The 1,153,433-nt window shown below is 39.3% G+C and overlaps 1 long non-coding RNA gene across 2 annotated transcripts; it reads right to left on the bottom strand.

Moving 5' to 3' along the window:
• Nucleotides 1-637,347: 637,347 nt before the first annotated feature.
• LOC122686122 lies at nt 637,348-1,148,542 on the bottom strand. Of its 2 annotated transcripts, XR_006338626.1 has the most exons (6): nt 1,148,253-1,148,542; nt 1,100,453-1,100,560; nt 840,651-840,780; nt 646,947-647,010; nt 638,490-638,586; nt 637,348-637,709 (listed from the first exon to the last, which is right to left on the bottom strand). It is a non-coding gene; the product is annotated as an uncharacterized LOC122686122 (long non-coding RNA). The 2 variants fall into 2 exon arrangements; XR_006338627.1 differs by lacking the exon at nt 638,490-638,586.
• Nucleotides 1,148,543-1,153,433: the final 4,891 nt, after the last annotated feature.

The following is a 1,153,433-nucleotide window of genomic DNA, read 5'->3' as shown; positions in this document are numbered from 1 at the left end:
TCCTGTGGCCACTGCTGAGTTTTCCAAATTTGCTGACATATTGAGTGCAGCACTTTCACAACATTATCTTTCAGGATTTGAAATAGCTCAACTGCCAATTGCATCACCTCCACTAGCTTTGTTCGTAGTGATGCTTTCTAAAGCCCACTTGACTTCACATTCCAGGATGTCTGGCTCTAGGTGAGTGATCACACCATTGTGATTATCTGGGTAGTGAAGATCTTTTTTCAGTTCTTCTGTATATTCTTGCCATCTCTTCTTAATGTCTTCTGCTTCTGTTAGGTCCATACTAATTTCTGTCCTTTATTGAGCCCATCTTTGCATGAAATGTTCCCTTGGGAGAAAGAATTGCCAAATAAAGTTCTAACTAGTCAATTCAACTGGAAATTTAAATAGTGATAAAAAAATAAATAAATAGTGATAAAAAGGGATGTGTGATTTTGTTTTTTACGTTTTGATTGTCAAGACTTAGGGGACTGGAAAGCCTGTAATTTCTATTATGAACCTTCCCTCATGGCCTTCAATTATGTCCTGTGAAGGACCTGTATTTATTTCACAGTTAGGTTGCATGTAATCAACCCTACTGGTAGCTAACATTTACTAAGTGTTCCAGACATTGTCATATAAATGATCTACCTCTATTTCATCTTCATCTGAAAGGTGAGCCCATGGACTATTGGACAGGTTCCCTAACTTGCATAAACCCACCCAACCTGCTCACTGCAGAGTAATAGTCAAACCCAGGGGATTTCCCTGGTGGTACAGTGGATAGGAATCTGCCTTCCCATATTGGGAACACAGGTTCAATCCCTGGTCCCAGAAGATCCCACATGCCCACATGCCATGGAGGAACTAAAGCCCACGAGCCTCAGTTACTGAGCCCATGTGCTGCAAGTTCAGAAGCCCGTGCACCTAACGCTTGTGCTCCACAACGAGAGAAGCCACCACAATGACAAGTCCACACACCACAACCAGAGAGTAGGCCCTGCTTGCCCAACTACAGAAAAGTCTGCACAGCAACAAAGACCCAGCATAGCCAAAATGAAATAAATTATTGTTTAAAATCTACATTCTAAAAAAAGCTTCAAACCCAAGATTATTTTTGCAGAAGAGTTTTTTGTTTTATATTTGCCATTTTCAAACAATCCTTTTCTAAGTCAGAAAGAAATATGACACTTAGATACATCATTTTGATATAAAATATATTTTGTTTTCAGGGAATAAGTTGTGGTTAATAATACATTTGGTAAATCTTGCTATGCTAGGGGTTTTTCTTTAGGAGAATTTTGATACGAACCAGTGAATCAGCAAATGGTTGCTAAATTTATATTTCCTCCACTGAACAAGATTACATCCTAATTCATTCAAATTATTTTCATGTTCCTATTAATCAAATGACCCAGTTGCTAAGCCCATCTTTTTATTTTTTATCTTTTATTTTTAAATTCTCATTAGAGGAGGTAGTCACTAAAATTCACATTTAAAATAAAGAACTAGGAACCATACTCAAGCAACTATCCACAGCCTATTGTCAAAATACTATCCTGGGAATTTAGAAATAGTTTAAGTTTCAGGCATGATAACATGCAAAAAATCTAATCATAAAGGAAGTTATCATGAATAGCGGATACACACACACACACACACACACACACACACACACATCCCATGAGTATCAACAGTTGATTTCATAGATAATTTCCTGCCTGCTGATGGCTACTCCCAAATCTTTCTTTAATTACAGAGCAAGATTGATAATACCTAATAGTATAGTTTAATTAGCTATGTTTCTTATGTGTAGACCAATGAGCAATGTTCTAATGTACTTATTTTGATTAGATGAAAAATACGTGAAGCAAGAACAAGACACCCTTTGTTTGAGAAGATCCTTGACACATTTTAGGTTGACTGTCTCATAAAGATTCTTTTTTTCTCAGAAAGGTTCACTTGAGATAGATGTCTAATAAAAAAAAAATTTTTTTTCAGAACTGTTTTTGCTAACAACTTAGATTTACAAGGGGTTTGAATGTCAGAAAAATTCAAATTTTCATATCAAAGTCAAAGACAGAAATAAGCCAAATTCAAGTGTTTGTTTTCTGAAGCGCTGCTGAATATATTGTCCGGTTTGTACCACGGAAGGCTGAAAGCAAAACACGGGTGGGTCTGCCAAACAATCCCTGACTCTGTTTATAACAACTGAAGCTGTGCCTTTCATATCAGAGTTCCATCAGAACGGGGAGGGGGAGGAACAGATAAGCTCATCAGTGAAATAGTAGTCTTTAACAACAACCAGTCACTTCCTGCAATCAAAACCATGCTAGCATGTGGCTTGTTCAAATAAAAATTACTGGACTGGAGCCAAACAAGGAAAAGTAATTGATAATGCGGTTTTTCAGAAACCATCCATCCATCAAATGTGTCAGTCCTTCATAATACTTTATTTCCCTTCTGAACAAAGATCTTTAAAATTCATTGTGTGCACTTAAAAACAAAGTGTCCTTGTGCTGGTTTATAAAGATTCTCTTTTAGTTTGGGTTTGTTTTGTTATTTGATTACATTCCCTCCCATCCTGCATTTTTTTTTTTTTTTTTTACAGATAGTTGCTGGAAATTTCTGCCATTCTTAAACAAAGCATCTTTGTGCTGTATCAGCTTGCATTTTCCTTGGATTGTATTTGGATGATGCCTTTTCACTGACTTCAGCACTGGAGTATTGTAGCCACAGCTTTAGTAAGTAGACTGTAACAAACAGATTCACTGGCCCTTTTTGTTTGTTGCAGCCTATAAACCTTCTGGTGGGAAGTGCTACTCAGGGTAAGGCATCGGAGTCATTTCAAGCAGCATTTAAAAACTGATGAGAAAATATTGGTTCATACTTGCAGCTAGTAAAGTCATTAACAGTTAATACTATAAAAAATGTTCCGTCTCCAGTAATCCCTCCAATACAATGCAAATGTCTTTTAACTAAAACCTTCCATTCATTTTTGGATCCGAAAGATCAGTTTGTAAAACTGATCATAGCTTGGCTCACTGTCACTATCCAAAACAAACTTCTATAATGTACATTTCAGCAACACTCACTTGCTTCCACTTTTGATGACTTCTGTATTAAAGTCAAGGGTACTAGAGATTTAGTGTCACACACGTTTGCCCTAAATATGGTAAAAATTACACTTCAAAATGCATATTTAAAGGAATATGATAGTTTCCCTTAAAATCATGTTTTAAATGACAGTCCTGTGATTAAAACACTGTAACTGAAAAAAAGAGAAATAATTAATGAGCTTTTGGTGAACAAAAATTATGAAGGAAAACATCCCTGTGATTCTGTGGTTTTTCACTTCTTTTAGCTGCCTATTTACAAGCAAATGTCATCATATTGTGACCTCTTTTGTGTTCTCGTAGTACTATCAGCTCTTGACCTGACAATTGCTTTAAGTTTATATTTAGATCTTCTGGCAGTGTCTTGGGACAAACTAGCCAGGAGAAAGGCCCTTAGAGATTGTTGTTCCTTGTATAGCCAGCTAAGACCTGGCCAGAGAAACCACTCCTATTATCTCACCAGCCATCTCAATAAAGTTCCTTTTTAAAGAAAGCCAGGAAGAAAAAAGTTTCAGAGGCAGCACAAAACCCCTACATTGTGGCAGATCCTGCCCCTGGAATTTCTCTTTTGGCCTGCTCTGAAATAACACTAAAAAACATCACATTTATACAAGATAATAATAACAGTTTTCACGTGTAACCTCTTTCCCGTCTATGAAATACTAATACTAGAATAGCAAAAAGAAGCAAATATTCATCTTCATCCAAAGATTGCTACATGAAGAAATACAAAATGTGCAGGGCTCAGGGGTTATTTTGGTGGGGGAGATATTATCAATTTGGAAATGGCAAAGAGGTCAACTACTAACTCAACATCCACAGTGGGTCCCTTGAAAAATTTAGTTTTTTTGATGGGAAATTGCCAAGAAAATCAATGATACAAATTTCGCCTTCAGAAGTATTCACAAGAAGGGGCTATGGGAACAAGTAAAATATCTTCATTCTTTGTTTTTCTGCTAGAATTTACTACGTGTTCAGTTTTGCCTGTTGATTCATGCTAGGCCTGTGGTGAGATAAAAATGAAACAGGTTAATTTTTTAATAACAGTTTGATGCACTTGATTTTGTTTGATTGTTCCAGATTTTCTTAAACTGAGCTCCTCCTCATTCTGCCAGGGGCATCCGAAGAGCATGCCTCCTAGAAGTTTAGGGATTTCTATAGAAATGGTTCAGAAAGGGGGAAAAAATCTAATATTTCATTTCTGATATAAAAAAGGATTTTTTTTTTTTTTTTTTTGGTCAAAAGTCAATGTAGTCTCGAGAGCCAAGCCTTGTCAAAACAGAAGACTTTACAGATTCACTGTTTTAATCTCATGGAGAGCTAGGCAGAACTGAGTAGATGAGTTTTGTCCATGGAAAGGGGAACCTAGGTGATGAAGCTTTCTGCCCTGGAGTAACAGAGAGATGCAGGGACAAGAAATAAAAAGCCCGCACCATACTCCTCTCACTGTGGAGGGGTTGTGGAGAAAAGGAGGTGAGGGAGGAAGGTTCGTAGGGGTTAGAAGATGCCTCCGTCTTCATGGGGGCAACGCTCTGGACAGGAACACGTGTTATGCACGAACTATCCACTCATTTCATGTACACAGATTTTCACGTTTTCACCTCTCTTAAATCAGAATGCGTCAGGACGTGTACATGGATCTTCCTAGACACTTACTTTCTTTTTTAAGCAGCGTATAGAAGAGTGGTAGATCTTAAAAGCAATGGCATCTTTGATTCAATAAAATGTGCTAAATTGAGTGAAAAGGTGAAGAGAGGGGATTATGCTCTCCTTTCTACCTGGGGCTCTGTGAGGCTTGAACCTTGCACCCACCCTCAGCAACCAAGAGCAACCATGGCCAAGTAAACTCACAGATCCCCCCAGATGAGGCAGAAGGCGGACCTCCTGAATTGCTGTCTGCTTCTCCATGGCATGAATGAGACCCAGAAGAGCCAAGGGGAGTCTGGAAAATTAAAGGAGAGTCTGACAGGAACTTTCTAGAAGGAAGGCGATAGTTGTGTAGGGGCATCAGTGAGGACTTCGGAGCAGACTGCCTGGGTCAGCTTCCACTGGGAGTCTTCAGCACCAGCAAGGGCAACGTCGGACTAAGTCACCAGGGAAATGACCAGCTCCAGATTCAGATGGAGGAGAATGCTGACCAGCAGTCATGCTAGCTCTGGGCTCCAAGATCAGTTCCCAGCAGAACCTCCCAGAAGGAGAGCCACCAACCCTCTGTGGTCTTCAGTTCCTGGGCAGCCCAGACCAGTTTCTCTGCAGCCAACCTTGTGAGGATCCAGGGTAGACTCTGCTGACCCGAAGACCTGGTTGCCCTAAACCACCACAAAGCCACAGAGCCCCACCGTTCCCCATGTCCTGCCTGCTGAGAGGCCCTCCCAGGGAAAACAGGGAAAGGAAAGCAGAAATCTGAAAGATGGAGTATTTCTTCCAAAATAGAGCATTTAGGTAGAAAGAGTGTAAAAATTAATCAAGAAGATGAAATCTTCTGGGTTGTTAAAAGAAATTGAGCTTTTTCTTTTTCCCTTGCTACCCAGTTAAGCATTTATAAGGGATCACTTAATAGAAAAATGAAAGAAACTGTGCTTTCTATTAACATCTGATTTGTACTATAAGTGAATATGTGACTCTAGAATTCTAGAATGATGAAGTCTAGAATTTAGAGAGTGATAATATGAAAACCTTACAAAATATAACATGGCAGTGGGTTAGTCGCTAAGTCATGTCTGACTCTTGGGACACCATGGACTGGTGCCTGCCAGCCTCCTCTGTCCCATGAGATTTCCCAGACAAGAATACTGGAGTGGGTAGCCACTTCCTTCTTCAGGGGATCTTCCTGACCCTGGGATTGAGCCTGGGTCTCCTGCATTGCAGGCTGATTCTTTACTGACTGAGCCACCTGGGAAGCAAATATAAGGTAGCCATTAACATAAGTTTGTGAGAGAGAGACCATCTTTCAATTATGTGTAAATTGGCAAATTGCAATTCTACGACCTATATTGTCATATTAATGGTGCTTTATTTATTTATTAATTATTAATGATGCTTTAATTGAACCAAGGGATGCTGTCATTAACACTGTTTCTGCATCTTAATAGTATTCCTTGATCCTGGTTAAGAAAGAAGAGGATCCTATGGGTAGATTATGAGCTTTTAATATAATAAACACATGTGAAAACAGAAATCTCAGCATTGGAATAAATTATTGTCGGCTTGTTGAGGGGAACTTTCAAGAAACAGTACAAAATAGTAGAAGGAAAAAAGGTGAGCAGATGCTAGGGACATATGGGCAAGTGGTTTTGGGGGCCTGACAAAAAAGACAAGCGCAGAATGCCTTCATCGGAGAGGAGGGATAGAACTGGTACTATGGTTCCTTTCTGGATGTGTCAGCTCTGTGATCTACCCCTGGCATCTTAAGTCCCACCTGTGTCCTTCCTCATAGCTGTGCTGTAAAGAGAGGAAGACAACGGCTCCTACTCTTGATCGGCTGTCTAATAACCCCATCCTCGGTTGAGTCTCATTGCCTATTGGGAAGTGCTTCCTTGAGTGCTGCTATATATATTTATTCTGCCTTCAGCCCCAGACTCAGGATTCCTATAGCTCTCCTGCCACCCCAATATATGGGAGGACAGAGTAGACACCAAGTAATGGACCATTCTGTCATGAGATGGAGCACAGTGAACATCTCTTTTGATGCAAACAAGTCCCCTTTTTAGAAAGCCGGTCTTATTGACTGAGAACCATTATCACAGTGAGACCAAATGAGAGGAAACAGTTAAGCATGTTTTTCCCCCCTTTTTGTGTTTATAGCTGCCCAGAAATGAACATCAATATTTAAATGTCTGAATTATCTTAGGCTTGTAAAAAACCAATTAGCCGCTCCCTGGGCCCAGTGTCTGGGGCCTCTGCAGGGCATAGTATGGGACTGTTTAGTTCTTGCGGTCAGAGGCACGGAACTCTGGGAGAGGTCAGAGGGGCAAGGGTCATTGCTGGGTTAGTGGGGTTCCCCTGGGACCATCCATGCTGAAGGGACAGGAATCTGCAGCAGCCCTTTAAGGCCTTCAGAGAGGATTCGGCAGGACTATTGGCAGCCCAAAGAACACTTGGCCAGAAGAGCTGCATTATGGAAAACACACCACAGGCTGGAGCCTTCGATGCCGAGCAGTTCGGGGTCATCACTGCTGACAGGTAGAAACCTTGAGACTTAGAAGACCTTGGTCAGCTATAGTAATTCTGGTTCCTCTGAAGAAATAAGTCCTCCTCCCCGGCCAGAGCTTACATGTCTGTGACTGAAAGTAGGGCCCCATCTTTAGACTTAGCACATCCTCTGCAAGGACATTTTGCTTGGCCTGGAGCAGAGAGGTTGGACCATGGGGATGAGGAATCATGTTTGTTAGGAAGGTTTCCCATTTCCTTGGTCCAGATTCACATGGTTTCTAACTCTCGGAGGGCCAGGATTATTATCTCTTTTGTGTTAGATTTTTTTTCCTGGAAGACATCATTTGTTGCTTAACCAATATCTAGTCACCCATGTCTTCCTTACTGACAAAACCCCATATCTGTGGCAACACAGTACCCAGCCCCAGGGGGGATACATGACTTTTTGCCTACCCTGGAAGCTGGGGGTGCTGACAGAGGTGGAAGCAGGAGATGCCAGGAGCATGGTTTGTGGGAAGGATTTCCCTCCCTCATCAAAGAGGACAGATGCAGCCAGCTTGGCTGTCCCTAACTTGATCTCAGACTCATTGTCTGGAGCTGAATTGGGATCAGCACATGGCTGATTAGAGTACAGAAGTCAGAGGTCGTTTTATCCCCTACTTTCACTTATTTAACACATATTTATTGAGCACTTACTACCTTTCAGGCTCAATAAACAAGACACTGACCTGTGTTTGAGGTCCACATTTATTGTTCCTCTCAGGCACTACATCACTCTTGGCTCCTTTTTGCTGTAGAAATGACTGCAATACATACATGAAAATGTAAAATAAAAGAGGACAGGGACTCATAGAAGCTATTAGATATTGAGAGTTTAATGGGAGAGTGGAAAATGTGACTTGGAAGATGGACAGAAGACAAGGAGGCAGGCTGGGAGTCAGGAGCCATGGCCACGGTTACTCTCAAGAACAATCAACTTAGAATGAGGCCATGGCCTCTATCACGGCCTCCTTGAAGGCTGGACCACATCTACTGCTGCTGCTGACTTCCACCCATATTCTAGAGCCAGTATCTCAGAAATAAGCACCAGATTCTGCTGAACTTCCTCATCTGCCTGCATGTTGACAGTCTCAGGAATGAGTGGTGCCTCCACTCTTGTCCAGTTTTGTGTGGATGGAGAGAGCAAGAATCACACTCCTGCCAAGGCCATCTTCACAGCATATGAGAGCTACCCCAAAAGAAAACTAGAACAGTCTAGAAGGCAGTACCAAAGCTAGGTAGCCAAAATTTTAAAGTTCATGAGGGTGAAAATAATTTACAGAGAGTGTCACAATTTTCAAGGCAGAAAACAATAAAAATAACTTTCATACAGTATTTTAAAGTATTCAAAGTATATCTGATCATCACAATACTGGAAGTTCTGAGATGCACGCAGAACAGGTGTTTTATCTGAGCCTCAAAGAGATGAAATTATTTTAATAGAACATGAGGTGTACAGTGATTATCTGACTTTTTATTTAAAAAGAAAGAAATATGTAACCTTTAAGTATGTGACAGTTTCAACTGGGGATGGCATTAGCATATCTGGAGTGCAAATATAATCTTCTGTAGACAGTGTTGATTTATATATGCAAATGAACTAGTTTTCCAAAAAGTGAAGGTATTCTACCTGGAAGTGAAGGTTTTTTCATATGAGCCTATTCTCAAATTTTATCTCAAAGGCTTATCAAATTTTTAAATTCTTATCCTGTAAAGACAAAGGCACATAGCTGACCTGATCTTACACTTAATTGATGTAAAACAAGAAGAGTAAAACATGACATATGTCCTATTACTTGCCTATCTCTTGACCTTCCCAGACATAACTAATTAATTATGGCATTCATTCCTCAGAATCCCTCTGGATGCAGCACTGAAAGCAATCCTACCAATCAATCCTAGTGGGCAACCCTAGAGGAGCAATGTTCAGTATGGAGTTCTGGTAGTCAAGGATTTCTTTTGTTTTCCCAGAATGTTGGAAGTTCTAGGAAAAGCACCCTTCTTCCTCTGAAAAATCTTCCAAGAATGTGGCCTAAATCCTGGCTTGTTAAGCAGATCTGAAGCTATGGGTTAAACTGTAGTTGCAGTCTCTTGGAATTCAAACCCCATCTCCATCAAGACTGAAGTTTTGGAAGATGTTATGGAAAATGTCATGATGGTGGAGTGTGGGGGCTGCCTCTTGCGTACTCTATGGGGCTGCAACAGAAAGATGTGCTTGGCCTCTGTTGAAAGCTGACCAGCAGGAGAGAGAAATGGCTTTGTCAAACCAATTCTTTTCTGTCCTTCTCTAGTTTCCTATATGGCTGAAGGACTGATATCCAGGCATTGGTAAATTGCAAAAATCTATTTCTTAGCCCAAGCTAAAGTGACATACTGGCAAAATGCCAGGGGAATTAGAAAATCTGATGTCCCAGACTCCTCCCAAGCATTAGCCGGGGTTGGAAGAGAGATTAGTTTTGCCTCCCTTCTCCATCTACCCTTCCAAGCACAAGACAGAGGCAGAGATCTAATTCTTTAAACTAAGGCCTAGACAGACAGAGGCTTGGAGAAAAAAGTAAAAGTGATGTTCTGTTTTCTGGACCACATTTCTGGCACTTAAGAAGTTATGGTGTTGCCAGAGAAATCTCAAATCTCAACACAGGGGTTTAAACCCTGAGGAAATCCTTAGACCTTTAGATCTGCACCCATTGTAGGTGAGCTGGATGGTTGAGGTGTTCAAACTTCCCGAAGCCTCTCTCCTTTCTCTCACGGTTGCTGCTGATGGAAATGGAAAAGGAAAATCTCCCAGCTGGCAGAACCAGAGCCACCAGATTGGCCAATTAAAGAACTCAATATACTGCCAGGGAAATGATTCAATACATAGATGCCAATGAGACCTTCTAAAGTCATCATTTATCTTATTATCCCTGACCAGTGGGATTTGTGTGTGTGTGTATGTTGTGTGTGTGTGTATATGGGGGATGCTGGAATCACTCTTCTGCCAAGGCCACCCGTGTAGAATGCCTGAGGGCCACTTTGAAAGGAAATCGAGCATTCCTGAGCAAAGATCAACAGGAAGGCTCAGTGCTAGGGTTAGCATTTTCCCCTACATGTGGCTTCTCCATCTCCCATTTCTAAGTGGCAAGTTTTGATTGTCATTCTCCTAATTTTCTGATACCACTAAATATTAATATCTTAAAAGTCACATCTACACCTAACAGACAAGAACAGACATCACTCTGTGATACTAGACATTCAGCTACTTGCTTCAAGGTGAGCTGAATACCATCTGTGTTTACATGTGGGATTATTGAATTAAACTGGTGGTGATATTGGTTATCTATTTCCACAAAAATTCTGTTAACACACGACCACAAAATCCAGTGGCTTAAGACAACAACCATTTATTTAGTTCCTGAGTTTGTGGGTTGCTTGGGCATCTCTTCAGTCTTGGCTGGGTTTGACTGATCTTGCCTGAGCTTACTCATGAGTCCCAGCTTCAGATGGTGGGATTGTGGGGGGCTTGCCAGGTAAAAAGGCCTCACCTAGAATGATCTGGCTCTGCCTCCAGGCTCTTTTATCCTCCATCAGACTAGCCTGGGTTCATACTAATGTTGGTGGCAGAGTTCTAATAGAAGAGCAGAAGTATGCAGGGGCTTTCTCCAGCCAAGGCTCAGAACTAGCCCACTGTCACTTCTATCCTGTTCAATTGGCTTTAGTAAGTCGCAGGCCAGCCTGGATTCAAAGGATAGGAAAATAGACTATACCTGTTAATGGAAGTAGTTGCAAAAGGCATGGTAGAGGGCAAAGAGGGGAATTAGAGTAATTTTGCAACCAGTCATCTACAGAGGCTGTGGGGGAATTATTTACATAGGAAGAAGTTGGTATATGAGAGAGCTGGTTGACCAAGAGATGGATAGTGGTAGAGATTTATCTCTAAGATGTGCCCATACTCTTCTGTTCTTTTATAAGCAACACTCACCCCGTCTTCTAAGAAATGTTTATTTTAACCACTAGCCTCACTTAAAAGGAATCTGACATGGGGAAAGGAGTAAATCAAAGCTGTATATTGTCACCCTGCTTATTTAACTTATATGGAGAGTACATCATGAGAAATGCTGGGCTGGATGGAGCACAAGCTGGAATCAAGATTGCTTGGAGAAATATCAATAACTTCAGGTATGCAGATGACACCACCCTTATGGCAGACAGTGAAGAAGAACTAAAGAGCCTCTTGATGAAAGTGAAAGAGGAGAGTGAAAAAGTTGGCTTAAAACTCAACATTCAGAAAACTAAGATCATGGCATCCAGTCCCATCACTTCATGGCAAATAGATGGGGAAACAGTGACTGACTTTATTTTCTTGGGCTCCAAAATCACTGCAGATAGTGACTGCAGCCATGAAATTAAAAGACACTTACTCCTTGGAAGAAAAGTTATGACCAACCTAGACAACATATATTAAAAAGCAGAGACATTACTTTGCCAACAAAGGTCTATCTAGTCAAAGCTATGGTTTTTCCAGTAGTCATGTATGGGTGTGAGAGTTGAACTATAAAGAAAGCTGAGCGCCAAAGAATCGATGCTTTTGAACTGTGGTGTTGGAGAAGACTCTTGAGAGTACCTTGGACTGCAAGGAGATCCAACCAGTCCATCCTAAAGGAAATCAGTCCTGAATATCCATTGGAAGGACTGATGTTGAGGCTGAAACTCCAATACTTTGGCCACCTGACGCAAAGAACTGACTCATTTGAAAAGAGCCTGATGCTGGGAAAGATTGAGGGCAGGAGGATAAGGGGACAACAGAGGATGAGATGGTTGGATGGCATCACAGACTCAATGGACATGAGTTTGAGTAAACTCTGGGAGGTGGTGAAGGACAGGGAGGCCTGGCGTGCAGCAGTCCATGGGGTCGCAAAGAGTCAGACACGACTGAGCGACTGAACTGAACTGAACTGACATCTTTCTATTGATTCTGCTTCCTGGGCCATAGTGATCAGTTAGTCAGAGGTTAACCTCCTTGTCCACAGCTAGACAAAGGACAGGACCTAATTAAGGTTACTCAAAATGCTTTTATAGGTGCAAGAGCTAGGAACTTGTGAATCCAGGAGTTGACATCAGCCATGGCAGCATAGACAATCAAGCCTGCAACTATGAAACTGACATTCAGAGTGAAGCAAGAGGAAAGAAAGACGATAGATTGTTAGGGAACCCCAGTTCTTGGTACAGTTATTCCGGAACCATGTCACAGTCATCCTTCCTATGAGCTTGATTTGAAAGGCAACTCATTCTCTGTTTTTGGAAAAAATAACTGCAGTTGGAGCTGGTCCGTTGCAACTGAGGTGGTCTGCTACAGGCGTAATTTGAGACATAGACCTCTGCCCTCAAAATATCCTCTCATCCTCTCACAACTAAGAACTTGGCAGAGAGTTGCCATTTTCTCTACTAGCAATTCAATTTTTGGTTTGGAAAGGTGTATGAATTGGAATGAGCCATGGTTTTTGACACCTCCTTATATGGCCTGGAAAGCCTTTCCACCCCTGACTTTGCAAACCTGTTTTCATGTTTCAACACTCAGCCCAATGTCACCTACACACTGAGGCTTCTTTCACTCTTCTTTTTCTGCTACTTTTGAATTAGGGGATTTCCCTGCTTCATGCTCCCAAATACTTTAGCTATATTTCTAGGCGACTACTCATATATCATATTCTATGCTCGCAGCTCTTATGTACCTCCTTAGTGAAATTATGATTCCTTCCTTTAAGTTAAACATTAAAAATGTATTATTTACCTTTGTATTCTTCAGGCATAGTATTGCATTGCTTTTAATAAAAATGCAAGTTTTTAAAGTTTAGTCTATTAAAACTTTAAGCCATTAATATCCTAGCTTGATTCATTGACAAACGTTATTTAAGAACATACTCATTCAACCATCAGTTCTGAATCTTGACTGCACATTAGAATCATCTAGGGAGCTTTTTAAATATACTGATGCTTGAGCCTCACCTCAGACCAACTAAATCAGAATTTCTGGGATAGGGGCCCAGGCATCAATATTTTTTAATAGATTTCCAAGTGGTTCTAATATGCAGCCAGGATTAAGAACTGCTGCCCTATATGAAGGAAGTTTCTATCTCTTACAGAAAAGCAAGAGCCAAAGGAAAGATTCCATCTAGTTGGAAGGAAGCCGTCATGAAAGTGATGGCTTTTGAATTAAATTTTAATGGAAGGGTAGAATTTCAGGAGGGAAACATAAGGGGAAAAAAATGGAACTTGGAAAAACAGAGAGCACCAGCCATGGATAGGAAATGGCACATCCAGCTTCTCTACAGTGTAGGGGTGTAATGAGAGAGAGGATTTGGAGCACTTCTCCGTGTGAGGCATTTTATACATTTTTCTCCATGAATCGTCACAGTTAACTTCTGAGGGAAGAACTATTTTGTGGATGAGAAGGCTGAGGCATAGACAATTTCAACCCTTGCTTAAGACTGTACTACTCACTCCTGTTGGGTCTGGGACTTCAGCCCAGGTCTGGGTTGTTTTCCAAGCCAAGGCATACAACTCCACCCCGGGGGCTGGAAGGCCTGCTACACCTGTTGGCAGCCACCTTATTTTCCGGCCTCTGCTTCTTCTGGTGGAAGCTACTAAAGGGCTTTGCGGGGCGGAGTCAGAACCATCTGACTTCTTGAGTGACTATCCACAGGGGGAATGCACGTGGAGGCGGCCTGCGTCCGCCTGCCGGGTGAGTCAGGAGAGGCTCAGCATGGTTGCTGTCCAAAGTGAGCTCTGGTCTGCCAGACGGGACCAGTGGACCAAGGGAAGCTCACCGAGCCCCGGAACTGCATGGCTCCTTTTGGAGACTGAGATTTCCCAGAGTTACATCTCCGAAATATTTGTTTCATGTCCTCAGTTGTCCATATCTATTTCACTCCTGATTTTAGAAATGACCACAGGGCACTGTTCCCAGATGCCACAACTCTCCTCTCCCAAGCAGGCTATGGTCTCCTGATCACTTGCATTGAGTCCTATTTGTTCTTCCTCCCAACTAGCCTCATGCTGCTAAGCCACATGCTCGAGCCAGCCAAGGCAAGACCTAGACTGGATCATGCCTGCAGGACTAAGCTCTGAAGAGACATTATTAAATGTTCTTTAACAAGGGAGTGCTAGATCAAGTAATAGGATTTTTCTAGAAGGACTAGAAGATGAGACTAAATATAGTTAGGAGGCATATTATTTAGAACTCTCTTGTTGCATGTGACAGAAACCTCAAGTCAATCTCAAAAAGAAGGATAAAGTAACTAATATCACTGAAAGTGCAGTACTTATTTCTTCAGGCCTATTTTGATCCAGGGGCTCAAACAACATTATCAGGTGTTAGATTCTCCAGTTTTTCTACATTTATGTTCATGGGCTTCATTCTTAAACTCCATACAGGTGCCCCATAACTGTAAGATTATATATTATTATTATATATATTGTATATATTTATAATAATTATATAATAATATATAATGATATATAATAATTATATATTATTATTATAGTGCCAGTCATTCTGGCAGAAAAGACTTTTTGAGGGGTGTACCTTTCCAAGACTCTGAATTAACCATGGTTGGATTAACATGGGTTTATGCCCATATTTCTAAGCCAATCAATGTGCTCAAGAGGGATGGAATTTTGATGTAAGGGCAGGCCCAGTATATGAGTCCACCTCTGAATGAATCAACACAACTAAGGAAATTCACTGCTTTGATAGTCAAAATGTGGGTCATATGCTCCATCTCAACCACATGATCTGAGATTAGACATGGAGTAGCTTCCCAAAGGAAACCTGGGGAAAAAGAGAGCAGATACCAATGTGGCAAAAACTTTACTACACACGTCACCACTACATGAAGCTGTTTCAGAAATGCAGGTCTGGCCCAGATAAAGTCTCCTCTAGCCTGTAGCAATAACAAGAAATATAACAGAATTGTCTTCGGCAGCCTACAATTCACACATCTGCACTAGCACAGACTGGCACACAGCCACGAGGCAAATCTGATCAGTTTGGAGCCAGTGAATTCTTTCTCATCTCTTCTGCTAAATATGACTTAAGCTATGGGGCAGTCAAAGCTTCAGGAAATTTACGGAAACATCTCAGCCTTCCATGCTAATGGATAGCATGGATAATTGAATTCCACTGTTAACCTCAATATGTCATTTTACATAAATATTTTAATTTCATCGTTAACCTTTTTGTCAAAGTTGTTAGCAAGTCATTAAATTGGCTTACTGAGGGGTTCCATTTTTATATCTTTTTCTGGGCTATCATCTGATACAGAAACTGGCCAAGTCATCCAGAGTTGGAGAAGTATCAAGGCTCAATAATGTATAATTGTCTATTTATCCTGGGTATTCCAAAGTAGAGTGAGAATTATGATTTAGTTCTTTATAATATTGTAATATCTGGAGCATTGAAGTCTATGCAGTAACATGGATAATACTTGGCTCTCCATATTTGGTTTGGTGGATCAGTATGTTTTATAAAAGCAGCTTAACATGTTAGTAAAGCTGGTTTACACTGACAGATGCAATATGGCCATATGCACATTGCACAATTCTATCAGATTTCTCAGAATTTCATTGAACAAAGCTGACATGGAATAAGTTTAAGGCCTACAGCAAAACCATTTTATTAGCACATTTCAGGACTTTAATATAGATTCAATGGAATTATCAAACTTAGCTACCAGTGTTCAGAGCAATCATGTAGGGAAGGGGAGGACAAATATTCCAATTTAGATGGAATGGTGCAAAACAGAGAACATCCGTGACTGGCAGGGGATTGCAAGTAGACAGAGATCAATGTAGAACCTTCTTCCTTGGCTGACACTTCACCTGGGTTCACCCTGCCTCTGATGTCTTTTCTTTTGCATTTTATGTGATTAGCTTTCAAGCAAAAGTTTTAGGGAACATTAGTCATCTTTTTCAATATTAAAAAAAAGTGTATAATGCACTATTTTCAGAGAAAGAAGCAAGAGTGTTTAGAATCTTGGGCTCTGAGGATTTCCCTAGTGGACCAGTGGCTAAGACTACGTGTTCCCAATGCAGGGGCCCCAGATTCAACCCCTGGTCAGGAAACTAGATCCCACACGCCGCAACTAAGAGTTCATATGCTGAAACTAAAGATCCTGCATGTTGCAATGAAGACTGAAGATTCTGTGTGCTGCAACTAAGGCCCAAACAGCCAAATAAATAAAAATTCTTGGGCTCTGTAGTCTGATGGCCCCCAAATGCTAGTCATTTATTTCTGGTCATGTGACTTACAAAAAATAAGGAACTACCTTTAGCCTCAGTTCTTCATCCATATGATGCTAAAAAAGAGACAATAATAGTAACTAACCTGCAGGTAATTTGACACATAGTCAACATTCAATAAGGGATAGCTATCATCATCATCACCATTATCATTAATTTACACTTCTAGCAAAAAAAAATTTGTAAAGTATCTTTATGGGGGGTGCTAATTATTAAGTCAGGAGAGTCTCCTGAGGGAATAAAAGTGATTTATTCATTTTCATATTTATACATACACATATGCATGTAGAATCTGCTAGAGCTTCCCTCGTAGCTCAGTCAGTAAAGAATTTGCCTGCAATGCAGGCAAGTGAAGTCGCTCAGTCGTGTCCGACTCTTGCGACCCCATAGACTGTAGGTTACCAGGCTCCTCTGTCCATGGGATTTTCCAGGCAAGGGTACTGGAGTGGATTGCCACTTCCTAGGTTCAATTCCAGGGTTGGGAAGATCCCCTGGAGAAGGAAATGGCAACCCACTCCAGTATTCTTGCCTGGAGAATCCCATGGACTTGCCTGGCAGGATACAGTCCATGGGGTCGCAAGAGTTGGACATGACCTAGTGACTAAACCACCACCAACCTGCTATAAGGGTGTGATCAGGAGTGATTTTTAAGCAAAGGTCAGAGCGAGAGCCTTCTTATTTTAAGATCCATTAGCTCTTGCTACTAATTCAAAGGAGAGTGCAGGATGTCTTAGGACATTTTGTTTCAGCCAAGCAAACACAGCATGGGCACTCTGGCACATGAGGAGAAATAAACATGCTTGTGCAGTGCTCCAGGTTTTCAGAAACGCCTTTAGCCATGTTTTTCTTCATAAGCGTTAGCCTGAAGCACTTAGCATGCGCCCTCACGTGAACACATGTGTAAATGGACAGACCCCATCCGGCCCTGCTGCATAGCGCTTTGTTCTACTTCTCTTTCACTTATCCCTCCAGGTCCACAATCTACCCTTCTTACTCTGGGCCCAGGAAGCCGACCTACACCAACCAGCTCCCTTGTCTTTTGGTTTTGGTTGGGATCTACGGATAGGATGCACCAGCACACGAGAGGGCAGGAGGAGCAGGATGTCAGGTTATCTATTCCTTGGTCCCCCCCGACCTCCCCGGCCAGAACGCCTCCTCCCTTCAGTGATCCTTTCCATTCAGCCACCCGCAGGGGTCCCAGAGACAAGCCCAATGGTGACATTAGTTCCCTGTCTGCTAAACCCCAACCCAAAGAACTGCCTTAAACCCTGTTGCTTCCCCCAAGCCCTGACCAACTGCACCTTTGTAAACAAGTACCTTTGTAAAGTGAACTGAGTTCACTTTAGATGGGCCGTCCATTTTCTGCTGTTTCTTATCTATTCCTTATGTATAGTTTAGTCTTACACAGCACATTGGCAGAAGTTCAATATTTCTCCCCTTGACTGTTAAAAAATTAACAAAACAAATACAGTGTTTTTCCAAGTTCCATTAACATAACTGGTACTGTTTCTACAGATCTATCAGCAAGAGCTGTCTTAACAAGTGAAAAAAAGGGAAAGTGTTAGTCCCTCAGTTCTGTCTGACTGTTTGTCACCTCCATGGACTATAGCCTTCCAAGCTACTCTGTCCATGGAATTCTCCAGGCAAGAATACTGGAGTGGGTTGTCGTTTCCTACTTCAGGGGATCTTCCTGATCCAGGGATCAAACTTTGGTCTCCTGCCTTGGAGGCAAATTCTTTACTCTCTGAGCCACCAGGGAAGCCCATTTCAAATAACATAATGTCTATCAATAGTGAAAATCCAGTGTTAAGAGAAAGAAAAATGAAAGAAAAATTCACTCAAGCTTTAATCACCCCATATACTAAACTGCTTTCATTTTCTTATTGTCTACTCATAGGACCAATGCACTTTCTTTTATTCTTATTTCATGTAATATCATGCATTTTACACAGATCTTTATCATTTAAATTTTTTTAAAATTACTTTTTCCATTGAGAGCATGCAGTGTACCTTCTTTGACATTTTCCCTCTCACTATCATGAAGGTGGCAAATTATTTTTACTTAGAGACTGGGATGAAATTTTATTATAGGACCAAATATGTTACTTTGGAAACAGGTTCAAAGAATTCATTATTGGACTCAGATCTCATAATTGGAAACAAATTCACACATATCAAATTCCTTAATTAGCACATGTCAAACTTTCTCTCGTTTTCGTTGTTGGAAGTAACTTCACTGATGGTTTAAGTTATTTTTGCTCCTATAAGCGCATCTCCTTATAACCTTTCCACCTGATCTCACATGCCTTGCCTTTATATTTTGTTTTTAAAAATCTGTTTAGAGCTGTTAGAGCAGAGTGGGGAAAATGATTCTTGAAACATAGGTCAACAACATTCAAAGCTGAGCTAGGAGAAAACAAAACAAAGAAAGAAATTTTTCTCGGAAAAAAATTTTTGTCATCTTTAATCCAGAGTATGTAGATTAAAATCTGGCCGAATAAATCCCTCCTCCTGGGTTGAATCACAAACTGTTAGCGGCTTTATTGAAGAGCCTGAGCCTGTGTTCGAACTTGTATATTGGAAATAAGCTATACAGTGATGCAGAACCCCACACTGACACACTGTTCTAGTAAGTAAACATGTCCCTAAATTCATCAGGTAATTTTGAGCAATTCTGAAAGCATCCCTAAATTGTCTAATATTGTCCTCAAGTGTGGACCATTTACTTTAAATATATAGTAAAAATTTGCAGTAACATTGCCTTATCTGCCAATTTGCTAATGCCTTAATCATCATGAGTATGACTATTATTTTGTATTGCTAGTTCCTTGCTACTCGAAAATGGTTTGTGGACCAGTGACATTGAGATCTCCTGGGCAATAGAGATCCAGAATATCAGGCACTACACAGATCTTCTGAATAAGAATCTGCAATTTAACAAGATTCCCTGGGATACATTAGAGTTTGAGAAGCACTGATTGTACTTCACATTTGTCTAATACATGAAACAATGTGTTTCTTACTTATTTTCAGACATTTGAATCATAGATGTGCAAAAGGATTTTAGAAATGATCTAGCCCGGCATTCCCCCCGTGTATTCCACGGAACACTCATCTCCTAGAATGTCAATAGAGGTTATGCTGAAAAAATGTAGGAAATACTGCTGGTTAAATAATGCAAATAATTTTCTTTACTACAGGATTTCTCAGAGTCTTTAATAAACTTATGTGCATTGTGACTCTCCAGGGAGGAACGGGGAAAGATTTAAACTGTGTTCAGTTCTGTTGATCAGTCGTGTCCAACTCTTTGCAACCCCATGGACTGCAGCACGCCAGGCCTCCCTGTCCACCACCAATTCCTGGAGTTTACCCAAACTCATGTCCACTGAGTTGGTGATGCTGTCCAACTATCTCATCCTCTGTCGTCCCCTTCTCCTCCCGCCTTAAATCTTTCCCAGCATCAGGCTCTTTTCAAATGAGTCAGTTCTTCGCATCAGGTGGCCAAAGTTTTGGAGTTTCAGCTTCAGCATCAGTCCTTCCAATGGATATTCAGGACTGATCTCCTTCAGGATGGACTGGTTGGATCTCCTTGCAGTCCAAGGGACTCAAGAGTCTTCTCCAACACCACAGTTCAAAAGCATCAGTTCTTCGGCGCTCAACTTTCTTTATGACCAACTCTCACATCCATACATGACCACTGGAAAAACCATAGCCTTGACCAGATGGACGTTGTTGGCAAAGTAATGTCTCTGCTTTTTAATATGCTATCTAGGTTGGTCATAACTTTTCTTCCAAAGAGTAAGCGTCTTTTAATTTCATAGCTGCAATCACCATCTGCAGTGATTTTGGAGCCCAAGAAAATAAAGTCAGTCACTGTTTCCACTGTTTCCCCAATTACTTGCCATGAAGTGATGGGCCTGGATGCCATGATCTGAGTTTTCTGAATGTTGAGTTTTAAGTCAACTTTTTCACTCTCCTCTTTCATTTTCATCAAGAGGCTCTTTAGTTCTCCTTCACTGTCTGCCATAAGGGTGGTGTCATCTGCATATCTGAGGTTATTGATATTTCTCCCATCAATCTTGATTCCAGCTTGTGCTTCCTCCAGCCCAGCATTTCTCATGATGTACTCTGCATATAAGTTAAATAAGCATGGTGACAATAAACAGCCTTGACGTACTCCTCTTCCTATTTGGAACCAGTCTGTTGTTCCATGTCCAGTTCTAACTGTTGCTTCCTGACCTGCATACAGATTTCTCAAGAGGCAGGTCAGGCGGTCTGGTATTCCCATCTCTTTCAGAATTTTCCACAGTTCATTGTGATCCAATCGACACAATCAAAGGCTTTGGCATAGTCAATAAAGCAGAAATGGATGTTTTTCTGGAACTCTCTTGCTTTTTCGATGATCCAGCAGATATTGGCAATTTGATCTCTGGTTCCTCTGCCTTTTCTAAAACCAGCTTGAACATCTGGAAGTTCATGGTTCATGTATTGCTGAAGCTTGGTTGGAGAATTTTGAGCATTAATTTGCTAGTGATTGAGATGAGTGCAATTGTGCGTTAGTGTGAGCATTCTTTGTCATTGCCTTTCTTTGGGATTGCAATGAAAATTGACCTTTTCCAGTCCTGTGGCCACTGCTGAATTTTCCCAATTTGCTGACATATTGAGTGCAGCACTTTCACAGCATCATCTTTTAGGATTTGAAATAGCTCAACTGGAATTCCATCACCTCCACTAGCTTTGTTTGTAGTGGTGCTTCCTAAGGCCCACTTCACTTCACATTCCAGGATGTCTGACTTTAGGTGAGTGATCACACCATCATGATTATCTGAGTCATGAAGATCTTTTTTGTATAGTTCTTCTGTGTATTCTTGCCACCTCTTCTTAATATCTTCTGCTTCTGTTAGGTCCATACCACTTCTGTCCTTTATTGAGCCCATCTTTGCATGAAATATTCCCTTGGTATCTCTAATTTTCTTGAAGAGATCTCTAGTCTTTCCCATTCTATTGTTTTCCTCTATTTCTTTGCACTGATCACTGAGGAAGGCTTTCTTATCTCTCCTTGCTATTCTTTGGAAATCTGCATTCACATGGGTATATCTTTCCTTTTCTCTTTTGCTTTTTGCTTCTCTTCTTTTCACAGCTATTTGTAAGGCCTCCTCAGACAGCCATTTTGCTTTTTTGCATTTCTTTTTCTTGGGGATGGTCTTCATCCCTGTCTCCTGTACAATGTTACGAACCTCTGTTTGTAGTTCATCAGGCACTCTGTCTATCAGATCTAGCCCCTTAAATCTATTTTTCACTTCCACTGTATAATGCTTAGGGATTTGATTTAGGTCATACGTGAATGGTCTAGTGGTTTTCCCTACTTTCTTCAATTTATGTCTGAATTTGGCAATAATGAGTTCATGATCTGAGCCACAGTCAGTTCCTGGTCTTGTTTTTGCTGACTGTATAGAGCTTCTCCATTTTTGGCTTCAAAGAATATAATTAATCTGATTTCAGTATTGACCATCTGGTCATGTCCATGTGTAGAGTCTTCTCTTGTGTTGTTGGAAGAGGATGTTTGCTATGACCAGTGCATTCTCTTGGCAAAACTCTATTAGCCTTTGCCCTGCTTCATTCTGTATTCCAAGGTCAATATTTGCCTACTATTGTCAAGTGTTTCTTGACTTCCTACTTTTGCATTCCAGTCCCCTATAATGAAAAGGACATCTTTTTTGGGTGTTATGTCTAGAAGGTCTTGTAGGTCTTCATAGAATTGTTCAACTTCAGCTTCTTCAGCATTACTGGTTGGGATATAGACTTGGGTTACCATGATATTGAATGGTTTGCCTCGGAAACGAACAGAGATCATTCTGTCATTTTTGAGATTGCATCCAAGTACTACATTTCAGACTCTTTTGTTGACCATGATGGCTACTCCATTTCTTCTAAGGGATTCTTGCTCACAGAAGTAGATATAATGGTCATCTGAGTTAAATTCATCCATTCCAGTCCATTTTAGTTCACTGATTCCTAAAATGTCTACGTTCACTCTTGCCATCTCCTGTTTGACCACTTCCAATTTGCCTTGATTCATGGACCTAACACTCTAGGTTCCTATGCAATATTGCTCGTTACAGCATTGGACCTTGCTCCCATCACCAGTCACATCCACAAGTGGGTATTGTTTTTGCTTTGGCTCCATCCCTTCATTCTTTCTGGAGTTATTTCTCCACTGATCTCCAGTAGCATATTGGGCACCTACCGACCTGGGGAGTTCATCTTTCAGTGTCCTATCTTTTTGCCTTTTCATACTGTTCATGGGGTTCTCAAGGCAAGAATACTGAAGTGGTTTTCCATTCCCTTCTCCAGTGGACCACAAATTGTCACAAATCTCCACCATGACCTGTCTGTCTTGGGTGGCCCTACACGGCATGGCTCACAGTTTCATTGAGCTAGACAAGGCTGTGGTCCATGTGATTAGGTTGTTTAGTTTTCTGTGATTGTGGTTTTCAGACTCTGCCCTCTGGAGAATGATAAGAGGCTTATGGAAGCTTCCTAGTGGGAGAGACTGACTCAGGGAGAAACTGGGTCTTGCTCTGATTGGCAGGGCCATGCTCAATAAATCATTATTCCAATTTTCTGTTGATAGGTGGAGCTGTGTTCCCTCCCTGCTGTTTACCTGGGGCCAGACTATGGTGGAGGTGATGAAGACAATGGTGACCTCGCTCAAAAGATCCCAGGCATGTACTGCTACACTCTGTGCCCTGACCCTGCAGCAGGCCACCACCGACCCAGGCCTCTACCGGAGATTCCCGGACACCCACAGGCAAGTCCGGGGCAGTCTCCTGTGGGGTCACTGCTCCTTTCTCCTGGTCCTGGTGCACAAGGGTCTGTTGTGCCCTCCGAGAGTCTATTTCCCAGTCCTGTGTAAGTTCTGGCAGCTCTATGGTGGGGTTAATGGTGACCTCCTCCAAGAGGGCTTATGCCAAACCCAGGTCTGCTGCGCCCAGAGCCTCTATGCCTGTGGCAGACCACCGTCTGCCCGGACCTCCACAGGAGACGCTCAGACACAGTTCTGTCTCAGTCTCTGTGGCGTCCCTGGGTCCTGGTGCACACGAGGTTTGATTGAGCCCCCTGAGTGTCTTTGGCAGGAATGGGGTTTGATTCTAAATCTTAATTCGCCCCTCTTACCATCTTGCTGGGGCTTCTCCTTTGCCCTTGGATGTGGGGTATCTCCTCACAGTCGCTCCAGTGCCTACTGTCTTATTGGGGTTTCTCTGACCTTGGACCTGGAGTATCTTCACCCCGCCAGTCCAGCGAAGCGCAACCGCCGCTCCTGACCTTGGATGTGGTGTATTCTCCTCTCCGCCGCTTGATGCTCCAGCATGAGCTGGAGGGTATTACAAACTGTGAGCGCATTGCAAACATATTTGGATACAGTGCATTATTTTCACCAAGTTATCTGATAGGACTAGTGTCTACTTGAACACATTTTGAAAATATTTACCTAGTTCAATTCCTCACCTAACAGACTCATATAGTTTATTTTCATCATCTTATTTGACTAAAGATAAGGTGCGTGCTAAGTCACCTCAGTCGTGTCAGACTCTTCGTAACCCCGTGGACTGTAGCCCACCAGGCTCCCCTGTCCATGGGATTCTCCAGGCAAGAATACTGGAGTGGTTTGTTGTGCCCTTCTCTAGGGGATGTTCTCAGCCCAGGGATCAAACCCACATCTCTTGTGTCTACCTGCATTGGCAGGCAGGCTCTTTACCACTTGCACCACCTGGGAATTTATTCTAATTTCTTGTTGATTTTTCAGTAGGAAAGTGACTACTGCTATATTAGTTAAAACTAAAAAAAAAAAAAAAAACAAAACCAAAAAAACAAAAACACACACACACCCAAAATGTAATGGCTTGCTCCCATAAGATATCAGGTTTTTTTCTAAGATAAGTAAGTATCAAAAACTGTGAAAATCTGAGATCCTACTCTATTCACAGTCTCATGAGTTAGCCTGCCACAGATTTCTGGAAGCTGGCAGAAGACACAAAATGTCCAGGTCAGAGACAAATGACTTGATTACTCATGCCACAGAAAGCAGTGAGAGCTTCATGTTTGTGTCATTTTTCCATGTTCTTCAAGTCCCACGGGGCAATGTGAAGTGTCCCAGGTGAACACTGCACACAGAGTGAGTCTGAGTCAAGGAAAGAATCCTTCGGTTTAGGGAAAGTGCATCTTTCATAGTGAGTTGCAAGCAAAGATGCTCTTTGCCCCAGAGGGAGATATTATATTAACTACACTGGACAATAAAGCAACCTGTTCTTTGCTTCTATGGGTGACACTCTCTCCATCTTCTGAGGCTGTTCACTATCTTTACATCTTGGAAAGATAGCCTGAAAAAACGGTGGCCAGTGCGTCTGCTCCCAGGACACGGAGAAACATGAAAGGCCCATGGAGAATTGTCTCCCAACATTTCAGGGTAAGAAAGTGAGTAGATATTCTACTCCACAGGGTTTTTCAGAGCTCAGACTGATGGTGACTCTCTACACATGTGTCTGAGGCACAGTGCGGGGTATGGGTGTCACGATTCCAGACATCAGGAAGGGGAAGGGAGTGGCGGAGCATATGAGGATGGTTTTCTGAACCATGGTTCAAAGTGGTGCACACCACTTCTTAATAGTCTATCCTTCAGATGTGGACACGTGGGCACCTGGCCACGCTACACTGCAGAGGAAGAATGGGAAATGCAGTCACACTTTGTGCCCAGGAATGGGAGAAGAGGTTTGGAGGACACCCAGAAGTCTCTACCACATTGCCAGTTTTGATAGTGATTTAGCTACAAGTTTCTCTGTTTTCATCTCAAGGAAAAAATTAGTAAACCTACTCATAAATGCTTTAGAGATGGGTCTTTTATACTTACAGCATCACAGAATTTTAGAATTGGAAGAGTCTTCAGAATCATATTTCTAGTCTGTCTGCCCTTCAGTTTAGGGGTGAAGAAACTGAAACCAGAGAAGGTAAATGGCTTAGCTGTGTGACTTCCTAAATCTAATTGGTTAGTGCTGAGCTGACATTTCCAGACCTCTGTGCCCCTGCTGCACTTTGACCTGTGCCAAACTTGTAAGCTCATGGGACTTTTTCCTAATGATCTGTTTTTATATTTGGTATTTTGATAATCAGTAATCAGGAGATATATATATGTGTGTGTAATTTTTTTGAAGTATATAATTGATTTACAATGTTGTGTTTATTTCTGCTGTATAGCAAAGTGACTCAGTTATACATATATATTCTTTTTCGTATTCTTTTCCATCATAGTTTATCAGAGGATATTGAATATAGTTTCCTGTGTTATACAGAAGGATCTTGTTGTTTACCCACCCTGTATATAATAGTTTACATCTGCTAATCCCAGTCTCCTGATGATCGGGATTTCTTAAATCACTGAGTGTGTATGTGAATTGTTCATTCATTTATTCATTTAAGAAATATTTATTGAGCCCTGTAATGACAGACACTATTCTAGTTACTGGGAATGCAGCTGTGAGTGGGCCAGGCAAGGTCATACTTCCATAGACCTGATATGGAGGTGATATTCTGTGATATTTAGAGTACAGTTGAGTCTTCAGCATGAGAGACACTATGGCTCATTTATGAGGCAAGTCTTTATGTATGGATTTAAAAAAAAATTTCACTTCTTATTTTCAGCTTAAATCAGGCTACACAGAATTTACAGTGTTTTAAGTTTCATCACAATTAGTTTATAGCAAGATTCCCTTTGTATGTATATAGGAACTAACCTTTAAAAATAAGCCTATGCATTATTTCTATAACAAATATGTTATAATTTTTTGTTGCATTTGTGTGGATGGTTTTTATTATGCTAAAGACAGAGGTCTATTTGAAGTCTCAAAACTGAGTGGAACATTTTTTTTTTAACAGAAATCTCATTCACATGTTTTGATTTATCAGAGCGTTTTATGTTTACTTAAAAAATTTCCTTCTGTTCCCTAGAGAAGTCCATAATGTACTCAGTACAAATTGAACATCAGAAATATAATGTAGTCAAATGACAGAATAAAATTCAGGAGAAACTGTTAAGTCTTGCTCTTTAAAAGAAAAATCTATGTTCTTATATTACATTGTGCATATGTATTATGGAAATATCTGAAAGATACACAGCACACCATGCACAAAACTATTGTTTATGAACGAGTTTATATGATGCAGTTTATTGAAAAAGGGTTCAATTTAAAGTAATAGTGCATAAAATAAGCATAATGTGGCATGCTGCAAGAGGTCTAGATTGTGAGCGTCAAGAATCAGAATCTAATCCTGATGATGTTTAAAACAGACTATACAACATAAGTATTTGTATAGTATTTTATGGTTGACAAAGCTCTTTTAAAAAAAAATTAACAATAGATAATATTCATTGAACACTTACCACATGACAGATGTGGTAATGTCATTCACTTAATTCTTTCAACATCTCAATGAAGTGTTTACTCCCTCTTGAACACCCTACTCTCCAACCTCATTCTCCAGGGGATCTGATCCACAGACTGCTTGGACCCCTCTCATCCCAGACTGGGACACTAGGGAAAGCCTCTGCATCCCTCCGGAGACATAGTTCCCTCCTTTCGGAATTCAACTTTGGTTACATGGTGCTGATTAGCTGATGGTATGGGGGAGGTTACCTGAATACATAACCACATTATTTTTCAATTTCTGTATCTCACCAGGGTCAATGGAAGAAGTAGACAGGCCTATAGTTCTCTAGGGCATTCATGCTTAGACTTACCTATTTACAGACCTCATAAAACCCTCTTCTTACTTTGTTGCCCCTTTAACTTCACTCCTGTGCTGACCCAGAGGTGGTCTCCACCCTTACCCCGCCTGGGTGGTCCTCAGTGTTGCCTACCTCTTTGTGTCCAATGCAGAAATGCACATCTGCCACCTCCCATTGACATGTCATTATAAAACAGGGAGTGGGTTTCAGTTTCTGGCCAAATTATTTGACACCAGTGAATGTCTTCCTCAGAAGTACTCCAATTCTATTTTATGTTTTTTTGTTTACTTCCAAGTGTGTGCAAACTGTCTATGCTTTCTTGCTCCAAATTGTACAAAGACTGAGGTATTTACTTCTCATTATATCTTCATGTTTCCCCACCCCCCCCAATTCTTGTAAGGTTTTTAAATGTCAGCCTAATTTTCTTTACTTATGCCCATTTATTTCTCAGTTACCATTGGATGACCTTTTATATTCTGTATCTTTTCCTTTTGGTAAATTCTATCATATTACATTAATTTTAAGATGTGTATTTTTTCATGTTTTTAACATGTCTGAAACCAGCATGCACATCACAGTGGTTTCTATCTTTCCATTAGCTATAGCACTTTTAAAATTTCTTTATGGAACATAAAGAGTTGCTAGATTTGATGAAATAAAGCTAATATAGTCATAACAAATGAAAAGTTTGCAGTTTGTACAATGAGGTTCCACCTCATACCAGTTAGAATGGCCACCATTAAAATATCTACAAATAACAAATGCTGAAGAGGGTATGGAGAAAAGGGAACCCTCCCACACTGTTGGTGGCTGTAAGTTGGTACAGCCACTATGAAAACAGCTTGGATGTTCCTCAAGAAACTAAAAATAAAGTTGTGTATGATCCAGCCATCCCACTCCTTGGCATATATCCAGACAAAACTATAATTTAAAAAGATAAGCACACCCCTGTGTTCTTAACAACACTCTTTACAACACCCAAGGAAATGACCTAAATGTCCATCTGTGGAAGAATGGATAAAGAAGGTGTGGTACATATATAAGATGGAATACTACTCAGCTATGAAAAGAATGAAATAATGCCATTTACAGCAGCTTGGATGCATAGAGAGATTATCAAGCTGAGTGAAGTAAGTCAGACAGAGAAAGACAAGTACCATATGATATCGCTTATATGTAGAATCTAAAATATGACAAGAACTTATCTACAAAAAAGAAACAGATTCACAGACACAGAGAACAGATTTGTGGTTGCCAACAGATGCAAACTATTATATATAGAATGGGTAAGCGGCAAGATCCTACTGTAGAACGTAGGGAAATATATTCAGCATCCTGAGATATTGGGAAAGAACATGAAAAAGGATGTGTAGGTCACTTAACTGTTTTTGTCTTCAGTTATACCATGAATTTGGCTAGACAAACCTCTAAGTTCTTGGTCACCTCTAATATTAAGGTTTGAAACAGATCTAATTTTTTTTTAAAATGTTTAAATAGCTGAAAAAAATACTGTCCAGGGCAGGTAATATGAGCACGTGGCATAAAATTTAAAAAGTAGCAAAGGAAATATAAAGAAAAGTAATTTTCCATCTATTGCCCCAACCACTCACTTCTGCTCCCTAAGGTAAATACTGCTGCACTTTTGTATGCATATTCCAGTGACAGTCTATGCATATAAAGCCAACATATGTGACATTTTCAAATGATCAACCATGAATTCACACTTGCATCTCCAATACCAATCCTACAATATAGGACTCATTCTAGTTTTCTCCTTTTCAACTTTGTAGCTCCCATCCACAACATCATTCACAGTAGGCATCAATCTTAATAAGCAATCTCTTGGGCCATCTTCCTTCTATTTTAGGAGCATCCTTGTCAACTCACCTGGCTGACACTCTGTTCTAAGCTGTTGTCCCTACTGGTCCTTCCCCCATGTTCATACCCTTCTCATCCCTGATATTTGCGTTCTGACATCTCACACTGGTAGGCTTGGCAGATAAAATAAAGGACATTTAGTTAAATTCAAATTTCAGGTAAACAATTTTTTTAAGTGTGTGTTCCAAATATTGTGGCAAATAAGCTTACACTAAAAATATTAATAATTCATTGATTAACTGAAATTCAAATTTAACTAGCCTTCCATTTTTTTTGCTAAATTTGGCAATGTCACATATGGGGCCACCCATCAAGACCCAGTGTGGAACCTTCCTCACTTCACTGGAGTTTTAACATCCCAAGCTGGGTTACTCTCTCCCCCACTCTATCTGCCTTGCTCAGCCCTACCTGATGAAAAACAAGAGGAAGGGGGAGGCATGAAAAGGGGGAAATAAAAGGAAGAAAGAGGGAAAAGAAAAGGAGACAGTGAGGGGAAGAGGAAGAATACATTAGGTTTTTTAAATTTAGATTTATGAAATTAAATTTTGATGAGTTATTACAAAATACAGAGACAAAAATGCTAGCTAGATTCAAGGAATATTAAACTATGTCAATAAGAACTACACTGAGATATATAATTGAATCACTTTTCTGTACACCCGAGATGAATGCAATATTATAAATCAACTATACTTCCATTTTAAAAGAGAACTATACTGAAGAGATAATTTTGGAAATTCAGGAGGGTTATCAACTCCTGTTTGGGGCAAAATTTATTGTTGGTGCTTATAACAATTCAGGAAAAAAATATAATGCAGAAGAAATATCTCAGGGCAATGAGCCTTCTTTATAAGTACAAGGAAGGAACATATGCATTGTACAAAACACAGAAAGAAGGAATAGTTTTCTTTCTTTCCTAATAGCTCTGGGCAATTGGGACGTCAATGGAAAATCACAGCTGGGAGCTCCCTCTGTCCTGCATAAGGTCTTAGGATGGCTGTGGAGGAAAGGGGAACATGAGCGGGGAAGAAATGTGGGCTTTTCAGCCAAACACAACCTAGCTCCAAAGTTTTGTTTTCTACTTATTACCTAGGGCAGGGGATAGCTTATTTAGTCTTCCCATAACTATTTCTTCTTCTGTTGAAATAATGCAGGTAACAGAGGGGATCAAAAAGAGTAAAACAGAACAGAGCTTCTCAAAGTGTGGCTCTCAGACCACCAGCATCGGCCTCAAATGAGATCTTGTTAGACTTGTAAATGTACTGTGTGCTTAGTCACTCAGTCATGTCTGACTCTTTGTGACCCCGTCAACGGTAGCCCTTCAGGCTTCTCTGTCCTGGAGGAAGACTTGTCTAAGAGTGGGTCACCATGCCCTCCTCTAGGGGATCTTCCCAACCCGGGGATCAAACCCAGATCTCCTGCATTGCAGGTGGATTCTTTACTGTCTGAGCCATGGTTATAAATTACCAGCCGCACCCTAAACCTTCAGAATCTGAACTATGGATTCTTTGGTGTAATGAGTCCTTCAGGTGATTATGGCACAACTAAAAATTTAGAACCACTGAGACAGAATTCCCTATTTGCATGGAGTCCATGTGCAAAGTGGTAACTAGCTTTATAGGCATGCTCCTTCTTTATCTGTTGTCTTTCCTTGTTTCTCGAACTCTGTTTTTTCATTAGGAGTTATGTGTTACCTGCACCTTCTCTGTTAAAAGGAAAGCAGGACTGAGAGGGGAGCTTGGGGAGAGACTGCACTGCTGAGTCTGACTCATGCTTCACGGATCCTGACACCCACCCCCTGATGCTCTGGAAGTCTCCAGCGCTCCTGACACAGGCCACTGACCTGTGCCCATACACCATCCAAACAACTCCTGTCAAACCCGAAGAAGAGGAGAGGGAAGAATTCTTGCAGCAAGAATTGTTCTCAGGGTCCAATCTGCACTTGTGACATCTTTCCATCTCTCCAATCTATCCTCTTCACTGCACCCAGCCATCTTCCTAAATAAAATATCAGATCCTTACCACTGTTCTACTAAAACCCTTTGTAGGCGCCATAAGACTTTACCCTTAAGATTTAGGCAAACTCCTTCACATGTAAGGCAGTTCACAGTCTGACCCCAATGGACCTCTTCATCCTCATGCATCTCTCACTTCCTGTATACCCCACCTCTCCCTATCCCCCCCTCACTTCTCCTCACCCCCTATTGGGACACTGATGGAAAGAAAACAGCTGGGAGCTCCCTCTGTCCTGCATAAGGTTTCAGGATGGATGTGGAGGAAAAGGAGAGGGTGAAGGGGAAAAAGCATGGACTTTATTTTTTTTTTTTTAAAAAGCATGGACTTTAAATAAACCAAACAGAAGCCAGATAACAACACACACAGGCACATGCTGAACTTGGCCAGGTGGAAAAGCCAGTGGCCAGACGACACTTCTGGTGAATGTCACCCTTGAGCTGATCATGAAGAACATAGAAGAGGAACAGACGTGAGACAGTACAGGGAACTATAACATGAACTAATGGGCATCATTTCTGAAGTTTAAGTTACTAGGGGAAGTGTGGAGATAGGTAAAGCTGGAAAAGCGGGCTCAGGGCGGTTCTTTAATGACTTGCTCAATGTCCAACAAAAATCAAGCTGCACATCCAGATGCAAATTTAAGACTAGATACATTAGGTTTCTGTTTAGGTCTTAGAAATGGGCTTCCCTGGCTGCTCAGCTGGTAAAGAATGTGTCTGCAATACAGGAGACCCCGGTTTGATCCCTGGGTTGGGAAGAGGCCCTGGAGGAGGGAATGGCAACCCACCCCAATGTTCTTGCCTGGAGAATTCCTTGGACAGAGGAGCCATGTTATTTTCTCCCTTAAATGGCTGAAGAAACTAGAACTCCTAGAAGGTATATCATTGACCCATGCGATGTTCACACTATAAAATTGTAAAGATACCTTTCCAAGCCAATGCCATGCTCCTAACCACTACATTCTTCTGCAACCAGGGCTTTGACTGTCTTTTAAAAATCAGAGCTTGACTTCAAATTTGGACTACAACTCTGGATCCAACTCAAAACTTTTTCACTGAGGTCCTCAATTTAGAGGAATTACTTTTTTGACCTTAAGAGAATTATTTCCTTGTAATTGGAGGCTTAATTGTTTGTTATTATTTGCTCCTTAACCATGCTGGCTAAGAGTAGTCTGAGATTTGCACAATTATTTATTTTGTGGATCTCCTTGATGAATTCTTGACAGAGGGCCTCCTCTATCTGCACAGCTGGTATCAATATCCATAAAAGGCCATTTATGCAATTTGTCAGCTCTGTGAGTGTCAATTTCCTAGAGTGGTGTCTTTAGTGGCCTCCACTTATGCTTGAAACATTTTTATGAATGTATTTACTTCTGAATTCTTTTCTGAAAAGATGTGGAAAAAACAACCTTGAAAATAATATTTTGTTCTTGAAGAGATGGGCAATTGTTCTCAATCTTTTAGGAGTGGGTTGACAAAACTTACATCTAAGGAAGCACAGTGTAACCTTAAAGTGTAGGAAAAAAATAGAGAAATAGGTGTGTCAAATGTCTAACTGGACTTACTTGAAATGACTTAACAATGTCAATACTAATGAATATGATATTAATAGTAAAATGATGGCTGATAAGTAATTTTAGTTAAGTATCTAAATTTTTTAAAAAGATTTCCTTTCCACATTGGCAAAACTTTTCTATATACCTCAAGGGCAAAAAAGATTACTAATTCTTTTTTTCCTCCACTTAAAAATTATCAATATATAAAGACATATCTTAAATTGGAAAATTTTTTAAATTAATGAAATTTGTCCTGCTAGATCTCTCAAACTTTCATGTTTTTGAAGGCAAAAGATTTGGGTTGTTTCTAGAATTGATATAGAACTTACTCTACAGCAGTGAACCAAAAAATATTTGTTGAAGCAATAAATGAAAGTATTATTAAACCAAATTAACCAGCCAAAAAATACATTTAGCTAATACTTCATCATTTTGCATTGTGCACTATACATATTGGGCTTCCCTGCTGGCTCAGGTGGTAAAGAATCCGCTTGCAATGTGGGAGACCTGAGTTCAACCTCTGGGTTTGGAAGATCCCCTGGAGAAGGGAATGGTTACTCACTCTAGTATTCTTGACTGGAGAAATCCATGGACTGTATAGTCCATGGGGTCGCAAAGAGTCGGACATGACTGAGTGACTTTCACTTCACTATATATATATTGGGGCTTCCTTAGTGGCTCAGATAGTGGTGAAGGATCTGCCTGCCAATGCAGGAAACAGAGGTCGATCCCTAGATTCGGAAGATCCCCTGGATAAGGAAGTGGCAACCCACTTCAGTATTCTTCTCTGGGAAATCCCTTGGACAGAGGAGTCTGGCGAGCTATCGTCCATGGGGTTGCAAAAGAGTCAGACATGACTTAGGAACTAAACAAAAACAATGATATATATCTTATAACATGGCTTCCATTTAAAATAAGTTAATTGCTACTTCTAGATATTTATTTTATAAAGTGGCACATGTGCAAAGCAAAACAGTATTGGTACAGAAATATTCATTGCAGCATAGGATGTAATAGCCTCAGATTGAAGCAACCTGAATGTCTGTCTTTAGAAAACTAGTCCTGTCCCTGTAACAGAATACTGTGTGTGTGTGTGTGTGTGTGTGTGTGCGCGCGCGCTCAGTCGCTTCAGTCATATACAACTCTCTGTGACCCCACAGACTGTGGTCCAGACAGCTCCTCTGTCCGTGGGGTTATCCCAGCAAGAATACTAGAGTGGGTTGCCATTTCTTCCCCCAGGGGAGCTTCCTGACCCACAGGTTGAACAAGCATATCCTGTGGCTCCTGCATTGGCAGGTGGATTCTTTACCATTTGAATCACCTGGGAAGCCCTATAACGTAATACTATGCAGTCATTATAAAGAATAGGCATCTCTATATATCATATATATCATAATTAAGAGGCGTGCTCTTATTTTGAAACAATCTCAAACTTACAGAAAACCTGCAAAGATGATATGAAAACCTTGTTCTTTCCAAACTTTTCAAGAATAAGTTGCAGACATAATGTTCCATCACTTTTAAATACTTTTAGTCCTCCTCCCCCAACAAAAGGGCACTCTCTTGCTATACCACTAATACGAACATCAAAATCAGGAAATTAAAATCAGTTTGTTCCAGCCACCTACTCCCCAGCCTCTTTCCAGTTTTGATAATTATTTTAATAACGTTCTTTACAGCAAAAGGATTCAGTCCAGAATCACACATTGCATTTAGCTGTCACTGAGTTTCAGCCTCTGCTCACTCTGTAACAGTTCCTCTTTGTCTATCCTTAGCTTTCATAACCTTGATATTTTTGATAGTTGCAAGCCAGTCAATGTGTAGAATATCTCTTATTTGGGCTTGTCAGCTATTTCCTCATGATTAGATATAGGTTATACATATTTGGCAAGTTATTCTGCTCATGCATCCTTTCAGGTGACACGGGGTTTCAACTGATCTCATTATTAATGGTGTTAACTTTGGTCCCTTGATTACAGTGATGTCTGTCAGATTCCTCTACTGTAAAGTCAATAATTTTCCCTTTGCAATTAGTACATATTAAGGACAGAGCTAGGATATGCATATATTTATTTGATCTATATTTATTGTGTAGTTTGGGATAGCCTTAATAGAGCATGGATTTTTATTCTGACATACTCTCAATCTAGCCAGGTACAGAACTCCTATTTTCCTCTCATCACAGACAGTAAAAGAAATTAAATTCCCCCCATTTGTTTTCATTTTCTTGTTCTCATACAATTTTACTTTTAATTTTTTAAAATCTATGTTCTTGAAAGAATATATTAAAGTAAGGACACCTAATGAAACAATGAGTGGGTTGTGAGAAGATGTATTAGACCTTCAATAGCTAATAGAAACCTCATACTTCTTAAGATCTAAAATATATAAGCAGTGACTACTAGAGATAGATATTGGCTTTTGCCCACCTAATAATCATTCTTGATCCCTCTTATTTTTTGCTAAAAGAACCCTGCTTTGTTCACACGTGCATGCTTAGTTGTGTCTGACTTTTTGCAACCCTGTGGACTGCAGCCCTCCAGGGTCCTCTGGACATAGCATTTCCCAGGCAAGAACACTGGAGTGGGTTGCCATTTCCTCTTCCAGAGAATCTTCCCAATCTAGGGATCAAACTCATGTCTCTTGCATCTCCTGCACTGGCAGGTGGATTGGTTACCACTGTGCCACCTGGGAAGCCCTTGGGTCAGGAAGAGGTATAACAAAACAAAACAAAAGCCACCCTGGATCTCTGGGAGGTTAGGATCCCACCATCAGCTCCTAGGGTTGATGGGTTTATATGGGCCAAGGCGACATTATTACTCTTGGCTTGTGATTGGTCTAGAAGTGGGCACGTGACTCAGATAGAGCCAATCATTTCTGGGGTATAACGGGAGGCCTGGCAGAGAGTTTCCTTTCTGAAAGCTGCTTGAGAAAGTGGCCTTTTAATCCCAGCCCCTCCAATGTAGATAATGCCCAAAGGTGCAATAGCTTTTTACAATTGCAAAGCAACAGCAAGAGGATAAATGCCAACTTTCAAGAGTGGTAGCATGAAAAAACAAGATCCAGGTCCCTGATTCATTTTTGAGCTACTGACTCGATGCCAACAACCACCTGCCTGGGGAGTTCTTGTTATAAGAGAAAAATAAAACGCCAGTTTGTTGGAGTCTCTGTAAGTCAGGTTTCTGTTGTCTGGAATTAAACTGCAGCCTTTCTAACTGAAACTGTGATTCAAGAACTCTTCCATAGTCCCAATCTCTGCCAAGAAAAGATCACTGCTAGTATTATGTCCTTCACTGCAAGATAGGAACCGGAGAACTTAGGGGAATACCTAAGGGATCTCTTTTAGAATGACCACTAAGTAAAAGAAAATACAGAATGCTGTCCATATGTTGCTTTTGTGTTTAAAAGGGATTGACTAATGTATTCATACTTTCCAGTACTTATGTAAAGAAACACCTAAAGAATACACACACGCGCACACACACACACACACACACACACACACACACACACACCCCTCTGCCACCACCCCTACTTAACTAAGGGCCAAGGCTGGGAGAAATAGGGTGAATTGGAGATGGTGTGGGAATGAGGAATAAAAATTAAACAGGAAATATAAGAGTGATCTTATTACAGAAAATTTGAAAATTGTGTCTACAAAAAAGACTTTTTTTTTTGATGAAGATGTATTTCTCTTTATGACATTTAATGACTGAATGATTTGGGGCAAATCACTCAGGCTCTCAGAATCTGTTTTTCCTACCTGTGAGAAGAGCAGTCAACAGTTTTCTAATTAAACTGTTTAATTTCTAGAACTAGGCATTTCTATAACATATCATCAATTTTACCACAATATACAAAGTTAAATGATTACATTTAATAAGTTAAATGATTCCAGCTAAATTATCCCAACTGGAAATTCCCATGTGGACAACTTCACTATGGGTTGTTGGCAGCACATTTGGAGACAGGCTGGGATTGAGTCAGATTAAACAATTCTAAGTTGTTCCCATTACTAAGTGAGAAAGTGAGCGTTAGTCGCTCAGTTGTGTCCGACTCTCTGCGACCTGATGGATTGTAGCCCATCAGGCTCTTTTGTCCATGGAATTCTCCAAGCAAGAATGCTGGAGTAGGTAGCCCTTCCCTTCTCCAGGGGATCTTCCCAACCCAGGGATCAAACCCCGTTCTCCCACATTGTGGAAGGATTCCTTACCATCTGAGCCACCAGGGAAGCCTTCCCATTAATAAAAATTAAAACTATTCATGCTATTTATTACTGCAATCTCCCCTTGCCTGTGGTTCCTGATTCTTTTTACTCTGCTCTACTTTTTCTATTCTCCATGGCAGTTGTGCCTTCTAACAACCCTAATAATTAACTTATTAATTATGCACTGAGTCAATGATCTCTCTCCCCACACTACAAACTTTGTTCACAGTATGGATCCGCTGCTTGACATAGAGAAAGCACTCAACAAATGTTTGCTGAATGAGTGAAAGAATGAAGTCATGGTAGTGTTCCAGATCTATCTAAATGTCTAAACAAATTTTTACCTATAGTTGGGAAAAAAGCATGAAAGATAGCAAATCATCAGTTACATTTAGATGGTTGGCTGGTTTGTCGGGAAAATGCACAGGCTCATAATTTGCCTGCTTGTTTGTTCCTGGATCGTCTTTATAACAGAAAATTATGAAGTAGAAGCAGGGATCTTAAGAACTAAATAATAGGAAGCAGTCTAATAAAAGAGTCTGCTTAATGTTACTGCTAACTCAAATGTCCTTGGGTGCCAAGAGCTGGGAGTCTGAGAACGAGATTACTCCCAAGGCTGAGAACTCAAGATTTTCTGTCTCTCAAAGAGAGGAACTCGGGCCTTCTGCTTTCTTGGGCATCAGTTCAGGCTCCAAGAAAGGTTTCCTCATGTGAGAAGTGCCAGGCAATGCACCTGCTCCTCAGCTGTTTTTCCTGTGGTTCTGCGCAGCCTGCCTCACTTGGTGGCTGAGTGCGGAGCCGCTCTGATGCCACCTGGCTGCTAATGTTATCTTCTGCTGCCTAGACAGTGAGGCTGACCCATCTCTCCCTCAAAGACAACTGGGCTCCCTGCTCTACCCTCCGTCCTCTGCGAGTGCCTGTCCCCTCTCGTGTCCCCCTCTTCTGTTGCAATGGGCATCGGAGAGGACCACCCAGCAGAACTGCTTGAAATTTAACCTGAATTTCTTTCTTCTTTCAGTTTTGCAATTTAGTTTTCATCTTCCCAAGGCAGAGACACTTTCCTGACTCTTACGTTAGGGTGGATTCCAGGACAGTGTCCTTCTATGTAGAAGCACTGCTGCCTTTTGCTTTCAGCAGTTACTGAGTTTACCCTCATCTATGAATCTCAACCTCCCTCTGTCTGTCTGTCTGTTACACGCACAGACACAAACACAGATACACACACATCCCCCTACAATCTTGCTTCCATAGTCCCCTTTCCTCAGAAGTGTGTCAGACCTATCTACATATATCTGAACTACAACAGTGGACAGGCTTAGCATTCTTAACATTCAACTCCTGGGTTCTTTGAAAAGTCAAGGAAATCTAGCAGCTGAGTGTTGATAGAGGAGGCAAGAACTCCTAATTCAACATGTCAAGGTGAAAGAGACCTACTGACCTGGTTTGCAATCTGGCTCCACATTTTAGGTTCTGTGACCTCTGGCAACTTACCTGTTTCTTCACTTGTAAAGTGGGCATAATGATAATACTTACTTCATAGGATTATTTTAAAGACCAAATATGTCAAGGGCATGTAAGACATTTAAAGGAGGGCCTAAGTAAGTTCTCAAATGTTAGCACTTATAATAGTTAGCATCATTATTTTATCTTCCTTCTCCTTCTTCCTCTTCCATCAACATCATCATCCTCACTATCACCACCATTGTCGTCAGCGTTATCATCATCATCAACTTGAATCTAACTGGGACCTCTGTAACAACAGATTTATACCAACACTCAATGACTTTATCTTCCCAACAGCAAAAACACTATGTAGTTTCTCTTGAGTGAGAAGGTTTTAACTTTCTAAAACACAAGTTCTAATTTAATTGATCAGGAATTTTGAAATTTAGAAGAAAGTGGCACAGAGAAAATACTGCTTTACAGTAGTTTAAAACACCAACAAACTTAAGATTTACCAAGATTCCCTTAAAAACATCATACCCAGAGGAACTTTAATCATGAAACTCAATATCTAGAATTAGAGAAAATCAGAGAGAAAACATGAAATTGGCTGCATTACATTCCTATCTTGTAAAGAAACAGAGGGTGTAGATATTCAGTATCTACTCAATATCTTTTCTGCATAACATTGAAGTTTCTCTACTTTAACTCCAAAATCTAGGGGAGAAAAGAGATCATTTTTAGGCACAATACCTCAAATTAAAGTACTAGGTATTGTTTAGAAATTGTCTAGGAATTTAGAAATCTCTCTATTTTTCTACAGAAGAGGGAAATGATATGTGGTCGTGTAGAGGACATTTATAAAACTGTAGAGGGCTATTTGGAAGGTGGCCTTACTGAGAAATACTAGAAAGGGATGCAATCTGCCAAAATGAATCTTTGAGAGACTAGAAATCAATAAATTGAATTGAGAAAAGTGGATATAAATTTGGAACCCAAATTTTGATATCCATCTCCTGAGAGACAGAACTGGGTGAAATAGACTTTTTTCCTTGTTATATTTTGATAGTTTAATACTATCCTGAATCATTTTTCTAGACTCTCTGGACCATAGCTTCTTGTATTTGTGTGTGCTTATGATCATAAAAGCATGATTTCATGTCCTTTTATTAAAAGGTGGGAGAGAATTGAGTTTTTACCTTAACTTTTAATTTTGAAATAATATTAAACTTACAGAAAAGGTGCAAAAACAGTACAAAAATCTCTGGTGTATCCTTCAATCAGGGTCACAAATACTGACAGTTTAGGACATTTATTTTACCATTCCCACCCTCATACATACACACATAACACATGCACAAAGAGGGTGTGCCTAATATATTATATTTTTCTGAGCCTTTTAAGATAAAGTTTTAGACATGATACCCTATTGCCCCTTAAGATTTCAATATATATTTCCTAGAACACTCTCCCACATAATCATAGTTAAGATTTCAATATATATTTCCTAGAACACTCTCCCACATAATCATAGTCAAATCTTTAAATTTGAGGAATTTACACTGATAAAAATATTATTAAGCTAATCTATACATGAAGTGTTAGTCATTTGGTTGTGTCTGACTCTTTGCAACACTGTGGACTGTAGTCTGCCAGGCTCCTTTCTTCACGGGATTTTCCAGGGAAGAATACTGGAGTGGGTTGCCGTTCCCTTCTACAGGGGATCTTCCCGAGCCAGGGATCAACCCTGGTCTCCTGGATTGCTGCTGCTGCTGAGTCGCGTCAGTCGTGACCGACTCTGTGCGACCCCATAGACGGCAGCCCACAGGCTCCTCTGTCCCTGGGATTCTCCAGGCAAGAACGCTGGAGTGGGTTGCCATTTCCTTCTCCAAGGCATGAAAGTGAAAAGTGAAAGTGAAGTTGCTCAGTCATGTCTGACTCTTCACGACCCCATGGACTGTAGCCTACCGGGTTCCTCCGTCCATGGGATTTTCCAGGCAAGAGTATTGGAGTGGGGTGCCATTGCTTTCTCTTCTGGATTGCAGGTGGACTTTTTACCATCTGAGCCACCAGGGAAGCCAGATCTATTCAAATTTTGCCAGTTGTCCTACTAATTTCCTTTACAAAGTATAAGATCTAATCCAAGGCCATACATTGCATTTAGTTTTCATAATTCTTAATTCTTCCTCAATCTGAAACAATTTGTGAGTCTTCCCTAGTCTTTGTTGACCTCGATATGTTGGACGAGTAAAAACCAATTATCTTGTATAATGTCCCAATAACCTGTCCAGTGTTTTCTGGTGCATTTTTGTCAGAAGTATCATAGAACTGAAGTATGTTCTTCTCGGAGCAACATTTCTGCAGGTACAAGATATCCATATTCTTGGTGCCATTAACTTTTATAACTTACTTTAGATGATATTTTCCAGGTTTATTCATTGTAAATTTAGTTAATATATGTTTTGTTCCTGTTAATTGATGAGTAATAGCAATTTGTGGAGAAACATTTAAGACTATGGAAATATACTGTTTATAATCAAGCTTTGATCTGCCAGTATTAGCATTTTTGATGACTCTTGCCTGAATCAATTATTTCTATAATAGGTGGCAAATGGTGATTTCATAAATTCAGTCATGCCTTTTACGTATATAGCATTCTACTGTAAGGTGGTTTTCCATTCTCTATAGGAGAGCTGTTGTTCCATGTCCAGTTCTAACTGTTGCTTCCTGACCTGCATACAGATTTCTCAGGAGGCAGGTCAGGTGGTCTGGTAATCCCATCACTTTCAGAATTTTCCACAGTTTGTTGTGATCCACACAAAGGCTTTGGCATAGTCAATAAAGCAGAAGTAGATTTTTTCCTGGAGCTCTTGCTTTTTTGATCAAACAGATATCGGCAATTTGATTTCTGGTTCCTCTGCCTTTTCTAAATCCAGCTTGAACATCTGGAAGTTCATGGTTCATGTACTGTTGAAGCCTGGCTTGGAGAATTTTGAGCATTACTTTGCTCAAAAGTAGTGTGTGAGATGAGTGCAATTGTGTAGTACTTTGAACATTTTTGGCATTGCCTTTCTTTGGGATGGGAATGAAAACTGACCTTTTCCAGTCCTGTGGCCACTGCTGAGTTTTCCAAATTTGCTCGCATATTGAGTGCAGCACTTTCACAGAATCATCAATAGCTCACTCGGAATTCCATCACCTTCACTAGCTTTGTTTGTAGTGATGTTTCCTAAGGCCCACTTCACTTCGAATTCCAGAATGTCTGGCTCTAGGTGAGTGATCACACCATGGTGGTTATCTGGGTCATGAAGATCTTTTTGGTATAGTTCTTCTGTGTATTCTTGCCACCTCTTCTTACTATCTTCTGCTTCTGTTAGGTCCATACCATTTCTGTCCTTTATTGAGCCCATCTTTGCATGAAATGTTCCTTTGTTATTTTTAATTTTCTTGAAGAGATCTCTAGTCTTTCCCATTCTATTGTTTTCCTCCATTTCTTTGCATTGATCACTGAGGTAGGCTTTCTTATCTCTCCTTGCTATTCTTTGGAACTCTGCATTCAAATGGGTATATCTTTCCTTTTCTCCTTTGCCTTTCACTTCTGTTCTTTATTCAGCTATTTGTAAGGCTTCTTCAGACAACCATTTTGCCTTTTTGCATTTCTTGGAACAACAGACTGGTTCCAAATCAGGAAAGGAGTACATCAAGGCTGCATGTTGTCACCCTGCTTCTTTAACATATGCAGAGCAAATCATGCAAAATGCTGCACTGGAAGAAGCACAAGGTGGAATCAAGATTGCCAGGAGAAATATCAATAACCTCAGATATGCAGATGACACCACCCTTATGGCAAAGAGTGAAGAACTAAAGAGCCTCTTGATGAAAGTGAAAGAGGAGAGTGAAAAATTTGGCTTAAAACTCATCATTTGGAAAACTAAGATCATGGCATTCTGTTCAATCACTTCATGGCAAATAGATGGGGAAACAATGCAAACAGTGAGAGACTATTTTTTTGGGCTCCAAAATCACTGCAGATGGTGATTGCAGCCATGGAATTAAAAGACGCTTACTCCTTGGAAGAAAAGCTATGACCAACGGAGACAGCATGTTAAAAAGCAGAGACATTACTTTGCCAACAAAGGTCCATTCTAGTCAAAGCTATGGTTTTTCCAGTAGTCATGTATGGATGTGAGAGCTGGACTATATAGAAAGCTGAGTGCTGAAGAACTGATTCTTTTTTTTTTTTTTTAGAATTGATGCTTTTGAACTGTGGTGTTGGAGAAGACTCTTCAGAGTCCTTTGAACTGTAAGTAGATTCAATCAGTCTATCCTAAAGGAAATCAGTCCTGAATATTCATTGGAAGGATTGATGCTGAAGCTGAAATTTCAATTCTTTGGCCACCAGATATGAAGAACTGACTCAATAGAAAAGACCCTGATGCTGGGAAAGATTGACGGTGGGAGGAGAAGGGGATGATAGAGGATGAGATGGTTGGATGGCTTCACCAACTCAATGAACATGAGTTTGAGTAAACATCAGGAGTTGGTGATGGACAGGAAAGCCTGGTATGCTGCAGTCCATGGGGTTGCAAAGAGTCGGACACTACCGAGCGACAGAACTGAACTGATAGGTGAAGCTTGCCATATCTATCTATCTATCTATATATCTGCATACCTACCATCTATACCAGTTTTGACAAGTTTTATAAAACTCTGTTGACAGATTTGTATTCAGCTGTTCATAGTCTTTAAAAACAGAGTCATTTCACTTGATGTAGTTTCATCTTACAGTGTTTTTATGTCTTCTAAACTATTAACAATCTATTTCAGGGAAACACAATGAAGAAGCCACATCTTCATATTCATTGAATATTATTTTTACTAGTCAAGTTTGTTCAAATAAATTGAATCCTCAGAATAGCAATTACAATTATTTTGAGTTTGCTATTCTAATGCCTGCCTTTTCATGTTTTTTCCCCTAAAATTCTGAAAACCCTTTGATTATCTGAATTAGTAAGTCTAGCTCTGGAGAATGTATCAATGCACTCAAAGAAATTCATATAAATAAGTATAAACTAACTATCTTTTTATAGTTTATAATTATAAACTATATCTCTTGATATAAACAATAATTATAGAATTCAAGTGATTATAATGTAATAATTACATATATAATATATAATCAAATTTATATAAAATATATATGAATTATATAGTAGTAAAGTTTTTTCATTTTCTGTCTTAACATCTACAAACTGTTTTTTTTTTAGTATTCAGGTACATAGTGGGATGCATATTGTAGAACTTCACTAATAGATAATATTTCAGGAATAGATTAATTAGTATCCAGGGAAGATTTAGAGACCCTTTAAACAAAGAGTGTTCCTGATTCCAATTGCTTACTTGATGGCATATATACTCCAAAGTTTCAGTCTAGAAATGTTCCATTAGTCAAGAAAAAGGAGACTCTGGATTCAATAAGGCACCCTTTAGGTACTGATGGAAAGAATTAAATGGAAATACTGTCAATAGCCTTTCTTTAAAGAGATCATAGTTTATTTTGATTTCCTTAGTTACAATAATAATCCAAAATATGAGTATATGTCTTTATACTAGAAGGCACTTTTCATATATATTACCTTTTATAAATCTGCATGGGATTATTTACTACAGGAAAAGTTAAACCTAGCAAAAGGTTAAATTCACACAGAAGGGTTCTCAAAGTAATATGATAATTTCTCCTTGCAAATCTGGTGCAAATATGTTTCTTAGAGTATAGTACATTAAACAAGGCTATAAGAATAGCCTCTCCCCAAGTCTGCCAATTAAACACATTGCTATTTCTTTTTTTTTTTTTTTGGTGGGATACTTTATTTTGTTGTTCACTGTTTCTCATTTAGTTTCAGGTACAATGTAAATATGACTTTTACAGAGAGAAATAGATAATTTTTCTTTGGAATGACAGAAGACTGAAAAAAATTTTTTAAATGAATGTTGAAGAAACGTTTCATCCATTACTGATCTTATGGCTCAGTTTCATAGCTGGCTATTTTGTGGCTGTTAGATTCACTAATGGAAGTGAAAATCAGACTCAAATACCATGAAGAGACTGCTCCATGGAGCCCAGGGAGCAGGCAGCGGCATGGAGTGATTGACTATTTCATGGAGTTAGGCTTGATCATCTTGGACAGTGACTTAGCAGTCCTGGTGCAGAGTAATTGGCTGGGAGAAACTTGTAGGCAACATCTCAAGGAAAAGACTCCAGAAATTTAAACTGAGGAGTTGGTTCTATTTTTATTTCCCTTAAGAATGCCTGGTTTCTTATCCCTTGTGCTATGAGCAAGAGGCTACAACATTTCCCAATTAAAATAGAAAATGCTCAGGCTGGATTTACAAGGCACCAAATAACTAGATGAGAACCCTCCTCCCTGTGGAGCCCTGACCACATTTACTCAAATACCCAGAGTCTTTTGTCTGCAGCCTGCTAAACATTGGACTTCTAGGAACACTGGAGATGTTTGAACGCTTGCATTCCCAGGCACATGCTGTCATTTTGTGTTCAGAGTTGGAGAGCTGTAAGGAATCATTTCATATATGTCATCTAAAGTATCTTCATTTCATCTACTGATTTTTTTTTTTTTTTAACTGACGTTTACTCTACCAACTAAACCAGCAGTTCCCAAATGTTTTGGTCTCAGGACCCCTTTACACTAGTTTGAGAACTACTTTATGTGGGTTGATATTTACCATAAGAGAAATTAAACTGGCAAATCCTTAAAGTATTTATTAAACTATTATGAGATAGCAATAATAAACTCATTACATGTTAACATAAAGAATACATATTTTATCAACACATCCATATTGGCTAAAATAAAAATATTCAGTGAGAAAATGGCATTGTTATACATTTTTTGCAAATCTTATTTATATCTGTTTTAGTAAAAGATAGCTTCTTCATTTAATCTATTGTGACATCACATGTCACGTAGCATTTGGAAATCTTCACACTATCACGATGTAATGAGAGTAAAAGAGGCAAGATAACTTTACAATTATGATCTTTTAGTATTATAGCTTTGACTTCTTGGCTCCTTTGAAAGGGAGGAGTCTACTGGTCCCTGGATAACACTTTGAGAACTGATGAGATAGGCAAAATTGAATAGAATAATGATTTGTTTAAGTATCCTGGTTCAGAACTGTGTTAGGGTAAGAATTTTGACTTGTTTCTCAATTCTTCCAAAGTTAGTTTCATTGTCACCACCTGAAAGAGGCTTTCTCTGACAATTCTCACTGAGATAAATATTCCCCACTCTCAATGTTCTGGAGTTTTGTAAGCTTTTTGTTTTTTTTTTTTTTTATGGAGTTGATTTCAACTGTAATTTAAATATTTACCCCTTTTTCCTCCTCTTTATGTTGACTTGGTTGTCTCCTTCACAAGGGAATAAACTTCTTGAATTTTCCTCTCTTGTCTTCTGCTATATCCCTCATGTGTAGCATGTGCCTAGCACAGAGTCAGTATTCAATAATTATTTGCTGACTTAAGCAATGAATAAATTAGTGGTTAGTTTTCTTTTTTGCACTTTTATTTTGGTCTTTAGTTCTTATACTGAGAAGATGAGTAGATATAAGGTCATGTGATCAGATGATGACTATGTGAGATAATGGTAGTACATACATTTTTATTCATATAGTCAAATAAACATGTTTCTAGATTGGCTTTTATATGCTGCTCAAGTTTATAGGACAAAAACTCAGGTAAGTATCTAATCCCAGTCATAGCCTTATATAACGAGTCATACCAAGAGAGGAAACTTAAGCTGAATTGTGAATAGAAAATGAAGTTGCTGTGAGGAGAGAAGCAAGTTGCAGCCGGCAAGATGAGTGAAAACCTGGCATCCTGAACGAACTGCAAGGAAGTCAATATGAATGAGTCACCTAGGTTGCAAGAGGATTGCAGGGGAGAACTAAGGAGAAGAGTGAGATGTGAGGTGAAAGATATGTAGACCCCAGGGCCCCACAGACCTGTGTTAAGGAGTCTGGACTTTATCTTAAAGGCAGAACATTACATGGATTTATTACACCCATCAACAAGAGACAGTTGCAGGTTCACAGACATGGCCACGAAGTACAGAGCCAGCGACTCCCTCCATTCCACATTCTGTTATGCAGATCCATAGCCCAAGAGAGTTCATCAAACTCTCAGCTATATTCACTCATGTTTATGTAAGCCTTTGATTTTTTTTTAATTTTTTTATTTTTTTTATTTTTTTAATTAATTAATTTATTTTTTTCAGTGGGTTTTGTCATACATTGACATGAATCAGCAATAGATTTACACGTATTCCCCATCCCGATCCCCCCTCCCCCCTCCCTCTCCACCCGATTCCTCTGGGTCTTCCCAGTGCACCAGGCCCGAGCACTTGTCTCATGCATCCCACCTGGGCTGGTGACCTGTTTCACCATAGATAATATACATGCTGTTCTTTCGCAACATCCCACCCTCACCTTCTCCCACAGAGTTCAAAAGTCTGTTCTGTACTTCTGTGTCTCTTTTTCTGTTTTGCATATAGGGTTGTCGTTACCATCTTTCTAAATTCCATATATATGTGTTAGTATGCTGTAATGTTCTTTATCTTTCTGGCTTACTTCACTCTGTATAATGGGCTCCAGTTTCATCCATCTCATTAGAACTGGTTCAAATGAATTCTTTTTAACGGCTGAGTAATATTCCATGGTGTATATGTACCACAGCTTCCTTATCCATTCATCTGCTGATGGGCATCTAGGTTGCTTCTATGTCCTGGCTATTATAAACAGTGCTGCGATGAACATTGGGGTGCACGTGTCTCTTTCAGATCTGGTTTCCTCAGTGTGTATGCCCAGGAGTGGTATTGCTGGGTCATATGGCAGTTCTATTTCCAGTTTTTTAAGAAATCTCCACACTGTTCTCCATAGCAAGCCTTTGATTTTTATGAGACATAGCACTGATGCCAGTTTTCTAATTGAAAGAAGTTATTCTGTTTACCAAAACATGGGTAGGAAGTCATGTGATGCTGCTAATTCAGAAGTAGGTACTATTTTGAGCTATCATATGACCCTGCAATCCCATTCTTGGGCATATATATGGAGGGAAACATGACCCAAATGAATATGTGCACCCCAATGTTCATTGCAGCACTGTTTACAATAGCCAAGACACAGAAGCAAAATAAATGTCCATTGACAGAGGAATGGATAAAAAAGATGTAGTTAGTGCTGTGTGTGGTTAGTTGTTCAGTCATGTCTGACTCTTTGCGACCCCATGGACTGTAGCCCTGCCAGGCTCCTCTGTCCATGGGATTCTCAGGCAAGAATACTGGAAGAGGTTGCCATGCCCTCCTCCAGGGAATCTTCCCAACCCAGGGACTGAACCCAGGTCTCCTGCATTATGGGCAGATTCTTTACCCTTTGAGCCACCAGGGAAGCCCAAAGAAGATGTGGTACATATATACAATGGAGTATTACTCAGACATTAAAAAGAATGAAATAATGTCATTCACAGGAACATGGATGGGCCTAAGGAGTACCATACTGAGTGAAGTAAGACAGACAGAGAAAGAGAAATATCATATGATATCCCTTATGTGTAGAATCTAAAAAAAAATGATACAAACGAACTTACTTACAAAACAGAAGACTCACAGACTTAGAAAATGAACTTACAGTTGCCAGAGGGAAGGGATAGTTGCAGAGTTTGGGAAGGTCATGTACTCATTGTTATATTCAAAAGGGATAATCAATGGATATACAAGGGCCTAATGCATAGCACAAAAAAAGAAGTAGGTACTATGTTGCCAGTGTATGTTTCTTATTAATATAGAGGCAAAAATTATAATATTTACAAATTAAATCCAGAAATATATAAAAATAATAGTAGAAAGCAAGTTATAGTTTTTCAGTAATAAAAATTTGGTTTAACATTTGAAATATCGATCAATGAAATTCACTTCTTTTTTAGAATAAAGGAGAAAAGTATATGACCATCTCAATAGATGCATTAATATCATTTGATAAAGTTCAGTATTTACTCATAATAAAAACTCACAGTATACTCAGAATAAATTTCTCCAGTCAGATAATAGTTGTCAAAATATGCAACAAATATGCAAGAAATAATCAGCTCAAGGTTAAACTACTGAAAGTTTTAGCCCTCAGCTTGGGAAGGCATAAAGATATCAGTTATCATCACTTTTATTCAACATTCTATTAGGGGTCTTAGTCAGCAAGAAAAATAGAAAGTAGAAGGACTGAAATGAGAAGGAGCAAATTATCTTATTTGCCGATGACATGACTGTATAACTGTAAAATCTAAAAACAGTCAAAAGAAATTATTGTATATCTATATGTTAGCAATAAATTATTATATATTAAAATGGAAAAAGATACATGTACGATAGTATAAAAAATCAATACTTAGGGATATATTTAACAAAGGATGTACAAGATTTCTGCATAGATAATTTTAAAAGATCACTCAGACAAAATTTATAATATCTAAATAAATGAAGGGCATACCATGTTTGAGAAAGAGAAGGCTCATTATTGCTAAAACGTGAACTCTCCCTAAAACTAAAATATCTCATAAACTTTTTTGTGAAAATTGACAATCTGATTCTAAAATTTATATGGAAGTGCCAATGGCCAAAATTAGCAAAGGTAACCTTAAAGAAGAGGAAAGAAAGTTCTTATATAGATAGTTTATTACGATCACATGAACTAAGAAAGACTTCCTTAGTGATCAATGCAAAGAAATAGAGGAAAACAATAGAACGGGAAAGACTAGAGATCTCTTCAAGAAAATTAGAGATACCAAGGGAACATTTCATGCAAAGATGGGCTCAATAAAGGACAGAAATGGTATGGACCTAACAGAAGCAGAAAATATTAAGAACAGGTGGCAAGAATACACAGAAGAACTGTACAAAAGAGATAATCAACCCAGATAATCACAACCCAGATAATCACAATGGTGTGATCACTCACAGTCACCTAGAGCCAGACATCCTGGAATGTGAAGTCAAATGGGACTTAGGAAGCAACACTCTGAACAAAGCTAGTGGAGATGATGGAATTCCAGTTGAGCTATTTCAAATCCTAAAAGTTGATGCTGTGAAAGTGCTGTACTCAATCTGTCAGCAAATCTGGAAAACTCAGCAGTGGCCATAGGACTGGAAAAGGTCAGTTTTCACTGCAATCCCAAAGAAAGGCAATGCCAAAGAATGCTCAAACTACTGCACAATTGTACTCATCTCACACGCTAGTAAAGTAATGCTCAACATTCTCCAAGCCAGGCTTCAGCAATATGTGAACCATGAACTTCCAGATGTTCAAGCTGAATTTAGAAAATGCAGAGGAACCATAGATCAAATTGCCAACATCCGCTGGATCATCAAAAAGCAAGGAGAGTTTCAGAAAAACATCTATTTCTGCTTTATTGACTATGCCAAAGCCTTTGACTGTGTGGATCACAATAAACTGTGGAAAATTCTGAAGTAGATGGGAATACCAGACCACCTGACCTGCCTCTTGAGAAACCTGTATGCAGGTCAGGAAGCAACAGTCAGAACTGGACATGGAACAACAGATTGGTTCCAAATAGGAAAAGGAGTACATGAAGGCTGTATATTGTCACCCTGCTTATTTAACTTATACACAGAGTACATCATGAAAAACACTGGGCTGGATGAAGCACAAGCTGGAATCAAGATTGCCGGGAGAAGTATCAATAACCTCAGAAATGCAGATGATACCACCTTTATGGCAGAAAATGAAGAACTAAAGAGCCTCTTGATGAAAGTGAAAGAGGAGAGTGAAAACGTTGGCTTAAAGCTCAACAGTCAGAAAACTAAGATCATGGCATCCGGTCCCATCATTTCATGGCAAATAGATGGAGAAACAGTGGAAACAGTGGCAGACTTTATTTTTTTAGGCTCCAAAATCACTGCAGATGGTGACTGCAGCCGTGAAATTAAAAGACACTTGGTCCTTGGAAAGAAAGTTATGACCAACCTAGACAGCATAGTAAAAAGCAGAGACATTACTTCATTAATAAAGGTCCGTCTAGTCAAGGCTATGGTTTTTCCAGTAGTCATGTATAGGTGTGAGAGTTGGACTATGAAGAAAGTTGAGTTCAAAGAATTGATGCTTTTGAACTTTGGTGTTGGAGAAGGCTCTTGAGAGTCCCTTGGACTGCAAGGAGATCCAACCAGTCCATCCTAAAGGAGATCAGTCATGGGTGTTCATTGGAAGGACTGATGCTGAAGTTGAAACTCCAATACTTTGGCCACCTGATGCGAAGAGCTGACTCATTTGAAGAGACCCTGATGCTGGGAAAGATTGAGGGCAGGAGGAGAAGGGGATGAGATGGTTGGATGGCATCACTGACTCAATGGACGTGGGTTTGGATAGACTCCGGGAGTTGGTGATGGACAGGGAGGCCTGGCGTGCTGCGATTCATGGGGTCGCAAAGAGTCGGACATTACTGAGCGATTGAACTGAACTGAAGTGAACTGAACTAAACTAGGATTGATGCAAATACGAATAAACAGATCAATGGAAACAATAGAGTTCAGAAACAAATTCACATAAATATGATTTTACAACAAATCATATTATATTTACATTCAAGGCAATGTAAAACAAGGTTATCTTTTTTTTTAAAGTGGCAGGATACAAAATCAATACACAGAAATCTGTGATGTTTCTTTATACTAACAACAAATTAACAGAAAGAGAAATTAGAGAAACAATATGATTTACCATTGCATCAAGAAGAACAAAATATCTAGGAACAAACCTACCTAAGGGGGCTAAAAGGCCTATACTCAGAAAACTGTAAGACACTGATGAAAGAAACTGAAGACAATAGTTATAAAGATATATTGTGTCTATGGATCAAAAGAATTAATATAGTTAAAATGACCATACTACCCAAGGCAATCTTCAAATTCAGTATAGATCCTATCAAAATACCAAGGGCAGTCTTTGCAGAACTAGAACAAATAATTTTAAAATGTGTATGGAAATATAAAAAAACCTGAAGTAGCCAAAACAATTTTGAGAAAGAAGAACATAGATGGAGGAATCACGTTCCTAACTTCAGAATATTATAAAGCTTCAGTAATCAAAACAGTGTGGTACTGACACAAAAACATACATATAGATCAAATTTACAACAAAGGAGACAAGAATATACAGTGGAGAAAAACAGTCTTTTCAATAAGTGTTACTGGGGATACTGGGCAGTTACATGTTTTAGGACGAAACTAGAACATTTTCTCACACCACATATAAAAATAAGCTCAAAATGGATTCAAGATCTATATCTAAGACCAGAAACCATAAAACCCCTAGAAGAAAACATACAGAGAACACTCTTTGACATAGATTATAGCAGTATTTTTTTTTTCAGATTTGCCTCCTAAAGCAAAAAATAAACAAATTGGACCTAATTAAACATTTCTGCATGGCAAAGGAAAGCATCAACAAAATGAAAAGACAAGCTTCTGAATGGGAGAAAATATTCGCTAATGATATGACTGATAAGAAGTTAATATCCCACATGTATAAACAGTTACTTCAACTTAACACCAACCAATGAAGAACAATCCAATTTAAAAATGGGCAGAAGACCTGAATAGACATTTTCCCAAAAAGGACATACAGATGGCCAACAGTCACGTGAAAATATGCTCAAAATTGTTAATCATCAGAGAAATGCAAATTAAAACCACAATAAGATGTCAGTTCACACCTGTTAGATGGCATCATTGAAAGGACATAAATAACAAATGTTAGCAAGGATGTGGAGGAAAAAGGAATCCTTGTATGCTGCTGATAGGAATATAAATTGGTGCAACCACTGTAGAACACAGTGACTAATTCCCAAAAACTAAAAATAGAGCTACCATATGACCCAATAATTCCCCTCCTGTGTATATACCTAAAAAAGCAGAAGCACTGCTTGAAAAAGATACATGGACCCAATGTTTATAAGCTGCATTATTTGCAACTGCCAACTTATGGGAACAACACAAGTATCCATGGATGGATGAATTGATGAAGAAGATGCCAGAATATATACAATAAAACACTACTCAGCCATAGAAAAGAACAAAATTTTGCCATTTGCAACAATGTGGATGGACTTGGAGCTAAGTGAAATAAGTTTGACAGAGAAAGACAAATAGTGTATGATATGATATTACATGTGCGGAATCTAAAAAATAAAACAAACTTATGAATATAACAAAAAGGGAAACAGATTCACAGCTACAGAAAACAAAGTAGTGGTTACTAGTTGGGAGAGGGAAGGAGAGAGGGGGAAAATAGAGGTAAGGGGTTAAGACGTACATGAACTATTACGTGGGTTTCCCAGGTGACTTAGTGGTAAAGAATCTGCCTGCCAATGCAGGAGATGCAGGAGAAACCGGTTCAATCTTTTGGTTGGGAAGAGCCCCTGGAGGAGGAAATGGCAACCCACTCCAATATTCTTGCTAGGAAAATCCCTTGGACCGAGGAGCCTCGTGGGCTACAGTCCATGAGGTTACAAAGAGTCAGACAAGACTTAGAGACTGAACATGCACACATGTAATTATATATAAAATAAGAAACAATGATATATTGTATAACACAGGGGATATAACTAATATTTGGTAGTAAATATAAATGGACTATAATTTTTAAAAACTGTGAATCACTGTGTTATAAACCCATAGTATATAATATTGTACATCAACTATATCTTAATTTAAAAACATGAAAAAAATTGCATTTAAAAATTATTTAAAAATCCAAACAAAACAAACACCAATGCTAAATCAAGTTGATATCCCTATTAAAGTAATAAGTGAATATTGATCCCTTACTCACACCATACATCAATTCCAGAAACATCACAAAGCTAAATGTACAAGCTGAAATCATACAGCTGCTTGGAAGATGTAGAAGAATTTTTTTAACCTTGAGTTAGACAATTTTCTTACATAGAATACAAGTAAACACTAGCCATAAAAGGAAAGATTGGTTACTTGGGCTGCATTAAAATTCAGAACTAAGGTTCATCATATGACATCTTCAAGTAGTGAAAAGAGAGAGAGTAGTAGAGAGAGACTGGAAGAAGATATTTGCTATATGTGCATCTTCAACAAAAAGCTCCTATCATATATGGTGCTGGTGCTAAGTCATTTCCGTTGTGTCTGACTCTTTGTGACCCCGTGGGTTGTAGACTGCCAGGTTCCTCTGTCCATGGGATTCTCCAAGCAAGAATGCTGGAGTGGGATGCCATGCCCCATTTCAGGGGATCTTCCCGATCCAGGGATTGACCTCGCATATCTTACATCTCCTGGATTGCCAGGCGGATTCTTTACCACTAGCACCACCTATATGTATATATGTAACACATTATATTACATATACAACATATTATGTGTTAATATATATCTTATGTATATCAATAAGAAAAAACAGACAACATAATATAAATGTGCAATAATTTGAACGGTTTATGAAAAAGGATATATAAATGACCAATAGATAAATGAAAAGACATTAAACATCATAAGGTACCTAGGAAATGCAAATAGAGTCATACATCCACAAGAATGACTAAAACAAACCAAAACCAAAAAACTCCAGAATATATCAAAAGTTCCATGTGTGTGGAATTCTCATACAACTTGGGAAACTCTATGGCAATACCTTCTAAAAATTAAAAATTTGCTTGTCCTTGATAATCTTCCTCTTAGATATATACCCAATAGAAATGCTATACATGCAGCACAAAACATGTACAAGAATTTGCACAAGAGGCCCAAATTGGGAAAAATTCAAATGCCTTTTAAAAACGAATGGATACATTTTGATACACTAATACAATGAAATACTATACAGCAATAAGAATGAATGAATTACTGTTACCTGCAACAGCAGTGATGAATCACAGAAAAAAGACTGAGTGAAAGAAATAGACATAGATGAGTCTACACTATATAAACATTTACAAGAAGTAAAAAATAGGCAAACTGATCTTTGGTCATGAACTTCAGAGTTCTTTAAATAATGACTGGAAGGGGATATGTGGGTGTGCTTTGCTGGTAATGACCAGTATCTGGGTTGTGTGATGGCTATTTTTTATGTAGCATTCATTAAAATTTATATTTTAGGTTTGTACACTTTATGACTGAGCTAAAAAAAAGAGTAAAGCAAAAGAAAAGAGTAAAACATATCTGCTGTTTTCTAACTAGAAGGCAGGTGTGTATTTAGGAGTCTCTTCTATGCTACTGATCTGCTTTATTACTCTTTGTCTCTGAAATACTTTTTTTGAAGACAGACATATGTCTTTTATTGAAGACATACTTTTATTGAAGATGTACAAATAATGTTATTTATAGCTAAGTTTCTTATAAAAGGGCGACTGGTACAGAAGAGAGCCTTGGATGCCAGGCCCCTTCCGTGACTCGTAACAGACATGAGCTACTTTGTTCAGTTTAAATGGGGTTTGCTAGTCAGTTTGTTCACTCTTTTGAGTCTCTAAGTCTGCTGTTGCTTCATGTTCAGTTGAACTACTTTGACTCAGAATTGCTAATAATAAGTGTATTTTTGAATAAGCCAGAGGAAGGGAATAATACAAATAAGACTACCAAGTGGGGTTTTCAAATGTGAGGGTGACAGTGGCTTGGGGGTGCCTTCAAGAGACAAGCTCACAGGTGGGGTAACAGGGTGAAAAGATCAACCCACAACCAGGCTGGGTGGAAGCGCTCAGCCAGATAAACATCCCCGCAGACAGGGAAACAGGCTGCAGTGGCGTGGCTAGTACCCAGAAGAAACAGTCTTGAAAGGCATGTGATGACTTCAGGGATGCTGAAGTGAATGGATAAACCATTCATTCATTCAACAAATATTTATTGGGTGTCTGCTCTTGAACAAGGACTATTTTAGGCACTGTCAGTGATTGAACAAATGCCATGTGGGGAACCACATCCTCACAGAGGCTGTGTCATAATAAGAATGGTTGGTACTGATTTACTTAGCATTCCCATTTCTGGGAATGCACTTCCTGTGCTAATGAGGATATGCCTATTTGTAAAAGCCATCTATTGTGACTTGTACAGATGTGGAAGGGAATAAGGGAGTCTTGACTGATTCATCCATATTTTATCTGGTCTCTCTATAGATAATATTATGTATTTGTAAGAAATTTAGACAATAAATAGTGGCCATGAGTTATAGTAAATGCATCATCTTATATGTGACCTGTACCAATGTCAACTGAATGCAGGATTTGCTTATATAGTACACAATGAATTATTCAACAATTTTGTGTTAAATGGCCATTTTTGGAGGCTAGTCTGTATATTTAATGTTTTTGTATTTTAAAACAAGTTTAAATTTAATTTATGCTTATCCTGAAATTATGTGTTGTTCTGATATGCCACCTTTAGCAAAGCATGTATTCTTATGTATGGAAAATATAGTTTTGAATGATAGAATGATTCTTTTAAACATGCACACAAACACCACACTAATTATAAGCAACACAATGGCAGTCCTGTGCAGACTGTATATTCTGAAGTATTTTCATTGTGCTTGAAGATCCAGAGATTTTGCAAATAAAACAGAGGCTGTGGCTGTTTTTTTTTTTCAACACAATACATTAATAAAATAAATATTTGTGCAAGAGATGTGTAGAAGGGACTCCCAACTATAAGAATCAGAAGCTAGCACTATAAAGTGACCACAGGCTGGGCTTGCCATCAGGCAGAGCTGAGAACAATGGGGACTCGGCTGCTCATGAACTGTGTGGTCTCCATCTATTTACTGACATTTTCTCACTTAGGCTCAGAAGGAAGCTTCAGTTGTTTTTTTTTCTATGTAAAGTGGGAATTATTACAGTACTCACTTCGTACGGTTATTATGAAACATAAATGAGATAAAATATACAGAATTCCTATCATACCATATGAACTTTTAAGAAAAGGACTTTAAAATTTTAGGAGAAACTTCTGTGCCAACCATTTATTTCAATACTGTCTACTGGTAAGTGTCTCTCCTTTTCCAGGTATGATAAAATACTTCTAAAATGCTACAGGATAACTTCGCATTTTCCCCAGAAAGTGGAAGTTCCTACAGTCACATCCCTACTCCTAACCTGTAATATCTTGGGTATATCTTCCAGGTATCTTCCAGGTATATCTTCCAGGTATATCTTCCAGGTATATCTTCCAGGTATAAATGAAAGAGAAGTTACTTTATTCGTAATTTATTTAATGGTTAAGTGAACTGATAAAATAGGTTGAAGGGGTAGAGGCATTGTCAACTACAGTTAAAATATTCAGGCCTTTGGATTTCCTTGGTGGTGCATTGGATAAGAATCTGCCTGCCAATGCAGGGGACACAGGTTCAATCCCTGGTCCATGAAGATTCCAGAAGCTGCCGGCTAACTAAGCCTGTGAGCTGCAACTACCGAGCCTGTGAAGCTGCGAGTGCTGAGCCTGTGAGCTGCAACTGCTGAAGGGCACGTGCCTCCAGCCTGTGCTTCACAACAGAAGCCACTGCGATGCTAAGCCTGCGCGCCACAGTGAAGGGTAGATTCTGCTCACCACGACTAGAGAATGCCCACACAAGGCAGCAAAGACCTAGCGCAGCCAAAAATAAGTAAATACAATTATCAAAAAGAAAGCAATTATCTTATTATAAACAGGCTTTGGTAGTCAAGCCCGGAACTTTTTAGGGACCAATGATATATATAAGGATTCCCAAGTGGCTCAGTGATAAAGAATCCTCCTGCCAATGCAGGAGATGCAGGTTCAACCCCTGGGTGGGGAAGATTCCCTAGAGAAGGAAATGGCAACCTACTCTAGTATTCTCGCCTGGGAAATCCCATGGGCAGTGGAGTCCATAGGGTCGCAAAAAGAGTTGGATGTGACTTAACAACTAAACAACAATAATATATATATTAAACAACAATGCATATATATTGTTATAAGTTATTTCTGATTCAGGGTTCACAGGTAAGCATATATGTAAAATTTAAATAGATCTTTTCTTCTAGGGCTGACTTGTGTAGCTCTAATATTGCACCAAAGCCCACGCTTTACATCCATTTCTCATGTATCATTTGAATTATTTTATCTATGATGAATCTTTGGATACCAAATGAAAAGAAGAGTAGAAGTCTATCTTTCAAGCTAATTCTTTTTTCCTGCTATAGGAATTAGACAAAGCTTTCTTTTCCGCAGTGAAGATTATTCTTCATAAAGAGTCCTTAGTGCTCCTTGGCCACTGGTTGAAATTTGGAGGCATTACAGAATCTTTCATCCAATTGAATTAAAAAAAAAATAAAAGGTTTGTGGGGGCAATTTAACAATTCATTTCTGACTTTTCTGAGAGTATTTCTTTGTCAACAAGTGTACTGTCATTAGGAACCGTCTGTCAGGTCATGCTACTATTTCAAAAATACCACTGCCAGCATAGCTTAAATGATGAACATAAATATCTCATCGTTTTGGAGGCTGAGATGTCCAAGATCAAGATGAGGCAGATCTGACGTCTGGTTAGGACCACTTCTTGACTTGTAGATAGCCTCCTTCCTGCAGTATGCTCATAATGGGAGAGAAAGAAGAGGCAGAGAGAAAAAGGGAGGGCAAGAGGAAGAGGATGTGTTTCCTTAAAAGGGTACTAATGTCGTTATGAGGGTTCCACCTTACAACCTAATGATCTCCCTAAGACCCTCATCTCCAAATATTCTACATTAAGGACTTAAGCGTCAAGATATGAATTTGGCAGTTCATAAAGCAAACATTACCACCCTGCCTGCTTTCCTTAAGTTTCCACTTCCTTCTGGTGAAACAACCAAGATTTTAAGCCACTCCCCTGCTTCTCCCCCCGCTCCCCCCAGGTGGCATTAGTGGTAAAGAAACTGCCTGCCCACGCAGGAGATGAGGAATACCACTCATCACATCATCGGACAAAAATTGATAATAGGATTATTAGCAACAGTTGCCTTCTCTCTACTCTTCCACTGAGAGTGGGGAAAGCAGGAGACACAGAGAACTAAATGATGTCTGAAATAAAACTTACTTCCATCTAGCCAAGGTTTATCCAATTTTGTATCTTCTTTCTCCTGCTCTTACTCTCCCAGAGTTGTCTTTGCAGTCTGAAGACACCATCTGAAATGCTCTTTGAGTGATGTCAAGTCAACCTCGAGATCCAAAGTAGCTTTGATGTTGTCAGAAAATATTGGCCTGCTGGAGTTCTAGCACACCATGCTTGCCACAGAATGTGAACAACTTAACTCCAGGTAATCTTTGCAAAAACTTATAAAGAAATTAAATATAAAAGGAAATACCTTTGATAACAGAAGAGAATTGGTATCTTTCTAAAACGTTCATCTGGAAGACTTTCCAATCCTTCTTCCTTAAGGAATATGTAGGCATTAAATTCAGTTCTTATTTCAAAGAGAACATTTATATGTCGATTGCTAGAAAAATGTAGAGGGGGGCAGTTGACTTGGATACCTTATTGAACAATGTGACAAGAATTTCTAAATACACAAACTAACCATGGGATGACCTTTTGAAACTGAAATGCTTAGGTGTGGATGACATTTTCTCATTCAGTTACTTATTTTGAAATCTAAATTAAAGCACACACAGCACCAAATTAAATACCTCCTCCCCAGAGTGAATATCCCCATCATTTATAAATAAGCAACTTAAACACCCAGTAATCAACAAACATTAACATGTAAATACTTTGTTTTAATAAGTTATAAACATTAAGAAGCACGTGGCTGAAATTACTCCTGCTGAAATCATTCGTCTGCAACCTGAAATATCAAATAAGGGCTGGAGAGAAATAAAACTGCTAAATTTCAGTCTGAAAACATTCATGTGAGTTTGCATAAATCCTCTTTATTTTCTAGTGGATTTTTTTTTTCAAGAATTTTTTTCCCTCCCCCTGCTAGGAGTCTTATGAAACTGAAATGTCAAGTGAGGGTTGCTTTATATCATGTTCTGTCAATCAAAGGAAGGGAAGCTTTATGCATCTGTTGCTAGTATATTGGCACTTTTTGAAGTGTTTCGGTGGGAGCGAGAATAAATAAAGATCCTTCAGGCACTTTCTCATTTATGGATGAGGAATCAAAGCAGTCTGAAACTTCATTTTCAGCCTGATACCCTGAAGATTGTTGGCTGATAATTCTGGATGGAACAGCTTATCTTGGAGGATTAGGGAGAACATGGCCTTGCTATTACTTCTGGTTTCAGCCTATTCAGCTGGGTAGACTTTGTCACACAGTATCTGGGCCTTTACATATGTCACTAATCTTATCTATATCTTTTCAGCTCCTTCTGTTGGAGCTGTGGTTTCCTGTGCCTAAACCTCGCGTTTCTTCATTACACTGTCTGTACAGGCATTAGCCCTCACTAACAGCCTTTCTACACCATGTCATTCAGTAATGGCAAATTTCGTAGATGTGATGCTTTCATGAGCTGTCTGGGGTAGGGTTTTATCCCAAATCTTGAGACTCTCAGCATCAGTTATATTAAAAAGCTCCCAGTAGTCCCCAAACAAACTCATTTTTCCTTTTTACCAAATCCGCTTAGCTAAATGAAATAATCTCCACAATATATTATCTTTGCAGCCACTGAAGATAACGTGTGTGTCTCCATGGTGCCCATGCCAGGCCGTCCCTTGTTTCCACCGGTATGAGACAGTCGCTCACCCTGAAACAAACACATGAACTCCCAGTGTATGCAGGACATCGAGAGGCCACAGACATGATTTTAAAATTGACTTGGTCCTCAAGACGTCTACAATTTAGTAGACAGAAATAGCTATGCAGCAAGGTAAAAATCGTGCATGCCCAAGAAAGAAACATAAAGCGCTTGGATAGTTCCTAAGAGGCGGATGTTGTTGTTGTTCAGTCGTTAAGTTGTGTCTGACTCTTTGTGACTCCATGGACTGTAGTCCTCCAGGCCCCTCTGTCCATGGGGATTCTCCAGGCAAGAGTTCTAGAGTGGGTTGCCATTTCCTTCTCCAGGGGCTCCTTCAGACCCGGGGATTGAACCCACATCTCTTGCATTGGCAGGTTGATTCTTTATCGCTGAGCCACCAGGGAAGCCCCTAAGAGGCAGGTAAGCAAGAGGAAAAACCTAAGAAGGCTGGGTGAAGGAGGTGACATTTAAAAACAATGAAAGTAGGACTTCCCTGGTGGTCCAGTGGCTAAGACTCTGTGCTTCCAATGCAGGGGGCTCTAGCTTGATTCCTGGTCAGGGAACTAGATCCCACATGCTGCAACGAAGAGTTCATCTGCCGCAGCTAAAGATCCTGCATGCAGCAACTAAGGCCCAACACAGTCAAACATATATATAAAACAACAAAAGTCTGAATTGTTATGATGGGAAGTCGGGAATTCTTGCAATACCAGCCCAGTTACTTTCGGAATAAGGGATGCAAGTCAGAAGTGGTAATGGAATTAGTGATGGAGGCCAGAAGAGGTCTGTATGATTGTTCCTTGCCTGTCTATTCTCCACTTTCCTTCCAAACTAACTTCACACTTAGCTAGGCACACTTCTCCCTCGAATACAGGCCACATTTTTGCAGCTATGTGTGGCTATATGCCTGTTTGGTGGTCATTGAGATGTAAATGAAGGATCTGTTTTTAAAGGCAGAGGGTGAGCCCTTCTTTTTTTCTGCCCTTCCGGTTCTAGGAATGTAGATATGAGGGCTGTAATATATGGCACAAAATTTCTAAAACTTTGGGGTTTTGATGGGGTTATTTGGGGCCTTGTCCCCAGAGTGCCAGTCCTATGCATTCTTTCTCGTCATCACTGAGGTTCTTTTGTGGACAATTTTGAGATACATCTGAAGAGAGCATTTCTGATGGTGAGAAAGATAAATGACTGCATGCCAATTTAAGCCAGCATGTTACTTTTCTGTCTAATTTATTTTTTTAATCTAATTTTCCAGATTGTAAACTCCTTTAGGTAAGCACAATTCATCTCTCAAAGCACCAAATACCTACCACATGACAGATAGTCCCTCGATGTGAACTAATTTGTGGAAAACAAGTTTTAGCTTCTGTTTAGAAAATCCTGGGTACCAGTGAATGGAGTGGGATGGAGGTGGGAGAAAGTCCTTTCAAACAACCTTAGGTAATATGCCAGGTGAGGACAACACAGTCAATATTAGCAACACTCAGGATGAATTTCAGCAGCAGGGCTTTAACGGCAACCTTGCAAATAGATTCCCCAGATACTCTGACACTTGCAGTTTGAAGTCATTAACCATTGTCCACACTTCCTATTTTCACAGGAAAATTCTAGCCTCTCTGCACCTAGTCAGGAGCAATATTCCCTCTAAGCCGTTAGCCACAGTGCCTGTACCAGCCCTCAATTACCACTGCCTAAGGCCTCTATTTGTAATCTGCTGCCCACTCAGCGCTCCCAGCAACACACATACCTAAAATGAAAATAAGCCTTCAGGCCAGTACAGCATACTGATAAGAAAACAGCTGAGTTTTCAGCTCAGGGGCTGCACAACCGATTCCTCTACGGTGACAGGAGAATCCAAGAGAAGGGTGATGTTCCTAAGAAGGGTGAAAATCCAAAAAAAAGCAACCCTAATGATGAAAAAGTGTAAGACTCTGCATGTGTGTGTGTGTGTGTAGGACTGTTCTCACACATATTGAGGGAACAGTATAGTCACTAGATCATTTTTTTCCCTTAGACCTAGTTTACTTAAGAGCTGTTCCTATAACAATTATTGGCATAGAGAATGGATTTTGCAGACATGAGATGTAGTGCCTGAAAATAGTTCCTTCTGCTCAGATGGTTCTCTCTTTCGTCTTCTTTCTCAAGGCCAACCTTTCTTCAACCTGTCAATTCCTGCTGCCCGTGCTGGCTTTCAGCCCATAATTTGGCCATTGTCTCTCTCTTTCTTAGTGCACGCTGACAGAATGTTCTAGCTGGCCTGGACCACTGCAGCCTCATGTCCCTTGGTCTTTGCTTTCTTAAGTCCTGCAGCCACCGTGACTCTGAGGGCAGAGCCTCCTTAGCTCTGGGGAGGATCAAGCAATACTCTCCAAGAACCGCTGAGGCTAGGACAGGCAAACACTGGTCTCTCTTTATGTCCTATGCTCACAATTTCTTTAAATGGGCTCTACTGGCCACCAGTACAGTTGGAATTGGCACCCTAGGTCAGACTCCTTTGTCATCCCTGTCTGAGGTCATGGGAAATGGGGATGGAGGAAAAAGGTGGGAGGAGGGGATCAAGAGTATGAGGGGTGGATGGATCAAGGGGCTTTAGCCCTGAGGCTAAGAGGGTGCAGCATATAGAAAACCCCAGCTACAAAGGAAGCCTACCTCAGAAATTTGTCTGCGAATGAGCATGCGTGACTTGGTATAAACTGTGCTATGTAAGTACATGTGTCCTTAGATGTGATAGGGAGCAAATTACACAAAATAAACATTGGGGACTTCGCTGATGATCCAGAGGCTAAGACTCTATGCTCCCAATGCAGGGGGCCTGGATTTGATCTAGTCAGGGTACTAAATCCCACATGCGGCAAGTAAGATCCAGTGCAGTCAAATAAATAAATAAATGTATATTTTTTAAAAAAGTAATAAATACTGATGTGGTGGTAGATTTCTTGAACTCTGCCAGCAAGCTCTAACAACAAGTATTCTCAAAGCCTACTAAACTGCAGTCATGTGCCAGATGCCGAGAGCACCATAATGAATGAAGTACGGTCCTGGCCTTCAGCAATCTTACAGTTGATTTAGAAAAATGGAAGTATTTTTTTATACTTTCCATATTACATGATAAGGAGTAAAAGAGAATTTTGTGGGGACACAGAAATTCCATTGTACTTCATATTGTCTTCTAGCTCAATTTCTCACAAGACACTGTTTCTTTCATTGAGGCACGTCCTGTCAGTGGCATATCCAACAGTCAACACTCCACTTCCTCCTTGCTAAAGGAATTCTAGTTTCGTTTGGGCCAAAGCGATAAATGGACTATGGACTGAATGCTTGTCCCCTTCAACCCCCAATTAATATGTTGAAGCTTAAAGTTCCAGTGTGGTGGTATTTGGAGGTGGGGCCTTAAGAAGCTAATTATTTCATGAGAGTAGAGCCCTCATGAATTAGATTAGTGCCCTTACAAAAAGATTCATGAGAGTGATGCTTAACATCCACAAACCAGGAAAAGGGTCCTCACCAGTCAAGTGATCTACTAACACCTTGACCTTGGACTTCCCAGTCTCTCCAGCTGTGAGAAATACATTTTTGCTGTTTAAGCCACCCAGTCTATGGTACTCTGTTATAGGAGCAGGCACATGCTAAGACAAATGATGATTGATACAAGCCAGTCATGACAACTGCATTTTCCTTTCAATTCAAGGATTCGGCCACATGGCCCAATTTTAGCTAAGGGGTATTCTGCTGAAGGAATTCTGGGAAAACATTTACTTTGACAAAAGAGACTGATACAGGGGAAGGTTTGTTGGTGAATCATCTACCCCTTCTTTCACGCTGCAGACAGTATCATGAAGACATGATGCTTAGATCCATGCAGCAATATTAGGAGTAAGAAGCATGAACCATAAACATGGAAAGCCAACATGTTGAGAACAGAGGAGCAAAAGGATGAAAAGAGTTTGGGTCACTGATGACATGATTAAATGTCTGAACAGGCCCTGGAATCTCTACCTTCAGATCTCTTGTTAACCATACTACAAAATTCCTTGTAGTCCAATCTGATGTTAGTCACCTTTTTCGGTTTCTAGCAGCTCAAAGTTAATAGTCTTGTAATCCTCTTCCTAATGAACTTTAGTGACACTGGGCGGCTATCAAACATTATACAGATGAGTCAGCTACTTCATCAGTTTTACTGCTCTGTAGCAAGGATCTGCAAACTATGTCCTATTGGCCCATTGCCTGTTTTTGGGTGCCCTGTGAGGTAGAAATGGCTTTCACATTTTTAATGGTTGAAATAAAATTCAAAATAAGAATAGCATTTTGTGATAAGTGAAAAGTATATAAAAATCAAATGTCAGTGTATGTAAGTAAAGTTTTATGGGAATTTAGTCATTCTTACTTATTTACATATTGTCCGTGGCTGCCTTTATGCAGAGGGGAGGATTTGAGTCAAAGCAAATGGGCCACAAAACATAACATTTACTTTTGGGCTGTTTACAGAAAACATTTGTAGATCCTTGCTCTACCACGTGAAGCCCCACTCAAGTCAGTGTGATTTGACTCTATATTAGGCATGTCAGACTCTGCCTTCCAAGCCCCTGACCATGAGGCTTTTCTCTGTTGGAAATGTCCTTCTCTAGCCTTTCTGAATATATCACTATATTGAGTTTATAAAACACTTTCACAAATATTATTTTACTGGATCCTCACAAAAATTCTTTGGAAGATAAAGCAGAGATGATTATTATTAGAGAGGAAACTGATGCCAGGATGCACGCAGTCCAATAGCAAGGATTTTGGAGCTAGACTGATCAAAGTCAAGTGTTCAAAACTCCACTCAATAGCTTTGTGACTTTGGACAAATCACTTAATTTTTCTGAGCTTCAGATTTTCATCTGTCAAATATAGATAAAATACTTCATGCGCTCTATGTTAAACCTTTACGTGGCTTGCATAGCTTCCCAGAACTAGAAAGAACTAAGGCTAGAAGTTGGAATCCAGTTGATAATCTCAAGCTATGTACAAATTCACAGGTGGTTCTGAGAAACATTAGGAAGATAAATACCTGTTCAAAGATGAAGAGGAAAATATCTCAGAATTTCCATTTCTTAGACTGAAACTGATAAAGGAGTTAGGAAGCTACCTGCTTGCCTAGAAAAATAACATCTCAAGAAAAAGAGAGAAAGTGAGAGAGGAAAGAGATTACCATGTTCTCTTTCAACCAAAGTATACACATATCACATAAATTCATCAGTGGTCTTTAGTGGGTTTCAAAACAGTGAGCATGCAAGACCCACCAAGGCTTTCAACATTTCTTATGTGGTATTCTAGTTAAACATACAGCAAAATAAAAGAGCTAACTTTTTTGCTGAACTTGGCCTTGAAACCTCTTTTCTCTTGCCCAAACTACCTCTCTGTCAGCCTCTGGCTCTCTCCTAACTCCCACAGCATATTTTGAAATTGCATATTTCAATCACCTTTACGTGCTAACTGAAGCTGAGTAATGAGTGTCTGGAAGGTTTGCACAAGGTTATTAAAAGTTTCTTAATCTGCCACCAACTTCTCTTTTAATATTGTTTGTAGATTTCCTAAAGCACAGGAATAAATTCCCTTGACCCTCTTACTCATTAACTTGGAGACTATGGCAGAAAATCAAAGGTACAAGGCTGTTAGGGTATTTGGTCTCTTTTAATAACCTCATGACTGTAGCATTGAAAAGATAAGGCTATCAGGGCTGTTGATCAAAAAGACAAGAGAAGGCAACTACAGTAACAGACACATCGTTATGCAAATAGTGGTTTTAAAACCATTGCCTCTCAATTCATTTCCTAACAGTGTTGTGTTTTTTTTTGTTTTTTTTTTTAATTTAGGGGGGCATTTTAATCGCAAAACTAGGATGGAGAAAATGGCAACTTTAGAATATCTTCATAGTAGGGCCTTGAGGTGACGCTCTAATTGAGGGTTGGCAATGGGTGAATTTATCTTAAAGTTGTGTGTGTAGAGTAAGCACAGGATTTTTACTTAGGTTGCTTCTATTACATGAGGAAAACAGGAAGAAGTGAATTTTATGGCAAAAGAATAGGGTTCATTTTAAAACTCTCCACTTGTCAGCTGTGAGTATTTGGACAGGTCATTTAATTTCTTTGGGATCTGATGTTCTCATTCATAAATTGAAAATAACCCATCGTTAAAATGATGTCCATCTTCCCTTGACTATCTACCCTGTGCTTTAAATAATTTAATCCTTTCAATGTGGTTTTGAACTACTAGCCCCATTTTACAGGTGAGAAAAACGAAGCTCAGAGACTTGAGTTATTGTGTCCAACATTTTACAGGCAGTAAGAGCTGGAATGAAGACAAAAACTTCTGAGCCTGTAAAACAGGGCTGCCAGGAGGGTCTGGTGAAAAAAGAAGTGTGCTTTTCCAAACCGAAATGCCAGTCCATAGACCCTTTTTCAGAAACTCAATTCAGAGAGTTTTGCCTAGAAAGAGACATTGGTTAAGAAGTACATTCTAAACACATTCATGTTTTGGGGAGTGAGAGAAGGGAGGTCTGTGTGTTCTTTTAAATGTGTAAGTAATAGAGAATAAATAGAACATGTCCTTTTGGTTTGTTTAGTTTTCAAATAATTTCAGTGCAATTTGCAGTAAAAACTGCTTTCATTTTTAAGTGATCAAAGCAGTGCATGATCCAATCAGGTCAACAACTGCAACAAGCCAGAACAATGCAAACATGCCTAAGCTCCCTGTTTACTAAAGATGTCCACACAAGATAATAGTGTGCACGTCCCAGGATATTTAAAGAAAAATAAATATATACTGAGGAAACCAGTTCCAAGATGACGCTGAGGCAGGCGAACATCTGAAATGAGTAATTGTCATTTACTGCCTTTGTTGTTTTGAATTAACATTGAGAGGAGTCCTTGAATTTTATTCTTTCTTTTTTTCCTTCCCTCTTCTGGAATTTCTCTTCCTTTTCCCCAAAGGACAGTTTACTGCTGAGGAACCTAATTTTCTTTGAGTCATAGAGGCCTTTAGTGGCCACGGGAGGGAACTTCTGCATATTAACAAAATGCTCTGGCTTCTCACGTGTCCATCGTGGTGTCAACAGGGCAAGAGGACTCAGCCAAAGGTTAAGCAGGCCAGTAAGGGCTCAGCTCTCAGCGTTTGATTTCTTAGTCACGCCACATCTATTGGTTACTGCCCCGGAACCAGGAAAACGGCTGCAGTGTGTCTGCTTGCCAAGTACAAACAGTGCTGCCCTGTGGAGGACAGAAGTAAAAAGTAACTTTTGGGGGGACTGTATTATTTGAAATTTTTACATGTATATTATCTAGGGTGAAACAGATCACCAGCCCAGGCTGGATGCACGAGACAAGTGCTCGGGGCTGGTGCACTGGGAAGACCCAGAGGAATCGGGTGGAGAGGGAGGTGGGAGGGGGGATCGGGATGGGGAATACATGTAAATCCATGGCTGATTCATGTCAATGTATGACAAAAATCACTACAATATCATAAAATTTTTAATCCAACTCTTTCAAGCAGTTGCATTTTCATATTCTCCCATGGCCCTTGCAAAAACATTTTAATTCATAGAAAGCTGGTTATCATGGAAGGTTTAGACCTAAAAGGGCATGAGTGATTGCTTTAGAGTCGATGGGTGTTAAAGGCCAGTGTAATGCCCAGCGCACAGCAGGTCCTCAGTCAGTGGTCACCATTATCAGGAAACTGAGCCTGAGAGAGGTAAGTAGTTGACCTAGCTTATAGACTTTCACCATGGCGGAGCTACTGCAGTCTGTTTCTTTGATGTGGGCATTACATTTTCTGCTATATTTTCCACCTGGACATTTTTTATTTTAAAATTATTCTCTGTAGATGCCGTAAGCAACCACTTATGAATGAATTTCCTGGAAAGCTTGAGTAAAACAGTATATCATTGATTCCCATTCTGGATGGTTTGTGAAACCTTGCCATGAAGTACCCTCTAGTAAGTACTCTTGATAAGTAGGAGACAACAATGGTTAGGGCCACAGGGACTGGAGCTGATATGATTCTCAATGCTGCCACTTTCTGCTAGCTTTGTAACTGCAGGGAAGTTGCTGAGCCTCTTTCTGTCTCTGATTTCTCCTCCATAAAGTAGGACAATTAGGACTACATTACAGGGTTGGTGAAAGCATTAAATGAGATAATACAGAGAGCGCTTAACATAGTATGTGAAAAGCAGTAAAGTGCTAATCAAGGATAGGTGCTATTAATATTAGTTTTTTGTTATTTTAGTCACTATTACAGAAAAGCATTCGGTTAAAGTGTGTTTTCCCAGGGTTTGGTTAGATAAGTGCTAAGACCCTTTCTTTAAGGTGTGTTTCATCTATAATCTCATTCATGGCATCAATTTACTCCTGGTGATCAGGGTATCCAGGGACCAGTAGGAAATATTTTCAAACATGACTGAAGCTGTTGAACAAATGAAATCAAGAGGGGAATCAAGAGTATAATTTGAGAAGACAATGGTCAATGTGTAGGTGTCCAGAATAGGAGGAATTATTTTATTTACAGACAGATTGAGATATTAAGCCCAAAGTTGACGTTTCCATTACTTAAGACTCTCCTTATTGTAAAACTTTTCTGTTTTATTTTTTAGGGCAGTATCTTGGAATTTATTATCTCATGCAAATGAGGAATCCAAGATTTAGGCAGGACTTGATCTTAGTGATCAAAAGACAGCATTAAGTCCTGGATTCTTTCTCTCTAGTTCTTGGTTTATTTTATTCTGTGTCTTGGTTTCCATTTCATGCATCCTGTTTATGGCAGCTCAGGCTAGCATACTCAAAGCCCCAAATCCAGCAGAAATAAAACATGTTTCTCTCCTGTTGGTTCCAGCAAAATCTTGGCATCAGTTTGACTCTGCCTGGGGCAGGTGCCCATTGCCGATCTATTCACTGAGGCCCAAGGGAACTGAGATTGTCATGGGGCAGGCCTGTGTTTCATGCGTATCCCTGTCTCAGGTGTTGGCCTACATGGACCAAGAGTATAAGAAAGATGGTTCTCCAAGGAAAATGTAGCTTTTGTCCCGAAGAGATGTACTCTGGACAGACAAAAATAACACATGTTCACTCTAGCATCCAAGTTGGAGAAAGATATATTACTGGACCTGTCCCAAATGGGTACCATGTCTATATATTTTGCTTCCATTCACAGTCATTCTTTCATCTTTAAATAAAAAAGCTCTTCAATTTCTCTGGCTCTCAGGGCTGCAATCTTCTCAACAGTCATGTCTTTAGCATCACTGCTGTAACCATCACCATAACAATTGCTTATTAATAGAGCTAGGAGGAGGACAGAGCTGTAGCTAGTGGGTAAATCCAGCCGGCCATTAAATATTCATATCACATGCTATCTTCATTATATAATGTTGGAGCTCAAGAGAGCCCCCAAATGGTAACTTTTCATACCCACGTTCAGAAAGAACTAAAAGACTCAGGACTTGAGCAGAGAGAGATTAAAATGTCTCCCTTTTCAACTAGTGAGGTTTAGGGAGTGCGGATATACGGCCCTGCTTTCACTCCCCTGAGGTGAACATACCCTCCAAACTGAAGGTCTCCCTTGTGGGCGGTAGATCCTGCCCCTCTCAACTTACCTCACAGAAGAAATAGTGCCGGCCAATGGAAATGTGTCTTCTCTGTAAGCAGGCCAATCACGAAGAGGAAAAGAAAAGGCAGGAACTGGTTTAGTAGCCCTCAACTATTCCTTGGCTAACAGTATTCTAACTCTCCCTAGGTCAAGAGTTCTCACATTTGATATGACTGACATTTTGGATCAGGTAATTCAGTGAGTAAGGGGCTGTCTTGGGAGCATCCCTGGCCTCTGTCCACCAGGTGCCCGTTACATCCTTCCTGCCCCTGCTTGCGACTCATGTCTCCAGATGTTGCCAAGGCAAGATCACCCCTGGTGACGAACCACCGCTCCAGAGTCAAAGGGAGAGGGCAGAAATGTGTTATTTTGATAGGGCTTCCACATGGAGGGAAACATTGGGGTGGGAATGTTTATAGCAGCTCTCATGAAATGAGTAAAACAAAACAAAACATACAAAAAATAAGCACACAGACTCAATTTGTTTCTGTGTGTAAAAATAATCTCTCCCCCATATCCAACCACTAGTACTGGTATGGAAGTGAAGAAGGGTAAGAAAGCATTCAGCATAGAAATATGCTCATTTATATGCCTGACAGTCTTAACAAGTCTCAGGGTTGTAGTACTTTTAAAAAAAGAAGAAAGAGAGAAACAGAGGAAGAGAGAGAGACAGAAAGAAAAAAAAGAAAGAGAAAAATAATAGGTTCTTGGAATTCTAGGAAAATAAATCAGTTCAATATCTATTCATCGGTGACTTAAGTAAATAAGATAGGTCAGAGGTCATTAACTCCATATGGAAACCAGGAAATTGGATTCATGAAACTGTTCAGAAAAATGTGCCAGCCACTGTCAAGATTACTATAATCTAAATTTTGAAGTTTGAAAGAGAGGTTAATTTGCTATGAAGTTGTGGTCAAGAAATGTGTGACTCTCAACAGAAATTCAGAATCTCTGAATTCACAAATTTGGGAATTCCAAAGGTCTCAGTCTGTATCCTTCATGAATGTCAAGTGTCTACTCTAATTACATATAATTACATGTATTTTCATCAATTTATCAGTTAGGTCTGCAACACTGCTGTTATTTCTCCTTCACCTTTATTCATGTTGCTTTTTAATCAGATTTCAAAGCGTTTCACTAAGATCATGTCTGATTAAAACCTAATAAAACTAGTATCAGGAAAACATCTGGGATAAAAGAGATACCATATAATCCTAGTTGTCAACAATGCATTTTTTAAAGTCAGCAAATTACTCCGAGGTCTGTTCCTCCTAGCAACTTCTGAAGAATCTGGAAACCTCAGCATAAGGGAAGACTTTTGTTCTTTTAGGGGAAATACTGGTGGTGTCTGTAGGTATGCCACTGGAAGGAAAATGAATGCCTAAAGCCTCCATTACTTTTTCTCTTTAGTCTATAAACTCCTAATGCTTCATTCTCCAGACTTTCTCACTGTTTGGGATGGGCACCATAGAGTCAGTAAAAATAATAATTATACCTTATATTTTCAATGCAGTATTAACTTTTCAAAGTGTGTTTTTGTATCTATTTGAGCTTCCAGACACCAGGGAAAGGGTATTATTAACTTTATTTTGATAAGACAAAATGGAATTTCAGAGAAGTCTAAGATTTCCTGAATAGGCCATACAGCCAGCACATGGCTTGTAGCTCCCAGGGCCTGCTGCTCACATCACCTTTTCAATAAGCATTTTCAAGTATCTCAACAACTTCCTGTCAGCCATATTTAAGTTGACGCCAAACTGGATCATCTATTGTTTAGAGCACTGGCTAAGTGGGAAGGCCCTTGATAAGGATGTAACGGGTGAATTAGGGGCTCTCTGAACATAGCTGGTCAAAAGGAAACATTTAGTGGGTATGTGAGTGTAAAGTTCATTATTTAATAATTCCTTCACTTGGCATATATACACTGAGCAGATACCATATGTCTGCAACCTTCTAGGTATCTCAAAAATACAACATAATTAGCCTTTGTAAAATGGCAGAAAAGATCTCAGTCTTTAATCTGAGTCTATGATAGTTAGGACTTCACTTTGCAGCTCACAAAACTGATGTCTCACGGGGCATATCCATCAGGAGGCTAACTGTGCGCACTTAGTGTATGCCGGGCATGTGCTCAATTCCTCGGTCGTGGCCGACTTTTTGCGACCCCATGGACTGTAGCCTGCTAGGCTCTTCTGTCCATGGAATTTTCCAGGCAAGAATATTGGAGCAGGTTGTCATTTCCTACTCCAGGGGATTTTCCTGACCAAGGGATCGAATCCGCATCTCTTGAGTCTCTTGCATTGGCAGACAAATTCTTTACCACTGTACCACCTGGGAAGCCCCAGCACTTAGTATAGTGTGGACATATATTAGCACTTAGAATACTGTGGAAATATATTGCTTATTGTTTATTGACTGGTTTTCTCAGACATACCCAAATCCATAGGATCATAATCAACTCTGTGGATTGATGTTATTATGATAAAAGGATATTTAATACACTGGTGAAGCAACTGGAGAATAAAGTGGCAATACATATCAAAGACTTTAAAAACACTCAAACTTTTTCATTTGTTTTATTTTAACTTCTGGGAATCAATTCTCAGGAAATAATTCTAAATATGAAAAAATCTATATATAAGGTTAAATTCTTTATTCTTTATTATAGTGAAATATTTTTTACAACCTAGCTCTCCAAAAATAAGGAAATGGCTAAATTGTTGTTTTCCAAAGTATGCTCTGGGAATCCTAACATTGTACAACATGGTAGAAATAGTTCTATGTTTAATTAAGTTTGAGAAATGAGCACTCTAATCTCCTCTCCTGGAGCTTCATAGTACAAAATAATGCAGGAGAGATATTAAAGTAACATCTTTAGCTTTTCCCAATGAGGTGAATTCTAATCTATTTACTTTTGGGCTCCAGTTTTTGAAATAACATGCTAATGTTCCATGGACCTAATGCCAGATTAAATAAATTATAATGATTTAGAAATAATATGAAGGCATTTTATTTTTAAAGAATATAACAGCATGAAATGATGAAAATATAATTTTATGAAGAAAAATGAAGAAATATGCATGTATATAAAATCTGTATATATATAAATATATGACACATGGATAGATATATTGCAAGTGATTACAATATAAAATGCAAAGTAAAGGATAACAAAAAATAAGGAGGTTCCTTATAAAACTAAAAATAGTGTTGCCATATAATCCTACAATCCCACTCTTGGGCATATATCCAGAGAAAAACATAATTCAAAAAAATACATGCACCCCAGTGTTCATGACAGCACTCATTTTACAATAGCCAAGACATGGAAACAGTCTAAATGTCCACGGACAGATGAATGGATAAAGAAGATGTGGCATATATGTACAACGGAGTACTACTCAGCCATAAAAGGAATGAAATGATGCCATTTGCCACAACATGGGTAGACCTAGAGATTATCATACTAAGTGAAGTAAGCCAGAGAAAGACAAATACCATATTCTATCAATGATATGTGGAATCTAAAAGAAATACAAATCAATTGATATACAAAATAGAAAGAGACCCACAGACACAGTTGGGATTGACGTATACACACTATTACATATAAAGCAGATAAACAACAAAGACCCACTATATAGCACGGGGAACTATACTCAATATTTCGTAACAACCCGTAAGGGAAAAGAACCTGAAAAAAATAAATGTATATGTATTTATAACTGAATCCCTTTTATACACACCTGAAAATATCACAACATTGTAAATTAACTATATTTCAGTTAGGAAAAAATGCAAAAAGCATATGCCACATTCTTATGGTGGACATGGGGTTATATTTTAGATAATTCTTTTTCTTACTTTCTCTACTTTGCAAACTTTTAGTTACATGGCTAAATTACTTTTATGATAAACATTTCTTTTAGACTCAGGAATAAAGGAAATACACAGCTACAATAAATGCCTTGGTCAAACTCAAGAAAATAATTTTGTGAAGCTAAGCTATTTTACAGTATATGTGAATAATGAACAAACCAGTAGACTAAAACTTACATGCCCATATAGGTATACTACATAATTTTTCCTACTCTAGTTGAAGATCTTTCTGATTTCAACAAGTGAAATTTAGTATGATGGAAGATCCCCTGGACAAGGGCATGGCAACCCACTCCGGGAGTCTTGCCTGGAGAATCTCCTGGACAGAGGAGGCTGGCAGGCTGCAGTCCACAGGGTCACAGAGTTGAACACTGAAGCAACACCACACACGCATCATAAAGCATGGTTGACCAGCTCCAACACTGAAGAGTGTTTTATCCACTCCCACACAAGGGACTGGGTCCTTAAATGTTTACTTTATTCTTTCTCACCCTGTCCCTCCATCTCTTCTTTATCCATCTCTCCTCCACTTCTTTCAGAATCCACAAGCGTGTGTTACTGAATTCCCACACCATGACATTCCCATTAGGATCCACTTGACTGTACTTATCCAGTTCCTTGGAAATGTGCAGTCTTTGTTTTAACTTTGCACATGCTTGGTACTTATAATAGAAAGAGACAGGAACCAAGATGTTTGCTTTTTCTAGTGAGAGAAAATAAAACAAGAAGACAATCCAAAGGAAGCCATAGTGAGATCACCAGTAGATAAACATTTCACAAGAGAAATGATAACCACTATTATGAGAAGCAAATGCATCTTTTTTTTTTTCCTTGGCCATAGAACTTTAAAACAGTCTCTGAAAACATCCCGTTATCCCTCAGCTAGCAGACGCACATCTTCCAATATTTGACAAATACCATCTTGAATCTTTCTTGGTGCAGGTGGTTCTAACTGTCTCATGCTGTTACTCTCTTCTCAGTTAAAGTCGCATTTCTTTTTCAAATTCCTTCTGCACAGCAGAAGAAAACCTTAGCAGATGGATTAGGGTAAAGGAAATGGTACATAATGAATCACATTTGAAACCCCAGCATGCAGATCAATATATAAATATATATAATCCTCCTCCTCTCTGTTCGTTCAGTGAATTTGAGTGTTTCAGAGACTCAGGAGGCCAGAATCCTGCTATGTGCTGAGAAAGCTTCTCATGCAGCTGCGCCTCTCTCCTTCAGACTGACTTATCTCCCCTGCTACTGAGCAAGAAATGTCACAGTATCTTCTAGACCAAGTCTTCTGAACGCTTGGAGATATCAAGGCCAGAATTCTCATCTTCTGCAACTCCAGGGAAATTTTCCGGTGAACATTTGCTATAGACTGAATGTTTGTATCTCTCCCTTCCCCTAAAAATTCATATGTTGAATCTTAATCCCCAAAATGATAGTGTTAGGAGGTGAGGGTCTTTGGGAACTAATAATGAGGGTGGAGTCCTCATGAACGGAATTAGAGTCCATATAAAGAGAGAACCTAGAAACTCCTCATCATTTGTGCTGTGTGAAAAGAAGTACAAGTGTTAGTCACTTAGTCTTGTCTCTTTGTGACCCTATGGAAGCCCACTAGGCTCCTCTGTCCATGGAATACTCCAGGAAAGAATACTGGAGTGGGTCGCTATGCCCTTCTCCATGTACTATGTGAGGAAACAGTAAAAAGATGGCCATTTACGAACTAGGAAGCAGGTAGAAATGTGAAGGAAAAAATCTCTGTTGTTTATAAGTCACTTTAGTATTTTGTCACAAAGTCACATGAGTTATATTGGTATAAAAGCTTGAACAGACTAAGAGGGTATTATTACCCCCATTTCACCAAAGTTAAGACAGTGGGCAAGTTCAAGTGATATTGTCAAAGCTGCGGAACATACCGGCAGTCTAAAGCAAAACTCCAGACTAGAAGTTGCTCATTCAACCAAACTGAATTATACCAAAGCACACTGTTAAATTTTTTTTTCTCCTAAAGTTAAACTGTATATAATAATTGCTTATTTTTTTATTCCAGTTCCATTCCAAGGTAATTTAGCTAGAAGCTTTTCTTAATAAAACAGGAGGGAATACCATGAAAGGTCAAATCTTTTAGGCACCTTACCCTCTATGTTTTTAGCATTCTGTTATGTGATTGGAATTTTGACATTTTGAATTTAAGCACTAAATGAGATTGTCATTACCAAGCCTACATGAAGTCTAATCTTGCATTTTAGTGTTAATATGACTTTTAGGTGAGAGCAGCAGCTAAACGGGTCAGTTTGCATAATCTTAGAGCTTTTTAAGTCAGCCAGCAGACTAGTGTTTTCAAGCAACTCCTGTCTGCAAAATACTTTATTACTCCAATTGCAGAGGAAAATATATACATATACAGGAAAAAGTGCTGTAGTGGATTGTTTTGGGCTGCACTGTGCAACTTGCAGGATCTTAGTACCTGACCAGAAATTGACCCCACACACCCTCGGCAGTCAAAGCATGGAATCCTAACCACTGGACCACCAGGGAATTCACTGTAGTGCATTTTTTTGGTAAGAGAGAATAAAAAGATTCCCAGCAATTGACAATAATTTTGTGATAAATTGTCTTCAGCTTTTTACTTCTAGGTTTCTACAGTTAAATGTATTCCTGTTACCTTTTTTCTTTGATATAACTTTTGCATGGAAGTTTTGTAACTACTTAAAGAGTTTTGCTATTTTTTTTTTTTTTTGCATTTGGGAACAAAGCTTCTTACAAAGTTCAAGTGTGATTTGTATCTAACTGCAACACACCCAACAGTTTCCATTATGATCTATCTATGGGCCTCTTTGAGTCAGGAGTGAGGCAGAAACTTGTCAGTTTCTCTCCATCAGAAGTTACCAAGCAGGTGAAGATGCAGATGAAGGTACACAGGAGGAAAGCATTTGCTGTGAGTGATAGTTTGAAGAAACAATCTTTATGCCATAGTAGATAAACTTGTGAGAAAGCCAGGACTTGCAGGGTCAGTGTAAAGCCGAAGGTAATTCTGGCTGCATATGGTACCAATAATGAACAGAAAGACTGAAACATGTCAGGAGGTCAGGTTTTGGAGTCACCAGTTTAAAAAGCTTTGGGGTGGGGGTGAATTGTGGGTAGAGAAGCTCCACCCACAGAGCATGCATGTAGTTCATCCTCCCTTTCCCACAAAATCTGAACATCAGAAAAAGCTCGTGAGACAGTTGAACACATACACAGAGAAAGAGACTTTGTGCTTCGTTGGTGAGCGTACTCACCAATAATGCTAAGAAAATCTGAAACAGAAATGAGTGGGCCCCATATAATTCTGTCAGACTTGCAGTCTCTGTTTCTCAGCTTCCAGTCTACTCAATTCCTTCATCTAACTTTAGCCAGGTAGTATTTTGTTGAGAAAATACGCCGAGTTTGCCACTGAGAGATTGTTTTTTCCGTGGAAAACAAATGACAAAGAGAGAGGCATAGAGAGAGGACAGGTTCAGGGATTCCAATACCTGATTCTTTCAAAGCCCATTAAACCTGGCACTTGGGCTGGTGCTTCTTTGCAAGTCTGTGTAACTGTCTCCCTTTCCTATTTCTAACAGTGTCATCTTCATGTTGCTTACATATTGAAATCAAATGGGAGCGTTCTGGCTGATGCTAGAAAATAAAGTTGGGAGTAGTAACAGTGAGTCCTAAAGAACAGTTGAAGAAGAACACTGAGAGCTCTGACAATTTATAAATTCTAGTAATCTGGATTTTTTATACACATAAAAACATAGTTATTTCTAGAAAGTAGTTTTCAGTGTTTCCTGGGGTGAGGAGATGGTCTGGAACACAAGCCACAAAGATGTGAAAGTTAAGTGATAGGATTGCCGAAGCTGAATGTGGTCTTTCCTGGGGGTAGATCTGCTTAAATGGAACCTGGCAGTTCTGGAAAGTATGTGTTGGTAAATGTATAAGAACAGGCTCTCTGGAGGAAAAAAAAATACAGACGTAAATGTACTTAAGTGGTACCTTACGCAGGGAGCACAATGAATATTCAAACCAAACACTGGTTAGCACCGCTAGTAGTTTTTATGAGTGAATAGGTATAACAGCAGTGAAAAGTCTCCTAGAAGGGATATACAAGACCCAAGACTTAGGAGAATAAATTTTGAACTCAGAAAACTCCTGCAGTAAAATCCTATGGCCAACTCTCCTGCACTGTTTGTGACAATGTTTATTGGCACAGCCACTATGGAGAACAGTATGAAGGTGCCTTAAAAAACTAAAAATATAGTTGCCATATGACCCAGTCATCCTACTCCTGGGCACACAGCTGGAGAAAGCTCAAATTTAAAAAAATACATGCCCTCTAATGTTCATCGCAGTGCTATCTGCAATAGCCAAGACATGGAAGCAACCTAAATGTTCACTGACAGAGGAATGGATAAAGAAGATGTGGAACATATATAGATGAAATACTGCTCAGCCATAAAAAGGGTGAAATGCCATTTGCAGTAACGTGGATAGATCCAGAGATTATTGTACTAAGTGAAGTAAGTCAGGCAGAGGAAGACAGATACCACATGGTATCACTTATATGTGGAATCTAAAATATGATACAAATGAACTTATTACATAACGGACTCACAGACATAGAAAACAACCTTATGGTTACCAAAGGGGAAAGGTGCGAGAGGAGGGATAAATTAGAAGTTTGGGATTAACAGATACAAACTACTATATATAAAACAGATAAACAATAAGGTCTTACTGTATAGCACAGGGAACCATATTCAGTATCTTATAATAACCTAAATGGAAAAGAATATGAAAGAGAATATATATATATATAATCACTTGGCTGTACACCAGAAATTAACACAACATTGTTAATCAACTATACTTCAATAATAAAGAAAAATCCTATGGCCAAATCATTTAATGAACTTCTCTAGTTGGGAAAATAAAACAGTACTTTGGAAGACACAAAACGATAAATCAAGTCCTGGTTTATAGCGTCTGTGATTTTCACGATATGGCTTCTCCTACCATGGCTGACTGGAGGCTACCAATGAGGTGTCCCCGAGTATAGAGTTGGGAAGAGATGTACGGCAGCACACCATTATGTGGTATTTCCGCCAGATGTACAGATATTCTAGACACAAATAGCCCCAAGAGTACCCCCAATAGTACAATGGAGTAAAATACTTAGGAAATGCTGAGTTTTGAACATTGATCACCTCTTGAAAATAAGATTTATTTAATTAAAAGTTTATAAGCTTTGATTATGAACAATGACTGTGCTTAACAAATAGTTTGTAAAATTTATGAAAACTTGACAATTGTCTCCCATGAGCCTGGGGCAGGCCCTCGCGCTCCAATTGTTCTGGCTAAATGTGAATCTGCTTTCTCGTAGAGGAAGAGGGTGCCGATGGGAGCATCGCTGGACTTGTTAGACACAGAAACTAGACTTGTTAGACCTAGCTCACAAATGTTAATACTTACCCAATTAGCTTCTTCAGTTTAAAACAGCAATCACAGTAATTCCCTCAGGCTATACTTAAAATCTGAGATCTGCCAAACCCTACCCAGATGCCAGCAGCCGATAATTTATGAAGGGATTAGGAGGGAGAGTGAAGAAAGGTTACTTGTTAATTATGATTGTGAAGACCACACACCATGAAAAGAAATATTTTATACAAATGAAAGGATCCCCAGTTAGCCCAACTTGGAGATAAGTCAGCTGGCATTTCCTCTGCTCTCTGGAGCTCCACCTAGGGGCTTCTTATTTGCCTTTTTCTAATCCAAAGTCCGTCAATGGAATGTCTTCACAAAAACCCTGGCAACTAGGAGTCCTCAGGAATCAGCAGTCAACAAAGGCATTACAGTACCATGTCATGCAGGCTGTTAAAGAAATCCAGCCCTGGTGATAATGTGTATATTCATTCTGTGTAAATGATTAAGTTCAAAAAAACCATACAGTGAATCATGGTAGCAAGGCCAGACTTGCTTTGATTAACTACACTGGTATAATGAAACCCAACAGAGCAATCACTGAAACATTTAGCTCCAAGTGTAAATCTTCTTGAACTCTGAAAAAAAAAACCGTGTTAGGCAGTGAAAGGAGGTGTAGAATCCAGCTATGTTTCATATAATGAAAGGAGAGGCAGTTATAAAGAAAAGGGAATGTTAAAAAGTTGTTATGCTGTGTTTGGCAAGAATGAGTCATTTTAAAAGTGTCAATCATGATAATCCAACATATTTTTAATCTAAAGGTCAATAGAAGCAGCTTCTAAGGTGGTACAATAGTTATGCCAAAATGAAAGCAAGCAGTTATGATTTCAAGTGTTAATACTGTACCATAATATGTCTTGGAGAATTAATCTCAGCTCTGAATTGAAGAGCATGGATTGATCAATGTAGAAGAATTTTTATTAAAAATGGACTGAAGTAGCTGGTGACACTGTCATTCCAACACAGAGCTCCGTGGAATTCTTATAATTCAGACGTGGCTCAGTAAAGGCTAGGTGGTGTCTTCTATGATATAATAGTTATTTTTCTCTTGGGGTTGGATATTCATTTGCTAGTGCTGGTGTCTAAAGAATGAAAGCTATTTTCTTACAATACCCTACAAGTCTTTTTTTCTAAAAAAGTAAGAAAAATGTATGTCTAAGAGTCATAGAATCAGAGTTCTATGATGGAATGGCCAGCCCTGTACGAACACACAGAGCTATTAGAATTTCGGCATATCTCCAGCTTTGTCCAACCTTCAAATGTATCTCAAATGTTCTTGGGTCATGTCATACACTTAAGCACTAGAAATATTGCATGGGTGAAAAGTAAAATTATGTTCTTTCTTTTAGGTTTATGGGAACATGTGGTCTTCCTTATAGAGAAAGCAATTGCTACCTTGACAGTACTGGGCTTTCATCTTGTGAATTTCACATGCATACGTTAGACATATGAGAAACTTTATAAGGCTGTAGAAATTGTGTCAGAGAAAACAATCTGTAAGAGGTCTGAGCCATATAAAAACCACTGGACACATTCAGCTTCATGATAAAGCTCTTTCCAAAGTTATTGAATTGCATAATTCAATCTGTGTTATCACAGGGGAACTTGGGACCAACCATTGCTGTAGATTATAGTAAAAATCCTATATACACACACTTGGGTTACAGAAAGGCTCACCTTGAACTGGTTGTAGACTAGCACTAAGATACTTTCTTCTGTTAATCCTTATAAATCTAACTGATAACTTGCTTCTGTCACCACATGAATTAAAACCACTTTCATATTTAAAAATACCTGGGAAGGCATAACTGTATGCATATACACATACACCCACATGCACACTTATATGTCACTCTTTCAGGTAACCTCTTAGGAGCAAATTCTACATAATTTGTCAGTTAACAAACACTTAGTTGTGTTTTCAGAAGGCTTTTGGTAGCTTTATCAAATCGAAGATGAAGGAACCTTTCTTTCACAGTCCGTCCTTTCCCTAAGAGCTTTGCTAATGGGAGAAAATGACTGCATTAAGACTATCATAAATGTGTTAGGAGATAGACATTTGGACCTTTTAGTACTTCTTGTTACTCCTCTCTTCCTTTTACTTCTTTTCTCCCTAGATTTTTAAAGCATGTCAGTTATCTTCAAAGTGTCAGCCTTGCAAACATCATTCAAGTAACTGAAAATGTCAACAGTAGAATGAATCTACCAGTACTTACATTGCGTAGTAAACATGTGGACAGTTTATTCTGTTGATTTTTAGTTTTAATTTTTTCCCTCAACACAAGAGTAACACATGCTAACATTAGAAATAGTGGAAAAATCAGAACAAAGAAGAAAATAAAAATGATATATAATTTTACCTCACTGTTAAAATTTTATTGTATGTTTTTCTGACGTTTTGAATATGCACATGTACATGAAAGTTAAAGTGTTAGTTGCCTAGTTGTGTCAGACTCTTTTATGACCCCATGGACTGTAGCCTGCTAGGCTCCTCTGTCCATGGAATTCTCTAGGCAAGAATACTGGAGTGGGTAGCCATTTCCTTCTCCAGTGGATCGTCTTGACTCAGGTATTGAACCTGGACCTTCTGCAACGCAGGTGGATTCTTTACCATCTGAGCCACACATTGAAAATAAATTTGGGATCATACTGTTCAGGGTGTCTATAAAGTTTGGGAGCTTAGGTGGAAAAAGTTATCATCTATGTTAATGTCATGATGAATATTAATAGATTTGCTGACATTGGCAAAGTTATGCTAATAGTATTCCAAATTATTTTAATTTTCTTAAAGATTGACAACGTCATTGATGGCATTACATGTATTTGGCTATATATCTATAGTTTTATTTACATCCTGTGTATGGACAGTATGTATTTCTTGACAGTTTTTTGTTTTGTTTTTGCATCATTGCAACTTCCTATCCTGGCATGACTATTAAAAGTCTTCAAATGGGCGATGGTCATAAACAAAGAAATATCCATACTTACAGTGCCAGAAAGGGAATATTTCACGAGTATCTTAGATTATTTTTCTAAAAGGCCAACTCACAAACTCTCTGCAGATTTATCCATCTCAGGCTCACTGACTATAATACAGAAATACATTTGGCAAAAATCCAAGGACTGGATACATTTAAAAGTAGCATATTAGCACAAGCCCTTTACTTTTCCCAAACATCACTTATTGTAGAGAACTAGAAGACAGAGGAGAGGAGATAGGAAAAAAGTGTTAACCTCGGCCCTGGCAGTCTGTTATCCAGCAGACATGACCAGGGAGGATGGCCAAAGAGAGAGGTAATGAAACCAATTCCTAGACAGGGGTTCAGTTATACTGACTTTCACAAAACATGCCTGCCCTGTCATGCCAATGAAGTTACTAAAATTGAAATTTAAATGTATTCCAGGTTCTTATAAAACAGCTGCAGGACAAGGTCAGTCTCCACCACCTTCTGGGGAAAACCTTCACTTTGAAAGAAAGAAACTTCACACACTGCATTGATCAGAGCCTCTTTTATAGACTGAAAGCATATGTGTTTCAGAGCTATATCTGCCGTGGTGTTTCTTTTCTAGATACAGTAGTCCTTTCTTATCCATGGGGGACATGTTCCAAGATCCCTAGTGGATGTCTGAAAATGTGCATAGTACTGAACCCTACATAGACTACGTTTTTTATCCCTACACATATATAACTATGATAAAGCTTAATTTGCAAATAAGGGACAGTTAGAGATTAACAATAACTAATAATAAAGTAGAACAATTACACTGTAATAAAAGTTATGTGAATGTGGTCTCTCAATCAAAATAGCTTATTGTACTGTATTCACCCTTCTTCTTGTGATGAAAAAAACCTCCCTGGTGAGATGAAGGGAGGTGAATGATATAGGCACTGTGACATAGCATTAGGCTGCTTCTGTCTTTCTGATGCTTTGTCAGAAGAAGGATCCTCTGTGTTGAGTCATTCTGGATCATAGAGCCATGAGAGGCATATGATGAGGGTGGCTGGGGATCCCGGGTGGGAAGGAGCAGGATGGAGTCAGACAGCATGAGGTTTCATCATGCTACTCAAAAAAACATGTAATTTAAGCCTTATAAATTGTTTATTTCTGGAATTTTCCATTTAATATTTTTGGACTGCAGTTGATTGATGGTAACTGAAACTGTAGAAAGCAAAACTACGGATAAGGAGGGACTACTATACTTCTCTTTCGAATATTTCTATAAATGCTATTGCTCGCTGAGAGGCTTCATTTGAAGTTACAGTATTTGTGCAATGTCTTCATTTGACCTGTATCATAAGCATTACAGACTGGATAGTGGGAAAATCTTTAGCATGAAATGGATTCAAATGTTTGGTGCTATCCTGATTGTGGGAGATTTAAATTTTAAATAACCTTCCCATCATTGCTGAAGAGAAAGATATGTTTCTATTAGTATGAACCACTTTCCATAAATTGTTCAGAAGCCGAAAACCTGACCATGAGAGTAGATGTACTGTGTCCACAGGTTGATTTTCTGAAATGTGAATAAGATGTAAACTGGACCTGGGTACCTCTGCACTGCTGAAAGACTGAAAACTTTTAAAAGTGCTTTGAACTGATTCAAATGTATTCTTTTTTTGAAGTAAGCCAGAAAGAAAAACACCAATACAGTATAGTAATGCATATATATGGAATTTAGAAAGATGGTAACGATAACCCTGTATTCGAGACAGAAAAAGAGACACAGATGTATAGAACAGACTTTTGGACTCTGTGGGAGAAGGCGAGGGTGGGATGATCTGAGAGACTAGCATTGCAACATGTATATTATCAATTGTGAAACAGATCGCCAGTCCAGGTTGGATGCATGAGACAAGTGCTTGGGGCTGGTGCACTAGGATGACCCAGAGGGATGGGATGGGGAGGGAGGTGGGAGGGGGGATCAGGATGGGGAACACATGTAAATCCATGACCAATTCATATCAATGTATGGCAAAAACCACTACAATATCATAATTAACCTCCAACTAATATAAATAAATGAAAAAAAAGTGCTTTGAAGTCACACACATAAAAACTCCTCTGTTGAATTTGCATGGTTTATTTATTTATTTATTTATTTATTGTCATACATTGATATGAATCAGCCATAGATTTACACATATTCCCCATCCTGATCCCCCCTCCCACCTCCCTCTCCACCCGATTCCTCTGGGTCTTCCCAGTGCACCAGGCCGGAGCACTTATCTCATGCATCCCACCTGGGCTGGTGATCTGTTTCACCATAGATAGTATACATTGAATTTGCATGGTTTTGAAATAAATATTTTTGGCTTATTTCTCAATTTCTATTCTTTCGTGGGCAAATCAGCTTCCCTCCCACTACATCTCATGCATATTGTACCTTAGAAAACTGGGGGGACAAAGGTCACTCTGCAATCTGATGATCTGAGAAGAAGAGAGAAGAAAATGAGGCAGTAGGCAGACAGGGTCAAAACAGTGCCAGGCTATCCTGCCTTTAGAGATCTGGATAGCCAGACTGAGAAGCCTGATTTGCCCTTTGAGAGGCAGACACTGGATCAAAAATCAGGGACCTCTGTGGCTGAGCAAAGGAATTCTGCATCAGAAACTAGAGAAGGAGAGAATCTGAGAAAAGAGGAGTGTCCTGGAGGACAAGCCAGCTACCCCAAAGAGCCTGAGTCAAACCAAAGGAGGCTGCTAAAACACTGGATTAGACCGGGTTTTAAACAGTTAAGTTTCCCTCCCCTGACTAACTGCAAAGGTCATAGCTGCTTTAGGGAATAAAAAACTGCATTTCCTCTGTACATCTGTGTTTAGTGTGAATACTCTTGCAACTTCAGGACACTGTTATAGTAAAATATGGGGGCAGATTTCAACTTCCTCCAAAGTTCATCTTCCTTTGTTCTGGTTATTCCTAGGACCTAAGACATCACCCTCCTCCTCCCTCATCTATTATCCAGGTACTGCTCCTCTTATCAATTGAGTCCTATCTGTTAGATTAGTCCTTTATAAAGACTTTCTCTGATCCAAACTCCTAACACTGTTTCAAGCATACAAAATCTTATTTGAGTTCTCTTGAGGCTTTAAACTCCATTTAGTATCCAATTTATCAGTTAGCATTGGAGATATTCATTTAGAGATGAGAATGTAGAGTGATGTTCCTGACAGTAGGGGTCATGACCTGGGAGTCATCTTTCCATCAGCAGAAGGCCAGGCATAAAAGAAGCTCCCAATAAACATAGAAATAATTGACTGATGGATACATGAATGTTAGAGAAGTTATTCATACTTTGCTTCTGATATATTTGAAGCAATATATTTGCTTGGTTCAAATGACCTTCTTATATCACAGAGAAAACAGAAAACACAGTGTAATCAATAGCTTTCAAACCAAGGAATACATGAATAATCTGACACATAATCTGTGCTATTCTTCTGACTCTGAACACCCGTGCTGTGTTCAAAGGAATGTTGCTGTCGTTAAGTCGCTAAGTTGTGTCCGACTGTTTTGCAACCCCATGGACTGTAGGCCACCAGGCTCTCCTGTCCATGGGATTTCCCAGGTAAGAATACTGGAGTGGGTTGCCACTTCCTCCTCCAGAGAATCTTCCTGACCCAGGCATCCCAGGGATGAAACTCGCGTCTTCTCTGGTATTGCAGGTGGATTCTCTACCACTGAGCCTCCAGGAAACAGCCATTCAAAAGAATAGAACACAGTAAATTAAGACCTCAGATACATTCTAATAACCCCAAGCTTCATTTTAGCTGCTTAATCCCTTATCAATTTTTAAAAAAGCATTCATAACCTCCTGTTGATCAAATTGATGAGAAAAATGAGAAGAAGACAAGGAATAAACAGTGATTGAATGATTCAAGAGTATTATAGGACTTTCCTGGGGGCCTAACGGTTAGGAGTCCACCTTCCAGGGCAGGGGACATGGGTTTGATCCCTGGTTCAGGAAGATTCCACGTGCCACAGGGCAACTAAGCTCCTGTGCCACAAGTACTGAGCCCAGGCTCTAGAGCCTGAGCTGGAACTACTGAGCCCACATGCTGCAGCTACTGAGCCTGTGCAACGAGAGAGGACACGGCGATGAGAAGCCCTTGCACCGCAACTAGAGAGTAGCTCCCACTCACCGAAACTGGAGAAAGCCCATGGATAGCAACGAAGACCCAACACAGCTGATAAATAAATAAACAAGAAGATAATAATGTCCTTCATCATTCTTAATCCAAAAAAAGAGTACTGTATACATTATCTTATGTACGCCTGAGGACAGTCCTGAGAAGTAAGAATTGTTCAACTTCTTCTAGAAACTGTGTCTTCCTTTGTTCTGGTTAATATTTCCATGCCTCACAGAACAAAGCAGAATTAGAAAAATCAAGTCACTCACCATCACACAGAGAAGGAAGAGAGGAGCTGGAAGGAAACACTGTTCTCCTAATGCTCAGTTCAATTTTCTTACCACTGGACAGTGTTTCTTAAGACTAGAGGCTTCACAGTAACTGAGACTCAGTTAGGCAACTTTTCAATATAAAGTCCTCATATTCACCTCTAATGTGCTGGGAGATAAAGAGATAGCTTTTCTGAGTTGCAAAGCCACTGACGTCCATCAGACAAAAGTGAGCTGGTAGCAAGAGGAAATGGCAACCCATTCTATCATTCTTGCCTGATAAATCCCATGGATGGAGGAGCCTGGCAGGCTACAGTCCATGGGATCATAAGGACTTGGACGCAACTATATGACTAAGCATTCACCACTCTGCTTTGGAGAACACATTTACACTCCTTCCTTGTCACTTGGGTGACTTTTCATCTCGAACAATTTCACAGGTTTGATCACTTGCTTGAATCGCAGTCTATGGGGCTGACCAGAAAAAAAAACAGAACAAAACAGGGCCTCTGTTATTCCCAAGGATCGTAAATTTGTGCTGGCGAAAGCCCACGGAGGAAAGCTGATGGTCTCTGAGCAGACAGTGTGGTGAGGGTTAGTTTCAGTCTGGAGAAGGAAGGTTGCACGTGGGTTGTATTTTATGCAGGGGCTGTCACGGGGGATGACTCAGCCTGTCACCACCAGGAGAACGAGTGTGCCCTTCTGCCTCACCGGGGGATTTCAACAGGAACTATGTTGTAAAGCTGACAATCTAAACTGGAACACAAGTAAGACCAGTGCCAGACTTCCTAATTTTTGGATGGAAATATGCATTTTGTGAGCAGGCTATGCTTGTCCTGAGAGAGCTGGTGCCCTCCCAAGGGGGATGTAGAGACTTCACTGTAGTGAGTCTAACAGAGACATCTGCTGGCTGAGTCCTCTGCTTCAGAGTCATCTCTGCTGGGCCCTGTAATGGACCAACTCCCTCAACCCTGACAGTTTGTAGGTAAGGAAATGTGATAGTAATCATTATTGTACTTGTTCATACAGAATTACTCATTGTGCATTTGGCATGCCTGCAGAGATTGAAAAGTTCACAGAGGAGGTCTGGGTGAGCAGGGTTGTTAGAGTCAGTCACCTGCACGTTGACTTTTAAAATTTCTTTATCACATCTGTCCAAGGAACGGTTCCCCTATCTTCAGCTTCCCTATCTAAACTAAGAAAATCAGAAGTTCAAACCTGAAAGTGGAGCACCAGGGATAATGATTTTTCCACCTTAGAGCACCCGAAGATTAGAGGAAGAGACGTGTGTGTGTAAAATATGAATTCCAGCAAAATAAATCTTGCAATAAACACTGAAGTGTCCCAGTGGTGGTTTATTTTCATGCATGCGTGCGTGCTAAGTTGCTTCAGTAGTGTCCGACTCTTTGCAACCCTATGGACTATATAGCCTGCCAGTTTCCTCTGTCCATGGGATTCTCCAGGCAAGAATACTGGAGTGGGTTGTCCATGCCCTCCGATAGGGGATCTTCCCGATCCAGGGATTGAACCCAGATCTCTTATGTCTCCTACACTGGCAGGTGAGTTCCTTACCCGTAGTACCATCTGGGAAATCCCTTATTGTCACATTAAGCACCAATTTATGGGGCAAGTTTAAGATGCTTATGGATCTGTATTTGGGGAGGAGAGATAGTTCCCACAAGCAGAGCCAACCTCCAGATAACATTTTCTTCTGGCATCTGTGCTGTGTGAACTCCTCCGTTGCCTCTGGTGAGATCAGGCCAATACCTTCAACCTTAGGATCCTTCCCTATTAGTCAGCGTGAATAAGCTTCTTCATCTTTACTGGGAGGGATCATGTATTAGAGGACTAAATATAGACAAACAAATCCAATAACTAGACCCTCACAACGAAGACAGAAGCAAATAAAAATCCCACTTGTGTTATTATAATGCCTACCAACCTAATTGAGAACACATTCATTTTAAGCTAAATAAATTACTTGCAACAATTATATGACCTTGAGGTCACCTCCTCTAGGAGATGACCAGCACTTGTATTAACTATTTCACACTTTATTCTAAGTGGCCTCAGCCAATCAATGCTAGATAAATGGTGTTAAAACATGCATTTAATTAACTCGCTTTTTCATTTATTTGCTATTTTAGCCTAGGGATGAAGAAGAAAGTGAAGCTAAACTGTGTGTGTTCTCAAACAAGACTTCAGAATGAAGAGTTTTCCTTTCTCAGTCAAAGCACTGTCTCCCTTGTTAATCTGGTAAAGAAAGCATTCCTTAGACTTTAATAGAACGGTACATCCATCTGAAGAGTGGGGCTTTGCTTGTGCCATATATAACCCCATACTCAAAGAAGTAACTCTTTCCATTTTTCTTCGAGAGATGGATTTACCTTCACTGATGGTTTGGTCCCTCTTGGACTGTGAGCAATTATCATAGTAGCCGTCTGAGCATAGGAACACAGGGTACTAAATAACTAATTCATGGCTTTTTACATTACTTCATGGTTTTCAAGAGACAAAGGTGTTTGGGGCTGTGTTTTGGAATTTTCACTCTCTCCCTCCTCCTAACATTATGCAAAATATCCAAAAAGTACTTACTAAGTAATACACAATTCACCACTCTCTTCTTTTGGTTTTGCTACTGCTGTTGTAGGCGCATTATTATTCACTGAATGTTCTCCTGCCTCCCCTGCGTGTCCCAGACGTGCTTGTCAAAACCACATGGCAGGGACTTCCCTGGTGCTCCACTGGTTAACAATCTGCCTTGCAGTGTAGGAGATGTAGGCTTGATCCCCCGTCAGAGAACCGAGATCCCACATGCCACGGTGCAGCTAAGCCTGTGCCGCAACTACTGAGCCTGCCTGCCACAACTGGAGAGTCCATGCATTCACAGTGAGGGATTCCGCGTGACACAGTGGAGATCCTGTGTGCCACAACCAAGACCCGATGCAGCCAAACAGACAAACAAACCCAAATATTTATAGACCCCAAACCATGCGGCATTGGATTATGAATAGAAGTGATATGTGTTACTTAAGGTTTAAGCATTTAAGAGCTGACGTACAACCTTCTCTCTCTCTCTTTTTGTTCCATGATGACCTAGAAGGTTGCAATGATAGAGATACAGAATGGAAGCAGCAAGGTTTGCTGAGTCACTGTAGAGGAGAGAGCTGCTGTGAGGGGGTACTCTGACTTACATCACATTTTGCATGAGCAAGAAAGAAATCTTTGTTTTATTAAACCACTGAGATTCCAAGGTTTATTTATCATAGCATAACCTAGCCTATGCTGACAAATATAATTGGCTTCTATGGTAATAAACAAATCCATAATCTGTAGTACTAAGTAACCATCTAAACTGTAGTCATTTGGATCTGATTTGCATGAGTATTAATTCTTTTAAACAAGAAAGGAAAATGATGATAGTCCACAGACTTGATACCTTTAGAAAAGCCACTTGTTCATTAATTTTTAATGAGTAACATTCATTATTATGAATTCTTTGACGAGACTTTGATTTTGGGGGGTAAATGATGACCATAATTAAGCTCCTCATAATGAACACAGCAATTTTTAAACAGCACAATTTATATAATGCTTCTCCTCTGGGAGGCTTAGTTTTCTTAATAAAAGGGAGCAGTGGATATATGACTAAGTTTTCATAATGCATGAGGGTTTCTGGTCATGATTACATTCATCTCTACTTCCATTCATGCATTCACTGTATTGATGCTTATTCTTTCTGCACTTTTTTGCAGGACTGGGTTTTACTCAGTCCAAGACTGAATTTTAAAAAAAGAATGTATAATTTAAATACACTATAGAATGTTGGGTTACAGGCAATGTAACTTTTTCCCTCAAAAGTCTTTCTTGTTATCATTGGTTTAATGGCTTTATTTATCTATGTAGTTTAAAATTTTTTCAACTGTTATTCATTTATATGCATACAAATGTATAAACATATATGATAAAGTCAATCATCAATTAAACTACTAAACCTATTTTTTAGTAGCATTTGATGTCAAGAAGAAAAAGAATAAAAACAGAAATGTCTCCTGTTTACTCCAATAGAGAAGCCCTGATGGGTTACATGTTACTCTAGATCACAGCAAAAAATGTTTGCTAAATAGTGCTTATCTACACAAAACAACCTTTTTGTAGTTTCCTAGTGAAATTATTCTGGAAATTATTGTATGATTGCATTGTTCATCTAACCTGCAGTAAAAACAAATAGGAACTGACACGTTTGAAGGAAAAGAGGCTCCAACTAGGCAGGATCCAGTTGACATTAACCCATTGCTTTCCCTTTGTCCTACCAAGTCTAATGTTAGATGTCAAACAGCATTTTGAATTGCAATGGATTTTGCAAAGTTATTATTTTCATTCACTGTTTCCTCTAGGTAAAGTTTGATTCCTTTTAAGAACTTTTACTAGTAGCAACCTTCTCTGCTCTAAATTTAATATTAAAATCTTTATTTTATCCATGCTGCCTTGCATTCCTGATGACCTTAAGCCTATTCTATTTTTTCTCATAGCACTTTTCACTTAAAAAAATACTATGTACTCACTATCAGTTCAGTTCAGTCGCTCAGTCGTGTCCAACTCTTTGAGACCCCATGAAGCTCAGCACGCCAGGCCTCCCTGTCCATCACCAACTCCCAGAGTTTACCCAAACTCATGTCCATTGAGTCGGTGATGCCATCCAACCATCTCATCCTCTGTCGTCCCCTTCTCCTCCTGCCCTCAATCTTTCTCAGCACCAGGGTCTTTTCAAATGAGTCAGCTCTTTGCATCAGGTGGCCAAAGTATTGGAGTTTCAGCTTCTGCATCAGTCCCTCCAATGAACACCCAGGACTGATCTCCTTTAGGATGGACTGTTTGGATCTCCTTGCAGTCCAAGGGACTCTCAAGAGTCTTCTCCAACACTACAGTTCAAAAGCATGAATTCTTCAGCACTCAGCTCTCTTTATAGTCCAACTCTCACATCCATACATGACTACTGGAAAAACCATAGCCTTGACTAAATGGACCTTTGTGTACTTACTATATTTGCTATCTATTGTCACTAAAGAATATAAGTTCTATATGGGTAATGGTTTTTCAATAACTTTGATTCATTAATGTAAACATTGGCACATAGAAGATATTCAATAAACATTTTCAAGTGAATGAATGAGTAAATGAATGGATGAAAATTTCCCTGGTTCAATAAAAATAGTGTTCTAAGACTTATTTTCCAAATGTCCCCTACCCCCCTTCCAAATTCCATTTTGCCACTGGCAACTTGTTCTAGAATTCCATTCATTCATCAGCCGACCTTGTCAGATTATTAGATGACTGACTTGCTTCACAAGTGTCAATTTCTTGGACCCTGATCAATGTATTCTTTTTTTGGCATGATGTTTTTGCAGACAGAAGATCTAGGGAATTTTCCATGTGTGTTCCCACGGACAGTCCTGACTAGAAATGATAAGTCTTAGGGGGAGATTTTGGTGAACATTATAAATTTTGTTCAATTGAAATTATTTAAAAACCTATTTAAAAGTTATTTTTAAAAGATTTTGTTGGGAAAGGTAATATATGCAATAGTGTGATTTAGAAAAGAAGAAAATAAAGTCACCCATAGTTCTACTATGAGATGAATCCAGAGTTCATATTTTAAATTACATTATTTGTTGTTTTTTTTCTATAACTGAACTAACCACTTAGGTTAAAACCAGCCAATTACTACATAAAAGCAGAGTTCAAGTGCTCATATTTTTGTAAATGCTTTTGATTGCTTTTCAGTCATATGGACTTGCATGATAACACTTCTACCAAACAAACACTAAGTAATTACTTGAGATGCCTACATGACTTGAGATACTGCTCAGGTAACCAACTTGTCCCAGTTTGCTTGCAAGACCATGACAGAATCAGCTATCGCATCCTTCAAAGCTTACAGGTGAAAACAGATAAAAAATGATGCTGGGAATTAGGAAAAGGAGAGTGTTTTATAAACGAAGGACAGAGTTGCAAAGACTTCTCTGACTCTAAATCATTATTAAACAAGTTGAACTTGTTTGTATACAGAGCTCGTAATGATAAAAAAATAGCTTGGTGTGGAAATGAAAGCAGAGAAAGTTAAGAAAATCTAAATTTAGGCCAAATTCATCAAACTGTTCAGTATTGGTAGGATGACCAACAATTTTGGTTTCCCTGAGACTAAGGAGTTTCTTGAGATGCTGACCTTCCAGTTCTAAAACCAAGACAGTATCAAGCAAACTGGAACGAGTTGGTTACCCTAGCAGTATCTCGTTAGGTAGTTATCTTAAATAGTTGCTTAATGTTTGGTCAATAGAGGTGTTATCATGAAAATCTGTATGATTAAAAAGCAACATAAAACAACTACAACAGATTGGGGATAAAGGAGGACCCATTTCTCAAAAGTAAATCAAAAAGTAAGGTGGCCCCAAGCAGATGTCAAGAGTTCAGAAGTACCTCATGCAACTGTAGGAAAAACCAGTGCTTAGCAATATCTTTTCATCTGCCAGGCCAGTATCAGCAATAAGGGGAGAAAATGTAAAGAAAGTGATCTGCATTAATTGACAAGCTGGAAAAACCCCTTTTTGCAAGACCCTGACAGGGACAGAATGGTCAGCTATAGCATCCAAAGCAAGCTTCAGACTGAGTCAATCTTAAGTCAACTTAAAAAAAAAAAAGAAAAAGGATTGTACATTTTCTACTGTAATTATTTAAGTGACTGTGCTGTCCCTGGCTGATGTATAGTGAGAAAATGTGAAAGTGTTATTCACTCAGTTGTGTCTGACTCTTTGTGAGCCCATGGACTATAGCCTGCCAGTTCCTTCTGTCCATGGAATTCCTCTATCCAGGGATCGAACCTGGGTCTCCTGCATTGCAGGTAGAGTCTTTACCATTGCAGGTAGAGTCTTTACACATCAACCTTGGGAAACCCAAGGTTGATGTGTAATATGAAGGCAAATGGAATGTGACATCTGAGCACTCAGAATACCTCTCTTTTTGCATTTGTTCACTAATTTCCATTAAGTGAGACAATTTCAGAATATTTTATCCATGAAACCAAGTTAGGAAAAATCAAGGAAAAAACTAAAAAGATGGGGGGGAAAAGCCTTCAATTTTTGGAAAAAAAAAAAAGATAAAATTAAAAATTGAAACTAAAATCAGGATTTACCAAAAGTCAAAATTTCAAGGGTTAAGAGGAAAGAAGATTATGGAGTTATAACACTGTCATTACTAAAAGCTTTGTAAAAAGTTTTTTAAATAATCTAAACACTAGTTTTATGTTAGCTGTTAGAAGCGCTAAACAGGTGCCTTTTTTTTTTTTTAAGTAAATGGGTACTTCGTTTTATTAAGTGGTAAAACAAGAATCTCCTCAACAGAGGCACTTTTCTACTACAATAATTCTCTTGAATATCAATTATACTAGTTATACTTAAAATAAAACACAAATAGAGAAAAACACAATATAAATGCCAAAATCCAATAGATTGTCCAACCTGGTTGAGCTCAAAATACTGGTTTCCCCCTTGGTAATTAAAACAACTCATACTTTCAAATTTAGTTTCCTAATGGTTTTGTGACTTGGGTGGTAAAATCATTCCCATCCGACACAGAAGGAAACTAAGGCCATGGGTATCTGTGGTTCAGTCAGACTTTTGTTGCTACTAAGTTCAAGGGTTAGGACTATACTCAGGTCCTTTGCTTTTGGATGTTATCCTATAAACATAAAACAAAGTCTCAATTGAATCTTACTGGCTTTTGACTATTAAGGAGACAGCATCTTTTTCAAGATTATCTCTGCCTTACATTAACAGGCACAGAAAGTTCTGGTCACTCACTTAAGCAGTTGCAGTGGCCAGAGACATATTATTTCCTTCATGCTGAGAAACTCATGAAACCTCAGGGGTTGTGGCTGAAAAATCAATGCCAGATGGCTGTAGGATAGTACTCCTGGAGATTCTGCTACTGTCAAGTCACCCCAACAGAAATGTCCTCAATGCTGATAAAGATGGAGATAACACATGAAGGCCATCTGTCCCAGCCACATGGCTTTTAACAAGGAAAATCTCTTAGGGTAAAATGAATGAAGACTAGATACAGACAAAAAAGCATCTAGGATACATTCCTTTATGTCTGCTGGTCATTGGAAAATTGTGGATGAAGATAATTAGGACAAGTTTCTAAAAGTTGCCCCATTTGGCAGGATTAGCTGCTCTTGCTGAACATTGAGGAACATGTTGAGTGATGAAAAATCAATGCCGTTGACAAATTTGCTTCAAGGAAATCCAAATAAGCATCACCATAATTTTTTTACTGGAATGTATTTCTCCACTTTTTTCCAAATATAGTTGAGGTGGCTTCTGGTAAAAGACATAAGTGGAACGAAAGGCAAAACCTGAACGTGGTGAAAAAAGATCACTGCTGGCAGCCAATGTACTGCAACCAAAAGCTACAGAACTGTGATTGTAACAGGACTTTTAAAACAACTTAGGGGCATTTTATGCATTTGAACCTCTCTTAAAATCAAGAAAAGTCTTAATAATTTAATAGTAGAAAGTCCAGAATCAACTGTTTTATCTTTGATAGTGACAAGTGGAAATCCATACATGACTTCTTTCCATCAGTTTCTACCCGACATTGTAATCACACTTGGAATCCTCAAAACCAGATCTCCAGGAAAATGTGCAAGGTAATGAAAATTCTTACCTAGAGGCAGCTAACTGGAAATGCCTCTCAGTAAGAGATGATAGTTGCAGGTGCCCCACTGTTGTTCTTTAGCTGTTGCATTTTGGCAGGGTCAGAAATGTCAAGGCTAAAAGGAAATTTGTTTAGGGCTCCTGCACTTGGTTCACTTTAAAATAAAATGTGTTTTTAAGTATGTGATTCCAAGAAGCATAGCTGCTGATGGCTGACTCTTCAATATGCTTCAGGACCATCATTTAAACAAAGACTCTAAGTTTCTAGTTGGAAGCCACGTTCAGTCGCTTAGCAGTGGTATTTCTGAGTAGCTTCTCATTCTCTGCCATTGTCCAACATTTTTGGTAATAGGATTCCTCCCTGTCATCATAAGAAGGTGTGCTGGGGCATCAATAACCTAGTATAAAACAAACAGGCTTTTCAAATAGTTCTTTGTGGGGACTCAGACCCCTTCAAATTAGCACAAGATCAACTCTAGGACCTTCTAGAGCAAAAGTTCCCCAACACTGTCAGTTCACAGTGACCTAGAGTCTCAGTAATTTTTTTCATGGTGTCACTGGGCCAAACCCCACCCCACCACTGCCCCCCCAAAACTCAACGGTTGTTTATTAAGTACTTAGGTCCAAACAACTCTATATGCGTTTATGTCCTAACAACTTAGTAACCATCTGAAAAAAAGTAGTACACATATTTTGAAAGATAGCATACTATTTTTTATTTTTTTCTTAGGTAACCAAAGTTACTTACTAATAGGTTGAGTGTATCTGTTGTTCATTGGCCTGCTTCTCAAACTTGGACTCAAACTGAACTCTGTCATCCTCATATCTTGGTCCACATATTTACACAATGCTTGTTTTATAACAGAGCAACTGCTTAATACTCAGCTACACAGAGATGTGACATGATCAAAGGCATTTTGTGTGATCTACTGTTGAAACCATCAGCTCCCTAGAGCCAGTAGTTTGCATGGTCTCCACATTTTCTATGACCAAGTATTGCTATGTTCTCTTAACAACTAAAAATATCCTTTGAGTTGGTTGCAGCACAATTGAGTCACTTCAGTTAAGAGATGGGGAGCTATGGTTTTAAAGAGTTGTAGTGAAATACCTGTGAGCAAAAATAATAACACTATTATCAAGATATTATGCTTAAGAAACTGAGCAAATTAAGAGCAAAAGCCAGGTTAAACATGTTTTTAGAAATCACAACTTGTCTGAATTAGAGAAAGAATGTGGGTGTTATGGACAGCCCTGGCTGTGAACTTTGGGAATTGTTTTTGTCTTCCACAAGGGAAAAAAACCCAATTTTTAAAAAATCTTTAATTTTTAAAAAGGTGTTTGTAGGTGGCCTGGCTTTCTGAAGGGCTAGATGAGGAATGTAGTAAGGAGATATTAGACACTTTGGCATATGAATGCATAATCTAAAGTTTCTAAATAAAGAGGGTGAGGCTCTACTCATGTATGCTTCTTCTCTTTATCTTTTTCTTTATATTTTGTCTCAATATCTTTAGGTAGGTATTTAGTTCAAGTAATTGTAGTTAATCACAAGTCTAAAATTTTGACCTGCTAAATACGCTTATCATATGGGCCTCACCACAGACCAACTTACATTTTTGATGCTCTCTAAACAAATGACTCAGCAGCAGTTGCATTACTGTCAAAGATCAAAACCATGAAGACTGCAGTGCTGAAGTTTAGACATGCAGGGAAGTGTTATGTTGATGATACCTCACCATTTCTATATTTTACTTTGTTCACGTTTGCTCAAGAACCTGTGGGCAAGCAAGCAATTGATGAAAACAAGACGCTGGCAGTGATTAAAACCTAAGTAGGCTTTTCATCTTTTAAAAAATTCATAATAACATGTTTTTCAGGAAAGTTTGCTGGATCACATATGTGTAAGAAAATGGAGCATTGTGATGTGAAAGACTTAAGTTTTGTTCTGGCTGAACTGCCAATTAACTTTGTGTTCGTAGGTCAAAGCCATTTTACTTCTCTTCCCCGCATGTATCTAGATACCAAATACCTGGTAGCTCAGATGGTAAAGAGTCTGCCTGTAATGCAGGAGATCCAGGTTCCAGCCTGGCGTTGTAAAGATCCCCTGGAGAAGTAAATGGCAATCCACTCCAGTATTCTTGGCCTGGGAAATCCCATGGAAATGGAAGAGCCTGGCAGGCCACAGTCCAGAGGGTCTTAAAGAGTCGGACATGACTCACAATTTCCCTGCATGTATAACGAAGGGGGCTGGTTAGCTGTCTCTGAGGCCTTTGGGTTCCAACACCAAATACTCAATGAACTTCCTTGCCAGAGTGGATTTCTGATGACTTCTGAGGAGCATAAATATCGTTGACTCAACCAAATAGTTGAATTAAAGAAGACATTACTGTTGAGTTTTAAAAATCATTTTAAACTGTAATATAAATAAATAAACAAGCATAAATTTAAACATGAGATGTACCACCTTAATTATTTCTAACCCTACAGTTTAATAGTGTTCAGTATATGCACATTGTATAACCTATCTCTAGAACTTTTTTAACTTGCATACTGAAACCTCATACCCATTCAACAATAAGTCTCCCTTCTTTCTGTCTCTATGAATTTGACTACTCTTGACAACTTGCATAAACAGAATCATACCTTATTTGTCTTTTTTGTGACTGGCTAATTTCCCTTCGTGTAACGTTCTCAAGATTCATCCTTGTTGGCACATACTGTAGGATATCCTTTGTTTTTAAGACTGAATAATATTTCATTATATGTATATTCCACATCCTGTTTATCCATTCATCCATAGATGTTTACTGATGGACATTTCTGTTGCTTCTAGCTTTTGGCATGAACAAGGGTGTAACTATTACCGAGGTGTTTTTTGTTATTTTGATTGCCTTGTGTTTTCATTGCTACACACAGGGCTTTCTCCAGTTATAGCAAGTGGGGGCTACTCTTCATCGCAGTGCATGGGTTTCTTATTGCCTTGGCTTCTCTTGCTAAGGAGCACAGCCCCTCGTTGTAAGGGCTTCAGTAGTTGCAGCACTCAGGCTGAGTAGTTGTTGTGCAAAGGCTTCGTTGTCCCTTGGCCTGTGGAATCTTCCCAGACGGGGGGTCGGAACCCATGTCCCCTGAATTGGCAGGCAGACTCCTATCCACTGTACCACCAGGGAAGTCCTACTGCTGAGCTTTAAAGGAGAGAAATGCATATTTATTTTCTGCAAGCCCCAGGGAAATTGCAATGTCAATATTCTTCTGAATTCATCTACAGAATTTCCAGAGGTAAGGGAAGTGGGTCACTGGGGTGCTTAAACTCCATTCTGGAGGACCTAGGGGAGGATTATTTGAAATATCTTTTCCAGATGTGTCTTAGGGCTAAAATGTATTTCCTTCTGTTTTATTACCAGTCATTAAAGGAAACAACAGGGAAAGAGAAAAACAAAGTTATGTCTTCCAAAATGTGAAAGGTCTTAGCCATTGGGACAGTTTTATTGTGAACTTGACTCTCCATAGGCAAGTCTCATTTTTAATTAGTTGCAGATCCAAAATCTTGTGGTAAAAAAAAGGTCTCTCAGGGATTTAAAAATTTTAGAATATTATTACATGTCCCACTTCAAAAGTTTTACACAAAGAGACAATAATATCTGCTTGACTTTCTTTAAGAAAAAGGCTCAAAACAAACTTGTCAAGGAAGTTTTCTTTCTTTTTTTTAAATGAAAGTCAATCTTTAAGCCAGATTAAGACTCCGACTTCTAGGTGTTCAATCACTAATTAAATACACAGAGTGTATTTTTGACTTAGAAGCAGCCAAGTGTTGCCTGACAACTGCAGTCACTTTTGTGCTTCCCATATTTGCATTTTATTTGCTTGTTTTTGTACATTCTGCTACCTCAAGCACTTTCTCTTCTAAGCAGGCTATATAAAGCTCATGTGGAGAGCGTCTAGAAAATCTTTTAATGAAAAAAGGCTTTCAACATCACTGACAATATATATATTTTTTATCATATTCACATAGAAGATTTTTGGAGCAATGTCATCACGGGAATCCATTCCCAATTAGCTGTTTACTTTGAAAAAGGAAAAACAAGTTCTACTAAAATAAGAAAATACATCACTCAGAATCTATAATTTCCATTTTCTTGGACTTGTGATAAATATACAAGTATAGAGGTCTCATACATACATTATGCCAGGTAAGACTCCACATTTAAGGCTTTTAAATCAGCCTTGTCCATAGAAATGCCATATGAGCTATATGTACAATTTAAACTTTTCTAGTAGCCACATTAAAAAGGAAATAGATAAATTTAATTTTAATAGTATATTGAATTAACCCACAATATTAAAAGTATCATTTCAAGATATGATCTGTATAAAAATTGTTAATGAGATATTTTATCTTTTTTGGCATTAAATCTTCCAAAAGATTTTGTGTCTGTTACACTTACAACATCCTGCAATTTAGACTAGCCATAGTGGGTCATGCCTTCCATGCTGGACAGCAATAGTATAGATAATTATTTGCACTCGAATTGCTTTGCCCTTCATGAAAAATTATATTTATATGTAATTTTATTTATATCATTTGAATTTGTATATACATTTCTAAATATTCTAAATTTTGAAAAGCTCAGTGTTCAGACATTGATGTGCATCTATCTACTCATCTTACGAAAAGTTTTCTTACTCCATAAAGCAATTCATCACAGGTTTCTTTGAAGAGTAAGAGCTTCAAGTTTATTCCAAATGATTTAATTTACAGACATGTAATTTTCAAACAACATTTTAAGAGCAACACAAACACTATGTGAACCAAGAAACATCTGTATACCTGTACAATAAAGAATCTAATTATAATTCAAACCTCAGTCCTCCTGGGCAATAGAGAAGAGACGAAAAGTGATTCAGGATAACATAACATCTGGAATACCTATTTACTGTGGTTCTCTCTTTACTGTGAGAGGACAATTGCTTTATCATTATTTAGATATTCAAATGGCACCTGTTCTATTTAGATCAGTGGAGAGATTTTTTTCAATGTCTAAAGTGTGAAGTATCGTATCTTCCCTTTGATTCCAGGGTTAAACCCACACACTCAGAGTAGATTAAAGTTGAACAACATAAATGTAAATTACATGTTACAATTTTTGGCTGTTTGTAGAGAGTGATCAAATGTTAAAACTTGGATCTCCTATATTTTCTATTTCAGCTCCTTTGATTTCACAGATGGAAAAGACCAAGAATTACTGATTAACTTGTAGATGATCACACAGCAATTCAACACCTAGCCTCCAACCCTTCCATTTTAATAAAGACAGTGTTTCCTCTTCTCTGCCTCGTTCTTCTTCCTATCACCTACTTTTCTCTTAATCCTAGCTGTCTTTGGCTGTGACAGTAAATGCCAAGCCTATTGGATAGTTAGTGATCATATCAACCAGGAGGGCTTTAGGCTTGGTGATTTTCTCAAAGTCTCATGAGAGCTCATCATTTATCTAGGCACAACTGGCAAATTTTGATGTCTTCCAAGAGATCCCAAACACATTCTGATTTTTCTACTCTTATTTCTACCAAACATGCTTTAGGGCCATTAAGTAATCAACAAGCTCAAGCAGGGACTTCCCTAATGACTCAGGGGCTAAGACTCCCTGCTCCCAATGCAGGGGGCTGCGTTTGATCCCTGGTCAGGGAACAAGATCCTACATGCTCAACTAGGGGTTCGAATGCCATGTCTGGAGATCCCATGTGCTGCAACTAAGGATCCCACATGCTTCAACTAAAGATCCCACATGCCTTGGCTGGGACCTGGCACAGCCAAATAAATAAATGAATAAGGAGTTAAAAACAAAAATTAAGCTCAAGCAGTGGGACTTTGTTAGGGGTTAAAAAAAAACAAAAAACAAACAAACAGAGGAAAGGAATTCCCAAAAGAGATTAACAAGGAGACATGAAAATGCTGCTTGGAACCCTGAAGGGACAGAGTCCATGCCCATGAGACACTGGCAAAAAGTGGAGATAAAATAACCAGGGAAGGTGCAGAAGAGCCTGTTGGTGAATGGTCCTGACTACTAGATTAACTACCAAGTTTGTTCTGGAGAAGTCGGATGGGAGAGATCTGATCTCTCTGTGTGTGTACATGTGCATGAATGAATACATGTGTGTTTTAAGCAGAATGGTTTTTAGGTTGAGTTCTAGAAAAATAATTGAGTTAACAGTATAGCAGAAGAATTTGAAACAGGAAGGCCAGATGAGAACAGAAGATTCTGTTACTGCAAGAAACCATGCAAGAAAATTTCTGTTATTTTTCCTATTTTACAGTTAGAAATTCAAAGAAGTTAAGTAGCTTATTGAAGGATGTATGATTAGTTCACAGCAGTTGTGTCTCAGCATTCTTTCAAAATCATGTACCAAATATGTAAAAAAGTTTTGTGTATCCTTTCCCAATATAATTATTTTTACTTATACATTTACATTATACTTTTGATGCATCTAATTTGTTTTTTGACTTGTTTTTATAGAAACATTTGTAATGGGTGAGCTTAAAGTTTCTTCTAGAGATAATTAGTTCATCTGACTTACATTCAAATGAGAAAAATAAGGCACAGAGAATAACAAAATAGCTACTCAAGTTAATTGTAGAGCCTGTTAGAGACTGAGGATTAGAACTCAGATCTCCAATGTTCAGTGTCTTTCTTTCAGAGACACAGGCTACTTTGCTGGTGACTTAATATGTTAATTTCTTGAGTGTTCAGATATCATTTTACTGACTTCTTAATGTGACAGATGGGGTATTGAATTATTTAGTAAATTTTACATGAGTATGATAATTATTTAGGGTGTTGATTTTCAACTCTGGTTCCATTAGAATCACTTGCGGGAACTTTTAAAAAATACTAAAGCCCAGGCCCTCAGTTGCAGAAGTTCTTTTTAAATCATTGTGGGATGGGTGAACAGACATCTATATTTTTAAAAATCCACACAGGTGGTTCTAATGTGCAGTCAGGGTCTAGATCTCTGACTAAGACCTATTCTGACTCAATATCTGTTTTTTTTTAGAGCAACTAGGAGACACACATGAGTAAATATTAGGCCTGAAATTGTTACAAAGTTATTCTTGAACCATATCATATAGATAAAAGATAGCTAAGCTACAGAGAATTTGAGAAATATAACTCAAAGGATTGACTTAATAAATAAATATTTAATCTTCTACTGTGTTGTTGGAGAAGACTCTTGAGAGTCCCTTGGACTGCAAGGAGATCCAAACAGTCCATCCTAAAGGAGATCAGTCCTGAATGTTCATTGGAAGGGCTGATGTTGAAGCTGAAACTCCAATACTTTGGCCACCTGATGTGAAGAGCTGACTCATTTGAAAAGACACTGATGCTGGGAAAGATTGAAGGCAGGAGGAGAAGGAGACAACAGAGGATGAGATGGTTGGATAGCATCACCGACTCAATGGATATGAATTTGAGTAAACTCTAGGGTTGGTGATGGACAGGGAGACCTGGTGGTCTATGGGGTCGCAAAGAGTCAGACATGACTGAGCAACTGAACTGAACTGAACTGAATCTTCTACTTTGTAATGGAAGAATACATAGTTTTGAAATGACTATGGAACCTATAAACATTACATGATAGGCTTTCAAAACAATGAAAATATTGGGTTGGCCAAAGAATTTGCCTGCGAATGCAGGAGACATGGGTTCGATCCCTGGGTCAGGAAGATCCCCTGGAGAAGGAAACGACAACCCATTCCAGCATTCTTGCCTAGGAAATCCTATGAACAGAGTTGTCTGGAGGGCTATAGTCTCTGGGGTCACAAAAGAGTTGGACACGACTTAGTGACTGAACAAAACAACAACAACAAGTTCATTGCAGTTTTTCTGTAATGTCTTATGCGAAAAGCTGAATGAATTTTTTAGGCAGCCCAATTTAAACCACTTAGCAAGAAATCCAAAAAGAACAATGTGGAACCATCAATGAAGACAACCAAAGAAACTTTTCTGATGCACATTAAAGAGGAGTCTAATAAGAGGAATATTTCATGTTCCTGGATGGAAATGTTCAATATTTCATAAAACCCTAACTGTCTCTGGTTTATTTTAAGAATGTTATCCCATTAAAAGTTACTTTCTTGGGGGCTGGAAAACTGTCAAAGTTATTTTAAAGTTAATATAGAAGAATAAACAGATAAGAACATCAAGGCAAATTTAGAAATAGGATTGCAGCTGTTAAAAAACACTACATAAAGAAGTCGGTACTGTGCAAGAACAAATAGCTAAATCCCCAGAACTAAATATATATAATAAAACAAATTTATATATAAGAATCGAGTGTATTTAAATGGTACCATTTCAAATTAAGGTAGAAAGGAAGTATATTTAAAACCAATGTTTAAGAAATTGTTTAACAATTTGGGAAAAATTATATCCCTACATCACATATTACACCAAAATAAGTTCCAAACATATTAAAAATTAAACAGAAATAGAGCTACTATACAATTAGAAAAAACAGTAGTGATAATCTGACACTAGTCAGTGCATAGACATCTCTAAGCACAAGAGAAAGGTAGAAAATAATTCTGACTACATAAAATATAAAACTTCTGTGTATCTAAAATATATCATAAAGGCAATTAAGAAACAACATACAAACTATTAAAAAAAAACTTATGCAACCTGATGTCAGAGGGTATATGAAAAGTTTTTGTTTATGGAAAACAGTCTGAAGGTTCCTTAAAAAATTAAAAACAGTGCCATCCCACTCTTGGGAATATATCCAGAGAAAACTATAATTCAAAAACATACATGCACCCCAGTGTTCAATGCAACACTTTTTACAATATCTGAGACCGGGAAGCAACCTAAATATTTATCAACAGATGAATGGGTAAAGAAGATATGGCTTTGTTTTTTAGTCGCTAAGTTGTGTCCAAATCTTTTGAGAACCCATGGATTTGTAAGCCCGCCAGGCTCCTCTGTCCGTGGGATTTCCAAGGCAAGAATACTTCAGTGGTTTTCCATTTCCTTCTTCAAGGGATCCTCCGGACCCTGGGATTGAACCTGTGTCTTCTGTGTTGGCAGGTGGGTTCTTTACCACTGACCCACCAGTGAAGTCCCGTCAAATCATTGTCTGCCTCTAATTCCAAACCCTTCTATTGGAAACAGAAATCAAATCTTTCTTGTCCAGGGCTTTGCTAAAATAAAAAGCCTCCAATATAGAGAGCCTAGAAAATTTTAATACTTGAGAAGATTCTATCAAAGCAATATTCAGATGAAGCCATCACCATTTCATGGGCCATGTCTTCTAACTCTAGGTAGGACATTTTGCACTCCTTCAGAAGTGCACAAGGTTAAAAGCAGCATAATGACAAAATGTAGCATGCAGGCAAGAACAAGGACATACAAACCCCAGTTTCCTGAGGGAAAGGAATCATTCCTCTGAGATGTAAATGGTGAAATCTGGAGGAACTGGGGAGAAGGATGAGAAAGGCAAGTAAGATGGAGCTGCCTCAGCCCAAAGAAAACTTCTAAAGCCTTTTTCAAAAGCGAGAGCATTTCCAATTTCCACATCCTGCTGAAGCCTAAAGACAGACAAGATGCTGCCTGTATTTACACAAAGAGAAGAGACTTATGTGACTTGTAGAAGTCTCTTTCCTCATCAGTGACTCCACCTGTCTCTACCTGGAGAATTTAACCAGGGATGCATGAGCACCATATTTGTGACATCAAAATATTAGCAGCCACTCTTGCCAATGTTATTTTTTTAAATAAGGAAAAATTTAAGAAAAATAAAAGTTAGTTTTAGATTGCTCACTCCCAAGAATATGGGCATATATTAAAGTTAGAAAGGGCACTATTGTAATCCCCTGAGACTGAGAGGATTAACTGGTACAATTCTCATGAAAGGCATTTCAGTAACCCAAATAAGAAATTTAGGATTATTCTTTGATTTAGAAATTCTACCTCTAGAAATTTATGTCAAAGAAACATCAGAGGTGAGTCAAATTTATGTTTTTTTTTTGTTTTTTTTTATAAATAATCATTGTGAAATACACTCACAGGGTTCTCTGTGAGACAGACCTACATTCCTGAGAAAGGACTTTCTCAGAGTTTTATTCTAGCCGGGAGAAGAGATGTCTTCCCACTCTGTACCTTCTAGACTCCAATCCACCTAAGGTAGGCTAACAAAAAAAAGAAAGAAAAGGAAGAAAGCCATCCCACTGCAGAAATATTTGGGAAGGTCATGGACCAGACAAAGAGTTTCACTAAAAAACTGAGATTCAGTCATAAGATTATAGAACACTACCCCTCCCTCTCACCTTACCAGGACACCAACTGGGTTCCAAACTCATAACAGTGGATTACAGCTGAAAAAGTTGCAAGACACATGTGTTCTGAGGAGGAATATTTAGGGACGCCCTAGGTTAAGAGGGGAGACAAAAACAGGATACAGGAAGAATTTAAAGACTCTGGCATCTACAGGCTACAATCTAAAAGCATAAGTTTACCTGAATAATGTCTGAAGAATGTCTGGCTTTCAAGAAAATATTTCAGGGTTTACCAAATAGTAAGAAAAAACAGTCTAAATAGGCAAAGCAAAGCTGAACTTTCCAGGGGGCACTAATGGTAAAGAATCCACCTGCAGGAGACTCAAGAGACGTGGGTTCAATCCCTGGGTTGGGAAGATCCCCTGGAGTAGGAAATGGCAACCCATCCCAGTGTTCTCGTTTGGAAAATTCCATGGACAGAGGAGCCTGGTGGGGTATAGTCCATAGGGCTACAGAGAGTCAGACATGATTGAGTCACTTTACACACATACACGCACAAGCAACAGAACCAAACTTAGTTATGATATGGGTGTTAGGATTATCACATAGGGAATTTATATTTGCTAAAATTAATATGTTTACGGCTCTACTGTAGGAAATAGTAGGCAAAAATGAAAATTAAAATCTGAATAAATTATGGACTTTATTTGATAATGATGTATGAATATTAGTTCATTAATTATAAAAATATACAATACTAATGTAAGATATTAATAAGGGAAACTGAATGTAGGATATTTGAGAACTCTGTATCATGTTCACATTTTTTTTTCTGTAGTCTAAAACTATTTTGAAATAAAAAGCTTATTCAAAAATATTAATAGAAGCTTTCTCTGAGTAATGGTATTAAGGATAATTAAAAATTTTCTCCTTTGTATTTCTGAGTGTTCTAACTTGTGGATAATACAGCTATAATGAACCTGTGTTGCCTCTAAAGCCAGAAAAAATGTTTTCTCGTGTTAAAAAGTATATATTTTGTTTAAAAGAAAACAATTTTCAGATAATTTCTTATTTATTTTCTTCCAGTTATATGGTACACTTCTTGAAGGTCAGATTAATGCAGTAGTCTTTCTTCCTTTTTGTTCTCTTTCTTTCCAGCAAGCCACCCCATCATTATTTATCATAGTGCTATAAGGGAATGGCTACTCACTCCAGTATTCTTGCCTGGAAAATTCCATGGACCGAGGAGCCTGGCAGGCAGTCCATGGGATTGCAAAGTCAGATATAACTGAGCAACTGAAACATACTAGTAGTAGGTCAATACAAACTGTTAACTGACACCAACTAGTTATATCAACTTAAATTGTTGCAGTGAAGTATGATCAGTTTGGTATTTTTGTTCAGTTTCAACGAGATCAAATTTATGGTCAAAATATGCATGAAGAAATGAGTCAGTAAAACACAGAAGAACTCAAGAGGAAGTCAAACATAGTTAATTACTGGATGCCTTAGACCTGGCTTTTGTTTAAGGAGGAGCATCTTAATTGTAAGAAGAATTATATCTATGCCAGTCTCTTTGGTGAAGTCGAGCTATATGGTGAATTATGTCAAAAGCCATAAAGAAAGACCCCAACTAAAACTACTGTCACGTCAGGAGCTAGCTTTACAGTCTTTGAAGAGGCCATTCTTACAGTGAGCACTGAAAGGATTATTTGAGTATAAATCAATTTTTCATTGAGAATAATTTTCAGAAACTTCCCTTTGGGGCCAAGTCCTTTTCTCCCAGTCCAGTGTTAAATTCTTTGTCTGCTTTGTGAGGACAGAAAGTTTCTACAAAAAAATGTTGTACAAAACATTTCTGGCCTCCTTTCTGCTACTTGAGCAGGCCAAACCAAACTTCGGTCACACTTGTCTTTATTTTATGAAGATTTAAAGCCAGTGTTGACCCCATGCCCTTCATCAGTGTCTACAAGAAAGACTGCAGCCAACAGCAGGAGGCCCAGACACAGCCAGGCCACCCAAATTCCGTCTGCTGCTTACCAGTGGTGAGAAGACACTTAAGAAGTCCTTCAAGATTTACTTCACACCCAGAAGCATAATGGGAAATGTCTGCAGGTCCAGAGTCTTGCTTTGTGTGTGGATATGTAAAGTAGCATGCTCAGCCTTTCTGCCCCAGAAACGACCCTTCTGCAACATTCCTTGATTTGTAGAAAGAAAATGCAAACAGAGAAAGCTGGACTATAGACACATGTTTATGAAGCTTGGATAATTGCTCACACCTGCTTGGGAAAGAAATTCTTAAATATTCCCTAGATGTTCTAGAGAATTCCAGGTTTGGTTCTACTGCTACCTTTGCACCACTCCCACCCCTGTCCCCAGCCCACACAAACTTGGCATTTGAAAATAATCATCATCAACAGTTCCAGCATCTTTTTTCTTTTTTGTGAGTGTCTTAGCAAAACTGAAATTCAGTTAGCTGAGATGAAATGTACCGCCAACTGATGAAGGAAAGAAACTGGCCAAACATCTCTATCTTGTAATGCTTTATATATTGATAAAATCAGAGAATAGAAAGTAATTTGCTATAATAAAACAGTATAAAGTAAATGTCTGTGCTATATTCAAATTACTCCTTACACAAAACCTTTCATTGGCTCTCCAGTTTGTTAACTTACTATAATATTCTTCTTGATTGCCATGCAACTCTTCTTACTTCGAGGAGTATGCCTTACTGCTAATTTTCTCCCCCATTCAGCTTTAGAATTAACTTGCTCAATTAATCTCATTTTCATTTATTTTACAGTGTTTCATGTTTGAATGCTGATTTTATGAACATCTGTTTCAATCACAGTTGCAAACCCATTACTTTTATGAGCTATACATATTTTAAAGAGATTTACTGCTGACCTTTGTTGGTGAATTGAATGTTTTTGTTGTCAGTACCATTTCTGTAATTGATGCCATTGTTCCTGCCACCCAGATAGCGATTTCAAATGAGATATATTTGGGGGACTCTTTAGACACTTAAACACATTAAACCAGACAGATATCACTTAACATTGTGTAGCTTGGATAAAAGAAGTGTACTAAATCTTGCAGCATGAAGCATAGGTAAATAACCACTCAATTTTCCTGTACTTTGGAACAGTTTTAAAGTTTTTATATTTGCTAAAAGTGATTTTTTTTCCTCGCCAGTATTTGTCATTTAATAACACAATTGGGGGATAAAACTTACATAACCGGTATTGACTATTGATAAATCCATCAATCAAAGTAAGATGAATTGCTTGTTCAGCTTTCCACCCACTTAGAAAAAAAACTGTTTTTCAGAGTCAGGTAGTAGAGCAAAAACCCACAGAAGTGTTCAACCTCCAGCCTCTGGGGAGACGTTTTAAATTCTCTCTGTGTGAAAGGGATCTAGTAAAAAGTGAGAGAAATTTTGTCTCTCCCAGCAGGCTGACAAAAGTGGCAGGTTGTTCAAAATATCTTCCAATTTAATGAGTATGTAGGCTGAATCTTTCCTTCATTCCAGAGATGGTAATCAGAGTTGAAGTACCTTGGAGGAACAGAGTGGAAAAGCCATCCCCTTAAGATGACAAGTTTATTTTCTAATCCTTCTTAGGGAAAACTTGTCTGTACTTGGTGATGGGCATTCCAGTTCTGTGTACCCCAGTTGGTGTCTTCCCAATTCTGGTACCAGAAGAATTGGGTTTATCTTAAAATTATCTACAATTATGTATCAGGCTGTCTGTGTGAATTGAAAGCAAATATCTAAACTCCTCTGATGGACAGTGCATTTTCTTTTTTTCTGTTTTTCTAAGGTCTTCCGTAAACCTTAGTTAATGAGAAAGTCTTTGATTAGCATATGATATGCTGCTAATTGTCATTTCAAGACCTTACAGTATGAACTAATGTCATTAAAGTTCAAAATGAAAGTCAAACTGTTAGTCGCTTGGTCGTGTCCAAATCTTTTTGACCCCTGTACTCCTCTGTCCTCGGAATTCTCCAGGCGAGAATATTGGAGTGGGTAGCTATTCCCTTCTGCAGGGGATCTTCCTGACCTGTGGATGGAACCTGGGTCTCCTGCGTTGAAGGAGGATTCTTCACTGTCTGAGCCACTAGGGAAGCCCTTAAAGTCCAAAAGTACATGTCACTTATGTAAACTCATCAAATTATATATTTAAATTAATTCTCTTCTTACCAAAGAAATACTGTCTTTTTACACTTCACAATCCAAACAAGAGTAAAAATATTTTCATTCTTCAAGCATAGGAAACATTTGTAAATCTTGTAAATCACAATTATTTTAATATCTGTGTTATGTGCCTTTTACCTATTGCATTATCTGATAAGAGTGCATGGCTTTTGCCTTCTTATGTGACCAAGGTGATTCCCTTTCCCCCACTTCCTCATTATAAAAATAATGAATACTTATTGTAGGAATCTTGGAAGACATAGAAAAGTGAAAGTGAAAGTCACTCACTGTGTCTGTCTCTTTGCCACCCATGGACTATAGCCTGCCAGACTCCTTTGCCCAGGGAATTATCCAGGCAAGAATACTGGAGTGGGTTGCCTTTCCCTTCTCCAGAGGACATTCCCAATCCATAGATGAAACTCAGGTCTCCTGCATTGCAGGCAGATTCTTTACCATCTGAGCCTCTAGGGAAGCCCAAGAATACTGGAGTGCGTAGCTTATCCCTTCTCCAGGGGATCTTCCCGACTCAGGAATCCAACCTGGGTCTTCTGCATTGCAGGTGGATTCTTTACCAGCTGAGTTATATTATCTGATAAGAATGTATTGCTTTTGCCTTCTTATTATGTGACAAAGGTGATCCCCTTTTTGCCACTTCCTCATTATAAAAATAATGAATACTTATTTTAGGAGTCTTGAAAGACATAGAAAAGTATCCTAAATAATTCAAAATTATTGCATAAATACTTCAAACATTCAAAAATATTACCTATTGAAAATTATTTTATATCAGTTTGTCTATTATTTGTCAATTATTTCTATTGATTCCATCTTTACCATGTACATAATTTGAACACAGGCCAAGGTCTTTCTGGAGGCTCTCTATGCTGCTTTATTGACTCTTCTTATTTTTGAATTTTTAATAGTCATGATATTATAATGTAATTCATTATTAAAGCAAGTTGAATAACTTTTCCTTCCCCGTCCTCAAGAATACTGCTCCCAAAGTAGATGACATCACAAAATTGTCCAACATGAAAAATTTCACATTCTTTTGTGAAAAGTTTTCTTTCTTTAGTTAGAAGATGTACTCATTTTGAATTTCACCTCTGAAATTGTGATCTGTCGTGCAGTCAGTGTCAGTAAACAGCTGTCATGAAATAGTTATATGTGCATGCACTAACTTGGTCATGGCTATTTATATTGTTGTCACCTCAATTACATTTTTAATTGCTGATATTACATATGGGGCTTCCCAGGTGGCTCAGTGGTAAAGAATCCACCTGTCAGTGAAGGAGATGTAGGAGATGCACGTTTGATCCTTTGGTTGGGAATATCCTCTGGAGAAGGAATGGCAACAGACTCCAGTATTCTTGCCTGGAAAATTCCATGGTCAGAGGAGTTTGGCAGGCTATAGCCCATAGGGTCACAGAGAGTCAGACAGGACTGAGTGCATGAGCACACACATGTGTTGAATTTATACAGTTTAAGATGTACTCAAGATTATACTCTGTGCATTGAATTACGTTATTGCAAATTCAGATGTGAAGACCAAACAGAAGACACATTTGTTATTGGAAAGGGGATTTATATTCTATATTGTTCAGCAAGAGAAACACTTATGTGCTTCATGTGACCTAAGTAAGAAAGACGCCTCTGAGTAGTAGATGAAACTTTTACATACAAAGGAAGGATTGCATATCATGCATTAAGCAAAGCAACTAAATGCAGGAGAAACTGCCAAATCCTTAGGAATAGATACAAGAAGTTTCAAAGCAACAAGGAACATGTGTGATTGCTTCATACACTATGTAGGACTATTCATAAGGCATTAAATTATCAGAAACAATTTGGTGACTTTGAGCAGAACATGCTTAGCTTCTGGCATCATGGGATTTCATTGAGTAAAAGAGTGTTGGTGTCAAAACTTGCAAAATGGATATAAGTGTCTTGGGAGAAAATACTGGAGAGAGCAATGGATTACTTTTCAAAATTTGGAATTATCAATTCTCTTTCATCACCAGGAATAACATGGTGACAAAATTTCTGCCTCTTAAAGAGAAAAGAAGATAACAATAAAATTTAGTTGCCAGCATTGCTACTACATAAAATAATAGTGCATCTTATGATGAATATATAATATCTGAGATTGGAGGAAAAAAGAGTAATTGGCCTGATTCTCTGTTTCTTTAATGACTTAAATGTACATACAGGATGAACTGCCTTTACCTTACAGGAGTCTATGAACAGATTTGGAGTTCCAACAAATACAGTGTTGCTAAAGTTTTTGAAGGATATAATGGTACTGCAACCTCTTTATAGAAAAACCACTGTCTCAATATTAGTAAGCCTGAGAACTTGGAAGTGGTTCTTTCAAATCTAACTCATCTCTAGGGCTCAACGTTCCAAGTTCATTTCATTTACAGTAATATTGCAGACAGCCCCGAGTCATGTGGGACAATTTTGATATCCATCCATGCTTGACTCCAACCTGTTCTTTCTAATAAGACCTTCAGTATCTTTTCTAATTGAGAAGATACTGAAACCCCACCTTTTCCATGATGTTTTCAGAGAATTGACAGCTTCTACTCTCTCATCCTGAGAAATGTTCGAATTTGAATGTCTATTTCTTTCATTCACACACTTAATTTAGATTCCAAATGCAAATTTTATCTCTGTCCTTCTACCTTTATCTATTTCTCTTGTCAGTGCTCCCAACAGCTTTGGACAATTCTCTCTTGTCTCTGGTGTTGGTGTTCCGTTGTTGCCAGAGACCTCCTCTGTGTGACTGTCTTTCTAGACCTTCCTGGGTTTTCTTTGCTTTCCCTTTCTGTATAATCTGACATCTTCTGGAGCTCTTAAAAATTGTAAAATACCTGTTTCACCTTTTGCCTTTTCCACCCCATCTTCCTTTGAACTAAAATTGCAATCTCTGGAACATGGTCATTACCCAGAATGCCAAACATAGGTCAATTGCTGTTGCTGTGAAAAGTACTGTAAAAAGAGAAGTATAAGCTTCTTTATACTTATTACAGAAAAAATACAAGCTATACAATGGTTTTTTGAGAAAAAGGTGGCTGTTTGATCCAGAAAAGTATTAAGAAAAATAAAAGTGCATTAAATGGTACACATAATGTATCCAACATATTTAAAACATAATTTAAAATAATGCTTTTTTTCCCCTACTGATTGTGATGCCAGCCTTACCATATACAAAATCCTTGTAGTTACCATATTGTCTTCTATTCTGTCTTATAATTCTATCTTTGATGAAATCTTCGACCATGTATACAAGGCACAGAGTCAGGAATTACTTTAGGGTCGGAACACTCTTGCTTCTTTGTATGTTTGATGGTTTAAAATATATCTATAAAACTTTTGACTTATTTATTGTGGAGTCTGATTGTTTTCATCTTGAGTGAGGGTTGACTTAGCGATATGCTTCTAACAGAATATGTCAGAAGTAATGATGTGTGACTTCTCATTGCATCCTCTATCTTGTGCATGCTCTCTCTCTCCATCAGTCTTTCTGGGGGAAAACCAGCTGGCATTTTGAGAGTGTGCTCAAGCCCAGTCCTAAGAAGAGGTCAGGTAGCAATGAACTGAACCTTCCCTCCAACAGCTAGAGGAGAAATGAGTCCTCTTGCCAACAGCCAGGTGCATGACCATATTGGAAGCAAATCTCCTAGGTACTTACCTTCAGATGTTTTAGGCCCCAGCTGACAGCTTATCTGCAACCTCAAGAAGGTCCCTGAGCCAGAATATTTAGATAAGCCTTTCCCAAATTTCTGCTGCACCGAAACTACATCACAATAAATGTCCGTTGCTTTAAAACAGCTAAGTTTAGGGTAACTGTAACTTCGCTACTTCCTGTGCTCCTGACTTTAATGTTGGTCATCTGCTCATGCCTTAAATTTGCCCCTTCCACTGTTTGCACAATTGAATTTCTCTTGGCCACAGACCTTAGCTAACTTTTGCTTATATTTTTCATGTCTTCTCTTGAGTTTGTTGATTAAACACCAATCAGGGACTTCTCCCAGCAGTTAGGCATCTTCCTTGCAATGCAGGGGATGCAGGTTTAGTCTCTGGTTGGAGAACTAAGATCCCACACACTGCAGAGCAACTAAGCCCATGTGCCACAACTAGAGTCCTAGTGTCATGAGGAAAGATCCCACATGATGCAATGAAGACCTGATAGAGCCAAAATAAAAAAAACCCACCAATTAATAGCACCAAGTATTAATTATTAATAATTATCAATTGGCATGATTAATTATTAATACTAAATTACACTAATATAATTATCAATTAATAATTATTCATTGTTATTAATGACCACCAATTGATAACAATGCTTCTCATATGTGCCTTCTCTGTCCATTTTTCTTTTTTATATTTTTCTTCTATAGGAAACTCTTGCCTTCACTTATCATGACCCCTGATTCCATTCTATCTGTCTACTTTAGACATAAATGACTTGTAAACAGAAAACGAGTGAGGCTCTATGGACAATGATGCAAAGTGACACAATTTAAAGAATGGTGTTGTGATGAGTGCAATAAAGAAGAAAGAGATCATTGCTAGTGATACAAAATAAATGATCCCAGTGAAAGTTTGTTAATTTTCAAACATTCTTCTCATACACTTGAACATACTTCATCTGATTTTGGGATGACTCATCACTCAAGTCAGAGAAGGCAATGGCAACCCCCCTCCCGTCCTCTGGCCAGGAAAATCCCATGGACGGAGGAGCCTGGTGGGCTGCAGTCTATGGGGTCTCGAAGAGTCGGACACGACTGAGCACCTTCACTTTCACTTTTCACTTTCATGCTTCGGAGAAGTAAATGGCAACCCACTCCACTGTTCTTTGCCTGGAGTATCCCAGGGACGGGGGAGACTGGTGGGCTGCCGTCTATGGGGTCGCACAGAGTCGGACACGACTGAATCGACTTAGCAGCAGCAGCAGCAGCATCACTCAAGAGACTGTAATTCTTTCTTTACCTGATATTACAATGTTCTGCCAGTAGTTGGACATATTTAGGAGTTTGTGATCCAAACAGTCTTATTTTAAGCACAGATAAAAGAGTAATTCTGCCCATTTGATAATTGTTATTTCAAATAAAAATATTTATTGTGAAAGATAAAAAATTGTTAATGTAAAAAAGCAAGTTCTTAAAAGAAATAAACACATTGAGATCTTCTCTGAGTTATCACAAAGTCTGACCCTGGTTTATCCCTCAGCTTAACTTAACTGTTTCTTCAGCTTGAATTTGTGAAGTTGGATTCAAAGTGTCCTTGGTATATGTACATGGTCAAGGATTTTGGGCTTTGCTGTCTTTCAAATGAAAGCTTTGCCTGTATTCTTTAAATCAAAAGTAAAGCCCTAGTTTTTCTTTACACCCTTGCTACTTAACAAACTGTTACTTTAAAAGGAAAGGCTCTCTGTGTCATTGGTGAGGCAGGAGAAAATAGAGAAGTTACCACCTTTCCCCAACCTCAACAAACCGTCTTGGAAGACAGGAAAAGAAATCTTACTTGCTGTGCAAGTTGTTAGGCATCATTTTGCTCTAAAGAATCTTGGTAAAGGAGGAACAGGGGACTTGAGAGAAATCAGAGAAGTTAAAATGAGCCACGTATTAAAGAGGCTATACCAGAGACAGATCAGGGAGGAGACAAGAGATGCTACATCACCTAGACGGAGAGAGAGTTCCTGAGAGTTGGACTGCTTATGGAGAAGAGCAGGGACTTTGCAGAAGCTGCCACATGTGGAAAATATTGACAGGATAGGAAAGAGAGTATTTCTAATGTTTTTCTGGATACATTCCCTCTTAGGCGTTTTTTATGAATGGCAGCAATCAAAATTTACTTTTTTCCCCCCAATTATTTTGGATGCCGGACTAATGTCTTCACATGAAATTATGCCCACAAGGGGTCATGAGATGGCTGGCTGGGCTTTGTATGAATGACACATTTCATAAACCTTGTTGATTTTTGGTGAGAGGAGAGAACTGATCCCAAACTACTTCTCAATCTTTAAATATCTTAAACTTATTAGTGATGCTTCCCTTAGCAACAAGCTTTATAATACACAATAAGCTCTTCAAATTGGTTCTGGAAGATTGAAACTCAGGAAGTACCCGGTGAAGCATGACACACAGATGTAAGGAGTGGTGAGTTCACTCTTCAGTGGCTCCATTTGACTTTCTATTCTTCCATGTTCTCTGATTAACCCATCCCCATCTGTCTTCAGTGAGTTAGCCCATGACTTTGTGATTTGCTGATGTTGTTCTGTTTTCCCCATTTGTGACATTTCTAGTTACCTCTTCACTCTTCTGAACTTTAGCTTTAGGACTTGTCATTGAGTTCCAGCTCCCTCCCAGCTGATACCAGTTTCATCATTATGTGGTAGGTCTCATGGGCTCCCTTAGAATACAACTCCTTTTTATTTCCAAACACCTTTTGAAAATGTTTATGGTAAAAAAGCAACAGTTTTTTTTTTTTTTTATAATGGAAATGCAATCCCACAAGATTATGCTATCTTAAAGCATTTTACCTGGAAATAACAGTTAAATAGAGTTTCACAGGGCTTAAAATAGAGATGCCCGGTATTGTCAATAAATCACTTATTTTTTTAAAGAAAAATATCAATGAATAAATAATTTGCTATATGTTTGTATGTTAGGTTAAGAGCTAATATTTATCATTTCTTAGAAGGATGAGTTAACTATCAACTCAGGACCAAACCTCTGGTTGCAATCACATAAATATGGCACCTGCACAGTGATTATGGCCAAGTGGCCTCAGTCATGATAAAAAGAACTGGCAAAGTGTTTTATTTTGTTACCATAAGGTACTACTGAGCTAAAATATGTGCTAAATTACTTAAAAATGATATTCAATGATAAGAATTCAGTTGTGAAACTGAATCTCTTACTAGGAGGACAAACGAAATCCTGGTTGAAGTTATCTTAAGAAAATGTATACCAGTAATTGAGGAGGAAGATACCCACATATATTTCATAATTGTTTCTAGTGAATTTCAAAGTCTGTGAGAAATATGATATATGGTTAGATGTATCATGGAAAAAAATATTAGTTACAGATCTCAGAAACTTCAGGGCATTTTGTGTGTGGAACTGGGTAGGAGTGGAGATTGATGATATAAGATATATTCCTAGTTCTTTTTTTTAACTGATGTACAGTTGATGTACAATGTTACATGTTTAATATGTACAACATAGTGATTCACAATTTTGAAGGTTATATTTCTGATATCTTGAATGCATATATAGGAAAGATGATTGTTCAAATCTTATCTCTAATTTCTTTCTTATAAATAACTCACTACTTGATTTTTAAAGATTTTAAGTTGGTGTAATTAACAAAATAATAAAAGAACTCTTGATGAACACACATGTACATAATGTAATTCCTTAAGTCACAAAAATTTGAGTTGAACCAAAATTTTATTGACCACCTTTCTCTGCATCCCTAACTCATTATAATAAAGAACTGTCATCTGATTGCTGGCTAAAGGGAATATTTAGAATATCTCATATTTTTAGTGGAGAAGGCAATGGTAGCCCACTCCAGTATTCTTGCCTGGAAAATCCCGTAGACAGAGGGTCCTGGTGGGCTGCAGTCCATGGAGTCGCGAAGAGTCAGACACGACTGAGCGACTTCACTTTCACTTTTCACTTTCATGCACTGGAGAAGAAAATGGCAACCCACTCCAGTGTTCTTGCCTGGAGAACCCCGGGACGGGGGAGCCTGGTGGGCTGCCGTCTATGGGGTCACACAGAGTCAGACACGACTGAAGCGACTTAGCAGCAGCATATTTTTAGATGAAAGAGATCGTGAAAGGGATAGAGAGAGAGAGTGTGTGTGTGTGTGTGTGTGTGTGTGTGTGTGTGTGTGTGAGAAAGAGAGATAGAATATGAAGGGCCTCAATAGGAGAGGAAAATGAAGTCAGCTCTCAGTTACCTGGGCTAATGGAGTGTGGATAAAACAAAATGGCATACGATCACCCTGAGGGTTTTTTTCCTCACCACCACAAAACTTTATTTCTTTCACAGATAGAAAACTCAAATTAGAGGAGAGGTGGGCCTGGGAAACAGCATGGAGAACAATTTCTAGGACGGTGTTCAGGATTCAGATTTTTCTTTTAATCTGACCCCTTTAAAGATTGCTAAGCAAACTTTCTTCCTTTAGCATCCCGTGTTTCCTCCAACCTTATTCCTGTGACACATTCATACCCGTGGCCATCACCACAAAGTATAGTAAAGAAGGAAGAGGGGAGCCCGCTGATATGCTAGTTTTATCTCCCCCAATAACAACAGATGTGCCAAGTCGCTTCAGTCGTGTCCAACGCTTTGCAACCCTGTGGACTGTAGCCCACCAGGCTCCTCTGTCCATGGAATTTTCCAGGCAAGAATACTGAAGCGGGATGCTGAGCCCTTCTCCAGGGGATCTTCCCAACACAGGGATTAAACCCGTTTCTCTTGAGTCTACCTGCCTTGGCAGATGGCTTCTTTACCACTAGCGCCACCAATATAGTTATCACTATTGTCAGTTTCCTTTACTGCAGGAATATATAGAGAAACACCCAGAAGAGATCATATAATTCTAAAATGTAATTCTAACCTGAATAACCAATAAGAAAGGAAAGGGGGAAACGATTCTAGAAATCAATACAGGGGCATAAAAAACTATCCAGTAGATTCAGCTTTCAATACAAACAATAGATTAAAAACGGAGGGCCAGCCAACCAAAAGAGAAATATAAGAGAACAGAATGCCAATTAGAAAGGTGTCATGAAGGTTGAAGAGTCAAGTACTTTAACCATTTTATTTGGAGAAAAAAAAATCATGTAGAGGACAGTCATTTGTTGTCTTTTTCACATTTATTCCCTACATCTCCTTTCTATAGTACCCTAATTTTCCTTTGTTTAATTCACTTTATGCATAAGGTTTGTGCAGGACTGATCTCATTTTCAGTTCCAGAGATGGATCCTAATTCACTTTATCCCATCACTTTACCCCCTCCTTCTGACTATCAAGTTTTAGTTCAAGGATTGATATTTGGCCCAATTAGAGTAGTGAGAAAGTGTGAATTCCAGGACATATGTAAGAACCATCAGACACTCTCTTTAAGCTGGTGTTGAAACAGTCTTGAATTATTGTGGCCATCTTTCAAAAAATCATTAGTGGGGAGAGTCTTGAAGTTGAATAGAAATCATAAAAGACAGAGGGGTAAGAAAAGAGAAAAAATTGGTTCAGTGAGTTTCTAGATCATTTCTCTCTTAAATCTAGAATTATCTCTGGAATTCTAAGTTATGTGAGATAATAAATAATCTTCATTATCAGTTCAGTCACCCGGTCATGTCCAACTCCTTGTGACCCCATGGGCTGCAGCACACCAGGCACCCCTGTCTATCAGCAACTCCCAGAGCTTGCTCAAACTCATGTCTATTGTGTTGGTGATGCCATCCAACCATCTCATCCTCTGTCGTCCCCTTCTCCTCCTGCCTTCAGTCTCTCCCAGCATCAGGGTCTTTTCCAGTGAGTCAGTTCTTTGCATCAGGTGGCCAGAGTATTGGAGTTTCAGCTTCAACATCAGTCCTTCCAATGAATATTCAGGACTGATTTCCTATAGGTTAGACTGGTGTGATCTCTTTGCAGTTCAAGGGACTCTCAAGAGTCTTCACCAACACCACAGTTCAAAAGGATCAATTCTTCAATGCTAAACTTTCCTTATAGTCCAACTTTCACATCCATACATGACTACTGAAAAAACCATAGCCTTGACTAGATGAACTTTGGTCGGCAAAGTAATGTCTCTGCTTTTTAATATGCTGTCTAGGTTGATCATAGCTTTTCTTAGGGAGCAAGCATCTTTTCATTTCATGGCTACAGTCACCATCTGCAGTGATTTTGGAGCCCCCAAAAGATAAAGTCTGTCACTGTTTCCATTGTTTCTCCATCTATTTGCCATGAAGTAATGGGACCAGTTGCCATGATCTTAGTTTTCTGAATGTTGAGCTTTAAGCCAACTTTTTCACTCTCTGCTTTCACTTTCATCAAGAGTCTCTTTAGTTCTTCTTCACTTTCTGCCATAAGGGTGGTGTCATCCATATATCTGAGGTTATTGATATTTCTCCCAGCAACCTTGATTCCAGCCTGTGCTTCATTCAGCCCAGCATTTCTCATGATGTACTCTGCATATAAGTTAAATAAGCAGGGTGACAGTATACAGCATTGATGTACTCCTTTTCCTATTTGGAACCAGTCTGCTGTTCCATGTCCAGTTCTAACTGTTGCTTCCTGACCTGCATACAGATTTCTCAGGAGACAGCTAAGGTGGTCTGATATTCCAATCTCTTGAAGAATTTCCACAGTTTGTTGTGATCTACACAGTCAAAGGCTTTGGCATAGTCAATAAAGCAGAAATAGATGTTTTTCTGGAACTCTCTTGTTTTTTCTATGATCCAACAGATGTTGGCAATTTGATCTCTGGTTCCTCTTCCTTTTCTAAATCCAGCTTGAACATCCAGAAGTCCGTGGTTTATGTACTTTTGAAGAATGGCTTGGAAAATTTTGAGCATTATTTTGCTAGCATGTGAGATGAATGCAATCGTGTGGTAGTTTGAGCATTCTTTGACATTGCCCTTCTTTGGGATTGGAATGAAAACTGACCTTTTCCAGTCCTGTGGCCACTGCTGCATTTTCCAAATTTGCTGGCATATTGAGTGCAGCACTTTCACAGTAACCTCTTTTAGTATTTGAAACAGCTCAACTGGAATTCCATCAGCTCTACTAGCTTTGTAGTGATGCTTCCTAAAACCCACTTGACTTTGCATTCCAGGATGTCTGGCTCTAGGTGAGTGATCACACCATCATGGTTATCTGGGTCATGAAAATCTTTTTTGTAGAGTTCTTCTGTGTATTCTTGCTACCTCTTCTTAAGATCTTCTGCGTCTGTTATGTCCATACCATTTAATGTCTAATAATCTTCATTATTAAAGGCTGTTTAAGTTGGATTGAGTTTTGCTGTCACTTGCAACCAAAATGTTCTTCACTGATCAGAAAATGGAGAATGTGGTGTGAGTTAGCTGCATACTACATTTTGGGGGGTAATTTTAACTTTCTGAATAGTTGGACATTTTAATCCTCATAGAATCTCCAAGAGTAGACAGCATAGGAATAAACTTCAGCCAACCTAGAGCCTTAATATGAGAGGGGTACCCACTTGAGAAATTGACCTTGAGAGGCAGAACTCCCTTGCATTCATCCTTGCAAGAATACGTTAGGGATGTTACTAGTTACTTGTACCTAGTGGATGGAAGGCATGTAGAAGCTAGAAGAGTCAAAAGAACAGAAAAGACGAGAACAGGGGGAAAAAAGAAAAGAAAAATGAAACTGGGTGGTAATGACTAAGGAAGCTTCTTTAAGAACTTGCAAGTATTGTCACAATGATAGGGAGATATCTTGGTAGTGGGGTGTCTTTATGGGGTTTTGAAGATCAGAGAAGCTTGCCTATCCAAAGGGACTGATGCTATCTCTTCCGATCAGTGAAGTGATCTATGTGAAGTCAACTGTTTTTATTTTTTTATTGGAATATCATTGCTTTACAATGTTGTTAGTTTCTGCTGTATAAAAACATGATACAGCCATATGTATAAATATGTCCCCTCCATCTTAAGCCTCAGCTCCCTACCATTCCACCCCTCTAGGTCATCAAAGAGCACTGAGCTAAGATCCTTGTACTATACAGCCTCTTTCCACTATTTTATACATGGTTGTGTGTATATGTCAATGCTACTTTCCCAATGCTTTAGCAATGTTAAAGGACCTTGACTCCCCTCTCTGGCAGTGTCTTTTTGTTAATTGCAATGTTGTTCCTATGAAACATCATGCTATTGTATATCATTAAGTAAAAACTTGACCTCCATGTCAGAAAGGGCACAGAAGTTGCAAGAGCTCGCACAATGAGTTAAGTCGTTCCAGAGCCTGAAGTTTTTACTGTCTTCAAAGCCCATGTGTTTTTCAAAACATGATCTTGCTTCTGTCTTCCCCTGAGGGAGAATAATTTCCAAACTGAGGAGGATAAATAAAGCATCTCCAAGAGGAAATTAAAGTATTAAACAGAAGAGTAGAGTAAGGAAGCACCTGCACATGCTAACTGAGTTTCAGACTTCAAGTCCAGTTGAAATATATAATATGGAGCAGACAAACTTGTAGATGACTTGAACATTTGAGAATGTGTGGAATGGAGATGGTAAACATTGTTCTCCAAAGAGGGAAAAGGTGGATGCTGAAACTTTTGATTGGTGATTTACAATGTTTAGCCTAGATTGCTTCTCTGAATTTCACAGGTAAATATTCTATAACTGTGACATTAGAATTAAGGGACATTTAGATAAGGTTACGGAGAAGGCAATGGCAACCCACTCCAGTACTCTTGCCTGGAAAATCCCATGGATGGAGGAGCCTGGTGGGCTGCAGTCCATGGGGTCGCAAAGAGTCGGACACAACTGAGCGACTTCACTTTCACTTTTCACTTTAATGCATTGGAGAAGGAAATGGCAACCCACTCCAGTGTTCTTGCCTGGAGAATCCCAGGGACGGCGGAGCCTGGTGGGCTGCCGTCTATGGGGTCGCACAGAGTCAGACATGACTGAAGCAATGCAGCAGCAGCAGCACATAAGGTTAAGCAAAGGTTTCCTAAAAAGTTAGGTTTTGAGTGACCAGTATATGTGCCATGACACATTTTTTATTAAAAAGAAATTTAGTTAGGGCCCTCCAGAGAAACATAAGCAACAGTATATAAATATATATATATGTATATATATATATATTATATCTATAATTTGAAGAATCGGTGCACACAGTTATGAAGTTTAAGTCCCAAGAGGGCTGCTGGTCAGCGAACCAGCCTGAAAACCAGTAGATCAAGACCCAGAAAGAACTGATGTTCCAGCTGAAGTCTGAAGAAAGAAAAATCTCAGCCCATATACCTCCTGCTCCTACACTAATGTAACCTGTGCAACTATCAACATCCTCACCTGAGTAGTACATTTGTTTCAATGGATGACCCTAAACAGACTCATCAGTATCACCCAAAGTCCATAGTTTACATTAGGGTTCACGCCTTTGTTGTACATTCTACTGTTCTGACAAATGTATAGTAACACGTATCCATCATAATAGTATCACACTTGATAGTGTAACTGCCCTAAAAAATCTACGCTCTGCTTATTCCTCTCTTCCTCCCTTCCCAAATTCTTTGTCAACAGTGATCTTTTTATTGTCTTCATAGTTATGTCTTTTCTAGAATGCCATATAATGGGAAACATACAGTATGTGGCCTTTTCAGATTATTTTCTTTTACTTAATGTCTTAGTCTGTTTGCATTGCTGTAACAACAACAACAAAAATACCTTAAGATTGGGGCTTATAAATAACAAATGTTTATTTCTCACAGTTCTGGAGGCTGGGAAGTGCAAGATCAAAGTCTAGAGATTTTATGTCCAGTGAGGACACATTTCTGGGTCTTTTCTGCCCTCTACTCAAGTAGGGGAAGGAGGCCGGGTATTTCTTGGTCTCTTTTATAAGGGCACTAATCCCACCCAGGAAGACTGCACCTTCATGACTTAATTACCTCCAAAGACCCTTACCTCCTAATAACCATCACCTTGGGAGTTGGGATTTCAAATGTGAACTTTAGAGGGATACTTCTATTCAATCTATAACACTGAAATATTAACAGACATTTAAGATTCCTACATATTTCTGGTGTGATAGCTCACTTAGTGCTGAATAACATTCCATTTCTAGATACACCACAGTTTATCCATTCACCTAAAAAAAGGGTATCTTGGTTGTTTTTAGGTTTTGGCAATTACAGATATGGCTTCTGTGAGCATCTATGTGCAGGTTTTTGTGTGGGCATAGTTTTCAACTCATTTAGGTAAATGCAAAGATGCATGATTATTGAATCCTATAGTAAGAGTATGTTTAGTTTTGTAACAAAATGCCAAACTGTCTTCCACAGTGGCTTTACTATCTTGCATTCCCACCAGCAATGAATGAGAATTCTTGTTACTCCCATCCTCACCAGTATTTGGTATTGTCAGTATCTTGGATTTTGAGTATTTTCATAGGTATGTGTATTTGTGCTCAGCCGTGTCCAACTCTTCACAACCCCTTGGACTATAGCTGCTAGGCTCCTCTGTCCATGGAGTTTTCCAGGCAGGGATACTGGAATGGGTTGCCATTTCCTACTCCAGGGGTATCTTCCTGACCCACGGATTGAACCCACGTCTCTTGTGTCTCCTGCTTTGGCAGGCAGATTCTTTACCACTACTCCACCTGGGGAACCCTTTCATAGGGATGTGAAAGTGAAAGTCACTCAGTTGTGTCCGACTCTTTGTGACCCCATGGACTCTACAGTCCGTGGAATCCTCCAGGCCAGAATATGGGAGTGGGTAGCCTTTCCCTTCTCCAGAGGATCTTCCCAACCCAGGGATGGAACCCAGGTCCCCCACATTGCAGGTGGATTCTTTACCAGCTGAGCCACAAGGGAAGCCCAAGAATAACGGAGTAGGTAGCCTATCCCTTCTCCAGCAGATCTTCCAGACCCAGGAATCGAATGGGGTCTCCTGCATTGCAGGTGGATTCTTTACCAACTGAACTAGGAGGGAAGCCTAATACTTCATTGAAATTTAACAATTTCCTAATGACAAATTATGTTATCTTTAAATTTACTTATTTATCATCTATATAGCTTCTTCAGTGAGGCATCTTTTCTGCTTTTTTGCCCGTTTTTAAAATCAGGCTGTTCATTTTATTATTGTTGAATTCTAAGAGTTCTTTGTATGTTTTGAAAACAGTCCTTTCTCAAAAATGCCTTTTGCCAATATTTTCTTTCAGTTTGTGGCTTGTCTTCTCATTCTCTTGAGACTGTCTTTCACAGAGCTCTTTTCTCAAAGATCAGCCAACTCTATCTATGTGGGTCTGTTTCTGCATTATATATCCTGGTCCATGGATCTATTTGTGTGAGTGTGTGCATATATATATACACATATATTTTATATATATATTTAACCAATGCTACACATTTTAATACTGTAGCTTTGTAGTAATTCTTGAAGTCAGGCTGTGTGAGTCCTCTGATTTTGCTCTTCTTCTATATTGAGTTGGCTATTTTGGGCCTTTGCAATATACTTAAACAAGTAATCCAAGTTCACTTTCAGATAACACTATACCACTTCACAGAAGTGCCAGTACCTTATAATATCAAAATATTTTGAATTTCTCCCTTCCATCCCCTGTATCATTACTTTCATTTATTTTACTAATATATAAGCCTACAGAAGTATGCCATAAAAAGCATATATAATTAAATACATACGTTGTCATTATTATTTTGAATAAACTTACTTGTTAGATAATTAAGAATAAGAAAAGTTTTAATTTTACCTGTACTTACCCAGTGCTTTTCATTTCTTTATGTAGATAACAATTTTTGACCCATACTGCCTTCCTTCTCCCTGAAGAACTTCTTGTAACACTTCTTTCAAGGAAGGTGTACTGGTAACAAATTTCTTCAGTTTCTGTTTGTCTGAGAAAGTCTTTAATTCTTCACTTTTGAAGAGTCATTTCACAGGGTACAGAATTCGGATGGGCTTTTCCTCTTAATTTAAATATTTCTTTCCACTCTCATCTTGCTTGCATAGTTTTTAGATATTCTGTTCTCCAGTCTTTTTTTTTTTTTCTCTTTGTTATGTATTTTTAGAAGTTTCTATTGACATGTTCTCAAACTCAGAGATTTTTTTTCTTGGTCATGTCCAGACTACAAATAACCAATCAAAGGCATTTCTCCTGAGGGCAGATTTTGCTAAGAACACAATGTTCTGGTGTGTTTCAAAATGGTCACTTTTCCTCTTCCCTCTGAGAGAAGCCAGAGGGGATTTTTCTCTCGTCTTTACCGTGAGAAACGTAGAACTCCCAGGACTAAAATTTAAGAAAGTGCGAGGTGCACTCTGACTTGGTCCGCCTGGAGTTTTCATCTCCCAGACTTGTTCACACTGAACCTCCAGGAATTTGTCAATCACAGCTATGAATTTTCTACCCTAGTACTGTTTCCTATAGAAGTTTCTGGTGTCTAGGTTTTTGCTCCCACAAGTTACCTGTCTCTTCAATTTTGGGGGCTGTGGTTTGCTCATGTGACTTCTCTGACAGATCTAAGAATTGTTGATTTTTCAGTTAGTTCAGTTTTCTGCTTGTTAGGATGGAGAAGACGTCTAAACTCCTTACACTCCAGACCAGAACCCAGAGCTCTATAATCTACTCTTTTTTTTTTTTTTTCATTTATTTTTATTAGTTGGAGGCTAATTACTTTACAATATTGTAGTGGGTTTTGCCATACATTGACATGAATCAGCCATGGAGTTACATGTATTCCCCATCCCGATCCCCCCTGCTAGAGCGTTTAGCATAGAATTAATATCTTTTGTGGAAAAGACTCACTTATCCAAAGTTTATCAATTCCTTCTGTTTCCACAATAGATTTCTATCTGTTACAATTATCTTAAAAAATGTATTTTAAATGAAAATATGTTTAAACTCAATGAAAACATTCTTTTCCACTTAAATATTCCTTATCTTTTAATTTGTGAATGAAAATGCGGATGAACAATGCATCTATTTCTGGAGGGTGCAATTTTTAGCAATTTCTTGCTTTCTTTTTTTCTATGTTGCTTATTTTTAAAACATATATGTGTATTGACTTTATAAAAACAATAAATGCTTTTAAAAGAAATATCTCAATAGGTTAGATCTGTGGGCCCTTAAGATGAAGAGTAACAAGGACAAATGTAAATTTCTGCTTTTAGTTGTAAAGAATTTTAGAACTAATTCATAAATGGCACTCTCAAAACCACATGAAGGTTTCCATTTCCAAGTTCAGTGTCAGCTTTTCATTAGTAACATCTTACCAGTAAAGGAAGCGTGCAAGGTCCTTGACTAGAGCCCTGAAGCTTCCATAAGGGGGAAACCAATTTATATGCATGATTCTATTCTTTTTCAAAATTACAAGTATTGCAAGTGGTGCTGCTATTGCAATGTTATATTTTTATGCTAAACTTCTACACAAGAATAAAAATAGTACAAAGAATAGCCATGCATTTGCCACTTATAAAATCTTAGCATTTTACCTTCTTTGCGTTAGATCTTTTTTTTTAAAGTTAAATATTATGGATACAATTGCAAACTCTTGCAAACCTCTCTTCTCCTTGAACCCTCCATCTATCCTGCTCTCTAGAACTAGATATTTGTTGTGTCCCAGCCAAATTCTGGTAGAAATCACATCTAAATATTGATTTAGTGATTTTTTTCTACCTTTCTAGGATACAGTGAAATGGTCTGATCCCTTTTCACTCCCCCCCAAATTTTGTCTATTTATCCAATATTGTTGTAGTCTGTGACACATGCAGTATCTGCTGTAAATCCTGAAGATACCAGTGAGATTAATACTTGAGTCCAACCTTGAAAAATTCAACTGTGGATTTTCATTAAAGTTCATAATTCCCCATTAAGAATTAATAACATTAGTTCCTGTTTTGCAGTTTGTACAAAAACAATGAATTTCATTTGAGGAGAAAAGGAATTGGAACCTATTCATAGGTTTCAACAGTTCTGTAAGACTACATTGCTTTTAGTTCTGTCTGTGGAAACCCCACTCATAGAAAAAGCAGATGATAACATCTGTCTTGTTTAATAATATATGAAAAATAAAACTGGGCAGAAATGACAGTCTTAAGGCGCTAAGGCACAAGTGACCTGACCAAGTTAGAAATTTGTCTTCAGTTTAGAAGGGCATGGTCTCAATCCTAATGACTTACCAGTTACTCTCAAACCAATGGAATAGAAAAGATTTAGAGAATCGTGCACTCATGATAGTGCCAAATAATCAATAGTCTCCCCTGCCTTGATTAGAATTCCATTGGTACCTATTAAAGTTGAAAGTTCAAGAGAGTACTCAGGAAGATCAAGCTATCTCTGTGGTCATCCAATCAAAGCACATAGGGTGAGTGAAGGCAATCCATCAGATGATGTAAATGAGTGAGCAGGGAGAGGCTGAGTGAAATTCAGAGCGTCAGACATTTACAGAGGGAGGAAAAAAGAACAAGAGCCTAACTCTTCCTCTAAGAAAGATCAGGAATATTTGGGGATAAAATGCTTAAGTTCTGAGTTATAGGAGGCTGGCTTCTAGATAAATCAGAGAAGAAAGATGAATAATAAGAGCTCTGTAACTTGTATTTATATGCTGCCTTTCTCTGAGAAGTTCATGGTACTTTATGGCTAACATCTAATTAAACTTTACAACATGCCTGGAAGTGAGGAATCAAGTGTTATTGCCCCTGTTTAACAGGAAACCACTTTACTCTGGGCTTCAGCTGACACTGTTAGTGGCACATTGGAAAGGAGGCTTCAAATTTATCTTCTGTATCAATGCTGTAGCCATTGTCCTTTCTTACTGAGACCATCAAGACTTCAAATAGTGTCATAAGATATCAAGGACAGTAAAAGAAAACCTGAATGAATCATTATTTCCATTTACTGAATGTTTCTCCCTAAATGGATGGCTGCTCTTTCCACATGAGAAACACTTTAATTCCAAAAATAAATATGCAATGTTGAAAAAGAATCCCCATTCAGGGAGGGAAAACTGAGGCTCAGAGAATGTGAGCAATCACCCACTTTTACCAAGTATGTGGCAGTGCCAGGATCTAAACCAGCCCTTCTCAACCCTAAAACTCAAGCTGTCTTAATACAATATAGGGTGAGATTTCTACATTCCATATCATAATGTTAAACACTTTGGACGGGGCTGAGATGCATGGATAAACATCCTCTTTAACATCCTTAGAAAGTACCTCATTCTCTGGCCTTTGAGTATCTCTCTAGTCAGGTCTCTGAATATATTCCATACCAACAAAACTGGATTAACCTTCCACTCTCCACTGTAGCCTTCCCACCCTACACCTGAGTCTTCTTTTCTCTCTAACACCCCACTCGCCCTTTTATCTGCTAAGCTGTTCATTATCCCCAGGTCTCAGTTTAGGTGTCACTTCTTGGAAATATTCTTTGACTCCCAAGATTAGACAAGGGACCCTTCTTCTGTTTCTATCAAGTCTTGGATCACCACCATTACAGTACTTTTCACTCTGTATTTGTAATTGCTTTTTACCTGTAAACTCCAACATCAGAGGGACTGTTTCTCTTCTGCAAATAACTGAAGCCTTTAGAACATGGCACAATGGCTGGCAATAGTAGGCATTTAATAACTTCATGTTAAATGGAGAACCCTGAGCCTTCAATTATTTACATTATCCATCCCCCAATATGCCCCAGACTTTCATGTCCTTTACCAGAATCAACCAGGGGCTGCCAGGCCATGGTCAGGCCTATGGCCTTGATTATCTCCTCTCTCTGAGCCTGCAAAGTTTGATAGTCTTAGCTTGTTCCAGCAAATAAAATAAGACATACCAATTAGCTCACCAGCGCTGCCGCACCCTCACAGGACATCTACACTGTCTGTGTCCCTGGTGCTTGCATTTCTTGGATGCCTGGTGAGATCCACACAGTCAAAGGTTTTGGCATAGTCAATACAGCAAAAATAGATGTTTTTCTGGAACTCTCTTGATTTTTCGATAATCCAATGGATGTTGGCAATTTGATCTCTGGTTCCTCTGCCTTTCCTAAGAAGAGCTGATTCTGGAAGTTCACTGTTCACGTACTGCTGAGGCCTGGCTTGGAGAATTTTGAACATTACTAGTGTGTGAGATGAGTGCAATTGTGTGGTAGTTTGAGCATTCTTTGGCACTGCCTTTCTTTGGGATTGGAATGAAAACTGACCTTTTCCAGTCCTGTGGCCACTGCTGAGTTTTCCAAATTTGCTGGCATATTGAGTGCAGCACTTTCACAGCATCATCTTTCAGGATTTGAAATAGCTCAACTGGAATTCCATCACCTCTACTAGCTTTGTTTGTAGTGATGCTTTCCAAGGCCCATTTGACTTTGCATTCCAGAAAGTGTGGCTCTAAGTGAGTGAGCATACCATTGTGATTATCTGGGTCATGAAGATCTTTTTTGTATAGTTCTTCTGTGTATTCTTGCCACCTCTTCTTAATATCATCTGCTTCTGTTAGGTCCATACCATTTCCGTCCTTTATTGAGCCCACCTTTGCATGAAATGTTCCCTTGGTATTTTGAGAAATCTGTATGCAGGTCAGGAAGCAACAGTTAGAACTGGACATGGAACAACAGACTGGTTCCAAATAGGGAAAGGAGTACGTCAAGGCTGTATATTGTCACCCTGCTTATTTAACTTATATGCAGAGCACATCATGAGAAACGCTGGGCTAGATGAAAAATAAGCTGGAAGCAAGATTGCTAGCTGAAGTATCAATAACCTCAGATATGCAGATGACACCACCTTTATGGCAGAAAGCAAAGAAGAACTAAAGAGCCTCTTGATGAAAGTGAAGGAGGAGAGTGAAAAAGTTGGCTTAAAGCTCAACATTCAGAAAACTAAGATCATGGCATCTGATCCCATCACTTCATGGAAAATAGATGGGGTAACAATGGAAACAGTGACAGACTTTAATTTTTGGGGCCCCAGAATCACTGCAGATGGTGACTGCAGCCATGAAATTAAAAGAGGCTTACTCTTTGAAAGAAAAGCTATTACCAACCTAGGGAGCATATTAAAAAGCAGAGACATTACTTTGCCAACAAAGGCGTGTCTAGTCTAGGCTATGTTTTTTCCAGTAGTGAGAGTTGGACAGTGAAGAAGGCTGAGTGCCCAAGAATTGATGCTTTTGAATTGTGGTGTTGGAGAAGACTCTTGAGAGTCCCTTGGACAGCAAGGATATCCAATTAGTCCATCCTAAAGGAAATCAGTCCTGAATATCCTTTGGAAGGACTGATGTTGAAGCTGAAACTCCAATACTCTGGCCACCTGATGCAAAGAACTGACTCATTGGAAAAGATCCTGATGCTGGGAAAGATTGAAGGCGAGAGGAGAAGGGGATGACAGAGGATGAGATGGTTGGATGGCATCACTGACTTGATGGACATGAGTTTGAGTAAACTCCGGGAGTTGGTAACGGACAGGGAGGCCTAGTGTGCTGCAGTCCATGGGGTCACAAAGAGTCGGACACGACTGAGTGACTGAACTGAACTGGTGAGATTACTTGCACTTCCGCCTCTGGACCACTGCTATCCTGAACACTAAATGAGCCTGCCCGGTGCCACCACTCTGGTTGACTGAATGGCTCCTGATCAGTCTAGTTCATATTCTTATTGATTTCTTTTCAGACATTCATTCATATGACTCCTTGGGACTCACATTTACTCTACTCCATCACTCATTATACCCTTCACCCTCATCAGATCCTCTGAATACCTCCACGTCACCCAGACTGCCTGTAATTGATCTCTGATTGTTGCTTTCATACTTCCCTGCACTCTATTCCAGGCTGTGGTTTCTGCCCTAATTTTACTGTTTCTTTCTGGCTGACTTCCTATGAAAGATGCTTTCTATGCAATCTCCTTGTTACTAAAAACCCCAGCTTCCACCAGCCACTCTGCCTTTCTCCTGAATGCACTCCATTTAAGCAGGTTCCTCTCTACTCCTGATAACCCCTAGTGGGGGATCAACCCAACCTCAGTTTGGCAGTGCAGTCTGACAGCACGCTTTATATATAAAAGACTTCCCTGGTGGCCCAGATGGTAAAGTGTCTTCCTGCAATGCAGGAGACCCAGGTTCGATCCCTGGGTTGGAAAGATCCCCTGGAGGAGGAAATGGCAACTCACTCCAGTACTCTTGCCTGGAAAATCCCATGGACAGGAGAGCTTGGTAGGCTACAGTCCATGGGGTCACAAAGAGTTGGACATGACTGAGTGACTTTACTTTATATAAAAAGCCTGAACAGAGACTTCCCTGGTGATCCAGTGGCTAAGAATCCACCTGCCAATGCAGAGGACAGAGGTTTGATCCCTGGTCTCAGAAGATTCCACATGCTGCTGGGCAACTAAGCCAATGAGACACAACTACTGAGTCTGTTTTCTAGAGCCTGTGCTCCACAACAAGAGAAACCACAGCAATGAGAAGCCCGCAAACTGCAATTAGAGAGTAGCCCCCACTCACTGCAACTAGAGAAGTGTCGTGAGCAGCAACAAAGATCCAGTGCAGCAAAAAGTAAATGAATTACACATTTACTAAAAAGGAATAAACCAAACATTAAAAAAAAAAGAAACAGAATGTGCAACAAACAATATTCCCATGGCTGGTTTTAGTTAATTCATTCATCAGGGACTGCAGGGTCAAGAGAACAGGCAGAACAGTGGACCATTGTCCCCTTTTTTGCCTGTTCTTACTGTCATAGAACAACCAATGCTAACTAACATTTTCAATTTGGAGGAAAGAAAGCCCCAAGAAGTCAGCAGCCATGGTCTTAATAAAGTGTATCTAACAACATGGAGCTTCCATATAATGTACTAGCATTATTCATAAGGGAAGCAAGGCTACAAAAGCAGTGGTGAGAGCAAATAAGTATTTTAAAAGAAGCTTTCCCCAACATATAAAGTAAAATCATGAATGTTAAAATATTTTATTGTCTATCCTTTTTTATACATTTTAGAGATGGCATTGTCCCCTTTTAGTATCTGTATTAATCCATTCCTTCAACAGTAATTTACTGAGTCCCTACTAGGTGTTTGGAATATCTTTAATACTATATAAATAGCAAACGCTTAACAAAGTAAGTGAATCCAAATATTTATAAAGTTTTCCTTTGCAGAGTAAAATGCTTATCTTAATTGCCAAATGGATACATGTTACACTGTTTTTCTATTTCTCTCCAACTCATCTGAATATTCTCTACTGCTCAAGTGGCCACATCCTTCATGATCATCTACAACATTCCTTTCCTCTTCTTCCATTTCTTATCACACCACTGCAGGACATTAACATAAGTCACCAAGGATTGGTTTTGATGCCAGAAGTCACTCTTCTGTGAGGTGGGCTGGAGAAGGGATACAAGCATCCTTTCAATGTATGGGGAGAGAGACTTCCTCATAGACAATCCAGAATCCAGATGGAATTCCTACAGAATCCAGATGGAATTCTAAAATACGAAGCTGTTAAAGTGCTGCACTCAATATGCCAGCAAATTTGGAAAATATAGCAGTGGCTGCAGGACTGGAAAAGGTCAGTTTTCATTCCAATCCCAAAGAAAGGCAATGCCAAAGAATGTTCAAACTACCACACAATTGCACTCTTCTCACTCCCTAGCAAAGTAATGCTCAAAATTCTCCAAGCCAGGCTTCAACAATACATGAACCATAAACTTCCAGATGTTTAAACTGGATTTAGAAAAGGCAGAGGAACCAGAGATTAAATTGCCAACATCCATTGGGTCATCAAAAAAGCAAGAGAGTTCCAGAAAAACATCTATTTCTGCTTTATTGACTATGCCAAAGCCTTTGACTGTGTGGAGCACAACAAACTGTGCAAGATTCTGAAAGAGATGGGAACACCAGACCACCTGACCTGCCTCCTGAGAAATCTGTATGCACGTCAGGAAGCAACAGTTAGAACTGGACATGGAACAACAGACTGGTTCCCAATCGGGAAAGGAGTACGTCAAGGCTGTATGTTGTCACCCTGCTTATTTAACTAATATGCAGAGTTTTACATCATACTAAATGCTGGGCTGGATGAAGCACAAGCTGGAATCAAAATTGCCAGGAGAAATATCAGATACGCAGATGACACCACCCTTATGGCAGAAAGCGAAGAACTAAAGAGCCTCTTGATGAAAGTGAAAGAAGAGAGTGCAAGAGTTGGCTTAAAACTCAGCCTTCAGAAAACTAAGATTATGGCATCTGGTCCCATCACTTCATGGCAAATAGATGGAGAAACAATGGAAAGTGACAGACCTTATTTCCTTGGGCTCCAAAATCACTGAAGATGGTGACTGCATCCATGAAATGAAAAGATGCTTGCTCCTTGGAAGAAAAGTTATGACCAACCTAGACAGCATACTGAAAAGCAAAGACATTACTTTGCTGACAAAGGTCCATCTAGTCAAGGCTCTGGTTTTTCTAGTAGTTATGTATGGATGTGAGAGCTGAACTATAAGGAAAGCTGAGCACTGAAGAATAGTTCCTTTTGAGACGTGGTATTGGAGAAGACTCTTCAGAGTCCCTTTGGCTACAAGGAGATCAAACAAGTCCATCCTAAAGGAAATCAGTCCTGAATATTCATTGGAAGGACTGATGCTGAAGCTGAAAGTCCAGTACTTTGGCCACCTGATGGGAAGAACTGACTCATTTGAAAAGACCCTGATGCTGGGAAAGATTGAAGGCAGGAGGAGAAGGGGACAACAGAGGATGAATGGCTGGATGGCATCACCAACTCGATGGACATGAGTCTGAGTAGGCTCCGGGAGTTGGTGACATATAGGGAAGCCTGGTGTTCTGTAGACTATGGAGTCACAAAGAGTAGGACACGACTGAGTGACTGAACGGAGTCCAGAATCCAGGTCCTAATCGAGAACTATTATCAGAACCATGGACAAGCTTCAAAAGTGCCCCATGCAAAACAACTGCACCCTAAAAACAGGAGCAGTAGAGTGTTGTGTTGCAAAGTGCTGAAGCTTTCAGAAAGAACTCAGAATTAGACCAGCTCTGCAGAGCTCAGAGATCAGCAGGATGGCTTTTCCTCTACATTTGATTTGTTAGAAACCAAATCCAAGGAGATTTTATAGCCTTTTAGTACTCATAACTCCTTTCATTCTGTCCCTGTTTTATAGCCCTCCTCACTGAGACCATAATGCACAGGGGAGACCTGCCAAGATGCCTGAGCTTATCCGTTGTGTGTGTCTGTTGACAGGAATCCATTCAGTTGTCAGTTGCCACTTTTGTGGAAGGAGAAGTGGTGACTTTAGGAGATCAGGCAGCCTGAGGTGATGAGAAGAGACAGGCTTCAGAGCCCAGAGACCTAGCACCAAATCTATGTAACCTTTACCTGCCACCTCTTACAGCATTTTTATCGCACTCGATTTGCCCCTTTGCAAAATGAATAGATAATACCATGCATCTCACAGAGGGGCTATGGGAGCCTAATGAGGCAATACATGCTCTTGTCAGACGTGCTCCGCTGGGTTTGTTTCTGTAAAGGGGAGCTAGTAATAGGACCCACTTCAGAGGGTTATTGTGAGCAGTGAGTGAGTTATTATGTAAAGTACTTAGGATAACACCTGGGGTGCACATTATGGGCCCCATAAGTACTGTTTTAATTAAGTAGTATCAGGACATTACCACCATCATACCCCTCCTCTATTTTGGATAAGGGATTCTATTTTCTGAGAGATTTTTTAAAAAATTACATGGCACCTAGTACATTGCAGACCTCCTGTTTTCTCTCCATAAAGTGACCCGACTGATTTAGAAAGGGCAGTGAGTTCTAGTTTGGTCCATGGCACCTGCTGCTCACTAAACCACCCTACCTGAGTCAGAACATTCATTAACCCCCAGACTACTGAAACAGCTCATTTCGCTTTGATTCAGTAGCTGTGGTTTTTGCTATTTATGAGCTGTTTACTGCAGATTGAACTTTCGTGTAAACTATTAATATAAAGACGGTCATCTCCATGGTGGGGCCACAAAGTATTGAAGGTCTAAAAATACCTCCTCAAGCTCTGTCAAAATGTCCCAAATTCTCAGCATTAGAGCCACAGTATTGGGACAATAAGAAAGTATGTTAACTGGAAGAGGACAGAGAGTCAATATTCATAAACGTGTGCGTAACCTAAAATTTCCTTCTTAGAGAAGGTGGCTGTCACTCAGCCCCTAGGGACTGGAACACAGGACAGCCATATTTTGAAAGGAAGTGGCGATCCATGGTTGGCCACAGTCCATGGGGTCACAGAAGAGCTGGGCATGACTTAGCAACTAAGCAACAGAAACAACAATAGGTCTATGGATTGGCCAGGGAGCGGAGAGAAAGAGGGTATTAGTCACTCAGTCGTGTCCAACTCTATGGGATCCCATGGACTGTAGCTCACCAGGATCCTCTGTTCATGGGGTCTCTAGGCAAGAATACTAGGATAGAATACCTATCCTTTCTCCAGGGGATCTTCCTGACCCAAGGATTAAACCCAGGTCTCCTGCATTGCAGGCAGATTGCTTACTATCTGAGCCACAAGGGAAACCCCATGGGAGGCCTGGGTAGAATACCAGGCTGGTGTGGGGAGGAGAGCCTGATGGGGTCCATTGGCAATGGGGACCATCAAAGAGAAGTAGGAAGGTATTACCAAAGCCAACTTTTGAAGCCTCATTGTGCCTCAGTTTGGCCCTAGCTGTAAATCAGTACATTGTACATATAGTCTCTTCAATTTGGACAGGCTGACACACAATTCTGCATTCTAGTTTCCACAAGTGAACACAGAAAACTTAACCACTCTTGACAGACCCAGATCCTCTCTCTCCTGCTTTCACCTCACATGCCTGTCTTCTCTCTCTTCAGTGATGTTTTATAAATCACAGATCTACTCCTCTTAGAAAGAGGCCAGGAAAAGAAAAAGAAAGGAAGAGGGTGAGGCTCCTCAAGTCAGCTTGAATGGCTGGGTCTCATCACCTCCTTCTAGCCCTCTGTCTTGTGAAGAGTTGAGTCTCAATGTGAGAAACCCTGCTTGGGTCAGACTTAAGCAAAGGCAGTGTAGGCAGCTGTCTGATATTCCACTTTGGGGTCCTACCCACATTTACCGGGCTCTGACCATCTGCCAGGTGCTGGCTGATGTGTCCTCACAGACTTCTTTTGTTTCATCCTCATAATAGACCCGAGGCCACAGGAAGTGAACTGCCTCCCTCACGGTCACACAGCTGCTATGTGAAGGTTTCAGGTTGGCCTGACCACAAAGGCTTTGACCTTCCTTAAAAGTGGCAGGTGTGGCATTTTCCGGGTGGTGAGAGTGAATCTCAGGGGGAGGTGAGGGTCTGAAGCATGTGAAAATGGAAAGATTCTTGAGGGAGCTGTAATCCTCTGAAATGAGACATTAAGCAATGAAGGCTTGGTTGAAGATGGATTCGCAAAGTTTCTTGACTTTTCTGTAATTCTTTTGCTCAGTAGTAGAAATGGAGAAAATGGTGAATGACCAAAGACTGACGATTTGTATAGAAATATGAGGTCAAGATGAGATTCATAAGCAAAATAATTGACAAATTTCAAGGAATTAGACTTTTTTTGAGTCTGAGAGAAAGGAGGTGCTGGTTGGAGAAATAGAGAGAATTTTGAGTGAATACTGGACTCCAAATGTGGCTTTATCAGTGAGCAGCTTTAATGGTACAGAGATCAAAGTGACTAGATTTCAGGAAGATGACAAACCGAGAGGTCAGAATGTTGGGGGAATTGCCCATGTATTGATAGATAAACTGAAACTGCTGTGAATTACAAGCAAGGTAGAAAACAAATCAGAAACTAAAGACATTGCTTATATTTCTATCGCATATTTCATTAGCTCTAAGAAATACATATCACTTTCTTCAAGAAAAGCAGGGCACATATAGCAGCTTATTTAATGTTGGAATTCTACATTTCAATTATTTAGGTTTATGTGATAGCTACAAGCACATGTATCCCATTCAATATTTACACAGTGTCCCATGTATCTGAGGTGAACAAAGGATGGTATTGTTTAGGTCATTTGTATCTAAACTTCTTTGTTAGGTAGACCTAATGTCTCTGTTATCTACTATAAGCTGATGACCTAATCCTTACTTATCTATTATGAACTAAAGCTGTTCACACATATCATGTAACTTTTGAGACTTGGAGTTAATGAATGAAGTATTGTCTTTTTCTTTTCTTCTCCTTACTAGAAACTAAGTAGACCTTGTTTCTTTCATCACAATTAAGCTACAGATTTAAAGCCACTCACTAGAATATGCATGCAGATTAGTATTTGTAGTACCATCATAATTATTTTTCAGATCTATATGTAAAGACTAGAAGGAATTATGTAAAAATACTAATAAAGTAGATGAGGATAGTAGACTACATAAGTTTTATTTTTTTTAACAACTTTAAAAAATATTTTCTATAATGGCAGTGTGTTATTTTTATAACATCAAACCAGCAGCATTTATACATGATATATAATAAATGTGTAAATAAGATACTTTTGTTTTCATGCAGATTCATTATGCCTTGCAAAGGATACTATCAAGAATTAAGATGCTGTTCAAGTATGAGATTCCTTAAACAAGTAGGAATAAAACTACCATATGACCCAACAATCCCACTATCAGGCATATACCCTGAGAAACCATAACTGAAAAAGACACATGTACCCCAGTGTTCTTGAGAGTCCCTTGGACTGCAAGGAGATCCAACCAGTCCATCCTAAAGGAGATCAGTCCTGGGTGTTCACTGGACGGACTGATGCTGAAGCTGAAACGCCAATACTTTGGCCACCTGATATGGAGAGTTGACGCTTCGGAGAAGACCCTGATGCTGGGAGGGATTGGGGACAGGAGGAGAAGGGGACGACAGAGGATGAGATGGTTGGATGGCATCACCGACTCGATGGGCATGAGTTTGAGTAAACTCCGGGAGTTGGTGATGGACAGGGAGGCCTGGCGTGCTGCGATTCATGGGGTCGCAAAGAGTCAGACATGATTGAGCCACTGAAGTGAACTGAACTGAACCCCAGTGTTCACTGCAGCACTATTTACAATAGCTAGGATATGTTAGCAGGTTATATGTTCATCGAAAGATAAATGGATTAAGAAGCTGTGGTACATACATACAATGGAATATTATTCAACCATAAAAAGAAACACATTTGAGTTAGTTACAATGAGGTGGACAAACCTAGAGCCTATTATACAGAGTGAAATAAGTCAGAAAGAGAAAAAAATATATTAATGTATATATGTGAAATCTAGAAAGATGGTACTGATGAACCTATTTTCAGGGCAGCAAAGGAGACACTGACATAGAGAACAGACTTGCGGACACAGTGTGAGAAGAAAGGGTGGGATGAGTTGAGAGAGTAGCATGGAAACATGTAAATTACCATATGTAAAATAGATAGCCAGTGGAAATTCACTACATGATGCAGGGAGCTCAAACTGTGCTATCTGCCAACCTAGAGGGGTGGGATGGGGTGGGACATGAGAGAGTTTCAAGAGGGAGGGGATATATGTATACCTATGGCTGGTTCATGTTGGTGTATGGCAAAAATCAACACAGTATTGTAAAGCAATTATCCTAATTAAAAATAAATAAATTAAAAAAGAAGATGTTGTTCATAGAAAAGGAATCAGAACCTATTTAGAGTACTTGCTGGTTTAATAACCACTCCTTCAGGGTGAGACTGCATATGGGAAGAGTAGCCAGTAAATCTTCTCTCACTTGGTATAGGGTGCCTCATTTGGAAACATAAATGTTTGGGGATGACACACCTTTGCAAGCAGATGAATGAGCTGAGACAAACCTCTCATACAACAATGAAGCATCATCTCCCTTAATTAGGCTCTGATGCAATATGTTACCTTAGAGAATTAGAACTATATCCAAAACTATGTTATGGGTTGAACTGTGTTGCCCCAAAAGGTAAACTGATCTAATTCCTAGTACCTGTGACTGTGACCCTATTATCTTTGCAGATGCAATCAAGTCAAGAGGAAGTCTTTTAAATGAGCCCTAGTCCAGTATGACTGGTGTCTTTTTTAGAAGAGGGGAAGACACACAGATATATAGACACAAGAGGAAAGAATACCCTGCGATGGAGGCAGAGATCAAAGCACTGCAGTTACAAGCTAAGGAACCCCCAAGGATTGTTGGCAAATGAGCAGAGGCAAGAGAGGGTTTAGAGAAGATGCTCCCCTATAGGTTTCAGAGGGAGCATGGTCCTGTCAATGCCTTGATTTTGAACTTCTAGACTGCAGAACTGTAGGATAATACATTCTGTTATTTTAAGCTATCCAGACTATGGTACATTGTTAAGTGAGCCCCAGGAAATTAAAACATCATGAAATTACAATGGCTTATTTAGAACTCCAGATATTTATTTGATAAAATTATTTTATATCTCTGCTCAAAACTTTGATGCTTGCAAAGGTGTAGAAAGGAAATGTTTAAATGAACCAGGAGTCTGCTAAAGATATTAATAGTGTTGCAGTGTCTATGTGGATTGAAATATTCAAAATAAAATAGGGTTACAAATTCTAGGCACAAGAGGCAGTTAACCAAGGTATTGAATGGAAGAAAACTCACTAAATTAAAGTCAAGTGATGGGTAAATCATGTTTTATATGGATAGAAAGCATCAAGTTCTGAGCAAAGGGAAACTAACCTGGAGAAACGCCCCAGAGACTAGGTAAGGAAAAGGTTGATCACAGGTAGCTCTCATGGTGTCAAAGAACTTCCAGTGATTACTGGTACCAAGATGGCAGTTTCTATGTCTAGTTCCACCTCCAGCATGATTTCCATCAGTAGTGGGCTACTGCCAGGAGCACTGTGAGGAGCAGGATCCTAAGGCTGACATTAGGGATGGAAAGACAGAGTGCTGAGATTGATTGTTAATATCTGCCATGGATATGGTATGGGGAAATGATGATCAAAGGGCTAAAATATATTTAAGTCTGTTAGGAGTTACTTTTTCAGCTAAATGATCACAGATCATTTCTTATAGATGCACATATAAACACTGTTACATAGACAAGCTTTTGGTAGAAGTGGGAAACCTTCAAGACCAGGGCTTTTTCACAACTATATTATGGTAGGGGAGAGAAATAGGTAAATATAATCTCTTGAGTGAGTTAAAAGAAACGAAAAAAATTTAAGATAATTCCTTAGGGTTACCTTGGTATTTGAGTTTATTTAGATTCTGTTTATTTTTTGAAATGAAAAGTAATAGACTAGGGTTAATAATTGTTGAACTATTATTGAATTGTTGAACTTCTAGAACTAACACCCCCAAAAGATGTCTTTTTCATTGTAGGGGACTGGAATGCAAAAGTAGGAAGTCAAGAAACACCTGGAATAACAGGCAAATTTGGCCTTGGTGTACAGAATGAAGCAGGGGAAAGGCTAATGGAGTTTTGCCAAGAGAATGCACTGGTCAGAGCAAACACCCTCTTCCAACAACACAAGAGAAGACTCTACACATGGACATCACTAGATGGTCAATACCAAAATCAGATTGATTATATTCTTTGAAGCCAAAGATGGAGAAGCTCTATACAGTCAGCAAAAACATAACTGGGAGCTGACTCTGACTCAGGACATGAACTCCTTAGTACCAAATTCAGACTTAAATTGAAGAAAGTCGGGAAAACCACTAGACAATTCAGGTATGACCTAAATCAAATCCCTTACAATTATACAGTGGAAGTGACAAATAGATTTAAGGGACTATATCTGATAGACAGAGTGCCTGGTGAACTATGGATGTAGGTTCATGTCATTGTACAGGAGACAGGGATGAAGACCATCCCCAAGAAAAAGAAATGCAAAAAAGCAAAATGGCTGTCTGAGGAGGCCTTACAAATAGCTGTGAAAAGAAGAGAAGTGAAAAGCAAAGAAGAAAAGGAAAGATATACCCATTTGAACGCAGAGTTCAAAGAATAGCAAGGAGAGATAAGAAAGCTTTCTTCAGTGATCAGTGCAAAGAAATAGAGGAAAACAATAGAATGGGAAAGACTAGAGATCTCTTTGGGAAAATTAGAGATACCAAGGGAACATTTCATGCAAAGATGGGCTCAATAAAGGACAGAAAGGGTACGGACCTAACAGAAGCAGAAGATATTAAGAAGAGGTGTCAAGAATACACAGAAGAACTGTACAAAAAAGATCTTTATGACCCAGATGATCACTATGGTGTGATCACTACCTAGAACCAGACATCCTGCAATGTGAAGTCAAGTGGGCCTTAGGAAGCATCACTACAAACAAAGCTAGTGGAGGTGGTGGAATTCCAATTGAGCTATTTCAAATCCTAAAAGTTGATGCTGTGAAAGTGCTGTACTCAATATGCCAGCAAATTTGGAAAACTCAGCAGTGGCCACAGGACTGGAAAAGGTCAGTTTTCATTCCAATCCCAAAGAAGGGCAATGCCAAAGAAGGGCAATGCTGTACAATTGCATTCATCTCACACAGTAGTAATGTGATGCTCAAAATCCTCCAAACCAGGCTTCAGCAGTACATGAACCGTGAACTACCAGATGTTCAAGCTGGTTTTAGAAAAGCAAAGGAACCAGAGATCAAATTGCCAATATCCCTTGAATCATCAAAAAAGCAAGCGAGTTCCAGAAAAATATCTATTTCTGCTTTATCAACTATGCCAAAGCCTTTGACTGTGTGGATCACCACAAATTGGAAAATTCTGAAAGAGATGGGAATACCAGACCACCTGACCTGCCTCTTGAGAAACCTGTATGCAGGTCGGGAAGCAACAGTTAGAACTGGACATGAAACAACAGACTGGTTCCAAATAGAGAAAGGAGTACGTAAAGTCTATATATTGTCACCCAGCTTATTTAACTTATATGCAGAGTACATCACGAGAAACGCTGGGCTGGATGAAGCACAAGCTGGAATCAAGATTGCTGGGAGAAATATCAACAACCTCAGGTATGCAGATGACACCACCCTTATGGCAGAAAGTGAAGAGGAATTAAAGAGCCTCTTGATGAAAGTGAAAGAGGAGAGTGAAAACTCAACATTCAGAAAACTAAGATGATGGTATCTGGTCCCGTTACTTCATGGCAAATAGATGGGGAAACAGTGGAAACAGTGGCTGACTTTATTTTTTTGGTCTCCAAAATCACTGCAGATGGTGACTGTATCCATGAAATGAAGAGGCTTACTCTTTGGAAGGAAAGTTATGCTCAACATAGACAGCATATAAAAAAGCAGATATTACTTTGCCAACAAATGCCCGTCTAGTCAAGGCTATGGCTTTTCCAGTAGTCGTGTATGGATGTGAGAGTTGGACTATGAACAAAGCTGAGTGCCGAAAAATTGATGCTTTTGAAGTGTGGTGTTGGAGAAGACTCTTGAGAGTCACTTGGACCGCAAGGAAATCCAACCAGCCCACCCTAAAGGGAATCAGTCCTGAATATTCAATGGAAGGACTGATGTTGAAGCTGAAACTCCAATACTTTGGCCACCCGATGTGAAGAACTGACTCATTTGAAGAGATCCTGATGCTGGGAAAGATTGAAGGCAGGAGGAGAAGGGGACGACAGATGATGAGATGGTTGGATTGCATCACCTACTCAATGGACATGAGTTTAAGTAAACTCCGGGAGTTGGTGATGGACAGGGAGGCCTGGTGTGCTGTGGTTTATGGGGTCGCAACAAGTCGGACACGACCGAGCGACTGAACTGAACTGAACTGAATAATTGTTGGCATTTGCTGTTTTAATACCTATGTTCTATTATTTTTTCCTTTTTTTGGGAATAATCACATAAATGGAAGAGCTTGCTAAATTAATTTGGATGTGGCTAACCATGAATAGGGAAGCCAGATTATATGGAATACAAGGCTGGGATTTGTTCATGATGTATACGTGGTAGCAGTGTGTCCAGTTTTTGATTATATTATTGAGAAGGAAAGGAAATATTCTTTTGACTGGTGCCTTGTAAATTGAAGCTCTGACATGGAAGATTGAAGTGAGAATTAATTCCAAAATGTCAACCCAACAGGGGTTAAGGAAGCAGCTTATAGATCTCTCAGCATGAGCAGGCACACAGCCTCCTATTTGTTGGTGTCCTGAGTAAAGGCATGTTTGTGCCAGGGTCTGGTGGAAGCTTGGTGGTTGTGCTCTCAGGGTGAGACCCTTCCCAACTCCCTTCCACTCTACTCTTGTGGAGTAGTTCAAGTGTGAGAGCAGCTTTATCAGTGGGAGATCAGAAAGACTGGATGCTAAACAGACTTAAGGGACAGGTGTTTACAGTAATGAATGGAAAAACCAGTTACGCCATCCGTGGAGACCGTAAGAGATGTGTGAAGTTTCAACATCTCCTATCACAGGGGAGATACCTCTAGTCTTAACTAGTCATTGCCAGGTAAGCCAGAATGCTCATGCGGACAGTTTTGGAGTTACAGAAGATTGTATTTCTGTTAAAAGACTTGGGTCCTTTTCTGCTTAGTTTGTCTTTGTGGGAGGATTATAATTTCTGCTCCATTGGTATGTCGGTTGGCACTGTGACTTGCTTTGACCAAAGGTCCATGTGTGAAAGTGACACGTGACACCTGTGGGTAGAGACTCCAAGAGCATTGTTGGCTTTGCCACCCCTCTTTCTTCTTGGCCTTGAGCTGGCATGTCCCAGATACGGGCTTCTCCTTCAGACCATGTTCCCAGACAAGGATGGCATAGAGTAGGGTTACAGCCAACATATGACATGAGTGAGTGAAAAATGAGCCTTTGTTGAAGTAAGCTGTTGAACTGATGGGTTTATTCCTCCCGCCCAACCTAGCAAAGCAAAAGTGAAAGTGAAAGTCACTCAGTTGAGTCCAACTCTTTGCAACCCCATGGACTATACAGTCCATGGAATTCTCCAGGCCAGAATACTGGAGTGAAGTAGCCTTTCCCTTTTCCAGGGGATTTTCCCAATCCAGGGATTGAACCCAGGTCTCCCATATTGCAGGCAGACTCTTTACCAGCTGAGCCACAAGGGAAGCCCAAGAATACTGGAGTCGGTAGCCTATCCCTCCTCCAGGGAATCTTCCCCACCCAGGAAACAAACCTGGGTCTCCTGCTTTGCAGGTGGATTCTTTACCAACTGAGCTATGAAGGAAGCCCCAGCCTAGCTGACTGCAACACCACTCCACAAAGGCGCAAACCAATTAAGGTAGTTATGGGAATATCTCCCATAGTAGAAGGCAATAGAGGAAACTGAGGCAGAATTAAAGGACTAGATGTCTACAAATAAACTGCGGCTCCAAACTAATGTTTCAAATGATGGATACATTTGAATAGAAATTCTCAAGTAGAAAAGAAGACAAAAAAGCGAAAATTGCATGTAGGAAATAACTGTTAATATTGTTAATAAAGCATCAATACTGGTCTGTCAGAAAAAAAGAGAAAGAGACTGAGAGAGAAAGCAAGAATGCTTGTTTAAGTGGGTTATAAAAGAATTTAAGATGGGTTGGCTTAACAATGGTTTGTTTTACAAACAGACTGGTATTTAAGCATCTAATCACCAAATTAGTTGGTGAATGGGATAATCATTTCATTTAAAGAATGAATTGGGATGCTATAAATAGGAAGTGGGGCAAGAAAGAAATGCAAGAGAAAGAAAATATGAGATGATAACTGATTTACAGGAGAAATGGGGGTTGAGGCAAATATTTGGCTAGTGAGAAATAAGGCAAGATTCAGTCATAGAGGTCAGAATGAAACCCAATCTCTGAGCTACTGAGATTCTGAGGTTAGAGCTGAAATGGGGGTAAACTTCATCAGTAGTACGGCAGTGCACTACCAGCTTTATATTTTCCCTCCAGAAAACTACATGGAGTCTGCAGGGGTCAGAAATGCAGACAGAATGTAGGTAGTTTTATCTGGGTAGGTTATAGGGTGGAATTACTATGCTCTGATGTTTATGATAGAATAAAGGAGCAGGCCAATAATTGTCTCTGTCTTTTAACAGATGTATGTATCACACTAGGCCAAAAAAATTGTTTTCTGTTTCCCTAATTTTAGACTCATTTCCCAAAGCTGAAGCTCCAATACTTTGGCCACCGAATGTGAAGAGTTGTCTTCACTGGAAAAGACCCTGATGCTGGGAAAGTTTGAGGGCAAGAGGAGAAGAGGGTGACAGAGGATGAGATGGTTGGATGGCATCATCAACTCAATGGACGTGAGTTTGAACAAACGCTGGGAGATAGTGAAGCCTGGTGTGCTGCAGAGTTCATGGGGTCATGAAGTCAGACACAACTGAGTGACTGAACATCAACAACAACCCAAAGCTATAGAAATTCTGAATGTAAAATTCAAGATGGCTTGTGGGTAGGATAGCTTTTCCTTTAATTTACAGACTTCTAGAGCCAAATAATGTGGTCTAATGTGCCCCCATCAAATGAATGATCAGAGCTTTTCATAAGACAGAATTGTTTTTTTCTTTGTATTTCAGCATCAGTGGGGTTTTACAACTGGTTAGTCTGAATTAAAGCTACATTTAAACTCTTATTGGAAGGATCAATCACATTTAAAGAAAATGGTGTGGCAGAGACTGATATCTATCTCAATATGCATACTTCCCTTCACCTCATTGTTTAACCAAATTTTTAATTTTAGCTAGGAACATAGCCACCTAGAGCAAAGGCAATATTTCCCTTTCTTAGGGTTTGATGTGGGCACCTGGCTAAATTCTGGACAATAGAATGCGTGAAGATGGGACATCTGTCAGTTCCTAGGGATAAAGGGACATTCCCCTATTTTCCTTTTCCCTTCTGCAATATTTGCTGGCTGGACTGGGACAAGGAATAAGTCAACTTGGACCATGCAGTTGAAGGTGGTGCTTTAGGGTAATGGCAAAGAAACAAGATTGAATAGCTGAATCCATAGCCCAATTAATATCAGTGGCAAATCAATATTTTAGAGAGTCTCTAGAAGGTTGAAATATGCTGCTACATGAGTTAAAAAGTTAGAACTGACTTTGGAGAGAAGGAGACACAACTGAGGATTTTGTCTTCTCAATTAATGAGGAGAGGGCTTCCCAGAATCCCTCTGCTAAGAGGATTCCCAAGAATCCACCTGCCAAGCAGGAGACGTGGGTTTGATCCCTGGGTCAGGAAGATCCCCTGGAGAAGGAAACAGCAACCCACTCCAGTATCCTTGCCTGGGAAATCCCATGGGAATAGGAGTTAAGCAGACTGCAGTCTGTGGGATCGGAAAGTGTCAGGCATGACATAGCGGCTAAACAACAACATCACTGAGGAGTGGACAGAGGAAGCAGGTTGTCCTATTCACTTTTTCCTGCTGCAACCATTCCATCATCACAGAGTTGTATTGTCTTCGTAGGAGGTCTAAACTGAATTTCATTATCAAACTTCCCATTTCTTTAGGTTGATTGGAGCCCGGGGTGTTCACCCAAACTTGTCCACTTCTCTGTTACCACTGCCCTCATAAGGAAGAATTACTGACCCGATATATACATCTCTGCTTCTTTTCCCGCCTCTTCCCCTATTTAATTACTCATCACAAGTTAGTTTAATTTTCCATAAGGAAGCATTCAGTGGTTAAGCCTAGACTCCTGCTATGTGTTCTTAAAGTAAACCCTACTTCTCCTATCATAGCACTAATAAAACTTTAAAATACCTCAATCCTTGAAGAGGTAATACACTCCATGGAGCCCAGATTGGATCTATCTTGCTCTCCACTGAATCTCTAATACCTAGTGTGGTACTTTCCCCAGGTGGCACAGTGGTAGAGAATCTGTTTCCCAGTACAGGAGATGCAAGAGATGCAGGTTTGATCACTGGGTTGGGAAGATCCCCTGGAGTAGGAAATGGCAACCCATTCCAGTATGCTTGCCTGGAGAACTCCATGGACAGAGGAGCCTGGAGGGCTATGGTCCACAGGGTCACAAAGAGTCAGACATGATTGAGCACAAGCACACCAGTGTAGTACTTGCACATTTGTGCACATTATTTGAATGAATGATTGGATAAATCAGATGGCTGGCTATAAAATATGCAATGGCTAAACTCTTCTAGATTCTTCCTGGCAGTCAAAGTTCTTATGATGCATCTTAGCTCCCCCAAGGTAGTTTCATGTCATGCTCTATCCAGGAAAGATCTATTGAAAAATTCTGAGCACAACTTCCCTTCTGCCTTCTTACAGAAAACTTAACCAGTCTACTGTCCCACCCTTTCAAATGCTTAAGTAAGTAAGTGAAGTCGCTCAGTCGTGTCTGACTCTTTGTGACCACATGGACTGTAGCCCACCAGGCTTCTCTGTCCATGGGATTCTCCAGGCAAGAATACTGGAGTGGGTTGCCATTTTCTTCACCAGCAGATCTTCCTGACCCAGGGATCGAACCCCGGTATCCCACGTTGCAGGCAGACGCTTTAAACTCTGAGCCACCAGGAAAGCCCAATTTGTACTAAGGTGCTGAGGATTGTTGTTGTTTAGTTGCTAAGTTGTGTCCAACTCTGCAACCCCATGGACCTTAGTCTGCTAAGTTCCTCTGTCCATAGGATTTTCCAGGCAAGAATACTCAAGTGGATTGCCATTTCCCTCTCCAAGGATGCTGAGGGTTATAAAAGGCAATGTAGGCATTACTAGGCTAATATGGTTATCACTGGATTGTTTTGCCAGTTTTGGATTTTTACTGAATAGCTTGACAGTGAAATGATTTGAAAAAAGTGATCAAGATTTAAAGATATGTCATTTTCATTGGCAGTGGTAAGCTGCACCATCATCCCAAAGATTCTAGAAATATAATTTTCAATATTTTCATTTTAAAAGGCTATTTTCATTCTTCTCAGAAGTACTGAGGACGGAAAGGACTGAAATAATGCTGGAGTCTACTCTTGGGCTCTGATGAACTTTCCTGTTTGTTTGTTTAGCAAGTGGGATGTATAATTTCCTAGCTCGGCTCATAAAGTTTGCCTTGTGTGCTGCTCCAGATTCTTCTCCTTCCGGCCGTCTGGGATGGTAACCCCACTTCCCCAACCCGAGAGTGGCCTTAGAAGCCATGTGTTCAACATGGGAGAGGTGCCACCAATCTGGATTCCCGAATTACACCCACTCGCATGCTCACCTCTGAAATGATGGCAGAACTTCTACATGGGTCTTGTGTTTCTGTAGATTTCTAAGCAGAGGTACTGTCAGTGTTTTTTCCAGACTATATTTTTTAATAAATCCTTTTATTTCAAGGTAATTGAATATTCACATGAAGTTGAAAGAAATGATGCAGAGAGACCCCACACGCTGTTTACTCAGTTTCCCATGTAGAACCCTGGTGCATATCACAGCAAGGATACTGACATTGATACAACTGACCCATCTCATTCATATGTCCCCAGTTTTACTTGTACTCATTTGTGTGTGTGTGTGTGTATTTCATTCTATTCAATTTTACCACATTAATAGGTCATGTAACGACCACCACCCGTCAAGATACAGAAGCAGTTCTATCATCACAAAGATCTATTGTGTTGTCTTTACAACCCCATTCCCTGTCTTCTCTCCTCCAGCCTAAAACCTAGCAATATCTTTTCCATCTCTACACTTATGTTGTTTCAAGGATGTTATATAAACTGTAATTGTACAGTATGTAACATTTGGGGATTGATTATTTTTGATTCAGCAAAATTTTCTTGTGATTTATTCAAGTTACTGCGTATATGAAGGGTTTGTTCCTTTCTTATTGCTGAGTAGTCTTCTAGAGCATGGATACACATCAGTCTGTTTAACCACTCACCCATTAAAGAACATATGAGTTTTTTTCAGTTTTGGCTATTACAAAGAAAGCTGCTACGCACATTCATGTACAGGTATTTGTATAAATGTAAGTTTTCATTTCTCTTGACTGTATGCCAAAGAGTATAACTGCTGACTTGTATGGTTCATTTAGCTTTGAGAAAAATTGTCACATTCACTTTCAAAGTGGTTGAACCACTTTGTATTTCTACCAGCAGTGTATGGATGATCCAGTCTCTGCATTTCTGCCAGCATTTGGTGATACCACTATTTTGTGTGTTAAGCATTCTGCTAGGTATGTGTGATATCTCACTGTGCTTTAAATTTGCATTTCCCCAGTGGCTAATGGTGCTGAACATAGTTTCATATTTATTTGCCATCTGTATATCCTCTTCAGTGAAATTTCAGTTTGTGTCTTTCACTCATTTTCTAATTGGATTTTTTTTTTTTAACCACTGAGTTTTGAGAATTCTTTATATATTCTGGATACTAGTCCTTTGTTGGATATATGATTAGCTAATGTTTTCTCCCAGGCTTTAGCTTGTCTTGTCATCTTTTTGTATCTTGCTTTTTTTACAAAAAAATTCTCATAATTCTCTTTTAATTGAATGAATGACTTTGAAAGAACAGAGATGATTTTAGGACATTTCTGTTCCAAATAAGCCAATTTTAAGGCATACAATGAAAGCAGTATTACTGCAATTGTACACATTATACCCTTCACTTTACTAACTTCATTATAATTTGGAGATATATAATTGGAAATTTTGAATGACTTCCCATTACCTACAGGCTAAACATTCTATCCCCAAACTGAAACAGTAGGTTTTTTTTTTATAGTACTCATTAATCAGATTTTTTTTTCCCCCCACTCTCCTCTCAACACACTGTGGGCATTCTGGACATCTTACCTTTGGTTACTATCATTGCCCTTGCCAAACCTAACTCTCACCTGTGCTTTGGGAAGGAGTGCAATGGCCTGAAGTATGCAGGTGGGTAGGGAGGAGAAGAAGAGACCCACGTGGGTTTCTGGTTAAGAGCTAGATTTGCTGATCCAAAGAGAGACTGCCCCACCTGATCTCAGGAAATAGTTTTAGAGGTGAAATGATGAACCAAAATTCTGGGAGGAGGCCTGATTGACCAAGTGGCTTTGGGCTATGGGAGGTTATCAAGCAATCTCTTAAAAAGAGAAATTAGGACATTGCACTGAGAGAAAAAGTGACACACACAGTTTTTAGCTCTGCTTCCCTCACCGTCTTTCCTTTCTTGGATGCTGAGCAGGCTGTGGAGTCTGCGCTGCGCACTGGCCCATGTGCTCCCCCACCCTCCCCTTCTGAGGATTCCTTAAGTCCCACTGCTCCTGCATCTAGACAGCTGTTCTCGAGCTCTAAGCCAGCTACGAGGAAGGCGCAGAATACTCTCAGCTCATTCATTTTTCTCTCTTCCCCTTTTCCACTCTAGAAGTGGGCAGTATTGCTTTTGCCACTCTCTAGGTCTGTTATAATTAATAGGATGGCCTGAATTGACCTCTTGCTAATAACTTTTGAAAGGTGACAACTCCCTTTAGCCTCAATCGTCTATGCGTAGTGCAGCGCATGGCCTTTAATGCAGCGATAATGGAGCTACAGATCCAAATCATACTATAATCCTAAAGTATCCCGCAGATGACATACTCTCCCAACAACAGTTAATGCAGGGAATTATTACAACAGTTAATGCAAGCCTGATCCTCAGTTCAAATAACCAGGGGTCATACTAGCGTCCGTTGTATGTATGTGTGTGCATTCTCATTCATGTCCGACTGTTTGCAACTCCAAGGATCCCAAGGACCCACCAGGCTCCTCTGTCCATGAAATTTTCCAGGCAAGAATACTGGAGAGAGCTGCCATTTCCTACTCCAGGGGGTCTTCCCAACCCAAGAATCGAACCCACGTCTGTTTTGTTTCCTGCTTTGGCAGGAGGATTCTTTATCACTAATGCCACCTAGCATGAGTTACTGGACAAATGATAGATTTTTATGACGCTTTTAGACAAAAATTTCTCTTTTCTATTTTTTATTGTTTATTTCCTCCCCATCTCCCCCAGTCCTGGCCGACATACCTTTCTCTTTAAACAGAAACATAAGTCTGCCATTTAATAAAATCCTAATAATGATCCTTCTTGAAAGGACAAGGGCTAATAATCACTTCTCGTTTAACATTCCAGTCACATGATAATAAAGGAGAATAAATCAGTTAAACAGCAAGATACAGCACAACTAATTTTCATGTAAAAGGGGGGTGATTGCTTTTTAAAATAAACCATTGTGATTTTTTAAAGCTGTTCAAACCCAAACATCCTTGTCTATCAGTTTATGAATTATTAATAAAAAAAAGAAGAGAAAAGAGGCTTTCTTTCTCTAAATATCATCTGTTAAGCCACCAAGGCCTGAAGAGGCTCACACTGATTTCTGATTTACATAGTCCCAGTTGGAAGTTAATGACGACCGCTGAGCCACCTTTCAACGTGCAGATAAACCTTCATGTATTTAAAAGCAGGGAATCTGCGTTTGTTCCTGGCAAATTATTCATCTAAGATCTGAAGTTTCTGACACCGCCTGCGTCAGATAAACTGTCACCCAAATTGCAAACTAATTAGTGATTCAAACATTTTCGAGCTGATTGATGACAGAATAATTTACGCTTGTTTCTCAGTTTCCAGCTGGCACAGGCTGCTGACTGGAGCCCTAATTAACGCGAGTACATCAGTCATGTTCTGCCAAGGCAGCACGTACAATTAAAAGGCAGTTTAAATGGAATATCACATTAAAAAGGCTGGGAGATGCAAATGTGAGGAAACAGCGCTTTAGGAAGAAATGACAACAAAAACCCACAAACCAAAACAGAATGGAAAAAAGATTTTTTTTTTTTTTAATGGAGAAGTAAATTGTACTCTGCATTGAGAATTTAACAAAAAAATAACTGAGAGGAGCCAGACTGGGCATACTAAATATTTTTGTATTTAAGGAGTTTTATTGAGATGAGTGTTTACTGCTCTTTTTAGTGCCAACAGTTCGGATAATAGCCTTTTGAATTTGTTCTTGGATAAAAGGGGGCTTCCTCCTCCTCCTTCATCCTCAGCCGTGTTTGGATGGGTGGGATTCCCTGTAGACCTCGAATTGAATTGTTCTGGTTCCTGGAGCCATTCCAGTCCTGTTTTTTAGGCTGTGCCCATGCACCTTTGCTACTTTTGCATTGATGGCCCTGGTCTCTGCTGATCTCCTTGCACTTTGGTCTACCCCACACCCTAGACACTTAGGACTGCTTTGCATTGTGAGTATTTTTTAAAAATATACTTTATTTTTAGGGTCACAGAAAAATTGAACAGAAGGTAGAAAATTCCCAGATACCCTCTGCCTCACTGCATGAATAGCCTCCCACACTATCAATACCTCCCATCAGAATGGTACACTTTTTACCACTGATAAACCTATACTGACTGACACATCGTTATCACCCAAAGTCCACTAGGGTTCACTGGATGTTGTACATTCTGTGGGTTTGGACAAATATACAGTGATTTATATCTCCATTGTAGTAGCATACAGAATAGTTTCAGCTGCCCTGAAATTTTTTTGTGCTCTGCCTATTCGTCTTTCCTTCCCTCCTCCCCCCTGGCAATCACTGATCTTTTTATTATCTCCATAGTTTTGCCTTTGCCAAAATGTCATATAATTGGAATCATACAGTATGTAGCATTTTCAGATTGTTTTCTTTCATCTAGTAATACACATTTAAATTTCCTCCATGTCTTTTCATGGCTTGATATTTCATTTAGTTTTAGTGCTGAATAGTATTCCATTGTATGAATGGACCATAGGTTTATTTATCCATTCACCCTTCACAATTCTAAATAAAGATGCTTTAAACATGTGCATGTAGGTTTCCATGTGAACATAAGTTTTCAAGTCATTTACGTAAACACTAAGGAGCACAACTGCTGGATTTGTTCATTTTTAACATTCACACATAGGGATTTCCCTGGAGGTTCTGTGGTTAACAGTCCATGCTTCCTCTGTAGGGGGTGTGGGTTCAATCACTGGTTGGGGAAGTAAGCTCCCCCATGCTAAGATATGTGGGCAAAGAAAAAAAAAATTTTTAAATGCATACACATTATTCTCTCTTTGAGGTTGTAAGCTGCTCAAGGGCAAGGAATATGTGTCATAGCTCTTTGTATCTCTTTGCATTTTCAGCAGAGCATGGTAAGATGTTTTGTACAGAATAATAATACCACATGATTTTATAATTTCTAGTTTATAAGCTTTCCTATTGCTTGTCCATCTCCTCCTTCTTTCTTATATTTTGTGATCATTTTAACAATCCAAGGATACAACTCATACAATCATACTCATAACAATTTGTAGGTGGGTACAATTATTGCTTTTTATTTTTGATAATGGAGAAGGCAATGGCAACCCACTCCAGCACTCTTGCCTGGAAAATCCCATGGGCGGAGGAGCCTGGTGGGCTGCAGTCCATAGGGTCGCTAAGAGTCGGACATGACTGAGTGACTTCACTTTCACTTTTCACTTTCATGCATTGGAGAAGGCAATGGCAACCCACTCCAGTGTTCTTGCCTGGAGAATCCCAGGGACGGGGGAGCCTGGTGGGCTGCCGTCTATGGAGTTGCACAGTTAGCAGCAGCAGCAGCTTTTTTGATAATGAGATAGACTCAGATTAAATAAATTGCCCAAGACCACATAAGGACGAAGTGAGAGATCTGGGCCTCTAAACACTGGCTGCTGCTGCTGCTGCTGCTAAGTCACTTCAGCTAACACTGGCTAGATAGCCTCTTTTGAGGTTGAAGACTTCTCTTTGCACTCCTAACTTTCTGAGGATTTGGGGCTGGTAAGTGGCCAAGCCAGAGTTGGAAATCAGATCTTCAGAGTGCTACTGATCCATTGCATGTTAAGATATTTATGCTGAGCAGACATGGAGAATCTATTTGGTTCATGCAGTGTTTTCGATTCTGGACAGGACTCTTTTCTGCATTTCAGCAGAGAGTTGACTCTCATTCTACCAAAAAATTAGTGAGCACCTGTTCCAGGCACAGAACTTGGCTCCAGGGACACTGTTGTAGACAAGCTGAAGGTCTGCTCTGTGAGCCCACTGTTTAGAGGGAGAGATAGACCTCATGATGCCTTCAAACAGAAGGACTTACACCAGTGGCCCACAGGTTCCTGGGTCTGAAGAAGAACTGAATTATACTATTGCCCTTCTTGGGGCTCCAGCTTGCAGATAGAAGCTTGTGGGGCTTTTTGGCCTCCATAACTGCAGGAGCCAATCCCTATAATGAGTCTTCTCTTTTTTCTTTCTTTCCTATCAATTCTGTTTCTCTAGAAGACCATGAATAAAATACATCAATTATATATCAATGAGTGCTTAATGAATTATGACTGTGACAGGTGTTAATAAGGGGAGAGTGCAGTGACAAGGTAAAATGGGAAAGAGGTGTTTAGTCTGCTTGCATCATGAGAAAGTTACTTTTCAGCACAGACCTGACCAAGGGTGTAGACTGAGGCAGCAGCACACTCCAAGGCTCCGAGTGATGGTCTGTTAGTTACCATGTTCGGAAGGCAATTCATACAATGAGAGAGAAGTAGATGACTAATCATGGATTAAAATTTCAAAAGCTGTGGAAGTTGTAACTTTGCAGAGTTAGTAATTCCTTAAGCAGGGAGTAGGTAAATACCAATTTGAGGTCTGCAGATTACTTTATCTAAAAATCCCAAGGCAAAGACATGTCATGGCAACTGGCTTCTTTAGGTGGACCCAGTCCTGAATGGACAGTCTAGTCAGGATCTCCTGAACATCACGTGCTGCATTCTGCCTGGTATCCTATTGAGTGCAGACAGTAGAGAACCCACTGCAACCATAAAGGGGAGTGACTGGTTATTTTAGCCTTAAAAAAAAGGTCACATAAAAATGTAACAAGCATTAGAAAAAATTTTAAAAACCCATAATAAATAAATATTTACCAGTCAATAAAAGATGTTATAATTTTGCCACATTTACTTTCACTCTTTCTCTGTTTTAAAGAAATAACTATAAGATTTTAGCTAAGGTGCAACATCCCATATATGCCCTTTCCCTCCCTTTTCAGAGGTAACTATCATCTAAACCTGACATCTATGTTTTTCTAACATTTACTTAAACTTAAATTTATAATTTTACTATATAAAAATGTCCTCAAACACTTATACTTCCAGATATTAAACTATTTAAATAAATGGTATGCTACTGGGTATTCTTCTTGCAATTGCTTGTTAATTCATCATCATGTTTTTGAGATGTATCCAAGTAGAAGTGGTTAATTCATTTTAACTCATATAATTTTACATGTATGAATAATCCCTAGTTCTATTATCCAGTTCCCTACTAACAGAGGCTGTTTCCAGTTTTCTCTGTTAAAAACAGGGATTCAGTGGACATCTTTGGACAATCTCCTTATTCTAATATGTGAGAATTCCTGTAGGGTACATTTCTAGAAATGAAATTGCTGGGTTGTAAGATGTGTATGCAAGGAGCCAACCTGCCTTGGAACTACCAAATTATTTTCCAAAGTAGCAATAAAAATTACATGCCCACTAGCAAGAAAGTTCCTGCTTTCCCACATTCTCACCATGATTTGAGATTTTCAGATTTTAAAGTTTTGCCAGTCATTTGGATGTTAAATGAACTAATTATTGCTTTAACTTGCATTTGCCATTTTCATGTGTTTACTGGACATTTAGATTTTGACTTTGGTGAACTGCTTCTGCCTATCCTTTTTCTATATTCTTATTAATATACTTATCTTTTTTAGATTGACTTGTAATTCTGTATCTGTTCTGGACACTAATAGTTGAGGAACAATTATTTTCTTCTAGTATATAATTTGTCTTTTAACTTTATTAAAAGACCTAGGGTATAAGCTACTGAATTTTTACCATCTCAAGGGGCATATATTTTCACAAGTAATATTTTTCAACATCATTTTCTTAGGGGTTTCTATAATTGATCCTATAATGCTTGCACAACTAAAATATTTTGTAATTTTTATTCTGGAGGAGGGTACAGCAACCCACTCCAATATTTTTGCCTGGAGAATCCCTTGGACAGAGGAGACTTGTGGGCTACAGTCCATGTGTTCACAGACTTAGACACGACTGAGCGACTAACATACCCACACATACATTTTGGAACTGCATTCAAAATCAATTAAAAAAGAAAATGAATTTTGTTCTTTTAGAGAAGAGGTCAACAAAATTTTCTATAAAGAGTCAGATAATAAATATTCTAAATTTGCCAACCAAGTGGCAACTACTCACTTCTGCTCCTATACTGTGTGAGAACATCCACAGACCATATGTAAACAGTGAGTGTGGCTGTGCGCCAATAGGGTGGTCAGATTTGCATTAGAGTCACTGCTTTAGAGTCACATATTAATTTTGATTAGTAACTTTACTGCTTAATTTTTAAACAGATTTTTGTAGCTTTATTAAATCTTCAGTTACAAAATTTGGCATCAAATTTCATTTGTTTGTTGCCAATACTCAAATTCACCCTGGACAATAAAAAGCCACCTCAACTGAGAACATGAACTTTAAAAATAAAGTAAGATAGGATCCAAAGGAAATAAAAACAAATAGCTGGAAATATTCAAGCTGCTTCAATGGAATCGTTTTTGGGTCTTTATGACTGACTAAATTCTATGGAAATCTCAGTGAATAACACATTTATTTCTGCCTTTCTTAGCAGCCAGTGCAGATAGAAGGGGCCAGAGGGACGTGCTCTGCTTCATGCAGTCACTTAGGGATCCAATTTCTTTCTCTTCAGAGGCTCAGTCACCTCTTAGATGGTTTGAAGATCTTCAGCAGATTGTCTATGTGTGGTCAATAGTTCAGGAGAAAGGCAATATGGATGATTGTGCAGAGGGTTTATTGGCTGACCTGGTGGGGAATGGTTCCCTTCTGCCCACATTTCATAGGCCAGAGTTCAGGTACATGGCCACACCTAGTTGCAGTGGATGCTGGGAAATGTAGTCTAGTCATAAGCATAGGCAGGAGAAGAAATGGGTTCAGGGTGAACATCTAGCCAGTCTCTGATATATCCTTTACAGGTCTGAGTACAGGACCTTTGAAGGGTAAAAGCTATAGAGAGCATGTGTGTGTGTTTAAATGGATATATTTCTATATAACCACATTGAGAAGGAAATGGCAACCCACTCCAGTACTCTTGCCTGGAAAATCCCATGGGAGGAGCCTGGTAGGCTACAGTCCATGGGGTCACAAAGAGTTGGACATGACTGATCGACTTCACTTCAATTCAAAACTAATAAACGGTCAAGAGTCTAAGTACCAAGGACCAGATTAACATGTACGCCTGAATTTTGTGATGAAAATAAATGCTTCATTGGTTTGGCCTAGTGTGTGCTTAATGTAGGAAAGGAAGTAATATGCTGCTGCCAGATTTTTTACTTCATGTTCTTCTGAAAGGGAATCAGCATTTCTAGATGTTTACCCTGACCAATTTAATCTTAGGCAAGAATGACATAAGGCAAATCTGTAACTGACCAATGTTATTTTATGAAGTTTGCCAGAACTATGCTCAGGGTAAGATGCATGGAAAAGAAAACCAATTTTTCTGGGCAATATGTGACTTTGAAGCTGGATAACCTTATTTTTGGAAGTAGGCAATTCATGTGCACTAGGATAAATATATTTCTACTAAAGATCTCTAGAAGATTCTAAAGTAGAAGAATCAGAGGATTTGGAGTCTTAGTTTTAGTTTCTAGCTTCTATAAAAAGTATCTGTGAGACCCTTGGTAAGTTTTCTTTACTTTCTTTAAGCTTCAGGGTGTTTTTTTTCTTTTTTTGAAAATGGAGATAATATCCACCTTGAAAGGTTATTGTGAAAGTTAAATTAGAAAATGTAAATGGAAGCAGGTATTCTATTATAGGTTCTTTCCCTTCCTCTACTGCTAGCTCAGTCATCGACTAGTTGTTTGAACTTGGGAATCATATTTACCTTTCAGGATTCAGTGTTTTCATCCATAGAATGAAAGCATTGGATTATATAGTGTCTAAATTCTTTTGAGCTCTAAAATTCATGGACAATATATGAGAGTTTCATATACATGACTTTGGTGTAATTGGTATATTTTGGGGTAAAAATAGAATTTTGAGAATAAGGTCACCCCTGAAAAAATGCCTTTTGTGATCTGTCACGTGTATGTATGTGTGTGTGCATGTCTGAGGCAGAATAAAGACAGACAAAGGGCCCAATGTGCACTAACCCTGATTTTCAGTTATTATATAAAGTAGGATGAGGATACAAGATAGATCACAAGCCTCCATCTCCATGCCTTTTATATCTTCCCCTACTTTGAATATTTGCTGAACTTGAACATCTCATATGACACTGATCTTGCTTAATCTGTCCTCAGAATACTTGCACACATCCTATTCCTTTCCTATATTGTACTTTCCTGAAGAGCAGAGTCTGTGTATCATCTGGTTATAGTAATAGATCCTTCCACAGTGACTGGTATAATTGGGTTTGCCAAGCTTTCTCTGTAAGGGGCCAGGTAGTAAATTTTTGGCTTTGCAGGCCAAAACTATTGTCACAGATACTCAACTCTGCTCAAAGCCACAGGCAGTACATAAATGAATGATGATGGCAGTGTTCCAAACAACAACAACACAACAACAAACACCCCTTATTTATGGACAGTGGAATTTGAATTTCATATGGTTCTCACAAAATAGTCTTCTTATTTTGATTTATGACTTTTAAGCTTTGAAAAATGTAAAAAACATTTTTAGCTCTTGGGTTGTGTAAAAACAGGCAGCAGGCTGGATTTGGCCCACAGGTGATAGTTTGCTGACCTCTGTTGCAAGCTATAAATTCTTATTAGTGTTTTCTGCTGAATTCAATTAAGTATGGATTTATGTATAATTTTTTATTTTCAGAAAATGGCATGTAAAATGATATTCTTTCCCTATCCTGTTAGATCCAGGATTTCATACAAGTGACTCAGATATCTACAGATTATTAACCTAAAGATCCAGGATTTCTCACAAGTGACTCAGATATCTACAGATTATTAACCTAAACAGAAATAGAAACAATAGCTTCATATAATTTTTGCAAACAATAAGAGCAATTACCAGTGACTGTAATAAGCTTTTCTCATGAATATAATGAGAGTGGGTGTTGGGTTTAGCTTTTATGTAGCTGATTAAGTGAAAAATATTAATGTTTATGACAAAAGAGAAAGAGTAGATTTTGGTGTCTAGAACAGAATCCTAGTTCTCCTTCTTGCCAGCTGTGTTCTTGGGAAAGCTACTTAACTTTTCTGAGTCCCTGTTTCCTTTTCTGACCTGTGGGGATAATAATACCTTTCTTACAGAATTGGTTTGAATTAGTGCTAATATATGTGTACATCTAACAGTTCCTAAAGCATGATTCATTTTTAACAAATATTAGTTACCATCCTTATTCTCTCTTCTGCTCCTTCTGAAGAGATCCCAATAGTCTGAAACATCTTTGTACAATAAGAACAGGTATCGAGAATTCCCCATGGATATTTGAACCTAGAATGCAAACATGGGAGTGTTTCATGACTGTTTTTATAACTTGCTGCCCTATGCCACTCCATCCAATCAGAGCTTGGCACTGGGGTAAACCGAATAGAAACACTATACCCATGCTATCAACAAGTTAATTTGGAAACAAAAGCAGACTACCTCTGTTATGAACAAAGTCTTGGTTCTCATCTATTGTTAATTATTAGAGAACTTCTTGAGCCCAAGAACTTTCTGCTTTTGCATTTCATGGGGGAAAAAAAAAAGGAAATTAAAGAGAATGCATGATTGAGACAGGAAAATGCACTAAATGAGAAATCTATAGTGACTAGAAAAGGCTATGAAAACTTTGAGGTCAAAGTATACTCCACTGATTGGGGATATAAATCAATTCTTCACACTTAAAATTAACTTATTAAAGGCAAACCTGTCTTGAATTGTGATTCAGCCGCCAAGCATCCACTCCGTTCAGCTTTCTACTTCTCTAACTTGCGAATGTAGTTGCTGAGGGTTTACAGGGTGGGGGTGATTCTGAGAGGAAACAGCTGCTTTAACAGCACGTTGTGGGAAATGCCACCACAGGGGGGTCAACCTAGATGACTCATCTAGGTCAAAACGCAAATCAGAAAAAAAGCCAGCTTGACTTATAGATGGAGTCAATTTACTCATCAGAATGTATAGTCCTGGCTATAGCTTTAAAACATCTGTGGCCAAACATTTTGCTTATTAATCGTCCAGTTACAAAAACATTTTTCCTGAACCCACTCAGAGTATCTGGTGAATGAAATGTTTGCCGCCTACATTTACTGTGCCCTCTTTCAGGCAGGACAAACGTGTTCTGCTTTTTCTGTCTTATAGGTTTGGGTAGAGGTTTGCAATTTCTAGAGCACAATTAATTTCAGCTCAACAGATGTTTATTTAGCATCAATTATGGGTTGAATTATGCCTTTCCAGTTCAAGCCCTAATGCCTAGTACCTATGAAAATGATCTTATTTGGGAATAAGGACTTTTCAGATGATCAAGTTAAGATGAGGTCATTAAGCTGGTTCCTAATCCAAAGAGGAAATTTGGACGCAGATATAGATACGGGCACGGGGAGAACTCCATGTGACCACAAAGGCAGAGGTTGGGGTGAAACATCTACAAACCAAAGAATACCAAAACTTGCCTGCCAGCACACTACCAGAAGATAGACACGAGTTTGAGCAAACTCTGGGAGATAGAGAAGGATAGAGATGCCTAGCATGCTGTAGTCCATGGAGTCACAAAGTGTCAGACATGACTTAGCAAGTGAACAACACCAGACGATAGGTGGGAGCCGTGAACAGATCCTCTTTCACAGCCTTTAGAAGAACCAACCCTCCCAACACCTTGGTCTTGGACTTCTAGCCTCCAGAACTGTGAGACAATAAATTGTTCTTGTTTAAGTCGCCCAGTTGGTGGTACTTTGTCACAGCAGCCCCAGCAAGCTAATAAAGCATCTATGTGATGGTACACAAAATATTCCTGTGTCATCATTGCTCAAATTCTGAAAAAGGTGGTGGAAGAGACTGGATAAACCACTATGAGTTTGGAAGAAAGACAAAATCAAAGATGTGTGCTCTTTAGTCTTCAATAGCCAAGGGGGTTTTAAAGACTATATCCGAATATATACAGAAGAGTATTGAAGCTGAGGATCCAACTGAAATGACAGCATAGCTTCTTAAAAGTTTAAAATTAGGTAAAACAGTGGTAGTGACGAAACCATTGTTTGATCAGGTCACATTCACAAGATGGAGATGAAGGCAATAGTTGTTTTTGACCCCTGCAAAGAGTAAGAGAAAAGCATTTTTTCATAGCTCTAATCATGAAACCTGGTGGCTCAGACGGTAAAGAAGTTGTCTGGAATGCAGGAGACCTGGATTTGATCCTTGGGTCAGGAAGATCCCCTGGAGAAGGGAATGGCAACCCACTCCAATTTTCTTTCCTGGAGAACTCCATGGCCAGAGGAGCCTGGTGGGCTACAGTACATGGGGTTGCAAGGAGTTGGACACGACTGAATCACTAACATACACACAGAGGCACAGTTCATATTATGTGAATCGATTTTTATTCCTCTGAAAGTTGTAGTAAATAGTATTCAGCATATTTTTATAATCAAGGAGATACTAAAAGAACTCACTTGGGACTTCCCTGGTGGCACAGTGGACAAGAACCCACCTGCCGATGCACAGGACAAGGGTTCGATGCCTGGTCCGGGAAGATTCCACATGCTGCTGAGCAGCTAAGCCCATGTGCTATAACTTATGAGTCTGTGCTCTAGAGCCTGGAGCCACAACTACTGAGCCCACATGCCACAATCACTGAAGCCTGCGTGCCTAGAGCCTGTGCTCCACAAGAGAGAAGCCACTGCAATGAGAAGCCCACATACCACAACAAGGCATAGCCCCTGCTCGTTGTAATGAGAGAAAAGCTCGCATGTAGCAATGAAGACCCAGCGCGACTAAAAGTAAAGCAAAAGAACTACTTGAATTAAGACGTGCTTTTCTCCATCATTGTACATCATGCCTTCTGCATGTGTGACTTGATTGACCTTTTCAAAGAGGCAGATTCTTGTTGCATTAACATGGGATCATGCCCCCCCCCCCCCCCCCTTTCTTTCACCAGCGATAGCTTGTATTTCAAATTCCCGATGCATTTCTGTGGAAGCTAAAATTTCTGGAATCAGGAGTTAGGGTCTCAGGTAAAGGTGCAGAAAAATTGACCTCACTAAAATACGGAGCCCTAGTTCACATCATGGAGTTGATGGTCACAAAGGAGATGACAGTCAACATGGATTTCCATGGATTCATAGTCAAGGGTGTCTGGGGACCAGGCGTTCTTTTCTATCACAGCCAAGCTGGTAAAGCACAAGAGGAAACAGGAGGATGACCCCAACTTTCAGTCAACTCCAAATCAACTGTCTTCCCTCTTGAACTCTCACAATTTCACTGACCAGCAAGTCTAACCTGCTTGAGTTTCTGTGTTTTTGTTTCCAGAACTGTTTTTCAGAGTCTACATTGAAACAATGACAGAGTGGGCACCTATTCAGAAGAGAGAAAAAAGATCAGTCATGATTCTCAAGAGGCTTGTTTGTCCAAGTCTACAAGGCTGATGAGGTGTTTGCCTCCGAAACACTCTGCAGTAGCCAAGGGGTGTGAAATGTGACTCATAACAGCACTTGAACTCTGGCTCACCGGTGTGCAACGCCAACATGTTCCCTCTACAAGAGGGAAGCCTGTGGAGCCGCTGCAGCCAGGCTCTCCAATTCCACAGCCCTCTTCTGCTGCATTACAGATGATTCCAGCATTGCTGGCTGCTCCTCTGGGCAACTGCACTTCTACGGAGCATGCTTTAGGAATGGGGCTTTTGTGTGAAGCAAGACGGAAAATCATGTATTTAAAGTTAGAGAAACATGCAAAAAACAGTTGTGAACCAGCCTAACCAGAAAGCAGAAGTTTTTCCTTCTAAAGCCGTGTGCATTAGGGAATCGATCTTAAGAAGGTGAGTTCTTCTTTGGGGCAATCACCTGCCCCCACCTTGTCGTCCTCATTTCTGTTTACAAGCTTTGCCTGTGCTGACTCTTGGCTGCCAGAGGCAATTTTCATAATACTTGGTAAGTCACTTACGTCAAAGCCTTTGCCAATGGCAGCTGATTATCTCCTCTGTATGTATCTATAGTGCCCTGTTAGCATAGCTGGCTGTCCCTCCTTCTGCCACCTCAGTGACAGTCTGTACTCTGTGTTAGGACTCATAAAACTGCTACTCACTGGAGTTTTGATTCTGAAAATTAAACTCACACGATGATGGTACTTGTATGCTAACCATAACCCTATTGTAAGTGTTTTGAAATATGTTTTCTAAATGTTTTACCAATAATAAAAATGCACACCATTTGAAAGTTGCTCTTTAATCAATAGTATTTTCCTGGGCTTCCCTTGTGGCTCAGTTGATAAAGAATCCACCTGCAATGCAGGAGACCTGGGTTTGATCCCTGGGTTGGGAAGATCCCCTGGAGAAGGGAAAGGCTACCCACTCTAGTATTCTGGCCTGGAGACTATACAGCCCGTGGGGTCACAAAGATTTGGACACAATTGAAACACTTTCACTTTGATCCTTTACCACAATAATCAATAGTATTTTCCTGAGATACAATCACTAAAGTTATGGCTTTTCTTTTTGACTTAAGCCATTTTCTCTAACTTTCAATGAACCCTGGGGGGAAAAGTGTATATGAAATGGGCAGATTCCACAAATAATTCTTACGGAATATAACATAACTACCTTTACTTTACAAAGATGGGGTGCTGCATTGAAACCAGAGGTTTTTCATGTTGATGTTTGGTAGAAACCAACACAGCACTGTAAAGCAATTATCTTTCAGTTAAAAAAAAAAGCAAAGCTAGAGGCTTTATCCTTTTGCTGAAATGAAAGATTTGTGTGCATAGAGGGGGAAATACATGAGTGAATGAAGGAAGGAAGGAATGAGTTAATCTAAAAGTGCCAGCTTGACCTTCTATAGAGCTTGGTTTAAGTTCATATTTTTGAAGTTGCTTTCAATCTTTCAAGTAATCCCTAGGAGCCTGGTTGATGGTGTTAAGTACTAAAGTGTTCTGGTGGTACTCAAGCACTGATGTAATTTCCAGAGTCTACTACAAATTGTTGTCAGGATAGGAACTCACATGGAGGAGCAACTTCTATCTTCCTTCCTGTGTGAGCTGAGGTTATGAGCTGATGACACTGAAAACCATATGACCTTGGAGAAGTCCTTAATTCTCATAAATGCACAAGAATGTATCAACAAAGACTGGTTTGAATGTGTAAAAAAAAAGACTGTCTTCAACCATGTTATTTTGCAAATAATTAAATTTAGAAGAATGTGTATTTTTGGAGTGGTTGTTTACAAAATAAATAGTGCTTTTCACTTTGATTTTCCCCTACTAGTGTGTGTTTGTAGACACAACTGAAGTGCCTGCATATGTGGCTCGCTGAGAAGGAGGCAATGGCTGATGGCGAGAGGGCTTTAAGTGTTTATTGCTGTGATGATAGACTAGCACACTTGAAGAAATGGTTTACTAAAGAGACCCTCCTGGCTGGAGAGAGTGGCTGAACACGTTGTGTGGGGCACATCTGATCCATTCACTCTGATCAGGTTCACATGCCATAAAGATTGTGATCTGCCCTAATTGTCTGGGGAGTTTGGTCACCAAACCACTAATTATATCTTAAGGGTTTTGGTGTTCCAAAAAAAAAAAAAAAAATAGTGAAACTAGGTATATTGTTTCGACAAGATCACCAAACTTTATTTTAAACTGTGATAAAAATCCATACGTATAAGGGAACCAAAAAAGATGCTTTCATAACCACAAAGCTGAGGGAATGATAGGAGCTGGTATAAATAACTGAAGACAAATCCTTGGTATGTGCATACACTGAAGCCAGTTTAGAAGCAAGCTAACAAAACTTGTCCGTTCTTTGAGTTCTGGAAAATTCTTAAGATGCAACAGAGTGATGGCAGCCTTGTCAGAAGGAGGTAAAAATGGACAACTGTAGATTCTTTACCAAGTGTCTAAATACAGTGCTCAGATTTCCACCTATCAACCAGAGGAAATGAATAACTGAAATCACATTATCCCTATATTTTCTGAAGTTAAACCTGTCAACATTACTGTCATTGACAATGTTCCGACTGAGCTGGAAAGAGAATTTGGCAGTTCACAATCTGTTAGCTCATATTTCCATACTTTTGGGGAAATGGCCTCAATACTTCAAGACCCAGTATACCTGGATTGTCAGGGAGAAATCAGGGTCAGAAGTAGAGCCACTGATCTAGTTCTTTCAAAGTTCCAGAAGAAAGACATAGCACATGTCACCAGATCTGGTCAAGAAAAAGGCACAGATCTGATTTAGATAAATGTGTAAGTCACGTTGCATGCACAGAGTATGTTTTTTACATGGAGAACTGTTTGATGTTCATTTATTGATGTCTATTTATTAAACACGATTCCATACACTCTTCTAGAGGTTGTAAATATAACAGCGAAGATGCACATACCCTACTCCTTGGGAATTTACACTCATATTTTGTGTGGTGTGAGGACAGGAGGAGCAGAGATGCTATGGACATGCATGCATGCATGCTAAGTTGCTTTAGTCGTGTCTGACTCTGTGTGACCCCATGGACAGCAGCCCACCAGGCTCCGCTGTCCATGGGACTCTCCAGGCAAGAATACTGGAGCGGGTTGCCATTTCCTTCTCCATGGACATGCAACTCACAGGGAAAACATAAACAAGCTATTTCAGATTGTAATAGGTGCAAAAAGGCAGTAACAGGTTTAGCACAGAGAGCGATTAGTGAGATAATAGTTCTTCAGAAAGAAAATAGAAAAGTCCCCTTTGAAGAGGTGGCCTTTGAACTCTGACATAGGTCAGTGTATAAGCACACTGGGCACAGACAATCACACTTGTGTGTCTAAGCCTTTAGGGACCTGATCACAGTGAAGTCAGTCCGTGATAAGCTTGATGTGCCAGGGAGCTGAAGTTGGATATTTTATTTGAGGAACTAAGGGCTGAAGCAGTCATTTCTTTGATCTTACTTTTGGTTTTATGCATCATTTATGTATGTTCCCAGGTAAGTATTTAATGACCATGTTTTAAACACGAACATAGGGAATTTTGTGACTGTGTTTTCTTACATGTAGAGATTATGTTTGTCTTTTTTTTTTTTTTACATGTAGAATTTAGTGACCAAGCTTTATACCTGGACATAAAGACCTCTGCTTTTTAATGTGTGTCTCTACATAATATATAAAACATTCATAAAAGTAAAACTATAGGGTAAACACTCATAGCACAATGCCTAACAATGCCCATGGGATGGTATTACTATTATCTTTGTTTAGTAAAGAGAAAAACATTGGGTTGGCCAAAAAGTTCATTCAGTTTTTTCATGACATCTTACGGGGGAACCCTAACAAATGTCTTGGCCAACTCAGTTCAACACAGATGGGTATGTTAAATCTGCTCCAGATCTGGGAGAGGAGGAATCCAAACCATATGACTTTAAATTTGATTTTCTTCCCACTGACCATGCTACCTTGTTTGGGTACCACTGATCATATTGGGAGAAGAACTCTGTATTCAAATATATTCAGGCTTATATATAAAGAGTTATATGATATAGATATGTAAATTAAGATAACAAGCAAAATCTAAATTTCAGAGGTATTTTGATTTTCATTTGGCAATTACTTTGTAGGGTGATGAGGCTCAAGCTTAGATGAATGATGCCTTCATTTGATAAATGTTAGTGGAATATTGCTGAGATTTTCATTTGTAAAATTTGCAATTTAAATGAATAAACAATCTCCCTGTGTATTAATATTTTGCAAAATATTATTCATTAAATTGCCAACACATTAAAAGTACAATCTAACTTTTTAAATGGGAAAATCTGTCTGTCTAGCTATCTGTCTATCTATCACACTCTTTTCTTTCTCCAAGGACTCAAAATGTTTCAGGAGCTTTCCCTCAGACATTCTCAAAATGATGCACCTTTAAACTGAGATTATGGATAGCACATGTGTTAAAAAATACTGACAAAGACTTAATTTCCAAAACATACAAACAGCTCATGCAACTCAATAACAAAACAAAAGAATGCAATAAAAAATACACAGATCATACAAATGGACATTCCTCCAAAGAAAATATACAGATGGCCAATAGATACATGAAAAGATGCTCAACGTAGCTAACTATTAGAGAAATGCAAGTCAAAACTATTCTAACCCTTGGAAGTATCATCTCCAAGGGTCAGAATGGCCATCATTATAAAGTCTACAAAAAAAAACTAACACGCTGGAGAGGGTGTGTTCCTGATACACTACTGGTGGGAATGTCAATTGGTGCAACCACTAAGGAAAACAGAATGGAGCTTCCTTAAAAAACTAAAAATAAAGTTGCCATATGATCTACCGATTCCATTTCTAGGGATATATCCAGAGAAAACTAATTTGAAAAGATAAATGCACCCCTGTGTTCATAGAAGCATTATTTACAATAGCAAGACATGGAAACAACCTGTGTCCATCGACAGATGAATGGATAAAGAAGATGTCACACACACACACACACACACACACACACACACACTGGAATACTACTCAGCCATGAAAAAGAATGAAATAATGTGATTTGCAGTGACTTGGCTGGACCTAGAGATTATTATACTAAGTGAAGTAAGTTAGACAGAGAAGGAAAAAAAAATCACATATTATCACTTAAGTGTGGAATCTAAAATATTAATACAAATGAACTAATTTACAAAATAGACTTACAGACATAGAAAACAAACTTATTCTCAAAGATGAAAGGGGGGATGGGAAAGGGATAAATTAGGAGTTTGGGATTAGCAGATACAAATTACTTATAAAAACTAGGTAAACAACAAGAACCAACTCTACAGCACAGGGAACTATATTCAATACACTGAATAAACATAATGGAAAAGAACATGAAAAAGAACACATATATGTATAACTGAATCACTTTGATGTATACCAGAAACTGACACAACATTTAAAATCAACTATATTTCAATTAAAAAAATATGCACCATCTGTTGCCTCTAAGTAGGCCTCCTGTGAGATACAGTGATGAAGTGCTCAAAGTCAATGTTTATTGCACCCAGATTCTTGGGTTAAAATTCCTTTTCCTTTGGGTAATTTTTCTCCTTGCACTTTCAGAAATTTAGTGACCTGGTGGTTCCTCACCTCTGCCTGACTTATCCAAACATAATCTCAGGGCAGACCCTGACATTCACTAATTCAAAGATACAAATGAATATGTTCACAGGACAAATGCTGACATTCATTAACCCTAAGGTACAAATGACTGAAAATAGCTTAAAATATTTATTTCCCAATGGACATTTATGTTTTAATAAGGACGATTTTTGGCCCTTGTTTTTACAAACTCAAACAATAGAATTTCAGATATCTTGAAGGGTGGATAATATTAATATGAACCTCTGTGGGTAGTTTTCTAATCTACATTTTTCTGAAGTTAGTTGCTTCTATGCAACTTAAAACATGCTCTCTGTAAAATGCCAGAAAAATGTAACTACCCTTATCTGTTAATAATGAACAAAATAAAATGTATGTCTGCTAGATTTTCTCACAGCACTAGCTCTTTACCTCATGGCCACACAAGTTCTGACATGCACTCAAGTAATTAAATGCCATGAAGCATCCTCAAATTTTCTTTATGCTCAGTCAAACTCATATCTTCTTCCACACCTCTTAGTAGGTGTGGAGCCAGAGCCTGAAGGAAGATTGCACACATTATTCTCTTCAAAAATGATGAGCTAGTCATCATCAAAGTAATGTTCCTTCCTGCATGGGGCAATCTCCACAGTCATAGTCTGTGTGGGGACTTCTCATCATTTTATCCTACTGAGTTTTGGTTGAAACAGACATCAAAGGAAACCTTGAAATAAATGGAGACATAGTAAGAACAATCACCACAGTGTTGAGTATTTTATTCCCCCACATCTCACAGAATGCTCACAGTGAGACTGCGAGGAGGGTGGTGTCATACCTCCACCCAGCTTACACATGAGGAAATAGAGACACTGGGCAGGGATGTCAGATCACATAGGCAGGCAGCAGATACAGGGATTGGGACCCAGGTGAGGCTGACTCCAAAGTCCTTTTCCTCAGCCTCTTCCTATGTGTTGAGGAAGTGAGCATCGGCAGAAGGAAATAATACATGTTTTCAAACATTTTATATTGGAGTGTAGCCAATTAACAATGTTGTGATTGTTTCAGGTGGATGGCAGAGGAACTCAGCCATACACATACATGTATCCATTCTCCCCAAAACTCTTCCCCTCCAGGCTGCCACATGATGTTTATCAGAGTTCCTTGTGCTATACAACAGGACCTTGATGGTTATTCGTTTTAAATACAGCAGTGTGTACATGTTGATCTCAAACTCCTTAACTATCTCTTCCTCCCATTCTAGAAGGTGATAATATTTTTTGCCAGGTGTTTCTAAGTGGGGACTTGCTGTCATGAGTCCAGATATAGCTTTCTGTTTTGGTTGTTTCCTTAAAGTAATTTCTTAATGAAGATCTCCTTAGCATCTTGTTTATATTTTGTGATAGCAGTTGTCAAAACCACTTACCATTGGACTATGAACTTATTAAGAGCAAGGATCAAATTTTTATTTCCTTTCTTCCTTTTCCCCTTCCTTTCTCTTAGTCTTTACCATTACCACTCACCCTTTGTCCTTTCCTCCCATCCTTCTATTCTTCCTTCCACTGGGAAGGCGTGTATGAATCTATGATGGGCACACAACTCCAGAGCCAATGGGTTTTTAGTGATAATCTTGAATCTAAAACTCATTGTTTACATTGTACTTTTTTCTTTTTATTCCTCCAAAAGGTCCCTGTATAATTTCATGATGGTTAATATGACACCTGCTGACCTCTCCTGACTTTTCCCTTAAGAATTTGAGAAATTGATACTATGATTAGAGTATCATTTGATAGAATCAGGATTATTTTATTTTCTTATATTTGATATGTAAGGCCTATTAAATTTAATGAATACCAAGGGTTATTATTATAGAATATGGCTTTCCTGGTGGCTCAGAGCCAGGTTTAATCCCTGGGTTGGAAAGATCCCCTAGAGAAGGAAATGGCAACCCACTCCAGTGTTCTTGCCAGGAGAATCCCATGGACAAAGGATCTTGGTGGGCTATAGTCCATGCGGTTGCAAAGACTTGGACATGACTGAGCAACTAACACACACATTATGGAATAATATGGCTCAGAATATTCCTGGGGGCAAGTTACTGTAAAGGTTTTGACCCCGAAGGGAAGTTTCAGGTGTTGATTGGTTGTGATGCATGCCAATGCATAGGAAGGACCTATAGAGAAGATGAGACCACTAGATGAGTACTATGAGTTTAGACATCCCCAAGTTATCCCTGCAATTAATGGTCCCCATTGCTTATAATGGGAAAGATGTTGTTATGGTGATGGGAGTAATGATATTGCAAAATGAAGGCATCTGACCTATTAAAAACTTCTCTGAAAGCCTACCCCTATGAGATATCTGAGATGTGACTTGGTATCTAGTCTCATGACTCTAGTGAGAATTTTTACCACATTTTCCTGATAACCACAAGGAGGTCAAAAGCACTCAGGGTATAGATATGATGAGGGAAGGGTCCATCTGATTATATAGTCATTCACTTAAAGAAAGTAAGCAGGAAATTACAACACAGGATGATTTGTAATGATAAGTGAAAGGTTGAGCATGCACACATTAAATGGAAGCATAATGTACTTGTGCAGAGTTAAGGAAGGCTTCTGGAAGAGATGACATTAGAGCTAAGTTCCAAGGATAATGTAGGAATTAAGCAGGTGAAGGAAGAGGAATGGGGCTAAGAAAGCTGTACTAGGCTTTGAAAGGGAATAACTGAAAGTTTAAAATAGTCCTGAGAGTCCAGTGATAAAAAATGAAATGAGTCCTCTGGATTTATCAACAAAGAGCTTGTAATTGAAGAAGGAATTCATAGGGCCTGGACTCCATCTCAGGCCTGTCTGTGCTGATCATGCACGGCCACCTCTCCAGTGGACTCTGAACTCTGTGCTTAGCGCCTGTGGGAATGACAATGGAAGGATAAGACCCCCCTCTGGGCAGGGGAATCTTGAAGAACAGACACTAATCACCCCTGCCTCCGGACACTATCTATCAGAATGTAAGCACAGGCTTATCAGTTATTAACTATTTGGAATGTAACTGCGGGCTTATTGATTATTGACTGTTTGAACACATAACACGTGAATGATGGGGTTATTGTAGTTGTATTTACCCTTCCTTTGTTTATGTAAGTCTCAAGGGAATTGGGGTAGTGGGTTTGGACACATGGGGTATAAAAGATTTTCACAAATGCTGGTCGGGGCCCTTGGCTAAGAGGAGACTCTGCCTTGGGCCTGCCAGTGTAATAAACTGCACTCCACTATCTGCATTGTCCTTCTGAGTGAGTCTGTTTCCCGGAAAGTGTGGCTATAACATAATGATCTTGGGAAGGTATTATCATTAGAAATAAGGAAGTAGAAGACATATGATAATGGTTGAAGACTAAATGGCAGATGAAAGAGTGGAGGTGACTCCTGAAAGTTTACCTATGAAATAAATGATAATGTTAAGATGGCAATGTTTTTGAGGGAATTAAAATAGCTTTTTCCAGCACAGTTCTGTTTCATATGTACTGGGAGGACATAGAAGACTGAAGGATTTGGATTATTTGAAAGAGTACCATAGAGGCAATGGACCATGCAGGTTGGGCTAGAAAGAGATGGTAGTGCAGAGAGAGAGAGCAGAGATGGGAGAGAGTGAAGGGTCCAAAGATGACAAATCTCAGTAAGGTCTAAGTATCTGTGATGAGTGAGTGAGAAGGCCGGAGAGATGGGAGGGAGTGGTAGCATGTTTGAAACAGTGACTTCTGTTGTAGAAGAGTCTTGATAAGATTCAAGGTGTGGTCCTGGGTATTGGGAACTGAAGCAGGACTGGATGGGTGTGGTGAAGATGAAGCTTATTGGAATTGAGGAAGTCAAGGGAGAATTACATTATTAGGTTGTTAAAAGGTGGGTTCTCCACTGGGAAAGTGAATACATACTTGGTATTGAGAAGTCAAGGATGGAGAGGAAGACTACCGATAAAATCTTAACTAAACATGGGAAGTGGCTATGAGTTTTGTAAATGACTTTGAAAGAAGAGAAGGTGGGTGTTACAGTCAGATGACAGGAAGTGCAAAGGAACAAGATTTTTAAGTGAGGGTGGAAGAATAACATTTGAGAAGTTGTCTTTCTATGTTTGAGCTTATTTAGCACAATTTCTGGCATATAGTAGATGTCAGTCAAAGCTTGTGGAGGTGAATTAAGAAGGAGTAAAAAGGTAGAAGAAACCTCAAGTGATCTGAGTAGACAAAAGAAAGTCATAATGGAGGAAAGACCAAAATCAGTGGTAGAGTAAATTAGAGAACGATAAAGGGACAATTCATTTGTTAATAATTTCCTCCTGATTCTGGTTTATTGCCTTTTAGTGCTTTTTGAAGAGAGATTAGAGAGTGCAAAGGTATTCCTTTCACATCACGGCAAATCTTGGCAAGGAACACGTCTTATCAGCGTCTTCTAAACCTGGTGCCTAATCTTATTAAGGACACAGCAACTGGCACACACAGCATCAGACACTGTTTGGAGTGCTTTACACTTTTAACCCATTTAAAATCTCCTCAGGAATGCTCTGAAGCTATTCAGCTCAGGAACTGATGTGGCAAAATCCAGGAAAATGCATTTTCCTGTGCATGCCAGGGCTTCGGCTCTTCTCAACCATGACACATGGGATGTTGTTAAGTGAAACACACTCTCAGACTAAAATTGTGATAGAAAGTTCAGACAAATAAAAAAAACCAAACTACATTTCAAGTAACTTCTCACAAAGGTTCCTGCATGGACAGCAGAGGAGAGGTGGGGTGGGGGGATATTTTCAATGACTTCCTGGTGATTTATATGGCCACTTCTTTCAGGTTTACTCCAGAAAGCTGACATGTAAATGAGGAAGATAGACATTACTTTAGGAATGCCTTTGTAGTTTGTCAGATCCATAACAAACAAATGAACTATTTACAAATGTTGGTGCTTTAGCTTTTATTAGAAACGTCATCCTTAAAGCTATTATGAAAGTGAAAGTTGCTCAGTCATGTCCAACTCTTTGTGACCCCACTGGAATTCTCCAGGCCAGAATACTAGAGTGGGTAGCCTTTCCCTTCTCCAGGGCATCATCCCAACCCAGGGATTGAACCCAGGTCTCCCGCATTGCAGGTGGGTTCTTTACCAGCTGAGTCACAAGGGAAGGCCAAGAATACTGGAGTGGGTAGCCTATTCCTTCTCCAGGGATCTTCCCGACTCAGGAATGGAACCGGGGTCTCCTGCATTGCAGGTGGATTCTTTACCAACTATCAGGGAAACCCTGATAAAGCTATTGTATGATCCAGCAATCCCACACCTGGGCATATATCCAGAAAAAGATGGAAACTCTAATTTGAAAAGATACATACACCCCTATGTTCACAGAAGCACCATTTACAATAGTTAAGACATGGAAGCAACTTGAGTATCCACTGACAGATGAATGGATAAAGAAGATGTTGTACCTTATATACAAGGGAATATTATTCAGTCATGCAGCAAAATGGATGGACCTAGAGATCATTGTGGGTTTATCATAATAAATGAAGTAAGTCAGACAGAGAAAGACAAATCTCATATGATATTACTTATGTGTGGGGCCTAAAAATAATAGAAATGAACTTATTTATAAAACAGAAATAGATTCACAGACATAGAAAATAATCTTACGGTTCCTAAAGAAGAAGAGTGGGAAGTGATAAATCAGGAGTTTGGGATTAATATACATACACTACTATATATATATAACATAAATAACCAACAAGGGAACTATATTCAGTATCCTATGAAAACCTAAAATGAAAAAGAATCTGAAAAATGTATCTATATGGTATATAGAACTGAACCACTTTGTTGTACACCTGAAACTAACATGACACTGTAAATCATCTATATGTCAATTAAAGTTTTGTTTTTTTTTTTTTTTAAAAGAAACAACACTCCTGCATAGTTACCTCCTCTCCCCCAACCATCTGCAACTCATCCACGTGTCTGTCACATGTTGGGGTCAAGTTGAGAACACCTGCCTTAAATCATCAATACACAATCCTTCTCTTTGCATGCACCTTTTCTGACCTTTTTTACTCAAATGATAGGAACAAAGCAAGCATATGAAAACACTCTCCTCATGTTTTTTTGAGGCATTCAGCTACAACACTCTCACTCTTGTTCACTCTTCATAAAAATAATTAAATATATGGTAGATGAAGATAATAAGTGGCAGACTTCATGAAAAATTAGACCTTCTTGTTCATTTTCCTGTGAAAATAAACACTTCCAACGGTACCCCTGTCAGACTCCAAAACCTACCCTGTTTTCAGTGTTCTAGCTGCTTCCTCAGACATCTCTGCACTAGCCAGAAGGTCTATCAGTCTCTTTCTTAACGCCAGATTAAGAAATGGTGGGGTTGTACGGGACACAAGTGGTGGGGAGCAGAGTGAGGAATGGAGATTGAGGCATGATGCTCATAAAATGCCTTCCTTACTCTCTGCCCCTGATGGGGACTGTGTGTACAGCTTCTCTTCATGCTATGCCCTCTCCAATCAGGATGCTGGGCAGGCTGATTCTTCCCTCTCCTTTGTCTTAATCAAACAGTGAGTCAAATGGGGATGTTAATGTAAACATGGGTCTTCTTATTTCATTTCAGTACTAGAGGTGTCTCTTGGCAACACAGGGTCCTGGCGCCCTGATGGATTGGAAAAAGCCAATGTTTATAAACCATTTCTTTTCTCTAGACTTGCATAATGGAGTAGAAATTTTCTGTTATCGGTTCAGAAAGTAGACAGCCCTTCTTTAGCCTTTCAAATGATTTGCATTTAGGAATGGAAATTTCCTTCAAGACTAGCACTAGAAACTGAGTTTTTCTCTTTCTTTCTACCTTCATTTTCTTTCTTTTTTTCTCCTTTTTTTTTTTTTTTTGTTTCTTCCTTCCCTCCCTTTTTTCCCCATAGAAGTGTAATCATTTTTTGAAGAAAAATAATATGGGACATATAAATATATTTAGTTGATCCAAACTGGACAGCTCTAATTGAAGTTGAGGTGAGGGGCATGGAAGCAACTCAGTAGCAATGCCGGTCTCTTCCTTTCCCAATTGACACTGATCAATCAAAATTGAACAGCAGCTTGAGCGCTCTCTTTAGGCTATTTTTATAACATGAACAACATTCCAATAACAGCAGAGTTGTCTTGCTAGAGTCCTTTGCCCCCATCTTCCTCTTGGTAGCCCCTAAATATCCCTCCTCACCTTTAAAATGTAAAAGTTGTGCCTAAGAGTACACTTGGGAACAAGATAATTCAGATATCTCATCTACCAAAGTCTGAAAATCATTGAAAATGTATCATCGTTTTAGGGAAATGTGACCCAGCAACTTATGAAGATAATGATCCAGACAAAAGAAATCAATTTTTTTTTGTTTTACATACATATTTATTGCGTCAACTATGTGTTTATCATTGTATCAGAAATTCCTGGTACAATGATAAACATATCAAAACCATATGATCATCTCAATAGATGCAGAAAAAGCTTTTGTTAAAATTTAGCATCTATTTATGATAAAAACTCTCCAGAAAATGGGCATAGAGGGAACATACCTCAACATAATAAAGGCCATGTATGACAAACCCACAACTAATGTTATACTCAATGGTGAAAAGCATTACCTTTAAGGTCAAGAACGAGACAAAGATATCCACTCTTGCCACTTTTATTCAATATAGTTTTGGAAGTCCTAGCCATGACAATCAGAGAAGAAAAAGAAATAAAAGGAATCCAAATTGGAAAAGAGGTAAAACTGTCACTGTTTGCAGATGACTTGATACTATACACAGAAAATCCTAAAGATGCCACCAGAAAACTACTACAGCCCAACAATGAATACAATAAAATCACAGGATACAAAATTAATACACAGAAGTATGTTGCATTTCTATACACTAATGACAAAAGATCAGAAGGAGAAATTAAGGAAGCAATCTCACTTACCATTACATCAAAAAGAATAAAATACCTGGGACTAAACCTACCTAAGGAGGCAAAAGACATGTATATAGCAAACTATAAGACACTCATGAAAGAAACTGAAGATGGCATAAATGGATGAAAGATATGCCATGTTCTTTGGATTGGAAGAATCAATAATGCAAAATGACTATACTACCCAAGGCAATCTACAGATTCAACACAATCCCTATCAAATTACCAATGGCATTTTTTGCATAACTAGAACCAAAATTTTTACAATTTGTTTGGAAACATGAAAGACCTCAAGTAGTCAAGGTAGTCTTGAGAAAGGAAACAGAGCTGGAGGAATCAGGCTTCCTCACTTCAGATACTACAAAGCTACAATCATCAAAACAGTATGGTACTAACACAAAAACAAAAATATTAATCAGTGGAACAGAACAAAAAGCCCAGAGATAAACCTATGCAACTATGGTCATCTAATCTATGACAAAGAAGGCAAGAATATACAATGGAGAAAAGACAATCTCTTCAACAAGTGACGCTTGGAAAACTGGACATTTATAGGTAAAAGAATGATATTAGAACATTCTCTAACACCACACACAAAAATAAAGTCAAAATGGACCGAAATGTAAGACTGGACACTATAAAACTCTTAGAGGAAAACATAAGCAGAACACTCTGTCATAAATCACAGCAATATTATTTTTGATCTGTCTCCTAGAGAATGGAAATAAAAACAAAAAATTTTAAATGAGACCTAATTAAAGGAAATCATACACAAAATGAAAAGATAACCTATGGCATGGGAGAAAATATTTGCAAATGATGCAATCATTAAGAGATTAATATCCAAAATATAGCTGGTTCAAGATGGTGGAATAGAATAGAAGGTGGTGTGCTTATCTCCTGCGAGAGCACCAAAATCACAACTAGCTGTTGAACGACCATCGACAGGAGGATGCTGGAACCTACCAAAAAAATATACCCCATCAAAGAAGTTCTCCCACTGTTGTGAAGGTTCAGGTCCCCACATCACACTTCCTAGCCTGGGGAACTGACAAAGGGACTGGAAATCCCCAGGGAATCTGACCTTGCAGTCCAGTGGAATTTGGTTACAAGACTTCCACAGGCCTGGAGAAAACAGACCCCAGACTTGGAAAGCACAAAAAAAACCTTACCAAGATGCAGAGGAAAAGAGCAATGACTCCACAGGAAACTGAACCAAAACTACCCGCTAGTGTTGGAGGGTCTCTTGTGGAGGCGTGGGTCAGCAGGGGCTCACTGCAGAGATGGGGGGAACTGGCAATAGCTGTTTGGGAAGGTCCCCTTTGTTAACCTGACCATAGAGCTGGGTCATCTCAGGCCAAAAAAACAGCAGACAACTGGATTAAAGCTTTACTGAGCAAGGCCCTGCTCACCTGAGCAAGACCCAGTTTTTCCCACCACTAGTCTCTTCCATCAGAAAGCTTACACAAGCCTTTTAGCCTCCCCCATTAGAGGGCAGACAGAAGAAGCAAGAACCATATTCCTACAGTGACTAAAACAAAACCACATTACAGAAAGTTAATCAGCATGAAAAAGCAGAAAGCTACATCCCAGATGAAGGAACAAGATAAAAACCCAGAAAAACAACTGAAGTGGGGATAGGCAACCTTCCAAAAAAGATTTCAGAATAATGATAATGAATTTGATTCAAGATCTCAGAAAAAGAATGGAGGCAAAGACTGAGAAGAGGTGAAAATATTTACTAAAGACCTACAAGAACTAAAGAACAAACATACAGAGATGAATAATACAGTAAAAGAAATCCATAGCAGAATAACTGAGACAGAAGCATGGGTAAATGACCTGGAGGACAGAATGGTGGAAATCGTTGCCACAGAACAGAATATATAAAATGAATGAAAAGAAGACAGCCTAAGAGACCTCTGGGGCAGCATTAAATGCACCAACATTCCCATTATAAGGGTCCCAGAAGAAGAAGAGAGAAAGGACCTGAGAAAATACTTGAAGAGATAATAGCCAAAAACTCCCTGAACATGGGAAAGGAAACAGTCAACTAAATCCAGGAAGCCCAGAGAGACCCAGGCAGGAAAAACCGAAGGAGGAACACAGCAACACATAGTAATCAAACTGACAAAAATTAAAGACAGAGATAAAATAGTAAAAGGAACAAGGGCAAAAGGACAAACAACATACAAGGAAACTCCCATCAGGCTATCAGCTGATTTTGCAACAGAAACTCCACAAGCCAGAAGGGAATGGCATGACATATTTAAAGTGATTAAAAGGAAGAACCTACAACCAAGAAAACTCTACCTAGCAAGACTCTCCTTCAGATTTGATGGAGAAACCAAAAGCTTTCCAGACAACAAAAGTTAAGAGAATTCAGCATCACCAAACCAGCTTTACAACAAATCCTGAAGGAACTTCTCCAGGCAGAAAACAAGAGAAGGAAAAGCCCTACCTGCAGAAAATAAAACAAAACAATTAAGAAAACAGTAATAGGATCATACATATCAATAATTACCTTAAATGTAAATAGATTAAATGCACCAATCAAAAGACATACACTGGCTGAGCAGATGAAAACATGCACACAATGAAGGAAACTATAAGTAAGGTGAAAAGACAGCCTTCAGAATAGAAAATAATAGCAAATGAAGCAACTGACAAAGAATTAATCTCAAAAATATACAAGCAGCTCATGCAGTTCAACTCCAGAAAAATAAACAACTGAATCTAAAGATGGACCAAAGAACTAAACAGACGTTTCTCCAAAGAAGACATACAGACAGCTAACAAACACATGAAAAGATGCTCAACATCACTCATTATCAGAGAAATGCAAATCAAAACCATAATGAGGTACCATGCCATGCCAGTCAGAATGGCTGCAATCAAAAAATCTACAAACAATAAATGTTGGAGAGGGTGAGGAGAAAAGGGAACCCTTTTATGCTGCTGGTGGGAATGTAAACTAGTACAGCCACTATGGGGACCAATGTGGAGATTCCTTAAAAAACTGGAAATAGACCCTGCCATATGACCCAGCAATCCCATTGCTGGGCATACACACCGAAGAAACCAGAACTGAAAGAGACACGTGTACCCCAATGTTCATCACAGCACTGTTTATAATAGCCAGGACATGGAAGCAACATAGATGTCCACTGGCAGATGAATGGATAAGAAAGCTGTGGTACATATACACCATGGAATATTACTCAGCTATTAAAAGGAATGCATCTGAATCAGTTCTAATGAGGTGGATGAAACTGGAGCCTATTATATAGAGTGAAGTAAGTCAGAAAGAAAACACCAATATAGTATATTAACGCATATATGTAGAATTTAGGAAGATGGTAATGATGACCTTATATGTGAGACAGCAAAAAAGACACAGATGTAAAGAACAGACTTTTGGACTCTGTGGAAGAAGGTGAGGGTGGGATGATTTGAGAGAATAGCATTGAAACATGTATATTACCATATGTGAAATAGATCGCCAGTCCAGGGTTGATGCATGAGACAGGCTCTCAGGGCCGGTGCACTGGGATGACCCTGAGGGATGGGATGGGGAGGGAGGTTGGGATGGGGGGTCAACATGGGGAACACATGTACACCCATGGCTGATTCATGTGAATGTATGGCAAAAACCACTACAATATTGTCAAGTAATTAGCCTCCAATTAAATAAATTTACAAACAAAAAGAAAAGAAAACATGTGCATGTATGCACGTCCACTTACCACATCACTCTGCCTGACCCCCCACATTGTATGTGATTATTTTATATTGTTAGGTTAATCATGTTTCCATTGCTGCTGCTGCTGCTAAGTCTCTTCAGTCGTGTCCGACTCCGTGCAACCCCATAGATGGCAGCCCACCAGGCTCCCCCATCCCTGGGATTCTCCAGGCAAGAACACTGGAGTGGGTTGCCATTGCCTTCTCCAATGCATGCAAGTGAAAAGTGAAAGTGAAGCCGCTCAGTCGTGTCTGACTCTTCGTGACCCCATGGACTGCAGACTACAAGGCTCCTCTGTCCATGAGATTTTCCAGGCAAGAGTACCGGAGTGGGTTGTCATTGCCTTCTCCCATGTTCCCATTATGGATTGCAATTATATTTATCTTTTGTTTTTTTTCTGGTTGGTTATTGATTGTGAAAACTGATAAATATCTTTTACTATTGCTATTATGTAACTGTTACTCACTTAATATCATTGTATCATGATTGGTCAACAGAAAAATAATAGAACTCTATTTCACCAAAACTAGGATCAAACAGAAAAACCTGTAATCACTTTTAAAAATTCAGATGCATATCAGAATTATCTTGGAATTTTTTGAAAAATATAAATATCTAGGTATTGCTTTTTTTTTTTTGACCAGAATTCCAGATATGTTTCTAATGAGCAGCCATTTTTAAAAACAACTGGACTAGATGAGAATCTCTTATTTTTTTTTTTTTTGAGAATCTCTTATTTTTATCTAGTGTGTTTCACTTTTTCTATTTCATATTCAGTATTTCCATTTCATTTAGTTTGTGTTTTCCAATCTCTCCATCTCTTTTTCTTTTGATGTCCTTTATTAAGCCTTTATCAAGTGTAGTAGAAAAGCTTTCCTATATATATATACATATATATAAATAATATGTACAATATATATATTTTAGAAAACTTACAAACTTTTGTCCAACTAAAAAATTTATGACATTTTGATTCCACTTGTTTGACATAGTATAAATAGAATGCTTGATTTCTAATTTAAAAAAATAGATATGTAACAAGCAAGGAAGGTTTACTGTATAGCAAAGGGAACTAGAGTCAATATATTATAATAACCTATAATGAAAAATAATTTCAAAAATAACATAAATATATATGTATGACTGAATCACATACACAGAAAAGAATTCTACTTCCTGAAATTTAGTAATGTTTATCTTTTTGCCAGTTTTTCTAAGTGTCCTATGGACATCTAATAACAACATACAAGATACAAAATTTTAAATATATTTGTGTAGGATATGATTAATATAAACTAAATATAAATCTATTATGTTTAAATTATTAATGACATCATTCAAGATGCTCCTATTCTTATTTTTTCTGCACTTGATAAAATATTCTCAGATAAATGTTAATATGCTTCACTATGATTATATATATATTTTCCCTTATATTTCTTCAGAGTTTTGCAGATTTATATCTTTGTTTCTTTGTTATTCAAGTGACTGATGGCTTATGATGTCTATCTTCTTTGTAAATTAGACCTTTTATCATTAAAAATATTCATCTTTGTTTCATTTTTTGAAAAGAATATGCAACAATAAAAGAGAATAATTACTAAATGCAAAAAAAGTCCAAATATATAAACAGCTCATACAGCTCAATATAGAAAACAAACAAATCAATCAAAGAATGTGCAGAAGATTGAAACAGACATTTCTCCAAAGAAGACCTACAGGTGGCCAAAAGAAAGGCAGAAGAAAAGAGGCTCAACATTACTAATTATTAGAAAAATGTAAATCAAAACTACAGAGGAGGTATCACTTCACATGGGTCAGAATGGCCAGCATCAAAAAAAATCTACAAATAATAAATGTTGGAGAGGGTGTGAGGAAAAGGAACCTTCTTATACTGTCGGTAGGAATGTAAGGGTACAGCCACTATGGACAGCAGTATGAGGGTTCCATAAAAAACTGAAAATAGAGCTCCCATATGACTCAGCAATCCCACTCCTTGGCATATACACAGAAAAGACAAAAACTCTAATTAAAAAAGATACAAGCACCCTAGTGTTCATTGCAGCACTATTTACAATAGCCAAGCCATAGAAGCAACCTAAATATCCATCAGCAGTGCATAAAGTTGAATAGATAAAGAGTTTGAATAGATAAAGAGTTTGAGTAAGCTCCGAGAATTGGTAATGGACCGGGAAGCCTGATGTGCTGCAGTCCATGGGGTCACAAAGAGTCGGACACTACTGGGCCACTGAACTGAACTGAGAAAAAGATACATATAGCCCAGACTTAAAAAAGAAACAATGCCATTTGCAGGAACATGGCTGGACCTAGAGATGATCATACTAAGTGAAGTAAGTCAGAAAAAGATAAATATGATATTGCTTATATGTAGAATCTAACAAAAATGATGCAAATGAACTTATATACGAAATAGAAATCAATCTGCAGACACAAAAAACAAATGTACAATTACTAAAGGGGAAAGGGTCGGGGGAGGGAAAAATTAGCAGTTTGAGATTAACATGAACACATTACTATATATAAAAATAGATAACCAACAAGGACCTACTGTACAGCACAGGGAATTATCCTTGATATTTTGTAATAACCTATCATGGAAAAGAATCTGAAAAAATTGATAAATATGTATATATAACTGAATTGCTTTGTAGTACACCTGAAATTAACACATTGCAAGTCAACTACACTTTAGTTAAAAAAAATTATTTTTGATGAGAACATAAGACAAATCTCTTGTCTCAACAAACCTGTTGTATGATACCAGTGTTGTCAGCTATAGTCACCATGTTATATATTAGCTCTCAGACCTATTAATCTCGTAACTGAAAGTTTGTACTTTTAACCAACCTCTCTCTAGTTCCCCCACCTTCCAGCCCCTGGCAGCTACATTTTTTTTTACTCTCTTTGGAATTTTTAATTTTTTTTTTGGATTCCACATAAAAGTAGTAACACCATGCAGTATTTACTTTGCTGTCTCCCTTATTTCATTTATTTCATTTAGCATAGTGCTTTCTAGGGCTATCCATATTGTCACAATGGCAGGATTTCTTTTCTGTGGCTGGATAATATTCCATTTAATATATATATATACCGCATCTTTATCTATTCACCTGTTGATGAAAACTTAGGTGGTTTCCATATCTTAGCTCTTGTGAATAATGCTGCAGTGAACTTGAGAGTACGGATATCTCTTCCATACTGTTTTCATTTTCTTTGGATACATACTCAGAAGTAGGATAGCTAGATTCTTTGGTCTAACTGCACTGATGATATTAATAAAAGCCTGGGTTTTCCTCACTGAGTGCAAAGCTCAGGGAGTAGGAATGGACTGTATATGTAATTGAATCTCTGCTTCAGAAAGATTTGTTAGAGAGTTTTGCTGCTCATACACATTATATGCAGTTCACAGAAATGTGGTGTGAATTTGTAATATAGCTACAGATGCCCATGAAGCAGAGGTAGATGAAGGTTGTTATTAACATTTGGTTTTTCTCCATTTTCACAGTGGAACTCTAGATTAAAGGATACACATAACCACAACCAGTATAATTGCACTTGACGATTTATTTGGGGTTTATGCATATATAACCACTGTTTTTCTTCCTGCTTCTCCTCCTTCTTTTGGGAGGGATTGTGGGATGGTAGCGATCTATCTGAACATGTAGGTTTGTGCCTAATATTGGCAAAAGGATATCAAATTGTGTCTTGGTCATTACACTTAAGATAGACGTCAGATTTCTTGGCAAGTCTTTTCCCCTGTTCTCAAGGAGAAATAGAAGGCTGACTGACGGTTTCATCTCTACAGAGCACCGGCTGTAAGGCTAATTCTTACCTCTGTTTCTTTTCACTGATCACCACAGGGTATGTGTTTGTCATCAATCCACAAATCACACAAATCCACAAAGTCTCTTTGTGGAATTTTGTCCCCTAACATTTTTTACATAAAGGCCTTCACTGAGGACTTCCCTGGAGGTCCAGTGGTTGAGACTTCACTTTGATTTCAGGGGGCAGGGATTTGATCTCTGGTTGGGGGACTAGGATCTCACACGCCACGCCATGTGGCCAAAGAGAAAAAGGCGTTCATTTCCTCCTTCAACATCTCTCTTCTCTTCTTCATATTTTTCAATAGCAAATTATCAAGCTGCAGTGAACTATTGCCTTTTCAGGTACATATGGAGATCCACATCTATGCAGCATGAAGGGTAATTTAGTTATATTAACATTTCTTCTTATAGCATCCATTATAGACCTTTTTCATCTCTGTACTCTATTGCCAAGATAAAACTTTATTTAATACTCTGGAGCTAGATAAATAATACAACAGACTTTTCAAAAAATCTTCAAAATTCTTTAACACAACACGGATTGGAAAAATTTGGAAAGGCAGAGATAAGAAGTGAGAAACCCCAATAGATAATATTTGTGGCTTTTTCAGATAGAACACATAATTTATAACATCACTCTCTTCACCATAAAAAACTAGATGCTATCATGAGATGAGCTCAAAAATGAACAAACAGGATGAAAGTTCACAAGGAAAATGCGTATGTGAAAATTCATTTATGTGTCAAGAGATAGTTTAATTATGGTGTATCATATTTTATTAAAGCCTTTATCTGGGAATACGAATGTGGAATTTCTTTCCTGAGTTTCTGTTTACTTCAATCGCCTGAGTGGAAAGCATGGAATGTAATCTTTTATGTCTTTGTTCCGTAGCTAGTTGATTTATTCATATGTTTTGCCAACTACTAGTTAAAATAACATTATTGGAATAATAATGTAGGGGCTGCGGCAGCCGTTCTGGGATGTCCATGTCTGGTTCAAGTTAGCCCCTGAAACATTTCTGGGTTGATGGTCAATTTTATCATTACGCATTGAGACCTGCTATGAGCAATAGCTGGAACTGGAGAGCTATCAAGAAATAAGATCAGATTCCTGTCATCAGAAAACCTACAATTAAACATGCAAAACGAATGCAAGTCAAGATGCACCTTAGCTTAGTAATGGAAGCATAAAAGACAGTATAGTGAAAACACTGGGGAGGAAATTAATGAAGATGGGAAAAGCATTTTTTTGGCTTACTTGAAATATCTTAATAATGCTTGATATTTCTCTAATTTCGTAAGCTGCTGAGAGAAACTGGGTTTGTCCTATAGCCTAAAATTATCATATAGATTTTCCCTTAAAGGTGGAAAACACCACTGATTTTGACTTGGAAGGGGAGAAGATAGGCTAGGAAACAGGAATCTTTAGCTAGAGTTCTTTTTGTTGGCTTAAGGACATTTTTGTTGTTCCTCTTTAGGCTTCAGGAAAAAATGATTTTGAGCAGGCTAGCCCAAACCAGGGCTGGCGGGTATAAGACGGGACTGGGTGAATCCCTCCGGCTATGCGTTGCCGGCTACTCCGTCTGCATCTGTCCTGTCAGCAAGAAGCAAGGGCTTGCTTCAGAAGCACAACCAAACTCTCGCATTTCCAGCAGACCACATTCTGTTTCTTCATAGCACAACTAATTTGGAAAATCTGACAATTATTCAAACTGCATTTTCAGTATGGGTTGAGATGGAAACTGTGTATTTATCTTAACAAAACTGCAACTGCATTTCAAATTCTACCTTGTGTGGAGGCTCTTTCAGTACCTACCTAAACAAATAAAGGGATTGGGAGAGTTGAGTTTTCCATTTTTTCCCTTTCCTTTTGATATCCTCTACCAAGGCCTTTTCTTGTTAATTTTGTCAGCGAGTTGCTACTTAAAGCTGACTTCCACAGAGATGTGTGTATTTGCAGGTCGGCTTCATCAAACATTTATTGTTCAATACTGTGACAGCTGGTAGCAGGCATACATACTTTTTCCTTGTTTGGTTTTCTGATAAAGCCTGTCAAGCACTGGTTGACTATAACTGAATTTGTCACCCTCTCAGCAAGGTTATACCTTTTCTGACTATGAAATAAAACAATAAAACAACATTTCTAACCCCTCTCTGCCACCCCCTCCCAATTTGCCAAGCAAATAGATGAAGAGTAGATTTTCACCAGACTAACACCAACAGGGTTCATTGTGGAGGAAAAATTCTCACAGATCTAAAAACCTAAGGATCGCTTTTGTGAGAGCACTTGCTCAGGAGAGGACAGAAGATGTAGCCAAGGTCACAGAACAAGAGTAGCCGGCTTGTGCTCAGTTCAAACTGAGCATCTGAAATCCGTCAATTCAGGCAACATGTCATCTTAACCAGATGCCTGGTGCCCTGCAGGGCCTTCTACATGGAATTTTTCAACTTTTCAAGCTAGTTTATTGGTATGGTAAGGCCATGTGTCCAAAGGAAAGCTGATAAAATTATCTCCTATAGGAGCGCAGCTTCTAAAGACGAGAGCATCCACTGAAGTTGGAGTTTGAGTTTCACTTTTATTTTTAATTAATTTTTAATTGAAGTATAATTGATTTACAATGTTATGGTAGGCAGAAGAAAACCTCAAGTTCTATACTGGCTTCCCTACATGGTGATAATCGCACCCTTCTCCAAAGCTAAAAGCTGAAAAAATGGGAAACTCACCCTATGCAGCTCCCTTCTTTCAAGGGTTGACTTTCTTTAGAATCTGTATTCTTGTTCACTCTTCAGTGCTTTCAGATAGGTGAATTCTATAGTTTGACCAGGGTTGTAGTTTTTATCTGGGAGAGGGGACAGTTGGGTGTCAATTTGGGAAGAGTTTAGTTGTGCTCAAAACAGAACTTGCCACTCTTATTACTCACTTTGACATATTTATTTTACTGAGGGCTTCACAGGTCAACATTCTGTATACTGGAAAGTATTTTACCTGATATTGACCTAAATTGTCAAAATATGTTAACATAGTCATTTTCTTCCAGTTGCTTTTAAATGTCTCCTTTTATTCTGGCTACTCAGTGTTGCCAACAGTGTAATAGAAATGATTGAAAATATAAATAATACTGTATAAATTGTTTCACATGGTCTTTCTCACAAACTGTAATTTTCCCCACATAAAGTATAAGTTTAGAGATTAGATGAGAAAAAAAAAAGTTGAAAACATCTGCCTTCTCTTACAGCAAATTCTTTGTGGTTGTTGAGTCAACAACCATTCTGCATATTGAAGAATTTTGCTCCTTTCATTTTATTTAAATTGCTTACATGTAAAAGTGTATGTTCGGTGGTCCCTTAAAAGAACATATTATTTTTCAATTAAAAATTTTTTTTAGCATTACACAGAGTTTTAGAAGGTACAGTTGTCTTATGGTTTGCTTTTTATTTGTACTTTTTAAATGCTTGAAACATTTATGGTCATAATTAAGTCTAGGTAGACATTAGTTTGTGAACCCCAAAGAATAATAACCATTTGTGAACCACTTTACTGAGTCAGCTTAATGTGGCAACTGGGGCAAGAAGGTTAAGAATTTACAAAAAAAAAAAAAAAAGTGTCAAACACTATAGTGTCCTTTTATTAGGTATCAGTGGAATCATCCTTCTTGGGCTGCTTGCCCTACATGGAGACTGAGTTATTTTAACAACAGTTGATAGCAAACATTGCATATAGAGTTGTCAAGAAGGTACTTTCCTTAATCCTTAAGATGCCTACCTTCTGGTTGTTTTCCCAGATTAGGTAGAAAGTGAATATATCAGAATCAGCTTAATCTCTGTGCCAGTGATCTGATTGGGAGAAAGATATGCATTTCTTTTGTCTTTAGGATGTCTTCAGTTTTCTAGTCCCTTCCCTTCAAACTTCCTAGAGTTATTCTTTAAAAAAAATCTCTCTTCACTTCACTACACACTTGTTCCTCAATATAATGCAAGCTGTCTTCTTCCCTTTAAATGATCTAAGAACCAATAAATTTATCCCATGACTCCTTAAAGTATTTCTAACTACAGTTTTGATCTTCATTACTAGCAGATTCCTTATTTGCAAATTTACATACTTGCTAAAATTTATTTGTAACCCCAGATTACTTTCATGGTCATGAGCAGAGTGGTGAAAAATTCTAGGCACTCAACATGCAGTCTTATAAGACAGTACTCTGCTTTCTTGTTTCAGCTTTTATACTGTAAACAAGTATCCTTTCCATAGCCAATTTAGTACCATATTTTTTGCATTTCTGTGCTTCTTGTTGGTGATTTCAATGTTCAAAATGGCCCCATAGCATAGTTGTTGAAATGCTATGTAACGTTCTAAGAGTGAGAAGACTCTGACATTCATTATGCAGAAAATGCGCTCTGTAAAGCATGAAATGGAGTGCTGTTGATCATGAATTCAATGCTAATGCATCAACAATATATATATTATATAGGATATCTTCTAATAACACTATACATAAACCAAAGTTATGTATTCATTGGCTGATGAAAATGTTGTGACCACAGTAATGTTTCAGGATTCCCTAACTCAATGTTAGTGGTGACTTAACAGACTGTAACAACAGTGAATAACCAAAATCAGTTGTGCTTCATTTTTTTTCTCCTTTGCAGTCATCTCTTCCCTCGTCTACCCTTTTAACGTGCAAGCTTTTTGGTTGGTTTTACATATAATACTTATGGTTTTGAGAAATCCCTCCTCTGCAAATCAATTCTTCATTTGTAATTCTTAAACTTCAAGTGCCTGCAACCAAGGATCTGCTAGATTTTTATATTCAGATATAAATCAACTATCCATCAGATTCACCATTGGTCTCTATCACCAACTTTTCCTTCTTCTGTGTTGTCTATCGTTATTAATGCTACTCCATTGTCCAGGCTAGAAATAGGAACTTTTTCATACTTTCTTTCTTTTATCCTAGCATTGGAACAAGTCTTAACACTATTACATTCCAAGTTTTTCTCATTTTTGCATTTCTATAGCCATTACTGACCATTATCAATACTTACTAGGTCAGAACTGGTAAAATATTTAAAATGATACCTTAAAAATCTATTTTAATAGAAGCTATAAAAATTCATATTAATTATAAATATGAAATTCATATTAATAGTCTTTTAGCATTAGACTATAGGGTCCAGGATTTTCTTATTGTTGTTATCATTTCTTAACTTAATTCTTCTTATTGTTATTATTGTTTTTTAATTTTTTAACAACTGAAGAATGGAATTCCTTGCCATCTTTCTTGCATACATCATATCTATAATGTATTTTTTAAAATTATTTTTTATTGTGGTACAGTTGCTTAACAATGTTGTGTTAGATTCAAATACATCCATAATGTTTTTCTAGGATTTCAGTTTTCTTTCTTCAAAGATAAATCACTACTTCACTACATTTACAAAGCATGACGCCTGCAGCATTTTATTCTAGATCCTTGATTTAGTTGAGTTCTGAGGATCTGTTAATATTCCCTTTCCTGATCTAGGTGTTGACTACACAAGGGGTGTTCACCTTAAATTAACTGAGCTGCATAATTATAGCTTCTGCATTTCTGTGTATGTATGTTTTACTTCAAAATTAAAGAAAAATATAGTTTAAAGTAATTATGTTAAGCTTAGAGGATATAACATTGTGGGTCAAAGCAGAAATCTGGTAATAGAGGATTTGAGAACTGAAGAAGGGAAGTATTTGGAAAGGCAGAGAAGGAGGAAGAGAAGAGATGGCATGAGAGAGGAGCGAGAGGTGGGAATGTACAAGGTATCTGGAGGAGAAAATGAGGGAGAGAATAAGGAGGCAGTGGGCCTGGCTAAAACAGAGTGCATGAGGAGGATCACTAGGAAAGAGGCTTGGAGAGGAAGGAAGAGTTCATATTAATGAACAACTCTGAAGGATATTTTAAACTAAGAAAAAAAGAATCCCAAGAAAATAGAAAAAAATTACTCTCCAGGGAATGTTTCTTATTTCCTGGATCTCACAGAACATATGTAATGGAAAACATTATAATGAATGAGACTATATCAAATTTCTTGCTAATTTTAATTTCCTAAGTACAATTTTAATTTTCCAAGGAACTGGGCATTCATGAAATCTGATGTTTAAACTTATCTATTTATTGTTTGCTCAGTTTTTAAAAATTCTCTTGAAATAAAAATAATTTTTATAACTGTCAAGATAATTTAAATCATGCTATTGATTTAAATAAATAAAAACAAAGCAAAGGCAACAAACACCACTTATTAGTTGACACCAACCCCCGAAAATTCATCTCAGAAGGTTTGTGTTTGTGAATATAGGGGAGGGTTACACTGGAAGTGTTTTTGCCAACTGACTATGGCAGCACTTACTTGTATAAATGCCATATAATATAATGTGTACAGTCTCTGAAGAATTTCAAGCACTCAGAAATGTCTTGCACATTCCAAGCTTTTGTCACATGAGACAGGTGATGTGCTATGAACGCAGCACCATTTTGGTATGAAACTGCCACTTACTGGGAGTATGTTTGTAATAAACAGGGCTTTTCCCTCATGAAAGCACATCTTTAGAGTTTCATTTCTCCCCAAATGTAGATGCACTGGGGGGTCTCATACGCACTCTTCACAGTTGAATTACTCTATATTGTATTTACTCTAGAAAATCCCAGTCGCTCTCTTTCCCCTTCCCTCTCCAATTCCTGATGTAATGTTGCCCTCTGGCAATTGGTTCTGAAACTCTGAACTGTTGCCTGATTTATATACTACAATTATCAAAATAGATGTATCTTCAGAAGGAAAATTCAGGGTCTGATCCCAAGACTAAGATTAACAAAGACCAAAAAGGTGGCTAATTTTCTCTTGGTAAGTCCTTTTTAAAATAAAAGATGTTTTCTGGGTCTGAATTATCTGGATAATGGTATACTTCAAATGACTCCTAAAAAACCATATGTGACTTCATAACTCCTTCCCCACTTCTAGGTCTGTGTCTCCAATTTGCATGCTAGACATCTCTACAAATGTTGGCTGAACATCTATCGTTTGCAGAGTGCTACACTAGAATTTCCCAAAAAGAACACATAATAAATTATGATTCATGTCTGAGAGCATCTTACAACCTATTTTGTAGCATTAAAACAAATGCACAGCAGAATATAAGTGCAATATTGGAGCAGCAACTGATTATTGCTGAAGTTCAGATGATGAATCAATAAAAAATATAATACTTCATGGGCTGAACATGCAATGAAGAAAAATGTGAGTAGGTGGGGGAGCAAAAGTGGTGAGATTGGTGAGATTTTGAGAAGGTAGTCAAGAAAGTTTCCTCTGATAAGATGGTATCTGAGCAAGATTTGTGAGCGGCAGAGAGGACACAATGTAGGAAGTGCATTTCAGACAGAGAACTGGTAGACCAGAAACCCCGGATCAGGAGTGTGTATTATATATGCTGTATACACATGTTTTTATTTTAAAAATTAACTGATACTGATATAGCACTTATTATATGCTACATATTGTCTTAAATGATTTACAAATATTGAGTAATTTAATCATTATGATATAGTCCAAGTTTTTTCAACCAGAGAACCATTGGTATTTTGAGTCAGATCAACTTTTTTTTTGTGGGGGCTATTCTATGCATTATAGGATGTTCAGTGGCATCCCTGGACTCTACCCACCAGATGTTAGTAGAACCTCCCAAGTTCTGACAATCAAAAATGTCTCTAGATGTTGCCAGATGCCTTCTAGGTGAAAAATTGCTCAAGAATCACTAATGCAACCCTATGAATAGGTTCTCTTATCTCTGATTATAGATAAAGAACCACACAGAGAAAGTAAACTGGCCAAGAGCACGCATCTAGCAATCTGTGTTAGAATTCAAACCCAAGATAACAGTCCTGGTGATCGTACTGTTAACTGCCATAGGTGCTTACTTACTAGGAACAAAAGTAAATCCTGAAGTAGTTGGAGGAGGATTAGCAATGAGGATGGGTGGGGTAGTTCAAAGATGGGGCCAGAGAGGAGTAAGGGTTGAGGTGACGTTTTAAGGACTTTGCTACTGAAGGTTTGAGCAGAAGACTAGTAAGATCTGATTTAGATCTTAAAATGACCTCTTTGCAGCCTTATCAAGAGTAGGCTCTGGGTGAGCAACTACAGGAGAGTAGTGGGAAATTTCTGTACCAATCCAGAAGATAGATGACTGTGGCATGACGTAGTGTGGTAGAGATGGAGATGGTTGGAAATAGTCTGATTCTAGAAATGTTTTGAAGGGACACCTGACAGGATTTGCTGATGGAGTTAATGTTCTCTGACTGAAAGAGAGGAGTGAAGAAAGGTACCAAGTATTTTAGCCTGAGTGACAGGAAGAATAGGCTTGCCAATTACTGAGCAGGGAAGACAGGTGGAAGACTCAACCTCAGGTTGGAATCGTCAATTCTATTCAGAAGTAGTAAGTTCAGGATGGTTATCAGACATTCAGATGGAAATATTGAGCAAATAGCTGCTTATATGAGGCTGGTGTTAGGAGATAAACCTTTTGGAGTTATCAACATATAGATGACCTTTAGATCCATAATATATGATGATATCACCAAGGGAATTACCAAAGATTTATAAGAGAAGTTCAAGGACTGAGCCCAGAGACATTAAAATGTTCACAGGTCAGGAAGATGAGGAAAGGAGGAAATAAAGAAAACTAGAATGGGTTTCCCAGTGAGGAAGGAGGAGAACCAGGGAAGAGTGAAACATAGCAAGTCAAGTGAAAAAAGCATTTCAAGGAAAAGAGAGCTGTCAATTGCTTCAAATGCTGTTGCTGTGTCCTATAAGATGAGGAAAAAAGATTGTTCATTAGATTGGACAATGTAAAGATCAACACTGAACTTGACAAAAGCTATCTGTACAGAGGTAGGGATGAAAGACGGATTGATAGTGCTTCAAAAGAATGGGGGAAAAGGAAGTAGGAAAGCTACATATAGAGAGCTCTTTCAAGGAGTCTGGATCTAAAGAGGAGAAGAGAAAAGGAATAATAGTTGAAAGGAAATGTTGGAGCAAGTGGTTTTTTTTTTTTCCCTTTCTTTCTTTTGGATGATTTATAAAATGTTCCATGCTAATGGAGAATGAGTCAGCAGAGAGAAAAAGTGAAGTACAGAAGAGAAAGGATAGAATTGCTGGAGGGCTGATTTGAATAGGAGAGAGGAAATGAGATCAGTGCAGAAGCGGGAGGTTATATATAAAACAGTATGGAGTTTATCTACAGGAATAGGACAATAGATGGCAGAGAAAGTGGGGGCAGATGCAAGAGGACTGGTGGACATAATGGTGGAAACATGCTGAAGTTCTGTTTTTATTTTTTGCAGAAATAGGGAGTAAAACATTAGCTGATTGAAGAAGGAGTAGGGGGTGACCGAAGTTTGAGGAAAGAAGGGAAGCTATGAAATAATGGTCTAAAAGTCTGGGAGAGAGAACAAAATAGAGTAACTAGTAGTGTGGCTGGACAGCAATAAACATACTTTTAATTTAAGGAGAACTCTTTCACCATAGTTGTGGGTTTCTCTCCAGCTCATATTCAACTGTCTGGGCATAGGTCCACAGTAGACAGAGCGAGGCGACCAAGCAAGATTTTAGTTTAGCTAGAAAAGTTCTGAGGAAAGGAGAGATTGTAATGACAGATTAACAACCTAATTTGGGAGTCAGAGGACATGTAGTTAGAGTGGGGGTACAATTTGAATTGTAGGTCTCTCTGTGGCTGAAGAATTATTGGAATTGAGGTATAAGATGGATTGGGTTGGGAAGTTAGGAGGAAGAAGACAGAGGTCATGGACAAGTGCAGCGTAAGGAGTACTCACTGGGGAGAACCCATGATTATGTGCTTACTGAAGTGATAAGGAGCTATGACAAGCATTCTGGAGATAGTGGTAGCCAGTCACGTCCTAGAATGTTCAGAGGCATAAATCAAGAGGATGAAAATGTAGTTGAAATCTGTCTCGGATTTTTACCTTCTAGTGCTATTCGTGGGTGTATGTAGGTACAGATTAACTATTAAAACATACAAAAAGTGACAACCAAAATCAAAGCAGAAAATATCAAAATTTGTTTAAGAACAAATCTAAAAATTAGCGTTTTTTTCCTTTTTGTAATGAAATACAACATTATAGATACAGCTGAATCCCTCTTCCAACTCCCTTTCCTTCCCAAGTCTCTTTCCTCTCTCCCTTCCCTGGAGGTGGCTTTTATCCAAATCTTCAGAAGTTGTCAACAGATACATAATAATAGACTTTATTGACTAAAATAAATAAGATGTTGCATACTGCAAGGGTACCCAACCTTATAATAATACCTATTTTAATATAATTAGATTAATATCAACTGCTGTGTAATAAATTATTAATTGAACATTATATGAGTATGGCTTCCCCGGTGGTTCAGTGGTAAAGAATCCACCTGCCAATGCAGCAGACGCAGGTTTGATCCCTGGGTTGGAAAGATCCTCTGGAGAAGGAAATGGCTTGTCATTCCAGTATTCTTGCCTGGGAAATCCAATGGACAGAGGAGCCTGGTGGGCTATAGTCCATGGGTTGCAAAGAGTCAGACATGACTTAGTGACTAAACAGCAAAAACATATGAGTATAGTAGTTTGTTTATCCATCTCAGTGAGCATTTAGGTAATTCTGCCATTTTGTAATTACCAACGACGCTGCTATGCACTCAGAGCCCATGTCCTTGCTAATGTATGTGAGTGTCTATCTGGTATATACTTAGAATTGGAATTGCTGCATTGTAAGGGATGTAATTTTCACCTTTATTAGATAATGCCAAATTGCTCACTGGAACAGTCTGCTCATGTATAGTCTACCTTGAAGAGTACAGATTTTCCATTTTCACATTGGGAAATGTGACACTTGGCATTTCCAAATCTTTAAATTTTTGTCAATCTGATACATATGATGGGGGAAGAGGCAATACTCAATGAGATATCTGAGAGGTTTTGATAGTAGAGAAAGATATAAATCCCTAGATTTAGTATTCACAATAAAACCTAAGTGTAATTAAGGAAACTATGTGTGTTAAAATTTTAGTGCTGCAGGCTAAGTCACTTCAGCCATGTCCAACCCTTTGTGACGCTATGGACTGTAGCCTGCCAGGCTTCTCTGTCTGTGGGATTCTCCAGGCAAGATTACTGGAATAGGTTGCCATGCCCTCCTCCAGGGGATCTTCCCTACCTAGGGATCTAATTTCAAATAGGGCATCTCTAGTATTGGCAGGCGGGCTCTTTACCACTAGTGCCACCTGGGAAGCCAGTTAAAATTTTAGGGATAACCACTAAAAGAATAAGAAAAGATTATATAAGTCACAACTAGTCTAGGGGGAAAACACTGTAAACGTAAACTTATTTTTACTTTTCAAGGTATTCAATAACAGAACTAAAATAAATTTTCAGCCAATAAGGGTTGACAGTGGAGGGCAGTTGTAACATATTCTGCAATAATTTCCCCTCCCATATGAGTCCATCTTTCTTTTAAACTCCAACATGGGTTTATTATATCTTCTCCATTTTATTAGTGCTTACATATATTTGCCAAAATGCTTATCAATTCCTTTACTTGTCATTGCTTATGTATCATGTTTGTGTCTTCTATTATTATTACCACTATTATATTACTAATATTATTACTTTAAAGAAGTACACTCTAATAATTCTTGGGTGAGGGTCTATGGGCAGTAAACTGTAAATCTTTTTTTTCATTACCATTATTAAACTATGGTTTAGATGCCTATAAAAGTTCAAGTTGATGTTTATCTTTTCTCAGTCTTTTGGAGTCATTTCACTGCTTTCTGCTCATTTGACAACTCTAATCTCTATTAACTTAGGTATAAATCAAGCTTGAGTTTGTTTTTTAATTTTTGAGTTTGTCCTCATCCACTGCCCCTAAAGGATAGAAGTTTCACTGCCATTTCCCTGAGACAGTGGGCACAAATTTTCTTGATTCTTTTCTACGGAAAGCGTGGTTCCTCGAGGTTTTAACCATAGTTATTAGTATCAGTTCCTTGTCTTGCAGGCTGGGGCCATGGTGTCTACTTTAGTATTTATAATCCTAGGCTTCAGCTTCTTGGGTTTGTATCCAAGTTCATTTCCTATATGGGTTAGGCTGGCATCAATTTCTGCTTACTTTTTTGGCTTTTGGTTTTCTAATTCTGATATCCAGAAATTTATTTCTTTTGAACTTATAAATTTACAACAATAGTTTTTAGTGTGTGGTCCATTTTGCTCTTTCCCTCACCCTCTTCCCAATGATGACATGAGGCAGTCACTCTGCTCTCTATGTTCTTTGATATTTTGTATTTTCTTCTTTGTGGGTATAATTATTCTTAATAGAATCATGATAATTATCTCCTCTCTATACTATGAGTTATGATATGGTACAGTATTCATCCCTATTCTCTAGTGCATTGTTAAACACATAGTAAGCACTCAATAAATGTTTATTGATCAATAAATGAAACTCTTCCCCCCCCCCCTTTTTTTAAAATTTAAAACAGAAGGGTATTTTGGGCTACTGTGAGCATACTTTCAGACAAAAGAGAAAATTTGGATCCATCGTGTCTTTATATTTTCTAAGAGCAACAATGGGTTTGCTTATGGTGTAGAATTTGTAGAAAGACCTTTTCTCATATTAATTTAATCTGTTTTGCTTTTATTCTTTACTATAGTGAGATGTGTCATTTCCAGTACACAGTTGTATGTCTCTCAAAAATTTTGACTATTTTAATTTTGTGGCGCATCACACTGAGGAGGTAAAAAAAACTCCAATTGCCAAATGTATATACAATTTCATAAATTAATGAATCTCACTGAAAATTTTGGCTCATCTCTGAATTAGGTGCTATAAATACATATATAAATCTGAAAATTCATATATTTTCAGAATAAAAAAACCTGAGCATTAGAATCAAAATCTCTTTGTCACTTTTAAGTTCTCCCAGTTAAGAGATCATCGAAGACTTTTAGGCACCTCGTATCTATCACAAGTGAACAGTAAAATCAGTTCTGATTTGAACACTGTTACTTGGTTTACATTTATCTATTGCATGATAGTGCCAAGTTATCAGAACTGAGAGGTGAATCACAGCACTGATTGCCAACTTGACAACCTTGAATTTGAGTAGCATTATTTTATCCTTTTCTTCTCAGCAGCATATGTCAGGATTTTTGAGCTGCTACAAGCTTCAAAATTTCCTATCCTTGAACAAGTGATACTGTCCAGCATTTGGTCCCTAGAAGATTCTCCTGGACCCCAAATAGCCCATATGAGCTTTACAAAGAATTTATGATTAGCTTAAATATGGATTTTTTTCCCCATCACAATCACTGCTTCAAGCTATAAGAAAAGGAAATAAATATGTTGTGCGATAGTATAAATTGACACATAGAATTTTTCTATAAGATATTTTATTACAGGTAGTAAAAGAAACAGTACTTGGACTAGGAAGCAGGAAGCCCTGTTCATAGCCCCTAGCTAGATGTGTGGTTGACCTTGGACAAGTCATCCAGATCCTTTGTGTTTGAAAGTCCTCATTACTAAAATTTAAAATTTGGAGTAAATAATTTTTATAGTCTAGCAATATCAAACAAACATTTAGTTTTAAATCAATGCAATATATGCAATATCTATTACAACAAATTAGATCATATAAAATAGTGCCTGAAAGTCACTCTGTTTTTAGATGGTTAATTTGCAGCATGTATGTCTTCGTATTACCCTAGACATGGTCTCACTAGAACTCTTGGGGTCTTGGGTAAATCTCCATCCTCATATGTTTCCAATCGTTCTGTCCATAGTGACATGTGACTCAAAGGATTTAAACATGATATGAGTCCTCTATTTGTAACAGTGGTAGCTACCCAGAATTATAGCTTTAGTGAGTAAGCTGACCTTTTGAGAAACGGTTGTGAAAGAAAAAGGTGGCAGGGAAATTTAACCAAGTTACAAGGAAGTGTCTGGGCCCCAGGCTACCTGTGTTACACAAGTAGTGTCCTTGAACTCTGCATTGGGAATTCACTTTCCATTGGGACTTTACAGAGAAACTAAGCTTACTATGGTGCCTAAAAACCATTTCCATGTGAAACCCACAGTGAGGGTAAATTCACATTAGATAATGTGAGGCGTGCTACGTATTCCCAAGTTTAACAAGAAGAGAACAAAATTCTGAGGTTAGTATCTTGGCTGGTCCATGAACTTCACTGTAAATCCATTGTTGTTCAGATACCCAGTTGTGTCTGACTATTTGCAACCCCATGGACTGCAGCATGCCAGGACTCTGTCCTTCACCATCTCCTGAAGTTATAAATCTATCAGTTCAGTTCAGTTCAGTCTCTCAGCCGTGTCCAACTCTTTGTGACCCCATTAATTGCAGCACCCCAGGTCCATCACCAACTCCCGGAGTTCATTCAAACTCATGTCCATTGAGTTGGTGATGCCATCCAACCATCTCATCCTCTGTCGTCCCTTTCTCCTCCTGCCTTCAATCTTTCCCAGCATCAGGGTCTTTTCCAATAAGTCAGTTCTTTGCATCAGGTGGCCAAAGTATTGGAGTTTCAGCTTCAGCATCAGTCCTTCCAATGAAAATTCAGGACTGATTTTCTTTAGGATGGACTGGTTGGATGTCCTTGCAGTCCAAGGGACGCCCAAGAATCTTCTCCAACACCACAGTTCAAAAGCAATTCTTCGCCGCTCAGCTTTCTTTATAGTTCAGCTCTCACATCCATACATCACTACTGGAAAAACCATAACTTTGACTAGGTGGACCTTTGTTGGCAAAGTAACGTCTCTGCTTTTCGATATGCTGTCTCGGTTGGTCATAACTTTCTTCCAAGGAGAAAGAGTCTTTTAATTTCATGGCTGAAGTCACCATCTGCAGTGATTTTGGAGCCCAAAAAACTCAAGTCTGTCACTGTTTCCACTGTTTCCCCATCTATTTGTCATGAAATGATGGGACCAGATGCCATAACTTAGTTTTCTGAATGTTGACTTCTAAGCCAACTTTTCCACTCTCCTCTTCCACTTTCATCAAGAGGCTCTTTAGTTCCTCTTCTCTTTCTGCTTTAAGTGTGGTGTCATCTGCATATCTGAGGTTATTGCTATTTCTCCCAGCAATCTTAATTCCAGCTTGTGCTTCATCCAGCCCAGCATTTCTCATGATGTACTCTGCATATAAGTTAAATAAGCAGAGTGACAATGTACAGCCTTCACGTACTCCTTTCCCTATTTGGAACCAGTCTGTTGTTCCATGTCCATTTCTAACTGTTGTTTCCTGACCTGCATATAGGTTTCTCAAGGTCAGGTGGTCTGGTATTCCCATCTCTTTCAGAATTTTCCACAGTTTGTTGTGATCCACACAGTCAAAGGCTTTTGGCGTAATCAATAAAGCAAAAGTAACTGTTTTTCTGAAACTGTCTTGCTTTTTTGATGATCCAATAGATGTTGGCAATCTATCTCTGGTTCCTTTGCCTTTTCTAAAACCAGCTCGAACATCTGGTAGTTCACGGTTTATGTACTACTGAAGCCTGGCTTGGAGAATTTTGAGCATCATGTTACTAGCATGTGAGATGAGTATAATTGTCCAGTAGTTTGCTCTTTCTTTGACATTGCCCTTCTTTGGGACTGGAATGAAAACTGACCTTTTCCAGTCCTGTGGCCACTGCTGAGTTTTCCAAATTTGCTGGCATATTGAGTGCAGCACTTTGACAGCACCATCTTTTAGGATTTGAAATAGCTCAACTGGAACTCTATCACCTCCCCTAGCTTTGTTTGTAGTGATGCTTCCTAAGGCCCACTGGACTTTGCTTTCCAGGATGTCTAGCTCTAGGTTGATGATCACACCATCGTGATTATCTGGGTCATGAAGATCTTTTTTGTATGGTTCTTCTGTGTATTCTTGCCACCTCTTCTTAATATCATCTGCTTCTGTTAGGTCCCTACAATTTCTGTCCTTTATTGTGCCCATCTTTGCATGAATTGTAAATCTTTGCTTGAAATGTAAATCTATAGTCAAGCTCAAAAAAAGAAAACCTTACATATCAGAAATAAAGACCTAAAAGCCAAAGATGAATCCAGAAACTGATATCAGAATGGTCCACTGATGATCTGAAGTTCACTAAGAATCCAAAATCTTGGGGATTAGGATTTAAATACAACAAAGATTTTTTTAAATTAAATTCAGTAAATACTGCAGAAATCAATGTTAAGGATTTAGAGCACAGCCCAGATAGTCTCCAAAGAACTCAAAAGATAAAGAACAATGAGATTTAAAAGATGAGGCAGAAATGTCAATTAGGGCTCAGATACTCTGCATAGTAGGAATTTCAGAATGAGAGCAAGTATTGAAGAGAAGAAATATCTTAAGATAGAACAGTAGAAAATTTTCCTAAGCTAAAGAATGCATGAGTTTAAAGTAAAAAGCTATAGTGAATGACAGGCAAAATTAATAACTATGACACACAACTAGATGAATCTTCATGAATTTTTTTGACTGCCAATATTAAAGAAAAAAAATCCTATGAATATCCAAGCAAAAGAAAGAGGTTATCAACAAGAAAAAAAATGAGATTGGCAATAAACTTCCATGTAGCCCATAATGTCAGAAAACAGCATAGAAATATCTTTGGAGTTTCAGAATAAAAGTATCATTATAGAAGAACATTATACAGTGTACTTATCATTCATGTGTAAGGACAACACAGAATTTTTCAGATCTGCAAAAAAGGAAAGAATAGAACACAAGTAACATTCATGAAAAAAGTTGAGAAGTTATAAGCAATTGAAAAATGAAAGATTTATGAAAACATAAGTAACAAAGAAAACTCAGTCCCCTTGGGAGAGGAGGTCTGAGGCAGACTACAGCAGCTCTTTTAAACTAAGCGGGAAGGCTTGATGTTCATTTCCATCTCAGGGCTTGTGTCATCTTATTCTGCTTTATGAAGAACTGTAATAGTCAGCCTTAATAAACAAGTGCTCAAATATCATACCCACTGAAAGTTAGTTGTGGTACCTTGATCATGATTAATTTGAACTCTCATTAATCTGAATATTAACTGGATAAACTGAATAGTAAAGTGTCACTTGAGTTTTGTTTTGCTTTGCTAGTGATTTGAGGTTATTTGTGACCCTATGGCCCACATTATACTTATTAATCTTGAGTTAGTTTAATATCATTTATAAGAGCTCAAAATAAAGTATGTTAGTTTCCCAGGTTACTGTACCACAGATTTACAAGATAGATAACAGAAACTGATTGTCTGTTTTGGAGGTTAGAAGTTCAAAATCAAGATGTCAACAAGGATTGTTCTTTCTTACAGAGTAAGAAAAAAATGTTCCATGTCTCTTGCCCAGCTTCTGTTGGTTTGCTAGAAATCTTTTATGTTCTTTGGCTGGCAGAAGTCTCACCTTAATCTTTGCCTTCATTTTCAGATGGTATTCTTCCTGTGTGCATGTCTGTGTTCAAATTCCCCTTTTCATAAGCAGACTAGTCATGTTAGATAAGGGACCCATCCTGCTCCTTTATAACCTCATCTTAGTTAATTACATCTGTAATAATCCTGTATCTAAATAAGGTTACATTCTGAGATACTGGAAGCTATAACCCTAGATATGCAGGTAATTAAAAAGTTGAATAACATGTAATACTTATACTAATTAAGTAGAAAATACTTTATAAGTGGATTACTTTCCCAGGACACTAATACTTGATAGTTTTAAGAAAAATATTTCTAGGTTTTACAAATAAATATGTATAACAAAATAAAACAAAGTTCTCGTACATTTTAAATACTATAAAAGATAAACTAGAAAGATGTTGGCAAGTCATACATCAATTTCTCTCATTAATTAAGAAGGAAAAGATTTATGAAATATGATAGGCTACCTACAAAAATATGAATAAACAAAAAAATCCAAATTCACTCTAAATAAAGAAATCATGTGATTATCAAACTGGACAAGAACTATTTTTTAAGTTATAACACCCTTTATTGAGGAATACTGAAAATGTATATACACCTGTTGCTCTGTTGGAAGAGCAAATTGGTAAAATTTTCTAAAGAACTATTTGGCTAATCTTTACGCTGTGAACAAAACATTCTTTTTCAAGTAACATATCTCAGCAAAAATGTTTATAGTGAAGCACAAATACAGACTCAAGAGGCTGTTGCAATACGGTTTATAATACTAAAGAACTGGAGGTAGACTAACTTTTCCCAGATTGGAAACTGGCTAAGTAAATTGCAAGAAAATCACAGGAAGAAGGATCCACAGAACACATGAAAAACAACATGAGTTTGAGAATCTGTCGTTAATGAAAAAAAGCAGATTCCAAAAGAACATGTACATTATTACTCATGTATTTCTTGAAAAATAAAATGAAAGATAATAAAGCAGTATACTTGTGTGCATATCATTCAGTTTCGTATAGGATAAAAGTATCACTTTTAGAATAAAAATAAAAAAGAAGTCATGGGTTCCATAAAGATAATAACCTCGAGAAAACTGGGTAAATGAGAGGGATGTACTGGCCTAAAATGTTTGAGCACCACTGAAGGAATGTAGGGTCCCACTTCAGAAGGCTCCATGTTCAAGTTTCAGCTCCAGCCCTTTGGTAGTAAGTGACCTAGAACAGATTATTTAACATTTCTTTGCTTCATTTTCCTACTGTGAATTGGAGACTGAAAGAATATTTACCTCACACAGTGACTGAGGATTAAAGGAGATGAGCACAAAGCATATTTGTTTCATATAACTTTCTCAATATGAGATGATTTAAGAAGGCACCAGGTAAGGAGAAACACAGAGTTCCAAGAAAAGAGACCTTTAGAAACATTGGAAATGTGGGACAGTTTTCTTACAAATTTCTAATCCCAGAAGGAAAAAAAAAACAACAACAAAAAACCATGAATGATGTCTAAAAGGTCATAACTAAAAATGTCAATTGAAGATTTTAGAGGGAAGATCTGCCTACGAATAAGAAAATCTAGCACAGTTCTGGGAAAAGAAGATTTCTTTACCAAGAAGACTCACTGCTTAGGGGGACAGAGTGTTTACTCCTGGTAGAAGTTAATCTTTGGCAGCAATATGCAGTGAGATGCCTGGGGGGAAATGGAAACAACAAAGTCCAAGATGCAGAGGTTATTGTCTGCTGTTTAAAGAAGATAAGAGAAAATATTAAGGACTGAAAGTAACTGACGCTATTGAATCCAGATACTGTATCAGGAGTTTTATTTCTCAGTTGTGGGGATAATAGTTCAGTTCAGTTCAGTCACTCAGTCGTGTCCAACTCTTTGCGACTCCATGAATTGCAGCATGCCAGGCCTCCCTGTCCATCACCAACTCCCGGAGTTTACTCAAACCCATGTCCATTGAGTCGGTGATGCCATCCAACCATCTCATTCTCTGTCATCCCCTTCTCCTCCTGCCCCCAACCCATCCCAGGATCAGGATCTTTTCCAATGAGTCAACTCTTCGCATCAGGTGGCCAAAGTACTGGAGTTTCAGCTTCAGCATCAGTCCTTCCAATGAACAGCCAGGACTGATCTCCTTTAGGATGGACTGGTTGGATCTCCTTGCAGCCCAAATTGACTCTCAAGAGTCTTCTCCAACACCACAGTTCAAAAGCATCAATTCTTCAGCACTCACCTTTCTTCACAGTCCAACTCTCACATCCATACATGACCACTGGAAAAACCATAGCCTTGACCAGATGGACCTTTGTTGGCAAAGTAATGTCTCTGCTTTTTAATATGCTATCTAGGTTGGTCATAACTTTCCTTCCAATGAGTAAGCGTCTTTTAATTTCATGGCTGCAATCACCATCTGCAGTGATTTTGGAGCCCCAAAAATTAAAATCTGCCACTGTTTCTACTGTCTCCCCATTTATTTCCCATGAAGTGATGGGACCAGATGTCATGCTCTTAGTTTTCTAAATGTTAAGCTTTAAGCCAACTTTTTCACTCTCCTCTTTCACTTCCATCAAGAGGCTCTTTAGTTCTTCTTCACTTTCTGCCATAAGGGTGGTGTCATCTGCATATCTGAGGTTATTGATATTTCTCCCAGCAATCTTGATTCCAGCTTGTGCTTCTTCCAGCCCAGCGTTTCTCATGGTGTACTTTGCATGTAAGTTAAATAAGCAGGGTGGCAATATACAGCCTTGACCACTCCTTTTCCTATTTGGAACCAGTCTGTTGTTCCATGTCCAGTTCTAACTGTTGCTTCCTGACCTGCATATAGGTTTCTCAAGAGGCAGGTCAGGTGGTCTGGTATTCCCATCTCTTTCAGAATTTTCCACAGTTTGTTGTGATCCACACAGTTGAAGGCTTTGGCATAGTCAATAAAGCAGGAACAGATGTTTTTCTGGAACTCTCTTGCTTTTTCGATGATCCAGCAGATGTTGGCAATTTGATCTCTGGTTCCTCTGCCTTTTCTAAAACCAGCTTGAACATCTGGAAGTTCAGTAGACAGATATAAACGAATGGGATAGAGGACTTAGGCACTCTTTCCTAAAACTTGGAAAAGTGTGCTAAGAAAGAAAGGCATCAGGCAGTTGCTTAGGGAAGGGGTCCATGAGTGAGGATTAACTTTGCATCCACTATACCAACTATAATTTTAGCAGAAACTAAAATCTAGGAGGCTTGGTACCCAGCGTTGGCATCAGGAAAAAATATTCCCAGAAAAGAACTGACTTTTAAAAATGTTTAGAGGCAATAAAAAAAAAAATAAGTAAAAAAATAAAAAGGTTTAGAGGCAAGAGTAAATAATGAATATCAGTGTTGAAAAAGCAAATGTGTCTATATCTGTGTTTTTGGTGACATTTCTATAGTCTGTGCTATATAACAGAGTCTGATTTTCAGATTTGAAACTGTCATTGATTATTTTGAAAATTGGTTGGCAATGTAAAATGCAAAGTCTGAAAATCTTCCAAGACACAATAGATGCCACTATTCATTATGAAATACATTGTTGAGTAATAGTCACTTAAATTATTTCATATAGATATTGTCTTAAAGACTAATCACATGTTATGGCCCTTTATGTTACCTTTCAACTCATATCAGATATCAGACTAGCTATGTCAAGAGACAACAAAAATCAACCCTCAAAAGATCATTTTACTGGTTATTCAGGCAATGCTTAGAATAAATAACTTTTACATCAGTTTGACTGATGGGCCTGTTTCAGCAGGTGGAAGTTCTAATTTGAGTCTACAGTGGTCAACTTGGGCTAGTAGTTTCATGTTTTTAGCATATTTTACACTAACATACTTGTCTAAATTCATTACTACTTCATTATTACTCATTATCTTTTACCTCACTGGGTCTGCACCATGCTAGAGTAATCAGTCTCTCATTTTTAAGATAATTTTACATGTGTGTGTTCTTTTCTGCATACAGAGTTTGTACTAACAATTATTTACTTCCCCAAGTATCCAGTTTTGATTACCCGCACTAAGAGCCACACCTCAAATTTCTCATTCATTCAATGAATCTTTAGAGAGTGCTTTCTTATTCATTCATTCAACAAATACTTATTGAGTATGACAAATATATTACTGAACATAAGTAGGTCCTGTGCTAGGCTCTGGATGTTTAGCTGTGAATAGAATATCCAAGACAGTTACACTCCCCCCACCCCCAACTCTTTCTTGAGCACACTACCTTAACAGGGACGTTGACCTCTTCTAGATACTCCCCTGTCTTTCTTCCTCACTTAATTCAGTTTCTGTTCAAAAATCATCTCTTCAAAGACACTTTCCCTATCTATACACTTGCTTCACACCCTCTATCTTTGTCTAATTTTTATGTTGCTTTAATTTTTATTTATCATTCTTATTATTGAAATTTTATGACATTTATTTTCTGTCCTCATCTAGTAGAACTTAAGCTCAAGAGTACGCATTCTGTCTGGTTCAATATTATGTCTAGAAGATCACTTGAGAAATATAGGAGACTGAAATACTTGTGGAATGAATAAACGAATGATCAACCACTCTGTTTACATAATGAATTATGGAGGAGGGGACTCCGAAAGACCAGTGATTGCCATGAATGAGATGAGAGATGATGGTGGCCTGGATTAGAGTGATTGCCATGGAAACAGAGAGAAGTTGACTAAGTAGGAATGTGATTTTGAAGTGGAGCCATCAAGATGTGCTGATAGGGGCTTCTCTCCTGGCTCAGTGGTAAAGAATCTGCCTGCCCACGCAGCAGACATGGGTTTGATCCCTGGTCTGGGAAGACCCCCTATATGGTGGAACAACTGAGCCCATGTGTCACGACTACTGAGACTGTGCTCTAGAGCCCAGGAACTGCAACTAGTGAGACCATGAGCCTTGGAGCCTGTGCTCCATAGCAAGAGAAGCCCCACAGTAAGGAAGCCTGCACGCCACAACTGAAGGGCAGCCCCTACTCACTGCAGCTAGGGCAAAAGCCCATACATCTATGGAGACCCAGCACAGCCAAAAATAAATAAATAGATTAAAAAAAAAAACTTGCTGATAGATTGGAGATGAAGATTTGAAGATTGAGGGCAATAGAGGCCACAATGAAGGGGAGTTTTTAGCTTGAATCTCTTTCAGAAGACAATGTCATTTACTAATATGTAACTTTTTTGGGGTCTACATTGGATGGCAATTGTGTTGGCTTATAATGCTTTCCATTTCACATTGGGATTATTTTGTTTTTTGACAATTTGGAACTTTGATCAGTTTCCATTGTCACTTCTAACCTCAACAACTTGAGTTGGTTGTTGATTCAAGAGTGCTGCTTTTCTTCCTCCTGAGGCTTAGTTTTAGATCAAGATACATGCAGTGGGTACTTCCCTGGCAGTTGAGTGGTTAAGACTTTGTGCTCCCACTGAAGGGAGGGTGGGTTTTATCCCTGGTGAGGGAACTAAGAGCCCATATACCCTGTGACATGGTCATATAAAATAAAATGTTGGAGCATTTGCGTGAACAAAGTCCTCCTCTTAAAAAAAATACATGTAATGTATAGAAATGAAAATGGAAAATATATTTTGCTAATTTTTCTCATCTTTGGCATTGCATTATGCTTGATACAGAATGTTGACGTTACTGACCAGACTGATACCTGAAATGAAAGATTAGCTTTAATTTCTCACCTCTTCCAGCCAAACATTGCTATTAGTGATATAGTTTAAATTCACCTTGTCTTCCAGAAATTGGCCAGTATTAGAGCGAATTGTATTATTATATTCGCTAACAGAGGTACAAATTTTAATTAAAATAGTTCCTTAAACAGGGCCTTGAAACCCTATGGATACAAGTTTCGCAGTTGTTAAAATGAAGAAATAGTTTTTCACAAACAGTTGAGTTTTAAGGCTCTCTTTTGTTCTAGAATAAACAGGATTGTCTGGAACTGTTTGTGGCTTTTCATCAGTTTGTCTAGTATTCAATAGCTGTTAGAGAGTGTGCTTTTTGTTGCCCTCTTCATCTAAAAATAATATTATAATAAACCTCTCTTGAGACTGTGTCTTGAGATTTACAAAGGATTATTCTATTTCTCATGTGATTGGCAATATTTATTTTCTTCATAAAACTGTTGCTCAAGAGCAATAGGCTGTTCTAATGACAATTTAATGATAGACCCTCCAATGACAGTTTATATTGTCAAATTATTCATTTTAACACTACCCACATCCCTTAGCTCATTTGCCATGAGTATTTAGTTACCCTTTTGGGTAGTATGTGTAAATTTTTCATCCCTTCCCTAATCTTGGAGGCTAATTAGTTCATTGATCATAATTTCATTTTTAGGAGCAGTAATTCAATTCTACTCTTTCTGGCAAAGGAAGTATTTAATCATTTCTTTCTTTTAAAGTGAGTTCACATATGATGCTTCCATGGCTTGATCAAATGTCATGGTATTTCCTACCTAAAAGGGCATTGTTACTGAGGCTATTGGGTTGAAGCTAAAGATAAATTGATTGTTTCAGAAACCAACTTTGATAAGTTATCTTTCTGGTAAGAAGATGTCACTTGAATGATTCTGTCATTTTTGAAAATGTGCATGACATTTAGTATAACACACCAAGTGTAAATAGGGGATCTTAGGCTATGTCTGTAAATTGGCTATAGAACTGATAGGACTAAAATGACTATACCTAAAGCATCTAGTTGAACCAACCAGTGTTGGGTAGACATAAAGTGAGCCACTCATTCTGTTGCAATAGACTGCAGCTGAATTTTTAAAATCAGAATTAACAGTCAGAATGGGTCCTCCATTTTGAATATATCTTATGAATATTTTGATTAGGCTTATAAATTCCATAACTTAGAGTTTTAAAGTATAAAAATAGCAACAAGTTTACATAGTATATTCATGTTTTAATTTATATTAACAAAAAACATAAGGATAACCATGTATTCAAACTACGTCCTTGCATTTGTGGAAAGCATTGTCAGTATAGCCACTAGCTCAGATCACAAGGTGGATCACATAATTAGTAATCTGTTTAAGATGAAGATAAAACAAAATGCCCTGACAAGATAGAGGAAAAGGAGAAACAGAACAGTGGTAGAGATATTAATGAAGATAAGAAATGGAAAAAATGGTAATGTACAACTGCCTCACTTCCTTATACTTCCTCCATCCCAACTTTGGGGTTAAAAGATTTGTGCAAATTAGAAACCACTCTTAATAAAGAAAAGCTGAGTAGCCCTGGCTCAAATAAACCCACTGGCAGTGCAAGAAAATAAAGCAAGCAGAACAGAAGGTGTGTTCCTCTTGAAAGGATAGGTCACTCCCAGAAGTTGCAGCCTGACTTGGCAGTAAGGTTGAAAATTGGAGCCAGTGTCCCCATATTTAAGCTCTCAAATATCCTACCCCAGTAAATGCATTCATATTAAATCCTCTCAAGGAATATTGGAGAAAAGTTTTTAAACGGATTAATGGATGTAAGAAGTGGTGTAGCAAATTGGAGTAAAATAGAAGTGTACTAGCGAAATGGACATACATTTTGTCTCCACTAAAGCATTCTTAAGCTTTAGTTTTATAATTCTGCACTGCTGGGCGCTAAGATTTTTGTGGGACAGAAAAAATTTTTTATTTCAAATGCTGGTGCTTGCTAGAGTTGGAGATGGCTGAGGGGTACAGTGAGAATTAATTTTACTGTCTGCATTCAGAGTTAATTTAGTGTGCTGCCATCACACTGAAACAGCTGAGCTAAAACCACCAGTAGCAGCAGCAGCAGCCTTTAAAGCTGTCTCTTAAATGGTGTGGGACACATCTGAATGTAAAGGAAGAAATTAAGATGAGGGTTCAGGGCTGTTTAATCCCAGGTTGAATATCTGATAGACTAATATGCTCAAAGGATAATATGATGTGCTCTTTATAAAAAGTCCTTCAAACACAATATCACCAAGCCAGAGAAAAGAAGATTTCTACTTAGAAGAGGAGATCGGATTTGGATAAAATTGGAAACATACCTTTGTATTTAAAATTAGAGAATTTAATTCATTACTTTGTTGTTAAAGAAGCTACATTTGTTACAGACAACATTTGTGAGTAACACCAAAATTAATGCTAATCAACTATTCTTATTGTTTTAGGGCAAAGGTAATTCTTAATTAAGATTTTTGAGACTTAAGCAAGATTTCTAAGTCCAACAAGCAAATTTCCATTAAATTTGCTAAGGTAGCATTATTCTGAGTCAGTAGCTTAATAGTTAGAATCAGTAATGTGTAAATTGAATCTATGAAGATAATTTCAGATTGTAGATTCTCCTTGTCTACATCAAGACAACATTTGGGTATGCTATACAGTTGATGATAACTGTCATTTTATATGATGTCAAATAGAGTAAAATTTTCAAAACAAATAAAAATTTATTTTGAAGTATGTACTTAACTTGGTCCTTTCAATCAGTTTACAATGTCTTGTGCACTCAAGTTAGTCAAGACATATATCAATTTTTTTTTCCTGGCAGAATTCTGGTAACTTTTACATATTGATTGCATTTACTAATAGTAATCACCTTTTGCAGTAGAAGCTTCATTTAGTTAGATCAGAGCTGATCTTTCTGGTCCAAACTCAACTTTGTAGTATGTCTCATAAGTCAAACTACCATAAATGTTTCCCCTACATCCTGTCTATCCATCTATCTTCTCAGTAACTTCAATTCAGTCGCTCAGTCATGTCCGACTCTTTGCCACCTCATGGACTGCTGCACGCCAGGCCTCCCTGTCCATCACAAACTCCTGGATTTTACTATCTTCTCAGAGGGCAATATATTTTTATTTTCAACTAGACATTCTGTTTTCAAACTTGGTGAAAACATCATTGTGACTTCCTGCTTTAAATGCTCACCCACCTCCAATTAAAAGACATACATAAATGAGAAGACAGATATTAAAATACATGATGGAAATCCTGTGGAAAAGAAATGTGGCAGAAGCACATAGGGGCTAACGTCACAGATTGTCAGGTTGTGGGAGCCACACAGACAGAGATGGCCACGGATGGAATCACTGCAGGGCGCGCAGATAAACAGTGTCCTGTGCATAGGGCTGGAGTTGAAAATTGAGCCCACAGTGCACAACTGATAAAGAAGAATGATGAAAGCTGTGACTGCCACCCAGGGATGTTGCTTTTATTCAATTGTCAGAGGGTACAAAGTGATGATGTAATGAGGAAGTATGCCAAGGTGCCTCCTGGCCCAGTGGCTGGATTTTCTGTATGCCCATATAGGACAGAATTCTTGGAATGGCAGTGTAAGACTCAGCTCTATACTGGGGCTCTAGGAACTAGGTAGAGGCATCTTCAAAACTACTAGACAAGAAGGGATAAAGGAGAAGTCTTCAAAATTACTCATAAAATATTTTCAACATACATTAAAAAGTATACCTTGAAAATCTAGCAATAAATGCAATAATTGGAAGAATTCATGCCATAAAAAAAAAACAAATAATAAAGCCATCTGATATTGGCTTTAAAATTTGTACATAAGTTCAGGATTCTCAAAAAGATAAACATAATAATAATAACCCATAAAAAAGACAAAAGAAACTATTCTTAATCCAGAATAGGGAAATACACATTGGAAATCATGGATATAAAAAATACAGTCATTGAAACATTATAGATAGAAATAATAATGGACTTGAAATCAAAGAACTAATTAATAGATTGTTATATAACAGTGGAGAAATCACCCAGAAAAAAATTTCAGAGAGATGAGAGGATAAAAAATATAAAGGGAATTCAAGTGAAAAGGAGGATGAATTAAGAGGTTCCAACATATTTCTGATGGGAGTTCCAGTGACAGAGAACAGGGAGTGGAAGCAAAACCACATTCCAAAAGAAATAAGAATTTTCAACTAATGAAGAAAGATGAGTTTTCAGATTAAAAGTTTATACTAAATACTGAGCTAGATAAAAAACAATAAATCTACATGTAGATATATTAAAAATATAGACATCTAGAATGCAGGTTTGATAAAAGAACTACAATGGAAAATTGTAAATCTTCACATAACTAGAAATCAGAGGTCAATGATTCATGCCTCTAAAAATATTGAACACTCAAAATTCTATACTCAGGTCATCAAGGGTTAAAATGGTCAAATGATACTGTAATAACTGCTTTGTTATATATATATTTCACATAATTATATGCTTTGGAGAATATTTCATATTAGTATACAGAGATCAAATCATCTTTTTAAATGCTTGTATCAGTTCAGTTCAATTCACTCGCTCAGTCGTGATCACTCTTTGTGATCACTCTTTGTGATCTCATGGACTGCAGCACACCAAGCCTTCCTGTCCATCGCCAACTCCCAGAGGTTACTCAAATTCAGGTCCATTGAGTCAGCGATGCCAAACAACCATCCACCATCCAACCATCCTCTGTCATCCCCGTCTCCTCCTACCTTCAATCTTTCCCAGCATCAGGGTCTTTTCCAATGAGTCAGTTCTTCACATCAGGTGGCCAAAGTATTGGAGTTTCAGCTTCAGCATGAGTCATTCCAATGGATATTCAGGACTGATTTCCTTTAATATGGACTAGTTGGCTCTCCTTGCTGTCCAGGAGACTCTCAAGAGTCTTCACCAACACCGCAATTCAAAAGCATCAATTCTTCAGCACTCAGCTTTCTCTATAGTCCAACTCTCACATCCATACATGACTACTGGAAAAACCATAGTTTTGACTAGGCGGACCTTTGTTGGCAAAGTAATGTCTCTGCTTTTTAATATGCTGTCTAGGTTGGTCATAGCTTTTCTTCCAAGGAGAAAGCGTCTTTTAACGTCATGGCTGAAGTCACCATCTGCAGTGATTTTTGGAGCCACAAAAAATAAAGTCTGTCACTATTTCCACTGTTTCCCCATCTATTTGCCATGAAGTGATGGGACCAGATGCCATGATCTTTGTTTTCTGAATGTTGAGTTTTAAGCCAACTTTTTCACTCTCCTCTTTCACTTTCATCAAGAAGTTCTTTAGTTCTTTGCTCTCTGCCGTAAGGGTGGTGTCATCTGCATATCTGAGGTTATTGATATTTCTCCCGGCAATCTTGATTCCAGCTTGTCCTTCATCCAACCCAGCATTTCTTATGATGTACTCTGCATATAAGTTAACTAAGCAGGATGACAACATACAGCCTTGACACTCTCCTTTCCCGATTTGGAACCAGTCTGTTGTTCCATATCCGGTTCTAACTATTGCTTCTTGACCTGCATACAGATTTCTCAGGAGGCAGGTCAGGTGGTCTAGTATTCCCATCTCTTTCAGAATTTTCCACAGTTTGTTGTGATCCACACAGTAAAAGGCTTTGGCAAGGTCAATAAAGCAGAAATAGATGTTTTTCTGGAACTCTCTTGCCTTTTCGAAGATCCAATGGATGTTGGCAATTTGATCTCTGGTCCTTCTGCTTTTTCTAAATCCAGCCTGAACATCTGGAAGTTCACAGTTCACATACTGTTGAAGCCTGGCTTGGAGAATTTTGAGCATTACTTTGCTAGTGTGTGAGAGGAGTGCAATTGTGCGGTAGTTTGAACATTCTTTGGCATTTATTATTAGTTTTTAACCAGCTAAACTATTATTTTAGTTGTTGCATAGTTATTACAATTAGTATATTATAATGTTTTCAGACTCTTCAACGGTAGTTAAATATCATGATTAAAAATGATGTTTGTTTTATTTTGTAATTTATTGACTCCTGATGAGATTAAATTTATTTTCATGTGTTTCTAAGCTATTTGTACATTTTCTTCTGTGAATTGTATGCTCAATTTATTGTTTACATTTATCCTAATTTTTCTATATGTTGATTATTGATTTTTAGGTTTTACAAATTTGTATTCTTCAAGTCCTTCATCTGTGTAGTACAGATGTTTTTTCCACTTTGCCACTTGGATTTTCAACTTTTTTTTTTTTTGTAGTCTCATTGACCCAGGAATCCCAACTAATCTCAACTTTGAGTTAATGACAAGATTTATAATATTGGAAGAGTATCTGATGTAAAACAGTCTTTTGAATGATGGTAGCTGTTTATGTCACCAATGCTAGCAGAACATATACTATTTGGAAAGCACATACTAGAAGCAATATTGCAAAAAAAACCTGGTTTATATGACTGGCATCAAATGTTTCTCAGAAATGCTCAGTGTAATTGATTTAATCATACACATTTTTGAAAATAAAATATTATATGTTTTCAAATATAAATGTGACTTTATTTAACCATTTAGACTTGGTCTTTCATTGAAGGAACTGTCTTTACTCATGCACATTATGAGGTTTATATTTTTAAATGAAACTGGTCATATGATGAATCTAGGTTAACTGATTTTAAACTCAAGTTAGCTATTGTTTGAAACTTTTGGATTGCAAGAAAGAAACTAAATTGGGAACAGCTTAGACCAAAATGGGACTATACTGGTGGCTCATATAGTAACTTTGCAAGAAGGGCAAAGTTGTTTAAGCCTGGGCATAGGGACTTAAATTCTGTCAAAAACACTTAGCTCTTTTCTCTTTGTTTCTACATATGCGTAAACTTTATTTTCTCAGTCTAGATTTTTTCATGTCAGTGGAAACATACTACCAATAAATTTGAGACTTACATCTTCTAGACTACCTGGAACTATAAGATGACTGAAACACATTATCTTCAGCATGAGATTCCCAGTTCCAATCTCTGCGGCCAGTGAAGTTTGAGGTTGATAAAATAATGACAGCCCAGAATGCCTGCAACAGGGGAATTAGTGTGTCCCAGAATCAGAGGTACATTTCTGAAAGGAATTTTTATATAGATGAAACAGCTGATCTCCACTATCATGATCATTATAAAGCTGGAGATATAAATTCATGGAGAGAAAACCCTCAAAAGATTCACTTTAAAAATTATAGGGGAAGGAGTTAAGAAAGTGACTGTTTTTGTTAAGATTCGAATTATGAGTGAAACAAAATTTTACCTCCTAGTTTTTGTTCTTCTAGCTGTTCACTTTTTCTTTTGTTTTTTTTTTTTTTTTTGCATCGTGTATATTCCCCCACTTTAGCAATTCTTGTTTCTTTCAAAATCTCATTCTATTATTGATTTAGATCATATTTAACTTTACCCACTTACATTTCCATCAATAGTATCGAGTAGCTATTGTACCACACCCTCATTTCACTAAAATCTGATACTACCAGTCTTTAAAATCTATGCCAAACTGGATTGCCTGTAAAGTGATGTCTCATTAATTCCCACTTCCACTACTACTTCTGAGGTTGTACATCTTTCTGTATACCAATAGCCATTCCTGTTTCCTAGTCCATGAGTTTTCCATTCATGTCCTTTTAGTCATTTTTCTAATAGAAGGTCTTTTGGCTTCCCCGATGGCTCAGTAGATAAAGAATTCACCTGCAGTGCAAGAGACACAGGCGTCTCGGGTTTGATTCCTGGGTCAGGAAGATCCTCTGGAGGAGGGCATGGCAACCCATTCCCATATTCTTGCCTGGAGAATCCCATGGACTGAGGAGCCTGGTGGGCTACAGTCCAAAGGGTTGCAAAGAGTCAGATGTGACTGAGCAACTAAGAACATATATTCTAGAAATTAATTATTTGCCATATATATGTGCTGCAAACATCTTTCCCAGGGTGGTAAATTTTTAAAAAAGCTTTAAAAAATGGTGTCTTTTGATGAATAACATTTTTTCAGTTTAATGTAATTGATTGTATCACTATTTTCCCACTATGATTTGTGTTTTTATGTTTTATTCAAGGAATCTTTTCCTGGGTTGATGACATACATTTTTTTGTATACTGTTTTTCTAAAAGGTGTAAAGATTTGCTATTCACATTTTTCTCTTATCCATTTGGCATCAATTTTAATGTAAGGAATGAAGAAAGGATTCAATTTCATGTTATGATATTAGATACTGAACTATTCTAGGACCAATTATCAAGTCTTTCCTTACCCACTAGTATTTGATGCTGTGTGTTTTTCTGCTTTAAGAATGTCTTTGTTATTCTTTTCCATTTGTTTTTATACACAAACTTTTAAGTAGGTTTGTCAAATTCCTATTGGAATTTTAATGCAAATTTCACTGCATTCATAAATCACTGTGGGCAAAGCTGACATCTCTACAATAGCGAGTCTTACTATTTATAAACAAAATATATCAATACCTTTATTTAAGTTATCTTTAATGTAATCATTATAATTGTATTATTTTCTCCTTTAAGTCCTTAAAGATATTTTATAAGATTTATTCCTCTCTTTATTAATTTTACTGCTATTACAAATGCTCTTTTCAAATTACCTTTTCTATATATCTATTACTGGAAATGAAATGCTCTTGATATTTGTATATTGATTTCATATTCAAGAATCTTGCTAACCTCTCTTATTTTTTTTTTTTTGCTAACCTCTCTTATTAACTAATAATAATACTTTGTCTTAGATTATTTTCTATTTTCAATGTAACTCTGGGAAAGAAAAACATTTTCTTTTTCTTGACTTATTTTGTTGACTAAATATCCATTTATTTGTCTTCTTCCCCTAAAATATTGTATCTTGAGCTCTTCTAAAATTTACCTTTTTAAAATAACATTTTCAGAGGATATCTTGCACCTCAGCATAAAAGTATACCAGAATGTATTGATCCATTTTCCTGTCAGGGATATCTGATATCTGTATAATTTTTATTTATTTTTTACTAGTATAAAAAAAGGCAGAGATTTGTTTTGTACACAAATCATCGCCCAAATTTCTCAACAATTTCTTATGATACATCTTAAGAGTAAAATTAAAGTACCAAAGAATAGTATCATTTTAAGAGTCTCAATATGTATTGCCAAACAGCTCTTCAGTAAGGTCATCACAGTTTACTGACAACCGGTAGAACATGAAAACATCTGTCTCACCACATCCTCATCAGAATATGGGATTATCCTTAATTTTCTTTGGCTGATTTGATAGACAAAATGGTACCTCATTTTAATTTGCATTTATTTGATTACTAGTGAGGTTGGTCATTTTCATATAGAATTTTTCAAACTTTTGGTGTTTTCTGGCTTTTGACTTTAGCAGGGTCTCATCAATATGTAAGTGTGTGCCATCAATATGGAAAGTTGATAACACATATTAACTTTAAAATAGATTTGTCTTTGTATTGTACTAGATTTTTACTTATGATCTCTTGTTTCAGAACTCAGTGAAGGTTGTTAATCTTATGCTATTAAACATATCAGTAATCCTTGATCAAAATCTTTCATTGTTTATATACATTATTAGAATGTTAGCTCATTTTTTTCTTGAATATTTACAAGATATAGTGCAACTTGCTTGCATTCTAAATTGACATATCATCAGCTTGTACTAACTCAATGCTATAAATGTCTCCTTCAAAAATGAAAATTCTAGATTTTGGATTATGGCATTTATAGTTTGTATCCATAGGATTTGACATAGTTCCTGGTGCATAATAGCTATTCAAGAAATACTTGTACTGAATTTCAAGTTGAAGTGTTTCAACTTAAAATTTTCCTATGATCTTAGTTTTAAATAAAAAAATAGAATAAAGAATCTCCTGATTAATTGATGTGGTAACTTCCAAGTATTGTAGAAAGGTAATACTTGTGATCTCTAGCTATTTTTAATAATTCTAAACTCTTCCTGGGTTTAACCTACCCCATTAACCCTCAAACAGCCCACTGATCTTCAGTGTCCATTAAGTAAGCTTGAGGGTAGGGCCTGTGGTCATAGAATAGCAATTTTCTTTGTGTGAAGTGATATTTCTACATCAGGCACAGAGGCTCTAATTTTCACTCTAATTTTGACCTCTGATCTCCATGCTCTGACAAGGAGAGAACTACTTGACTGAGTGAGTTGAGCTGAACTGATATATTCAGGCTCTTAAGATCATCAATTTCAGCAGGCAAATTTTATCCATATTTTAAAACTTAGCTCAAATATTATACCTTCTTATTTCAGCTCTCCTCCCCCCATGGAATGAGATGCTTCCTTATCTGTGTTCCCATAACTCTTTACACATTAAAACAGCCAATAACAGGGAACATTTGTTGAATGTTTAACATATACTTTCTCACCCTTAGTCTGTAAGACAGGTACTGTTGTCATCTGCAGTGTTTCAGAAGACAAACAAGCTTAACACAGACAACCTGCTCACATTTACACTGCTGGTAAGTATCTGTACAAGGATCTGAAACAGGTTATTTGATCCCCAAACTGAGGCTCCTAACTACCTCTTAAATTACTGCTCTAATAAATTCCCTTTAAGGACTGGAATCACAACCTGTGGAATTTTGCATTTCTGGTACCTGATTCAGTTCCTCGAACTTAATAGGCATTCAACAACAACTTAGTAAATTGGAAAATGGAATACGATTCTCAGAAGGCCCCCTAACAGGGCCTGTTTGGCTATTTATTTGCTCAATTTCTGTGATCTATAGCCCTGAAGTCGTTTGGATGTTTGAAACCTGTCCAAACTAATCACATGTGTACATAGAACCTGTAGTTAATCAGAGACCATTTCATCCAATGCGAGCAGAGTGTAGTAGTAATTTTTTTAGAGATATTCTCCTGACACATACTTCTGGCAAGAGCAGACTAATGGATTCACTATAAGTCATTAAAGACATACCAACAAATTGTGAGTCCTATGATCCAGGTGTTCGTGGCCGGGTATCTTCAGATTCAGTCTGCCTTATGTTTCTTGTTCTCCATTTTGTTGTTGCCTGCATAAGAATCTCTGACAGGCAAACAGAATTAATGTGTCATTTTCTCACTTAGAAATAGGTGGAACCAAAAGGCAGCATTTTCTACCCTTGTTCTTCTTTCAGGGACAAGACTAACACACATATACAATAAAACTACTGAGCTATTTTAATACCTTTCCTGTCATGCATTCAGGACCCTCTAAAGTTGTCATCAACTACTGTTTCATTTAATTCTCTGGCCTTCAGGGTAATGTAGGAAAATTGAAGAGATTAGGAGGTATCTCTTTCCTGTTCAGTGCATTTGTGTTGCTGTAAATTGGCACCAACGTTCAATCTCACGGTCAGGGCTCTCCAGGGTCCTCCCACTGGTGTGACAGCCGTCAGCATGATAAATGGCGCACGCCCTCTGGCAGGACAGACAGCTGCTCTTCCCTTCCTGATTGCCGCACCAGCCAAGAGGCAACAACTTGCCAACTTACAGCACTGAGTGACCACCCCCTTAACACGGATGTGCTTCAAGCTCATTAAAGGATCCAGTTTCCCTGATTAATTATTCTATGTCCACTGACAAAAATGACTTTGACAAGTAGTGAATTAGGATAAAGGAAACCTCCCATCTAGAAAACTGTATTTTAGCATGATATATATATATATTTTCTTTTTCACTTATTCTACTAGTGGAAAATTATCTCATTTGAGGGGAGAGCCAATTCTATTGAGTGAAACTGCAAAAATCCCAACAAGTCAGATGACTCTAAAGAATTTGCAGTTTACAACCTTTTTGCCTGTGTAAACATGCTAGAAAAAGGGAAAAAAAAAAAACCAAACAGTGACATTAATACATAAGCAGAAAAGGAAGAGAGAAATAACTACACACAGATAGAAATAGTCCTTTTAAAATAAAAAGCACATCATTTGTACAAGTTTAGCTCATGAAATCATATTTACATACATATGTGCTTAATCAAAAAGAAAAATTTCTAAATGATTGACCATGGATACAACAAGTAAATGATTTGACCCTGCTCAGAGTCATTTATTATTTTACTGTAAGAGTTGAAGTTCTGAGGGGTGTGAAGATATGTGGCAAGTGTATCCTCAAAAAGGTTTTGATTTTTTTTTAGGAACATCTATTGTAGAGACATCAGTACCAATAAAATTTGAGTGCTGCAGTTTTCCCTGACACCACATATTTTCACCATCTACATGAAAAAGACCAGAATCTCTCAGTAAATGAGCTGGCCACTCCTCCGTCCTTCAACCCTTTCTTATCCCCCATGGATTAAGCTTGGAACATCTGTGATGCTCTGACCATTCCTCACCCACCCCTATGCCCCAGTGCCCCCCATGACTGTGGCTACTACTGAGGAATTCGTGAGCAACACACGCCATCACTCCCACTCCCCACCTACCAGCATGCTGTATTACAAAGTTCTGGCTGCCAAAGAGACTGAAGCTGTAGAAACCACTCTTCAGGACACCTTGGGTAAGAGCATCCCAGGGTGTATCCCACTTAAATGTGGTTTGAACATACTGTCTTTTACCAAGAAATTCTTCTGATTCTCTTCAATAATTAAAGGATAATAGCATTCTCTAGTAATTAAAGAAAACTTTTTAATATGGCATTTGAGACTCTCTACAATATCTTCTTTCCTGATCTTATAAACCTGTTCTGTGTTCTGCTCTCTTTCCCAGAACAATATGCTTTGGCCACACAGCAACCTAAGCTTATCTTTTCAGTTTATCCTGTCCACCTCCTTCAAATTTTTCCCTCCATTCTCACTGATGCTTCTTTATTTACAAATCTGATATTTTGATCAACCTGAATTTTTGGCATTAATTTTGATTTTAAAAAATATTGCACTAAATATTTATTACTTGATTAATGAGCTTTTTACTCAGCCCCTTAAATGTGGGTCTGAGGCATGGGTCTCACTCCCCTCACCCTAGCCCAGGTTCTGCCCTAACATGAAGTCCCAAATTATCTTTCCAGAATTGAGCTTAATTTCTCACTCCTTTGCATTTCTAGTTAACTTAATATCTATTTCCTGGCATTTGTAACAGGATGTAGTTTCTTTCTCATTGGTCTTGAGTTTCAGGTATCCAACAGACCCTTCAGATTTTTCGAACAGGCCATCTCTCAAAAGTGCTCCCAGAGTGGGGCTATGTCAGGGGAACTCCTCTATCATTACAACCCTTCTGTCCCTTATCTAGCCTTGAGAAGAGAGGAGAAAGTGGGCTCTGGGGAGCACAGTTTGGGAAGGGGGTCTCTCCTGCCTGCCTGCCTGCCTGCTAAGTCGCTTCAGTTGTGTCCTACTCTCTGCAACCCTATGAATGGTAGCCCCCCAGGCTTCTCTGTCCATGGGATTCTCCAGGCAAGGATACTGGAGTGGGCTGCCACGCCCTCTTCCAGGGGATCTTCCCGGGCCAGGGATTGAACCCTTGTCTCTTATGTGTCTCTTATGTCTCCTGCATTGACAGGTAGGTTCTTTACCACAAGCGCGACCTGGGAAGCCTCTCTTCTCCCCACCTCTCAATAAATATTTCAAGTGCCTGAGTCTGTTTTTTACCCCTGAGTTGGGGACTAATGATTGTTTATTGCCTGGAAATTGCCAAATTAGTGAATCAGTAGAGTCCCTGATGATTTTGGAACAAGGACAGAGAATCATGTCCTTGTTGGTGCCATGAGAGGGATGCCAGTGGGCCACCAGCACAGCACGTCCTGTGGATCCAGCGTGCAGTGCTGACGTCATCTGGGCAGAAGCTTCTGGTTGGTATGACTTCTGCTTCCCACCCCCACCCCAGCGGGATGCCTGCTGGGCATAGGAATCTCAGCAGCAACAGGGAGCCAGGTGGGCCATGGGTGGAGTTGTGAGAGACACGAGGAACAGGTCCCTCTGAAGCAAAGCCACTTCCGGGGGCTGAGCAGCGAGGGGTCTGCATGGACCCTTCCAAGAATGAGTAAGTGAGCTTCCAAGTTGACCCAGACATCGGACACCTGTCTGAGTGCAAAGTGACAGGCTCAGTAAGATGGAGAGGGGAGTGAGGGAGTGCCCCCTTGCCTGCCTGGGCCTAGGAGATACCTGTGCAGTCTGCCCATGATGGAGGAGGTGGGCAGGACATGAATCCAGTGTTAGATTCAGGTTTTAAGAAGACTGGATCCTGAAGAACCAGCATAAGGTTACTCTAATACTCTAAAGAGATGAAAAGTCTATGGCACTGAACTGAGTTTTCATTAAGAGAACTGATGGCTCAGGCTGGGAGGGGGTTTGAAGGAGCAGAACTGGATGTTAGTTATTGGGAAAAATAAGACTGTTTCAGAGTAGAGGCCCTCAACCATCCAGCCTCAGGCACCCTCATTAGAAGGTGAGAATGGAGATGTGCTCGTCTCTCCACTGGAAATTGCACTAGAGCCAGGCTCTGTGATGAAAAGCAGGTAGGTGGATTAGAACAAACCCTGAACATGAAGTAGGAAGCACTTGGCTGTGGTTTTCTCTTCCTTATGGAAGTTAAATGACCTCATGGGAGATAAATGTAACATATTTATCTTTCCCTTCCCTTACTGCTGGCTTTGATCTTCTATTTTAATGTTATTTTTCAGTAGACCCAATATCTAATTATTTACCCATTTCTTTTTTATTGTAAGGTAAAAAGGGAAGAATACTGTAAATGTATTATAAGATGTTGAAAGATAATTTTCTCTAAATTATTGCAAATCCTTTATAAAATGGAACAGGTTATGTATACTGCAAGCCAAGAACAATAGCAACAACAAAGACAAAATTCAATACTTGTGCCTTTGTACAGGTTACCTAATTCTTTGCACTCTAGTTTTCTGTGCTGTTAAAGATGGGTGATAACTGTATATGAAGTCCAAGGGTTGTTAAGAGGGCTAAGTAAGATGAAGGGAAATTTTTTAAAAAACTGTCAAATACCTTTCAAACATTATTATTATTATAAGTATTTGTTGAGTCACATTGCACAGGGATGGTGAGATGAAGTTAATAAGAACAGAAATCATGTGATATTGCTATGGTGTAAACACACTGGTAAACATTAATGTTGGAGAAATAATTTGGACTTAACACATTGGAATAAAAATCATAGCCAATACCACCAAAGACACTTAGAGTGGGCAGAGATCTTTGAGGGTGTCTGATTGTTTTCAAACCGCATTTTGCAGAGCCTGGTTTTAGGTGTTAACTTATGGCTGGTAAAGGGGGAAAGATGAGGCCAACTGCTCTGAGTCCTGGTCCCTGCCCTACTGCCAAAGCATTCTTCACTAGTGTTAATTATCAGATAGAAGTCCTGGTAAGATTTCATTTGAAATAATGTTCAACCACTCTTCTTTATAACAGGATTCAGAGGGTGCTGAGATTTTCCCATGACCATGAACTTAACCATGAGAAGATCAGACCTTGAGCCAGTTCTCCTGCCCATGGACCACTCTTCACACCATACACCAACTTTCCAAAGGCTCAGATCTAGAGTTCTTGGTTGCAGAGCAACCATTGGCCACAAAAGCTAGGAGCTGAACTGTTTCCCTATGCACCTAGGTAAAAACAGAATACTTTAAGAGGAAGCAGATTATCTTTCTAAGTTAAACAGAACATGGTACAAAAGATGAGTATTCAGAGCAATTCCTGTTGGGAACACATGGGTTCACAAGTGGAATTACATCAGTTTCATACACACAAGGGATTTTCCTGGGACTCAGTTCTAGATAGCTGCCACTCACAAGCAAATGAAACTAGATTTGCCAAAATTGATAGGATGTGTGATTCATGGGGTCGCAGAGTTGGACATGACTGAGCGACTGAACTGAACTGCACATGAATTATTTGATTCAGTCACATTAGCTGCCAAATATTTGTTTGGGATCCTGGGTTAACATGGAAGAGACAAGCTTGTGCAAACGTAAAATGACCAAGAAGTGGCCCTTGTTCATGAGAGGAGTAAAAGGCCTTCAAGAGTTATGTCCAGGAAGTACTCTTACTTATCGGTAAAGATAAACCCACTCAACTTGCCATGAATAAGATCTCTTTTCTGATCTGAGTTCATAATAATCTTCCAGTTAAGGCAAGTCTGATACTGGGATTACCAAGCCTAAAAATTCAATGTGTTCTTCCCCACCCTTTTAGATAACATCAAAATACAGCAGTCAGGTTATAAAGCTCCAAGTTTTGGCACTAGGCTAGCTTCATGGGATCATCTGGTGCTCAACTTTTGCTCTGACATTATGGTCCCAAGGGAACTCAATTTTTAGAGCTTGGAGCACACCATTCTCGCATGCAGTAGGCTTTCTCACACACTGATTCTTTGGCCAGGAAATTTTCTCTCTTGATTGTGCAATTCCTACTCATTTTTCACATCTCAGACAATCAGAAAAAAACTTCTCTGAGGTTATGACTTTTGAGTTGTCCCCATCACTCTCTGCACATCTGCTCTCATGACATGAATATTTTACTGTGGTAACTTATGTGACTGGGAAATTCATTGCCATTTATAACAGTGGATACTTTCCAAGTGGCTGAGTCTTATTCAAATGAGAAGCCTCCTGATCCTGTGAAGTGCCTTGATGGGTGTGGACAATCAAAACTGGGGCTGGAGCTGAGCTACATTTAGGGCCTAGGATGATTTGATTTGTTTTGCATAAAAAACAGAGACAGAAGTTTTTATTTTGCTTATTTTCTGTGACAAATACACTGAGTACTTACTATGCATCAGGCCTGGCCTAAGTGTCTTCCACATATTAAACCACTATTGTTATAGTAGCACTCACGGAGATACTATTTTTATCCCTTGAGGACCTCATGAACAGTATGAAAAAGCAAAAAGATAAGACACTGAAAGATGAACTCTCCAGGTCGGTAGGTGCCCAATATGCTAGTGGAGATCAGTGGAGAAATAACTCCAGAAAGAATGAAGGGAAAATCAACACCCAATTGTGGATATGACTGGTGATATAAGCAAGGTCCGATGCCGTAAAGAGCAATATTGCATAGGAACCTGAAATATTAGGTCCATGAATCAAGGCGAATTGGAAGTGGTCAAAGAAAAGATGGCAAGAGTGAACGTCGACATTCTAGGAATCAACGACGTAAGATGGACTGGAATGGGTGAATATAACTCAGATGAAAATTAAATCTACTACTCTGGGCAAGAATCCCTCAGAAGAAACAGAATAGCCATCATAGTCAACAAAAGAGTCTGAAATGCAGGACTTGGATGCAATCTCAAAAACGACAGAATGATCTCTGTTCGTTTCCAAGGCAAGCTATTCAATATCACGGTGATCCAAGTCTATGCCCCAACCAGTAATGCTGAAGAAGCTGAAGTTGAATGGTTCTATGAAGACCTACAAGACCTTCTAGAACTAACACTCAAAGAAGATGTCCTTTTCATTATAGGGGGCTGGAATGCAAAAGTATGAAGTCAAGAAACACCTGGAGTAACAGGCAAATTTGGCCTTGGAGTACAGAATGAAGCAGGCAAAGGCTAATAGAATTTTGCCAAGAGAACGCACTGGTCATAGCATACACCCTCTTCCAACAACACAAGAGAGGACTCTATATATGGATATCACCACATGGCCAACACTGAAATCAGATTGATTATATTCTTTGCAGACAAAGATGGAGAAGCTCTCTACAGTTCGCAAAAACAAGACCGGGAGCTGACTATGGCTCACATCACAAACTTCTTATTGCCATATTCAGACTTAAATTGAACAAAGTAGGGAAAACCACTAGACCATTCAGTTATGACTTAAATCAAATCCCTTACAATTATACAGTGGAAGTGACAAATAGATTTAAGGGACTAGATCTGATAGACAGAGTCCTTGATGAACTATGGATGGAGGTTCATGACATTGAACAGGAGACAGGGAGCAAAACCATCCCCAAGAAAAAGAAAAGCAAAAAAGCAAAATGGCTGTCTGAGGAAGCCTTACAAATAGCTGTGAAAAGAAGAGAAGTGAAAAGCAAAGGAGAAAAGGAAAGATATTCCCATTTGAATGCAGAGTTCCAAAGAATAGCAAGAAGGGATAAGAAAGCCTTCCTCAGTGATCAGTGCAAGGAAATAAAGGAAAATAGTAGAATGGGAAAGACTAGAGATTTCTTTGGGAAAATTAGAGATAAGGGAAGATTTCATGCAAAGATGGGCTCAATAAAGGACAGAAATGGTATGGACATAACAGAAGCAGAAGACGTGAAGAAGAGGTGGCAAGAATACACAGAAGAACTATACAAAAAAGATCTTCACAATCCAGATAATCACAATGGTGTGATCACTCACCTAGAGCCAGACATCCTGGAATGTGAAGTCCAGAGGGCCTTCGGAAGCATCACTATGAACAAAGCTAGTGGAGGTGATGGAATTCCAGTTGAGATATTTCAATTCCTAAAAGATGAAGCTGTGAAAGTGTTGCACTCAATATGCCAGCAAATTTGGAAAACTCAGCAGTGGCCATGGGACTGGAAAAGGTCAGCTTTAATTCCAATCCCAAAGAAAGGCAATTTCAAAGAATGTTCAAACTACTGCACAATTACATTCATCTCACACGCTAGCAAAGTAATGTTCAAAATTCTCCAAGCCAGGCTTCAGCAATACATGAACTGTGAACTTCCAGATGTTCAGGCTGCTTTTAGAAAAAGCAGAGGAACCAGAGATCAAATTGCCAACTTCCACTGGATCATTGAGAAAGCAAGAGAGTTCCAAAAAAAACATCTATTTCTGCTTTATTGACTATGTCAAAGCCTTGACTGTGTGGATCACAACAAACTGTGGAAAATTCTGAAAGAGATGGGAATACTAGACCACCTGACCTGCCTCCTGAGAAATAAGTATGCAGGTCAAGAAGCAGCAGTTAGAACTGGACATGGAACAACAGACTGGTCCAAAAAGGAAAAGGAGTACGTCAAGGCTGTATATTGTCACTGTGTTTATTTAACTTATATGCAGAGTACATTACAAGAAACACTGGGCTGGATGAAGCACAAGCTGTAATCAAGATTGCCAGGAGAAATGTCAATATCAACCTCAGATATGCAGATGACACCACCCTTATGCCTCTTAATGAAAGTGAAAGAGGAGAGTGAAAAAGTTGGCTTAAAGCTCAATATTCAGAAAACAAAGATCATGGCATCTGGTCCCATCACTTCATGGCAAATAGATGGGGAAACAGTGAGAGACTTTATTTCTGGGCTCCAAAATCATTGTAGATGGTGACTGCAGCCATGAAATTAAAAGATGCTTGCTCCTTGGAAGAAAAGTTATGACCAACCTAGACAGCATATTAAAAAGCAGAGACATTACTTTGCCAACAAAGGTCCATCTAGTCAAGGCTATGGTTTTTCCAGTGGTCATGTATGGATGTGACAGTTGGATTATGAGGAAAGCTGAGAGCCAAAGAATTGATGCTTTTGAACTGTGGTGTTGGAGAAGACTCTTGAGAGTCCCTTGGACTGCAAGGAGATCCAACCAGTCCATCCTAAAGGAGATCAGTCCTGGGTGTTCATTGGTAGGACTGATGTTGAAGCTGAAACTCCAATACTTTGGCCACCTGATGCGAAGAACTGACTCATTGGAAAAGACTCTGATGCTGGGAAATATTGAGGGCAGGAGGAGTTGGACGACAGAGGATGAGATGGTTGGATGGCATCACCGACTCAATAGACATGAGTTTGGGTGAACTCCGGGAGTTGGTGATGGACAGGGAGGCCTGGCCTGCTGCAGTTCATGGGGTCACAAAGAGTCAGACATGACTGAGTGACTGAACAACTACTACTACTATAATAAGGAAACAACATTTTTCCTAACAGTTCATATAAGTACATTATGTGGCTGGAATATGTTCTTGAGTAGGAATTGGCACAAGAGAGATCAAAGTGACCACAGAGACAGAGAGAAAGTAATGCTTGAAAACCATACAACACAGGGGAGGGGGATAGTTAAGAAGATGCTGTTGAGATGCCAAAGGGCTGGATTTCAAGCAGTGGGATTTCTAACTTTTTAACTTTAAGTTTGTTTATTCTTCAACAATTTTTATTGAGCTTCTACTACATGCTAGGCACTCTTCTTGGATCTGCTTTTAAAGGTAGGGGTAGGAAGCTAGTTCCTAAACTGAGAATTAGACAGAAACCTGGAGAAAGCAAGGGAACAAGTCACACAAGCATTTGGGGGAGGGTGAGCCAGCCAGGGGTAAAGGAAGATGCAAAGACCCCAAGGGAGAAGCGTGCTTACTGTTTCTGAGGAAGCTTCTAGAAGCCATTGTGTCTATAGCAGAGCAAAAAGTATAAAAATGTTAGAGATGAGCTCAGAAGGAATTGAGAGTTGTGATCAAGATAAGTCCCAGTAGACATTTATGCTGAATGAGAGGGGAAAGTGTTTGGAGGGTTTTGAGCAGAATGGAACTTGGTCTAATTCATATTCTAAAAGAATCACACTGGGACCTATGTAAAGAATACTCTGGAGGCAAGTAGGAGACCAATTAGGAAGGCTGTTGCAATAATTCAAATGAGAGATGATGTCGACTTAGAGGTGGTGAGAAGTGGTCAGATTCTAAATATATTTGGAAGATGCACTTGTCAGATTCACTGTGATGCATTTCTCCATTTCTTAAAACTTGCATTGTCTTGCTAACTCACTAAAGCAATGCTATAAACGGTGTGCGCATATGTGTGGGTGTGTAACTAAAGAAGAGGGCTGAGTCTCTGGTCTAGTGAGAATATGATACCAATAGTGAAAAGTTTCCTAAACTCAACTACTTCAGCAGAAGGAGATGCTCAGAGTCAGCCATGGAATAAAAAGGTCAACATCTTGGGTGATCTCACACTGTTGGGGCGGATACTAGAGTTTCCAAAATATAGGAATGAGGTTCAAAGAATGCTTAAACAACCCCAATCAAAATCTACCTTTATTTCCACTTGACCCACTAGACCAAGCATCCTAAGGGCTACAGTTGGGTAATGCTTTTATTATTTGTCATCATACACCTAGGACTGATTGGCCTATAGTAGATGCTCAATGATTAGTCCTTGAAGAAAGAAAATGAATAGCTTTCATGTCCAAGGGAGACTAATGCTGTTCCACAGTCCCTGTTCATGCTAGAAGTCCAGAACTTTAGCTGGAACTAAAACTTAAAAAACATGTTCTTCCTTAAAAAGTCAGTATTCAGGTGAGTATTTTTCGGTCATCAGCAGCAGCAGCAAATGCTTCCTTTGTCTATATTATGTGAGAGACATCCATGGGGAAGAGGGATGCCAACAGAGGAACAGAAAGTTCAAAAGTGACAGAGGAGAACCCTAGATCAGGTGTCCCCAACTTCCGGATCTTGGACCAGTACCTCCTGTCAGATCTGCAGCAGCATTAGATAAGAAATAAAATTCACAATAAATATAATACCCTTGGATTATCCTGAAACCCATCCCTTTCCACCCTTGGTCCATGAAAAACTATCTTCCATGAAATCGGTCCCCGGTGCCAAGAATGTTGGAGACCACTGCCTTAGACCATGTCACAGCAAGACATGGTGGGTGATTTCCTAGTTCTTCCACAAACACACTGGTTGTATCTGAGCAAGAATTTTACTCTCCAAGTTGAAGTACTAAAGGGCAGCTGGTGATAAAAATGAGAGCTGTGCGAACATGAAGACCCTAAGAGTTAAGAGAGATTCTGTTTATGAATAGACTTTTAATAAGTTTAAAGCACAATGAATATGCATATTCTAATTGGGCTTACAACATCTTTGGTGAAGATACAGAGACTAGTAAAATGCATGTGATGATGCTAGCTGCTAGCATAAAGGATAAACACTTTGAGAGACGCATAAGAACACTCATTTTTCTACCCCAGGTAGCATAATTGTACTGGTCCTTGTCATCATGCCCCTGTGTTCTTCAATATGTGAGATCTACAGGTAGGTGCCAGGCAGAACCAGAGAATGCACTGTTCATTCTTAGCTTTCCATTTGCTCCTTTCTAGATTTAGGGGCATATTATGGAATTACTGTAAGTCAACGAGTCTCCATCTGCAAATGAGGGATAAAATTTGCCAGCTGTCTCCTAACCTCCCTGGGAGTAACTGGGATTTAATAAGATAATGAACATTATTCTCTCCATATGCACTCCACACCCTTGGCTCCCCTGGCCTTCCAAGGTCTCTCCATAGGCATAAATGCAGATTCTCTAAAATCAAATTCAGATGGTCAAAAGGCAAGCCGCGGAGACTCATGCCAATGACTATTCATCACAAATTAATATTAATATCTTAGTTAATGTTTTCTATTAGTGGTTGTACAATGAATCAGGAACAACATGTCACTAGGCAGTACCAGCTGTAGGTGGGTAATTGGGATGTGGGTGGCTTTCTTTCTGTGACCACTGCATCACCTCTGCAGGTGGGTAATCAGGATGTAGGTGGCTTGCTTTCCGTGACCACCGCATCACCTCTGCTTGTTCTTTCAAAACTCATGATCTCGTCTATTGCTTCTTTCTCTGGTCACCAAATCTCATAAAGAAATTCACATAAAGATATTGGGAAAGCACAGAAATATCTTCTGAGCATAAACAGGACTTGCAGTTTGCAGGAGAACTGCAGGAAGAGAATAATACTTGGAATATATAAAATCAAACAGCAGTGAATAGTGATAATGAAAAGAAAAACCGAAACAATACCAGCTCTCACGCAGTTGGTGCTGAATGTGTAAACATTGCAAAGGATAAAGACTCTCAGAAATAGTCCATGATTTCAAAATCTGACATTTTCCTTGGGTTGAACAGGAGTCAGCCTACAAAAGTAAAATGATGACACAACAAATAAGAAGACAAACTTCAAACCATAGCAGGAGTTTTCACAAGGGTAAGTGCAGACTCCCGGCTTAGACTAGCTGAGTCTGAAAAATAGGTCTGCTCTCTATTAGCCTTGTTATCTTAGCCAAGTGGTGTGGCCTCTGTGTGCCGTAGTTTCCTCACCTGTAAAGTGAAGGGAACAATAATTCCATTCACATAGGGCTGCTGAGGGGATTTTATGAAACACTACATTATTATGAAATAATTCTGCCTCTGGCATATGATAATAATAAATTAGGATGCATTATTAATTGCAAAACCTACTGTGAAACAGGAAGGCAGCTACAGAAGAAGAAGGCAATACCATGGAGAAGGTGGAATCTGAGCTGGGTGTAACCATGAATGACCTTAGAAATGTACACAACATTCTAGATGGGAGTGTGATATGAGTCGGGGAGTAGATACAGTCCTCAGAAACCAAACCAAAAGGGAGGCTTGAGCCCTGGGTGCTTTCAGAAGATTAAGATGGCAGTGCTTTGTGGAGGACTGGAACGAGAAGAGACTGGCGGCAGTAAGTGAAGTTAGAAAATAAACTTTAGGCATCAGTGAGAAAGAAATTTTGGGTCCCAAGGAACCCTTTAAATCTGATTATGCACAAAGAAGTTTCTTTGTAAAAGAGCTAAATGTGAAGGGAAATGCTGACGCCCTCTCTGGAATGCAGAGCCAGTGGGGTGCAGGGTTATAGGGAGAATTAGTAGAAGTGCTGGAAGAATTTCTAAGGGAGGAGCTGCATAGCTGGCGCACACACTCATTGATAGTAAAACTGGGATATGTGTGACTCAAAATCAGAAACGTCCTTCCCGAGCCACAGAAACTCTTTCTTCACGTTAAGCTGTACATTTGCAGCTTGTGAGGACTTGCCCCACTCTCTTCTGAATACTCAGCCATCAACCTTTAGGGTGGAATTAGTAGCACTTTAAATTCCTGATAACACCTAAGATAAGATAAGATAAGATAAGAGTTCTAAGTACTTTATTAACAATGTTCAGGCTCAGTTTCAGTTCAGTCACTCAGTTGTGTCCCACTCTTTGAGACCCCAGTGACTGCAGCATGTCAGGATTCCCTGTCCATCACTACCTCCCAGAGCTTACTCAAATTAGTGTCCACTGATGCCATCCAACCATCTCATCCTCTGTCATCCCCTTCTCCCACCTTCAATCTTTCCCAGGATCAGGGTCTTTTCAAATAAGTCAGTTCCAAGGGACTCTCAAGAGTCTGCTCCAACACCACAGTTCAAAAGCATCAATTCTTTGATGCTCAGTTTTCTTTATACTCCAACTCTCACATCCATACATGATCACTGGAAAAACCATAGCCTTGATTAGATGGACATTTGCTGGCAAAGTAATGTCTCTGCTTTTTAATATGCTGTCTAGGTTGGTCATAGCTTTTCTTCCAAGGAGCAGGTGTCTTTTAATGTCATGGCTGCAGTCACCATCTGCAGTGATTTTTGGAGCCCAAGCAAATAAAATCTCTCACTATTTCCATTGTTTCCCCATCTATTTGCCATGAAGTGATGGGACCAGATGCCATGATCTTAGTTTTCTGAATGTTGAGTTTTAAGCCAACGTTTTCACTCTCCTCTTTCACTTTGATCAAGAGACTCTTTAGTTCTTCACTTTCTGCCTCAAGGGTGGTGTCATCTGCATATCTGAGGTTATTGATATTTCTCCTAGCAATCTTGTTTTCAGCTTGTGCTTCATCCAGCCCAGCATTTCTCATGATGTACTTTGCATATATGTTAAATAAGCACAGTGACAATATACAGCCTTGACACACTCCTTTTCCTATTTGGAACCAGTCTGTTGTTCCATGTCCAGTTCTAACTGTTGCTTCTTGACCTGCATACAGATTTCTCAGGAGGCAGGTCAGGTGGTCTAGTATTCCCATCTCTTTCAGAATTTTCCAGAGTTTGTTGTGATCCACACAGTCAAAGGTTTTGACACTCAATAAAGCAGAAATAGATGTTTTTTTTGGAACTCTCTTGCTTTCTCAATGATCCAGTGGAAGTTGGCAATTTGATCTCTGGTTCCTCTGCCTTTTCTAAATCCAGCTTGAACATCTGGAAGTTCATGGTTCACATACTGCTGAAGCCTGGCTTGGAGAATTTTGAGCATTACTTTGCTAGCATGTGAGATGAGTGCAATTGTGTGGTAGTTTGAGCATTCTCTGGCATTGCCTTTCTTTGGGATTGGAGTGCAAACTGACCTTTTCCAATCCCGGGGCCACTGCTGAGTTTTCCAAATTTGCTGGCATATTGAGTGCAGCACTTTCACAGCATCATCTTTTAGGATTTGAAATAGCTCAACTGGATAATTAATAGAAATTACTTTTCTGGCATGTATTATTGAAGGGTATGTTCCAACATGCCTTTTCATGTTTTCCGATTTACTTGCTTAGAAAACTGGCTGCTGTCTCCACATCCTACCCGAACCTTCTCCTAGTCATCTGTGTATGAGAAATGGGAGGCGAAACCTCTCTGCTCCTGATTGGAGAAGAAAGCCTTTCTCAGCTATCTGACATGTTCTCTTTTGAAATCACATCTTGTTAAAATAAGTTTTGTTGTAGATATGCTTGAAGTTGAACACTTTGGGCCCAAAATTTTATTCCTCCAATGACTTGCTCTTTACACTTTCAGCTTGTGGCTCCATTCCTCAGATCTGAGAAGGACAGCTGGGGCTCAGTCTTGGATTTTTTTTTTCCCCTTCATTATTCTGCCTACAGTTTTTTTGTTTTCCCAAATGGAGAGTCTTAGAGTTTAATATTTCTGATGCAGTTTTTTTTTGTTTGTTTGTTTTTAAAGTGGAATTAGCTCTATTTCTAATCTAGTGGGAAGTAACCAGAGGAAGTAGGAGACCTTGAGAGGGCCCCTGGAGTGGCTTAAAAGCATGGGCTCTGCAGCCAGTCTGTGGAGTTTAAACTCAGATGCTGACACTTCCCCAGGATAGGGCAAGAACCACAGTATTTAGGATCTGTCTCTTCTTTTCCTCATCTGGAAAATGGGCACGGCCATTCCTACTCAGAGTTATCTTGAAGAGTGAAAGAGTTGCTATGTGTGGAGGAAGTAGATCAAAGCTTCAGTTCAGTTCTGTTCAGTCACTCAGTCGTGTCCGACTCTTTGCGACCCCATGAGCTGCAGCACACCAGGCCTCCCTGTCCATCGCCAACTTAGTGCAAAGCAAATACTCCACAGATCCTATCAACATTACTTCTTGGGTATCCCTTTTCCTATCTCCATGCCCAGCTTAGAGGACTTATGTCCCAGTGCTCACACTGAAGCCAGGTCAGAGCCCCTGACCTTTTCCCACTTAATATTCCACTTAAAGCATGTCAAATGTCTGGGAGGACCTGTCAGGCTGTCTGAAGTAGTGGTAAATGGCTCAGCTTTTTCAGAGAGTTGGGCAAGAATTGAGCAAAGAGAAGCCTTCCTGTGTTTTCTGTCCCGCAAGCTTTAGAGATGAGAGACCACACTGTACCATCTTCTGTCTTGTTAATAGGCAACCTAGTTTTCAAAAAAAAAGAAGAGAAGTGAAAGGCAGAGGAGAAAGGGAAAGATATACTCATCTGAATGCAGAGTTCCAAAGAATAGCAAGGAGAGATAAGAAACCCTTCTTAAGTGAACGATGCAAAGAAACAGAGGAAAACAACAGAATAAAAAAGACTAGCAATCTCTTCAAGAAAATTAGAGATACCAAGGGAATATTTCATGCAAAAAATGGGCACAATAAAGGACAGAAATGGCAAGGATCTAACTTAAGCAGAAGATATTAAGAAGAGGTGGCAAGAATACACAGAAGAACTATACATAAAAATGTCTTAAAGAACTGGATAACCACAATGGTGTGGTCACTCACCTAGAGCCAGACATCTTTGAGTGTGAAGCCAAGTGGGCCTTAAGGAGAATCACTACAAACAAAGCTAGTAGAGGTGATGGAATTCCAGTTGAGCTATTTCAAATCCTAAAAGGTGATGCTGTTAAAGTGCTGTACTCAATATGCCAGCAAATTTGAAAAACTCATCAGTGGTCACAGGACTGGAAAATGTCAGTTTCCATTCTAATCATAAATAAGGGCAATGCCAAAGAATGTTCAAACTACTGCACAATTGTGCTTGTTTCACATGCTAGCAAGATAATGCTCAAAATCCTTCAAGACAGGCTTTAACAGTATGTGAACCAAGAACTTCGAGATGTTCAAGCTGGATTTAGAAAAGGCAGAGAAACAAGAGATCAAATTGCCAACATCTATTGGATCATCGAAAAAGCAAGGGAATTAAAAAAAAAAAAAAGAACTACTCTGCTTTGTTAACTATGTCAAAGCCTTTGACTGTATAGATCACAACTATGGAAAATTCTGAAAGAGATGAGAATACCAGACTATCTTACCTGCCTCCTGGGAAACCTGTATGCAGGTCAAGAAGCAACAGTTAGAACCAGACACGGAACAACAGACTGGTTCAAAATTAGGAAAGGAGTAATGTCAATGGTATATATTGTCACCCTGCTTATTCAACTTTTATGCAAAGTACATCATGTGAAATGCAGGGCTGAATGAAGCTCAAGATAGAATTAATATTGTCAGGAGAAATATCAGCAATCTCAGATATACAGATGATACCACACTAATGGCAGAAAGCAAAGAGGAACTAAAGATCCTCTTGATGAAGGTAAAAGAGAAGAGTGAAACAGCTGGTTCAAAACTCAACATTCAAAAAACTAAGATCATGGCATCTGGTACCATCACTTCATGGCAAATAGATGGGAAAAAAGTGGAAACTGAGAGATTTTATTTTCTTGGGCTCCAAAATCACTATGGATGGTGACTGCAGTGAAAAAATTAAAAGATGCTTGCTCCTTGGAAGAAAAACAATGACAAACCTAGACAGTGTATTAAAAAGCAGAGACATCGCTTTGCTGACAAAGGTTGGTATACTCAAAGCTATGATTTTTCCAGTAGTTATGTATGGATGTGAGAACTGAACCATAAAGAAGGCTGAGCACTGAGGAATTAATGCTTTCAAACTCTGGTGCTGAAGAAGAGTCTTGAGAGTATCTTGGACAGCAAGGAGATCCAATCAGTCAATCCTAAAGAAATCAACCCTGAATATTCATTGGAAGGACTGATGCTGAAATTGAAGCTCTAATACTTTGGCCACCTGATGCAAAGAGTCAGTTCATGGGGAAAGATCCTGATGCTGCGAAAAATTGAGGGCAAGAGAAGGAGCCAACAGAGCTTGCGATATTCAGATGACATCATTGACTCAATGGACATGAATTTTGAGCAAACTCAGGGAGATAGTGAAGGACAGGAAAGTCTGGCGTGTTGCAGTCCAGGGGGTCACAAAGAGTCAGACACAACTTAGCGAGCGAACAACAACAACAACAGCTTTCAAAAGTAGTGACCTCAGTCTAGGGAGAGTCTGTACCAGCACAGACTCCACAGCGGTGATAGGTCCACTAAGGTGTTTACTTGCTGGAGCCTTCCTCTTCCCCATCCTCAATCTGGATGCTCAGCAGATTCCCACCCTAGTAACTGGTCCCCCTTCTCCAGTCAAGTGTGTGGTGGTATAAGGGATATTTGCTGCATATCAATTTTTCTCTAATAATTGGCAGAGGCCATCTTCTTTTTATTTTTTTCCCAGAAGAATGTTTTGAATTTCAAGGCCAAGGCTTGGCAGTAACTCCCTGGTATTGTGAGAGTGAAGATGGATTTCTCTCAAGAGACCTGAGGAGGCCATCAGTGCAATTTATTTCCATCTTGGTGCTCAGTAATGGATATGACCTTGTGTCTCAGAGGGTTCTCCTAACACTGGGGCCTTGGATGTGAAGAGTTAAAACATTCCACTCCTCTGTGGAGAGATGTAGCTACCTTGACATTCAGAGGCGCAGTTCCCAACCTAATCCTTTCTAAATCAGATTAGCCCATCCCATCGCTGACAGTTCACTGACGAGTGCATTCCTCAAAGAGTCTCATCTGAGATGCAGAGCACTCGCTGCAGTTTTATAGTATCAGAGTAGTAATTCATGCCCTGAGTAATAAAGAAACTCATTAAATGTAGAAGCTCGGCTCTTGCTTTGTACTTAGACCTCCCAGCAGTTTAACTTATGCATAATGAGTCTAAATACTTTAAGGGATAATATAAAAATTATCTACTATTCTTTCATATCTAAAATTGTGCATTTGTTTCTCTTCACTACACGGCTAACATAACTAGGAAACAATATATTACCCTAATTACATGTTATTTATTAGAAGGGAATCAAGTAAGTCATTTGGAGACAAATCCCTGTAGTTATTCATGGAACTGCTTTAGATGACAAAGATAGAGTAAAGCCAGCAGTCTTTCATTATATTTATTACACACTCTTTGTGCTAATGAACAATCACAGGCTTCACTGAAATAATGGTCTAGGTTCCAAATTGTACAGAATGCTATAAGGGCCATATTTATCAAGTGCAAGTCAGGACTTTGCTTGTTCTTTGTGTCTTTGATTTCCATGAAGAAAGTGGATGGAAGACAAACAAAAGTAGCAAGTGGGATTTTAAAAAATACAATGGGAACTAGTTACCAGAGGTTTTTTTTTTAAGTCTTCCCGCAACGTTCAGCAGCAGTTCATGAAAAAAAAGCATCACATATTATCCCTTATTAATTCTGAGTAGCATCATTCCTTACCTCGAAGAAACAGGAGTATGTACACACAAATACATATACTCAACATTTTGAAATTTTGATAAAACAGTTTCTGAGATTTCCCTAAGATGCTTTAGGCATTTGTTTGCTAATGTCACAAATTCGGGCAAAACAAATGGACTCAAATCTTTGTTTCAGAGTGGGAAAGAAAAAAGTGTTTTAGGAAATCCAACCTGAGAGAAGATAGGGATGTTATTTTAGTTCAACTTTCAAAAATGGTATACACACATGAAACAGATTTTCCCTACACATCTCATATTTTGATCATGGTCTCTGTCATCTCTTGGGGAGAAAAAGTGTTCAGCATGGAGGCAAGGGGCAAACCTTCAGCGGATGCGTGTTTTTAAGCAAGCCATCCAGACTTGGACATTTGGTAGCTGAAAGAAGAAAAACGTTTTTAGTTCCCTTCTTTTGGGATAATTGAGCCAATATGTTAGCATTTAGAAACATTGCCTCATGGATCGCACCAGAACTGTACTTGAGGATTAAACCACAGATAACAAAGGAGCACAGGAAAATCTAGGTGGGAAGGAAGCCAAGAAAGTCAGCTGGGACCATGACTTCTGAATTAGCAGTTACCCTTCAGTTGCTTTTATTCAAACATTTGTCTAGTTCCTCTTCAGAGCTGTTCAGCGTACTCTCTCCTGCATAGGCATATACAGTAGGATTTCCCATTCCAGATCAGACCATTGGTGCGTGTAGCTGGTATGCTAACACTGGCAACCTTCCAATAATGAGGCATCAGCAAGGCAAACCAACAACAAAGCCTCTTGCCAATTATGCCAGGCTGTGAACAGGGTTCCGCTTGAGGGTGGTACAGGCAGAGTAGGGAGGAAAGGAGGCAAGGGGAGATGGGGTGGAATGAACAGTTTACAGCTGAGGTATAAAATTCTGCTGCTGAAGAACTGGCTTACCCATTCCTCTGCTAAATCCCCTCTAAGCTTTTCACGGAGACCAAACAAAGTTAGTTTGCTAAATATGTATTTTGGAAAACCTGTCTCTGGCTATTTCTGTAAATCCTGTTAGAAGGGCAAAGCCTGCTGAATCTTTGCCATGTCTTTCCTTTCTGGCCTCTGGGTAACATGTTTTAGAGTCTTGTGAAGTGAGCTATGTGTAATTAAGGTGACCATACCACATAGCCTGCTTGGAATTCTTGTTCACACCTGCTGTCCTGGAGCATTTTTAATAGCAACACTCATTTGTTCTCAAAACCATCATAGTTTGGACAACAAATCATATGGTCACCCTTAGTTCAGTTCAGTTCAGTTGCCCAGTTGTATCTGACTCTTTGAGACCCCATGGATTGCAGCACACCAGGCCTCCCTGTCCATCACCAACTGCCAGAGGTTATTCAAACTCATGCCCATCGAGGTGGTGATGCCATCCAACCATCTCATCCTCTGTCGTCCCCTTCTCCTCCCGCCTTCAATCTTTCCCAGCATCAGGATCTTTTCAAATGAGTCAGTTCTTCGCAGCAGGTGGCCAAAGTATTAGAGTTTCAGCCTCAACATCATCCTTCCAATGAATGTTCAGGACTTATTTCCTTTAGGATGGACTGGTTGGATATCCTTGCAATCCAAGGGACTCTCAAAAGTCTTCTCCCACATCACAGTTCAAAAGCATCAATTCTTTGGTGCTCAGCTTTCTTTATAGTCCAACTCTCACATCCATACATGACTACTGGAAAAACCATAGCCTTGACTAGACGGACCTTTGTTGCTTTGTTGGCAAAGTAATGACTGTTTTTTAATATGCTGTTTAGGTTGGTCATAACTTTTCTTTCAAGGAGCAAGTGTCTTTTAATGTCATGGCTGCCGTCACCATCTGCAGTGATTTTTGGAGCCCAAGCAAATAAAATCTTTCACTGTTTCCATTGTTTCCCCATCTATTTGCCATGAAGTGATGGGACCAGATGCCATGATCTTAGTTTTCTGAATGCTGAGCTTTAAGCCAACTTTTTCATTCTACTCTTTCACTTTCATCAAGAGGCTCTTTGTTCTTCTCTGCTTTCTGCCATAAGGGTGGTGTCACCCGCATATCTGAGGTTATTCATATTTCTCCCAGCAATCTTGATTCCAGCTTGTGCTTCATCCAGCCCAGCATTTCTCATGACATATTCTGCATATAAGTTAAATAAGCAGGGTGACAATATACAGCCTTGATGCACTCCTTTCCTGAATTGGAAACAGTCTGTTGTTCCATGTCCAGTTCTAACTGTTGCTTACAGATTTCTCAGGAGGCAGGTGGTCTGGTATTCCCATCTCTTTCAGAATTTTCCACAGTTTATTGTGATCCACAATCAAAGGTTTTGACATAGTCAATAAAGCAGAAATAGATGTTTTTCTAGAACTCTCTTGCTTTTTTGATGATCTAATGGATGTTGGTAATTTGATCTCTGGTTCCTCTGAATTTTCTAAATTCAGCTTGAACATCTGGAAGTTCATGGTTCACATACTGTTGAAGCCTAGCTTGGAGAATTTTGAGCATTACTTTGCTAGCATGTGAGATGAGTACAATTATGTGGTAGTTTGAGCATTCTTTGGCATTGCCTTTCTTTGGGATTGGAGTGCAAACTGACCTTTTCCAATCCCGGGGCCACTGCTGAGTTTTCCAAATTTGCTGGCATATTGAGTGCAGCACTTTCACAGCATCATCTTTTAGGATTTGAAATAGCTCAACTGGAATTCCATCACCTCCACTACCTTTGTTCATAGTGATCCTTCCTAAGGCCCACTTGATTTTGCATTCCAGGATGTCTGGCTCTAGGTGAGTGATCACACCACTGTGATCATCTGGGTCATGAAGATCTTTTTTGTATGGTTCTTCTGTGTATTCTTGCCACCTCTTCTTAATATCTTCTGCTTTTGTTAGGTCCATACCATTTCTGTCCTTTATTGCGCCCATCTCTGCATGAAAAGTTCCCTTGGTAGCTCTGAGTTTCTTGAAGAGATCTCTAGTGTTTCCATTCTATTGTTTTCCTCTATTTTTTTGCATTGATCACTAAGGAAGCCTTTCTTATCTCTTCTTGTTATTCTTTGGAACTCTGCATTCAAATGGGTATATCTTTCTTTTTCTCTTTTGCCTTTTGCTTCTCCTCTTTTCATAGCTATTTGTAAGGTCTCCTCAGACAACCATTTTGCCTTTTTGCATTTCTTTTTCTTGGGGATGGTCTGAATCACTGCCTCCTCTACAATGTCATGAACCTCAGTCCATAGTTCTTCAGGCACTCTGTCTATCAGATCTAATCCCTTGAATCTATATCATCTAGATCTTAGCTTCAGGCAGGTGAGCACACAGGGAATTTCTTACTATGCTTCAGGCTCCTAGAAATACCCATCTCTACTCTGTAGCTGTTATGAAATGTTTTGAATAAATATTCCAAGTCTGATATATTCAGATGAATTGCTTGAGGCGGGGTTAGAATTCTGAGAATGCAACTTTCAAAGATATTAGGAACCTGCTACCTTTCAAAGTAACTAGGACAGACCAGAAGACTGGTACATGTGTGATGTATTTGCAGAAATAATTTGATCTTTGTTGCTTTCCCTTTGCTTTATTATCTTTTAAACTTTTGAGCAATGTCAAGGACACCCAATATTGCAGATCCATGGCAGAGCAAACACATGCAACTTCTACTGTGTCTTTTGTTTGTTCTAGAGGTGCATTCAAATTGTGTTGATCTTGACAACTGGTAGAGCAAGGGATCCATCAGCGCAGAGGATCATAGAGTTCTGGGCTTGCTCAAGAGTCTTACTTGTTTTAAGGTTAGCATGAAGGTGGGAAGTTAGAGGGAAATACACACAGGTCTATATCTACTCTGGCTACCATCCAAAATATAGTTGAACACTTTCTTCTTGAACTAAAATTAGGTTACCTGATTATTTCTGTGTTTCGTTTTGTGTTCTGCCTTGAAACCTAGTTGAGATTTCAAAGCCATAAAGCTATCACATAAGATAAACTCAAATTTTTGGCTTATGGAAAAATAATTTCTGGTAGATTTTAATTGGGGTAAATACATCAGTCGGAGGTTAGAGCAGGTGTCTCTTAACCAAATGCCTATGAGGGTCAAGCAGATAATAGAAAAAAGAAAAGAGGGCTAAGTTAAACATACAGCTCTCTTGGCCTGACTTATTTTCTAGTTTCAATTCTTTATTTAATGAAAATAAGAATACAGTAAGACATTTACTTATTGGTTAGGTCTGTTTTAGAAAAGACAACGCATAGCAAGCAGAAGTTAAATGGGATCCCTGTTTCAGGAAGAAGAGAGGATATGGTGGAGACTGTGGAGAAATAGAGACTCTGGGACCCGTCGAAATGGTGCAGCCATATTCAACTTCAGGCTTCTGTTGACTTGCGGAGGAGGGATCCCTTGCAATGAAACTTCTAATTTTTTCCCAAAAGAAATTAAAATCTGAATTTCCATGTGAACAGCCTGTATACCTTTGGGACTGGAGTTGTTTTCTCCACTCCTCAGGGTCTCTTCAGGACCAGCATTCACCAACTTCCTTTACCCTCACTCCCCTTCAGATGTATTCCTTTGAAGCATAAGCCAGAGGGACCATCTTAGGCATTCATTCCTCTGTCATCCCTCTTTCATTCACTGAAGAAAGACATTGGCTCATGGCCATCACACTCATGCAGTGTTTTGGGAAGTCAGCTATTGTAGATGGTTCATCCAGCAGCCTTGCCCTCTGTTCCTTGGACTAGTCAAATACATACATCTTCCACTCCCCTAAAGTCACCTACTTCTCCTACCATTCCCCATACTTTGTCAATGCCAGTCTCTTCAATTTCAAACATCACACTCTCTGGCTACCACTTTCTTTTTTCCAGTTGATTCTCCCTAATAATCAGGTTCCAGGTTATCAGGATTACCAATTCATTGATACAGATCCTTACTAAGCTTAGATATAATGATCCATTATCATTACTCTGCTGAATACAACTTCATCTCTCTAACCTGTTCACTCCATCATACTGCCCTGGTTATTAAAAAAAAAATAGTCAGCCCTGGAAAAATTCAGTTTTACACCTATTCTGCACCTGAACGAAGGAGCTAAATGTGGCTGAAGAAGATTACATAATCATGAAAAAAGGTCTCACTTGAAATTCATGACTTTAAAATGTAAGCGCTCTTAATGTTGTAATTACTCTGTCAGTTCAACCCTTACTATCACAGGAAATCAGTTTGCATCTTCTCCTTTCTTTTCAAGCTTCCAACCCCTCCATCTCCTCCTTCAGTCTCAGGTATCGATCTTGATTTTTATTTTACTGGGTAAATAATCAATAAGAAAGAGCTTCCACATTCTCCACCAAAAATATACCAACTCCTTTGCATCTGTTCCACTGCTCTATTTCTTTTCCTCTTAGACAAGCTAGAATTGCTCCAACCTGATATTTTGGATTCTGTCTTCTCTCAGACATTTGAGGACAGCTTCCTATAATTGATCCTTTTGTTCTGTTCTGCTATCTCATTTTCTGGGCCACTCCTCTGAACATGTAAATATGCTATAATATCCCTCACCTTACGCACCTCCCTCTTCCTTGTCCCAGTATCCTTATAGTAACTGGCCTATTGCTATGCTCCTTCCACTTCCCGTTCCATCTGAACACAACCCAAACAGACTTTTTTCAAGATATATTTATAAGACAAATCTAGTCCTATGACCTATGGTTGCATTTTCTGACTTGAAGAGCATGAGATAGTATACCTTTGTAGTACTTTGTGAATCCTATTTCCTAATCCCATTTGAGTTTAACATTAACCTATGAAGTAAAAAGGGGAGGAGTTCATTTCTCCTTTATGCAAATGAGAAGAATGAAATATGGGGAGATGGAGTCATTTTTTCAGATTGACATATATAGTAAGTGGTGGCTGCAATGCCAGGAATGGGAGCTCTCTCATGCCTTTGGAAAGATGAAATAGAGAAAGCCTAGACTGGTCAAGGTAATTGAGAATTCATAGTATCTAAATGTTTTAAGCTTCAGAGGCCTTTGAAATTTATTATTTCAATGGAATACTAGAGAGGCTTAATAATAAATAACATAGTTATTTAGTGGTAGAACCCAGGCTCAGGATTCCTGACTGATGCTCTGTCCCAGACACTATGCCTCAGATTTGCAAATTCACCACCACCAGCAGCAAACAGTGAGTAAGCAGGCGCTCGGGTACATATGAAGAGAATAACTTTTTAGAATAGCAGTGGCAGCTACAACAACTAGACAGCAACAAAGGCAACTGGGAAAAGCTAATTGCCAGTTCTCAGAGTGAGGTCCAAGGATCTCTTGCATCAGACACTTACCTACCTGTGTTTAATAAAAATATTGATTCTTGGGCCATATACCCTGTGTGCACTATCAGGTTCTCAGGACGTGAGGCCCAGGAACTCACATTTTGAACAGTTTCATCATGTATGATTCTTACAGACCCACCGCAGTATAAACAAGAGTAAATCTATTCAATGAACAAATTTTGATATGTAATTTCCTCCTTACAAGAAAACAGTCATGTGCTTTGACTTTTCATTAATGAAACAAACCAAAAAGGTAAAAAAATCAAGTTCTCTCTCCCTAATAAGCTCTTAGAATGTCATTCACTTTTGCTGTCTTTTGCAGTTGAACAGTGCTTTGGTGTTTGGTACCTTAGGGGTCGTATGCAACTGGGGCATTAGGAGCACAACTTGGTCAGAGAAAGGACTCACATTATGGAAATACTAGGGATGAGGGTGGTCATTTGCCCTGGCCTCTCAGCAAAGGTCATGCCTTTAGGTCAGGGTGAGAACCTCAGTGGAGCAGTCAGCAGACTTGCCTGATGATGAATGGGATGGAGCAGAAGTTACACAAGGATTCATCACTCCAAGTGATTTATATCTGTGGACACATGTAGTGGCTGCTGGCTCTAGAAGTAGGCTGGATGCCTCAACATCCCAGCAAATCTAGTAATGCATGGAGTACTGATGATATGGTATTCTTGAATATCCAACCCTCTTTTTCTTACCTTCCTCTTCTTCTGGCTAAACTTTCAACTTAGAAAGAACCCATGTGCAGGCCCATGTCATAGACTGGTTTCATTGTTTGAGTTCAGGTGTAACTTTGATGTAGAAAAAATATTTAGGGTAATGAAATTTTTCTTATATACCAGAACACGGGTGTAATAAGAACTGTATCTTTTGTAAGGTAAGAGGAAAAGCACTTACCAATAACTAGCAGAATATTCAAACAAATGTCATTCTCATATGTCTTGCCAGTTGGGGAAAATAAATACCTAAGGGATGAAATATCCTACCCTTTCCTGTGCATCAGTGAAAACTCCCTGTTTAGACTGTTAAAATTTTAAGAGCTTTATTCTTTTAAGGCTTTTATATCACCTAGTTCAGAGTCAAATATATCAAGGAACCAAGTAATGAAGATTAATTAATTGGCAAAACTAATTGGTTAAGTTATTGCTTTATTTTCATTATTTAGATCATGTGATCATAATATTTAAAAAAACCCACACCTAGACAAAGTTAAATCAAAGTGATACAATTCAACCCAAATCCATTCTAGCAAGCATTACTTGGATGTCTAGTTTATTAGGGGTTGTTTCCTTCCTTCTGCTTACATGTGCTTTCACCCCAATATTCCCAAAAGTCTTGGAGAAGAAGCCCAGGAACTCAGTAGCGACGTACGGATGCCTGTACTTTCCTGCAGCATTTTCTAAATAGGTTGATGTGTCTCTTTGCAACTCATGCATGGCTCTTCCCAGGGCCGCTGTGAACAAATGGTGGGGCAGACTATACCCTGCACAAGGGTGGCTGAATAAAGGGGGGGTGGGACTGGGCTCCTTTTACCAGGATATGCTTCTTGCTGGGGGCCTGCATTACCCTGGAGCATGGAATATCCATTTCTAATCGGCACAAAGACACAAGAGAATCTAACAGTAAGCCTAATCTTAGAGACTCTATATATTCAGTTTCTGTTTCACTTTTACCAAAGGGTAAACTTGCTGATTTACATTAGTGCACATAACCTCTGCTGGAGGCAAGCCTAGAAGTTTCAGTGGATTGCTCTAGAATCTCATGTTTATGGGTCTGATGAGGTGGAGGTAATATTCTGGCTATACAAATTGAAATGTCCCTTTTTTCATGGGGTTGGATAAACTGAATTAGTTTTAACTTGTATATCAGCCTTATAAGACTCAGAAATAGTCAGATATGGAAAAGACGTAGCTCTTAATTGCACACCACCTTTCTCTGAAAAAGAGGCACAATGACTGGTGAACTTCTTTGGATTCTGGAAGAAACACTTTCAGTGTTTGGGCAAGCTGTTCTGACTCAGTTTCACATGAAACTACCTGTTTTGCATGTGGTCCAGAACAGGAGATAGGATGACGTATGAAGCATCTGTCAACCCCTGATAGGAGAACCACAGCACAGGAGCCATACTGTTTACAGATATGTACTTTCCTTTTCAGAAATATCCTCCGTGTTGCTGTGGGCCTAGGCAGAAAAGTAACTCTTGCCTCGGTAACAGAGTTCTATTGATCCTAAGTTGCCTGTTGTGAACTGGGGTTGTTTGACTGTCCAGACATCAAATGGGGCGTGTGCAGTAGTCTTCCATCAGTGAGTAGAAGATCAATCTTAAGTAGGTCAAGAAGGTTACAAATAAACTTCAAAGGCAAGTGACTCAGACCATCATGGTGCCTCATTATGGGCTCAATTATGTTCCTTCTAAATTCATATGTTGAAACCCTAAACCATAATACCTGAAAATGTGAATGCATTTGGAAATGGGGCCTTCAAAGAGGTGGACCTAATCCAATCTGACTGGTGTCCTTATAAGAAGAGAAAGTTTGGACCCAGACACCAAGGATGTGGAGGTACAGAGGAAAGGCTGTGTAAAGACACAGCGAGAAGGCAACCCTCTGCAAGCCAAGCAGAGAGCCCTCAGGAGAAACCAAACAAGGGGCCGACATTTTGATCTTGGGCTCAAGCCTCTGAAATTGAGACTATATAAAGTTCTGTTGTTAAAGCCACACAGTCTGTGATATTGTTACTGCAGCCCAAGCAAACTAACACCAACCTTGTCTTGCTTCATTGCCTGCACTCCCTTTATCCCAACCTCTGGTCTCATGGGAGTTCCCATCATCAACTGACTGAGGAATTTTAAAAACTACACAAAATAAATCATGATATTCTGGCGCCACATGGAAACGGATGGCTAGATCCATATTTAGGAACTGTATTTGTTTTCTGTTGCTGTCTGACAAATTATCACAAACTTAGCTGGTGGCTCAGACAGTAAAGAATCCATCTGCAATGCAGGAGATCTGGGTTCAATCCCAGGGTTGGAAAGATCCCCTGGAGGAGGGCAAGGCAAGCCACTCCAGTATTCTTGCCTGGAGAATCCCAAGGACAGAGGAGCCTGGTGGGCTACAGTCCATGGGGTCACAGAAAAGAGCTGGACATGACTGAACAAGTAACACTTTAGCACATTAAAATAACACCTATTTATTATCTCACAGTTCTGTAGGTCAGAAGTCCATGTGGATCTGATTGAGTTCTTTGCTTTGGATCTCACAAGGTGAAAATTACTTCATTTACCACCTTGGCTGGGATCTTGTCTGGAGGTTCTAGGAAAGAATCTGCTTGAGAGCTTGTTTAGTTGGTTGGCAAATCCAGTTCTTTGTAGAGTGTCTGAAGTTCCCATGATGGCTCTGGCTGTCAGCTAGAAGGCCTTTCTCTGCTCTGAGAGGCCACTTGTAATCCTTCTCACATGTTCCCTTCATCTTCAAAGCCAGTGGTGGCTCAACAAATCCCTCTAACCTATGGAATCTTTTTGACTTCTGTCTTCCCTCTGGAGAAAATCTGCTTTCTAATTCAGGTCCATTTCAATAATCTCCTCTTTGCCATAGAAGGTAACATAATCATGAGTGATCTCTTCATATTTACAAGTTCTAACCACTCTCAAAGGGGAGGGGATTGTAAGAGTGTGAGAGTCTTTGGATGAAACTCGCTCTTGGAATTCTGCCTACCACAGAAATGACCCTGAAACACATTGGGGAGGGAAATGATCCCAGGGAGCAGTACACCTTACACTTGTTCATTTCATCTGGAAGAAGATATGGCAAAAGATATGGAGATCTTATAAGATCTCCACTGATTTATGGATAAATAGAGTCCAATAGTTTGGCTAGATAGTCAAGGGTTTGGAAGGAAAAAATGTCTGAAGAAAGAAATCCGTGAATGGAAGCACGGGGTTGAGGATTTTGAGTCCCTGTGAATGTTAACAAAGGAAAACCACTAGAGAGGAGACTCAGTCAAGCGGATGAGATGAGGATCAGTCAACCTCTTCTCCAGTCACCCAACCCTTGTTTCGTGGGATCATATGCAAGTTGGCCAGCAGTAGGGATTTCCGTTATGGAAAGGGCTTTGGTTTTTCTGGAACATATGTTGGATTTGCCTTCCTGCCTCTAGACTGCAGCACCACTACTTGGACTTTATTTACAGCCAGGGTGTCTCACACCACACTGTTTCTGAGTGGGGACTCATTTTACAGTGAAGGACTGCAGCAGTCTACCCAATCCACCAGTTTTTCGTACCCTGGGCCATCCAAAGTGGTCAGCCTTGTAACTAATGGAGTGGTCTAATGGGGACTCAGGAATAATGCTGGCTGAGGAAAACCTTTTCATGGGCTGGTACATCACCCTATAAAATACACTATATGCTATGATTCAGGGACTTATGTCATCATCTCTTTCATAACCAACTACTCAGACCAGAGAACCAGGAGGTAGAGATGGGAGTGGCTGCTCTATTATTCCTAATGATACTTTGGCACCATTTTTGCTTCTCTTCATTGCAACTTCGAGCTTTGCTTATTGAGAGGTCTTGTTCCTAAAGAATGAATGCTTTCCCCAGGAGATACATGGGTTCCACTGATCTGGAAGCTGGGACGTCTATCTGTCTGTTTTGAGCTTCTCATGGTTTGAACCAACAGAGAAGGTTGCTGTACTGGTTGGGGTAATTCTTCCTAATAATATATGGGGAATGTAGATTGCTTTCACATAGTAGAAGAATGAATATGTCTGAACCCAGGGAATTCTCTAGGAATTCTGTTATTAATTCCATGTTCAATGCAAAACTGTAGAGCTCAGTATTATCAGGACCATTAATGTTTATCCTCTGGAATGATGGTTCGAGTTACGAGCCAGGTAAAGAATGAAAGCAAATGAATGAGAAAATGTGTAAAGTCAATCCCTCCATGTTGTAGAAATCCGACTCCTTCCTGCATGTGACATTTAGACATACAAGCCCATTAATAGTGCTAGCATCAATCTACATGTTAAGTATTCAGGCAAGAATACTTGTGTGGGTTGCCATTCCCTTCTCCAGGGGATCTTCCCAACCCAGGGACCGAACCCACATCTCCTGCCTTGCAGGTGGATTCTTTATCATCTAGGCCACCAGGGAAGCCCATTGTTAAGTATTAGGAAAGCTTAATTTCTTTCTTAAAAATATAGCTTAATCACTTCTCGGCCTTTTGGCTAAGATCAAGTATAGTATGGGGGCTTCCCAGGTGGCACGGGAGTAAAGAACCCACCTGCCAATGCAGTAGATGTGGGTTCTATCCCTGGGTTGAGAAGATCCACTGGAGCAGGAAATGGCAACCCATTCCAGTATTATTGCCTGGAGAATTCCATGGACAGAGGAACCTGGCAGGCTAGAGTCCATGGGGTTGCAAAGAGTTGGACATGACTGAGCACAGAGTGTAATTTCTTTCTTACCTGTTAAGATCAATATAGATAAAGGGCTCAATATTTTCTTTCTGCCCCTCAGTGGGATATTTTCTATAGCCCCAGGGATGAACATTCCTGACAACTTTGAAGATCACTGACCTAGACTGTGGATGATTTTACTAATTAACTGGATAGAAGAGTGATTTCAGAAATGCCAGAAAGGTCTCCCTGTCCAAAATAATGTCTGACTTTCTGAGTATCTGACCCTGAAATTATATGACTTCAGACCCAGAACTCTGTGAAAATTAAAATCATTAAGCATCATTGGCAGCTCAGAATGGATTTAGTTCATCAGGCTCTTACAGATTTTGTTGAGGGTAGGAGAAAAAGAAGATTGTATATCAAGTGACATGGTGAAAAGGTCTTTAGGGATGGACATGGGATGAACAAATCTATTTGGTGCCTTCCTTATTGTGCTAGGAAATTTAACTTATTTATCTCATTCAATTTTTGGAATAACTCTGTGAGTTGATTAGAAACTGAATTTTAAGAAATTAAGTTGTTTGTCCAAACTCATACCATTTCTAAGTGGAAAAACTGCTTCAAACCCAGAATCCTCAGATCCTAAAACTGATGTGCTCTATGCTACAGTATTTGAAAACAAACTTTGTCTTTGTTTAGATTATGATTATTTTTCTTTGTAGAGGGTCTGTATTCACATAGATAACTTTACAGATAGAAACAGAGTTTTGTTGTTTTATTTTTGTAAGTAGCTTGTTTTTCAATCTCAGAAGAAGCTTTAATTGAATTGTTACAGAAGCTTGGAAAAGGAAGAGTGTGGGGTATTTTTGTCTCAAAGCTGAATCATCCACTGACTCAAGATTTGGGAGAGTCAGTCCTGGCCTTCTACTTCCCTTTGTGAAGTTTTTCTGCTCTGGAAAAGAAGGCAACTTTACCCTTTTCATTCATGCTTATCCTGACCCTGCATCTTCCCTTCCCCCTGCTTTTTTCTGGGAGGGTGGGGAAGGTGGCGATGGCCTGGGGAGGATTCCTCCAAGTAGGAACTTGTCTGGCTCATCTTGCACACCATAGGGTGGTTTGCCCTGTCCAACCCACAACTTGAGTGACCCAAATATTTCGCTAGTAGCCAGGATTCTGAGAATTGGCTGTCACCTGGATCATGGCAGGGCCTGTCACACCCTCAGTTTCCCTTAACTATAAAGCCCAGCTTGGTTAGACACTGTAGCTCTTTGACCCTCTTCCCCTTGGCTCCTCTTTTTCCACAAATTCCTGCCCTTCTAATCATAAATAAAAATGTCAAGATGGAAACACTTCAAACTATCAAAAACTTTTGAAACCGTCAACAATATGGGTTTATCAGGGTGTATCCCCAAATCATTGTACAACTATTTGCAATGCTATAATTTGGAGATGGGTTGAGCCTGGTATTTAATTAAGAATGATACATGTACTGTGCACGGTTGCAGCCTCACTCCATCTGGTGCACATGGGCCTGAATTCAAAAATAAAAAGATGGTGGCGGGGGAGGGGTGGAGGAGGAGGAGAAAGCGAGGAGGGGGATGGAGAGAAGGTGGGGGGAGGAGGGGGAGAAAGAGAGGAGGGGGATGGGGAGAAGGTGGGGGGAGGAGGGGGAGAAGCAAAAGAAAAGTACAAATTTCCTACCCTCCCAACTGTTCTCTAATACACTAAATGTTGGAATGTAGCATATTTGGGGTGTATGGATTTTTATTAGTTTTTTCAGTAGATCAATATAAGAAAACTATCTAATCAAATATTTTTAGAACTCCTGATGCTCTTTTGCACGAGCCTCTTATTTGGTCAATACATTTATAACACTCATGGTGGGATGTTACCAGACAACATGGAACTCTACTACTTGCCAGCTAGGTGACCTTGGACAATTCACTTAATCTTTTGGGACTTTAGTGTCCTTATCTGTAAATCAATTCTAACCAAACCTCCTCATGTTGAGGCTGTAAGATTTTATCAAAATAGCAAAGATACTGTACCAGGCAAACAGTAGACACCCATAAATGTTAGTTCTCTCCTCACCACTAGGAATGTGCATGCAAAAACACTCCGGGGGCCCTCGAGAACTTGCTGCTTCCTCAGAGAGCCCGCTCTTTAAGGGTCTGTTTGAGGGTCTGTTTCTCAGCCCTAAAGAAACAGTGCTATTTTATGTTAATACAGTTGCTTTATATTCATAATAGAGTTGCTTTATATTCAGAGCACAGAACCATTCCCCTTCTACAGGAGAATCACAATACAAGAAATGAGTGGAATCTGGGTGTTTCTGCCCATCCATCCCACAGGTGTTCAACACTTCCCCAGGTACAGAGACTGGTGGGCTAGGCTGGAGCTCCTACTGAAGACAATCCTCTTATGCACCACTGAGCCCCAGGAATCCCCAGATGAGCAAGCTTGGAGGCCTTTGGAGCTCCTAAAGTAGCAGATGAGATTCCGAGTAAGTACTGAATATATCTCAAGTAATTGAGGCTGGAGGAAACAGCTTTCAGAAGCTTTCCACATACCCCCACCTCCCTTTTAAATTCTCCTTTCTCTTTTTTTTCTACGGTGATTTTGTCATTTTGAAAAATATGAGCTACCAGAGGGGCTTTTGCCGTGTAACAAATTACCTTAAAGTTTAGTGGTTTAAAATAATAAACACTGATTTGGTTTGGTTTAATAAGCACTTATTTGGGGGTTGGCAACTTGGGCTGGGCCTACTGCTTATCTCAGCAGGGCTCATTTATGCTCCTGCAGTTAGCTTTTGGGTTAGCCAAGAACTGACCAATCTAGGACAGCCTCAGCTGGGATGTTTCCCCTCTCTTCCACATGGTCGTGCATCACCCAGCAGGCCAGCTTGGGCTTGTTAGGATGGCAGGGCAAGGCATGGCTAAGAGTGAGAGAAAATGGAAGTATTCTTGAGGCCAAGAGTTTGGAAATGTCACTTCATTGTCTTTGCAGCAACCTACTCACTGGCCAAAGCAAGCGCAAGATAAGGCCAGAAGCAAGAGCTGGGGAAAGAGATGCTGCCTTTTCATGGGAGGATTTGACACAGGGAGTGATAAAAGTGTTATGGCCATTTTCACAAATCTACCACACCCTGGGAGTGCGAAATTGCAACCTGCCTGGGGCCTGCTGGAATGATTAATAATGAGAGGCGAGATTCCACCTAAGAAGGCCACTGAGGCTCAATAAAGGCCAAGCATTCTGAAAGCATTTAAAAACATTTTTTTCTCTTTCCTTTAAGGTGACTTTGTCATTACAGAAAGCATCAGAAATTTGTCTGTGCAAGAGGCATTCTGAGGGAGGAACGCTTCCTGGACTGGCGGGACTTGTATGGAGGGTGGCCTGACGACCTCGTTCCTTCCAGCCACCTTAGCCTTCTTTGCTGACTATAACGCGATTCCTGTAGCCACAGCAATCAGGATGGATCACAGAAAAGGGGGGCTCGCTTGGCTGGGGTGCAGCACAGCTGGCCTCAATCACACTTCCTAAACGTTTCCTCTCAAGCTTTTAAGGGTCTCAGAGAGCTGAGTGCACAGGAATCCAAACAAGCCTCAAGACTGCCTTGTTCAAAATTGGCTCAGGATCACTAAGAGAAGAGACAAAAGGCAGGGCGAGGATAATCATCTGCTTGAAACCGCATTTAGGAGACTCCTCCTCTGACATGGCCCAGATGGCTCAGACTTAAAAGGACCTCTTTCTTTGGGTATGGGGACGCTTGTTGGTGAGGCATGGGACTCAGCCTGCTCTGGATGTCTGAGCTGGAAGGCACAGACCATAGCCAGGGACAACTGCTATCCTTAAGAGGAGATTTTCATTAATTTTTAAATCTGTGGTCAATCAAGGAAAGAAAATGCTTTGAATTTTATTCACAGGACCCAAGGAAAGGGGAAGAACACCAGCCTTTCTTAAAAGTTTTCTACTTTCCCTTTTTGACTCAGACTAAGACATCAGTGAGGCTAAAACAAATGTGGCATTTCCTATCCTTCAGCACCTTGCTTCTTCTTCAGCTCCCCTTCCAAAATGGTTTAGATGTGGTAAATCTGGGGATATTTAAGATATGTTCCGGTGCTAAGTGAGGCTAACTGGACTCCCTTGAACCTTTACTGTGTTCCACCTAACAGCAAACAGAGAGGCACAGAGATAAATGGTGAGAAGCATTGCCCTCTGCCTCCTGGGTCCAAGGTGGAGGACTATTACAGCCGGGCCTGGATGATGCTAGAGAGCTTAGAGACATGCCATTGAACTATGCTTAGGCAATCAACTGGGATATTAGGATTTTCAGTTTTCAATACTTGGCTGTTTACAATCTAGATCTATATAGATTTATGTAGCATTGGGGGATGGTCGAAGATGCAGCACATCTGGCTTTGAAGCTGTCAGTCAAAAAATGAGGCCAACCGATGCCTCTGCAGTGCTGGTACCTCTTTGCTGGAGTTCTCCCAGGTAGGTAAAGGCCCATCTGATGTCACGGCTCTAAGATTGGCAGGCAAGACTGGATTTGAGTTCACAGACGCTTGTATGACACTTGCTATGTGCCAGGCACTATGCCCTTCACAGATGTGGACTCATTTAATCTTCATACCATAGATCTTATCCTCCTTATTACACAGACAAGGAGACAGAGCGCAGAGAGGATTAGTAGCTTGCCCAGGATGGCACAGCTTGTAATAATGGTCAAAGCTAGGGTTTGAGTCCTGGCAACCTTGCCCAGAGTTCATGTCCTAGCCCTATGCTTAGTTGCTTGTCACATTAATGAAACTTTTTTTTTTTTTTGGCCTAATCAGATTCTCCATTTTTCACCCCAGGACATTAACTTTTGAGGGAGTGGGAATAAGAAGAGAAGGGAGGAAGAGAGAGCTAACACTTCCATGCTAGATGCTGTGCTGAACCCTTTATAGCCATCTCATTTAACTCCCAGAGCAGTGCTATGAGATATTCTTATCTACAATTTAGATATGACATTCAGAGAGGTTAAGTGACTTGATAGAGGACACACAGCTAGCAAGACAGGGGGCTGGGATGTGTCCTCAGCTTTAGATCCCACTGTCCATGAGAGCTCTCACTCCATTCTGCTGGCTACCTGCCCTAGTTAGCTAAATATTATACCAGCTTTCAAGAGCTAAAAATTTGCTTTCTGTTTTCTGATCTCTCAGTCACTCTCAGTCCTGGATTGTCTTTCTAGTTCATTCTATTCTGTACCCAGGGGGAAAAAAAAGATATGAGGTTTTGAAGCCGTGTGAAATCTAGACCCCGGCAAGTTGCAAATCATCTCAGTTTTCCATCAAAATATGGTCTCAGAGATGCCTGAGTCAGTCTAATGTGCTCTTTCTTCTCAGAATGCCAGAGGAGCTAACTCATGGATTCACCTGTTAGATGGGAGAATTGTCATCTCCAAGTTCTTTCCTATTTACTGATGATAGGAACACTGGAAAGCAGAGATTTTAGTATGGCTCCTCAGTCCAAGTTGTTCCCGCGTATGTCAGAGAGGCTGAGACCAGTCCACCTCTTTCTGTTCTGTGGAACTTCACTTTGCCCTTCGCCCTGGCTGGACATCTTTCAGGTTTTCCTAAGAGAACCTGCTGCGTTTGGTGGACACTCCATCTCTGCTCCCTGAAAGCACGCCCCCAGAGGCCAGCAGCGGTACTGTCGCATGCAAAGGTGAACACAAATTTTGGCAGTCCTCCAACAACCAAGTCCTTCAGTGTGATTTTCTGAACACAGCAGACCTCTTTAAGGACTGCAATTAATGTCTTAAACTGATGTTTAAAAAACCTCATAAAATAAAGCACAATACCAGAAGAAAAACAACAAATGCTTTTTCCCTACTCCAGTTGATGAGTGCTTCCCAGACCTTTTTCTAATTTTGACTCACACAAGGCCAGGCATCATCATCCCATTTTACAGTAGAGGCCCAAGTTCAGAGAGGTTAAGTGACTTGCTCATGATCAGACAGCCAGCAAGACATGGAGCAGAGGCCTGGTCCAGGTTGTCTCACCCTAGATTCAGCCATCTCTGCAAGAGAGCTTAATTTGCTTTTATATGACCTATAAAATAATGATAGCAATAAGGAATTATAGTGAAGTTAGTCTGACTGTTGAATAGCTTTATGTTGTTATAAAACACAGAACAATAATAATTGCTAACTTTTGTGCTCTTACTATGTGCTAAATGCTTCATGCGTATATTTTATGCACGTCTATTAATTTGACCAACACGAGTGCTTACTATGACCTAGATGTTGTGCAGGAAGGCAGGGATCATCTGCTTCATTTCAGAGTTGCCTCATCTGAGACTGAATAGGAAGTAAAACGACATCCCCAGTGACATATTGCCAGTATGCAAAAGAATCAGGCCCCAAACTCTGGTCTCATGACTCCAAAATCCATAATCTAAACCATTTCACAAATATATCAAGCAACTAGAATTACCAACTTTTGTAAAAGGAGGAGACAGTAGCTGGCATTATTTCTGTGTCTATAATGTAACTCTGGTAAAAACCAAGAGAGAAATACACATTGTTCTCCCACATGACTTGCTACTGGTTGGCAGTTGCACATTCTTCTTGTTATTGGTAATAATTTCTAGTACTCTTGGATCTGTTTCAAGAAATAAATTCTAGTAATTGCATTTTTACAATGTTAATTATTTTACAAAACATTTTGTACGTGAGCCCTGTCAGTGCTCAATAAATAATCATAATAGTAATTATCATGACACATTTGACATCTATGGAAATGAGGGGCTGTTAACCCAGCCCAGATCCACACAGGGATTTCACATAGAGACACAATGAGGGAGGTTTACCCACAGGGACACTGTCACTGCCCCTGGGTCTAACACACAGTCTACTTATATCTCTGGCATGTGGAAATTTCCATAGAAAGGTGGAGATGCTGGGAGATCTGGCTGTGGCAGCCTGATGCATAGAAGGGACTCCATACGGCTGCCCACATCCACTTGGATCCACCCACGCCCACCCTGGAACTCTCCTGCAGCTTTTGTGCACAGTCCCCTGTGGCTTCCTACCTCTAGCTCCTGCATCTCACTGCCAGAGACTTCCCTCAGCCAGGGAAAAGCCAGACAGAGAGCCAATTAGAGACCAGAGTTGGTAGAGAAGCTGCCAATTTTCCTAAGTGTCGTATATACAGTCAATTGCCCACAGCAGTACTTATGGATACACCACTCCTTGGCTTTATTCTCGTGCCTATTCCTTGATCGTACCTCACAGCTCATCTATCCCCATCCCACCCCACTCCCCCCACCAAAAAAAAAAAAAAAAGTGCAGGCACATCTTCGCCTCAAGCATGGAGCCAGGTCTCAAAATAAGACTGCCTCCTTAGTTGTGGGCAATTCTGCCTTACTCCCATTATACTCTCAGGGCTCCTGCAGCTTTTGTCCACCCTACATGGGCTCAGTCCTTCTCAAGTGCAAATCTATCGCTGGCATTCCCAGATTCAGAGCTATGCATTGACCTTTACCTGTTCCTAGGAGAGAGTCCCAGTGCTTGGGACTTAGCTCGGGGTCAAGGGTGCTCCACGATCTGTCCCCTGTGTATCTGTAGCCTCCTCACTCAACCCTCCTCTCTTCCTGTCTTGGGCTCCAGCTGTGCTGAATCACCAGCCCTCCTCTTTTCCTTCCAGGCCTTTGTACAGGATGTTCCCTGTGCTTCCTTCCTCTCCCTCTCTGACCCCTCCTCCCCATCTCTGTGATCTAACCTTCACTTGTCCTCCACATCTCCAGTTGGATGTCACTCTCTTGGTGAATGAAGTTTTTTCCAGACCTTCCTAGTCTGGGTGGGGTGTCCTAGGACATTGAGTGGCATCTTGTGCCAACCCATGTCACTGTGCCCATCGCTCTGTTCTACCACAGTCTTAATTTGCTTCCCTCACCGTCAGAGTGCGAGCTCCTTGAGGGCTAGCCCTGCTTTTTCATCTTTGAATTCTCAGGACTGGCAGGTGGCAAGTGCTTATGAAATGTTTGTTGAAAAAGTTGCTGCTGGGATTTATGTGTTCTTAATTACTGCTGTGGTTGAATCCTTTCCCCTGCTTATGTTCCACAAAAACACATATTTAAAAAAAAATTTTTTTTTTTTTCTGTGAATGGTCAGCCAGGCCATTTTATTGCTTCCCCTTTTCCTGTGCTGAGAAGACATTATGCTTTAGGAGTGCTCCCCGGTGGATCCCATGTGTTTCAGTCCTCACTGCTGACTATCTGTTTGTAGCCCTCAAGTAAAAAGCTGCTCACTCGAATCCTTCTCTGTGAACCATGCAGAGTGGAGTACCATTCCTGGGCAGTACCCCCTCAGCCACCAGCCAAAGCAAACCAGGAGAGACTTCTTCCTACACGATACCCCTGACAGGAGCGTTTCAGGTAAAGGAGTTTCACAGTCACTGAATCTCTAACCCCCACTGCCAGTGGCCTGTCCTTGTGTTCCAGCTCTCTGGCTTTGGGTCCTTGCTCTAAAATTCACTACTGGCTCTTGAATGAAGCACCAATACAATGTGCAAGTTTGGCCCAGATGGCCGACTTCGGAGGAGGTGTGAATAGCCATTCTCCTCATCAGGCAAGATTCCCCTGTTCTCAGAGCTTGAAAGTGGGCCTGACTCAGACGTCAGGACTCAGCTCCTGCAGAAGGGCTGCTGGCCGCGCGGCCCCCATGCTCTGACCCTCCCTTCCTGTCACACAAGTGCTCTCTGAAGAGCTCTTACTGGTCTTGGATGCAGAGGCTGAAAGCCTTTCCAGACAGCCTCTACAGAGCAGTCACTCCCCACTTCTCAAGATTTCCAATGTTAGGTTTCAGACACATTCTTTGCGTTTCTTTAGCTTTTCAGGGAACCGGCTGAGGGGGGGCTCCAGGTCATGTTCCGGTCCCTGGCCCTAGCTCTCCTGAGTACTAAATGCCGAAAACATATGTAAAATCTGAGACTCAGTGTGTTCTCCATGAATATTAGTTTCTCTTGCTGCTTTTGTGTTGCCTGATTCAGTGACAAAATCCCTATGCCAAGGGATAATCAATCACTACCTACTAGGTAATTACCAGGTTTGTACCCAGAGAGGTCAAAGAGCGGGGCCTTCGAGGAACTTCTAATTCCCCAGAGTTTCAGTATCACTCAGGAAAGGATAAGTAGGTGAAGGGAATGAAAGTGAAGCTCTGTATTATTAGCACACAGTTTTGATAATAATGCTAGTCACGACAATGATAGCAATTATAAAACTACCTCACTAGATGCATGGAACGTACTGGAAATTTAAACAGCATTATTCTATTCTTCACAACAACTTTTACAAGTTGGTGTATTTCATCCTTATTTCACTGGGGATGAGGAAACTGGATTTCAGAAAAGTTAGTGTCAATTGAATAGCTTGACTGGAAGGTGGTCCAGTCAATAAATAGCTCTGTTTCTCTTCTTCCCACTGCTGCTGTTAACCTCTCTCTGTCAAACTCCACTTTCTCACCTCCTGAGATTATCTCAGCTGATGCTGTAGCTTTTGGGGTCCTTTTCAGATGTTCAAAAAGCCTCCTGTTAGGTTTTTTAATTCCTAATTAAATTTGAACCCAACTTAAATGTTCTCTTCCAAATAAAAGCTTTTCTTTGCCTAAGCTCAGGCTGAACCAAGGCTCTGGAAAGTACAGCAGAGAACGAATGTGGTATGATTTGTTGTTTTTAGTACTTGTGCTCCTGCTTTCTCTAAGTCAAGGCAGGAGAAGGAATGAGGAGTAGACTGTGAATGCATCTTAAAGGGTTGTGTCTGAGATTCTCTCTTGGCTGTTACATGTCCTCTATTAAGGCATATGTCCAAATTCTAACTACATATGGAAGGCTTTGGAGAGTTCTTTATGACCTTCTACATGACATGCCTTAAGTCCTTGGTCTCCCTCCATTTCACTTCCCTTAACCTTCTCCCAGACTTGCCCCATCCTTCCCTTTGGCTCCTGGGACTTCTGACCTTGCGCACTTTGACTTCAGAGATGGATCCTCCCGCTGTCCACCTGTACCTCTCCCTCTGGAGGTACCTCTCCCTCTGGGTCTATGCCTTTGGGGACTGACTCACTCCAGGCAGCCCTTGTAGACAGAATCATTTCTGCCACTTGTAGGCTCTGGGCAGGAGTCCAAACAGAAGACCACAACTTTAAATATTTATTGCATTTAAAAAATTTTAATAAGGCTAGAAATTATTTCATAAAATGTGTCCAATTTTTGGCTTCCCTCATAGCTCAGTTGGTAAAGAATCTGTCTGCAATGCAGGAGACCCCAGTTCCATTCCTGGGTTGGGAAGATCTTCTGGAGAAGGGATAGGCTACCCACTCCAGTATTCTTGGGCCTCCCTTGTGGCTCAGCTGGTAAAGAATATGCCTGCAATGTGGGAGACCCAGGTGCAATCCCTGGGTTGGAACAATCCCCTGGAGAAGGGAAAGGCTACCCACTCCAGTATTCTGGCCTGGAGAATTCCATATATTGTATAGTCCATGTGTGGCAAAGAGTTGGACATGACTGATCTTCCCAAACAACCAGACCTTTATAAAAGCCTGGACAGTCGGGCAGGCTTCCATCTAGAATTCTCAAACTCCTTGGAATTTCATGCTAGAAGCTGGCTCCAAGCCCAAGCCCCCAGCCCACTGTTAACCTCTCTCTCACCTTGGCTATTGCAAGGGGCCTTACAAACAGGCATGTGGGGACCCCCACCTTCTATACTCGCCAGCAGAAAGCTAGTCCTTGAACATCCGGTGGGTTGAGCATCTGCACATGGGGATGGGTCTGCTCTTGAAGCAGGCTTGACCTGGGGCCATTTGGGAATGCAATCCTGCAGTCTCAGTGGTGGTTTATAAGGGGGTATCTTCTCCAGGGAGGGGCATGTCTCTAAAATGGACATGTCTCCTTGGCCTCATGAACTGTTTCTCTAAAGGAGAGGATCATGACTGGAGGAAGGCCAGGGCAGGCATCCTTCTTGCCTGGTCCCACAAGGCTACGGCTCTGAAATACAGACCTTTCAAGACAATTCACACTGATCTAACTTCCATAGAATCCACTCAGCCCATGAAAAAACTCAGACACGATGTCCCTGCAGGTTGCTACTAAGACTTTTGGTTCTGTGTTCTCACATCTCATAGTTACACAGGTAAGACTACAGATGAGATCGCCTCTCCTTTCCCACTGACAACAGGATTCTCTAAGAACATCCTAGAGAGTCCGTCTCCTTGCTGTGAAAGGAAGCAATTGCTCTCCACTGCTATATCTCTGGTGCCTTGAACTGTGCTTGGAACCTAACAGGGATTCAACTCAGATGTGTTAAGCAGTTGAAGAAGTTGATAGCATCCCTTTTCCTCAGCCCCCTGGGGAATTTCCTCCTAGGACACAATATTCTTCAGAGACTCCCTGACATGGATCATATTATCCCCAGACTTATCTTATTCATGGGTGATGGGCTATGAGTCACCGGGCAACTTTAAGCTGTCTCTTGGCCTTGCGTGAATAAGCAGTGGTCGGGGTGGGGGGTGGGGTTGGAGGAGAAGGGTCTTTTCTTTGGAGTTCAGCTGAACTCTAAGACAACAGGAAAGTTACATTTAGCAAGTTGCACACATCGTGCCCAGTTCATACAGCTGCTGGGGCAGAGTCACTTGAACCCAGCACTGACTGTTTCCACAAGACACCCTTTTTGTTATGCCGGAACGTATCCAGGACCTCATTTTAATAAGATGACGTGTGGCTCAGGAGCCTACACCAGCACACTGGCAAAAACACGTGGCCGTGGCGGAGGGCGGCCTGACTTCTGCCTGCCTGGCCTTCAATCACTAAGACACAACTGTTCCCACATCTCGTTTGGCGGCTGCTTTATGCCCATTGTCAGACGCTGGCCTCATGGGGGTTGGGCAAGTGCCCCCAAGCTAGTTTGAAAGTTCAGTCAAATGGCTGCGCAGATTACTGGGGACTGTTCCTGTGAATCAGCTGTGCTGTGATCTGTACAATTAGAACAGCTTTCTCGCCTGAGGCCTTCGAAGAACAATTACAAAAACAAATAGCAGCAGCAGTAGCAGCAGTCCTAGCTGCAGAAAAAAAAAAAAGGAGAGAAAAGTCACCCAAAGAGGCCAAGGCCACTCCCTGCCACCCCCACATCCTTCAGTGGAAGGCAGATGCATTTTTTCATCTGAGGCCTCAGAGAATCAGCCTCATCAAGAAAAATAGCAGTTAGCTTCCCATGTAATTAGTACAACAGAGACTAACCCCTTATTTCATAATTCTGCAGAGATGAATATGCCAGTAAGATTCTTTCCCCGGAAATTTTCCCGATTAATGGCTGGATGACCCACTCAAGCCAGTGATTCTGGGGTGCTGGAAGTCAGGCTGCTGGTCCAGCTGATTGGAATTTGGCATCTGTGTTGCTCTCCTGTGCCCTGCCTTAGCTGCTCAAGGCACGTCCAACATATCTTTCCTAACACTGATACCTTCCATTTCTTTTAGTTTCCAGAGTATGATGCCTTGTTGTCCTACTGCCTGAATGAAGACCATTCCAGGAGAGCTGAGTAATAGGAATACCCCAAACCAGTGGATAAAATGTATAATTTACCTAGCGGGAAATCCTGCCATCCTCATTCTGCAGATGAAAGAGAGGAACGGTCAAGAGGCCAAGAATGAAGCTAACAAATGGCAGAATCAAAATCTGAAATCGTGTTGAAGGCAAACACACACACACAAACAAAGAGAGAGAAGTTGGGAAGCAGCGGGTGGGGGGTGTGGGGACAGAAAGAGAGAGAGGGAGAAAGATTAGGAGAGGAGAGAAATTGTGTTTATGATAGAAAAAAATAGGAACACAGGAATAGAACAAAAACCACCCACAGTCCCAGCAGGCAGTGATAGCCCCTGTTAGTATTTTGATTTATTTGCCTGACACCCTTTGTGTCTACATATACATAATTTGAAAATTGGTGTCATACCACAAATGCTGTTTTTAACTTGCTTTTCACTTCATGCTATTTCACACATATCTTTCTCATGTCCATAAATACAGAAATTTCTGTGATTAACTTTTGATTTACAAAGCTCGAAGAATTAAAGAAAGCTGAGCTTGGGGGCTAAAGCATGTCCACTCTGCCTGCCATAATTAGACAGCACTAGGAGTCACTTTCATGGTGTCCATCAGGTTTGTGAACAAGCACGTTTCTCCACAGGTTTTTAGAAATCAATAACTTCATACTTGAAGAACTGTCTCTAGAATGTTCCCCCATCCCTCTATAGACTATGTTTTACTCCTTTTGACGAGTACGTTGTAGTTTGAGTAGTTCCCTGTCGTTGGATATTTTGTTATCATAAATAGTTCTAGAATGGATACACTTTTAAAAAGTATTGACATATAGTTGATTTACAGTGCAGTGTTAATTTCTGCTGGACAGAAAAGTGACTTACATATATATTCTTTATGTATATTTCTTTTCATACTCTTTTCTGTTACAGTTTATCACAGGATACTGAATATAGTTCCCTGTGCTCTAGAGTAGGACTTTGTTTATCCTCACGTGGATACACTTTTTCACATGCCTTTGTCATTGTGTGACTCTTCAAGGTCAGCCTTGTTGGACGGTAGTTCAGGGTAGGGATCAGAAGCCTTTTATTCTAAAGGTGAGAGGCCAGGGGTAGTGAGTACCCACCCTTAAGCTCTAGCTACTAAGGGTCCTCCAGTCCCTACGAAGCTCTGTCCTTGTTGCCAGTCCTGGTGGTTCCACCACTTGACACACATTCCTTCAGGTTAAACCTTTGTTCTTTGTGAAATGCAATTGCCTCAGGAAGAAAGCATCTCCTGAGAGTAGATTTTGATGCAAGGTTATCCTTTTATGTTGACTCATATTGTTCTTTTTAATTGTTCATGAGTCATAAAGGGAAGCAATGGAGAAAAGTTTTTACAAATGTGGGCTCTGGAGCCAGCTGGTCTGGATGACTACGAATATTACCACTTACCAGTTGGGGCAAACATGGTCAAGTTATTTTTTGCCTCTGTACCTCAGTTTTCTTACCCATATAACGGGTATAATGATCTTGGCTAATGTCATAGACTTGTGAAACTCAAATGAAAAATGCCTAATATAGCACCCTAAACAAAGGTGTTTGCCTGGTAAATGTCACTTATTATTATCATCATTCAGATGAGACTATGATCTTGGAAGTCAGTGATTATATATTAGAGTGGAGGCCTTGGGTGCCCTGCCAGAACCTCTCAGCACCTACTGTTCCCCGACATAGTGGTATCTTTTTAGGGAAAACATGAGCCACTCTCTGGTTAGTGGCTTTCTCTGGTCTCTAGAGTGTACTCAGACCACACACAGAGCAGTCTGGGAAGTTGAATCCCTGGGAGCAGCCCTCACCAAATCACAACAGGGAGTGGTAGATGTATAGACACATACATCTTTCTTGCCCCTCAGGTAGGACAAATCTGAGGCATATTCTACCCCATGTCCCAGAGGGTTCCAGCAGGATGGAACCCTTGTTGTCCTGGTAACCTGCTCATCATACCCCCTGCACTGGCCTCCTCTATTTTCCTTCCCAGCTGGCCTCTTCCTCATGAATGGAAGAACCAGGACATTGCCTCTCGAGGAAGCTTGAGGAATCCAACCTACACCACGTATCAGGATTCTGTGAAGATGCCACAGGAGCAGAGGGCTCCGTACTTCTCATTCCAGAGTTTACCAATAAACATTTGCTTAATAAATTAATTGTCTCCAAGGAAGCGTGACTTGGATGTGTGGCTTTCTTCTCTTTTATGGGACTTCATTAGTGAGTCCCATAAAGAGAAAGATGACCCTTTCTCCCAAAGATGATATCCTTTCTTGGTAACTATACTTTCTCTTTTTTTGATCCAAACATGAGAAGAGATTGTAATTCAGGAATTGCAAATGTGCCTGCTTGTGGGGCTAGGCAGGTCAGCCTAGTGAGGGACATGAGCCAGTTCAAAACTTCAGTAAACTGACACATGGATGTAATAAAAAGTGTGGCCTCTCAGCTCCAGTTACTCGCCCCATGCAGGAGTAAGGCCTCTGCGCCTAGATCTTCGGTCTTTTATTATTTCTCACTGTGTACTTTTGTGTCAAAGAAACTTATTCTGAGTTATTGACAACTAATTCCATTTTTCCATAAGCATTTCATACATGAGCACAAACTCTCCTCATCAGTGGCCTCCAATATGTTATCTCTGCTCCAAGCGATGACCCCAGTTCATCTTAGTCACCACAGGACTACTGGAAATGCTAAAGGAGGCCACAGCACCTGTCCTGGTTTCCATAAGGTTCAGCGAAGCTTCCTTCTAACCAGGAATCAGCCCTCATTTCAAACCTCAATTCTCTCCACATTATGTGTGGCCAAGTTAATTTGCCTCCCCAAGCAGAGGCTGATCTAGAATTATGTGAGGAGGTTTCATTTCCAGATCTCATGTAAAATTAATTTTCATAATTCTCTCAGTTCCTGCCTGTCTATACACATCTTTCTTCATTAACCACTTTATTTCCATCTGAACTCCCTCTTTTCCACGTCTAGGAGGGAAAGATGGCAGACAACTTTTAAGTATGAATTAGTCAAGTCCATCTTGGAAACCTGATTTATCTATCTCAGAGTGTACCTCACTGTGCCCTTTAGAATAATAGTGTACATTGAAATAGCACAACAAAAAAGCATTAGGTTCCATTATGAATAATTAAATCAGACACAATCTTAGAGAATATTGCTCTAATGAGATATGCTTGGGTGTTTGAACCCACAGCACTTCTTTCCCCAAGTTTAGTAAGTTTTTTTGACTGTGTAAAGGGGGCTTTAAATTTGCAGGAAGGGCTTCTCCCAGGCACCTTGCTCCAAAGAGCAAATGTTCTGTGGGACCAGTTCTATTCTGCTATGATTTTGAAACATGCCCTAATTAAGTTGGGGCCCAGCCACCTACAGCTTACATTTGACCAGTTGCTTTCTCCTGAAATTGGCCCGAGGTACCAGCCTACTGAACATTTGTTTTTGTCATTGCTTACACGGGTCAGCTGGAAGGTGCTACAAATGAAACTCATCATTTAGTTGGGGTCTCCGGGGCCATTCCCTATGGGGACTTTTCTTTTCCTGTTCTATGTGTTGGAGAGGGGTTTGTTTTTCCGTTTCTTTTTTAATTAAACTGCAGATCTGGTGCTGCTGCCGTAGGGGTCACACCATGCTATGCCACAAAGCAGGTGATGTGATACTAGGTTATCAGGGAGAGCAGGGCCCTCAGATACCCTCAGTGTGATGGCAGAAGAGTTTGTAAGGAGGATGTGCTTTTGGAGAATTGTTTTCATACTGGAGTGCATTTTTAAATGCCATTTGTTTCTCAGTCACTCAGTTCTGTCCAACTCTTTGTGACCCCATGAACTGCAGCACACCCAGCTTCCCTGTCCTTCACCAACTCCCAGAGCTTGTACAAACTCATGTCCACTGAGTTGGTGATGCCATCCAACCATCTCATCATGTCACCCCCATTCCTCCTGCCTTCAATCTTTCCCAGCATCAGAGTCTTTTCCACTGAATCAGTTCTTCACATCAGGTGGCCAGAGTATTGGAGCTTCAGCTTTAGCATCAGTCCTTCCAATGAATATTCAGGGTTGATTTCCTTTAGGATTGACTGGTTTAATCTCCATGCTGTCCAAGGGACTCTCAAGAGTATTCTCCAACACCACAGTTCGAAATCAGTTCTTCAGTGCTCAGCCTTCTTTATGGTCCAGCTCTCACACCCATACATGACTCCTGGAAGAACGGTAGCTTTGACTGTATGGGCCTTTGTAGACTCAGTAATGTCTCTGCTTTTCAATATGCTGTCTAGGTTTCTCACTGCTTTTCTTCTGAGAAGCAAGCCTCTTTTAATTTCCCAGCTGCAGTCACCGTCCACAGTGATTTTGGAGCCCAAGAAAATAGTCTCTCACTGTTTTCACTTTTTACCCATCTATTTGCCATGAAGTGATGGGACCAGATGCCAAGATCTTAGTTTTTTGAATGTTGAGTTTTAAGCCAGATTTTTCACTCTCCTCTGTCACCTTCATCAAGAGGTTCTTTAATTCCTCTTTGCTTTCTGCCATAAGGGCGGTGTCATCTGCATATCTGAGGTTATTAATGTTTCTCCCAGTAATCTTGATTTCAGCTTGTGAGTCATACAGCCTGGCATTTTGCATAATGTACTCTGCATATAAGTTAAACAAGCAAGGTGACTATATATATATAAAGCCTTGATGTACTCTTTTCCCAGTTTTGAACCAGTCGTTCTTTCATGTCCTATTCTAACTGTTGCTTCTTGACCTGCATAAAGGTTCCTCAGAAGGCGAGTAAGGTGGTCTGGTATTCCCATCTCTTTAAGAATTTTCCAGCTGTGATTTACATAGTCAAACGCTTTAGCTTAGTCAATGAAGCAGAAATAGATGTTTTTTTCTGGAATTCTCTTGCTTTTTCTATGATCCAACAGATGTTGGCAATTTGACCTCTGGTTCCTCTGCCTTTTCTAAATCCAGCTTGAACCTCTGGAAGTTCCCGGTTTGCATCCTGTTGAGGCCTATCTTGAAGGATTTTGAGCATTACTTTGCTAGCAAGTGAAATGAGTGCAATTATGCAGTAGTTTGAACTTTCTTTGGCACTGCCCTTTTTTGGGATGGGAATGAAAACTGACCTTTCTCAGTTCTGTGGCCACTGCTGAGTTTTCCAAATTTGCTGGCATATTGAGTGCAACACTTTCACAGCATCATCTTTCAGGATTTGGAATGACTCAGCTGGAATTCCATCACCTAGCTTTGTTCATAGTGATTCTTCCTAAGGCTCACTTGACATCACACTCTAGGATGTCTGGCTCTAGGTGAGTGATCACACCATCGTTGTTATCTGGGTCATGAAGATCTTTTTTGTATAGTTCTGTGTATTCTTGCCACCTCTTCTTAATATCTTCTACTTCTGTTAGGTCTATACCATTTTCTATCCTTTATCATGCCTATCTTTGCATGAAATGTTCCCTTGGTATCTCTAATTTTCTTGAAGAGATTGCTAGTCTTTCCCATTCAATGGTTTTCCTCTATTTCTTTGCATTGTTCACTTAAAAAGGCTTTCTTATCTCTCCTTGCTAGTCTCTGGAACTCTGAATTCAGATGGGTATATCTTTTCTTTTCTCTTTTGCCTTTCACGTCTCTTCTTTTCTCATCTATTTGTAGGGCCTCCTCTGGCAACCATTTGGACTTTTGATGCTATAGTCTTCATTTTTTTTGAAGCAGTGGAATGCATTTTCAAACAAACCCTTATAGTACAGGAGAGAGCTGCCCCTGTGGAAAAGGTGGAGGAGTAAGAGGGAGAGCTCTCCTCTGATCCTCCTCTAAGCCTCATGGGAAACCTCTCAGAAGCTCTGAGCCTTACCACTCAGGGTATGGCCTCTGGGTCCCCTGGGCTCACCCTGGAGCTTGTAAGAGATGCAGAATCTTAGACTTCACCTCTCGGTGCAGTTTACCAAGATCCCCAGGTGATTCTGAGGCTCATTAAGATTTGAGGAACAGCAGGTTAAAGCTTTGCAAAGCACTGTTAGAAAACTCTGGCCCAGGGCTTACCTTAGTGGTCTAATAAAGACAGTGTCAATCACTAGATTCAAAAGTAATTTAGCTTCTCTAAAACCCATTCCAAATTGTGATACTGATGATGTCTACTTTGAAAATGTAAGTTACTTAAATTTCATTTTTCTTTGTTATAGTTTGATATAATGGGAAATAATATATCCAACCTTACATGTTGGTAGCCTTAACTGGGGATATAGTGATATTATTCACTCTTTCAGAGAAGAGTCTATTTCTAATGGGTCCTGGGACCTCTGGGTTCACATGGTTTTGCTTCCTGGATCACTCTCAAGTGATGGGATTACATAGCTTTTTGGAGAGTTTTTGGTTCCAGAATAACTTTCAGCAAATGGGGCCATTATACCAGACAGGGCCATGCCTTGCTCAAGTGAATACACAGTAAATGAGTAGAAACTCAGATAACGCAACCACCAAGTGGATGAGAGATCATCCAGCCTCTCAGCACCTCCGGTACTGTGTCTGTAACAAGGTGACCAACCTGTCTTTTCTGGTTTTAGCACTGAAATCCCCTCATCCCAGGAAGGTCTGCAGTGCTGGGAACTCTGGAACCCCGAGTCAGAGTAGCCTACAAGTGGGGACAGGCATGTTTAATTATCCAAAACTCTGAGAGTCATGCTGGTGAAACTGGCAAAGCAAACTCTGACTTTCTCCTGTGCTCAAGTATGTGAATTTTTAAAAGTGGCTTAATGATATTGTTTCAACACTTATTTCTTAGATAGCAGTTGCAAATGATCCAAGATTTGAAACAGGTGTTTCTGCATGGTCTACTGGCTAAAATGAAGAAAAATGTTCTCACAGATTACCCTACAGCTGATGGACCCAATGGCTCCTACTTTCAAATGAAAAATACGCTCAATCACGTAGTCGACAGGATTCCATCTGGCCTAGCTATAATATCCAGAGCTGAAATGGAAACCTCTGTGTCATTTCCAGATTCAGACAAAAACCTTGCGATGCTTCATGAAGCAATTAAAACAGGTGTGTGTCATCCATATTTGCTGCTTCTCCAAACAGTCAGCGCCCTGTCGTCACGGTTGGGAAAATTACTTTTTGTGTGGGCCTGTGTGAGAGCAAACAAATGCTTGGACAGGGCATATTTCATGGCCACCAGCATCTCAGTAGGGGATTCATCGTTCCCTTTACAGAACTGTCACTTTTTGTACTGTTAAGGAGAAATTTTCCACCCAAAGACCCTCCGGTTTACCAATTTGGGGTCTGGTTCTCTTTTACTTTTAATACAGTCCTGGGTTCTAGTAACATCACAAGAGTCGAACACTCTTGTTTTATGTAGACCAGGGGACTGCCTCAACGCGAGAGGCCAGGCTTTCAAAGAGTCCAGAAGATTTTTTTTTTTTAAATCATAGAGAATAGACCTGTTGGTGGTCAAAAGGGAGGATGAGTGGGAGAAGGGTAGACTGGGAGTTTGGGATACAAGATGCAAACTTTTATATATAGAATGGATAAACAATGAAGTATTACTGTATAGCACAGGGAACTATATTCAATATCCTGTGATAAACCATAATGGAAAAGAACATGAAAAAGTACACAAAGATATGTGTATGTATAACTGGATCACTGCCGTACAGCAGAAATTAACACACAAAAAGTGACACATCATTTACAATTTTACCTCTAAAAAATGCTCTTAAGGGAAGTTTAAGATCTTTTAGGCTAAGGGATACTAAATTTGCTGAGTACCTGAGAAACACCCAAGACCTTTGCAAAAATATTGATGCCTGGATCCTATGCCACAAACTCTAATTTAATTAATCTGAAGGGAGACCTTGGCATGAAATTTTTAAAAGCTTTCCAGTTGGTTCTAATGTGCATTAGGCTCTTAGATAATAAAATTAGTCTCTTTTATTCCCTAATTCAGTCATATTTATTTGTTCCTCCTTTCTTTTGTTCATTCATATCTGCTTATTGCCTCTCTATAAATTAATTGATTCATTGATCCATTCACTCATTTATCCCTCTTGCTGATTTCAACATTGTACTATACCATATAATCTATAATGAAAGGAGAGAAAACCATGAGTCAAAGGTTTAAAAAAAAATTGGATTTTTTTTTAGATGTAGCTATTGCTTTTATTACGAGCTTGAGTAAACTCTGGGAGTTGGTGATGGACAGGGAGGCCTGGCGTGCTGCGATTCATGGGGTCACAAAGAGTTGGACACGACTGAGTGACTGAACTGAACTGAACTGATTGCCTTTATTTGGCCAATTTGTTGTTGTTGTTAACATTTCTTTTTAATGGCATGTTTCAATTTTACTTTAAAAAATCAAAAAATTGAATAATTAACATTTTCCCATTTAAAACAGCATTTTGAGAGCCTCCAGGGGAAAAAAACAAACAAACTTAGAATTCTTTTAAAATTATCCAATGATCTAATCCACAGATAAATCATAGTCAGAAATTTTCCCTCAGTCCAAGTTTAACTACTGATGAGATATTTCAACCTCAGATGTACCTGAGTGGGGGGTATATGATAAAATTTTTTCAAAATCCATAAGTTGTTTAAAAACCAGTTGGTTGGGGTCAACTTTGACTTCTGAATATAAGTTTGTGTTAATTCTCTACTCATATTTATTAAATGTGCAGTTCAATTACTAACACTCAAGCATGTCATCAAACACAGGGTAATTCCTGCTATTTGTAATCATAAAGATGATTCGCAATGCTGTTGAGAAAATTTATTCCTCATTAACAACTCTCATTTTGAAGTCTCAGAAAATCCTTGGACGTGAAACACTGTACTTAGAGATTTGTGTATAATTTGGGGGGTTGCAATGGAATAAGCACTAGACTAGGGGTCTGGTGTTTCCTACTGAGTCATCTTCCAACAAAATTAATCTGATTAGGTTTTTGTTCGACTTTTGTGGGGCTCAAACCTCAGTTCAAATTTCTAGTATCACTTAGAAGAAGTGTGCAGTCACAGAGTGCTGGGCGCCTCCTAGAATTTCTCGCTCAGTAGGTCATGCGGGATGTGGGGAACATACTCTGAGAACTGCTGCCTTGGGTACACACACCTTTGCAGGCTTCCTGTTTGCCTGTGCCTTTATTCTTAAGGTCAGGGCTGAGGCCTTGAAGCACTGCCATCAACTGGGAACTTGTTAGAGATTCAGATCTTAGTGCCATCCCAGACCTACTGAGTCAGACTCTGATTTTTAACAAGACCCTCGGTGAAAGGGGGAAAGGAGGTGTTGGGAAGAATTGAGAGATTTGGGTCCAACATACATACACGATGGGTATGATGTATAAAATAAATAACTAATGAAAACATACTGCATAATAGGGAACTCTATTCAGTGCTCTTTGTTGACCTAAATGGGAAAGAAATCCAAAAAAGAGCAGATATGAGATTAACTGATTCCCTTTGCTATACAGTAGAAACACAACATTGGAAAGCAACTGTACTCCAATAAAAATTAATAAAAAATAAAGCCTTAAAACAAAACAAGACCCCTTGTAATTTTTATGCTCAGTAAAGTCTGAGGAATAGTAGTCTAAGTCTAAATCTTTAATGCAATAGATGGAATTCTTCAATATCTGAACCCACACCCCTCTTTCTTGAACCATTTTCTGCTAGCCTCCTCATATCTCTAACACACTAGTGGTAGTCCACTCTTCCTTGATTCTTCTTTGCTTCTAAAGTTTCTAGGTTTTATAAATGCTGTTCTTTCTGCCTGGACTGACCTTCCTTCTCCTTTGACTGATAAGATCAATTCATCTTTCAAGTCATGGCTCAGACTTTCTCTTCTGTGAAGTTTATCCTATCTTCTCTAAGCAGACTACTTCTTGCATCCCTGCCTTACCACTTATATCATGGTATTGTACACATTCCTCCCTTTAAACTAAGAGCTCTCAGAGAGTTGGTAATGGGTCTTAATAGCTTCTATATCCACAACTCTGCTCATCAAGCACAGAGTCTGTGCTCAATATTATGTCTTGAATGAATGGGTCAAGTAATTGTGACACTTTGGTTAAGTCACAACTTCTTTGGGACTCTGTTTACTTATCTGTTAAAAGAAGGCAGTGGACTACAGAATCTCTAGCTGCCTTCCTTCCATCATTATTTCCTTCTATATAATTCTAAATTACTTAACATTTTCTAAAATATTTTTCACACAAATACTGAGTAATGGGCATATGACCATAGATAGGACAATGGTTAGTCACCCCGCACTTGTGGGTTCTTCAGTCTAGTGAGAAAGACAGACCGGAAATACCTCCTTAAATAAGAACAACTTATTTTCAATCAGGTAAGTGCTTATTAAAGGGTAGAAAGATGTTATGGCTTATCTAAGAGAGGACGTTGGCTCAGTTGAGGAGCTCAAGCTTTCCTTGTATTATTGCATTCATATACTATTAATCCATTGCAAGGAAGAAAATTCATTAACTTTCTGAATATGGTCCTTAGAATATATCTTGCTAGATCCAGGAAAATAGCAAGCTAAGAAAATCAGCTAAACTGATAGGCTGTGGAGATGGAACAGACTAGAATCTTCTTTGAAATTCTTAACCCTACCATGCCTTTCTAAGTGAAAAGAGCTTTGAAAGCAGCAAACGATTTAACAGCTATACTAAGTCTGGCAATGATAAAGCTAATGTACACAATTCTATGGGGCAGGGATACGGCCTGTCTCCAAGATGGAGTGTGGCTTAGCCAGAGAGGACTCTGAGGTGGTAGGAGCCCCAGGCTCTAGTTCTGAATCTACTACGAAAAACTATGAGGCCTGAGCTCACTTTCCTAAATTGTGGAATAATAAGGATGAATTGATGCTCTGTAAACTCAAATATCTTCCCAGCAACTCAGAAATCTGCTAGCACCTATGTCAGACAGCGGGGATTTTCAGAGAATACAATTGGATGTCTCCTTGGCGGTACAACTATTCACTCTTGAATCATGAGTAAATTAAATTGTCTCTTCATATTCCCTCACAACTGTCCCTTCTGGCTGATGGGATGAGAAAAGTCTGAATATCTAAGATGGGGGTTGAGCCTTGGAGACAGCTACCTAGGGACAGACCATGGCAAAACTGAATAGGAGGGAGCCCTCCTTTCTCCGATATGTTCTTCATTTTCAGTACAAGCTCAGCTAAGCTGCCATTCAGCGGTTGCAGGAAGAGATAGATCAAGAAGAAGCTGAGCCACATATTTGATTTGGATGATTATGCTGCAGGTGCCTCATCAGAACTGCAGTGCCTGGATTACTAATTATTTTTCCCCAACCCAGTGCCTCTTGCGGGGAACACAGACCACGGCAAGAATCATGAGGGATGGCTCTAATAAATGAGGCCTCGACAGTTGATGCCAGGGGCTGGCTGAAAAAGCAGAGACAGAAAAGACAATGCAATCAGTGGGCAGAGAAGAGGGTGGGCCCCGTCACACAGTTAGACTGGGAAAAGTGGTAATAGGAGCTGCCTAGGGCCACCTTGTTTGGCTCCATGGAAAACAAGCATCATTTATAAAGCTGAGCCAGAGATGGCGACTCGAGACCATGAGCTCCTCAGCCTGGCACTCACACGCCCTTCAGAATACTTCCGGGTTCACACACCTTTCAGTGTCCAGTGGCATGAAAGGGCTGACACAGTTTTCTGAGCTGACCAAGTCTACTACAGCAATAATAAAAGTTCACACCTGTCATCATTTTGCAGCATTTAAAGGGCACTCGTGAGCACTATTTGGTTTCAGCCTCCCAACAAAGTGGTAGATACTTCATTATCTTGATTTAGGCAGAGGAAAATTAAAATGGGTTGGTGAGAGCAAGTGATTTCTGCTAGGTCACGAAGGTAGGAATGTTAGGGGCCTTGGCCAGGTCCTCTGAACTCCAGACCAGGCCCTTCGCAGCCCTTCGCCCTCCCTCAGGCTGTATGAGAATACCCTGGCTCCTCTGTTGAGTGTGTGCTACAAGAGAGGTCAGGGGAGGACGCAGTTCTGTGAGAGCCAGTGGGCTTCCAGCCTCTAGGTCCATAGATGACACCCTTTTTTCGAGACCTCTGTCCTTATGAAATGGCTCTGTCACAAGAACAAACCTGTCACTGCTTTGCAAGTAAATGGTTAAATATAATCTGTACACCATACATCACACACAAGTGATGTACAATTTTATATCTTTAGCCCAGATTTCTTTTCTGAGATTCAAATGCGCATATCTAACTAATTCCTGGCCTTGCCTCTTATATAGTCAATAACTCCAAAGCTGCTAGCAATCTTCTACTTCACAGCCCCAGGCTTGTCCTTCTTCTTTTCTCTGTGTTAGTGGGGCTGCCACTCACCAGTCTTCTAAAGGCAGAAAACTGGTATCATCCTTATTTTTTCCTGGTCCTTGGCCCACCTTTTACACCTTACCTGAAGGGCCAGCTTCACGGGCATGTGACGGGTGCAATCACGCAAGACCGTGTGCTCAGAAAGGTCTCCTACTTGGGGGTTCAGTTCAGTTCAGTTCAGTCACTCAGTCGTGTCCGACTCTTTGCAACCCCATGAATCACAGCACGCCTGCCTCCCTGTCCATCAACAACTCCCGGAGTTTACTCAAACTTACGTCCATCAATTGGTGATGCCATCCAGCCATCTCATCCTCTGTCACCCGCTTCTCCTCCTGCCCCCAATCCCTCCCAGCATAAAGGTCTTATCCAATGAGTCAACTCTTCTCATGAGGTGGCCAAAGTATTGGAGTATCTTTCAGCTTCAGCATCAGTCCTTCCAGTGAACACCCAGGACTGATCTCTTTTAGGATGGACTGGTTAGACCTCCTAGCAGTTCAAGAGACTCTCAAGACTCCTCATCAACACCATAGTTCAAAAGCATCAATTTTTTGGCGCTCAGCTTTCTTCACAGTCCAACTCTCACATCCATACATGACCACTGGAAAACCATAGCCGTGACTAGATGGACCTTTGTTGGCAAAGTAATGTCTTTGCTTTTTTTCTTTTTAATTTTATTTTAATTTCATTTTTTTTTTCAGTTTTGAAATTAAACTATTTTATTTTTTATTTATTTTTTTGCTACAGTTTTTTTTTTTCATTTTTAATATGCTATCTCAGTTGGTCATAACTTTCCTTCCAAGGAGTAAGTGTCTTTTCATTTCATGGCTGCAATCACCATCTGCAGTGATTTTGGAGCACAAAAAAATAAAGTCTGACACTGTTTCCACTGTTTCCCATCCATTTGCCATGAAGTGATTGGACCAGATGCCATGATCTTAGTTTTCTGAATGTTGAGCTTTAAGCCAACTTTTTCACTCTCCTCTTTCAGTTTCATCAGGAGGCTTTTTAGTTCCTCTTCAATTTCTGCCATAAGGGTGGTATCATCTGCATATCTGAGGTTATTGATATTTCTCCCGGCAATCTTGATTCCAGCTTGAGCTTCTTCCAGCCACACGTTTCTCATGATGTACTCTGCATATAAGTTAGATAAGCAGGGTGACAATATACAGCCTTGACATACTCCTTTTCCTATTTGGAACCAATCTGTTATTCCATGTCTAGTTCTAACTGTTGCTTCCTGACCTGCACATAAGTTTCTCAAGAGGCAGGTCAGGTGGTCTGGTATTCCCATCTCTTTAAGAATTTTCCACAGTTTATTGTGATCCACACAGTCAAAGGCTTTGGCGTAATCAATAAAGCAGAAATAGATGTTTTTCTGGAACTCTTTTGCTTTTTCGATGATCCAGTGGAAGTTGGCAATTTGATCTCTGGTTCCTCTGCCTTTTCTAAAACCAGCTTGAACATCTGGAAGTTCACAGTTCATATACTGTTGAAGCCTGGCCTGGAGAATCTTGAGCGTTACTTTACTAGCAGGTGAGATGAGTGGAATTGTGCAGTAGTTTGAGCATTCTTTGGCATTACCTTTCTTTGGGATTGGAATGAAAACTGACCTTTTCCAGTCCTATGGCCACTACTGAGGTTTCCAAATTTGTTGGCATATTGAGTGTAGCACTTTCACAGCATCATCTTTCAGGATTTGAAATAGCTCAACTGGAATTCCATCACCTCCACTAGCTTTGTTCATAGTGATTCTTCCTAAGGCCCTCTGGGCTTCACATTCCAGGATTTCTGGTTCTAGGTGAGTGATCACACCATCGTGATTATCTGGGTCATGAACAACTTTTTGTACAGTTCTTCTGTGTATTCTTGACACCTCTTCTTAATATCTTCTGCTTGTTAGGTCCATACCATCTCTGTACTTTATCGAGCCCATCTTTGCATGAAACATTCCCTTGGTATCTCTCATTTTCTTGAAGAGATCTCTAGTCTTTCCCATTCTGTTGTTTTCCTCTATTTCTTTGCACTCATCGCTGAGGAAGGCTTTCTCATCTCCTCTTGCTATTCTGTGGAACTCTGCATTCAAATGGGAATATCTTTCCTTTTCTCCTTTGCTTTTCGCTTCTCTTTTTTTCACAGCCATTTGTAAGGCTTCCTCAGACAGCCATTTTGCTTTTTTGCATTTCTTTTCCATGGGAATGGTTTTGATCCCTGTCTCCTGTACAATGTCACGAACTTCCGTTCATAGTTCATCAGGCACTCTGTCTACCAGATCTAGCCCCTTAAATCTATTTCTCACTTCCACTGTATAATCATAAGGGATTTGATTTAGGTCATACCTGAATGGTCTAGTGGTTTTCCCTACTTTCTTCAATGTAAGTCTGAATTTGGCAATAAGGAGTTCATGATCTGAGCCACAGTCAGCTCCCAGTCTTGTTTTTGCTGACTGTATAGAGCTTCTCCATCTTTAGCTGCAAAGAATATAATCAATCTGATTTTCGTTTTGACCATCTGGTGATGTCCATGTGTAGAGTCTTCTCTTGTGTTGTTGGAAGAGGGTGTATGCTATGACCAGTGTGTTCTCTTGGCAAAACTCTACTAGCCTTTGCCCTGCTTCATTCTGTACTCCAAGGCCAAATTTGCCTGTTACTCCAGGTGTTTCTTGACTTCCTACTTTTGCATTCCAGTTGCCTATAATGAAAAGGACGTATTTTTTGTGTGTTAGTTCTAAAAGGCCTTGTAGGTCTTCATAGAACTGTTCAACTTCAGCTTCTTCAGTGTTACTGGTTGGGGCATAGGCTTGGATTACCATGATATTGAATGGTTTGCCTTGGAAGCGAACAGAGATCATTCTGCTGTCTTTGAGACTGCATCCAAGTACTGTATTTTGGACTCTTTTGTTGACCATGATGGCTACTCCATTTCTTCTAAGGGATTCCTGCCCACAGTAGTAGATGTAATGGTCATCTGAGTTAAATTCACCCATTCCAGTCCATTTTAGTTCACTGATTCCTAAAATGTCGACGTTCACTCTTGCCATCTTTTCTTTGACCACTTCCGATTTGCCTTGACTCAATGACCTAACATTTCAGGTTCCTATGCAATATTGCTCTTTACAGCATCGAACCTTGCTTCTATCACCAGTCACATCCACAACTGGGTGTTGATTTTGCTTTGGCTCCATCCCTTCATTCTTTCTGGAGTTATTTCTCCACTGATCTCCAGTAGCATATTGGGCACCTACCGACCTGGGGAGTTCCTCTTTCTGTGTCCTATCTTTTTGCCTTTTCATACTGTTCATAGGGTTCTCAAGGCAAGAATACTGAAGTGGTTTGCCATTTCCTTCTTCAGTGGACCACATTCTGTTCGACCTCTCCATCATGACCTGTCCCTCCTGAGTGGCCCCACACAGCATGGCTTAGTTTCACTGAGTTAGACAAGACTGTGGTCCTGTGATCAGATTGGCTAGTTTTCTGTGATTATGGTTTTAGTGTGTCTGCCCTCTGATGCCCTCTCGCAACACCTACTGTCTTACTTGGGTTTCTCTTACCTTGGACATGGGACTCTACAATTGCTGTCCTGAAATTCTTAATTTTTTATTTGAATTTGTGTTTTGTAAGAAGGTCTGATAGGATAAACGAAGAGCAGGGGTGGGATTATGGGTGTGGGCATGTGGACCCATCCACTGAGCACTGGGGCCAGGCCTCAGGCCCCTGTGAGCATCACTACCTGCTTCGTGAATATTCCTGCCTCTGAGGGAGACTGCAGAAAAAGGAAAAAGCTTTTCCCTGCTTTTGAAAAAGAAACCTACCATTTTCGTTAAGTACTGGGTCCTACAGATTATGTAGCTGGCTTTGCCAACTAGTTATAAATCTTTCCTCCCTTGAACTGGTGGTGGGAAGATGGGGGTCAGGGATGGGAAGGGAGGGGAGGAATTCAACCTACTGAATATCTTGAATCTTCTTCCTTCCATTCTTGTTGACATTTTTCTAGTTCAGAAAATTACTTCTTTTCACCAAAATTATTATAATAGTTATACTTATTAAAGCAGTAGCCAGAGCTTTCTAGTTTTCTGGTCTTTAGTCTTGGCACCCCTCCTTCAGTGTTCGCTTCCGCTTGGTGTGGCCAGAGCCATCTTCCTAAGCAGCAGCTTTTATTCTGTCAGCACTGTGAGATAACTTCATCCTCATCACAAATAGCCCTCTTTACTGACCTTGCACTCAATATGCCAGCAAATTTGGAAAACTCAGGATTGGAAAAGGTCAGTTTTCATTCCAATCCCAAAGAAAGGTAATGTCAAAGAATGCTCAAACTATCACACAATTGCACTCATCTCACACGCTAGCAAAGTAATGCTCAAAATTCTCCAAGCCAGGTTTCAACAGTACATGAACCATGAACTTCCAGATGTTCAAGCTGGATTTAGAAAAGGCGGATGAACCAGAGATCAAATTGTCAACATCAGGTGGATCATTGAAAAAGCAAGAGAGTTCCAGAAAAACATCTACTTCTTTATTGACTATGCCAAAGCCTTTGACTGTGTGGATGACAAAAAACTGTGGAAAATTCTGAAAGAGACCGGAATACCAGACCACCTGACCTGCCTCTTGAGATACCTATATGCAGGTCAGGAAGCAACAGTTAGAACTGGACATGGAACAACAGACTGGTTCCAAATAGGAAAAGGAGTGGTCAAGGCTGTATATTGTCACCCTGCTTATTTAACTTCTATGCAGAGTACATCATGAGAAACACTGGACTGGATGAAGCACAAGCTGGAATCAAGATTGCTGGGAGAAATATCAGTAACCTCAGATATGCAGATGACACCACCCTTATGGCAGAAAGTGAAGAAGAACTAAAGAACTTCTTGATGAAAGTGAAAGAGGAGAGTGAAAAAGTTGGCTTAAAACTCAACATTCAGAAAACTAAGATCATGGCATCTGGTCCAATCACTTCATGGCAAATGGATGGGGAAACAATGGAAACAGTGACAGACTTCAATTTTTTGTGCTCCAAAATCACTACAGATGGTGACTTCAGCCATGAAATTAAAAGATGCTTGCTCCTTGGAAAAAAAGTTATGACCAACCTAGACAGCATATTAAAAGCTGAGACATTACTTGACCAACAAAGGTCCACCTAGTCAAACTATGGTTTTTCCTGTAGTCATGTATGGATGTGAGAGTTGGACTATAAAGAAAGCTGAGTGCTGAAGAATTGATGCTTTTGAACTGCGGTGTTGGAGAAGACTGTTGAGAGTGCCTTGGACTGAAGGAGATCCAACCAGTCCACCCTAAAGGAGATTTCATCGGAAGGACTGATGTTGAAGCTGAAACTGCAATACTTTGGCCACCTGATGTGAAGAACTGACTCATTTGAAAAGCCCCTGATACTGGGAAAGATTGGAAGTGGGAGGAGAAGGAAACAACAGAGGATGAGATGGTTGGATGGCATCACTGCCTCAATGGCCATGAGTTTGAGTAAGCTCCAGGAGTTGGTGATGGACAAGGAGGCCTGGTGTGCTGCAGTTCATAGGTCGCAAAGAGTCTGACGTGACTGAGTGACTGAACTTAACTGAACTGACTGAAGTGATTGACCTTGGGATAAATGTTAACTCCTAATCAAGGTTTAACATGGTTGTTTATAAGCTGTTTACTACCTCTCATGTTTAATTTATGTGTCAACTTGGCTAGGCCATGATACCTAGACATTTGGTCAAGTGTGAGTCCAGATGTCACTGTAAAGGTATTTGTTATATAAGATTGACATAGAAATCAGTAGATCCCAACTAAGGCAGATAGCACCCTTCAACAGAGTGGGTGGGCCTCATCTTATCAGTTGAAGGTCTTAAAAGGAAAATGCTGCGGTCCCCTGAGGAAGAAGAAAACTTGCCTCCATATTGCCTCTGGACCCAAGCTGCAACATCAACTCTTCCCTGTATTTTAGCTTGCTGGCTAACCCTGCAAATTTGGACTAGGCAGTTGCTACAACCATATAACCTAATTCCTTAAAATTTCTCTTTTTCTCTCAAATTCTTTCAACATACCATGGTTCTCTAACTTCTAGAATCCTGACATTTTTTAATAAACAAAATATTCTTTCCCATTATTCTCCAACTTCTTATTACTAATCTCCAATTTCAGAGTACAAGCCCCTCCTAAATTTCCCAGTCACTGAATATCACCCTCCTCTTACACACTACATTTGACCATTTTATTTACTACCTCCTTCATGAGGTTCTAAGGGATAGGGACCATGTCTATTTTGTTAAGAATTTTATCCCCAGCAGAATAAAATATTTATCTGGTGGATAATTGAACAAGTTGAATACTTGAATCAATTTAAAAGTGTCATGTCTTTGTGTTGTTAGACAGAATGAAAAATTAACCTAACATATGGGTTTCCCTAAAGAAGTAAAGAATTCACCTGCGTGCAAGAGACACAGAAAACTCGGGTTTGATCCCTGAGCCCGGAAGATCCCCTGATAAAGGGCATGGGAAGCCACTCCAATATTCTTGCACAGAAAATTCCATGGATGGAGGAGCCTGGGAGGCTACAGTCTATGGGGTCACAAAGAGTCCGACACAATTGAAGCAACTGAGCACATATGAAGTCAATATGGTCCCCAGACATTAACCTCTCATAGACCCTCTTTACTGGGTTTTATTTTGAAGAGCTATTACAGGCATGATGATGCTAGTTTAAATATCAACCTGATAAAGAAAAAAATAGATAAATGGATGCCACACTAATTGCCCAATCTTTTTTAAGGCCCAAAAGTAGATGAGATGCAACATTAAAGGTTTAAGTTATATTTGATGGCCTGTGAGGGATATCATTAATGATTAAGAATCAAATCTCCAATGTTTTCTTTTTGCCTAGAGTACTCCATTATGGATCAAAGAAAATTCACAAAACACAAACCAATGATCATATTTTCTGGGAAGATAAAGAGGCCCATAAACATAGTAGGAAAAGGCGAGTCCGAAGCACTAGGTTTAATTCTGTTGTTGATCTTTGACAAGTCTGGAACTCAGTCAGCTATTCTCTTATGATAAAAGAATCATCAATGTTAACAAGACCTGTGGTACATAGCAAGCGTCAGCATGCCAACCACGGCTATTTCACAATCACTTGCAGAAGGTGAAGTGGAAGATGGTACCTCAAATTCTCCTGGATCCAAAGAAGGGACTGGCAACTAGGCATTGTTTCTTTTTGTCCTGGAGCCATTTTTCTGAGAATTACTGACACATGGAACCAGGGCATTGATGAACTTTCATAGTCTCTTTAGAAACAGGGTGTCCCTCTAACATCTCTTCTATCAGCCTGAGGAGCTGGGTTCTAGGCCTCTTAGAGGTTGCCCTTGGACTTGCCTCCCAGTGGAGATGCAGTGTGAAGCTATGTGACTGGTGGCTTGTGGGATGCAAGGTTACATTCAGTTCAACAGCGACACCTTTCCGCCTCCTGTCTGCTGCTGTTGTGTGACTGCCCAACTCTCGCTCTAAAATAAATAGGTTTGTACTTCTGCCGATGGAGCCGCAGAAGCAATTGCCCCCTCTCTGAGACCCGAGCCTCCCTCCCCACCCATACTTCACCCCACAGGCTGCCTGGCAGAGGCAGGGGGCAGGATGCACAGTGTAATAAATTCCATCTACTGCTGAGCTGAGGGATAACAGATGGATAGGTTTCCTCATGCAATTTCCACTTCACTTGGTTTGGGTATAAAATAGCAGAAGGGTGGTTTTTTCTTGTGCAATTTTCAAACAGATGAAACCGGAGGGAGGGTTTGCAAGGCTGGGAGAAAACGGAGGGACTTGACTGTCCTTCAGAGAAAGCCAAATGAACAGGATGCCCCCAAAACCCTGTGAAGAATTCAGACTTGTTTTTGCTGCTAGATGGGAGTCAGATTCTTCATCCAAAACTGCCTGCTCATCCCTACCAGGCATGGCAAAGGCAACGATCAGGGGAGGCCAGACAGTCTGTTGCTCATGTTGTTATAGTGTTATGGTGATTGCAGTACAAATTCTCAGGGTGGAAAAAAAGGTATAATGACAGATTGTGTGATTATACCCATACTTATAATTAAGCTGTTACAATACAGACAAGCGCCTGCTCGCTAATGTCACCAACAGAAACCTCTTTGCTTGGAAAGGAGAGTGACTCACTCTGGCAATTAGAAGGAGTTCCCTACAGGACTTCATTTTCAAACCTTATGAGCCCTGCAACAAGAAGATGTGTTGCTTGTTTGAATTACAGGGCAAAGCACAGAGATCCAGGAGCAACCACTCGATTTCCAGGTACAGGCTGGGGCATTGTTAGAGAAGGAGTGATTCCTATCACAAATACCCTTGTTGCAATGCATGGAGAACTTGGCTCCTGCTGCAAAGCTCTTCATCACAGTGTTTCTATCCAACTCTGTGGGGCAAGCTGGATCTCTGGTTTGCTCTTCAGGGCTGAGAGGGGAAAAAGGAGGGAGGAGAGAAGAGGAGAGAGGAGAAAGAGAAGAAAACCAGCAGGCAACAGAGGAAATTGGTGTACAGCTGGGACTCCTGGCCACCTGCCAACACGGCTACTTCCACTGGCTATCACTTGCCTGGTGGTGAAGTGGATGGTTTCTGCCTGAATAGTTCTTGAAACCCCAGATAGGGCTGTGTGGAGATTTTCTGGGAACATTGAAACTTTTTTCACTTCCAAGGGACTTAGAGGAGCTCATTTATATTTCCCCCCTCTTTGCCCACTTCTCTTTGACTACTGGGTCTCATTTTCTTTCCTCTAGCAGCCATCTTTCCCTTCAGACCCTGCTATAAGGTCGACCACCTCTTCTGTACAGATGTGTGCATGGGATTCTGTTCAGGTAATACGTAATGCAGCTGATGGCTGCATTCTTCTGTGGAGTGGGCAACTGTTGTGAGATTTGCACAAAGAGCCCCTCCTTCCCTAGTGTTCTATGAACCTGAGTTTTCTGCTGGAAAGGACTTTGAGGGAGGAATCATAATGAGGCAATTATTTTGAGTTCATTGGCAGATTTCTTGGAAGTTGTGTAACCTCTCTGTGTACTGTTTCCTTATCTGCAACTCCAGGTAATACCTATTCACCTCCAGAGAGGCATCTTGAAGACTAATTAGTTAATGATGTTTGTGAAGTGTCTTGAAGATGCAAGGCACAACACAAGTGGGAAGATTAATAGTATCATATTCACATAAAAATCATTCTTAGGTGCTCAAGGAACTCACCTTAAATTATTTCCACAAACACACAGAACAAATGACTAATACCAAGTATTTCTTGTTGGTATTAAAAAAAGGAAAACCAATCACTTGGTTGAAATATTGAGGGGGACATGATGCAATAATTATACAACAGAGTAGAGAATTGATGGGGAAAATATCAAAGCAAGAGAGAACCAATAGGGGTCTTCATATCGGTCATTCCCATAAGGTCTTGGAGGGAACACTGTTTTTCCTGCCCAGGTATCTGCTTTCTCTTCTGATGATACTTGACCTCCTTCTGGGAACCCACCCTTTCCATTCTCAGTCTGGTTGGATAGAAATGGCTGGTGACCCACATCAGTCAGGAAATTCTGTCTCCTTGGTCCAAGTGATTTGTGCAGGGACTGCTGTGTGACATGGGGCCTATTAGATAGAGACCATGGGGTTTCTATCCGGGGAGACCTCAGCCCTCCTGTGGAAACTGTTGGTAACAGAACATCATGTAAGGTGGGAGGCAAGAGTAGGGAGACTGTGCTACCAGCAAGGGGAGAATTGCACAAGAGTGAGGCCAACCAATGATAAAGGATATCATAAATCACCAAGTCCTTATGCAAACTCATGGGAGCCCTGCGTTCTGTCATGCTCAGACTTTCAATTGCCTGAGTCAACAGTTTTCTTTATCACAAACAAATGTGATGTTTGGGGTTTGGTTGCTCACACCTGAAAGAATATTAACTAATATAACTCTATCAGTCTTTTATGCAGAAGTTCACTACCAAATTAAAAATAGCTGAAGCTGTTTGATCATGAGTTGCCTTTCTCCCACAACTGTACTGGTGTTTTCCCTGTGAAAGCATCATCTCACAAATCACCCAGTCAGGGAGAAAGTCCTCAGTGCTCATTCACTGTGTACAAGGTGCTGGGAGAGATACAAAGATAAAGAAGATGGGGCTGTCACTTTTAAAAAGTTATAGTCTACAAGTCCATTCTCTACATCTGTGCCTTTACACACAGGGATGGGGGGAAGGAGAGAGGGGACGGATTAAGACAGTAACACTGACATATATACACGGCCATGTGTAAAACAGATAGCTGGTGGGAAGCTGCTATATATCACAGGGAGCGCAACCTGGTGTTCTGTGATGACCTAGACAGGTGGGATGCGGGGTTGGAGGGAGGCTCCAGAGGGAGAGAATATTTGTGTACTTACGGTTGATTAACGATATTGTATAGCAGAAGCTAACACAACATTATGAAAGGATTACATTCCAATAAAATATTATAGTCTAATTTTGGGCCTATGACATCTATTCAAGGCATGATCATGCATATAAAAAGGGAACTCAGTCATTTATTTCAGGATGTTCAGAGGTGGGAATGATTACGAACATTTGGGAAGGGGACTATGAGAGCAGTGGAATCTGAGTAGACTTAAACATTTGGGAGGAAAATAGACTGAGATCAAGCAAGAGGGGTTCCAGCTTGAAGGGACAGTATGAGCAAGCAAGGATTGGGGACACCCTAGAAAGGAATGGCAGATGGACTCTAAGTCTCCTGAAGGCCAATAAGGGGAAATATGGTTGGAAAAATCGATTTAGCTTAGATTGTAGAGGGTCTTTGGGCCTGGCCTGGAGGTTTGATTTTATCTTTGAATAACAGGGATCTATGGAATCTTACTGTCAGAGAAGAAGGATGATTGTAGCTGTGCATGGATTGAAAGGGGGTAGAGATGACAGCAATTGAGTTCTCCTTGGAGATTCCTGCATTAGTTCAGGGAGATAATGAGCCTCAGTTGATTACAAGGATGGTGGGTGCCTAGTGATTGAAAAAGAAGCTGAAATGGATAGAAAAGACATTGCGAGAGTAGAATGAACTGGTCTTAACAGCTGATTGGATGCGGAAACAAGGAGACTTCATGAGAACTTCCCCTTAATCTGGATGATGAGAGGATTTCATACCAAGAACAGAATTAGGAAATATGCGAGGAACAGTCTGGGGGTGAGGTAGCTTTGTCTTCTTAATTTTTCTAGAATTACCTGTATGGTTTTGGGTAGGTGTTGGTCATAAGACACATGTCCCATGAGCTCTGGACATGGAGCTGAAGCAGAGTCATCTGTTTTATGTTCTGAAGTTTGGTGCAGGATTCCAGGAACTGTGGCAGCTTATATGTGTCATCACTGATCTGCCAGCTCCTCTTGTTGATGTGGGGGCCACACCTGGATGTCTTCCTCCTGCTGCCTCCGCCCGATATCCTCCTATAGCTTCTTCAAGATCTAGACCAAGTGCAAATGTAGCTCTGTGGAGGAGGACACTGACTTCTGCTGCAAATGGTCCATGGCAGCAGTGAGAGACTGACGTAGGTTCTAGTTCATCCTGATTATCCTTGTTCTCGACCATGTCAGTGTTCTTTTTCAACATCCCATCTGGCTGATGCCTAGGACTTCAGGCTCAACACCAGGCACAGAAACCACAGCACTGCAGACACTCGTCTACAAGTTCCCATGTTTGTGAAAAGTCTACTCATCATACTACACCCTTTATTGTACTCACATTCAAGGTGGTTCTGTGTTTCTGGGTCAAGAGATAGGAATCCATTCTCTTTACACATGTAGAACTTGAGATTAGTGGCATATTCAGGCGAAAACATATTTCTCAGACAGCTGGAATTATAGGTGTGGGTTTTGAGAATGGGTCAGGACTAGAGAGAGAAATCAGACAGCCTTCCACACTGAGGTGATAATCAAAGTTGAACCATGGATGAAGCCATGGAGACAGAGAGTATAGACAGAGAAGAGAAGGTGTCCATGGAAAGAATTTTGGACACTGCCAGAGGCAGGAACAAGAGACAGAGAAGTAAGCTGAAATTAACAGAAGCCAAATGAGATCAAAAGATCACATTTATAGAACCCAGAAGAAAAGGTCTCTAGAGCAAGTGGTTATACAAAATTATAGTACAAAGGACATGCATTCTCTTTTTTCTATGGATGAACTTCACATTATAGAGAAACACTGGATTTTGTTTAGTTGAAGGGTCTCATTGAACAGCAAAAGAACAGAGGCCCACAAGAAAACTTTCTTGAGGTCATGAGCTAGTTTAGGGTGGAGCAAGAAAGAAAATCCAGTTCTCCTGCTTGAGTTTTAATGGTCTTGCTACTATACTATTCTTCTTTCTCTTGTTTATGATGCTGTGAGAATCAATGAGACAACATGGAAAATATTGAGTCTCTGAGAGAACAAATTTAATGATAATGCTGACATAAAAGTCAATGCTACCGTGTCTCGAAGGTACATGAAGCACTTCACATAGATTATTCTTTCTCAAAACAATACCTACCACGGGAGCTGGCCAACAGCTTAATTTTTCTTTTACAGAGAAACTGAGTCATGTTAAAGTAACATTCTTTGTGCTATAACCACAGTGGCCTTTGCAGTGAGGTGCACCTCAGATGCTCTTGACAATAGATTACTGAGCATCACTAATGTTTACATGCTTAACAGTTATTTTTTGAAAGAACAGTTCCCCCGCTGCCTCTCTACAATTACTGCAACAACGGGGTGGCCGGTGGAACTAGTTTCCTTTCCTTGTGCTTTTAGTTCATGAGCAGTGTTCTTACTCTTAAATAATGATACATCCCAGGAGCCTAGTAGGTGTGCAAAATGGGTTTCTGATGTAAGTGTTCTCAGGAGTGTTCCTTCACTTTTGTGATCTACAGAAATGGGGACTAGGAATAAATCCTCAAGATAATTTCTTTACATTTTTGTCCATCAGTATCTCCATCATGTCCCCATGCAAATGCACTGGAATGTTGGCACAGCCGCAATGGATCAGACTGAGTTTTCATCTCCAGGACAGCCATTTGGCTATTTGATTAAAATCTGCTCACTCATCAGTGGTGAGTCAGACGGAGTGAAACAGGCAAAGAGTGAAAATTGGAGATGTGAAGGGGGAGGCTGGAAGTGAAAATGGATGGTGAGGGTTGGGTTACCATATGCACAAGGGTCACACTCATGTGTTCTAATTGGCTTTTCTACTTAGGCTGCCAGAGTTTAGGATAAATAACATTGTTAAAGTTCCTACTGTGTGCCAGGTACTTTGTTGTACTCACCAGGTATGACGTGCAAGACACAGGTTTTCCTTCCTTAGTTTCTCTCCGTAGGCCTATTATCCCATCATCTATCGACTTAGTGTGAACTTATCAAGATAGAAGGTGGTTTACAAAAATGCAAAAGTTTAGTAAGCAATGTATATTGCAGACCCCTCAGAAGGTGAATGTGAGGATGGCAAGGTGTTCCTGTCTTGAGGAGGACTCCCTCTCAGCTCTCAGAACCTGAAAGCCTCCGCAGAGGCAGGCCACCCCGTGGCTGCCGTTATCCATTTCCTTTCTCTCTTGCAGAAGGTTTACTGCTGTTCCCCTCTACACCTAGCAGAGCCGTCCGGCGGGTGTTGCTGGGAGGGGAGGATCGTAATCACCCCTGACGGGTCTCGTCCCTTCCTCTCTCTCTCCATGCTTTGTGTTTGCAGTTCAGACTGCCTTTTGTTATTCTTGCCAGTGGAGTTTTCAAAAGCAAGAATCTTGCTTCCTTTGGCCACTCAGAGCGCGTACAGTATATTTGATGTCTGGAACATCAAACAAATTCTTGTGCTCACAGTGCAGAAATAATCCCAGACAAAAGAAGACCATGGCCATGCGGAGAATACGAAAGAGATGGGGTTGGGAAATTACCAGTGGAGTCAAAGAAGAGGCTGTTTCCCCAACTCTGTTCACTGGAGAGAAATAGGAAGCCGGAGGCAGTGAAGAATCTGCTCAGAGCCCTCTGCCCCCAGCTGCCCTGGGGTGGCGATCATGCCAAGGAAGGTTGCCTCTTCTCCTCAATTTCTCCTACATCCCTGACTGCATCAGCTTAATTCTTTGCAAGCAGGCTCTTGAACAACCTCCTACATTCCGAAACTTGGGCAAGGCTGTGTAATTGTATATATGGGCACAGTCTGCCTGCACATGCATAACTCCCCAGGAAAGAAAGTGATCCTGGTCTAGTTTTCTGCTATAAAAAGCCGGCTGCTCAGCATCTGGGGAACAGAGTTTGGTGTTCTTAGTCTCCTCCTTCCCAAGTACTGCTGGGCTCCCAGAAAAAGCCCAGGAATCGTGGGAATTCCTCTTTAGCATCTGGCTTCTGGCCAACCTCTCCCACCCCCATCTGCTCCTCCTTCCCCCAGCAGCTGGTTCAGTGACACAGCCACAAGAGTTAAGGGGTGAATTAATTGGAGGAGGAGGGCGGAAAAGCCAAGGCCGGGAAAACCAGACAAATCAAAGGGGTTGATCTCCCCGGAGGGCGGACTGTGGGACCGAGGCTTGCTCACAATAGCAGTTCAAGTTCACCTTGTGTGAAGGCAAAGAGGTGTTTTAATGGCTCTGTAGGAAGAGGGGAGACGAGAGAAAGAGGGATAGAAAATCAAAAGAGAGAGAGAAAAAGAGAGAGAGAGGTGCAAATCCAAATGTCGATGTGTAGACAGAGTGAGGAGAGCCTGCTGGCTGACAGGGTGATTTATTGGATTCTTCCAGTTAATCACTGCCGGCCTGTGGCCAAACGGATCTCCAGCAAAGCTGAAAGGCAGCCGAGGGAAACAGGCTTATAAGCATAAAGCCGCATAATGGTGTTCAATGAAGTGTGAGCCTTTTAGTTCAGTCTCGCTGAGCCGGCCGCACCGCCGGAATGTCAAAGAGGGATTGTGGGTGGAAAAATTATGGATTTAAACTGCTAGCTGTAAATGAGGTCAATATGTCTGGTTCATAAACAGTCCGAGCCTATTCCAAGAATGCAGTGAGGGGGAAAATTAGCGTGAAGCCAACACTGTAGACAAACCTCATTGAGATATAATTGCAGCTATAAATACAAGCGAAAAGCTTACCGAGCGCAATAAAATACAGACACGCTTTTTTATTCTCCCTTCTTCTTCCTCCTTTGAATCTCTGCATTTGTTAAGGGCTGTGCATCCCTAATGCTCCCCTTCATCTCTCCCTCCCTCTCAGAGTGACACCCAGTGTTGCAATTAATTGAGTGTTCTTGATCTCCCATTCCATTTTATTTCAGTGAGATTGGAAAAAATCAAAAGAGCACATCTAAAGCATTTTCTTCCCTTTTGCTTTTCTATTTGAATCAGTTTGAAATGTGTGGGGGAAAAAAACAGCGCTTATTTTTTACAAAGGGGGAGAAAATCCAAGTAGAAAGCCCTTTTAAACTAATACATCTGTTAGATCATTTGAATCTCAATTTAATGAAAGAACATCAAAGGTGCCCAAAGGATCCTAGGGTGGGGATTTTTTTCAAGGGCTACCTGGTCTTGGCTCATGAGACATTGACTCAAAATTAATATTTTTTCCTCCTTTTTCTCCCCTTCCTGAAACTCCAAGGATTCTCATTACTGTATTTCATACTGTAGCTCAAAGGACAGAAGATAGACATTAGCAAACTTGCTTCACCCAGTTTAAAAGCCGATACAGTAATAAATTGAAGTCTAATAGCTCTGGTCAGGCTGTCTTTGCCCCTAAACCAATTGATTTAAATGGCAGTAATTTGGCCAGTGAGGCTAGTCCTGTTTAAATTAAACCCATTAATATAATAGCACAAATCCTGAATGAAATCCATCTGCAGAAAAGGCTCCACTGGTCAGTAGTTTCATAACAGCCAGGGGATGTCCTGAAACACCAAAAATCATACAAACAGAAATTAAAGATTACAGTCAGGACCTTGGAAGGCTCCTGACATAAGAGATGATAGGGTGAGAGAGAGAGAGAGACAGAGAAAGAGAGGGGGTAGGATATGAACAAAATAGCATGAACACATATATTCAAAGCCAGTGAAAAACCGATCTGATGTTTTTAAGGGAAATGACCTTAGCTGGTTATTAGTAACAGTGAAAAGTTAATTATATGAATAACAGCTAGCTGGGCTCTGTGGAAAATGCCCTCAACATCCTCTTCTTTTCCCCCCTCCTATCTCACTGAGGAGGCATTTTTCGTCTTTAAACGTTCTGCCTAGACCTCATGGCCCAAAGGACAAAAAACTTTTGAAGGTGTATGTGTGCATGTACGTCAGCACCCGCTCCCAAGACCTGCCACGTCCGCATTTGGTTCAGTCAGTTTCCATCAAGGTGGTCCAGTGAGTGGGGTTTGGGCTGGGGAATCAGGAATGCAGCTGCCGTTTTCATCACTGATTCTGAATCAGTGTTTAAACCTGAGCAAATTGTCTGCCATCTGTTCAAAGGGAGGAGATGCTTCCTAAACAGACCAGAGAGAATCTGAGCTAAGGAGCTATGGAATCGTCAACATTTAAGTGTATCTGAAGGATGGTAGTGTTAAAAAAAAAAAAAAAAAGCCACACATGTTTACAGGTGGCTGATGCAAGAAGTTTAATTACTTTATAGGCACACTCCGAGTCCAACATCTCAGAAGCCAGTAGGAAGGGGCAAGAATCTGACAGCAGGACTAGGAGTTAGGGATCAGGAGCTCCAGGTTCTGATATGTCTCTGTCATTTATCAGTTGTGCAGTCATAGGCAAGGACCTCAATCTGAGTTTGTGTCCTCACTAAAAAGTGGGGAGGGGATACTTGTTCTATATTCCTTACAGACAGTCGCTAGAAGTAAATGAGTGTATAGAAAAGTACTTGGTAATGTAAAAAACATTAAATATGTGAAGATTTAATAGTAGTTGTCATAGGGCCATTATTAGGTCTACCAATAAGACAGGAACTTATAACTATACTAAATCATAAAGGAAGGCTGTATAGATTCATGCACTCTTTACTGGGTGCCTGCCATGTTTGGGACACAGTGATAGGGTCTCTCAAAGGCGCTATCTCATTTACTTCTTATGTGAAGCAAATATTACTATCCTTCATCTTATAGGTGAGGGAATTTAAGTTTAGAAAATTTGGGTAATTGCTCTATGCTGTTAATAATCAACAGTGGAGGAACTTTCCTGGAGGTCCAGTGGTTGAGAGTTCATCTGCCTCTGCAGGGGACAGAGGTTTGAGCCCTGGTCTGGGAGGACTCCACTAGCCCTGGGGCAACTGGGCACGTGCCCTGCAGCTAATGCAGAGTGCATACCCGAGAGCCCATGCTCCGCAACAAGAGAAGCCCCCGCAAGGAGAAGCCCACACACCGCGACTAGAGACAGTCTGCACACAGCGACGAAGACCCAGAGCAGGCGAAAATAAATTCATTAATTGATTACATTTAAAAAATCAGTAGTGGAAACTGAATTTGAATCCAATTCTTCTACATTCAGTTACAGTGTTCTTTGAGGATATATGGTGTTTCCGCCATCAGCGCATGGTCCTATTTCTTTACTCAAATATTTGTGCTTAATGTACAACCCTAAATGTACATGAAAGTCACAAGTATATTTATTTGTTTGTTTTTTAATAGTGCTGTTCAGGGCCCACTCCAGAGTTTCTGATTGTGCATTTGGCCCAGGGTGAGAGTCCTGGTTTAGCCTATCCAGAGAGAGAGAGAGAGAAAGAGAGAGAGAGAAAGAGAGAGAGAGAGAGAATTATAATGAGTATCCCGCTGCTCCTTCCAAACTTTGTGTGTTGTTCTGCATAATTAAGACACACAGGCAGAGTTTACAAAACCGGAAAGTGAAGGTTTCTTTGACTGCTTCCATAACTCAGCCCTTAAACAGCAGAACAGCAGGATGACTCTAGTCTTCCCTACAAATGCCTGCCTTCCTTAGGCACTGCTCAGCGAAGAAGACAATATGGCTTTTCCTCTTAATCTGGATAACATGAGACTCTAGGACAAAGCGTCAGGGGCCACCCTCTGAGTGACAGACCCTCACAGCCACCAAATGCAGATGGTGCTTTGCTAGTGGTGACGGGCGGGGCCCCCAACCCGGGAGAGGCCAGGAGCAAGAGGAGGAGCACACCAATTTCCACATCAAGCTGCCGTGTGGGGACATTTCTTTACTGCCTCTTCTTCCACAGCGTGATACACACAGTTCTTGTCTTACTTGGTCAGCACCACAGATCTCCCAGTGTTATTATGTAGAATCGATCTTTCCCTAAGAAATATCAGTCAAAGGACATGAGGCATCTAAATGGCTGGTCCCTCAGAGGTTCTAGCAGGTGGGTGGAATACATATTTTAAATTCATATTTCACTGGTAATGAAATAGAAGATGATGTGATACCCATTCACAGGGCAAAAATACACCATGGATTACAGATGGGACATGCTCATTACCAAACAAGTATTTATTGAGTGCTTACTATATGCCAGGCAATGTTCTCAGTCTTGGGAAATCCACTCTCTGAACTCACTTTTGTAGGAGAAAGGACAGGTTATAAGGCAACAACTAACAAACATGAAATTAAAAGACCCTTACTCCTTGGAAGGAAAGTGATGACCAACCTAGAGAGCATATTAAAAAGCAGAGACATTACTTTGCCAATAAAGGTCCGTCTGGTCAAGGTCATGGTTTTTCCAGTGGTCATGTATGGATGTGAGAGTTGGACTATGAGGAAAGCTGAGCGCCGAAAAATTGATGCTTTTGAACTGTGGTGTTGGAGAAGACTCTTGAGAGTTCCTTGGACTGCAAGGAGATCCAACCAGTCCATCCTAAAGGAGATCAGTCCTGGGTGTTCATTGGAAGGACTGATGCTGAAGCTGAAACTTCTATACTTTGGCCACCTGATGTGAAGAGTTGACTCATTGGAAAAGACCCTGATGCTGGGAGGGATTGGGGGAAGGAAGAGAAGGGGACGACAGGGGATGAGATGGCTGGATGGCATCACCGACTTGTTGGACATGAGTTTGAGCAAACTCCAGGAGTTGGTGATGGACAGGGAGGCCTGGCGTGCTGCGATTCATGAGGTCGCAAAGAGTCGGACATGACTGAACGACTGAACTGAACTGAACTGAACAAACATATAATGTGAAAATGGTGAAAACTGCTTTGAAGACAACTAAGGCGAGTCTGGAGATAGGAGATGATGATACAGGATGGTTAGGGTGTCCTTTCTGATGGGGTGGCATTTGAACAGACTTGATGGAGTTAGGGAGGTAGCTGAGAGAATAGACTTTTAAGCAGAAGGCTCAGTAAGTACAAAATCTCTGAGGCATGATTGGGCTTGTCTGTTTGGAGGGTTTCAAATTAAGTTTCTTAATCCAAGTCCTGTATTCTTTTAGTTATTCAGTACGGTCAATGTGAATATGTCATACATCCTGGTACATATTTTTTTTCCTGTCATCTCAATCTGTGTCCATAATCCAAGTATGTAAGTGGATCTTCTAAGGGAAGAGACAGAGAAATGCTTCCTTCTCCCTACTCCTGAAGATTCCATGGGAAGGAAAAAAGATGGTGGAAAACAGCTCACATGTCCTGGACTAGCCATGGTTCAGTAGGGAACGGAGCCATTTCACTCCTGCCTGCCTTATTCTCTGCCCCTAGTAACATTCAGCTCATTATAGAGCCAGAAGATTTTGCTTCTTTTTATGAGCTTTTCTCATGGGTAGATTGGTTTGCTATGGAGCCAGGACAGCGGTTCAAAAGCCACTGAGAGCCTTAGTTCACAGCCAAGACTTGGTCACTGCCAAGATTTGGGCTCTGCCATTTGAAGAGTCACAGAAATGTCATCTAAATAGCACTGGAAATATAGAAAGTTTCACAGTGCTTCTGGGACAGTTCCCACTGCCCACAAACTGCCATCTCCATTAGGGAAACCTTCTTATTTTAGGAACCATTGCCCTACTCTCTTTTTTAACTTCCCAACCTCAGCCACCATTTAAGCCAAAATGCTAAACCAAAAGTTTGGAAATGCAGAGCTTGTGGGATGACTAAAAAACTGCAAAGATGTAGTTGGATTATGGGCCAACTTTCCGTTTTCAATTAACAGAACTATAGACATATCTTTATGCCTGCTACTGAGTCTTTTTTAAGAAGTCTGTTATGCTCCACCTTCAACATCTAACATTAGGGTTATAATCAACAGTTATGAACATTTGCTTGGAAAATCAAGCTTACCAGTAAACACGAGCCTACACATGCCTACCAAGAAATGACAGTTTCAGATGCTGTACTCCATTTGCTATTGCTCAGGAGTCATGAAATATAATCTACAGGTTTTTGTCTTGAAGGACATACAGATACGTTGTCCTATCACCCAGGAGATTTTTACTGGCTTGCAAAGGCTTGAGAAATTGTTCCTTTTACAGCATCTGATATTAAAGAACTTATTTGTTTAAGAAAATTCATCCTAAGCAGACCACCTGTAACCTGCTTCACAGATTTTTGGTTGTTTAAAGCTCTGCATCTCCTGGATCTCAGCTTTCCTGAGAAATTGATGAAGAAGAAATTGATCAGGAAAGAGTGTTCCTAGATTTGCAAACCTCTGCCTTCGCCTGTTCTTACACTCCACAACTTTGGCCGCCACTGAAGTCAATAGCCCCATGGCACACAGCCAGACTTCACCTTTTCCCTTCCCTCCGGTTCCTCAGCTGTATATTTGTTTAATTTTACCGCAGGTACAGAAGCTGGCTCCATTTCATTCCCAGTTCACAGCGTATTCTCATGACTTGTACCTGTAGCCTCCTTATTCTCTTCCTTCTGTTCCTCTTACCCACAACCTACACACCTTCTCTTCCCCCTCTCATTAGGCAATTCATCTCTTGGTCATCAGATGAATGCACATGTTGTTTTTTTGTAAGAGATGTACTGTTTTCTGCACATTTTAAAATTTATGTAAATAATGTCTGTTGTATCACAACCTATTGTATTTTTAAACTCAGCACCATGTTTTTAAATTAATATTTTGATAATTATTTTATAATAACTATCTTTTCTAGCACTTTCAGGTCACAGAAAAATTGAGTGGAAAGTAAAGTTCCTCAGTTCCTCTTTGCTCCTGCTCCATCTCCTCCCATGGTGCTTACGGATTCCTCGATTATTAACTCCCATCAGTGTGGTGCACTTTTTATAATTGATAAGTCAGTATCAATACATTATTATTGACTAAAGCCAATAGTTTACACTAAGGTTCACTCTTGGAGTTGTACGTTCTATGGGTTTTGACAAATATATAATAACATATATTCATCATTATTCATAGTTATCATACAGAGCAGTTTCACTGCCCTAAAAGTCTTCTGTGCTCTTCCTGTTATCCCTCCACTCCACATCCCCCTGGCCCGCTGCAAACCACTGATCTTTTTGCTGTCTTCGTAGATTTACCTTTCCAGAATGTCATATCCTTAGAATCACACAGCCTTTTCAGATTGGCTCCTTTAACTGTCATGTGCATTGAAGTTTCCTCCATGTCTTTTGTGGCTTGATGTCTCATTTCTTTTGAACACTGAATAATATTTCATTGTGTGCATGTACCACCATTTGTTTATCCCTTCTCCTATTTGAGGATATCAGGTGCTTTCAAGTTTTGGCAAATATGAATAAAATCCATGTTTTATGTGGAGGATTTTGTGTGGACCTTGCATTTTAAGGTCCCTCCTTGTGGTTTCTGTACAGACACAAATGTAGCTGTCTGATGCTCCCTACTGCTCTCCTGGGCGTGCCCGCCACATTGCATTATCCTCTTTTCCAGGGATGAGCACCCATCTTGCTTCCAAGTCTCTGTCACCATGAATTGCCATGTCTCCTTATGGTTCTGTGTAAGAATTCATTTGGGAGCAGAATGTATACCTGGGTATGCATAGGCTTAATTTAACTAGGTAATATCAGCTTGCTTTCCAGAAGAAAGGACTTTCAAACCCAATTTTCAAGACCTATACAACTTCACCAATACTTGCATTGGTCACCTGGAATGCATCATTCTAATGGGTATAAAGATCAGGAGATAATTCAGAGTCATTTCTCTGATGACTAAGTTTGAACTCATTAACTTTTTGCACTCTCTCTTCCCTAAATGGCACATTATGTCCCATTAAGTTCTATCTTCTCTCTGGACATCGGGTCCTTGTGATCATTAGGTGAGTCCATGCTCTCTGGAATACCTCACACTCTGGGACGGGGTAACAAACTCTCCGCAATTCCTTTTCTCCCACCACACAGTGAAGCCTTTCACATTTTCCCAGTTCCTAACTGTTCCATGGCAAGAAGATGAATGCTAACTGTGCGCTAACATGGCAGACCCAAGTTACTCAAATTCCAGGGTTGTAAAAACACACAGGGACAGTATACAGAGTTTTGTACATTTTAGCATCAATTTTATAGAAAAAGGGCTTATCGTGGTTGGTAAGAGAAAAAATCTGTACTGAATTCTCATTAATTAGAAATGACAAGCTCAGCAAGAGTTGCAAGAAGAATCCAAGTTGCCAATGGATTATGTATAAGTGCCTTTGTTGAATGAAAAACTGAAACCTATTACATTGCACATCATCACGTGTAATATTCATGCCTTGTTTGAGGGGCTTGTTTGCAGAGTAAATACACTTTTAGTTTTACCTAGCTGCTTAGTTATTAATATGGCTGAAGGAAAAAAAAAAGAATTTTGCAGCTGGTTTTTACTACTCACGATTCAGTTAAAAACTATATTAATTTAGTGAGATTATACCTGCCATTCATTGACACTGTGATATTTGTTGTGTGTACTTTTTACTCTAAGGATCTCTTTCCCCTGAAGACTTTCTATTTTGAAAATGGGAATTCAAGTATTCTAAACTTAGCGCTTTAGTCTCCCATTTAATAGTCAATAGCTGCTTGTTTCTTTTCTCCCTAAACTAATGGTTAATTTCTCCAGTGTTTCTGGCATAAACTAATGGAAGGATCACTTCATATTTTTAAAGAGAGGCAAAGGGGAATTTTAAATTTTTTTCTTACATTGAATCATAAGTTTTTACCTGGGAGGAGGAGATGTAGTACTGTGGTATAAAGCAGTCTTTTTGTAGAAAATGATCGTTGAATTGTTTTTGTTTTTGTTTTATAATTTCAGAGAATAAAAGTCTACTCTGTGTAATTGTGATCTCTATTTTAATGTCATTTTAATGTCTCCTAGTTTCTGGTAACTTCCAAACTCCCTACAACTTGTACTATACTCTGAATGTGTTGTTCCCATTCTGCAGAAGTTTCCTCCTGGCCAAAAATTTGACCAAGGGGTGGGGTCACTTAGTAGGAAATCTAAAATGTACATTAAGCAAACAAATGAGTGAATGTGGTAAAAATTTAATGCTTGATTATCTCACCCTAGGAAGATTTGAATTTTAATAGAAATATCTTGAAAAATTAAAACAAACAAACCTTGAAAACCTAAAGCCACTAGCCTTTAAAAAAGGATTTGGGGGTGGCTAGAGGTTAATGGAGATCTTTTGAGCAAGAGGAATTAGTTAGACAGCATCAAATGACACTTCATAGGCAACTATCAAAACTACTCACTCATAATTCAAATTTATTTCTACTCAGAAAAGTCATTAGGGCCCACTATGTCTGGGTTTGGCCTGAGATGGATATGTAAATACCCACTCTCACAGTTTAATAAGGAAAACAGACCACATTGACATAACATGAAATGATTTGACAGGTTTTGTTCTTGAAGGGTATAGTGAAGCCAGAGGTAGAAAATAACTAGACTTAGGAAAAGCCAGGGGCCTTCCTGGAGGAAGTCGTATTTGAATTGCTTTCTGTAGATCTAAGAGAATGAGAAGGCACACAGCAAGTGACTAGTGATAAAGAGGATGGGAGTCTAAAATATCATGGCCTACTCTCAGTATTACGTGTGACCAGTAGAGACAGAAATGACCTGTAACAGTCCTCAAGGCCACATGCTTTGGAACACCTTGCTAAAACAGGTAAAAGATGTGATGGGGACATACCATTCAACCACACTTACTCCTCTTACATTCACGTCACCTTTTTCAAAGGCAGCTTTTCTCTTTTCATCCTTAGGTTGCTTGGGTACATGTCTGTGCTGTGACAATCAAGGTTGATTGTCTTGGATTAGTTATACTGTTGAGCTTAATTTTCCTTTTGAGCTGTTAACTATTCCAAATGTGCTTGAGTCTGTGATTAGTTTTGCTGAGAGTTCTGTGTTTGGGAACGTGGGTAGCTTTTCAACCTTGCTTTTCTGTCAGCATTCTGCAGATTTAATAACTCTGGTTATAGGAAATTTGGAAAGACAAAGAGATGTTAAACCAATATTATGTTAGTATTTATTACCACTGAGCATATTCCGAGCAATGAAGAAGAAATGGCTTCTACCTAAGAGGTCAGAGTTAACAAAGAAATGACCAGATCTGTTTAATTATGAAGCCTGACTTTCCTCCTTCTGCACCCTGCCCCCCTCCCACCTTAATCTTCTCTAAGGCAATAAGGCAGCTGATAGGGAAAAGCTGATCTCTGCCTTCTGTGTCTTATCCGAGATGGCAGTACCAGTCCATCATTCTCTTAAATAAATGAATACTGCATGTAAAATACTTGTTGACATTTCCATAGCAAAGGTGAGGGTTCCAATTACTGGGTTCTAAAAAAGGGATTTGGGCAGGGGCACAATGGATTTCTGTTATTTACTGCAGGATAGGGATGTGCATTTGCAAAGAATCATAAGAAAATACTAAGATAGAGGGGAAGTATTTAAGCATAGTAGCCAGGAAAGGTGGTTCCTAGTCTTGGGTGGAAAAGTGGCTTCTGAGCGTGAACCTCCTAAGACCTCAGTTTTCTTATCTATAAAATGAAAGTGGACCGGATGACTGCTCAGACCCTTCCCCCTTTTTTGAAGCTTCACATGACAGTTTGTTGTGAACTATGTTGTGCAATTCAATTTTTTTGAGAATGTGGGTAGAATTGTCATCAGTGATATTATCATTTACCCAGTGTATCTCCTCTTGCGGTTTGGCTAACAAAAGGCTGATGTTTAGTTTTTGGAAGAGGCTGTGTGGTACAACATTGCAGCTAGCATCAAGAGAAATCATTACTCTTTTCCAACATCTTTTGCACACAGGTTTGGCTGCATGATACAGTTTTGGCCAAAGAAGCCTGAGAAGTTGGGAGCTCTAAGAAAACTTTTGCTTTTCCTGATAAAATTAATGATCATTCTCCTTCTTGATTTGAATAAGGATGGGAACTTCAGTACCCATATTGTGGTTATAAGGTCAAATTATATTGTAGCAGCAATAAATGATACACCAAGTAGCCCATATCTCAAGAACTATTATGTAAATAAACCCCTCCCTATTTGTTTAGGCCACAGTAGAGTTCATTCTATCATTTGCAACACTGTCCTTTTCTTTCAGGCTTTACAAGCCAATGTATGTGATCCTAGTAAGTTGAAATTGGCCTGCCTGTTTAGAATGAAGATGTTCATTTAAAATGTTAAATGTTTAGATTCTCATCCTGCTTGCTGTATGAGCTTTAAAGTAGCTATTCTGTTAAATATATAAATATAAATAAATATATATGAAAAAAGTCAGAATATTTCCAGGCATCTACAACTGGACCCCCATGGATTGTACAGCCAAGGTCAACTTTAAGCACCAGTTGTTATAAAGATGTCAGGGCAAAACATGAATAAAAAAGTTATCTTGACAGAGTTTCAGTTCTCTCTTTCCTACCATTACCCTTTGGAGCTCTTATTTTCCCATAGGAAGATAAGTACTCTAAATCATAACAAAATACTAGATACAGATCTTCCCAACCCAGGAATCGAACTGGGGTCTCCTGCATTACAGGTAGATTCTTTACCAGCTGAGTTACAAGGGAAGCCCTTTCAATAATTACCCTCCAGAAAATGCTTAATCCATAAGAGCATATAGATTAATTGTGGATTCACAGGCATCTGCAAAGGAAGGTATTTCTTTTGTTTGGGTTTTTTTGTTGTTGTTTGTCTGTTGTTTTAATGGCTAAAGAAGAGTTTTAAGATCTTTTAAAATAATGTCTTGGGAGTGAAAACTCACCCTACATCTACATTAGGCCAGCTGGCATCTCTAGTATGAGCTGATAAAGACCTGTTTTATTCTCACTGAGAGTAAAACTTGAGGATGCAGAGCTAGAGATAACCCCAAATCATTTGTACTTGCTTTTTGGAAGCAGTTAAGAATATTCACTCTGAGACTTCCCTGGCAGTCCAGTGGTTAAGAATCCTTCTGCCAATGTAAGAGATATGGGTTCGATCCTTGGGCCAGGAAGACTCCATATGTCGTGAAGCAACTAAGCCCATTTGCCACAACTACTGAGCCCATGAGCCCCAACTTCTGAAGCCCATGTGCCTAGAGACCATGTTCTACACCAAGAAAGGCCACGCAAATGAGAAGCCTGTGTACCGCATCTAGGGAGTAGCTCCTGCTCACTGCGACTAGAGAAAGCCTGCAGACAGCAACAAAGACCCAGTGCAGCCAAAGGTTAATTAATTAATTTTTAAAAAGACATCTCGATACGTATCTACTCACATGGTGTACACACACACACACATTCTACATGAAGTTGCCCATACATTCCTTTTCAGTTTACTTTTAACACAGACACTGCTGTATCGAAGATGGCACGAGGGAGGACCGATAACCACTTCTTCACTATAATAAAAATCCAGCAGGAAATAGTTTCACGTCAAAGAAGTCAGCATACAAGGCTTCACGTGCGTAGGAAGCTATGGTTCATCGCCTCATGTTTCATCACAGCCCCTGCTGGGTTGACAGAAAGCCACACCCGGGGTCTAGTAGTGCAGTGTGAGGAACACACTGCTCCTGCTTCGAAGCACTCCATGGCTGAGATATGCATCTTGGCTCCCCCGTGTACTCAGCCGCTCACATGGAAGCCCCTGATGTATGGGCGATCAGTACTCACTGTGTTTACGGAGAGATCCCCAACTGGGCGCTCCTGCTGGAAGAAATACTGGTTATGGTAGAGCACACAGTACATTTCAATTAAAGCAGAAAGGAGTTGCTACTTCATAGAATGTGATAAGAAGAAGAAGATGTATATTGAATGTAGCATGTGAAGACAAAAGTCTTGGTAATATTATTAGATGGTAGCTTTCTGGGCTTGTAACTTGGAACAGGTCACACTGCGTTCCTCCTCAACATTTTATTCTAAACCTGGGGGAAACCAGGTGAAAATAATTGGCTGCTTTGTCAGGACAAAATAAAGAAGGACAAGGATGGACCTGGAGTCTGTCATACAGAGTGAAGTCAGAGAAAAACAAATATTGTATGTTAATACATATCCATAGAATATAGAAAAACAGTACAGATAAACCTATTCGCAAAACTGAAATAGAGAAACAGACATAGAGAATGGACACATGGATACCAGGGTGGGAAGGAGGGGGCGGGATGAATTGGGAGATAGGGATTGACATTTTAAATAGATATACTACTATGCATAAAATGGATATCCAATGAGAACCTACTGTACAGCCAGGGAACTCTACCTAATGCTCTGTGGTGATCTAGATGGAAAGGAAATCCAAAAAAGAGAGGATATGTGTACACGTATGGCTAGTTCACTTTGCTTTCAGAAGAAAGTAACACAGTACTGTAAAGCAATTTTTGTTGTTTAGTTGCTAAGTCGTGTCTGACTCTTTTGAGATCCCATGGACCATAGCCTGCCAGGCTCCTCTGTCCCAGGGATTTCCCAGACAAGAATACTGGAATGGGTTGTCATTTCCTTTTCCAGGGATCTCTCCAACCCAGCAACTGAACCCACATCTTCTACATTGGCAGTTGAGTTCTTTATCACTGAGCAACCAGGGAAGCCCCCAAAGCAACTATATTTCAATAAAAATTTTGAAAGAAAGAAAGAAATATGGACTTAACTTGAAGAGGTAATGTGTACAGATTAGAGGGGCAAGGTAGAAAGAGAGCAGATCACTTGTTTTGCCTTGGTGATATTCCAAGCAGAGTGGTGGTTGTTATGCATGAATGTTATGGCAATTTTTAAGTGCATAGTTTCTTTTACAAACTAATTCAAAATCACTTCTTGAATTGAACTCAGGAAGGAGACTCTCCAAGTAGGGGATGGGTTAATTAGATGGGTTAATTAGACCCTGGGTTGCAATTGTCCCTCTAGGAGTTTCTAAGGCTGTGTGATTCCTGCCGTCATCATCATGCTCACTGCCAGGGGTCCGTGGCTCCTCTTTCAGATTCTACTCTAGCATAAACTAAACCCTCTTTTTGTTTTCCCTCAACATGGTTAACATTTTCAAGAGAAACTTCACCAAAGGAGACAAAAATAATGGTATAATCAAAGGCTATAGCAACAGAAAAATCCATGTTAAAAAATGTAGACAATACAAGGTGTTTTCCCTTACAAATATAATACTATTGATACATCATGACCTTCGGAAGGGTTGGAATTACTATATTGGCCTTGGTTTCTTGACCACTTGCTTCCTGACCCCCACTGGTTATGTAAATCTTTAGTTTTTACTATTAGAACAGTTCCCTAGACCATTCCAATTATAGAGAAGGGAGGGGGGAAGAGATTCTTGTCCTTTACCCTTATGGGGCTATTTGGCTGGGGCACTGTAAATTAGACTGGCAAAAGGTAGATTAACAAGAGAAAAACAAACACAAGTCTATTAATAAATGCATTGTGCATACACAGGAGGGCACCCAGCAATGAAAAACCAAAAGAGGTGATTGGAACTTGGGCTTATATACTGTCTTAGGTTAAACAAAGAAAAAAAGGTATTTGGGGCTTCTGAGGAGAAAGTTATTCATTGGTAATGGATGAAATGTCTACTTGGTTACACTGATGCATTAATACCAACCGATGGAAAATAAATGACAATGTCTTGACCATATCATATACATACAATCTTGTTAGATTCTTATCTACTGTCTTGAGGCATATTTCATCCAAGAAACTCAGATCATCAAAGAAAATGTAATTTAAAATTAATTCAAGTATTTTCCTTGTCATTTCTTAAAAACAGTGAAGGACATGTGTAGCTCACATTTCAACATTTCTTTTTTTTCGCTCTCTCTCTCTTTTAATAATTTCCTTCTTAGCACTCTTGACTGATTTACTTGCAAACTCCTTGCAAAAAGTCTAGCCCTCCTCCCCACATAAAAGCTTTCATCTAACCCAAGTCAGTGCATCCCTTCTTTTTCTGCCTCTTTCTTTTATTCCTCGCCTCATCTCTCCCTTCTTTTATTCTATTCATCTCCCATCTTTTATTCTGCATTACAAAGGCCTGAATTACTACCCTGGGGATGCTGGCAATGAAGCTTCCTCAGCAAGCTGGTGGAGGTGGGGGGGGAAACTGAGAAAGTGAAGCCAGAATCTTTTTTACTGAGCAGGGGAAAGTTTGCAAACTCTCATGCTAGAATTTTTTGTTCTTCCACACTTGGAATAGAATTATATACTGTTGGACCAGGATATTTATCGTGTTAGGCACCTTTAAAGAGGAAAATGGACAGATCTCCTACTTCAGCCCTTTTCTATTGACTGGCGCTGTTTTTGGGCTTCATAGGGGACTCTGGTGGTAAAGAACCTGCCTACCAGTGAAAGAGACATAAGAGATGCAGGTTCGATCTCTGGGCTGGAAAGATCCCCTGGAGGAGAGCATGACAACCCACTCTAGTATTGTTGCTGGAAGAATCCCGCAGACAGAAGCACTGGTGAGCTACAGTCCATGGGATTGACTGAAGTGACTTAGCACGCGTACATGCACACATCCCTCTTTCTACATGCAGTCCTTCATTTAGAACGTTGGGACTAGGTCCATTTCTGATCATGGGATGATCTATTTTTATTTTTGTGTTTGTAAAGCAAAACTGTGGCTCTGACATTTGGACTTATATCAATCAAAAGCCTTGAAAGTATCAAGAGCAATCTTTATTTTTTTCCAAGTCCATCAAATCTCTTTTTCTCCATTATGAAAGAGAAAACTTCTTGTTGCCAATATTTTTTGAGATGGTATACTTATCCTCCTAGGTATAGTTAACGTTGACCTCAGATATGTGAATTTTACTTTAACGTGGCTTTTAAGAAAATAATATAGAGCTCAAAATAGTAAAAGCACATTTGAAATAGTTGCGGGAATTGAGAAGATATAATATTGGGAAGGTTGGAAGTAAATTCTTCTTTTGAAATTTTCAATATACTTTCTGGATTGTCAGTCCCCCCTCCCCCGCTTGACAAGAAACTATGGTTTGCAGGAACACAGTGGTTTAATAAAATTGGCCTTCTTCCTTCTACTAAAAGTTTACCTGCGAGAGCCCCGAACATAATAAAATCAGATTATGAAGGCAATCATATTTACTTGTAATAAATCAAATCTTGCAGACATCAGTTAAGTCTCCCTACTGCACTGGGACAATATCATGCGTGCATACATCAATACCTGAGGTGTCAGAAATATATTTCATAAGTTCAGAAAAATTGCACATACACTCCCAGCACCATTATGAGCAGTGAATTTGTAATGTGAACATTATGATGTATAAAGTGGCTTTGTTCCTACATTTAATAAGCACCGCATGTCAAGCCCACAAACATAACGGAATTTGCTGGTGATTTCTTACCATTAAATGTAGGTTATTGTTTTCAGAAAAAAAAAAAAAAAAGAACTTTTTCATGCTTTGCTAACATTATCCATTTCTAAGCACACACAGTCTCCTTCAACAAAGTAGCCACCTCTTTAAATCAGTAAATAAAACCAGACCTACCACTGTGACATTAAATTAGGTTAGGCTGAAATAACCATTGGCCAAAATCTTTGTCTAGAATTAGCTGCTGTGAAAATCTATGCTATTCCTTTTCCAAGACATCTTTTAAAATTATAGTAGTCCAAAAAGGCACTGTCTTCTGTAGAAAGGTCCCAATACAATATGGCATTTTCAGGATGGATTCATTGAAACTTTATGACTCTTGCCTCCAACCTAATACTTCAAATTATTTGCTTATCTATAAAGGTTTATAAAATGGAGTTTGAATTTGAAGGGTCACATTGGTGATTTGAGACAAGTAAAAATAAATCTTATAGACTTATTTTGAGTGTACATTCTAAGAAACTGGTGATTAAATTAGTCTTCTTTCTTAAAAATTGTTTCTTTTCCTTCTGAAAAATTAAGTTTATCTTTTCTTTCTTAAAAATATTTCTCATTAAATGATTCTCTTAGTGGAAGGGGCATAGTTTGAAAAGTTTGATGACTAGTAAGGGCAGCAGTAAATTTGATCAGTCTAGGGGAACTGATGCTAGATGCAGGAGACAAAGTGCATTTCAGACCTGATGATGCTGGAAACTTGAGTCCTACTGGGCCACAGTGAAATCTACCAGACAAGTTCATTGCATTATACTTGTCTCAAGCACTAACATCTGGAAAACTTTCACAGATTCCCCATGAACTACCTTTTCATTCTTTTCTACTCTATTCCACATCTTCCCGTCTATTCTGTCCTTTTCCAGTTCTTTCTCTTCCATTCCACTTCATTAGTATTAGAGTAAATCCCACGTGCCTTAATTGCTTCATGCATTTAGTAAGTTGAAATCTTGGATGAAGTCTCTACGGGGTTTATGAGATGAGGAGATGAGACAGGGACAGCACACAAGGGGTTCCTAGTTCATGATCAGAAGAGTGCTGACTGACAGCTGATGGGACTGATGAAAGGAGAGAAAGACAGCCCTGAACTGAGTGCTGGGTTGGAGTGGGGATTGTGAACAGGGGATGGTTTTGAATTTCTGAAGACTACAGAAAGAGGGATGAATGGCCTGGAAACATACTTTCCACTTTCTGGGAGGAAGGAAATTTATTGCTGTTTAATTTTTCTCTTTAAATTCTGCCCAAAGAAATTTAAAGGCTTCTGAAGAGAAAGTTCAGCCTGTTTCCTTATCAAAGAGGATTTTCAATGCAACATTTCCCCCTCTTTGATGCCTTAGAAATAAGCATTTCCATTTACAACTGTTCTCAAAGATGCTACTTGAAAAACCACCCACTCTGGGTCTGAACAGATTGGTATTTAAAGAATCCTATGGCTTAATGTTCATAACGCTTAGATCAGGTACACATAGTAGAAATGCAAAGTTCAGCACTGCAGGGAATTTAAAACACCCATTTTGTTGTTCTCAAAGTTAAGGGGAAAAAAAACAGAATGGAAGGAAGAGGAGAAGCAGACCAAAGAAGAGGAGGAAAATATACAAGTCAACATTGCTTTAACATGTACTGCATGCCTGGCTCTGTGCCAAGTTCCTTTCATACATTTCTTCATTTCAACCACACTGTGACCCTTCGAAGCAACTGTTAAGCTTATCCCTATAGTTATGGACCAGGAATCCAATTGGCAGAGAGATTAAGACATGCTAAGGGGCAGGATTGTGTTTGAAACTTGAGTCCAGCCTGTGGGATTATCCATGTATTTACTTCCTTGCTAATAAGACTATCAAGAAGAGCAATTGACTTTGGTTGTTTGTTTCCAAATTCACCTAATACAACTGAACAAAACCTTAAGAACATCAGCCTTAAGGCTTGAGGGGCTTCAGATCTTTTATTTCTTGCTATGCAGTTGATGGCACAAAAGCAAATTAAACTATTACCAGTTGAAACTTTTAAAGTTATTGATATATATATATTTTTATTCATAGTAAAGATGAAAACCTCATTAGGAGATAAAATGCCTTTCCCATGTCTGAATTAGGGGTGGGGAGGCGTATGGCATACAAGCTTGAGAATAGCTTGTTTTCTTAATTATCTTTATTAGGATAATCAAACATCCAATATTTGTATGTAAAGTCTTCAGTGTGGTGGCTTCCTTATGTGTCAACCTGGCTAAATGAACTACAATTTCCAGAATTCCCTATCTTGTAGGTTTCTGGCCAAGGTAGGCCATCAGAGAGATTCTTGTATGAGATTTGGTGGGCAGAAGCAAAGCCACAGCTATTTTGGAGCTCACACATTCTTGTTTAGTTGAGTAAACCCACTTTATTGGTATGGTGTAGCAGGCAGGTTCTACCAGGTGAGGTTTTGCTCCATGATGAAGCATACCATCTTTTCCTGCAGGATTTCCACACCATCAAAGTCAGAGTCAGTGAGAAATGGCATGGTTTTAGACCAACTCTGTGGGTTCCACCTCATGCTTGTGGATCCCAGTTTGTCCTTGCTTCACCCTACTCTTATGGGTTGAATTGTATGTAACGTCTCCCAAGAAGGAGACGTTAAAGTCCTTCTCCTGAATACCTCTCATTGTGACCCTATTTGGAAAAGGGGTCTTTGCAGAGATAGATAATCAAGTGAAAAGGAAGTGGTTATGGTAAACGCTAACCTAATAGGACTGGTGTCCTTATACAGAGGGGGGATTTGGACACGGAGACATGCTCAGAAGGAAGACTGTGTAGAGACTCACAGGGAGGACACCATGTGAAGGTGGAGGATTGAAGTGATACATCTATTGAGCTGGCCAACAAACTTCTCGGCCAACCCAGTATAAGCCAAGGGATGCCAAAGTTCACTATACCAACTCCCGGAAACCTCTGAAAAGGAATCAAACATGCCAACAGCTTGATTTCAGACTTCTAGCCTCTAGAACCATGGGCTGATAACATTTTTATTTTAAGCCACCTACTTTGTGCTACTTTGTTAAGGCAGCCCTGTAGACCTCAAACTCTGGTATCAGAAGCAAGGACAACTGACTTACAGAGACAGCTTAATCAGTTGCCACAGTCGTGTAAGATCTAGCCCAGGCAACAAATCACTAAGTGGTTCTGCTTCTCTGATTGAACCCTAACTGATAGGCAGAAAAGAAATTAGTTTAAAAAGGACCACAAAGCTCCAAGCACAGTTGCACAGTAGGTAATTTAGAAATAACAAGAAGAGGGATGCCCCTGTGATGTTAACGAACAGAATAAACCTGAATCTTAACCACTGCAAAGTTTACAGCTTATAACAAAAGTTCTTTTCCTCAAACACAGGCTGTGCTATTAAATTTATTAGTTTATTGATGTTACTAAACACATTAGTGACAGTTGCCCATATTTTCACTGTTTAAGAGAAATAATTTTTTATTTTTTCCAAGTCACCAAACAAGCCTTGAAAAATTTATGTTCTTAAAAGAAGTCGAATACAAATTCAGGGAATACTGTCCCACATATTGCTGAATACAACTTAATTATCACTTATTAATATCAGAACTTTCTTTGGGAAAAAACTCAATATTTGGAAGATACTACTTTGTTAAAACCCTACCCATGTGCTTCTGAGTTAAGACATAGCACAATTAATTATCACCACTTTTTTAGCATAATCAGCGTACAGAGCACAGATTTATTGGTCATCCTTTCAACTGCTTTAATCAGGTTATCAGTTCAGCTATAAACTCCTAGAGTAAACCAGCCTATCTCCAAGTAGATTTGTGATTTAATATCTTTTCCAAGGGGAACACAAGAACGAATCTAATCAGCACAAGCTCAAGGTACCTAATGACTTTCAGGTGGTTCTGATGTTGCTTCTTCACTTGATACCATATATCTTGTTTACAATAGAATGAAGAACTTCAATATAGAATGCTCATCATTTTGTCAAATTCTTTATCCTTTTCTCATGCTACAATCAATATAATTACTTAGTACCTCCATTTAAACACATGACAACTCTCTTGTAAAGAGGATCCTATGTAAAAGGTGGCTTTTAAAAATGGCCTGTTATGTTTTAACTGTCTTCTTAAAATATTAGAAATGGGGGAGGGAAGTAATAGAAGTGATATTTCTACCAAAGATCTTTGACAGAGTAGCAATTAGTTATTTGGATTATTTTAACTCCATTATGCAAATCAACTTATTTGCTTAGATAGTCAAAATTGTGAGCTTAAAATTAGCTGCAGGGGGTGACATAATTATGGTTGTTAAAACATTTCATGTTGATGTATGGCAGAAGCCATCACAATATTATAATTATCCTCCAATTAAAAATAAAATAAAATTTTGAAAAAGAGTAAAACATTTCTAGTTTAAAGAATCATAGACATTTTTGCAGAGAAAGTGAGCAGGAAATGATCTTACATCCTTTTGTCGTGTTGTTCTGTCCATGAAAGGAAGACCCGAATACATTAAGCAGAGAGCAGCAGGGAGCAAAGGCAGTTGTTTAGAGGAGAGAAGGGAGAAGAAAAGGAGAAAGAAGGAATAGAAGCAGTCTGAGGTCTTCCCTGACAGTAGAGTGGCTAGAATTCCATGCTTCCACTGCAGGGAACACAGGTTCCATCCCTCATTGGGGAATTATGATCCTGCAAGCCTCATCGTACGATAAGTATGAAAGAGCCAATGCTTTACTTGTATGAATCAGCAAGCTGTAGCATTTGCAACCAAGTAATGAACTATCTTATTTAACAGAGCAGCTCACAGAGTAGACAGATAAAATGGAATGACATAACAAAAAAATAAAAGTTAAAACCCAAATTAGATGTTGCATAGTATTTGAATAGAGTTCCATTTGGGGTGCTCACTTGTAGGGGTTCATAGGTATCTTAATTATGTTCTGCATTATATATTAAGACTTGTTAGACAATGTAGTAATTAACATATCACTTAATAAAATACATTTACTTTAACAGAAAGGAAACTTTGCTAGGATCATTGGTGTAGGAGAAAGCAAATTAGTTAGCTTTTAGGAAGCCGGCTCCTGGTTCTAATTCTTCCAACAGAATTTTTTTTTTTTACTATGGGTAATTGACTACTTACAAGGCCCTTATTTCCATATTTGTAAAATAAAAGATCTGGGGAGGTGAGTACTTTTCAAACTTTATTTCCAGCCTTGCAACAATTTGTTCAAGCAGAACTCTTATCTGGAAACAAATTGAGAGGGGCCCTGCTTGAAGTTAAGGTGGGGATAAGAGCCTTCCCTGCCAGGCCCATACTCTGTTAGACCTGCGTCACAAGTCAAACTTAACACCTCTCCAGAGGCTGCTGTCTGAATGGTCCGACATCATACTTTCCTGGAGTACTTGGTGTGTTTATTTTCCCTTACAAATCAGTCTGAAATTACTAGTTTAAGGTTATCTAATTAGGGCACCTGTCATTTATACTCCTGATTTCCTTTCCCTTTTGTTTCTCACTTTGGTTACGTTTTGAATTTCCTTTTCTCTTGTCATTGCCCCCAGTCATTACTAAAACCATTTTTTATGCCCCATTAACACGTTTGCTCCTCTTGTGTCTACTTCCTTTCTCAGGGAATTCTGAGATTTGGATTACAATTCCGGAGCCAGGAGGAAATCTTCCTTCACCAGTTTAGATCCACCTGTCACTTTGGTATCCTAAAATATTCAGGCTATCCCCCTTCTGAGAATATGCTGATGTTTTACAATGTCAAATGCTTTATACGTAGTTGTGCTAAAGATTTATTTATGAAATGAAATAATTAATGATGAATTCATTTAGTCATAGCGTTTTTGTTTATGCTGCCAACTAGAATAATCTATTTGTGTCTCTTGAGGTTGCCATTATTTTAGTCATTACTACTAGTTAGGGATTAACTAAGAATTATAATAGTATTTTGCAAGTATATGTGAATCAGATTTATGCTTTTCATTTATTTTTTTTGAATGAGAAAATACATGAGCATAGTCTGAAATGTCTGTGACTTTACAAAGGTTCATAACAAAAATAGCACTTTTAACTCCTCTTCACCCTGATTCTTGTCTCTTGCAGGTGACCATTAATCTTTTAGCATTTTTTTAATTGCTTAATGGACTTCCCTGGTGGCTCAGACAGTAAAGTGTCTGCCTACAATGCAGAAAACCCGGGTTCAGTCCCTGGGTCAGGAAGATCTCCTGGAGAAGGAAATGGCAACCTACTCCAGTATTCTTGCTTGGAAAATCCCATAGATGGAGGAGCCTGGTAGGCTACAGTCCATGAGTTCGCAGAGTCAGACACGACTGAGCGACTTCACTTTCACTTTTAATCCCTTAGCATATTTCTAAGTAGTGTTTTAATTTTTAAATTTCATTTCAGATATTACCTATTGACACTGACCAGTTCCCCCACCACACCCACCACCTTGAAAAGAACACATAAATTCCTATCACACTCCTAATGTATTTACATTACAATTTACATAAATAAATAGTCTATGCTAATATGGTTGTGGCTCTATGGATGTTATTTACGGCTGAGCCAAGTAAAGTACAATGAATCTATTTCTAGGTACACTAATTTTTGTTTTTCCTGGAGTTACTGACTTGCTCTTTCATTTTCTCTGTTATCTAAGCACTTGTAATTCATAAATTCTCTTTAGAAATGTAATACTTAATGTAATATATTCCCAAACATCAGATAACCTCTTTTTTTAACATTTTATTACTTTTCCTTGAAATATATCCATATTTTTGCTTCAGTTTGATCCTTTTGCTCTTTTATCCTGGTTCACAGTCAAAGTTGAAGGATTTTACCTTATCGTTTTGTGTTTTGGGTTTTACTTCATTGTCTCAAATTATATGTTTTGTTCCTTGAATGTTTCCTCTTTGATTTATTATCTCATTTTGTTTAGTAAATTTTCCAGTGGGTTACTAATAAATGGTGCATAAGAACAATGCTTCGTAAGAATCTACATATCTGAAAAAATGTAGTTTTTATACCCCTAAATTAGGTTGATAGTTTGACTCCATGAGGATTCTAGGCTAAAAACCACTTTCCCTTAGAATTCAAAGGCATTTAATCACTACATTCTATCTTTCCATTTTACTTTTGAGAAATCCAGTGTCCAACTGATTCTCAATATTTTGTGACATGTTTCAATTTTCTCCTCTTTGGATATATTTAGCCTTTTATCTTTAGTTATTGTATTCTGAAAATTTTAAATGATGCTGACTGAATGGACATTTTCATCTCAGAATTTATGGCTTTTGATTTTGGACTGTTTTAGTATGACTATTATTTTTTTTCTTCTTTATTTCTGTTTCTATTATTTAGATTTTGAAACTTCTGCACATATCCGTTCATTTACTTTTATTTTATGTCTCCTTTCCCATTCCTTTTATTTGGTTGACTTTTTGGTTGAACAAATAGTCTAGTATCTTCCATAGGTTTTGATGAATTTTTAGTTATCCTATAGATATTTAATTTCAATAGTTCCTTTTTATTTTCTGAGCACTCTTTAAAAAAAACAAACAAACAACTAGTACTCTTTTTTATTACCATAATAACTTATTGTATCTCTCTATAGATAGTACCAATATTTTATAATATAATTTTATCTTTTGGTATATTAGTGTTGTGATTCCTCAGAGTTCTGTCTTGCTTTTTGTTATCTTTAATTCTTGTGTTTCTGATAGGGGCTTCCCTGACAGCTCAGTTGGTAAAGAATCCACCTGCAATGCAGGAGACCCTGGTTCAATTCCTGCGTCCGGGAGGTCCACTGGAGAAGGGATAGGCTACCCACTCCAGTATTCTTGGGCTTAGAGGCTTTCCTCAAATCTCTGGTGATCCTCAGCTCTCCTATTTATATTTGAAGCACTAAAGGGTTGATTAGAAGCTCCGTGTCTATGGTCAGGACTTACCAGGTGATCCAACAAGAGCTGTTTATTTAACTGAGAAATTTCAAACTGTTCTCTCAGTTTCCTCTGAGAAGAGTCTAGCAAACGTCTGCTTTGGAGTTTAACCTTGGATGCTGCATTTTCTGCGCCTAGTGGAAGAAGCGAGCTGGTAATATCACTGTTTTCTATGTAACATTTACTAAGTCTTCTGTTTTCGGCTGTGCCCCATGTTCCCAAACAGATCCTCTGGTTCAGGCTTCTGCTGGGGCGGAGGAGGGAGATGTGCTTGGCTGTGTGAGATTAGGGAAGGGGATTTAGACTGTACTGTTACTTAATTTGCAGGACTGATGCAAAATGAAAACGTGAGGTCAATTGTTCAAAAATTATTAAGAATTTCAAGATGGCAACAGAAGAGGATTAAGCTGTTTCTTAATCCTGTGCAAGTGTGGGAACCTGTGCAAGTGCAGAGGTTGCAGATCCAAGAAGCCATCCTGGTTTAGGTGTCTAACTACTTCTGATATCTTTTTCAAACTAATTTCTCTATTTATAGTCTTACCTGCACTCCTATTCTTCCAAGGCACTTAGGGGGTTGATGTCTGAGCTCCCATACTTCTGTGGCACAAACGAGTTTGTTGGTTTTCTGCTCTTTGGCTAAGGCTCCCTCTCCATAGCACCTGATCTTCATGTGGCTTCAGTTATCCTTCTGTCTTTGAGCTTTCAAAATTGTGTTGACATCTTTCATATGCAGTTCTCTCATTTTATTCTATTTGTCCTTATGGGTTTCTGTTTTCTTTTTGCAAATCTATTTTCTCTTGTTAACTACTGTTTTGGGAAAAAAGTTGAAATAAGCACTTGTCATATCTTTAATACTTAATAGGAAATCTGAATTTTCATTTTGCACTTCTCACAAAGTCATATCCCATTTACTCTACTGATTTTTTAAAAATAGACTTACACTTTCTGTGAAGGATCTAAGTCTTTACTAAGTTAATAATTTATTATTAAAAATATTTAAACAAAAAGCCTTAATCTTTATGAGCAGTGATAAAGGGACTTAATAATAACCGTTCACTTGTTTTGATCATTAATCCAAGTTAGTTTTTAGGAGATACTTCCTATATTAAGCTACCTATATTAGTCATTCAACATTCAACAAATATTTATTAAGTACTACCTATGGGACAGGTTCTACTCTGACTGCTTTACTATATAGCAGCTTTAACATGTAACTGTACTATGTAGTCTTGGAATCAGAAAAGATCTGAGAGAAATTGGCTTCAATTTCCTTTTCTTTTTGATAACTTATTTATTTATTTGACATACCATGTGCATGTGGGATCCTAGTTCCCCAATCAGGGATCGGACCTGTACCCCCTGCATTGCAAGTGTGGAGTTGTAATCATTGGATTGCCAAAGTCCCTCCATTTCCTTGTTTTAAATAGGAAGAAAATAAAGTCTAAAGAGATTACTAGATTATGAACTTCTTTAAGAAATTGACGATATATAGATTTGTTTATTAAGTATTCTTAAAAGAATCAAGATTTAAAACATTAAACAACAGATGACATACATCTTTATTTGTTATAAATACTCAAATATGGTAAAACATATGAATATGTACAGAGTTCTCAGACATTTTGAACATTAAATAAGCAAATAATTTTAAGCAATTATAATCTATTCTATGCAAATGAATTCAATAAAGGCTGTTCACCAAAAATCCAAGGATCCTTGCTTTACACCATCTCAGTGTAACTCACTTGGGGTAACACTGATACCCTAAATGTGACCTGGGTCAGGAGGTCTAGGAAAGACTTCAGAAGAAAAAAACCAGGAAGAAGCTAAAGTAAAATCCTACTAATGAAGGGTAGGAGCTTTCAAAGCAACATTACCAGTGTCACAAGAACCTTAATTTGTGATGACCACAGTACCCAAGGGTCAGCTGCAGCGCCTGGTCATGGGGTGGCCTCAGGAGGAAAGCCAGAAATAAATTTCCAGTTTGTCTTCTGTCAGTGCCTATTATTGCTAACAGATAAAATGGTTCTAAAAGGCATAAATTAAGATGCTAAGAGTCTTTTGAAAGCAAACAGGATTAACAATTTTCAGAATTACTTGCCATCTTTTTGTACTTGTTATTCCACTAAACAATAACAATAAAATGGCTAGAATTTATTGAATATCTGTGTTGCACCATGAACTAAACCACATGCTTTTCCTACAGTGTTCTATGTGAATCTCACAGTAAAATGGAGGTGTTTATAGATGGAGAAATTAAGCCTCAAATACATTAAATAACTTGTTCAAAATAAGTGTAAAAAAGAGAGACTTTTTAACTCACTTTTTTCTTACTCCAAAGTCCACATTCCAACCAAACATACAGAGACTGAGCTTAAGATGCAGTGGATTATCCTATTTTGCTCTATATTCATGATTCTCTTTTGCTGGTTCTGTTAATAACTAATTTATTGCCCGATTATGGAGAAGAGTGGGGTGAAGGAATTATATTATCAATAAGGTGGTTTTATCAAGCAGAGCTTCATGAACCCAACTGAGAACTATGAAGACATCCACAGAGTCCTCTAATTCTAGTGGCTTATCTCTGCCTTCTGACAGTAGCTCATCAAATATGATTTGATGAAGCCTTAAGACTGATTTAACATGCAATGAGAACTGTGTCACAGACCACTCTTAATTTCCTCTATTTGCTAGTTGTCCTCCTCAAAGCTAAATTAAACTAATCTCTGGATTCGTACTCCAGGAAGTTATCATTATCTCCAGAAAAGCGTCATATATTCAATAAAATACAACTACTGAAAGAAAACACTGAATATGCATTTTAGGACTGCTCTGTTTATCCAAATGCATATAAAGTTTTTAGAAGATTAAAAATATCTTGCCTCTCAGTAGAAATGTGACAAGAAAACTGTCCTCCATTTTGCAACCAGCACAAATTGCAAAATTTATCACGGCAACTGCTTGACAATAAGAAGGTCACTGATAAGGATTGAACATGAATTAGTCTCCTCTACTGTTTTTAACTCCTCCAAAGAACAGTCTTTTGTTTAGAAAAAATTTAAAGTTGAGCCATGAGCAAACTTAGTTTGTTAGATCTCTGTGTTTATTTGTATAGAATATGTGTACATTTGTGACTTGATTATTTGTTTTTTTTCCACTAACAATAAGAAATAATAACATATGAATTTCATGGAATACTTTTCATGGAAAAGTACATGGAATATAGTTAACATATTAAAATATTCTGAACAGTAATGAATTCCTAGGGAGAGCCAAGATTAGAAATTTGGCAACTTGTCAGCTGGGCCTGCTCAACTGTTCTTTCACATGAGAGTGATGGGCAAGATGATGACCAGAGTAGGAAAGACTTTCCCCTGCCCTGCCTCCAAGTATCTGTCTCATGTGACTTAATAATTAGTAATCCAATTAGTAACAGTATTCTTTCTCCAGAGAAGACACACAGATGGCCAACAGGCACATGAAAAAATGTTCAACATTGCTAACAGAGAAATGCAAATCAAAACTACAATGAGGTATCACCTTACTCCAGTCAGAAAGGCCATCAACAAAAAGTCTACAAAAAATAAATTTTGGAGAAGATGTGATGAAAAAGAAATCATTCTACACTATTGGTGGGCATGTAAATTGGTACAGCCACTAAGGACAACAATATGCTGAGGGTCCTCAAAAAACTAAAAATTGAATTACCATATGATCCTGAAACTCCACTTCTGGGTATGAACTATAACTCAAAAAGATACATGCGCTCCAATGTTTATAGCAGCTCTATTTACAGTAGCCAAAATATGGAAGCAACCTAAATGTCCATCAACAGATGAATGAATAAAGAAGATCTGGTATATATATATAATGGAATATTACTCAGCCAAAAAAAATGATGAAATAATGCCATCTGCAGCAACATGGATAGACCTAGAGATTTTCATACTAAATGAATTAAGTCAGAGAAAGAAATATATGATACCACTTATATGTGGAATTGAAAGAAAAAAAGATACAAATGAATTTATTTATAACATAGAAAGAGATTAACAAACATAGAAAACAAACTTATACTTGCCAAAGAGCAGAAGAGTAGGGAGAAATAAATTAGGAAGTTGGGATTAACATATATACAGTACTGTGTATAAGATAGATTACCAACAATGACCTACTATACAGCACAGGGAAGTATACTCAGTATTTTGTAATAACCTATAAGAGAGAAGATTCCAAAAGTATACACACATACATACATACACACACACAAATATATAAACACATACACATATACGTATATAGGTAACTAAATCATATACATGTATATAGCTTTGAATCACTGTTAGCCACACTGTGTCATGAGACTAACATAACATTGTAAATCAACTATACTTCAATTAAAAATGAAATAAAAATAAAGCATAAAAACCTCAAATTAAACAAATTACTTTGGACTTCAATTTATCTCAAGGTTGACTGAAGTTCACTTCCCTATATTTCAGATATTATATGAATAACGGGGGATTTGATGGGAAGATCCTGAAAGTCTTTTCTGATTGTTATAATATATATAACATATATATGTTATATGATTTCACTTATCAAAGATTATAAAGCCAAATGTCTACAAGGGTGGTGGGCAGATAACCTATGTGAAGTGGACCAAATAGGGACTATGGCAGTGTTTCTCAAACTCAATATCCTTGATATTTGGAGCTGGTAATTCTCTGTTCTTGGAGGCTGTCCTGTACATTGCAGGATGTTTAATGGTATCTTTATCTTCCACTCACTAGCGCCAGTAGCATACCCCACCCCGAGCTGCAACAGTCAAAAAGCCTCAGACATTGCCAGATACCCCCAAGAACAAGACTGAGAGTCACTGACTACCAAAAAACCAGGAGCGCTCAGCTTAAAAGATGCAGGCTTCATTTCCTTCCTGATTATTGTTGCAAGATGGAAATACAAGCCCATTATCAACAAACCATAAACGTATTAAACAGAAGCCGGAAATACGGGTATTTTAAAATCTCAAAAGCACTCAGTTTTAAAATACTGGTATATAAGTGTCTTTCCTCCATTATTTCTAGAATATGACTATAAGGATTGGATATTTGAGAGTTTTCAGGACCTTCTGTGCTGGGTCATCTCCAACATGGAAACACAAGTTTCCATTAAGTGTGCATCTGGGATAGGTCATTTCTGAATACCGGCCAGTAAGGAAAGAGGGGTGGTACTGGACGTTAGAAGGATGCAGGGCAGCTTGAAGTCATGGGGAAAAGCTGTTGCTCAGAGAAGGAATGACATGAGAAACTTGATGATTTTAGATTGATATGTGTGTCCTTTATTAGGAGAAGGCAATGGCAACCCACTCCAGTACTCTTGTCTGGAAAATCCCGTGGATGGAGGAGCCTGGTAGGCTGCAGTCCATGGGGTCGCTAAGAGTCAGACAGGACTGAGTGACTTCACCTTTGCTTTCACTTTCACTTTATTAGTTCTTTCTGGTATTCCTTTTCCTTATCTTGGCTGCTCAAAGCCTGTATCTATAGTAAGTTTGGGGGATCACGACAATGGCATTGCCAGGGACTGTCCCTACCACATCTTGGCTCTCAAGGAGAAAATCTGACTCATAAGAGGAAGATGTATTATCATTTCTCATTCACCAACCATACGCTCCATTTGCTGGTTTATCTACCTGAGAGATTCTGTGCACAATCTGCTGGAAATAAACATCTTTATCAAACCTGCAATTTTCAAAATATTTAATTCATTTGTACTAAGACTTTGCTCTTTCTTATACACTTGGAAATAAATGACTCTGAGTCAATCCTCCAAAAATAATATTTTTCATTAAAAAAACCTTAAATAGTAATATTATGTTTTTGAAAAATAGAATAATATAAAAGCAATTCTTAAGACAATATTTGCCCTTTTTTAACTGAAAAGCATTCTGCTTGTGTCAGATCTCCTAGGAGTATAATAACCAAGAATTAGTTATTTTTATCATGTATTAATAGTATATGAATTGTACTATAATAGTAATTAAGAATAACAGTATTTTTCACTATACAAAAAAAGGATTCATAGTGATTCAAAGAAAACAATGCCATGTTGCAATAAAAAGAACTGGTCAGAGGAAAGCCAACACTTTGGATTTCAGAGACTGATTAAAATTAAACTTTCACCGATCATTCACATCTGGCCATTTATGCCAGAAATCATTTCACTGACTTGAAATCCCTAAAGTCCAGTTTTGACAAGACTCTAAAGTGTGAGAAGATAGTGATAGCAGAGTCTAGCAGTTTAAAAGTTAGATGCTTGGGAAATATTTCAAAGGGTGTTAGACTGAATAAAGAAGTCTACCATCTTTATGATGCCAAAGAATCTAAACTTCACAACATGGTATCTTTGGTTGCCAAAGTATGTACTTTGTAATTCAGTGACCAAAAATGATAAAAGCGTCTGCAAGCTTCACCCTCACAGTTCTCCTCAGACACAGATGGAGTACGAAGCCAAAGTGAGACGAAGAGGAAGTTTTGCTCAGTTTTCCTCAGGCCAGTATTTCTTTTTCTACCCACAGCACTTTTTTGATTATCTCACAATTATTCCCAGGTCTATTCTTAGGAAATGTTCTGATATTTACAATTTAGAGTGTCTTTGTGTCAACATGGCGACATATCAAGTAAACCTTGTCTCTAACCATAGAATAAATGACTATTCCTTGTCATGGAAATGTCAAGTTTCAGCATGAGATAAAAAGATAATCTGTCACGTAAGAAATCCTATCTTTTGGCCCTTGTAGTCACATTATATGGATGGCATGGGAAAGAAACAATAAACAATAGTACCAATTGTACCAATAGTACTATTGAAGAAACAGTGGTACCAATATGTCAAACTCTTATGTAGTCTGGCTCAGCCTAGGAAGCATTCTGGATTTATCAGTAATGTGATTTACTCTGAAACCTTGGATCTCAATGAAAGGAGGTGTATGCATAAAGCCAAGATAGCAATGGAGCACCCCAGAAGGTGTTTTGGCACATGACCAATGACTCATGGAAACTTTGAGTCCTATTAGCTAGCTACTATGCTTCATTCATCCGTCTTCCTCACGCTTATCTAAAGTTCTCAAATACTTCATGGAAAATTTCACCAGCATTAAAAGTCCTTCCAAAACTCTGCAGAAAAAGGGGTGGGGTGTAATCTCCCTGTTAGACTTGGATAAACAGGGCATGTTCTCCTTCCAGAGCTGATGCAGACCTTGCCACGGTGGATGGTAAATGAATCCAAACACTATCACTTTGATTTGAGTAAAGTGTAATCCATATGATGTAATCCTCAAGGAGTCTTTGTTTTTGCTCCTATTGTCTTCCTAACTGCTCTGTGGGATTAGTGATTTTTACTCCTGAATAAAAATTCAGACACTCCCTAACTAGTCACTCTTGGGTAATCCAGCGTTCTCCAGTCTCTTTCTGTTATCAGACACAGTCTCAGTTGAGTAACTGTCTTGTTCTGTTTGAGCTGCTATACTAAAGATACCGTAGATTGGGTAGCTTTAAACAGGACGCATTTAATTCTCACAGTTCTGGAAACTGGGAAGGCCAGGATCAAGATGCCAGCAGATTAGGTGTTTGGTGAAGTCACTCTTCTTGGTTTGCAGAAGGTTATCTCCTTGTATCCTCATATGGCAAAGAGCAGAGGTAAGGATCAAGCTGTCTGCTGTCTCTTCTTCTTAGGGCACTAATTCCATTATGAAGGCTCCACCCTTTCAAAGGCCCATCTCCAAATACTATCACATTGGGAATTAGGATGTCAACATATGAATTTGGGGAGGGCTACAACATTCAGTCCATATTGGTATCATAAAATCCATCTTGATTTAAAGTTAATAGTTCAACCATGACTTGAAATTGAAAACTTTTCTCCCCTCCTCCAATCTTGTCTGTTTATACTAGAAGCTTCTCGTCCACCAAGAATGTGGTCAGCTCCTCTCCTTTCAATCTAGTGTACCAACTTTTCCTTTTCTATGTTGCTAATGAGGATTAGAGCATCAGGTAGGAAAAGATTTAAGAAGTCAGAACTATAACACTATAATGAGGCAGTACTATCGCTTTAACCCTGGGTCAACAATTTCTAAGCTCAACAGATATTAAAATGTGACTCTTGAAAGACACATATCATATGATATCACTTACATGTTTAATCTAAAATATTATGCAAATGAACTTATCTATGAAACAGAATCAGGCTTACAGACATAGAGAACAGGCTTGTGTTTGACAACGGGAGAGGGGCGGGGTGGGGGGCGTTGAAATGGGAGTTTGGGATTAGCAGATGCAAACAAATATATATATAGAATGGATAAACAACAAGATCCTACTGTATAACACAGGGAACTATATTCAGTATCCTGAGATAAACCATAATGGAAAAGAAAATGAAAAAGAATGTATGTATATATAACTGAATCACTCTGTTGTACAGCAGAAATTAATACATTGTAAATTAACTATACTTCAAGGAAATAAATTTAAAAAATAAAATGTGACTTTTGCTCTAATGAAATATGTTGTGAGTTCTTCAGAGACCACCCCCTCATTCCTCTCATTGCTGAGGAGTTCTTATATAAAAGTCACTTGCTGATGACCAATACATCTTGAATTCTGGCTTACTCCTTTCTCAGCTGCTAAGAACAGAGTGATCCCCTAGTCCCCTCTCTGAGGTACAGTGGACCTTTTGGACAGACTCTGAGATGTCCCAATGCCAGTCTAGGGCTAGATCATATTTCCAAGAAGCTATCTGTAAGAAAATTGCCTTTGAGTACAAGGGCAACTTTTCAGGTAACTTAAGGCATTAACAAAATACATTTCAATCTTCATTTTCATTGGTTAGTCCATGAAGAGCATGAATCCTGATGGAGGCTATCATTAAGGCCAGAAGTTAGTTAGAAAGAAGAATCTTCCTTTTATGTAAAATTATGGACACCAAATCGGACAAGGCCACAACTCACATTGTATAGTCAATGTGTATGGTCTTATATGGCATTTCTGTAATGGGTGTTTACATTTTTTGGCAAGAGCAAAAGAAACATTTCTTTACAACAGTCACAAAGAGTATAGTGTGTGTGTGTGCTTGCACATGTATGTTTCGTGTTGATTAGAGGTTCTGAAGAGGCCCAAAAAAGACAGCATCTGGCTACTCACTAGATATAAGCTCCATGATGGCAAGAGTATTTGTCTTTTGTAGTCACTGATGATTCTTAAGGACTTGGACTAATTCCTAGCACATAATAAGCTCTCAACAAATGTTTGTTGAGTGCCTCGTTCTTTCCCATAATAGAGAACCAAAAGTGATACCCCTCAGTTCTCATGTGAGTCCTGAAAATTGTTTATTTTATTCCAACAATTAAAAACACTTTGGAAAAATAAATTTAATGTTTATAATAACTTATGAGACTTATAACATGTGCTAGCTATAGCCCTAGGTGCTTTCACATACATTATTTAATTTGATAAACTTTTAAATCTGCAACAGAGGTACGGTTGAGCATAATTTTACAGATGCTTTTAAAGATTTCCTTGAAACAGATAAGGAGACAATACTGAAGAGTCTTAGTTACTTGTTTAACATAACATATAATAAATAGCTATATAGGGCTCTAAATATAGGTCCCTTGACTTCAAGTCCAGTGGTTTATTCACTCTTCTGAAACATATGTTTTAATTTTTTAAAGAAACACTGGAGTTTTATTATGTTTTACGTATTCAGAATCCACATAAGGTTCCATCTGGAAAAAAGGTTGGAAATACTCACACACTCACACACATTTACACACATGCACACACACACACACTGTTTTAATTTTTATAGTAGGAGTTCGCTTGTTTTATTCAGTGACATGCTCCATCACATTTTACATTTTCTGTGTTGTAGTAAGAGGAACACTTTATACCAGAGGAAAGATGACACTAGAAAACCTTTAGTCTTGGCTCTAAAATTTTCTCCCTAATCCTTCTATTCAATTGGAGTGTATTTGTAGTCTGGACTGATGCTGGTCCAGATCTGCAGTTCCTATGAGTATATGAGAGATGCAGGGCATGGGTGGGTGGTAGAGCGGGACAGGGCTAATGACAGGGGCATTGGTTAACTTATGAGTGCCTGGTTGTCAAAACATCTTTCAGGTCTAGAACTACTTTGAAACAAACCTGTTTAATTACAGCAGGTATTGTAATGAAAGATTCTCTCATGATTAAAAACCTTGAAACTCAGTCTCTACGCTACAACACTTTTCTACTTGGCTTGGCTCCTGGTTGTATTCAAACAACATGACCAACAATGGGGAGTAGACCAATTCTGAGATGGAACGTAGAAAGGCAACACTGATTTTGAAATGATCATCTACATGCTTCCAATTCAAGATGTCAAAGTTTTTTGAGTCATTTGACAAAGTCTAATGGTTTATCCAAAAACACAATTAAAATGGGAAATATTACGCTTTACTTCCAATCATTTATGACAGTTATTAAGATAAAACAGACAAGGACTACTTGGAATTCTTTGATTCTGGCAAAGCTACAAAGTAAATATGAGTGGTGGACCTCAATGCAAATGTTCCTTCCCCGTGAAGGATTTCTTAAAAAACAGAGGCAAACTTAGATGGTTTACCACTCATATTCCCTCTGTATTCCCTTTTATCACTTACTTCTCTGTAATGACTGGTTTATTTCTCTGTCTTCCACCATTAAATGTATGTTTAAGGCATTAATGAATAAGCACAAGGCAATAATGTAGTTGGAATATGTTGCTTTCTTGTAGAACTTTGAGTTAATATTTGCCTAACCCATGCTGTATCAAATAGTCTTTGTCTCATGGTTTAAAAACAAATATTGTCCTTTATGTTTCTTTCCATTTGTAAGTGTTAACAGTGGTGATATTCTTTCCCCAAGCCGAACTCAAGGGTGCAGATTAGACTTTGCAACAATATCAAGTGGAGGATGAGTAACAACTTTTTTCTTCTAGACTAGTGGTACCAAACTTCAGTGTGTATCATCCTTATCTTGAGAGATAAGGAAGAACACAGAGGAGGAGGCTGGTTGAAGGAGGTGGGTCTGAACTTTTAAGTTTTACCAAATAAAAGGTGATTTTAGTCATCAAAGTTGGAGAACAATTTTTCTGGTGGAAATAACTGGATTATCACTTGATTTTTCTCCCCATTTCTGATATACTAAACCAGTAGAGACCCACACAGGAATAAAATGGATAAACACAAAGGAATAAATAGCGCCAATAGATAACTGTGCTCCCTAAGACATGTATCTCGGGTATTTTACAGGTGCTATGTCAACAGTTAATTCAAATCCTTTTGAGTTTAAAATACAAATTGTTTAAAGGGCTTTCATTTTAAGTTCAGTGTGTGTGTGCACGTGCACATGTGTGTAAATATGTGAGAATGTGTGTATTTCCAATTAAATTCAGTGTGTGTGTGTGCATGTGTGTAAATGTGTGTGTATTTCCAATTTTCTTTTTTCCCAGATGAAACCTTATGTGGATTCTGAATATGCAAAACATAATAAAACTCCAGTGCTTCTTTTTGAAATGATTATGGTCAAGGGTAAGCTGCAGCCTGGCCCCTTAACCACTATGCTGCCTTTTTGCCTTTTAGAGTGCCTTTCAAGGACTTTCCATGGAATTCGTGGGTTTGCAGGAACATCGTTTGAAAACCACCAATATAGTTTAACATCTACCGATCATATTCTTTTTGGTATATGAAGCCTATGCTGATGTGATAAATCATGAAAATCCAACTTACACCTGATTCTCACATTTAAGAAAGCCCCTAAAACCCAGGAAACATGCCAGATCTACTGAAAGAAAAGGCAAGATGAAGTTCTTGGCTTATGTTTGACTCTGGACAGAAAGAAAAGCATGGAAAACAACACTGAACGTGCCAGGCAGATGAGTTTTCATCCTGCACTTGCCAGTTTGGCTACCCATTCTTTCTCCTTCTACTTTTTTTTTTTCTCTAAAGGAGAACAGGATGGAAAAAAGGTCTCTTCTGCTATTCCATTTGCTCCCTGACCCTCAGAAAATGATAACTTGACTTTCTAATTAATTGTTGATATCGGCTTATTATTGCTTTCTTTACTGCAGTCATTTTGACCAGAATTTCACTTTTTCTTTATACATGGATATTGAAAAAACTTTTCTTAAAATTTTAATTTAATAATTTAAGTTCCTTACAAACTGACTTGTGACTTTTAGAGGGGCAAGAGAATACCTAATATTAATTATTAATCAAACTACCTTATCTCTGAAGACTGGCAACAGAAGCACATTTCATAGAGCTCCATCTACTTTATTTTAAAAGGAACCTCTCTGAAACAAAAAATGGAGTGATGATTTTTTTTTTTTTAATGTAAAAACCAATATTTGCCCATGTTGCAAAGGAATCTGGATGGGAAGAACAAGCACAAAAACAAAATAGAATGCTTCTTTAGTAAACCTGCCAATACTCCTTTCATATCTGACATGACAATCTCCCTCTTACAATTATCTCATAGGATTAAGTCTCTAGAGGATAAGCTCCTTAAATCTACTTTCCAGAAAACAATTGTTAGAAGGTTCTAAAACTGATTCTGAATTCTTTTACTAGGAAGGCAGCAAGAAATTTTACTTTTCCTTTATCAGAAGAACCTCAGAATACTTCCGGGAGAAAGACATTTGGATGATGTATTAAGATTTTTACTCCAAGCTCTGTACTGTTTTACTGACATTCTAAAAGAAAAATTTGTTCAACTGACTGAATTTAGAGATATTTATGGGAGAAAATTTGCGTTCTTTCCAAGAAGAACAGAGAAAAGGAAAGAGGTAAGTGTCTTATTTGTATTAAAATATGCATCTGCAATAGTAGAGTAAAATTTAGTATTTGTGGGTTTAGAAATTGGTGGGAACAGGCAACAAGATGTACAGTTAGCTCTTCTCTGCGTCTCTCTCTGTATTTATGTACATGGACCGTGTACCTGCATGTCTGTGCTATTTGACATATGCAGTTTATTGTCCATGTGCAGGCACAGATTTTATGCTGGCAAGTATATGTATGAGCCAACATCAAGTTTTCACTTTCAGAGCAGCATCACCGAAAATTTGGTCTTTCAATTCCTAAGTGTCACATACTTTCTGAAATTTTGTCTTTGCTGGTTGCTATACCTAGACTCACACATTTAAAAGGAGCTTAGAACTGAAGTTGATTTTTCCACAAAGTTTGCCTTATTCTGATTTTTGCCTTTAAAAAGGCAGGCACAATATATATATATATATATATATATATATATATATACATACAGAAAGTAATGGGAAAGATATGCAGAGTAAATGCCATTCAGTTCCATATTAGCCCACACTATCTTTAATGTAAAAAGTAAGAGAATAAAAAATGAACTCAACTAAGTAAAAATTTTACTTCCAGCATGAGGATATGGATAAGAAAAAAAGATTTACGGTCAGCATAAAGAAATAAAAATAATCAAATTTTCCTTATCTTTGACACAGTTCTAAGTTTTTAATGATCTGGACATACCTAATGCAAAAGAGATCCTCATGGTTCATTATAGGTTAAATCTAGTCAATCCAGAATGTTAAATATAACTGAGTGTCTTAGCAGTGATGGGGAAAGAGGATCATTCCCTGCTTGAAATTCTACGGATAAGTCCTAAAAAAATCAGTTGAGGAAACTATAAGCCTCATCTATAGTTGTCAGTATTTACTACCTTCTAATAGGGAAGAAAATGAAGCTAACTCTGTTAGAGACTCTGTGTTGGTACCAATTTCTTTTCAAGGTGAGAAAACTAAACTGTTATTTATTGCCCTGTGACAAGATCTTAAGAATCTAAAAATATTTCTGCTTCTACTGAGATAAGTTATAGGAGTTTTCTAAATGCCAACCTCTATTTGATGCAGCATTAGGAGAGAATGCCATATTCAAATGAAAATCACCAATCCCTATGGGAACAGAGAAAGACTTCTTTAGATGGAGCTGACTGGAATCTCCTCAGTTGGAAAAAGAGGTACGTTGGTCCTGGATAGGTCCTTCTTGTAGCTGAGTCGCTTCTGCCATGACAGCTCAGCTCAAATCCCAAATGATGACTATGATTATTCTATTTCCCTCTCTTTCTTTCACTCTCATTCTCTCCTCTCTCTTTTTCTTCTTTCCTCCTAGCAAAGATGACTTTAGAAAAATGTGAAAGTTAATTTTATGTGTCAACTCAAATGGGCCATAGCATGCCCAGGAATTTGGTCGAACATTCTGGATGCTTTTGGATGAGATTAACATTTAAACTGGTGGACTCATCTGAATAAAGAAGCTTGCTCTCTGTGATGTAGGTGGGCCCCGTTCAATGTTTGGAAGGCCTGAGTAGAACAAAAAGAACTAGCCTCCTTTGAGCAAAACAGACTTCTCCAGCAGCCTGCCTCAGACTTCATCTGCAATATCAACTCTTGTAGGTCTCCTGCCCACTGGTCCACTCTGCAGATTTTGGACTTTCCAGCCTTCATGATGACATAAGCCAATTCCCTATGCTGAAGCTCCAATACTTAGGCCACCTGATACAAAGAGTCAACTCATTGGAAAAGGCCCTGATGCTAGGAAAGATTGAGGGCAAAAGAAGAAGAGGCAGCAGAAGATGAGATGGTCATCACCAACTCAATGGACATGAATTTGAGCAAACTCTGGGAGATAGTGCAGGACAGGGAAGCCTGGCGTGCTGCAGTCCATGGGGTCACAAAGAGTCAGACATGACTTAGTGACAGGGCAACAACGACAGACCACTAAATAGGCAGTTATTCAACAGTATAGGACACATATTGTGACAAGTGTGGAATTCTAAGAGAAGACACGAGAAAGGCACCTAATCTGATCTTGCCACCGTGGAGGATGGATGAGCCACAAGCCCTCTCTTCAATATGGTTCTATCTGGTCACAGACTCATCAGGAATCTTCAGTCTCCCCAATATGTCTCCTTTACTTACAAAAATGGTGTTAAAATTATCCTCTGATAGCATTGTCAACAAACTGCTTAGGAAGGCCTCATGATATCTTCGTCTCCTCCTTCACTGACTGCAGTCCACATATTACAATTCTTAAATTATTTCCATTACCTGATCTGCATCAGATGTGTTTAGGTTTTTTGAATTTTAAAGTAAGGCAAGCAAAGTAATAAAAAGACAGTTTAAATCATGAGTCATTTTTGTAAGGAGAGGGCAGGAAAGCTTCCCCAGACTACGCACAAACACAGTCCAAGAACACCAACATTTCCATGGGACAACGCCCCCACACTAAGCTACAGCACTCTGTCAATGGAAACGTGATTTCTCTTTCATTTGTCTCAAAAGAACCAAGTTCTTGCTAAAAGCTTCTTCAGTCAGTGAACACTCAGCACCCCCTTAATATAGAGCTTATGCTAGACATTATTATATCAAACGGCATAACATTGCAGAAGGTATAAGGAACCAGATCAAGGTTGTTGTGATTGCTTAAGATCATTGACCTTTAGATTGGAAGATGTTGCTGAAAAGACCAATAGGGGCTACGGCCATGTTAGACCTCTTCTTTCATTCCAGTCACATTTCCTTCTCAAATTTGTTCCTTTTTCGCTTTTCACTTCCTGGGCTCCTGAAGCCAGCCCTGCTTTCTCAGCCAGCCCATCCAGCTGTAAGCACTGTCTTTTTTTGTCAGGACGGCCAGGGGGTCAGAGGTCAGGGTGGCAATCAAAGTTTTGTGGGTTAGATGAATCATTCCTTGCCATTCAAGACTCACAGATGATAGAAAAAATCAAAAAGCACAGGAAGGATCCTATCCAGAAGAGAACCCAAAATCACAATGAGGAAAAAAAAAAATGTTGGGGTTGCTTAGGATTACTTTTTCATCCTAAAATAAGCATATTTCTCTGTTCTTCTCTTAATATAGAAGTGATGGGAAAAGACAATGCTTTTCTGAGAGTGATTATTTTAGCTCATCAAGAATCAGGTGGTTTCTGATGGTCTGAGGCACTTCTTAGAAGGGATTTGGCAGTTGATTGTGGAAATGCGTCCTTATCACTGAAATGACAGCCAGCTCCTGCCTTTTGCCTTCAACACTAGAAGAAGCTGAGAAAGTTTTGAAAGATTATATCTGCCCATACTGCAGGGGAACATTCTCCAGAAATGAAGAACTATCTCTTTCTGCAAGTCCTATGGACTCCTGCATTTCTTACAAGCCTGCTAACAGGCACCTTGCTGTCTCTTACCCTAGTTGACCACATGAACTAGGCAGATAATAAGTTACGATTACTTTTTTTTTAAGGAAAAGGGGGAAAAAAAACCCGATTTGTTATTGTCCATCTCCCTTGATAGGACAATAAGCTAGAAAATATGCATAAACTGTTTCACTGTAAAATAACATCCCCTCTGAAACCTCCTTTAGGAAAAGCTACATTCATTGATGGCAGAAACTAGCATTATATCACATTGCTTTGTTTTCTTTCAATTTTTTCCTTTGAGGGAAGAAAGGGCTAATTTCTTCTGAACAGGACAAAGAAAGGTGTCTTGTGTCTCCTGCTTGGTGCTTTCCCAAGTATTAATGAAATGCTCATAAGTGAACACTCAGTTAAACCAAGTATTTGAGTCCAGCCTTTACATTAAGATATAGATAAAATATAAAGTGTTAGTTACACAGAAGGGAATGTGCCAGATTTCTCAATAAAAAAGCCCCCATGTCATAAAAATATCCTTTCTCTAATCAAAATATCACCTGAATGAAGTCATCATGTTTAGCCTGATTGCATTTCCCTCATATATGTGCAGCTGCATTTGCCTCTCCATAAATGTCATTTGATTATGAGAAAATAAACAGGAAGGGACTCAAAGGGAGTCAGTACAGGGCCTGCTTGTTTACCTGCGGCAGCTTTCTTAGCTGAAGAACAAATGTCATGCAAATGGTGCACCAGCAATGAGCTGCCAATCACCCTGGCTTGGCATTCATGATGATTTGCTAAATCATTTAAAGAGACATGCTTTACTAAATGAAAAAATATCAGCGGCAAGGGCCTGTGTTTAAACACGGGGCTGAGTTATTATCCCAGTAGGCTGGAATGAAATGAAGATATCTTCCAATTAAAGCTTGCAGATGAATCCAGACAAACCCCCCTTTTTTCATAAAGACAGGCAGATTATGATTGGGGAGGAACAGCGACAGAGGCTTTCATTACACGCTGATTATGGTGATAAAATTCCCAGCGCTGTGTGTCTGCCGGCCCAACTTCACATTTGAAGGTTTTTAATATAATTTCCTTAGGGTGAAATGCTGAAGATTTATTAAACTTTATGAAGGGCTTACAGATCCAATTTAAGAGGACATATCATAGGGCAAAACTGACAGACGATAAAATACATTCCAACTATAAGAGAGAAAAAAAAAGCAAGGAGAAAGTTGAGCCATGAAACTGTTTTTAAACATTTTTTGTTGGTGGTGGTGTTCAAGTGAAATCAATCATTTCTCCCAGTGTTACAGCCTTGTTGCTCCACTGAAGTTTTCTTCGTGCTTTTTACAGGAGGTGGATATGGAGGCCACAGAAGGGAGGCTTGGAAAGCTTACCACATTTTACTTTTTAAAAAATAAAATAACCAAAATAACGATGAGGTCATTGCTCCATAAAAATCCTCAACATTTACATTTTTTTCTGCAGTGAAATCTGCATGGTGTCCTTTTCCCAGCATACCACAATTAAGAGCTGATGTAGATGCAGACTGTTTCCTGGGATCATTTTTGTACAAAGAGACACTTGTCAGAAGGACAAATTTGGCAACTTCTATTAGCTCTCTTTTTATTCAAAAGTTCAAAGCATGTGTGGAGACTACTCCTCTTTAATTTTTGTCATGGCATCATGAGCCTGTACTCACAAATTCAGGTATGATTTTTTATATTGAGAAAAAATAGTACAGGATCTCTCTTCCACTTGCCAAAGAGGAAATGCTTTCTAGGTATCACAAAGGTTAGATAACTCACAAGCTTTGACCATTACTTAAACCAGGCTTCAGGTAAGAAAGCAGCCACAGACAATTGTTGTTCTCTATTGCCTTTCTCTGAGAGGCCCAACTCCCTGATACCTGCCTAAGTTGTTCTATGGATAAGATTTCCATTGCCCAGGTTTTCTTGTTTTGAGTCCTTCTCCCCCTCCCTCCCTCCCTCCCTCCCTCCCTCCCTCCTTCCTTTCAATAGATTTTTAGAGGTATAAATTACATAGCACAAAACTTACCTATTTTAATCATATGATCCAAAATTTTTCAGTAAATTTAGAGTTGTACAACCTTCTTTACAATTCAATTTTTAAACTTCTTTTTATCCTCCATAAGATCCTCCGTGCCTGTTTTCAAAGAGTACCAGCTCCTGCCTCCCAACCTCAGGCAACTTCTAATCTGCTTTACTTCATATAAATTGAATGATACAATATACATAGTTCTGCCCAAATCTTTTAAACATTTCAGGATTAGAACTAGAACTCACACTTGCACTTAGTAGGACTTGATTTATATTCAAATCATCCTGGAAAACAGGTTAAATCAAAGCAGGATCAGCCTTGTGATTTTTTTCATGGTAAAAGACTTTTCTGGATAATCTTGGTGAAAGTAACCTCAGAGGTAAGAATAAATCCCCTCTGATATTTTTGGATTTTTGGTAGAATCAAATAAAATTCATATTACTTATAAAAATCTATTATATTTTATAAATATATGTTGCTTCTCCTTAAGAAAGAAAAGTTTTTTCTTCACTGATTTTTGCACTGCATTGTCACGAAGCTCCTGGAACAGGAGGTAAACCCTAGTTAGCAGGCAAATGAGATAGGAAATGAAACGTGATACATGAGCCTAGCTTGGAAACTGAATCAGGGAAAATAAATACTACAGTGATATATTTAGGGATAAGTGGTGACATTTTAATACAGACAGTCTATAGGAAAAAGTATTATATTGGTTTTGCATTTTATAATTATACTGAGAATGTCTTTGTTCTTAAGAAAAATATGCCAAAATATTTAGGGTAAAGGAGTGTGATGTCTATAATAATATATATACATACACACACACACATATACACACATACACACACACAGTGAGAGAGAGAGATGAAACGCTTGTAACAATTGGTGAATCTGGATGAAGGGTTTATTGGAATATTCTTTGTACTATTCTTAAGACTCTTCTGCAAATTTTACATTATTTCAAGAAAAGAGGGTTAAAGATGTGGTAATAGTGCAGTTGTGGTAGCAGTAGTCATAATTTAAAAAATTTAAGCCTGTTTCTGTGCCTGTGCTTTCTTCAGGATTGTGTTTAGAATTCAGGCCATCAAAAGAGATGACGATGATATTTACTGAGAGCTGGTTGCTGCTGCTGCTGCTAAGTCGCTTCAGTCGTGTCCGACTCTGTGCGACCCCACAGACGGCAGCCCACCAGGCTCCCCCGTCCCTGGGATTCTCCAGGCAAGAACACTGGAGTGGGTTGCCATTTCCTTCTCCAATGCATGAAAGTGAAAAGTGAAAGTGAAGTCGCTCCGTCGTGTCCGACTCTTAGACCCCATGGAGTGCAGCCTACCAGGCTCCTCCTTCCATGGGCTTTTCCAGGCAAGAGTACTGGAGTGGGGTGCCATTGCCTTCTCCATGAGAGCTGGTTACATGTCAGGAATTGCATGTTTTGATTTATTTCCCACCAAAACAAAAGATAAGAAAATGGCCTAACTGTTAAACTGCTAAATTTTGTGTTTAAATACAATGTCAAGAACAAAGAGGCTTCATAGCTTTCATTATGACATCTTGACCACAGTACACACAAACACATCTGCAATAGTGAGAGGTTGAAGGTAGGCCATAGTCCAGTTTTCCAAGGCAGGCTAGGAGGGTGCTGGAGCCCAGCAGTTAACTCTAGACATCCAGAAGGATGCATTGGAACAGTGTGGTTGCATTATTGAAAAACTAAGAATAATTAAGTGCTTCATGATAATAAAAATCTTAACCACATTTAATGAATGCTTACCATGTACCAGCTATTACAAAAAATCTACATACACAGTGGATGCTTGTGTGTGTTTGTATGCATGTTTGTGTGTGTTTATATGCATGTTTATGTGTATAGATGCATATTCTCATTGATCCTCACAACAATCTTTTCAGATAGATATACTAAGTGTATTATCAGGTCCAGGATGAAGAGATCTCATGGTGAGTCAAAGACAATAATGGAAGACTCAAAGCCAGGTCTGTTTGACTTTATGAATGACTCTCCACCTCCTACCTGCAGCGCCTTCATGAACCAATCCAACCAGGTAGGAGAAATAAATGTATCCCCTATTTGCTTTGGAAGGATGGTAAGAGGATTTATGAAGCATATATAATGATATGCTCCATGGAAGAAAGAAAATAAAGTTCCTGTTGCAGAGCAACTGAAGCACAGGGGACATGACTGTATATCAAAGGAAACCCAGATTCTGGTCTGCTTGCTGTGTCCTTCTTATGTACACTAATTGCACATCCCACAGATTAATAACGGGCGAGAGGTATAAAGAAAGGAGATATTACTTGTAACCTACATTATTGCTTAGAGATTTACTTACCAGTGGAACTACTCATGACTCACATTATAATGGATTCCCAAGAGCAGGTTAATTTGACTAATAGTAGTGATGTAACTATGTATTTTATTATATAAAATAAATATTTATAATTATAAGATATAATAATGACTGACAGCAATGGAGATATCTCCTTCAACTATTTTTTATTTTTTATATTTTTTATATCTGGTAAATATTCTATGTGTTTTTTTTTTCCCTTCAGTTTTTTTATTTTCATTTTTTAACCCTAATTTCTGCCATGTATTTTCTCTGGATGAATGTGGCTCAAATCACTGTTGCTCTTATCATTTCCTTACTCACTTCTAATTATATCTGGAATGTGCTTCAAAGAGATTTCCTTGGGAATCAGTATTAACTTTTATGCTCGCTCCACACACTTTGCTTATTCCTCTGTCATCTTCCAGAACTAAAGACTAGGCAAAAGTTGAATTTTGCAATACACAGTTCTTTCAAAATTAAGTTCCATTTAATCATATTCTTGGAACATTACACTGATATACAATCCCTTAAGGTATCTTTGGAACTGGCAACACTGTTATTGCAAAATTGATGAAAATACGAAGCATGCCCCAAAGGCATGCTGGAAATAAGGAGACAGGACAGCATGCCTTCCCTTGAACATCCAGGCAATGGAGTGTCCAAGTTTGCAATTCTGCTATCAGCTAGTATTGATCTCCACTTTTGGCTTGGATCCCTTCCCAGGATGGAGGCTTCACTGGCTAGTGAATCCTGAATTCTCCCTTCCCAAGATTCCAAAGACTTCTAGACTCCTTTATTAGAAGGAAATTAGAAATAAGAAAAAGTAATAGGAACACAAGTGTTAAGTTTGTAATAACTTGGATTCTCAACATATGTAACTTGTCAAATCATTGATTAATGAAAATGAAAGAAATCTTTGAGATCACCTGAACCGATGCCCAATGTTTCTAGAATGATGAGTTCTTTTACTTAGAGCTGTGGGTATAACTGAAGGAAAGAGTGGAAGAGAAGTGAAAGAAAATGTTAAATGGCTGCAAAAGGAGGTGATGCTATAGAGCAAAGGGACAAAAAAGTGGAAGTTCATTTTCTTTAGGAAATTGCAAAATGACATTTAAATACTGAGAGAAATAAAATGGAATAGAAAGATGATGTTGAGAATTAAAGAAGTCCCAAATAGAATCTTTTGCCCTTTATGGAATAACGTGAATGAGTTTAAAGAGACTCAACTCAAACCAATATTTATCGAAACCTAATATGTGCCAGGCATTCTGCCAGGTGCCATAGGTTATACCAAGATGAAACAAACATAATTCCTGAATAAAAAATAATTCAAATGATGGTGAAACAGAGAAATCTCCACCAAAGAAGAGTTCATCTCATTTAAGGGTGCAGAGAAAAATTAGGAAAGATATAATGGAAGATTGTATCTGTTAAACATAATGGATTTGTCTTTGTATAAAAAGACGAGTAAGATTACAATAGCTACAGGTGGCCATCTAGAGGTGTGGCCATCCCAGGTCAACTGAATAGCATGAGTAAAAGGATATGGATAGGAGGGTTTAGAAATCTTTCAAAAGCGGTGAAAAGTCCAGTTAGGCTAGTGTACATTTTTTGTGTCAGCCAATACCGTGAAATAAGGTGGACGTATGTCAGAGGACTTTGTAATATGGTGGGTGGTAATGAACACTGGATAGTGACTTTCAGGGTATCTGCTTTGTTTGTTTTACTCGATACAGTTGAGTGTACATGAAGAAGAGTAAAGTATGGAGTAGGAAGAAAGGGGTAGAAGGAGGGTGAGGAGTCAAAAGAGACTAGAGGCCGAAAGCTACCCCAGGTGAACCAAACTGACAATGGTCAAAGGCAGAGAATGAAAGACTCAAGAAATATTAGAAAAGAAGACTGACCACTGACAAATGATTGAGGAAGAGAAGGGAAGATTAGGAAAATGTTCAGTGTGCAGATTTTCCTGTAGGGCAACATAAATTTGGGAATCAAAATTTCCTTTGATTCACTTAACACCTAGATATTTAGTTTCTATTATGGACCAGACCCTATGCTCACTGCTGTAAATTATATAACTTTGCCTCCTAGGAATGTAGTCAAGGTAAAACAAAACACGAGTGAGTGTCACACAAAATAGAATACAATAGGTTTTGTTACAAAGGTAAAAGTCAAGTTCTATGGAACTTTTTATTATAAAGAGAAGCCATTGGTTTTTAAGTAGGTGGACAGCGCTAAGAACAGACTTAGGAAGAAAGGGGTCTTTGGACAAAGCCAAGGGAAGAAGAAAATAATTTTACTTAATCGGAGGATAATTGCTTTGCAATGTTGTGTTAATTTCTGCTACACAACAACAGGAATCAGCTGTACGTATTCATATATCCTCTGCCTCTTGAGCCTCCCTCCCGCCCACCCCTCATCCCAGACCTCTAGGTCATCACAGAGTACCAGGTTGAGCTTCCTGTTCTATATAGCAACTTCCCACCAGCTATCTATTTTACATAGTAGTGTATATAATCAATGCTACTCTCTGAATGGGTCCCACCTTTTCTTCTTCCCCTTCGTGTCCATGAGTCTGCTCGCTATGTCCACATTTCCACTGCTGCCCTGCAAACAGGTTCATGAGAACCATTTTTCTAGATTCCATGTGCGTGTGCGTGTGCGTGTGTGTGTGTGCTTGTGTGTTAGTCTCTCAGTTTTGTCTAACTCTTTGCTACCCCATGGACTGTAGCCCCCAGAGGCTCCTCTTTCCAAGGAATTCTCCAGATGAGAATACTGGAGTAGGTTGCCATTTCCTCCCCCAGAGAATCTTCCCGACCCAGGGATTGAACCTGCATCTCCCACACTGGCAGGTGGATTCTTTACCATATAAGCCACCAGGGAAGCCGTCTAGATTCCATACATATGCATTAATATATAGTATTTGTTTTTCTCTTTCAGACTTAATTCACTCTGTAAAACAGGCTCTAGGTTAATCACTAAACTGACTCAATTTCATTCTTTTTATGGCTAAGTAAAAATGAAAACAATTTTGACAGACTAAAAACTTGTGTGAGCAGCAAGAGGAAGGATAAAAGAAGGAGATAAAGACCTGGAAAATTTTCAGTAAGGGCTTAGACTGGTAGGAAACACCCCCTCTCCCTCTCACTCTATTTCTTCTTCCTGATTATGACTATGGTTATGTGGTTACAAGCAGAGAGGTCCATTCCCCCTCATCATAATCTTTATCCACATGTCTCATATAGATAGTGTTAGGATTAGCTAAAATATGTAAAGGCCTTCCATAGATTCAGAACAAAAGCACCAGAGAAATATGTATAAAGTATAAATATAAATGAATACAACTGGCTTTCATTATCAACTTACAAATACTTTGAATATAGGCACACAATAGATGGTTCAAGACAGTCACTATCAGAAGGCTTCTCACGCTCCCAAAAGACAGAAGAGACATTTTATTCCAATTTTAAACAACAAAAATTCTATGAACTCATTCAGCTATTGAGATTGCTTTATTATTTGGGATCTCTAGAAAATTTGAGAATCTGGTAGGTAAAAACTGATGCTTAGCCTTCAAAATAAAACAAAATGAAACCTCACAGTGGGCTTTTGTAAATAATGTCTGCTCCTGAGGTCATGAATTGAAAAGCCACAATTTGAAGTTCAAATCAGAACCAGCTCAGGTTTAAGGTCAAGCTTGTGTTATAATGAATCTGAGTCATCTGGAAGACTAAATTATCAAGAAGCTACCTTCAGTCCTGGGCAAAGATTTTAGACTAAATAAAACAATAGCGTGTATATCTTGTAACAGAGTATTATTAGGTTTGTGTGCTGTTTCTGACTTGATTTCTCAGTGACTCAATTCAAAGGGAGGAAAAACACTGGAGTGAGCAGCAAGAGGAAGGAGAAAAGGAGACATAGATCTGGACAATTTTCAGTAAGGGTTTAGACTGGTAGGAAACCCCCCCTCCCTCTCCCTCTATTCCTTCCTCCTGGTTATGACTATGGTTATGTAGTTATAAGCAGAGAGGTCCCTTCCCCTCAGTGATTGAGGAAAAAGGGCTGGAATTAAGCAATGTTTACTTATTCATCTTCAAAGAATGTTGAATGGCTCTTTATGAAGCATGGTGGGAAGACTCAGAAGAAAGAGTGGCATTGATGTTTCTGTGCTGAGAACAACTCAAGCTGCATTCTTGGGGAATGGCCTCCAGAAGGCCAAGTGCTTGGGGTTAAACTGCGTCCTGTGCTCTGGGAAATGTTCTCTTTTTTCTCCAACTGTGAAAAATATTAGCAACTTATGTTTTCCTCTCTCAAGGAATACTACTGGATTCTTTATTAAGTAGTATCTTCATTTGCAATGTAGGTCAAGAAACAGAATATATAGCAATCTTGGTCCCAAGGGCAGAGGTTTGTTAAGAGAACAGTGGCTAGAGAGACTGTCAGCGCTTATCCAAGTCTACTGTTCACTCCCTGACATCAACTGCCCATTGCTCCCCGCACATCAAGCTAGAGAACTCAGTCACTTGCCTGGGTGCCAGGATGTCCTCCCGAGCTATGCTATCTAACAGAGATAGGTGCTATATGCACAGGGAGAGACTCTCATCAGACAGAACCATCAATGTCTTTACTTTCATTCTATTTAAATAGTTGGAGAGGCTTCTTATCATCAGATTAAAATATTTGTGGGACTTCCCTGGTGGTCCAGTGGTTAACAGTCCACCTGAAAATGTAGGGGACATGGGCTCATCCCTGTTCTGGAAAGATTCCACATGCCTTGAAGTAACCAAACCCAAGCACTACAACTACATAGCCTGTGTTCTGCAGCTACTGAAGCCCACCAGCCCTAGAGCCCATGCTCTGTAACAAGAGAAGCCGCTGCAATGAGAAGCCCATGTGCCACAACTAGAGAGTATCCCCTGCTCGCCACAACTAGAGAAAAACCCGTGAGCAAGCAGTTGTGACCCAGTGCAGCCAAAAATAAATTTAAAAATTACAAAAGCTAAAATTAAAAGAAAATTGCATAGTACTCAATCACAGAAGGTAATAGAATAAATTGCTAGGACAATCAGGGTAGTCATTCTTCTCTAATGTATTGTCCAGTACCATCCTGGCATGTATGCAATACACACAGCTTTGACAGTAAACAGTATCAGTCTTGATTCACACAGGTAGTTTCCCGATTAGTAAATTCACTAGGCACTCCTTAGTATATAATTCCTATTAATAGTCCTCATAGTTGCTGCAGGGGGATGCAGGAGAAACGAGATCCAAACAAACCACACAACTTATGTTCATACTCTGCAATGCAGAATTCTTGGCCGTGGCTGGGCCATGTGATGGACCAGCCTGTTTTTACTTAGATATTGAGTATCAGAATGATACTCAGGGCCTAGGGAACAATATGCCAAATGTCTAGTTGACAGCTAGAAGTAGCAGATAAACCTGTAATATTTCAAACCAGAAAAACTAAAAGTCACCATGCTTTATAAATTATTCCACCAGCAGCTATTCCTTAAGGAAGACTTATCGTGATACCACCCCCTAGCCCTCCTTTCTACATTCCCATTTTTCTTTTGGTCTTTAGGCTTGGTCAACAAGTCTGCCATTAGCCCTTGATTGACTGCCCTCTGCACTTTTCATCTTCCATCCTGTGTTAGTGGTATTGATTTTCAGTATTGGATCTGTCCCTCCATGTCCCGTATCAGGCACTACTAAGTCTGTAATATATTCTTTCTGCAATATAACACTTTCAGTTAGTTGAGTGTAAGCAGAAGCACAGAGTCACAGAATCTCAGAGATAAAAGGAATCTTAGAATTCATACAGGTCAACTCCATCATTTTACAAATGATGACACTGAAGCCTAGGGAGGTTAAGAGCTGAGCATAAGATCAAGGTCACTCAAGCACTAAAAGTGAAGGATCAAGAACTTAAACCTCTGGGTTCTGTTTGCAAGTCCAGCCTATATGTCACATCCTAGTGCAATATTTATTTCTCAGAATTCTGAGGTTTCCTAATGAAGTGAACCTGTCACTCTACGGGCTTGGCTGTAACAAAGGGACATACTAGAGAGGCAATCCATAATAGAGTGCTACATATTAGAGGAAAAGAAATCACTTAAGATTTTTGAATGCTGGTAGAATCATAAAAGATTTAAAATATTATTACTATTACCCAAGAGACATCCTTGTGGCACCCTTGGGAGAAGGTAGGGAATTAATGTTGTTTCAAAATTTCAGGTAAGTCAGTTTCCTATGGTTGGCTAATCATTCTCCTACACTTGTCCGATGACTTAGCAAATTCAATTGCTTATTAATTTGTTCTCTTTCACTTGGAAAGCATAGAAGCCTGCAGAAGAGAGTTAGAGAGAGGTATATGGTTGGTTGGATATAGGAGACAGGAGGATATGGACAATTGATTCATATTGTGGCTCATCTGCTGGCCATTTTCCCTTAGCCCATTCTTGTCCACCTGTTTACCCATTCTCTGCACTGTTATCTGCCCAGGCTGGGGAGAAAGGGGAGACTTCTATGATCTCTACTAACTGCACTGGCCAGACTCCCTTGACCTCTGGCTTCCGGTTGCAAGGGGCTCACAGGAAGCTCTGGCAGGACATGAGACAGGACAGGGCACTTTCCCTACAGCTTTTTCTCTGCTTTACTCTGTCGTTCTGACAATGCCTCTGCCCCTCTAGGACAGCTTCTGTGAGGTGGCCCTTCTCCACGGCTCCGCTTTTGCTAGAACCCTCTAGGACCTTCCCCGCCCTTCCTTCCTCTGGTGATGAGATGGTAATAGCTTCTGTCTGCTGCTGGCCTCTGGGTGCCTCAGTGTCCCCTGGAGGTCCCCTTACTGCTGCTCTGAGAAGAGTGCCTTCACACTCCATAAATTGTCTCCTCACACTTTCATCGGAGCAGGCTTTCCTTGCCTGCCCAGGCACTGACGGAAACAGTTCATTTGGGGTTAATCATAGTCTGAAGTCATCATTTATCTTCTTTGCTGCAGCAGCAAAGCCATCACCATAAAGGATAGGATCAATTCTTGTTCATTTTATATCTCACAGATCCGTTAATCCATGAGAAATGCAGCTGAGCTGAGCAGAAGACTGACTCTTACCTCCACTGGCATTTTTCCCTTTGGGGTTTGGTGGACACTAAATGTGAGAAAGATCCTTAGCAGACAGGAGGACACTAGAGAAAAGGTTATATTTGGTTTACGTCCATGTATCCGAACACTTTGTCCTGAATTACGGAGACCAATGTAAGAACTTTGTCCTTTGTTTTTAGGTCAGAAGTAGATTTATTAATGTCCTCGGTAAAGAGGATGATCATGTCCCAGGTCTTGGGTGAGTTCCTGGGACAGGCCACCAAGTGAGGGTCCTTGGTTTCATGAAGGAAAGCAAGAGTGAGTCATTATAACGTGAAAACAGAGATACACATTTCATAGGCAAAATGCGGTCTATTTCCAGAACTTTGTCTTTTTATATAGAACTTGGTAACATCCAGTAGACAAAAACGTGCCTGGTTTTGTTAACTACTACCGGGTGAGCAACTATACCTGGGAAAAAGAAATCTCACTCACTTTCTTTATAAAAGGGCACAATTGCTTGGTAGGTTTGAAACCAGTCCCAATTTTCCTCCATAACAGAGTTATTGATGGGCTTGTTTTAAACTTTTTTACCCCTCTTCCTTCAGTCACTCTGGAACAGATGATTATCGAATATTGATTAATGAGAATTCATTTACTAATGCTTCTAAATATCATCAACTGCTTTTAGGCTGTGTGTCTCAATCCTGATAGTAGAAAAATGTTTCACATTTTTTTCTTTTTTTTTTTTTTCAGGGAGAGGATGCTGTGTGTTTAGTCTTTTCCATAATCTCTGTGAGTTCAAGGAACTCTGTAGAAGGGCACAAACACTGTTTCAATAGACAGGAAATGGGACAAGAGGCAGAACATGGGACTTCTATGTCTGTCCTAGATGTTGATTGGACTTACAGTGTAAGTGGTTTATTCTTTCAGTCCATTAACATTAAGTTAATAGATATTAAGTTCTAATGAAGTGGGAGGGACTTGGGGCAGAAAGACTGATAAGGCATGCTTATGTCACAAGAGGTTCACAATCTAATAGGAAAGGGAATTTCTGGGGAGGTGATTGCCCTTCACTTTTAGGGAGACGGCATCAGCAGCTATGCGCTCTCACTCATCTGTTTAGATTGGTTTAAAAGAGAAACAGACAGGTCCTGCCTCCTTGGTTTCACCATTTTGAGACTGAGCTTTTGGGCAAGCTTCTGGCTTCACTTTGGGGAGCCAAATGTGGCAGAATCTTGAATGGGATGCTCCAATTCCCCACTAAAGAGTTTTCTAAAAGAAATGTTTAATTGCTAAAAGAAAGAAGGAAGGAAGGGAAGGAGGGAGGGAGGAAGAAAGGGAGGAAGGAAGAAAACTCACTGAGTCAGCAAATACTTTCTGGAACGAGCCAGATAAAAACAAGCAACTTTATGGGCCATATGGTATCTGTGACAACTATCCTGATCTGCTCTCTAGCACAAAAGCAGCCAGACAAAAGTAAATGAATGGACATGGTTCTGTTCCAATAAAACTTTAATTACAGAATGCTAACATTTGAATTCCATATAATTTTTCATGAGTCATGAAATATTACTCTTCGTTTGATTTTTTTCAACCATTTAGGAATGTAAAAATCATTCTTAACTTGTGGGCCATACATAAAAAGGCCACAGTGCAGATCTGGCCCTTGAGTCATAGGTTGCTGGCTCCTGGCCTAGAGTAAGAAGCCTAAACAAGCATGAGAGGCATTCTGTCTCATGGATTCTGTGCCGTGGATGTGCTAGAATACCTAACAACAGGGTCTCTAACCCGCTCTGTGGCCATTCAGCACATCTGCTGATGGACACAGGTGGTTATGCGTTGCAGCTTATGTTCCCTGCGACCATGGGCATATCAGCTGGCCTCTGTGAACCTCTCTTTCTTGCCTATAAAACAGACAGCTTTCGCTGGCCTTTTAAAACTCACTTTGATGAGGATAAATGAAATAAAAAAATCCATGAAAAGTACTTGGTGCTTTTAGGAAGAAAAGGGTTCTACAAATCCAATGTATTATTAAAGAAAAAGCAAATCTATCAGAAGGACTGGGAAAGCCCGAGTACAATACAACATGACTGAAAAATGCCACCCAAGACGGAGCTCTTCCCGCCAAGATAAACAATGTGGCTTTCCCGCCCCAGCATGGTCTCCCTGTACTTTCTTATGTGCCCATGAAACGACTTGACTGCCTGTTCTTTTTCTTCTCTTTTTCCCCCTACCTCATGAATACGTCAAGAGAACCAAACTGTTCCTCAAATGGAAATGTTCTGTGGCACTTTGCCGGCTCCTTTATCTGATGAAGCTTATGGGGCCGTACTTATCTGGCTAAGACCTGTGTATGTGTCCCAAGTTTAATAATGATTTAACAGATTACCCCTGTGTATAACACTGTACAAAGGCTTTCTTTATGGAGCCCAGGTAAAATATGCCCATGGTGTTTCTAGAGTCAACTCATTTAGTTATTTAATCAAATTGTTTCTTCAAGGGTGGTAGAATGTGATTATTTTTGTGAATTAGACCTTCCTTAGTCATGGTAAGTGAAGCATTTCTTAGCAGTTTATGTATATTTTTTTCAGCATGAATTCTTCCAGCATCTTCCCCTTTAAAAGCAACTCGAATGGTCTGTGCTTCTCTTATTGTTCTCATTTCCCCCCTAGTAAGACTGGACTAGTTGTATTGGACCATGTTTTGTTCACCAAAGTGTCTGGCTCACACTTATGCCAGAAAGTTTTGAGAGTCTTGTCTTGAAATGTTATGATTTCCAGATTTTGCTCTGTAAAGTACAGCTGTAATTTCTAAGAAAGACCAGAATAAAATTCCATAATATCTTCTTTGTCATGAGAGAATTTCTTCTTTCCAAAGGAAGATGCTTAGGCCTCCAATTCTTGGTATATTTGTCTTGGAAATTATTTATTTCAATTTTCTGCACATTGCCTTTTTAATGTTCCAAAGCTTATTGGTCAGAATACAATTAGGCATGGACACACTCAAGTGGGAGACATTGGAAAGAATTTTGCATAGTGAAATGAAGAGTTAACCATGACTTTGGTTAAGGTTAAATTTTAGTCACTTAGTTTTTAGAGATGGTAGGGCTAAGTGATCTTTTCTGTAATATCATCATTCATCTGACATACCTTTTCTTCCTAACCTTTCAGGTTCTCTTCCTTGTCCTGGTTTATTCCTCTGTGTTCTCGTTCTAATTACACCTACAATATTTTCCTATGTATTGAATATAAGTGAAGTGAATTAGCCCCATATTATTCTGTAGTTCTATTCTTCCCTTTATTTCTTCCAAATCTTCTTTTGTACAATGTGACTGTAATATTCCATAACAACCATCCTCACTGTACGTGGTTTGATGCAAACTTATAATGTTGGTGCTGGCAGAGTAAAAGATATCTTTCTAGAGCCTTGTTTCATGAGACTTAAACCATAATTTATAGCAGATGGAAAAAGGTTGCTCCTAGTAGAGGGGTAGAGAGAACAAAGGCACTTCTTTCCTTTAAAAGGAAGTTTGAGTAGTTTTAATAACAAGCCATTCTTGGCCATTGCTATTGTGTGTAAGAGGTACCAATGTCCCTCACTGCTGCTGTTTGTGCTTAAAACAGTGTCACTTGAATTCAATCTAGTATAGTCCTCTGATTACTTTTATTTCAGGGATAGCTTTTCAAGAGCAACTTCTAATTTGAGGTATTGTAGATGAGGTCCTTCTCATTCCCTGCTCTCCACTGATGTTCTCTGGGCATCAGTGTTACAGTGAATGCAACAATCATCGGCACTTCGTAGATGAAGCAGAAAGCTTGTGTGGGTGGAGGTGAATGAGGGCAGAGGGGAAGATAGGTATCTTTTTGCATGTTTGTGTCTCTGTGTTTAATTTCACAGGACCATTTTTACACATAAGCCACTTTTCAAAATGTATTTTAGTTATTGTAATCCTAGAGACGAGAATACAATCTGAAGCCACTCTAATGATTTAGTATAAAGTGTAATATCTCTTTCTGTTCTTTTGTGTACGAATCTCAGTTCACATTCTCACTGTCCTTGCAATATCTACATCACACACTGCATACTCCTGAATATTGTAAACGTGCACATGACTCTCAACAATTTTCCCTTTCTGCTATCATTGCAAAAACCAGGGCAGATGAGCTGCAGAGGAGTCAGAATGGGTGCCTAGGTTAGGAAGCTTTGAAGTTTAATTCTGAAGTATGCTTACCTCTGAGGTGTGGTGCTCACCTGGATAAATGCAACTATCCTGAATGCAAGTCCTCTCAAGCTAATTTCCTCATCGTTCTGAATTGTCTAGAACTCCAGGTTCTAATTCATTTCGATGCAAAGACCTAAATGTGGACAAGTATTAGTTTCAATACAGGAACACAAGAGACATTGGTTAGAAAGAATATGGGTGTCATAAGTGCTGAAGAGGTAAAGCAAGTGTGGAAAGATTAAGGAATCTGTCATCTTTCTGCTTTAAGAATATGGAGATGTAATTTACATGTCATACTTCAGAGTCTGACAATCGGCCCTGTAAGTCGGTGTGGTTTCCATTACGTCCTTAATTAATCTCCCTGAAGTCAGACGGGTATTTGCAACTCCTCCTGTGAGTCAGGGTCTCAGCCAGAACTAGAGGGCATTTTCCTGAGCATTTCATCAAGTGACCACTTACAAAGAGGTAAGCATGAGTTGAGGGAAACAAATCAGAGATGATGGCCTCCCTCTGGTCTAGCACGGGTGGGATGCTATGACCAAGCACAGCCTGGCGGGTAAGAGCCGCGGGAGGTGGTGAGGGCTGCCGCTGCTGCAGTGGAAATGGAAGGAGTACTGAGACCCAGAAGACAGAACCAGGGAAGAAGCAAACCTTTCCCTATGCTGGTCCTCCGATTCTCTCCAAGTGCCTCCCATTGGATGAAACCAACTATCTGCCGAGGGCGCGGGAGCCTCCAGCAGGTGGTACTCGGAATCCAGCTTCCTTGCCCGAGACCAGGGCAGAGGAGCCTGGAGGTGGGCTAGCGGGCGCCTTCTCCTCACATAACCCTGCTTCTGCATCCTGCTCAAGTTCTTAGCTTGCCTTCTGGATCCTCTCGTTCCGTCCTTATGCTCTCAGTTTCCCCGCTTAGCAGTGTTTCCTCACTCCCTGCTCACTGTCTGTGCCATCCCATCGTGCGATTGGCACCCAGGGCCTCCTCCATCTGCCCGCGCCTGCGTCTCCCACCCGCTTGCACAGCTTCACTTCCACATCCAGCGGGCTCCAAGCTCTTCTCCCCCGCCATCACCCTCACCTGCCGGGGCTCTGCGAGCTGTGTCTCTACCGCCTTCCGGAACTGGAAGTCTTTCCGGCACCAATATTTTGAAGTCACGCCTTGAGGTTGCAAATCTGTCACTTCCATCTCCTTTAACACCGCACCATTTGTATTTTGAGTGTTGCGTAGTAAATCGTAATTGCCACCAACTAAAATAGATATAGCAACTGGGAAGTGTGGGCATTTCCTAGAATTTACCATTCACATCGATTTCTCTCCTCCATGTGATCGCAGTAACAGTTCTGGCATAAAATACTAAGTAGCACGTTCTCAACAGAACAAAACTGCTTATTCTCTTCAAATTGAATTAAACTTCGAGTTTCAGGCCCAGTGGGTTTTCTTTCTGCAGGAATTTTGAAGATGCCCGTTGCTGATAATATGTCTACTTGCCAAAGCCCAGTTGAGTCATTTAAATGATTGGTTGCGTGGTCACTGGAAGTGTACAGATGGGGTAAGAAGGGAATGATATTTACGCTGTGGTCACCCTTGTTATGAGCACCCAGAGGAACAACTGTGCATCTCTCAGCACTGAGAACTGCCCTGCTACTTCTGACACAGCCGGGATCTTGTATCCTCTGGATAGTGTGAATCTTGTGTCTGTGAAACATGCTTTTCTATTATCTTCCGTAGTTAAATGTCTCCGTGAAATCTGAGATTCACCCCAGCAAGAGTTTTGTGTATTGCATCACCTCCATCATTATTTTATTTTTTCACTTTCATTTTCTCACATTCAATCTAGGAAAAAGCTATTGATTCTACCTCCAAAATATATTTGAATCCATCTAGTTCACTTCCAGCTTTAAACACCCAGTGCAATAACCAAGGCAGAGCATCAGCCCTTCTCTCCTGGGTCACCGCAATAACCCTCTGAGTGTTTTGTGCATTTCTGCTCATCCCTTCCCAATTTCCTTCCCACAGAGGACCTTGAATAATTAAAAAAAAAAAACAAACACATGAATCTAATAATTTCTCCAACTTTTAATTTTGAAAGACAAACAAAATTTGTGGGAATAATATAATAAACATCAATGTACCATCACTAAGGACCACATTTTATTCCTGAACTCTTCATCATATATTTCCTAACATAAGGGCATCCTCTGTAACCATGAGACCTCCATCACACTCAGGAAATTTAACATTGATACAATAATATTATCTAATAATCATAGTCAGACTTCCACAACTGTCTCAATAAGGTTCTTTCTAGCTGTTGTTTCTTGTGGTTGTTGCATGTTTTATCCATATTTTCATCTCATTTAGCTGTTTAGCTGCCTTGTCTCTTTACCCTCAATGTGAAGAGTACAGGTCCACAGTATTGAAGTTATGTCTCACAGTTTGGAGCTGGTTGATTGTTTTCTCATGATTAGCTTCAGGTCAGAACTTTTAATGTTTATTTTTTCAAGAACCCCATGGAATTGACGGTGTGTCTTCAGCCTATCATGGCAGGGACACAGACTGCTAATTTACTCCATTGCAGATGAAGTTTGATCACTTGGTCAAGGTATTGCCTAGATATTCTGGAACATTTTCCATTGCATATATTCCCTTTATTATTGGTAACTGTATGTAATCTGCAAAGCAATACATCTAATCATTCTAAAGACATAAATCTTATCTTTAGAAAAATCATATGAGTCTTCACATAAGCTCTTCACATATAAGCTCTTCACTCTTTTCCACATAAAGGCCTTTGTATGTGTTGTTTTCCCTGATGTGTCCATTGTAGAGTTAGCTCCTTCTCACAGTTTGGCTCTAGGATCAAATGTCTGTTGCCAGAGAGGTTTTTTTCTGATTGTCTAATCAAAGCTGGCCTCTCACCAGCCATCAGTGTCACAGAGCTCTGTTGGTTCCCTTGTGATTATTTGCTGGCTACTTATTTATTATACCGCACAATTGCATTCATCTCACATGCCAGTAAAGTAATGCTCAAAATTCTCCAAGCCAGGCTTCAGCAATACGTGAACCATGAACTTCCAGATGTTCAAGCTGGATTTAGAAAAGGCAGAGGAACCAGAGATCAAATTGCCAACATCTGCTGGATCACTGAAAAAGCAAGAGAGTTCTATAAAAACATCTATTTCTGCTTTATTGACTATGCCAACGCCTTTGACTGTGTGGATCACAATAAACTGTGGAAGAGTCTGAAAGAGATGGGAATATCAGACCACCTGACCTGCCTCTTGAGAAACCTGTATGCAGATCAGGAAGCAACAGTTAGAACTGGACATGGAACAACAAACTGGTTCCAAATAGGAAAAGGAGTATGTCAAGGCTGTGTATTGTCACCCTGCTTATTTAACGTATATGCAGAGTACATCATGAGAAACGCTGGGCTGGAATCAAGATTGCCGGGAGAAATATCAATAACCTCAGATATGCAGATGACACCACCCTTATGGCAGAAAGTGAAGAGGAACTAAAAAGTCTCTTGATGAAAGTGAAAGAGGAGAGTGGAAAAGGTCAGCTTAAAACTCAGCATTCAGAAAACTAAGCTCATGGCATCTGGTCCCATCACTTCATGGCAAATAGATGGGGAAACAGTGGCTGACTTTATTTTTTGGGGCTCCAAAATCATCACAGATGGTGATTGTGGCCATGAAATTAAAAGACCCTTACTCCTTGGAAGGAAAGTTATGATCAACCTAGACAGCATATTGAAAAGCAGAGACATCACTTTGTCAACAAAGGTCCATCTAGTCAAGGTTATGGTTTTTCCAGTAGTCATGTATGGATGTGAGAGTTGGACTATAAAGAAAGCTGAGTGCCAAAGAATTGATGCTTTTGAACTGTGGTGTTGGAGAAGACTCTTGAGAGTCCCTTGAACTGCAAGGAGATCCAGCCAGTCCATCCTAAAGGAGATCAGTCCTGGGTGTTCATTGGAAGGACTGTTGTTGAAGCTGAAACTCCAATACTTTGGCCACCTGATGCAAAGAGCTGACTGATTTGAAAAGACCCTGAGGCTGGGAAAGATTGAAGGCAGGAGGAGAAGGGGACAACAGAGAATGAGATGGTAGGATGGCATCACCGACTCAATGGACATGAGTTTGGGTAAACTCCGGGAGTTGGTGATGGACAGGGAGGCCTGGCGTGCTGCAGTTCATGGGGTCACAAAGAGGTGGACACAACTGAGCGACTGAACTGAACTGAACTGAACAATAACAAGACAGTTAACTCTTGAGGCTAGAAATACCAAGAATGTCTTTTTCACTATTGTAACCCCAAGGCTAGAATATATAGGGTCATATACACGGTCATATACAACAAACAAACATTGTTGAATGAGAAAATCAGTGCGTGTATGAACCTATGTTATATCTTGGTAAAATTTGCATATTCATATACCATTTTAAAAGTGGCTTTTACAACAAGAAGGCCATAGCATTGACACCATCATACGTAAAGCAGTTAACTAGTGGGAAGCTGCTATATAATGCAGGGAGCCTAACCTGGTGCTCGGTGATGACCTAGAGGGATGGGATGGGAGGAGGGTGGAGGCTCAAGAGAGGGGAGATATACATATTATCAAGGCTGATTTGCATTGTTTTACAGCAGAAACCAATACAACATTGTAAAGCAATTATCTTCCAATTGAAAAAAAAAGGAAAAAAACAAACAAGAAGGCCAAGGAAATGGAGCAGAGATGTGAGGTTCTATACTAAAATCTGTGCTCCTCCTTCCCTCGTGTGGAACCATCCCTGGGAAGCAGCTGCCCAAGCAGGAACTACATTTCCCAGCATGCCTAGCATCCACACGGCTATGTGACTGATTGTGCCCACCAGTGTCGGAAGTGCTGCGTGTTTCACTCTTGCTCCTCGCTTTATAAAGTGGATGGGATGTCTTCAGAAGCCTCCTGCCAGGTGGAAGTCAAGAACTCCAAGATATTAAGGCTTAGCATAGCCACAGATAGATCCTAGAGCTCACAGTCAGACTGTGAGGAGGACTGGAAAAAATTCTTTTATTGTATGGCCATACAAAATTTGTGATTATTTATAATAGCATATAGCATTACTCTGAATAACACAGAAATGAAAGCTGGAAGAGGAGTAGTCAGAAAATTAAGGGGAAAACAGTGAAATTTGTGATGACTTAAAATTCACTGCATTTTACTTTTTTGGCAGTGTGTATTTGCTAGAGTCCTCTAGACATACAGAGTAGTATTAGGTCTAGAAACACTCAAGCAGGAGACTTTGAAAAGAATTTTACTTAGAGTGAAAACAAGAGCCACCCTTGTTTCTGAAAAAGGTGAAAATGCAGTTGATTAGCTTTAAGAGATGGCATGCTTAAACCTCATCATTTCTGAGATGCTACAACCACTGCCAAACTAATCTGGGGAAATTCCAGTATGATTTAAGGGGCAATCCATCAAACCCTTTCTTTGTTGCCTCCAGTGAATTTTGTTTGCTGTGGGTAACATTCCTAGTAGCTGGAGCAGCCACCTATTTAGTAATTATTACCAAACTAGTGAATAAAAAGATTCACTAAATTTTAGAGATGAAAGAGATCTTAAGCTTATTTTACCACTGGCCCAGCTAATGTTAAGTGCTTGCCTTTTAGAGTATAGTATAGCTGACTCTAGAAACTGGAGCTCCTTACCAGATTAATTAGATACCTATTAGATCCAACGTTCTATGATGCTCAGACCATGGCTCAATAGCTGTGATTTTAAAGTCATTACCTATGTGTGTAAGAGGAAAAGTTGGTAGTGCTTTACAAACATGTATTGTATATTTGTACAATTCTGCCTTAAATTAATATGACTATTTCTAAACAAAAATAACCCAGATGAACTGAAATATGGATGAACCCTTAAAGGTTATGCATTTATTCTAGTGATGGTGTCATCAATCACAGCATTTTAAATATTTATATTTAGAGCTATCTTTATGAGCCCAAGCTATATTTTTTCTCTTCTTTGATTACAAAAGTAATTGTATATACTCAGTAAATTAGAAAAAGAAGGAAACCACTCATAATTTCGTCACTTAGAAGTAACCATTTTAAACACTGTAATTTCTTTTATATAAATGTATGGAGGGGTATGTTTTTGTGTGTGTCATACAATGCTGTATGAATGATTTTGCACTTAAAGTTTTATTATGTATATTTACCTATAAAATTCATTTCTTAATTTTAGCTATCATATTGCATTGAACAGCATATCTAGATTTTTGTTTGATATTCCAGCTATTGCCAATCACTGGATAAAAGTTTAAAAACATTTGATCTTTGCAGTTCAGTTCAGTCGCTCAGTCGTGTCTGACTCTGTGACCCCATGAATCGCAGCACACCAGGCCTCCCTATCCATCACAAACTCCTGGAGTTTACTCAGACTCATGTCCATCGAGTTGGTGATGCCATCCAGCCATCTCATCCTCTGTCATCCCCTTCTCCTCCTGCCCCCAATCCGTCCCAGCATCAGGGTCTTTTCCAATGAGTCCACTCTTCGCGTGAGGTGGCCAAAGCTTTGGAGTTTCAGCTTCAGCATCAGTCCTTCCAATGAACACCCAGGACTTTAAGTGGGTGCATTCTTTTGATTGTCCTTGGTGTTGGTAAACATTCATCCTTGGAGTTGTCATTTGAAAATAAGCAAAAGGCATTGAACTTATGTCTGGTACAAAAAGTAAATGATTAATACAAGGAATGCATTTTGAATCAAACAAAGGGTGGTTAAAATGTAGTGAGACACTCAGACTGTCACAGAAGGCAGATTCAAAAGAGGAGTTTCAAAATACTTTGAGTAATGGAAGCACTCACTAAATAAATACCTATATCGTATAAGGCTATTTTGAAGAAAAATAATCACTTCACTGCTTAAGTTCTTGTGTGGCTGCCAAAAAATCAGACCCTTGACTTCACAGATGTTTTTAGACTTTTGTGCACACCATCACTTCAAAGTGGAGAACAAGGAATCAGAACCTACCATCATATGTGTGTAGAGGAGACAACTGGATGTGGTCATTTCCTGTATCCTGTCCCATTACAAAAGACAGAGAATGAAAGAAGGAAGAGAGGCAGGAAGAACAGGGAAAAAAAATAGAAAAAGAACAAAGAAAAGAAAGAGAGGTGGAGGAAGAAAGAGACTGAGAAGGAAGTAAAGAAGCAAAGGAGTAAGAGGAAAGAAGAAAAATAGGAAGGCAATTGCTGCCCCAATATTCTTGTAAAGTAGTTTATCAAGAGTAATGCTGGCACTGCTTAATAATTTATGAAACTAGACTTCAACTTCATGCAGACTGATGGTTTTCAAATGTTTAGGGATAATGATACTCTTCTGTAATCTTTTCAATAAGCTGGAACTCCAGTGACATCAGAGTGAGATTTAATTGGAAATGATGACACACACATGGAGATATTCATTAGACATTGTCTTCACAATCACATAGGTTGCAGAGAACAACTTTTGAAAACCAGTTTTAAGTTGATGAGATCCTTTAATGTAAGTTAAAGTATATACCCAGGGCTGGGGGGAAAAAAAAATGGGGAGACACTCATGCATTCCAGATAAAGCCAGCTGGGCAAAGTTTTCTGAATGCAAGATCCTTAGAGATGAAGCATCCTGACCAGAAATGGAATGTTAGTGCCTTTATTAACTGAGTATCCTGCTTGTCCTTAAAAAGTGTACCATGGTGCAGGATGCTCCAATTAAAACCCACCACACTCAAGGATAAAATGCCGTCCAGAATCACAGCCTATCTTAATCATATTTTAATATAAAGTTCAAAAGAAAACTTGGCTTTAGAGATGTTTATTTTTTCTCAGATCTGGAAAATCCAGTCATACATTCAATAAATTTAAATTTACTATCACTTGAGTGAATGTCTTAAACTTTATACACACACACATACATACACACACACACAAGTTCAGAAACAAAAATTGCTTTTCTGTTTCCATCTGAATGTATGCTTCTGGAATTAAGTCATAGCATGTGAAATTCTTAGACTAGTGATTGAGTTGTTACATAGAAATAGATCCTACACATGTAACAATTAGAATGTTAGATGTTGGAAGGAATGCTCATCTCTCTGTCTCCATATTATATAGTAAAATACTTTTCTGTGATAGCAAAACATAGAAACAACAGCTTAAAAACTAAAAGAGGAACCACTATAAATCTGCCATTTTCTTAATTATGCCTTTCAATAAAAATTAAGGAAAAGAAGGCAAATAATATAGTTATTAAATAGGATTTGTTTTGTGATATGTCCAGGGTTGAGCAAATTATTTTATAAAATGCCACAATAATCAAGATCTGCTTTCTGGGAGCTTACACTTTGAGAGCACCTAAGCCAGAAACAGACCAACACAAAAGAAGTACAGCAGTTAAACATTATCTATAAACAGAAAAGGGAATAGGGGTTATAAGCAGGAAAGTAGTATCAGCAAGTCATTGATTATTGCATTTTTATTTTTTAAAAAGCATAAGATTATCTACCTTTTAAGATTTCAGTAACTGAAAATATCAGTAAGGATATTAAAGGATATAAAACTAATGAATGAAAAATGGGATTTCAACTCAAAAAGGAGACCTTCAAAAATCAAACTATTAGCTGGGGCAGGGAGCATATTGGCCTCCCAAAGATGTCCATGCCCAGAACTCATGTATGTTACTTTATGTTGCAAAGGGGACATTGCCTAAATGAAGTTTAAGGATCTTGACATGGGGAAATTATACTGTGTTATCTCCTTGGGTGCAGTGTAATCACAAGAGTCCTTATAAGAAGAAAAAAAAGGGGCAGGGGAGGAGGAAGGAGGAGAGTCTGATAAGGAGTTGTGACAACTGAAACAGAAGAGGGAGGGACAAGGCCATGAGCCAAGGAATGTGGGAAGCCTCTGGAAACTGGAAAAGACAAGCAAAGAGATTCCCTCCAGAGCCTCCAGGAGGAATGCAGCCCTGCCAACGCATTATGGACTTCTGACCTCCAAATTTATAATAAATCTGTGTTGTTTCAAGCCACTAAATATGTGCCATTTGCTATGAAAGTGGTAGGAAACAGTACATCGAATCTGGGGTTAGGAGGGAGTTACTTCTTAGAGAAAATTCACAGAATCAGACTCAATTCTCCAGGTAAATGAGTTCTCAGTTCAGAAAAGGTTATTCTAGATGAATCTGTAATTTCATTATTTTTTTCTAATAGCTTTGTGGCCCAGTGCCACCTTCATACTAAGAGAAAGAGGAGAAGAACAATCCTTTCTCATACTTCTACTAGGTACCGGTCAGAATGATATTATTTCTTATTGTTTCAATTAATCCTTATAAAGACTCTAAAATGGAAGTACAGAGTCCTATTTTCAAGTGAGGTAACTGATTCTTAGAGAAAATAAACTCAACACATTTTAAGTCAGTGATAGAAAAATTCACTCATGAGACAGAGATCAGAATGTTGGTAACTTCTATTCTCTTCGGAGAGGAAATAGAGAAGGGACAGGATTAGATAAATAAAAAGATAGATAAATAAAAAAAGCACTGGATCAAATCACACAGAATTTTATAAACAGAAATTAGTGTGGCCAGAAGTTTGCAGAGCGAAGTTTTGTCTAGAAAGTTATTAGGGAAAGAAAAAAAAAGCCTTTTGGACATTTTACCTAACCTCCTGATTTTCTCCTCTATACAGGAAAGATAACAATAGACATCTCTCTCATAAAGAATCCCAAGGAACAGAACTGAATACTGTGACACTGAAGAGCTCTTTAAATGTTGATTCAATACTCTGTGGTCTACTTATGATCCCCAAACCAATTTGTGACTCATTCAACACTAAGAGGTTATCTGTTCTGAAGGAGAAAAAGAGACATTGTAAATCAGGTGGCAATCAGTGATTCCAAACGGAATTGAACATATTCTTTGTCCAAATGAACAGAAGATGTTGGTATGAATTGTGTACTCTCCATGAGAAGTAGATACAGCCAAAGCTGGTTACCAAAGGGTGAGCACAATGCAACAGCCTCTCCCAAGTCATCTTGGACGAGTGTCTCGAGTTAGGTCATCAAGCTGAATGAGGTCACCTACATAGAGTTTAGACAACTGCAAAGCAGAAAAATATGACCCAACACTGGCTTAAGACCTCAACACAGCTACAGAGCCAATGGCAGCTGGAAACTCTTAAGGGCTAAATGCAAAGGCAAGAGTAATTTTGACATCAAAGGCATCAGTTTGACAAATGAAAATCAAATTGGATGAACTTTAATGCAAACAGCTGGGTGTGATGCAACTTAAAGAGGCAGATTTCCTGGAGTCAGCCAAACAGATTTATTAGAATCCTCCATACCTCCCAAGGAGAATGTAAATACAGGGTTTTTAATTTTCAAGTTTTTCCATTCCAAACAATGGAGGGGAGAGCATGGTAAGATAAATAATCTGCACCACTGCATTCCTTGGAATGATTTAGTGGCTATGCTTGCTCTATCTGTGCCAAGACCTTTTCTCTGTTCTGGCCACATTTTCCTCGCTTTCTTTTTCCCATCTTTCCTTCTAATGTGTGGTACATTTTAACTTCAGGTAATGCACTGGAATGTGGGGTGATTGATTCAGAGAGTATTTTTATGCTAAAGGATGCCTGTTATTGGAAGCTCCTCTGAACGAATGGGTCAGGACTCCATGACACTTTGCCTGAGTGAGCGTGATAGATAAATTTGTTTCCCAACATGTGTTTGACAACCAGCCATACTATGAAATACATGAAGTGCAATGTGGATATACATCAGCTGTCGTTTGGACCAAAGTGTAGGTAGCTCACCAGTTGATGGAGAAATTAGACTCATGATTAAGTGGAGGAAAGAGAAAAAGTTTACCATCAGCCAGTGAGGTGTGCTCTAAGGAATGGCATTAAGGACCTCTGTCTGTTCTGAACTAGTGAGCAACCCTTATTCTGTTATTAGTGGTTACTCAATTGAGTCAGAATGCAAATATCAGTACAAAGAGCTCAAGTTGCTGGAAAAGGAAATACTATTGCAAGCCTATTGCTCTAATTTCTCTGATAGAATAGAAGCTCTTGAAGATGGAAACACTTGTCCATGAAGCATAGAAGCTTCTTGATATTGCTCATTATTGTGTCCCCAGAAATTTAGCAAACTATAGGACACCTAGTAAGTGCACAACACATATTTAATATATTAATGAGCAACATAAGCTAGAAATCTGTAAACAGGGCTTGGCATGATTACACTTTATAGGAGGGATGAGACATCTTCTATTTCATTAAGTCATCATTATCCATTTAACTTATGTCACAGGACGTGCAGAGCAAATTCAAAGCCGTAAAATTGAAACTCAGGATTAATATGGGGGTTCAAACAAACAAGACAAGGCAGAAAAAGAATCCTCTATTGTGTGGTACCGTTTAAAAGAGTCTGTTTACCTCATTTCATAACCCATGCAATGATGTCTAAGCAGCATGTAAGAGATTTTAAGCTAATATACCACTTATCGAGCTTTGCTGGTGGATCAGTGAATGATTTCATTGACCTGAAGCTTTGTTCTTGTTCTTGTGCACTCTTAGATTTTACCACTGATGCTCTGAGGAAAGGCACACAGATGAGATGCTAATGGTCTCAGCAGATATTAAGCCTGTTTTCTGTTTACTACCTGCAACTCCTGCTGGTTTCAAGTGTTTGGTTTTTCATCTGAAGATAGGTTTTGTTGACATAATAAGCTATTAAGGGCCAGACCTGAATTGAGGTGACGCTTTCCCTGAAAATTCATGCTTGCAAATCAGCTAAATAGGATGTGGAATAAATGAACAGGTATTTGTGCCGAGAAAGTCTTGTGTGCAATTAGCTGATGAAACGGTAGCAAAGCCTCAGGAAGTGAGACCAAGGTGCATTCTACTAAGCACATTTGGGTTAACGGCCTTCAGATCTTTCTATATTTGATAATCTTCTAAAGAGTATGAGACAAAAAAATATGAATGAAGTGAGATGCTAGAGATATAACTTTTCAAACATGATTTTGCAACCCAGATGATGTATTTACTTTTTAGAACAGTTCAGAAAAGAGCTTTATGTGTATATGGGCATGCAAGTGGTACATGCATACATCAGGTATAAAATGTAGGCCCTGAGTTATGATTTATATTAGCTTACAGCAGCCAACAGGGCTGGTGAAGAACTTGGGAACTGGAGACAAAAATGTAAAACTATATCCTTGGATATCAGATAACTTCAGCATCAGTGAACAGGGTGAGATCAACTTTATCTGGCAAAATAGTCTTGGATTTTTCAAACACACTGGATATCAGTTCATAGTAGCCGTTGATTTTAGCATTAGCTGGGTGAAAGCAACATTCTTCAAATAATAAATGAGCTCACCATGTAATGTTGAGCAAGACTAGATTGGTCTAGATTTAGTTTTAAAGTAGTTTCCAGAATGCTTAGATCCATGAAAAATATTTTCAGTTCATAAAAGCTGTCTTTCTTCCATTTTATGAAAACCTTCTCCCTCTCCCCTTGCCTGTTATTGCTAAGAAAATGGAATAGACAGAAATTCAACAAATGCAACGGCTGTGAACTCACTGCATGTCTAAGATTGATCAAGTTTAGGCAAATCCCGTGTGTTTGGGGTGAACTAGCTCTGTGTCATTCTCAGTACCCAGGGGTACTGCTGTCTCTCAGCCACTTGGCAATGGGTCTGTTCGTGTACACAATGAGGCTGGTTCACCTCAGAACAAAATAGTTTTGAGTCAAAACGTTTTTGAGAATAATACCACACTTTAGACCGTATGGAACAACAACAATAAAAACCTGCAACAGATTAAATTTAAAAAGTGACTTGACAACAACAGGAGAGGAAAAAAAAAATACACAAGAGAAGGAGCTCAAAATCAGCGTCAGTCATTTGCGGGTTGTCCTGACTTTGCGGAAAGGGTTATCTCAGCAGTTAGGAGTTTGCTACTCAGTTCGCGATGGGAGCCAGAGAGGTTAAAACAGCTCATCACTTTATCAGGATTACTGAGGGTATGAGGGAGGCCTTAATGGTCTGGCAGTCCTTTTTGTCACAATTTAATGGCATATCGATCTTGCAGAGTGAACAATCATGACCTTCAACTGTTTACAGATGCTTTGGAGGGAGAAGGCTTAAGGAGCTTATTCCGGGGAAGCTGAGAAGGTTCAGCCCTGACCAGTCAAGTTGGGGAAGTCAAACAGCAATAAAAACATCCCAGTTTGGGGCAAGTTTCCACTGGGGGTGGCACTTACAACTGGGAAGATCACAAGTGATTCAAGAAAAGCCAGCGGTGTTACAGGCAATCAATAAATCAACCAGGAGTGTCATTAACAAAGAGGAGAAGCGTGCTTGTGAGTGTGTGTGTGTGTGTGTGTGTGTGTGTGTGTGTGAAAGAGAAAGAGAGAGAGAAAACAGAGCCCGTTGCCTCAAGCTATGCATTTCTACTGGAACCAGCTTTCAAGAAAAGCTTTCTTTTAGGTGCCAGCAAGGTTTGAAACCTTCACATCAGCAGGGTAGTGACCCTATGAAGAGGTAATCACGCTTCACAAGACAAATATGAGTAAAGAACAATATGAAACAGGGTGTTTTTCCACATAACATAATTAATCTGAGGGTTGTGGAAGGCATTTTCTTGAATTCACATAAAACTGCCTGCTAAGATGCCGAGAACTGCTTTTCGAGAGAAGATAAATGCACTGAAATTAAATTCTCAGAAGGAGCAGGAGTTGGGATGTTTATCTGCACCATCTATTTCAATGAATCCAGTCTCTAATAATGTTGGATCCCAAGACAAGGCTTCCAGCCTTAGTTTTGTTGAGTCTCCACTTTGTGATCCTCAGGGTCCCGGAGGCTACACGCTGCATAAAATGTAACACCTGCCCTCAAAGAGTTTATAAGTCACTTAACCAGTCATGGATTTGCATATGGTTTCTGGCTATAAGGGTCTAACTCTTTGACTTCTGTGGGAAACTGAATGGCGGCCCCCTTGAGAAATATATCTACATTCTACCCTCCAAACCTGTGAATGTGAGTATGACCTGCTTTTGCAAAAGGGTCTTTGCAGATGCAATTAGTTAAAAATCTTCAGATGAGATAATCTTGCATTTACTGGGTGGATCCTAAATCCAATGATAAGAGTCCTTCTACAAGACCCACAGGGAGCAAAAGGTAATGTGAAGACAGAATGCAGTCACAAGCTACGGACCACCAAGCACTGCCCTCAGCCATCAGAAGCAAGGAGGCATGGAAAGAATTCCCTCCTTGAGCCTCCAGGGGGCGTGCTGCCCTGCCAACGTCTTAATTTTGGCTTTGGCTTCCAGGGAAGAAATAATTTCTGTTGTTGGAAGCCACCAGACCGGTGATAATTTCTAGGTGATAACCTAGAAAACCAGCACCTACTCTGACTCTGATTAGCTTTAACCTTGCCTTTCATGTAGCTGACTTTATGAGAATACATGATGCTAGCCAAGACTGTAATATCTATGATACAGTAACTAAACTGCAATAACAAAATGCATCACTACTAATTCATTTTCCCCTCAAATTTGTATATAAGGGATGAAGGAGGGCTGTGCAGTGGAAGAAGGGATTTGCCCTGCACCCTTTTCAGTGGTCAGAGGGAAAGAAGCAAAAAAGCAAGGCAGTCTTTACCTCTCTGGCATCTGCGGGTGGGGAGCAGACCCAGGGGTCATGCTGCACATTGGCACTGGGTGCTCAGAGTACACACTGCCAACAAGTTCATATTTAATTACCATTAAAAATGTGTTAAAATCTCGTGAAACATGTGCCATGTGTGCTAGACACATCTTTACAGCTGTCTCAAATTTTAGTTGCCGAAGGAGCTCAAGGTCAGCTTCAGTCACTTGCGGGTATCCTGACTTTGCAGGAAGAATTATCTGAGCAGTTGGATGTTTTCTATGCAGGCAGCAATGGAGAAAGGAATCGATGTTGGTATGTGCTGTGTGTAATGAGTTTTTCTGGCTGCCCAAGGCCCAGCGCTGCTGACACAATACCATTAAGTCAGGCAGGGCCATGTGGTAGGTACTTACACTGCAGTGGATGCTTTGGGACATGCTCAGAGGGAGCACCTCTGAAGGACACCTCCCCTCCCCTTGTCCAACTGTTACACAGGATGGGACCCAAGCAGTGACCCACCATGCGTTAGCCCCACCTCCAGCCTCCCTCCTCCAACCATCCTTCACTCTGATGAAGACATGTTTCAGATAGATAGATAGACATGAAGACAGATAGATACCTATCTGATCAGTTTCCTTCTACCTAAAACCTGGCTAAAACAATAGTCTGACCATACGAAGCCACTAACTCCATCTCCTGCTTCATATTCTTCTGGGTCTTCCCTCCATGGAACTGCACATCTGCCCTTTTAAGCTATTTACATGATGTCTGCAAAGACGCCCCAATTTTCACGTGTGTTAGTATCTTTCCTAGAATGTTCTGCCTGCTGACTCACTTAGCAAACATGTGTATTCTTCAAAGTCAGGTTCAACTGTCTCCTCTCGTAAGAATCCCCTGAATACTGAAGCAGAGTTCATTACTCTGATCTGGGCTATCATTGGCCTATGTTGTTGTACTCATAGCACTGCACTATTATTTGTTTATATAACCATCTCTCATAATAGACCGCTAGTGCAGAGTGTAGAAACTTGACTTTCTCTGTGAAGGTCAAAGCATATCTACCGTGTCATCATTTCTCTAGCACCTGGCCTAGCAATGGACAAATAATTGATGTTCAATAAATGTTTGATGAATAAATGAAACAACCACCAGTCTTTTCTGTGATTAATAAGTTCTTAATGGTAGGACTGATGTTGAAGCTGAAACTCCAATACTTCGGCCACCTGATGCAAAGAGCTGACTCATTTGAAAAGACCCTGATGCTGGAAAAGATTGAGGGCCAGAGGAGAAGGGGACGACAGAGGATGAGATGGTTGGATGGCATCACCGACTCAATGGACACGGGTTTGGGTGGACTCTGGGAGTTCGTGATGGACAGGGAGGCCTGGCGTGCTGTGGTTCATGGGGTCACAAAGAGTCGGATATGACTGAGCGACTGAACTGAACTGAAAAGCTCTTAAGACATGTATATTTACTCACAAGTCTTTAATGTATAGGAAGCCTGTCTCTGGACTTATAACATCTTTGAGGGAAGAGATAGCTTTTTCTCTTGTTTAAAAATTTAATAAGCTTAATAGTATCTGATAATAAAAGTAATGCAAGTTCCTTGTAAAAAATCTGGAAAATGAGAGTAAATATCTAAAAAGCATTCATCTTTAATTCCGCCACCCAAAGATAAACAAAATTTTTACTTGCATAGAATGAAAGTTTACTTATGAAAATACAGATAACCACATACTAATATTCTCTCTTTCTCTCTCACACACACAAAAAATATAGCCATTATTTACACTAATTAGGTAATGCAAGCTGCTATAAAGCCCAGCTAAAAAGGGTATAATGGCTTAAACACCATTGAAATTTAGGTCTCATTTGTACAATGTCTAAAATAGGTGTTCATGATCAGCAAGATGAAGGATCCAAACTACTTCCATCTTGTGGCTCTGCAGTCTTCCTAGCAACTTCCAAGATGTCTATGTTCCCAAAGAAGAACAAGGACCAGAGTGATTGTATGTGGGAGAATTTAATGGACAGGCCTGGAGGTGGCATGGATTTCTTGCATTAATATTCCATTGGCTAAAACTCAATTCACATGTCCCCACCCAAGTGCAAGGTAGGGGAAAGACTGTTTATCTTGTGTGCCCAGGAAGAAAGAAAGAGAGTATGTTGAATCATTCATTAGTTCTGCCATACACTGGATTATTTTATAACCTGATATTTTTATTTTAAAAAATTTCATTGAATGATGTAATAACGTTACTCTTATAGAATTATTGAAGCAAGTAGTCACCTGTTTAGCTGAACTGTCAACTTTTTAAAATATTTAAAAACAATTGTTTCTTATATTATGATTATATGTAATTCAGTTCTGTTCAGTTCAGTCACTCAGTCATGTCCGACTCTTTGCGACCCCATGAATCGCAGCACTCCAGGCCTCCCTGTCCATCACCAACTCCCGGAGTTTACTCAAACTCATGTCCATCGAGTCGGTGATGCCATCCAGCCATCTCATCCTCTGTCATCCCCTTCTCCTTCAATTGCCACATAGAAATCCATACACTTATATCTTCATTATGGATTTTACTTTTTATTAACATAATATGACTCTACTCATAAATTCCTTTTGTCTTGGGTTCTATTTTGCTTTAAATAAATGCCATCACTCATGCCTCCTTTTTGTTTCTATTTGCCTGGCCATTGTTATAACTTTTCAGAATCACTTTATTTTACTTGTGTCTCTTATAGATTGTATGTAGTTGGATATTTTGACCCTATTCAAGACCCTTTGTCCTTAAATAGAGAACTTGAATCATTTTTCATATATATTTGTTGATTATGCTGTTTAATTGACAAATAAATTTATCAATAATAATTTGCTTTTCTAAGTTATTTTTATCTGGTAAATTGAAAAAGAGTCATTTTGTTTTGAATCCTACAACTATTTGTCTTTTTTAAAAATGATGTTCAGTTTTCCAATGTCCTTCTTTCAATCAATGAATGAACAAATAAAATAAATGAAGAAAATCATTTCTGTCTAAAAATGAGTAGAAGATGTTTATGCTTTTGCTTCCTCCTACTGACTCATACCCACTACTTAATTTTAATGAAAGGAAATTTGTAAAATTTGAGCAACTGGACCCAACTTAATATTAGTAACATTTTCATTATATGTCTTTCTCACTATAAAAAGCAACTTTGCTAGCTATGGAATCATTGGGTCTTAGAACCAACAATACTTGTATTTCTGCAATGACTCCAGTCATCTTTATTTCACTACAGTCAAAACTCCTTCCCAATCCTCAGTGTACTTCAATTCTGAAGTAAGAGGTAATTTATACTGATCATTTCACAACAGAGATAGTTAGATTACCATAGTAATGAAACTTGGACAAATATAATCCACATGGGACTCAGCCATTCATGCAACCTGCTTTTCGTCATACAAGCTGTAATTCATGCCCCACTCCCATTGAGAGCCTCTCCCTTGGAGTCCAACCTCTTTTGTCTCCCCATAATATTCATGGCTTATGTTTGATAATTAAACCACTAATTATAATCACTTACAGTATCAATCATTATTGTTCACATGCTCATCTTATTTCAGCAACCTAATAGTTATTTCTCTGATGGCAGGGACCAAGTTTTGCTTTTTCTGCATAGTGGGTCATTTAGAATGGTTATGAACACTGTGAGCACAGTTTACATATTTCTTGCTTAATCACACTAATAATAAATTTCAGTTGTTAGTTTCAGATTTTTTCTCTCACTTAAGTTTACAAAAGTTAACCAGCAAATAGCAATCTAGTTCAGATTTATCATGTAGTTTTGATCCTCACTCTATGTACCTTATGACGGAAAAAGAGCAGGTACAGGTAGGCAACTAACTGAAATGAGAAAGGAAACAAATTCTTCAAGAGACAGAAATACTTACATTATTTACAATAACATAGCTAGGAAAACAATAACCACGACTTCTAATGAATGCTAAGTGCTCATGTTAATTATATGAGATAATCTTTACCTTAAACCCATTTTTCTTCCTATTTTTAAACAAGAGAAATCGATGAGTATTATGGTTGTGAAATTAAAAGATGCTTGCTCCTTGGAAGAAAAGCTATGACAAACCTAGACAGTGTATTAAAAAGCAGAGACATTATTTTGCCAACAAAGTATAGTCAAAGCTATGACTTTTCCAGTAGTCATGTTTGGATGTGAGAGTTGGACCATAATGAAGGCTGAGCACTGAAGAACTGATGCTTTTGAGCTATGGTGTTGGAGAAGACTCCTGAGAGTCCCTTGGAACTGCAAGATCAAACCAGTCCATCCTAAAGAAAATCAGTCCTGAATATTCATTGGAGGGACTGATGCTGAGGCTGAAGCTCCAGTACTTTGGCCACCTGATGCAAAGAGCCGACTCACTGGAAAAGACCCTGATGCTGGGAAGGATTGAAGGCAGAAGAGAAGGGGATGACAGAGGATGAGATGGTTGGAAGGCATCACCAACTCGATGGACATGAGTTTGAGTAGCTCTGGGAGATGGGAAAGGACAGGGAAGCCTGGCAGGCTGCAGTCCATGGGGTCACAACACAGACACAACTGAGCGACTGAATAACAACGAAATGGTTGTGGGCAAGAAAGACAGGGAGAGAGAAGTTCATTTCTGATTTGTTCTGAGAGCTATAGTACCACACTCACTGGTTACCCATTGTGGAAATACCTAATGACAAATTTTGCTTTTAGATGCAACATCTTATATTGAAAACAGTGTAGCATTTTACACTAAACAGAAATGAGTTAGAATTTTGACTCTTCTGCCTGTTGTCTCTGTGACCTTCTCTGCTTGTTGTCTCTGTAACATTATGTACTATCTTTATCCCCACTTGCATCATCTACAAACAGGGATCATATTTATATTGCAAGGCTCTTAGGACTTCTCTGGTGCCTACAATGTGGGAGACATGGGTTCGATCCCTGGATCAGGAAGATCCTCTGGAAAAGGAAATGGCAACCCACTCCAGTACTGTTGCCTGGAAAATCCCATGGTCAGAGGAGTGTGGTAGGCTACAGTCCATGGGGTTGCAAAGAGTCAGACATGACTGAGTCACTTCATTTTAGAATAATGAATGTTAGTGTGTAGAATCTGTAGTTGAATATGGAAGTTGTTCAACTGGTAGCTATTATTATTGTTAAAATAACTATCACTCATTATCACTCTGAACTCTCCCTATCTCAGGCTATCAAAATCCACTTTTTCTGTCCAAGGCTCATCTTAAATGACATCTCCTTCTTCTCTGATATCCATAATTAGTATGTGACCAATACCTGTTGCCTTTTAATCTTAGTATCTCCTTATTGTGATATATATTTTGCATTTTTTTTCTCTTATCACTTATTTCTGTATTTATTTTCCCTCTTTCTCTTAGTTTGTTACTTTTTTAGGCTGAGAACTGCCTCTTATTTTTCTTCTCACCCTTTGCAGTCTTTTGTGGTGGAGACTCAGAGGAAGTCTCCAACAATATTTGTCAACTCTGATTGGCACAGCACTGTGTATTTGTTAACTTTCACAAAATAATTTAGAAAAAATTCAACTTTTTCTTTTTAACTGACTTTATCTTAACCTTAAGTTAATTACACTGACTTTGACATTTTTTGAGATCATTCCATTGCAGAATTGTGTCTGTAGGTACCTAGTTGAATTAAGTAGGTGAATGGGCAACATTATTTTAATGCTTTTAAAAGGAAAGGTTATGGAGAAGGAAATGGTAACCCACTCCAGTATTCTTACCTGAGAAATCCCACGGACAGAGGAGCCTGGCCTGCTACAGCCTATAGGGTTGCAAAGGAGTCAGACGCGACTGAGCGCACACAACACTTGTGAAATCTAAACCCACCTGTCGGGGTAAAAAGATCATCATAGTCTTTCGTTAAGATAATCTTGAGTTCAAATGTTGTGTGGGCAAATTACTTAACTTCCTTGAGCCTATTTCCTTATCTTATAACGAAGAAAATAATATTGACCAAGGAATATGGCTCATGCATGTAAAACCCGCAGTACATTGTCTGATTAAAATACTAGCTGCTGTTTAAAAAAAAAAAAAAAAAAAGGAAAGGTTAAAATTTTTTTTTATTCTTATACCAGGACTGTGTTTCTCAGTCTTGGTTGATTGGGTTGACACTTGACATGGTTTTTAATAATCACCATTGCTTTGAGTAAAAATGACTTCCAGTGAGCTAAGGAGAACTTTAATAACCTTTACAATATTATATTAACTAAAATAGAGGGAAATCGGCATGGTAAGCCAACACAAAGTATTTTATGAGATGAAAAAAGAAGAAAGACTGTACCAGAATCCTGTAAATAGCCAATAAAAATTCACCTTGTCTATGTATTGTCCTAGGAGACACAATCCCATTTACATTTATTAGAAGTAATGATGTAGTATCCTGCAGATAATTAACACAATAAAATGCTACTAATTTCACAGTGTCATTATAAAATTTGCCAGTTCAAATTAGAAAGTGATTAACCCTTTGAGTGAGGCAATGACATTTCCATTCCCAGTTTGTGAATTAAATTTGAAAGAATGTTTCCTTTAGTTTGAAAGTTCAGCTCTCTCACCATTCCTGTGTCTTCTTTTTTTCTATACCATCTTTACTATGTCTTTCTAAGAATGAAGCCTCTGGATTTAAGCAAGCTAATATACAGCAATTTTGTATTCTAGAGTGTCCAGGTTCTCAGCAAAAACATAAGTTTGTTTTGGAAGAGGAATGAAGCCAATTTCCTTATTTAAAAGAAGGGACGGAAGAAAGAAAGGAAGAAAAAATGGAGGGAGGGAGGGAAGGAAAAACAGTCTCAGAGGAGTATAGTTTCTTTGATTAATGAACTTCTTGTTGGTTCATATAAGTTGGAAAATTCTTCATTAAAAAGTTGCCTTCAGAATGTATGTATTTCATTTAATGGCAGTTACTCTTTAACCTTTGCTCAGATAGTACTCATTTACTGCATAGCTCTCCTCTACAACTGATTTTAATTAGTCCCTCAAAAAAGAATCAATTCATTATGGAGAAAAGATTTATCATGCCTCATTTCAAATATTCCTACTCAACTAAAATCCTCTTAAAGAATATTTAATGAGGGCATGATATTGTAATTGAATGAAACCTTAAGTTAATTACAAAATTGTGCAACCTGTTAAAGACAACTATTAATTGAATAAATCTAATACATACATTTATAAAGCTGCTAAAAATATGGTGCCATGCCCTTTCCCCTTCTTCCACTCCCTTTCTTCCTTTAATGATTTAGGGCAAAAGAACATGTAGCTGAATTAAGTGGGACAGTCTCTCTTAAAAAGTAGAGATTTCTTTCCATAGCAAAAGCCTACTGGTATCATCAAGGAATAAAAACAACGAAAAGAGTTCAGAGAGCTCTTAAAAATGCTATTCTAAGAAAATTTTACTTTGTAATTTCCTCAATCTTTCTGAGTGGCTTTGTTATCATCGTTATCACTGATGAAGCTTCCTTCACACAGCTGTGCAATTTGAACACTTTAAATGACCCAAAGTTTCTGTCCCGGGGTTCTTCAGGTCACAAATGGACCTAACTAAACTAGCTTAAACAAAAAGAGGGGCTCTCTTGGCTAATGACAGTGGATCCAGGGCCTCTGATGATGATATTAAGACTCTCTCCAGATCTGGTAGCTTTTCTTTCCTTTTTTGTGGCTTCATTCTCCTGCAGATTTTCTTCACATGAATACTTCCGCAGCTACAGGCCCCTATCCTCCCAGTAAAACCACAGAGGGAGGGCAAAAAACTCACCCTGGTTGTCTTGGGCAGAGACCGGGTCAAGGAGACTGTGCCAACCACCCACTGGGACATGACGCTAACTGCCAACCCTCAGCCAAAGGATGAGCCCCACCCATGCCAAGCAACAGGGCTTGAGGAGAAGGAGGTTCACCAAGGGGTAGTCGGGTGCTGTTATCAAAAATGACTGATGTTGGGCAGTTAAAATTCACTGACACTCACATGATTGCACAGTGTGAATTCACTTTCTGGAAAAACTGACATCTAAAGAGGTATACTCACATAGCTAGGTAGTGCCAGAAGTCTAGAATCAAGCTGGGATACCAGCATTCTTTTATCATTGATCTGTGCTTTAGAAAACTTACTGGCTAATGTGTAAAACAGCTAGCTAGTGGGAAGCTGAAGGATAGCCCCAGGAGCGCAGCATGGTCTCTGTGATGACCTAGAGGGATGAGCTGGGGGTTGGGGTGAGAGGAAGGCTCAAGAAGGAGGGGATATATGTATACATATAGCGGATTCATGTTGTTGTGCAGCAGAAATGAATGCAACGTTGTAAAGCAACTACACTCCAATTAAAAAACAAAGAACAAAAAGAAAAACTGACTGGCAAAATATATTCAGGTATCCTTTATCACTTTGACATCCCACAACTCTGACTGTTTGGAAGAGGAGGGCTAGTAACTCTGAATGTTTAGCCAAACACCAGAACCCTTAATCTCTGATGTCATTTAAAAGCTGTTTCACTGAGAATTAGCTTTAGCTATCAGCGCTTTAGTTTCCCATAAGAACTCATTAGTATTAATCAACTTCAGACTTTTAGTGGAATACGAACTTTTTCATAAACTAAATTTTAATAACCCTCAAACAAACAGTTCTCAGTTCATGTATATTTAACTAATGTTTGCTTAGATGCTTTCTTGGTACACCCCTCTTCAAAAGAAACTTGTTAGTCAACAAGGAGAAAAAGTATCCTAGTTTGTAACAATAGCACACAATAGGATTGTTAATAGACAATGATGTACATAGTATGTTACCAGGGAATGGCCCCATGAGGCACGTCATCATCACCCAAATGATAATCATCACTCCCATTTGGAACATGAATTTTGTATACTCTCTCTGAAAAATTAGTTGTGTTACTAGGGTGATCACTTGTGCTTTAGATTAAAAATCTGTAATTAATCAGAAAAGTGTCTGTAAGTGGTTCAGAGCAAAAACCCGGTGCTTGAATCTATAAAAGACCTCCTTGGGGACCACAAGGCCCAGATAGGTATATAGGTGAGAAAATAAGGAGCCTGACTGAGGAGTGAGATGGAGCTGTGTGTCATGGGACAGGCAGCATGCTGATTCCTACTTTTATTAACCAGAAATGAGAGCCTCTCACGTGAGTGCTCTAGGACTTGACTGCCTAGAACTGGTGCAATGGAATTATTCCTCATGATGGCCTAGAATACAAATAATGTGAAAGTCAGAGGTGTTTTAAGTCACGTTTGACTTAAAAATGACTGTTTTTTGAAGTCACAAGTGCTTGCCTGCATATCTTTAATTTGTTAGTAAGTCCATCTACAACACAAATCCAGTGTGTGTGTGTGTGTGTGTGTGTGTGTGTGTGTGAGGGTCAACCCGCTAACTCTCTCTGTGAAACATCTGGGCTCTTCAGAATGTGGCTGGAAAATCAGTGAAGTAGATAATCTTTCAACAGCCCTCTAGCTCTAAGTGAGAAACATGATAAAGAGTCAGCTGGTCTGAAGTTCTTATAAGTCTGGTGATAGCCAAGCTAAGGAAAAAACAGTCCTCATTTCTAAATATTTATTTATTTAAAGCATGCATATGCACACATACACACTCACACAGTCTTCTAATAACACTCCTTATCTACAACCTAGAGGCACCATTCTATATTTGCTCTTACTAGTTTCTTCACTTGGCAACTTTGTAAAAAATTAGTTTCTTACTGTAAGGCAGACTGGGGGAAAGTACATATTTTAAATGGATTGGATCACAGTTTCCACAAAAGCCTCATGTGAAGATTATGTCCTGTTGGTATGTCCTACTGCAACAGAAGGTAGCAAATCACATATTTAAAACTGGTCTCTGATTTATGGGTGAAATCTTTAGGGTGGGAGTGCCTTGGAGCAAAGGGTGTAACTGTTGAGTGTGCTGATTGGGAAGATAAGGGAAGACAGAGGATAAACCTCCGGTTACACAATAGTTTTTTAGTGAATTTCAACTGAGAATATTTCATCTGCTGTCAAGGAAACAAATTGCTTAATCTTAATATATGTAATAATTTCTCCCACACATAAATGCCCTTTTACTATTAAGTCAGGCCCCCCCTCCTTTCCTACAAACTTCAGCCAACAGTCTGTTGCATCTCATCTACAGGGCTTTGCCCTCTTTATCACCCTCCCCCTCTATCATGCTTTTCCTCTGATGAACAGAGTTGTCTCTTATTACTGGACATTTATATCTTGAAACTTTGTTCATCATTTGATTTATGGTATAACTACAGTGTAGAATATACATATTTTATTAACTAACAACCTTAAACTATCTTTCAAACTGTGATTACATGGACAAGTCATTCTGGATTGGAGCTAATCTGTGGGGGTAGGAAGCCTACTTCCCTTGATTTCCATTGTATACCAATGAAAATCTAAAGGAAGGAGAGATTAAATGATGTGTGTGCATCTTTACTTTTGTGAATACTCCTTAAAGCCCACATTTGCCTGTTTGTTTCCTCTTAGAGTGAAGACAAAGATGGTAAATCAATCATTACATTATTGGTCTTTTTTTTTTTCTTTTTTGAGTAAAAGATTAAAAATATACTGTGTAAAATGTTAGTGTTTTACAGATGTGTTTTCCTTAATCCTCATAACAATTTCATAAGATAGTTAATTATACATCCATTTTACATGTGGCAAAAGTGAACTTTGAGTTTAAGTAATTTGGCTGAGCAAGAGTGAGACTGTTAGCACTTAAATTGAGTTGGTCTAACTATACTGTCCATTCTTACCCGTGGTATCATGGTGCTTTCAGTGCAAACCAATTTGTTTTTAATATGCCAAATTTATTTGAGAGTTCAGAAAGGGCACTGACTCAAGGAGAGTGAAGCCAACACAAGTATTATTTAAGTGTTGATTGCTATCCACTAATTATGTGACCGCAGACCCATGGTTTCCCTGCTTGGAGCCTTGTTTTTCTGAATAATGAGTTGAATAAGTCTATCTGTAGGATTTCTTTCAGTGCTAACAATTCAAGAATCTGTGCTACTGATTGAACATTTTAGCTTAGACTCTTACAACTCTATGGGGATCAAAAATTGAAAAATGAATTACATAATTCAAATCCCCATGAGTTTATAAAGCAAGTCCACATTAAGAAACAAGAAGACTCCATTTGGAGAAACAAAAGGCAGAAAAAAAGGGTGAGGCTCTGTGTGTATCTTGTATTGCTGCTTCACTACACAATCACTCACTGGAACTCTCCCACCCCCACGGGCAAGTTTGGGGAATGAAGTACAGATAATATCATGGGTGTTACAGTGATATACAGAGCCAATTGAATTTGGCAATAAGGAGCTGATAATCTGAGCCACAGTCAGCTCCTGGTCTTGTTTTTGCTGACTGCATAGAGCTTCTCCATCTTTGGCTGCAAAGAATATAATCAATCTGATTTCAGTATTGACCATCTGGTGATGTTTATGTGTGGAGTCCTCTTGTGTTGTTGGAAGAGGGTGCTTGCTATGACCAGCACATTCTCTTTGTCAAAACTCTATTAGCCTTTGCCCTGCTTCATTCTGTACTCCAAGGCCAAATTTGCCTGTTACTCCAGGTGTTTCTTGACTTCCTACTTTTGCATTCCAGTCCCCTAAAATGAAAAGGACATCTTTTTTGGGTGTTAGTTCTAGAAGGTCTTGTAGGTCTTCATAGAACCATTCAACTTCAGCTTCTTCAGCATTACTGGTCAGGGCATAGGCTTGGATAACCATGATATCGAATGGTTTGCCTTGGAAATGAACAGAGATCATTCTGTCGTTTTTGAGATTGTATCCAAGTACTGCATTTCAGACTCTTTTGTTTGCTATGAAGGCTACTCCATTTCTTCTAAGGGATTCCTGCCCACAGTAGTAGATATAATGGTGATCTGAGTTAAATTCACCCATTCCATCCATCTTAGTTTGCTGATTCCTAGAATGTCGATGTGCACTCTTGCCATCTCCTGTTTGACCACTTCCAATCTGCCTTGATTCATGGACCAAACATTCCAGGTTTCTATGCAATATTGCTCTTTACAACATCAGACCTTGCTTCCAACACCAGTTCCATCCACAACTGGGTGTTGTTTTTGCTTTGACTCCATCTCTTCATTCTTTCTGGAGTTGTTTCTCCACTCATCTCCAGTAGCATATTGGGCACCTACCAACGTGGGGAGTTCCTCTTTCAGTGTCCTATCTTTTTGTCTTTTCATACTGTTCATAGGGTTCTCAAGGCAAGAATACTGAAGTGGTTTGCCATTCCCTTCTCCAGTGGACCTCATTATGTCAGAACTCTCCAGTATGACCCGTCTGTCTTGGGTGACCCCACATTGCATGGCCCACAGTTTCATAGAGTTAGACAAGGCTGTGGTCCATGTGATTAAATTGGTTAGTTTTTGGTGACTGTGTTTTTCAGTCTGTCTGCCCTCTGATGGAGATGGATAAGAGGCTTATGGAAGCCTCCTGATGGGAGACACTGACTGAGGGGGAAACTGGGTCTTGTTCTGATGGGCAGGGCCATGCTCAGTAAATCCTTAGTCTAATTTTCTGCTAATGGGTGGAGCTGTGTTCCCTCCCTGCTGTTTACCTGGAGCCAGACTATGGTGGAGGTGATGAAGACAATGGTGACCTCGCTCAAAAGATCCCAGGCATGTACTGCTACACTCTGTGCCCTGACCCTGCAGCAGGCCACCACCGACCCAGGCCTCCCCAGAGACTCCTGGACACCCACAGGCAAGTCCGGGGCAGTCTCCTGTGGGGTCACTGCTCCTTTCTCCTGGTCCTGGTGCACAAGGGTCTGTTGTGCCCCCCGAGAGTCTATTTCCCAGTCCTGTGTAAGTTCTGGCAGCTCTATGGTGGGGTTAATGGTGACCTCCTCCAAGAGGGCTTATGCCATACTGAAGTCTGCTGAACCCAGAGCCCCTGCCCCTACAGCAGACCACTGCTGACCCGTACCTCCACAGGAGATGCTCAAACACAGTTCTGTCTCAGTCTCTGTAGGGTCCCTGGGTCCTGGTGTACACAAGGTTTGTTTGAGCCCTCTAAGAGTCTCTGGATAGAATGGGGTTTGATTCTAAATGTGAATTCACTGCTCCTACCATCTTGCTGGGGCTTCTCCTTTGCCCTTGAATGTGGGGTGTCTCCTCACAGCCACTCCATCATCTGCCATCTTCCTGCGGTTACTCTGACCTTGGACTTGGGGTATCTCCATACCACCAGTCTAGTGAAGCACAGCTGCCACTCCTGATCTTGGATGTGAAGACAGTAGGGAAAACCACTAGAACATTCAGCTCAGTTCAGTTCAGTTCAGTCGCTCAGTCATGTCTGACTCTTTGCGACCCCATGAATGACAGCACGCCAGGCCACCCTGTCCATCACCAATTCCCGGAGTTTACTCAAACTCATGTCCATCGAGTCGGTGATGCCATCTAGCCATCTCATCCTCTGTCGTCCTCTTCTCTTCCTGCCCCCAATCCCCCCCAGCATCAGGGTCTTTTCCAATGAGTCAACTCTTCACATGAAGTGGCCAAATTATTGGAGTTTCAGCTTTATCATCAGTCCTTCCAATGAACACCCAGGACTGATCTCCTTTAGGATGGACTGGTTGGATCTCCTTGCAGTCCAAGGGACTCTCAAGAGTCTTCTCCAACACCATAGTTCAAAAACATCAATTTTTTGGCGCTCAGCTTTCTTCACAGTTCAACTCTCACATCCATACATGACCACTGGAAAAACCATAGCCTTGACTAGATGGACCTTTGTAGGCAAAATAATGTCTCTGCTTTATAATATGCTATCTAGGTTGGTCATAACTTTCCTTCCAAGGAGTAAGCATCTTTTAATTTCATGGCTGCAATCACTATCTGCAGTGATTTTGGAGTCCCCCAAAATAAAGTCTGATACTGCTTCCACTGTTTCCCCAAGACCATTCAGATATGACCTAAATCAAATCCCTTAAGATTATACGGTGGAAGTGACAAATAGATCAAGGGATTAGATCTGATAGACAGAGTGCCTGAAGAACTATGGACGGAGGTTCGTGACACTGTACAGGAGACAGGGAGCAAGACCATCCCCAAGAAAAAGAAATGCAAAAAAGCAAAATGGCTGTCTGAGGAGGCCTTACAAAAAGCTGTGAAAAGAAGAGAAGCAAAAAGCATAGGAGAAAAGGAAATATATACCCATGTGAATGCAGAGTTCCAAAGAATAGCAAGGAGAGATAAGAAAGCCTTTCTCAGTGATCAGTGCAAAGAAAATAGAGGAAAACAACAGAATGGGAAAGACTAGAGATGTCTTCAAGAAAATTAGAGATACCAAGGGAAAATTTTATGTAAAGATGGGCTCTATAAAGGACAGAAATGGTAGGGACCTAACAGAAGCAGAAGATATTAAGAAGAGGTGGCAAGAATACACAGAAGAACTGTACAAAAAGATCTTCATGACCCAGATAATCACAATGGTGTGATCACTCACCTAGAGCCAGACATCCTGGAATGTGAAGTCAAGTGGGCCTTAGGAAGCATCACTACAAACAAAGCTAGTGGAGGTGATGGCATTGAGTTGAGCTATTTCAAATTCTGAAAGATGATGCTGTGAAAGTGCTACACTCAATATGTCAGCAAATTTGGAAAACTCAGCAGTGGCCACAGGACTGGAAAAGGTCAGTTTTCATTCCAATCCCAAAGAAAGGCAATACCAAAGAATGTTCAAACTACCACAGAATTACACTCATCTCACACGCTAGCAAAGTAATGCTCAAGATTCTCCAAGCCAGGATTCAACAATATGTGAACCGTGAACTTTCAGATATTCCAACTGGTTTTAGAAAGGGCAGAGGAACCATAGATCAAATTGCCAACATCCAATAGATAATTGAAAAAGCAAGAGAGTTCCAGAAAAACATCTATTTCTGCTTTATTAATTATGCCAAAGCCTTTGACTGTGTGGATCACTACAAACTATGGAAAATTCTGAAAGAGATGGGAATATCAGACTACCTCACCTGCCTCTTGAGAAATCTGTATAAAGGTCAGGAAGCAACAGTTAGAATCGGACAGGGAACAACAGACTGGTTCCAAATAGGAAAAGGAGTATGTCAAGGCTGCATATTGTCACCCTGCTTATTTAACTTATATGCAGAGTACATCATGAGAAATGCAGGTTGGATGAAGCACAAGCTGGAATCAAGATTGCTGGGAGAAATATCAATAACCTCAGATATGCAGATGACACCACCCTTATGGCAGAAAGTGAAGAAGAATTAAAGAGCCTCTTGATGAAAGTGAAAGAAGAGAGTGAAAAAGTTGGCTTAAGGATCAACATTCAGAAAACTAAGATCATGGCATCTGGTCCCATCACTTCATGGCAAATAGATCAGATAACAGTGGAAACAGTATCAGACTTTATTTTTGGGGGCTCCAAAATCACTGTAGATGGTGATTGCAGCCATGAAATTAAAGGATGCTTACTCCCTGGAAGAAAAGTTATGACCAACCTAGACAGCATATTGAAAAGCAGAGACATTACTTTGCCAACAAAGGTCCATCTAGTCAAGGCTATAGCTTTTCCAGTAGTCATGTATGGATGTGAGAGTTGGACTATAAAGAAAGCTGAGCACTGAAGAATTGATGCTTTTGACCTGTCGTGTTGGAGAAGACTCTTGAGAGTCCCTTGGACTGCAAGGAGATCCAACCAGTCCATCCTAAAGGAAATCAGTCCTGAATATTCATTGGAAGGACCAATGTTGAAGCTGCAGCTCCAGTACTTTGTCCACCTGCTGTGAAGAGCTGACTCATTTGAAAAGACCCTGATGCTGGGAAAGATTGAAGGTGGGAGGAGAAGGGGACGACAGAGGATGAGATGGCTGGATGGTATCACTGACTCAGTGGTCATGAGTTTGAGTAAACTCAGGAATTGGTGATGGACAGAGAGGCCTGGCATGCTGCAGTCCATGGGGTCGCAAAGAGTTGGACACGACTGAGCGACTGAACTGAACTGAACTGAACTGAACTGAAAGAGCCAAAGATTATTATTAATTTATTACTTCACCTGGAGATGTTTTTGTGCTACCATGGATTTAGCTGTTGTATTTATTTCTGCTGTCTTCCTCTGGATTGCATTAAAGACGAGATAGCATGCATCTCAAACAAATTGAGAACAAGGGCTCTTTAAATAATGTTGTAACCGTTTAACTGGGGAACATGGCTGAGTCAGGGCAATAGCTGCCAAGACTCAGGCGGCTGACATAGCTTCTGCTGCTTGAGCACTTGGCTGGGTGGCTGCTCTCACCAGGTGCTCCTACCTTGATGAGGCGTAGGGAGGTAGATTATATAAAAACACACAAGCTCTGAAAGTTGACATGGACCATGATGAAGAAACAGACTCAATCGATTGAAAACGAGAAAAACAGTTTGAATATCACCCTCCTTAATTTCCTGTGATTAGAACAGGTTTTCTCAGGTGGGGGTGGAATAGAATGCCTTGAGTAAGAGACTGAGTAGGGAAATACAAGGAAATATTTAGGTGGCTACCATAATAAATTCTAGTGAGATGGACAGGATGGAAAACAGGCAATAGCAATGAAAACTGAAAGAAAAATGGGCAGAAAAGTTCTTTCCTTTTTTTAAATTGGACTATAATTAGGGACTTCCCTGGTGGTCCAGTGGCCAAAGGCTCTGATCTCCCTCTGCAGTGGGCCCAGGTGCAATCCATGGTTGAGAAACTAGGTCCCATGTGCTGCAACTAAAAGTTCAAATGCTGCAACTAAGGATCCTGCGTACCACAATGAATACTGAAGATCATGAGCATCTCAACTAAGACACTGCACGGTGAAATGAAATGAATAATAATAATAAAAAAAAAAACTCTAAAAAAATGGAGGATAATTGCTTTAGAATGTTGTGCTAGTTTCTGGTACAATTTAGTGAATCAGCCGTATGTGTACAAATATCCCACTCCTTGGAGAGCCACTGGGAAGAGCAGCAAGCAGGTTTCTTCAAAAGGGAAAAATAGAACTTCCATATGACCCAGCAATCCCACTCCTGGGCATATACCCTGAAGAGTTCTTATTCTTTAAGAAAATCTCTGGATATGGAGGCTAATTTACACAGAGAGGGTGAGAAAGGAAGCAGGCTCAAAGGTGTTTCTGAGGCTCTTGGGTTGGACAACTGGGTAGATGGTGGTGTTAGTGAACGAGACAGGGGACACAGGAGGAGTAGCATGTATAAAAGGAACCCTGAGGTCAGTTTGGGGAATCTGTTAAATACCTGCAGGTTAAAAGGCAAAGGGAGCAAGTGTGAGCGAAGTCTGAACTAGGAATATCAAATTTGGGTGGTATCAATACACAGGACGTAGCGGAAGCTACAGGTATGGGAGATATCCTCCAGGGATATTGAGTATAGCGAGGCAAGAGAAAGGTTTAGGACAGAACCCCAAGGAACACCAGCATGTTAGGGGGGTGAGGGGAAAGAATCTGTGAAAGGGAGTAAGGAACACCTAGGAGATGTGGAAGACAGAGTCAAGAGAGCGTCATGAAAGTGAAGAGCATAACAATAAAGAAAACTCCAGAATAGGAAGCTGAGTCAAATAGGACAATCTTCACCAATTTTGCAACTTTGTCTTTGGCCAGACCTATTCAGACACAGAAGTGATGTGATACATGGAGTAGTAGAAAGATAATTGACCTTTTTCACTTCTATGGCCTTGGGTACACTACCAGGGACCTCATATTCACATCTGTAAAATAGGAGATAAATTAGCATGTTTATGCTTAGAGGACTGATATAAGAATATACAAATGACTATGTAGATATATTTTACGATTTCTTGAACTTGGCAACTTAAAGCAAATGTAAGATAGACATCTTGGTGATTATTGTACAGTGTATGTATGTGCTTCTAACTTCAGGCATTTTCTTTGTGATATGAGTCCTGAAAATGGGGGTTATTTTTTGTGTAACATATGTATGGTCCAATAGGATCTGAATACTTAACAAACCCTTTCCATAATGATAACCATTATTACAATGAACAAGCCAACTCTCCTCTAACGCAAAAGTTTAATTGCCATGCTGTACTAAAGAAAGGTTAAATTTGGCTTTTTACATCCTAAGCAGGTATTTGGCAGCAAACATTCCCATTGGAAAAAAAAAATAATATATACTGTGAAAACTTCTGGAAAAGAAATGCTCTCCCATTTAAAAAGAGTAAAAAATTTTGTAGTAAAATATCTAAAAGAAATATCAAAAAGAGTAAAAATTCTAGTTCATTTAAAACACTGCTCATTTAAGTTGTTCTATTCTAATTCTTGATCAGTGTGAAATGCAGTGATGCCTGGCAACTGTTCATAATAAGCATTAAAAGTAATGAATTTCTTAGATTCCTATTTCTTACCTATAATGAAAATATCACCCACCTCTCTCCTATAAGTAAGATGCTAAACCAGCCATGAAGATCTTAGCAACATTTGCTGAACTGGGTGAAACCAATGTTGAAATCTGCGTCTTCCTAATTATTTTGCATTCTTCATTACAGGTCAGCATTGAAGATACACATATTCTATCTATACCAGTTCTTATACCTAAAGAAGGCACAGCATTTTTTTTAGATTAAATACCTTCACTAACAAAGTCATTAAGTGTAAACTTGGAAAAGGTTAGAGTTATTATTTTCCTACCATCATTTTTTTTTAAACTTAAAGCACTTGGTAAAATTCATAACTGTGTGCCATTGCTCATGCCAAAAGCTGACAAGTAGCTTAAATATTCATAAGTATCAGAGCATGATGTTTGACTTAAGGCCTTATTTCTGATCTCTTGTTAGAGCAACCCTTCCTTGCTAACCTGAGTAGTAAGAGAAATGGTTCCAAGAGGTCATAATAGCTCACAAGAAAGAGCAAAGTGTGAAAGAAATATCTAGCATCTGGGACTCTGAATCCAGAATATGCTTCTAATGTACAGAGAGAAAGAAAAGAGAGAAAGAGACCCAGAGAGAAAGAGAAAAGGAGGAGGGGGAGAAGAAGGAAGAAAGGGAGGAAGGAAGGAAAGAAGGAGAGAAAAAAGCTGAAATTAACCTGCAACTTTGCAAAATCAGTATAACATAGCAATTAACAGACAAAAGGCCACTGATGTGGACTTTGGAGCACTAATGAATGCTCACGGAGACTTTTTAATATGGTGGGGATTAGACCATCATATCCTAAGACTATTTTTAAGGAAATTCAACTTGCTTCTAATCTTTAGAGAAGAGTTACTGAGGAAATCTTCAGGGCTATGTACTATGTCATATGCTGTGGATACAGAAATTAAGTAGACACTTGCCCCTCTCTCTCACCACTTATATAAAGCTGTGGGAAATGCAGCAGGAGACAATGGGTGAACTAGGGATTTGAGAGTCTCTGTAAGGGGCAACCTACAGGGCTCCAGGGAGAGAGGCGTGCCCCGTGCTAGGTTATCAACCATTCATTCATTCATTTCACTGGTGAAAGAGCTCTAAGAACATGATTAGTACTTTTTAAGGTAATATATTGAGTTTTAAGTAAGAAAAGGCAAATTGTTCACCTACATCATTTTATTTTCTGAAAAATCCTGGAAAGAGCATGTCTGCTTCTCCCATTTGCAAATGAGCAAACTGATTGAGGGATTTTAAATAAGTTGTTCAAGTTCCCCCAGTGGTGTTGGTTTTATCAACCATGACTCTTTTGGTTGAGTGAGTGATAGAAACTTGACTTAAAACATATTGAGCAGAAAAAAGACTGTTGGCTCAAACCACAAGAGGTAGGAAATACAGCTAGGCTTCAAGAATGATTGGAATCAAGTTCAAATGCTGCCAGGAGTCTTCCACTTCCCCTGCCTCAGATCCATTGTTTCTGGCTTCATTCTATCACATAGTTCCCTCCTTGGAATTAGAAACATAGCTATTTGGCAAACCCAAGTTTGCAATTTCAAGAAACTCCTAGGTTTCAAGATAAAAGTTCTTAAGGAAATGCAGTGATTGGTTTAACCTGGACTTGGTGCCCATCCTTAGACCAATCAGTGATCCTAGGAGTTGGATTATAATAAGTGGACAATTTAGGTCAGAAAACCAAATATTGAGTCTTTAAGAAAAGATACCCATTCTGGGCTGACAAAGAACAGACATCAATTACATTTTTTTTTTTTTTTTTTAACCACCTATAGTGAGAGTTGGACAGTGAAGAAAGCTGAGCGCCGAAAAATCGATGCTTTTGAAATGTGGTGTTGGAAAAGACTCTTGAGAGTCCCTTGGACTGCAAGGATATCCAAGCAGTCCATCCTAAAGGAGATTAGTCCTGGGTGTTCATTGGAAGGACTGATGCTGAAGCTGAAACTCCAATACTTTGGCCACCTGATGCGAAGAGCTGACTCATTGGAAAAGACCCTGATGCTGGGAGGGATTGGAGGCAGGAGGAGCAGGGGACGACAGAGGATGAGATGGATAGATGACATCACTGACTTGATGGACATGAGTTTGAGTAAACTCCGGGAGTTGGTGATGGACAGGGAGGCCTGGCATGCTGTGATTCATGGGGTCGCAAAGAGGCGGACACGACTGAGCGACTGAACTGAACTGAACTGATAGTTGCTTCCAAAGAAAGCGACAGATCTATGACACTCCAGGGATTTAAAATTTCACTGGGCTAATAAGAAAGAGAACTGCAGGTGTTCAGATCCTGGCTTTCTCACTTCACTGGCTGTGTGACCTTGGCCAAATTACTTACTGCCTCCTATTCCTCATTTGTAAAACTGTAATAATAATGTTATCCACTTCATAGAGATTTTGAAACTCAGCAGCTCCAAAATTGAATTTAGCTTCTTTCCTTGAAACTGACACTTGCTCACAGCTTCTCTTTATCAGTTAATGGCACCTACACTTCGGGAGGCAATGGCAACCCACTCCAGTGCTCTTGCCTGGAAAATTCCATGGGAGGAGCCTGGTAGGCTGCAGTCCATGGGGTCGCTAAGAGTCGGACACGACTGAGCAGCTTCACTTTTGTGCATGGGAGAAGGAAATGGCAACCCACTCCAGTGTTCTTGCCTGGAGAATCCCAGGGACGGGGGAGCCTGGTGGGCTGCCGTCTATGGGGTTGCACAGAGTCGGACACGACTGAAGCGACTTAGCAGCAGCACTTCCTCAAGTTTCCCATTCCGAAATCTTAGAGTTATCTTTGAGACTCCCCTTTCTTCCATGCCTTATTTTCAAACGGTTTCCTAAACTTATTTCTTCTTTCAAAATGTCTTTTATAGCAATCTCCATTTCTCCCTTCCAACTGCCACCATGTCACCTGAGGCCCAATCGGCATTTACCTGGATTGCAGCCGTAACTTCCTAACTGGTCTCCCTCCTTACAAAGTCTAAACTTTTCAACCCATTTTGACAGCACTTCTGAGTGACTTTTTCATTCTCTTTGAAATCAGTCTCCAACTCAATAGTCTGATTAAGAGAAAGACAAAACTATGTTTTCTGCTATCATAAATTATTTGACTTTAGGATTCTTGAAATTCTTAACTTGAAAAAAAAAGGTGAATGCTGGATTAATGAGAAAAAGCATAAATATATATCCAAAAACATTCTACATTCAATAAAAATTGTTAAGTAATATGTGTAACATGTTAAGACATTATTTTATAAATATTCTTATTTGTATATAATCAACAGACTAGATTAAGAGTATTATTTTATAAACTATAGTTTTACATTTATGTATTAATATAAATATTTATAGTATTAATATAGTTTAAATTATTTATTCAAAGGCTGGATTGTTAATTACTTTCCTTTTATTTAGTTGCAGATAATTTCTGATGAATTAAATTGTTTGCATTGGTTAAGTGGGGTTTGAAATACTGGATTAGGGAAGGAGTTATGGGATTTTTAAAGCAGAACAATTGTATCCAATTATGACTGTGCTTGTTGAGAAGAAGCTGATTCTATTTGGACTGGAATGTTTGGATGAGATGCAATATTTGGATAAAGGGAGCAGGTCAGGTGAATCACCAAATAGAAAAAGATCTATGCTATTTTCTCATTGTTGTGCTTTGTTTTTCAAGATTTCTTTGAAACCAGACATGCTAAAACTCTAGTTCTTTTCTTCGTTGTTGAAAAATTAGGGAAAAAAGAAGAAAAGATAATCTTTGAGTTTTGAATTTTGAAGGGCAGTTGAATGGGTAAATTTTTCAAGTGTCATAGAATGGGGAAATTCTTGAGTAACTAAAAAAGAAGAAAGAGTATTATCTTGAGACAGTGGGATTTCAAAATATGCTTATAAACAGAACGTACAGGAATTTAAAAATCCTTAACACTCATCTAGAAAATATGGCATGTGTATTCATTTTCAAAATTATTTCAAGTGGCTTTAGCCTGGGTTTGTTAAGTCCTCGCTACCACTTGATAGTTACCAAAAAACTCACCTATTGTTCCAAGATGTTGTATCTCTTTAAATTTTGTTACAAGTTGTGTAGCATCCTCTTAAATATGTAGGATGTTCAATAAACATTTATGTCTTTTTGTGCTTATTAAAGTTCTCTTTTTCTAGTAAACATGTAATTGAATTTAAGCCTTGTTAATATTAAGTAACGCAGAGCAAATCACATGAAGTACATCAAAGAAGTGCTAAAAAGTATGTCTTTTCTGTAGTGTAGGTCATGGAGCTCGCAGAATGCTCTGTACTCGTGTAGAAGCTGCTAGCTTCTTGAGCATCATTCAGATCTTCATTTCATAAAGTGGTGGCGCCTGGTAGGGCTGCTTGTCGCCTGAGAACCACTTCGTTGGTCTTCCTTCTCATGAACCAGATAGTGAAACCCAAACGGCCTGTTTTGTATGCAGATGCACACACAAACCCACCCACGCAACACACACTACTGCACACCAATGACGTAAATAAAAAATGAACTGAAAAATCACTTGGTGACTTAAAATTTTAAAAAAACTTTTATGCAATGTGTTTTAATTAATTTATTTATTTGGCATGCTGTGCAGCATGTGGGATCTTAGCTCCCTGACCAGGGATCAAACCCATGCCCCCTGCATTGGAAGCGTGGAGTCTTAACCACTGGACATTGGGAAGTCCCCCTTTGGTGACTCTAAATAAAAGATTTTTATGATCACTTTCCTGATCCTTATTTTGAAAATAAGTTTTCATATCATCATGTCCCTTTTCCAATATCAGGTCAGTGTCTAATGCTTAAAAAACACATTTAAGAGAATGTTATGCAACTGACAGCAAAATTTAAAGAGATACAACATCTTGGAACAATGGGTAAGTCTTTTGGTAACTTTTGGGTGCTATCAGATATAGCAGACATATCATTTGATTCTAAAGAGTGTAATATTAAAAGAAGATTGTAATATGTGGAAAAACTACAGGAGGACCATAGCTTTTTATTTGCATGGTTATGTTTTAGTTTGTCCACTGTACAATGAGATGTGAACAGGCTGAATTAAGGGTAAGAAAAAAAAAGAAAAGAAAACAATGGTTGTAGCACATTTGTGTGTTCTTTTCCTTCTATTAATATTGACTTATAAAGGATAGGTATGCTTTCCTTTTTAGGCAATGGCGTTGTGATGTAGAAAGGGTACTGTGTGAGCTTGAACATTTGAAATGCTTCATTTCCTTTTAAAAATTAGGTACTAAATATTAAGATAGACAAAACTGGGTGACGAGTTCCTGAACTTTGTTATATTACATCCTGTCCTATATTCTTTATTATTATATTCCCTATTTGTTTAAAAATTATTTTAAGAAATTAATAGAATTTTCAGCCTTGGCAAATGGTTTCCAGGTGCTTAAAATGTAAGACCCAAGCTTGTTAGCATGGCAAATAAGCTTGTCATCATCTAGTTCCTCCCTGCTGCTTTGCCCTCATTTTCCTTCCTCTGGCGTCTCCAGAATTGCCAAATTACTCACAGTTCCTGAAAGATACAAGGAACTACATTCTATCACTCTATATGCTTGAGAAGTGTTGTTACTGTGCCTGAAATCCCCACCCCATCCTCATTTAGTCAGTTTGTTAAAAAGTCTTTTTGCCATTTTATTCTCTTGTTTAGGCATAACTTTCTCTGGAAAGGCTCTTGTGACTTTTCCAGGCAGAATGGAGCACCCATCTTTTTAACATTATCTTGACACTTTCAGTGAACATGTTATTGCATTTTTCTATGTATCTTTATCTCTTGACAATGAGTTCCTTGAAGGCTAGTGGTATCATATCCACTTCTAGCATTATCTAGCACAATGAGAATTTACAAATTTTTCATTAGTTGTTATTCTCATCTTTAAGGTAAAATACTCCCATTTTAAAAAATCCCAACAATTTAGAAGTGTATAAAAGTCTGTCCTCTTCTCCATTTCCAACTTCTTATTCTTATATCAGTGGTTAACTGTATCTTATTTTTATTTCTATATAGTATACAGAAATAATCTTTGCAAGTACAAGGATATAAGTATACAAACATATGAATATATAAAGTTCATAATCACTTTTACATACAAATAGTACAGTATTACCCAGTGTTCTGCATCTTGACTTTTTAATATAGCAACTTATCGTGCCTTCTAGTCATTTCAGTATATACAGATTCACGTTACTCTTTTTACAAGCTGTACCATATTCCATAATATGTTTATAATTTAGACTAACTTGAGAAGCAATTACCATATAATCTGATCGAAAATGTAAAAAGGATGTAGAGGTTTATTACTTGGGAAGAACATAGGTGGCGTGAACTCAGGGTTGGTTTGAATCAGAGAATCAAGAATGTCATCAAAGACTCAGTTTTCATTGGTTTGCTCAGCATTCTCTGGTATCAGCTTCATCCTTGGATGACTTTATGATGGAAACAAATTGAAATAGTAGATCTAGTTTTCACATCTAAAACCGCACAATCGAGAACAATATGTGAATACATGCTTTTTATCCATTCTCACCAATGCCAGATTTTACCACTAGATCACGGTATATTCTCATTGCACATTGTCATTAAGAACTCTTACATTATATTTAGTTACCTGTGGTATGAGTCAGAGATTACCGTAAAGAATTTAGATTGATGTGTGGATGAGATGATAGTTTTGATAATGGTGGTGGTGGTTTAGTGTGTCCGACTCTTGTGACCCCATGGACTATAGCTTGCCAGGTTCCTCTGTCCATGGGATTCTCCAGGCAAGAATACTGGAGTGGGTTGCCATTTCCTCCTCCAGGGGATCTTTCCCACCCAGGAATTGAACCCGGGTCTCCTGCATTGCAGCAGATTCTTTAGCAACTGAGCTACAAGGGAAAGAAATTGGGCCCAAGGAAAAGTTCTACAGGGAGTTTGAGGTATTTTGTCAATCTGAGTTGAAAGTAGGAGGTTTATATTTTTGTTCATGGGGGCTGATATCCTAGACAGGTGAGGCAAGAAATCTTGGATGAAAAAAAAAATTCTCCTTTCTTGATGGCTGATGCTTAAAACATGACCATAAAGATTTGATCATCCATCATATACCTAATTTTTGCTAAAGTGTTGATGCAATTTGGAAAAATAGCCTGTTGCATCATTGTGAGCCAAGGATAGTCTATTAAGACGAATGAAGCAAGTGACAACAGAGATTGATGCCCTGCAGACACTTGGATATGGGGAGAAGGGAGGGGTAGGCAGAGGTGAGCCTGCCAGGGAAGGAAAGAATTTCAGACACAAAGCTGCTTTCTTTATAGTTTTGTCTAAAGATGCAGTTAGAACATTTAGTCTAGGAAGTCTCCAAGGAAGAATTTAATTTGGTTCTATCCAAAGAGAAAAAGTGTCATTCAGGGTGGTAAATGGGAGAAAGTAACATGGTCTGTGTGCTGGGGAGGTTTAGAGAGGATGGAAACAGCACTCTATGAATGAAAACAGAAAATTCAAAACATTTCATCTCAAGGAAAATTTCACATTAGTTATACACAGACAGATTTAGGCCACCGTACTCAGATTAGTTACACACACACACACACACACACACACACACACACAGAAATGAACTTAAAATTCTAAATCATCATTCTTAGCTAATGATGTTAATAATATAATAATAATAAACAGTCTTCCATTGTAGCTGAGTGACTCCACTCCTGGGAGGTTAAAAGGCACTCTAGGCCTACCATTAAACCAGAACAGATTTCTCTTTCTTAGTATGTATTGGATGTAGTCCTGCTCTGAGGAAGAGAACAAATTCAAGTACCCACCTGTGAGCACAGGTGGAACGCTTTCCTCTATGTTGTGGGTGCGCTTGGAGAATCACTAGGATGGTATCTGTAAGGAATCTGAACTCTTAAAACTGGCCAAAACCCACCTATGCACTATATTATTATCACTTTGTGAATCACTCAACAGAACTATAACCAATCCTACTATGGTGAGATTCTGGAACCTCAACCACCACAACAAGTGAAACTCTTGGGACCGAATTTGGTTGGATCAGGTTAATCTTGCATTATAGCTCTTGTCCATTTTTCCAGAAAGAGTCAGTCAAAAGTAATTGTTTCACCAAAGGGAAACCTTCGCAATCTCTGCTCACCTCCCTCCCTTGTTGGGTCCCAAAGCCGAGAAGAGTTGTGCACAGACAGAGCAAAACCTCCAGTCCTGAAGAAGAGGGAACATTCTGAAGTAACTAATCACAACATAGCAACCAAGTGGCTGGAAACCCCAGGAAAATTGCAGGTGAGCATACAGGACACTGAAGGTCAACTGGTGAATGTGCTTGGAAGACACAGTTTTGCAATCAGCTAAAGAAAAATGCGACTTTCCATTTCAACTAAGAATTTGCTAAGACTCCAACTTCTCTTTCTTACCTAGTGGGACTAGGAGATAGCAAACACCATCCACAAGATTCTTAGGAATCTTACTCTCAAGTCCCCCTAAAAAATGAGGTTCTCTTAAAAATTAAACATATTAAATGAAACATGTTGAATATGGTGAAAATGTGAGACTTCACTATTTATTTATTCATGTATATGTGCTTTTATTTAATCAATAGCACATTATCATGAACTTATTTTATTTCAGACACTGAATTAGATCTTGGGGATACAAAAATGCATATGATTGATTTTACCCTCATGATGTTCTAATAGAGAATATACACATAAGTAAACATAGAAGTACATGCAGAACGGTCACGGCAGTGATGCAGGGCCAGGATTCTATGGGAAGATAAAAGAAGTACATGAAAGTCAGCCTATGGCTGCATGGTGTATATGTAGATGTGTATGTATGTGTGTGTGCATAGGGTAGAGTGGAAATGTGGAGAAGAGCAGTCCAGAGAAGGCTTCAAGAACTGGCAATTCTTCGATTGCATTAGGGGAAATGAATAGGAGTTATCTTATTAAAGAGAGGTCTGAAAAATATACAGGACTGAGGAGCTACGCAGGTCTGTATGTGTGAGAAAGTATCTTCAAGATTCTGTGAGTGGTCCCAAATGACTAAACCATTTAGTGTGTGTGTGGCACTCTGGAAGATAAAAGCTAAGAAGAAAATAAAGACTATAAAGTTTTTTGCAATCAGTGATGAATAGATTGGATTTTATTGTGACTATAATAGAGAACCAGAGAAGGGCTTTTCAATCATTCAAATATCATTTTGGTGACACAAAGACAAATTGGAAGTTGTTGCCCCAGGAAGGAGTAATCAATTAGGAGATTACAATCTTAATTCAGATGAGAAAAGAATGATCCCCAAATTGGAACAGTTGCAGTGTGACTGAAAAGGAGAAGATGAGAAGTATATAGAAAATGATGTAGGTAGACAACCTTAATGGGCTTATGGAAAGGGGGATGTCTAATGACTATTTTAGTTCTGCACTGGATAGCAAATTTATAGTGTTGTCTTTACCTGAGATGTTGAAGATGGCAAAGAATGAAATTTTGGGATGAAAATAACAAAGTAGAAATGAATGCATGGGATCCACAGGAGTAAAGGGGATTTCTGTAGTGTATAGGTGTATTTGGAGATTATCAACATCTAAGTAAACTTAAAACTCTGTGTATAGGTAAGGCCACTGAAGGAAAGTAAATGGAGTGATTAGAGAAAAGGGCTAAGGAGGAGATTATAAAGAATATAAAAATTTAGTAAGTAAGCAGAGATGGAAAAGTATATGATGAACATTAACAGGCAAAGTCAGAGAAGTAGGAGGAAAAGCAGAATAAAACAGTACTCTCGGAAGCCAAGAGAGTTATTTCATGGAGGAAATGGTTAACATTGCCCAATGTTACCAAAGGGTCAAATAAGATTCTCAAAGTATGAGTTGAGATGTCAACTAGAGTACCTACCAGATACCGGTGTAGGGGTAAAGGAGGCAAGTTAATCGTCTCTGCAAGAAGCTCCTAATCTTGCATCCACATATTTGCCACATGTACATATTTTACTGTACATAAAGAGTTAACCATAATGCAAAAGAGAACGAGTTAGGAGCTGCAAACGAGCTCTTTTCACAAGTACTTCAATATTATTCTATTGACTCACAAATTGTCATGAATACGGTAGGAGACCTCCTCTAAGATTGCCCTCAGTGATTCGCCCCTCTGGTCTTCCTGCCCTTGTGTAACTCCCTTTCCTTGAATGTGGCTGCTATTAGTGACTTGCTTCTAGAGAACAGAACACAACAGAGGTGATGGGATGACACTTCTGAGATCAGGTAATAAAAAGACTGGGCTTCTACCTCGGAACTTACCCTCTTTCTCCCAGCTCTTGCCCTGGGGAGTGCAAGCTTTAATATTATGAAGAGACCTTTGGATAAGCCTGCAGGCAAGAAAACGATATCTCTAGGCAGATGCTAGCAAGGACCTGAGGTCTGCTCAGTCATGTGATTGAGGTTGGGCATGGATCTGAGGGTGGCATACAGTCATACGAATGAGCTTGGAAGTTAATCCTTCCCAGTTTGAGCCTTTAGATGATTACAACCTCAGCCAACACCTTCACTGGAGCTTTGTGAGAGATGCTGAATCTGAGACACCTAGTTAAGCTATATCTAGATTCCTGATGCATAGAAACTGTGAGATTTTTTAAAAAGAGTGTTTTTAAGCCACTAAGGTTGAGTGTAATTTGTTGCCCAGCAATATGTAACTAATATATGCCTTTAGCTATAATCTCAATCATAAGCGACAGTACTGTAATACCAGGATTTCTTAAAGGACACAGTTTGCCTCATAATTTTCTAAATACAAAGTAACAACCACCCATCTTAATTAAAAATCAACAGCAGTTATGGAGTTTTAGAATTTCTTAACATTGTAGTCATGTACGAACTCAATTCATAGTGGAAGGTTAGAAGTTCAAGAGAGGTCACCTTAGTGCATTCATTCCCTGCCAGCCAGGAGCAGAACTGGGCCATTATCTCCCTGCTTTCTTGGTGATTAATTCATCACATCTGCTGTTCCCATCCTATACCTTCCTCAGCTGGCATCTTGTGCTTCCTGTTTACTAGACTCAGAAATGCCATGTCTCCTAATCCTCCAATCCTCATGTATAATCCTGTGCTCAACTCAAATGTTTCTTGATTGTATTGGATGTTATCACATCCTATTGACTGCCTGGAGTTTGCTGTTATCTCCAGAGGGTGTTCATCCTTTTGTAATTAACAGCTTATTTGATTCAATGGTAACCGAGGTCAGGCTGTGTGTATTTTACCATTCTGAGTTTGCAGGGGTATTTGCCCTCCCCTTTGATATCTTTATTTTAATTACTTCTGAGATTTGTGTCTATATCCGTAGGATGTGGAGTATGAGTTATTTTAAATATTCCTCTTCTTTTTAATACAGTTTGTGAATACTTTGTTCACTCCCGGAAATGCCATGCCAGGTTCATCAAGCATTTGGCTCCGTTACTTTTTTTTTTTTAAATTTTTTGTTTCAGCTACATTTTCCTCCAACCTTAACAACCAATTTCCAGTGTGCATATTTTGATTCAGACATCACAAAGGGTGAGCTGAACACCTACCAAATGGAAGTTAAAGTATGTACTTGGAGATAAAAACCAAACATTTTTCTGTGCAGTATACATCTTGTTTCTGCATTTTCTAGAACAAAATGTAAGCTGAATAAATACAATTGGCTTTCATAAAGTTTGGCTTTACCAAAACTTTCTGCAAATACTGAAGGAAGCTTGTATACAGAATACACAAAAGGCTTTATTTTAGGTACAAATGATGAAAGTTGTTTGAAATTTTAAAAAAAGATTGAATGGTTCTGTGTCACCTGCTGTTGGTATCAGTCATCTCAGTTTGAGAAGATATCATCAATTAAAGTCTTGCAATAAAGACACTGCAAAATATATAACATGGGAATATTTGCAGCATCCAAAGAACAAAATAAAGATCTTTTTTTTTTTTTCCTCAAGGATAGCAATGTTAAATATGCTTCCAGTTCTTTGCAATAAGCAGTGCTCTATTTTGTATTCAACTAATTTGCATTCGGTTAGGGCCAACTTGGTAATTCAAAGATGGGTATACCAATTTGCAAATAGGCATATTTAATTTTGTAAACAATTCTTGATATTATCCTAGATCATTAAGCAGGAGTTATAAGTTGAATGAGGCATAGTTATTTAAAAGTGATGGGGAAAATCAAGTAATTAAATAGCTTGAAACAGAGAATGAAGACTACATTTCAAAAGCCAAGGAAGGCCATAGTTACGATTCCAAGTATTCAGGGAAATAATGGAAAGCTAGCTATGAAGTCCAGAAGGATGATAAAAATACTGATTGCTGACTTAGTTTCCCTAACATAATTGAGATGAGAACAGTGCAATGAAATTTCCACCATTTTCAACAAGTACCACACTGTTTTCAACAATGATAAGGCAGAAACCTCAAGGCCCTTTGCAAACAAGGAAAGCAGACTTTCATTGGCAAACAGATTTGGGCAAATGTTACATTTCTTTCTCAAAGGGTCAGTGCACATAAAACCTCCCTGAAGTCCTTAATAATGAGGTCTGTTTAACTTTACTTAATGCAGCATTTCCAAAGAATCTCTTTTCCAGATAACATCTATTAACAGTGCAGAGCAGAACATACTTCAGAAAACTGCTTTAGATTCAGGTGAAAGAAAAATAATTGCTCAAAGTAGTCAGACAAGGAAAGAAAGTGGAGGTTAAGATCCTGTTCTTCCCAAACTCCTTGGGTAATTGCCTCCATTCCCCATTTTACACAGTAGTTTTAGGCCTATATTAGGTGTGTTCCCAAGCCTGTCTCCCTAGTAGTTCATAGCTGAGTCACTGAAACCTCTTACCTGCAATCTGGGACCTGCCCAGGTTCTATACTGCGTCTATAAATGACAGGGAGTGTGTCAGCAACTCCAGCCCTCCAGACGTGGCCTGTGGAGTTAGCCACAGTGCTGGAGATCTCACTAAGTCATATGTTGCTAAACTCCCTTCTTATGTTGGCTGAAGTCATTTGAGGGTTTTATCTTCATTTGTTATCTGGTATAAATTTTATGCAAAATCCCAATCCCAGACCACATGTTCAGAAACCTCTTTTTCTAGGACTGCAACTTCCCAGTAGTATTCTTCTCACATTCCTGAACTTTCTTCCAGGCATTGGCTAGGGTATGAATATGCATTAACTAGTAATATTATCATTATTATCCTTACTTCTACCTAGTTGCAAACATGTTCGTCATCCCAAAATGATACCCAAAACCCATGAAAAAGTCACTTCCCATTCCTCCTTCCTTCTAGCCCCTGACAACCACCAATCTGCTTTCTGTTTCTGTGGATTTGCTACTTGGGATTTTTAATACAAATGGAACTATATGTGACTTTTAAAATCTGGTTTCTTTCGTTTAGAACAATCATCCACATCATAGAATATATCATCACTCTATCTTTTTAACGGCTGAACAGTATTCCATCGTGTGGCTATATCAGGTTTTGTTTAGCTATGTATCAACTATGGACATCTGGGTTGTTTCTTTCTTTTGCTGTCTATGAATAACAGATCTATGAACATTTTTGCACCCGTTTTTGTGGGAATATCTGTTTTTGTTTTTTAATACCTTTGTTTATATACTTAGGGGTAAGTTACAGGGTCATATGGTAATTCCACGTTTAATTTTTTGAGGAAGTTTTTGAGGAACTGCCCAACTCTTTTCCAAAGCAGCTGTACCATTTTACATTCCCACCAAGGATGAATGAGGATTTCAGTTTTTCCACATTCTGCATCATGTGTTAATTTCCATTTGGGGTTCTTTTTTCTTATTATTGTAGCTGTCTTAGTGTTAAATGGTATTTCATTGCAGTTTTAACTTTAATTTCCCTAAAGATTAATGACATTGGGCATCATTTCATATGCATGAATATCTTCTTTGGAGAAATGTTAATTCAAGGCCTTTGCCCATTTTTTTAACTGGATTGTCCTTTTGGTTTTGAAATGTAAGAGTTTTAAGGAACCTAGATATTAGACTATTATCAAATGTATGATCTGCAAGTATTTTACAATTATTTAGGTTATTTTTTCACTTTCTTGATAATATCTTTTGATGCATAAAAGTGTTTAATTTGATGACATCTATTTGTTTTTGTTTCTTCCAGGTTTTTAGTGTCATATCTAAGAATCTATTGCCAAATTCAAGGATATGAATATTTACTCTTATGTTTTATTCTGAGAGTTGTATAGTTTTAACTCTTACTTTTATGTCTTTTATCCATTTTGAGTTAATTTTTTAATATAGCGTGAGGTAGAAGACCAAGTTTATTCTTTTACATATGGATATCCAGTTGTTTCAGTACCATTGGTTGAAGACAATGTTGTTTCCCCATTGAAAACTCCTGGCAACCTTGTAGAAATTTCTGAACTCAACTTTGGTTTTGGATTAATAGTCCCAGATCTGCATAAAAGGCTATTGGGCTTTTGATTGGGTTTGCATTGACTCTACAGATTGCTTTGGGCAATAGTATTTCAACAATATTAAATCTTTCAGTCCATGCACATGATATGTTTTTCCATTTATTTATATCTTCTTTTAATTTGTTTCATCAATATTTTGTAGTTTCAATATAAAAGCTTTATACCTGCTTTGTTGATTGTATTCCTAAGGATTTTATTGTTTTTGATATTATTAAAAATATAATTGTTTTCTTAGTTTCTCGTTGCTTGTGTGTAAAATAAAACTTAATTTTAGTTTTGCTTTTATAGTCTAACAACTTTGCTGAGTGCATTTACTCAGCAAAAAAACTATAAATATAGTTTTATTTGTGGATGCTTTAGAAAGTTTCTATATATAATGTCATCTGTAAATAAAAATAATTTCACATTTTCCTTTCCAATTTGTATTCCTATCTTTCTTTTCTTTTTCTTGCTTTATTTCTTGGTTATATTTTCCAATGCAATGTTGAATAAAAGTAGCAAAAGCAGTTATCCTTGTCTTATTCCTGATCTTAAGGGGGAAGCTTTAAGTATTCCCCCATTGAGTATAATGTTAACTGTGGGTTTTTCCCAACCACCCTTTATCATGGTGAGGAAGTTCTTTTTTATCTATAGTTTGTTGGCATATTTTTTAAATTAAGAAATTTTTTACTTTTGTCAAATAAATTTTCTGCATCAACTGATACATCAAGGTATTGCTGACATCATAGAATGAAAAATAAAGTTTTCCCTCCTTTTCTGTCTTTCAGAAGGCTTTGAGAAGCATCAAATTCTTAATTACATCTTAATTACTCTTTAAATGTTTGGGAGAATTCACCAATGAAGGCTTCTGGTCCTGAGGTTTTCTTTCTTGGGAGAATTTCAATTACTAACTCAATATCCTTTCTCATTATTGCTCTGTTCAGATTTTCCACTTCTTCATGATTAAATCATGGTAAGTGGTATGTTTCTAGGAATTTATTCATTTCTATTGTTTTTTTCCAGTAGTCATGACTCTCATGTGAGAGTTGGACTGTAAAGAAAGCTGTGCGCAGAAGAATTGATTGATGCTTTTGAACTGTGGTGTTGGAGAAGACTCTTGAGAGTCCTTGGACTGCAAGGAGATCCAGCCAGTCCATCCTAAAGGAGATCAGTCCTGAGTGTTCACTGGAAGGACTGATGTTGAAGCTGCAACTCCAATACTTTGGCCACCTCATGCGACGAGTTGACTCATTTGAAAAGACCCTGATGCTGGGAAAGATTGAAGGCAGGAGGAGAAGGGGATGACAGAGGATAAGATGGTTGGATGGCATCACCAACTCAATGGACATGAGTTTGGGTAAACTCCGGGAGTTGGTGATGGACAGGGAGGCCTAGCATGCTGCAGTCCATGGGGTCGCAAAGAGTCAGACACGACTGAGCAACTGAACTGAACTGATTCATTTCTTTTAGGTTATTCCATTTGTAGATGTGTAATTGTTCATCGTTGTCTCATAATCTTCTGTATTCCTATGTTATAATGTTTCTTCTTTCATGTCTGCATTTTATTCATTTGAGCCTTCTTTCTTTTTTTCTAGTCTAGCTAACAGTTTGTCTTTGCAAAAAACCAGCTGTTAGTTTCATTAGTCTTTCCTATTGTTTTCTAGTCTCTATCCCATTATTTTTCTCTGATCTTTGACATTTCCTTTCTTCTACTAACTTTTTGTTCTTCTTCTAGTTCCTTGAGTTGTTGTAAAGTTAGGTCATTTATTTGAGGTGTTTCTTTTTTCTTCATGTCACTATAAACTTTTCTCTTAAAACTGCTTTTGCTGTATCCCATGTATTGACATTAATGTCTATGTAGAATATTCAAAAGAATCAGCCAAAACTCTCCTGAAACTGATAAACTATTATAGCAAGGTTGCAAGCTACAAAGTTCGTATACAAAAGGCAATCACTTTCCTGTATACCAAGAATGAGCAATTGAAATTTTGAAATTAAAATTATAATACCATTTAAATAAGCATTCCCCAAAATGAAATACTCTTGTATGAATCTACCTATATAAATATCCTATGAATATATGTGAGGAAAATTACAAAAACTCTAATAAAAGAAATCAAAGAGGAAGTAAATAAACAGAGATATATTCCTTATTTATGGATAGAAAGACTCAGTATTGTTAAGCTGTCAGTTCTTCTCAACTTGGTCTGTATATTTGCAATCCCAGTCAAAATCCCAGCAGGTGATTTTGTGGACACTGAGAAATTTATTTAAAGTTTATATGGAGAGGCAGAAGACCAAGAATATTCAATACAATATTGAAGAAGAACAAAGCCAGAAAATTGATGCTACTTGACATCAAAACTTACTATAAAGATATAATAATCTAGACAGTGTGGTATTGGTAAAAAAAAAAAAAAGAAAAAGAAAAAGGAAATAAAAATAGATCAATGGAACAGAATAAAGAATAGACCCGTTTAAAGATAATCACCTAATTGTCAACTAATCTTTGACAAAGGAACAAAGGCAATATGAAGGAGAGAAGACAGTCTTTCAACAAATGGTGCTGGAAAAACTAGAGGGCTACATGCAAAAAGAAAGAAAGAAAGAAAAAAAGAAAAAAGAATCCAGACAGACTTATGTCCTTCACAAAATTAGCTAAAAATGAACCATATACCTAAATGCAAAGTGCAAAGCTGTAAAACTCTTAGAAGTAATACAGGAGTCTAGATTCAACACCAAAGGCATGATCCATGATAAACATAATTGATATGTTGAACTTGATTAAAAGTAAAAATGTCTGCACTGTGAAAGACATCGTCAGAAGAATGAGAAGACAAGTCACAGACTGGGAGAAAATATTTGCAAAAGACATAAGAGATAAATGGCTGTTATGCAAAGTATACAAAGAAGTATTAAAATGCAATAATAAGAAAATGAACAACTTGATTTAAAAATGGGCTCTAGATCTAAATAGACACCTCACCTAAGAAGATGTACAGATGGCAAATGTGGGGGAAACTTGAATGCAAATTACTAAGTGAAAGAAACCAATCTGAAACTGTGTAAATAATATTAAATTCCTTTGAAACTGGAAAAAAAAAGAAACCAATCTGAAAATGCTACGTACTGTATAATTCCAAGTATATTATATTATAGAAAAGTAAAACCATGAAAACAGTAAAAAGGTAATTGATTGTGAGGAGTTTGGGGGGGCAGGGAGGGTCGAGTAGGCAGAACACAAAGGATTTAAAGGAGTTAAACTGTTCTGTATGATCCTATAATAGTGGATATTTGTCAAAACTTATAGAATGTAATGACAATGTATACAATAGAATGTAATACATAGAATGTAATACAACATCAAGGGTGAACCCTAATGAGAACTATGGACCTTGGGTGATAATGATGTGTCAATGTAGGGTATTGTATTCATAACAAATGTAGCACTCTGGTATTGGGATATTGGTAGTGGAGGAGCCTGTGTGAATGTAGAGTCAGGGAGTATATGGGAACTTCATATACTTTCTGCTCAAATTTGATGTAAATCTAAAATTACTCTTAAGAAAATAAAGTCTGTTTTTAAAAATGTCACTGATTTCTTTCATTGCATTGGACCTTATTCCTTCTTCATTCATTTCTGTTCATTGTTGTATTTATGACTAGGTTCTGAAGCTCTGTAAAAGTTGACTCTGACAGTTTTTGCTAGCTTATTAGTTGCTTTTGTGGAAGGATGGAGACCTGGAGTGCTATAATCCACCACTTTCAGTGAACTATAATGGCCTTTTATTTTGAATGAAGCAGGGAGCCAACGAATATTTCTGAGTAGAGGAGTGATTTGATCTGACATTTTAAAAGGTCCATTCAAACTTCTATGTCAAGGCTAGACAATATGAGGACAAGTGGAGATATAGGGAGACCTGTTAGAAGGATATTACATAATCCAGGAAGAAAGATGTTGATAGCTTGCAGCAGCATGATAGCAACAGAGAGGTGACTGGACTCTACATAAAAATGTGTAGCTAGAGCCTAAAAGCTTGAAGCTAAGATGTGAAAAAAAAGGGAGACATCAAGGAGGACTTCTTCATCTATTTTTTTTTTTTTTTTTGCCACACAACATGTGAGATCTTAGTTTCCTGACCAGGTATTAAACCCACATTCCCTGCACTGGAAGCCAGGGTCTTAACCGCTGGACCATAAGGAGTACTTCTTAATCTATTGTGCCTTCATCACATATTAGAATTTTTTTAGCATAGTATGGTGTGTTAAAAAGTGTAGTAAAAGCTTTGAAACCAGGGGCATCTGAATGCACTAACGCACCTGTTTTGTCTCAATGATCTCATCTAATTGTATAGGAACACAAACTTTCAAAAGTTGTGAGTGTCTAGCATGATAACAAAGCAACGTTTCTAGATTTATGCTTGCATTACAGTAAGAAATGTATAAGAATTAAATTTGTTTTATTTCTCACTCTTCTCTAAACCTTATAACAGTGGGATCATTTTAGAGGTTCTCTGTAATTAAATCAAACCTCCATGGATGGAGTTTTTTGGACTTCCAATTCTGTACACTTTCTTAATTAAAACTTTTAGTCTGCTCTTTTCACAAAAACCAAGAATCCATTTCCCCTAGGATGTGAAGAAGACATCAGGTCTAACTCCTAGAAATGCAGTCTGTTATAAATTTGAATAATTTCATTTCATTCTAACATGAGACAGCCCCACTGGAGATTATATTGTGAAAATTTCTCTCCCTCCCTTTTTTATCAAGAGAACTTAAAAACACATTCACATTATTTTAGATCTTTCCCAATCAATAATGTGAAAGCAAAATTTTGTAAACCGAGGTTCCTGTGCATTGTCACAATGATTCCAAAGATCTGATTGAGAGAAAAACATTATTAAGAAATATGGAAAACATATATTTACCATCAACATAGGTCAAAGACACGAGACATGAGGACATTTCTAAATAAATATGCTATAATTATTTCTAAATAAATATATAACCAAGGAAAACTATAGCAGTCTCAGTGAAAGAGAATGCTTTCTCAGTCATCAAATTTCTACACAGATGAAAAGCTATCCTTGACTCATATAAAGATCACGACATGTCCATCAAAGAATTCTTCCCTACTGTTCCAGGAGCAAGTAGCAGGTGAAACTATAGAAAGTTCCTGTTTCCTGGAATACTGACTAACTCAAGTTCATTGTTCCAAGCGTTTTGCCACACTAGTCAGCCTTGGGCCTAATGTAAGCTCTATGCCTGCTGATCCCCAAAGTAGATAGACTAAATTACATCAATAATCCTAGGATACATTTACTAGGTAAGAAATAGAGAAAGGTCATTGTTCCTTCTTTCTTAATTCTCCTCATTGCTTTCCCGTGGTAGCTCTTCTATCAACATGCATGCATAAGGACAAGAAATCCAGCCATGGGGCCATATCTGAGGTTCTATTTGTTCTATGGGACATCTCCCTGAGGCTGTCACAGCCTTGAATTATCTCGGGCTCATGTACTGTCTAGGTGGGGAGGGCTCCATTGCTGGGAGACAGATAAGCCTAGACCTTGAAAAGGCCGGTAAGAATTTTGCCCACAGGAGAAGTACTGAGCTACTTGGAAATTAACGGGATTAAAGACAGACCTGAAAAGGCAAAGGGAGGCACATTTTCTGGCCCCAAGAGAAAATAAGAACTGTTTAAAATGTGTGGTGCCATCCCTGGAATGGATTTTTAATCAACAACAGTTCTCATTTAGTCTAAGAATGAGCCAATGAATAGACTAATACTACAGACTGACATTATGGCCCATTCATCTGCTTAAGTTGCTTGAAATTTTCAGCTGCCAGCAAAGGATTAATATTGATTTTCAGGCTGTCTTCGTTAAATACCTGCTATAGAGTACCACTCCTTGCCAACTATTCCCCCCATTGTCACTAGCATTAAAATGAAACCTACCTATTATTACATCAATCATGCCTGGCAACACTATTCAAAAAGAAAAGAGCATCCATCATCTTTATCATCAACAGGAAGCCTGAATTTTTTTTTCCCTTTTTGTTGGTCAACATGAAATGAGTGGTACAATTAATTAAAACTTCCTTAAAGAACCAATGTAAAAACTGAATGCAAAGTGTATGTGTGGAAGAACAGTGAATACAAGAGGAAGCAAACTCTAACATTTGGATGGGTGCAGGAGCAAGCCTCCACATAGAGTTGCTACCAGCTCAAACCATGGGGCCAGGCTGACATACTTGAGTCTGGGTTCATCAAATCTGGACCCCACAAACAGCCTGTGTGAACTTGAACATAAAACCCTCAATGAACTTACGATCCTTTTGTGCTTATGTTCTATAGTCTTGCTGGACCCCTTGATAGTTCTCATTGCCACATCTTTCCCCAGGCTGTTCTTTTGCCTAGAATACTGCTGGCCTTGTCAATTCCTGTTCACCCTCCATGATGATTCCTCAATTCCTCTACTGAGAAAATTCCAGACCAACATGGGTAATCTGGGAACCCTTGAAGATGACTTCACTGTCTCTTGTTTAAATCTGTGGCGTAGCCCTCACCAAGTTGAATCACCCCCTGAAAGCCTGTGAACACGCTGAGGACAGGAACTGTCTCTCTTTTCAACTTTGAAATTCTAGGAAGGGATTATTGAAAAACCTCACAGTATAGGTGTATGATAAGTATTTATTGACTGACTGAATGAGTGAGCTTTGAAGTACATGATCCTAACTTGGTTTTCTTGTACAAAATATACATTTTCTGAGTCTATCAGTTCAGTTCAGTTCAGTTGCTCAGTCGTGTCCGACTCTTTGTGACCTCATGAACCGCAGCACACCAGGCCTCCCTGTCCATCACCAAACCCCGGAGTCCTCCCAAACCCATCCATTGAGTTGGTCATGCCATCCAACCATCTCATCCTCTATTGTCCCCTTCTCCTCCTGCCCTCAATCTTTCCCAGCATCAGGGTCTTGTCAAATGAGTCAACTCTTCACATCAGGTGGCCAAAGTATTGGAGTTGCAGCTTCAAAATCAGTCCTACCAATGAACACCCAGGATTGATCTCCTTTAAGATGGACTGGTTGGATCTCCTTGCAGTCCAAGGGACTCTCAAGAGTCTTCTCCAATACCACAGTTCAAAAGCATCAATTCTTCGGCACTTAGCTTTCTTTATAGTCCAATTCACATGTCCATAGGTGACCACTGGAAAAATCATAGCCTTGACTAGACAGACCTTTGTTGACAAAGTAATGTCTCTGCTTTTTAATATGTTGTCTAAGTTGGTCATAACTTTCCTTCCAAGGAGTAAGCGTCTTTTAATTTCATGGCTGCAATCACCATCTGCAGTGATTTTGGAGCCCAGAAAAATAAAGTCAGCCACTGTTTCCACTGTTTCCCCATCTATTTGCCATGAAGTGATGGGACCAGATGCCGTGATCTTAGTTTTCTGAATTTTGAGCTTTAAGCCAACTTTTTCACTCTCTTCTTTCACTTCCATCAAGAGGCTTTTTAGTTCCTCTTCACACTCTGCCATAAGGGTGGTGTCATCTGCATATCTGAGGTTGTTGATATTTCTCCCGGCAATCTTGATTCCAGCTTGTGCTTTATCCAGCCTGGCATTTCTCATGATGTACTCTGCATATGAAAGGCAGTAAATCATAATGATTACTGAGATCTTACTGTAAATCGGGCTTCCCTAGTGGCTCAGATGGTAAATAATCTGCCTGCAATGCAGGAGACCCTGGATCAATTTCTGGGTCAGGAAGATCTCTAGGAGAAGGAAATGGCAACCCGCTCCAGTATTCTTGCCTGGAGATTCTATGGACAGAGGAGCCTGGTGGGCTACAGTCCATGGGGTTGGAAAGAGTTGGACATGACTGAGCAACTAACACTAGGCCATAAATCAAGATCTACCACTTCTAAAAAGTGACATTGGGCAAGTACTAAAGCAATATCTAAACCATTACTCAACCGTACCTCTATTTCCTCATTTGTAAACTGATGCTAATAATAGTACTTAGTAGGGTGGATGTCTGGACCAAACAAGAGAATCCAAGTAAAGCACAGCATAGTGCTTGTATATATTGTGACATTGACACCCAGCCGTTATTTCTACCTGGAAACCTTACAGTAACTTCATTGCATGTTTAAGGAAATTCATTATTCTTGTTACCCTAGAATTTAAAGGAGACTTCCTTGCCAATATTTCTAAAGGAGATATAGTACATGGGATATATGTACTATATGGATATAGTACATATAGATATGTACTATATATGGATATAGTACATAGATATATGTACTATAGTACATATAGTACATAGTTTGCTCTTTATAGCAAAAATATATTCATTTAGAAATTTCCTTTCAATAAATATTCATTAATTACTTACTAAGCAACAGTTAGAATCAGACATGGAACAATAGATTGGTTCAAAATTGGGAAAGGAGTATGAAAAGCCTGTATATTGTCACCCCACTTATTTAACTTATATGTAGAGTACATCATGGGAAATGCTGAGCTGGATAAATCACAAGCTGGAATCAAGTTTCTCAGGATAAATACCAACAACCTCAGCCATGCAGATGATACCACTCTAATGGCAGAAAGTGAACAGGAATTAAAGAGCTTCTTGATGAAGGTGAAAAAGGTGGCTTAACACTCAACATTCAAAAAACTAAGATCATGGCATCCAGTCCCATCTTTATGGCAAATAAAAGAGGAAAAAGGGAAACACTGACAGATTTTATTTCCTTGGGCTCCAAAATCACTGTGGATGGTGACTGTAGCCATGAAATTAAGAGACACTTGCTCCTTGTAAAGAAAGCCATGACAAATCTAGATAGCATATTCAGAAGCAGAGACATCACTTTGCTGACAAATGTCCATATAGTCAAAGCTATGGTTTTCCAAGTAGTCATGTACAGATGTGAGAGTTGGACCATAAAGAAGGCTGAGTGCTGAAGAATTGATGCTTTTGAATTGTGGTGCTGGAGAAGACTTTTGATAGTTCCTTGGATTGCACAGAGATCAAACCAGCCAACCCTAAAGGAAATCATCCCTGAATAGTCATTGGAAGAACTGATGCTAAAGCTGAAGCTCCAATACTTTGGCTACCTGATGCAAAGAGTTGACTCATTTGAAAAGACCCTTATGCTGGGAAAGACTGAAGGCAGGAGGAGAAGGGGGCAACAGGGGATGAGATGGTTGGATGGCATCATCGACTCAATGGACACAAACTTGGGTTAACTCCAAGAGATAGTGAGTGACAGGGAGGCCTGGTGCGCTGCAGTTCATGGGGTCATAAAGAGTTGGACATGACTTAGAGACTGAGCAATAACACAGGCAATGTTTATACGAATTTATACTACATGAGCTTTATACTGAAGTATCAGTAAATAAATACAGGCACACTAATTTAAGACATCTAATCACCACTGAAATGATCCATAACAAATAAAACAGATTCCCCTTATAGTTTAACCATCACGTTCTATGCATCTAAGAAAGTTATGAATTAAGAGATTAGAACAAATACTTCCTATTATTATCTGATTGCTAAAACATGGCATGCCTTATTTAGACTACAGATTTAAAGAATCCAAGGATATTCTAGAGGAAGGTTTACTGAATATGACAAAGACTTAATTAAACATGAATGGAGTTCAATCCGTATTTTTGAAATGTCAGATTTCAAATAGTAACTAAAACAAAACAGGTTTTTATTCTTGCTTTCCCCATTTTGGACTCTATTCTCTGACAATGCACTAACTAACTTAGGATATGTGGATTTTGAGGCATGCTTCTTTACTCCTTTCCCTGATAAGAGAAATCTTAGATGATGGTAAAGAGAAAACAAAGATTGAGGCATACAGTGGCATTTTTCTACCTTGTAGATAGCTGCTCAATAGAAATAGAGTGTATCTCATATATATGGAATTTTAAAAGATGGTAATGATAACCCTATATGCAAAACAGAAAAAGAGACACAGATATATAGAACAGATTTTTGGACTCTGTGGGAGAAGGCGAGGGTGGGATGTTTTGAGAGAACAGCATTGAAACATGTATATTATCTATGGTGAAACAGATCACCAGCCCAGGTTGGATGCATGAGATAAGTGCTCGCGCCTGGTGCACTAGGAAGACCCAGAGGGATCGGGTAGAGAGGGAGGTGGGAGTGGGGATCGGGATGGGGAATACGTGTAACTCCATGGCTGATTCATGTCAATGTATGACGAGACCCACTGCAATATTATAAAGTGATTAGCCTCCAACTAATAAAAATAAATGAAAAAAAAAGAAATAGAGTGTATCTACAAAGAACCTAAGCAAAAGCCATTTACCATTAATTTTCATGATCAAATTAGAGGTGTGTTCTTCTGAGACAAAATCAAGTATACATGTTAAAAAATAATCATACCAGAATTTTGCAAATTTTTAATCACCAGTTACATGTAGAAAGATAATTACTATGCTGACATGGAATTCGTATTTAAACATATCAGTTCAGTTCAGTCACTCAGTCATGTCTGACTCTTTGCAACCCCGTGGATGGCAGCACTCCAGGCTTCCCTGTCCATCATCAACTCCCGGAGCTTGCTCAAACTCATGTCCATTGAGTCAGTGATGCCATCCAACCATCTCATCCTCTGTCGTCCCCTTCTCCTCCTGACTTCAGTCTTTCCCAGCATCAGGGTCTTTTCCAATGAGTCAGTTCTCCGCATCAGGTGGCCAATGTATTGGAGCTTCAGCTTCAGTCCTTCCAATGAATATTCAGGTTTGCCATTGCCTTCTCCAGTAAACATATCACTATGTTGTAGCTAACAATGAGGACAACATTTAATATGGGTTTCGCAGTATAAATTCAGAGTAGCAAGGCAGGTATTAAGCCAGAGAATTGTGGTTATCAACTGGTTTAAAATGAGGCAATCAATATTAGGATATTTTACTCCACTGTGCTTTTAATTTAGCTCATGAAATGAAAATAAAGGTCCAACTGATTAAAGCCTGAAAGGAAATCAGCAGTGTTAGCTTAACCAGATCCAGTATCTGGCTGGAGGCGTCATCTGGCTTTCATATACATCCCCAGTAATAGGATTCCATATAAACCTTCTTGGCTGGCAACCTCTTCAGCTGTCCTTTCTCTTCTTTAGTACTTATTGGAATCTGTTGGCTTTTCGACCCACCTGGAAATTTTTTTACTAAAAAATGAAACAAAATAAAACAAAACAACAACAACAAAAAACCCCAGCTTGGAAGCAGATGCTTAGGGATAGGAAAAATGAAAGCTACACCAAAAGTTTATGCCAGTAAGTCATGACCAGGTGTGTCCCCTCTGAAGTCCCTAAAGGTAAATTTCTCATTTGTCTTCCTATCACACCTGCTATTCTTATAATGATTACTTTTATCACCTAATGGTATTGACTACTATGAGAATAGACATAGAAATCAGAATTCACTCACTCTGTGTTTCAGCCACTCACAAAAAAAAAAGAAAATCACTGAACATCCACTATGGTGGAGACTGAGACGAAAAAATAAAATCTCTAACCTCAAAGAGCTTACAAAATACGAGGAGAAAGAAATCGTATAAATAAACAATTATACTATAAAGCCATACCAAAACATAAACATAATAATTTATCTAATTTAGTTTTCAAAACAAACATTTATTCAAACTATTGTTTTTCCCCACTTAACAGACCAGGAAATTAAAGCTCAGAAATATTAGACAACTTGTTTAAGATCACACAGCAGTGGAACTGGGATTTCAATATATAGTCCAGCTGCAGAATCTGTGCTTGACAATCTGTGCCTGCAAACTGTTTTGTGTTATGTTGGTTTCAAAGGTACAGGGGTCACATTCTCCTTGGAGAGTCAAGAAAGTCATCATGGAAAAGTGACGTATGAATAGGTCCTCAAGAGATGGGCTGCATCTATTTTTCCCTCAGCTTTACTGAGATATAATTTATATATAACACTGTGTAAGTTTAAGTTTACAAAGTGATGATTTGATACACATGCATATTATAAAATGATTATCACAATCATCTTAATTAACAAAACCATCACTTCACATAGTTACCTTTATATATGTATGGTAAGAGCATTTAAGATTTAATCTGTTGCCAGTTTTCAAGTACACAATACAAAATTAGTAACTATAGTCACTATCACTAAGCAAAATAGGACAGAGAGAGAGGAAGAAAAATATTGCATGATCTTACATGTGAAATCTAACAGTCAAACTTATAAAAACAGAGAGCAGAGTGGCTGCCGGGGGCTGGTGGGCTGCATCTTAATGATTTCTAAGAAGATGGAATAGTATGAGCAGAAGACTCAGAGGCCAGTATCCTCACTTAATGCTCCAGAAAGACTGAGTGGTCTGGTCTGGATGGTGTGTAAGATACATGTACAGGGTAGCAGAAATATAATATCAAAAAGGTACATTGGATTCAGATTATTACAGAACTTGACAAACTAACAAATCAGATTATTTCCTTTAGCAGTGAGACACTTATATTTACTTTCTTTTTCACCACTGTCCCCAAAGGCATTCTCTCTGAATTAAAAATTCATGTGCAGTATTTCCCTGGTGGTCCAGTGGTTAAGACTGTGTTTCCAATGCATGGGATGTGGGTTTGATCCTCGGTCAGGGAACTAGGATCCCATGTGCCATGAGATGTGATCAAAAAAAAAAAAAAAAGAACTCATTGTGCAAAGAAGAGGATAAAATAGTTAAAATGAGTGAGTAAAATACCATATGAAAGAGTAGGTAATCTCATCACTGACAGAGTCCACCATCAACTAAAATAATTCATTCGAAATTTTAGCTTTTAAAACAACTTGCTTGGCAGATGCAATCACTTTCATGTTTCCTTTTTATTTTCCTTCCAATCAGTATAGGGACCAGTCACCCAAAGAAAGAGATGAACTTTCATTCTAAATTTACAAGAGAGTAAGCAAAGATATTGAGGATAAATATGGAGGCAATTAGAAAGAATGTTAGGCCTACCATGAAATATTTACATACCAGTTTTTAAATGATCATTTCAATATCCACTTCAATTGAGAAAATGTATTATGTATTGTTCTGCTAAGGGACATAATTCTTTCTGAAACGACTGGAATGATCTGATAAAAATTGCAAAATACTGCTCTATCTGCCATAGAAGATAGCATACTATGGGGTACAACGTTTAGAATCTATTGCAATGGTGACTAGCTTAGAGTGTCAGCTATTCGGCTGTATTAGCTGTGACACAGAAAGTCTAATTGTACCAACAGTCATGGTTGATAATGATCTTACAGCTGTGGGATCATTCCCCTCATTTCTCCAATTTTCTTACTTCAGAATACTTGAGTATAACTACTTATATTAAAATACATCACTTGGCAGACTCGTTTTTCTCCCATTATAGTTCTGACAGAGGTCAAACAAGTGAAACTGCTAAAAGTTGCTTTCCTCTTTTGTATGGCAGGAAATAGAACTATCATGGTAATTTGGAGAAGAGGGAAAGCCTGCCTAGTCTTCACCCTTGCTTTGGAGGCAGGAGTGGACAGGAAAGGAAGAGGAGCGTGATGACTATACCATGACACAGAAGTAACCATAGCAGACAGTTATTCCAGAGCATGACTTGAGGGGCCTCTGGCGCCCAAATATCTCCCTAAGGAGTACTGAAATTGCCACAAGTAGTTTGACTTAGGGGGTTTTAGGAAAATTTCTCTTTACTGTTTCAAGTATTTTATTAACAAGAAGATACAATGTATAATTAAAATGCCAAGAGAAGAGTATCTTATATAAAAAATACACTACCATTCATTGTCATCCATCAGAAACAAGAAACCATAAGAATGAGACTGGGAAAGGAACCAAGAAAAAGAAAGCAATGAGAGGAAAGCATGAGCAATCTAGTAAGTGTGCATGTGTGTGTATGTGTGGTGCAGTGGACAGAATATGAAATGATTAGTACTTGTGATAACGTGTAGTGTGTTAGTTCAGGCCTCCCAAGAAGCAGATATCAAGACAAAACTTGACAAGCAGGAGATTTATCGGGGAAAGCATAAGAGAAGATGGGGAGAGGGAGAAAGAGGAGGCAGGGAGAGCCTTTAGTCAGACCATGATATAGGTCTGACACCTGTGGAAGGAGAAAGGGAAGGAAGAAGGATAGAGTCAGAAGACCTGTAACTGCAGCGATGTTCTAGAAAAGGTTCAGTCAGGCCAGAGGGAAGCCCTTGAGCCAAAGTCACTATATCAGGAGTTCAGCAAATCTCACTGGGACAAGCCTGCCTTATTACCCACTTTGTGCTCAGGCATCGGCTGGGAGTTGCTTGCAAGAAGGGTGGCTTTGGCGCAAATGTGATTGGTGATCCAGAGGGTCAGCAGATGGGGCCCTTAGTCAATGATGCTCTCTGAAATGTGTGGTATATTTTCATAGCCCCTCAAAATTATATTGAATGTTGAATATCACCAGAATATTATATCATATATATTATGCCAGTTATGTTGATATATATATATATAAATTATATCAATCCCTGGTGGCGCTGAGGTTAAAGCATCTGCCTGCAATGCAGGAGACCTGGGTTTGATCCCTGGGTTGGGAAGATCCCCTGGAGAGGGAAATGGCAACCCACTCCAGTATTCTTGCCTGGAGAATCCCATGGACAGAGGAGCCTGGTGGGCTACAGTCCATGGGGTCACAAAGAGTCGGACATGACTGAGCGACTTCACTTCACATGTTGAATATTACCAGAAAAAGCTGGTGATACTTATTACTCATTTCCATTATATAAGAAATTTATTTAGTTTCTGTGTTACCACATACAATTAAGTCTTTTGTAATATAAAAATCAGTCAGATATGTAGTGTTATTTTTTTTCTTCCAACTACTTTGAGGAGCATCACAAAACTCAAGGGCAATTGTTTTCAACATATTCACACTTCAGTCCATTCCTAGGAAAGGAAATCTCCCTTCACTAATAATGATTTCCCTGGAGGTAATTTTCAGTCCTTGTGGTGGAGATACTCCTCAGATATTATAACAGCATTATTTCCAGGCTAAAATGTGGTGGGACAGTTTAAATTCTACTGGTCATTACCATCACCATCAAACCTAATGGAAGAAATGCCAGTTCTATAGTGGTTATACCTGCATTTTTAAGAAATGTCCCGGGGGCGGCGGCGGGGGGGCGGGGGGGGGGGGCGTGTGGGGCGGAGGCTGTTAACATCCCTACTGAAAGTCACTGCTCTAAGACAATGAAATTCAAATTTGAATAGGCATAACAATGGAAGATAATGATGCTCATACAAACAGTTCTGCTTGATAGGTCTTGGGTAGGTACCATTGACTAGCATTTTCAGTCAGCATTCTAGATGATTTCAGTACAATAAGATGGACCACAGAAACATATTCTCAGAAACCCTAAATCAAAGCCATGATGGGATATCCCTAATTTGTAATGAAAAAAGGCTTCTAGACTCAGTGAAGGCTTGTAGCAGAATGGGGCATGGACTGTGTGAAGAGTGAGGGTACCAGTAGATAGAGAAGTAGCAAGATGGTGAAACAGAAGGAATGAGAAAAAACAAGCAAAAGATGGAAAATGCATAGGATCTGTATCTAAGTTAACTGACAGATCTATATATTCTACCATCAACTTCATGAGGAAAATCTATTTCAGTTTAGAGAATGAAAAAATAGCTATTGTTTTACATCTTAGTGTTTACTTCTCTCTGGATTAAAATAATAGAACACATACATATATAATTAACTATATTCTGTATACATAATTTATATGTGTGTGTGTGTATTATATATATATACACACACGAGAGGGCATGCCAACCCACTCCAGTATTCTTGCCTGGAGAATCCCATGGACAGAGGAGCCTAGTGGGCTATAGTCCATTGGGTTGCAAAGTCATGCAAAGAGTCAGACATGACTGAGCTGACTCACACTTTCACTTTTTTCAAAATACAATATATTACAAATCTGGCCATTTGTACTCCTATAGAGTGGAAGGCAAGAGCTATAATTATTATGCAAAATTATTTGCACAATTAAAATATTAGCAAATGTGTAGCTTTATCCTGGCTTTACAGTTTTCAAACTGTAAATCAAATATGAGACCCTGATGAAAAGTTGAGGCTAGCAAGCAGATGATAAACCATTTTTCCAGGGGGCAGAGATTCATTTTTATTTTTTAGCTTCTCTGTTATCCCCAAGCACCTTTTTTGAATACTGGTACAGAAAATAACATGATCTATAGACAGAAGTGTTGATATGTCCATACCCCTTGGCTTGGACCCCTGCTGTCATCAGCCATCTGATGTTACGGTGACATCTGACAGTGCATTGTGACACAGTGACCTGGTGCCTCAAGCAGCCTAGAAGGACAAGTTGATGAAGGCGCATGGTGCATTAGGAAGCAGTGAAGCAGGTCATTACTGTTACAGAGAGAAAGTCTGCTCTAGAGATAAGAATTCTTATCTAAGGCACGATATACCTTTGTGCTCTGCTACTGGTCTACTGTGAAATCTGTAACAGACATTTTTAATTCATTGGTGAGTCAGTTTTTCTGTCTGTGAAATGGAAATGATCCAATGTGTGTGTATATATATATATATATTTTTATATATATATATATATGTTTTTTTTTAGTAGTAGGGCAGTGACTGCATTTCAGCCCATTCTCGGTAAATACAAATTTTGGAAGTGTACACCCTGAGGGACTAAAGTGAATGATGATCACACATGATGGACTTCAGGACTGTCATAGTTTGAGAAAAACTAATTATTGCTCTGAAGTCCTCTCATCTATGCCCTACTTTAAAGGTTTCTCATGATAGTCCAGCCATGAAGTCTTTCTTTGGTCTGCTTAATATTAAACCTTGCCCCTTATATCTTAACAATAGCAAGCTGCATCTCATGCTATGTAGCATTACATATCACACTCAGTTCAAAATTCCATCTAATAGACCTTCTCTGATAAAATGTAGCCTCTTCAACTGTCGTGAAATGAATATCTGTTGGTTCTGACAAGCAGGGTTGGTCCTGGAGATCACATCACAGTCTCAAAAGGAAGAGTCTCCCTCTGAAGCCATGACTTTTCTCAAGTGCTTGTGGGTCCAGCTCATGACCTATTTTGCAGATTCAGACTTTGCATATGGAAAATGAAATCTTGGATCTTCTGAGCTTGAAGTTCAAGCCACCTCAGGTCATTTGACAGCAGGACTATTTTGAAACCCACAGTGCCTTAAGAGGCAAATGCTATCGTGAAGATCAAGCTCAGTCACTAATGGTGGCCATCTATTCTGCAGCCAAGGGAAGAGCTGAGTCTTGGACCTTCCATACCTCAACATTTTCAGAGGCAGGGTAATGAGCCGTGGGAGTCACTGCAGCAGGAATTCTGTAATCAAGCCACAAGGGGGCAGGGAAACATGCTTACTAGCCACCTTTACAAGGGGAACTTGGTGGGAGCTGTATTTTGATAGCTTTGTTTGTTTTCTTAGCTATCCAAAGAGCATGCTAATAAGTGCAGTCACAGAAGAAGGGGAAGATGGGATTAAATACCAAGGAAAGTCATTAAAATGAAAGAATGGGATAAGCCTCACAACTATTTCCAAAGCTTAGCTATTTCCTGTCCAAAGCCAAGTTCCTTTTATTTTGTAAAAGATGAGTAAAACGAAGGCAAAAGCATGCTTATTCCCTGGGTGCCCTGTATTAGCTAACTTCTGCTAACAGCAGAGTTTGATGACATGAATTACAAGAGGCCTCATAACCCTTTTCTCTTTAACATACAAATTTCATCTAAGTTATTTTTAAAGGGGTTCTGTGCCTGTTTCTTAGTGCCTAAAACTCATTACTTCCAACCAAAACAGCCAAGAGAAGAACAGCAGGAAAAAAAATATAGTTAAATCCTTACAGAAAAACATTACAGAGCCATAATCACTCATGAAAGCCTTATCAGGGTGAAGCTTGACTCCTGACATCACATCATCAAACTAACTAGGATATGTCACAAATGCCTTACATTGGTCATGGAAGAAATTTTGTTATTTATGAAACACCCAAGAGCGCCACTAATAGTGTTTATATATTCCAGGATAGAACCATGCTCACTGATTTTTCTTTTGGTATTTTTTTAAAATACAATTTCCTTTTTAATTATAGAATAATTTAGAATACAGAAAACACCAAATATAATGACCTCTCATGAACTCATCACCCTGAATTAACAGATGAATATTAACATTTGCTACCTCTGTTGCTTCAGGGTGCTAATTCTTTTCTTAAAGAAAAAATATATCACAGCTACATGTAAAGCTCCCTATCTGCCTCCTTTTCTCCTCTCTGTCCTCTCCCCAAAGGAAACCACTTTTTAACTAGGTGAGTATCATTCCTATTCAAGGCAATGTTTGTACATTTGCACAGTCAAACCATGCAGACACCCTAACTATCCCTGGACACCAGAATGGACAGACAGACTGGTCTATTCATATAATGTAATGCTATTTAGTAGTTAAATAATGGATGAGTCTTAAAAACCGTAAGTAGGGGGAAAAAGTTGAAAAAAGATCTAAAACTATACTGCTTATGTAAATTTTAAAAGCATATATCAATAATACAATCATTTATGAATACCTCTATATATTGAAATAACACAATGTGAATACATTAATTTTTCAGGGTAATGTTCAATATTATTTGATGTGATTTCTGTGTTTCACATAGCTGTTATATACTGCACGTGACCTCCCCAACGTTGAAGCCTGACTCCCTAATATGTTGTTTTTGGGGCCTTTGATAGTGCTCTGCCCTCATAAGTGGAATTTAGAGTCATTATGAAAGAAATCCCTCACCTCTCTGGCATATGAGGTTACAGCAAAAAGATAGCAGTCTATGAATCAGAAAGTGGGCTCTCACCACGCAAGGAATGTAGCTTGATCTTGGACTTCTCATGCTCTAGAACTGTGAGAAATATATTTATGTTGTTTATAAGCCACTCAATCTGTGGTATTTTGTTACAGTAGTCAAAACAGACATGTCTTCTGATAGGCACTGTGGGGGATAAAACGTGTAATTTAGGATTCCTAGCCTGCAATGCAGGAGAGCTGGGTTTGATTCCTGAGTCAGGAAGTTCCCCTGGAGACGGAAATGGCAACCCACTCCAATATTCTTGTCTGGGAAATCCTATGGACAGAGGAGCCTGGTGGGCTACAGTCCATGGGGTCGCAAGAGTCGGATGAGACTTAGTGACTAAACCACCATCACAGTCCTCTAATATGGGTAGTAAGATTAAATAGAAAGAAACAGTAACAGGAAAGAAAAGAAATTAGCTATCACATCAATAGGGTAGCATCTCACAGTGATTTAAAACAAGTCTCAGCAAGTAATGTGATATTTAATAAATGTTACTGATTATTAGTGCATTTAACAGATAAGAAAACTGAGGCTTGACTGAACTAAGTAATATACCCTAAATCAGTGTGAGCAAAGGGGCAGAGTCAGGATAGAAACCTGTATTTATCTGACTCCAGACCTATTTTTTTAAATATACCTTATTGTACTAATTGAATCTATTTGTTAGCTCTTATGAGAAAAGACCTATTTTTTTTTTAACTTAAATCTTTCAGGACTAAAGACAACATTACAGGGACAGAAAATATATCAGAGATTGCCAGGAACTGGGTGTAGGGTGACTATAAAAGGGGTTCCAGAGAGATTGGGGGTAACCAAAATGTTCTACATGTTGATTGTGGTTTCACTGGTCAAAACTAATAGAACTATATAAAAAGAATGAATTTTATTCCAGGTAACTTACACATCAATAAACCTAACATTAAGCAAACAAAGAAAACTAACCAACAAAATCGCCAAAGTCTCATGGATAAACACCTTGCTCTGGGTGCAGAGGCACTTTTCTCCTGCTAAGTCTTGACCATTTATTCCTGCTAAAAATGTTTGTGGAGAATTTCCGGGAAGAGTCCCAGGTTAGTGCCCACAAAGTCAAATAAAATCTAGTCTGTTTCTACTGTAGCTTCTGTTTGACAAACCAAGAAAGGTGGGCCAGCGTTAAGTTAGTACTTTCCTTTTGTTGAAAGGGGAGGGGAAAGCCCATCTGAGAAGCACTGCAATGTTATCCAGGGAGCCCTTTCTGTTGAACAGACCTCAAGTGTTCAGACAGGCTTGCAGAAGAGAAAGACAGCCTCGGAGGAGAGAGGCTCTCCCCGCCTCAGGAGCCATGGTACATCTGAGCTGTCCTCTTCTGAGTCCTCGTCCGCCTGGTCCCTGCAAATCACACACCGAGAAGCATATGCATCTTGCCGGAGGAAGAAAACCTCTCTAAACTTCAGTTTGAATATCCCACAGAACAGGCTGGCAGCTTAGATTCTCCCCTGATTGCTGCGACAGAGGCAGAAAGACAATGCGGGGCGTGATTTAATCAAGGCAGTCAGAGCTCTCACCATTCACAGTGCGCCTCAGGACTTTTTGGTCTTCCTCCTTGAGGGCTGGATTTCTTTGTAATGCTGGGTTGAAGAGTCTTAGCCATTCTTTAAGTCAGTTGTATAAGCCAGCAGCGTAAGATATTAACAAGGTTAACAAGGTTAAAAGGTATTACATGTCTCCCTGTACCAGAACTGTGGCTTCCCACGTGGCTCAGATGGTAAAGTGTCTGCCTGCAATGCGGTAGACCGGGGTTTGATCCCTGGGTCAGGAAGATCCCCTGGAGAAGGAAATGGCAACCCACTCCAGTACTCTTGCCTGGAAAATCCCATAGACAGAGGAGCCTGGCAGGCTACACTCCATGGGATCCCAAAGAGTCAGACACGACTGAGCAACTTCACTTTCTGTACCAGAACTCTTGCACGACTATGGGGCCTGCATTAATTTCTTGCACTTTCCTGAGGGAATTAGTTAAAATTACCAGTGTGGAAAGTATTTGATTTAGATTAATCCCAATTTTCCAAGCAGGACAGACTCATTACTCTGATTGGCTGACTTAGCCCTGCTGTCCTTCTTGCTTGAGGAAGGAGGAGAAAGTTTTTGGTTCATAGCTCTTGATGGATAAGTGGAATGGGTCATTTTCATCCTTTCATGACACCCATGAAAAGCATAGATCCAGCTGGAAAGCCAAGTCAATGCAACGAATGGCAAACCCACATTTCATAATCTTTGGCAAGACCAGAAATACTAAAAAGGAATATGCAAACTAATGTCCTCTGCACATTAACTCTTTCAGGACTCTGGGTCATGACTGGTAATATTTTAGGTCCAAAAAGACCAGCTGGGGGGAAAAAAGCATCATTAAAGATTTCAAAAGGCTTTATTTTTTTACAAAGGGGAAAAAGACTACAACCACAGAACTTCTTTTAATTCATTCTGAATAAGACTTTGCTAGGCTTTATGAACTGTCTCTAAACTAGAAGCCGGAAGGATGCCTTTTTCAGAGCAAGCAAATTACCAGAGATAAGACCTAAAACGATAGTTCTCAAAGTCAGTGATGCAATCGAATCTCCTGCCAGCTTGTTAACATGTAGATTATGACTTAGTAGATTGAGATTCGGCATATCTAACAAACTCCTAGGTGATGCTATTGATCTGCAGAAACTACAAGAGATCTAACTAAAACACTATTTGCAAACTGAAGGGGCTGAGCCATGCAAATTATTCCAGTTATTCACTGTAACACAGACATTCACTATTAAATTGCATTCCCATTTTTGTTAAAATCTGGTATTAAATTTCTTTTTCTTTTGCTTATCTGGTCATCTACGGACAGCTACAGGCTGCCTGACACAGCAGGAAGAACCTAAAATAATATTGGCCAGTTACTGGCTCCTGACTTACTTTGAGATGCATTTTTTATTTCCTTGTCATGAGGATAAATTCACACTAAATTCACCTTTCTAAATGCCTATGAACATTTGTGAAATCATCACTTCTTTTCCATCCCAAATCAGAATTGCTTCTCTCCAAATCTTCCAAATCTTTGAAATTTTTGCCTCTGAAGAAACCTGTTTTTTAAGAAAGTGCTATAAAAATAATGTGGTCATCTTGCCTGAATCCCTTAGAACACTGTTATATGTGGCCTGCACACAGATGACTCAGATTTTATAAAGACATTGACATAGATGATTTGGAAAAACAAACAAACAAAAATCCATTAATTAACCAGTTCCACAAATCTTTTGCTTATTTGGAAAGCAACAGGCTATGAGAATAGACAGCTCTTAAAATATTTCTTTTAATTGTATAAAATCATTAACAGGTACTATTTCCAGACATAATTACATATTTTAAAACCAAGGAGAAGAGGTGGGTGTTTCTGAAATCTTGAGCAACAACTGGACCCATTTTCAGTGGTTTAGACACACATAATTAGCAGCTTAATTTCCTCTGTGGCTAAGTTAGCCTTAAGATTTCATTTAATAACAAGCACAATTTTACAGCCAGAAGCAAGGTTCTAGCACCAGCTTCAGCTCAGCATTGCCCTCTGCCGGTCCTCAAGCAATTCATGTTGCCCTGCTCCGTGCAAAGGCATCAAATTGCAAATAGCAATTGGGCTGCACAAAAATTAATTGTGAGAGAAATGGAGAAATATAATTCATTTAAAACTGTTTAATGAGACTTTTATTTTTAGCTGAACAACAACAAAAAAGCATGAAAAATTATATTATTAATTGCCTTTTCTCCAGTCTCCCAGACAATACTCATTATCATAGTAGCCTTGAAGCAGGTTTCCCTTTCACACTACTTAGCACAATTATGTCGACTACCTCCACGCAAAGGATGGCCGAAACAGCTGTTGCTCAAAAGAGCAGTTTTTACCCATTAAGTAACCAAGTCAAACATGGGCCATTTTCTGCCTGGTAAGCCCAATTTTGACCTTATATCACAATCTCTTTATGCAATCATTTTGTAAAAGGGGGAGGGGAGTGGTGTAGATAAGGTTTCCTCTCTGCCCATAGGGCCAGTCACACTGTGTTAACCCTGAGCTTGACTGACCACCAAGAGTTGGAGATGTGTCTTGAAGATTCCTGCTGATGAGCTGACAAACGTCAAAGCTGCTCTGTTCAGAGTCTACGCTCCTCAGCTTCACTTTTCATCAGAACTGAAAGATTTGACAATTATATCAGTCTTTCTAATCAAAATTCCAAAAGGGCTATATGCCATGTGCAGAAATGCTATTGCTATGTTATATAAAGTTTTCTTATTTTGTCTGAAATAGGAATCAGAAGCTTTTGCTGGGATTTGGAGACAACAAATGAATATTCCTATCAGAAATGCAGGTAGATGAGAAGTACAAGAAGCGCTAGTGTCCCAAAGCACTGATGCTATATGAGGTTGTACCTTTTTTTTTTTAAGTTTTTTTTTTTGGACATGGACCATTTTATAAAAGTCTTTATTGGATTTGTTACAATATTGTTTCTGTTTCATGTTTTTTGGCCACCAGGCATGCGGGATCTTAGCTCTCCAACCAGGGACAGAACCTGCAACCCCTGCACTGGAAGGGGAAGTCCCGACCACGGGACCGCCAGGGAAATCGCAAAGCCGTATCCTTTTACGTGCACCACCAGCTACCTCAGATAGAATTTGCTGGGCTGAGATTCTGTGGATAAAGAATCCTTGTCAGTAAAACCTATTATTTACCAGAATTTATAAAATTTGGACTTAGTTTAAGACTGGAGCTTATATGTCAGCTCTGGTACTTTAGTAGGAACTATATGGTTTGACCTCAAATGTCTTCCATTTCCTAAGTCTTGATTTGCTTCTATATATATATATATATATATATATATATATATATATAAGTGATGTGATAATATGACTCATGTAACATGGCTGTTAAATTAGACAAATTGTGAAAATATGAGTCAAGCACTCTAAATATTCATGAATTTGGAACTGAAGCTACAAGATTGTTGGGAGAGAGATGGTGTATTAGAGCGGCACAGAAGAGACTGATGTATCTGAGAACAGCTAAAAATCTGGGCTTTCTGATGTCCGGGTCAGGATTTGGATCCTAGCCCTACTACCCTCAATTACTTTGGGAAAGTTACCTTATCTCCCTTAAACCTCAGTGGCCTCATCTGTAACAGATGGATCATGGTAATTCCATCTCATGGTGTTATTGTGAACCATACAAGGGAAGTCACCATTAGGGGGCTATATTTATAGTAAGTGTTCCTACAAGTAGTAGATGTTTGTATGAAACTTGGCTGATTTGGGGACCTTTCTTCAAATTCCAGAGATAACATTTTGATTGGCTTTACGACCTTGCATACTGCAGAGCTAAATGTTGTAACCACATTGCTCTGTTTTAACTTATAATAAGGTTAACTATATTTTATCTAAGGAGTTAAAATGACAAACAAGATAAAGAGTTGTGTAGGGGAAAAGTCTAATCTGTAGATCAAGAATGTCAGCCAGTGTCTGTCCGTAGAGCTGTTAGAAAGAATCTTTACAGGTGGTTCACAGATTTCATTGGATGCACAACAATGACCTTGACTACTATCACTTCATATTTTCCTCCTCTTTTAAAACGCAATGACCCAACTAATTTACAGCTCTGATTCTAGGACACCTGAGAAGGAAGAACATCACAGCATCTTCTGTCTGGCATCTGGTACCAATGCTACTTAAGGAACCATTAAGAAACCTCCTGGGTGGAGAAGGGACTGCCTGCTTTCCCACAATGTCTCCTTCTCATAAGCATATTCCCAGAAGAAAAACAAAAAAATGGAGAGAGAAGGAGATAGATGCATAGACTCGGTGAAGTTTTAGAAGGCCAATAAATGATGTTTTTCTTCCCTGCCTAAGTTTGGAACCAATTAAGAAACAGATAGGCGATAGACAGCTGGAGATGAAAATATTAGCTTTGCGAATGGTAACAGCTGGATTGGAGTAAGTGGCATCGGGTCAGTGTTCATGTGGGCTTCTGGCACTTCAGTTCTGAATTAGACAAATATGCTCACTAGACAGGGGAAGAGCTGGGCCACTGTGGAGCCCTGAATGCATGGCTGAGAGCAGGTAGGGGCACGTAAGCTCTGCACAGAGGCAAGTACAGCAAGAAAGAAGGAGAAAGGCTGGAGTAAACCTTTCCCAGCAGCTTCCACACCTCTCACAACTCAGATGGGCCCCCTCCTTCTGCTGGGAGCACTGACTAAAGGGTGATGAAGACACCCCAGCTTTACCCCTAGGTCAGGAAGTAATACTTTTCATGCCAGGATTCCTTTCAGTGGTCCATTGAAGGAACTTGGATCCTCTCCCTAAGATTATTGTTTAAATATACAAAATAAAATGCATAGACTTGCTAGGGAAATCATTCTATTAAAATGCAGTTATCAAAATATTTTTTAAAATTGGAGATATAATGATATGTGTTTCTTTATTAACATGTTAATGATAAGATCCAGCACAGGCCTAATAATTACTGTATTTCAAAGCAGCAATGAGTGTCAGTGACAGTTTGAGATGTCTGCAACCACTGACATGAGGCATGAAAATACCTCTGATTTCTTTTGGAGATGGAAATAAATGCTAAATACTACTCTGGTTTGTCTCTAATGGAGGGCTAAGTCTCTTCAGTCATGTCCAACTCTTTGCAACTCTATTGGCTGCAGCCCTCCAGGCTCCTCTGTCTATGGGATTTTCCAGGCAAGAAGACTGGAATGGGTTGCATGCCCTTCTCCAGGGGATCTTCCTAACCTAGAGACTGATCTCATGTCCCTTATATCTCTCTCCTGCACTGGCAAGGAGTGCCATTTGGGAAGCCCCCATAATGGAAGGAAATGCCAATTTTGGTTAGAAATTAGTGAAAATAAACACAGAATTCTTCATTCTTTTTTCTCATCCAAGTTCATGGACACTTAGTTAATAACATTTGAAGAACCACTTGAGATCAGTCTTTCTCAAACTTGGAAGTAGATCAGATTTACCTAGAGGGGTTGTGAAAACAGAAATTGCTAGACCCATGCCCTAAGCTTCTGAATCAGTAGATCTGGGTTGGTACCTGAACATTTACATTTCTTCTGAGTCCCAGATGATGGTGCTGCAGCTGATCCAGAAACCTCGCTTTGAGAACATTGCTCTAGATGAAGGTCCTCCATGTAGAAACTCTTACAATGGGGAATGTTTCCCCCCTGAAACTATCAAACCCTAGCATCTCAGGGACTCCTATATGGTTTTCAGAGACAGGAGATAAAATACAAATGGATAGCAGTACCATTACTGCTACACACTTTCTACTTCAAGAGCCAAATCAAATCTCACCTCTTGTCCAGAGCATCTCTAATAACCCCAGGTCAAAGCGACCCTACCCTTCCTGAAACCGCTCTAAACCTGTAACTTTTGTTCTCTACCAAGGCCTTGGGAATATATAGTATTGCCTGGCCCATCTTCCTTTAGTTTATCCCACTGGTTTATTCCTCTTCCCTTTACTAGATTTACTGCTCTCTGGAGAATTAGTCCCTATGTTAATGCTAACACCCTCCGTGTTTCCCCGTGCAGACAGTTTGGGATGTACTTGTTGATTACACTGTCTTGAGAACCTGCAGCTGGGTTCAACCAGTCAACCACACTGTAGGTTAATTTTCTTCGATACAAAAAGTATAGCTAAATCTTGTTGAGATATTTAGGTTATTAGTGACAAAAAAAGTAATCCATACTGACAAATTTAAAATGGAACTTAATGGTCAAGTATATATATGCCTTCTGGTACAACTTGATGCTAAGATTCTTGGTGCCATCAGGCCTGTTTCCCCAAGGTTTACCTTAATGTAGTTTGCCCTTCTTTGTACATTTGATGAGCTCGAATCCCAATACAGAAAGAGAAATGGCCATACTAGTATTCTAAAACTAGTATTCTCGCATCTCAACTCCATGCCATTCAAAGAAAGAATGGCGCCTCTTCTTGTAGCTCTTCCTAAAGTATGTGGAAACTTCTCTTCCAGAATCCCCTAGCAAATGCCTCTTCACACCTCATTTTTCCACAGTGGGTCGCATCCTCACAAGTAAAAATATCAGCCATCATCAAAGGGATCTTTTTGCAATTAAACCCCTCTACTTTGCCTTGAGGGGGAAGGAGGCAATACCCAAATCACGTCACCCTGCTGTTACCAATGAGAATGGGTGGGGGGAGGAATAAATGGGATTTGGAAAATCAAAAATAGCAAACATCCTCTATAATTGCTTTCTGGTTTCTATTTTTATCTTATATTTTAAGCTAGAAAACAATTCATGAACTAAAAGAGCTAGAAGGCCCCAAAGGAAAGTACTTGGATTGAATTCATCACTTCAGACAGATATGAACCTAAACTATATAAAAAAAACTGTAACCCCAGGAATGGAGACTTGACTGCTGAAAGCTAGAAGACCTAGGACTGAGTGTACCTTTACCTACAGGTAGCTATCAGACTCTGCACACAGGAATGCATCACTCTGTACAAGTCTGTCTTTATTTTTTTATTTATTTTTTTTTTCATCTTCAAATTTTTTTTTTTTTTTTTTGGGTTTTGTATACATTGATATGAATCAGCCATAGATTTACACATATTCCCCATCCCGATCCCCCCCTCCCACCTCCCTCTCCACCCGATTCCTCTGGGTCTTCCCAGTGTACCAGGCCCGAGCACTTGTCTCATGCATCCCACCTGGGCTGGTGGTCTGTTTCACCATAGATAATATACATGCTGTTCTTTCGAAACATCCCACCCTCGCCTTCTCCCACAGAGTTCAAAAGTCTGTTCTGTACTTCTGTGTCTCTTTTTCTGTTTTGCATATAGGGTTATCGTTACCATCTTTCTAAATTCCATATATATGTGTTAGTATGCTGTAATGTTCTTTATCTTTCTGGCTTACTTCACTCTGTATAATGGGCTCCAGTTTCATCCATCTCATTAGAACTGGTTCAAATGAATTCTTTTTAACAGCTGAGTAATATTCCATGGTGTATATGTACCACAGCTTCCTTATCCATTCGTCTGCTGATGGGCATCTAGGTTGCTTCCATGTCCTGGCTATTATAAACAGTGCTGCGATGAACATTGGGGTGCACGTGTCTCTTTCAGATCTGGTTTCCTCAGTGTGTATGCCCAGAAGTGGGATTGCTGGGTCATATGGCAGTTCTATTTCCAGTTTTTTAAGAAATCTCCACACTGTTTTCCATAGCGGCTGTACTAGTTTGCATTCCCACCAACAGTGTAAGAGGGTTCCCTTTTCTCCACACCCTCTCCAGCATTTATTGCTTGTAGACTTTTGGATAGCAGCCATCCTGACTGGCGTGTAATGGTACCTCATTGTGGTTTTGATTTGCATTTCTCTAATAATGAGTGATGTTGAGCATCTTTTCATGTGTTTGTTAGCCATCTGTATGTCTCCCTTGGAGAAATGTCTGTTTAGTTCTTTGGCCCATTTTTTGATTGGGTCATTTATTTTTCTGGAATTGAGCTGCAGGAGTTGCTTGTATATTTTTGAGATTAATCCTTTGTCTGTTTCTTCATTTGCTATTATTTTCTCCCAATCTGAGGGCTGTCTTTTCACCTTGCTTATAGTTTCCTTTGTAGTGCAAAAGCTTTTAAGTTTCATTAGGTCCCATTTGTTTAGTTTTGCTTTTATTTCCAATATTCTGGGAGGTGGGTCATAGAGGATCTTGCTGTGATTTATGTCGGAGAGTGTTTTGCCTATGTTCTCCTCTAGGAGTTTTATAGTTTCTGGTCTTACATTTAGATCTTTAATCCATTTTGAGTTTATTCTGTACAAGTCTGTCTTTAAAGTGAGGAAGTGACAATGGGGAATGTTTAAGGTTTAGTTTATGTTAAGGCAACTATAAGTCTAATCTATGTTTGTGTGTGTGTGTTTGTGTGTGATGTGTGGTGTGGTGTGTGTGTTTGAGTGTCTGTGTGTGTGGCAGGGGTGGGCAGGCACCCTCTTGATTTTCCCTACTGCTGGAATTTACACTACTTTCTCTTATTCTATCTTCTATGACGAGCCATTGGTGCTTAGCCAAGACATATGCTTCAGAACTTTGTCTTTGATGTTCTCAATTTCCTGAATTGCATCTTATCTTAACATTTGGAGATGTGCCCTTTCACTCCTAATTGGTCTGCTCTGACCTTTATTATTATACACTTTTTCCCCTCTAGGTTCTGAGGTGATTCTGAAAAATATCCCCACTGAAGTATAAAGAATTAGCCACCAATGGAAATGCCAGCTCTCTCAAGGTATAAGAAAATGACTCTAAAAGTGACTTCTTAATGTGATAAAATGGAGAGAAGGCAGGTTCTGAAGATGAAAAACCCACCTTTGAATATTGGCTCCACTACTGACTGTGTGACTCTGGGTGAGTGACACAGCCTTTCTGAGCCTCCGTTTCTCCATTGCCTGTGGAAGGATGGTGACTTCATGCAGGGTTCTCTAAGTAGTATATGTGATAGGCCATGCATGGTGTTTGACTCATAGAAATGGACCAGCCCATGCCAGTTCCCTTCTCTGAAAAGGATAATGGTAAAAATTCAGGTATCATTCAGTAGTTAGAGCTGGCACTTTCTGGGATGGTAGGTATGGTTAACTCCCTTGGAATCCTTCCAAGCAAATTAATATATGTATACATTGAGCTAATCCTACAGCCACTATCTTTCTCCACTATCCTTCTCCAATGCATGAAAGTGAAAAGTGAAAGTGAAGTCACTCAGTCATGTCCAACTCTCAGACTGCCGGGAGAAATATCAATAACCTCAGATATGCAGATGACACCACCCTTATGGCAGAAAGTGAAGAAGAACAAAAGAGCCTCTTAATGAAAGTGAAAGAGAAGAGTGAAAAAGTTGGCTTAAAGCTCAACATTCAGAAAACTAAGATCATGGCATCTGATCCCATCACTTCATGGCAAATAGATGGGGAAACAGTGGAAACAGTGGCTGTCTTTATTTTTTGGGGCTCCAAAAATCACTGCAGATGGTGATTGCAGCCATGAAATTAAAAGATGCTTACTCCTTGGAAGGAAAGTTATGACCAACCTAGAGAGCATATTAAAAAGCAGAGACATTACTTTGCCAACAAAGGTCTGTCTAGTCAAGGCTATGGTTTTTCCAGTGGTCACCTATGGATGTGAGAGTTGGACTGTAAAGAAAGCTGAGCACCGAAGAATTTATGCTTTTGAACTGTGGTGTTGGAGAAGACTCTTGAGAGTCCCTTGGACTGCAAGGAGATCCAACCAGTCCATCCTAAAGGAGATCAGCCCTGGGTGTTCATTGAAAGGACTGATGTTGAAGCTGCAACTCCAATACTTTGGCCACCTGCTGCGAAGAGTTGACTCATTGGAAAAGACACTGATGCTGGAAAAGATTGAGGGCAGGAGGAGAAGGGGACAACAGAGGACAACATGGTTGGATGGCATCACCGACTCAATGGACATGGGTTTGGGTGAACTCTGGGAGTTGGTGATGGACAGGAGGCCTGGCATGCTGCGGTTATGGGGTTGCAAAGAGTCGGACACAACTGAGCGACTGAACTGGAACTGGAACTCTCTGTCTAGAATGCACATATATTAAGGAGTTTAAGTTATGTCAGTTCTACCTTTTCAGTGTTTTCAAAGTGTTCTCCTTCTTGCCTTTTTCTAGTTTTAATGCCTTAGTTTAGGCCTTAACCATCCATCTTTCCCCTCTATGTTGTATAGTTGATGATCTTTTTCCCACAAAATTTCCCTCAATCTGGTCTATTTTTCACACTTCAGACAAAAAACTAAACTAAATTAAAAAAATGAAATCCCCAAACCAAAAATTAAAACCCAACAAGAACACCAAGAAGTAAATCAAGTTATACCATGACCATGTTGAAAGGTTTCCATTACCCCTCAAAGGGCTTGCTCTGTAAGGTACAAACTTCTTGATATAGCAGAGGTACCCTTCAATATCTAATATTCTCGTTCTATGACCTGCTTGTTGATCATCCTTCATCAGCATTTCAACCCACACACTTGAGTCAGGCCAATTTTTTTCCTGTTCACAAAGATGACAGTACTACAGATAATTACTAAGTTTCTTAAAAATATGGAGGGGAGGGGTTGTTCTGTTTCCTTCTGTTCCTTCAAAATCTTTCCAATATCTGGGGAATAACAGATATCATGATAACTGATCAGAGGATGAATAACCCAAGCTAGATAATTAATATTACCATGCTCAACTCAATGGATATATTCATTCAGTTGTGTAAGGCATATTCAACTAGAATGTTCTCTGTTTTAGATTGGTTTTCTATCTCCCATAACCCTGTGTGATTATTTGATTCTTTTTAACTTGGTAGGACTGAGAGATGGTAGAGAAGGATGGAAAATATAGTTACCTGGGATGAGCAGGAAGGTATAAAATATATTTCACTGGCTGCATAGTTTCAATCTGGGTCCATGGGAGGACTCAGGAGTCACCATTTTGTTCTACAGAAAGTGACATTTAATGAAGAAAAATCTATGTGAGTGAGTTAGAATAGGATTTAAAGGGTTTCATTCATTCTTTAAATTTTTTTTATTGGAATATAGTTGATTTAAAATGCTGTGCTACTTTCAGAAGTACAGCAAGATGAATTAGTCATGCATATATATATATATATATATCTTTGTCTGTGTGTGTGTGTATGTATGTATATCCACTCTTTTTTAGATTCTTTTCCCATAGAGAAATGCAAATCAAAACTACAATGAGGTATCACTTCACATGGGTCAGAATGGCCATCACCAAAAAATCTACACACAATGAAGCCTTCATTCTTTCTGTCTCCCAGTTCAGATGAGGCCGGACAGATCTCCTCGAGTCACAAGAGCCTGAGTGAGTCTAGTTCTGCCACTGTCCGGCTAAGCTCATTCTAGGGGCAGTTTGGTATTCCTTGCTCAGGATACAGAGACATCATGACATGAGTTGACTCTCAGAATTCTCACCGCTGGACAACTCTGGCTTCTACAAACACAGAAATTAGTCAGGCACGTGCATGTCAAAGCTGGTATTAAAGCAGGTCAGCTCCTTTATCTAATGAGTGGGTGACCTTATTTTATATGATCTTGTTTATCCTTCCAGATTCTAATGTGGTTCTGCTTTGGATAGGATAAAGGCAAAGGTTGCTGTGAAGATGATAATAATCCCCTTTTCGGTTGGAAGAAGAGAGCTCTAGAGAATGCTATGGGCCTAGAACAAGGCCGGCTCTTCACTGAACCTCATCATCTTTCATCTCACAGAGGCGCAGTGAGGAGAGATCTTTGCTTTTCTTTTTCATTTATGTGTAAACTGATAACTTAGCAGCAAGGGTGCTGGGAAGAAACTCACAGTAGGGCTGTGAACCCAAAAGGCTGGTTTTGGGCTTCTTTGTCTAGAATTTTGCCTCTTGTTCTGTTCTCCTGAGAGGCAGCACATAATTGCTTTCATTCTCTGTGTGACTCACTGGGTGCTCTTGAAGACTTTTGTTCCACTACCTTCAGCCCTTCCTGACTACCTAATTAACCCTCTTTGGACTTTCCCCATGGGTCTCAGTACAACCCTTTAGTCACTGCAGTTTGTACTTTTCTGGATCCTCTCCAAATATCTCTCAAAGATGGCTCGTAAAACACGGGCTTCCCCCAAGAGTCACAGGCAGCCTGGCAGCTCAGCAAGAGAAAGAAGAGTACAGAGCAGGGCAAACAAAGGCACACAGGCTACCCGTGGGGCCCCAGCCTCCTGTGAGCATCTGACCTCTCGTGGCGCTCCCTTGGTGTGGCTTGGCTATTAGGCCGACTGGGATTCTGTCCAAAGCTCTCTCCAGGTAAAGAAGCAAGCCCTGCTTCAGGCCGAGGAGGTGCCATTAAGTCATTTTCTTAGTGCCTTTCAGATCGGCTTTGAACTATAAATAAACCAAGTGTCCAGGAGTAGCCACAGTGCAGGCTGTAAGGGTATTTGCATCCTTTCTCTCCCTGAATCCCCCTTATGCCAACTATCCCTCTTAGAAACCCCACAAGGTTGGCAGGTCCACCACTCCTGCCGATGTCAGTGCATTAGCACTTAGCTTAAGTGAACACATATGCCAGGCAGGCCCTCGGCTTCCCCCTCCCCTCTTTCCTAATGGAAATACTTCAGATAAAGAATGACACTGTTAATATATTGCATATACTTATTCTATTGATCTTTTTTTAGACTACTAGCCCTTGAAGATGGTAACTACATTACCTAAGATGCTGCAGAGTGACCAGCACAGGCATATAAATGATAGTGGCAACACAGATAATGATGACAAAATAATAATAACCATAGTAGTGGTAGTGATAGTAATAACAACAACTTCATATTTACTGAGTGCCTCCCAGTGTAGATCAGGCATCAGGACTGTGCATTTTGTGTTATACACTGTATGTGCTGTTTCTAATCTTCACAATAATGCCAAAAGCTTTTGTCTTTAACTGGGAAAAGAGAGGCTTAGGGCAGTGAAATTCTTCATCCAAAGGCCCATGCTGGGCAAGGAGGACAGTTTGTCTGACTCCAATATCACCATGGCCTCTCTGTTCTTCACAAGTTACCTCTATGTCTAACTTCATGTGACAAGGAAGTCCAGCAGGGTTTAATTTTTAAATTCATTAAAAAATGTTAAAGTAGTCTCACTTCTCTTCACTTTCATTGGAAAGCCACAGAGACAATGCATTTCAAAACATGAGATGGCATGCTGTAAGCTAAGGCCTTTTAGAAGTCTGAGGTGGGTTTTTTCCACAATCACAGCAGCTAGAAATAGAACTTTTAATAGTCTCTCGGTTCCATTGTCAAAAGTATTTACTCTCTGTTACCTCTTTTCTTGTAAATTATAGAGGTGTCATTGATAACATAAAGAAGGGAGCATTCCTAAGTTTATATGAGTTTAAAATTCTATTTCGTTCTCTTTCACAATTCTTTGTTCACTGTGGAAAGAACTGAATTACTGTCTTAGTTCGTTTCTTTAATTTCATGGATCTGATGGCTGGGTGGGTGTGTGTGTTAAAACCAAAAGAGAAGAAAGAACTTGGAAACATTTAGACGATCTGTGTGAACTTAAAAAAAAATATCATCTACATTTTGACAAAAGACAGGATAAACCTGAATATGACAAGAGCAGACTATGAATCTAGTTATGTATTCAAGATTTCCCAATCAGTCTACTGTCCATGGAGCCATTTTGCATTTTGTCAGTTTGGTTCACCAGTAAAAGGTTAGACTTTCTAATGTCCAGGCCTTGATAAGTTTCCAGTGATGGCAGGGAACCTAACCAGTATATCTATAGAGAAAATATTGGCAGGAAGAGGAGATGCTCTAAATGATGCCTTATAAAAATAAGACTGTTATTTGCAGAGATGTGGATGTACCTAGAACCTGTCATACAGAGTGAAATAAGTCAGAAAGAGAAAAACAAACACTGTATATTAACAAATATATGTGGAATCTAGATAAAGGGTACAGACGAACCTATTTGCAAAGCAGAAATAGAGACACATACATAGAGAACAAATGTATGGACACCGACGGGGGAAGAGGGGATTGCAATAAACTGGGAGATTGGCATTGACACGTGTACACTGCTATGTGCAAAACAGATAACTAATGAGACTCTATTGTGTAGCAGAAGAGGGACAAGAGGTACAATCATTTTGTAGGACATATATTAAGTTAATCTTAAAAATGCATTCCAATATACATTAGGTACAGACAAATACTGTTTGATTCCATGTATGCAAGGTATCTATTATAGAATAATCAAATTCTAGAGACAGAAAGTACACTGGTAGATGCCAGGGGCTGGACGGTGGGGGGTGGGGTGCGGTGGTGAAGTGGGGAAGGAGAATGGGAAGTTAGTGTTTAATGAGGACTGAGTTTCAGGTTAGGAAGGTGAAAAATTCAGGAGATTGATAACAGTGAGAGGTGTACAATAATGTGAATGTACCTAGTGCCACTGAACTATACTGTTAAATATGGTTAACATAGTATGTTTCATATTATGTGACTTTTACCACAATAAAAAAAAAAAAACATTGAAAAAAGACTATTGACCATATCACTCATTTGACTTTGTATTTGGAAAGATCAGTGTTTAATATCCAACTCTGGTTCAGAAAGGGAGGAATTAAGAGTTATTATGCATTTTCATGAACTGCTTACACATGAATCCTTCTAAGTTATTGACATATATTTCTTTCTACTAAATCTTGACTACAACCCTATGAGTAGTTACATCATCATCCCTATTTCATACATAATACCTGAGACAAAGAAGAATTAAATCACTCATTCAAAATTACATCATTTGAGGAAAGGTCATGCTGGCATTTGAAGCCAGGGAATTGGGTTCTGAAGCCTCCCCTTGTAACACTAGTCTATGCTGCAAGGATCCATGGAGTGCATAGAGTGAGCTCAGGCTACCAGAGAGGTCTCAGGTCTAGGGAGTACAGGTACCAAGCTAGGTTCACTTCTTCCTTGTGTGGCAGGAAGGTGTCTGATCACAGAACACCCTCAGTACACAGCTCTAGACCCTGAGCTCTCTGAAAATCCCATCAACATCTTCCACGGGATCATTTGCCTGGCCTGCTGGGCAGAGTCTTTCTAACCCAGCTAGGAATACAGGATGATGGGGTCCGCAGTTTTCTCAAACCTCCTTACTATAGATGTTAGTGAGATTCAAGATCACCCTAGCCTGATAGAGAGGAAACTGAACCTTGAGCATGCAGATGCTGGTACCAGATCTCCCAGGAATACTGAGAAGTTCTTGGAAAAACTGGCCGCCCTCAATGCCCTTCTCCTTTTATGTAATCACATCAGAACTCTGACAAATCCCAGCATATGATGCCACCCCCACCCTCCCACCGAGAGTTACCTGCTCCTTATTCTTAGACACTAGTGTCAACTGTTTCCTAAATAGAATTCCTTTATTTATTTATTTTTGTTTACCAATCAGTAAGGAAGCTTCCGATGGCCTTCAGCAACCGTTAGCCTCTGACAACAATCTTTTTAACATCCTCTGTGAAGTTTTTTGTACTTTTTTTCTTTAAAACCGCTCCCTACCGGGATTGGACCTATCTGCCTTTTAAATGAGGATGACTCAGCCACAACACACTCATACCAAAGTAGGTTGCAATGAGGACCTGCAAAGAAATGACAAGAGGGCCTAACCAGGTCTGTGGTGTGGCCTTGATAGCCATGGATGAAAAGGGCCAGAGAAGCACAGACTATCATGTATAATTTAGCAGCATTATTTTATTATGATCACCTCTGCCTTCCTAGGTTTGTCTCACATCCTCCTTGGCATTTTAAATAAAAAGATGCTTTCCTCCAATTCTCCTTCTGTTTTGCACCAAGTCATGTTATGTCTTGTCATATCAAGTCATGTTTGATCTGACATGACATGGGATGCTCTGTAATTCAACCCAATCAATAGAGGCATTGGGAACAGCCCTGGTGGATCTTTGATGCAAAGCTGGGGTCTAGGGCTGCGACTGCTTTCTGACAGTTCTTTTGGTAACCAACTAGGACAGGGGCAGGAATAGTCTCATAAAATGTGACAGTGTTCTATTTGTTGTTTTCATTTCCCCTGCTCCTGATTATCTAGTTGGGGAAGCTGTGGAGAAGGTATTTTTCAATTGGACATTCTCTAACTAGATAGCTATATATTGTCCTTCTAGGACAGAATTTGTGGGGCCCAGTGAAAATGAAAATGCACAAGCATTTGTTCAAAATTATTAAGAACTGAAAGTTCAAGACAGTGACATCAACACATTTAATCAAGCCTGAAGCCCTTCTAAGCACTGGACCCGTGTGACACCAGGTACATGCCTCATACCCAGAAAGCCCTTGCTCTGGGATCATAGTCAGGGGTCTTCTTGTCTTTAGAAAGTATATCCTTCACGATGGTGCACATTTCGGATGATGGCCTTTCACGCCAGACATGAGAGGGAGAAGAGGAATGTCATTACAGTTGCATTCAGGGATATTTCAATCGGTGCTGATTGCTACTTCTCCTGAAAGCACAGCAATTTGTTGCGCAGATTCTGTAGTGCTGGGAACGGCCTCTGCTGCTATTTCCTGCCTCTGTCTGCCTCCCTCTCCTCCTTGCAATAGTTCCTTTATTCCTTTTCTTCTGTTTTGGTTTGGTTCATAATGCTTTGGGCAAAGATTCCTTCCTTTACATTTTTGCCCTGGAGTTTTTATTCTCAATGAAATCCACCTTGCTTCATTTTGTTTCATTGTTCCTCTGCAAAACGGCAGCAGCATATTGCACAATTAATTGGTGCAATTTATGGACTCAAAGAATTGACTCCTTTGAGCTTGAAGTTGTGCGTGTGTGTTTATATTTACATGTACATTCAAACACATTTTGCAAATTGAAAATGAACTAGAACAGATTCATTTGGTATATTGTCACATGGTTTTGAAGTTTGTTGAAATCTCTAAAAGTGCAGCATGCATAAAACAGGAGAGAAAAAAATAAGAGAAGCAATGGGAACAAAAAAGATCTTTTAAAGTAAATATTTCCTTCTTCAAATATGTTGGCATAATAGATTGAAAGCTCTGTTTTAAAACAAGTGAAGGGAAACTATTTTAAAGACCTCAAAGACTCAGTCCATGAATGAGGTGTTGGGTCTTCTTGCAATGATCAACATTTTAATGCCAGCTGGCAACAGAGGCCATGCTCTGAGGCACCTTTGATGCATGAACCCTGCCTTTGAAGATATAAAAAAAATTACCCAATTAAGATGTAACGGCCCTCCAGCCTTTACAGTCTGTGAGGGAGAAGAGGCATATTTACAGTCATGATGCACCACAAATTTTATCCAGTTGTAACAAATAAGCAGGGTTTCATTAGCCAGCACGGTCCTGGGTAGAGCACCACGTTGGCACAGGCACGCGAGGGTGGCAGGACATGTGCCCAGACTGGCTCAAGCTGCCAGGGGCATTTAGGAAGATGTTCCCTGGACATGGGACTGGGCGGGGGGGGGGACAGGTATGTCATGGTGCTGTGGGGCTTACCCAACATGGTTATTATCTGTCCCCAAAGAGATTTCACTTATCAAAAGCTGAGTGTTCTTTCTCCCCCACCCAAAATCATTATGCAGGCAACATAGGTATTTTTACATACTTTCTAGTAAAATTAACACACACTAAAATTTAAAGGCTTTGAGTGGTTCTAAGCTAACTTGGCTCTAATCCCCTTTAAATTTTACCATGCCTCCCTAGAAAATTTTATTGTTTTCACAACATGAACACTGTTTATGTTTAGGAGGCCTGAAGGACTGCCCCCTAAGAAGCACCTGTGGTTCCTCTGAGGGTCAGGGATGATGTGAGAAGCTGGTCTAATTATTCCTCAGAATTTCTTTTCTCATTCTTCTCTTTCTCTTTTGCCTTAAAGAGATCAGGGAAAAGGTCAGTAAGAGAATTGCAAGCCTGTGAAAAGGAGACTTTCAGTCTTTTGTTTTGGGAGAGCAGCATAGCAGCACAGTTTGGTGAGAATACAGTGCATTCAATCATCCAGGTTGCATCGGCACCTCTCCTTTCCTGTGAAGATGATACAGAGGAGGCCTCACTCGGCCACACAGACAAACACAACAGCATCTGAAAGGGGAAAGAAGCGAACTTTGGCCAGGTGAGTGTGCCCCATGGAGTAAGAGAGAGAGTGCACGTGCAAGACAGAGCAAGCACAAGTGTGTGTGTGTTGAATATGCATCCAGGAAGGGGAAGAAAAATGTGAGAGAAAAGAAAAGGGCACACAGGCAGCAGACATGACTGCTCGAACACACTCTGGAAGGGTTTCAACTTGTCTGTAAGACCACTGATGCCTTACCAGTTTGCGTTTTAAAATTACAATTTTCTAAACCTCTGTTGTTCAGTACAGTAACTACATTTAGCACCCGTGGCTGTGGGGCCCTTGAAATATGACTAGTCCTCATGGAGAATTGCCCTTCAGGGTAAAATACATATGAGATTTCAAAGACTTAGGATGATAAACAGAATGTAAACCATTGCATTAATGTTTACATTAGGAAGTAGGAAAGGAAGTGTTTGGTTGCTCAGTTATGTCCATCTCTTTGTGACTCCATGGACTGTAGCCTGCTAGGCTCCTCTGTCCATGGACTTCTCCAGGCAAGAGTACTGGAGTGGGTTGCCATTTCCTTCTCCAGAGGATCTTCCCAACCCAGGGATCAAACCCAGGTCTCCTGCATTGCAGGCAGATTCCCTACCATCTGAGCCACCAGGGAAGTCCAATGTTTACACTGCTTAATGCTAACATGGTAATAATTTGGATATACTGGGTTGAATATACTCTAAAAATTAATTTCATCTTTTTCTTAATATACTGTTTAATGTAATTCCCAGAAAAAAGTTAAATGGTATATGTGGCTGGCATTATTTTCTATTGGACAGCACTTCTTAAAATATTTCAGTCTCTGACATGTTTATGTGGGTGACTGGGGGGAGAGAGATGAGTGTTGGAGGGAGGGCTGTGAGTTCCCCTCCTCATATGTATAATTCTTTGATCTTAGTGTCATAATCATCCCAAAACTTCTCCCTCAATTACTCCCAGCCCAGGAAGATGACATATTCTAGAAAGGACTATCTACGGTTGTCAGTTTCTCCATGTCCTGTAATCCTGCAAAGGAAATATATTTACAAGGCACTTACGCCTGGCAGCTCTCTTATCTTTCTTAAAATATGGGTGAGGGACTGGTTCTGTGATTGAGCACAAAATGAGAGCTGCTCTTTCATGCCATCTTCCAAGCAGGTGGTATTATGCACTGGGCTATTTATACAGTGAGTCCAGAGCCCAGATAGAAAAAGAAAAAGGGAAAAAAGAGGACAAAACTCTACCAAAAAGATTCCTGATTTCCCCAGAAACATACAGAGAAGAAAAAGACGTTTGGTGTCAGCAGTAGTTCATTATCTAAATCCTTAATAATTACTCTAAAGCTATTGTTAAAGATAAAGGTGATTATAATATTAATAGTATCTTCTTATGTTTGTGTAGCTCTTTATAATTTAAAAAGCGTATCCTCAGCTATCATCTGATCTCTTATGAAGACTCCACGACTTAGATGGCTTTATTCCATTTGCAAATGAGGAGACAGAAGTCACATGAGCTACTAAAGAACTTACAGAATTAGTAGTAAAATTAGTAGAATCCAGTCTCAAAACAGATTCTGATAGAATTTCCCTCTCAGTTTCTCTTACACTTAGGACTTGGTCGGTCTCACTTAAAGGTGCTTTTAGGTGCTCTTCTCCCCAGACTCTCTAAGAGTCCTAAGATAAGAATGACTAAATTCTGGGGTGGGGTGGGAAGGGTCACAGGATCACTAAAGCCACTTGTCATAGCTGTGGCTTTGTGACTTGAAATCAACTGGTTTCACCCATGACTGTAGATATGACATAGCTTTAGTTACCAGAATGGGTTAATTGTGAACAAACTGAGGTTCAGAACAGTGGTTCAAATAGCAAGCATCGTAATTACCTGGAGGACTTGATAAAACCACAGGTCACTGGGTGCCCTCTCCAGAATTCCCAGTCCTGTATAGCTCTGGGGTTATAGATAATCCCTGATCATTTTCATTTCTAACTAACCCCCAAGTGATGCTGATGCTACTGGTCCAGGGACCACACTTAGAGAACCACTGCTTTAGGGTGTTAACTACATGGCACCCATCTACGGAGACAGAGACATATAACTGCAGTCATAGGAAGAAGTCAGTTAAAATGGATGCTCAAAAGATGAGCTGGGTTTTCTCTGATGGCCTTCTGGGACCAGGACAACTTATATCAGTGAATTTCTGGTATATTCAGTAAACTGGATTAAGAGGCAGTGAGAGGTAGACGACAACAGATGAGAGAGAAACAGAGAGAGAGAGATAGACATAAAGAAGGAGAGCCCCAAAGAGGCAGAGACAAAGATACAGAGAGACTGATTGATTCAAAGTAAAGAACCTTTGATAGCCAACTTACCAGCATAGACTAGAAGAGCAAATCAATACCACGGTTTCCTGTTGTACACATATTAAGAATAATCAAACAATAAAAGGTCATTAGTTAGCTATTGAAATGTTTGCAGTATTTCCCCTATGAAGGGAAATGATCATTTATCATCATGGCTGAAGTCACTTAAAAAGTCTAAGCACATTTACCCAAACTATAATAGCTGTGCTGGTAGAGTGTCTTGCCTCTCTAAATTATGATCAAGCAGTAGGACTTCAAAACAGTCTTTTATATAAAATTCTAAAAGGGAATTACCATTCAAGAAATGCAATTAACTGGAGGCCTTTTTCTTAAGACATAAGTGCTAAGTAAAGAAAAGAGATTATCCCCCTGTCCCCCGCTCTCCCCAGGACAGGGCACAGAGATTTTCTTATTCTCTTGAAATGTCCTCACATGCTCATTTGTTTTGTCTATGTAATTCTAAGGTTTTTATTTGTTTGTTTGTTTGTTTGTTTTTAGTTTATACCTGTAGTGGAATGACAAGTATTATGTAGCAATGGTCAAAAATTAAATTACCCAAAGTACATTAACGAAAACGCTTGCTCTAAGAAAATCACTCTCTTATTTCAAATCTGGGACAAATGAAATTTTCAGCCAAATCGTTTTTGAGGCATTAAGTTGTTCACAGTGACAGAGTGAAACAGTTGGATAATTATAAAGCGGTGTGTCACTTCAGAGAGTAATTTTCCATTTAAAAGAGAGCAAGGAGCTGGGTTTTCACAGGAAGTGCGTTCTGATTCAGTGGTTTGGGTCAAGGAAGTGAAGTGGTGTCTGGCTCCTGGCTGTCATGAATCCGTACCTGAAAACACATTGCCCACACTTGCACGGTCTCAGCACAATTTTGGAACCGGCCTACATTTTGCCCTGCTCAGTTAAAAGTTGGAAGGAGTGCAGCTGTAGAAAGCTCTGGCTAGCACATTTTTTTTTATGGGTAAAATTTATAGAGCAATGTATCTACTTTTAGCATGACTATTGTTAAACCTGGAGATCAAGCAAAGTGACAGTGAGTATATTGCTTTATCAATTGGATTCGTTCGAGTGAAAAATGCTGATCAGGCCATGTCTATCCCTTGGGTGCAGAAACCCTACTTCAACTTCTGAATGGTCAATACATAAAAGTCAAATTCATTATAATTTGTAGCTTTTTTTTTTTCCTTGAAGAAGCACACAGTTCTCAGTACATCAATATCAACCCTTAAATCCACATTGGATGGAGAGGGTACAGCACAGTAATTCAATCTCTTTACACTTAATATGGTCAGGAAGGGAGAATGAAAACAGCCTCTTGTAAAATGATGGAAAAAACAGGATGCAATCACTCTGATGGAGTGGTGCAAAGGAGTCATTTTACACCATCTGTTACCAGGGCAACAAAATACAGTGAGCCCTATACATCTAACAGGTGACATTTTAGCTAAGAAATTGCTTCTTTGGTATTTTTTCTGTCTATGAAAAACAATGTTACCAGCGTTTTCACTTGTCATGTACTATAGGGCAACATATTCCTGCTGACAGACCCATAATGGAAAAATCGAGCAGTTAAATAGTATTACGGTCTAACTTTTTGGATACATGTTAATATGCTCTTTAAAGAGATTTCAGACATTTTCAAACACCCTGGAGATTCAAGGGACTGGAAATCTCTGTATACATCTATGGATTCGACTTAGTTTCCAGATAAGGAGAAGGTACTTACTTGTGTTTCCAGAATATGGCATAAAGTACTAGACACTTTCAAGAAAATACTTTCCAGAGAAGTAATTAATATAATTGTCTCATGTCCTGAGGTCCATTACCTTGGCAAAATTAACATTATGTTATGTATGCCCACAGGCCTTTAAAGAAAAAGAAAAGTAAGAAAGTAATATTCTCACAGCAGAATAGTCTTTTCAGTCTACCCTGAAGTTATTTGGTACTGAAAGAGTAGGAAATGAGGAAATTAATTTTTTCAAGAAGACTATGAAGAGTTTTATAGAATGTTGTTTTTTTTTTTTTTAAAGTACCTACAGAAAATGATCAGTTTCCCTCTACCACCCAAATTCATGCAAGGTGATCACTAAAAATGTGTCTTAGTTCTCCCTTGGATTTTGTTTGTTCACCCATCTAAGGATTCTGTTATTGCCCCAAAGCTTCTCTAGTTCTTTCAGACTTAGATTCCAAAGGTAGGTATTCAAATTTGTGGCTGGATCATCATTTTGCTTTCTCATGATGCTGTTTCAGAGCCACTGATGTCTAAGAGCAGAAATTGAGAGCTAGAATAAAGTTTAGAGTACTTAGTCCAAACTTCCCTCTTTACAGCTCAATCAACCAATATCTGAGGAGGGCAGAACATGGTAGAATTGGGACTAGAACAAAGGTCCCTTGTTCTGGGCCAATACTCTTTCTCAAATATTTACTGAGCACCTGCTACCTGCCCAGGCTTCTGGGATATGGATATGGCATTAAATATAGCATAATCCCAGCCTGCCACAATCAAGTGGAAGGAATGGGAGTGACAGGTGGTGCTAGCGGTTAAAAAACCTGCCTGCCAATGCAGGAGACAAAGAGATGTGGGTTCAATCCCTGGGTCAGAAAGATCTCCTTAAGAAGGGCATGGCAATACACTGCAGTACTTTTGCCTGGAGAACCCCATGGACAGAGGAGCCTGGCCAGCTATAGTCCGTAGGTCTGCAAAGAGTCAGACTCAGCTGTAACAGCTGGGCACACACGCATGTGCTCCGGTGAATGTCCAACCACAGCACTGCGGGAGACAAAGGTGGCAGAGCTCCTGTTTAAAGCCAAGACTGTATGCTAATTATGCGGCAATTTGTCAGCTATCACGGCGAAACTGCCCAATAGTTGGGCTCAATAGGAAGTGACATAGAAGCCAGCGTATCTGTGTCAAGGATCAGAAATAAATATATTCTTCTTTTATTGTTTCTTTACTGTGGCCAAAAAACACTTAACACAAAATTTACCATCTGTCTGAGTGCATTCAGGCTGCTCTAACCTAAGATACCATCTGCTCTAACCTAAGATACCAAAGAATGGGTAGCTTATAAACAACAGAAATTGATTTCTCACAGTTTTGGAGGCTGGGAGTCTGAGTTCTGGTGAGGGTCTTCTTTGTGGCTGGAGACAGCCTACTTCTCACTGTGTCCTCAATGAAATGGGGGAGGAGCTCTGGTAATTCCTTTTATAAGGACACTAATACTCATGAGAGTTTCACTTGCATGACCTGATTACCTTTCCAGAGGCCCCATATCTCCTAAAATCAACATATTAGGGGTTTTAATTTAAACATCTGAATTTTGAGGGGACACTTTTAGTCTATAGCATTTTCTTAACCATTTTTAAGTGTATAATTCAGTGGTGTTAAATATATTCATGCTGTTGTGAAACAAATCTCCAGAATTTTTGTATCTAGCAAATTTCAACCTCTATATTCATTAAACAACTCCCTTTTTTCTCCCCTCTCCCTAGTCCCTAGTACCCACCATTCTGCCCTCTGCTTCTATGAATGTGACTACTTTAATACCTCCTATAAGTAGAATCATATAATATTTGTCTTTTTTGACTGGTATGTTTCACTTAGCACAATGTCTTTAAGATTCATCCAACTTATAGCCTGTGACAAGATTTCCTTCCTTTTTAAGACTGAATAATATCTGAATGCATGTATATTACATATTTTGTTCGAAAATTCCATCAGTGAATATTTGACTTGCTTCTACCTCATGGCTATTGTAAATATCTCTATTATAGACACAGGTCTGCATATGGGTTAGAAATATTTTAATAAGGAAAGAGGCCATACATGGTAAGGAGGAGCTCAGCAAAGAGGAGGGAAAAGAGGGAAAAAAGTGTGTGTGCATGAGTGCGTAGGTAGGTGGGAGAAATAAAATGTCAAAGCAATTACCTTAAGAAAATATCTCTGACTTCAATGTGGGATAAAGCAAATCATATAGATTTCACCCATTATGGTCCCACAAATAAAGACAAAAACTGGAAAATTAAGGTGGAAATAATCAGTAAGTTAACAAGTAGTAGGTTGAGAAAAGTAAAAAAAGAAATTTTCTTATGTTAAATACTAAAATATCCCAAGAAACAAGAAGGGCCAAGAAATAGTAAAATGCCTGAGAGAATCCCAAAAGCAGGGAAGTTGTAACCTAATTGAAGGGTACAGGGTAGGGAACAGAGAAAAAAGTAGTACATTTTATTAATAGATAAATCCTCAAATCTATTTTGCTATTTGTGTGCACTGCTGAAGAATCATCAGTCTCTGGTGCCAAACATAATGTGACTAAGGTATTGCTAGTTATGACAGAGGATTAGAAATTAAAATATATATATATGTGTGTGTGTGCTATACATATATACATTTTAAACATATATGTTCTCTATATAACAGAAATAGAATATATTATATATCTTATGTATATACATACATATGTGTGTGTGTGTGTGTGTGTGTGCGCGCGCGTGTGTGTGTAAACAAATAGGACAAGAGAAGTCAGTGGTTTTAATACTGCTTTATGGAGTTAGAATTATTCACAGGAGAGAGAGAGAGATTTACAGGGTCAGGGCTGAAACCCATAAATCCAAGGAACAGTTAGATATGATTACAAATGAGAGCAGATATAATAAGGCTCAACTAGACCAAAATGTAAATGCAAATACCTTTTTAGAATAAGAAATAATTCAGTACCAAAGTAAGAAGGCATCTACACTATTTTTGTGTGGTTTTCCATGTTGTGTTTCTATCACAGTCTAGGATGTCCTTTTCTGTTTCATGTACATATGTTTTAAGCAGCTGAAGTCATGTGAAAACCTCAGTCTTTGCTGTACGGTGAAAAGCACCTGGCTGTCGGACCAGAGATGTCTCGGGGTTCACCACGTCTGAAGGGTTGATTTCTGCTCTCTGGGTTCCAGGGTCTCTCAAGAGGTGTTGTCTCCTGGGTCAGCATCTGTCCTGTTTAGGATCACGCATTGTCACAAGAGACTGATGGACTTAACCAGCACTTGGAGAGATGCCAAAATAATGTGATGAGTTAAAGCAAAGACAAATCATGGCCCAGCAAATAAATGTACAGCAATTTCCCACCAGGCTTATAACCAAGAATCCAGGAGACAAGAATTTGTGTTTCCTAAATTTTAAACCACGTCAGTCATTTATGTTTTCTTTTTAATAACTGATTTAGAAAGTTAAAGTAGTTCCAAAGTTTGAGTTTAAAAACTGAGATGATTTCAAGTTAAAAAGAACAAACAAAAATAACTCAATCTAAAAAAACAAGAAGAAGAAGATTTTGATGAGAGATGTTTCCTTAAATAGGACTTTGAAAAGAAAGATATAAATTCTGAAATGGTTGCTATTGTGGAACAATTATATTTAAAACTTTTTTAAAATTAAAAATATCAGAAGTAATATTACATATCTATACTTATTAGCATATGCAGGTTTTTTAGTCTTTTGTTTTTTAATATCAAAATATATGGCCTTCATGTGTCATTTTGGATTCTTTATAAACATCACTAGTCATGTCTATAATATTCCATTAACTGGGTGAATTATACTGTCTTCAACCCATACTCTATTATTCTCTATTTAGGTTTATTTTTATATTTCTATTAAAAATGATATGTGGGTAGATGTAAGCTTTACTTCTTTATTTTGGGATTTTTTTTTTAATAGCAAATAGAAGGTATTAATTGGTCTTCCCTGGTGGCTCAGATGATAAAGAAATCTGCCTGCAATCCGGGAGACTTGGGTTCAATCCCTTGGTTGGGAAGATCCCCTGGAGGAGGGCATGGAAACCCACTCCAGTATTCTTGCCCGGAGAATCCCCATGGACAGAGGAGCCTGGTGGGCTATGGTCCACAGGGTTGCAGAGTCAGACACAGCTGAGCAACTATGCACAGCATAGCACGGAAGGTATTAATTACACAGTTAAATCTAGCAACACTTTCCTCTGGGATATATCCATTGATTTTGAACTTGGAAAGTTTTCCACGTTTCCAGAATTATAATAAAAAATCACTGCCTTTTCATTTTAATTTCTTTTTAATACTTTGAGTTGTTCTTTTCCTCCTTACACTATCTATAACTTTTTCTGCATCCTGTGAGGTATGTATTTAGATATTCTTTTTTCCTAAATACATAACAAACTTCTCAGTAATTGTTTAATGAATAATCACTTTCCTTTATTGATTTGTGACTTTACCTTCTATACATATTATATACCAGCATACCCTAGAGTCTTTTTCTGAGCAAGACAGCTTCACTTTGGATAGTCATCAATCTATTAAAAAATGTAAGTAAGAAAAAATTCTGAGTGAGATGCTTAGATGTTATTAAATGAGGCTCTTAACTATCACTCTATCATTAGGCTTTAATTTTTTGTATTTTTCTGAGTAAACAGTAATTTTATAAAACTCAATTTGTACATTTGTGAACTCTAGTCATAAGCAGTTCCTTGTCTCTGAGGTTTATTTTTCATTTTTTTGAGGCATAATTCATTCACAATCCTCTCAGGGTTCTTGTGAGCAATTGTAAATAAAATATTCAGCACATATCCTGAATATAAAAGGTGCTATATGGAAATATAATTTATAAAATAGGACCAGTAGAATCTGTCATGAGATGTAGGTAAATCTGACCACAGTTCATGTGAAGACCAGACTGCCAATATTGTATGAAAGTGGGGTACTGTTTAATCTATTATTCTTCAAAGTTTTATAGGTTCTCAAAGGAAGTTGTAAGAGAAGAGAAGCAAAAAGTGCTGCTGGTCAGAAAACCAGATGACGCAAAAAGAAGAGAGTAACTCACAGAATACCTTTCAACTCCTATAAAAGTTTAGTAATTGATTTTCATTGTGGGGAAGGGAAAGGTAGCAATGGGGGAGAAAATGAGAGCAAAAGGTAAGCTACAATCTTTAAATTGTATGTCAGTGAAAATACTTTTCTTCAGTATATCAATAGAAATATTTTTCAGATTGACATTTTAATACTAGAGAAATGTATAAGGATGCATACTTTACTTCAACTTTCATAACAAATTTATAATTATTTTAGTCACATAAATAATTATCAAAAGTTCAGTCACTCAGTCATATCCGACTCTTTGCGAACTCATGGACTGCAGCGCACCAGACTTCCCTGTCCATCACCAACTCCCGGAGCTTGCTCAAACTCATGTCCTTCGAGTCAGTGATGCCATCCAACCATCTCATCCTCTGTCATCCCCTTCTCCTCCTGCCTTCAGTCTTTCCCAGCACCAGGGTCTTTTCCAATGAGTCAACTCTTCGCAGCAGGTGGCTGAAGTATTGGAGTTTCAGCTTCAACATCAGTCCTTCCAATGAATATTCAGGACTGATCTCCTTTAGGATGGACTGGTTGGATCTCCTTGCAGTCCAAGGGACTCTCAAGAGTTGTCTCCAACACCACAGCTCAAAAGCATCAATTCTTCAGCACTCAGCTTTCTTTATAGTTCAACTCTCACATCCACATACGACTACTGGAAAAACCACAGCTTTGACTAGATGGTCCTTTGTTGGCAGTAATATCTTTGCTTTTTAATACGCTGACTAGGTTGGTTATAGCTTTTCTTCCAAGGAGCAAGCATCTTAATTTCATGGCTGCAGTCACCATCTGCAGGGATTTTGGAGCCCCCAAAAATAAAGTCTCTCACTGTTTCCCCATCTGTTTGCCATGAAGTGATGGGACCAGATGCCATGATCTTAGTTTTCTGAATGCCGAGTTTCAAGCCAACTTTTTCACTCTCCTCTTTCACTTTCATCAAGAGGCTCTTTTAGTTCTTCTTTGCTTTCTGCCATTAGGGTGGTGTCATCTGCGTATCTGGGGTTATTGATATTTCTCCCAGAAATCTTGATTCCAGCTTGTGCTTCATCCAGCCCAGCATTTTGCATGATGTATTCTGCATATAAGTTCTCATATATAAAAAGTAAATGATGTTTATTTATAGTTAGACCAGTAATTCCCTCTCTTCTTATACCACTTCTGTCCAGTTTGGACTAATTAAAAAAAATCCCTACCACATTAGAATAAATCTAGAGATCGATTAATCCCTGGTGACTATTTTAATAAGCTTAACACATGCCCCTAATACAATTGCTACTTGCTTCTTTCTAACACATCCTTTCTTCTTCTAAAGGAGTGATCTTTATGATTCAGAAATCAGTTACTATTCCATTTATTTAACAGAATAAAGTCCAAATGCCTTGGGTTTATATATGTATAACCTGAGATTTAGCTATTTTCTCATTTTAAGCTCTAGTTCCTAACAGGCTTATACTTTATTCACTCTGAAAAACTCATGTTCTGTGGACATCTTTCCAAACCCTGTGCCTTTGTATATCTTTCTACCTGTACTGTGTATCTACAACCTGTGCTTCTAGAGAATTGCTAATGGAATGTTAAAAAAAAAAAGTCTTCTAATAGTGCATTAGAAATAGACATAAGCAAAGAAAAATCAGCCTTGCCAAATAAACTGAACCCAAAGTACAAGGACAGTGAAAAAAAAAAAAAGTCAACTCAGCTTAACCCCAACTGGCATTTACAAGATTAACAATATGGTTTGCAGTGTGCTTGGAAGGAAACCAACCAGCTTTAAGATAATTAAGTGCTACCATCAAGAAAGGAGTATGCAGGTGTCAAATAAGGTTGTCTGGGACACCAAAGCCCTCCCTATCTTACAATGTCATACAAATATGAAGAACTTAAAAGAGTGTAGCCCTGACAGTGTTTGTGATATTCTAATTCTGACTGAAGGAAGACTTAGGAATCTAGATGAAGGAAAGAAAGCAAACAAGGGATACATGTTTTATTTTTAAAAATTTTAGGATGCAAGTCCAAGAATTTAATGAATACTTAAGACCTTTTTATTCTCTCTCTGACTTTCAGTGCTTCTTATAGGCAATAAATCCTGTAGCCATCTACCACACTGTCTTAGCTCTTCTGCATAAAAGAGAATATAGACCAGGATGGAAAGAGTTAGCTCTTGTATGAAAAATGAGAGCAAGCATGTTAGCATCCCCTTACCAATCCCCAGGAAGGCTCGGTCCACGGAGCAATGTTAAGTGTAGTAGAATCAACGGCTACTACCTCATCCTTTACAGCCAGCTTGAAAGTCTTTTGTTCTCTGGAGTTTTAAGGGTTGTCCTAGTTTCCTACAGACAGGTGTAATTGCTTCTTACATTTGTATATAGCATTTCATACAAACTTACAAGATAGTATTTGGCATCATATACTTAAAAAAAAATATTTGAATTCTTTAAAGGTAGAGTCTAGAACTTTATCTTTTGTAGTTTCAATGCCTTGAATAGAGTCTGCATTAGAAAAATGTTCTTAAATGGGCTTATCAAATTAAGCTATGAATCTAAAGGTTTCCAAGCCATGTTCAATCCTCTTTATTTTTCAAGTTTATCCCAGTGGTTTTATGAAGTCCTTTTGTACTGCAACCTTTTACCCATGACCCTTTTCCTCTAAACTCCCATTGACTTTATTCGTAGTATCTCATGGCTTAGAGTTTAATTATTTCTCAAATAGTTATTCTCACTTCCTTGGTAGATAATTGGATTCTTAAAGATAGTAACCAAGTTTTATCCTAGGAAATATCTAGCACAAAACTTCCATCTGAGAAATATTCTGTAAATACTTTATTGGTATACTCAGATAACATCCTAGTTTTTATCCAATATATAATATCTAATATATACATTTTAATGGTAATGGTAACAACAAATGATCTGCATACCTAAGTCAGATATTACAATATTTTCTAACTGTTTTCTCTCCTGGCATCATGGATAAGGACAATACTCTGGAATCAAACTGACACTGATGTAAATCATATCTCTGTCCCTTGCTACTTATTTGACCTTTAGTTTAATCTCTTTAAACCTTAGTTTTCTCATATATAAAATGAGGATAATAAAAGTCACCACAGCATAAAGTTGTTACATGGATTAAGTGAGATAATACATATAAAACACATAGGCAAAGCCTAGCACACAATAACTGCTTCAAGGAAGACAGATAATCTTATTCTTCTTCTTATTACAATGATTTTTAAAAAAATCTATCAGTCCAGGGAAGTTTTTGTAGACCTTTAAATTGCTCACAATGTTTTTCACTTAAAATATTATTTTTCCCTCTAGAAAAATACCTGACAATGAATGATGCAAGGCTACTGGAAATAGAGGGAAACAGTTGATCCTTGAACAATGCGGGAGGTAGGGGGAAGCTGAAAATCCACAGATAACTTTATAATCAGTCCTCTGTACCTGCAGTTCCATATCCATGGATTCAACCAACCACAGATCATGTAGTATTGTAGTATCAGTTCAGTTCAGTCGCTCAATCATGTCTGATTGTTTGCAACCCAATGGATGGCAGCACACCAGGCCATGCTGTCCATCACCAACTCCCGGAGTTTACTCCAACTCTTGTCCCATTGAGTTGGTGATGCCACCCAACCATCTCATTCTTTGTCATCCCCTTCTCCTCCTGCCTTCAATCTTTCCCAGCATCAGGGTCTTTTCAAATGAGTCAGTTCTTTGCATCAGTGGCTAAAGTATTGGAGTTTCATCTTCAGTATCAGTTCTTCCAATGAATATTCAGGACTGATTTCCTTTAGGATGGACCGGTTGGATCTCCTTGTAGTCCAAGGGACTCTTAAGAGTCTTCTCCAACACCACAGTTCAAAAGCAGCAATTTTTCGGCACTCAGCTTTCTTTATTGTCCAATTCTCATATCCATACATGACTACTGGAATAACCATAGCTTTGACTAGATGAACCATTTTTGGCAAAGTAATGTCTTTGCTTTTTAATATGCTGTCTAGTTGGTCATAACTTTCCTTCCAAGAAGCAAGCGGCTTTTAATTTCATGGCTGCAGTCACCATCTGCAGTCATTTTGGAGCTCAAAAAAATTAAATTCTGCCACTGTTTCCCCATCTATTTGCCATGAAGGTATGGGACCAGATGCCATGATCTTAGTTTTCTGAATGTTGAGTTTTAAGCCAACCTTTTCCCTCTCCTCTTTCACTTTCATCAAGAGGCTCTTTAGTTCTTCTTCACTTTCTGCCATAAGGGTAGTGTTATCTGCATATCTGAAGTTATTGATATTTCTCCCAGCAAACTTGATTCCAGCTTGTGCTTCCTCCAGCCCAGTATTTCTCATGATGTACTCTGCATACAAGTTAAATAAGCAGGGTGACAATCAAAAAATGGGCCAAAGAACTAAACAGACATTTCTCCAAAGAAGACATACAGATGGCTAACAAACACATGAAAAGATGCTCAACATCACTCATTATCAGAGAAATGCAAATCAAAACCACAATGAGGTACCATTACACGCCAGTCAGGATGGCTGCTATCCAAAAGTCTACAAGCAATAAATGCTGGAGAGGGTGTGGAGAAAAGGGAACCCTCTTACACTGTTGGTGGGAATGCAAACTAGTACAGCCGCTATGGAAAACAGTGTGGAGATTTCTTAAAAAACTGGAAATAGAACTGCCATATGACCCAGCAATCCCACTTCTGGGCATACACACTGAGGAAACCAGATCTGAAAGAGACACGTGCACCCCAATGTTCATCGCAGCACTGTTTATAATAGCCAGGACATGGAAGCAACCTAGATGCCCATCAGCAGACGAATGGATAAGGAAGCTGTGGTACATATACACCATGGAATATTACTCAGCTGTTAAAAAGAATTCATTTGAATCAGTTCTAATGAGATGGATGAAACTGGAGCCCATTATACAGAGTGAAGTAAGCCAGAAAGATAAAGAACATTACAGCATACTAACACATATATATGGAATTTAGAAAGATGGTAACGATAACCCTATATGCAAAACAGAAAAAGAGACACAGAAGTACAGAACAGACTTTTGAACTCTGTGGGAGAAGGCGAGGGTGGGATGTTTCGAAAGAACAGCATGTATATTATCTATAGTGAAACAGACCACCAGCCCAGGTGGGATGCATGAGACAAGTGCTCGGGCCTGGTACACTGGGAAGACCCAGAGGAATCGGGTGGAGAGGGAGGTGGGAGGGGGGGATCGGGATGGGGAATACGTGTAAATCCATGACTGATTCATATCAATGTATGACAAAACCCACTGAAATGTTGTGAAGTAATTAGCCTCCAACTAATAATAAAAAAAAAATAACAGGGTGACAATATACAGCCTTGATGCACTGCCTTCCCAAATCAGAACCAGTCTACTGTTCCGTGTCTAGTTCTAACTGTTGCTTCTTGACCTGCATACAGATTTCTCAGGAGGCAGGTCAGGTGCTCTTGTATTCCCATCTCTTTAAGAATTTTCCACAGTTTGTTGTGATCCACATTGTCCAAGGCTTTGCTGTTGTAGTATATAGTTACTGAAACAATCTGCACATAAATGAACCCATGCAGTACAAAGCTGTATTATTCAAGGGTGAACTAAATTTTTATTTTTAAAAATTATACAAAGGGAATAATATCAAATAAAATAGTGATATAAGGAATTCCAAAAGACTACCTCTTCATAAAATACAAAAACTGACAAAAATTTTAAGAATCAACATTTTGTATCTCTGGAAACTAATTAAAAACTTGCAGCAATCCAGGCAAAGCTGAGTTGAAAAATATGGCTGAGCTCATTAAGAAGAACAAACTTTGTCCCCTTTTACTTACTCTAGTCCTCATTTGCAGCATAAAACTATAACGAAATATTTTAGTGGTTGACTTAATGTATTTTCTGCTTGAAACTCATTTTTATTTTTACCTATCTTATTTAAAAGTTAATTGCAGAAAACATTTACAAACTTATACTGATGGGCATACAATATATAAAGATGTAATTTGTGACCATAATAGCTGAAAGAAGAGGGGGAGAGAAAAGAGCTCTCTAGTATACTGGATACTATCAAAATCATTTTGATATTAAACCAAAATTTGAATCTAAATGTTGTAAGTTTTTAATTGAAATCCATGACAATGATTAAGAAAATAACTCTAAAATATATTAAAAGAAACAATAACTTAACTCACTTCTGCTGTGTCTGACTATTTATGATGCCATGGACTGTAGCCCACCAGGTTTTTCTGTCCATGAGATTCTCCAGGCAGGAATACTGGACTGGGTTGTCATTTCCTCCTCCAAGGGATCATCCCAACCCAGGGAACAAACCTGAGTTTCTTATGCCTCCTGCATTGGCAGGTGGGTTCTTTACCACTAGCACCACCTAGGAAGCCAGTAAGGGAATTAAAAATGCACAGTAGAAAATATCTATTTCACTGGAAAGAATGCTGTAGTGAAGGAATTAGATATAGAAAAAGATATAAGACACATACAGTATAATAACAGAAATAAGTCCTCTCTTATATGTAATTACTTTAAATACAAGTGGATTAAACTCTCCAATCAAAAGGCAGTGATCCAAAGAATGGAATTTTTTTTTTTAAATCATCCATCTGTATGCCTTCCAAAGACATTTACTTTACATCCAATGACATAACAGGTTTTAAGTGAAGGACTATAAAAAATATTTCATGAAACAGTAATCAAATTGAGCTGGAGTGGCTTAATAGCCACAGTTAATAAAACAACTCCACAGTTTTTTTATTAGAGAAAATAAACTTTAAGTCAAGAACTATTACAAGAGACAAAGGACATATATAATAGTAAAAGGGTTACTCTTTCATATAATTATTATAAAAACATATACACCTAACAACAGGGCCCTACAATACATGGAGAAAGACTAACAACTCAAGGGAGAAACAGTTCAACAATAACAGAGATATCAATACCTCACTTTCAGTAATGGATAGAGCAACTAGATAGACCAAGAAGTCTGTAAAAGACTTGAATAATATTATTAATCCAAGAGACCTAATAGACAATTATAAAATACTCCAGTCAACAATAGCAAGTAAACATTCTTCTCAAGTGCACATGGAATATTCTCAATGTAGACCACATGTTAGGTCACATAACAAGTCTCAATACATTTAAAAAGATTGAAATAATGCAAATATGTTCTTTGACGACATGGAATAAAGTTACAGATCCATAACAGAAGGAAATTTTAAAAATTCAGAAATATGTTAAATTAACATATTCTTAAAAAGAAAAAAATTAAAAAGAGATGTAGAAAATATTTGAAATGAGCAAAATGTAAACAAAAATACTAAAACTTATTGAATGTAGTAAAAGCAGTGCTCAGAGAGAAATTTATAACTATAAATGCTTGCATTAAAAAGAGTTAAGGTGTCAAATCAATAACCTAAACCTCCACCTAAAGAAGCTGGAAATAGAAGGGCAAACTAATCTCAACATATGCAGAAAGAACAAAATAATAAAGATTAGAAAAGAACAGAGTATAGGAGATGTATATAGAGAACCAATTAACTCAAAAGTTTGATCTTTGAAAAAAAATTTATATAAAGACAAGCTTTTAGATAGAATCATCAAGAAGAAAAAAAGAGACAGAGAAACACATATCACTACAATCTAGAATGAAAGTGGGGACATTACTACTAAGTTGACAGACATAAAAAAGATTAAAATATATTACTGTGAACAACTGTATGCCAAAAAACTAGATAGCCTTGATGAAATAAACAAATTAATATATATATAAATTACCTAACCTGACTCAAGGGAATTAAAAATTTGAATTGACCTCTAAGGAAAAAAAAAACAAAGATTGAGTCAGTAATTAAAGCATTTCCAACAGAGAAAAACTCAAGATCACATTGCTCTAATGGTAAATCCTACCTAACATTTAGAGAAGTGAGAAATTCAAACTCCTGCAAAAGCCAAAAGAAATGGGAATTTCCTAAGACATTATACAGGCCAGTATTATCCTAGATATCAAAGACAGAAAAAGAAATCAAAAGAGAAAAATCTGGACCAGTATCCCTTATGAATATAGGTGCAAAAATGCTAAAAAAAAATACTAGTGAAACAAATCCAGTAGCACATTAAGCCATATGAACCAGCAATCTCCCTTTTATACATGTACCCATAAGAATTTTAAAACTTAAGTTTACACAAAAATCTGTACCTGGGTAGCATCATTAATTCAATGGCCATGAGTTTGAACAAGCTCCAGGAGATGGTAAAGGACAGTGAAGCCTGGTGTGCTGCAGTCCATGGAGTCATAAAAAGTCAGACATGACTTAGTGATTGAACAAGAACAAAAATGTTTACAGCAATTTTATTCATAACCACCAAAAACTGGAACCAACCAAGATATCCTTCAACTGGTGATGCATTAAGAACAATAGAGGTTGATGGCCAAAGCTGATGCTTGGAGAAATTATTTAGAGAATCAGCATTATAAACTGTTCAGCTGCCCTATACAGTGGGATAGTCCTTATGTATATACGAAATATTACAAATTCACAATAAAAATTATGTATAGGGAAAGAAAGATGTCTTCATATTTTGGAATACTACTTGACATAAAAAAGGAATAAACTATTTATTCAAGCAATAAAATAGATGAATCTTAAATACTTTTTTCTAAGGAAAGGGTCAGTAGCCAAGGTTATATATTACATAATTTCATTTACATGACACTTGGAAAAAGGCAAATTTTGAGGAAAGAAAAGGAGGAGTGTGGAGTGGGAGAGAGGTTGCCTATAAACGAGCTGTCTGAGGAAATTTTGAAGGTGATGAAACTGTTATGTACAGAATAGTGTTATATATCTCACTCTATGCATTCATCAAAATCCATAGAACACACACCTCAAAAAAGTGAATTTTAATATATGAAAATTTTAAAAATCAGCCAGGATACAGAAGAAAGATGGGCTGCAGACTGTGACAAATGCACCTAAATGTGTGCATCAAATTACAAATGAATTTTAGGAATGAAGAAGAAAGGGGATGGAAAATCATATTTTCACTGCAGATGACTAAAACACCCTGTATAAGTACTTTAGTTTTTAAACTTATTTCTCATAGGAATGTGGGTTATGAATTATGAAACCACCTTGTTTGTATATTAGGGCTGAACAAATTAGTAGATATACTGTAAATAATCAGAGCCAGATTTCTCATTGTCAGAGAGAAAAGTTACATATAAAGAGACAAGGCCAGGATGAACCTTGCAGGGCTGGACTGGAAATTCAAAGTATTGATATAGGTCTATGACATGTGTGTGCATGTATGTGTATATGTGTACTGTGTGTGTGACTGGAATACAATCAACCTTCATAGTTTGTGGATTCATGTGCAAATTTGCCTACATATGACCAGGGGCTAGTAGGAACTTAACCCTATGTTTTCCCTAGATACAGAGTCAGCATTCATTAAGTCAGTGTTCACAGTGACTTAAATGGAGCACAACTACTGTGAATAATGAGTCAGCTCTGTATGGGTGTGTGTGTGTGCATGTGCGTGTGTGTGTGTGTGTGTGTGCGTGTGTGTGTGTGTGTGTGTGTGTGTGTGTGTGTGTATTTTCTGTTTCTTTTCATGGTATCCAGGCAATGGTAGCACTGAAATTCAGAACATATCAGTAAAAATACAAATGTTTCAGGCAGGATACCTGTATCAAATCTGTTTTGTTTAGTTTTATTTTACTTTTTGGCTATGAATGTATAGACACTGGTTATATTCTCTGAATTTAAGAACCAATCTTTATAACATTAGGTTATTAGTATACACCTCTTAGAGTTTGTTACAACATCTTATTTAATTCTTAAATGCATTACCAATACAGCATTCATTAAACACTTACTATATATATCTACAAACATATATATATATATATACACACACACACACACACACACACATAGAACTACTGCCTTTTAGGTTACTATGACTATGCAAACTTTAGATTTCATATTACATATATTCCTGAAGGTTCATACAAAATAAAAAAAGCAGTAACAAAAAGAAGAGCATCATTATAATCTACAAGTCAGAGAATTCAATTTGACAAAATCTGGGTGATATTATTATTAATTAATTATAGAGGTAGATCAAGAAATACTATCTAAAATTCAATGCATATACTTTTTTCTCTGATTCATCCATAAAAGCATTAATATCTTCTAGAAATGGGTAAAATCTTTGCTTATTATATATTTATCACCATCCCTAAGATTAAGAGACAGCACCAGGTGCTGCCAAACTCTTCTGCTTTAGCTAGGAGCATCCCCACATCTTTCTTCATATTCTCTTTTATGGATACTGGAAATAATAACACCTGAGACACAGTGTCCTACAAATTGCAGAGAGGCAAGCAGAAGTGTAGTGCTCCTTGAAATGCTTAACCCCTAAAGAAACGTTTTGTAAGCAGGACTAGAGATGGAGAGAGAACTAGGGGCAGATCTTTAATTGATGGGAGTCATTTATTAGGAAATATATATTGAATATCTTTATGTGCCAAGTGTTCTAGGAGCTAAGGATACAAGGGTAAATGTCGTCTTGGTCCTAAATGAGTAGGAGACAGAGAGTAAACAGTAAATCTTATTTAAATATCATTTTACTATTTACAGTCTAATAAGTTTTAGACTGAAGTGCTAAGAAACTAAAAGAGGATGATGTAATTTGAATTATATATTTAAAGTAGAGGTACTCAATCCAAATAAAAAATATCAAATGCATATGTCTCTAGTTACCGAGAACACTAGAAATACGAATGCAATGGTCATTTAATGCTGTTTGCAATGGCCCTGAGAAGGGCAGTCCAGCTTCAGAACTTTGTATTACTGACACTACTCGAGAGGGAGAAAAAAGCTATTAATATTAAAATTAGAAACAATAGCCTCCACATTATTTAAACTTATTTTTAAAAATTTTGACACTGGCATAAAGAAACAGATACAGCTTTTATTGTATCATTATCTGTAGATGATAAAATTATCTATCTAGAAAAGCCAGATCATGGGGGAAAACTATTAGAACAAAATATTTTAATATTTTCAGTTCAGTTCAGTCACTCAGTCATGTCTGATTCTTTGTGACCCCAAGGACTGCAGCACGCCAGGCTTCTCTGTCCATCACCAAATCCCTGAGCTTGCTCAAACTCATGTCTATCGAGTCGGTAATGCCATTCAACCATCTCATTCTCTGTTGTCCCTTTCTCCTCCTGCCTTCAATCTTTCCCAGCATCAGGGTCTTTTCAAATGAAGCAGTTCTTCACATCAGATGGCCAAAGTATTGGAGTTTCAGCTTCAACACCAGTCCTTCCAATGAATATTCAGGACTGATTTCCTTTAGGATGGACTGGTTGTATCTCCTTGCAGTCCAAGGGACTTTCAAGAGTCGTCTCCAACACCACAGCTTAAAAGCATCAATTCTTTGGCACTCAGCTTTCTTTATAGTCCAACTCTCACATCCATACATGACTACTGGAAAAACCATAGCTTTGATTAGATGGACGTTTCTTGGCAAAGTAATATCTCTGCTTTTGAAAATTCTATCTAGGTTGGTCATAGCTTTTCTTCCAAGGAGCAAGCGTCTTAATTTCATGGCTGCAGTCACCATCTGCAGTGATTTTGGAGCCCAGGAAAATAAACCCATTTTAATATGGATTTAATGCAAAATAAATGTACAATAATTACTAATCTTTATACATACAAGTTAAAAAAATCCCATCACTATTAGAAAATATGAGTCAAAATATCCTATCATATTTACAGCGAAAACAAGATAGGAGTTTCATCAACAAGAATGATATGAAGTAACTCTGCAGCTGCTGCTGCTAAGTCACTTAGGTTGTGTCCGACTCTGTGCGACGCCGTAGACGGCAGCCCACCAGGCTCCCCCATCCCTGGGATTCTCCAGGTAAGAACACTGAGGTGGGTTGCCATTTCCTTCTCCAATGCATGAAAGTGAAAAGTGAAAGCGAAGTCGCTCAGTCGTGTCCCACTCTTAGCGACCCCATGGACTGCAGCCTACCAGGCTTCTCAGTCCATGGGATTTTCCAGGCAAGAGTATGTAAGAAATAAGGGAATCATTAAAGATGTTAAGCCCCTGAATAGAAATAGGAGTTCCACTTAATATTTTCAAATTAATTTGTGATCCAATTTGCAATTCTAATTAACATCCCAGAAAATTTTATAGAAGACATTCTGAGGTACATTTAGAAGAATAAACAAGTAGGATCAGGCAACAAATTTTCTGGGAAAAAAATGGGAGGACAGAGGGAATAATGCCTACAAGTGATGAAACTTAAAAGAACAATAATCGAAACAGTATAGTAGTTACCGAGGAATCCACAGAGAGGCAAATCAATCAGAATAAAAAGCCCAAAATGAGAATGATTTTTCTATGCAAAAACTAGATACATGATAGAGGTGGTATCATAACTGATTGATAAAATAAGCCTTCTTTGCCCCCCATGACTTGTTTGTCCTGACAAAATTGGTCAGAATGATAGAAAAAAAAAAAAAAAGAAGGCTAGTTCACTCCTTACAATACACACTAGATAAATTCTGCATGGTTTGAGGAGTCAAGTACAAAAATGAAAACAAGGAAATTATGGGCAAATCTTAAGTAGGTTTACAAGGGAAAAAATAAAGCAATGGAAGAAGCCATGCATTTAAAGAGCTGATATATTATGTCTATATATAAAGTTTAAACTTCTGAATGCAAAATGAAGATCATAAAGAAACTTAAAAGGAAATTTACAACATACCACAAATTTGACAAATTAATTTGGTTGGAGATTCCTGTGATATATTTATACTTAAAAAAGAGTCTTTAAAAATCAGGAAGAAAAGAATACAAAGTACAATAAAAATTGGTCAAAACATGAAAAAGGAAATACAAATTGAAATGATAAACAAAATATGAAATTATTTAATATGGATCCTTTGTTCCAGGAAGGATAAGTATAAAGAATAAAACAGGCTTCTGCCAGAAGCTACCATGAGGACAGGATCATGGGAAATAAACAGACAAGCATAACTTCATCAAGAAGTGATAATTTAATGGCATTGCTGGCTTTCAGCATGGTTTTGCTCTCAGAGGACATCATATAGTGTAGAAACCTATTAACTAGCATGAAAGTCATCACCATGAAGAAATTCAGAGGTAAAAAAGCAAGGCTAGGTCACTAAAACCCCTCCCCATATAACAATGATAGCTATTGAAAGGAATAGACCTATTATGTAAGATAATCTCCAAGGATGGTATAGGTAGAAATCTGGATAAATTAAGGGATGGGAACACATGAAGTAGATGATTTTCTGGTGAATAGAGACACTGCAAGAGTGAACATTGACATTTTAGGAATCTGTGAACTAAAACAGACAGGTATGGGTGAATTTTATATAGATGACCATTATATCTACAACTGTGAGCAAGAATCCCTTAGAAGAAATGGAGTACCCTCATAGTCAACAAAAGAGTCTGAAAAGCAATATTTGGGTGCAATCTCAAAAAATGACAGAATGATCTCAGTTTGTTTCTAAGGCAAACCATTCAACATCAGAGTAATCCAAGTTTATGCCCCAACTGCTAATGCCAAGGAAGCTGAAGCTGAATGGTTCTATGAACACATACAAGATCTTCTAGAACTAATACCAAAAACAGATGTCATTTTCATCACAGGGGATTGGAATGCAAAAGCAGGATACCTGGAGTAACAGGCAAGTTTGGCTTTAGAGAACAAAATGAAACAGGGCAAAGGCTAACAGAGTTTTGTCAAGAGAACACTTTGGTCATAGCAAACACTATCTTACAATAACACAATAGATAACTCTGCACATGGACACCACCAGGTAGTCAGTACTGAAATCAGATTAATTTTATTCTTTGGTCTGTATAGGCAAAACTGTGGTTTTTCCAGTAGTCATGATGGATGTAAGAGTTGCACTGTAAAGAAGGCTGAGCACTGCAGAATTGATTCTTTCAAACCATGGTGCTGGAGAAGACTCCTGAGAGTCCCTTAGACACCTAGGGGGTGAAACCAGTCAACCCTGAAAGAAATAAACCCTGAATATTCTTTGGAAGGACTGATGCTGAAGCTCCAATACTGTGACCACCTGATGCAAACAGCCAACTCATTGGAAAACACCCTGATGCTGGGAAAGATTGATGGAAGGAAGAGAAGGGGGTAACAGATGATGAGATGGTTGGATGGCATCACCAACTCAATGGACATAAGTTTGAACAAACTCTCAGAGATAGTGAAGGATAGGAAAGGCTGGAGTGCTGCAGTCCATGGGGTCACAAAGAGTCGGACATGACTGAAGAACTGAACAAGAACAGCAATAGATATTGGAGGGCTTCCTAGGGGGCACTAGTGGTAAAACACCTTCCTGCCAAATACAGGAAACATAAGAGATGTGGGTTCGATCCGTGAGTCAGGAAGATCCCTTGGAGGAGGGCATGGCAACCCTGGAGAATATTCTTGCCTGGAGAATCCTATGGACAGAGGAGCCTGGTAGGCTACCATCCACAGGGTCGGAAAGAGTCAGACATGGCTGAAGTGACTTAGCATACACACATGCATAGATATGGGAGTCCAAATACACATATTTGGGAACCTGTTATTTCCCATATTTGTCGCATTTCTTGCAGACACTGAGCATATTAAATTATTGTGAAATTGCAGAGCCACTTCACCCCAACACCATATGTGAGAAATGGTGGACAGGGAAGCCATAATAGTAAATTCTCCCAGTGCTCTTTGACCTAGGAGCACAGTCTTACAATTCTCTCTTTGTTCTTACCAGCTTGCACCAGTGGTAAAGAAATCAAGAGTGCAGTGAATTTTCCAAAGACAGGAGCATCAAGCTGACTGTTTCTTGGTTTCTAAAGCAGAAATAATCTTACTTTTATCCTTTGTGCTTTTCTCATTCCTAAACTACACTGTGTGTGTGCATGCTAACCAGCTTTAGTCATGTCAGACTCTGCAACTCCATGAACCATCACCCTCCAGGCTTCTCTGTCCATGGGATTTTCCAGGCAAGAATACTGGAGTGGGTTGCCATTCCCTCCCCTAGGAGATCCTCCAGACCCAGGGACTGAACCCTACTGGTCACCAAAATAATAATTAAGCCAATCATGTGTCACTTTTTCCTATGAAACTGGCAAGATGTTTTTTTAAAAATATACAGACTTGGGAAGTGCACCTCGATGCATGCATTCTTAGTGTATTGCTTGTTATATACTTATGTAAGTTTTATGTTGAATAAATTATATCAAGAACCATACTCAAATCCACAAAACTTCCTAAAGGAAGAATTAATCCAAAGACAATAATGATAGATACAATAAAGATTGATATTAAAGCATTTGTGTTTTTAATAATAAACTACTAAAAAAGAAAATAGAATATATTTAAATATGCCCTACAGAAAAGAAAAAGGCTTGCTATAAAATTCTTTTCATGTTTTCATATATATAAAATATTTTAATTTGAAATTTTTCACTCATATTGCCTTTTCTTTCCCTCTCCAGTGGCAGTTACAGTCGTGGATTTTGAGTTTTATAATTTAATAGATATATAATTCATAATGAGTAATAGGTTTTCCAAGGTGGTGCTAGTGGTAAAGATCCCACCTGCCAACACAGGAGATGTAAGAACCTTGCATTCAATCCCTGGGTTGAGAAGATCCCCTGGAGGAGGGTATGGCAACCCACTCCAGTGTTCTTGCCTGGAGAATCCCATGAAAGAAGAGCCTGGAGGGCTACAGTCCATAGGGACAACTGAAACAACTTAGCATGCACACATACAATGAACAATAACTCACACCAGTCTCATCAGAAAGGGCTTTAAACATTAGGAAGCTGTTAAGAGAGTTCCAGGAAAACATCTATTTCTGCTTTATTGACTATGCCAAAGCCTTTGACTGTGTAGATCATAACAAACTGTGGAAAATTCTTAAAGAGATGAGAATACCAGACTACCTGACGTGCCTCTTGAGAAACCTGCATGCAGATCAGGAAGCAACAGTTAGAACTGGACATGGACCAACAGGCTGGTTCCAAATAGGAAAAGGAGTATGTCAAGGCTGTATATTTGTCATCCTGCTTATTTACCTTATATGCAGAGTACATCATGAAAAACACTGGGCTGGAGGAAGCACAAGCTGGAATCAAGATTTCTGGGAGAAATATGAATAACCTCAGATATGCAGATGACACCAACCTTATGGCAGAAAGTGAAGAAGAACTAAAGAGCCTCTTGATGAAAGAGGAGAGTGAAAAAGTTGGCTTAAAGCTCAACATTCAGAACATTAAGATCATGGCATCCTATCCCATCACTTCATGGGAAATAGATGGGGAAACAGTGGAAATAGTGGCTGACTTTATTTTGGGGGGCTCCAAAATCACTGCAGATGGTGACTGCAGCCATGAAATTAAAAGACGCTTGCTCCTTGGAAGGAAAGTTATGACCAACTTAGACAGCATATTAAAAAGCAGAGACATTACTTTGCCAACAAAGGTCCATCTAGTCTAGGCTATGATTTTTCCAGTAGTCATGTATGGATGTAAGAGTTGGACTATAAAGAAAGCTGAGTGCAGAAGGATTGATACTTTTGAACTGTGGTGTTGGAAAAGACTCTTGAGAGTCCCTTGGACTGCAAGGAGATCCAACCAGTCTACCCTAAAGGAGATCAGTCCTGGGTGTTCATTGGAGGGACTGATGTTGAAGCTGCAACTCCAATACTTTGGTCACCTGTTGCGAAGAGCTGATTCATTTGAAAAGACCCTGATGCTGGGAAAGATTGAGGGTAAGAGGAGAAGGGGACAACAGAGGATGAGCTGGTTGGATGGCATCACCAACACAATGGACATGGGTTTGGGTGGACTCCGGGAGTTGGTGATGGACAGAGAGGCCTGGTGTGCTGGGGTTCATGGGGTCGCAAAGAGTCGGACACAACTGAGTGACTGAAATGAACTAAACTGAAGCTCACAGTAGCTAATATCAGTTTTTCAAAATTCTAATTTTTGCTTAGAAATTTGAATTTTATTGTTGTTACAAATATTATCCATTGTTTGCCTTGAATCAGCAAACTTTCATGGTTGAAATTCATTTCCATGAAAGTGACTGCCAGATACCCTCCTGAACAATTCTAGTTTGTCTGTCAGTTCTTCAAGTAAAAATGGTATTTCATAAATAAAAACAACTATTTCTATTCATAACTCAATCACAAAAGTGTTGTTCTTTGTTGCTCAACATACTGTTGAAATACTTCTTCATGTTTAACTGCAATTTTATCACACAGAATATTAAAAAGATGTGCCCTCAACAGTCAAGATTTAAGAAATTTAATAATTTTCACTGATTTATCAAGGACATTATTTGGCAAAACTAGCTCTTTCTATTTTAACTGCAAGTGCCTGGTGGTAAAGAATACAGAAACCACATTCTGATGTTTCTGTCTGGATTTGTGTTAAAGCATCAGCAGTTTTATCTTTCATTGCATTTATACCACCAAAGCAAACATCTCTACAGACAAAAAAAAAAAAAGAGGTCTTATTAGCTATTATAAAAGTAGTTTTGACTTGCAGATACCCTGAAAGGATCTCAGGGGCTCCCACTGGTCTGTGGACCACACTTAGAACTGTTGCTCTAAGATGTATGTCTAGGAAAGGACTTACTGGGAGAGAGGGAGAAGTTGGTCTGCTTTATTAGATTTGCTAAACTCTTGTCTATGTTTCCAGGAGCCACAGCTGAATATTCCATTTTTCTTTCCATCCTTGATAACAGTTGGCATTATCACATTAATAAAATTTTGCCAAGCTGATAGGGCTATACTGGAGACCCAGTTCAGTTCAGTTCAGTCACTCAGTCATGTCCTACTCTTTGCCACCCCATGGACTGCAGCACGCCAGGCTTCCCTGTCCATCACCAACTCCTGGAGCTTGCTCAAACTCATGTCAATTGAGCCTGTGATGCCATCCAACCATCTCATCCTCTGTCATCCCCTTCTCCTCCCACCTTCAATCTTTCCCAGCATCAGGGTCTTTTCCAATGAGTCAGTTCTTTGCATCAGGTGGCCTAAGTATTGGATCTTCAGCTTCAGCATCAGTCCTTCCAATGAATATTCTGGATTGATTTTCTTTAGGATTGACTGGGTTGATCTCCTTGCAGTCCAAGGAACTCTCAAGAGTCTTCTCCAACACCACACGGGAGACTAGGTTGTTTTAATTTTACTTCAATTGTTTGCCAGCTTTGATAATTTTTATGTATCTATTATCTAATTGGGTATCTGATTTGAATTTTGTATATATAAACCATTTATCCATTTTCCTTTTTTGTTGTCTTTTTCTTAGTTTTCCTTTGATGTTTGGTGTATGCTTTTGTTCCTTCCAGTTCTTTGCATGCTTTACATTTTGCCAATACATTTTTCAGCATTTTCTGCCCTTTACATTTCTATTACATCATGCTTTCCTTTATTTGACAGAAGATTTATATTTTGATTTGATCAAATTATGAGTCTTTTTCATAAAATTTCTAGTTTTTGAAACTCATTTAAAAAACTCTTTATGATTCCAAATTCATAAGCATAATTCTTTTATATATTCTTATAGTAGTTTTAAAAGTTTTATACATTTAACTCTGTAACCAAATAAACACACTTAGCAAATCAGCCTACTAATTATGTTACCCAAACTTAGAACTCTAGCATGACAGACAAATTTTTCAAACTCTTTCTGAGACAGCAATGGGTAGAATATCTCAGTCTTTCTTTTTTTATTGAGAATTCATTCTCTTGATTTCTATGAATTTTCCATTAAAATTTTTCATTTTTATCTACCCAATTCCTCATCTCCTGTCTCTTTCTATACATAATTAAGTGTTGAAGAGCCACATTTTGCTTCACTTCATTGCTTCTAAAACATTATATTTATCTTCAGGCTCTTGTTTCTACTTTGCTTTTGTCCACTGGAAATTATTCCTACTTATGAATTCTACTATGTATTTTAAAAGATGTTTGCTATCTTTATCTGAAATATGAAGTTACTCTATAATTCAGGCTTTTTCATATTATCAGGCTTTTATCATATTATCATGATATAATATTTCATATTTCATATTATCATATTTTTCATATATTCAGGCATTTACATACTAAATATGTAAAACTATTGTAAATTTTAGCCAATAATTAACTAGATTTATATACATTTCTCAAATGTTCACATTGTTTTATGCATTCCATTTCTTTTCTATTGTTCTTTTTTGCAAATGTATATTCCTGAGTGTTCACTGGAAGGACTGGAGCTGAAGCTCCAATACTTTGACCACCTGATGTGAAGAACTGACTTACTAGAAAAGACCCTGATTCTGGGAAAGATTGAAGGCAGGAGGAGAAGGGGATGACAGAGAATGAGATGGTTGGATGGCATCACCAGCTCAACTGACATGAGTTTGAGCAAGCTCTGGGAGTTGGTGATGGACAGGGAAGCCTGGCGTGCTGCTGTCCAGAGGGTTACAAAGAGTTGGACACAACTGAGTGACTGAACTGAACTGATTCATTATTTGAGGATATTTCAGAGTTTATAAGAAATTTTATTCTTTTAAGTATGAAAAACAAATTGTCATTATTTTTCCTGCACTTTTGAATGACAGTTTAGCTGAATATTTGATTCTCTTGACAGTTTATTTTTCCTCAATACTTTAAAGATATTACTTCATTGTTTCCTGGCATCTATTGTTGCTAATAAAAATCTACTGTCATTGTAATTGTCACTCTACTATATAATTCTAAAAGAAATATCAAGATATAAAACTGCGTTCATAATGTAATTCCGAGTTTCTGAAAATATATGTGCAGAATGCTTTGCTATCTAATTCCTAAATTCTCATAGACTGAGTTCAGATAGCAAAGAATATCCATTACCCAAATTCATTCTGTTCCCAAATTCATACTGTAAGCAGTGGATATTTATGAGACTTTCTTAAAGCCAATATAATTATATATCAAGGGACTTTAAAAAGCTTTACCCAAAAATTTCACTTATAAGACAAAGAGATAGGCACTTATTTACAAAATCAGTCATTGCTAGGTTCCATGTCAAAAAATGAAAATATAAAAGAGCAAAATATTTTAGTAGAATATTATGCAGCCTTTAAAGGCATCCTTTTGAAAAACTATTAAATATATAATTAATTAAATATAGAGTCACATATTACATTGTTAAAATGTGATTAAAAGTATCAAACAATTTATGTGATCACACAGAATAAATGTTAAGTAAATATATATTTCTATGCCTGCAACTTGTTAAGAATGACTTTTCCTGAATGCTGATGTTGTATATAGCGTTTATTTTCTTTTTAATTAATTTTTTTCTAAGTATTATATAGTGAAGAATTCCAGTTGAGCTATTTCAAATCCTAAAAGATGATGCCATGAAAATGCTCCACTCAATATGTCAGCAAATTTGGAAAACTCAGCAGTGGCCACAGGACTGGAAAAGGTCAGTTTTCACTCCAATCCCAAAGAAAGGCAATGCCAAGGAATGCTCAAACTACCACACAACTATACTCATCTCACACGCTAGCAAAGTAATACTCAAAATCCTCCAAGTCAGGCTTCAACAGTACGTGAACCGTTAACTTCCATATGTTCAAGCTGGATTTAGAACAGACAGAGGAATCAGAGATCAAATTGCCAACATCTGTTGAATTATTGAAAAAGCAAGAGAGTTCCAGAAAAACATCTGCTTCTTTACTGACTATGCCAAAGCCTTTGACTGTGTGGATCACAATAAACTGGAAAATTCTGAAAGAGATGGGAATACCAGACCACCTGACCTGCCTCCTGAGAAATCTGTATACAGGTCAAGAAGCAACAGTTAGAACTGAACATAGAACAACAGACTGTTTCCAAATAGGGAAAGGAATAAATACATCAATACTATATAGTGTCACCCTGCTTATTTAACTTATATGCAGAGCACATCATGAGAAATGCTGGGCTGGATCAAGCACAAACTGGAATCAAGATTGCCGGGAGAAATATCAATAACCTTACATATGCAGATGATACCATCCGTATGGCAGAAAGTGAAGAAGAACTAAAGAGCCTCTTTGATGAACGTGAAAGAGAAGAGTGAAAAAGCTATCTAAAACCTCAACATTCAGAAAACTAAGATCATGGCATCTGGTCCCATCACCTCATGGGAAATAGATGGAGAAACAATGGAAACAGTGAGAGACTTTATTTTTTTGGGCCCCAAGTTCACTGCAGATGGTGACTACAGCCATGAAATTAAAAGATGCTTGCTCCTTGGAAGAAAAGCTATGATCAACCTAGACAGCATATTAAAAAGCAAAGACATTACTTTGCCTACAAATGTCTGTCTAGTCAAGGCTATGGTTTTTCCAGTGGTCATGTATGGATGTGAGAGTTGGACTGTGAAGAAAGCTGAGCACAGAAGAATTGATGCTTTTGAACTGAGGTGTTGAAGAAGACTCTTGAGAGTCCCTTGGACTGCAAGGAGATCCAACCACTCCATCCTAAAGGAGATCAGTCCTGAGTGTTCACTGGAACGACTGATGCTGAAGCTGAAACTCCAATACTTTGGCCACCTCATGCGAAGAGTTGACTCATTGGAAAAGACCCTGATGCTGGGAAAGATTGAGGGCTGGAGGAGAAGGGGATGACAGAGGATGAGATGGCTGGATGGCATCACCGACTCAATGGACATGAGTTTGGGTAAGCTCCGGGAGTTGGTGATGGACAGAGAGGCCTGGCGTGCTGCAGTCCATGGGGTCACAAAGAGTCGGACACAACTGAGTGACTAAACTGATATAGTAAAGAAGGTACCATTTTTATAATTAAAAATAAGTTAATATATGTACATAATTACCTTTACTACTAAGTACCTTGGACTGTAACATTATAGTATTATTAAATTATGGCAATGGGAATACAGTTTCTTTACAGATATGGAGAATATTTTTTTCTCACACTTAAATGAATGCAGGCTAGCATAGTTCCTTTATGATGTTTCCAACAACGGTAGAAGTACCTGGATTATCACATGCTCCCTTCACAAACATAGGATGCTGACTTCTGGTCCTTAGCACACTGCTTACCTTCTGCCTTCTTTCTTATATGTTCTTTGCCTCCCTCACCTTCGCCCCATTACATAACTGGCATGTCACCTTCTACTTTAAATTCCTCATTGTCTCCATTGTGTTCAAGTTATTGCCCTTCTCAACTAAGACTACCCATATCTACTCGGTTTTCCTTTATCTATATTTCTGGTTCTTCCACAGTTACCTAAGGCAATCCCCCTCCTGGATAATCAGACTGTCTAGATCATTCTTATCATTTTCTTCTCTAATTTTTATCCCTTCTTTTCCACCTATCTATCTTTTCAGCTGCTATCATTATGCAATGAAATATTATGTATAAAACCAAATTATCAAACAAATGGATTTCTTTTAATTAAATACTTTAACAAACTAAAGACAAAATTATTTCATTCATGTTTCTACATTTTTAAAAAGTACTATATCTTACATTTTGAAAGTGCTCTATCTTTAGTGAAATATATAAATGGAGTGCAAGATTTCATTTTTGTTACCATTATGAAACTTCTTGTTTTTCTTTTTGCCAAGGTGAACTGATATAATCCAGGATTTTGTTCTTTTCAAGAGAAGATGAGCAACTTTATAAGAAATCTTAAGGGAGAGGGGGAAAAAAGCCTTGTATAACAAGTACAGCTTGAGTAACTGATATTTTTACATGAGGATTTTTGTCTCAATGTAAGGAAGAGGATATTTTAGCCATAAATAGCAAACCAAAATCCTTCAAACTCAGGACAAATTTGAATATTAGGAATTCTGTATGATTTCTTTTTAAACTAGACAAAATTGAATTTTGATATTTTATTTTTAAAAATTAATCTGTCTTGAGAGAACATGAAATAATCATACCCAAACTGCATATAAATCTGAGTGTTTCAATGTTTCTTATTAAAAACTACATTATTTTGATTAACAATATTAAAAACTAGAGATGTACAAACTGGATTCAGGTTTTGGCTTACTTGTTTTATGTGCTTAATCTTTCAAGGTGCTTCTTTGGAAATGACTATTAATAGCTGTCTTTGTGTTTTCACAGAATTATTGTGAGGGGTGAAAAGTTAGATGATGCACATAAGATGCATTCTAAGCTTTCAAGTACTCTGTTGATTCATGATTGATATCCAGATTGGACACTCTCATTTATGACATTTTATGTAACAAAAATATACCTCCCCCATGTCCAATTAATTCACCTTGGCCGATAAAATTTTTTATGCAGCTGAATTGACTATTCAAATACCAATTTTCTTACCAGAAATATTCCATCACTTTCTATGGGTTAAGAACGTTCCCTTTAGCTGTCACTTCTCTGCTTCCCAGGTAAAAACTTGTAACAGCAATGCCCCAAGGTGCCATGATCACTCTATAATTTGCCTAGTGATGATATTAATGACAATAACCTTCAACTTTTGCTGTGTGCTGTCTGTGCTTTAGACACCACTCTAAGCACTTAAACAGACATTATTTTATTTAATACTCAAATCAACCTATTAAATTGAATTATGAATATTCACTTTCGCAGTGAGGAAACTAGAATTTAGATTCTTTCATTTGTTTATTTAAAAAATGTGTGTTGAGTGCCAAATTTGTACCAGGCACTGAACTAGAAGGAGAGAAAGAGTAATAATAAAGATTGAAAAGGTCCTTGAACCCATGGAATTTACACTATGATGTAGGGAAAGACAAAACAAAAATTGTGTACAGAAAGCTATAAGTACTCTGCCAAACACTGAAACTGAGTGGCTCCTTTCAAGTGGTGGGGGAAGACTTTCCCAAGGAAGTGTCCTGAAAGATACAACTTGAATGACAGGAAGAGTCCAGTCATTTCAAGAAGGTCAGCAGAGTCTTCTGGGCTGGGAAAACAATAAGTAGAAAGATCCCGAGATGGGAGTAAGCATGAGGTGATGATAATGATGAAAAGATGTGGACAAAATGAGGCTATGTTTTGGGATTAGAATTGAAGAATTTTCTCCTGGGAGAAAAATGGAAGTGAGGGAAAGAGATGAATCAAGAGTGAATACTTTACTGGTTGGTCAAGATTAAAGTAGGTTGCTGACATACTCTTTGGGGAAGATGATGAGGAATGAGCTTTTCCCTTTTAAACTTTTTTTTTTTTTTACTGTGGTAAAGCATACAACAGATTTTACCATCTTAGCCATTTTTAGGGTATAGTTCAGTGGTGTTAAGTACATTTTACACTGTTATTTAACCATCACTATCATTCAACTCCAGAACTTCATCTTCCCAAACTTAAAATTCCATCCTCATTAAAATATAACTCCCCATCCCCTTCTCCCTCCAGCTGCCAGAAACTACCATTCTATTTCCTGTCTCTATGAATCTGACTACTGTAGCTACCCTATACAAGTGGACTCACACAATATTTGTCCTTTTGTGACTGGCTTTCTTCATTTAGCCAATGTCTTCAAGATTCATCCATGCATCAAAACTTCCCTCTTCATTCTTTCTTTTCCCCCTCTTTGTTTTAAACAAAGCAAAAAGACCTTTATTTTTGAGAGCAGTTTTAGGTTCATAAAAATGTTGCACAGCAGGTCCTTATATACTTTCTGCCCCAACCATACACACACACACACACACACACACACACACACACACATAGCTTCCCTGCTATCAACATCTCTTCCCAGAATGCTATGTTTTTGTAGTTAATGGATCTATATTCTACAGATTAATAATTCAATAGGTTAAAAGTGATTGGGTCCCAATTGGAGTGTAGGAAGAGCAGGAAGTTAATGAATAATATTTCTGATTGTTTTCTTTTTCTATAACAATTCTGAACTTTATAACAGCCACTAGCCACTTGTAGCTATTAAGTAGTATGAAGACTAACTAGCTATTAAGTTAGTCTGATATACCTTAAGTAAAAATTAAATAACAGATTTTAAATATCTAGATACTTAGTAAGAAAGAAAAGAAATTATGACTTCAATAGTATTTTTATTGGATAATTGGTCTTCCCAGGTAGCTCAACTCGTAAAGAATCCGCCTTGCAATGTAGGAGACCCTGATTCGGTTCCTGGGTTGGGAAGTACCCCTGGAGAAGGATTAGCTTCTCCACTCGTGTTCTTGGGCTTCCTTGGTGGCTCAGATGGTAAAGGCTCTGCCTACAATGCAGGAGACTTTAAAAATATTTTTATTGGATAATTTATTTTCATTTTTTAAAATTGTGAAAAAATATACACAACATAAAATTTACCCTTCTAACCATTTTTAATGCAATAGGTCCATTCACATTGTTGTACAACCGTCACCATCATCGATTATTGCCTGTGGGCACGCTCAGTCACTCAGACGTGTCCGACTCTCTGTGACCCCATGGACTGTAGCCTGCCAGGCTGCTCTGTGTGATTCTCTAGACAAGAATACTGCAGTGGGTGGCCATGCCCTCTTCCAGGGGATCTTCCCAACCCAGGGATCAAATCCATGTCTCTTACGTCTCCTGCCCTGGCAGGTGGGTTCTTTACCACTTTCACCACCTGGGGAGACCCTCATCCATTTATAGGACTCTTTAATTTGTAAAATTGAAACTCTGCATCCATTAAAAGATAACTCCCCATTCCCTTCTTCTGATAAAGCCCTTGGCAACCACAGTTTTACTTTTTCTCTAAATTTGACCAGGTTAAAATGATACTATTTGGGGTTTATTGTGTTAAATAAAACATATTTCTAAAATTTAATTTTGCTTTCTTTTTAGCTTTTTTTTTTTAATGTAGCTATTAGAAAATCAAAAACCTCATGTGTGGCTCACAATATTTTTCTGTGGAACAGCACTATTTGTCTCATATGGCTATTTAAATTTAATTCACATAAAGTAAAATTAAAATTTCAATTCCTCATTTGCAGTAGCCAATTTTCCTGTACACATGTGGCTAGTGGTTACCATATTGAGCAATGTGATATAGAACATTTTTATCATTGTAGTAAGTTCTCTGGGACAGTACTGTTTTAGAAACCCCAACTAAAATGGAAACAACCGTAGAAAAACAAGGAAGTCTGTAACATGGTGAGGGTGGTTGAGCAAATAATTCTTGCAGGAAACAAGGCAAAGTGATAATTAACTGATTATACAAAGATTAAAAAGTATTCTGAAGTTTGCAAGTTCCATTTTTTTACTCTAATACACAGGGTCAACAACAGACAGCTTCAGATGTTTTCCCAGGAAATTTTAGATGTTGCCACCAAATGTATAACACACAACTGTGTCCTGTCATAAGTCAGCTAAAACACGTGTAAACATATGTCATGTCAGCCATTAAAAAGAAGGGTGTAATTATACTTTTAAATGTGGCAAAGCATTTTGAAAGTAGTGTATAATTTTCCAGAGCAGGAACCTTTGTGAACATGTCTTCCCCTGAGTGCTTACACAGCCTGACATCTTCAGGTTTGTTCAAATCAAGAGCCCCACTGTGAAAAAGCCAGCAACAGACAAAAGAAGCAATTTTTTCTTTAGGTGCCCTTTCATTGAGAGAGCCAGAAAGAAGCAGTGAGGTAGGCACAGAGTCACAGACAGAAAAACAAGAGAGGAGGGGATACTACCCGATTACAGCAGCAGCTGAAAACTTGGTAAGAACTGCTCGTATTCAAGGAACAAACATTTAATTATCGTTTATGACTAAGATGCTACACAACCTATACATAGTTTATCCTATATGAGTTGATGTCTTTATTTTTTCACAGCTCTGAAGTATGTCTGATATACAAAAAAATCTGTATACATCTAATACATACAATTTGATGAGTCTGGACATATGCACACACCTGTGACACCATCATCACAATCAAGGCAGTAAATATATCCAGCACCTCGCGGAGTTTTTCTTTGTCCCTTTGCCTTTTTATTGAAAGTGTAGTGAGAACACTCAGCATGGGATCTCTCCTCTTAAGCTGTTTTTAAGTGCCCAGTACAATATTGTCAACTGCAGGCCCCATGTTGTACTGCAGCCCTCTAGAATTTATTTATCTAGTATAACTTTATGCCCATAAAGTTTCAATTTCCCTTTCAGCCCTTGGCAACTGCCATTCTATTTCCTGCTTCTATAAGTTTGACTATTTTTAGATATCTCATATAAATAAAATCATGCAGTAGTTTTCTCTCTGTGACATTTCACTTAGCAATAATGTCTTCTAGGTTCATCCATGTTGTTGCAAATGGTAATATTTCCTCCTTTTTTAAGGCTGAGTAATGTATTACACATAATTTTATTATAAGTAATGATGCACTATATTAAAGTAATGTTATTCTATATTATTAATTTATATAGTGTATATACTAATATATAATTGTATAACATGAATTTTATTATATACAAGTATACAATTATATAATAATATGCAATTATATATTATATATATATATATATATATCACATTTTCTTTATCTCCGATTCCTCTGAGGGTACTAATTATACTCCTTCTAAACTCTCTCCTGGATTAAATTATGAATCATATTTTCTTAACTTTTAGTTCTTCTTCTTATATTTTCCAGTTATTGCTTTTCCTAAAATGTGTGTGATTCTTGATCACATGCCTACGTTTTCATTTAGTACTCTTGGTGTATGTGTATTATTGAGGGTGTCATTCAGCACTCCCTATTTCTTTTATCATTAGGGCAGAAGATCCAAATAGACATTTTCCCAAAGAAGACACACAGGTGGCCAACAAGCATATGAAAAGATGTTCAACATTGCTGGATGCAAATAAAACTACAATGAGATATTACCTCACACCTGTCAAACTGGCCATCATCAAAAAAAAATCTAACAAATGAAGAAGATATGGAGAAAGAACAATCTTCCTCCACTATAAGTGGGAGTGGAAATTGGTGCAGTCACTACAGAAAACATGGAGGTTCCTCAAAACATTAAAAATAGAACTACCATATGATTTAGCAATTTCACTTCTGGGGTATATATCCGGAAAAAATGCAAATACTAATTTAAAAAGATACATGCACTCCAATGCACAGCAGCACCATTTACAATAGCCAAGAATACGTGCAAGTCACCCAAGCGTCCAACAACAGACCAATGGATAAAGAAGAAATTATGTTATAATGGTTATCAAAGACCGTAGATCTGCCAAGTGCTTGGTCTGGCATATATAAGCTGTTTTAACCACATGGTTGCTTTTCATTATGGTACTAACTGCTCTATGCTGCTGCTGCTGCTAAGTCGCTTCAGTCGTGTCCGACTCCGTGCGACCCCATAGACGGCAGCCCACCAGGCTCCCCCGTCCCTGGGATTCTCCAGGCAGGAACACTGGAGGGGGTTGCCATTTCCTTCTCCAATGCATGAAAGTGAAAAGTGAAAGTGAAGTCACTCAGTCATGTTCAACTCTTAGCGACCCCATGGACTGTAGCCTACCAGGCTCCTCCGTCCATGGGATTTTCCAGGCCAGAGTACTGGAGTGGGGTGCCATTGCCTTCTCCAACTGCTCTATAGATCAACATAATTGACTAGAGGAAATCAGATCCTGAGAAATGGGAACACTCATGCAACCAGTTGCCTGCAGATGTTGTCTTGAGTTAGGTATATTTGTAGCTACCCTCTACATCTACTGCTCTTTCTCTCTGTTCCCTGGCATGAGGAAGGAAGATTGCCCCTTTTGGGGTTACTGGGAGAAGAAGAAGGAAGAGAATAAAGAAAAAAGATAAAATTCCACTGTAGAAACCAAAAGTTGCACAATAGTCTTCAATCTATGTGAGTTTAGAAACACCCCTCCCTTCACAGCAATGTTCTCTTAGCCTAATTTATCAGACATTAAGATTTCACTAAGATATAAATCACATCCAAACATTTCAAAATACTACTTCAATATGATGAGTCCTTTTTTTGTTCCAGAACAAATGCTTCTCCTCATCTTGAAGAATGATTTCTATATGTATTCTGGTCAGACACCTGTGAATTTTGTATGTAACTGGTTTCACAGCTTAGATCACAGTTTATCCTTAGGGAAGTGTATTTGAACCCTAGAAGAATAATTTTGTTCCCTCTAATGGCCAAAGTGCCTCCTCAGTTATGCTTGGAGCATCTCCATGGGTGTCAGTTACTGCAATAAAATGCATCACAATAAAGCCTTTATCAGAGATGAGGAACTGGGTTATTTACAACTTAAAGTACACAGGGACTATCTTCTGGAACCCCTCCTTTCTTTTTCCTTACATTGTCCTTGGTTGTTTTGGGGCAGGAGAAGCCTGACCTATTGTCATGGCTATTTAACTGATATTCCCTCAGCTACTGCCACTCTCTGTTTTCTACATCAACCTATTTTTATCATACAAAATCTGCACTCAACAAGCTTCAGTGGTTCATAAAAACCAAACTCTCCTTCTTGTACTGAAGTTGATGCATTAACCCCTGGTCCGTAAAATATATCTCTTCACCAGACACAACTGACGTTCACTTTATTCCTCTAGGTGCCTTAGAGTATTTTCCCTCCTTGCTTTCCTGGTGCAGTTTATTTGAGTGGAATACTTTAATGCATCCTTTCCATCTTTGAAAATTCAACCCACACTTTCAAGCCTATACCTTCTCGCCTAATCACCTAGGCAGTTATGGTCTCCACTAATGCTTTTTAAAATTAACTGAGGTGTAATGGACATATAATTAGTATAAATAGTAATTCAATATTTGTATACATCACAAAATAATCACCACAAGAAGTCTAGTTAATATTTATCACCACTCATACTTACAAAGTCCCTCCCACTCCACTGATCTCTTTTAATATCCTTCCACACAATACTTAATATAAAGACCTTAAAACAATGCTTCTTAATAGAATGCTCAATAACAGTCATATTTTATACTTAGTTTCTACTTTTCTCTCTTTATGGTCATGGGTTCTCAAGGGCAGTGACCATTTCCATCTCATCTTTGAACCAGCACAGTTTGTAACCCACTGTCTACTCATGGTACTTTCTCAATGAAGACTTGTTCAACAACTTAAATAGTGCCATTTGCTATTCACTGGCAATTGCATCTAGATTTTCTCCATTGGAATAAATTGAAAAATATGTACAAGGAAGCTACCTGTTCACTGAATATATAAATATGACATTGCTGTTGTCAACTAAGGTTGTCCTTTGGTACCAGTTCATTATAATGGCTGAGTCATAATAAACTTTTTTTTTTTGCTCTGTTACTTATATCTTATGTAACCTTTGAGATATTTAGTATCATAACTATATCCTCTCCATATTCTCATCTCATTCTTTGTATTTGATGTTACTATTTCTCCCCCCAGCATGGTTCCTCTTAAGTAGACTTTTTGGGGTAAAGCATGTTTTTGTCACATTTCCCTTAGCTCTATATCCTCTCAAATGCCCCAATCCTTGTTTTCTCAATGAACTGGCAAATTTGGGAAATCCTACCTTTCCATCTTTGTCAAAGAGGACTATACCTGCTTTATTTCTTAGACTGTCAGGGAGGGAAGGAATGAGTCAACGTGTAAGATAAGTTACAAACTAAACCAGAGTTATACCACTCCAGAGAGTTATTTTAAAATTATGCTAATTAAACATACTCCTTAATCATTATATCTTCTGTAGCATCTAACACTGTAGGTTATCCTCAAGTAAGAAAAACATTTTTAAAAAATGTAATCTTCCCTTGCATTAAATTCTCTAAACGTTTAGTTTTGTCTCCTTTGTAATGGCCAGACCTAGGCCTTGAACTTGGCATTAGTCAAGGCAGTAATTACAATTACAGACACTGAGGAAAAATGAGTCCCCTTTCTAGTTAGATTAATGGGAGAAAGCTTAAACCTCTGACAGAAAAATTCTGGAAGCGTACGTGAAAATCCCTCTTACTGGGTCACCATTACTCAAAGAGGGTCCTGTTGAAAATAAGAAATTCACAGCTGTCCTGCTGACATGGAGAGAAAGAAAACATCAAAATAAACCTTGAAAAAGTGATTTTTAAAGCAGCAGAGTTGAGGCTTGACCCAGTAATAGATTTTGAAAGGGTGTTTGGTATCTCTGCGGTAAGTCGGGGTGTCCAACAGACAAGGCTCCACACCCAAATACAACCAGGCTGGAGGCACCTTAATAGTGATATTGATTGACTATAAACAAAGACAGGAAAAAGTAACCAGGATAGCAGAGAAAAATGGATTTGGGGGAAAAAGGTTATTATCCTCCTTCAGGATGACTAATACCACAGCCATAGAAATTCATTTTACAACAAATATTTTTTGAGATCCTACAACGTGCCAGCCACTGGATAAGAGACACATTGCTAACCCTCAAGGCATTTTCAGGCTCGTTTATGTGTTTTAGGGAGCTCAGTAGAAGGAGGGAAGAATCCATGGCTTACACACAAAAATCAAACCTGCCACTTTAGCATTATCAGTAACCTACACTCTACTGAATTGCTCTGGAAAAAAGAAAAAAACAAAACTATACCATACAGAATGCCTCTCATTTTGTTTCTGTCACAAAATAGCTGGGTAACTTCAAGCAGTCACTTCGTTTTCCTGGGTCTTAATTTCTTCTTGGCCAAATACAAGGAGCAATAGGGGGAGGAGAAAACAGTAAACAAAAGTTATTTCTTTCCCTCTTTCTAATCCCAGAATGCCAGTTTGGTCCATAGTTGATATGCATCTCAATATTAGAATGTGATCTCTAATGATCTCTGTGAACAGAATACAAACTCTCTTTGTAAAAATCAATCTGGAGCAAACCTGTGGGTGGACTTTTTGAGGACAAGTGGGGGTTTGACCACAGTGCCACTTTCCTTGTCATGAGCACACCTATCTCTGGTTTCAGGGTTCCTGGCTCTGAGATACAGAAGCAATTCAGAATCAATCAGGGGGAAACGTGGTGCTGAGTGAAGCACATTTTCCTTTGCTCCCTTTGAAGGATGGGATATTTTCCAAAGACTAGAATTTAATCGATTACCTTGGAGTCACCCAAAGTAGAATAACTCTGCAGAATAGGATGCTTAATGGTGGCTGGGGTTTCTTTTGATTCGTGTATAGAATTATCTTCCAGCCCTTGCAACGATCTTTGGTCAATCTGCTAAAGCTAGACTATCTTCCAAGCAGTAGACAGGGTGAACCACAGCAATAAAAGTAGAAAAAACCCAAAAAACCTAGTTGGGACAATTGTCTCAAAAAGGCAACCTTGCACAATGCAGATGTTTAGGACTTCGTGGTCACTTAAATTTAAAAATGTTTAAGTAAGTACCTAGTATGAGGCAAGTAGTGTTCTAGGGCTAACGTGGTGGGCATTAAAAATAACCAGACAATTTGATCTTGCAACCTAAAGGGTGAGAGAGGCATCACACACATGCCAAATCCAACAAGAAATAATACTTTTGTAGGAATGTGGATGGGCCTCGAGTCTGTCAGAGTGAAGTAAGTCAGATAGAGAAGAAGAAATATTGTATATTAACACACATATGTAGAATCTAAAAAAATGGTACAGATGAACCTAGTTCAGAGCGGAAATAGAGATACAGACGTTGGACATGTGAACACAGAGCAGGGAGGGGTGGGTGGGATGACCTGAGAGGTTAGATTTGACATGAATATACTACCATGAACCAAATAGCTGGTGAGAACCTGCAGTATAGCGCAGGATGCTCAGCTTGCTTTTCTGTGTTGACCCAGAGGGGTGGGGTGGGGGATGGAGTGGGAGGGGGGTCCAAGAGGGAGGAGATATATGTATACATATCGCTGATTTACCTCATTGTACAGCGGAAACTAATAGAACATTGTAAAGCAATTATATTCCAATGAAACAACCAAAAAACAAACAAAAACTATGATACTGATATGGTTGCGCTGCGCTGTGCAAAGTCGATTCAGTGGTGTTCGACTCTTTGCGACCCCATGGACTATAGCCCTCCAGGCTCCCCTGTCCACGGGGTCCCATGAATACTGGAGTGGGTTGCCATTTCCTTCTCCACTGATACGGTTAGGACTTTGCAAATACCTATTCAGCAAAACAAAACAAAACAACAACTTTGGATAGCAACTATTGCAAATTACAGCTCCACACCTGACTCTAGTCGTGACTGTGGCAATGGCTTCTATGTGAGTTTCAACCACCTTCCTTCACGTGCAGCTTGCTGGTGCCTCTCCTTGGCTCGATGTCTGCCCAAGAGCTTCTCAGCTTGGCTGCCCCAGAAGCCTGCTAACATTCACCCACAGAATTGCTACATTGAGCAGTGGGTGATGGATGATAAATGTGCTTCCAATTTCATCTCCATAGAGTAAAGTCCTGAGCTGCATTTCATTATAGGTACCTCAACAGGTTCCACCAAATTGAAGAAACATTGCCTTATTTTCATTCAGGAAGGAAACTGAAGCTTTCCTTCCCTGTTTCATCCTCCTGTCCCTCACTCTGGCTTCTTGAGATCATTCCCAAACAGACTGCCTTCATAGAAGGTTCTCTCTAGTGTTCTGCTTTACGGTGATAGCCAGGCTACTGCATCATAAAAATACATGTACTTCTCGGCAGCTTTGTCTACTAGTATACTCCTTAGAACATAGTGGAATATATTTGGGGTAGGGACAGTGCAGGGTGGGGAGCTAGGTGGAGGAGAGAAGAGGTGTGGTGAGGGGATTGAAGAAAGAAACTCATGAGGCAAATACGAAACTTCTTTGAAGTCAGGTGGTTTATATTATGGGAGTTTTGCCTTCTTCACAATATTTCCATGTATGTTTCAACATACAAATATTAACTTTATACACACCCACCCACCTTAACTTTGTAACATCGCTATAATAACTAAAGTCCTGCAAGAGCTTATTGGCTGGCCTCACTGTCTCCAGCATTGCCACATCCAAACTGTGCTTCATAACATCCTCAAGTGCAAATCTGATCAAATCATTTATTTTCTTATAACTTTTAAAGGGACAGACCATTTGATGAAGTTCTAATGGAGTTCAAACTCCTTAACATGATTGATAAGGTATTGCATAATTTGGCCCATGCTTCCCTCCCCAGCCATTTGCTGTCTTCTCCTTGACACTTATCATCCAGCCATAATGAATTTCTTTTAATCCCTTCATCTCTCCATGCTCTCTTGTCTCCAGGCATTTGCCTGTCCTGTTCAATCAGTTTATAGTCCTCTCCTCACTGCTCTTCAACCTGCCCTTCCACCAACTCCCCATTCCTCAGCTTTCTCCAAGAAAAAAGAATCACCATCTTTGTTTACGTTAGATGCCCACCATGCACTCCTTTTACATCCTAATCTTCCCCATCACAGCACGTTTCACTCTTATTCTTGCCTATTAGTCTGAATCTGCCACAGAACAGAAGCCTAGAGCAAAGTCACTTCATTTGTCCCTGTTGCCTAGTGCCTTGCACAATCCTGGGAACAAAGCTGATGACTGTCAAGATAAGGTCCTTAGAGTCACTGAGTTCAAATATTGCTTTTCACACCTGCTAGCTATATAACTGGACAGCTCTTATAAGTGCTTCTAGTATTAGTTTCTTCTTCTGTAAATTGTGGAAAATAATAATACCCTGAATATAGCATCATTAAGAATAAATGAGATGATTTATGCAATTTTGTATAATAACTGACCCATAGAAAACAATTAATAAATGACAGCTACTATTATCTTAATAATTATAGTTATTAGGTGTTCAATATATAAATATAAAATGACTCAATGAATGCAAAATAAAAGAAAAATATTTCATACCTTTTTCATTTGTTAATAAACAATTTATTTTTTCTTTGTTTATCCATTTCTTAAAAACACAGCTTAACTGAAGAAACTAATAAAACACGTAAGATTCAGCATCCAGGAAATTTTTCTTCACCACTCCATTGTTACAAATGTACATACCCATGTGGATATTGCTGGCATCAGTCTTTTTCTGTCTTCTTATTACAAGATAATTAGAATAACAGAGGAGGGTCTGGTCAGCTAAATAAGGCTTCTCTCCTCTAAATTTGTCCATGTCCTAATTCCCGGAATCTCTATGCTACTTACATGGTAAAGGGGACTTGACAGATATGATTAAACTAGAAATCTTGAAATGAGGCAATTACTCTGCATTCAATATATAGGTGAGCCCAGTATAATCACAAGGGTCTGCATAAAAGTCAGGCAGGAGGATCAAAGTCACAGAGAGAAGATGATGTGATAATAGAAGCAGGGGGCAAAACAGCCTCAAGAATACGGGGCCAGATGCTAGAAGAAACAAGGAATAGAATTTTCCCTTGGAGTCTCTAGAGGAATCAGCCTAATGACACCTTGATTTTACCTCCATAACTCTGAGGACAAACTTGTATTATTTTAATTTACTAACACTGTGGTGATTTATCACAGTAGCAACTGGAAGTAAAAACAGACTTGAGACATACAGTATGCTGACTACAAACTGATTTGTCACAGTGTTTTTGGATTTCTGAGAACAGAGAAATTGACAAGCATAAATTGATACTGAAGGGACAATCTTTTACGTAAAGAGAACAGAAGACACTCCAAAAATATAATTCCATCTTTTGCTGGCTATGAAAATCAGTGGGAAGTGTTAGCCTATTCTTATTCTAAACTCCAATATACATTTACATACATTTGGATCTGTAACCATGCTGTTTTAAATATTGTGGCTTTACAATATATTTTATTATACGGTAGAATTAGTTTCAACTCATTATTTTTCTTCAAAAAGTTTCCAGCTACTGTATGTTTAGGCTTCCAAGTTAGTTTGGAAATATTCCTCTCATCTTAAAATAATAGTGTTTTAATTTTCTTTTGGTTTTATTTGGCTTTGGAGGATTTGGGGGAAGTATAAGCATCCTAATTTTACTGAGTATTTTATTAATAACTAATGTATATTTACACATTTATCCAATTTTCCTCCCAACCACTAATGTCCTTCCTAGATTTCCTCCTGCTGTTCTTCCTCCATCCAGATTACTATTATTAGTCACATGTAGATATTCTGAAAGCCTACATGTGCCCAAAGTTTTATTAAGGAGCTCCGTAAAGGTCTCAGAAGTATAAATTCTTGATAAACCTAACAAAGGCAGTTGTGAATTTTACTCAATTTCTTATAAGGTTTACAAACTTTTCTTTTAAAATTATGTGGAAACACTGATTCATATTATTTATATCATTACATTGGCATGTGCATGGTATGATAGAAATAACCAGTGAAATCATTAGTAGTGAAATCAGGATTAGGCGATAAATTTTTCTGTATAGCGAGTTGTTTGGAAAGTTGAAATGTTACCTCAATGGTGCTCAACCTTTTTTCTGCACTGAGTGCACACACACACACACCATACTCCCATCAGCCATGTCTTAGTATAGACAGTAACTCTAAACCACACATACTCAAGAGTTTTATTGAGTTGTCTTTTTCTACTTAAAATGGACTTATATTTATTGTATGAAATATTGAAACTAAGAAGGGAGGAAACATGAGAGTCCCACTAATGAATATTTTTTTTCTTCTATGGTCCTCAGTAGTATGCTATCTTTTCTTCAAACTGGGTTTGCATATTTAACATTTGGTTTATTTTCTAGGTATTAATATTTTCCTGTTGTTCTTATCAATGGAAAATTTTCTTCTCCACTCAGTGCTTGCCGTAGACTGAAATGTGTGTATCCTCCTAAAATGCAAATGTTGAAGTGCTAGCTTCCCAGGTGATGATGCCGGGAGGTGGGGCCTTTGGGAGGTGATTCACGAGCTCCAGGCTTCACTGGTGTCTCAGATGGTAAACAATCTGCCTACAATTCAGGAGACCCAGGTTCGATACCTGGGTTGGGAAGATTCCCTGAAGACGGAAATGGTTACCCACTCCAGTATTCTTGCCTGGAGAATCCCACGGACAGAGGAGCCTGGCAGGCTGCAGTCTGTGGGGTCACTAAGAGTACATGACTGACTGACTAACACACACTCATGAGTCATGACTCAGCTCTCATGAAAGAGAGTAGTTCTCTGGAAACAGTGGCTCTGGGGAGCTCTCTTGTCCCTCTCACCGTGTGAAGACATAGTGAGAAGATAGCCACTGCCTATGAATTAGGAAGTAGTTTCTCATCAGATATCAAATCTGCTATTTGGTCTTGGACTTCCCAGCCTCCAGAATTATAAGAAATGAAATATAAGTATTGTTATAAGCCACCTAGTCTATGATATGCTGTTGTAGCTCTCTAAATGGGCTACGTCACATTATCTTTTTCTGAGCTCTCCCAATTTTCTTTTCATCTCGTTTTGTTGTCAAAGGAGCTCATGTATGATCTCTTCCTCTTTTACTCTGGTCTCCTGAAATCTCCTTGCAGAGTCTATTTTCTTTCTTTTCTATGAGAAATGCATTTGTTGCCCATAATTTTCTTTAGCTTTCTGGGATAAATATTCTGTTAGAGTAGATTCTTTATTTTTTCTCTTGTGAACTATATTCCTTTCTTTTTTGTCTTTTTACTTCTAAATTTTGTCTTCAGTGCTTTCTTCCATTAAAAAAATTAGCTTATTCATTGCTGATGGATGTAATCATGCGTATTCTATTTACTCTCTGATGATGGTGGATGGTTTTCCTCTTGACCCCTCCCTGAGGTTTTATTCTTCATTGCTCTCCTTTCTTTAGAATAAAATTAAGAGATGGCCTGGACCTTCCCCTCACCCTCCACCAGATCCCTTGAGAAGAGAAAGGTAGGACAGAATAGCAAATCCTGGCAGCTGCAACTGGTGAAATAGACTCTTTTCCCCCAGGAGAGTAAGTTAGTTTAAAAACACTGTTCTGTGACATTAGATTTTGGAAGGCATGTGGAGGTTTATTTCCATAGTTCCAACTACTGAGGCTATCAATATGGCACACGGTTAGTGGGATCATGTTATAGAAGACCCTTGGTTCCTGACTATTATCACATATCTTTCTATGACAAAGAAATGATGTTTTCAACGTTTATTAAGTATTTGTCTTCTCACCTGGTCTATATTTTTCTCAGAAAGTTGTATTTGTGTTTACCATATTGTACAGAATTGAGTAAAGAACACATTTTTGTCATGTGCACATGCTGTGTGGTAGCTGCTTTCACTAGTAAAGTGACTTTGATACAAACTAACATCTCGGTCTATGCCAATTTAGCTTCCTGCCCCAGAAATAAATGATCAGTTACACTAGATCACAGACCTTGAGTAGTCTGCAAGGATAGCCAAAGTAGTCAGTCTGAGTGCTGAAGTTCTACAATATTCACCATAAAGATCCAGATTTTGAAACTGCATAAGCAGGTAAGATATTTCATGAAAAGCTCTCTAGTGAAGCCAGTTCAGACCGTTTTGCAGATAGAAAAGAGTTATGAAAGCAAGTGTTATCATTTAAGGTAAAAGTTATTAGGTACACAGAGATAGCTATCATACAAATGTAACTTAATCCTTCTGAGAAACTCCTATTCACCAGCCCAGGTGGGATGCATAAGACAAGTGCTCGGGCCTGGTGCACTGGGAAGACCCAGAGGAATCGGGTGGAGAGGGAGGTGGGAGGGGGGATCGGGATGGGGAATACGTGTAAATCTATGGCTGATTCATATCAATGTATGACAAAACCCACTGAAATGTTGTGAAGTAATTAGCCTCCAACTAATAAAAAAAAAAAATAGATCCTTTTCCCCCCATATAATTGTGAAAAAGTATCCAAAAAGAGTCCAAAGATTAAATAGAAATGGACAAAGTCATGATGGGGGAAATTAGAAAAGATTTGAACTATGCAATTTTTTTTTTATGTTGGTACTTAAGTTTTTCCTTTTCACAGGCACAAGGAAATCACTCTATTGTGATGCTTCATCCACTCAGTTTTACACACAGAACCAAAACAGGCCAGCAGAGAATGTAAAGGTCATTGATAAAGCCTCCAGATTTCAGCTTACGGCACAGGACCACCACTTAACTGGTCTCCTGAGTCACTAGCAAGATATGAAATCCCACACCTAAAGGAAATCAAAGGATTCCAAATGGAAGTTTTCCTTTGTTCAACTTGGAAATGACACTCCACTTATTTAAGATCCTCACGAAGTAGGTAATGAGCAAAGTTACTGTGAAGAAATAGTCAATGGGATAGAGCAAGCAGACATTCAGTCATCCTTTAAGACATACAATGAGAAAACAAGTTTAAAGATGACCATTTCTACTTCAGTGAGGCAACCAACTAGTTTTTCAGTCCTATAAATAGGGAGAAGTATACCCCAAATTTTGATGTTATATTTTGTCCTGCATTTACTGTAATCTCTCACTCTTCACATATAACTTCGTTTCCACCATATACTAAAATGAAAACAGATCTAATTTAACACAAATGAAGGCACTCCCTACAAATCTAGAAACTGAGAGTGACAAGCTCTTGAACGTCCATCCCAAGCATCCTGTTACTCTGCACGAAACTTCATGGCAGGAGAAGAAATTACTACATAACACCAAGTGCAATTGTATTTGGGTGGCAATATCCTTGACTAAGTAGATGGTTTTCTGATGTACCAACCTGAAAGCTTTTCTGACCTTTAGTTTTCTCAGTGCAGTCAACAGTAATGCTATTTCTTTGATTCCCAACGTATCCCATGACTGTACTCACCACTGACAGACCTGTATAGATATATGTCTTCCTTCACATCAGAATGAAAAGATAAATCTTGATGGAAAACACTCTTGAGCTGACATTTAAACAAGTAATTTTATTTGGGGGAGAGAAATAATTTTAATTTATTGTCATTTTGAATCTGTATCATCCTAGAGAAAATTGATAACAAAGCAAGATACAACTCTTCAAAAATACATGTGCTTTGTATAGAGGCTATGGATAAGAATGTCCTTGCTTTTAAGGGTATATTATTAAGATGGAACACACATACACACACATATATATGTATATATGCATATGTTATATTTGTGCACCTATAGAATGTATATGTATGAAGAAAAATATGTAATACAATTGTTAAGCTTAAGTACAGTTATGCAAGAGTTACTTGTATATTTATCTTAATTCTTGAATGCTTAACATTTTTATAATTAAAAATTGTTAAATATTAACATTAATATTTAACTCTCAAGGCACAAACAAAATTTACATTAAGATGCATCCCCCTTATGTAAGGCCATGGACTGGAGAATGAAAGATAAGTGTTAAAAATCAGGAAAGCACCCAGCCAAACCAGTTTGCTTCTTGAAAGAGGCTGCAGCATGGCATGGCAAGACTAGGATCTTGAAACAGCAGTCAAGCACACATCCTTCCTTTCTTGCCTCCACGCTTCCTGATTCCGTCTGCTGCCTGCTTCTCTGTAGTCATAGCCAATAACATGCTTGGGATAGAATCGGAACTCTTTTCAACTGGAGTCTCCCATATGTTCATTATAGAAAATGTGTTTGCATTTTCACTGCAACACACCGCATATACTGACGCTGCCTGACTGTGAATTCATAGCTGGGAGAGAAGAGGGACTGGCAGATGAAGCGAAATAAAGTTGGTGAGAAGTGGAATTCCAGCCCAAGAGAGTTTCAGAGTTTCACAGGACTTTGAAGTTCTTCTGCTTGGCATCATTCTCAGTACAGAATGCCTGGGTTGCTGTCATTCCCTCCCAGGGGCCCCTTTCCACTTAGACACAGCTTAATTTCATCAGTTATAGCAACACAAGAACTTTCTGAATATGGGATCCTATGTGCGATAAATGTGTCTAATTTCTTATTGGTTGAAATTTGCCTTGAAAGTGACTTTTTCTCCCTAGCCACTGACAGTATTGATTCTTATTTCATGACTGCCTGTGGATTCAGTGTCCCTGACATATTCTACTTTACCTCTGTATTATGTAGATGAATGGATGGATGGATGCATGGATGCATGGATGGATGGATAGAAAGAGTGAGATCGAGAGAGAGGTAAATATATTTTTGTTTACTTCTGGCTGATCTTAGAGCCTGCTATTAGAGAACACACAAGAAAGGTCTAGCATAAGAAAAAATGAGAAAACTTTGTTTACTAAATCCCCATTTCTGTGCTGCTTCCAAGACAGCTGTTTGGAACTTTGCAGCACCTGTCTTTACTTGTTCAGTTGCTCAGTCATGTTAGGACTCTGTGGACTGCAGCATGCCAGGCTGCCTTGTCCTTCGCCATTTCCTGGAATTTGCTCAAACTCATATCCATTGGGTCAGTGATGCCATCCAACCATCTCATCTTCTGTCATCCTGCTCTCTTCCTTCCTTCAATCTTTACCAGCATCAGGGTATTTTCCAGTGAGTCAGCTCTTCGTATCACCTAGCCAAAGTATTGGAGCTTCAGTATCAGCATCAGTCCTTCCAATGAATATTCAGGACTGATTTCCATTAGGATTGACTGAGTTGATCTCCTTGCAATCCAAGGGACTCTCAAGAGTCTTCTCCAACACCACAGTTCGAAGGCATAAATTCTTCAGTGCTGTCTTTTTTATTGTCCAGTTCTCACGTCTGTTCATGATTACTGGAAAAACTGTAGCTTTGACTATAATAACCTTTGTCCACAAACTAATGTCCCTGCCTTTTAATACACTATTTAGGATTGTCATTGTTTTCTTCCAAGGAGCAAGCATCTTTTAATTCGGCTGCAGTCACCATCCACAGTGAGTTTGGAGCCCCAGATCTTCATAAAGTTCTTGATTTCCAAAGGTTTCTAACTCTTATTTATATTGACTGTCATTGCCATCAGTTCAGTTCAGTTGCTCAGTCGTGTCCAACTCTTTGCAAACCCATGGACTGCAGTGCACCAGGCTTCCCTGTCCTTCACCAACTCCCAGAGCTTGGTCAAATTCATGTCCATCGACTGGTGATACCATCGAACCATCTCATCCTCTGTCGTCCCCTTCTTCTCCTGCCTTCAATCTTTCCCACCATCAGGGTCTTTTCAAATGAGTCAGTTCTTGACAGCAGGTGGACAAAGTGTTGAGCTTCAGCATCAGTCTTTCCAATGAATATGCAGGACTGATTTCCTTTAGGATGGATTGGTTGTGTCTCTTTGCAGTCCAAGAGATTCTCAAGAGTCTTCTCCAACGCCAAAAGCATCAATTCTTCAGTGCTCAGCTTTCCTTATAGTCCAACTCTCACATCCATACATGACTACTGGAAAAACCATAGCTTTGACTAGATGGACCTTTGTTGGCAAAGTAATGTCTCTGATATTTAATATGCTGTCTAGGTTGGTCATAACTTTTCTTCCAAGGAGCAAGTTTCTTTTAATTTCATGACTGCAGTCACCATCTGCAGTGATTTCTTCATTGCCATATTATGACCAAATTTGTTATGAATTACTTGAGATTTTCAGTTGCCTGCTAAGTTAGTTTGCTACAGCTGCAAAAATGTACCAGAAATTTGTGGCTTAAAACAACAGACATGTATTTTTTTCATGGTCCCAAAAATCTGAAATCAAGTTTTCATCAGGGTCAAATTGCCTCTGAAGATTTGAGGGAGGGTTCTTTCCTTGGCTTTTCCCAGTTTCTGGTGATTGCTGGATACTTGAAGTTCCTTGGCTGGTTGATGCATTAGTTCAGTTTCTGCTTTCATCTTTACATGTCCCATCTCCCTTCTGTGAGTCTTCACATGGCTTTCTTATAAGGATACCAGTCATTAGATCTAGGGCCCTCTCTAATCCATTATGAATTTATTTTAACTAATTACAGAACCACAGACCTTATTTCCAAATAATGTCACATTTTGAGTTTCCAGAAGGGGTAAAATTTGTAGAGATACTATTCAACCCCCTATAAACACAAGAAATAAATATATCTTTCTAGTGCATGGGTTTCTGTTTTAAAGAGTTCAGAGTAAATGTCTTTGTATAATATTTTTTTAAAAGATGTTTTCTTCTTTTCAGCTAAGAAAATATTTCCAGGATTTCTTCGTATCTTATCCTTCTACAGATTGAGTCTCTAAATTTCATTTCGGTTGTGAAAGGATATTTCTCAGAATAAGCCCATCAATTTTGATTATTCATTCCTTCAGAAACAAAATGTACAGACTGACATGAGAGCTTAGAATTAAGGGTTCTAATTTCACCTCTACACCCTCCTCTGTGAAGCAGGAAATCAAAGTGCACCAGATCCTGATATTAATATTAGCTGGCTCTACATCTTCATGCCTTTCTGCCCTCCCTATATTGTTCCTTCCATTTGTGATACACCTCCACCAGTATTATTTTCATAATCCTATCCATTCTTCAAAGACTCAACTAAAAGGTCTCTGTTCTCCCTAATTCTTTCTCCCCAAATCAACCTCCCAAAGTCTGAATTGATTGCTCCATCCTCTACTCTGCCTATCAAAGAAGTCAGTCTTCGACCAAAGTTTCATTGGGGCTATCTCCCAGCACCACTCTTCTCTACCTGTGTGACTTCAGAGAATTAGCCTTTCTTGGGCCTTGGTAAACTGAGGATAATAATATCTACTTTTATATAGATTCCTTAAAATAATGCTTGGCATAAAATAAGAGGTCAATGAATGTTAGTTCTCCTTTGTAATCATCTTTGTCCATCTTTCCATCTTTGTCTTGGGATTAATTGTGAACAAACATGCATACACCACTAGGCAGGAAACTATTGGAAGCCAGAGGCTGTGCTTTATCTATCTTAGCATACCATATGCCATCAAGTACATGCTTGCTTATGTAGCTGTGTTCAGTACATTTCTGCAGACTTAGTAGAGAAAGGACCCCTTTTCAGATTCTTTCTGAATTCTTAACTAACATGACAAGTTTTTTCTTGTTCTTTAATGGAGATCTGATGAAAAACTTTTGTTTGCACAGATCATGCATGAAATACATGTGACAAACATTTTGTGTATTTTTCTTTTCTCATGCATACAAGGTAGAAAGCTTTCAAAATAATCATAATGCCAATAAGTTTGTATTTATTAGACATACCATGTACCATGCACAGATAATATGTTATCTCAGCTCATATCCTGACAAGAACCATGCAACATTTTGCCATTATTCTTGATTTACAGAAGATGAACTAGGGTTAAGAAAAACTAAACCAGCTATGGTGCCAAAGGCCATAGTCAGAGCAAGTAACAAGTCTGAGATCTGAACCCGGTTTAAGTTGGCTCTAAAGTTCTTAATCTTTGTCTTATGTTGTATTGTCTTCTTTCTTTCTTTTTTTTCTTTCTTTCCTTTCTTCTTTGCTTTTTAAACTTGTTGTTCCATTGCTAAGTTGTGTACAACTCTTTGCAACCCCACAGACTACAACATGCCAGGCTTCCCTGTCCTTCACTGTCTCCTGGAGTTTGCTCAAATTCACGTCTATTGAGTTGGTGATGCTATCTAACCATCTCATCCTCTGCTGCACACTTCTCCTTTTGCCTTCAATCTTTCTCAGAATCAGGGTCTTTTCTAAAGAGTTGGTTCTTTGCATCAGGTGGCCAAAATATTTGAGCCTCAGCTTCAGCATCAGTCCTACCAATGAATGTTCAGAGTTGATTTTCTTTAGGATTGACTGGTTTGATCTCCCTGCAGTCCAAGTGACTCTCAAGAGTCTTCTCCAGCACCACAATTTGAAAGCATCAATTCTTTGGTGCTCAGCCTTCTTTATGGTCCAATACAACACCAAACAAAACAAAACAAAACTTGAGAACTAGCAGGAATTAGCTATTATTATTTCAATACCTCAACACAATTGCTGTAAACATTTTGCATATGATTTCCTTCTCATCTCCATTCAACTAGCCCCTATCATTGATGTCATAGTACACACATCACTTTGTGTCTTGAATTTTTCAACATCTTTAGGACTTCCCTGGTAGTTCAGATGGTAAAGAATCTGCTTGCAGATGAAGGTAAGCTTCCAAACTCATTCTATGAGGCCACCATCACCCTAATTCCAAAACCTGACAAAGATGCCACAAAAAAAGAAAACTACAGGCCAATATCACTGATGAACATAGATGCAAAAATCCTTAACAAAATTCTAGCAAACAGAATCCAACAACATATTAAAAAAATCATACACCATGACCAAGTGGGCTTTATCCCAGGAATGCAAGGATTCTTTAATATCCGCAAATCAATCAATGTAATACACCACATTAACAAATTGAAAGATAAAAACCATATGATTATCTCAATAGATGCAGAGAAAGCCTTTGACAAAATTCAACACTCATTTATGATTAAAACTCTCCAAAAAGCAGGAATAGAAGGAACATACCTCAACATAACAAAAGCTATATATGACAAACCCACAGCAAGCATCACCCTCAATGGTGAAAAATTGAAGGCATTTCCCCTGAAATCAGGAACAAGACAAGGGTGCCCACTCTCACCACTACTATTCAACATAGTGTTGGAAGTTCTGGCCACAGCAATCAGAGCAGAAAAAGAAGTAAAAGGAATCCAGATAGGAAAAGAAGAAGTAAAACTCTCACTGTTTGCAGATGACATGATCCTCTATATAGAAAACCCTAAAGACTCTACCAGAAAATTACTAGAGCTAATCAACGAATATAGTAAAGTTGCAGGATATAAAATTAACACACAGAAATCCCTTGCATTCCTATATACTAACAATGAAAAAACAGAAAGAGAAATTAAGGAAACAATACCATTCACCATTGCAACAAAAAGAATAAAATACTTAGGAGTATATCTACCTAAAGAAACAAAGGACCTATACATAGAAAACTATAAAACACTGATGAAAGAAATCAAAGAGGACACAAACAGATGGAGAAACATACCGTGTTCATGGATTGGAAGAATCAATATTGTCAAAATGGCTATTCTACCCAAAGCAGTCTATAGATTCAATGCAATCCCTATCAAGCTACCAACGGTATTTTTCACAGAACTAGACCAAAGAATTTCACAATTTGTATGGAAATACAAAAAACCTCGAATAGCCAAAATAATCTTGAGAAAGAAGAATGGAACTGGAGGAATCAACCTGCCTGACTTCAGACTCTACTACAAAGCCACAGTCATCAAGACAGTATGGTACTGGCACAAAGACAGAAATATAGGTCAATGGAACAGAATAGAAAGCCCAGAGATAAATCCACGAACCTATGGACACCTTATCTTTGATAAAGGAGGCAAGGATATACAATGGAAAAAAGACAACCTCTTTAACAAGTGGTGCTGGGAAAACTGGTCAACCACTTGTAAAAGAATGAAACTAGAACACTTTCTAACACCATACACAAAAATAAACTCAAAACGGATTAAAGATCTAAATGTAAGACCAGAAACTATAAAACTCCTAGAGGAGAACATAGGCAAAACACTCTCCGACATAAATCACAGCAAGATCCTCTATGACCCACCTCCCAGAATATTGGAAATAAAAGCAAAACTAAACAAATGGGACCTAATGAAACTTAAAAGCTTTTGCACTACAAAGGAAACTATAAGCAAGGTGAAAAGACAGCCCTCAGATTGGGAGAAAATAATAGCAAATGAAGAAACAGACAAAGGATTAATCTCAAAAATATACAAGCAACTCCTGAAGCTCAATTCCAGAAAAATAAATGACCCAATCAAAAAATGGGCCAAAGAACTAAACAGACATTTCTCCAAAGAAGACATACAGATGGCTAACAAACACATGAAAAGGTGCTCAACATCACTCATTATTAGAGAAATGCAAATCAAAACCACAATGAGGTACCATTACACGCCAGTCAGGATGGCTGCTATCCAAAAGTCTACAAGCAATAAATGCTGGAGAGGGTGTGGAGAAAAGGGAACCCTCTTACACTGTTGGTGGGAATGCAAACTAGTACAGCCGCTATGGAGAACAGTGTGGAGATTCCTTAAAAAACTGGAAATAGAACTGCCATATGACCCAGCAATCCCACTTCTGGGCATACACACTGAGGAAACCAGATCTGAAAGAGACACGTGCACCCCAATGTTCATCGCAGCACTGTTTATAATAGCCAGGACATGGAAGCAACCTAGATGCCCATCAGCAGACGAATGGATAAGGAAGCTGTGGTACATATACACCATGGAATATTACTCAGCTGTTAAAAAGAATTCATTTGAACCAGTCCTAATGAGATGGATGAAGCTGGAGCCCATTATACAGAGTGAAGTAAGCCAGAAAGATAAAGAACATTACAGCATACTAACACATATATATGGAATTTAGAAAGGTGATAACGATAACCCTATATGCAAAACAGAAAAAGAGACACAGAAATACAGAACAGACTTTTGAACTTTGTGGGAGAATGTGAGGGTGGGATATTTCAAAAGAACAGCATGTATACTATCTATGGTGAAACAGATCACCAGCCCAGGTGGGATGCATGAGACAAGTGCTCGGGCCTGGTGCACTGGGAAGACCCAGAGGAATCGGGTGGAGAGGGAGGTGGGAGGGGGGATCGGGATTGGGAATACATGTAAATCCATGGCTGATTCATATCAATGTATGACAAAACCCACTGGAAAAAAAAAAAAAAAGAATCTGCTTGCAATGCAGGAGACCTGGGTTCAATCCCTGGGTTGGGAAGTTCCCCTGGAGAAGGAAATGGCAACCTACTCCAGTATCCTTGCCTGGAGAATCCCATGGGCAGAGGAGCCTGGTGGGCTACAGTCCATAGTGTTACAAAGAGTTGGACATGACTGAAGTGACTTAGCACTAGTGATTTTTAACTACATATTTGTCCTATGCCATGCACCAATTATCACCATTTTTCCTTTCTCTCTGAGTGACAAATTAAACATGTGGTCAATCAAATAAAAACTTTAGTGTGCTGTTCATACTCAGTAATGGGAAGATTTTTTGGAAGATTTTCTTTATTCTTTCAAAGAAGGATAATTCAGAGTGAAATTCAGCAGAGCACAGTCATAGATGGAGATGGCATCTATTCTTAACCCAGAAGGGGTAGTTTCCTATTACTGTCTGAAAAATATTTTCACATCTTAAACAATTCTAGATTTCAGTCTCTCTCAGTTCAGTCAGTTCAGTTCAGTCGCTCAGTCGTGTCTGACTCTTTGCAACCCCATGAATCACAGCACGCCAGGCCTCACTGTCCATCACCAACTCCCGGAGTTCACTCAAACTCATGCCTATCGAGTTGGTGATGCCACCCTGCCATCTCATCCTCTGTCACCCCCTTCTCCTCCTGCCCCCAATCCCTCCCAGCATCAGGGTCTTTTCCAATGAGTCAACTCTTCACATGAGGTGGCCAAAGTACTGGAGCTTCAGCTTCAGCATCAGTCCTTCCATTGAACACTCAGGACTGATCTCCTTTAGGATGGACTGGTTGGATCTCCTTGCAGTCCAAGAGACTCTCAAGAGTCTTCTCCAACACCACAGTTCAAAAGCATCAATTTTTTGGTGCTCAGCTTTCTTCACAGTCCAACTCTCACATCCATCCATGACTACTGGAAAAACCATAGCCTTGACCAGATGGACCTTTGTTGGCAAAGTAATGTCTCTGCTTTTTAATATGCTGTCTAGGTTGGTCATAACTTTCCTTCCAAGGAATAAGCGTCTTTTAATTTCATGGCTGCAATCACCATCCGCAGTGATTTTGGAGCCCAGAAAAATAAAGTCTGATACTGTTTCCACTGTCTCCCCATATATTTCCCATGAGGTGATGGGACCAGATGCCATGATCTCAGTTTTCTGAATGTTGAGCTTTAAGCCAACTTTTTCACTCTCCTCTTTCACTTTCATCAAGAGGCTTTTTAGTTCCTCTTCACTCTCTGCCATAAAGGTGGTGTCATCTGCATATCTGAGGTTATTGATATTTCTCCCGGCAATCTTGATTCCAGCTTGTGCTTCTTCTGGCCCAGCGTTTCTCATGATGTACTCTGTATATAAGTTAAATAAGTAGGGTGACAATATACAGCCTTGAAGTACTCCTTTTCCTATTTGGAACCAGTCTGTTGTTCCATGTCCAGTTCTAACTGTTGCTTCCTGACCTGCATACAGGTTTCTCAAGAGGCAGGTCAGGTGGTCTGGTATTGCCATCTCTTTCAGAATTTTCCACAGTTTATTGTGATCCACACAGTCGAAGGTTTTGGCCTCAGAAAGGGCAAAACAAAATAATCACACAACAGAGAGAGAGAGAAAGTAGGATGGGAGGTTGGGGGAGGGAGATAGGGAAGGGGGGAGGAGAAGGAAAAAGAGGGGAAAGGAGAGGAAGCAGCTTTTCTGGGATAAAAGAGGGAAGAGAAGAGTGATGAAAATCAGTTTATGAGAATAGAAGGGAACAGAGCAGGGAAAGGGAGGTCAAGAGGTGGGATGAAGGAAGGGAGGAGGGAGAAGGTGCTGCCCTTGTAATTTCTATTACTGAAGATCAACTAATATTCTCTTAGTGGGTAAGACACTATCTCATCCACTCCCCTCCTAGGAAATTTTGATTGACACTGTTCTCTGTATGGATAATACACCTTCTCAAAGAGCTGTTGTCATATGCCTGGCACCTGTCCTCTAGAGGTACACCCACCACTGAACTCCTGCTCCTGTTGGGAACACTAGTGAGCTATGGTTTGTCATTCAACATTGCCAACTTTAATTTCTAATCCAAAATTACAAGAAAATCACAATCCAAGGAAATAATGACAGTTACATTCCCACAGCAACTATGCATGCTCATAATAATAAATTTAGATAGAGATCTTTAATATATGCAAGTAAATCAATATAATACATCAAATAAGCAAACTGAAAGATAAAAGCAATATGAAACCTCAGTAGATACAGAAAAAGCTTTCAACAAAATCAACACCCATTTATGATTAAGAAAACTCTCCAAAAAATGGGCATAGAAAATCTACCATAATAAACCAACATTATAAAGGCCATATATGACAAATCTATAGCAAACATTATTCTCAGTGATCAAAAAGTGAAAGCATTTCCTCTAAGATCAGAAATAAGAAAAGGAGGCCACTCTTGCCACTATTATTCAATATGTTTTGAAAGTCCTAGCCACAGTAATCAGAGAATAAAAAGAAATAAAAGGAATCCAGATTGGAAAAGAAGAAGTAAAACTCTCACTGCAAATGACATGATACCAAACATCAAAATCCTAAAGATGCCACCAGAAAATTACTAGCGTTAATCAATGAATTTAGTAAAGCTGCTGGATAAAAAATTAATATACAGAAATCCATTGCATTTCTATACACTAACAACAAAAAATCAGAAAGAGAAATTAAGGAAACAATCCCATTCACCATTGCAACAAAAAGAATAAAATACCTAGGAATAAACCCACCTAAGAAAACAAAAGACCTATATACAGAAAACTATAAGACACTGATGAAAGAATTCAAAGATGACACAGATGGATAGCTATATCATGTTCTTGGATTGGAAGAATCAATATTGTGAAAATGACTACACTATCCAAAGCAATCTATAGATTCAATGCAATCCCTATCAAATTACCAACAGCTTTTTTCACAGAACTAGAAGAAAATTTCACAATTTGTATGGAAACACAAAAGACCCTGACTAACCAAAGCACTCTGGAGAAAGAAGAATGGAGCTGGAGAAATCTTCCTGACTTCAGACTATACTACAAAGCTACAGTAATCAAGATAGTATGGTACTGGCCCAGAAACAGAAATATAGACAATGGAACAAGATAGAAAGCCCAGAGATAAACCCACACACCTATGGGCACCTTATCTTTGACAGAGGAGTCAAGAATATACAATGGAGAAAAGACAGACTCTTCAGTATGTGAAGCTAAGAAAACTGGACTACATGTAAAAGAATGAAATTAGAATACTTCCTAACACTGTACACAAAAATAACCTAGAAATGGATTAAAGACCTAAATGTAAAGGCAGAAACTATAAAACTCTTAGAGGAAAACACAGCCAGAATACTCTTTGACATAAATCATTGCAATATACTCTTTGACCCACCTCCTAGAGTAAGGGAAACAAAAACAAAAATAAACAAGTGGGACCTAATTAAACTTAAAAGTTTTTGCACAGTAAAAGAAACTATAAACAAGATGAAAAGACAACCCTCAGAATAGGAGACAATAACTGCAAATGAAACAACTAACAAAGGATTAATCTCCAAATTATACAAGCAGTTCATGCATCTCAATACCAGAAAACCAAACAATCTTATCAAAAAATGGGCATAAGACCTAAACAGACATTTCTCCAAAGAAGACATACAGGTTGCCAACAAACACAGGAAAAGATACTCAATCACTCATTATTAGAGAGAAGCAAATCAAAATTACATCGAGTTATCACCTTACACTGGTCAGAATGGCCATCAACAAAATATCTACAAATAATAAATGCTGGAGAGGGTGTGGAGGAAAGGCAATGCTCTTGTACTATTTGTGGAAATGTAAATTGATATAGCCACTATGGGAAAGAGTATGGGATTACTTAAAAAATTAGGAATAAAGCTACTACATGACCTAGCAATACCACTACTGGGCATACACCCTGAAAAAGAATAATTGAAAAAGACACATATACCCCGATATTCATTGCAGCACTATTTACAATAGCTAGGACATGGAAGCAACCCAGAAGTCCATTGACAGAGGAATGGATAAAGAAGTTGTGGTACATATATACAATGGAATATTACTCAGCCATAAAAGGAACACATTTGAGTCAATTCTAATCAGGTAAATGAACATAGAGCCTGTTATACAGAGTGAAGTAAGTCAGAAAGAGAAAAACAAATGTCATATATTAACACATATGTATGGGATCTAGAAAATGGTACTGATGAACCTATTTGCAGGGCAGGAACAGAGACACAGACATAGACAGCAGACTATGGACACAGCAGGGGAAGGAAAGGGTGGGATGAATGGAGAGAATGCCATATGTAAAACAGATAGCTAATGGGAGGTTACTGTATAATACAGGAAGCTCAGTGGGTACTCTGAACAACCTAGAGTGGTGGGATTGGGTTGGGGGTGAGGAGAAGGGTCAAGAGAAAGGGGACATGTATACTTATGACATACAACAGCATGTATGGCAGAATCCAACACAATATTGTAAAGCAATTATCCTCCAATTAAAAATAAATTTAAAAAATTTATATAATGAAGAAAATGGCTAAGATTAAAGAAATGTACAAATAACCTGTTTTCTTGGAAATCACTACACTTAAAGCTAAGTGAACATTATTCTCAAGATATGCCCATATAATTCTAGAGAAAGGAAGAGGATAAACAGACATAATTTTTCAAAAAATGATGTCATCCTTTACACAGTATTTTATATACATCAAATATAACATTCTTGAAGGTAACAAGAAAATAACCAAATTAAAAATGAAATAATAGTTACATACTCAAAAATATCTCTTTATCACTACAAATATGAGTTTTCAAAAACATTTTTGTAAGGTGAAGAAAAATGATTATGAAAAACATGAAGGAAAAATTCTGTGAAAATTTCAACCACGTGCTTTCAGACGGTCAAATTACATCTTGCCATGGAAAATGAGGAAATTGGCACACATAATCTACCTCTTACTTCTCTTTTTATTCCTTTATTATTTGGTACCCCTTCAATATTTCTTATTGTCAAGGTTTATTATAATTATTTCCTTCTCTGTAACAATAATATCCATGATTGTTTAGACTTAAATTACTTTTGCAACCATAATTTTTTCTCTGTCCATGTAATTTTATTTTTTCCCCTATAGTTTTACAGAAATATAATTCACATACCATGCAATCCACCTATTTAAAGCATACAATTCAAGGGTGTTAAATATTTTCACAGACTTGTGGAACAACCACCACAATTCAATTTTAGAACACTTTTAGCATTCCCCCAGAAAACTTGTACCTCTTATCAAATCGTGCCCCTCTCCTCCCCTAGCCCTAGGCAACTACTAACACCTTTTCAACGAATTAGTAGGGCAGTGGGAAAGTGAGAAGGGAGAGGAGGTAGTCAATAAAAAGTATATTATCAAGAGAATTCCATCAAACACATCTGGGACTTCATTCCACTACAAAAAGTCTACAATTTGCTTTAAAATACATTCTCAGAGACAGTCTGCCAATGGGCTAAGAAGTTGGGGTATTTAGACATCACTTTTTTCAGTTATCAGTTGAGGCTACTCCTGGGCACTTAACTCTCTGGTATTTTTCCTAGAAATTCACAAGAGTAGATTTATGATTGCATTGATTACTCAGTCATATCAAGATAATTTGCAAGTAAACTTAGACTGTACTAAGTTAAGGAAGTCTTTCTGAAAGTCAAAATATATTTTCTTCTATGTCAACAATGTTCAACAGATATATAATACAAGCCACAAATATGGGTTACATATATAATTTCAATATCCTAGGTAGTCACACTAAAGAAAGAAAGAAAAAAGGTTAAAAGTAAAATATATTATCAAAATTAATAACTCAATATATTTAAAATATAATTTTGACATGTAATCAATGTAAAAATTATTAATTGGATATTTGATTTTTTTCAAGCTCTTTAATATCAAGTGTAGAAGGGTAAACCTATACATCATCTCAATTTAGACTAGTCATCCTTCAATAACTATGTGTGGTTAGTGGTTATTTTATTGGACCACACAACTCTTTGTAATAGATACTTGAATTTTTAATCCTTGAAGTTACAGTAAAGATTATTCTTAATCTAATTATCACATTTTTAAGTGAAACAAAAATTCATCAATTAATGCAAGGATATAAGTGAGAAAACTTAAATCTGAGAGTCTGGGGGTGATTATTACACAATTCTCTTCAACCCTGCAGTAGTAACATATTTGCTTCTCTTTCATGGTAAATGATGCTAACTCTCAACCAAATACCCATTCTCCTCTTCTTTTTAATAACTAAATTATATTCTTGGAAGAGGAGAAACAGTAATATGCTTAGCCAGAAGCCTACATTTCTCACTTCTCTCATTTGGATGACTATTAATGGGCATAGATCTGGCCAGTATGGTAAAAGCAGAAATAGGAAGGCAATTTCAAGGCAAGTTTCACTTTTCTGAAATAATGCTGCATCTCTTGTTCTTTATTGGTTTCTTTTCCTACTTGCCTGGAATGCAGATATGAGACTAGAGGTAAGGCATGACCTGAGATGACCATGGGAATGGAAGCCACACTCTACAGATGATGGATAAGAAAGATCAAGATAAGGAGAGAATCAGTGACATAGAATTGGTGTGCCAGCCATGAACTGTATGCTACCAAACTTTTTATCACTTAAGTAGTGATAATAAGCCCTTGTATAGTAAAGCCACTGTACTTACATGCAGCAGAATGTCATTTGTAACCAATATTTTCACTTCAAACATCAAATTATTTCCAGAGTGACAGACTTTTAAAAAATACTCTTTAAATAGGCTATTTTTAGAGCAGTTTTAGATTCACAGCAAAATTGAACAGAGGTACATAAAATTCCCTACAAGGTAGCCTCTTGTAACTCAACTGCCTCGTGTATAAAGGCAGAGATTAAGGTAGTGGAATCCTGAATTCCTTCTCAGATTTAGCATTCTGTGAAACTTTGAAAGCATTTTTTTTTTCCCAGAAGACAGAATTCACAGTCTAATTTCCCTCCATGTTTGGCCTTTGGGGCTGTGTGAGTTTAAATAGTTAGATCAAATTTTTGGCAGTGGTAACTCTTAACCATCCACCATTTTGCAACTCTGACAGTATTCCTTCTGCTATGAAACCTACCCTTTTAGAAGACTCAACTTATTCAGTATTGCATAAAGCACTTTCATAAAATTGCAAGTGAAAAGGATAAGGAAGTCATATTTAGTACTTATATTCTCGTTCAGTTTCGAGGAAATAATTTTTAGTTAGTAAAGAAAACAGGGAGTATTCATACAATTTAACATACTCTGCAAGTGTGCGTTTAAAAATATTAATCTTGTTTCTTTAGTTCTATTTATAATTAGATATTATTGAAAATTCTACCTCTTTTCATTTGCTCTTAAAAATTCCCCAAAAGTCTTTTTTCCAATTCTGAAAACTCTTGGCTAAATACTGGTGCTATTTTCATCTTAGAGTAACTGGCAATCTCACATTTTGTAAAGTTCAAGAAGAGCAGAAACTCAGCTCCCAAATATGCCACTCTATCAGCCCCTTAGAATGAACAGAAAGTAGACAATGGAAGGCAAATTTCTGGAAGCCAAACAAGGATATGCTGAAGGCTAGAGGGGACCCAGCTCTAACCATTCCTGCAGGTCATCTGTTAGACCTCTCATTAAACCTTGTATCATACATAAAATAGTGTTTAAGTACTACTTGTTTTAATACTATTGTTACTAAAAAGCATCATTCTTCCTCAGCATATGCCTGTAAACCATGGTTTCAAGGAGGTGGTTTTGCCTTACAGCTAAGAATGCCTAATGGCTAAGAATGTCTAATAGTTAAGAATGCAGAAATGGTAGAAACAGACCCATCACACTGAAAAAGCCTCTCTTTACTAAACCTTATTTTTCTGTTTTCCATGGTAAAATGGGGACAATTAGACTTTCTACCTCATATAGAATGATTTTGATGCCTGCACAATACATGTAAAACATTTAGTTATTCTTGGTCATGGTCAGTATTTGATAACTGGTAACTGTATGCTAGAATTAATATCTTTACCATTGGTTGAAGTAGTAATGATATTTTATAGCATCAATATTTCTCAAAATAGTTTTCCTTCCTTGGTGATACCATTAAATACTTTATTTCTGTTATTACATAAACTAGGTGGATTTCTCAAGTCATTTCAATAAACTTAATTTAGATGTTTTTATTGGTTTCCTGAAATAATATGTGCAGGATCCTGGGGACTAACAATAAGGTTGTAGTCATCATTATAAGTTCAGTGTCTAATGCAGAGCTTAATGCATAAATGTTCATTGAACAAATCACTTTTGGGTGACAGGCAACAGAAATGCATTCTGGTGGCAATCACCTGCAATTTTATTCTGGTTCATGAAAAATTTTTTGTTGATTCTAATGTAACAAGATGTTAAATGGGACTCTCTCGTTGTTGTCTTATAACTGAGTCAAACTTTCTAAATGGAGGATAATGGATGCCAAAACTACCTCCTCATTCTAAAGAGAGCAACTAACGATCTTAAAAACATCCTTGCAGTTCTTATAAAAGCAGGAAATCGGGCACTGTGACCATCATTGCCTATCTCCTCCAAGCTTCTTCTCAGAGACACAGAGAATTTGAGAGAATGTTGAAGTCTTGAGTCAAAGAACTAGAGCATGAGTAGTTCCAAGGGAAGGAGGGCTCACCCCTCCAAAATTAGCCAATGATGAGGTCTGAAAGAGAATTATTTGCAGAGATTGATATTTGCAAGAAGGTAAAACAGGCCTCTCATTGCCTGAGGTGTGTGTTAGTCGCTCAGTTGTGCCCAGCTCTGCGATACCATGGACTGCAGCCCACCAGGCTTCTCTATCCACGGGATTTTCCAGGCAAGGATACTGGAGTGGCTTGCCATTTCTGTCTCCAGGGGATCTTCGCTACCCAGGGATGAAAACGGGTCTTCTCCTCTGCAGGCAGACTCTTTTACCAACTGAGCTACCAGGGAAGCCCCCATTTCCTGATAGGTATCTGCTTAAATAGAAGACTTTCTGTGGTTTCTTCTGGTTTTGGAGAGGGAAAGAAAATAGAAATTGGAGATAAGACTGCAGAGTGAAGTGGGAGAGAAGGGGAGGAACAAGACTACTCTCACCTCTGATAAGACGTGGGCGTTTCCCCTACCAAGTGGCCTGGCTTGAGCCACCTTGCTGATGCCCGCCTCAGGAGGGATCTAACAGTACAAACTGAGTGTGGCGAGTTTCTCAGTGACCTGAAACTGAAGAGGGTATCTGGGGAAGTCAGATGGAAAACATATATTCACAACAGGGTCCTGTGAAGTGAGCAACCATTCTGAAGAACTCACACGGCTGCCCAGGGAAGCAAATGTTGGGATGCTTCCCCAGAAAGGGCACCAGGCAGTAAAAGATTTTGGCTCTTTGTTTTAATCTTTCCTGTCTAACCCCTAAGTGGGGGACAGGCAGAAAGAAGGAAGAGGCAGAGTATCCAAAGGGTGTGGAGGAGAAAAGGCTTGGCTTGGATACCAGACAGAAATTTTAAGACTAGGTGGACACTTTTTCATATTTGAGTATTAAAATTATCAAGGTGAGATGGTGGCTATGTCAAGGGTGACTGGTTCTTTCTGGACATGCTTTAGCTGTTATCAAGGGATATGTTATCAAGCATGAAAGCAGTGATGGAAGGAAAAATAAATCCCTTTCCTATGCACCCTATGTAGTCAAGTTCGTTGTACCAATTTCATTCTCAGCTCTAGGCAGCAAGGAGGGAGGCGAGGGAAGCATGAAGGAGCGAGGCGAAAGGGAGGTCAGTCAAGATTGACTATTAATGTATCCCCTGCATGACAAAAGTGAGGATTCTGAAGCCTAACCGACAGTGCCAACCTCTCTTTCCACTGCACATGCCCTACACGATCTCCTGTAATAAGGGCTTCCGCTTATGCTGCTCTTTAAAATTAACAAAGCACTTGGGTGAACCAGTGCCTTGCCAAGAATGTTTAGTCTGAACAAAATTCTGTTTAACGAGGTGTCAAAACAACCATTAAAGATGTTTCTAAGAGCATTATCTTAGCACTGCAGGGAGTCGGCGTGATATAGGGAAAGTACAGGATTGGGAGTTTGAAGCCTCCCTTTCTGGTCACAGCTCAGCGAGGAGCATTGGAAAAGGAGCAGGGCTTTTGGCATCGGACTGAGATCCAAATTCTGGCTCTGCTAGTTAGCAGCTGTGTGACCTAAGGCACAGTTTTTAACCTCTTTAATTCTGTTTCTTCATGCATAAAGTGGGGAAATGGCACCTACTTTATAAGTTTGCTGAGAAGAATAATGAGATAATATAAAGGCCTAGGAAAGTGACTGGGACTGAACCTAATAAAGGTCCAATAAGATATGAGTTTGATCAAATCTTCATCAGTACATTTTCTGCTCTGCTGAGCTAAGAGAACATCTGTGATGATGAAACAGAACAATATATATGAGAAAAAACTCTATAAAGTAAAAGGTATTTGAAAATATTTATTTTTTGTCCTCTTCCTGGGAGGCAGCTCATTCTGAACTTCAAGAGCACAAGTGAAGGTGAGATGGGGAAATTCTTTTTTTTTTTTTTGAAAACAAATTCTAGTACATCAAAACCAGGTTGCTCTATGTTTCTAGGCTATAGTTACTTTTATTAGTATTTTTATATGTATCATTTCTTCTCAATTATGAAATACATACATATTATTTATAAAAAGGGTGGGAAATGTTACAAAGTATTTCCTTTCATTTTTTTCTAGATAAGGGTTTTTTAAGAATGGGCTTTAGATGTTTATACAGGCTTCCCTGGTGGCTCAGATGGTAAAGAATCCACCTGCAACCCGGGAGACCTGGGTTCGAGCACTGGGTCTGGAAGATCCCCTGGAGCAGGGAATGGTAACACACTCTAGTATTCTTGCTTGGAGAATTCCATGGAGAGAGGAGCCTGGTGGGCTACAGCCCATGGGGTCTCAAATAGTTGGACACAACTGAGCAACTTTCACTTAGATGTATGTACAGTTCTGCATCCTGCTTTTTAAAAATGTACTCTATATAACAGGACTTTTTGACTAGGACCATTTGAAAACTGGTTGACTCTCTGAGTCAGTAAACAATAAAAAGAGAAACTGTCATTCATTAGCAAGATATACAGAATGTAAAGATAGTCAATTAAAGGTGTTTGTTATGTGGAATTACACATACTCCCCCAAAAATGTAAAATGTAAGTGTGCAATTTATAGAAATATCAGAAAGCAAACACCTGTGTAACTACACGACAGGATTAAGAATAAATTATCTGTAGTGCTGCAGACTTCCCTGGTGGCTCAGAAGGTCTGTCTACCATGCGGGAGACCCAGGTTCGATCCCTGGGTGGGGAAGATCTCCTGGAGAAAAAAATGGCAACCCACTCCAGTATTCTCGCCTGGACAATCCCATGGACGGAGGAGCCTGGTAGGCTACAGTCCATGGGGTCGTAAAGAGTCTGACAAGACTGAGCGACTTCACTTTCATTTTCACTTTCAGTGCTACAGAAGCCCATTTGAGCATTTTTCTTCCCCTCCACCCTTCTTACACCCCCCAAGAAATAACCTCTATCCTTAAAAGGGAAACTTGAAATGTGTGATAATTCTTATGGCATGTCATTTGTTACGGCCAATAGTCTTTCCTTCCCAGAGGATAGAGGACCAGGATGTGGGCGCTATCTTCCTGACACTTTTCCAGTATACTGTTTCCATGCCTGTTGACACAATAGCCATTCTCCAGCCCATGAATCAAAGAGTAATTTTAACTTTCAAGTCTTACTATTTAAGATATTCATTTCATAAGGCTACAGCTGCCATAGAGAGTGATTGCCCTGATGGATCTGGGCAAAGTCTGTTACAAACCTTCTGGAAATGAGTCACCACTCTAAATGCTATTAAGGACATTCATGATTCATGGGAAGAGGTCTAAATATCAACAGGACTTTGGAAAAAGTTGATTCCAGCCCTCATGGATGACTTCGAGGGGTGCAAGATTTCAGTGGATGAGAAAACTGCGGGTGTGGCAGAATTAGCAAGAGAATTAGAATTAGAAGTGAAGTCTGAAGATGTGACTGAATTGCTTCAATCTCATGATGAAATTTGAGTGGATGAGGAGTTGCTTCTAATGAATGAGTAAAGAAAGCGGTTTCTTGAGATGAAATCCACTGCTGGCGAAGTTGCTGTGAAGATTGTTGGATGACAACAAAGGATTCAGAATATTACATAAACTTAGCTGCTAAAGCAGTAGCAGGGTTTGAGAGGATTCACTACAATTTTGAAAAAGTTCTGCTGTTGCTGTTCAGTTGCTAAGGTGTGTCTGACTCTTCTGCAATCCCATGGACTGTGGCCCTCCTGTCTCCTCTGTCCATGGGATTTCCCAGCAAGAATATTGGATGGGTTGCCATTTCCTTCTCCAGGGGGGATCTTCTCAACCTAGGGATCACACTCACATCTCCTGCATTGGTAGGTAGATTCTTTACCACTGAGCCTCCAGGGAAGCCCAAAAGAAGTGCCACTCCAGGGAAGCCTAAAAGAAGTGGGTAAAAGGCTATCAAACAGAATTTCATGTTACAGAGAAATTGTTGATGAAAAGAAGAGTCAACTGATGTGGCAAACCTCACTGTTGTCTATATCGTCACAGCCACCCCAACCTTCAGCAACCACCATCCTGATCAGTCAGCAGCCATCAATGTTGAGGCAAGACCCTCCACCAGCAAAATGTTACAACTTGCTGAGGGCTCAGATGATAGTTAGCAGTTTTTAGCAATTAATAAATTTTAAATTTATTACATGGTTTTTCAAGACATAATGCTATTGCACACTTAATAGACTACAGACTAGTATAAATATAACTTGTATATGCACTGAGGAAAAAATTCATGTGGCTTATTTTATTATTGTGATATTCACTTTATTGTGGTAGTCTGGAAAGAAACCTGCAATATCTCCAATGTCTGTATTCCTTTCTTCTTTCCAATTTCTCCCTTTTGGAATTGAAATGCCTATCCTGTGTCTATCCCACCACTGTATTTTGGAAGCACATGACTTCTATGGTTTCACAGGTTCACAGCTGGAGAATGATTTGCCTTAGAATGAATCATACCTTGAATCTCACCCATATCTGATTTGAATCATATTTAGATGAGACTTTGGATTTCAGATTTTAGTGTTGATGTTGGAATAAATTAAGACCTTTGGGGTTGTTAGGATGTGATGAATGTATTTTGTATGTGAGAAGGACTTGGGGATCAGAGATGGAATGCTACAGACTAAATGTTTCTTCCTCAATTTCATATATTAAAACCTAATCCCTACTACAATAGTATTAGGAGGTGGAATCTTTGGAAGGTGATTGGGTTATGAGAGGGAAGCCCTCATAAATGAAATTAACATCCTTATAAAAGAGACCTTAGAGAGCTCTCTTGCCTCTTCTGCTATGTGAAAACACAGTGGAAAGACAGCTCCCAATGGAAGAGACAGATCTTCACTAGACACTAATTCTGATGGTACTTGTTCTTGGACTTCTTAGCCTCCAGAAATGTGAAAAATAAATTTCTGATGCTATAAACTACCCAGTCTATGTTGTTATCAAAGCAGCTAATAAGTTAAGACAGTGTTCACGTATCATTTTATCTTTCACATCTGGAAATACAAACTCCCAGAATTGATCACTGAATAAGTAAGTCTAGGATGCAATGTTGGAGGCTCTTTTATAACTATGTATTTCAATGTGCAGACACGGTTCCAAAATCCTGATTTTACAAAGCTTTGTTTGTTTGAGTCCCACCTTGCTTCAAAAGGGTTTTAAGGTGGCTGACCAGAAAACACTAAAATATAGCAAGATCAATTTAAAGTAAGTGTTTAAAAGAAAGAGAAAATTAATACTAAGAAAGTCAAATGCTGGCTGAGACGAAGCTTATACAAAAGTCCACACTAGTGGATTAGCCTCACTGGAGCTCTTGGGGATGTTCCATGGAGTAAATTATGTTTCCCACTCACCCTCTTTCTCTTTCCCACTTGTAGTATCTACATGTGCATGAAATGGCTTATTTATTATCTTTGCCTTATGGATACTGTGCAGAATTTATAGAAGGTTAAATGACAGAATTTAACATACACAAACACACAGACACATGTTTGTGTATGTATACACGTACAAAACAACAAATAATATACAGACAGAAAAAACAATCAGAAATCATATAAAGTAGGGAAAAGAGAAATCTGCGAGATACTTGCTATACAGTTTTGACTGTAACTGATTATTACATTTAGATTTTCATCAACAGGCCAATAAAGTGAAAAGGGAAACATAATAGAGACTGTTCTTCTCTAACAAAAAGAATCTTCAATCTCTTAAGGAAAGAAATTTTTCCCTGCCATTACATTCTAAGAGGAATTTATCAGATAGAACTATCCATGAACAGAACTGACTCACAGTTCTCCAGCCTTTATCAGAAATAGGCTTCGATCTCGCTGGTTTATTGTTGTCCTTAGTTCCTTACATGTGTTTCTCCTTATTTAGATTAAGGGCTCTGTGAGGATCAGAATATGTCTGTTCATCTTCCCAATGCAGCATTTTTCTGGATGTTGTAGGTACTAGTATAAGTTCATCAAATGAATTCATTAATAATAAATGATTAAGTGAACAAACAATACTTTCAGTGTCCAACTAAATGCATCTCTCAGCTCTTACCCAAAGAACAAGGTTTGGGGTAGTTATTTAAAAGTTTCTTTATTTAACAGGTAAATATTGAGCACCTACTATATGCCAGGCACTATTTTTAGTGCTGGGATATGGACAGAAAATACAAGTTAAAAAAAAAATTCCTTCACTCACATTGTTTATATTTTAAAGTGAGCTGAGGAATCAATAATGAATAAAATATTTAATATGTTGATGACAAGAAGTGCTTTGGGGAAAGTAAACTGACAATGAAGAAAAGAGGAACATAAAGAGTTTTGATCTGTGTGTGTGTGTGTGCATGTGTGTGTGTATATAAGAACAAGAGTGCACTTTCACACGAGAGAGACAATAGAACAGGATAGAATATATATTCCAGGAGAAAAGGTATTACTCATATATTCTGGCTTCTTATGGAGACTGATCTAAGTAGGAATAAAAAACACAGTGAGTTTTCTCTAATGGTTTCAAGGCAGGTAATAGTGTTGATGGAAAGAGGTTTACTTACATCCAGAAACACAAAGGAGTATGGGTATTTGCCTCACTTTGCTGCAAAAGAGATTTGAGATATATCCAAACCAAGCTGGCTGAGTGCATATATTCTGGGGAGTGGGCTAGAGAAAGTGGCTGGGGAGAAGGCTAGGAGGAGGAAGAAATTCTTGGGCACAAGGACTCCTTGTAACACTGCAACAGTAATGTTTTTCAGGAAAGAACTTGAGAATCAATTTCCAATTGGAAATCTAAGTGTAATTTAGGTAGGCAAAAAGTAATTTCCTGGGCTGGATTTGAGCCAGGGCAGGGCATTGGTATTAACACCTCATCTCTTGCAAAAATTGCCAGGGGATATTTAATAATCACAAGCAAGCATGGCCTCAGATTTACAGCTCTAGCATAGGCTAGTATCTTCAGAGCGCAGCTCCACTTAGCACTCTGAACAAACTCCAGGTGGTGAATGACACATAAATGTTGCTTATTGATTTACATGTGCTCCATACTTCCATAAGCCCCAGTGTTTTTCCTGAAGAACTCCTGTGCCTAAGGACCACCAAGATTTTGCTCTATCAAATAGTGTACAAGATCAGATCAAGTGACAACACAGGGACTTTGCAGCCAAGAAACCTAAAAAAAGCAGGGGGGTTTCAAAAGATTCTTGCCATGGTAATTGTTATTCTTAAGCAGATAAATACGTCAAAAATGAGTACTGCAAAAATAATACAGATGGTGAACACTGAATGAAGTTTTCATCAATTCTCAAGTCATGTACAATCCAGCAAGTCACTTCACCTCTTGGAACCTCAGCTTCCTTGTCATTATGAGCCTGGAATGAAATTTAAACTACTTGTCCTCCTATGCCTCCTCTCTCCTGTGATCTTAAACACACCAACTTTCTTTCCTTTCTGCAAATGAGTCAGACTTGTCTAGAATCAGAGTTGTGGTACTTGCTTGTCTTTCTACATGAAACCTTCCTCCTGCAGAGCTTTACATGGCTAACTTTTTATCATTTAAATACTATCCTCTTAGAGGCTCTATTTCATCACCCAATCCAATGTAGCTCCTTGCTTGGCTAATTTTTGTTCTTACTGCATCCCATTTTATTAACTTTACTTTTCAAAATTATCTTTTTATGTAATTGTTTGTTTAACGTCCATCCAAAACCCTTCCTTTATAGAATCAGAGTTTCTACAAGGAAAAGAGTCCTGACTATCACTCTCACCAGTTCATTCCCCATATTTAGGACAAAACTAATGGAGGGTAGGCTTTTAACAAATATGGTAAGCAGAAGAGACTGGACTCAGTGACTGCCTTGGGCCATGCCCGCTCTGGTAGTCTGGGTGCCCACGCATCTCAAAGGAGGACAGCTCTCAGCTCCAGGCAGTACCATAAACTAAAGAAGATGTTCTTAGTGTCTTTTTTCACCCATTCCCACTCCCACCTATTCAAGATTAAATCTCTCCCAGGGGCACCGTTCTCAGTTACAATTACATAGCGAGGAAGATTTGGGGGTAAGGGTCGCATGAGATGAAATTAATGGAAACACTTAAAACAGTACCGAGATCATAGTAAGCACTCAGTGATTTCCCCATTTCTCCCTACCTAGCAATGGTGACATTTGATGTAATTACTAAGTAAAAACGTGGAGTGGTTGAATATATTTGAAGAAAATAAGAGTGAAAAATTAAATTATGAGAAACTTTAAAAATACTGAGTAGTTGGTTTTCAAATGCCATACCTTTCTCATGATAGGATGGGAACTACAGGGACTAAGAGGGAATGAATGTGGTTGATACTGCACTTAGGACTTAAGGGCTATAGAGTATTAACTGACCAGAGATGTGAGTGGGGTAAGATCCATGAATCCATGAAATCCAAGGCAAGAATGTGATTGATGATGGTGGTGGGAAGGGTGGCAGAGAGAGAATGGGGATACAGTAAAAAACAGGTGACTGATTCTTGCCAGATGAAGTAATCTGAAAAAGTCCCGAAGAGCCATATTTGTCAACAATTGTGTTTCATGTGATTCACATGGAGTCAGCTGAAAAACAAAAATTGAATCCCTCTAGTCAGGACAAATGATTTTATCAAGATCTTCTTTACCATCTTTTCACTTGACTTCCACTGTTAAACAAGCAAGAAGCAAAAATCTTACAGTTGGGATACTTGAAAAGTCAGGAATGTCAAAGCAGTAAGGCAAGACCAAAACTGGTCTAATACAACATTTTAATTTTTTGCATTTGCATTAATGCGATATTAATGAGCTTTCTGAGTCTTTTTAAGAAGTTGGCTTTGAATACCTAGACTCATCGCTATTTTGTCTAATGTAATGTCTAAAATTTCCTTTTTCCTTCTAAAAAGGTACTAATATCAGATGGGTTCTAACAGATTTCATGTGAAGTCACAAGAGATAGAGAATAGGATAGAAGAAAATTATACCTTTGACTGCACCTAGACAACTTCTTCAGAGAATTTTCACATAGCAGCTTTATGGTCAGCATAGCAGCTTAGATGGTCAGAGACCATCTAAGAAAACAAAGCTTACCATACCAAGTAATTCACTAGTGATCACTTAAGCTGGGTTATTGGTTACTAGAGGTAAGAACTGGTAGGTCAGCTAAGAGAATATGAGGCAACATAGAAATTAGCAACTGCAGGAAGTTGCCACAGGCTTGAGAACTGGAGAGGATTGGACCTGGAGCCCCGGAGCCTGAGCCTCTCTGGACATGGAATCGTGGGAAACCTGTGGGGTAGGCCAGACAGACAAAGGTGTGTGGAGCCACACCTGTTGTCAGATATATGCCTGAAGCAGAGAGAAAAAGGAATAAATCTTTCTGAATTCCAGCCAGTACTTTCCATGGCCCTAAAGGAGCCAGAAACTAGCTGGTAATGGGAGTAGGAAACAGAGTTTGCAGGGGATAAATCCCTATGATACAGGAGAAGAATAGGAAAGGGATCTGAGAGCTACCAGGCCCCACATGGCCCAGAAGAGGGCGGAAACCCTGGCCCCTGTCCACCAAAGCATAGTCTGCCCACAGCTGACTGCTCCATCATACCTCAGGGGCTGCCTGTTTTGTTTACTTGTTTTCATTTATAAGATGTTCTTTATGGGTATGCTGTCAGCACGATATTGCCATCTCACTTTAAAAGTTCCCTTCTCACACAAGTGAAACCATTCAAGGCCATTCTACCTAGATGGGTGGTTTCTTTCCATGCCAATTTAAAATTATTTTCATAAATACATATGTGTTTAAAACCAGGGAAGGAAAGAAAAGGAACAAATCTGAGAAGAGAGTGAAGTGCTAACACAAACCAGAAATCCATTCCAGTGTACTTTGCAAATACTGTAGGTAATTAAAGACTTTTAAGGGCAACTACAGTATTATTTACTTGACAGTGGAACTCTTACAGGCTATTATGTAAATATGCATTGCACACATTTTAAAAGTGCATGCTATTTACTATTCATAAATGTTGTTAATATGTATTTCATTTAACCCTAAGGAGCCATTTCAGTCTCTTGTGTGAATTTACATTTATGAATGTTTTTATGAAAATTCATATTATTTACCCAATAGGCAGCTTGGCTATAAGAAATGCTAGAGCTGATTGCCAATTTAACTTCACATGAGTTTCCAGGCAATTGTTCCTTAGGTCACCCTGCATGGTTGGGCATCCCTAAATAGCCCTTCCTTTCAAAATGCTGCAGTCCTGAGCTGTTCAAATGAAGGAATTTTCTAGTCTTTTTTTGTTGGTTCTGGGGATTTTAGTATCACATAAAAAGAGGTCAGGATATATCTCATCTTAGAAAATAAAATAAAGAGTTCAGCACTGAAGTTGGTAGTCTATAAAGTGTATGTGTGTAATCACCTTGTTTGCCCTGTGTACTGAAGTCAACATCTTCAAAATAAAGATGAACAGGCTCTAAAGCAAGATACTGAAAAAGCGGATTTCCTTTTCTGTTTCCTTCCTCCCTTCCTATCAGGATGGAATCCTTCCTGCCCCAGTAATTTTCACTAAGATACCAATATGATCCACCACCACCCCCAACACACACACACATACCATATGTGGAATTTACAAAGGGAATAAATATTCTCTGCCAATACATACACCATATGCAGAATTTACAAATGTAATCTGTTCCATGACTCCTGTACCCCTCAGCCAGATCAAAGATGTAAACAAGGATCAGAAAAAAAAATTAAAGAGAACAGACTGGTGAAATAATTTCTTTGGAGAGAGACTGTCTAAGCTGGAAGTCCCAGCTACTTCCTTTGGTTGAGGAGTAAGTGAATGAGAGTGCCTAACCCAAAGCTTGAAGAGACACACTGAGAACTTTGAAATGTTTTCACACGGAAGAAACAGAAATTTAATGCTGTTCTTATGACCAATACAGCTAATGTAGATTGAGAACCCAGGTCTGACTCCCACGCAGGAAACTAAGAGGGCAAGGGAAAGCCTGCTGAACTGTTTTAATGGTGTATCTAGGATGTTTCTGTGTTGAGATTGTCCTGCAGTTCTAGAAACTGTCAGGACAAACCTATGGTCCTATTGACCAGATGGAAGATAATGGTACAGAGAGAGAGCAGGAGTCAGCTTGCCTTGGGTTTCATTCAAGAGGTTGAAGGTCTGAAACGGGATGCCTGGGGAGAAAGTGCAAGCAAGTACTCAGACAATAAGTGCATCTTGCAAAGGTCAAGAATAATAGACATCTCTGGGGACAATACCCACTGAAGAAACCATGACGGTGTCCCACTCAAGAGTCAACTTCAGCCCTCTGCCAGGTCCAGCGAACCAGAAGCCACCTAAGCCAAGTCAACACCCATTCCCTTATCTCACTTCTTTCCTCTTTTTTTGATCCTGGCAGAAAGTGAATAGTAGCCAGAGACATGGAGATGGGAGGGCAAAAAAGTATTGAACAGAAGTTCACATTCTTGTGGTAGATTGCAAAATTGGCCACGATCCACCCCCTTGAAAAGTAATATTACAAGTTTGTTTCCTCAAAAGGTGGAGTCTCCACACTTTCCAGATTGATTCACTTTGGCCAAACCGGAACGACGCTGAAATCACTTACACATTGGGGCTTGCCCTCTCTTGCAGGTCTTGGCAATCCTGTGACCACCATCCTGTGAATGAGCCGGGGCCAGCCTATTGGAGGATGAGATATATGTATTGGGGTGTCCTAGCCAGCAAACAGACATGAATGTGAGGTTACTAACCACCAGCTGACTGGTGACTCAAGAAGGAGGTATCAATGAGTTCACCTCAGACCAATAAAAGAACCACATCCCTGAACCTCATCCAAATTTCTGATCTACAGATTTGTGAGCCAATTAATTGTTTCAAGTCATTAGGTTTATTAAGCAGCAGGAAGTCATTGACAGACTCTCTCCCTCAGGCAGATTTTTTTTTAGTCTGAAGCAGGCCTAAATGGGAAAGAAGAGAAGTTCAAAATGTCTGTGGGTGTGAACGTGCAAAGTGAGTCTGAATTGAGACTTATTTATGACTTAATGTGACTAATTAGGAGCATCTAATATCTAAGAATCATTGGCCTGCATTTCATGTATGGACATGGAAATCTCACTCCCGGTGAATAAAGTTTAAAGAGAAGGTAAAATTTTACATTGTCTTTTGATCAAAAGTCACATATTAGTCTTGTTTAGCATGTTGGTTACGTATTAATAAGCATGCCCAGAATAACACATTCAGCATGGCCTCACAACTAAACACGCAACACTGCAGAACTTCCTTAAACTCAATAAATTTGTTATTTGTTTACTGTTTACCATATGGACTCAAACGTGGATTTTTCAAAGATATCAGAAAATTAAGATGAACTATAGAATGCTAGATATTAGGCATTATAGGTTATTTTTTGAGTATTTGGTAACAAGAGAGACGTCTTTATCAATAGCTTTTAGAGTACTATTGAATTAAGTCATGAAATAGCCATTTTTAGAAATCAACAATGTAGTGACATTAGACTTTTTATATGCTTCAATCTAACATAAAACTTTTGATGTATAGATTGGCAAACATGAGAAAGAATAGAAAAGAAAAAAAAATAGATGAAATTTGATAGACGTTGATTTGTTGATCGGTAATCTAACACTCTCCCAATGTTTTTCCACCTCTGCCTTCTGACACTTCCTGGAGTTTGGAAAATAAATTTACCTTTCCAGCCATAGTCAAATATAGCCAATTGACATTTTTATGACATATACAACATAACCTAGGGCTTCAGGAAAGACATTTGTTCTTAATAAAAGGGGTGGCTGAGACTGGTACCATCATGTGCCTTCTCTCTCTTCTTTCTGTCTTGGGTTTGATGTTGTAGCTGTCAGCTGCCTAAAAGGTTAAACATGTTGATCAGGAGGATAGAAAGAAGCTGGGACCATGATCACATCATAGTGCCATTATATCCACTCTAGGTTTTCTACCTCCAGATTTTGTTTATGTGAGAAAAACGAGCTTGAGTTTACTTAAGCCATGTCTGTTGGGTTTTCTGTAACATACAGCTGAAGACAAAACAAAAAATAACCAAATAGTAATGAACACAAACGTAAAAAACAGAAACTAATACAGTAGTAAATATGAATGTGTGCATAGATATACACAGTAAATTATTAGGGTTTGGGTAATAAGATTTTCAGTTAAAAAACCATATCAATGAGATTCAGGAAAAGTACTTTTTGTAGCAACCATTATTAGCTTATATTAACTATGTCACATTTCTCTACATTAGAGAATACAGAAACAAAAATGACTGCTTTGTTTGAGGCTTTCTTTCAGAATTCCTATAGTCAGTAGGATATATAATCACAGATTTCTTTTAATTCATTATAAAATAATAAACAGAAATATATGAAACTATGGAATTGTCAATCTTTATGAGTCTATAAAATATGGATTTTAAATTTTAAATTATTTCTATTTTTAAGATTTTCTTTATTGGATAATTTTATATCTTAAAAGTTGAGCAAAAAAAGAAAAAAAAAAGTTGAGCAGACTCCGGGAGATGGTGAAGGACAGGGAAGCCTGACACACTGGGGTCCATGGGGTCACAAAGAGTCAGACACGACTGAGCAATAAACAAAAATAAATACATTAATGAGTTTGCAACACATTTCCAAAATCTATTAAAAAGCAATTAATTTTTCTGTTAAAAAAAGATGTTTAAAGCCAAGCCTTCTAAGTTTATTAAATGCCAGTAACAGTGAGACCATCTTTGATAAGATTTTTAGTAGAATTGTATTGGTTATTCACTCATTTGTGTCAAAAATAATAAATATTATCAAAGTTTTTTTTTTTTAACAATACACTGAGTTTTGAAAGCTGTCTGGAATGTCAAACATAATGCACTTTGCATTAGTTTTACATAAATTTTCATTGAATTCAAACTTTTAAATCAATCTTCCAATATCTAATGCATTGTATTATCAAAGTACAAAAAAACCATTATATGATTATAAGAACCTCAGAACTCACTGTCTTCAAATCTAATGGACTCCCAGTGCTTTTTTTCCCCCCTGCAAAGACTGTTTTTAAGACATTTCACAGTATTTTATACATTATAAATGGATTCCATTCTTGGCTTAGTAATTCACCTAATGGACAATGGATACAAAAAAGCTGTAACTCCAGGGACATTAAATTGGTTCTAAACTCTGAAAATTACAGCTTTTACAAAAAGAAGAAAATACTAAAAACATGTCTAATGCAACACTGCATCTAATTTTCCACTACCTCCAGATTGTCTAAAAGCTCCTAAACTTCTTAATGACACAATATGTTAAAATTGCGTTCCTGTATATTTAGATCTCAGAAAGATCTCATCCATTTTATAACCCCCAAGGAGGGCTTACCAGCAAGAAGGGAGTATGTGCGTTGGGGGACAGAGGGAGGAACAAGTGTGAGGTGCTACATCGATCCCAGAGATTGAATTCTCCTTCTGGGTTAGGAAACTAGCAACCATGTAAGGCATCCTTTCATGCAACAGGCAATTTACAAAGCCAATTCCCATTTTACGCATTGATCAATGGTATTTCAGTAAAGGAATAGTAAGGGAATTAAAAAAAAATTATTTTCCAGACACACCCCATACTGACTTTAAGCTTTAAGAGCAGCCTCTGATTTGATAATACTATTGTTTAGATCTTCAGCCATTCAGGGGACAAGAGCCAATTCTTTCTGAAGTTAAGCAAGAAATTCAACACTGGGGGTAGAGAAGTCCTGTTGCTCTGTAAAAACAAAATGCCTCACATTTTGTGAATTTGGACGTGACTACAATAAAATATGACCTGCATCTGAGTGCAGAGTCTATGAATTGGTACAGATTTTAAAAATGAATAGCATGGGGTTGGCTTGTTATTGTCTCCTATACACTATTCTAATTTCAAAGAGGGCACCGCCCCACCCCCCTTCTCTCTTCTGAAGAAACAAGTTATGCAGAATATGATCACTGTAACCTAAATCCCTCCATTTCATCGATTTTTCTTTTTCTCTACCTTATTCTGAGATTAGGAAGTTTCTTTTTCCAAGTCATTATGTTTTGGTGAATTTTTTCCACATCATCATATTTAATATAAACACAGTATGCAAAAGATAGCCATCTTAGCTATTCCTCTGATATCCTGGGCATTTTACTTTACTGATTATTTGTGTTTGAGAAAATGTTCTAGTTTTCACTCAGTCCTTTTTAACTGCTAATGAAGCTATGATAAGGTTTGCACATCTTTTAGAGAACCTGTGTTTTAAATTAGCACCAAACCCACCTGAGTAAAAACATCGGTAAAAACTTCTCTTTATCTAACACCTTTTATTACTCTAAATTAGACCTGTTACAACAGAAATTTGCCCAGACTGGGCCTTTTGGCTGCCATCCTCCTTGTAATATGTTAAGAATTTTTTAGCCTTTTTTTACCATGCTGAAGGAAAAAAAAAAAAAAACAGTGTCAAGCTTTAATTCCCAGTTTCTCTCTTAATTTTTATGCATTTTTTCCTTAAAAGTGGCACATCACCCTGCAGTAAAGAGAGCATTGATTTTAATGAGGAATTAAATATTTTTGTGAGAGGCTTTGTTACTCTATTCTTCCTCTTATTTGGTCTGAGAGATTGTCACAAATGAATTCCTCTTCCTTAAAACTGGATCTCTTTCCTCATCAGTCACACACACCATACCTTCATATTATGACAGGTAACTATGGCAAGCATTTCCCATTATTTTTATAAAAAAGTATTTGTGTGAAATAGGTCTTAGTTCCTCTGCATTCTATCCATGCCCTTTGTCCTCATCCTTTGTCACCAATCATCCGTTGTTCTCCTGAATTTAAACATTTAAAATAATTTGACTGTCTCTCACCACCATCTAACAATGCCACAAAAATCCTGTGACTGCTATTCCCTAAATATCTCTAGAATCTGTTCCTTTTGCTCTCTCCCTATTATTTTATTTACCTAAATGATAAATAACATGTATTGCAAAATATAACATCATAAGGCTGTTTTATTCAATCCTACATTATTTTATTTTATTGCATCAAATCCTTCCATCATTACAACAACTCTGTAAAGTAGCTACTGTTACATTTTTATTCTACAGATGAGGAAATTAAGGCATGTATTAAATAGGTGATTGTTGGAGATTCCCAAAACAAGGGAGAAATCAGTGTTTGAACTAACTGGTTCCAGAGCCTATGCAGCACAGCTTTCTTCTTGATTGGTGGTGGTTGTTCAGTCATTCAGTTGTATCTGACTCTTTGCAACCCCATGGACTGCAGCGTACCAGGCTTCCCTGTCCTTCATCATCTCCCAGAGCTTGCTCAAACTCACGTCCATTGAGTCAGTGATGCTATCCAACCTCTTGTCCTCTTTCGTTCCCTTCTCCTCCTGCCTTCAGTCTTTCCCAGCATCAGGGTCTTTTCTAAGTAGTCAGCTCTTCACATCAGGTGGCCAAAGTATTGGAGCTTTAGCATCAGTCCTTTCAATGAATATTCAGAATTGATTTCCTTTAAGATGGACTGGTTGGATCTCCTTGCAGTCCAAGAGACTCTCAAGAGTCTTCACCAACACCACAGTTCAAAAGCATGAATTCTTCGGTGCTCAGCCTTCTTTCTGGTCCAGGTCTCACATCCATACATGATTACTGGAAAAACCATAGCTTTGACTGTACAGACTTTTGTCAGCAAAGTAATGTCTCTGCTTTTTAATACACTGTCTAGGTTTGTTGTAGCTTTTCTTCTAAGGAGCAAGTGTCTTTTAATTTTGTGGCTGCAGTCTTAGTTGGACTATTCTATTAATAAGATACTCCCAAAGCACTCTTCCAAACTCTAGTTTCACTCTCACCAGGTTCATCTTCTACAGACACTAAGCTGACTTTCTGAAACATAATTCTAAACAAACCATCTCTCTGCTTAAAAAGTATTTCAGCAACTTTCCAATGCTCAATCTTTCTGTAATCTAACCTAATCTCTTCTCTAACCCCACTTACCCCATCCTCTTCTACCCCACACCGAGGCTCCAGTCACTGAAAGCATCAACCTTCTACATCTTTCTACCTAGAGTTGCCCTCTGGTAGCAGTTGTCTTAGAACTAACCACCTGGGGCACTCCTGATCATCGTGAGCACTCCTTGTGAATGCCTGGCCATGAACATCACCTCTTCTATGGAGACTTCTTGAAACAGCTTTTCAGAAATCATTCCCTCCACTGGGTTGTCTGAGAATTGCTTTTTAATTCTATTGGAGCACATTTGTGATGTCTTTCCCTTGTTTATGAATACGTCAGGGGACAAGATTACATCTTCATCATTTCTGTCTCTCCAGTGCCTGCTACATTACATGGGCACCCAATAAATATTTGTAAAATAATGCTGCCCATTCCTTCATGTTTTTAATAGCATTATTTTACTCCTTGAATAAAAATCATATGCTTGAAGACATTAACCAGGTATCTTTAATAGAAATAGGAACTTCCATAGACACCCTAAGGGATGCTATTTGATCATTGTTCCCCCGTGGGTCTCTTTAGAGTTTTGTCACTGAATGTTGTAATAACTTTCTCAGTTACCACCCCTGCAGCACACTGCAGTTTTCAGTGAGTTCTGAGGGTGACTGGGGGCCCTTGAGACTCAGAGGTCTGTGTGGTCAAAACTATTTTTATAGTAATACTAGGAACTTATTTATATTTTCACTCTTATTCTCTCATGAGTATCCAGGGGGGTTTTCTAGTCACTACCAGACGTAATATTGTCAATCCATGACTAATGGAATGTGTTTATGTATGCTTGTTTTATAAATTTTATGTTTTGTTTTTGTGTGGCTTCTATTTTTAAAATTTCAGTTTTCATTTCTAATTCAGCCAATATTGGTAGATATGCCCCCATATAAAGAAAATCTCTTTGGACTCATCAATAACTTTTAAGACTACAAAAGGATTCTAAGATGAAAACATTTGAGAACTGCTGCTCTGGCAGTATGCTGGCCTACAGTGAATCCTTGTGTATGATAAAGAATGGCATATAGAAGGGATTCAAAATTCTAAAGGTTACACATACACTCTCACTGTATAGTTTTAGTTTTGTGGTATATCCCCAAATAGTTTTATCATACTTGAACAAAAATACTTGTTGCCAAAAATCTACTTTCTAGAAAGTGATGTTGGTTGTGACCCCAGATATTGTGTTTTTATAGGAAATTACAAACTACCTGAAGATTAGTTCCAGTGTCTGCCTATATCAAAGTTAAATTGTCTTCTGTACAGATTTCTGCCTTATAAAAAATAAGTATGCATGCATGTTTTCTTTATTCAGGTTCTTAAAGAATTCAATAATAATAGACAGTATTTTAAACAAAGAGAAAATTCCTAGTCATTGAAGTATATAGTATCTCTTTGTTTATGCAGTAAGGTAAATGTCATTATTTCCAAGGTTTTCTTTCATTTAGTCTCAATATGCAAAACTTTCTCAAAGTTATACCCATTTCAACCAGCTCCCCTACATTCTACAATTATGTACATTTTAAAGTGAATTTTCTTTTTCTTGTATTCTTATGGCTCTTAAATGTAGTAACTAGAATGAATATTTGAAAAAATGTCTATTCTCGGAAGAAACTTTATGCTTTCTTTCTAATAATCCAGATTTAAAATGTATGATTTTTCTTATGTAATTTCTTCTTTCACTAAGGCATATACACAAAAAGAAGTGCTAAGAAAGATTTCTACTTCTTTCTGCTTTCTAAAAATATCATGCATATATTCATCTTGGCTAATCTTTCTGTATGTGGTTTCAAATAGATTATAACATTTTGACTAGAATAAAAATCCTTTGTGAATTTTTACTGATATTAAACTCATATGGGACATAAAATGCTTATAAAGAAGTGTTTGTTTCTTTTCAAAGTCATGCAGTCTAAAACTTAGTCTACATAACAATATGATGTGACAGAATTCAACAATAACAAAGAATAATTAGAAAACTTAAATATTTTATATCTCCTGGGATTTGGAGGTGCCATCAAAAAAACTATATTGATTCTAGCAGAAAAGCAAGAAAACTATTTTCCTCCCACCACTATCATTCTCATGGAAATTTCTAACTTTTCAAGATGCAGCTAAAATAGTGTAGAGAAAAAAAAATCTAAAACTCTGATCATGAAACCATGTTGAGATAAGTCTTGTCAAGTCTGAGCCTTCCAGGATTACACCTAATTCTCGAGCTCATTGACACGATGTAATCTCTCACACATGGCTGCCCTTTAGGGCTCTGCCCAACCCCATATAGACACCCTGTTGTTTCTCACATTTTCTTGTAATTTGAAGAGATAAATGGTGCCAGCTGGCTCCTGTTTAACTCAAGGCAGGATGATATTCAGCTCTTCAAGAACTTGGTACACACCTCAGAAAACTTGCCAGAAGAAAAGAGGAGTGATGGGTGTGTGTATTCTATCAGGGAGGGGGGACTTCCAGGGGGAGAAATACCTGAATTAAGTTGTAGTAGTAACATTTTGGAGGATTTAATAGCCAGATTAGCAAGAGTGCTCATAAATTGTAAGTGAAGCGTACAGAGATAGACTGGAGTTTGATATACAAATATGAAAAAACCAAATATCTAATATATTTGGGAAAATTTTTATATCAATTTTACTTGATTAAATCACTTGTTTTCTCTGTTGGACAGATCGGTCGGGGAAAGACAGTGGTGAAGTGAAAGTGAAGTGAAGTTGCTCCGTTGTGTCCCACTCTTTGCAACCCCGTGGACTGTAGCCTACCAGGCTCCTCGGTCCATGGGATTCTCCAGGCAAGAACAGAGGGCTATAATTATAGTAAATATTTAAATTACTTTTCTTAGAGGAAAATCTGTATTGAAATAAATAAATGAGAATATTTGTGGCTGAGTATCAACAAATAGCTGATACTGCTCGGGGCCTTAGTATGTGGCAGGCATTCTTTGGAGGGGTCAGTGTGGAGTAACTAGTTTAAATTTCACAAACATCTAATGCCCTAAGTAACTATCATTATCCTCATTTCATAAATGAAGAAATTGAGGCAAAGAAAGCTTTAGTTCTCTCCTGAAGAGCAGAGGAAACTAGTAGTAGTGCTGGGATTTGAACCCAGGAAGTCCTGCTTCAGAGACCGTACCCTTAATTACTTCCTATTGCCTCAAGACCACGTACAGCTCCAACATAAAATTCCTTTTGCAACTCTTAAATGATGTTTTATGTTCTATAATTTCATAAGTTTGAAAGTTTACTACTTTTAAGTATGTGTTACTATTTTTATCACCATCACTCAGATCATCTTCCTTCCTAGGTTGAACAAATCAAGAGAAAAAGACCTGTAACAAATTCCATGGAAAACTCAAGACTAACTTATACATAACTGCAGGTAGGAATCCATTTTTACAGTGAGTAGATCATAGCTTAGCAATCAATATTGTAAAATACACTTTCCATTGTGTCTTCATTCACATGTATTTTTTTAAACACACATTTAAAAAGAAAAGTTGACTTTAATTTTTCTAATGATAAAAATATTACATGTTTATTACAAAACTCATAGAAAATACTGAAGTGGAAGGGAGCAAGCCCTTTCTGAAAGATCAGCCTTTACTATCTTTTTTTCTGTTTCTACAGAAAAATGAATGAAATCAGGACTGGTCAACAGCATGGTAGAGAGGAGTGAGCTCACTGTTACTGGAAGCAGACTTTGAGAAAACAGGGAGATCACTTAGCCCAGTTTGTAGGTTACATAAACAACTGGATTCTGGGAGAAGCTTGGGGATTTCTGATTTGTATTGTTTGCCAGTTTCCGTGGTGTAAATAGACCCACCATGGTTGATTTCAAGCTATCAATATACCACTGACTGTTGAGTTAGATTAGAGGCACATATGAGCTCTGGAAAACAAGTACAAGACTGACCCAGCACAATACTGACAGTGTTCTCTAAGACTCATGCTAACTCTTAACAGTCTAAGACTTCCTTTATTTATTTATTTTTAATTGGAAGATAATTGCTTTACAACGTTGTGTTGGTTTCTGATGTAAAACGATGTGAATCAGCTGTAAGTATACACATAACCCCTCCTTAGGCAAGGTGCTATAGTTCACAGCTCCATGATGAAATTATTTTCCTTCTTTCCTTGCCAGGACCACTGCGTTTACCTCCCAACCGGTTCACCAGTATATCCAATCCTCCTCCTATTTGCCCTTCACAAGGCAGCCAGGGCAACTTTTTAAAGATACAAATTTGAGTATGTCATTTTTTTTTTTCTGTTTAAACAAATGTAGAGCCTTCAATACTTGGCTGAATACTGGCCCTTAATTATATTCTTCTTCCAGTTATCAGAGGCTGTGAATGTTGCCCTACAAGGCAAAACAAACTTTCAAATGAATGCAAATAGTGCATTCAGTAAGGACCTTGAGAATGGTAGATTATCCTGGATTATCTAGGTGAGCTTGATGTAATCACAATGGTTCTTGTAAGAGAAATTCATGAGTGTTCAGGGTCAGAGCAAAAGATGATGTGATGGCAGAAGCAGAGATTTGAGTGAGGCTGGAGAGATGCATTTTGAAGATGAAGAAAGGGACAGAAGACAAGGAATACAGGTGGCCACTGGAACCTAATAATGCAAGGAAAGAGATTCTCCCTGAGAGCCCTAGAAAGAGCCAGATCTGCCAACACTTTAACTTTAGTTTGGGAAAATTGATCTTGAACTTCTGATCTCCAGGACTGTAAGAGAACAAATTTATGTTGTTTTAAGTCACTAAATTTGTGGTAATTTTTTACAGCAGCAATAGGAAACCTACACAGTGCCCTTTCCTATGAGGTAAAGGCAGAATCCCTTCGAAAAGCATCTGTCCCCTATATAATCTCACTTCTACCTATTCTCCCATGTAACTCATCACATGTTCTGGATTTTTTCTGCTCCAGCTCCACTGTTTTTCCTTCTGTCCACTATATAGTCCGTAACGTGGCTGTCACAAGTACTTTTCCCATGCTGTTACTTTATTGAATGTGCTTTCCTTTCATTTCAGGAGTTCTTCCTGACCCAGGGATCCAACCGGGGTCTCCTGCCTTGCTGGCAGATTCTTTACCATCTGAGCCACCAGGGAAGCCCAAGTTAATTCCTAATCTATGTCAATTCAAGTATCACTTCCTCAGAAAGATTTTTTTTCTCTACTAAGTAGATCAAATCTCCATATCAGTTCAGTTCAGTCGCTCAGTCATGTCCGACTCTTAGCGACCCCATGAATCGCAGCACACCAGGCCTCCCTGTCCATCACAAACACCCGGAGTTTACTCAAACTCATGTCCATCGAGTCAGTGATGCCATCCAGCCATCTCATCCTCTGTCGCCCCCTTCTCCTCCTGCCCCCAATCCCTCCCAGCATCAGGGTCTTTTCCAATGAGTCAACTCTTCGCATGAGGTGGCCAAAGTATTGGAGTTTCAGCTTCAGCATCAGTCCTTCCAAAGAACACCCAGGACTGATATCCTTTAGGATGGACTGGTTGGATCTCCTTGCAGTCCAAGGGACTCTCAAGAGTCTTCTCCAACACCACAGTTCAAAAGCATCAATTTTTTGGTGCTCAGCTTTCTTCACAGTCCAACTCTCACATCCATATAGAACCACTGGAAAAACCATAGCCTTGACCAGGCAGACCTTTGTTGGCAAAGTAATGTTTCTGCTTTTTAATATGCTATCTAGGTTGGTCATAACTTTCCTTCCAAGGAATAAGTGCCTTTTAATTTCATGACTGCAGTCGCCATCTGCAGTGATTTTGGAGTCCAAAAAAATAAAGTCTGACATTGTTTCCACTGTCTCCCCATATATTTCCCATGAGGTGATGGGACTAGATGCCATGATCTTAGTTTTCTGAATGTTGAGCTTTAAGCCAACTTTTTCACTCTCCTCTTTCACTTTCATCAAGAGGTTTTTTTAGGTCCTCTTCACTCTCTGCCATAAGGGTGGTGTCATCTGCATATCTGAGGTTATTGATATTTCTCCCAGCAATCTTAATTCCAGCTTGTGCTTCTTCCAGCCCAGCATTTCTCATGATGTACTCTGCATAAAAGTTAAATAAGCAGGGTGACAATATACAGCCTTGACGTACTCCTTTTCCTATTTGGAACCAGTCTGTTATTCCATGTCCAGTTCTAACTGTTGCTCCTGACCCGCATACAGGTTTCTCAAGAGGCAGGTCAGGTGGTCTGGTAGTCCCATCTCTTTCAGAATTTTCCATAGTTTATTGTGATGCACACAGTCAAAGGCTTTGTCGTAGTCAATAAAGCAGAAATAGATTTTTTTCTGGAACTCTCTTGTTTTTTCGATGATCCAGCGGATATTGGCAATTTGATCTCTGGTTCCTCTGCCTTTTCTAAAACCAGCTTAAACATCTGGAAGTTCTCAGTTCACGTATTGCTGAAGCCTGGCTTGGAGAATTTTGAGCATTACTTTACTAGCGTGTGAGATGAGTGCAATTGTGTGGTAGTTTGAGCATTCTTTGGGATTGCCTTTCTTTGGGACTGGAATGAAAATGGACCTTTTCTAGTCCTGTGGACACTGCTGAGTTTTCCAAATTTGCTGGCATATTGAGTGCAGCACTTTCACAGCATCATCTTTCAGGATTTGAAATAGTTCAACTGGAATTCCATCACATCCACTAGCATTGTTCATAGTGATGCTTTCTAAGGCCCACTTGACTTCACATTCCAGGGTGTCTGGATCTAGGTGAGTGATCACACCATTGTGATTATCTGGGTCATGATCTTTTTTGTACAGTTCTTCTGTGTATTCTTGACACCTCTTCTTAATATCTTCTGCTTCTGTTAGGTCCATACCATTTCTGTCCTTTATTGAGCCCATTTTTGCATGAAATGTTCCCTTGGTATCTCTAATTTTCTTGAAGAGCTCTCTAGTCTTTCCCATTCTGTTGTTTTCCTCTATTTCTTTGCATTGATTGCTGAGGAAGGCTTTCTTATCTCTCCTTGCTATTCTTTGGAACTCTGCATTCAAATGGGAATATCTTTCCTTTTCTCCTTTGCTTTTTGCTTCTCTTCTTTTCACAGCTATTTGTAAGCCCTCCTCAGACAACCATTTTGCCTTTTTACATTTCTTTTCCATGGGGATGGTCTTGATCCCTGTCTCCTGTACAATGTCATGAACCTCCGTCCATAGTTCATCAGGCTCTCTGTCTATCAGATCTAGTCCCTTAAATCTATTTCTCACTTCCACTGTATATTCATAAGGGATTTGATTTAGGTCATACCTGAATGGTCTAGTGGTTATCCCATCTCTCTCTCTATATATATATATAGAGAGAGAGAAGTCACTCAGTTGTGTCCAACTCTTTGCAACCCCATGGACTGTAGCCTATCAGGCTCCTCCATCTATGGAATTTTCCAGGCAAGACTACTGGAGTGGGTTGCCATTTCCTTCTCCAGGGGATCTTCCAAACCCAGGGATCAAACTCAGGTCTCCCGCATTGCTGGCAGACGTTTACCATCTGAGCCACCAGGAAAGCTGGTGGCTTTATATATATATATATATATATATGCATGTATTTATATATATATATTTTTATATATATATATATGCATGTGTACTTAGCTGCTCAGTCCAACTTTTTGCGACCCATGGACTGTAGCCTGCTAGACTCCTCTGTCCATGGAATTCTTCATGCAAGAATACGGGAATGGGTTGCCATTCTTTTCTCCAGGGTAACTTCCCAACCCAGGAATCAAACCCGGGTCTCCTGCACTGCAGACAGATTCTTTACCAACTGAGCCAATAGGGAAGCCAGATATATATACCTGCATGTACATATATATTAGACACACACACACACACACAGAATATTTCTCTCTTTCGCTGTATTTGTAGTAACTGGAATCTTACATGTGTTTGTATGATTTTTTTTACTAATTGCCTTCACCTGTACTGGCTATGATCCATGCTAGTTTTTAACTTACCTTTGTATCCTTGGGTCCTGACACACAAGAAACATTTAACAAATATTTAATATATGACTGAATACTTCCCAGCTCATCCCTCTCTAGCAGTTGTGATCAATATACTCTATTCTTCTATTATGTATCCAACAAACGTTTAACAAGAATCAACTTTAAACAAAGTCCTGATCTCTCATATTCATGCAATTTCTCTAAAAATAACAATAATAAAGAAACAGTAATAATTGCTATTTTTTTACTCAGAATTTTACTATGTATCAAGCCCTGTAATAAGTGCTTTAAATATACAAGCTCATCCTACTCTTGTAAGATGAGTGTATTATAATTATCATTTTCAGATCAGAAAAAAAAATAGGCCTTACAGCATTTATGTAACTTCCAATAGACCATATGGCTAGAACCAGATTTAGTATGTAGATCTGGCTGGGTAAACCTTAATTTTTTAGCACAATATTACCGTTTGTACTTTCAAGGACCCATACTTGTTTACAGGAATTATTTACATATTTATGCTTATTTATTAATGCATTCTTTCTTAGCCCATTCTCATTCCCCCTGCCTCTCTCTCTCTCTACTCCACATTCTGTTTTTAAGAATTATCCATGTTTCTGGAATACATATAGTTCATTGACTCTGTTGCCACATTTTACACAACAATTAATTTTTTAAAATGTTTTGAGTGAAGAATATTGATGTGCAATATAAATTTCATATGTACAACAGAGTGTTCACAATTTTTAAAGGCTATACTTCATTTATAGTTACCATGAAATATTTATAGCTATATTCCCTGTGCTATACAAAGTATCCTTATAGTTTATTTTACACATAGTATTTTTTCCTCTTGATACCCTACCATAATCCTGCCCCTCCCCCCTTCCCTCTCTCTACTGGGTAACTGCTAGTTTGCTCCCTATATCTGTGAATCTGATTCTTTTGGGTTATATTCACTAGTTTGTTGCATTTTTTTAGATTCCACATGTAAGGGATATCCTACAGTATTCATCTTTCTCTGTCTGACTTTTTTCACTAAATAATATCATTTGGGTTTATTCATGTGGTTGTAAATGTCAAAATTTTCATTTCTTAAGTGGCTGAATAATATTCCATTGTATACGTACATACCACATCTTCTTAATCCATTTATTTGTTGATGAACACCTAGGTTGCTTCTGTATCTTGGTAATTGTAAATAATGCTGCTATGAACTCTGGGATACATTTATCGTTCTGAATTAGTGTTTTCTTTCTTTCTTTTTGATAAATACCCAGCAGTGGAATTGTTGGGTCATATGGTCATTCTACTTCTAGTTTTTTGAGAAACCTTCAAACTTAAACAATATGTTTTTATCATAATCTTAGTCACAATGCCAGAGAGGGCTCATTCCTCTCCAATATCCATTCCTCCTTCTGCATTTAGTAATAATGAACAGCTGAGAATATTACTGTCCAACTAGAAACCACACTTACCAGAGTTCCTTGAAGTTATGTGGTCAAGGGAACTATGTTCTGAATAATTACATGGGTGTTATTAACGTGTCAAACTTCTGGGTTGTCCATCTACAAAGAAGGGATACCCCTTTCACTCTTCCTTTCTCTCCTTCCCTCTAGCTTAAGCCAGAGCATTGTTTTAGACCACAAGGCAGAAGTATGTGTTGGGAAGGCAGAGGATCTAAATAGAAGGGATGTTTACAACAGACATCATAGACCTGCCATATTAGCCTTGAACTACTGAAACACACATCTCACATGATAGCAAAGTAATGCTCAAAATTCTCCAAGCCAGGCTTCAGTGGTGTGTGATCCGTGAACTTCCAGATGTTCAAGTTGGATTTAGAAAGGGCAGAGGAAACAGAGACCAAATTGCCAACATTTGCCGGATCATTGAAAAAGCAAGAGAGTGCCAGAAAAACATCTACTTTTGCTTTATTGACTACACCAAAGCCTTTGACTGTGTGGATCACAACAAATTGTATAAAATTCTTCAAGAGATGGGAATACCAGACCACCTGACCTGCCTCCTGAAAAATTGGTATGCAGGTCAAGAAGCAACAGTGAGAACTGGACATGAAACAACAGACAAGTTCCAAATCAGGAAAGGAGTGTGTCAAGGCTGTAAACTGTCACCCTGCTTATTTAACTTACATGCAGAATATATCTTGAGAAATGCTGGGCTGGATGAAGCATAAGCTGGAATCAAGATTGCTGGGAGAAATATCAAAGCCTCAAATACGCAGATGACATCACCTTTATGGCAGAAAGCGAAGATGAACTAAAGAGCCTCTTGATGAAAGTGAAAGAAGAGACTGAAAAAGCTGGCTTAAAACTCAAATTCAGAAAACTAAGATCATGGCATCCGATTGAATCACTTCATAGCAAATAGGTGGGGAAACACTGGAAACAGTGAGAGACTTTATTTTGGGGGCTCCAAAATCACTGCAGATGGTAACTGCAGCCATGAAATTAAGAGACACTTGCTCCTTGGAAGAAAATCTCTGACCAACCTAGATAGCATATTAAAAAACAGAGACATTACTTTACCAACAAAGGTCTATCTCGTCAAAGCTATGGTTTTTCCAGTAGTCATGTATCAATGTGAGAATTGGACTATAAAGAAAGCTGAGTGCCAAAGAATTGATGGTTTTCAACTGTAATGTTGGAGAAGACTCTTGAGAGTCCTTCGGACTGCAAGGAGATCCAGCCAGTTCATCCTAGAGGAAATCAGTCCTGAATATTCATTGGAAGTACTGATGCTGAAGCTGAAACTCCAATAGTTTGGCCACTGATGCAAATAACTGACTCATTTGAAAAGACCCTCATGCTGAGAAAGATTGAAGGGGGAGTAGAAGGGGATGACAGAGGATGAGATGGTTGGATGGCATCACCAACATAATGCACATGAATTTACAAAAGCTCAGAGATTGAATGATGGACAGGGAAGCCTGGCATGTTGCAGTCCATGGGGTCGCAAAGAGTCAGACACAACTGAGTGACTGAACTGAACTGAACTGAAACTCAGATGGAGATACATTAATTCTGCCTTATTTAAGCCACCTTGTTTATAATAGTCTCACTCTACTTGGTGCAGTTGTACTGGTGTTCAAATCAATACATTTATCCATTCCTCTGTTGAGAGACATGGAGTTTTCTCTAATTCTCCATTACCACATTAACAATGTTGTATAATGTTTTCACACATTTCCCCTATGAATCTTTATGAGAGGCTAAGTAAGTTGCATACTCAAGAGTAGGATTTATGGGCCATGATTTATAAGAATACCTAATTTGATTAAAAATTGCCACATTGCTTTATAGAATGACATTTTTTTCTTAATCATTTGTCTATATTTTCTTCTTCTGAAACATTCCCTCAATTCAATTTTATTTTGTTACATCTTATAATGAAACAAAATACAATTTTACATTGTTTTTCAATGAATAATTTAATCATTCCAATCCTTACTTGGATTTAAGTTCTATCATTCTCCAGGCAAGAATATTGTAGCTGGTTGCCATGCCCTCCTCTGTGGGAATCTTTCCAACCCAGGGATCAGACTCAGGTCTCCCACATTGCAGGCAGATTCTTTACTATCTGAGCCACAAGGGAAGCCCAAGTTCTATCAGGGGATAACAAGAAAGGATGGAGTAATGTTGGTGGGAACACATGGAGATGTGATACTTTTCTAAATTAATTTGGTCAGCCAGGGAATGTTCTTCAGTAGACTGGACTTCAGGTTTGCATCTTACAATGAAACAATATATAATATGAATATGTTATTTATATGTCAGTTCAGTCCAATTCAGTCGCTCAGTCACGTCCGACTCTTTGTGACCTCATGGACTGCAGTACACCAGGCCTCCCTGTCTATCACCAACTCTCAAAGTTTACTCAGACTCATGTCCATTGAGTTGGTGATGCCACCCAACCATCTCATCCTCTGTCATCCCCTTCTCCTCCTGCCTTCAATCTTTCTCAGCATCACAGTCTTTTCAAATGAGTCAGTTATTTGCATCAGTGGCCAAACTATTGGAGTTTCAGCTTCAGCATCAGTCTTTCCAGTGAATATTCAGGACTGATTTCCTCTAGGATGGGCTGGTTGGATCTCCTTGCAGTCCAAAGGACTCTCAAGAGTCTTCTCCAACATTACAGTTGAAAACCATCAATTCTGCGGTGCTCAGCTTTCTTTATAGTCCAATTCTCACATTGATACATGACTACTGGAAAAACCATAGCTTTGACTAGACGTACCTTTGTTAGCAAAGTAATGTCTTTGAGTTTTAATATGCTGTCTAGGTTGGTCATAGCTTTTCTTCTAAGGAGCAAGTGTCTTTTAATTTCATGGCTGCAGTTACCATCTGCAGTGATTTTGGAGCCCCCCAAAATAAAGTCTCTCACTGTTTCCAGTGTTTCCCCATCTATTTGCCATGAAGTGATGAGACCAGATGCCATGATCTTAGTTTTCTGAATGTTGGGTTTTAAGACAACTGTTTGACTCTCTTCTTTCACTTTCATCAAGAGGCTCTTTAGTTCATCTTCACTTTCTGCCATAAGCGTGGTGTCATCTGCATATTTGAGGTTATTGATATCTCTCCCAGCAATCTTGATTCCAGTTTGTTCTTTATCCAGCCCAGCATTTCTCATGATATACTCTGCATGTAAGTTAAATAAGCAGGGTGACAGTTTACAGCCTTGACGTACTCCTTTCCGATTTGGAACCAGTCTGTTGTTCCATGTCCAGTTCCTACTGTCGCTCTTTGACCTACATACAGGTTTCTCAGGAGGCAGGTCAGGTGGTCTGGCATACCCTTCTCTTGAAGAATTTTACACAATTTGTTGTGATCTACACAGTCAAAGGCTTTGGTGTAGTCAATAAAGCAATGATTGTTTTTCTGGAACTCTCTTGCTTTTTCGATGATCCAATAGATGTTGACAATTTGATCTCTGTTTCCTCTGCCTTTTCTAAATCCAGCTTGAACATCTGAAAGTTCACCATCATGTACTGTTTAAGGCTTGCTTGGGGAGTTTTGAGCATTACTTTGCTAGTGTGTGAGATGAGTGCAATTGTGTGGTAGTTTGAGCATTCTTTGGCATTGCCTTTCTTTGGGATTGGAATGAAAACTGACCTTTTCCAGTCCTGTGGCCACTGCTGAGTTTTCCAAATTTATGTGTCAGAATAGGTAAATTTTATAAACTTTTATAATTTTAAAACCTGAGTATATGCTCCGAAAGTAATATTTTTTTATCTCATGTTGTTAAAAACTGCCTAGTTACCACCGAGAAGAGCTTACTCAAGGAATCATCATAGCACAATGAAGATTTGTGGCTCAGAGGTCATACTGATGAGTATTCCTTCCTCTTTCACCAAGTGAATGAATGCACTTAACCAAGTCCCTTCCCATGATTAGTGTTTATTTCTCTCCCCTGTTCTTGAGAGAGGCAGACCAAAAAGATCTTTAAGCACATTTGCATGCATGCTTCCCAGTAAAAAATAAAGTAAGTATTCGCTAAATCCCAAACATCATGCTTAAGTGGTAGCTATACCAGGATAAATGTGATGCAACCTCTCCCTTCAATTATATTATCATCAGCAGCAGGGATTAATGAAGTAAAACGAACAGGCAGATATTGGAAAGGCAACCATCTTAAAGATCAACATATTTGATTTAAGTTAAATGGGGGTGAGCTATATCAAACTATATAGTTTGATATATTAAACACTTCTTTGTCCTGTCTCCTCACTTTGGACTCACTTCTGCTTCCATCCACAGCTTCACTGAACAGTTCCATGTGAATCTCAATTCACAGCACAATGACAGCATCTTAATATTATTTGATAGGCAGGCATGTGAAACCAATCTCACAGGGCAGAGGGGCTATCTCAATTAACAAGGAGCAGAAGCCAGTGTATACCTGCACTTCCCTTTCAATCCTTAAATGGAAAATCTAAAAGACATACTATAACCTTAGAAAATATAGGCAAAATTGAACTCCAGATGCTCACTGTGGCGATCAATTTAATTCTGCATGCTTATATTGACTTTTTTATCCTTTCCTGTTCTACTCTTTTCAGCCCCTCACTCCAACTTCTTGGGTTCATTGCCAATACACAAGTTCATAGGTTCTTCATTTGGAACCTTCCAAGCTAAGTGATGAGAGTATAAATAATGAAGGGTTCAACAGCTCTTGTCATCATCTTAGTAACTATTTATCACCTGTATGCCACTACTAGAATTGAAGTTTCCTGCAAACATATTTAATGACTATTTCCCTGGTATAGGGAAATACTATACCTAGTATTACCTAGTATAGTGTTCCCATATAAACATAGAAGTTGCCTAAAGCATATTAAGTTAAATGAATGAATGACTTCTCATTATTGCAATAACAACACTTTAGTAAAGAAATACCTCAAAAGTTTGTCAAGCAGATGAAACTTTAGATGATCTGGCATGAAAAAAAAGGTCATGAGTCTTGATCCTTCTAGATGCGGTCACAGAAGTAGCCAGAGTCAGTGCATATTAAGTCCAAATGGCTATTTGGCCAAGGGTTTGCAGAAACATGAACTATATGGAAGATCATTAAAGACCAGATGAGGCAAAAGATACCTGTGGGAACCCCTGTGTGGATTGAACCAGCTGCCCTAATGCCTGGTAAAAAAGTTAGTACTTAGAACTTAGGCCCACATCCACTAGAATTGACTGATTTCTTCGGGAGAAGTGCTCTTCTGCCGCCTCAGTTTTCTCTTCCATTAAATGGGAAGTGAGAAAGGTTAGAGATCAGACCAGCTCTTAGAAAGGTATCTGGAACAAGATAATGGTATGAAAGGGAAACAGAATATATGTCATACATTCAAGTTGGGTCACGTATCAGTCCACATATATTGAATGGCATGTGGACTGATATTTGGTGCATTTTGTATACATTTTTAATAATTTTATTAGGAAATCTAAATTTTATTAGGCACTGCAATGAAAGGACCATTTTAATTAAGTCCTACTTTGCTGCAGTGAAAGGATCATCTTAATTAAGTCCTACTTTCCTTCAGTCTATTGACGCAAATAATTATTACAGTTAAAAAGTTTGCAAAATGGTTAAAAGTAAACTATTAATCTAATTATCTCATTTTCACAACCCACATCACAAACCTACTAGCATTTAGGAAAGAAAGCAGTATTTCTGGTAATATTTTCATTGGGAAGCTAATTGGTTCACACTTAACTTTCTCAGGGGATGTTTCCTCCCCTTCAACGACTCAATGTCTCCAAATTTCCATCAGAGGTGCTAATGCTGGAAGCTAGAGAGAAGAGGATTAACTCCTTACTAGTCTGATCATGAAGCAGGCCTCTGTATCGCATGCCTGAGGTTTCATACACACCGCGCTGCAGTTGCAAATGTGTTCTGATCACTGGGCCATGGGCTGGCAGCTTCTGACTGAGCCTTGCTGGAAGGACAAAGTCATACTGGAAGGAAATTTTCATGTCATTAGTGGCCTCGGTTATGACTTAGATAGGGGCAGCTGAATAGATATTTTTAGGACTCTGGGAGAGCCTCTAACATCGTGACTTCATGCCTAAAGACTCGTTTCCTTCATTTTTTTTTTTTAAACAATAAATATGAATTAACCATAAAGCTTCACACCAGTACTGTCCCAGGGCCATTCAGTGCTTATAGAAAGCTTCTATAGGAAACTCCTATAGGGGATGACAGAGGATGAGATGGTTGGATGGCATCACCGACTCAATGGACATGAGTTTGAGCAAGTTCTGGGAGTTGGTGATAGACAGGGAAGCCTGGCGTGCTGCAGTCCATGGGGTCTCTAAGAGTCAGACACAACTGAGCAATTGAACTGAACTGAACTGATAGGAAACTTCCTGTAATAAAAGTTGTGGAAAGTTCTGATTTTACAAATGAAAAGAGGCAATTCCTGTCTTTGTCTATATGGGAAACTCATCTCCTTTGAGCCCCACTTGGAGGTCCATGATGATTTGCCAGTATCCTCTATACTGAGGCAAATTTCCTACTTTTTGCTGCATATCTTTTGATCACTATTGTCTTGGAATGAATGAACTTTTTTTTTCTCATTATTACCCTTTTATACCCAAATCCTTTATACCTTTGCACCCTGTCTCACAAACCCTGCCTGAGACCATGCTGATCCCCACTGCTCCAGCAATTCTAACCTGCTTGAGAGTTGTCTAACGTTGGCATAGCATAATGTTTCTCCCTTCTGTGCCTTTTCACAAAATGTTCCCTCTTTCTGGAATGTTCTTCCCTCCACTCTCTCCATTTCCCATGCAGAACTCATTCCTATCTATCACTTGGACTCAGGAAGATAGGTCAGTTAGGAAAAGCCCCCCAACTTCTATCTGACTTCTGAAGGTAAGTCTGTGTGTTCATGTCACACAGAACCTTATCATCCAGGAAACACATTAATTCTCTTAGAACAAAAGGGTGAATTCTGCTCCAACTAGAACCTGGCCTCTTAGTAACTGTTTAATTTCGAATGCAATTGTGCAAACCTAAAGAGTTTATAGGTAGATGAGCATTAGCTATTCTAACACACAATTCTAAACACCTAAACAGTTATTATCTTTTCTACTGGTTCCTGAATAGACAAAAAATCAAGGCTGAAACTCAGCAGGTATGCACTGATATGGAACTACCTCATTCCAGTTGGTTAAACCTGCCATCCTGATCCTGATTGTCATCCCCTACCATTGCCTTGGCTGCCATGATACAGCTGCTTTAGATACATCCAAGAATCCTCCTTTAGCTAAAGGGTTATAGCCTGGGCCAGTAGGGGGGCTCCAGCATCCAGCCCCAGGGTTCCTTCTGGTGTCTGTTTCAATTTGCCGGTGTCTTACTTCTTTTTGGGCTTCCCTGACCTCTCAGCTGGTAAAGAATCCACCTGCAATGCAGGAGACTCTGGTTCAATTCCTGGGTCAGGAAGATCCCCTAGAGAAGGGATAGGCCACCCACTCCAGTATTCTTGGGCTTCCTTTGTGGCAAAGAATCTGCCTGCAATGCAGCAGACCTGGATTCAGCCCCTGGGTTGGGAAGATCCCTTGGAGAAGAGAAAGGTTACTCACTCCAGTATTCTGGCCTATAGAATTCCATGGACTGTATAGTACATGGGTCACAAAGAGTTGGACACAACTAAGCTGCTTTCACTTTTACTTTTTGCTATCAGATATTTTAAATATCTGATTGTGCAGATCATCAAACACATCCAAGTTCCAAAGGAACAACTGCCAGAATACTCTGACGGGTATAATGCACAAACATAAGCCTGAATGTGACTAAAAATCAAATTTGCAGTTAGAAAGATATTTAATGTGGCATTGTGTCATGAACCTAAGGGATCGAAGGGTCATGTTCAAACTACCAAGGAAAGGCACGTAGGATTGGGAAAATCAATATTTCAAATTCAACATTTGAAATGATTTAACTGAATTATCAAATAGGATGAATACATTTCATTACCAGAAACTTATTTACTGCAGTAGCAGTCCACATGTGTAGGTGTTAAAGCACATTTTTGTTTAGTATTTTAGTATTTAATAGCTTGTCAAATGCATATTGAGCTTTTGTGAATTTAGATGGGTATATGTAGGAGATAATATTAATAATTACATTTGGAGCAGCCCCAACATGGTACTTAATTGGCTTAATAAAGGATCGCAGTGAAAGTAGAAGTGGAGGCAAGATGAGACACACAAAGTGTGTAAAGATGACATCAAGTCATATAATGTTTCTAATTGATGTCTTGGTATGAATTAATTATGATTCTTATACCGATTGACTCCAGAAGTTCAAATGGTTCGTTAAGAGAAGAAATGGACCTCAGAGCATTGGAGAAAAAAAGAGAGCACACCAAATGGGTCTCGAGATCTAACATAAGAAGACGGTATGTGGGAATAACTGATCAGCTATTACTGGCCATTTTCCAACCAGACACAGGAAGCTGCCTCTGAATCTTTCTGCCCTAGACTCACTGTCACTCACTTGTCAAATAGAAGAATATAATACATCTGTTTTACTTATGCCTAATATTTTATACATATAGATATTGCATAGGGCCTCTATGTGTAAAAAACAATGCTTTTTTAGAAAGGCCTGGAAGCAGACTCTAGATGGACTTTAGGATTCTCCTAAATCAGGCATGTATTCCAATTCCACATTTATCTACATCTTGTTCTCAAATTTACAGGAAACTGATTTCTTCATTTAAGGAAGGAAGGGAAAGAGGGGGGAAAAGGGGAGAGAAGGAGGGAGGAAAGAAGATAATCCCTCATTCAGGATAATATAACACTAAAGATTAGCATTAAACAACCCTCCTCCATCCCACTGTCATGCTCGCCCCCATAATCTCCACACCCACCTGCCCACGCCCCCACAGACACCAACACACACAGTGCTAACAATGCACCTTTAAGGAAATATTATTTTTACAGCTTATGGCAACAGATCATTTAAGAATGCCTTTCCTTTGGAGTCATTTAATATTCTTAGGTTTCTCCCCCCCCCCCCCCACTTTCTGATGGTATTAAAGCAATAGACTGAATTGTAAAATGAACAAAAATGTCAAAACATTTTTAAAAGTTACCATTTCAGACCTTTCCATATTGTATTAATAGACAAGTCAAAGTATGACAAGTCAAAGTACTACTTTGAAATTTGCCAAGAATTTTAAATAAAAATGAATGATTCTTTTTAAAAATGTTATAAATGGAAAAGATAAAACAATTCTTAATTATTATTCTCAATGATTTGTCCTCTTTATCACTCAAAGACAAGCAACTTAAAATATAGCCATAGATTTTGAAACATTTATATTTAATTCAGGAATTTACCTGATACATACCACATTGAATAATTTTTTTAAAGGAATCAATGTACATTATTTTGTTTTTAACCAAATGCATATACTTTAGATTTCTTTACTACAGACACATTTGCTTCCACTTAGATAAATATACCTGTTCTCTTATTGCACCCATACTGTCAAGGACAAGAGGAAAAGGACAAAGAAATGTGAAAACCACTCTTAAGATTCTGTTCCTTTTTTACTTGAAATGTATTACTGGCCTTCCAAGTATAAGCTTAATGCTTAGTATTTTCTTCCAGGCTTAGGCCATCTTCTAGGAAGAAGTTTCTTCTGGTTGCAAACCAAAACAAAACTATCCTTGCTACTTAATCCTATTATTTATTGTTCAGCTCAAAACCTTTTGTCACCGTGAGTCACTTGTGCCTTTTATTTTGAACTTCTAAAGCAATCCAATTTGTGAATACTCTCGGCCCGGTTTGAAAAGTTTGATGGCTGTAAGGCAAGTATGTTAACCAGAGCAGAAGAGAAAGAGGCGAAGGATAAGTATGGATGGTTTTCAAAATCGGGGGGAGCTGACTAAATGACACAATCACCCCTGACTTTAAGAATCTTGGATTAGGAGAACCTCTTAACTTTAGTTTAACTCAATGAATTCAAGGTTTTTTGTTTTTTTTTTTTTGCATAAATTCTGAACAAGGCCATTTTGGGGACTGAATGTATCCTCCCAAAAGTCATATGATGAAGTCCTAATCCCCAAGGGATTAGGAAGTGGAGTCTTTGGGGGATAGGTTTAGATGAAGTCTTAGGATGTGGTCCTTATGATGGAATTAGTGGCCTTATGAGAGGAGACCAGAGAGCGCTCACTTCTCTTCCTCCCTCTCTCCTCTGTGTGAGGATACAAAAGGAGCCAGTTGCCTTTAAGCCTGGAAGAGGATCCTCACCAGAACCTGACCCACGCTGGCACCCTGACCTCAGACTTACCAGCTTCTGGAACAGTGAGAAATAAATATCTCTTATTTAATCTCTCTCTCTTTTTTTTTAATAGCTACCTAAGGTGACCAGATACCACTGACCAAGAACAAAACTTCATTACTTTAACATATAATAGAAGTCTTCATGGTGTACATATAGTGACACCTTTAAAGAAAGGCAATCTAACAGACTTCCTGTCCCCTGCATTCTTTCCTCCAGATTCTCATTGGTGCTAATTCTTTTCTATAAACACACTTTATTCACTTCTACATAATCTAATCTTACCAATTAAGTCCAACCAAAGTATCTTCTCTCAAGAGACTTTCCTTCACTCAGTATACCTAGCCTCTATCGGTGCCTCTCTCAATATACTTATTTGTTCCAAATGTACTTCAGTTCAGTTCAGTTCAGTTCAGTTGCTCTGTCATGTCCGACTCTTTGCAACCCCATGAATCGCAGCACTTACTGAGTGGCAACTGCGGTTTGGTTAGTATCCTCTAAGACAGCTCTCATGATATGATCCTTGCCTCTAGTATAACCCCCTACCCTAAACTTAGGGCTACATCTTGTGGCTTGTTTCTAACAAGCAGAATAAGGTGAGAGTGAGAGGTGTCCTTCATGAGACGAGATTCAAAAAGATGTGGCTTTTATCTTGCACACTCTCCCTGACTCTCTGGTCACGTGCTCCAAGGGGAGCCAGCTGCCCTGAGCTGCTCTTGGAAGCAACCAGGAGTCAAGGAACTCAGTCCAATAACCTGTGAGGAACTGAATCCTGCCAATAACAATGTAAGACACATCTAGACCTCTGCCTCAGAAAACCTGTGAGATAATGAATCTTTGTTCTTTTAAGCTGTTAGATTTTGGGGTAATTTGCTATACAGCAACAGATAACAGATAAAACATACAGCTAAGCAAACTAATAGAAAATCGTCAGGCTTTTTAGTATTGTTATCTCTTTATTCATATGACTTTTAGTTGCTGTTAGGCTGTAGACATCTTGAAAACACAACTCTTCTTTGATGAAATAATAAGTATAAACATGAAAGTGTTTATAATGTTCACAAAAATGCCTTCCTTCACCCAGCCCACCAAAGTAAACCCTGCAGTTGCCAGCTCAGTTTTCTCCCTTTTCACCTCCTCCTCCAACTCACCTTTTTCTACCACCACTACCCCAAAAGTACCTGCTGCTGCTAAGTCGCTTCAGTCATGTCCGACTCTGCGCGACCCCATAGACGGCAGCCCACCAGGCTCCTCCGTCCCTGGGATTCTCCAGGCAAGAATACTGGAGTGGGTTGCCATTTCCTTCTCCAATGCATGCATGCATGCTAAGTCACTTCAGTCGTGTCCGACTCTATGCGACCCTATGGACAGCAGCCCACCAGGCTCCTCTGTCCACAGGATTCTCCAGGCAAGAATACTGGAGTGGGTTGCCATTTCCTTCTCCAGGGCAAAAGTACCTATTTCACTTTTAAAGAGTAAAATGTTTTTTTACTCAAAGATTTTGTAATGCTACACCAAAGAAGGGCAAGTGGCAGGGACCTGTGAGGTTGAAAGAGCAAGGCAAAGGACCTAAGCAAAAACGCTAAAGGTCTGGAGGAAGGAAAGCAAGGCTAGAATGTAAGTCAACTAGCTGAGACCACAGAGGGAGAGTTTTGTTGGTATTTGATAAGGAAGATGTGTTTAAAAAGAAGAACAAAGAGAATACAGTACAACACCAATAATAAGCGCCTGTTCAGACTGTGATCCTACATCTAAACAATGGACCTTGTTCAATATTCTCAGTTCTTATTCCTCCAATCCACAGGTATTTATTCAGTGCACTCTGCTTTCATGGAGCTTACATTATGTTGGGGACACTGAAACCAAATCAATAAAATATTGATTTATGATACAATTATACACACATATCTAACTGATTCTTTTTACCTTTTGCTACAACCAGCATATTTCTTATATATATTAGAAGAGATATATATATATATATAATATATGTATGACAGCTTATGACTATATTTGTATAAATATGAATATGTTAATATTATATCATTCCTTTGACCTGAATATTCACAATTTTCTTCTGATTTTAAAATAACTTTAAACATTTTAAAAGGTCCCTAAAATGTACCATGGGTCCTCATCACTGTGCCTACTGCTTACAAATTGGTCTTGGCTACCTAAAGGAATGGCTTTTGACTTGAATTCTGAAGGATGAATAGTTGCCTAAAGCAGTATTTCTCAATTTGCAAATCACATGGAGTATTGTTAAATTGAAGATTCAGATTCACAATGTCTAGGCTGGAGTCCAAGATTCCGAATAGCTAAAAGTTCCTAGGAGATGCTACCGGTATAGGGACAAAACTTTAAATAGTAAGGAACTAGAGCTATGTTGTCCAATATAATAGCTACCAGACACATGAGGCCATTTAAATTTTTAATTCAATTAATTAAACTAAAATAAAATTAAAATTTCTATTCTCTAGTTGCACTAACCACATTTCAAGTGCTCAATAGTCATGTGCAGTTATTGTCTACCTTATTAAACAGTGAAGATATAGAACATTTCTATAACAACAGAAAGTTCTTTTGGACATATATAGAAAATAAAGTCAGGGGAGGAAATTCAATTTTGGTATAGAAGTACAGGGGGCAACCAAGTAGGATGAGCCATATAAATGAAGGCTATCAAGCCAAATAAAGGAATGTATTTTTGTAAAGTAAAGCAACATCACAGGCTTAAACAAAATAAGGTCATTTCAAGTCAATCTATTTCTCTATTTCTAGTTTAACCACTGCCACAAACATATTTCTTATTATAGTACTTCTAATAAATATTCAGTTTTAGAATAAGGTTGCCCATAGGAATGCTCTCAGCTGACCCCTAGATAGAAGTTTAATCTGACTAAATGATTAGACTTCAAGCTTCTGTTTTAGACAACATGAATTCAGAGCAGAGATAAATGAAACCAATGGCAACTCATATGTATATATGCATGTGTGTGTGTTTAAAGCTTCCTCTTCTTAACTCTGTTTTAAGAAAGCTAATATCCTTTCTGATGGAAGTGAAGTGACTGGTCCGTGTGTCAGCAGTCTTTATGATTCTCTCACTCATTTACCACATTTGTACTACAGATGTGCTATGCTGATCAAGTATTTTTCACTTGATGACTCATTTACTTAATTGCAAACCTTGTTTTTTTTAAAGTTTATAAAGAGAATCAGAACCGAAGAGGACAATGCATTTGATGTGGTCAACATAAGAGGACACATACAGAGCATTTGTCTCCCTAATTGCCCATGCTCTATGTTTTGATCTAAAGCCAGGACCTAACCATATAGAAATTTTGGTCCACAACCCCTGAGAAGCACAATGAACAACAAAACTAACCCTTAAGGTTGCTAGGATCTCAGATTAGCTTAGTTTGAACATCTCCCTGTGCTGCTAATTGTTTTTATGTTAAACATCCCATGATGATGAGGTACTAATTTTATTTTTCTCATATGGCTCATTAAATTCAGCACAAATAATGAAACCCAAAGGCTTTGTGTTTTCATAGTGTCAAGTAAATCTGATCACTTTACAGTCCATCAACTTTAAAGATTTTGGATTGGTCCTGCTGGGAGAAAAAAATATATATTTTTTCTAAATAAAATCCAAAGGAATATGATAGCACACTTTGGCTGCAGGACAGGTGTGAACACAAAGAACTCACTCTCTCCTTCCAGCTTAAAGTGCATCTGGCTGGGAACTACTGCTGAAGCCTCTTCAATTTATCACTAAAATACCTATGAAGAAACAGAACAAGATGAAAATTCACACCTTCCAAAAATGAAGACTCAAAGAAAACCTATTACTTAACTCTGGAATCTGCAACTGCTTCTCAGCTCTAGGTGCTGTATTAAGAAAAATACACTTAGAGCTTTACAAGCAATGTTTTATGAAACAGAAAATAAATAGGGTAAGAAGTCATTTCACCTCTCCTCACTGTGCTCCATGCCAAATAACAAAACCAGGTATACATTCATTTAGTTTTACAGGCAAACAGAAGACTCTACCACCTATCATCAATCGTCCTACATCCATTTCAGTACTGAAATTGTACAAAGTAAAAATATGTGTGTTTGGTTGAGGGAACATTGGATAAGAGAAAAAGCCTCCCTCATCCTCATGCTATTTTACAAGGTGAATACCTCCTAGACATTGATAATTGCAGTGCAAGTTCTATATAGCTATCATTGTTTAAGCCAGTATTAAAAAGGGAATGTGCTTTGGCCAAACCTAGAAACTATGCTGCATAATAGGAACAGATGTAGTTAATAGAAACTGTCTCTGAGAAAGCCCAGACATTGGATACTAGAAAAACACTTTAAAGCAACTGTAACAAATATAAAGGATACTGTGGACAAAGAATAAGAGTAAACCATGAAAATGTGTCTTACTGGATAAGACTATCAATAAAAAGACAGAAATTTTACAAGAAAAATGGAAACTATGTAGTTGATATCTACACTGTCTAAAATAAAAATTTCACTAAAGTTGCTTTACAGTAGAACTGAGACAGTAGAAGGAAGAATCAGTGAACTTGAAGACATGTCTTTGAGATTATATGGTCAGAAGGGCAAAGAGACAAAAAACAAAAAACAAAAAAAAAGAAGAAGGGAAATTAAAAGGCGGGGAAAGGAGAGAATATTTGAAGGCATAATGGCCATAAGCTTCTCAAACTGAATGGAAACCTTTAACCTATACATCCTAGAACCTTCAAAACATCCAAGCAGGATATACTCAAAAAGATTCACACCAAGACACATCATTATTAAGCTGTCAAAAGATGAAGATGAAGAGAGAACCTGGAAGCAACAAGAGAGAAACATACTGTTATATACAAGGGACCAGCAAAAAGACCAGCAACTGCTTTCTCATCAGAAACCATTGAGGACACAAGCCAGTAGGATGGCATATTCAAATACTAACAACAAGCCAAAACAAAATAATCTGTCAACTAAAAATTCTATATCCAGTGAAAATATCTTTAAAAATGAATAACAGATTGATACATTTTCACATAAACAAAAGTTGAGAATTTGTTGCTAGTAGACCTGTCCTACAAGAAATGCTAAAGGGAATCCTTTAGACTTGAAAGGACATAGGCAGCAAGTCAAATATTCAAAATGAAATAAAGAATATTGGTAAAATAATTACACAAATAGATATAAAATCATTATGTATTTTTGGTTATAACTCCTTTTTTCTATGTGATTTAAAAAAACTTCATAAGACAATATTAAATCTATACTAATGAGTTCAGTAGTGTAATTTGTGACTATAACAACATAAAAGGGGTGCTAGGGCCATATTACTAGGGCGAAGTTTATATACACTATCACAATTAAGTTGGTGTTAACATGAGCTGATCGTTATAAATTAACATCCTCATTGTAATCAGCACAATCCTAAAAAATAACAATATATAGCAAAAGAAATTAAAGTGAACTAAAATAATACAAATAACTAACCAAAGAAGGAAATAATGGAAGAACTGAGGAACAAAAAGGATATAAGATACATGGAAAACAAATAGTAAAATGGCAGATATAACTTCTTCCTTATCAGTAGTCACATTAACAATAATGTGATTATCAGTAAATAAATTAACAATAAATATATTAAATTTTCCAATTAACTGGTAGCATATCAGAATTTATTTTTTAAAAAAACACATGATCTAACTAAAATGTCTATAAGAGACTCACTTTTAATACAAGAGATAAAATATTTGAAAGAAAAAGGGCTGAAAAAATATTCCATGAAAACAACAACAAAAAGAATTGAAGTATCTGGACCAATATCAGACAAAACAGGCTTGAAGACAAACATTGATTTGACAGACAAAAATTATGTAAGAGGGTTAATTCATCAAGAAGATACACACATGAACATAACAACAGACTCAAAATATATATAAAGCAAAAACTATTTGAACTGAAGGGAGAAATTGCCAGTTCAAAAATGACAGTCATTTCAATAATCCAGTTTCAATAATGAACAAACTAGACAAAGATTAGCAAAGAAATGTAAGACTTCAACAACATGATATCACCTATACTTGTATCACCTATACCTAACACAGCTAAAACATTTCTCACAACAGCAAGGTACACATTCTTCTTAAGTGCATTCAGTTCAGTCACTCAGTCATGTCTGACTATTTGCAACCCCATGGACTGCAGCATGCCAGGTTTCCCTGTCCATCACCAACTCCTGGACCTTGCTCAAACTCATGTCCATTGAATCAGTGATGTCATCCAACCATCTCATCTTCTGTCATCCCCTTCTCCTCATGCCTTCAATCTTTTCTAGAATCAGTGAAAATCACAGTCGTGTCTGGCTTATTATGACCCCATGGAATAGTCCATGGAATTCTCCAGGCCAGAAAACTGGAGTGGGTAGTCGTTCCCTTCTCTAAGGGATCTTCCCAATTGAGGGATCAAAGCCAGGTCTCCCACATTGCAGGTGGATTCTTTACCAGCTGAGCCCCAGGGAAGCCCTCCCTGCATCAGGGTCTTTCCTAATGAATCAGTTCTTTGCATCAAGTGGCCAAAGTATTGGAGCTTCAGCTTTAGCATCAGTCCTTCCAATGAATATTCAGGATGCATTTCCTTTAGGATTGACTGGTTTGATTTCCTTGCAATCCAAAGGACTCTCAAGAGTCTTCTCCAATACCAAAGTTGAAAAGCATCAATTCTTTGGCACTCAGCTTTCTTTCTGGTCCAACTCTCACATCCATATATGACTACTGGAAAAACCATAGCTTTGACTAGACAGACCTCTGTTGGCAAAGTGATATCTCTACTTTTTAATATGCTGTCTATGCTTGTCATATGCTTTCTTCCAAGGATCAAGCGTCTTTTAATTTCATGGCTGCAGTCACCATCTACAGTGATTTTGGAGCCCAAGAAAATAATGTCTGTCACTATTTCCATTGTTTCCCTTTCTATTTGCCATGAAGTGATGGGACCAGATACTGTGGTCTTTGTTTTTTGAGTGTTGAGTTTTAAGCCAGCTTTTTCACTCTCCTCTTTCACTTTCATCTTCTTTAGTTCCTCTTTGCTTTCTACCATAAGGGTTTTGTCATCTGCATATCTGAGGTTATTGATATTTCTCCTGGCAATATTGATCTCAGCCTGCACTTCATCCAGCCTGGCATTTTTGCATGATGTATTCTGCATGTAAGCTAAATAAGCAGGGTGATAATATACAACTTTGCTGTACTCCTTTCCAAATTTGGAACCAGTCCATTGTTCCACATCCAGTTCTAACTGTTGCTTCTTGACCTGAATACAGATTTCTTAGTAAGCAGGTAAGGTGGTCTGGTAGTCCCATTAAAATATTATCAAAAACAGATAACATTGGGCCACAAAATGAGCCTCATGAATTAAAAAAAAATGCAATCATACAAGTATGTTCTCCAGCTGTGATAGAATAAAATTAGAAATCAATAGCCAAAAAAAAAAAAAAATGGGGGAAATATATATACATAGCATATTAAACAACACAATGGGACAACCTCTCGAATACTCAGTGGGATAAACAGATTGCAAGAAAAACTAGAAATGTTTTGAATGAATGGCAACAAAATAAACCCAAATTTATGAAATGTAGATTAAACAGTGGTCAAAGAGTTTATAGCTCTCAATATCTATGTTTAAAAAGAACAAAAATCTACAGTCAATACTTAGCTTTCCACCTTAAGAAAACTAGAAAAAGAAGAATAAATTTAATCCAAACTAAGGAGAAGGAAGGAAATAGTAAACTGTAGAGCAGGGATAAATAGAGAATCAAAGAAGCAATAGAGAGAGTAAACAAAACCAAAATCAGTTCTTTGAAAAGATCAACAAAATTGACAAACCTTTAGCTAGACTCTCTGAAATAAAAATGAGAAAAGACTAAAGTCATTAGTATCAGGAATTAAAGTAAGGATATTTGTCCTTACAGAAGTTAAAGGATTATAAGGAGCTAGTATTATATGATCAACAAACTAGAGAATCTACAAGAATTGAACAAATTTTTCAAAATCCCAATGAATGTGACTCAAGAAAAAGAAAAAAAGAAAATCTAAATGGACCTGCAAAAAGTGAAGAAATGAATTATTAATCAAAAAACTTCTGATAAAAACTCAAAACAAAATGTCTTCATTGGTGAATTCTACCAAACATTTAAAGAATAATTAATGGTAATTCTCCCCAAACTCTCCCAAAACATACAAGAGGAGGGAATGCCTCCTAACTTATTCTACGGGGTCATTATTACCAAAGAAGACAGAGATAGCACAAGGAAAGAAAAGTACAGGCCACTAATTTTCATGAATATACACAGGAAAATCATCAGCATAACATCAGCAAATCAAATACCTCAGTTTATTAAAAGAATTAAACACCATGACCAAGTAAGATTTACCTCAGCAATGCAAGAGTAGGTCAAATACACTATCAATCAGCATAAGATTGATGAATGATCAATGATTGATGAATTGATGAATAGAATGAAGAGGAAAAAACCCATATGATCATCTCGATAGAGAAATCATTTAACAAAATACAGTACTTCCATGATAAAAACATTGAACAAGCTAGGAAAAAAGAGAACTTTCTCAACTGATAAAGAGCATATATGAAATAAACCTATATCCAATATCATAGTTAACAGTGAAAACCTAAAAGCTTTCCTTTAAGATCAAGACCAAGACAAGGATGTCCACTCTCATCTCTTCAACACTATATTAGAAGTTCACACCAGGGCAGTTAAGCAAGATAAAGAGATAAAAAGTTTGGAAAGAAAGAAGTAAAACTACCTATTATGAATAGGATTATAAATAAAAGATCTACTAGGAATTGTGCAGATGGCATAATCTTTGTATACAGAAAAATCTAAAGAATCTACTTTAAAAACTTTTAGAACTAACACCTTAGTTCAGCAAAACTGCAGAATAAAGGTAAATACAAAAATAATTGTATATCTATATACAAGCAATGAATATTCTGAAAATAAAATTAAGAAAACAATTCCTTTAAAATAGCATCAAAATACAAAAATATTTAGAAGTAAATTTAGCCAATGATGTGTAAGATACGTAGAAAACTTTAAAATATTGTTGGATAGAAACTGAGGAAGACCTAAATATGGAAATAGTATGTTCACTATGTTCCTAATTTACCTTCATAGTCAATGTACTCTCTAACAAAATTAACTTTATTTTTCCAGAAAAGAATAAGTTGATCCTAAAATGGATATACAATTGCAATGGCACATGATATGCAAATAATCTGGAAAATTAAATACAAAGTTGCAGGACTCACAGTTTCCTATTTCAAAACTTAGCTTTTGTAATCAAAATATCATGGTACTAGAATAAAGACAAACATAATAATCAATGGAATACAATCAAGAATCCAGAAATAAACCGATACATCAGTGATCAGATGATTTTCAGCAAGGTTACCAAGACCATTTACCAAGGAAAGAATAGTCTTTTTAATAAATGCTGCTAGAATAAAGAGATATCCATATGCAAAAGAATGAATTTTACCCTAATCTCATACCGTATATAATGGTTAACTCTAAACTGAACAAAGAACTAAATGTAAGCACTATAAAACCCTTATAAGGAAACATCAGGACAGGTCTTTGTGCCCGTGGATTAGTTAATTGCTTCTTAAATATAACACTAAAACCACAAGGAACAAAAGTTAGATATAGTGAACTGTGTCAAAATTTAAAAATCGTGCGCTTCAAAGAACACTATTAAGAAAGTGAAAAGACAATCCATAGAATGGGAGAAAGTCTTTGCAAATCATTTATCTGAGAAAGCTCTATATAAAAAATTCTTTCAATACAACAACAAAATGACAATTAATAAATGGACAAAGAACTTGAATAGACATTTTACCAAAGAATACATATAAATGGCCAATAAGTACATTGAAAAGATCCTGAACACCACTGGTCATTAAAGAAATGCAAATGAAGACCAGAACGAAATATTATTTCACACCCAAAAGGATGATTATATTTTAAACAAACAATTTTTAAAAACCCAGAATTTGTAAGTATTGGTCAGAATATAAATTACATGGCTGGTGAGAATGTAAAGTGGTACATTCACTGTGGAAAACATTCAGGCCTTTCCTCAAAAGTCAGATACAGAGTTACCATAAGACCCAACAATTGCACTGGTCCAAAAAAACAGAAGCACAAAAGATTAGTGACTGCCAGCAGCTGGGGTGAGGTGAAGATGCAGAGTGACTGCCTAATGGATACAGGATTTCTTTTTAGGGTGATGAACATGTTCTGGAATTATGTGGTGGCGATGATTGTACAACATTGTGAATATAATAAAAATTGCTGAACCGTACACTTTAAAATGGGTAAAATTGTGACTTTCATGGTATGTGTATTACCTCAATAAAATAAAGTGTTTCCATGTAAAAGTGAGTAAGAAAAACACATTTAATTCAAAATACAGAAAAAAAAAAAAATCACAGAAACAACCCAGTGAAGAAGTAAGCATCTATTTAGGCATCTTATCTTTTAAGATATAGTGAAGTAAGGGAATCACTGTCAACTCTTCCTTCATACTCACCTAAATTTCTAGTCTGTGCCTCTTCCTACCATCACTGAAATAAAATTTGGAATGGTCTTCCCAAGCAATATACTCAAGACAATTCCTGGGGTTTCTCCAAAACTGTGTCAATACTGAGGGAAGTAGAAACTTTTCCAAAATGTTATACTCTAAACATGCCTTATGCTCATAATTTATAAAAAAATAAATACAGTTGGGAATGTGGAGGATAGAATTAGAGAAGATAAATTGAAAGATATTCCTGGGTGGTTACAACAGCACTGGCAGGAAATGTTGGCGGATCTCACCAGATATACCCTTGCTGGGGTGGAAGGCTGCTGTTGACCCACCTGTGGACCTCAGCTCAGTCATTGGTCCTGGTTGTTCCCTTTCAGACATAACAAATTAATACTCTTTATAGAGGCAAGTTTAAACATGTCACCTACAAATTGTCTTTGACTATATCAAGTGGAATATAGCCTTTAGTTCTACTGAAATCTCCCTAAATGTCATATTTTCCATCATACAGTTGTTCACACAACTGAGCAACTGAACTGACTGACTGAAGATACATTCAGACCTCAAGAAGAACTTAATCCAGGTTGAACACATAAGTCTAACAAAAAGGGAAGATGTTTGCTCAAGAACTTAAGGGCATTAATCACAACAGGAAATGTGCATCTGCCTTTCTATATTTTGACTAGTTGGGAGATACCATGATGCTTAAAAGATGATCTCAAGAAATTGTAAGTACATTGTGGCAGACTGTAGAAAGAAAAGTTAACCATTTAAAAAGATGATTTATGAACATATTTATGAGGAACTGCCATGTTTAAAGACCTGTGTGAAGTATATCTCTGTAAAATAATGGAAAAACTTTCATATATTAGTCTCTTTGGAAAAGAGGTATCAATAATCTGACTGAAACCAACAAAAGCATCTTCTAAGACCCTCAAGCCAAAACACCTTTCACTCCTACACACGCTACCTTTGATTACTCACTGGTATGATTTCATCAACAGTAAAATATTAATTGGTATATGGTGAGAGATGCTGTTTTCCGTTCTTATAAATTGAAGTAGAAGTATTTTCTTTTTCCATCTTGACTTTGCTCTTATCCCTGTACAGTACCCTTAGTGAAAGTCTGATGTCTCTGTCGAGTTCTCTAGCAGATACAATGCTTGAATAGAGACTTGAATTAAATCTTCTGCAGTATCCCAGCATGGATCTTGTCCCAAATCTTTAAAATTTTTTCCTCATTCTTAAACATTCATATTTTCTTAGTTTAGATCCCCCCAAAACAGTCTTGTGGCAAGAACTCAAGTCTGTTTTGCCCTGTTTTGTACCAAGAATACTTAGGCATCTGTTTCATTTTCACTATTAAAAAATGTGCTAAAAATAACAAACAGGGATTTTATAAATTTATATCTCTTTCAGTGTTTAGCAAAGAGTCTTGCACGCAATTGATATCCCAAACACCTTGTTGAGTGAATTTGCTGAATTGAATGTGCCATGAAGTCTAAGTGTCATGTGGGAATAAAATGCCAGTATTTTAGTATGATCTAGCAAAATGCAGATAAGTACATTTGCTGTAAAACTACGTTTTACTCATTGTACCAAATGGAACGAGGATTTATAAAGAAAAAATTGAAATCGCAAACTGATTTGATAGATATCCTTTTTAACCTGATTGTGATAACTTTTCTTTAGCTTTCTCTCAGCTTTTTGTTATCTGGTTTTCCACCTTCAAAGTCCCACTTGTTAAATACATTTTTAGTATTATTTACAAAGTTACTATAAATCCCATATGATTGAAATCGCTACAGTTGAATCTTTCATTATTCTCATAGCAGGTAGTATCTGTTCATCTTTATCATTCTGAAAGTGTCTCTTTTTACTAACATCAATAGATACTTCTCTTGCTCTTCATGCTGTTTTAGTGAACGTGTCAGATGTCATTCTGTTCATTTTTTTTCAACTTTCCTTCCTGCACCATTGTCCTGGACTCTCTCTTGTTTGTAGTCTTGTTTTAGATTTAAAGTGTAATCTGTATATACTTAATTTATTTAAATTATTTAAAATCATAATATGTTAATACATAGATTTTTATTATAGAAAGAAAGGAAAGTTCTTGATAATCAATCATGTTTGGACTGATGGAAAGAGAAAAAGAAAGAAAGTGAAAGTGTAGGAATTTATTAGTTGGTTTTCATTCAATGGTTAAGATTTTTCTTCAAGCACTATTTGAAAGATAGATGCTTTATCCCAGGATTTCATAAAAGTATGATTTATGATTTAGAAAGCATTTCAACTATCTATGTCTGGTCTTGCCTTCGGTTGTCCAGAATTTTTAAATGGCACTTCATGGATGCACATGGACAAATATATCCAGGGATTATTGACTTCTAATTATATCAGTAGATGATGATGACCATGTGAAGGAGTGCTTGAACATGAATGGACTTATGTGTAATAAATAAGGCTATTCTGTGACTTCATAGATGAATTGTATTATTTTCATATGCAAAAACTTGGTTAAATTTACCCTACTACCATAGTTAAGATATATACAAGAAGAATAGCAGTGGTTTAAGTCATTAGTATGGGATAAATTAATATGCACTCATTTTCCTTTTGAGTTAAAACTGAAAACATAATGTTTGTAGTATTTTTTCCTAAATGTATGGATATCACCACCTTTAATCTCTAAAAAGGATGAGATATAGATATGACCCAGAAGGAAGGTAAAATCAGCTGTCACATTTAAAATATTTACTCATCTCTGGCAGGATATTTTATGTAGAACTTTGTATGTTTATTGTATGTCTTTCCACATTGAGAATTATAAAAATAAGATAACATGTATTATTGGTCTATACAAATGTCTCAATAAAGAAAGCTCAGTTTTGAGCCATATAAGTATATGAAGTGGTAATTTCCTTTTAAAACAAACCATTTTCTAAGGAGTTTTGGCTTTATTTCAAAAGATGAGATACAAGTTCTGTGTATTTTTAACACTTACTACCTGTACAATGTTGAGTAAACTACATAAAGTTTCTGAGCTTCACATTTTTTGTTTTGGAAAAGGGTCATGATTAAGTGAGATATTGTATTTGAAAACTTTTTGTAGTATGTTTACTATATTTTGTAATTATTTATACTATTAATGTTTTAGATATGAAAATTAAAATTACCTTGAGAGGAAAGATGGTTCTCTGATTTGACATTTAATCTTTCTTCACAGCTTTTATTGTTTTTGATATTAAAAAAGTGTTTTTCTTTATCTAAGTCCCACTTGTTGCCTGATTATCTCAGGAGGAAACTTAGCATGCAAATTTTACCAGACAAACAAATAAACAAGTATATTACAAGTGCACTAGTTCTCAGCTCAGTTCAGTCACTCAGTCGTATCTGACTCTTTGTGACCCCATGGACTGCAGCAGGCCAGGCCTCCCTGTCTATCACCAACTCCCAGAGTTTACTCAAACTCACGTCCATTGAGTCGTTGATGCCATCCAATCATCTCATCCTCTGTCGTCCCTTCTCCTCCCACCTTCAATCTTTCCCAGCATCAGGGTCTTCTCAAATGAGTCAGTTCTTTGCATCAGGTAGATAAAGTATTGGAGTTTCAGCTTCAACATCAGTCCTTCCAATGAGTATTTAGGACTGATTTCCTTTAGGATGGACTGGTTGGATGTCCTTGCAGTCCGAAGACTCTCAAGAGTCTTCTCCAACACCACATTTCAAATGCATCAGCTCTTCAGCATTCAGCCTTCTTTATAGTCCAGTTCTCACATCCATACATGACTACTGAAAAAGCCATAGCTTTGCCTAGATGGACCTTTGTTGGCAAAGTAACATCTCTGCTTTTTAATAAGGTGTCTAGGTTGGTAATAATTTTCCTGCAGGGAGCAAGTGTCTTTTAATTTCATGGTTGCAGTCACCATGTGCAGTGATTTTGGAGCCCAAACTATAAAGTCTCTTACTGTTTCCACTGTTTCCCCATCTATTTGCCATGAAGTAATGGGACCAGAGGCCATGATCTTAGTTTTCTGAATGTTGAGCTTTAAGACAACTTTTTCACTCTCCTCTTTCACTTTTATCAAGGAGCACTTTAGTTCTTCTTCACTTTCTGCCATAAGGGTGGTGTCATCTGCATATCTGAGGATATTGATATTTCTCCTAGTGATCTTGATTCCAGCTTGTGCTTCATCCAGCCCAGCATTTCTCATGATGTACTCTGCATTGAAGCTAAATAAGTAGGCTGACAATATACAGCCTTGATGTACTCCTTTCCCTATTTGGAACCAGTCTGTTTCATGTCCAGTTCTAACTGTTGCTTCCTGACCTGCATACAGATTTCTCAGGAGGCAGGTCAGGTGGTCTGGTATTCCCATCTCTTGAAGACTTTTCCAGAGTTTGTTGTAATCCACACAGTCAAAGGCTTTGACATAGTCAATAAAGCAGAAGTAGATGTTTTTCTGGAACTCTCTTGCTTTTTCAATGATCCACCTGATGTTGACAATTTGACCTCTGGTTCCTCTGCCTTTTCTAAATCCAGCTTGAACATCTGGAAGTTCATGGTTCATGTACTGTTGAAGCCTGGCTTGGAGGATTTTGAGTATTACTTTGCTAGCATGTGAGATGAGTGCAATTGTGCAGTAGTTTGAGCATTCTTTGGCATTGCCTTTCTTTGGGATTGGAATGAAAACTGACCTTTTCCAGTCCTGTGGCCACTGCTGAGTTTTTCAAATTTGCTGACATATTGAGTGTGACACTCTCACAGCGTCATCTTTTAGGTTTTGAAATAGATCAACTGGAATCCCATCTCCTCCACTAGCTTTGTTTGTAGTGATATATCTTCTGCTTCTATTAGGTCCATACCATTTGTGTCCTTTCTTGAGCCCATCTTTGGATGGAATGTTCCCTTGGTATCTCTAATTTTCTTGAAGAGATCTCTAGTCTTTCTCATTCTTTTGTTTCTCTCTATTTCTTTGCATTGATCACTGAGGAAGGCTTTCTTGTCTCTCCTTGCTATTCTTTGGAACTCTGCATTCAAATGGGTATATCTCTCCTTTTCTCCTTTGCCTTTTGCATCTTCTTTTCTCAGCTATTTGTAAAGCCTCCTCAGACAACCATTTTGCCGTTTTGCATTTCTTTTTCTTAGGGATGGTCTTGATCACTGCCTCCTGTACAATGTCATGAACCTCTGTCCACAGATCTTCAGGCACGCTGTCTATCAGATCTAATCCCTTGAATCTATTTGTCACTTCCACTCTATAATCAAAAGGGATTTGTTTTAGGTCATACCTGAATGGTCTAGTCGTTTTCCCTACTTTCCTCAATTTAAGTCTGAATTTGGCAATAAGGAGTTCATAATCTGAGCCACTGTCAGTTTCTGGTCTTGTTTTTGCTGACTGTACAGAGCATTTCCATCTTTGGCTGCAAAGAATATAATCAATCTGATTTCAGTACTGACCATCTGGTGATGTCTCTGTATAGAGTCTTCTCTTGTGTTGTTGGAAGAGGGTGTTTGCTATGACCAGTGCATTCTCTTGGCAAAACTCTGTTAGCCTTTCCCCTGCTTCATTTTGTACTCCAAGGCCAAATTTGCCTGTTACTCAAGGTATCTTTTGACTTCTTTGCCTTCCAGTCCCCTATGATGAAAAGGACATCTTTTTCAGGTATTAGTTCTAGAAGGTCTTGTATATCTTCATAGAAGCATTCAGCTTCAGCTTCTTCAGCATTACAGGCTGGGGCATAGGCTTGGTTTACTGTGATATTGAATGGTTTGCCTTGGAAATGAACAGAGATCATTCTGTCATTTTTGAGATTGCATCCAAGTACTACATTTTGGACTCTTTTGTTGCCAATGATGGCTACTCCATTTCTTCTAAGGGATTCTTTCCCACAGTAGTAGATATAACGGTCATCTGAGTTAAATTCACCCAGTCCAGTCCATTTTAGTTTGCTAATTCCTTTAGTGTCGATGTTCACTCTTGCCATCTCCTGTTTGACCATTTCCAATTTGCCTTGATTCATTGACTTAACATTTCAGGTTCCTATGCAATATTGCTCTTTATAGCATTGGACTTTACTGCCATCACCAGTCACATCCACAACTGGATGTTGTTTTTGTTTGGCTCTGTCTCTTCATTCTTTCTGGAGTTTTTACTTCCCCACTGATCTCCAGTAGTATATTGGGCACCTACCGACCTGGGGAGTTCATCTTTCAGTGTCCTATCTTTTTGCCTTTTCATACTGTTCATGGGGTTCTCAAGGCAAGAATACTGAAGTGGTTTGCTATTCCCTTCTCCAGTGGACCACATTTTGTCAGAACTCTTCACCACGACCCATCCATCTTGGGTGGCCCTACATGGCATGGCCCATAGTTTCATTGAGTTAGACAAGGCTGTGGTCCATGTGATCAGATTGGTTAGTTTTCTGTGATTGTGGTTTTCTTTCTGTCTTCCCTGTGATGAGGAAGGATAAGAGGCTTATGGAAGCTTCCTGATGGGAGAGATTGACTGAGGGGAAAACTGGGTCTTGTTCTGATGGGCGGGGCCATGCTCAGTAAATCTTTAATCCAATTTTCTGTTGATGGGTGGTGCTTATTCCCTCCCTTTTCTTTGACCAAGGCCAAACTACAGAGGAGGTGACGGAGATAATGGCAACCTCTTTCCAGAGGTCCCATGCACACACTGCTGCACTCAGGGCCCCCAACCCTGCAGCAGGCCACCACCGACTGATGCCTCTAGCAGAGCCTCCTGGACACTCAGGGGAATGTTTGGGTCGGTTTCTTGTGGGGTCACTGCTCCTTTCTTCTGGGTCCTGGCGCACAGCAGCTTTTGTTTGTGCCCTCCAAGAGTCTGTTTGCCCAGTCCTGTGTAAGTTCTGTGGCTCTCTGGTGGGGTTCATGGCGACCTCCTCCAAGAAGTCTTATGTCATATGCAGGTCTACTGTATCCAGAGTCCCTGTCCCTGCAGCAGCCCACTGCTGACCTGTGCCTCCACAGGAGACACTCAACCACAGCTCTGGCTCAGTCTCTGTGGGTTCTCTGGGTCCTGGTGCACACAAGTTTTGTTTGGTTCTTCTGAGCATCTCTAGAGGGTATGGGGTTTGTTTCTAAACACAATTTTGCCCTTCCTACCATCTTGCTGGGGCTTCTCCTTTGCCCTTGGATGTGGAACATCTTTTTTTGGTGGGATCCAACATTCTCCTGCTGATGTTTGTTCAACAGCAAGTTGTAATTTTGGAGTTCTCTCAGGAGAAGATGAGCACAATAATTTATCTTGACATATGTAATAATTTATCTTTTGTAAACACTAATATCATCTATTAGCTCATCATGCATACTCATTAAAGAATACTATCAATAATCAGTAGACATTTTCTAAAATGCACGAGGAGACCATAGATGATGCCTCAGCCCTCAAAGAGGACTGATTTCTTCATGAACCACTTTTCTTATCATTAATTTTTTTAAATTCTGAAATTTCTATCTGAGAATTTTTAAAGTTCTATGAAGAAAATGAAAACAGTGAAAAGTCTAATCTGGATTCATTCTAAATTCTTACAAGAAAAGAATGAAATGAAAGCCTCTCCATCATTGTATTGGAAGTTTCAGGTTTGGGACAGCAAAAGAAACATCTAAGAGTAATGGGCTATAAACTTTTCCAGAGATGCTCATACTTTGGTGTATGGAACACTAGTGTCATTTAGAAAACTGAAATGTGGAAGTTTGACTCAACAGTAATTGCATCTCCAAAAGAATTCTATTATTTTGGATAATGTTATTAAGAGGAAATCAACCCAGGACGCTGTTTCTTTCTGTTTCAAAAGTCTCTGCATTTATCTTCCTGCATTTCAGGCTGCTCTTAAAGTGGGTTAACAAGCAATTTTATATGTTTTTAAACATCTTCTCTCTAGACGTGAATAATATAAAAGAGGTTGTAGTTAGTTATGGTTCTGGGTTGTGACTCTGCAACTCAGTTTCACAGAGGAATTTCAGTTGAATTTATGAATTAAAAACATTTATAAAACAGATTTTTTTGTTTTTCTTTCTGAATTTTATTTTATTACTATGCTTCAGAATCAGTTATGGAAGTAATGGAGGTGATAAATAGAGTATACTTACTTCCATTCTTGTTATTGTGGACTTCATTAAGACCAAACAACAAAAAAACTGTAAACAAAAACATACCATTTTATCCCAGCTCATCTGTTTGAAAAAGAATTGCATGGCCAAAGCCACAGCTCCTGACACCAAACAGATGTGTTCTGTCAGAGTCTGACTTGGTGCTGCAAGTTCAACTTACCCTGAGTTTATTCTCAGGCCATCATAGGAATAAATTGCTACATTTATGATAATTTCTTTCCAGAAGGAAAATGATTTTGAAAGGAATTGAGTAGAAAATTCACCTTCGGGGACTGACAGGATAGTGACAGTATTAGACATCAAAGTCAACCCTTATATAAGGGAAGGCATTTCTTGAACTTAAAAATGAAAGCTAATGTACCTAGGTCCAGTAAACATCCATTCCAACCTCATTTTTAATGTAGAGAAAGCTAAAAGTTACATTTCCCATTGAGTTAATATTAAATGTCTTGGGTGTGTTAATAGTATTGTGGTTATGTACAGAAATGTTCTTGTTCTTAGAGGATATTCATACTAAATCACAGATCTTCCTCAACTTATGATGCGGTTGCATCCTAATCAATCAATTGAAAGCTGAAATATCTTAAGTAAAAAATGCATTGAATACACCTAACCTCCTGAACATCACAGCTTAGCCTAGCCTACCATCAACCTGCTCAAAATACGCACCTTAGCCAACATTAGGCAAAATTATCACCATGAGGTGTGGCCAAATTTTGTTTTAAAAAGGAATTTTAAAAATGCATTGTAGAAATAACAGAATACTTGTTGAATGAGAAGTATAAATCCTCAATCTGCATCTCATTTTTCAGGGTAAAATATGCTGTGGGACTGAAGACAAATTGATTGAGTTCTATTTGGACAATGTTAAGATCAGGCTGATTTAAATACAGGAGTGTGAGATAAATTTTCAAGGCTACTTTTGACATTACATTTTAAAGATTAGCCAGTCATGTTTATCAAATACCCCTGGAATTATCTCTCTAATATTATTTTCCATTGTCCTACCAAACCATCATAACACTCTGATGCCTAATATTCTAACATTTTGGTGTCCTTGATCTCCAGACTGCTCTTCATACCCAAATAAGGCATGGTTATCCTTTGTCTTTCTACCAACCTCAATTTGTGTTTCAGAGAATATAGCTACAAGGCAAAGAATAGGTTAATTTTTCTCAGTGATTGGTAACCATAAATATTAAAAACTAGAGTAAAATATAAAATAAAACTCACACTTAATTACAGATAGGAGTAGATGCTCATTTCTTAATACACAGGAAAAAAAAAAAAAAAAAAAACCAACAACAACAAAGATTTAAAGTACAGTGCAAAATGTACCAAAAAGAATATCAGGGTAAAATAGTCTCAAGTTTAAAATAGTAGCTGATGCTAATTATTAGTGAGGGACATTGCATTAGCATCAATAACACAGCTGTTGACACCTCACAGCACATAACAAGCTGTGCTGTTGCACGGCAATCAGAATGAGTGGGAGCTTCGTAAGTGTTATTCCCCATAATAAATTAGCATCTTACTTTGAATATGCACAAAAATTGACCAACCCAAGCAAAAATATTTTTGCTTTCCCCCATGGAATTTTTCCTGGTGGTAAAATAAATGAAATCATCATTTAAGTCTTCTCACCTGGCACCAGGGTCAGCTGTAGGTAAAATGCTGCTATAGGAAAACCTCTGGCTCACTGCTATTTAGAGCAGCCCCTGCATCACCCTGAGCTTGTGAGAAATGCAGAATCTCAGGCCCACCCAGAACTCTTGAGTCCAAGCCTGCAGTTGAACATGGCCCCCCAGGAAATTGGCTGACACATTAATGTTTGAGAAGCCCTGCTCTAGTTCATCGCGCTTGTGGGTTTTCTCCTTTGATCCACTTCCCTACAGGGCTTTCTTGCCTGGATAAATCATTCTTTGTACCAGGCAAGTAGGCAAGTAGCTATTTTACAGGCAGAACAATATGTTCATAACCTGCCCTTGCTGTTACTTTCTTCTTCTAACATTGTACCCATCAATGCCTTCCCTGAGTCATCAAGCCTGCTGGCCTGATTCAGGGCAAACCGAAAGATTTTCATCTTTCTGTGATGTTTCATCTGCTTTTCACTATAGCACAGAGAAAAGAGAAGGCAATGTTGGCTGCTCTTACTCTTTCTTGCCAACGTCCCTCTCCCCTGCTGCCTTCAGAAATACAGAGCAATTAACACCCAGGGTGAGTTCAGAGTAAGCCCACTAGTATTTTCATCCATTTGCAAAATTATCACAGAACTTTCCCACTTTTAACACAGACAGTAGTAGCTTTAAGCAAGCACACTGCTATCCAGAGTTCTGAATTATTACAGATGTAGGAACTGTTGAATTTCTAGAGCAAAAGGCAACCTAATACCTGTGAAAGCAGATCATCTATCATGAATTGTGCTTGACAACTTCAAGTTCATGTAAAATAATATAGAGCTTAAGTAGCAGTTATTTAATACATTTAGATTTTTTTTCTGAAAATAAAATTAAAACACTCATATTGAAGAGTGAGCTTTTAAGAAACTAATCTTCCCACAAAGAACAATCATTAACCTGGCCAAAATGCAATAAAAATAAAAATAAAAAATCCAAGAAACAAATCCCCCCACCCTTCAAAAAACCCAATGGAAAGATCTGGAGGATTCTGGAGACTAATACGCAGGCATATTTGGAGGGAGAGTCAAAACTTAGAGCAAATGAATAGAGTCAGATAATTGGTAAATGCTAAGGTATGCAGGTCAGGAAGCAACAGTTAGAACTGGACATGGAACAACAGACTGGTTCCAAATAAGAAAAGGAGTACATCAAGGCTGTATATTGTCACCCTGCTTATTCAACTTATATGCAGAGTACATCATGAGAAATGCTGGGCTGAAAGAAATACAAGCTGGAATCAAGATTGCCAGGAGAAATATCAATAACCTCAGATATGCAGATGACACCACCCTTATGGCAGAAAGTGAAGAGGAACTAAAAAGCCTCTTGATAAAACTGAAAGAGGAGAGAGAAAAAGTTGGCTTAAAGCTCAACATTCGGAAAACTAAGATCATGGCATCTGGTCCCATCACCTCATGGGAAATATATGGGGAGACAGTGGAAACAGTATCAGACTTTATTTTTCTGGGCTCCAAAATCACTGTAGATGGTGATTGCAGCCATGAAATTAAAAGACGCTTACTCCTTGGAAGGAAAGTTATGACCAACCTAGTCAGCATATTAAAAAGCAGAGACATTACTTTGCCAACAAAGGTCCATCTAGTCAAGGCTATCGTTTTTCCAGTGGCCATGTATGGATGTGAGAGTTTGACTGTGAAGAAAGCTGAGCACCAAAGAATTGATGCTTTTGAACTGTGGTGTTGGAGAAGACTCTTGAGAGTCCCTTGGACTGCAAGGAGATCCAACCAGTCCATCCTGAAGGAGATAAGTCCTGGGTGTTCATTGGAAGGACTGATACTGAAGCTGAAACTCCAATACTTTGGCCACCTCATGCAAAGTGTTGACTCGTTGGGAAAGACCCTGATACTGGGAGGGATTGGGGGCAGGAGGAGAAGGGGACGACAGAGGATGAGGTGGCTGGATCGCATCACTGACTCGATGGACAAGAGTTTGTGTAAACTCTGGGAGTTGGTGATGGACAGGGAGGCCTGGTGTGCTGTGATTCATGGGGTCACAAAGAATCGGACATGACTGGGCGAATGAACTGAACTGAACTGGACTGAAGGAAGGAAATGGCAACCCATTGCAGTATTCTTAATAGGAAAATCCTAGGGACAGTCGAGCCTGGCGGGTCGCAGTCCATGGGGTTGCAAAGAGCCAGACATGACTGAAGCAAGTGAGCACAAATGCTGATATTATGGAACCAGGTTCATTTTGCCAAACACAGCAAGTCAAACACTGAGATGCCAAGGTTTACAACAAAGAAAGGGTTTATTCACAAGGCAACTAAATGGCTATTAATCATGAAACAATCGTTAAAATGGAGGAATATACAGAGCAGAGAAAATGTATTACTTTCCTATTGCAACTGAAACAAACTTAGTGGTGTAAACATAAGAAATTTATTTCCTAAAAAAAAAAAAAAAAAAAAAAAAAGAAATTTATTTCCTGTAGTTCTGGAGACTAGAAGTCTGAAATGGGTTTCACTGGCCTAAAATCAAAGGGTTGGCAAGGCTGCACTCCCCCCCTAAATCTCTAGGGAATGATTCATTTTCCTGCCTTTTCCAGCTCCCACTGGCTGCCTGTATTCATTGGCTTATGACTCCTTTCTCCATCTTTAAGGCACATTACCTCAATCTCTGTATCTGTCACTACATAGCCTCTCCTTTTGCACTTGGATAATACAGAATAACTTAATCAATCAGCAAAATCATATCTGTCATATAAAGTAAAGTTCATAGATTCCAGGGGTCAGGACCTGGATATCCTAGGAGGGAGGCACTATTCAACTTCCCACAGAAAGGTATATAAGAAGGCACATCCATGACAACCTGGGTAGTTAAGGCCTCTCAAAGGAGAAAGCATTAGTATAAGGCCTGGACAAGATGTGGCTTGTTAAAAGTTAATAATAACAGGGACAAAGTACAAGAGGAATTAGATGGAGTTTGGGATAGAAGAGCTTTTCTAAAGTGAAGAAAGCTAAGGGAAACTTGATGGGAGGCATGGGGAAGAATGTCACATTTGAGGGAAGGACAGGAAGTTCACATTACTGCAGCTTAAGACAAGAAGGACCATGGAATGGCTCACATACAACTCACTATGAGACATAAAACAAAATTTAGATTTTTTTTTTCCTATAGACAAAATGAATTACTGAGAAATTCTAAGCAGGGCAATAACACAATCATATTATAATAGAAAGAGCCTTAGGATGGAGGTCACCAGGCAGCAGAGAGATAAGCGTACAGTACAGGAGTACATGAGGGATAACGAGGACCTCAATAATATCCTCTAAGAATGTCTCTTCCTCTACTGCTATTTTAAAAAAATAATTTTATTTACAACCCTGTGTCTTTTAATGACAGCCTATAAATTGTGGAGTTTTCTTTTTTAAACTCATTGTCTCAGAATTTTAATATGCTGAGGGTCACACACCAGGTCACACCATCTCTGAAGACAGTCAAAGAGCAATAACAGACCAATTCTCAGAAACCTCTGGGAAAATAAAAATAAATTTCAATCTTTGAAAGATTTACATTGCTGAACCTTTGCCCTACATGATGGGAAGTCACCTATGAGAAAGTTTGATTCCAGCCCTGAAAGCCCAAAGTGAGGCATTTTTTATATTATTGCATTTTAAAGTATTGCATTAGTTTGCTTCTCAGGAATATTTTTTTAAAGAAAGAAAGAAAAGAAAATCTACGTTACAACATTCCCATTAACAACATCTAAGAAGTAAAATATGTCTGCATTTGAAAAATCCTCCAGAGGGCTTCTTTTCCTATTTCATTTGTGAGAAAATGAAGGTTAAAAGTCAGAAAACTTGTTCTTTGGCAGATAAATTTTTCCTTCATTCAATGTGATATTAAAAGGGACATTTCTGAGTTTAAAGTACAATCAAGTTCCCTGATCTCTTTTCTTCATCCATAAAGTTGGAGTTGTAGAAATATTCTATATTTTCCACAACTGGCCTAAAATTTTACAATTGGGGAATAGTGAATCATGATTTAACATTCTCAATTGTTTTCCACTGTCACTGGAATGTAGTTTACTATAAATTAGCAATACAGACTTCCTCACAAAACTCCTTCATCCTTCCATTTTTCTCACCCTCCCCCTCTTCCTTCCTTTCTTTACTTTGTGATCTTTTTAATCTCACAAGTAACATTAAATTAAGTATCAGTTATAGAGGAGGCAGTCTGGAATTAAATGTATTTACTATTTCTTCTGATTGTGTAAAATCTATCATTTAGGGGAGAGATCAAGATGGCGGAGTAGGAGGACACAGAGCTCACCTTCCCTCAGGAATACAACAAGGGTGCATCTACATGTGGAATAATTCTAACTGAAGACTAATGAGACTGGGAGAAAGACTATTATTTTATACAATCAAGGTTGTAAGAAAGATACACACAGAATCAAGTAGGAGGGGGCGAGAAGTAGTCAGGCTGGGAGAAGACATGGATTACATGGAGAGATTACACGGAGAGACATATTTCCTGGGCATGAGTGGTTGAGTCACATATTGGACACCCCAGCTCTGAAGTCTGACACCAGGAAGACAGGTCTCTTTAGCTTATTAGAAAATCAGTGGGACTAAAAGGAGACCTGTAAGAAACCTAATCTCTGCTGGTAAAGAGCATGCACACATTCATTAGCTTTCAAAACAAGGTGGAGAAGTCAGATTGAAACTGCCCGGGATTCTGGTCAGTTTCCCTTGATTGCCCCAGCCTGAACTGAGTGCCCACTCCAGCCCCAGGAGCTTCATGACACAGCTTCACACTGGGATGAGATGCAGCTGACAGAGGCTGGAGGGAGAATTCAGCTGTGATGGATGGAACTAGCTCAGATCGGGAATGACATCTGAGAAAGGCAGGAAAAGCTGTTACTGGCACTTTACAGAGGCATCAGAGGCAGTCCAGGACTTTGACTAGGGCTGGAGATACATAGTCTAGACCCAGACTCACACCAAGCACTTTCTCTAGCCCTTCTTACTTCACTGCTATTCCCTTCTGGTTTGAGAGTGCCAGTGTTAAGAGGAAGAGGTTAAAAAAAAAAAAAAAAAAAAAAACAGATCAGACCCAACCTTCACGGCTTCTGCTCCAGCATTCTGGGAAGCAACTTTGATCCCCAAATTGGGCTACACCTCAAAGTTTGGTGTAGCCACTGAACAGAGAAGAACTTTGATGACTATCAATTTAAAACAAGCAGATATAGGGCAATATACATGAACTTCATGGAAACCACAAACCAAAAACCTGTAACAGAGACACAAAAACTAGAGCAACAGGAATATAAGCATAGCAGTAAAGAAAATCATCAAACCTCAAGGGAAGAAACTAAAAGAAGATGAGGAAGAAACTAAAAGAAGACGAAGAAGAAAAAAAAAAAAAACAACAACAACAGATAAGAATTGTACAAACAACTAGAAAATAGGTAACAGACTGGAAAGAAGCACATACTCATCAACAATTACTTCAAATGTTAATGTGGCTAATGCTCCTTTCAAAAGACATAGTGTGGCTGATTGGATTAAAAAACAAGATTCATTTACATGCTGCTTACAAGAGATTTACCAGGGCTAAAGACACAAATAGACTAAAAATGAGAGGATGGAAAAAGATATTTCATGCAAATGAACATGATAAGAATGTGGGGGCAGCATTGTACATATCAGACAAAATAGACTTTAAAACAAAGGCTATAAGAACAGACAAGGAAGGATATAATATAATGATAAAAGGGCCAATACAAGAAGATGATATAACACTCATTAACATATATGCACCTAGTATAGGGGCACCTAAATATATAAAGCACATATTAAAGGACATAAAGGTAGAAACTGACAATAATACAATAATCATAGATCATTTTAACACTCTACTTACATCAATGGACAGATCATTCACATACAAAAATCAATAAGGCAACAGTGATCTTAAATGTCCAAATAGATCAATTGAAATTAATAGGAATCTATGAGACATTTTATTCAGAAAGAGTGGAATACACATTCTTTTAAGTAAACGCATAATGTTCTTGAGGTTAGATCACATGCTAGGCCACAAAACAAATCTCAACAAACTTAAGAGGATAGAAATGACTATATCCAGCCTTTTTTCAGACCACAACAATATGAAACTAGAAATCAATTATAGGAAGAAAAATGGGAAAACAAAAACAGGAAATAAACAACACACTACTAAAAAGCCAATGGCTCAATGAAGGAATTAAAGAAGAAATCAGAAAATATCTTGAAACTAATGAAAATGAAAACACAACTTTGAAAAATCTATGGGATTCAGCCAAAGGAGTTGTAAGAGGGAAGTTTAGAGCAATACAATCCTATACCAAGAAACAAGAAACATCTCAACCAAAATTACTATATAAAGGAATTAGAAAAAGAAGGAAAAACAAAGGTCAAAGTCAGCAGAAGGAGAAAAATAATAAACTAATAAAAGTAAGAGATAAAATAGAGACAAAAAATTTTAAAAAGTCAATGAACCTAAGAGCTGATTTTTTGAAAAGATAAATAAAATTGAGACATTAGTCAGGTTCATCAAGAGAAAAAGAGAGAGGCCTCAAACAAACACAATAATAAATTAAAGAAGAGAAATAACAATTGATATCACAGACATATAAAAATCATAATAGAATAGTATGAACAAACTGGACAACCTAGGAGAAATGGACAAATTTCTAGAAACATACAACATTCCAGGACCAAATCAAGAAGAAAGACAATCTGAATAGACCAATCACTAGTGCTAAAAGTGAATGTATAATAAAGAAAACTCCTAGCAAGGCAAAGTACAGGACTGGACAGCTTCACAGGGGAAATTCCATCAAATATATAAAGAAAAACTAATATTTATTCTTCTCAAACTACTCCAAAAAATCGAAGAGGATGAGAAACTCTCAAACTTGTTCTATGAGGCCACTATCATTCTAATACCAAAGCCAGATAAAAACATTAAAAAAAAGAAAGAAAGAATATTATAGGTCAATATCTCTGAGGAATATAGATGCCAAAAAATCCTAACAAAATATTAGCAAACTGAATTTAACAATATGAAAAAAGAATCATACGTCATGTTCAAGTGGGATTTATTCCAGGAATACAAGTATGGTTCAGTATTCACAAATCAATCATGTGATATACCATATTAACAAAAGAAAGAATAAAAATCATATGATTATCACAATACATGCAGAAAAAGAATTTGACAAAATTCAACATCCATTCATGATAAAATCTCAACAAAGTTGATATGGAGGAAACACATCTCAACATAATAAAGGCCATTTATTACAAACCAACAGCTAATGTTAAACTCAACAGTGAAAAGCTAAAAACTTTTCCTTTAAAATCAAGAATAAGATAAGGATGCCTACTCTTACCACTTACATTCAACCTAGTATTGAAAGTCCTAGCCACGGCAATCAGAAAAGAAAAAAGAAACGAAAGTCATCCAAATTGAAAGGAAAGAAGTAAAACTATCATTTTTGGCAGATGACATGAAACTTTACATGTGCTCTGTCACTTTAGTCATGTCCAACTCTTTGTGAGCCCTTGGACTGTGGCCTGCCAGGCTCCTCTCTCCTTGGGATTCTCCCATCAAGAATACTGGAGTGGGTTACCATGTCCTCCTCCAGGGCATCTTCCTGACCCCGGGATTGAACCCACGTCACCTACATCTCCTGCACTGCAGGCAGATTCTTTTGCTACTGAGCCACTGGGGAAACCTGGTACTCTATATAGAGAATGCTAAAGTCTCTGTCAAAAATGCTAGATTTAATAAATGAGTTCAGTAAAGTTGTAGGATACAAGATTAATATATAGAAATCTGTTGCTCTTCTACACAATAATAACAAACTCAAAGAAAGAGAAAGCAAGAAAATGATCCTGTTTAAAATTGCATTAAAAAGAAGAAAATACCCAGGAATAAACTTAACCAAGGAAGTGAAAGACCTGTACTCTTAGGGAAGTTGGGTGAGTTAGTAACATGCAGAACAATAAGGGAAATTAGGAATAAGTGCTCTGATGAAGGTGCAGATAAAGAACTGGTGCAGGAGGGGTCAGGATACATAACTATGCCTGGATCAGTTCAGTTCAGTTCAGTCACTCAGTCATTTTCAACTCTTTGTGACCCCATGAACTGTAGCACTCCAGGCTTCCCTGTCCATCAGCAACTCCCTGCCTGGATAGAGAGTATTATTTGAGGGAGACTTTAAATGGTTGGTAGGATTTGGAAACACCCAAAGATGGAAATTAGGACTTCACAGACTTCTGAAATGGCTTGTGCAAATCTATGCAGGTTGAAGAGTATAACATATATACAGAGGATAAATTAGTTGACTAAAATGTAAGGGTACTTTGGAGGAATAGAAAATGAAGTCAGACAGTGAGACAAGCAACAGATACCAGGCTGAGGATTTTGAATTGTAGTATTTAGATAACAGAGATCCCCAAAAATATTTGGACAGGAAAGTGATACAAACAAGAGAGGGATCCCATTATCAAGATTACGATCTGCTTTAAAAATGATTTTAAGTAGAGAGATCAGAAAGTAGGCTGATTTTCTAGTAAATAAATTTTCAGTGAGTATCTGCTCCTTATTGTGGTAGACCCAAAGATACAAAGATTCAGAATTGCTAATACTTGCCTTCGGTGAGTCAACATGACTCACTAGTGATGAAGTGATGGACTATCAGATGCTAAACAAGAAGGAAGTATAGGTAGACCATAAAAGGGATATTTGATTACTGAAAGAGTTAAGGGAGAAAAAATTCTCTTGGAGTCCTCCAAATTAAGGCTGCCTCCTCTCCCTCGCTGGTGCCTCAGATGGTAAAGCGTCTGCCTACTATGCGGAAGACCTGGGTTCAATCCCTGGGTCAGGAAGACCCTCTGGAGAAGGAAATGGCTACCCACTCCAGTACTCTTGGCAGGAAAATCCCATGGACAGAGGAGCATGGTAGGCTACAGTCCATGGGGTCACAAAGAGTCGGACACAACTGAGCGACTTCAGTTCAGTTCAGTTCCCCGCCCTCCATCAGATTGAGAGAGTCAATTCCTAGGCAGGTTGATAAGAAGTCCCAGGGTCCCCAAGGAGAGAGAGGTCTGGAGTTCTCAAGGAGGAGGAAAGGAGAAACTTTTTTTTCCCCCTCTACCTTCCTTAGTCTTAGTCACATAAAACGTTTTTATCTTTAAGCCTGGAACATACTCTGTACTTAGGATTATATAACAACAATGTATCCTGCTTGAGGGCAGTTTCTCCTTCCTGAAAACCTTCTGGCTAATCCTGTTATTTTAAAATGTAAATTATAGGGTGGGTCTAGTAATATCTTTACAACCTCCAGACATTCTTTTGATTCATTGTAATAAGGAATTAAAAGGTATATAACTCCATTGCTAACACTAGCAAGGGGGTATTCTTTCTGACCCCTTCTGATGTCTGTGTCAGAAGATTTCTCTATCTCTTTTATACTTTAATAAAACTTTATGACACAAAAGCTCTGAGCAATCAAGCTTCATCTCAGGCCCCGGATTGAATTCTTCTCCTCCAGAGGCCGAGAATCCCGGTGTCTTTTGTGGTTCAGCAACAACCTTTCAAGATCGTATTTTGAGGCTTGATTGCAATGAAACTGAAATCATAAGATAATGAAAATTGAAGTTTAATTATGTCCTAATAGTTACAGTGCTGAATTTAAACCCTCAGTGCATTTAGACTATGTGTGAACTCAATATGTTTTTGGACACAAGGGGAAAAAGAAGTGGGTGGGAGGAATTAAGGGAGTAACACTGACACATATACACTACTGGGTGTGAAACAGTGGGAAGCTGCTGGGCAGTGCAGGGAGCTCAGCTTGGTGCTCTGTGATGACCTAGACAGGTGGGATGGGAGGGTGGTAGGAGGCAGGCTCAACAGGGAGGGGATATAGTATACTTATGGATCATTCACACTGTTGTATAGCAGAAATTAACACAACATTGTAAAGCAATTATCCTCCAATTAAAAAATCTTTCAAGTAATTGATGATTAATTGATACTAAATTTCATTATTTCCACTGAAACTTCAAAAATAAATATTAGTCATGAGTTTCTTAATAAAAATAAATAAAATTGAATAGTTTTTTAATGTATCACTGATGTGAGATAGATGAAGACTCCAATATTAACCTATCTTATTCAAGATTTTAGGTAACAAATGGTAACTACATACTACTACTTAACACAGTGAAATATCACATCTATTAAACACTTACCTTAGTGGCTTTAAACCAAAAAACTTTTGAGTATATATATATATATATATATATATATATGTGTGTGTGTGTGTGTGTGTGTGTGTGTGTGTGTGTGTGTGTGTGTATACCTATAGCATTCAGCTGCCTGAACAGTTTCTAGACTCCATTACTCCTATAGGACTAGATCATAGAACTAAAATGGGTAGCCCTCCGAGGGATATCCCTGTTGCCTACAGTCAAGTCCTCATGGGATAATCAAGAAAATACTGAATGGGAAGCGGTCTTGCTCAATGGAGAATGAAAATATTCATTGTGACTTACAATCATATCTTCTTTCATCTTTTTGATGCCTCTGATAAGAAGGTTTTCCCTTAATTATTTCCAGAAAAAGAAAACAGAATGATCCTACAGGTATACCAAAAAAGCAAACAAGAAAGAGATGGATGACAGGGGACTCACAGACATTACATGTTCTTCTCCCTAATTGCAAATAGAGAGCTTGTCTCTGCAAAGAGTCAGAGATTTTTATATAGGCTGCTTGTGCATAATAATTAAAGTCTTTTCATTTGACCTGCTTCCCATGAGAAGGAAAAATGGAGGTCAGGAGGCTCTCAAGCTCCATGTAAGGGATTTTCTTAAAAGTCTATCTTAATAGGAATTTTACTTAAAAAAAAAAAAAAAACAGTTTCAAGTTAGATAGACTTTTCATCAGCTGATTTCATGTGAAATGCAGGGATATAAAAACATTTATAAGATTTAAGCTCCATTTGCCATAATTTCCATTATTCACAATATGAATGATCAGCTGTTTATAAAATCTACTCACAGTTCATTACTATTAAAATTTCTAGAAATTAAAAAATATTGATTTGTTGTAGTTGGTGACTGGGAAGTTGCCAATTAGCCATATGATTATTGAAGCATTTAAATCTTCTGTATAGTTTTCTTTGTATAACTGGTCAAAGGAAATAAGGTGCTGAGAAGGAAACCTTATTTCCATATGGTAAGATAAATTTCAAACGGGTATTTGATGATGATACATCGGCTGCAGTCAGGTTCTGTCTCATTTAAGAATGAAGTTTTCCCCACTAATGTACTCCACAAGTAGAAATGCCCTTTCTCATAATCACATCCCCCAAGTCTACCTGTGGCTCTGAAAATTAGAATATGATAACTGACACTTAAAATATGATAACTGGCACTCCATATAAAAAGAGCAAGAGTTGTCAAGCTTGGATATTTTGTTGTTGTTATTAAGTTCATTGTAACTGTTATTGATGATGATGATATCACAAATGATGTTGAAGAAAATAAGAACAAAAAATGTAGCTTAAATACTACAGCAAACTCTTCTGAGTGTTCCATCCTCAGATGGAGAGGGTAGGATAAACAACAGGGAAAGTTTCAAAACTGTGAAAGTGGGCAGAAAAGTGGCAAGTGATCTTAGTGCAAAGCAAAGCATTCAAGAAAAAGTTGAACTCTCATCAGAGAAATCTGGGCCCAAAGCTATCAATTGTGATTCATGAATAGGAGCAAAGAATTATCATAAATATCTTCTCAAGATAAAGCTTTATGGAGGGAAAAGACAAAAAAGAAACACACAAATCATCTAATGTTTAGAACCAATGTTTAGGAGCAAAACAAAATGTTATTGTCTTCTATAACATGATGGCCATTTTAATACTGTGCACTTTATGACATTCCGATTGCTTTAACTTTGAGGGATATGTAGAACAGTTGTGGAAACAGCAAGCATCTTTTGTGGTGGGCCAAAATATTTTTGTTTTGTTTATTTGGCATCTCTTTGGAGAAATTACCTATTTTGCATTTTTAAAACATGCAGTTCTCAGAGTACACCAGAATGAATCCCACACCATCCCTAGTGGGAGGATATGTTTATGACATATTCTATCCAATTAGTGTCCAATGTCATAGTGGCTGATCTGGGGGGGGGAGGGGGGGTGGAACATGGGACACAATTCAAGCCAATGAGTCATCTACATGACTTGCGCTTATGCTACAGGGAAAGAAATACAGGGATCACTTACTGGAAATCCCAGGGGAGACTGAAGTTGCCATTGGCTACGTTTGCCATCATGTAGATGTTGTTCACCTGGAAAGAAAGTAACGCATAGATAAGCAGAGCTGAGAGTAACAGGGAAAGTGTGAGATTTCTAATGGCATCATTTGAACTGCCAGACACAGCTTTAGCCAGAATTCCAAGTTCCATGTGTCAGTCAGTTCCTATTATCCACTATTTTAAAGTAATTATTTTTCAATCTTTCAAAAGGATAAAATATGACCAGAAAATCATAAAGAAGCAAAACAATATAAAACTTAACTGGACTTACACAGATTTTAGGAATTGACATTATCCCCAAACTGCCCCCTCCAATTTTGAGATTAATTACATGTTTACAAAGTAAGAAATGAATCTGAATTTCATTACTTAAAGAGTTTATGCTGGCTTAAAAACATCTATATTGTAAAAGCTTTAGTTACATTTACAAATGCTATTTTTACAATGCCTTAACAAGGGAAACTAAAGTTATTTGGGCATATCTTTTTTTTTTTTTTAATGTTAGGTCTATTGTATTGGGCTTTCCTGGTAGCTCAGATGGTAAAGAATCTGCCTTCAATGTGGGAGACCTGGGTTTGATCCTGGGCTGGGAAGATTCTCTGGAGGAGGGCAGGGCAATCCACTTCAGTTTTCTTGCCTGGAAAATCCACATGGACAGAGGAGCCTGGCGGGTTGCAGTCCATGGGGTCACAAAGAGTCAGGCCTGACTGGGCGACTAAGCACACAGGTCTATTTTCAGAGGCAGAACTTGGGACAGCCTCTGTCATACATTAATTAATTAATTCAGTAAATGTTGTTAAGTACCTACTACTGTGCCAGGGAATGTGCTTGGCTCTGAAAGTGAGTGATGGCAGATGCATTTACTGCTTTCAAGGGGCTCTTCTTCTAGGAGAGCAGACAGACACATTTGCAATAAACATAAAAGCGCAAAGATTATTGAGTGAATATAGGAAATGGTGGTAGAATAAAGGAAGAAGAGAAAGAATTCTTTGGGATAAAAGAAGGGAAGTCAGAGGAAGTTTCATAGCAGAAATAATAATGGCCGAGGTCTTGAGAAATGGAAAACTGGTCAGGCAAAGTATAAGGAGTGGAAGTGAAAGTGAAAGTGAAGTCGTGTTCCACTCTTTGAGATCCCATGGACTGTAGCCCCGCAGGCTCCTCGGTCCATGGGATTTTCCAGGCATGAATACTGGAGTGGGTTGCTATTTCCTTCTCCAGGGGATCTTCCCGACCCAGGGATCGAACCCAGGTCTCCCGCATTGTAGTCAGACGCTTTACCGTCTGAGCTAAGGCAACCTCAACTACTCTATGGCTAGAGAGGAGCTCTGGGGGCAGTGGAGTTTGGGGGAGTCTGAGGGGGCTGTTGAGGGCAGAAGAAGCTGGAGAAGTGGCTAAGGGCCAAGGTCGTTCAAAGGCTGAACATGCTTGGCCAAGAGCATGAACCCTATCCTCCACTGGTGGAGCTGCTAAGGAATTTTAATGAGGGGGGCGCTCTGAATCATGGGTTTAACACAACATGACAGTCCTGCTCCTGAGCTATCTGGGTTCTTACTATTTTTCCATCTTCTCAAGAAGCAGGACCATGGGAGTTTTCTGTGGCCCACAGTCCGAGTACCTTCTGCAGATCTTATTTTGGGCTATGTGGTTATATAGAAATGAGGTCTTGATAGCTACTTCTTTGACTAACTGGAGGGCCCAGTTAAAAATGAAAAGCAATTTGTAGTGTCTGATCCACATGATGACGCATATTTTTTTTTTATGTTGTCAGTTAGTAAAACTTGAGCACAAGCTTGACCTTGAGGCCTAAGATTAGTGTTTTCCTCCCAAAGATCATAGTGAGGGCTTAGTCATGGTTTCTCATGAGTTCTGACACCAGGTAGTTAGTTCTGGGAGGCACAGAGAGGGTTGAGGGGGAAGGTGAACCCCAAAATGGGAGGAGAATTTCAACTACATGAGTTATTTTTTTTTTCTTTTTAAAGCCCCTGTTTATGAAAGAGGTGACAGGAAATGCTGTAGTCCTAAACTATTTCCTCCAATAGTTTTCAGTAAGAGAAAACAACCTGAAGAAATTATGAAGTGAAAGGGTTTTAGTATTAGGCATTGTAAGGTGTTCACTGAGGTGCAACTTTTCTACAGAATGTGAGTACTCTGGCTGAGTTAAATAAGAGGCTGGGGTTCAAAAGGCCTTAGTTCTAGGCAAGAAGATTTGTCCCCCAGGCTTTGTTACTGGCTGGGTGAAAATAACTATCTGAAGCAGAGGAAATACTTTGCTTTTGACATTTTGAAGCAATTTACTAGCAATTTCTTTTAATCTCTTTCCCCTACTTTTTTTTTTTTTTTAAAGCACTTACAGGAATTTCCCTGGTGGCCTAGTGGTTAAGAGCCCAGCTTGCAGTGCAAGGGATACAGGTTCAATCCCAAGGAGGGGAACTAAAATCCCAAATGCCATGGAGCAACAAAGCCCATGTATCACAGCCCCCGAGCCTGTGTGCCACAGCAGAAGATCCACATGACACAGTGAAGACTCCACATGCTGCAACTCAGACCCAACACAGCCTAATTAAATAAATTAACACTGAAAACATAAACAAAATGCACTTTCATGTCATCAGTATTTACTTTCCGGGCTTTCATGGGTGCCAATGACCAAGCCGATATAATCATTAGCTCTGTTTCATCTGTAGTTTTTTGTCAGGCTTTCATGCTCTGCTAATAGCTTTTAAATATTCAGACATTCATCCATATTACTCAGAACCAAATTTGAAAATTTACTAACATTTAATCCAATGTCTCAAATTAAATTGCCCAATATTTCTTTTAATCCGATAAGAAAAATATACTTTAGGCCTTTTGGCTAAGATCAAGTGAAGAAAAATATACTTTAGATGGCATGAAGGGATAAAGAAGTATCTTTCCTTGACATGGGAAATAAAGGTTTGGGCAGTTCATCCAAATAAAAACTGTTTCATCCTCTCAGTTTCTACTTCATTCTTAGTTTCAAGTTTGTACAAGATATACCAGAGTAAAGTTCACAGTAGTAGGAAAATCATAATGCCACTTGATGAAAAGGAGCATGCTATCAGGACAGGATACAGTATTTTGAAGTGCAAACAATGGAGTTTTTTCCCCCTCCATTGTGGAGATTATGGCATATAACATGGTAGTATATGTTAATCTAGTTTCTTCTTCTTAATGTTCAGTCACCAAGTCATGTCTGACTATTTGTGACCCCATGGACTGCAGCACACCAGGCTCCTCTGTCCTCCACTATCTCCCAGAGTTTGCTCAAATTCATGTCCATTGAGTTGGTGATGATATCTAACCATCTATCCTCTGCTGCCTTCTTCTCCTTTTGCCTTCAATCTTTCCCAGCATCAGGGTCTTTTCCGATGAGTCATCTCTTCGCATCTGAAAGACGAAGTACTGTAGCTTCTGTTCAGCATCAGTCTTTCCAATACTTTTGCTCTTAAAGTAGGAATTCTCTGCGTCATGCATCCACCTCTTATCCTAGCTGTCTATCAGTTAGTTTAGGTGCAGTAATTGCAATCAGTAATTGCACTAAATTGGGCTGAGATTTGCCATATGTGACCACAACCAAGTTATACATCCCAAATATTGGTGTTCTCTACTTCAGGGGTCCCTTGTGATCTTCTTAGAATACATTACCCACTTACAGACTAGACACACAATAAAACAGTAGCCAGTTTGTACATAAGAATGAAAATCTGACCTGAAATGTTCAGCAATCAGCCTAAGAAGACAACTTACTATCTATAATAATTAGTTCAAGAAGTCTGACTACTATCTCTATGAAGCAGCCAAGGAAGCCAAATAATCACCCCTGAAACTAATGACTCAAAATGGCCAGGACTTGATTAACAATTAAAAGCTTCTCTAATTTTCCTTCTATTTCCAATTTCCGACCAATCAGAGAAAACCAAATATGCATCCCTAACCAATCACTACAGATGGTGACTGCAGCCATGAAATTAAAAGACACTTGCTCCTTGGAAGAAAAGTTATGACCAACCTAGATAGCATATTAAAAAGGAGAGACATTACTTGGCCAACAAAGGTCCATCCAGTGAAAGCCATGGTTTTTCCAGTGGTCATGTATGGATGTGAGAGTTGGACCATAAAGAAAGCTGAGCACCGAAGCATTGATGCTTTTGAACTGTGGTGTTGGAGAAGACTCTTGAGAGTCCCTTAGACAGCAAGGAGGTCCAACCAGTCCATCCTAAAGGAAATCAGTCCTGAATATGCATTGGAAGGATGCTGAAGTTGAAACTCCAATACTTTGGGCCACCTGATGTGAAGAACTGACTCTTTGGAAAAGACCTTGATGCTGGGAAAGATTGGAGGTGGGAGGAGAAGGGGATGACAGAGAATGAGATGGTTGGATGGCATCACCCACTAAACGGACATGAGTTTGAGTAAACTCTGGGAGTTGATGATGGACAGGGAAGCCTGGCATGCTGCAGTCCATGGGGTTGCAAAGAGTCGGACACAACTGAGTGACTGAACTGAACTGAACTGAATTGAACCAATCACATAACATGTCATGCTTCTATTTAGCTGCCTATAGGTTCTGTATGTCAACTTCTCCCAATCAAGAATATCTGAGACCTTCCCTTTCTTTCCACAATAAAGCTTTGTCACTTTTCTGCCTGCCTTTGAATATCAACCAAATGCAATGTGATGGTTGACTTCCTTGTTACAGTAAGTTCTGAATAAAAAGCCTTTGGTTGTTATCATTTGGGTAAGTCTGTTTATTTCCACATCACTGTTTAGTTTCCGATCTCTCCACCATGAACCTGTATAACAATCTCATAAATAATCTTCCTCCCCTCAGTATTACTCCTCCAAGCTGTCTCTCATATTAATGATCCAGTGATGACTATTATGAGAATTTATTTATAGCAATCCCTGTTTTAACACTTCTTTGGTTTTCCATTGACCTTAGAGTAAGGTTTAAATTTTTTTAGCTATACTGATTTGCTTTCTTCCTGCATGTTTACTTTTTTTTTGGCATTCAACCTTGTTTGTGTGATATCAAAATTCTTAGTATTCTCAAAATATGCCATATTCTCTCTCACTTCAAGGCTTCTGCAAGTACAAACCTCTCTACCTGAAATACTATTCTTGATTGTCTTCATGTGGTAAATTTTTATATCTCCTTAAGATTTAGCTTAGCCATCACCTCCTTGGTAAAGTCCTTCCTAATCTTGGTAGTCTGTCCTTCAACCAAACATGTATTTTTATATTTTATGTGATTTGCTTAGATGTCTTCCTGCTCAATTCAATGTTAGTTATTTTATGTGGGTATTAAGTAAATTCTGAAATTATAAACTACATGACTGAAAAAATGAATCTTTACATAAGTGAGCTCCCACATGTACTTATGTCAGACCTACAGAACATAATTATGGTCAGCCTTTCCATGACCACAGGTTCCACAACTGTGGATTAAATTAATCACAGATCAAAATCATTCAGGGAAAAAATCTGGAAATGTCCAAAAGGCAAAACTTTAACTTGTTCTGTGCTAGCTATCATTTATATAGCATTTACACTGTACTGACAACTATTTACACAGCATTTACATCGCATTAGCTATAATATGCTTCCACGTTGGCTCAGATGGTAAAGAATCTGCCTGCAACACAGGAGATACAGGAGATACAGGTTCGATCCCTGGGTCAGGAAGATCCCAAGAGAAGATAATGGCAACCCACTCCAGGATTCTTGCCTGAAGAATCCCATGGACAGAGAAGCCTTGGGGGCTATAGTCTACGGGGTCTCCAAGAGCTGGACATGACTGAATGACTAGCACACACACAGAGCTATAATAAGTAGTTTAGAGATGACTTAAAGTCTGAGAGGATATGTGTATGTTATATGAAATACTGCACCTTTTTATGCAAGGGACTTGAGCATCTGTGGATTTTGGTATTGGGGGTTGTCTTGGGATCAGTCCCCATAGATGTTGAAGAACGTCTATACTTTTCCTTGGTGGCCATTGTAATAGGTATTAAAGCAGTTACGGCATATCAACACCTACAATGGGCCAGGTAGGGCAGTAGTTGTCTTCTGTTCATCTCATCTCCCCTCATCAAAATAATTATGCAAGGTTCAGTATCATTTTCTCTTATCTATAGATGATTAACCTAAATTTCAAAGAGGCTAATCAACTTGTCCAAGGACACATAGTTAATGAGAAGTAAATTTTGAAAGCAGATTAGTTTTAAAATCAACAGAGAGATCTTATGAGGGAAAGAAAATTTAGCTTCTCATATGAAAATCATAGGGATGACAGATAAAGTCTGCTATAAGCAAAATACATGTTTTTGTAAGTCAGGAATCACAATAGGACCAACTCAGAATGAGGCTGCATGTACAGTTAGCTCTCATTATTCATGAATTTCATGTTTGCAAACTTGCCTACTTCCTAAAATTTATTTGTAACCCCAAAATCTGTCCTCACAGCACTTCTGTGGTCATTTGTGGACTTGTGCAGACAGGCAAAAGATTTGCATTGTCTGTCACACACATTCCCAGCTAGAGTTGAACAAGTTGATGTTCTGCCTTCTTGTTTGAGTTCTCATAACTGTGAATGCATCTTTTTAAAAAGTAGGCTTTATTTCAGCATAGTTTCAGGTTACAGAAAATTGGAGAGGAAGGTATAAAAATATCCTATGCACTTCCTGCCCCTTTACATGTATAGCCACCCCCCATTATCAATGTTCCCCACTAGACTGGTACATGTTACAAATGATGAATCTATACTGACGTATCATTATCACTAAGAGTCCACAGCTTACATTAGAGATAACTCTTGGTGTTGTATAGTCTAGGGATTTAGACAAAATTATTATACATATCCATCATTTTAGTATCATATAGAATAGTTTCATTGCCCTAAAAATCTTCTGTGCTTCACCTGTACATCTCTTCCTCTCTAACTCCTGACAACTACCAATTTTTTTTTTTTTTACTAACTCCATGGTTTTTGCCTTTTCCAGAATGTCACAGAATTGGAATTACATAGCATGTAGCCTTTTAAGTCTGACTTCTTTCACTTACTAATATCCGTTAAAATTCTCTCCATATCTTTTAATGGCTTGTTCATTTCTTTCTAGTGTTAAATATGAATCTGTTGTCTGAATGTATCACAGTTTATCCATTCACTTACTGAAAGGCATCTTGGCAATTATGAATAAAGTTGCTATACACATTTGTGTGCAGGTTTTGTGTGGTTGTAAGTTTTCAGCTCCTTTGGGTAAAATACCAAGGGACAAGATTCTGAATCACATGATAAGAGTACATCTAGAAACAGCCAAACTGTCTTCCACAGGGGCTATTCTGTTTGTATTCCCACCAGCAATGAAGAACAAAGAGTTCCTACTGCTCCACATCTTTGTACGCATTTGGTATTATCAGTGTTCTGGATGTTTCCATTTTAACAGATGTGTAGGAGTGTTCTTTTTGCAGTTTATTTAGTGCCATATTTTTCTCATTTTTATGATTTTTATTTTTTTTGGTGATTTTGGGGGTCAAAATTTTATATCTGAAATCATCATCTTATAATCAGAGTGAGTAAGCATCCTTCTACAGTATAAGACATAAAGATAATTCTGAAACTCTTAAAATATCAGAGAACTTCCTCTTGCCCCATAAAGACTAGGCAAAAGTATCCCTCCAATATATCACCATCATGCTATGTACTTTGTCTCAGTGAAGATTTTTTCACTGCAAACTCTCCTTGCCTATTGGTTTATCTCTGTATTACCATTGCTACATCATGAGTTTATTGAGGGCAGGAGTAGTTCTGTGCTTGCTCTTGTGTTTTATTCTAGTGTTGATTGCAAGGAATGGGAACACATTTGAGATAACAAAAATCATTGTTTAAAAACTCTAACTGATGCAAAAGTAAAATGGTGGCCACAAGAATATATTTTAAGGCTTTATTTAAAGATAGGGAGTGAGATGCAGTTGGACTTCCAGGTGAATTAGAATCAAAAATTAGGAATTGAGATCACTCATTTTTGTATCTCTGACCCCACTACATCTCTCGTGTTTTCCACTCATTGAGGAACTGTCTTTCTTGACCACATTCTATTGATTATTTATATTAAATAAACTGAGTTTATCTTAATTCAGCTCCCCACCTCCCCACCCCTCGCCTGATGCAACATGAAATACTGATCAGTTCAATTCAGTTGCTCAGTTGTGTCCGACTCTTTGTGACCCCAAGGACTGCAGCATGCGAGGCCTCCCTATCTTCATCAACTACTGGAGTTTACTCAAACTCATGCCCATTGAGTGGCTGATGCCATCCAACCATCTCATCCTCTGTCATCCCCTTCTCTTCCCACCTTCAATCTTTCCCAGCATCATGGTCTTTTCAAATGTGTCAGTTCTTCACATCAGGTGGCCAAAGTATTGCAGTTTCAGCTTCAGCATCAGTCCTTCCAATGAACATTCAGGACTGATTTCTTTTAAGATGGACTGGTTGGATCGCTTTGCAGTCCAAGAGACTCTTGAGAGTCTTCTCCAATACCACAGTTCAAAAGCATCAATTCTTCTGCACTCAGCTTTCTTTATAGTCCAACTCTCACATCCATACATGACTACTTGAAAAGGCATAGCTTTGACTAGACATACCTTTGTTGGTAAATAATGTCTCTGCTTTTTAATATGTTGTCTAGGTTGGTCATAACTTTTCTTCCAAGCAGCAAGCGTCTTTTAATTTCACAGCTGCAGTCACCATCTGCAGTGATTTTGGAGCCCCCAGAAATAAAGTCTCTCACTGTTTCCACTGTTTCCCTATCTATTTGCCATGAAGTGGTGGGACCAGATGCCATGATCTTAGTTTTCTGAATGTTAAGTTTTAAGCCAACTTTTTCACTCTCCTCTATCACTTTCATCAAGAGGCTCTTTAGTTCTTCTTTGCTTTCTGCCATAAGGGTGGTGTCATCTGCATATCTGAGGTTATTGATATTTCTCCCAGCAATCTTGATTCTAGCTTGTGCTTTATCCAGTCCAGCATTTTTCATAAGTTAAATAAGCAGGGTGACAATACACAGCCTTGACATACTCCTTTCCCAATTTGGAACCAGTCTGTTGTTTCATGTCCAGTTCTAACTGTTATTTCCTGACCTGCACACAGATTTCTCAAGAGACAGGTCAGGTGGTCTGGTATTCCCATCTATTTCAGAACTTTCCACAGTTTGTTGTGATCCACACAGTCAAAGGCTTTGGCATAGTCAATAAAGCAGAAGCAGATGTTTTTCCGGAACTCTCTTGCTTTTCCAATGATCCAAAGGATAAATGTCTTCAATTGCTCACAGAGAACGTCTGGTTTGTCCAGCTTCTCCCTATATGGTACCCTACCATCCGCTTGCACACACTTCCCTTCAGGTTGGTATGAGCGGGGGCAGAGCAGGAACACCCACACAGCATGTTGCTTACCACTTGAGGAGTGTGGGATGAGCAGACTCCCGGATAAAGCAACACAGACAAGGCAGTTCCCTCAAAGCTGTCCCATGCTTAATACCTGATACCTAGGGGCAGCAAAATCATGTGTGAAATGAATGAACAAATGAATGTCGCAGACACTGTAGGTAACAAGCCCAGTAGTTTCCCCCTATTAATCTCTAAAATAATCTCCTTGAGCTCAATATTGGGTGGCATTAGGCTCAGGGAATATGGACCCAACCTGGTGGAGTACTGGAGAAAGCTCACATTGGTTTGAAGGAGCCAGTTATGCACCTTTCTTCCCAACTCGGCCTTAGTGGAGTCATGTTAATAGCTTGAAATCATCAGCCATGATGCGAGTATTTGCACCACAGAAATCAGCCAAAGCTACAATCAGTGCTTGATTTTTCTTTCTCCTCAGAGAGCAGGTTATTCACACATTTATCACCATATCACTGGCACAGCCACAATCATGATGGGTCCCAGTTAATAATGGAAATCCCAAGCTGCATTTTTTCAGAATTGATTAAGAGAAGGGCCTGTGGCCCATTTCTGTCAATGGGATCTGGTTTTCTTGGATTTGCTTCTGAAATAAAAAGAAAGATGCCCAAATTTCCTACCTTTGAATATTGCCTTTTTAAAATGTGGAACTTGTAGCCAATTTGCAATCAAGAGAGGGAAGCTTAAATATGAAAAAGAGGCTTACAATGAATAAAAAGAAATAGGAAGGAAAAAAATGCTGGATTTTTGATGACTCTGCTAACTCACTGGATCAAACATAGAACTGCCCTGCCTCAGGGTATCCTGTTAGTGTCAACAAATGATCTTCATTTCTTAGGGCAATTTTAGCTGAATATTCTACAACTTGCAGCGAAAAGTTGCAATGGGTTGATGGGTGGATGGATAGAAGGATGAATGAATAAATGGATGAATGAATGAGATCATTCATCTAAGTGTGTGCTGGGCAAAAAATTCCCTGGGACAATTCCATGTATGTACAAGTATGTGACACACGTCCTGTCACATGTGCTGAAATTTTACTCTATCCTTTAGCATTGCAATGTATTGTAAACTTTTCTTATTTATAAATATCATGGATAAATAGAGAAATTCTTACTAAAGAAGAAGTATGCACACTACCTGCCCATTTATGCAGCTACATATATGGGTTCAATCCCTGGGTCAGGAAGATCCTCTGGAGAAGAGCATGGCAACCCATTCCAGTGTTCTTGTCTGGAGAATCCCACGGACAGAGGAGCCTGGTGGGTTACACAATCCATAGGGTCACAAAAAGGAGACATGATTGAAGTAACTCAGCATAGCACGTACATTCAGGAACTTTCTCAATGACAGACACTTGTTCTTCTCTGCCACTCAACACACACTGGAAAACACTCTAACGTTTAAATAGAAACATGCGAAACTTCTGGGATCTTTATTTTCTAATACTAGCAATTTAAATTTGAAGGCATAATTTGTATACTTGTGTGCTTATATGAACATCCCACAGCTTTCCAGGTGGCTCAAGTGGTAAAAAAAAAATCTACCTGCAATGAATGAAATGCAGGCAGGAGATGTGGGTTTGATCCTTGGATTGGGAAGTTCCCCTGGAGGAGGAAATTGCAATCCACTCTAGCATTCTTCCCTGGAAAATCCCATGAACAGAGAAGCCTAGCAGGCTTTAGTCCAGGGGTCAAAAAGAGTCAGACATGACTAGGTAACCGAGCACACACATACATGAGCGTGCACGTGGGAACGATGGTGTTTTATTTTATGCTTATTACACAATAAGCTATTGCTCTTATAATGAACAAGATTGAAATACAGTAAAAATTAAAGTCATTACGTGCACTGAGGATGATACACAGCACGATTTTCACTCTGACATTTTTCTTTCTCTATTTTGATTCTGGGAGATGGGTTCAAACACAAGTCCTTGCTGGCTGGTGAGAAAGGTCACTAGTCCCTGTTCTACCTGGTCAGCTGCAACAAACTGCTATTTTTTGCTTCCTCCCACACTTTTGCCAATGCATCCAAGTTCTCCCTAGAAACTTTAATGTATTCTGATTCCAAAGAAGAGGAACAGTATTACAAGGCATACTTGACCATGGATGCTACCTAAGGCAGAGAAAACAATGGCAACCCATTCCAGTACTCTTGCCTAGAAAATCCCATGGACAGAGGAGCCTGGTAGGCTGCAGTCCATGGGGTCGTGAAGAGTCAGACATGATTGAGCGACTTCACTTTCACTTTTCACTTTCATGCATTGGAGAAGGAAATGGCAACTCACTCCAATGTTCTTGCCTGGAGAATCCCAGGGACAGGGGAGCCTGGTGGGCTGCCATCTATGGGGTTGTACAGAGTCAGACATGACTGAAGTGACTTAGCAGCAGCAGCAGCAGCTATCTGAGGGGTAGCTAATAAAAGAAAACATGCCAAAGCCTGACCACTTTATTCTCGTAGGAAAAAAGTCAGGTAGCCAAGGTGAAAGATTTTTTTTTTTCGACAACCATATTTTTTCAGTTACCAGTTACCCTTCTCAGGACTAGCTATATACATAACAATAGCAAAAATGTTATTCTGGATGTTACTTCTTTCAGTTTCTATTAAAACTGTAATAGTGCCTGCCTCCATTGCACATTTCCTTGTATGTTTCAATCAAAATGTCACCTATCCGCTGTTCCTAGAGTGCACTTAATATTTTCATTAAAACCAATAAAACCAAGAAATGACAAGAGTGCAGGTGGGTGCAGGCAATTAAACTCCTCCTGTATGTATTGTTAAATAGCATTTGAGAAAAGAAAGAAGTCCTATTGAACACCTGTCCCTTCTTTACTGAATGGCAGCTAAGAAATCCACTTAGCTAGCTATTGTCTGCTTATTTTCCTGACAGATAATGTGAAGAACAGGCAGTTATGGGGCCAGTAATTCAGAATTAATTTTTCCTTCACAAGAGGGATGTGGACACTGAGTGCAGTAATGGTACCTGATCTGGATTCAGGGGGGTAAACAAGACAATCGGAGATGATGGGCAGGAGATAAAAGCCCTTTATAGGTCTGCTCCACCTGCCAGTTGGAGCTGTGGTTTTTGCTGGCATCTTTTATTATTTTTTAAATCTGTCTCAAATGAAAGTCTGAAGGGTTAATCATTAAAACAGTTACCCTGTGTAGATGTGTGTGTATGTATTGAAAGAAGAGACAAATGAAGAAGACTCTACAACGTTGCTTTCCATCTTTTCCCACCGCATTAAAAATGTTGGTAGCTGCAAAAGACAGCTGTTAAGCCACACATTGAGATTGTTTATGGAGCTTCCTCCTGTGAGCTTATATCTCAATAGAGAAAATTGCTACATTTCCTTAAATAAACCAGGACCTTTTGCTAACCCATCATTATTACTTATTTCATTCTAAGAGGAAACACCTACCCCTAACATGCACATCAAAAATTTGTTCCCACCAGACCAAATTAAAACTCTCTCCTGCTCTTTTTCTTTCCACCTCTCTCCTGCTTCCTCTCCCCTGTTCTTCCTCTCCCCCTTCTTTTTCTCTCTCCGTCTTTCTAAGTCCCTGTTTTTAAGTGCTAGCCACCCAAGCAATTTCACAGACCAACTGAATGAAGACTCTCTGGGGATGAGTTAAAGAAGAGGATTAGATACAACTGTTCTCTGGGCAGCCTTTGAGACCCCTGAGCAGACAAACAGCAGACAGATCTTGTGAATTATCTTCCAGTCACTGACACAAACCACTCAGAATAAATCAGAATTGAATAACTGCTTTATTACTCAGGTAAAATTTATTGATCTGTTATAGAAAGGAAAAAAAAATAAGTGAAAGAGGACAGGCCATGCTAAAATAGAAAGCATAAAACATCCCATAAATCCCCTTATTTCAAATATTTGATATTAAGTGTAGAGTATGTTCTTGGATAAATTAATCTCATACAGTTTATGTTGTCTGAAAGGAAACATATAGAATCCAAGACCTTAAAATCCATCAGTTATTTATTAAAATATACATTGATTAAGTATGGTGACCTCAATTTCCAAGCCTCAAATCAGGAAACATATTTTCACAATAATTTTCTTCCTTCTTAAAAATTAATCTGGTAAAATTTTGGACCATGAAAACATTAAATTTGAATAAGATCACTTAAAGTTATACCTTCCCAAAATATCTAAGTAATAGACTTTTTATCCATAGGAGCCATCTCTATTCAATTCATGAACTTCTTCACACTATTTCTTCATACTCATTTTCATGAGTATCTCACTCACTCATTCTGTTTCCTTACAGAGGAAAGTTGAATTCCAAACCTGGATATAGTATAAATTTCTCATCTACTGTGATCCTTGCAGAGCTATCCATGGTGCTGGACAATAGGTGCTAGATAAATGCTGCTTAACTGAACTTCTCTAGAATTCCTGCTCTACAACTGGAACTTAATTATTTAGTCCCATAAGTATACATCGATCCTCTTCTCCTGTGTCAAAGAGGACTTACTCATATTGGCATTTGAAATAAAAACCATATGGCAGTGTTTAGATGATTATTTTATTTGAATATCGATAGGTGTGCTGCAGTTCATGGGATCACAAAGAGCTGGACGTGACTGAATGAACTGCGACTGAAAGCAGTCCTTGAAAATGTACCCATGTAAATATCATCTATCTCAGATATATTAAAGCTCAAAATTGGCAGGAGCTCTGTACTACAGCTACATGGTACTATGAACAACCATATACTAATTAATGAAGTTCATCATTATTACTATTACTTGATGGTAACTTTATAGATATGTAATAATGAATAGTCTTTGAAATGTCAGAGAGCTGGTCACAATTAGATGAAAGCAGCTTTAATGTTGGAGAGAATGAGAAAGCAGACCATGAGAGTTTGATCCTCAAGCAGGATATATATATAGGAAATCATTATCAGAAGCAATTGTGTAAGCAGCTAATTTTATGTGCTCTCACACTGAGAATATACGTGTACTACGGCAATACTGTATAGTCTGTGGAGTATAACATATGACGGTCATCACACAGACAGAGACTGCACACCATGCCGAGTGGGTAAATACTATTCACCGCTGATTTATAGATCAAAACCCTCACTCAACCCTGCAAGCTTACTGACATATGAATGAAATGATTGAAATTGGAGTGAATTAAAATGTCTCTAAATTAATTGTGGTTACTTGTGATGTTCCTTTCATAGTCATTTTAAGAATCTTAAAATTACATGTAAATGAAATGTGTTATAATTAAATTAGAAGAACTAGTATGGGGAATATCTTGAAAGATAGTATCTGTTCCTCCTCATATTTCTAAGTCAATTAAAAAATACGGGTAGAAGAAAATCCCTAATAAATGCAGGAAAAGGAATTTAGAACTTTTATATGAATTTTATAGTAACATTAGCCGTTCTTATGTAACATTGTCTGCTATTGGTCATGTTTATCAAATCATACTTCAACTGTAGAATAAAAAAAATTATTATAGGTCTTGGAAATTCCTCCTTTCCAGAATTTTATTTAGAAATTGTATATTAGAAAATGTAGATTATGAAATACTTGGTGATAAAGCATATTTTAAGGAAAGCTCTTGAAACAAAATGATATTTTATGTTAGGACTTAGTAATAAAATACTTTCACAGCTTCTCTTCCTAAAAATGATTATCAAAAATCACTGCCTTTTTAAGTACATCCTTCCAAGCATCAATATACAGTTTGGTAAAGAAGAAACTATAAATTATAAATCTATAAAAATAGTTCATCTTAATATGGAAATTAATCTCATCATTAATTTCACCTTTGTTTATAATGCTTGTCTGGTAATGTGATTTACAATAAGAATTATATATTTTGGTCTTATCCACTGGTTCCTGGCTCACAAGTTCCCAAAGCCCTATAATTTCCCAAGTGATTACAGCAATATTGGCAACTTTTATATAATATTTGATTTTTGTCCTCTATTCCTGAAATAGCTTCAAAGCCATAAAAGTGAAGAGGCTGTCTTTTGTTATTCACAACAAGTCCCCTGGAATCATACCTTAGCTTCTGTTAGTGAGGTGAGTTTTAGAAAGCATAAGGACTGATGTTGATTACCAAGAGAGCCAACCACGGGATAGGAAGGCTGAAGCTTTCCGGCCACCATGACCTCAGGGGTGTGAGAGAGAGGCAGATTTTGAGTCAGTCAATGGCCAATGATCTAAGGAAGCATGCCTATCTAATGAAGTCTCCCTACAAACCCGTGAACTAATGGGAGAGCTTCTGGTTTGGTGAACTTGTGGAAATTCAAGGAGACTGGTGTCTCTGAAAATGGCATGGAAACTCTGTGCCCCTTGCCTCACGTCTTGCCCTATGCATTTCTTCCATATAAATTATAATAGCAGCCCTCTCCACCCCACCCCCCACCCCTGCCCCGTCTGTGGTTTCATTTTATGCAGTTTCAGTTCAGTTCAGTTCAGTCGCTCAGTCGTGTCTGACTCTTTGCAACCCCATGGACTGTAGCACGCCAGGCTTCCCTGTCCATCACCAACTCCAGGAGCTTGCTCAAACTCAAGTCCATCATGTCGGTGATGCCATCCAACCATCCCATCCTCTGTTGTTTCAGTTACCTGTGGTCAACCACAGTGTGAAAATATTAAGTGGAAAATTCCAGAAATAAGCAATTGATATGTTTAAAATTGTGCATCATTCTGAGCAGTATGTCCTACGTTGTCCTGCCTGGAGGGTCAATTAACCCTTTGTCTAGCTTATCCCACCCCTGAGTCACTTAGTAGCATCTTATCAGACCGACTGTGTCATTATAGCAGTCTCATGTGAAAGTAGCACTTATTTTACTCAATAATGGTCCAACATTGAAAGAGTAGTGATGCTGGTGATTCAGACATGCCGAAGAGAAACTGCAAAGTGCTTCCTTTAAGGGAAAAGGTGAAACTTCTTGACTTAATAGGAAAAAAAAATTATATGTGGAGGAAGCTAAGATCCACTGTAAGAATGAATCTTCTGTCCATGGAAGTATGAAAAAGGAAAGAGAAATTTGTGTTAATTTTGCTGTTATATCCCCAAATGCAAAAGTTATGGCCACAGTATGTGATAGTACTTAGAAAAAATGGAAAAGGCATTAAATGTGTCCAATAAAATACTTTGAGAAAGACACCATATAAACATAACGTTTATTATAGCATACTGTCATAATTGTTCTATTTTTAGTTATTGTTAATCTACTACCATGTCTAATTTATAAACTGAACTTTGTAATAAGTATGTATGTATAGGAAAAAAATTGTATATATAGAATTCAGTACTATCCACAGTTTCAAGCATCCACTTAAGTGTATATGCCATGGGTTAAGGGGGAACTATTGTATATCCTTTTAAAATAAATGGGAAACTACTAACCTACTAACTAAACTGTTTTCCTCAGTTCTGTGAGCTACTCGAGCAAATTAACGGAATCTGAGGAGGGGGCTGTACAAAACTCTGACTCTCAGATAGTCAAAATCACAGGCAACAGCCTAGACTTGCAATTGAAGTCTGAATTTGGGGAAGGAGAGGACAGGCCTGTGGGACTGAACCCTTAACCTGTGAGATCTGACCCTAACGCCACATAAACAGTGTCAGAATAAAGTTAAATCACACAATGCCCAGCTGGTTTTTCAGCATTGCTTTGTGTATAAAAAAAATCCACATGTCTGGTGTCAGACGTGAAGTAGTTGACAGGAGAGGAGAAACACAGGAAGTGAGTTTTTCCTTAGAACATACATGGAAGGTGAGTTTTCATGGGCAAAATGAAATGATTATTCTATATTGAAATGGCTTTTATTTTTCTTAATGATTAGATGTACTGTCTATGGATATCTAAATCTGTGTTGATCAGAAGAAATAACTTTGCTTCTAGACCTGAGGCCATATATCTGTTTCAAGAGAGAAAGAGATATCCTTAAAATCTTGTGATAAGATTCTATCCACTGAAGCTGGGAAAGAGAAGAGCAGAATCTCAGCCAGAGCTCATTACTCTAAGGACACCTGTGTAAAAGACAATAGCTAGCTTGTTTTGTGTGTGTATGTCTTTAACTTATCTGAGGGCGCCAGGCCTCCAGGCCAGGCCAGTGAGTACAAAAGACAGGGAGAACTTGCAACTGCTGCGTGGCTTCCTGCTCTAATTCACAGAAACTGCCGGGAGGACGACCTCCGCAGTTCATTTCCAGGCTTCCTTCACAGAGTTCACAAAGTCAAACACGCAAATCAAAGCTGGTCCAAAAACACTTGTTGTTATCTCTGCTGCTCAAAAATATGCCAGAGGAGAAAGGCAAAAATGTGCCAAACATTCTTGAGATCTTGCAGACTGACTGTTTTCCCTTTTAACGCTAGTTTGAAGTCTCACCCATGATGATGACATTTTGACCACTGTTTTCTCCTCAAACACTTCAGAACCACCTTCCCATTCCACTTTGTGATGCTCTCAAGAATTGCCTCTTCTCCTTTATCATTTCTAGATCAAGTGTCATTCTGACCAAATTTTTTCCTTCTTGTTGGGGGCATGTTTGTCTAAATCTACTGATTTAATAAGGTTTACTTCTACCAACAAGATATCTTCTATGAACATACAAAATATTCCCACATTAATCATCAAATGCAGAATCTTTTAAAAGAAAGGACATTTCCTACTTTAGCTAAAATTGTTTAGCCAAACAATTTTAACATTTTAATACAATAAGTTTGAGCCAGCTTTATAGACAGTCCTCTCATGTAAAGCCTGTATCTTTCCCTTTATCCTGAGATGAAATTCCTATCCATAAGCCCTATCTGTGTATGAAAACTATAAAACTTTCTGTTATTTCAGTCTCACATTTGAGTGTTAAACCAGTTGTATTATTTAGAGTTGCAAAGGTTTTCAAAAGAAAAAGAAAAACAGCGTATGTTATAGTTTATGGTATGTATTGAACATACAATATCATATTTAATACATAACATCTAATATAATATTCTTAACTATATTATAAAATATGATATGTTATATATGATACTTACTGTCTTAAAAGCAGAAAAAAGGAATGGAGCCTATATGGGAGGTAGTAAAAATAGGTTTAATTGCTCATCTTCTATAATACAATTTAAAAAAATTGTAAATTTATAAAGCAAAGAATAGAGTCAAGTGTGAGCCTACTATTTAAATGGTAATAAGCACCAGATCGGGCTTCCCAGGTGGTACTAGTGGTAAAGAACCCGTCTGCCAATGCAGGAGACATAAGAAACACAGGTTCCATCCCTGGGTTGGAAAGATCCTTAGAGGAGGGCATTGTAACCTACTCCAGTATTCTTGCCTGGAGAATCCCATGGACAGAGGAACCTGGCAGGCTACAGTCCACAGGGTCGCAGAGTTAGACGTGAATGATGTGACTTAGCACACACGCATACAAGCACCAGATTGACTCAAATATAATTAAAATGGCTACAGTTTAGGAACAAGAGTGGGCATTAGAGTGAAGAAGTGGGATCTATGGGGAAAGATAATTTAGTTTCCATTTTACATCCTTTTATACTATTTGGACTCTGTTAAAAAGAGAAAATGTACATATGCCTATTTTATGATTACCAAAAAATTGAATTAACAGTGTAATCACTGTAACTAAACTCCACACTACCTGATTATAGTCAACTTGTCATGTGTCATGCTGACTTCATTGCTGACTTGAAGTCTGACACTGAATTTGATTTCACCCTCATTTGTAAAAGGTCATCAACTCTGACACCCAACACTCAGAAGGAAGATGAACTTCTCCACCTCTTGCTCTTGAATAAACTTCCCTACCTTGCTTTCAGTGAGAATGCAGATGAAGACACAGGCCATTCAGCAGCCGAGGTTTAGTAGAAAAAACACAGGTCCCAGTTCAGCAGTTTTGAAATCAAGTTCTGACTCTACTGTGCCTCACCCAATCCGTCACTTAATTTCTCCTCACTTCATTTCTTTTGTGTAAAGGAGGTGCTGGAGATTTGTTGAAGGGATGAACAGAGATAAAAATAGGAAAGTATTTTGCCTAATTGTGCATAATAAAACAATGCTTAATGTAACAGCAGGTATGCCATGTCATTTGTTTCTTAAGTAACCCACTTCTTGGAAATCCCTGCAGCTGTTTGGTGCCGCTTCTGACCTCTTCCATTTCTAAAACCAGCCTGACAAGGAGCTTTCTCAGCTCAACCACAGCAGTGTTATTCTGTTTCTAGCATAATACAAAGGAAATGACTGCTTTTCTTAGACAGCCCACTTCACTCATGTGTAGAGAGAAAATTTGCTCTTTATCTTGTTATGTTTTCGATCTAAATGATTTACATTACCTAGATGAAACATTGCTTTGAGAGCATGAAAGGTTAATTCCTTCCTCTTTATCCAGAGACTTGGACACTGTTTTGAATTATTGACCAGGGATGGCTTTCAAGGGTCATCTAAACAGTAAGTTGTGAATTGTAGCCTCTTTGTCTGAGCCTAAAGGCTGGCTGTCTTCTTAAAAGTGGTTAAGTGGAAGTTATTGATGAGAGCTGGAGTGAGATTTGACATCAGGCTTTAATTATACCTTGAAAGGCAAGCAAAATGGAAAATTAAGGCTAATTCAATTGAACAGTTGATCACTAAGCAATAATCACAACAGAGAAATGTATTTCTGTTTCACCCAAGTGCTGCTGACATGGAAGATTGGTACCAGTAACTAGATTTATGCTGCTCTTCTTAAGATATTTTATTTAGAAGAGGGCAATGCTTTATTCAGCCTATTTTAAAAGGTGTTTGTATGAATATACAGACCTGGGGTTTCCTTAAAATGAAAAAGGGTGGGACCAGAGCATCTGCATTATTGCAACCCTCCTGAGAACATCAATCTAGAGTTTTTGGTCAGCACTACCTATATCAGAGAGTGCAAAACAGAGAGACACTGCCAATTACTTAGAAATACGTTAAATACTGCCATTAAATAAATACGTTAAATACTAAATACTGCCATATTTAGAAATACGTTACCTAAGACCTGTTCCCAAGCACATTAAAGGTATATGAAAATATACTTAACAATGATCAACATTCATTTTATATGAAAAAAACAGAGTGGCCAGCTTTTGTCTATAGTCTCTGTCATTCTCCTCACAAATGAAGCTACTTATACCACCTACAGAAGAATTGGCTTAACATCCACAAAATTCAAGAAACTCTTGGCAAGACTGCCACAAATTGACTATGTTGACCCATACGATATTGCCAACATCGAACCTTTTTTTACCTACAGATATGGCAATGTCTCATGGGTCTATCTAACAGATACAGGAACATTACGCTTGTTGTTCAGTCCCTAAATCATGTCTGACTCTTTATGACCCCGTGGACCGCAGCACATCAGGCTTCCGTGTCCTCCACTGTTTCCTGGAGTTTGTAACATTATGGTTGCTGCTGCTGCTGCTGCTAAGTCGCTTCAGTCGTGTCTGACTCTGAACATCATGGTTACACTTCTCTAATTCTTACATAATAAGTTATCAGTCATTTTCTCTAGGAACACTGTTTAGGGAAGCACTTCTTGGTTGAAGAAATTCAGGGGCATTTATCTTCGGCTAGTAAAGATGAATATTATAAACCTGTGTTAATTCATATGACTATTCCCCTTTTGCTAAAGCAATTTCAAATGAAAAAGCACTGACATTAAATAAATGCTAACAGTAGTTATCTCTGCAGATACAGGTTAATTTTTCTTCTTTACATGTAACCATATTCTCCAAATTTCTACAATGAACAAGTATTTTCAAATCAGAAACATGCTATTTTTAAAATTAAAGGGAGCTGAATTTTAAATATCATATTAACATCTGAAGAAAGCAAGTTGTATAATAAATAAGTCTATGCCTTCAGACAAAACACCTATGAATAATTCTGAAAAATGACTTGTTTATTACAACCACCGCCCCAATTTCTCCTTCTGTTGACAAGTAGTCAGGGTAGTTGACACTTCCAGTTTCACTTGAGCTGATTTGTGACACTTATTCGTCAACCAATTTAGGAGCACAACGTGCTTTGGTGGTCTAATGTCACCTCTGGTCACATATTAACCTCATTTTGGCTTAAATACTCCATTTAAATGGGAAACCCTATCCAGCTGGCAGGGGAATAGCACTTGCTTTAAATTGGATATTATTCTGAATTACAGTCAACTCTGTAATTCAGTGTGATGTGGCTACTAAAAAGCCAAGGTTCTTAGACTGCATTAATAAAAGTGTAATTTCTGGTTTATGGGAAGTAATCATCTTTCTATATTCTGATCAAGCCATATCTGGAGTATTATGTTCAATTACAAGTCAATGTTTTAAGGACTATGGCGAATTAGAATATGACCAGAAGAGAAAATCAGGTTGGGGAGGGGTCTGAAAGCCACTGTCAGTTTTGAGGAACAAGCGATAGAAAGCAGACTAGATATAAGGGATGACATAATAGCTGTCTTCAAATATTTGAACTGGGTGAATGTAAATGAGAGATAGGATTGTTGTATCTGCACTGTTCAGAAGCAGCAAGAACGGGGTTTTCTATCAACATGAGAGGATATTAAAATGGAGCATCTTTTTATCTCTCCTTTGGCTGAGATCTCAAAAAGCTGGGAACCCACCACCAGGTGATGACTACTTCAGCTCTTCCCCACGGCAGGATTTCAGAGCTTGGGGCAGCCAAGAAGTCGGGGGAATAGAGTAGCATTAATTTCAGAATTTTGACAATTGCTTGAAAACAGACATTACTACTGAAAAGAGACTTTTTTTTATGTGATTAGTAATAACCAGAGGATGTTTGTATTTCTACAAGCCACCAGAAGAAATCCATGAGCTGCCTACAATGTCATCCAAATAGCAAAAGAAAAACTGGCTCCCAAGCAGGGTTGAAAGGCCAGAGGCAGGAAGGAAGAATAAGAATGTGTCATTTACGTTTACATTTCACACAGCAGGTTCTCTCACTCTCTCTCACACACACATTCCAAATAAAAGGCATAGATTTCATATCGACATAAGACATTTCCATATTAGATGGCTTATCAACAAAATGGGCTGCCTTAGAATAGGGACCACTCTCATCAGTGAAGCCTGGGAAGACGAAAGTCAGCAGCAGTAAATCTCTAAGGATGCCATCCTCTCTGACAGTGAGACTCCATGCAGACTAAACAGAGACCAGGAAGAGAGAACCTAGAGAAACTGTGAATCCCCAGGTCAACAATAGTGCTTTGTATTTTTAATAACAGGGAAATTCACAAGGTGCTGGAGTGTTTAGCACTCTCTGCCTATCCTGTGCCCCCTCAGTCTCGATCTGTTCTCCTTGGATTAGGGTGTGGTCAGTCAGTCCAGAGACAAGACCCCAATTAATAAGGCACAACCAAACTTGTGGGTAATTGGAGTGTGACCCTAACTGGTGACAGTTTAATAAATTCAATTGCATGTATGTTTTAAAATAATTAACCTTATTAACTGGCATGCTGGTCAAAATAATTTCAAAATTTGATTAAATCTACATGGTATAGGTTCCTAAGAATTAGACAGAGCCATCTAGGAATTGGATTCATTCACTACTAACCTCATCCATCAGCCTTTAGATTTGCTACATCAGATTCATTTTCTAGGATTGAACTGTGGTAGGTAATAATCATCTAACTCAGAGTCCCTAAACTGGACAGAGGAGGGAAAGAATTTTACAAACGTTTTGTGTGGGTTGCTTGGCGGAGGGTGAAAAAGCAGAGGACTTGATACAGATATGGATGATTAGATGCTGATAAATCTCCCTCCTGCCCAAACTGGGCACATGCATTCAAACATCTTCATGTGTGATCCTATGTAATCTTGCCAAGAGATGTAAAGCTGTCACCTTAATTAGGATGACAAGGATTTTGGCTTGAGCCCTAAGACAAATTAGGCCATGATGAAACAGGAATCCATTTATTCAATTCATTTATTCAACAAATATTCATTGGGTACTTATTCTTTGGCAAGTACTGTGGTAGCTACTGGGGATAAACTCACAAGTGAAACAGGTACAAACCCTTCTATCACAGAACTTAAGAGTCCAAGGGCATCACTCATGATCTCATTGAACCTTTATCACCTCCTCCCAGGCCCTATCTTCAGATATAGCCACAGTGGGGGTTAGGGCTTCAACATATGAATTTTGGGGGAGAGGAGACAATTCACATATTAAAAGAAAAACAAAAATACTCAGCTTAGAATTTTCTGAAAATGAACCCAGATAAGCAAATACTAATCAAAGCTGAAAGAAACAACTTTCATTGGCTTGCTCTGAGATACAGGGTGGGGCCAGGAAGCTGCTCTGCTAATCCATTTGTGGCAACAAAAATAAAAGCCTTGGAGACCAAATTTGAAGTTTATTCAAATGTTCCAGTTTTTCTTAATCATGTCTTTCTGATGGGAGTATGCAGTAGACAGGGGAAGCTGGGCATAACATCTACATGGAAACTCTTTTCCGGTCTCTCCCTGAGGAAGACCTGCCGGTCCTATTGCAAAGGCCTACTGTGCATTGTCCACCCCGCCTCCTGCATTGTTCCTAGTGAATGGTGAGTGACACCACACTTCCTATTTGACAGTAACAGCAGAGGATGAAGACATCTTCTTCTAAGCAAGATCAGTGCGTGACAAAGCACTTCATTTTCCCAGGAGGCTGGAGTCCTTAATGAGAGTAATGAACTGGGCAGCAGGCACAATTTAGAGGAAGATGGTTGGGCATCTCCCTGCAAGAGCTGTAAAGACATTCTGATTTTTGATTGGTAGAAGCTGGTGTGAACTAGACTGGCAATTTACAAAGCAACAGAAAGATATTGATTAATCTGCATGGATACAATGCAGCATTTGGAGGTCAAATCAAGAATCTACCAAGCATGCTTTTTGGAAGGTTTCTTTTGAAGGAAATGATTGACATAAACAATCCTCTTACAGTGATCAAAAGCAGAAAAGAAATTACTTCCAATCTTGTAATTATAACAAATCAATTCAGTATCTCCTACCCTCTCGTTGTCCATTTGAAGAAGGAAATGTCAGATGTCTTAGAGCAGAAAATGGAACAAGTTCTGGCACTGGCGAAGTGAAGGACTTCTGTGCACTGGGAAAGCAAAGAGCTGTGACATTGTATGTGCAGATGGACAGTGGGGCTACTGTAGCTCAGGGGCGTCATGTGGAAGACTGACTTCAACTTCTTTTAAACCTTGAGAAATTACTGTCTGGCAAGCAATTCTGACCTGAGTCACCACAGCGCTCATGACAGTGCTTAAGTACCTACTGGAGTGCCCGCTTTTAGCTCGATGTCCCGAGGTCACCATCAAGCTCCTACGATGCTGAAGGACTTCACCAAGCTTCACTCAGTAGGTGCTGCGCAGCGACAGCAGATGGTGGCAAGAAAAACAACAGAAGCAAAAAAAATGTGATTCTCTTAGACTACTGGTTTGATTTACTGGTTTGATCTTGGGTTTTTTCCCTCTAGCTTTACTGACGTAATAGACAAATACTAACATTGTGTAAGTATAAGGTATACATATGGATGATCTGATACACATATATTGCTAAATGATAGCTACAATAAGGCTAACATCTCCATCTCTTTATATAATTACCATTTTTTTTGTGATGAGAACATTTAAGATTAACCCTCTCAGCAAGTTTCCAGTATATAACACGGTATCATTAACTATAGCCATCATACTGTAAATTAAATCTCCAGAATTTATTCGTCTTATAACTATCTTTTGACCAAAATCTACCCATTTTCCCCACCTCCCCATCCCCTTCCCCTAACAACCACTATTCTACTCTGAGTTCCACTTTTTCAGATTTCACTATTAATGAGATCACACAGTATTTGTTATTCTCTGACCTTTCTCAGTTTGCATAATGCCCTCAAGGTCCACCTACATTGTCACAAATGGCATGACTGCCTTCCTTCTCGCGGCTGAATATTACTCTGTTGTGTGTACAAATGTTGTTTCCGTATCCTAGCTACTGCGAATAATGATGCAATGAATATAGGAGTGCAGATAGCTCTTTGAGTTACTGATTATATTCCCTTTGAAAATATACCCAGAAGTCAGATTGCTGTGAGATGGTAATTTCATTTTTAATTTTTTGAAGAACATACAACTTCCATAGTGGCTGCACCATTTACGTACCCACAAGCCATGTATAAGGGTTCTCTTGTATCCACACCTTGTCAACACTTGTTATCTCTTGTCTTTTTGATAATAGCCATTCTAACAGGTGTGAAGTGATATCTCATTGTAGCTTTAATTTGCATTTCTTTGATGAGCAGTGAGGTTGAACACCTTTTCATGTACCTATTGGAAGTCTATACCTAATGGCATGTTTTTTGTCATTTCAATCATGTACTATGAATTCATTCTTCCCCATTCTTTGGGTAAAATATCAGGTCAAAAGCAGTTTTCAAAAAGTCTTTCTGGTTGTAAGATTTATGTTTTTCTATAATAATTTCCAACCAGTATAAACTCAGAAACCTAGATTCTTGTCCCACTCAAAGCTTTTTCCTTTCCCTGGATTTCGTCTGCCCTAGACCTGCAGTGGAGAAGATGGGTGTGGCTGACTTCTTCCTCTCTCCACCTCCTTCCTCTCCCTGACCGCTGCTCTGACCCCTTTAGGCTGGGGTAAGGGAGGGAAGAAAGAAACGAGCAAAGAAGATATACTTGATCAAAGCAATAATGATCTGGGGTTGGTGTCATCTGTTGGGACACCCTGTGTTACAATGGGTAGAAATCTTATTCTTCCTTTCTTGGAGAACTTAGGTGCATTGCTAAGGGATTCTCTGCTGGAATTTTGACTGAAGTTATATGGTGAGAAAAAGAATTCCCATCCGGCTGACACTTTAGCTCCTTCAAACAGTCCCCAGTCTTCCAAAGAGCCTCCCCTCACTGGGGCTGTGTGTGTGAGTGTGTGTGTGTGTGTGTGTGTGTGTGTGTATTAGTTGCTCAGTCGTGTCTGCTTTTGTGACCCCATGGACTGTAGCCCACCAGGCTCCTCTGTCCATGGGATTCTCAGGCAAGAATACTGGAGTGGGTTGCCATTTCTTTCTCCAGGGGATCTTCCCAACCCAGGGATCAAACCCAGGGCTCCTGCCTTACAGGTAGATCTTTCCCATAAGAGCCACCAGAGCTTGCATTGGGGTTTTGTCAGCATTTTAAGGAGAAGTTCTAAAACAAGATTCTTTTTCGGAGGAACCTAGACCTGCTTCCTTCTTTAGCACCCATATTTGGACCTTGGGGAATATGCAAATTTTCCCTCCTTTTAGCCAATGAAGTCTAGTAGAAGAGGAACTTGCTCCTCATGCATTCCTCCTTTTGTTGTTGTTATTATTACAAGTTCAAGCTAGATTCTCCTTTTTAGATTTCTCCTGAGTAAAGAATGGACCTACACCTTGCGATCTAATCCTATACTCACTTACAAAGTACTGATAGAGAAAATCGCATCTAGCCATGCAGACTGATTCACTAAAGATGCCTTTGTGTATCAGCCAAATGTGAGACAAGAGAACTATAGAATAAGCGCTCTGTGCAAGTTCACAGGAGATTAAAGTGTTAGGATCAATGAAACTTAAATCTGAATCTCATTTCTACCATTTCCTAACTGTGACATTTTATGCAACCTACTCTTCAAGACTAACCTTTAGTTTTCTATTCTTTATTTCCTAAAGAACCTTGTTTGAAATTTTTGAGGTAAATTTAACTACTCATTTTCCTGCATTTTTTTCTTTCTCTCGCTCAGGCAATAATATTTAAGACAATGTCTCCAGCAGCACTACTTACTGCTGCTGCTAAGTCACTTCAGTCGTGTCCAACTCTGTGCGACTACTTACTAGGCATGATAAAAAGATCATATTTATTTTTCATTTTCTCTTTATGTGTCATATCCATTTAATCATATTTTCTATATGTTTTTATTTCAATATTTTCCCAATAAAATATTGATATATCAATTTTACTTCACATTCTAATTTAATGACTTCTGCTTTTATCATATTCTCCTATTTTCTTTAGGTAAGTTTGCTATGTTTCACATAACTTCTTGAAATAAGCATTTTAATCCCTTATATCACTGTTTATTTTCAAACAATGAAAATATTTAAAGCTACTCATTTTTCTTTCTTTGCTAAGTTGGCCACATCTCGTAAGTTTTAATGTTTAGAATTTTAATTTTAATTATTTTCTAAAATTATATATTCCTAAATTTATTTTTGTCCCAATAGTTATTTAAGATCATGTTTGTTTTATTTTAAAAATGTTTGTTACATTTTCAGTGTTTTATTAAACTTCTTTTTGTTTATTTCTAATTTAAAAATTTTAAAACTATCTGTACATATCTTGGTGGCCTATCATATGATCAATTTTGAAATGTTTATAAAATTTTAAGAAAAATATGTAGTTTCAACTAGTTATAAGTATGTTTGTGTGTATGTGTTCAGATATAAAATTGCTACTCAATTTTTTAACCTCATTAAAATCTTCAGCAACAATTATGCTAGAATCAATTACTCTTTGTATTTCTATTTTTGCTTTTGAATTATTGATGCTATGTTGCATGATAAACTACTATTCTAGACAAACTATGAATTGTATTTTTTTATTTTTTACAGTTTTAAAGATACATTGTTTTAGGGCACAAACTCAAGAATTGTCATTTGCATGGTAAGGATTCTTCTGTATTCACTGGTCTTTTCAACCACTGCTACAAAAACTCATAATGGTATCTTTTATTTTAAATTTTACTCTTTAATGTTCTAAACCCCAAATAAAACCTTATCCAATGCAAAGCTAATTAGCAAGTTAAAAATGATTGCCTCCTATATAAAACCAGGCTTCCTTGGTAGTTCAGTTGGTAAAGAATCTGCCTGCAATGCAGGAGACCTGGGATGATCCCTGGGTCAGGCAGATCCCTGGAGAAGGAAATTGCAACCCACTCCTCCAGTATTCTTGCCTGGAAAATCCCATGGACAGAGGAGCCTAGTGGGCTATAGGCTCACAAGAGTTGGACACAGTAACTAAACCACCATCAATTTTTATTTCTATCTATCTACAAACATCCTTTCCATTTTATAACTTGTATTAAAACAAATTTGGAGTTAGAATCAAATCATAGTTTCAAATTACTTCTCCATACATATGTATTATTTTCAGAGTAATTTCAAAATTAAAACTATATTTGTAATTTTTAATCAAATCTAACTAGTTTTACTGCTAACCAGACAAATTTTATGCTAACACCTTTTTCCCCCTCTTGCCTCTGTACAAAAATCTTGGAAATGGTAATGATCCTAGAGATAAGAGTGCACTCTGGCATTATAGAAAGTATTTTTTTGCATTAGAAAGATAGCTGCCATTTTTCTAGATAGTGTGAAGAGAAGATCTTGCCCCCTTTTCAGTCCCAGGAATTGGCAATACATAGTTGATGAAAGATCATCTTATTGCCTTTTAAGGTAGCAACTATGCAGCAGAAGATACCAATGTTTTGTCAGCTCTATTCTGAAGACCTAGTTATAAGCGGGCATCCCTATTTGGAGTCTGTTGATTGTCACTCAGAGTTGTAATAGTGTTGCAAACTTTCTTCTTTTTTTTCCCTATTTTCAAGAGGGTTTCCTTTAGGATTTTAGAGCCATGCACCAGTGATTGTTAGCCTGGGGCTAGTTTTTAAGACACAGTTTTAGCCACCTTTGAATTCAAGTTGTTTAGCAGAGGTACCTGAAAATTCACCTTCCCTACCCCTCTTCAAGCTTGCAGATGACAAGAAAGCACTTAGAGCCCCAGGCCTGAGTCAATTGGGGAGAGCATCCAGCTATTAGATAACTAAAATTAAGAATGCTTACTGGTCAAAACCAGCACCTTTGAGTTGCAGACAAGTTAGGAGCTTGAAAGAATAAAAGTAAACTTTAAAATCATGCGTGACTTTAAATCATGTAGGAACTGCTACATGCTCGAAGGACATTAGAATAAAAAGTGGGTAAGAAAGTAAATTTAATTCAGAGCAGGTTAGAAATAAACAAGTTCTGGGTAGTGCAGAATTATTACCACAGAAGTATTTGGATTGACATCATCTTCACTTTACTAGTCAATAGATACGTGATAAGGAGTATTTTCAGGTGCAGAGTTAGAGAGAAACACATGGCCTATAGTAGTCTTTCATTATCTTAGCTCAAATTTTCAAAAAGCACACCCCGAGGTGAGGGTACCTATGCAAATGATTTATTAAGAAAGTGGTTCCAAGGAGATCAGTGAGAAAGTGGGACAATAGGCCAGGGAAAGAAGCCAAGAAACAATAGAATTTTGGGTAATTTCTAGACCTACCCCACTTTTACAAGAAGATGGAACATAAATGATTTCATAGTTTGCCCTGCCTCAAGCAAGAAGATAGATTTTTAAACCTGCTGTCAGTCAGTCATTTGGCTATAGGCTGTCCTTGAGGGGTTGAAATTGTTGAATGAATGACCAGCAAGAAAAGTTTCAGGATTCCAGGCCGTATGCAGTGTAGTCAAAAGGGAACAGTCAATGTTTAGGAGATTAAAAAAAAAAAGTGGAAAAAAAATATAATGACTAAAAGACAGAAGAGGCACAGAAATAAACCTTATCTTCCTCAAAACTATGCCAGATTATTGACAAACTGCCTTACACCTTCGAAGAAACACTTAATATACTGATTTCTTCCCTAACTCAAAAACCTGTCCTTAATTCCTAGAATTTATTTAAAATAATATTAATGTCCCTGTAAGGGGTTTTTTCAGATCAAATCCATTTACTCTGCAAAATTTCCTTTTTCATGTCTTTTCTTGTAGTCTACTCATATCAAAACATATTCTAAATTGATAGATATATTTTCTCTCTACTTAGGGCTTTATATCACCAAATCATTGCATGTTGGAATAGCTCACGTTATTCATTCATTCACTTATTCAAAAATTCAATGACGAACATTTATTGAATCTCTCTTGTGAGACAAGGACTAGGAATGTAACAGGGAATGAGGCTTGCTCCTTATCTTAAATTGCTTACAGGGACCTCTCTTCAACAAATTTATATCATGAATTTATTCAAAAGTTTATCGAACACATACAAGGTCAAGATTGGGAAATACAAAATCAATTTATCATGGATATTGCTCCTTAAATTGCTATAGATTATTTGGAAGTCTGAGAGTGGTAGCTAAGAGACATTAGACACTTTCAGCTCAATCTCTGACTAACAGATAAATTGATAATAAAAAGACATAGGAGGTAAAGTTAGTATTTTTGACCATCTATTATACACCAGATTGTGCTAAAAAAGACTCCTTTATATATGTTATGTCACTCGATATTAAAAACCTGTTATTGGAGTATTTTTATCTGCATTCAGCAAATTAGGGAACAAAAACTGAAAAGATAAGTCATCTGCCAAATTCATACTATAAGTGGCTAAAATTGTCTTCAAATTGAGATATCTGACCACAGTCTATGTTCTTTCTATACCACCATGTTGTACGTTGGGGACTATCTTAAATAATACCCTCCCAGAGAAATTTTTTAAAATGAATCTTTCTGTTTAAGAGTTCCCTAGAACTTTTGGGCTGCAATTTCAGAATGGAAGCAAGAGAAAAAGTACAGAAAAGGAATTTATAAATGAGATAATTAAGGGATTTTTCTTGAACAAAAAGGCTGGGATAAAGAAAAGCAAATACCACTAAGAAAACAGTTCAGGAATAAGGACAAAAATCTGCAGTGCTTTCCCTTCACTTCTGATGACCATCCCGGCTTGAGCACTTGAAACTCCAACCAAGCACTGAACTTTCTGAAGTTCAACCACTACTAATTAGTCAGACTAATACATATAGGGTCTGGGTTATCACACTTCCACCATGTGTGGAAGAAAAGTCAATAATATCAGCTTCATATTAACTGCTAGCCCTTTGCCTCTCCAACGTAGCCTAAGGGCGAATGTGTTTATGAACTGCGAGACTGGTGAACTTGGTGTTGGTCCAGGGGTCATCAGACTCAAGATATTCCAGAAACACATGCTGTTTATCAGTTTCTACTGAATATACCCTACCCAGGTCATAAAGAAAAGTATGTCAGTAACAGACAATATGGCCACCCTTCATGGAGGAAGAGGTCAGGGCATGTGCCCTTGGAGTTTGGACTGCTTAGTTGTTGAATTTCACATGCACACTTAAGCTCATTAAAATACACTACTGATCATCTAATATACGCTTGGTATGTGTGCTTAATACTCACTAGGTACTGTGGGAGACACCATGATATATCCTTTAGAAGCTTTGAATACAACTGGGAAGATCAGTGTAAATATCAAAATCCCATATTTTTACAATGGAGTCTCATTTTTCATTCATAATATATGAGCACCACAAAAATTACATACATATGTATATATATATATTTATATATATATATATTTATGTGTTTATATATGGGCATGGAAACCCACTCCAGTATTCGGGCCTGTAGAACCCCATGGACTGAGGAGCCTCACTGGTTACAGCCCATAGGGTCACAAGGAATCGGACATGACTTAAGCAACACACGCATGGATGTGTAAATATGTACATATATATATATATATATATATATATATATATATATATATTTATTTATTATGTATTCAAGCTGCACAATGTATGTTAAGTGACAAATAGCCCTACCTGTTAAATACCTCTTGAATCGATCTGTTTCTTGCCATTTCAATTACCAGAATTTACTCCTGGCCATCACCAATTATTTATCTTGGATTTCAGTAACAGACATCCTTTTAAGTCTGGAAAAAGATCTGAGAATGACAGCTTTTGCTGGAAAGACATTCCCCATCATGAGGATAAGTTCAAACTTCACAACATACTTTACAAACCCATCCAAGAGTCCCACCATTGCCTACCTGCTTAGCCTTATCTGGTGGGAACCTCTCTCTCACTCCAGTGTTTCTGAACTCCTCCAGCTCTTTCATCACTGTTCCCTCCGCCACATCTTAGTACATGATGCTCCCTCTTCCTGGAACTTCCACCCTTCCCTCCCCTGTCCCTGACATACATATTTTAGATAACATAGACAGTTTCTAGATAATTTCCACTCATCCATCAGATCTCATCTTGAATGTCATTATTCAAGGAGGCCTTCTCTGTTTCCTATGCTGCATTAAACTACCTACAGTGTGCATCCATAATGTTCACACTTTTTCCTGTCAAAGCCATCATCATATTTTATTATTTGTTAATACTGTCTTCTCCTTGTGGTCTAAGAATCATATCTTACTCAACAATATATTAACAGCACAGAGCCTGGCACATTTTAGGAATTTGTTTATTAAATATGTTGACAAGCGTGGGGTGAAATCAAATTATGAAATGACTAGTTTGCTAAGGGCACTGCTTCTCTGATGCTCGGGAGCATTACAGTTGAAATCAGCCCTGAACATGTGACCTTGAGGAGCTGTGACTACATCACTGCAGTTTAGAGTAGTCAGGCAGGATTTTATGTATAGTGAAAAGTATTTCTGTTATAAGAGGTCTGCATATGAACATGAGTAGTGTGGGCCTTTTTCTCTACGTCATTGGCATGAGCTTGGGAGGGCTGGAGGGGCGTGGAGCATTTGACTGGATTAATGACTATATGCACAATGCTCTGGATGCAGAAGTACTACCTGGAGAGTGACAAGAAGTCTATGCCATGGTGAACTCTTCTGAGGAGTAATAGACACACTTCTTGGAAAGAAGCCGAAGCATCTTTTCCCTCTGTCCTCTGGGTAAGTGTCTGACCAACTGGAACATACCTGCATCCCCCATCCAATCACTTCCTCAGTGTTCATCAATATATACAGGATATCTAGCCAAGCCCTTGACTATTAACTCCCCAAAATTTGAAACCATAATTATATCTAATTTGTTCTGGAATTGAAGCATCTAGTACATTTCACTGAAGTCTTACAGAAATGTGTTTTTCTCTGGGAGTTTCATTGGCTGAAATGACTGTAATATCACCATTGCTTGATGTGGAAGAGGAATGGAACATGAGTCTTCAGGACAGGACACTGAGAAGGAGGAGATGCCAACATTCAAAATGAAAGCTTCCCCCATAATACTTAGTTATCACCTGATGGAGTGAAACGTGTGCATTTTTTTTTTTTAATAAGAGAAATTGACCCAAGACATCAAGTGTGTAAGGGTTAAATAAAGAACTCATTACTAAATTATAAAGTTTACTTGACTGTGAAAATCTATACAACTTTATGACTGAGTATAAACAGAGAAAACAGTCTTGTTTCAGTATTCATACATTATGTCTGTTTGCAGATGCTGAAGTGAACTTGACATAATGGTGAGTAGTTCTAGCGATCTATATTGCTGGGAGCTTTTTCTCACTAGAGATTGACTTTCTAGCACCATCAGGAGCAAGCCTAGAAACAGATTCCTCTTTTGTTTACTGTCCTGTATGCCCGGGATATTGTCATTCATAACATCTTGAAGACATTAAGCAAAATTTTAGATATTTAACTGGAAAATGAATGGATTATTTTGTTCTTCATTATGACATAAGACTCACCATGCTAAATAACTAGTCACTAAGAAAAGTTGGGTTTGAGTAAGAAGGAGAATAATGACTATATGCCTTAAAACTCCCAACATTCAAAAAACTAAGGTCACAGCATCCAGTTCCACCACTTCATGGCAAATAGATGGGGAAAAAATGGAAACAGTGATAGACTTTATTTTCTTGGGTTCCAAAATCACTGCAGATGGTGACTGCGGCCATGAAATTAAAACACACTTGCTCCTTGGAGGAAAAGCTATGACCAACCTAGACAGCATATTAAAAAGCAGAGACATTAGTTTGCCAACAAAGGTCCATCTGGTCAAAGCTACAGTTTTTCCAGTAGTCATGTATGGATGTGAGGGTTGGACCATAAAGAAAGCTGAGCACCAAAGAATTGATGCTTTTGAACTGTGGTGTTGGAGAAGACTCTTGAGAATCCCTTGGACTGCAAGGAGATCAACCCAGTCAATCCTAAAGGAAATCAGTCCTGAATATTAATTGAAAGGACTGATACTGAAGGTGAAGCTCCAATACTTTGGCCACCTGATGTAAAGAACTGACTCATTGGAAAAGACCCTGATGCTGGGAAAGATTGAAGGCAGGAGGAGAAGGGGTTGACAGAGGATGAGATGGTTGGATGGCATCACCGACTTGATGGACATGAGTTTAAGCAAGCTCAGGGTTTGGTGATGGACAGGGAAGCCTGGCGTGCTGCAGTCCATGCGGTTGCAATGGTCTGGACATGATTGAGTGATGGAACTGAACTGAATGAAGATTACTATGCTGTATTTACAACAGGCCACTGAAGAAGATAGTACTTCCTGATAAGAATTTGAGTAGAGGGGTTTTGGTACTGAGGACCTGTTCTCAAGGAGCTAGGAGGCCTGAAGGCCTCACAGCGAGGCAAGTGACAAAACAGCAACAATAGCAGAAAGCTTTTATTATCCTAGGGCTGGGAGACAAAACAAGGTGTGCTTACCTGAATCAATGCATTGGGGCCACTGGATCCATAGCAAGAGCTACACACTCGGAACTGCAATCATGAAGGAGATGACACCCACCCAGAGTAGAGAAAGACGCAAACAAACCCCTGCTCCTTCCTTCCTCCAATATCCCACCTCTGGATACATCAGCTAAATCTCAGTTGGAACAAACGGACCATGGAGCCTAGGAATCTAATTACCATAATCCAGTCCCTTGTAATAAGGAGCAGAGTGAGAAAGAGGTAGGAAATGACTCCTAGAGCAAACAAGAAGATAATCTGAAACTATAGAAGAAGAACACATAAGACAGTGTGATGATGGAAATTCAAGGGTGGGCCCAAGACGGGCTATGACTAAGGGGGGTCTGACCGTAAATCCAAATAAACTTGAAGTCAGACCACTGATAGTACTGTCTCTTTTGGTGGTTCATAGAGATTGGAGAAGGAATGAAAAAAAGAGAGAGAGAGCTGGGAAGAGGAGGAGAGAGATTCCTATCACATAGGCCATGGGCTCCAAAAGTAATTGGATATTGAATGAATACATCTGAATTCATCCAGAAAATCAGGTATATTAAGAGGAGGAACTTGCTCCATTAAAGTCTTTTAATTAGAGAAGTGACATAAACAGGCCTGTGTCTTGGAAAGTTCGATCTGATGGCATCACATCTCTAGGAACCAAGGGACCAGGCTTTGTCCTCTTGAGGACATTTCCCATTCCAGCTACTATGAGAAGAGAACTCAGATCTCTTGGTAGTAGTGGTGAGAAGTTATAGCTTTGGTGTAATTCTTCTTTCCATATATCTGGCCCCAGATTAAGTCCAATTGTAAAACTACCGGATTGGATCTAATGGGCTCCTATTAGTCAATCCCAGAGCCATCACACACTCTGAGGGCAGTTCCACCCGGTAGGAGGCAGTTCTCTACATGCCAGGCTCAGCTTTTTCTGTCCCTTTAGAGAGCCTATAGATCTAGCTCTTATTTTCCTTGGTATCTTAGCATAAGGAAGTAAGAAAGAGCACCACAAAATTCTGCCATCATACCCTAAAATAGAACTCAAATTTATGCCAAAAGTTATGCTGTCTCAGAGTTCAGCTCCTAACTTAGTCCTAAAGTTGGGAGATAGTTACCTTGTTTATATTAGCATAAATTTAAGAAACATGTCTTTCTCCGTAAGGTGTTTGTATAATAAGCTTTATATGTAATTATAGCATGATGAGCTTTATCCTCCAAGGAATTTTCAGGGAAGAAGAAATCTTTTTTGGAGTCCAGGGCTTTTAAAGTATAAGACTAGCTCCTTCTACAATTCCTTGGATGAAATTGCAGACCACTTACTGACTTGAATTAGATATTCTCAACTGACATTATAACAACAACATTATATTCATCCACTAAATTTTCATTCTCCACTTTAAATTTACAATATAAAGAAAAATACAAAAGAATATTCAAAAGAAAATTTTATGTTTTTTTCCCCCTTGAAGACCAATTTTTTTTAATAACCTTGAAAACTTCAAACAATTTGCTCTCAAGGTGTGAAGAACTTTGGTGGAAGCAGCTGATTTTCTGAAAGCTATTGCAGACTTTCATAATGGTTTTGAATTCATTTTAAATAAAATAAAAGGGAGGAAAATTTAAATAATAAATTCAATGATCTTGCATAGTATCCTTAGGTTTTGAGCAAGCATATTGTAAGTTAGAACAGATTGTGCTTTTTAATGAACACCATCCTGAGTAAAGGAATGCACTCATCAGACATACATCTTCATGATGGAAATGTTCTCTTGTGTTATTGGTATATATATGTAGCTTTGGGGTTCTCAATGTGTCTCACATGTACAACTTATCCTCAACTGAATAACTCTCATGATAACACAAAATAAGTTTTGCAAATAATTCCTGGAGTGAAACTGGGAGAAGGAGCTCACACATGTACAGATATAGGCATTATTTGTGATTACTAGTGTGCTACTCTACAAGGAATATAATTTATTTGCTTTGCCTGTAAGAAATCTCGCCATATGGTACTCTACATTTGGACTAACTTAAGATGCTTAAAAACTTTTCTTGTTCCTTCTTCTCTTTTCCTTGCCTCTGTTTCTCCCTTTTCACCCCTTCCTTCTTCTATTATTTTTATTTACACTTGTCCTTGTTCTAATACATACATAAGGTAGATTGAAAAATACCTATCATATTTAATAACATATTATATACCCTTTCAATAATAACATATTGAAATAAATGGATGAGTATTAAGACAAAAGGAAAATAGTAAGAGAGAAGTATTAAAGATAAATATGCAAACCGCACACTGCAAAAAGTCATTTATTTACTAAAAGGTGGTCATGAATTTGACTCTGGAATTTCTAGACATCCATCTGTACAAGAAAGGAATCAAAGCCTATTCTGAATAAACAGGAAAACACAAAAAGAAATTTCTCTCATTGGTGCTGAGTTGTATAGTGAATGAATGATTTTTATGACAAAGAGTGACTAGTCTTACTGAATTGTTTGTGATAACTTCCCTCCATCTAGGCCGGTGACATAATACCGAAGACTTGTCCTGAAAAGCACAACTCTATACGGCTAGATATTTAAATTCTTTACGAGTATTAGCTTTAACTTAAACAGAACAAAAACTTTCCCAGAACTACACCAGTACCTGGCACTGGAAGTTGTTCTGTGAATGGGTATTAAATGGGAAAAAGTAAGAGATGAATGGTTGGAGACAAGGTTAGTTCTTTCTTCAGTTGTCAAGTGTTTTAAATTAAGTCTGCAAAATTTGAACATCTCATAATTACACGTCAATGATTTATATAGCTGGCAAGGGCAAAATTAGTATACCCCAAAGAATATGTGAATCTACAGTGTGTTCATGACCATCATTGGCATTTACTTATAATGCAAAACTTGTCAAAATATTTCTGTCCAGTGAAAGTACTAATATTTAGCTATGACAAAAATGCTACAGGTAATTATAAAATATTCAAACTGATTTTTGTATGTACTTTAAAAAACAAAATTAGCATTATGCTTATTCTAATAATGTTACTACACTTAGAGAATTTTTTCAGAACTAACTAATACACATCTAGTTTACTTTATAACACATTAGTTACTTTTAGTAACATATGATTTTATTTTACCAAAAAAAAATTTGACACAACTTCATTACCCATGCCATTTATTAATCTATTCTTCAAATAATTTATGACTACTTGCAAAAATATAGTCTATGTTCAAATAAATAAAGGTTGGCAATTATCAATACCACTTAAAATAATAGTGTATGTTTCAATCACCAGGTATTTATATGGAATTTGGGATGTGGAAAAGAATCTGCCTGCAATGCAGGAAACTGGGGTTCGATCCCTGGGTTGGGAAGATCCCCTGGAGAAGAGAAAGGCTACCCACTTCAGTATTCTGGCCTGGAGAATTCCACAGACTATATAGTCCATGGGGTCGCAAAGAGTCAGACATGACTGAGCAAATTTCATTTCACTCACTGGGATGTGACAAGTACCATGGGCAGTGCTGGGGATACTGACATTAATAATGAATAATGACTACCTCCCTGGTGGCTCAGTGGTAAAGAATCTCCCCGCTAACTCTGGAGATATGGGTTCGATCCCTGGGTCAAGAAGATCCCCTATAGAAGGAAACGGTAACTCACTATAGTATTCTTGCCTGGGAAATCCCATAGAAAGAGGAGCCTGGCAGGCTACAGTTCACGAGGTCTCAAAACAGTTAGACACAAATTAGAGATTAAAGGAAAAAAATAAACAACAAGGTCATTACATATTACTACCTCCTTGGATTCAAAAACTCTTATTTTACGGGTCTGGGCAGGCCTAAATGATTACTGCATATAGTATAAATAATATAAAAGTAATAAAAGCATGGAAATATGTGGGAGGTTAGTCACCTAAAGTGACTAAAGAACAGATTAGGAAACACTTCCCAAAGATATTTCCAAAGCTGAATTTTGAATAATGCATAGGATTTGGCCAAGTCAAGCCAAGGAAATCAGTTCACTTATTGGACACCACAGGTGCAAAAGGCATGGAGGCAAAAGATAGCTTGACGCTTCTAGGGAATATGAAAGAACTAGGGCACAGAACAGAGTTAGAGATGATGACAGAGATCAAGAGAATGGACGGTTCACAGAGGAACTCAGGTGAGAAGTTTCAGCTTCTGAACCTTACAGGGAGTGAGGCACTGCCCTGAAGTTGTAGGCAGCGGAATGACATAAATAGGCCAGCACTCTAGAGTCACAATTTTGACAGTAGGATGAAAAGAAGAAAAAAAGATGGTGGGGAAATGACTAGAAAATGGGAGATATGTTTGGATGCTATGAAAGCAATCCAGCAAGAAATGATGAGTGATTCTAAAGGCATTTCAGAAAGATCTACAAAGAATGCATTGAGAAATGGCAGCTCTATCAAGGAGCACGTAGAGCCTCCCTGAAGAGTACCTTGAAGAATCTGGAACTCATTTAGAAGAGAGTGCAGGCATTTTTGCATCTGTGGCAAGGTTGACTTTCCAAACAAAAGTCCTTGAATAGAAAATTCACTCCTTGGAATGTGCTTGATACTTATCACCACAGAGATCACTTTCTCTAAACCCTTCAGGAAAGAAGCTACTTCATCCTGAAGATCCCTTTATAAGCTCTTCTGTTTCTTAAGAAGATACATAAAGCTCCAGAGGTCAACAGAGTGGGATATTCTCTTTCTCTCTATCCAGAATTCCACTGAGTGGTACCTGAGATTGACCCGAGTGCAGAAGCAAGAGCTAAAGTCAATTGATGCCTGCCCCACCCCACAGGACCATCCCGGTCAACCTGCTGCACAAACCTACTCTGCAAATATACTCAGTACTGAGATTCCCTGCTTCCCAGAGCCACTGCTCCGTCAGCCTGAAGACTCATTAACATTCACATCTTTCCAGACTCATTATCTCGCCCAGATGTTTCGTGACTGCCCCTTTAAAGCATCTCTGTCTATATTTTATTTACATTTGTTTGGCAATATTGATGCTTAATGAATAAATGCACTAAACTGTCAGTGCTGGAGACTAATTAAATCTATGTATGAGCCTGAGAAGCTGATTGAAAAATTTGCAGTAACTAAACTGGGTTTAAATAAATACTTTAGTGTAGTGCTTTAATTACACTTTAGTTTGTAATGTAATTTTTGGCTGTTTAAACTATGATTTAGGCTGAGCTAATTACAAATGATTTTCTACTCTGTAATTAATAATAACAAATTGTAATTAGACAGCTGCTCCGGATCAGGGCGACAGTTTGTATGTGCTGGCTCACGATGCTCAGTCTGGCAGAGACAGGATGCACTGGGGACTGGGACAGCCTGCACCTTTCCCAGGTTAATTGTTAAAGACCAAGACCAGAGTGTCTTGGTGAATTTCATTATCTCCACTGATGCCCAGGCAAGAGATCTCTAATTTGTCAGATTAAGTGTCCACAGACAGTCTCTGTTCTGAAACTTCACCTCTGAAAAAATCACTCATGATACCACGTCTCCTTTACCTCCTTCTAACTCATTCACCTTTGCTTTTTTTCAGAGATGAAATCAGGTGATATGAGTGTGTTTTCCTAAGCCAGCTCTTATACTAATAATTACTGTCATACCTTAGATCTTCTTATGGCTATATTTGCTGCATAACAAACACTCCCAAACTTTAGGTCATAAAACAATAACAATTTCATTACGGTCAGTGATTCTCTGGGTCAGAATTTGGCCTGGGCCAGAACAAGTGAGCATGACTTGTCTCTGCTCTATGATGTCTGGGACCTTAGCTGAGAAGACTAGAATGTCTGATGGAGGGTAGGATAAGAATCATTGGGGACATCTTCACCCCAAACCTACCCAGGGCCTCTTCCTTGTGATCAGTGTTTCCTTAAAACATGGCAACCTCAGTAAATTGGACTCCCTATGTGGCAGCTCAGGGCTCTCATGAGTGTGTTCTAGAAACAAGGCAGAATCTACATTGCCTGTCATGACCTGGCCATGGAAGTCCTTAGGCATCACATCTACCTACTCTATTGGTTGAAGTAGTCACAACCCAGCTTCAGGGGAGGGGATAGAGATCCCCATCTTTTGGTAGGAGAGTAGAAAGATCACATTGTCACAGATGATGTGGGACAGGAGATGCTACACAGTCATCTTTAGAAAGAGTCATCTGCCACAGTTTTGCAAAGTTTACTATTTTTGAAGTGTATTTGTTACTTAATTGGATATTTAAACTGCATGATCTAGGCAGGACAGTAAATACTACCTTCACTTCACCAACTGAGGCCTGTGAAAGGTAAATGATTAGTATTCAGCCTTCTGGTATGTGGTCTGGGTGGGATAAGAACCAGAATCTGACTATTAACCTAACGTTGGTCTCTAATCACGGACATGAATCTGAGGGATCTGCGCCAATCTGTCTCATCTGATTCACTTCTGCTTCCACGTCTCCATCTAACTCTTTACCTGGCTGCTTCCTGTCCTCCTTTCACATCCCTCTTTTTACATGCTTTACCCCATGACTCCATTAGAGTTATAATCGTGATGGCCTTCTTCAAATGTCAATTGAGCTGACAAAATTAATTTGATGAGTGATTCTGGGCAAGTTTATTTGAGGAATTGGGAGTAATGATAGCCTCATATGTCAAATAAACCAGAACAGAACTTCTAAACCTCTCTGCCTTGCTCCTTCTCCTCCAGTATCTCTATCACACACACACACACACGCACACACACACACAGCCCTCCTTTAAATGAGACCTCAAGTTCTTCAAATGGAGACACAGTTTTTCACAAAATAATGGTGCTCTGTTGGGGGTTATAGAAGAAATCTATCCATTGTCTAATAGGTCTCAGTATTAATATGTATACAATCATGAATAACTGAAGACAATGTATAAGTAAGTATCAAAATGAATGTGGAAAGTGGGTCCATAAATTCAGATAGACACATACCAATGAGAAGAGGAAAACATAGATTTCTTGAAGAATTTTGGTCGGATTTATATCTTATTCTGCCTGAATTGAATATGGGAGACTATAGAGGAAACCACTTTTCATGGGGAAGATACCAACATCAGTAAGAACAAAAAGGAGAAAGCAAGCCTGGCATGCAGAGATGAATGTTTAAACATTGTGTATAACGTCAGGAACTGAAAACAGCCCAACTGTTCAATCATAAGGGATTGTCTAAATTAATTAATGCCTATCTACTTAATAATGTAATAGTCTCTTGGTATTAACATGGTATGCATATTGGTGAGGAAAGACATCCAAGCTATACTATTCAACTAAAAAACAGAATATAATATATATGGAGTATGATTTCCTTATGTAAAAGAAGTACAAAAATAGATATGATTGAAAGCATTAGGGGACACATCAAATATTATATAAAACATAATTTATTATATATGAAATGTTTGACATGAATACTAATATTCATATATGAAATATTATAAATACTAGGATATACATATTAGTAATTAGTAAATAGTAAATATTATAAAACTATATAATATTGGATATGCATATTATAATATACAATATACTGCTTGGTATATGTCATAATATTTATAATAGGATACTTATTCTTTTTTAAACAATTTTTATTTTATTTAAGTAGTTATTTTTGGCTCTGTTGGTTCTTTGTTTCTGCGCAGGCTTGTCTCTAGCTGTGGGAGGCAGGGGCTATTCTGGAGTTGCAGTGCAGAGACTTCTCACTGCAGTGACTTCTCTTGTTGAGAGCATGGGCTCTAGCGCACAAGGGCATTAGTACCCGTGGTATCCAGGCTTTAGAACTCAGGCTCAATAGCTGTGGTGCATGGGCTTAGTTGCTCCACAATATGTGAAGTCTTCATGGACCAGGGATGTAACCTGTGTCTCCTGCACTGGCTGCTGGCTTCTTTACCACTGAGCCACCAGAGAAGCCTAATAGAACAACTTCTACTACATCATTTATTATATGTACATATATCCTAGATGGTAGGTTAGATTAGGTCTCTTCTATATATTCTGATTTTTTGAAATTAGCACTTAATATTTTAATAATTGGGGGAGAAAACAAAAGATGATCCTTCAGAATGGCAGTTTAAATAACATAATTAGAATGGGAGACTTTTTTTAAGAGTACTGTTTTATTTAACTTTTTTTTTTTTGCTATATTGGCCTGTTAACAATGTTGTGATAGTTTTAGGTGGACAGCAAAAAGGGATACAGACATACATATACCCCTATGCATCCTCCCTTAAATTCCCCTCCCATCCAGATGGCCACATAGCACTGAGCAGTGTGCCCTGTGCTATATAGATTGGACCTTGTTGGTTATGCCTTTTATGAATAAATATAGCAGTATGTGGGCTTCCCCGGTAGCACTGGTCGTTAAAGAACCCTCCTGCCAGTGCAGGAGACATAAGAGACACGCGTTTGATCCCTAGGTCTGGAAGATCCCCTGGAGGAGGGCATGGCAACCCACTCTAGTATTCTTGCCTGGAGAATCCCACAGACAGAGGAGGCTGATGGGCTACAGTCCATAAGGTCACAAAGAGTCAGACACGACTGAAGTGACTTAGCACGCACTCACACATAGCACTGTGTGTTGTTGATCCCAAGTTCCTTAACTATTTAAAGAGTGAGTGAAAAGGAAATTGAAACAGTATACATAGCCCCATCATTTGCGTAGTTGAACATAAAAGGAAATGAAGATATGGAACAACAGCATACTCAACTGAAGATTTCATTTCCCAGTTTAAAGAGAACTATGTACGTTCAAAGAAAAGAAACCAGCTTAAAGCAGGAAAGAAGGGCACTGTATAAAAATGAAATAATGGCTAGCTTATGTCATTTAGTGAAGTAAGAAGGAATATGATTGAGGGTATAAACAGAAGAGTGGGATTTGGGGAGAAGAAAATGTTTGGTTTTCCTGAACTGAGAAGGATAAATAAACAGGTATAGAGACTTCAGGGACAAAGGAAAAGGTGGAAGGATGCTCTAATAGTTAACAGAAATAGATGAAAAGGCCTCTGCTTGAGAAGGAACGTCTAGAGGCGCAATACATTTTTAAGAACATCTTTCTCCAAGTTACTTGTATTCATTAGAACACAGGTTTGGCTACTATAACAAAGTCCCAAACACACAAGACTGAAGACTTCTCTTTCATGAAAGTCTTAAGTGTGTAGGTGATTGGCAACCCAAGGATGTAGGGACAACAGGCTCACAGCATCTTAATGCTCTGCCCTCCCACTGTGCCACACTCATGTTCTCCATAGTCCAAGTTTATTTATCACCATGTTCATGTTTCAATCATCAGCTACAGAAAGAAACTGCAGTAAGAGGGTACAATCTAATTTCTCTTTGAAGAAGTTTCATGAATCACTTTTAATTGTACTGCATTGGCCAAAACCTACTTGTATGACCATATCTAGCCATGAGGGAAGCTGGGAAAAGTAGTCTTTAACTGGACATCTATGTAAACAAGATGTAAAGTTATAAAGGGAGAAAAGGCTACTGAGAGACAATAAGGAGTTTCTGCCACAGCAGCACTACCAGATCATTCATTACAAGGAACGACCAAAAATATTCTACAAGCTTAAGCCTCTATCATTAAAACACTCTTTAGAATCACTTTATAATCAGAATCATCTCAGAGTTAAATGTGGGTGAGCCATCTTTAGGTGAAAGAAACACACACACCCGCCATGGATTAATGAATCCCCAAAAGTGCTGGCCCTAAGTTGCATAACAAACTGAGACACATAAATAGTAAATGCAGCACAAGGATTGAATTATAATTATGTAAAGAGCCTGAATGACATACTCAGCTGATGCTTTATGAATAAGATCTCAGTTGAAGCCTATATGCTCTCTCTCCTGAGTGTTTGTATGTTACTTTAGAAGTTTCATATCAATTTCTGAATATAAGTTCTCATTTCCATTCATTTCCTTTATTCCTTCACTCTCAGCTCATAACACCCTTTCAAAAATTTAACATTTATCTTTTCCTCAAACTTCTTATCTTCTTTTGTTATGCACATATTTATTGTCTCTCAGTCAAAGGATGGGTTTCATTTTATTTTCTGTCAACATTATTAATGATATTAGCATATCTCTAGATACAAAGGGGCAGTGTTCTCAGTTATATTTTGACTATCCACCACTCTCTTCACTTACCAAGTTTTGTAATGGAAATATTTTTTTCTTCAACCTGCCTTGCAACTTTGGGATTTTTTTTTTTAATTGACTATCTCATTTGGCTCAAACGTATTTTGTATATCCTACCAAGTGTTTTAAGCTTCTCAGAAATCCATTCCATCTTGCCTGATCCCTTTGCTGCCTCTATACATAATGACTAGTCCTAAAATTGTGACTCCTTTCAAGGCAGTTCACCTAAATCCATCAATGCTCTACTGTCTACATTGAGAAATCAAACTTTTCAACCTTCCAGGCCTTCCATGATTTGTTTGAAGCCAGTCTTTCCCGTTTTACTCTAATTTACCATGTTAAGTACTTGGCCATCACTACTCAAAGTCTGTGCCCTATCCAGCAGCAACCACCTGATCTTAGAGACTTATTAAATCAGAATCTGCTTAGGAACAAGAAACACCCCCTTCCCAGTGATTGATGTTCACTGGGTTTAGCAAGCTCTTCCACAAAATAAGACCTTAGTCAATGTTATTATTACTGATGTCCTTCTGGTCATTTTCCTGTTTCTTTGTTTTGTACCATTACTCTGAGTAGAGTGTTACTCACTCATCTCATCACCCATTTTTTTTTTTCTCTAAAAGCTAGTTCAACTTTTACCACTAGGAAATCTTAATGTGGTAGATATTTGATTGCTAATAAGATTCTTTCCCAGTATAACATTAGCAAAGGAGCATGCCCCAGCTTTGGGCTCTCGTGATCTGAGAGATTTCTCATTTTGTTGGCTCCTGACACCATGGAAACTAGGTTTGTGTCTGAGAAGAACAAGGCAGGCATCATGAACCAACATCCATTTACTTATACTTTTGACTTTTTTATCTGTCATTTCCTTTGCTTGTTTGCATATCTGGCTATATTTCAAAGTAAAAATAATTTTAATTTGTCCAATTTTGTATTCTAATCAATCTATAGTCAGAGCCCACTCAAGATCTTCTTTTTTTTCTTAAAACCTAAACCTGGCACTAGGCATACTCAGTAATTAATAAATAATTAAATTGTTAACATTGAAATCTAGTGTGAAAAAAGAAAGAAAAAGGCATACTCATTTATGATCCTGTATTCAGTAACATTTATACAGTAAGATGTCAGGTAAACAAATAACTATCATTATTGTTACCATTTTTATTGTAATTATAATTTAAGACCAAGATGTCATCAACTAGAACAAATGGGTGAAAGTTGGCTTTCCATCCCACATTGATAAGTCAAGGCCAAGACTGATGATCTATTAATAATAATCTCCATCCCATAGAGAATAAGCTTTTTAGGGAAAGTCCCTGACTCATTTTACTTGAACTATTTTATAAGAGGTATGAGTATGCTATTTCATTATAGCTGTATACTGATAGTCACAGCTTGCTTATAAGAGCAGGTAAAATGTCCTGCCTCTTTTTAAAACAAGCACAAATAGAATTAGGCATGGTTTTACGAGGAATGCTTCGAACTCACAAGTATACAACATACTTAAGTATAGCTTAGCTGTTAAAAACATTAAATGCTATCACTTTTGAGTAAATTCATATGGTAATAACATCAGTCCTCAAATCACACAGTCTCTGGGTCCACTCATTCTCCCCCATGTTCTCCCAAACCCACTCCAATCATGCTTTCATGTGTGGAAACTACTCTAATAAAAGTCTACATGGTACCAAACTCAATCAAAATCATTAATCTTCATCTTATTAAAATTTTAACATCATCTGACCTCTGACATTGTTCCTTCCTTCTTGAGACTCTGTCTTCTGCTGACGTCATGACATTAAGTTATTCTGGTTTTCCTTCTGTTTCACTGGCTTCTCCTTTTTAGGCATCTTTTTTGTCACCTCTTTCTAGCCTTTAAACATTAACGTTCCTTGGATTTAGTCCTCAACTTTTTCCTTCTCTATCTGTCTCTATCAGATGAACCCTTGCTGTCCCATGATTTTAAATACCATTCATACAAACATTGCTGACCATTATATTTACACATGTATTAAACTCTAGACTTTTGTAGTCAATAGACTATCTGACTTTATTTGAATTTCTAACAAACATAAAAAACTTAACACATTGAAAACAAATTGATTTCCCTCCACATCAGTTCTTTTAGCATTTGTCATCTAGTAAAAGGCAACATCAATTACCCAGACACTCAGGCCAAAATCTTATAGTAAATAATCCATGGCTTCTCTCTTTTTCTTATGCCTACATCTCATGCCTGCATAAATCATATTAGTTCTGTATTCAGAATATATCCTAGTCCTATTACTTATCACATCCACCAGTGTGTGCAAGCATGCTAAGTTGCTTCAGTAGTGTCCAACTCTTTGTGACCACATGGACTGTAGCCCTCCAGGCTTCTCTGTCCATGGGAATCTCCAGGCAAGAATACTGGAGTGGGTTGCCATGCCCTCCTCCAGGGGGATCTTCCCAATCCAAATCCACCAGTACCATCTTCTAATTCTCTCTCCAGAACTTTCACAACGACCCTTGAATGGTCATCCTATTTCCATTCTTGCCTTCCTACAGACTGTCCTCCATCTGCAGTGAGAGGGATTCTATTAAAACATAAGTCAGATAAAAAAGTCAGATCTTGTCACACAGTTTAATACTTCCAATGACTTCCTTTCGCACTTCCAATACGAAATAACATCCCTTCCGTACTACCCTGGGGTTATGGGTCAAGCTATTTGCCTGTTTCCTCATTTCCATTGCAATGATGCACTTAGTTAGGTGAGATGGTAGAAGGAGCTCAGTGCTACCTCTGGCTAGAATTTCTGATGGTGGCACTCTTTCCAGGGCAGCCATTAGAAGACGTGCATTAGGGTAGCCTCCTCCTCCCAGTTTGCCTGGATGATCCCGGTTTTAGTACTGAAAGCCTCCTTGTGTTATGGGACACCTCTCAGTCCACGGACAAACTAAGAGAGTTGCTCACCTTACACCATGTTCATAACCAGTGACTAATAAGTCCACTTTCTTAGAGTGGCTCAATTAAGTCACTTTCTCATTTAAATCATGGATTTAAATAGGCTTTGGTGGGCTCTAATCACAATTTTACTATAGACTACAACCAACCAACTACTCTAGATTATAAACAACTGATTTTCAAACTGGTAACATGTATAATAATGTACTTTTTTGAAATGAAGTATAGATTTACAATTTTATATTAGTTTTTAGGTGTACAACATAGAGTTTCAACATTTTTATAAATTACACTCCATTTAAAGTTATAAAAGTTCTGGCTTTATTTCCTATGCTGTACAATATACCTTTAATAAAAGTCTTTAAATAAAATAAATATAAAATACATAAGTATAGAGCTATTATTTTCATTATTTTCTACCCATAATAAGTGCTTTTTGCATTGAAGAAAACCAACAAAGAAATCCTTATGGGGCTGCAATTAAAGATAAAGTTTTATTATCATTTATTTTTGGCAGTTTAACAATTGAACTGAAAAAAAATACACTGATTCCCTATTTTCAAATACATTATATTAAATAAAAACAATGCAAATGAGATGATAATAGATATTTGTTCCCAGCTGATGAAAATATTTATGTATCAGTTGTGTAAAATGCCTATTTGTAAAGCATTTATTATTACAATTACAAGTATAGAAACCATTGTTCATAACACTGCCTTATAGGTCAAATCAAATTATTCATTTTAAAAATGAATGCTTTTTTGTTTTAAATTATTAAAAGCCCAATTCCCTCACATTCGGGTGTTAGACAGTATTTTTTATTTATTTTCTAAGTGTACATATTCTTTTCTCCTTAACTCTTTGCCAGTTTACAATATTTGAAAATTTCTTATTTTTTCTCTTTTTTATTTGTGGGGAGGGGAACAAACATTTTTTGGTTGAAAATGGCACCTTAAAACATTCGTTAAACAAAACATATATGGTCAATCCCTCTTTCCATTTAAATAAGCTGGAAAAAGGTCTAAAGTTGATGATACAATCCATGGTCTTTGCTGATTTTTGCCTTGCTGGCTTATCATCTTTAGCCAGTGAATAATTCTTTCATTTTGAGCTCATCTTGTCCCTGATGACCCAATTATTGCTTCTGGGTAATGACCCAGTCAGATCTTATTTAGAAGGAAACTTACTCCTAAATAGCACATAGTGATGCCTTTTTGACCTCAAAGAAGTCACAAAGGACATCTGCATTATCATACAGAGTAAAATAGGTCCAGCAAAATTAGGTTCCAGCTGAGAAGAAAGCTTCCTGAAGGCATTTGGTGCCACAGCATCATCGTCTAGATCAAATGTTTCATTGGAAATTGTAATTGGTTTCATTCTTCATTCTCCCAGATGTCATTCATTAAAAACCGTTAGGTTGTCATGTTTTCACCACAAGGTAGACTTTTAGCAACCTTGAATCAGCTCTGTTACTTGACTAAACAATGTTCTTTAAATAGTCTCCCTTAGATGTTTTTTCACTTCTTCATCATTACTCTTTGTGTTCTTATTATTCTGTTTGTTTTTCAAATTTTAAGAAGCTAAGACCCAAGCTGGCTATTGCAAAAATTGTTTTCTCAGGGCACTGGAGAGAAATGCTCTTTAGTATAGAAGACACAGAGGAAGCAATACTTAACTATTTTTTAGTTATGAGGAAATCATACCTGGAAAGGCAGATTACACACACACAAAAAAAATTTCGATTTATCTGGCTTTATATTTCAGACAATTCAAGCAAAAAAGCAAGATAAAGTTGAAAAAAACGAGCACCATCTGGTTATTGGAACAGTTGATGTATTTAGGTTGTAAGGAACCTAGCAAAGAAAAGCATGGAAGAAAACTAATGTTGGTAGAAGAGAATGGAGAATAGTGATGAGCTGGGAGGGAGGATCACAGGCCAGGCAAGATCTATATGCAGCAGTAAGACCATGGGTTCCAAAGGGAAACTCAATGCCAATTCCTTGATTCTTAATGCTCCTTATGGTTTTCTGTTTTCCTTTCTGCCTTGATAAGAACTAACCTATATCCCTCCCCTGCTCCCATCTTTCAGCACAACCTACTAAGGGAAAAAGCAATTAATAGTTACATGCCATGACTAAATCATGAATCTTTCTCTGGGAAAAGGTGATTATAACTAATTTAACCTCAGTAATTTTCTTTTCATCTTTTTTGTTTGGGTAAAGGTTCTCTTTTCATCCCTAATTCATGATGAGTAAGTGCAAAGTCTCCTATTCTCTTTGCTGACATATGGCTAATTACCTTGAAAGGACAAAACAAATCATAATTATGGGCAAGGTGAAGACATTTCCTTCCACCTCTGATCAAATTCATTTCTCTTCTTCTTATAACCTCATAACTCCAACTCAAGGTGTATGTTTCAAAAGAAGGTCATGCTCTAAAATACAGCTTTGGGCCCATAGATTTTACTCAATTGTCTCATCATGAGCAAGAACACTACATAAATCCAAGTATTATTGCTGTTATAATTAAATCATTTTGATGGCCTACGGCAACATTTCTCAAAGTGTTGTCACCCAATCAGCACATTAGCATCATCTGAAAACTTGTTAGAGTGCAAATTCTTGACCCCAACCAAGACCTACTGAATTACAAACTCTGAGGGTAAGGCCCAGCAGTTTGTATTTTAACAAGTCTTCCATATGATTCTGATGTACCCTAATGTTCTGACAACCACTGTCTTAAGAAGAAACACATAAAATATTAGACTCAGGCAATGGGGGTCTCCTTTGTCATAAGTCTCACACTTTATATTAGCCAGCTGTCTAAGAAGCAGAAATGCATTAAAAAAGTTCCTCAACTTGTCCATTTTGATGAATGATGCAGCAGAGGTGAGAAAGCCTTCTTTGTTTCTAAAGCATCCCAAAGTAATGTCCTACTCCCAAAGCATCCTGCTATCTGTATAAATGTTTACTCTAAGCTGTTCTCTAGTTTACTCACTCTAGATGGTGCAAAAAGCTTTGAGATCTGTGCTGATTTTATGTCACATAGAGAAGTCTATTCTAAAGGAGAGATTAATTTGTGAGAGTATAATCTTGCTTCATAACCTTCAGTTTCAACTTTAATCCAGCAAACAATAAACCCTAATTTTCAACAAAAATCTTGATAAATATGAGCAAGGTACACAAAGTTTCCTATCTTGGGTAAGACAACTGGATGTTCCTTCTTCATTGTAGGGGCAGGAGAATGGAGAACAGCGGGATTCTGGATACTGCAACAATGAAGAGCAATGTGAGAAGGAGAAAGTAGATAGAATCTCAAGAGGTTAATCACATTGCTGAAAAGTATTTTCCTTTCCCAATAAATAATGAAATGATTTTGTGTGAGGAACCATGAGGTCAAATGGGTTACCAACAACAAGTTTAGCAGAAGCATCAACAGATGCTCTAAGACAAAGATAAGTCTTGCAACCAGGTCAAGTGTAAAGCTATTGCAAGTGATGGATTTTTAATGGTACCAATGAGATTGAGCTAAAATCCCAAGCATTGCCCAATGCACATACACAAATAGACAAAAGGGCCTTTTGCAGGGTAGGAAAAACATTGATGTTTGGGCTTCCTAAGGAGAGGATCTCTTATTGATGATGTGGTCAATTCATAAAGAATTCCTTCAGTATCAGAAAAATCTGACAACCATTACCTGCAATGTCCAGGTGAGCCTAGAAATTCTCTTAACTATCAGTCTATGAGGGGCCTACACTATATTTGATTAATCTTTAGTCCATTCAGAGAGGAAAGCATTTTTCCCTCTTTAGTTAAGTCACACTATAAATAACTAGATTATGTTTTGGCAAATTTGTAATTTATCTTTTGAAACTTTATGTTCTTTTTCTGCTAAGGTTGAGAGCAAGTAAGTGGAATCTTTTTTACAAGCTTTTTGTTCTTTGAACATATCGTCCACATATGATATCAGAAGTGAGTCATAAAGGAAACATAAGTCTTGAATGAAAGGTTGGAAAAATGAGAGGGGGCATCAGTGAGCCCTAGAGCATAACTTTCTAAATATATTGCTGTCTGTCGTGAGTACTCAATGTCCTAGGCTAAGGGCACGCTGAAAAGAGCAGAGCAAAATTCTACTGCGGCGAAATAGGGGGCTTTGGGCAGAATTGATGCTAGGATGGTATTCAGTTTAGGTACTGCTGGGAAGAGAAAGATAATTTTTTTTTAATATTCTGAGACCTTTAATGAATGATATCTTAATCTATTTGGTTTCTTTACTGGCAGGATGAGAGTGTTGCAAGAGCTATTGCAGAGTATGAGATGGTCATTGGATATAAGGGCGAAAACTGTAAGTTTCAGTCTTTGCTTCAGGGACCATTAGGGAAGTTTGTGTAACAGTTTTGTAGGATCTATCTGAACTTTAATAAGTTCTGCTTAATTTATTTTTCCTATGTCAGTGGAATGTTTAGTTCATAGAGTGTCTGGTATGATATCAAGGTCCTTAACTGGGTTTTGTACTAAATACAATGAAAAATACAAAGATATCTGCAGAGCAGACACAACTTGATTCTGAATATTAGAGTCCTCTGGAACCTCAAGAAATTGTTTGTCTGGTGTGCATTTAATATTACAATTCCATTAGCAAAGCAAATCTCTCCCTATTAAATTTTCATGGGTGGTATTACAGAGCAGGAAGTGACACTGTTTAGTCAAAGGTCCAAGAGTTACACTTAAAGGCTAAAGGAGAGAAAAAAAAAAACAGTGAATTATTTAAAATACCTAGAACCCACGTCCTATGTTGACTCCCAGGAAGAAGCTGAGCAGAGATAGAAAAGCTTAATGTAAAACAGTAGTGCCAGGAATATCTACCAGGAATTGATGGGGTTGACCATATATATTTATAGTTAATTCATCTTGAATGTTTTAAGGGTAAGGAAAGATGCTGAATCATTCTCTTTCCTTGGAACATTCTCTTTGATCTGAGTTGAGATATTTGTCTTTGTCTTGGTTTATCTTTTGTAAAATGGAGTAGCTTTTGTTCAAAATGTCCCTACTGTTTAAAGTTTACAAATGTCCTAGTCAACAGGTGGTCTGATGGGAAATGTGCCAACAACAGTTCGATCATCAGGGCTGTAAGTTTATTTTGAGTCTTGTTTTGTTATTCTTCAAAAGCAATATCAAAATGTTCTGGCAGCTGTTACAACACCTATAGTTCAGGAAAAGGGACAGTTCCCATTCTAATTTCACTTTTTCTCCATTTACATAAATGAATAATGGTCCAGCTGATTTTTACTGGAACTGTTTCAACATGGCTTTTCTGATGTTTCCTTACTTTGGGGAGCCTTTTGACCCTCATGTTTACTGCAGAAATGAGGTCTCTTTCTGGATCAGATATTAAGTCTGAGATTAATATCTGAGATTTAACCAATATGTGGACACAGAGCTCTAAGGTCAGGCAGCCTTTGGATCCTATGCGTCCAAAAGAATTCTAGGTTCTCCTATAAATAGTTGCTTGTCTTCTCTGGGTTTAGGAAAACCTTTAATGATAGTTTAAATTAAACTCGGATTTAAGATTTGACTTCTACAGTTGACTAGAGACACGGCCTATAGGAGAGGTATATCATTAAGAGGCAGCTGGCATTCTGAGGTCTTAGGAGAGTCACTGGGAAAAGGAGAGAGAGGGCCTGAACAAGAGGAAGAGAAGGAAGATGTCAGTGGAAGCATGGAAGAAATATTAGAAGACAAAGGGGAAGAGGAGAGCCAAATGGAGGACAAGGAGAAGAAAGATTTATGGGGAAAATGTGTCTAGTTTGTTATTTCCAAAGTTTGTCAAACTGCTTGTTTGATTTGACCAAAGAACTTCTAAGCAAAGCAATTTTTTGAATCAGAATTTTGTTTGTTGGCCCTTATATACCAATAAGTACACTTATTTCCTTTATTTTATAAGATGATTCTCAAGTGATCAATTTTATTTCAGTCAACCTTTCCCTGTATAGGTCCATATAGTCAAAGTTATGGATTTTTCAGTAGTCATGTATGGATGTGAGAGTTGGACCATAAAGAAGGCTGCGTGCCAAAAAATTGATGCTTTTGAACTGTGGTGTAGGAGAAGACTCTTGAGAGTCCCTTGGATTACAAGGAGACCAAACCAGTCAATCCTAAAGGAAATCAATTCTGAATACTCATTGGAACGACTGATGCTGAAGCTCCAATATTTAGGCCATCTGATGTGAAAAGCCAGCTCACGGAAAAGACCCTGTTACTGGGAAAGTTTGAAGACAGAAGGAGAAGGGGATGACAAAGGATGAGACAGTTGGATGGCATTACCAACTCAGTGCACATGCGTTTGAGCAAGCTTCAGGAGATGGTGAAGGACATGGAAGCCTGGCGTGCTGCAGTCCATGAGGTTGCAAAGAGTCAGATGTGATTAACAGACTGAACAACAACAAACTTTCCCCAGAGTAGACACTGAAGGCCCACATCATTCTTGGTGATGTTATGCCATTGAAACAGATAGACACAAGAATTAGGATATAAGGGGAAAACACACAAGGAGCAGGAGTTTTGTCCTTGAGGACAAGAGGATTCAGACTTAGATGATTCTCTGAGAGAATAGTCAGTCTAAGTGATGCCTGTGCTGTTTGTGTTGGAATGGGGAAGCTGCAGGTGAGCTAAGTAGTTATAAAACATCTTATATGATTGGTTTCAGAAGCATATCTGTCTGTCTGTCATTGCTTTCTGATTTGGAAGTAAGGTGAAAAATAGAGAAGTTGATAGTCATTGATTAAGTCCTGACCATTCTGGACTGATTGCTATAGATACTGTGATTTGGCTTCTTGAACAGGTTGCTGCCAAGGTTGTGGGTCAGAGTTCTATTGTTATATATTAACTGACTTATAATTTGTGTCTTTGTTTTACTTATCTTCTTTTGAGGAGAATAGAGAAAATAAAAACAGGAAGTAGGGATAACAAAAGTAATTATTAAATGGCAATAGACTACTAATAGATCATTCATTGACATGCTTTCTTCCTATTGAAATGGCTAGCCACTGACTAAAGGGTGAAGAAAAATGACAAGATTGAGAATTCTAAATTTTTAGCAACTCCAGATTAACTTATATTTTATTCCTTATTTTTATGTTATGGACCTCATTCTATCATATCCCAGAAAATTCTTAGGACATATGTATAGCACAGAGTTGAGAATACATAACAAAGAATGCAACAATCTACTCTTTTCACTATATACTTATTCAGGGAACCTTTCCCCCACTCCTTCATTCCACTCAAGTATGTGTACATGAATATACATGAGGATTTTGAGTCCTTTCACCTTCTGAATCCAGTTCCAAGTCTGTAAATTCTATTTTATCTGGATCTATGGTCTCTTATGCTCCCATGCACTGGAGACAATTTACATCTTGAAGCACCTAGAATTCTTTTCCTAAGTAGCCTCAAGCATGTTTCCAGAGCCTGAATGGGCACTGTTCCCACATCGGTTCCCTCAAGGATGGGGAGGGTTGTAGGTGTGAAGACTAGCCAAAGAGCTATTTACATATACAAATAACAGGGCTTGAAAGGGCCAGTCAGAATACCCTCACATGTGCATACAAGGCTCTTCGGCATTTCATTGTAAATATGTCTTGCTTTTGTCCCTTGCACATATTCAAATCACTGAAAGATTCAGAAAATCAAAGACCTCCCCTTGTTTTACACTGTCTCCTTACAGCATTGTCTAATAATCAGCAGCATCACCTGGGAGCTTGTTAGAAATGGAGAGGCTCAGGCCCTAACCCAGATCTATTTAATTACTTATCATTCAATTCAATAATCATTTTAACAAGACCTACCCATCCCTCTTTCCAAGGGATTCATGTGATCATTAAACTTTAAACACTCCTCCTGAACCTTAGCTTTCTTCCTTCTTATATTTACCTTGGATTGTTGGCCTATCATATGTTCAGGAAAGGTATGTTTTATGCCATCTTACTTTTCTTTGATACTTAGAATTACATGACTCTTAATGTTAACTTTTAACATTAAATGAATTAACAAATTAATATAGAATCTAGACAATGAGTCTATATAAAGTCAATACACTTACACTGACTTTCAACATGCATCTGTTAAGGAATTTAAAAATTACCCATCTGAATGTCACAATGCCAACTTCTGCATTGTAAGTAGCTAAGAAGCTGGCTGACCTTGACTAATGCATGAACTTCTGAATAGTTTTCTTGACAGGGTTTGTTGAAATGAGGTGATCTTTAATTTTCCATGTGCTACCCAAAATAAAATATGCCTATGAACACCTGCCAGTAATCATAACTACTTTCTACCCTAAGAACTTCAGTAGGATACTAATACATAAAAGCAAAATTCATCTGGAAATGATAAGTATGTCTAAGCATTTTTCCCTACCACATAACCAGGTTTATGCAGTTCTTTTGTACTAAATGGGTAATGTAATTTTTTAATATAATAAAAACTATGTCTCTCCTTCAGTCTCACGCAGTATTCTAGATGATAAGATGATTTGTTGTTTCACACTGCTGTTGCTCTATAATCAACTTATTATAAAGCTAATTATCTATTCTTTAACTCTCTAGTTAGCACCTAGGAGGGGATGCTAATTTCTTTAAAGCCCTAAGTTGCTTTAAAAACTAGGCATCTTCAGTCACATGCGTTAATTTCTGTTTTTTTAAGTATTACCCACAGTAAAATGCTGATTTAGGAACAAAATAGGTAACAAACCTAAAGTATGCCTCAGTTTTAGCAAATTTCATTAATCTATCAGTTTATCATGAATTCATTCAGTGAGTATTAACCATAATGCTTTTTATTTACAAAACACTACACCAGTCAATGTGGATGATTCAAAGCAAAATACAATGATCCCCACCCTCAATGGGTCTCCAACTTTTTTCTATAAAATTCTCCTAGGATGATAATAATGTCATTCTTTCATGTTGAAGAATTCCTAAGAGTAATTAAATATATGATGTGTATTACCATTTCATTGTTTTTATGTTGATCATTTATGCATTCATTCAACAAACAGTAATTGTTGGAGACATAGTAAATATTAACAAGATCTGTGCACAGATGAACCAGACCAGCAATATTACTAGCCTCATAAAACTTACAGACTTGAGGTAGAGAGACAGGAATTGAATCAAAAAACTGTAAATAAAGTAAGTACAGCAAGTGACAAATTTCATGAAAAAACCCATCAAGACCATAGAAATGAAAATCACCAGGGGACAAGGGTTCTTTAAGGCAGGGCAGTCATGCTTTATCAGATGAAGTAAAATTTAAGGAGAGATATAAATAATAACAGTAAGCCAGTCATGTATATATCTGGAAGAAAGATGAGCCAGGCAGAAGAAACAGTAAGTATCAGTTCAGTTCAGTCACTCAGTTGTGTCTGACTCTTTGCGACCCCACGGACTGCAGCACGCCAGGCCTCCCTGTCCATCATCAGCTCCCGGAGTTTACTCAAAAACTTGTCCATTGAGTGGGTGATGCCATCGAATCATCTCATCCTCTGTCGTCCCCTTCTCCTCCCGTCTTCAATCTTTCCCAGCATCAGGGTATTTTTAAATGAGTCAGTTGTTTGCATCACTGGCCAAACTATTGAAGCTTCAGCTTCAGCATCAGTCCTTCCAATGGATATTCAGGACTGATTTCCTTTAGGATGGACTGGTTGGATCTCCTTGAAGTCCAAGGGACTCTCAAGAATCTTCTCCAACCCCACAGTTCAAAAGTATCAATTCTTTGGCGCTCAACTTTCTTTATAGTCCAAATCAAGCATAGTCCAACAGCAAGCATAAACACATTAAAATGAAAACAAGCTTAATAGAAAAATATTCAAAACTGCATACCCAGCTAAACTAGTTTCATAGTGAAATATCATAAGGTATTTAAAGAAGAGACTCAAAAAACTATTTAAGTTTGTCTAAAACTATATGTCATGGAGCACATACTATTTTTCTTACCACAATCGATAAATGGAAAACAAAAGGAGGACAAAGTTATAATCAGAACAGAAGATGATGAAGAAAATTTTGACACATACTAACTATCACATTTACTGGCCTACTTGAATTTGTATCTATAAACCATCTCTACTGTTGTTACAAATGGACTGTCTCTGCTACCAGTACCAACTGCTCCACTTATACATAAGTTGGATCTACAGCTTCTTGCTCATTCAAAGATACAGTTTCAGAAACTCTATCTTTCTCTCATATATCATCAATTTTCCATACGCTTCTGGATAATCTCCTTCTGCACATCAAAATGCTATGGTATATGCTCTATCTTTTAAAAAATGTAAAAAAGCTCTTGACTTCAGCCTTGTCTAATTATTTTTTCTATTTATTTTTATAGATAAACTCCTCAAGAGATTTTCTTGGTATAATCCATCTCCCTTTCTTTTCTTTCCTGAACCTGCTCTAATCAGATCTTATATCCACATTACTTCATCAAAATGCCTCTTGTCAAGATTATGAATAATCCTCACATTGTCAAGGCCAATGGCAACTTCTCTGTCCTCTTCTTACTTGACTAATGGGCAGCCATTTAGGCCACAGGAGACTATGTCTTTGTTCTTAGAACCCATATTTTATCTGGGCTCCAGAATAGCACTCACTCATAGGGTTCACTTCTAAATGTATCAGCCTTCCAGCCTTCTTTGCTGGTTCGTATGTATTTGGCAACCTATAAAGTTTGGAGCATCCCAAGGCTCAATCCTTGCATCATTTTTTTTTTTCTCACTCCACTCACCCCTGAAGTGAACTCAAGTCTTATGACTTAAAATACTGTATATATCCCGATACCTCCCAATCTGTATCTCCAGACCAATGAACTCTATACTGATAAACAATAAATTCAGCTGCATTTGAATCTCATAGGTGTTTTTTTAACTTGATATATTAAAAAAGACACCTTGTTTCTCCCCAGTTCAAACTTATTCCTCTGAGGTCCTCATCATCTCAGTATAAATGGAAACTTCATCCTTATCATTGAAAATATGGCTCTCAAAAGATATTTACAGATAGGTGATGATATGTTAGCTAGAAATGTCATAGGATTTTCTGTTTGTGTTTGTTTTGATTTTTGTAACTTATTGAATTATATTGGTTCTTAAAATTTGTAGCTGGTTTTATTGAGTTTTTTCAGGCTGACAATCGTAGTATTCACATAATTCCCATGCTGACTTTTTATTTCTTTGCAATATTAAAACCCATTTATTTTGTTTCCTGAGTTATCATAATAAAAGTTCTAGAATGATGTTAAATGATAAAAATTTTTTAAATTAATTAATTAATTTATTTTTTTTAATTTATTTTTTTTCATTGGGGGCTAGTTACTTTACAATACTGTGGTGGTTTTGCCATGTATTGACATGAGTCAGCCACGGGTGTACATGTGTCCCCCCATCCTGAACCCCCTCCCTCCTCCCTCCCCATCCCATCCCTCTGGGTTGTCCCAATGCACTGACTTTGAGTGCCCAGTTTCATGCATTGAACTTGGACTGGTCATCTATTTCACATATGGCAATATACAAGTTTCAGTGGTGCTCTCCCAAATCATCCAACCCTTGCCTTCTCCCACAGAGTCCAAAAGTCTGTTCTTCACATCTGTGTCTCTTTTGCTATCTTGCATATATGGTCATTGTTACCACCTAAGTTCCATATATATGTGTTAATATACTGTAATGGTGTTTTTCTTTCTGACTTACTTTACTCTACATAATAGGCTCCAGTTTCATCCACTTCATTAGAACTGACTAAAATGCATTCTTTTTTTTATAGCTGAGTAATATTCCATTGTGTATATGTACCACAACTTTCTTATGCATTCATCTGCCAGTGGTCATCTAGGTTGCCTCCATGTCCTAGCTATTGTAAACAGTGTTGCAATGAACATTGGGGTATACATGTCTCTTTAAATTCTGGTTTCCTCAGTGTGTATGCCCAGCAGTGGGACTGCTGGGTCGTATGCCAGTTCCATTTCCAATTTTTTAAGGAATTTCCACACTATTCAACCTCTTGAGAAATCTGTACGCAGGTCAGGAAGCAACAGTTAGAACTGGACATGAAACAACAGACTGGTTCCAAACAGGGAAAGGAGTATGTCAAAGCTGTATATTGTCACCCTACTTTTTTATCTTATATGCAGAGTATATCATGAGAAATGCTGGGCTGGATGAAACACATGCTGGAATCAAGATTGCTGGGAGAAATATCTATTATAATATATAATATCTACAATATAAATGTATAAAAATGCAGATGAAATCACCTTTATGGCAGAAAGTGAAGAACTAAATAGCCTCTAGATGAAAGTGAAAGAGGAGATGAAAAAGTTGGCTTAAAGCTCAACATTCAGAAAACTAAGATCATGGCATCTGGTCCCTTCACTTCACGGCAAATAGGTGGGGAAACAGTGATAGACTTTATTTTCTTGGGCTCCAAAATCACTGCCAATGGTGACTGCAGCCATGAAATTAAAAGATACTTACTTCTTGGAAGGAAAGTTATGACCAACCTAGACAGTATATTAAAAAGCAGAGACATTACTTTGCCAACAAAGGTCCACCTAGTCAAAGCTATGGTTTCTCCAGTAGTCATGTATGGATGTGAGAGCTGGACTATAATGAAAGCTGAGTACCAAAGAATTTATGCGTTTGAACTGTGGTGTTGGAGAAGGCTCTTGAGAATCCCCTGACCGCAAGGAGATCCAACCAGTCCATCCTAAAGGAAATGAGTTCTGGGTGTTCTTTGGAAAGACTGATGTTGAAGCTGAAACTCCAATACTTTGGCCACCTAATGCAAAGAGCTGACTCATTGGAAAAGACCCTGATGCTGGGAAATATGGAGGGCAGGAGGAGAAAGGGACGACAGAGGATGAGATGGTTGGATGGCATCACCGACTCAATGGACATGAGTTTGGGTAAACTCTGGGAGTTGGTGATGGACAGGGAGGCCTGGCGTGCTGCAGTCCATGTGATCGGAAAGAGTCAGACACAACTGAGCAACTGAACCGAACTGAAAAACTACTCTAGAGTTTATTAGTCCACACTCCATTGTTCCATTTATTCTGCATGTGGACAGGTCAGGGTGTATGAGCACCCAGGGACAAAGCATCATTCTCACTGTGTTGCTTATTAATATGCTCCCCAGAATTGTATAACACATCAAAGTTGAGCATAGGAGTATCACTAAGTACAGTGGTGAGATGGACTAAGAAAAGGAAATTTCCCCTCATGTTGCTCTCACAATAGCTCATTTATTCACTTGGAATGCATGTGGCCACTGAACATTTAGTCAAGACATTCGTGTTCAAAACATGGCATGACCATATGCTGAATATTATAAAGCTCATTTACACTGCATGATCTTTCTACTTAGATTTAATGCAGGAATAATGCCTTCCATACAGAGTGTTGTGAAGCTTGGATTCAATTAAAGTTGTGAAGCTAAGTAACTATGTTCAAATACTCAATTAGTATCCACAGAATCTACTGCAGAGTTGAGGCCATATACCCGTTAGAAGACAGGAACATAGGTTAAGCAAAAATGGATATTTTTCCCTTCAGGGTCATTTTCCTTTACAAATTTGCTCTGGGAGAATACAATCCTTCATGAATATATGAAGTATGTAACTAGGCAAATGAAATGGGAAACTATCACTTCTGCATAGTGTCTCTACTCCACAACTCGAGACCTAGTATATCCCAAATATCAATATGCCAGTACTGAGCCAGCTACTTCCAACTTTTTGCATTATGTCTGCATTACTGTCAAAGTATATACATCAATCAGTATATGGCTAAGTGAAAAATACTGTATTCAGAATATGCATCATGTGAAGTCACACGAAAATACATGTGTTGTGTTAACCATTCACACACTCTTAGCCTTCTCAGATTGGAACCTGCTTCCAATCCCTGATTCCATCTTTCTCATCTTAATATGCCTCCAAAACTCAGCACATACACCTTGTGTAAAGTAAGTGCTCGATAAATGTTTGGCTTATTGAAGAGTGACCAAATAAAGCAAAATAAACAAATAACGGTGATAAAATATATATGTATGAGGCATTCTGTCCTTTGAAGGACTTGAAATAAAAACAAAGAATCTAGGGAATTTTAGTAATACAATTGGGGTTGTAACTATGAGAGAGTTGTACACACAGAATCAAATTATAAGGCAAGTGGCAGCAGCAGCCTAGCGGGAAAGAACAGTCCGTGCTGTCCAGATGCAGAACAAATAAGTTTGGGGAAATATGGTAATTGTTATTACTGTGAAATTGACAAGAGAATGGGGAACCACCATGACATTTGATTACTACTTAGTCAATATTCAAGTTCATAACAAAGTGAGCAGATGTTAGCCAAAGCAGACGTGAAAATGTATCTAATAAAATAAAGACTAAAGGGATTTGATTGCTTGCTTGCAACATACATTCATTTGATGAAAAAAAGAAACCTTCAAACTTAACCCAACAAAAGTGGCACATTTGGTTCATTTCCCTCAATTTTGCTCTATTTCCCTCCAACAAAATATATCATTTGTCCAAGATGATGCAATTGACAAAAACTTTCACTACTTGTGCAGCTCACTTGTCCCAAATCATCCTTCTCTTTCTTGTCAGGGCCCAAGTAGGACTTATGTGGGAATTTTTCATTTATAACAGAGAGAAATATCAAATAGGATCAGAGAGCTAAAAACATTAAGAACCTAAAGTCCAGAAGCCAGAGGGTCACAAAGCATCAGCAATTTTTTCCCTAAGAGTACAGGTAATTATAATTTACAGCTAATGCTTGAGAAATACTGGGTTAGAGATAAAAGATTCACGTTCCCAGAAGCTTATAATGGTGACTTGAGACCTGAATCTTCAGCCATCCCTTGGGACCTACCTTGAGGAAAAGGAAATGGCAACAAATATTTCAGTACATCAGTTCCAGTCTAGCAAATTGGATTTCAGATCCAAGCATTGGTCCTACTGAGGACAAAGATGGAAAGGAAGGAGGAGGTGAAGGAGGAGAAGAGAAAGAATAGGAAAGCAAACAAACTTGTGAGACTCATGGCTCCACTGTCTGGAAGGAGCTACATTTTCCAGTTTTCTATTTGGCCACAGCTGAAATAGACACTGGTAACCTTGGGGCAAATATTTTATATTCTGCTTCCTGCTTGTAGGATGTTAGGGACTCATGAGTCATGGTCTCCAACAGTCAAAGACAATATAGCCTAGTTCATGGTTTCTTTGGCAGTAAGACAATCTTAAAAGCTTAGTAGACTTGTTACCTGATTGGTGGTAGTCAGTTCATGAGCCAGAAGCCTCATTCAGTTTTTTCCTTTTTCTTGACAGGCTTCTTAATTTGCTATATTTGTTTTTTTTTTTTTTTTACCCACTTACCTTTAGTTGGTGGTGATTATGTTGGGCTCATTAGCTTCTATAGAAGGGCTGTATGTTCAGTCTCTCTTCTTTTCTAGCTGTTTTTCCAATTGAAATCACTTGCCCCACAGTGAGTGGGCAACTACACTCTCAATTTTATTATTGCAACACACCTCAACTTTAATTGAATTTTATCTCTCAAAGCATTTCTAATTTTAGTTTTACTATTTATTGTTGAAAGTGAGTGCCTTCCAGTTCCACATATTGCAATCTTAAGAACACTATCCAATCCCTTTCATTCATGATTACAAATGAGGAGATTCTTTTCTAAGGTCAACTCTTTGTATAATATTTTATGAAAAGTAGCCAACATCTATCAACATATACTACTAATCAGCTATACTTCAATAGCATACATTAAAAAAAAAAAAAACATACTCTACTAACATTTCATTTTTCAGTGTCTTTCCCTAGGGCCACATATTCATTAGTTACCTGATCTGACTTTTCTATCAAAAACTTTATCACATAACTTGCTATTAACCATGAACTATCATCCTTACAGGTTCTGATTAAAGTCTTGCTGTCCACATCCATTTCTAAGACAGTAATTTTTGTTTGTTTGATTTTAGTTATTGTAGCATTCTACTTTGAGTTACCAGTTAACTACCTTAAATTCAAATGATCAGTGTTTCAAACTGTATGGTTTATTTCTCACTCACAGTTTACATTCACTGCCAGTCAGCCAGGTGCTCTGCTTCATGTGATCTTCACTCTTGATGATAACGCAGTCACTCTCTAGATTCCTGTCAGCTGCTGTGCAAAATTACATCTTCACACACAGAAATCAAATTCTCTAATTTAAATGTCAATCATGTTCATGTTTTTTGCAATATATTGATCAATATTAGCCAAATGGCTCCACCTACAACAGGGCCAGGAAGTGTAATCCTACCACTAGTTGAACAGAACTGCTGAGTACCATGCCCCTACAGTCTAATCTCTGCACTACATGCTAAACTGCTTCAATCATGTCTGTGTCCAGCTCTTTGTGACCCTATGAACACAGGAAGCCTGCTAGGTTCCTCTGTCCATGGGATTCTCCAGGCAAGAACAAAAGAAAGGGCTACTCTTTCTTTCTCTAGGGGCTCTTCCTGACCCAGGGATCCACCCCACATCTCTAATGTCTCTGGCATTGGCAGGCGGGTTCTTTACCACTAGTGTTACCTGGGAAGCCTCAATCTCTGCACTACAGCCAAGGGAATTGATTAAATTGGTCAGACACATCACCACACTGCTCAACTCTCCAAAGGCTTCCCACCAGTCAGTGAAAGAGCCAAAGTTCATACAATGGCCTCCACCCCCACACTCCCCATTATTTGGCCACTTAACACTTCTCTGCCTCAACTTCCTCTCTTTTTTCCTTCTCTCACTCTGCTCCAGTCATACCAGATTCTTTGCTGATTCTTATACATGTCAAGCTTCCAATTGGCTCAGGTTTTACACTTGCTTCTCCTTCTGCCTGGAATATTCTTTCCACATGCATGTCCTCTCTAACATCACCTATCAGAGAAGCCTTTCCTGATAACGCTGCATAAAATGACATCCCACACCACTGCTTCTAATTCTCCAGCTTCCTTATTCTGCTTCATCAGTTTCATTGCTGAGCAATGCCTGACATACTATGCATGTGTTTAATATCTATATTCTCCCAGAAAATATCATATCTTGAAAGAAAGGCTTGTTTGTTTTATTTGCTATAAGATCTTAGGAGCCTAATATAAGCCGACCACCTAGTAGACAATAAATACTTCATGAATAGATAAATGAATGTATCAGTGAACACAGTGCTGGTCCTAGGGCAACAAAGCACCAAGTACATTACAATATATGAAAAGTAGTATCAGATATGGGGAATAAAAGACAGACAAGATGAAAAAGAAGTTATCAAAGACAAATTTTTCTTCTTCCCAATTTCTCCTATAACTCATCTTGGTTTGTAAGAGAAACAAATTTAAAAGAATTTTTTTTATTTAAAAGAAAAATTTTTAATTTTTTGAAGGAATATTTTTATTTAAAAGATTTTTTTTACTTGAAAGAATAATTTTTAAAATTTTTTATCTAAAAGAACTTTTTTCATTTAAAAGAATATAATTTTCCAAGGAAAATATATGGACCTAAATTTCTTCTTCCCTCTCTTCATTCTCTTGCTCTGACTCCTGAACTTCCATTGGCTTTAAAGGATATCATATATACATTATTAATACTAAAATAGAATGCTTGTACAAAATAGAGAAGAGTTGAAAACTAAGGGAAAAAATAGTGAACACATGAAAAATAAAGCAAGGAATGAGGAAATACTTTGTGCCTTGAAAATCCATCATAAAACTTTCGACATGCAGTATAGGGAGATCTAGATGAAAAAGTCATCAATCTCCCTGACATAACAGGTGGTATTTTCCCAAGTCAACAAAATAGGAAACTAAGTCACAGAGCAGTTTAATTAATTGCTTAGAGTCATAGTATTATGAGCAGCAGAAGTAAACCCACTGCTAGACTTTCTTATCCCTGGTTTGCTTGTTCCCTTTCAGTCCCATAGTACACGCATATGAGATATCATTCTAAATTTAGCTAGAGGCAGGAATACGTAATTTGCTCTTGACAGCAGAACTTGTGTTTAAGAAAACCACCATCACGTTCTAAAATAATAGATAAAAATATTTCAAAGAAGTATAAATGTCAAATGCAAATATCCACATAGAAAAGGAATTGGGAGAATGTCTGCAAGTGAATAGTTTTATATCTTGGTTTTTCTAAGACAGCAAAAATGACTACAATTTTGTTTATTGTTCATCTTCCTTTCTCCTTCTTGACAAGAGGCTAATTTTCTACTAGGCCAAAAACTGGCCATAAATATATACCCACATGAAGATTCAGAGACTGTTTGGTCTAGTGTTTCCTGAGTTTTTTAATTCACAACTTCCATTCACATGATCTTTTAAAACATGAACTTTCATAATCATTTCTAATTTTTTGTGGTATTCAAAAAATATGCAAATTTAGGTTAACAATTTACTTTGTATACCATGACCAAGTGTGATTTATTCCAAGTATGTAAGGCTGATTTAATGTTCAGAAATAAATTAGCATATAACATAATTATCACATCAACAGACTAAAAAAGAAAAGCCACAGGGTTGTATGAATAGATACAGAAAAAGTTTTTCATGAAACCCTACATCCAGTGATGATAAAAATCTTAAAATAATAAACTAAGCATAGAGGGGAACTTTCTCAACTTGATAAAGACTATCTACACAATCTTACAGCTAACATCATACTTTATGATGAGAAACTCAAAGCTTTTCTTTCCACTAAAATATGGTAAAGGCAATGATGGCCCCTGCTACAACTCCTTTTCAATATCAAACTGATAGTCCTTGCTAGTACAATAAGGCAAGGCAAGGAAATAAAAGCTATACAGATTGAGAAGGAAGACAGAAAACTGTCTCTGTTCACAAATGATATGATTATCTTTGTAGACAATCTGAATGAATCAACAAATAAACACTCAGAACTAATAAGTGATTACAGCAAGGTTGCAGGACAAAAATCAATTTCTTTCTGATATGTCACAAATGAGTAAGTAGAGCTTCAAATCAAAAACACAATGCCATTCTTGCTATCATACAAAAAATATTTAGTTATGAATCTAACAAAATATATACAAGATCCATAAGAGGAAAGCCACAAAACTCTGATGAATGAAGTCAAAGAACTAAATAAGTGGTGAAATAGTCCATGTTCATGAACAAGAAGACTTAATATTGTCAAGATGTCACTTTTTCCCAACTTGGTCTATCATTTCAGCTCATTTCCAATGAAAATCCTAGAAAGTTAATTCATGAACACCAACAAACTGATTCTAAAGTTTATAGGGAGAAGCAACTCTTCTTCCATCAAGAAGAGTCAACACAATGTCAAAGAAGAACCAAGCTGGAGGACTGATACTACCCAACTTCAAGACTTACTATTCAAATATAGTAACTAAGCAAGTGTGGTATTGGCAAAATAACAAATAGATCAGTGGTAGAAAGATCTTGGAAACAGACTCCTGCAAATAGAGTTAATTGATCTCTGACAAAGAAACAAAGACAATACAATGGAATAGTCATAGTTTCTTCAACAAAAGATATTAGAACTGGATATCTACAGGTTAAAAAAAAAAAATGGGTCCAGATAAAAATCTTACACCCTTCACAAAAATTAACTGAAAATGAATTACAGATGTAAATGTGAAAAACAAAAGTATAAAACTCCTAAAAGATAACAAAGGAGGAAACCTAGATGACCTTGAGTATGGCGTGGTTTTTTTTTATAAAATACCAAAGACATTATCAATGAAAGAAAAATTTGATAAGCTGAACTTCATTCAAATTAAAAGTTTCTGCTCTGTGAAAGACCATATCAAGAGAATAAAAAGAGAGCCCCAGACTAGGAGAAAACATTTGCAAAAGACATATCTGATAAAGGACTGTTACCCAAAATCTACCAAAACTCTTAAAACTCAACAATAAGAAAACAATAACCCATTTTAAAATGAATAAAAGGCCTTAAAAACACTTCAAATAAGATGTATAGATGGCAAATAAACATTTTAAAAGATGCTTCACATCATATATTAACAGGGAAATAAAAATTAAAACAATGAGATGCCACTGCACAGCCATTAGAATGGACAACATTTGGACAAGGACAACCACAAATGCTGGAAAGAAGGTGAAATAACAGAAACTCCTATACACTGCTAGTGGAAATGCAAAATGATATAGCAACTGTGGAAGATACTTTGGCAGTTTCTTATAAGAGTAAATATACTCTATCATATGACCCAGCAATCATGCACTATGGCATTTATTCAAAAGGGTTTAAAATTTATGTCCACACAAAAACCTATACATGGATGTTTATAGCAGCTTTATTCACGATTGTTGAAACTTAGAAGCAACCAAGTAGCATTCAATAAGTAAACAAACAAACCGTGATATAGCCAGACAATGAAATAGTATTTGACACTAAAAGGAAATGAACAATGAAACCAGGAAATGTTATGGAGGAATTTTAAATTCATATTATTAACTGAAAGAAGCCAACATGAAAATGTTTGAACTGTGGTGTTGGAGAAGACTCTTGAGGGTCCCTTGGATTGCAAGGTGATCAAACAAGTCAATTCTAAAGGAAATCAAACCTGAATACTCACTGGAAAGACTGATGATGAAGCTGAAGCTTCAATATTTTGGCCACCTGATGCGAAGAGCCATCTCATTAGAAGATACCCTGATGCCGGGAAAGATTGAATACAGGAGGAGAAGAGGACGACAGAGGATGAGATGGTTGTATGGCATCACCAGCTTGATGGAGATGAGTTTGAGCAAGCTCCAGAAGATTGTGAAGGACAGGGAAGCCTGGCGCGCTGCAGCCCATGGGGTCTCAAAGAGACAGACACGACTGAGTGATTGAACAACAATGTGAAAATACTACATACTGCATGATTTTAACTATAAGATATTCTGGAGAAGGAAAAACTACAGTGACACTTCAAAGATGATCAGTTGCCAGGATGGGGTGAGGTGAAGAGGCACAGCACAGAGTCTCCTTAGGGCATCGAAAATACTCTAGACGATAACATCATGACGGTACATGTTATCATACAGATGTCCAAACCCACAGAATGTACTAAACCAAGCGTGAACTGTAAACTGCGGACTTTGGCTGATTATGATGTGTCATTATAGGTCCATCCTTGGTTTTAAAAAAAGGTACCATTTTGGTGAATGATGTTGATAATGGGGGAGGCTGTCTACGCCTGTGTGGGTACATGGGAAATCTCTATCTTCCTCTCAATTTTGTTGTAACCCACCAACTGCATTAAAAATTGTCCTTAAACATAAAAATGATTCTATAAAAATTCAAGTTGTAGATTAGTAGCAATTTTTTATTAATATATAACATATTACTTGATATTATGAGTAATATAATGGAACCCCAACAACAGGATATACAATCTTTTCAACCATGCCTAGAACATTCTCAAAGATTGGCCATATGTTAGTCTGTATAACAAAAAAGGCTTAACATATATAAAAGATTGAAAGTATACTTCCATGATGGCTCAGGCAGTAAAGACTCTGCCTGCAATGCAGGAGACCTTGGTTTGATTCCCTAGGTCAGGAAGATCCCTTGGAGAAGGGAATGGCAACCAACTCCAGTATTCTTGCCTGGAGAATTCCATGGACAGAGGAGCCTGATGGGTTATAGTCCATGGGGTCACAAAGAGTTGGACAGGACTGGATGACTAACACTTTCACTTTTACAATGAAACTAAATAAGAAATCAATAGCAGAAGAATTTAGGCTATTCACAAAGAAATGGAAATTAAACAATGGACTCCTAACTAACCAAATAGGTCAAGAAATTACAAGGGCAATTAGAAAACATTCTGAGATGAAAGAAAATGACTGCACAATATACCAAAGCTTAAGGGATGTAGATAAAGCACTCCTCACAGGTTACATAGGTAGTGACTAAGGCTTTGAGCCTAATAACAAACTAAGATGTGAGAATACTTCATTGCAACTAACTGCTCTGTGAACACAGACATGGTCAGACTCAACCTGCCCTATTTAAAGGAACCCATTATCAGCCTTAATGACTTGAACCACTTCCATCCTTTGAGCCTTTGCAAACTGTTGGTCTTGTCCAATGAAGTCAATCTGCACATAAAGAATCTGAGGTATAGAGGGAATGACATTTGTCTACTGTCAGTCAGATGAGTAGTGACAGAACCAGTATGCCAAGCCAGGCTCTGAGTGCCCTTTGCATCAAACCATGCTCAAGACAGTCACATTTCACACATACATTGCCACCAACTGATGACTTTGATAATGTTAGTGATGAAATAGAATAGTATTTACTATGTTTATTTCCACAACATAGTTCAGTTCAGTTCAGTCACTCAGTTGTGTCCGACTCTTTGCAACCCCATGAATCACAGCACGCCAGGCCTACCTGTCCATCACCAACTCCCAGAGTTTACTCAAACCCATGTCCATTCAGATGGTGATGTCATCCAGCCATCTCATCCTCTGTCGTCCCCTTCTCTTCCTGCTCCCAATCACTCCCAGCATCAGGGTCTTTTCCAATAAGTCAACTCTTCACATGAGGTGGCCAAAGTATTGGAGTTTCAGCTTCAGCATCAGTCCTTCCAATGAACATCCAGGACTGATCTCCTTTAGGATGGACTGGTTAGATCCCCTTGCAGTCCAAGGGACTCTCAACAGTCTTCTCCAACACCATAATTCAAAAGCATCAATTTATCGGCGCTCAGCTTTCTTCACAGTCCAACTCTCACATCCATACATGACTACTGGAAAAACCAGAGCCTTGACCAGACGGACCTTTGTTGGCAAAGTAATGTCTCTGCTTTTTAATATGCTATCTAGGTTGGTCATAACTTTCCTTCCAAGGAGTAAGCGTCTTTTAATTTCATGGCTGCAATCATCATCTGCAGTGATTTTGGAGCCCCAAAAAATAAAGTCTGACACTGTTTCCACTGTTTCCCCATCTATTTCCCATGAGGTGATGGGACCAGATGCCATGATCTTAGTTTTCTGAATGTTAAGCTTTAAGCCAACTTTTTCATCTCTTCTTTCACTTTCATCAAGAGGCTCTTTAGTTCCTCTTCACTTTCTGCCATAAGGGTGGTGTCATCTGCATATCTGAGGTTATTGATATTTCTCCCAGCAATCTTGATTCCAGCTTGTGCTTCTTCCATCCCAGCATTTCTCATGATGCACTCTGCATATAAGTTAAATAAGCAGGGTGACAATATACTGCCTTGATGTACTCCTTTTCCTATTTGGAACCAGTCTGTTGTTCCATGTCCAGTTCTAACTGTTGCTCCTGACCCGCATACAGGTTTCTCAAGAGGCAGGTCAGGTGGTCTGGTAGTCCGATCTCTTTCAGAATTTTCCACAGTTTATTGTGATCCACACAGTCATAGGCTTTGGCATAGTCAATAAAGCAGAAATAGATGGTTTTTCTGGAACTCTCTTGCTTTTTCAATGATCCAGCAGATATTGGCAATTTGATCTCTGGTTCCTCTGCCTTTTCTAAAACCAGCTTGAACATCTGGAAGTTCCCGGTTCACATATTGTTGAAGCCTGGCTTGGAGAATTTTGAGCATTACTTTACTAGCGTGTGAGATGAGTGCAATTGTGCAGTAGTTTGAGCCTTCTTTGGGATTGCCTTTCTTAGGGATTGGAATGAAAACTGACCTTTTCCAGTCCTGTGGCCACTGTATAGTTAGAAACAAACAAAACTGTGAAGACACTCAGATATAAATCATGTTCAGTCTTGTAAACTTATTAAGTCACAATAAGTCTTCTTCTTGTAGGATGTCTTCCTTTTCTTGGTTTCAGAAATAGTTTTCCTTCAGTTGAACTCCTTGGGATAGATACTTGTTAAGGCCATGATTGTATACAGGGCTATAGATAAAATGTGTCCTGAAATTTGTCCAATTGCACTTCCGTGAAATTATCTTTGAAGTTAATCCTCTAGTATCATGCCTAAATAAAGAATAAAGAATTAAGAATTCATGCCTTAATTAAGAATAAAAATATATGTCTCCTATCTCTAATAATTATAATTGTGTTTTGAGCATGCATGTGAATGTACTCCTAAAGTCTATCTAGTTCTTTGCTCTCTTCTATAGAGTACAGATGCCACTGTCTGCCATACTGAGATTAATCTCTCTTCTTTGAGGAAGGCTCAAAGGATGTATAGTAAATATAGACTAGTTAAATTAGGAAAAAGTTGTTTTTTCACCTACATATAAGAAAAAGGGTAAGCAGAAACTATGTGGAGATTGGGGTCAGTCCTTCTAGAATAAGCCACCATGAGTTTCCTATTGCTGCGTTCTGTGCAAAAGCCATGAATGTCTTCTCTCCAGCATACATAAAAGGTCAAAAATGTATTGACTTCTGCTTCCACCCATGAAAGATAAACAGCTGCAGCAATTTCCCTCCCACAGTAAACAACTAGAAAACTGAATAAATTACATTAAATAACTGTTTTCAGGCATTGGACCTAGCCAACTCAGGACAGCAATCCCTGAAAAAAGGAAGATGAATAAAATGAGCTCAAAGATTATACTGAAGAGTGTTTCTGACCACAGCACAAAGAGTGGAAACCCAAAGGAGCCTAGGGTTCTCAATGAGTTGAGGAAACAGAGGCGGCTAGAATTTGTGAGTCAGTATCTCAGAAAGGAGAAAACTGTACAGATAGCAAGTTCCCCTTGAAGCCTTAGATAATTACTACTGATCTGTGAACAAGGGAGAGAAACTTACCTGATGTCAGAGTAAGAACAATGGGAAAGCAGTAGGAAGAACAATGTCCAGAGCTCATATGAGCTCTAGAAACAGTTCACTCTTGCACCAGCTAGAACTGAAAGACATTTTGATACATGAAGCACTGACAGACTCATCAGCAAAGTATCATCTTAGTTGTAGAGTTAAAAACAGTAGACTAAAGGTCACTATGATCATCCTAACAAAGCCTGAAAACAGTTTTCAAAAACATCTAACTGGTTCAAATTAATTTAGCTATGTACTAAAGCAAAACCCAATAGTCTCTGAAGGAATACAACATAATGCAGCAACCAATGACATAAAATTTATGATATACAAAAATTAACTGCATTTTCCTACCAGCAATGAATAATTAAAAATTTAAATTAACAGGCACATTCATAAATCAAATACTACCATTATAACAAAAGCACAGAATATTTTGAGATATATTTAAAAACACATGTAAGTTTTGTTCACTAAAAACTATAAAATGTTACTGAGAGAAATTAAAGAAAACTAAAATAAATGGAGAGCTATACCATATTCTTAGATCAGAAGTCTTAATATTGTTAAACTGTCTGTTGTCCCCACTGTTGGGATGCAATTCAATCCCAAAGTCCCAGCTGGCTGTATTGTAGAACCTGACACTGTGATTTTAAAATTCTTATATAAATGCAAGGACTCTAGAATAAGCAAAATAATTTTTAAAAGAACTAAATTTGGGAGGTGAGAGAGGTTCAGGAAGGAGAGGACATATGTACACCCATGGCTAATTCATGTTTATGTACGGCAGAAATCAAACCAATATTGTAAAGCAATCATCAATCAAGTAAAAATAAATACAACTAAAAAAAGAACAAAATTGGAGTGCTAACACTGTCTGATTTTAAGACTTACTATAAAAGTATAGTAGTCAAGACAATGTGGTTTTGACACAAAGATATATATATATATATATATATATATATATACACACACACACACATATATGCAGCAATGGAACAAAATAGAGTCAGGAACAGATACACACACATTTGTATATATACATACAAATATTAGTACAAATATTTTTATACTTGTATATATATTATACAAATATATAATATAATATATATATTATATATATATATAACAACTACTATTCAACAGAAGCACCAAAGCAATCCAGTAGTAAAAAGATAACTTCTATCAAAAAAAGACACTGGAACAATCATGCATGTGAAAACAAACACACACAACAACAAAAACAAAGATACTTATTTTGCACAGTATACAAAAATATTAATAATTTAAAATACATCATAGACCTAAATATAAAAGCCAAAATAAAATCTTTAGAACAAAAAGACAAAAGGCTCTGAAAATTTTTTTAATGCAAAGATTTCTTAGATAATATATAAAAAGTATAAACCATGAAAACATTGATAAATTGGCCTTGCTCAAACTATAACCTTATTTTCTTTGAATGTTTTAGGAAACAAAAATCAAGCCAATGACTGGCAGTTAATATTTTCAAAATGTACATATGACAAAGGGCTTGTATGAAGAACATATATGTTTAAAAACCTGTTAAAGATTGGGTCATTTATTTTTCTGGAATTGAGCTTCAGGAGTTGCTTGTATATTTTTGAGATTAATCCTTTGTCTGTTGCTTCATTTGCTATTATTTTCTCCCAATCTGAGGGCTGTCTTTTCACCTTGCTTATAGTTTCCTTTGTTGTGCAAAAGCTTTTAAGTTTCATTAGGGAGGTGGGAGGGGGGATCGGGATGGGGAATACATGTAACTCCATGGCTGATTCATGTCAATGTATGACAAAACCCACTTTAATACTGTAAAGTAATTAGCCTCCAACTAATAAAAATAAATGAAAAAAAAAAACCTGTTAAAGATAATAATAAGAAGACAAACTACACAGCAACAACAAAAGCAGAGGTTTTAACAGACACTTCAACAGCAAAGATATGTGCACATAAGTGAAAAATTGTGCAAGTCCTTTAGTCATTAGGTGATGCAAAATAAAACCACCACAGAACAAAACTATACAACTACCACATTAAGCCCACCGTAACAGGGCAGGTGGTGTGGTAAAGAACCCACCTGCCAGTACAGGAGACGTGGGTTCGATCCCTGATCTGGGAAGATCCCACAGGCTGTGGAGCAACTGAGACCATCGTGAAAGTCACTCAGTTGTGTCCGGCTCTTTGTGACCCTGTGGACTGCAGCATACCAGACTCCCCTGTCCTTCACTATCTCCCAGAGTTTGCGAGTCGGTGATGCTATCTATCCATCTCATCCTCTGCCACCCTCTTCTCCTTTTGCCTTCAACCTTTCCCAGCATCAGGGTCTTTTCTAGTGAGTTGGCTCTTTGCTCCTGGTGGCCAAAGAACTGGAGCTTCAGCTTCAGCATCAGTCCTTCTAATGAATATTCAGGGCTGATTTCCTTCAGAATTGACTGGTTCGATCTCCCTGCTGTCTGAGGGACTCTCGAGAATCTTCTCCACAACAATTTGAAGACACATGAGTTTCTGAATACTGAACTCTAGAATTGAGTGGACATTCCCACCCTGTTCGACAGCAATTCTGGACCTGGGAAGACTATTGATGAAAGGGGCCAAGAAGGGTTCTTGATCTTTATGACCAGATGTGACCACTAGAAATAAAAGGGGGAGCTGGGCCAAGAAAATTTGACTTTTTATTTCAAATTTTATCAATTCGGGAAATCATGATACCTTCCCTAGGGCAGAGGGCATAAAAAGTAGATGAAAGTCAGGAGTGTTACACAGAGAGCTCACTTTCCATGGAAGGTGGCATCAGGAATGAGACACAAGCATCCCATACCAAGAGCATCCACCTCATTATAATCTTTAAGTTATCCTACCCCACATAAGCTCATTTATTAGACCAATTTCATATGTATAAATAATATGTGTGCACAAATATATGTATACATTTCATATGTACAACTCATGTCTTTTAATGTTTACATCCAGACAACTCTGTGATCCACACAGATAACATATTTCTTGACAAGCAATTCACTCAGCCTCCTGGTACACCTACTGCAGGCTCTGATCATCCTTCTGCAGGAAGTCATAGTCAGGAACTTGTGCCACCAATGAGAGCATCTTGGTTCTTTATCACTGTGACTTTGGTGTTTGAAGCCATCTCCTTTTAAAGAGCTGATCAAAACAGGAAGGTAGCTGTTGAGTTGGCCAAAAGGTTTGTTCATTGTTCAATACAGCTCTTGGTGAAAATGAAAAGGGAGTCTCTTATTTTTATTTAAAATGGAATTAACTTTGCGGCCAACCCAATATATCGTGTAGCCTTCAGAGTGCCAAAACAAAGATAAAGGCTAATGGCAGAGTGAGAGCTAAGGCAATTGAGAAATGTCTAGATCTAGATAATGCTAATATCTTTGTCCCAGCCAATGGAGAGGGATGCCATAAATCAAGGACAATCACCATTTAAAGATACATAAAGGTGTGATGAGGCATTTAGGAATGATGACTTATTTTTGAGTTAGCAATTGCAATGCTGGACTTTTCCATCTTGTGGTTCCTTTAAAATTAATACTCTCAAATCTGCTCTCTCTTTTATAACTTCAACTCCTGCTTCCTTATCATTTGGGAATTGTCTCTCAGACTACATACTAGCTTTCAGTTGCTTCCTTTGGTTGTCAGATCACATGTCTAATTTTCCTGAAGTACAAAGAATTCTTTCTCACTTCTCTCTGCCTTGCAGGTTAGTAAACTATCTCTATAACTCCTTAAAAATGATGTTTGAGTTGTAGTTTGGGCCTTTTCTTAAAGAAGGTAGCAACATTTCTACTCTGAATTGATAATAGAAAAATATATTTTTAATTAAATACTTAAGGTTAGAAAAGGATACCATTTGTTTTTCTAGTGTGAGTGATCACAGGGGATAGAATTTCTGTTGGCATTAGCAGAACAGCTTTTCTCTAAATATCTGAGTTATTTGGGTAACTATTGTAAAGAAAATTCATCCATAACTACAAGGAAAAAAATAAAAGTTGTATACCAAGATCTCTGAATGAATAAGATTGTTGAGACTTTAACATTTCTCAATTTAAAAATTCAGCTTTCAATATATTAATAAAGACTTCAATATGACTAAGAAAGCTACATCATGTTCAGTAACTTCTAAAATGAGCACAATTTAGTTTGTACAGTCATAGGCCACTGAAAGTGGAAGATTTTATTGGGCCATTCTAGCCACACTCTGTCTCTGGTGAAGATCTTCACCAATATCCCTGGCAGGCATTAAGCAATTAATTAGAGAGATTACAGTCCACAGCTCCCAATCCTTTGCATTAGAAAAGGTAGATATTTTTATCTTACTATTATTTAATCTTTTCTATTATTTACTAATTTTCCTAATTGTATCTTATGATACTATTCTTTCATTAACATAAGTGGTATCTCATTTCTCTTAAGTCTTGGCTTCTCCAAGTCAAATATTCTGTTTCTTTAACTGCTCAGGAAACTCAAATGATAGAGTCAACATCGACTTGATTTTTTTTTTTGAAAAAAATTAAGTGTTTTCAATTTTATATTCCTGAAAAAAACTTTTTTTCAAAGATCTAATTTCTCTGAATCACTTCAGTTTATCTTATCACTTTCATTCTGTTTCTTCAAGATACCAGGGTTTGACTGATGCGTGAATCTATTTTTCTGGCATTCTTTGCAAACTTTTCTCTTAATTTGGGGATTAATCGTTCCAACTTTTTTTATTTTCCCTTAGAGCTGTTACACTCCCACAGTCTAACTCAGTATCATTATATATATGTGTGTATTTATAAACATATATGGTGGGAGAGATTGATGACAAATATCTTTTATGTATATATATATGTAGATTAACAAATATCCTTTATATGTTGATATTGATGCAAGTTTGATTTCTGGGCACAGAACTAGATTTATCTTACCTCTTCATAGCAACGTTATGTCATTAATATATTATCATTGATTCAAATATGTCCTCTTTTTATGTTTTATTTCATATTCTCCCCATCAAAGTCAGCCATTTGCATGTTTGTACTTGGGATCTACCTTCCACAAACTTTATTTTTTGGGTATATGCATATCAATGTATCATATCTAACAATGTTTAGTGCAATTATTTTTTAAAACTTTTAATTAAAAAAAACTTTTATTTTTATATTGGAGTATAACCATTTAACAATGTTACAATAGTTTCAAGCGCACGCCAGAGCGATGCAGCCAATATATACGTGTATCCACTCTCCCCCAAACTCCCCGCCCATCCAGGCTGCCACATAACATTGAACAGAGTTCCTTATGCTATACGGTAGGGCTGGATAATTTTTATTTATTTACTTAAACAGCATTGAGCTATAAGTCATTCAGTTTATTGTTAATATATTGATCTATTGTGTCAGACATGACAGCGACTGAAGAACAATCACATTAATATATGTACAGTTAGTTTTTGGAATCCTATTGAGGAGACCCTCATAAGAATATTTTACATTTTATACATATTCTTTCTTTTTATTCATTTCTAGTTTGTTTTCATGTCTTTGCTACTTCAAACAATGCTATCGATAACATTCTCCTACCTGGGCACTATGTACCTGGTAACACTATATACCTGAGCAAGATATTTTCTCAAGTACACACTTGACTGCAATTACTGGGCATATGTACAATATGTACATATTCAACTTCTCTCAATATTACCAAATAGTTCTTCAAAATAGCTGCACCACAGAAGTGCATGAAGGTTTCCATTTATCAACATCCTCCTCATCCCTTGGTTTATCTTATCCTGGCATTCTTTATTCCTCGCTGGTCACATATTAGTCATTGAAAACACTCTCATAATTGGGGTTTTGTTTTCTGAGTTGTTGGTCATGACTATGATCATACTTTGTCTCCTCAGAAAGCAATTTTCCCCAATCAGTCTCAGATGGTGACTGACAGCCTGCCTCATTTCTTATTTAATTCCATTTGAAATTTATCACTATCCTTTCAAGGAAGAGAAGAACAACTATATAAATGGTGCAATTTTCTGTGATAGCACTTCCTAAAAACCCATGATAAAAGATCTTTATACTTCTCAAACTCTTGCTAACAGCATTTTTCTCTAAATGATCTTTTATGATTTATCATTTTTTATTGAATGATTCCCTCACACCTCATTTCCTTCATTGTACATAATGCTATTTGACCACGTGTAACATAAATTCCCCTAGCAAAGGAAAAAAAAAGGCAGCAGGAAAAATTAATTTTATTTTTCCAGCAATCACTTTGCCACATCTTATGGAGCAGACGTGTATAAAGTTCACAGGATCTCCAGCCAGTCTGGGGGTCTAGGGCATGGTCCCTTTCTATCTTGGAAGTGAAACAAAGAAAATAGCCCATTTTGTTAAACACTCATTCAGATTCTACTCTCTCTGTGATGGTCTTCCTACAACTGCAGCATAAAGTGCCAACTGAAACCAACCCTGTCATAGAGACTTGTACAAAATATGAACAGTGCTAAATACCTTAAAGTGAATCGATTTCCACTGAAAGTGTTTTAACCTCCTTTTAGGTCAAGAAATAGCAATTTTCTGAGCTTCTCTGTAACCTGAGAAATAATCCTAAGAGGCAGGTATGCACTGCATACGTCACTGATAGCATGAAATACATTGAAAATGCCTTTGCATAGTACAGTCCTTGGAACCACTTTCCCAGCCTTCAGGCTGAGGTGTGGTCTAGGGAAGTAGAGTGACTCTTTGTTGGTATTCTTTCACATCAGAGACTGCTAGCTTGTTACTTTTTTAAAACACAAAATTGGGTTAGACTCAGGGCAACTTAAGATGTAAGCCTACTTTTTATTTGTTAATATAGAATGGGCACTGAGTAAATTTTACAGATGAGTAAAACAGAGGCCCTGAGAGGTTTAAGACTTTAGCAAAGATTCACAGTTGGGGTTACAACGGTGCTAGACCTGGGCACAGGGCATAGTCAAGCAGTGAAGGAGAAAGCACATGGAAAAAGAGGTTTTTAGGGGCAAAAATCTGATGGGCACTAGTAGTCACTTCCAAACTGCCTATGTTCTGTCTGGATGACATCTCTCTGAGCGGGGAGATCCCAAGTATGAGACAGTCACAAGATGATAATTTTTGTCATTAACAATAAGTGAGTGCTTTTTGTGCCAGAAACTATGACTATTCCAGATATTCTATTCATTTATAGAATCCTTACAACAATTCTATGAATTAATATATCCATTTTAATGGCAAAGAAACTCCATGAACTTAAGCAGGTGATCTAGGACGGCATACCAGGCAGCGGAGCTCCGTGCATCATCACAGGCAAGCACCAGTGCTGCACACTTAGCAACTGTACTCGGGGACTTCTCTGGTGGCCCAGCAGCTAAGCGTTCACCTTGCAATGCAAGGGATGTCGGTTCGATCCCTGGTTGGGGAACTAAGGCCCCACGTGCCATGGAGCAACTAAGCATGCACGCCACAACCACTGAGCCCACACACCACAACTAGAGAGGCTGTGCACCCCAAGAAAATATCCCACATGATGCAGCAAAGATCCTGCATGCCACAACTGAGACCTGATGCAGCCAAAGAAATAAATTATTTTTAATGTACTCTCTTGTCTCCACAGCCTAAATAATACCACACATAAACCCCTCTTCACGTTTTCTTGGCAGGAGAGGTATTCCTGTCCAATTACAGACAGTATAAATCACAGTTCCTTAAAACATAGCCACCTGGAAGTTTTGCTTTATGATTCAGAATCAACAGCTCCCCCCCTCACTGCCCCCCCTCCAAGGTCTAGAGCCACTAAAGTGCATGGTTCAGCTTTTCCTTTCTCGACCTATTTAAAAAAAAAAAAAAAGGAAGAGCACTGCATATTTTTCTTTGATTTCACTCTTCATTAAATAATATTAACGAGTCATTACAGAATTCATTCAGGACCTGCACCATGGAACAACACCTTGGCTTATTGCTACACTGAGCTCTGAAATATGTTAACTAATAAAAGTCTCCTAGCACTGACACCAGCAGAGAGTGTGAATCAGCCATGGAATGAGATGTCAGCCATATGTAATCAGTCAGTCCCTTGACCACCCTCCCGCCCCAATTCTCAGATGACTTTTGTTCTCTCTGGTACATTATGTCATTTATTTTTCTTCTGAGTGTGATGCATTTATTGATCACTAATATAATTCTTTGTTCCTGGGTCAAGGGAGACTTTATGCTGACATATTGGTTGGGAGAAGGAATGGGAACAATTATTTATTTAGAAGAATGACTCAAACTCTCACTCATGTTTTCGTTTATTTTTTCCACTGCTCTAGCCAAAGTTCTGAAATGATATCCTAAGAAGGCCATTGGGGCCAACAGACACAGGTTCTCTCTGCTCACTGCTGTCGGTTCTATCTTTCTTCTTTCATTTACTCACCAAAGAATAACTCATTCCTGACCCATATGCAGGAATCCAGCAGAATGAGGCATCTGTGTTGCACCTGGGAAAACAGAATGTGAAAAGTAATGCACTAAGGACGATGAGATGCTTATTCTCCAAAGCAACTAGAGAGAGAAAGCCTTGAAAGTCCAAATAAATAATGATTATTTTCATACAGAGGGTGACAGTTGTGTATAGCATTTTTTTTTTTTTAAGAACAGAACACACCGCCTGTTATCAGCACAGGCCTACAAAGACCTAGAAGTATGTCTCCCTCCACCATGACACAGGTATTGAAAGTCTCTAGAATAATGCTGCCATCACATGTGTAAATCTACCACTCATGCAACTTCTGAGCACTTAAGGTGAAAAATAGGTAGTGCATGGGCCAAATTTGGATAAAACTGGGTTCTGATACAAAGATGCACACTTGGCAATGGCAGTACTTGATGGAACACAGCTGATTCTTTCATCCTTCTGAATTTTTGAAAGAAAACAACACAGTGCTTAAGGTCTCATGCACACATTCCAGAATGCATAGGATCAAATCCTGGCCCCACCTTGCATTAGCTGATTAACCTTGGGAAGCTTAATGAGCCATATTTTCCCTAGGTGTTTTATCTGCAAAATTATAGGATGATAACAGCAGCTGCTTTCTAGGGTTGATGTGGAAACTAAAGTCACCAAAATGAAAAGCTCACTAAATAGCTAGAATTTATTGAATTAGGTAATAATGATGTTTGATGATTTGGAGGGGAATTTTTAAAATTATAGGACCTGACGTTTTCATATAAGGATAAATGGGTAAATATGGATCACAGGCTGTTTCTCCTCAAACTTTTAGCTATGTCATCCATGACTGCAACAAAAACCTCATTAGTGGGGCTTCCCTGCTGGTCCAGTGGTTAAGAAACAAGCTGCCAATGCTGGGGACACAAGTTTGATCCCTAGTCAGGGAAAATCCCACATGCCTTGGAGCAGGTGAGCCCGTGATCCACAACTACTGAAGCCCTTGGGCTGCAGCTACTGAAGCCCATGCACCCTAGAGCCCACACTCCACAACAAGAGAAGTCACTGCAATGGGAAGCATGCATGCCACAGCTAGAGAGGAGCCTCTATTGGCCACAACTAGAGAAAGCCCACATGTAGCAAAGGAGACGGCCCTGCACAGCTAAGAACAAACTAATTAATTAATTAAATCTTTACAAAAAATCATTAGCCACAACTACAAAAAGAGACATTATTTATTCCATACATGGAAAGAAACGGAAGGTTCTAGATTGCTGTAGTGTGTCTCACAATATTCTCACTTCTCCTTTCTACTACACCAAGAAACATTACTGGCAAACAAGAAAACAAGTGACCCAGGAAATGAGAAGTGAACTTAGTAGTACCTATATATTTTCATCATCTAACTCAGGATAGTGTGCTGAATTTCTGGGGTAAAAATCACGAAAATGGAAGAACTGAACAAAGAGGCTGAATTTTGCTCTCGCAATGAGTGTTCTCAGAAGAGACCAGAAATGGAAGGCTTTCCCTCTACATAGAAAAATAGATTGCAGATCCTTGATGAGATATTATAAAACCTGGAATGCAAAATTCAGCAGAACTTCACAAGAGAAAGCAAAGCCCAGATCTTCTACCACCGTCTTCACTCTTCTCAAACGAGCTCCTCTGCTACGCTACAGATGAAGTAAGGAGTGACTTACTTTCAAGAGCTGTTGCAGATTATCCTTTTAAATTGGCTCTATTTCCAGATCTAATTTATACTTTGTGACATCTACTACTTTGAATTAACAATAATTCTTTTTGTTGTAGATTTATTTTTTTCTACAAATTTAAGATGAAAGGGCATTACAAAGGCCATATCCTTCATTCTAGGTGATACTCTAGGAGAAACTCCAGAGAAAAGAAAGTTGCTTTAATTCTGAGTACTTATTTAATCCAGCTTGACTTCTTTGCTTTTGACTTTGTTAACACAGTTGCTCAGGATGGTCTGTGCTTTTATTTTAGTTGCTATAACCAGCTATTGCTCCGAAGTTGGAGACTTTCTGATTTGTACATGTTTGTGACCATGAGGGTAGAGAAGAAAGTCTGATGAAATCAACATGATGCTATTTGTAAGGTCAAGGTACTTGGGAAAGATGGGAAGTCAGAGCGCTGGGGATGAGGTGAGTCATCTGAGAAGTCCAGTGCAGCATGAGGCTCTGTGGTCTGAGAAGTAAACCAGGGTATACTACCAAAACTGCAGTTCTGTTCCTGTCAGCTCTGAACCCCCCACCCCCTGCGCCCAATTCAGAACTGCAAGAGGCTACAGGGAACCTTGCTGCTCACAGAGGACTGAAGTCAAGGACAGGCCACAAGTTTCAATGTGGGGGTTATTTTAGGTCATGGACTACAATGATCTAGCAAGAAATTCAGAAGACACCCTGACAAGTCCAATCTGTTTCTTCATCAACTTTGATATTGGCTGGGTCCCTCAGGCACTAAAGGAAGCGGTCTTTGTTCTCTGCCAGCATTTGCTCTGCCGAAAGCCAAGAGAGGAGATGAAAGTCAGACTTGAGCAGAAACGGCAAGTCCTGAAGCAACATTGGCACTTTCAATCATTCTCACCCTGATTTCTAGCACCCAGCTTCCCTTTCCAGGCCCATTACCACACCCTTCTTCATCAGAGCTGACTTTTGGATGAAAAGTCAGGACTTAGAGATTGCTTTCCACTCTGAGAATAAGATTCTGCTGATTGGAACTCGTTTTCTCTACAGAAAACGCTACAACTCACCTCCTCATCGTTCCCAATGTAGACATCTTTATCTGTATGAAGCCTCCAGGCTTTCCTTCTTCTGTCTACACTTGTATGTCCTTCAAGGTTCTACTCAATTCAGGCCCTGTCTCTGTACTGGAGGCAGTCAGCCATGAGTTCAGATTTGGGATCCATTACTTCCTAGCTGTGAAACCTCGGGCAAGTTACTCCACCTGTCTGAGCCCACTGTTAAGACATAAACCCATCACAGTCACCTCATATGGTTGTTATGAAAATTACACGAGAAAATGTGTATTTAGTGCCTGATGTCCATGACTCTGATTGTTCCAGGCACATTTATGTCTCATCTATTCTTATAGATGAAAGCCACCAGCCAGGGAGGATTTTAGCCCTCTAAATCATTTAAAAGAGGTCAGTTTTGTTTTGCTTTTCTAAGACAAGGATAGACTATGTTCCTTTTTATTTACTATCATCATCATGATAAATAAAATGGCATTAAAAACTACTATCTAATAAACACTTCCATTGTCCTATGTGATTTTTTTCAACAGCTTTGTGATAGGTCTTTTGATTACTTGTTGAAAATATCCCCAAACTTAGCAGCTTAAAGCAGCAAAGAACTTAATACACCTCCTGAGTTTGTGGCCAAGGAATTTGACCAAGGCTTGGCTGGGCAATTCTCCTGCTCCACAGCTGTCCACTGAGGTCACTCAGGGTTTTGAGTTGGTGGTCAGGCCCGTCTGAAGAATCCAACGTGGCTTCATTCCCATGCCAGGTATATTGGGATGGCTGGAGGAATGAGATCTGCGGGGACAGTCCACTGGGATGCTGACAGGTAGCCTCTCCAGCTTGGTAGTTTCAGCACAGTCAGACTTCTTAAATGGCACCTCAGAACTCACACCAAGTCAGGAAGTAGACACTGACCATCTTCTAAAGCCTCTGCTCAGAAACTGGCACATTCTATCATTCTATCATCTGCCATATTCATCAAATGCCATATTCTATCATTCAAAGCAGTCATGGAGCCCACTTAGATTCACAGGCTCATCTCTTGTTGGGAGGAGTGTTAAAGAATGTGTGGTCCTATATACCCAACTGAGCAGTAGTGTTATTCTCATATTAAAAATACAGTCCAAGTTTCATAGTAGCTGTTTGACTTGCCTGAGGTCACACAACTAGAGGTGAAATAACAGTTCAGAAATGTCTAGCCCTCATGCCTACTCTTAAGTCTTAACCAGTCATTTGTGCTCACTTGCTCTCTCTCTCTCTCTAACACACACACACACACACACATATACCCCGGCAGAGCTGGAAATGAATGCTCATTCAAACAGTTCTGTTACCTTCATGGAGGAGTGCCATGGGAATTGTAATGGCACTTGGTTTCCCCACTGCAATTGGAAAGTTGGTTAATGTATTGGCACTAACACAGCGCCTCTTCCCATCATCGCAGAATTGGCTGTTACTGTTATAGTTGGATTATGGCCACTTCTTCCTCCTTTGCAAAATTTAAGTCAGTGATGTTCTCATCAAGGGAAATGATGATGGAGTTACAGCAGACCAATGATTAAATTTGCTCAGCAACAATCCGTAAATAACCTACACATTCCATTTGATGGCTTTGATTTGGTCCCTCACTTATACAAAGGCCTGACTTCCAGGTATTGCGATGGAAAATGAGCTGGGTGTGGGTAGGGGGCAAGAGGGGCTGGGTAGCATGGGGAGGAGGGGGAGAGTCCATGCGGAAGCCAGATTTGTCTTAGAACTTCAAGGGAAAGTGATAAGCAGACAGGCATCTTAAGAAATCTCACCCCCAAATTTAATCAGTTGTCCTCTTTCTTGCCCTTTTCAACTGTCTACCACACATTGCTTCCTGCCTCTGCCCATGCTTTGCCTGTGGCAGGTCGGCTGGGATGGCTGACGTCTCTTCTGCTGGAGTCTGATTGTGGAATCCAGATTCTTCTCTCTCTTACTGCAGGTAGTTTCAATGGATGGAGGAGAGGATGAGAGATGCAGTTATTTCTGGATAAGATTCTAGGAATTTTATTACTGTACTGTACTGAGGATTCTCCTCAATTTTTGTTCTCTCGTTGTTTAGCGGGGGTCTGAAACTCTTTTCCAAAGTATATAAAGAAAATTCATTCCCTTGCTCTAAATGCCACCAAACAGTTACTGAGTGATGAGAAAGAGTGAGAGAACTGAAGAGAGCTAGACTGAGAAAAGGGAATTTATACCATCCAAAAACGTATTGACAGAGAATGTCTGCCAGTTAGCACAGGTTCGATTCTTTCCATAAAATAACAACCATGGGGGGCGGGAAAAACAAGGACTTCACAAAATTCCTCCACCCACAATCTCAAATTTTCTTGGTCTTTCCAATGATGCTGTCCTTTTTGTCTGTTGTTTCAAGAAGAGTTAACTCAGGTGAATATACTTTCTTTTTAAGACATAAGTTTATTGAGATATACTGTTTTGTTTCAAGCCATAAAATTCACCTTTTAAGTGGTACACAAGTTAACAATTGTTAATAAGTTCACAGAGTTGTGCAACCATCACCACAGTCTAATTGCAGAAATGTCTATCACAACACTTGCAGTCACTCTCCATTCACATGTCCAGCCTCAGACAGCAACTAATCTACTTTTTTGTCCTTCCAGATTTGTCTTTTCTGGACATTTGATATAAATGAGATTGTGCAATATGTGATCTCATGTGCCCGGCTGCTCATATAGCATGGTGTTTTTCAGCCTCAACCGACAGGTTCAACTTTATGTTTCAGGACTTCACTCTTATTACTGCAAATAGTATTCCATTGTACAGATATATTACATTTTGCATATCCATTCCCCAATCAATGGACTTGTGAGTTGTTTCCACTTTTTAGTTATTATGAACATTTTATGTGTAAGTCTTTGTGTAGACAAGAATTTCCAATTCCTTGGGTAGAGACCCAGGAGAAAAAAATTGCTGGTGATATAAATGTGTTCAACTTTTTTTTAAACTTGCCAAACTATTTTCCAAAGTGGCTGCACCATTTTACATTCCTAGCAGCAACCTATGGAGGGTTCAAATTTCTCTGAATATCCACCAATGATTGTTATTGCCTGATTTTTTTTTTTTAAGCCACTCGCTGGTATGTAAAGCAGTAGCTCATTATGAGATAAAAATTCTTAAGATTCTCAGATAAATAGTTTAATATTACTGCCATAAATCAAGAAGACGGAAAAATTTTCACATTTTAATGAAAATATCTGTCTGTTTTTTAAGCACTTAGAGACTGAAGGTAGGATTTTACAAACTTTGGGAATTAACTTTAGTTCTCTTAGCAAAGAGGTCAAAGTCTTACGCTTAATGAATAGACTTGGACCTTACTTCTAGTGTTATTAGGACATGTTAAACAAGTAACATTTGCCTAAGGTAGTAAACATATGTCATATATAGGGGAGATATTGCAGTATCTCCTACCACTTCCTACTCAACATGCCCATAACCCCTTGTGTTATTTTGTCACATGTTATAGAACTCTGACTGTAGACAGACTTCTATTCCAGGTAACCAGTGGTCATTCAGAAAATATTTGAGTAGGCTAAATGAATGCTAGAAGGTGATAGAAGCATTATTTATAATAGCCAGGATATAGAAGCAACCTAAATATTCATCAACAGAAGAATGGATAAAGAAGATGTGATGTGTGTGTGTGTGTATACATGCACACATACATATCACATCTGGAATATTACTCAGCTATAAAGGGTGAAAATTTGCCATTTGCAACAGCACGAATAGACCCAGAGGGGAGAGGAATTGGGAGAGAGGCAAGATTGGTAAAGGAGATTAAGACTTACAGACTATTGGATATAAAATAAATAAATTATAAGAATATAAGGTACAGCACAGGAAATGTGCCAATATTTTATAAAAATTTTCTATGGAGTATAATCTATAAACATATTAAATTGCTATGTTATAAATATGAAATTAATATAATACTGTAAGTCAACTATACTTCATTATTTTAAAAGGTAACACCTAAAGGCTTCCCTGGTAGCTCAGTCGGTAAAGAATCTGCCTGCAGTGCAGGAGACCCGGGTTCCATCCCTGGGTTGGGAAGATCCCCTGGAGAAGGAAACAGCAAACCACTCCAGTCTTCCTGCCTGGAAAATCCCATGGACAGAGGAGCCTGGTGGGCTACAGTCCATGGGATTGCAAGAGTCGGACATGACTTAGCGACTAAACCACCACCACCTAAAGGAAAGACCCCCTAATGAATAAAAGGCAGTATCATTATAATATGAAATCATTAATTAGGAAAATGACTAAAAGACAGGTAAAGCTAACCAGCAATGATGGAGATAGGAAGGACTGATTTTAAGCAAACTACTAAACAGAGGCTTACTATAAAATTTGACCTCATGCTGGTAAGATGGAAACAAAAGCACGTTTTTGGTGAATATTCAGCAGGAAAACTAGCAAATGATTTAATAGTATCATCAGCAATACTTATCCATCTAACAAGTATTTGTGTCTTGTTCATTTAGGGTGACCGACTGCCCCAGTTTGCTGGAGCTGAGGGGTTCTCCACAATACAAGATTTACAGTGCTAAAATGAGAGTGTCAGACAGACTGGTTAGTCGCTCTACTTGTCATCAAACAAGGAGGTCTGTGAGGAAAGCATGTGAGAAGTTTGGTGCAAAAGTCTACCCATCTAGGAGTCAAGGTAGCTGAGGTTTTGTGCTTTAAACTATCCTAGTAATTGGCTCAGACTTAAGAGGTGGCTTGGCCCCTCTGATCTAGAGGAGATTAAGTAGGGTAACTCAAAGAACTCTTCTAACTCTGATATTTTATAATCCTGTAGAGGTGTATGATTATAAGTACAACTGTTTTCTTTTGCTGATCCATAATCCACAGTCAGTAGAATCAGGAAAAAAACATATTTAGGTACAGAAATATGACATTCAAAAATTCAGAATTTTTCCACTCTAAAGATATTAAGTAGTAAATCATCTGTTGCACCCTCATACTTACTTTCCTCCTCTTACAACCCCATAAGAGTGAATAACATTATTCTATTAAAATATATGAATTTTTTTCTGATTCTGGAATTTCTCAAAGAACCCAAATTCTAATTCTTAAGAGGTTAAAATTTTTCTCATATGATTCAAAACAGACTCTAGCTTTAGTTTCAGAACTTAGCACAGCACTTTATCACAGTCCCTGGCACATTGAAGGAGCCTTGTAAATATTTGTTGAATTCAAATGAACTAATGAATCTTTGATTTTAAAGTCAATATGCAAGAAGAGCTGGGGATGTTTTTCTTATCTGCCCATCTTTTCATTTTTAGAAAGGTTACAAGAAGAAGTAACTGACGCTGGGTTTATAAGCATTGAATGGGAAAATGTATTTTAAAATATCTTATAAATAGTAATGCAATATACAAATATACCACTTTAATGTCTCCTTACTTCAAAAAGAGAAAGACACTGAGTTTATAGACACTGGAATGTATAGTCATTCAAACTTCAATGATGTATGTGGGTATTCAATGGCACTCTGAATTTTGTATTCTGAGAATCATTAACAGTTTTGAGATTATAAAAATCTCTTATTATTTGAATGTACATCTGTAAAAATAAGATTGAAGAAATAAAATACTGATATAGCTCAATTCCATCTAAACTGAAGGACTAATACCGAAGTTGAAGCTCCAATACTTTGGCCACCTGATGCAAAGAGCTGACGCCTTAGAAAAGACCCTGATGCTGGGAAAGACTGAAGGCAGGAGGAGAAGGAGATGACAGAAGATGAGATGGTTGGATGGCATCACAAGTTGATGGACAAGAGTTTGAGTAAGCTCCAGGAGATGGTGAAGGACAGGGAAGCCTGGCATGCTGCAGTCCATGGGGTCGCAAAGAGTCGGACACTATGAAATGACTGAGCAACAACACCTAAACCCAGAAGTTTAAGATATGAAATGCAGTTCAAAACAATAATAACCACAGTAAAAACAACAAGCAAATACACACAAACACACAAACATACACACACCACCACCACTACCACTCCATCAAGTAATTACTTAGGGAGAAATTTGATCCAAACTTGAAAGTCAACTCAGAAGACTTTTTTTTTTTTAACTTTTTAAGGCAAATGGTACTTATTTTGTTATGTAGCCAGGATTTCTTAGCTTTTGCGCTATTGACCTTTGCCTGGATAGTTCTTTGTTACTGAGGTGTTGCTTGTGCATTGCAGGATATTTAGCAGCATCCACGGCTTTATCCACTCTAGCCACCAACAAACATCGGCAAAGCTCCCTTCTCCCTCCCATGTCGTGATAAACAAGAACCAAAACGTCTCGATACATTGCCAAAGGCCCCATGGTGGGCAAAATCACCCAGGGTGGGAACCCCCGATCTAATCTGAGAGTATCTAAACTGGCTCTAAGAAATATAACAAATAAGATGTTGAGATATTTTTATAAAGACTCTATATCAACTATTCTATAATAGTTCACACACTTACCTACAATTATTACACATCATCAAATAATGACATTTTTGCCCTTAAACAAAATTGATACTTTCTGCCTATCCCACCTTTATCTCATGGAAAAATGTTATTTTTTTTGACCTCTGTTCTCTGCTGTAGTTCAAATGCAACTTTGTTTACCAACGTCACATTTGGAAAGGCAGCCACCTGTAACAAGCAGTCAGTCCTTCTGGTAATGTTTGCTATTTCAAAAGGTTTAGCCTGTCAAGTTTTAAAAACGTCTCTTCTATTGAAACTCCTCATTGTTGGTGAGTTTCGTTCATTTTGCTTGAAACTTCTACTAAAAGAGGAACATGTACTCTCCACAATGAGTGAAAGATAAATATTTTTACTTTCAGTCTGTTTGATACAATATATCACGAGAAACTGAGGCAAGGTAGTTGCAAGAGTTTCTGCAGGGCAACGAAAATTGGTGGAAGCAAACATTTCCTGAAACATTATACAGATCTGTGGCTTTTTCTCCTCCAATAAACCCCCTCATTCCTATGCATAATTGGTTGATGCCCATTTACCAGAAGGAGTTCAATGACGTTATTAAGAAAAGTAAGTGTTAGTCACTCAGTCATGTCCGACTCTTTGCAACCCCATGGACTGTAGCCTGTCAGGCTCCTCTCTCCATGGGGTTCTCCAGGCAAGAATACTGGAGTGGGTTGCCATGACCTCCTCTAGGGGATCTTCCTGACCCAGGGATCGAATCCGCATGTCTTATGTGTCTTTCATTGGCAGGTAGATTCTTTCCCACTAATACCACCTGGGAACCCCTGTTAAGAAAAGATTGTTAAATGTAAGTATTGTCTAAAGCATGATATGGCTTCAACTTCACCTAGCCAATTATATACTAGACAACTTCTCTCAAAAAATTAGTGTCTAAAATTCAACCTAGTCGAAGATGAAGACATTGTCTGTGCCCTCCAAATTTTGCCTATTTTCTGAATTACTCATCTCAGTGAATTCACCCCTTATTCCTTCTCACCCAAGACAGAAGCCTCAGAACTGTATAGACCCAACATATTTCTTATATGTATCTCTCTTTCCATCCATGACTTTAGTCCAGGTTTAGTTTCTGTAATGTTGAAAAAATTAGTAGTGTCCTGTTACGGGCTGGGTTGTGTCCCCTCCAAATTCATATGTTGAAGCCATTAACCCTCAGTGCCTTGGAATGTGACTGCATTTGGAGAGAGGAGCTTTAAAGAGGTAATTAAGTTAAAATGAGATCTCTAGTAATGGCCCTAATTAAACAACTGGTGTCCTTATAAAAAGAGGACATTAGGACACAAAGGGATGCCAGTGACATGTGCTCAGAAGAAAAGGCCATGTGTGGACCCAGAGAGAAGATGGCCATGTGCAAGCCAAGGAGAGATGCCTCTGAAGAAACCAAACCTGCCAACACCTTGATCTTGGACTTCTAGTCTCTGGAACTGCACAAAATAAATTTCTACTGTTTAAGCTCCTCCGTCTGGAGACTGCAGCTGAGGCATGTATGCAATCATCCTCATTCACATCCCAGGCCAGCTTAGAGGCTAAAATACCTCTTAGCTTGGCAGGCCAACAACTCCAGCATCAGACTTACACACCTCTGCCACTCTCCTCAAGGTGTCAGCTCCTGGACACTGAACTCTAACTGTACCCATGGGTCTCTGGAGATATGGGGCTCCATGACTTCACTGTTCAGCTTCTGTTTCACTTCCTGCTAGAAATACACTCTCCGTGTCATTCACCATTTGGATATCTACTTCTATTTCTAAGTCCAAGTTGTGCCTTTTTTTTTTTTTTAAAGAAACATAATTCTTCCCCAATAAGGAAAATCATGCTTACATTTTGCCTCATTTTACTTCAGGTATCCCGACATCAATGACACAGCCTGTACTTTGTCCTGACACAGATGTCTATCCCATTGGACAGTAATCGCCTTAACCTCAGGAGTCATGTTTCATTCATCTCTGCGGTCTCCTGTGCTCACTTAATGTGCTGAAAACACACAGAATTAATGAAGGAATGCAAGAGTATATGAACATAGTAGAGCTTTGGGCAAAGAGAGGGATAAAAGCATTTTGGGTAAATATCTATAGAAAATTATTGTGACACCAAATCAGAAGGGTCTTCACACTTGTAAAATATAAGAAAGGCTATATTAATAAGTGGGTTTAATTCATTGTTAGGGAAAAGGAAACACCAAATTTATAAATGTCACCCCTTGGGCCAGATATCCTCAGGCACACTTTCATTCTTTGATCATAGTGAAATGGAAATTTCAAAACATCAGGAGAAAGTGACCACCAGCCAAAGTGGTTTTTAGTAACCCTTCATTATAGCTCTCTACCAAAGCTGAATTTCTTTTTTTTTTTTTTTTTAATTTTTTTATTAGTTGGAGGCTAATTACTTCACAACATTTCAGTGGGTTTTGTCATACATTGATATGAATCGGCCATAGATTTACACTTATTCCCCATCCCGATCCCCCCTCCCACCTCCCTCTCCACCCGATTCCTCTGGGTCTTCCCAGTGTACCAGGCCCGAGCACTTGTCTCATGCATCCCACCTGGGCTGGTGATCTGTTTCACCATAGATAGTATACATGCTGTTCTTTTGAAACATCCCACCCTCACCTTCTCCCACAGAGTTCAAAAGTCTGTTCTGTATTTCTGTGTCTCTTTTTCTGTTTTGCATATAGGGTTATCGTTACCATCTTTCTAAATTCCATATATATGTGTTAGTATGCTGTAATGTTCTTTATCTTTCTGGCTTACTTCACTCTGTATAAGGGGCTCCAGTTTCATCCATCTCATTAGGACTGGTTCAAATGAATTCTTTTTGACGGCTGAGTAATATTCCATGGTGTATATGTACCACAGCTTCCTTATCCATTCGTCTGCTGATGGGCATCTAGGTTGCTTCCATGTCCTGGCTATTATAAACAGTGCTGCGATGAACATTGGGGTGCACGTGTCTCTTTCAGATCTGGTTTCCTCAGTGTGTATGCCCAGGAGTGGGCTTGCTGGGTCATATGGCAGTTCTATTTCCAGTTTTTTAAGGAATCTCCACACTGTTTTCCATAGTGGCTGTACTAGTTTGCATTCCCACCAACAGTGTAAGAGGGTTCCCTTTTCTCCACAGCCTCTCCAGCATTTATTGCTTGTAGACTTTTGGATAGCAGCCATCCTGACTGGTGTGTAATGGTACCTCATTGTGGTTTTGATTTGCATTTCTCTAATAATGAGTGATGTTGAGCACCTTTTCATGTGTTTGTTAGCCATCTGTATGTCTTCTTTGGAGAAATGTCTGTTTAGTTCTCTGGCCCATTTTTTGATTGGGTCATTTATTTTTCTGGAATTGAGCTTCAGGAGTTGCTTGTATATTTTTGAGATTAATCCTTTGTCTGTTTCTTCATTTGCTATTATTTTCTCCCAATCTGACGGCTGTCTTTTCACCTTACTTATAGTTTCCTTTGTAGTGCAAAAGCTTTTAAGTTTCATTAGATCCCATTTGTTTAGTTTTGCTTTTATTTCCAATATTCTGGGAGGTGGGTCATAGAGGATCTTGCTGTGATTTATGTCGGAGAGTGTTTTGCCTATGTTCTCCTCTAGGAGTTTTATAGTTTCTGGTCTTACATTTAGATCTTTAATCCATTTTGAGTTTATTTTTGTGTATGGTGTTAGAAAGTGTTCTAGTTTCATTCTTTTGCAAGTGGTTGACCAGTTTTCCCAGCACCACTTGTTAAAGAGGTTGTCTTTTTTCCATTGTATATCCTTGCCTCCTTTGTCAAAGATAAGGTGTCCATAGGTTCGTGGATTTATCTCTGGGCTTTCTATTCTGTTCCATTGGTCTATATTTCTGTCTTTGTGCCAGTACCACACTGTCTTGATGACTGTGGCTTTGTAGTAGAGTCTGAAGTCAGGCAGGTTGATTCCTCCAGTTCCATTCTTCTTTCTCAAGATTACTTTGGCTATTCGAGGTTTTTTGTATTTCCATACAAATTGTGAAATTCTTTGGTCTAGTTCTGTGAAAAATACCGTTGGTAGCTTGATAGGGATTGCATTGAATCTATAGACTGCTTTGGGTAGAATAGCCATTTTGACAATATTGATTCTTCCAATCCATGAACACGGTATGTTTCTCCATCTGTTTGTGTCCTCTTTGATTTCTTTCATCAGTGTTTTATAGTTTTCTATGTATAGGTCTTTTGTTTCTTTAGGTAGATATACTCCTAAGTATTTTATTCTTTTTGTTGCAATGGTGAATGGTATTGTTTCCTTAATTTCTCTTTCTGTTTTTTCATTGTTAGTATATAGGAATGCAAGGGATTTCTGTGTGTTAATTTTATATCCTGCAACTTTACTATATTCATTGATTAGTTCTAGTAATTTTCTGGTAGAGTCTTTAGGGTTTTCTATGTAGAGGATCATGTCATCTGCAAACAGTGAGAGTTTCACTTCTTCTTTTCCTATCTGGATTCCTTTTACTTCTTTTTCTGCTCTGATTGCTGTGGCCAAAACTTCCAACACTATGTTGAACAGTAGTGGTGAGAGTGGGCACCCTTGTCTTGTTCCTGATTTCAGGGGAAATGCTTTCAATTTTTCACCATTGAGGGTGATGCTTGCTGTGGGTTTGTCATATATAGCTTTTATTATGTTGAGGTATGTTCCTTCTATTCCTGCTTTTTGGAGAGTTTTAATCATAAATGAGTGTTGAATTTTGTCAAAGGCTTTCTCTGCATCTATTGAGATAATCATATGGTTTTTATCTTTCAATTTGTTAATGTGGTGTATTACATTGATTGATTTGCGGATATTGAAGAATCCTTGCATTCCTGGGATAAAGCCCACTTGATCGTGGTGTATGATTTTTTTAATATGTTGTTGGATTCTGTTTGCTAGAATTTTGCTAAGGATTTTTGCATCTATGTTCATCAGTGATATTGGCCTGTAGTTTTCTTTTTTTGTGGCATCTTTGTCAGGTTTTGGAATTAGGGTGATGGTGGCCTCATAGAATGAGTTTGGAAGTTTACCTTCTGCAATTTTCTGGAAGAGTTTGAGTAAGGTAGGTGTTAGCTCTTCTCTAAATTTTTGGTAGAATTCAGCTGTGAAGCCATCTGGTCCTGGGCTTTTGTTTGCTGGAAGATTTTTGATTACAGTTTCGATTTCCTTGCCTGTGATGGGTCTGTTGCTGAATTTCTTTTAACATCCAAGTACACATGATAATTCAGGCTGACTTAACTGTCTTGATCTTGGGTGTAATGAAAAAAGGGCTTTTTGTTTGTTTGTTTTTAAGGCAGTCTAACTGGGCATAACAGGGAGGCTGCTTCAAAGTGAAGAGGATATTTTAATTTTTTTTTTTTATTCCTACCCTGGAGCATGAACAGTAACATTCTGTACAGGTTACCTCCATGGGAGCACAGGCAAAAAAATAGTTTTTCTTTGTAAAATGGGAATTTCCATGAAATTTTGTAAACGTGTCATGTTCTTTTCTCTTGTCTCATTACTTCCAATTTATCTTCTTGAAAGAGGCCCACACATCTCAGTGAACTTGCTTAACACTCAGCTTGTTATTTTTATATTCTTGAGAAAAATGACAAGTGGTATTGTTACACGGTAAAGTTAAAAGGCCTCCTAGGCAAACAAACCCTCTTGTTTCCTTCAGCTTCACCTCCAGTGTGCACTGAAGTCCCCTGCACGAGATGGGGGAAGTGAGTTGATATAAAACTCTGTGCCCCCAATGCCCTCATCCCCGCATTTCTCTCACTACTCAGAGAACAATAGCAGCTGTCAAGAGGCAGTATACTCTGGGAGGGCAGATATCCACCACAATGAAGAGTTGGTTTATGGATCCAATATAGTTCTCAAAATTACAGCAGATAAAATCTGAAGGGTCCATGTTTTAGATGTGCAAGAATTGGGCTTTACCAAGACAAAAGGAGAAGTTGTAGCTTCTCAGAATTTCCAAAGATGGGTTTTTTAAATATCAATAACCAAGCTTGGAAGGCTGAACAGAGTTCACATGAAAACGCTTAGAGCAAAGAAGAAAGCATGCTCAATGAGACAATCTACCTTCCTCCACCCCAGAAGGAAATAAGTGTTCAACCAGCAGTCAGGAAAAAAAACCAGATGGAGAGACTGGAATCAAGAGGTTGGTGCTTATCTTAGGAGCTCCCCACCAACTCCATTACCAAACTCTTCTTAAACACAAACAAAGATGGCAGACACTTAACATATGGAATCTAAAAAAGCAAAACAAATGAACTTATTTACAAAACAGATTCACAGACTTGGAAAACAAACTTATAGTTACCAAAATGGAAAGCTCCAGGAAGGAAGATAAATCAGGAGATTGGGACTGACGTGTAAACACTGCTGTTTTTAAAATAGATAACAAGCACCTACCGCATAGCACAGGGGACTCGGCTGGATAGTCCATATACAACCTAAACAGAAAAAGAACTTAAAATAGAATAGATTATGTATAACTGAATCACTTTGCTGTACCATCTGAAACTAATACAACATTGTCAATCAACTACAGCCCAATATAGAATGAAATGTTTTTAATAAAATGATAGCGGAGTGAGAGAGACACCCGGGGCAGGGTTGCAGGCATCGCAGAGCAGCAGAGTTAGAGCTGTGCTTCCCAGGGCTGACTCGAGGAAAACTTGACGCCTCTGTGAAAATTATGAGTAGGCGGCTGGGGGCAGCCTAATGCACAGATCCAGTAATGACTCAGAGAAAGTCTCAAGCAGATCAGCTTGAAGGGGAGCTCCACAAAGTCCCTCACACCCTGGAGAGCCTCAGGACATTAGCCGAGAAACCCCAAACTGCCAAAATGCTGATAAGGGGCTCAGGGGACCATAAATTAGGAACATCCTGAGTTTGAACTCAAGATACAGAGCTCATGGGCCCATAAACTGAAGGTGATAGTAGGAACCAGAGTCAGAGCCCAGGCAGATCTAACCACCTCTCTTGAAAGTTATTGGGGTCGAAATAGCCCAAGAAGCTACTCCTAAAATGCCCCCCTGGGGACAGATCATGTCTGAGAAAGGAAGCTGAAGTAGAAGGACAAATTTTCAAATTTAATAGAATAATTATATTAAAGATGCAGGGTTTTAAACTAAAACCATCTGAGTTTCCTTGGAAAGGACAGATAGTTTCCCAATAACAATGTGCATGTTGACCTGAGAGCAAATGAAGACTAGTAAAGAAAATTGCCTTTTGTACACTTATGTTGGTGCTACAAATCTAAATTAACTGTGATATAAAACTCTGTACGTGTACTGGCAGCAAGAGTATGCTCCTTTGATCTGAGCAAATTTCACTAGGCCTGTCCCAGTAGGTGGTCCTCTGATGCTGGTGTGTCCTGGTTAAAGGTCAATGCGAGAAAGCCTAACGGGCAGTCACGGTGCTCCTTGCCCCTAGGATCTCATTTCCTAGCTCAACATAGACATCAGTTTTGCTTCTGCTATCCCTCTGCTCCAAGTCCAGCTATTATTAGGGCTGAAAGGAATCTGGTAACCTAACCAAATGTCATCACTGTGTTCAATGCTTGAATGCTGAGATGGATAAGAAAACAACTCACCCTCAAGAACCTCAAAATTTTCTAGAGCCAAGAGTGGTGAGGATATGAAGCAACCAGAACCCTCATTCACTGTTGGCAGGAGCAGAAGTAGCAATGACTCCAGATATCTGTTTGCCAATATTGATCCAGGATGAACTTATCCATAACCTGTGGTCCAGCAAGTCTAGTCCTGGGTATATACCCAACAGAAATATGTATGTGTGCCCTTTGAAAAGTCCATACAAGAATGTCCAAAGCAGCATGGCTTGTGGGAGCCATAAACAGCCTACACATCCATCAAGAATCATAGTGGGAAAATATACAACAATGCAGATGAATAACCTAAAATGAAATATGGTAATTTTGGGTGGATCTTATAATATTGAGTGTAGGATGCCAAACTAAAAAGAGGATCTGTAGTAAAATTCCGTTTATAGAAAGCACAAACACACAAAATGAACCAAGAAGACAGGAAAGTGGCTACCCTTGAGGAGGAGCCGGAAGGAGGCAAGAGAGAGGTTTCTGGGCTGTTATTTCTTTTTCATAAGGTCTTACATAGGTGTGTGTCCATTCTGTGAAAATGTACAACATGCATACTTTTACATTTATATAATATTTTATATTATATTATATATTTCACTATCATGTTAACACCTATCATATTCCAGCAAAAAGTTTATAAAAATTAAATTTCCAAAATCCCAATATAAAGTAGTAGAGGATTCCAGAACTATTTCCATGACTTATTAATGCAGAAACCAAGTTTGCTTTTTTCTTGAGATTCCCCCAGTTTCCAACTAAAACTGTCAAAGTTTTCTACAGCCAGTTGCATGAATATACAAAGGTTCTTGGAAGCAAAAATGAGTAGAAAATGTCAGAATACTCATATTGTACTTCCTGCCATCCCCTGTTACTGACTTAAAAAAAAAAGTTGAGAACCCCAAACTGAAATTCCCCCTTTCCATCTTCAGTGCTCTAAAATCACAGTCTTAAAAAGCATCATTTCAGAGAGAGACAGGCGCCCCAGCAGGTGCCATTTCTAATTCCTCAGGCTACCGTCTGCACAAAGTGCTGAGGGATAAAAGCAGTGATGAGCGCATTCTTTCCCCAATTTCATATTCATGGAATTTGTTGTTACTTAACTTTTCACAAATCATTAAGCTGAAGTACCTCTCCATTTTCCCCCCAAATAGTGTCATTTGACCTGGTATCCAGCTTAATACAGCCTTTGCTTTTGAATAGATTTCCTCACAAGTGGCAATCTCTAATAAGGTCATGTCGAGAGGCAACCCTCTGCCTGCTACCTAGCACATAGTAACGTGATGAGGGTAATTTCAAATGGCATTCAATCAAAAAAATCTGAAAGTTTTATTATTGAGGTTGGGGACTTTCTCATGTTCAGATGAGGCTCACTGCAGCTTGACTTTGACATTTTTCAACTAAGACTTCCAAGGATGAAATTTTTTAAACTGTGCACGTATTCAATGGTCCACATTGCCTTACAGATCAAATAGTTGTGTGTGTTTTTAGAATACTGAATGCAAATTTCTTTTCTTCTTCCAAAGAAATACAATTGATCACTTGCCACATAGTTATCAAGGTTGAAACTCTAAATATATGAGATAAGTTCAATATTAAACAATGAAGATCAAAACTTGAGTGTTATTGGGGAAAAAATACCATTTCTGGGTTGCTGTTAAAAACATGCACCCAAATTTAATTACTGCATACACTGATATTTCAGGATAGAGCTGCCTGTGTGAGAAATGAGGCCTAGAAGGAATTTAGGAGGCTGGAATGAAGTTGCTTGCCTTTTCCAATCTTTTGGCAGTTAAAAGGATAGAGTCTTGACTTAAAGGGAATATATGCTGAAATTCAGTTCAGTTCAGTCGTTCAGTCGTGTCTGACTCTTTGTGACTCCATGAACTGCAGCACACCAGGCCTCCCTGTCTATCACCAACTCCCAGAGCTTGCTCAAACTCACATCCATCAAGTTGGTGATGCCATTCAACCATCTCATCCTCTGTCATCCCCTTCTCCTCCTGCCTTCAATCTTTCCCAGCATCAGGGTCTTTTCCAATGAGTCAGTTCTTTGCATCAGGAGGCCAAAGTATTGGAGTTTCAGCTTCAGCATCAGTCCTTCCAATGAATATTCAGAACTAATTTTCTTTAGGATGGACTGGTTGATCACCTTGCATTCCAAGGGACTCTCTCAAGAATCTTCTCCAACCACAGTTCAATAGCATCAATTCTTCAGTGCTCAGCTTTCTTTATGGTCCAACTCTCACATCCATACAAGACTACTGGAAAAACCATAACTTTAACTAGACAGACCTACGCTGAAATTAGGTAGTATTACTGTGAAGAAAGCCAGTGGAAGTGATGACATTCCAGTTGAGCTATTTTAAATCCTAAACGATGATGCCATTAAAGTGCTGCACTCAGTATGCAAGCAAATTTGGAAAACTCAGCAGTGGCCACAGGACTGGAAAAGGTCAGGTTTCATTCCAGTCCCAAAGAAGGGTAATGCCAAAGAATGTTCAAGCTACTATGCAATTGTGTTTATTTCACATGCTGTCCAGGTAACATTCAAAATCGTTCAAGCTAGGCTTTAACCTGAACTGAGAACTTCCAGATGTACAAGCTGGATTTAGAAAAGGCAGAGGAACCAGAGATCAAATTGCCAACATCCACTGGATCACAGAAAAAGCAAGCAAATTCCAGAAAAAACATCTACTTCTGCTTCATTGACTATGCTAAAGCCTTTCACTGTGTTGATCACAACAAACTGTGGAAAATTCTTAAAGAGATGGGAATACCAGACCATCTTACCTTCTGAGAAACCTGTATGCAAGACAAGAAGCAACAGTTAGAACTGGACATGGAACAACAGATTGGTTCCAAATTGGGAAAGGAGTATGGCAAGGCTGTATATTGTCACCCTGCTTATTTAACTTATATGCAGAGTACATCATGTGAAATCCCAGGCTGGATGAAGCACGAGCTAGAATCAAGATTGCCAGGAGAAATATCAACAACCTCAGATATGCAGATGATACCACTCTGATGGCAGAAAATGAAGAGGAACTAAAGAGCCTCTTGATTAGGGTTTTGAAAGAGGAAAGTGAAAAAATTGGCTTAAAACTCAATATTCAGAGATCTAAGATCATGGCATCTGGTCCCATCACTTTAAGCCAAATAGATGGGGGAAAGCAGAAACAGTGACAGATTTTATTTTCTTGGGTTTCAAAATCACTCTGGACAGTGAATGCAGCCATGAAATTAAAAGACACTTGCTCTTTGGAAGTAAAGCTATGACCAACCTAGACAGCATATTAAAAAGAAGAGACATCACTTTGCTGACAAAGGTCCTTCTAGTCAAAGTTAGGGTTTTTGCAGTAGTCATGTACTGACGGGAGAGTTGGACCATAAATAAGACTGAGTAGCAAAGAATTAATGATTTTGAACTGTGGTGCTGGAGAAGACTCTTGAGAGTCCCTCAGACTGCAAGGAGATCAAACCAGTCAATTCTAAAGGAAATCAATCCTGAATATTCACAGGAAGGACTGACGCTGAAGCTCCAAAATTTTGGTCACCTGATGCATAGAGTCAATTCATTAGAAAAGACTTTGATGCTAGGAAAGATTAAAGGTAGGAGGAGAAGGGGATGGCAGAGAATGAGATGGTTGGATGGCATCACCAACTCAATGGACATGAGTTTGAGCAAACTCCGGGAGACAGTGAAGGACAGGGAAGCCTGGTTGTAGTTTATGGGTCACAAATAGTTGGACATGACTTAGTGACTGAACTACAACAAAGCACTGAAATAAATAAGCCATAATGCGTTGGTTGAGTTTGGGAAGATGATGATGGCTAGTTGCCTTTTCTGAGTATAAAAATGTTATCACTTTTCAAGAAACCAGTGAATAATCTAGACAAACCACCTCTGCAGTCCTTTCCCTGCAAATGAAATTTAGGAAGCAGGTTGACATCAGAGCAAAGAAGCTTTAACATCAAGATCAAATGGGTTCTAGAGAGCTCTTCCCTCCATTTGCCCTGCCCACCTTGCTCCTTTCCACACAAGAGAATGACACTTTTCATTGATCCACGAATATTCAGTTTTCAGGGTGTTATTTATCCCTGAATTTTGAGTGTATGCTGTTCTGGAATGCCTGATTTCCCCCTTCTTCCTAATCTAGCTCTGCTTTTCCCATGAAGCCCAAAATCATATCACAAATAAAAGATGATGCGAGCAGAAGAGGAAAGGGATAAGGGAAAAGGACATAGGAAGAAGTGATCAACACTGAGAGATTCCAGCCTGGAAACTTTTGTCTTGGGAGAACTTTTCCATGTGTTCAAGAATAAAATTACACTCATTTATTTATCTAGGTCTTATTTTAAAGAAAAGTGAGTGTATATCCTCCAACAACTGGAATGAGCCAGCTCATTTTCTAGTTGCATTTTTTAATTAAAAATTATTATTAGAATCACTTGATTAACTTTTAGTATTCATAACCAACATCATAAAAAAGCTCAGATTTGAACAGTTAATGGAAATAATTAGAGAACAACTTCAGATTTTTTTTTAATTGCTTGCATCCTGTTAAGGAAGCAGCAATATTGTGAAATACTGGTGTCTACCACTGCTGTTTGTTTAAAAACCCATATCACCATTTTGCTTTATTGTTTATGCAGAACATTTCGACTTTCAGAGAGAAGAGATTTTCAGAACTGCTAATAAAAATGCTTTGTGAGGCAAGATTATTTGGAGCTGAAAAACTATAAATGTAGCTTAGAGAGACAGTTAAGTATGCCTTAAAGAAACTAAAATAAGAATTCCATCACCCCAAGCATGGCAACAGTCTCCGGATGATATCTCTCAAAAAGGTGGATTTTAAAATAATTAAGCCTGCATGTGTAATGGAAACCAAGTTCTCAGACATGTGGGATCCAGGGCTTTGTTAGAGCATGGCCTTGTAATGAATAGATGTCATGTGGTTTTCACAGTTTCATACAGAAAGAAAGACTATGATGCCTCTTGAGAGGAGTCCATTAGCCATTAATCCCTGAGTACATGTGTCCCCCTCCCTTTCAAGCACCCACCATAATATTCAAACACATTACATAGCAAATTTCACAATATAGATCACTTCATTCCAAAGCACAAATGCATGCTAACAAATATCCATTTGTATCTTCACATATTTCTACATAATGTTTCCTTCAGTATAAAGATGTGGAATTTCAGAGCACCTAGGAATTTCTTTCCATATTCTTATGTAAAACCAAGAAGTAAATATCATGCCCAACATGATGAAATCTTGAGGTCCACTGACTGTTTCTACACCTCATAGCAAAACCAAGACAGAACTAAATTTGACTCAAGTCCCAGTTTTCTTCTGCCAACTCTTGTGCTACTCATTGGGACCCACAATAAAAGCTTAGGTTATGTAAGTGATGGGTTATAGTTCTCTTATTTATTGACCAGTGATTCCCTCACCACCCTTTACCCATTCTCATGCCTGCAATAAGCGATAACTGACAGTAGCATCTCCCCATTGTGTACCAAGTATTTTTTCATATTTTATCCCACTGAATCTTCAAAACAAATCTGTAAGATAGTAACTTTGTTCTCCATCTTATGGGTGAACTAAAGCTATAGTATAAAATGATTTAATATGATAAAAAAATTATTGGGCAAGAATTCAAATACTGATTTCTGTAATTTGAAAGCCTGTGCTCCTTCATCAGGCTGTGGAAAGAGGTTGAATATCTTCCCTTTTCCAAAGAAGTGTTTGTAACACTTTCAGAATAATTCATGGTAGATATCAAGCTATATGGAAACTTCCTAGCAAGTGGCTCTACAGTTGCTTTTAGGGCTTCAAGCTTGAGGACACATTTATTCTCATTGTAGAGAAAAGGCCTCAGTAGACTGGTGTGAGGGCTTCCCTGGCAACTCAGCTGGTAAAGAATCTGCCTGCAATGCAGGAGACCCTGGTTCGATTCCTGGGTTGGGAGGATCCGCTGGAGAAGGGGTAATCTACTCACTCCAGTATTTTGGTGCTTCCCTGGTGGCTCAGATGGTAAAGAATCTGCCTGCAATGTGGGAGTCCTGGGTTGGGAAGATCGCCTGGAGGAGGGCATGACAACTCACTGCAGTACTCTTGCATGAAGAATCCCCATGGACAGAGCAGCCAGATGAGCTACAGTCCATGGGGTCACAAAGAGTTGGGCATGACTGAGCAACTAAGCAGACACAGAGACTGGTTTTAGGGATTTGAATATGTTAAATGTAGGACTTGTATTCTTCCTCTTCTGAATATTCGAACCTATCTCTAAGAGGATTAAAATATGGTATATATTTCAATATATAGCGTCAACTGTGTTATTCTGTTACATACTTTTCTGGTTATCTCCCCACTGTCTATTCTCCTCTTCCTTCTTCCAAACAGAACCCAGTTTTGTTCAGCTGCCATGTCTCCTTCACACTATCTCAGAAGGATAAATGCTCTCATCCCGTCTAAGGGGTGGCTGCAAATGGTCTAAGAATGATTCTACCCTTGACTAATGATTGGTTAAGGAATGTTCTTGAAACACAAGTAAGGCCATTGAGACTGACCTTTTAAGAGAAATATTTTCAATTTTATGGAGAAAGACAGGAAAATGAGGAAGGCATCAATAACCCCCTGTTGTATACTTCATCAGGGCATTGACAGACATTGGATATGCTCAATATTTTTATATAATTATAATTACATCTTGGGAGAAGCAGGGGGTTGGGAGTGCTTGGATTACTTATCTCAGAGAAAGAGAGCTTTGATTATTTATCAGTTACAGTTAATCACTCTCTAAATGCTTTTCTGCCCAAGACAGTTCCTTTGGAGTCAAGACAGTATGAAGAGATCTCTTGAGAAAAATCACTTGGGTTTGCCAATATTGTAGGCATCAAAGAAATATAGTAAGACTGAAACATACTGTGAAATCAAGGTTCAAGTGCCATTTACTCATTGTGGAATTGGAGTAGATTACTTTTTCTGACCCTGGTGGCTCAGTTGATAAAGAATCTGCCCATGTTCGATCTCTGGGTTGGGAAGATCCCCTGGAGAAGGGAATGGCAACCCACTCCAGTATTCTTTCCTGGAGAATTCCATGGAATTCTCCTCCACCAGAGGAGTCTGGTGGGCTACAGTCCATGGGGCCACAAAGAGTCAGATATGACTGAGCGACTTTCACTTACACTTTTTAATTTTTGCACGTGGTTAACCATCTTCTCTTCAAATTCAGTTTCATCCTCATCCTATTTGTACATCATTGTCCTTGTGCTTAGGATATCTTTAATCAAACTTGTTATCTAGACCAGGACTTCCACAGCTTCCACCCATTGGCTGGCCCTGAGCCTGGGAAGTAAGACACAGCAATAAACAGTACCACAAACAACACTCATGTTCTGCTTTAGTTGACAAAATGCATCACCATACATTCTGAAGTTAGTCATCATAACAGTCCCACAAGACTAATAGTATCAACATTCACTTTACAGATGATGAAAATGAAACTCAGGATGTTAAGAAATTTTCTCAAAACCACTAAGCTAGGAAAAGCAGATCAGGATAAAAGTCTAGTCTGCTTGACAAAAATTCTGTCTTCTTCATGGGAGCCTGGGAGTCAAGACAACCATTGTGGAAGCAGGTTCTGTGGCAGACACTCACTGGTGCCATGTCTAGATTCGCTCCGGGCTGGTTAGCGCAGGCATTCCCGTTGCTTTTGAGAGAGTTAGCTTCAACAGCTAACAAACTTGTCCTGGGGACTGGCCTCTGGCAAAATAAACTGCTTTCCATCAGAACATACCTGTGAAGTTATGCTTTCTTCCCCAGAGGCAACCAACAGCCGTAAAGGACGAACTCTGGGGTTCCAATTTTCACCCCCATGCCTGCAGATGGGACTGCCCCATGGTGTTACTTATGTGCCAGAGCTCCCTGTGCAGTCAGACGGAGGCTACACACGAAGTGAACTCACGTCTTTGCCGGGCTTCTTTCTCCACCCTGCTTGGCGTTCCCTTACAGATTTCCCCTGAGGGCATGCCCTCATAAAACAGTTGCCCACGCAACTTCATCTCAGGATATGCTCAAGAGAACTCAGTCTCAGGCAAGAATGAGCTCTATCTTTACATTACCTGGGTTTATATCCTGGTTCCAAAACTTATTAACTGGGTCACCTTGGGAAAATTATGTAACTGTTGTAAGCTTCAGTTTACCCATTTGACATACAGAGATAACAGTAGGATCTACCTCTTAGGATGACTGACAGTCTAAACTGTAGAAATCAATGAAAAAAACGTCTCTCCATGCCTGGGAAATAGTAAGCACTTAATAAATGTCTATCTGTATTTATCATTATGATTATCAACATCCCCAATCCATGTTAGTCCTTTGGAGATACAACTTCTTAGCCCTACTGAACAGGGATGCTAGTTGTAGGAAAAAATATGCAAAAGAATAGCATATGCAGTGTGGCAGCCAGGGGATTACGACAAAATGGGGACAAACAGAATGATATACTTCAAGAAACATCTAGACATCCTGATTCTGCTCATCCAAATCAATTTAGTAGACATTTATGTAGTGCCATGTGCCAGGAACTATGGTAGTTTCTAGACATCCAAGAAGGGAACCTATTTCTCTCTTGACACTGACACTATAGGAAGGGGAAGGGTTTTCACTGATGTACTAGCAATCCCCTCAAGCACTGCATACATAAATGTATAAATGTTGGCTATTAAGTCATAATGCATTTGAAAGTCTCAGATAATTGCCCAGGAGGTGAAGAAACAGACTTGGGGATAAATCTAGCTGTAATATAATTGTTAGTTATATAAGCTTTTAATGGATTATATTTTTAAGTACTATTACTTGTAAACTTTGGCTTTTAGCAAATTAGGTATCATTTGAACACACTGGCTGATGCCTAATAAGAATCAGAATTATATTTTGCTTGTTATGTAAGTAAATATCTTGTTACATGCCTGTTTAATGCTTGCAAAAACCATTCCAAACAATCTCTTTAGAATAGGAGTCTAATTACACATTTATCATTAAAATTACAGTGAGCTAATTGCCTTGGAGATATCTTTATCTCTCTTGCAGCTTGCTTAATCCTAATGCATGTTTTCAATAATCATTTGTTACTTAATTAACTAATTAACAAACAATACCTGTCCTATGGAAATCCTAAATTAAACACTTGAGGCTCTTTAATTGAATGCTCAGTAACCCAATATAGCCCTTAATATTAGAACTTTTAAATATTGCAAAGATTCTATTGAAACACATAGTAGTTTGCTTCTGTTATCTTTGGGGCTTAATTGGTAGAAAGAGGGCGGTTGATAATACACAAGGGGTAGTCAGCACAGCAAGGCTCTGATGAAATAGAAAATATCCATGAATAACTGCTGAACAACAGCCAAAGTTGGCCAGTCACACCAACCTGTAACAAAGGCAGACCATTCATTTAGATACAAATGTCCTTGCCCCACGAAATTAAGAAGCAGAGTTTGGAAGGTAAGCACATACAAGTCCCAAAGTCAACAGTTTCTGATGCAAAGCAGACACATCTGATATCTTGCCCCCTCTTGCTGCTTCTTCCCTAGATATAGTGATTCTGACAAACCTAGACAGCATATTAAAAAGCAAAGACATCACCTTATCGACAAAAGTCCATATAATCAAAGCTATGGTCTTTCCAGTGGTCATGTATGTATGTGAGAGTTGAACCATAAAGAAGGCCAAAGACCAAAGAACTGATGCTTTCAAGCTGTAGTGCTGGAGAAGACTCTCAAGACTCCTGTGGACAGCAAGGAGATCAAATCAGTCAATTCTAAAAGAAACCAACTTTGAATATTCACTAGAAGGACTGATGCTGAATCTCTGATACTTTGGCCACCTGATGCAGAGGCCCGACTCATTGGAAAAGACCTTGACTCTGGGAAAGATTGAAGGCAAAAGGAGAGGAGGGTGCAGAGGATGAGATGGTTGGATAGCATCATCAATTCAGTGGACATGAACTTGGGCAAACTCCAGGAGATAGAGAGGAACAGGGAAGCCTGGTGTGCTGCAGTCCATGGGGTCACAAGGAGTCAGATATGACTTAGTGACTGAACAACAATATAGTGTTTATAGGTAGCCTCAAGAGTGTTCCTTTGGACTATATTTGCTTACATGGTTTTCTGAGTCTCCAGTCTAGCCCTTCCTTATTTAGCATTGGAAATGCTGCTAGAGGGATTTCCCTGGCAGTCCAGTGGTTAAGACTTCATCTTCTAATGCAGAGGGCGTGGGTTCAAACCCTGGTCAGGCAGCTAAGATCCCACATACCTCATGGCCAAAAAAAGAAAACATAAAACAGAAGCAATTATTATAACAAATTCAATAAAGCTTTTCAAAAGGTTTACATTTTTTTAAAAAAAACTTAATAAAAAGAAAATACTAGAAATCACTTTCTAAGACACAAATCTAATTATTTACCCATGAATGGTTTCCCACCACTTTCTACGGATTGCTTTCTAGCATCTGTGATGTCAGCAGCTTTCTGAATTCTCATCCCTGGTTTCTTATTGATTTCCTGATCTCTCCAGGCACCGCCTCCTGTAGCTTGCTATGCTGTGCTTAGTCGCTCAGTTGTGTCCAACTCTTTGAGACCCCATGGAAGTTAGCCCACCAGGCTCCTCTGTTCATGGGGATTCTCCCAAGAAAGAATACTGCAGTGAGTTGCCATCCCCTCCTGCAGGGGATCTTCCCAACCCAGGGATGGAACCCAGGTCTTCTGCACTGGAGGCAGATTCTTTACCAACTTAGCCACCAGGGAAACCCCAGGAATACTGGAGTGGGTAGCATATCTCTTCTTCTCCAGGGCATCTCCCAACCTAGGAATTGAACTGGAGTCTCCTGCATTGCAGGCAGATTCCTTACCAGCTGAGCTATCAGGGAAGCCCTTCCTGTACCTTTCACTCCGTTGATATTTACTGTATGCCATTACCTTAGGTTCTCATGCTGGTCTACTTTATGCATTATCTGTTCATCTCCCTGGCTGTCCTATTCACTCTCCAGGCTTTCAAAGAATTCCCTGCTCTTGAAACCTGTAGTCAAACTGAAAACCTTCTCTTTCCATGGTTCCTCTATTATCTCCATTATATAGTACGTACCAAACTGTACTGTAATCATTTGTATGCGTATCTCCCAACTTAGACTGTAGAGTAAGATGTGAATAGTGAAAAGCACACATTACATAGCCCAGGAAATACTGGTTCAAATATCTGTTTCATCACTAAGCTTAGAGGGAAAATATTTAACTCCTTCTATCTCAGTTTTCACATGTGTAAAATGGAGAGAAGACTTGTACTTCTCTCAAAAGGTTATTTTAAGGATTAAATGGTAGGTCAGCTGGTGAAGAGTTTGCCTGCAATGCAGGAGACCTTGGTTCAATTCCTGGGTCATGAAGATCCCCTGGAGAAGCATAAGCTACCCAGTAAATGTGGGCTTCCCTGGTGGCTCAGTCAGTGAAGAATCCACCTGAAGCACGGGAAACCTAGGTTTGATGCCTTAGTTGGGAAGATCCCCTGGAGGAGGGCATGGCAACCCACTCCAGTTTTCTTGCCTGAAGAATCCCCAAGGACAGAGGAGCCTGGCAGGTTGTAGTACATGGGGTCACAAAGAGTTGGATATGACTGAGCCATTAAGCATGGCACAGCACAAATGGCATAATGAATATGAAGTGTGAATAATAATGATAAATGATAAGCTACTGTGAGTTCATTTTAATGTTATTGTGTACACTTAATATTGTATTTCTTGTGCCCAGTATAGCTGTGACACATTGTATGTTTATAAACCCTGTAAATGTTGCATGGGTGATTACATGAATAACTAACTATATGAATGCTTGAAGCAGAGAGAGAAACACTTCGAAATAATATGGAAGTTTATGTTTCTTGTTTTTCATTTTAAAATTTATTTTAATTGGGGGAAATTGCTTTAGAATGCTGTGTTCATTTCTGCCATACAGCAACGCAAATCAGCCATAATTATACCTTTATCACCTCCCTCTTGAGCCTCCCTCTCCTCCTTTGTTTTTCATTTTTCTACAATGGTCTAAAGTTGTCTGTTTATTCTTCACGGCCCCAACTGATTATGGAACCTATAGGTTTTATCGCTACTGTGAATGAGATCTTTTCCCCCAAATACGGGGAATAAACTATAAAGCATCATTGGTCTGGTACAACTTTATTTCTATTTCATTTTCAAATCAATTTCCAGATTAAATGGTAATAACATAGACCACTGCAAATGTTCCTCAAAATGTATCTACAAGTTCAATGATTCTGCAATCAAAATCTCAAAAGGGATTGATAAACTAATTTTTGAGTTATAACTGAGTGTATAACTGAGTTATAACAACAAAATGATTTGATGTTTGTATATATTGCAAAAATGATCATAATAAGTCTAACTAACATCCATCACCATATGTAATTACAAAAGTTCTTTCTCTAGTGATGAGAATTTTTAAGACCTACTCGCTTAGCAACTTTCAAGTGTGCAATATAGTATTATTAACTATAGTCACCATGCTCTATTTTATATCTTCATGACTTGTTTATTTTATAACTGGAAGTTGGTGCCTTTTGACCTTCTCCACCCACTTCTCCCATCCCTTACCCCACCACCTCTGGCAAGCATATATACAAGTGTTTATATATATTTGAAATTACATCCTATAGCAAAGGGATCAGTATGTTTCCCTCTGGTCACAGAGGGAGAGCCATGACCATAAAGTAAATCAACAGAGAGGGAGAGAGGATGGAGGTTAAAACTTTCTTTAAAAATTCTAACTTTCCCTTTGTTCAAGCAGATATCAAACAACAAAACTGTCAGAGGACTACAGATGAGGGCCTGGATTCAATTCAGTCAACCAGTTGTGTCCAACTCTTTGAGACCCCATGGACTGTAACATGCCAGGCCTCCCTGTCCATCACCAACTCTCGAAGCTTGCTCAAACTCATGTCCATTGAATCAATGACACCAGTCAACCATCTCATCCTCTGTCATCCCCTTCTCCTCCCGCCTTCAGTCTTTCCCAGCATCAGGGTCTTTTCCACTGAGTCAGTTCTTTGCATCAGGTGGCCAGAGTATTGGAGTTTCAGTTTCAACATCAGTCTTTCCAAAGAATATTCAGGACTGATTTTCTTTAGGATGAGCTGGTTGGATCTCCTTGCAGTCCAAGGGACTCTCGAGAGTCTTCTCCAACACCGCAGTTCAAAAGCATCGATTCTTCAGTGCTCAGCTTTCTTTGTAGCCCAACTCTCATGTCCATACATGACTACTGAAAAACCATAGCTTTGACTAGATAGACCTTTGTTGACAAAATAATGTCTCTGCTTTTTAATATGCTGTCATATTAAAAAGGTTGGTCATAGCTTTTCTTCCAAGAAGCAAGTGTCTTTTACTTTCGTGGCTGCAGTCACCATCTGCAGTGATTTTGAAGCCCAAGAAAATAAAGTCTGTCACTGTTTCCATTGTTTCCCCATCTATTTGCCATGAAGTGATAGGACCAGATGCCATGGTCTTTGTTTTTTGAATGTTGAGTTTTAATCCAGCTTTTTCACTCTCCTCTTTCACTGTCATCAGGAGGCTCTTGAGTTCCTCTTTGCTTTCTGCCATAAGGGTGGTGTCATCTGCATATCTGAGGTTATTGATATTTCTCCCAGAAATCTTGATCAGCTTGTGCTTCATCCAGCCCAGGATTTTGCATGATGTACTCTGCATATAAGTTAAATAAGCAGGATGACAATATTCAGCCTTGACGAACTCCTTTCCCAATTTGGAACCAGTCTGTTGTACCATGTCTGATCCTAACTGTTGCTTCTTGACCTGAATACAGATTTCTCAGGAGGCAGGTAGGCTGGTCTGGTATTCCTATCTCTTTAAGCATTTTCCACATTTTGTGTGTGTGTGTGTGATTCACACAGTCAAAGGCTTTGGTATAGTCAATAAGGCAGAAGTAGATGTTTTTCTGGAGCTATCTTTTATGTGATTATGTGATACCAAATACCCTTATGTCTCTATCATTCTGTGACTCCATTTGAAGTTCCTAGCACCCTATATGTTTTACAAAAGAGCTTGTCTTCACTGTTCTATTGGGTGTAGCATTCATTCATTCATCCCCTATACTGCTCAATGTTCAAAGCTATTAAATCATTGTTAAGATTCCAATGAGCCTCGTTTCAGGCTTTCTGAATGACTCATTTCAGGGAGCAGTAGCCGTAGTGACACTGCAATTAAACTTTGCATTGTCTATAGTTTAAAAAACCTTTGGAAGGAGTCTGAGCTTCTCCACTGTGTAAAGCAGACACAAGAAATGGTGTATATTAAGACCTTGCCTTTGGCCCATCTCTCTCCTTATAAAATATTTTCAGGGTCTATTTTCTAGTTTTGATATTGCTGTTTACATTTAGGGGTTTTTTCTGTTGTTTCAGAAAATGAAGTTCAAAATCTCCCAAGTTTGGCCCAACAATAATTTCACATAACTTTCTAACAAAAATTTAATGGAACTGTTTTGTTTTTTTTTTTTATGGTTAGGCTGAAACATTAGAAAATTAACAGCTTAGAAAACACTATCAGTTGGAAAGTGAGGTACAACAGGAAGTGAAAACCTTCTACCTCACACTGAAAGATTTGGGGAGACAGGGCCCTGAGAAATGGCTGTCCACAACGGGCTCCTCCAGGGAAGCCCCATGTCCTATACCAGACTTCACCACTTTGTAATTAACATCACTATCTATAAGACAAATGCTAAAGTCGTTGCCCTTCAAAGGAAGAAGGAGTAGCCTCCCTCCCTCTTAATAGTTCGACCCTCAATTATAAAAATAAAAGCCCCATAGATAGTCTGAACTTATTTCAAATTAACATTATGCTCCAAAGTTTTGCTGCAAATTGTTCATAATTTACCTGTCAGAGATTGTGAGAGACATCATTATAATCCAAATCAAAGAATTTTCTTTTGCTTGTGTTTAGAATGATATCTCCAAGTTTCAGTAATGTTTTTGCTAAATCACATAGGGTGAGAAATAATAATAGGATATCGCTTAATTGAATATGTCATCATGACAGGAGGTACAATACTCCATTTAAAACACGATGGAGCTTGCTGGCTACCAAGTTGGATTGATTGCCCTCATTATGTACAGAGTCTGCATTTCCCTTTCGCCTGCTCCACCCTCACCAGCAGCCGAGTTCCAATGAGCTGTTGAAATCCTGTATTTCAAATTAGCTGTGAGCTTTCCATTCGTAAGCCTTTCTGCACTCAAATTGTTGGTACAATTTCAAATGCCAAGAGACTGAACAGAATTCTGAAAATGTACATTGAAAGCTATTTTTTAAATAATTTAGCATAAGGATCACAGCCTTTTCACCAAGCTAGCAATTAAGTCATCACTGCTGCTGGCCCTATAAAAATTGATAGGGCCTGTTTTTATCACTCATACCTTCTAAACTGGTCTCTTGTATAATCTGACACCAAAGTCAGAAATCACGCAGTGAAAACTAGTACCAGGAAAAGAGAGAAAAGGTCATTAAATAAAACTGATATTTTTTAATGTGTTCCACTGATATTAACCCTGCAGAAAATGACCAGGCAGGTAATATTTCAGGTACCTGTGTAATTATCATTGCTAAAGACATTTGCCTAATCAAACATATTTTTTTTCCTATTCAACCAGGAAAAATACACTAACTTGTACTTCAGGGACATCTCATTTTTCAGGACAGCTCAGCTGGGAAGACCTTTTCTTGCCTATTTTTAAAAATTCTAAATTTGCTTATGAGCAATATTTATACACACCAGCCTTTCTGACATGTCAAATCTCCTGTCTCCCACCCTTCGTTGCCTCCCCTCTCCTGTGAATGTCTCTGTCCTATTGTATAACAAACTTCCCCTGGAAAACCTGCCCATTATCCTGGCGGGTGTTGAACTCCTGCTATTCCGTGGCAGCAGTTCTCCATTTTGTAAATTCTGTGGCTTTCAGAGAACAGTCAGCAAAGAACATCGGCTGAGGCCTGGAGCCTGGACCTCATGCTTGGGTAACTTCCAGGTTCAGCTTTGCCCTGATATTTACAAACACACAATTCTCTTGCAGCGCTGGTGCATGTGAGAGGAGGGCAGGGTGTTTATAACAGTTAAAGGCTTGCATTTGACCACTGAGAAAGTTAGATGGGCCCACCTTGCTCAAGAATACCTCCAAGAGGAGTAGCTATCACTCAACTGAACACAGACATTTATCTGGAATTGTGGATGCTGCTTTTCTTCTATTTTATCTTGCAGTCCTTATTATAACCCTGTAACATATGTATTGTCAGCTCCATTTTCCAGATTGGAAAACCAAGATTCAGAGATGAAAATTCCCATTCCCCAAAACCGTGAAATAGGAGAAAGTGACTTCTAATCCACCACAGTACAAATCAATGCTTCTCAAAATTGGATGAGCATAGGAATCACCTGAGGATCTTGTTGAAATGCAGCATTTGAAGGTCTGGGATGAGGCCCAAGATTCCGCATTTCTAACAAGTTCCTGTAGATACCAAGCTGCTGGTCCCTGGGCCACACTTTGTTTAGCATGAGTATAGATTATCTGTTTTTTAATGGAGGAAAACTTTTAGTGGTGAATACAAGAAGACCGGTGCAAGGATGCCATGCATTGGCTCTGTGGGCACATTAAAATCTTGAATCTCTGATGCCAAACAAGGTATAGGCAGCTTGTGTGGGGAGTCCGCCAGCATTCATGTCCGACAGGCATTTTGCTCTCTGCCAGCAAGTTCTTTGGCAGTAGTGTGAAATACACATTTCTTTCTGGCCAGAATTTGAGATATTTTCCTCCCTATTTTGTCCCAGTGACTGCTTTACAAGTGCCTTTTCTGCTTACAGATAACTCAGTGTCTTTAAAGGAGTTGTTATATAAAGAAGGTATAACACAGAGAGAGTGAATTCAGAAGACCTAGGTGTCATTCCCATTAATGTCATTTTCTAGCTGTGTGATATGTAAGAACATTAAACCTCTCTCTGATCAGCTTCTTCCTTTGTAAAGTAGGGAAAATAATTTAATACACATTTACTCTCAGACAGTAAAGTGTCTGCTTGCAATGTGGGAGACCCAGGTTCGATCCCTGGGTTGGGAAGATCACCTGGAGCAGGAAATGGCAACCCACTCCAGTACTCTTGCCTGGAAAATCCCATGGATGGAGGAGCCTGGTGGGCTACAGTCCATGGGGTTGCAAAGAGTCGGACATGACTGAGCGACTTCACTTTCTTTTCACTTTACTCTGTGGTGGGTTTGAGGATACTTTTTAAATTATTAAAAATAATTAATTAGTTAAATAAATTAAAGTGGGCTATGCTGGTACAACCACTTTGGAAAAGTTTGGCATATCTTCTAAAGCTAAAACTCAGGCCCCATGCCAGAGAGATGCCCCCACAACTTCACCTCTTTATAGATTATCAAAGGAAAAGAGAGCATGTGGTCCACAGACCCTTTGCTTCTGCTTTACTCACAGTAACCAAAACAACAGAAACAACCCAACATCCACCAGTATCTGAATGGATAAATGAAATGCCACATAATCAAATAAATGGTGCTAGCCAGCAGTAAAATGGAACACAATACCACTGTATCGGAACACTTAGATGAACTTCATGTATATGTGTTTATGTGCTTAGTCACTCAGTTGTGTCTGACTCTTTGCGACCCCATGGACTGTAGCCCACCAGGCTCCTCTGTTCATGGGATTCTTCAGGCAAGAATACTGGAGTGGGTTGCCATTTTCTTCTCCAGGGGATCTTCACAACCTAGGGATTAAACCCAGGTCTACCGCACTGAAGGTAGATTCTTTACTGACTGAGCCACCAGGGAAGCCCGAATTTCATGTATAAACATGAAAAAAAAAAAAGAACTTTGGTCAAAAGAGTATGTACTATGTAATTCCACTTTTATAAAGTTTAAGAACAGGGGGCTTGCCTGTTACCATAGAAATGTTCTGCATCTTGATTTACACGGTGGTTATCGGGGTGTGTACTATAAAAAGTTAATCACATGGTTATGGCTATGACTTGTATATGATAATGGTGCACCAAGGACAGGTCCCAGGTTCGGACAACATGGGATGCATCATCCATAGAGAATTTACAATAGTAACGCTGACTCACTCAGTCATGTCCGACTCGTTGCAACCCCATGGGCCTGTCATGCTCCTCTGTGCACGGGCTTTCCCAGGCAAGAACACTGGAGTGGGTTGCTCTTTCCTCTCCAGGGGATCTTCCCAACCCAGGGATCAAACCCAGGTCTTCTGCATTCCAGGTCGATTCTTTAGCGACTGAGCCAACAGGGAAGTCTGACCAAAAATGAAGTCTTCATTTTTATTAATTCCCATGTCCTTGCAATTCTAAACAATGCCAGTGATAAAATACTTCTTCGTATTGTGGCCAAACAGTTCCCACAAGCTTGCTTTCAATAGGTCACTGGGGCACTTCACTGTAGGCAAGGCAATCTAACAACAAAAAGTTGTTAGATAAAGAAGCCACTGTGTATAGACTGATGAAGGGAGTGTGTCATCACCCTCACTAATTATTGCACATGAAGTACAATAAGAAATAAAATAAATAGCACTGACCTATAGAGTTATGATCATCAGAAAAGACTATGTTTTTAATTTTTTAAATTGAGATATAATTGACATGTAACAGTGTGTAAATTTCAGATGTAGATTGTGTTGATTTCTTACATTTACATATCATAAGAAAATTTAAATTTAAGGTTAGCTACCATGTCACATAATTATCATTTATTTTATGGCGGGAATAATTAAGGTCTTTCTCTTAGAAAATTTGATGTCTATAATATAGCACTGTTGTCTATTATGCTATGCATGAGATGTCCAGGATTTATTTATCCACAGTTGCAAACTGTACTCTGAACAGAATCTCCCCAGTTCTCCACTCCCAGCTCCTGGTAACTACCATTCTACTCTGCTTTGCCAACTTCAGTTTTTTTGTTTTTTTAGATTCCACATATAAGTGATATCCTACAGTATCTGTCTTTCTCTGACTTATCTTACTAAGCGTAATGTCCTCAAGGTCTATCATAGGTGTTTTTTAAACAGTAAAGAATTTACAGATGTTCTAAAAATCAGAGGATTAAAGCTGCACTGACATCTCATGTACCAGATATCTTCCTGTTTGCTTTTGTTTTAACCATGGAAACAAGGAGCATAACTGGGGAGGAGTGCATCAGGAGAAAGCCTCCCCCTGAATGCCCAGCTCCCTCTACACCTGCGGTCTTATTTGAGGAGTAAGTCACAGATCCTCATTCCTAAATACCTTATCTTTTGGGGATTAACAATTCAAACAGATGCCATGGGGACACAAAAGAAAAAGGAGGTAAATGTGTGGGGAGAAGAGGTAGGTGAATGGGTTTCTGGGGTCCTACTAACGTACTAATATTAAAAGACACATATTAAGAGCTTATCTGAGCAAGCATTAACCCAAACTCCTCAATAGCTCTCGGAGGTAAGGACAATTGTTACCTTCATTTTCCTCAGTTGAGGAAACTGAGACAGAGAGGGTAAGTAATGATATTTTTCCTAGAGTCTCTTGACTTTGAAATAGTGAAGGCAGAGTTTGCGGTCAGGTGGTCTGACTCTCGAATCTCTTCTGCTTCGCTACCAGGTAGCTCCAAGGTCTCCAGACAGATGCAACACAAACAGTTGCACAAACCAGCAGAGTTCTTGAACTATTTTTGGTTCAAGGTCTCACAGATCCACCTTATGCCATGATCCCTGGGATCTAAATCCTGTACCTTGGGGAATTTATCTCTGGAAAAAACCAATAGGGGAGGGGAATGGGAGGGAGGGCCAAGGGGAAAAGGATATTAATATAAGTGCACATATAGCTGATTCACTTCATTGTACAGCAGAAAATAATACAACTTTGTAAAGCAACTACACTCCAGTAAAAAAAAAAAAAAAAATAAGGGATGGAGTCAATAACTACCCCCCCAAAAAAGAAATCATTGGAAAGTTTTGACAGAGTGTTCTCAACCATTTTGTATTTGCCAGTCATTAAACACTTCATCAGCAGAGGTGAATGGATTGAAAGACTGAAATAACACTCAGCAGAACCTCAGCAGTTACAACCAATGAGTCTTTTCTAATCGTTCATGTCATCTCCGTTTGTGGTATATCTCACTCATCATTTCCTGTACTGGCTGTAACCACAAAAGACACAATTTAGCAAGAGAATCCAGACTGCAGAAGTAGGTAGGTGTAGGAACTTTGGAGAAAATCTTGGATTCGAATCTGACCTCTTTTACTTGCTTCCTGTACAGGCTGGGGGTGGGGGAAAATGGAGAGAAGCTGTTTAAGGGTACAATTTGCATCTAATAGATAAATAAACCTGGAGATATAGTGTATAATATAGTGATTATAGACAATGATGCTGTGTTTCAGACATCAAACTTGCTAAGAGAACAAGTCTTAATTATTCTCACCACAAAAAGGAAACAATAATTATGTGATGCGATAGAGGTGTTAGCTAACACTACAACAGCATTGTAGAAATAATTTAACCTCTCTGTTCCTCAGTTTCCACACCTGTACAACACACACAACTATGCTTGTTCATGCAGGATATTAGAAGGAATTACTTAATTCATTTATACTTGCAAAACATTTGGATAAATACCTGGCACATTCTAAGCAACATACTTTTTTCATAATAAATGTTACATGTACCATTTTTTTTTTGGTATCAGCTTTTAATTGATGCTATGCATCTTTCCATTACTTTAAAAAATTATACCCCACTCCACACAATCTACATAATCTAATGACAATCCACTCAATGCAACATTTCCATATGATAGCATAAAAATCATAGTAGCAGTATTAAAACTCAGGAAAAATAATGTTATATACTATCAAAATCTCAGGGCATATATCAGAGAAGGCAGAGATGCCCTGCTGAGATGAATACAGACCCACAGGCCTACTTGGAGCATTTAGGGGAGATGCTGGGAATAAGCCTTATTGACACTCTCCCCACCTCCCTTCCCTCTGCATGGTTGCCTGGACTGTAAAACCACCCATTCCTATTTCACAGCCACCCTCTGCTGTGCAATACTATTTCTACTTAACCCAAGACACAGATCCTAGAGGCATTCTCAGGAGCTTCTCATTCCACTGATCCTCCATTGAACACCACCACTGAGCATCCCAGAAATGTCCATCTATTCAGTCTCTGTCCTCCATTGCATTCCTGCTATATTTTTGCATCAGTCCTTCCTGGCTCCCTTTTTCTTGGTCTATTTCACCTAGACTACTTGCCTTTAGCACCTACCCTAAGGTGGACCATCGTACACATTATCCATCAGTTACATTCCTGGCTTTAAAAAAATCTCATTCCAAGATTCTCTCTTAACATCTGGGTTCCTCATTCATTAATTCTTCTGCTCATTAATTAAGAAGATATTTATTGAGCACCTACCATGCGTCACATATTACATGAGGTTTGATGGTTAAAAGGATACAGATATGACCTTGACATCATCTGAGACCTCTTGGAATGTGACCTCTTGGAATCTGCCTCCCTAGTGACATTCCTTAGGATATCCAGGCCACAGCCCAGTGGTCTTTGAACACACGGTGCCACAGGGACTTTGCACACACTCTCTGATGCCAAAAATTCACTTCCATTCCATTTTTACCTGCTAATTTCCTACTCAGCCTTCAGGGACAGTGTTTCTCAGCTACTGAAACAGAATTCAGATTCCTTCTTCCATTGACTCCAGCACCTCTGGCTGTTCTTACTACTTTATTTATTACGATGCATTGTAATTATATGTCTGTGAGTTGGAGGAGTCTATAGTCCAGACACTGTCACCTTTTGGTTTGTTCCTGCCATTCTGCGTGGCACTTCCCAACTAAGATATGAAAAGGAAGAGTAATTACCAAGTTTATATTGTAAGCAATGGAGTACTATGTTAAAATTACAGGTACTTATCTCCTAGGGATTGGAACTTCTGAAGTCAAGTGTCTTTTCTGGGTACAGGAACATATGGCCCCTAATTTTTCAGATTCCTGAGGAACACTTAGGCCAGGTCCCTGGGGAGTATCCTCAAGTCTTCACTTAGAGCAGCCAGTCACTAAGGAGAATGAGGCTGGGAGAGAGGATCCCCTAAATTAGGATGAAGCAGCCTCTCCATCTAATGTCCCATGGTATAAATAGCTCCAGGAAATGGGCAACAAGATGAGGCCATGTCCATTTTCACCAAGCAGGTGGCCACATGTGATACAAGTCATAGAGGCTCCCACTGGCCAAACTGCACAGCAAAAATAGAAGGATCAGTATATTCAAAGAATATAATTAGGTCCTCTGAGTAATAACCAGGTCTCATTTTTATGTGGGAAAAAATGCCATATTAAAGAAAGTAAAAAGACAACTAACTGTAGGCTTCTCTGAAACCATACGTTGTCACTACAAACAGAAATCACATTAACTATCCTGGTTTGGGGCATGTTCCCAGGTCCAGGTGGCTGATACATTTAAAAAGGGAAACTAGTAGGCTCTAGGCTAAGGAGAGAGAGACAGAAGGAGGAGAAGAGAGAGGAAGAGGAGAAGAGAGACGGGGAGGAAGATGCTGGGAGAGGGAGGAGATGTGGGGAGGGATGGGAGGACACAGGAGCGGAGCAGAGAGAAACACTCATTCACAGCCTGTACACCAGTCCGCTGGCTGTCTCCCATCCATCTCTCTGTAGTCTTGGTTACTCCCATCCAGCCTCCTTTCTCCAAAACAACATAACAAAGGGGAAAAAAAAATAATGTCTTAGGTACGAATATAGGTTTGAGGGTGAGAAAAAGAAAAGATTATTTTCCTCGACACAAGTTTAAGTCTGCAAACTCCTGCTAGCAATAAGCAAAATCCTCCAGGGTCACTGGAGCAAAACACAGTGAAGGTCTGTCCTTTCAGCCTATCATGAAAGGATAAGCCTCCAAGCTCTTCCCACATGCCCAAGAGAGAAGGTGGAGACCCACCACCACCCCAGCTCGGCCTAGTTTACCTTGGGGTGTGAAAAAGCAGGCAAGAGAAAGTCATTCTTCCAGGGATAGATCCTCTGGGGGGGGGGTCTCTCTACCCACACTGACACTCCCTTCTCCCCTAATTCCCATACATCCCATCTCTCCCACCTCCCCGGCTCACTCCCCCCATGTATGGTCAAATTTCCCTGACCCTGTGTCTGGGCAGAAGCTGTCCCAGGAGCACCCCTCAGTGTTGAGTGGGCCACGGGGAGGGCTGGGGTGTGAAAGGGCAGCAGGGTTCACAAGTCAAATCATCCCAAATAACTAGGCTGTTCCACCATCTCCTAGCCAGCCAGGGAAGTAGGGTGCCCTTTCAAATCAGGTATCCCAGCTCCAGCAGCTGAAATAACTGGTCACGGAGAGCTGCAAGCAAATTGCTTTGACAAGGCTGTTCCCATCGTAAGGGTTCAAGGGTGCTGGCCACTAGGTCAATGGCTGCCAATCAAGCAGACAGAAAAAGCCGCTCATGGAGCCTGTGATTTCTACCTAGGCCGCAATTATCCCCGACTATTCCTGTACCTCAGCAGCTCCTCTGATTAAACCTGCCTCCCTTTTACATCTCTTTCAGAGTGCGCTTCACACACTAATTAGTTGCCCGCTCTCCACTGAGATGTCAGACCCTCTGTCAATTTATCTCTATTTCAGCCTGCTCAGAGTGACTTCCCCAGTTATCAAAATTTAATCATGCCTTCAAAAATGTTGAAAAGTGGTCATTAGAGGCAAAAGGCCACAGGATACAATATTCATTTTTCTCTATCTTCCAGCCATCCAGCTGGCATCTATAATGGATATCCTGGGGGCTGTGAGAACACGTTGATTTATGCAACCTCAGCCCTGCTCTCACTGTGCTCCACCAGGCTGCTAGGGAGAACAGGTTTTAACAAGGTCTGAGGTGGGAGGACATTAATCACGGAGGCATTGTGTGTGGAAGAGGGTGCCGTGTAGTCAAAGAACCCCCTACAGTAGGGCAGTTAGATTTTTTTTTTACCACCTTCTCAGTGATAAAAGAGAGTTTGACAATTGATTAGACCTTTCTGTAACCTTGCAGCCCTGTGAAATGATGAGAGAGAGAGGAGAGGGAGTGAGTGATTCTCATACCGATGGTTTTAAATGTGCAATAACTTTATGATTCTTGACTGAAACTGGCTATCAAAATCAGTCCCAGCTCAATAGCATCAAAAAAGGAAGATAGTTCTTGGAATAAGAGCCCTTTTGGCCGGATGTGTCAGAGCCAATCAGAGGCCCTGGGGTCCCGCGGTGACTGCTGGCCACCTCATGCAGTGGATTCTGATAAAAATCACCTCTGATAAATTCACCTCTGCCTACTTGCTTGGCTGAAAAGAAGGTTTTAGCCCCAAATCAACAATGATGCACTGAAATCTATCGGCAACTGGGAACTGCTTTCTTTCCATCTCCCTCCATTTTGCTTCCATGCTGCCCACTTCACCATCCTGCTTCTCCTCTCTCCTTTCCACAGTGTTCCCCAGCCTAAGAAAGAGAAAGGTGGATGCTGGGCCCCTCCTCTAGCTGTCTCCCGTCCCCTCTCCCCTGACACGTTATGAGCTTGTGATACCCACAGCCCCACTCCAGGCTTCTCCCACTCCTGCTGCTGGAAGCTAAGTCTGCCATCACCACGTAGCGTGCAAGATAACGTTTCTGCCTTTTTTACTTATGGTAGAAACAACTTACATTAACAATTTTTTGATCCTCATTCATATCTTTGTGGTGGAGGGAAAACCAATCAAATAAAAAGTCTATAGAAAAACCTAAAGAGCACCTGGATAGCATGATAGAGATGGGTCATAAAGATGACCTGCTGGCGAGCCTTTTGCAGCCCTTCTCACATTCTTACCCATGCCCATAATGCTCATGCTCCCAAATCCTAATGCCTCAAATGCCTGACTATTTTGTCTCTGGGAATTCAGTTTAGTTTGGGAACAGAAAGAGGACTGCCATATATACAATACTCTGAGGTGTGTCCTGATCTTGGAGTTAGGCCAAAGAAACAGCATTGCTTGGATGTTGGAGTGTTAGGGAAGGTGGTTCACCTGACGTGATACATGATCATAGAACTGATGCCTCAACCAGATTTCTCCCCACGCCATTCTTTGTCAAAAAGAGGATCAGGCTTATGATCAAATCCAGAAAAAGGCCAGACTAGGAAAGCAGAAGACAAATGGGAAGAAAGCCAGGTGTGATCCCTTGGTCTGATCGCTTAGTCAGCACCCTGTTGGGTGTCCTTTTATGAAATACATTCCGGATACACAAGAAGAACTCAGGCCTGATAACAATGACTAGGAAAACAGAAAATTGATAAGAAAAGATTGCACACATCTGTAATGCTCAAAATTCTCCAAGCCAGGCTTCAGCAATATGTGAACCGTGAACTTCCAGATGTTCAAGCTGGTTTTAGAAAAGGCAGAGGAACCAGAGATCAAATTGCCAACATCCACTGGATCATTGAAAAAGCAAGAGTTCCAGAAAAATATCTATTTCTGCTTTATTAACTATGCCAAAGCCTTTGACTGTGTGGATCACAATACACTGTGGAAAATTCTGAAAGAGATGGGAATACCAGACCACCTGACCTGCCTCTTGAGAAACCTATATGCAGGTCAGGAAGCAACAGTGAGAACTGGACATGGAACAACAGACTGGTTCCAAATAGGAAAAGGAGTACGTTAAGGCTGTATGTTGTCACCCTGCTCATTTAACTTACATGCAGAGTACATCATGAGAAATGCTGGGCTGGAAGAAGCACAAGCTGGAATCAAGATTGCCAGGAGAAATATCAATAACCTCAGATATGCAGATGACACCACCCTTATGGCAGAAAGTGAAGAGGAACTAAAAAGCCTCTTGATGAAAGTGAAAGAGGAGAGTGAAAAAGTTGGCTTAAAGCTTAACATTCAGAAAACTAAGATCATGGCATCTGGTCCCATCACTTCATGGGAAATAGATGGGGAAACAGTGGAAACAGTGTCAGACTTTATTTTGGGGGGGCTCCAAAATCACTGCAGACGGTGATTGCAGCCATGAAATTAAAAAAGATGCTTACTCTTTGAAAGAAAAGTTATGACCAACCTAGACAGCATATTAAAAAGCAGAGACATTACTTTGCCAACAAAGTTCTGTCTAGTCAAGGCTATGGTTTTTCCAGTAGTCAGGTATGGATGTGAGAGTTGGACTGTGAAGAAAGCTGAGTGCTAAAAAATTGATGCTTTTGAACTGTGGTGTTGGAAAAGACTCTTGAGAGTCCCTTGGACTGCAAGGGGATCTAACCAGTCCATCCTAAAGGAGATCAGTCCTGGGTGTTCATTGGAAGGACTGATGCTGAAGCTGAAACTCCAGTACTTTGGCCACCTCATGGAAAGAGATGACTCATTGGAAAAGACCCGGAGGCTGGGAAAGATTGAAGGTGGGAGGAGAAGGGAACGACAGAGGACAAGATGGTTGGATGGCATCACCGATTCAATGGACATGAGTTTGAGTAAACTCCAGGAGTTGGTGATGGACAGGGAGGCCTGGTGTGCTGTGATTCATGGGGTCGCAAAGAGTCCGACACGACTGAGCAACTGAAGTGAACGGAACTGAACCTCAAAATGGGGCTGTTATCCACAATGAATCCTGGCACCATTGTCTTCAGGACCCAATCATGGTGAGCCCTAAATACCCCCAGATGCATTTCTTACCCATCTTGGAGTCTGTCACCAGATTCCTGACATAGAGTTCACTTTTCACCAGACAGCTGCATCCCTCCAGATTCCTTACCAAATCTTTCTTTACAAAATTTTTATTTATTTATTTTGGCTGTGCCAGGTTTTGGTTACAGCAGGTGAGATCTAGTTCCCTGACCAGGGGTTGAACCCAGCCCCCTTGTATTGGGCACATGGAGTCTTAGCCACTGACCAGCAGGGAAATCTCACCATACTTCTTAATCCCCCATTCACCACAATTTCTTTAGAAACATGGGGTATCTATCCTTGCTACTTCTGGTTCTCCTATATCTTGAAAACATAACTTAGCACTGGACAGTGTGGCAAGTATTTACTCTGGGCATAACTCTTACCCTGAGAAAGGGAAAAACATGTGTAAGATTACAAACAAACACCTATATTTCTCTAATTCAATAAACTAGCAGAATGATTGGCTGCATCCTGTAATCTGTTACTATCTGAATGTAGAGAGATTCTCAGGTTTGTGAATCCAGTGATATTTGAATGGAGAGAGCAGCATCATGGAATAAAATGGAAAGATGTTACCATCATATCCAGAATAAAAATGGAGAACATCTTACATAATCTGCAATGTATGCAAAGAAAAGCATAAATTTGTAAATGTGAATGCATATAAATGGAACTTTTTTAGTAACCGTACCTGATTTTACTCTACCAGAAATATATTTCCACTCTGTTTGGATGGTTTTACTGCCTCAGCACATAAGAGGAATGAAAAATAATCTACCATTCTCCAATTTATGAATATTACTTTAGACCAGGAGTACTTAACCAAGTAAGTACGTGAACTGTGAAATTCCAGATTTCAAGCTGGATTTAGAAAAGGCAGAGGAACCAGAGATCAAATTGCCAACATCCATCGGATCATTGAAAAAGCAAGAGAGTTCCAGAAAAACATCTACTTCTGCTTTATTGACTACATCAAAGGCCTTGACTATGTGGATCACAATAAACTGTGGAAAATTCTTAAAGAGAGAGGAACACCAGACCACCTGACCTGCCTCTTGAGAAAAGAAAAAAGCATTGACAGAATCTATGATTGTGTCACCAGTAGAAATCTCAGGTATAATCACGTCACATTACGGTTGTCACAGATATTTCAAATCATCATTTCTGTTTGTTGCTTTCTTTGAAATTATAGCTGTTATTAAACCCACTGTTAGAGCTTATCATTTAATACATTCATAAAGAAGGCATATTCAATATATTACTGTATCACACATTGGTATTTCAATATGGTAATTTATTTCCTTTGAAATTCTCTGCATTCTATTGCATGTACTCACAATACTATTCTGAGAAAGGACTCTGTTGGCTCCCTAGAATATTAAAGTGTCCATGACACAAAAAAATAAATAAATAAAAGGAAAGTTAAAAATCTCTTTTGTAAGTAAATTCTGATATTTTCCAATCTCTGTTTTCATTATTTAGGCAGTAAGAGAGATAGATTCTAGATACTTCTCTATATAAATGTGTTTTACAAACTTCTACTTCCCCATTTCACTTATCAGTCAAGCAAACAAAGTGGGTTTTTTCTTTTCTTTTTTTTGCATCTCATGGTATATATCAATTCTAAAATTATCAGAAGCTCTTAAAGTCTCATTACCTAAATGTTAAGCAATTTTTTATTAAATCTATGGCTGGCAAAAACAAAAACAGAAAACAAACAAAAAGCATAATAACTAGTTGACAACATAAATTATTGTCTAACCAGGATACTTTGTGAGTGACAGAGAGACCATTAATAATTAAGTCAGGACAACAGTTGTAAACTGGAATTGTCCCCCAGTGCACCATGCAGTATAGCCACATTAGCAATAATTTAATTTCACGGAATATTAATAACCCATGTGCCTATTTCCATCTTTGAATCATTTACATAAGCCTACCCATCTTAAAAAATACAATGAGAAGAAGTGAGAAAAGTCCACTGATTAGCCTCATAGAGCTCTCATGTGAGTAAGCCTTAACTATAGAATTCCACATCTGAGGTATGTGAAGTCAAGAAGACAGAGCAGTAACTACGTCTTGGGATTCAGTGACTAAATTTTAATTCAGGCTAGCTGGGAAGTCCAGTGGTGCCCCTCAATTCAGAGGAAGGTATACAGGATATTTTCTTAGCACTTCCCATCAAAGATTCTTTCATATGACCAAGGGACTCTTGAAAGTTCCTTGGACTACAAGGAGATCAAACTAGTCAATTCAAAAGGAAATCAGTCCTGAATACTCACTGGAAGGACTGATATTCACTAGAAGGACTGAAGCTGAAGCTCCAATACTCTGGCCATCTGACGTGAAGAACCAACTCATTGGAAAAGACAGTGATGCTGGGAAAGGTTGAAGGCAGGAGGAAAAGGGGACGACAGAGGATAAGATGGTCTGATGGCATCACTGACTCAATGGACATGAGTTTGAGCAAGCTCTGGGAGATGGTGAAGGACAGGGAAGCCTGGCATGCTGCAGCCCATGGGGTTGCAAAGAGTTGGACACAACTGAGCAACTGAACAACAACAAATAAAAGAGTCTTTCACAGTGGCTTAAGTATAATAATTCTAGTATGCCATTTTTATCACCATCATGTATGCAAATAAATCAGACTACAGAGTCTTCTGGAACATAGCTAAAACAATGCTGAGTGGAAGATGTCTAACAGTAAATGCATGCGTCAGAAAAGAAGGAAAATTTCAAATCAGTAATCTAGCCTCTCTCCTCAATAATCTAGACAAACAAGAAAAAACTAAACCCAAAAGGAACAGGAAAGGAAGTAGTAACTTTAAGAGCAGAAATCAAACAGTTTTAAGATACAAAACCAACAAAGAAAATTAAAGAAACAAACAGCTGGCTCTTGGAAGAATATCATTAACATCTAGCAAGACTGACAAAGACAAAAAGAGAAGACAAATTAACAGTATCAAAAATGAGATGAGGATATCACTATAGATCTTACACACATCAAAAAGGCAATAAAAATGCTATAAATAATTCAACATACATTAATTTGATAATTTAGATGAAATGGATGGATCCTTCACAAAATATAATCTGTTATAACTCACTCAATAGGAAATAAATAATGTGAATGGCATTGTAACTATTAAGAGCTTAATTTAGAATTGTTAAACCCTCCAAAAAATAAATCTTCAAGCCCAGATGATTTATTAGAGAATTCTATCAAAATTTTAAAGAGGAATTAACACTAATTATTATACAATATATTTTCTTTGAATTATAAGAAAACACTTCCCAATTCATTTTATGAAGCTAAAAATATCTTGATATCAAGACAGACAAAGAAATACAAAAAAGAAAACTATAGATCAATATTCCTCATTAATACAGACACAAGAATTCTTAACAAAGTATTAGCAAAAAGAATTTAGCAATACATAAAACGAATTATATACCATGACCAAGTGAGATTCATTCCAGGAATGCAAAGTTGGCTCAATATTCAAAAACCAATCAATGTAATACATCACAAAAACAGATTAACCAAAAAAAAAAATTACAAGATCATAATCATCATTGTAGAGAAAGCACTCGACAAAAATTCAGTAAGAAAAAATCTCTCAGAAAATAAGAATTAAAGATGATTTTCTCAATTTAATAAAAGACCATCTACAAAAGCCTACAGCTAACATTATGCCTAATGCTGAAGGGCTATGTGATTCTTCCTTAAAGTCAAGAACAAGGTTTATTTAACATACCCCTGGAAGTTTTAGCCAGTGATATAAGGTAAAAAGGAAAATAAATGACATGAAGATTGTAAAGTAGCAAAGCTGTGTTTATTTGTAGATAAAATAATTGTCCAGGTAAAAAATTTCAAGAAATCTCAAAAACAAAGAAATAATGAAACTCCTGTAACTGACAAGTGGGTTTAGCAAGGTCACAGAATATAAGCAAAATGTAAATATATCAACAGATTTATATACACTAAAAATGAAAATGAGACAACAAATTAAAAATTCAGTATAATTTATAATCACTTACAAAAATAAAATGCTTAAATGTGAATCTATCAAAACACAAGTGGAATACATATGCTAAAAACTACAGAATGCAGATGAAATAAATTCAAGATTTAAACAAATGGAGAGCACAGCATGTTCATAAATTGGAAGAATCAACATAGTAAAAATAGTCAATTGCATATCATTATATTGTATTAGGTATTACAAGCAATCTAGAAATTAACTTTAAAGTATACAGGAGGATGTGCATACCATATACAAATAATACATAGTTTTATATAAGGGACAAGAGTATCCTTAGATTTTGGTATTTGTGGGAGTCCTGGAGGCAGTCTTCCAGGGACACCAAAGGATGACTTCACTGCTTTAAATAATGCCTAGTAAAACCCCAGCAAGATTCCCTGTATGTGTGCTAATTTAGAACAAAATTATTCTCAAATTTATGTACAAAGAAATTGAAATAAAGTGGGAGGAATTAGTCTACCTGATTGCAAGAATTATTATATTACCATAGTGATCAAGACTGCAGTATTGTCAGAGGTACAGACATATGGATGGATGAAAGAGAACAGAAAACCCAGAAAAAGACCACACAAATATGCTCAACTGACTTTGACAAAGGTGCAGAAACAATGCAATGGAGGAAAGAGTACCTTCTCAGCACATGGTCTGGAGCAATTAGCACAGGCAAAGAACAAACCTAAACAGAAGTCTCACACCTTATAAAAAATTAACTCAAAATGAATTATAGGCTTAAATGCAAACTGAAAATCTTAAAAAAAATAATAGGAGAAAGTGCTCAGGATATACAGCTAGACAAAGAGTTCTAAGACTTTACACCAAACACATAAAAAGAAAATTTAATAAACATACTTTATCACAATTAAAAACTTTCACTCTCTGAAAGACCCTGAGAAGAGGGGGAAAAAAAGACAAATTACAGAATGGGAGAAAGTATCTGGAATAAACACTCTAGGAACTCACTAGTAAAAAAAGAAAAAAGTTAGAAAACAGGCAAAAGCATGAACAAAGGCGATGGAAAATAAGCACATGAAAAGATGTTCCTGTGATTACCCGTTGCATGAATGTTCAGTCAGTCATGTCCAACTCTTTGCAACCTCATGGATTGTAGCCCATCAGGTTCCTCTGTCCATGGAATTTTCCAGGAAAGAATACAGGAGTAGGTTGCCATTTCCTTCTCCAGGGGATCTTACTCACCCAGGGATCAAACACACATCTCTTGTGTCTCTTGCACTGGTAGGCAGATTCTTTACCACTGTACCACCTGGGAAGGCGATTACCCATTCAGTTCAGTCGCTCAGTCGTGTCTGACCCTTTGCGACCCCATGAATCGCAGCACGCCAGTTAGGAAAGCGCAAATTAAAACTAAAATGAGCTACCATGACAAATCTGTTAGAATGGCTAACCTAAAATATTGTGACAGTACCAAATGCTAACAATAGATGAGGAGAAACTGGACCACACAGAAACTGCTAATGGAAATACAGAATCGTACATCTACCCTGGAAAACAGTTTACCGTTTCTTATGAAACTATGCAGCTACCATACAAACCACCAATTGTACTCGTGGGCATTTATCCCAGAGAAATGAAGAGTGAAACTGACATGACATCTTTATACAAGTACTTAGAGCAGTTTTATTCATAATGTGTATGTGCTTAGTTGCTCAGTCGTTTCTGACACTGCGATCCTGTGGACTGTAGCCTGCCAGGCTCCTCTGTCCATGGGATTCTCCAGGCAAGAACACTGGAATGGGTATCCTATCCCTTTCTCCAGGGAACTTTCCCAACCCAGGAATTGAACCAGGGTTTCCTGCATTGCAGATGGATTCTTTATCAGCTGATCTACCAGGGAAGCCTTTCTTATGCCTTTCTATGGATGAATGATTAAACAAATGTGGTATATCCATACTATGTAATCCCACTCAACAATCTAAAGGAACAGACTATTGATATGAACAATACCCTTCATGAATCTCCAGAGAATTGTGCTATGTGAAAAAAAATACAAATGGTTACATGTTTTCTTGAAATGACAACACAGTAGAAATGGAGAAAAGATTAGCAGTTGCCAGAATATTAAGGAGGGGGTGAAGGCAGGAGAGAAATGGGTGTGGCTATAAAATGGCAGCAGGAGGGATTCTTGTTGTGATAGAAATGTTCCTGTCTTAACCCATATTATGTCAATATTTTGACAGCAATATTGTACTATGGTTTTGCAAGATGTTACCATTGGGGATGTTACAATTAAACATCTATTTGAAGGCATCATGGAAGTGCATAGTGTTAGAACTCACAGGATCAGATCCTGTAGAAAGAAGAAATCACTGAGGAAAGTCAAACTTACTGTATGCCACTTTTCTTTTAGGGAGTTTTCTGTTCATTCTGGAGCAGTAAAGATTCTGAGAAGCCAGCTTAGCCTTATGCCATCTCACAGAGCAAAGAGGCAAAAAGTGGAGTTTAGAATTACCAATGTAGGAAGGACCTGACTCACCAAGATCTTGAAAAGAAGGCAGATGCAGAAATGTGAGTTGGACACTGTTTTCCCCTTGAAAATCTGCCAATAGGTTGCACAGAGAAAAAGACTAAGACCCCAGGTAGAAATCAGCTGAAAAAAATGAGTTTAGGACAGCCTTACAGTATTAGTAATACAAAAACGGAAGTCCAAGACCTACTAAAGAGACTAGGACACAGCCTCAGTTGGGGGACCTGGAGAACTATACCAGAGAGGTGAGGATAAACCAGATACAGACACAGCCTTACAAAGACTGGAAAATCAGTCTCAAGTCAGCTCAGTCTCTGCCCGGACTGAGACATTTATCCCTTCCACTACTTATAAGAGGAGAGAATAAATTCTTTGGGGGAAGAAACACTATCCAGACCATTCATATTTTTTCATAATCAATGCCAGGCATTCAATTAAAAATCTTCCTGGCACAAATAGATATAGAATAAGCAAAGGAAAATACAGAAACAGACTTACAAGTAACCCAATATATTGGAATTATAAGATATAGATGTTAAAATAATTGTAATTGTCAACAAAAAAAAGGCAAAATGGAAAATATCACAAGAAAACCAGAATCCATAAGAAAGAATTAAATTTAATTCAATAATTTAAAAATAGAGTAATGAAAATAAGAACACAAAAAATAGCTTGAAAAGCAGATTGGACTCAGCATCAGAGAAAATTAGTTAACTGAAATATTCAAGTAGGAAATATTCAATTAAAGCATTGAGAGTCAAAAGAATGGGAGGTACATAAAAGAGCAGGTGTGTGACACTGTATTAAAAGTCTAATATGTGTATCATCAGAGTTCCAAAAGCAAAGGAGAGAAAGGGTAGGAGAGAAACAAAATCTGATGAGACAAAAAGTATCTTCTAAAACTGATGAAAGATATCAAATTACATGTTTAAGAAATGATAGCTGGATAAATACAAAGAACATCATGTCAGGCTCATCACAAACACCTAGGAATTAAAGACAAAAAAGAAAACCCACAGAATGAATACATTATCATGATAAGAAAAAGGAGCCTAATAGTTGATTTCTTTTTTCAATAAATGCAAAAACAAATCAATAAAATATCTTTACAATGCCAACCTAGGATTCTAAACTCAGTAAAAATATTCTCAAGGATAAAAGAGGAAAAAGTCATTTTCAGGCAAATAGAAACCAGAAGATTGACATAAAGGAAATATAGAAGGAGTTGTTCTAGCGCAAGGGAAATTATCTCAGACTGAAATAGAGATGCAGGAAGAAATAAAGTGCAACATGGTATATATAGATAAGATATAGATGAATCTAAATTCCTATTTTTTACATTAATAATAATTTCTTGCATGGTTAGATAGCATCACTGACTCAATGGACATGAATCTGAGCAAACCCCAGGAGATAGTGAAGGACAGGGAAGCCTGGCATGCTGCCATCCATGGGGTCGCAAAGAGTTGGACACAACTTAGCAACTGAACAACAACAGTGTCTTGAAAAATTTTTAATGTAAAAGAATGACAATTTAAAAAATCAAGTCAGAAAAAATTTTAATGTAAAAGTATGACAACAATAAAAAAATCAAGTTTGAAAACAACACTGGGATGTGTTGTTTTCAAAACATGGTCACAAATACTTTGAAGCTCCTCTATCAAGAACTATGGACTATATTCCATTCCCTTGAGTCTAGGTGAACTTGCTATTGTTTAAGTCAATAAAGTGTAGAAGATACAACAGTATGACTTTCAAGGTTAGATCATAAAAGGCCATGCAACTTCTGTCTTGCTTTCTTGTTCCTTGATCCCTGAGTCACTATATAGAGCCTGACTACTCTTAAACCACCATGCTGGAGAGACTGAATTGGGCCTGTAATTAATAATCACATCTGATTTCACCCTTCAGTTATCTCAACCCAGATACCTCACTATTGAGTGAAGAAGTCATCTATTCAGGTCAACTGGCAATCCAAGTCATCCCACTGATACTCTAGACATCATGGAGTAGAAACAAGCCATCCCCACTGAGTTTTTTCAAAATTCTGACTCAGAGAATCTAAAAGCATAACAAATTGGCTATTGCTTAATGCTACTAAATGTTAGGGTAGTTTTGTTTTCTTTTTTTTTTTTTTTTTTACAATGTTAAGGACAATGATACAGAATTCAAGTTATCTAATGTACTAGAACGCTTGAGAAATAGTAAAAGAACTAATTTATATTGGAATCTGATAGGTAATCTCTAAAAATACAGAGACGTATGTACAATTAAGCTGCATAAGCAAATACTTCTCATTAATTCTTCATAAATTGCACTTTCTACTTAAGTTTTTGTTTTGGTTTTGAAGGTACCCTTGAGAATAGTCATGGGAGACATCATTGCAATATTTTAGGGAAATTGTCAGCATAATTACCTGTGCTACCTGTATATCGGTCACCATCACCCAGCTGCACATACTCTCTCACCATGGAAAGCTGTAACAAGCTTGAATGACATTAGCAGAAAGGAAATCTCCAATGGCCAGTGCTTTTTTTTTTTTTTTAAGATCCTACGGAAATAGAAGATCCTGAAGCAAATATTAGAAAATCTCTTGTCAGTTTTAGCTCCAACAAAGTAGAATGCTCAACATATTACATCTGAGTTCTAGCTCCATCTCTGCCATAATTCAGCTATGTTACCTGGGGCGGGCTGGTGGTGGTAATCACTTAAAATGTAAATTTAGCTTTACAGAATTCAGAATTTTACAATCAAAAAGAGATGAACTTTTCCAAACCCATTATACAATGTAAACCATAAAATCAAGAGGTTATACAAGACCATCTCTAAACCTCTCCAGATTTTAAAATTCAGTAGGAAAACATTTGCCTTTGCAAATAATATAGGTTCTAGTCCATAGACATAAAGCATTGAGAATTATAGTTAGGTACTTAAACAAAAAGGACCTTTTTCCCTTTACTCTCTCTGTTACTCCTCTACATTCTCTCGCCTACCCGACTACTACAAATACATATGAAAGCTATAATTTTCATTAAAAGACTCATGTAGATTCATAGCTGAAGTTATACACATTCCAAAATGAAAGTGCAGACAGACAATTAACCCACAAAATAGAGCTCATACAATATCTGTTTCTAGTTGTATGTCAGCACAGTCTCAATGTGGCAATACTGGGTAACATCAGCTTGAAAGAAGATTGGTACAAGCAAGAAAAAGCATACATTACTACCTCTCACTCTCTGCATCCAAAGCATAGCAAATATACAGATTCAAAATTAACTAGAAAACTTCCAGTGTTGACTAAGCTTAGGTGGAAACTAAGAATACTGAAGAAATAGCACAACCATTTGACTAAATTCTATTCTTTGAAAACGTGCAACTCAACAGAATATTGAAGTGTCTTCCTTACTCATTTTTGTCCAAGGTGTACGCATAGCTTGCCAACAGGAGTTGTGAGGCTGGGGTGAGTAGGGGCTTGGACAGAGAACAGTCTGAGAGACTACTGGATGATTCTTTAACCCCTTGCCCATAATGAGGGTATAAAAACTGTCAGGATCACGTCAAGAGCTTGACTAGTGCTGTGAGAGGCGGACTCAGTAAGTGAATGCTGAATTAGGGAACAATGTGATTTTTAAAGTTTACTGGCAAGGGAGAGGATAAAACCATGGGTCATAGAGAGTCCATGAATGGAATGAAGTTGTGTTGGGCTATTCGTGAATCGGTACAGAAAAGATTGCTTAAAAAGAATCTCAGAAGATGGAAGTCAAAGGATTTCTAAAGGTACCAGGAAGGAACCCAACCCAAGAGAGATAGATCAATAAAACAGCAATAACATACCCCAGAAACTGGAAGGAGCATGTTTTCCATTATACCCATGATAAAAAGTTTTTCATAACTGTCTGAGAAGGCACGGTATACTTGACTGCCTGAGAGTCCTATCAGTCAAGTTATAAGCTTTCTGTTGTTCCCTAAGTCTCCTCCTTTTAGTCACTTAAGAACAAAGGGATCGGAACCCACAGGAAACCAGCTGGGGAAAGAAGAGTAGGGAAAAGACAAAGCCCTAGCTAGGACTGGGGCAAAAGTAACTTTAAAGCAAGTTTGGATTTTTTATTATTATATGGGCTAGATTTTTAACAACTTGCAAGCAATGAGAAAAGTCATAAGACCGCTGGGTTTTCGCCCAGATCAGGATAGGAACTTTCCACACTGAATACAATTTTAAAGAGCGGTGAAAGTAAAAAATTAAGTTGTCTAATGATTAAACCTAAAATTCAGCTTGTTCAGCCTAATGTCATTAATTACACGCATATTCTAAGCCTTTTGCCAAAACTATCCAAATGATTGTCAATTCTGCCTTACTTTACTTGAGACAAACATGAACTAAAGACTTTACTATTTCATTTTTTATTTCTAGAAGATTTTTCATTGTAAGTATTTTAAGTAAGTCATACAAGAATAGTGAATAAAATGTGGAAGAAATTGAGCTTAGAAAGCATGTCTTACCTTTAAGGATTGATGACTTCCTATTTAATATTTTTTATCAATATATGTCAATAAATTGATTGACAGTGCTATGTACATCTACTATTTCCTGAGTATTGCTTTAGGCTTTGAAAAGCAGAAAGATTTTTATTGTGCTCAAAAAGCTGCCCATCTGTTTCTAAAATCATTGTTTAATAATGTGCTGGTCTCGCCACATGAAAAAAAGGCACTGACTACTTGGTGTCATTTCTCCAGTTGCTACAATGGCTTTATGCTTAGACATCGTCTGTGGACCGTCTAGTCCACCTTAGGAAAGAGCAAGATGCACTACACAAAGATGAGATGGAATCCCGGCTACCACCCATAGCCAGGGGTTTGAATAGGAAAGGAACTCTTCACCCATATAGGAGCAACACACTATAGAAAAATCAGGATCCATGAAAGTCTACCTGATTACTACATAGATTTTACTTGAGTTCTCTACTGTATTTTTCCTCAAACCATTGTAATTATCTTAAGAGAAAGGATCATGGGTATTAATGCATCCTTGTGGGCAAACAGAAAGCTTTGACTAAATACATATTGCACTGAAAAACTAAAGTTATTTTGACTACAGAAAAATAAGCCAATCTGAGGGATATCTATCTGTATCTCCTTAATGCTTATAGTAGAATAGTATTTCCCAGTTTGTGCCTTCTATTTTATTATTTCCAAATTTAAAAAACTTGTATCAAAATACCTTCATTTTCATTAAGTAAGTGGGTGAGAATTCCCGGTCAAATCAATGACACCTACTTATGATAACTGCACTTTACATAGATAATGAAAAATGTATCTCATTCATTTTATATTAGTTCAACTGCTTATGTTTCTCAACCTAGTGGCTTGGACTATTTTCCCTCTTCTCTCCACCAGAAGAAATGCATTTCAAAAGAGTACATCAACATAAAATTCCATTGGCATGGAGTGCACATAGTGGGTAGTCATTTAACACTCACTGATCTATGAAGAGCACTGTATTAGTCTACAAACAACACAGTAAAAGTGACTTGCGCACTCCACACAGGAGTGAAAAAATTCATTTTTGATTCTCCATTTGCTTGTGATTCTCCATTTGCTTGTGAAATTACATGTATTTTTATTAAGCTGATTGTTTCCTGAGGTATTTTTTTCCTGATGATGGTTATGAAAGAACATCCTTCATGGAGTTAGCCCACAATCTACTGAGATCATATTTATGCTGTGGATAAACAAACACACACTTTTCTCTATTTTTAAACACCACCCACGAATGGAGTCAGGCCAATTTATAGATGTTGAAGGCTCACTTGAAAGTATCTCACAAAACCGCACCCTTAGTAACAATGTGAGCCCAGTACTTTTCTCCACATATTGATACATGGTGACATTACAATAGAAAATGTGTAACCTGAACTTAGCTGGTATTAAAAAGGATTTATTTGGGTTTGAATTATGATTTTCATCTGAGCAACAGTTCAGCAGACTGAAAATGCCAGGTGTACATTTCAGACACGCCTTGCCTGCCTCCTCCTCCACCAACTCGGAAATTGGGTGAGCTCCTTCTGGGTAAACAAAAACAGAAGGATGCAACTTCAGTGCCTACCCCACTCCCAATTGAGATAAAAGGACACTCGAGTCCTGTCAAGAGAGACAGGATAACAACATCACCTGCAACAAAGGCAACTCTCAAGAAAGAAAGATAAAAGAAGCCACATGTTCTGAAGTAACCCACGTACAGCAAAATTATGGCCCTCCTCTATTTATACACATGGGTACAGTTTTCATACACTATTATGGTCTCATATTATATATCTTTAAATCATCCTGCAAAAGTTTCTGCCTCCGCCTAATGCAGGCTCTAATTTAGGATGAACAACTACTCTCATAAAGAAAAACTGCTGCTGCTGCTGTTTATTAGACTGCAGAAAGGTCTCACTGACTAATGTCCCAGGATTAAATGAATGTGGAATAATAAGAGCTGATTTATTTGTGCTCTGCTAGGATAAAGCTGCCACTGATTTTACAAGAAACTATTCATCTGAGGCCCACTATAGCTAGTAAATTGTGGCTGTTGCTGAAATTAGTCTCCAGGCCTTCGTGTAATCTACAGTGTGAAGTAGCAGTGTGGTAATAAAGCCATTGTGGGCACTTGGTTTATTTAAAAGGTCCCTCTTTTATCCCCATCTTCAGGGATTCTAAAAGTCTACCTTCCAAGATCACTTTCAGAAATTCACCTGTCCCTTGTCCACAAACTGCATTTCTAGCCATGGAATTTAAAGCTGGAATTAAAAGTATATAGCCCACAATAAATAAATACCAAACCAGCCATCTCTCTCACCTCAGATTTTTCTTTCTGGCCCAGAGTCCAAGGACAGCATTTCTTAGGCTCTGGGCATGTACCTGGTGGCAGTCAAAATGTGGCAGTCCCCAGGCAAAACAAATATCATATGTTTGGATCTTCTGCACTCCAAAACTATCCCCCTGATACTTTCCTGATAGCCATTCCGTGCAGGACCTTGGTCTAGGCATCTCTTTTAAATGAAACATTGAAATAAACCAATGGGAAATTACAGCCAACAGAAATCAGCTAAAAAGAAAAAGAAAAAGTATACTTGCTAAAGCCATGACACAATGACTGCTACAGAGAACTTTGGGGAAAGTACTGTGTGCTCAGTCACTCAGTGATGTCTGACTCTGCGACCCCATGGACCATCATCCACCAGGCTCCTCTGTCCATGGCATTTCCCAGACAAGAATGCTGGAGTGGGCTGCCATTTCCTCCTCCATTAACTGCCCTCTCCCTTATAGGATAACAGCTTTTCAAAAACAAAAATGTTTTAGACATTGCTGTCTAATTAACTCTGGCTCACCATAGTTATTCAATTGTTGAACTGAAAAAAAAAAAAAAAACCCACAGAAAAACAGTATATTAGCCTAAGAGCCAACAAAATAAACAACTTCTCCTCTGAAGAACAATTCCTTCATGTTATAATTAATGTTACTATCGGAAAGCATTGGCAAGTTGCTCTTGATTTTATCTACCTTTGCTTGTCAGATTGTTTCTGGAAAGATGATGATCTGGAAGCTTTATCATCAAAATTATGAAAATAATAATAGAAGCAACTATAGTAAGAGCTAATCCAAATTGTACCTACTGAAGGCTTGGCATTGCTTAAAGCACTTTTGTAGTCCTCATTGGCCCTTCATAACAATCTTACTGGGAAAAGGCCATTGCTATTTCCATCTTACAGATAAGTAGACTGGAGTACAAAAAGTCAGGAAATGTGTTCAAGGTTCCTTAGTTTGTAAGTGGAAGAAATAGGATGTAAACCTAGAAGTCCTGGCTCTGAGCTCCTAACCTCTAAGCTACAAAAAAAAAAAAAAAAAAAGGAAAACAAAACTATGGAAAAAATAAATATGTGTAGCTTTTGCAGGATTTCTGGGGACTTATTTATTCCAGCAGGAGCCAGGACATGTGGTCAACTTTATTCAATGCCACTAAAATACAGAGTTTAATACTCACTCTACCAAAGCAAGTACCATTAACCCTAAATTCTAATTTCACTTTCTCTGGTTGCAAAATTGTCATCTGAATTTCTCTCTATACTTTCTTTCTCTCAAGTACTATTTAATGAGAAACAGGATTTTTGCCTATCCTGGTTTCCCTGGCATCTTTCCTAACTCACCTTCTTCTCCCCAAATTGCTCACTTGGTACCACGATCCAGGACCTGGTAGTATGAAAGATTTTTGTATAATTAAATAGGCACTGGCCCAGTCACATGCTGAATGATTTGGCAGAGGAAAAAACAGGGGATGGAAAAACCCCACATCCCAATCCTAGTTTGTGGCTACATCCCCTTAACATACCACGTCTTGACTCAAGTCACCACGTTCCAGGAAAGACAGACCACCTGTGCTCACTCCAGCTACAGAGTTTCACCTTCCTAGCGAAATTAGCAGGGACATAGGGTTCAATGTGATTTTCTCCAAGGCACAGAATAAAGTCACCTCTTACCCTTCATGGTTGAGAGCATCTATTAGTGTTATGGCGGTTCACACTGGTTTGTGTTCAGTGCTATGATTTCATTATCAGCTTTGGAAGGATGGGATCAGGGGAGCAAGTAGAATCCATTTAGCAGTTGCTAAGGAGTTTGGCCTCGAGGTGCAAAGTGTTTGCTGTGCTCTGTGACAGCCCCCCCAACACCAGCTCAGACTTCTGCAGACAACACTTCTCACCCCGCCGCAGAATTTGTCTCTTGGCTTTGGCTAGTGAGACCAGGCTAGAAGTTAATACTTTTGTGTCTATTCTTGTTTTCCGGTTTTTTTCATCAAGTCTGTCTTATTCATAAACGAGGCTATATTCTGAGACCCAGATTTTCTAAAACTTCTCCGTAATTTCAGAATTACAAAATCAGCATTGTATTCTAGATAAGAGCTATTGCCTAGGTCCTTACAACAAATGCCCTTAGACCAGCAGCATTGGCATCAACTGGGAACATGTTTAGAAATATACAATGTAAAGCTCCACCCTATACATACTAAGTCAGTTCAGTTCTGTCGCTCTTTGTGACCCCAGGGACTGCAGCATGCCAAGTTTCCCTGTCCGTCACCAACTCCCAAAGCTTGCTCAAACGCATGTCCATCGAGTCTGTGATGCCATCCAACCATCTCATCCTCTGCTGTCCCTTTCTCCTCCTGCCTTCAATCTTTCCCAGCATCAGGGTCTTTTCAAAGGAGTCAGTTCTTCACATCTGGTGGACAAAGTATTGAAGTTTCAGCTTCAGTATCAGTCCTTCCAATGAGTATCCAGGACTGATCTCCTTTAGAATTTACTGGTTGGATCTCCTTGCTATCCAAGGGACTCTCAAGAGTCATCTCCAACACCACAGTTCAAAAGCATCAGTTCTTTGACACTCAGCTTTCTTTTTAGTCTAACTCTCACATCCATACATGACTTATGGAAAAACTATAGCTTTGACTAGATGGACCTTTGTTGGTAAAGTAATGTCTCTGCTTTTTAATACGCGTCTAGGTTGGTTACAGCTTTTCTTCCAAGGAGCAAGTGTCTTTTAATTTCATGGCTTCAGTGATTTTTGGAATCCCCCAAAATAAAGTCTGTCACTGTTTCCATTGTTTCCCCATCTATTTGCCATGAAGTGATGGGACTGGATGCCTTGATCTTAGTTTTCTGAATGTTGTTTTAAGCCAACTTTTTCACTCTCCTCTTTCACTTTCATCAAGAAGCTCTTTAGTTCTCCTTTGCTTTCTGCTATAAGGGTGGTGTCACCTATATATCTGAGGCTATTGGTATTTCTCCCAGCAATTTTGATTCCAGCTTGTGCTTCATCTAGCCCGGCATTTCGCATGACATACTCTGCATAGAAGTTAAATAAGCAGGGTGACAATATGCAGCATTGATGTACTCCTGTCCCAATTTGGAACCAGTCTGTTGTTCCATGTGCGGTTCTAACTGTTGCTTCTTAATCTGCATACAGATTTCTCAGGAGGCAGGTCAGGTGGTCTGGTATTCCCATCTCTTTCAGAATTTTCCACAGTTTGCTGTGATCCACACAGTCAAAGGCTCTGGTGTAGTCAATAAAGCAGAACTTTTTCTGGAACTCTCTTACTTTGTCAATGATCCAACAGATGTTAGCAATTTGATCTCTGGTTCATATTAAGTCAGAAAGTTCATTTTAACAAGATCTCCCAGTACACAGAGAGCTTAAGAAGCTCTGTGGAGGTGATGGGAGGTTTTAAGTCCCTCCTACAAGACTGAGTATCCCAGTGCTTTAGACAAGCAACAGCATCAGTCCTTTGGTAAAGCTGCCTGTTGATCTGGAAATGCTCAGACTTCTAAATGCTACAGGCAGCACACAAAGCGTTGCCTCTTTCAGAAGTGTTACCACCAAAATTTCAGGTGGTCTTCCACAAAAGTAAAAAGAAAGAAAGGAATTATTATATTCTTTGTAATCTATTCTGAGGATACCAACTCATACATCATCAGTTACTTTTAAAAATCAGCAGCAGAAATAAATTTAATTTTTTTAAAAAGCAAAAAAAAATCAGCAGCAGAACTTCCTCAGACTTTGCCTTTTAATGCAGGGAAAGCAGGTTCGATCCCTGATCAGGGAGCTAATATCCCACGTGCCTCATGGAAAAAGTACCAAACATAAAACAGAAGCCGTATTGTGACAAGGAGGGGGGATCGGGATGGGGAATACGTGTAAATCTATGGCTGATTCATATCAATGTATGACAAAACCCACTGAAATGTTGTGAAGTAATTAGCCTCCAACTAATAAAAAAAATTTTAAAAAAAATGGTCTACATCAAAACATTTTTTAAATAAAAGTCAATGGTGATAATAACTTAAAGGAGCAAGATAACACCTTCATTTTTTCCCTTGCATCACAGCAAATGTGTCACAGCCAAAGCATTCTTAAAAGTCCCCTACATTCTAGGCAGAAAGACCTTGAACTCCCACCAAAGCTGCTCTTGAGGTTAAGGGTTTCCAGGGTACCTGTTACTTCACTGAAACAAAACCCTATGAACACGTTCCTCCCTCTCTCTTTTGAAACGGTCACATGCACAGCACATATTTCTCTTGGTGATACTTTATATTTCTGCTGAGTCTTCATTTATTATCCTTTGATCATCTTTCTAAAAGTCATTTTGAGCTAGTGCCCCTCTCCTAGGTTTCTCATTTAGCTGTGCTGAACTTAGTCGCTCAGTTATGTCCAACTCTTTATAACCCCATGGACTGTAGCCCGCCAGGCTCCTCTGTCCATGGTGATTCTCCAAGCGAGAATACTGCAGTGTGTTGCCAGGCCCTCTTCCAGGGGATCTTCCCAACCCAGGGATGGAACCCAGGCCTCCTGCATTGCAGGTGGTTTCTTCACCATCTGTGCCACCAGAAAAGCCCTCTCATTTAACTATACCAATCTTTTAAGCAAGCTCTTCCTAAGATATTGCACAGAAAAAAATTCTATCATTAAGGAAAGTCATAAAGCTTTCATAGAGTCAAAACTGAGGAAAAGACGAGTGCCTTATTTGAGGTTGGTATTAGGGTCAATCATAGAACGCTATAATATAAAAGTTTGTCTTAAAGCCTCCAAGCCAGAAAATACCTTAGATAAACAAACTTATAATTCAGGATTTCCATAATGCCGCTTGAAAACTAATCCATGTTTAAGACATAATCCTAGTATATTCAATATTCAATTTATTCAAAAAGTTCTACTGAGTGCTACACACAATAATGACTTAATACTTATTTTACTCGTAATAATAAAGCATAGGGGTTACAGTACAATTTTTGCAGTAAGGTAAGACCTAAGATTAAGGTAGACCTTTCATCCTAATCTATCACCTCTATAACCCAGGGCCAGTTATAAGAGAAGCCTGTTTTGCCAGTAAGATTGGGGCTGGGAATTGGTCAGTTAAATTAAAAAAAAAAAACAAACTATGATCAAAGCAGTAAAAATATTTTGGATTATATTTTAAATGTTTTCTTCCACCTTATTTTAAGTAAATAAATGTAAATTCCATTTTCAATCTTTATCATAGAACATGGCTGTTTCTTGCAGCAAGAGTCCATAGATTGGAGCTCCTCATTGATTTTTTTGCATAATTCACATCCCTAATGCATCATATACAATTCTCAATTCCTAAATCTGATAAAGAGCTTAACATCTGGTAATTAAGCTGAATCTAGGAAATTTCTACATTTTTATTTCTCTTCCAAAATTTCAATAAATTTTGCCTACATCTAATATAATTATGTTTTAGCTACTCACATAGAAATTTGAAATTTCCAGCATAGTTTTCATAGAAATAATAATCATGCATTCGCATGCTAACATTTCATTATTCCACATAACATAACTGAACGACAATCCCTCCTCCAGATGCAGGAACAGGGACGCCTGTTCTGAGCCCATGCTTCTGAAATCCACATTTGATCTTGTTCCTGCCAGGCTCCTCTCAATGGAACCAAAGCACCATGTCCGTCCACAGAGCACATCAGCCTTCCCAAACCATATTCCAGGTACAAAGCCTGGAAATTCCCTGGTCAAATAGCATGAAAAAAGTTTGGGTGTGAACAAAGTTTGGAAGCATGGTTTTAAGTTGTTCATAGACTACCTCAGACCCCTTATGGTGTGGGACAGATTTGCAGCTAGAAGAGATGGCAGAAGGCTGCAGGGCAAGCTGGCGAGAGTGGGGCTTCCTTATATCAACATGCTTTGAAACACCAAAGAGATCAAGACTTCCAGATCTTTATGAAGATTTATTTACCAAGTAAAGATAGAACATACTGTCTTTAAGAGTTTCTAGTTTAAATTATACCTTTAAATATTTAGACACAAGGGACAGGGATCTCCCTTTGCACTCTTGAGCGTGACCCCATCAATGTTAGGGTCAGGTTTGATTATAAGAAGGCATATAAATAGTGTGCGAAACACACAGAGACAACTCGTGGGAGGTCCACAACACTGCTGGTGGGAGCAGTTGTGACCAGAGCAGGTACCAGAGCATCCCTGAAGTCACAGACATTCAGAAGTCATGGGCACCCATGTGAGCTCTACAGATGGAATTTGCAGTTCAGGTTAATCTAGAAAAGTACTGAGGAGGAACTCGTTTAAAAGAGCTTATACTACACTTAAACTCATTAAGCCTCAATCTCAGACCTCTGAAATTAAAATAAAGTCTAACACGTTCATTGTGAGAAATACGCAAATCAATCTATAGAGTGCTTAAAATGAGGGTCATATATATAATACATAGTAAGAATCACATTTTTTATTCCTTTCTGTTTTTCCACTAAATTTTTCTGGTTATAATACTAATAGTAATGCCAGATAATTATACATCCATCAGTTTGTGCTTTTGAGGACCCTCTCATTATCCCATTTTAACAGATTAGAATCTTTAGGCATAGAGAAGATAACTTGCCCCACATACACAGGGCTAGTTAAATAGTGGCCAGAACCCAAGCCTGGGTATTTTGGCTTCAGAGTCCCTGTTCTTTGATGAGCCCTTTCTTATGTCTTTTATCTCTCTCTTACTTTGATAATACCCTCTTCTATTTTTTATACCTCCTTGAAGTGGTATTGTACCTTAGATGAGCCTATTAGAAAAACATGCTAGCTACATCAAATGAGTTAGTTAGTTATATGGTACAAGTGCTTCATAAACTTTCAAGTTTCGCAGCATATATGGTGGATATAGACATTTTCTGACCTCTTCCTATACCCTAGCCTTCCCCAGGTCATACAACTTGTAAAAGATGACATTTAACTTTCAAGTCATTATGACTTCAAGGATATTCCCAGCCACTGTTTTTATATCCATCAGTTATTTTATGTTTACATTATAGGTATGTATTTCTCTTTTTATCTCTAGGTGAGCAATTCTTCATCACTGGAACTTTAACTTGTTCCTTTCAGCTAACTTCTCACATTTATTATGGCAAAGCCTGAATTGCTTATGACACCCACCTAAGTCAAGGTTATCAAGGAGCTTCTATAGCACGTTATTCCCAAATATGAGAATTACAAATAAATGGATAAAATTCACTGATTCTAAGGTGCTCTCTAATATATATATATCCCCAAAGTAGGCCTGCATTCAGACAATCAAGAAGATATTTTCACTCCAATGAAAGACAAGTTAAAAAAACATCAGTGTGATTAAATTAATTTTCACTATCAATATCTAATTCAGATATTTCAACTTTGTGGCCCCTGAGTTAAAATAAGTATAACAGCTAACTAACTAGCCTACAGCATTTGAAACCTCTCACCAACTTTTAAAAATCAGCAGATTTCACATAAAAAAACCTGATTTCCAATTTCTCTTGAAGACTATAAAATCTTTTCACTCACCCCAGATTTGCACATGGTGACCATTGGCTGGAGGGGGGCCGCCACAAGAATTCTCCACTGTTCACCACTGTTCCCTACAGTCTTATACCTTCTGGTTCAATTATTCAATTATCTACCTGAATCCAGGAGGCTTTGAGTATGAAACTCCTAATCCTGAAGGCTTGGTAGAGAATAGACAAAATTAAAGTTGATGTTTCAAGAAACTCCTTCATCATCTTTAGATGTAGAAACTAGATGATCAAATTGAAGTTAGATTCAATTATGCCAACCTCACTGCCCTTTATTCATTTTAAGTCATAAGGTCTTCTGTTAGATCATAGCAAGAAGTTATATTAATCTGACAAGATTTATTATTTACATTGCTTGTTTCAATACAACTCATTCCTGTGGAGTTCCCCAGCTCATGTCTCTATTCTTCTCTTTCAGGAAGTTAAGATGATGTGTGATGACTTTTTGAGTTGCCCAGAGCTTCCAGAGTGAGCACATTCTTCCTTCACATAATCCTAGTAATTCAAATGAGTTACTTCCATCATTATTTCAGCATTTGAAGCAGATTTTACACAGGTGAACAAAACTCAAGCAAATTTGTCATGAAGGTAACATGTCATGGCTAAAGTTTATTTGAATTACAAATTATTTAAGTGACTACAAAATCTGAACAAATAGAAGCTGTGACTTTCTAATAGTAATACTGAACAGAAGAGGAAATGTAATATTTTATTCTATGATCATTAATCATATTCATAAATCAATTAAAATGTGTATTCTTAGAATCACTGACTTCTAGCCTCAGCTCTAAAATTATATTTAAGTCCCTTAACAAAACAATATCCCATATGGGAATTTTCTGACAAGAATTTTAGTCTGTGGAGTATACCCCTTTTATTAATATGTGCTATAATTACAGCATTTTATTTTGAGATGCAACATACAATAACTTGCTTGAGTATAAGAATACAAAGAATAGAAATGGGTGAGACACAATTCTACAAAAAATGCATTTTAATATGTTTATCCTTTAAACACAGCCTTCCTTTTCTAATTAAGAAACAATTAAAAACCCAGCATTCTGGTTTTCACTGGATTATGTAGACAGACCGCTTATTATTATCACTAATTCTGCTTGAAGGCTGCTAAAACGCTAAGCAAAACATGCTACCAATAGTATTTTTTTGTCTCCAGGATGCTAAAACAAAGAATGCATTCAGTACTCTGATTCAGTTGGTTTCATCTAAACAGCTGTCAACAAGAAACCAGTCTGACCTTCTGTGGAAAGCAAGGTGACTGGCTGAATTTTCCATCATTTTATCAAGAAAACAAACCTGGGGGAAGGGTTTGGGGAGTGGGGATTATGTCTGTTTAACCCATTAGGAAGTGAGTTTGGCAAGGTAAGGTAGAAAAACAGCTAACTAATTTTTACTCCATTTCAAGATACCAAATAAACCATCAAATGCACAAATGGAAAGGCAAAATCCCAGGCTTGTCCAAAGAATCCTGACTGTCTCTCCACCCTGTCCTAGCTACAGTTGTTAATGTGCAAACCTACCCACCCAACAGGGTACCAGCTCCTTACAAAGAGTCCAGCTGCCTTCAGAATATGAAAATCACATTTTCTAAAAAGGCAGACCTTCACTCCAAGCTCATATTCAACTATGAAGTGGAACCAAATGAAGAAAATAGGGCTGTGCAAAGGCAGATTTGGCTTATTTTCATACCTACACATGCCTCCAGAACTTTTCTCATAATGCACAAGACCATTAAGCCCTGGGAGTCTTTTTACTGCATCCTTGGATGTTGATCACACAGGATTTGGTTTTCTACTAGGTAAAATAACTTGCCTGGATGAATAAAATAGATCTGGTGATACAAGCTAGAATATTGGTTTGGAAGAACAAGTCCTAGACAACCTGAAACTCAAAAACCCTTGTGTTCCCTGTTACCTGATTAGTTTGGGAAGAGAAAAATGTGTGTGCACACATACACACACACACAAACATGCACACAAAGTATAAGAATTGTCCTAAACCTCACAATCAGCAAAGGTCCAATCTCCTGCAAGCTCTCTAATATGAGAGAATATGAAATGGCAAAGAAGAAAGTTAATCAATGTAAATGTGATGCTGAAAATAAAACTTAGCTGGGAAAGAGAAAGCTGTTAGGTATGGTAGAAGCTAAATTTCTGTAACAAGGAGCACAGTGCAGAATACAATGGCTTAATCAACACAGAAGACTTCTTTCTTGCTCAGATACTAGTTCAGAGATTGGCAGGCAATCCAAAGTAGTGAGAGTCATTCTCAACATATGGTTTCTGTCCTTGGGTTCAAAATGACAATTCCAGAAACTGTTTCCCAAACCAGCAAAATAGAAAATAAATCAGCAGTTAAACAGCTTCCTTTTTAACAACATGCCATAGAAGTTTGCCCATTGCTTCTGTCCATCCCACTAAAGCCTAGTACATGGCCATTGTATCAGTAGCTGCAATAGACACTTGGAAAAACTGGTAGTCATTAAATGTTAATTATATTCAAAAAATAACTTTGTGGAGGAGGCCCTGCATCCATCAGGCTAGAAGAGGCTTTAGTTTCTAGCTCTGCCAAGATAGGGTGGTGGGAATTCTCTTATTCAAAGTTAGAAGGGAAAATAGATATCAAAGACAATTAACATTATCTGCTATACCAGTAAATCCTCAGATTCCTTCAGTCTCTTCTTCAAATTGCTAAAGGCACAGGTGCATTAGCATCCATTCAGAGATACAAACCTTTCCTATTTAAGCCACTGACATCTGGGGCTTGCACGTTACCAAGAGAAACCTCACCTTGCCTGACCGATGCAAGCCCTCTCTCACACAGTTACTTTTGGGTTTAATGAATACTTAATACCTACCTGTTATACCCCAAGCACTCTGCTCATTTCATCTACACTAACCCTCTTGTACAAATGAGAAACTGAGGCAAAGCTCCACAGAAAGTGGATGCTGGATGTAAACTCTGAGCTTTTCCTGGCAGTCCAGTGGCTAAGACTAGGTGCTCCCAATTCAAGGAGCCTCAGTCAGTCCCTGGCCAGGGAACTAGATCCTACATGCTGCAACTAAAGTTCTTAAAGGCTGCAACTACGACCAAGTGCAACCAAATAAATAAATACATACGTTTAAACGTTTTTAAAAAAATATCTGCACTCTGAATCTGTGTCTAAAATTCACCCCATCATCCCCACAATGCCACTTATTCAAACATGAAATCCTTTTTAATCAGTCTCAGCTCCCCTCCTCCCATTTAGTCTCCAGAAACATCTATAGTTTTCCAATACTCCTGTGCATTAGAGATATTTCCTTCTCCAAATTGGCACACCCTCACAAACTCTAACCTTTTAAAATCACTCTCCTCAGAAGGCACAGGAAGAGTTCAAAAGTAGGAGTTAAAAGAACAATTTTCCTTTTAGTAATGTCTTTCCTCCCAGACAAGAGCAACAAAGGCAGCAGTCTGAATGATCGGCTCCCCCGGACTCCTTATTAGCTGTCTACGGCGATCTGCGGCCCCGGTTGGCCGCACGCTGCCACCGTCTCCATAGAAGCACTCGTTTCCCCAGTATGTGGCCGAGCAGGTGCCGGATGCAGAGCTGGACGGTGACCCAATTCACCGCGCAGCAACAACAGAACCGCACCCCAGCTGGAGAGAAGACATTTCAGCTTTGCTCTTTTCAAAAATATTTGTATAGATAAATGGAGGGCTTTTTGTGGGCACAAAGAGAATAGATTGTCCTTCTGACGCACATATGTAACTTCGATTCTGCCAGCAATCATCATCATAATAAGTGAGGTTTATAGAAGGTTCTTTATCCAGAAGGATCCCAAAGAGCTTCACAAAAATTTCACAAATTGCAGGCAAAAAGCCGTCTTTCAGATCCACATGGAGAATCTTGTGGTTAATATTCTGCTTTCCCCGTACAAGGCCTTCAGGTGTCAATGAGAGATTACCTACACGTCAGGAGAATGAAATATTGGAGTCAAAACCTGCCATAGAGCCAGGAAGAGGGGACGTTTCCCCTCGATACATATAAAAACTTGGTCTCTGTCCACCTGGGGGATTGGAAATGACAGCTGCTTAACAGTCACCCGCAAGCATGATACACATAGTTCAATGTTAAGAGTGAAACTCAACATTGCTGCAGCCGCTGGAAAATTTCATGGGGAGCTTGGGCAGAAAGAACTGGAATTTGGCCTCTTTCCTCTTGCCAGACATGCCACAGGCTTGCTCATTCCATTTTTAATAATGTGTACAAATTGAGTTGGAATAAAAACCAACAACTCAACTGTGAAATAATTCCTAAAACAAAAACAGCTCTGGTAATGACTGAATTGGGGGAGGCTCTAATTGTTGGTTTATGATTTGGGTTTCATTTCCTACTAGCCTAATATCTATGACTTGAGTTAGAATTTAAATCTTGAAGCTCTGTCTAAAGAATTGAGTCACCTCCTTCTGAGGCACTTTGGGGAAATTCAGACTGAACTGGGTCATGTCTTAATTCAACTCTTCGAGGAAGGTACTACAGTATCCCCATTTTCCAGATGCAGAAACTGAGGCTTTTACTGACACAGCTGATAGATGGCAGGGTCAAGATTCAAACGGGGTTTCCTTTAAGTTGAGCCCAAGATCTTACTGACTTCTAGTATTATGTGGGAAAGTATATATCTTAATACATACTAAATATATAACTTTTATAAAAATATATATAATTGAAAGATTTAACGTGTTTTTAAAACCAGCCAATCCCTTGAGGCCCAACTATACTTCATTGTGCTGTACTAAGTCATTTTAGTCATATCTGACTCTTTTTGACATTATGGACTGTATAGCCCACCAGACTCCTCTGTCCCTGGGATTCTCCAGGCAAGAATTCTGGAGTGGGTTGCCATTGTCTTCTCCAGAGAATCTTCCTGACCCAGGGATCGAACCTGTGCCTCTTACGTCTCTTGTACTGGCAGGCAGGTTCTTCACCACTAATATCACCTGGGAAGCCCCTATACTTCATTAGGCACATGTTAGTACTCACTCTGTGTTTTATTCCATGTTGTGTGAATTTGTGTGTTCAACCAACAAATTAGTATTTCTAAAGACTGACATGGTCTAATTATGACTAAATTGGGCTTCTCAGGTGTCACTAATGGTAAAGAACCCACCTGCCAATGTAGGTGATGCCTGAGATAAGGGTTTGATCCCAGGGTCAGGAAGATCCCCTGGAGGAGAGCAGGGCAGTCTCCACCCCAGTATTCTTGCCTGGAGAATCCCATGGACAGAGGAGACTGGCAGGCTACATACAGTCCATAGGGCCGCAAAGAGTTGGATACGACTGAAGTGATTTAGCACACACACACATGACCAACTCATATCAGTAACTGAGAGTCTTCTAAGGAAGACTAATTTCATATTTTAAGCTTTATATTAGATAGTATAAAAACTAGAAAGTAAAAATCTATATTATAGAGACTATATGAAAAGAATTAAATTGTATAGATAGTAATGAATATATTAATATGCTCAGCTGTTTGGAGAATCAGCCTGGGATGGAAGTGTTGGAATGTAAAACTTAACCTGGACCTTGAAGAATGAATACAAGAGGCAGAGTGACAGTTATCTAGAGCTATTGTTCCCAGGCTGTCTTGGCTCCTGGGCCTGTGCATCTGTGTATCTGTCTGGCTCCCATCTGCCTCCTCCTTCTACCCTCTCATCAGCAACTGCCTGAACCAAAGCCAGAAACCCTGATGTAAGCAGAGGACAATCCTGGGCAATATGAAGGTAGACCAAATTCCTTTTCCTATCAAATCTAATTAAATTTAACTTTTCAGATCTAAAAGAGAAATATCCAAACATTTAAAGTGCTCTGTTGAAACACTGAACTGACTTCTATTTCAAGATGGCCACCTGACAATCCTTACTGAAATGTTTTCCCATCCTCTTATAAATTACCACTGAGATGACTATAGAGATAAAAATAATAGTGATAATGTGCTTCTGCTTTGAAAGTCATCTCAGAAATGTGAACTAAATAAAGGCTTCCTAAGCAAAACATCAATGGCAAATATATATATATGGCTTATATATATATACATGAGGCTTCTCTATATATACAAACATATTATATATATATATATATTAGTAAATGTGACTGCTGTGTATGAAAATAAAAAATCTCTAGATGTAAAACAAAAAACAACTAAATTATGAGCAAGATTGAAGACAAAGAACTAGTAATGTTATTTACAGCACTGGTGACAGAATAACAGAAATACATGGGCTTTTACAAATCAATAAGAAGTTAGCAATACCCCACTATAACAAATGAACAAGGAAATAACTGTATTTTAAAATATTAAGCCTCATCAATAATCAGAGAAATGATTATTAAACAATGATATGCTATTTTCACCTGTCATACTGGTATTGAAAATATGCTCAAGTGTATGATATTGGAATTGGAAGCATAAACTTCTAGAATCTTTGGTCATGGATGTTTGGAAATAATGAATAAACATTTCTTTATGCCATGTGACCTAAAACTTTTATTTGTATGAGTTTATCACGAAAAAATAACCAAGAACACTTGCAAAGATATACTCCAAGAAGGTCCAACAAAGTTCTTTTTATAACAAGGTAAAACAAGTGTCCAGAAATAGGGAACTTAATAAGTAAGTAATAGTAAATCTGTTTAAAACAATACTATAAAGTCTTTTAACCCAGTGCTATATAGTAGTATATTTTCAGAATAAAAAAATACTTACAATGTTCATTTTGTACATATAGCATGATTCCATCTTGTTCTTGAAATATCACACACACAAAATGAAAGAGACCAAGAAAAACATTAATGTCTCTGGATGGTGAGATTACAGATTATTTTCTACAATAAGCATATGTTTTACTCTTGTTATAAGGAGAAAAAAATGCCATTAAGCAAAAACCATCTAAAACTCTTTCAAAAAATTACAGAGGAAGGAACACTTCCAAACTCATTCTATGAGGCCACCATCACCCTGATATCAAAACAAAAAAAAGACAACACAAAGAAAAAAACTACAGGCCAATATCACTGATGAACATAGATGCAAAAATCCTCAACAAAATTTTAGCAAACAGAATTCAGCAACACATCAAAAAGCTCATACCCCAGAGTCAAGTTGTGTTTATTCTGGGAATGCAAGAATTCTTCAGTATACACAAATCAATCAATGTGACACACCATATTGACAAACTGAAATATAAAAACCATATGATAATCTCAATAGAAGCAGAAAAAGCCTTTGACAAAATTCAGCACCCATTTATGGTTAAAATGCTTCAAAAATTGGGCATAGAAGGGGGGCATATTACCTCAACATAGAAAAGGCCATATATGATAAGCCTACAGCAAACATTATTCTTAATGGTGAAAACCTGAAAGCATTCCCCCTAAGATCAGGAGCAAGACAAGGGTGTCCACTTTCACCACTGTTACTCAACATAGTTCTGGAATTCCTAGCTACAGCAATCCGAGAAGAAAAAGAAATAAAAGGAATCCAGATCAGAAAAGAGAGCAGTAAAGCTCTCACTGTTTGCCGGTGACATGATACTGTACATAGAAAACCCTAAAGATAGTTTCAGAAAATTACTAGAGCTAATCAGTGAATTTAGCAAAGTTGCAGGATACAAAACCAACACACAGAAATCACTTGCATTTCTATATACTAACAATGAAAAATCAGAAAGAGAAATTAAGGAATCAATCCTGTTTACCATTGCAACATAAAGAATTAAATATCTAGGAATAAACTTACCTAAGGAGACAAAAGAACTTTACACAGAAAATTATAAGACACTAATGAAAGAAATCAAAGATGATAATAAACAGAGAAATATTCCATGTTCCTGGGTAGGAAGAATCAATATTGTGAAAATGACTAAACTACCAAATGCAATCTATAAACTCAATGAGATTCTTATCAAATTACCAATGGCATTTTTCAAAGAACTAGAACAAAAAATTTCACAGTTCATATGGAAACACAAAAGATCCCTAATAGCCAAAGCAGTCTTGAGAAAGAAGGATAGAGCTGGAGGAATCAACCTTCCTGACTTCAGGTTATACTACAAAGCTACAGTCATCAAGACAGTATGGTACTGGCACAAAAACAGAAACATAGACCAATGGAACAAGATAGAAAGCCCAGAAATAAATCCATGCACCTATGGGTACCTTATTTTTGACAAAGGAGGCAAGAATATACAATGGGGCAAAGACAGTCTCTTCAATAAGTGGTGCTGGGAAAACTGGACAGCTACACGTAAAAGAATATTAGAACACTTCTTAACACCATACACAAAGATAAACTCAAATGGATTAGAGACCTAAATGTAATACCAGAAACTATAAAACTCTTAGAGGAAAACATAGGCAGAACATTCAATGACATAAATCAAAGCAAGATCCTCTGTGACCCACCTCCTGCTGCTACTGCTACTGCTAAGTCACTTCAGTCGTGTCTGACTCTGTGAGACCCCATCCCTGGGATTCTCCAGGCAAGAACACTGGAGTGGGTTGCCATTTCCTTCTCCAATGCATAAAAGTGAAAAGTGAAAGTGAAGTCGCTCAGTCATGTCCAACTCTTCGAGACCCCATGGACTGCAGCCTACCAGGCTCCTCCGTCCATGGGATTTTCCAGGCAAGAGTACTGGAGTGGGGTGCCATTGCTTTCTCCACCCACCTCCTAGAGTAAGGGAAATAAAAACAAAAGTAAATAAGTGGGACCTGATTAAACTTAAAAACTTTTGCACAGCAAGGTAAACTATAAGCAAGGTGAAAAGAGTCCTCAGAATGAGAGAAAATAATAGCAAATGAAACAATTGACAAAGGATTAATTTCCAAAATATACAAGCAACTTATACAACCCAATACCAAAAAAAACAACCCAATCAAAAAGTGGGGAAAAGACCTAAACAGACATTTCTCCAAACACATACAGATGGCTAACAAACACATGTAAAGATGCTCAACATTGCTCATTATTAGTCATTATTAGAGAAATGCAAATCAAAACTACAATGATATATCACCTCACACCAGTCAGAATGACCCTCATCAAAAAGTCTACAAACAATAAACTCCAGATAGGGTGTAAACAAAAGGGAAAGCTCTTGCACTGTTGGTGGTAATATAAATTGATACAGCCACTATGGAAGATAGTATGGGGATTCCTTAAAATACTGGGAATAAAACCACCATATGACCCAGCAATCCCACTCCTAGGCATATACCCTGAGGAAACCAAAACTGAAAAAGACACTTAAACCTCATTGTTTACTGCAGCGACCTCACTTCACTTCACTTCAGTGGAGAAACAGACATAGAGAATATATTTATGGACATGGGGAGAGGGGAGGAGAGGGTGATATGTATGGAAAGAGTAACATGGAAATTTACATAACTGTATGTAAAATAGATAGCCAACGGGAATTTGCTGTACGGCTCAGGAAACTCAAACAGGGGCTCTGTTTCAACCTAGAGGGGTGGGATGGGGAGGAAGATGGAAGGGAGGTTCAAAAGGGAGGGGACATATGTATACCTATGACTGATTCATGTTGAGGGTTGACAGAAAACAATAAAATTCTGTAAAGCAATTACCCTTCAATAAAAAATAAATTAACAAAAAGAAAAAGAAAAAAATAGCCCTGACCTATGTAATTCTGTTAGAAAGAAATGGTCAGCTATAACCCTGCTCCAAAGAAGCACTGAAATTTTTGCCTGACTCTACAAAGGAAACTGTTATTGATAGAAAATCCAAGTCATTATAGGAAATCAGTTTCCAAGAGCAATATTATCTCTAAAGCCAAATCTTTTGGTATGAACCAAGCCCATACTAGAGGGGTTATTCATTCAGTGTTATCTGAGTGTTATTCCTTCAGACTCTCAGCCTCATCCACTGCTCTGAGACAATGTATGCCCAGCACCAGATGAATGTTTAGACATTAAGCGGGACGACAGTATTAAAAGAGTGGTCAGATGGTACAGTGGTAAAATGTCCCCTCTAAGAAGAGGAGGGGCATAAACTTAACATTTCAGGAATAACTTTTTACTCAGTTGCCTCATTTTATTTTCTCAAAAGAAACCTCTCCTTTTAAAACTTCACACAGAAGTAACTTTTGCGATTTTTTCCTATTAGAAAGGACCTGCAGACTTCAGATATTAAACATTAACCTCATCCATAATGAAATCTCTAGACTGGATCTCTAGGAAATGTCTTACATTTATTTCCTTTATTCTTAATGAATAAAATGTTCATTTTTCATGGCCGGATTGTCAACTTCCACTTTAAGAAATTTTTGTATTTCATTGCAATTTTGGTAGACTTCAAAAGAAATAAGCTCAATGGTTGAGTTTAATATTCTATTTACTACAAACCCATGCATACAACAATCACTATTAAAAACTCATTACCTGAAAAAATGAACTAGAAATGAGTGGAGCCCCCTCCGCAGCCAAAACTGCTGATAAGAGACACCTACTGGTGGTTTTTAAAAATTACAACAGCTGGGTCCTGAAAAAATCTTGCCTGTGGATAACTAGTTTGGTGGTGGTGGTATTGGTGATTTAGTCAGTAAGTCATGTCTGACACTTGTGACCCCATAAACTGTAGCCCGTCAGGCTCCTCTGTCCATGAGATTTCCCAAGCAAGAATACTGGAGTGGGTTGCCACTTCCTTCTCCAACTGGTTTGCACTAGGTCAAAAGGCAGAAGCAAGTTTTCATGGAGATGGAGTTTGGACTGATTCTTAGGTTAAGTTAGTTAAGGTAAAATCTTGCACGTTTCTACAAAAATAGAAGTTCACTGTAACAATTACAATTTTTCCCTCATCCAAGGAAAAAGAAAGTAGACATTTAAACATACATTTCATTACTTAGGACTAGCAAAAGTTTGTTCAACAGTGATGTCACTCTTTCTGAAGATCAGCATTTGGGTTAGATTCACTATAACATAAATTCAGAACTTAGAACCAGCTTTACAAATATCCTCACTAGAGCTATTAAAGACTTTCATTTTGCACTTGTGATTTATGAAATATATCCATCCTTTTTGCACCTGATTTCAAATTAGGTTGCACCTCTTCACAGTTCTAATGTCACCAGCACTGGTCATATATGGCACTTTTTTCCAATGCTGATCTCATTTTCCATCCATTCCCAAGTATTCTCCACTTCAGCCTCCTATTAAAACTCTCGCTTTATTGAGTTTATTGGAATATCTGAAACCCCACTCCCCATGCACGTTTCCTCTAAAGAAAACTGAGTAACCCAGTGAAACATGAGGTTCAGACAGAAATGATCTTCAATACCAGAGTGTTTCTTCCCATATTCTTTTCCATTATGGTGTATTATAAATATTGGATGCAGTTCTCTGCTTTATACAGAGAACTTATTTATCTATTTTATATATAGCAGCTTGTATCTGTTAATCCCAATTTATCCCCTCAGTCCTCTCTTTGCTAACCATAAGTTTGTCTTCTATGTCTGTGAGACTGTTTAAGTTTTGTGAATAATTTGTATCATATTTTAGATTCCACATGTAAGTGATATCATACAGTATTTGTCTTTCTCTCTCTGGTGTATTCCACTATTATGCTAACCACTAGTTCCAACTATGTTGCTGCAAATGGCATTATTTCATTCTTTTTATGATTGAGTACTTGAGAGTCCCTTGGACTGCAAGGAGATCCAACCAGTCCATGCTACAGGAGGTCATTCCTGGGTGTTCATTGGAAGGACTGATGTTGAAGCTGAAACTCCAATACTTTGGCCACCTGATGCAAACAGCTGACTCATTAGAAAAGACCCTGATGCTGGGAAAGATTGAGGGCAGGAGGAAAAGGGGATGATAGAGGATGAGATGGTTGGATGGCATCCCCAACTCAATGGACATGGGTTTGGGTGGACTCCAGGAGTTGGTGATGGGCAGGGAGGCCTGGCGTGCTGCGATTCATGGGGTCACAAAGAGTTGGACATGACTGAGTGACTGAACTGAACTGAATATTCTATTGTGTGTGTGTGTGTGTGTCCTGCCTTGCAGGCAGATTCTTTACCATCTGAGTCACCAGGGAAGCCTTATATGTGTATATATACACACATACTACATCTTCTTTATCGATTCATCAGTCTATAGACATTTAATCTGCTTCCATGCCTCAGCTATTGTAAATAGTGCTACCACAAACACTGGGGTGAATGTATCTTTTCAAAGTATGGTTTTCTCCAGATATATGCCCCAAAGTGGATGATATGACAACTATATTTTCAGCTTTTTAAGAAGTCTCCATACAGTTTTCCATAATGGCTGTATCAATTTACATTCCTACCAAGAGTGTACAAGAGTTCTCTTTGCTCCACACCCACTCCAACATTTTTAATGGTGGCCATTCTGACTGGTGTGAGGTGATATCTCATTGTAGTTTTGATTTGCATTTCTCTAACAATTAGTGATGCTGAACATCTTTTCATGGGCCTACTGGCCATCTGTAGGCCTTCTTTGGAGAGATGTGTATTTAGGTCTTCTGCCCATTTTTTATTAGGTTGCTTATTTGCATTTTTTGTTATTGAGCTGTATGAGCTGTTTGTGTACTTTGGAAATTTAGCCCTTATCAATTGTATCATTTACAAACATTTTCTCTCAGTCCGTAGGTTGTCTTTTCATTGTGTTTCTGGTTTGTTTTGCTGTACAAAAGTTTTAAAGTTTGATTAGTTGATTATTTTTGCTTTTATTTCTCTTACCTTGGGAGACTGACCTGAGAAAACATTGCCGCGATTTATGTCAGAGAAGGTTCTCCCTATGTTCTCTTCTACAACTTTATTGTGTCATATCTTATTATGTTTAAGTCTTTAAGCCATTTTGGGTTTATTTCTGTGTATGGTGACAGGAAGTGTTCTAACTTCATTGATTTACATGTGGCTGTCCAGTTTTCCCAACACCACCTGCTCAAGACGCTGTCTTTTCTCCATTGTATATTTTTGCCTCCTTTGTTGAAGATTAATTGTCCACAGGTGTGTGGGTTTCTTTCTGGGCTCTCTGTTCTTTGAACACAAGAGTCTTGACTTCAAGACTTTTAAGTGAGCCCATCTGGACTCAGCTCAAAACAGGGATTGAATAGCATCATCCGGGACTAAAACAGTACAGATTTGAATAGAAGTCTGTGCTTCTGCGCGTGTGTGTATGTAATACAAATAATATGTTTAGGTTAGGTTATTGATGTTAACATCAATCCCTGTTCACAAGGAAATTAGAAAACCACCTTAGGCAGTTCTAATGAGATCCAGATCTTCTAGAAACATCACGCAGGTTCGGTTCCATCTATTGATTCCTTTCTGTGCCAGTATTCTGCACTGGAATAATGGCTTCCTTGCATTAGGGGCTATCCTCCTTCCTAGAGAAATTATCAGTAGTGGTCTTTAATTATCAAAAGTTTAGGATTTCAGTGTAGATGCTTCATCTGCTTTGGTACTACAGTTGAGCCACTAATGTTTGTAAGCTGATAATATACAGTTGTGCATAATATGAAAATTCAATGGATTGCCTTTTTTTCAATACACACTCTATAAAATACTTGCTATGCCTATCTCGTGACTCTGGATAGCTTTTTCCACCACTGGGCACTACACATGTACTGAAGTCAGACCGGAGATCCCTTCTAATACGACTCCATCAACACCTCTAAGTCTCCCTCACTGCGCAGATACCATATTCTTGCTATGTGTTCTCTTATCATTTGAGATGGGATTCTGAGAAAATCATATTCTGAGGAAGGAGATAGTAAGTCATGTGGTAATTTATGGTAATTATGATGTGATTCAGTAATCGTTTCCTTGAGATAGAGAGATTTGCCGAGTGTGATCACAATCTAAAAGAAAGAAAGAAAGCTGGCTAACTGGAAGTTGGGTCTTTGCATTTGCATTCTACTCTGCCTTCCAAAACCCACAAAGGCAACCCCAGCAGAAGCTTCATGTTTTGTGATAGACAGACAAGCGTGCACACAGCTCAGGCCCTGAGGCATCTATAAATTCTGAAAAGCCCTGACAGGAGAACAGCACAGCTGCCGTCAGCTGCATCAGTCTCTCCTAAGGCAAGATGAAGCCACGGCCTGAAGACAGTATCTCCTCTCACCCATCTTACCCCAGGGTTATCACGGCTGTGGCCTTCAGCAGTGCAGTCTGACTCAAGGCAGGGCAACAACAGAAGATGGAAAAAAAAAAAAACAGTGAGGCAATATTACTTTTTTCTGTATCATTTCTCTCCCTGGCTGTAAGGAACTCATTCATTAGCTTCTACCCAAATGCAGGAAGAAGATAGGTAATGCAGTAGCTATATTGCATTTGTGTTACCAATTACATGGACAGGACATGCTTTCTGTGCAGAAAAGTCTGTGTACATGCTTTCCACAATATACGTATTTGCATTAACCTAAAACATAGCCTGTATGAAACATATTTACCAAGATCTGAATTGAAAGGTGAATTTAACCTCATGGGCCAGGTAAAGGGCTATCATGTTCTTTGTTTACCAGTTTCCCATTCTTTCCTCTAGTCCCCATAAAATGTTTTCTCCTAGATTTTTCACACACTACCTTCAAGTTTCTCACAGCTACCAACTAAAAAACTATATAATCAGTAATGATGGTAAAATTAAGACCATCAGCCTGGTGAATCCTATATAACACACAGACCCAAAGGAGACTCCAGGAAAAAAGAACTTTTAACTTCACGCCATCTCAAAGACCACCAATTAAGATTTTCACTGGTTGAACTCACCTGCTTGAGTGACGTTATTCCCTACAAATACAATTAAAAGCTTCAGTTCCTTTTTCCAGTTACTTGTCTCACATTTCATAAATCTCTATACTGCACTATCAGTCTCAAGAAAACATAAAAAATTGGCAATCTGATCTGTTCTATTAATAAGTGGAAATTATGAATTCATGGAAAATATAGCTCTAAAAATATCAAGAATACTATACCATTTGTCCATTTAAGATATTTTATTAGGAGTCTATATCAAGAATACTATATATTAGGGAAGGATTTCTTAAAGAGAACACAAAACTCACAACTCATTAAAAAACTATGAAATCATATGTATATGAAATATGCATTATATGCTTATATGTTTATACTTAAATGTATGTATTTAAATCACATCACAGAAATCTAAACTAAGAAAAGGACAAGGCAAATATCTAGAGATAATTTCATAACATATAACAGGAAAACATTAATGCTCAGAATACATCAGTATACTTTTTGTTTCTTTGATTAGTTACCCTTTCTTTGTGTACTGTATTACTAAGAATTTAAAGCAAGATGAAGTCACATCTGACTTCTAACACAAGTCTTAGGGTTTTACACAAAATTCTGTGTGAGCAGCCAACCGAGATGAATAACTATTTTGAAGGGAATAAAATTATCATTTAGTAACTATAGAGTATGGTTTTCAATCACTAGTATTTGCATGGCAATCAATAAAAGTCTTGAAAATATTTTCATGCTCAGAGAACATAAAGAGTTCCCTTAACAAATTAGAAGATAACCAAAATCTACTGAAATAATAAGGGGTTTCCCCAGTGACTGAGTGGCAAAGAATCTGCCTGCAATGCAGGATACACAGGAGACACAAGTTCAATCCCTAGGTAGGGAAGATTCCCTGGAAGAGGGCATGGCAACCCACTCCAGTTTTCTTGCCAGGACAATCCTATGAAAGGAAGAGCCTAGCAGGCTATTGTCCATGGGGTCACAAAGCTTTGGACATGACTGAAGTGACTGAGCACACAGTGGAATGGCAAACAAAGGAAATAATTGATATAGAGAAAAAGATGCCAAAATAGCCAAGAAAATGTTTTCAAAAGACATTCAACCTCACAAACTAAAAGGAAAATAGAAATTAAAGTAATTTATATTAATACCACAATTTTAGCAATAAATCAAATCGCTGCAACTATCAAGTGCTGATAAGAATGCAGAGATGTGAAAGTCCTTGCACAATGCTAGTGGAATTAATAAAAAGAAGATGAGAGGGAACTTGATGAACAATTTGACCACATTAGTAAAATTTAAAGTATGCATGTTGTTTAAAAAAATGAGTATGCATATCCTATGACCCACTCAATACAGTTTAGAAAAAGTGAGAACTTGCTCAAAAAAGATAAAAAACACTTTTACTGAGGTACTATTTATAATTGCAATAAAACTAAAAACAACCCAAAAGTTCACAGTTATGGGAATTTATACATAAAATATTGTTATATGCTAGACTAATATATGTCAATTAAAATGAGTAATTTTATATGTTTATATCTCAAAAGCATGTTGAGTCAAAAAGGAAATAACAATATAAAGTATAAGGTCATTTATGTAAATATATGAAAACATAAAAACAGAGTCTTGGCCATATAACTGTTCCTGATATTTACTGCTACAGAAAAACACAACCCAAAACTTAGACGGCTTGAAACAATATCATTTATTTTGCTATACTATAGACATAACTGTGTTCCCCTAAAAGCCATATGCTGAAGCTCTAATTCTCAACGTGACTATATTTGGAGTTAGGAAGAAATTAGGACTAAATAAGGCCATAAGGTAGGATCCTAATCAGACAGGAGGATTCCAGAGAGTTTACTGGCTCTCTCTACCATGTGAGCACTCAACAAGGGGGCCATCTACAAGCCAGGAAGAGAGCTCTCACCAGAACCCAATTGTGCTGGCTCCCTGATCCTGGGCTTCCAACCTCCAAAGCTGTGAGAAAATTAATTTCCATTGGTTAAGCCACCCAGTCTGTGGGATTTTGTTATGGCAGCCCTAGCTAACTGACACAGCTCACCAGGTGCAAGTTGGGCAGGCCTTGATGGGGACATCTCATTTCCACCCCACTCAGCATCAGCTGGGAGGCCCCAAGGCTGGAGGCTCCAATCATCTGAAGACTCGGTCACTCACCTGTCTGCCCCCTGCTGCTGGAAGAGCTGGGGCTCCTTGGGGACCTCTCTCTACCTCTATGTGGTCTATAGATGTGAGCTCTCCAACTCAGCCTGGTACCTTTAGCTTTTTGCGGGGGGGAGTGGGGGGAGTTGAACAACACAATTTATTATCTTAGAGTTCTGAATTCCGTAAGTCTGACACAGGTCATATGTCACAACATGCTTCACTTAGAGTAATGGCAAGGATGATTCCTCCTGGAAGCTCTGGGGAAAGATCCATTTTCTTGCCTTTTCTAGCTTCTGAAGGCCACCTACACTTCCTGGCTCATAACACCCCCTCATGTTACTCCAATCTCATATTCATCATCATGTTTCCTCCTTCTTCCTCTGACTTCTGCTGCCTCTCACTTATGAGGACCATTGTGATTACACTGGGCCCACCCAGATTATCAAGGATAATCACATCTGCCAAATCTCTTTAGCCATGTACCATAAAATTCACAAGATTTGGTGAAAAAAAAAAATGATGTATTTGGGGAGTCATTATTCTTTAGCTGAACTTCTTACCCATCAACTCAGAGCTCTCTGTCCCAACAGGGAGAAAGTCAAGTAGAAACTGCATAATCTTTGATGACCTTGCTTGACTTTGAAGTCATGCATTGTCCCTTTGACTCTATTCTAATTGTCAGCAGTGAATACAGCCAGCCTTTATTCAAACGTAAGGGTTGTGAAACATTTTGCTGTTATGTTGCTGTTGTTTAGTCACTCAGGCATGTCCAACTCTTTGTGACCCCATGAACTGCAGCTCACCAGGCTCCTCTATGCATGGGATTCTCCAGACAAGAATACTGGAGTGGGTTGCCATTTCCTACTCCAGGGGATCTTCCTGACCCAGGGATTGAACCTGCATTGCCTGCAAGTCTCCTGCATTGCAAGTGGATTCTTTACCACTGAGCCACTGAGAATAACCCAGTTTAAAAAAAAGAAAAAGACAAAACATTACTTTTTTCTTTTTTTGGGGAATATAGTTGCTTTACAATGCTGTGTTAGTTTCATCTGTCCAGTGAAGTGAATCAACTACATGTATACATATATCCCCTCCCTCTTGGACCTCCTTCCCACTGTATCCTGATAGGAGAAATATAAAAAATTTGCATATATTTTAAAACCATCAGTATCTGTGTGTGCCAGGGAGGAGGTGGCCACATGTGCGTGTTTTGTGTACATGCATAAACAAATGTATCTTTAAAGATGAACTGGGCACACACCAAATTCTTGATAGTGATTGCCCCAGTGGAGGAAATGAACAGAACCTGCAAAATAACCCCAATTTTTTCACATTAATCTTTAATATCTTAATATTTTAGTTGAAAGTTAAGAATTTTAGTGCCACATATTAATAAGTGTCAGTCTGAGGAGGTCTGGAATAATGTATCTGGTGGGTTAATTGCATTGTCAGACCCAATTAAAGGTCTCCCTATATTCACACCTTTTAAACTACTATTTAATACCCATCCCATCAAGAGGCAGAGTCTGTTTCTCCAGTCCTTGAACTGGGCTGGCCTTGTAATTTGGTTTGTTTAATGTGAAACAATGGGTTTAATGTTTTGCTAGTTTTGAGACATGGTTTTAGGAGACCTTGCACACTTCTGCCTTTTTTCAGATGCCTGCATTCAATCACAAGAACAATCCTGAACCAGCTTATTAGGGGGTGACAGGCCATGGAGAGCCTAGGTGAGTCAGCCCAGCTATGGCCATTATAGACCGGACAATCCTTGCCCCTTATCAAGCTGATAAACCAGCTGACCACTGTGAAAACAGGACCACAGACCCAAAATAGAGTTTCATATGCTTAGTTCCATGCCATCAACCAAGACTTAATCACAGCTTCAGTTCTCCCAGGAATGGAAAGGGAAATCAGTCAATCAGGTAATGCCTGATGAGCACTAATTATGCAAATGACCTGAGTGACCTCTGCCATCTCCTAAAAGCCACTAAACTTATAATAACCAACTTGCTTTTCTGTCTTGTAGAACTTCCTTGTTCCTGCTCTCTTCTGCTATTAAGGTCTTTCATTTTGTTCAGCTCCTGAGAGTTCCTTTCTATCTGCTAGACTGCATGCTGCCCCATTCAAATCAATTTTGTTAAAATACACTCTTAAAGTGCTTCAGTTTATCTTTTAACACCATCCATGCATGAATTTCCCATGTAATCCCTGTACTTTTTAGAAATAATAAACGTTGTAAGCAATCAAATTTTGAATTGACATGTTACACAGTAATACAACCTGATATAAAATGCTTACTACTGTTCTCTAAGATTTTCTATATTTTTATATTTATTTATTATTACTTTTCCAAATTAAATCGAAAAAAAGTGGAATAGAAAGAAAATTGAAGATGCATTGATGGAAGGTTCAAAACCTAAAATGGCAACTGGCTTATTTTGACTGCCATGAATAGCAGAATTTCACAGGTACTTATTATGCTTTTTGTATTTAGAAGGAGGCCTTTGGGGGTGATTAAAATACTACTATTGAGCATAGCAAAACAACCAAAGCACATTAATTATAACAAGAAAATTGCACACTAGAAAATGCATACTTGTTGATATGTTACTTTGATCCAAGAAACACAAAATACTTACAGTAATTAATCTTCATTTATTCCCTGGGATGAAATGAGTATTTCATCCAATAATGGACACTTGCTATTTTATTTTGTCTATTAAATAATGGCAGTTTAAAACAAACAAAAAAAAATAGTAATGCAAGATCAATGAAGTAGTGAGTTCCTAAATTTTCTTAGCCCAAACTGCTCACATTTTTTCCAAGGAGGTTCAATAATGGGAATCTTTTTACTCACTGTTATAGATTGAATATTTGTGACCCCTACTCCTGCCCCACATATTCATATGCTGAAGCCCTAATTCCCAACAATGCCAATGTGATGGTATTTGGAGGTGAATATTTGGGAGACGGTTAGGTCATAAGGGTGGTGCTCTCATGAATGGGATTAGTTCCCTTATAAGAAGGGAAAGTAGTCAGAACCTCCCTCTCTCTGCCAGGTGAGGATACAGCAAGAAGACTACCATCCATTAATTAGGAAGAGGTTCCTTCATCAGAATTCAACTATGCTGGCATCTTGATCTCAAACTTTCTAGCATCCAGAATTGTGAGAAATAAACCCCTAGTGTTTAAATGTCCCAGTCAATGGTATTATTATACCATCTGAACTGACTAAGACACTCATCCAGTAACCTCTTTACATACTAATCCATAAAAAACAACAAAACTATGTGGAGAAATTTATATTGTTTATAGTTTGCTGATTTATTAAAAAAAAACTACATGGACATTTTCAATACTGAAAGAGAGATTTTAATTGGTCATTTCTCTATGAATGAGACAGTATGTGTCTATAATTTTGCACAACTACTGCAGTTTCACTTAATTTTATCCTTTTTAATAGAGATACCTTTCTGTTAATAACTAAAAATAATTATATTGTTTGGTGCAACTCTTTCTATCAGGAGACTCAGCAATGAGAAAGAAAATCTCTCATCAGACCAGGTGACCTAACGTTTGGTTTGAAAAAAATATAAGTGTGTATACCTACATGCACGCATTGACCTGGAAGTCATTTTTTCAAGGGCATCTGTGAGGCTCATCACATCAAGCAGATCAAAATTAATTGTCAAGGGAGGCAGCTATTATGGTTCTGTCCTCTTGGACCAATACAAATAAAGACAATGGTTGAAAATCAATAATGTCACTAGGTCAAGGGCACTTGACAATACAGAACCAATAAATGCTCTTCGTCCATATTTACACAGAGCTGATCTTCCAAAAAAAGTGATTTCCAAAGTCATAATCTCTACTCATGTGAAAATCTCAAGGCTTTTGTGGAAGTTACTACCCAGTACATATTTCTGCTGTCAGACTGCTTCTGTCACTGCATTTAAACCATGAAGTGCATTTGCTGCTGATTCGACTATTATGGCAGGAAAATGACCTGTAAAGTTCTTTTGAGGAGCCTGGCATTTTGCATATATTATAAAAATACAAAGAGGAGAAAAATGTGTTAAAAATGAAGTTTATGAAAAGTCATCCAACTAAACTTTACATTTCATAGAATACAGAGACTGCCTGATTTGTCAGACTGAAAAGCGGGGGTGTGGGGGTGGGGGAGAAACCTGTCAAGGCAAAAAAAAAAATCTCCATATTCTCATGTTTTCAAGGGCAGTTGTCAACTTTTTTTTCTATCTACAAAATCTTGATGGTAAGTGACAAAGTAGAAAATGTGTCAAACTATATTATTTGACCTCTTTTTGGTGGTTTGGATGTGCAAAGAACTTAATAGATTGGAACATATGCTTTATTTGGGAGTGGGGGGTGAAGTGATAAATGTGTGTGGACTGAGCTTTGAGAACAATCTGCACTTGAAAGTGATGACAAAAGCCTCAATTTTTTATAAGTTCTCTAAAGGAAGAGACCTTGGTTTCTGGAAAGGAGGTTAGAATTATGACCCTCCAAGGTAGCAGTGAATATCTATGCTTAACTCACAGCAATCAAATAGTTGACTAAGAGACAAAATTTCTGAGTCTGTACCTGGTGCCAGAATATTTATCAACACCAAGTGTCTCTCATCACTGATACCATGAAATGAAAAAAATCACTTGGGGGTTTGAAAGGTGCTGCTATTTTCCACATCGAGACAGTTTGCCAAGAGGATGCACAGGTATAGAGGTCAGGAACAGCCTTGTTCCTATTCTCAGTTATCTAAATTGGGGGATCAGAGGAAGGGAAGGCAATTAACCATTTCACTTTTGATCATTAATAAATGTATCATTAAAGGGGTGTGGGTGTGTGTGCGCATGTGTGTGCACACACGCACACGCACCAGTTGACTGATCAGAAATCAAACCCACGGTCATGTTTCCTGACCCAGAATGGGAATTTCTATTCCTTAATCATATCCCCCTGGCTGCTTCACTGACCAGCTTCAGTGTGAGATTCAAGGCAAGCACATTATTTATAAGAATTAAAGAGCTTGGGGAGTTGGATGGCGGAAGGAGGACATTTTTTTTCACAGCAGCAATCACAAGCATCAATACAGCTAAAAGTCAGTCTGCATTTCCATCAAAACCTCCTGATTTGCAGCCATTTATAACTTGGCTATAAAAATCACTCCTAGGCTGCAATTCGGCAAATAGTGCCTCAGCTGAGGGGAAAATTGTCCCCTCTTGGTAGCTGTTGGCCTGTTTGGATTTACCTTTTGTTTTAGTGATTTGAGGGAAATACACAGTTATTTGAAAGATGCTCTTTAAATGTAACCCTCAGGAGGAGAAAATGTTCACACTTTAAGGCATTCATTTGTATTTCCACCGCTGGCAAAAGGAGTGACTTTGACTATACAGTTTAATCCTGTTGTGGTCCCAATTATTTTTGGCATTTTCAGAAAGCGAAGACAATGGGCAAAGCCTTCCATTCAAAGGCAGTTAGTCAGCAGAAAGGCTTTAAATGCTTGTGAGGTTTGTATTCCCCCAGCCACCTCGAAGGACAGGTTGTTGACTGTTGTCTCAGAAGTAATTTCCTCCTATAAAGACCAAATCTGCTTGATAGCACTGGAGAGCTAGCATTTTTAATTGCCTCAAGGTGCTTATTTGCAGGGAAGGGATAAGCTCAGGGGGATCAAATAAGGAAGGAAAACTTGGCTCAGCCTCCCAGATGAACCCGATCTTTTTCTTCTCTCATCACTTTCACATCTGTGATTTTCCTCCTTCCCCACAACCGACCCCCACCCCACGTGCCAAGAAAGGGACATGCTCTTCTCTACCATTAAGGAGAGATGATGACTAGAGCCCAAGTCAGATGCTCCTGACCTGTTTCTGGAGCCCCGTTTGCCCTTGCTTTTGCATTTAAGAGAAGTCAGGCAGCTGGCAGCATTCTCTGCAACCCCATGCAAAGCCACCTGGCCAGCTGGGGTGCACCTGAATGGAAAAACAGTAAGATTGAAAGTGCATTGGGGAAAAATAAGCCCTCAGTGCTTAAGTCATGGGAGGAAGAATGTGACAGTTGGCACTAGCATCTTGACTCTAAAGAGTATCTGGGTTTCCTGCTGGGAGATCTGTGGAATTCCTCGACCCAGAGGCAGGTGGTCCTGGAACTCAACTTTCTGGGAGTGGAAAGATATTCATGTTATTCCTTCTCATTCATCAACTTGGGGTATACTCCTTCAGACTCTTGAAACTCAACACTTTATCTTTTTTAAATGTCCCTGGGAGAGGAGACTACTTCCATTTTGCCAATGAAGGAAAGCACAGACAGAAAAGCCAGCTGATGTGTCCTCTGAGCCAATGATGGAATTATATCTCCCATGTCCCCATTTGGGACTTGAGCCATTCTGGCCTGGGGAATGGGGAGGGAAGCCAAAATCCTCTTTAAATCATTTGTGAGTTCTCATAAAAAATAAAAGAAGACATTTTAAGTCTTTGCACATGGCGTCCAGCACTCAGAGCATGATACAGGCCCCTGGTCTAGGACTCACACATTTAAGAGCCCATTCTGGAATGCCTCCTATAGTTATGGGCACATGCCCACCCAGAATCTCCGCCCTGCCCCCTTCAAGACCATTAACCCAGTATCTCCCAGCCAAGCAACTTCCAACCACTCTGGACTTTCCCTCATCTGTCTTGCAGCATGAGCGAAGCAAACACATATCTCCTTGGGGCCAAGCTGTGGAGCAGGGATGGCTGTTTGCTGGAGATGTGGATAAAGCTTGGCCACGCAGGACAGGGTGTCCACGCGTGTGTGCACACCCCTCTGCAGAGCAGGACAAGGCAAGATGGGGCGTGAAGAAGGACTGGTGTGTATAGGGCTGTTTCTCTGTCACAGCGCTGTGTTGTACACACAAGTCCAAGAATTCTCAACTCAAAGTTGGTCTTCCAGGGTTTTATGAAAGTATGTGTGCCAAAGTAGAAGAAAGATAAAAGGATATAAAAACATTTTACTTATCAATTTGTGAGTCTAATATAAAACTTTAAATTACTTATATGGACCAATGGTATATGGGCCTCCACTTGGACCCTTACTTTATTTATTTATTTTTTCATTTATTTTTATTAGTTGGAGGCTAATTACTTTACAATATTGTAGTGGTTTTTGTCATACATTGACATGAATCAGCCATGGATTTACATGTGTTCCCCATCCCGATCCCCCCTCCCACCTCCCTCTCTACCCGATCCCTCTGGGTCTTCCCAGTGCACCAGCCCCGAGCACTTGTCTCATGCATCCCACCTGGGCTGGTGATCTGTTTCACCCTAGATAATATACATGTTTCAATGCTGTTCTCTCAAAACATCCCACCCTCACCTTCTCCCACAGAGTCCAAAAGTCTGTTCTGTACATCTGTGTCTCTTTTCCTGTTTTGCATATAGGGTTATCATTACCATCTTTCTGAATTCCATATATTTGTGTTAGTATACTGTAATGGTCTTTATCTTTCTGGCTTACTTCACTCTGTATAATGGGCTCCAGTTTCATCCATCTCATTATAACTGGTTCAAATGAATTCTTTTTAATGGCTGAGTAATATTCCATGGTGTATATGTACCACAGCTTCCTTATCCATTCATCTGCTGATGGGCATCTAGGTTGCTTCCATGTCCTGGCTATTATAAACAGTGCTGCGATGAACATTGGGGTGCACGTGTCTCTTTCAGATCTGGTTTCCTCAGTGTGTATGCCCAGAAGTGGGATTGCTGTGGACCCTTACTTTAGAATCTTTGAAGGTTTAGATGTACCTGAGGCAAAACCACACAAAGGATGAGCTGATCTGTGCCCAGAGTTGCCATGAACATATGTATATTTGAGTCTCATTCTATTTTACTTTTTTTTCCTTCAGTTGAAATCATATGCATATACTCTACAATGATAATTGCCCAGAAGCATACCTGTCATCTTATTTCACTTTTATCACTTTCTAGTTCTTCTGTATCTTTCTTTTCCTGCTCACTCACATTTCTATTTTTCAAAATTTTTTTAAATTACCATCAGAATACTGTAAAGTGATTATCCTTCATTCACATTTCTATTTCTCCCTCCCATACTCTCTCTGGTTCATTCTGAAATTCTAAGATTCTTTAAAATTTTTCCAATGGTATTATTCTATTTCCACAAGTCATAATTAAATTTATGTTGCTTTATGATTATATCAAAATGAAAACTAACCATAAGCATATACACTAACATGCAGCCTTTAAGAGGCTTTTGTTTTTTCACTCTTTTTCCTCTTTGGCCCATTTCCAAATGCAGGGTTTTGCTAAGTTATTTTAGATTCAGACTATTGAGCTTTTAATTATTGTATGTCCTTTCCAATCCAAGAATGCTTACTTACAGAATCGCATCTGGAAGACAAATTCTAGCTTCCTAACCTCTCCACACACAAAATCAGATTCCACTTGAATTAAAGATTAAGCATATTGTGAATCCTGTTTATAATATCCTGACAAAGCTTTTGAAACACTTTGTCAGGTGGAACTATAGACCCTGAGAGAAAGGAAAGAGTCAGAGCAGTGGCTGGAATGAGGGGACACAGGATGGAAGCCAAAAACACACTGGAGGGCAGGGCAAGCAGAGAGCGGGGGCTCAGGGCACACATGGAAGCCAAACACAGCAGCAGGGAGGTGTCCATCCACAGCTGGAGGTCATTCCAAAAGCAGACATAAGAGAAATGCAGCCAAACAAAGCTAGATAAGTGGGAGGACAGCAGAAGCAGCCAGGGGAACCTACACACTTCTATATGGAAGCCAAGAAGAAAGCAGTACCTCAGTTTCTACCAGTGGGACATCCCTGGAACTTCAAATGCAGGGGGCCCAGATGGATCCCAGTCATAGAATCCACATGCTGCAACTAAAAGACCCCACATGCCACAACTAAGACCCAGCACAGTCTAAATAAAATTTTTTCTTTTTAATTTTAGCACAGAGCAAAAGACACTAATTCCTCATATCTCTACAACACTTGACAGGTTACAAAGCACTTTCATGTATAATATGAAGCTTAATCCTCATGCATGATAAGTTATGGATTATTAACCCCATTTACAGATGAAAAAACTAAAGCTTGCAGTTTCCTTGTCTGACACAGTGTAAATCTAGAGGAGGGAGAGGCAGTCCTTGAGGCTGGGTCTTCTGATGCTCAACGCAAATGCATGCTCTTCTATGACACCACAAGGCTTCAGACTCAGCATGCACACCACACATGGGTTATGATGACAGCTCTCAGCTCACACAGTGATGTTCAGACTTCCTGAATGCCCTTTTGTTACTTGCTGCAATTGGGGTGGGAGGAGTGAGAAGAACCTTAATACCCCTTTTGGCTGTCATTTCTCCAACAGCCATTTATGGCAGTTCCATCAGTCTGACCTCTGGCAGAACCCTAGACACATCATGCCAGCATCGAATTTATGACAGTCCTAACTACTGCCATCCAATCTGCTAACCTGTGCAGAGCACAGACATCAGGAAATATGTCTCTCTGTAAATACAATACAGGGGAACTTATTTGTTGTGGCAGCAAGGAGCAGAAAAGGACATTGCTCTCAGGGCCCCAAGGGGAGAAAAAAGATGATGTATGATGTAAGGTAAGGTATTAATCATGTCTGACACCTCTGGATAATCAGCTGGAGTTATCCTTGGGAACAACTGCTTTTCAAGGATGGAATAGGAGAATAATAAATGGGGAGGGACTTATCAAATGAGATAGCCTAACCTGATAAGATACTGAACTCTATAGCTCGGCATCCTTCCTGGAAATCTGGCTGGCAATTAAATTCAAGAGTTGGAGGGTTGTCAAATGGTTGTTAATGTTTTGTTTAACATTCATCTCATCTGCACCAGAGTTATCCCAGTCATCTGAACTCAAAGTCTGAGTTCAGAAGACCTACTCTCAGTCAAAATTATTATCCTCAAGATCTGTAGCTTTGTGAAGCATTTCCTGTGTTTCCTAGAAAAGGCTGGCATCATGGGCACATCTCCAAGCCAGCTCAGGCAGCAGTGAAGCTTATTTCTGCCTGGGTAGAGATTACTGCCAGAGAAGGCAATGGCACCCCACTCCAGTACTCTCACCTGAAAAATCCCATGGATGGAGGAGCCCTCCCATGGATGGAGGGCTGCAGTCCATGGGGTCGCACAGAGTCGGACACGACTGAAGCGACTTAGCAGCAGCAGCAGCAGAGATTACTACACTGAAGAATGCCTGATGAATCATGAAACACAAGCTCCCAGATGGCAACCTGGTGCCACACAAAGGACACAACAAAACGTGATCCGTGAAGAGTCTAGCCAAACTGCAACCACATCTATGATTTAGAATCAATGCCAGAGTCCACCTGTACTCACACATCTGAAAACCTTACTATCTCAAACCTCTTGAACTTGAAAGGATTGAAATATATATAAAGTGGAGTCATGTCTTTCCTGGAATTCTTCATTTCCTCTGCTACAAATCAGTTGTGATTTTTATTTTTAATAAAAAATGATCTAGAACTAGGTAGTCCTCTACATTTCACCAAGAGCTTTTGTCATTTCGATTTTCACAACCCTGCATTTTATTTCAACAAGCACCAACTGATGACCTGCTTTGTGGCAGTCTCTTTTCCAGACACCAGGAAATGCAAAGAGGAGTAAGTTAAGAAAGCTGTCTTGAAATACCCAGAGTTTGAGAAGAAAGACAAATGTATAAATAGTTTATTATGTTATAAGGGCTGTGACAAAGATATGGGCATAATAATATGTGAACACAGATCAGGGTCAAGTAACTGCAAGGTCATACCTTTGAAATGTACCAATATAGATTTCATATGTCCAAATAGGTGTTACTTGGATGAACCATGACTTCTAACTTAAATCTGGGACAATTTCTACTGTACCAAAGCTACCTTCTTATGTCAACCATACTCTTAGCCTTTCATTGAATTTCCTTTCAGGGACTTACAAATCATGATTTATAAAAATTGTTCATTTGCCCTCTTTTGCACCTGTCCCTCAGATTCCTTTCTCCACTTAAATCCATACACTGATTTTATTTCTCAGTCTTAGCCACTAAGTCCCAGTGGCCATGCTTGACTTGTTTTGCCCTTCAGGTTTTAACAAGATTCAGCAGCTTCATTGAATCAAGAAATCCCCTTCTCGCTTGCTCTCTACCTTCTATACACTACATTCTGTTTGGACTCTACCAGGTATGACCCTTCTTGAACAAGCACAGCTCAGCCCCAGGAACATAGAATTCTTTAAGGCAATCACCATAAAGGAGGTTATACATTCATTTTAATGGTGCTGTGATTGTTCATAGTCATATCATATTAGGGACTTTTCTTTTAGAACCACATTTGGCATTTGCAATTCCTTTTGCTTTGAATAGTTGTAATAGTGGCAAAACTTCAGCCCTTTGATGTTGGTTATGATTTTTGCAAAGAGTCAAAGATATAGCTAGTGAAGATAATTCTATTTGTACTCAAAACAAGTTATTACCTTAATTAATTGATATTTGCTCTCAATAGTGGTTCATACATGGACTCAATAAGTAATTCTGATATTTTTTGAGCAACATTACTATGACTGGAACAGAAATATAACCTTCTATGTTGATTTATTTATGGAGGTACATCAGTCCAAGTGAGGCTTCCCAGGTGGCTCAGTGGTAAAGAATCCAACTACCAATGCAGGTGATACAGGAGAGGCGGGTTCAATCCCTGGGTCGGGAAGATCCCCCAGAGTAGGAAATGGCAACCCATTCCACTATTCTTGCCTGTAAAATCCCATGAACAGAGGAGCCTGGCAAGCTACAGTCCATGGGGTCGCAAAGAGTTGGACACAACTAAGCATGCGCACACACACACACACAGAGAGAAATCTAATTATTAATATTTATTGTTAGTATAATTCTCTTCTTACATTTTGGATTGTATTGCTTTCAACTGTAAAAAATATACTGAAAGAAATGTGTAAGTTTCCAAGATAAGTTTTTCAAGTAACACCTATTTGGACATATGAAATCTATACTGGTTGTCAAAGTATGTGTTATTACCTTAGATTAATGTTTTATGTACAACATTTAAGGATTAATATCCTTAAAGTTAATATCCCTAGAAGTCTGAGGGGCGTCTCGGAGCCAAGAATGCTAAAAATTGGGAGATTGCCTCTTAGGAACAAACCCAAGTCTCCACTGCACCCTGCCCACCCTGAAGCTATCAACACAAGATGCTCTGTTTTATCTCTTTTTCACACTGGCATTCTGGTTACATTTTGTTTAAAGATAAAGTTTGCTGCTAAATCAATTTTGAAAGGCACTACTTTGCATATAAACACTGCTGTTTTCACCACCCACGTATCTCATGTAGTTACACTTTTTACTTATTTATTTCATTTTATTTTACTTTGCTAAGTTACTTCCCTGGGGCTAATGCTGATTTAAAAGTGATGAGAATGTTCTGGGTTTCAACTGGATTAAATATGTAAAGATTCAAATGCAAAAATGTCTGTTCTGATACTGAAGAGTGACAGAAATCAGTTTAACACCTCACTGAAGATTAAGAATTTCAATAAAAGGCATTCAGGTTATATGGTAAAGGTATAGCAAAATAGTTTCATGATTAAAAGATGATTCAAGCCCAAACACCAACTAGACTAGCAATGAGGTCCTTAAAGTCTCCTGGATACTACTTACACACCTACTAGATTGGACAAAATTCAGAATTCTGTTAACAACAAATATGGAGCAATAGGAACTCTCATTCTCTGCTGGTAGGAATGCAAAATGGTACATTCATTTTGGAAGACAGTTTGGCGGTTTCTTGTTAAACTAAGCCTGCTTTTACCATACAATCAAGCAAACATGCTTCTTGGCATTTTCCCAAAGTTGAAAACTTACATCCATATGAAAATCTGCACACCAATGTTTATATCAGCTTTACTCAGACTGGCAAAACATGGAAGAAGCCAAGATGTCCTCCAGAAGCTGAATGGATAAAACAACTGTGGTACATCCAAAATGGAATATTATTCACTGTTAAACAAGTTAGCAATCCAGGGAAAGATATGGAGGAAATTAAATGCATACTACTAAGTGAAAGAAGCCAATCTAAAAAGGCTACATACAGTACAATTTCAACTATATGACAATTCTCTAAGAATATGTAAACAGTAAAAATATCAGAGCTTCCCAGGGGTTGGAAGAAGAGAAGAATGAAGATCGAGCATAGATGATTTTCAGGGAAGCCAAAAATAAAAACCTCTGTATGATGTCATAATGATAGATATATGTTACTACACATTTGTCCAAATACATAGAATCTACAATGTGCATACATACTAAGTCACTTCAATCATATTTGACTCTCTGCAACTCTATGGCCTGTAGCCCACTAGGCTCCTCTGTCCGTGGGATTCTCCAGGCAAGAATACGGTGTGATTGCCATGCCCTCCTCCAGAGGATCTTCCTGATCCAAGAATCAGATCTGCTTCTCTTTTGTCTCCTGCATTAGCAGTCAGGTTCTTTACCAATATTGTCACCTGGGAAGTCCAACATCAAGAGGGAATTGTAATGTAAAGTATGATTATGATGTGTCAATATAAGTTCATCAATTCTAACAAATGTTTGTCTCTGGTGGGGGACATTGATAATGAAGAGGTTATGCATCTGAGCAGGCAGGGAGTCTGTGAGAAATTAATGTATCTTCCCCTCAAACTTCCTGTGAACCTAAAAGTGCTCTAAAAAGATAAAGTCTTAAAATAAATCATAGTAGCACCTCCACCTCTGGAGGAATTCAAAATACGTGATAAAATTCAACAGCTCTTCCTGGGGATGAGGAGTGGGGGAAAGAGACCACGTAAACCATTAGGAATAGGAGGAAACATCCTTAATCTGATAAAATGAAACTCCCCAAATCCTCTAGCAAGCTTAATGGTAGAAACATTTGAATTAATTCTTTTCAAAGCACATTTCTATTTAACATCAATTTAACTGGCCAGTTCAGTAACAAAAAGAATAACAAATAAGGAATAACAACTGAAAAGAAATAAATCTGTCATCACTCATTGGTCAAGCTCATTAATCATACTGTTCAGATCCTAGATTTCCTTCCTGAAGCCAATATTAAAAATCATCATCATCTATTTAATCTCAGCAGTGGGTACACAAGACTCCATTATATAAATCTCTGTACTTTATGTTTGGGATCATTTTTTATTTAAAATTTAATATGTTTTAACTTGAAGGAAGTTTAATAAAAATACTTGCATCTTACTTAAGCTAAAATAACTACCAGAGTATATCACTCTTTAACATATCCAAATACAACTAAGGGAGAGAAATAATTTTCAATTAGTAATTCTTCAAATGAACATTTAGTAATAGTAATAAAGATCAACTAAAAGAGCATGTGCCACAGGTTAAAATAATGCCTAAGAACATTCCCAAGAAGAAGATCAATTTCATGTTTCATGAACTGTCCCTTTGGCCTATGGTTTGTGACATAAAAGTCTAGAACAGAGCTGTCCACATTTGAATATGTGGACTCAGGTGGCTTTAAGATACAAAAAGCATGGCTTGTTTTTAGTAAGATTAAAAACAAGTTTTCATTTCTTTGTGGACACTAAAAAATGCAAATAAAGCTAAATCTCTTACAAAGCACTTGGGTCATTAGAATTAAAATATGGAGAAAAGAATAATCTATGAGTTGGCTAACTTTTTTCTTCTTAGCAGTCATATATAAATTCATATATACACATATGGAATATGGAAATGTTTTGCTAATAGACAAAACACCTTACAAATACATTACCATCTCACTGACTTATAGAGCTATGGTTCACAGTCTGAACTGGAGTGGCTCCTCCATGATGTGTGGCAGGTCCTTGAAAGGAAACTTGGCATGCCCCATTCCCACAGCTAATCACATCATCACAGTCTCCAAATCTACAGCTAATCATGTCACCACAGTCTCCAAAGAGAGCATTACCTAAGTGATGCAATCCTGAATGAAGGGAAACATTAACCTTCAGCCTGAGGAAAGGTCAAACCCTCATGTCTAAAACACTATCTAAGTTATCAAATTATTATTGGAAGAAATGCGGCCTTCTGCTGCTTCGAACCAGAGATGATTACAATGGGGTAGACATCTGAGTGAGTGATGCTATAACCTCATTTTACATGACTTGGCTTGCTGCCAATGTTTGTAGTAGTCAGGTTTAATTTTCATGACACTATGAAATGTAGTGTGCTGCATGTAAAATATTAATGCAGCACATAATTGGGCCATCTGAAATATCCAAGTTTATGTACACTGATAAACACTGACTTGGTGAAATGCTCTGTCATTCGTGGACCACCCACCCAAAAAAATTAAATTTTACTATCTATTCTAATTCCAACTTGCTCAAACTTCCTCTGATATTTCTGTTCTGTTGATGCAATTAGAAGGACCCAACCAGTTTATAAGAACAAACACTCTTCTTAGCCATAACAATAGAGCAGATCTAATAATATAGGGCTAGACATATTAGAACACCTTATCAGGAAACAGCAATAAAGCTTTCCCTATACTGTAGTTTCTTTGATCCAAAGGTCATCTATCTAAGGGAGCATACTCTCTTCACCCAGTCTGTGTGGATTTATAACTGACCTGTGAGTTTACACTGGATTTTCTCAAATTTGTGAATAAATAACTACTTCATAAAGCCAAAAGAAAGGGAATGATCATAAATAACAGGGTAGTAACAAGAAACTTTCATCAAGTAAGGAAATTTCCCAACCCTTTCTCACTCTCTGGTCTGAGAATTAAAGCATTCAAGAATCAATTTCACAACCCTAAAATCTATAAAGAAAAAAAGCACAACATTGCGGTAGGGCCTTAACAATTTCTGAGGTTTTCACGTGGATGTTGCTCTTCTTATAGGGTTAACATTTTCTCATTGATCCTTGATTGGCTTAAGATTTATCTTTGCTATTGTTTTGTTTTCTGCTATCCTCTTTTTTTTTTTTTTTAATTTTTTTATTAGTTGGAGGCTAATTACTTCACAACATTTCAGTGGGTTTTGTCATACATTGATATGAATCAGCCATAGATTTACATGTATTCCCCATCCCGATCCCCCCTCCCACCTCCCTCTCCACCCGATTCCTCTGGGTCTTCCCAGTGCACCAGGCCGGAGCACTTGTCTCATGCATCCCACCTGGGCTGGTGATCTGTTTCACCATAGATAGTATACATGCTGTTCTTTTGAAACATCCCACCCTCACCTTCTCCCACAGAGTTCAAAAGTCTGTTCTGTATTTCTGTGTCTCTTTTTCTGTTTTGCATATAGGGTTATCGTTACCATCTTTCTAAATTCCATATATATGTGTTAGTATGCTGTAATGTTCTTTATCTTTCTGGCTTACTTCACTCTGTATAAGGGGCTCCAGTTTCATCCATCTCATTAGGACTGGTTCAAATGAATTCCTTTTGACGGCTGAGTAAAATTCCATGGTGTATATGTACCACAGCTTCCTTATCCATTCATCTGCTGATGGGCATCTAGGTTGCTTCCATGTCCTGGCTATTATAAACAGTGCTGCGATGAACATTGGGGTGCACGTGTCTCTTTCAGATCTGGTTTCCTCAGTGTGTATGCCCAGAAGTGGTATTGCTGGGTCATATGGCAGTTCTATTTCCAGTTTTTTAAGGAATCTCCACACTGTTTTCCATAGTGGCTGTACTAGTTTGCATTCCCACCAACAGTGTAAGAGGGTTCCCTTTTCTCCACAGCCTCTCCAGCATTTATTGCTTGTAGACTTTTGGATAGCAGCCATCCTGACTGGTGTGTAATGGTACCTCATTGTGGTTTTGATTTGCACTTCTCTAATAATGAGTGATGTTGAGCACCTTTTCATGTGTTTGTTAGCCATCTGTATGTCTTCTTTGGAGAAATGTCTGTTTAGTTCTCTGGCCCATTTTTTGATTGGGTCATTTATTTTTCTGGAATTGAGCTGCAGGAGTTGCTTGTATATTTTTGAGATTAATCCTTTGTCTGTTTCTTCATTTGCTATTATTTTCTCCCAATCTGACGGCTGTCTTTTCACCTTAATTATAGTTTCTTTTGTAGTGCAAAAGCTTTTAAGTTTCATTAGATCCCATTTGTTTAGTTTTGCTTTTATTTCCAATATTCTGGGAGGTGGGTCATAGAGGATCTTGCTGTGATTTATGTCGGAGAGTGTTTTGCCTATGTTCTCCTCTAGGAGTTTTATAGTTTCTGTTCTTACATTTAGATCTTTAATCCATTTTGAGTTTATTTTTGTGTATGGTGTTAGAAAGTGTTCTAGTTTCATTCTTTTGCAAGTGGTTGACCAGTTTTCCCAGCACCACTTGTTAAAGAGGTTGTCTTTTTTCTATTGTATATCCTTGCCTCCTTTGTCAAAGATAAGGTGTCCATAGGTTCGTGGATTTATCTCTGGGCTTTCTATTCTGTTCCATTGGTCTATATTTCTGTCTTTGTGCCAGTACCACACTGTCTTGATGACTGTGGCTTTGTAGTAGAGTCTGAAGTCAGGCAGGTTGATTCCTCCAGTTCCATTCTTCTTTCTCAAGATTACTTTGGCTATTCGAGGTTTTTTGTATTTCCATACAAATTGTGAAATTCTTTGGTCTAGTTCTGTGAAAAATACCGTTGGTAGCTTGATAGGGATTGCATTGACTCTATAGATTGCTTTGGGTAGAATAGCCATTTTGACAATATTGATTCTTCCAATCCATGAACACGGTATGTTTCTCCATCTGTTTGTGTCCTCTTTGATTTCTTTCATCAGTGTTTTATAGTTTTCTATGTATAGGTCTTTTGTTTCTTTAGGTAGATATACTCCTAAGTATTTTATTCTTTTTGTTGCAATGGTGAATGGTATTGTTTCCTTAATTTCTCTTTCTGTTTTTTCATTGTTAGTATATAGGAATGCAAGGGATTTCTGTGTGTTAATTTTATATCCTGCAACTTTACTATATTCATTGATTGGTTCTAGTAATTTTCTCGTAGAGTCTTTAGGGTTTTCTATATAAAGGATCATGTCATCTGCAAACAGTGAGAGTTTCACTTCTTCTTTTCCTATCTGGATTCCTTTTACTTCTTTTTCTGCTCTGATTGCTGTGGCCAAAACTTCCAACACTATGTTGAACAGTAGTGGTGAGAGTGGGCACCCTTGTCTTGTTCCTGATTTCAGGGGAAATGCTTTCAATTTTTCACCATTGAGGGTGATGCTTGCTGTGGGTTTGTCATATATAGCTTTTATTATGTTGAGGTATGTTCCTTCTATTCCTGCTTTTTGGAGAGTTTTAATCATAAATGAGTGTTGAATTTTGTCAAAGGCTTTCTCTGCATCTATTGAGATAATCATATGGTTTTTATCTTTCAATTTGTTAATGTGGTGTATTACATTGATTGATTTGCGGATATTGAAGAATCCTTGCATTCCTGGGATAAAGCCCACTTGATCGTGGTGTATGATTTTTTTAATATGTTGTTGGATTCTGTTTGCTAGAATTTTGTTAAGGATTTTTGCATCTATGTTCATCAGTGATATTGGCCTGTAGTTTTCTTTTTTTGTGGCATCTTTGTCAGGTTTTGGAATTAGGGTGATGGTGGCCTCATAGAATGAGTTTGGAAGTTTACCTTCTGCAATTTTCTGGAAGAGTTTGAGTAAGGTAGGTGTTAGCTCTTCTCTAAATTTTTGGTAGAATTCAGCTGTGAAGCCATCTGGTCCTGGGCTTTTGTTTGCTGGAAGATTTCTGATTACAGTTTCGATTTCCTTGCCTGTGATGGGTCTGTTAAGATCTTCTATTTCTTCCTGGTTCAGTTTTGGAAAGTTATACTTTTCTAAGAATTTGTCCATTTCTTCCAAGTTGTCCATTTTATTGGCATAGAGCTGCTGGTAGTAGTCTCTTATGATCCTTTGTATTTCAGTGTTGTCTGTTGTGATCTCTCCATTTTCGTTTCTAATTTTGTTAATTTGGTTCTTCTCTCTTTGTTTCTTAATGAGTCTTGCTAATGGTTTGTCAATTTTGTTTATTTTTTCAAAAAACCAGCTTTTAGCTTTGTTGATTTTTGCTATGGTCTCTTTAGTTTCTATTGCATTTATTTCTGCCTTAATTTTTAAGATTTCTTTCCTTCTGCTAACTCTGGGGTTCTTCATTTCTTCCTTCTCTAATTGCTTTAGGTGTAGAGTTAGGTTATTTATTTGGCTTTTTTCTTGTTTCTTGATGTAAGCCTGTAATGCTATGAACCTTCCCCTTAGCACTGCTTTTACAGTGTCCCATAGGTTTTGGGTTGTTGTGTTTTCATTTTCATTCATTTCTATACATATTTTGATTTCTTTTTTGATTTCTTCTATGATTTGTTGGTTATTCAGAAGCGTGTTCTTTAGCCTCCAGGTGTTTGAATTTTTAACAATTTTTTTCCTGTAATTGAGATCTAATCTTACTGCACTATGGTCAGAAAAGATGACTGGAATGATTTCAATTTTTTTGAATTTTCCAAGACTAGATTTATGGCCCAGGATGTGATCTATTCTGGAGAAGGTTCCGTGTGCACTTGAGAAAAAGGTGAAGTTGCTTGTTTTGGGGTGAAATGTCCTATAGATATCAATTAGGTCTAGCTGGTCCATTGTGTCATTTAAAGTTTGTGTTTCCTTGTTAATTTTCTGTGTAGTTGATCTATCCATAGTTGTGAGTGGGGTATTAAAGTCTCCCACTATTATTGTGTTACTATTAATTTCCTCTTTCATACTCGTTAGTGTTTGCCGTACATATTGCGGTGCTCCTATGTTGGGTGCATATATATTTATAATTGTTATATCTTCTTCTTGGATTGATCCTTTGATCATTATGTAGTGTCCTTCTTTGTCTCTTTTCACAGCTTTTATTTGAAAGTCTATTTTATCTGATATGAGTATTGCGACTCCTGCTTTCTTTTGGTCTCCATTTGCATGAAATATTTTTTTCCAGCCCTTCACTTTTAGTCTGTATGTGTCTCTTGTTTTGAGGTGGGTCTCTTGTAGACAGCATATATGGGGGTCTTGTTTTTGTATCCATTCAGCCAATCTTTGTCTTTTGGTTGGGGCATTCAACCCATTTACATTTAAGGTAATTATTGATAGGTGTGGTCCCGTTGCCATTTACTTTGTTGTTTTGGGTTCACGTTTATACAACCTTTCTGCATTTCCTGTCTAGAGAAGATCCTTTATCATTTGTTGAAGAGCTGGTTTGGTGGTGCTGAATTCTCTCAGCTTTTGCTTATCTGTAAAGCTTTTGAGTTCTCCTTCATATCTGAATGAGATCCTTGCTGGATACAGTAATCTAGGTTGTAGGTTATTCTCTTTCATTACTTTCAGGATGTCCTGCCATTCCCTTCTGGCCTGGAGGGTTTCTATTGATAGGTCAGCTGTTATCCTTATGGGAATCCCTTTGTGTGTTATTTGTTGTTTTTCCCTTGCTGCTTTTAATATTTGTTCTTTGTGTTTGATCTTTGTTAGTTTGATTAATATGTGTCTTGGGGTGTTTCGCCTTGGGTTTATCCTGTTTGGGACTCTCTGGGTTTCTTGGACTTGAGTGGCTATTTCCTTCCCCATTTTAGGGAAGTTTTCAGCTATTATCTCCTCGAGTATTTTCTCATGGCCTTTCTTTTTGTCTTCTTCTTCTGGAACTCTTATGATTCGAATGTTGGGGCGTTTCACAGTGTCCCAGAGGTCCCTGAGGTTGTCCTCATTTCTTTTGATCCTTTTTTCTTTTTTCCTCTCTGCTTCATTTATTTCCACCATTTTATCTTCTACCTCACTTATCCTATCTTCTGCCTCCGTTATTCTACTCTTGGTTCCCTCCAAAGTGTTTTTGATCTCATTCATTGCATTGTTCATTTTTAACTGACTCTTTTTTATTTCTTCTAGGTCTTTATTAAACAATTCTTGTATCTTTTCAATCTTTGTCTCCAGGCTATTTATCTGTAACTCCATTTTGTTTTCAAGATTTTGGATCATTTTTATTATCATTATTCTAAATTCTTTTTCAGGTAGATTCCCTATCTCCTCCTCTTTTGTTTGACTTGGTGGGCATTTTTCATGTTCCTTTACCTGTTGGGTATTTCTTTGCCTTTTCATCTTGTTTAGATTGCTGTGTCTGGAGTGGACTTTCTGTATTCTGGAGGTCTGTGGTTCCTTTTTATTGTGGAGGATTTACCCAGTGGGTGGGGTTAGACGATTGGCTTGTCAAGGTTTCCCGGTTAGGGAAGCTTGCGTCAGTGTTCTGGTGCATGGAACTTGATTTCTTCTTTTTGGAGAGCAATGGAGTGCCCAGTAATGAGTTTTGAGATGGGTCTATGTGTTAGGTGTCACCTTGGGCAGTCTGTATGTTGACATTCGGGGCTATGTTCCTGTGTTGCTGGAGAATTTGCGTGGTATGTCTTGCTCTAAAACTTACTGGCTCTTGGGTGGTGGTTGGTTTCAGTGTAGGTATGGAGGCTTTTGGACGGTCACTTATTGCTTAAAGTTCCATGTAGTCAGGAGTTTTCTGGTGTTCTCAGGTTTTGGGCTTAAGTTTCCTGCCTCTGGATTTCATTTTTATTCTTCCTGTAGTCTCAGGACTTCTCCAGCTATACAGCACTGATAATAAAACTTCTAGGTTAATGGCGAAAAGATTCTCCCCTGTTAGGGACACCCAGAGAGGTTCACAGAGTTACATGAACAGGAGAAAAGGGAGGAGGGAGATAGAGATGAGCAGGAGGAGAAAAAGGGGGACTCAAGAGGAGAGAGACAGATCTACGCAGCTGTCTGTTCCCAGAGTGTTCTCCGTATCTCAGACATCTACAAGGATTCACAGAATTGGATTGGGAAGAGAAGGGGAAAGGAGGAAATAGAGGTGTTCTGAGGTAGAAAACAGAGAGTCAAGATTGGGAGAGAATAATCTTCGGTTTGAAGATAGGGCTTCTCTTTTTTTTTGGTAAGGTTATAGTGTAGTGAAAATGAAAATGAAGAGTAGTAGAGGAGTACTAGAGGACTTTAAAAGAAATAAGAGAAAAAGAAAAATAGAAAATAAAAGAGAAAACGGAAAGAAAAAAAAGAAGAAAAAAGAAAAAAAAGAAAAAGAAAAAAAAGAAAAAAAAACAAAAAAAAAAAAAGAAAGAAAGAAAGAAAAAAAAAAAATTTTTTTTTCCCCTAATTAAAAAAATCGTAAAAATCTATGTAAATGAAAGTTAAGGAGTAATGGGGGAGTAATAGGGAATTTTAAAGGAAAATAAAAGAGAAAAAATAAAAAAGAAAAAATATAAAAAGAAAAAAAAAATTTTTTTTTTCCTTACTTAGAAAAAAAAAGTAAAAATATATCTAGGAGTTTCTCTGGAGCTGCTGCGGTCAGTGTGGGTTCTGCTCAGTTTCAGATAGCTCCTCGTTCCAGCTTACACTTCTCGATATCTACAGGGCCCTTCCAGTGAAGTCGGTGTTTTCTAGAGGGATTTTAATCTGTTGCACCAGTCCCTTCTGAAGCGGTTCCCTTTGTTTATTTGGCTTCTGTTTGCCGGTCTCTTCAGTGCCTAATTTCCGCCCTGACACAGGCGGGCGGAGGTGGACTCATTCAGTCAGCTAGTTCCGTTGCGCTGCTGGGAGGGGCTGACGCTGCTGGGAGGGGCTGACGCTGCGGGGAGGGGCTGGCGCTGCGGGGCGGGGCTGACGCTGCAGGGAGGGGCTGGCATTGTGGGGAGGGGCTGACGCTGCGGGGAGGGGCTGGCACTGCGGGGCGGGGCTGACGCTGCGGGGAAGGGCTGGCCCTGCGGGGGCGGGCTGGCGCTGCCGGGAGGGGCTGACGCTGCTTTCTCCGTCTGCCGCTGCTCAGGCTCCCGGCTGTTCTATATGGAGCGCGCCCCGCGCTGCGCTAGGTTCCAGCCCTCGGGTGTTAGACAAAAGCGCAGAAGGAAAAGCTGCGCCTGCTCTCTGTGCCTTCCCCGTCAGAGCGGTCCAGGCAGCGAGGGGCTTGATGGGCGCACTATCCCCAGGTGTGGCGCACTCACTCCCTTCCGCGGACCCAGTCTCAGTTTCCGCTGGCGCCAGTCGGGTGCGCGCGCCTTCCGCCCTCCGCGTCCCCAGCCCCAGTCCCCGCCCGCGCCGGTCGGGTGCCTGCGCCCTGTGTCTCGCCGCGACCTTCCCCTACCCCCTGCCTCCTGCCTCCGGCGGGGCTGGGCGGGTCCGCAGCCTGCGACCTCTTCTTGGGACTTTCTCCGTCCCTTTGTTCTGCGAACGGCCGGCAGTGTGTTCCGGCCGGTCAACTCTCTCCCCCTTGGTCTCCCACAGTTCAAGTTAGCACCTCACAGAAGCTCCCTCCGATTGTCCTCAGGGCACTCAGGCCCGGACCCTAGCCCAAGCAAGGCCGCCTAAGACTCCCTTCCCGGGACGGGTCTCCGTCCTTAGCTCTTTTGTCTCACTTTTTATCCTTTATATTTTGTCCTACCTCCTTTCGAAGACAATGGTCTGCTTTTCTGGGCGCCTGATGACCTCAGCTAGTGATCAGAAGTTGTTTTGTGAGGTTTGCTCTGCATTCAGTTATTCTTTTGATGAATTTGTAGGAGAGAAAGTGGTCTCCCCGTCCTACTCCTCCGCCATCTTGGCTCCTCCTCTCTGCTATCCTCTTTACACACACTTAGAGCCACATCTTGGTAGGCTTTTTACTTGGTGCTTGGGAAGTCCATCTTGAAATGCTTCCCCATCCAGTCGGTTGTCTTCATAGCACATGGGGACACATGGAATCCCTGCACACAGAGCACATTTTAGACAAGCTTCCATCCCATTGTGCTGAGTTTTTCAATTGTGTCCAACTCTTTGTGACCCCATGGACTGTAGCCCCCCAGACTCCTCTGTCCATGGAATTTTCCAGGCAAGAATACTATAGTGGGTTGCCATTTCCTACTCCAGAAGATCTTCCCAACCCAGGGATCCATCCTGCATCTCTTGAGTCTCCTACATTGGCAGGCAGATTCCTTACTGCTCTGCTACCTGGGAAGCTTCCATTAGCAATACATACGTGCTGTGTAAGAAAATGCCAAAGAATTTTCAAACTACTGCACAATTGCATTCATCTCACATGCTAGCAAAGTAATGCTCAAAATTCTCCAAGCCAGGCTTCAACAGTACGTGAACTGTGAACTTTCAGATGTTCAAGCTGGATTTAGAAAAGGCAGAGGAACCAGAGATCAAATTGCCAACATCTGCTGGATCATAGAAAAAGCAAGAGAATTCCAGAAAAACATCTACTTCATGACTTCGCTTCATTGACTATGCTAAAGCCTTTGACTGTGTGGACCACAGCAAACTGTGTAAAACTCTTAAAGAGATGAGAATACCAGACTACCTTACCTGTCTCCAGAGAAATCTGTGTGCAGGTCAAGAAGCAACAGTTAGAACTGGACATGGAACAACAGACTGGTTCTAAATAGGGAAAGGAGTATATCAAGGATGTATCTTGTCACCCTGCTTATTTAACTTATATGCAGAGTACATCATGAGAAATGCTGGGCTGGATGAAGCACAAGCTGGAATCAAGATTGCTGGGAGAAATATCAATAACCTCAGATATGCAGATGACACCATGCTAATGGCAGAAAGAGAAGAGGAACTAAAGAGCCTCTTGATGAAAGTGAAAGAGGAGAGTTCGTGGCTCCCTCAGGGCCAGGATGCCAGACTCTGCCCAGCTGTCATCGCTGAGGGAGCCAGGCGCCCAACCCAACTGTCCCTCACATGCCTCAGGCCGCCCAAAATAGGGAGACCAGGTCCCACAGACTTCGACACAGGCAGAGTGTCATTGCTATTAGATCTCAAAGACCAGGATGGTGGAGAGGTTCACCACCGCCTCACGGCCTAGGCCAAGGTTAATAGGTAGCCTTGGTGAAGACTCTGAAGCCCTATAGAACACAGCCCTAAACCTGTTCTCTGGGCCCCCCAACTCACCTGCTGGTCCAAGGCTTAGATGAGTTAAAGGGCCTTGGGAAGAAGGCCAGCATCCACCTCTTACCTCTCTCTCCATCTCACGAGCACCTTCAGTGCTGTCTGAATTCCCTCACTAACAGTTGGCTGCCTGTGGGTGGGGCCCACTGCTGTGCTGTCTAATGACTGAACAGGACCACCAATAGTCACTCATGACAGCTGGTTGCCAGGAAGCGGGGCCCACTAAGTGAAAGTCACTCAGTCATGTTCGATGCTTTGCAACCCCATGGACTGTACAGTCCATTGAATTCTCCAGGCCAGAATACTGGAGTGGGTTAGCTGTTCCCTTCTCCAGGAGCTCTTCCCAACCTGATCATCAACCAGGGATGGAACCCAGGTCTCCCACATTGCAGGCAGATTCTTTACCAGCTGAGTCACCAGGGAAGCCCAAGAATACTGGAGTGGGTACCCTATCCCTTCTCCATTGGGCCTTCCTGACCCAGGAATCGAACTGGGGTCTCCTGCATTGCAGGCAGATTCTTCACCAGCTGAGCTCTCAGGGAAGACCAAAGACTGAAAAGGATCCATTTTCTAGTAACAGGGTGCAGAGAAATGATGTAGAGCAATGGCTGCTATGCTAAGGGATTGAGCTCACTGCACTCTCTTTTGCATCCCCTGAGCTCCCATTCCCAGTCCTCAGCCACTCTTCTTCCTTCTACTCTTTTTGGAATATTCAATCATACTTCATATATGTTGAGAACTAACAGATCTTGTGGCAAGCTTGAATTGCTCTCCTGAATACCTAAACTTAATATGCCCACTTGTCCACTGAATAACTCCACCAGGATATTGATATTTGTTTTCATATTTTTTCCCCACTTCAGTCTCCCAACCTGCTCTTCCAATTACTCCTGTCCTCAGTTGGAGCATAGTTAGCTACACCAAGGTCCATACTTAAATCTGCCTACTTTTTTTCACTTGCATTAACTCTTTATTCTTTTAAATTGCCACCAATGCTTGATTGGCTTATTATAACAACCCCTTGTCTCTTGATTTTCACTTCCTTTCAAACCAGGGTTCAGCAAACTACAATGTAGTGGCCAAATCTGACCTCTAATTTTGTAAATACAGTTTTACTGGAATACAGCAACGTCCACATGTTTACTTATGAATATATTGTCTGTTGCTGCTTCTGTGCTACAATAACAGCAGCAAGATATGGACCATGTGATTCACAAAGCCGGAAATATTTAGCTTAGAAAAACTTTGTCATATCTTGCTATAACCCATTCTTCACTGCTTCCAAAATAGAAATAAATAATTCCTCTGTGCAAAATGACTCCCCAGTTCTTAGTAAGCAAAACTCCACATTCTTAGCACATCAATTAATGTGATTCACAATTGTTGTCTGTATGGTGTTAGAAAGTGTTCTAGTTTCATTCTTTTACAAGTGGTTGACCAGTTTTCCCAGCACCACTTGTTAAAGAGGTTGTCTTTCTTCCATTGTATATTCTTGCCTCCTTTGTCGAAGATAAGGTGTCCATAGCTTTGTGGATTTATCTCTGGGCTTTCTATTCTGTTCCATTGATCTATATTTCTGTCCTTGTGCCAGTACCATACTGTCTTGATGACTGTGGCTTTGTAGTAGAGCCTGAAGTCAGGCAGGTTGATTCCTCTGGTTCCATTCTTCTTTCTCAAGATTACTTTAGCTATTCAAGGTTTTTTGTATTTCCATACAAATTGTGAAATTCTTTGGTCTAGTTCTGTGAAAAATACCATTGGTAGCTTGATAGGGATTGCATTGAATCTATAGATTGCTTTGGGTAGTATAGTCATTTTGACAATATTGATTCTTCCAGTCCATGAACACGGTATATTTCTCCATCTGTTTGTGTCCTTTTTGATTTCGTTCATCAGTGTTTTATAGTTTTCTATGTATAGGTCTTTTGTTTCTTTAGGTAGATATACTCCTAAGTATTTTATTCTTTTTGTTGCAATGGTGAATGGTATTATTTCCTTAATTTCTCTTTGTTTTCTCATTGTTAGTGTATAGGAATGCAAGGGATTTCTGTGTGTTAATTTTATATCCTGCAACTTTACTATATTCATTGATTAGCTCTAGTAATTTTCTGGTACAGTCTTCAGGGTTTTCTATGTAGAGAATCATGTCATCTGCAAACAGAGAAAGTTTCACTTCTTCTTTTCCTATCTGGATTCCTTTTACTTCTTTTTCTGCTCTGATTGCTGTGGCCAAAACTTTCAAAACTATGTTGAATAGTAGTGGTGAGAGTGGGCACCCTTGTCTTGTTCCTGATTTTAGGGGAAATGCTTTCAGTTTTTCACCATTGAGGGTGATGCTTGCTGTGGGTTTGTCATATATAGCTTTTATTATGTTGAGGTATGTTCCTTCTAGTCCTGCTTTCTGGAGAGTTTTAATCATAAATGGATGTTGAATCTAAATGTAAGACCAGAAACTATAAATCTCCTAGAGGAGAACATAGGCAAAACACTCTCTGACATAAATCACAGCAGGATCCTCTATGACCCACCTCCCAGAATATTGGAAATAAAAGCAAAAACAGACAAATGGGACCTAACGAAACTTAAAAAGCTTTTGCACAACAAAGGAAACTATAAGCAAGGTGAAAAGACAGCCCTCAGATTGGGAGAAAATAATAGCAAGCGAAGCAACAGACAAAGGATTAATCTCAAAAATATACAAGCAACTCCTGCAGCTCAATTCCAGAAAAATAAATGACCCAATCAAAAAAATGGGCCAAGGAACTAAACAGACATTTCTCCAAAGAAGACATACAGATGGCACACAAACACATGAAAAGTTGCTCAACACCACTCATCAGAGAAATGCAAATCAAAACCACAATGAGGTACCATTACACGCCAGTCAGGATGGCTGCTATCCAAACATCTACAAGCAATAAATGCTGAAGAGGGTGTGGAGAAAAGGGAACCCTCTTACACTGTTGGTGGGAATGCAAACTAGTATAGCCGCTATAGAGAACAGTGTGGAGATTCCTTAAAAAACTGGAAATAGAACTGCCATATGATCCAGCAGTCCCACTTCTGGGCATACACACCGAGGAAATCAGATCTGAAAGAGACACGTGCACCCCAATGTTCATCGCAGCACTGTTTATAATAGCCAGGACGTGGAAGCAACCTAGATGCCCATCAGCAGATGAATGTATAAGGAAGCTGTGGTACATATACACCATGGAATATTACTCAGCCGTTAAAAAGAATTCATTTGAATCAGTTCTAATGAGATGGATGAAACTGGAGCCCATTATACAGAGTGAAGTAAGCCAGAAAGATAAAGAACATTACAGCATACTAACACATATATATGGAATTTAGAAAGATGGTAACGATAACCCTATATGCAAAACAGAAAAAGAGACACAGATGTACAGAACAGACTTTTGGACTCTGTGGGAGAAGGTGAGGGTGGGATGTTTCAAGAGAACAGCATTGAAACATGTATATTATCTAGGGTGAAACAGATCACCAGCCCAGGTTGGATGCATGAGACAAGTGCTCAGGGCTGGTGCACTGGGAAGACCCAGAGGGATCAGGTGGAGAGGGAGGTGGGAGGGGGGATCAGGATGGGGAATACATGTAAATCTATGGCTGATTCATGTCAATGTATGGCAAAAACCACTATAATACTGCAAAGTAATTAGCCTCCAACTAATAAAAATAAATGGAAAAAAAATAAAGTAAAATAGTGGATAACAGCAAAAAAAAAAAAAATTGTTGTCTGAATGTACAAACATATGTACAAAAGTGTACGTTTTCAGATTCATCTCTCACCATCCCCATCAGACCCCATTCTCTCACTTCATGGAAGATGTCATGCTTGCCCTGTGCCTCAAACACTTGCACATGGTGGTCCTTTTCCCTTTAAGTCTAGCCTCACGCCCTCCTCATTTACCTGGCTGTCTCTTATTTTCTTTTTAGTATTTAAATCAGAAGTTACTTCCTCAAGGAAATCCCCCTAATTGCTCTTTTTTTGCTCCCATAATTCCCTGTGCTTCCCTCTCATTCTCATTCTATAATAACTGCCTCTTTCCTTCTTTGTCTTTGTCCCTTAACTACTATTTACTCCTATTTCCTACTTTGTCTTTGCCCCTTAATTACCAGGCTTCCCCGGTGGCTCAAAGGTTAAAATGTCTGCCTGCAATGCGGAAGACCTGGGTTCGATCCCTGGGTTGGGAAGATCCCCCAGAGAAGAAAATGGCAACCCACTCCAGTATCCTTGCCTGGAGAATCCCATGGATGGAGGAGCCTGGTGGGCTACAGTCCACGGGGTCACAAAGAGTCAGACACAACTGAGAAACTTCACTTTCACTTTCTTTCACTCTAACTACTATAGACCGAAACTATAACTTGTGCACCCTTCTATCTCTAGCAACTGTCACAGTGTCTGGCACTTATCACCTCTGAACTTTTTCTCAACTGTGAAATGGAGATCATAAAATCTAATCTATAAGGTTATTTGATGATTAAATAAAATATCACATATACACCCCCAGAGTACACCTATTACTTATCATTACTCAGCACTTAATAAATGCAAGTTTGCTAGCTAGCTATCCCATAAATGAGCCAGAGTTTCTACTGACGTATTAAAATATAAGGATACACAGCCTCTGTGTTCAAGAAACTTAAAAACTGATAGGTGGGGAGAAGTCACCACAGCACAATTTATGATGAGGCCCTGAGACATTCAAATAAAATACTGTGCAGCCAGGTGACTACTTCTAAACAATATATTATAGCTAGCTCATCATGTTTTAAAGTGTATTGGGTTAATACTGAATCACTACCCTCTAGAGTTATAGCAATAAAAATTAAAATGATGGTGAGGTTAATTTACAAACAGTCAGTCAGTCAGTTCAGCCACTCAGTTGTGTCTGACTCTTTGCAACCCCATGAATAGCAGCCAGGCCTCCCTGTCCATCAGCAATTCCCGGAGTTTACTCAAACCCATGTCCATCGGGTCGGTGATGCCATCCAACCATCTCATCCTCTGTCGTCCCCTTCTCCTCCTGCCCCCAATCCATCCCAGCATCAGGGTCTTTTCCAATGAGTACTGGTAGCTTTAAGAGTAACTTTAAGAACTATGTAAATTTAACTTACATCATGAGAAACGCTGGGCTGGAGGAAGCACAAGCTGGAATCAAGATTGCCGGGAGAAATATCAATAACCTCAGATATGCAGATGACGCCACCCTTAAGGCAGAAAGCGAAGAAGAACTAAAGAGCCCCTTGATGAAAGTGAAAGAGAAGAGTGAAAAAGTTGGCTTAAAGCTCAACATTCAGAAAATTAATATTATGGCATCCAGTCCCATCACTTCATGGCAAATAGATGGGTAAACAGTGGAAACAGTGGCTGACTTTATTTTTCTGGGCTCCAAAATCACTGCAGATGGTGATTGCAGCCATGAAATTAAAAGATGCTTACTCCTTGGAAGGAAAGCTATGACTAACCTAGGCAGCGTATTGAAAAGCAGAGTCATTACTTTGTCAACAAAGGTCCATCTAGTCAAGGCTATGGTTTTTCTAGTGGTCATGTGTGGATGTGAGAGTTGGGCTATCAACAAAGCTGAACAACAAAGAATTGATGCTTTTGAACTGTGGTATTGGAGAAGACTCTTGAGAATCCCTTGGACTGCAAGGAGATCCAACCAGTCCATCCTAAAGGAGATCAGTCCTGGGTGTTCACTGGAAGGACTGATGTTGAAGCTGAAACTCCAATACTTTGGCCACCTGATGCAAAGAACTGACTCATTTGAAAGGACCCTGATGCTGGGAAAGACTGAGGGCAGGAGGAGAAGGGGATGACAGAGGATGAGATAGTTGGATGGCATCACTGACTCAATGGACATGGGTTTGGGTGAACTCCGGGAGTTGGTGATGGACAGGGAGACCTGGCGTGCTGCGGTTCATGGGATCACAAAGAGTCAGACATGACTGAGCGACTGAGCTGAACTGAAGAAGATTTTCAGAAGTATTTTTATTGAAATTATGAAAAACAAAATATACAGTGGGCTAAACTATGCCTTTCCAAAAGGCATGAATAGCAAGTACACTAAAAAAGAAATATCAGTGACTTATATGTTAAAAGAAATTTCAAGTTTATGAGTGACAATTCTGAACTCAGATGGAACCAGGCTGGAACCTTTCTTACTGACTTGGACAACTGCTGAACTTCTGAGCTTGAATCTCATCATTTGCAGAAATGAAATAATAATATAATAAGAGCTGGAATGCTTGTAACCTCAAGAAGCAGAAACACTGATCCAAAATAGATTAAACAATTAGAAACACAACATCATATTCAGCTATGTCTAAAGGAAAAGGAAGAAACAGCCTCTTCTTGGGCTTCTTTATTTAGGATCACAGAATCATTTCTAGAAACTCCAAGCTGACTCTCCATGTCTCATTGTCCAGGATTGAGTAACCCTCACATTGCTGAACTAGTTACTACTTGTTGTAATGGAATTATTCTTATATCAATCAAGCCCATCCCTAAAGATAGAGATAGGACAGTTTTCCTGAGATGTAGGTTGCAAAGAAGAAAGGTGGATACTTTTAAAAGCTGAAGTCCTATTAGGAAGTAAGGAAGGGAAATAGAGACTTGATAGATGTTCAGCAGTATCTCCTGTGAAAACTAACTTTGTGCATTTGACACAGAGATGAAATGAAAAAAAATGCACCCAAAGTATTTTGTATAAGACTTAGTATATATCTGTTCAGTTCAGTCACTCAGTCATGTCTGGCTCTTTGCAATCCCATGGATTGCAGCACACCAGGCTTCCCTGTCCATCACCAACTCCCAGAGCTTGCTCAAACTCATGTCCATTGAGTCAGTGATGCCATCCAACCACCTCATCCTCTTATCCCCTTCTCCTCCCGCTTCAGTTTTTCCCAGCATCAGGATCTTTTCCAATGAGTCAGTTCTTCACATCAGGTGGCCAAACTATTGGAGTTTCAGCTTCAGCGTCAGTCCTTCCAATGAATACTCAGGACTGATTTCTTTTAGGTTGGACTGGTTTGATCTCCCTGCAGTCCAAGGGACTCTCAATAGTCTTCTCCAACACCACAGTTCAAAAGCATCAATTTTTTGGTGCTCAGCTTTGTTTATAGTTCAACTCTCACATCCATACATGACTACTGGAAAAACCATAGCTTTGACTGGATAATTGATAAATTATTGATAAATTCTCAGTAAATACTGGCTACCTAAAATTTTTCTTTACTCAAAGACTTGACCTCTGTATCACTCATGAATTAGATTTCCCTCAGGCCTCTTATATCTTAGAAAATAAAAAATAAATGTTAACCATAATAATAATGATAGTAACAGTACTTATGCATAGAGAGAATGTGAAAGTATATATACCAAAATATTAAAAATAGTTTTCTCTCTAAGAGGTCAGATCATAAATGGTTTTAATATACAATTTTATTTTTGCTACCTTGGTTTTAAGCATTCTATACTGAAAATATAGAATGGAATAAAAAATGTTTAATGTTTTTAAGGAAACATAAAACATAATGTTTTAAGGAAACATTAAAAAATGTTTCCTTCCTCACAGATCCTAAGATTGTATGTATAACAACTGGTCAGTTTATCAAAATGTTAATATATGTTTGTCTCCTCCTGATTTTCTTTTCCTATGTTTCAAGCAAATAGCCAGGCATTTAGTATTTCCTTGCTCCAGGGATATTTTTTTATGTAAAGCAAAAGCTGTTTGAAGATAAAACTCTTCCTATCCTTTGTAAAACATAAAATTCTTTTCAGAGATTGTTTATCTTCAGATAAGCCTCTGGAGACAGTGAGGGAAAGACGAATGTCTTTCAGAATTACTAGAAAAGATAAAATAATGTTAATCTCTTGGATTGTAGAAAAAGACAAAAGTGTAAGTCCCATGACAGCAGAGATCCACGATGGTAGCTTCTTGGAAGGTGTCCCAGAAGGAAATGGCTTCATGATGGAAGAAGGACTCTAGACATAGCTCCCAGCTGCAGTATAAAATCTATGCCTTAAGCCTGATACTCTGAAACCACAGGGAACTGTGACTTTACATCCGGAGGCATAGTAGCATCCTGACGTTGGCCAGTATATATAGCCCTATAGCTGATGAACGGAAGATCTGCTGATACTCTGGCCCCACATGCAACACTGAGATATAACCACATTTCTGTGTGGGAAGTGTTAATACCAGTAACGTCTGAGATGGAACTTCGTCTTAGACAAATGAGAGCTCAGAGTCACATTTAAGTTGATTTAAATTAAAAAGATGAAATTAGGTCTTTCATAACAGGTTTTGTGAACTAAAAGAGATCCCTTTCATTTAAAGTTTTGTAACCTGGTTATAGAACTGTGGAGGTGGGAAAAAACTGATCATCAGATATAGAACCCACTTGCCTTATGGATAAGGGTGCTGATTCAGAAGGGGGTAATATCTTACCCATAACTGCACAATTTATTAGTGGCATTGCCAGGGCTGAAGCTCAGGTATCCTGACTCCCATTCCAAAGTACTCAGCATTACATTCAAATGCCTCAGACCGGACAAAGATAAGTTATAACAGAGAATGTGTGCATTCTTTTAATGTGTACATTCGTTTTTGTTTTTTTGTTTTTTGCTAAAAGATTACTCACTACTCAAATAAAGTGCTCAAATTAGATCTATAATTGTCCGTCCTATGCTTTTGATGACAAAAGCATCTTCTCACTGTGTGGATGTGGAGACATCAGAAGATCTCATCACAAAGATGTCATAGGAAGGAAAGGATATCACTGAATGCTTTTCATTCTGTCGCCAGTTCACTTTCCCCTCCTAGCATCAAATGGCCTCTTAGGAGATGTAGCTGCTCACAGGCTGAAACCACAGGAGCCAGACGCCTTTGCCTTCTATTCTGGGATCTGACACATAGACTCCCTCAGTGGCCTTGGTCAATTCCTTCACTTTCCTCCTTGGTTCATCCCGGACTTCACAGTCATACTGGCTGCAAAGGGGTGGTCAAGGGATAAGAGGCATCAAGAAGGGTTGTATACCATCTCCCTTTTGTCCTTTAGGAAAAAACACATTCTTCATTGTTTAAATTAGGATTATCAGACAGGAATATTTGTCCCATTTTCTGGTTTTTGAGTAATCATTTTTTATGCACAACAAGAGTCAAAGACTCTGGTATTGGAAGGCTTTGTATATCTCAACAACCATTCAGATGTGTTCTACTTGATGGCACATCACATTTTTGATTCACATGTTGATTGTATGGGATCTGTTGGATAGCAAACAGTGTACATTTATCTCTGTTGTTTCAGAAGGCAGAGATAAAAGGAAGAGATTCAAGTTATTAAGCAGCAGAATTTCTTCAATATAGGTGTCTGACATTTACAACAATATTTACCATAATATGTTTCACAAAACACTATCCCCTAAGTCTTATTTGGAAAATACCGCATAGCATAGCACTCTTCTAGAAAATCACAATGTTCATGAAAATATGAAGGGCTCTAAGAAGTTGTATATAAGGAAAAAAAAATCCTGTATTAGCTTGTCAAAGCCCATAACTTTGAAAACTTCTTTGACCATAGAACACATTTTTCCTCAAAAGTGAGTGAACCTTATTGATAAACTGGTACTCTAAAAATGCAATTCTGGGTTGAAAAGAACTCTCTCAGAAAGGAAGGAATTTTTGTCAGTAGAGTTTCATGTGAATGATTATATAACCAATTGCCAGGAAGTTTCTCGGGATTTCTACATCGGATAGGATAATGGAATAAGAGGCTTCTAAGATCTCTTTCAATTCCCAAGATTCAATGAATCTCCTCCACTCTCCATCAGTAGCATTATTTAGTATCTTTTGTGCCTCTTGTTCCTCTTGTTAGACACAAAGAGTTGTATCTTTTTTGTCTACTATTAGACACAGATGCAATGAATTGTACTAGAAAGGCTCCTTAGGTTCCCTATTTCATTTTATCTGTGTGATAACTCTGAAAGGAAGGTATTATAATCCCCAATTTATAGATGAAAAAGAAACTGAGTGTCAAAGAGCTTAAATAAATTGCCCAAGTGACAAATCAAGGATTGCAACCAAAGTCCAAGAGTTTTCTACTTACTATGTAGTACCACTTCCCTAAACAATACCCTTCACAAAGGAGACCACGGCAGATATGATTGGACCTGGAGTCCTGATGACTCAAAGATATGAAATGATCCTTTTGGCATTAGCTTTGTACTCATTAGTATTTATGTAAAAACAAGGCACTGCTCATGGTGCTAATTACCTTTCGCTAACACTCATTTGTCATCTCTAGATTTTAGCAAAAAGCAGTTTACTTATTTTGGATACACAGCCTTTGCACTGGATGTTACCTCTTTCTGGGATGTTTTTCAAAGAGCTGGCTTTTGCTCATCCATAGGGTCTCAAATCTCATGATGTCACTTCAGACCAGCTTTTCCTGCTTCCCTGTTTTACTTCTTCCAGGCATATGGAAGGGCTGTCCTTCCTGGGTTCATTAGGATTAGGTACAGCCATGGGCACAGGGCTTGCCCATTGACTGTGGACCGGAGTGACGTGTCACTTTCAGATCGGAGTGTTCAGTTGCAGACCCTCCAGAGTTTCTTGTGTTCCTCATAACAACCAATGATGTTTAAGATAGTAGTAGTTGCTGCAACCTGGACAACAGAAAGACTGGGAGGAGCAGGGTCCCTTGCTGACCCATGATAAGAATGCAACATGAAACTGGGACCTGGAGGTTACTGCATAACCTAGCACAGTGCTTCTCAAAATATAGGTGCATAAAAATCACCTGAAGGTCTCCTTCCCCAGAGATAAAAATTCAAAAGAGCTTGCAACTTTAGGTCAAATTTCTAGTAGATCTTTAGAAATGCAGATTTCTGAAGTTTCTAGATGACGCTGGTGCTCCCAACCACACTTCAAGTAGCTCTGACCTGCCAATTCTGACTCTCATAACCTCTAAAGTTGTTACGTCTCTGCTCTCCAGTCAGGTGGCATTTCATCACCAACTTCATTTGCTCCATGTATTATAGCTGCACACAACTATTATTATCTATTTGTTAGCATACATATTGTCTACCTCCTCCATTATGACATAAACTCCATGCAGATTGAAACTTTGTCTTTTTTTTTTTTTTTTACTGTGTATCCCCCATATGCTAAACAGGGCCTAGAATTGTGAAATGAATAAATGAATCAGTCAATCAAGAAGCGTGCTTTGAATGTCTACTGTGCATTTTAACTTCTGTTCAGGCTCTAACCTCCCAAGTACTTTCTTTTGGTAGTAAGACACAGAAAGGAATAAACATATGAACAGATTGGGCCAAATGAAGCCTCAACTCCATCCATCAACTTACAAAGGCAGAACCAATTTGAAAAGGCCACTAATTTAGGTTGCTTAGACTCTGAGTGTAAAATACCGCTCTCCTTTGCCCCAACTCCAGAGCCATGAGGGTAAGTGTATCCATAGAAGTAAGGACTGCAGGAAAGTTGGATTTCTCTTTTCATATTTTCCTTCCTCAGCTCTCCATGGGGGAGGCAAGCCTGTGAGGACACAATGTTGAGACTCAAAACAAGAGCGCTCCTCAGAAGTGTGTCCCCTGGTAGCCTAATGTGTATTTAAATTACAGGAAACATTCAGGAGCTTGATCGAAGCGACTTCAACCTATTATCATCACATATTCCCTTGTCTGGGAAATAGATTCCTCCTGGGGACTGGGGAAGATGGCAAAGGAGAAACCAGGGTCAAGAAGAGCCAGCATGTGGGCAGTCCTTACCACTTAAGGGTCCACCTACTTCACAAGCAGCACTTCTTGGCAACATCTGGCACAGAGAGAACAACATAAAAAGGCACAGAGGGAGCAACACAATAAAGCCCAGAGCATGCTCACTGCTTACTCCTGGAGGTCTCGGAATCATTTCTTAGAATTAATGAGGAAAAATAATTTCAGTACCTACTACTTATAGGAAATATCTTCTAAAATTGGAATTAGAGATAACTTAAAGTGAGACACAGATTTGCATACAACGATATGTTTAGAGTTTGCTTTAAAATACTGCATTTTTCTTCAATCGCCTCCCCACCAAAAAAAAACCCAAAAAAACCCAAGGGAGCCAAAGAGACAGAACAAACAGGATTGGCCATGAGTTGATAACTGTTGATGCAAAGCAGATACCGAGGGTCAACCATGAAAGTCTTTCTACACTGTGTATGTCTGAACACTTTCCATAACAAAAAGTTATTTGACAAAGAGATTCTTATCCAGTATACCACAAAGAAAAAATCCCAATGTAACCTGCTAGGTGGGAAAACAAGCAGACAGTACATGGCAAAGGCAGCTTTGTGGGGTTCCTAGGATGGAAACACATGGATATGACATGTTTTAACATCATTTACACTCTAAATGATAAGACAGTGTAATGGAGCAAAGTATAGTCTCAACTGTCAGTGTAGGAAGAAATACATTTGTAAGGATTTATTGTCACTGGTGTTTTTTAATGCCTGATATTTTTTAGTTATTTTTAGAGGAAAAGAAAAAAGGGCTTCTTGTGCTGAAGGTATTTTACATGCTCCTCTAGCTAAGTGAGATTTTCTTGTTTCCTCTCCGCAATAAGTTTGGTGGGCAGAGTTTGAACTTGAACTTTGGAAAGATGCATGGCAAGTGTGTTGTTCCTGAATTCTCACCTAAGATAATTAATAATGTAAACATTATTACAAAGATTTAATGCTGCAAATTATATTAGAACTAACTTAAACCTAGATGGTGACTTTACATTTTTAAATTTTAAAAATGTTTAAATTGAAAAAAAAAATCTTGAAAATGTAACAGATAAATAGATTTTGCAATTTAGTTTCATGATACCACATGCTTGCCTACCATGCCTCCAAATTTTCCAGGCTTTACCCCTCAGTGGAAGTAGAGAGTTGCCATAAATTTATAAGCTGCCCTTCATAACTCCTTTGTGCCTGGGGAAGAGAGCCAGAATGGGAAAGAAAGAGGCTGGTGCTAGGACCAGACAGACTCAGATTGGAATTCTAGCTCTATTTCTTCCCGGCTGTGTGACCTTGAATGACTTATTTTACCTCCTTAAATCTCAGCTGTAAAACGGGGAATGATATTACCTCTTCATATCATTGAATCCTGGTAAAGTATTGATCAGAGAAGAATCTATGGTTTGGGAGGAGAGGAGATTATTCAGGAGAAACTTTGCAGGAAAGCCTGTCCTTGGGGGACGGGGGCGAGAAGGAGACAAAATAAGGAAAGAAAAAGGGAAAACAGAGGGATAGTTCGCATTTGCATTCTTTTACCTCCAGAGGAAGAATAGATAAGATCAAAAAGACAAGACCCTGTCAAATTAAAGTTCTTGGTTTAGTCTGTACTGAACATACTCCAACACCCAGGTGCCCTGGCAAGATGCCTCTGATGCACAGTAATTGCATTATAATGAGGCACCCTGTGAAAATAAAATAAGCTATAATTAGAGGTGGCACCAGAGTCTATTTACCTCCACCTGGAAAAGAATCTGGGGAGAAGTTTGTGAATGTTATAAAGACAAACAAAATGAGTTATCTATTAAAATGTTAAAATTAGACTATACATCTAGGAGAGAGCTTTATCTGCCATTTACCTGTAACTACTTCTACTGACAATGTTTAGTCAGCGTTGGAGAATAAATTTATGTTCTAGTGTCAAGTCTGTGCCTCTGGCATTACTTAGAAGAAAATGCCAAAAAAATAAGCAACCAGGAGCTCAAGAAAGAGGTTTCTCTCTCTCCTGGTGCCCTACAAAGTATTCAGAACAATCAAGAGGGCTGCATGAAAACAGGGATAGATCAGGACACCAACAGTTTCAATGCCACAGAGCTGTCATGAAAATTAAATTTAATTAAACTTAATTTTAAAATGTATGTCATGGGATTACAGCCACCATCATCAATGTCACTGGCATCAATGTCACTGGCACAATTGCTACCTTCCCAATCCAGGTAGTCTTTCTCCTGCCCAGGTACTCCATTTTTTTACCTTTGACATTAATGCCAACCTCAGCACCTCCTCACAGGCTGCAAAAGTAATGAAACACATCCAAAACAGTCAGGCACGATGGAGAACTACCAAAGACATGGCAAATGAGAGACGTTCCATCACATTACTGAGAATGAAGTCTGTAGATTCATTCAGACAAATCTGTTTTCCCTGGTCTGGTTTCTTCCACCTATTCAGCTGCCTCCTCCTTTGCCTTTTGCTAAACTGGGTCCAGCCTCCCGGTTTTATCCCATTCCCCAGACGCCTTGGTATTTCTCTTTCCTTCCCTTCTCTTAGGAACCGCCACTGCTTCCCTCCTTTATTATGCAGAGTGAGCCCTCATTTGCCAAACTTCTGAACCTAATTTGCATCTGATTTCTTTGCTATCCAGCAGCAAAGAAAAGGTCTCCAGCAATAAGAGACTCTTCAAACACAATACTTTAAAATAGTATGCTTCTCAATAGCAGCACTATTTACAATAGCCAAGACAGGGAAGCAACTTAAATGTCCACAGACAGATGAATGGATTAAGAAGATGTGGTGTAATATATAATATATGGAATTCCATATATTCCATATACATATATACATGGAATAGTACTCAGCCATAAAAAGAATGTGGTAATGCCACTTGCAGCAACATGGGTGGACCTAGAAATTATCATAATAATTGAAGTCATTACTAAACGCTGCTGCTGTTGCTAAGTCGCTTCAGTCATGTCCGACTCTGTGTGACCCCATACATAGCCGCCCACCAGGCTCCCCCATCCCTGGGATTCTCCAGGCAAGAACACTGGAGTGGGTTGCCATTTCCTTCTCCAATGCATGAAAGTGAAACGTGAAAGGGAAGTCGCTCAGTCATGTCCAGCTCTCAGTGACCCCATGGACTGCAGCCTATCAGACTCCTCCATCCATGGGATTTTCCAGATAAGAGTACTGGAGTGGGTTGCCATTGCCTTCTCCACATTACTAAATGAAGTAATATCATATATCATTTATATGTAGAATCTAAAAAAAGAGATATAAATGAACTTATTTACAAGGTAGAAATAGACTCACAGACATAGAAAACAAACTTGCAGTTACCAGTGGGGAAAAAGAGTAGGGGACAGGGATAAATTGGGAGTTTGGGATTAATAGATACACACTATTGCATATAAAAGAAACAAGGTCTTACTGCATAGCACTAAAAAGGGAACTAGTTTCAATATCTTGTAACAGCCTATAATAGAAAAGAATCTGAAAATTTGAATATATATAAAATATATATAAGAATATGTAACATGCATGTAACTGAATCACTTTGCTCTATACCTAAAACAACATTGTAAATCAACTACACTTCAATAAAAAAAATAATAAATTAAAATAGTATGTCCAGTTTCATCACGTCATCATATTTAATTCTAATCTCATTCCACTAATCACTCAACCTTACAGAGGATTCTTTCACTCCTCTGTCCTCCCCCCGTAACTACTTATTAAGAAAACTTGTATCTCCAATCCTATTCCAAGTGCATTTCTAGGCCTGTTATGGCTTTCTCATGCTGTCTGCGTCAGTCTTCAACCATCAGTCCTGTGGATGAATTTCCCCTCCATGAAGGGTGTCAATTATCCAGTCTGGAGATTCAATCTCTGTCTTTAATTGTGAGAAAAAACCAAGGCAAGAAAACTTGGTAATGGAACTAAGATACTGCCAAACTTGAAACCATGCACCAACTAAAGGCTTACCATTTTCTGTTTCTCAGTGATGATCAATAACTTGGTGGCCTGCAACTAAATTTCCAAATTCCAACGTTCATGTATACCAGTAGACACATTCACTTACATGTGCAAAATAGAAAAGGCAATCATGAGGGCCCAAGTTGAGGTTGAGGAGGGCTGGGTCTTCTCAGTAAATCCATAAATAAGTACTAGCCTGTAATCTATGCTAATGGATCTTAGATATCTAATCTATGCCATTAATAATGGCATTTATTGAGTTTTATTTTATTTATCATCAAAACACTATATTCTTTCTCATGGACTCTCCGTGTCTTCTTTCCTTTCCCACTAAAAAAGATTCAATTCTAAACACAAGAGGAAGAAAAGGAAAAGGAGAACAGACATAACCCAGTCAAAAAAACTTGGATTTATGGAGTTCAACCTTGAAAATAATTTTTTTTTAAACATCAAGCATGTGAATTAAAGCTCCCACCAGGCAGCTATAATTTATACAGTGAGCACTTGGCAGGTAATCCGAGTGCTCTGTGATATGGGTAACAAGGAGATAGTCTCACAGAAAACCAGACTCTCTTTGTGACAGGCCAGGGGGTAAGAAGTATACTTACTTTGCAGCTATAATAGGGACTTTCCTATTTAATGGACCTTCAGGAATAAAAGGAACAAGGAAAACCTAAGAAGAAAATGTGCATCCAACCAGAGTGTAAGCATGAGCCCATGAAAACTAAAAAGCAAAGGGAGTTGGCCCAAAATAGTGACCTCCACCATGGTGACAAAATTACAGGCAAATAAAGTACAAAAGAAAGAAAGTACAATTCAAAAGAAGGCTTTGATTTTTTTCAGGCTAATTATTTTATCCGATTATTCATTTTTCAAACAATTCATTGTTTTTGTCAGAAATAGGATAAATACATTTATCTTCAAAGTAATACTCATATTCTTATTTCTTGTTCGACTCCAAGCAATAAGGGTTCATATTCTGTTTCTGAAGACTGATAACTATATTTCACAGCTAGTCTTGAGTCAAACCACACTGCCTTAAAAAAAAAAAAAAAAAGACTTCACACCTGAGTTTAAGAAAAAAGTTAAAATTCTCATACTTGCTTTATACAGGAGCATAAAACAAGTTTCTCACTCTACCCTCAATGATCAAAAGATAGACACCCAAGTATAGGAACACTGGGGAATCCCTGAAATTGAGGATGAGACTTAAATGATACCAATTGACTTCATGCAGGCAGTGACAATTATAAGCAGCTTCTCTGAACCTGGAGCCTATTTTCTGTTTCTATAATGACCTGGCTTGATAATGAATTCTTGACTAGCATTTCCCCTATTCATAGGCATGGTCTCTAAGAGCATGAAGTCACTCTCTCCTGTTCTGTTCGGTGTTCCTTCACAGGACATGAGTTCTTTGGAGCACTGATGCCATGTAATTCTCCAGGTTTGTGATTTTTCTCTTCCCTTCTGCTCATTGCTTTTCTTGGAGGAAGCCAGCTGAAAGTTCTAAAGAATCAACAGGCAAGAATCAACCATTAAAATAAGGGAAGAGCGCCAAACAAGGAGTCAAAGCTGTAGGTTCTGGGTTACGCTTTAGCCTCGACACAGCTGCATTACATGCAGGGTGCCGATCTGCACCATTGAAGGGGTAAAGGCTCTTCGCCTCAAACGGGAACAAAAGGCAACAGCAGATCATCACAAATCAGATGTCATCAACTGGCAGCCCTCTACTCTTCCCGCTGCAGTGCATTTCGCCAACAAATATGCTAATTTTTTTAATCAGGAGTTTTCAAGTAATATTGCAGATTTACAGATTCTCTTGAAAATTTGCCAGATCAGTAAAAATGCAGATTTACTGAGTCTCTTGAGAATCTGTCAGATCTTATGAAATAAACCTACATTTGTGCTTGTCGAGAATTGTTGTTTGTCAAGAGAGTACAGGCTCTCCAATTTGCCGCATCCTCATCACTCAGAGATGATTCATCTACACTTATCCTAACTCACTTCCCTCCTTAGGTTACCTGCCTGGAAGGTGAATTAAGGCATTTCCGTTGGCTGCCTCTAATCTAGAAGAGTCAAAGGTAGGTAAGAAGGTGCTGCAAGGTAACAAAGAACATGGAGAAACCACAGACACACATCAAAAGTTGACGGCTTGAATGTGTAGGCACATTTACAAACGGATCACAGCTCCCATTAGTTAGGCAGTCTCCCCCTCACTGCTGGATATACAATAGATAAATAAATAGCAAGAATACGTGTGTGATATATATTTAGATTGCACATTAGACTTTAAAATCTGTGCCTAACTGAATGCATTAGCCTGTGTTTTCTGTTTATGTCTCCACAATGCCATGGAAACACAGCCCAGCATCCTAATGGATCTCTCCTGGCAATAAATAAACAAAGTCTTTGTCTGTTCATGTTTCAATTTCTTTTTTTTATGTAATTTACAATTTCAAAAAAGAAAACAGATTGGTGGTTTTTTGTTTTTTTGTTTCCCTTACTGCCCCTTTCAGTTTCCTCTCTTGCAAAGTACATCTGCAAGAAATGCAAAATGCACCTTCTAGTGGTTGCTGAAATCCACACCGGCATCCTCAGCACTCAGAGAATAGGATTCTCCCAGCCAGACTCATCTTTCCTCTTTATCAAATGCCATGATAATTAAACTTTGTAATGAGGTTCTTCAAGCATTTCAGTCTAACCCAAAGAGCACTTAATATAGTTATTTAAGGTTGAAAGCTGATACAAAACAGACATAAAAGCTGGTAGGGTTTGCTCCCCTCCTTCAATCTAAAATGCAATATGCAGTCCATTTTCATGGAGATAGCAACAAATCCGTCACAGCCCTTAAATGGCTCCACTGTGGCAGCCACACGCCGTCGCCTCCCTGGCTCCACAGCTGGCAGGAGCAGACAAGTCCCTCACCCCACCGCCATCTCCTAACGTGCAAGGGCAAGGCGAAACATAAGCTCCAAGGGCCAGGGGTACCATGTCTCACGGGGCAGCTCTCTGCTGTCTGGCACCTGCGGTCCCCTAGCCGGCTGTAACCCAAGACTTCAAAAGGGTGATTATTATCTGCATGGAGAAGTGGGCAGATTTAATTAGGCTGCTCAACTCTGAAGAATCGCCTGAACCCAGGTGCAGTGACCTCAGTCACAGGGGAAGAAGAGGTGGGCAGACCAAGTACTTCTCTGGCAAGCGGGCAGGTGGGTTCCTGCAGGGACCTTTGCTCACTGACTTTAGAGCTTCCCCTTACAGGGTCTGACAATTCAGCTGGCAGTGTTCACTGCCTTGGGATGCTCCAGCTACATCCCAACCACAGACCACGTGTGGTAAACCTCAGGGCCAGGATCTGGCAAGCAATAACTATTTTCATTAGTCATGAAAAGCAGTCCATGGACCAGATTTCAAAGCATTCAGAAAATAGATCTGTCATAGCAGCTGTCCAAGGAGAGACTTTTTTCAGCTAGAATTGCCAGGTGCTGAACTCTTAGTCATAAGGTAAAGTATCCATAGAAATGCCTTCCTTGGGTAGTAATCAAGTGTTTAAAGCCTTTATTTTTCTAAAGTGGCATATAATAACCTATACAACCAAACTATATCTCCTTGTCTTTTGCAAAATAACAATAATATTAAAATATAACATTACTAGGTGCTTATCATGTGCTTCTGAGTAGTTTCTATTATTATCCCCTTATCACCAATGAACTAAAGTTTAAAGAGGTAAGTAACAAGTCCAAGGTCAGAATGCTAACAGCCAAGCTGAGATGAGAACCAGGTCATCTGACTGCAAAGCCTGTATTTCTTCCACCTCCATTTTTGAGTATATACTATGATCTATGCACAGGGCTGGGATGTTTTCTCCCTAGGATCTCAACTTGTAAATACCTGTGATTCATTTAATCCCCAGATGAAGACTCCATCAATACTCATTTTTCCTTTCTATCTTAGGTTCCAAGAGAAAGAGTCAAAGAACTGCCTAGTTTTATTTAGAAGGGCTGCCAGTTTGTTTATGATAATTTTGTGTCACTGTTTTGTATGTGCTGTTTATACTATTTCTATGCTCTGCTACTAGTAGATGATCACTCTTCTCTTAAGCTCTTTTTGCTTTGCATCATGTTTATCTTAGAAGCAACTCCAAGTCCTTTACAAATGAGCAAGTTATAAACACAAGTAGTTTCGCTTCATTGTTATAAATGTATTCTGGAAATAGGTCTCATTCTGTTGCAGAAACCAGTAATCAAGAAACCAAGCACCACACTTGGAGAGTTGGAGAACTCGGCTTATTCTGCCGGCGGGCCCAAAGGAGTTAACACTCCAAGCTCTGAGCCCTGAACAAAGGGGTTATAGAGTTTTTATAGAGACTACAGTGGGCAACACTGGCTGTTAATAGGCTGGTTTAAACTAAGGGGTTTCACACACACGGGAACAGCAGTCAAGATGGGGTGGGGGATGCCTGACCTTTACATGGACAGGCATGATTAAGCAGGTTTGCAGGGGCTGGGCAGTTGCAAAGAGCAAGACAAGAGTGAGTGAGATAAGCTCCAGTTCCTAGTATTATAAGTCCCCACTTTCTGAGCCTATGTGACCTACGTCATCCAGACTTTGCAAGGAGCAAGCTGAGTTACAGAGGAAGAAGGAGCAGGAGGTTATGTAAAATTTTAACTTCTCCTCCTCATCCCCCACTCTTGATGCTCCTATCATTTGTTGTAGAAAGCGTCATCTCATGTTTTGGTAGGACATTCAGAGCTCCCCATTGTTTAGGGGGCTATATTGAGCTATTACCATTTGTAACTTTATGGATTTAATCTGAGAGGTTATGAACTGGAAAATCACATTGAGAACACAAGGTCCAAACAAGAGTGCTGCAAAGGGCATGACGAGAGTACCTGTTAAAGGGAGAAGCCACGATGCCAGCTGCAGACACTGCTCCAATTACCCCAGGGATTAGCTAGATTCTCTCTCCTTTTTATGATTTGTTCCCTTAGCTGTTGGGCCATGTCCCTGACTATTTGTGATTGGTTTACATTAAAGCATTTTTTATTCAAGAAGAGGCAGAGTCCTCTCTTTTCAGCTGTCAGTAGGTCTAGCCCTCTCCTATTCTGTAAAACCACCTCTGCCAGGTGGTCTAGTTGGTCCTGTAATGAAGAGCAGTAATAATACTGATCAGGGATAGAGGCCAGGGTTGACAATGAAAATCCATTGATACTTTGATAGCTGGATCCTCAAGCTTCCGCCATGCGTTGACCAGTCAGCTGCCGCAGTGTGGCTGGAACAAGGCTGAAGAATCCTCAAGCTTCTGCTGTGCGTTGATTAGTCAGCTTCCGGAGTGACTACAGGGCTCAGCGTCCTTCGTGGGTGAGGGCTGTTGTCTTTGGAACCGGACCTTGAGGTTTGTGGGGCCCCGAACTGCTTTCCAGGTGTCATCACAGGAAGTCACTGCCTTCTTGACTCTGGTGTGGTGGATCCAAAGGATGACACCTATAACTTAACAGGAGTAGAGGTTGCCAGGATGACCCTGTGAGGGCCTGTCCAGACTGGCTGAAGTGTTTGTTTTGTTTTTAATCTAACCCATACCTCTTCTCCTGGCTGACAGAGATGAACCCAACTGCCCAAAGGAATGGGTGTCCTTTCTGTTCTTTCTGATATGGCGGAAGACTTTCCCAGGGCCTGGAGGTGTCGGGACATCTCCAAGTCAGCTAGTTGTTGGTGGTCTCCCTTGAGCTTTTCTATCGCTGGGGGTGGCCTCCCATGTAAGATCTCAGAGGGAGAGTAGCCTGAGGACCTCGGGGTGCATTTACGGAGGGAGATGAGTCCACAGAATGGTGAGGCGGCTTGTTTCAGCATTGTCTGGGTGTTGGCCAGGGGATATTTTTATCGTACTACTACTTGGAGAAACAAGCTTAACAAGACAGTTAAAGATAATATGACCCAAAGATGAATAGAAGTAGGAAGGCTGCTGAGGTGCTAGCCAGGAGAACCAGGTCCAGACATTGGTTCTTAACATTAGTGTTTCTCTAGGTATGAGAAGATGCAAGAATTTGGACTCATAAAAATCTTTACCTGAAAACATCTAACTATCTGAAGGCCTGTTTTTCTGGGTTTTTCCCAGAGCACAGAGTGCCTTATTTTTTTTTTTTTTTTTTTTTTTTTGTCTCTACCCTGAACTCCTTTCAAGGAGGTGTTGAAGGTCAGCATCTTCTAGTGGTCATGATCTAATCTTTGTAGAGGCAGCTGGCAAGGGCCAACTTCCAGTCAGCAGGGCCCCTTCATAGCCACATATTTGACCATGTTTTGGGGGCATTTCATGGTCATTGTGTCCCACGGTGCTGGGAAGGCTCATTCCCAGGTCTAACAAAGATTCCATTGACAGGCCACTCAATGTGCTGTCACTAGACCAGGCCTTGTAAGTAGCAAAAGTCTCTGGACCATACCTGTCTTGCCTCCTGGTCCAGGAAAATATTTCCTCTTGTTGCTTCTTCCCATATCTAGAGTTACATTATTACAATTATTGATTTCAAATGGAACTGCATATCAGCATTTTATCACAGGCTCAGTCACACATTTGGTAACTTAAGAAATAATCTGAAGCAAGCTACATTGAAAATAATATAGCTAGCAGTTATTAGTAAGGTCACAAGCAAGAATTTAAGTCGAGAACTTTCATCAGGTGTAGCCTGGTATACCCCAGGTCATCTGACTCAGTTAAATGATTATAGCCAAGTGTTAATCTCCTGGTTGTACATCATGAAGCATCTGACCTTTATCCAAAGACTGGTTACTGAGATAAGCTTTAGAAACAATCTTAAAGTGTCCTTTTTAATAACTTAATTAAACCTTTTAGCAATATAATATAACAAGGAACTATTTCAGAAGTTAGCCTTAGTAAGCACAGACCTTAATTAACAAAACTAGTACTTAATATTCAGTGAAACATAATTTTTTTTTTTTTTTTGAGAACTCATTGTGAGGACCTTAACACTGTAGCCAGGGAAGGCTTTAACCCATCAAATAAAAATGAGGTCTGTCAGGGAACTGCGAAAAGCCAAGTGGCTGTCTTGGATTTCCCATAGCCCTGGCTCTTTGATTTTTAGCTGTTGTTTATCCATCTTTAATTTCCTGATTTAGGGGCAGACTATTGCTGTGTTTTAAGGACGTCAAGATAGCAAAAGTCTAACTGTGAGGGGTTGTATTTTGTAGAAGTAGAATGAGCTTTATCTACATGTACCATAATCTTAAATAATGTATTTATTTTAACAAATTACCAAAAAGATTTATAAAAAAAATAGAAATCATTTAAAAGCAAAGAAATTCATAATCTGTTATCAAAAGCTGTATTCTAAGAAAACTTTGTTCTCTAAGCAGAAAGAAGACCAAATTCCTGTCTGGTACCAGCTTACTGTTAATAACAAAATTTGTTTATCTGCTTAATCTTAGAAAGTCTTTTCCATAAATTTTGAAGAACTAGCAGTGTTCTTCTAAAGGCATGAGAGTCAAACCATAGAAGGCATCTTTAAAATCTGATTCTATTGCAATTGACAAAGAAACCTGGTCATAATACTTTAATATAATAACTAGAATTATAATTGATATATTTTATCAGGACATATCAGGTCTATATGAATTTCCCATAATTCCAAGATATCTATATTAGTAACACCAGCCATACAGTATAACCTGAAAAGATTTATCACCCCTTAAACACTACTTCTCATGTAATTTAACATGTCCAATGAACCCAGATAACTAAATAGCTCTGTGGGATGTCTCAGGGGCCCTCTGATGCATCCCAAAGTTAGCTGGAAGTAAAGTTATTTAGGAAGCTTTGTCAATAAATATCAAAAGGGTTTATAACACTCAGTCAGCCAGGATCATATAAGTTACTGTGAAATAGTTATTTACTTAGCCAAAGTTAACAAAATATTTCAAAGGTAAATATAGAACAGATCAATTAAGAGGTAAAGAAACTTAAATCTATTATTAAAGGCAGTTCAACATCTGAAGAAAGTATGTGCTCGTAACAGAGAGAAAGGCTGAATTCAAGTTTTGTACCAGCTTACTTTAAACTCAGTTAGGTAAACTTAATTAAATTTATTTTAAACTTAGTCAGAAAAAAAAAAAACAACTTAGTCCTAACCATACAAAAACTTTTCTAGGGTCCACTTTCCACAAACCTTTTAATCACTTTCTGTAATAGCCACCTGTAAATCAGACACACTTTCTTTTCCCTTTATAAAATGTAATTTTATTTTTTATATCTTTTTTATTAAAAACATACTTCCTTATTAGGTTAGCAAGCAAACATTAATACTAGATATTTAATATTGAATATTTCTCAGTTTATGTGAATCTGAAATTTATTTAGGTTAATTTTTCTTGTGTTTAGAATTGTTTGATTTGTAAGCACTTTCTTTTCTTTAGGCCAATTAAATTAGAACTCATTTACAATTCAACAATATTATTAGAAAAAAACAAAAGACATACACTGAGACATACATAAATACAGACAGACTGACAGAGATCTTACAGTTTTCTGTCTGAGATTTAAAATATCTCTTTCACCCCTTTTTCCCCCTTTGCTTGAAGTTCTAATTTGCCCATGGCTGAGGTCTCAGACAAAGTTGGCTGTGTATTTCAAGGACATGGAAAGGGTTAACTTCAAACTTTTTCCTAGGCAGGCCTTTTAACAAGCTAGCTGTTATTAATTGCATATGCAAAAAGAATTGGTTTTGCAGTTTCCAAAAAGAAAAAGTTCTCACACTCTGTTCAGTCAGCAATCACGCACTCACAATCATTCAGAGGCTATCACAATGCCTCCCTTCTCCCGAGTCCCCAGGTTTCCTTAACGGTTGCTCCCTTCCTGGGAGCTCCAAGGAGATGATCAATCTCCTCTTCTACCCACTGGGGTAGGACCTGACTGGAGACTGACCCCAGAGCCTTACCTGATCCTGTGACCATCCCTAGTGAGTTGGTCCGTCCTTCCAATGAATACAGTTGGGGCTTGGTTATCTGGAGAGTCAGAACACTGGCCCGAAAGAGAACCCAGAATACCGTTACTGGTGTGCATCCTCATTCATCTCAGGGTTCCTTCGCTCCAGCCCAGCCAAGCCACCAGTCCCATGGCTTAAGGGGCTGGCATGGTTGGAACCTCACTAGGGCCTTACAGAAACCAGTAATCAAGAAATCATGCACCACACTTGGAGAGCTGGGGAACTCGGTTTATTACGCTGGTGGGCCCAGAGGAGTTAACACTCCAAGCTCTGAACCCCAAACAAAGGGGTGATAGAGTTTTTATAAACAGACTATAGTGGGCAACACTGGCTGTTAATAGGCTGGTTTAACCTAAGGGGTTTCACACACACGGGAACAGCAGTCAAGATGGGGAGGGGGATGCCTGACCTTTACATGGACAGGCATGATTAAGCAGGTTTGCAGGGGCTGGGCAGTTGCAAAGAACAAGACAAGGGTGAGTGAGATAAGCTCCAGTTCCTAGTATTATAAGTCCCCACTTTCTGAGCCTATGTGACCTACGTCATCCAGACTTTGCAAGGAGCAAGCTGAGTTACAGAGGAAGAAGGAGCAGGAGGTTATGTAAAATTTTAACTTTTTCTCTTCAACACAATTATGCATTAAACATAATAGGGTTGGGGAGAATAGGACAGGGCCAGATGATTCAAAAGCTCTGAAGTATTGTACCAAATGCCCTATTCCAAACAATAGTGATACTAGTACAATTCTAGCTCAGTTACCTTTCCCCAGAGACCCTCAGGCATGTACCTTAGCTCACCTTTCCTTTGCATATTTACTTTTTGGACTTCTATTTTCTCCTTCAAGATGTCAGCCTGTTATTCTACCAAAGACTAACTTCACTAAAACCCCAAATATAATTCAACTGTAATAGTCTTTGTCACTCTATTTTTTTAGAGGGGGGTGTGGAAGGGTGTTAGCATCGACAGAATTATTTCACAGCTTTTTCATCTGTATTTGCAATTTTTCCGGAGAGCTTAACTTTGCGAAAGTATAGTGGTTCTATGTTATAAATCCAGACACTTTTTCACTAAAGGAAAGAGCATCTATGTATCAAGTTTTTTTCCCCCCCTTAAATTCTTAACACATTCCTAATGATTTTACTTTTATTGAGAAAAAACTTGCTCTTTGCTTCAAAATATTAACATACTAGGGAATATCCCATATCAGCCAACTAGACTTTTGAGTTATTCTGAAATCAGGGACATATCTATGTTTTATGCAACTTGAAGCTTCTAGACTTTTGAGATCCTTCTTTAAGAAAAAGAAGACAAAATTGTAAATGTAAAATTTGGTTGAAAATGGCCATTTATAATACCAGGCAAATAAATCACAAGAATTTATAATTTTTAAATTCCTGATAATTGCCAATAACGTCACAGATCTAGAAAAATTATATAATTTTACTAATTAACAGCCTGGACCACTTCTATAATACTGTGCTAATTGTATTTTTGTTTGTGTCCACTTTCTCTTTGCATGCCAAATAATTTAATATTTTCTTTAGAGAAAATAAAGTTCAGTCCCTCTTCAAGCAAGATTGGCCAAAATTTGTTTTTCCTTATTGAAAGTTTAGAAACATTTTTTTCAGTCCCATAATTTGTTATTGTAATGTCTTATATATGTTTAGGATTCTTGCCAACTTTGGGGAAATATCAAATGTTTTTATCCATGTAGGATGAAGGGCTCTTCAGGTTTAAGGTACAATGATGACTCAAATATTCTTGGAATTTCAAACATCCATTAATAATTTAGTTGTCATCTCTCTAGTGCCCAGATTATGAGTATCATATTATCTTTGTCAATGATCACCTCTTGTGTCAAATCAGCAGGAAATTTAAACATTTCTCCAATGTGTTCATATTATTTCTTCCTTTTACTAACTGGATTATCAAACAACTCAAGAGCCAAGTCATTAATTTAAAAAATTTATCTCTAGCTCTCATTGAATTGTTCCTTCAGTATTTTCTAGATCTAATCCACCAGTTCCCAAACCTCACTGGTTGTTCATTACAAAGGCACTAACTCCCAAACTTCAACTATTGCATATTTCAAAGAAAAGTCTAACAGAGAAGAGCGTGGAGAGGGAGGAGAGACAGAGAGAAAACTTAATTTATGAAGGTTAAATTATGTACCTTATTTTACTAAGTGTTATAAAAACACACCACCATGTGAACACAAAACTTCTTAACTTTAGGGCAAATATGTCTCTGCTGACATCAATTTTTATTTACCAGTTGCATAAGAACTACTTTACACTAAAGAAACCTAGGTTGTAGTCAAAAAAATTATATCAAAAAAGTGAACTAACAATAAATCAACACATGGCATATCGCCATAGTTTTACTAATACAAAAACTATAGATTAAGAAATAAATCTTAATGCCAACTACTAATTAGCTCATTAACAGGAACAAATATAAAATCAAGATTTTGGCTAGTTAGTTAAGCAGGTTGAGAGGGTTCATTTGGCAATCTGGGTTCTTTTTGAAAATCAGATTAGCCCTTTAATTGAACTGCACAACTATTAAATTAATTTGTGTGAGTTTAATAATGTAAGTTAGAACAGGGGATAGATTTGACTAAAACCTGAGTAGATAGCTGTGTGGGTAGTAGAATCTGACATATTTTGGGAAAATCTCTCTTGACTGTCTGGACTGAATTTGCTGCTTTATTAATTTTTTAAATTAATAAACTGTAGACATGCTAGAAATCAACTACAAGAAGAAAACTGGAAAATTCACAAATATGTGAAGATTAAACAACATGCTACTGAACAACCAAAGGGTTACAGAAGAAATCAAAGGAGGAATCAAAAAATACATTGAGACAAACAAAAATGGAAATACAATGTATCAAAATTTATGGTATGAAACAAAAGTAGTTCTAAGGGGGAAGTTCATAGAAATAAATGCCTTCCCCCAAAAAACTAGGAAAATCTAAATAAACAACCTAAATTTACACCTTAAGGAACTAGAAAAATAAGAACAAATAAAGCCCAAAATTGGTAAGAGAAAAGACATATAAAACATTAGAGTGGCAATAAATTAAATAGAGACTAAAGAGATTACAGAAAAGATCAATAAATTTAAAAAAGTTTTTGAAAAAATAAGCAAAACTGATAAATCTTTCACTAAACTCACCAAGGGAACAAAGAAAGAACTCAAAATAAAAAAATGAAAGAGGAGATATTGCAACTGATTACCACAGAAATACAAAGGATCATAAAAGATTACTGTGAACAATTATACATCAACAAATTTGATAAGCTAGAAGAAATTAATTCCTAGGAAAATGAAACCTTCCATAATTGATTCAAGAAGAAATAGAAAATCTGAACAGACCAGTTACTAGTAAGTAGATTGGATCAGTAATCAAAAACCACCTGACAAAGAAAGTCCAGGACCTGATGGCTTCACTGGCAAATAGCAAACATCCAAAGAATTAACACTAATCCTCTCAAACTCTTCCCCTGCAAAAAGAAGATGGAATGCTTCCAAATACATTTCACAAGGCCAATATTACCCTGATATCAAAAACAGACAAGGATGTCACTAGAAAAGAAAAATGTGTGTTGTGTTAGTCACTCAGTCATGCCTGACTCTTTGTGACCTTACAGACTGTAGCCCGCCAGGCTTCTCTATCCATGGAATTCTCCAGGCAAGAATACTGGAGTGGATTGCCATTCCCTTCTCCAGAAGAACTTCCCAACCCAGGGACTGAACCCTGGTCTCCTGCCTCACAGGCAGATTCTTTACTATTTGAGCTACAGGGAAGTCTACAGAAAAGAAAATTACAGACCTACTAATATCCTTGATGAACACAGATTTAAAAATTATCTACAAAATACTAGAAAATCAAATTCAATAATACATTAAAAGGATCATACATCATGATCAAGTTGCATTTATCCTTGGGACAGAAGGATGGCTCAGTATCTATAAGTCAATCAATGTGATCACCACATTAATAAAATGGAGGATAAAGATAATATGATCACCTCAATAGATAAAGCACTGGACAATATTCAACATTGATTTATAATAAAAACTCTCAGCAAAGTCAGTACAGAGGGAATGTACCTAAACATAAGAAAAGCCATACATGACAAGCTTCAAACTGGCATCATTCTCAATGGTGAAAAGCTGAAAGATTTTCCTCTAAGAAAAGCAACAAAACAAGAATGCTTACTTTCACCACTTTTACTCAACATAATATTAGAAACCCTAGCTAGGGCAATTAGGGAAGAAAATGAAATAAAAGGAATTCAGAGTGGAAAGGAAGAAGTTGAACTGTAACTATTGGCAGTTGACATAATATTATATATAAAAAACCATAAAGACTTCACCAAAAACAGTTAGAACTAATAGAAGAATTCAGTAAAGTTTCAGGATACAAAATCAATATGCAAAAATCTGTTGCATTTCTATACATTAATTTTTAAACTTATCAGAAAGAGAAATTAGGGAAAAAATTCCATTTACAGGTATATCAAAAAGAAAAGAATAATTAAGAATAAATTTAACCAAGGACATGAAATACCTTCACACTTAAAACTATAAGCCATTATTGAAAGAAATTAAAGAAAATACAAATAAACAGATAGTCCATACTCATGGTGTAGAAGAATTAATATTGTTAAAATGACTATACTACCCAAAGCAACCTACAGATGAATGCAATCCCTATCAAAATTCCAATGACTTTTTTCACAAAACTGGAACAAACAATATTAAAATTTATATGGACCCACAAAAGACACAAATAGTCAAAATGATCTTGAGAAAGAAGAACAAAGTTGGAAGCATCACACTTTCAGATTTCAAATTATATTACAAAGTTTTAGTAATCAAAACAGTATAGTTTTGGCATAAAAACAGACACAAAGATTAATGGAACAGAACCCAGAGTTTAGGGGGAAAAAATCCCCACACATATACAGTTAAATGATGTACAATAAAAGAGTCAAGAATATACAATGGGAGGAGGAGCCAAGATGGCAGAGGAATAGGACAGGGAGACCACTTTCTCTCCTACAAATTCATCAAAAGAATAACTGAACGTAGAGCAAACTTCACAAAACAACTTCTGATCGCTAGCTGAGGTCATCAGGCGCCCAGAAAAGCAGCCCATTGTCTTCGAAAGGAGGTAGGACAAAATATTAAAGATAAAAAGAGAGACAAAAGAGCTAAGGACGGAGATCCGTCCTGGGAAGGGAGTCTTAATAGAGGAAGTTTCCAAACACCAGGAAACCCTCGCACTGGCGGGTCTGGGGGAAGTTTTTGAATCTTGGAGGGCAACCTGACTGGGAGGGGAACAATAAATAAAACCCACAGATTACTGCCTAAAAGCAACTCCCAGCAGAAAAGTACCCCAGACACCCACATCCGCCACCAGCAAGTGGGGGTGGAACGGAGAGGAGCCGCCTGCATTGCTTAGGGTAAGGACCAGGCCTGAGTGCGCTGAGGACAATCGGAGGGAGCTTTTGTGAGTTACCAACCTAAACTGTGGGACAGCAAAAGAGAGAGAGAAAATTAACTGGCCCGAACACGCTGCCGGCCCTTCGCAGAACAAAGGGACCGAGCAAGTCCAGAGGAGCCAGCCGGCTGCGGACTGGCCCAGCCCCAACGGAGGCAGGAGGCAGGGGGGAGGGGAAAGGGGCAGGCTCGGCCCCAAGGACCGCATCCCCTACCGCACTGCAAACAGGCCCCCAGTTTCTAATCGAAGACTTCCTGAGATTCTGGATGGTCGACATCTGCCGGGAGGGTCGCTGCGAGACACAGGGCTCAGGCACCCGACCGGCACAGGCAGAAATTGAGACTGGGACCGTGGAAGGGAGAAGTGCGCTGCACCTGGGGAGAGTGCGCCCGTCAAGCTCCTGGCTGCCTGAGCCGCTCAGACAGGGAACAAAAAGCAGGTGCAGCTTTTTGTTCCCGGCTTTTGTGGAACACCGGAGGGCTGGAACCACGCACAGCACAGGGCACACTCCATACAGAACGGCCAGGAGCCTGAGCAGCGTAGACTGGGAAAGCAGCGCCAGCCCCACCCCACAGCGCGACGGAACTAGCTACCTGAATAAGAGTCCACCTCCGCCCGCCTGTGTCAGGGCGGAAATTAGGCACTGAAGAGACCGGCAAACAGAAGCCAAATAAACAAAGGGAACCGCTTCAGAAGGGACCGGTGCAACAGATTAAAACCCCTGTAGATAACACCGACTACACCGGAAGGGGCCTGTAGATATCGTCGAGAAGTGTAAGCTGGAACGAGGAGCTATCTGAAACTGAACCGAACCCACACTGACCGCAACAGCTCCAGAGAATTCCTAGATATATTTTTATTTTTTTTTAAGTTAAAAAAAATTTTTTTTAAATTTTTTCTCTTTTATTTTCTTTTAAAATTACCTATTACTCCCCCATTACTCCTTAACTTTCATTTTCATAGATTTTTATGATTTTTTTAATTAGGAAAAATTTTTTTCTTGTTTTTATTCTTTTTCTCTTCTATTTTCTATTTTTCTTTTTCTCTTATTTCCTTTTAAAGTCCTCTATTACTCCTCTACTTAATTTTCATTTTCATTACACTATAACCTTACAAAAAAAAAGAGAAGCCCTATTTTTAAACCGAACTTCATATATATTTCTAAAATTTTTGTGTGTGTGTGTTTTGGTTTTTGTTTTTAATATTGTATTTTTAAGAGTCTAACCTCTACTCTAGATTTTTAATCTTTATTTTTCAGTATATGATATAAATTGTGGACATTTAAGAATCCAATATTCAGTTCCCATTTTTATTCAGGAGTGTGTTGATTACTCTCTCCCAATCATGACTCTCCATTTTCTTCCTCAGAACACCTCTATTTCCTCCTTTCCTCTTCTCTTCCCAATCCAATTCTGTGAATCTTTGTGGGTGTCTGGGCTACGGAGAACACTCTGGGAACAGACAACTGTGTAGATCTGTTTCTCTCCTCTTGAGTCCCCCTTTTACTCCTCCTGCTCATCTCTATCTCCCTCCTCCCTCTCCTCTTCTTCATGTAACTCTGTTAACCTCTCTGGGTGTCCCTCACAGGGGAGAATCTTTTCACCATTAACCTAGAAGTTTTATTATCAGTGCTGTGTAGTTGGAGAAGTCTTAAGACTACTGGAAGAATAAAACTGAAATCCAGAGGCAGGAGACTTAAGCCCAAAACCTGAGAAGACCAGAAAACTCCTGACTACATGGAACTTTACGTAATAAGAGACCGTCCAAAAGCCTCCATACCTACACTGAAACCAACCACCACCCAAGAGCCAATAAGTTTTAGAGCATGCAATAAGTTTATACCACGCAAATTCTCCAGCAACGCAGGAACATAGCCCTGAGCATCAACATACAGGCTGCCCAAGGTCACACCTAACACATAGACCCATCTCAAAACTCATTACTGGGCACTCCATTGCACTCCAGAGAGAAGAAATCTAGTTCCATGCACCAGAACACCGAAGCAAGCTTCCCTAACCAGGAAACCTTGACAAGCCAATCGTCTAACCCCTCCCACTGGGTAAATCCTCCACAATAAAAAGGAACCACAGACCTCCAGAATACAGAAAGCCCACTCCAGACACAGCAATCTAAACAAGATGAAAAGGCAGAGAAATACCCAACAGGTAAAGGAACATGAAAAATGCCCACCAAGTCAAACAAAAGAGGAGGAGATAGGGACTCTACCTGTAAAAGAATTTAGAATAATGATAATAAAAATGATCCAAAATCTTGAAAACAAAATGGACTTACAGATAAATAGCCTGGAAACAAAGATTGAGAAGATGCAAGAAATGTTTAATAAAGACCTAGAAGAAATAAAAAAGAGTCAATTAAAAATGAATAATGCAATAAATGAGATCAAAAACACTCTGGAGGGAACCAAGAGTAGAATAATGGAGACAGAAGATAGGATAAGTGAGGTAGAAGATAAAATGGTGGAAATAAATGAAGCAGAGAGGAAAAAAGAAAAAAGAATCCAAAGAAAGGAGGACAACCTCAGGGACCTCTGGGACAATGTGAAATGCCCCAACATTCGAATCATAGGAGTCCCAGAAGAAGAAGACAAAAAGAAAGGCCATGAGAAAATACTCGAGGAGATAATAGCTGAAAACTTCCCTAAAATGGGGAAGGAAATAGCCACCCAAGTCCAAGAAACCCAGAGAGTCCCAAACAGGATAAACCCAAGGCGAAACACCCCAAGACACATATTAATCAAATTAACAAAGATCAAACACAAAGAACAAATACTAAAAGCAGCATGGGAGAAACAACAAATAACACACAAAGGGATTCCCATAAGGATAACAGCTGATCTATCAATAGAAACCCTCCAAGCCAGAAGGGAATGGCAGGACATACTGAAAGTAATGAAAGAGAATAACCTACAACCTAGATTACTGTACCCAGCAAGGATCTCATTCAGATATGAAGGAGAATTCAAAAGCTTTACAGACAAGCAAAAGCTGAGAGAATTCAGCACCACCAAACCAGCTCTTCAACAAATGCTAAAGGATCTTCTCTAGACAGGAAACACAGAAAGGTTGTATAAACGTGAACCCAAAACAACAAAGTAAATGGCAACGGGACCACACCTATCAGTAATTACCTTAAATGTAAATGGGTTGAATGCCCCAACCAAAAGACAAAGATTGGCTGAATGGAAACAAAAACAAGACCCCTATATATGCTGTCTACAAGAGACCCACCTTAAAACAAGAGACACATACAGACTAAAAGTGAAGAGCTGGAAAGAAATATTTCATGCAAATGGAGACCAAAAGAAAGCAGGAGTCGCAATACTCATATCAGATAAAATAGACTTTCAAATAAAGGATGTGAAAAGAGACAAAGAAGGACACTACATAATGATCAAAGGACCAATCCAAGAAGAAGATATAACAATTATAAATATATATGCACCCAACATAGGAGCACCGCAATATGTACGGCAAACGCTAACGAGTATGAAAGGGGAAATTAATAGTAACACAATAATAGTGGGAGACTTTAATGCCCCACTCACAATTATGGATAGATCAACTAAACAGAAAATTAACAAGGAAACAAAACCTTAAATGACACAATGGAGCAACTAGACCTAATTCATATCTATAGGACATTTCACCCCAAAACAATCAACTTCACCTTTTTCTCAAGTGCACACGGAACCTTCTCCAGAATAGATCACATCCTGGGCCATAAATCTAGTCTTGGAAAATTCAAAAAAATTGAAATCATTCCAGTCATCTTTTCTGACCACAGTGCAGTAAGATTAGATCTCAATTAAGGAAAAAAATTGTTAAAAATTCAAACATATGGAGGCTAAATAACACGCTTCTGAATAACCAACAAATCATAGAAGAAATCAAAAAGGAAATCAAAATATGCATAGAAATGAATGAAAATGAAAACGCAACAACCCAAAACCTATGGGACACTGTAAAAGCAGTGCTAAGGGAAAGGTTCATAGCATTACAGGCTTACATCAAGAAACAAGAAAAAAACCAAATAAATAACCTAACTCTACACCTAAAGCAATTAGAGAAGGAAGAAATGAAGAACCCCAGGGTTAGTAGAAGTAAAGAAATCTTAAAAATTAGGGCAGAAATAAATGTAAAAGAAACTAAAGAGACCATAGCAAAAATCAACAAAGCTAAAAGCTGGTTTTTTGAAAAAATAAACAAAATTGACAAACCATTAGCAAGACTCATTAAGAAACAAAGAGAGAAGAACCAAATTAACAAAATTAGAAATGAAAATGGAGCAATCACAACAGACAACACTGAAATACAAAGGATCATAAGAGACTACTACCAGCAGCTCTATGCCAATAAAATGGACAACTTGGAAGAAATGGACAAATTCTTAGAAAAGTATAACTTTCCAAAACTGAACCAGGAAGAAATAGAAGATCTTAACAGACCCATCACAAGCAAGGGAATCGAAACTGTAATCAGAAATCTTCCAGCAAACAAAAGCCCAGGACCAGATGGCTTCACAGCTGAATTCTACCAAAAATTTAGAGAAGAGCTAACACCTATCTTACTCAAACTCTTCCAGAAAATTGCAGAAGAAGGTAAACTCCCAAACTCATTCTATGAGGCCACCATCACCCTAATTCCAAAACCAACAAAGATGCCACGAAAAAAGAAAACTACAGGCCAATATCACTGATGAACATAGATGCAAAAATCCTTAACAAAATTCTAGCAAACAGAATCCAACAACATATTAAAAAAATCATACACCATGACCAAGTGGGCTTTATCCCAGGAATGCAAGGATTCTTCAATATCCGCAAATCAATCAATGTAATACACCACATTAACAAATTGAAAGATAAAAACCATATGATTATCTCAATAGATGCAGAGAAAGCCTTTGACAAAATTCAACACTCATTTATGATTAAAACTCTCCAGAAAGCAGGAATAGAAGGAACATACCTCAACATAATAAAACCTATATATGACAAACCCACAGCAAGCATCACCCTCAATGGTGAAAAATTGAAAGCATTTCCCCTGAAATCAGGAACAAGACAAGGGTGCTCACTCTCACCACTACTTTTCAACATAGTGTTGGAAGTTTTGGCCACAGCAATCAGAGCAGAAAAAGGAGTAAAAGGAATCCAGATAGGAAAAGAAGAAGTGAAACTCTCGCTGTTTGCAGATGACATGATCCTCTACATAGAAAACCCTAAAGACTCTCCCAGAAAATTACTAGAGCTAATCAACGAATATAGTAAAGTTGCAGGATATAAAATTAACACACAGAAATCCCTTGCATTCCTATATACTAACAATGAGAAAACAGAAAGAGAAATTAAGGAAACAATACCATTCACCATTGCAACAAAGAGAATAAAATACTTAAGAGTGTATCTACCTAAAGAAACAAAAGACCTATACATAGAAAACTATAAAACACTGATGAAAGAAATCAAAGAGGACACAAACAGATGGAGAAACATACCGTGTTCATGGATTGGAAGAATCAATATTGTCAAAATGGCTATTCTACCCAAAGCAATCTATAGATTCAATGCAATCCCTATCAAGCTACCAACGGTATTTTTCACAGAACTAGAACAAATAATTTCACAATTTGTATGGAAAGACAAAAAACCTCGAATAGCTAAAGTAATCTTGAGAAAGAAGAATGGAACTGGAGGAATCAACCTGCCTGACTTCAGGCTCTACTACAAAGCCACAGTCATCAAGACAGTATGGTACTGGCATAAAGACAGAATTATAGATCAATGGAACAGAATAGAAAGCCCAGAGATAAATCCACGAACCTATGGACACCTTATCTTTGACAAAGGAGGCAAGGATATACAATGGAAAAAAGACAACTTCTTCAACAAGTGGTGCTGGGAAAACTGGTCAACCACTTGTAAAAGAATGAAACTAGAACACTTTCTAACACCATACACAAAAATAAACTCAAAATGGATTAAAGATCTAAACGTAAGACCAGAAACTATAAGACTCCTAGAGGAGAACATAGGCAAAACACTCTCCGACATAAATCACAGTAGGATCCTCTATGACCCACCTCCCAGAATATTGGAAATAAAAGCAAAACTAAACAAATGGGACCTAATGAAACTTAAAAGCTTTTGCACTACAAAGGAAACTATAAGCAAGGTGAAAAGACAGCCCTCAGATTGGGAGAAAATAATAGCAAATGAAGCAACAGACAAAGGATTAATCTCAAAAATATACAAGCAACTCCTGAAGCTCAATTCCAGAAAAATAAATGACCTAATCAAAAAATGGGCCAAAGAACTAAACAGACATTTCTCCAAAGAAGACATACAGATGGCTAACAAACACATGAAAAGATTATCAACATCACTCATCATCAGAGAAATGCAAATCAAAACCACAATGAGGTACCATTATATGCCAGTCAGGATGGCTGCTATCCAAAAGTCTACAAGCAATAAATGCTGGAGAGGGTGTGGAGAAAAGGGAACCCTCTTACATTGTTGGTGGGAATGCAAACTAGTACAGCCACTATGGAAAACAGTGTGGAGATTTCTTAAAAAACTGAAAATAGAACTGCCATATGACCCAGCAATCCCACTTCTGGGCATACACACTGAGGAAACCAGATCTGAAAGAGACACGTGCACCCCAATGTTCATCGCAGCACTGTTTATTATAGCCAGGACACGGAAGCAACCTAGATGCCCATCAGCAGACGAATGGATAAGGAAGCTGTGGTACATATACACCATGGAATATTACTCAGCCATTAAAAAGAATTCATTTGAATCAGTTCTAATGAGATGGATGAAACTGGAGCCCATTATACAGAGTGAAGTAAGCCAGAACGATAAAGAACATTACAGCATACTAACACATATATATGGAATTTAGAAAGATGGTAACGATAACCCTATATGCAAAACAGAAAAAGAGACACAGATGTACAGAACAGACTTTTGGACTCTGTGGGAGAAGGCGAGGGTGGGATGTTTCGATAGAACAGCATGTATATTATCTATAGTGAAACAGATCACCAGCCCAGGTGGGATGCATGAAACAAGTGCTCGGGCCTGGTGCACTGGGAAGACCCAGAGGAATCGGGTGGAGAGGGAGGTGAGAGGGGGGATCGGGATGGGGAATACATGTAACTCCATGGCTGATTCATGTCAATGTATGACAAAACCCACTGCAATGTTGTGAAGTAATTAGCCTCCAACTAACAAAAATAAATGAAAAAAAAAAAAAAAAAAGAATATACAATGGGTAAGGTCGCTTCAATAAATGGTGTTGGGAAAACTGAAAAGCCACATGCAAAAGAGTGAAACTCAACCACAATCATATATTATACACCAAAATTAACTCAAAATGTAGTAAATCCTTGAACGTAACACCAGAAATCACAAAACTCCTAGAAGAATACACAGGTAGTAAGCTTTTTGTTATAGGTCTCGGCAGCAGTTTTTTAATCTGGCATAAAAACAAAAGTAGTAGAAGAAAAACAAGTGAGTAAACATCAAACTAAAAAGCTTTTGCACAGCAAAGGAAACCATCAACAAAATGAAAAGTCAACCCACAAAGTGAGAGAAAATATTTGCAAGCCATATATCTGCTGAAGTTAATACCCTCCCCCATATATTAAGAACTCATACAACTCAATAGGAAATAATCTGATTTAAAAATTGGATCTGAACAGATATTTTTCCAAAGAAGACACACAGCTAGGCAACAGGTACAAGGAAAAAATGCCTAACATCTTTAACTATCAGGGAAATGAAAATCAAAACCACAATGATATATCACTTCACTTCTGCTATAATTATTACCAAAAACACACAAAAAATAATAATTAAGTATTGGTTGGTAAGGATGTGAATAAAATGGAACCCTTGTACAATGTTGGCAGGTATGTAAACTGGAACAGCCGCTATGGAAAACAGTATGAAAGTTTCTCAAAAAACTAAAAATAGAACTATCATATGATCTAGCAATTCTACTTCTGAATATTTATCTGAAGAAAATGAAAACAGTAAGTCACAGAGATAAATGTACTCCAGTTCACTGCAGTACTATTTACAGTGGGCAGTATACAGAAACAATCTAAGTGTCCACTGATGGATGAATGGATAAGGAAAATGTGGTATGTACATATATATAGTGGAATATATTCAGCCATTAAAGAGAATGAAATTTTGCCATTTGCAACAACATGGATAGAACATGAGGGCATTATGCTAAGTTAAGTAAGTCAGACAGAGAAAGACAAATACTATTTGATCTCATTTATAAGTGGAATGTAAAATAACAAAAATGAAAACTAAAACAAAAAACAAGTTCTTAGAGAACAGACTGATATTTGCCATTGGTGGCGGGTGGAAGGTGGGGTTAGAGAAATGAGTGGAGGGGTTAAAATGGACAAACTTGCAGTTATCAGATAAGTAAGTCATGGGAATGTAATATACAGCATGGTGACTGTAGTTAATAATACTGTTATTGCTTATTTGAAAACTATCAAGAGAGTATATCTTCAAGTTCTCATCATAAGAAAAAAGAAAATTGTAGCTATGTAAAGTGATGGATGTTAAGTAGATTTTGTGGTGATGATTTCACAGTGTATATAAATATTGAATCATTATATTATATACCTGAAATTGATATAATGCTATGTACCCTTTATTCCTCAATAATAAAAATGCAAAACAAAAATCTTAAGCAATTTGGAAAAGGCAAAAAATACAAAAAAAGTATTTATATTTAAGAGTTGATTATTTTATCCGGGAAAAGTCACCAATTTAAAGTTCTAAGCAAAAGAAACATGAATAGCAAGCTTCGAATGAGGATGGTAACCCAAGAAGCTCTGTAGAATGAGACTATTTTGAGCATCAGGCCCTGCTGTGAGCTTAAGTGGTCCAGGGTAGTCATATGAATTCAAGAAGACTTTGGGTATCTCTGGACCAAATGCAGATGGAACCCATTATTCTAGTAGTTAAAGGAACCATTGAAAGTGAAAGTCAAAGTCAAAGTCGCTCAGTTGTGTCTGATTCTTTGCGACCCCCGTGGACTATACAGTCCATGGAATTCTCCAGGCCAGATTACTGGAGTGGGTAGCCTTTCCCTTCTCTGGAGGATCTTCCCAACACAGGCATCAAACCCAGGTCTCCCACTTTGCAGGCAGATACTTTGCCAGCTGAGCAACCAGGAAAGCCCAAGAATACTGGCATGGGTAGCTTATCCCTTCTCCAGCCGCTCTTCCTGACCCAGGAATCGAACCAGGGTCTCCTGCTTTGTAGGCAGATTCTTTACCAGCTGAGCTACCAGGGAAGCCCATTAAACGATAACAAAATTGTTTCAGTTTTGTTTTCCAGAAATGTTTTCTGCCTGTAATAAAATAGGCATAATGAAAGCAATAAAATCTTGGAACACAGGTACTTTATAGTTTACTAAGACTTTACTATTCAAACTGTAGTCCACAACCAAGTAATGCCTGGGAGCTTGTAAGAAACACAGAGGCCCAAGCCCCACTTCAGACCTTCTAAATCATACACATATGTACATTGATTATTCATATGCCCATTGAAAATGGTAAAGCACTAGTCTTTTTCCAATAGTAATGGCCAGTAGGACTTCCAAGTCAATGACATTTTACTTGAATTAGAAGTGTTTTTATCAGATTGTGAAAATAATATATGCTCATTGTAAAAAAAAAAAAAAAAAAAAAAACACACACACACAAAGATACTGCAAAATGTCACAAAATTATGAAGTGAAAATCACCTAGAGAGCTGTCACCAGATAAAGAGTCACCATTTGATGTAAATCTTTCCAGCCACTTTCTATAAGTACTGCAAATTAAAAATAAGGTAATCTATATGTGCTGTTTACAATCTGCTTTTTACACTTTAGCAGTAATATGAAGACATTCTTCCATGTCAATAAATGTATTTCTAACCCATCATTTTAATTTTCAGGGATTATCCTATTTAGTACAGTGAAATGTATTTCAAAAGTCTCTTATTGTTGGACAAAGAATGTACATATACTATTTCTTTAAAATAAATTCCTCAAAGTAGAATTTCAGAGTCAAATGTTAGACACATTCAAATCTTTATATGCTCTGCAAAACAGCCTTCCAAAAATGTGAGTTGTATCAATTTCTGCAATCTTTGTCAATCTGATAGGGAGATAACTGTATCTTATTGTTGTCAAATGCCTTTAAATCATATCCTAAATTTAAGTGCTATAGAGGTGTCTTCATTATGTGTTTTCAGTATTAATTAAAAACATAATAGTGTTCAGTAATTCATGTCCTTTGTATTTTCACATTAAGTAATATTTAACTGTGTACCTATTCAGAAAATTGGTAACTTGAAAGATAAAACCATCGGATGTGATTCAGTCTAAATCTTCCAAAATGAAAAGTTTGATTATTAAGTTATCATATCACTCTCAGTTCTATTTCTCTCTATTTGTACCTTTCAAGTTTCCTTTGTGAATATCTCTTTCCATGCCCACTAGTTAGTCATATGCAATTCTATCCCCCAAATAGATTCAGCATTTGTGTTCTCACTCTAGGTTGAATACCTTCCAGGTCATTGTGTTATCTACATGATGACAGCATGTGCATCTCTAGCCCAGATTGAAACAGTCCTCCTAGCTTTATTTCTTAGTTAGCAAAAATCTTCTCTATATTTTAACACTATACAAAATTTTTTTCAAGACCCAGCACAAAGATCACTACTTCTTAAAACTCTGCCTGAGCACCTGGCATATTATTTGATTCTACTCTGCACTGCCCAGATCTCCATCACTGCCTCACTGCAGAGTATGACTGTGTATGAGCAGGTAATTGTTGAGCCACGTGCCCTCTTCTAATGGGCAGAGCTTATTTTCCCATCTCATGGTTTCTTGAGTACCAACACTAAACCTGGCACAAAGTAAATAATCCAAGCCACTGATGAGCAATCTATAAATGAAGCCAGAAACTGCTTCCTAGTCACCCTCAGTCCAAGTTAAAAAAAAAAAAAAAAACTGAGGCCAAACAAACTATACAAACGATAGAAAGGACAAAATTCTGGGTAAAAACATTTTAGAACATTTAAAACATTTAGGAAAAAAACATATTATTTGCTAACTAACTAAATATTCTTAATGAAAGTGCTTAATTTCTGATAAAGAAATAAATGAAGAACATATTTTCAGAGAATAGAAGAATGCCAAAATTTTCTACCTATAGTTCCCCATAACTAAGGCTAAGTGAAATCAAGCGTTTTTCTTTTCTTGCTTTTCTTCCATTTTTCAAAAACACCAACCATTATTTAAAATTCTCTGCCTATCACTCAAAGAAACAGAGACAGTTGTTCATTCTGAGTTAGGTTTTTGCTTATCTGACCAGCAGGGTCAAGATAATAAATCACTCAACCCCTAGGGAATAAAGAAATGCTTAATGCATTTGCGCAGTTACCAAAGTGGGGCGGGGGGGGGGGACTCTCAGGATTCAATTCATTTTCAAATACTGCACAGTACTTACGAAAGGCTGCATGAAGATCATATATAGGTGAAGCAGATGGAAGGGAAAAAAAACCACAGAAGTGGCATTTCCAATGGAGAAAAATATATGGTCCATTTTTCAAATATCCCACAAGAAGAACCTTGTCTTTTATCCTTCCTGTAAAGAAATGCTGTACATTCTGCCCAACCCCACCAGGAACCCTCTGGCAGTTGGCTGGTAGCACCTTTTCCTTAATTAGTTGCTCAGAGAGCGGTAAAGAATCTGCCCGCAATGCAGGAGATACAGATTCGATCCCTGTGTTGGGAATATCTCTTGGAGAAGGAAATGGCAACCCACTCCAGTATTCTTGCCTGGGAAATCCCATGGACAGAGGAGCCCGATAGGCTATACAGTTCAGAGGGTTGCAAGAGTTGGACATAGCTTGGCGACCAAACCACTGCCATCACCCTTTGCACTTATGATGGTGGTTGTTGCTGATCAACCTGAAGACAACCAACAACAACCCCTGGCATCTCTTACAGGCTTTTCTTGATGCAGAAGCCATAAGCAGCCAGGCCAAAGGTCCACTGCTCTGCTACGGAGCACCAGGTGGGATGTGGGGGAGTTTAGGAAAGGACAAACGGTTCTAGCAACACTTTATGTCACTATTCTAATTCGACAAAGGCCAGAAAATGCACTAGGCTTTCCTTCAAAGAGTCCTTCAAGAAAAGAACTAAGGTGAAGCTATTGAATAAAGCTTCTTATCTGAGGTGGGAGAAGAACTGCTTCACTGAGTATTCATCCCACAGAACAACCTACATTGTAACATTGCTTAAGTATCAGAGTATAAATTGTCAAAAAAAACTTAGAAAAACAGCTGACACCTCCATGAAAATGTTTACCCTGAATGAGAGTAAAATAGCTTTCCTTGCCCTACTCCAGACCCGCTCTGTGATCTTAAGCACAACACTTAACACTTCTGTGTCTCAGGTAGTCTGTCTGGGGAAAAGAGCTTTTGTCTCAGCTCAGCCGAAGAACTAGTGAGACTATCCCACTCCAGAATCAAAGAGGTTACACACAAGATACAAATTATATATTATAGCAAGGAAACATATGTGAAGCTCCTAGCATTGTGCCTGGCACAGTTATTTAATAAGTATTATTTACATCCCCTTTCTTCACCAGAGAAAATTAAACATCTTTTGTGTTCGGTTAAGACACAATAAGTTAGAATAAAATTAAGAGTTTTCCCCCAAAGACATGATATCATTCTTCTCCTCATTTTCACCTTCTTCTAGTATATATTTGTGCACAGGCAACACTCGTCACTATAGAAATAATTAAAGGATTGATGTGTGCATCTACATGTGGAGATTAGCAGGCTATTATACAGGAGTCTATTTTGAAGTTACGTTAGAAATTCTGTCACCTCTGAGCAGGAACTTCAAATGGAAGACCCAGAATTACCCTATGTGGTAGGACTTGGGTCTAGGTATGCTGCAGTTTTGCCTCAGCTTGCCTGACATCCAAGCATATGACAACATTTTTGCTTCTTTTACAAGATTTCCTGGAGCTTGCACTCCCTTCATGATCTTGGCAGAGACTTCACTGCTGAAATAACATACAGAATCCTCACCAAAACCGTGTGCTGCTGAAATGCCAAAAACTGCCGGCGTGGGCAAGATCTGAGAGTGACAGTCACCACCTCCTACCTGGCCAACCTTGTCTTCCCATAGTTTCCCAAAGTGTTCTTGGAGGGAGTGTTATTTTTCCCCCTAAAGTAAAAATGCTTCTTGAATTCCCTGAATTATTTCTAGAATATTTTCTTACCTTCTATCTGTGAGCAATGTCTATAAATGACCTTGCTTAAAAACAGACTGGTTTCAGAAAAATTCTTATAGACTATCCCATCAAAGTCAGAAACCCTGAATGTAACTTACTTTCATGTCTTCAATGTTAAAATTAAAATGCCCCTCATACTGATGTTAACCAAGTGCTTAAAAGCACTTTAAAATCCAGGACCAAAAGATTGTCTGGTCTATTCAGCCAACATCAATTTCACATTAAGAACAGGAAGTTGAGTCTTTTTTACTTTTCACTAACATCAGTCAGTGTTAGTGGCGGCACTAGTGGTAAAGAACTCGTCTGGCAATGCGGCAGACATAAGAGAAGCAGGTTTGATCCCTGGGGTGGGAAGATCCCCTTGAGGAGGGCATGGCAACCCCCTCCAGTATTCTTCCCTGGAGAATCCCTGGACAGAGGAGCCTGGCGGACTACAGTCCATGAGGTCGCAAAGAGGCAGACAAAACTGAAGTGACTTAGCATGCATCATCAGTCAGCACATGAATACCTGACCCACACTTAATAAACTCAAAACTTAACAGAATCATATTCCTTCTAAAGATATTGAATTAAGCTTTCCACCAGCAGATATTTAATGAGCACCTTCCACGTGCCAAGGGCTGTTCTTAATGCTGGGCATCTGGCCATGTATATGACACTCTCTGCTTTTCAGGAAACTTCCACTCCGGTGAGCAGAGATAGACAATAAATCATAAACACATAACACGCCAGAGTGGTCTTTATTCCAGATGGGATCAGGGAAGGAATGACAAGTGAGCAGATTCCTAAAAGGAACAAGAAAGCAAAACTTCAGACATCCAGGAAGAGGCATTCCAAGGAGAGATTCTGCAGCAGAAGCCAACTTAGTGTACTTCCCTGAAGCAAGAGGTCAGGGGTCTAAAGCAGAGTGAAGGGAGGTCAGTGAGAGAGGGGAAAATCAGAGAAACACTCAGGGCCACAACATGCAGGGCCAGTAACGCCACAACAGTGACTTTGAAAGAAATTCTGAGTGAGATGGGAAGAGAGGACTCGGAAAAGAAGAATGAAACAATATGACATATATTCTTAAGGATAACCCCATCTGGTGTGTGGAAAACATATCTCAAAACTGAGAGTTGAATAAAAAAGAGCAGTTAAGGCATGTGCTTCTTAGGAAAGTCCGGATGGAGGGGGTGAGAAATGATCACATTTGGGATGTGTTTCAATGTATTTCACATCCCACTAGATGTGGAATATGGGGGGAAAAAAAAGTGAGAAATTAAAAATGACCCCCAAGGACCTTGGAAGATAGAATAGAACTGCCATTTGCCAAGAAGTAGAGTAGGCTGGGATTGGGGCAGGAGAACCACAAGCTCAGGTTTGAGTGTGTCACATCCGAGCTGCCTATTGAAGATCTAAGTGGTTAAACATGTGAGAATGAGGAGATTTCCAGGTTGTAAAGGTAAACTGAATAGCACTTGTTGGCTCTGGAATGTGTCATAATCCAACTATGCTGGCCAGCTATTTCTATAATAATGCTTTGTAAAACCACTCCAAAACTAGATGGCCTACAACAAAAAACAGTCATTTTTCTGGTTTATAGGTCTGTAGGTTGGCAGGGAAGATTCTATCTCAGGCTGCAGTGTGGTTGTACTGGGTTAGGTTTAACTTTGCTCTGAGTGTCTCATTCCTAGATTTATACTGCAGGAGCCAAAGACAGATGGGGCATGCCCTTATCAAGATGAAAACATGAAACAGAGACAGCGGGAGGAAACATACAATGCCTTTTAAGGATTTTTCACAGAACCAGGTACACTATCAGTTCTGTCCATATTCTACTGCCCAATGCAAGTCACTTAGTGAAACCAATATCAATGGGACAGGGTGGCATACTTGACATATAGTCACAGGAAATACAAAATCACACAGCAAAGGATATATATATTTCTAATACAGGGAAGGCCTGAAGAATTGGAACACGGTCCAATTCACCTTTCAACTCATACTGTACCCTTAGCTACACCTATGGCTCATGACAAAAGACATTTTTAAGATTCTATAAACTCTCAACTCAATGAGTTTCCTCAAATGTCTATTTTTTAAAATCATTTTACAAATATATTTGAGGCAATTATGCTTGGATTTTTTCACTAACAGGAAAATAGGTTGGCATTTTCTAATAACCTGGTACACATCATATTTTAAATGTCATTTCTTTAAAAAAAAAATCTTGATCACTTCTTCTCAAACTTTTGGGGTGGGGGGGCAGACACTAGTTCTTTATTTCAACAAACCAGAGACCTATATATATATTTTTAAATACAGTAAAATTAATTGCTAAGTTTGACTTTTTCAAAAAGAAAAGATATACAAATTTCAAATCCATGTTTTTTGGAAAGTACTTGGTCACATTACTATAAAAGCTTCTAAATAAATACTTATTCTTAATTCTTGCACCTATCTTGCTGAAGGTAACAGTATATAGAACTGTATCAGCCCATGGACCACACTTTGTAAAGCACTGTCCTAGATGATTCCATCATAACCAGATCCCTTTGCCCTCAAATTTTATTGTTACTGAATAATAGCAGTTTGAACACAAAACTAAGTTGCTAAAAATCTGAAATTGGATTTGACTTGTACCCAAGTTTACTCAACTACTAATTCAATTTGCTAGGCTTGTTTCGTCCCCAGGATTCCATGCTTCACTTATTAAGTAAAAAAAGAAAAAAACAGGGCTTTGTCAAATAGCCATACCCTACTTTATGGTTTTTACTATGTATTTTTTTATTCTTATTGCAATGCCTTTTAGAACTTCCATCCATGCTGTACACACACAAATTACTAAAATCTCCTGGCCACATCCTGAGGCTACCTTAATTGACTGTTATCAAGCTGTGCTTTTTAAATGTTCCAGCATTTGATCTTTTTAAAATGCTTCTGAGATTTAACTGGTGTCAAACTGGCTGGTCTAATTTCCTGCGATGTCTTTAGACCCTTTTTTAAAAGTAATTGGGTGTTGAATTAGGGTTTTTTCTTTCTTTCTTAAGGGATCAGTACTAAATTTAGTTAAGTTCTGACCAACAAAAACTAAAAAAATTCTATTCTGTCCTATTAATTTCCTATACCTGGACTTGCTGTCTCTCCAGCTATACAGCTGGATTCTGTACCCTAGAGTCCAGAGAAAATTAAGCCGTGCTTGTTCAGCCTGACTGAAAGGGGGCCAAGTGGAACTAGGGGCATCTCAGTCCAGTTCAGTCACTCAGTCGTGTCTGACTCTTTGCAACCCCATGAACCGCAGCACACCAGGCCTCCCTGTCCATCAGCAACTCCCGGAGTCCACCCAAACTCATGTCCATTGAGTCGGTGATGCCATCCAGCCATCTCACCCTCTGTCATCCCCTTCTCCTCCTGCCCTCAATCTTTCCCAGCATCAGGGTCTTTTCCAATGAGTCAGCTCTTCACCTCAGGTGGCCAAAGTATTAGAGTTTCAGCTTCAACATCAGTCCTTCCAATGAATATTCAGGACTGATTTCCTTTAGGATGGACTGGTTGGATCTCCTTGAAGTCCAAGGGACTCTCAAGAGTCTTCTCCAACACCACAGTTCAAAAGCATCAATTCTTCTGCGCTCAGCTTTCTTTATAGTCCAGCTCTCACATCCATACATGACCACTGGAAAAACCATAGCCTTGATTAGACAGAACTTTGTTGGCAAAGTAATGTCTCTGCTTTTTAATGTGCTGTCTAGGTTGGTCATAACTTTCCTTCCGAGGAGTAAGCATCTTTTAATTTCATGGCTGCAATCACCATCTGCAGTGATTTTGGAGCCCAGAAAAATAAAGTCAGCCACTGTTTCCACTGTTTCCCCATCTATTTCCCATGAAGTGATGGGACCGGATGCCATGATCTTAGTTTTCTGAATGTTGAGCTTTAAGCCAACTTTTTCACTGTCCTCTTTCACTTTCATCAAGACTCTTTAGTTCTTCTTCGCTTTCTGCCATAAGGGTGGTGTCATCTGCATATCTGAGGTTACTGATATTTCTCCCAGCAATCTTGATTCCAGCTTGTGCTTCTTCCAGCCCAGCATTTCTCATGATGTACTCCTCAAGAGGCATCTAGATGATGCAAATATCAGATTTGAAAATGGGATTTGCTGAAAAAGAACAGCATCCAGGAGTCCTTCATGTGGTAAAAGAGGAAGATCAAAGAGTAGCGAGATTAGTATTAATGATGAAACAATAACGCCTTTCCAGAAATGTTCTCAGAAGAACATGGACAATACATGTCCAACATACCATCATCAACTGAGCCATTTGGACCCTACACTGCTGAGGCAACACTAAAAAGCATTCAAGTGTTGAGGCAAATTTCTCAATTGTTCCCAAGCTTTTATTGTTGTTGTTGTTACTATTATTATTATAATCATCATCACAGTTGCTAATTTAAAGCAAAATAAAACTCATAAATATTGAATCATTTCTACTCTCTTGGAAATTCTTTCTTCCCAAATGGTAATGAATAGCCTAAACTCAACTACTCTGGAGCAAGAAACTGTTTATTTAAGGTCACATCTATGCAATGCCAACATATCAATTGCTTACTCAAACCTATTGAAGAAAACATAAAATCAGTCTGCAGCTGAGCCAAACTGTCCAGTCAATTCAGACAAAAGAGTCCATCCTATAAACAATGGCAACACAACACTTACCACTCAAATTTTCTAGCTCCTAACACAAGGAAGATGTGCTAAACTCTATGGATCCACTACATTTAGATGAACCAGGAAATGCTGATTTATAAACTCTGCTCCATGATGTTTTGTGTTAGATATCACAGAGAAACTCAGAAAAACTGATACACCATATTTTAAAGTATAATTTTACAATCTACATAAAATATTAGGTAAAAAAGAGCTGACTACACTCAAAATATGAAATAGAAACAATAACCAAATTATGTTGTGATGGCACTATATGTTTACATATATGTAAGTTGAGATCTCTCAGTTCAGTTCAATCACTCAGTCGTGTCTGACTCTTTGGAACCCCATGAACCGCAGCATGCCAGGCCTCCCTGTCTATCACCAACTCTTCGGAGTTTACTCAAACTCAAGTCCACTGAGTCAGTGATGCCATACAACCATCTCATCCTCTATCGTCCCCATCTCCTCCAGCCTTTAATCTTTCCCAGCATCAGGGTCTTTTCCAACGAGTCAGTTCTTCGCATCAGGTAGCCAAAGTACTGGAGTTCCAGCTTCAGCATCAGTCCTTCCAGTGAACACTCAGGACTGATTTCCTTTAGAATGGACTGGTTCAATCTCCTTGCAGTCCAAGGGACTCTCAAGAGTCTTCAACACCACAGTTCCAAAGCATCAATTCTTTGGTGCTCAGTGTTCTTTATAGTCCAACTCTCACATCCATAAATCAGTTCAGTTCAGTTCAGTCACTCAATCTTGTCCAACTCTTTGCGACCCCATGGACCACAGCACGCCAGGCCTCCCTGTCCATCACCAACTCCCAGAGTTTACTCAAACTCATGTCCATTGAGTTGGTAATGCCATCCAACCATCTCATCCTCTCTGGTCCCCTTCTCCTCCCACCTTCAATCTTTCCCAGCATCAGGGTCTTTTCAAAGGAGTCAGTTCTTCGCATCAGGTGACCAAAGGATTGGAGCTTCAGCTTCAGCATCAGTCCTTCCAATGAATATCCAGGACTGATTTCTTTTAGGATGAACTGGTTCCAACCAGTCTTCTTGCAGTCCAAGGGAGTCTCAAGAGTCTTCTCCAACACCACAGTTCAAAAGCATCAATTCTTCGGCACTCAGCTTTCTTTATAGTCCAACTCTCACACCCATACATGACTACTGGAAAAACCATAGCTTTGACTAGACGGACCTTTGCTGGCAAAGTAATGTCTGCTTTTCGATATGCAGACCTCTACTAATAGAATATATTAAGGGAAGCAACTATAGATCTTTTCTCAAGAAAAGATCCCAGTAAGTCTAAGAATGTTACTGTATTAGTCTACTCAGGTTGTCATAACAGAATACCACAGACTAGGTGGCTTAATCAACAGAAATACATTTTCTCACAATCTTGCAGGCTAGAAATCCAAGATCAAAGTGTCATCAGTGATGGTTTGTAGTGAGACCTCTCTTGCTGATGGTCACCTTCTATGTGTCTGCACATGCCCTATTCTCTGTGAACACAAGGAAAGAGAGATCTATTGTGCTTCTTCCTCTTCTAGTAAGGACACCAGTCACATGTAATGCAGGCTCCACCTTGATAACCTCATCTAATGTTACCTCCCTAAAGCCCCTATCTCCAAATACAGTTACCCTAGAATATTATTGACCAAGTTGTGCCCCCTCCACACCAAATTTGTATGTATTCATACCCATAACATTTGTAAATCACAAAAATGTAAAAACGAGTGTATTTCTTTAACAAATGACATTAAGAAAACCGTTTTAGTCCACATCAAATTCTAAATAGATTAAAATTAAATCAAAGGAAAGAAGGAATAGTATTTATCACAACTAAGATAATTAAAACAAAAGGATAAATTAGAAAAGATAAAATGGGTAAGATTAAGAACATTAAAGCATCTGTGTAATAAAAAAAAATGCAGCAACATTTAAATAAAAAGGAAAGTAACAGATTGGTGGAAATGTCACAAATAGGAAAAGGGACAGCAAAAGAATAGAGACAAAAATGTTTTTTTATATTACCTACTGATATACAATGTATAAAGACCAATAAATTATTTAAGTTGCTAAGATTTCATTAAATACCTAAGAAAATAAAATATGAGATATCATACATGAAAAAAATGTATCCCATTTGTTTAAAAAAAAAAAAGAAAAAGTCATAATAAATAACATTTCTACTTAATAAATAACCAGTTTTTTAAGAAATCTAATGCTGGGGATAATGCAGGAATCATATATTCTAAACATTAGTACAAACTATGCAAATTTTAAGTTTTTAAAAGAAACATTTGGAAAATACATATCAAAAGCGTTAGAAATGATTCCCCTCAACTGAACTCCATGATCCATTCTTGGGAAAATACTGTTATTAAAAACACCAAAAAGCTACACAGTGATGTGCCCTACCTCTGAAGGGGACACTTCTGGCACCTGCCTAGCCACTTGTGATACTTAATGTCATCTACCAACTTGACTGGACCATAGAATGTACAGATACTTGGTCAAATATTAATCTGGGTATTTCTGTGACAGTGTTCTTGGATGAGATTAAGATTTAAATCAATAGACTAAGTCTTTGGATTGCCCTCTGGAATGTGGGTGGGCTTTGTCCACTCAGTGGACGGCCTGAATAAAATAAAAGGACTTATTCTCTCAGGGTAAGAAGAAATTCCCTGTTTAGTAGGCTTTAAACTGGAACACTGGCCTTTTTCCTGCTTTTGGACTTGAACTGGAAAATCAGCCCTTCCTGATCTCAAGACTGATACAACACCACTGGTCTTCCTGATTTTCAGGCCTTAGGACTCAGAACTAAGTGTCAGCTCTCCTGGGGCTCCACCTAGGTGACCCATCCTGCAGATCTTGGAACTTATTCATCTTCAAAATTATGTCAGCCAGTTCCTAGAGTAAACCATAGATAACAGGTAGATACGTAGACAGATAATCTTACATCCATTCTGTTCCTAGAGAACCCTAAATAATACACCACATATCTACTCCTTCTTTGCCAGACAAAATTCATGGTGGTTTGGGGAGCAATGCACCCAGCCCTAGAAAAAATGTTTGTCCAAGCCAATCATGATAATCCTGTTGTTCTTTACAGAGCTGAGACTTATTTGGACATATCACCTGATTTTGGACATTAAAACCTCAAGTAAACTCTGTTGAAAGCTTCTGAGAAGGACTTTTCTCTTGAAAAGAGAGAACCATGATGAAAGGCTCATTTTTCCTTCCACTCTATTCTCTCCATCTTGGAGGCTGCCCTGTAATGATATGATATTAGAAGCAACAGCACTCATCTTGTGATCATGAGGAAAACAATCACACACAAAAAAACCTGACTCAGGCCCCAAGTAACCTACTGGTCTATTATGTAAACAGCAGATATCAACATAATACAGCTTAAGTCATAACTCATGAGGCCTTCTCTTAATTTCAGATACAAATATCCTAAATTTTATCATATACTTAACTTCACTTGCTTATTTTTAGTGTCCAAAAAAATACGGTAATTACATAAACCATAAGTGAAGTTGTTCAGTCGTGTCTGACTCTTTGTGACCCCACAGACTGTAGCCTACCAGGGTCCTCTATCCATGGGATTTTCCAGGCCAGAATACTGGAGTGGGTCGTCATTTCCTTCTCCAGGAGATCTTCCTGACCCAGGGATTGAACCCGGGTCTCCCGCATTGTAGGCAGACGCTTTACCATCTGAGCCACCAGGGAAGCTCATATAAACCATAGGAGAAGAATAATACAAACTAAGCAAAAAATATTAAGAAGAGGTGGCAAGAATACACAGAAGAACTATACAAAAAAGATCTTCTTGACACAGATAACCAAGATGGTGTAATCACTGGACTACAGCCAGACATCCTGGAATGTGAAGTCAAGTGGGCCTTAGGAAGCATCATTATGAACAAAGCTAGTGGAAGTGATGGAATTCCAGATGAGCTATTTCAAATCCTAAAAGATGGTGCTGTTACAGTGCTGCACTCAATAAGCCAGCAAATTTGGAAAATTCAGCAGTGGCCACAAGACTGGAAAAGGTCCGTTTTCATTCCAATCCTGAAGAAAGGCAATGCCAAAGAATGCTCAAACTACCGCACAATTGCACTCATCTCACACACTAGCAAAGTAATGCTCAAAATCCTCCAAGAAAGGCTTCAACTGTACATGAACTTACAGATGTTCAAGATGGATTTAGAAAAGTTAGAGGAGCCAGAGATTAAATTGCCAACATCCATCGGATCATTGAAAAAGCAAGCGAGCTCCAGAAAAACACCTACTTCTGCTTTATTGACTATGCTAAAGCCTTTGACAGTGCAGATCACAACAAACTGTGGAAAATTTTTAAAGAGATGGATATACTGGACCACCTTACCTGCCACCTGAGCAATCTGTATGCAGGTCAAGAAGCAACAGTCAGAACCAGACAGGGAACAACAGACTGGTTCCAAATAGGAAAAGGAGTCTGTCACGGCTGTATATTGTCACCCTGCTTATTTAACGTCTATGCAGAGTACATCATGCAAAATGCCAGGCTGGATGAAGCACAAGCTTCAGTCAAGATTTCCGGGAGAAATATCAATAACCTCAGATATGCAGATGACACCACCCTTATGGCAGAAAACAAAGAAGAACTAAAGAGCCTCTTGATGAAAGTGAAAGAGGAGAGTGAAGAAGTTGGCTTAAAGCTCAACATTCAGAAAACTCAGATCATGGCATCTGGTCCCGTCACTTCATGGCAAATAGATGCAGAAACAATGGAAACAGTGAGATTTTATTTTTTTGGACTCCAAAATGACTGCATTTGGTGACAACAGCCATGAAATTAAGAGACGCTTGCTCCTTAGAAGGAAAGTTATGACCAACCTAGATAGCACATTAAAAAGCAGAGACATTACTTTGCCAACAAAGTTCTGTCTAACCAAAGCTATGGTTTTTCCAGTAGTCATGTATGGATATGAGAGTTGGACTAAAGAAAGCTGAGTACCAAAGAATTGGTGCTCTGGAACTGTGATGTTGGAGAAGACTCTTGAGAGTCCCTTGGACTTCAAGGAGATCCAACCAGTCCATCCTAAAGGAAATCAGTCCTGAATATTCATTGGAAGGATTGATGTCAAAGCTGAAGCTCCAATCCTTTGGCCACCTGATGCAAAGAACTGACTCATTGGAAAAGACCCTGATGCTGGGGGAAATTGAAGGCGGGAAGAGAAGGGGACGAGAAAGGATGAGATGGTTGGATGGCATCACTGACTTGATGGACATTAGTTTGAGCAAGCTCCAGGAGTTGGTGATGGACAGGAAGGCCTGGTCTGCTGCGGTCTATGGGGTCGCAAATAGTCAGACATGACTGAGTGACTGAACTGATAACTGATCATATGTCAGCTCAGTGGGACATTATCCAGGCATTATAAAGAATAGATAATAAAACCATGCAGCAACATGGCAAAATGCCTCTCAAGTAAAAGATGTTTATAAAATAATGCTAAATATTTCTCAATAAAAATAAAATAGGAAAAGCATTGCAAACACATAATGCAACCATAAGTCAAGAATAAAAAGACAAAATTGCATAGTGTTATAAACTGTATCAGTTAAATACAATTTGTTAAATGTATATATTTTGAATAGAAATTCCTATACCATAAAAGCATATGATAATGTGGTTTGGACACACATCAACCTCATAACAAGAGAGTCTTTGTGGATAGTTTGAAGAAATTGGGTCAGAGGTAGGGTTTCAAGCAAATATGAGCGTTAACATTTATTCATTTTAAGTGGTAGACACTTAAGTCTGTTATTTTTATTTTGTAATTTTCTCTATTAAATATTTAGTAAGCTAAATATAATATAAATAGTTAAGTAAGCATGGATAACTTTTATGTATTATTGCAAAGAAAGAGTTAGTGATTTCATTTCCTAACATTAAAAAAACCTAACTACAAAAAAAAACTTAACTATAAGCTAATATTTTTAAACTATTATTCAAAATACATATCAAAAGTATTTTGTTCTTTTCTGTGTCTAGACAGACTTCCTTTGTTTCTTTACACAGACTGAAAAACATGGTCACATATAACTTACATACTGTAAATCTAGCCTCAGAAGGAGAGGGAGAGAGAGGGGGAGAGAGGGGACGAGAGAGTCAGTTTCTTGACCTCAATGTGAAACTTCCAAGGAAAGAAATTCAATTAGACCAACTGCATCAGGAGTCTTAAGATTAACCCATACACTGTGGCAAAAACTTTGGGATCACACAAAAATAATTCGAAGAGGTAATATTCTTGAAAATGTTGCTTCTTCTATTCCTTTCTGGTGAGTCACAGAGCTTTATAAAGGCTCTGACAAGAACTGTAACAAAAAAACTTAGTAATTTTGTTTAAAAAGATGTCCCAAACTTATGTGACCATGTAAACATTTTTGAGGAACAACTATTATCTGCAGACACTTTGGGAATCACTGCACTTTACTGTTTGCATAAACTCTACATTTCAGATCAGAAGCACTATGATTCTGTGGAAAATAAAATTTTTAAGAAAACAACTGTACCACAAATCATTTACGTTAATAATTGCTCTCCACAACATGCATAAAGCTCTTTAAAGTAAAATTGCCCAAATAGTTTTTCTACTGAATTTGTAGGAACATAGGACTATCTTTATTTAAAATAAAGCTTGCTATACCTCCCTACCTTTTTCTAGCAGCAGTTCTCTTATTGTGGGCAAAATTATAAAGAACACAGACATGAATTTCCATCCACTGTACCAATAAACAGGATTCAGAAGGGACCTAAATGCAAGAACGAGAATCAGGCAGCAATTTCTCAGTGAAGTTGTTACAGAATTTAGACTTCAGAGCGCCTATTGGTATTAACTGCAGATTCTACTGTAAAATAACAATGTCCTTTTAGTTCTTTCATCTGCTGTCAAGTTTATATTTAAAACTTATATAGAGCATCCACATCTTCCAAGTGATGAATCAGTGTAGAGTTTAGCTTTGCTTTGCACGGGTGGCCAACCAATACATTTAGCTCTTTATTCCTAGGGGGAGTCTCCAGTCACTAACTTTATTACAACACTTTATTGAAAATGTGTAATTTCAGCTCCAAGTTTCAAATTGTGTTTTATTAGTAAGAATTTTTTGCTGTTCCCTGGAAAGTTATTTGAAGTCTGAGATAATTATAGAATCATAGAACTATCAAGCACATCCAGAGGTCACCTAGCCCATGTTCTACTCTCAAAGCAGACCCATGCCTTAGCTAAGCAAGGTATATTTCTAGCTACTGAGCCCTAGAGGAAATGATAATATATTTTCCAAATGTAGTTTAAACCCATGTTTGAAAATATTGACCAATCAGTATGGCCTGTCTTTATACTAAATAAATAGAAGGCCTGAAATCTGATAGGAGACCCTTTACCACACCCTAATCTTTCTTCTACCAATCTTTCTAAGGACTTGGGAGTTCATATTACTAATTCGGCTCTTAGAGTATCCAGGCTTTCTTTCTTGAATCAAAGTCACTCATCTAAAACCTAATTGTTACAGCTATCTTTGGGCACCAATAATGCTACCGTTCTCCTGAACACCTAAACTTAAACTTGAAAGTCATATTGGCCACCTTCCTTCCCCTTCAGTCACACATCCCATGAGTAATAGTCTCATGATGTCTATCCCCAAAGTGTCTCCTGGTTACCATTATTTTCCATTTCTACTGACAGTGCCCCATTACAGTCCAGCTCCCCATTGCTTCTTATTTCCTTCTCACCCTCATAAAGCTTTCTAACTGGGGCTTACATCAGCAGCAGATTGAATTCAGCTGTATATAACACAAAACAGCCATATATGCATCTTTGAAAAAAGCGGGAACTCTTTTTCTCTCACCTGACAATGAGCTTGGCAGTAGTCATTGCAAGATGGTGAAACAGTTCCATGGGGTCATGAGAAACTCAAGATACTTCTGGCTTTCTATTCTTATATTCTTAGAGTATTTGTGTGTGTATGTTAGTCACTCAGTCATGTCCGACTCTTTGCGACCCCACGAACTGCAGCCTGCCAGGCTTCTCTTTTCATGGAATTCTCCAACCAAGAATACTGGAGTGGATTGCCATTCCCTTCTCCATAGAACTAAATGCTCTAAACATTTTTAGAGCAGTTTTTTTTTGCCTTAGGCTATCTCCTAATTTTAAAGCACATTCGCAGAACACCCACCGTATGATTTCAGCTTATATTACATTGACCAAAACAAGTCAGTGCTGCCACTTGCTTCAGATAAGGACGGCAAATGTGGTTGGATTTTTTTTAATTGTTAGTTTCCCTGTCCAGGCTGCTGTGTCACCATCCGTAACAAAACTAGAGTCCTGGAAGGAAGAAGGCAATGACTGTCAGGTAGGGGATCAGGAGACTCTGCAACAGCACCCTTGTCTTCAGACTTGCTGGGGTTATCATGGATCTGACTGCCAGACGGATCTTCTCAGCTGTGCTCAGAAGAGATCCTGATCACTCCTATTCTACTTCCCCTTAATGAAACTCTAAAGATAGCAACACAGACAGGAGTTTTCTTTCACACATCTCTGTGCTAAACTCTTGAAGCATATTACCTCATTTAACATCAACACATTCCCTGGAAGATATATTTTATTACCCCTCTTCTACCAAGAAGACACTTGAGACTCAGTCTAAGAAACCTGCTCAAGTTCACACTGCTAATACGTAAGTCAAGAGTTAACTTCAGGTCCATGGCCAAGAAAAGGCAACACGTGTGTTCTTCTCACTGTGTCAGGCTAATGACCTCTACTAAAGCACCAAGCTTGTGGTCTGAAATTTTCTATGGTTATTTTTATTCCAAGGAGCATATTGTATGGATCTTCCTAGTCCCTATATCTAGAAAAGGCATCACCATCATAAGCTGAAAGTCCTCTTAAAAAAAAAAAAAAAAAAGACAAAGACCTCTATAACTCTAAATATTTAATGGTATATCTGGAGATTCTGTTTTGAGGACATTTTTAATTCTGTTAACCTTTGTTTAGTCTACTTCCATGACTCATCATTTTATGGATTAAAGAGTTTCGGAATACCATTTTAAATAGCATTCTTAGTTTTCAAGAAGAATAATACCATGAAGATTTTTTCTACTTTTTAATTAAGAAAATTTTAAAACTTACTGAAAAGTAGAGTAGAGTATAATGAATCGTGAATGCTCATTGTCCATATTTAACTATTTTTAACATTTTGCAATATCTGCTTTAAGTATTGCTTTGATGGAGTAGTAAAAAGTAAATAAATATGGCATTTCTCAACCTATATATGTCAGTATGCAATGCTTAAAAATGTAATAAAAATAAAACCAGTAAGGACATCCTCCTATATAATCATAATACCACATCACATCTACAAAATTCACAAGAAATTCTTAGTAAAATCTAATGCCTAGGTTGGGCTAAACTTTCACTGTTTCTCAAAGATACTGATTTGATCAAACTAGGATCCAAACAAGTACCACATGGATTTTGCTTTGCATTTCGTTATGTCTCTTAAGACTTTTAATCTAGAAAATGCCTCTCTGTCTCCCCCCTCATTCTCCTCACAACAATAGCTTTTTGAAAAGATTAGGCCAACTGTCCTTCAGAATGTCCTGTTTTTCACAAATATATGGTTTTTTTTTTGTTTTTTGCTTTTTTTATTAGTTGGAGGCTAATTACTTCACAACATTGCAGTGGGTTTTGTCACACATTGACATGAATCAGCCATGGAGTTACACGTATTCCCCATCCCGATCCCCGCTCCCACCTCCCTCTCCACCCGATTCCTCTGGGTCTTCCCAGTGCACCAGGCCCGAGCACTTGTCTCATGCATCCCACCTGGGCTGGTGATCTGTTTCACTATAGATAATATACATGCTGTTCTATCGAAACATCCCACCCTCGCCTTCTCCCACAGAGTCCAAAAGTCTGTTCTGTACATCTGTGTCTCTTTTCCTGTTTTGCATATAGGGTTATCATTACCATCTTTCTGAATTCCATATATATGCGTTAGTATGCTGTAATGTTCTTTATCTTTCTGGCTTACTTCACTCTGTATAATGGGCTCCAGTTTCATCCATCTCATTAGAACTGATTCAAATGAATTCTTTTTAATGGCTGAGTAATATTCCATGGTGTATATGTACCACAGCTTCCTTATCCATTCATCTGCTGATGGGCATCTAGGTTGCTTCCATGTCCTGGCTATTATAAACAGTGCTGCGATGAACATTGTTTGTGTCCTGTGCACTAGAATTTAGGTCTAAAGTCTTCATTCAATTCAGGTTACACATCTGTGGCAACAATGCATGAAGACAGTCTTTATTATAAAATAGCCATAGATCTTCTGCTGTAATACACTGAACAAAATTTTTGTATGTTCCTTCTTTAAGAGTCTGTAGAGATAAATTAGGAGTTTGAGATTAATAGATACATAGTACTATATATAACATAGATAAACAAGGACTTATGTATAGCACAGGGAACTATATTCAATATCTTGTAATAACCTATGATGGAAAAGAATCTGAAAAAGAATATATGTAACTGAATCACCTTGCTATACACCTGAACATGACACCACATTGTAAATCAACTGTAATTTAATTTTTGAAAAGAGTCTATGGCAATAATAGTAGGGAACAAGTGGCCATGATTGCAAATGTTTTAATTTAATTAGGGCATTGTTTCTTTTTCCTATGTGAATAGAATTTCTGAGAATGTATGTGTATTTTCCAAGCATTGCAGTATACCCTAGATCTCAATCTTATCTGTTCTCCTCTGTAACAAGTTGCCTCAAAGAAAAATAAAAGAAAAAATAAGGGGGGGGGGGGGGTAAAGAAAACAAAATTCCCATCAAGTATGATCTTCCCATGTGATCTTCCCATTTATGACAGCTTGGGAATGAAAGTGAGCCTAAACTGCCAACAGCTATATTTCCATAAGCGAAGGCCCCACACTGAACGCCAGTGGTCCAAGGTGCAATAAAACAGGGAGACAATGGGAACCGCTCACAGCACAAAGCAGCTCTCCCACTTTGCTTCATTCAGGCTCCCTTACAGTGTTGTGGAAACAACAGTTCAGTTCTGGTTGAAAGGGCTCTTTTATTACAACACAATGCAATTTTTCTCATAGTGACTTGTGTATAAATGGTAGGCCACAATCTTTTAAAAACATACTACCCACATTCCAGATACAGCATTAATAACATCCAAGTGAGAAACATGGAACGGCTGACTGCAGACGAAAGTCTGACTTGTGACAATAGGCTGGCAGACGGTGGTGGGGCACAATGGCTTTCTGAGAACATGAGGCTTCCTGTCCCATAATCACTGTGTATCAGAGAGGTTGGTGTTCATATTGTGACCTCACATGTACTTCAGAATGTTTTGCTCCTACTAGTTACTTGGGATATCACTACTACTAACAAATCATAACAGTTAACATCAACCTAGTGGTTACTGTATGCTTGGCCACTTACTTAGTATTGATACTGTGCAAGCATTATCTCACATTGCATTTAATCCTCAAAAAAAGACAAGGAAATTACTCTATTAAATATTATCATACTCTTTTTGCTATAAAAAAATTAGGACTTGTGAACTCATAGAAACAGAGAATAGTGGTAACCAGGGGGTGGGTAGTGGAGGAAATAGAAATATATCAGTCAGAGTACTACTACTTTTCATTTATAACATGAACAAGTTCCAAGGATCTAAGGTATAGCATGCTGACTGTAGTTAAAAATATTGTATTCTACACTATTGATAGTTACTATGTATAAAATAGAGAATCAATTACAACCTACTATATAGCTCAAGGAACTCTATTTAATGCTCTGTGGTGACCTAAATGGAAAGGAAATCCAAAGAATAGGGGATATATGTAAACATAAAGCTGATTCACTTTGCTATACAGCAGAAACATACCATATTGTAAAGCAACTATACTCCAATAAAAATTAATTAAAGCAAAGAAAATTCTAATCACTATCCCCCCTCTGCTAAAAAATACTGTATTATATTCTTAGAAGTTTTTAAGAAAGTAGATCTTATAAGTTCTCACCAAAGGAAAGAGTAAATACACTGAGTGAGGGTGATTAATATATTAATTAATTTGGTTATGGTGAATATTTTATAATGTATAGATATCACATATCATCACATTATATATTTAAATATATACAATTCTATTTGTCAATTATACCTGAATAAAGTTTCAGGGAGAAAAGTAGGACTTGGAAAGTAATAGTCAAACCAGACCAATTTCTGAAACTATGCTGTTAAAACTTCTCAGAGTTTCTCTCTTAAGTGATGTCCTGGAAGAGAGAGGAGATGATGAACACAGTTTCTGGTCCAAGAAGGTATCACCTATGAATTCTCCTAAGACCAGAGAGAAAATGAGTCTGTCTCTTTTCCATACTCATTTATTTGACCTTGTCATCCAGAGGTCATCATCCCCATGCCCAGAGACTGCAGCTGGACAAAGTAAGTGCTCATTGCTAAGGTGGTATAATTGGGCTATTTTCATCAGCTTCCAGACTAGAACAGCCCAAAGTGAGCACACTTTCTCTTGACAGAATCACCGTGGATGCTTCCACACTAGGTAAAGTTCACCTCCCCCTGACCTCAACACCTTTCAGAGTCAACATCTAAGTCCAGGTATCATAAAGGAGGAAAGGAACCCTGGCGGATCTGAACAGATGTTGTTAATACAAAAGCAAAAATGTAACTTATGTTTCCAATCATCTGATGACTGAAACAACCAAAAATTTTATATCTGTGGAAAAACATGTAAGCTATAGATAAAATGTAACAAATATCTTCTTAAATACATGCCTGAATTCACAAACACACACAATTATGTAAGAAAAATCTCCAGGGGACAAAAAAAAAAAAAAAACCACAGAGAAAGTACTGATTACCAGAGCCCAAATATCTAGATGGTTTGGGATGAGACATGAGATTAGATACCAGTTTAATTAACCAGAGAACTTGGATTTTAGAAGCCATATAAATAGGATATAAATCTTAGGTCATCAAAAAGTATGGGGCTATAGCTGAGAATTCCATCTAAAGCCAGAAGCTGAGAACTCACAAGAAGTGAGGACTACCAACAAACCCAAAGAGATGACAGTAAAGTTTGTTTCATGCTAAACTCTCAGTGGAAAAACAAGCCTACCCTGGGAATTCATAACCATCCATGTGTGTTTTGGATATGAATTTCCACTCCGTGTGAATTAATACTTCTTGTTAGAAGTTGTTCTAACTCCAGTTAAGATTTAAGAAACCCAGACAAGAGATGGAGAAGAGGTGGACAACCAGTGCCCAGCGTTTGGCAAACTCTCTTCCTGCTTGCAGCTAAGCAGAGATCCCAGTCAGCAGCTCTGCCCATCTGCAAAGCTGATTTGGTGACCCCATCTGGCTAGCTCAATTGGCAGTTCTACTGATTGGGGCGGTCAGCCAATAGTCCATGCCATCCATAGGACCTGTTCTGGTGGCCTGCCTGGGAAGGGAAGCAAATGTGCAGCCCTGCCAAACTACTGAGCATAACCTCAGTCCCACCCGACCAGAAATCCTAGCCAAGCAACCTGAATGTCCTACGGCCCTACACAAGCAGGAGACCAAGACAGAATCTCTGCCCAACTGTTGAACACATCCTTTGGCCCTGGGTAGTCTCAAAACCCAGCTGACGGTACGAACAACTTCTGAGCCCAGCCTACAGTCCTACCTGATTGCTGAATACAGCCAATAGCTTTGCCTATGCAGGGGGGAAGCTTTGTGGGTGGTGGGGCCGGGGGGGGGTGGTTGGGGCGACAGTGGGGGGCAGGTGTTGGAGGGTGGTCCAGATAGTGACCTCCTCCCCATCCCATGGCATAATCTACAGGGCCATCCAACCCAACCAGGAACCCTAGATAAGGATCCAGCCTGACAGCAGAGCATCAAATCTATGAAATACAACTGGAGGCCCTGCCTGGACAGCCAGCCAGGCCAGCCACCTCACCAACAGCACAGTGCATCCGAGCCAGCAGCCGACCAAATCACAAAGCCCAGCATGAGAACCCATGTAACTTCGGAGCAAAACCTGCGGCCTCATCTGATTATACAGCACAACTTGAGGCCTCAAACGACCATGAAACCCTGCCCACTGCCATTGCTGATCACACAGTCCATCCAGCTGCACCCCTTGGTCAGGGAGCACAGCTTGAGGCACCACTCAGCCAGGAGAGACAGCAGAGGTCGAACAGCTCTACCCAATCACAGAATCCAACCTGGGCACTGCCGTAACGGGGAGCACAGTCTGCAAATCCACTCAACCGGACGTGGTTTCAGAGTCCTCCTGGTGTCCCCATGTAACCTCGGAGCACATTAGGCAGCTCTGCCCAAACTGGGAGCTTACCCAGTGGTCTCACGTAAATGAGGAACCTGCCAAGAGAACCTCCCCAACCTCAGAGCACAGGCAACAAGTAGCCTGTCCCAACCAGAAGCCCTACTAGCAAGCCCTGCCTACCCATAGACACTACCAACTGATCCATCCATTACTTCAAGTTGATCTGATGGATGAAGGTCTTTCACTGCCAATACAAACATGTAAATTCTAGAAAAGGAGACCACTTAATTATATGTGAGAATACCAATATAAGGATAGCATGATTACAAAAAATAAGGCAAACATGATACTGTCAAATGAAATTATAATTAAGTGCCCATGACTGACCCTAAAGAAATGGATATTTATGACCTGTTTGACAAAGACTTCAAATAGTCCTCTTTAAGAAGTTTCATTAACTGTAAGTTTACACAGAGAGACAACTAAATGAAATTAGGAAAATAATGTATAAATAAAGAGAGAGAAATGATTTTAAAAAAAAGATTCCATGAGCTGAAAACTACAATGACTGAACTAAAAAATTCAGTAAAGAGCTTCAACAGCAGACTTAAATAAGCAGAAGAATCAGTAAATTCTAATATAGGTCATTTAAAAATTATCAATCAGAGGACCAAACAGGAAAAAAAAAAAAAAGAATGAGAAACCTTGAAGAAAGCCTCTGAGCCTTACAGAGCATCACAAAAAATTAATATATGCATTATATGAATCCCTGAAGAAGAAGAGAAAGGGAAAGGGATAGAAACTCTATTTAAAGGAAAGATGACTGAAAAATTCCCAAACATGGGGTGAGAAACAGATTCCTGAGGCCCAAAGGATCCCAAACACATTGAACCCATAAAGGCTACAACAAGACATTGTAATTAGATTTAATTGTTAAAAGTCAAACACGAAGGGGAAGTACTGAGAACAGCGAGAGAAAAGCAACTTGTCACTTATAAGGGAGTCACCCCAACCCCATAAGACTATGAGAGACTTCTCAGAAGAAACTTCCCAAGTCAAGAGATAGTGGATGAAATATTCAAAATACTGGGGGGAAAAAGGCTTCACCTGGCAAATACTATACCTGGCAAATTTGTCCTTCAGAAATCTTCCCTATTCCACTGTCTCTATCTGCTAGCCTATAACAAATCACTCTTCTGACTTTGCATACATTTTTGTCAATCCTCACACTTTATTTCATAAACTGTGTTCATAAGCAATGTATAATATTTATGCATATCTTTAAATTTTACATAAATGCTATTTTAATCTAATTTTTCTCAATCTTCTTTCTTAGACTTTTGTCAAATTGATATACAGATTTAATTCATTCCTCTTACCTGCTAAAGAGGATTGAACTGCATGGTTATACCATGAATTTCATTCTCACATTAGTGGAGATTTAGATTATTTCTAATATTTCTGCCATCACAAAAGAACTGTAATCGAGATCCTTGTCATAACTCCTTGCAGAGCTATATGGAAGTTTTGCTAGGGTTGTTGCTGCTCTTCAGTTGCCAAGCCCTGTCCGACTCTCTGTGACCCCATGAACTGCGGCACGCCAGGCTTCCCTGTCCTTCACTATCTCCCTGAGTCTGCTCAAACTCATGTCCATTCAGTCAGCTAGGGTTAAGTAGGTATTATTTTATTTTCCCCAATTTGTGCAGAAAAGGGCACTTAGGCTTAGTTGAATAATATGTCTAATTTACATAGATGTTGCATGACGAAGCCTGGATTCAAATTAACATCTGATGCCTTCAAATTCCATTTCTTTTCCTTCCTTTTTTCTTTTTTTTTTTTTAACAGTAAGCAACATTCTTTCTCTACAAAATACAAAACAATGCTGGGACTCCCATTTGTGTCTGATTCACTCCATACAGAGATACTTTGGGAATCAACACTAGACGTGCCCTGTGTTAGAATTATGGTAGCAAAATAAAATCTCTGTGAAACTAAAAGTTCAGTCATGGCTAATTTCAAAAGAGACACAGCCAAGCATATTTACAAATTACAAAAGTATCATTCTGTCTCTTGCTGTATGAGAGATTAAAGACAAACCACTGAGTTCAGTTCAGTTCAGTCTCTCAGCAGTGTCTGATTCTTTGTGACCCCATGAATCGCAGCACGCCAGGCCTCCCTGTCCATCACCAACTCGCAGAGTTCACCCAAACCCAAGTCCATCGAGTTAGTGATGCCATGCAGCCATCTCATCCTCTGTCATCCCCTTCTCCTCCTGCCCCCAATCCCTCCCAGCATCAGGGTCTTTTCCAATGAGTCAACTCTTCGCATGAGGTGGCCAGAGTACTGGAGTTTCAGCTGCAGCATCAGTCCTTCCAATGAACACCCAGGACCGATCTCCTTTAGGATGGACTGGTTGGGTCTCCTTGCAGTCCAAGGGACTCTCAAGAGTCTTCTCCAACACCGCAGTTCAAAAGCATCAATTTTTTGGCACTCAGCTTTCTTCACAGTCCAACTCTCACATCCATACATGACCACTGGAAAAACCATAGCCTGGACTAGACGGACCTTTGTTGAGTACTTTGATGGTTAATTTTATTGTCAGTTTGACTGGACCATGGAAGCGCCCAGACATTTGGTCAAATGTTATTCTGGGTGTTTCTCTGAAGGTGTCATGGATAAGAGTAACATTTAAACCAGCAGCCTAAGTAAAGCAGAGTGCCCTTCATTTTGTGTGTGGGCCTCATCCAATCAGTTGAAGGTCTGAATGACACAAGTAAGGGGGATTGTCTCCTGTTTCACTGTCTTGAGCTGAGACATAGTTTTGTTTGTTTGTTTCTTTTCCGTGTCTTTGGACTGGAATCACATAATAGCTCTCCTGAGTTTCCAGCTTGCCAAGTGCAAATGTTGGTACTTGTCAGCCTTCACAATCACATGAGCCAATTTCTTACAGTAAATTATTTGAGACACATGTATATATTTTATTTCTTTGGAGAAGCCTAATTCAAGCACCATTGCTTTTAGGGTTAAAGCTGATGAGTGTCTACAGCTAGATGTCTGAAATCAATAAAAAGGAGTTGAAGGCAAAGGAGATGTAAGAATTTCACTTACATTCAAAGAACTTCTCTCCTTAAAGTGTGAAAACTACCTAATGTCACTAAATTCATAGCAAATCTTGCTTTAAAATAACTATAGAGAGGAGAAGAGGAAGCAAATTTAAGACCCAGCATCATGTTTTAGTTCTACAGAACTTTATTAAATATTGTTCCACTCCAGTTTCCATAAGAAAGGAACACTTGCATTTCAGAGCTGGATAAACATAGTAGGTTAGATCAGGAGAGCCTTTCCCATCCATATTTAACATGAAGTGACAAGAAGATAGGCTTTCCAAAAACAGAGGATTGGTGAGCATCCAATTCATTCACCACCCTTCAGTAGCCTGGCTGCTGCCCAGTTTTGGATAGCAAGCATGCAAACAAGGTAAGACAGTGGGAGTTACCCCTGGCCCTGGGGAAGAGAGAGTACAGACTGGCCACTGTTAAGACAGCTATGAGATAAATGGATAAGAAATGAAAGTGCAAAAGATCTTATAGGAATTACAATCTGGAGCAAATCCTGTAGCATTTGGGATGCTTAGCAGAACAAATGGGTGACATTTAATTTGTGTCTATATTAGAAAGTCTTAACTTGAAAAAAAATTAACTTTTAACTTAATGCTGCATTTAAGCAGTGCACGTACACAAAAAACGTTTGGGGGTTATTGTTATTTTTGTTTGAAACATTATTTTTGTTCCTGTTGTGATTTGGTGAAAACAAATGGCAGTCTGACAATTAACAGCTATTTCTGAATATGACTTTTACTGAAAGAGAAACGCTTCCCAGACTGGAAAATAATACATTTATAGCATGGAAAACTATATATTGAGTTGGCCAAAAAATTATATATCGGGTTTTTCCATAAGATGGCAAGAAAAACCTGAACAAACTTTTTGGCCAACCCAATAACATAATGGGCTTGAAAGAAAAGGATTTGTATCTCTGTTTTGGCACTTCCTATTTGTAGTGTCAGCTTCCCTGGTTCAGTGGTTCAGTTGGTAAAGAATCTGCCTGTGACATCGGAGTCTTGGGTTCGATCCCTGGGTCAGGAAGATCTCCTGGAGAGGGAAAGAGCAATCCACTCCAGTATCCTTGCCTGGGAAATTCCAGGGACAGAGGAGCCTGGCGGGCTACAGTCCATGGGGTCACAAGAGTTGAACATGACTTAGTGACTAAACCACACCACACCATTTGTATCACCATAGGCAATAATAACACTAAAAAGAAGTTTGCTTTTATTGGGAACTTACTACTGGCAGCTCAGTACTATACATATATCACATTGATTCCTAAGACAACCCTATGAGCTAACTGATATGACAATCCTATAGACTCCAAAATCACTGTGGATGGTGACTACAGCCATGAAATTAAAAGACACTTGCTCCTTGGAAGAAAAGCTATGACAAACCTAGACAGCATATTAAAAAGCAGAGACATCATTTTGCCAACAAAGGTCTGAATAGTCAAAGCTCTGGTTTTTGCAGTTGTCAGGTATGGATATGAGAATTGGATCATAAAGAAGGCTAAGCACCAAAGAATTGATGCTTTTTAGCTGTGGTGCTGGAGAAGACTCTTGAAAGTCCCTTGGACTGCAAGGATATCAAACTAGTCAATCCTAAAGCAAATCAACCCTGAATATTCATTGGAAGGACGGTTGCTGAGGCTGAAGCTCCAAAACTTTGGCCATCTGATGAGAACAGCCAACTCATTGGAAAAGACTCTGATGCTGGGAAAGATTGAAGGAAGGAAGATAAATGGGCAACAGAGAATGAGATGGTTGGATGGCATCATCGACTCAATGGACATGAGTTTGAGCAAACTCTGGGAGACAGTGAAGGACAGGGAAGCCTGGCGTGCTGCAGCCCATGGGGTCACAAAGAGTCAGACACGACTGAGCAACTGAACAACAAATGAGTTAAATACTATGATTTGCTTTGTAATTATAAATGAGGAAACTGAAATTCACCTACAGTTTTCTTGGAGAGGCTCTTAGAAAAGAAGGACTCTATCATTATTAACATTCCCCACAATGTTCAGCACAATTTATACATTGCAATCTCCAACAAGTATTTGTTGAAAATGGCCTAGCTTCATTAAAACAAAATCAATCCATAAGTTTTACAGTTTTTATTAAATCAACAAATAAAGTGAGTGATCACATTCAAGGGCTTTGAATAAGCATGCACTTCAAAATTAAAGAAATATTCACAGTACACCAAGTAAGATCCAGGATATAATTATGACTTTATAACATTTGCACTTATTCAGGGTTACAGTCGTGATTCACTTACAGCAGAATTTTCTTAGAAAAGAGTACTGGAGTATTGTCTATAGCTATTTTTTTTTAATGTCTTCCTTTGGGTGTTCAGCAAACAGAACTAGTGCCTTTGTTAATATTTCCTTTTTTTTTCCTGAGTAGATTTAGGGACCTTCATTAGGAAAGCTTTGGCCTTGATTCATTTGTTATTGTCATTCTCCACTACATTTAAGTCCACTAGGACCCAACTAACAAGGTGCTGGATTTATTTGGGAACATGGAATACTGAACAATGACCTGAATACGATACATAATCCTTGAGGAATGGAGGAGAGAGAGTCATTGAAAACCAAAACCAATGTCAACATTCTGTGAAAAGAGTGATAAAAGTGCAAATCAGAAGTTGTCTGGAAAACCAAAAGGTAGAGTCATAAAACCAAAAGAGAAACAAAATATGTTTCCCAGAACTTGATGTTCGCATGATGGAAAGACAAAAAAGCAAAAACTTCAGAAAGTAATGAGAAATGATAGATACATAAAAAAGAAACTAGAACAAAAATGACTAAGAGAGAAGCTATAATTTAGACGGTGTTGTAAGTCCAGCACCACCCCATCAGTGGGACCATGATACATTACATACTATGTATCCAAAAAAAAAAAAGAAAAGAAAATTCGAAAATGGCATCTATATATTTTAAAGAGAAATAAAGAAAACATTGTTTAATTATACTATTGAATGTATTCTTTATAACATATTGCTTTTTCAGTTTTTAAAACTCTTTTGCAAAAATGTAATTCTAACATTTTATTTACCAGTACAATTTTCAGAGTCATTCTAATCCACCTCTACCATGGCTAAATAACAAAGAAAATAATATCACTCAATTTGCAAATACAGCAGTCCCCCTTTATCTGTGGGGATACATTCCAAGACCCCCAATGGATTACTGAACTGTGGATAATACTGAAATCTATCTATAGTAGGTTTTATCCTATATGTACATACCAATGATAAAGTTTATTTTATAAATTAGGCACAAAAAGAGATTAACAAAACTAGTAATAAAATAGAACTATAACAATATACTGTGATAAAAGTTATGTGAATGTGATCTCTCTCTCTGTCAAAATATCTTACTGTACTCTACTCACCTTTTTTCTTCTTCTTGTGATGATATAAAATTTACATCCTGCCTGGGATGAAGAGGGATGGCTCAAAATTCCATCAAGCTACACAGATCAATGTATACAAATTAAAACCTATGAGTTGCTTATTTCTGGAATTTTTCATTTAATCTTTTGAACAGGGATTGACCATGGGTAATTGAAACCAGAGAAAACAAAATGCTGGGGAGGGGAGACAGCTCCTGTATCCTGAATACACACTGCTAAGCATCTTGTAAGCATTGGGAATAAAAAGATGAAATTTCACATTACTGCTCTCAAGTAATTCCCAATCTGTCTAAATAGGGGAGACAGATAATTATAAACTGTTAATTTCAACACAATTTTAAAAGTGCTGTGATAGATGGGACATGGTATCATAACCAAGTTTGGTACTAAGAGCACTGAAAGAGGTAGAGACCATCTGCTACTTTATTTTTTCTTTTAAGCTTTGTAAAGACATTAAGATCTTTACAGCTCTCCATCATGTGCTAAGCATTGCTATACACGGTTCACATGTATTAACGTCCCCCCAGTCTATGAGGTAGGGACAAGTGTTAGTTCTGCTTTATTTAAATGAGGAAACTGAGGCACAGAAAACCAAAATGCCCCAGAACACGCAGCAAGTAAATAGTGGCGACACGCTCCTCACTCATAGCGGACCCACAGTCTGGGTGCCTGCCCACTGCTCCGTACTGCCACCCCTGCCTTCTCTGTGGCTTTTTGGTAACTAAGGGGATCAATGATGTTCACTAACTACATGACACCACCGCCATCAGGTGATGGGGGTCTGTGAACCTTCCCTTTGGATATGGGCAGGTTCCATGAACACTTGGACACAGAATATAGCAGAAGGGACATGTGTCAGTTTCCAGGTCCTAGGAGACTAGAAGCTTCCACCTCCTCTCTTCTGGGATTTTCACTACTGAGATGGTTTACAGTCAAAGGCAAACGTGTTATAAGGAATATATTCAAGAGTAGTGAGCCCTAAGATGTCATTTAGAGATGAGTACGCCCTGTTGAAGAGACCACAAGAAGACATGCTGCATTTTTAACAAGACCAGGTGCAGAAGGGGAGCAAACAGCTGATCCAGCTTTCTAGTGAGCCCCTCCAGGGCAATAGGAGAAGCTTTCTTAATTCCTCCAGATAATCCCTACCTTTTGCTGTCTGTCACTGAGTGATCCCAGTCGGTGCAAAGTGGATCATAAGCTGATCACTGCCCAAAATGCTAACCCTCAAAATCATGACATGTTTTTTAAAAAACGTTATTTTAAATGACTGAGGTTTGGAGTTGTTACTCAGCAATAAATAGTCAGAAGAGAGACACTGGCTTGGAAATGAACATAACGTAGGACATGAGGGAAATATGGATGCTGAAGAAAGGCAGTACACTGGGATCTGGTGCCCCACTCTTCCCACTAATAAAAGAGGAATCTCTGGAATCAGTCAGGGATTTAAGAGAAATAGAGCATGTAAGAGAAAGAGATCACCAGAGAAAGCATATCTTTGCATCTAGTGGTTATTTTAATCTAAACTTTTCTATCTGTGAGTCTTTTCTATTGTCCTTAAGCCTTCAATAAAGTTTTATAAAATTCTGGTGCTAGATTAGAGCAAAGGAAAAAGTACAGAAGGACAGGGAAGAAATAAGCAAATAGTCACACTCTACACTCCATATTTGTTGTTGTTCAGTCGCTCAGTTGTGTCCAACTCTTTGCAACCCCATGGACTGCAGCACACCAGGCCCTGTCCTTTACCATCTTCTGGAACTTGCTCAAACTCATGTCCATTGAATCAGTGATGCCATCCAAATAGCATGAAGCAAATGCCCTTTAGATCTTAAGTCCAACTGCCCAGGGTCAAATTCCAGGTCTACAAATTCCTTGATTTATTTCCTTGGACAAATTACTAAAACCCTTTGGGCCTCAGGTGTCCCATCTATAAAATCAGAGTTAGTACTGACTCCTTTATGCCTTCTGTCTCTGTCATCAAGGGAGAACAGGGAGCCTCAGAATCCTTTCTTGGCTTTGCCCTTAACACTGACAGCCTTACTATGGATATTTGCCTTGAGTATCAACTTGGCTTGAGGAGAAGGGAGAGAAGGGCTTAGAAACCCAGAGAGTGACTCAAATGCCACCAGACAACAAGCATTTTAGGCATACAGCATGTCATGAGAAAATACCAGGGGTAAGAGGACCACAGCGTGTCCTCGGAGAACCATGGATAGATCAAAATGACAGGATGTCTAGTGTGCAGAGCGGAAGGTATAGGGAATGGAGTGGAGAGAAGAGTATGAACTGGAGGCGGAGACAAGAGTCAGACCATGAAAAGTTGTATCTCCCACACCAAACAGTTTGAACTTTGTCACAAGAGCAAGAGGGGAGTAATTATAAAGTCTGAAGCAGTAGACCCCTCATGCTTATCACACACTAACATTTAAAGTTCATAAGAAATTCACAAGGCAAATAGGAAAGGTACTGTTATTCCATCACAAATAAAGAGACTGAGGTCTAGAGGTATAGCCACTAAGTACTGGTTTGGAGTCTTCTTGGGCCCAGGCAGCCTGAGGCAGAAAAGAAAGTGTTGGCGGTAGGAGCAACTTAGCATATACACATGTGAAGAGAAGGTTACTTGATAAGCCCTTTTTCCTCACAACCCTGGAATTTCACTGTAGGGAAAATAAACAATAAATATATTCCAGGCACTCCAGCTCATATACCTAAGTTTACCTCCCACGCTACAGCAATAAAACCAAACACAAGTGGGTGGTCAATTACCTATGCCAAGCTTTTCCAAATGATTCTTTTCAGCAAAACACATCTGTCTTGTAACCTTTGCTCAACCAGACAATATCCCCATTGTTCACATAAAAAAACAGCAAATGACTTTGATGGCTAAATCACATATCAGGGTTAAGGGTGTAAAAACTTACATTACATCCTGACAATGAGGTATCACAAATTGGGTTCATGATCAGCTTATCTTGGCCTCTGTTGACAATATCAAAGAAATTCACATTCTTTCCTGAGCAAAGAGACTTCCAAATCCAAGTCTACTTTGCTCTGAATTTTTGTGTTTCCATTTTATCTACAACGCTTCACTCAAAACTATTAAGGAATAAAAGAAAGATAGTCTCTCTACAATCATTAACCTTTAAAGTTTCTAACCCAGAGAGAGTTCACTCTCAAGACTCGGAATGCTTTACCAGTTAGGAATATTGGAATTTTTCAATAATATGAGGCCTGTGCTTTCAACAGTATCTCGTTATTTTTTAGGTATTAAAGCTCACAGAAAACTGGAACCTTTGCTAACATTAACGACACAGGAGGAAACAGTAGTATTCAGAGGCTCTCTCATCTAAGGGAGAGAGAATTTTTAAAAAAGACATCTACCTCTATTATTCGCTGGTTGTCAGAAATTCAGTAGATGAAAGGAAATGGAGTTTCAGGCCATTCCAGACTGTCTTTATTTTAAGACCTCTCACCATAACAAAACAAAAAGAAAAAAAAAAAACCACCATTTTTACTTTTCTAGTGTGTGTCAGCAAATGAGCATTTTGTAATTACTACTTTCTTTTTGGGAAAAGGTGCCATTATTTTGCTATTCCTCCCAGACACTCCATCTCTCTTACCGAACCCTCTCATCACCGCCACTATGGATTTAAGTCCTTAGATAGTTCCTTAAGTTTTATCACATTGACCCCTGCACTCCATCCTTATTGCTTCTGACTTAAACAATCTAAACCTGATTTGATTTCTGTTTGCTCAATTCATTCTTCACTCGCATAATCAGCCCTGTCCTTCTAAACAGTAAACCTCATTATAAGCCTTCCCACTTCAACATTCCTCTAAAATGATTCTAAAACTCTTCAAGATACATGCTAAATTCCTTAATATGGCCCCCTCTCACTGCCTATGACTTGGCTGTAATTCTAGCCCCAGGGTGAAGTCTGGGGTGACAGACTTTCAGCAGTCCACAGCTGAAAGAAATCCCTCTCCTCACAGGAAGCCAGCAGAGGTGGTCCGGAAGCAAATCCAACCAACTGTTTAGGTTGAAGTCTTTTATGTTCCAGGCCTTAAGAGAGAAGACAGGCAGGTCCTTCAACAGGCCTGAAGTCCTGAGTCTGGAATTCTGAGGTATCACATAGGGTTACATGAAGTGGGTATTGTGGGTGCCTCTCCAGAATAAATATTTTCCTACTGGAGAGTATTTCTTCAGTTCTCAATTTCTTCTTTCTCCTTTGGGAAACAACTTTGAACCTTGAGCTGGATTGACCCCTAGGAGGCTCTGATTGGCCTAAAGCAAGCTAGGCCATGGGGAATGGGTCAGGAAAGTGTATATAACTGAGCCCTAATCCAAATAACCCAGAGCACTCCTCTGGCCCCAAGACTGCTTCAGAGGCAGGTACATAATCTAAGATGAGCCAATCACCATGAAGCTCTGGGCTTTGACGAATGTAGGGAAACATTCTGTCTCTTCTGGCTATAAAGAAGGAAGCTTGTGACCTGCAACTGCTGGCAACTACTTTGCCACTAAGGTAAAGTCAGACAAAAGATAAATCCAATACATATGTGGGTGGAGAGCAAGGCAGAACACTCAAACAATCACAGAAAAATGGAGCTTCATACCTGAGGACATTGAGGACATTTAGCTTGTTTATTACATCAGCCAATAAATTCTCTTTACTGTTTAAACCCAGATCTACCACCCAAACCATCCTAACTGATCCGATACCCTCCTCCTTTTCCTTCTCCAACACAGTCCCTTACTCCTAGTAAATTCTTTCCTCTCCCCACCCCCACTTCACCTATTTTATCTCTGGGCCTACAGGAGAGGTTGTCAGAATTTAACTTCCTCTTCTGAGCCAGTAGGGATTTAGAAGTGAATATATGCTCCCAACTCTGTGGACAGGAGGTAGGGGACTCTTCTGGCATCCCCATCTCAAGGTTAAATAGTTTAGAGACAATTAGACATTTCTTCTCCAGATTTTCAGCACAGCTTTTATGCTAAAAATGTTTAATCTTTTGCCAACTTGAATTGCACTCCCAAAGGCCCCCTCTGTTAACTTGACTTCAGTTTGCAGCAAGACCTGGGAAAGCCAGAAAGAGAGCTTTGGGGGAAGGGGGAACTCATCCTTCTACCGCACACACTGAATTACTCATGGGGCCCTGAAAAGGTTTCTGTCTGTCCATATACCCTCTTTCTGCCCAGAATCCCCACGTCAGGACTCAGGCCTTACAGATGTTGGCCCACCTTTTAAGAGTTAGCCAAAAAAAAAAAGAGTTTATGAAGCCAAGAGTACAACTGAGCATCCTTTCCATCATACTTCCAATTATGGTACAGACTTCTGTCCCAGCTCTTGTCATTCCTTTTCACACTTACTTCTGTTCAATTCTGACTCCCTCACCAGACCCAGATAACAAATGCCGCTTGAAAGCAAAGTTCCTGTCATACAGTAAACGCTCCAAAAAAATTTTTTGGACACTGTATCTCATCCATGAGCTAAAATACAGAAATGACCAGCTTTAGACTTCTCCTATAATTGAAGTCTCCAGTGAATCTTACAGATAGCAGGAGAAAGAAAGGGAGCTTTGAAGAAGGGAAGGTCTGAACCCTTATGGGAATGAAAAAAAGGACTTTCCACTGATGCCAGAGACACCTGACCCTTGTGCTCAATCACTCAGACTCAGCAATCCATCCAGTAGACCTCTTGCCAAATCCTAGTTAATGAATTATTAGCCTTAACTACCAACAGTGGCCACAGGACTGGAAAAGGTCTGTTTTCATTCCAATCCCTAAGAAAGGCAATCCCAAAGAAGGCTCAAACTACCGCACAATTGCACTCATCTCACACGCTAGTAAAGTAATGCTCAAAATTCTCCAAGCCAGGCTTCAGCAATATGTGAACCGAGAACTTCCAGATGTTAAAGCTGGTTTTAGAAAAAGCAGAGGAACCAGAGATCAAATTGCCAATATCCACTAGAACATCGAAAAAGCAAGAGAGTTCCAGAAAAACATCTATTTCTGCTTTATTGACTATGCCAAAGCCTTCGGCTGTGTGGATCACGATAAACTGTGGAAAATTCTGAAGGAGATAGGAATACCAGACCACCTGAGCTGCCTCTTGAGAAACCTGTATGCAGGCCAGGAAGCAACAGTGAGAACTGGACATGGGACAACATACTGGTTCCAGTAGGAAAAGGAGTAAGTCAAGGCTGTATATTGTCACCCTGCTTATTTAACTTATATGCAGAGTATATCATGAGAAATGCTGGGCTGGAAGAAGCACAAGCTGAAATCAAGATTGCTGGGAGAAATATCAATAACCTAAGATATGCAGATGACACCACCCTTATGACAGAAAGTGAAAAGGAACTAAAAAGCCTCTTGATGAAAGTGAAAGAGGAGAGCGAAAAAGTTGGTTTAAAGCTTAACATTCAGAAAACTAAGATCATGGCATCTGGTCCCATCACCTCATGGGAAATAGATGGGGAGACAGTGGAAACAGTGTCAGACTTTATTTTTCTGGGCTCCAAAATCACTGCAGATGGTGATTGCAGCCATGAAATTAAAAGACGCTTACTCCTTGGAAGGAAAGTTATGCCCAACCTAGATAGCATATTAAAAAGCAGAGACATTACTTTGCCAACAAAGGTCCGTCTGGTCAAGGCTATGGTTTTTCCAGTGGTCATGTATGGGTGTGAGAGTTGGACTGTGAAGAAAGCTGAGCGCCGATAAATTGATGCTTTTGAACTGTGGTGTTGGAGAAGACTGTTGAGAGTCCCGTGGACTGCAGGGAGATCCAACCAGTCCATCCTGAAGGAGATCAGTCCTGGGTGTTCATTGGAGGGACTGATGCTGAAGCTGAAACTCCAGTACTTTGGCCACCTCATGCAAAGAGTTGACTCATTGGAAAAGACCGTGATGCTGGGAGGGATTGGGGGCAGGAGGAGAAGGGGGCAACAGAGGATGAGATGGTTGGATGGCATGAGTCTGAGTGAACTCCGGCAGTTTGTGATGGACAGGGAGGCCTGGCGTGCTGCGATTCATGAGGTCGCAAAGAGTCGGACACGACTGAGTGACTGAACTAACTAACCTAACCCAATTAATTACTTCACCAGCACAATGCTACCTCATTTAAAAGTAACAAACCCTATCCCTATCCTGCACTCTTCATAAACCTTGACTTTTTCAGGAGGGTGTACTGATGCCTACTGCTTTCTCTCAGTCAGCAAGAAATAAATTCAGCCTTTATCTTTCAGATTTGAGTTCAAGGTCTTAGGGATTATGATTCCTTTTAAAAATTACAGTCTTACTTAGAGACCTGACAACATACCCAATCTATAAGGAACATGTTAACTTTCAGGTGGGCTAAATAAACTTTCTCCCACCTAGAGTTCTCACACCATTCCCACATTCTCAGCCCTCCATGAATCGCTCTGCAAGTATTTTATTTCCTATTTCACCCACTCAATAAAACAAAAATGAAATAGGTTCCCTTCTTTTCCATTCAGTAGAGCTCAATGCCAATTGCTTAAAATTGTGAGTTACTAAAGAGATCTTAAGATAAACAAGAAGAGCCATATGGATCTAAGACACAAGTCGTCCAAAATATAACCACTTACTTGCCCAGGTGCCCAACAACATTAAGGAGAGACAGTTCCAAAGTGTCTGAGTTACATGAGATTTAAGTTTCCATGCAGAACTTCAAATAAAACTTCTGTATAGGTTTCCAGCAACAAGTTAATATTTTCTAAAGGGAATTTTTTTCATTTTACCCTGTTATATTAATTCTTAAAGAGATTTTACTGCTGGTATTTTTTTTCTAATATACTCTCCTTTGTAATTTTACTGAAGCTAATCATGTAATGTAGTAGCACTTTTTAAGATATTTTTTAAAAATTCAATGCAGAGCTTCGACGAGTCCCAAAAAGTGACGACGAAATCCAGCCTATGTATTTGGCACTGACATTTCACTTAAGCTAGGTGTGGCAGATGGGGAAGTGGGCTGCAGTCTGTTTTAGCTAACTGGGAATAAAGAGGTTCCATCCTAGGAATCTTCCTTTTTATCCTCTTGCTGATGGTGAGGATAGTGTGAGAAAACATGAGCACACCAACCGTCATACAGGAAGCACACAGGAAACATTTTGTTCAAAACTAAAATTCAGTGTAAGAAAAATAAATATCGCGATAGCTCTTTGCCCCCAAAATCTCTCTCCCTAGCTCCAGAGGCATTATCCTTACTTGCTCTCTTGTGGCTGGGTGGGATGGAGCAGAAGGTGCCAGTTCTAGAACATTTAATTACCCCCTGAGACTCTCCAGAGCCTTCTTTACCTCCCCATGTGGAGACTAACTGATCTGTCATTCTGGATCCCTGAATGATTAAAGCTGAACAAAACTTTCTAAGGATCAATAATGAAGACAAAACGTGAGCAAGAAATAAATCTTGTTATTTTAAGCCACAGAGAGTACCAGGTTATTCTTACCCCAGTAAAACAGAAATCTATCTTGACTGATTCAAATGTAGTATAATCCCTCCAAGGAGTCGAAGTCATTTGGGTACTAAAAATACATCTTGATAAAGAGATTTCACCCAAAAGTAATCTTCCTGGATACTAATAATATTATACTAAGCAGAGATCATATGTCATACAATTCTCATAATTAAGAAGTTTCAAGATCTGGGGAGATATTACTTTGCTCAAAGGATACAAACTTCCACTTATAAGATTAACAAATTTGGGGACCTAATACAGCACATGGTGATTGCAGCTTATAATACTGTATAATGGGGCTTCCCTGGTGGCTAGATAGTAAGGAATCTGCCCGCCAATGCAGGAGACACAGGTTCGATCCCTGGTTTGGGAAGATCCCCTGGAGAAAGAAATGGCAACCCACTCCAGTACTCTTGCCTGGGAAAACCCAAGGACAGAGATGCCCAGCGAGCCACAGTCCATGGGGTTGCAAAAGAGTCTGACACAACTGAGCGACTAAACAACAACCTGTCCTGTTATAATAACACCAATAATACTGTATCATATACATGAATGCTCTAAGACAGTAGATCTCAAATGTTCTCACCACAAAAAAGAAATGGTAACTACATGACCAGATGGAGGTGGTAGCTAACACTACAGTGGTAATCATTTTACAATTTATACATGCATCAAATCTACTTGTTGTAAACCTTAAACTTACACAATGTTATGTGTCTATTAGATTTCAATAAAGCTGGGGGAGGGGAAGAAATTTTTAAGTACAAAGAGCATGAAAATGGCCTCTCACGTCAGTCACCTTATGTTAAAATCTCAACGGACAAACTAAACTCTAAAATTAGAGGCCAAAGTGAGGCGAAAAGAGTTCAAATCTTTACCATACACTTCCTGCTTTAGCCCTAGAAGGGGCCAGTGCTGCCAAAATAATGACTGCTGTTTCCCCAGATGCTGTTGCTGGTAATTATAACCAGGCCTTTCCCTCCCTTTTTCTCCTTTCCTTCTTAGCATGAGTCAACAAACTTTGTTTTAAACTCTGTAAGGGGCCCTGGTCTTTCTTTTGTTCTTGGCAGAGGGAGGAATATTTTTAGAAAATAACCTTACTATTTTCCAGGGCAGTCATTATCGGCCACAGAATGAGAAAACTGTGGGTCCCTGAGGGCTCAGATACCCAGTTACTGAATCCGCACTCTGACTCCAAACCACAGAAGCCTCACCATTCTGTATTAGCTCTGGTTGCAGAAGCAATTCAGGATAACACCTCCCTTCTTGGGCTACCTGGGCCTCAGTTCCTAGGGAGCGAACAGGGCTTAGATTTTTAGAGTCAAAAATAAAATCACATCCAGGTTGGGTGCCATAAATCTTCACTTCAGCAAATGGGTGAAAGTGAAACTGAAGTCGCTCAGTTGTGTCCGACTCTTTGTGACCCCATGGACTGTAGCCCCGCAGGCTCCTCGGTCCGTGGGATTTTCCGGTCGTTAATACTGGAGTGGGTTGCTATTTCCTTCTCCAGGGCAGCAAATGGGTACACTACCACAAATTTCCTTGAGATCAGCTAAGCTCTTATGACAGATATGTAGTGCGGTGTCTCTCTGCGGGGGACAGTATGGTCATGAAGTCGACTCCTTCAACTTGAAAAACACAGTCCATACCGCTGATGCTATGTGCTTGGACATCATCAGTGTCTCAAAAAGAGAAAGAATATGCAAATGTTCTCCATAGATTTGTACATTAGACTCCTGGAGTCCTTCCAGGGAGGATCCCTCCCCACCTCTCCTCCCCTTCTTATAATTGAAGCAGCACTCTGGAATCAAACTCACCCTTTTCCAGTCTTGGTTTACATTTTCTCAAAGAACAGTCCTAATAATTCCTAAATTGAGCTTGCCTTCTTTTACCATCGTGGCAAAGTGCAATTACAGTTTAAAGGGAATATTTATGTATATTAGTTAACAACATCATTGCAACTTACGGCTCACACATCAACACTTAATTAGTATAAGCCTAAGTGACATAATTGCTACAAGGCATGCATTAGTAGTAATGTGAGGTAATTTCATGCACTGTGCACATTTTAAATATCTGCTTTATACTCTGTCAGGCTGAATTTTTAAATCAATAAGGGATATTTACATGGATCAGAAAACGGTCTTCTTCCCTATTATAGACAAATATACTGTTTTGGCCTTTTGAAGCATTTAATACCCTATGGGATTTTTAAAAGCAAAAAAACAAAAGGTTAAAAATGGGCTGCAGACCCTGCCCTCAGGAATAAAGAGGACCCCTTAATGTGTATAGGCTCGTCCACATTAATTATATGTGTTGTCCTCCTTCATTTACAACTATTTACTATGTATTTAAATGTCTCTCTGGCCATCACAACTTGTAGCTTAGAAATATTTTTATTAAATACAGTGCTTCTGGAAAATGAGGAGTTCCAAAGCTCCCCTCAAAAACCACAAATACTTTTAAGAAATTAGGAAGAGAGGCCTTTCTAAAATGCACATTTCTTCAAAGCAACTCCTTCCAGACAATTCTCCAGCAGCTGCGCCTATGCTTCCTTGTCAAGTCCAAACCCCAGGCTGAGACAGCACCAGCCCTTCCTGATGGGGCTCTCTCCTGCCTTCTAGCCCTCCAATCACTCTGAGGATGGGGCTGTTTCCTCTCCCGGGCTGTGGTCTCTTCCTGCCTGGGGTCTCTGCTCTCCTTCCAGTGTCAGCTCATCACAGGTCCCGACTGCACACTCCTTCTCATCTCTCATGGCAAGGATCACACAGTTGGTGACTCACGCATCTGTCTCCCACACTAGATATCCGACAAGACTCAAATGATGAATCGGATTTCACTTAGCTAATCTCCATGTAACTGTGGTGAAGACAGTTTCCGACAGAGGCAGGGCAGTGTAGTGAATAAGAACCTGGGCTTTAAGAGGAAATCAGTCCGCAATTGAAGGTGATTTTTGTGAAAATGCTTCTCTGTGCCTCAGGTTCCTCATATGTAAAATGGGTAGAAATAGCCTAAATGCCAATTTCATAGACTGGCTGACCCGAGTTGTAGACTTTGGACTCTGGACACGGACTCTTCCCACTTGGCTAGTTCTCTGCTACCCAAGCCTACCTTTCCACCTGATTGTCATCTACAGGCTTATCTTACCTCACACTCTCTTTCCCCACATCCCAGACCCAGAGAGCAACTAGGCCCCCTACTGCTCTTGAGCAAAGTTCCATTCATAGCAACACTATACTTCCTAATTACCTTCCCCCCTGCCCCCCCCAGAAAAGCAATCAACACTCCATCTAAAGAAAGAAGTGGCCTAGATTTAAGTCCTACCTCAGCTTCTATGTAAGTTATTTAGCAACTACTTAAGTACCAACTATAGGCATGCCTCGGAGATATGGAGGGTTGGGTTCCAGAGTGCCACAACCATGCAAATGTCAAATAAAGTTAGTCACATGGCTTTTTGGTTTCCCAGTGCATGTAAAAGTTAAGTTTACACTACATGTAGTCTCTTTGGTCTATTAAGTATATAATAGCATTAATAACATCTCTTAGGTCTATTAAGTATGCAATGCATTTTTTATGTCTAAAAAAAAGTATGTATCTTAGTTTAAAAAAATACTTTATTGTTAATAAATGCTAACTATCATCTGAGCCTTCAGCAAGCCATAATATTTTTGCTGGTGAAGGGTCTTGCCTCGAGGTCTATGGCTGCTGACTGTTACTGAAGTTTGGCTGAAGGAGTGGCTATAACATCTTTTTTTTATTTTGACCACACTCCATGGCTTGTAGGATCTCAGTTCCCTGATCAGGGACTGAACCCAGGACATAGCAGTGAAAGCACCAAATCCTAACCACTAGACCACCAGGGAACTCCCAGGCAATTTCTTAAAATAAGACAACTATGAAGTTTGGCTGCATCAATTGACTCTTCCTTTCACAAACAGATTTCTCTGTAGCAGGCAATGTTATTTGATAGCATTTTACCCATGATAGAATTCCTTTCAAAATTGGAGTCAATCTTTTCAACCCTGCCACTGCTTTATCAAAGAAGTTTATGGAATATTCTAAATTCTTTGTTGTCATTTCAAGAATCTTCATAGCATCTTTACCAAGAGTAGATTCCATCTCAAGAGACTACTCTCTTCGCTCATCCACTAGAAGCAACTCCTCATCCATTAGTTTTATTTTGAGACTGCAGCAATTCAGCCCCATCTTCAGGCTCCACTTCTAATTCTCACTGTCTTGCTATTTCCAGGACATTTGTAGTTCCTTCCTCCACTGAAGTCTTGAAGCCCTCAAAGTCATCCATGTGGACTGGAATCAACTTCTTCCAAACTCCTGTTAATGTTGATATTTGGACCTCTTCCCATGAATCACAAGTGTTCTTAATGGCTTCTAGAATGGTAAATCCTTTCCAGAAAGTTTTCAATTTCCTTTGTCCACATCCATCAGAAGAATCGCTATTTATGACAGCTATGGCCTTACAAAATGTATTTCTTAAATAATGAGACTTGAAGGTCAAAATGACTCCTTGATCCATTGGCTAAAGAATAAATGTCGTGTTGACAGGCATGAAAACATTAATCTCTTGGTATATTTCCATCAGAGCTACTGGGTGACCAGGTGCATTGTCAATGAGCAGTAATATTTTGAAAGGAACCTTGTTTTCTGAGCAGTAAGTCTTTAAGAGTTGGGCTTAAAATATTCAGTAAACCATAATGTCAATAGTATTAGTCGCTCAGTCATGTCAGACTCTTTGCAACCCCATGGATTATAGTTTACCAGACTCTCTGTCCATGGAATTTTCCAGGCAAGAGTACTAGAGCAGTTAGCCATTCCCTTCTCCAGGGGATCTTCCTGACCCAAATATTCCCAATCCAGGGATCAAAGCCAGGTCTCCCACATTGAGGGCAGATTCTTTACCATCTGAGTCACTAGGGAAGCCTACTGTTAATAGATGTGCTATCATCCAGGCTTTGTTGTTCTGTTTATAGAACAAAACCAGCGTAAATTGAGCATAATTCTTAAAGGTGCTGGGATTTTCAGAAAGGTAAATGAATACTGGCTTCAACTTTCTCTGAAGCTTTGAAGCCAGGAATTGACTTCTCCTCTCTAGCTATCAAAGTCCTGGATATCATCTTCTTCCAAGAGAAGGCTGTTTTGTGTACATTGGCAAAGTGTTTAGTGTAGCCACCTTCATTAATTATCTCAGTTAGATCTTCTGGATAACTTGCTTGAGCTTCTGCATCAGCACTTTCTGCTTCATCCTGTAATTTTTTTTTCACTAGAGGATAACTGTTTTATAATGTTATGCAGTTTTCAGCCATGTATCAACATGAATCAGCCATAGGTATACATATGTATATACACATCCTGTACTTTTATGTTGTGGAGAACGTTTCTTTCCTTAAACCTCATGAATCAACCTCTGTTAGCTTCAGAACTTTTCTTCTGAAGCTTCCTCACCTTTCTCAGCCTTCATAAAATTGAAGGGAGTTACAGCCTTGCTCTGGATTAGACTTTGGCTTAAGGGAATGTTGTGGCTTGTCTGACCTTCTATCCAGACCATATCAGCAACAAGACTATTTTATTTTCTCATAATTCACATGTTCACTATAGAAGCAATTTTAATTCCCTGAAATAACTTTTCCTTTGTATTCATAACTTGGCTTAAATGTTTGGTGCAAGAGGCCTAGCTTTCAGCCTATCTCAGTTTTTGACTTGCATTCCTCACTAAGCAGAATGATTTCTAGCTTTAGATTTAAAGTGAGAGACATGTGACTCTTCATTTTACCTGAATGCCTAAAGGCCATCGTAGGGTTATTAATAGGCCTAATTTCAATATTGTCATGTCTCAGGAAATGGGGAGGCCTGGAAAGACCCTGATGCTGGGAGGGATTGAGGGCAGGAGGAGAAGGGGACGACAGAGGATGAGATAGCTGGATGGCATCACCGACTCAATGGAAATGAGTTTGAGTAAACTCCGGGAGTTGGTGATGGACAGGGAGGCCTGGCGTGCTGCGATTCATAGGGTCACAAAGAGTTGGACACGACTGAGCAACTGAACTAAACTGAACTGAGGAGAGGGAGAGAGACAGGCAATGATGGCCAGTTGGTGGAGCAGTCAGAACACACACAACATTTATCGATTAAATTCACTGTCATATATGGATGTGGTTCATGGTACCTCAAAACAGCTACAACAATAACAGAGATCATGGACCACAGGTCACCATAACCAATATGATAGTAATAAAAAGTGTGAAAATAGTGAAAGAACTAGCAAAATGTGACACAGACACACCAAGCGAGCAAATGCTTCTAAAAATGGTATCAACAGCCTTACTTGACACCGGGTTGCCACAATCTTCAATTTGTAGAAAATACAGTTATCTGTGAAGCACAATAAAATAAAATGCAATAAAATTATGCACACCTGTTTATTTATCCAGGAGGAAGCGGTGAGTAAAAGTCACCTCACAAAGTGCAAATGATTCCAGCTATCTGGGGCAGGTCTTGAACCTGTCTGAGGCTGTTTCTTTAACATGGAGACAATAACCCCCCCTACTAATAGGCCTATGATGAGGATAAAAAGAGAAAATGCAGATATATTATAAACTGCTATGCAAATCAGGATTATAAAATTCTTATCCCTTCTCAACTGTTTTCCAATTTGAAGTCCACATGAACCTAGAGTGAACGTTGCTTAGCTAAATGATCTCTCCTCTACAGTTTCTGTCTCCGGAGCAGGCAGTATTCTCCATAAGTTCAGATCTTCCTGCTTGACAGGCTAATGTGCTGCTGCCATCCCCCTGATATTAGTCTAATTCTGATTTGAGGCTACAGAAGTGACAAGTGAAGCTATTTTAGAGGTGCCTGGGGTCGTAAAACATTTTGAAAATTATTTTGCTGTCGAAGTCACGTCAGAATAGATCTGCATGAAGATTCTGTGGTTCTGAACTGAACATGAGGTGCCTTTCTGCTTATGCTCTGGAGAGAGCTGGCATGCTGAACAGTGCCATCATCAGTCACTTTGCTGAAAACCAGAGAGACCCACACTGGGCCCACAGAGCCAGGGCCCTGGGGATTTGCTCGGCAGCTCTGAGGAAGCTTTGCAACCAAGAGTGCCTAGAGGATCCAGGAATAGGACATAAAAAGTCTCTTGTTACCAAGAGACACACTTTTTTAAGTGTCAGAAATGAATGTCTTTTTTCAACAGGAGAGATCCAGCAGCATCAAGGGATGTTATCCATCTTGTACTTTCTCAAAGAATAATTTAGAAAACTTGTAAAAATCAGAATTGAAATTTTGTAGCTATTTTTTCTTTTCTCTCTGTGCATTAAGCTGAGCTTTCCTCTAGTAATAAGTCCAATGAATATGGGAGGACATTGGTCAAAAAAAAAGATAACTAACCATAACTTTGAACTATGAGCTTTCAAATAGAGGAAGCCAGGAGGTATCATAGAGGTGTGTCACTTATGACCATAGATGGGACAAGAGCATACAGAGAAAGCAGGAGGTGAGGCAAGAGTCTGTACTACAAACCTCAAGCCCATGAAGTTAACAACTTCAATTTCATCTATGTATCTTTACAGGGTAGGAGATGTATATATACAAAAGATAAGCTCTACCTCCAAAGTACCAAAATGACTGAAAAGACAAAGGTAACTTCTAAATATTATCTTCTAAGCCTCACAAACCAGGGTGTGACATCCTTCAGGATTAGAGCCCTATGTTACCCACTTCTGTATCGATCACATCACATGGTGCTCTGTTCACAGAACATCATCCACAGGTGCATGTGGAATGAACGAACAGATAACTATGAGGGAAATAGGAGAAGGAGGAAGGAAATGAAGGAGATAGAAATGAGCAGAGAAAAGACAAATTGCATAGAGAATAATTAGCACATAAAATTCATGGATAACAGTTAGAAAATATGATAGCTTGTTCAGCTTAAGTTGCTTGGCTGATAAAAAGCAACAAGGTGAGTCAAGTGCTTCATCAAAGGAAGAGAAAATTACTGCAACTTGTTCTTCTTCCTGTTCTTTGTCTATCTTCCTCCCCAACTGTAGACCCTCTCTGGACACAAAGAAACAGGAACAAAAGTCCTTTCAGATAAAAATTCCTCTTGCATTTGATTAAGTTATCTCAATGGCCTGGTTCCTGCAGCCTTCTATAGATCCATAATTCTAGAACACGGTGGCTGAGATTATTCTGCCTATTGCCATCACTTAATTCTATGCACAAAGGTCATTCGAACTAGCGCCACCATCACAGAAGTCTGCCCCACTAATGCACTAGAAGGATTCAAAGTGGTGTATCAGATTCAGCAGCTTTCAGACAAAGAATATTATTTTTAATGCACTGTGGAAAAGTAAGCATCAATGGTGCTTTTGACCTTAATTATTTGTGATAGTAACTAGCTGAACAGAACCACATGGTTCTCAGAGCTGAAAGAGCATATTTCCACAAACCTCCATCAAGTAACTATTATTGATGATTCTAAACTTATTCAATAAATATTTCAGAATATGGCAGAACCATGGTGTCAGTAGGAGACACACTCAGAATGTCCTCCTGCATAGGGGCTATTATTTTCCTAGTTACATAAATGAAAGAGGTTTTACCCCCTTCTCAGTAGCCTGATCTATTTATGTCACAAACCTCCACTCAAAGATTTAATAGCTAAGAAACTGTTACTCCATGTCTTCTCTCAAACACATGAACAATTTTTGCCCTCCATTTACCTCATGTATATCAGATTATATCTGCCCACGTCTTCAAAAGCTCTATATCTAGGCCCTATGGAAAAGCTACATTTGAACAAGGATGGGTCTAGATCTGGCATAGACTAGAAACTCTTAAGTTTCAATAAGTATAGATGAACTTTAAAATAGGGCCAGCCCTTCTTGCATAACTCATCTGACCAGTTGGGCTTATCACTGGGTTTCCAAAACTCAAATTTACAATCACAATAAACATCTGTCAAGTTGCTTATAGACTAAATCAGACAACTATTTTATAAAAGTAACAATATGGTAACAATAATAATAACAATACCTATTTTACCTGTAACTTGTGGCTATCTTCAGGCTCTTCAGGGATGAAAATAAATACAACAGAACTCAAACTAGAAACTATGTCTAGAAGACAAAAGCTTAGGTCAATTGTATTTTATCTCTGATGGATCCAGAATCCTTAAAAACAAATGCTGGATGTTTTGTACCCTTCTGTTTAGCCATGCCATGCTTCAGTAAATAGTGACTGCTCTATAATCCTCACTGACCATTAGTGCATAAAGAATGAAAAGTTCTAGCCGGGCTTTTCAGGAAAATTGAGAAATGAAGCCAAGTTAGAAAAGGAGAGCTACTGAATCACACAGAGCCTACCTTCAGATTGGCTCTCTCACAGTTCTGCACTTCACTTTTACAGGCCTGATTCAGGTGAAATTATCTCTGGATGGGCAACTGCTCTTGCCTTCAAACAGCTTCCAGGAGAGTGAACCAAAATATGCTTCATCTGCAAAACAATTAAGTAGATACAAAATCAGATTGACAACAAACCTCTTACCAGCCAGCCTGAATGCTAGAAGATTAAGACGCATTCAAAGTTGCACAAATTCTGGATCTAAAATTCTATGATAATACTAAATAACACTCAAAGCACAGAGAAAAATATAAAGGTGTATTTGGATTCGGTGCAGAATGTTGATAAACCAGCATTGCTCATGAATCTGACAAAAAATGAGCATGTACTACAAACACAAAATGAAGTTGAAACTGAAAAAGGGACGACACAGGATTCCAAAAGAAAAAAGTTACCCCAAGAGTGCAGGACACTTTGTGGGGCTAACAGCTTTGAAGTTGTAAGAAGATTAAAAGAACAACCAGCCCAGATACAATAGGGAGTCAATATGTTCTAGGAGGGTTTTCTTTGAGAAGAAAGTATTGCTTATGCAAAAAATTAGGTTGGATAATTGTGGTAACATAGTATAAAAAATCACTTTTATTTCAACAACCACTTGGCAAAAAAAATGCAGTAAGATAATAAATTCATTTATTAAAAGTCAACAAAAAAGCAAAGACAGAAGAAAGAAGAGCTATCCAAAAAAGCCATTGTTTAAACATGAGTCGTGTTAAAAATGAAGCAAAACTGTAATAAAAGCAAATCCATTTGACTTTGACACTAGAAACATTCTTCCTCAAATGGCAATAATGTTATAATGTTGGACATAAAAAGAAGGAAATGCAATCCAACACCTTTATTTGAATTTGTGGTGAATAATATGTACATAGCCATAAAAACAAATACTATTTATTGGTTTTCAGCCTTTGGTAAAAGCTAAGGACCAAGCTCATAATAATTATGGTTTCAGAAAGGAAGGTAAATGTTTCACCATGACTATGTAAAATTAAAAGAAGAGCTGCCAGAAATTGGGACGTGAAAGTGCAAAAGAGGTAATAGAAGGAAGAGCAGGAATATAAGTACATGTGTATGTATACATATATATATACACACACACAGATGTACATATGAAATTAATCACAGGAGGGAGTAAAAAATAGCAGTGTATAAAAGCAGTTGGTTTGGGAGAGTGAAAATGAAGTTGAGGAATAATAAGGCGAAAAAGTTGTTTTTCATTTCAAACTCACCTCTGCTTACAAAAACTAAACAATACATATATCAAATAATCATGTTGCACACCTTAAATGGGGAATTCCCTGGTGGCCTAGCATGAACTTGAGCAAACTCCAGGAGATGGTGAGGGATGGGGAGGCCTGGGGTCCATGGGTCTCTAAGAGTCGGACATGACTGGGTGACAGAACAACAGTAACACCTTAAAGAGGTGCAATTTATCAATTATACTTCAATAAAGCTGGAAAAATGAGTGAACAAATATACACTGCATATTTCTTTTAAATGAACGATTTAAATAACAAAATTAACATGGAAAGAAAAAGCACAGCATGACCTCAAATATATATTTATGTTGGGTGTACACGTGCTTAAGAAAAAGTCCCAAAAGATATATGCCAACTCATTCATGTTTGTACATCTAGAAAATGGATTATTTGTGATTTGTCATTCCCTTCTTTTTTTTTTTTCATTTATTTTTATTAGCTGGAGGCTAATTACTTTACAATATTGTAGTGGTTTTTGCCATACATTGACATGAATCAGCCATGGATTTACATGTGCTCCCTATCAGTCCCTTCTTTACATCTTTAAAGACTGACTTTTTTTTTTTTTTTTACAATGAGCACATATTTTAAAAATAGAAAAAAATTTTACTCTCAAAAATTAAATTTTAAAACTGTTCTTAATCGTATAATTAGTCAATAATAAAATACCAATATACTGCTTCTAGATTTTTTAATATTTTAAAATATTTTTAATATTTGAATATATTATTTAAGTGGAATCATTACACTATATATTAACATTTTACATAATGGGATTATACAGAACATAACATTTTTAAAACTATTCACCATGCATTCATTTGCAACACATTCATGCCTCCACTGCACAAACTAGCCAGAATGTTATTTTGCCCAACATGTCTGCTTTACCCAGAAGAGAAGATACTGAAGCCAAGAACCATGTTTTAATAATCCTGCAACCCCAATTCCTTGCACATCAAAGCCATGTAGTGTGAATCGATCAATCTGAGAAAAAGTTCACTATACTCTCCTGCTGTGTGAATAGTTACCAAACATTTCCCGTCACAAACACTGCGTTTGTGCACACAACAAAAGAAGCAGGGCAGCTATTTAACAACACGAGTCCCTGACGTTGTTTCCTCTTCCCTGTCTGATCACCTGGACAGCGAAAGGGCTTTTCTTTCCGGCTTGATCATTCCACCTTTGCTAAAAGGTAACTTTCCAGAAGAAGGGCTTTTGTGGGTGTTATGGAGGCTCCAGCAGAGGGAACGGCCCTTCCCAACAAAGATCTCTGAGATTGTAGGAGAGTCTCTTTCCAAGAAGAGATCCCCTTCCCTTCTGCTTTCAGTGCTCCATTGTTTGAGATTCATTCTACAATGTTCCTCGTTTCCACAATGAGGTAACAGATCAGACTCCCAATTTTAGTGAATGCTCACTCCCCAAATGCCTGCCCTCCGGACAGCCGCAGAGCAGACAGTCACTGTACTAGGCTCCCCTGAGTGACAATTACATCAGAAGAAAAGAGCTCTGGAATTAGAACTGCCATATGACCCAGCAATCCCACTTCTGGGCATACACACCAAGGAAACCAGATCTGAAAGAGACACGTGCACCCCAATGTTCATCGCAGCACTGTTTATAATAGCCAGGACACGGAAGCAACCTAGATGCCCATCAGCAGACGAATGGATAAAGAAGCTGTGGTACATATACACCATGGACTATTACTCAGCCATTAAAAAGAATTCATTTGAATCAGTTCTAATGAGATGGATGAAACTGGAGCCCATCATACAGAGTGAAGTAAGCCAGAAAGATGAAGACCAATACAGTATACTAACGCATATCTATGGAATTTAGAAAGATGGTAACGATAACCCTATATGCAAAACAGAAAAAGAGACACAGATGTACAGAACAGACTTTTGGACTCTGTGGGAGAAGGCGAGGGTGGGATGTTTCGAGAGAACAGCATCGAAACATGTATATTATCAAGGGTGAAACAGATCACCAGCCCAGACTGGATGCATGAGACAAGTGCCCGGGGCTGGTGCACTGGGAAGACCCAGAGGAATCGGAGACAGAGGGAGGCGGGAGGGGGGATCGGAATGGGGAATACATGTAAATCCATGGCTGATTCATGTCAATGTATGACAAAAACCATTACAATATTGTAAAGTAATTAGCCTCCAACTAATAAAAATAAATGGGGGAAAAAAAAGAGCTCAAAGGAGATAGGAAAGAAAAGAACGTAGGGAAGAAACAATGTCAGACTTCACAGTTCCTTCTATAGTAAGCTGTCAAATGACTCCAAAACTGTACCAACTTTCCTATTAAAATCAAAAACACTTCATGGTTCTTTGGTTATAAAGCAAATTAGGACTAAATTTCCTACCCAGTTCTCAAGACTGCTCAGAAAAGAGTATGGGGCATTTTTAAAATATTAAAAGAAACTACCTATTTTATCTCTGGTTTCAGGAACTGCACTTGAGTCACTGACCATTTTAAAGGTGATCAAAATATTTGTAAGTCAACATTTTACTGAAATGCAAATTTGGAGATCAATGCACAGCCTACCAGATAAAGAAGAAAACACTGCCAACATTTCAGAAGCTACCCTTTCATGACCCTGTCCAGGCAAAGGTAAATACCATGCTGAAAATTTATCATTATTGATCAGTTTTGATTGGTTTTGAAAATTATGTAAATAAAATCATATAGAAAAGTGCTGTGTAAATAGTAGCTATCACTGCATCATGAGTATGAAAACATTTTGCTAAATCAGGAAGAAATAAGGACTTATTCCCCCACCCCAAGTAAACTCTAAACAAACTTCATGAGTAATGATCGAACTTTCATTCATCCACCTTGAGGATGGAAAGATGGGATTCAAAGAGAAGTTATGTAACAAACAAAGACCACATCCTCAGCTGAGTAAGTAGCTAAATTGTGGAGTGGAACAAGATGTTCTCACTCTAAAACAGATACTCTTTTCTCTATATCACATGGCCAGATGAATACGTATGATATTACACTTCTAAAAATCATCACCCCACTTAGGATTCAAGAAATTTGGGATACTGAGTTGAGCAAATACTTGGTTGTCTTTCTTTGGAATACACCATCTATTAGTGGCATCACAAGGCAAGATCTTGACTGGCATGTGTGCAAACCTGCATTCAGGTATAGATCATCTTTATATTATACATTTCCTCCTACAATAAGAGTTTCAAATCATTGGGATATAACCAAGAAATTAGTTTATTTCTTATCATCAGTCTTTCCAAGTTCACCATTGTTGAGTTTTCCCTCCCCAGTGCTTAAGGACATTGAGGCAGACCCATAGTCTTCTCGGTACTTGCAAAAACCCAGGGAGGCCTGCCGTGCTGCAGTTCATGGGTTGTAAAGAGTTGGACATGACTAAGTGACTGAACAACAATAATAAAAACCCAGTCTAGTTAATATTTCAATCTCATATTTAATTAAAAACTAACTACTTCTTATATCACTGACTAGATCAGTGGTTCAAGGAGCCTAATAAGGAGAGGAGGGCATGATCTGCTTTTATATTCTTCCTTCTCCACCATGTTCCTGAATTGCAGAATGGGAAAATGTGGTGCACTTGTGATAACTCCTTTCCCTTCTTTCCCCTTGATCTCAATCCTTAAGGTTGAGTCCTAGAAGGAGAAATAAAGGAGGCAAAAATATTCTTATGTAATGGGTCACCTGTCAGCAATGAGGAGGCATTGCTGGTCTCCCTCTGATGCAGTCTGATTCTATGAAATGATGAAGGCCCAAGCCAATATGGTGGCATATGCCAATGTGGGGTTCACATAAACCAGGGTTCTCAACAGCAGCACAATTTCAATTTTGACTTGGACAGTTCTTTGTTTTATAGCCTGCCCTGTACATTGTTGGAGGCTTAGCAGCATCTTTGGCCTCTACCCATTAGATACAGTAGTGCTTCCTCTCAATTGTTACAACTAAAATTTCTAATTGTACCCTGGAGGACCAATTTACTCTTGTTGAGAATCATTAACAAAGATAGAATGTGTATGATTTAAGCAGCCCAACCAGTGATACTTACCTTCAAATCCTTCCCTGGGTTGTGTTATCCACTAGCTTGCCTAGATGTCACTTGGGCAGTCCAAGGATATCTGATGTATCCTTTAACCTCTATAGTCCTTTATGTGTAGCCATGATAACAGTTGTGGTTCTCTTTTGATCTTTCCCAAACAGGTGAAAGTTAAGTAAAAATGCAGTCTTTAGAAATTCCAAGCAAGAAGGCAGCGTCATCTGTATTCATGAGTGCTTAGTCACTCAGTCGACTCTTTGCGACCCCATGAGCTCTAGCCTGCCAGGCTCCTCTGCCCAGGAGGATTCCCCAGACAAGAATACTGCAGTGGGTTGCCGTGTGCTTGTCCTTTCCCCATTGCTCTAGGCTGGCCCAGAATTTGCACACTAAAGCCCTGATACCTATGTCATACAGCCTATGACTGTATTTAGATATAGGGTACATAAAGAGATAAATTAAGTTAAAATGAGGTCATTAGGGTAGGCCCCAATCTAGTAAGACTGGTGTCCTTCTAAGAAGAGGAAATTCGGAAACAGGTACAGTACAGAGAAAAGGCCATGTGAAGACACAGGAAGAAGACAGCCATCTACAGGTCAGTAAGAGCGACCTCAGAAGAAATGCGCCCTGCCAATGCTTAATCTCAACTTTCAGCTTCTAGAAACTATGAGACAATAAATTTCCATTGTGTAAGCCACCCAATCTGCAGTACTCTGTTATGACAGTGCTAGGGAACTAATATACACAGTCTTATTCTTATAACCTGGGCTGAGGAGATGGCTGAATGAGAAGGGCAGGTTGCTTCTTATTAAGTCCTGGAGAGGTTTCTAGCCCAGTGTTGAGTGTTTCCATTTAAATAAGGGATACTTGGACCCTCTTCAACACTGAGCCATGGTACCAATTCTGGAGCAACAGAAAAAAATCCCACTCACTGACATGTTACATATGCATCTATTTGGATTTTAACAGCACCCAAAAAGAAAGCCAGACTTTCAACACTGCAAAGAGAAAAATAGCTCCTCTGTTGTCCACTGCTCTCATAAATCTCACCTATGCGAACCTGGGTGAAGGTTCTATGATGCAGTGACATGTCTGCCTGGTGATTTCATGGATGATATACCAGTAACATGGCCAACTTGTGGAATTATCTATTTGCATTGCTGGCTGGGAAACTGTTTTCAAACTCTGGTCAAGGTCTGGATGGCATCCTTCTAAGCCAACATAAATCACTACCTGAGTGCTCTTAACGATTCTAGGACAGGAAATGATCTTGGCAATCACCTAACCTAATCCCTCATCTGATGTTTCAATGACTTCTTTTCACCTATGACCGTGTTAGCTTATAGACAAAACAGAATGCTTAAGCAATATAATTATGCTAGGATTCCATATGCATTAGCCCTATCTGGAGGGTAAATGAAGCCTTATGCATATTCATACCTAAAATCCTATTTTTAAAGAAGTTGGTCTTCAAGTTTCCCGGCTGAAAAGGAAAACACTGTTGACATTCCTGGCCATTTCCTTCAGCATTTTGCTGGTCTATGCTTCATCACATGACTGGGATCAATGAGGTGTGAATAGCACATAGAGTAAAAAGAGGACATCACAAAAATCTGGTTGATCAATCTTAGCCTGGAACAAATACTTAACTGGATATTTTACCTTGGGCAAGTTCACTGACAAGTTGATTTTCAGTTTCTTCATCTTAAAACAAGGAGATAAAAGTAGACTCATAAATGTTGCTTTAAGTTTTAAAATTCCTCAAATTTCACTATATGTAGATGGAGAATATACTCTCCATCCTATCCTTTCCTGCTCATATAATGTTGACTGCATCCTTCTGATAAATTTTATATTACCTAAGTCTCTACAACGATCTTACACAGACCTTTCCTCTCTAGGTGATCCTTTGAAATATCCTTGGAGTTGCAGCCAACTGTCATAGGGTCTGCAAGGAGGTCGGGTAGTATGTTAGTTTTCTCCCACTGTAACAAGCTGCCCCAAACACAATCACTAAAAATAACACAAATCAATGATCTCACGGTGGTACAGGTCAGAAGTATGAGCTAGCTCAACTGCTTTTTCTCATCAAGGTTTCACAAGGCCAAAATCAAGACATTGGCTAGTTCACACCCTTACTGACAACACAAAGATTTTTTTTTTTCCCCTTGTAACTTAATACATAGGTTCTAGGAATTAAGGCATGGACATCTGGGGGAGCTACGATTCTCCTTATGTGGTGAAAATGAAAAGGAGATTGGAGGCACAGAAACAACTTTCTCCATAGTACTGATCTGCCTAGGGGTTTCTCTTTTCTTTAATTCAACCAGACACTTAAAATATTAACTCACATATAATGTGCATTATTACATGCATGGTACTTTACTTGTATTTAAATGTATTAACTCATTTAATCCTCATAAAGTTGTATGCAGTAAATCCTATTGTTATCCCCATCTGACACTGGAGGCAACTGAGGCTCAAATCTTAAATACCTGGTCCACACAGCTTGTTAAGTAGAAGAGCCGCGATTTAAGCCCACTTTCTGTGACTCCCAGAATTATACCCCTTGACATTTTATAGCTGAGAAGTCAGAGGCTTACAGAACTCTTTTAGCTTCCCCAAAGACACGTAGATGGTTAATGAAAGTGTCTAGAATGAAATCAGATCCACACAAGTCTGTATATCCAGCTCTCCTGGGCTGGTGGCCCACATGTGTCCAATGCCCTGCAGTCAGAGTTGATCTAACCATACTTGTGTCCTTACTTCCCTAGCTTTTATTAGCCTTTTCTCCACATCTCTGAAAGTACAGGTTCTTTTGTGGCCAAAGCAGCTTTTAAAATATTGGCACATTTTTTAATACTATAAATGCTATACTTCATAATGCTAAAATATGAATTCGATAGAACTAGGATTTGGAGCTTGGACCCCCATAATCAACTTCCAGCACAGTAGGTAGGAAAGAGGGAGGCTACCTGGGCCAAAAGGAAGTGAAAGAAGGATAACTCACCAAGAACCATATATGAATGACTAGAGTCTGTAATATCCACTCTCTGTTTTATCTGTTTCTTGGTCAAGTATGTAAATATGCAGGTGGTCCTAAAACTGCTATAGCCCACTGTGTAACTGATGATATACAATACTAAAGGTTTATTCTTGTTCCCAGGGCTGGATATTAATACAGAGAACAATTAATAGCTCTTTTCATAATTCATTGATGGGGCATTTTGAAATTTTACTGAAGTTTCTTCCAAGTATGGATGTTGAGATCATGGTCAATTCTATGAAGAGTATGATTTCAGACAAATTTAGAAAGCTCAGGAAGTTACTGTGTAAGATTCACTTATTCAATATCTTCAAAGAATAAAATATTGGCATAAATTAAGAGTTCACAATTAATATTTGACATAAATTATTTGTGATTATTCTCATATAGTTAGTAAGTTAAAAATAATCTTTACATAGATTTCTCTCATATAATCACCCAAAGCAGTTCTTTTGAGATGGGTGTTATTATGTCCAACATACACATGAAACTAAGGTCTAGAAAATGATAAATAGCTTACCCCAAATCAGAAAATGGAAGAGGCAGGATCCAGAATTCCAAACTGCATTTCTTTGATGCTAGAGCCCACACCCTTAGTAATTTCTTTGATGCTTAATCAATATCTTTTTCAAAGTCAAAAATTTTAAACAAGTTTCAAATCTTTTTTAAATCTCAAATTCCTATCTTTTGAAGCAACAGCTCTCGAATATAATTTAACAACTGCAGTAATATATCTAAAGGTGTGGATAACAGTCTTCTGTTTACTTCCAGGTTTGGGACCATTTTCTAGTAGAGATTGCTAAAAATGTGACCACTTCATAAAATGGAATGCTCTGCATATTAAAGACTTTAAATACTTCTATTTTTTAATCGCTTAACATTGCACTCAGTCACCCAGTCATGTCTTGACTCTTTGCAGCCGCATGGACTGCCAGCCAGGCTCCTCTGTCCATGGAATTTTCTGGGCAACGATACTGGAGTGGATTACCATTTCCTACTCAAAGGGATCGTCCCTCTTGCATCTCCTGAGTTGGTAGATGGGTTTTTTGTCACTAGCGCCACCTGGGAAACTCATCCTTCTTTACCTAATCTTTTCAAAATGTCTTGTCATATTCTTTTTAATTTGCCAAACCGAACTAAGATTCACTGCAACCAAACATGCCAGGAGGTCAGACAGAGAAATTTAATGAAGAAATATGGTTTAGCCAAACTTTAACTGCTCCAAAAAATAAGGCATGACAAACTATTAATTATAAAATGCTGATATCATTGCTCTGTTATATCTAGAGTGAAGGCATTAGGATAAAGTTAAATAGTATAACTTCAAATTAGCAGGAACTAAGAGATCTGTCCAAAATCTAGTTACCTGAGACATTCTGTTTATTCATATTTATACACAAATATGTATGTGTTCTGATTTTATAATAGAATCTGCTTAGCAAAGATTTCTCTCTCAATTTACCACTAAAATACCTTTTTAAAGTGGAAAAATATAAAGATCTCATGAGTGCATCAAAATTTAAATGGAGCCTTAGACTACTGGCAGAATCTTCGAAGACATTTCACTTATTAATAGCAATGAATGAAAATTTTCCAATGGTAGCTGACCTAGACTGGTAGAAGTAAAGTCGACTTGCAGAAGTGGAGGAGGCTTTATTTCTTCCCCATGGTCTATCTGGTTTAGAATCCCAAAACCCAGATATACCAGGATATGAATGGATTGGTATCAGCCTGCTCAAATGATGGGCTTTGAGGCTACTGTACTGTTATTCCTTCCCTGTCATCAGCAAAAGTCTCTGCTATAGCCATTCAGTATTTGTTATTCCTCTAAAACAAGACAGAAGTTAAGGGAAGATCAGAAGTTTAGGCCCAAAGAAGGGAAGAAGAGGTCCCAGCATGAAGGGCTGGGTCAGACAGAACACAGGTGAAGACAACAAAATCTAAGGCTTGCTGGAGAAAGAGGAGGAGATGAGATGGAACATCTGATAATGGACTAGACAGCTTTTAACCATAAGTAACCAGAAAGCTATGGAAGCTCTCCAAGTCTCCATCCAGGGGTAGAAAAAGAAACTCTGACAATGCATTAATGAGCAAAACACAAATCCATCATATGTATCTATCCACTAAACTGACTCTCTTCAATTAATCAGTTTTTCCTTTCAAGAATGAAAAAATTTTTGCCTCCCATTCACTTTCTTGGAAGAGGGGGAGATACAGTGGAATAAAACTGCAGACTCATGAAAAAGGAGTACAAGAAAAAAAGCTAACCCAGGAAACAATTAAAGTTTACAGCAACTGCTTCAAAATTAACTTTAAAATTCAGTATTCAATAAATAATATGATTAAGGAAGTGGTTAAGTTTGGCAACATAGTAAAGAAATGAGCACATCAAGGCAATTAGAAATTCTAGGTAATGCAGAGTACACTCAAGAAAGTTACAGTATACATATGCTGCAATCAAAAACACATGACACAATTTTGAGCAACTAATTCTGCTGCTGCTGCTAAGTCACTTCAGTCATGTCTGACTCTTAGCAACCCCATAGACTGCAGCATACCAGGCTACTCCATCCATGGGATTTTCCAGGCAAGACTACTGGAGTGGAGTGCCATTGCCTTCTCCATGAGCAACTAATAGTAGATAAGAATTCATTTAACCTTCTGAGGAATTTTCTCCTTTAAGCAACACTGTTTCAGTGGCATAGGGTGTCATCTCTTTCTCTAGGAATGGAATTATGCTAACTGGTTCCCAACTGCAAAATATTTACATAATCATAATATTGGAAATCCTATTTAGTGGTTTTCAATGTGCAGAATTAACCTAGAGAGAAATTACAGAAGACTTAATTACAGACACGCATTGTAAAACCTGACAATAGAAAAGCAATGGCTTAACTGACAGAATTAGAGATATGTGGTAGAGAATGGAGGAGCTGAAATATTTTGGTCTTAAGAAGTGAGGGATTATTGTGTCAATTATAGCTCAGTAAAGCTGGGAAAAAAAGTGGGAGATTCAAAGGAATTCTAAAAGTGGTGGATTAAAAGACAAAATAAATTGCTTTACAACAGTACCCCATAAAATAAAATGTAATTAATAAAACAATATATAAATTGAAAAACACAGAATAGTATCAAAAATTGGAAGAAGACAGAAAACATAGGGGGAGATGGTATAAATAAGAAAAATCCCTCATTTGTGGCATGTAGTCAATGGTTAGTGCATTAAAGCTTTACTTCAATGTAGAGTTTTTAATCTCATCTTAGAAATATGCAATAAGCATTACTAAGTTGGAAATTTAAGTTGCTTTTAGCATGTCACAGCTCTAAATAATGCTGTGATGAAAATCTTTGGACATAAGTATGTGTATCATTTTTACTATTTCTTCAGGAATTTTTTTTAGAAATTATCAGACTAAAGGAATATGACCCTCATGGTCATATTACCAACTGAGAGATAATTATATTTATACCTGGATATGGCTACTATGGAAAGACAAAGACAATTTTTTTTATGGTTTTTAAACTTTTTTTTTTGGAGATATTTGACTCACATGTAGCCGTCAGAAATAACAGAGCTTTCCCACATTCTTTACCCAGTTTCCCTCAGTGGTAACACATTGCAAAACTACAGAACAATATCAAAACCAATCAACACTGATACAATTTACTGACATTCAGTTTTAGTTGCACTCCTGCATATGTGTGTGTGTGTGTGTGTGTGTGTGTGTGTGTGCGCACGCGCGCGTGCTCAATTTCATGCAATTTTATCACAGATGTAGGTTCAGGGAACCACCACCACTGATAAGACACAGAACGTCCCACCAACCACAAAGATTCCTTGTGTCACCCTTTATATAATTACACTCACCTCCCTCTCTCCTTCCTTTTACCTGACTCCTGACAACCACTAATTTGTTCCCTGTTGCTATCATGGTGCCATCCCTGGTGGCTCAATCAGTAAAGAATGTGCCCACAATGTGGGAGACCCAAGTTAGATCCCTGCTTAGGGAAGAAATGGCAACCCACTCTAGTATTCTTGCCTGGAAAATCCCAAGACAGAGGAGCTTGGAGGGCTACAGTCCATAGGGTTGCAAAGAGTCAGACTTGACTGAAGTGACTTAGCACACACACAAGCATTGCTATCATGTTGCTGTGTCAAAAATGTTACATAAATACAATCATATAGTATTTAACCTCTCAGGATTGGCTTTTTACACTCAGCATAATCCCCATGGAGATCTATCCAAGTTGTTGCATCAACTGTTTTCCCCTCATTCTGAATAATATTCCATGATACAGCTATAAATCAGTGCATTTTACCACTAACCCACTGACTAAGAGCCAATACGAAACACTTATTAGTGTTTGAACTCATTCACTTCATGGAAGAAGATTTGTCAACCTACCTAAAGACATTTACTTTGGCCAGGTAAAAGAAAGGATAATTCACCGTTCAGTTCAAAAGAGTGGAAGGAGTTAGAAACTGCTAAAGTATTTGTTGAATGTTTATCATTTAGTTTTCAGAATAACCCTAGACTTGATAATATACCCATTATACTATCAATAAATGCAAGGCTCACAAAGTTTAAATGAATTCCCACAGCTACTAACTAGTTGATCTATGATTGAAACCTAAGTTTTTCCCACCTTAAATCTATTCCTCTGGCCTCCATTACACCACACGGACTATGATGTCACAGGAAGACACCAATAGGACACCCTGGATAAGAGACAGTACCCATCTTGGACAAGTAGTGAAGTCAACACAAGTGAGCTGGGAGAACAAAAATTCAATTGCCTTCCTGCCTGATTATCTTGACCACTGTGACTTTTCTGTCCCCAGATTCTTTTGCTTAACCTCCTTGAAACCCAGATTATATACCCGAAGTTCTCCTACTTCTAAAAAGGCAAAAAATACAAATAAAAAAAAAAAAACTTAACCAGAAAACAATGAATAAAGATGTTAGAATCAAAGGGGGTTATTGTGGCAAAAGTGGTAGACCAAAGAAATCTCTGCTAACTCATGCTCCTGGAAGGAATTAAGCACTTGAGGATAAAATAGTCACCCTTCTTCTATTCCTCCCACGTGCTGCCATGGCAGTGCTCCATAATTTTTTTTGTCACAAGCATCCAGATAAATCACTGAAACCACTACCTGTCCCATCAAGTTGGTTTCAAATGACACGGGCACAGAGTTGGGGCCGCAGGACTGTCCCGCTACTAGCTTCTGTGTGGCCATACCGCCACCCACCCTCGGAGGAGACTGCATCTTGCTTACTAGACAGAGATAAATTCCTCGCTGGCATGCTCATCAGACACTAAGCCAGACCCATCTCTTTCCCCCTGTCCTTTCCTCCTTCACTCCAGTTATTTATAGAGATCACAGGTGAATCGAGGGAAATTATTACAGAGCAATGACTGCTGAAAGGCTGGAAGCTAAGGAAGATGGATTATCATGGCTCTGACATGATTTGTATGGATTTCCAAAATTAAGCTGTTCGCTTTAGAGTGACCACCTTCCTCCCGCCCTGGGCTTCGCAGCTGCCCTGGTGATAACCTTCATCTGCACTTGTGAGCCCAGAAAGCTGAGCACGTTTCCCATTACCTTTCAAGCGAGTGTGTAGGGTTCTTCTGGCCCCTTAGTAATAGCAGGGCTGCGAGTGAACAGAGTGATAAACACCTACTGTGAGGGATGTAGCATGAACAGATCTCATCACCTGCCATTAGCTCCCAATGAATAATGCAACACATTCTCCGTGGCAGGTGTCAGGGGTGGGAGGGAGAATTGCTCCCGTGAATGCTCTGGTGAGCCTTTCAGCACAAAGTAAGAGATGAGAGCAACAGATACGTGTGACAAAATTACACAAGCTACTGTGTCTTAAAAGAAAGGGAACTTTTTTACTTTCACAAATATCTGACTGGTTTTCTTTCTTTCTTTCTCTACCCTTATAGTTAGGGTAGGGTAATGCTGCCTTTTCTTAAATTTTTACCTTTCTAATATGGACCCCTTGCAAAGGGATAGTTTCTCTTTGATTGCATTGCTCAGATAATAGCACATTTTTCTGTCAGTTTCAATACTTTCTATGCTTTGTATATCTGGTCTTGATTTGCATAGGTGAACCTCTGTTGAATTTTTATTAAACTTTATAGGTTTGTGCTAAATAGACATAACAACTATGAGCAAATGCAATCATTTCTGCATACATTTTTACCCCCATGAGCATACACACACACACACACACACACACACACACACACACACATTAAAAGTGGTAATTTTTGGCCCAAGGAATGGATAGCTAACAGGTTTGTTGCCTTTAAGAATCTGTCCAAAGGGAATAATATGATATCAGACCAGCAGAATCTAAGACAAAAATGGGATCCATTATCGGTTAATCACAGCACACAAATTCATCTATCTGAGAGCCACAAATTGAGGTAATTTGTAGCCTCAGATCCCAACATAGGGAAAACTTCTGACTAAATTTGGTCAACTTTGCTCAAGACTAGCACAGTTTCAGAGCATCAGAAATAGTTTTGCCCTTTTCAGCCAGCTGTCATATAGCTTCCAATATGACCAGACATGAGAATTAAATTTCAGGACTCATTAGCCATGACCCTTACCCCTAAATTCCACATGTTCTGAGGCCAAAATGCCAAATCTTCTTGTTGTGTTGACCCTCACCATTTTAAGTGAGAAGGAACATATTTTTAAAGTCATCTGAGTAATATTTTGCTGGAGAATTTTTGAATGTGGTACACACCACTACCACTGAAATAGTCACTGGAGAACATATAACAACAAACTGTTGCCTACACCTGATCCTGTATCTGCCCTTGTGAATGGAGCAAATGAAGCCCCCAGACTCGCCCTTCCACTGCCACGGTAAGGAAGGGGAAAGGTCTGGGACAAACCGCAGCACCATGGGAAATTAAAGCAAACCTTGCCTTTGACTCTGAGAACCTTTTTTCTCTTCAGAGTGGAAGAGAATAGGGCCGCTTTTAGGTATCACATAAAGGTATAAATCTAAGATTTTCATATTAACTCCCCTCTATAACTTATTTTGGGTGTTAACACATAATCAAAAAACTATTTCTTGGGGTGAAATAGTTACCACTTAAACATTTGGGAAAAAGAAATAATATATCACCTAGTAATACCCTGCTTAGTTAACTTATATGCAGAGTACATCATGAGAAATGCTGGGCTGGAAGAAGCACAAGCTGAAATCAAGATTGCTGGGAGAAATATCAATAAGCTCAGATATGCAGATGACACCACCCTTATGGCAGAAAGTGAAAAGGAACTAAAGAGCTTCTTGATGAAAGTGAAAGAGGAGGGTGAAAAAATTGGCTTAAAGGTCAACATTCAGAAAACTAAGATCATGGCATCTGGTCCCATCACCTCATGGGAAATAGATGGGGAGACAGTGGAAACAGTGAGAGACTTTATTGTTTTGGGCTCCAAAATCACTGCAGATGGTGATTGCAGCCAGGAAATTAAAAGATGCTTACTCCTTGGAAGGAAAGTTAGGACCAACCTAGATAGCATATTAAAAAGCAGAGACATTACTTTGCCAACAAAGGTCCGTCTGGTCAAGGCTATGGTTTTTCCAGTGGTCGGTCATGTATGGGTGTGAGAGTTGGACTGTGAAGAAAGCTGAGTGCCGAAAAATTGATGCTTTTGAACTGTGGTGTTGGAAACGACTCTTGAGAGTCCCTTGGACTGCAAGGAGATCCAACCAGTCCATCCTAAAGGAGATCAGTCCTAGGTGCTCATTGGAAGGACTGATGCTGAAGCTGAAACTCCAGTACTTTGGCCACCTCATGAGAAGAGATGACTCATTGGAAAGGCCCTGATGCTGGGAGGGATTGGGGGCAGGAGGAGAATGGGACAACAGAGGATGAGATGGCTGGATGGCATCACTGACTCGATGGGCATGAGTTTGAGTAAACTCCGGGAGTTGGTGATGGACAGGGATGCCTGGCGTGCTGCGATTCATGGGGTCACAAAGAGTCGGACATGACTGAGTGACTGAACTGAACTGAACTGAATCTCCTAAAAGTAGGGTTTCAAATACAGAAATTCTAAATTCTATAATGGATTTCATGAAGGAAAGTAACAACAAAAATCAAGATTTTTGGCATGTAAAGTAATAAATTATATACTACACGACTTCAAAGACAATAGAAAAATAAAGATAACAAAATAAAAGTTATCCTGTGTTCATTCACCTGTTGATATTTTAGTGCATATCATTTTGATTTATATATATGTGTGTGTGTGTGTTTGTGTGTGTATACACACAGTCTTTTAAAAATAATTATACTATGAAAAATACTTTCACCATATCTCTCTTAGTTCACTGGGGAATACCTTTCCTTTTCAATAATTATGGGTATACATAATTTTTAAATTCAGTTTATTTAAATTAAAAAATGAGAATAAATAGTTCACCCACTTCTCGCACCACCAACCCCTTAACTCTGGCAACCACTAATCTGTTCTCTGTATCTATAGGCTTGGTTTCTAATTTTTTTTTTAATTTCACATATAAGAGATCATATAGCATTTACCTTTCTCTCTAATGCCCACTGTATGTCACTTTGGCCATTATTTTTCAGAACCAACATCTTGAAAAGGGTGATTACACTTAGTTGACTGGAGCTGTTCCAGAGAAACAGGTACATATAGTCAACAGCTAGGGACATATTTCTTTTACCTGGTTATCCCAAGAAACTGGGATCCATATGCTGCCTTCAACTGCCCAGTAATATCTAGCTTAGTCTTGACCTCCATACCTCACAGGTCCTTTTAAGAAAATATATCAGAATCCATTGATTCATTTGACAATATCTTTGAAGCACATAAGATGTGCCAGGAATGCAGCTAAGTGTTGGGGTGGTCATATCCCTGCCCAAAGGAGAATTACATTCCAGTAGGGAAAACAGACAGTAAATAATTAACCAAATAAACAAACAAGTATGTAAGCATTGTGATCATCACTAAAAAGGCAATAAAAAATGAATTGCTAATGAAAAACCAGGAAAGGGGTCTACAGTAGTGAAATCTATCAGAGAAGACCATGTAGGAGTGGACATTTGACCAGACAGTAAGGAAGATAAGCTGTCCAGGTTCTCCAAGAAGCAGAAGCCAAGATAGGGTTAAAGATGCAAAGAATAGGAATAGCCCCTAGAAGCTGGAAAGGCAAGGAAATGAATTCTCCTCTAGGGCCCCAGAGAGGAGCTCAACCCTGCTGACACTTTGATGTTAGCCTCAGTTCAGTTCAACTTCCCTGGTGGCTCAGACGGTAAAGCGTCTGCCTACAATGCCAGAGACCAGGGTTCAATCCCTGGGTTGGGAAGATCTCCTGGAGAAGGAAATGGCAACCCACTCCAGTATTCTTGCCTGGAAAATCCCATGGACAGAGGAATCTGGTAGACTACAGTCCATGGGGTCGCAGAGTCAGACACGACTGAGCGACTTCAATTCCAGGTCAGTTCAGTCACTTAGTCGTGTCCAACTCTTTGAGACCCCATGGACTGCAGCCTGCCAGGCCTCCCTGTCCATCACCAACTCCCAGAGCTTGCTCAAATTCATGTCCATTGAGTCGGTGATGCCATCCAACCATCTCATCCTCTGTCGTCCCCTTCTTCTCCTGCCTTCAATCTTTCCCAGCATTAGGGTCTTTTTCAATGAGTCAGTTCTTCACATCAGGTGGCCAGAGTAGTGGAGTTTCAGCTTTAGCATCAGTCCTTCCAATGAATATTCAGGACTGATCTCCTTTAGGATGGACTGGTTGGATCTGCTTGCAGTTCACGGGGCTCTCAAGAGTCTTCTCCAACACCACAGTTCAAAAGCATCAATTCTTCAGCACTCAGCTTTCTTTATAGTCCAACTCTCACATCCATATGTGACTACTGGAAAAACCAGCCTACTGAGACACATTTCAGACTTTCGACCTCAGAAACTATAAGATATTAAATGTGTATCATTTAAGCCAATAAGTTTGTGGTAACTTGTCACAGCTACTTTGGAAAAATATACCACACACAAGGTATATGGATAGACCTCTCCAAATAGACATAAAGTACGAAGATATTTGTGTCCCATATTAATGCTTACCAAAGGATGACCTCAGCATAAAAGGATTTTAATAATTGGGCTAATAGCATGACCTGTTCTGTGAATTACCATTGACTCATTTCACTAGTTACTCCTGTCACTCCCAATGGGCTTATGAGCAAAGTAGCAATGGCAGTAGTAATGGAGGTTATGAAAGGGTTCAGCAATATGGATATCCACCTACAAAATGAATGGTTAGGTTTACATGCCCTAAGAAAGTCTGCAATATAAGGCTCAAAATTTGGAAAGATAACCATTTGATAAGTCTATCCATTATCAAATAATCCCTTTGACTAGTTTCTTTACTGATTCACTAAATAGGATGTTAAGGAGGTTTTTTTAAAAGCATTAGATAATCAAAAGGACTTTGGTACACTGAAAACATATTTCAAGGACTGTTCTTTATGTACAATAATTATCCTGAACTCTAAAGCAGACTGTAGTGTTGGAGAAGACTCTTGAGAGTCCCTTGGACTGCAAGGAGATCCAACCAGTCCATCCTAAAGGAAATCAGTCCTGAATATTCATTGGAAGGACTGATGCTGTTTGAAACTCCAATACTTTGGCCACATGATGAGAAGAACTGACTCATTGGAAAAGATCCTGATGCTGGGAAAGATTGAAGGCAGGAGGAGAAGGGATGACAGAGGATGAGATGGTTGGATGGCATCACCGATTCAATGGACATGAATTTGAGTAAACTCCGGGAGTTGGTGATGGACAAGAAGGCCTGGAGTGAGGCAATCTATGGGGTCACAAAGAGTCAGACACGACTGAGTGACTGAACTGAACTGAACTAAGGCACATGATAAGCATTACTCAATTCAGAAAACCATAAACCAGTAATTTATGAAATTACTCATAAATCTTTCCTGCATCAATTTTATATGGAACAACCCATTCATTTGATATCTCTTAGAAATAGGAACTAGATGGCTGGAAGTGGTTGGAATTCTGGCAAAAATATGCCTAGTGTCATTGGTAACACCTAAATATCCTTCCTCCTGACTCCTGTGGTTCCAGTCAATGTCCAAATTGGTTTTCAGCCTTCTAATCAATTCTGTAAACCATATGTAGTAGGAAGTTCTAAAATGGATCCCAGTGACCTTCACCTTCCCATATTAATGTCCCTGTGCAATTCCTTTCCCTCACATATAGGTTAAACCTTGGGACTTACTTCTAATGAGCAAAAATGGCAAAAGCAATGGGATATTACTTTTTAAATTATGTTGTGTAAGATCATGACTTCCATCTTTCTCCCACACTCTGTTTGTCTCTCTCTCTCTTTCTGCCTCTTTGCACTTCCTCACTGCAATGAACCAGGCTGCCACCTTGTAATCTGCACAACAGAGAGGCCCACACATCAGGAAACTGAGGGAGGCCAACAGCCTGTTGAAAAACTGAGGCCCTCAATCTAACAGTCCTTAAAGAACTGAATGTTGCTAACAACCATGAAACTGAGTTTGAAAGTAGACTTTTCCCTGTTTGAGTCTTAAGGTTTCTGTGTGCCTGGCCAGCACCTTGAATACAACACTGCAAATAAATCTTGAGCCAGAGAATCTTGCTAAACGATGCTCAGATTCCTGGGCCACAGAATCTGTGAAATAAACAGTTCAGTGGCTTCCTGGAGCAAGTTATCAACTCCACATGTTGCATTTGAGGACGCAGGCTAAAGAAACAGTGGCTAACTGAGGTATATTCTCAGAGCATCAAAAACTGAAAGACCAAGCGTAGACACACAAGTACATTTCCACCTTTGGCTAATATCATGTCTGCTAACATTTCATTGGATGAAACAAGTCATGTGGCCAGCCCAAAGTCAAGGGGTAGGAATGTATACCCTGTCTACCATAGGCCGTGGCAAAGTTATGGACACTTAGAGCTACTCCAAGGCTATAAATTCTTAGGCTTAATTCTTCAATCTACCACACATCCAATAACTTTTCTTAAATGATCTAAGATTGCTGTTTGTTTGCAACCAAGAATTCTTACTGATACAATGTATCAGAGTAAAAAGAAGCAGGCAATGGGGAAAAACTATAAACAGTATGTGGGCCCAATAATAATGACCATTTAAACCATGGCATATTCATGAATGAAAGCCAATAATGTGAAATTTTTAAAAATACATTTGATGTACAATATTATGCTAGTTTCAGGTATACTACATAGTGATCAAAGGCTAATAGAGTTCTTCCAAAAGAACGCACTGGTCATAGCAAACATCCTCTTCCAACAACATAAGAGAAGACTCTACATATGGACATCACCAGATGGTCGACACTGAAATCAGATTGATTATATTCTTTGCAGTCAAAGATGCAGAAGCTCTATACAGTCAGCAAAAACAAGACTGGGAGCTGACTGTGGCTCAGATCATGAACTCTTTATTGCCAAATTCAGACTGAAATTGAAAAAAGTGGAGAACACCACTAGACCATTCATGTATGACCTAAATCAAATCCCTTATGACTATACAGTGGAAGTGAGAAATAGATTTAAGGGACTAGATCTGATAGACAGAGTGCCTGATGAACTATGGACGGAGGTTCGTGACATTCTACAGGAGACAGGGATAAAGATCATCCCCAAGAAAAAGAAATGCAAAAAAGCAAAATGACTGTCTGAGAAGGCCTTACAAATAGCTGTGAAAGGAAGGGAAGCAAAAAGAAAAGGAGAAAAGGAAAGATATACCCATTTGAATGCAGAGTTCCAAAGAAGAGCAAGGAGAGATAAGAAAGCCTTCCTCAGTGATCAGTGCAAAGAAATAGAGGAAAACAATAGAATGGGAAAGACTAGAGATCTCTTCAAGAAAATCAGAGATACAAAGGGAAAATTTCATGCAAAGATGGGCTCAATAAAGGACATAAATTGTAGGGACCTAACAGAAGCAAAAGATATTAAGAAGAGGTGGCAAGAATACACAGAAGAACTGTACAAAAAAGATCTTTACAACCCAGATAATCATGATGGTGTGATCACTCACCTATAGCCAGACATCCTGGAATGTGAAGTCAAGTGGGCCTTAGGAAGCATCTCTATGAACAAAGCTAGTGGAGGTGATGGAATTCCAGTTGAGCTACTTCAAATCCTAAAAGATGATGTTGTAAAAGTGCTGCACTCAATATGCCAGCAAATCTGGAAAATTCAGCAGTAGTCACAGGACTGGAAAAGGTCAGTGTTTCATTCCAATCCCAAAGAAAGGCAACACCAAAGAATGCTCAAACTACCACATAATTGCACTCATCTCACACACTAGTAAAGTAATGCTCAAAATTCTCCAAGCCAGGCTTCAGCAATATGTGACCCGTGAACTTCCACATGTTCAAACTGGTCTTAGAAAAGGCAGAGGAACCAGAGATCAAATTACCAACGTCCGCTGGATCATCGAAAGAGTAAGAGAGTTCCATAAAAACATCTACTTCTGCTTTATTGACTATGCCAAAGCCTTTGACTGTGTGGGTCACAATAAACTGTGGAAATTTCTTAAAGAGATGGGAATACCAGACCACCTGACCTGCCTCTTGAGAAATCTGTATGCAGGTCAGAAAGCAACAGTTAGAACTGGACACGGAACAACAGACTGGTTCCAAAGAGGAAAAGGAGTACGTCAAGGCTGTATATTGTCACCCTGCTTATTTAACTTATATGCAGAGTACATCATGAGAAACGCTGAGCTGGAGGAAGCACAAGCTGGAATCAAGAATGCCAGGAGAAATATCAACAACCTCAGATATGCAGATGACACCAACCTTATGGCAGAAAGTGAAGAAGAACTAAAGAGCCTCTTGATGAAAGGGAAAGAGGAGAGTGAAAAAGTTGGCTTAAAGCTCAACATTCAGAAAACTAAGATCATGGCATCTGGTCCCATCACTTCGTGGCAAATAGATGGGGAAACAGTGGGAACAGGGACAGACTTTATTTTTCTGGGCTCCAAAATCACTGCAGATGGTGATTGCAGCCATGAAATTAAAAGATGCTTACTCCTTGGAAGGAAAGTTACGACCAACCTAGATAGCATATTAAAAGCAGAGACATTACTTTGCCAACAAAGGTCCGTCTAGTCAAGGCTATGGTTTTTCCAGTAGTCATGTGTGGATTTGAGAGTTGGACTGTGAAGAAAGCTGAGCACTGAAAAATTGGTGCTTTCAAACTGTGGTGTTGGAGAAGACTCTTGAGAGTCCCTTGGAATGCAAGGAAATCCAACCAGTCCATCCTAAAGATCAGTCCTGGGTGTTCACTGGAAGGACTGATGTTGAAGCTGAAACTCCAATACTTTGGCCACCCAATGCGAAGAGTTGACTCATTGGAAAAGACCCTGATGCTGGTAAAGATTGAGGGCAGGAGGAGAGGGGGACGACAGAGGATGAGATGGTTGTATGGCGTCACTGACTCAATGCACATGGGTTTGGGTGGACTCCATGAGTTGCTGATGGACAGGGAGGCCTGGCGTGCTGTGGTTCATGGGGCTGCAAAGAGTCAGACATAACTGAGCGACTGAACTGACTGACATAGTGATCTGACATTCACACATATTATAAAATGATCACAATAAACCTAGTAACCATCTATCGCCATACAAAGTTAAATACTATTGACAGTATTCCTTATACTATAGAAATGACATCCCCCTGCCATGATTTATTTTATAACTAGAGGTTTGTATCTCTTAATTCCTTTCATCTATTTTACACCTTCCACCTGCCTCCCCTCTGGCAATCTCCTATTTTGTCTTCTCTACCTATAATCTGTTTTCCTTTGGGGAATTTTTTTGGCTGCACTCCATGACATGCAGAACTGCCCCCAACCAGATATCAAACCCGTGCCCACTGCAGTGGACATGTGGAGTCTTAACCACTGGACCACCAAGGAAATCCTGTTGTCATTTTGTCTTGTTTTGTTTGTTTTAATGTGGATTTTAAAACAAGGAATTTCAATCCTACACACACACACACACACACACACACACACCCCAAACACACATACACTTTACTCCCATAGTAACAGTTCCAGGTTGGTCAAGTTTAAGGACACTAGCCACACTGCTAGTAAAAAGAGTATATAAATGTGTCAGCAGAGGAGCTAAAAGTCAAGTACACATGTAAGGGTACAGAAGGGATCTCTTTTTTATTGGACTAGCATTTTTCTGTGGGAAAATAAGACTTATGAGACTGAGAATCTGGTGCCCTAACTAAAAATAAAGGAATTATGAAACCAACTAAGGGAAGATCACGCCGAAAGACAGAAGATTAAGCTGTAAAAGAAAGTGAGGTAGTGAAGAAAAATCTGATCCATACTGGATGTTTATGAGCTAAGCTGAAAACAGAGATGTCTCAGAACTTAACTACTTGAACAGAGGCCACCAAGCTAATTTTCTCTAAGTGGGACTGGCTTGGAAAATGGTACAATGGTACAATCTGGGACATGATTTTATACATCAATTTTAAAATAATACAGAAACAGATATCCAAGGTTTTGTACCAATAGGTTGAAATCAAAATGTATATCTTACCTGTTTCATTATCCCCAGATCTTAACACTATTGTTTGCTTTTGCTAGGGATCAAAGACCTGTTCTCAATAATCAATTCTAGTGAAGAAATTTCTTGAGAAAGCAGCAATTGGACTTCAGTGAAAACATAGGGGAAGAAAGAAGTCATGTGAGTTAAAACAGGGCTGTAGAATGTTGAATCATGTTCCCCCAAAACATCTGTTCAAATCCGAACCCCCAGCACATCTGAATGTGACCTTATTTAAAATAGAGTTTTTGCATATACAATAAAGATGTTAAGATGAAGTTACACTAGATTAGGACAGACACAGAGAGGGATAGAGAAAGGGGAGTTCATGGGATGATGGAGGAAGAGACTGGAGTGATGCAACCACAAGCCAAAGGATGCCAAGGATTGCCAGCAATTACCAGAAGCCAGGAAAAAAGGCATGGAACAGATTCTCTCTCAGGGCCACCAGAAGGAACCAACATTGTCAACCTGTTGATTTTGGACTTCTAACCTCCAGCACTGTGAGAGAATATATTTCTGTTGTTTTTTTTTTAAGCCACCAAGGTAGTGGTAAATTTTTATGGCAGCACTAGGAAACTTAATAAAATACCAGCTGTACTTCGTTTGATCTTTGATTGCTTTACAAAGTGCTTAACAAATAACAAAAAAACTAATTTTTATAAAGGGTTACGTTGAAAGAGAATCCATGTAGACTGGAGAATGTCACAACAACATAAGTATCTCTTATTTGAATGAGGCCACACCCATCACAGATACCCTATGCTAGGAGGTATCTAGGAGGGTTGAAGCCTATTAGCACAGGAGCACAAAGAGCAGAGACAAGGTCCAGCCGCCTTGTTTTCTAGCCTTATGAGATGAGCAATGCACCATCCATAATGCTTGGTGAATGTGGCCTTGATGAGTGGTATTCAGGGAGCCTGGAAAATAAAACCAGGCCAGCCTCTCCGCAACTCTGAACAGCTGTTGGGAAGCCAACAAGATTGGGCCATCTGAACATGCCCTCACCAAGTTCATTAGGACATGCCAGTACATATTATTATAACTGAAAATCATAAGCCAAAAAAGACTCTTTAGGGAATAGGTTATTATCACCAGGCCGTTCAGTAACATAGCTTCTCACAGATGCTGTTAACTATATCACTATCCTTGGACAAAGCTGAACTACGATGACCTTCTTTTCCAATTATAACAATCACATCTTTGCATGCAATTTTTCTTGAAATGTGATGAATTCACAAGTTTGTCAAAAATGAAAAGCATTTTTGTCTACTCTCAAAAATGAAAGCATTTCTTTTAGCAAAAGCTAAGTATAATTTTACAGGGAATTTCCCAGTGTTAGGAAGAAGGAATACAATATTTTTTTAAGTAATTATTTGAAGCTATTTATTGCTTTTTTTTTTTTTTTTTGGCTTCTTAAATTACCAGGGAACAAACTACATATTCCCTTAAATTTGAGTGAAATGAAATGTTTTTACAAGTCAGCTTTTCTAAAAAGATATATAAAGGGTTTAAGGGTATAGTACAGGAAAAAATACTTAAAAGAAAAAGGGGGAAAATAAATTTTTTAATTCAAGTGTAGTTTGGTATTTCTGTTCAGTTCAGTTCAGTTGCTAGTCATGTCTGACTCTTTGAGACCCCATGAACCACAGCACTCCAGGCCTCCCTGTCCATCACCAACTCCCAGAGTTTACACAAACTCATGTCTGTTGAGTAAGTGATGCCATCCAACCATCTCATCCTCTGTTGTCCCCTTCTCCTCCTGCCCCCAATCTTTCCCAGTATTAGGGTCTTTTCAAATGAGTCAGCTCTTCACCTCAGGTGGCCAAAGTATTAGAGTTTCAGCTTCAACATCAGTCCCTCCAATGAACACCCAGGACTGATCTCCTTTAGGATCGACTGGTTGGATCTCCTTGCAGTCCAAGGGACTCCCTAGAGTCTTCTCCAACACCACAGTTCAAAAGCATCAATTCTTCTGAGCTCAGCTTTCTTTATAGTCCAACTCTCACATCCATACATGACTACTGGAAAAACCATAGCCTTGACTAGACGGACCTTTGTTGGCAAAGTAATGTCTCTGCTTTTAATATGCTATCTAGGTTGGTCATAACTTTCCTTACAAGAAGCAAGCCTCTTTTAATTTCATGGCTGCAGTCACCATCTGCAGTTGTTTTGGAGCCCAGAAAAATAAAGTCAGCCACTGTTTCCACTGTTTCCCCACCTATTTGTCATGAAGTGATGGGACCAGATGCCATGATCTTAGTTTTCTGAATGTTGAGCTTTTAAGCCAATTTTTTCACTCTCCTCTTTCACTTTCATCAAGGGGCTGTTTAGTTCTTCTTCACTTTCTGCCATAAGGGTGGTGTCATCTGCATATCTGAGGTTATTGATATTTCTCCTGGCAATCTGATTCCAGCTTGTTCTTCATCCAGCCTAGCATTTCTCATGATGTACTCTGCATATAAGTTAAATAAGCAGGGTGACAATATACAGCCTTGATGTACTCCTTTCCCAATTTGGAACCAGTTATTGTTCCGTGTCCAGTTCTAACTGCTGCTTGCTGACCTGCATATAGATTTCTCAAGAGGCAGGTCAGGTGGTCTGGTATTCCCATCTCTTTCAGAATTTTCCAGCTTGTTGTGATCCACACAGTCAAAGGCTTTGGCATAGTCAATAAAGCAGAAGTAGATATTTTTCTGGAACTCTTGCTTTTTCGATGATCCAATGGATATTGGCAATTTGATCTCTGGTTCCTCTAAGTCCAGCTTGAACATCTGGAAGTTCTCAGTTCACATACTGTTAAATCCTGGCTTGAAGAATTTTGAGTATTACTTTACTAGCGTGTGAGATGAGTGCAATTGTGCGGTAGTTTGAACATTCTTTGGCATGCCTTTCTTTGGGATTGGAATGAAAACTGACCTTTTCCAGTGCTGTGGCCACTTCTGAGTTTTCCAAGTTTGCTGGTATATGGAGTGTGGCGCTTTCACAGCATCATCTTTTAGGATTTGAAATAGTTCAACTGGAATTCCATCACCTCCACTAGCTTTGTTCATAGAGATGCTTCCTAAGGCCCACTTAACTTCACATTCCAGGATGTCTGGCTATAGGTGAGTGATCACACCATCGTGATTATCTGGATCGTAAAGATCTTTTTTGTACAGTTCTTCTGTGTATTCTTGCCACCTCTTCTTAATATCTTCTGCTTTTGTTAGGTCCATACCATTTCTGTCCTTTATTGAGCCCATCTTTGCATGAAATTTTCCCTTTGTATCTCTGATTTTCTTGAAGAGATCTCTAGTCTTTCCCATTCTGTTGTTTTCCTCTATTTCTTTGCACTGATCCCTGAGGAAGGCTTTCTTATCTCTCCTTGCTATTCTTTCGAACTCTGCATTCAAATGGGTATATCTTTCCTTTTCTACTTTGCTTTTCACATTTCTATATTCTGAAGTAAATTAAAACTCCCACCTTCAATCAATGGAGAAATGCAAATCAAAACTACAGTGAGATATCCTCTCACACTGTGGTCAGAATGGCCATTATCAAAAAACACTACAGACAATAAATGCTAGAGAGAGCATGCAGAAAAAGGGAGCCCTCCACACTGTCAGTGGGAACGTAAGTTAGTGCAGCCACTATGAAAACAGTATGGAGAGCTGCCATATCAACTGGCAATCCAACTCCTGGGCATATATCCAAAGAAAACTATAGTTTGAATGGATACATGTAACCCTATGTTCATAGCAGCATTATTCACAATAGCCAAGACATGGAAATAACCTAAATGCCATTGACAGACGAATGGATAAAGAAAATAAGTACATATACACAATGGAATGCCACTCAGCTATAGAAAGAATGAAATAATGCCATTTGCTGCAACATGGATGGATGTAGACATCATCATACTAAATGAAGTAAGTCAGAAAGAGAAAGACAAATACCATATGACATCACTTATCTGTGAAATTTAAAATATGACACAAATGAACTTATTTACAAGACAAAAATAGCCTCACAGACTTAGAGGACAGACGTGAGGTTCCCATGGGGGAGGAAGCATAGAGGAGGGGTGCAATGGGAGTTTAGGATTAGCAGATGGAAATTATTCTCTATAGAAAGTGTAAACAACAAGGTCCTACTGTCTTGCACAGGGAACACTATTTAATACACTGTGATAAACCATAATGGAAAAGAATATGAAAAAGAATGTATATATAACTGAATCACTTTGCTGTATAGCAGAAGTTAACACAAGATTGTAAATAAACTATACTTCAGTAAAATAAATTTTCAAAATAAAAAAGCTTTCAACTTCAAGAACATCAAATAAATGTTGCATTTTAAACATATATTTCACTTTTACATAAATGATGCCAAATAAATTGATGAGATATCAAATCTGTGTAGAATCATTCCTTTCTTAATGAAGAGGATTCATTTCTGTGATATTCTTTTTTGTCAGTAACTCTGTTAACCAAAAGCAAAACAACAAAAGAACCAGAGAGTTGCCTTCTGCAATACAGATAACAGGAAAAATAAAGGGATTATTTACCAGTATATAAAATATTGTTAAATGTGACAGTACTCATCAAATATATATGCAGGTATCTTGAGGCTAGAGAACAGCATGTCACAGTTTCAAAAAAAAAAAAAATGCTAAAAGAGAAACATGTAGTCTAGAGCAAATGCTTGAGTATCCACAAGTGCAGATTAAGGTTGGCTTTCCAAAACAACATTTCTCTGGATTCTAGGATCCTACAGTATGGTAAATATATATACATCTCCCCAAAATTCTACAGTTTGGTTAGTATTTAAGACAACTTCCAGCTAGCCTACATACAGAAGCTTTTTATATTCTGGAAAGCTCAACTAAAAGTAAAGCAATATAGGGACTATCTTCCATAGCAAATGGGTAGATGTAGCCAACACTTACCAATTTGTCTATCTAAAGTCTACCTGTCAATACATATGCTTACAACATTGGCCCCTCAGAAAACATGCCTTTAAAATGCATTATTACTTGTCTGGCCTGGGTTGAGATAGTTTGGTTGTACCTGAGTTGGGTCCTTTATCCCAGTAGGACAATGAGTTTCTTCCCAGGGGACTTGGAATTAAGCCCACAATATAATAAACATGGTTTGGCTGGTTTCTTAAATGAACAAAATATAAGCTTAAGAGCAATAAGAATTATTTCTTGCTATGTATATTAGGTAATTGCAGGTTTCTAGTAAAAGAAAAATGTAGAAAATTGAAAATAAGAAGGAAAAGCAGGAGATGCATGCAAAGAAAGAAAAATAAGAGAAAGTCTTATCTGGCATTCACATTTCTGATTCCAGTTTGTTTCTGAGGACCAGCTGCAACCTGTATTACAAAATGATCTTTTAAAAAGTTTCCACCTTTTATTTAAGATATTTGATAGAATTTTATTATTTTCAATTAGAGAATGCCAAGTATACAGAAACTGGTAGCAAGATGAGTCAAAAGAAAGAGTGACATGGTAGAATTTCAACAATCCCAGGTTGAGTCATCCACAATTCTCGCCATGCCTTATAACACAAGAAAAACTAGACCTATGAGTATCAGAGTAAAATAATTTAAAAATATATAAAGAACAACAACCAAAAAGAAGATCTTAAAAGCGGTCAAAGATAAAAGACACTTTACCCTCAAAGAAGCAACAATATGATTGACAGCTAACTTCTCAATGGAAATAATACAAGCCACAGGATAATGGAATAGTGGCATTTTTTAAAGTTCTGAAAGAAAAAAAAAACGCCAACCTCGAATTTAAAACACATTGAAGAAGCGAGAGAAGAAAACTCTTCTTAATATGCCAACAAATGTGGAAGCACTTCAGAATTTTGAAGCTATCACCTCATTACCACACAGATTACTTATCAATGATAAAGGGAAAATGGTACCTATATAATAAGAGATCTGAAAATCACCATCTCAAGCAAATGGTCAAGCTGAGAATCACTAATATTAAGCAACCTAACCTTATGTGCCTTTCAATGTACTACAATATCACCTATAATATCATAGCCCTATGAAGTATCTATGCACAAAAAAAAAATACTAACCTGAATAAAAATCAAGTCTCTAGACATAAGTAACAAGTTCCTAGAATTTCACAAGTTAGAGGAACAATTAAATGAGATCATGTGGGGAAAAACAATCAAACAAATTCAAAATAAAGGGCAACCTTACTACTACTGGCCTGGATTGTTCAAAAGATCCTGTCACTTTTTTTTTTTTTTTTTTTTAGTAGGAAATGGTTCTAGACTAAAGAATAATCAAAAGTCAGTGTGTGTAACTTGGTTGAAACATCATTCTGTAAAAAAAAAAAAAAATCTATAAAAGATATACTTGGGAAAATTGGAGAAATTTTGGACTGAAAATCAGAATGTGTTGAATTATTTTAATGTTCTTATGTGTGATGATATCATTGTATATTTATGTAGCAGAATTCTTTGTTTTTAGGATATTTCTGCTGAAATATTTAGGATAACGTGTCATGATGTCTAAAATATACTTTCTAATGATGAAGGAAACACAGATTGAATTGCTGAAATCTAGGTGAAGAATATATTTAAATCTATTTTGCTATTCTTTCCCTTTGTTAAGTGTTTAAACTTTTCCCTACTTAAAATAGAAGAGGGGGAAAAATAACTTTTTAGCTCCTTTTAAAGGAACTTAACCAGAGGTAATTATTTGATACAAATGGCAAAATCCAATACAAAATGGTTTGGGAATGGGGGGGGAGGGGCATTTATTCATTCTCATTAGTAGAATAAATACAATTTCAGATATGAAATCTTTCTGGCCCATCTCTTGGCTGTTTCTGCTGAGGTAAGCTTACAAGGTGAATGGAAATCAGTAGAAACTTCTCATTTACATCCTAGCTGTTTAGCAGTCCTGGCAAAAAGAATACCTCTTTCAAGTAATTCCAGCAAAATCCTTCAGCCTAGTTTATATCACACCTCTGATATAAACCATCGTACTAAAAGATTGAATATGCCAAGGGGCAAGATTTGAGACAAGTGCCTAACCTTTACAATCATGGGTGGGGTTAACTCTACTAACTGAAAGTGATTAAGGGTGGTTATTCACAGGTTAACAGAAGGAAAAATATGGTAAATCTGGTTATTATAACCAGAAAGTCTTTTTGGCAGGTGGGGGGGGGGGGGCGACGGTAGATATATGGGTAAAATAATGACCATCTGCAGATTCTTTCCTCTTTAATGGGGGTTTGAGAGGTACAGAGACTTGAACTATACCCAACATCCAAGTAGGGATTAACCCCCAACAAGGTAGGCCCAGAGAGAGAAGACTGGTAACAGAAAATTGTTTTAGCACATGTATCAAATAGGAAGATTTCAACTAAAAGACACAGAAGAACTGAATAAAATATGTGCAAAGGAAATTTCTAATGCTGACATCTTTGAGGCACCTGCAAATGCAAAGTCTCTTTCACATAGCCTTAAAACCTGCCCCTCATCACCTGGTTTTCGGGGTCTTCTCTACAGAGACTCTTCTCTTAGAGCCCCATTGACTTTCCAGGTGACTTTTGGCAAACCCCCTTACATGTTCCTTCCAGAGACGGGCAGCTCCTTCTCCTGCATGACTCCATCTAACTCAGGCAAGACATCCACGCATGAATGGCAACAGAAGATCCATTATTGCCACACGCTGCGACCATTCTATCTTTCCTTGCCTGGCTGTCAGAGTAGCTTGTTAGCCAAAGCCCTTGGCCTTTCCATTTCTCAGGCAAGGGTCAAGTCCTAGTCTCTTCTGCTTTTTCAACCTCACGGGGGCCAATAACAAGATATCCATGCTCCTTTCAAAATCCCCTCCCTTGGTATAAACTGAGGGGCAAGTTCCCCCCACCATGAGTAAATAAAATGTCATAGATCCTCCAAAAGCTTTTCTAAAAATACTCTCTCTCTTCACTTTAATCTCAACCCATTTTTTCTCATAAAGGAATGTTGAGTGAGAGTTTATAAAACTGAATTTTGTGATATCTCTTTCGCAAATTGGGCCATAGTGACTTAGCAGGACCCTCCCTCCTTAGGAGTGATAATTTGCCATCTATTACTTTTATTTTGTGGGTCTTTAGTCAGTCCTGAGATGCCAAGAATCCCATATTAACATCCTATTACATTTGACTGGTTTAGCCCAATAACACTTTATCCTGAGAATGATATCTTACCAACCAAACAACGGTGGAGCTATAGTTTTCAGGGAGAAAGGCCATCTGGTAGATAACTGTGTATCTCAGAGCAGAATTCACATTTTTACCTAGGACAGTACCTATTTACATTCAAACAACTGGGGGAAAATGGAAACTATACTAGGAAGTTTTATTGTCTTGGAGGGTGTTTGAATGTAAATAGGTGCTGTTAACATTTGGATTTTTGTACACAGGCCACTAGACTCTAAGCTGCTAAGCGGCTAAGCATTTCTGTGTTTCCTAACTGCCATATTTCCAGGACCTGGCATGCAGCCCAAGGTCTATAAAAACTTATTGATTGGCTGACTACAGACCAGTTACTTCATTATACAAGAGTTTGTTCTCAAAGAATTCATTAATGCCAATATCCTTGCATATGCAATTGCATAATATAAACATGAACAATGCATTCTATACATTTTAACTCCTGTTCTCAGAATGTTCTTGCCAGGCTGTGTCATTTGTCAAGAGTTAAATTTTAAGAGTTTCTGTATAAATATAATTTAAGTCTGCAATCCAATTAACACATTAAAAGTTGACAGATTTTTTGCTAAAAAAAATAACCATTTGTCATGTATTCTGTGCCCTGATATTATCCCCACAGATATATAAGGCTAAAAAAGGCCACCTATTACTGGAGAGATGTATCTAAAAAATCTCTCAGGCTGCCTGTAATAATCTCCATTATGTATAATGACCATTTTGATAATAGTCTTTAGAAGAGGTAATGGCCCTGCTGAACGGTTATTACCTGTCTGTTCATGCTGGAAGCAAGATGCAGAAGCCAGAGGGGACAGTCAAATGGTCCTTGTGGTGTATTCTGAGGAAATAAGAAATATTTAACAGAATGCAAGAAACAGACAAGCGAGCGCCTTTTGCGGCAGAACTAGCCGCCTCTCTGCCACAAGCCTTCCTGAATTTCATAATTTAAAGCAAATGCTCCCAATAATGGATCTGCTCTCAACCTTCAGACCAATTTCATCTGAAGCATCACTAGCTGGTCTATTAAGACAAAGGGGAAACGGCAACTGAACATTATCATATTCCTTCCTGTATTATCGTTAGAGGGTAGTCTCAGGATGACAGTGACTGCAGTGGGGGTAAGGGATTGTTTCTGACCAGCCCTGAAAAGGAACACCTATCTGTGGCTTAGGTCAAACTGAGGGACCATATTTGATCCAGCCTCAGCCACAACTGTAACTAGAAAGCATACCACCCCACCCCTCTGCAAAAGGTAATTTCAGAATCTCAATAGCTTCATGCCTATGGGGCAAACATCAGGCCCCATTCTCCTGGGAACAGATTTTATAAACCTCACAGAAGACTCCCCTTTATCTCTACTTAAGCCATCTTATGTTTCCACTAAAATAGAGGAGGGAATACATTTGGCTTAACGTGCAACACAGGCTTTGGATGGGAAAGATGGTCTGAATGAGACTTTCTCTGAGAGGGTTCTGCAGAATAAGGTCATGAGTTGTTCAAAGACATTATTAGTGACGGAGGCAGAGTGTGAATTCCATGGTCCAATGAAATGGGGAAATTCTGGGTTAAAGCAATGTATATATAAATAAATGGTTCTGTTTTTGCAACAAGACTTCTTAGAGGCTTTCCCATGTTTGTGTACATTGTGAATCTACAAAAGGGGGATGATATAATATAGGTAGTGTTTCCCCAAGGGAATTCACCCAAGGGCATTTTATTTATTTATAGAAATACATGAGATAGTATCTGCCATTGTTCTGTATCTGCACTTTCCAGTATAGCAGCCATTAACCATACATAGCTACTTAAATTTGAATTAATTAAAATTAAATCATATTTAAAACTCAGCTCCTCAGTCACACAAGTCAGAACGCAAGCACTCAATTAGTCACAAGTGGCTACTGGCAACTATACTAAAAAGTGTAGATATAAAACATTTTCACCACTGCAAAAAAGTTTTATTGGGCCACACTGCTCTAAATAACAGGTGACATTTTGGACTGAATTTGAAATGCAGCTTTTTACTGCTCAATTAATAATTGTTGGAAAACATATATTCATTCTCAAAATAAATTTTCCCTCCCCTGCAAAAAGAAAATGGAAACTAGAGCTGATATCCTTACCCATCTGAAATTCACACAAACTATAGCACTTATGGAGACAAAAATGTAAGTAGCCTGGAAAACTGAAGAAATTTGGGAAGGTCTGAAATCAGAGAATCCTCCAAGGACAGCAAGCAAAGAAAGGCTCAAAGGTGAGAAGTGGAGAAAACTGACTTGGGGCATAAGTGCTTGGAGAACAAAGGTTAAAAGAATCACGTAAATCTGTTCAAACCAATCATTGATCTGTAATTGAAGCATTCCCTGTGAAATTCCAAATGGTGACTATTGCTCTCTTCTAAGGACTATAATTTAGAAAATTTTCTTTTATTGATTTTTGCTGGGCCCAAAGAGGGAAATTGATTTGAATTACATAATGCTTAGCATAGCTCGTGGCACACTATAAATAAATATTCAAGATATATAAGTTGGAGAACAGAAAAACTTCAATATGACAAACATTTTTAAGAATCTCATATGCTAAATAGTGTGCTAAGGAGTGATACAAAGATACATGAGATTTCACCACTGCTCTCAAAATGCTCATACTCGTTCAAGTAGAAAAACAAATTTGCCATCAATTCAAGACTATATGAAAAGAGACATAAATAAAGCATGTAGAACATGAAATGAGGTTGAGGCCACTTGCAGACAAGATTATGAGGAAGTTTCATGGAAAAGGTGACATTGGAAATGTATCTTTAACCATTAAAATTTTAATTAGTTGAGCTGAAGGAGCAAAAAATGTGTATGCTGTAAGAAAACCCAGAAACACGGGTTGATATAAAAATTTACCAATATTTATAGTGAAATTCAAGCTTAAACTTTTCCATAAATCCTATGTTAACTATCCCAATCTTCACAGGTATAGTAAAGTGGAAAAAACCTTTAGTCACTTGCCAGGTCTGGAATTGGAAGTAACTATGACTTTCAAGATGGAGCCTGTGGTTCATGGGTACTAAGTCACCTCAGCTGTGTCTGACTGTTTGCAACCCTATGGACTGGGGCCCATCAGGCTCCTCTCCATGGGATTCTCCAGGTAAGAATACTGGAGAGGGTTGCCATGCCCTCACCCAAGGGGTCTTCCTGACCCAGGAATCTAATCCACATCTCCTATGTCTTCTGCATTGGCAGGTGGGTTCTTTACCACTAGAACCACCTGGGAAGCCCATAGCCTGTGTTTTGAAACCCAAAACCCACATTTTTCTACTGAAAACAAGACATAAGATCTACTAAAAGGGGTTGCAATAAATCTCTGAACATAGAAATGGAATTCTAGTCTATAGAAATCATCTCATTCCTCATATTGACACTTTCTTTCATGAAAATAACCTGGAGTTTGCATGACCACATATTCTCCTATTTTCTAGAACAATGAACACATCATTATAAAAATAAAGTCTCTCTCTGCTTTAAAGCAGAGGTCTGGTGGCCCAGAGACCGAACCCAGGTCTCCCCCATTGCGGGCAGACGCTTTACCGTCTGAGCCACCAGGGAAAGGTTAAGAATTTCCAAAAACAAAGACATCAAGTCAGTGACAGCATTAGACCTAGACTTAAGGAGACCTGGGTTTAGGGTTATCTAATGATCCTGGTAGCTCTCAGATGGTAAAGCGTCTGCCTACAACGCAGGAGACCCGGGTTCGATCCCTGGGTCGGGAAGATCCCCTGGAGAAGGAAATGGCAACCCACTCCAGTATTCTTGCCTGGAAAATCCCATGGGCTGAGGATCCTGGTAGGCTACAGTCCCTGAGGTCGCAAAAAGTCGGGCATGACTGAGCGACTTCACAATGATATTCTAGTCCTAAGACTAAAATTACAAACATAATTCAAATAATACAACAGGTAAGGAAAATTTGCATTCCCTTCCAGGGTCAGGATTTAGAAAAACATACAAATAAAATGGATTTCAGATAAACTGAAAAAATGCAAATTTGTAACACAAAAACTGTATCTTTAAACTTCTGATGCTCACATAGATATCATTTCTGGAAGTGGAACTAATGTTGAAATATTTGAAACAAAAATATAAATTTTATATAAATCAAAGGTTCATGAATTGTTCTGACTTTTGTTTTATTTATTTAATGTGGTTCAATTTTAAGAGGAGAAGAAAGTTTTCTTGCTCCCTAAAAATAATTCTTCATTAGCTTATTAATTGCTCTAAAATTGCATCTCTGGCATTTTATTTCCTTGGTTCAAGATTTCAATTTCTGATAAAAATGCAAATGTCCTAAGAAGTCTAAGAGTTTTAGCTGTTGTCAGGTTTTTACACTTTTAGCTGCCAGAAGGGTACAATCCCTTTTTTGAGAACAGATTTGGAAAGTGAACTTGAAGCAGAAGGAAAGAGGCTTCTTAATAAATGGCTGGGTCTTCAATAACAAGTATCATCTGCTTCACACTTTTTCCTAGAGCCAGTATGACACATGTCACCACCAGAAAGAAACACAACTTGGCAAGACCTTATAATAATGAGGGGTTATTTACAAGATATGCTCCTGCTCAGCATCAAAATCATAACTACAATTGGCAGGTGAGATATACCTGTCTACCTGTTTTTTTCTAAGCAATTTGAACTGTAATGTCATTTTCCTAAATCAAAGCTTTGAATAGTAGTGGCAAAAAATCTCAGTCTTGCGTTCTGCAATTTCTCAAAGATTTTAAAGACAACTACAGTTCTACCATTGCAGCTATCCAAGTTTCTGTAATACACTGCACAGAATTGTGTACCTGCTAGAAATTTATATATACATTTGCAAACCATGCTTCTCCTAATCTCGGGGGAGGGGAGTGTGTCTGCTGCCTAGTCTCACTATTAGGAGTCTCTTTATTGTGTGACAGCTCTTGGCTTTTTAATTTGTGAATAGTGAAGACTGAGAACAATGGGAAAAAAATTTTTCTCAATGCTTAGAAGTCATAAAATTTGTCATACTCTGAGTCATATTATTGAAACCAACTTTTCTGTTCATTGTCTTTCCTGTAATTTAAACAGTTTTTAGCCATGCTCTCTTTGTGATAGGCCACACTAATAGAAATGAACAGAAAAAAAATGGTGATGAACGGAAATCTCAGTTGGCATAAAAGACTAATGCATTCATGAAGGAACTCACAGCTTAAATTCACACTTAGCTGGAAACACCCTCAGCTCTACCTCCATGAGGTCATGTCCCTTTAGGGAAACTTCTTATTCATTTCACATGGCGATTTTGGGTGAATGCTCATTTCCAGGGATTTGGGGTTGAAGACACACGCTTGCAAACTCAACCAGTTTGTTTTGATTCTGTCTGTCACTTCTGAAGAAGTCAGTGTTAAAAATGTCAATGTCTATAAGGATGAGAGTATGTGACAGAACTATTCAGACACAGATGGAAGCTCTCCTCAACCTCAACTTTTCCATTTATGAAATGAAATTTGAAGTGCTTCTAACTTTAAAATGAGATCTCTCTGAAGAGAGAGTAAGGGAGTATCAGAGGCACATGCTGATCATTACCAAACACTAGTAAAGTATGATGGAAAATAGAACAATACAAGAGTTAAAAGCAAGATACAGTGGTGAAGTATTGTTTACAGAATATGTTAAAATGATACTAAGATTTTAATTTCTGAAGCTATTATTTGAAAGCCATAAATTGGTTTTAAATCTGAGTAGGAACAAATAATTCATCTTCTTATAAGGCTTTTTTATAACATAAATTATGAAATCCATAGAGATAACTCAATTGCAACACACTGAATAAATTAAAATGCATTATACATGATGTAAAAGGTATTACACATAGTGAAATAGATGCAATGTAATTAACATATAAACAAATGGCTCAACATTTTTGTCTAATATATCTGTGACATTAATTTTAAATGGAATCTAGATTGTTATTATAAAGTTTCACAGAATTGGTAATTTTCATCCTAACATTCACAATTAGGTAATTTGAAAAGATGTCTTAGTTTCTTTCCTGGGTAATGAAAATTTTTTAAAATGTTGTTTCTCAGCTCAGTCAGTGAGAGTCTCTATAATGCTGCCTTGAGTGCAAACTTTAGCTGGAAATTTTTCTGCAGAGCCATGAGAAAACTTTTCATAATAGAAATAACATTAAGGCAACTGAAAGCAGTGTTTTCACCTTCCCTTGGGACCAGCCATACAGTCATGACCAGACTCTTGCCCTTCCCACATCTTATGAAGCTCTCCAACTACTTGGATTTCCAAAGCATTCACGCAAGGGAATAATGATTTGAAAATAAAAGGAGAAAGAGAACTAAGGAGTATATGATTAGTCTGACTTTAGAGAGTGCCAACAAAAAGAAAAATGAGTCAGTGCTGGCTTCCAGAATTTATCTAGAAATTAATAGATGGTTTGAATCAGTATTTTAAGAAAGGAAAGGGAAGTATTAATTTCTCATGCCTTAAACTATTTGTGATTTTATTTCAAAGACTGCAAACTAAAATTCACACTACTGAACAAATACTAAATGATATTTTAAACTGTAGATAGTTCTTGATTAAGACAGAAATCAAAATTTCTAATACGAGGTAGTCAGAAGGAAATGAACAACATTTGGTTACAAGCCCCAGTTCACTGCAGTTTCATGATACTATCTCCCATTATGATGTAAATTTATGTAGGAATACTGAGACTACTTTGTTATAAAGAAGAGCAATTTTTTTATATGGCTTAACATTTCAGAATGTGAAATGCCTTTAAAATCATGAAGTACAACTACAAATTCAATGCTTGAATTCCCTTTAGAAGCCTGTTAAGTTCTAAATACAGAGTTGGAGGTGGGATTGAGGATGAAGGTGGTGGTGACACTCTTCTAAACTTCTCTCCAGGTGTCCATGAAGATATGAATGACTACCAAACACAAAATGGAGAAGACTCTTTTTTATTTCTTATCTATATGCCTTCCAAGAATTTTATCTTGGATACAAAGATACCTTATTGGCAGGAAACTGCCAAAGTAGTTGGAACTTTCATATTTACTTTTAATCTGCTGGAGCATTGTAGTATAGTTCAGAGCAATAAGCAATTATTAAGATTCTACCAAATATCAGGCATCATGCTGGCAAAGTCAGCTAGTAGAGACCATCATTACTTGACCAAGGTGACATCTTGTGAGCAGTTATTCATACCATCATGAATTTAATACCACTAACTCTTGAATTCTCATCTTCAGCTTCGACCTCACCACTGGGTTTCAGATTCACCCAACCACAACCTTGACACCTTCGCTTCAAAGTATAACAAGCATCTCAAAATTAACATGGATAAAACAGAACTCTAATTTTCCCATGCAGTTATTTTCCTACCTCAGCTTTTCATATGCCCCAAAACAGTACATTCAGCTGAGCACAAAAGGTAGGCCTCATTCTTGGTTTCTTTTCCCTTGGCCCCCATATCCAACAATCCATCGGTAAGTTCTCTTGACTTGACTTCTAAGAATACACCAACTGCTCCCCGTTGTCATTACCATCACCACCACACTTGTTTGCATCTGGACATCTGCAATAAACTACATTTAGTCCCCCTACAATATTCTTTGTCTCACTCCAAACCACTTCCCACTAGCATCAGCCAGAGTGATTTCTTTATAACACAAATGATGTGAAACCCCCACCTCATACCAAGGCCTATAAGATTATACTGATATTATGCTTGTCAGTTACCTCCCTTTCTGACCTTGTATAGTACGACCCTTCCCCTCATTGACTGTATTTATGCCACATTGATATAAAAGTTTCCTTGAACATGGAAAAAATAATTCCTGATATCCTTTGAGCCTGTGGTTCACTCGTTCACTCTCTTTGGAGATCCTTCCTTTGATCTAAAGACGACTACCTCTTTCCCATCATTCAGGCCTCAATTCAAATATCCCCTCCTCAGAGAGGCTCTCCAACCATTGTTTTTGTTGTTCAGTTACTAAGTCATATCAACTCTATGTGACCCCATGGACTGTGGCATGCCAGGCTCCTCTGTCCTCCACTATCTCCTGGAGTTGCACAAACTTGTGTCCAATGAGTCAGTGATGTCATTGAACCATCTCATCCTCTGTCACCCACTTCTCCTCCTGCCTTCAATCATCCCCAGCATCAGGGTCTTTTCTAATGAGTTGGCCCTTTGCATCAGGTGGCTAAAATACCAGAGCTTCACCAACAGTCCTTTCAATGAATATTCATTGTTGGCTTTCCTTAGGATTGACTGATTTGATCTCCTTGCAGTCCAAGGAGTCTTGGCTCTTGGCTCAAGAGTCTTCTGCAGCACCACAATTTAAAAGCATCAATTCCTTGGCACTCAGCCTTCTTTATGGTCCAACTCTCACATCCATACACAACTACTGGAAAAACCATAGCTTTGACTATGTGGACCTTTGTCAGCAAAGTGATGTCTCTGCTTTTTAATACGGTGTCTAGGTTTGTCATAGCTTTCCTTCCAGCCACCTCACTAGACAAACTTACCTTCACCCAAGTTACTGTCAATCATGCTACTCTGTTTTAGTAACTTCACAGCACTTAAAGGCATCTGAAATTACCTTTCATGTGTTTTCTTGTTTACTGTCTGCCTGTGTTTTTCCCCTCACTTCCTTGAGAATTTACTTGTGTATCACCTGTATTTCCATGGCCAAGAACATGACTGTCACCTGCTAGGTATTTAATACATATTTAATGAATAAATGAACCAATGCATGCATGAATGAAAATGCTAAGAAGTACCAGATACACCAAGAGAAAGAAACATACTTTGCAACCTAAGTACAAAGTAGCCAGAATGAAGAGTTACTTTGTATTGACCCTCAATCCAGCTCAGTGCAAAAGAACCACAGTTACAAACACAATCTATTTCAGACTCTGAGAGAAACTCAACCTCAAAAATACAGTCTCAGTGTCAGCACATGTCAGAAACTCCTCCTTCCCTTCCCATCAGGAATCTTGCCCTCCCTCAAATTCTTCCTCCACACTGCCACCAGTGTGATCTTTCTGAAATACAAATGTGAGCAGGTTACTCCCCTGCCTACACCACTTTGATATCCACCCATTCCTGCAGTGCTTTCAAATAGAATTTAAACTCCCTGATATAAAAGACTCCCATGGTCTGATCCCAGACTTTTTCACCAGCTTCATCTTTGACTAGTCCTCTTCACCTCTTCCCTCCAAACTCTTATTCTCTATACTACAAACTCAAAAATACATGCTGTTACAAAAGACCCTTCCATGGTGTGGCTCCGAGAATTTGTACACACTTTTCCCTCTACTTGGTGAAATGCCCTTTATTTCTTTTCTTTCTAATGAATTTCCATTTATCCTTCAAGACTCAGCTTAAGAATCACATCCCTCATATATATATAGTGTGTGTGTGTGTGTATATATATATATGTATATATATGTGTGTGTGTGTATATATATGTATATATACACACATAATACATATACATACACACATACATACATACATACACAAACACACACACATACATTACAATGTACAAAGTAAATAACTAATGAGAATCTACTGTATAGCACAGGGAACTCTACTGGGTGCTCTGTGATGACTTAAATGGGAAGGAAACCCCAAAAAGAGGGAAGATGTGTATATGTACAACTGATTCAGGCTTCCCTGGTAAGTCAGCTGGTAAAAAAAAAAAAAAAAAAAATCCACCTGCAATGCAGAAGACCTGGGTTCGATCCCTGGGTTAGGAAGATCCCCTGGAGGAGGGTATGGCAACCCACTCCAGCATTCTTGCCTGGAGAACACCATGGACAGAGGAGCCTGGCGGGCTACAGTCTATAGCGTTGCACAGAGTCAGACATGACTGAGTGCCTAAGCACAGCACAGCGTAACTGATTCACTTTGCTGTAAGTGACATGGCGGTGGAAAGAAACTATACTCCAATCTAAGAGAAAAAAAAAAAAAAAAAGAATCACCTCCCTGGCTAAACCCTATCAAATTTCCTCTTTCTCTCCCAATTTTACAGGATTTGACTATTTACTTCTTTTTCACTTCTCATATATACTATATGAGAAGAGTTTTATAGTAACTGTTTGGATATTTACAGAAATTTGATATACTCTTAAATTCTTAAATACTCTTAAATATGATATACTCTATGATATACTCTTAAATTCTTCTCTCCTCCAATTACTTCAACCCTTTCTTACATAACTGAGTTTACTCCAGACCAATTTTATTAAGGTTTGTGGATAGATTTCACATTCTTGTTAATTCCCTTAAAGTCGTATCCAAAGCCAAACACTGTACTTTTCATGCTTAAACAATAACTGAATACAAGCCCATGTGGGCATACACAGCGCCTATCTCATGACTATGTATCCATCACTTATCTGACTTTGTAGATCATCAACCAGTATTAACTGAGTTAATGAAAGAGAATGAGTGAATAGGAAAGTGTGATGAGTAAGATAAATGAATGGATAAAAAGTACAGTTAAATAATTATTTCCTTTCCTCTATTAACAGATAGTACAATGCACTCCAATTAGTACACCACTGGGTTATTTCTGCTTTTAAGTATCCACATAATACGGGAGGCTGAGGATTTATAAGTTTATAGTCACCTGATCATCCATATTTGGGCAGTTAGAGCACTGACCCAAACTTCATGGCATAAAATTTTTGCCTGTTAAGTTTGGTCTTGTTAGAATCATTCCATCTTTCCAGATCAAGAAATTTTTTAACTCTTTCATTGTTAAGTAATATTTCGCAATAGCCACATAATTGATGTGCATGTATTTATGTTGGCCTCGACATACACATGAGCAAAGGAAAATCTGCACCTACCTTAGATGCCAGCGCCCTCACAAACATCTCTTTAGCCTCTTTAGGTGTAAAGTTCATTCTATTGGAAAGAAATGGAAAGAAAATTGGCCTTGGGCTGCTGTGCACCTTTTTGTTTCATTCATTAGTATAATAATATCTACTACAAGTTGGGACTCTATTGCAGACTTGATGTTTTCTTAGTGCTTTATTTTTTTTCCATGAAAATATAATCTTGTGCTAAACCAAAAACACAAATATCATTTGCTCAAGAATCTCTAACATTTTTAAAAGTTAACTCTATCCTCTAAAATACTAAAGACTTTTTAAAGAAATTCAACCACTGAGGCCTAAACTGTTCTCACAGCATTTGACAGTTCTAACTATATATATTTTTCAATGCCTTTGTGATTTGAGTAAAACTTCTTTCCTCCAGAATAGTGTAGGCCCTTTTTCTATCTTACCAGCCGCTGTTAATTTGCCCTTAGGCCATGTTGACTGACCTTCTTGCTTTGCTAGTTAGTGCAAAGGAGGATGCTAGACTCAGCATGTGTCAGTTCTAGGAAACTCAAGTGAACATCTCTTCCCAATTCTGATGTCATGGTGGTAGCTTGAAAATGGCTCCCTCAGGAGTATTTACCCCATGAATCTGGCAGGTTACAGTGATAGAAACCCATCAACACACCTCAGGGCTTTGCTGTCTCTGACCACTGAGTTCCCTAAGAAACTATTCATTGCCATTGTTTTCTCCCCCTTCATCTTCTATTTTTTTTTCTTCCTTATCCGTCAAGATGAAAATAGGAGTGGAAAATGCCTTAGGTTTTTGTACAAAGAACAAAAGCAGTCATTTATTTTCAGGTTTATTAAAGTGTAAGATGTTTCAAGTGTATGTCATGGTAATTCGATATATGTATGCATTGTGAAAGGATTACCATCATCCTTTTTACTGTCATTAATTACTATTTAATTAATATATCCATCACCACACATATTTATTTTGGGGGGGCTGAGAAAATTTAAATTCTACTGTCTTTGTAGATTTCTATATAATGTTAGCAACAACAGTCATCATGTTTTACATAAGATCTCAGACCTTATTCATCTTACAGCTAAATGTTTACACCCTTTTACCAATCTTTGCCTAATCCCCACACACCCAGCCCCTGGTAACTACTTTTTCACTCTCTATTTCTATGAGTTTGACTTTTTAAAAAATATATTCCATAGATAAATAATACCATGCAGCATTTATCTTTCTCTATCTGGATTACTTCACTTAGCCTATGTCCTCAAGAGCCATCCATGCTGCTGCAAATATCAAGATTTATTTTTTTCTCAAGACTATTTTTCTATTATATACACACACACACACACACACACACACACACACACACACACACTTTTATCCATTTACCCATTGTTAGACACTTAGGTTGTTTCTGTATCTTGGCTACCATGAATAATCAAAAGTAGTCATCTTTTTAAAATATACCTTTGACAGTCATGGCAGACACATGATATAACAGTAAATTAAATAAGATAGTGATTCTTGCTGTTACATAAAAGTCCTACTGGTATGACAGTGCTGATCCACAAAGTCAAGAGAAGCCCAGGATCCTTCTGTATTACTGTTCTACCATCCCTGAAGTACTGATACAAGATGGTCCAAGACAACTCATGCTGCAGCTAGTAGGAAAGGGAAGAGGTGAAGGGGAGGGCTTCCTCCCTTGAATAATGAAAGCAGGAAGTATAACTTCTTTCTGGTTACATATTATTCACAGGACCTGATCCCTGTGTAAGAAGTGGGGATCAGGAGACTATGAGCAGTGTCTACCACATGCCCATGTCTTTTAAAATTTTGTTTAACTATCCAAACAACTAGCAAGTGCGTATGATAAAAACTCTGAAGAGTACAAGAATCTCCAGTGGAAAATAAGTTGCCCTGTCACCAGAGTCCTCCAATTCCTCAGTTCCCTGACACAGAGATAACCAGTTTTTCATATCTTGACAGAAATAATCTATGCATCAAGTCAAATTTTCAATATTTTCTTTGTTATGGACCTTCCTATTTTTCTGTCAGTCTCAACTAATTCTAGTCATTTCTCTCTTGAAATTATTCTCACAGGTTCCTATTACTCTTCTTGGCCAGCATTGGCTGAATGGCCTTCCTTCCATCACCTATGTCATCCTTATCCTCCATTTTACAATTTTATAGAGTTGGGTGTAGTTGATGAAGAATTTTAAACGGTCCATTTTACCAATAGGAATCAACCCTTTTGAGCCCATGTACTATCAGACTCTTATAAAAGAGAAAGAGGGGCAACTTTACTGATGCAGTGGGGAATGAAGGATGTAGCCTTGATCCTTTCCCTCCTATTTCTCCATCTCTGGTTCAAAAAAAAAAAAATTCTTACACAATGAGCAGTTTCTCCCTTCAGAGAGTTGCTAGTCCCAGTTTGGAGCAAGTGAGAGAAATCAATTTGAATGTCAATACATTATTCAAACATGATGAATCTAGAATTTGAATACAGCCCTGCTCTTGGCTGGGGTTGTATGCTTATTTCAGTGTTCACTTTCCAGTCCTGCTCCTGTGCATCAGAGCAGGGCCAGATCCTACCAGAAAACTGTCCCCAAGACTGCTGCATAAGATATAGAAGGAGAGCCTTCTATTGGCCCATTTACCCCTCAGATGAACTCCGAACAGTAGCAGTTCACTAGTGGCTGAGGCATCTGCTTTTGTTTGTTTAGGGAGATAAAGTCAATCAAATACTATGAATTTTTATAGCCACACAGTGTTAATCAATACCAAGGTAAATGGGAATCCATTTACCTGAAATAAAAATTTTACACCAAAATATGTTATTTATCTTACTTCTTGTGTTGTCAAATTTCCTCATGGGATGATAAGAATCTAGTTTTCAGAACTTCATCTTGCTCATGGTTTGTCCCTAATTTCTAAAATCCACTTTTCCTAAATCCAGGATTCTCTTCCCACTATGTCCCTTAAAAATATGTTTGCCTCTTGATAATATGCTCATCACACACAATTTCTGGAACTCAGCAGGCAGGAACTTAATAAATAAATTATACTGTCACACTGTTCCTCTGATTTGATTGGGATTAGGTCTGTAGTGGTGATCTTGTTGTCAGTTCTTTATTTGTGAAGAGATAATTTTACTGGGTAAGATAAGTCAAAAATAATTATATGCTCCACTTTGGCTGAATGAGCCTTTCAAACAATATCCTGTTAAAAAGAAAACCGTAGGCCCACAACGCAGATATTTATGCTAGGCCACACCACAAAACCAGGGCTTAATACCTAAGCTAACTGAAGCTTCAACCTCCCCCAGAAAAGCAGTCTTAGCCAGTCAGTCAGGAATTTTCTGGTCAGCACCAATGAGGTAATTTGTCACTTGGGTCCACTCCATGCAACAAAGGAAGATGAGGTAATCTACAACATAGACTCTTTCTGACCCCCACAGGCAGGTTATCTTAGCCTGAAATAGTTATCTTTGTTTATGACTTCCTTCTGTGTGTGATCACTCAGCCATGCCTGATTCTTTGAGTCCCCGTGGGCTGTAGCCCACCAGGCTCCTCTGTCTGTGGAGTTTTCCAGGCAAGAATATTGCAGCAAGTTGCCATTCCCTTCTCCAGGGGATCTTCCCGACCTAGGGATCAAACTTGCATCTCCTGCATTGACAGGCGGATTCTTTACCACTGAACCACCTGGGAAGCCCATGACTTCCTTGTCTTGCCTTTGAAAAAACTTTCCCTTTCTTTGGAGCTGCTCTCTGCTTGCTAGATAGGATGCTACCCAATTCATCAATTGTTCAATAAAACCAATTATATCTTTAAAATTTACTCTTTTGAATTTTTGTTTTTTAACAGATTTGGTGGCAGTGGCGGGATCCAAAGCAAACTTCTGATGGCTTCAGGAACTACAAAGAATATGGGCATCAATCTAAACTGGCTTTCCAGGTTGGTCAGCTTGACCTGGGAGACATACTTCTCTCTGGAACCTGAGCCCCTAGCTCTCGGTTCAGCCCATATTTCCCAGTTGTCTGAAACCCCTTGACTCAGCAGTAGTGCACAGTTCCCACGTACTGGGGCTTGCTGGTTTAGTCCTTTTTATTCCTTTTCCCAGTTTCAGTCCGTAGTTCCCATTGACTGGAGTCTGCCAGTCCAGTCCAGGCTGGGAACTACTAGCAGTGTACATGGTCTTCTATTGGCCAGTCTGTAGTAACATTTCCTTGGTTGTTACTGGCGTGTTAAGGTGCACATGCTTGTTTGTCTTGTTTTGTGTAGAAAAAGACTAGCTAAAAGAGGTGGGATCTTTAATTTCTAAAGAGTCAAGCATGCCACCTTCTGGCACAACTGTTTATTTTATACCTAAAAACTATAATCCCAGAAGCTATAGATGTCTACAAAAATGTCAAAATCTTACTGTGTCCTGAGAGCTTGGCCTAGTAACCATCAGGTTGGGATTCTCAAAATATGGCCAGACAGAAGCCTGATTTGCATCCCAAATGTGGTTAAATATAGCTAGACTGAAATGTGGATTGTACTCCATTTGTGACTAGGCTTCTATCAAACTGCTCCTCACCCTCAGGGAAAGTTCAATAGTCAATATAAGGAATATTCCAATTAGACAAGATCATTTAAGAAGTGCACTTAGAAGCAAGGGATACCCATTTTCATTGATATGCAAAAGCCTCCAAAAGGCTTCAAAAGTCCAAAATAGCTTCATTAAAGTTTTACTGCATAAAGCTAAAGAAAAAAATTAAAGACATAAGAGGTACCAAAAACAAAAGATTATGAGAGGAACACAATCCTTACTGCTTCTCTCTTTCCTCTTTAAAGTATTATACTTATTCTAGTAATCCTGTCTGAATTGTCTTTCTACACTGAAGAGATCACAAGACCATAAACAAAAATTGTCCAAGTTAACTGCCTTACAGACAGCCCCATGTCTACTCTTGAAGGAGGCCCCCCCATAAAGGCCCTTCCCAGGGTTGACAGGACTCTTGAGGAATTTTCTAGTAAGCTGCTACATTATAGTCTTAAATAGCCAAGAGAAGCTAAAATTAAAATTAACTTAAAAAACTGGAGTCTGAAACCAACAAAACATGAGAACTCTTATCAGAGCCAGCTCTCCCATGTCTCTGTAGTGCACAAATAAGGAAAATAAGATTTCACGTTGTCCCTTCTTTTCTGATTCAAACACATCAGTTATTGATCCCTTCCCTCCCAGTGATATCTATCGCTTTCTTGCTTGTCCTGTTACCTGGCTTGGCTTTCAGCCTGCCCGGACACGCACATTGTCACTTCTTTCTTTTGACTGCCTTCGGGAGTGACTCAAGATCTTAAGAAGGTAGTATCTTGTGGATCCTTTCTGAGGACACCTCTTACATTCAAGTGGTTGTTCAACATTGCCAGAAACATGCTTGGCCTGGCCAACCTGACAAGATATCTGAAAGGATTTAATGAGTTTATAACCAAAGTTTGACCAAACTGGAAGTTAATATTCAGAGTTGCTAGAAAAAGAAATGAGGCAATTCTTTATTTCTATCAAACTCTGAATAATAAAAAGAATAAAATTGTCTTTAACAACTTTTAAATTATGTTTGAGCTGAAGCCGGCCACTCTATTGGAAATGCCAGGTGGAGATTAGGGCCTGGAGTGAGGAAGTAGGGTGCCCTCCCAGTAGAGGAAGGCAACTGGAGACCCTCCGGGGAGGAGATGAAGCTCTAGGTTAAGCCCAGCTTTGGGGATAAGGAAGTAAGCTCCAGCTTCCTGGTAGACCTAGAAGACATGCTGGGAGGGGGCGTGTGCCAGCCAGGCTGGGCCTGAAGGCCGACAGGCGGTCCTGGCCACTGATCCTGGAACCAGGATTTTGGCTCCCTTTTTCCAAACAAGATCCCTTCTCCCTTCTCAGGTTTGCTTAGGAGAACTCGGGAAAATGTACCTATTGCTGGACTTCCAGGTGGCGAGTGGAGAGACCCTGGGACTCCAGTCCTGTTGCACATCCACATGCTGATCTTCAAGCCAAAGAGAAGAGAAAGCAGATACAATAAATAAACCAAGAGGGAATAAACCTGGAGGAAAACGCAGCCTTCGCCAGTTCCTGGGGGAAGATCAAAGGCCCTAGGAAGTACCCCCCAGAGGGAGCCTAGGTGGCTGGCCTGGGGGGACTCTGTGCAGGGCCCGCCCCATCCAACCGTGCCTTAGAGGGTCTGGGTGTCCAGCCCCTTCATTGTTAAACTGGCTTCAGGGAACCTGAGCTCCAGCTGGGTGAGCTCAGGGCATCAGGAAGGGACCTTGCTGCCCCCAAGCTGAGGGGCAGGGGAGGGTCAGGCACCAGTACCTGCAGGGCCACCCTGGAAAGGAGAGAGGGCAGAGGATCCTGAGGAGGCACATCTAGTTGTGCCATCCTCAACTAAAGCCCACCGGATCCATCTGGTAGTCACACGCCTGAAGACTGTGATAACCCTGGGTGGATGTACTGCATGAGGCAGGAGGCAAAGCCACAGGCCTTTCGTTAAAGGAGGGGCTTCTGGAGTCCCCACCCTCCATCCAACACCAGCTCAGCCATAGCGAGAAGCTGGCTAACATCTCTAGAGGATGGCAGAGTAGAAGGACATGTGCTCATCTTCTCCTGTGAGAACGCTAAAACTACAACTTGCTGCTGAACAACCGTCAACTGGAGAATGCTGGATCCCACCAAAAAAGATATGCCATGTCCAGGGGCAAAGGAGAAGCCCCAGCAAAATGGTAGGAGAGGCAAAATGGCATTTAGAATCAAACTCCTCACCCTCCAGAGACGCTCAGAGGGCTGAAGCAAACCTTGTGCACCAGGACCCAGAGACCCCACAGAAACTGAGCCAGAACTGTGTCTGAGTGTTCCCTGAGAAGGCACAGATCCCCAGGGGTCTGTCTGCTGCAGGGGCAGAGGCTCTGGGTGCAGCAGACCTGGGTATGACATAAGCCCTCTTGGAGGAGGTCACCATTAACCCCACCATAGAGCCCCCAGAACCTACACAAGATTGGGGAAACAGACTCTTGGAGGGCACAGACAGAACCTTGTGCACACCAGGACCCAGGAGAAAGGAGCAGTGACCCCACAAGAGAGTGACCCAGACTTGCCCGTGAGTGTCCAGCAGAGGCATGGGTCGGCAGTGGCCTGCTGCAGGGTCGGGGGCACTGAGCGTGGCCATGCACGCATGGGACCTTTTGAAGGAGGTCGCCACTATCTTCATTACCTCCAGTAATTGTCCTCAGGTCAAACAACAGGGAGGGAACACAGCCCCTCCTATCAACAGAAAACCAGATTAGAGAGTTACTGAGTATGGCCACACCCATCATTATAAGATCCTGTTTCTCCCTCAGTCAGTCTCTCCCATCAGGAAGTTTCCATAAGCCTCTTATCTTTATCCATCAGAGGGCAGACAGAATGAAAACCACAATCACAGAAAACTAAAAAATCACATGGACCACAGCCTTGTCTAACTCAATGAAACTATGAGCCATGCCATGTAGGGCCACCCAAGATGGACAGGTCATGAGGGAGAGTTCTGACAAAATGTGGTCCGCTGAAGAAGGGAATGCCAAACCACTTCAGTATTCTTTTCTTGAGAAACCCATGAACAATATGAAAAGGCAAAAAGATAAGACACTGAAAGATGAACTCCCCAGGTCAGTAGGTGCCCAATATGCTATGGGAGATTAGTGGAGAAATAACTCCAGAAATAATGAAGAGATGGAGCCAAAGCAAAAACAACACCCAGTTGTGGAGGTAACTGGTGATGGAAGTCAAGTCCGAAGCTGTAAAGAGCAATATTGCATAGGAACCTGGACAGTTAGGTCCATGAATCAAGGCAAATTGGAAGTGGTCAAACAGGAGATGGCAAGAGTGAACATCAATATTCTAGGAATCAGCAAACTAAAATGGACTGAGATGGGTGAATTTAACTCAGATGACCATTATATCTACTACTATGGGCAGGAATCCCTTAGAAGAAATAGAGTAGCCATCATAGTCAAAAAAAGAGTCTGAAATGCAGTACTTGGATGCAATCTCAAAAACAACAGAATGATCTCTGTTTGTTTCCAAGGAAAGCCATTCAATAACACGGTAATCCAAGTCTATGAACCAATTAGTAATGCTGAAGAAGCTGAAGTTGAACAGTTCTATGAAGACCTACAAGACTTTCTAGAACTAACACCCCAAAAAGATATCCTTTTCATTATAGGGGACAGGAATGCAAAAGTAGGATGTCAAGAGATACCTGGAGTAACAGGTAAATTTGGCCTTGGAGTACAGAATGAAGCAGGGCAAAGGCTAATAGAGTTTTGCCAAGAGAACACACTGGTCATAGCAAACACCCTCTTCCAACAACACAAGAGAAGACTCTACACATGGACATCACCAGATGGTCAATACTGAAATCAGACTGACTATATTTTTTGCAGCCAAAGAAGGAGAAGCTCTATACAGTTAGCAAAAACAAGACCGGGAGCTGACTGTGGCTCAGATCATGAACTCCTTATTGACAAATTCAGACTTAAATTGAAGAAAATAGGGAAAACCACTAGACCATTCAAGTATGACCTAAATCAAATCCCTTATGATAATACAATGGAAGTGAGAAATAGATTTAAGGGACTAGATCTGATAGACAGAGTGCCTGAAGAACTATGGATGGAGGTTTGTGACATTGTACAAGAGGCAGTGATCAAGACCACGCCCAAGAAAAAGAAATGCAAAAAGGCAAAATGGCTGTCTGAGGAGGCCTTACAAACAGCTAGGAAAAGAAGAGAAGCTAAAGGCAAAGGAGAAAAGGAAAGATATACCCATCCGAATGCAGAGTTCTGAAGAATATCAAGGAGAGATAAGAAAGTATTCCTCAGTGATCAGTGCAAAGAAATAGAGGAAAATAATAGAATGGGAAAGGCTAGAGATCTCTTCAAGAAAATTAGAGATACCAAGGGAACATTTCATGCAAAATGGGCACAATAAAGGACAAAAATGGTAGGGACCTAAAAGAAGCAGAAGATATTAAGAAGAGGTGGCAAGAATACACAGAAGAACTATACAAAAAAGATCTTCATGACCCAGATAATCACGATGGTGTGATTACTCACCTAGAGCCAAACATCCAGGAATGCGAAGTCAAGTGGGCCTTAGGAAGCATCACTATGAACAAAGCTAGTGGAGGTGATGGAATTCCAGTTGAACTATTTCAAATCCTAAAAGATGATGCTGTGAAAGTGCCACACTCAATATGCCAGCAAATTTGGAAAACTCAGTAGTGGCCACAGGACTGGAAAAGGTCCATTTTCATTCCAATCCCAAAGAAAGGCAATGCCAAAGAATGTTCAAATTACCGCACAATTGTACTCATCGCACACACTAGTAAAGTAATGCTCAAAATTCTCCAAGTCAGGCTTCAACAGTACATGACCTGAGAACTTCCAGATGTCCAAGCTGGATTTAGAGGAACCAGAGATCAAATTGACAATATCCACTGGATCATTGAAAAAGCAAGAGAGTTCCAGAAAAACATCTATTTCTGCTTTGTTGACTACGCCAAAGCCTTTGACTGTGTGGATCACAACAAACCGGAAAATTCTGAAAGAGATGGGAATACCAGACTGCCAGGGAAATCTATATACAGGTCAAGAAGCAACAGTTAGAACTGGATATGGAACAACATACTGGTCCAAATCAGGAAAGAAGTATGTCAAGACTGTATATTTTCACCCTGCTTATTTAACTTATATGCAGAGTACATCATTTGAAATGTTGAGCTGGATGAAGCACAAGCTGGAATCAAAATTGCCAGGAGAAATATCTCTAACCTCATATATACAGATAACATCACCCTTATGGCAGAAAGCAAAGAAAAACTAAAGAGCCTCTCAATGAGAGTGAAAAAGTTGACTTAAAACTCAATATTCAGAAAACTAAGATCATAGCATCCGGTCGCATCACTTCATGGCAAATAGATGGGGAAACAATGGAAACAGTGAGAGACTTTATTTTCTTGGGCTCCAAAATGCAGATGGTGACCGCAGCCATGAAATTAAAAGATGCTTGCTCCTTGGAAGAAAAGCTATGACCAACCTAGACAGCATATTAAAAAGCAGAGACATTACTTTGCCAACAAAGGTCCCACTAGTCAAAGCTATGGTTTTTCCAGTAGTCATGTATGGATGTGACAGTTGTACTATAAAGCTAAGCACCAAAGAATTGATGCTTTTGAACTGTGGTGTTGGAAAAGACTCTTAAGAGTCCCTTGGACAGCAAAGAGATCCAACTAGTCCATCCTAAAGGAAATCAGTCCTGAATATTCATTGGAAAGACTGATGCTGAAGCTGGAACTCCAACACTTAGGCCACCTGATACAAAGAAGTGACTCATTGGAAAAGACTCTAATGCTGGGAAAAATTGAAGGTGGGAAGAGAAGGGGACGACAGAGGATAAGATGGTTAGATGGCATCACCGACTCGATGGACATGAGTTTGAGCAAGCTCTGGGAGTTGGCGATGGACAGGGAAGCCTGGTGTGCTGCAGTCCATGGGGTCACAAAGAGTTGGACATGACTGAGTGACTGAGCTGAACTGAAATTATTTTTAATAATATTTATTTAATACTTTTAAAAATTCATAATCTGATCCAAAAAATTAGGTTATCTCTTTTAAGCTATAGGTAACCAGAGGGAAACATTCCAACATAGGTGGATGGGTGTGTCATTCCTTTAGCATCCAGGCTATAATCCAATTCCACAAGGAGCTGAGAACAACTGTTCTTATCTTACAAATACTTGCAGAACTATAAATACAGCTCTAGAGGACTGCAGAATAAAAAGAGGGGAACACTTTTTAAACAGACAAACTGCTAGAGAAGTACCCTTGCTCAAAAATCAAGTTCAAGAAAAAAATTTAAAATAAAACTATAAGGTCTCTGTTTACATCTGTCTGCATATTTATGCAATAGATGTGTGGTGTTTTTCTACATTCAGGTGGTATTGCTAAAATTAATTTGTGAAACAGTTCAAATTAATTGACTTAAACAAGAGCTTTTATATATTTAGCATTGAAACTACTCAAATGCTTTTCAATTTTATGCAATCTTGGATAAACTTTTGTGAATAAAAGCAGGTACAAGTTTCTTGGCTTAATTAAAATAGGTTTGTGTTTAGAGTTGTCAACATTGAACATAATGTAGACATACAACTTTTTATTCTATTTGGGTTTACTAGTGAAATAGGTTCCTTTTATCTCTTACAAAATTTGTTGACCATAAGAATAACCTAGACTGATGACTTTGTCTGATGTCTCATGAAGTTAACAGGGGTGGTCTAAACACAGTTGTTGAAAACAAGTAAATTAAATGGATAAAAAATAAAAGTTCCTATGTAAACTTTTTAAAAAGTTGCCCCAAATCATTTTTGAAGCTTTAAAGTTTTGCTAAGTTAAATTAAATGATGGATATCCAGATGGTTTCCAAATAAGATAAAATACTGAAACACTGATTACTGAACCTAGGCTTCTATACTTTTTGCTTCCTTTCACAGAGGAATTAAAGATATTTGGCTCTATCAGTAAAAATGTTTTGTGCCATACTGAGAAACATTTTTCTAGAAATTATAAAAAGTTATCATAAATTATATACTTAAATTGCACATTTAAATATATCATAAATTATATATTGTAAATTACATAAAGGTATGTTTATAAATCTGCCAGTATGGAGAAGGCCAATGTAAAAGTCCATACTTGCTTATTTATTAATTTTCACTAAAAATTTAAATTTCTAAGGGTTAAAATTCTAATAAATGCAATTAAAACTGCTAAAAATAATAAGAAAAAGGAATTTTATGTGGTCAGGACTGATATAAAAAGAGAATGAGTTTAATTAAGTAAATGTGTTTTAATATCAAAGTTAACTGGTGCAAAATTGGACATTGGTTTTGTCCCTAGTAAAAGTACATTTTTTTTTATTGGTCTGCCTTTGATAATAAGAAATTATTAAAGGTTTTTCCTTATCATTAAGTAACCTTCTAAATCTGCCTATGAAGGCTTTAACTGTTATTTTGGGTAAACAGATAATGACTGTTTCACAGTGACCTATGATCCTATTTGATCAAGTGTCTTAAAACATTTTAATATTTATTTTTTATAAACTCCAAAATAAAATTCTAAATTAAGCATTTTTGGCTTTGAACTAACTATGGAATTTTTCAGAGGGCTTCTGGAAAATGTCAAAAGATTTGTTCTCTCTTCTTATAAAGAGGTAGATATTTAATTAGATTTATTTACTATGTTTACTAAATTACATGAGAAGCATTATCAAATAGGAAGTAAAATAAAGCCCTTGTTATGTTGCATTTATATAAATATATGTTAACATATATATTAGAAGTATTGCAAAAATTGTGTGAAATTGCTAAAATATGATATATTTTGATATAATGTTATCAGTCCTAATTGCAGATATTGTCTTAAAATGTTGTGTGTCAAAGATTTCCTTGTCAAGTCTATCAGACAAGGGCATTTTAATAATGGGCATTTTTAAGTCTTGTCACTTACAGAGAGTTACTATTTTACTTTGATGCTTTGCAAAGATGTTCCTGCAAAAGTATTTCAACTTCAAAAAAATTTTTAAAAAGGACTTTTTGACAAGTTCCTGTTTTTGATAACTTTAAGATACAAAACTTAACTGGTAAGAGCAAAGGCTGCCCTTGAATCACCTTGAATGGCACGATACCAGGTCCCCTAACTACCCAGATGGCAGCCATACTTCAGAGACTTGAGCCTTGGGTACATATTTCACAGCTAAAGAAGACTCCTCCTGACATCTGACCCCACACAAACACTACAGACTTCCAAATCAAATTGACTAGGAAGTAAAGTAGTTGACATCAAGGTTGACTGCTTCCTCCCAAGGCGCCAAATCAAGACTTCCTACTGTAACTAAACATGAAGTCCTCTCTTTTTCTTTCTTTCCTTTACTCTGGCATTGGTCTGAAAAGATATTGCTATCATCTGTATCTTCTAGGCCATTGATAAGAGGGGTAACCTTTCAGACTGCAGGATGTCATCAAAAACTCTAATCTGTCCATAGAAACCCCCTGGTTCATTTCCCTGTCTCTGGTTAACACCTCAAACTTGGAAAACTAAGAGCCCAAGATTTACACAAAGAAAGGGACATAAAGCAAAAGTAACCAGAATAAAACCACCTTGTAGTCTATAGACCCATAATACCAGAAAGCATTCATAATCAAAATTAGCTCTCTTGGACAGGTCCCTATTTCCCTGGTTTGGAATAAAGGTAAATGAGGAACCTCTCCTTAACTCAAAGATATTGCAGATTTCAATGCCAAGACAATAGTTGCCCAACAAACAACCTTAGACTCTCCAGTCAAAGTTGTTTTTGATAAGAGGATAACTCTTGGTTATATTTTAGTGGAGCAACGAGGTTCTCTGCTGTGGCCAAGACCACCTGCTACACTTGGAGTAACACTTCTGGGAAGGTTGAAACTCAGTTATATAAGATTACTGAACAAACCACTTGGCTTTAAAAGGTGACTCATTCAGCAGTAATGTCTTTGACTTATTTGATTTTGATTGATTTAGGTCTGAGGGATGATGGCTCCAAAGTGCACTCCAAACATTGGGAATTATCCTGCTTTTAATAATTATAATAATCACTCTGGTATATTGTATTTTTTCAAAAGCTTTAAATATGTTTGTAGCCATTGACCATCCAGCAAATGATCCTACTAACATTGGAACATCAGAAAAGGAACAAAGGGAATGATTTAAATCAAGATTGATTTCAAGCTGTGACCTGTGAATACCAAGGGGTTAAGCAAAAACATTATAACCGATGGATGCCACACAAAGAATAAACAGAAACTGAGAGAAGTTCAGAATAGTAGCTGAGAGTGGTACTAATGCCTTAAATTTTTATTTCATCTCTCAGTTAAGTGGACAGTATGGTCAAAGGGGGCAAATTGCCAAAAAGAATGAGATCTTTAAATCTACCTGGTTGAATTTTGTTTTTTAACAATCCCAATCATTACAGCCTCCCACCACTATTAGACATAGTCTCTGGTTAAATCTGGAATATTTGCCTAAAGAACCTGTAGTATATCCAACAGAAGTAGCATTTCCTCTTCTCTCTCCTTTTATCTTCTTCACCCTGATACTCTATAATGAAACTTCATCCTAGAATTTATAAATGGCCCCAACATTTACATTTAAATATTAATCTTCTTGACCTAGAATGCTCTTCCCACAGCTTTCTGTTACATTTTTTCATCACATTGGCATGGCATCTACAACCCACCCCACTGAACTCTTGATACCTACAAAGTTGTATTTACCTCTTGGTGTTAAATATCACAAAATCATCTGACCATTGGTAGACAATTGAATTACAAATTAATATCTTATACCCATTTTCAAGTTGTTTTTCTTGTACATAACAAGAATGTCTCCTCACGGTATTTTTATTTCTATACCTGAAGCCACTCTCCACATTTATTTTAGAGTTTCATTAAGATGTTTTCTGTCTACAGTCCCACTTGCCATTTAAGACCCTTGAGTTTATCTAGTCAGCTGACATTTAGCAGGACTATTGCTTGAGTAAATTTTCATAGGCAGAAAAGGGTGAGGAAGGTCCTGCTAGACCTGGAGCAAGCCCTGGAGGAAAACAGCATCAAGGACTAAGAGAACAGTAGAAACTTTGAGAGGAGAAGGATATCATGGAAGAAGAGGACTTTAAAGGAAGTATCAGGAGGCATCAAAGACAAATGTTGGCTTTTTGCACTTTAACTTAGGGGAGACCATGGACCAGGTCATTCAAGAAAAATCTTGTATCCAAGTACTACCAAATATCAAGTTCAGTCATTTCACCAATACCAAATGCATTTCCAATGAATTTTTTCAGGCACACTAAACACCAACTTTTTCCAATTACTAAATGTCAATTTCTACATTACACTTAAATGTAAAATTATCAACTATGACAATGGAGCCTGCAAGATACCATCTTTAGAAGGCAGAACCCAACATATCTTTCCCTCTGTTGGGAAGGGAATCAATCCACTCAGTATTCTGTATAACCTATGCACATTTTGTTGCTTAAAATTGAAAAATAAAAAAAAGCACCAAAAAAAGAAATATTTTCAGAAGAAAACACCTCATAAGTTTTTTAAATTAACTGAATTGATGCTTTTGAACTGTGGTGTTGGAGAAGACTCTTGAGAGTCCCTTGGACAGCAAGGAGATCCAACCAGTCCATCCTAAAGGAAATCAGTCCTGAATGTTCATTGGAAGGACTGAAGCTGAAGCTGAAACTCCAATACTTTGGCTACCTGATGCGAAGAGCTGAACTTTTCATTGGAAAAGACCCTGATGCTGAGAAAGATTGAAGATGGGAGGAGAAGGGGACGAGAGAGGATGAGATGGTTGGATGGCATCACCGACTCAATGGACATGAGTTTGAGTAAACTCCAGGAGTTGGTGGTAGACAGGGAGGCCTAGCGTGCTGCGGTTCATGGGGTCACAAGGAGTCAGACACGACTGAGCAACTGAACTGAACTGAACTGAGATAATATATGTGTGAAAATTAATAAAAGAAACCTCAACTAACATTACATTTGGGAAGGCCTGGAGAGGCAACTCTCACACCCTATCACTCACTCATTTGCAGACCTCAACAAGAAGAAATGTAACTTGCATATCAGGCCAGAAGTGACACTATTTTACTAGCCCTCAGGTCAAAGGAAGATTTCCTTCTTGCCCAGCAACCAGTTCAACCAACTGAAAAATCTACAGCTCAGTAAGAAACTGTTATCACCCTGAACTCTTTACTTTCCTCCAGTGAATTTTCATTTTTCTTTTGTTGAGGACTTCCCTGTCCCACCCACCTTTTTATGAAAGTCTTCCATCTTATATAACTTCTTCAAACATCTCCTTGCTTGCCAGATGAGATATTGCCAAATCATGTAATAAAGTCCATTAGATCTTCCAATTTACTCAGGTTAGGTTAATAGTTGTTTGTTTGTTTTTAAACACTCATAAAGGGCTACTACAACATGAGGTGTATCTAATGCACTCTGAATAAATGTTGATGATCAACATCAGCGTCTCTTAATAGAGACGAGAAATCACAGTTTTAAAAAATGCCTTTCATATTCTAAAAAATTAAATTAAAAATATATTAGGGATTTCCCTATTGGTCCAGGGGTCAAGAATCTGCCTTTCAATGCAGGGAACTCAAGTTCAATCCCTGGTGGGGAAAGAAAGATCCCACATGCCACAGAGCAACTAAGCCTGCGTGCCACAACTACTGAGCCCATTCATGACACAACTAGAGAGCCTGTGCACCACAATGAAAGATCCTGCATGACTCAGTGAAAATCCCATGTGCCTCAACTAAGACCCAACACAAGCAGATAAATATTCTTTTAAAAAAATGCTAAACACAGAACATAGACTAAACTACATAGAAAACATAGGAATGTGAAAATGACTATATGGGAAAGCTAGAAATAATACCACCATGACAGCTAGAAGGAGACCATCTTCCTTATTACCGGAATTTTAGGATGCAAGAGCTTCAAAATTGAGAAACAGATTTGTTCGCTGGGGGAGTCCATGATAAATTTAGTGTACAAAATAAAATCAGAAGAATTCTAGAGAAGCTCTTCCTGGGATACAGTTCATTTTTTAAAAAGGAAGAAATTGGTTTTTTGATTGTAGCTCTTACCCCTAGCAGCTTGGCAATGGATTAGAATGTTATTAAGAGATCTGTCAGAAATAGCTCAGTTAGTGAGAGTTAAGTTATGGAATGTGTTCTTAGGGGACTTTCAAAGTGATAGCATTAATGCAGTATTACAAAACAGGAAACAAAATTGACAACACATAAATACAGGATGAGGACAAAACAAACCCATTATCAGCTATAGAGTGAGGCCCATAAATCTCAGGCTCTGTGATCCTTTAAGGGGTGACTCATGGTACCTGGAAAATATAAATGTGGCCAAGAAAAGAAAAGCAAAAATAAAAAAGCAGAGAGACAAAGGGAATCTGTTTCTCAGAAACTTTTTTAGAAAATTCCATTTTTGCTTCCAAGGGCAAGCAATGAACATAGGAGAATGGACTCTTCTATCTCAACCATGTCCCATTTCTCAGCAGGGCCTGAAGAGCTTCAGTCTAACAGTGCCGCTTTCCGCCTGTTGGTTCCCACAGTGGTACAGGCTGCTCATGGCAGAAAAAGCAGGGCTGTTCAAGACAGGGCAGGGATCCCAAAAACGTATCAGGAGAAGTACCATGACATCAGAAGGCCAAAGCACTCCAATCCCTAACAGCCCTTTTATTTATCCATCTATCTAATAGCACACATTTGGCCTCTGCTTCTCTGGACCACCATCCCAGGATCACAGCCCAGGTACCTGAGGAAAGACTCTGGCCCAGTGCATCCTTAGAGTTTCGAGTCCTCATTCACTATCATTCTTTGGCTTCAGAAGGATGTACAAATTGACAAAATCGAGTCATTTCTGCTTGGCACTGAGCTTGGCAACCAGATAACACCAGCAAAGCCAGGTCCACATTTATTCTCTCCCATGTTCATCGGCATGCAAAGTTCCAAAATAGAAATTTGTTTCTCCTGCAGTTTTATGACATTTCTACTGCCTGATTATCCCACTTTACGGCAATTTGCATCATTATGGGCCTGTGGCAAATGAAACAAATTGCCATAAAATGTTGGGAAAATCCTAAATCATGGCTCTGTCTGGTTTGCTTGAATGATAAAACTGGGGTTGAATTCAGATGGCTCGGCTCATTTTGCAACAAACAGTCCTGCAGGCCTTAATGGGTGCCACTGACTCGCACATCGGGCTGCGTGGTGACTACTAAATGAGGCAAACTAATAGAATTTTTTTCCAAGGCACTAAGCAAGTCTTCGCTAAAGAAAAACACATTGATTCCAAAGTTGTTTACTACCAACTAAATAGAACCCCTATAGCTTTTCCCATGCAGCCCACATTAGAGGTAAATTAACAGCCCTCATATGTATCCATTCTACTAGTGCCAGACAAAAGTGCTTACACCATTAGGAATGGAAGCTGCCTCAGTCTAAATCTTGATACAAGAGACTGTCTTTCTCATTTAACTGCCTAGCTATCAAAAGTTGTGATATCAGGCATAGACAAGCCTTTAAAAAAAAATAAATGTACTGAAAGGTCATAAGTAATTGCTGCATTTTAATTCAGTGGTGATGTGCTGTTAGTTTTAAAGTAAAGGAATAGAAGAATGATGGGCTAGACATGCAAAAATGAGATTCGGGAAGGTGAACAACTCTGATAATTAGTAAGATCCTTGTTGATGACAATCTTGGTTCAGCTTTTGCAAATCTCTCCTGTGAGTAAATTTAAGAGCAGAGAAGCTTCATAGTTAGCAACTCTCTAGGCTCAAAACACACAAGATTCATTTGGACAATAAGGCTGGAATAAAAGCAATGGAATTTTATTTCTTATAACCTCTTGTATCTCACGTTCTCCTAACACCAAATCACTCAATGTTCTAACCTAAGACACTTACAGTGAATACTCAGTTTTTCCTCTATGTGAGGCAAGTCTTTCAGAACCACCCTCCCATCTCCTAACCTCTCCATTAGATAGGTTTCTAGTGTCATTTCAAACAAATAGAGGAGAATGCCCAGATGAAGTGAGCCTGACAAAGGAGACTCAGAGTCTTGAGAACAGGATTAAAATCAAGAGGGACAAGCTGCATCAAAACCTTAGCATCCAGAAAATTACAACAATGCTGTACAACAGGAGTTTTGTAGACTTTGGTTTTACTTTATTTAAAACATGCACATAAAAAAAAGGCACATAATTTCATGTAATACTTAATTAAAAGAAAGTAATTGAATTCAGTTATCATTCATTGAACATTTAATATGTGTTAAGCACTTAACTGAAAAGTTTAAATGATTATTATTTGATTTAATCAGTTCAACATATGCACACACACAAACCCGCATTTGCCACTTCCAGATAAGTAACTTAATACTTACAAAGACTAAACTTCTTCAAAGATGGACAGGAAGTCAGAGGCAGAGCTAGAATCTGAACCATGATCTATTCTCACCATTAATTCCATGCTCTCTACCACTATTATACACAGATGCATTATAAAAATCAAGTTTTCTGCTAAATTAACATTATTATTAGTCCAACAATAAACTGCACAGGATTAAAGATCCTTGCAAATTTTTAACAAGTATCTCATATTTGGATTCTCCTGGATGATTTTTATGACTCATTAATATAGCCTTTTCTTCTTCTAACTTGTTTATCTTTTTCTATTTCACTCTCATTTGCTAGACAAAATATCATATTCTCTCATTACAGAATAATGTTTTGACTCTAGATTTCTCTTTCTTTTCATCTTATTTTTGCTCATTTAGGAGGTCACAAAAGCTGTGCCAATAAACCAAGGCCACAACAGGAAGCAACTTAAAGGTCTTGAGTATTTGCTATTTACAGCAGTTTGAATTTATGCTATTTGAGTGACAAACAAATGTGTACATTTCCAGACTATAAATATTTATTCTGGTGTTCCCTTAGATTTCACATATGTTCTTTTCCTTTTGGTTTCTAAAAAAGGATGCACAGAAGAATTTCTAGAAATCCCCACAGTCTTGAACCCAGAGGTCCTGATTTGTAGTTTAGAAAGCATCTGTTAAGTTATGAACCTATATATTACACATAGATTTTCAGATAGTCCTTTGACATATATTATATATTCAACTTCTTCCCTAAGAAGAATCACGAAGCTGAAATTCTTGAGTAACTTGTGAGAAGCCACTGAAGTGTTGGGCTTTGCTTTAGATGTGGTTTCTTTACCACCAGATCACCAGGGAAGTCCCTATGTCAACTTAGCTGAGCTTGAAACTACATTTCCCAGAGTCCCCTTTCTTGCACAGTTCCAGGCTAACATGGGACATGAGAGGCATTTTACAGAGATCTGGAAGGCGGAAATGAAGTGGCCACATCCTCTCTGAGGTCAGAAGGGCGGTGCAGCACCGCGCACTTGGCAGCTCACACATGCTGTTGCTGACTTGCGGCCTCACTTTGTGAGGCGGTGGTCTAGCCTGCTGGTCCTTCAGCTCCCACCCACACCCACGTCACTGCAGTGGGAGGGCTGGAGGCAGGCGGATAGCAACAAGGTTTCCGGCTCATCCTTCTGTGTTCTCCTGTGTCCTTATCTCCCCCGTTTCACATCTGTCTTCCCTTCCTGATATTTTTTCACCCGATGACTTGAAGGCCAACATCAGATATAGAAGCCACAGCCCTTCAGAAATTATACCAAGTCAATCCTCTTTGAGAAAGCCCATATTCTTATCATTTCTAAGACTCTATTTCTTTGATCAAACCCATGTGTTTACCATACACATGTGCATATTATCTATAGAAAGGGCATACTGCTAATTGTTTTCTAAGATTTATCTCATTCACTCCTCAGAGCAACCATGAAATGTGTACTATTAATACTCTTATCCCCATTAGAGATGAAGAAACTGGGCTCACCAGGACCAAGTGACCCTGCCCACATCACATCCCTAAATGAGTAATGAAGCTGGAACTCAAACCCTGGGAACATGATGAAGAGAGTCCAGAAGTTTATATGCTATAGGTACTGCCATCTTTAGTTATGCTCCTTGGGGCAGTTTGTAAGGTTTAGACATTTACTGACTTCCCTGGTGGCTCAGACGGTAAAGCATCTGCCTACAGTGTGGGAGACCCAGGTTCAATCCCTGGGTGGGGAAGATCCTCTGGAGAAGGAAATGGCAAACCCACTCCAGTACTCTTGCCTGGAAAATCCCATGGACGGAGGAGCCTGGTAGGCTACAGTCCGTGGGGTTGCAAAGAGCCCGACATGACTGAACGACTTCACACACACAAAGTACTCACACACACAGACATTTACTAAGTGCTCTTTTCATCAGGGATGTTTTGCTCAGAAGTCTTTGGGTTCATGACTGAGAAAGTGCAATTGATTGAGGAGTAGAATTTTTGAGATAGAAAGAAGTTTAAAAATCATTGAGCCCAAGTATATGTAAAAGGAAATAAATCTTACAGAAGAGATTGTGCACATTAAGCAAAGTCTCTTGATGAGGGGTTTCTGCCTAAATTCTGTGCCCTTCTGTCACAACATACTCCAAATGTAAGCAAACTGAGGTTCACCTTCAATAGTCAGTGATGCAGGATCTGGGACATACCACAGAGCATCTCCTGAGCCAGGCTTAGGACTTGGAGATTTGTTCGTGTGTGTGTAACTATCTCTCTGGTGACCTTGGGCCTAAGAGAAATAACTCAATTTCACTATTTGTGTGCTTTAAGAGCTCTTTCTGGTGTAATTCAAGTCTCTTCCAACACTTCAGCTGGAGGGACTATTAGGAAAATCCTTTCCAATAATTCTGCTAATAGTTTCCAGCAAACTTCAACCTGGAGCGACATTTGAATGAATTTATCTGTAGTGGGCTTCTGCAAGAATCAATAAGTCATTTTGATTCATTCTCAGTTTCCAGAGGAAAGTATTTATTTCCTAAGATGAGACTGAATAGAAATGTGAATCATTTGTATGGGGTGAAACATAGCTTGCTGATTAACATTACCCTCTTTTCCTCTATTACTCCAGAAAGATTAAACCATGTGAATTTTGGAACTTAAAACTACAGATTTCATCTCTCCATACTCTTAGAGAAGCACTCATTGTCTCCATGGATTTTGATAATTTGCACCCTTTTGATGTTATAATTTTATCTCAAAAAATACTTTGAAAACACAGCTGGCTGAAAATTAGACCATGCTTCAACCACTAGTGTATAAATACATGAAAATGTGTCCATAAAAACATCAACTCTCTTATATGTTTCGGTGAAAATTAATAACAAAAATATGTCATAATTTTGAAAGAGGAACTTATTAACTGGCAACATGAACTTATGATTTTTTTAAAAACAATAAACATTTTCTTACAACAGCAAAAGGGTTTACAGAAGTAAAATTTCTCCAGAGGAATTTACATTACAAACCAACCCCAAAAGAACAAAGGTCCTTGTGAAACTATGGCCATTCCTTTCTACCTTATAAAGACCGTAGTGTAATTGCAATTGATCTGCATCTATAAGTCTGGAAGAAATGACCACTAAAACTTTAGAACATCCCACTGGAAACTTCAATCTAACTGGCAATTAATCCTTATAGGATTGAAACAGCATATAAGTTTCGTTTCCCTTGACAGTTACAAAAAATGGAAAACGTGAGGTTCCTAGGAGTCAATTATAAAGCCTATTTGACTGTCCTGAGGGATTAATAATTATGCACTCAATTTCAACATATTTTTCCCCCAAGTCATGAAGCAATTCTCAGATACCAGCTGGATGTCCTTCAATTCAACTCAGTTCTGATACAATTCAACACCTACTGACGTGCCATGATCTTTCCCTGGGGTGCAGCTCCCACTCTAGCCAGGTTTACCATCAGTCCTAGTTACTAGAGGTGAGGGAAAGCTAAGATAACAATTCAACATTTTGAAAAATTATTTTTGTCCAATTTTAAAATATTTTATAAAACTTATAAAAAATATTACAAAAATACATACCCACCAATCAAAGTCAATACATTTTAACATCTTGCTCTATTTTCTGCAGCTTTCTTTTTTCTTTCTTTACAGACACAGCTAAAGCTCAATCATATTTCCTTTACCCTCCTTTCCTTCTACTTTTCTAAAGGTTACTACAATTTTGAAGTTGGTATGTATCACTTTCATGCATGATTTTCAACATTAAGTAAATATGTAGGAATTCACTAAAAATATATAGTATGTCTTTGTATAATTTTTAACTTAAAGATATGATATTCTATACAAGGATTTCTCAACCTTGGCTCTACTGACATTTTGGGTCATGTATCAGTTTCTTATCGTGGCCATAACAGATTACACAAAATCAGTGTCTTGAAACAACACCAATTTATTATTTTATAGGTTTGGAGGTAGAGGGTGAATGAACCGTACAGGGCTGACCTCAAGGTGTCAGTAAGCCTGGTTTCTTCTGCAGGCTCTAGGAGAGAACTTGCTTCTTCTAGGAGAGAATCTTGCTTCTGCCTGACTCTAAAGGGTATCTTCATTACTGGGCTTGTGGCCTTGCATCTCATAGCCTTTTTTCCACCTGCTTCCATCATAACATGGCCTTCTTCCTTCTTTGCCCTTGTATTACTCTTATAAGGACCCTTGCAATTACACTTACTTACGGCCCATCAGGATAATCCAGGATCATCTCAGTATTGAAGCCAGGCTTCAGTAGTACCTGAACTGTGAACTTTCAGATGTTCAAGCTGGGTTTAGAGGAACCAGAGATCAAATCACCAACATCCGCTGGATCATCAAAAAAGCAAGAGTTCCAGAAAAACATCTACTTCTGCTTTACTGACTACGCCAAAGCCTTTGACTGTGTGGATCACAACAAACTGGAAAATTCTAAAAGAGATGGGAATACCAGACCACCTGACCTGCCTCCTGATAAATCTATATACAGGTCAAGAAGCAATAGTTAGAACTGGACATGGAACAACAGACTGGTTCCAAATCGGGAAAGGCTGTATATTGTCACCCCTGCTTATTTAACTTATATGCAGAGTACATCATGTGAAATGCTGGGCTGGATGAAGCACAAGCTGGAATCAAAATTGCTGGGAGAAATATCAATAATATCAGAAACTCAGATGACACCACCCTTATGGCCGAAAATGAAGAACTAAAGAGCCTCTTGATGAAAGTGATAGAGAGTAAAAAACTTGGCTTAAAACTCAACATTCAGAAAACTAAGATTATGGCATCTGTCCCATCATTTCACAGCAAGTAGATAGGGAAACAATGGAAACAGTGAGAGACTTTATATTCTTGGGCTCCAAAATCACTGCAGATGGTTTCTACAGCCATGAAATTAAAAGATGCTTGCTCCTTGGAAGAAAGCTATGACCAACTTAGACAGCATATTAAAAAGCAGAGACATTACTTTGCCAATAAAGGTCCACCTAGTCAAAGCTATGGTTTTTCCAGTAGCCATGTATGGATGTGAGAGTTGGACTATAAAGAAAGCTGAGCACCAAAGAATTGATGCTTTTGAACTGTGGTGTGGGAGAAGACTCTTGAGAGTCCCTTGAACAGCAAGGAAATCCAACCAGTGCATCCTAAAGGAAATCAGTCCTGAATATTCATTGGAAGGGCTGATACTGAAGCTGAAACTCCAATACTTTAGTCACCTGATGCGAAGAACTGAACTTTTCATTGGAAAAGACCCTGGTGCTGGGAAAGATTGAAGGTGAAAGGAGAAGGGGACAAGAGAGGATGAGATGGTTGAATGGCATCACCGACTCAATGTTCATGAGTTTGAGTAAGCTCTGGGAGTTGGTGATGGACAGAGAAGCCTGGCATGCTACAGTCCATGGGGTGGCAAGGATTCAGACACAACTAAGTGACTAAACTGAACTAAACTGATCTTGCCATTTTAAGACCTTTCATTTAATCACATGGGCAAAGTCCTTTTTGCCATAGAACACAGAATTCATAGGTTTCAGGGATTAGAATATGGACACCTTTGGGGACCATTACTGAGCCTACTACAGGCCAGATAATTCTACACTCTGTAGGGTACTGTCCTGTACATTGCAGAAGGTTTAGCTGAATCCCTAATCTCTATTCTCCAGATGCCAGTGACAGCCCTCAAGTTTTAAGAACCAAAAAGGCCTCCAGATATTGCCAGATGTCTCCTGTGGGTGGGGGTGGGGGCAACATCTTGTTGAGAACAGTTCATCACTTGGTATATTTCATTCTACGTCATGTTTGAGAATTATCCATGTCAAAATGTTAACACCTAATTCATTAATTTCAAGTGCTTCAAATATTCTGTTCAATGAATAAAAGCTTTTTTCCTCTATTTTTCTTCTATTATGAACAGTGCTTCATAAATAATCTGAATATGTCTCCTCATAAGCACGACTGGAGAATTTCTTTATGCTATAGCAATGGTTCTTGCTCTTTAACATACTTGATTCTTACTTGATAAGAACCACCTAAAGAGCTCCCTATAACACAGATTGTTGGGGAACAGGCCAAGAGTTTCTAATTCAATAGATCCTAAAATACTGAGTTTTTAACAAGTTCCCAGGAGATGCTGAAGCTACCAGTCTAGGGACCACTCTGAGAACCACTTCTCTAAGACATATGCTTAGAAGTATGATGCCAAGTGTGATTTGCTATGTATTATCAAATTGCCACCACACTGGTTTTAACAATTTCACTCACCCTCAAGGAATGAATCCATGATTCTCTACAACCTGACCAGTTGTTGCAGAGAGACTGTGATTTTTTTTTTTTTTTTTTTGCAAAAGTAGAGGGATTAAAGTAGCATCACATAGCCTATTACTTTATATTTCCCACATTACCAAAGAAGTTATGCATATTACCATATAATTATTATCCATTTGGGGTTCCTTTTCTGTATGCTGCCTGTTCTTCTTTTTTTTTTCCCCTGGTTTTCTACAGAGATGGTGGTGTTGTTCAGTCACTCACCCATGTCCAACTCTTTGCAACTCTATGGACTGCAGCACGCCAGGCTTCCATGTCCATCACCAACTCCCAGAGCTTGCTCAAACTCACGTCCATTCAGTCAGTGATGCCATCCAATCATCTCATCCTCTGTTGTCCCCTTCTCCTCTTGCCTTCAATCTTTCCCAGCATCAGGGTCTTTTCCAATGAGTCAGTTCTTCACGTCTGGTAGCCAAAGTATTGGAGCTTCAGCATCAGTCCTTCCAATGAATATTCAGGACTGATTTCCTTTAGGATGGACTGGTTGGATCTCCTTTCAGTCCAAGGGACTCTCAAGAGTCTTCTCCAACACCACAGTTCAAAAGCATCAATTCCTTGGCACTCAACTTCTTTATGGTCCAACTCTCACATCCATACGTGACTACTGGAAAAACCATAGCTTTGACTAGACAGACTTTTGTCAGCAAAGTAATGTCTCTGCTTTTTAATATGCTGTCTAGGTTCTACAGAGGTAATTATAGAAATTTTTTCTACAATTCAGATACTGAATTTGTTAGTTTTATACATTTCAAGTGTATGTTTCTTACTTTTAGAATTTTCCCCTTTGCTTCTTCTGATAAAAAGATATTTATTTTAATGTAGTCAAACTTATCCATCTTTTTTATGTTTTTTTAATTTTTTTATCTTAAGAAATCCTTCTCTGCCCTAAGGTCAGAGAGACATTTCTCTCCATTTTTTCAAATTTTTTCTTATATATTTTCACACTTAGTTTAACTGAAATTTATTTTTGTATATGATATGAGGCAGGGATCTATTTTACTTCATCCCATAGGAATAGCTGGTTGACTCAGCCTTATTTACTGAGCAGTTGGATTCATAATTTGTAATTCTCCACTGCCATACATATGCATATATGAGTGATTCTGTTTTTCAGCTTTCTATTCTATTCTATACTATTCCATTGAATGCTTTTGTACCATAGTTTTAACTAATATGGGTTTATACAGGTCTTAACATGTTTTAGGTTAAATATTCCTTTACTGTTGTTTTGAAAATGCCATTGCTCTTCTCTTTATCCTGTCAATTAAAATTTAAAATCAGGAAAAAAAAAAGAAAAAAAAAATTTTAAATCAGCTCAAGTCCTATGGGGAAAAAAAAAATCTATGGCATTTTTATATATGTTGCATAGAAATTATAAAGGTCAGTTTCTATCATTATAACATCAGGTTTTCCATCTAGCAACATGATCCATTTGTCATTTGTTCAAGTCTTTTATGTTATTTAATAAAGTTTAAAAAGCTTATTCTTAAATGTCTTTACTACTTTTTTGTACATTTATTTCTAGGTCCTTAAAATTTTGTACTATTCTTAATGACATTTTATTTGCATTTTCTAATTGCTCCTTCTCTATAGAAATGCTAGTAATATTTGTACATAGATATTGTATTCAGTAGCCTTGTAGCATTTCCTGATTCATTCAAGTAGTTTTGTAGATTTGTGTGGGTTTTTCTAAATAGGCAACATGTAGATACATGTTTCTTCCTTTCCATTGCTCATGCTTAGTGGTCTTATCATGGCAACTAGGATCTCCAATACTACACTGATGAGAGCTTCTGAAAAAAAATCCTGGTCTTATTCCTAGCTTTGAAAATATTGCTTTTGCTATGTCACCATCAAGTATAATATTTGCTATAGCTTTTTAACTCACCAGGTAAAGAAAGTTTGCTGAGAGAGGTTTTCATGGGTAAATATTGAACTTAATGAAATGTGTATCTTGTGTTTATTGGTGGATTATATGACTTTTCTCTTTTAAGTTATTAATGAGGTAAATTATACTGATTTACTTCTTAAGATAGTTTCAATTTTTATCAAAGTTATTAATAACTACATTTTAAAGGGTCAAATGATTCTACCAATTTATTGTGAAACACAGACTCTCTTCCTTCACCATTTCCTCACCCACAAATGCAATAACTTCTGTGTCTTTTAACTGATTTTTTCAATGCTTGTTTCTGTATCTCCAAACAAGATGCCTGCATTGTTACTTCTTGATTTTTTCAGAACTTTAGCCCTCTATTTTCACTGTATAATCATCTTTTACTCCCAGCTCCTACCACACATTCACGCTCCTCCTAAATGAGTCACAGACTTATTTTACTCTAATAAATACTCTGCGTTTACATTACTATAACTATACAAACACTATTCGCAGCTGAACCATGCAGTAAACTATGATTATTTTTCCATTGCTAGCAAATTCATTTTCTCAGCTTGCACTATCTTGTTATTTGCTAAGTTTTCTGAGTTTACAAATAACACCAAACTCTTACCCAGTTGCCTAAATTTCCTTTTAAGATGATCAGATACATCAGATAGTCTATCAACTTTTTCTTCCTGAAGAAGATTCTCACCTGTTCCAATCTGCATTTTTCCAGTGATGGATCTCCAATACCTACTACCCATGTGGGAATTCTTTTGTTTATGCTTACCAATTACTAAGAGCAGTGTATGATATCTCTATGACAATATCTGATATACCTTCATGAAATTTTCAGTTTTCATTTTATATTCTAAAGCTACGTTTTTAGGTACTTAGAGGTTCCAAATTGTTATAGTTCCCTGAAGAACTGTTCCCCTTATCATTATGTAATGATTCTCTACATAGTATGATAAATATAGGTACACCACTTTTCTTCTAGTCAGTATTAGTCTCACATATCACTTCCTTTCCTTAACTTGCAACCTGTATTATTAAGCTTTAGGTGCCTTTCTTCGAAGCAACACATAGGTAGGTTTGTTCTTTTTCAATCTAAAAGCATCTAAACTGGTAAAAAGCCATACATTTGTATTTTTGTTACTTTAGATATATCTGGATTATTTTTGTGCTTTCAGTTTATCATACTTTACGTTTTATCCTTCCATGCTTTGTCATTGAATAATCAAGCTTTATCTAGTTGGCCTTTCTCCTTCCACTACCACTGTTAAGTGAAAGACTTAGTATCAGGCATAATCTTAGAAAGCAGCCCTTCAGAGAATGAGGTTTCTGTTCTGCCTAGGATGACTAATTCTAATAATCAAGGGGAAATCGGTTTGCCTCTGCACAATGGGAAAATAGGGATTTTTGTGTTACTGTGTCAGTAACACAAAGGTCTTCTGGGAAGCCTTGTAATGCTTCCGTGATCACTATAAAACTTAATGAATATTGTGGCTCAGCTGGTAAAGAATCTGCCTGCAATGCAGGTGATCTGGGTTCAATCCCTGCATTGGGAAGATACCCTGAAGAAGGGAAAGGCTACCCACTCCAGTATTCTGGTCTGGAGAACTCCATGGACTGTATAGTCCATGGGGTCACAAAGAGTCAGACACAACTGAACAACTTTCACTTCACAGCAACTAAAAAAAGAAATTAGTACCAATGAGGAATCATACTCTAGAAATGGAGGTTTAGTTAACCCAACAGGTAACAAATATCTAATCAGTTTTTCCTCCATTTAGTATATAGTTTTTCCAAATTAAGAGTATTACAACATATAATTCTCACATAGTTCACCACTCTCTCACTGTGCTAAAGCTGCGTATTTCACTTATATCTGTATTTTCTATTTTATTGGTCTTTTCTTCACTTGTTTCTAATGGGATATTTAACCTCTCCATTAGGTTTTAATTTCAAATTTCCAAGTGTTTTCATTTTCAGAAGTTCAGTTTTATTTTTTCCCAAATCTGCCTAAGCATCATTTTTTGTTTTTTTCTTATGTCTCCTGGTCTTTCTTTTTCCTTTGTTAGCCATTTAAGAGATATTTACTGTATAAATTTAGATTATTTTATCTCAGGATTTGGCTTGCTAAACTTTTGTCTGGTGACACTAACTTATGAAAGAACTTAAGTTCATCTTATGTGGAAATAGTTTTCCCTGTGACCTGGATTATGGAGAAAAACCTTTAAGCATACTTCCATTATTTCTTGCTGGTATTCTAAGGATAGTACCTGCTTGGGGACCACTTTACATCAGTTTATCAATTTTGTAGTATGAAAAAGCATAGGTTTAACCGAAGTGTGGTTACATTTGGGGTCTAAGAGGCTTCTCCTTCACTGTTAAATGAAACACACTTTAGTTCTGGCTGTGGACAAGCTCTACCACTAGAGTTCCAATTTTCAGGGCATGTTTCATTGAGTTGTACTCCTTTGTCAGTTGCCAGAGCAAAGCACATTCACACTCCAGTAAATGGGAAATTAGTATAGTATCAGTTCAGTCGCTCAGTCGTGTCTGACTTTTTGCATCCCCATGGACTGCACCACGCCAGTCTTCCTTGTCCATCACCAACTCCTGGAGCTTGCTCAAACTCATGTCCATCGAGTTGGTGATGTCATCCAACCATCTCATCCTCTGTCATCTCCTTCTCCTCCTGCCTTCAATCTTTCCCAGCATCAGGGTCTTTTCTGATGAGTCAGTTCTTCACATCAGGTGGCCAAAGTGTTGGACATTCAGCTTCAGCAGCAATCCTTTCAATAAATATTCAGGACTGGTTGGATCTCCTTGCAGTCCAAGGGACTCTCAAGAGTCTTCTCCAACACCACAGTTCAAAAGCATCAATTTTTTGCTAAGAGTCCCTTGGACTGCAAGGAGATCAAACTAGCCAATCCTACAGGAAATCAGGCTTGAATATTCATTGGAAGGACTGATGCTGAAGCTCCAAAATATTAGGCAGGGAGAAGAGCAAGTTCAAAAGCAAAACTGAACACAAGCTTGGCATCTTCTGGAAACAGAGAAGAGTGAAAGGCATTTGGATGACAAAAGATGTGACGTGGATGGGGCTAGACAGACCAGCTGCGGTGATCTTATAAAAGCCTCCTACCAATGCAGAGGGGAAGAAATTCTGATTGGAAGATTATATATCTTGTTTTTATAGAAAACTTGAATCATACCATGGAAATATGAAATGATTATATAGTAAATGCTGCCTTTGATTGACTTAGTCATTTCAAACATAAAAGACATGTATAATTAATAGGTTTTAGTGGTAAAAAAAAAAAAAAATGGTCATTTCTGGTCTAATACTTGCTCTTCTTTAGTATGTTGGCAGGGGGCAGCAGCAACGAAAGATTTTCCTCTTGGCCACTTCCCAAAGAAGGACTGCAGAGAAGGAATAGGGGTTGTTAGAGAGGACTGGACATACGCCCAGGCCAGACAACACGGACAGAGTGTGAGACAGGAGGGAGTAAAAATACCCACTAAACCATATTGCCAACTATGCTTTCCAGAGGACAGGAGAATTGGGGAATCCCGTACTTCTGAGGAATGGATGCTAGCCACGTACACATACTGGAGTTGTAAATTACATGATTCTGACACTTTTTTCAAGAAAATCCTGGATTTTATATATAGTAGACAGAACAGAAGTAGAATAAACAAGAATTCTGTGGCTATGCAAGCCAGTGGTTTCTAAACCTGGCTGTACTAAGTACTGTCATCTAGGGAGAGTTCAAAAAACTGTTAAGTGCCTGGAGCCCACCCTTGAGTCTAGAATTTCATTGTCTAACTTTTTAAGTTGCCCCAAGTGAGTCTTGTGTAGTTAATCCAGCATAAGTCAGCAGATCAGCTCTCAGAAAATGCAAATAAAATGTTCCTTGATTATAATCTGTATTCAAATTAAAATGTTTTTATCAGTTCTCTTTATCTTAAAAATGACACCTTTTAAAAAAATTAACTTATAATTATTAAAATTATCCTTCCAGGGATTTAAAAAATGTTTACTTCATACATTCAATTTTATCTCATCTTTTCTTGTTGTAAATAATTTACATGCTGATAAAGGTAGAATTATAAACCAATAAAGGAAAGACTATTACTTAATAGCACATGGTAAGACAGTACAGTAGTCCTTCAGTATCTGCAGGAAATTGGCTCCAGCCACCCCCTCCCCACTACCAAAATCTGTAGATTCTCAAGTTCTTTATATAAAATGGGATAGTGTTTTCTTATAACCTATACACCTCTTCCCATATACTTTAAATCATCTCTAGATTACTTACAATACCTAAAACAATGTAAATTTATATAGTTGTAAATATTATGTAAATGCTGTGTAAATAACTATCACGCTATTGGCAAACTCAACTTTCTGGAATTCTTTTCAAGTATTTTTGAAAAATATTGGTTGAACTGCAGTTGGCCCTGGGTGCCTGTGGATGCAGAACCCGCAGGTATCAAAGGTCAGCTGAAGTTATAGCCATTCCTTATACCTAAGCCAAAATAAATTTGAGTTATCAATACTGTAAATAAATAAAATACATTAAATATTTTTAATCTACAATTAGAAAAAACATTAAAAGTCTGATACAAAACCTAGAAGCCATAAAAGGTTATTGATAAATCTGAAAATATAAAATAGAACATTTCTACAAAGTGAAAAGAAAATATTCTTAAAATGATAAAAAGGAGATGTATACTTTTCAAGTTCCTAAAATAAAGACAACTCAACAGAAAAATGGGGAAATGTAAATACAGTTCTCACAGAAAAGGAAATATCTTTAAAAAATATGATAAGATGCTAAACTTCCTTCATAATAATATAAATACACATGAAAATATACATATAATCACATGAAAAAGTGAAAGTTAATCACTCAGTCATGTCTGACTTTTTGTGAGCCCAAGGACTGTAGCCCACCAAGCTCCTCTGCCCAAATTCTCCAGGCAAGAATACTTTCTCCAGGGGATCTTCCTGACCCAAGGATCAAACTCATGTCTCCTGCATTGCAGGCAGATTCTTTACCATCTAAGCTACCAGGGAAGCCCTATATAATCATATAAACATACATAAAATGTAGATACAACTTTTAACCTCTCAAAACTGACAGATCAGTTTGATAACGCATAGTTTTACCACTATGGGGGAAACTGAACCTCTCACACATTCTTTGTGAGAGTGTAAAATGGCATAACTTTTTTGTAAAATGTAAAAATTGTAAAATGGCAATTTAGTAACATCTATCAATACATATTAAGACCCAGAGATTTCACTCCTTAGAAATTATGCTACAGTTATAGTCACAAGTGTGGAAGATAACATGTAAAAGGATGTACATGATACCATTATTAACACAAGTTAGAAACAACCCAAATACCCATCAAGAGGGAATTTGATAACACAATGCTGTCATTAAAGAGAATACAGGCAGACTTACATTGAGATACAGAAGAATGTACCAATTATGTGAAAATAATTGTATCATATGTACATACATTTTTTTTTTTAATTTTGTGTTGTATGAATATACTACTCATTCCAAAACTTACACATGCATTTATGGCATTTTGTAGTTAGATAGCAAATAGAATGCAGTACTATAAAAACTATAATAAAGCCATTATGGTGATCATACTATTGATTTTTACTTTGAAAAATCGTCTTTGATGTTTTATACATACATAAAAATTAGAAGACTGACAAGTCAGTTTTTTAAAAAGGTATTCTTATTCTTTTCCACTGTGGTTTCCATTTGCTCTACAATAGAAAGTAACACAACGTTATAAATCAACTATACTTAAATAATATAAAATCTGAAAATAATAATAAAATTAAAATATTGATTTTTAAAGTATTCCTGCTCATTGTATAAAGATTATAAAACCCTAAATAGTAGAGAGAATAAAAATAAACATAAATGACAATCTCCTCCCTGACTCAAAACAGCTTCTATTAGCATTTTGGTATCTTCCTATTCTATATATAGTTATGTGCCTATTAGTACGTCTATAATATGTAAAACTAAATACATATACACAAAAATGTATATTTTAGAAGAAATAGTGACAGTATGTTCCCTACTACACTGTTTTTTATAGTTAGAAAATGATGGTAGGTTCATTAAAAAATAGAATATAGCAGTAAAAATGAGGGTATTAACTAATATTTATACACTTCGTCTTTATATTTACTTTGGAGGTTTAATCAGTTTGACATTAATAGACATATGCTCCAACTGTAAATTTAAAGAGTACGCTTTTGCACAACATAGAAAAGAAACTTATGGTTACCCAAGGGGAAAGGCGGGTGGAAGGGATAAATCAGAAGGTTAGGATTAACATATACACACTACTATAAATTCCATGGTCAGAGGAGCCTGGCTACAGTCCATGGGCTACAGTCCATGGGGTCAAAGAGTCGAACACAACCAAGCCACGAAGCAGCAGCATGTATAGAGTGCTTGACACATCACAGGGGCCAAGTATATATTTGTTGAATTAATGAATGTGTCCCACCTACCTATGTAGCCTTAAAGGATTTTCAAAAAAGCAAAAATGCTATAGCTTTTCTAAAACTCCAGGTAGAAAAAAAATAGGGGAAAATTGGAAGTGAGAAACTCTAAGGTAGGCAGAACAATGGCACCTGAAACCTTTCAGTGAATATGTTAGTTTATATGGCAAAAGGGACACAGCATATGTAATTAGGTAACAGACATTAAAATAGGGTGAGAAGCCTGGATTACCCAAGTGGGCCCAATCTAACCAAGGGAGACATTAAAAACCAAGAAATGTTCTCAAGTTACAGAAGCGGAAGTCAGAGAGATTGAAGTGTGAGAGGGACTCCATCCACCTTTGCTGGAGAGAAGCCACTTGGAAAGCAAGCAGCCTGTGGGTGCAGAGACCAGCCTCAGGCTAAGAGCCAGTAACAAAACAGGGGCCTCCACCCCACAACCACAAAGAGTAGAATTCAGCCAACAACTTGAATGAGGTAGAAGATTTGCTCCTAGAGCTTCCAGAAAGGAAGTTTGTCTTTATGCGACCATTCAGGACCCAGCTAGGCCACCCTGTGCATTAGCTGAACTGTGGGGTAATAAATGGTGCTGTTGAAAGCTGCTTAGTTTGTGGAAATGTTATGGCAGTGATGGAAAACTATACTACCTAACCCTAAAACACTCACTTGGTGAGATATGTTTGCAAAAAGAGAACTGGAGGTCCATGACTGGACAGTCACAGCAGAAATTCGAGGGCACCCCTATCATAAAGCTACAGTGTTCTCTAACATACTTGAACTCCAGGCAAAACCACGTTTCTGGAAACCAAGAATTAATATTATTTCCTTCTACTTATGTGTCTTCTCATAGACTTTGTCATTAGAGTAGAATGAGGTAATCATCCTGAGAAGATTTACAGGGTGCAAATCAACTATGACACTCAACAAATTTAATGATCTTTCTGCCTGGTTGGTGATTGTTAACTAGGAAGAAACTCACTATAGTTAATGCCACACTAAATACCACATATTTAAAAAATGAGAGGCAGCTTAACACTCCATTTCTCTGAATCAAGTTATCCCCGAGTAAGAATGCACATGAATGTGCACAAATGCAGAAGCATTACCTATCAACAATTTTAAGTGTTTTTTTAAAATATTTTAATATACTTGCACTTAAGAATTGTCTTAAAAATGGTGTATATTCTTAAAATATTGTGACTTTTCTTTCTAAAAAAAAAAAAAAAAAGATGTTTTTAAAGCAAGATTAGTTCCATAGATGGACGAAATGTGGTATTCAGCATTCAAATAGTAATATGGTGTCTTAGTCTGCTAGGGATACCATAACAAAATACCAGACTGGGTAACAAACAATATAAATTTGTCTTCTCACAGTTATGGAGGCCAAAAGCCCAAAAGCAAGGTGTAAGTAGGTTGGGTTTCTCCCAAGGCCTCACATTTGGTTTCTCTTTGGCTTGCAGCCAGCCACCTTCTTGCTGTGTCCTCCTGTGGCCTTTCGTCTATGTGCATATGGAGAAAGAGGTCTCTGAGGTCTTTTCCTCTTAAGGAAATTGGTTCCTTTGGCTTAGGACCCCACTCATATGACCTCATTTAACCTCAACTTCCTAATTAAAAGTCCTATCTTTTAATATTTGCATTAAGGATTAGGGCTTCAACATATGAACTTGTTAAGGGAGGGACAGGACACCACACAGTCTGTAACTGGTTACTAGAGTAGTGAAGAAAAGCAGAGCTAAAATGGAAACAGGATTCTGCCTCCCCAGGAAGAAACTTGTTCTTGAGTGTTGAGTGACTTCCCGGACAGCTGAGGACCAATGTGCACAGTTCATCAAAGTTCAGCCTTAGGGAAGACAAAGAACTGAGGTTCTGGAGATGTTCACAGAAGGGAACTGGTGTGGGGGTGGGGGGTACCAAAGGAGCTAGATCAGAGAAAAGAGTTTTTCTGGAGGCAGAGGGTTTATCTTACAGAATAATTTTCAGTCATATTGCCAAGCCTCATTAACTTTCCTTCTTGATAGAATTTTGAAGGTGTGTAGACATTTACCTTGAATATTGTTTGTCCTGATGTCAGCAAAACATTCCAGAAGGACTCCATGATGGTAACTTCGTGACTACTATGAGAATACTCAAACACTCATCCTCACTGCCAGTGCCAAGCTCCAGCCATGTCCCTAGCTGAGTGCTACAGAGTTCTTCCCTTGCTTCTGTCTCTTCTGAAATTTGGTATCACTGATTTGCATAATGATATCAAACATAATTATAAAATTTTTAGTAACAAACCATTGGGAGAGATAATTGATATACTGAATGGAAAGTTCAAGATCTCAAGAGATCTTGACAGGATGGCATGTACAAACAAAGCCAACACAATTAAATGTGACTATGCCCATGGAGAGGTTTTGCACTGGAGGAAGGATCCTGTGTAGAGACAGGAGAGCATACCCTACGTAACAGAAGTGGGGGAAACCCATTGAAATTGGAGATCATGGAAAGAAAGGCATGCCAAAAGTAGGGTCCTCAATGGAAATCCTCAGACAAGAAAATGATGCAAGGCAGGAACCTATCAGAGCTAGAGTCAAAATCCCCAGCATGATGAGCTATTTCCCTCATTTATTCCCCACTCCCAGCTCCTTAGCTTTTGGTAAAGAGGAACATCAATGATCCCATTTGTTTCTGTTTACAGCAAACTAACACCCAGATTAAAGAAAGTGTCAGCCTGTCCCTCGGGGCTTCCCTGGTGGATCAGTGGTAAAGAATCCCCCTGCCAATGCAGGAGACTTAGATTCAATCCCTGGGTCGGGAAGATCCTCTAGAGAATGAAATGGCAACCCACTCCAGTATTCTTGCAAGCATAATCCCATGGATAGAAGAGCCTGGTGGGCTTCAGTCCATAGAGTCCCAAAAGAGTTGAGACCATGTCCAAAACAAGGATGTGATTCAGCAACTAAACAACAGCCTGCCCCTCACATTATATTCCAGAGTGAAACTCTAGGTTTATGAGCGCAAACATACTGGACCGTCACACACACACAGAGTTTGAAGGGGTCATGGACACTCAGGTCTTTTCCATTCATTCCAAGTTTCCCCTTCTCACTTCTTTGATTCAAGGCCAAACTTCATTCCAGTTGCACCACTTGCAATTGCTAGAACTTTCCTGACCTCCCTCACCTTCTTTGCTCCAGCTGATTCCTCTTCCTGGAATGCCCTTTTCCCATCTTCTCTGAAAACCTACTCCTTTCAAGGCACATTACAAATGCTGCCCCTGAAGACATATCTTTTCAGATTTCTCTTCTTACAACTGCAAATGGATACCCCCTTTCCTTTTTCATTTGTGAACTTCTATAGCACTTGTGTATGCTTCTTTAGGATAATCACTCTTTCTTGCAGAGGAAGCCTTCCTAAAGCGTGAGGCCCAGTTTTCTTCCTGCTGCTCACACAAGAAGTGAATGCCCAGGGGTTTCCCTGGTGGTCCAGTGGTTCAGACCTCATGCTTTCACTGTGGGAGATGGGGGATGAGGGGCTATGGTGGGGGCATGAGTTCAATCCCTAGTTGGGGAACTAGGATCCCATATACTGCTCAGTGCAGCCAAAAAAAAAGGAGGGGGAAAAAAAAAGGAGGGGGGTGGGAATGCCCAGCTTTACTAACCAAACTGGCAGTCATATTCCCCTCAAATCATGTGATCTTCTTGCCAAAAAAGTGACAAGCCATGGCCCATCCATTAAGACCTATATAAAACATTTGTTTTCTTCTCTGTGCAGCTTTTGTGTCCATCCCCAGCAAAGATGACCTTTATGCTTCATATAACACCTTCACATGACACATCCTGCTATTACATAAAGTTAAAATATTGCAACTGCCATAATCCCTCAATTAAAAAAATTATGCTCTTAAAAACATCAATGATTTATAAATATGCTGTAAAACCAAATGCTATATTAACTCTGTACATTAGTTGTAAAATACACAATGATTCTAAATAAAATACTTAAAAACATGCATCCCATGATCAAAGAATACCACAATCGCTAACTTGTATGCCTTATTCCACTAGATTGGCAGGTCCTCAGACATCAGCAGGAATCATGTCTCATTCATCTTATTACCAACGTTTGCCCAGGGGCTAGTATATAGTACAGGCTTAAGAAATATCTGTGGAGTGAATGAACTAATTGAACAAATAAGTTTTCTGTTGGCCATAAATGGTTTATGGTTTGACACTCTGACTGCTATAAAAACTTACATAATATAGCACTAACTGCATTTTATAGGATGTTCAGATTACAGAAAGCAATAATCACAGAAAGATTCAATTACATTTGGATTACAGAAATTTTTTTTTTTGGCCAAGCCAAGTGGCACACAGGATCTTATTTCCCTGACCAGGTATCAAACCCATGCTCCCTGCAGTGGAAGCTCAGAGTCTTAACCACTGGATCACCAGAGAGTTCCCTACAACATACGTTTTCTAATTGTGTTAAATATTTTAAAGAGGACACTGACCACTCAAGAGGACCAGGATGGTATTAGGCCAGAAACATATTAATATAGAGCAAGGCAGATAGAATTGAGTAGATGTAGTCTTGAAAAGAGAAGCAAGGGAAAAACATGGTAGCAGTCTTCACACATCTGAAGGACTGTTTCTGAAGGTGTAAAAAGGCCCAATGTATGAAGTTCCAGAGAAGCATAGACCAGTCTGATGACAGTTCCAGAAGTAGATTTGGCATATACATATACAACGGGCATATACAAAATGCCTTTACAAACCACTGCTATAAAGCAATGGAACATGTTGTCTTGTGATATTGTGAACATCCCATCACAGGGCATATCACAGCAGAGCCATAATGACTAAGAGTTACTCAGCACTGGATAGAATGGTAGACTACACGTCCCACTGGGCTAGAGAAACTTTACAGTTCTCTAACTCTACCAACATTGATTCCTTTTCTGGAGAGGACCCCTTAAACCATAGGCACAACTGAAAACTGACAAGTATTCCAGGAGATGACCTGAAAGTGTCCAGCCTCAGATCCACTACAGATTATCACTAAAAATACATCTACCCAACCATTTATCCAACCAACTAAATTTCATCAGTGGGCTTCCCTGGTGGTTCAGTGGTTAAGAATCTGCCTGCCAATGTAGGAGATGTGGGTTCAATCCCTGGATCGGGAAGATCCCTGGGAGAAGGAAGTGGCAACCCACTCCAGTGTTCTTGCCTGGGAAATCCAATGGACCGAGGAGCCTGTTGTGTTATACAGTCCAGGGGTCATGTAAGAGTTGGATGTGACTTAATAACAACAAAATTTCACGAGTACCCGCTGAGTGTCAGGCACTGCCCTCAGTGCTAGAGATATATCATTGAGCAAAATAGACCAGTTCCTGTGTTCATAAACTTAGTGTCTAGACAGGTAGTAATAAGCACACATACATAGAAATTACAACCCTTGGTGAATTCTATGAAGAAAGGCCTGGGATGCTACAAGAACCAGCTGTGATAGTTGGAGGGCTCAGAAAGGTCTGTCTTGATGTAAGTCATTTAATCTTTCTGTTCATCCACAATGATTCCTGTTAAATAGGGCAGAAGATTTTTAACACACCATGACTTTGAGGAATTTAGTGTGTAACCTGGGGGACCCATTGTCTTTGTACTCTTGGAGAAGGTCATCTGACCTCTGAAAACTTCAGTTTCCTCCTCTCCCAAATGGAAAGCATATTAGCCCCTATATCCTGATGCTGTGAGATTGTGCTTGGGAGCCCAGTGTCTGCCTTGGAGTGAATCCTCCAGAAATGACAACTAGTGTTATTAAAATAAACAGGAAATGCCTTAAGTACTCAGAAGAAAAAAAAATTCCACTTACATCCTAGATCAGTTATTCTTACTTTTCTAGTTAGCACAGGTTTCCAAAATCCCCAGGCTGTTTGGTTGGGGGTGGGGAGCATGGATAAAACAGACAAAAAGGGTAGCAGCACCTCATCCCACTTGAGGGCAACCTCACTTCTCCCACTCTACCTTTCCTTCCTTAAAGGTAGTTGTCTGCTGTAGGATGAAAAGCATCCTTCCTTCTTGCTTTCATATTCAACCCTTTCTTTCTTCTCTTTACAAATCCGAGAAGGTAGGAAACGGACCCTTCTGGAGAAATGAGACCACCCTGCCTCCGCCAGTGCAGCCACCGAATGAAAATTCAGAGCAGCGGCTCCCTGGAGTTCCAGGAGGAGACCTGGCCGGTATGAATAAATAATCCACATTTCAAGCAGGATTACGACTATAAATGAAAGAGGAAAAGCACATCAGGGTACCAATTCGTCACACATCCACACACAAAAGTGCAGCCTTGTTTTTCTCCTTATCCCTAGCTTACCCCACTTCCCACTGCTCTTTGTGGCCAAACATGCACACCCCTGGAAAAGATTTTTAAAAGTGGGGCAGAGAGAGCAAGAGAGAGAGCTGCCAGCCAGACAGACAGGTAAGCTGAGTGGGGCTCTGAGTGCCATCCATTGCCTCCCTCCCTACCAGCACGCGGGATCCCCCTGAACTTAGGGGATCAGATGATCCCTACCAGGGCCTTGTCTGTCACCTCAGCGAGTGGTGTCACAGAGCATCTGGTCACAGCCTGGCTGACACCTGCCGCTACCTAGTCCTCCCGTTATCTCCCACTAGTCCGGTTAACTAATACAGCTCCCCACCGTCGCTACATCCCATTAGGTCAGAGCAATGAAAATGAATGCCGTTTTCTTGATGGCTTATGCAGAATTGATGTAATTTGAAGCAAGCCTCCCTGGCCCTGCTTCTTCCCCTGTCTCCATCCCCCCACCCCCTTTCACCCACACCCCCATGCTGGCTGCTCCCCCTCCAGCCCCTCCCAACTCCTGTCTCTGACTTTCTTCTCCCTTTTCATACTGAATATATTGGGGCCCTGGCGGGCTGCCATTCTAGCTGCACATTAGAAATGGTAGAGTTTTCCTCTATCTGATTCTATAAAATGAGTTCACCAGAAGGTGCAAACCCAGCACATTCGTGGTTTTTCCTATAAATTACTTTAACACTGTGTCCAATCATATATATAATTTCAGATTTTCAATTTCAACTCACTGCTGTGTCAGCACAGACTCCACTGATATGTCTAACGTATTTAGCTTAAAATGAAACGGATGGCATTTCATTACCAGGAAGATAATATTTTTGAATATGTTTCCTGCATGGCAGGATCCATCATTATTCTGCCATTTTATGTTCAGTGTGTGTAATAGCTTTTTAATGCTTTGACGTATTTTATTTATATGTGTAATATTTTTCTAATACCATAGGACAGTTTAACTCATTGGACACATTAGAAAATCTTAATTGAATGCTTTTAAATATTAGCTAGAAGGGAAAGGCTGAACAAATTGCTAGTATTTTTACTTAAAATCTCATCAAGAGTAACCAAAAAAAGGCACAAAAATTGTTCAACCTCTGTTCTTTTCCTTTAGCTATTCTCTCCAACCTTCCCCCTGCTCCTCACCCCCTCAGAGTAGTCTCCCCATAAATATATACACTTTAGAGAGGAAATAAAAAGATAAAGAAAAATCCCCTATTCCCCTGAGACTTAGGAGCTGTCAGGGTGAAAGCAAAGAACACAAAAAATATTGAGCAAGCCCCAGTGTGAATGGCAGAAGCTCTCTCATTGGTGAAAGCTTCTGACAGTGCTGAAACCTTTAATACCAGGTTCCTAGCTCTTTGACCAAAGTCATGAAATGTTCAAAAAGAGACTTTTTCTCAAAAGCTGTCTTTGCAAAGAAAATGCAAAGGAAAGGGTTTCACCTTAAAAACTTGCAGGTAGTCAGTTTGAAATGCTGAAAGCATTTCAAATTTACAGGTAAATGCTTGCGAGAGCGCTTTCTTCTAGTTCTGTCCCCACTTCTATCAAAGCAGCACCTTACTCCTCCAAAGGAAAGATCTGGGAGTCAACGTGGGAAAGGTACTTTGCCTTCCCCCCTTCAAGTCAAAGTGGCTCGGTCAGTGGCCTGCTGGCCTCCGCACCCCACTGGGAGTCCCCAGTCCGGGCTCACTCACCAGGGAAGGGTGTGAGAATTAACATTTTCTTTGTTGAAGCTCTGCTTTTCCTGTATGTATATACAAATGTAGTTTTCCCCAGCTTTCTTGAAGCATAATTGATAAATAAATCTGTGTATGTCTAAAGTGCAATAAAGTGTACATTTGGCATTTCCTGCATTTATATTCCAGCCCTTTTTTCTCTGCTGCTCTCCTAGGGAAGAGCAAGTAGACACAGATTCTAATTCTAAGCCACCTCTGATCACCTATGGGATCCTGAGCAGTTATGTAGCCCTCTGAGCCCACAGGCTTCCCCAGTGGCTCAGTCGGTAAAGAGTCTGCCCACAATGCGGGTGACCTGGGTTTGATCCCTGGGTTGGGAAGATCCCCTGGAGAAGGAAATGGTCACCCACTCCAGAATTCTTGCCTGAAGAATTCCATGGACAGAGGAGCCTGGTGGGCTACAGTCCGTGGGGTCACAGAGAGTTGGACACGACTGAGTGACTGATTATTCACTTGTCACTTTCTGAGCCCCAGAACACTTACCTGTGAAACAGAGCTACTAGTTTCTTCCTTGGGGGTTTCTACAAGACTAAGACAGAATAATGAATGCATGTAACACAATTTGTAGATTACATTGTAGACATACAATAACAATCATTTGTTGTAATTAACAACTTGCTTTGTAGTTAAAAGTGGCAAATCTCTTCTCTCCTCTCTTTCAAATTCTGCAATCTAAAAAGAAGACTCCAATCTGCATACTAATAAAACAACTTCCTTCCTATAAATAAAAGTTGGCATAAAAGCACAAACAATGACAGTATTTTATTTATTCCAATAAAGCTGCTTTTGGAGTGAAACGCTCCAAGTTTTGCCTGAGGACATTTTAAAGAGGTTTTTGGGGTTTGCTGGCTTCATTTTTTCCCATGTTTATTTACCTCCTTGTTCTTAAGTGAAAGTGTTAGTTGCTCAGCCTGCTCTGACTTTTTGCACCTGGAGAATTTCACGGGCAGAGGAGCCTGGCAGGCTACAGTCCATGGGGTCACAAACCGACATGTCAGACACAACCGAGCAACTAACACTTTATTCTTCAAAGAGTAGAAAGTTATAGCACTAAACTCCTTTAAACAGAACCTGCCACTATGATTCCTTGGATCAATGTACCTACTTGAGAATTCCAGTACCTTTGCTAGCTATCAAAGAGTTGGGAAAATTATCACTAAAATGGCAATCATATTAAAATATATATGTATGAAATTAACATGTACATCTTAAATTTACAGAATGGTATATGTCAAATAAATTTCCATTAAAAAGAGAGTTGGGAAAACAACATTCTGGGAAAGGGGTGAGCAATCTTTTCTAAAAAGGTTTTGGCTTTGCTCCTCAGTCCTACCATTGTTCGTATAAAAATAGAAAATATGGAATGAATGATCATCACTATGTTCAAATGAAACTTTATTCACGAAATCAAGCAGTTTTCTTATCCACAAAATAGAAACAGATTCACAGACTTGCAGAATGAGCTGAAGGTTATTAGGGGGAAGCACGGGGAAAGGAAAGACTGGCAGGTTGGGATTAACATGTACACACTGCTACGTTTAAAATAGGTAACCAACAAGGACCTCTTGTAGAGCACAGGGAATTCTACTTCATATTCTATAATAACTTAAATGGGATAAGAATTTGAAAAAGAATAAAAAATAAAATAGAATAAAAATTACAAAAAAATAAAAATAAACCCACAGTTGGCTGCAGGCCTTAACGTGCAGACTAACCTCTGATTTAGAACATTAATATAACAATGTTTGCATTTCTCAAGGACCAAAAGTTCCAACGAACAAAATCACTAAATCAAGTGCAGAAAAAGGAAATGTCAACAATATGACCCTTTAGATTGAGCAAGGGATTAAGTCTCAAATTACTGGATACTGTGCCTCCTACTATCTTATCTATTTTCACTGTTTTGATATACACAATTTTATAGAAATTTGCCAGAGGAAGTTTTAGTTTTTCACCCTAAGCCTCTATTACAGATAATTCAAAGTTAACCTAATTTGCTGATGACCAACTGGACAATTTTGTTCAAATCAAAATTAGCATAAATCATTCATTCATTCAACAAACTCCATAAACACCCAGCCAATCTAGACACCAGGAAAAAGCACCGGATACATAAAATCCACCTCCACACATTTATGTTTCAGTGGGGAAGGAAATAGTATATCCTTAAACATGTCAAGAAAAAGATAAATTAATTTACCAGTGCATAAATGACAAATTCAGAGTAGTGTGACAGACAGGAATGGGTCTAGGGACCAAGGGGAGTCCTGAGAGAGTGGCCTCGTTAAGGAGGGTACATGATCTGGCTTTGGAAGGACAAAAATGACCATGCCCAGCCATTTGAAAAGCTAGGAATCACAATACAAAAGTCACAAAAAAAGTGCAAAATAAAAGAGTTTAGAGACTAGGATGAGAAGAAAGGAAACCAGTGTGGTTGGAATTTAGAAAATGACAGAGTCACATGGACTCTGTAATCACAGAATTATGAGAATTATAATCACAAAATTATAAGACTCTATTTTGTTCTCATCAATAGAAAAATGTTTGCACTGATGAATTCCCAGTAATAATATTTGTTGATAACTGAAGAAATCATCTTGAAGTGACCCCGTGAGTCATCTGAAGAACAAAATATCAGAAATTCCTAATTATTATGTTACAGATCTTCTTCTGAACCCCATTTCTAAACTCTTGCTCTTTTCTAAAAGGAGGTGGAAAAATTTAGACAGACATGTATAGATGAGCATTGCCTTAATTTCGGTTACTCTTTCATGAACCAAAGCAGGAGCTATTTGATAAAATTCCTGTTCAAAGTTATATGGCACTTTTCATCTAAGAATATCAGAGCACTCTGTCACAATTAAATCATTAATCCTAATGACAACCCCATCGAGAAAGTATCTGCTTTATTATCAGTGAGAACACTTGGCATTTACATGCTCGTCTTCAGGATGCTACTCAATCACATGCAGTTAATTAATGTGTGCAACATATTCAGAAGGCAGGCCAGCATTCTGGTCCCCAGTTACAGATAAAGAAAATGTGATCCCAAAAGGATGAGGTATTTCTAGCCAATTAATCCAAATGAGAGCAGTATCAGAAATTACTTGATGCTTTGATCTTAGTTAAGAATCACTTCATGCACTGAGTTCTCAAACACTTAAGTATCTATAATTATATTACTGTTCATAAAATGGTCAATTAGATGGGCATCACCTGAAGGTACAGCCCCCTTTTTAAATAATTCCAATAACAACATCTCTATAGCAATATGAAGATTGCCCAATATTTTCACACAATCTTCATTACAACAACCTAAGTCTCACTGGATCTTGATGTCACCATTTCACAAATGATGTAACGAAATGTTCAAAGAGATTATAAGATTTGCCCATCAAATGAAAAGATGCTCAATATTGCTCATTATTAGAGAAAGTAAAAGTCACTCAGTCGTGTCCAACTTCTTTGTGACCCCATGGACTATACAGTAGATGGAATTATCCAGGCCAGAATACTGGAGTGGGTAGCTGTTCCCTTCTGCAGGGGATCTCCCCAACCCAGAGATAGAACCCAGGTCTCCCACATTGCTGGTGGACTCTTTTCCAGCTGAGCCACCAGGGAATCCCAAGAATACTGGAGTGGGTAGCCTATCCCTTCTCCAGCGGATCTTCCTGACCCAGGAATCAAACTGGAGTCTCCTGCATTGCAGGTGGATTCTTTACGAGCTGAGCTACCAGGGAAGCCCCATTATTAGAGACACACAAATCAAAACTTCAATGAGGGGCTTCCCTGGTGGCTCAGCGGTAAAGAATCCACCTGCCAATGCAGGAGAAACAGGTTCAGTCCCTGATCTGGAAGAGCTTACATGCTGAGGAGCAACTGAGCCCATGCATCATAACTATTGAACCTGTGTTCTACAGGCTGGGAGCCACAACTACTGAGCTCATGTCCCACAAGTACAGAGCCTCACGTGCCCTGAAGCCCCTGCTCCACAACCAGAGAAGCCGCCACAACGAGAAGCCCCCACACTGCAACTATAGGGTAGTCCTCACTTGCCACAACTGGAGAAAAGCCCACAGAGCAATGAAAACCCAGCAAAGCCAAGAGTACTCAAATTAAGTTTCAAAAAACTACAATGAGGTATCACCTCACACCAGTCGGAATGGTTATCATAGAAAATTCTACAAATCATAAATGCTGGAGAGGGTGTGGAAAAAAGGGAACCCTCTTGTACTATTGATGGGAATGTAACTTGGTGCAGCCACTATAGAAAACAGTATGGTGATTTCTCAAAAAACTAAAAATAAAGTGGCCATATGATCCAGCAATCCCACTGCTGGGTATCTATCTGGAGAAAATGCTAATTTGAAAAGAAACACACCAATGTTCATAGCAGCATTGTTTACAATAGCCAAGACAAGGAAGCAACCTAAATGTCCATCAACAGAGGAATGGATGAAGATGTAGCACACATATAATGGAATATTGGCTGTAGAAAAGAATGAAATGATGCCATTTTCAGCAACATGGATGGATCTAGAGATCATACTAAGTGAAGTCAGTCAAAAAGAGAAAAACAAATACCAAATGACATCACTTATATGTGGAACCTAAAATATGATACAGATGAACTTATTTATGGAACATAAGCAGACTCACAGACATAGAAAACAAACCTAAGTCTACCAAAGGGGAAAGAGGGTGGGGGAGGGAATAAATGAAGAGTTTTGGATTAGCAGATATAAGCTACTATCTGCAAAACAGATAAACAATAAGGTCCTACTATACTGCACAGAGAACTAGATTCAGTATCCTATAATAAACCATTATGAAAAATAATATGAAAAAAGATTAAATATGTATGTATGTATGACTTATACATACATACATACATATACATCACTGATTTATACCAGAAACTAATACAACATTGTCAAATCAATTAGACTTCAATAAAACATTTTAAATAATTGAAAAAAAGGATTTGTGCATCATGCATAGTATATAAAGAATACAGCCTTTGAACCCAGGAATTTTGACTGTAAGTGTAGTGTTCTTCCCCTTGTATCACTGTTTTTCCTCTGACCTCTTAGATTTTTTCTTATGATTTTTCCTTGACCTCTACTCAAGACATTTTGTTGTCAAGTACCAAAAGTGATGCTAATTTTATATTTACAACACCGACAAAGTTGTTCCAAGGTATGGATTCTGAGAGAAGAGTTATAATAAAAGTTCCCTTCTGGTGATAAAGAAACCTATCATAAACAAAGTAAAAAAAAAAAAAAAACTGCTAGAGAAGGAAATAGAGGAACAAAACTTCTTGCAAATGTGAGAAGATGACAGTTTTAGAATGACACTGGTTAAAAATAGAAGCATGAAAGACTGAGACATGTTTCTTAATGACATCTCTGATGCACTAATCAAATCAAGCATGATCTCCGTCAAGCGAGATGGACATTTTATTTAAGAGAAAGAAGTTATCTCTATTGCTCAAGTCCAGTGGAGTTGGGTTTTCGGTTAGAAGTAAGAAAAACCACTTTAATGGATAAAAATATAACACCTGAGCCACACCCCCTATTATGGTGAGCGTATGAGTGTGTGGGTGTGTCCCTGTCCCTCAGCAGACTATGAGGGTCATGGTTTCCCAAGAACTTCCAAAGAGCAGGGGAAAGCCCTGACACAATCCTTGTGACCCCAATCTCTGACCCACATTAAGTTGTGGGGATAGGTGGTCATTGCACTTACTTTGAGGAAGTGCTAAAGCAATGCGATGACTTCTCAGCTTCTTCAGACATAGCCCCTACCTGTCTTAGCCCCTACATAGCCCCTTCCATCTTTGGGTCAGCCCTCCAATTTCCCAGTTGCCCAAGTCACTGACACCTTCCTCTGCTCCATACTTTAAATCCATACCGCCACACAAGACCAATCATTCTAAATTCCCCAAACCAAGGTCCCCCCACCTCTCTTCCACTCCACATCTAACACCTTGCTCTGGTCATCCTCATGACCATTTTGGATGATGACACTGTCTTCAAACCAGTCACCTGACTCAGGTCTTGCCTCCCACCTCTCGTCTTCTCTAACCCACATTCAGAGTGATGACTCTGAAATGCAGACCTGGCCATGTTGCTCCCAATATTGGAAGCCCTTGTTGGCTCTACCCTGCTCTCAGGTTGACATTCAAATCTCCAGCCCTTGGAGATCTGGTTCATCTTATCTTTCCAGCTTCATTCTTCTCTACCCTACTCCTCCCCACATACTATAGCAACACTTCTAGAAACCACTAGCACCTCCCACACCATGAGCCCTCCCCTTGGGGCCTTCACATATGCTACACTCTCTCCCTGGAACAACCTCCACCCAAATCTTCATCTGCATAAATCCTTAGTTCCCTTCCAAGGCCATTTCCCTACCACCTTCTCCAAGAAACCTTCTATTCTCCCCCGCCACCCAGTCTGTGACCAGCCCTTCCTCTACCACGGAAAAACAACTCCAAATTACCTCTCTCATAGCATTTGTTATAATGCATTGAGAGTGAAAGTATTAGTCCCTCAGTCAGACACAACTCTTTGCGACCCCAGGGAATGTAGCCCACCAGGCTCCCTTGTCCATGGGATTTTCCATGCAAGAACTGGAGTGGGTTGCTGTTTCCTTCTCCAGGGGATCCTCCCAACTCAGGGGTCAAACCTGGGCCTCCTGCACTTCAAGCAGATTCTTTACCATCTGAGCCACCAGGGAAGATCATTATCTTCAGCTAATTATATGTTTCTTTTGTCAGACTTTCCACCAACTGCAACAGTCAGTTGTCATCAGGAGCCATCTCATGTTCACCCTAAGTACACAGAGCCATGCTTAGTACACAGTAGATACTCAGTATACTATTTCAAAGTGAATCAATGAGCTAGTGAATGAAGAAAATATTGAACAGTCAGAAACCTCCCACTTTCAACTTCATTTTCTCACTTTAAGACCTGTCAAAACGTCTTCTTCATACAGATGGCTAATAAACACATGAAAAGATGCTCAACATCACTCATTATTAGAGAAATGCAAAAAAACTATGAGATACCACCTCACACAGGTCATTATCAAAAAGTCTACAATGGCCATCATCAAAAAGTCTACAAACAATAAATGCTGGAAAGGGTGTGAAGGGGAACCCTCTTGCATTGCTGGTGGGACCGTAAATTGATATAGCCACTATGGAAGATGGTATAGAGATTCCTTAAAAACCTAGGAATAAAACCACCATATGACCCAACAATCCCACTCCTGAGAAAACTAAAGTTTAAAAAGATACATGTAAAAAAAAAAAAAAAAAGATACATGTATACCCCAATGTTAACTGCAGCACTATTTACAATAGCTAGAACATGGAAGCAACCTAGATGTCCATCAACAGATGAATGTACATATATACAATGGAATACTACTCAGCCATAAAAAGGAATACATTTGAGTCAGTTCTAATGAGGTGGACAAACCTAGAGCCTATTATACAGAGTGAAGTAATTCAGAAAGAGAAGGATAAATATCATATACTGACACATATATGTGGAATCTAGAACAATGGTACTGATGAATTTATCTGCAGGGCAACAGTGGAGAAGAAGACCTAGGGAACAGACCTATGGACATGGTGGGGCTGGGAGGAGGGAGAGGGTGAGGTATATGGAGAGAGTAACGTGGAAGTTTACAATACCACATGTAAAATTCCAGTGGGAATTCGCTATATGACTCAGGGAACTCAAACAAGGGCTCTGTGTCAATCTAGAATGGTGGGATGGGGAGGGAGATGGGAGAGACGTTAGGGAGGGAGGGGATGTGGGTGTACCTATGGCTGATTCTTGATGTTTGACAGAAAATAACACAGTTCTGTAAAGCAATTATCCTTCAATTAAAAAAAAATAAAGTGAAAAAAAGTCTTCTTTCCCAAGTTATTCTTAAAAATTCATTCAGAATTCCACAAAATAATCTCCTTACAGTCAAAAGAAGTTCTCTTCAATAACTCTTCTATGGCCCAGTTTCACTCCTGTACTTACATTACTCGCTCTGCATGAATATCTGCACTTACCTAATTAAAGGTGAACCTCCAGGTTGCAGAGTTGTCCACCATTATATGGAAAACACAGTATGTGAGTATGTTCAAAAATAAACCCTGATACAGCTTTCTTTTTTTTCTAGTCCCAGTGGGATAAAAGAAGTTTCCTAATCAAAAAGGGGGTGTTCTCATCACTCCTGGAAGAACAGACTATACCCTGACAGAAGGAGAGAGGGCATTGTTCCAGCTGTCTGCCAGTCTCTCTGGAGCCTGGGGATACACAGCTCCTCTCCACCAGATTTCTTTGGGGATAACAGCAGCCCCCAGGCCTCAGGCTGCCCTGGAGGGATGGCCACTGGCGCTTCTGTAACCAGGACAACGAGAGAGGCCTTCTTAACAAGAATAGTCTGGTAATCAGGACTCAACACACCCAGACACAAGTCAATGCAACCCCCACACACTCCCATCCATCCCTTAAAAGTATTCATCTAAGACCATTACAATCTTACTATGTTAATTTAGTATGGTGCTAGATTTCCCAGAGAAAATATTGAACTCTCAGTTTTAACTGGGAGTTAGAATCTGAAAATGAATTACAGGTGAACAAAACTTTTTAGCATTTCAGCTGAAGAGTGAACATTTTTAGTGTAAGTATGACTCATATAATATTTGGGATATACTTATACTAAAATATTATTCAGTTTATCTGGAATTCATTAATAGGGAGTCCTATATTTTTAGTTCCTAAAGCTGTCAACTCCATACGGCATCAAAATTCCAACTGTTGCCTTTTCATTTAAAGTCTTCAAGTTTCAGGAGTTCCCTGATGGTCCAGTGGTTAAGACTCCATGCTTCTCATGCAGGGAGCTCATGTTCCATCCCCGGTCAGGGAACAAAAATCCCAAATGTGACCAAAAAAATAAACAAAAACAAGTACTTTAAAAAATAAAGTCTACAAGCTTCAACTAATTTAGTAGACAATTTAGTAACTAAAGAAAAAAAAATCTGATATAAAGCAATGATCTCAAAAGGGGATTATTCCAGGGACTTTTTACCAATACAATGATTCAATCAGGGAATATAGTGTGGATTTATTTTCTGTTTGTTGATTTGTTTGCTTCGATGAAAGGCCTTGAATGATGGTGGTTTTTTTTCTTTTTCCTTTCATCTGGGATTGGTGTGTAAGGGTCAAACAATGTGAGCTACCAGCTTTCTCTAAGGGGCAAATATTAAAGACATTAGTGGTCCCCCAGAAGTTCACCTGTCTCTCTCAGAATCATCAAAAGCTGGCCCAGCTCTTCTTGAGAGCTCATCCTCTCATTTCTCCTGATCGCATCCAGATCCAGAGATGGATTAGTAACCTCACAAGCAAGAAAAGAAGAACTGGCTTGTGTGAGCAAAAAGACACTATGGAAATTCTCCTGGGGCTCCTCAAAAGAAAATGAGTCCAACCTTGTGCATTACTTAGCTTGACTCATTTGCTGTTCATGGTGAGGAGACTGAATTACAGCAGCCTATAATAGTTAAATAGTAATGTTTTCTTTGGCTCATTGCTCTGTGGTGAAATCTCCCCTGCAGTAACTGATGCTACCCCCAGCACCCTAAATAGCAAAAAGTGTGACCCATTCTCTCCGCTGGTGCATTCACAGGCTATTGGGTAAGGAGTCTCCATCGGGGTTTTCAGGTAAGTTCCCTGTCATTTGCATTTTATTCTCTGTGCATCATCCTAAAAAAAAAAGTCTGAATTCAAAACTTATTTCCAAGTCAGAAAGAAGATTTTGTAAGTCTCTTTTCTAAAGCAGAGACATCTTCTTCTCTCTTCTTGATGTGTCATCAGTAGCTTTAAAAGCAATCCCCTTGTGTCTGTCACCGTGACTCAGAAAACTAGGCCAGTGATGATCCTGTCATTTAGTGGTTCTGTGGCACACGCGCCCTACCATCTTCCATTTCTATGCTTCAAAATACTAAGTGGGCCACACCAAGACATCTTTTTATCGCAAAGCACTCTGTGTAATGGTTTTGAAGCTTTGGGAGGGAAACAGAGGTGTGGAGAGGGAGGACTTTTGCATAACTGCTGTTTATTTCTGTGGCAAATCACTACTTGGGAAAACATGCATTTGAGGGACATGAAAGGCTTGGCATTTCACTCCTTGACTTTATTCCCTGGAACTGCCATTTGCGTGGTGACATTTGAAACTTGACCATCCTGGACCGCCGAGTTGCCAGACAGCAGCCACTTTGGCAAGAGGTAGCTCCAGGGGGAAGGGAAGAGGCTGTCTTCTAAAAGAAATGAATAAATGTCTGCTCAGGGCCCCTATCAGCCCAAACAAGCAGCTGCATTCGAAAGGTTTCTCCTATCTTGTAGAGCCAGAGAAGGTGAGCTGTTCCAGGGAAGGCCAGAAAAAAACAAAACAAAACAAAACCCTACTAGAATGCATGTGGGCAAAAATCACATTTCTTAAAGGAGACTGCTAGAGCTCAACTGAAGGATGAGAATGCAACTTCCCACCACCAGCCCACCTCTTTCTTCTTCAGTATGTCTGAGCGCAGGGCACATGCTAAACCTATAAACGTGACCCAGACTATGGTTATTGGAAGGTCTGCCGCTGGCATGAAGACTGTTCAGTCAGGACCATTATGTTTCCTGTGTACGTCATCCACCCTATTCTCTAGATTTTGACAAGCCATGATGTAAGGAAAGAACTTGAAAACGGAAACACTCTAATTTCTTACCCCTTATAAGGTAAGGAATTATACCCCTACATCCCTGCCCTGTTGTTTTCCTTGTACACTTCTTTCCTTCTCTTGACCATCAAAAAAAAAAAAAAAATGAAAGAGAAAGGCAAGATAGAGTCAAAGGGAAGAGAAATGGGTGGTGAGATGGGGCAGGGAAAGGCCTGAACAAAGTCTACAGAGGCTAAGTTGGATGAATTTAAAACACCCCTGGAAAACAACACAGACACCACTGGCCTCTCCTATCATAAAGTAACCATAATAACAGCAAATGCTAATATAAAGCTTACACTGTTCTAAGCACTTCACATAAGTTTGCTCACTGAATCTTCACACATAAATACTAATCCTCTCCTTTTAAGCAGATGAAGAGATAGGCCCAGAGATCGCCAATAACTTGTCCAACATCACATAGCGTGTAAATTGCCGAAGAACAAGGACTTGAACCCGGTAGCCTAGCTCTGCTCTGCCTAGGCTATCTCTATATGCTAGAAATGTTTAGAAATGTTCATCTCTGCCTGTACTGTTCTCCCTCCCACTGCTACACCCCATATTTCTTCTGTCTTGGGGTTAAAATAGGGAGAAAGAGAAACATTTACTGTTTCACAGATTGCACTGAATGTTTCCAGGGCCCAGAAATAAGGTCTACAACAATGAAAGATAGGAAACATGTGCCAGCTTCAATCTGCAAATCAAGGTCATTCCCTGACATACCTATATCAGTGGCTCAGGGTTCAATCAGAGAAGCACTAGAAAGTATTAGTAAGATTGAACCCTGCCTGACTGACAGAAGTAGACTGGGGAGAACATATCTACACTTTGTTACAGACACTTGAATTACGCAATCATGGGGGCAGGTTAAGCACCATCCACAAAGCCACCGTCTTCAGGAGTAGCGCTGAGGAGTGCCGTCACCAGGAAAGGCTGTGGGAAGGGAAGAGATGAAGTGGGGGAGATCAAGGGGACGCTGGAACCCCAGAAAGATGACAGAAAGCGCCTGAGAGTTCTTACTGGCCCTGACCTTGACGGGCTGAGTGTCCTCAGAAGGTGGAAAGAGGGAGGAGGCCGCATAGTAAAGCTAAGCCCTGGAGCCAGAAGAGCAAAAGGAGGATCTCAGGAACGGGAGCAGCCGTGAGCCCAGCCACTGTCTCCCACCGGCGAGGTGAGCCAGCCGACAGAGATGCCGCACGTGAGCTGCGCCTCCACCCTCCAAATCTCCTGTGAGGACATCTTGCAGGGACTACCGCATCTGGACGCATACAGGGAGTTGTGGGAAGTGTGGCCCAGTTTTGAGAAATTGACACTTTGCAAAGTCACCACGTGACCTAACTACAACAGTGCTGCTGCAGTCTTAGTGGAATCAGCTCATGATTTAACCAGTTTTGCCACTTGGCAAACATGGGAGGCAGAAAAGAAGAATGGTTACAACATGTATGTTGCAGTCTGAGTTCAATTCCTAGCCCCAGTCACTTGTAGTGAGACTTCTAGAGATTTTAATTACCATATTTATAAAACAGGAATGATAATACAGCAATCTTCATTGAACACAGTAAAGACTGAGTAAGATATACTTAAAAAGCACTAGTTTCTACATCTAGCCCATAATATTTATATTTTGTATGTTAAACATAAAGTAACATATACATTATCAGAAATATACAGTAATAAGGCTAGTGATAGCCTTTATTAATAATTTCTAATTTTGCAATAAATCATACAATAACCAGATCAATTGAAGATGCATTTTTCTCAGCCAGAGTTCTTATACTTCATGAAGAACAACATAACTACGAGGTCTCCAAATTCAACATCCTCATATATTCAGAGTTTATCACATAAAGTATGGTAAGTAAAAGTTTTAAATATCCTTTGAAGTGAAGTTGTTCAGTCGCGTCCTACTCTTTGCGACCCCATGGACTGTAGCCTACCAGGCTTCTCTGTCCATGAGATTTTCCAGGCAAGAGTACTGGAGTGTGTTGCCATTAAGATGTAATTAGGGAATTCCTTGAGTACTTCATGTTTTTCATTGAGGATCTTTGCCTACATACAGTATTTTAAGCCAGGAGAAATCAGTGACAGGAAGACAATATGGAAAAAACACAGATGCTTGGGATCCACACCACAGATTAAATTAATGGTGTGTAAGTGTTGTCTAATTTCTATGATGTATAGGAATGTTGAAATTCAGACTGGGTATGAAGCACAGAAGCAATTTAACCCAACCCTGCACTGAAGCACCATCTTCTCTAGACCATTCCTGCTAAGTCTGGAACTTAGAAATATTAAGTGATGAGAAACTGACTCTACCTGGAAGCAGACCAGTCCACAGAGAAACAATCAAAATGTAAAAAATTAATATTCCTGATATAACCAGATTTTACTGCCTTGCAACTCAGAGTTATTTGTCATAGTTCTGATCCCTTTAATCAAAGAGAATAAGTATAGCATGTTTGTGTTTCATCTTTGAGAATCCGACTAACTCTAAGGACCTATTTCACCCCAAAGTCTGAATGCTGCCATATATATAAACTCTACATATAACCTCAGGAGCTCCTCAGAGCTCCCTTAACTCCTGGTGACCAAGCCTACACAAGACTTCTCCTCCTTCATTCAAAGGCAGCTTTCAAGTTCCTCTTGAGCTTTCCTTTGTACAGAATTCCTTCAACTGTTGGGGGCATAATTTTAAGAGCTCTTCTATCATGGGCCTGTATCTATGAATCAGCTCATCTTTCCAATCTTTTTCTTAATGGATTGCACTCTGAAATAAACAAAATGCTTCTGGAGCAACCTGGAAGGTTCAGAGTATGATGAAATCACTACCACACAGGCCACTCATGTTCAGATTTAATACGGCCTGATATTTCATGAGCTCCTTGGCCACCACATTGGCTACTTGGTCTTGTGTTAAACGGAGATTAATCACTTTTCTATTTTGTGAACTAAGATGCCTGGAGTAGAAACTTTAAAGTTCTTTCAACTCTAAACTCCCTGAGTCTAGAAGAAAGGACTTCCTGAAGGTGATAAGCTCATCAACAAATTCCAGCTGAGAGAAAATAGTGGAAAACACATTGAGCGGGTTGTTGTGATCTCTGTAATACAACTTCCAAGAGGAGAGTATCAGATTGGTGATGCTTAGGTCACTTGCCCTTTGTTCTGGTAACCAGAGGGAAAGAATGAATCCTCCAGCTCTCTCAGTGGGAGACTGAGTTCTACATCTGTACACAATGGTCAACTCTCCACCAATACAAACAAAGACTGGAAGCTAGATAACCAGTCTTTGGCCATGGTCATAATGAGAATAGGTATAAGATGGAAAGATTTGTGATATTTACTAAAATGACAATTAAGAGGACAAAAGCTTTTCCTTTATCACTTTCAAAGTGATAACGGTGCAAAACATTTTTAGGTTAATAAAGAGCCTGCATAAACATTAATTCAAACTATCATGCTTGGGAGACTAACTCTGAAGCTTTATTACACTAAAGTCCAACAAAGAAACACTGTACAGACTTCCCAGTGTCTAAGAAATAAGGGGTTCCCAATCATTACCAAGTTCATCAGTTAGCATTTATGCATGTGTAGGAAGCATATGAATTTTCAGGCTCCAGTTCAGCTGCTGTTCTAGGGCTAAACTCCACTAATTTAAACAACTTAAGGCCAGATGTGTTGTAAAGGGATGATTTATCTAGATTAGTCATCACACACTGATAGCCACAATTCTTTTTTGCAAAATGCACAGCACATTCCAATCCAAGGAAGCCTTGGCATTATGAATTCCTTTCACTTGGTTGAGTGTTTCATTTGCTTGCTAATATAAAATTCATTGAGGCAGCAGGCAGTCAAAGCTGTTGGGAGTTCTAGCCCAGTGCACCAAAATCCCACTGCAGTAAGACTAATGGCAAAGAGGGCATCCCAGAATAACCCACTTACCTGTTTGGCATAACAGTCGGCTTTCTGCAAATGTGAAGCGTGTGTACAGGGTCTGCAATGGTTTGGGATAAATTTGCAAATCTGACCACTGGAGACCAGGACTATTTCTACTGTGGTTCTGTAACTACTTAGCAAAAATGCTTCAGAGTGCTCAGCAGGGAAAGAAAACGTGATAATTGTGCGAAGATTGGACATTATATTAGAGTGAGCTCTTTGGCATAGAAGAATAATGTCTGTGAAATGCTAGTTTCAAGTCATCTAATGCTGAATTTCCATCATGCTGCTTTGAGGAGGCAAAATGAGACGGCAATAGTATTGCTTGACTCTGGATAACCAACCAGGCAATCGCCTGAGGGTCCTGGAGCAAGTCTAGGGGAGAGGCAGATAGGCAAAGGGAAGGCTCGAGGTCACCTATGACCTGTAGAGTTTTAACTTCCGGCTGCCAGATTCAAAGCACAGCATTCCAGTTTATCAAGGCATGAATAAGGCTTATTTTCTTTAAAAAGCTGGTGTCATCCAAATTCATAAGAGATTACTTTGCATGAGAAACACAGTAGAACACTTTTCAGGGAAAAATAGAGAAGCAATTTTGGGAAACCAAAATGAGATGAAGCTTCTTGATGGATATGTAGTCTTAGAGATGGGACCCATATAACCTCTTTCTAGCATTAAAAAGACAAAAAACACTGCCTAGTATTTACCTCTAGGTTCCCTCACACAAATGTCTGAAAGTGAAAGTCACTCAGTCCTGTCTGACTCTTTGCGACCCCATGGACTGTAGTCCATGGAATTCTTCAGGTCAGAATACTGGAGTGGGTAGCCTTTCCCTTCTCCAGGGGATTTTCCCAACCCAGGGATAAAACCCAGGTCTCCCACATTGCAGGCGGATTCTTTACCAGCTGAGCCACAAGGGAAGCCCAAAAGGTGAACGAAAGTCATCCCCGGGTCCTGGGCACAAATGTCTAAAAAGTCACTCAGTTAGTAGGTGATCGAATTGGAGTCCCAAACAGTCCTATCAGACTATAAAACTTTTGTTCTTTACTCTTCAAACTCTAACCCACTGGGTAATTATTTCTAAGTACTTGGACTGACAGATACTTTTTCACTGATGCAATAGTCAGAATAGACTTGGCTAGGTTGTAGTAACAATACCTGAAATCTTATTGGCTTGGCATGTCAGAGTCCAGCATGGGTCACAGATTTATCCCCAAAAGCTCTTCTCCAAGCAGTGACTTAAGGACCCATATAGCTCCATATTGTAACTTGCCATCTAGAACCTTTGACTTCCAATGTCTTGAGGTACAACAACCAAGAGGAGAGCATCACCAAGAGGTGATGCTGGGTCACATGACCTTTGCCCTAGTGACCAGGAGCAGGGAAAAGGAGAGCATGAATCTTTCGTCTTTCTTGATGGGAGACAGAGTTCTGTATCTCAACACAAGGGTGGATTCTCCCCCAAAGAAAGGGGAATTGGAAGCTGGATAGCTAAAAATATTAAAAAGTGTTCATTATACCTACCATGTGCAGTCCACTGAGCTAGAATCTGTATAGAATACAAAATAAGTTATGCATAACTGGAGTTTTGAAAGAAAATGATATTCTAATGGCCTGAGAGATTGATGTACAGAATCAGCTATAATTTCAGGGATAATACACAGAAGAAAAACAATGGAGGGGAAGCACAACAAGTACTGTTTACTGAACTAGCCAGTCTGAAAATTCCAACTGCTGCATGTCAGATTCCTTCTAAGTGATGAGGTCAAGTAATTCTCACTCAGAAATGGGAGAAAACATCTGAAGAGAAAAAAATGATTGTCTTATTATAAAATCTGAAGGAAACTCAGCTTTTTCTCATAAACATAATATTTTTTCAACCATTCTCTTAACATCACTGAAACTCAATTTTTTCATCTGGAAAATTATTAGAATACATATCATAGATTTTTCTCAGGTGGTTCCTGCTATAGTAGTTAGTAGGCACTCGAAAAAATAGTATTTCTTCTTTCTCCTGACCCTTGGTCAATTTTTTACTGCATTCAGTAAAGAAAATACTTGCTATACCTGCCACAGGTTGGTCTCTTAGACTCATACTTCATTGACTTCAGTTTCACTCTCAGAACATACCGGGTTATAGATCACATTCATTTCCTTAGGGTCTTGCTAAGTGGTTGGCCTGGTAATTCAATTAAAGATATTTGCTACTGTTTAAATGGAAGATATTTCATTTTGATATTATTCCCCCAAAATATATATATATATTATATATAAGCAGTGGTCCTTAATGTCTCAAGTCAATGTTATGAGTAAACAGTAAGATTTTTCAACAATGTGTCAGCCCCGGAGGGCAATTATATACAAGTCAAAGATTCTCAATCTGAGCACTACTGACATTTGGAGTCAAATAACCAAAGAGTCAGACACGACTGAGCGACTGAACTATAACTATAACCTTTCTGGTAGAGGTCTGCTCTGTGCATTGTCAGACACATCCTTGACCTCTACTCACCAAAGCCAGTAGCAGCATTTCCCCTACCCCTGCACTGTGACCACCAAAAATGTCCTTTGGTGACAGAGAGCAGAATCATCTACATCTCTCCCTGCCCTACAGTTGAGAATCACTGATCTATTTAAAGGTATATTTTCATTTTATGGCAAATACTGGCATTGCCTTCCAAAAGCCATTATACATTTTGTCCTTGATGACAAAATCCTGATTTCACTGAGCTACAAACCATTCAGACGTAATGGTGATCCTATTTCAAAATTAAGTAAATCCTCAAAATCTTATCCAACTGTGGAGCTCCCCATGCTCTTACCAAAAGTGACTTAGGAACAGTCATGTGACTCACCTTTGGCTAAAAAGCAATGAGGAGGAGATTGCTGCAGGGCTTGTCATGGGTTTTGTGCTGTCCAATACACTCCAAGAAAGACCTGTCCTCTTTTCTCATTGCATGTAATTATGCTAGCACACAATTATTAGAATCACTACAATCATGAAGATTTTAGCCAGCATGGGAACAAAGGCTACAAGCTAAGAGGAAAGCACCTAGGTCTGTTGAAAAGTGAATTTAAGTGATGCTTCAACTACCCTACCTCCAGACCACTTGTAAAGTGTATTAATAATCTATCCTTTTTTTAAAGCCAGTTTAGTCAAGGTTTCATATTAATTAGAGCTAAGCATCCTGTCTAAGAAAGTTCATGTTATAATGGACTTCATCAATATAGTGGCCATCAACTCCAGCCGATAGGAACCTGTTTGATCAAGACTGCTTTCATACAATAACAAAATACAGGTGATACTGAAAAATGGGCAACTTGGTGCTTCTTCTTCCTCAATGAATCATATTAAAAAAAATTTTTCAATGACTCTTTCCATTCTCCCCCATTCACTAATCCTGTATAATAAAACAAAAGTGTACTAAATGTGACAAATGTGTATACTCTTAGTATTCCAGGAGCTAAGAGATGTAAATATCAGACCAGAACTACATTAAGATGACTTCCCAGAAAAGGACTTGTTAATTTAGCAGATATATATGGAATACTTATTTCATAAAAGATCCTCTGTGTTAGGGCGGACAGACAGATCTGATCAAAATCATCCTGCCTTCAAGTTGCTTGCAGTGCAGTAATGAAAAGGCATGTACAGAAGTTACAGTAACATGTGGGTTTTGCGTATTCAAGAGTGGTGCAGCTAGAATATTGTGAGCATTCAGATGAGCAAGATGATGTTGCTGCAGTCTCTGGTAATCGAGGAAAGACTGATTATGAAGGAGCAATATTTTGACTGAGTCTTGAAGAATGGGTAGTATTTATTTGCTTAGACTGAGGAGTGACATGGGTTGAGAGGTGGAAAATGCCAGACAGAGCGGACTGAGCATGTGGATGTATGAGGAACTGCAGGCAGTTTAGCTTGGCTGGAATATTGATACGTGGGGGTAATCACAGCCACAGAGAAGACTCTGATTGTTGCCAGATGATGATAAGCAAAGCTAAAATCAAGGTGGGGAAAGGCAGAATAAAAATTTAAGAGGACAAAGATCCCAAATGTTACAAATTAAAAGATATGTTAATTTCCTTATGCTCAAAAGAAACATGAAGCCAAGAAAAAGTGGAGTATCAGAAACTTTGATTTAGGTAAAAATAATGTTAATCTAATTATCTCTGATGATCCCCTTCATAAAAGTGGCCAAGATGAGCAATTTACTAAACATCCAATGGCCTCTTTCACCCTTTTTGGCATCACAGAGTTGATACCTCAGCAAGCTATAAATAAAAATAGACTATAAAGAATCTAGATAACCCTCTTAAAACTGCTACCCCTTTTCTCTACCCCAGTGAGCTCCTTATGCATAGCCTGTTTTCTTTAAGGCTTATGCAAGTTTTCAACCCTCAAGTAAACATAGGTAGTGTTAGCTTTTTAAATAAAGATGATTTGGTTTCTAGTCATATTCCCAAGTTGATTCAGTAATTCAACATAGATTCTGCTCTCAAATTATAGCATAAATCATTTACTATATAGTAGGTGGTTTAATGATTTCACAGAAAATGTAAAATCAATTTCGATGCAAATGTAACTTCAATAGGAATCACCACTTCCCCCACTTATCAACTATGTGACTTTGGAGATATTATCTAACCTTTCTATTTTCTCATGGAAAAAAAAAAAAAATGAAATAGCCGTATCTGCCTTTGAGTGTTGGAGAAGCAGTTAACAAGATGCTATTCCTAAATCACCAAAACAAATCTGGATACAAGATAAGAGCTCAGTCAAGGGTGACAAGAGATGGGGAGGGTTCATTTAATCACAGCCTCAGAAACAGAAAGCCACTTAAAGTAGAATCAAGAAACGGAGCACTTACAAAAGGATATACAAATATCTCATAGGAACCAGGCAAAGAAATTATAGCAGGAATTCACAAGAGAATACTAACAAGGAAAGTTAGAAGATGACTGAATGATCTCTTTCTGACCATGTTATTTCCAGTCCATCGGTCTGTGTATCTACTGGCTCCTCCTCGGTCTGCAAACTGACCTCTCCTGCTTCACTGAGCATGTGGCAGAAGTGACCATCCCAGGCCCAACTTTACATCACCACATCTTCAAACACCAAACAAGGCTTTGAACTGGTCCAATCCTGGATCCAGTGTCAATCCACCATCCAATCCACTGCATCTGCCCTCCTGCCCCAACACCCACTCATTTCCGAGAGAGGGATCCACTAGGAACAAGGTATGACAATGGGAAGGAAGAAATTGTCATGCCGAGGACAATCAACAGAAAGCCCTAATGCCCTCTCTTTAATATCCTCCGCATGAAGCAAAGCAAACAGTGGACTGCCTTATCACTTGAAGAATCCTACTTCAAAGGCAGAGAAGCTAAGAGTTTCCAACCACGACCTCTGCCAAGTCCTCCACTTCCACCCCAGCTCCTCTCCTCACTGCTCTAATATATTCAGGTCTCTTCCATTATGGCTGTGTGTGTATTTCAGTTTGGCATCTCCTTCCGTCGCAAAGCGGAGGTGATCATATTTCAGGAGGTGCTAGTTCCTGCGGGTGGAGTTGCCTCTGTGTTATAATTGCTTTCCACCATGCAGCTGCCGCACATGAGCTCATCTACATGCTGGATGGCTGCGTTTACAGCAAGCCAGCCTCACAGTGAGTTCAGAAAGAGACAGGCTCTGCCGGCAAATCTTGCTTCCTGAGGCTTGTCATTTCTTTGGACGATTTGTAGTCTGATAACGACCATGTCATGATTGTGCGGTGATGACTCCAAATGCCCCAACACACTTGATGGATCTTAGCATAAATTGGCCATTAATCAGTGTGTAGGCTCTTCAGAATTTCCATATTCAAGCTGTTATGGCATAATGCTGATTAATTGTTCAATGTCCAATGTAACCTCCACATCCTGTATTACTGGGAGGCTGTAGTTACCCACATGACTTCATTAGATTTGCCTGAGAGGAAGAAGTGCTGGATATTCCTCAGTAATACAGTGATCTCCTGGTTTCATGGTAACCTCACAAGTTTCTTAAAGGAAAGTATACAAGAACTTCTGCATTTCGTATATAGTCCAATGGAAAACAGAAAGTCCATTTAAAGATACTAAAGGGGTACAGCTTGCAGACTTTCAAACCAGAAAACAAAAAAGCAAAAGTTTATTGTCCTATCCCACGTATGCCTTGTTCCCAGTTTAATGAGTCTGAACTGATTATTCAGGTCAAGTTTTCATCATTTCTAATTTATTTACCACTTGTGTCCTTTCTTGTCATTAATGAAATATATTCATTGAATCAGCAAATATTTGTTAAGTGACTACTATGATCTAGCACTGTTGGCAGCACTGGGAATACAACAGTATAAATGCTAGTAGAATATTTCAGAGATATTTCAGTCTTTATAGTAAATTTAAATCCCCCAATCCCAATCTGAATGCCTCTGTCTATATGCAAATGATTTGGAGTTTTTGATTCATCCCTCTCTAGTTCTGAACTTTGCCCCAGATTCCATGCCCATATCCCCTTCATTAACAGATGTTGGTCTTGAGGTCTTCTGAGCATCAAAAATCCATTAAAAAAGAAACCAAGATCAAAGAATGCACATTATGAGAAGACTGAATTTGTTTTATACAGGTAAAATTATTTAAGAAGTAAGACCTCCAATAATAGAAGGGCTGTTCCAGGAAGCAGCGAGGACCTTTTCTCTAGTTCTATTCTAATATTTTTCAGGGATGCGGTAGAATGCCTTCTGACATTCATTACAAGGAGATCAGTCTCAATGGCCCTTTCTAATTCTAAGATTCTGTTCCCTCTAAAGCCATATCTGTCAACATTCTCCATTCTGCCAATCAAAGAAAAAATACTTAGGGCTGTTTCAAATACCTCAGGCTTAAGCAAATGCTGAAGTATACTTCTTCTTCCACATCTTTTCCACTGTCCTTTTTCTCCATGGGCTCCAGTATCCCATCTCCCCTCCTTACTCGATCTGCTCCTATAGCTCTTCTCTCTAGCAGGCCCTAGATTTCACACTCAAATCATCATTAGTAGACACCTTTCAGCGTATATCACTACCTGATTTGGAATTTTCCAATGACCCTCCATGCACTGCATATGTGTATAATGTCATGGACAGCTGTTGCTGAAAGGGATCTTTATTAGTTTACTATTGCTACTGTAACAAATTACCAAACATCTAGTAGTTTTCTTCTTCTGTATTCAGTTGCTCAATTATGTCCAACTCTTTGCAAGCCCCTGGACTGTAGCCCTCCAGGGTCCTCTATCCATGGGACTTTACAGCCAAGAATACTACAGGGGCTTGCCATTTACTTCTCCAGGAAATCTTCCCAACTCAGGGGTCAAACCCACATCTCCTGCATCTCCTGCATTGGCAGGCAGATTCTTTATCACCGAGCCACCTGAAGAAGCACAAATTCATCACCTTGTAGCTCTCCACATCAGAAAACCAAAATGGGTCTCACTGGGCTAAAATCAAGGCATTGGCAGGGCTGCCTTCCTCCTGGAGATTCCAGAGGAGAAGTCATTTCTTTGCTTGTTCTAACCTCCTTGGCTCGGGGCTTCTGTCCATCTTCAAAGCCTCCAACAGCAGGTTGAGTCCTTCACACACTGCATCACTTCAACCTTGCTCCCATGGTCACCTCTCCCTCTTTGAGTCTTCTTTTTCCCTCTTCCTTCATTTAAGGACTCTTGTGATTAACCCTGGGCTCACCCAAATAATCCAGGATAATCTCCCTATTTTAAGATCCTTAACTTAATCATATCTGGAAAGTCTATTTCACCCCACAGCATAACCTACTCACAGGTTCCTGAGATCAGGATGTGCAGTCTTTGAGGGGTCCATCATTTTCCTGACCACAGGACCTTAGAGTTGATTAATGAAGTCCTCCATTTTATGGATAAAGAAAGAGGAGCAAGGAAAAGCAAGCACTAGTTCACTCTAACACCCCAGGGTACGATAAAAACTAGAATCCATGTTTCCCAGCTTCCATCCCAGTGATAGAGAATACCACCCTGTCACCTGCAGAATTATGATTTAAGAAGAAGGTAGCTCAGATGGTAAAGAATCTGCCTGCAATGCAGGAGATGCAAGTTCTATCCCTGGGTCAAAAAGATCTCCTTGAGAAGAGCAGAGCAACCCACTCCAGTATTGTTGCCTGGAGAATTCCACGGACAGAGGAGCCTGGCAGGCTATAGTCCTTCAGGTCTCAAAGAGTCAGACATGACTGAGCAACTAACACTTTCACTTTCATAGCTAAAAGCAATATTAGCAATTAAAGCAACTCTCTTCCAAAGACTGAATTTTCTGATTTCTATAAATTCTTCCAGGACCTAACTGTTCTCTGAGTATTTTTTTTTTTTTTGAAGCAACCAGTAATTTCCTGCTTGCCTAAAAGAGTTAATATCTCCTTTTAAATGTACTTGATTCACAGAAAGAATTCTCATTTTACACCATAAAAGAGGCTGAAGAAGGTCATATTCATTTACTTTATAAAATTTTCCAAATCAAATAAATTGCTCCATTTTACTTCTCTTATAATTATGATTGAGATTTGGGAAGCAGTCGTAAGTCCCCTTTGTTTTCGTAAGTGGCTGCTCCATCGTTGTGGGATCACAAGTAGGTAATGTGAAGTTTCCTGTCTGCCTGGGAGCCACTGGCTGAAGTTTCTAACAGTAGGCATTGTTCCACAGATGTTTAATGTATTGAAGGTGAAAAAGAAAAGCCTGATTACCTAGGCATTTAGAGCCGGAGCCCCTGCTTTCCATGCAACAGAAAAGAGCAACAAAAAATTATCCTGAATCACACTCCAATGGAAGAGACCGCCTCCTTTGAGGACTTTCTTGCCTCCAAGCCTCCTCTTGTTCTCTAATGAAAATCAGCATTTTAATTCTGGTCTACTCATCTTTAAAATGCAAACATTTTCCCAGTTACCAGCAGCCAAGCAAATTTCAAAAAGAAGACTTTTCAATGCTCTCCACTAAAGGCTGGATTCACTAGGGTGATGAAATGGTCCAGAACTTCTGATTGACAGCTCCCCCACAGAGTAGCAATTTGGGATTATTCCCACAGCATCTTGCCTCTTCAACTACTTGAGAGTTAAACAATACTTAGCAGAACATGGTTTACAGTATAACTTAAAGTCAACAGTAAAACAGGAGCCAGAGCCTGGTAAGAAAAGGGGAAAAAAAAAAGAAAAACTAAACAAATCAGTCATGAAGCCAATAATAGAAAGGGAATGGAATTCAACAACCAGAGCAATGGAAAGGCAATGCATCCCCCATTGAAATTTGAACAGAAATGCCAAGCTGCCGAAGCAGAAAGAGGCCAGAAACTCTTCAGTAGGAGGCTGAGCTGTCCCTCTTTTCGGCCTGAGCACCAGGACAAGCCTTACATGTCCCCTGCAGTTCCTTTCCTCTTGCCCATCTGGGCAGCCCCGGAGCGCTTGGCCGCCTGTAGCAATAAGGCCGGGTGCAGCTTTGCATGCATCAGACTCAAGGCTCCTCTCCAAAGCAGAGGCCCTGCCAAATGGGCTCCAGCACCTCGCCCCTTGCAGCCTACTGATAGTCTGCAGCTTGTCTGTAATTGTTGCGTGAACATGTACTTTCTTTCGCTGATGATTTTGGCACCCTCACGGGGCTCTACCCAAAAAGGCACTGAACAATGGGATGTGATTGTTTTGAAATGTGCCCAACAGAAAGCCTTTCTCGGACAGCTCTCAGATCCCCCACAACCCCCACCAGGCTTCAGGGCTTGGCTAGATGAATGGAGTTCAGCTGTAGTTTACAGTTTATCACCAACCAAGTATTGCTCTTGCTGCCAGCCCTCCCCTCTCCAGCTTCTAAAGAAAAATAAAGGAGTAGAAAAAAGGAAAGAAAAGCGGCAGCCCCAGAACATTCATTGTATAACAATCTGAACAAGGGAAGGGGAGGTGTGGAATGCCCTTGGTGACCATGAAACTGACACGGCTCCCCAAAAATGGCTTCCGGCTTTCAGTATGTCCAGCAGAGCCGTCTTCCCTCACTCTCCCAAGCTGCTCCCCAATTTATAATCATCGTTCAAAGTGGTGAAAGGCCTAATTGCCCCGAGCAGTGTGGTCAGTCTTCCTGGAGATTTAGCTGCCTGCTTTCATCTGGCAGCCTGGGAGGGAACACAGCATTTCCCTCCAGGCAATCTATATGGTCTAGCAGTTCACTGCAGAAAGTGGTGCCTTATCGATTTCTGCCATAGCTTCCATGGCTGACTCAAGGATCAGAGCCTCTGACAATGACTAACAAGTTTAAACCATTAGTCCCATTTGTAACTACTCAGCGAAAGGCTTGTCAGTCACAGTGTACCATCCACTGCAGCTTTTAGCAGATTTCTAATCCCATTCATTCTGCCCACAATGACCCCTATAGTTAATGGGGGTTATCGGAAAACTATTTTTTCCCTTCAAAAGCAGTGCATTTTTCTTCTTATTTCTTTTGGAACATAAAAGCCATTTCAGTTGTGATGTTTCAAAACAGTGATGCAGGAGATGATATGTGTCCCTCCCAGGAGAAAATCTGTATCCTGGTGTGCAGGACATTATGTCTGAACCTGAAAACCAGCGCAGAGAATTGGGTGTCTGATAATGGTTCATCATGTACAGATTCTCCCCATCCTACTCTTATATAGGTTTGTCTTAACACCTCTTCCCCCTCCCTCTTTGATGGTGAGAGATTCATTTTGCTATAAGAAACCTCTGTCTTTCTGGATATCTAATCACCCTGCAGTTGGTTCGGCTTAAAGCCTTCTGTTACTCAAAGTGTGCTCCCCAAACCAGCATCACCTCAGAGCTTTGCAGAAACACTGTTTCAAGTGTCACTCTAGACCTACTGAATCAGAATCTGCATTTAAACCAAATTCACAGATGATTCCTATGCACATAAATGTTTGAAAACCACTGGTTTAAAGAAGCTATTTTTTTCACTGTCACATTTTCATTATAAATAAAGCCTTATACCAAATAAAGCCAAATTTAACATTTCCAGTGTGTGGGTTAGAATATTTTTAAGCAAAAAATGAGTTCTTCTGCATGTCAGTTCCAGTGACTTTCTCCTTGTAGATCTGACAACTGAAAGCTTTCCATCTTCACATCTGTAGTACCTCACCCAGTACCTTGTACAGAGTGAGCACAGGATGAGCAGTTGTTGAATGAATGATTTACAAGAATGAACAAATGAATGAAAATGAAGACAGAAATGTGATGTTTCTGTCAGTGATATAAGGAATCAGGTATTCTTGACACAAAATGATTTTTAAAAATGGGGAAGGTGACTCTTAGGACTCGTCAGGGAATAAGACTCTCATTCACTTTTCATTCCCTTACTTAGATGCTCTCACCACCAAGTTGATCCTGTCCTGAGGATGAAAAAACAATGCAACAGGCGGGACTTTTCCTAGAGTATCCTCTTATTCCCATGTCTAGCCCTGTTCCACCCTTGTCCCTTTCTGCTGCTGATTTCTCTTCTCTCCCTATCATCTACTATTTATCAATTTCCATCTTCTAAAACCCTATACCTAACCAACAGACACCAAAGTATCTGAAAATCAACTCATAGTAAAATAAAAGTGACTGCTAAGGCCCTAATATTTTGAGAGTTATTTCTTGACATCACAAATATCATATCACCCAGGCAGTCAATTTGATCTAGGGATCAGATCAGTTCTGCCATTGCTAAATTAATACCAGAAAAGTGCTAAGTAACCTTCTTACAGGATGTTCATGGAGATTTTGTAATGTAGCTGCTGCTTCTCTACGTCTAATCCCTTCCACTTCCCAGAGATTGTATTTGATCACATGACCACCCTTGTCTTATGGTCATAGGTCTCTGTTTTGACAATGGTCATTAACCAAAAAGTATTTGAGGAAAAGCTCTTATCTCAAAAAATAAAAGTATAAGTTTAAATCTAAGGCAAGTTTTAAATGAACAAGTATTACCCATCTCCATCAAAGAGAAACTTCACACCATGATTGTTTTTCCCTAGCTTAAAACAAGAATTTGGGAAATAAAATTATCTCCTTCCAGTGATTACCTCTGCAAACTATAATTTCTGGAGCTTCCATCCATGGACTGCCATATTGTGATTACTTAATTGCTGTCTGAAATGCAGAAAACTGACTTGTGTTTTCGTTTTAAGGTACTCCTTTGACATTTTGGATAGTTACATAAATAGGTTGTTTTGTGTGTTGCTAGCAGGGGCCAGCAGGAAATATTTCACTTGGAGGTAGATAGTGTTGGTGACTAAACAGAAATGACTAGGTGGGTTGCAGGGCAGGTGTAGACCTGTACACAAACAAGCACAAAAACTGAGGATGCCAACGATTCTGTTGTCTTAACTCTCAGCCTGAATTTGTATAGCTTACAGAAATTATTCACAGATTTCCCACACACAAGTTAAAAAGTGGCTTCAGGGTGGGGTATCCTCCTCCCTCAAGCCCCCCACTACGAGTTTTAAAATGCAATTGGAGGGCATAGAAAATAAATGGAAATGTCATCTGGCTTGTAACAAAAGACCTAAATCATAATGGATTATTGAGCGGCATCTTGTGGTTAAACATGAACATGACACCCATAGAAAAAGCTTGACTTGCCAGCATGCCACTTGAAAACACTGCCTCACATCTGGCTTTTGATGGTGCTAATAAAGGGCCATGTAAGGTGATCAATGCAGCCTTATCATCACGCCACCTTAAAATATTTCTTGTGAACGAGTGCATTAACTTATAATTAATCATCACACTTTAATATAAATGTATCCATATAGGCAAATTTAATCAGTGTTCTTTCTCTTTCATAATATTTTATTGATAGTAACAGAGCATTAAAGAAGACCTATAAGATATAAAGTTACATGAGCAGTGTTTGTAATCTAAGCCAATTCAGCAGAATTTGAAAATCAGTGCTTCCTTATGAGATGAAATATGAAACCATTCAGTCATTCCCTCACTGAAATTCATTTTCTCTTTATTATCCAAATCCATAAGGAAAGGAAGAAGCTGTCCTTTCCTGGCACCTGCCTCCTTCTCTGTCTCATATATGGATTCGGTCAGTAGATGAAATGAGTGAATGGGCCTTCATAAAAAGACACAGCTGCTATACAGCCAAGACTATTTCTGTAAGACAGCAAAACAGCTGTCATTCAATTTTCAAAAATTAATTCAACATTTTAAAATCATGCATATCTTACAAAATTTCCCATCCTGGGCATCCTTTAGGAACCCATAAACAAATATAAACCCAAAAAAGTTCAGGAAGGCAGCATATGAGCTATCAAGTCAAAAACTGATACTGATTTATGTGCACTTGTTTTAGTGGGGGAAAAAATCATCTTTCAAAAAAAGTACTGGAATAAATCAGAAATTTTAATATATTTTATATTGTGCTCAATCCCTCAGTTGTGTCTGAGTCTTTGTAACCCCGGTACCTATAGCCTGCCAGGCTCCTCCGCCCATCGACTTTTCCAAGCAAGAATACTAGAGTAGTTTGCATCTTCCTTCTTCAGGGGATCTTTCTGACCCAGGGATCAAACCCACCTCTGTTGTGTCTCCTGCACTGGCAGATGGATTCTTTACCACTGTGCCACCTGGGAAGCCCATATTTTGTATCTCTAGTTAAAAATATAAATGTGTGGCTTTAAAAACTTAGCATATACTGAAGAAGGACATACTACGTCTTAACAGTTTACAGTGGTCCTTGAGTGAATGCTTATGCCTCGCAATTGCTTAGCCTTTCTAGGTCTGTAGTTTTTCACCTTAATAAAGAGAGTACTTCCATGTCTAATGTTGCATATTATTTTTAACTATGTAAGCACTTGCTATGTGTATCAAACAAGGTCTCATAATGAAAAATGAAGCCATTCAAGTATTTCAAGCAAGAGGAATTTAATGCAGGGAATTGGTTACACTGAGGACAGAAGAGCTAAGAAACTCGATGGTGAATGACAGACAATGAAAAAACCCAATGATTAACAACATCAGGAAGCCACCAGCATCTTCCAAGACGGATACAACTTAAGGAGGCAAAGGAGATGTCCCTGGGCCAAAGATGAAAAGCCCTAACTTCACACTTCCACCCACCCTCCAAAGTCCTCCAGGTGCCTCCCAGAATACAGTAAGTTAACAACTAATTCTAAAAGAAAACAAAAAAACAAAACCCTATTTGTGGCATTTGCCAATTTCTCTAGTGTACATACTCTCACCTGGCAAATTTGTAGTGACTTGTGCAATCACTGGATGTGAATCACACACCAATACAGTGTCTTCTCCATATACATATAAAACCATAATCAACCTCAAGGGTAGAGACAGTCAAAAATAATAGTAAAATAATTAGGAAATGATGAGTTTGTGGGATGCATATTACCTCTGCTTTTAAATATAATTTAACTATAAGTAAGGCTTGATAGGTGAATGTTTAATGAAGATATTAACTGGTGTTAACAGCCAGTTCACAGGATTCTGGACATTTAACATTAGGTACTCACAGTGATGAGAGCCAGGTACAGGAAACCTGGTCTAGTTAACAATGGCTGGAAAAAACAACTCAAAAGTGGTCCATTGACTATGATACAGAACAGAGCCAAGGAAGAGTAAGGAATGAAGCTAAGGGCAAACAGATTCAGAAATAGTACATTATAAATCAATGAAAGGCAAACAGATTAAGGATTACTTAAATCTCTCCAACAAGAAGGAATTTAGCATCTCTATAGCTGACTCCTTGCTAAACCAGAGTTAGACAAATCGTAATTAAGTTCACAGAATACTTTCCAGGATAAAATCCATATTGTCCAATCCCAATGTGTCATTTTCAATTTTTTGTCTATTTTTTCTTTTTTATTGTCTTTTGAAGATGACAATCTTCAGATCATTACAGATCGAGAAGTGCAAAGTGTACCAGAGATTTCTGGTACTGACGACATTTTGATCACTTTCACTATCACTTTTTTTCCCAAACTGATTCATCATGATAAGTCTATGGATAAACAAGATTCCGGTATAGCACAAGGAACTAGTCAATATCCTGTAATAAACCATAATGGAAAAGAATATGAAAGGAATACATATATAGACAGATATAGATATATGAATCACTTTGTTGCATAGCAGAAACTAACAGAACATTGCAAATCAACCATACTTGAATAAATTTGTTTAAAGTGAGCCTATGGTGGGAGGTCCAATGACAGAAAGGATTCATAAATGCCTAGAGAAGTGAACTGTTATTTGCATATGGTTTATTTTTTTTCTTTTATAGACCTTGGGAAAGTCACATAGACTACCTCAGTCTCAGTTTCCTCATTGGCAAAATGAGAAATAAGGGAGTTTAATTAGATAATCTCTAAGGTCATTTCTGGCAATTAAGTTCCATAACTTTATGACGGTGTATGTGAATTCAGTTTGAATATTTTATTCCATTTCTCTTTGTTTTACTTATTCCGCTCATTAACTCCGCATTGTAACTGGCAGTGATTGCTCCTCCTTTGATCAAAAGCCCAAGCCAAGAAGATGTAAAAATACAAAAAATAATGAAAGATGAGTGAGAGGTCTCCATGACAATCAGGAATCTTTTCTAAATAGCCACATCTTGGGAAAGCCTGATCCAGCTTATTTTCTGGGAACTAATGATCGGCTAAGATGAGCTTCTGGGTAGGCCACAGACGCAAGGACCATTAACACTTGATTGTCACTAATTCTGAGTCAATGTCCCATTTCAAAGTCATTGATGGTGTTAAAAACTCCGACAGCACATACGCACAAAGGAAAAACAAAAAAGGAAGCATTCAGATATGTCTGAGATTAACATAGCACCAGGAATACAAAAGAAAGGACCACGAAAAGCTCTAATTTAACAAATGCCTATTCAGAGAATTCTTTGTATAAATTCTATACTAAGCTTTATATGAGATACAAAAATATAAAACATAAGACATATTTCCTGTGCCCTCAAGAAGTTTAAATTCTCCACAATATTGTGTCCATATGGATGTGTATTTACTTGGCAATGACGATCTTTCTAAAACTTCCAATTTCATTATTGTTAATTATGTAACACAGTCAGCCAGCCATAAAAGCCACATCAGAGCCTGTTTCATCCAACTACTTAAATCTAGTTATTTGCTCCATCCTACATGAAATGAATGTTTATGCATTATCTGCTAAGTGACAGTCACTGTATTAACAAAGCCAGCCACCCAGTGGGAGAACAAACAAATAAGAAGTCCATTGATCATTATAAACATGGGGGGTGGGGGGGAACAAGTGACACCAGTGACTGAGTGGAAAGGCCACTGATTTCAAATTTGAGGGGTCGTAAATCACTGCTACGATGGTCCTTTGCTATGATCATCATACAGCATCCTTTTCTCTCTTTTTGAGCACCAGTACCTAATTTCCTTTTGGAGAACTCTATTTCGCTGCAGTTGGAGACCTCTCCCACTAATTACTCAGGGCGTTCCTCTGCTCATGAAGTGGATCTGTGACCCAAGGTAGACCAGTCATCAGATGTCTTCTCCCAGAACTGTTAATCTTGAGTAGAGTGATACAAGATCAAAAATAGTTGTTTTTCTAATGGCAGAACCATAAAGAGGCAATACATTGATTTCTATCACTTAAGTTCTTGGAGCTGCCTTCATTCCTGTCCCCCCCAAATCCTGAGATTTTGGCTCTTCATTTGTTTCTTTGCAATACCCTGTGCCCATCCAAACAATTCTTTCCTAGTAGATAAGCCAGAGTGTGTTTCTCTTGCTTGCAACCTACATACTCTACTGCATACCCAATTTCCAATAGAAGCACTAAGCCAAGCTATTCTTTACCTGTAAAGAATCCGCCTGCAATGTGGGAGACCTGGGTTCGATCCCTAGTCGAAGATCAGGTTGGGAAGATCCCCTGGAGAAGGGAACGGCTACCCATTCCAGTATTCTGGCCTGGAGGATTCCATGGACTGTATAGTCCATGGCAAAGAGTCAGACACAACTGAGTGACTGTCACTTTCAAGCCAGGCCCAGGAGACACTGCTGCCCTCATAAAGGGAGTGGGGAGGATAGGGTAGTACGTGGTACATTCCAGAAGTCAAAGAAACTCTGGCTGCTGGAATATAAAGTAGAAGATGGAATTTCATGAGAGAAGATAGTGAGGAATAAGAGCATGTGGGGTTTTATAAACATGCTGAGCCCAAAGGGAAACCACTAAAAGTCTTTTTAAAGGAAAATGTTTTTGAAAGATCACTCTGATATTGATGTAAAGAACAGATTGGAGGTTCTATACGACAGACAGAGAGACCAGTAAGATAACTGTTGCAGTCGTCCGTATAGTACTAATAGCAATTAGTATAACAAAGAGCAACTGAGGAGGAATGAAGAGCTCTTCTGACACAGGGGTCAGGGAAGGTTTCTCTGAACAGGTGGCTTTTGAGCTGAGTCCTAAAATGTGAAAAGGGCCACTCAAAACTCTAGACTCTAGTCTACAGTAAGACTGGCAGTTGAGGCAAGTCTTTGGGCAAAATGAACTCATCCTGTTTGAGGTTCAAAAGAGCGGCATGGTTGAGGCAAAGGGGAGAAAAGGAAATTAGAGAGGAAAGTAAGGACAGATACTATTAGCTCCTGAAAGTCAAGATGAGTTTATATTTCTTATTTATCAAAGTGTCTAATCACTAGAGGATTTAAGTAAGGAAGCAATGTGATCTGATTCACTTCTTACTAGAACACAATAAACTTAATCTCTACCCTAAAACTTGAGCAGATCTTGTGTTTTTAAAAAAATGAACTAAAACATATAGAGTTTTCACTATCAGTGAGTCTGCTTCTTGTGCCTCATATACTAAGAACTGTCCTTTTATTTTGAGGAAAATAAAAGTGAAAACCTTGACCAGTAACATGCTGTGTTTCTCGCCCTCCATTTAATCCAAACTATAAAGCACAATTGTCATTAGATAGTTTGCCAAGCTCTCTCTCCCTGATTGATTTGAAAGCTTAAGGAATCATGAATGGAAAACTTGTCATGTTTTCCATTCATAATCAAGAGGGCCATCAAGATGGTTTTCAAATTCAAATTTTACCAAGAAATATCAACAGCCTGATAAAGATACTATAAATTTTACTCAGTATTCTTTATTTTAAAAATGTGGATTCCAAACTATTATGCTTCTTTAAATACTTGTTAATAAATATTTGACCTATTCATTTTCATTTAGTTTTTGGAAGTTCAATATTTAAATTCTAGAACTAATGAATGATTAACATTTTGAGGCATTATACTGAAAAGTTATTAAGGGTTCAAAATACATAAACCATTAAAATTATTAATGTAATTCCTATATAATCTCATAAAATAGAATAAAAACAACTGGCAGCAAAACTTCCACATAACTACATTTCTATAATTTCAACTAATAAAAAATGAGAAAGAAAAGAATATTATTACCATTTTTCAATTTTAATGTTTCAGTTAATCACTTGAACAAAGACATTGTTGTCAGGCTGATCTAATCTGCAGATGAAACGAAACTGAAAAGATAAGTACTGAGTGGGACTGAAGAAGCAAATTTTCTAAACAGAGCAACATAGAGGGATAATAGGTCAAACATCAGACGGAAACGAAACACCAGTAAAAGGTTAGGATGAGGAAGATGTGTCTCATCCTCGTCAGTAGAAGCACTAAGCCAAGCTTCACCTGTAGCTCAGCTGATAAAGAATCCGCCTGCAATGTGGGAGACCTGGGTTCAATACCTAGTCGAAGATCAGGTTGGGAAGACCCCCTGGAGAAGGGAATGGCTACCCCACTCCAGTATTCTGGCCTGGAGGATTCCATGGACTGTATAGTCCATGGGGTAGCAAAGAATTGGACACAACTGAGCAGCTATCACTTTCAAGCCAGGCCCAGGAGATACTGCTGCCCTCATAAAGGGAGTGGGGGAAGATAGGGTAGTACATGGTACATTCCAGAAGTCAAAGATACTCTGGCTGCTGGAATATAAAGTACAGAAGATGGAAAAAACAAAAGAGGTACAATTAATGGCTATTGTACAAAGCTAAATACTAGAGATCTCAGCAGAGAAGGCAATGGCAACCCACTCCAGTACTCCTGCCTGGAAAACCCTATGGGCAGAGGAGGCTGGTGGGCTGCAGTCCATGGGGTTGCGAAGAGTCAGACACGACTGAGCAATTTCACTTTCACTTTTCACTTTCATGCATTGGAGAAGAAAATGGCAGCTCACTCCAGTGTTCTTGCTTGGAGAATCCCAGGGATGGGGGAGCCTGGTGGGCTGCCATCTATGGGGTCGCACAGAGTCGGACACGACTGAAGCGACTTAGCAGCAGCAGCAGCAGCAGAGATCTCAGCTTTAAGCCTGGTGATCCAACATAACCTTACAATAAATCTAGTAGAAGAATTTTGGTGTCTCACATAAGAGTGCCAGTGATCTCTTTCTACAATGCACAGCTGGATCTTCCCTAGAGTAATTTTGTGCTCAGGGCCAAATCAAGAGTAGTGATTGCAAACTGAAATGCAAGCAGACAATATTTACAGTTTGGCAAGAAGTCATATGAGGAAATACAAAGACATTTGAGGTCACTGAGCTGGAAAAAAGAAGACACTAAAGAGAATTGGACAGTGGCCTTTGCAAATACTACAAAACTTCTAAGGAGAAGAGGGGTAAACTCTTTTTATTTAGTCCTAGATGGGAGCCCTACAACCAATGGGTAGAAGTTAAGGATGAATTATGAACTAATATACTTTCCAACAATGAGATGTGTTGTAAAACAGACAGGCTTCCTCAGTCTGTAGACAGTGCCCTGTCACATGAATCATTCAAACTCAGATCAGACACCAGACTGAGGCTATTATCTGCATTAGGATGAGATCAGTTGTTGTTTACAATCTTTTCTCATCTTGAGATTTTACATAAACTATTAGATCTTTGTAATTAACATGCTAATGTTAAGAAAAAGTTCCTCAAGATACTATTTTCTAAATATTTATGGCAGAAGGTAGAGACAGACAATTCCAGTTACATCACACACACACACACAAAAATGCAGTTACATATTTCCCTAAGTCTTTGAGAAATTATTTAAATATATCCATACTAATAAAAGTCACATAGGTGATGTTACTCAAACCCAAGCAGTGAGTGTGTGCATTGCTCTTTCATAGAGATGTTCCACTCCTCAGCACAAGCCTAAAACTTCCTGGAATAGAATGAATTAACACCAAGATTTCAAGATGCAAAGCACTGGAACCACTAGAACAAGCCATATTTAGGATGCTGGCAACAGAATTCCCAAGAGGAATCTAAGCCCTTCCAATGAATAGTCATTGAACTGACTTACTTGTAACCCATTATTATACATTTTCTTCTGTGTAAAAAAATAAGAGCACTTACTGAAAAATATACATTTTAACCACTAATCATAAGATCAAGGAGAATAGCAGGCCATATTTGAAGCCATGGGACCTGATCATTAAAGATCTAACATCAAATGAACCTCATTAATCAATCTCTAAAGCATCATTTTCCAAACTGTGAAATCAGTATTTACAGAGAGAAAGAAAAGAAACAGTGATTAAAATGTTTTGGAAACACTATACTAACATAAAGCTAAACTGGCTTCCCACTGAAGGACTTCTCAGAGTTTTGACTGTTTCCTCTGAAATCTCCAAGACAATGTACGAAAAATACTCAATGTTTAGCATAAGGCACCACTATAGTACGCTTTGAGGAAATAATTTCATAAGGTAGAGAATGGAATGCAATTCTAATTACACTGTGTAAATAATCAAAAATCGTGTATAACAAGTAATATGAACTTTCAACAATCCTCTGAGAGGCAAAAAAATACATGCATGTATGTACAAACATAAGTTTATCTTAAATACACAACAAATAATAATAAAATATACAACACTTCATTACAAATTCCATATAGCCAATTAATCCTTACAAAATACTTTAATTTTTGGCAAACTCTTAGATCTATAGTCAACTTATGGCTGCAAATACTGAACAAGCATGGCTCCAAAATAAATATTGGTTGATATTTTAGTTTTTCATGAGCAAGATGAAAGAGAAACAAAGAACTGATATGTCAGAATATGCTGAGCAAAAATTTTTTGTTCAAACAAATCAGTTTTGAACACTGGAAAACTATTTCTTCATTTTTTGTGTTCTTTTCACAATATGATGGCTACATAAACAATACATTTTTTAGTTCAGTTTGCTTTGTTAATATTTTCCTTATGACTTAGTTAAGTCTAGACAATCAGCAAAACAAACTGAAGCCTGATTTATAGTGTCTTCTGCTGTCTATGGTGTAAATACTCTCAGCATGCTCCGTTTCAGCCTATGAGCATGATGTCCCTGGATGCAGAACTGGAACGAGATGCACAGCAGTGTGCAATTATAATAAGTATTTTTCATTGAACAGATACAGTAGATGTAAATAACATCAAGGTATAAATAATTACAAAACAGAAAAATAATCAGGAAGAAGTGAGTTTTAAAATTTTATTACTTTTGTTTAATATAACTTATTTAACTGTGCTTATGTAATTTAACATTTAATAATGACTATATTGAAAAACCAGCTCAATAAACTCCTGACATTGGAGTGATATCATCCACACAGCAACATAGGTCATTCCCAACTGCAGTCCCCTCTACAAGAAGACCAAATAATAACTATCCATAAACAAGACACCACTGTGAAAGTCCCAGAAATAGGGGTAAGGCCGAAGTACTCACCTTGGACAACAGAGACGGAGGATGACTGCATAATAAGGGTAAGAAAGACAGCTACATTTTTAATGACTCACCCATTCCCCACATCAGCCCTGCATCATATAAACAGGGCCCTCCTGGGTCTACAGTTTCTTCCATGGGAAAAAGAGAACCCAGAATGGACATCCAGCCTCCCCAGCACTGCAGGACCCTTCCTGGGAGACCCTCTCAAATATCACATCACAAGGATCACTAAGGAATCTGAAGAGTTAAGAAGGGAGGCTAAGCTTACGGTAAGTAGCACACAGATCTTCAGTTCAGTTCAGTCGTTCAGTCATGTCCGACTCTTTGTGACCCCATGGACTGCAGCACGCCAGGCTTCCCTGTCCATCACCAACTTCTGGAGCTTGCTGAAACTCATGTCCATTGAGTCGATGATGCCATCCAACAATCTCATCCTCTGTTGTCCCCTTTTTCTCCTGCCTTCAACCTTTCCCAGCATCAAGGTCTTTTCCAGTGGGTCAGTTCTTCACATCAGGTGGCCAAAGTATTGGAGTTTCAGCTTCAGCATCAGTCTGTCCAATGAATATTCAGGACTGATTTCCTTTAGGATTGACTGGTTGGATCTCCCTGCAGTCCAAGAGACTCTCAAGAATTTTCTCCAACACCACAGTTCAAAAGCATCAATTCTTCAGCACTCAGCTTTCTTCATAGTCCAACTCTCACATCCATACATGACTACTGGAAAAACCATAGCTTTGACTAGATGGACCTTTGTTGGCAAAGTAATGTATCTGCTTTTTAATACACTGTCTAGGTTGGCCACAGCTTTTCTTCCAAGGAGAAAGTGTCTTTTAATTTCATGGCTGCAGTCACCATCTGCAGTGATCTTACTGGACTACACTCCTGCTCACAGCAGCACTCAAGTAGAGATTCCAACCAGAGGTTCTGCATTTTTGCAGAGCCAGCCCAGTGGCCTCAGGGAGCTCAGTTAGCAGTTCAGCTTGATTTGGATCCCCAGCCAACAGACCATACCAGCATCAAGCCCAGTCTAAAACCCCACTAGGGCAAGGAAGCAAATTCCCAATCCCACTCAACTTCTGACTATAGCCTCTAGCTCCACGCCTGCGGGAAGTGCTGCTCCAGATGACCAGTAGCTGAGCGGCACATTCTAGGGTCACTCAGGCGGAGATCTAAATCAGCAGCTCTGTCCAAATACTCAGTGATAGTGTCCTCTGGGCCCAATAGGGAGCATTAACAATGATGCTCAGCAGCCTTGGAGCCGAGTCTCTAGTACCACCTAGCCATGGATCGCAGCCTAAAACCCCAACCGTCATCGGAGCCCAGCATATGGCCCTACCTAACTGTTGAACACAGCATGTGATCTCAGGCCGGGAGCCCACCCGTGACCCCATTCAATCACAAAGAAGAGTGTGCTACCCCACCAACCAGAGAGACTTCTCAGTGACCTCACCCAACAGCAGAGCACAGCCAATGGCCTCCATGATCACGAAGCCCAGTCTGCAGGCTTGCTCGACTTTGGGGCACAGGCTGCAGCCCTGGCTGATTGCAGAGCATATCCTGCAGCCCTGCCCTATCAGGGAATCCAACTACTGACACCACCCCGACAGCAACACAAGCAGCAACCTCATGCAGTCAGGGGACCCATAGAGCCACTCCGCCTGGAGGTAGATCCAGTTAGCAGAGGCAAGGAAATAATAAAGATTAGAGCAGAAATCAATGAAATAAAGAACAGGAAAGCAATAGAAAAGATTAACACAGCTAAGAGTCACTTCTTTGAAAAGATAGAATTAGCAAACCTTTAGCTAGACTAACCAAGAAAAAAAAAAAAAAAGGACTCAAATAAATAATCCAAAATAAAAGAGGAGACATAACAACAGAAACCACAGAAATACAAAGGATTGTAAGAGATTAGTATTGGTATAAAATTGTCCTATAAAGAAAATAAAATTGTCCTAGAAGAAAATAAATTCTTCTAGGACAACCTAGAAGAAATGAATAAATTGTTAGAAACACATAACTTACCAAAACTGAATTATGAAGAAACAGAAAATCTAAACAAACCAATAATGAGTAAGGACATTGAGTCAATAATCAAAAAAATTCCCAACAGAGAAAAGCCAGGATAAGCTGGCTTCACAAATGAATTCCACCAAATATTTCCAGAGTAATTAATACCATTCCTTCTCAAGCTGTTTCAAAAAACTGAAGAGGAAATATTCACAAGCTCATTCTATGAGGCAAGCATTACCTTGATATCAAATTCAGAAAAGAACACTACAAGAAAAAAAGACCACAGATCAATAGCTCTGATTAATATAGATGTAAAAATTCTCAAAAAAAAAAATTAACAAATTAGAATTCAACAGCACATTAAAAGAAACATCCACCATAAACAAGTGGAACTCAAGCCTAAACTGCAAGGATGGTTCAACATATTCAAATCAGTAAGTGTGATACTTCACATTAATAGAATGAAAGATAAAAATAATATAGCCATAGCAACAGATACAGAAAACATATTTAACAAAACTCAACATCCTTTCACGATAAAACTTCTCAAACAACTGTGTATAGAAAAAAATGTACTGCAATATAATAAAGGGTGTGTGGGTGGGTGTGTGCCAAGTCACTTCAGTCGTATCCAGCTCTTTGCACCCCTATGGATAGTAGCCCACCAGGCTCCTCTATCCACGGGATTTTTCAGGCAAGAATACTGGAGTGGGTTGCCGTGCCCTCCTCCAGGAAATCTTTCTGGCTCAGGGATAGAACCTGCATCTCTTACGTCTCCTGCATTGGCAGGCAGGTTCTTTACCACTAAGGCCATTTGGGAAGTCCAATAAAAGACATACATAGGACAAACCCATAGCTCACATTATACTCAATGGTAAAACGTTGACAAGGAATAAGACAAGGGTGCCCATTCTCACCACTCCTATTCAACCTAGTCCTCTAAGTCCTCAAAGAGCAATCAGTCAAGAAAAAAAAAAGGAAAGATATCCAGATCAGAAAAGAGGAAGGAAAACTGGGTTCAAAGATGATGTATCTTAAAAAAAAAAAAAAAAAAAAAGATGTATCTTATACACAGAAAACCCTCAAGGCTCCACTAGAAACTTGCTATTACTAATAAGTGAACTTCCAAAGTTAAAGGATACAAAATCAATATACAAAGTATATTGATTATTATACAAAGTATATACCTTATATACTTTATATATATATATATGTATAATATACAAAGTATATACCTTATTATATACTTGAAAGTTTCTAAGAGAGTAGATCATAAAGTTTTTACCACACAAACAAAATATTCATAACTGATGGATAATTTAAATAACATTGCATTAATCATTTCATAATCTGCACATATATCAAATCATCACATTGTACACCTAAGAAAGTTATATATCTCAATGAAACTGGAAAAAGTTAAATCAAATTTATGTAATAAGAAAATAAAAATAAATTCATGAACATTTAATGATAAATTCATCTAATATGAGCTGGCTCCAGCACACCATTCTTTGGACCAGAAAGCATTTTTTTAATCTCTCTAAACATCATTTGGGCCCGGTATCCTCTGAAATTCACTTTAAGAAATACAGCTTTAAAGGAGATATCACAAGATATGTGGACCATGATCTCCAAATGTCTATACTTTACCAAACAAATATTAAAATAAAAAATGCTTGCATGTGTACCTCCAATTTATATTATACAATTTTTAAAAATAATTTCCTTTCACATTCATATTAGAACTTGTTAAATATAGCTCCTGACATACAAAAGCAGCCTTTAGAGTTTGAAATGTCTGTTGAATTCTGTATGTTTTGCTCATTTAATATTTAAAGTATAATAAACTGGTTAAATTAAAATCAAATGTTTTCACAATATAAAATACACAGAAATTTACTCATCAGATTCACTTATAAAGCATATTTACAAGCATGTCTACCCTGAAAACCATAACTCTTTCTCAAGGTAATATGTTTCATGTAACTGCCAGGGTCTTAGTTTAGAAAAAAGTAAAAATCACTTAAATAACAGCAGTTGCATAAGCCGATAATGAAAGGGAGCCATTTAAAATTCGTTTTGAAACAAGGTAGGGGACAGAAAGTCTTTAAGTCTCTTGATGGGGCTCTGATGTTCTGTAATTGGTTTGTTTGAAGGTGAGGTCAACCCTGCTGATAATTCACTTCTAAATTTAAATTACAGTGGTAGAGAGAGATCCAGCCAATGGGGAAAATGATGAGAAAACTCCTTGCTGGATAGTCATCTCTCACTGCTAAGACTGGGTGAGATGCCCCAGGAAATCTGTTAGTGGAAAGTAACCTTGAATGGTGGCAAATTCAGGACTCGAATATATTCCTGGAGGAGAAAAGTCAAAAGCAAGTCTCCTTCCCATGAATGTTTCTTTGGATGGAATGGCATCACTGGGCCTCCTATTAAAGTGGGAGGCAAGTGTACATACCCTGAATGCAACAGTGAGAGCCCAAGAGAAGTCTGCCTTTCAGAAGATCAATTCATTCACTGGGGAGAGACCATAGGCAAGACGCTTGCTGCCATATGCTCTATTTGGAAAGCCACTCATTGAATGATGGCTTTTATGTCCTCTTCATGTTTATAATGGCTTCCATCAACTCACCTTTTTTCTGAGAATTTGGATTTCTCTTCTTTCAACTTTTTTCAAGGAAGTATGTTTCATGCTTAAGTACAAACTTTATCATTCCATGTTTTCCTAAGTTTCCTCTGGACTTGGAATTTTGATGATACTCTCTCAAGGCTGAGACCATTTAAAGATAATTCTAGTTCTTCATACTCTCATTTTTTTAAAAGGCTAAGCTTGTCAATAATTTTACATTTTTCTTCAACTTTTTTCAGCAATTTTTATAGCAAGCTATTTTCTCCTTCTTACATAACACCTTACATTTAACTCATCAAAAACTTCTGAACAAGGACAAGAGAACTATAGAAAATGCAATGATTGCTATACCTACCACTACTTCCCAGAATTCAATTTCAGGTCTTTAGACAACTTTACCAAAACCACCTGGTCTCAAAGACCAGCCCCAAGTTAAGTTTTACTTCCTTCCACACTGAGTTCTAATGTCTCCCAGCAGACCTCTCAGCAGAACTTTCTCTGTTTTGGCTGTGCCACATGGCACGTGGTCCAAGTTCTTGGACCAGAGATGGAACCCTTGCCCCCTACAGTGGAAGCATGGAGTCTTAACCACTGGACCACCAGGGAATTTCCCCAGCAGAATTCTTAACAGATCTCCCTACAGGAGTCGTGGCTTCATCAGGCCACAGAGGACACACAACCACCACTACACAGCATTTTTCCAAGAACCCAAATCCACACTGAACAGCTAGAACAAACTGAAGGAGGATTGTTTAAAGAGAAGTACAAGGATGTGAAAGAACTCATATGCACACTCTAATGCCTAAGGCTCCATCATTTCTCTACTTTTAAAATCAATATTTTAAATAATATAGATGATAATATCAAGTCCATCATTTGATTAATTATCAGAAATTAGACACATCCATATAACTACTGCCCTAACCAAGAAAGAGAATAGTATCTGCCCCACCCCACCCCACCCCGCCAGAAGCCTTGCTTGTGTCCCTTTGAAACCTGTTTCTTCCTTACCAAAGTAATAAATATTCTGACATTTGATGCCATAGATTAATTTTAACTTGCTTTTGAACATATAACTCATATTCTGACTCTAATCCCTTTTGCCAAACCTTACATTTGTTTGATTAATCCATGACACATGTAGCAGTGTTTTGTCCATTTACCTCACTGTGTAGAATTCCACTAAGCAAATATATCACCATGTATTTATTTATTCTTCCACTGATGAATATGAGTCCTTCTCAGTTTCTATTATCAAAAAATATAGCTATGAATATCTTATATATCCCGTCACTAACATAAGCATCCTTTTTTGTTGTGTTTATTCCTAAGAGTAAAATTACTCAGTCAGCAATGTACATATAGGTAGATACTGCCAAATAATTTCCAGAGTGGCTGACTAACTTCTCCTCCTACCAGCACTTATAGGAACTCTGGATGCCCTATATCCTCTCCAACTCTTATTTGCGTTAGTTTCTAAATTTGGCCTTTCTCGTTAATTGAGATTTTCAATATTCACAGTATTTTTAATACTGTGATTTTAAATTGCATTTTCCCAATTACTAATGAAATTCAGAACCTTTCTGTATCTTTACTTTCTGTCTGAAGACCATCTTTTGTGAAGGGCTGCTATGGGTCTCTGACCCATTTTTTCACTAGTTTGTCTTTTTCTTATTGATTTATAGGAACTGATCATACAAATCCTTGTTTGGTTATCTGCATTTCAAGTTCCTCCTTCCAAATGTGGCTAGTGTTTTTCAATCTATAAATTGGAACTTTTTATACATAGAAATTCTTAACATTAATGTGCTGTGACCAAATTTGGCAATCTCTTTATTTAGAGTCAGTGCTTTTGTATCATGTTTAAAAATCTTTGCCTACTCTCAGGTCATGAAGTTATTCTCTTAAACTACTGACTATTGCTTTACTATTTATGTCTATTATCTGCCTGGATTGATTTTTTTTCATCGGTATGAGGTAGAAGTTAGGTTTCCTATTTTTCATATGGATATATAATTGGTACATCATTTATTAAAAACAGACCTTTATTTATTTATTTCCCCACAGACCTTAACTGCAAACTTTGTAATAAATTAGTCTACATTTATTCATGGATCTGATTCTGGACTGTATTCTAATCCATTAACATACTTATTTAGCAGTATATCAATACCACACTGTCTTGATTACGAGACTTCTTCATATGAATAAACTCATCTCAAACTACTCAAGATAGTCCCTGTTTTTGGTCCCTTGCATTTCCATAAAGATTTTAGGTTAGGTTCTTAATTTCCACACAAGCACACATTAAAAATAAAATCATTCTGGGTTTTGACAAACACAGACTTGAATCTATAGATCGACTTAGAGAGATTGACTTCTCATGAGTCTTCCAATTCATGAGAACAATTCCTTCATTTACTGAGGTCTTCCATATATTTTCAATGTTTTATTAAAAAACGGACTGTGTGAAGCTTTCTATTTCCTCTAGTGTCAGTTTTATAGGTTGTATTTTTCAACAAATTTTTCTATCATATCACTATCTTCAAATTACTGCATTAAACTGTAAACTGATGAACCATTTTCATTCCTCAATTGTTGTTCTGTCTTTTGACAGCTGAAAAGTCTGGTGGGGACTTACAAATATTATTAGTCTCCACAAAAAAACTGTTTGACTTTCTGATTCTTCTCTGTTATATATTATTTTAATTTTTATTATTTTTCTAAGTTTAACTTTATTATTCTCTCTACTCAGTAACTTTTACTTTGCTACTCTCTTGCTGACTTCTTAAAAGAACACTCAGATAATTTATCATTAGCCATTCTTCTTTTCTAATACATGCATTTAAGAATATACATTTTCCATATATGGCCCTAGCTATATTCCACAAGTTCTGATATGTCATTTTTATTATCATTCAGCTTAAAATATGTTTCTAGTTTATGTTGTGGCTTACTTTTTGATCCACAGATAATTAAAAGTGCTTAACATACAAGTATTTCTCCAGTTATCTTTTCTTGATTTCTAATTTTGCTGTGGAATTTAAATGTTTTAAATCCTTTGAAATCTGTTGAGACTTAATCTATAATTGTGTCAATGATCCATGGACACTTGAATTGAACTTATGTCCTGTCATTTGTAGGTATAAGATTCTATATGCATGTATCAGGCATATTACACATGTTGTTCAAATCTTATAACTTTATTGATTTTTGGCATTTTGCTCTTTTAGTTACTGAGACAGGTATGCTAAAATTTCCTAGGTTGGATTTGTCTTTGCTAGGCAAGTAAGTAGGTAGGTAGATAGACATTTATAGAGAGAGAGATATTAACAGAGAGAGAAACCAAAGACAGAGATGATACACTGCATACAAAATTAGATTTGTCTGTTTTGTGACATTCTTTTTGCATCCTTGTATTTTAAGTCTATTTTTTATAAAGTAGAATTAATCTATTTTGCTTTTATCCATCTAGTCAACAGAAGAGTATTTCACTTATTTACATTTAATAAAAGCACTGATATATTTGGGTTCACATCTACCATCTTACTATTTGCTTTCTATTTATTTCTCTATATTTATGATCCTCTTTCTCTCCTTCTTGTCTTATTTCAAGTTGATCATATATTTTGTATTATTTTATATTTTCCTCTCAATTAGCTTGTTCAGTATATATACTTATTCTAATAGATGAGGGCCCTCCCAAAAGTTACAACATATATTTTCAATTATTGATGTATAATATACATTAATCCTTTGATTTTTTTAAATTTTTAATATAAAGGTATATTTATTCTCACTAAAACATAACAGAGATATTTTTAGTAAGAATAATGTGATTAAAATATTTCATTATCTATGGAAAACCCAAGTTTAACACTTTGAAATACAATATTTAAAATGCCAATTTTTAACAAGTTTACTTCAACATTTGGCTATCTTTCTTAAAAACCATACTTCAGGATGGTACGTAGATCCAAATGGAAAAGCTCCTCACACTTACTAAGATCTGACATGTTTTTTCAATCTCATCCTTCAGTTAGGCAAAGATTTGTGTGAACATTTAGCAAGTACTTTTTTTATCCTCCCTGAATTCGATCATTAGTTTTTATAAACTAACTGAAAAGTGTTGCATTCTTATTTTTAAAGAATTGTTTTGAACACATGTGATATTGTTCAACAAGTCAGAAAACATTCTTTCCAATTTTAAGTATACTGACTATTTTGACCATTTCAGTAACAAAATCACATAACAATTATAACTTACCCAAATACCATTTTCAAAAGTGTTCTTTCCATAACATGAGTTTGTTTTGAAAAGCACTTAACTCCTCATTTGCTATTAAAACAGCACCTTTCCATTGAAGGGACCAATTAAGTGTGCATATTTTTTAAATGTCTTTTAACTAATGCACTGAGGAGAGCTACCTGCTGTCATATTAAAAGTCAGCAAATCTGGAGCATTTGTGTTTGTAAAAGAATAAAGCATAGCTCATCTTATAGTTTTACATTCTTTTAGGCAGTTTGCCATAGGATCAAGAATAAACTTCCATATGGTTAAATTATTTTCACAGTCACTCTCCATTTCATTAGAATTACACTGATAGGTGCACTATTTAAAAGTCTTACTTAAAAGAAAAAAGTAGCCACATCAATGGCATAATGCAGTACTTTAGTCATATCTAGCTTCAACGTCTTTCCTGCAATGTTTCTGTTTATGAATGGTGCAGAGGATGAGTTTCAGCTGTGGTTCCTTCTCTGGATTTTACCCTCAGAATCCTTTATTTTTCTAAAATTCTAGTCAAAGCAGCAACAGCTTTTCCAGAAAATAATTGTCTTAAATAATTCAGTTAATCTACACAAAATATCTTACTGAATATATTCTTTTCTATGGATCACAAAGTCATTTTTTTTTAACTGAAAGAGAATCTAATACATACCATAAACTGAGACAGGATAAAGCCAATTGCACTATGAAACAGCTACATATAACAAACATCACACGTTTGATCTAATACTTGTTTCTTCAAATGATCAGCAATGTTTTCTCTGGGTTTTCAAAGGCAAAAGGAATGCAAATTAGTTTATCACCATATTATTTGCCATACATAACATTAATCATTTTTACCACAACTATAAGAATAGGGAATTTCCCAATATGTGAAATTTTCATTTTTTACTATTAATTTAACAAATCTATTAACTACTACATGCCATATACTGTTCTAAGATCTGGGGGTGTAGCAGTGAACCAAGTAGAATAATAAATAATGCCTGCCTACAGAAAACTATTCTTTAAACATCAAAAGATGTTTCTAAACATCTAACATGAAGTAAATTTTAGTAGATCAACTGTCTCTTGATTTCAAATATCACTAAAAATTCTACAGGTTTTTCTTCATGTTTTTGTTGTTTTATTTTTAATAATCTTGTTAAGTGCTTTGAATTATTACTCTTAATTCATATCTCAGGGAACAATACTACCTTGGGGTGAGATTCATCATTAACAGTAGTGGATGACTATCCATTTTCAATCGTCCTTTTTTCAATTTATTACTCATCTGGTTAGATGGTCATTGTTTTGTCAACACTACTATTTTCTTTACTAATATGTTTGCATTATTAAGATGAAGTTAACTCATGGTGTCTCTATAAATTAGGGTCAAAGCAATAAATAAACCATTCTAGTTATTTTAGCAGAGAATTTAATAGAAGAAATTGGTTCAAGGGGTATTGGAAGACTGAAAAGGAAAAACAAGACTCTACTCACAGAGACAGTAACTTCAGGAAGCAGCTTCCATCGACTCCTGGAGCCAGGGATCAAAGGGAAAAAAATGAGTTAACAGACCCAGACGTCTGGGGACCTGGACCTCCGAGACAGCTCGCTGGTTCCTCGGGTGCCTGGAGGAAGGGTCCACAGGTCAGGACTCACACCCCTGAGGAAGGGGCGCTGCCTGGCTGGTGTTGCCACCAGCATGATAAGGAGGGGCATGAAGCTGCTGGTTTGGGAGTGCGGAAAGAAGCTGGGAACTGTAACCAGTTGCCACTGGAACCAACTGGGGTGGCAATGGCAAAATCAGCGGACGAACTGGAAGGAGCGAGTTCCTGCTCCTGCTTCGTGCCTTTCTAGCTGGCAGAAAACCTGAAGCAGCACACCAACAAAGCAGAAATGTGATTTGCAGCCTCCCAACTCCCATGGCCCAAAGCAGGGTGTGGTGTGAGGCAGGAAACAACAGCATAATACCCAGTGGTGTCTCTGCAGAAGTATTTTTAAACCATTTGTTCATTTTGTGAGGGTTATTTTACTTAAAACGAAGCAATATAATTCACAGCATCACACAACTAGGCCACAAAGTCTGCATTACATCACAGTGTATTAGAACAAGAAGGAAAATACCTGTGAGCAGTACAGTATACACCCCTGGGTAGGAACCTCCTACCTGACATACATGACATGTGACCACTCAACAAATGGGCCAAGAAAGAAGGAAGGAGCCAATGCCAATCTGGATAATGGATATAAGTAAAGACAAATAAATTTTATTTTGAATATAGATATAAGCTGAAGTTCTCATTTTTTGTTTTTTTACCATATTCATTGTTCATGTAAAAATGGCTGTTCTACCCACTGAAGACAACTGGTCTAGGCCAGAGTTGGAAAATAAACAGAACATGAACCGAATCCTGCTGGTTGCCTGTTTTTTAAATAAAGCTTTATCAGAACTCTGCCTCTTCACTCACATATTGCCTGTGGCTGCTTTCACACAACAACAGCAAATTTGAGTAGTTGCTCCAGAAACCATATGTCCTTCAAAGCCCAAAATATTTGCTATTTGGCCCTTTCCAGAGTAAGCCTGTGGATCCTTGGTCAAGACAGCAGTGTATTCAATAGAATTTTCTGAAATGATGCAAATGTTATGTATCTGCATTTTCTATCACAGGAGCTACTGGCCACATGTGGCTACTGAGAACTTGAAACATAGCTAGTACAACTAAGTAACTAAATATTCAATTTAATTTTCATTTTAACAGTCGCACATAGCTAGTGGCTTTGGCGGTAGAGAACACAAGAACAATAAATAGAAATAAGAAAACTGCCTGCTTTTGAGCCATCTGGAATTAATTTTTCATTACACCTCAGTCTTAGAGGAGGTATACTGGAGTGTGCAGTCACTTCTGCACCCCTGTGGTAGGCTTGACTCATACACTCCACCATCTAGTTTTTGTCTCCTTCCCAGCACAGGGAGGATTATGATCCCTCAGTCCTTAGAAGTTAAGTGTAGCCACCTGATTGGTTCCTGAAAATAATATGTGAGCAGAAATCATGTGTTTTACTTATAAGCTGAAGCTCATTCATGCCAGTGCTCAACCCTCCAGCACACTCTTGTCCAGCACAGGCTAATCCCAACACCCTCTATGTTGAGGAGTCAGCGTTAGAAGATCATGGAGGCACCTGTCTCCATCTGAGCCCATGACTGACAACTTTACAGAGGAAGGCAGTCCTCCAACCCCAACTGGACCTGTGGCATGAGAGATTTATAAATTTTTTTGTCATAAAGAACTGGTGTTTGATAGTTATCTTTCAGCCCCGCTTAACTTAGCCCTGGCACAATTCCCTAAAAGAGCGTTTTTTAACAGCCTCAGAAACCCGTCCCTGCCCTCCTTGCCTACAGTCTGCCAAATAAAGCTAGAAGTGCATTACACAAGCCAAGAAGACAAGGCTGCAGAGGGGATATTCCACGAGCTTTGAGTTTCTGTAGAAACAGTAAGCTCTTGCAGCTTGGGGCCACTGTGATTTGGAGTTGGCCTGGCACCTGATGTAGTAAGTGACTTAACGGCCTCTTCTGCCCTTTCCAGGTCCCTGCTCTCGTTGTCCTGGTGCATGAAGGGAGGGTTAGCTTTGGAGTCAGACAGATCTAAATTTGAGTCCTGACTCTGCCATTTAGCAGCTCTTTGACCCTGGCTGAATCACTTGGCTTCCTTAAGCCTCCATTTTCTCTTGTTTGAAATGTGCCTATTTAGAGCAACTTTTCCTGATGGTCACAAGCGTTAGCAATGATTTCTAACATCTGCTAGCAATCCTGTCACCCCTAAAAACATCCACATGCTCTCCAGGCACTGCACCTTTGCCTCTGTTCCTCCTTTCCGCCAGGAGTCCCTCTGCATGCCACAATGCCTTTCTTAAATGGAAGTCCTTCTTACTCGGCAATACCATGTCTTGCTGTATTAGTTGACCATGAGGTTTCCATCCTCTAAACTATATCCCTCAACCTTTAGGTAGTTCCTACTCATTAATCGAAATCCAACTCAAACTCAAAAATCAAACTCAATGAAAATTTCCCCCATTTGAGGCAAAGTTCACCCTCCTCCTCCCACCCTATGCTTCAATATTCACATCTGCCACAACTACAGTTTGTTTTCCACTCATTCTCCTGACAACTCACTTAATGGAAGGACTGTGTTTTTCTCATCCTCATCTCTACACCCCTGATCCTAGGCTGCTCTATAGCTTGGAGAATTCCTGGCATACAGAAGTCCATCAATAGTCAAGAAGCAAGGTGGGAGAGACTTCCCTGATGGTCCAATGGCTAAGGTTCCATGCTTCCAATGCACGGAGCCCAGGTTTAATACCTGGTCAGGAAACTAGATCCCACATGCTGCAACTAAGATTTCTCATGCCACAGTGAAGATCAAAGATCCTGCGTGCTGTAAATAACCTCGGCACAGCCAAATAAGTAAATGACATTTTAAAAAAAAAAAAAAAGCAAAAAAGGAAAGAAGGAGGAAGAAGAAAACTTAGGAAAGCAGCGGGGAAAGGATCAAGAAAACAGAAAAATTAGACAGCTGTGACTTCTATCAAAGAGAAAATAACTTGGAACTGTAGTTTCCCCTTCCAAGAAAAGCTTCCTTTTAAAGCATTAATTCAATAATCTTTCTCACTGAGTCATGCAGAAATTTTTAAATAATTTTTTGAGCTGACAGGTAATCTATAAAAGGAAAGAGTTCATTGCAGGTTGATGAAAAAGAGGCAGCATCTTTTCTTCCTCTTAGCTCTTTTGCTCACATTTTCATAATTATTTATATTTCATTAGTCAGTTAACTATAAAAGGAAATTCAAGAGGTGAAAAAGAACATATTTGGTTACCCACATTACTAATGCCATCAAAGAATGAACTGGCAGAGATCTAATAGCTAAGGCCCAACCCTTGTGGAGAAGAGCATCCATAAAAACCATGTCAGACCTTCTTTATTACAAATGCACTTTCTTGTTGGGGAAAAATAGCCCCAGCAACATACTATAATAAAAGTTTAAAATTTCTTTAAGTAAAAAAATCAAACCCTTGACATGTAGCTTTAAAATTGGAGGAAGAAGTTTATGAGCATTTTGGGGAGCACAAAAGGTTGTAGCCAAAAATCACCAATTTCTCCTTGCTGCTACCCCAAATATGCTGCCCACCCAATTCTATGGTGGGTACAGGCGGAAAGTTACTCCTCCCAGGAAAGGACATGGGAGTAAGGACCAGAAAGAGAAAGAAACTAATATTGGTTATGAAACTCAAGGAAAATCAGTGCTGAATTATTTATGTCTAAGTTTAAATGTTCCCTTGCTGTTTTCAGCTGTGAGGAAGTCTAGGAAGAAAGTCATAAAATTACCCCCCACCCCCAGCCAAGATGGAAGCCTCTCTGAAAAAGCCGCCTGTGGAGATGAAGCCCAGAAGTCTCCAAGGTACCTCACAGAGCCCAGGGTTAGTTGGGGCAGAAGTTTAGATGAGAAGTATTTCCAGGTGGGCAGAAAAGTCAGCACTATCAAATCACTCTGGAACAAGAGTAGCCAACAGAGAATTGTCTGTCATCCTCAGCAGTCCTCCCACAATTTTAACAAGGCCAGATGTCTCTCAGTTCATAAAATGATCAGCAATTGTGTCCAGTCAACCACACTCTCTCCATTCGAAATAATGAAAGAGACCGAAGCTCAAGAGAGAGAGGTCAAACTGAGCCATTCAGCATCTTGGGAAGATTTCTACTTCTTTATTAAGTGGATGGCACAGACAGGGTCTCAGCCTAATCCAGTGACATTCTCCTGAATGGTCAAAGGTCATCGTGTGCTGAAGGCGGGGGTTCAGCATTTACAGGGAGGTGAGACAGAAGCCAAACTCTTGTGACCAAAATGCATTGCTCTCAGGGGCCTGAGAGAGAGCTGATGACCCCATTCATCAGTGAACCAACTGGACGGACAGTCAAACAGAACAGAGCGCTATAGGCTCTCACCTTCACAGAAATCAGCAGCTGTCATTCTTAGAAGCCTACAAATATTATTCTAGAAGTTCTCTATGTGAGGCCCATGCCTGCTGCAGTGAGACCCTCAGACACCATCAGGCATGCTAGAGAATCATGGGGGAAATTAATATTCCCGTACTCTCTACTGAAAGGACAAATTATCGAAAGAAAGTAAAATCAAGTGTGCAGGCACCAGAAGATTAAGAAATTGGTTAAGAACCAAGGAAAGGTTCTCAGTGGAGAGAAATATACCATTATCTATTTATAATTAAGTGACTAAGTACAGTGAAATATAATAAATTGGCTCTACTATAAATCAACTCATCTCTTCCAAAATACAGTAAGATATAAAGTAGAAATCTGATAAACCTTTTCGTTATCTTCCTAAGATTGATATAAATCTAGCCTCTGTGCTTTGGCTATATGAGTCAGAAAACCACACTTCCTGATTTGCCTGGGGCAGTTTTTGTTCCTACCTATTGTCCCAGCATAATTATTAATAGCATCCTCTTTCATTCTCCAAAGTGACCCAACTTGGACAACTACATGGACATATTACTTATAAAGGGTTTCTGCTGAATTATAAGTGCTTTGTTACTCCTTATTTGAAAGGCAAAGGGAGTTTCTCTGTAAATAGAAGACGTCTAAATATAAAACCATGTTACATAAAAGAATAAATAGGTTTAGCCTCGCAACTGGACAGCAGAACAATACATCACATGACACTGAGATTAGGCTAATAAAATTATCCGCAATGCCGTTACCAGTGAAATTTCTCCCTCTAGCTCTCTTGGGTCATGTGGCACTTTTTAATTTGACATAATTGATGTGATCTTGTAATACCAACCTCAGATTTACAGTAAGAAGAGAGAGAGGCAGCTAACAGCTCACATCTGCAGTGTATATGTTAATGGCACGTGTTGTTTCCCCCTCCACTGAAGTCTTCCTTTAAACATGTTTCATGTTTCAAGTTATGCCTTCAAAATTGCTCACGACAGCTGGGCCTCTTGCCTGTTTTCTGTTAATTAATTTTTGTATTTAGGCCTCTGCTGTTATTATCACTTGTTCATTGGTGGCTGTCATTATCATGATATTTTGTTTCTCTCTCTAAATAAGCTAAATACTAAGATCCTGAATTGCATACAGGAAAGTAATATAAAGCTTCCAAAGAAAATGAAAAGAGAATATTGGAAAATCATATAGGACATTTTGTTCCTAAAAATGACTTAAAGGAATAGATTCTCATGACACAGTTGAAGAAAAAGAGGACAAATTCAAATAAGGCTCTTCCCTTGACTGGAAATTGGCAAGTAAGGGTCAGGAAAGCCACTGTACAGGATGCTGAGTGTTCTTCCCTTCCTGATGATGGTCTGTAGGGAAACCCTGGCCTTTGGGGATGGCATGAAAATCACCAGGTGGGGAAGCCTCCACTTTTCTTGCAACAATCCAGTGCTCAGGCCCAGTGAGATTCCACAAGACCTCCCTTGGGTGACAGGACCACGCCCAACCCCATGGAAGAGCCTTGGCGCTAGGAATCTGGAAAGAGATGAATGTCAGTCACTTCTCCAACTGTTTCTTCCCAGTGACCACTTCCAAACTATCACCAGAGCATCTTGCTCAAACTTGTGTGGTACTCTCTCAAAGGATTTGTCATCTAACTTCCTACTATAAATCAGAAGCAATGACAGACCCAATGACCTACTCAATTAAAAAAAAAAAATGGAACAGCAGCAGTGGCATATTAGTAGTGAAAAGCTTGTTTATCATGCTTTAAGTGCCAAAGAAGTATCATCCTGATTCAAGATCTAGTCTTTTCCTTGGGTAAAATATTCCTTAATATGAGAAAGGAAAAATGAGAGAATCCACTGGCAAGATGTGAGCCGACCTAGGAACCAACCCATGAGTCAGATAAACACATTAGTATTGGCTCTAAAAAGGAACTGGTCAGGAAAACCTCCTCCATGCACTCATTTACAAACAGAAGGTCATCCTTTTCACATGTGTCTTGCTGGGGGACCAGTTATGATGTGTGGGTGATATGCTAGACCGTACAGAAGTCCTTTTTGGACAAAATGTTTGAATATTAAATACTAAGTAGTTTTTGTATGTTTTTAATATACTTTCTGAGATTAATTTGTGGAGGGCAGAGAAGAGGACTGCACCACTCAGGGCAAATTCTTCATTTTTATTATTTCTTACTTCTACAGAGACTTGTAAATTTCACCTTTTAAAGAATTTCAGATTTTTATCTTTCACAGTCTGAAAAGCTTTAGCCACACATGCCCTTTCTCCCAGAATAATCATTTTTTTCTTCTTTCTAAGCACTTTTGTAAATAGGAACTCAGACTTCATAAAGACCCCATGAGATAGGCACTACTACAAATGGAGAAAACAGAGCCAGAAGGATAAGTAACTCCCTGAGAGCACACTGAGCCTGAATTTACTTTTAATTTATTTATTTTTATTGAGGGATAATTGCTTTACAGAATTTTGCTGTTTTCTGCCAAACCTCAACATGAATCAGCCATAGGTATACATATATCCCCTCCCTTTTGAACCTCCCTCCCATCTCCCTTCCCCACCCCACCCCTCTAGGTTGATACAGAGCCCCTGTTTGACTTTCCTGAGCCACACAGCAAATTCCCATTGGCTATCTATTTTACATATGGTAATATAGGTTTCCATGTTATTCCTTCCATATATCTCACCCTCTCCTCCTCTCTCCCCATGTCCATAAGTCTATTCTCTATGTCCGTTTCTCCATTGTTTCCCTGTAAATAAATTCTTCAGTACCGTTTTTCTAGATTCCATATATGTGCATTAGAATATGATATGTATTTTTTTTTTACTTACTTCACTCTGTATAATAGGTTCTAGGTTCATCCATCTCCTTAGAACTGACTCAAATGTGTTCTTTTTATGGCTGAGTAATATTCCATTGTGTATATGTACCACAGCTTCTTTATCCATTCATCTGTCAATGGACATCTAGGTCACTTCCATGTTCTAGCTATTGTAAATAGTGCTGCAATGAACAATGGGATACATGTGTCTTTTTCAATTTTGGTTTCCTCAGGGTATATGCCTAGGAGTGGGATTGCTGGGTCATATGGTGGTTTTATTCCTAGTTTTTTAAGGACTCTCCATATCGTCTTCCATAGTGGCTGTATCAATTTACATTCCCACCAACAGTGCAAGGGTGTTCCCTTTTCTCCACACCCTCTCCAGCATTTATTGTTTGTAGACATTTTGATGATGGCCATTCTGACAGGTGTGAGGTGGTATCTCGTTGTAGTTTAAATTTGCATTTCTCTAATAATGAGCGATGTTCAGCATCTTTTCATGTGTTTGTTGGCCATCTGTATGTCTTCTTTGGCGAAATGTCTGTTTAGGTCTTTTTCCCATTTTTTGATTGGGTTGTTTGTTTTTCTGGCATTGAGTTGCATGAGCTGCTTGTATATTTTGGAAATTAATCCTTTGTCGGTTGTTTCATTTGCTATTATTTTCTCCCATTCTGAGGGTTGTCTTTTCACCTTGCTTATAGTTTCCTTTGCTGTGCAAAAGCTTTTAAGTTTAATCAGGCCCCACTTGTTTACTTTTGCTTTAATTTCCATTACTCTAGGAGGTGGTTCATAGAGGATCTTGCTTTGATTTATGTCATCAAGTGTTCTGCCTATGTTTTCCTCTACGAGTTTTATAGTTTCTAGTCTTACATTTAGGTCTTTAATCCATTTTGAGTTTATCTTTGTATATGGTGTTAGGAAGTGTTCTAATTTAATTCTTTTTTATATATGTAGCTGTCCAGTTTCCCCAGCACCATTTATTGAAGAGGCTGTTTTTGCCCCATTGTATATTCTTGCCTCCTTTGTCAAAAATAAGGTACCCATATGTGCATGGGTTTATTTCTGGAGTTTATATCTTGTTGCATTGGTCTATATTTCTGTTTTTGTGCTAGTACCATACTGTCTTGATGACTGTAGCTTTGTAGTATAATCTGAAGTCAGGAAGGTTGATTCTTACAGTGCCATTCTTCTTTCTCAAGACTGCTTTGGATATTTGGGGTCTTTTGTGTTTCCATATGAATTGTGAAATTTTTTGTTATAGTTCTGTGAAAAATGCCATTGGTAATTTAATAGGGATAGTATTGAATCTGTAGATTGTGTTTGGCAGTATAGTTATTTTCACAATATTGATTCTTCCTACTCAGGAACATAGAATATCTCTCCATCTGTTTATGTCATCTTTGATTTATTTCATTCATGTCTTATAATTTTCTATGTACAGATCTTTTGTCTCCTTAGGTAAATTTATTCCTAGATATTTAATTCTTTTTGCTGCAATGGTGAATGGGATTGATTCCTTAATTTCTCTTTCTGATTTTTCATTATTATTATATAGAAATGCAAATGATTTATGTGTATTGATTTTGTATCCTGCAACTTTGCTAAGTTCACTGATTAGCTCTAGTAATTTTCTGATACTATTTTTAAGGTTTTCTATGTACAGTATCATGTCATCTGCAGATAGTGAGAGCTTTACTTCTTTTCTGATCTGGATTACTTTTATTTCTTTTTCTTCTCTGATTGCTATAACTATGACTTCCAGAACTATGTTGAATAATAGTGGTGAAAGTGGACACCCTTGTCTTGTTCCTGATCATAGAGAGAATTGAGATTGAATTTAGAGTCAAATTCCTAACTATTACACCAATTTCAATAGCCAGGTAAGAGCTGTGTCTAAAGAAAAGTTTTCATCATTGTACAATATCCTAGAGGCAACCAATATACAAGAGCATATCCAAATAAAATTTGAGTCAATTAAGCAAACATTCATTGAGCACCTACTATATACCAGACATTGTGCTATGTGTCAGGACAAGCACAAGTAATAGACAAGGGGCATTTTATGGGGGCTTCCCAGGTGACACAGTAGTAAAGAATCTGTCTGCCAGTGAGGCAGATGCAAAAGACACTGGTTTGCTCCCTGGGTCAGAAAGATCCCTTGGAAGAGGAAATGGTAATCCATTCCAGTATTCTTGCCTGGAAAATTCCATGGACAGGGGAGCCTGGTGGGCTACAGTCCATGGAATCACAGTCAGACACGACTGAACACAAACACACCTCAGGGAGGAGAGGCTAAATACATTTGCAGAAGGGACGAGACGGTGGGATCCAGCAAGCCTCCTGGGGATCAGAAAGAAAGACGTGCAAACATCTTATTATTTTGTTAAAACTTATTTTTCCATGATCCTTTGCTTTGGGCTACAATACACTTATCAACACAAGTTTATCAGCACTGATACATAAGAGATACACAGTTCAAAACTTCCATCTGACTCAAAAACAATTAAATGCATTGTTAAAAACAAAATGTGCCCCCCAAACAGACATATAAATCAACAGAACAGAATAGAGAGTCCAGAAGTAAATCTATATATCTACACTCAATTTTCACCAAAGGAGGCAAGAATATACAATGAAGAAACATTTTCATCAAGTGGTGTTGGGAAAGTTGGAGAGCCACATGTAAATCAACGAAGTTAGAACATACCCTCACACCATTCACAAAAATAAACTCCCAATGGCTTAAAGACTTAACCCAAGTAAGACGGTAGGTGTTGCAAGAGGGCATCAAAGGGCAGGCACACTGAAACCATAATCACAGAAAACTAGCCAGTCTGATCACACAGACCACAGTCTTATCTAACTCAATGAAAATAAGCCATGCCGCGTGGGGCCACCCAAGATGAACGGTTCATGGTGGAGAGGTCTGACAGAATGCGATCCACTGGAGAAAGGAATGGCAAACCACTTCAGAATTCTTGCCTTGAGAACCCCATGAACAGTATGAGAAGGCAAAATGATAGGATACTGAAAGAGGAGTTCCCAAGGTCGGTAGGTGCCCAATATGCCACTCGAGATCAGTGGAGAAATAACTCCAGAAGGAATGAAGGGATGGAGCCAGAGCAAAAAACAATACCCAGTTGTGGATGTGACTGGTGATAGAAGCAAGGTCCGATGCTGTAAAGAGCAATATTGCATAGGAACCTGGAATGTTAGGTCCATGAATCAAGGCAAATTGGAAGTGGTCAAACAGGAGATGGCAAGAGTGAATGTCGACATTCTAGGAATCAGCAAACTAAGATGGACTGGAATGAGTGAATTTAACTCAGATGACCATTGTATCTACTACTGTGGGCAGGAATCCCTTAGAAGAAATGGAGTAGCCATCATGGTCAACAAAAGAGTCTGAAATGCAGTACTTGGATGGAATCTCAAAAATGACAGTATGATCTCTGTTCATTTCCAAGGCAAATCATTCAACATCACAGTAATCCAAGACTATGCCCCAACCAGTAACGCTGAAAGGCTGAAGTTGAATGGTTCTATGAAGACCTACAAGACCTTTTAGAACTAACACCCCAAAAAGATATCCTTTTCATTATAGGGGACTGGAATGCAAAAGTAGGAAGTCAAGAAACACCTGTAGTAACAGACAAATTTGGACTTGGAGTATGGAATGAAGCAGGACAAAGGCATAGAGTTTTGCCAAGAGAACACACTGGTCATAGCAAACACCCTCTTCCAACAACACAAGAGATGACTCTACACATGGACATCACCAGATGGTCAACACTGAAATCAGACTGATTATATTCTTTGCAGCCAAAGATGGAGAAATTCTATACAGTTAGCAAAAACAAGACAGGGAGCTGACTGTGGCTCAGATCATAAACTCCTTATTGCCAAGTTCAGACTTAAATTAAAGAAAGTAGGGAAAACAACTAGACCATTCAGGTATGACCTAAATCAAATCCCTTATGACTATACAATGGAAGTGAGAAATAGTTTTAAGGGCCTAGATCTGATAGACAGAGAGCCTGATGAACTATGGATGGAGGTTCGTGACACTGTACAGGAGACAGGGATCAAGACCATCCCCATGGAAAAGAAATGCAAAAAGGCAAAATGGTTGTCTGAGGAGGCCTTACAAACAGCTGTGAAAAGAAGAGAAGCATAAAGCAAGGGAGAAAAGGAAAGATATTCCCACTTGAATGCAGAGTTCCAAAGAATAGCAAGAAAAGATAAGAAAGCCTTCCTCAGTGATCAGTGCAAGGAAATAGAGGAAAATAGTAGAATGGGAAAGACTAGAGATTTCTTCGGGAAAATTAGAGATACCAAGGGAACATTTCATGCAAAGACAGACTCAATAAAGGACGGAAATGGTATGGACCTAACAGAAGCAGAAGATATTAAGAAGAGGTGGCAAGAATACACAGAGGAACTGTACAAAAAAGATCTTCATGACCCAGGTAATCATGATGGTGTGATCACTCACCTAGAGCCAGACATCCTGGAATGTGAAGTCAGGTGGGCCTTAGGAAGCATCACTACAAACAAAGCTAGTGGAGGTGATGGAATTCCAGGCGAGGTATTTCAAACACTAAAAGATGATGCTGTGAAAGTGCTGCACTCAATATGCCAGCAAATTTGGAAAACTCAGCAGTGGCCACAGGACTGGAAAAGGTCAGTTTTCATTCCAGTCCCAAAGAATGTTCAAACTACCGCACAACTGCACTCATCTCACATGCTTTTAAAGTATGCTCAAAATTCTCCAAGCCAGGCTTCAACAATATGTGAACTGTGAACTTCCAGATGCTCAAGCTGGTTTTAGAAAAGGCAGAGGAACCAGAGATCAAATTGCCAACATTTGTTGGATCACTGAAAAAGCAAGAGAGTTCCAGAAAAATTCTATTTCTGCTTTATTGACTATGCCAAAGCCTTTGACTGTGTGGATCACAATAAACTGTGGAAAATTCTGAAAGAGATGGGAATACCAGACCACCTGACCCACCTCTTGAAAAACCTATATGCAGGTCAGGAAGCAACAGTTAGAACTGGACATGGACCAACAGACTGGTTCCAAATAGGAAAAGGAGTACGTCAAGGCGGTATATTGTCACCCTGCTTATTTAACTTATGTGCAGAGTACATCATGAGAAATGTTGGGCTGGAAGAAGCACAGGCTGGAATCAACATTACCAGGAGAAATATCAATAACCTCAGATATGCAGATGACACCACCCTTATGGCAGAAAGTGAAGAGAAACTAAAAAGACTCTTGATGAAAGTGAAAGAGGAGAGTGAAAAAGTTGGCTTAAAGCTCTACATTCAGAAAACTAAGATCATGGCATCTGGTCCCATCACCTCATGGGAAATAGATGGAGAAACAGTGGAAACAGTGGCTGACTTTATTTTTTTGGGCTCCGAAATCATTGCAGATTGTGATTGCAGCCATGAAATTAAAAGGCGCTTACTCCTTGGAAGGAAAGTTATGACCAACCTAGATAGCATATTAAAAAGCAGAGACATTACTTTGCCAACAAAGGTCCGTCTAGTGAAGGCTGTGGTTTTTCCAGTGGTTATGTATGGATGTGAGAGTTGGACTGTGAAGAAAGCTGAGTGCCGAAAAATTGATGCTTTTGAACTGTGGTGTTGGAGAAGCCTCTTGAGTGTCCTTTGGACTGCGAGGAGATCCAACGAGTCCATCCTAAAGGAGATCAGTTCTGGGTGTTCATTGGAAGGACTGACGCTGAAGCTGAAACTCCAATACTTTGGCCATGTCATGCGAAGAGCTGACTCATTGGAAAAGACCCTGATGCTGGGAGGGACTGAGGGCAGGAGGAAAAGCGAACAACATAGAATGAGATGGCTGGATGGCATCACTGACTCGATGGGCATGAGTTTGAGTAAACTCCGGGAGTTGGTGATGGACAGGGATGCCTGGCGTGCTGCAATTCATGGGTTCGCAAATAGTCAGACATGACTGAGCGACTGAACTGAACTGACCATAAAACTCCTAGAAGAGAACATAGGTAAAACACTCTCTGATGTAAATAATACTACTGTCTTCTTATATTAATCTCCCAAAGCAACAGAAATAAAAGCAAAAATAAACAAATGGGACCTAATCAAACTTAAAAGCTTTTTCACAGCAAAGGAAGTCATAAGCAAAATAAATATACACCTACAGCCTGTGAGAAAATATTTGCAAATGATGCAACCAACAAGGGCTTAATCTGGAAAATAAACAGCTCATATAACTCAACAACATCAACAAAAAACAACCCAATCAAAACATAGGCGGAAGACTTATATAAGCATTTCTCCAAAAAAGACATACAGATGGCCAACAGGCACATGAAAAGATGCTCAACATCATTAATTATTAGAGAAATGCAAATCCAAACTACAATGAGGTACCACCCCACACCAATCGGAATGGCCATCTTTAAAAAATCTACAAATAACAAATGCTGGAGAGGGAGTGGAGAAAAGGGAATCGTCTTACATTGTTGATGAGAATGTAAATTGGTGTAGCCACCATGGAGAACAGTATGAAGGGTTCCTCAAAAAACTAAGAGTAAAGCTATCATATAATCCTAATCCAGCAATCCCACTCCTCGGCATATATCTGGACAAAATTATAATTTGAAAAGATACATGCATCCCTATGTTCACAGCAGCACTATTTGCAATAGTAAAGACATTGCAACAACCTAAATGTCCCTCAGTAGATGAATGGATACAGAAGATGTGGCGGGGGGGAGGGGTGTGACTGTGTGTGTGTATACTCACACAAGAATATTACTCAGCCATAAAATATAATAATCCCATTTGCAGCTACATGGATGGACCTAGACATTATCATACTAAGTGAAATAAGTTAGAAAGACAAATGCCATATGATATCACTTATATTTGAAATCTTAAATATGACAGAAATGAACTCATCTACGAAACAGAAATAGACTCACAGACATAGAAAACAGAGCTGTCGTTGCCAAGGAGAGAAAGCTGGGAAGGGTCAGGCTGAGAGTTTGGGATTAGAAGATGCAAATCATTATATACAGAATGGATAAAGAGCAGGGTCCTATTGTATAGCACAGGGACCTATATTCAATATCCTGTGATAAACCATAATGGAAAAAATATGAAAAAGACTACACACATACACACCACACATATATAATTAAATCAATTTGTTGTACACCAGAAACTAATACAATGTTATAAATCAACTGAACTTCAATAGTTGACCTAAACAATAAAATAAAATAATATTGAGTCAAGTTACCTCTGTAATAACCTATATAGGAAAAGAATCTGAAAAAGAACAAATATATGTATATGTATAACTGAATCATTTTGTTGTACACCTGAAAGTAATACACTGTAAATCAACTATACTCCAATATGAAACAAAAATTAAATAATGTAAAATGTGCTCATATATCTGAAACTGACTCCACCTGCCTCCCTATTCTCTCACCCACAGTACTTCTTCCTTTTCAGTGGCTCCAAAGAGAGATGTTTGTCCCTCTCAGCCTTTTCAGTCAAGTTTTGTACACATTTATCAACTCTGGAGTTTCCAAGTCAGGATGTCTGTCATTTAACCTTCATCCTCCTTGAATTTTCATCCTGATAGGTTTGGATTAAACCACAGACTGATAAATGAGCGCTGCTTTGGCGACAGAAAAGAGCAGTCATTAAGGAAACCTCTCTGAAGGTATGAATCAAAGCCAGGGATCTTTTGGTGTTTCCCCCCCTTCTTGTTCATGGATCGCCTGCAGCAATATGTTTTTATTATTTTTATTTATTTCTTTTTTCCCCCCACTTCAGTATCCAAATGGTTTTCATCATTTCCTGCTTGTTTTTCTAAAAGAATAAAAGTGTGTCCTGACAGCAGACAGCTCTGTCTTTATGGCACTAATGTGGCTAGCAAAAGCATTTTATCAATTTGAATTTAATCCAGGACCAGAAAACAGGGAGGAAAAAAGAAAATGAATTAAAGTTAAGTAACAAGCCCCCTGATGTGAATAGCATGTCTCACTCATAAAGACTTAGGATAATTAAGGAGCTGATTTTTTTCCCCCTAAGGCAACTGTTTTGCTAAACTGAAGCTTTTACGAGGGGGCGTTCCTTTATATAGCTTCTAGTTTTCCAGTTTTTAAGCCACCACCTACTTACATATGGTGCTTGGTTTCTTTTTGGTTCAGGAAGCCACACACTGTCTTAATCCTTCTCTGAATGCTTTTCCTCTCCACCAAACTGAAAGAAACCTAATAGCAAAAAAAGAAAAAAGAAAGAAGAAAGAAGTAAAAGATAGCAGGGCTTTCCAGAGATACGAGTTGTATCAGATGTGACAAGTGACAAGAGTTCATCAGAAAAGACTGTCCTGGGCCATAGAAGGAAACCATGTAGCTTTGCCACAGTTGCAGCTACGGATGCCTGGTTGCTAAGTTTCTTTGTCCACCCCTGAAAGAAAATGCCTTTGGAGTCAAGGGATGTTCATGATGGTCCAATGGGTAAGACTGTGTGCTTCCAATGCAGGCAGTGTGGGTTCGATCCCTGATCAGAGAGCTAAGATCCCACATGCTGTGTAGCACAGCCAAAAGATTTTTTTTAATGCCTTTGGAGTCAAAATAATGTTTCACTTTCTGATTATAATGTTAATAGTTACAATCCAAATGTCAGCTGCCTAAATTTGCTTGAGCTTTCAGGATTCGCATTATTATTCAAGATTTTAGCAAGACTGGCTTAATTCTCCATTTTATATAATATGGGAAACACACCACCTCCTGAAGCCTCTGGGAGTTAGGATGTGGAGGTGAAAGAAGGTTTCCATTTATCCCATGCAGTTTTTGGTTTCCCCTTCTGCTGAATTCTCAGCCCCATTCTACATATAGCCAACTATTCATGTGGTCCTCTGTCCCGCTGGTACTTGCTCCCAAAGTCTCACTAATGCAAAATGATGTACAGCAAACCTACTCCAAATTCAGGGAGCAGCAGAAGAGGATAACATAACCTTATCCATGGAACTATTGAAAGAGTTAGAGGCCACAGCTGAAAAATCAGCTCCATGAGGGCTCAGCGTCAGTCATGAGCTGGGCTGTACATGTATATGTCTTCAACGTGACTCATGCCTAAGCCAGCGGCAGTGACGGCAGTCAAGATCCCCCTCACCACATTAACAGGCAAGGAAGCAAAGAAAGGAAAGGAGGATGACTCTTGCTGGGGAGGCCACTCATTTAGCAGAGACGTATCAACCTCCTGCCACATTCTAGTTATCACCACGATGGACCCAGGGTCTGACACAAGTACCGTAAGAAATTGAGTGTCCATAACCAAAGAGAGTACCAAGTACTAAGAAATGAATCATTAAGGAAATGCATATTGTTAAGACTACTCGCAGCCTCTGAAGTCATTCTCTGAGCCTTAGGTGCAGGGTTCCTGAGAACCTGAATTCCTCCTCAGAGCTCAGATCTCAGGCTGATGACAATAGCAAAGATGCCTTGAGTTCACAAGAGCTGGAGCCACAGGACAGGCCAAGGGTCATGGCATATAAGGTGTGACCTCCACCAGAGGACGGGAAACTGGCGCGACCACGGCACAGGAAGGACGAGCTTTCCAAGCCAAACACAGAAGTCATCGCTTCCCTACAGCCAGAGGATCCCACTCTCCCAGGGAGCTTTCGGTCACACATGTAAGGGCCCGACACCGCAGGCCACGGTGGCTGGCGCCACTGAGATGGTACACTCCAGATTGTTTAACACCAGCAAGAAATCCCACATTTCAGCACCTGAAGAAAATACGAGACATGTCTCACTGCAATCATCCTGTGAACAGGTTCCAAGCTAATTGCTGATGAAGATCAAAAGTAGATGCTCTTACCACGACCTGGTGGGGGGTTTGTTCACCCTCAGAGCCCAGCACATCCAATATGCAGGCGTCACCTGCCTTCACAGCAGAGCAAAGAGAGATGAATGAAACCACAGGCCAGGTAACAATGGTCACACACTATTCCTGAAATAAATACTCCGTAGGACCAATACACAGTAAATCATCAAAGCTTTACAAAAAGCCCTGAGAGAAAGAAAAACTGTGTTATTAGAAAGATTAATTCAAGAGTCCTAATGATCCCTATTTCTCTTGTGCAAGGAAAGATTAAGATTCAAGATGCAATTTTACAACTGAAACTTTTATTAGGATTGAGAATTAACCCCCCTTCATAGAAACATCTGGAATCATACTAAATAACAGAATATGGGTACCTCGGGGGAAATACAGACTGATACAAATGTCATGAGAGCTACATGCTGGACAAAGTTAACAATCACTGAAATCAGACACTGGATCAAAGTCCCAGCCCCATCACATTTTGTGTGCCCTTGGGTGGGTTCCTGAAGCTTCATAAGCTTGTTTCCTCTTCAGCAAAATGAATACAATAACATCAACTGCTGTGTTTTTTAAGATTTAAATGAGATAATATGGCAAGTGCCTGGCTTAGAATAGAAACCACTGGAAAATTTCCTTCTGAAGTCCTAAGACACTATCTCAGCCAACACAACCTTATAGATTTTAAAGACACATTTAACTCTTCTCTGATACTTTTTCCATAATATTCAAGTTAATTGAGTTTTTATAGATATCTAAGTTTTCTAATCTGTGGCTATATTCTTGCTAACTACCAAAAACTATTTTCAAGTCTCCCTTCAAAATGTATTAGTATCTTTTCTCTTGCTACCCAATTTTTTCCGAGTGATGCATCTGGTCAGACTGCATTTTTTTAACACAATCAAGGAAATGAGTTAGAGGGCCTTTCATCCCCTGCCAGATGACTGAAGGGACGCAGCTCTTACAGATAACTTCTGCACATGATTCAGGATCTGAGGCAACCCTGTTCCTTTCCTATGGTTCCAGAAAGGACTTCTGGGCAGCAACCCCAGCCCATGTAAGAACAATTCAGCCTTCATGCAGACAATGAAGTTACAGTGTTGGCTACCCAATCTGTTTTCCCCTCTTGCATTTCACTGAACAAAGGGGAAGTATCTTTGATTTCCTCTGGTTTGGGACTTTTTGGGGTCATGCACAGTAGATTTCTATGCCCTAGCTGGTCCAACACCCCCATCCCTGCCCTTCTCATCCACATGACCCAAAAAACCAGGCTTACTCATGACACTTCCTCACTTCATTGCTTCCTTCCCACCACTCTTCCTTCTCTCTCTTCCTTTTTTTCCCCTCCTGTCTTTCGGTCAGAAAGAGAACAACTATAGGGTGTGAGATCAAGCTACACTGTAGTCACCACAGGTAACCGTTTTGCATATAAAGTAGGTCTGTGCCAGTAGATGACAGTCACAGTTCCTCCATTCGATTCACCAGACAATTATGGGATATGTATCATGTCCCAAACTGTGCTGGGAACACAAAGATAATTTGAGACATGGTCCTTAGCCCCACGGGGTTGTATAGATAAATGGAAAAGTCAATAACATAGCAAACTACAGTACTCTATTATAATAATATAATAATACCATAATGCTGTGTGATGCAGGGTGTACTAGGGCTGTATAGTAACTGCTTTGGGTGGGGAAGGTCTTCAGGGAAAGCTAGCCTTCATTTGGAGTTTTATCATCTCATAGAGAAAAGCTGGAGAAACTTCCTTAACCTCTCTCAGATGGTTTTTCAACCCACTGTAATAATCCTGCATGGTGCCACCAAAATCAGCTTTGTAAAGCACAGTTTAAGCCAGACCCTTCTCAAAATCATTGAAGGCACCCTATCGCCCTCAGGATCAAACTCCAAACATCGCTGGTGTTCACTACACCCATTCCTCTGTCCTGTGCTTCCCAGACCCTTCCGTTCTCCACACCGCTGCTCAACTATCCCATGCTTCTGTGCACCTTTACGGGTTTGCACATATTAATTCCTCTTGCCACAAAGTTCTACATCCCCTCCATCTCCCATCCGTCCCCTACCTGCTGCTATTCTACTTATTCTTTGAAGTTTTCCTCAAACATCAGCTTCTCTGTGAACCCTCCTTGACACCCCACAACCACCCACACACTCCCCCACCCAGGGAATGGGTGCCTCTGACAGACGATGCTGGGCAGGTCCAAGATCACCAATTCCCAACCCTACTCTTACATCCGTCAGGGTGCACACAGGAAACGACGCATTCACGCGGGGTAATTGGAGAAGAGCTTCACCAAGGGACTCTTTACAAAGGACTGGAAACAGAGAAAGTCCCCACACGCTGGGGATGGGAGGTGAAGAGTATGAGTGGCAGGAGGGCATCTCTAGACCGGAAAGGGAAGAAAAGTCAGCTATCACCTGCTGAGGAGATGACCTCCTGACAGAAACTGCATAGGCTGCCTGCCTGCTGCAGCCACACAACGCAGAGCCAAGGGGAGAGACACTCTCCTCTCCAAGACCGTTTTCCTGCTCTCCTCCTTCCCTGCGTCTGTCCAGCGCTGCCCATGAACCAAACCCAAAAGGAAGGGAGCCCTCTGGTGTCTCCTCTGTCAGCCTCCTGGGGTAGAGAGCAAGGCTTAGACGGGGACCTGGAAAAGCCAAGTTCTCACTTTCTTAGTTCCCCTTGAAGCTGGTGAGAAGGCGGCATGCCACCTCACAGTTGGGGCTCGTGAGGTGTCAGTGGACATCTGCCTTGGGGCTTAGAGAAAGGGTTTTCCTGCCATGATGAACAAGCTAGCTGGTTACTGGTAGCCTCTCCTTTGTTCTGGAAGCAGATGTACAACTGCCATCTTGAAACACCAAAAGAGGGTTCAAGAAAATCAGAGATCCCAGCCCTCGTGGATTTGAGGGGTGAGACCCACAGCTGCCCACTTCCTGACTTCTTGGTATGAGAAAAACCTAAGACTATTTACTTAAACCCCTGGTGTCAGTTTTTTCATTACTTGGCAAAGGAAAGCATTCCTAACTGATACAGCTTCCTTGGGCTTGCTTCCCTTAGAGCAAGTCCTACCGGCACCCTCTGAGTAGGCGTCTGTCTTCTCCCCCAGCATGTGCATTCCATGGGATCAAGGATGGCAAGTGACAGGCAGCCAACTGCTGCTTGTCAAGTGATAAATGAGTCAATGTGTCAAGTGCCGTGGGGATGTAAGACAGACTAGATGCCATCTTGGTGGTTCTTCCAAGCTCTGGTTCATTTCCTTGCTTCATTTTTCCCTGAGAAACACTCTCTCCAGTGCCTTGCTCCCCGTGTTTGCTCACCTTCCCTTTGCCCTCATTCATCCATTGTACATCAAGCAGACTTGAATAGCACAAATTGTTTGCATTCTGTTTAATACCCATTTTTAAAAATGATTCTTGCTCTAAAAGAGATGGGCTGATTAATGCACTCCAAATACCTTGCACTACACAGCCAATTCCTTTATCCTTGTTCTATTCATAACGTATAGCCCTTCTTTCTTCCAATGTGCATAAAAGGATCCGTCCCGCACAAGCATTATTTGTAACTGCAGAGCTTGAGGTAGCACTGGGTGTCAAAAATGAAAAATTGCTAAATTCAAAACTGCTTCTCTGTTTGTTTTAAAGGTGACCTGCAAGTCATTTTTTATTTTTTTAATGAACTAATTGTAGGATTATATGCTGAATGCCCCAAATGCAGGGAGTGAGAGGGGAACACTCAGCACATACCTGCTACAAAATATCTGGTATTGTTTCAGAACCTCTGCAAGCCTAGACTGCTGACACCCACTCTCCCCACAGCCCCACCAAGGAGACTGACTCAGATGCTGCTCAGCTTTCCAATTGTGATACTGAATCTTCAGGGCAACAGTGAGCCGGGCTAGTAGCAGCCAAGCAGTCCGGCTACTTGCTGAATCACCTTGGCTAGGCTGTCCTATAGGCCAGCAGCTCAGCTTCTTCACCTCTGCCAGAAGGCAACCAGCCCCAGATTTCGCTGGTGGTCCCTTGGTTAAGACTCTGCACTTCCAATGCAGGGGGCGAGGGTTCAAACCCTGGTCGGGAAACTAAGATCCCACATGCTGTGGGTGGCCAAATAAGTAAGTAAACAAGTCAGTCAGTCCTTGCTTCACTGAACTTTAAAAAACAAAAAAAAGAGGCAATCATCCCCTTCCCTTCGGGCCCTCCCACTGAAGAACTGATGGTTATGGACTTTGACTTCATGTTCAACACACGACTTCCATTAAAGGAGGCTGTCAGAGCTGCAAACTATTTTCAACATTCATCAGCCCCACATGCGTTTTGCTTGACTGGAGAAATCTGAAAAGCAAGCAGTGAACTTGTTCCTTTTCCCCATTTCCTGCCCTGCTCCCTCTGGTCCCCAATGCCGCACGAGATCAGGCTGGCCTCAGGAAGACCTGGATTCTTTTGTCTGGTGAGGAGACAGAAAGACACTTCCTCAGAGTGACTGGGGCACTTCAGGGCACCTCTGTCAGATCATCTGTGTTGGGGATCGGGATCATGGCACCTTGTGGTGTGAGGGAAAATGCAGAAGGGCCCCCTCCTGTCTGAAGTCGGTGCCCTGTCATTGACTTGAAATTCCACCCTTACTACAAATCTATTCTTATTATTGACTGTCTCCAGTTACCTGTCACCTGTTCAAATGTGCATAACCCTTCGAGGGTAGCACATTACATTATTCATTATCTACTATTACACCTCAGAGAGAATGAGCTGTTCCAATTACATTCCAATGAGATGGCTACTTCAGCAGCGGCGGAACAGCAAGCAGGACAACTGTGCTAAGGAGGCAAAAGAAATGAGAAAAGCAAGGTAGGTTGCATGGCAACATGAAGGCGCCAAACTGACGGATTCCCAGCACTGGTCAATTACCCATTCATTCATTCATCAAATAGTTATTAAACGCCTCCTCTGCCATGAACTGTGCTAAGAGTGGGTGATACACTATGAAGTGAGTTTCTCATCACAGAGAAGACTAAGATCACTAAAGACCACCTTGTCCATGGTATAATTAAGCCAGCAGTCCTTAATTGTACCTCTCTGGCAGGAGGAAAGTCCTGGCTTCCATGCCTGGGGGTTGCAAGATACCCAAGCTGGCCTCCTGAGAAGCAAGCAACACTCTGGCTATCTGAATGTAGCTCCTCTCTACTCCCACCTCTCAATGGAACTGTTTCCATGAGACTGTGAAAACTCCAAGCATCCCTTTCATTAAGCAGTGTTCGTGTCCTTTCCCTGGTGATGTGGCAGCAGTGTGGGCCTAGCAAAGGCTCTGAAGAAGGAACACTACTTACTAATCATGAAAGACAGGGATAAATCACTACATTTCCATGAAGTGAATTTATCAGCCCTTCCCACACACAAAAATGTAAATGATCAGCAGGACCATGCTAAATGGTCCTGCAGGGACCCCATCTTCATCCTCTGAATTCTCTGTGAGCTCCTGAGACTTGAGACAGACCCCTGGGGGCTAAATTCCATCCTCTGCCCTGCACAGCTCCTCCCCTGTGGCTTGCCAGATCCAGGGCTCTTTCAGACACTGTTTTGTTTCAATGTTAAGTCTCCTGACAGGAAAGGTTGCTGCTCAGGAGCCTTTTTTTTTTTTTTTTTTTTTTGGTATTTGGGGGCCTTTTTCGGTTCTGCTTTCCTATAAGGTAACAGAAACAAAAGCCCAGTTTTAAGTCCCTGGGTCCCGTCATGTACACATGGGGAAACCAGCCACTTTGAAAGCATCAGCAAGTTGTATCTCTGGATTCAAAAATGCCAAGCTGGTACCTTCGTGTCTAAGGGAAACACCACACTGAGCTCTGTGCCTTGGGAGCTGAAGACAAATTAAGCTGCTGCTGAGGTCTTACCTGGGCAGAATCTACCTGCAAAATGAACTACAAGTACAAGCCGTCCACAATCAGGTAATTCCCATCAAACACCTAATGAGAAAATAACTCAGAAGCCACCGATAGCTTTTGCCCAAAGAGATGAATAATGTGGAGAATCCTTGGCTGCAAGAAGAACAGAAGAAATTAATTGCTGGAGCCTTCACAGCATGATGAAAGCCAAGAATTATCCCCTGGATCCACACTTATAATTTACAACAGCTGACTCCTTCAGACAGGCCAAAGTGACTCTCGAAGGAGCACAGAGCACAGCTGATTGCAGCGAGGAGTCTGGAACCGGGTCAGCACTCAAGCATGGCCTGCACGATGCCTTTTCCAGCGCCTGCAGCACCCAGCCCGTGGCCCGAACCGCAGCCCCTGCTCTCCGCAGCCGGCATTTACCTTTCTACGATACAAAACTCCATCCACCGTACTGCCATAATAACTCTTTTAAAATTCCACTGGGAGATGACTGAAGTGTAGTCTATTCAGAGCTATTTTCCAGCTGCTGGAAACTGCATTGTGGAAACACAGCTGATGCCCTTTTGTGGACGCCTAGCTGGACAGCAATAGGAGGGACAAGAACCTATTGGCAGGTCAATGCCTACAAGTTAAGTCAGTGCAAAGAGAATGCAAATCAAATATACTCTAAAAAAATAAAAATAAATAAAAATTAAGGGAAAAATGCTGGCCAACAAAGTATTGGGTTGGCCAAAAAGTTCGTTTGGGTTTTTCTGTAACATCTTATGAAAAAATACAAATGAACTTTTTGGACAACCTAATAGGATAGAGGAGAAAAATTTGGAGAAAATAGAACCAGAAAAGACAGAGAACTAATATGCAAAAGATAGATTAAAAATAAACAACTATTGTAAGGAGGAGGAGATTATACAAGCAGAGACTTTAAAAGGCATGGGTTCTCCTAAAAATAGCTACAGCTTCTGTGTAAAGGAGATCAGAACCTTTTGTGACACAAATTTGACCACTTTTTTGATTGTTGATAACTAAAACTAATGTTTCCATTCCTAAGAAAGTAAGTAAGTGTTAGTCGCCCAGTCATACCCGACTCTTTGTGACCCCACGGACTGCAGCCCACCAGGCTCTTCTGTCCATGAGATTTTCCAGGCAAGGATACTGGAGTGGGTTGCCATTTCCTTCTCCAGGAGATCTTCCTGACCCAGGAATCGAATCCGGATCTCCTGCACTTCAGGCAGATTCTTTACTGACTGAGCTACAAGGGAAGCCCAAGGATGGGGTTTAAAGGCTGTATGTAGACTGAACTTGTCCACCAAACCATTTGTACTCACTAATTTACAGTCTCAAATGCTGAGAACTCTACTGGGGAAAGAACAGAAATGTAGTGAGTGGGACTTCCCTGGTGGTCCAGAGGTTAGGACTTCACCATGCAAATGTGGGGAGCGTGGGTTCCACCCCTAGTCCAGAGCTAGGATCCCACATGCCTCATAGCTGAAAGACCAAAACATAAAACAGAAGCAATATGGTAGAAAAATTCAATGAAGACTTTAAGAACAGTCCATGTAAAAAAAAAAAATCTTAAAAAGTAAGAACATGAGTGCTGAATGGCAGATTTTTTAATTATTTTCAAGACTTGTAGTCAGTCTTCACATGAACAGATCCGAAGAATTGGACTGCAGTTTGGTTGTGGGTTCTCAGCAAAGAGAAACCAAAGGGCATTGTTACAGAAAGGCCAAGTTCTTCAGTCAAGATCCCTTGAAGAGGCTAACTATGATGATCTCATGGCTGCCTGAAATTCCAAAATTAATCAGATTGTTTTGCTTAAAGGGCCAGCTACCCTTAAAGTTGGAGGTCCCTAAAATACATGAGATATAGAGTTTCATCAGTCATTCAAACCTTTCTATTAATAAGAATGTGTTGATTAGGCCCTTTTCTAGGAGTAAGCACTAGTAGGAAAAAGCATATATGTGGTCAGTGGCTTCCTGGGGATGAGGACAAGGGCATATACACCAGGGTGAAATAGGCTATCTCTCCAAGGGCCCTGTTTTTCCTGAGGTTACTGTATTAACATAGAGACTGAGACATTTAGACATTTCAGAAGGACTTAGTTTATATTTTAGTGATGTGATCTTTCAGTACATCAAAATCAAGGGGGGCAGATGAGACGGTGCTAGGCAGGAAGACCACCTTTCCCAGATCCAATGGTCTTGTACCCCAGATAATCTTCCTCTGTGCTCCTGTAATGATCACATCTTAGCCCCACAAACAGGGAGAGGATTCCAGCTGCACAGAACAACAGGAGCTTAGAGATGACAGAGATATAGACAGACATAAAAATATATAGACATATGTCAACCATCTATGTGATCCTGGGAAATAACTGAAAGACACACCCAACCTGACCCCATGGATAATTTATGGTCTATTTTTACTGTTATTAGGATTTATTTCACCTACAGCCATCTCCTTACCTAACCTACTAGCCATGAAATCACCCATTCTGGCCTAAGACCCTTAACTCAATATTTTTTCCTTTTACCCCAAAAGAAGTATAACCCCATAAACCATAGGCTAACTACCTCCATAATAGTCTCTAGACACAGAAATGAGACATAGCCTTAGAGATCATCTCCAGGGCAGGACAGACTAGCAACGGAGAAGGCGATGGCACCCCCTCCAGTACTCTTGCCTGGAAAAGCCCATGGATGGAGGAGCCTGGTGGGCTGCAGTCCATAGGTCGCGAAGAGTGGGACACGACTGAGCGACTTCACTTTCACTTTTCACTTTCAAGCATTGGAGAAGGAAATGGCAACCCACTCCAGTGTTCTTGCCCGGAGAATCCCAGGGACGGGGGAGCCGAGTGGGCTGCCGTCTATGGGGTCGCACAGAGTCGGACACTACTGAGGCAACTTAGCAGCAGCAACCGCCACAGACTAGCAAACTCAGACTGTGCAGGATCCAACCCCCACAGCGACACCACGTGGCAACAAGAGAAATGGCAACAGCATCAGTTCAGTTCAGTCACTCAGTCCTGGCTGACTCATTGTGACCCCATGAACCGCAGCACGCCAGGCCTCTCTGTCCATCACCAGCTCCCGGAGTTTACTCAAACTCATGTCCACTGCGTCGGTGATGCCATCCAACCATCTCATCCTCTGTCGTCCCCTTCTCCCACCTTCAATCTTTCCTAGCATCAGGGTCTTTTCAAATGTGTCAGTTCTTCACATCAGGTGGGCAAAGTGTCGGAGCTTCAGCATCAGTCCTTCCAATGAATATTACGAACTGATTTCTTTTAGGATGGACTGGTTGGATCTCCTTGCAGTCCAAGGGACTCTCAAGAGTCTTCTCCAACACCACACTTCAAAAGCATCGATTCTTTGGCACTCAGCTTTCTTTATAGTCCAACTCTCACATCCATACATGACTACTGGAAAAACCATAGTTTGACTAGACAGACCTTGTTGGCAAAGTAACATCTCTGCTTTTTAATATGTATAAGGGCAGGACAGACCCCAGTTCCTTTCATGTTATCAGCTTGCAAGAGTGGGTGTCAGATGAGGACCAACACAGAACACAGACCACAGACCACATCCCCCACTCCCTCAACCAGGACCTGAACCAGCCTCTGTGGCCTGTGTACACATTCACAGGAGAGGCTGAGCTTCTGTTGTTGATAAAAGAGGTAGGAGATCCAGCATTATTTGGGAAGGTTATATTATCATGCTCAAATTTGTCGAAAAATCTTTCTTTTCCACTTCCTGAAAGAGAGATGAGATCAATTCAGCAACCCATGACATGACAAAAATTTGACAGAAGCGAAAACAAAACAAAACACACAAAACCATGCCTTGCACACACTGTCAAGACCCCTTCTCCCATAAGTACTCCCATCTCCTTCAAACACCTTTCCAGCATCACCGCCACCTTCAATCCCCACCGTGTTCCTTGTTCCCCTCTCACACCTCATCTGTTCCTCCTGCTAAAATATTAACTGCTAATTAAGGTGTCAAGGGATAGTAATGACTTCACTTGAAGACACCTGGGAGAATTAAAGCATTTTTTAAGATGACTTAGAACTGCCTCCCTCCTGTTGACACCTTAGGGGGCTGTCCTGTGAGCAGCCGCCACCCCCTTCTTTCACTCGCCCCTCATAAGGAGAGAGATGAGCAAAGGCTTGGCATTCCACCTCTGAACAATGCCATCCTTTGCATTAAATGACTCTGGCCCCAGGATGCCTGGTGATAGATACACTGTGCCTAGATCTTTTAAATAGAAATTGTTTAGAATCATGATTCTTTTTTTTTTTTTTTTTTTAATTCAGCTGTCCTGGTATCTTCTATTTAGAAATTTTTCAGATGGATAAAATCAAGGTCTCCAGTCTATTGGTCAGAATTGCCCAAAAGAGCTCAAAAGCTTATGGAGAGAACACTCCATATCAGTGCCTAGGACCAAGAACCCTAATTATCACTCTGCAATTCACTTGGGAAGACATAGCAGCAGAACCCACAACTTCCTATTTTCATAGGAATTTTCCTATTTTGATCTGAGTCCCCCAACCCAGGATAGAGGGTGATTTCGGAGAAATATGGAGCAACTCTTCTTGAAAACTGTCCAGATTTTTCCCTTAATATCCAGCATTTTACCGAAGTGTTTACCTGTGTATCTCACTCCAGCAACCTGAGGCCCCATGGGAACGAAGTCTGATTTGTCCTCCCTTGGTAGGGATTCATTAATGTTTGCTGAGTGAATATACAAATAAATGAATGACAAATAAGTGTCATTCACAATAAGTGAATGACAAATAAATGAAAAAAATGAATGTATGTGGCTTCTGATAACAAGTGGGTTGGGGGGGAAAAAGGTGTTCACCAATTTAACCTTCAAAATATACCAACTACCACATGTAAAATTTGCAGGACTCCCTGCAATAAGAACATACAAGCTTGGTCAAGGAGGCATGACCAGGCAGTACTGTGATGAGAAAGATAATTCCATAATTTGAAAATGAATTGTCACTATGCAAACATTTACAGAGAAATAAATAATAACAAACTTCTATATACTACATTTCCCCCTGGAGAAGGGAAAGTCAACCCACTCCAGTATTCTTGCCTGGAGAATCCCACAGACAGAGGAACCCGGTGGGCTACTGTCCATAGGGTTGCACAAAGTTGGGCCAACTACATTTTAGGATGTTGCAGACTGTGTGATTCAGCTTTGCACAAATCAGTACATTGAGTGTACTTTACCTGAGAGCTAGAGATGAACTAAGAATTCTTTACCCACACATAAAATATCCACAATGTGTTTATGCCCAAATTATGTATAATGGCTTGAAGTCTGTCCCCAAATTTTCATATGTTGAGGTCTTAACCCCCAAGTCCTTCAGGATGTGACCATATATGGGAATAGGACCATTATAGATATAATAGTTCAAAATGAGGTTTTACTGAAATAGGGTGAGCCCCTAATCCAATATGATTGGTGTCCTTATAAAAAATGGAAATTTGGATACAGACACAAACACTGGAAGAACATCATGGCAGATAAAGGCAGAGATCAGAGTGATGAACCAGAAACCAAGGAATACCAGAGATGGCCAGTAACCTCCAGAAGCTAGGTGAAAGGACTGGACTCTTCCTCAAAGCTCTAAACAGAAGCCAACCCTGACCACACCTGATCTCAGAGTTCTCGCCTCTAAAACAATGAGAAAATAAATTTCTGTTTCTTAAAGTCTCCCAGTTTGTGGCACTTTGTTACAGCAGCCTCAGAAAATTAAGACACAGAGCTATCTCTTGCTCTTGCCTAATTGTCTTTTCTCACCTCACCTACCTCTCAATTAAATGGCCCCATGTATACAAATACCACCGATGCAACGGACATGAACTTGGGGAATCTTTGGGAGATAGTGAAGGACAGGGAGGCCTGGCGTGCTACAGTCACGGGATGGCATAAAGTCGGATATGACTGGGTGAGTGAACGGCAACAACAACGTGGATACAAGAGCAGTTTCTCAGTGTATACCAGCCTGGACACCTTAGGCCACCACAAAACCAAGCTTCATCCTCCCAGTGGGGCAAACAGTCCACCACACTGTATTCCCATGAGCATCTTTAGAGACACCAGAATGCTCACCATGTTCACGCCTGCTTCAAGCTCCATCATGTGTGTGCCAAGTTGAATCAGCTAGGCCTCCTCTACACAAGCACGGGCACCTCTCCATCTAGAGAGGTGGTATTATTTTACTGTACCTGACTTGAATAACTAAGAATCCTTCAGGAAAGTTTAATTTATAAAGCAGCCAAACCCAGACATTTCCTGGAGGACAAGAGTCAAAGACAGAAGTGTCCCTGTGAAAAGATGAGTGACAGATGGAGTCTGTCTTCAGAATGGAGACACGAGGAGATTGGGCATTTGTGATGGATCAATGCCCAGAACCAAGCCTACATCAATATTCCAGCCACAGGCTTTACAGCTGACCTATGCCTTCTTACCTGGGACCAACCATCCCAATGAAATCAACCCAGCCCTCCTCTCCTTCTCTCCTCATATTCCCAACAACAACCCACCAGAAAAAGGCACTTTAGCCACTTGCTAACCTACTTGACCTTAGTTTTCTGAGGCTGCTGTAACAAAGTGCCACAAACTGGGAGACTTTAAGGAACAGAAATTTATTTTCTCATTGTTTTAGAGGCGAGAACTCTGAGATCAGGTGTGGTCAGGGTTGGCTTCTGTTTAGAAGGTCAGTCACATAAAGAGGGACCTCAATATGGCAGGGACTGAGGATAAGAAACAAAATTCCTGCTTCTCATAGACACGATCCTAAAGGGGAGAAAGAATAAGCAAGAAACATAAAAATAGAATGTGTTCAGTTCAGTTCAGTCACTCAGTTGTGTCCAACTCTTTGCGACCCCATGGACTGCAGCACGTCAGGCCTCCGTGTCCATCATCAACTCCCAGGGTTTACTCAAACTCATGTCCATTGAGTCGGTGATGCCATCTAACCACCTCATCCTCCCTTATCCCCTTCTCCTCCTGCCTTCAATCCCATCATCAGAGTCAAATGAGTCAGTTCTTCACAACAGGTGGCCAAGTATTAGAGTTTCAGCTTCAACATCAGTCCTTCCAATGAATATTCAGGACCAATTTCCTTTAGTATGGACTGGTTGGATCTCCTTATGGTCCAAGGGACTCTCGAGAGTCTTCTCCAACACCACAACTCAAAAGCATCAATTCTTCAGTGCTCAGCTTTCTTTATAGTCCAACTCTCACATCCATACATGACCACTGGAAAAATCATAAGCTTGACTAGACAGACCTTTGTTGGCAAAGTAATGTCTCTGCTTTTTAATATGCTATCTAGGTTGGTCATAACTTTTCTTCTAAGGAGTAAGCATCTTTTAATTTCATGGCTGCAGTCACCATCTGCAGTGATTTTGGAGCCCAAGAAAATAAAGTCTGACACTGTTTCCACTGTTTCCCCATCTATTTGCCATGAAGTGATGGGACCAGATGACATGATCTTAGTTTTCTGAATGTTGAGCTTTAAGCCAACTTTTTACTCTGCTCTTTCACTTTCATCAAGAGGCTCTTTAGTTCTTCTTCGCTTTCTGCCACAAGGGTGGTGGCATCTGCATATCTGAGGTTATTGATATTTCTCCTGGTAATGTTGATTCCAGCCTGTGCTTTCTCCAGCCCAGCATTTCTCATGATGTACTCTGCATATAAGTTAAATAAGCAGGGTGACAATATACAGCCTTGACGTACTCCTTTTCCTATTTGGAACCAGTCTGTTGGTCCATGTCCAGTTCTAACTGTTGCTTCCTGACCTGCATACAGATTGCTCAAGAGGCAGGTCAGGTGGTCTGGTATTCCCATCTCTTTCAGAATGTCCCACAGTCTGTTGTGATCCACACAGTCAAAGGTTTTAGCATAGTCAATAAAACAGAAATAGATGTTTTTCTGGAACTCTCTTGCTTTTTTGATGATCCAACAAATGTTGGCAGTTTGATCTCTGGTTCCTCTGCCTTTTCTAAAACCAGCTTAAACATCTGGAAGTTCACAGTTCACATATTGTTGAAGCCTGGCTTGGAGAATTTTGAGCATTACTTTACTAGCATGTGAGATGAGTGCAATTGTGCAGTAGTTTGAGCATTCTCTGGCATTGCCTTTCTTTGGGATTGGAATGAAAACTGACCTTTTCCAGTCCTGTGGCCACTGCTGAGTTTTCCAAATTTGCTGGCATATTGAGTGCAGCACTTTCACAGCATCATCTTTTAGGGTTTGAAATACCTTGCCTGGAATTCCATCATTTCCGCTAGCTTTGTTTGTAGTGATGCTTCCTAAGGCCTACTTGACTTCACATTCCAGGATGTCTGGCTCTAGGTGAGTGATCACACCATCGTGATTATCTGGGTCATGAAGATCATTTTTACAGTTCTTCTGTGTATTCTTGCATCTCTTCTTAATATCTTCTGCTTCTGTTAGGTCCATACCATTTCCGTCCTTTATTGAGTCTGTCTTTGCATGAAATGTTCCCTTGGTATCTCTAATTTTCTTGAAGAGATCTCTCATCTTTCCCATTCTATTGTTTTTCCTCTATTTCTTTGCACTAATCATGGAGGAAGGCTTTCTTATCTCTCCTTCCTATTCTTTGGGACTCTGCCTTCAAATGGGTATAGTTTTCCTTTTCTCCTTTGCTTATCACTACTCTTCTTTTCACAGCTTCTTTTTAAGGCCTCCTCAGATAGCCATTTTGCTCTTTTGCATGTTTTGAATGTGCTAGGGATAAGTGGTTAAAACTAGCGAGAGGAATTGGGATATTTAGCAGAAATTATTTTGAAGAGTCTTGTTTGTTTTGCAGTTTTAGATGGAGCACTAAATGAAGATCTTACTGAGATGGTGACATTTGAGCAATGAACTGGAAATTGTGAGGGAGGAAGCCACAAGGATACCTGGGGGAAGAATCTTTCAGGCCAAGGGAAGAGCAGAAGCAAAAGCTCTGGTGGAGGTGAAAATTGTAACACACTATGTAAATAGAAGCTAATGGTGTTATTGGAGAGTTAGGTAAAAATAAATCGCTATTCAGCAAACTCTTTCAATTTAGAGAACATAGAAAAAGAAAATAATTTAACATCTACTAAACTCATGACATTGTTCCTTTGCTCACTCTGCATACATATCTTAGCCCTCAACATGAAACACAAGTATCCAAATTACATAAAGAAAATGAAGTTTCTAAGTAAACTTGGTAGTGAGATTGTTATCACAGCAAAGTTCAGGCTGATATTGATACAAGGGTACAGAGAGAGACAAGAATTGTGCAGGCTACAGTAGGACTAGTTGACGAAGATAAGGTTTCTTTCCCAAGTTAAAAAAAAATGAACTGAGTTTCAACTTTTAGAAATATATGAAGTAATTTTATTCTGAAATATCCGAAGTAATTTTATTCTGAAATATTCTTGAATATAGATATAGAACTGAAAGGTGGATTTCATATCAATGCAAAACAAAGAAACAAAACAAGGACTGCGTAACAATCAAAGCAGCCCAATACCCGCTTGAGGAAACAGACTGCCAGAGATGCTGCAGAACAGATGTTGGTGCCATGGCTTGAGAAGAAATCCCCCTTTTCTGTAAAATTCAGAGCTATCTGACTAGCCCATCCTCCTTAGCAGTTACTCATGGTCTCCTATCTCCTGCCTTTAGGAGTGGTGTGGTTAAAATCCACCAATATCCAGGCCATGTTGCCAGGGCTGGTGGGTCTGTTTTCGTTTGAGTAGTCTGTTTAACCCATGGTTCTCATCATCAGGTGTCTTGTTACTGAAAAAAATAAAGTATTGTAGTTGTCTCATTTTAGGCAGTTATTAGTGTGTAGACTTAACAGTTACATCAAAGACAGATATTAGGGAATGAAGATTAGCAGGGTTAATAGTGGCAAAGATTCCCAAATATATGCATTTTTTAAGCACATTTATAACTTCACTGAGATTCTTCCTGACAAATTTCTAATAAATAAAAGATGTGGATACCTTCAGCGTATGTTAATAGTACAAACTAGATATTTTTCCTATTACAAGAGAAACTGAAAATCCCTTTTGTGTGAATTCTGTCCTCTTGCTTGCTTTAGATGGAGGTGTGATTATGATGGTCTAAACAACAGCATTTGCTAGTTGCTTAAGCTGATTTAGAACCAATTTTTATTAAGACCCTACCAATCAAATAATCATTCACTTACTCATTTCCTGCACAAGCTAGAGAAAAATTCAACTATCTGTCCACAAATGTTAGGTTTATCCTGCCCCTTGACCACATTTTCATACATTAGGTTTTCAAGTAGATACCAGCCTTGTATGAATACATGGTAGCCCTCAATCAACATAAAACAACAATATCTGCACACCTCTTAGGGAGCTCTATGATATTAGAAGTTTTTCATTACTTTCCTCGCATTCTCTCTTCCATTCAGCAAAGCCTACCCTATGGGTGTATTTTTTTCCCCTCGAAACGTCTTTATGCCATATCCTTCTATTCTCAGACTAAAATTCATCTGTGTTTATTCCTCAAGCTCTTGCACTTATATATTTTATTACAACTTCTTCATACCCTTTCCCATTCCCAAACCTAATCCTTTTCTTCTTTACCCTGAGGGCCTCTGCCAATATAACTTCAGGTGAGGCAAATGAAAATAGTAGCTTTTGCCTCAGGCTTCAGGCTTCCTCCACTAAAATTAAAACATAAAAACATTACATGGATATTAATATTATATTCCCTGCCCTGTAAACCTTTTATAACATTCCATGGTCTGTCAGTCAACAACATTTATTGAGTGTCCACTCTGAAAAGTTTAGTTGGTGCCCTTCTGAGAAGAGACAAAGGAAGAAAGGGCATTGCTTTTTTTTTTTTAACTAGTAAAAGTTCCACTTTGTTCTTCATTTCCCTCTGCTTGTAATTCCTCTATTCCAGCACCTACTTCCAACCACTGGAGCAACACTTGCAATGTTTTATTCTTCTCAGGCACCCATTCTCTTGGTTTCCCAGAGAACTCTTCAGAACATTTATAAATTGTCCAATCCATAATCAGCTATTATACACTTCATTAGATCCAGAAAAAAAGGTCATAAAAGAGGCAGTGACCTAAAACCTGTAAACTCCATTGATGTGCTAGGAATTACTGTAGATACTTCACATTCCATGTGTCATTTATTCCTTCAGAAGAGGAGGGATGTGCAAGACAGCAAATGGTCCCATCTTACAGAGGTTATGAGTCAGGATCAGAAACGCTAAGTAACTTGCCTGGGGCTTCTAAAAGTGACAGAGGGGAGAGCAAACTCAGAGCTGGCTGATTTGGCAAAGCTTCCGCAGGAAACAAATACATTGCAACTGGGCCAAAGAAAACTTCACACCTCTCTAGGAAGATTCTGAGTGCCGACTAAGAAACTCAGAGCATGACGTGGACCACTGCACGTGGACCTGTGCTTACTGCTACATCACACTCTAAATAGCAGCAGAAGTTACCAGGCTACAGAAAAAAAGAGGTTAGGCTTAGACATGGAAAGAACACGGAAAATCAAAATGGAATCTAAGTTAGCAAGGGCTTGAAGAACAATGCAGGTGGATTTCAGCAGACTAATAGAAGGATTTCCTGGGAAGGACCCAGCCCATTTTTGAGGTGGATGTTCTTGGGCAGGGTGTTGGGAGTAGTTGGGAGCAGTGATAATAGCTGTGATAACACTATCCTTGAGGGCAGGTCTTCTTTCCTACTGGAGGCTCCCCTTTCATTGCCAATCTGGATGCTTCAAGGTTCAAGGCAATAGCCACAACTACAAATGGCTTCATGAGAGTTAAGAGGGTCAAAATCTTTGGTGTTCGGTGTTTCTGTTATTAACCTAATCTCAAGGCACCACTGTAGCAACAACTAGCTATACCACTCAAAGCCCAGATGGGCCAAGGCAAAGTCACACATAGGGACTTCATGACATAAGGAATTGGGCATCAAAACAGTCTAAGTGATTGGGGAAAATGCTCACACAGCAACTCAAAAAGGAGAGATTATCTCTCAAAGTCAACACTCAAACCCTCTACTTCTGCATTTATAAAATGTGGGGGGGGGGGTGGATCCACCTAAATGCTAATAGGGACAGGCTGGTCACATGTGTGAGCAGCAGTAGGAAATAGTAGGACCTTTAGAAAACGGCTGTTAAGTGCCTCATCTAAAAAGCCGAGCCACTCTCCAGTGAAGACAATTGCTGACAAGCGAGAACAGATGTCCCATATTGCCAGATTTTCTCATCTTTCAAGACAATCTGGAAATACAGAACTGATGTATATTCACTGGAGTTTTTAATTTGGCAATTAATAAGACATTTGTTGGGGGGGTGAGGGTGAGGGGGCTTCCCTGGTGGCGTAGCTGGTAAAGAACTGTCTGCAATAAGGGAGACCCGGGTTTGATCCCTGGGTCAGGAAGATCCCCTGAAGAAGAGAATGGCTACGCACTCCAGTATTCTCAAGTAGAGAATCCCATAAACAGAGGAGCCTGATGGTCTACAGTCCATGGGGTTGCAAAGAGTCAGGCATGACTGTTTGGCTAACACAAGACATTTTTATTGGTCAAAGCTGAGCTGGGCACTGTTCCATCTGACCCACAGGCCACAAACTGGGGTCCTCATCAAAGTTCTCCTTCATCCTGAATCTTCTTGCTCTTATTTTCCTTGTTCTCAATTCAAGTTGTTCCATCCACTAAGGTAAGTGTGAGCCTTCACGACCTCTGTAAAGCCCAAGCGGCCATGCCAGTCCTCTGATGTACCCTCTCCCCTTTCCTTGCATCTCATACACTCTCTTCCCTCCCATGATTTGAAAGTTGCTCAATTCAATTTATTGGTAGAAAAAGGTCTGCCACCCCTTTTTCAGGGTGTCGCTTAAGCTCCACCAAATCCAAACACAGAATCACCAGTATCATAAGCAAACCTTTACTAGGTGCCTTTTACCAAGCTAACTCTCACATACATATCCTACAATCCAGTTTACGTTCCCATGTAGGTAGTGTTATAAGTGACTGTCAGCACTGTTATCTGGGTCAGACTCCTCAGATTTGAATCCCAATTCCTCCACTTACTAGCTGTGTGACTTTAAACAAATCAATCAACTTTTCTGGGCCTCCATGGCCCCAACTGTAAAAAGGTAATTACAATCATATCTACACCAGAAGTAGGTTATAAGAATTAAAAGAGTTATTACATATACAGACCCTTCAAAATGATGCCTGTCATATTACATGCATTTGCTGGTGTTATAAATGCAAAAGAACTAAGTGGCATAATTAGTACAGGTATCACCAAACTGGGATGCTGGTGAACAGAGATGGAGAATTAGAAGACAGAACAAGGCTCTGAGCTGTCTCACCAAATCTCACTGCTACCCTCCCTCCATCAGCCACACCTCCCCACAAGGTCATAGAAAGAAATGCACAAAGGACCAAGCAAGGCAGCACCGTGTTACTAGCTGGGCTGCAGCCAGCGGGCCACTGAGGCTGAGGCGGGCCTGGCCTGAGGCTCGGGCTGGGCTTCCAGGGTCCCGTGTTGAACTCTGGAGAACTAGACTGGAGTGCAGAGAGAAACCCTGTGGCCCAGCCTCTATAGCTACAAGTTGTCTAGAAATAAAATATAGCAAAGACAGCTATGCCTTCTTTTCCCCAAAACCAAAACTTATAACACAGTCCCAGTTGGAGAGAGACGGGGCTCAAAATCCATCCCACTACACACACACACACACACACACACACACACACACACACACACACACACATCCTTCTAGAGGCTGCAGGTGAACAAGAGGGCTGTGGTTTCCATTGCACAGAGGGAAATTGGTATTTGCAACCATGTCTGGTCTCTTCTGGATGGATAGCAGTTTCTGGAAGGCTTTTGGGATAAGGGAAGGGAGAGAAACCTGTATGACATGTCCCCAGGTTTCTAGACCAAAGAAACCACTTCTAAGGGAAATGTAAAAGCGGTCCCTCCCCTAGAGTTGTGGACACTTCACTGGCCTGGCACTCGGCCATCCCTATCTCTTCCTCCCTGGAAACTGAGTGACTACCTGGACCCTGACCCATCTTGGTGAGGAGGAAAGAAGGGAGGGAGGAGGCAGAGAGAGGAACCTTTAGGTCCTGCCAGAGGCCAAGGGTAAACAATGAATGCAGGAGTGACCCTGACATCTCTGTGGTCTTCAAGTTCCCCCGTGTGTGAAGTGAGGACCATACTAGTGGTTAGTTCCTCCTCGCTCTCATGCTCCATAAGCTCTAAGGCCATGAGCTCAAGCATAAAAGCCATATGACTGTAACCCTGGTCCTTAAAAGAAGCCCACAAGCTGAGTCACTGCACTTCGTCCACCTAATTTTACGCCTCACTCCCTTTCAAGAAGTGCCTTCACTGTACTCCGCTCATGTTCCTTGAAGAACTTCAAGCACCCACACGGGGAGCTTTAGGATGTGGAACTCTGAGTCAAGCGGAAAATCGCTTCTGAAAACGAGTTCTCTGGGTCCCGAGGAGGAGGGCATGGCACTGGTCAAGGGTGCAGGGACTTTAGGTGCTTCTGACCTGCTGAATCAATTACCACTTGTTCTGTGATGCTTCATGCTTATTCTCAACTCAGATTCCACCCAGACATTTCAGAGTTAGCAGAGCATGTAAAGGGGGGTGTTTTTCACCTGCTCGGACATTTTCCAGATGCGTTTTATAATTGGATAACTTAAACACAGCTTTGTTTTAAGCCTTCCAACATGCTGTGATATTGATGGGAAAAGGAAGTTGACAAGAATGGGAGCTGTTTCCCTCATTTGGCTCATACATGAAAGGATGGGGAAGACCTGAGGCTTTTAGTTAGTTTACCAACATGAATATGGCCCCTAATGAAAGAAGCTGCTCAAAGCATCACGCGTGCGCACACACACACACACACATACACACACAATGGCTTCATGTGGGACATAAAAAGGACAGAATCACCAATTCAGATTCTATGGTACAGCCTCAGTGGTTTCCAACACAAGGACAGTTTTAGGTTATGCAAAATTTTTCTTTGCAATGGAAAAAAAAATTGAGAGCTGGCTGTAATTTCTGATACACCATATTGCGAGGCTGTTATTCAGAAAACTAAACATATGTATATATAATTTTTCAAACAAAGATGTTGTTGTTGTTGTTTTAAGTGTAAAGCCCACAGCAGTTTCATTTGTTATAAACATTGGGCCTAATCCAGAGTGGGGGGAAAATTACTTTTTCTGCCACAGGAAGTCTAACTTCCTTGAGCTCTGGAACATGCCTATTTTCAAAATTACAGTCTCTCTCCCTTTGGACCCCAGGGAAATATGAGAATGGGGAACTGGCTTTGGATCTTTTCTCACAAAAATTACAACATTTTAGAGAGCAAGGAAAGATTCTGGAATAATCCTTAGAATCAACTCACTTTTCTCCTTCCACTTAAGGACCAAAAAGAGGAGAAAATAAAGTGGGATGGATGTCAGAAGAAGGGTATAAAATGCTATTATTTATTGTTGCTAGTAAATAACACTTACTGCATACTTACTGCATGCCAGTCCTAATCTGGGCACCTTTATGCATGTTCACTCATTCAATCCATACAACAAACTTCTGAAGCAAATGCTACTATTATACCCATTTTACAGATGAGGAAATTGAAAAACAGAGATGCTAATTTTCTTAGTAAGGGAAGAAGCTAGAAGGCAAACTGGAGCAATATGTCTGCACATTTTTAAACACTACAGTTTTAAATCAGGTACCCATTACATGCAATGCTAAGATTTCACTTGGTGCTTTAAATTTACCATGTCATTTAATCTTCAGAGCACTGCAGAGTTCCACACACCCAATTTCTAGATGAGACAGATCAAAAGACTAAGTAACTAGACAAAGAGTAAGCAACAGAACCAGGATTTGAACCCAGGCCTGACATATTTCGAAGTTTATGTGAAGTGTTATGTCAAGTACCCTGGGCTTGGAACTAAGAATTCATGGAAAACATAAGACATGGTCCCTGCGTGCCCAAAGATTACACCCTATCTAGAGAGGAAGACTGGCAACCCACTCCAATACTCTTGCCTGGAAAGTCCCATGGTCAGAGGAGCCTGGTAGGCTGCAGTCCATGGGGTCGCTAAGAATCAGACATGACTGAGCGACTTCACTTTCACTTTTCACTTTTATGCATTTGAGAATGAAATGGCAATCCACTCCAGTGTTCTTGCCTGGAGAATCCCAAGGATGGGGGAGCCTGGTGGGCTGCTGTCTATGGGGTCGCACAGAGTCGGACACGACTGAAGCGACTTAGCAGCAGCAGCAGCAGAGAGGAAGACAGATAAGGAAAGATGTTACAGTACAGTGTTATCATTGCAAAGGGCCCCTGTCTGTAACCACTTGACTCAGAACTCAGAGTTTAACAATAGCATCTTAATTCATCTTTATAATTGTTCCATTCAACATATATCCTGGGTTAGAACAGATCTGTCATGTTTATTCGGATGTTCTTCTAAAGTGTAGAAGCAATTTCAGACAATCTGTGATGCACTTGGGGACAAAAAGGAATGGAGCACAAATTCTATTCCCATACTTTCCCAACAAAGCAAGTTTAGCTTGAGTTTTTCAAAATAAACTCAGTAGTGTTGAGAGATTAGAAGAGTTACAAAGAACTCCAAGACAGCATTGAAGAGTGAAAGAAATAATGGGAGGAGAGGAAACAGGGAGTCCTACCAACATGGTCCTTGGGACCAGATATTTCATTATGTTTCTAAATTTGGTCCTGGAAGCATAAGCAGAATTAAGAATACATATTCTGTCTGTGTGGATGAACACTGGTCCCTCTGACTTCAAGGTGTGAGTCAGAGGGTGAAAAGGGAGTGGAAAACTTACATATCTGCTTGGATGATGGATGGTGGGGGAAAAGTCCCATTTTTCACAAATTATGGGCCCTTTTTTACTGCTAGTAACGCACAGAAGATTAAAGTGAAGTCTATATTTCACAAATGGGAAGACCAAGTGATTTAAAACCATTGTTATAATGACCTACTTTGGAGTGAAAAATCAATTTCTTTTACAGCAAGTATCTGTTAATTTAAGGAGAGAGGGAGGCAGGAAGTGCATGGACTGAGCAATAGAGAAAAGGAGAAAAAGGGGAGAGAAAAAAATAGCTTAGGAAGTGGAATAGGGCTTCTCTTGCTCTGTTTTCCTATACTGAGCAGTTTAGAGGGCATTTTGCACAGAGAAAAGAGGACAAATTTCAGACTCCCATGTTTAGTCATGGCTCTGCCCCTTAGGTGATGTATTCGTTTCCTGTTGCTGCTGTAACAAATTAACACAAATTTAAAGAATTAAAGCAACACAGATGTACTATCTTACGGTCCTGTGGGTGTGGAGTCCAACACCAGTCTCAGAGGCCTAATAGAGCTGCATCCCCTCTGGAAGCTCTAGGAAAGAAGCCACCCTACATCTCATGACTCATGACGCCCCTCCATCAATAAAGCCAGCAATGACCAGTGGCGTCTTTCATATTACATAATTTTGACCCTGTCCCGTTTCAGGGATGTTCATGACTACCCTAGACTGACCTAGATAATCCAGGGTCACCCCCCCTTTCCTTCTGTCTGCTGCTTAGTAACCTTCATTCCATCTGCAAACCTAATTCCCTTTTGCCAAGTTATCTAACAAATCCACAGGTCCTAGGGCTTAGGACGCAGACATCTTTGGGATTGGGGGAGAGGCATTATTCTGCCTATGAGAGGTGCCCGTCCTTGGCAATGTAGCTGCAAACCTATTTCCTCATCTATCAAATGGGAATTTTTTAAAAATGCCTCATAGAACATCTGCAAAAATTCAATGATAATCCATCTGTAACACATCAGTGAGGGGGTGGGAGGGCTGTCAGTAACTAGTACCTGTCACAGCAATATCTATAAACCCTTTCCTAACAACCCAAGTAGTCATTTAGCAGTGTAAGTGAACAACTCTATTTTATGCTTTTTTTCCCTCCTTTTTCATCATATCAAGCTCTTGAGTATTTCTGACAAGCCATCGTCAGCATAATGACATCCACATGCCCCCACAACTGGGCACAGGCCTGGCAGGAAACAGCAAATCCATTTCCCCTTAAGCCAAGGGGCTTCTTCCACCTTTGCTTTCTACACAGAACACTGCATGGAGTCAAGGGGAGCTGAGAAAATGGAAGAGAATTTCTTAAGGGATCTGGCTTCTCTTGTCACATGAGACACAATGAGATCTCCCTGGTAGGAACCCCTTCACCTATCAGCAGGTCTGACACCCACAGGTGACCTGCCAGGATGAACGGCAGTGTCTTACGTTGGAAATATGGAAAATTCTAAATTGCAGGGGAGAAAAATAATAGAGTTACCAAACACAGGCAACTTTCTCCTTGCAGTACTACAGTGAAGTGGCTCAGATATTGCCTAATTGTCATCCAAACAACCCACCCGAGCAAGCCCCACTAGGGTGGAGCTCAGCATTGCTGAAGTTCTGCCAGGTGCCCACCAACTAACTAGATCCTTCATTTCACTTCAAAGGGTCCTGCCAGAAATTCAAGGGAATTGCTCCAAGGAGCGAGGCAGCTGCAAGATTCAGTCAAAGATAAACAGCTTTTGGAGATTCAGCCAAACCACAACTCATCAGAGATCCGAAGTGAGGTGTTTCTCTCTGGTTCCCGTGAAGCTGGTGACCTCTAACAAGCACTTCCAGGTCAGATCATTTCTGCTCACCAAAAGCATCAATTCTAGGACTAATCACTAGTACACAAGAGCCCAGAACTCTAGGGATCTTAACTCCCCATGGCTGTGCTGACAGGGAAGACCTTGTCCCATTGGCTCCAACCACTCAGCCTTTTGGTACAGGGGCGGCGGCCTTCCCATCAAATCACTTCACTTTTTGTTGGGTGAGAATGAGTGTTTCAGTCATCTGATGAAATGTAACAGACCTGGAACTCAAACTACATCTTCTTATTTTGTAGCTTTTTCCCACCATGCCAGGATGCCCATTCAAATTAAAGAGGAGGAGGAAAGGGAAGGAAGAGGAGGATGAGGAGGAAGAGGAAAGGAAAAAAAGAGAGGGGGATACTGGGGAGAAGAAGAGGAAGAAGCAGGAGCAGCAGTAGCAACTGCTGCCCAGACGAGAACGTGCCCCAGCCGGTATAATACATAGAGCAACAGGGGTGCTGCTCATAAATAATTGGTGCCATTCACCTTTGACAGGATTAAAACATTGCATGTTTCCATAACCCACTGATAGCCTATTCTCTTAGAGAAAACAAATTCTCCAAAATCATCTGCACCCTGTCCCTGCCCTCTTACCTATTCTGGAAGGTTCAGGGAGTAGGAGCATTCCATGGCAACTGCAGCTAGCATCCTGGGAGTCTGAGAACTTCTCAGAGTGGCTAGAGCAGTCATGGGTGAAGGCAGAGGCCTCAAGGCACACCCACACATACACACCCTCACACACACACCCTCACACACACACACACCCTCAGGCAGCTGAGGTTACACCCAGAAAAGTGAGAGCAAAGATTCCAGGGCAAGAGGAGTGTTGGCCAACCAGCTGTGCATCAGTGGCTATCTCCCTCTGACGCATGCGTGGAAGGATGAGCAGACAGAAAACCGCGTACTGTCACAATGGCACAACTCTATGCAATCACTGAGACTGCTGATGGAGCTTCAAAAAGAAAGCACACACAGTCCTGTAAAATATGACCTAACACTGCCTTATGAATGTTTGTACTCCTCTGTGATCTGTCACAGCGAGGATTCCATCACAATTAGTATCCATCATCAGGAACACCATAGGCATTCCGTTGGGGGAACCCAGTACCCAGGGAATTCACAGCCTCCACTCCCAGAGGTGACTCCCCCGACCCCCTGCAAGCTATCAACTGGGAGCTCACTCAGGAACAACCGACTAATGAAGCAGGCACTTAGTGGTGCCTGCCTGCTAGAGGGTGGGGGTGGACAGGACACCATTTTCCAGTTTGTCTGGGAATTCATTTGTATCGTGCACGCAAAGCTGGGAATACAGGGCCAGCCCTCAGCAAATTTCTACTAACCAAGCAAAGTCTTGCCTTCCTCTGTATGCCACTCTCACACATGAGAGGCCCTGGTAAGGTCCCAGGCCTCAATTTCCCTATGCAGCTTCCACTTCTTCCATCCATGAAATTGACATCATTAAGAAGTTCTGAACTGAGACCCCAAAACTTCCATCACATCCTTCCCTAGCCTATCAGTATAAGGGTGGAAGAGGAACAGAGAGAAAAATTAAACAAGAGAGGGGAAAGAAGAAAGGGAGAGAAGACAAAAAAGACCTCCTTACCTATTATCTCATTCATCCTTGCAACAACCCTAACAAGAGGTTTATTTAATCTCCTTTGACAAATAGGGAGGAAAAAAAAGACTCAGATAACTTGATTTGTCTCTTATGAGATAATTTTATACTTTCCTTATTTTCTCAGAAAGTCAACTAAAGCTAAGGATGATAGGCTTCAATCACCCCCCACATTCTCAAAAGGAGTAGATGGAACCATCTCTGCAGCTCTTGCTCAGTAGTGGAGCCCACCACACATTTCAGCCTGTGTACTTAGAGCTGGAAGCTGGCCAAGAAGCAGAACAGGTCAGAGAGTCACCAGCCTGACCAGGAGGTCTGCAGGATAGGGAGCTGGAGGGCCCCATCCTGAGCTGGAGGCAGGAGAGCCAAAGAAACTCATCAGCCCACCCTGGTGCAGCCACACCAGTGGGGTGCAACTCGAGAGAGCTAGCGAGACCTGGCATTTGTTCCCTGGTATCTGGAGCTTAACAAACCATGATGTGGTTCCTCTCAAAGCCAGAAACGCAGAGCACTGTGAAGGTGGTGGGGTTTCAGCTTGTTCTCCCAGCACATCATGACAAAGATGTGTGGGCCTCCCATCAGTCCAGTGCAGGCTGCGAAGGGGACCTGGCCTTTCCTGTCTGGAAAGGTAAAAAGACTCCAAAAACCAAACGGCTAAGGGCCAAGGTCGTCCACCACAGACAGGACTTGAGGGAGGATTTAGGAGAACACCACCAGAACACTATGCACTGCAGGGGTCCCCATGAGATGCCTCTGAAGGCTCTGTGCATGGCATGGAGGACAAGATAGGTGCCACAGAAGCCAAGGGAAAATGACAAACTGTTCCAGCCAGGTAGAGACTTTGGTGTCTTTTCTTTCACCCTTGCTCCCTAGCCCAACTCTGGAGGACCCAAATGACAGGGAGGAATAAGGAACAAAGCAGAGGGATGGGGCTTTCCTGGTAGCACAGTGGCTAAGAACCCACCCGCCAATGTGGGCTCAATCCCTGAGTTGGGCAAATCCCCTAGAGCAGGACATGGCAACCCACTCTATTATTCTCGCTGGGGCAATCCCATGAACAGAGGAGCCTGGCAGGCTACAGCCCATGGTGGCACAGACAGTCAGACATGACTGAGTGAGCATACAGAGAAGTACATAGGATTCCGTAGTGCAGATCAGTCCACTTCCATATAATTTTTCCCACTACTGGGTCAAAGCTGGTGAGCTGAGCACACCTTGGCTGACCAGCTTAGCAAGAGTCACAAAGAAGTACAGCTGATCCCTCAACAACACAGGGGTTGGGGACACCACCCTTGACTTCTACAGATGAAAATCTGAATGTAACTTTACAGTCAGCCCTTCATAGCTAAGATTCCTCATCCTTGAACTCAACCAGTCATGGATGATATAGCAGTAGAGTAGGTAGGTAGTGGAAAAAAATCTGCAAATAAGGGGACTCACACCGTTTAAACCTATGTACTCAAGGGTCAACTGCGCTCAGACTCCTCCCTTAACCAAACTTAACTTAGACTCCTCCTAGCCCTCTGGATGAGGCTGAGACCTTGGGCTACTTTTAGCAAGAATTCTGCCACATCAGTTTAGTGAGTATCCTCCACCCACATCGGACCAAATTCTTCATCCCACACCCTTGATATCTAAATCCCTAACCTGCCTTTAGCAAGAGTCCTGTTAGTCCAGTTCAGCAAGAAACACCCAACTGTTAGCATAGTTATTTTCCAAGTACTGACCCCCTCACTCTAGCTATAAATAGCCACCTGCCTTTGTATTTTGAAGTTCTCTCTCTCTCTTCAATTGTAACAGTCCTGAACAAAATCTGTCTTGCCATTACAACTGTCCAGTACATAATTTCTCTTTCATGATAACAACCCCAATAGCCATCGGACTTAAATAATGCTGAATGGCAAGGAGAACAGCTACCTCTGTGCTGTGTGTCCATGGTTTTGCTCAGCCTGTTTTCGTTCACTGTTGCCAAGCACATACTGAATTTTCTCATCCTTTTCAGTTGTTTTATTAAAGAGAAGAAAAAATGCTTGAAAAACAAAATTTTCAAAATGAAGGAAATATTACAGAAAAAGCTGAGGGGGAAGGACCAATTAGAACATTTGACAAAGAAAGGCCCTGCATTAAAGGCTAGTGAGGAAGGGGAGAGCAGGGACAGGGAGAAGAGAGAGGAAGGTTTCACTAAGTCAGACTTATGGACTAAATGTTATAGCTTTATAAATTCCCAGGAGTACAAAAAAGATCTCAGTATATATAATGCTTTTAAAAGTCACAGAAGGAAAACGGAAATGAATTCAACTCACTTGCTTTTGGGGCTGTCTTTAAGAAAAAAATAAAGGCAGATAAATGCTGCTAAAAGAGCTCTTTGCAATGTTTCAAAATGAATAAATAAAACCTTCCCTGCCAACTTTTTTTTATTATTATGTCTGTCTCTGACTTTTTAAATGCTTTCCTTAAAAATGTTTTCATGCTTCCTTTTCCCTGAACATTTTATAGTTCACCTTCTTAAATTTCACTGGAGACCTGCAAATCAAGTTGCATCTTGCTGATTTGATAGCTGCTTTTACGCAGCCCAGCGGAAGGCAATGCCTTGGCATCACTCTTGCTGGGAAGAGAGTTTATTAGCAAGCCCTCCTCTGCTTGGCTGGCAGAAGGACATGCCAGGAAGGCCAGACTAGGCTAGGCCTAGCCCAGGGGCCAGCCGGCAGGTGTCTGGATCAGGCGGATCAGGCTCCTCAGCGGTGACCTTCAGTCTCATAGCAACAACAAAGGAAATCACCACTTTCTCCAAACATCATTAGAGACCCTTGCTTCCCACCCTGGTTGGGAGAGGGGAAGGGAAAGTGGGCAGAGGCAAGAAGAAAAATCCTTGTTTTGCAATCCCAGTAATTAGTCCTAGAGGGTCTCTCCAACTGCTTCTCCTGGCAGGAAGGCCTAGGAAAGGAAAGTCACCAGACTTGCTACACAGGCCACCGCAGAGCCGGCTCTCTACTTGAAATTCAAATGAGAGCTGCTCTGACCTTTCCTGTCACATATTTTATTTCAGAGACAGTTTACAAGGCCTTTCCACCATGCAGGTCATGTTTTAGTTTAAACAGAAATCCTCTCGTAGGTGTTAGATGCGCGTTAATGATTACACTGAAATCATTCTAATTAGGCTCTGTTGTTACACGCTGCCCTTTGGGGGCTACTGCTGTTGTCACATAAAGTATTTTGTAGAAAAATAATTGGTCTGAAATCCCTTCCTCCCTCTCTAACATACCCATCTCTCACTCCCTCTTGTTTTTTTTTTTTGTTTTGTTTTTTTCCCTAAAATAATTATTGATCTTGCAGCCCTTGAGAAGGAAGGTCATTCACCTCTCAGTCCTTATGAACCTTCTAGGTGTCAGGACTGGCAACGGCACCCAGGAGAGAGGTAACTGTGGCCCATCCTTTGCCAGTTCAGGCTTGCATTACAGTATCAGAGGGGAAGTGAGAATGAGGTTTCCATTAGGGCTCTTCCAAAGCATCCTTAATTTTTTGTTGTTGCTGTTCTGGATATTTGCAGGGCAGGTGGGTAGAGGATGAAAGTTTTGTCATCCTCCTGGGCTGTGCACGGTGCAGAGAATGGTTAAGTGGGAGATGGTGGCCCTGCTTTCTCTGTAGGGTTTATTCATCATTTACATACATACACCATGCCCAGTTCAGTCTCCAGCAGTTTTCAATCTTGATACTGCTAGAATAGCCAATATTGAGATGTTTTTTTTTCCTTCTCTCAATTTCGTTCCTTCTCAACCACCTGGAATAACTGACCCAGCTGCCTTATTGAAGAAGCTCTTAGCAATTTCAGTTCAGTTTAGTTCAGTCACTCAGTCGTGTCCAATTCTTTGCAACCCCATGAACTGCAGCACGCCAGGCCTCCCTGTCCATCACCAAATCCCGGAGTCCACCCAAACCCATGTCCATTGAGTTGGTGATGCCATCCAACCATCTCATCCTCTATCATCCCCTTCTCCTCCTGCCCTCAATCATTCCCAGCATCAGGGTCTTTTCAAGTGAGTTAACTCTTCGCATGAGGTAGCCAAAGTATTGGAGTTTCAGCTTCAGCTTCAGTCCTTCCAATGAACATCCAGGATTGATCTCCTTTAGGATGGACTGTTTGGGTCTCCGGGCAGTCCAAGGGACTCTCAAGAGTCTTCTCCAACACCACAGTTCAAAAGCATCAATTCTTTGGTGCTCAGCTTTCTTCACCATCCAGCTCTCACATCCATACATGACCACTGGAAAAACCATAGCCTTGACCAGACGGACCTTTGTTGGCAAAGTAATGTCTCTGCTCTTTAATATGCTGTCTAGGTTGGTCATAACTTTCCTTCCAAGGAGTAAGCATCTTTTAATTTCATGGCTGCAATCACCATCTGCAGTGATTTTGGAGCCCAGAAAAATAAAGTTGGCCACTGCTTCCCCATCTATTTGCCATGAAGTGATGGCACCAGATGCCATGATCTTAGTTTTCTGAATGTTGAGCTTTAAGCCAACTTTTTCACTCTCCTCTTTCACTTTCATCAAAAGACCTTTTAGTTCTTCACTTTCTGCCATAAGGGTGGTGTCATCTGCATATCTGAGGTTATTGATATTTCTCCCGGAAATCTTGATTCCAGCTTGTGCTTCCTTCAGCCCGGCATTTCTCATGATGTACTCTGCATATAAGTTAAATAAGCAGGGTGACAATATACAGCCTTGACGTACTCCTTTTCCTATTTGTAACCAGTCTATTGTTCCATGTCCAGTTCTAACTGTTGCTTCCTGACCTGCATACAGGTTTCTTAAGAAGCAGGTCAGGTGGTCTGGTACTCCCATCTCTTACAGAATTTTCCAGTTTATTGTGATCCACACAGTCAAAGACTTTGGCATAGTCAATAAATATATTGACTATATAAATATATAATCATCCAGAAATAGATGTTTTTCTGGAACTCTCTTGCTTTTCCAGTGATACAGTGGAAGTTGGCAATTTGATCTCTGGTTCCCCTGCCTTTTCTTAAACCAGTTTGAACATCTGGAAGTGCACAGTTTGAGTATTATCAATTTAAGGGGATATGTTTAATGCTGGAAGAAAACTAAACCAAGTTGAGGGACATAAGAACAGCTTCGGGGCCACAGCTAATAGGGTCTGTTCTAGAGAATGGACAACACTGCGGAAGATAAAATGGACCATCACTTGGAGAAAAAAAAAATCCTTTTTTTCTGAATCTCTGACAGTTAATAGATCAGCTGAAGAATTCAGAGGAGCAGAGGTTTCAATGAGGGCAGAAAGAGTCCAAGTAGGTAGAGTGTGCTAACCTAATATAAAAGGAGGCTGAGAGGGCACTTAATACCCTTGCCTATAACTGAGTTGACAAACCTTCTGAAGGTGGCTTTCAATCTTAAAAAAATAATAATAATAATAATTATCTGAGGCCAACCTCTCCCAGCTACTTTAAATCTATATCCAGTATCATCAGAGAACTCAGGGAAAAAAAAATTTTAAATGATGTTTTTACAGCAAAAAGCTGTTTCAGGCACAGCGGCAAAAATGTTCTCATTCTAATAACAAAAATAGTGGTAAAGAATCAAAATTATAACAAGCACAACTATTGTTAACCTATCTTTAAAATTCAGTATCTCTAGAATTTGTTGTCTGGTCCAATCATCCTTGCTACTCAAAGTGTGGTCCATGGGCCAGCTGTGCTTTCTTCACCTGGAAAGGTGTCAAGAATGCTGAATCTCAGGCCCCATGTCAAACCACTGGTATGAGAATATGCATATCAGCAAAATCCCAGGCGGCTCACAGGCACACTGAGTCTGAGATGCTGGCTTTTCCACATGCCTACCGATCAGAATCACAAGATTTTCTTACTCTCCACATCAGCAAAGGATTCCCTGACTCAGACTCTACCATGGGAAGAGACACCAGGACTAACTCCTACCTCAGTTTCTCCAAGAAACTAAAAAGAATGAAACAGAGATGTTAATTGGATTTTCGAGGGGGGAAAAAGGCAGCGAGGAAAACTTCTTTTTCTTGAGAAATATGTCACAGTGTTTTGCTTTTATTTGCTTTTTGTCATGGGGGTGGTTTTTTTCAGAGAGCCTTGAATCCCTTCAAAGAGTCATAAAATCAGAATACCGTATTCAAGACCTCATGATCTTTTTATCTTCTCTCATGAGCTAATATGAGTTTTCAGCCCACAAAAACCCTTGCTTTTATGAATGAACATTCCACCAGTGAGGCTAAGAAGTCAATTAATGTTCTATGTGAGTGTGAGAGGACTAGTTTTTCACTGATTTGATTTGCTTGCACTTTGTTAGGATAAAGTTTTGGAGGTTTTTCCTGATGTGTTTTAGATAAAAAATATCTTCAGACACTATATATGGAGAACATATATTTATATATGTAGATAGATTAATAAGTAGATACAGATAAAGACACTTGCTCTCTCTTCTAAGCAAGTTTATTTCAAGACCCCCTACAAACCCTAGCTCTTCATGCCTGTCAAGGCTTCCAACAGCAGGGTGTGTTGGTAATACCTTTGTTACTGCCTAAACAAGACATCAATAATTAAATTCCCATTTATAAAGAGAGGAAATTATTCATGCCATCAGCACTCCCCATCAATAACAGGAGGAAACCTAACTATCTCATTACCCCATCATACTATGTGCAAACAGAACTGCCCGTTGTTGACAATACATATTTGATAAGTCAGGAAACAGGAAGGATAAACCAAGGATGCAGAGAAGCTGCTGAGCTTGCCAAGGACCTGGCCCTGGGGTTAGGGTTTGCCTCCCGCACCCTCCTCCAGATCAGTTTCTAGATTGGCCAGAAACCGACCACAGCTGAATGGAATGCAGGCTCTCTGGCTGTTTGGGGACCACACAGCCTTTCTTTGTTCATGTCTAAAAATAAAGTTTAACAAATCTTGTTTCCCCTTTTTCCTCCTTTGCTTTTTCAATCAATTTCTCAGTAAGTTTCTCAATGAACTTTTTTAAAGAAGCCTTCATATTTGAAACATTCTACTCAAACTCAACATCCTAGCAGGATGTTTAGGGGGAAAGGCAGTGACTAATGAAGTCCATGCAGTGATCAATGATCAGGGATCTATAGACCCACCCTGGGCTTTTCCCACAGACCTGCAGGGGAGCCTTGGGGAAGCTGCTTCCTTTTTGTGTTGCAATTTCCTCAACCCTAATTCGAGACATTTGGAAGACCTGATTTCTGTTTCAGCTGTTAAAGATGAAAAGCTTCTTCTTGTGGTAAGCCTTTCTTCCCCAAGACAAAACATAGTCGGTCCCTCGACATCCACAGGGGATTGGTTCCAGGGTCCTGTAGACACCACAGCTCAAGGCTGCTCAAGTCCCTCATATAAAATGGGGTAGCACCGTCAGCCCTTCTCCTCCCCGGGTCCCACACCACAAACTCCAGGCATGAGAGGCTGACTGTCCAGGAAAATCACAAATGGCCAAAAAGCAGAGTATCCTTTCCAGTTTGGTGCTGACTTTTGTGATCTTGGAGAAATAATAACCAGCCCCTGTGTTTCTTCACTCTGTCAAATTGCTATTAATATAATATTAATATAATATTTTCTTTTGCAAAGTTATTCTCTGTTCCAACCCACCATCTACTCTTCATTCTCTAAGCCCCTCCAGAAGCTCAGGGAATTGACCTCTGTAGGCAGCATCATCCACATAACCTTGTTTTCTGGCTTCCTGTTGGAATGGGCCAATGGGAAGTTTCCAGCAAAACTTCAGATGGTGCTTGAGAAATGCTGGAATATTGCTTCTTCACCTCCTCCCTGTTTCTATAACCCTACTATGACATCAGCCATGTCTCCCCGTAACTGCAGCTTCCACTGGATGGCCCCTTGCCCACAGCTCTGCTTCTCACTGGGATCTAGAAATCCATTTCCTCCCCTTCCCACCTTAGCCCTAGACACAGCAAGAGCTCCCCAGGCTGCCTGCTAGCCTCTGGCTTCTGTGGTCCTGAGAACATCTTCATAAGTAGCCCTTTCAATCAAGCTCCTATTTGAGCCATCTGAGTTCCCTTCCATCTCACGCCAGAAATTTAAACAACACACAGGGTAAATAGGAAGTAACGAGTTTAAAATACTTTAGTTACTGTTTTGCAAGGGCTGCCATAACAAGGTATCTCAGGCTGGGTGGCCTATTTTCTCACCGTTTGGTTGTGAGTCAGGATCAAGTTGCTGGCAGGGTTAGGATTTCAACAGGATACAATTCGGCCCACAACAGGCACTTTCAACCTAGTTAGCCATATGTTCTTAAGAATGAAACCTGGGTGTGTTTCCAGCATATTCTCCAAGTGAAGTCTCCCAAACCATAATTCTCAACCACGACCAGTGTCACACTCTCAAGAGGGTAAGCAGCATCAACATGAACTTCAGCCACATTTCAGTAACAATGTGGTGCTGGCTCTACCCACCTCAGCCAGAGAAAACTGTAACCAGAAAAGGGCGTGTGCCACGGTGGGAAAGCCTAGTGGGGAGGCAGAAGTTGGAGCTTCTGCCCACATGGGCTTGACATCACTCAATGTCTCAAATGCTTCACCTTTTCATTAGTAAAATAATAGTAATGTCAACTCTCTCATGGAATTATTAAAAGAACCAAAGCATGTGGCCACCGTGGAAAACAGTATGCAGGTTCCCCAGAAAACTAAAAATAGAACTGCCACATGCTCCAGCAATTCCACCCCTGGGCACAAATCCAAACAAAACCATTGTTCAAAAAGATACATGCACCCCTATGCTCACAGCAGGATTATTCACAACAGCCAAGACATGGAAAGAACCTAAACATCCCCTGACACATCAATAGATGAAGGAGATGTGGTACATATACATAGTGCAATGATACTCCACCATAAAATGAGTGAAATAATGCCTTCTGCAGCGATATGAATTCAACTAGAGATTAACATACTAAGTGAAGTAGTCAGAAAGAAAAGACAAATACTTTATCACTTATATGTAGAATCTAAAATATGACACAAACGAACCTCCTGATGAAACTAACAGAATCACAGACATAGAAAGCAGACCCATGATTGTCAAGGGGAAGGAGGCTGGGAAGGAAAGGAGGATTGACGTTAGCAGATGGAAGCTTTTATAGATAGAATGGATAAACAGCAAGTTACTACTGCATAGCACAGAGAACTATTCTCAGTATCTCATGATACGCCATAGTGGGAAAGACTGTCTAAAGGATATATATATATATACACACATATATATATACACACACACACACACATATGAATCACTTAGCTGTACAACAACAATTAATGTAACATTGTAAGTCAGCTTTACTTAAACAAAAAACAAATAAAAGAACCAAAGGCAAAAGTACATGAAAAGTCTTTTGCAAACTTAAAATATCATCCTCTTCAAACAATAAAACTGTTCTGAGTTCAATTCTATTATTTCCTGTTGTTCAGAGCATTAAGGGTTCAAAGACAATAAATTCTTCAAACGTACGAAATCTTGTCACACACTAACATTGTTCCTTTCAGAGCTCCTAACTGGGCGCACAGTAGCTTGTCAGTAAGTATTATTTGAATTAAAGTTTCAGGAATATAGTGTTTATCAAGTTGCTTTTCATTAAAAAGCAAAACATTGAACAAAAACATCAGTTATGAAAGATGAAACTAGAAATATCTATTAGCCTACCCATGAAGTCGAGTTTGAGACTATCCCAACATTTTTGCCAATATCTCTTTGTAATTATAGCACATCAACACATTCACAAAAACATTTATCAGTACTCCTTCCAGAAGCCATCACACGTGGTGTATGGTTCTTGTCCACTGATGGGAGATAATCCTCAGTTTCCTAATTAGAGACAGCCTTTAATGTAATGGAAACATGTGCCCAATAACAGCTCCAGCCTCTAATCAACACACCATGGCTTCACACTTACTCTGAAATTTTTTTTTCATTTGTTTTTATTAGTTGGAGGCTAATTACTTTACAATATTGTAGTGGTTTTTGCCATACATTGACATGAATCAGCCGTGGATTTACATGTGTTCCCCATCCTGAACCCCCATCCCACCTCCCTCCCCAACATGTATATTATCAAGTGTGAAACAGATCGCCTAATGGGATAAGTATACTTTTTAATTGGGGAGATATATAGACATGCACAGGCACATATACTCTTTAAATGGGATCAGCTCTTTGAATTGTTTCATTTTTTTTAATCTAGAGACTATGTCATGATCATCCCTATTTTTTATTAATATACATTCTCACTAAAGTTTTTCAGAGGAATGTAGTAATCCACATGATTATTTTTTTATTTTATGTTGAACTGAGCTTTGCATTATTTTTACAAAACAATAAATAGCACTGATTGCTGAAATCCTAATTCTTATTCAAATGTTTGAAAGCTGGAAAGTTTTATGAGATATACTAAGGAAGTCTAGCTGGAGGTAGGAAGGATCAAATGATGAGAACTGGAGATTACAAACTGGAACTTTTCACTCCAGGAGAAATACTTCCTTGAATCTTATTACCTCGTTCTGATCTTTTTCTACAAACCCTTCATTCCAATTCCCTATCACCTCACCCAGAGCATCGTAATAGGTAGTCGTTCCTTGAGATAGGGCTGGTAGATTTTTTTTTTACCTAGTTTTGCATAATATCATGATGAAAAGCATGATTTTAATTTCAGCAGAACAATGGCATATGCTTCACAGTTTACATAGCTGCTATCCCATTTGGAACCCTTCCTATTTTAAAACATTCCTCTATCATTACTACAAATCCACAAAGAGAAAGAATTATGAAGAGTTAAATTAGCCTCCAAAACCTTCTTCCTTCAGATGCTATGTATTATGTTACCAGGAATGAAGAGGAGTTAGGAAAAGCCAAGAAAGAGGGAGGTGGGTAGGAAACAGCAGCTGTTTTAATGAAAAACAACAACAAAAAAATTTCTTTTGTTCTTGGATAGGAGAGTTTAAGGATCGATGTGAGGGTAAACTGAATCCAATGCGAGCTCTGAGGTCAAACCAGCTGATTCAAAGGCTGGCTCCGCCCCTTACTAGCTGTGTAGACTTGAGCACACTTCTTAACCTCTCTATGCCTCAGCTGTCTCTTGGAAAAACAGGATAATATGAACACCCACTTCATATGGTTATTCTGTGGATAAAAAATAGCTAATTATTATAAAGGACATAGGCTAAGCCTGGCAAATAATAAGGTCTAACAAATATTAACTGGTGTTATTGTTACTTTAAAAAAATCTTTAGTCTTCCTTAAATCAGATTTTTGCCACGGGTTAAGATTTTTCCAAGTGTGTTAACATCTGACTTAAAAGTAGAAGGCATATATTCTAGTCCCTTTGAAGGTAAGGGCAGTGGTCTGGTCTGGTCTCTCTTGGCTCTCACATTCAATGCTCCAATGAGGATATCAGATCCATCAACCGCTCGGGCTACAAATATTCTAGAACAGGGAGGAATTCTTAAGAATAGCCCATTTCCCATATTTTCTGATGAAGAGACAAAGTCGGGGAAGCTCTGGGTGGATTTCTTATCAAGGTCTACAGGTCAGGCATAGGCCTGGAGTGGTGATAACCTGGCTGAGTATGTCCAATTCCTCCTCATGACCCACCCCGCTGTGGCCACAACTTACCCACTTCATTTTCTGAGTGTTAACTGAGGACTTATAAAAACTAACCTATGCCTAGCTAGAGAGAAAAGGGATCTAGAAGACCAAAACACAAGTTTCTTGGAGACCAGACATATCTTATGTTTATCCCATTTCTCACAGAAAACCTAGTGCTTTGTCCCACTCTTCACAGCAGGTCTTACAAACAATGTTGATTGAAAATGCCAACTTAGTTTGATTTGCAATAATATACTTACTGTCATCCTCTCCTCACCATTAGCATGAGTTAACTTATAGGCATATGGAAAAGATCATGGAAAAAAATAGCATGAAATAAAAATTTCAAATTCCTATTGCAGAACTCCTATCATGTTCCTTATTAAATATAAATGTTAACAGACTACACACACACACACACACACACACATTTCCTGAGGGCGTCACTGCATCAATGCACTGATATTCCTCAAAAGTCTTTTGACCCTCATGCATCACCAGCTGCCCACCTTGGAGGACACGTCCATTAGCACACATGAAATTACTCTGTCAAATCAAAAGGCATTTTTTGGCTTCAAATGAATGGCAAACTTTGGATGGCGGCCAAATCCTATTTATCAATGTAACAAGCCATATTTACCTATTGCTTCATTTCCCTAAATTGTTTTCCAACCTCAGGACGTGTTGTTTGCATCTTAATTTAGCACTAGTTTCTCCATGCTGGAAACTTCTCCCACATGTTTTACTTTATTCCTTCTTTTGACAAAAGTAAACACTGACTAGAACAGCTCTGGCAAGCAGCTATTACAATGGATTAGCGCCTTCTGCCTTAAGCACAGTCTTTTTTCTGCCCCTTAGGGACTGCACAGCTATCAGATGTAATTTTGATTCTTCTGATTTTAGCAATCACGCGTGGGAGACAGAAATCTCTCTCTGACAACACATTGGAACATGTTCCAGTCAAGGATGCAAACACAGTTGCCTCTAAGATGGATAATGCTGAAAAGGATGGCATCTGTGGAAGAAGCATGCAGGAGAAAATCAATTCAGAATTCAGGCCTCCACTTGGGAGATGGCTAATCTTCTGCCAATCATTGCTGGAGGTTCTGTTTCCATATTTACTGCAACCTGGACATCTAGGACCAGAAACCAAGAAAGCACTGGACCCAAGTAGAGATGGCGATGTGATTTTGAAGTACAACTAACACAGACAATAAACATGCTTTACACAAGAATGCACCTCAGAGTGGCCCCAAATTAAGATCTTTGAGAGAGATCAGCAGAGGCCACACAGAGGAGAATGTAAGTAGGTGGGTTAACCTGGCTTGGATGGGGGAGGGAACAGATCAGAAATCAGACCCTAGTTGTTCCATCCTCTAATACAACCAGCAATGCCAATGCCAAATCCTCCCACAGCCCTGATTTTGTATTTCTCATCAGCTTAATGGGCTCAGTGCCCTCCTTTTGGCCAATCCCTGCATCTCTTAGCCCAGCACTTTTTTTTTTTTTAATTGAAGGATAATTGCTTTACAGAATTTTGCTCTTTTCTGTCAAACCTCAACATGAATCAGCCATAGGTATACATATAACCCCTCCCTTTTGAAACTTCCTCCCATCTCCCTCCCCATCCCACCCCTCTAGGTTGATACAGAGCCCCTGTTTGACTTTCCTGAGCCACACAGCAAATTCCCGTTGGCTATCTATTTTACACCTGGTAATGTAAGTTTCCATGTTACTCTTTCCATACATCTCACCCTCTCCTCCCCTTTCCCCATGTCCAGAAGTCTATTCTCTATGTCTGTTTCTCCACTGTTGCCCTGAAATAAATTCTTCAGTACCATTTTTCTAGATTCCATACATATGCATTAAAATACGATATTTATCTTTCTCTTTCTGACTCACTTCATTCTGTACAATAGGTTCTAGGTTCATCCACCTCATTAGAACTGACTCAAATGAATTTCTTTTTATGGCTGAATAATATTCCATTGTGTATATGTACCACAACTTCTTTATCCATTCATTTGTCAATGGACATCTAGGTTGCTTCTATGTTCTAGCTATTGTAAATAGTGCTGCAATGAACAATGGGATACATGTGTCTCTTTCAATTTTGGTTTCCTCAGGGTATGTGCCTAGGAGTGGGATTGCTGGGTCATATGGTGCTTTTATTCCTAGCTTTTTTAAGGAATCTCCACACCGTCTCCCATAGTGTCAGCCCAGCATTTCTTGATGCTAGCATGTGTCCAAACCCTCTGTAGAATCACTCAAAATACCCATCCTCAGAACGCTGGGGACTAGGGTCCCAATCATTTTCATTTTTAAGAGGCTTAATGTATGAGTCCAACAATGACGTGGTTCACCTCACATACAGGAAAACAAGTGACAACAGATACTAGACAACGTGTCCCTGGCCACACAGCTAATGTTTGCCAGAGCCAGAGCTGGCCTTGCCTCTACACCCTGGCCTCATCTCCAGTCTCTAGTCTCCTCTTGATCTCCTGGTTGCAGGAATGAACCTCTGCTTCTGACAGTATCCATGATCAATGCCTTTGCCTGACTTCGAAGGTCCTTAACGTGTAGTAACCCTACAACTCAGTTGTAACCCTGCAACTAAAGTCTCTCCAGCCATGCTCCTCCCGCTTCCCTGGGTACCCTCTACTTCAGGTGAGCATCCCTCTCCTTGTTCTGTGCCCCTCACATGTCATCATCTTCACATGCAAAATCCTCTGTTCCCTATCCCATCAGTTTTCCCACCCACTGTTCAACTTTCTACTCAATCCCCACTTTTCCCTCCATGCCTCCTATGACTATTCTACTCGCACCCACCTTCCTTTTCTCTTCTCCTATCACATATTAGCCACAGGGTGGCCATTAACTATACATTCTTACACAGTGTCTCTCATGGTTACTTTTCTGTGTCAATTTCACTGGGCTACAGGAAACTCCGATAGCTGGTTAAACATTATTTCTGGGTGTGTCTACTCTATTTCCGAGTGTTCCTGTGATGATGTGTCCAGAAGAGATCAATGTTTGAATTGGTAAGCTGAGTAAGAAGACAGCCCTCCCCATGGTGGGTAGCCATCATCTAGTCAGCTGAAGGCCTGAATGGATGCAAACTCAGGGGACGGCTGAATGTATTCTTTGCTTGAATGCACGAGCTGGAACACTGATCTTCTGTCCTCAGAGCCCTCAGATTCAGACTGAAAACTATACCATTGGGTCCCTGGCTCTTAGGTATTCAAACTATACCACAGCTCTTTCTGGGTGTCCAGCTTGCAGACAGCAGACAGTAGGACCTCTCAGCTTCCATAACACTGAGCCAATTCCTATGGTAAATCCCTTTGTAGATATGTGTGTATATGTTCTTGTTCAGTCACTCAGGCATGTCCAATTCTTTGTGACCCCATGGACTATAGCTCGCTAGACTTACCTGTCCTTCACCAGCTCCCAGAACTTGCTCAAATTCATATCTGTTGAGTTGGTGGTGCCATCCAACCATCTCATCCTCTGTTGTCCCTGACTCCTGCCTCCAATCTTTCCTGGTATCAGGGTCTTTTCCAGTGAGTCAGCTTTTCACATCAGATGGCCAGAGTATTGGAGCTTAAGCTTCAGCATCAGTCCTTCCAATGAATATTCAGGACTAATTTCCTTTAAGATTGACTGGTTTGATCTCCTTGCATGTGTATGTTCTAGATAGATATATATTTTAGATAGATAAATATATATGCACACATATGTAAGTGTGTGTGTGTATATATATATACACACATATATATATACATCCATAAAGATATATAGATATCACTGATTGGCTCTGTTTCTCTGGAGAGCCCTAATACAGTTTCCTTTGTTTCTTTTTGTATTGTTTATATTGTTTCTTTTAATATTTTTCCCCAACTAGACTGAGTTTCCCAAAGTCAGGATCAATCCTTTACATTCTTTCAGTATTTCCCATAGCACCTAACATAATATTTAACAAATAGGAAGAAACCAACAGTTATTTCCTGATTACTTATTATTATTCTGTCCTCATTACATTGCCAACTGATATATGCTTGCCCTGTGTCGAAGATGTAATCTCTTCAGATGAAGTTCCCCAAAAGCTGTGGGGAACATAGGTCAAGGTTTATCGAGTTCTGACCTTAGGATACATTTTTTTATCCACCAGAATTATTTTTTAATTGACCATTATTTCAAAATTAGAACATGTCACATAAAATCTGAACTCCAAACTTCTCTTGGAAAACCTTAAAAACCAGGAATTCTGTGCTCACATTCCTGTAGGCCAGAAACTGCCTTGGGGTAAATAAAACCAGCTGCCTCCTTCAGATGGGTTTTGTGTGGTCCAATCTGCTATAGTCACCACCCCTCTTGTGGTGTTCCCAACACTTCAACTGAGTGTCAGAGGTCATTTCTTGTCACATGCTGTGCTGTGCCCAGCCGTGACCAACTCTTTATGACCCCACGGACTAGAGCCTACCAGGCTCCTCTGTTCATGGGACTTTTCCAGGCCAAGAATACTGGAGTGGGTTGCCATTTCCTCCTCCAGGGAATCTTCCCAGCCTAGGGATCAAACCCATATCTCCTGCCTTGTCACGCAGATTTTTTACCACTGAGCCACCATGGAAGCCCACACATTTACTGTCATACTAGACTGCTATTTTACAACTAATAGAGAAATGGCTGTGTGTCTATCAATCAATCACAGGAGACAGATTAAAAGGTAGACTACAAAGGCTACTTGTTTCAAAAAACTGGATAGAGAATATAAGCCTTTAAAAAAGCAACGGATACATTGGTATGTTCAGCATACAAACAAATCATGTCAGTGTCTTCTCTTATATCCCACCCTCCTCAATCACTCATATTGGGTCTCAAGGGCAATCACATTTGTGACTCCTGATATAGGTCCTAAGTAAGTATATGAACTAATGGTAGTATATCAGTCAGATAGGCTAAATTATGTTGTGATAAGGGAAAGCCCAGTAACAACAAATATTATTTCTTATTCATTCTGCATATCCAGTAATAACAGATTCTGCTCCAGGTTTCTTAGATATGGCTGACAGAACAACCACCATCTCAAATACACCAGTTACAATGACAAGCAGAACAAGGACTCTATAAAGAGGTGGTCTCCCATTGGCAACTGAATGTTTCAGTGTAAAAATGCCACATATCACTTCTACTCACAACTCATAAACCAAAATTAGTCATATGACCCCAATCCAACCACAAGTAAATACAAGCCCACCCTGCTCCTGAGGACAAAGAACTACAAGTAATGAATAACACTGATGACCACCCTCATGAGGCCAGCGGCACTTGACCTTGAGAATGCTAAACCTGCCCTTGGAGCATGAAGAGCAGCCAGTGATGGTTACTTTCCTGATGTGCTCCCTGGATCTTCAGCTGGATGGATAAGGTCCAGCAGAGCTTCTATTCACAGCCATTGTACAAGGAAGAGTTCTACTTTGTTGAGTTTGAGAATTGCTAGAGAAGTATAAGAGAACTGAACAGTTCCTTAAAATTGTGGCTAATCCTGACTGCCTGAACGCCTGAGCCATTGACAGCACATCAGTAGGAACAATGCTTTGGCCTCTAGTTTAAGTCACCCTGTTATGCCTGGAACAATGGCAAGACTACCAAGCCACAGGGGTAAGAACTTTATCAAGAGGGATGGAATTTGTTCAGAAGGGAAACAAAATGAGAGGAGGTACACATGCTCATTGTGTGAAACCATGTCTAATTCAACATTTTGCCTGGCACCTTGCATATTATCGCTTTAAACTGTTGAACAACTTTAATAATATCCTTGAAACTGATTCTTCAACAGGCACATCATAAAAGCCATCGTCAAAAGTGATGCTAGAAAAATTACACTTATGGCTTAGTGTTATTTCCAACAAGTATTGAACACTACTTGTAATGTGTAAAAAGTACCCATTTAATTTGCCTTTTCAATATCACAACGAAAAAAATCAAAGAATAAGAATGCATTTTTGAAGCCTGTAATAAGGCCTGACCATTCGGAGTATCTATGTAGCATCTCTGCATCCACCTCCAGAAACCAGCAAAGTCTCTGGAACACACTCAGCATGACTTGACTTGATTCCTCTTTATTCACAGCATTGAAAATATTCACACACTCTTCTTAATACCCGCACTGACAATTCTCCCAAAGTCTCCTTGTGTGGGACAGAAAACACTTTAATCAGAACTCAACATATCATAGAGAATAATGAAGGCTTTTTAAAAAAAAAAAAAGCACAGATAAAGATAGCTTTACAAATAAGCCAGGACTTTCATAAATTGCTACCTGCTGAAAGCTCACAATGAGGGCCCTGTCATAAAATCACAGTGAGATAATAACAGTTTTATTTAATAAAACCCAGTGACCAACTGAACACATGTATTAAGAATTATGCAGTAAGAATGCCTTTTTGTAATTTCTTACCAGCCGTGATGTCAGAAATCGAGACAGTATTCCCAGTGAGCCCAGCTGGAGCATGCATAGCCAACAGCAGGCCATCTTGATGTCTGTATTCTAAAGTCTAATCTGCCTGTTTGGTCACTCTCAGTATATGACTCACACAGGCAAGACATCTGAAGTTTCCAAAGTTTGGTTCATAATAAACATCCCTGTAACAACAGCCAAGAAGAATATGGCTTTCTACGAATTCTTTTAAAATTGGAATCCTAACATGTATTCTAATATGATCTAAGAAATAAAAACAATAGGACAAAATATGGACAGTACTTGCACTGTGAAATTTCCGTGGAGGACCATGAAAACCTCTATTACTAATATCATGAAAAGATATTTCTCCAAATCATACAAACACACACACACACACACAATGACAACAACAACAGAATACTGGGAACTACTCAGAGGTTTCAAAGGACTTAATATTCCATTGAAATGGCCCCCTTCTGCCATCAAATAGCCACACCTGGCTCTCCAGAAAGGTTCAGCCTGTGATATTCCAAACAAGTGTAACAACCCCGAAGATCCCAGAGGATGATACAGACAGAGAGGTGTTTAAGCTCAATGATTTGGAACCATCATGACATGTGGGGCCCCATGAGTAAGTCTAGTAGAAGAAGGTGGGGAAGAAAGGGAGGCTGTGAGGCAGTGGAGTGTCCCCTGGCAAAAAAAGTTGATGCCCAATTAGATTTAGAAAAAGTGACATAGAGTTGATGCCCAATTAGGTTTAGAAAAAGCTCTTCTCTGTAAACCTCAATTACCTGTGATGCCTTATGACATTCAGCATTTACAAAGTATAATTACACAATAGTGTCTGACATTTAACGTCTATAGATAATTTAAAAGACTTCTACTTCAAAAAGGCTGCTCATGAGCAACAGTAATCACTTCAATTAGCTTGGCACCATTACAATGTAACAAGACCATTTGACTGCCTATTAGAAGCAGCCAAGCTCTTCAAGTGTGTTAATTTAGCAGTCACTGCTAATTTCTGGGCTTTGCTGTATTTGCATAGGAAAACACAACCCTCTAAGCAAGAGAGGAAGTTTCATTCCCAAACTGGCTTCCTATTCTTAGAGGGGCTTTTTATATTTTCACATTTAAAAAAAAAAATCAGGAACATATTCAATATGTGGGCATCTCTAAATAGTACTGATAAGATAAGACTCTTACCCAATTTAAACAAAGCAGTAGTTCTCCAAGTTTCATAGCATATCTATGTATACATAGAATTATATAATACATAAACATATATAAATATATATATTAGCTAACATACAACATACATTGGACAGTATATATTATTATAACCAATATATTTATGATGCCCATTATACAATATCCAATATATAAGATACACATTAAAATATATGTAAAGTCAACTAGATAATATTGAAGCTGGAAAAAAGCAAAAAGTTTCACTTCTAAAAAAAAAATCTTCATGGCAAGCCAAACTGCCAGAACTGGAGTTACCAATGTACAGTCTCCTTTATTATTCAATTGACATTTTTGTTACTGTTATGCTTATCATTGAGAGTACTTTGCATAAATAAATTGAACTTTTTTTAAATCATATACTTAAACATGGATATAATTTGCCTCTTACCAAAAAGACTCTCTATTTTCTAGAAAAGGAAACTTAGCCACTGTGTTGCAGTATACGAAGTCTCTCTCTCACACACACCCCCCCCTAGAGATTACAACACAGGCCTTTCGACTTAAAGTTCAATAAAAATATATTTGACATGTTTCATGGCCAAGCATTGTTGGATACTGGAAGCTTGCGAGCAGAAAATCTCATAAATAACTTTTGAAATTGTCTGGACTCCTGGTCAAGTGCTCTTTTGCCAGAATGCAATCTTATTTTCTAACTGGTATTCTCCTGATTCTAATCTCTTTGGGCTCTGACCTCATCTATCACTATTAGCTACTCATTTAGGCAGGTATATCCTCTTTTCAGTGGTCATGTATGGATGTGAGAGTTGGACTATAAAGAAAGCTGAGCACCAAAGAATTGATGCTTTTGAACTGTGGTGTTGGAGAAGACTCTTGAGAGTCCCTTGGACTGCAAGGAGATCCAACCAGTCCATCCTAAAGGAGATCAGTCCTGGGTGTTCATTGGAAGGACTGATGCTGAAGCTGAAACTCCAACACTTTGGCCACCTCACACGAAGAGTTGACTCATTGGAAAAGACCTTGATGCTGGGAGGTACTGGGGGCAGGAGGAGAAGGGGACGACAGAGGAAGAGATGGCTGGATGGCATCACTGACTCGATGGACATGAGTTTGAGTAAACTCTGGGAGGTGGTGATGGACAGGGAGGCCTGGCGTGCTGTGATTCATGGGGTCGCAAAGAGTCGGACATGACTGAGCGACTGAACTGAACTGATCCTCTTTTGATGTTGAAAAGGCTTCAAAGATTCCTCTATTTTTTTATGCAGTGTAGCTCACACATCTCATATTACATAAAATATCCACTTACAAACCATGGTATTCCATGCTTCTTATACTCACAAAGTTGCATAATCATCACCACTATCTAATCACAGAATATTTTTTAACCCAGAAAAGAAACCCCACACCAATTAGCAGTCACTACCATTTCCCCTCCCTTGAAAAATTCATCTACTTTATGTCTCTCTGAATTTGCCTTTAAGACATTTTACATAAATGGAATTATATCATATGTGGCCTTTTTTATCTGGCTTCTTTCACTCAGCATAATGTTTTCAAAGTTCATGCATGTTGTACCACATATAAATACTTCATTCATTTTAATGCCTGAATAATATTCCATGTTATGGCTATACCACATTTTACTTATCCATTCATGACTTGATGGAAACTTGAGTTGTATCCATTTTTTGGCTACTTTATATAAAACTATTGATACTTAAGTACAAGTTTTTGTGTAAGTTTTTATTTCTCTTGGATATTACCGTGGAGTGGAATTGCTGGGTCATAGGGGAAATCTATTTTCAACCATTTAAGACACTGTTTGTCAAACTGTTTGTCAAAGTGATCATGTCATTTTGGATTCCTGCCAGCAACACATGAGGGTTCTAAATTCTCCACATCTTAGTGGGTATAAAATGGTACCTCACTGTGACATAGGATGTCTTTCCATTTATTGACATTTTCTTTAACTTCTTTCAATAATGCTTTATAGTTTTCAGTGTCCCAGGGCCATGATTTCTTCTCTCAGCCAGGTAATTGACAACTCTGCCTTAGCTTTCACTTCCAGAGCCTCAAGTTCTGCCAGAGTGAGAGTGTAGGAACTTCTTGAGCCTTTACTGTTGGTGTGTAGATCCCTCAGCATGCACATAGACTACATCTGTGTGTGGCCTTACAGATTCCTAAGAATATGTCAAAGTCTTTCAAAACCCTGATGAGATATCATTCCTCAACTTTTTCTTTTCAGCATTTGGCTACTTTTTTTTTTTTCCCCCTAACTATTATCCCCATTTCAGGGGTCCTCAAAGCTAAACTAAAAATAACATTTTTGACAAGTGCCCTTGGAAAATAACTTATTACTAAATGAGCTTTGAGTCAGAACAAATAAGGGTAGCCTTAAGTGGGGTGCTCCAGGGAACCGCCAGACAAGTCAGACAACAATTTTCTAGAAATAAGGCTTTGAAAGAACTCCAACTCCCTCCTGTGCCTTTTGGTGGTCTCCTGGGTAACAGGTTTTCAGTGTGATTGTGGACTGCTGGCTTTAAACTCACCACAAAGTTCAAGTGAGGGGAACGGGAACAAGGCAAATTCAATGCCACAATGATCACTGTTCTTACTGAGATTCAGCCAGCTTTCTTGAATAAATGCTCCTCAGATTGCTATAAGCTTTTGTTTAATTTCCAGAGCTCTGAAAAGTTGATTCTGGCAATTTTTTTCCCCCAGTTTTCTCATGGAAAAATGAAACAAGAGAATTTTTGGAGATATTTATTCTATCGGTTTCACTCATGTCCATCCCAAAGTCCTCCTTTTCTAAAATCTCAATTCTTCAATTTGACTCAATCTTTCCCCAAATTATATTCTAATCACTTGGTTTCTTCTCATCCTCCTCCAATCACCAGAATTCTCCACTCCAATCAAATTGATTTCCTTTCTGTCGCCTAAATATGTCATGTTCATTCCTGCCTGATGCCTTTTATATGTTCCCCTCACTTGCACTGGGCCCTTCCCCGCTGTGTGACCATCAAAATACTGTGCATCCACGGAGTCCTGCTCACGTCCACCCTGTTTCCCTGCTCACTCCAACCCACACAGGGCTTCTCCTCCTCTCTTCTGACAGAACCTAAGTCTCTTACATTCATTGTATCAGCTGACTTTATTTTCTGGTACATGGCTCTTTCTTCATGGATCATATCTTATCTAATAAACAAGACTCTAAGCCACTTGAAAATGAGTCCACCTTACAAGTCCACACTTAAGTTGTGATTACTCCTGAATTGAACCAGACAGAAGTAGACCAGATTCCTTTGAAACTGGTTCACAGCCACTTTTTCACACCTTCTTTCTTCTATCTGTATTTTCTTAAACACAATATTCCTTCTGGGCACAAATTAAATGAATTGGCATTCCTTCTCTGTAACAGGAGGAAGAGAGACTTTTAAGAATTGCACCAACTGGCTTTTTTCTATGATGAGCTTCAGAAAACATTAGGCAGTAACTTGAAAAATATATGAATAAGAGTGAACCTCCCTCAAATTTTTCAAGCAGATAAGTATGGAAAATGAACAGGTATTCTCTTAAGGTTGATTTTTACCAACCTAGCATATGGTTTATTGAATCTACTTGATATATTTTTCTTCTTAGTTTCATTATGCATGTCCAAGGATTTACTAATGACACAGTAAATTCAAATCAATTTGCGTACTTATCCATTTGAGTAGTAAGTAGTGTGTGTGTATGTGTATCTAACGCTCTGTGGAATACCTAGTAGATAGTAGTTAAACAAAAAATAGATAATCATTATCAATATCATCAATAGCAGCAGAGAAAAGAAATTCTCACCACTGAGATTCCCTGAGCTTGTCATATTCAAATTCCAAGATGCTCAACATGGAAAAGAAAACAGTTATTATGAGGCAATAGTAGAGTGAAATATGGTATATTAACAGCAGAACAGAATCATGCATTTATTACATGACTATACATACACAATTATATTTCTATATACAGAATGTTTGTCACCGCAAAATTCCTATTTTGAAACTCTGACCCTCAATGTGAGAGTATTTGGAGGTAGGGCCTTTGAGAGTGACTAGGTCATGAGGATATAATCATCATGAATGGCACTGGTACCCTTATAAAAGATACCCCAGAGATTTCTTGTCCCTTCTGCCATGTGAGGACACAGTAAAAAGATGGTTGTCTATCAACCTGGAAATAGGTTCTACCAAGTATCCAATCTGCTGGCACCTTGATCTTGGACTTCCAAGCCTTCAGAACTGTGAAAAATCAATTTCTGTGTTTATAAGCCAGTCTCTGATATTTTGCTATAGCAGCCCAAATGGACTAAGACATCTGTGTAACATTGTACCAATAGTAATTAAATCTTAGTCATCAGTCCATTCCCAAAAACAGGCTCTCATGGTGAGCAAAAGAGAAATAAAAATAATGGGCCACATACTTAGGCCACATACTAACAGTCTCATGAAATAAAACAGTGCTTTTTAATAAACTTATTCAAGTTACTCTTCCTAAGAGGTAGCAAGACCTCTTTTCTCAAGTTCCTTTTGATTAGATTTTAAGGACATCCACCTGCTTTGAAAAACTCAAGTGGCTGAGATGAAATAGGGCATCAGTGATCTTCAACCCTCTTTCAAGACTTTGTTTTCCTAGTTTGAATGATGGTTCAGGTCACAATTACTTTTACCCCAAATAGTCAAATATTTCATGAGAGTATATTTTCCTATATTGAAGCACCAAGACTACTTCTTCCATTTTGCCTTCTAATAGCTTCTGCCGGCCTTCATGGCTCCCTCTCTGACCTCATGTGCAACCATTCACCCTGACTCTGACACCGGCGATATCGGTCCTCATGTTCCTGCCTCAGGGCCTGGGCACTTAGTGTTCCTTGTTACCGTGAAGGCTCCTCCCTCAGGTTCCTGCGGGGTGTGCTCACCCCCAGCCTTAGGTCTCTGCTCCAGTGTTACTCCATCAGGAAGGCCTTCCTTGACAACCTATTTAAACCAGCAACTACCCCAAACTCAGCACTTTGCACCCCACTTCCCTGACTGACTCTTTTCCTTAGCAGTCACCACTAACGGAAACAATATATTTGTTTATTGCATGCTTCCCAAAACTAGAATGTAAGCTATACAAGATCAGGGATTTGCACCTCTTTCATTCACTGCTTTATCCCCAACATCTTACACAGAGTAGATACCTAAAAGATACTGCAATGAGGGACTTCCCTGCTGGTCCAGTAGTTAAGAATCCACCGACCAATGAAGGGGACACAGGTTTGATCCTTGGTCTAGGAAGATCCCACATGCCTCGGAGTAACTAAGCACTCAGGCCACATCACTGAGCCTGTGGTCAACAGGATAAATTCAGACGCCTTCATGGGTTAGGCAGGTAAAGCAAATGTGAGAAAAAGCAACAGGGATGAAAGCATGACAGACACTTTCAGAAACATGATGGGCAGAGCTGACATGAAAGGGCACAGCAGCCACACCGTCCGCACAATCTGTAAAGCTATTCAATGCCAAAACAGTAAGGTGATGCTATGGTGGGCCACAAAGCTATCAGAAAAGATGCGGGTCCAAGAGCAAAAGGGCCAGTTTCTTTTTAAGACCACCCCACGGACAAAAGCATGGCTTTGGATGCATTTTGACCAGAGCCAGAAACAATCACCTTGAAAATGCTGAGTCTTAAAAGGCTGCTCCATCTGTGAAATTAAAATTAAAACAGAAACAAAAAAACTTCCACTGGCCTGATACTGAGAAAAAGAAACTGTCAATTTAGATGTCTCAACTCTCCTTTCAAAAGTGAAAGTAAAACAAACATTTTCATTCAGAAATATGAGCGTTTCCTACTCATAGATGTTTCCTGAGAGAAATATGAAAGGATGTACATGAGCAAAAAGAAAACTGATCCTAAACATATGGAGGAAGATGTCAGAAGCATCAATGAACAAATAAATTGGTTTTTAAAAAGTTAGAAACTAAGCATGATTGGATGGTAAAAGTTAAGAATATTAACTAATTCTAGGAGTTTTTCTTAAAGTGAAAACTAAGCTTGATATAAACATGAAAGAATACAGGGAAGATATTGAAATTAAAGAATTCTAAGATCTTTACAGTTTTGGAGAAGAATACAGAGATACTGATTTTTAGCTTTAATCAAAGTATGTATGTGGCAATTGTTTCATCAAAAGAATAGAAATAGCATATCTAAGTCTCAAAGAGCAAACAAGTTAGACTAATATAAGGGAGAAACTGATTTTAAAATAGAAGCAATGTAAATAGAGAACACAAAATTATTATACAGTAGAATAAATCCAAATGTTTTAGTAACAACTACAAAAAATAAATAAACTCAACAGCTCAAAGAAAGAGATGCTGAGATTAGATTTTTAACTCTTGTATTTTCCATTGAAGTGGTTACCTTGAGGTGGGAGGGAGGAGGTTACTGACATGAATGGAAATTTTTTGGAATGATGGAAATTCTCTATCTTCATCTGAGTTGGGGCTACAGAGGTATATACATAACAATTCAGGGAGCTTTACTTTTAAATTTGTATATTTTCCTATAAGTAAGTTTTTTAACAATGTGACTGTTAAATACATATTTAAACAAAGTTAAATACTAAGCATGCTTTATATCATTTATTAATCTCAACTTAACTGATTTTTAAAGTATTTCCAAGAGAATACATTTTTCTGCATCTCCCTTGAACATTTTTTTTAACCTCCCAGCCACTAGAATTTGAAGGTATACATGCAAAAATGTTTGTACTACTTTGAAATGGCACAAAAAGGGGAGTAGAATTTACAAAGTACTGGGAGAGAGCTTGTTTTAGTGGGAGAATCAAGGCAGGCTCCTGGCAGGAGGTGTTCTTAGAATCAAGTCATGAAGGTCGGTTAAGATACAGAATAGCCAAATGAGGCAGGTAAAGTGAAGACATGCCAAGTGGAGGAATCCAACTGAGCACCCATGAAGAAGGAACTGTTAAGGAAAGAATAGAACCAAGGGTTTTTAGTGCTGGTTTTTTTAAGCTTTCCTTCTTTATTTATTCCACAATTATCTATTACTCACCATATGCTAAGCACTAGAAATAGGCAGACAGTAGGACATACAGCCTGTTGTCAAGTAGGTTACAATCTATCCTCAAGATTTGTAGATTCCATATTTGCAAATTCACTTAATTAATTGTAACTACAAAATCAATACTTGTGGAACTCATAATTATTAGAGAAATCCAAATCAAAACTACAACAAAGTATCACCTCGCACCAGTCAGAATGGCCATTATTAAAAAGTCCACAAATAATAAATGCTGGAGAGAATGTGGAGAAAAAGGAACCCTTCTACACTGTTGGTGGGAATGTAAATTGAGGCAGCCACTATCGAAAACAGCATGGAGGTTCCTTAAAAACTAAACATAGAACTATCATGTGATCCAGCAATCCCACTCCTGGTCATTAATCTGGAGAAAAACATAATCTGAAGGATACATGCACCCCAATGTTCACTACAGCACTAATGAAAATACCCGAGATATGAAAGCAACATAAATGTCCATCAACAAAGAAATGGATAAAGATGTGGTACAAACATACAATTGGATAATACTCAGCCATAAAAAAAAAGAATGAAATAATGCCATTTCCAGTAACATGGATGGACCTACTGATTATCATACTAAGTGAAGTAAATCAGACGAAGACAAATACCCATATGATATCATTTATGCATGGGATCGGAAATATGAAACAAACTTATTTACCAAACAGAAACAGACTCACAGACAGAGAAAACAGGCTTTTGGTTACTAAGGGAGAGGGGGAGGCATGGATTGGGAATTAGAGATTATCACATGCAAACTACTACATATAAAATAGATAAACAACAAGATCCTACTATACATTACAGGGAACTAGATTCAATATCCTGAAATAAACTATATTGGAAAAGAATAGTAAAAAGCATATGTATTTATATGTATAGCTGAATCACTTTGCTATACACCAGAAACACAACATTGTAAGTCAACTATACTTCAATAAAAAGAAAATACTTGTGGCAGTTTCACAGTCATCTGTGGACAGGGGTATGAATGGGATGCAATTTGAGTCACTCAAATCCATTTCTGCCGGAGGCCAAACAAGCCAATGTTCTGCCTTCCTGTTTCAGCTTTCCCACTGTAAACAAACATCCGTTTTGCACTCTATTTAGTGCTACAGTTCTCATATCTTTGCACTTTTCATGGGTGATTTCACTATTTTTAAGCTTTTTATTGAAATATGTTTGATATACTATATAAATTTAAGGTGTACATGTTGATTTGACACATTGACACATAGTAATTATGAATGCCATTGTGGTAATTAGCAGGGACAGAGGGCTTTGAGAGTGGGCAAGCAATGGTGTTCCCAGGAAGGGGCACTGTAAGAATGAAAGAACAGAGAACAAGACACGTTAGGGGAACAGCCAGGATGGAGAAGAGGAACATGAATCACAATGGGGAACCCCAGAGGTTTCTGAGTGGGACAGAAATAAAGAGTCTGCAGCAGAGTACAGGGGCTGGGGATGTGGTATGGAGGCTGCTACAGCAGTTTGCCTGCAAGTGACCTTGAACTTGAGCTGGTGAGCCTTGGTAGCAGTGGGCAGAGCCATCAGACAAAGCTAACTTCCTCTGTACAATCCACTCAACAACACAGAAGTGGAGAAAAGAAGACAGGTACCCAGTCCTCGTAAACACACTCTGAAGTACGTATCTGAACATGGATGCAGGGGAAATTCTCTGAGGCCAGAGATAAAGTCAGAGAGGCAGCCCACAAAATAAACCAGCTCTGCAAATACCAGACACCAATCTTGGGGGTCAGAGCCCTCTGTTTGGGAACTTCACATTTTAGAAGAAGAAGGTAAAATCTGGGCCCCACCCCAGACAGAGAACTGAACTGGAGACCCCTTATGAAGCTGGACTCTCAAAGGGCCACACCCACTCGACAAGAGCTAACAGAAAAAGTCTGTGCTGCAGAAACACGCAGTTAGGCATCTATGCCCACAGGCCAACCCTTACTCTCACTGTGTGGGCAGAAGGATCCCAAAGTGAGAACGTAAAGTGAACCCAAAGTGACAGTTCTCCTAGGGCCCTGGCAGAAGCACCTATCAGATCAGCCTCGAGGAATACTCTCAAAGTTCCAGTTAACAAGGACTCACAATTAAATTTACAAAGTTCACAAGGGAAAAAGGCACCTTAGACAAGAGTCAACAGAAATAACCATCAATACAAGCAGGCCCCAAAAGACTTCAGATATTAGAATTCTCAAGTATAAAATATATTGAATGTTTAATATACTTAATATTTAATATATTCAAAGAAATAAAGAATTAAAACCCATGATACAGCACTCTGGGTTAAGATGGTTAATTAAATTATCATCTAATTTTGTCCTTCTAAAACCCAGATTAACTTGAAGAATCATAAAGCTAAGGAACAAGCAGCACCCCGTACTTCTGGAACAGGAGGCTAAGAGTTGGGGAGGGAGGAGAGAGAAGCCAATAAGGAGAAGGACTGGGTGAACCCTGTTTGAGAATCAGTTAGGTTCTAGATCTCTACCTCCTCCCCAAGGTCAATGGGTAATAGTGTTTCTCCAAACCTGACAAAGCTCTCCAAGTTTATTCTATGTGAAACAGACAGTCTTTGAACTGGGGTATGCAAAGTACATTTGAAGGCCTGTATCCTGTACCAAATGTATATATTTAGATCAGCTACCACATGCTTGTAATAGTGAGACCATCAGCCTCCTCCCAGCACCACCCACAGGAGCATCAGCAGTCCCACCCTTATCTAAGATAGGAGCTTTGTAGGTATCTCTTTGGGAAGCTGACCTAACCTGGGGAAAAACCTAAAGAAAAGGACATCATGGGTTCCACAGAAAACAATTCACCCACATCACTCTGGAGTGGAGCTCAAAGTCAAGTTTCTCAGTTCCCACAGGCTCTGAGCCAGTGTATTTTTCAGTCCCTCACTATAAATCGTGAGCAAGCAGCCAAAGATTAGCAGAGATCAAAGAAAGACTTTAAAATGGGAGAAAAATAGAAAAATAAATTAATAAAAATAACTTAGAAGAAAGGTAGACTTTGCAGGGGAAAATAAACCTAAAATTTTAAATATATTATTAATATCCTCAGAGATAAAAGAATCTATTGTATCCATGAAAGGAAAGGACGCTCTAACAAGAAATTAAAAGAGCCCTCAGAAGAATTTCATGTATTGGGGGAATAATAGTTAATGAGTAGATTAATTTATATTGTACACTTTTCCCTTGAATGACTTTTTATTCTTACAGATTTTTAAAGCTCAAGATAAAGACTCCTCTCCAGTCCATCAATGTGAAGTCTGTGGAAGGTCAGAAAGATGACAGAAGAACCATAGGACAGCTCCCAGGACAAGACTACTGCACACCCTCCTGAGGAGCACCACGTGCTCACAGGGATGGTCACCACAAGGCCCACTCTCTACCCCTTGAGAAATGCTGACTCTGTAATCACAGGATTGACTCTCATTATGGTGTCCTTTATATTATTAACCAAACAACAAAAGTCACAGTCTCAAATTATAAAAACCTCAAGGCTGATTCACCAACTCAAAACATGTTGTCTCAAAAGAACAAATAGTAACTTCTGAAGAATACTGTAGCTTGCCTCATATGGAAAAACCCAAACAAACTATTTGGCAAACCCAATACTATATACATATGAAAGCTATGTACTCTGAAACTGTGACAGTATCATTGCTCTGGCACCACACACCGCAAACTGTGTACCCACAATCAAGACCAAGATGTACAAACGGTCTACCTTGACCCAATAATGAAGGGGAAAAGAGGAAAGAAAAGGGAAAGGTAAGGGGGCATAGGAGATTTTAGAAAAGTTTTACAATTCTCATTCATTTTCTTAGTCAGAAGAAACTACTTTGAGTCCCTGACCAAAATAACCCTGAACAGTAGACTGAGAAGAATTTGTTATTGTTCTGAGTTTAAGGATGAGAAAGCTGAGATTCAAAGACGGGATGACTTTACCAAAATCACACAACTAATATGCTAGAAAGCTAAAATCCACCACCAATTCTGATTATAGACACTGCGTTCCAACTATAACCTGCTACTACTTTCATAAGCTAAAAAAAAAAAGAACAAAAAAGAATTTGAAAGACCTAGCTATAGTTAAGAGTTTCTGGCAAGACTTTTCAAGGTTCTTTCCAACAATGCTATTAGCTTCATTGAGTTATGAGTCCTTAGGCAAATCAACAGAACTCTGTATAATCAGTTTCTCCATTCAGCAATTACAATTAAAATATTAGCTAGTATGTATTTCTTTAAACATGATGACATGATGCAAATAGAATGATATATTGCAGTGTTTGTCAATTAAATTCATTAATTAGATATTTATAATCCTATTTTAGTGTGGCAGGGACAATTTTGGAATTGGGATTTTGTTCCATTTGGATTTTGCTCTGTGGGGACACAAAAGGCTTTCAAATTTTTATCTTCTGTCACAGAGATTTTTCATCTTACCAGAGAGGTTCTGCTCACCCTGCCTCAGGGGCAGGACTATTATGAAAAGGGATTCTTAGCATAATGATAAGGGATTTACACTGCACCTGGAGGAAGAAGTGGGTATTTTGGTGGGAAGACAACTTCAACAAACATGTCCCCTCACTGGGTCCATGCTGGAATTGCTTACACAGTTCTTTCTGGTTCACCATTAGAAAATCACAACCCTGTTCCTACATGCAGCTCCACCAAAACCCGTTCAAACGCCATAGAAAAAGTGAAATTGTTAACCCTCTGAGGAGGCTACACAGTGCAATGCCAACAACATGAAACAGATTCATCTTGTGCCTTCCTTCAGGTCAACTTGAAAGGCAGTCATCATGATTATCAGTCACTACCACCAGCACTGTGATCACTCCGAGTCACTTCCAAAATCAGTGCTCACTGCTCCGTAATGGCACAAAGGGGTGCTTCCCCCCGGGGGCGGTGCATTGTCATTATCAGTTTTACCTCTAGGTCAACACTGGCCAGGGCTTCCCTGATGGCTCAGGCCGTAAAGAATCTGCCTGTAATGCGAGCGATCCAGATTTGATCCCTGGGGTGAGAAGATCCCCTGGAGAAGGACATGGCAACCCACTCCAGTATTCTAGCCTGGAAAATTCCACGGACAGAGGAGCCTGGTGGGTTATAGTCCATAGGCTAGCAAAGATTCAGACACAACCGAGCAACTAATACACACACCACACTGGCAGTGTTCTCATCCCCTTTTTCTGTAACAGTCCGGACCAATCATAATCTAATCTCCATTCCATCCCTCACAGTCAATGACTGGCCCAGGATACGGGTGTGTGATATCAGAGTGGTCCTGACTGGTATAGACCATCTCTAGATGACAATCTCTATCCATTTAAGTTGTTAAATGGGGCCATTGCCATCTGGAGCTCTAGTGGTCAGGAAAGACGGCCACTTGGGGGAATATTGTACAGATAAGGAAAATAAGCCAACACATGTCTGCTCAGGCTGTAACACAAAATGTCACAGACTGGGTGGCTCAAATAACAGACATTTATTTCTCAAAGTTCCGGAGGCTGGAGAGTCAAAGGTCAAAATAGAGGCTTTTATTTCTTTTTCTTGGCTTGTATATAGCTGTCATTTTGCTGGGTGCTCAGATGACCTCTTCTTTGTGTATGAGCAGAGATAAAGAGGAGGAGAGGTAGACAGAGAGACAGAGAAAGCCTTAATGTGTTTTCTTACAAGGACACTATCCTATCACCTCAAAGTGTATGTTAGTCACAGTTGTGTCTGACTCTTTGTGACAGAATTCTCCAGGCAAGAATACTGGAGAGGGTTGCCATTCCCTTCTCCAGGGGATCTTTCCAAGCCAGGGATCGATCACCTCAAGGCCCTATCCTAATGACATCATTTAACCTTAATTACTTCCTTAGAGATGTTATTATCTCCAAATACAGCCACATGGATTTACGGCTTCAGTATATGAAGTTCAGGGACACAAACACGTTACGTCCATAATGGCACATAAAATCAGACCCTAACAGAGATGAGAAACAGTTGAACAGCCAGGCTTTGCATCCACAGCTCCAGGCCCTGAGGCCACACCTCCTTCAGCTGATCTCTCCTGTTTGCTGGCTACCCTGGTTTTTTCCCAACCATGTTAGTGGTATCATTCATGTTAAACCCAAGCTATATCTGGTTAGGCTTATGCTGGTGGCAGCTAAAATATCCTGATTAATATGTTGGATATATTGACAATCAGAATGTAGAATTTCCAAATAAGGAATACGAGCATGCCAGCTTCACTGAACGAACACCATCACGCACCAGGAAGAGTGGAGTGGCTGGAAGAAACAGCACCCAAGATCCTTCCACACACTGGGCAGCAGTCCCCATTGAAGTTAAAACTCTGATCCCCCACTTTCCCCATAAGAGATGGGTAAACTGAACTTCCCTAGCTTCTCTTTCCTCTTCTGAAGCATCAGGTTGAAAGAGCTGGCTTCAGAGTGAGAAGCACTCAAATTCTAACCCTGGACCTACTCCCTACTGGTGTTCTGATAAGTTACTCAGCAACTCTGAACCTCACTTTGTCATCTAAGGGATGAGACTAACACCAACATCACCTACTTCCCAAGGATGGTGTGGGCAGACATTAGAGAATGTGAGTAGAGAGCCCACCCTTGTGACCAGCACCTAGGAATCACCCAAGATGCACTGCTTCCTCTTTGCTCAGACATGCAGGTGCCCGCCCCTCACACCAGAAGGAGCTTCAGCACTCTCATTGGCTGGCCAGCACCTAAAACTCCTCCTGTGGGAAATTCCAGGCCTCCAAACATTCACAGAATTCCTGAGAGGAGGCCAGGCAGGTCTCAGAACAATAGGCTTTTTCATTCTCCTGCTGGAAGATGCTGCGGCTCCACATTAGAACCTTTCACAGACTCTGTAAGCCAAGTCTAAATTCAATTACTGTGAAGTTAACTAAGCATTAAACAAAAAAATCCCAACCTGGTAGTCGTCACTGCTAATTAACTGGTTCCCACTCACTGCTGCTGCCTGCCTTTCAGCGGTGGGCTGACAAGGAGAGCTGTCAAGCACTTGCCTGCGGGGTGGGCTTGAGCCACCATGACTTGATTTGAACTGACAAGGTACAGACAGCTAATATCAGAGCCCTCTTTAGCCGATCCATGTGACACCAGAGACACACTCACAGGAGGGGCAGAGCAGCGGATACACGCCTAGCGAAGACATAGAACAGACACAGGTTATGGTGAGGAAGAGGTTCAAAAAGAGAGGTGAGGGCCCCAAAAGAAAGTAGGGTGCAAAAGTGGTCAAGTTGCAATTCAGCATTACACTAGCACTATCTTCATATATTTATGATTTATCAGTAATTACTGCAGGAACTTGGCAAATATTGGTTGGATGGATAGATGGAAAGATAAATGCCATAAAATTGTATGGAACAGCCTTCCATTTCCATCTCTCATTTTTTTAAAGAGCTTCTGAAATTCCATCTTCCCTCCTTCAAGGAACCAATTTGCTTAAAGCCTATTAAGAAAGATAATTATTGCCAAACTCTGAACATCCCTGCCTTAGGTTCCCCATTTCCTGTCCCATACAAAGTAGAAAGGCTATATTTACCAACTTGTTTGAAAAGATGTGTATGGGTGTCTGTCTGCCTGTCACATATAACAGGGATGTGGCCACATCTGCATAATTTACTACACACAGTGGCTATGTTAACAGAAGTCACAGCACAGAGGAAGAGGCCTGGTTCAGACAATGTGCTGCTGTGGGTAGGGTCTTGTTCATTCAGTAGGGCAATTCCACTTACCATCTGGGTCCACCCTGTCCAAGATAACTATCTCTAACCACACCAATGAGACTCTCTTCTGCTTCCTAGTAAAGTGAAGTGTTAGTTGCTCTGTTGTGTCCAACTCTGTGATTCCATGGACTGTAGTCCGCCAGGCTCCTCTGTCTATGGGATTCTCCTGGCGAGAATACTGGATTGGGTTGCCATTCTCTTTCCAGGTGATCTCCCCGACCCAGGGATCGAACCTAGGATTCCCACATTGCAGGCAGATTCTTTACCATCTGAGCCACCAACAGGCTGTAAGGACAGGTCAAAGGACCTATTAAGAACAATTAAATTACAACTAAAGAAGGAACTCTAAACAGTTTGTTAAATAGTTAAGAAAGTATAAATACTGTATAGAGAAGAACTACTTTGAAGATCTTGTATTAAATAGTAAAGCCTCAAACAAAATAGTTGTCACAAAAAGCTCTCTTTTCAGCACCACACAATGGTAACAAAAAGGGTTCTGAAGTTCTCCCAGGCTCCTGTTACAAGAGAACATATTACACACTCGTCCCCATCCATCACCCATTCCTCAAAAGAACAAATTATTAACCACCCCAAAGTAACTACGCACTAGTTATGACCTTCTTCTAGGGGGCATTTCCAGGGCTGTGGGGTTTTGGTTCAGGGAGAATTAACTGTTCAATTCGCACATCTTCCTCTATGGGGAGAACTCAAGTTAATTAAGAGTGAGGATGGTGCAAAGCCACCATCACAAAGTGGGACCTGAAGAGGGTGCTGTTTCATTCACCTTACTATTTCCCTCTTCTTGCTTTCCGCCCTTCCCAAGCCAGAGATCCAACCCCTCCTCGACTGCCAATGACTAAATGTATTTGTGCTCATGGGCTTCCCAAGTGGTGCTAGTGGTGAAGAACCCACCTGCTAAAGTAGGAGACATAAGAGGCTCAGGGTTCAATCCCCGGGTTGGGAAGATCCCCTGGAGGAGGGTATGGTAACCCACGTCAGTAGTCTCGCCTGGAGAATCCCAAGGACAGAGGAGCCTGGTGAGCAACAGTCCACGGAGTCGCAAAGAATCGGATACAACTGAAGCGACTTAGCACACGCAAGCACATTGTGCTCACAAGTGGTGACAATGGAGCCATTTCAGTCACCACTCAGTCTGCAAGTCTGCAGTGATATTCAGTGACATCCAAGGAGTCTACAGAAGTACATCGAGGGCCGCATTTAAAACTAGACTGAAGCCAGCCTAGTTTTCCAAAACAAGCTGAAGCAGTAGTCAGGAAATATGGTAATACAACTCCAAAAACTTCTGTGCACACAGACTCAGGAAGTGAAGGGTTCAAGCCTTATCTGCTCAGAGTTGCCCTTCTAGCCAGCTCTCCAGGATTTAACAAATCTGTGCTAGTGTCTGAACTGACATCCCCAGGATAAGCATTCTCCGGGAGAAAAGAGGATGTGAACGGCTGCCCAGCTTCTCAAGCCTGAGCCTCTGTCTTCTTCAAGCTGGGCAGTGGCCCAGCCATCAGGAGTCTCAGAAATTGACTTGAGCCCAGATTTGAATTAAGTACCAATATGTTAGTATCATCATATTTCAATATATCTCCCACATTCGGTGACATGCCCAGTGACATCCCTTGAAAACAGAGATATGGTGACATTTGTCCTATTGTTCTGCATAGCCACAGCTGCCACCTCCTGCAGAGGGAACGTGGACTCAGTCAGCACAGTCTCCACCTCCCCTTATTGTCTCACACTGGACCACACGTTCCCACTGCCTATCAGCCTCCAGCAAGCACTGGAGTTTGTGGTCTCTGACTTACCAATAACTCTGCAGCAAAATCTTTGAGATCCAAGATCAAAATACAGGTTTCCAAAGGTGGGGGAAACAAAAACAATTGCAGGGCTTTTCTGCTAAAAACCTCTGAAGTGACTGAGAATCTAACACCATTTCCTATCTTTCCTATCCCACAATACTGGGACCTAGCTCAGTGGGTACTAAAAAAAAAAATAAATGACAGATATGCAGTCTACCCACTCAAGGATCTTCCCCTGTGGCTGAGATGGTAAAGAATCCACCTGCACTGCAGGAGACTTGGGTTCAATCCCTGGGTTGGGAAGACCCCCTGAAGAAGGGAACGGCTACCCACTCCAGTATTCTGGCCTGGAGAATTCCATGACTGTATAGTCCATGGGGTCACAAAGAGTCGGACATGACTGAGCAACTTTCACTTTCACCCCCTCAAGTGCCCACCATATAATAGAAATAGATGCTGATAATGTCCCCTTCTTCCTAGGACACAGGCCTTGGTCTGTAACATTCTAGGAGCTTTTTCAGCTTTGCCTCTTCACCCAGCAGGGAGAGTGATGTGTAGCCAACTCCATTCCATGTTTTAGTCTCATTTGTTCCCATTTCTTGTCCCTGAAATCCTTCCCCTCCCTTACTATGCTTCTTTTCCTTTGTCCTCCACTGCTTTCTGCACAGGACACTCTGTCCCCATCTGCTATTGTGCAAACCAGGGATTACTAACTCAAAGGCCTTCAGGGTCCCAGCAGGCCATATAAATGTGTGAAATCACCAAGCGTAAGACAATGATAAAACAACTGAAGCAGTTATTTAGATGGTGAACTGCCAACTGAAGCAGTCCACAGCCTAAAGTTATTCACACACAATTAAAAAAGAAAGAAAGAAATGCTACTATGAATGAACCAACTATTCTACTGCTGGGTTAGAACAGCTGGCCAACAGTTTGCAAAGAGTATTTTAAACATTCAAACATAAAATCTAGGTTCCAATTCCCAGTCTAAGCAAGTTGATTTTCAAGCTTTTTGATGTGTACATCCTGGTCAGTAAATTATACGTAGCATGAATGTTCACATATTCAATCAATGTTCACATATTCCTTTGTAAGTTATATCCGTTTATCCCTGCACTGAGTTTTGAACTTTCAAAACAAATACGAGGGAACCAAATCGCACAGACACGGAAGCACCACTCATACTCCCCTTTAGACTTGAAAGAATTCCCAGCAGCTGGAGAGAGCTCCCTTGTCCCGGGTCGCATCTGTTTGCAGGGCAGCCTGCATCCAGGACGGGTCACTTAGGAGGGTGGCACCCTCTCGGCGACTCAGGAGGTCTCTGAAAAGCTTTCCCGACTCATAGCTCCCTGCGGGTGAGCTGAGGTGTCTGCTGAGACTGGACCACAGCCCAGCTTTTTCCTCTTGTCCTCCCCAGCCCTCCTTCCTTCACGCCTTCTTCAGAAGTTCACTAACAGCCACACTCTAAACCATCCCCTGTCTGTGAAACTGTCTCAGAGTCTACTTTCTGGAACTAAGTGGCATGAATACAAGTTTTGATATTTTCTTCTTCCACCACAAAAGGCTACCTTACTGTGTGGGTGAACAATGGTCTTAAGTCAGTGCAGCCCAATAGAATGTTCTGGAAAGAGGGAAATGTCCACTATGGCAGCCACCAGCTACATGTGGCTATGGAGATTGTGATTAGTACAACCGAGGAGGTTAGCATCTTAAATTATTTAATTATAATTCATTTAAACTTAAGTAGCCCCATGTGCTACTTGGAGCAATTGGTGCAGGTATAAGCTATTTGTATCCCAGGTGGGCAGACTGAAAGGGCCCAGAGTTATTATTATTTTCTCAATATGAAAAGAGGAACAAATGTGCTGCATTGAATAAAATATATATGTAGGTAGCCATTTAATTTAATCACCGTAAGTTGTAAAAAAAAAAAAAAAAATCACTTCCCCCTCTTGTCAGATAAAATATTCAGTAACATCCCCAGACCACTCCTTTGAGCTGCACACATCAGCTGTCATCGTGAGTTAGCCAGGCAGATGCTCAAGGGGCAGAGACAGGGCCTGCCATCTACTTCCGTTTGATCGGTTCAGCTCTGATGTAAGTGAACATTCCCCTATCAAACAGTCCATTTTCTTCCCATGAATGTGAAGTCTCCATTTAAGATTTCTGACCAAGAACCAGCAGCTCCCACCTCAGAGAAATGCTGCTGCCAACCCCCAGCAACGCTACCAGGAATTTGCTCATCAGCAACCGCGCGATAATCAGGTAGATTGCTGGGAGCATATTTGAAAGCAAGGGGAGGACCCCTTCACCCCCAACCCCTCTGGACTGCAAATGTAACTGCTTAATGACTGTGCTGGGCCCAGCATGTGACTCAATGGCTTATTATTTTTTGAAGCTACTTAAGAAATGGCGAATGCAAGAGGGACACATAGGCCCTCCTTCTGTCTCCCTGAAAGCAGGAAATAAATCTCTCATGTGAAATGTACACTCCCTGCATTTGGAACCATAAGGACACCCTTATCAACCAAGATAGGGAATTCCCATGTAAACAAACCTGACACACCTATGTAAACAAACCTTGTAACCTATCTCCTGTACTACCACAAGCCCAAACTCTGTTTAGACTCTTCCCTAATTGAGCATCCCCAGCCTAAATTTCTTTGTCCTGTAAATTCCTTACCAACTGACTGTTTGTCTAAAAACTATAAAAGCTGCCTGCTTTGGCCACTTCTTAGGTCCCATTTCTATGAGACTTCCCTGCACGTGATTGACATTATTGTTGTTGTTTAGTCGCTAAGTCATTAAGTCATGTCCGACTCTCTGTGGCCCCATGGACTGTAGCCCACTAGGCTCCTCTGTCCATGGGATTTCCCAGGCAAGAATACTGGAGTGGGTTGCCATCTCCTTCTCCAGGGGATTTTCCTGACCCAGGGATCAAATCCACGTCTCCTGCATTGGCAGGCGGATTCTTTATCACTGAGATATTTGGGAAGCCCCTACATATGATTAAAATTTTTCTATTTCCAGTTCACCTGTCTTGTGTCAGTTTTTTTTTTTTTAATTAGTCTAGCCACAAGAACTCAAGAGGGGTGGGGGAGAAATTCGACCGCCCCAACAACTATAAAGGCAGACATCCATAAGTAAGCTGTACCTGGAGAACACAGTTCCGTTTCCATGAGAGATCCTTCCTCATCACTCTCCACAGGCCCTCCCTCCTGCGTAAAGTCATTTCCTGGGCAGTGGTCATCAGAAGCAAGGGGGAGATACACTCAGATCTGGCAGGCAGCAAACCTCACTGTGTTCTGGCAGCCGACGGAGGGTGTGAGGTGTTAATGCATTAACTACTCCTCTGGAGAAAGGTTAAAGTTTAGGCTTGAATCACAAGTGAAAATGAGCTTGGTGGCCTGGTCGTCACCCCTTGTGGACATTTATCCAGTCTATAGAAGCCTCCCCGGGCGGGTGGTCTCAGCTCATTAAAGGAGCGAGACAAGAGAAAAATCAGGGTTAGGTACCCAGAGGGCTTTCAAAGTGGAACCCTGGCTCACTTTCTCTTCAAACAGCAGTGAAGCCATGCCTGCAGAAGGGGGCCTTTTCTGGGCAACGAGCTGACCACAAAGTCAGCACCGGCCTTTCCACTAAAGGCCTTCACCCCGCTGTGTCTGGGTGACCCTGTCTATCATGTTCTTCCCTTCCCTGACCCTTAGACCAGCTTGACCTCGCTATCCAGAATTCCACTTTGCTAATGCTATCAGCCAACTAACGCTTCTTGGACATGGCTATGAAAGGAGTGACACAGTCCCTGACTTCATGGAGATGATCGTCTGTCAGGGTAGGTGGATGCTAAACCAAAAAGCACCCGAGAGGAGGAGAAAGAATGCACAGAGAGAGGTAAGGGGGAGACCTGAGTCCAGGGGCCCAAGGGAGCTTGTTTAAGGAAGAAGTTTCTCAGCAGATGATTCACTCAGTCCCACTCCCCTAACTTGAAGTTCAACCCGCCTCAATGTAGACCAGTATCATGTGTGGACCTCCTTCATAACACTGATCATGGTGCTCATCTCCCAGGGCTGTGACTATCTGGGCACTTCTACATTGTAACTGTCTTGATATGTGGCTGTAACATGACTCTCCACAAACATCCCATTCTCCTTCTTTCCATGGCACATGTTAGAATTGGACTTTCCACTCCTCCTTAGGAATCATCTTTGGTGCCAGACAATAAAACGTGAGTAAAAATAGCATGTGTCACCTATGGACAGAAGCTTTAGAAGCCAGGATGCAATTGACCATGGTCACCACAGAGACCAGAGGCCATGTGACAAGATGAAGCAGCCTGGGGCTTGAGGGCCTGTTAGTTTGCAACCTCAGGAGCTTTTCCAGGTGAAATCTGAAACTGGGCCCTGTACATGGAGAGCAAGGAGAGAAGGAAGGAAGAGGTAGGCCACTCCAGAAGGTAGGTGGCAGTTATCACAAGCAGAGGAACTTTTGAGGCTTGTCTTGGGTAGCAGCTAGACAAGTGAACATCCATCTCCACCTGCCAGAATCTTAAAAGTTCCTATGGATTCCATAACTAGGTCCCAATGATCTCAACATTGTACTGTCTCTCAAGACTATAGCTTTGAAATGGCTGCTAGCATGGGAAAAGTAGGTGAAATGTACATTCCAAGGAGAGGGGAGGGGTGAGGGTCAACCAGTGGCCACGTCCTGTGGCTGTTCCAAACACAGCCTCCTGCTGACTTCATGTGGATGTCAAGTGCAGACACAAAATAAATGTGTTAAACTCCTGAGATTTGGAGGGTTCTTTGTTACTGTTCTAAAATCTAGCCTAGCTGGCTATTACAATACGTTAGGTCCCCCTGGGTTCTGAGCTCCTTAAAAACAAGAGTTGCTTATCTATTTTTGTGTCTCCAATGCCCAGCACATGGTACATGCTCAGTAAATGTTTATTAGAGAGTTTTTTATAATGAACCTAAGGAAAGCTCAATTTAGGTGCTGTTTTTAAAAATGATGAGATAATAAGAAAATTGATCACTGCAGGCCACCAAGATAGGAAATGGCCATCGTGGAATCAATGGAAGCGACATCACTGGCTGGGACATACATCATATGTCATGTGCTGTGATCTACAGTAACATTCATGTAAAGAGCCCAGTTATTTGCTTAAAAATACTAACTTGCACTGAAAACAAATAAGAGCAAAGTGAAAAAAGTTAATAACATCCTGAGTCACATCCATTATTTTTGTAATTGCATCTCTATTGAAATGATTCATATTCACAAACCAAGGAGAAAGGATCAGTAATTAGGAGGGAAGAACCCATTCCCCAAGGTTTTCTTGGAATCTACTCAATTACTTCCTCTTGAAAAACTTTACCCATTTTTTTTGAAAGCAGTTTTCAAGTTCCTGAGTCATCCTATTCATAACGCTTTATCTGCAATTCTTTTTCTCACTGTATCTTTCATGGAATACATTTCCAATTTCCTGCTTAATTCCCTGTCTACAACTCATGGATATCTAAGCCTTGGCATTTGGAGTTGGTGCATATGTAAAGTAATAATGCACTACTGTATTCTTCCAAATAATTAAAGGACAAATATTTGTTCCTGATTACACCTTGCATTACCCATTAATTTGGAAATATATCTTTGCTGAGAGGATAAAAGCAGAATTTGCCATAAATTTAGAAAAGCATGTCCTTTTCTAGACTATCTCTGTGAAAAGAAGTCATTAATGATGTTACCCTTTAGTACAGTTTCAATTTACATGTCGTTGAGGAATATGAACCACTGTGAATTCTAATTAAAAGGTTATTATCCAAGCCAGTGTTCAAGATAGGCTAATTGCTGTAATAAATAGACCCAAACATGTGATGTTCAAAACAATAGAAATTTATTTCTTGCTCACCTAACAGTCCTGGATGGTCTTCAGACATTTTCAGAATGCAGTAGCTCTCCTCTACATGATCATTCCAATGTCCCTCCTCCCAACTCACTGGCCTTTCTCCTGATCCACATTCAGCCACTGGGAGGCAAACAGCAAGAGTAGCATGGGTGGTGGGTAGGGGACAGCCCTGGAAATAATACACAGCCTTTCCACTAATGTTACTGAACCTCAGTCTGATGCAAGAAAAGTTGTCTAGGAAAAAGATACAATGGATTTAAGAAACATCTAGCATCTCTGCCACAACCAACTTCAGGTTGATGTGCAAACACCACTGAGATGAGAAAACAGATGAAAGAGACAGACATATGAATGAACTGGGCTTGGTTGTTTATTTTCTTGGTTTATTCTAGCCACAGCACCAGTGACACAGGATGATGTCAGGTCTAACCAACTTGTATCCTTTACTATTTCCCCTTCCACAAGATATCACTAGCAGGTGGGTAACACCATAAAATATGTATCAACTATTCAATGGTCAGTCCAGCAGTTCTCAAAGTGTGGCCTACAGATATCGAGGCCTACTGACACCCTTTTCAGGGGAACTAAAGAGGTCAAGAACATTTTTATAATCAAACTAAAATGTTATTTGCCTTGTTCATAATGTTGACATATGCATAGATAGTACAAAAACAGCTGGTATTTCAGCATAAATCAAGGCATGCACTCACAGACAGAAAAGAGGTAGGAGGGCCAAGGGAGTGCAGTAGGTTCATTTAAGAATCCTTAATGAAGTAATAAAAATTATTGTTATTAAATTCCAAATCTTGAGGACACATTTTTAATATTTTATGTGACAAACTGGGAAGTATACATCAAGTACTTCTGCTACATGCCCAAGTGTGATGACTATCTCAAAGTAAAGCACATGTGCAAGTGTTTGAAATGCACAAATGCACAAAAATGTTTCCTATGAAACAATTTTTACTTGAAAAATTTTAAAAAGCACTAGCCAGTAACAAAATTTGAGCTATCAAGTGAAAATTCAAATTTCGGGGAACTTGTATACAGCACCATGAGTTTATTAACAGCTTCCCAATACTTAAAGACTTCTGACAAAAACCAGTGATAATATTAATAAACAGGACTTTTTTCCTTTATGTTTGATGAACTATGTCAATTTCATAATTCAGTAAACCAAATGAACAATACATAATGTTCTAAAATCATGCACTTGGAAAAGTTTCAAAATGAAAGATAGACTAACGGATTTTAATGTAACCAAGTAATAAAATGTCATTAATACGATTTCAGTCAGATACCACACAACTAACGTAAAGAAACTACCATTTTTCAAGTTTCAATACAACTTCCAAAATTAATTTCCTGAAAATATTTTAATATATTTCCCCCTTTGCAACTACATATCTATGTGAGGCCTACTTTTCTTCATATATTTCAACAAAAACAACATATAGCAACAGATTGAATGTAGAAGCAGATATGAGAATCCAGCAGTTTTTCTATTAAGCCAGACATGAAAGATATCTGCGAATTTGTAAAATGATGCCATTCTTCTCAATTTATTTTTATTTTTGAAAAATAACTTACACTGCATGAAGTATATGGTATATTAAAATGTAGTAAACATATTGCTTTTTAATGAACTAAAATTTCTTTTCAATTTCTGTTTTAATTTCTAATATGATTAAATTCACAAACAGTGAGGAAATCTTGACATAAATAGGTTATTAATTCAGCAAATATTAAGATAACTTTTTATCTGTGGAGATACAAAGATGAATATAACATGGTTTCTGCCATTAAATGACTTGCCCAAGCTTGTGTGTCAGTTTTTATAAACAGACAAGCAATCACACAGACATTATATAATGGCCTGGGATATATCACCTTAGAATGGGGAAGGTTAGATAAAGTTAAAGAACATTTAGCCTGAATCTAAAAATGTGCTTTGAAGGTAAGATTCAGTTTTTGTATTTCAGAGCTTTAACTTCTGCAGTCCATAAAGTGGGGCAACTATCTACTTCTTAGAGTTGATAGAAGGATCAAATGTAGCATTTATAAAGTGAGATACAAACATCACACTTAGCAGGAGGTCCTAAGATGGCGGAGGAATAAGACAGGGAGACCACTTTCTCCCACACAAATTCATCAAAAGATCATTTGAACGCTGAGCAAATTCTGCAAAACAACTTCTGAATGCTGGCGGAGGATATCAGGCACCCAGAAAGGCAGCCCATTGTCTTCAAAAGTAGGTAGGACAAAAGATAAAAAGAGAGACAAAGGAGTTAGGGAGGAAGACCCGTCCCAGGGAGGCAGTTTGGAAGGAGGAGAAGTTTCCAAACACCAGGAAACCCTCTCACAGGCAGGTCTGTGGGGAGTTCTGGAATCTCAGAGGGCAACATAACTGGGAGAAAAAAAAAAAAAAAAAACACAGATTACACGCCAAGTATAAGCTGGAACAAGGAACTATCTGGAACTGAACTGACCCCACACTACCCTCAACAGCTCCAGAAAATTCCTAGATATATTTTACTATTATCATTTTTTTAATTTGTTTTATTTTTGAGTCCTTTATTACTCCTTTAATTTTCATTTTTATAACCTACTGCTACCTTGCAAAAAAAAAGAACCTATTTTTAAAGTAAATGTCATATATTTTTTATAATTTTTGTGATTTTGTTTTTTTAATATTGTATTTTGGGGAGTCTAACCTCTACTCTAGATTTTTAATCTTTGCTTTTTGGTATTTGTTATCAATTTTGTACCTTTAAGAATCCAATCCACAGTACCCATTTTTACTTAGGAGTGTGATTACTGGCTTGATTGCCCTATCCCCCTTTTGACTCTCCTTTTTCTCCCCCAGGTCACCTCTATCTCCTCCCTCCCCCTTCTCTTCTCTACCCAATTCTGCGAATCTCTTTGGGTATTCTGGGCTGTGGAAAACATTAGGGAACTGATTACAGGCTAGATCACTCTCTCTCCTTTTGACTCCCCCTCCTCTCCTCCTGGTCACCTCTATCTCATTCCTCCCTCTTCTCTTCTCTGTGAAACTCTGTGAACCTCTCTGGGTGTTCCAGACTGTGAAGAGCACATAGGGAAGTGATTACTGGCTAGATTGCTCTCTCCCCTTTTGATTCCCCCTCTTCTCTTCCTGGTCACCTCTATCTCCATCCTCCCTCTTTTCTTCTCCATGTAATTCTGTGAACCTCTCTGGATGTCCTTCTCTGTGGAGAATCTTTTCTCCATTAACCTAGATGTTTTATCATTGGTGTGGTATGGATGGAGAAGTCTTGAGGCTACTGTAAGAATAAGACTGAAAACCAGAGGCAGGAGGCTTAAATCCAAAAGCTGAGAACACCAGAAAACTCCTGACTCTAGGGAACATTAATCAATAAGAGCTGATCCAAAAGCCTCCATACCTACACTGAAACCAAGCTCCACCCAAGAGCCAACAAGTTTCAGGGCAAGACATACCACACTAATTCTCCAACAGTGCAGGAACATAACACTGAGCATTAAAATATAGGTGGCCAAAAGTTACACCAAGCTCATAGACACCTCAAAACTCACTACTGGACACTTCATTGCACTCCAGAGAGAAGAGATCCAGCTCCACCCACCAGGACACCAATGCAAGCTTCCCTAACCAAGAAACCTTGACAAACCACTCATCCAACCCCACCCACAGGGAGGAAACTCCACAATAAAGAGGAACCACAAACTTCCAGCATACAAAAAGGCCACCCCAAACACAGCAATCTTAACAAGATGAAAAGGCAGAGAAATATTCAGCAGGTAAAGAAACATGATAAATGCTCACCAAACCAAACCAAGGAGGAGATAGGGAGTCTACCTGAAAAAGAATTCAAAATAATGATAGTAAAAATGATCCAAAATCTTGAAAACAAAATGGAGTAACAGATAAAGTCTGGAAACAAGGATTGAGAAGATGCAAGAAATGTTTAACAAGGACATAGAAGGAATAAAGAGACAATCAATAATGAATAATGCAATAACTGAGATAAAAAACACTCTGGAGAGAACCAACAGTAGAATATGAGGCAGAAGATAGGATAAGTGATGTGGAAGACAGAATGGTGGAAATAAATGAAGCAGAGAGGAAAAAGAATTAAAAGAAATAAAGACAACCTCAGAGACCTCTGGGACAATGTCAAACATCTCAACATTTGAATCATAGGAGTCCCAGAAGAAGACAACAAAAAGAAAGGCCATGAGAAAATACTTGAGATAATAGTTGAAAACTTCCCTAAAATGGGGAAGGAAATGGCCACCCAAGTTCAAGAAACCCAGAGAGTCCCAAACAGGATAAATCCAAGGATAAACATCCCGAGACACACATTAATCAAATTAACGAAGATGAAACACAAAGAACAAATATTAAAAGCAGCAAGGGAAAAGCAACAAATAACACACAAGGGGATTCCCATAAGGATAACAGCTGATCCTTCCATAGAAAGTCTTCAGGCCAGAAGGGAATGGCAGGACATACTGAAAGTGATGAAAGAGAAAAACATACAGCCCAGATTACTATACCCAGCAAGGATCTCATTCAAATATGAAAGGGAAATCAAAAGCTTTACAAACAAGCAAAAGCTGAGAGAATTCAGCACCACCAAACCAGCTCTTCAACAAATGCTAAGGGATCTTCTCTAGACAGGAAACACAGAAAAGGTTTGTAAACTCGAACCCAAAACAACAAAGTAAATGGCAATGGGATCATACTTACCAATAATTACCCTAAATGTAAATAGGTTGAATACACCAACCAAAAAACAAAGGATGGCTGAATGGATACAAAAACAAGACCCCTATATATGCTGTCTACAAGAGACCCACCTCAAAACAAGAGACACATACAGACTGAAAGTGAAGGGCTGGAAAAAGATATTTCATGAGAACGGAGACCAAAAGAAAGAAGGAGTAGCAATATTCATATCAGATAAAATAGACTTTGAAATAAAGGCTGTGAAAAGAGACAAAGAAGGGCACTACATAATGATCAAAGGATCAATCCAAGAAGAAGATATAAAAATTATAAATATATGTGCACCCAACATAGGAGCACTACAATATGTAAGGCAAATGCTAGCAAGTATGAAAGGGGAAATTAACAGTAACACAATAATAGTGGGAGATTTTAATACCCCACTCACACCTATGGATAGATCAACTAAACAGAAAATTAGCAAGGAAATGCAAACTTTAAATGATACAATGGACCAGTTAGACCTAATTGATATCTATAGGACATTTCACCCCAAAACAATCAATTTCACCTTTTTCTCAAGTGTACATGGAACCTTCTCCAGGATAGATGCTGGGCCATAAATCTAGTCTTGGTAAATTCAAAAAAATTGAAATCATTCCAAGCATCTTTCACAATGCAGTAAGGCTAGATGTCAACTACAGGGGAAAAAAACAATTAAAAATACAAACATATGGAGGCTAAACAACACACTTCTGAATAACCAGCAAATCACAGAAGAAATCAAAAAAGAAATCAAAATATGCATAGAAATGGATAAAAATGAAAACACAACAACCCAAAACCTATGGGATTTAGTAAAAGCAGTGCTAAGGGGAATGTTCATAGCAATATAGGCTTATCTCAAGCAACAAGAGAAAAATCAAATAAATAACCTAACTCTACACCTAAAGCAACTAGAAAAAGAAGAACCCCAGTGTTAGTAGAAGGAAAGAAATCATACAAATTAGGCAGAAAAAAATGGAAAAGAAACAAAGGATACCATAGCAAAAATCAACAAAGCTAAAAGCTGGTTCTTTGAGAAGATAAATAAAATAGACAAACCATTAGCCAGACTCATCAAGAAACAAAGGGAGAAGTATCAAATCAATAAAATTAGAAATGAAAATGGATAAATCGCAACAGACAACACAGAAATACAAAGGATCATAAGAGACTATTATCAGCAACTACATGCCAATAAAATGGACAACTTGGAAGAAATGGACAAATTCTTAGAAAAGTATAACTTTCCAAAATTGAACCAGGAAGAAATAGAAAACTTTTAACAGACCCATCACAAGCACAGAAATTTAAATTGTAATCAGAAATCTTCCAGCAAACAAAGCCCAGGACCAGATGGTTTCACAGCTGAATTCCACCAAAAATTTAGAGAAGAGCTAACACCTATCCTATTCAAACTCTTCCAGAAAATTGCAGAGGAAGGTAAACTTCCAAACTCATTCTATGAGGCCACCATCACCCTAATACCAAAACCAGACAAAGATGCCACAAAAAAAAAAAAAGAAAACTACAGGCCAATATCACTGATGAACGTAGATGCAAAAATCCTCAGCAAACAGAATCCAACAACATATTAAAAACATCATACATCATGACCAAGTGGGCTTTATCAGTGATGCAAGGATTCTTTAATATCCACAAATCAATCAATATGATACACCACATTAACAAACTGAAAGGTAAAAACCATATGATTATCTCAATAAATGCAGAGAAAGCCTTTGACAAAATTCAACATGCATTTATGATAAAAAAAAGAAAAAACCTCCAGAAAGCAGGAATAGAAGGAACATAACTCAATGTAATAAAACCCATATATGACAAACCCACAGCAAACATTATCCTCAATGGTGAAAAATTGAAAGCATTTCCCCTAAAGTAAGGAACAAGGCAAGGGTGCACACTCTCACCACTACTATTCAACATAGTTTTGGCAGTTTTAGCCACAGCAATCAGAGAAGAAAAAGAAATAAAAGGAATCCAGGTTGGAAAAGAAGTAAAACTCTCACTGTTTGCAGATGACATGATCCTCTACATAGAAAACCCTAAAGACTCCACCAGAAGATTACTAGAGCTAATCAATGAATATAGTAAAGTTGCAGGATATAAAATTAACACACAGAGAAATCCCTTGCATTCCTATATGCTAACAATGAGAAAATGGAAAGAGAAATTAAGGAAATAATTCCATTCACCATTGCAATGAAAAGAATAAAATACTTAGGAATAAATCTACCTAAAGAAACAAAAGACCTATATATAGAAAACTATAAAACACTGATGAAAGAAATCAAAGATGACACAAGTAGATGGATAAATATGCCATGTTCATGGATTGAAAGAATCAATATAGTGAAAATGAGTATACTACTCAAAGCAATCTATACATTCAATGCAATCCCTATCAAGCTACCAACAATATTTTTCACAGAACTAGAACAAATAACGTCACAATTTGTATAGAAATACAAAATACCTTGAGTAGCCAAAGCAATCTTGAGAAAGAAGAATGAAACTGGAGGAATCAACCTGCCTGACTTCAGGCTATACTACAAAGCTACAGTCATCAAGAGAGTATGGTACTGGCACAAGGACAAAAATATAGATCAATGGAACAAAATAGAAAGCCCAGAGATGAATCCACATACCTATGGACACCTTATCTTTGACAAAGGAAGCAAGAATATACAATGGAGAAAAGACAATCCCTTTAACAAGTGGTGCTGGGAAAACTGGTCAACCACTTGTAAAAGAATGAAACTAGAACACTTTCTAACACCATACACAAAAATAAACTCAAAATGGATTAAAGATCTAAATGTAAGACCAGAAACTATAAAACTCCTAGAGGAGAACACAGGCAAAACACTCTCTGACATAAATCACAGCAAGATCCTCTATGGCCCACCTCCCAGAGTGATGGAAATAAAGGCAAAAATAAACAAATGGGACCTAATTAAACTTAAAAACTTTTGCACAACAAAGGAAACTATAAGCAAGATGAAAAGACAGCCTTCAGAATGGGGAAAAATAATAATAAATGAAGCTACTGACAAAGAATTAATCTCAAAAATATACAAGCAGCTCCTGCAGCTCAATTCCAGAAAAGTAAATGACCCAATCAGAAAGTGGGCCAAAGAACTAAACAGACATTTCTCCAAAGAAGACATACAGATGGCTATCAAACACATGAAAACATGCTCAACATCACTCATTATCAGAGAAATGCAAATCAAAACCACAATGAGGTACCATTTCATGCTGGTCAGAATGGCTGCTATCCAAAAGTCTACAAACAATAAATGCTGGAGACGGTGTGGAGAAAAGGGAACCCTCTTACACTGTTGGTGGGAATGCAAACTGGTACAGCCACTATGGGGGACAGTGTGGAGATTTCTTAAAAATCTGGAAATAGAACTGCCATAGGACCCAGCAATCCCACTCCTGGGCATACACACCAAGGAAACCAGATCTGAAAGAGACACGTGTACCCCAGTGTTCATTGCATCACTGCTTACAATAGCCAGGACATGGAAGCAACCTAGATGTCCATCGCAGACAAATGGATAAGAAAGCTGTGGTACATATACACAATGGAATATTACTCAGCCATTAAAAAGAATGCATTTGAATCAGTTCTAATGAGGTGGATAAAACTGGAGCCTATTATACAGAGTGAAGTAAGTCAGAAAGAAAAACACCAATACAGTATACTAACACATATATATGGAATTTAGAAAGATGGTAACGATGACCCTATATGCGAGACAGCAAAAGAGACACAGTTGTAAAGAACAGTCTTTTGGACTCTGTGGGAGAAGGTGAGGGTGGGATGATTTGAGAGAATAGCATTGAAACATGTATATTATCATATGTGAAACAGATCACCAGTCCAGGTTTGATGCATGAGACAGGGTGCTCAAGGGCTGGTGCACTGGGGCAACCCTGAGGGATGGGATGGGGGGGTGGAAGGGGGGTTCAGGATGGGAACATGTGTACACCCATGGCTGATGCACGTCAATGTATGGCAAAAACCACTACAATATTGGATAGTAATTAGCCTCCAATTAAAATAAATAAATAAATTTTAAAACAAACAAAAAAACAAATGTCACAGTTATTATCTATGTTATTATCAAATTTTTAAAGAAACTCAGCAATCTGAGCTAATGGAGTAAGGTGAATAGAAATATTACACTGTTTATTGTGTTACTGTTATAAAATACAAGAACTATGAATTCTGAAACAAAGCTGCCTCCAAGGCTTTTGGACAGATTGTAAACCATTTATCTTAGTTCCACTCATAATAAGACCAAGAGAAGACAGAACACTTTTCCCCAAAGTTGGTTCTGAACCATGGACCAACCTGCCCAGCCAGCATGGACTCTACCTAACTGCATGGTTTAAAGGAATCTTGTGAGTGACTGCTGGATACTCCCATGATCTACTAGCTTCCTATCCTCTAAAAAAAGAAGCACATTTCCATTAGCTTGAAATGATCAGTTCTAGGATCCCAAATTGGCTCACAGTAATAATCAGTTTTTATCTAAGTAATTATAAATCATCTGTTTAAAGCTTGTTTTTATCATTGGAGAAATACTTCCATAAAACTCAGTAGCCCATGCTTTTTATATAACTTGAAAAAGCAATAATATTTAATACATTCAGTTGACAAGTATGTTTTAAGCACCTCCTTAGTGTCTGGCACTTTGCTAGTCAATGACAACATAAGATGAACATGGTTCTTACACTCTCAGGTCTAAAATAGTCTGGCAGGAAAAACAGGCAACAGCAAGCAGATATTATAAAGCATAATAATATATACTAGCAAGTTTGATATTCTAGAAGTACATTTTAAAAGCACTCAACAGATCTTACAGAAATATGACATATACAGAGTCATCATGAAGGACTTCCGAGAAGAAGATGCTCAGCCAGGACCTGAAGGTTGAGTAGAATCAACCAGATGAAGAGAAAAGGGAACAATTTTTTAGGCAGAGGGCACAGCTACTAACATCTTCTCTCCCTCCAGCTATGACCTAAAGATTTCATCCCCTTCAGGGCAAAAATTCAAGAAACATTTTGAAGTCATCATTTTTCTTAGCCACTCATGTGTATTTGGCAATCCCTCTTTCTTGAAACCCTGGCTTCCCTTAGCTTACGTGACATCACAACACACTTCTTGTCTCCTTATTACTCTGACTTTTAGTGCTTTTTGTCATTTTATTCTCTCTCTTTCTCTGTTAAATCTTGACTTTCCTCAAGGCTTGGTACTGTGCCGTCTCCTCTTGACACTCTATGTTCTCTCCCAAAGTAACTGCATTTAAAGCCCACAACTTCAATTACGAATTCTGCAGGGTGTCTTACAGTCTTTGTCTCCAGCCTCGACCTCCCCTCAGAGCTGCAGAACACCAACCTCTCCACTTGCTCAGCTCAGAGGCTCCTCAGACTCTGTCCACCAAACATGTGAATCACTCTGGTCTTCTTCCACCACCTCCTCTACAGGGACTGTCTCCACTGCCATCCAGGGACCCAGCCCAACACCTGGCAGTTTTCTTTGACAGGCCCTTCTTTATCCACCTCTTGTTTAATCCACCACCAAGTCCTACTGACTTTACCTCCAAAATCTCCCTCAAAACAACCCCCTACTCGCCACATCCTCCATTACTACCCTAATCCAAACCAGGGCATCAGCTGCGTGGATTACAACCACCTCTTCCCCCAACAGATGCATTCCTCACATCCTGTCAGCCTCCCTCTCCATATTCACTCTGCAGACAAAATGATCCTTTACAGACATTTTATCCTGCTGCCCCTGCTTGAAATGCCTCAGTGACTTTCAACCACCTTTAGTACAAAGACAAACATTCTTTTTTCAAAGCCTACAAAGCTGAGCACCATCTGATAGTGCTGACTCACCTCCACCCTCTCCAGCTACGCTCCCTTCCTGTGATGACTCATCATCATTAAGGAGTCCCTTGCTGGACAGGACTTCATAAACCTTGCTCCTTCCTATATTGGAGACATCTTTCCTTCCTCTTCTTCCCCTAGTTAATGCCTATTCCTCCTCATCCATTTTACCAGGCTGACCTGGTAGAACTCTTTGACCTGGCTGACCCCATCTCTCTCCTTATCTCTGTCACAATGTTATAGTTTACTTGATTATTTGATCATTATTTGAGTAATTATCATCTCCCCTCACAAAGACCACAACTCTTTCTACTTTTATTCTCTGTTTTATTCTCTTTTATATCTCTCAACACCTAACACAGGGCCAGGATCATTGAATTTAGCTTTTGAATTAGTTACTATAACATGTGCAAAGGCTCAGAGAAAATTACACATACTTGAGAAGCTGGAATGTAAGGTTGGAACCTCCAGAAGAGGGAACGGATGGAGAGAGTCAAGCCCAGAGAGACTGATTAGAGGCAGGGCAAATAGCCACAAGAAGCAATGAAATGGAAAGTCCCAGCAGCGGTCTTGACAGGATCAAAACTGCATCACACTGACATCCCTGCAAAGGCTACACAGGAAATGCAGCCAAGTCTAGAGACAGAGAAAGGATTTCAGCTCCTCAGTAATCTGGGAGGTGAATGACTGGCTGAGAAATAGAGATGAACAGTAGTCTCTAACAGACTAAGAGTGCCATGACAAGAAGACTGGAGAAAACTAAGTTGATCTGAAAATCAGAAAATGAGGAGGACTCAACAAGACTATGGCCCTTTGTCTTCCAAATAAGGCTACAATCACCTAATAATTTCTGCATCCTGGACCCTGTCTTTTCTGTCCCCAGAGAACTGAATGTACTGAAAGCAGCCAGATGCTCTCTTATCTTGCATATCCTCTTGACTCCAAGGGTCTTTGTAGGTCATGCTCCCTGATCCAGAACCTTGCTTCTGTATACTATTAGTTCTGTAGCTCCCTGCCATGTGCTACATTATGTCATAAAGTAGAAAAAAGAGTTCAAACATTTGAGGAACACTGTAGGCAGTTAAAAAATTAGGACTTAGCCTCTACAGATGAAAGGATAAAGAAGATGTCATACATATACACAATGGAATACGACTCAGCCATAAAAAAGAATGAAAAATGCCATTTGCAGCTGCATGGATGAACCTAGAAAATGTCATACCAAGTGAAGTAAGAAAGAGGCAAATACTGTATGATATCACTTATATGTAGAATCTAAAATATGACACAAATGAACTTATCTATGAAACAGAAACATATTCACAGACATAGAAAACAGTCTGTGGTTGCCAGGGGTGTAGGGGAGGGAAAGATTGGGAGTTTGGGACTAGCAGATGCAAACTATAATTTATAGAATGGATAAACAACAAATTCCATTGTATAGCAGTGGGAACTATATTCAATATCCTATGATAAACCATAGTGGAAAAGAATATGAAAGAGAATAGATATGTATAACTGAATCACTTTGCTGTATGCTAGAAACAGACAACACTGTAAATCAACTATACTTCAATAAAAAAAAAATCAGGACTTAAAATGCTCTGATTAACACAATGATCAGGATTAAAAGCTATCCAATAAATATACTAATGATATATAAACACAAGCTTTAGAAGCCCCAAGACTCTCCTGGGGGTGACTGTTTCATGTAAGAAGGGACTTCTGATCTGAATCTTAAAAGCTGAGTGAAGTCTGATATACAGAGAACATGTGAAAGGCATAGAAGAGAACATCCCATGTAAATTCATGAGCTGTTATAATAAGGCGACATGATCAGATTTGTTTTTCTAGGAAAGTAACTAAACCAGTCATATTGGTTTCCTTAGCCACCTCTCACTTTTCCTCCTCTTTGGTACCATTTAGTATTACACTGAATTTCTTTTAGAATCTCTCTGGAGTATCTTCGCTAACCCTTAATCTAAGAAGTAACTAGGACTTCTGCCTTGAGCAGGAATCCGGGCCTTCCAACTCCAGCTGACTAATGCCTGTGCCCTGTGTCAGAGTGGCCATGAACTTCTACAGCCCGTAGGCTGTATCAGCACTTCTTCACACCCTCAAACTTCCATTATGGATAAATACCCACAACACATGTTCTCCCTTCATATCCTGGGTGAACTCTTAACCGTCCCATCTCCAGGAAACATAGGCTCATCCCCCAACCCCTAGATATCAGAAACCAAGGATTTCTTAAAGACACTGGGAGAAAAATGCTCGTTAATGAGACCAACAGCTCATCAGCAATCATCTCTGGGAAACTCACAAATACACACATACCCCATCATCATTCTCATTAGCCATGATGTCAAAAGGAAGAACTAAGATAGAAGGGTGAACAGCACTTTTCAGCCTCTGCCAGGAAAAGACAGGTTTTTTAGAGCTGAAAATGGTCCCTGTTGAAACTGTCATTTCCAGATTACAGCTGGCAGGACCCGGAGCAGCAAGGAACCGACAGGAAATCACCAAGCCTGCTCCCAGCTGGCTCCTTGGGAATAGCAGGCCGCCTGTCAGCGTGCATCTCTGCCCACAGAACTGAGAGCTGGGCGGCTGCAGCTCACACGCCGCCTGACAGCCCCCTCTCCCGAGGCTCCGTATTATTACAGCCTGCCCTTCTGCTGGCGTGGAATTAACTTATTCTGACGCTGTGACAGTTCTGACGACTACACAGTTTGAGGCAAGGAGTCGGGTCACACGCTGCTACATGCATGGGCTGTCACTAACTGTGCCACGAAAACCAGACAAAACCTTGTCAGGGGAGATCAACTCCTCTGGAGACAGAGGTAAGTGACTCAACTCGCGGCCCTCTTGTGAGGGGTTTGCTCAGTTCAAGGACAGGATCGGCTGACAAAAGGACCTGATGTTTCAGAAAGACACCACCGACTACGGCATGGGGACAGAAGCATAGATGCAGAAAGAGAAAAACACACTGGGACAAATGTGAGAGTGCTAACGGAGAAGGGCTTCTAGGAGGTGGCCAGAGAAGATCCTGTCCTCACTTTTGAAAATCAATGGCGTAAACTCCCAAATCACACAGCTTCACAGCCATAAAACCTCCAGCAAGAAAGGAAGGCAATCAACCTTGGTTTTACTAAATACGGTATCTACTGCATGCCTGACAGCATGCCAGGTATTAGAAAGGCTACAGAAACATAGCACGTGATTCCTAGATTTGGCAACCTTACAATTTAGCTGATGAGGTAAGACTCACTTTCATAAAAATATATAATGTGTTAAACATAACCTTCTTTCCCTAGGCCAGTATGCTCTGTGGGAATCTGAAGACCCAGGCTGAGCCCCAGAGAGAGACAGACTGAAAAACAGGGATGCCCAACAGGAAGAAATCAGAGAGAAGTCACTCCAAAGCTCATCACTCCTTCCTTGGGCTGCCAATGGTCAGAATTTCAGCTATCCTTTCCTCTCTTTTTGGTTGTGCCTGTGGCAAGGCCCTCCAGGGTCCAGCCTAAGAATCAGCTGACTTGGTTTTCACACATCCCAGTGGTGTGCTTCTTAACTTTCTCCCTCCTGGAAGTGCTCACACTCCGAGATCCTGATAACTCTGGTAAGCCCCCAGTTTATCCTTCTGTCTCCTCCAACTCCTATCCAATCAAAACTCATGCAAGTTAAGTGATAGGAACAATGCAAGTATATGTCCCATGGCTGCCCAACTAAAGAGATGGGCTCTGGGGCAGTTATGTATTTATTAACTGTGTGACCTTAGTCAATGTAATCTGTGTTTCCATTTTTCTTACTTGCAAGGACTTATGTAAAAAAGAAAAACTACATGGAAGTGACTCGCATGATACCTAATATTTGGAAGACAATTAATAAAAGCTGGTTGGTTTAATCCTCTAATAATGACACTGAATACCTAATTAAGTGTAAATGTCTGTACAGTCTCTAAGTCCTTAATTAATATAGTCAATTCTCATTACTCACAGATTCTACATTACAAATTCACCTACTCACTAAAATTTACTTATCACCCCAAAATAAATACACATGGAATAATTTTGTGGTTGTTCACAGATCTACATAGAATGGAAGAAAATTTGAAGCACCCAGGGCACACGTTCCCAGCTGAGGATGAACAAGGTGACGTTTTGATTCTTTCAGCACTCGTATTGTATGTAGACAGGTATCCTTTTCACAGCTAATTTAGTGTCACACCTTTCACATATTGGGGTGCTTTTTGGTGATTTCACTGTTTCAAATGACCCCAAAGCATGATGTTGAAGTGTTTTCTAGTGTTTCTAAGAGCATAAAGGCTGTGATATGCCTTCAGAGATAATACGTGTTTTAGAGATGCTCCATTCAAGCATAAGTTATGGTGCCATTGGTCATGAGCTCAATGTTAATCAATTAACACTATGTATTAAATAATGTGTCTTTAAACAGAAACCCACACAAAACAAATGAATTGATCGGTTGACAGAAATGTGAACCAGGAGCTCACAGGCACCTAACTCTATTTCCTTTAGGAGCAGCAGTTCAGAATTTGCTAATTCAGCATTTGATGTCACTTTACAGAAAGCAACGGCCAAGAACAATGAGAATCAATATATATCCTTTCTTCATTTAATTTCCACATCCATCCTGTGAGGCAAAGGGGTAATCAGAAGGGTCACTATATTCATTGAGACAAAGGAACAACCTTGTCTGAGTGTTGAAGGATCTTAGAGCACAAAGGACCTTGGGAGAGAGGGGAGGTGGGGGGGCAGTGGGAATAGATAACATCTGTTGATTGCAAAGGGCTTCACTAGATTAGAGGACAAGGTGGTAGGTACTAGGGCTTTGTGGGACATTTATACTTCTATGAGGGGGTCTATATTATTAATAAATCATTTGGGATGACTGAATAATGATATGCATTCTTCTTTCCCTTGAATCTCTCTAACGAGCTTAAGCATTTGTATGGCACTTGTCTACAATTAGCATGATAGCAGGTGATATGCTAAATCTGGGGTGAATTTCCAAAACCAAAATCTGATGATACATCAGAAACATCAGAAGAGTTTTTTTAGTCAACCTCTCAGCTAACTCAGGCAAGAAAGATGAAAAGATTCAATATGTCTCTATCTGGAAATCATCTCTTCTTTGCTTTCATTTCCTGCCCTAAACACACTCTCTCTTGGACAGCACAGGGATTTAAAGAACTCTAAATAAAACGCTTCTTTCAGGGAAGTTTAGAATCACTGTTTAGGGACAGGAAGGGAGCTTGATAGCCATCTGTTTCAATTCCCTCTATTTCAAACAAGAACTCTGAAGTTATGGGAGTTACTGTGACAGACTGGGAACCATAATCTATTTCCAACCCATACCCAAAGCCCAGTTAAGTGGACTTTCCATATCTATAATTATGACACATATGCAGATTTTCCAGGAGAGATCTGGTTTTGAAGACATTTGGTCCCTTCATTGCTCTAAGAGTACTTGTATCTGTTTGTCTCTGGATCAGATAATATGGTCACTACAATTATTATGCTACATTTTCTCTAACTGATAGCTAGACTTTAAGTTCTGTCCTCCTGCGCCTATTCATCCAAGACTGTGGCTTCTATTGTCACATCTGTATGCATGATCCCCAAATCAAGTAAGAAATTCATAGAATTTTACAAGAAATAGACTAACTGGTCATTTAGTCAGTCCCTTCATTTTACTGATAACAGTGAAACTGAGTCTCTAGGAGGCTAAATCGTGACCAAAACACAGCTAGCAAGAGAGAGATTCAGAATGTAACATAAGCCTCCTACGAATATTTTAAAAGTATAAAGAAATTGGTCAACATACTTGCTATTTCAACATTATGATGGACCTAAGGGTTGCAAGAACCTCAGGAGAAGCATTACAAAACATACACAATACAAGGCAATGATGAAGACTTTCATTTGTCTCCCAGGTGAGAGTCTGCAAGCTGGTTTCCTCAGTACATAAGGCAATACTGACTGCATTATATCAACATGAAAAGCAAGTGCCCTGAATACCTACCTGCAAAAATAACCATGAAAACATTTACCAGGGGTTTACATAATAGAAGGAACACCTTGAATGAAATACAAATACCTGGTCTACATTTTAACAGTGCTTAAAAGTCAATTATCATTTCACACCAGAAGTGACAGCAGGGACACTGTCAGGCTCTTAGCGATAAATAGACACAACAAGACTAAGCTTTTAGGTCACTCAGAACCTTCTCAAACTGCTAGAGGCCAGCAGATCACATGAGTTGTTCTCAATGATTAAGAAGGCAAACAATAATTTGGCCTCCATGAATCTGCGCCATTAAGGAAAAGCGTTGTTTAAAAGGCACACTGGGTTATAAAACTAGGGGGTGTCTGGCAACAGAAGAGCATGGATACTATCATCACACTGCCCTCCCTCCACAAAGGACATGTTGATAACTGGGCTTTACATCTGCTTCTACAAAATAGCTGAGTCACTCCCACCACCTCTTCCTTGGTCTCCGTGACTCACACTTCTTGCCCTTCTAATCCATCCTACACTCTTTGGCCAGGCATTTCTGCCTGAAACATCATGTTACTCATTCCAGTCCCTGCTCAAAATCCTCAGTTACTCGGAGGAAAGCCAGAGTTAGGAAGTACCATGTGGGGCAGGAGCCTATTCCTTCATTCTGTCTGGAGTGATGTCCCAAGATCTGGGGTCAAAGGAAGACAAATAACAACCTGGAAGACATTACTATCCTAGTGCAGCCCCAAAGCCACCTGGACTACAGGTAGGTGGCCCTTATGCTTCAGTTTGCCTGGCACATCACAGTTTGTGCCTATTATTCCAGCTAGTAGCATCCCCTCCAGCTCTAAAACAGGTTCTAGTTTAGATGTTTAGAAATGTTATGATAACCCTAGTGTGACTATTATGATGCCTTGTGCCCCCACCAACATAAACATTTCTTTGTACCATAAGTTACAGAAGCCACAAGAGCCCATCAGTACAGTGCATTACAGTCTGCTGACCTCATCCTCCACCCGGCACTGCATAGTCAGCCTGAGAGTGAGAAGGAAAGAGCATGAGGATGGGCAGGATCAACCAGCCAGCTAATACAAACTTCATCCTCTGTCCTGAGGTTGCATTCCATGTTTTCCCTGTGAGCCCTTGGAACCTGTGATTCTCCATCCTAAAACACAGAAGGGCTCAGGCTTCACTAGACATCTTGATGTATGTCTGCCTCCTGCCTGTCCGGCCATCACTGGGTTGGCACTAAGTAACCAGAATTATACCAGCACCGGTATTAACCAGGGGAGAGGTCTGAAGATACAACTTTAATTGTAGGTTTGAAGGTATAACTTTGCTGAATCCTGGAATATTTAAAATCCAAATCCTGATGTTCAAATGCCCCATGTATTCCTACTGAAGTTCCTCTAACAAAAAAGGAATTTTAAGAGCATAGCTTGGAAATAAATATTTATAATCCTATGATCACACAGCTATTAACTTTTTGTATATTCCCTCCCAATCTTTGTCATGAGTATAGCATTTTTATAGTCTCCATTACACCATACATTTAATTTTATATGACGCTTTGATCAAAACCACTTTTCCAAGTTGTAACGTAGAGTTACCAAGTGTAATTGCAGGAGTTTTGCAAAGTTTTTTTTGAACTGATATTTTATAATTTAATAATTTCTCTGGTTTTAATATTTTGCTAAGCCCTGAGAATAATAAAGTTAAAAAATAAAAATAAATGCTTTTACTGAGTAAAATATTTTTGACTCTTTTTGAAGACCAAATTTCAACTGTTGAAATAAATTTAAATAGCTCTAGTACCTTTTTCATACATTCATCACAAACTTGAAGAAAATAAAGAAAATGGCAAGTGAGAGAGAAAAGACCAGAAAATGAAGGGGGGCGGGGGCGGAGAATGGAGGGGAAAAGAGAACAGGGAGATAAGCAAAGGGAAGGACTTATAATTACAAGGATAAATTGAAGGTCTTACTTCTGTTCTGACATTTGCTTCATGTAAATGATGAAAATACCATACCAATTCATTTGAATACATGTCAAGTCTCTCCATGAATTATAATAAATGTCAGCATCATTCTAATATTTAAAAACAAAAGCTATCTATAACTCAGACATGACCCTTTCCCTATTGTCTACTCCATCATGTAAAATATCCATTGCCTGGCCTTTAAGGCCTTATATACTCCAGCCCACAGAGCCAAACCAATTTTTCTGCACACAGAATCTCATCTCTAATCAGAAAGACATCCTGGGAAACAAACACAGGGAGGCTGCAGTTTCAGTCATGGAGCAGTAGCCTACATCAGAATCTGACTCCTACAACTAAGAATTAAAGTCTCTGGACAAAATTATTAAAAATAGAAAATGATCCACAGGCGCTGGAGAATAACTAAATGTGTGCATAAACTGGAGGGCAGTGAACCCTGAAATGGGAGAACTGAACCAAGAGAGAGCATCCCTTTTACAGCTTTTTTCTTAAGTGAACTCCTTGGCCCAAGGGATGTTCTGGTAGAACTTGATGTTGGAGAACAGAGTCCAGGGCCTCCAGAGTAGCTGGAGATTAAGAAAGGAAATCCAGAAAATGAAAGCATCAAAGGGAGGAATCCCTCAATCTGATATATACGCTACTCTCAAACCACTGGCTGACTTTGTTACATCCACACAGAAAGACTGCAGAAATCCAGCAGAAAGCAACAGCTGGAAGGCTGGTGATGAGCAGGAATATTTGGTGCTGCTCACTGAAGAGTAGGAAGAGTTTAAAGTCGGAGTGTTTCCAAGTTATAAGCTTTTGGTAATAAACATCTTGGTCTTTCCACTGAAATCCAAGGAGGACATGTCTTAGGATTGACATGTATGTCTCTGAAGTATTAACCCCATCAATACAAAGGGCAAAAGTAAACATACCCATCTTAATAAAACCAAGCTTCTATAAGTTCAGCCAGTAACTTCATTGCCTGGAAGAATGTTAACTTACTATTCCAAGATTTCATAGACTTTCAAGCAGAATATTTGAAAAAATTTAAACCACATCTATAAACATCATAGTTAAGCAGCTGAAAACCAAAGGTAAAAAGAAAATCATAATAGAATTTGGAGAGAGAAAAAAAGAGCCTCTTGGTGAAAGTGAAAGACGAAAGTGAAAAAGTTGGCTTAAAACTCAACATTCAGAAAACTAAGATCATGGCATCCAGTTCCATCACTCCATGGCAAATAGATGGGAAAACAATGGAAACAGTGAGGGACTTTATTGTTTTGGGCTCCAAAATCACTGCAGATGGTGACTGCAGCCATGAAATTAAAAGACACTTGCTCTTTGGAAGAAAATCTATGACCAACCTAGACAGCTTATTAAAAAGCAGAAACGGTATTTTGCCAACAAAGGTCCATCTAGTCAAGGCTATAGTTTTTCCAGTAGCCATGTATGGATGTGGGAGTTGGACTATAAAGAAAGCTGAGCACCAAAGAATTGATGCTTTTGAACTGTGGTGTTGGAGAAGACTCTTGAGAGTCCCTTGGACTGCAAGGAGATCCAACCAGTCCATCCTAAAGGAAATCAGTCCTGAATATTCATTGGAAGGACTGATGCTGAAGCTGAAACTCTGATACTTTGGCCACCTGATGCAAAGAACTGACTCACTGGAAAAGACCCTGATGCTGGGAAAGATTGGAGGTGGTAGGAGAAGGGGACGACAGAGGATGAGATGGTTGGATGGCATCACCGATGTGATGGAAATGAGTTTGAGTAGTCTCTGGGAGTTGGTGATGGACAGGGAAGCCTGGCGTACTGCAGTTCATGGAGTTACAAAGAGTCAGATACGACTGAGCGACTCAACTGAAGAGGGAAACAATAATAAAAAAGAATAACAAGATCTCATCAATAACAGTGGAGGCCAGAAGACAATAGATTATCTTTTAAACTACAGGGTAAGGAGAAGAGAGGAGAAATCTATCAACCTAGAATTTGATATCAAGTGAAAATATTTTTTGATGTTTCATGATACTTCATGACACTGAAAACTGATAAAGACATCCATCACCAAAAATAATAAGAAATGATAAAGAAAATTATTTCGAGGGGAATGAAAGCAAATGGAAACTCAGATCCATAGGAATGAATAAAAAGCACCAAGAATAATAAATTATGAATAATTATGAATGAATTTTTTTTCTTCTCTTAATTTTCTAGTAGAGGTATTAAATTGTGCCACTGCTTAAGAAAAAGTTGACAGTCTCTCATAAAGTGCACATCTGATCTATAAATGTGTATATCTAGTATTTCCCTAAGAGTGATGAACACTCATAGCCACAAAAATACTTCAAAAGAATGTTTATTATTCATGACTCATAACTGCTAAAAACTAAAAGTGATCCAGATGTCCACCAACAGGAAAATGAATAAACAAAACTGCAGTATACTCAAATAATGGAATACTATTTAATAGTAAAAATTGAGTTACTGGGACTTCCCTGGTGATCCACTGGTTAATAACCTGCCTGCCAGTGCAGGGGACACGGGTTCAATTCCAGGTCCAGGAAGATCCCGCATGCCATTGAGCAAATAAGCCCATGTGCCACAACAACTGAAGTCCCCAGGTCCTAGAGCCCATGCTCCACAACAACAGAAGTCACCACAAGGAGCCCACACACCACAAGGAGTAGCCCCGGCTCGTCACAACTAGAGAAAACCCTTGTGCATTAACGATGACCCAGCACAGCCAAAAATAAAAATAAAAGAATGAAGTACGGACAAACAGCATGGATAAATCTCAAAAGCATGATGAGTGAAAGAAACTAGATTCACAAGAATATAGAGGGTATAGTGAAAGTGAAAGTCGCTCAGTCGCGCCCAACTCTTTGCAACTCCATGGACTACACAGCAGGTAGCTCTTCCCTTCTCCAGGGGATCTTCCTAACCCAGGGATCAAACCCAGGTCGCCCACATTGCAGGCAGATTCTTTACCAGCTGAGCCACCAGGGAAGCCCATTACATAGTGTATGATCCCACTTATATTAACTCCTAGAACAAGAAAAACTGGTTTATGGAAATGGAAATTGAAAAACTGAGTACCCTGGGAGGGAAAATGACTGGAACTGGAAGGAAACTTCCTAGATGATGGAAATTTTCTTTATAATGATGGTAGTCAGGCATGTATACACATTTAACAAAACCCATCCAAATGTACTCTTAAGACTTGTGCATCTCATCGTACATAAATCTTATCTGTACTAAGAGTTTCGAATCAACATTGTCCATCTTCCAGAAATATGTTTATCTGCTTTGAGATTAGCCCATCCGGACCCTCCAAAAGCTCTTCCTCTTCCAGAAAGCATTTCTTGACAGTGCAAGTTTCCATGGAGTTCTCTCTTCTCTCAAGCAGTCCATGTGTTTTAGCTTTATCATCCCCTAACAGATGGCAAGCTTCTTGAGGGCAGGAACTGTACTTTATGCACAAACGACAGTGCCAAGGGCAAGAATGTGGTTTAGCTCATCCCCTGGGCAAGGCACCCTACTGAGTGTTCTCGGATGAGTGAGAAATTCTCAGGTAAGTGAGGCACAGATTCAGCCCTGGAGGCACATCCTCTCCAGTGTTGGAGGTACACAATTCATCATGATCCTAGGAAAACTGAGAAAACAAGAAAAGCATCCCATGGGAAGTGGGGATGGAAAAATCAATTCCAGCTTAGGAGATCTGGAAGTTCCCATTGAAGAGGTTTGAATTCAACCAAGATATCAAAAGGAAAAATAATACTTCCCACTTATGTAATGCTTATTACACGTCAGGCACGGTGCTAAGTATCTACACACAGCATGTCATCTGATGCTGATAAAAATTCTATGAGGTCTGTGCTGCTTTCTCACTTTATTAATGATGAACTGGTCTTAAACATCATGCAACAAGGCCACATAACTAGTAAGTGTCCGGTAAGTGGGTTTAGGCACAAAGATGCCAAGCACTGGGACTTGATGACACTACTCTATATTAACAGGGAGAAGAGGACTGAGGTATTTCACAAAAAAAGACAAGCAGTTCACAAAAGACCATGCATGGAGTTGTAGCATGTGATAATTACAAAGCTGGAGATAGACGACCTTAAAGATCAGGCTCAAATTTTTGGACTGATTCCTCCATGCCATAAGTATACTCTCTGTCTGAAAGCCGTTCACCTGTAGGTTTTATAAGTAATAAGTCAAGGGATCATTTTCTAAGAAATACTTAATATAGTTAGCTAGGAAACTTAAAATAATACGGTTATCCTGTTGTCTGTGAGACCGCTTGCTTCCCTCCCAGTTCAGTGGTGAAGAATTCACCCGCAATGCAGGAGACCACACACAATGCAGGACTGGGTTCAATCCCTGTGTCAGGAAGATCCCCTGGAGGAGGAAATGGCAACCCATTCCAGTATTATTGCCTGGGAAATCCCATGGAGAGAGGAGCATGGTGGGCTTCAGTCTATGAGGTCGCAAGAGCTGGACATGACTTTGGGACTAAGTCACCCACTAAACCACCGCCACCAGTATTCCAGTGTGTAAATATATTTAGATTTATATAATCATGCTCCTTCAGGGCTTCTCTGGTAGCTCAGACAGTAAAGAATCTGCCTGCCAATACAGGAGACCTGAGTTGGATCCCTTGGTGGGGAAGATCCCCTGGAGGAGGAAATGGAAATCCACGCCATTCTTGCCTGGAGAATACCATGGACAGAGGAGCCTGGTGGGATGCAGAGAGTCAGACATGACTGAGCAACAGACACACACAATGTTAGACTCAGGCAGTGTCTCCAATAGAATGGATAGTTCCTTTTGGGAAAGCTTTCTAAATTCTTTGTAGTGGAATGGAGGTTGGTTAGAGCTGAATTCAAGGAGGCTGAGAGTGGGAGCAAATTAGCCTGAGGATACTCCACTCAAGTATGGATGAGTTTCTCTCACTTATCTAAACTTATTTTGATGCTATGTAGATGATTCTAATGATAACTTTTTTGACGACATAAATCAGTGACATAGACCAACCACAGTGAATTCATGGGAACAGAGGCCTCTTATGAGGCTGTTTTTGTAAAGAAGAAACAAATTACAATTTGATGAAAAAGAAAGAGACAATGCCCCAAGAGTCTAACATTACCAGAGTTTTATTTTCCCCTTTGAAGGTTTATAATTGTATTCAAACAGGAGAGAGACAGACGGTAAGTTATTCTGAAGTTCAATCAAAACGAAAATGTTCATTGGTCAAAACCATAACAGTTGATGAATGAATGCCCATACTAGTCATCTGTACATCACACAGAATATTAAAGTTAAAGGGTGTGCCTTATTGCATGCTTTAGACTGATTGTACCCTCCCTCTATTTAGACATCAATTTGCAAAAATAATTATACTTATTTGAATTCAAAGCTTTGGGTACTGTTATTGACTGAAGCCCTTGAAATGCGTGCTGACTGCAGTGCCAACATAATGTACATTAGCAGAGAGAGCAAGTATTATACAATACCCTTAAATCAGAGCGAGTTACAAGAGGCTAATAATGAAGATGAAGTAATGCTGCAAGTACTAGCCCTTTATTCTGAACTCAAGAAATGCATTAGAAAATAAGTTTTAAGAATAGGTCACAGAGAATATAAATGTAAAGCAGAAGAAAGGAAAGGGGGGAAAAACACCCTCCTGGACTGAAGAAGGAGACCTGGAGAGAAGGAGAGGAAAGAGGCCGTACCTTAAGAGCACACAAATAATTTAGAGAAAAGAAAGGAAGAGCCTCCAGAATGGAAGTAGTGTCCGTTTAGATAGAGTGGCAACAGCTTCCACAATAACCAAGAGGATCCTGCCTGCAGTCTCTGAGAAGCAGCACTTGAATTTGAAGGCACATTTATATGAAAATCTTCAATACCGCATCCCCATACTATGCTCTTAACTAACACATCCTTTCTACCAACAGTTTCATTTCCAAAAGCCAAGAGTAACCTATCTGAAGCTGTGACTCAACATTTTTAAATAGAGCAGGGTGGAAAATAAATAAGTAATGAAATCTTTACAAGGGAAATCAGCAAGACACAAGATAAGGCTGGGGGAAATATTAATTGACAAACTTTGTGTCTTGTGATCTCAGTGAAAAGCTGAAGGTGGACTGTAAATCTGGTGCTGGGCTTTACATTTTTGTCAATCTTATTAATGTCTGGCTTAATAGAAGACAGCTGGACTCCTATTTGTGCTTCTGCATTCCATCTGTCGTGATAATCATGTGTGTAGCCCCTGGAAAACTCCACCATACACCCATGAGACAGTGAGAGTTCAAAAGTGAAATCCCATCTTTGTACTATGTGGACCACAGTCTTTCCCTCAGGGACTCCCTCAATAGATCTCGGGGACCCCTATGGATCCCTGAAAGACATTTTGAGAACTGCAAAGTTACTGCAAAAACAGGTCCTATTAAAACAAAAGCAAAGATTACTCAAGAGGTACGTGATCTTTCAAAGAGTGAGTTCTGAGAGAAACATGTTTCCTTTGATCTTAAAGGGAGAGACATGTAACATGGTATATGCCAGCTCAGCCCATCCCCATAATGAATGCAGTAGTGAGTGCTATATGATTAGCCATTCAGAAGGGAGATATACATACATTCCCTATTTCCCATAATTTATAGCTTCTGGACAAAATGTGAGTTAATGAAATCGACGCTTCCTGTAATTGATGTCAAGTGCATTCTGTAATTATGTTTTGTGGTCTGTGACTTTTATGAGCTTACACCATAAAACAATTAACAACTCCATAAAAATAACGCTTTGACATTTTTTTTCACTTAAAGCCTTCTGCTCTGGCCATGCTATCAGAAAAAAACAAGATACGGTACCACTAAACCATGATTTTTCACCATCTGTAAGATTATTTCTCTTATCTCTAAACTATTCCAACATGTTTTTATTTATAAATTCTTAATTTAAAAATTGCTTAACAGTTAAGAGGATAACTTTGGAGAAAGGCATGCCTGCATTAGAATCCCAACTCAACTTTTTATTTGTTTTGCAACCTTGGACCCTTTCTTTGACCTCTTGAAGCACCAATGTCCTCATATGTAAAATGAGAGTCATAATAGCAGCTATCTCATTATGTCACTGTGAGAAGTAAAAGACGTACTGATAAAAATATCTTAGCACTTAAAAAACAGCAGAAACATTAATTACCATTAACTATGGTTATTACAGAATCTTCCCTCTCTGGATCACTCTTCTGGTTCCATGGTCAAAAGCACATTATGGACCCAAAAGAAAGGTGCGAAGTGATAGGAAAATGGAGAACAAGGGAAGGGGAGGAGGCCAGAAAAGATAGAGCAGTAGAACTAGCAACTTAGAACAGGGGCCAAGGAGCGGGGAGACTGAGGATTTTCATGTCCGAGCACTTTGCATCCTTCCACAGGACACACAATGGATGCCAGCTACCACTGGGTCTCTGCGCCTGTGTTTCTATTTACTGTGGGTCTCTGTGATGATGGATGAATTGTACTGATGAACTGCTTGTGCCGAGTACATTACCACTAGATTCCTCCAGGGGTCATGACTCCCAACCACCTTAGGGTGATGAGTTTAAGCATTATTGATAATACTCATTTCTCTTTTCAGCAATTATTTCAGGAATTAGACATTCTGGTTTATATCCCATGAGACAAAATCAGCTTTGGGAGGAGGGAATGTAATAACATGGATTACTGCTCATTAAATATTCACTACCCAACTCTTCCCACTTTGAGTGGAGTTTACATCTCCATCCCACTTGTGTGAGACTTGCCTATGGATCTTACTTTGGCCAGTGGGAGTCAGTAGATGGCGAGTCACAGGGCTTAAATGTGCATGTACAGTGTGACTCAGCTCTTATTCAAGTTCATCCACCATCAGAAGAGATGTGTCTTTAGTAGTAGCTGTCCTTCAGTCCATGTCCCAAAACAAACACCAGTGAAGCAGATCTGAAGCCAACCCAGAGCTTAGAGCAATTCCCAGAAGCCCCTATAAACTAAAGTAGATCTGCCCAGCCTACAAGAGCCAACCCATAGCTGAATTATAAGTATAAACATATATACTTTTTCTTTACTACAAATGGGTACTCTGTTATTCATGATTACTGTGGCAATAGCTGACTTATACAAATGGATGGGCAGAGTATCTGGGAAAGATTTAACTCCTAAAAAGAGACATACCAGAAGAGAATGGATGTGACACCTGGACCTGCTGCAGCTATCTTGTAACCAAGAGGAAGCCAGCCTGCCAGTAAGGAGGCCCTGACCTCGGTGAGCCTCCTAATGATGGAAGGCCTGTTGCTTGCCCTCCCTGTTAGGAAATTTTTTTTTAATATTCTTAATGTTTAGGCCAGTTTAAGACACAGGTTTCTATTTAGTACAGGAATATTCTGATATCTTTGTTTTATTTAAAAAAAAAAAACAATTACACAATGCAAAGAAAGTATAAATACACACTGCTGGCAATAATAGGATAGAGAGAGTATCTAATACCTTAGAATTTTGCCTTCTAAGAAGGTTGTCTTGATGCCTACTGATGTCAGTCAGTCTGATTCCTAATCTTCTTTTCCAATGAGGTAATTGTTATATTTTTGAAGGAGGTTCTGGACTGTGTACTCATGAGCATCTGGAAGACCAAGCTACTACATATTAACAGTAAGGATTTCCACCAGGCAACTGTCACTTAGAACTAGGGCATCTTATGATGCATGGGGAGCTTGAACAGATGGGCCTGGGCTCATCATTGAACCCCTGTATTCTAGTTTCCTCATCTGCTAAATGAGGTTCCCTTTCACTGGAGTTCCTATCCTCTCTAAAACCACTGTAACTGAGTTTCTTACAGGTTTTTTGAGCTGATGTGGCCCTAAGTCCTCAGTGTAACACACAGCAGCCTCCCATAACATCAAGCCGCCATGGACCGCTTGGGCCCCAAGACCACAGTCCAGCTGAGCATGTACCAAGCTGGTGCGACTGAACTTCCCTGCAGTCCCGGCATCTTTTTGGCTTCCTCCCTCATCCTCCCAGTGTTGGTTTCTCTGCGTTCCCTCTTCACCTCAGTGCTGCACCCCCACTGACGCTCCCTGTGATGTAGAATGATCTTCTAGAATTGCTGCCCCACATGATGAGGACCAAGTCTGTCTGAACTTTTTCCACCCCACCTTTCTCCTAGAAATCCTCTGTCCACAGCTCTCTGAAGGCACCTGACTACTGCCACCCCAGCTGATGGCCTCCGCAAAAAAAAAAAAAAAACCTGGCCTGGAGCAACAGATGTTCTTGCTGGTGTTCCTCCAAGCCTTAGAGTATGAGATAGAATGACAGAGAAGCAGGGAAATATACTTATTGAAGCAAACAAGATTGCATGACAATTTTGTCTTCATAAGCCCTACTACCCAATTCGCAAAAGTGACCCTTAGTTCTCCACCATACAATGACTTGAGAGACACTCATTCAACCAAGAAAGCTTGGGAAATACAGTAAAATTATAATATCCTCTGTCACTGGACGCTCTTACCACTGGAAAAACAAATTGATTTTGCCACTAGGTTTGGTCTGAAGAAGGAAAAAAAAAAATGACTCCTAGATTTTCCCCAGACTGACTGTCCACTCCTGTCAAAACACACTACGCGTTTTCATTCCATAACTCAGTGGCCAAGGCATTCGTGGTGCCTGTCTCTTATGTTCTCTGGTCTTGACTGCCACTTCCACAGCCTGAAGTAGACAGAAGATCGAGGGGATAATCAGGAGATTCCCACACCACCAGACAAGGATAGCGCGCTGGCAGGGTGAAGTCCCACCAAATCACATAACACCCACCCACCAGTATTTAGACATCAGTTACTGCTGACAGTTTCCCCAATCCAGGCTTGCTCCTTTTGTGGGGAGGCCAGCGTGCCTGCTGCTTTCTGTCCAGGTCTTCTGAATACTGGGAACTTTTCTACCATTAACACACACACACACACACACACACACGTTTTCAAGTGTATCAAAGGGGACCATAATTATCTGACTAGTATCTGTCCCATTTGGGGATTCTACCAGCCCTTTTTTGAAGTCTCTGAACCTATTTCCAAGTCTTTTTTGCCTTTCAGTAACCTTCTGTTCTCAGCTAAGTATCCAGATTTCACCCATCTAGCAAATGTGTACTAAACCCCTACTATGCATAATTCGTACACTTATTATTAGACTCTTCATTAGATCCTGCAATTAGCGACTGCCACACTTACACAGCTGCCCTCTCCACCCTGCCAGGGTCAAGAACATATGCTTAAATACATAAAGAACATTCTTGACACTCTGTCCTAGAGCTTAATTTTTAATTTGCTGCAAATACTACACAAAAAATAATTGAATTGAGGTGTTAAATCACATTTTTATAGCTAGCCTTCACTTCCTCGAACACAAAGACTTCCTTTTTCTCACAAAGACACAACAATCAGAAATGAAAACACCATCTATGCCCCCAAGTTGATCAGTTTTCTTCCTTGAACTTAAATGACAAGAGAATAATTTGCCTCAAGACTGGGAGTATCTTTCATTCTCTCATTAACCAGGAATAAGCCATTCCAAAGGCTTCTTAAACCTTGGCAGATTTCCCCCATAGAAGCCGCAGGGATTTTCACCAAATGTAAATTACAGGAACATGTAACTTGTCTCTGTCTCTCTTAGAAGAAATCCATATTTCTTACTTGGAATGATAAGGGCTTCACCTGCTCTAAAGCCATCTATCTTATTTAGTCTCTCCCATACTTCTATCATATAATTTTCTACCAATGTCATGATTGGAAATTACTTTATTAATGTATGTAACTGGCTACAGTCAGGATGAGCAAGCTCCTTGAAGGCAGTGAGCATGCCTGCCGCGTTGTCATTTGTTCAGTACCTAGCAGAGCACCAGGTAATAGTACGTGCTCAATAAGTAATTTTTATGAATAAAGAACAGATGCCTGGGTCTTCTTTAGCTTTTGTCAACACACTCAGGAGAGGGAGACAGCATCCTTCATTTCAGGAATTTCTGTTCTTTCCATTGGCAAGGCCCCAACCACAGCTTTCTTGATCACCCTCCTGGAACTGCTATCCTTATTCCTTTATATGCTTTTTAGAAACCAATGAGCTCATTGAACTTCTGTGCGTGAAAGAATTTGGTGAACCACCACAAAGTGTGGCCAGGGTTGACCCAAGCTGCAGCTGCTGCAGCATATTTGGTTTACTGCAAAGGATTTTGATTTTTTCCTTTCGAGACACAAGATCCTCCATCTAAATAAATGCCTAGAAGACATCTCCACCTTCCTTTTCTTCAATAACCACAAAATATAGTACTGAACTTTTATTCACTTTTAAAATTTTTACCAGATCAGAGGTCTTTCTAGTTCTTTCCTAAGAGCTCAGTGTGTGAATAATAACTCAGAATTTTTTAATGCATTTTTTTATCTATGGATTCATTAAGGATTAACTTGCAACTATGGTTTAATTAACTTTAAAGTCAGAAGATGCCTACTTTGTTGTTTGCATCTGTAGCTTGTTCCTTTGGTTTTGAAATAGCATCCATTGTATGAAATGTTACAATTTCAGTTGTCCCTTCACATGCCGGTGGGCATTTGAATTATTTTCAGGTTTTACAAAGATAAGTAAAGCTGCTGTGAACATTAAAAATAAGTGAATAAGTGAAGTTATAAAGAACTTATTTTCTTGGAAAGAGCAGATTTCAATTACCCAGGTAGGTTTGCCTTCAAGATGTGGTCAAAGAGATGACATAGAAAATTAACTACAGTGAGGGTGCTAGCAGCTGTCACTACAGTCTGAGTTGTTCCTCTAAGTATAGGGCACTCAGCATCCTGTTCTTCCCATCAAGAGGGACAGACAGATGGGGACATGATGACTCCTGTTACCAGCAAATGCACATGCTCTCTTAGACTTCAGCTTGTCCATACCTCTGCTATATGCTGGCTTGAAATTTTTTGGCCAGGGAGGAAAAGGCCAGTGGGAAAAGGGAGTCACCACACATAAACAGAATTTCTCTTGCCACGGCCCCTTTCACAGCTGGAGCCAGCAATATGCTTTATCGCATGGGATCGCAGAGGACTCAAGACTCTGGAAGAGGTGTTTGCTCCTGTTCCTTTCACTAAAAGTCATGGTGAGGTCTCAATCCACTGAATAAACAGAAGCACAAATCCAGTTTGTCACAGGGGATGGGAAGGCATGAGTGTGAGATAAAACCTCTGGAATCTGTCACTGAGAAGAGGGGGAAAAAAGCAAGGCAGCTATAGAAACACATGTGCTGATCCAGGTCCCTGTTTTCTTCTTACTGATACCCCAGGATGTTCAATTCATTACCACTATGAACTAAAGGGCAAGACGAGCTGGCTAAAAACACCAGTACATCTTGTGCTTGGGAGAAGGCACAAGCAGTGTGATTTCAGCTCCTTCCCAGAGGCACGGATGGAATATTTCAGAAGGCTGTGTTGCCTTTGTTATTAAGAAGCTGTACATCATCAAAGGAGGCAGTGAAAGGCCATATTCCCACAGGGTCTCACCCGCCTTTCTATGCAATGCCTAAACAGGCTCATTTATTCCCATCTTATTCGTTTCCCTCTAGCTGATACCAATGACCCCCAAAATGTTCAGCTCCCAAGTTAATGCACATTTACAGCCAGGGAGTATTTTCCTGGCACTGAATTTGGGAATGAGGAGCAGGGAGGGAGAAAGGAGGTAATTTAAGTTGCTCTTTTGTTGGGAGGGAGGGGAGTAATTCTTGCTTCTATCAGCAGCTTGCTGAGTCTCGCCATCATTCCTACCCCCTTTTATTTTATTTATCTCTTTATGGCCTATCTGATAATGCTATAACCATTTCCTGTTGTATCCTAGCTGAGGAAGCTTTCTCCAGGCCCAAGAGCAAATCAATAAAAGCAAGTCATAGTGATTCATAAAAATAAAATTGTCATCATTATTGTTCAATTATTGCTGTGTCTGTGGAAAGAATCTCAAGACCTGAAGGTTTCTCAGCTAATATTTATAATCTGCGTTGAATGGTGCTAATGAATGAGTGGGTGTGCATTAGACTGAAATGCGATGGTGTTTGATTTATACCAAGTCCAGGTCTGATTGCTAATGTTAAATCCATTAAAGTGTCTCTTAGATCTGCTTTAATGTACTCCCCTGCATATAATAGAGCTTAAACATACCCGTTTACTTAGCTTTTCATTATTGGTTGAATATTTGTCTTTATTACATTATCCCCATGATAAATTTGACTTATGATAGTTTAAAAAACAGCTCTTCGGCAAAGCTAGGCTTTTAAGAAGCTACAGAAGTAACTCCAGATTCCCCAGCCTTCCCACACATAAAACAGCAGAATATCCCCAAATAATTATTTTTTAAAAGTTCAAACTGAAATCTGAGAATGTCCCAGATCACAAAACCCAGACACTCCAGGGAAGAAGAACTATTTCATCCTGGAAGGGAAATAACAAACAGAGGTATGAAAGCTAACTGCCTAAGCTGACACCTTTGCAGGGTCTCTGGGATGGAAAGCTTTTTGTGTTTCTTTAAAACACTTCTCCCCGAAGGAATCCATAAAGCACAAGTGTAAATAGGAACAACAGGTTGAAAAGACTTAGGCATAATCATCAAGAGTCCCCTCTAAGGTCAACTGTTTCACTGGGATTCTGCAAAGGACAGTGAGGATGAAATATATCCGCTGCCTATACTCCCGGCTTTCATCTACAAGAGTTTTCCATTCACAGCTGAGGCAGTCTCAGGCGGCAGGCGCCAAGCCAGTTTGGGGTCTATTTCTGATGCCTCTCACCTTCCGTGGTTTACTGACTTGACTTGAAACTTGGCTCCCTGCTAAGTCTGTGTTTGGTGATGTGTGTCTGGATTAGGACGAGGTTCTTCATGTTTATTTCTGACAACGCTGCTGCCACTTCCACCCTTAGCACTCGTATTCACCCTCTTACAGAAGACCCGAGACGGACACACGACATGGAGAACCAACCCTGAGGCTCTGGACAAAACGAGGCTAGGTAGATAAATAGGTGAAATAAATAAATCCCATCAATAAAGTAGCTAAACATGAGCTGCAAAGTGGTAGGAAGAGGATTCCCTAAATACCTTCATGGCTATTTAGTTCCTTCCCAGGATGTGGACAAGATGGGGCTAAACAAGGTGTATTGAATATGCCCATGCTGGGCAGCATGGGAAACATGGAGAAGAGGCCCACAGTTCCTCCCCTCAGATAGTTTATAGCTCTGTTTCGTTTCGTGGAGGAAAATGAGAAACATACACTAACTTGAATAACCAGGAATAAATAAGCAATATAAAATCTCAACTACCGCCAATACTCATGCTATGATTGGGGATATAACAGGCTGGTCCTTGCAGGGTTTTTAAGAGAGTAAGATGGGTTCGACACAGCCTGTGAGGGAGAGGCTTTCTGGGAGAGGTGGGGAGTGAGCTACCGCAGTAGAGAGATGTGCACTGATGCAATGAAGGGTAACATAGTTTGACTTAGGTTAGGCAGAATCATATTTCAAAATGCAAATAAATGCAGGCACAAATGAAATTAGCAACATCCCAGCATCCATCACACATTCTTATTGAACCCGTACCTTGAGTACCACCAGCACTAAATACTGACATATTTGGGGTTTACATAAACAAATCTAATCCCATAAACTGGGTCTACAGTCAACTCTATTTTTGATGGCTTCAGATTTCATGATGAAAATTTTACACTACTTACTCTAAGACAAATGCTAAAATTAAGTTTTACTAAACTGAAATGGTAGGGTTTATATAGATATAAACTTAAGGTCCCTAGATTCATTCTTAGCATTGTTTCATGAGGTGCTAGGTAAGAATGGAAAAAGAGTAACTTTAGTCTTCCAATACACGTTGCCAAGGAGTTGCCACATTATCTGGCAGCTGAAACTCAAAAAAGAAACACTTTCTGCATCATAAATATTAGCTGTAGAACAGAAAGATCCTTCTTAGAAGGATGTATAGCCAAAAGAATTATTTTAAAAACTGTACACTGTCATTTGAAATAATACTACAGACCCTCATTCCACAGAAAATCCATGTGAAAGGTTCCTTCCAGCAACAGGAAGGAATCCACTCTGATCCTTCCACCATCTCTCAGTCCATTCTTCCTGTGTCTAATGATGGCACAGATCTGGAAGTTGACTGACTGGATTAATAGTACAATGAATGTCCAAACAAACATTGGACAAAGTATACACAAAACAAGTACACATCTTAACTAGAAATGCACACGGGCAGGGAAGGAAGAGAGCAACAATGGTCTGAATTATAGTCAAAACTTTTACCAATGAAACAGATCCCTGAGCTTAAAGGACTACTGGACATAATGATCCCAGCATTTCCTCCAATCTCTGAGGTTCTGTGATTCTCTGATTACTGGGATAAGGAAGGACAGGGATTATTGGCAAAGTAAGGAAAACAGACAGAATGCTAGATGGAGGCTAATATTCATTAAGCACCTACTATTTATCAGAGAAGATAGTAAATATTCACACACAACAGCTAATTGCAATTTTCCACCATTCCTAGTATGCCCATTTCACGGATGAGTAAAACAAGGCTCAGAGAAGCTACTTAAATACATGGTTACATAGCTACTAGGTGGCCAGACAAGGATTTTAGCCTAGATCAGTATAACCAGGGTTGACAGCCACAATATTTTCCAGCCAGTTTGGCATGCATACTGATGAATCAGAGCAGACACAGCAACCTGTCAGAAGAGATGTCATTTGTGAACAACCTGCACAGGATCTACAGAAATCAGCACAGGTTTAACTCCATGCCCAGGCTCCTCCTTTTAAACAAACTTGGATTCAGTCCTGAAACAGTTGCTCTGTCTCTAAATGAGAATTCTCATTTACTTATTCAGGTATGTTTTTTGATAATTTAAATAATTTAGGTAGACATCCATCAATCCACTTAAGTAAGTCTTATTTGAGGAGAAGGTAATTTTTCTGTTATTATATTAAAGCAAAAAAAAAAAAAATCCCTATAACATTTTATCTGCACTGGAGTACACAGGATATGTTTCAGTTATCACTGGCAAATAGTCAAATTATCATTCATTTTCTCTCAAAGCTAATACACAGTTAATCTGAAAAGCAACCAAGTCTACAGCCATCTCACCCTGAATGAGCCCAATCTCGTCTGAAAAGCAACCAAAGAAATGACTTGTTTTAAAATGTAGGGTATGTATATACCTTGCAAAAGTGAAATCTGTATTTTTCTCTAAATTATGAGGTAATATCAAATCAAGCCAAATCTACTAAGTTTAAACTTATCTCAGTGGAATGTGATCCTGACAATATCATTTATCACCTGAAAGTAATCGACTTGGAGGGGACCTATAGAGACTGGCCTTTTCAGAGTCACCATTCACATATAACATCAAAGATGTTAATAGACACATGATAGAAAGATGGAAAAGTATTTTATTTATGGGAAGACACTGTTGCTATCATCAGACCTTTACAAAAACTGTACAGTGAACTTACATTCACTATGTAACTCAAATTAATCCTTGACACTGACATTTACCACCTCAGAATGGATGTTGGCATGGAATGTAGCATCCTGACCCAGGGACTGAACCCACATCTCCTGTGTCTCCTGCATTGCAGGCAGATTCTAATATCCCACTAAGAAAACAGCACCCATTCTAGGTCAGATTTGGGTGACAGATGTGCTTACTTTCACTGGATAACCACCAATCCATAATCCTTTTGGTAATGCATGGAAATGATCACCTTGTATAAATGTCACCCTCCTAGATTTGTGTGGAACAAAAGGGGAGATTCATTAATAAGGGAAAATTAGACACAGAGGGCAACCCAACAGAGAGATAAACGAGACGGGAATGCTGGCCCATCTACTGCATGTGAGTTACAAACAAGGATGGGCACTTTGTTTGGAAAATATAATTTCCCCACTTAGGTTTTCTCTATTTTACAAAATGCACCAAAGCACACTTCAGCGTATTCCCATGTCACTAACAGATGAATGAAGAGCAGAGGAAAGTGATAATAATAGGGCCAGACTTTGCTTTTATCTTCATGCCTTTCATCCGAGGATCTTTCTGCCCTTAAATGATAATTGATTAAATCTCACAAGATCGCTACTGAAAGTATGTTCGGATGGGCCTGGATAGAAGCGGAGAGAAGTGGAGTGCATCAGATTACCCAAGTTTAAGCCACAGGCCTCGAATGGAGCTAGAGAAAGACCAAATGAACCGCCTCCCCCCACCATCACCCATAATCACTGGGAAATAGTCTGGCTTCTCGAAACTGTTGACCAGCCAACCCCCATTTTTAGAGTTAGTTATGCTTTGCACTTAATTATCTTCAGGACATCCGCCTTCAACAGCTGCTCCTCAGAGAAGGTGACTAGAGAACTGTCAACAGGCTTGCCTGCAGCCTCCGCGGAGAGTTGCCTCCCAGGATCACTGGAGAGGCTGCACGTAGCACCTATCTAGTACAGTTCAGTAATTGGGGGGGGCTGCTGCCGAAGTACCTTCATGCTGACTAATTAATCTCTAGTAATAAGCACTCAGATGTAAGAAGTGTAGCGTTTAAGGGCCGTAATGAGGAAAATAAAATCTGCTCTTCAGAAATTTGCTCAAGAGTTTGATTGCCTTTTTTCAGATAAATAATGGCACCCATCCATTCAGACACAAAAATTGGAGTATGGAATGTATTTCACAGGCCAATGCTAAGTATTGCTCAAAAGTTCCCCCAAATAATCAATACGACTGGGTCTAATTGCTTCAAAACCTCTGCAAAGTCATAGAGTCTTAACCTTATTAGAACTGGAAAAAACCTCAGAAATCATCTAGCCCAACTTTTTCTTCCTGCAGATAAGGAAATTGAGGCCCAGAGAGGTGAAGACACCTGCCTAGGTCCCTGCAGCTAGTTGGAACAGAGCTGGGACAAGAAAGTGGGTCACTGAGCCTTGTGACTCACGAGGTCCCCCTTTCTCGCACATGGACAGGTTTGAACCCTCCCTGATGTTGGGCAGCCTTAAGAACAGCCTATGAAAAGTAGCACCAGCAGCAGATTCGTGGGAGGCCAGACGCCATGAGACCAGGATGCAGGGTCTGTTCAGTGCCTTCCTCCATCTCCCTCACCATGAACGACCACCCTTTGCCGTCCTGCACTTCCACCCTCAGCATCAGCTCTTACCCTGCGTCTCAGTCCAGGAGCACCCAACTCTCAGACTGAAGGATTATGTGATCCCCACAATGAAAGGGCACACCCAGCTCGGGGGTACATGTGTTCTACGATAGAGCCCTGTGTCCAGAGGTTTTTTTCCTGCCAAAGGGACAAAGCTATGTTATACACACATGGAGAGAGGTGGGGAAAAGGAGTGATTGAGCACTTCCTTTGAATATCCACACAACCATTCTAGAGAGAGACAAATCTCTCTCTTTCATTAGAAAGAGTGAAGTTGCTCGGTCTTTCATTAACCTCAGGGCAGATGATGGCACCACGGCATATCATCCCATTTATGCCTGCCACTCCTTCTCCTTTCTCCTTTTCCAGGCCTCTATGTTCTTTTCCCTTCCCCTGGCCCCAGATCTGAATCTCTACCATCCTCCTATCTGACCAAATGATAAACTAAAGGCAGGCACTCTCTTGAAAGGAGAACCAAGTGCCTGGAGACCCTGGTGTCTTCTTCCCATGGAAAGCCTTGGCCTATCTGTCATCTGAGGAGGAGGAAAGGGGGTAGACAAGATTTGTACCCCTTACAGCCTCACCTCTGAGAGGCGCTGTGTTAACTGCCCTCAAATAGGGAAGTTCAATGCCTGTTGGGCTGGAGTCAGGCGCAAAGCCTCACCACCAGCACACTGTTGTCCTCTGCGTATTGGGGCTTTAGCTTTTCCTTTCTGTAAGTAGAAGGTGTGAAGGCAAATAACTAAGCCCTCTCAGGGCTTTCCCCTCTTGTTCTCATTTCTTGCAGCCAGATCTACAGAAGCCAGCCCCAGCCCTGGAGACGATGGGATGCATTGGCTGAAGAACTGGCTGGAGGGGTTCAAATAAGTACACAACTTAAAAAAACTCCTAATTACTAATGCCTCCATTTCCAAAATTATTTATGCCTCAGACTCCTAATTATTTATGCCTCAGAGTCCTAGAGTAAATGTTCTCAATGGTTTCTTTCTGCTCTAATATTTCAGTACCACTTTTTTCCAGCAAGTATTTATTGAGCACCTACTTATAAAAATCGCTGTCCAAGATAAATACCGTATTCTAACACATATATACAGAATCTAGAAAAATGGTACTGAAGAATTCATTTACAGGGCAACAATGGAGAATCAGACATAGAGAACAGACTTATGGACATGGGGAGAGGGGAGGAGAGGGTGAGATATATGGAAACTTATATTGCCATATGTAAAATAGCCAAATTTTTGCTGTATGGCTCAGGAAACTCAAACAGGGGCTCTGGATCAACCTAGAAGGGTGGGGTGGGGAGGGAGATGGGAGGGAGTTCCAAAAGGGAGGGGATATATGTATCCCTATGGCTGATTCATGTTGAGGTTTGACAGGAAACAACAAAATTCTGTAAAGCAATTATCCTTCAATAAAAAATAAATTAAAAAAAAAAAAAATCGCTGTCCAAAGTGCCGGAGATACAGAGGTCAATTAAGCCTCAGTCTCCACCCTCAAGGGTGTCATATACAGTTACCACAAGATTTGAAAAACAGGATAATAGAGCCATATCCAAGTTCTCTGGGCAATGGCAGTGAGATTGTGGGAATAAGTGCGGGTGACCCTGGAAGGCTTCATGGAAGAGGAGACAACATATGTGGTCATGAAAGATGAGTTGGAGTTTCCCGGTGAACAAGGCCTGAAAGGGGCAGGGGATGCAGGACGTTACAGGTGAAGAAAACTACATACACAAAAGCCAAGGTCTGAGAATGTCAGCTAGCATGGTGCAGCTGGGGAGAGGAGCATGGAATACATCGGGGTTACATCATACTGGAGAGTTTGGACTTTGTATGTGACATGTGTTTACACAATTGCTAATGTGTTAGCCACACCTATGAAACTAAGTCTGATTTTTCTTCATCACCAAAGCACTGCCTGGGCCTGTTATGTGAAGTCCTCATAAAATCCTAGTATCTGACCTTACTCCAAAATGATATTTTTTTCTTTCTTCTGGGAAACAGGAAGCTAATAGACTTATCCTCTGGTTTTTAAGCAAGTTCCAACAAGATCCCCAAGACTCTTTCCCAAAAGATAAGCTGCCTGTGGAAATAATGAAGGGGAACAAGGAATGACCGCAAATTTTTGGGTTAAATTCCTCTTCATCTAAAGACCACATTTCTTCCCTTTCTGTTTCTATCAGAGAAGAAAAAATAAATCCCCTAGAGTCCTCAGACTGGTAGTAAGATTCCTCAGGATTCCTGTCCCGGGTATCACCTGCCCCTTTTGCGAGAGGTGGGGGGTGGTTGCACTCAGCAGCTTGTGAGGACTGAAACCTTGCCCTCAGCAATGACAGTACCCAGTCCTCACTGCTGGACCCCCAGGGAATTCCCTGACCTCCTGCCTCTTTTTAACATCTTCCGGAAAACCTCACAGAGTGGAGCGCACTCTCTCCACAGTCTGCCTCTCTGTTTTTTAAATCATGCCAGCTCAGGGGTCCGCGACTGCTTGACCACATAAAGAAACCCCAGCTTAGGCCAAGGACTGAAAGCAACGCTGCTAGACACAGTTTGTAAAAAATAAATAAATAAAAGGACAACTAATCCTCTGGGATTGGACACGACCTTCTGATGTTCTGCAAACTATTGTCCCATCACAGCAAGAAGATTTAAACAGGAAGTAGTCCAGACAGAGAGTGCATACCTCCAGACCAGGCAGATTCTGAAAATGTTTATCCCATTGTCTCTTAGAAACCTAAATTGTAATAGTGCCCCTTCAACCCTCAACACTGGGCCCAACCCACCCCCACAGCAGTTGGTCTGCAGGTGTAGCTTCTCCTTCAAGACTATTTTCTCTGTCTCTACAAAGACTCTCCCCTCTTGGGCCAAGCAGATCTCAGACTGGCTTCATTCACTTAAAACCACAGGTCTGGTTCCAGGCAGGAGTCAACACATTTTTCTAAAAGGGCCTGATAGTAAATGTTTTTGGCTTTTGGGCCAGACAGTCTTTCAGAACCATCGATTCTGCTACTGCAGCATGAAAGTAGCTTTAGATGATTCATAAACAAGGGAACATGGCTGTAGTTCCAATAAAACTTTATTTACAAAAACAAGCCACAGCCAGATCTGGCCCTTGGGATGCTGACCTCTGACCCAGACCATGAACCCTGTGGGCACTTATGTTTTATTTAAAGTAGAAGAGAGGTTCTCATACTTGTAAAGATTCAGACATGAGCAGAATTTAACTACCTGAAATAATCACAGAACAACACAAGAAGTCACAGGTATGACACCGGGGACAAGGATTTCAATACACACATTAGTTCAGACACTGAAACCTCACTCGTTTGGGGCTGGCAAAGGAGACTAACCTCAATCCTCCCCGGGGGACACATTTCCAGTCCTCTTAATTAAGGCCATTCACAAATGGCTTGGAAAATGTTTGGGAAATGAAGCAGTTGGGAAAACCTATGAAATGGAACATTGGCTATTAGCGTCTGCTCCTCCCCACTTGCCCCACCCGTACCACCACCCCACAGGCGAACACACACGCTGGAAAATGAAAGCATGCACAAGCGCATTTTCAATGATTAATCTCACTGTTTCACTTTGAAATCTAAAAGGGAAAAAAATGGAAGCATTCCTATTCCCCGTTGAAAGTAATCACAGCTTTATATCCCTGGGTGTTTACATAAAGAGAGCTGTTTATTTAGAATCCTTGCTGATAAGAACACCACACGCTCACAACTTATTATATATTCCCTTTCCATTTTGTCTCTTTTTTTGGGGGGGGGGGAGAATTATGTATATTTTATGATAACCCAAAATGACTTATACATAAAAAATACAGACTTTAAAGATAAAAAGGATTAGTCGCAGGTAATGCATTTTCCATGAGTGGCTATAGGGCTCTCGGTTCCAAGAGGTACCGACTGCATACAAATGAATTGATAAAAGTCTGACGCCGTGGATGGGTAGCAAGGCTCATGCTTTGCTGGAGATGATTCTTAAAGTTACAATAAATCAGACAGACAGTGTCGGCCTTTGAGGATAAACCTGTGATGGCTTGTTGTGCCTCTCTGAATCGCCTCAGAGGCCCAGGGACTCAAAAGTGCCTAGATGTCACATTAAATCTACCGGGAGAAAGGAGCACTTCAAAGACGAACGCAATCAGATCTGATGGAAAATACATTTTCTGAAAGCTACTGACAAAAAAGTAATCTTTGATGTGGATGTTGAATAACAATTGATATTGTCTTCCCTGACATTTTTCATTATTGCCGTCTTATACAGCCTACTTCATGTATTAAAGCAATATTAACTGTTTGACAGGGACAAATCCTCCAACTATCACATAAGCAATTGTTTCTGAATTGTCCTAGCCCACTGCCTGTAAAACCTGTCCCAATAACCACTTTTAAATACGACAGTAGGCTCTTTCTCCTGACTAGCTAGACAGTGTCTGAGCTCCAGTGTAGTTCAGTGGAGTCTGGGGAATATTAAAAATGGTTAGGTGGTTATGAGGTGTCATTTGATTTTAAGGAAGGAGCAGGAGTGTTTTTTGAAGGTGAGTTTTAATGAGAGAGGTCTATAAAAGTTAGTCCTTATTTCTTCCCATCTTTGGTACATGTTTATATCGAATAGATGCCCACAAATCTCAGATCTGCTGCTCAGATCTTGTTGTTCAAAGCGTAAAGCAACGTACAAATGATCTTTGTTACTCATGCAATGAAATAAAGCAATCTCTGCCTGTGCAAGAACCTATAAATATACTGGAATTAAGTCCCTCAATATGCTTCTGAAAGAAATCCAAGCAGATCTGGGAGGCATACATGTCTCTTTTAAAATCCATGCTACCTCCCAGTGTTTGATGTCTTAACCTTCAACTGTAAATACATGTGATTTCATTGTAGTTATTTGTAAAGCCTAAAATCTCTAATTTTCTGATGACCTTGAGCTTCTTGAGAAATGGACAGGAGAAGTTCTGCAAAAGAGCTAGGATTTTTTTTTTTTTCATGAAATGGGGTTAATTGCACCGCAGAGCAGAAAATATAACACTAAAACCCCACAATTCAAAATCATAAAACCACAGTAACCTGTGTTGTGAACTCTCAAAAGTTATCATTTGTGGCTAAGATGCCCAGGGGATGTGATATATATTCTTCACTGACATCATCATTATTATTATTTACTCACCTTCCCTGGAGTTTCCAGCTTTCACACACCTTAACAATATTGGAGCTCACCTGCACTTTCACGGTGCAGTTTTTCTCAAACTCTCCGTGTGCACCGGGACTGGGGGTGGGGTGGAAAGCAGGGCACGGGGCTCAATATCTGAAATAAGGCCGGTCATGGTGGGGAAAACATGGACAAACCACTCCCCAAAAGTGGAGAGTTATAAGATAAAGCATTGCCACTCAGGAATGTTTGTGACCCTAGGCAAGTCACTTACCCATCTTTGCTCTCCATCAGGCGTCAGCAAGCTTTTTCTTCAAGGATCAGACAGTAAATAGTTGATACTTCGTGGGCCGTACTGCGTCACAAATCCTCAATTTCACGCCTACAGCACAAAAGCAGCCACTGCTGGTACATAAATGAATGGCATGGCTGTGTCCAAATAACCTTTAAATTAAAAAGCAAGCTAAGACCAGATCTGGCCAGTCCCTGCTTAGAATCCCCTTTCTGTAAAATGGATCCTAACAGACTGAGGTCTAAGACTCTTTACCACTGAACAGATTAAACTGGTTCACAAATGCAAGTGTTTCTCCCTTTGATGAGAAAAAGCGACAGGAAAAAACACACAACACAGTAAATATCTTCCAAGAGTCACTGGATGAATATATTTATCTTCCTAAATATATTAATAATAATAATAATATGCAATGATATAGTAACAATAAATATATTAAGGCTGTATCATTGCTTATTAACCCATTTGGTCAATTTTTTATGACTGTATATTTCAAGATATCATACAGGGACTTCTCTGGTGATGCAGTGGTTAAGTCTTCACTTTCCAGTGCAGAGGGCATGAGTTCAATCCCTGGTCGAGGAGCAAAGAGCCCACATGCCTCAAGGCCAGAAAAACCAAAACATAAAACAGAAGCTCTGACATAAATCACAGCAGGTTCCTCTATGACCTACCTCCCAGAGTAACGGAAATAAAGGCAAAAATAAACAAATGGGACCTAATTAAACTTAAAAGCTTTTGCACAGTGAAGGGAACTATAAGCCAGGTGAAAAGACAACCTTCAGAATGGGAGAAAATAATAGTAAATGAAGCTACTGACAAAGAATTAATCTCAAAAATATACAAGCAGCTCCTGCAGCTCAATTCCAGAAAAGTAAATGACCCAATCAAAAAATGGGCCAAAGAACTAAACAGACATTTCTCCAAAGAAGACATACAGACGGCTATCAAACACATGAAAAGATGCTCAATATCACTCATTATCAGAGAAATGCAAATCAAAACCACAATGAGGTACCATCTCATGCCGGTCAGAATGTCTGCTATCCAAAAGTCTACAAACAATAAATGCTGGAGAGGGTGTGGAGAAGAGGGAACCCTCTTACACTGTTGATGGGAATGCAAACTGGTACAGCCACTATGGGGAACAGTGGGGGGATTCCTTAAACAACTGGAAATAGAACTGCCATATGATCCAGCAATCCCACTTCTGGGCATACACACCGAGGAAACCAGATCTGAAAGAGACATGTGCACCCAGTGTTCATCGCATCACTGTTTATAATAGCCAGGACATGGAAGCAACCTAGATGTCCATTGGCAGACAAATGGATAAGAAAGCTGTGGTACATATATACAATGGATATTACTCAGCCATTAAAAAGAATGCATTTGAATCGGTTCTAATGAGGTAGATGAAACTGGAGCCTTTTTTACAGAGCGAAGTAAGTCAGAAAGAAAAGCACCAATACAGTATATTAACACATACATATGAAATTTAGAAAGATGGTAACGATGACCCTATATGTGAGACAGCAAAAGAGACACAGATATAAAGAACAGACTTTTGGACTCTGTGGGAGAAGGCGAGGGTGAGATGATTTGAGAGAATAGCATTGAAACATGTATATTATCATATGTGAAATAGATCTCTAGTCCAGGTTCAATGCATGAGGCAGGGTGCTCAGAGGTGGTGCACTGGGATGACCCTAAGAGATGGAATGGGGAGGGAAGGTCAGGATGGGGAACACACGTACACCCATGGCTGATCCATGTGACTGTATGTCAAAAACCACAACAATACTGTAAACTAATTAGCCTCCAATTAAAATTTTTTAAAAAGGAAGCAATATTGTAGCAAATTCAATAAAGACTTTAAAAATAGTCCACATCTAAAAATCTTAAAAAGAGAAAAAAAAAGGATTTAGCACAGCTTTGTCTCTTGAAGTTCTTTACAAATTCTCAAAACACATTATATAGTTTCTCATATGGTCACAGGAATAGAAGGCTGGTGAAGTGTATCAAAACTATTTAAGATGAGAAGCTTCCGGGTAGACAAAGAAACTTGCCCTCAGGCAGGCCTTCTCTGAATGTTTAAGTAGCCTTTCCTAATAACACACATGTAAGATAAATAAGTATACATGGTTTATTAGGGTACGACAAGGCCTGAAAAGGCTAGTGCCTCCCATACAGCCACATAAGAACCAAATCCATCAAGACCAGTAAGGCTATGCTGCAGCAACAAGAAACCAGGATTTCTCCAAGGTTTAAAAAGGCAACAAAGGTTATTTTCATTCTGTGCTGAACTTCTACCTTGGCTTGGCTAGACAGCTTTTTTTCTTGTAGGTATCCAGGCTTCTATGATCAAGAAGGCAAAAGAAAAGCAAGTGTGCAGAATTTCACCTGAGCTCTTAAAAGTGGTACACACTGAACTACCACTCACGTTTTCTTGGTCAAAGCAAGTCACAAAGCCAAGTCTGACCTCAATACAGTAAGGAAGTGAAACTCTTCGCTTGTATGCAACAACAGTGTCCACTGCAGAGACCAGGTCATTTTCTTGTGAAGTTCTGACTTGTCTGCTTCTGACACGTAACTTCATTGGAAACTCTCTAAACTGGAAAGATGTGGATCTGGGAAGGGCGCAGAAAGCGTCAAGGCTCATCAAGAAGACAAGAAAGGCACATGGGCTGAGGGTTCCATTCCAGGGCCCTGAGGCTCACGGGAGAGCATTGGCTCTGCCCCACATGGACGTGGCAGCTCCAGAAGGCTGCAGCCTCATAGCCCTGATGTCTCAGCGGGAACCTGCACTGTGCCCCCTTCATGAGCGAACAGAGCTGTCCGGATGGGCCTGATTCAAGAGTAAAATTCCGTAGAAGGGACAGAACATCAGAGATAAGACCCTGGATCCGCTGGCGGCCCCCATCAGATGCTCCGCCCCCGTGTCTTTCTGACCAGAATGTGGAAGCACAGCCCACTCAACCGGCCTGCGCAGTCCCTGGAACCTGAGGTCTGATGAGGCAAATAGAAGTCAAAAGTGAGATCGGCCCAGGGAGCCTGACTCCTCTGCATCTGAGTCTGGGGAAGGAGTCTTACAATTACACGAGTAGGAGAGTCCATTCTCTCCACTCTTGTTTTCTCTTTTGTTTGTTCATCAGCATCACGGCGTGAGCTGGCCTAAGGAATTTCCTCCCTTCCATCGAATCCACGCTATCAGGCTTTCACCCACCCCTGAGTGAGAATTTAATGAACTGTTAGGCAGCTGACTGGGAGCAGAGATGAGTTTTGCCACTTAAGCACTAAATGTACAGAACAAAGGCCTTGGGAAACAAAAAGGAGAGAGAGAGACCTCAAAAGCTTCCCAACAAGGGTAAGAGGCTCTGACTCCAGGTACCACTGGGGCTGGTCCTTCCCTGGCCCCTGAAAGTCACACACATGCCCTCATATTTCATCTGGCAGCCACCGGCAGCTGAGCCCAGCCCACATAACAGATTCAAATCGGACTGACACACAGACTCAGTGCAAAGACTGTGAGCATACCTTTCTTCCCAGCAATGTTGCTCTGCCGACTCTGACACCTCACCTGCCTTCCCAGACTCCATCACCACCACCAGCCACAGGGCGGGCATCCCCCAGAGCAGCGAAGCTTACACTTTAGAGTCTCTAAGGTCTGAATTCAACTTCTGTGCTACAAGCTGTGTGGCTTTCAGAAAATCACTTAACCTCTCTGTGCCTCAGGATTCACATCTATAAGAAGGAATAATAACCTCTTCACACGCCAGTCACTGGAGGGGAGGGGTGCCTAACACCTACTGACCACTACAGCGTAAAGCGTCACTGTCATTTGCCTCTAAACAGTCTGCCACATTTGCAGTTCTCATGCCTTCCAGACACAAGGAAGAGGATGGAATTAATCTTCCTTGAGCAACCATTATATACCAATAAATTAGTATATCTAACCTCACATATTTATGAATTTTATTTCATTTGAGGTCCATAAGAGCCGAGACACATCTGTGCCCATCTTACAGATAAAGAAAGTGAGGCTTGGGATAAGAAACACGTCCAAAGCCAATAGAAGGGAGATTTCAAGGCAATTCTGAAATGCCTACGACGTGTTGCTTTCCACCCCTTTCCTCCTTGAACCAAACTGAGCAAGACAACTGGTGTGGGTGGAAGAGAAGGGAGCTTGTTGACTGATGGATTCTTCTATGAGGAGGAGGGGGTGTGAAGGAGGGGCAGGAGGGCACCTCAAAACAGACTGTGGGGCCACAGTGCCATCTCGAGCCCTGGGGAAGGCGGCCGTCTCACCTCTTGATTCCACATGGATCTCTAGCTGTGTTATTTCACAGCAAGAAAAGGACAAGCCTATCCCTTCTGAACATCTGCCTCAAGTCCATCTCTGCCTCCACTGGGGGGCAGCCTCTCCAACTGCCGGCTGCACACTCCCGGAGACCCTCAGAGAAACTTCTGCCCCTTCTGACCTTCCTCCCCTCTGGAGGCACACTCCTGGATTTAACCAACATCCCCGAGTTTCAAAATAAAGCAACTCGACGAACTGGAACCTCTGTGAGATGTCCCCAGGGATGTGTGTGCTGTCAGGCTCGGCCGAATCTCCAGCAGTCAGAGCCTGTGAGCCAAGAGGTCTGGATTCTGGTCTGAACTGTCACAGGCTCCCTGGGGCAAGAATCCCACCCTCAAGCTTGAGAAGTCCCTTCCCCACTGTGCTCAGATGCCCTGTAAGGAGAAGAGCAGATGATCCAACGGCTCCTCCAACTCTAAACAGCAAGTTCCAAATCGAATCCCTTCCTTGATTAGTTGGTCCAAACATACCTCTTTAAGTCCTAGAAAATTCCCAAGTGGAATCCAGTATTGTCACTATCAGCGACCTCACTTTTTCCATGTCAGTTAATTGGACCAAATTTGACAGAGTAAAAATGACCAACCTTAACAGAGGAGAGAAACAGTCTGTCAGTTAATCTCAAATACCAAAATAATTGGAACTGAATCAATGCCACTGAGGTATGAAAAGATAGCAACCAAACGCCTCACTATATATAACAATATATAGCTCTTGTCCTGAGACTCCCATAAGCAGAAAACCAATAGAAGGGAGATTTTGTGCCAAACAGAGAGTGAGAAGATGTTTGTGAAAATGCTTAAAAACCACCAAGTATATACAGATGATCACCTAATGCATGGTGATAACAGGAACAGCTGAAGTGCTGGTGATACTTGTCCTCAGGCTGTGACTATCATTTTCCTTATGTTATGCAGGAAAGGTGTTAACTCAAATATTCTCTGTCGAAGGAGAAAAAGGGGAGACCTCTATGGGGCACCTACTCCACACCAGGCCCTGACAGGTGCTTACATACTTTGCCTCATGGAATCCTCACCCCTGCCCTATGGGGGAAGTGTCTCTGCTATAGATTAAACGTTTGTGTCCCCCAAAACTCCTAGGTTGAAATCCTAACTCCCAAGGTGATGGTATCAAGAGGTGGGGCACCTTTGGGAGGTGATAAGGTCATGAGGGTAGGGTCATCATGATGGGATCAGTGCCCTCATAGAAGAGATCTCACAGAGCTCACTTGATTTTTCTATCATGGGAGGTTACAGAGAAAAGATACCAGCTATGACCCAGGAATACGGCTCCCACCAGACATTGAATCTGCTGACACCCTGATCTTAAACTCCAGCCTTCATAAACGTGAAACATAAATTTCTGTTGTTCATAAATTATCACTCAGGCTCTAGTATTTTGTTATAGCAGCCCAAATGGATTAATATAACCTCTGTCCTTAGATTTCAGACCTAGAAACTCAACATTGTAGAGGTCACAAGGACTCTAAAGCTGCTCAACCAGGCAGAGGCAGACTTGAAGTTTAAGCCTCCAACTCCAAATATAAGTCTATCAGACCCTGTCTCCAGCCATGATGTCATGAAGAAAAGCAAATGCAGCAGAACAGTTTACATGTGTACGGTAGACTGATGGTTTTTGTCACCTAATATCCATTCACCACTCTTCCAGCTGAGCAGAAACCATACCCAGTGGGCATATTCAGCCCTGCTGTTTTCACTTCCCAGATTTGAGGGGTAGAAAATGATGATCCCACCTGGCCATCAGCACCCTGACCTCCACCACCCACAGGGCCAGCTCCAAGAACAGCTGAGTCCACCTGCTCAGATGAAACATGTCTGCTCTGCATGGCATTGGCTTCTAAAGCACACAGCTGTCCCCACATGGCAGCAAGGCTGGCCCCCAGCAGCTGCAAGCATGGATCCTGCCAGCCTAGCAATCCCATCAGATACTTCATTTTTCCCCTCAATCCCCACTTAAAAGTCCTAGGCTGATTTCAATTTATCTGCTTTGGACAGACATTCTCTTTAGAACCAATAAGGTTGCCAGACAAAACACAGGACTTTTGATCCTTTAAAGTGCAACTTCAGGTAAGTCATTTTTTAGCATGGCAATATTCAAGACATATTAAAAAATAATAACTTTTTTATCTGAAGTTCAACTTTACTTGGGCACCCTATTTTGTTTTCGTTTGTCGCTGCTTTGTTAATTCTGGCAACCCTAGGAACCAGTCATCGTGGCCAAGCAGGGTGGAACAATGAAGGCTGTGGCCAGAGCTGGGTTGCATGTCCACCCCACAGCACGTAAGGAGTGAGCAGTCAACCTCGTCCAAGCTACAGGAACAGAGATGGGGAGAAGGATGGTTTCCCAAAAGAAAACCAGGTGCCCCTCCCAGGAGAGAGGAAAAGGCTGCTTAACAGCCAGAAACAACAGATGAGCACAAGAACCAGAGAGACTGCCTCTAAGGAAGAGGAACATATGTTTTCAGTGGGGGCGAGGGGCCTGTGGGCCCACTAAGTGGGAGAATAAGAAGCCTGCACCAGCTCCTCCTCACCCTTCCAAGCCTGTGTTTTTACCCACACATATTTGCCAGATTGCTCTAAAGAAGCAACAGCTGTGGAAACTGACAGTTTACAGTTGTGATAAATCGCATTAGTAAAGTATTTCAAATAAGTCATATCTAACTAAAAAACAAGAAGTCATCTCTGAACAAATAAATTCCTCCTTCAGTGTACGGAGCCTTCAAGTGGCAGGTTTCGGCACTTACCCACCAGCTGTTGTTCTGCTTTCCTTCCTTTCGTGGGGGCAGGGGGACAGTGCATTCTTCCAGCTGGGGAAGACACTCACTCAGGACCCATGCAAAAACCAAAATCTGAAGCGAGGCATGTATTTCATTCCTTGGGGGGATTTCTTAATGACTTAGAGCCCAACTTGGTTTCAGATCCGCCTGTCATCCCTCTTGTGTGGCAGGAGAGAGGGCATGCAAGAGCCTCCTGTGCGGTCCGCCTGTCCAGCCCCATCTGCCAGGTGGCCAGGCCCCACAGGGATCTGCTCTCTTTCTCAAGCCAATTCATCTACATCTGTAACATTTTTAAAGAAACTCATGGATAGGTCTTCTCCAACACATTCTTTTTACTTCAGTTTAGAAAGTCATTCTCCTGCACAAAATGAATGGCCTGAAGACATCACTGAGCCTCTTTTTCTCCCAGGGTCAGGGCCAGCACAGCCTCCCCAGACCACAGGGGCCCAGGGCCCCACAATGGGCTTCAAGCCTTCACCTCCCCTCCAAGCCCCGCCCACCCCTATTCACCCCCTCCCCTCCTCCTGCAGAAATCACATCTCTTTCTCCAAAACAGTCTATCTACTTCAGCCTGATTTCCAGCAGATCCTTTACCCTGCCAGTTAAATTCAGGACTAATTAGGTGATTGCTTTCATTTATGGTGGCAGTCGGGGTGCAGGTGGGGAGGGGGATGAAATGGTTTTGCCCCTATTCTTGTTGGAAAAATAAATTACATCCATTGTCACTTTAGATCTTATTTTTCCCCCCAATCAAGCAAATTAGCAGCTTGGTTCATTTTCCCAGCATTCACTCCTGAACAGACGGCAGAGCCCTGGAATGTGGCTTAGAGTTGTGTGGTCACTGCAATTGTTTGGGGTTGTTTGTGCCAACAATGAGAAGAGCCGGCTGTCTCCCTGAAAGAGGAGTGGCACTTGGCTTGTTTAGGCCAAGGAGTTGCCATGAGCTAAGCCAGCCTGACTTCTGAGGAAGATGTACACCGCCATCTAGTGGAGGTGGGGGCTCACTGCAATGCACTCTTTGCTGGCTTTTCCTTCTGTCCGGGAAGGACCAGCAATGTTTTTTGTAGGTTCCTGAAACTGTGGTGTTGGAGAAGACTCTTGAGAGTCCCTTGGACTGCAAGGAGATCCAACCAGTCAATCCTAAAGGAGATAAATCCTGAATATTCATTGGAAGGGCTGATGCTGAAGCTGAAGCTCCAATACTTTGGCCACCTGATGCAAAGAACTGACTCACTGGAAAAGACCCTGATGCTGGAAAAGATTTAAGGCAGGAGAAGAAGGGGACGACAGATGAGATGGTTGGATGACATCATGGACTGGATGGACATGAGTTTGAGTAGACTCTGGGAGCTGGTGATAGGGAGGCCTGGCGTGCTACAGTCCATGGGGTCACAAAGAGTAGGACACGACTGAGCAACTAAAGTGAACTGAAAAAGGAATGATGCTTCTGAACTGTGATGTTGGAGAAGACGCTTGAGAGTCCCTTGGATTGCAAGGAGATCAAACCAGTCAATCCTAAAGGAAATCAATCCTGAATATTCATTGGAAGGACTGATGCTGAAGCTCCAATACTTTGGCCACCTGATGTGAAGAGCCATCATTAAAAAAGACCGTGATGCTGGGAAAGATCGAAGGCAGGAGGACAAGGGGACAACAGAGGATGAGATGGTCGGATGGCATCACTGACTCAATGGACATGAGTTTGAGCAGGCTCCAGGAGATGGTGAAGGACAGGGGAGCCTGGCGTGCTGCAGTCCATGGGGTCACAAAGAGTCAGAAACAATTGAGCGACTGAACAAAAACAAAGAGGTCTCTCTATATCACCAGGAGTGAAATATTTGCCTCAATGACTTAATGAAAGTGCAACCCCGTGCTTGCACAACATCTCTGTTGTGAGTAGCTGTTTTTCATCCCCGTGTTCAGGTCCAAGACAGGTTTGTCATTGTCTGAGCATTAGGTAGCTCTGAAGCTGGGGATCTCTCCCTTGTCCTAAGCAGTGTAGGGGGAGAGCATGGGCACTTGCAGACAACAGACTCCTTCTCTGCAGCCTCGCTATCAATCCATCTCACCCACAGCAAGTCCAATTCCAAAATGCAGCGGGCAGAGGTATTTGAAAGGTTGCTTGTTCATGCACGGGGATTGCCACTTCCCAATGGGAGCCAGAAACATATCCAGATCCTAAGACTCTTGCCAGTCTTGGTGTTGAGGAGCAGGTCCCACTCTCGGTGCTCTGACAACACACAAGTCGGCATCCTTTCCTTTTTCACTAAGTCTACCTATATGAAGAGCATATTGATCTCCCCTATTTTAACACAGGAGCCACAATTTTCTTGGATTTTGTGTACAGAGAGAGGGGAGACTAGGGATAAGAGAAAAAAATCCCACTATGAAAGGGTTTGGGGCCATGGTTGGCAACCTGGGGCAATTTTGCACCCGGGAGACATTTGAAAGTGCCTTGGGACATTTGGGATTGTCACAATTTAGGGGCTGCTAAAAATTCTTCCATGCACAGGACAGCCGCACCATAACAAAGAATTATCCAACCCCAAACGGCAGGAGTGCTGAGGCTGAGAAAGCCTGGTTCAGGCTCATAAAGACTGCCCTCCGGCAATGGAGTTAACACCGATTGTCCTCCAGTGAGCCACACAGCAGAGGCTGTGGGTAATTCATCCTCTCCCAAGTCAGTCTTTACCATCGTTTTTCTTCTTTTAGACTCTTCCATTTTAAACATAATTTAGCTGTCTCTTCCCCCGCGCCCCCCACCCCCTGCTCTGCTGGGAAGAGAAAGGATAGGGAAGGGGGGAGGGAAGGCGACAGAAAAGGAGGATTAGAGGCATGACCTGTTTCTCCTGGAGAAGCCGGGCACATTCCTCTCTCAGATGTGCTTTGTGAGCGAGCAGGGTACAATTAAAAGCACAATAATTTACTTGTTATTCAAGTCAGGCATTAGTCCGGGTAATGGCGTGCTTGGTGGAGAGATGGATTTCCTTGTTAGGAGCTAAGCGCAGGATTAGCTGAATTCTCCATGGAGAAATCTTGATTTGTTCAAGGTCTTTCATGTTTTCTACAGAGAAGGGATTATGTCTTCTTAAAGAGGGGCCTTGCTTAAAAAGCTACAAAGTATAAGAAAAGGATTTAGGGCAGAGGGGCCTGTGGTTAAGTAGCTGAGGGGTACAGGGAATTTTAGAGCAAAGGATTATTTAAAGCCATAAAGTTCAAAAAATAATTGGTTTAGCACTACTGGGTCAGTGCTGGCAAGTACACTGTAAAGGCAATTAAGCATGAGCTAATATTCATTTTACTTTGGCTAATTATTGCATGGATCCAGGAAAGAGAGGGGAAAGACAACATGCCCCCTCCCTGGCAATCAGGATGTTGTTTTTGGTTTCTTTGCCTTATAGGCATGCTTATTAGTTGGGGTGCCCAGAATCCAACCATCACAAGGGCCTTATTAGTTAAAACACAGGAAAATTGTTCTCTCAGGGCAGAACAGTGCATGCTTTGCTATCCCAGCAACCAAGCAGAAGCCACTATTAGTTTTAACTCCATCGATATTATTGGCCAGAGAGGACATGAAATACACAATCCTGACTTCACTGATGTACCAGCTAAGCCTGGGTCAGGGGCTCTCAACTGAGGAATCTTCAGCCATCTACCCCCCACCCCCACCCCTGAGGGACAACTGAAAATTTCAGGAGACATTTCTGCTTATCACAAGTGGGGAAGTGTTACTGGTATCTACTGGGTAGAGCCCAGGAATACTGTAGGAATATCTCCCAATGCCAAGGACAACCCCACAACAAAGATACAAAATGTCACCAGTGGCAAGGTAAGAGGTCCTGGCCTAGACAGAGGCGATTTCCTCTCTTTGAGCAGATGAATGTCTTCAGAATCTCTGCTTTCTCAAATACCTAGTTGACAAGTAATCACATGACCATATTTAACACTAACTAACACACATTTCTTCCTCCTTTTCTACACTGGGCATTCATTCTCCTAATTCAGGAAATCAAGTGATGCCAAGAAAAACTTGCCCTGGAAGAATGGCCCTTGGGGGCCAACCAGGACCCAAGTCTATGCCTGCCTTCTCCTTCCAGGATTCACAAACACACACACACACCTCCAACACACACCCAAGAGAGAAGAAAGCAAACTTCTCCGCAATCCTCTGGTTTGGAGTTTTAAGGACTTTTCTTCCCTTTTCTGAGATTACCGATTCCTCCCTGCATGAAACATGTACAGCGAAGTCATTTGTCCTGCAGCTTTAGAGGAGTTAAGAGTCCAAAGCTATGAAATATCCATTTCTCCCCGGTGAATGATGACTCACTCTGGGGGAGGTTCAGGCTCAGGACAGGACTGTCCACGGAGCTGGTTCAAGCTAAGGGGCTGTGAGTCAGGGCTGCTCTGAGGACCTCAACACTCGGGGAGAGACTCAGGGATGCACTGGCACAGTGGTAAAGAAACTGCTTGCCAACGAAGGAGGTGCAAGAAACACAGGTTCAATCCCTGGGTCAGGAAGATCCCCTGGAGTAAGAAATGGCAACCCACTCCAGTATTCTTGCCTGGAAAATCACATGGACAGAGAGCCTGTAGGGCTATAGTCCACAGGGTCTCAAAGAGTCAGACATAACTGAGCTAGCACAACCTCCTCTTACAGGAGGTGAGGAGGGCAGAGTGCTGCAGAAGGCAGGTGAGGGGGCCCCACTCAGACTAAACCCTATCCCTCACCCTGCAGGAGACAGAAAACCTCTCCCCTCGGGTCCCACCAGCCCTGCTCTCCCGGCATCTCTGCACCCTCCCCCAACTGGCTTTTCTGCTTTGTCCCTGCTCATCCAATCCACTCTCCATACGGCAGACAACGGTGATCCTGGTAAGTCCCAAGTCAGAGCGGGTGTCACTGCTAAGCTCAAAATCCTTCAGAGGCTTCCATCTGGTTCGCAATCAAAGAAAAGTATTCTCCCTCCCCTTCCGCACCTTTCCCTCTCTGCTTCACACACACACCCAGTTCCTCCCCTCCCCTCATGTCCTCCCAGGACATACTTGTCCCAGCTGTCCCTGGCTGTTCCGAGCAGCTCCCGCCCCACAGCCTTCCACCCTTGCTATTCACTCTGCCCAGAATCTTCTTTCTCTCCGAATCTATAGGGAATACCATGTTATTCAATTCCACAAAACCCATGTTCATGGACCCACTTGCCTCTGTTGCTTTTTTTTTTCATTTATTTTTATTAGTTGGAGGCTAATTACTTTACAATATTGTAGTGGTTTTTGTCATACATTGACATGAATCAGCCATGGATTTACATGTATTCCCCATCCCAATCCCCCCTCCCACCTCCCTCTCCACCCGATCCCTCTGGGTCTTCCCAGTGCACCAGCCCCGAGCACTTGTCTCATGCATCCAGTCTGGGCTGGTGATCTGTTTCACCCTGGATAATATACATGTTTCGATGCTGTTCTCTCGGAACATTCCACCCTTGCCTTCTCCCACAGAGTCCAAAATTCTGTTCTGTACATCTGTGTCTCTTTTTCTGTTTTGCATATAGGGTTATCATTTTTTAAGATACAGGAATGCTGAATGAGGAAAGTTCTCTGTTATTAACTAAAAAATAAAAAACTCTTTAAGCCATCAGGTTGTTATTTACAAGATGAAAATGGACAAGCATAGCACATTTCTAGCATTAGCGTTAAAATTTTCAGTGCTATCTTACATGAAAATAACATGAAGGAATACAGTTTTGTTTGAAATGAGGGACTCCCCAAACCTGCCTGATTCCTTATTATACTTTGACTTCTTGACCTACAAAGAGGCCTCCAAGACCCATCTTGGACCATCCAGGGGAGCCTAGCATTGAGCTAGATGACCACGGGCTCCCTTCTAGTCCAGTCAGATGTCACATGACTTTTTTCCTAGACTCTCACTGCTTTCAGAGTTTTTGAGAGTAGAGCCTATCACACATCTCCATTTCACCTTAGGAGAAGGGTGTAGGTGTAAGTCACTGATACTCGCTTTATGTACTACTAACAGACTGAGTGGCGGTATAATTTAAAAGAAAAATTAGGTTCCCTAGAAGTCAGGAACCCCAGCATCAGGCCCTTCAATGCTCAAATGACCTGAAAAATGAAAGGTCTCCAGACCTCTCAATTCTCATCTTCAAATGAGAAGACACACTGGACTACATCAATCGCTGTTTCCTCAAGTATGAAATATGGTGTGCGCACCACTGTGGAAATTAAGCAATAGGTAAAACAAAGTTAAATGCTTTTGTATTATGTATTGTATTATGTACATATCTACCAAGCATGGTAATATTTAAATAGCCTCGCAACTCTACATTATCTTAGCTATCATTGCTACATGAAGCCTAAAGTAGGTCACACACACACAAGCAAGACCCAATGCCAGTACATGAAGTCAAAGTATCACACCTTCCGGAATTGTCCCTTCCACAGAACTATCTAGAATTATTTACACCAATAAAATGGATACCTAGTGTGGATCCTCATATACCAAATTCCATGAGCTTTGCTAAAAAGACCTTAGCAGTACATCAAAGCATCATTTTTGATGAAATGTGAATAGGTTAAAATAATATTAATGTGTTAAGTGACTGACTGCAGTTTGAAAAATCCTACACTTGATTTCTCGGTTTCTTCCACTTCTAGCTGTCTTTGACATATCACATGCTTATACAAAGGCCAGCACGCGCTCTGCATGTCAGTCTTAACATGTAATGTGTAGCATATATGTGCCCCATTAAGGACAAACTTTCTAGTTCCAGATGGGGAATCTGGAGCAGGCTCTTTTTTCTCTAAATGAATGGGCCTTTACTCCAAGAACACAGACTTACCTTTATGGCTCTAAACACACACATACACAAAAGTCAAGTCACTTTCTGCCCCTCTGCTCTCAGTTCAGGCCCTGAAGGTGTTGCTTACAACCCAACACTTGGCCTGCGAGGAAGAGTCTCATCCACCTGACATCCCAGGCGCCAGAACTTTCAGTCACCTCCTTCTCCTGTTCTATGTCTGTGACAGAAAAGAACCACCAGAGCGATGCAGGAACTGGCTGGAAAGTTGAGAACAGGCCTCAAAGATGTAAGGCTGAAGATGACCCTAAAGAACAGATGGGATGTGGACAGTTAGCGTGGAAGCTGGGGAAAATTACAACTGGGCACGGAAGGAGCGGGGACTACGCATAGTGGACGGACCTGGAACACAGGGTTTGGACTGGGAAGTAGAGAAAGAGCCTGCCAGAGGGCAGGTGTGAGGGGTGGGGCAGAGAGATCTCCACAGCTGGCTAAAGCATCTAAGCGCCCCCCTGTGGCACTCACTCCAAAACATTTTCCAAAGCAAAAGGATTTCACTGTGAGGAAAGATATAAGTGCTGCTTTAAGAGTTTAACTGAACCAGAGTGACCTGGGGACCGAGATTCTTGTCTACTCTTACACACACTATCCTCCTGGGGGGAAAACTGCAACAGAAAATGGCACATTAGTCTGCGTGGGCTGCCATAATAGAATATGACAGGCTGGATGCTTAAACAATAGAAATTTACTTTACAGCAACTCTGGAATTCTGCAGTCTAAACTCGAGGTACCAGTAGAGTTGGTTTCTCCTGAGGCCTCTCTTCCTGGCTTGCAGACAGCTGCCTTCTCACTGGGTCCTTACATGGTTTTCCTCTTCTTATAAGGACACCAGTCCTATCTGCTTAAGGCCTCACCATTATGACTTTATTTAACCTTAATTACCTCCTTAAAGATCTGTTTCCTAATATAGACACTTTGGAAGTGAGGGCTTTAACATATGAATGGGGGGTTGGGCGGAGGGAGGCTCCAAGATGATACCATTAATTTCAAACAATTCAGTTCACAGTAAATGGTATGAACTTGGACCAAAATAGTCACAATGGAAATTCAATAGGAAAAGAGAGATATTGGAAGGACAAATAGAAGATATTTGTGAAGTGTAAAAAGGGACTCAAAGACAACCCAAGAACATGGCCGATAGGAGATGCCCCCCAGTACAGAGTCCCCTCGCAGGGTTTATATGCCATTGTCCTCTCCATCACTCTCCCCTGCAGGGTGACTCATGCACTTTGCAATGCAAAAGCACCCTGTCTTTATCAAATGAGAATTGTTAGGTTCAAGTATAAGGAGTTTTTAGGGTGGTGCAACAGACTATAACTAAGGAAAATAGGCTGATAGTAAATGAAGGGGATGTGGACTTCAGGGAAAAAAGACCATAATATTGAGCTCTGTGAGACAGGATAATATTCAGCTTCCCAAAGGAAGTAAGAGCTGACACATTCATTCAGCGACCCCAAAGCCAGTTTCAAAATCACACCTATGTGAGTTCGGCAAACCACTCTCAGAAGACAGGAAACGTTTTCCTTTTTTTTTTCACTTAACTCCCAAGGTGCCTAAGTCCAGTGTCACTGGCCAGACCATCACAACATCCCATCTGATCAGTAGTTGTGCAAGCTCTTAATCATTTTCATTAAAAGCTGTTCAGTCAAAAATCTGAGCATTGTTCACAAACTGGCTTAGATTACATTCCCCAGGAGCAGATTCGAAGATGAGGATTTGTGCATATACACAGTTCATTATATACATGCTCCCACAGAGACTGGTAAGGAGAGCGGGGGAGCAGGGTGGAGATGGGAGGAAGCCACACAAAGATGCAGGTACAGCAGGTCCCACAGAGGGCAGCTTCGCCTGGGTCCCTTGGGCCAATCTCAGCACTTCGAAGGCAAGTCGCCCCTCAGAGCTGAGGCCAAGGGACTGGGCTCTCCTACTCCCCCATCATCGGTTAAGGGCTGCACCAGAGTGATTTCCAGGCACCACAGGCAGGCTCCAAGCACTTCAGTCTCTCTGAGTGTTTGGACAAATTACAGTAGCCCAAGAGCAGTTTTCCTAAAAGAGTCCCAGGTAACTACAGTGGCAATGAAAGCACATCAAAGCCAGGGGGAACATAACAACTGTGAAAAAGAATTCAAGGGGATCTGACCAAGCACACACACTCTAATTTCACAATTCTACTAAAATATAGGAGAAGGGAAAAGCCATGGATGTGCACAAAGATTTAACCGAGTATGTCTGTCACCATGCTATTTAAAATGGGTGTGTCCCTTATCTTCGACCAAGGAGGCAAGAATATACAATGGAAAAAAGACAACCTCTTTAACAAGTGGTGCTGGGAAAACTGGTCAACCACTTGTAAAAGAATGAAACTAGAACAATTTCTAACACCATACACAAAAATAAACTCAAAAAGGATTAAAGATCTAAATGTCAGACCAGAAACTATAACACTCCTAGAGGAGAACATAGGCAAAACACTCTCCGACATAAATCACAGCAGGATCCTCTATGACCCACCTCCCAGAATATTGGAAATAAAAGCAAAAATAAACAAATGGGACCTAATGAAACTTAAAAGCTTTTGCACAACAAAGGAAACTATAAGCAAGGTGAAAAGACAGCCCTCAGATTGGGAGAAAATAATAGCAAACGAAGCAACAGACAAAGGATTAATCTCAAAAATATACAAGTAACTCCTGCAGCTCAATTCCAGAAAAGTAAATGACCCAATCAAAAAATGGGCCAAAGAACTAAACAGACATTTCTCCAAAGAAGACATACAGATGGCTAACAAACACATGAAAAGATGCTCCACATCACTCATTATCAGAGAAATGCAAATCAAAACCACAATGAGGTACCATTACACACCAGTCAGGATGGCTGCTAGCCAAAAGTCTACAAGCAATAAATGCTGGAGAGGGTGTGGAGAAAAGGGAACCTTCTTACACTGTTGGTGGGAATGCAAACTAGTACAGCCACTATGGAGAACAGTGTGGAGATTTCTTAAAAATCTGGAAATAGAACTGCCATATGACCCAGCAATCCCACTCCTGGGCATACACACCAAGGAAACCAGATCTGAAAGAGACACCTGTACCCCAATGTTCATCGCATCACTGTTTATAATAGCCAGGACATGGAAGCAACCTAGATGTCCATCAGCAGACGAATGGATAAGGAAGCTGTGGTACATATACACCATGGAATATTACTCAGCCATTAAAAAGAATTCATTTGAATCAGTTCTAATGAGATGGATGAAACTGGAGCCCATTATACAGAGTGAAGTAAGCCAGAACGATAAAGAACATTACAGTATACTAACACATAATATGGAATTTAGAAAGATGGTAACGATAACCCTATATGCAAAACAGAAAAAGAGACACAGATGTACAGAATAGACTTTTGGACTCTGTGGGAGAAGGTGAGGGTGGGATGTTTCGAGAGAACAGCATCGAAACATGTATATTATCAAGGGTGAAACAGATCACCAGCCCAGGTTGGATGCATGAGACAAGTGCTCGGGGCTGGTGCACTGGGAAGACCCAGAGGGATCAGGTGGAGAGGGAGGTGGGAGGGGGGATCGGGATGGGGAATATATGTAAATCCATGGCTGATTCATGTCAATGTATGGCAAAAACCACTACAATATTATAAAGTAATTAGCCTCCAACTAATAAAAATAAATGGGAAAAAAAATAAAATAAAATGGGTGTGTCACCGAGGATGCTTTTGGTTTCAAGTAACAGGAACCTCAACTCAAACTAGGCTCAGTAACACAGGGAGTCTGCAGGTTCACCTACTGAAAGGTTCAGAAGTAGTCTAAGTTTACACCATGATTCTATGTAGGCTCTGCTTCATTTTCTGCCAGTTCTCCCAACTCTGCCTTCCTCGAAGTACAAACTTAACTTGCCTTACATATGCCTTATTTTAAAAAAAAAGGGGGGGGGGTCCTCAGGTGGCACAGTGGTAAAGAATACTCCTGCCAATGCAAGAAATGCAAGAGACTCAAGTTCTATCCAGGGTTGGGAAGATCCCCTGGAAGAAGAAATGGCAATCTACTCCAGTATTCTTGCCTGGAAAATTTCATGGACAGAGGAGCCTGGTGGGCTACAGTCTATGGGGTTGCAAAGAGTGGAACACAACTGATCAACACACAACTGTTATGGGAGAGAGAGGTTTTTTTCCTCCTCTTTTCCAGGCATGAACACATAGAACATAGTATCAAGCTTCGTTCCAATGAAATTAACTTAGGTTCCTTGCATGCTCCTGAACCAATCACTATGGCAATGGTCATGAGGCCACCTTGGGTTAGTTTAAACCAAGCAGGGCTGATTTAGGGCACAGAGGGAGAAGGGAAATCCTACCTTGACCTCATACTTGATAGACAATGGACATGATGGAAGTTCTAAACAGCCATTAAAGCTTGGCAAACCAAAAGTGTTAAAGTGTTAGTTGCTCAGCTGCGCCCGGCTCTGCGACCCCATGGACTGTAGCCTGCTAGGCTCCTCTGTCCATGGAATTCTCCAGGAAAAAATATTGGAGTGGATAGCCATTCCCTTCTCTAGGGGATCTTCCTGACCCAGGGATCAAACTTGGCTCTTTCACATTGCAGGCAGATTATTTACCGTCTGAGCCACCAGGGCAAACTGAAGGTAATCTAACTATCTATAAATTGGGCATTGGTTTTACAATTTATCTTCATTTCAGTGAAAACCACCCATCCATTTAACACATGCAACAAAACAAAAAGAAGTTTAAAATGTGCTTTATATAGAAAGAGTAGGTTATAAAACTCTGGGAAAGACACACATCCATTCATTAACAGCCATTATCTCTATGTGGCAGCATTTTGTTTGGCTTTTTAAAGATTTTCATGTTAAATTTTTATTTATCTTCTACTCGTATCTTCCAAAAGTTTTATAATAAATGTTTTGCTTTGTGAAGAGAAAAATATCCATCCTATCACCTTCATGCTTTTTAAAGGGCTATATCTCATTTGCTTTTCCCATTAACCTTCCTAATAGATAATCTAGCATTGATCCTTTTTTTTTAATGAAAGAAATAGGTGCAGCAAAATTAAAGGACGTGCCCAAGTTCTTCCAGTTAAGATATTACAGGAGTTGATATTAAAATGAAAGGATCTTGGTTTCTATAGCAATTCTGTCTCAATTCTCCATATTCAGTGATGCATTTCTCCAAGCTGATAAGGAGGAATATTCACACTCTTGACACTCTTGCTCCAAAGAAAATCAGCACCGACAAAGGGACTTCTCCACTTGGAGCTCAACATTCCAAAGAAATGCCAGTCCCTTTCTTTTCCTCCCAAAATCAGTCTAGTGGACCCATCCCTGATGAACAGGGTTATTAGTGACACACAGTGAATGAGGTTCTCCTAGAAGTGTCCATTAGTCAGTGGTGCATGGCGAACTGTGGGGGCTGATCCTGTTGGACAGTAAGCCTGACTCCACTTCCACGGGCTATTTCATACTTCCTTTTTGAACTGTCAGTGCCAATGTGATGGAGGGTTGATCCAACTGTTGGAGAGCAGGAACTTCTCTCAGCTCACAGGACCAGAGATGGACTGGGTTGTTTTCCCAACCTTTCTATCAATGGTGGTGCCGAACCCTGCTCTGGGAAAATAATACTAAGAGAAAGATCAAAATAGCAAACTCATGTCCTTAGTGAACCACATCATGTGGGATTTAGATAAATAATTGTCATACCCGCACCCTCATTACCAGCACCAAACCTCTGGAAATCACTACAAATCATCCTGTTTTATCCTTCATGTATTTTCTATAAAACATCAGCTTAATTCTGAATTTGGACCATCATTTTAGACTAGCCAGGCCATTCGAAATCCTAAATTCTGAGGACTAATGAGAAACATAAGATCTTTTTAAAGCCTAATGTAAAACTTCAAACTCTGTGGCTTAAACATCAGCTGACTTCCCAGAGGACATTTCCCTGGTATATAGCTGCACTGCGAACTATGATATTTTCTTTATCTACGGCTACATCCAGAGTGGGGTTCACCCTCTTCTGAGTATGTGGGAAGACTACACCTCTGTTTCTTTTACCTTTGGGTCCTGTGACTAGTTCTGGCCAACTGGTTCTAAGGGACAGTGATATGTGTCATTAATGGGCCAAAGCACTTGACAGACAGCAAGACCCTCGACCTACGTTATCAACCTTGGAAGTATGTGTTGACATGGAGGGGCCATGAGATCAAAGCAGCCTTTACCACTGAGCCAACCCTTGGAAGAGTCTCCCAGACCCAGAGCCAATGTTAGGTAAATGAAAATAAAAGTATATTTTAAAGATACTTAAATCCTATGTTTATTTTTACAATAAAACAACTAGCACTTGGCTAATACACATCCCACTATTGGGTCAGACACAGTGCTGGGCACATCACATGCATTATCTCACTCTTCAAAGCGAACCGATAAGATGGATTCTATTATGATTCCACTTCACTGATGGAAAAACAGAAAAGTTTAGTAACTGACTGAAGATTACACAGCAACTAAGTGGCAAAACTGGATGAGACTCCAAAACGTACATTCATAACCACCACATTGCTAAAGGAGCCAAAGGTGAGCTCCTAATAGTGAACTGAGTCCAAAGAAATGGAGAAGGGAACAAGAGAGCCTTAATGGCTAGAACTGAGAATGGAATTTGAGGATTAAAAGAAAAGATGCTACCTTAGAAAAAGACCTAAGGCATCAACTCCAAAATAACATTTGGCAATGTAAGTACATCAGAATTGTCATGGGTTAACAGCCCCAGGTGGTGCTAGTGGTAAAGAACCTGTCTGCCAATGCAGAAGATGTAGGAGATCCAGGCTTGATCCCTGGGTGGGGAAAATCCCCAGGAGAGGGAAATGGCAACCCACTCCAGTATTCTTGCCTGGAGAACCCCATGGACAGTGAGGCTTGGCAGTCCATAGCATTACAAAGAGTCAGACGCGGCTGACGCGACTTAGCATGCATGCAAAAATCACAGATATAAACAGTCAACTGAATTACACGTGTATAAATAGAGCATATCACAATCAAGATGAGTATAGAGAAGTTTCACCTATTTTAAATGCTGAGAACAATGGCCTGTTTCCCTATCAGGTGGAACACTGGCCATTTTTCCTCAAAAAACACTTTACTTCCAATAACTACTCAGATGCCAGTCTTCATATAAAGCCAAGAAAAATTTTAGGAAGATAAATTCTATTAACCATTCATTTGTTTAGAATATAATCAGACTTGGCATTCCACTGGACAGTAAATCAAAGAACCCAAAGCAGTATCACTGAACCAGAGTAATTGTGGTACGCCTTAGATGCAGACACATACACTGCCACTTTTAAGAAACTTCAAGATGTGATTATAAATAGACATCTCCAGAAGTTAGTAAAAAAAAAAAAAAGAAAGAAAGAAAGAAATCTCAATTAAAAACTTCAAGCAATAAACATGAAAGATGATTCTTCAGTAAATTAAAATTCATTTTTAACAATGTTGGAAAACATCTACTTATTTATATGCACATTTATGCATATAAGATTTTATTACACTTTAAGGAAAGCCAATTGGAAGAATCAACATAAATATTCCCAAAGTTTAACTCCACCTAAATACTGACAATGAAGATGTTAATTTTAACTCAACCCATAACTATAGGTTTGCTTTAGAATCTGTGGAACTGTTTAAATTTCTTAACTTGTCAAAATTCACCTGCCTTCCCCTCCTACATTTAGTTTCTGGTTTCAATTTCCATCCTTTTCTGCCCTGTAGTCTTCATGTTTTTTTTTTTCAGTTAGACTCTGGGTTAAATATCAGTGAAGGACAGAGATCCCCCCACCTCCCACTATAAGAGAGGAGGTGTATTTACATTCTTCACTGAGATGTGCCTATCAACTCTTTTTAAAAATATCCAAGGAATAAGCAAAAACTGAAAGTAGGTTGTCACCCATGAGACCCATTCATAAGGCCATGTCCACTGAGCACACGGCTCTAAAATGATTCCAAACTTCATGTTTCACATATTGTTGCCTTTACTAAGCAACTGAAACCCCCTCCCACCACCACTATGCACCCCAAAAAATGATGTTTCAGAGTAAGAGGAAATCCAGTATTAGGACATACAGAAAAGAACACTACCCTTGGTGTCATTGCCCCAACCCTCCCCAACACCCAACTGCCGCTCTAGTTTGACTTCTCGGGGATCCCAACACACAGCATGCCAGCACCTATTCTCACCCTTTGGTAAATGCCCTTTCCCAATTCTTTTTCCCACCAGATCCTTATCTATTCTTCAAAGCCCAATTCAAGTATCACCTCCACCATGAAGCTCCCCTGCAAGTTCAACTCAATGGGATCTTTTCTAAATTTCTATTGTTTCAAACTTCTTTTACCATACACTCAGGATGGGGTTGTTTTTGTCAACATTTCCACGTGATTAGTCCTATCCCCCACTTAGACAGTAGCCTTCACACATCATTTTTATTCCCCAAAGTATCTAGCATGATACTGATCACATAGCAGAGGCTTAGTTTCACTGTGTTGTTTAGATAACTATGTATAATAATGAAATATTGAAAATGGGATGACAAAAAGTCACACTTAAGGATTACAATCCAGTTTCCTCAATATAAGCAAACATCAGTCTTAATTGTGGCAAACCCAACCCCAACGACCTAATTCATCATTTAAGAACACATAAATAATTCATTTTTAAACATCCTTAGCTTCTAGGAGGAACAAAAGGTTACAGCCTTAAGCTTTGACAATAACCCTCAAACACATTCTGTAGAACAATGTGACCTGCAAAAGGCAGCTCAAAAATCATGCTGAGGATGAATTTCATTATGGCAAGACTAGATGGAAGGCCAGGGCTCCACTGTTGTAGTCATATTGATTTTCTGGAAAACTTGGTTTCACTAGTACTAGCTTTTATCCATTAAGCAGCAACCACTGCTGGGCATGTGAGACAAAAATTCTGAGAACCTAACATGAATGTGCTTTCATGCGAAATTTTGAGATTCAATTTAGTTATGTTATAGAACAGGAATCACTGAAAACAAGCTGACTCTCCAACAACAGAGGAACAGGTGAGTTAAAGCTAGTGTGCAGTGCGTCTCCCTTCCTGCCTTGTGTGACAGCCACGCTGCTTGGGCAGAACCTCCCCATGCCAAACACAAGCAGGTCCAAATCATCTCATCCTCCTCACCCTAAGCTACAGTGATTCTATTAGCTGTGGGCAAAAAACCAGCTCATCAGTTTGCGGCATTGCCTGGCTATAGTGACTAGTTTCTTCCCTGGCGGCTCAGATGGTAAGGAATCTGCCTGCAACATGGGAGACTAAGGTTTAGTCGCTGAGTCGGGAAGCTCCCCTGGAGAAGGGACCAACTACCCACTCCAGTATTCTTGCCTGCAGAACTGCTTGGACAGAGGAGCCTGGCAGGCTACAGTCCACGGGATCGCAAAGAGTCAGACACAACTGAGTGACTAACACGCACACCAGCTGCAGTGACTGGTTTCTTCTAGTCCCATCAAAGTGAAGACCAGCTTTCATTCAACAGTCTGGGGAGATCTGTCTGGAAAATTCAGTGCTGTAGACTGAATTACATCCGCCACCCTCAAATTCATATACTGAAATCCTACCCCCAACTTTTGATTGTATTTGAGGATATGGCCTTCAGGAGGTATGAGGTCATGAGGGTGGAATGCTCGTGATGGGATCAGTGTCCTTATAAGAACAGACACCAAAGAGCTTGCTGCCTCTCTCTCCCTCTCCCCACAGGCAGTATGAAAAGACCAAGTGAGGACAGAGAGAAGGCAGAAATCTATACCCAAGGAGAGAGACTTCAGATAACTGGCCCTGCTGGCACCTTGATCTTGGACTTGCAGTCTCTAGGATGGTGAGAAATAATTTCCTGTGGTTGTGGGATTTGGGTCTGGCAGCTCAAGCTGACTAAGACATCCAGTATGTAGGTGTGGATCCTGAAGTAGGAGGGGCTTTTTATAGCCCCTGAAGAAAGCCAGCCTGAGGATGGAGCCTTTTGAAGAAGAGCACATCTCTAGACAAAGAAATGGAAACAACATCCTGAGGACATCACTCCTAATCCCACCTGAAGTTTGGGCTTCTTTCATTCGCTAATAAAATTCTCGTAGTATGCACAAATTATTTAGGCACAAGAATAAGGTTTAAGAAAGAACAAGGAGGGATTTCCTTGGTGGTCTGGTGGTTAAGGCTTCGCCTTCCAATGCAGGAGGTGCAGGTTCAATCCCTGGTCAGGGAGCTAAGATCCCACACGCTTCACAGGCAAAAACCCAAAACATAAAACAAAAGCAATATTATAACAAATTCAATAAAGACTCTAAAAATGGTCCATATCAAAAAAATATTTAAAAAAGGAGAAATGGAAACATGAAAACATTGAATTTTCAGGGTAGGAAGATTGACAGCTTCTCTTTTATTTCAAGTCAGTTCACCTTCATTACAAGCTTACAAAGGTCAGGTATATGCACTGCCTCATTTAATTCCCATTTTACAAGGAGGTAACTGTAAATGCAATTTTAATGTTTGTTCCATAAATTAAAACTTGCACATTAATAATTGAACTGTTAAAAAGATTACTTTATGTGCTCCTGGAAACCATTCTCCTATAGAATAGTAACAGTACAGAGGTTGGTTGACACAGAAGAATCACTCTACATAATACATTAAGGGCAGATGGACAATCTCTTATCCAAACAAGTTTACTAAAGAAAGGTAGTGCCCGTTGAACCTCACATAAATATCTTTTAACCCGGCCCTCTATTACAGTGATACCAATATGGTTCATAGATAAGATGACCACAAAACCAGGGACATGGTAAGGATTCAATAAATATTTGTTGAATTTTATAAACAACCATGCAGTTAATCCTCTATAATGTATTTCATTCCATGAATAGTGTTTATTCAAATGCTTCTGCTGAGATATAGCATTTTTATACTAGTATGTTCAAACTAGAACTAAGAACTGCTGTTGTTGTTTAATCTCTAAGTCATGTCCAACTCTTTTTTTGACTCCCTGGACTATGTAGCCTGCCAGGCTCCTCTGTCCATGGGATTTCCCAGGCAAGAATACTGGAGTGGATTGTCATTCCCTTCTCCAGGGGATCTTCCCAATCCAGGTATCGAACTCATGTCTCCTGCATTGGCAGGCGGGTTCTTTACTGCTGACCCATCAGGGAAGCCCCAGAACAAAGGATTACATTCACCTGAATCCTCATCAAACTGGTATCTCATTACTCTCTCTGTAAGTCCTTGATATTTTAAATGTGCTGTGCTTCATAGTTCGGTATGCCTCTCCAGACCTATTCTCTACTCTGTGATCTTTATTGACAAGCTTCCAGGTGGGTTTGGCCAATGGAGAGAACAGTGTAGACAAGAGAATGAGGTTGGAATACTTATCCCTCTGACTTCCTTCTGTAGGGCCACCACAGGCTATCTCCTGTCATTAGCCACTTCCATACAGCTTGCCCCATCTCCAGACAATAGCAGTTGAAACCTCCACTGTGGCTAGTGCTAACAGAACCCAAAAACAACCCACTGTTTACAGCCCCAGCATATGACACAACTGCCTGTGATTCTGTTCCACACATAAAACTTGATCAAACTCACTACAGACTATCCAATTAGGGTGTTACATTTGATTTCTTCAGGATTCTGACTGATATACAATGCCCAAGTGACTTTGTAATGCAACTTGAAATCACAAATTATGCAGATGTGGGAGATAAGCCTCATATGTTGACTTAATGGCAGAGTATTAAATCTTCCAGCAGAAATACCTCAAAATTTTTTTCAAGTCTCCACAGAAACCAAAGGAGGGGGAAAAAATTTTAAGCCACCACTCAGTTTTATAAAAGCCATTTTGACTTCTTTTCTCTCCTCTACCTTTCTTGGGATTCTATGTTTCACCCCTCCCCAAATGTGAAAATAGGTGGGAGGAAGAGTACCACTGTAATTTACACCCGACTTTGTAGGTCAAAGTATGGAGGAATCCTGGGAAAGCCACAGCTTAGGAAGAGAAGGAAGGTGGGAACTTCAAGAGAAAGGGAAGTATGGGGGCGTGGGGTATGAGAATTAGAAAAGGTGTCCATGATAAAACATCAACACCAGCTGAATGAACTTCCATAGGGAGATGCTATGATACAAAACCATCATGGATGGCTATACAGCTTTCCCACCACACAACTCCAAGAAGCACCATATACTGTGTTACTCAATGGAAAGGCCATACAATCAGCAGACCTGCTGAATCTCACTCAGATCCCATGTTCCCACATGGTACTTTGGTGTGATTAGCTAGACCGGATGCCACACCCTCCTTTTTAACCTCAAGCTTCTATCACTTGGATTCTATCACAATGAATATGAGGAACAGACAAACCTTTGAGAGGTTCTGTGAGTGTACAAACTCAGCTTACTTTCTTTTTTTTTTTTATTCTCAGCTTACTTTCAATCATCAAAACATTCAGGAGATTCTTTAATGTGAGTAATTAACAGGGAAAGGGGGCTACTCTAGGATGGGCCAGCAATGTGCCCTCAAAATAACTTAAGGTATGTGTACATACCTTATGTATAATCTGAATTGTCTGTCATCATAAAAGCCTGGAACTCCAGCTGCTGTCAAAAAAATTTCTAAGATCAAGTAACACTGGGTTCATGTTCCCAAAAAGCCACCATCACTGGGGCTGAGTAACAGGCGTGTGCCCTTACATCAGGCCTTATGCCATCTGCCTTAGCAACTTACATTAAATCTTGGCTTCTGGAACCATCTGAGTGCAGCAAGCCTGAAAAATAAGAAAAGGAGTTCCTGACTTTCCCTTCTCCAGGCAGAAACAAAATGGTCATTGTCACCAGCAACCTATACAGCTCACTCTAATGAAAAGTCAGAAATACTTGAACCCTTGTGACTTACGGACAATCTCCTTGATTGTAAGAAGTGACATAAGCTTTACCATCATTGATCAACAAACAGTAATATCCCCAGATTACAGAAAGACTTATCTATGTTAAGTTCCACACTCTCTCCATCTAGAACCCTTTATGAGAACTCCTTAACTTTCCAACGCATGCTGTTTTAGGTTTTACTCTGCACTGGGTCATAGACTGGGTCTCTGGCTACCCCATCCACCCCTCCAATCCACCTCAATCCCATCCTAGTAAGATGGTGAGAACATGTGCCCTCACCCGCAGTTTGGCCCCTCTGCCTCTGGAGGTCCAGGTTTGCCATACATTGACCTTTCTTTGGAGATTTACAACATACTCCACCACATCTCTAATGAGAACAGAGAAGGAAAATATAAGAGCTTTTCATGAAACAAATGGTGAGTCACTCACTCCTTTTTAAAATCTGTTAGTAGTACCATGACCATGATGAACAGAAACAAGTGCAACCCTGATGAAGCCTCAGCTAACTTCTCAGTCCCACAGTCTGTGAAGGCAGAGACAAAATTTTATGCCCTGAACAAGGCCACCCCTCCACACCTGATGCCCCTAGAACAGTTGTCATTTATCCACCACATAAGACTGCTATGGGAAGAGCCATGTACCTCTTTAGAGCTGGCACATGGGCGGCCTCCCAAGTCACCTCTGAAAATTCTGAAAGAGATGGCAATACCAGACCACCTGACCTGCCTCTTGAGAAACCTGTATGCAGGTCAGGAAGCAACAGTTAGAACCGGACATGGAACAACAGACTGGTTACAAATAGGAAAAGGAGTACTTCAAGGCTGTATACTGTTACCCTGCTTATTTAACTTATATGCAGAGTACATCATGAGAAATGCCGGGCTGGATGAAGCACAAGCTGGAATCAAGATTGCGGGAGAAATATCAATAACCTCAGATATGCAGATGACACCACCCTTATGGCAGAAAGTAAAGAAGAAGAACTAAAGAGCCTCTTGATGAAAATGAAAGAGGAGAGTGAAAAAGTTGGTTTAAAGCTCAACATTCAGAAAACTAAGATCATGGCATCCAGTCCTATCACTTCATGGCAAATAGATGGGGAAACAGTGGAAACAGTGGCTGACTTTATTTTTGGGGGCTCCAAAATCACTGCAGATGGTGACTGCAGACATGAAATTAAAAGATGCTTACTCCTTGGAAGGAAAGTTATGACCAACCTAGACAGCAGAGACATTACGTTGCCAACAAAGGTCCATCTAGTCAAGGCTATGGTTTTTCCAGTGGTCATGTATGGATGTGAGAGTTGGACTGTGAAGAAAGCTGAGCGCCGAAAAGTTGATGCTTTTGAACTGTGGTGTTGGAGAAGACTCTTGAGAGTCCCTTGGACTGCAAGGAGATCCAACCAGTCCATCCTAAAGGAGATCAGTCCTGGGTGTTCATTGGAAGGACTGATGCTGAAGCTGAAACTCCAATACTTTGGCCACCTGATGCAAAGAGTTGACTCATTGGAAAAGACCTTGATGCTGGGAGGGATTGGGGGCAGGAAGAGAAGGGGACGACAGAGGATGAGATGGCTGGTTGGCATCACCGACTCAATGGACATGAGTTTGAGTAAACTCCGGGAGTTTGTGATGGACAGGGAGGCCTGGTGCTGTGATTCATGGGGTCACAAAGAGTTGGACATGACTGAGTGACTGAACTGAACTGAGACAGCATATTAAAAAGCAGAGACACTACTTCGCCAACAAAGGTCTGTCTAGTCAAGCCTATGGTTTTTCCAGTAGTCATGCATGGATGTGAGAGTTGGACTATAAAGAAAGCTGAGTGCCATAGAACTGATGCTTTGTACTGTGGTGTTGGAGAAGACTCTTGAGAGTCCCTTGGACTCCAAGGAGATACAACCAGAGCATCCTAAAGGAAATCAGTCCTGAATATTCATTGGAAGGACTGACGTTGAAACTGAAACTCCAATACTTTGGCCACCTGATGCAAAGAACTGACTCATTTGAAAAGACCCTGATGCTGGGAAAGATTGAAGGCAGGAGGAGAAGGGGATGACAGAAGATGAGATGGTTGGATGGCATCACCAACGCAATAGACATGAGTTTGAGTAAACTCTGGGAGTTGATGATGGACAGGGAGGCCTGGCATGCTGCATTCCATGGATTCACAAAGAGTTGGACACAACTTGTTGTAGCCACGCATACTGGGAAACAAACTCACTCAGAAGGACAATGCAGATAGTGAAGTGCAGTTTATTACACTGGCGGGCCCAAGGCAGAGTCTCCTCTTAGACAAGGACCCCAACCAGCATTTGTGAAAATCTTTTATACCCCATGTGTACGTGTCCGAACCCACCACCCCAAATTCCTTGAGAGTTACATAAACTAAGGAAGGGTAAATACAATCCCAATAACCCCATCACTCATGTGCCATGTGCTCAGACAGTTAAACAATTAGCCAATAATCAATAAGCACGAGGTTACACTCCAATAGGTACAGAAAAATTTATGGCCTGTCTGGCGGAAGGGGTGATTAGTGTATATGTTCTCTTAGGCAATGAGTAACCTGGATACGATCTTCAAGGTTCCCCTGTCCGGAGGGAGACTTATCCTTCTGTTGTTGTTACCATAGACACTAAACACAGAGTTTAGAGTCCATTGACGAGGTGCCTGAGCATGATCAGCACGAACAGGCCTAAGACGGAGTCCAGGCCCCATGAATTCCTTCACAGACTGAGTGACTGAACTGAACATGACAGAGTGTTATTCTTTATGCAAAAGATAATAACCAAGTTTTACGTCAGTAACAAGTATGCATTTTTTTAAAAATTTTCTCTCTCATTAGAATCTTTGTCTACATGAGGTCTAGCCTTCATCATGGGCTTCTTCAGACCTAACTAGGATCTCCTGTGACTAGAAAGAAACGTGAAGTGTGGGCCCTAACAAATCAGAGGGAAATGTGTTAACTGGACACCGCTTTCAAAGGGTCATTCCAAAGATAAATATATTTTTGTTCACAAGGTTTTTTGAGCTCTCAAGAAAAGAGATGTGCTAGCATCTGGTCCTATTAATAATTTCTTTGATTCTCATTTGTGCTCATACCGACACTAGCAGCATGTAGCATGCTTCATTCATTCATGCGTGCACTTTAAATTTACGTAGGAAAGTAAACACTGTGCCCTCTTACTTTTTTCAAAGTCTACATTTACACAGAAGCTGGGGTGGGGGCAAGGACAAACAAAGCCTCTTTCATCCTACTTCAAATCTAAGTCTATAACTCCTTGTAATTAGCTTTTTTCCAGGAAAATAAGGTACAGCATGGTGACTATAGTTAATACTGTGTTATATACTTCAGATGTGCTAAAGAGCAGATTTGATGTGTTCTCATCACAAAAAGGGTAACTAGGTGAGGTGACAGATGTTACCTGTTAGCTTGATTGTGGTCGTCATTTCACAATGCATACATATATCCAATTATCATGTTATACACCTTAAAAACAAATACCATGTATCAATGCATATATGGAATCTAGAAAAATGGTGCAGATGAACCTATTTGCGGGGCAGAAATAGAGACACAGACACAGAAAAAGGACTTGTGGACACAGGAGGGGAAGGGAAGGGTGGGATGAATTGAGAGAGGTAGCACTGACATATACACATTACCATGTGTAAAACAGCTAGCTAGTGGGAACCACACAGGGAGATCAGCTCGGTGCTCTCTGATGACCTATTAATAGAGGGGTGGGATGGGTTGAGGGAGCTAGGAGGAAGGCTCAAGGGGGAGAAGATATATGTATGCTTATAGCTGATTCATGTTGTACAGCAGAAACAAATGACATTGTAAAGCAACTATACCCCAATTAAAAAATGGTATACACCTTAAATATATACAATTTTGTTTGCCATTTCTATCTCCATAAAGCTAAGGGAAATGGCAAACCACTCCAGTATTCTTGCACGCGAAATCCCAAGGACAGAGGAGCTTAGTGGGCTACAGTCCATGGGGTTGCAAAAGAGTCGGACACAACTTAGCGACTAAACAACAAAAGTTAGGGGAAGGAGGGGGAGGCAAATGTTCCAGCAAGTAGCTTGCCCTGTCCTAGAGGTACCATCAATCCCTGGTACCAATCTCTCAAGGCCACTGCCCACTGAAAGAACTCTATCCAGTCCAGATCCAAGTTTTAAATTACCCAGCCCTCTCAACTCCTGAAAGATAGGAAAGGAAAAGCTAAGGAAGGTGAGTGACTACAGCAGTAACAGCAGGGCTAAAGCTGAGACACAAACCAACAAATGTAAGGAAGTTCCGCATCAAGGCCGCCACAGAATCTTAAAGCAGGTCTGTTGTGTTTCGCTCCTACAGGAGCACATCTGGCCTTCCGTCAGCAGGTCTCTGAGCAGTGGGCAACGTTATCACACCATATGTGCTGAGTGCAACAATGGGGCTGATTTATGTTAGTGAACACAAGGGTTTTTCTTGGTATTTCGTCTCCTTGTTATTTCAAGAGAAATGTAAGGGCAGATTTATTCTGCTGTTACAGACAGGCTCCTAGAGTTTGTTTCTTTAAAGCTGATAGTTTCCAGGAGGGTGAGGCAGATCTGTTTTCTACAAAAAGTTGGTGACAGCTAGGAGTTCCTCTCTTCCTTCTCTACTAAAATGAAAGGAGATTTACTCGCATCCCCACCCCCATGCAAAACTCATTCTAGAATCATGGACAAAGGACAAAGTCAAAGAATATGGTAGAGAAGCATCACTCCATACTCTTAATGCTTCCATGTGGCCTCTCCTGTTTTTTCCTAATTCTTTCCTCTCCTTGGGGAGTAACTCCCACCAGCAGTGAATGACTTCATAAGGCTGATCAGGGAAACCCCAAGACAGTCAAATAACTAGGTGGAAATTTTGGAGATAGCAGGCCAGCTCTACCATCTTCATCTCCACTGAAGAAGTCTTGTCACCGAAGTGGGTCAAAAGGAATTATTATTGCTTGTGGGATATACAAACAACACGCCAAGGGCTATCACCACATGCCCCACAGGGTTCAGTCATCTCTAGTCCTTTGAGGCTGCTGCTGCTGAGTCGCTTCAGCCGTGTCCGACTCTGCACAACCCCATAGATGGCAGCCCACTAGGCTCCCCCATTCCTGAGATTCTCCAGGCAAGATCACTGGAGTGGGTTGCCATTTCCTTCTCCAGTGCATGAAAGTGAAAAGTGAAACTGAAGTCGCTTGATCGTGTCTGACTCAGCGACCCCATGGACCGCAGCCTACCAGGCTCCTCCGTCCATGGGATTTTCCAGGCAAGAGTACTAGAGTGGGTCGCCATTGCCTTCTCCCCTTTGAGGCTAGGGAACATTTACCTCACGTGTCTCTAATTTCCTACCTCACCAGGTGCCACCCGCACTCCTGAACCTGAACTAGCCAGCACCCTCAAGTCATGTGACAGTCCCACAATAGCCTGAAGCACGCCTGCCCTCCCAATGCAGGTCCCTCAAATCCTCCTTCGTAAGATCTCCCACTTCCTCTCATCAACAGACACCAGACAGGTCCAAAGGATTCTAAAGCTTAAAGAAACACAGCCTGAGGTGTAAGTGGCTGAGAGCCAATCTCGTCTCTACTTCCACATGAACTGTTGGAAACAGGGATGAATTTCTAGTTGGTAGAAAGACAGACGATGAGACAAAAGGGGAGGGAATCATCTTGCGCCTTGTGGGGAAGAGGCACACTTTTAGGCTGACTCTCAATTTTACCAGACTATCTACCTCCTTACATGTCCCCCATCACCTCTCTCTTACTCGCTTCTTTTTCCTAATAGATCAGGAAAAGATGGCGCATTGAATTAGCAACAAAGCCAAGGGCAAGAACCTAGAGTCTGGAGGAACCTTCCTCCTTTGGCTAACAGATCTCCTTGCCTTACAATAGTAAGGTTTTCTTTCCCTCATCTACTTCATTCAAATTGAGAAGGTGACTTTGACAATCAAATTCAACCTATAACCTGAAAAAGCAAAGTAAGGCATTTGAGAACACATGTATTTATAAAGCAGTCACAAGTGCAGTTTTAGACTCAAGCCAACTTCAGTTTGGGTCTTTGTCACAAACTACCTGCATCATTTAGGGTAGTTATGACCCCTCTAGATTTCAGTTCTCTCATCTGTAAAATGGGGTTATTCATACCCACGTCATTAAGTGCTGAAAGGCCTGAATGAGATAAAGTCTGTGGACACTTAACAAAGTGCCCGGCATATTGTGAGTGCTCAGTAGCAGCTGGTTTTTGTTGGAAAGGGGGTTGTGGTGATCGACAGAACCCGTTCCTACCACATCGAACATTAGCTGAGAGGTTGTGTGTCTTCCTTGTCCTTGACCACAGTACCATACAGACTGCAGATGCCATCAATATCTATTGGACAGAGTAAAAAGCAAGGTGTGAACAGTCAATTAAGCTATTCAACAAGTGTCTGTTAGGCACTGCATTTCATAGAGTACCGTAAACTCTGGAGATAAAGCTGTAAAGAGCAGATAAACTCCCTGCCCTAACAGAGTTTACATTCTAGTGGTAAAAGGCAGATAATCAACAAGTAAACAGGCAGGTAAAAGGCAGATAATCAACTGGTGCACTGGGATAACCCAGAGGGATGGGATGGGGAGGGAGGCGGGAGGGGGGCTCAGGATGGGGAACACATGTACCCCATGGCTGATTCATGTCAATGTATGGCAAAACCACTACAATATTGTAATTAGCCTCCAATTAAAATAAATAAATTTGAAAAAAAAGTAAACAAATGACATAATTTCCCATGATGATACAGCAACATGAACTATGAGATGTTAAGGAGAATTATGGAATGAAGAATAAGTTAGAGCGAGGAGTAACTCTGTACAGGTGCATTCGTGAAATCACCTTTGCAGAAATGGTAAATCTAAGCGTTGAATGGTAAAGTGTTAACCACAAGAAGATCTAGAGGCAGAGGGTTCTGGAAGCAAAAAGAAAGACCCAAAGTCCTAACAAGCATTTATTATTTGAACAACAGAAAAGCTGCCTGCATGGTAAAAGCATGGTGACTATGTGAGCATGTATGATGTGGGGTGGGAGAGAGCAGAAGCAAGGACAGAGGTGAGGGAAAATGAGGGTAGTCTGAATTTTATTCTAATTACGATAGGAAGGCATGCATCAAAAGTTTTCAGTATTTTCTCAGAAAAGATGCCTGCTTGGTGCATGACTATATGATGATGAAGCAAATGAGGCTGTTCTGGCTCCTGTGTTTCATGCAAATATAGCAGGCACGGTTGTCAAAGCAGGTACCTCTGTGGCTGGTACTCAGAGTGGTTGTATCCAAGGAATGAATTTCCTCAGAAGAAAAAGGAAAAATCAAGACTTGCTTTTAACTTCAGAGAAAAGAGAATTAGATCAAACTTATCAATTCATTCAACGGCAGAAGTCTCTAAAGATTTAAGGAAGTGAGGTAGGGGAATCTTGCTTTGAATCCCTTCTCAATCAGAAAGGTTATAAAATCTTACCTCTGTAAGAGACCATTTCTCTCTTTGCGTTAGAGTTCAAGCATCCCATTTACTAGGATTCATATCCTAGCCTCCAGGAAGTAAAATTTTATAATGATTAATCTAAACCTCCATAACTCAGAAAAACCCGGGAATGGGATTGTGCCACCCTAGTACTATATCATCCCATGTCTCGTTAGGAAAACAGAAACCACTACAGGTACTGCAAACAGAAGGAATTTAATGTAGGAAGCAAACACGTGAAAGAGGTGACAGAGAGCAATGATAACAGGTGAAGTCAACCAGAGGTCAGTAATTGCAAGGAGTTGCTTCCATCCTAGGACCCGAGGAACAAAAGGAAAATGTTATTCGAAGTCCATGATCTCAGGATTTCCCTACTGGTCCAGGGGTTAAGAATCTCCTGCCAATGCAGGGGACACAGGTTCAACCCACAGTCCGAGAAGATCCCACATGCAGCGGAGCAGTTAAGCCAGTGTGCTACAACTACCGAGCCCGCATGCTGCGCTGCTGAAGCCTGCACGTCTAGAGCCCGGGCCGCACAAGAGAAAGCCACTGCAATGAGAAGCCCACGGACCACAACTAGAGATCAGCCCACGCTCACCACAACCGGAGAAAGCCCACACGCAGCAACAAAGACCCAGCATAGCCAGAAATAAAAATAAATTAAAAACTTAAAAATTAAACAAAGAAATAAAACAGTCCATAATCTCCATGCCACCGCCAGAACATTCAATGCTGGTGTTACTGCAACAGCCGTGGTTTCTTTGAAGAAAATCTGGAGCCTAAAGTTGTCCCCAGCGGTCATTACTACTGGAGGCAGAGTCTGCAGGGACTTTGTTGCTGGAATACCCACCACCTTGGGCAGGATGCATAGAGTCCAGACTTGTCGACCACCACTCCTACCTTTGCGGCACTTCAGAAGTATATAAAATATTGTTACCTTCCACATGCCTCCTAATCTCCCATGAGTGCCTCCAATTTGTAGAAGGTAACTATAAGTCATTTGGCAGGGGAATTTTAGAAATGCAGTTTGCAGAATTCTAGCCCCCTATTCTCAGGATACATACATAGGAGAGCATGGAGGAGCGAGAATGGAGCCAGAAGCCAAGAGACAGGTAAGTAGCTCTTCTCTTGATCTTCACTTAGAAGTCCTAGTAAACTAAAAACTGCTTGGAGATTTTCTGAGAAGTGTTTGGGACTATAAAGAAGAAAAGGGAGAACCTGAAAATCTACAGAACGGCAGAGGATAAGCTTGCAAGACAAGCGAAAACTATAGTGCTTCCCATCTCCTCTTTAAGTTACTTTCCCTGACCTGTCAATCTTTTCAATAGACCAAACAAGCCTCATTCGCACTAAAGTATAAAGGACTAATAATAATTTCAATAATAGCCAATACAGTATGCAGAAAAAAAACTTAGAAATATCAAGTCATTTTAAAATAAATAATCCCTAAAATGTTCTATATGCCAGAATATAAAATCTTGTCCTTCAGTTCACACAATCTAAGGATAGCGCCTTGCTTCAAATAAAATGTGGATGATACAGGTAATAAGTACAGAGGAATAGTAACACAATGAAATTTAATCTAAAACAGTTTCTCAACCTCAGCACTACTGGCATTTTAGGCCAGGTAACTCTTTATTGTGGGGAGCTGTCATTTGTATTTCAGGACATTTAGCAGCAGCCCTGACTGATAGTATGTCCAACTTGTGACAAGAATTTCTCCAGACATTGCCAAATGCTTTCAGCGTGCAAGATCTAAAATATCTCAGAGAACCTTAAACAAAAAATTAGAGTACATGTAGATATTGCCTAATGAGAGGAAGGGAGGGATTTCAGGCAGTAAAAAATCAAATGCAAAGGTAAGAAAACAGAACAGCAATGAGGCTGGAAAATAGGGTATAAGGAAGGAAATGGAAGGATACAGCTGGGAGGCAGAAAGTGTTTACTAAGCCAGGTTATACATTTGAGCTTTAATCTCTAGACAATGGGGAGTTATTGAAGGATCTGGGATGGGGCAATGATTTATACAAATGTATGACTGCAAGCATGTTTTTGGTGGCTGTGTGGATAACAGAATAAGGGGAAAGGAGATGAGAAGAAAGGAACTCAGTTATCTATTTGTCATCATCCTGACCAGATAATAAGGATCGATATGAAGTCAAGGTGAATGATACTTAGGAGAGGGAAACAGGACAATTTAGTGATAAAGTACATATGGAAAGCAAAGAAAAGGAGTACAAGAATTGCAGGTTGAAGGCTCAAAACAGAAAAATAGAGCAGGCTGAGAAATGATCTATCTTTGAAAAGTCAGTGTCAGCTGCTCAGTCAAGTCCAACTCTTTACGACCTCATGGACTATAGCCCACCAGGTTCCTCTGTCCATGGAATTCTCCAGGTAAGAATGCTGGAGTGAGTAGCCATTCCTTCGCCAGGGAATCTTGCTGACCCAGGGATCAAACTCAGGTCTCCTGCACTGCAAGCAGATTCTTTACCCTCTGAGCCACCAAGGAAGCCCAAGGATCTGTCTTTAGGTTGCATATAAAGTGTGAGCTGTCTGTGAGACATCCAGGTCAAGATTTCTACTGGGTAATTATACATGCTCAGGAAAGCTTCCTGGGCTAGATCTGTTTGGGGATCTTCAGGCTAGACAGCAATCAACACGCTCACGAGTTACATCATGGAGGGAGAGCAGACATCAAGAGAAAAGACCTGCGGATAGGCTTTAGAGGAATATTAACTTTTGGCAAAGGGAGAAGTCGAGGACTTTGATGACCCAATAGAGATCTGAATCCACTTGCTTTCAGAGGGGCCACTTTGTAGGGATGTGCAGTTTTCTAGGCTGCACTCAATAGCTCAAGTTAGGAGTAGACTGAGTTTGGGTAGAATCTGACTGCACTGTCCAACAGAATATGGTAGAAAGGATGCTATTTGAGATTCTAGGACAGGCCCTTAGACACTGGCAGAATCTACTTCTGGTCTGTGGAATACTCTCTTGGATCCCAGGCCAACCGTGGAAGAAGTTCAACTACTCTGTTGGAAGGACGATGCGGAAGGGCTGAGACCACACAGAGAGCATGGGTCCAGCTGAGCTCCGCAACCGCCTAGCCTCTTCCATCAAGCGGCTAGACATGTGAGCAAAGCTAACCAGGACCCTCCAGACCAGTTGAGCATTGATGGACCCAGTCCACACCACACACTGGGTCCTGCCCAAGTTCCAGACCCACAAAAGCATGACGGGAAGTGATAAGAAGCTGTGGTCACAGTGTAGCTGAAGACTTCAGAAGCAGAGCTATCCCAAGTTTGGCATGGGCTGGGGTCTCACCCTGGGAATGGATTGCAAGGCTAGGTGGTGATAAGATCCCAGCAGTTATTAGGAATGTGGGGGAGAAAATTTGCCACAAGACTGGGGAAAGGGGGGGGAGCTTACCAGGTTCAAATTATTGCTAATCGTTCCTGGCTGTTCTTATTTTACAAAAAAAAAAAAAAGGATTCAAGGAGGAAAATTGTTCACCAGCAGTCACCTCAGCTGCCACTGTGATGCCTGGTGACACATAATTAGAAAACAAATGACAGATTAGTTTAATAATATTCATTAGCAACTAATGAAACTGACAGTGTTTCCTATTGAAAGTAGGTTGGGCTGTTAGTAGATTTTAAGCAAATTCTGCTCCTCCCCTCCACCCTCTCTCCATACCCTTCTTCAGCTGCCTTTCAGCTAGAATCTGGGGGGTTATGGGGGTGCAAATGGGTCATAAAATGCTGCACACAGGGTGAGATGGTTGAGGGGACAAAAAGAACAAGAGGAGACAAAATCAGAGTGGAAGAGGTGTGATGCCCGGGAGTCTTGGGAGGAGAGAAGAGATGAAGAAGGGGGTGAGTGTAAACCCACGCCTCCCCAGCTGTCTTCAGACCTCTAACTTCCGTCAAAGACAACATTTCCACTTGCCACGGGAAAGAAATGGTTAACAGGGGAAAAGAAGGGGGGAAAAAAAATCAGTGCTTGCTTTCAGGCATTGTTTTCTTTCTTCTTAGAAAAAATTTATCCTAAGTAAGAATTTTAACGATATGCAGAAATCATAGCTGTCTCGCTGAATCGCTGTAGGACTGACCCCCCTTGACAGTTCTTAAATTATTCAGCTATCAAGGGCCTGCTAAACATTAAATTAAGCATCCTCTCTCCCCTGTCCTAAACCATTAAGTTATGCAAATGCACAGATAATGGGGCATATGACAGCTGGAGGCATTAATCACGAAGCTCTCTCTCTGGGCTGTTGTTATGTAGAAACTGCATCTGCCAACAGACCGAACAGCCACAATTAGATCTCACTTAATGGAATGAGGAGACACTACCTAGCCCTCCATGCTCGTGTTAGGTTGTAGACCTGGGAGTGAATAAGACACTTGGGAGAGCTGCTGGCTCTCATCCTCCCTCTCCTCCCTCTCCCCCTGCTCTCTTTTTAATACCTGCTCCTCCAATTGAAATGAAAAATTACCTGTAATTGTTATCATTTGCAAACAAAACCTGTCAGAAGACAAACCTGCTGTTTACAATGGATGTTTCTGTTGTTCCCCAGTAGGGCTCTTTGGGGAATTTCCCTGATTTTTTTTTTTTTTAACAAATTCTCCATCTTGGAGGAGAGGCTTGGGCTTGGGCAGAAGCAAACAGACCTCCCATCACAGCCTCCAAATGACTGTCTGGGAGGCCAGGCTGACTTTCCCCCCAAGACTATTTGCTAGAACACTCACCAGCTTACCTGCCTTGCTCCCATCCATACCTTATCATATGGGAAAGGCGGCAGACAGAGACTAAACCAGGGTCTCCCCACTGCAGTAAGGGGTGAATTAAATGGGCTGGGAGACACCCCACCGTCTTCCCAAGAACTTTCATTGTGCTTCTTCATGATTTAACACTCAAGTCACAGCATATGTATTCTTTAAAATCCAAGTTGTTAAGCATTTATAGGCAGCCAGTTGCTTTATCTTTTGTCTGTTCAGTGTTTTGGGGGTTTTTTAGTTTTATTTTGGAGCTCTGAGGATAACACTGATGCCTTTGTAGGAACCATCTATATATATGCAGATAGGCAACTCGACAAGGAGTTGAGTAGACCTACCTTCTTTTTATACCAAAACACTGATTTCCAACTGGGTGTCTCAAGAACCCTGTGGTTCTACAATCCTTCTTGGTAAGTAGGAGGCCCACTGTGGGAGAGACAGATGATCACCATCCTCCCCAACCCCCAATAGCAGCAGGAGCACTGCTCAACATAACAGCTAAGTAGATGAAACCATTTTTTAAGTTCTGTTTTTTAAAAACAAAAAAATGTTTGGGAAACCACTGTTCTAAAATAAAGTCATGGAAACATTTAGACGTGGTCCCTGGCAACAGGCATTCGATCTCAGAGCTGTTCTTCCTGTCTGCTGAATGCAGAATCACTAAACTGCAAACAATCAATGGTACTGTTTTTCCTCCTTTCCTTGAAAGTTCTCCAACACTCTGAGGAAGACTACATGTGTTTATGAGCCAGAAACACAGAGCAGAAAGGAGGAGTGATAATTTGCCAACTGTAGAAGCCAGCCTGTCCTCCTCTTCCACCTCTCCCACCAACTACAGTTCAGTTCAGTTCAGTCGCTCAGTCGTGTCCACCCCTTTGCAACCCCATGAATCACAGCATGCCAGGCCCCCCTATCCATCACAAACTCCCAGAGTTTACTCAAACTCATGTCCATCGAGTCAGTGATGCCATCCAGCCATCTCATCCTCTGTCATCCCCTTCTCCTCCTGCCCCCAACCCCTCCCAGAATCAGGGTCTTTTCCGATGAGTCAACTCTTCGCAGGTGGCCAAAGTATTGGAGTTTCAGCTTCAGCATCAGTCCTTCCAATGAACACCCAGGACTGATCTCCTTTAGGATGGACTGGTTGGATCTCCTTGCAGTCCAAGGGACTCTCAAGAGTCTTCTCCAACACCACAGTTCAAAAGCATCAATTTTTCGGCGCTCAGCTTTCCTCACAGTCCAACTCTCACATCCATACATGACCACTGGAAAAACCATAGACTTGACCAGACAGACCTTTGTTGGCAGAGTAATGTCTCTGCTTTTTATATGCTATCTAGGTTGGTCATAACTTTCCTTCCAAGGAGTAAGCACTAACACCCATATCAGACTATATCAGACTTAGCTCTGAGCTGGGTCAGCACACCCCTAACTTTGACATGCAGACAGAGCAAATCTGTGCAGAGATAAGGAAAAGGCCAGCTGCAGGGAGTCCATAATCATCACGAAGGGGGAAACACCCAGGTTTCTGAGTAAGATTGAGTTCAGTCAACTCAAGCATCAAGAAAATGCACTACATTCTTTCCAAGCCTTCCAGGCCTGCCTGCTCTCTACTGTCTTCTCCTCAAGCTTCAATTCTTTCTCCCAAGGCCCCCCACACCAGGCCGAACCCAACCCACAAGGATTCAGGTACTTCTTTCCTCCTCTGGAACACTGGCCCCCCGAACTCCACTTGACCCTCCCCTACTCCATCTTCCCACAAGTCCCTTAGTGCAGCAGTCCCCCACCTTTTTGGCACCAGGGACCACTTTTGTGGAAGACAATTTTTCCACAGTCCTGGGAGAAAAGAGATGGTTTTGCGATGATTCAAGCACATTCCATTTATTGTGCACTTTATTTCTGTTTATTACATCAGCTCCACCTCAGATCATCAGGCATTAGATCTCGGAAGTTGGAGACCCCTGCCTTAGTGCCTCAAACACAAATCTGTGTGGCTTTTCCCCATCTAGAAGTCACAGCTTTGGTGGCATTACTCCAGGAGCCTTCCCTGACCTTCCTCCCCCACCCGTGCCTCATGAGCATAACTGACACCCCCTTCCACACTTATAGCCCACCCCCCCCATTACTTGTTTGTAGCTTTCGCACTATGTCGTCATGTATTTGCATGTTTGTCTCCATCAACAAACTCAAGGTCTGGACGAGGGCAGGTTCCAGATCCACTCACTGCTAACTGTTGCCTAAGCCAGTGCTTCAATGTTAAGGTGTCTCAAACCATGAGTCACCAGGATCTTACTTGAAAAGCAGACTGATTCAGCAAGCCCAGAGTGGGGCCTGAGAGTCTACATTTCTAACAGGCTCCCTGAGATGCCAATACTGCCTGTCCGTGGACCACACGTCCAGTAGCCAGGCCCTAAGTGACCTTCAAATCCAGTCTCTATGTCATATTCCCAGTGCTCGGTACACAATACAAGGTTTTAATAATAACCTCCCCCAACCAGTTGTTAAATGATGAGCTGATAAGTCTACCTACTGATTCTCATGTCTAATAAGCCCATAGTAAGATGCCATTCTCTTAGGCTACTTGTCACTAGAAACAATTCAGGTGCACAGACAAACGGATCACTAGTCCCCTGACTCATATGAAGGTTCACCAGTTTACCTCAATAGGAAGCTGACTCCTCCTTCCCCACTGCCTCAGTTCAGTCAGGCCAACACTGTCACCCCCAACACTGTCACCCCCAACACTGTCACCCCCAACAGTTCCAGCACAATTTGTTTTCTTTGAAGCACTAGTACTCAACTGTAAAAATCATCATCCATGCATCCCTTCCCCTGCTCATTCCCCATCTTCCCACTGAAGGGCCAGGTCCATGGAAGCGTGTCTGTCTCTCACTCCATCACTTCATGGGAGCAGAACACGCCTTGCATTTAAGCATCAGAAATGCCCCCAAACCACTGGGGGTCACCGGAAGCAGCGGTATCCCACACATTCCCCTGGGCCCACCTCTTGTTTGTGTGTGGAGATTTTTGAACCACTCTTGCTCTTCTTCCGCTTATCAACACTGAATGACTCCATAAGCCAAAAAGGCAGAAACTCCATAGAAAAAACTATATTTTCACCCTGGAACAGAGGCAGGGATTTATCTGGAGAGTGCTCTTGTCATTTTTTAACCTCAGTTGGTTTTTTAAACGTTGGAGTCCTCTGGAAATGTTGATTTGCACGAAAAGCAAACAAGCATACTCTTTTGTAATGATCTTTATTTCTGAGGACCCTTGTACCTCCTGTGCTGTTAACATGTGCTCTGAGGCTGAGGAAAGCTTTCCATTTTCGTCCCAGTGCTTCAATCTTCTAAGGAAGCTATTTAACAAAGAGCCAATCCATGAAGACTGGCTTGGGGTAGGGGGTAAATAAAGCTGGAACATGACTTCACTAAGACAGCTTTGAAATTCAGAACAATACTTAACACTGCAGCTGAGGAGATTTGCATTTTCTGCCACTAAGAACTGGGCTTGGATAAGAACACCGGAAGTTTTACTGTGTTCCTTAAAAATTCAGTTACACAATTATCAGAAACTCTTCAGCTAGAGAAAATTGAGAAGGAGGGTAGGAGGGACAACTACAAGCCTCTCCACCCTCTACTCTGAATTTCTAGCTATTTTGTTCAGAAGTATTTTAGGAGTAACTGACAGGAACCCAAATCATACCAGCTTAAGCTGAAATATAGAAGGAATTCATAGGCTCATGTAATTGTCAAGTTCATGAAAAGATGTAGCATTAGGCATAACTGGCCCCAAGATCTCTACAAAGGTCTGGTGTTAGAAGGTCAGTTGTTTTTAAATCCTTCAGCAAAGACATGTGACATCATGTCTATGTTGGTTCAGCTTCAATTCTAGGGACAATCTGTAGCCCTAATATTGACAGAAACATTATACAAAAAAGGGAACCTACAAGAGACAATGACACACACTTCAATTATCCAAATTTCTATCAACACCAAGGCTTTGCCAATTAACAGTGAGACTAAGAAGACAGGGGTTAATTAATTAACATGATGAATGTTAAGAATGAGTTATTAATGGTGGAGTTAAAGATATTCAAAAATATGCAGACTAGCAAATATTTGAGACATTCCTCCCCCTGCAAGAAAAATGCTGGTATATCATTTCTGCGAGACGTAGGGTTTTCACCCCCGGTGATCCCCTCCCAGTGCTTCATCCCGAATCAGGCATGTGTCAAGCTATAGGTCTGGCAGATTTCTGATTATTTATGCAGATCTTAATGGTAGCTCAGCTGGTAAAGAATCCGCCTGCAATGCAGGAGACCTGGTTCAATTCCTGGGTCAGGAAGATCTCCTGGAAAAGAGATAGGCTACCCACTCCAGTACTTTTGGGGTTCCCTGGTGGCTGAGTTGGTAAAGAATCTGCCTGCAATGTGGAAGACCTGTGTTCGATCCCTGGGTTGGGAAGATCCCCTGGAGAAGGGAACAGCTATCCACTCCAGTATTCTGGCCTGGAGAATTCCAAGGACTAAATATTCCATGGGGTCGCAAAGAATTGGACACAATTGCGCGACTTTCACTTTCACTTAATGGAAAAGAATCCTGCCCCTAGGATTTCATTATCTCTGCCTCAAGCAAACCTTGCAAGCAAAGACCTTGATGTGGCCACTCTGCAGACACAGGATGGACTCTTACCCAAAATTGGATTTGGAGGTGAAGACTGGCTTGCGTTTTTATTATGCTTAGGGGGTGGGGCCGGGGACAGGGTTTGCACAAAGAAAGAGGCTTGAGTGGTTTGAATTCACCCCCCACTCTGCTCCAGCAACAAAGGAAGGAACACCCAGGCTTTCTGACCCTTACCCACAATTGGGGAAGAGGAAGGAAGGATGCCAAGAAGTTGTCAGAAAACATCAAAAAAAAAAAAAAAGAGAGAGCAGCCTCTTTACTGCAGACCTAAAAAAAAAAAAAAAAAAAAGAAATCAAGATTTCTAAATTTGTAAAGCTAGTAGAATACATCAAACTATGTGGCTCCTGCTCACACTTACATGCACTTATTAGGTATCTGCCTGTGTGATAACATTTTTGTGAGACCTGCTTTCCTTATCATCAGGAAGTAACGTTAGAGGGCAGTCAACCCTACCCACCTTAAACATTTTGATGGTTAAAATCACCAGTCAGAAACTACCCACGGGCTCACATGAACCATTTGTTTCAGATAGCTTTACAAGTCCCCGCTTACCTTTATGTCACACCCATTTTCAGGCAGATTCTCTGCAGGTGGTGACAAAGGTAAGCACACTGGCCACACAATCCCAGCCAATGGACAGGTCTCCATTCTGACAAAGTCATATCAGGCTTGGGTCACGTACCCGAACTGGAACCAAACCCCTGACGACCAGGCCTGGTTCCCCTGCCCTGGGAACAGACACGCAGGCATGCACGCATGCAAACATGCACAGACACACACTCATACACACAGGCAGTAAATACGACTGTACAGGCAGAATTAGTCCTGGCAGAGAAGAGTTTAGGCGCCGAGGTTTAGAGCCCCTCTCACTCAGCATCTCATGTGACCCAAGGAAGCTTTAATTATCCAGTGGTAGTTTCGCCACATTCTTGCTTCTCCCCCTAAGGCTTCCTTCCTTCAAACCACAATTTCCCAAAGTGGTCTTCTGCTGATCACCTTGGAAGTTTGGGAAACAATCAATGGATTAAACGAAGTCAAAAAATTTGCTTCTGCCGTACTTCTGCGGGTCTCACCATGCTAATGAGCACCTTGAACCACTGAAAAGAAAGCAGCATGCCACTTCTCACACTGGGCTACTAAACAATTTGGTTCCCCTTCACTACTCTAGGAGGAAGATCTTCTGAAATGAATTCCATGGAAAGTGGTTTGAAAAAACACTGTTCTCCAGAACAAACTGGCTTTTCTTTTCTTTAGATGTGGAAAGATCTATACACAACAGATCTCATTAAAACTTTTTCTTCTTTAATCTACTCCAGGGTTTGATCCCTGGCTTTGCCCTTTATTGACTATGTGACTTTAAACAGTTGCTTCAGAGAGAACAGCATTGAAACATGTATATTATCAAGTGTGAAACAGATCACCAGCCCAGGTTGGATGCATGAGACAAGTGCTCAGGGCTGGTGCACTGGGAAGACCCAGAGGGATGGGATGGGGAGGGAGGCGGGAGGGGGGAAATCAGGATGGGGAACACATGTAAATCCATGGCTGATTCATGTCAATGTATGGCAAAAACCACTACAATATTGTAAAGTAATTAGCCTCCAACTAATAAAAATAAATGAAAAATAAATAAATAAATAAATAAACAGTTGTTTCAGTCTCTGAGATTGTTTTTCATCCATCAGATAGAAATAGTACCTATCTCTCAAGGTTATTAGAAGAGATCAATAAGAACAAATGTAAAACATCTAGCACTGTACTTGGTATATAGTTGGTGCTTAATCAATGTGCATCCTCTTTCTTAATCAAATGTAACAAATCCTTCTGGGAGAAGCAGCCATCTGTCTCTAAAGCCCACAATGCTGGCATGTGCTGTTTATGGACTTTAAATATTTTCTAAATTCATGGATGAATCAACCACCAATGCTCTGCTAGACCCTCATCCCTGAGCCACACAAATCCAGGGAGGATGACCCATGACAATGTGATGATCATACAATTGGGAGAGTTCTGGCGCTTACAACTTGATCTCTAGTTGAAAAATTTTTGCTGAATGTCATCCCTCCATGCCAAAATAGATAATTAAAGAGCATGGCAGGGAGGTTTAAGTGTTCCAAATCTTTGCTTAAGGACACTGATGACATGACGTTGCTTCTCTAGTGTAGGCAGATGGATGATACTAATGCAGAGAGCATTAAAGCAGAGAGAAAAATCAGTACATGCAGGAAACCCTGCACTTGAACCTTGGAAACAGATCACAGGGGTTTGAACTGGAGTCTGGTCAAGTGTGACCTTAACCTCCTCATGCCTCAGTTTCCTGTCTCAGCACCTATTTGTAGGGCTATGGTTAGGATGTAAGTTAATAAATGAGATGTGCTCAGAGCAATGCTTAGATCACAATAAGCACTCAATAAATACTGACTGCTATTACAGTCACAGTAATTGACACTGCTATTAATTCCTCATCAGAAACCCTCTACAGCCCTGTTTCAAAAGGTTTCTGTCACTTCACTGTCCTAATCTCATGGGTGAAACAGGACAAGAGACTCAGCAACACAGAAGGAGTTACTGAAGAAACTTTATTCACAGAACAAGTGTGAAAAATTTTTTATTGGTATTATAATAGAATTTTCAGGCTGTAATACCAGCTTTTTATTCCTCAAAGGGAAGTAGTTACTGTAATGATGTACTTGGAGCCACATGGCTAGTTAGCACCCTCCCTCTTCAATGGGGAACCATGAAATCTATTATGTTCCCTTAGGAGGGCAGTTTTCAATGAGAAATTGCTACATTTGTAAAGAACATATTGACCATGATGAAAGATTTTATCCATATCTACACAATGATGACAAAATTGGACATGACTGAAAGGTTTGGGCAGCCCAATTTTCAGGAACAAAATGTAGAAACAAATGTCATGACACCCATAAAAATGCCTTGATGTGTCACGGGACAGCAATCTAAGCCTTTAATTCACATTCCAGTGTAGATGGCCTCAAAAGTGTTTTGGATCAGTGGTTTTTAAATTTTATTTTACCAGAACAGCCCTTTTCTCAAAACCTTACATGGAACCCAAATATGTAAATAAAGAAAGATACTGCTGGGCCACTCTAAGTTGAAAATCGTAGGATGGCAGTTCTATCCAGCAGTGGCCCCTGAGCTCTTCAAAGAATTTTCCCAGCCCTGTGAGATCTCATGAGCCCGCCTCATAAACTGATACTAAATTGGAGAAGATCGGACAAAATGAAGGAGAGGGTATTACAACAGAAGAGACTATGCCATTATCCCCTAGAGACCAATCACTCTCTAAAGGGACTTTGCACTTATTGGAGCCTACCCAGTTCTAAACCACATTAGACTTAATGGTATTAATTTTTTTTTCCCTTCACCCTGGTAAGTGGGGCTCTTGAGGAATATTAGACCAGCTTTAAGCAAATTTAAGAAACATTTTCTCTACATATTTCAGTTGTAATTTCAGTAAATTTGCAACCTGTGTGCTAAGGACTTTCTCATTCTAGACTTGGCTTTCTCAGCCTCAGCATTATCTCCATTAGGAGCAGGATAATTTGGAGGGTGGGGGTAGGAGCTATCCTCTGTGTTCTTAGATATGTACCTAGATGCAAGTAACAACCTCCAAGTTATAATAACCTAAAACATCTCCATACATGACCAAATGTCCCCTGGGGAATAATATCCCTCCACCCCATAAGAGTTCTGTTCCACACTCACCCCTTTCAGACCACTTTTCATAGTAGCAGGAGAAATTTTGAAGTCCTTCCATTCATTCAGTCAGTCATGTAGCGAACATTTATGAGCACTCACCGTGTGTGCACGAACTTTCGCGGCTCCATACGGCCTTCAGAGGGCGCCGTTCACAGCCTGAGCCCCACCTCCACTGGCACTTGGACCCACAGCCCTCCACCAGCTGGCCATCACGTAATAACTGAAGCTCTGTTCATAACCTTACAACTTTGTACTTGCTTTCTCCTGTATCTGAAATTTCTTTTCTCAATACATCAACCTCCATGGGAGTCTCTTTTTTAACTATTTAACAAAGCTCCGTCAATGCCACATTCCAGGGTTAAAGTTAGTAACCATACACAATCCCTGCTCTGCAAAGACTTAGCCACCAAATACAAACATCTCTAAAGACCTATGGCAACTGAGGGCTGACTCATCTGCTTCTGCCTAGTGGCTGAAATTCCTTGAGGAGTGCCTGTATGCTTAGTAGCCACCACAACTGTTAGAAGAGTAACTTCAGTAGGATAAAAGTTTCCTACACTCTTTTAAAATTTTGAGGGCCACAACAATAGTGTTAAATGCCGTTAGATAGGATTAAAAAAAGCAGAAAAACAATCCAAGAAGGAATATTCAATAGGAAAAGACACTACAACTTCTCATAATTCATTATAAGGACAGCAAAACAGCAACTGATATTAAATTGGAGAAATGGGTAATCAACTAATTTCAGTTCTACTGATTTCAAGATTGCTGAAGAAAAAGAACCATGGTTGAAGCTAATTTTGAGCCCTCTCTTCAAAAGCTTTGTATCAGCCAAAAGCTAAATTTCCACTGGCTCTTCTAAATTTGTGTCCAGACAAAAAGCAAACATCACACCATCCAGTGGTCACTGTGAGTCTGCTTTTCACAGGCTGATTGATTTTTATAATGTTCCAGGCAATTTCAAGTTGTCATTAAGAACTAATTCTGTCTCGTTACTGCCTTCACTCTTGGCAGCTCCGTGACCACTTATTGGTTTTTTGTCTTCATGTTCATTTTCTCCTGCTAACTCTAAAGCCTTATTTTCCCTCTCTAGCCCCATTCAAGGTCTGAAGCTGTAATCACAAGGAGCCCACCCCCAGCACAGTTACAGGTGAAAGCATCAGCCCTTCTCATGGGCTCCAAAGTTGAATCCTAAAGCTCCAGACCCCATGAAACCTCCTGTCAAACCTATTATGGCCTGTAATACTGTATTACTTAATCAATCCAGCAACTCTATAGCTGCAGCCCTTTCTCGAGCTGATATTAAGCCAACTTGTCAATCTGTAATTGTGGCGTTCCACACACTCAACTTACACAGCTGGGAAATAGAAACTGACTCTGACACGAGTCTCTGGGTATTACCATACAATCTAAAATAGGAATCATTTATGAACTCCTTTGCTCAAAATCCATATGGTGGATGAAGACTCAAAGTCAAGAAATCTCAACCAGCACATTTTATATTAGCCAGTTATTAAATCTGTAGGACTAGTGGGACTTACGGACTCAGAATCAAATTATTGCCATTAAACAGAAACATAGGCAATTACTCCCTTTGTACCACATATACTTCTTAGACAGTGAAAACTACTGTAAGACCTGTACTCAAAATAAATTCTAGCATAGCATGCAAACTATTATAAATAAAATGCTCTGTGGCTTTTCCCTAGTTGATGAGAGCTATGTTTTAAGAGGAAACAACAAGTCTTTGACAACATTATATACATTACATCTTACCCACATGATTGTTGATGTTACAGGAGCTATAAGTCACTGAGACTCTTTTGTGACCCCATGGATTACAGCCCCGCCAGGCTCCTCTGTCTATGGGATTTTCCAGGCAGGAATACTGGAGTGGGGTGCCATTTCCTTCTCCAGGGAATCTTTCTGACCCAGGGATTGAACCTGCAGTTCTTGCATTGGCAAGAAGATTCTTTACCACTGAACCACCAGGGAAGACCCTACCCACAAAATTACTAAGAACCAAATCTTCTTTGGGTAGAACCAATAAGAGGAATAAAATATGCTTGTGCACTTGAGGAACTCAAAATCAACTGAGGCCCCTAAAACTGAAGCAGTGCCATAAAAGGAGTATAGACTCTAGGGGCGCATAGACAAAAAAACCACGAGTTGGGATGAGTGTCAGGTAGAGTTCTACAGATGAGATAAGAGCTGTACCCTGGAGAGGTGGTGCCAAGATGGCAGAGGAATAGGACGGGGAGACCACTTTCTCCCCCACAAATTCATCAAAAGATCATTTGAATGTTGAGCAACTTCCACAAAACAACTTCTGAACACTGGTGAAGGACACCAGGCACCCAGAAGGGCAGCCCATTCTCTTCCAAAGGAGGTAGGCAAAATATAAAAGACAAAAAGAGAGACAAAAGATTTAGGGACAGAGACCCATCCTGGGGAGGGAGTCATGAAGGAAGAGAAGTTTCCACATAGTAGGAAACCCTCTCACAGGTGGGTCTGTGGGGAGTTTTGGAATCTCAGAGGGCAACATAACCAGGAGGAAAAAAAAAAAAAAAAACACACAGAATACATGCCTAACTGCAACTGCCAGCAGAGAAGTAGCCCAGAAGCTCGGGTCAGCCACCAGCGAGCAAGGGCTGGGCAGGGAGGCGCGGGCTGCATCATCGGTCTTTAGGGTGAGGACCGGGCCCGAATGCCCTGAGGACAATCTAAGGGAGCTAACATGAGATAGCAACCCAAATCGTGGGATCACCGGAGAGTCTGCTCACAGAACAAAGGATTGAGCAAATACCAAAGGAGAGCTAGCTGGCTGCATATAGGCCCTGTCCCCACCCCCCCACCCCCACCCCCCCCCCCACTCCTGGAGGCTGAGAGGCAGGCGTGTGACAGCCAGAGCCAGAAGGCAAGGGGCTGCTGCAATCTTGGCCCCAGAGACAGCATCTTCCACCAAACTGTGAGCAGTCTCCCAGTTGCTAACCGCACCTTCCTGGGATCCTGGATGGTTGACATCCACCAGGAGCGTCGCAGCCTGAGATCAGCTCCCCAGCGGAGACACGTGGCACACCTGAAATGGTGCTCTGATGACGCACCCAGGAAACAGAGTGGCCAGGACTGGGGAGGTGATAAAGATGCATGGCCCACCTGGGACAGTGCGCTCACCAAGCACCTGGTCACCTGAGCGGCTCAGACCTGGGAAGTGCGTGAAATGCAGGGTCCACTTGGGACAGCGCCCTTGCAGAGCACCCTGGAGCATGAGCAGTGTAGACCCAGGAAGCACACGCTGCCCTGGGCTGTGGCAAACCCAGTGTGACCCATGCACCGCAACCACTCCTCACACGTGCCTGCGATATTTGTTTGCAGTGTCCTTCCCTCCCCACAACACAACTGAACAAGTGAGCCTAAATAAGTGACCACCTCCGCCCCCTTGTCAGGGTGGAAATCAGACACTGAAGAGAATTGCAAGCAGAGGAAGCCAATAGATAAAAAAGAGGGATCTGCTCTGGAAGTGACTGCAACAAATTAAAAGCCTGTAGTTAACATTGACTGCACTGGAGAGGGCCTATAGCCTTGAGAACAAGTGCAACCTGGAACAAGGAACCATCTGAAACTGAACTGACCCCACACTGCCCACGCAGCTCCAGAGAAATTCCTAAATATATGTTTATTATTATCACTTTTTAATTTTTTTAAATTTAAGTTCTTTATTACTCCTTTAATTTTCATTTCTATAATTTACTGTTACCTTGCCCCAAAAGACCCTATTTTTAAAGCAAATTTCATATATACATATTTTTTTTAATCTTTGTGATTTTGTTTTATATTTTTTGTATTGTATTTTTGAGAGTCTAACCTCTATTCTAGATTTTTAATCTTTGCTTTTTGGTATTTGTTATCAGTTTTGTACCTCTAAGAATCTAATCTTCAGTATCCATTTTCACTTAGGGGTGTGATTACTGGCTTGATTGCTCTCTCCCCTTTTGACTCTCCCTTTTTTCCCCCAGGTCACCTCTATCTCCCTCCCCCTTCTCTTTTCCACTTAACTCTGTGAATCTCTGTGGGTGTTCCAGGCTGTGGAGAGCACTTTGGAAACTGACTACTGGATAGATTGCTCTCTTCCCTTTTGACTCCCCCTCTTCTCCTCCTGGTCACCTCTATCTCCCTCCTCCCTCTTCTCTTCTCAATGTAACTCTGAATCTCTCTTGGTCTCTCTCACTGTGGAGAATCGTTTCACCATTAACCTAGATGCTTTATCATCTGTGCTGTATGGATGGAGAAGTCTTGAGGCTGCTGTAAGAGAAGGACTAAAAGCCAGAGGCAGGAGGCTTAATTCCAAAACTTGAGAGTATCCGAGAATTCCTGATTCCAGGGAATATTAATAGATAAGAGCTCATCCAAATGTCTCCATATCTACATTGAAATCAAGCTCCACCCAAGAGCCAACAAGTTCCAGCACAAGACATACCAGGCTAATTCTCTAGCAAAGCAAAACAAAACCCTGAGCATTAAAAGACAGGCTGAACAAAGCCATGCCAAACCCATAGACACCCCAAAAATCACTACCAGACACTTCACTGCACTCCAGAGAGAAGAGATCCAGCTTCACCCACCAGAACACAGATGCAAGCTCCCCCAACCAGGAAACCTTTACAAACCACTAGTCCAACTGCATCCACAGGGAGAAGACTCCACAGTAAAGAGGAACCACCTTCAGCCTACAGAAAGGGCACCTCGAACACAGCAATCTAAACAAAATGAGAAGGCAGAGAAATATTCAGCTGGTAAAGGAACATGGTAAATACCCACCAAACAAAACAAAAGAGGAGGAGATAGGTAGTCTATCTGAAAAAGAATTCAGAATAGATAGTAAAGATGATCCAAAATCTTGAAAACAAAATGGAATAACAGATAATTAGACTCGAGACAAGGATTGAGAAGATGCATGAAATGTTTAACAAGGACATAGAAGAAATAAACAAGAGTCAATCATTAATGAATAATGCAATAACTGAGATCAAAAGCACTCTGGAGGGAACCAACAGTAGAATAACTGAGGCAGAAGAGAAGATAAGTGAGGTGGAAAATAGAATGGTGGAAATAAATGAAGCAGAGAGGAAAAAGAAAATAATTAAAAGAAATGAGGACAACCTCAGAGACCTGTGGGACAATGTTAAACACCCCAACATTCGAATCATAGGTGTCCCAGAAGAAGAAGACAAAAAGGAAGGGCATGAGAAAATACATGAGGAGATAATAGTTGAAGACTTC

Source organism: Cervus elaphus, chromosome 29 (assembly GCF_910594005.1).
Source record: "Cervus elaphus chromosome 29, mCerEla1.1, whole genome shotgun sequence".
Classification (NCBI taxonomy): Eukaryota; Metazoa; Chordata; class Mammalia; order Artiodactyla; family Cervidae; genus Cervus; species Cervus elaphus.
The sequence above is the reverse complement of the archived record's forward strand: the minus strand, read 5'-3'. Positions and strand labels throughout refer to the sequence as shown.